This window comes from Emydura macquarii, unplaced genomic scaffold (genome assembly GCF_026122565.2).
Source record: "Emydura macquarii macquarii isolate MOO-44397 ecotype Brisbane River unplaced genomic scaffold, CSIRO-AGI_Emac_v2 contig_318, whole genome shotgun sequence".
Taxonomy (NCBI): Eukaryota; Metazoa; Chordata; order Testudines; family Chelidae; genus Emydura; species Emydura macquarii.
In genome coordinates this window covers 13,521,959-14,653,316 of record NW_027130455.1, presented here as the reverse complement: position 1 = coordinate 14,653,316, position 1,131,358 = coordinate 13,521,959, and the positions used below count along the sequence as shown (strand labels likewise).

General features: G+C 41.2%; 3 protein-coding genes, 2 long non-coding RNA genes and 1 pseudogene across 11 annotated transcripts; 3 read left to right on the top strand and 3 right to left on the bottom strand.

Annotated features, from left to right (window-relative positions):
* The first annotated feature begins 2,442 nt into the window (after positions 1 to 2,442).
* ANKRD42 (ankyrin repeat domain 42) lies at positions 2,443 to 44,833 on the top strand. 3 transcript variants are annotated; one of them, XM_067567465.1, is made up of 12 exons: positions 2,443 to 2,484; positions 4,992 to 5,147; positions 12,583 to 12,690; positions 13,336 to 13,455; positions 14,166 to 14,301; positions 23,293 to 23,493; positions 24,507 to 24,632; positions 34,060 to 34,165; positions 34,923 to 35,092; positions 35,534 to 35,660; positions 39,869 to 40,019; positions 43,666 to 44,833. In XM_067567465.1, the coding sequence occupies exons 1-12, from the start codon at positions 2,443 to 2,445 to the stop codon at positions 43,747 to 43,749; spliced, it is 1,527 nt and encodes a 508-aa protein (XP_067423566.1). In that variant the 3' UTR covers positions 43,750 to 44,833. The 3 variants fall into 3 exon arrangements, with proteins under 3 accessions (XP_067423566.1, XP_067423548.1, XP_067423557.1); XM_067567447.1 differs by having other exon boundaries at positions 2,443 to 2,488; positions 4,984 to 5,147; positions 39,869 to 40,013; positions 43,657 to 44,833; XM_067567456.1 differs by having other exon boundaries at positions 2,443 to 2,488; positions 4,984 to 5,147; positions 39,869 to 40,031; positions 43,657 to 44,833.
* A 6,353-nt stretch (positions 44,834 to 51,186) lies between these two features.
* CCDC90B (coiled-coil domain containing 90B) lies at positions 51,187 to 63,719 on the bottom strand. 2 transcript variants are annotated; one of them, XM_067568927.1, is made up of 9 exons: positions 63,561 to 63,719; positions 61,012 to 61,131; positions 59,380 to 59,483; positions 57,026 to 57,127; positions 56,226 to 56,267; positions 56,072 to 56,143; positions 55,934 to 55,987; positions 54,062 to 54,176; positions 51,187 to 52,678 (listed from the first exon to the last, which is right to left on the bottom strand). In XM_067568927.1, exons 1-9 carry the CDS (start codon positions 63,655 to 63,657, stop codon positions 52,623 to 52,625), a joined length of 762 nt encoding a protein of 253 aa, XP_067425028.1. In that variant the 5' UTR covers positions 63,658 to 63,719; the 3' UTR covers positions 51,187 to 52,622. The 2 variants fall into 2 exon arrangements, with proteins under 2 accessions (XP_067425028.1, XP_067425037.1); XM_067568936.1 differs by lacking the exons at positions 59,380 to 59,483; positions 61,012 to 61,131; positions 63,561 to 63,719 and adding an exon at positions 58,973 to 59,088.
* A 2,755-nt stretch (positions 63,720 to 66,474) lies between these two features.
* On the top strand, positions 66,475 to 69,797 carry LOC137165986 (uncharacterized; annotated as a pseudogene).
* Positions 69,798 to 184,568: 114,771 nt separating this feature from the next.
* LOC137166958 (disks large homolog 2-like) lies at positions 184,569 to 807,728 on the bottom strand. 3 transcript variants are annotated; one of them, XM_067568887.1, is made up of 22 exons: positions 807,411 to 807,728; positions 766,225 to 766,278; positions 728,069 to 728,119; positions 671,444 to 671,568; positions 640,306 to 640,475; positions 602,102 to 602,238; positions 575,160 to 575,304; positions 572,376 to 572,517; positions 542,608 to 542,763; positions 514,642 to 514,710; positions 492,262 to 492,418; positions 463,740 to 463,842; positions 321,370 to 321,484; positions 261,907 to 262,083; positions 248,763 to 248,838; positions 215,041 to 215,140; positions 200,517 to 200,567; positions 198,648 to 198,749; positions 196,205 to 196,377; positions 193,870 to 193,979; positions 189,489 to 189,580; positions 184,569 to 187,274 (listed from the first exon to the last, which is right to left on the bottom strand). In XM_067568887.1, exons 1-22 carry the CDS (start codon positions 807,726 to 807,728, stop codon positions 187,168 to 187,170), a joined length of 2,730 nt encoding a protein of 909 aa, XP_067424988.1. In that variant the 3' UTR covers positions 184,569 to 187,167. The 3 variants fall into 3 exon arrangements, with proteins under 3 accessions (XP_067424988.1, XP_067424996.1, XP_067425003.1); XM_067568895.1 differs by lacking the exon at positions 542,608 to 542,763; XM_067568902.1 differs by lacking the exons at positions 215,041 to 215,140; positions 542,608 to 542,763 and adding an exon at positions 213,991 to 214,036.
* LOC137166985 (uncharacterized) lies at positions 232,912 to 235,966 on the top strand. The gene is made up of 3 exons (XR_010923907.1): positions 232,912 to 233,040; positions 234,357 to 234,401; positions 235,526 to 235,966. It is a non-coding gene; the product is annotated as an uncharacterized lncRNA (long non-coding RNA).
* A 19,813-nt stretch (positions 807,729 to 827,541) lies between the features above and the next one.
* LOC137166978 (uncharacterized) lies at positions 827,542 to 1,115,428 on the bottom strand. 2 transcript variants are annotated; one of them, XR_010923904.1, is made up of 3 exons: positions 1,115,361 to 1,115,428; positions 967,244 to 967,405; positions 827,542 to 827,975 (listed from the first exon to the last, which is right to left on the bottom strand). It is a non-coding gene; the product is annotated as an uncharacterized lncRNA (long non-coding RNA). The 2 variants fall into 2 exon arrangements; XR_010923905.1 differs by lacking the exon at positions 827,542 to 827,975 and adding an exon at positions 922,574 to 923,839.
* Between the last annotated feature and the right edge of the window lie 15,930 nt (positions 1,115,429 to 1,131,358).

The window sequence follows — 1,131,358 nt, the reverse complement described above, 5'->3', positions numbered from 1 at the left end:
CCATACTTGGTTTGAAAGGATTTGACAGTGTTTTGGTGTGAGAAACAGTTTGCCTGGGTTCACAAGTGGTGAGGTTCAAGGCAACTTGAAAAAATTGGGCCTTGTGCTTATACAAATTGTCAGGATGACATGGAGGACATATTACCCTTCCATAATAGTAGGGGTTCTCTCTTTGAGTGGTTGCTCATATGCATTCCAATTTAGGTGTGTGCGCGGTATAAAGGACGCTGCTGGCCCCGCGGGTCCCCAGTTCCTTCTTTCCGCCTCTGACGGTTGCTGGAATTTCTGTCACTTGCCGTTGCAAGCAGCAGTCCCTAGCCTTTTCATCTATTAGAGCTATTCAGATTAGAAATCAGTTAAGTTGAACTATTGTTATTCAAGACAGGACAGTTAGTGAAACTGCTGACTTGAGCTCAAGGGCCCTCAGGGGCTTTTGACAGCAGCCATGCCAGGCTCCGCAGGCTTCAAGAGCTGTTCCCTCTGTGCTAAGCAGTTTCCTGTCAGCGACCCCCATGATCGCTGCCTCCGTTGCCTTGGAGAGCAGCATCGCAAGGAGAGGGGCTTGCTAGGGAAAAAGGTTCCGGGAATCTGTGCACAGGGCGCGCACACACCTAAATTGGAATGGATATGAGCAACACATCTCGAAGAACAACACCTACTGGTAAGTAACCTTGTTTTTTGGCAAAAAAACAGATTATTTAACCATTGCAGGAGAAAACCTTGGAATATCCTATCAGTTCAGAAAGATGCAACAACAAACACCCAGAACTAGATCAGACACAGAAAGACTAGGTTTAGGACCAGGTTAAATCTCTCTGCACTGAAAAACTGCTGACAGTTGTATAGAAAATGAGATAAACTCTGACCTCAGTTACACTGGATTCTCTGAGGAACTCTCCACAGGCACCAACGTGACACTATGTCATGCTCCTGTACCAGACATGGGATGGTCTCAGAGCTTTTCCAAGCAAGATACTTACCAAGACTGAGTTTAGTTTAAATAAGGTTTGTTACACAGCACCACCTAGTGGTTCAACTATATAATAGAGTTTAGCATTTTATTACACAACCCCACCCACTCTGCTCAAAATGGGGGAGACACACACAAACATTTCTCCATAGGGGACTTCCCACACACAGAGCCTGAACCATATTCCTTCCCCAGTCACCCACCTGCAAAGACCTCACACATGTCACTTTACAGAGTTCCAAACACAGTCACATCCCATGAGATAGATTCCACAACATCCCACAAACAGGCCACCTCTAAAGAGATCCCCCGACCCCCCCAACCACCTTGCTCCTCACAGACACATCACACACCTCATGTCTCTTTAGAGACCCACATCCATCCCCACAGTTACCCCCACTCACACCCCAATACACAAACTCCTTCAAACACACTGACGTTCCCCCCGACAGACCCTTGACACCTACATCCCCACATAAACACACCTCACACTGACGTCCTTCCCCCGCACAGACCCCCTGGGACCTAGACGCCTCGGACACTGCTCCCGTTCACAGACCCGCTGAGACCTAGATCCCCTCGTCACTGCCCTCCTCCCCCACTCTCAGACCAGAGACCCCAGCCCCCTACATTGCCCTCCTCCCTCCCTCCCTCATAGAGACCCCTGAGGCCCACACCCCGCACAAACACCCTGACCCTGCTCTCCTTCCCCACTCACAGACCTGAGACCTAGACCCCCTTGTCACTGCCCTCCTCCCTCAGACCAGAGACCCCAGCCCCTGACACTGTCCTCCCTCCCTCCCTCATAGAGACCCCTGAGGCCCACACCCCTGACCCTGCTCTCCTTCCCCACTCACAGATACGAGACCTAGACCCCCTTGTCACTGCCCTCCTCCCCCACTCTGACTCGAGCTCTAGACCCCCCCAACACTGCCCTCCTCCCTCAGAGAGACCCCCTCACAAACACCCTGACCCTGCTCTCCTCCCCAACTCACAGACCCCTGAGGCCTACACCCCCCACAGCCATCCTGACACTGCTCTCCTCCCTCCTTCATACAGACCCCTGAGACCTAGACATCCCCCCCAACACCCTGACATTATGCTCCTGCCCCAGTCACAGACCCCTAAGAGCTAGACCCCCTCAACACCCTGACACTGTCTTCCTCCCCCCACTGACAGACCCCCTGATACCCTCTCCCCACTGACAGACCTGAGACCTCCACCCTCCCCCACTCATGGACATTCCCCCCCCAACATCTCCCTTTCCTGTGTGACATTGGCCCTAGACACCCCTCCCCCTCCCCAGACACTGCATAGACACCCAGTACCAAGGAGAGGAAGTGAGCAACACAGGAAGTGTACACAGTTTCTATAGCAACCCTTCTGCAGCAGCCACCAAGGCAGACACAGAAAGGAGGAGGAGGAAGAGGGGGTGAGGAAGTCTCCTTGCTGGTTAAGCCTGGGTAACCAACATGCCTACGAACGCTGCTGCTGCTGCTGCTTCTGCCCCTCCAGCGGGTGAGCCTGGATCAGCTTCTGCCCCTTCCCAGCACATATGATGCTCCTTCAGTAAGGGCTGGAGGCAAAGGGTTAATGACTTTGGGGAGGGTAATGGGGAGTGGAGAGGAAGGTTATACTGAATGAGCTGTCCTTCCTTCCCCACCCTGATCTGTGTAGACGGGAAGCAGTACTCCAGCAGCGGCTCACAGCACAGGGATGTCACTGCACGCTTATGCATTGGGTTTATCTTGCAAGACAAACTGTTAAAAATATGGTTATGGGTTGGCCCATGAGTGTCCTGCCTATAACACTGATGACACTGTAAAAACGGGGCTCACTGGGCTGTTTTGAGGTTCCTAATTAAAGTCTGCAAGTATCTCAGACAAAGAGGTTCTGATTGCTAGTATACGGTCTGTCCTTCTCTGCACGCTGGAATACCCCTGCAGAGTTTCAGGGTGTAGCTGGTTGAATTTTTTGTATTATTTAACAAAAATTGAAATATCAAAGTAGTTTCTCCTTCTCGGAATGAACCTATCGTTCATTTTTTAAATTTTTTTTCTGAATTTTTACCTCAAGAATGGTATTGAAATTGTCACCAAAATTGTCAGTTTTTGTTTACTGAAAACTAGGTTTTCTGTTAATGAAAAATTCTGTAACCCTTCTGATAATGGTTTCAATAAAAAAAATCAATAAAATGTGAAAAATGGGGAGGGTAGCTGGGAAATAGTACACAGGTACTGGGCATCTGGAATCCCCTTACCCTTTCAGGTTGTAGATCTCAGTCTATTTTCAGTTTTAGAGGACCACTGTCCATTCCATAGAGAATGGGGAGTGCAAACCTCTCCCACTTTACCAATTTGGTTTCCAAGTAAACTCTACAAGTGAAAATTCACGTTTGCCATCCCTTCTGTGTGGTCGTGCTGTGGAAAAGAAAATTTAATGCAAACCTTTTGCATTAACATTGTCAAAATGCCAACATGGCCTGTTCAGCACAGTGAACCAGATTCTCAGCTGATGTAAATCAGTATAGTTCCACTGAAGTCTGTTGGCTTACTGTCCTAATGATACTGATGACACTGTCTTTGAAAATAAACACAAACAAACAACCCCTCCCCAAAGCAAAAGAAAAAATCCCCCAAAACCACGAACCAAAAAATAAACCCCTCAAACTTTGAGGCATGGACCATCTTTTTGTTCCATGCTTATACAGCACCTACCACAGTGGAACTCTGGATCCACAACCGAGGCTTCTCAGTCCTACTGCAATACAAATAAATAAAAAACAATAATATGGAGTGATAGAGAGAGGAGAACACTTCTTAGGGACATTCATGTACTTACATAAATTGCTTGGTGCTTTTCCTAATAGTACTTAGCATTTATCCGCTTTAGCATCTCAAATTGCTTTACAGCATTGAGTAAGCATTATTAATCCTACTTTTCACAGGGAGATATTGAGGCACAAATAGGTTAAGGCCCACATTTTAAAACTTATGTGATCTGTAGCATTGAACCCTGTATCTGTGAGGATCCTCGTCTTCCTGTCAAACCTATGAAATAACATGATAGTGATAGTGATGATAGTTTATTTGATATGACTACTGAGGAAGATGGTTCTTTGTTGACATCTTATTAGCCATTTTGGGTTATTTTTAAACTTAGCTGTCTGAAGTTAACTATCTAAAACTATACCTGGGCACCTACCAGGCCATTTATTTAGGTTTGCAATTTTGGTCCTAAGTGACTTGCTCAAGGTCACTCAGCTAGTCTGTGGAAAAACCCAGAAGAGAACTCATGTCACCTGATTCCCACTCCAGTGCCAGATTTGCTGCTGTAAATATACTGCTTGTAAATTTATAGCCCAATCCTGCACCACTGAAGTTAATGAGAGTGTTGTCACTTACTTCAATGGGAGCAGGATGTCAGGCCATAATAACAAGATGATGGGTATCTGAGAAATGTCATAGCTATTAGTAATAGACAGCAACACAGGATAATTAATAGAGCCAGTAGCCTAGTGGATAGTGCACTGGACTGGGTTCTATTCTTGGCTCCTCTGCTGGGTTACCTTGGCATGTCTCTCTGTGTCTCAGCTTCTCCATCTGTAAAATGGGGATAATGATGCTTACCTCTTGCAAAGTGCTTGGAAATCTACTCATGACAAATACTATATAAGAGGTGCCCATTATTAATTGAACAAAGATCACTTTCTACAATAGTCATCATTCTGGTATCAACATGTAGTAAAGGATAACGTTTTAGTAGGTTTGACAGTATGATAAGGATTCTCACAGACATAGGATACAACCCTACAGTTCTTATTCTGAAAAAGTTCATATTGGCTACTGGGGATGGGTAGTTTTTTCAGAGTAAAGATCAGGTTCATTGTATTGCTGCTAAGTACCTTCAAAACTAATAAATGTTCCCATGTCAGCGTCTTCTGATTCATTCCATGTTTCATATTCCCACAATGTAATTCAAGGGATTAATGACTCTTTGTTATTCTTCAACAGCTTTCAAGAAGAAGCCAAATTACTCTAGCATACATGAGGCAGTGAAAGCTGGTGATGTAGAACAACTTGCATCAATGGTAAAAAGCGGAGCCAGTATTAATGAGGTGGATTTAGTCCATAAATTTACACCTTTGCACTGTGCAGCACACTCTGGATGCCTGGAGGTAAAACATTTTTTTAGATCTAGGACACAGCAAGGTTCAATGCTTTCCTTCTCAGCGTAGGAGAGACTGAACACAGGATTACAAGCTTGTACGGATCTGGTGGAATCAATAATCTCTTTATTTGTTGCTTAGTAAATCCATTCAGCACTAGTAAAGCCAGAACTTATCATGATGAATATACAATTTAAATATGATGCAGAAATTAATATATTATTTCTTATTCGAGTGCTTGCTCACATCCATTCCATTGTAGGTGTGTGTGCACCTTCGTGCACGGTTACTGGAACTTTTTTTCCCTTTAGCAGTACCCGTAGGGCTGGCTTCGATGTCCCCTGGAGCCCCGCACACATGCCGCGGTATATGAGGCACTGCCGGCCCTATGCCCCCTCAGTTCCTTCTTTCTGCCTGTGACGATTGCTGGAACTGCTTCGGCTTGCATCGCAAGTGCTCAGTCCCTTTTGTTCTCCCTTAATCATTCGTGGCTTGATTTAGTTAGGTAGATTAGACCTTAAGTGTTGCTAATAGTGGTAGTTAGTCGCTTAGGATAGTCCCGGCTGGGACTTTGCCAAGAGTGGGTCATGCCCTGGTCACCGGGTTTCAAACTGTGTGCCTCCTGTGGAGTGTCTGTGCCTTTCCGCTGAGTGACCTCCATGATAGTTGCCTAAAGTGCCTGGGGAAAGCTCATCGTAAAGACAAATGCAAAATTTTTAAGGCTTTCAGATCTCGGACCCAAAAAGACAGAGAGATCCGCTTGAAAGCCTTACTAATGGAGGCAGCACTCAGCCTGGCCTCCGAACCAACCCGTTCTGCTTCGGTACCAAGTGTGGCATCGGTGCAGAGCACGCCGTCAGCACGGGCTCCGCCTTGGCACTGGACTTCTTCCTCTCAGTCAAGGAAAAAGCAGCGAAAGCAGTGCACAGAGCGGGAACGCTCCCCTGCACCATCCAAGAAAGCGGGGTCGAGCATGGGGCCGCACCGAAGCCAGACAGTGGAGACTCGCTCTCCACTGCCAGAGCCTATGTCTTCAACCAGAGAACCACCCTCGACTCCTGGGAGTGGGAGGGTGTGTCTGCACCTGCCGGCGCCATCGACACCGGAGGCATTTCAGGCGGCATGGACCTTGTTGTCCTTGCCCAGGCTGCCCCTGCCCTGGCCTCCGCCCAAAGAGAAGGGGCCAGTGTCACAGGGGAAGCCCGCGTTGGGACCCCCCTGGTTGGCTCAGGCGATCCCTGGAGGGGGGAGGAAGATCTCCCAACAACTGGTCACCCCAGGTGGAGGGGTCGACACGGCACTGCTCCCCCAGAAATCACTTCAGGTCATGGTTGCTGGAGCACCCCACATTAGTGGGGCACAGAGCAAGGTCACCCGCCCAGCACGATCCCCAGCACTGGGAGAAGTTCGTTCCAGGAGGCGGCTCCTGTCTCGGTCGCTTGCAGGAGGCCACTCCTGCTCCCAGGCACCAAGGAGTTAGCTGCACCAGTGCAGCGCAGAACCCAGTTGCTAGAGGCTGATTTGGCACTGAGAGGGAAGCGGCGCTGTTAGTCATCAGTGCCCAGGTGCAACTCCGGGCGCTCCATGGTTCCCCGCGTCAGCACCGGTTGTGGCACTGGGTCTTGTTGTCATCATGATTGATTCTCCATTCTCCAGAGCGCTGGAGCTCCCACAGATCGAGTCATCGCCCCCCGCCACTTGGCACCATGCAGCAGGAGCCTCCGAGGCAGCCCCACTATGGTCGTCTGACAGTGAGTCAGTGTCCTCTCGAGAGGACAGCCACCGGGCGAGTCGTCATCACCAGCAAAAGATGCCGGAACACCCTTCAGCTCAGGCTACCCCGGGATGGCCTCAAGGGCAGTGGCCACCCCAAAGGCCGTATTAGGAACCCTGGGGGTTTCCGGTTGGGCCAGGTCCACAGTTGCTCAGGTCATCTGGGGTGCAGTCCGCACCATGGATGCTGGAGAAAGGCTATCGTTTGGCCTCCAACGACGATTCGGACCCCCAGGAAGGGACCTCTGATGGGGCCCCTTGTCAGCAGGAAGGGATGCCACCATCCACCGCACCCCTCCAGTCCTCCTCCTTTCCCCAGATGAGGCGGTCATCCAGGGACACTCGGTCAAAGAGTTAGTGGAGGCCGATGATACCCTCTTCAATGTGCTGGCAGCGGCTGCCCCAGCGAGAGTGGCCCTACCAGTCCACGATAGGGTCCTCAAAATTGTTAAGGCCCTGTGGCAAACACCTTCCTTGGTCGCCCCTACGTCGAAGGTGGCTGAGAAAAAGTATTATGTCCCAGCCAAAGGGTTCAAGTATCTGTTCACTCACCAGGCCCCGGGAACCCTGGAGGTAGACGCAGCCAACCAGCAGGACAGGCAAGATCAGCCTGGTTCCACTCCCAAGAACAAAGACAACAAAATGTTGAATTTGTTTTGGAGAAAAATTTATTCCATGGCAGTCCTGAAGTTCAGGATTGCCAACCATCAGGCCCTCCTGGGCTGATATAATTTTAATTTGTGGGACTCCCTCAGGCAGTTTGCTGAGGCCCTGCCCCAGGACCAGGCCGCAGACTTCACCACCATCCTGAATGAAAGAATCATGGTGGCTAGGGCAGCGGTCCAGAAGTCCAGTGACGCTGCTGACTTGGCAGGTAGGGCCATAGCCTCTGCTATTTCCATGAATTGGTGCTCGGGGCTGCAATCCTCAGGCCTGTCCTAGGAGATGCAGCAATCAATCCAGGACCTCCCCTTCGATGAGTCGGCCCTCTTCTTCGATCAGACCAATGCAAAGCTGCACGGTCTGAAGGACTCCAGGGCCACGCTTCGCTCCCTGGGCCTCTACATGCCCCAGGCTTCCAGGCGGCAGTCACAGCCCCAGGCACAGCAGCAACCAAGGCCTCCGCGTAGGCCCTTTCAACCCTACAGAAATAGGGGGGTTTAGAAAATGAAATCAGCCCCCCAGTTCATTCTCAGTGCCCCAGCAGGGACCCCACAGGGGGTCGGGCAATCGTAGGAGGCAGTTTTGATGGTGCACCCGAGGGTGGCGCCCCTACTTCTCCCCTGGATCTGCCCCGCCCCTTCCTAAACAGGTTAAGGCCCTTCTATGCCGAATGGGCAAACATCACGTCGGACCATTGGGTCCTTGGGATAGTCTCAGGGGGCTATGCCCTACAATTTATGTCTACCCCTCCAACAACCCCTCCCCTCCATCCCTCTTCAGGGACCCCTCTCATGAGCAACTACTCTTGGAAAAGGTGGACACCCTCCTCAACATAGGAGTGGTGGAAATGGTCCCTCAATACAAAGGGGGAAAGGGTTGTATTCGAGGTATTTCCTCATCACCAAGGCAAAGGGGGGTCTGAGACCCATATTAGACCTGCTTTGTCTAAACAAATATGTCAAACCACTCAGGTTTTGCATGGTTTCCCTAGCCTCCATAATCTCTTCCCTGGATCCAGGAGACTGGTATGCCACCCTCGATCTCAAGGATGCATACTTTCATGTGTCTATCCTCCCCAGCCACAGGCGCTTTCTTCGCTTCACGGTGGCTGGCTCCCACTACCAATTTACAGCCCTACCCATTGACCTCTCTTTGGCTCCAAGGGTGTTCACCAAATGCATGGCGGTGGTGGCTGCCCACCTGAGACGAAAGGGTGTGCAAATTTTTCCTTACCTGGACAATTGGCTAATCAGGGGCAGCTCCAGGTCCCAAGTTCAGGAGAGTGTGACCCTCACTTGCCCCATGTGCCGCAGGCTGGGACTGCTCATAAATGAGCAGAAGTCCACACTAACCCCAGTGCAGTGCATAGAATTCATTGGGGCCACTCTGGATGCTTCCCAGGCCAGAGCCTTCCTTCCTCCCTCAACCACTGTTCTTTGTGATGGTCTCTATCATCTCCCAGCTGCACCGGTGCCCCACGACAACAGCCAGGCACTGCCTACAGCTGATAGGCCACATGGCAGCCTGCATGTACGTAGTTAGACTAGCTTGCCTGAGGCTCAGACCACTTCAGGCGTGGTTGGCCACCGTATATGTGTCAAGCAGATACCCGCTGGATTGGGTGGTCACAGTTCCCCTGCCCGTCCTAGCCTCTCTAAACTGGTTGAGGTCTCCCAGGGCAGTGTTGAACGGCGTTCAATTCAGGGAACTGGTCCCATTGGTCACCCTAATCTCCAACGCCTCGGATGTCTGATAGGGAGCCACAATCAGCGCCAACCTGAGCACTCAGGGGCTCTGGTCAGAGGAGGAGAGGCACCTACACATCAACGTGAAGGAACTGAGAGCCATTCGACTAGCGTGCAAGGTGTTCCTCCGATTCTGACAGGCAGAGTGGTGCAGGTGCTGACAGACAACACCGCAGATATGTTTTATATAAACAGGCAGGGGGAGCGCACTCCTCGGCTCTCTGCAAGGAAGCCATTGGCCTGTGGGACTTTGCCGTGAGGCACGATTTCCACTTGACTGTCTCTCACCGCCTGTGAGTGAGGAATGACGAGGCGGATCGCCTCAGCAGGTTGTTTCTACCCCGCCACGACTGGTCGTTGCACCCGGAGGTCGTGACTACGATCTTCCATAAGTGGGGTGTTCCCCAACTGAACCTATTCATGTTGGCCTGGAACGTGAAGTGCCCAAGGTTCTGCTCGCTCCGGGGTCGCGAGACTGGGTCGATTTCTGACGCGTTCATCATCGACTGGACGGGGACCCTTATGTACGCGTTCCCGCCCATTACACTCCTGCCCAAGGTTCTACTGAGAATAAAGAGGGACAGGGCGGACGTCATACTCATCGCTCCGGCCTGGCGGAGACAGCACAGGTTCAGCATGCTGCTGGACCTTTCTATTGCCCCTCCCCTGGAGCTTCTGAGGCAGCGCAACCTTCTCTCCCAGGACCATGGTCGCCTGTTGCACCTGGACCAGGACTCTCTGCACCTCACGGCCTCGAGGTTCTGTGGCTGATGGAAGGAGAGAGAGCCTGCTCGGTGCAGGTCCAACAAGTCCTGCTGGGCAGCAGGAAACCTTCTACACGGGTCGTGTATCGGGTAAGTGGAAACAGTTTACTTCTTGGGCGGAGTCCCAGGGCATTCCACCCAGCCTCTCGCCTCTGTAGGCGATTCTGGAGTATCTGCTCCAGCTAAAGCTCCAGGATCTGGTGCTGGCCTCATTGAAGGTTCACTTGGTGGCCATTTTGGCCTTCCATCAGCCGCTAGAGGGGAGATCCCTGTTCTCCCATCCCATGTCGGTCAGGTTTCTCAAGGGGGTGGAGAGGCTGTATCCGCAGGTCCGCGACCTGGTGCCTCCCTGGGATCTCAACCTGGTCCTCTCGAGACTCACGGGGCCGCCCTTTGAAGCCATGGCTTCATGCCCCCTGCTCATACTTTCATGGAAGGTAGCCTTCCTGGTGGCCCTTACCTCAGCTAGGAGGGTCTCTGAAATTAGGCCCTTGACCTCAGAGCCCCCTTATATAATATTTTATAAGGATAAGGTGCAGTTGAGGCCGCACCCAGTCTTCCTGCCCAAAGTGGTTTCCCAATTTCATTGTAACCAAGATATTTTTCTCCCTGTGTTTTTTCTCAAACTGCACGGGTCGGAGGAGAAGAGGAGATGGCATCTGATAGACCTGAGACGAGCCCTGGCCTTCCACATTGAGCATACAAAGCCGTTCGGAAATCGACGCAGCTCTTTGTCACAGTGGTTGTCCGGATGAAAGGCTCGCCTGTCTCCACCCAGTGCGTCTCCTCGTGGATTACATCGTTCATCAAGTTTTGCTACGAGAAGTGAGGGTGCTTCTTCCGGGAACCATCACAGCGCACTCAACCAGAGCTCAAGCCTCGTCTACAGCCTTCCTGGAGAGAGTGCCCCTGCGGGACATCTGCAAAGCTGCCACCTGGTCGTCGGTGCATACCTTCACGTTCCACTACGCCATCGTGCAGCAGGCGAGAGAGGATGTGGGATTCGGCAGAGCCGTGCTGAGGGCAGCTCAGCGGTAACTCCTACCCATCTCCAAGGTATTGCTTGTGAGTCACCTATAGTGGAATGGACATGAGCAATCACTCAAAGAAGAAAACAAAGTTACTTACCAGTAACTGATGTTCTTCGAGATGTGTTGCTCATGTCCATTCTACAACCCACCCCCCCGTCCCCGCTGCCAGAGTTGGCAGAAAGAAGGGACTGAGGGGGCGTAGGGCTAGCAGTGCCTCATATACTGCGGCATGCACATGGGACTCCAGGGGGCACCAGAGCCGGCCCTACAGGGTCTGCTAAGGGGAAGAACGTTCCAAGAACCGTGCACAGTGGCGTGCACTCACCTATAGTGGAATGAACATGAGCAACACATCTCGAAGAACATCAGTTACTGGTAAGTAACCTTGTTTTCTGACTGAGAACTGTGCCACCAGCCCAGTTCCCTCTTATACCAGTGGAATGTTAGTTTGAATACATCAGCTGACTGGAGAAGGACTTGACAGGACTGTAATCGTAGCTCAAAATCAACAACTTGAATATTTACCTAGAAATCAGTTGACAACCATTGCACTAGTGGTATGAGCTTCTAGAGATTAAACACTGGGCTGACATATTCTGAACAAACTACTGTGTCATATTGTAGCCCCATGTGGAATGCACTGTAGCAATCTCACCTTGAAGCAACAAACACATGGTAAGATCTATAGTAAGATCCATAACCCAAAGGAAATTGCTTGCTAAATGTAAGTATTAAGAAGTACATTGCTGCTCCAGATGTCCAGAAATCACTAGGGAACTAACAAGACCCCCCAGCATGTGGTCTTTAGAAACAAACTGTGGGCATGCCCCATCAGCCTGGGCTGTTTCTGTAACTTCTGCCTTTTCCCCCGTGATTCCCCTACTCTGTAAGTCAGATCATGGTCTTGTTTGGGTTGAGTCTCATCCAGCTAACCTTCACCAGTGCTCCAGTTATGGAGACAATAGAGGAACCAGTGATGGAGACAAAGATGGAGACAAAGATTGATTTTTTTCCATTGTTTACACTAGACATAATCAGAATTGTAGAGAAGAATGTTTGTGCCCATTTCTCCAATTTTTAAATTAATCTTTCAGCTTCCATAGTGGAAAGATACATTACACAAATATCCCTACAGAATACATCTTCAGTCTTTTAAAACTGAAATGTAAAATTACATAAACCATACTGTAAGGTCAGTAAGGCATGCTAGGGTCTTCCTCAGTAGGCTATTGGCATATTTCTTTGATGGATGAAGGAATGAAGCTGTAGTTTCCTAATGCAGCAACACCTTATTAATGCATGCCCTGTTGTGGCTTACTGTAATAATGGAGAATTCTGATAATGCTTTGAAATGTATATCAACTGATAATTTGCAGTGAACTCCCTGTTAGAATTGTATACTGGATCCATGATGATAATCTGTATTTAAAACAAATGTGAATGTCTTTGTCTTTGTTTTGATTGGTAGTGTCTTCACTGGCTGCTCTGGCATGGTGCTGATATAACAGCTTTAGCTATAAGAGACTGGACAGCAGCTCACCTTGCTGCTATCAGAGGTCAGGATGCCTGTATGCAGGTAAGTGTAAATATTTATACCAAAAGTAAATAGAGAACTGTGACAGTTCACACCAGCTGAAGATCTACTCCAGTGTCCTGAAAAGAAGATGTAACAAGATTCACACTGTACACCATCATGGGGTTTCCAAAGTTGTATAGGAGATTTAGATGCCAACTGGACATCTGTATCCCTTAGATGTCTTTGGAAACCTCTGCTTGATATTTTCAGAATTAGAAACATTATATGATTATTAATCACACACAAGATAGATCTACCTATACAGTATTTATTTATTATTAATTATTATTATTATTATTATTTTCTTTATTGTTTGTATAGTGTTGATGCCTGGGAGCCCCAATCATGGACCAGGACCCCAGGACCTGGGTGCTATACAAACCCAGAATGCAAAGATGGTCCCTACCCCAAAGAGCTTATGGTCTAAATGTAAGGCAAGAGACAACAGGCAGATACAACACAGAGAGATGGGGGAGCACAATATACTGCATTCATCCCTATGATAGAAGACAACATCCATGAACTTATTTAATATTCCTTCCTACTTCACTCAGAAGTTACCCTTCTGGCAGTGTAAAGTAATCCTCCCAGGCAACATTTGCTCTTTAATTTTGTAAACTGAATTTTTGCTTTGTATTTATTTAGGCCCTTGTAATAAATGGAGTAAATCTAACAGCTCAAGATGACCGAGGATGCACTCCGTCACACCTCGCTGCAGCCCATGGACAATCATACACTTTACAAACCATACTCCGGAGTGGAATAGTGAGGACATTTTATCTTCTGAGGGGAATTTTTTTTTTTTTTTTGGAGACACGTATGCTTCCATTATATCATTACAACACCCCACAGTAGGGTCAAACCATGGTATCCTTTTGCAAACGAAAACTTTCATTGGTTTGATGGGACTTAGGGCTGTAGGCTTTGACTTGTAGTTTAGTTAATTGTCTGTGTGCTATTGGTGAGAACAAATTTAATTTAATCTATTATTTATTGTGAGGCCCATGATCCTAGAATTTAGAGAGAATGAATATTTTGGAAAAATAGAACATTTCTTTAGCTGATAGTGACTTCATTAAATGAAGATCGGAAGCTTTTATTATCTTGATCTTTTTCAATTATGGTATTTTTTAGCTTTAAAAAATACAAATTTATATCTAACATATTGGGAGCAGCAACATGGCCAGAGGATATTAAAATGTAATATATTTGTATGTGTTTTAATTACTTAAATAAAACAAAAAAATGTAGGGGAAAGTATGTATCTATATGCCTATAAATGGGAATCATTTGTTCATAGCATCTTTATTTAAAGCAACTCAAAAGTTAGATAGGTTTTTATAACTGTTTTCAGTTTCAGTTTCATATAACTATGAATACCTCATTTCTATTTACCAATGTAATCTCTGAGGTACTTGTTGTTTCCACTGAAACATAAAGGAACTAAGTAAATGAACCTGCTTCTTTCATTCTAGGATGCAAATGTTTCAGATAAGAACGACTGGAAGCCAGTTCATTATGCTGCTTTTCATGGTCGCTTGGGTTGTTTGCAGCTTCTTGTTAGATGGGGAGCTAGTATAAATGACGTGGATAACAATGGAAATCTTCCAGGTACCTTGGAAAAAAGTCTACTGCTCTAATCTTTGGCCTTTAGTTGCTCTATTATGTGTATATTTAGAAAATGACAAGTAACATACACTAGCAGTATTTGCTAACAAATTTCACACAGTTGCCACAGTTATCTTCTAAGGATTGGGGGAATTTATGCTATCCGAAAACTATGCATGGTAACTGTTAGCTAATGCTGACTTTTTTTAATGGCACCCAGTGGCGAGTTTCAGCAAATACATTCTGGTACACTTTCCCATTCACATATTCCAAGTTGCAGCTATTGGGCCATATGCTGAACTTGGTGGCACTGGAATAAGTCTGGAGTACCCCAGTGACTTTAATGGAGTTATTTCAGCTTTACATTTGACTAAGATCAGATTCCGGCCCATCTGCTTTTGTCCTAGTTCTATCTTTTCCCCGTCCCTGACTCTTCATCCAAGTCCCATTCTTATCACCTATCCAGGTTCAGTCTCCATTTCTCAGGTGTCTCATCCTAGTCCCAGTCTTCTTGCCCAGCAAGTCCTAGGGCTTGGCAAGATGAACAGTTAATGCACAGCATGCTGGCATGTAAATCTGCGTCACATTAGCATGTCGCATACTAACTGCCCATATGTACTCTGCTGCTGCGCACTAAAAATTCCCTATTACACTATGATCTACTGTGCTTGGAAACAAGAGTAGATCAAAGCCCACTAGGTACTTTCAGTGCGTGGCAGAAGGGTCCATATGGACAGTTAGTGCACAGCAGGCAAGTACGAGGTAGATTACACCCCATCTTGCCATGTACTGTGCATCTAGAAAAGCCCCTAGTCTCACCCATTCAGAATACCTGTCTTAATCTCCCCTCAACTTCCAGTCCCCTTGTCCAGCTAGTCCCAGTTTTCGGTCACCTGATCTTCATCTGATCTGTCTCTCTTTCCACCCAAACCTCCACTCACACCCCTATACACATTCCCACTGGCTCCCTGCTCCTAGTCCTAGTCTCACTCCCTGGACTGCTCGTCATATCTCAGTGTCATCCCCTGCCAGCTCCTTTTCCCAGTCTCTTGGCCCAGCCAATCTTTGTCTTCCCTCCCAGACTCCTTGTCCCAATCTCCTCCTCCTGCCCTTCTCCCAGGTCTTGTTCTTGGCCCCTCTGCATTTGAATCAGACAGCTTCCTCTTCATTGCCTTGATCCAACGGGGGAGGGGAGGGGGTGTCAGTGAGGGCAAAGGAGAAACAATCTCCCAGCTCTCAGCTCATGTCTGGACCCAGAAATGGCCTGACCTGCAGCAGCCCAGAACTGCAATTGCAGGGAAAGTCCTGGTCAGCCTTGGATGTGAGCATGCTCAGTACAGACTTAATACTCAGGGAATTTAGCTGCTAAACTCTAAGTCTCTACTCTGCATATGCAAACTACTGTTTTTCAAAGGCTTATAACTTGACCATATTGAGGGAAGGGGATTACAGCACGTCAGGGACAGCCAAAGGCACATCCCTGATACAAAGACCATCCATCTGCCAAATTTCAAATCCCTGCTCCAAAGTGTGGGCGTTAGACCTTTAAAAAAAAAAAAACAGTACCAGAATTTTTTATATGGGCAAAACAACATAATGTAACTGAAATTAATTGACAACAACAAAAAATCAGCCTGAGGCAGATGCCTGGCATGGAAAATTTCTGCCTAAATGGTTAAAGTTCGGCAAAGTTATAAGCAACTGAAAATAGGATCTTATAATGGGAAGTGTTAGGCCACCTTGATAATAAGCAGTGCTACCAGCCCCGCATATAATATAATAATTTGTACCTAACATGTTAAGCTCACCTCTTCCTGGGAAACTCTGCAACCGCTTGGGTGAAATCCTGGCTCCCCTGAAGCCAATGGCAGAACTCCCATTGACTTCAACGGAGCCATGATTTCACCCCTTGAATTCTGGCTCTATGCAGCAGGCATTTTTGTAACCTGAATAGGTCAACCTGCTGCAGAGCCTCATAGAACTTGCATGGAGTGGGAGGCTGTGCGTAGTTTGTTAGATAGTTCCTTTAGTTTACACATGGCAAGAATTTACTTACATGAAATATATTAGAAGTGCTTGAACTGGGTATAATGTTTTAGCTATTATAAGGGTAATAGGATTCTTAATTGAAAAGAAATGAATTTTCTTCTTACAATAATGGACTTTACAGTGAAATATTCCATCTTTTTGTCAGTAGCGTATCAGCCAAATTATACAGAATATTTTCCTGCAGTAACATTAGGTAATTAATAAGTGCTTATTTTACATTCATTTCCTTCTTCCCCTTTCCCACTGATGGGAATAGAAAATACTACTGTTTATAATGCAATGAGCATGTCTTGCAATTCCATAGCTTATTTCATTATGGCTGTCAGCAGTCCTTACAAACACTGATTCAAATCTTTGTTCCTTTACATGTGGGAACTATCAGAGACAAGATATACATTCTGTTAAGAAATGTGATCTAGGAATTGCTGCTAGGTACCATTAGGACAAAATTATTCATGTTACTATGATCTGATGCTATTTGTACTCTTTGATTGAATAACACTCAATATTATTTCCTATGGTTGGTATAAGATATTTTTGTATTTTGAAAAATAGATATGAAATTAGATTAATCTTCTGCTTGCTGTAAATAACTACACTGTGTACGTAAAAACATAAATAAGTTGAATTAAGCTCATATTTTGGAGCAGGTTTGAAGCTGCTAAGAAATTGCTCTTTGGACTGATGAGATATTAATCCTCTCATTTCTGTATTGTGCTGTTTTGTCTTTGCCTAATAAAACCTGACTAAGCCTTGATTAGCTGACATCTAATCCGTAGTCTAAATCAAACCCTAACAGTAGGTTCTTCTTCGAGTGCTTGCTCATGTCTATTCCCAATTTAGGTGTGTGTGCTTGCAACATGCACCAGTGCCAGAAACTTTTTCCCTTAGTGGTACCCGTACCAACCGGCTCTAGCGCCCCGTACAGCGGCACATGCACCCACATATAGGTGCCGCTGGCTCCCCCTCCCTCTCAGTTCCTTCTTGCCGCCAGTGACAGTGCTGGAACGCTCTTGCCTTTGCAAGTTTTTTCTCATCTCCCTAGTGTCTATTCATTGTTTTTTAGTGTATACAGTTAGTCGTTCGTTACAGTTAGTTCTAGTTTGTTAGTAGTTAGATTCCCAGGGTCACGGCATGCCCTGTTCCTCAGGGTCTAAACCCTGCGCTTCCTGTAAAGATGCCTATGCCCAGGAGTGAACCTCATCAAAGTTGTTTAAAGTGTCTGGGGGAAGCCCACATCAGTGAAAAGTGTAAGATTTGTAAAAGCTTCCACCTGAAAACTAAGAAAGACCGTGACATCTGTCTTCGGGCCATTTTGATGGAGTCGGCTCTTAGACCGGTGTCGGAGCCCAGCAAATCGGACTTGGCACCAAGCACGACAGCCTCGGCATGCAGTGCCCCTCTGGCACCTGTCTCTTCCTCCCAGCGCCAGTCTCCCTCCCCAGTTCTGAAGAAGAGGTCCAAGAAGATCCGCACGGAACAGGAACGCTCTCTGGCGGAGAAGACCAAGGGGGACCTGATGAGACCCGTGTCGGGCTGCCAACCCGCCCCCCACCTCAAGAGGATCCCTTGCTGCAGCGAGCGTCGACTCCAGCACCGGGCCCTTCATCAACTCCGGGTAGTGGTAGAAGCCCTCATCGATTAGTGGTGCTGTCGACTCCAGAGGCCTTCCAAGCTATGAAGGATCTCTTGGTACTGCCAGAAATGCAAATGCTGAGGGACAGCAGAGCACCACACTGGGGCCTGGGACCAGCCTCTCGGAGTAGTTCAGCAAGGAACAGGTCTGCTCGCCAGTCCCCTTTGTCGAGGCACTGCTTACCGGTGTGCAGGCAGTCCATGGAGATCGGGTTAAACTCTCCAGGTCAGGACACTGCCAGATCAGGCTCCTGCCAATGTACGCTGGAGGACTGACACTGAGTGGAGCATGCCATGGAGCAGAGCGATGCAAATCGCCAGACTCAGGGCGTGTTTCCCTGGCACCTCAACCCCACTCACCTAGTCCATACAGGAAGCCCAAGGGCAAGACCTGGTCTCGTCATACCCAACACTCGGCGCCGCAGTCTTCCATCCCTCAGAGCGCGGCACCGCACCTGGACTCGGACTCAGACCATGACAGCTTGTGTGCCTCAGGACCTGTGGGTGCTACCTCCCTCAGCTCAGGTGCCGGTCTCTTCCTCATCGTCACCGGATGAAGTGGTCATGGGACCCTCATCTGCGGTGCCAATGGACAATTTTAAGGCACACCAGAACTTGTAGAAAAGAGTCGCCTCTAACTTGGGCCTCAAGATAAAGGAACTGGATGAACTGAAGGATGAACTGTTCAGGATATTGGCCTTGGCAGCTCCTACTATAGTGGCCCTTCTAGTCCATGGGGGTTGTAAAACTTGCCAAGGCCCTGCGGTGAACCTTGGCCTCCCTGCCACTCACATTTAAGAGGGCAGAAAGACTCACTGTCCCCCTCCTCCAAGCAGGCGTTGGAGGCCATATTAGAAGAAGGGAGATCAGTGGCCAGGGCATCTCTGCAAGTGACCTCCGATGCGGCAGATTCTGCAGCCAGGATCATAGCATCAGCAATATCGATGAGGCAAGCATCATGGCTCCAGTCCTCCGGTCTCCTGTCTGAGGTCCAGCTGTCCATTCAGGACCTCACCTTTGATGGCACGGCCCTCTTTGCCAAGCAGACAGACACCCGACTGCATTGCATGAAGGACTCCAGGGCAACCTTGCGGTCCCTTGGCCTCTATACTACTTCCTCCTCTACGAGGCATTTTAAGCCCCAGCACGAACAGCATTGTGGGGACCACTTCCGCAGAAACTCCTATAAGAGGAAGAACAAGTCTTATAAAAGGCACCAGGGTCATTCTACATTGTTCGGCCCTCAACTGGGCTCTAGCTGGGGTGGGAAGCAGCTCTTTTGAAGGTGCGCCTGAGAGCAACCTACCAGTTCTTCCCTTGGATCCAACCCCCATGTCGTTTTCTTCTCACCTATCTGTTTTCTCCCAGCCTGGGCTGCAGTAACATCGGAGAGATGGGTGCTCAGCACGGTGGCTATTGGTTATACCCTCCAGTTTACTTCACTCCCGCCTTCCACCCTCCCTCCCTGTCCCTTTTCAGGGACCCTTCTCACAAGCAACTCCTCAAACAGGAAGTGTGAGCACTCTTGCAGGTGGGTGCAGAGTAACAGGTTCCCAGAGACCTGTGGGGTAAAGGTTTTTACTCCCATTATTTCTTCATCCCAAAGGCAAAGGGAGGGCTGAGGCCCTATTCTGGACTTAAGGCTTATGAACAAGTATCTCAGGAAAGTAAAGTTTTGCATGGTCCCCCTAGCCATTATCATCCCCTCCCTGGATCCAGGCGACTGGTACACACTCTCGATTTAAAGGACGCCTATTTTCACATTGCAATTTTCCCCCATCACAGGAGTTTCCTGAGATTTATTGTAGGAAACTGACACTACCAGTTTGCGGTGGTCCCCTTTGGCCTCTTGACTGTGCCAAAGGTCTTCACAAAGTGCACGTTGGTGGTAGCGAACTACCTTAGAAGTAGAGGAGTGCAGGTATTCCCTTACCTGGACGGTTGGTTCATCAGGGGCAGGTCAAGATTTCAGGTCCAGGTCAGCATATCCATCACCCGAGGTGTTTGTCAGGTGCTGGGGCTCCTAATAAAACAACAGAAATCAGTATTAGTCCCCATGCAAATGACAGTGTTCATCGGGGCAATGCTGGACTCATCCAGGGCCAGAACATTCCTTCCAGAGGAAAGATTCCGGGCAATGACAGAAATCATTACATGTATTTCAGCCTATCCCCTTACAACAGTGAGGGTGTGTCTCAGCCTCCTGGGCCACATGGCGGCCTGCACCTATGTGGTTCCCTAGGCTAGGTTGCACCTCAGACCCCTCCAGATGTGGTTGGTGTCAGTCTATTCTCCGATCAGGCACTGGCTGGCCAGGATATTTATGATTCCTCCAGAAATATGTACCTCCCTGGTCTGGTGGTCAACTCCGAGTCATGTCCTCTTGGAAATGCCCTACGAAACACCTCAGCCATCAGTAACCATTGTCTCCGATGCCTCGGACCTGGGCTGGGGAGCTCACGTTGGTTCCCTGAAAACCTTGGGTACGTGAGCTTCAGAGGAGCTGGGGTTACATATCAATATCAAAGAGCTCAGGGCAATTCGACTAGCCCAGTGGTTCCCTGCGTTTTTGGCTTGAGGGCCACAAGTATCATTTTTACAACCCTGAAGGGCCAGCAGTCTATCAAACTCATAAAAAATGTATTGATGTATACACCATTAAGGACTACAAATTACTGCATATTTAAAGTAAATATTTTAATGATACTGTGCTCATGTTTACATTCACCATTTTACACCTACAAATTACTCACAGTTTGTCACACACTCACAGATAAAGCACTAGTGTAGGTGAATGACTGTCACTACACACTGAAGCACATGGCCTGGCAGCTAAGTCATGGTGGATGGCCTGCTAAGTGCAGGACAAAGTGGAAGGCACTGATTTTTAGAGTCCTGTCCCTCTCCTCAAGCATGGTGGGTCCTGGCTGCTCCGCCAGGCAGAGTGCTTTGCTGTGCTTCTTGCTGGAGCCAGGGGAGGGGATCACTGATCTTCCATACCCTTGAGTCAAGCAAGGAGTCTGCACCGGTCTTGTAGCCCTACGGCAATGTGCTCTGCCTGGATCCTCTTAGGCAGCAACTCCCTTCTGCAGTCAGAAGGACGGGAGCGGCGAGCCACTATGAGAGACCCCACAGGTCACTTCTGGCCCCTGGGCCACAAGTTGGGAACCGCTGGACTAGCCTGTGCAGTTTTTCTACCTCATCTTACCAAGAGGGTGGTGCAGATTCTCACAGACAATAGGGCCTCCATATATTATATCAACAGACAAGGGGGGACCAGATCCCCTGTCCTGTATGTAGAGGCCATGCACTTCTGGAAATTCTGCATCAACCACAATTTCCACCTCTCAGGGGTCAACAACGCTTTAGCGGACCGTCTCAGCAGGGCCTTCTGTTCTCACCACGAGTGGTCACTCCACCCAGAGGGGGTGGCTTGTATCTTCCAAAGGTGGGGCAATCCCCGAGTGGACCACTTTGCCACCAGGGCCAACAGGAAGTGTTGTTGCTTCTGCTCCCGCCAGGGCCTCAGTGCAGGCTCCATCATCGACGCTTTTCTGCTCCCGTGGTTGGAGGGGCTCCTGCATGCCTCCCCATCGATACCTCTGATCCACAAGGTTCTCCTGAAGGTGAAGAGGGACAAGGCACAGGTTATCCTGGTGGCACCAGAGTGGCCCAGACAGTATTGGTTCGTGATGCTAGTGTACCTGGTGGGTCCCAGGTGTTGGACCCTGTGGCTGGACCTTCTGTCCCAAGGATCAAGGTCTCCTGCTCCACCTAGAGCTGGCCTCCCTCCACCTGATGGCTTGGGTGCTCTGCGGCTGAACCAGGGGGAGCAGGCCTGTTCAACCCTGGTTCAGTGGGTGCTCCTGGAGAGGAGAAAGCCATTGACCAGATCTGCCTTATAGGGCCAAGTGGAAGCGCTTCACCTGCTGGGCAACCAAATGTGGCGTGTCCTCGACGGAGGCATCGATTCCAACAATCCTGGAGTGTCTGCTCCATTTGAAACAAGAGGATTGGCCTTCTCATCAATCAAGGTCCATGTGGCGGCCATATCTGCTTTCCACCCCTTGGTGGAAGGTAGAACAGTCTTCACTCATGGTATGAAAACTAGGTTCCTCAAATGGCTGGAAAGGCTTTTCCTGCCGATAAGGGAGCCTCCTCCTCAGTGGGACTTAAACTTGGTCTTTTCCAGACTTACCGGACCGCCCTTTTAACCCATGGCCTCCTGCTCCTTTACATACTTGTCATGGAAGGTTGCCTTCCTGGTTGCTATCATGTCTGCCAGGTGAATGTCAGAGATCAGGGCTTTAACGTAGGAATCACCAGTCCAGCTATGACCGCATCTGGCCTTTTTGCCTAAAGTGGTCTCCCATTTTCACCTGAATCAGGAGATCTTACTGCCTGTTTTCTGCCCCAAGCTGCACAACTCCAGTGAGGAGAGACATTTGCACACTCTTGACATGAGGAGGGCCCTGGCATTTTATATCGACAGGACTAAGTCCTTCCGTCGCTCTACTCAGCTCTTTGTGGTGGTTGCAGACCAGATGAAGGGCTTACCGGTTTTCTTGTAGCATCTTTCAAGATGGATCACGGCCTGCGTCCGGGCCTGTTATGAGCAGGCGGGAGTCACACCTCCGGTGTCCTTGATAGCCCACTTGATGAGGGCGCAGACATCTTCTGTGGCCTTTGAGGTGCATATCCCTATATTGGACATCTACAGGGCAGCTACCTGGTCATGGGTACATACCTTCGCATCCCATTATGCGTTGACGCAGCAAGCCCGGGCTGACACTAGCTTTGATAGAGTGGTGCTTCAAAGGTCATGACTCTGAACTCCTGCCCGCCTCTGGAGACACTTCTGGTGAGTCATCTAAATTGGGAATGGACATGAGCAAGCACTCAAAGAAGAAAGAACAGTTACTTACCTTATAACTGTTGTTCTTCGAGATGTGTTGCTCATGTCTATTCCACACCCGCCCTTCTTCCCCTCAGTCGGAGTTCCAGCAAGAAGGAACTGAGAAGGAGGTGGAGCCAGCGGCACCTATTTGCGGGCGCATGTGCGTGCTGCTGCAGGGGGCGCTAGAGCCAGCTGGTACAGATATCACTAAGGGAAAAAGGTTTCTGGCACTGGTGCATGTAGTGAGCACATACACTTAAATTGGGAATGGACATGAGCAACACATCTCGAAGAACAGCAGTTGCAAGGTAGGTAACCAGTCTTCTGAACAGTAACAACTTGCTCAGTAGCTCTTCATTTGGCAGGTAACTGTGATCAGGTTTAATATTGCCATTTTCTTCTTTGTGCAATAGCTCATCTGGCAGCAATGGAAGGTCACCTGCATTGTTTTAAGTTCTTGGTTAGTAAAATGGCCAGTGTGTCTCACTGTTTGAAAGCCAGGAATGACCATGGGGAGACCCCAAAGGACTTGGCACAGCGGTTCTATAAGGATAATATTGTGCAGTACATTGACAGTGTGGAAAATGAGAGAGATCATCCAGAAGAAGAGGAAAGTGAGTAGGATCCCGAAGAACTTCTGAGATACTAGCATTTAAAACACAAGTGCCACAACACATCTATAACTGTAGAAATGATTGATGCAAATGATCTGAACAGCAGCGATTCTAGCTTTCAAGTGGCACAGTGTGGATAATTGGTGTGAGAAACAACTGAAGCTTCCAATAGTTGTTACCTTTATTGATATTTAAAGGCCTAGATCTTCAATTGTGATTTTACATACGTGTCATGTGTTTCAGATTTTCTCATAATGAAAACAAAACAGTAATACTATGCTATGTAGTGCTTTTGCTTTAGTTATACAAAGCTGTTTGTGTTCTTTTTAGAATCTGGCACATATTCCAATGTCCCCTAATTTCCAGGCAGTTACATATTTAGGACCAGATTTTGATTCCCCTATTCATGTTGAGTAATACCTTAGTCTGGAAATTGTTCCATTGAAATCAATAGGACTATTTGCTAAGTAAAGTATTATTCAGGAATAAGGCTAGCAGAAGCTGGCCCATTATGATTATTCTGAATGGCAGATTTGTTTGATTTTTCAAGTACTCATTCCATACCTATTAGTCTTTTCTTAGTATAAATCATGTCAACTAACAAGAAAAATCAAATTGCCTCAATGGATAATTTTCCCACCAAGAATGATCAAAACATTGTACTGTATATAAGGAGAGAGCTTCAGTTTCCAGCATTATTAGTCCATTAGCTTTCAACCAAAGGGATATTTATTACTACAGAAATATGAAATTTTCCTCTCTGTAGAACTATAAGATGCTTGTAGCCAATAGCCAAGAAATGCTTAGTAAAGCCTGTGATAATAGTGCTATGTTTTACACTCATTTTTTAACTAATTATGGGAGCATTGACCTCGCTAACAAGTATGAAATTTCCATGTCTGAGTTATTATTTAGCGAGATAAACTATGAAAGGTGAGGTGAAAAAATAGCTTGTTTGCCTGCTTATTGGAATTACGGCATTTGCTTGGAAACATGTCTGTTCCATTTTTCAGATTTAGCATTTCCAGCCCATGTTGCTGCCTTCAAAGGGGATTTGGTGATGCTTAGAAGATTAGTAGAAAGTGGAATAATCAAGATTAATGAGCGGGATGAGAAGGGATCCACTCTCATGCACAAAGGTCAGTAATTAGGAGCTGTATTGCAGCTGATTACTGTTTGTTATTGACTTGTTCACTTACTTATTTAAGTGCCTGCTTATCAGGTAAGCTTCATGAAATACAGCATTTCATTTTCCCAAGGGCTCCAAAGGACAGCCAGCAGAGATTATGCAGACAGAAATACATACTTGGTGGTCGTCATCTTTTGTATGCATCCCAAGTTGTTGTCTAGTTTGTTACTGCTGCATCATTGAGGATAACAAGATGTTGTAGTCCACCCACAATCTTCTAATTGTGCATTCTCCCCACCCCGTTTGACCATCTGCATCGCTGCCCTGCGGTCGCACTGTGAAGATTGGGCTAAGCCAAATTTCTGCATTGTGGCAGCCACTCTGGCCAATAAGCCTAGTCCAGGATCTGCATGCCAGGTTGCAAACAAACGGATGTAAGTGTGACATATCTGGGTACAATCTAGACTAATGAGCAGCTGTTGTAACTCTTCCCCTGCAAACTGGGATGCCTTACGATGCCTTGCTGAAGAAGTTTCCACATGCGTCACTCACAAACAGCCTTCTAGCATGCAAGTCACACCCTGAGTGTTTGCGTGTAACTGCAGCCTGCCAGCCACATTTGGGCTGCACTCTGGCTCTCACCAGCCTTGGTTATACTGCAGGGTGATCAACACACCCCCCGTCTTAGATTTCCCCCCAGAAATGTATATCCTTTACTGCCCAGCCCACTCCTGGACAATACAAGCTTATATAAAGTCTGTTATTTCTTTAATAGAAATAATATGCACACAACTTGCCACCCCAAATGGAGTTTTCCAAACACTTCACACACTGGATAAGATGAAAAAATGGAATGAGTTTATTAACTACAAAGAGAGATATGTTAAATAAGTACAAGTAATGAGGCATAGAAGCCAGAATGGTTAACAAAGATAAAATGCAGCTAGTGCCTATCTTAACAAACTATGTTAAATTCAAAGCAAAATTTTCTCACCAAATGCTTTCAGCAGTCTTCCTGATGTATAGTTTCCACCCCCCTCTTGAAAAACATTTCCACCTGGGTACCAGGAGACAAAAAGTCTATCAGGAGGGATGTTCCCTGTGGCTTTCTCCTCACCTGTATGAGCGTCCTTTGTTTCCCTTCCTACTTCATGACTCTATTCACTACTTAGATGCAAATTAAGCAGAGAACACATTCATTTGTTTGAGACAGACCTATTTGCCAACCTCAGTATGGAACATGTGTTAACACATGCAGTGGAATCTTATAACTTCAATACAATGCTGCCATACACATTTTATCAGGACAATAATGACAAGCAAATTATGAGTTATCAAATGGTACCTCAGAAGGCATACTTTGTACAAAGATTATTACAATAGTGTGTACGGTGTGAATACAGGGGTACATTCTGTCACAGTAAGTTACATCCATATTGGATGATGCATACATGCATAGGAAGCAATTGCTTAAAAATTAGAATAATCAAGTTGCAATTCAAAAAGAATAAAAAATTAATTAAAAAACCCAGCCACTCTAATCAGTTTAGATGCAACCTTTAGAAATATTGTGTATGTATCTATGGAACTATACTGTACAGTGTATTGCATCTTTACTTTCTAAGCACTTGGATACTATGGTGATGTGCATTATACAAAACCACATGATAGATGTACAGTAGTATGCTATAGAGGACAATGATACAGTATATTCAGGACTATCTAATACACTGCTTTGCAGCAGTGTGATACAGTAGGTTATAAAAAGGAGCAAGATATTTTTTGCAGTTGGCCTCTAGAGCCAGTCAAAATTTTTCTAATTCTGAAATTTTGATATTTAAAAACCAAAAGGGAAAATTTTTGTAAGATTTCCATAATTTCCCTCCCTTTTTTGACCAGTTATAAGGCTGGTAGAAAAGTAATTCAAGTTCTTCTTCAAGTGATTGCTCATGTCCATTCCACTATAGGTGAGTGCATGCCTCTGTGCACGGTTCCTGGAACTTTTTTCCCCTTAGCAGATCCTGTAGGGCCAGCTCTGGTGCCCCCTGGAGTCCCGTGCACATGCCATGGTATATGAGGCACTGCCAGTCCTACGCCCCCTCAGTTCCTTCTTTCTGCCCGTGAGGGTTGCTGGAACTAGCCTTGCTCTCAGCAAGTTCTATTCCCCTTCTTTGAACTGTTTGTTATTCTAAGTAGTTTAGTTAGTTTTAAGCAGTTGTTAAGTGATTGTTAAGTGTAGTTAGATAAGCAAGTCCCCGCAGGGACTTAGAGTGGCTGGGCTATGCCCCGGTCGCCAGGATTCAAGCCGTGTGCCTCCTGCGGGAAGGTCTTCCTGCTCAGCGACCCCCATGATCGGTGCCTAAAGTGCTTGGGGGAAGCACACAGGAAAGGTAAGTGCAAGATCTGCAGGGCTTTTAAACCGAGGACTCAGAAGGACCGAGAGATCCGGTTAAAAGCCCAGCTCATGGAGGAAGCGCTCCGCCCGGTGTCCGAGCCGGCCTGCTCCACCTCGGCACCGAGTGTGACCTTGGTGTAGAGTGCACCGCCGGCACCAGCCTTGACTCGGTACCGAGCCACATCACTGGTGCCGAAGAGGAAGAAGCAGTGTGTGGAGCGTGGACACTTCCCTGTGCCATCGGTACAGGCAGGGTTGAGTGCGGAGATGCACCGAACCTGGCCTGTCGAGTCTTCTCCGGTGCCTGCATCTCCATGCAGGGAGCCTTCCCCGACTCCTGGAAGTGGGAGAGTGCCCCTGCTGATGCCGTCGACACCGGAGGCTTTTCAGGTGGCAAGAGCCTTGTTGGCCTTGCCTATGCCATCTCTGACCCCCCTCTGCTGAGGCAGAGGGGCTGGTGTGCAGGGGCAAACCCACGTTGGGTCCCCCCAAAGGGCAGTGGAGATCCCTGGTATGGGGAGGAAGCTCTTCTGCCGGACGGCCACCGGAGGTAGAGCGAGGATGCTCCCCCAGCAGTAGCTCCAGGTAGGCATTGTCGAGCCGGCCTGCTTCGATTCAGGGTGATGAGTAACCCTTTCAGTGCCAACGTCAGTCCCCAGCACTGGAGGCAGAGCATGCCAAGAGGCGGCACTGAACGAGGTCTGCCAGGCGGCACTCGGACAGCTCCCGCTCCAGATCCCTGGCACCAAGGAGTTTGCCCACACCGAGGCGGCGCAGAACCCGGTTGCCATTGGAGGACCTGGCACTGCGCAGTCCCCAACGCGGAACCCCGTCGCCGGAGTCCAGCTTGGCACCGCGGAGTTCAGAGCGGCGCTGGTCTTGCTCACCAAAGGGCAAGTGGTACCCGAAGTCATCGGTACTGAGATGACGCTCCGGTACCTCGAGCTCTTCGGAGCGCATCTCCGCTCGCCGGCACCATTCGCTGCGACAGAGGTGATTCTCATTGTCCTCCAGGTCGGGCATGTTGAGAGGGCAATCCCCGGCATCGAAGGGCACCCGGGACCGAGGACATTCATGGCACCGCCAGTCCAGTGGCTCGGGGTCTCCCAGGGCCTCTAACATGGGGCTAGAGGTGAAGGAGTTAGAAGAGGCCGATGATACCCTCTTCAATGTGCTGGCAGCGACTGTCCCAGCGAGACTGGCCCTACCAGTCCATGAAAGGGACCTCAAAATTGTAAAGGCCCTGTGGCAAACCCCTTCCTCAGTCGCCCCTACGTCAAAGGTGGCCAAGGAAAAAGTATTATGTCCCGGCTGAAGGGTTTGAGTATCTGTTCACTCACCTGGCCCCAGGAACCCTGGTGGTAGACGTGACCAACCAGTGGGACAGGCAAGGTCAGCCACGTTCCACTCCCAAGAACAAAGACAACAAAAAGCTGGATTTGTTTGGGAGAAAGATTTATTCCACGGCAGCTCTGCAGTTCAGGATTGCCAACCATCAGGCCCTCCTGGGGAGATATAATTTAAAGTTGTGGGTCTCCGTCAGGCAGTTCACTGAGGCTCTGCCCCAGGACCAGGCCGTAGACTTTACCACCATCCTGGATGAGGGAATCACGGTGGCTAGGGCAGCGCTCCAGACATCCAGTGACGCCGCTGACTCGACAACTAGGGTCATAGCCTCCGCCATTTCCATGAGAAGGTGCTCGTGGCTGCAATCCTCAGGCCTGTCCCAGGAGGTGCAGCAATCAATTCAGGACCCCCCTTTGATGGGTCGGCCCTATTCTCAGACCAGACCGATGTGAAGCTGCATGGTCTGAGGGACTCCAGGGCCATTCTTTGCTCCCTGGGCCTGTACACACCCCAGCCTTCCAGGCAGCAAGCACAGTCCCAGGCGCAGCAGGATCCAAGGCCTCCGCCTAGGCCCTTTCAACACTATAGATATAGGAACAGAAATAGGGGGTTTAGAAGGAGGAATCAGTCCCCCAGCTCATGCTAGGGGGTCAGGCAATCGTAGGAGGCAGTTTTGATGGTGTGCCCGAGGGTGGTGCCCCTACTGCTCTCCTGGATCCACCCCGCTCCTTCCTAAACAGGTTAAGGCCTTTCTATCCTGAATGGGCAAAGATCGCGTTGGACTGTTGGGTCATTGGGATAGTCTCAGGGGGCTATACCCTACAGTTTACTTCTACCCCCCGCCACCCATCCTCCCCCTACGTCCCTCTTTAGGGACCCCTCTCACGAGCAACTCCTCTTGCAGGAAGTGGACACCCTCCTCAACATAGGAGCGGTGAAAATGGTCCCTCAAAGCAGAAGAGGGAAGGGGTTCTTTTCGAGGTACTTTCTCATCCCCAAGGCAAAGGGGGGTCTGAGACCCATATTAGACCTGCGTCGTCTAAACAAATATGTCAAACGACTCGGGTTTCGCATGGTTTCTCTAGCCTTCATAATCCCTTCCCTGGATCCAGGAGACTGGTGTGCCGCCCTCGACCTCAAGGATGCATACTTTCATGTGTCTATCCTCCCCAGCCACAGGTGTTTTCTCCATTTCACAGTGGCTGGCTCCCACTACCAGGCCAGAGCCTTTCTGCCTCAGCCACATTTCGAGGCGATGGCCTCTATCATCTCCCAGCTGCACCAATGCCCCATGACAACAGCCAGGCACTGCCTACAGCTGTTAGGCCACATGGCAGCCTGCATGTACGTAGTGAGACTAGCTCGCCTGAGGCTCAGACCGCTTCAGGCATAGTTGACCTCGGTATATGTGCCGAGCAGACACCCACTGGACCACGTGCTCACAGTTCCCCCGCCAGTCCTGGTGGTGGACTCCCAGGGCAGTGATGGAGGGTGTTCTGTTCAGGGAACTGGTCCCATCAGTCACCCTAATCACCGATGCTTCAGATGTAGGATGGGGGGCCCACATCAGCGCCAACCTAGGCACTCAGGGGCTCTGGGCGGGGGAGGAGAGGCGCCTGCACATCAACGTGAAGGGAGCTGAGGGCCATTTGCCTAGTGTGCAAGGTGTTCCTCCAATTCCTGTCAGGCAGAGTGGTGCAGGTGCTGATGGACAACACCGCAGCCATGTTTTACATAAACAGGTAGAGGGGAGAGCGCTTCTCAGCCCTCTGCGAGGAAGCCATCTGCCTGTGGGACTCTGCCGTGAGGCATGATTTCCACTTGATTGCCTCTCACCTCCCAGGAGTGAGGAATGATGAGGCGGATCGTTTCAGCAGGTCGTTTCTACCCCACCGCGACTGGTCGTTGCACCTGGAGGTTTTGACTACGATCTTCCAGAATTGGGGTGTTCCGCAACTGGACCTATTCGCGTCGGCCTGGAATACGAAGTGTTCGAGGTTCTGCTCGCTCCAGGTCGTGAGACTGAGTAGATTTCTGACATGTTCCTCATCGACTGGATGGGGGCTCTCATGTAAGCATTTCCACCCATTCCACTACTGCCCAAGGACCTGCTGAAAATAAAGAGGGACAGGGCAGATGTTATACTTATCATTCCGGCCTGGCCGAGACAGCACTGGTTCAGCATGCTGCTGGACCTTTCGATCGCCCCAACCCTGGAGCTTCCGAGACAGCACGACCTTCTCTCCCAGGACCATGGTCGCTTGTTTCACCAAGACCTGGACTCCCTGTACCTCACGGCCTGGAGGCTCTGTGGCTGATAGAGGGAGAGAGAGCCTGCTTGGCGCAGGTCCAACAAGTCCTGCTTGCCTTCAACACAAGTCGTGTATCAGGCTAAGTGGAGGCAGTTTATGTGTTGGGTGGAGTCCTGGGGTATTCCACCCAGCCTCTCGCCTATGCAGGCAATCCTGGAGTACCTGCTCCAGCTAAAGCTCCAGGGACTGGCACTGGCCTTGCTGAAGGTTCACCTGGCGGCCATTTCGGCCTTCCATCAGCCGCTAGAGGGGAGATGCCTGTTCTCCCATCCCTTGTCGGTCAGGTTCCTCAAGGGGTTGAAGAGGTTTTATCCGCAGGTCCATGACCTGGTGCCTCCCTGGGATCTCAACCTGGTTCTCTCAAGACTCACGGGGCCTCCCTTTGAACCAATAGCTTCATGCCCTCTGCTCATGCTTTCATGGAAGATAGCCTTTCTGGTGGCCATTACCTCAGCTTGGAGGGTCTCTGAGATTAGGGCCTTGACCTTGGAGCCCCTTTATACAGTATTTTATAAGGATAATGTGCAGTTAAGGCTGCATCCAGCTTTCCTGCCCAAAGTGGTTTCCCAATTTCATTGTAACCAAGATATTTTTCTCCCCGCATGATTTGGAGGAGGAGAGGAGATGGCATTTGCTGGACGTGAGATGAGCCCTGGCCTTCTACATCAAGCGTACAAAGCCGTTCCGGAAATCAACGCAGCTCTTCGTCGCAGTGGCTGTCTGGATGAAAGGCTCACCTGTCTCCACCCAGCGCATCTCATCGTGGATTACATCATGCATCAAGTTCTGCTACGAGCAGGTGAGGGTGCCCTTCCAGGAACCATCACAGCGCACTCAACCAGAGCTCAAGCCACGTTTACAGCCTTCCTGGTGAGAGTGCACCTGCAGGACATCTGCAAAGCTGCCACCTGGTTGTCGGTGCATACCTTCAAGTCCCAATACGCCATTGTCCAGCAGGCGAGAGAGAATGCGGGATTCGGCAGAGCAGTGCTGAGGGCAGCTCACCGGTAACTCCTACCCACCTCCAAGGTATTGCTTGTTAGTCACCTAGAGTGGAATGGACATGAACAATCATTACTTGAAGAAGAAAACAAGGTTACTTACCAGTAACTGATGTTCTTCGAGAGGTGTTGCTCACGTCCATTCCACAACCCACCTCCTGTCCCAGCTGTCGGAGTTGGCAGAAAGAAGGGACTGAGGGGGCATAGGGCTAGCAGTGCCTCATATACCATGGCATGCACATGGGACTCCAGGGGGCACCAGAGCCGGGGTCTGCTAAGTGGAAAAAAGTTCCAGGAATCGTGCACGGTGGCGTGCACTCACCTATAGTGGAGTGAACATGAGCAACACATCTCGAAGAACAACAGTTACTGGTAAGTAACCTTGTTTTTCAAAAAAAAAAAAAGGGAAAAATAAAAAACAAGTTGTCAACATTCCCCCTTCCCCTCCAGTTTTTGAATATTGGTAGAACACATCACTTTCTCATCAGCATTACATCCTATACTGAAGTTATGGGAAATATTTTGGGCCACTACATTGCATTTTGTCATGTCTGTAGGCAAGCAGATATACCATAGGACCAGGTGTAGGTAATGACAACCAGGTTTATTCAAATGTACACTTGTGGAGGAGTAGGGACACCCAGCTTAGGTTATAGCTGTTCAGGAACAGCTGCCTGTGTATGCACGGAGCTAGAGCAAGGAATATAGTAGTGAGTTCAGGCTCTAAAACAGACTCCCCAAAAAATATAGTCTACACAAACAGACTCTCATTACACATTTCCCCTCACAGACCCTGATTCAACAATGCACTTAGGCGCATGAGTTGGTCTGTTGATTTCCAATTAAACTAGTCATGTGCTTAAAGTTAAACAAGAGTTAAAGTGGTTTGCTGAATCAGGGCCTTACTCTGCCTGTCTTTTCCTTTCTGTGTCCCCTAGGATTGGAACAATAGTAGCTTATTATATTATTGTAAATTGTTCTATATCAATCATAAAATGTCACCTTTTAAAAAAAAATATGTTTAATCTTCCCCAGGAATTATTCTTCAGTCCCACAATGTTTAAGTTTGTAACTCTTCAGATTGAAATGCTTTTCTTCTACATATATACTAAAAAATTACTACTCACATGATTGAGATCCATCCCTTTACAGCACTGTTAATTATGAGTCAGATGCCCTGCTTCTGGCATCATATGCTATGTGGGAAGCCAAAAGCAATGGGTTTTCCCTTTGATAACTGTCCATGCTGTAGTTTTCAAAAGGGAGCCAAGCAAAGCTCCTCCCCACCCTGATGCCAACATGTTACTTCATAAACAGGAGCAAGAGAAAGTTGTAAATGATATTAACATTTCAGGGATCAAGTGTTTGTACCAGCTCTAGATGGGTGAAAGAAAGACATTATAAGGAACAACAGACGATAGTATCCCATGACGTTGATGGCTAGAAAAACTAGAAGAGAGAATATTGTAGGGATACAAAGCCATGATTGGGGGGAGGTCCAAAAAGAACAGAACTACTTGACATTTCACACTTTCTCCCCAAAAGCCTGCCACATAGATAAAATAAACATGCACATGGCAGCTGTTATTTGGTGCTTTCTCAGGAGTTATATTGGTAATGTAAAGCATATGTCCAGATCCTGAAAGGAATTTAAGTGCCTAACTCTTATTGAAATTAATGGGAGTTAGGTAACTAAATGACTTTGAGGATCTGGGCCTAATCATAACCATACTGATATGGAATTCATCTTCACCTCTTGCTCAGGAGGCATAGTAGATAAATAAGGTACCTGTAAGTAGCATAAAATATTGCACCATCGTTTTAGAACATATGGTAGATATGCACCTTCACTGCAAGAGCTATGAGCCAGTCACATAATTCTCTCCCAGACAACCAAAGCTCTTGTCCATTCAGCACTCATCCTTAGAATACTCTATGGAATCGTTAATGGATGCTCAATGTGCCAGTAGCCATAATACTTCACACAGCTGAGACCATATGTGGGGACACCAGATAATAAGGACCAGACAGACCAGCCTGTAGTGGATGAGTTTTGGTAGTGTACCTTCAAGAGGCATCCTGAGATCAAACTCCAGGCTGATAGCTATAGGGCCAGAACTTTCTCCTGTCTTCAGGACAGCTGCACCATTTACAGAACGGAGGTTCAGCCTGTAACATTTACTTTACACAAAAGAGGAAATGAAAATAAAAACAGACTTATACTCCTGGGTAGAATTTGACTCATTATAAATGGCTATGTCTATCCTGGATGCCTACTGACATGTATACTTCAGAGGGTGTCAAGCCATGTCAGGGAAAAGGCATTTTACATTTTTTAGAAAAGCGTGTGTAACTGACTTTAGTGCATATTCTTTTCCTCAGCTGCTGGACAAGGTCACATAAGCTGCTTACACTGGTTGATTGAAATGGGAGCTGATTGTGACATTACAAATGAAGCTGGAGAGACTCCAAAGGATGTAGCCAAGAGGTAGCAGTTCAGATCCCTGCGCTCTAATTTATTTGTATAGGGACTGATTCTGCCCTCACTGCTTTTATACCAGCGTAACTCTGTTGACTTCAGGTAGTGTCACTCCTGATTTACATTGGTGTAGGTGAGAACAGAATCAGGCCCATGAATTTCAACTTTGCATTAACAGCCTTTTGGCTCTATTGCTGTTGTAAAGGGTTTTACTGAGGGTATCTATATACCTAAGGGAAACTGTTGTAACTAGAGATGGGTCAAATTCTGTACAAGGCGAGACCTAAAAGATGAGAACTGTTTAGTTTGTAAAAGAGAAGATTGAGAGGAGACATGATAGAGGTATGCAAAATAATGACTGCTGCGGGTGGCCAGCTGGGCACTCCTGTTCAGCTTTAAATATAACACAGGTGCTTATCTGAGTAAATTAAAAAAGGAAAAATACATTTCAAATAACTAAAAGGACATACATTTTGCACAGCTTACTGAACTGCAACTAGCAGCCACAGTATATTACCTCAGAATGGTGCAAAAACTGTTTTAGTTGGCCACAGCTTGTGCACCAGAGCTATTGGTTCCCCAGTGCACCTGAAAGCCCCACACCAACTACCACTGAAGTAAATGGGAGCGTGAAGAACACGTGGGAGCTGCTGCTACTTGCCATATATACAAGTGTGTGTGTTCTAATCAGTAGTGGAACTTGGGCTGCTTTTTTAGAGGAGCATGTGTATTTCACTGCATATTAACTATTGACTGTGTTGTGCAGATTTGCTCACCTGGCAGCCGTGGAGCTTTTGAGACGGGCAATGGGAGATGACTCTGATGAAGAATTAAATGACAACGCTATAAGGTTTTTTGACAGACATGGCGTGGAAGGGAGCACAGACGCCACGGGAGATTTAATTCCGGATAAAGTAAAAAAAAGAGAAGCACGCAGTAAGTTCTGTCTCTCTTTACTGTTTTCTTCTCTCGAATGGGTGGGGAGGAATGAGAATTCTAGGACAAAATATTTTTAGTTACAGAGTTTCTCCCTGCTGCTGCAGAAGCTTTTGACAATGTACCAATGAGCTTTAAAATATATTGTGGAAATCCAGAAAAATATTTTAATCATGGAAGTTAGGTCAATCTAGTCCATCTTCTGTTCTAAGTTATCTGTGGAAAACCAGCACAGGATTGTTCTTTACAGTATATTTTTGAGTGAGGTGTCAGAGGCAGTTTTAAATCTATTAAGCAATGGCAATTCTGCTATTTTCTGCGGGAGACTGTTTCACAATCTAATAGATCCCACAGACAAAAAATATCTCCCAACATCCAGAAAACCCAGCATCCTCAGGCACATCCTCATGTTAGCTACCCAAAGAACTGTCTGTCTTGCAGTAAGAGCCTATCAAAAGATTGAAGAACTTCAGCAACTTCTAGAAATTGCCTACAACAACTACAAACAGCTGGGAGGAATAACTGTAGAGGAGAGGAAGAAGAAGAAAGAAGAAAGGGAGGCTGAAAAGTAAGATTCAATTAACTCTGTAATATTTGTAAAATCTGTGGAGATCCATGGATGGAAGGAGCTAGAAGAGTGCCGTGTATTAGTGTTACTTATTTTATTTATTCATTATATTTCAAATGCAGTACCTACGTAGGGTCAAGAACTTATCAGATGGCTACTAGGTCTAAAAACCTCAGCAAAAGCATACGTGGGCTTATAGACACTTCCATAATGTTTACCTAATTCCCCAGTATCTCATTACTCTACAGAAATGTTCCATTAAATGTCCTGAGTTTAAAGGACGTGCCATACTGTCTTGCTATGATTTTGGAATATTAAATGGTGGTGTCACTTTTTTGTAGGTTATTTCAACTTCTTCCTAGACACCTGGCTACAGACCATTGTCCAGGGCCCAGAGTTTTAAATGTGGTAAGGCATTGCTCCACTGTGTTATAAGGCCTACGTCCCATTGTCAAAAGTGACAATCACTTAGGATCCTATGTCCCAGGTGCCAAGCAGTGCCTAACGACTTTTAAGATCTGGGCCCATGTCCCTGCAGACCCACTGTCTGTCTCTCTCTCTCTCTCTCTCTTACAGTCTGTTGGCATCCCCAAGCCAATGTCTGAGAAAGAACTAACTTAGAGCACGGTAGCAGATGGACAGCAGGGCTGGCAGAGACGCTTTTGCTTTGGGGGGAGCAACAGATGTCACCAGTGGGATGAGAATTATGAATTTAAAACTTTAAAGTATCCGACTCAAGGAACTGCTGACAGGATCCCTTTCAGCTCTAAGTCACTGTTCAAGTCCAGCCCAGGTTGGTTGTGACAAAAAGTCATGGCTATCTAAAGGGGTTTGGCCTGTGCAAAATGAATTTGTGGTTTCAGCCCAATTGCATCCATATCACAAAACACTCATTGCAATGGCACTGATTGGCTCCTTTTGCAGAGGAGCTGAGGACTGAATGGGCACATGGGGACTATACTTCCCTGTCCACGTGCAAAGGATTCTTTTGTGGAAAGCTTACCCTTGCTACTGCCTCCATGGCCAGTGACCTTTATTCTCGAGGGCAGTTGATCTCTGGCTTTTCAATTCACGCCAGTGACTTTTCAGCCCCCACTCTCTCATTTTAAAATAGTTTGTTTGTTTTATAAATAGCTGGGGTGAAGTAGGCAAGCAAAGGAGCCACTCAGGCCATAGACAGTTCATCCTAAAGCTAGTATTTCCCCCTTGTCAGCACATAGACTTGCGACAATCTGGCTCCTTTTGTTCAACGCTTGTCACTGAGGCGCTTGGTGTCAGGATATCTGGGTTCTGTTCCTAGCCCCAAATCCCACAGTAGCAGAGCCCGTCACTTAATACCTGATTTTCAAAGGTGCTGAGTAAAAACAGGAATTAAACTCTGTGGCTCTTTCTGTAAAATGGGGTAACACTTCTGATATTGCTTCCCTGATTAAACTCACAGGGCCTGTGTCTTTCTCACTGATGCCAGTGTGACTGTATTGATTCATACTGGCGTAAGGGAGAACAGACTCAGACAGAGACTTTTCAGTTTGTCATTAGACAGCTGGTCACAATGAGAATGATAGGATATAAAATGTGAATTATATCTAAACTGAGCTGGGTAGCTCCGTCTGCAGCTTCCCCAACAGTAAATCACATACAAACTATGGTTCATCTTTGAATCTGTTCCTCATTTGGGTTTTAGCTTTAGGCTTGGAAACAGTTTAAAGGAACCATCTGCTGCTATGCAAGATCTGCCACACAAGATCCCATTGTTTAAGAAACCAGTTTAGAAAAACCTTTGCCATTTTGTACTAACTCTTTGGTTTTGCAGTTACTTTTCTTGTCCCAACTGTTGTAGCCAGGAGCTGACCATGCAGCCTGGCCAATACCTCTAAGGCCGGGGCTCCCAAACATTTTACTGACGATCCATCAATGGCATTTGTCACTTTTGGGGACCCATTGTTACCCCTGGTCCCCCTCTCCCCTGCATCCTAGCATCTAAGGCCTCTGCTCTGCTTCCCCTAGCCCCACCCCTTCCTACGGCCCCTCTCACCCTGTGGCTGGGCTGTGATCGCGCCCCAGCTGCTGACTATCCACTCCTTGGCTCCAACTGCTTCCTCCCTGCTGTTGCTGCCCAGGGGAAGTGAGAGTGGGATGTGGGCAGCAGCTGCGCAAAGAAAGTGGCTGGAGCCAGTGATTGGACAGTCAGCAGCCTGTCCCTGCCCTGCGAGTGCCCTGGAGGTGCTTCCTCCATGCTCCCGCTGCCTGCATGAAGTGAGAGCATGTGGCACACGCAACCCCTCTGGACCCTTCCTGCAACCCACAGTTTGGGTAACACAGCTCTAAGGGCTGTCAGGGCTGCTCCAGTGCGTGGGATGATGTTGCCCTCTAGTGGCTGGTCTATGTTGAAGATAAACTTTAGTACTAGTCTGCTGCCTGCTAAGGCTTGTTGTCCTTCAGCTCAGGGCCCATGATGTCAGGCCTGGGTTCTCAGTGACGTATCATCCATGAACGTGATTTAGTTTTTATGTATGTAACCCTTCTGCCAGGTGGAGTCGGCATCAACAAGGGCCAGGCTCAATGTCTAGTGGCTTCTCCTAACGACAGACAATAGAACCGGCTTGAGTCCCTACCCAGTAATCTGGAAACTCAGACACCATCCCCAGGTGTCTCTAAGAAGCAATACTTCCCCTCTCACAAGCACTGAGTAGGTGTAGAGCAAAGAAAACTTTTAATACAAAGGGAAACAGAACCCAGCATTAACGAGAAAACACCACACCCATGATTCAAAGCCCATGACCATGAGCAAACACCCACCCCAGGCTGTGCTGGGCAGTGCCCTTGGCCTCAATTTCGCACCTTGTGGTGTGAAAATCCAACAACCCAATGTTCCTTTAACACATCAGTCCTCTCTCCCTTCACTGCATCCCACTCACAGTTGCTGTCCTTGGTCAGCGCAGACCTAGAATTCAGAGGTGCATTCACACGAGTTCACCTCTCACTCTGGGATTGGGGGGGCAAGGGAGCATTGAGCAATGCCCCTGCTGCTGCTGCAACTGGCTCACTGCCTGCTGTTCACTCTGCTGCTGTTGGCTGCTCTCTATCGCCATTGTCACTCTCTGCTGCGGCTGGCTGCCGTCCTGCTGCCCACACCCTCTGCTACTGTTGTCTCATCATGTTCTGAGGGGCTACCACTTAACCCAGCTCACAATGATTTCAGCAGTTAGCGGGGAGCCTCACTGCTAGAGCAGGCTGTCGAGTCTCTTTCACCGCACCACTCTGCCACACCAGGTCAAAGTGACTTCAGCTGTAGCGATCATTGAATGAAACAAGGATTCTCAACTGAGTCTAATCAGTTGTCTTTAAACAGCGGAGAGGAGTGAAGGGTCAACTGGGCTCTAGAACTCCTTGGGGAGAGCCCACACGGCTAGGTAGAAATACCTGTCCCTGCCCTCTCTCCTTTTCACTGGGATCTGGCCTCCTGCTTAGTCATTTAGGCAGCCCCCCCTCAATCAAGGCAGGCTAAGTACAGTTCTGCTGCCCTTTACTCAGACACTAAGGATAACACTTCATTACCCCTGCACGCAATGCTAAAGTGATTCGTAACCCACCCCCAGCCAAAAGTGATCACTTTGGCAAAGCAGCTCCATCTGCTGAGTACGTAGCGGGAGGAGGTGTGTTTATTCAAATACGGTCTGTTCCTGAAGTCTTCTCCCCCCGCTCATCGTTAGTTGTCGGGGAGAGCTCATTCAGACCCTGCTTAAATCTATGCAGACCTGGCTTGTTACGGCAGCAAAGAGCCTCTCTCTTCTCCCCACCGAGTGCAGTAGCTGAGTAGGATTCCAATTTAGAGGTCCCCTGTGGGCGAAGTCAGGTGCTGGCTAATGTATGTAGTGTTTCTCCATGGTCCCAAAGAGCTTTCATGCTTGTCGAGCAGGGAGCATGGCCCCCTTAAACTCCTTTACAATACAGAGCATACTGTTGGTGCTTAAATAATCTTAGCTCATAAAAGGCCACTGGGTTTGGGACGTGGCCTTCCTGTATTTATGCTGCTGTTGACAGCAGGAGCTGAGGGGCCAATGCTCCTTTCTGTAGCAGCAGGAAGGACAGTGCCGGGTGTATCAGCCCCAGGCCTCCTTAAGCCACCACAGAGTAGCAGAGGCAGGAGCTGACATAGTTAACAGCATTTCATCAGATGTGTCTTGCCTGATTTTTACATTTGGCAGGACGATCAGAGAGCTGGAAGCCCAGCTGGAATACGAGCGAGTCCGGCGAGAGAAGCTGGAGTGTCAGCTGGATGATTGCCGAGCAGAGACAGGCCACCTCAAAGAGCGACTGGAGAAACTTCAGCTCACACCCTCCATCTCAGGGGTGAGTGTCTGCCCTCATGTGACTGCTTTGGGGAATAAGTGAAAAGCAACAATATGTGAAAAAGTTACAAGGTTCATTAGCAACATTTAGCTCCACCACAGCAAAGACACCAGCAGCATCCGTTGTGTCCACCCGTGTCAGCATCTCTGGAGAGCAAAGAGGATGTTCAGACAGAAAGGGCTGCTCTTCCTTACAGCCACCATTTGTAGCCAGACAGGTGCGCAGCTGCTTTGTTGGTGTTAGTATTGGTGATGGGCCTGGACCAACCCCTTAGATATGAACAACACTGAACTTTGGTACATGATAATTGCCCCACAGGATCAGACCAACAGCCCATCTTGTCTGGTACCAGCTGCTTCAGAAAGTGCAGGAAGAAAGCCAACTCCCCTGCTCCCCAAACCATAACAGACAATTATGTAGTAGCCCTGGCATATACCACAGAATCCACGGCTTGCTACAGAACTCTGGTCTACAGTCCCTGCTTTCTTCCTTCCTTCCCCCCCCCGCAAAGCTTCTAGCCCTTCGGGCAAAGAAATCCTTTCCCACAAAAACAGAGTCTGAATCAATGCAGTGTTGTATTCTAGAGCTGCTCCCATGTCTTAACTCTGAAGCCAATGATGGCAATTTAAACTTCAACATTAACTATTTCACTAGTGGTTAGTGTAGCAGAAAAATCAAGATAATGTTTATTGCACAATCCCAAATCTGCCTTCTCAGGTGGCCCCAGCACTCCCCGTCCAGGCAGCTTAAATCTCCAGCATCCTCCCACCCACTATAGAGGAGTTATGCATTTTCAATACAACATCCTGCAAAGTACTGAAAACTGAAAGGTCAGGAATAGTGTAAACTAAATAGACCGCAACCACATTCCCAGCTCCCACCTCTCTCCTTTGGCTGCTAAGGAGGGGTAAAGTACTCTCATCCCCAGGGACCGAAGGGCTAAGCACAACCCATTTCTAGCTTCATTACTGTATTGTGTACACATATCATTGCCTGAAACTTGCCAGTAGAGTTCCACATATAGCAATGGATCCCTAGTTTAATCCTTCGATTGCCATCTTCTGGCCAGAGGCTAATATGACATTACAACTGCAGCTAGGAATATTCAGTTATTTTCTGTAAGTCAGCTGATTCATTACAGCTGCTACAATATTATTTGTATTATAGAAGCACCTAGGATTCTGAGGCATGGATCAGGAGCCCATGGTGCTATGCGCTGCACAGACACAGAACAAAAAGACAGTCCCTGCCCCAAAGACTTACAATCTAACTATAAGAGAAGAGATAACAGGTGGATACAGACAGATGAGGGAGTACAAGGAAACAATGAGACAGTATTTGTCAGCATGATGACCAGAGGTCTCAGCTCACCAGCACCCTAATCTGTGCCAAGAATCAATATGCACTTTAATACTGGTGCCTGATTAACAGTATCAGAGACCGAGTCCTTCATTTACCCACAAGGCAGATATTGCACAGACAGCAGTGGTGGAAGCTTTCCCACACTGCTCTGCCCCTAGGCCTCAGCCTTAACTTGGAACTGCCCACGGCTCCGCATGGTGAGAAGTTAGGCTGAGCTCAGTCTCTGTCTTTGGCCTCTGCTGAGACTGGCAGCAAGGGTGGGCAATTAAGGAGGGGGTTTTATGTGGGTTCCCTCTCACTGGAAATCCCACTCACGTCACAGCCATTGATGGCTGTAAAATTGCTCCGTGTCTGTGCCCAACCCTAATCTCTGACCCCCTCACTCCCACCATGCCACAGGCCCGGTCCCATCCACAAATGCATTCATCCCTGTTACTGTCCCATTTCTCACTGACCCCCATGCTTTCCATCTCACAGCTAATCCCACCTCTACTCAAGCTAGCTTCTCTCCACCCTAGTCTCTTCATGGCGGCTTCCACTTCCCTGGTCTCTCCCACCCTTGCTTCTCTCTGCCTCCTCCTTCCTGGTTACTTGGCCACTTTCTCCTTCTCCATGGCTGGTTCTCCACTTCTCTCCCTCACCCGTGGCTGCTCCCACACGACTTCCCCAGGACTGACCTTTGTGTCCAAGCCAAGGTCCACTTCTGGCCTGCTGCTCCCTCTCCTCAGTGCTGCTGAGAAGCTACCACTTTCTGCTTCTATGCCCCAGTCCTGGGGCATTGGCCAGAACACCAGCCTTGACAGGGACTTTTGGAAAACCTGCAGCTACTCTAGCATTTAACTCCATTTAACTCAGTGCAGCTACAGCAGGGGTGTATTTTACCCCCTCATTATCAGTTCTCTGAAAGGGCTGCAGATGACCTGTGGTAGCCACTTCAATAGCTTCTCAGACAGGGGAGTGGGGATTTCTTCCACTAAGGCAGATTCACTTTCAAACCCACTGCTGCACCAGACAGAGGGTCCTTTCTGCTTTCACACTGCCATGCTCCACTAGGGGACTTTGCTGCCTCTAACCCACTTCAGAGGTGAGCACAAAACCTTTCATCTTTGGAATTTCACATCTCCTCCTGTTTGGTTCCAAAATTAAACCAGTGTAGATAGCAACTGCGACAATCCGAGGTACAACCATAAACCAGGGCAGCATTGCTAGCATCTTGTCTAACCCTGTTAATGTTGGCAAGCTGTACATTGACTGAAGTACCACATTTCTATTCTTTGTACTATCAATAGCCTCATGAATCAAAATGCTACCTGTGAAATCGATATTCTTGCTAATGTTTCATTTTGATATTGACTTGATAACTTTCAGTGTGGTATTTCAAGCTCCACTAGCAGTAAGGTGCCACTGAATGCGCTGGTTTAATAAAGACTGCTTAAGGCCCAAGTTCTATTTCGGTCTCTGGGATATACAGAGATCATGCACTCTCTGAGTCCCACAATAACCTCCCTGGTTGCTCTCCCATCAGCAACAGACCTTCTCGCTTAGAAATGCAGAAGAATAAAGCTGGTAATTTTTGAGAAAGTTCCCAAACGTCTAGAGTATTTTAAGTGCATCTAATGAAAAGTACAAGCTTGGGTTTGAAATTGAGACTTGGTTGTTAATGCTAAACATCAAAGTGTTAATGATTGTTTAGAAAGGAATTGTTGCATCTGTGGCACTTATAATATACTCTGCAGCCTTCTAGGTGCTCTGCAGACAGCACTGAAACATACCATAGCTTAAATAAAAGATCAGTTCAGTTTGCATCATTATACTTTTCAAGTCTTCATCTCTCTCTTAAAACAAATGACAGGAGCAGGAAGCTCAACATCTACGAGCTGTAGATGTATCTAGTGCAGAAGGAGACCAGAAGGGTGACACCTCTACCAGCTTCATGCCTCACCTTTAGGCAAATAGATGGGGGCGGCAGATCAGACAGGCTAGTTAAGGGTGGAGACATTGCTGGCAGGGAGGTGAGGATGGCTGGAGGGAAAGGCGGAAAGAAAAGTGAGATATAAGAAAGGGTCTTTCCAGTGGCTTGTTTTCCAAACTGCGGGTCACTAACTGGGTTTGTTAGAACAAGCCATGATCCTGGCTATTACTGTATTTCTAATTCTGTAAGTAAGACAGTATTTTGGACTGTTCAAAGGAGCTTATGTGATTTAAAATCCTCCCTTGCTATGGAAAGTGTAGGTGAGTGACTGCAGTTTAATAGCTTTTGTGTCTTTGTCTTATTTTTTAGGAAGTTGAGGCTGCCTCTGATTTAGGCAAAGAGAAAAAGAAAATGAAGAAGCCACCATGCAGCCCCGGTGGAGTGTTTGTGAGACGATACTGAGGTGTGAATGGAGAGTTGCTGTTTTACATCCATCTTGCGAGAGAGACAGGTAGAGTTAGAGAAGGCATTCACTCAGGAATGCAATGCTCTCCAGCAATGTCAGGACAGGGCCATATTAGACAATATTACCACAAGCTAAACAATAAGGGTTACCTTTTATTCCACTCTGAAAGTTCTCTATATCAAAGTCACATTCTGATATTTCACTAGAGGGAGTGGAGATGTTATGTGATAGCATTACTCTGACACTGGTAGCAGGCAAGCTGCGACAGAGGCATACATATAGTATATTTGCAGCTTAATGCTGCGCACCAGGTATGGTTTCTAATCCTGGTAGTTTTAACGAGCTACTACCTGTTTCTTTGATTAAAGATAGATCTTAGATATTGGAGAGACACTCAGTTGTCTGAAATGGTGAATTGGAGTACCCAGTAATGACTGGTTAGCAAATCATAGAGGGTAAAGTTTTCAAAAGCACAATTTTCAGAAGTGATCTAGGCTCCTAAAACCCATTAACTTGCAATGAAAATTAGGAGCTTAAGTGCCTAAATCACTTTTGAAAATTTTACCCATAATAAGTGGTTTTCATAATATGCTTGTAAGATATAAACTTGTGAAGTACTTTTGCAGAGAGTTGCTCAAACTGAGCCACCAGACCACGTATTCTTGTTTATCCGAACTCTTCCATTTCTTGCTACGACATGGACATCTTTCAAATGTCACTTACATGGAAAAGTAATTCAAATGACTGAAGGAAAAGGGACGGGGGAGCTTAATGACAATATATACCCTACAAATACCTACTTGTGTAAATAATCAGGCCGTGCCAACTCCTCACGTGGTCATCACTTAACAGCAAATTACCTAATGCTGCACAAGGTGTAAGTTTTCAGTTAAGGTATCCAAGGAGTTGACAATTTTACCACTCAGACCACTAAGAGACACTCAGGACCAAATTACAGCTGTGTAAAGAACTACTGATACCAGCAAAACTACAGCAGTCAGAGGAAGGAGAATTTGGCTTAGTCGTGACTGTGCTATATTTGCAATACTTTATAACCCAAAGGGTCACACAAAGTAGTTATACTTATGAACAAATTAAACATTCGTAGAACCATCCTGACTTTTGCCTGGTCTGTACAGAGTATTAAATATAAGCTCAGGTTTTACACTACAGATGAGTTAAACATAGCAGGGATATGCTAAAAAAGGCTCTTCCCACAATCCCATGGAAAGTCCTGCCATCAAACTGAAGGGGAGGTCAGGGTGATTTCTCTGCGTCTGAGGGAGTTCACTTTTCTGGCTATAGCTCATCACCCCAGGCTGAATTTTTGGCCTTTTGAACACATCATATTACTTCAAAGGGCAGGTATTTTCCAAAATGTTTTCTGCAGCCCTCCCAGAACTCTGCGCCCTACACCGTACCAGCGGCGTAACAAAGGGGGGGCATGCCCCATGGCGCTGCCGGGGGGGGGAGGGGAGTACTAGGCAGGCCCTCCTTGGGACTGTCTCTCCGCTCACATCCCCGGGGGCTGCGCTGACCAGGTGTAGTGCCAAAAACGTTGACTGGCAGAGCGTGTGACCGGCCCCTCTGCCTCCAGTCCTCTCCACCCCTATGCTGGGCGCAACAAGGGGGCCGGGGCGGGGCGGCTGCTGGGGTGGCTCCTTCTCTGAGTGGTATAAAAATGGTATAACAAGCCAAAAACTGGACACTACCAATATATTTAGAATAGTTTTCAGGAACAAATATATAATATATACATATAATATATATAAAAATATATAAACTACACCCACACATATACAAACTTCCAGCAAATGCATTTAATATACTGGTGCTGCCTCCTCCCACAGTTACAGTCAGAAGAAATCAGCTTCGTTTGAATGGGAAAACAAATGTGTAGGCTCCCAGTCCCTTATGTCTGAGGATACACTCGCCCTGGATGGAAGGTTCATCATGGGATAAGGGGGACTTATCGGAAGAGGTGTTTGTAGCATGTGTCAGCAGCACGCCATGAAGATACACCATAAAATATAGGCTCCTAGAGTACAACTAGCTGCCCAATGACTCACATTGACTTCAACACCTTGCTGGAATGGCCATATATTTTGCAAAAGTAGGATGAGCAGTGGAGAAAGAGTCCTTTTAAATTTAACTCAAGTACTCAATATACAAAGATAATGTAGAAACAAGAAATAAGTAGGCCAAGAAAAAGCAACTCTGAAAGCTGAGGCGAGCTGGTGAATAAAGTTCTATGACAGAAAACATAATAATCAGACAGAAAATTCCAAACAGCTAATATTCCCTAGAGCCCAATTTACCACAGCAGCCATTAAGCCCAACCCTGCCATCAAGCTGTACTCAAACCTTACACTAGTTTCAATGAGAGGGCTGCACGTGGAAATGACACGTATTCCACTCAACAAAACTAATGCTTCCACAGTAGGAATGTACTCAATTCCACGCCATTAGGAAAGACTAACAAACGATTAGGTAGGAGGAATGTAGAATAAAAGAAAAGTGCTGCCTTTCACGTGACAAGCAGTCATATAACTGGGGAGGAATGTTTAATAGGAAGTGATGATTCCTCTATTTTGAGGATTTTTGGATAATGATTGTGGGTCAATTTCAGAGGCAGTCTAAGTTGGAGTATCTTGCACTTTCTTCCACATGCCTTACTTTGTAAATTACACAAATTCAGATTCCTCTGTGCCCAATTCAGACATGCAACCATCCTTCCTTACAGTATCTGTCAGACTGGCAAATACCAAATCTTAAAACTGCTTCGCCACTACTGAGGAGCAAATAAGAGCAGGAGGAAATGCAACCCCTGGGTCCTACCTACTGAGAGCAAATGAATCATGGTCTGTGGAAGAGCTCTGCAGATGTGATTTCAACATTCCACACATGCTTACAGCCATTTTTGGTGTCAAATAATGTTCATCAATGCCAAAAGCCCTATGTGGATCAATTAGAGATGGATGCTGCACACAGAAGTGGCTGAGGTACACAGGAAAGTGAATACTCTAAATATAGTGTTTATAATGGGCTCAAGTGATTCTCTAAAACCTTTGCTTGTCACACACCAAAACCTATCCCACGAAGGGGTGCACAAGTAATTCCCTAGGTCCAGAGCACATACAAAGGGAAAATACATAAAGACTAGCCTCAGCTCTTAGGACAGCAGTTCTCAACCATGTGTATGCGTACTCCTGGGGGTACAGAAGTTCTTCGAGTGAGTGCTCATGTCCATTCCATTGTAGGTGTGTACATGCCTCCGTGCACAGTTCCCGGAACTTTTTTCCCCTTAGCAGACCCCCTAGGGCTGGCTCTGGTGCCCCTGGAGTCCTGCGTGCATGCCACGGTATATGAGGCACTGCCAGTCCTACGCCCCTTCAGTTCCTTCTTTCCGCCCATGACGGTTACTGGAACTAGCCTTGCTCTCAGCAAGTTCTAGACCCCTTCTTTGAACTGTTTGTTATTCTAAGTAGTTTAGTTAGTTTTAAGTAGTTGTTAAGTGTAGTTAGATAAGCAAGTCCTCTTAGGGACTTAGAGAGGCCGGGCTATGCCCCGGTCGCCGGGATTCAAGCCATGTGCCTCCTGCGGGAAGACCTTCCTGCTCAGTGACCACAATCAGTGCCTTAAGTGCTTGGGGGAAGCGCACAGGAAAGATAAGTGCAAGATCTATAGGGCTTTTAAACCGAGGACTCAAAAGGACCTAGAGATCCAGTTAAAAGTCCTATTCATGGAAGCAGCGCTCCGCCCGGTGTCTGAGCCGTCCCGCTCCACCTCGGCACCGAGCGTGACCTCGGTGCAGAGTACAGCGCTGGCACCGGCCTCAACTCGGCACTGAGCAACATCAGTACACAAATACACACCGCCCCCTTTACTGCATTTCAGCTCCTACCTCCCAAATCAGCACTAGGTCCAATAAAGAGATCAGTCATTTAAACTCTTTACTGAAAAGGTTCCCTCTGACCCCAAAGGGTCAGCCACAGCACCAGTTCAATATAAGTTTGGATCTTACCTAAAATACCACGCTGCCAGCCAATTCTTTAGTAACTAATACTGAAGGTTTATTGTAAAAAAGAAAGAAATAAACCAGAAGAGAAATGTTAAAGGGTCAAAGCAAATCAAATACATACAGATGATTGTAAGTCCATATACATCAAGTCTCTGGGAGAATTGTGGAGTTGCAGGCTTGTACAGTTCCTCTGGTGTACATCCAACACCTGGATGGGTCTAAGTCCTTTGGTTCAGTTGCAAAATGAATAGATCCAGAGGTAGGTGTGTGTCTGCAGCTGGACAGGAACAAAGACAAAATAGTTTCTGTGGCTTGGCCTTATATACCCTCTGGCCCTGGCCATGCAGCCTTGTGGAATATTACAGGAACTAAAATGGAGTCCAGAGTCACATGGGCCAATCCTGGTAACTCTTCAGGTATGCCTTTAGTTTCTTCCTGGGCCCCTTGCATCCCTGAGTGTCCTAATGGGCCATTAAGCAGGCTATTGTTCTGTCGCTATCCTATCTGGGGTGTTTCCCAGGCAGCACAATTTGAAATACAGATGTCTCAAATATAGCTATAACTTCCATTTCACATATCACACATGAACATAAGTATTACTATCTGACTTAGCGTATTATAACCTTTCTAACAGCACCTGACATGGCATATCTCACATGAATTATGATGATTTTGACACATTGATGTTACCCAATATGACAAATGTTCTCCCCCCCATCTACCCAACATGACACATTGTGCCGAGCAGACACCTATTCGACTGGGTGCTCACAGTTCCCCCACCAGTCCTAGCCTCCCTAAACTGGTGGTGGACTCCCAGGGCAGTGATGGAGGGCGTTCCATTCAGGGAACTGGTCCTGTCAGTCACCCTAATCTCCGATGCTTCAGATGTAGGATGGGGAGCCCACATCAGCGCCAACCTAGGCACTCAGGGGCTCTGGGCGGGTGAGGAGAGGCACCTGCACATCAATGTGAAGGAGCTGAGGGCCATTCGCCTAGCGTGCAAGGTGTTCCTCCGATTCCTGTCAGGCAGAGTGGTGCAGGTGCTGACGGACAACACCGCAGCCATGTTTTACATAAACAGGCAGAGGGGAGAGCGCTTCTCAGCCCTCTGCGAGGAAGCCATCTGCCTGTGGGACTTTGCCGTGAGGCACGATTTCCACTTGACTGCCTCTCACCTCCCGGGAGTGAGGAACGATGAGGTGGATCGCTTCATCAGGTCGTTTCTATCCCACCATGACTGGTCATTGCACCCGGAGGTCGTGCCTACGATCTTCCAGAAGTGGGGTGTTCCCCAACTGGACCTATTCGTGTCTGCCTGGAACACGAAGTGTCCGAGGTTTTGCTTGCTCCGGGGTCACGAGAGTGGGTCGATTTCCGATGCGTTCCTCATCGACTGGATGGGGTCTCTCATGTACACGTTTCCGCCCATTCTGCTCCTGCCCAAGGACCTGCTGAAAATAAAGCAGGACAGGGCGGACATTATACTCATTGCTCTGGCCTGGCCGAGACAGCATTGGTTCAGCATGCTGCTGGACCTTTCGATCGCCCCACCCCTGGAGCTCCTGAGACTGCACAACCTTCTCTCCCAGGACCATGGTCGCTTGTTGCACCTGGACCTAGACTCCCTGCACCTCACAGCCTGGAGGCTCTGTGGCTGATAGAAGGAGAGAGAGACTGCTTGGCACAGGTCCAATAAGTCCTGCTTGGCAGCAGAAAGCTTTCAACACAGCTCATGTATTGGGCTAAGTGGAGTCCCGGGGTATTCTGCCCAGCCTCTCTCCTATTCAGGCAATCCTGGAGTACCTACTCTAACTAAAGCTCCAGGGTCTGGCGCTGGCCTCGCTGAAGGTTCATCTGGCGGCCATTTCAGCCTTCCATCAGCCGGTAGAGGCGAGATCCCTGTTCTCCCATCCGATGTCAGTCAGGTTCCTCAAGGGGGTGGAGAGGCTCTATCTGCAGGTCTGTGACCCAGTGTCTCCCTGGGATCTCAACCTGGTCCTCTCAAGACTCCCGTGAACCCCTGGCTTCATGCCCCCTGCTCAAGCTTTCATGGAAGGCAGCCTTCCTGGTGGCCATTACCTCAGCTAGGAGGATCTCTGAGATTAGGGCCTTGACCTCAGAGACCCCTTATACAATATTTTATAAGGATAAGGTGCAGTTGAGGCCTCACCCAGCCTTCCTGCCCAAGGTGGTTTCCCAATTCCATTGTAACCAAGATATTTTTCTCCCCGTGTTTTTTCCCAAACCGCATGGTTCGGCAGAGGAGAGGAACTGGAATTTGCTGGATGTGAGACGAGCCCTGGCCTTCTACATCGAGCACACAAAGCCGTTCCGGAAATCAACGCAGCTCTTCATCGCAGTGGCTGTCCGGATGAAAGGCTCACATGTCTCCACCCAGCGCATCTCGTTGTGGATTACATCATGCATCAAGTTCTGCTACGAGCAGGCGAGGGTGCCCTTCCAGGAACCATCACAGCGCACTCAACCAGAGCTCAAGCCTCGTCTACAGCCTTCCTGGAGAGAGTGCCCCTAAAGTGCATCTGCAAAGCTGCCACCTGGTCGTCAGTGCATACCTTCACGTTCCACTACGCCATCATCCAGCAGGTGAGAGAGGACACGGGATTGGGTAGAGCAGTGCTGAGGGCAGCTCACCAGTAAATCCTACCCACCTCCAAGGTATTGCTTGTTAGTCACCTAGTGTGGAATGGCCATGAGCAATCACTTGAAGAAGAAAACAAGGTTACTTACCAATAACTGATGTTCTTTGAGAGGTGTTGCTCATGTTCATTCCATAATTCATCCTCCGTCCCCGCTGCCAGAGTTGTCAGAAAGGGACTGAAGGGGTGCAGAGCCAGCATTTGCGCGGGACTCCAGAGGGCACCAGAAACGGCCCTATGGGATCTGCTAAAGGGAAATAAGTTCCGGGAACCATGCACGGAGGCGTGCACTCACCTATAGTGGAATGGCCATCTCGAAGAACATCAGTTACTGGTAAGTAACCTTGTTTTTTCCAGGGGGTACATCAATTCATCTAGATATTTGCCTAGTTTTACAACAGGCTACATAAAAAGCACTAGCAAAGTTAGTGCAAACTAAAATTTTATATGGACTGACTTGTTTATGCTGCTTTATATACACAGAAATGCATATTTATATTCCTATTGATTTATTTTATAATATAGTAAAAATGAGAAAGTAAGCGATTTCTTCATTAATAGTGTGCTGTAACACTTCTGTATTTTTATGTCTGATTTTGTAAGCAAATAGTTTAAGTGAGGTGAAACTTGGGGTACACAAGACAAATCAAACTGAAAGGGATACAGTAGTCTGAAAGCCACTGTTTTAGGAGATTACTATGCTTATAAGATATGTTGGTTCAGTTTTGCAAATTGTTAAATTGTACTCAAGGTTCTTGGACAGCAATGTAACTTAATTTTATTTTGCTACAAGAGAATGTTTAAATACATAATCTCATACATGGAATATAAAATTCACAAGACACTAGCAAATTCAATATGTAAACAATACACTGCAGCCGTCTGAAAATGCCACCATACAGTACTATATACAACACCTCTCTCACCTATGCAGGGACTACTCAGAGTTAACATTTACTCAGTAGGAATACAGATACTGTAAAGAACTGATGTGCTGGCACTGTTACTGAATTGCACTTGTGGCGAAAAAGAATCTTTTGAGAGGACGACTTGAAGAAAATGAGATTGGTTGTTAAACGGTAAAAAAAAAATCCCCTATCCTGTCATGTCTTAATGTTGAAATTTACCAGCCATTGGCAGAAGGTAAAAAGATCATGCTCTAAGTTTGGTTTAGAGTAGTCAATGGGACCAATTTATTTCATCAGGATTCTGGCGCTCCCCCCCTTTCAAGAGCGATCTGGGGCAAGAGCATCAGCAGTTTCATGCAAGAAATGTAGTATTTTCACATTTCAAATCAGATTCCACTTTCAGATAAAGGATGTGGACTGTATCGGTGAGTTCTGAACCTGCAGCAATGGAAAGAATTCAAAAGCCAACCTTTACCTTGCTCACGGTTATATACACACATTGCCAATGTGACATTTCCCCTCAGAAAAGGGATATAAGAAAAAATTCCTCACTTGTTTGGCTGCGTGAGTGGAGGAAACAGTGTCAAAGGAGCGGGCATTTTAGTCTTACAGCTACTGGTCATTTTGAATCCATATGATCCAGCTTCATGCTGGGAAAGGGATCCTTTTGAAAAGACTTTATTTTAACCATTTTATAAAGGTGGGGGGGACATACCTCCACCCATCAGCGGAGAGGAGAATTGGGATGGACTACAAACTGCAGCTCCTGTAATTTAAGATGCACAGATGTCTCAGAGTAGGATCTGTTTGGGTCTGACATTAACATCCCCAACACCATCTTCTGTAGGACAGCGCCTTGCATTTGGTCATAACAGATGGTAAACACTTTTCTTTGGTGGGGACATGAGAGTGGGAGAAACGTTCATGATAACAGAGCCTTTCCAAAATTAATCATGGGACATGCTCTCTGGTTCCTATGCCAAAAAACTTTCTGATTTAATGTAAACAGGGATTCTATATGAGGCTTTTGAAAAAAGGCCACTGAAAAACCTATCAGAAGTCAAGCAAAGGTTTCCATATTTTCCATTATTCCATTTCCATTATTATCCCTAACTATTTTGACCTTTAGTATTACAGAGAATATTTCTTAATACACATTAAGAATCAATACAAGAACAAAGGCACTAAGAATATCCACAGTAGCCTATGACCTAACAGATGGTCTATGATCTGGGTGGCCTTTTCTTCCTTTAATCCGTAGTGCACTTGTTCCACTGGGTCTATTTCCAAAATCTATAAAATCCCAGTGCTATTGCTAGGCAAGTGAAAACAGAAGCTGTAAAAAAAAAAAAAAAAAGAGGAAATAATTAACATAACATTCAACATCACCTTGTGTTACATGCAAGGAATTCATTATTGCCACAGATAGAAGGAGGGATAGAACTCTAGAGGGTACAACACAATCTAAAACAGATTATTTTATTTTAAAAATGCTTCTCTCTAAATTTCGATCCTTTCTGATTACCACAGTAGTACAAAAGCTATTTTAGGGGCTGAAACACTTATGACAAATTTTCATTACACAATTTAAAAAAATTTTCAAACCAAAAGACGGAACTCAATTAACAATACACATATCTGGTACAATGTCGAGGTAGCTAAGAGCAGAATGGGTGAAATATCAACAACTCTCTTTCTGTATTAGTTGAGCCAGCAGCATAACAAATGGTAAAACAGAGTTAACCCATGTTGAGTTCTTGTTGGATTTGCTTTCTCACGTCCACAATTATTCGATCATTCCCCTTTCACCCACTTCCAATTCAGTATAAGTTTCCTTGTCTGCAGGCAGAATGGGAAATTAACCTCATCTGAGCTCAATTTGTTTTCTTAAATCTTACATAAATTACCAAATTGAAAGTATGTTTCTTTGAAAGCTTGACTGGAAAGTTCACTGCTGGTTGTAGTTAAGGTACACTGATCAAGGTCAAGATCTCCCTATATATCAGTATGTCCATGCAACAGAAGTCATAACCTTTTAGGACTTTTTAGAGCAAACCAACTCACACCACCACCACATCAGGCTCTATGGATATATACCACTTCACTCCCTATAGATTAGCTTTAAGCCTCAGAACAATTCTTTGGTGGTTTAGGTGGGCCCACAATGGTTTTCATCACTGGGGCACCTCTGCAGGCTGACTGCAGCAAGGATGAATGTCATGGGATTAAGGGGTAAGGGAAGCACTTTTTATATCCTGTACTCATGTCCCTCCTATTTCAATTTTGGGCCCAATCGGATCCCACTGAAGCCAGTGACAAACCCCCTCAAGTTTTTTGCTGATCCACGGTTTTGGGTCAAATAATCCTCTTTAAATTATGAAAAAAGAGAAACAAGAGATGTCCACTAGCAAAACAACCTCTTGAGGTCCTTTTAGTTCAACCTTTCCCATCATTTACTTGATCCCTTGCCACAGACCCAACCTAACAGAGATCATATCTTTAATTTGTCCTCTTGACAGGTATTTTTATGATCTTATTTTCAGAATTATGTATACATGCACATTTTGTTTGCTGCTCATGTTCCAATGTGAAAGAACTCAGGAACTATGACCAGCCTACAAAAGTAGCTTTCAAAGAAATGATCTTCCCAAACCTGGCACTAAGAATCAAATTTTACATTTCTGAAACACACTATTAATGCCACTCCCCTTCAACATACCTGCCAAGTAACGTATCGTCTCCAGTTTATTCGATTCCATGAGAGTCTTTAAGGAGGCTATTTCAGTATCAATTTTATTACTGATTTCTGCAATAGCACTGTTGGTACTTGAATCCTGAAATATATTATAAGACATGGCATACACCTAGGTCTCATCTCCTGCTCCCTCAACTTAATACAAAACAAAACAAAACACAGACAGCAAAGCTGTCAGCTATGCTAGCTAAAGAGAAAAATCCATTTAAATCAGAAACCTCAAACCCCTTGTTGAATTAAGATGTGTTGGTTATATAAATGAGCTTAGAAGATATGCAAAGCGGTACATAATGCAACTGGAGAGTGCTTTGAAAGGGGAATAACAAAGAAAAAGTTAAAATTTTGTGCCAAATGTCCCAACTAATCTGTCTGTGGGGAGCATTCAACATGGATATATATTTTGATTAGCTTTTAAAAAATATTCCCCTTCCCTTCCCCAAACTGCTTTATGAATTCAGACCCATGCATCATTTATTCTAGTGTTCTGCCCCTGACAACGGCCAGGAACAGATTATTCAGAGAAAGGTACACAGTGCAAGAAACTCTACAGTGCACAGTTCAGAAACAATCTGTCCGAAGGGGAAATTTCTTCCTAACCCCAATCAGTTACCAATTGGCTATGTCCAGAGGGTTTATATCTTATATTACTTGTACTGTCTACCTAGCAGTGACCTTGATTTAGCACATTACATCTCTTCTAACCTTCATTAAGCAGACAGACCTATTTCAATACTCAAACAGCATATTTAAGACCTTCTACAGAGCAGTTACTAGCTAGAAAACATATGCGACACATGGTAGGAAGGGAAATAACAGCCAGTTATTTTGTCTAGAGAGAGAGAATAATTCCTGTATGTTTTACTATAGAAACATGGTACAGTAAGTTCTGTATGAGTTTAACTGCAGTACTGACCACGAGTAAGCACCTAAATAAAAGTGGCCTGATTTTCTCTGAAGTGCCAAGTACCCACAAAATCCATTAGAAATATTATGGAAGAGGTGGCAAATTAGACAGTGCTGATGTGCAAGGCAAACGAGTGAGAAGTCAAAGAGCTGAGTGATATGGAGAATGCTAATGTTGTTAGCTGTTACAGAGAACTTACAGAATGGCAAGGGTTTGAGAGGAAAGGTTAGGAGCAGTTTTGGCTGTGTTGAGTTTGGTGATGAGACACCTGGAGGAAACTACAGAAACAGGCCAAAGATGCAGAACTGGATGAAGGGAGACAAGTCAGGAGTGGACAGGCAGACTTGTGAATCTCTGATGTACACGGAGGTACAGCCATGTGAGTGACTGACGCATGAAGTCTGAGACGAGGAGGTCCAAGGACAGAGCACTGCAGAGAGCAGGTTTGAAAATTCTAACCAAGTGTAAAGGACCGAGGGTCCTGATATTCTTTGTGAGAACAAGTCTTCATTAAAATAAATATACATTGTATAGCGTTACTTGTGCTAGAAATGTTAATATAGAATACAGCTAAAATATAAGAGCACAATAACCAGCATAAAAAGTCATGAATAATGTTCTAAAGCTTTATGCAAAGAGTTTATTTTAAAGGAATCAGATTGGATGCATTAGTTCAAATACTACCACAGAACATGATCCAGTTTATGGTATTCATACTTGTACACATGTATATGAGGATTTTAATGTGTGCGTAAGCAGCACAGGTTTAGGCCATGTGGTAAAAATATATAGAACTATATGGCCCCATCTTGCATTTCTCGTACACTCAAAATCCTGCTAACTCCAGTGACAATTTTGGGTACAGGAGGAATGCAGGACTGGGTCTATCATATAAAATTGTCAATTATTAATACAAAACAGCCCTTACTCACTTTTTTATGAAACTCTGTAGTTGTTTCCATAAGATTCTTTTCCTGATCTGTGAACTATAGATTAAGAAGGAGAAATTATAGTCTCAGTAATGGAATACAGCAAACAATTGATAAAGACATCTTTTAAAAACAGCTTACCATATCTGTCACTCTGCTCCTTTCCAGGTTTATGTCTAGCTTAGTATCAGCTCTGATTTTACCAGTTTCATTCTTGAAAACAAATGAAGATAAAAGAAACCAATTACACACTTCCCTGAATATTAGACTATATAAGTACTTGCTGTTTACTTACCATTAGCTGCTGTTTAACTTGATCCAACTCAATTTTCATTTTCTAGATACAAACAAAAAAAGACCATTTTACAGAGTTAGCGAAATGACTAACCATTTTAGTTGGATAGTCAGACCAGTGTTATCACATATTTGTTAAACTGACTGAATTGGATCACTGAAAATTATGGTATTTCAGGAATAAATCATTTTATGGATAGACCTGTCTGTCCCATATTAAGCACGCTAATGTTGGTCAAACTTCCAATATCAATTATGTCTGATATCTAGATCCATTTGAAATTTAGTTAAAACCAAATGGATCAATGTCTATTGATAGTGCAACTATGCATTTTGTCATCTTGAGTATTGGCTCATATGTCCTAAGGATAGCAGCAACATCCATGAATATACAAAATGCTGTCAGGAAAAGGAAAGCAAAGTAAAAATATGCAAGTCACCAATTTTATTGAATTCTGTGTCTCATAAAGAGTTGCACACTTTCCAGCACTGTATGTTAAATAATGGTAAGAGGCCATAAATAAAAATACAGAAGACCATTAAGGATTGAAATATGGGTTTGTTTTTTCTGGGAGAATTTTGTGAATCTGCATCCCAAATTTACATGTATATGAACACAAAATATGCTGCTCGCAAGGCAGAGTCATAGATAGATTTTTAATTTTTAAAGGACAAGAAAACTAAGCTTTCAATATTGGTGAAAGTATCAGTGATTGCTTGTATATAAATAGTTCATTCCAAAAGAATACTTCTCAACATATTTTGCAATTTATTTGTTCAGTTAGAAAGATTCAGTAGTACCTCATTCTCTGCTCTCAGGTTTGCAAATTCACTTTTCTCTAGGATTACCATATCTTTCCGAATGGAGTCCAAATGTGCCATTATCTGCTGCAGAGTTATTTCCTAAGAAATAATATAGTAATCACTCAGAACTTCTAAGAAATGCCAAGACCTTTTCAAGCACTGCATTTCAACAGGAAGAAAGAGATTTGCTTAGGTCACAGAAAGCAAAGTTTTGTTGTGCATGAAATCATTAACAGGTGACTCTTGGTCATAAAATAGAAAAAACAACAAAATTCACACAGTAACAGACAATGAAAAGCTGGAGTTTGTTCAAGGGATTCAGAATGATTACTTTTGCTGTTTTATAAAATAATTCTGAAACCAAGATTAAAAAAAGCCACAAGTATTTGGTATTCCAAGAAGTTTGTCGGTAAAATAGACCAGAATTCCCTCACTGATCCTTCATTCACCACTTTGTTTTGATGGCCCATCTAAAATGAGCTGATAGTCTCAGTCCAGTTCCTGGAGGACATAATCATATTTAGCATTAATGAATCCTCCTTGCTGTAAGGGTTGGCTGGGAGGCCAAGCACTGAATGGTGATGGATGCCAAAGTACCGTCTCACCCCAAGAAGCAAGCAAGTGTGATGAGGCACAGTGGGAAATCTCACTGACTTACCTTTGTGTGGACAGTGTTCAGCCTCCAGCACTGTCGAACTGCCAAAAACACTAAATTCACTTCAACTTAGAATTTTAAAAAATAATAGGAACCCTTAGATTTGAAGTGAACAAAAAAGCTTTATTGACCTCAGGATCCTGCAGTACTTAAAGATCCCAGATAGTTTCACTGTATTGTTCCTTTAAATTCTAGTGATGGGGAATTGTGTGGGACCCTGCTTTTGAGGCCATTGGGCTTAGTGAGAAAGAAAATGCTCAGCCCCAATTCAGGCTTCAGGGGAGTTCCAATTCCAATTCAAAATTACCTACACCTGAGCCTGATCCCATTTCCATTGAAGTCAATGGAAAATTGGGTCTGATCCCTAATTTGCTGAACACACAGTGTTCGTTTCCTACAATTCCTTACAGTACTTTGTGCTCTGTACAGCACTACAGTACTTTGGCTGTACAGTACAATACTTTGGATCTATTATCTCCACACTTCAACTTAAAATATTCAGCCCCAGAATAATTTAATTTAACATTCACTGAGCTACACCACATTATTACATGGAAGTTACATTTGGGATCTAGGTGTTAGGCAATGTACATTTATACTTCTTTAAACACAGCAGGGTCTCAAAGCCAGTAGGGTTTCCATATTAAATAAAAAGATAAAAACGGAACAGTAAAAACACTCAAGTTCTTGGGTTCACCTCTACTGCCATGATTTAGTTATTCATGGTAAAAGTTCTCAAAAATTTTAAAAAGAACAAAGGGAAAAAAATCTGTTGGCAATAAGACTCTATGGTTTAATAATGGAGAAGTAATTTGTGCTTACTTGCATAACCTCACTGAGCATAAGTGGTACATAATTCTAAGCCTAGTGTCTTTGTGATTAATTATTTAAACTATTATTTTGCATCAGAGTCTAGTGCCACTGATCTAGTTGTCTACTTTGTAAAGAAAGTAAAATTCTTAGACCCTTTCCATTTCACATATTTGTTAGGGTGAAATTAATCATCCTCCCCTGCATGCCCAGACTTTACAAGAATTAGCTTGAACCTACAAGTTAAAGAAGACAATCAATACGATCCTTTGCATGAAGAATCAGTGAGTAAGTTTGAACTATATAACCAAATGTAGAGCCAAATGTAAACCAAACTGTAGAGCCAAATGTGCAGAAAGAGTCGAGATCTTCATGAATCAGTTTTGGTGGTTTTTAATTTATCAACAAGAAACCAACCAAGACAAATACTGTATATCTATGCTGCTGTTAAACAAAAGACACAGGCTACTTTCCCCTACCTAAAGCATCCATATCATTTTTAGCTATCAGGATAATCTTTCTTGAAATTCACTTGCTGTCTTAAACTGTTGTGCAGTGCTGCTGTGTGTTGTTAAACAGTTGCTGTCTCTCACCCAGAGGCTGCCTTTCAGTAGCAGATGAAGCTATGCCTGCATAGCATTTGTGTATCATTCTTACTTTTGGTTCCTGTGGGATGAAAGGTGCTATAGTAAACGCATGGTATCACTTATCATTCTCTAACTCAATATCAGCTAGGATTTGAGGACAATCGGACTCAGTAAAGTATGCACTATACTAGTTCTCTTATATTTTAAACAAGAAAATATGCACTGCTATGTTTTATAAAGTATCATTTGTGTTCATGAAGCTTCATGGATATATAAAATGACAAGGAATGATTTATTACCTGCTGAGCTTGGGTCACCATATCCTTATAGACTGTGTCTAGGCTAACATTTGACAAAGTTGTTAACGCTGATACAATGGTCTCTGCTTGTTCTTTACCAAAACCTGGAAGACAAAAGCCAATGACCTTTCTGCAGGTGCCGCATGCAGTAGAAGCGCAATCTGCAACCGTTCAATTGCCACGGGCTATTTAGTTTTGGTGTTTTTTCTAATGTATAATATTTTCTCACAAATACTATATAATAAATCGAGTTTATCCTTTGCTACAGAGTGTGCATCCTAGGAAAAAGAGTGAAATAAATAAGGGAATCCTACATAAGTTGAAATTGCTCCACCTCCTTTGGAACACATTCAGACTGGGCATAAAGCACATGCAACACTGTTGACTTCAAGAGCATTGCACCTGTTTACACCTGGCCAAAATCTGGCCTTTAGGACTCCTACTTACCACTGCTAATACTTTGTGTGTAGTTTGGTGTGGTTCTAAAGCTTTACCTTCCCTGGAGTCTCAGTTATTTTTTTAAAAACTAGCTAATTTTTCTAATTATCAGCCCAATCCACACCCAAGCTGCATGGAAGTTCTGAGAATGTCATGAAATAAGTTTGTACTTTAAATACTTTACACTGGAAGGAGGCTGGACTCAGAGGTCTCTTCCCTTCTCTAATGCCTGTGACCTGTATATTTAGAGCCTAATCACTGTAATATCTGTTCTTGTACAGAAGACAAGACCACATCAAAGACAGGTAAACAAATGTGAGAAAGAAAATGTAAAGTTAAGTGTTTAGGTAAATCTTAGAAGACTGCACCCAAGCAATGCAGCACAGGAGATATGCAAGATGAATCACTGATAAGCCCAATGGAGGGCTACATGAGATATGATACTAATGTATAAAAGGGCAAGTGAAGGACAGAATGCTAGAATATATTCAATCTCCTACCTCAGTCATTTTAAATCAAACCTTTTAAAGGAACATTGTGTTTACATAACCTAAGCTTGGGGGCTAACCTGACCTGAGAAAAATTTAACAAAATTTAAAATCAAAGTGTTTCTATGATATTTTCTTTAAAAAAAATTCTAATGGAACCTTTTTATTGCTTGGATTTAAACATTCCTCTGAAGTGTTTGCATCCCTGACACTGCAATATCATAGTAGTGCATAAGAACTAGATATATATTTTTTACAGTGTTTCTACATTGTCCAAGCTGAGTGAAATGAAAAAATGTAAATAAAAAGCTTAAATGAGGGAAAAGTCCATTAGACTTTTTCTTTAAATTCAGTTTCAATAAATTAAGGGTTTATTAGTAACTGATAGGAGAAATCTGTATTTTAAAAGATGATTTTAATATGACAGTTATTTTTTAAATTTTAATGATACATTTTACACTTGTAGAGTGCATTAAGTTTCTCTGATGAAAGGCACTATATATAAGCTTCCACACTCCTACAAGGTATGTAAATGTTACTGTACTGAGTTTATTTTGATGGCCATATAGACAACAATCTACATAGAACTCCTCCATCTACACTCTATGGCTAGTAACAGACATGCATAACACAATAGGAATCCCTTAATACTTCTGAGAGAGTAGCAGTATAATTTCACTCAAGTTACTTAATAGGTATTGCTCACCATGCACTTCCAGCTCTCGTACTAATGCATGGGTATCAAAGGTTAGCTTTCTCTGCTCCAGTGGAGTTATTTCAACTCTTCTCATATCGTACGACTTCACAGGGGCCGTGGCAACAAAACCTGAAAATGGCAAGCAGCCAGTATAAGTAGTTGTTTACTCATTTGTTTTTTGTTAGTTTTATCCTGGAATGCAATAACATTAAAGGGTTTTTGCTGCATAATCTTTCATTGTGGAAAGGAGGGCCCCAGTATACTAATGTGTGTACAATAAAGAAGGCTGGTCTCTTTCAATGGCTTGATTATACAGCAGAGGGAAGTAGTCAGTCTACCCAACATTTTCTTCTGCCCCTAATTGTTATAAATCTTAAAAATTGTTCTCAGTGTCTTCACAAACGTTTTTTCCACCACTAGGAACGCAAACAACAATCCCAAATTCAGGCATCTTGTGCTATAGCCAAGCCTGTAGGTACACCAAACAACAAAATACTGTGACTGAATAACTTTATGATTATCAGTAATATATTAAATATTAAAGGAAGGTATTTAAATTAAAAATTAAAAGTGTAACCGTTCTAATGTAGCCAGCAAGAAACAGGTTGTACAACCAGCTGGCCCTCTATCAGAAAACTACCCACCCCCACACAAGCTGCATTCTTCACACCAACTTCTTCCCCAGCACCCTTATTAGCAAAGGGATTGCATCTTCTATACAGTGACATGCAAAATTGTGGAGTTGTGTAAATAAATCACCATTAAATGCAGAGCCAGTTCTCGGGAAGAATTTACTGGCTCACCAACTAACCAATTAGGCAACAGACTCTGACACATGATTTTAGCACCAAATATATCATAGATTTCTTGAGTTAGGGATTAATGATATTTACTGTGTGAAAGCTGACATCCCAGAGGATATAAAGAACTGGGATATGAAGCTTTAACAGTTCTTGCAGAAAATTACAGATGCAGGTATGAGTAAATCACAACTTTTTCGTTCCTCTGTGCATCTCCTTCTCCAACCTGTTTTCAATAGTCTCCTAACTGCTGTTCAGCAAAACCTGTCTTTCACGTTTAAATCCCTGCTGAAAATCCATTTCTTGTACAAATCCTTCCTTGTTTCCTACCACTAACGCTCTCCCTTCACTAAACTGTTGCCCCAGTCTTGTCATGGCTTTGATTAGAAAAAGAAATATAAGTCAGATTACCCTTTGTTAACACATAGGGTCAACCTCGACCAGCTAAATCAAGGCCACTATTAATCTGCATCTACACTAGGGAACTAGCTGTGGTTAATTAATCCTTACCTCACTTCCTATCTATACAGAGCCTATATTAAATTTAAGATGATTGGGATAGAGAAAAAGGTATTATTCTGTTTAAGAAATGCATGCAAATTGGGCATAGGGCTATAATACAATATTTAAGTATAATAATTCCCAGCTTTCCAATGATATAAAGCATTCATTTCTAGCTCTGATGATTCACTAGACACCAGACTTTATACCACTAAGGCCTATTAATTATACAGGCCTACTTCACTCAGTCCTCTGATCTTGCAGCGCTTTTTTTTCCTCGACCAGGCCTGAACATATTATATTAGTTAAAAGCAGTAGTACTTTTCTGAATAGCAGTTTCAAAAACGTATTATGTCAATGTACAGTTGTAAACTTTTGAAAGAACGACCATAACGTTTTGTTCAGCGTTACGAACATCCTCCACGCCCGCGATGTTCGTAACTCTGAGGTTCTACTCTACTTTGCACGCACTTTATTGAATTTCAGCTTGTTGAATACAGACCAATTCTCCAGTTTGTCAAGGTAATTTTGAATTCTAACCCTGCCCGCCAAACTGCTTTACACCCCCAACCCCACACGCTACTTAGCAACTCTTTCATACGCTACCGAACTCTCGACTGCCACCTCTGCTCTGCCAGCGATTCCAGTTTTCTGTGTCAACTCGTTACATTTCCAAACCAGCACTTCCTTGCTTCCTCCCTCAATACCCCCTTCGGCCTACAAGGAACTTCCCAACAACACCTGCAAAGCCACCTCATTGTCCTCCTCCAAATCCCTTCTTCGCTGTGCCGCCATAGACCGTAGTCTGGCACCGGGTAAGCAGTGACCGCGGCCAGTCACGCTGACCTGGATTATCTCACTCTGCACCCCTTAGCCCCCATAACCCCCCGTTGTCTTTTGCCTTACACCTGGCCTGTAAGCTAACTGCAGCAGGGGCAGTGTTTTTGTTGTTCGTACAGCACCGAGCACCCTGGGCAGTGACTGGGGAACCCCCTGGCACAACACTGCTGCTGCCCCTGACCTGCTGACACCCCCGCCTGCTGCACCTAGGGATGGCTGGCTAGGAGCTCACCCCGCCCAGGGCAGAGTGGGGCAGGCAGGGTGAGAGAAAAAGGCCCGTCAGTGTGGGACAGAGACCCCCTCCTGCAGGGGTGTCCTCACTGGGGGGGGGGGGGAGACACCATGGGACGATCCCGGGGGGGAGGGGCGCGGATGTTCATCACGGGGGGGGGGGGGCGGGGCAGAGGCGACTCTCACCTCGCCCCGGAGCCGGCAGCGCAGCGCGCCAAGCCAGGCCCGGCCGGGAGCCGCCTCCCGAGGCCAAGAGCCTCCGGCCCAGCCCGCCGCCCCGCATCCTCGCCGCCGCCGCCCGGGGCCCGCGCGCAGGCGCACACAATCAGCGCGCGCGCGCCCTCCCGCCCGCCAGGCCAGTAGCGCAACGCCGCCGCGCGCCGCGCCGCGCCGCAATGCGCTCTGGGAATTGTAGTCTCGTGGTGCGGCGCCGCGCGCGGGGCGCTGTGGCCCGTCTGCTGCCCTGGCGCGGCGCCCTCGTGTGGCCTGGAGCGGCCAGGCGCTGCGCAGCAAGTGGATGCACGGCACGTGCACTGTCGTGCACGCCCATAGCTCGTGCACAGGTACGCACCCCACTTTGCATGCACACGAGCATGCACGCAAGCATGCACGCACACGCACACACACACACACACACACGTATGCACACTCCTTTGCATCACACACCGACATTCATAGAATCATAGAATATTAGGGTTGGAAGGGACCTCAGGAGGTCATATAGTCCAACCCCTGCTCAAAGCAGGACTAACCTCAGCTAAATCATCCCAGCCAGGGCTTTGTCAAGCCTCAGCTTAAAAATTTCTAAAGATGTTGATTCCACCACCTCCCTAGGTAACCCACTGCAGCGTTTAACCATCCTCCTAGTGAAAAACTTTTTCCAAATATCCGACTTAGACCACCTCCACTGCAACTTGAGACCATTGCTCCTTGTTCTGTCATCTGCCACCACTGAGAACAGCCTAGCCCCATCCTCCCTGGAACCCCCTTTCGGGTAGTTAAAGCCTGCTATCAAATCTCCCCTCATTCTTTTCTTCTGCAGACTAAACAAGCCTAGTTCCCTCAGCCTCTCCACATAAGTCCTGTGCTCCAGCCCCCTAATCATTTTTGTTGCCCTCCGCTGGACTCTCTCCAACTTGTCCACATCCTTTTTGTAGTGGAGAGCCCAAAACTGGACACAATACTCCAAATGCGGCCTCACCAGTGCTGAATAGAGGGGAATAATCACTTCCCTCGATCTGCTGGCAATGCTCCTACTAATGCAGCCCAATATGCTATTAGCCTTCTTGGCAACCAGGGCACACTGCTGACTCATATCCAGCTTCTTATCCACCATAACCTCCAGGTCCTTTTCTGCAGAACTGCTGCCTAACTTGTCGGTCCCCAGTCTGTAGCTGTGCATGGGATTCTTCCATCCTAAGTGCAGGACTCTGCACTTGTCTTTGTTGAACCTCATCAGATTTTTTTTGGCCCAATCATCCAATTTGTCTAGGTCACTCTGTATCCTATCCCTACCTTCCAGGGTATCTACCACTCCCTCTAGCTTAGTGTCATCTGCAAACTTGCTGAAGGTGCAATCTACCCCATCCTCCAGATCATTAATGAAGATGTTGAACAAAACTGGCCTCAGGACCAACCCCTGGGATACTCCGCTTGTAACCAGCTACCAGCACATTGAGCCATTGTTCACATGATCTAGCCAGTTCTCTGTCCATTTTATAGTCCATTCATCCAACCTGTACTATTTTAACTTGCTAATAAGAATACTGTGGCAGACCATATCAAAAGCTTTGCTAAAGTCAAGGTATATCACGTCCACTGCTTTCCCCACATCCACAGAGACGGTCACCTCTTCATAGAAGGCAATCAGGTTGGTCAGGCATGACTTGCCCTTGGTGAATCCATGTTGACTGTTCCTGATCTCCTTCCTGTCTTCCAAGTGCCTCAAAATGGATTTCTTCAGGACCTGCTCCATCATTTCTCCAGGGATTGAGGTGAGGCTGACCGGTCTGTAGTTCCCTGGATCCTCTTTCTTCCCTTTCTTGAAGATGGGCACTATATTTGCCTTTTTCCAATCATCAGGGACCTCCCCCACTTGTCACGAGCTTTCAAAGATAATAGTCAATGGCTCTGAAATTCACACATAGGCACACACACACCATATGCACACACACACACACACACATACCTCTGAGGCACACGTTCACACGTATGCACACACCACACGTGCACACACTTGCGCAAAGGTGCGATACCCACACAGATGCTCTCCTGCACTGGTAGATGCACGGACACATGCACAGTTGCACACATTTAATTGTTCAGTTATGCTGGTGCCTCCCATTGTGAATCTTCAGTGAATCTCCCGGACACTGAATCCTGGAGCAGGTAAGAATTTTACATGGCTGCAAACAGAGCTCAGTACTTGGCACATAGATACTTGTATGGGTATGGCTTCGCAGAGAGGGTCTGAAACTTCCTTTGGTCTCCTAGAGGTGTATTTTTATCACTTGAGAAGCTCATCTGTTCTTGAGCTGTGATAGATGGAATCACAGATTATCTTAAACAAGAGAACTATACACACAGACACCACGGAACAGGCTTCCACACCACTCCAGTTCCTTCCAGCTTGATCTGGCCTTGTTTACCATCAGGGACCACACAGCAGATAGAGACATCTAGTGGCTGAATTATTTAACTTCAAGTAAATATCATTTCATGAACTTCAGCTTCTCAGGCCTTGTCTACACTAGAAAGTTTTGTTGATGGTAGTTTTTTCAGTAATAAAATAGCTCTATAATAGTGCTCACGCCCTTCCACACAGCACTCATTTTGTTGCAAAAACGCATCCACACTTGGTGCTGTAATATTGGCAGTGAGAGCAGTGCATCGTGGGCAACTATCCCACCGTTCAACTCAGCAGCTTCTGCCACTAGGAATTCTGGGATGGGGGAGAGGAGCATGGAGCAGCATGGGTGCTGGCTCAATGTCCCATGGTGCATTCCGTGGCGTCATTCATTGCATTGCTGGCAGCAACTCACTCCATTTTTTCAACAGCTTCCTGCTGTTTCCTGCGCGTCCCCCATCTCTGCCTGAAAAGATGGATCCCGCGCTACTCTCCACAGTTGCTTTCAGCGTTCTGAATACATCGCGGCTGGTCGCGCAGTACATCATGAGCTCCAAATCGGAACAGGAATCTGAGGAGCCTGACTTGCTGAGTGACATGCAGACAAACAGCACTGCATTACTGTTGTCATTCACGGAGCATCTGTACAGGGTGAACCGCTGCTTGTGGGAGCGTGAGACAAGCACTGCGTGGTGGGATCGCATCATTCTGCAGGTCTGGGATGACGAGCAGTGGCTACAGAACTTTTGAATGTGCAAAGCCACCTTCATGGAACTCTGTGCGGAGCTGGCACCTGCCCTGCGGCGCAAGGACACCAGAATGAGAGCTGCCCTCTTGGTGGAGAAGCATGTGGCAATCGCTGTGTGGAAGCTGGCAACTCCAGACTGCTACCGGTCAGTCACTAATCATTTTGGAGTCAGCAAGTCCACCGTTGGAGCTGTGCGATCGCAAGTGTGCAGGGCCATTAATCGCATTCTGCTGCAAAGGACTGTGACTCTGGGCAATGTGCATGAAATAGTGGATGGCTTCGCAGCAATGGGATTCCCTAACTGTGGCGGGGCAATAGATGGCACACGTATCCCAATTTTGGCACCGGACCATCTTGCTACAGCGTACATCAGTAGGAAGGGGTACTTCTCTATGGTACTCCAGGCGCTTGTGGATCACCGTGGGTGTTTCACTGACATCAACGCAGGCTGGTCAGGAAAGCTGAATGATGCTTGTATCTTTAGGAACACTGGTCTATACTGGAAGCTACAAGGAGGGACTTTTTTTCCAGACAAAAAGATTCCAATAGGGCATGTTGAGATGCCTACAGTGATCCTGGGAGACCTAGCCTACCCACTAATGCCTTACACAGCAACCTGGACAACAACAAGGAGCGCTTCAATAACAGGCTGAGCAGGTGCCAAGTGACTGTTGAATGTGTAGGGGGAGCTGGTGAAGTGCAGGGAAGAAGTTCTGTTGTGGCTGGGGGATGGGGGGGCGAGCTTGCATGAACTGTGTCTGCAATGACACTGTTGTCTTTAGAAGCTCTTCCATGGCCTTGATCATTTGCTCATGGCCAGCTAAAATTCTCTCCTGGTTTTCCTTCTGTTCCTGTCTGTCCATCTTCTGAGATTCTGACATTGATTGCCTCCATGCCCTTTTTTCTCTTTTGGACGCCTCAGAGGACAAGCGAGTTCCTGGAATATCTCCTCCTTGCTTCTTCGGGGTCGCTTCCTTATCAGTTGTCCACCAGCCTAGGGGCTTTGGCTGCAAAGGTCCCATTTGTGTAAGAACAAGAAATAATGAACAAAACCATTATTGTGAGTGCCCTAACAGTACACATGAATCACTGTGAAACGCACCTCGTTCTCACGGGCCCCCTGTGCAGAGCACAGCTCCTTGATCAGCCTGAGGATGGTGAGTTGGGGGGAGGGCAGACCATCCAAGTAGGTCTAGGTTCTGTGTTCTGGGTGGGTGCTCGCTTGGGGCATAAATGCAGGTACATGGGGAAAACAAATTTCCAATTGTGCCACCAATCTCCACAGGCAGGGGCCATAGAAGCAGATATCTCACTCCTTAGAGTCCGCAAGGATGGTAGGATGCATCTCCTCCATGTGAGCAGCTTCAAACCAGGTCCCTATGCTGCACGACTGTGTGCTGCTTTGGTTCCCGCTCAAGTGATTGCCAATTGGCATGGGAAAGTGACCTACAATGGGGGTAGAAACACAGCTGCTCAGCCAGGAATCTGAGGGAGAGAATCGTGGAGTACCTCCAAGAAGTTTCCTCGGGGTCACACCAGAGGATACCTGTGAAATCTCAGTGTGCATTAATGTGCTTCTCAGCCATATTGCCTAGATGTGCAAGGGAACGGGAAAGCACATGCAAACACAGCTACTCCCATGTATTTCTATCCCTTCAAGCACCTGTATGTTTTAGCCAAGCTAAGGACCCCCTGCCTCCAGTACATAAGCAGCATCAGCTTCCAAACACTTACCAGAGCTCCCCTCTTCTGCACCTGAGAGCCTGAGCTGAAGGCCTGGGGCTGGCTGTAGCCTTCCTGGGTTGAGAACAGCTCCTCAGCAAACAGACTGTTCCCCAGCTCCAGGTCATCCTCCAGCCCCACTTCCTCGTTGATGAGCTCTTGGTCGAGGTTTAGTCCAGTATCTGGTGGTCCCGGGGCCACGGAGGTGTCTACAGGTGTCTTGGGGTGGATGAGGGGTCGCTGCTGAGGATGGATTCCAGCTCTTTGTAGAAGCGGCAGCTCATTGGAGCGATGGTTTGCCTTCCTGGCCTTGTGGTAGCTCTGCCGCAGCTCCTTGAATTTAGCTCAGCACTGCGGCGTGTCCCACTCAGAGCCCTTCTCTGCCATGGCGCGAGAAATCTGACCGTAGGTATCAAAGTTCCTTTGGCTAGAGCGGAGCTGGGACTGCACAGCTGACTCCCCCCAAACGCCGGTCAGGTTACAGCAGCTCCAGTGTGCTCCAAGAGGGAGAGCGTTTGCTGCGTGGAGCCACTATGGTCAGCTGGGAAGATGAGATGCAAGCTCTCCACGCCGACCAAGCAGGAAGTGGAATAAAAATTTCAAACTTATCACGACTGCAAAGGGGGAAGGGCGGGTAGCTGCAGAGCAGCGGAGTGCAAACGGATGTCCAGAGTGGTCAGGATTGGCATTGTGGGACATTTCTGGAGGCCAACTACTGTGACAAAAACATACAGCAGTGTCTACACTGATGATTTGTTGCTTAAAGTTTGTTGCAAAAAGCTCTACGCCTCTTGTCAGGGTGGTTTTATTTTGTCGACAAAACAGGGTAGTTTTGTCAACAAAAGGGTCATTGCAGTGTGTACACCAGGATTGTTTTGTTGACAAAAGGTGGCCTTTTGTCGACAAAACTCTCTAGTGTAGACCAGGCCTCAGTGCTGCTAGTTTAATCTCCAGTTCTCGCTGCTATAGCTTCACTCCTGTTACTGCCAGGAAACCAGCCACACATTGCTACTCTCGTGCTTTGCTTGAAACCTGTAGCTGTTTCTCAGCTTTCAATCATGCAAATTGTGGTGTGAGGAGATGATATCATTGCCCCTTTAATGAATGCACATAACTGTTTCTGTCTCCATCTGTCAGTGCAAGCTGCACCACTTTTGCACATTATATTACAGCAGCAATGAATATTAGAAGGATTTAAGAGCATGCTTGCACTTTGTCTGCTCATTTGCTCTCTGTTCCTGGAGTTAGTCTCTTCCCTGATCTTTTAGAAACCATGACGATTGTCTACATGCTGTCTGCTTCTGACCCAGTGAAGAGTCTCTTTTAGCTTTGCATTGGTCCTCACGGCTGAGGACGTGAGGGAGATTCCCAAACCTGAACCATTCTTTTTAGGTGAAAAATCTGAGGAATTGTCCCAGATTGAGGTGTCATTAGAGGAGGTTTTGGAACAAATTGATAAATTAAACAGTAATGAGTCATTAGGACCAGGTGGTATTCACCCAAGGGTTCTGAAGGAGCTCAAATGTGAAATTGCAGAACTACTAACTGTGGTGTGTAACCTATCATGGAAATCAGCTTCTTTACCAGATGACTAGAAGATAGCTAAGGTGATGCCAATTTTTAAAAAAGGCTCCAGAGACAATCCCGGCAATTACAGGCTGATAAGCCTAACTTCGGTACCAGCCACATTGGTAAAGAACACATAGATGAACATGATTTGTTGGGGAAGAACATGGTTTTTGTAAAAGGAAATTATGCCTCACCAATCTACTAGAATTCTTTGAGAAGGTCAACAAGTATGTGGACAAGGGTGATCCAGTGGAGATAGTGTACTTAGATTTTCAGAATGCCTTTGACAAGGTCCCTCACCAAAGGGTCTTAAGCAGAGTAAGCTGTCATGGGGTAAGAGCGTAGGCGTGCGCACGGGGTGTGCCGGATGTGCCCAGGCACACCCTAATGCTAGGGAGTAAAACCTTGTATATGTGTTCCACAAATCTCTCAGGTTTGGTCCGGTAGTGCCGCCGCCGAAATACTGCAGGCGTGCGCATTTTGTCTGTGTATGGGAAGAGAAATAGTGCTGCTGTGGAAAAGAAGGCACTGCGCACTGCCGCCGAAATCCCATTCTTCGCGAGTTTTCTCGGCGGAGAGTGGTACGCGGCGAGAATTCCACTGGCGGGAAATTCAAATGTGGCCCACCGGTGAAATTGACGACGATATCCCTGATAAAGATTCCCTGGGTGCACACCCTAATCAAACGTGCTGCATACGCTAATGGGTAAGAGGGAAGGTCCTCTCCTGGATCAGTAACTGGTTAAAAGATAGGAAACAAAGAGTAGGAATAAATGGTCAGTTTTCAGAATGGAGAAAGGTAAATAGTGGTGTCCCCAAAGATCGGTACTGGAACCAGTGCTGTTCAACATATTCAGAAATGATCTGGAAAACAGTGAGGTGGAAAAATTTGCAGATGATACAAAACTACTCAAGATAGTTAAGTCCAAAGCAGACTAGGAAGAGTTACAAAAGGATCTCACAAAACTGGGTGAATGAGCAACAAAATGGCAGATGAAATTCAATGTTGATAAATGCAAAGTAATGCACATTGGAAAACATAATCCCAACTATACATATAAAATGATGGGGTCTAAATTAGCTGTTACTACTCAAGAAAGAGATCTTAGACTCATTGTGGATAGTTCTCTGAAAACATCCACTTAACATGCAGTTGCAGTCAAAAAAGCTAACAGAATGTTGGGAACCCTTAGGAAAGGGATAGATAACAAGACAGAAAATATGATATTGTCTCTTTATAAAGTCATGGAACGCCCACATCTTGAATACTGCGTGCAGATCTGATTGCCCCATCTCAAAAAAGATATATTGATATTGGAAAAGGTGCAGAAAAGGGCAACTAAAATGATTAGGGCTATGGAACAGCTTCCATATGAGGAAAGATTAATACAACTGGGACTTTTCAGCTTGGAAAAGAGATGACTAAAGGGAGATATGGTAGAGGTCTATAAAATCATGACTGATGTGAAGAAAGTAAATAAGGAAGTGTTATTTACTCCTCATAATACAAGAACTAGGGGTCACCAAATGAAATTAATAGGCAGCAGATTTAAAACTGATAGAAGGAAGCATTTTTTCAAACAATGCATAGAAAACCTGTGGAACTACTTGCCAGAGGATGTTGTGAAGGCCAAAGACTATAACAGGGTTCAGAAAAGAACTAGATGAATTCATGGAGGATAGGTCCATCAATGGCTATTAGCCAGGATTGGCAGGATGCAAAACCATGCCCTGAGGTGTCCCTAGCCTCTGTTTTCCTCTGAATGGGCAACGGGGTGGATCACTTGATGATTACCTGTTCTTTTCATTCCCTTTGAAGCACCTGGCCTTGGCCACTGTTGGAAGACAGAATACTGGGCTAGATGGACCATTGGTCTGACCTAATATAGCCTTTCTTATGTTCTTATGTAGCTTGGCTCAGATATACCCAAGGGGTTGGATTTGTTCTCAGTTACCATAGAAAAAATCTGGAGTAACTGCATTTGAGTCAGTGGAGTTACTGCTATTTTATGCCAGTGCCACAGAGAGCAAAATCTAGTTCCTTGAGTTTACAGTCTGTGTAAAATATCTGTGAACAATGGTAAGAAATCAGTATGAAAAATATCTATTAAAAGCCCAAACAGAATAAAAGGAAGAGGCTAACAGTGAGAAAAGCCTTATGTGGTCCTGGTTTGGTAAAACACATGGAAAAGGGTATTCACACATGTCCCCACCTCAGTGAGTTGGTTCCAAGAGCTCAGATATCAGCATTGCTATGAAACAGCCTTGAAATGGAAAACATCCTGGGTATTGATTTGCTGCCACACTGTGCTACCCAGATCCGGCTCCAATCTTTATAATGGATGAAACCAAAATCCTGGGTCCTAGCATGCCTTAATTTTGGAGCTTTCAGAACTTGGATCTGGATGTGAATTTTGTGGCTGAAGCTCAGGTCTTGTGTTTAAGGCATTGGATTGCAGCTCAGAAGATCTGCGTTCAATTCCCCAGTTTGCTATAGATGCCTTACATGACCTTAACCAAATCATCTACGTGCCTCGGTTTCTCATCTATAAAATGACCTGTGCTTCTTTTCTCCCACTCTTTGTCTGTCTTGCTGTTTAGGCTGTATGATCTTCGGGGCAGGAACTGTTCTCTTACTATGTATCTGTACTGTACCTAGCACAATGTGGATTCTAGCTGTTCCCATACTACCAAACTCTACATTTTACTCTTCTCAAATTTGGACCAGTCACCCCTTCATCATGATGGGGGAAGGGTGTGGCAGGGCCATATCTGAACACCTGGCATTGCAACCTGTGCCATGACAGAGGGTGGCTGGGCCAAATCTCATGCCCTAGGCAGCTGCCCATAAATCTTTTACCCGGATGCCTGGCTTGCCTATAGATAGAGCAGCCTGTTTGTATGTGATGTCATGACATTCTCTGACAAGAGTGAGCTGCAGTCACCACTGTCCATTGGAATACCGGGGAGACTCATTCCTATAGAGGCCTGAGAAGTTAGACAGCCACATACAGAGATGATAAAAGGGAAAGCCAGCTTTTGACTCTACAGATCCTGCCCAGGATCAGCTCTGTCAGCTCTGAGCAGGTTGCTTGACTGACTTGTACAATAAACCATAAGGTGCTAACCAAACCTCCTTCACTTCTGCACCCACTGAGTCAACAAATACAGGTTAGAACAGCTCCCTCTCACTTTGAACAGCCCAGCACGTCGGTCCCTTCAGAGCAGACCCTCATTACCTTCCCCTTAGTAAAGGTCTTTACAACAACTGAAAGCTTTGCACTACAAGGAGGGCTAAAAATAAATCCTTTTCTGTGGCCACAGTGGTGACCAAATCTGTACATGGGATAAAGAGATCAGCTGTTAATGTTAGCAGCTCTAGTTGTTGTTTTCCCAAAGCCAGTCATTCTCTAAAATTACTCCAGAATCCAGGCTAGGAGCCTTGATGAGCAGGTTTATTATTATTATGACCACAGTTGTGCAGTGAGGTTCACAGACAGATAAATGACACAGCGCAATACTTTCTAACTTCAGTGCTTAAAGACTTAAATCCATACTGAAGTTCCTAAATAAAAGTGAACTGTGTGGCAGACATGGCAATTTCCTGCATTATCCTGGAGAGACCTTATAGAATTAAGCTGAAGTATCTTTGGGGTCCGTTGGATTAAAGGAATGATTTATGTAGTATTGTGGGCTGCAATTGTATTTCACTTCTTGAGAGGGGAGTGTTAACTCACAGACTGGGATCTGCTACTAGTGTGCTTAGGAATTGACATGACTCTTGTTCGATAATGACAGAAAGGCTTTAATTACTATACCTATAAACATATAAGATGAGCCCCCAAACCAAAAGTTCAGTATATTTTCGCTGCAAAAGCAATTATCCTCACCAATACAGGCAAGAGGCGACGATGGTTTCTTAGCAGCTTTCCCCGAGAACCTGTCTCAGAAGACATCTGGGCAAGATGGCAGGTCTTGTCAGTTTCTTGTCCAGAGTGATACTTTACTCTTGAAGCTTGCTTGTCTTGCCTTGCCTTTTTCCAGCTCCATTGCTTCTCTTTTTATAGTCTTAAATCCAATGTTTTTCAAAGCATTCTGGTAATTTACATGAGTAAACAAAGGAATTCCAGAAAACAATACAAGAGGGAGAGACTCATGTGCTTTACTTAGTGAAAAGGCGCTAGCTACCTAGATGTGTTGTTTAGTTTCAGTGTTCCACCCTTCAAACAAAGGGGTATTGGGGTTGTTGTGATTAAATTGAGCAATACCTGAGGTGGCATCCAGCCATGGGCTTTGATCGTAAGGTATTTTCAGAGGTCTGGAGCCATGGAGATCTAGCATGCCCTGCATTTAACACATTTCTGTTTACTGCATAGATGAGTTACTCCCAGAGGATAAGTTCATTAGAGAAAATGGTCCAGACAAGAGGCAATTAATAAACAGTTATCTTAATGAAAGACCAGACACACTTTGAGAATGGAAAGACAGCATGGGTGTGTTGCAATGAGAAACAACCACCTCTTTTCAAAAGGGACTCCAGCCACCATTTCACATACTTTGCAATATGTAATTTATTAATTTGGTAGTTTAATTTTATAAGTAGGCCCAGCCTAGCTGAAATTTCATGGTCTACAGGGAGATATGAGAAATGTGAGACCTGCGGGTTCAAGGGACTATATTGAACAATGTGCCATTGTCTGGAACATTTTGGAACACAATGTGCTAAGCAGTTTTCTTGGGGAATATCTATGGAGAGATGAATGCAAATTCCCCACCTCCGACTATGCAGAGAATAGAGATGCAGTTGCCCTGAACTGTTCCAACCTTTTTTTCAGAAGCCACAAGAGCTTCCAGCTCCCACTTGGCTACAGTTTGAAATTGCAGTTGTCAGCATCTTTGAAAAACAGACCACTTTTATTTCAGAGCCTTCCTGTTGGTTTAGGTGGCTGACTTTAGACATCCAAGTTTGAAAATTTGCTTCCTGCCCCACCATGCTTATAATCTACCGGCCTGGTCTTGTAATGCTTCGTCATAGAGCAGCCCCACCAGGAGCACTCTCCTGTGGCAGGCTGTGGCATGACAGGCACTCCTGCCTCAGTTTCCCTTCTCAGGTGACCCAGTAACTTCTCTTCAGGCTTTCTTGGCTCAATACTACCCCTCTTTGGGGCTGTTCAAATAGTCCATAACAAAAGTTCCAAACATGCAGTTCATTTCTTACCCCAGTGCAAACAGTCATTAAAACTCAAGACGTCACCTGTCGATGCCTTCTATACCATACACTAGCACCGGTGACCATGCCCAGTCCTTTCCTGTCCTTGTCCCAGGTTAGCCACCCTCACTGTTCCTTCTGGGATGCAACCCCCCTCTTCTCATCAAGAATCCCCACAGCTTCTCTGCTGGGAGCATCCTTCTCAGGGGAGATTCCCTCACTCCCCTTGGCCTTCTCACGGTTCCTCTCGGTCCAGCTCTGGAGATATCAGCTGGTAAGGCCCTCTGCTGCTCCTTGGCCTTCAGCTCTCCCCAGCCCTCAAGTTGGGGACACCAGCCAGCAAATTCCTTTTGCTGGTCTCCTGCTTTCAGTCTTCTCCCAGGAACCACCTTCTGCCTCCCTCCAAGATGCCTCCAGTCCCCCACCTACCTGCCCTTCCTGACTGAACTAACCTGCTCTGACTCACTAAGACTTCTCCCCCACCAAGCCTCCTGATCTTTTGTCGCCCCCAGGCACTGTCCCAGCCTATGAACTGGCCAAATGAGAGCACCTGCTTTGGGTACAGAGGTGCAGGATGACTTCATTTGCTGGGGCCAGCCACCCTGTGACACCCTTATTGACATAAATTATTCTTAACCGTGCGAGAAGTCAACAAGATAACTCAGTTGAGCAAGGTTTACTCACCCGAACAAGGGTTTCAGGATCAGGACCTAGGTTAGGCACCCTAGTGATGGAGCACGTGGTTGCTATTTTACTGCCTTCCACCGCGCAGTATAGTGCTGCATGTACACAAAGGGCTTTGAGCACTCTCTGAGTGAAAAGAGCTATGTCCGTGTAAGCTACTGATTAACAATAAAGGTCATGATTTTCAAAAGTGAGTCGGGATTTTGGACTGCTTCAGGCGCCCCATTGGAGACATTTTAAAGGGACCTGATTTTCCGAAAGTGGGAGCTCAGCTCTTGCCTGAAAGTCAGGCCCTGTTAAGATGTCTCAAGTTGGGCAACCCAGAAACGCTAATCCCATTTGAGAATCTTGGCCATTACTGTCTTAGCAGGGGAAGGGGATGAAAAGCCTTTTAAAACGGAAAAATCTTTATTCCCAATCACTCCAAGGGCACTTATAAAGCCAACCTGAATCTGGCCTTGCTGAAACACTGGGCTCCATTCAGTGAAGGAAGGAATTATGATCATGGAAGGACTACGAGACCAAATTTCAGTGCCAGTACCATGGTCCTGCCTAGCATCCTCCTCTTACCAGGAGCTATTTATGGATGGAGTCACAGCTTGTCTCTCTTGGGCATGAAGAGTGTTCTGGGCAGATAGGAGTGGAAGGATAACACCAGAGACTTCAGGATGGCAGGCAATAAAGGAGCGTGCTAGAAGGATGCTGATAATAGAAGCAAGCACGTGGCACTTGCCCTGTGGATTCACTTTCCAGTCCTGGCAACAGATGCAGAGTTTCAGCAGAGTTGCTGAAATGAATATAGCCTCATTTTAAACATTGAGCTTCCAAGTTGTTGCCAAGATACACAAGCTCTTGAAGAAGCCCTCTGTCATTAGGAAGAGGCGCACTGGAGAGCCAACCGTATAGCCCGGGGAAATTACTGTTCAGCAACAACAATGGCACATGCAACCTGAGAATGACAATCACTCTTTCAGCTGTGCACAGTCCCTTTGCATGAAAGAAACGCTGCCTCGCAGACCAGAGATGATTCATGCCTCAGGCTGCTGATTTTCTAAGGAACTGTGATTTTTAGCTTCACATAGTGAGCTAGCACGTTGGGTTTTGAAGGCTATCATTTTAGCAGCAGGTATCACCGTCAAACCTTGGCTCATCATCTCAGAAATGCAGTGTGTTCCTTCCCGAGATGCTGGCTGAGAATGGAGGGGATGCCCCTGTGACTTGCCGTAGGAGGGCAGCAGCCTACAGGCAGATGCTGCCAAGCACATGCAGTATCTCAGCACTGTCCCTCCCTCTCCTTTTCAAGTATTTAGATTCATACAAACATTGAAGAGGGCACGTAGCCATATGCTCTAGGCACCTGTGACATCACTTTAAAATAGGTACCAGTAACACACACATATTGTGTATACATGTAATATACACACGTGTATATTGCATCAGCTGCAGAGAGAAATTGTTGCTTGGACTAATTCAGGCTAGAAGAATCTCCAGTCCGGGAGGGGCTGCAAGTACTTTGGAGGATGGGATTAAAATTCAAAATGACCTGGACAAACTGGAGAAATGGGTCTGAAGTAAATAAGATGAAATCCAATAAGGACAAATGCTAAGTACTCCAGTTAGGAAGGAACAATCCGTTGCACACGCCCAAAATGGGAAATGTCTGCGTAGGGAGCAGCACTGCTGAAAGGGACCTGGAGGTCATGGTGGATCACAAGCTAAATAGGAGGCAACTGTAACACAGTTGCACAGAAAGCAAACATCATTCTGGGATGTATTAGCAGGAGTGTTGTAAGCAAGACATGAGACACATGCTCTACTCCGCGCTGATTAGACCTCAGCTGGAGTATTGTGTCTAGTTCTGGGTGCCACTTTTCAGGAAAGATGTGGACAAATTGGAAAAAATCCAGAGAAGAGCAACAAAAATGATTAAAGGTCTAGAAAACATGGCCTATGAGGGAAGATTGCAACAATTGGGTTTGTTTAGTCTGGAGAGGAGAAGACTGAAAGGGGACATGATAACAGTTTTCAAGGACATGAAAGGTTGTTACAAGGAATAGGGAGAGAAATTGTTCTCCTTAACCTCTGAGGACAGGACAAGAAGCAATGGACTTAAGTTGCAGCAAGGGTGGTTTAGGTTGGACATTAGGAAAAAACTTCCCAACTGTCAGGGTAGTTAATCACTGGAATAAATTGCCTGGGGAGGTTGTGGAATCTCCATCATTGGAGATTTTTAAGAGCAGGTTAGACAAACACCTGTCAGGGACGGTCTAGTTATTACATAGTCCTGCCTTGAGTGCAGGGGACTGGACTAGACGACCTTGCAAGATCCCTGTCCTGCCCCTTCCAGTGAAGTCACTTGCTTTGGTGTGTGAGTGTGGATTTCAGTGCCGAACTCGGGGTACTTAGCTTTGCTAGCATTAGCCTTGGTCTGTTGGTCCTTTAATGGATATTTAAGGAAAAGATTTTTTTTAAATGTCTAAGGGATTTAAGAGCACAAGGGTAATTGACCTTCAGTGGCATTTATACACCCAAATCTCTTAGGTGCTTTTGAAACTCTCTCTCTAAAGTTTTGGACTTGGGCTGTGTTGTTTGGCACTTTGCTGTTTTGTGAAAGTTGCCCAATAAACAGGTAAATGTAATCTCTGCTCTCTCATCTCTACTAGCAGGAGTTCTTCTCAGACCGTCTTCTCAAAAAAGAGGATGCCCATATGCCAGCAATGTGCACCCACATTTGCACAGTGCCTCTGGCTGTGTTGTCAGCAGGGGGGTGGGTCCCATGACTTTGTACACAGTGTGGTGCTCTGTCTCCCACTGATGGCTCAGCCACACATGATTCCACTACGAGCTTTGTGATTATGCAGTTTAGGTCTTTTAGCGTAGGCAATAGACGTTCATGCTTTTTGATCCAGAAATCCCGTGTTTGATCCCCAATTCCAATGACCCCTCCAAAGATGCCGCATTACACACATATAACTACTGCATTTGTGGCCATAAATGGCCAAATTTAAGGCATCAGTGGGTATGATCATGCACCCAATGACCCATTTGTGTGTGCAAAATAACAGTTTGTATGTGCCAGTTCTGTAACTATGCACTCAGTGAAGGTGCATGTGTGTACTTGGACATCTTTTGCATGTGCAAAATAGGGTGCCCAGCTGCAGTGGCTTCCCAAGTGCTATTCTGCCATCCAGAAATTGCTTTAGGGTGGTGGAACTTCACCAAGGGAATCCCTGTGTCATCCCACACTGGAGCATCTCAAAGCAGCCTTAGGGGGTGAGGGGGAGGGACCAGAGTCATTTCTGACCTACCCATAGAACTGCACCTCAGTAGGATACTGAGTGACAGGACACAGCTAGCGAAGCATTAGACAGAAGAATTACATTATCAGAACACTGTCATTCGCTGACCATGCCACCAAGGCAGGTCATTGTTACCTAGCAATTCCTGAGAGCTGTTTAACTCTTTACTGGGTACCACATAAGGATGGGCAGGTAGATATGTTTCGCATTGTGGGTTGGAAGTTCAACTCTAAGGCTCTGCTTAGGGGGACAATGTGTAACAAAGACCAGAGGTAGGGGTGGGGGTGGGGGCAAAAGGAAAGAAAGAAAAATTGTAGTGGAAAGATAAATGCCTTCCATGTTCTGCATAGGAAGGCATCCATTCAAAGCAGCCTAACTTTTTTTGGAGAGTTTTCTTCTTTCTTTAAGATATGTCATAGGCCACACCTTGGCTAGACAAGAATGTTTTAATTAAATTAAATCAAACATGCAGCAAGGGACCACACTGAGAGTACACTGGGTTGTAACCTAGGGGTAGGACAAACTGGTCCTCAAGCATCCCTGGCCCAACAGCATGAGCTGGGCATGTTGTTCCTTGTCTCAGATCAGTTGTACTTCTATCAGGTTCAATCTGAATGGATGTTAGAGATGGGTTATGGCCAATCAGAGTACGAGGGGCACTGTTTGTATTCATGAAAGCATATTAGTTTGAAAAGCCCAAACTCCACCTTTCCTTGTATCAATAATCACATTAGCTGGGGGCCCAGCCGGGAGAAAACCAGAGTGTCTGTTTTTGTACCATTCCACTCCATCCAGTGACACCATGAGCCACTTGTGTTCGCCAGGAACAGCAGGTTATGACACTGTAGTAATATGCCTGATAACAGGCAGGATTAGAAGGAAAGTAAGACACAATTCCATAGAGTCAAAGCTTCAGGTGGTGTAAATGAGTGTAGACCCATTGAAGACAGTGGAGTCACTGTAGTTAATGAAGCTAAGCTGATTTGCACCAGCTGAAGAGATACTCCAGAGCTGATGTGATAGGCGGCTCAGAGGGCAGGGCAGCCTCGTGCACCCAACTTCCAGCCGCTTGCTCTCCGTCAGGGAAGTAGAGATATCTATTCCTAATCTTAAACTGGGAATCTTTGGCTTTCCACGTGCATCTGGGTATCAGCTCATAAGGCGGTGTAGTAGGGGGACCCGGTCCCTCCCTCTCCACTTGGCCCCAGCCCAGGGCCCTGTGGGAATCAACACCGGCAGGGTCCTCCCTGCCGTAAATCCAAGTTTGCTTCCCTGAACTACTTCCCACCACTAGGTCCCTTCAATTTGGGGCATGGCTCCTGTAATCCAGACAGTCAGTCTCTCAACAACAACAACAAAGACCTGTAGGTGGTGATTGGAGAAGGCCTTCTTCACCTTGTGGGCCCCTCTGAGGCTCACCTTCGCAGATCAGGTCTACATTACAAATGCTGTAGCACTTTGATGAAGATGCTCTAAACTGACAGGAGAGAGCTCTCCCATCGGCTTAGTTACTCCACCTCCATGAGAGGCAGTAGCTATGTCAGCGGGAGAAGCTCTCCCATCGACATGGTGCAGTCGACACAGGGAGTTAGGTTCGGGTGACCAGATATCCCGATTTTATAGAGACAGTCCCGATATTCAGGACTTTGTCTTATATAGGCGCCTGTTACCCTCCCACCCCAACCCCTCCTAATTTTTCAGACTTGCTATCTGGTCACCCTGAGCTAGGTCGATATAACTATGACGTATGGATTTTTCACACCCCTGAGCAACACCGAAGTAAGTGTGGGGGGTAGACTTCGCCTCAAAGAAGGATTCTTCTTTCCTGAAGCCTTTCCACCACCTTTTGGCTGGGCTTCTGAGCTCTTTTTTACTTGCTCCTCCTAGTCAGAGCAGGCTTGGCAGGCCTGGAGGGAAGGGCTACCTGGGCCCAATATTGCCTTTTAACTCCTTCGGGCCTGGCATGGGGTAAGTATCTCAGTCTGGATGGAGGCGACAAAACTCTGAGGAGGAAAACTAGTGAAAAGAACACTCCCTGTTTGGGCTGCACCCTGTAGTGGCACATGCTCTGGCAGAATTACACATTTGTACTCCTGCCTGTCCCTCTGAATCAATCCCTCCCTGCTCCCTGGTGAGCAGCCATCTACCTCACTCTGCATCCCGACATTAGCACTTTTGGCAGGCTTTCCCCGCACATTCCAGACCCTGCCTAGCAAGGGTCTCGAAGGAGCCAGGCCGAGCGGAGAACCTGGCATCACTTCATAAATGAGCACATAAAAGTCAGTTCTATAGCACACTCTGATCTAGTTTACAAGTCATCATGGAAACCGTTGCCCGCTCCCAGTTTCTCCAGGGGAAATAGTATTCAAGGGCTCCAGAAGTTATTAGCAAATGCTAATAAAGTCCCAAATACTTTGCCTTCAGTTCAATACACACTGCACTCATATGGCTTCTAAACAGTCCTAGAATGCATAAACGCTGATGCATTTTAATGCAGGCGGAAACAAGATCCACCTACACTACAGGGCTTTGTATCAAGGGAACATCTTGCAGACCATTATTTCACAGATCTTTGCTTGAATAGATTATAACCGGTTTCAGAGCTCTTCTCATACTGGTCAAGTATTTATGAGCTTGGAAATGCAGGGAATATATTTCTTTACAAGATCATGCAAATAGGACTGAGGTCTTTTAACATTTATTAGGCAAACTTCAAAAAAGTAACTCTTTTGCTTCGAGACCAATGGACACGTTTCCATTTGGAGCAGCCATCAACATGCTGGTGGTACAGCCACCATGGAGTGGTTAGATGTCAGGGGAGGCATATAACGGAATTGGAAAAGTGGCAGAAAAGGGTAACAAAAATGATTAGGGGTAGGGAAAAGCTTCCATATGAGGAGAGATTAATAAGACTGGGACTTTTCAGCTTGGAAAAGAGACAACTAAGGGGGGGTTATAATAGAGGTCTATAAAATCATGATTGGTGTGGAAAAAGTGAATAAGGAAGTGTTATTTACTCCTTCTCACAACACAAAAACTAGAGATCACCAAATGAAGTTAATAGGCAGCAGGTTTAGAACAAACAAAAGGAAGTATTTCTTCACACAGCGCACAGTCAACCTGTGGAACTCCTTGCCAGAGGATGTTGTGAAGGCCAAGACTATAACAGGGTTAAAAAAAGATCTAGATAAGTTCATAGAGGATAGGTCCACCAATGGCTATTAGCCAGGATGGGTAGGGATTGCTGTTTGCCAGAAGCTGGGAATGGGGAAGGGGATGGATCACTTCATGATTGCCTGTTCAGTTCATTCCTGCTGAAGAACCTGGCATTGGCCACTGTTGCAAGACAGGATGCTGGGCTAGATGGACCACTGACCTGTATGGTCATTCTTATGTTCTTATATCTTTATAGCAACTGCTCAGGTCTAGATGCTTATCACAGCTGTACATGCTACAATCCACTGTGCTATTAACTATACTCTAGAACATTTGCTTATAAGGAGTTTTGTCTTCTCATCAGTGCCTTGATGGCTAGATCTGTTCATGCCTGTTGCAAGATGCCACAGTCTTTCAGCAGTGATTGTAGCAAGTCATATGACCTCCTGAGGTCCCTTCCAACTCTAATATTCTATGATTCTATGATTCTATGATACGTGTCATTGCATAACTGAGCTAAAAGAGGTCATTGTTCTCCTCTGTGTCAGGAACAGCAATTTACGTGGAACATTTCTGTCATCTTACACAAAAGTTAATTAAACATGAAAGGGCATAAAATTCCAAAACAAGGAACCTGAAACTGACCTTCAATCCACAGGAGCACATCTTACTAAAGTGGTAACTACACTGCTAATCCAGGAGCTGATTTCATCACAAAAATATGCACAAAGAGAGAGAGAGGCAAATACTGTTCTCTTCTACACTGGTATAAATAGAGAGCAGTGGATCTTCACTAGTGTAACAAAGTAGAATTTGATTTATTTGTTGAAAAATCTGAGGATCTCGAAATTCTTTACTACAACTTGGGGTCAAATTCTCAGTTGATGTAAATGAAAAAAAAACTCCACTGAAATCACTCCAGTTGTGACCATTTACACCAGCAGAAAATTTGACACTCACTTTGTTAAATCTCACAACTTACCTTCCAAAAGGACAGATAGACGCTCACTTGCCACTGGTCACTGTACTGACTTCACACAGTACTGCCAAGGGGTCCCGTCACTGATACCTCCAAGAGAGGTTGCTGCAGTGCCCCATGTATGAGAGTGAATAGGCAAACCCTGAGAAATCTTCAACTGATCTAGAACTTGGTGGCATGCCTGCCTAGCAACACTAGGAAGCAGGAACACAACATGACAGGCTCTGCAATGAATATTTGATCCAGTTCAAGGTCATGATGTTAATCTTCAAAGCTCTCCCCGGAGTGGGCATGAGCTATCCAGGAGACCTACATTATCTCCCTGTCCAAATAGTTCTGCACCGGCCACACTCTTCTGGGACAATAGAACTGACCCCAACACCAAGGGTAAGAGTTATGGGAGCTGAGGACAAGGCTTTTTAAATTGCCATTGCCTGGCTAGTAAACTCCCACTCTAGACCAGATTAAGGCATAGGCACTACAGATCAGTGCCTATGCCCCCAGCTCCTGGAGTCCTGAGATGGGTTCAGAATTTCAGCTCTTATTAAAATAAAGAAGAAAATATTTTCTGGTTCTACCTTGTTATCATGTGTTAAAACCTGCTGGCTCATCAGTTCAAACCTGGATATATGGCAGGGCCAAGTGGCTCTCTGATCAGAGGGTCAGATCCAGACAGGTCATATGGGAGGAACCAAAGGAAAACCCAAGTCCAAGAGAAGGCCTTCACTGGCACTCATCTTGTGGTATTACTATTTCCCTTTTCAATAAAGCCAAACTCAAGAAAGGTATTGAGCAGAATGTGCAGACTTTGTTTGGGACCAGGTGGGAATGCTACCTGTTCACATCATTTTATAGAACATTTCATTTCAACATTTCAACTACTCAGCCGTTTCTGAAAATGTGTGTGTGTGTGCGCAGAAAAGGCCAGCCTGTGCTTCTGTACCAGTCCAGAGACAACCTGTGTCTTAGAGGTCAAGAAGCCCATTGGGAATTGCTGAAGTACCCAGGCAATTTGCAAAGAAGCAATTTTGTTTGACTTTACCATGACTGTAAATGTTCTGTGCCAGAATGGACATAGTTAAGCTCCATTGGTACCCATTAGCTGACACAGGTAAACCAGCATTAGCAGAGCACAAATCCCAACTCACGTTTATGGGAGAAACGACCCCAAGAGTAGGCATCATCTAGTGTTCATGTAGCTTTGGGGAATGGTAAAATTCCCACCAAATTGAGAATGTGAGTTGACCTGTTTTGAAGAGGCTCTTGGTCCTAGTACTTGTGCAAAGAAGAATAGAAGGTAAGAGAGGGCATAACTCATGGCAACAGGAGCTAGTAGTAATGGGGTAAAATTCAGGTAAGGTCTTAATAATACAGAAGTTTCTTAATGGTGACCTTGGAATACTCAAAGAATCTGACAAGAAAAGTCATGGAATCTCCCTCAGGACAGAGATTTAGAAAATACACCATAGGGAAAATCTGGGCACTGACAAGGGGAATGGATTAAATTATTTTTAGGTCTTTTCAATCTCTATCTTTTAATGACCCCTGACAGCCAGCCTTGCTTGGGTGAAGAAAACTAACTAAAAGGACCAAATAGCGTTACAAGGTTGCACTCATAAAGTATCCTTCTGGGAAGCGGGATGGGTTGGTTGAACTGAAAGGCTGAACTAAATTACTATGATTCAGAGTAAAGTTTGCAGATGTCACTAAGGCTGATCACAGCTGACTGCTTTACAAGGCTCAGGTGAACTGGGTTTAGATCCCGGTAGGATTTCAGGCAAACATTTTGTAAAGCTATTTTTCTTCCAGAAGAGACTGAGATACTCTTTGTAAATAGATAGTCTCATTGTCCTTTGTTTATTTGTTTTTAGTCTTCGGATGAGTCCCCGAGGTGGCCTTTTACAGGGAAAGAAGGCAATACTTTCTTCAAAAACTTTTAAGAGTTTTGTTGTTGTTGAGCCCATCCTTTGAGAATAAAGACAACTATATATATTCACATTTTTCACTTCAAATCCACAGACTTTTAAAACGACACTATCAATTTATTAACACAGAGCTAGCACATCACTGTTATTTATCTGTATTACCATAGCACCTTGATCGGAATCTCCACTATACTAGACACTGGACATGCAGACACAGACCTGGCCCCGAAGAGTTTACATTCTAAACAGACAAGACAGACAAAAAGTGAGAGGGGAAACAGAGGCACTGAGAAATGTAGTGACTTGCCAAAGGCCACACAGCAGGTCAGTGGGAAAGCCAGGAATGGGAACCAGGATTCCTGATTCAGCATCATCATGATAAAAGGTTGGTGAGTAGATTTTGAACCTGGGTAAGTAACATTTCATCTCAGTTTTGCAAGTTTGGGGTGATCTCAGTCTTCCAGTAAATAACTGGCGGGGGCCACTTGAATATTTTCCAATAGTCTCATATTCTCCCTAGAGCTCTTTACGTAGAGGTAGGATCACCAAGTGTGCAAGTGAAGACCGTCACCCTTTCCAGAAAATTCCTATTTTTAAATTATATTACAGTAAAATGCAGGACACTTGTGTGTCCAACACAAGAGCTTTACAACTAGTTCTGCCTTCGGGAACACACAGCAGCTTTGTTTACAAAAACTTTGTATGGCTTCCTCAAATATGGTCACTTATGAAATTTAGTTATGCAGTATTTTCAGGAATTTTTTTAAAAAGGCAAATAGACACACCTGGCCAAATTCAGACATTATTATTTAAATTATACCAATTTTCAGGCCCTAGTGTGCTAGGTGCTGTATAAACATATAGTAAGAGACAGTCTGTGCCCTGGTGATTCTAACAGACAATACTTTCTTTCTCTCACCCTACGTCTGTCTTATCAGCTTCATTTTACAGATGGGGAACTAAGGCACAGAGAGATTAAATGATTTACCCAAGGTCAAATGGAAAGATTGACAAAGATGGTAACTGAACCCAGATCTCTTGAATCCCAGAGCAGTGCCTTAAATACAAGACCAGTTTTCCTCCACTTGCTTCAGTGGAGTTGCACATGTTTACACCAGGGATGAGGTTGTCCAATAATATTGGTATCAGTAGACCATATAATGCTTTTGGCTTTTTGGAGGCAGTGAGCCTATCCTTTCCTGGCATGGAGAGTGCTGGGGATCTGAGAGACTTTTTCCTCTAGCTGATCATGATATTTGACTCAATTTTAGCCTTCTTCTACCCTTATTCTTTGTCTTCCTACTCCTGTTATTTTTGTGGAGCTCTTCCATTTTCCCAGCCAGAATCACTGTGATGTCCAGCTGTTTTCTGGGAGCCTTTAAACAAATACTCAGTGACTTATCCGGGCTCCATCACTGATATAGACATTACTGTTTCCAAGAAGCCAGACATCTCAAATAAACATGAGGCCTGATGGAATGACCAGAGCCTGGTCTGCAGACAGATCAACCATAGATATAATCACAGCATCAAGAGGGCAGTTATATGAGAGGAAGATCAATGCAGTTAAACGGATGTGAGGAGCTTCCTAATGCTGCCCTACAGCCAAATTTCGCAGTCCCTTTTACTATGGAAAGATAATTGTTTTTAAATAACTGACCCTTCATGGCCAACTTGGGTCATAAATTATGTTTCCCCAAGGCTCTCTCAGGAAAATGCATTCCAAACTGTGTTTCCAACTTAAAATAAACTAAAATCAGCTATCCTCTGAGTAGGGCATAGCGGTAGATCTACCGAAGGAGATGGTGCATGATAAATGGACTCAGGGCAGCTTCAATTTAGAGCAAGCAGAGGCCAAATATGTTGCTTTCAGCTTTGCAGGTAAGGAGTAAGTTAAATAGCTCAGTTCAGGAGCCTGCCTGTGCAGTAATTCTAAGTACTATGCCATAAAACCATTTCCTAAGCTGCCTGTGGCAGAAATGTTCTGCTGAGTTTCAACAATGCTTTTACCCTGCCACGCCAAGCTTGATTGTTACAAGAGCGTTTGCAGTTTCAGAAGAGTAACGTGCAAACATAGCAGAGTAAAGGGAAGTCAGTACTCATTCCACTCTTGTAGGAGATCAACTAACCCAAGTGCAATGCCGTGGGCAATTCCTTCCAGAGCCAGGAGGGGGAGCTGCTCCCCCTGCCCTCTCTCAGGGGTTCCACCAGCCAGGAGAGCTGTATATGGTGGCTCCGGGATCCGTGGCTCAGGGATCTGTAGGTGGAGGCTACCCAGAGAAGTGCAGGAGTGTAGCGCTGTCCCCCGCTGGTGGCTTGGAACACCGCGAGTTTTGATGACTCTGCTACATTCTGCGAGCTATCAGAGCTGGGTCTTTTCGCTCCGGCAGGAAGGGGGTGGTGCTTCTACATCCACAGGCCATAGCCAGACAGTTCAAACGCCCTCCCCAGAGCGTAGCTTCTGGCTGGCAGGTGTAGCCCAGGAACACCAGAAAAGCCCCAGTGGTGCTGTGGAGATGGCAGACTAGTCCACGATTAATTAGGCCTGGGAAGGACCCGGTTTGCAGCTGGAGCAGACCACATCTGGCTACTTGCTGGGGCCAGCTAACACCTGTGTGTGTGTGTGTGTGTGTGTGCGCGCGCATGCACCTTCCTGCCTAGCTGGAGGGTTTTGTTTTGAACTGTTTGAATCTGCTGGGAAGAACAGTCAGGTGAAAGGAGTTGCAGAGCAGCCTGAGAAGGGGTTTACAATGATAACAAAAATAACAGCGATCGTTGGGATAGCTGAAGCCTGGTATCAGGGGTTGGACATTCTGCGGTATTTAAAATATCGATGATAGGTTTTAGGGAAAGGATCTTTTGGGATAAAAATTAGTAAGTGAATCTGGCGTTGGCAATTAGAAAATAGCTCTCCTCTCTGTTCACTCCTAACGCCTAGCCCCTCCCCTACCCACTGTTGACTTCACACTCCTGGCGTAACCCCCCCCACTCCCTGCTCCACCCTTCTAATTAGCATGGAAGGTGAGGCTAATTAGCATATTAGGTATTGATTGGCTTAAGAGCCTTTGCGCATGAGAACCTAATTAACATGGCAGATATGACCTAATTAGCATATTGGGTGGCCTTCAGGCTGATTGACTAAGCTTGGGTGACCTTTGGATGAACTCCCTCCTAACATCACCCCTCCCCTATCCATTTGACATTCTGACAAGCTACCTATAGACAACTCTCAGCAGGCCGGCTGTGTAGAGGGAGGGAGGGAGAGAGACAGACAGACAGACAGACAGACAGAGAGCAGAAGAAGAAGATCAAGAGAACCGAAAAGAAGGATGGAACTTTACCTGGGGACCAACTTAGACAGCGGTGGGCATCATTGAGGCAAGGGTGCGCCTTGGGCTTTGGACAACCGGGCTAACTGAGTCCCCGCTCTGTGTCCAAGCCAGGGTAACCCTTCTGCTAGGAAACCACACAGGCTTACAGGCAACCGGGCTCACCGAGTCCCCACTCTGTGTCTGGGCCTGAGGCGATCCTCGTGTCGGAGAGCTGCGCAGGTGCTTCTGGGAACTGGGCTCACCAAGTCCCCGCTCTGTGTCTGGCCCTAAAATATTCCTGCACAGACGCCTCTAGGGCTTACAGGCAACCGGGCTCACTGAGTCCCCACTCTGTGTCTGGGCCTGCGGTAACTCTCCGAGCAATCTTGGACAGAACAGAAGGACCCTCCCTGACGAACAGAGGGATGTTTTAAAGGTTGTGTAAGTAAAAGACTGCCTGAGTTTGCATGTCAATAAAGTTGGATGCTTGTGGTCTGAGTGAGATTCTCCCTCTCCACCCATCCAGCAAGCACCTGGTCCATGCCTGCTGGAGGATAGATGTTTTAGTCTAGGTATTTATGATAGAACGTTAATGAATAGTGTTAAGTGATAGTCTTTCTTATACCGTATACGCTCTAGTAGTCTAAGTACTATTTTCTGTACCATATATGTTCTAATAGTTGCGTATGGTTACGTCATGTTTGATTTCTATCTCTTTCTACTTAATGTAACCATTAATTTCTAAATACATTTGGTATCTGTTTTCGAAGTATCGCAGCTTGTGTATTCTATTTTGATCGGAGGGCTGTATCCGTGTCCTTTCAAGGGAGGATTGTCTCCCTGGAAATTCCAATAGAGCGAACTACTGTACCAGTAGTTTTTGGGGTTGGCCTCCCTAAATTCTTCCTGGTAACACCTGGTGCAAGCAGCTCATGGCCCTAAGAGCCCAAATGCAGCATCCTGAGACCAGAGTTGCTGAACTGGTGGAGCAGAAACAGCATATAGTGGACACTGTGGAGCAGGTCCACCTGGGAACTGATAGGCCTAATCCTCAAATGTAAGAAAGCTGGTGTCATGAAAGGAGGTAACCCAGCTTAAATGGGGGTGGGGGCAGGGCAGAGGACAAGCTTCCTTAGGTAGAAGCCACCTTCCAACGGAAGTAGGGGAGACTGATCATTCTTGAGACACCAAGAAGGTCACTCCAGGAGATGGGGTTATGGTTCTCAGATGTAGACAGGCTGCAGTAATAGGGGACTTGATCCTAAGAAACGTAAATAGTTGAGTATATAGTGACTGGGGGAACTAGTCAGTGACTTGGCTAGCTTGACTGGCAGATCTCACAAGACTAGAGCACTGGGCAGGAGGCCCATTGTCCTGGCATTACTCCTTACCTGCAATGCTGAAAGCAACATATCTGGCCTCCAGTTGTTATAAATTGAAACTGCCCTGGGTGCATTTGTCATGCACCTTCTCCTGTAGTAGATCTACTGCTATGCCATTCTCAGAGGATAGCTGATTTTAGTTTAATTTGGAAACAGTTTGGAATGCATTTCCTGAGAGAGCCATGGGGAAACATAAGTCAAGTTGGCCATGAAGGATCAGTTATTTAAAAACAATTATATGTCCATGGTAAGAGGGACTGTGAAGTTTGGCTGTCAGGGAGCATTAGGAAGCACATCACATTTGTTTAACTGGATTGCTCTTCTCTCTCATACAACTGCCCTCTTGCTGCTGTGATTACATTTGGAAGAAACTTGTTTTGTTCTTCTCCATAGCTATCCTCTGTAAGGTTTCTTGAACTTTTCTCTGAAGCATTTTGTACTGGCCGCTGTAGAGATCCCCACTGGTGTGATCTAGTAGGGTAATTCTTCTGTTCCTGTCTATGCCTCAGGTTTTTCTAAAGCACAGATCATTGTGGGATCCAGGCACTGTGATAAAGAAGTTCAAAGTGGGTAAGATGCTGCAGGTCCCTCTCACCCTGACTTGTAAGGGCATCCAACAAATTATTCTAAAGTTAACAGAGTTTTCATTCTCCAATTTGCAGATCACGTATAATTGCCATTTTTTATTGGCTTTGGGAAATAAAGAGCCCTTGCAGACTAATGTGATTCACAGAAGTTTCTACTGATCCTGTTGATAGGAGACATTTGCCATTTATCTGTGTCATAAATATCAAAAGATAGCTGGATCAGTTAATTTATAATGAGATCTAAAACTGGAAATAAAGGCTTCAAAACATACAGCAGGTAAAAGAATGGAGATAATTTGACACAAGGCTAAATACAGAACAAGAAACTCTTATTTAGTGAATTAAAAGCTGTCTGTTGATTTCATTTTAATTTTGCATGCAATGGGGTCTGTGCACAAGTGGCACTCCCGCTAATAGAGGAAGGTGTGATATGTGCCTCTTCTCATGCAGAACAGATAATTATTTATGTGTCAAAAGTGCATAGAGACCCATTCCAAAACTCCCACTGACTTCCGTGGTGCATGATAGGGCCCTAAATGAGATAAAGTTCAAACACAAAGAGCCAGTTCCTTCCTGATGCAACTCCATTGGTTTAAATGACATTACCACCGGGGATGAACTAGCCACTGAATTATCACCAGAGGACATTCAAGTCATCAGGCCTACATATTTTGATGTTCCCATCACTGTATCTGAGCGCCAGGTAATGCAGATTGTTACAGTTGAGGGCAACTGACCTGTATTCCCCCTCTGTAGTCCAGCAAGGGCACTCACTCTTAGGCTTCTGGCTTCCTAGTCATCACCTCTTTTGGGTGGAGACCTGCATCTCTCTCCCCTCTGATTGGGGTATTTACAAGTTGCACAGTTTCCTGTCTACACTGTGAACTCCCAGCAGGCCAGACCGCCTAAGCAGGCCTGATTCTGCTCTTTGCTTTCTCCTCAGAAGCTATGAACAGTTATTGCTGCCCACACAGCTCATTCCAAGCAAGCACATTTATTCTTAATGTAAAAACGCTACAGAGAAAACATATTAAAAACAATAAATAAACCTATATGGATGCTAATAAGCTTACCTGCAGAACCTCTTTGCCCCCCCATCTCCCTGGTCCCTCAGGGTTGGAGCACTCTCCTTGGACAGAAGGGCCTGTCCGATTTGTGGATCAGAGAGAAGGCCCCAACTCAGTTTTAACTCAGATTATTAAACCAAAAGCCTTTTCTTTGTTGGTCCCTGGAGAATCCAGTTTGATCCAGGATATGTGAACCTCTCACCGGGTGTAGTACCTCTCTGGAGGTGTTACAGCATAAGTGAATTTGCCTAACCACTCTCCATTGTTCTGAGCTCCTTGCAGCCTGTAGTCCCCTCGCTCACGGGATGACATACAATCCGTGACTCACGATACATGAACGTAATCCAATGAGGTTTGTCCAGGATGTTGCAGGAAATTGCCATACTTGTCACCCAGATTATCATCATTATTCATTAATGTCACACTTTACGGTAGTGCCCCAACTGGGCTGGTGCTGTGCAAACACAGAGGAAGATACAGACCCTGCCCCAAGCAGCCTAAGCAGACTGGAGGAAAGAGATACAACGTACAAGCCGAATGGTCGGGGTTGGGGTGGGCTGTTGACTGGCACAAGGCTCTTCAGTTCCATTTATATTATATAATTTAGTAGTTTGGATGTTTTGTGGGGGACACTTGGAGTTGAAGCGGGGGAGAGGAATGGCAAGAAGGGGAAGGGATTGTGGGAGTGGGAAAAGGGAGGTGGAGACTGAGGCAGAGGGAGGAAGCAAGAGGAATGAAAGAAGGGGAGGAGCACAATCAACACGGAGAGTGAGGCTGGGGAGCTGGTTGGTTTAGGGAAGGAGAGGTGAGGGGCTAGGGCTTTCTAATGTCTACCCGGTACAAGCTCCCTTCACCTGCTGCTTCCCATCTGAGGAGGCTCCTTTTGGAGCCTGAGGGTGGGAGGCGGTAGGAGGACCCGGCTTGTCCCCTGTGATCTTAGCTGCAGGTGGTGCTGGCTGGTTGGAGCAAAGAACTTTCTAAAGTCCACCCCCTCCAAGCTTTTCCTAGCAGTTGTTGCTGCTCCCAGTGTGAAGAGGCGGTTGGAGGGAGGCCACTGGGTCCGGTGTCCTGGGCACTGGTGAGGTCAACACTGAAAGGCTTTGCAGACCATGTATATTCGAAGGTGGGACTTGAATGAAGAGAGGAAAGATATATGGCGAACAGAGAGAGGCGGGGAGTCTGATCTGTTGTGCTGTGGAAAATAAAGAACCTTCTCACTCTTCCAGGTCAATTAAGGCTTGGGCTTCTTGGTGAGGGAAGCTAGTGCGGCTGCTCCCCTGTTCTGGGGATAAGCAGAGGATTTGGGGCTCTAGAACTGTCAGGCCAGTACTTCCACCAGTACTAAAATTCATAGAAAAATAAAGTAATAACTTAACTAACAAAAGTGGGGCAGCTCTCACTATAAACTGAGCTCCCCTTTATAGCCAGTTTGGTTCTTCATCACTCGTTTCTACCAGGAATAACCAGCAAAATTGTCCATATGGCTTTTCGAGTCAGTTGTGACAAGCCCTGTGAAATTATATTTTCATCACAACCAGCCTGTGAAAGTTGTCAACTTTGTCTATGATTAACACAGGGTCTTTATTAACTACTGAATTTAGTTTCAGTTACAGAGGGATTAGAAGAGATGGTTTTCTCTGGAGGGAACTTAAGTGCGGCATTGAAACATATGAGCCATATGGCTGTGTTATACAAGGTATCAAAAAGCGGTTGCTTCAGCAAATCACATCTGGAACTGGAGGAAAGAGGTGGTATAAAAGGTGGAGGAAAAGGAAAGTGCTGATGATTCCGCTTTTCCCCTCTTGTTCTTTCAGTGAAGAGATTTCTGCGGGAGGGATAACCAGAAAAGGTGCAAAATGATCAGTAGGCGTCACTCAAATATGAAACTAAGCTTCTGGAGATCCAAATTTTATGGGTTGAATGACAAGTCAATCAACAATTCATTGCTGAACACTGAAAGTTTTGAAGGGATATCCTAGTCCAAATGCTGGGTTTGCAACACTGTAAAGAGAATACAGAATTTGGAAAAATAAAGTTTTCACTGAAATTAAAAAAAAAAGAGAAAAAAATTTCTATTAGGTTTTGTGAAACCCTTCAAAAAATCTTTAAAATGTTACATTTAGGGCCTAAACAAATTGAGTGTTTCCCTTTGAATATTAACAGAGCTCAATAACATGCACAAGCAGTGCAGACAATGAACTACACTTGAGATAATATTATACTACACTTACTGCCATTAAGGCAGATAGTTACAATGTCAGAAGTTTTAGGCTAGCTAATTTAAGCAGTCTAAAACCAATACTCCAGTTTAATTTCACTTCATTGAAGATGTGCTAGTGCGTGCTAGTCATCACATTTCCAAAGACCTCTGAATTCAACCTGCAGTTTTTCCATTTCAAATCCAAAGGGGGTGCCATGCATAATGAATGAGCTCAGTGGTGGTTAGTATCACAACTGACAAGATAATTTATGGCATAAGAATGTTCAGCTCCTGAAATATAAAAGATGAAGATTATGCATTACGGCAAATGTGCTACATCTTTCTTCCAGCTCTATCATCTGGGAACAAATGCATATTGCATGCCCACTAGTCAATAAGTGAGGAAGCCAGTTCAAAAATAGTTGAACTGACTTCTCCATGTATTGCCATTCAAACATATGGACAGTAGTAGAAAATGCCCTGCACCTTGGATAGTTATTAATACCAGTGCTAAGTAAAATGCTACCAAATCAAAATTCTCAACTCACTCCCACTGATGGTAGTTTTTCCACATTCACTTTGCACAAGTGCCAGGCCTAGGGACTTTGTTTCTGGATACTGCCACAATTTCTGAGCAGTCAGGCAGATTTGGACTCCTGGAGCCAGATGCTTCAGCAGGATGTACCTGATTTGCACCACAGTGCTATCAGGGCCTGACTACAGAACCAGCACAGCCTGGCCATGAGAGGTTTACCCCAGTGTAAGTGATGTAGTCAATTTAACAGCTGTTATGCCACATCCCTCCTTGCTGCATAGGGTGCTTGGCTGGAATCTAGGGGCCCTATGAGGGCTTCCTTATGTCCCACCAACACTCTAAGTGCCACTTCAGCTTCTTGGAGCCATTGGATGGGGTAATTTAGAGAAGCCTGCAAGCTGCTGTAAATTATGCCAGGGAGCTTGGTTTGCTGGAGTGCAAAGGTAAGCTTTACACCACATTTGCACCTTAGTCCTGGAGTTGGGCCATCTGTGCCAAAGATCTGGTCCAAGGTGTGGGTTTGTTTCCTTTTCTGATAGAGAAATGAGTGTAGAGAGACAGAGAAACAACACACACTATCTAGTTTGCTTCATTTAAAATATGTTTGGTTCCTGAACAACACAGCCATAATCAGGGCTAGATACTAAAGAGCGAAAACACAGCGTAAGCCCCCTTACTTGCAAACTGCATCAAGAAGCTTCCAAGGAACAATTCTACAACCAGGTGACTCTCTCACTAGTTCACCTGACTTTTTTGGCAGCAATGTTTTTAACCCTTGATTGGAAGACTCCTTTCTCAGCTTGTAAAGAATTTATTTTATTAAATGCTAAAGTTCTATTGTTTTGCCACAATATAATATTGGACTTCAGAAAAGCGGACTTTGACTCCCTCAGGGAACTGATGGGCAGGATTCCCTGGGAGGCTAATATGAGGGGGAAAGGAACCCAAGAGAGCTGGCTGTTTTTTAAAGAGACCTTATTGAGGGCACAAGAGCAAACCATCCCGATGTGCGGAAAGAATAGCAAATATGGTAGGCGTCCAGCTTGGCTTAACAAAGATGTCCTTGGCGAACTTAAACGCAAAAAAGAAGCTTACAAGAAGTGGAAGCTTGGTCAGATGACTAGGGAGGATTATATAAACACTGCTCGAACGTGCAGGAATGAAATCAGGAAGGCCAAAGCGCAATTGGAGTTGCAGCTAGCAAGGGACGTGAAGGGGAACAAGAAGGGTTTCTACAGGCATGTTGCCAACAAGAGGAAGATTCGGGAAAGCGTGGGCCCCTTAAAGAATGAGGGGGTGACCTAGTGACGGAGGATGTGGAGAAAGCTGAGGTACTCAATGCCTTTTTTGCCTCTGTCTTCACAGACAAGATCAGCTCCCAGACTGCTGTACTGGGTGGCACAGAATGGGAAGGAGGCAAACATCCCACAGTGCTGAAGGAACGGGTCCAAGACTATTTAGAAGGATTGGACATACACAAGTCCATGGGGCCGGATGCAATGCACCCGAGGGTGCTGAGGGAGTTGGCTGAGGTGATTTCAGAGCCATTGGCTATTATCTTTGAAAGCTCGTGGCAACAGGGGGAGGTCCCTGAGGACTGGAAAAAAGCAAATATAGTGCCCATCTTCAAAAAGGGAGGAAAGAGGATCCAGGGAACTACAGACCGGTCAGCCTCACCTCAATCCCTGGAAAAATCATGGAGCAGGTCCTTAAGGAATCCATTTTAAGGCACTTGGAGGAGAGGAAGGTGATCAGGAACAGTCAACACGGATTCACCAAGGGAAAGTCATGCCTGACCAAACTGATTGCTTTCTATGATGAGGTGACTGGCTCTGTGGATGTAGGGAAGGCGGTGGATGTGATATACCTTGACTTTAGCAAAGCTTTTGATACTGTCTCGCACAGTATTCTTATCAGCAAGTTAAAGAAGTATGGGTTGGATGAATGGACTATAAAATGGATAGAGAACTGGCTAGAGCATAGGGCTCAACGTGTAGTGATCAATGGCTCCATGTCTAGCTGGCAACCGGTCACAAGTGGAGTTCCCCAGGGGTCTGTCCTGGGGCCAGTTTTGTTCAACATCTTTATTAATGATCTGGAGGATGGGGTAGATTGCACCCTCAGCAAGTTTGCGGACGACACTAAGCTGGGGGGAGTGGTAGATACCCTGGAGGGTAGGGATAGGATACAGAGTGACCTAAACAAACTGGAGGATTGGGCCAAAAGAAATCTAATGAGGTTCAACAAGGACAAGTGCAGAGTCCTCCACTTAGGAAGGAAGAATCCCATGCACAGCTATAGACTGGGGACCGACGAGCTGGGCAGCAGCTCTGCAGAAAAGGACCTGGGGGTAACGGTGGATAAAAAGCTGGATATGAGTCAGCAGTGTGCCCTGGTTGTCAAGAAGGCTAATGGCATATTGGGCTGCATTAGGAGGGGCATTGCCAGCAGGTCACGGGAAGTGATTATTCCCCTCTATTCGGCATTGGTGAGGCCGCATTTAGAATACTGTGTCCAGTTTTGGGCCCCCCACTACAAAAAAGATGTGGACAATTTGGAGAGAGTGCAGCGGAGGGCAACCAAAATGATTAGGGGGCTGGAGCACAGGACTTATGAGGAGAGGCTGAGGGAACTGGGCTTGTTTAGTCTGCAAAAGAGAAGAGTGAGGGGGGATTTGATAGCGGCTTTTAACTACCTGAAAGGGGGTTCCAGGGAGGATGGGGCTAGGCTGTTCTCGGTGGTGGCAGATGACAGAACAAGGAGCAACGGTCTCAAGTTGCAGGGGGGGACTAGGTTGGACATTAGGAAAAAGTTTTTTACTAGGAGGGTGGTGAAGCATTGGAATGGGTTACCTAGGGAGGTGGTGGAATCTCCATCCTTAGAGGTTTTAAGCTGAGGCTTGACAAAGCCCTGGTTGGGATGATATAGCTGAGGTTAGTCCTGCTTTGAGCAGGGGGTTGGACTAGATGACCTCCTGAGGTCCCTTCCAACTCTAATATTCTATGATTCTATGATTCTATGAAAGTGGAATGTCTTTTGACAAGTATAACAATGTAAATTAGCCTTGGGAATCCTAATTAAGGATGGATGCAGTTCTACTCAATGAGGAAAAATGGTTATTTATCAGAGAAAGGAAAGATGGGTAATAAGCTATAGTCAATGATACACTCATGTGACGGAGTACACCTGTGTCCAGACCCTGCACACTGTTGTCATAGTCTTTGTACACAGTATGCCTTGTAAAGTATCATTTGAAAACTCACAATTTGCTGGTCAGTATTGTCCTGGTAAAATATGTGTGGCAACATTGTATATGAAGTTATAAAATTCCCCTGTATAGTGTTATTAACACAGTTTCCAAACCCCACAACTGTGCCAAACAGAAGTTGACAAATGGGTCTGTCCTACACAAAGAAATGTGTGCTCTGCTTAATTTGCATTTAAGCAGTAAACAGTCATCCAGCAGGGAGGGAAACAAAAAAAGCTCAAACAGGTGAGAAAAAGTCAGCAGGGAACATCTCTCCACATAGACTCGTCTCCTTGTGACAAGCTGGAAATGTTTTTCAAGAGGGGGACTGAAACTATAAAATGGAGAGATAAACATCCGAAGACAACCCTCCTGCTCTTCCTGCCCATTGCATTGACTGAACCTGAAGAGACAAAGGAAGCTGTCAGTCAACTCTGAGGGAGGGATCCTGACCTGAGACTTTGGCCAGTAATCTGCTGGAGCATGTGGTGAGAAACTTTGCTTGGGTATTATATAATTTAGGTTAGGATCACATAGAATCTCTCTTTGTTATTAATAAACTTGTTTTACTGTTTTATGTAATCCAGTGTGTTTAAATTGCAGTGTCTGAATAACTATTTGAGGAAATAAACTGGCATATTCATCCTTTTAAGGAACAGTGGACTTAAAATATTTGTACTGTGTAGGAGACGGCTGGGCAGTACAGGACTGTGATGTTTTCCCCACTCCTGGGGCCCATCTTGCACTTGCCGTGCTCTTGGCCACCCAATCTCGGGTAAGCTCACGCACGCAAACCAGTGGTCCCTGTCTTAGTGAATGAGTGTTTCTGGCCAGCCACTCATGGGATTATGCAATGGTGTGACCCCCAGCCACTATCCCCAGTCCCTGATGCAACTCTAGGAACTAATATTTTACAGAGTTCAGTGCTGCCCACTGGACTCTGCAAGCTCACTGGTTAGTCAACTTATTAAAGAAGTTGACATGCACCAACTCTGTCACTCTAAATGAAGTCTCTACACACACCCAGACCACATGCCCTGCTCTAGATAAAACAAACAAGTACATTTGTTAGGTACAGAAAGATTTTAAATGATTATAAGCAAGAAGAATTTAAGTCAGATTTGATCAGGAAGAAATAAAAGCAAATTGCATTCTAAACTAAGCTTAATACTTCCAGTAGCATCCCAAAGTTAGATAATGCTCACCACAGGCTGGTTGGACAGCCTCCAACCAGGATCCCCGCCTCTCCCCCCCCTGTTGGCAGTCTTGATGGTGTCTTGTAGATGGATTGCAAGAGAGAGCTCCAGAGACCAAAATGTCTCCCCTTTTAACAAGTTCCTGCACCCATCTCTGGGGCCTTGCCCTCCCTCCCTCCCCTGTTTGGGATCAGGTAACAAAAGTATCCATGCATGGTTTTTCCATGTCCTGAGTCAATGAGCATCCTCTTATCAGACACTTAGGCCAGTCCATTGTTCCTGTATGCATGCCTCAGTGAGGCGTGAGTTATCTCTGCTTTTAGTGTTTGCCTGAATCTATTCAAGCCATGTAAGACACACATTTGGGAATATTACAAAGCAGAGCTTCATAACCATACACATAGCATTGCAAGAAACACACTGCTGTAACAATAATGTTCAGCATGTCGTGAGCATTCCCAAAACACCTTCCATGACATACTTTGCATTAAACAATACACAGTTACACTATAAGGTGAACATGAATGATACACAAATCATACCGTAAGGGTGTACATGGGGTGCATCTGATGAAGTGGGTTGCAGCCCATGAAATCTTATGCCTGCAGAAATGTGTTAGTCTTTAAGGTGCTACAGGACTCTCATTGTTTTTATGGGGTACAGTGTGTCACTAGGACATACATTTCTGGGGGGGAAATCGGAGACTGGGGATGTGTTGGGATAACCCTGCAGTATAACCAAGGCTGGTGAAAGCCAGAGTGCAACCCGAGTGTGGCAGGCTGCAGTTACATGCAGACACTCAGCGTGTAGCTTGCATGCCGAAAGGCTGTTTGTGAGCAGCTCAGGTAGGAGCTATTTCAGCAAAGCATTGTAAAGCTGCAAGGCAGGGATGACCCAGCCCCCCACTAGTCTGGACTGTCACACCTCCCCCCAGATTTACTGTTAATACAGTGTTACGTTGCGATTTTTAATGCAAGTTTTGTTAGGATTCATCCAACAACTGTACCTTGTCCCCCTACGCATGTATTAACACATACATGTAACAGTGTATATACACTGATCAATATAGTATATTCTGGTAAAATAATGTCTTAATACATGTGCTCAAAGAGGACAAATTACAGTTGCTGAGTGAACCATAACTGACATTCTTACATTAAAATTGGCAATCATAACATCACGCACTGACTTACACAGCAATCATTGCTTGTTCCCCTGTGCATATGTATTAAGGCATGGATTTAACAGCAAATACTCTACTTATTAGAATATCTACACACACTTGTACGCAAGGACTGGATATGCATTACAGGTGAGAGGGGTCTTGACCCTAACGCTTCTATCAACAGAACGCCACGACAAGACAGTTGGTCTCTTTCCAAAACAGGGACAATTTATTGAGGTGACAAAAGATAACATAAACACGTGGGTCAGAGAACAAATGGGGTTGAACCCCCGGGACCCAATACCTCCAGAATACAAACCCTGGTAAAACACCTCCCCCCTTAAGTCCTTGTACTTTGCTCACAGTCAGTCAACGCCTCCTGGTGTTGTTATTACAACTTGATGTTAGGCCGTCTGCTTCTCTTCCTGGTCTCGATGAAGCCTACCCGAACCAAACCGCAGCAAACCACCTGTCACACTGTCACCAAGATGGACAGCACTTGCCGTTGGGCTCAGGTGACTTATATAGATTTCAGTGGCACCGAATGCACCAATAGGGTAGCTGGGATTTTCCCGCTCCAAAGTCTGCACACGACACAGTGCTTTTGCACCCGGCACTACACTGCTGTGAGCACAGCACGCCAACCTACTTAGGTCAGGGCTATCATTGGTCAACTGCTGTCTCTGGGCAGATCTGACCTCGAGGTGGTAACTGACCGCACTCTGCCCATCCTGACCTTTTGAACCCTGCCAACTAGTAGTGACTGCTGCATAGAGACAGACTCCATTAAAAGCAATATGGAGTCTGAGCCATTTGACTGTAACTATAACTATATACAAAACAGGGGTCGAGCCACAGGCTTATACACTCTTATATACTGTGAATTTATGCCTTAATATAAATGCACATGGACGAAAGCTACGGATGCTGCACAAAATAACTTTCTCATTTTGGGGGAATTTAAAGGGCTATTGCCAGGTCATTAAGGTCCCAAATTTCCGGTTTGAAACAAACAAGAACGTACAGTGTTAGCAAAGGAAGCAAGCTGTGTATGCGTACAAGACATGATTTATTCTTGTTGGGCATGATTCTCAGTCACTCTTTTCCTGGGCTTAGGGTAGGGATGGAGGTGGAGAGCAAAAATATGACTTTAAGCCACCTTTTGCTTCTTGTATTCTGGGATCATGGAGGGGTCTGTCTGACCCTGGTGTAAGTTAGGGTGGGCTCAGGATTGCTCTGACTTGTGCTGTGCTCACCACTGACTTCTCTAAGCCTAAGGGAGCACAGAATTACTATAGGGCAGTGCACCATGCCCCCAATCCACCCGCTAACACCGGGAACATCCACCCATTCTCCATGGGTTTTATGTACAGAAAGGGTTATGTCATGGCTGCAAGCACATTGTCTGGAAATCTGGCTTCCAGGTTGTTGCTGGCAGAGTTTCTTCATTTTGTTTTGTGAGCTGTTAGCCTAAGAAGCTGATCTCACTGAAAAACAATGTCGCTCATCTGTACCACAGACCTCAGGGGGCTCTTACCATTATAGCTTTCATTGCTGCCAGCACAAGAAGAGTTGCTTTAATGAGTTTTAATATCACATCAGAGTGTAATAAAAATCAAAGCTGTCTCAAAGCATCCAAGATCTGTTCCTTGTACAAAACCTATGCTTTCAAGACATTTTTAAAGAATTTCAGATATAAATATCTTACAATTCATCCCAAAGTCCTTCACAAATTATTTATTTGTACTATCATAGAGCCTAGGAGCTTTTGTCATGGAGCAGGACCCCATATTTATACACTAGAACTGCTTTATCCATCACTGGGGTAGCCACTGGAGCTGGGTAAGAAATTAATAATGAATAATTTATTCAATGGATTTCAATACTTTTATTTGTCAGTTGGTCACAATTGTCTCAAAATTGATACCTTAGTCAAAATCATTTGCTGATAATAGATTTTGGTGTGTAAATTGTTTGCAAACAGTTCACTGAGACTATTGGATATTACAAATTCAAATTGGTTTGATTGGACATGTAGGTCATGTGGTATGCTTGTTCTCTGATTGGACGCATAACTCTCAGAATTATGTTTCCAAGATGAAAACTTGCACTTACAAATTTGAACTAAATTGTTTGTGAATATTCAGCATTATTCACTGGAACTTAGCTATTTTGCAAACATTCCTGATAGCTTTCCCGGTTGGCAAGAGATGCAGAAGTTGTACTATGCCTCACTTGAGTATGACTACAATTTGACTGGCCAACAACCAAGGAGATCCTGGTCACAGCAAATACTGAACTCATAGTAAATAGAACTAAATTTTTTTGTAATGCACAATCAACAGGTTCACTTTATTTTTGATAACTTTTGAAACAGGGAGTTGGTGACGTTGAAGTACTACAGCCCTACCTTCAGGATCTTGTCCAACTCTGAAGTCAGTGGAAAGACAATGACTGATTTCACGGGGATCTGGATGGGGCTCAAACCTGCAAACACATATGTGCTGAACTTTACATACAATGTCCCATTGAAGTTAAGCACATGTGTTTGCAGGATCAGGGCCTTAGTGTGTCATGAGTTCACAATTCATGTTGGAACGCATTTGTGAGTCTGGGGATCAGGAAGGGACTCCAAGGCTACGTTTACACCACAAATTACTTTGGTATAACTTATGTCGCTCAGAGATGTGGATTATTCACACCCTGAGCAAAGTAAATTATACTGACCTAAGTGCTGGTGTAGATAGCGCTATGTCAGCGGGAGAGCCCCTCTCACTGACATAGTTACGGCTTCTTGCAGCGGCAGGAGTTATTAATCTGACAGGAGAGCTCTCTCCTGTTGCTTAGAACATCTTCACCAGAAGCACTACAGCAGCACAGCTGCTGCTGTAAATGATGTAGTGTAGACATAGCCCAAGTACGTACCATTTGTTTCTTTCATTCATATCAGTAGTATTGTCAGCGGCATGCCCATTTCATTCCCAGTTATTTTGTAAACAATTTCTCCTGAGGAAAATTAATCAGGCTTTTATGTGCTAGAGCAGCCAGTTGCCTAGCTGAAATTTACCTGAGGATGCATTTCTAAGACCTGCTGTTTGTTGGAGGAGTACAGGGAAAGATGAGGGAGCAGCCTCCTTTTGGCTGGTGCTTCTTAAAAATCCTGGACCAGATTCTGATCTCACACCAATTTTATATTAGTGGAACTCCTTTGGGGGAATTACATCTGGTTTGCAAAAGTATGGCCTAGTTCACACTTAAAATTTTTGCCAGGATAGGTATATTGGATAGGTAGCTAGTGTAGAGCCAGCTTATACTGGGATACAAGTGCTTTTGCTGGCATATATTATACTGATTCAGTGAATGAAATAAGTTATCGTGGCAGAAAGACTCTTGTGCTCGTATAACTGCATCTACTTTAGGGCTTTTGCCGGCATAGAAATGTTACAAAAACACACCACATCCGTAACACACTGACAAAAGTTGCTATCATAGACCTGGCCTGTAAGCAAGATGGATCTTAATTTCTTTCTCTGTTTGTTTATTTTTTAAAAAATATGTTCCCTGTTGAACAAGAGTATCCAGAGTTATTTTAGTTAATGCTTAACAAGAGTTTTGGAAGCGATATAAAACCTCATATTTTAGGGTTTAAGTTAATCTTTAACCATTAAGAATTATGGGTTAGAATTGTGGGGGGCAGATTTAATGTGACCAACTTCAAGCATTCAAAATACATGAGTCAGGCCCCTAAAAGGAGTTTTAGAAGACCTGGCTGAGGAGTTTGCTGGACTTTTAATGTTGATGTTTAATAAGTCTTGAAAAACTGAGGAAGTTCCAAAAAACTGTAAGAAAATGAATGTTGTACCTATGTTTATAAAAAAAAATGGTATGACTTGCAATTATAGGCCTTGTCAGCCTGACTTTGATCTCTGGCAGAATAATGGAATGGCTGATACAGGTCTTGATTAATAAAGAATTAAAGGCGGGCGATATAATTAATGCCAATCAACACGGGTTAATGGAAAACAGATCTTATTAAACTAACATGATCTGATTTTTTGATGAGATTACAAGTTTGATTGACAACGTTAATTGTAAATGGGAATGAGTGTGTTTCTAAATAGAGTATCAGTAAGTATCAGTTCTTAACCCTACTGTGATGAAGTGGCGGTATTTTGGGGGTTTTCTCTGCGTGCTGTGTGTGTGCCTCAGTTTCCCCCCTATGTTACTCATGTATTTCGGTGATGGGTCCCAGGTGTGTGATCATCGAAGAGACCACTAGAGGGTGGATGGACCTTCCCCAGCCACACATACGCAGACCTAGCCAGGACCCCCTGCCCTGGCCCAACCAGTTGCAACAGGTTGTGGCAGGTGGAGTCCAAGATGATTGGTCAGTGGCCACCTTGCCCAGGAAGGAGACAAAGGACTGGAGAGGTGCAAGGGAATGGCTCTGGGGGAGTGATGGGCTGGAATATCCCAGCCCTCTCTGAGGTGTCGGGGATTGTAGGACCCGAGAGTGGGACTTTGAAACTCTCCAGGTGGTCGCTGCTATAACTCCCAATTAAGCTGCTAACAAAGTCTTCCTACGCTGTGATCCCGAGAACTAATAAACCCTTCTGACTTCCACGCTGGCTGTGACTTGCTTCTGACTGCAAGGTGGGGTGCATGGCCCCTTTGAGGGCATGGAAAAACTCCCCAGGCTCCCACAGGGGGAGTTCTGGCGGAGCAGGGGTTCTGAACACGCCGAGGCCAGAGTCAAGAGGCAGCTGCACTGGTGTGTGGAGACCCGAGGGCAGACTCCGAAGCACTAGAGTCCTGACTGGCTGCGTCCCGAATGGTTCCAGAGCACTGGCAGACTCCGTCACACCAATGCTATTTAATATTTTATCAAGGACCTGAAAGAAAACATAAAATCATTACTGATAAAGTTTGCAGACGACACAAAGACTGGGGGAGTGCTAAATAATAAAAAGGACAGATCACTGATACAAAGAGATCTGGATCGCTTGGTAAGCTGGGCTCAAACAAACAATATGTATTTCCATAAGGGTAGATGTAAGCTCAGACATCTAGTAACAAAGAATGTAAATCATATTTTCAGCATGGGAGACTCTATCCTGGGAAGCAGTGACTCTGAAAAAGATTACCCACCATAATCCACTAATCAGTTGAACATGAGCTCCCGTTGCAAACCTGTGGCTAGAAGAACTAATGCGATCCTTGGATACATAAATAGGAGAATATCAAGTATAAGTAGAGAGATTACCTCTGTATTTGGCACTGGTGTGACCGCTGCTGGAATACTGTGTCCAGTTCTGGTGTTCACAAGTCAAGCTGGATGTTGATAAATTGCAGAGGGTTCAGAGAAGAGCCACAAGAATGATTAAAGGATTGGAAAGTCCACCTTGTACTGATAGACTCAAGGAGCTCAATCTATTTAGTTTATCAAAGACAAGGTTAAGGAGTGATTTGATCAATCTTATAAGCACCTACATGGGACCATCCTACAGAAGATGAACATTTTAATTCAAAGAGCTGCCTGTGGTTCTTATGTATTTTATTTGTTTCTCATTAGATGGAAGTGACTGATTCTCTTTCTGGCTATCTCAGCAGAGATGTCAAGTTTCTAGCTATATGCCTGGGAGGAGGGATTGATAGTTTAGCCCACTGTGCATCTTCCAGATCCCACTTCTTCTATTTCTCCGCAGCATATATTGTTCTACTGAACGGTTACTCTCTGACAGAACAAGGAACAATGGTCTCAAGTTGCAGTGGGGGAGGACTAGGTTGGATATTAGGAAAAACGTTTTCACTAGAAGGGTGGTGAAGAACTGGAATAGGGGTTACCTAGGGAGGTGGTGGAATCTCCATCCTTAGAGGTTTTTAAGGCCCGGCTTGACAAAGCCCTGGCTGGGATGATTTAGTTGGGGTTGGTCCTGCTTTGAACAGCGGGTTGGACTAGATGACCTCCTGGGGTCCCTTCCAACACTAATATTCTATGATTCTTTGATTAATATTGCAACAATTCTAGTGAAGCATCAGGAAGCAGGCTTAGAGACAGAGAAAGAGTAGTTACTTACTCTATAGGAACTGTGATTCTTCAAGATGTGGTAGTCAGTGTGGGTCCCAGAGTAGGTGTGCTTGCACCTCATGCACGCAAAGTTGGAATCTTTTGAATAGCAGTGTCTGTCAGGGCTGTACATGTGCCCTGCGCTTCCTCGTGCACCTACATGAGGGCATAACGGGTGGGTACATTTAGAAGTGCGTGTTAGTGGAAGACTCTGAAAGTGGGAATGGAGGATGGATCCACACTGATAACAACATGTCAAAGAACCGCAGTTACTGTAGGGTAAGTAACCATTCCTCCTTCTTCAAGTATGTCAGCATAGATCCTATTGCGGGTGACTTGTAAGCAGCATCCCTTCAAGAACGTGAGGAGTATTAGCTGTGTCAGTCTAACAGGGATTGTAGAATGACTCTCCTAAACTTGGCATCTGCTCAGGCAGCTATGCATAATGCTTGATGAAAGTCTGTGGGTTTCTCCACATTTCCCCCTTTCAGTTCTTGGAAATTGGCATGTTTCTGAACCAGGCAGAGGTTGCTGCTTGAGTTCTGGTGGAGTGAGCCTTATGTTCGGTAGGACAGAAACACCAACCAATTGGTAATATAGCAAGATACATGGTGTTGTCCACTTAAATACTCCTTGTGATGAGATGGCCTGGCCTTTGGAACAGCTGGTAATAAAGAGGGAGATGGCCTGAAAGGTTTGTTTCTGTCAATGTAACAAAGTAAGGCTCTGGAAATGTGTGTAACTTTCTCTTCCAGTGAAGAGCGGGGTTTCAGGATGATGAAGGGCAAGTTAATTGATGGATTCAGATGAAACTCTGAGACCACCTTAAGGTCTTGGGGTGAGTTTCAGCACCACCGTATCCTTATGAAATGTCATGTATGGAGGGTCAGCCATAAGTGCTTGGAGCTTGCTCACTGTCCTGGGCAAAGTGATTGCAACAAGGAAGACGGTCTTTAAAGACTTGAGAGGATGATGTTGTGGTCCCAGGCAGGAGCAGGTTTTCTGGCTGGTGGGTAAATATGTAACAGACTCTTGAGGAACTTCAGTACCCTCGGGCAAGAGAAGACCAAACACGACTCCACTTGGCACATCAAGATCCCTGCAAGATGGACTTTAATGCAGCTGAATGAAAGGCCAGAGTGTTTTAGATGCAGCAAATATGTGAAGATCTTCAGTACTGAAGTCTGCATAGGGTCCAGGCTATGTTGGACTGCCCATATTGAGAATCTCTTCCATTTTGATGAAAAAGTCCTTCTGATGGACGTCTTCCTGCTCTTTATCAGCATCTCCTGGACTTGTCTAGAGCAGTCCCCATGCCTAGTACTTAACCAATATTGGTTCTATGTTGGATCTCCACAAGGACTACTTGTGAGTGTTCACAGATAGTCTGTTCAGGAGCCCCGTGGTTTCTGGGGAACAGGTCCCTTGCATCTGTAGAGGGTCCAGGGGGCTCCCCAACCTGTCTCTGTTGTATCCATGATTGTCAGGAAGGAGGAGGAAAACTGTACCCCTCTGCACAAGTTTTTAGGTTCCTTCTGTGACAGATGGCAATTTCCTGCAATATCCTGGACAAACCTTATGGAGCTAAGTTTATTACAATAAGGTTTAATGTAAGTATTTTGGGAGTCCATTGTATTAAAAATCCAAATTTTTATGTACTATTCTGGGATTGTCTGGAATTTTTTTTAGGAGAAAGACATGATTAATGCAATCTTTGGGAGATATTAAGAACTTCAAAGGACTTTTTGGGACAATATGTGCAAAGTAGATTTCCTAAGAAATACTTGGGGGTGAGGGAAATGCAAATAACCCATCTTGAATGAACCTGCATACTGACAATCCATTGTCTGGTTGATTACCTATTCATAGTTTCTTCAAAGAACTAATTTGGATAGCAATGTAAGAATGGCCATGTTGTGTCAGACCAATTGTCCATCTAGTCCAGTATCCTTTCTTCTGATAATGGTTGTTGCCAGATGCTCCAGAGCAATGATGCTCAGACTGAGGTTCACGAACTGCAAGTGACTTTTTAATGTGTCTCCTGCAGCTTTATTCAACACATCATATTAAAACACTGTGTGATTTAATTATTAACCAATCAGGATGCTTTTTCTATGTTATTAACCAATTGTAGTTGATAAAATATATGATCTGTCATTTGCAGTCATGAAAAAATGAATTCACACTACTTTGGCTCTTTTGGGTAATGTCGATTGCTAATTTGGCTCCTGAATCACTGAGATGAACATATCACTGGTTCAGAGGAACTGAACAGAAGATTGCAATTTAACAAGTAATTCATCCCCTGTTGCCCAGTCCCACCTGGCACTCAGAAATTTAGGGACACCCAGAGCATGGAGTTGAGTCCCTGACCATCTTGGCTAGTAGACATTGATGGGTCTATTCTTCATGAACTTACCTAGTTCTTTTTGAACCCAGTTATAGTTTTGGCCATGACAACATCCCCTGGAAATGAGTTTCACAGTTGACTATGCATTGTGTGAAGTACTTCCTTACGTTTGTTTTAAGCCTACTACCTTTTAATTTCATTGGTTGACCACAGGCTCTTGTGTTATGTGAAGGGTAAATAACACTTCCTCATTCCCTTTCCCCACACCATTAATGATTTTATAGACCTCTGTCATATTCCCCCTAGTGGTCTCTTTTCTAAGCTAAACAGTCCCAGTTTTTTTAACCTCTCCTCATATGGAAGCTGTTCATTTGTGTTGCCCTTCTCTGTACTTTTTCTAATTTTAATATTTTTTTTGAGATGGGGCAACAAGAAGTGCATGAATATTCAGGGTGTAGGTGTATCGTGGATTTATATAGTGGCCTTATGATATTTTCTGTCTTATTATCTATCACTGTCCTAAAGGTTTCTAAAATTCTGTTAGCTTTTTTTGGCTGCATATTGAGAAGATGGTTTCAGAGAACTTTCCACAATGACTCCAAGATTTCTTTCTTAAGCGGTAACAGCTAATTTAGACCCCATCATTTTATATGTATAATTGCGATTATGTTTTGCAATGTGCATTACTTTGCATTTATCAACATTGAATTTCATCTGCCATTTTGTTGCCCACTCACCCAGTTTTGTAAGATCCTTCTGTAACTCTTCGCAGTTTGCTTTGGACTTAACTATCTTTAGTAGTTTTGTATCATTTGAAAATTTTGCCACCTCACTTTTTACCCCTTTTTCCAGATCATTTCTGAATATGTTGAACAGTACTGGTCCCAGTACAGATCCCTGGGGGACACCACTATTTACCTCTCTCCATTCTGAAAACTGACCATTTGTTCCTACCCTTTGTTTCCTATCTTTTAACCAGTTACTGATCTAGGAGAGGGCCTTCCCTCTTATCTCATGGTGACTTACTTCAATCGCCCTCTCTTTTAATGAAGGTAGCCTGGAACTGGCCAAAGGACTATGGCAAACCATTGCTGCTCTTTCTCACATTTCTAAACGAGTGGAGAAGAAATACCAGGTGCTCCCAAAGTGCTGTGATCACTTCTACACCCATCCAACCCCAGGGTCTCTGGTGGTTTCGATAGTGCCGGAAAGATCAAAGTCTACAAAAGACACTCTTAAGGACAATTTATTGGACTTTTTTTTTTTGGCCAATGGAAGAAGGACAAAAAAGACTTTTTTGGACAATGGGGGAAGGGTACAGCACACAAGCAGAGTAATGTCATGTTAGTTCCACTGTTTGTTTATTTTTTGGGAGGGTGGGTGGGGGTTCACTTGTGGGGCATCAGCTAAATGGAAAGAAAAGAAAGGGGATGAGGGGGACACAGCAGGGGAGGAGACTCTTGGAGGGGCTGGTGAGAAGTGAAGCTACAGTGAAGAGACTGCAGAAGAGGTTTGATGATTGGTGCAAAGCATCTCACCGCACTGCACGGGGTGGGAAGGTGTTACAAAAAACTTTTCTTCTTTCTTTTTTGTTGGAACATCCCGTTTGAAGGGAGTATGAAGATGACAAACACAAAGTTGTAAAAAGCATTTTAAAGTCTCTAAGTAGAGTGGCAGGTTGGACACTTGCTGGGTTCGGTCTCATGACCATGACCAATAAGGAGAAACAGAGAGGGTGATGGCTGCTCCGCCCTTTAGGCCATGACATAGGTGCTCAAAGAGGCAGAGGCACAACCCTCAGTAGACACTGCCATTCAAAAGAATCCACCCTCATGTAAAAGGTACATGTGTACCTAGGATGAGATCCTCACTGACACTTACTTGCAGAAGAATTATGGGTAGAAACTTCATTTCAGAGATTTAATAAAAAGGAACTGTAAACTGGATTTTGAGCTCATATTTTTAGACTCCTCAATTAACTTGCTCTGCTCCTGAAACATGAGTGATTCCACAGCATGAAGCAAGAAATTCCTACTTTGCTGCTTTATAAATAAACAAGAGGAGAAAAATTCCAAATCTTCTCTTAAGGTGACAGGATGAGGGCCCAGTCCCATTGTCTTTACTCATCTGACAGTGCCACTGGAGCCAGACTACTCATACTGGGTAAGGTGTATTAAGCCTTTAATTTCTTCTTGAAAAAGTTTCTTGAGTGCAAAACACTGGCTTTTACAGCCCTCCTCCCCCTTTGTATGTGAAGTTAGTGCTGGTCAATGGTGCCAGAGTGACAGGCCGGGCAATTCATCGAGGGCCAGCACAATGCACAGGCATCACTTAAAACCCTACTTTGAGGACATAAGAGATGCGTCGTCTGTTGCATTCCCCTCTGCAATTTGGACTGGTGTATAGCTGTGTCACCCCAATCCCTCACTCCAGCCCGTCTTGTACTTGCTCTGCTGTGTGAACCCCGACTCTTGGGTCAGCCCATGCACAGCCTTCTGCAAGCAAGCAGACCCTTAACTTAGTGAGTGAGTGCTTCCGGCCAGCCACTCATGAGATTATGCAATAGAATGACCCCAACAACCACCCCCAGTCCCAGATGCAACCCTAGGAACTTCTGTCTTGCAATGTTCAGTGCTGTCCACTGAACTATGCAAGCTCATGATTAGTTAATCAATTTATCAAAGAAATTGATATGCACCAGCTCTGTTACTTTAAATGAAGTCTCTAACACACTAAACCGCATGCACTGCTTTAGATAAAACAAACAAACAAATGTATTAAGTACAGAAAGATTTTAAGTGATTATAAATCAAAGGAATATGCCAGGGTTGGATTTGAATCAGTGCCTTTAGGTAAGGTTTCCTCCAGCTAGGTTTTGACACTGAAAACATTCAGCCCAACATGGCACACAGGTTTTGGTTCCCTTATAACTACAGTAAGATTCATGAAGGTTTTTTAACATCATGATTCTTCTGCTATCAAAAAGGAGTCAGAGAAGATGAGCACATCAAAGATGTGCTGTTTTCTAGCACCAGGCAAGGAGCTTTACACAAAACAGCATATCACTCTCTTTTCCACTTTCACTGGTGATGTGTGCAGGGTGGCAGCAGTTGTGATGGGAACCAGAAAGGCTCCTGACCTGTAAGCCCCAGTCAGTTCTGGCAAATATAGCAGAGCAATCTGTGTATAAGATGGACAATCTCTGTAGGCAGTAAGCTATACACAAAAAGCTCTGTCCAAATGGCTTACTTTGGCCTACACAGATATAGGGCTTCCGTGTTCATTGGTGCACTGCCATCTTTTCAGACCTTCCCTTGGGATTTGTTATTCAACAGGTACTCACCCTTCTAATTTACCTTCTTCACCTTTGCTTCTCTTCACTGGCCTTCATCAGTGCTCCTTGGTGCATCTCAGTGCCTTACCAGGGTCTGTGAGCCCAGCTTATTTACTTCTGAGCTAAGTGGGAGCAATGCCCCTTCACCTGCTGATCTCCTAATTAAACTGTAGATGTGCAAGTGCAATGAACTAAGAGGTATTGTGATGGGGTGGCCTGCCCCTTCAAGGCCTGGAGCTGGCCAGCCCCATCCAATTAGCCCGGCCTGCTACACCTGGGATGGGGTCTGAAGTTAATTAGTAGAAACTACTGGTTGCCGTGGAGCTGATGGGGCTATTACAAGCAGCAGGAAGCCTCAGAGCAGAGGGAATGCTCAAGTCAAGAGACTGAAAATGTTTTCTGCAAGGAAGAGCCTGAGAGTTGCTGCCCCAGCGAGGAAGGCCGGGGCGTAGCCTGCTCAGGCAGGAAGGACTGTCACCAGGCTAGGGAAGTTCGAGCTGTACCCAGCTGGAGGGAAGATTTTTGTGTTTAGTTTTTAACTTTTAGTTACTAAACCAGACCCTAAGGAGGGCTGTTGTCACTGGACTCAGGAAAGCCTGTGTGCAGTTTAAAAAGCCCTTGAATGGGGGTGGACTGAGGCAGGCCACCTGCAGACCCCCCTTGAGCTATGAAGTGGCACTTGGGGGATGGTTGGCACAGTGACAGGCATTCTTTTCTGTCACTCGGGACACCCCATAATGCATGCGCTACGGATGCAATTGAGTTAGGAGGCAGACTGCATGCACACAACATGAGTCCAGGAACCTTTGATTTATATGAGATAGAAGACACTACTACTGGTGGCAGGGATCACTGCAGTAAAGAGAAATGTTTTGTTGGGAGTGATGCGTGTGGCTCTGGAGAGGGAGGAAGCATGCAGTAGCATGGGTGCAGGAATAGAGGTACTGAATGCTGCAGGCAAGCCAAGGTGGAAGCAGAGTGGTGCGAGTGGGGAAAAAAGGGTCAAGTATTGCGTTGAAGGCAAAGACTATGGAGTCTAGAGTGGGGTGAGTTCAGGGGCAAAGGAGAAAGCTGAGAGAAGCAGAGAACTTCATAGATTGAAGGTCACCGAGGCAGTGATGAATGGGAGAGAGAGGCACTGGAAGACAGCCTGTGGGAATTTAGAGACAGACACCTCATCCAACTAAGGTTGCAGGGTGAGTTTAGATAGGCTCTGTATAATTACCCACATAGGAAGGGGGCTAATCGTCACCCTATCTGGGCAGAGAATGCCAGGGGAACTCCAATAACCGGTGATCAAGACTGCATGTTTACAGAAGGCACCTCCAAAAGGTACAGCATCCCTCAACTCCTTGCTGGGGCATTACCAACTCTGAGGAAAGAGAGCCATTCTTAATCATCACCATGGCTTTCTAGAAACCCTGGCTTTCCTTTGATGATCTTCCACCGAGTTGCTGACTAGGCGCAATGGTCTGACTTTGCTTAGCTTCTGAGCTATGATAAGATCACAGCCCAAGGTGGTATATGTACAGTGCAGTTTCAAGAGGATAATTTGACATGCTTCTTGATCCACAGTCCTGCACATCATTCTGTAGACTGGGCCAAAGTGACTGGAAAGCATTTCTTTTAGACTTCTTCCCTATTCTTGGAAATCAAAGTTATCAGCTGTTTTCCCTCTAAACTCATGAAGGTCTGCCCATATTTAACTGCGTTGCCACTCAAACCATCTTCCAGATTTATTCTGGTTTTGAGACAATAAAGAGACACATCACATTTCCATGTTAGACATGTTATGACACTTAATTATTTTTCCTTCTAGGATCTTTGTGGTGGCTGTTCAGGCAAGTGTCAATCAATATACATTTTCCAGCTTTGATTGCAAGGCTTGGTCAATTGATATCTCATAGTTCGTCAATCATGTTACATTTAAAAAAAGCTATTGCATTTGGATACTGGAACTGCCCAGCTATGTGTGCTTGTTTAAGGGAACAATACAAGAAATAGGGGAGTGGTTTGAGCTTCCACAAATATCAGAAACATAAATTACAGCTAGCCCTAGGCATGTTTATCTTATGCAACAGCCTTCCATGCAACATTTTCATTTGCTTTGATGATATAATGCTTATACTTTGATACCCTATTTCAAAGCTTTTGTGTGGGTGGGATTATCGTCCAGTCTCCTCATGCAATTTCAGTTAAGCTCAGCTGAAAAAAGCACTTTTGGGGCCCATTTTTGATCTTGGACAATTTTACTCTTGTGTAACTCCACTGATGCCAATGGAGTTACTCCATAGAGTAAATGAGAAGTGAATCAGGCCCATTATTCCTACTAAACAGAGAATGCATGATAGTGTGGTGTGGTAAAAAGGTTTTATAGGCATTTCTTAGGGATGGTTGCATAACTCAAGGGGTGAAGGTAGGCTGGAATGATGCAGGGTGTCCTAAACACATGCCAATAAAGTCTTTGTCCTGTACAAGCCTTTATTCTGTGTATGCCATGTGTTTAACAAAATAACTATTATAGAAAGTTTGTAGGAGTTGTCTGGGTCTGATACCTCATGTTGCTCTGCCTGTAAAGCTAGTTGCCTTAACTACTATGAGTTCAATGTTGGGACTGTGAGAAATTATGACTAGCACATTTTAGAAACTTGTAAAAAATAAACCTAAATTAGATTTTCTATCCAGAATACTGTCACAGTTTTAGAGTTTGAAGTGCTAGAAGGAAGTGCTGCATCCCCCATTGGGAATCTCGCCTTTCCCATACTGGGAATCTCATTTTTTCCAGTCTAGTGGGGACATGTAATATCAAACCTTAAATCTGTCACTGTCCCAGGACTAACTACCGCCTGTCCTCATCAGTGTAGCAGGAGATTAATTGTGGCTATTTGGAGCTGCTCAGAAGTTTGTCATGTTCGAAATAATCCCAAGGGAGCTGGACTAAAGTGCAGGTGTGGGGTCAAAGATGCATGACAAATATAATGTAACACATGGTTCTGATTTGCCATTGGTGCATTTCTATACAGTCTCAGGATTTTTCATACTCTGGGCCAAACTGTCCCAGGCACTTTCATGGAGTTGAGGTGAGCACAAGAAACCTTTGTCACTGCACCCTCTGTGAAAGGGCTGGGGACGCTTCCATTCCTCAAACTCAGAGAAAGCGTGTGCACTACATGCCCTTGAGGCAAACATGAACCTTGAGGTGGTGTAGCCGTAACTGGCTGTGCACCTCAAACTCCCTAGATCTGTGCTGGGAAGCCCCAAGGTTGATTGTGCAGAATTCTGCCCAATGTTCCTCTTGGGGCAGAACCACACAGCCTGCTCCCAATGTGGATCCGTAGCTAAATGACACAATCCGGCTCATTGATCCAAATGCACCATGTTTCCCTTTGGCAATGCTTTTCGAATTAATGATAACCTAGAGCCTATCCTGGCAGGGTCATCTGAGCCCTTCAGCCTTCTGAAGTATTTCAACTGAGTCCTGTGCAGTTTACTTTTGGACAAGACCTTAAAACCGGAGACCCTATCTGCTCTGTGAGGACTTTAGAGATTGCATGGCAGTTTTCATATGAATAGGGGGTTTGCCAAAGTGTCTTTGGTCAAAATAAACTCTCTTTTTTTGGCCTTTTTGTAATAGTTAAGGAATTTTTTGGCATGAAAGTTGCTATAATGAAAACACATTATTATTATTATTATTTATTACTAGCAATATAGGATAGGTGAAAGTCAGTAAAAGTCTGATTTTGGTAATGATTATAATTTTTCAAAGACAGAAATTTTAACCTCCTTAATGTTTAGTTTCAATAATATCTATGTACCAAGGTGTGGCTTGACAAAGCCTTGGCTGGGATGATTTAGTTGGGGTTGGTCCTGCTTTGAGCAGGGGTTGGACTCGATGACCTCCTGAGGTCCCGTCCAACCCTAATCTTCTATGATTCTCAAATCTCTGCATTTTCTATAATAACCCTAACTCTTTTATTAAAAAATATTTCTTACTCTGAAAAGATCAGTGGATAATAATGTTCATCACTAAACTTCATACAAAGAGAGTGACTATACTAGAAATTGGGAACCAAATATGATACATGGGACATTCTTTGTAGGCTTTATTTACATTACAGTAGCACCTTCAGACCCCAATCAAGAGTGGCACATCTGGTGAGAGACAGTCTCTGCCTCAAAGAGCTTACAAGCAAAACAGACAAAGGATGGGAGGAGAAATTGAGGTATGGAGAGGTGAAGTGACTTGCTTAGGATCACACAGCGGGTCCATAGCGGAGCTTGGAATAGAACACAGGTCTGACTCCCAGTGCTGTCCTCAGTTCATTATTTGGTGCAGATGGACTTCCTGAGAGTCACTTGCAGGCATCCAAAATGAAACACACAGAAGTGATTCCAACATCAGAGGAAATGAAATGCAACACCAAATATTCATACATTAATTGTTATGATGTACCCTGTCACTATTTATCCTACTAAGATAAACACCTAGTTTACAGGCAAGTTCTATTAGTAGCTGCTTTAAAAATTAATTGAGCATATCACTGTGTTAACAATAAAACTGCTGTCAAACAGTTATGTGAAATCTGCGATTGTATTTTACGGTAAGAACAAGAATAGGTCCCTACAGCAGTCTTAAGCCTTATCTCAAGTTTAATGCGTTCAAAGCATAGGGAGTAGAAATACAAAGCAATCTAGTGTGGTAACATGTTGTTCATACACATCTCACAATACAGAACAGTATTTGTATTACAGTAGCACCCAAGGGACCCTGTCAGCTCTGGGTCCCCATTGCTAGATGCTATAGAAACACAGGAAGGCAATCCCTGCCTCAAACGGTTTGTCTAAGGTCCTGATCTTGCATACGCTTAAGCCTCTGTGTCACTTGACTGACATGAGTTAGGAATAGGGACAATTCACACCTGATTGCTTCGGTTTACATCTGCTCCACATTTTGAAGATTTTCTTTGAGTCATAAGCCCTGGAGCTTGAATCAGTGCAGCGGGGCAGGGGCTATTAGACTGCTACAGGTTCTGAATTCTGAGGGCATTTCTGTGCCAACAAGCCCGTAACCAGCTGGCTGGTAATGAAACTATCTAGCTCAGTGTGCTTGGGCCACACCTACTCTCTGCCTCCTTCTATACGACTGCAGAGGAGGCTGGCTAGTTCCCCAGGGCAGCACTGAGAGAGGTGAATGTCAGAGTTAATCTGGGAACTAGGGATAACACCCCTCCCAAGATTTTTTTTAAACCAAATATTACACCCGGTGGGAGAAAAGGAAAGTCTGGATTCTACTGAAATTCAGAGATGCAAAACCGCAACAGGCTAGGCCAAATGTTTTCATATATCTGATAAACAGGAGCGGACGCCTAATCAATCCCTGCACCAAAAAAAGGAGTTTTTCCAGAGAGGGAAGTTCTAACAACTTGCTGGGGGAGGCACAAAGTGAGGATGAGGTGCTCAACTGCCATTGAATGTCAACGGGTGTTGGGCGCATAACTGCCCTTTATAGAATTAAAAACCTCCCTTGCTGTTTCCTGTTTCGGGTAGACTTTCATCCAACCGGCTGTTCTAGGGCCTGCTCCTGCTCCCAGAGAGTCAATGGAGGCAAAATGAGGACCACACTGCTGACAGCATGACACTTTCAACAAAAGGCTGTTGTTTCCTGTTTCGATTTGCTGACAAGGAACTAGGACTCTGAAACCTATGGAGTCCTGGTAATATCTCCAGAGCCTACACTGTAAGAGCAATCTGTTGAATAATTGAATACCACTGAAAGTAGAGCCAAACATTTCCAGACTTCTCTCGCCAGGTAAAACAGGTCAAGCTCACCACTCGCAGCAGAAGTAGAGGCACGTCCATTTATTTCAATAATAATCCCAATACTCCCCCTGCTTCTTGTGAAATATCCTTTTCAATTTCAATCATTATCTACTGCAAAGGAGAAGGTCACATTCTTATTAATGGTCCCAGTTCCACTGGAAACAATGGCAAAACGGCTACTGACAGCAGGAGCCGTGCTGTAGGTGGTAGGTGAGATGCCTCACAACCCTGGGTATCGGCAGGAAGCCTCACACTATTTTAGTGTTTACGTTCTGGAAGCCTGCCCTCTAGTGGCTATGTACATTATGTCCAGTTGCTTTCCAATGTAATATCACTTCCTTCCTCTGCCCAACCTCAGCTTCCTTGCTACCCAGGGTGGGAATGACTCTTTTTTGCTCCATCATTCCTTTTCTTTGGGATGGGAGGGTGCACCTATATATTTTTTTTCTAAGTTGATTAAATGTTCGCTCTACCAGATCCCATCAATTTTCTCATACAGCAAAGCAGGTATACGGTATTGACTCCCTAGCTAAATTGCAACTCGCATTATTCCCAAAGCTTCCCTCCCCTCCTTCAAAGTAACTTGTAATAAGAATATATCCTGCCAGCCTGGAGCCCAGAGAAGGCTGAGCGCAGGAGGTTCTCAGCTTGCTTTTGTTCTTCTCCAAGGCTTTCTCCTGACTGAGAGCTCCTGCTGGTCAAACACAGGTAGAGCATAAAAACACAGCCTCTGAGTGTGAGGAAAAGTAGGAAGTCAGTATTTTCATAATTCTTCTTCTGTCTCTCTTTCTTCATTACCTGCTATGTGCTGGAGTGTCGAGAAGAAAAAACTGCCAGCATCGTTAGAGAAAGGAAAAAGACCCCTATGAAGCAAAGAATCCTGAGATAAAAAGAATGCTTTGATTGCTGCGCTTCCTTTTCTTATTTCCACTCAGAGAAGGCATGAGACAAAAAATATCTCTTGGTGTGTTCCACATGCTGGGCCCCACTTGTAAAGGTCATTGGTATGCTTATGGAGGCAGCCTCAAAAAAAAATCTAGCCATAGTTACCAGTTATTGCAAAATTGTGCTTTAGAAAATCGTTAACAGGATTAGAGCGTTTACACAAACTGAAAGGAAGAGTGGTCTTGTGGTTAAGGGGACACAGGAACTGTTGGTTCAATTCCCAGATCTACCCACTGGTTTTCTGTGTGATTTTAGACTAGTCCCTCTATTTCTGTCCCTCAGCTCCCAACTGAAAAATGTGGATAATGATACTGCCTTTCACCCATTCTTTGTCCTGTCTAGATTGTAAACTCTTTGTGCCATGGACTGCCTTACTCTGTGTATGTACAGCACCTAGCACAATAAAGAGCATTTTAGTAAAGATCTTTTTAGTAAAGAGCATAGAGTTTAAAAAACTGGTTTCTTTACTGGACCTAGTGCTGATTTGGGAGCCTGGAGCTGAAATGCAGTAAAGGGGGCTGTGTGCATCTGTGTACTGGCTTCTGTGGGGATTCAGAAGTGCAGTTTGTGGCTGGGTGGGAAGTCTGACGTCAGTGCCACCCACCAGTGCTGGGAGAATCCGCTCTCCATTTGCAGCCTGCCCTGACCTTGGCATTATCAGGTGGCTACCCTGGGCACGGACGGGTCACACATCTTACCAAAGATTGTTGTGAATTCTCCATCAACGGAAATTTTTAGATCAAGATTGGAAGCTTTTCTAAAAGACATGCTCTAGTTGAAACAGGAATTAAGTCAGGGAAGTCCTATGGCCTGTGTTGTGCAAGAGCTCGGACTAGGTAATCACAATGGTCCCTTCTGGCCTTAGAATCTATGAGCAAAAAAATATTTCTGGGTTCCCCTCCCCTTCTTTCTAACCTTTGTAAAATGCTTACCATTGACATTATTTTAACACTAACAACAGAATCCCCTGATCAACAAGAAATATTTATCTGATACTTGCCATTACAGTGGGATAATAGGTCGGTCCTATTCAGTGATGATATTGGTAGATCACCCAGACAGATCACCCAATCAGTCTTATTGATCATGACCCTCTGAAGTGTTTCAGGATACCCTACAACATGATAAAAATAATGTAAAGTATGATTCAGAACATCTCTAAACTCAACTCTGCTCAATTTCTAAGACCCTAGAACATTTTTCTCATGGTTTGATAACTGCAGTATCTTTTCGGGCCTCCATATTTCTCCCATTTCCCTGTTCCAGTCTAGCCATGTTATGCTCCGCTTTGAATCTCTCCACTGGCTTAACTTTTTCTAAAAAAAGTTCAAACTCCTTGTCCTCACATTCAAGAGTATATGGCTAAGCCTTCACCTGCGTCTTAACAACAAAAAGCTCTGGAAGGATAGGTAAATGATGGGGAAGGATTTAGTTGGAGATGCCTGAATGGCAGCTGCTTATGAAGCCTATAGGGAAACTGAGCCTAAAGGAAAGGTGTAGGGACTTTGAGAACCTATTGATCGGGGAAGACAGAGCCCTTTATGAAGGCTCATGATGTTCTGTAAACCCGGGAAAAACTGGTGGAATGAATTTGTTTGGACCCCTCTGCTGGATTTCGGCTTTGGGATGTTTGTGCCTTGGAAGCAGAGGGCTTTTTCTTTGGCCAGTCAACCAAGGCACTAAAATCACCAACTCAGTTGTAAACATGTCGCCAGCATGCAGAATCACACACCTACAGAGTGGAGTGAAAGAGAGCAGAGACTGGGCTGTGTGACCTAACAGTGGATAAGGGGAGCTGACCTGTTGCAAGGCCACAGCACTAAGCACTCTTCAATAGATGGGTTTCCTTGGAGCATCCCGGAAGAGGAGTTGTTTGGCTCCTTCAACATTTCCCCAGTGGGAATAGGGCTAGGTATCTCCTCTGTTTCTCACTCTAGAGAAGCTGATTAGGATTTAGAGTCCCCTTTTCCATCATCTGGGAAGTGAAAAAGCTGCAACTCGGGTTTTAGCCTCTTGTGATGTCCTAATCCCACTCCTGTAATAGTCTTGTCAAAGTCTGCCATAAAAAGAGAAGTCAAGGCCAGATTGTTTACATTTGACGTATTAGGACTATCAAAAAACCCACCCAGATGTAGGCCATGTTTATGCATCCTAATGGAGTGGTAAAGGGCACAAACAATTTTTGTTTTTCTTTGCAGTTCACCTGCAAAGAGAACTGACCATTTAAAGTGGGCTATAAATAAGAACATAAGAATGGCCATAGTGGGTCAGACCAATGGTTCATTTGTCCAGCATCCTTTCTTTTGATAGTGGCTGGTGACAGATGCTTTAGATGGAGTGAACAGAACAGGGAATTATCGAGTGATCCATTTATTCCTACCCTTTGCTTCTTATCTTTTAACTAGTTACCGATCCATAACAGGACCTATCTTCTTATCCCATGATTAGTTATTTTGCTTAAGAACCTTTAGTTTGGCACCTTGTCAAATGTTTTTTGAAAGTCCAAGTGTACTATCTCCACTAGATCACCCTTGTCCACATACTGGTTGATACTCTCAAAGAAGTCTAATAGATTGGTGGAGCATGACTTCCCTTCACAAATGCCGTATTAACTCTTCCCCAACGTATCGGGATCATCTATGCATCTGATAATTCTGTTCTTTACTATAGTTTCAACCAGTTTACCTGGTACTGAAGTTAGGCTAACCGGCCTGTAATTGCCAGGATTGCCTCTGGAGCCTTTTAAAAAAAGTCACATTAGCTATTCTCCAGTCAGCTAGTACAGAGGCTGATATAAGTAATAGGTCACATACTAAAGTGAGTAGTTCTACAGTTCCACATATGAATTCCTTCAGAACTCTTGGGTGAATACCAGCTGGTCCTGGTGGCTTATTACTGTTTATTTTATCAATGTGTTACAAAACCTCCTCTAATGAAACCTCAGTCTGGGACAGTTCCTCATAAAAAGAATGACTCAGGTGTGGGAATCTCCCTCACATCCCCTTCAGTGAAGATCAATGCAAAGAATTTAACTTAGCTTCTCCGCAACAGCCTTTTCTTCCTTGAGTGCTTCTTTAGCACCTCGAGTGTACAGTGGCCCATTGATTGTTTGGCAGGCTTCCGGCTTCTGATGTACTTAAAAAAAACCTTTTGCTAGTTTCTCTTCAAATTCTTTTTTAAATTGCCTGATTACACTTTTACACTTGAATTGCCAGAGGTGTTTTTATTTATACATTTAGTTTGAGCTTCTATTATTGGTTTTTCAAATAGTTTCCATGCAGCTTGTGGGCATTTCATTCTTGTGAGTGTTCCTTTTAATTTCCATATAACTCACTTCTTCATTTTTGTGGAGTTCCTCTTTTTGAAGTTAAATGCTACTATGCTGGGCTTCTTTAGTATTTTCCACCTACAAAGATGTTAAATTTAATTACAGTATGGTCGCTGTTACTGAGAGGATGAAATCAAGAATTCCATATTTCCTTGTGGGATCCAGGACCAGCTACTCCAAGAAGCAGTCATTAACGGTGTCTAAAAATTTTATCTCTGCATCCTGTCCTGAGGTGACATCTACCCAGTCAATATGGGGATAGTCGGACTCTCCTATTATTGTTGGATCTTCTGTTTTTTTAGCCTCTTTCATCTCCATGTGAATTTCACAATCTCCATCACCGTCCTGGTAAGGGGGTCAATAATATATTCCTACTGCTAAACTCCTATTTTGCAAACATGAAATTTCTATTATAGAGACTCTATAATATCCTTTGTACAAGCAAGTATTCCTGAAGACTAGTTACCATGATGGGAGAATGAAAGGATGCAGGATGAGGTGAGTGAAAAATAACATACCTTGCAGATAAATAAAAATACCTTGTTCTCTTATCTGATTGAGGTTATTGTTTCCTTGGCAAGTGATAAAGTGTTTGTCTCTATTTCTTTGAGGCTAGACTGGTGCAATGGCCTTCACAGAATCTGGCTATTTAGTTTTTAGCACACTCTGGTGTCTCTGGAGCTGTGGACTAAATTTTAAAAGTTTTTCTCCTGATCTGTGAGGCCTCCAGTGGTCAATAAGACTATTGTAAACTATATTTTCCAGATGTTTCAGAGCCTTTTGATAACCTCACTTTACCCAATAACTAAAAATGCCAGGTCAAAAAAGGGTTTGCTGGGGAATACTGATGTTGATGTTTCTGTTCATGCATTGGTTATATCTCAGATCCCTTTCTTTTCAATGACATTTATATTGTTTCTGTATGTTCTATGTGTCTCATTATGGCAGAATGCTACCATGGTTCATTTAATCTGTCACTGATTTGTCTCTTGCTTATGTTTTTATTGTACTGCACTTTGATTATGTGCTGTGTATAGATGCAGGTTCATTGACGGACTAGTGGAAGAAGATTATTAAAAAGATTGGGCATAGAGACGTATAAAGTATTTATCAGGTAGATGGCGCCTGATTTGCATCTTAAAGGAGAATAAGGCATAGGAGAATAAAGGATAAATTCCTGTAATAAACATAACTGACTACTGAAGGTTATTTGTGCCTCACAGAAATAACTGTAAATCTCCAGACGGTCCTACATTCTTTGATAGAGTACAGGTTGATGACAAAATGCAAGTTATTTGCTAAATATTTTAAAACAGTTTGGATAAAAATTTGATTGGAAACTAGACTGATCCAGAGGAACAAATTAAAATGCATAGAAGAAGTTGTGTTTATCTTGAGATGGAGATTGGTCTAGTGATCAGAGCAGGAGATTAGAAGTCAGGACTTCAGCATTTTGTTTCCCATTCACTGAATTAGTGGTTTGGAGATCAACCAATTGGGAAGATTTATATTGACACAACCCTTTACTGACACAATCAGTATGGCCAATGTTTGAGACACATGAGCCTTTGTGACCGGGGTGCCTGGAGGGACCTCACTGAGAATGCTCAATCAGACCAAACTGCAGATGATTCCCAAAATTGGTGGCTTGTTCTAATAATTCACCAAGCCAGCAATAAAACAGCTTCTACAATACTTTAGTGGTTACCCACAGACTAAAAAATACAGTTTCCCTTTAAACAATACAGCCCTGGGATCCCACCCAGACAGCCAAGTCAAATATGGTGAAAATTACTTGAAATCTTTTTCACCATATATAAAGTTCCACCAATACCAAGAGATCAGACACATTACCCACCAGGTCAATGAATATTTCAGACATTACCCAAATACATACTTCAGTCAATTCTTACAACCTAATCAAAGATTTATTAAAAAGAAAAGAAAGTGATTATGGTTAAAAGATTATTATACATACAGATATGAATAAAGTTCTTAGGTCAGTTTCATAGTAGAGATGGTGAGCTGCAAAATTGCAAAAAGTTCTTTCAGAATCAATTCCATAAATTATAATCAAATAGGCAGTTCATTTGCAGAATCTGTATAAATTCTTTCATGAGAAATAGCAGGGTTAATCCAGAATGGGGCTGGAGACCTCTGTCTTGCAACTCAAGCTTTCCCTGATAAAGGTTAAGCAGATCTGAAATAAAATAAGGAACAGATCCCAAAGTTCTTTTATAGTTCTCTGCAGGCTACAGATAGTCTCCTGACAGCAGGTAACACAAAGACTAGGTAATGTACATTGTTACTTTGAACAGTCAATTCCTATTTCCTATGTCTACCCAGGTAATTAGTTGTACTGATTAGCATAAGAAAATTAACCATTCCAGTGGTTCATAGACAGTTTGCTACAAACTTCAAAGAGAAATATAAGCAATGTTATTATTACACCCAAGTTTCATCTGAATGTTAATATTCCCTTTTGATCTCTGAATCAATAGAACATAGTAACAGACAGGAATAGAAATTTACCATCTACAAGCTAATAAAATCACATTGTTAACATCTAACAAGATATAGGTAAACACAGGCAAATAGAATTGGTATCTACTTCTAATCTTCTACAAAACAGGTTTGCATTTCAAACACTCTGGCCTATCTAACATGGCTTTGATAACTATCTACAGGAAACTGCCCTGTTTACTATTTCAATATTTCCCTAATATGTGCTTAAAGGTTGATCTTTAGGTCACTTAGGCCTGGTCTAAACTAGAGTGCTTTGTTGAAAAAAATCTGCTTTGGTTGACAAAACAGTGCTGGTGTATACAGTGCAATCAAAATAAAACCACTTTGACGATGAGAGGTGTAGGGCTTTTGTCGGCATAGTTAGGGCGATGCAGTGTCAATGTAGATACTGTGTCCCCTTACATCAGAGTTGGTCCTGCCATTCTTGTCAATTTCACTGAGGGGGTGAAATTGACATGAAAGTGGAAAGGGGGAGGAGGGAGGGCTGGGAGCAAGGCCAGAAGCCTGGGATGCTGCAAGCTGGGGCAGCTGGTTCACAGTCCTGGCTGGAATGGGCAGCCATGTCAATTTCACAGCTCAGCCATGTTATTGACAAGGTTGCCCTGGCAGAGAGTAGGTGGAGAAGCTCTCTGACTTTGCCCCCAGCTCCCAGCCGAGAATGGAAACCAGCAGCCCCAGCTTCTTGTCCTGCTCCCAGCCGGGATGGGAACCAACTTCCCCGGCTTGCAGCAGCCCGGGCTTCTCGAGGCCGGGGCTGCTCGTCTCTGCTTCCGGCTGGGAGCCGGGGCCAGAAGTCGGGGAGCTTTTCCACCAGCTCCCCACTGGGGCAGCCTTGTCAATTACACGGCTGAATTGTGAAATTCAGATGACTGCCCATTCCAGCTGAGAGAGGGAACGGAGAAGCCCTGGGCGGCTGCCCCTGACTCCTGGCTGGGACCAGGGAGTGGAGGGGATTCCCAGCAGGGAGCTGAGAGATGGGGCTCTCAGCTCCCCACACTGCCCCTTAGGTAGGTGGAAGTGCTCCCGGTGAGGATGCACTGCACCGACTCCAGGTGTCTGTAAGTCGACATGTTAATGAAGACAAGGTCTTAGCCTGCTGGTTGCTTAACTCTTGCTGGCTCGGTGTTACAGCTTTCCTAATGGCTCACTAGCATTTCTTTGATGCAAAAGTGGGTGATGGACACAGGAGTCTAATACAATTTGGCTCTTGTTCTCTTACTATAGATGTACAATTTGGCATTTCCAAAACAGCCTTCAACAAGCATTGAAAAGCCTAAACTAAAAGCAAAGTGTTGAAGGAGTGCACAGCTGCTGTCCATCAGAATTCAGTATATGATAAGGCACCAACTGTGTTTATCGGTTGTCATGCACTAATCATATCTCATAATTATTAGGTGTGAGTGAATGCTGATAATCCATCCTTCCTGAGGGGTAATTATCTTCTATAATGGATTTATTGCTTATATAAATAGCCTTTATTGTAGGTAAGGAAAGGACTAGCATTCTTTGTGCTTATGTAAATGAAGCCTGCAGGTTAGAATGCGAGGCATCAGATTCAAAAAGAGAACTGCTCTGAGATGTGTGTTTTTATATATAAATCCAGTTCTTTACCAGCTCTGCAAAATGCTGCTTTAAAACCATTTTTTTTCAAATGATTCTTGTAATCTGATTATTCCCAGAGTGAATAGCTCAAAAATATTTCTCCTCTTGCAGGAGAACAAATTTTTTTCTACCCACTGACAAAGAGGAAGAATTAGGAAAGAGGGAGAATTTTAAAAGAGAGGTTAAGGGAGAATAAAAAAGGAGCAAAAGCTACACAGATTGGATTCAGAGTTCAAATAACCAAAATTCAGGAGTGTTTGACCCCTTCCATAGCAGGACTTAGGTGTGCTCGCCATTCCTTTATTTAAATAGTTTCTTTGGATTGGCATATGCACGTGTTTTAAATTGCTTCCTAAGAAGGAGGATCTTGCTGTGTGACTTACAGGATAAGTGCATTTGAAGCAAATTACTGACAAAACAGCATGATGAAAGGGGGCAGTGAGTGATTGATTTGATTATAGTTCATAATGTCAGAAGCAGTCCAGGTATCCATAAATAAGTGATACTGAGAGAATAAATTTAAGAAATAATTTATTTATAGAGACACCTTCCAGCACCTAATAGTATGCACACATGAGCAAGAAACACATAGTATCGAGAAAGAACAGCTAGAATAGGGGCACTCCCACTGTGTGAAAGTCACTCCACTGACATGAAGTTTGAGTAATTTGGCTTCATATGGTGTGTGGAAAGGAAGGAGGAGGAGGTAACCAATCTAGGGCTAATGTATCCAGCCGTCCCACACCCTAGGTTACTACTTCAAGGTATGGACTGCAGCCACTTCACACCACTTGTGTAAATGCACATCCAGGTACAGGCAAACAATGTGGCTTTCAGGTGCTGGGAAGAATGATGCAAGGTTTATAAGCAAAGACAAATCGTAAGGAACCTGATGGAATTAATTCCATAGCACACTAGACGACTTTTGCGAAGACTTGGCAGGGGTCATTGATGCATGACTCTGAAACTCCACCACGTGTTACTGAGACTGGTATTGGACCAGAAGAAGGCTGATGTTGGAGACAGACAAATACTGTTACCCTTTTGGATTTGAGCAGCACAGATAGCCCACAGGTTGCGAAGGCCCTGTTAGTCACTAGACTCAGCCAGATGCCAGCAGTGGATTGAGTGTGTTGAAGGTCTGAACGTCACACACTCTAGTTGCCATTCCTGGGCCTTACTGCGACATCATGGAGACGCTAATCCAACGGAATATCAGACCTCAAAAGTCCGGCCCAACTCCATAGCCTCTAAATTGGTGGAGAGCACAAAAGGACCACTTGACTCAAACACCAGGTGAGAGATCCATCATCAGCTACATTGGACAATGACCTCAGTCCCTCCACAAGACCCCATCACAAACACAAATGAAAAAAGCATGGAGGAATATTTCCAGAAATGGAGGCTCAAGCCAAATCTTCACAAACAACAGTCACTGCATTCCATCTTGATAACAGCAATGTTAAGCACACTCTGAAAGTGATCTTCTGCAATAACACTATGTGACATGACCCTCACTCCGACCTATCATAGAGTGAAGCTGAATCGCACGCTGACCTTCCATGACCATCTGAAGAAGGTAGCTGCCAAGATGAAGACAAGGATCAAACTGGTCCAGAAACTGGCAAGCACTAGCAACCTAAGTGGTACATACATCAGCGATGGCCCTTGTGTACTCCATAGATGAGTACTGTGCACCGGTATGGACCAGAAGTAGCTGTACTCAGCTTGTTGATGTCCAGCTGAACACTGCAATGCGGTGCATCACTGGAACCCTCAAGTCAATCCCAACACCTTGGCTGCCAGTGCTGTCACACATTGCTCCCCCATCCATTTGCTGCAATGCCGCAACCCTTTGGGAATTCCAGAGAATTGTGGAAAACGAATGTCTTCCCATCCACCTTAACAATGTCCTTCACCACGGCTTGAAGTCGCGTAAGCCCTTTTGGATCCACACGTTTAACCTTCAACAATGCAACTTCGACGCTGAAGACACTTGGAAAGCCAAATGGAGTGTACAAGAAGTTACAGATAAATACCTCATAAAAGACCTGATGCAGAAGATCCCTGGCTTTGTTCTCCCATAAAGCTGATGGGCAACCCTAAACTGCAGTCGCACAAACCATTGAGATGCCGATACTTGCTGCACAAATGGAAAATTAAAGACTCTCCAGTGTGTGACTGTGGTCACCCAGCACAGACCGTGGAATATATAACAACTCAATGCCCGATTCATAAATACAAAGGAGGCATCACAACAATATACTTTGCTAATCCAGATGCAATTATCTGGTTTAACCATCTGAATGTAAAATTATAGTTGTTGCTGTACATTTACATCAGCCATATGACAAAGAAGAAGATTTGAACAGCTAGCCAAAACTTTGGGGTCTTTTAGGTTTTTCCAGTTAGAAGGAGAACGTGGCGAGAGTTAGATATTTCTTTGATGCAATTTTGTTTATTTACAAAAGTAACCCATGCCTACTTGGTGTGTCTCTCTATTCCCCTCTAGTAGTACTTAGCCCAGTTAGTGCTTGACAAGTCTTGTATAGCTTTGTCTAAGGATCTTGCAGCTTAAGACTTCTGCATTTAGCTCCCGAGGTCCTAGGTTCAATCCTGTCTGCTACTGAGTGGGGTGTGTTGGTATTACACAAAGAGTGTACAAAGTCCTCTTTCCTTTAACACAGGAGGAATAAAATTACAGGATCCTTGTTCATAGCTCCAAGTCCTTTTCAGTCAGTACTCTGCACCAAAACCTTTCAATAAGCTTGTCCCCAGCTCACACACCATACTTCCAGGCTATGTTTGCTTGGCTCTCTTTCTGCTTCTGTCGCTCTACCCTGCTTCTCCCTCTCACCTTCCCTCCCGCCCTCCTCTCCCCACCCCCCCCAAAAAAAAAAAAAAAAGAAAAAAATCCCAGCAAAGTCCTCTATCTACATAGTTCAAATTCCTGGGCAGACTCACATATGCCTTTGGTGTAGGTGGGAGGTACTTAATTGTCTCTCACGGCTATCATAAACGAAGGGTGGCAGTTATGTCATAACAGGGTTTACACCAACCCACAACAATACTAGAAGTGACTTTACAGTTATTCCTAGGGTGTGAACAGCTTAGCCTTGCTAATAAACTGTTGTTGATGTTACTGCTATGTGTTATCTATATAGCACCTTCAGGGAACCCTTTTATAACCTGACTCTCTTCCCAGGATGCCTTGTTATAGGCAGCAATCACCTGAACTTTCCAGGGAACTGCAGGTCCCAGAATTTTGTCTTTAAAGGACCAGAACTTGTACCAGGGATGGGCTGGACCAAGGCCTGCTCTTAAAGGAACAGCCCACTCTGGGAGTAAGGTGGCCGCTCACACGTTCCTGGAATACTGGACATTCTGGTACTTCTGAGAATGGTGTGGTGTGTGTAAGGGTCACACCGCATGGGGAAGCCGTCGTTCAGAATGCATTGCCCTGTTGGCTTGCGTATGTGTGGTGCGTGTGAGGTCACACCACGTTGGGGGGGCATTTTGAAGAGTGTGCTGTCCTGCTGGCATGACCTCGTATGCACAGTGCATGCAAGGTCACACTGCATGGGGGATGGTGGGTGCCAATTTTAAGAGCTGGAGGGGGCGGAACAGCATCCTCTGTCCAATACCAGACAAAACCTTGTCTGTTCTGGGCTCAGTACTGGAAGGGGAACCAACCTCTCAAAAAGAGGACTGTTTGATTTAATACTAGACAAGTGGCCTCCCTATCTGTGACAGTGCTATCTCTTTAAATCTGTAGTCAGGGAGGTTGTGGGGACTGGAAAAGGTTCTAGGCAGGAGCTGTATAGAGAAGCAGAGAGAGCCAGAGTAGCAAAGTTCCTTGATCAGTATTAGAAGAAAGCAACCCTTTCTGTCTTTTGTCACTGTTGTCACTGCATCACCCATAGATTACTGGATTTCCCTCCAGTTGTGCTCTTGCTCTGGGAATACAATAGCACAAATCAAATCTTGGTCACAGGACCTACTTTTAACCAATCAGATTGGTTAATAAAATCCATAGGATTAAACAACGCAAAGTATATACTGCTGTATCTACCAAGTATTTTGCATGTATTGATCTTCCGTCAATTGAATGCCTAGTCATCGATCACCAGTCAGCACACTCTGGGCCCAAATATCACTTTCTGTGAAATCAATGGCAAAGCTCCCACTTTATTTGCCAGTAGCATGTTAAGACTCAAAAGTAAAACACAGCTTGCATGCCCTGAATTTAACCTTTGGATACTCAGTTACCTGCAAAAATCTAGGGCACCCCGCCAATATCCTACTGAGGGCTCAAGGTATGACCTGGTTAATTTAGGTACCCGCACCCTTCTCTAATGAGGACTCAGGGTGTAAAGCACCTACCCTTACCTACGGGGCTCAGGGATAAACCTGGTCAATTTACGTACCCACCCCTACGCACGGGGCTTGGGACTTTATAGGTCTGCAGGATCCTTTCCCAGTGAAAGAGCCTTACGCAGCTGTGCTTTAAACTTGTATTTATTAGCCACACACAGAAAATACATATGCCAAGCAAATCTGTTATGCTTATCACTCTCAATATACAGACAAACTTCACCCGGTGGCCAGTCAGGTTCCAGTCATTTGGGGTTGCCGGTGATGCCTCTGCACATCACGGTCATGCAGAGGGGTAAGAGTTCTGGCAGCTTGATGTTGAACTGCAGTCCAGTGATGGTTCTTCCCCAAAAGCATTGTTTCCCATTTACATTATATAGGGAAAGCTAATTACTGCCTTAAACTTTACTAAACCTAGCCCATTATTCAATACCCCTAGGTAACAAAATGTAACCACACACACACTGGCACCTATGTTTTCTCCTCCCTGCTCAAGTCTTTTCATTTTGTTCTTATGCCCAGTTATTTATGATCTTCTTTGTTTGTTTGTGCATAAATTCACTGGTCAGAGCCTATCTTACCCTTTGGTGAGTCTTTCTGTATCCTGCCTAAATTTCCCAGTGCCCGGGTTTCCCTACAATATAACGCTTGTTAGGGGCATTGCTGAGGTGATGATGCTTTACCAGCAGTGGTGCATTTTTTCTTGATTTTAGTGATGAAATCCCTGAGTTTAAACCCAAAGCTGGTTTAATATGGGGGTGAGTTAAATCCCAGACCTATACGTTATGGGGGCGAGTTAAGTCCCAGGTCTGCAACTCCTGCTAAATAACACTGGATATTTTGATGTCTTGCTGAAAGGTTTAGCAATATAGATGAGAAAGAAAGAAACAAAAGATCTTTGTGCATTAGAATAATCAAAACACAACGTGCATAAATACAGTAGATTAATCAGAACTTGCTTTGACATTTTCTCTTCAATTAGGGCTTTTCCATTTATTTTGGGAAATTCTGACAAAATATCAGTTTGTTACCTTAACCCCTTGTCAGATTTCCAAAATATCAACTAGGGGCTGGAATTACATCAATCAGTTTCGTTTGGCTTAAGGACGTTTCAGAAAGAAGCAAGTCATGTAGAGTGAAAGAAAAAGCGAAGACAAAGCAATCTGCAGCCAGAAAATACTCCTGGGGATACTGGAGAAAAAGAAAGAGCTATCTATTGAGGGTGAAGTGGGTAGACTTTGAGTGCATTGTGATGGGATGGTCCACTCAGCACTAGTCTGGCACCTCCTCCTGGCTGCTCTGGGGATTAGCTCTCAAGGTTGATGCCCTCGCCCGCGGTTGCACGCCGTCACCCCATCTGTCTCTCAGGTCTGCAGCTCCTTTCTCATCCCAGGAACAGACATGTCTTCCTCGAGACTCAGCCCTTTGGCTAGGCCACTTAGAGTTTCCCTCTTCAGGGACACATCAAAGTCTTTTTATCAGCAGTTCTAGGCAGTCTTCCCATTTACTGCTTCAGGGGCCAGTCCTTCAGTGGCTGGTCGGGGAACCTGGGCTTGCCTACTACTCTGGTTTCCAGTCCAGAAACCCTCAGCTCAGCAGTCCTGGGCTTTCCTCTCCCAGCTCACACACTGCTACTTCCCTGGACTGCTTCCTACAACTGCCCCTCCGTACTCTGAGCATACCAGCTCCAAACCCTCCTCACTCTTCCTAGGGAGTGACTGCAAACTGCACATCTCTGCAGCCTCCTTCTTTTTAGAATCGTAGGACTGGAAGGGACCTCAAGAGCTCATCTAGTCCAGTCCCCTACTCCTGCCAGGACTAAGTATTATCTAGATCATCTCTGACAGGTATTTGTCTAACCTGCTCTTAAAAATCTTCAGTGACGGCGATTCCACAACCTCCCTAGGCAATTTATTCCAGTGCTTAATTACCCTGACAGTTAGGAAGTTTCTCCTAATTTCCAACCTAAACCACCCTTACTGCAGTTTAAGCCGATTGCTTCTTGTTCTATCCTCAGAGGTTAACGAGAACAATTTACCTGCCTCCTTCCTGTAACAACCTTTTATGTACTTAAAAACTGTTATCATGTCCCCCCTCAGTCTTCTCTTCTCCAGAGTAAACAAACCCAAGTTTTTCAATCTTCCCTCATAAGTCATGTTTTCTAGACCTTTAAGCATTTTTGTTCTTTCCAGGGAGTGACTGGGGCCACTGCGCGGAACATTGCCATGTCATTCAAGCAGCCCTGCTACAAGCCGTAGAGTGAAAAAATTCCTGGTTGCTGCTGGCAGTGATGCAGCAGCTGAACACAGTGGAGCGCTGTTTCTGGTCCCAGGAAACCAGCAATGACTGGTGGGATCACGTTGTTGTGCAGCTATGGGATGACAAGCAGTGGCTGCAGAACTTCCGAATGCAGAAGGCCACTTTCCAGGAACTGTGTGCAGAGCTTTCATCTGCCTTGAAGCACAGGAACACTCAAATGAGCCGTCAGGCGGCTTCCATTGACCCCAATTTGTAGTGTAGAGCAGGCCATAGTCAGAACCATTTGAATTTATTTCCTTCATTGTGAGCAAATGTCACAGAGTCATAGCGTTTAAGGCCAGAAGGGACCACCAGATCATCGAGTTTGATCTTTGTATATCACTGGCCCCCAGCACCGAAATCAGACATAGGATTACAGTCTACCTGAGTCTGGACTATCACGTGCCACAGGGAGAGAACAGGAGGGACCGAGGTGCACCGATGCCTGAGGCTCCTGCAATGGTAGGGAACTGATTAAATAAGATATACCCAGATAAGCCTAGCGAGTGAGCTGTGCCCGATGCTGCAGAGAAAGGCGCCTCCACCTCCAATGTCCTAAACGTTCTTCCATTGTCCATTCTACCTGGCAAGCTCTTGGCCTGTGTCAGCTGGGCTTGACAGTGCCTGACACATATGGATCATGAGGCTCCTGCATATGCACTTTATCCTTTCTGGAGAGGAGGTGAAGCTTTAGTACTCAAGGTGTAATATCTGGATTCGCAAATCTGTTTGGCCTTAAGCTTCTCCTGTCTTTGGGCTTTAGCTGCTGATCTGTGCAAGGCAAAAACACCTGATTCATTAGCACTTGAGCAGGCAATCCCATGCCACCCACTGGCATATTCCTGTCCTCCAGCAAAGCAGGATGTGGCACTCTCTTGTCTGCTTGGTTTGGGGTTTTTTTTTTTTTTTACTAGCAGGCGTTACATAGGTCGTATTGTTTTGTTGTTGTTGCTGTTCTGGGGGTTTTTTGTACTTGAACATTTGATTGGAGATAATAGGGATGAAAGGTTTCAGCTGAAAAAAGGCTGCAGCTTCTAGAAACCAGCCATTGAAAGCCATTCTGGACATGACAATGGTCTGTCATTGCAATGGGATATCTGGCAGGAGAGTTTTGGCCATAAAACAACTGTGTAGAAAATCAGAGAAGGATCTTTCCACCATGTTGCACTTCAGTTAACCTCTTATTAAATTCAGCTACCAGCTGGGACTTATTTGACTCCAGACTTTTATCCAGAGGATGAACTTGCATAGGATTCCCTCCAGCAGGGTTCTGCCACCTTTATTTTGAGTTCTGAGACCCGCACCTTTGTGTTTACAAGAAGTTCAGATTTATATAGGTGTCTCCTTTTTGTCCAAGGATCCTCGCTACGCCACATCACAGAACCATTGTGCCAAACACAGCCCCGTGTCTAGGATTTCTCTTTTTATACATATAGCCTGAGACTGAGATGGGGCCAATAACCTGGTAGCACTACCTCGGTTCCTAGTCTCCCCCTTGTAGTCACAAAAGGTGATCTTTAAACTTCCTGACATTCCTTTCTTGTTCCATCTGGTTATTTTATCACAGTCCTTTTTTATAAGAGTATAACATCAAGTCTCATTATTCCTTGATTGCAAAGACTGCAAACATTTTACAGCAAAGGGGAGGTGCTTACTGTATCTAATCTACAATTCATTAACACTAGCAGAGTTTTATTAGAAGATTATTTCACCTTCCTGCAGCTAATGCTTCTCTGACAATAATTATTACAAACCCCATTTGGATAGAAAATTGTAATTTCTTGGCCAACATGGTGGGTCTTTATATTTGAGGTTAATGCAATGTAACATTTCAGTCGAGAGACCACAGTTTGTGTCTCATGTTGTAACATTCCGTGCTTAGAAGCATTTCCCTCCAGGGTGAAAAAATGGCTTGAATAAAGCATTACATAGAAACATTGCTGGAGAGCTGTCCAGTTTTATCTCCGCTCTCATGCAGCACTAAAGAGGGGTCTCTTGGGTTTAGCAGATGGGAAGACAACCCACTAATGCAATTTGACAAAAAATGTCAGGAAAATATAGATAGCTATTTTAAAAAACAGCAAATGAAATTTACTTATACACTTAAAAATAATATAATATATATATATAACAATATTCTGCTAATTGATGGATTTTTATATAAAATAATGTTCTACTAATGGATGGAGGTAGCTCCAATAAATCGGAGAACTTATCTTCCCATCAGAGATTCTATTGAAAGTCAGAGAGGTCTTTAGCTGAAGGTCAGGCTGAGTTTTAGGAAGAGGCCCCTTCTGGTATGAGAAATCTGTCTCTTCTGGGCTTTGAACTGCCAGGTCAGTGTCTGATGGGGGTAGTTCTCTAACCATCCCACATGAGAAATTTCCACTGATTTCAATGGAAGCTTCAAATTTGGAGAGGCAACAACACTGGCCTTTAAGACGGAGAAGATTGAGCTGTCAGCTGTAGTGGCAACAGACTGAGAATTCCATACAACCACTTATTTTCCGTCAGGTTTCACACACTATTTCTCCTCAAACATACAAAACATACAATTGTTCCATTACATTGTGTTCTAGGTACACAGAATCCCAGTATGCATGAACTAGGGAAGGCTTGGACTAAAACTGATCACTATTATAGTAGAAAGAGAGAGCCTGAGACATGAGCCCAAGTATAACAGGCCTGAACTAAAGTAATAGTCAAACGCTGCTGATATAAAGCAAAAATTAGCAAGAGTCAGGCCCTGTTACAAAACATGCCTGCCTGTAAGTTTACAGAATCTGGTAAGAACAGAGCTGGTATTGCAAAAAACACACATTCCTAAGAAGTACTAGGCACAAGACACTAATGCAAACACATTTCAGAAGGTGGTACCAGAACACCCCGATACCAAGTATGGTACAAACCCACTCCCCAAAGATAACAAGAACATGCTGACCCTCCTAAAATAAGGTCAGGATGACAGGGGGATGAATAGAGGTGTTTTGATTGAACCAGCGTGCACAAGGTAAAGGGTGGTAACTGAGCATGTCAGAGGGGCAACATGTAACTTGTTTGTATCAGTGTATAAAAAAGGGTCTCAGAGGGAGAGTTTTTGGCCAGCCTAGGGAGGAATGGAGTCCATTGCAACGAGCGTACACGTGTTAGTGTATCTGCCACCATTGAACCAAGGCATTAGGACAACACACCTGGCCGGGTGCCTTTGCTACTGAATCCAGGTCTGTGAAGTTATTGGGCAGCTTGATTGAAGTCTGCTGAGTCAGCTATCGGTGCAGAGCTGGAACAGCACACTGAACGAACACACATGCAAGTATTATGTGGAATATGTCTTTACTGAGGCTTGAATTGAGACTTCTTAAATCTGAAAGGATAGCACTGCTACCTGACTGGAGAAAAAAAATTGCAATGAAGTCTGTCAGGTCTCATGATACCAGAGGCTGCGGCAATGTGCTGTGACTGGGGATAAAAATTCCTTTGGATATTTGGAAGGACACTGTCTCTCAGTTTGGCTTTTGGTCTTTAGAACTTGAGTTAATTTGGGAGGATCAGCCCCTGTTGCCACTGAAATCACAGATCTCTATTTCTCCAGTGTTGTGTTTGGAGCAATAATCATTACAAGCCCAGAAACAAGTTAGAGAAATAACTGTCTGTATTAAGAAATTAATTCAAAGAAAACCCACCCAACCAAGCTGAAGTGGGAAAACCTCCTCCAAACTGGGAAAGCCAGATCAGTCCAGTTCCAGAGAACATTTACCCTGATGAAGCTCTGAGCCAGGACATTGAGCCACACTCATTACAGCTGTGTAGACTTTGCAGCTGGAGCTCCAGCTCTGAAGTCCAGGGAGAGGGGTGGGCTTCAGAGCCGAAGCGCTTGCCTGAGTTGCAATTTGAAAATGCTGCCTACACAGCTATTTTTGGCATGAGCTCGGTGAGCCAGAGTCTGCTGGATACATTACAAGGATTAAATCATTAGAGCGAGTCTCTCAATAGTGGCTCATACCTGGAGGATGTGAAGTAGCAACTGCCAGAGCTGCTGAGTGTTCTGAATTAACCCTTTAAAGAGCTTGCATGCATGTCATCAGTCTCATTTTGAAAGCTGATTTCTTTTGGCATGTCTGTGTCAAGTGACCCTGAGAAAATAGCAGTTGAGCCAGGGAGACCATGGGGGATTGAGGAAGAAAACTTAGAGGAAGAAATAGAAAGGAAATATTTTTAAACATTAGCCTAAGAGTGAGGTAGACTAAGCAACACTAAAAAGCACCTACAATGATTTTTTGGAAAGCAGACTGAGACGTGGGGGGATGCTCATGAATTGTGCAATAAAACGTTTCCTTAACACATACTACCGCAATAGTAATATTTTAAAACTGTATCGTGTCTTTGGGTCAAAGAGTCTCTCCTTTTCATTGGTGGAGTTTGCAGTGGCATTTTTACACCCATTATTGAACTGAGGATTCCAGTCTGGATATTGTACCTTTACTACCTGGTTTTTAGGTACATGTGCTCCAGTTTGAATCCTCCGTTTAAAATGCTGGTGCAAATTCTGCAGGTGCAAAGTACAGGAGCACAAAAGGGAAGCCAGCCCTTAACTCTTTTGAAAACGTGCACCTTGTTCTTCAAAGCACTTCAGTGCATCCCCACATGCTTATTCTTGGGTGGAAGGTGATAATGCCATCACTTGTTTTAAAGGACGTCACTTACTTTAAGTCAAATTTTGGAGGTCCCATTTACAATTCAATTTCCATTAAAACTGGGCATCCAGATTCTTTAGGCAGCTTTGAAAATCTTAGCCAAAACATGCCAAATATCCCACCCATATCTAGTCAACATAGTCCTCCCTTCCAGCACCATACTATACCATAAGATACAACCAATAAAATAACAAGGCCTCTGTCAACCACAACCTATCACAGCTATATACCCCTTTTCCTATTTGCTAAGCAAGTTTTAGATATTGGTGCCAATCAAGTACATTTTTTCTTTAAGAGAGAAAAATTAGGGAGGGGTGAGAGCAATGGCAATGAGGGCAGAATATCATTAATCTCCAGGTAGGAGGAGGGAGATGTTAGGCAATTCTCGTACTTACACATTTTTAAGGAAGGCGGGTACTTCCCTCAAGAGCCAACAGCCCAGAAAATATCAGGAGAGAGTAAGTTGTAGGAAGAAAACTAGCACATTTGGCATAACTGGTCTTTGAAAATGCAGCACTTTGACTTGGAGTGACAGCCAAAAAACCAGCAATGGAAATTAAAAATCCATTTTGTAGGGGTGGAAACTAAGTGCAGTTTCTTTATGACTCTAGGTCAAAATTAATCAAACTACATTTCCCCCAGTAACCACATATAAAAACAGCATCATACTTGGAGGTTTTTAATAAAGAATGCCCATAATCATGTGGATTAGATTTAAAGCCTTGAGGCTGTGAATTCCATCAATAAAAATGCTAAAAAATCATAACATTTCTCCTATTACTTTTTCTGTAGGAGAGTATTTTATAACATTTCTCAACAAACTCACTCGCATCTGCAACAGACAAGTATTACCACTCCATAGCAACTTCTGTCTCACATGCTACTCGCTCCAAAGCCCATGGCCTTCAGTGGGTTTTGGAACAGGTCCTTGATACACAAAATAGGCCTGACATAATAGTTCACACATGGATGAAGGAACAAAATAAGAAACAATAATATCCAGCACATGACGTTTCCTCATTTGTTTCCCCATGATAACATTAAAACCTAGCTCTTTCCATCGACACTTCTCAAAGCACTTTACAATGGATTCATAGAGTTTAAAACCAGAAGTGATCATTAGATCGTGTAGTCTAATCTCTTGTATATCACAGGCCGTAGATTTCACCTAGTTACCCCCATATTAAGTCCAATAACTTGTGTTTGCTTAAGGTTTAATTTGTGTCCGGATAAAGCATATCATAAAAGGAGGTGAGTGTCATTATCCCTATTTTACAGATGGGGAAAATGAGGCACCAAAACCATGAAGTGACATGTCCAAGGTCAGCCAGCAGGCTGGCAGCAAAACCCAGAATAGAACCAGGTCTTCCAAGTCCGTTGCTGTCAGGTCACATTGCCTTTCATGATGAAATAGAACGTTTCTTGGATCAAGAAGTATACATCAGCATGACTGATAACTACGTTATACCCCTATATGGCCTCTCCGTGATCGCTTACGAATCAAGCCCATCATATTGCAATGATTCCATTTCAAATGTGTTCTGGTTAAAAACCTCCCCCCTTCCCCTTTCAAAAACATATTTTAACTGCCAACCCTGCAAACTTAACATTGAGTCTGACAGACAATTTGGGCAGTTTTCTTCTTGTACAATGTCCCCAGTACTAAGAGCTCTGCAGGGCATTATATGCCCCAAACGACACCTGTGCAATGCTCCTCATTGTCTTCACTTGGGTTCCCTATAGGCAACAGATTGAAACTCCATAAATATGATGAAGATGAGTCACTACGAAGAGTAGAATCTGCTTCCTCTCTTTTTGCTGGACTTGTTCAGAAGTCCTAACAGGAATAAAAATCAGTAAAACTTATTTGTCACTATAATCAGCGGATGCGACCCTGAATATCTGATGAAAAAGAAGGTGCTCTTTTTCTCGTGGCCACTTTATGAAGCTGGACCCTGACTTTAAGCAGTGGTGAAATCTTCCACCTCATCCCCATCCACTGCCTAACTTGGACATTTCAATGTCTTCTCCCCCTGTTGCTTGAGGAGGAGGTAAGGAAATGGCAATGGGGGTGGAGGATAGAAACTACCAGTGGAAGAAGGTTCTTTTGCCACTGTGGCTGGCCCATTAGCTCCTGCTCCCTTCATATCATGCAGTGGGAAGCTCCAGACGAGGGCTCTGGCTTCTTGGGCTAGTGCATCAGTAGCTACTGTGGCCTAGGCAGTGAGCTCTTTGGGTCAGGGATTATCTTTCTACTGCATTGTCTTTACAGTATCTAGCATAATGGAGTCTTGATCATTGACTGAAGTCCCTTGATGCCACTGCAGTACTACTCCTACAGTCTTAAATCTTGCTTAGGGAAATCATTTTATTTGTCTCTACCAGGATGGCGTGGTAGTCCCGTTTCCATGCAGCCATACACAGTTTAGGAAGAGAGACTGGGAGCCTGTGTACAGTAGACCTTTGACTTTACAAACACCAGTTTTACAAACAGCTGGTTATATGAACCGTTTTTCCCAATGGGGATGAGGGGAGAAGAATATCATCTAATGAAAGTGATGTCAGTGAAGAACAAATCAACATCTCTCCACTTTCTGATGCCTTCCGTGCACAGGGAATCACTTTGCAGTGGGTTGAAGGACAAGAAGAAAGGCATGCACTGGCCCATACTGCAACGTATGCACCATACCTACTGTATTTTTGAGGTCTTCAATTTTATGAACTTTTTGATTTTATGAACCCTTCTGTCCCCAATTAGTTTGTAAAACGGGGGTTCTTCTGCACATTCATGTGGTCTGGCAGTGGTAGCTGTTCTCACTGAGCACATTCAGGGTGCTGTGCGAATGCCAGGCAAGGCAGCTAGCATTCCACAGATGGTACCATTTGTGAAAACAGACACAGACCAACTATATTTGTGTTAGACTGGCTGTATTTGCTCAGTCTTACTCTGGGTTTTTGGGCCAGATTAAGGCATAGGGTTATAGATGGAATTCAGGGGTGGTAATCTGCAGGTCTAATTGATCAGACACTTTTAGATTTAGTCTGTGATGAAGTCTGAATGTTCTGAGACATATTCCTGGCTGTGATATGAATAATTCTGATTTATTATGGCTCAGGGCAAAGCCAGGCCTTAGATAGATTATAAAGCAGAGCACGGGTGGCCAAACGTTTTTGACATGTGGGCTGCACACTGATTACACATAAAGACCTCAGGCTGGGACTATCTCAGGGCTCATATCGACTCTTTAAGGAGAATCAGAGCGTCTCAGAGCCCCTCTCCCTTTCATCCCTGTCAGCTGTCTCATTTGCTGGCAGCTCCTGGTATCTCCTAATGCTGAATATTTTCTTACCAGGCTGCCCCACTTCTTTTGCTGTACTCACATTCCCCTTTCAGCATTTTGGCACGAAGCGCGTCTATTATTTTTGCTGCAAGGCTGGTGCATATTTGTCAACCTAGGTATTTATGTGACCTCCATTAATGTACTTGTCAAGCTGTCTGGAATAGCTCATGGGTGTGAGTGCCAGCCTCAGGGCAGACTGTCAAAAAGTAGGGCACAAACCCCACATTGACTATGAGTTCTATACTTAGGTTTCAGCAACCAAATAACAAGTGTGAACTTCTTAAGCACTAAAGCACACTAATCATGGAGTCACAGACAGTCCCCTTGGATATTCCAGTCTATCTGGTCACCCAGACAAACTTGCCTGTGTGATAGACGGTCCCTTTCACCAAAAATCACAATCATATTCCTGTTACTTCCAGCCACAAAGGCTGAGTCACTTACCTCAGGTCAGTTGCCCCTTAGACCTCACACCAAGACAATGCTTGTAGCCAATCCTGTGATAAATCTTTAGTTAGTTTATTAACTAAGAAAAGGAAATGAGAGTTATTTACAAGGTTAGCGTGGGTAAACACACACACACACACGAGTTACAGTATTAGGCAGGGATGTGCACAAGGGTGGGCAAGCAGGGACACCCCCCACTAATCGGAGGGGACACGGAACTCCTCCAGTCCCAGGGCCGCAGCTGGGAAGAGTGAGTTTTTCTGGCCCAGTGGTTATGGGGGGAGCCTGAGCTCCTCTGGCCCCGGGGCTCCGGCAGAGACATAGAACATGTGCCTCCAAAAGCCGTCAAATTTTTATTCCTGTGCTTGCCCCTGGTCTTAGGTTCCAAAAGGTAATACAGTAAAAGCTGCTGTGATATGCAAACTGAGAGCTAATCCAAGCTAAGCAGCTTTGGGATCCTTGCATATGCTTAGAAATATTGCCCTCTCCAAATTCCAAGCAGCATAACGATACAGTTCTCTCTGGTCAGGGATTTTTATTCTCTTCCCCCAGAGTTCAAACTGATGACAAATGTTTGTGCCCATCTCCTCTTCATGGGTCTGTGTGTGGGGTTGGGGGCAATCATCAAAGTCTTTGTCCTTTGATGTTTCACAATGACTTATTTGGATCCTGTGTGCAGGACCAGCACTTTACATTCATTAATGCTTCTTTCCTGTTTGGTGAGTGACGCAGGTTTACAATGCAAACACTCAACTTTTACAATGGTATATGGATGTTATAAGTGAGATCAATACATGCAGCATCCTACAGTCTAAACACATCCTTATAAACATAACATCTATTTTAACAAGGCTAACTCAGGCAAGCCAGCCTGGTTTTCAGCTATGCATTTGTCAATGTTCACTTGAGACCTAGGGGCCTTGGCATGTACTTGCACATGGTCTCCAGTGTCACAGTAGTATCCAAGAGTTTCCTGAGTATTTAAGAACAGAAGTAATCTCTTCTTCCCTTTTTTCTTCCTGGCCTGCAGGAGAAATATCTCAATTAGTTTATAGTGTTGGAAATGTAGGCTGGTTGAGAATCTGAAAGCGAAAGGCAGCATGGGTGAAAGTGATCATGAAATCATAGAGCTTGTGACTCTAAGGAATGGTAGGAGGGAAAATGGCACAATAAAAGATATTGTATTTCTATAAGACAGATTTTAGCAAGCTCAGGGAATTGACAGGTAAGATCCCATGGGAAGGAAGTCTAAGGGGAAAAACAGTTCAAGAGAGTTGGCAGTTTTTCAAAGAGACGTTATTAAGGGCACAAGAGTAAACTATCCCACGGCATAGAAAAGATAGGAAATATGGCAAGAGACCACTCTGGCTTAACCAACAGATCTTCAATGATCTGAAACGCAAAAGAGAGTCCTGCAGAAAAGTAGAAACTAGGTCAATTTACACAGGATGAATATAAACAAATAACACAAGTATGTAGGGACAAAATTAAAAAAGCCAAGGCACAAAATGAGATTAAAATAGCTAGAGACATAAAGGATAATAAGAAAACATTCTACAAATACTTTAGAAGCAAGAGGAAGACAAAGGACAGGGTAGGCCTGTTATTCAACGAGGAGGGAAAAACAATAACAGAAAATGTGGAAATTGCAGAAGTGCTAAATTACATTTGTGTTTCAGTTTTCACTGAAAAAGTTAGTAGCGACTGGACGTCTAACATAGTGAATGCCAGTGAAAATGAGATAGGATCAGAGGCTAAAAAAGAGAAAGAACAAGTTAAAAATTACTTAGACAAGTTAGATGTCTTCAGGCCACCAGGGCCTGATGAAATACATTCTAGAATACTCAAGGAGCTGACTGTGGAGATATGTGAGATATTAGCGATTATCTTCGAAAAGTCATGGAAGACAGGAGAGATTCCAGAGGACTGGAAAAGGGCAAATATAATGTCAGTCTATAAAAAGGGAAATAAGGACCAGTCAGCTTAACTACAGTACCCAGAAAGATAACGGAGGAAATAATTAAGCAATCAATTTGCAAACACCTCAAAGATAGTAGGGTGATAAGTAACAGTCAGCCTGGATTTCCCAAGAACAAATCATGTCAAACCAATCTGATAGCTTACTTAGATGGTGATAAGCCTTGTGGGGAGGGGAGAAGCGGTACATGTCATATCTTGACTTTTGTATGTCTTTTCATACTGTCTTGAATGACCTTCTTCTAAACAGACTAGAGAAATACAACTTAGATGGAGCTACCATAAGATGGGTGCAAAACTGGTTGGAAAACTATTTCCAGAGAGTAGTTATCAGTTGTTCACAATGAAATTGGAAGAGCATATTGAGTAGGGTCCTGCGGGGATCAGTTCTGAGTCCTGTTCTGTTCAATATCTTCATCAATGATTTAAATAATGGCATAGAGAGTACACTTATAAAGTTTATGTATGATACCAAGCTGGGAGGGGTTGCAAATGCTTTGGAGGATAGGATTAAAATTCAAAATGATCTGAACAAACTGGAGAAATGGTCTGAAGTAAACAGGATGAGATTCAATAAGGAGAAATGCAAAGTACTCCAGTTAGGAAGGAACAATCAGCTGCACACACACAAAATACAAAATGACTGCCTAGGAAAGAGCACTGCAGAAAGGGATCTGGGTGTCATAGTGGATCACAAGCTAAATGAGTCAACAGTGTGACACTATTGCAAAAAAGCAAACATCATTCTGGGATGTATTGGCAGGAGTGTTGTAAGTAAGACACGAGAAGTAATTTTTCCGCTCTACACCGTGCTGATTATGCCTCAGCTGTAGAATTGTGTCTAGTTCTGAGCTCCACATTTCAGGAAAGATGTGGACAAATTGGGGAGAGTCCACATCAGAGCAACAAAAATGACTAAGGTCTAGAAAACATGACCTATGAGGGAAGATTACAAAAATTGTGTCTGTTTAGTCTGGAGAAGAGAAGACTGAGGGGGGACATGATAACAGTTTTCAAGTATATAAAAGGTTGTTACAAGGAGGAGGGAGAAAAATTATTCTCCTTAACCTCTGAGGATAGAACAAGAGACAATGGGCTTAAATTGCAGCAAGGAAGGTTTAGGTTGGACATTAGGAAAAAATTCCTAACTGACAGAGTAGTTAATCACTGGAATAAACTGCCTAGCGAGGTTGTGGAATCTCCATCGTTGGAGATTTTTAAGAGCAGGTTAGACAAACCGCTGTCAGGGATGTTCTAAATAATGCTTGGTCCTCCCATAAATGCAGGTGAATGGACTAGATCAGTGGTTCCCAACCTTTTTAGCTTGAGGGCCACAGATATAATTTTTACAACCCTGAAGGGCCACCAGTCTCCGCCAGCAGGCTCCCCCCCCCCATTGCAGCCAGACAGAAGGAGTTCAGCAAGGAGGCTGCCTCCTCGCTCATCTCCTGTCTCCCTGGCTGCAGCATGGAAACTGCACGCATCCTATAGCCCTATAGCTCCCTTCTGCAGCCAGGGGGATGGAAGATTAGTGCTTCCTCCCTCTGGCTCCAGCAGGGGCCCCAGCACCTAGGGACCCAGGCGGAGCGCTTTGTTGTGCTCCCTGCACCAGCCAGAGGGAGGGGAGCATTGATCTCCTGTCCCCTTGGCTGCAGCAAGGAGCCTGAACTGGTCTTTTAGCCCCACGGCAACGCGCATCATCTGGGTCCTTAGGCAGTGGCTCCCTTCTACAGCCAGCAGGAGGGGACCCGCGGGCCAATCTGAAAGCCCCAAGGGCCACTTTGGCCCCTGGACTACAGGTTGGGAACCACTGGACTAGATGACCTTTTGAGATCCCTTCTAGTCCTGCAATTCTATGAATCTATGAAATGTGATAAACGTGGGTCATGCATAGTGAATGAGTTTGGACAGGCCAGGGTAACATAGATTGGAGGAATTTAAGCAATACAATGTAACCCTTCTGCCAGGTGGAGTTGGCAGCAACAAGAGCCGGGTTCAATATCTAGGGGTCCCTCTTAACAAAGCAACACAGAACCAGCCCGTACCCCAACCCTGTAATCAGGAAAAATTAAACATCACCCCTTGGTGCCTCTAAGAGACAATACGTCCCCTCTTGCAAGCACTGAGTCTGTGCATAGCAGATAAAACTTTTAATACAAAGGGGAAAGGAACCTGGCATTGGGGAAACACCACAACCATGATTCAAACGCATCTGACCATGAACAAAACTTCCGCCCCAGAGTACGTTGGGCAGTGTCCTTTGCCTCCGTTTCTCACCCTGCAGTGTGAAAGTCCAACGAACAAATGTCCCTTCATCACGCCCCTCCCTCTGCCTCTGCCACACCCCAGTCACAGCTCCTGTCGTTGGTCAGTGAAGAGCCAGAGTTCAGAGGTGTGTTCACCTCGCACCCAGGGAGGTGAGGGAGAAACATCGACCAACACCTTCACTGCAGCTGCAACTGCAACTGCCTCACAGTTGCTGCCTGTCGCTCCGTGTCACTGCCTGCTGCCACTGCTGCTCTGTCGTTCACTCCTCCACTGCTGTTGTTTGTCACTCCACTGTGCTGTCGTCTGCTCTGTCACCGATGGCCCCGCGCTGTCTCCTGAGGCTGCCACCTGCCTTTCCACTGTGACCGCTGCGAGTTTGCCTCTGATCTGTGTCACCCTGGCCTGTACGACCCACCCAGCTCTCAGTGATTTCAGCTCTCGGTGGGGAACGGCACGTCTCATGCAGGCTGGGCAGTCTCCTCTGCAGAAACGCTGTCCCGCAGCAGGTCTAAGCAGCGCTTCCAGCTGGTTATTGGTGATTTCAGCTCTAGACTCTCAATGAAGCCCAAGTAGCTCTATCTTTAAACAGGGGAGAGGGGCAGGTTGTATGGTACCTAGGACTCCTAGGCAGAACCCACCTCTCCCGTCAGGAACACCTGTTCCCACACCCCCTCACTCACCTCTGGGATCTGGCATCCAAGCTCCCTGCTTAGCGAGTTCTTTTCAGTTGAGGGTGACTCCCTCAATCTGCTCTGCTGCCCTTTTTCTCATACAATAAGGACAGCAACATATCCCGACCCCTGCATTCAATATATTAAAGTGAGTCGTAACCTACCACCAGCCACAACTGATCACTCGGGCAACACAGCTCTGTCTGCTGGATACCTAGGCAGAGTAGGTGTGTCCATGTAAATGCAGTCTGGTCTTGGAGCCTTTTCCTCCCAGCTCATCACTAGCTGTCAGGGGACAACTCCTTCAGACCTTGATTACAACAACATATACATAAAATGTGCTACCAAAAAGACCACGTACTGGGGGAAAAGTCCCCACACTGAGTAAGGTGTTCAGCAAGTATGATCAATGGAAATAAATCAATTGGAGAAGAAACACAATGACATGAAAATAGTGAGGACAGCAGAAGTTATGTAAAGTGAAGCTTATAAATGCATATTGTCTCGGTTAAGTAAGACACAATGGTTAATGTTGATTGGATGGTCTGTAGGCAGTGGTTCTCAACCTATTTTCCATTGTGGGCCCCATATGCATCTCGCTGTCTGTTATGTGGGCTGCATGCACACGATAGAAACAACCTGTATGGCCCCAAGGATGTCACATGGGCCACAGCTGTATGCTGATTGGCCTGCAAGCAGCCCGTGGGCCACAGGTTGAAAGCCACTGGTGGAAGAGGATAGCTGGAGCCTTGTGGGAAGAATCTGTCGCGATCTGCCTCTGCCCCAGGAGAAGATAATCAATGGTCGTCTTTTTCTGTATGTCTTTCATTGCTTTTACAGTACTTGTAACTGCCGTTGCAGGGTTGTCCCCTGAAAGTACTTTCCAGCCTCAGTAACTGACCATGATCCCTCCAGGTCTTCAGAATCATCGCCGTGCTTTATTGTATGTTATATTTACAATCAGTAGCCACCTTCCCCACTTGCTTCTGGGGAAGGGTACAGCCGCTGCCGCTTCCTGTCCTGCCTTCTTCTGCCTTCCATCAGGCTCCCTACACTCCTCCCAGCCCACCCTTCCTGTTTACTTATATAGTCCTAGCTTCTGGGGCTATGTCACCCAATCAGCCCCTCAGCCATAGCTCCACTCCGTTAATTGTCCCTCTGCCAACTGCCTGCCTTCAGTCCAAGCTCTGGGAGTTGGAGTGACAGGGTGCTGAGCTAGTGCCTCAGTCAGCACACCTTGTTACACTGCAGGGCCATGGTTCTGGTTCAAGCAAAGGTTTGTCTTAATAAACCGGAGTGTCTCAGCCCCAAGCGTGCAATATTTCTGTGAAGGGGTGTGATGTGTGTGTGAAGAACTTATTGAAAGACAGCTCAGTGGTGGGAGAAATCAGTTTTGTACTGAGTTCTCCCCGCCCCCTCACAATTGTCCAGATTGCCAGATAGAGAATTCAAGATTTGCTAAGCAGGGTAAGACTGGGTCAGTGTTTGCATGGGAACCACCACAAAAAATGCAAAGGAAGTGGTGAGTTAGCAATGAACCAGTTATCCAGCATGGTGCTAGGCACACTGTATTGCTAGACATGCTGTCTTTGGAATGAGATTTCAAGCTGATGTCCTACTGACCTGCTGTTACTAAAGTTCCTATGGCGCTTTTCACAGAAGTATGGGTGTGAGTACTCTGGTGTTTTGGTCAAGTTACATTTAGCCTCTCTAACTTCCACATGCAGTGGATGCATTGTTCATCTTCACTTCCAGTCCCTACCAAGATGTGTATTGTTGCTGTGCGTTATTTAAACCCTTGACATGGCTGCATCAAGATGGTGGCAGAAGTGATCCTGATACAGGAAGCCTGATAGCTGTAACCTATGACAGAAAGCCATGAGGCTTTAAACCTCATTCCACGTGGAGAGGGGGACAAAGAGGAATTCTGGGGGACTCAGTCAGAAATCTTTGAGACCCTTGGGGAGCACACGCTGCAGTGGCAACTCCCCACTGAAAAGTTGTGTGCTTCCTGAGCCGGGTAAATGCCAAAAGCTACTGCAGGATTGGGGGTAGGTAGGAGCAGAGCCCCACCCCTTCTCTTTTGGATTGGCTAGTGTCAGAAGTGGTGCTGCATTGTGGAAGCACAAAAAACTGCTATTCTGCCAAAAGCAAGTGTAAATGTTGCAGACTCTATATAAAGCCACAAAACTTGCTCATTCTTACTTTTTTCCTTTAAAATTACCATGCTTTCCATCTGCTTGCCTTCTGAAGGATGTACGAAGCAGTACTTGCAGAGATGTTTCTATTAAGCTGCAGAGTATAGTAGCTTTATGTGCATCCATTTTGCTTTTGTTTTTTACTCATGATAATCATTATAATAATCCAAAACACGTGCCCCAGGTCCAGATGAAACACATCCGGAGACAGATGAAGAGATGGTATGCAACCCACATTCTGACCTCAGTTACCCCAGTGTCAAGCTGCAGTAGCTCCACTGACTTCTGTGGCAGTTGCTGGGTACTCAGTGCTTTTAAAAATCAGGCCACTCATTTAGTGCCAAAAATAGGGATTTGAGAGCCAAACTGAAGGCACCCCGTTTTGAAAGTTTTAGCCTTTGCACATCAGGGGTGTATGTGAATGGATCCATCCTCCCCTCTCTTCCTGCTTAGCGAGAAACATCACTTTTGTCAGAAACCTGCCCACAGACTTTTTCTTTTCTCTCCTGGCTGTGCATATCCAGATGGCTGCTTTAGTGCTGTACCCTGATGCAGCTTGTTTTTCATTCCAGATCCCAGCACTGTGTCCTTACGATATATGGTGTACGTTCATAGGGCAGTGGATGATTTTCAAGCTCAGAACCCCTTCTTATTTTTGTTTTTCCGTTTCCTAGCTCAGTCATTTTCTCTGCAAAGGTCCCACGTCCCCTGTGGCAGGTGGGGGCATCTCACCAGCTGGAAACGAGCGCCACAGGGCTGTGTGAATCAGTTTCTTGCCAAGGCTTTCGGAAACATAAGCTTTAATTTTCTTTTTGGCTTTTAATGGGAAAAAAATAACTGCCCTGACTTTTGTTTAAACATGAGTTCACAAGCGATCACTGAATTCTGAGAGCATGAAGACAACGAAGAGGCTATTATTTAAAAAACTGCATTTGTTCTGTCGTTTCCCCCACAAGTTTCTAAGCCATATAGGCAGCAGATTTTCATTGTTCCAACACTGCAGCGTTTCATCTCATTTTCAACTTCCTAACTTCACTTTGCAGCTCTTGCAGGTACTCAATACATTTCTTATGCCATGAGGGATTTTCATAAACCCCCCATTGGCAGTTGCAAGATGAGATTTCACAGCCCACGTTGTATTAGTGCATAGCTTCCTTGAAGCATCAACCAGTGTCTGATTTAATTGGGCTGGCTGAAAAGGAGGGGTCACTGTCTGCAGAAAACTCAGGTTGATACAGGTATTCTTCTGTCTGTACTACAGAAGTGAGGAGGGAGTTATGGGCACAGAAAACCAATACAAAGGAGGCAAAGATGGTTAAGATACTACCCGAGGACTTGGGAGACCTAGGTTGAATTGCCATTCTGTAACAGACTTCTTTCGATGACCTTGGACAGGTCACTTTGTCCTTCTGTGCCTCAGTTTCCTATCTGTAAGAAAGGCATAATAGCACTCCTTTAGCTCCCAGGGTGTTGTGAGCATAAGTACATTAAATATTGTGAGGTGCTCAGATACTATAGTCACGAGGCCATATGTAGGGTGGGTGGCCGTCCCTCCCTGTCAATTTCGGAAGGAGGCCACACCCACTCCCCACCCTGCTCTGGCAGGGGTTGGCCCAGCCCAGGGCAGGGCAACAGTCTCCAGGCTCAGACCGGGCAGCCCAAAGGCAATAGCCCAAGTCCCAATGGGCAGCACACAGTTCAGAGGCCCCAGACGGGGTGGTCGGGAAAGGGGGAGGGGGACGGAGGCCCACCCAACTCCACTGCATCCCAGCCCAGGTCCCTAGCCGTGGCAGAAGGATATGCCACGGAGTCAGCGGGGTTCCAACCGCAAAAGGCTGACTCACTGTCCGGTTCTCCAGTCCCCGGACTGTGTGGCCCCTCCCCTGGGCTACTTCCTGCCCCCTTTCCCTTGGGTACCTGGTGTTCCACCATCTAGTCGACCTCATCGGGGTAGGTGCCCAGGGGCAGGTTGCAGAACCCCTTGATATTGTCGGGGGGTGGTAGGTCGGGTAGCTCGTCGGGGAGGTCAGCGGGGGGCAGTTCCTCCAGGTCCAGCACTGTCAAGGCCCACGCCTCGTCGCTGTCCTCTGGCAACTCGAAGGGCAACTCCTCCAAGTCTGGCTCTGGTATGGCCACCTCCTCCTCGTCTGCATCCAGCAGCTCCTCCAGGTCCTGGCCCCTCTGGATCACTGGGTCCGGCGGGGTGGTCGGATCCAGGGGTACCTCTGGGCCCCAGGCCATGCGCTGCTCATTTGCTGGTGCCTGGACACAGGCCCTGGTCCGCTTACCCGGGTACCAGGTCCCGGTTTGCTCGCCTGGGTACCAGGCCGCAGGCAGCTCTGGAGGGCGGGGAGGGACATCCTCCTCCGGGAGCTGACCGGGCCTCTCTTTTATACTTCCTGTCTCACCCCCTCGCTTCCTGGCGGGTGGACAGGCAGTCTCTGGCTCCACCCCCACAGGCCCAGCCTGTTTCTCCCTGTCAGTTTCGGAAGGAGGCCACAGCCACTCACTACACCATATAAGCATCTATATTGCATAGACATGGTTTTGTTCAAGTCAGTGGCAGTCAAAGAGATAGATACAAACATTACCTTTCCTTTGAGGATCTCAGAGTGCTTTAAACGAACTAACAACTGGTCTGCACACAAACTTCCATCAGGTTAACTAAAAGTGTTTTTTAAAATCCTTTTAATTAAACCAGCAAACAATCCTGGGTAGATACTCTTATTAAATGTAAGAGTGGCATTTATTGATTTAGGCTGAGTCCATTTCTTATCAATTTAAGCTAAACCAAGTTAAGCCACTCAAATGGAAATAAGAGCACCTATACAGGGTTTTTCACCAGTTTAAATCAATTTTTTCATTGAATTAATGTAAACTGGATTAATTGTCCCATGTAGACAAGCCTCAAAATACTGATTTTCAGCACTACTAACCACCTGCAATGCCTGTTGATTTCAGTGGGAGCTTAGAACCTCTGAAAATCAGGTCCTAATTAATTCAGCCTCAGAAAGCTGTGACTTTCACATGGTTTTCATGTGAAAGTATTAGGCAACCCAGGTTAGCATGACAGTGCACCCCAGTTTGTGACTCGCAGTAAGCCTTTTCACAAACCTTGTCTATGTTTTGAGATTGCAGTAAAGACAGAAGCCAGGTGAGTTTTCCATGGGTTTTAGTTTTTGTAGTAACAAAAACTTTGCAGAGTTCTAATTAAAACATAAATCTAGTTACTGGCCCAACGCACAATGAGCAGTAGAAACAAATCATACCAAGATAGGCCGAATCATTCAAACAATTTAGGGAAAATCTTAGCCATAGTTTTCTACAGGGATTACCATAAAATGTAAATTACAAAAGTCTAATTATAATTTAAAATTACTACAATGGCAGTACAATAGATTTTCACCTCAGTAAATTCTCCAACCAATCTCCATTTCTTCATCTGCAGAACAAAACAGTGTTTAGCTGCTAGTAGTAGTAGGTTCTTATCCTATTTTTAACCAGCCATTAGAGAGGGACATGACACATGTAGCTAGTTTGTCACACTTGCAATCACCGAATTTTACAGTTTATCAGATGATATGATATTAAATAAAATAAAAAGTACACTTTTCTGTTCATCCTACTCTACAGTGTATAAATGTACTAGATATACCAAATCCTGGTGTAAGTTGGCATTGCTCCATTGAAGTCAATGGAATCACGTTGATTTACACTAGCTGAGAATCTAACCCACTGTGCTTTTCTCTTTGAAGTATTAATTATAAAATATGTGCAAAGCATCTGGCATTCTTATTAAGAACAAAGCATCTTAAATACTAAATGAAATTTAATGAAAACCAAAGATGGGTTTCAAAGGTCAGTACTAAAGTTAAAAACACATTAATACTGCATATATATATATGCCTTTGAGGATGATTTCACTGTGAAGGACAGTGCTTCAGAGAGGAAACTAATTCAAATGGACATTGCCTTAAAGAGAATGTGTCCACACTAAAACAAATGTGAAGTTTATATTTAAACAAAGAGCCGCTTACTTAATGTATCAGTGCTTCCTATAATCTCGTTACTTTTATTACAGTTATATATGCTTAGAGTGTGCATAATCCTAGGATTGAGAAACTACCAAAGGATACCATGAAAACTGAAAACACATTATGTCATGTAAAGATAATCAGGAATGAAAAATAGGCACAACGAAAGCAAAACATTGCTTAAATGCAAATCTGAACCAAAGCACTTTGGTATGATCTGTCTAACTAGCTACATATCTTGGTACTTATTACAGACTCATCTCTGTATCACTGTGTGGTTGGCATGGGTAATAGTGCAGGTCACTAATTGTGGGCACTTCCTGGGTCACAGAAATCTGGTGAATGATTGTATCTATTTTGGTGGGAGTAAGGCGTGGATTAACAGCTGAGAGGGAACTGGGGCTGCTGTTAGGAAGAAAAAGCAGAGGAGCTGAGGCTAACCATCAGTGCAAGTGCTAGCGGCCAAAGTCTTTCATTCTCCTTCTTCAGATCTTTCTTATGGCCCTGCCTGCGCTAACGGTGAAATTCATCTCTGGAAAGAATGATAGCACGCAAGGCCCATGAACCTGTTCAGTCCCATTTAAGACCTATTTTGAGTGCCAATCCCCTGTCCTGAGCTGAACCCCTACTTTGGGGTGGCTTTGTCCTCCTCCAGTCAGAGCAGAGCGGCAGCAGTAGGTTGGGTGGGATTTTCTGCCTGCTCTTTAGCCAACCATGGCCCTGGGGCGAGGGCTGGGTTCTTCCATACCGTTGCTACGTGGCGTGGGGTCTCCGCGATAACACAAACAAACTATGGACCTTGTGCTACTCCCATTGAAGTCAAAGGCAGAACAAGGGGACAGTTGTGGGCCCTGTAGAATTAAAGGGATAACTTTTTTTTAAAAGTGTGCCTGCACCATGTGTACTCAAACCTGTGGGAAGCTAAACCACTTCTTGTAGGGCTGCTCCTACTTGAGGGCTCTGTGTGTAAACAGGTAACTGATTCTCTTCAAAACATTCATGGGCGTACGTACGGAAATGGAAATGGTGTTGGCATGTGCAGTTATCCAACTTGCACATGCAGGTCCGAATAGTTGTTCTTTCCCTTAACACTAGTTGAACAGAGTGAGGCAGTGCAAAGCATACTAGTGAATGGAGGCTGAAAAAAGGTGCCAGGGGGAAATGTGGGGCTGGAGTGGGGAGTGCAGAATAAATTATATGGGGTTCGGAGGAGCACAGGATTAATTAATTAGCAGCTGTGGTATTTGTGACAACCAACCGCTCCCAGGAAAGGGAGTTGGAAACTCTTGTGCAAGAAGAATTTGACACATGCCAGACAGGGAAACTGAGACACTGAGGCTTGGTCTACACTTACCTCAGCGATTCGGTGGCAGTCAATGGGAGTTACGCAAGCTACGCAAAGAACTTGTGTAACTCCCGTTGACTTCTGTGCTTCTCTTTTGCGTGCCATCTTCACTGCACTACACCGATGGGAACTGCGTTCCCATCGACGCAGCGCTACGCCACTTGAGGAGGTGGTTTTAGTATGTTGACTTCTGGATTGACTGAGTGGGTCTTCATTGACCGCTCAGTCGATCCAGATAAGTTGATCTGATGGCGGTGACTTTGCCGCCGTCAGTGTAGACATAGCCTGAGAAATTCAGGAACTGAAGTCAGTGGGAGATGCAGGTGCTGAACACCTCTAATAAGAGGACAATTTATTTAGTCACTCTAGTTTGAAAATTTTGACCTTAACCTCTCCCTATCTGTAAAACTGTGGCTCCTCAGACAATGCACTGGACTGTGATTCAGGACAGCTGGGCTCTATTCCTGCCTATGTCACTGATCTTGGACAATCACTTCACGGCCATGTGTCTCAGTTTCCCTATCTATAAAATGGTGAAGATGATACTGACCTTCTTGGTGAAGCACGTTGTGATGTACTGATGAAAAGCATTATGTGAGAGTTAGGTATTGCTATATTTACTTCTCTCTTGAGGCTGTTGTACAGCCTAAATCAAAAATGTTTGTAAAAGGTTGTATCTGAGCAAAATATTGTTATGATCAGTCAGTGGCAGAGGCTGGAAAGATGCAGTTCTATGCAATTGAATAATACCTTGATGGCATGAAAAGCTATACAGGTGTTGCCAAAGTGTAAAAAGGACACGGTGTCTGTCAGAGGCAGGCAGACAATACATTAAGTATCTGCCCTGGACAGAGATTCTTATCACTGTCTGTGGATTTATCTTCTGTGACCATTTGTCATTGTTATCCAATCCCGATTTACTGCCAGACTGCCAACTCTGTTGTCTCGCTCCTTTCTCCCAGGATGATGCAGTTTTTCCTCATCAACTCCCAACAGAGAGACTTTGATCGTATTTTGGATACCGGAGAAAAAATGGCTGTTTCAGTCCCTTCTTTGTCACATTAGCTGTATAATCATTCCGCTTTCAGATGTCCCAGTGATTTGTACCTTCGGCTCTAGATTATGATCACTGAATTCGAACCTGGTGAGAATCTGTGCTAACTTTGGATATTTCACTGGGGTGAAGTAATCTGCTATTGGGATAGTACAAAAGGCATGGAACGCAAAGGTCCGAAAAATGTTGGCTCAGCTCTGTCACAAGGTGGCTGGCCCAGCTGGTAGGTGGCTGATTGGTCCAACTCCCTGCTTCTCTGGCCCTTTGACTTCAGCCCTCTCCAGCCTTCTCTGGCTATGGCTCAGAAAGGTCAGCCGGCTATCCTTTTCACAGGCTTCCTAGCCCTCAGTACTTTTCAGCCTCCTGGCACTGGCTTCAGCTATTGAAAGTCAGGAGGTCAGCCCCTCCATTGGTTTCCTGATAACACCTCTCTCCTTCCAGGGAGGGCCTGCAGAGAGACTTCTGCACATTTCCCCAGAGACCTCCTCCAGTCTTTTTCCTCCCAAGCAGCTCTCACCTGTCCTTTTTCCGGTCTAGTTCTCCGAGCTTGCCCTCTGCAGGTCTTTCCCTTTATAGCCCCAGGTACTGCCCTACCCTCTTAACTGGCCAAACTGGGAGCACTTGTTCTGGTATAGGGGAGCTGGACCTGCCTCATTTACTGGGCCAGGCACCCTGTGACACCCTCCTAATTTGATTTTCTGTGAAATTTCAAGGACCCAGATCCCCCCCCTCCCCCCCCCCCCCCCCACACACACACACAACAGATCAGCTTTGCAAAATCCACTTTGAGCTCAAAATTTCATGAATTCAAAAGCTTGCACAGAAGCAGAAGTACCACACAGCACCATCTGGAATCCCTTTGTGACTCACAATATGTCAAGCGCAAACTTCAACTAAAAGTTCTGCCATTCCCAGTTATCATGACACGGAATTCATGATTTTCTTTCAAACTTGGCACATTATCTTTTAAAGCATAACGAAGGAGAGAGTTTATAAATCATTATTACACATAACTGGTGAACATCTGATGGTGTGAACCCTTGTGACTAATGTGGGAGTCGGCAGACATACTGTGAATGAAAAGATGCTTTTATATAATATAAAAAGAGACGGGATGGTGTACAATAATTTCTTATGAATCATGTGATTGTCATTTTATAGGCAACATAATAGGATCTTTTTTTGTTTTGTTATCTCTTTAACAATGGAAGGAACAACCTACTGGTACAGTCATAGCAATATGTTCCACTAACAGATAAAGAAACATCTTTAGCAGCCACTCAGAATTCTCTGCCTTTCTCGGCGGCGCACAAGAAAAAAACACTTCTAGGGTACATCTACCCTGCAAGCTTCTTTTGGTGCTGTGTAGTATACGTACCTGCGTCCCCCTCCCTCGGCATGAGTACATAGCAGTGTAGCCGATGAGGCACTGCTTAGGCAAGTGGAGTGTACATACCTTACACGGCTCTCTACGCACCCAAGCTGCGCCTCCTCATCTAGGCTGCTATTGTTAGCAGTGTTGCGTCCCACTGTCTTCCTGGAGCCTTTCCCCATGACAGGAAAAGACTCCAGCAGTGGAGAAAGGCTCTGGTGATGGGGAGGCAGCAGGGAACGGGTCAGGTAGCTACTCATTGCTGGAGCCCTTCCTGGCACAAGGAAGACTTCAGCAGCAGGAAAGGCTCCAACCGCTCCCCACTGCCGGAGCCCTTCCCCTTCATGGGGAAAGGGTCTGGCAGTGGGGCGGGGGGGGGGGGGGCAACTGGGGACAAACAGCATTTCCCTGTTGCCTACCGCTCTTCCCCCGGCCAGTGCCTTTCCTCGCTGCAGTGAAAGACTGGCAGCAGGAATTTGCTGAAGCTTTTCCCCATTGTCTCCTTCCTGCCAGAGCCTTTCACTGACACGTGTAGCTACACACCACAGCAGGCTTTTTCACTGCTGCGTGTAGCTATGCATACATACCCTACACACTGCCACCAGAGGTGTGTAGTGTAGACATAGTCCCAGTGAAGGGCCTGAATGTGCAAACTACTGCACGCCTCCTGTAGGATGCAGAGCACCCTCCACTTGCCAGAGGCATTCAGCCCTTGGCAGGATCAGGCCCATAATAAGGGTTTTTCAGCATGTGGGGGATCCCTATTGCTGTTTGTCTTGTGAGGAGTTAATTGCTTGTGAGAGATGTAAAACATCCATGTGTTACATACAGCAATACTTACTGATTTATAGGCAAATGGGATTTGTCATTTTGCGTTAGGTTGTTAGTCCATCAAGTCTGGTGATACTTGATGCTTCTGAAGCAGATTTTAAAATACCCATAAGACATGTAGCTAATTGTGCAATGATCAACATGGGGGGAAATTCCTTCCTGACTCCAGAATGATCAGCTTTCCACCCTGAAGCATGAGATTTGTTTGTCCTTATCGTAATGTGCTTAACTAGAAATATTATTGGTTGTAAAACCCGCCAACCCTTTTAATATTTCATCTACTGTAGCAACAGTAAAGTAAATGTAAAATGTGCTTCTGCATTTTCCAGAAATGATTTCATGATTAGTATAAATACAAGCTCGCATGGGCAGGAGCTGATAAGCAGCATTTTCAGGCTGCTGGATTTCCTAAGGGTTATTAGAGAGGCGACTGACAGATGATGATAGTCAGAAATATTCTGAACCTAATCCAGCTCCCACTGAAGTCAATGGCAAAATTTCTACTGATTTCAGTGGAAGTGAGAGCAGGTTCTTTGTATCAGCAATTTCGCTGTTACCTAACCTCTCCTCCTTTTCTCCCAGAGGGGATATACAATATCCATTAGTGTTTTCATTTCTTATTTTAGTATGATTTACTTATTAACCAAAAATGCTTCTATCCTAAAATTTTACAGTGGCTCCCAGAGTTATTAGTGCCATTATCATAAAGTTATATAATGCCCTACCCATCCCAAAATATCTCTGCCGCTGGAATAAATCTCTGGAGATCATGATATGGCAGTAGCAGTCTCCTCTTTCTTAAAGAACCGCAGTGTTCATAATTGGACTCTCAATTAAACTAAGTGGACTGATTCTCAGGTGATGTGTCTGAATAAGGGCATATGTTACATCTTAGTAAGTGAGTGTGAAACTAAGTCCTGTAGGTAGATAAATCTAAGTCAATTAAAAGTGGTGTAATCTAAGGTGGTGGAGTAAGTTGAGTTCTGACTCATTTCTGAATTTGACACACTTATAAGTTATGGTTTTCCGAGACAGGTGAAAGTGATGGAAGGGTGGGCACAGAAATATAACACCAAAAGCCATATTTTCAAAAATGCAAAACATGCTGCTGTAGGTCCAAACAAGGTCATTGTATGATCAAAATATGTTGTTGCATGTGCAAAATGAGTGCATGTATGTATGTATGTACAAGGGGCCTTTTGGGCGTCCACAAAACAAGTTCTGTGAAGTCCTTATTCAATGATTAACTTATCAAGACATAGCATTTGGGGAGTGTGCTGAATATTTAGTGGGCAAACATGAAGGTTATGGATGTGGAGGTAGCAGGGATTTGTGGCCCCATCCTCAGAGAAGTCACTGGACAGTTAGTTATCTTGTTTATTCAGGTATGCACAATATTCTCTCCAGCGAGACAAACAGAAGCAGCAGTAATATGAATTACATCTTCCATTCACCTCAGTTCGGGGTTAGATGCATGATTTCGGTCCTGACTAAGCAAAGCACTTAAGCACATGTTTAAAGCTATATGTGTGCCTAAGCGTTTTGCTGAATTGGCAATTTCTTAAGGACTATGTATATACTAACATTAAGCAAAGGATTCTAAAGAAGAAACACAGATGTAGTTTTAATTAAAAACTCCATTATTTATTCTGTACATTGATGTTAAAATATACAGTCTTTAGGCAGCAATATTCAATAAAATCATTCTTCAAACAAGTGGAATGTTAGGACTTAGCAGGTAAGATGACTTGAATTTATCACAGTGTTTTCCAGATATGCCTGTTGTATTGAGTATTCTCACTTACACAGGTGTAAATCAGGGGTAGTGCCGTTGAAGCCAATGGAATTACAGCAAATGTAAACCTGGTGTAAGGGAAAGTAGAATCAGGCCCAGTGCGTTATAATTTATGTCACTCTGACTCTTCAAATTTATTCAGAATGAACTCTCCTCCCAATAGCTATCCAGGCAGGCTTTTGGATTTTCTTGCTATAGTAGAGAGGGAATAGGGTTTTCATTTTCCCTTTTCCACTCCCAGTCTTCCACCCTAGAAAGTGCAGTGTGTATTGTGGTGCAGTCAGGAAGAAGAGCAAGTGGTTAATAGAAAACGGAACAAAAACACATCGATTAGGTCATCTAGTCTATCCTCCTGGACCAGAATTGTTCCCTATAGTATATTCTCCACTGTTTTGTCCAGTACATTTTTTTAATAGCTCAAGCAACTCCTTTCAGTTGTAGACTGATTCACAAGCTAATAGAACTCACTGTTCAGTTTAAATTTTCCTTGTTAAAATTAATTTAGTTACCCCATTACTCACCCATATTGCGTAGCAATAGTTCCTAAATTTAATTGGTGTTGTGCCTGGCAGGGAACGCTGTGGAATAATGAGGTACGCATTTTACTCTTGGAGACTGACTTCTGTAGTGTAAGATTAATGGCTACAGATCTGAGGGCAATGTGTCAGCAGAATTTGCCAACAGTTTTTGCAGCTACATAGCACATTGGGCCTGCAGTTACGCAATGCAGTATGTGACATAGCTCTATGACATGCAGACAAAGAAATAGCAATAATTCCCCAAATTTTTACCAGTCTCTGTTCTCTGGTCTTTATTGTGAGGGATAACACTATCCTCGGCCACTTGTTTAATGTGACCTCATCTATTACAATAGTACCTATAGGCTCCAGCTGAGAACATGGCCGCATTGTGCTATAGTCTCTGTGCTGACATAGTAAGGAACAGTCCCCTCCCCAAAGCGCTTACATAGGTCTACACTTCAAGCTGGGGAGGAGGAGGGGTGATTCCCAGCTCAGAGAGACATATTTGTCTTAGCTCTGATTGAGCTAGTGTGCTAAAAGAAGAGGCAGCCACAGCTGTAATATCTTACTATGAGCAGAGCGGTGTCAAGATAAACCTTTTGTTACGAACAGAACTATGGACAGAAATGAGGTAACGTGTAGCTGTCTGTGGCAGTGTTAGGAATTGAAGCAAGATCTCCTGAGCCCCTAGTCAGTGCCTTGAGCACAATACCATCCAGCTTGCTCACTGAATAGTCTCGGGAAGTAAGCCTGGTACTGATATGAGAGAATGAGCCAAATTCTGATTTTAATTACAGTGGTGTAAATCTGGCTTCGTTTTTTCATATGGCTAATGGGCCACAAGAGTGTATTGCATTCCATTGCTGGCTAGCACACACAAGGACATATTATATGACCTTGGTTTCAAACCGGTGTTAGTGTGATGGTCATACATCACAGATTAATAGCGCAGACAGAGTAAGTTTGTGTGCTGACAGGCCATTCATCAGCGTTTAAGCCAGACAGTCCTGCTGTTCTAAGGTTTGTCCCCTGACAATTAGGAAGTGTTTCCTAATGTCCAGCCTTAACAGCCCCATTTCCTCTTGTCCTATCCTCAGAAGTTAACAAGACCAATATTTCTCCCTCATCCTTGTAACAACCTTTTATGTGCTTGAAAATTGTTATCATGCCCGCCCCTCCCCAGTCTTCTCTTCCCAGACTAAACAAGCCCAATTTTTGCAATCTTTCCTGATAGGTCATGTTTTCTAGACCTTAGTCATTTTTGTTGCTCTGATCTGGACTCTCTCCAGTTTGTCCACATCTTTCCTGAAATGTGGTGCCCAGAACTGGACACAATACTCCAGTTGAGGCCTAATCAGTACGGAGTACAGAAGAAGAATTACTTCTAGTGTCTTGCTTAAAACACTCCTGCTAACACATCCCAGAATGATGTTTGCGTTTTTGCAACAGTGTTACACTTTTAACTCATCTTTAGCTTGTGATCCACTATGACCGCCAGAACTCTTTCTGCAGTGCTCCTTCATAGGGAGTCATTTCCCATTTTGTATGTGTGCAACTGATTGTTCCCTCCTAAGTAGAGTACTTTGTATTTGTCCACATTGAATTTCATCCCTATTTACTTGAGGCCCATTTCTCCAGTTTGTCCAGATCATTTTGAATTTTAATCCTATCCTCCAAAGCAGGTTGCTGTCATGTGCAAACTTTATGAGTACTCTCTATGCCATTAACCAAATCATTGATGAAGATATTGAACAGAACCGGACTCAAAATTGTTCCCTGTGGGATCATACTCGATATGTCCTTCCATCTTGACGGTGAACCACTGATAACTGCTCTTTGGGAACAGTTTCCAACCAGTTATGCACCCACGTTAAAGTAGCTCCATTTAGTTTACACTTCCCTAGTTTTTTTATGAGAAGGTCATGTGAGACAGTGTCAAAAGCCTTACTAAAGTCAAGATATACCACATCTGCCGCTTCCCCTATATCCACAAGGCTTGCTACGCTATCAGATAAAGCTATTAGGTTGGTTCGACATGATTTGTTCTTGATACATCCATGCTGACTTTTACTTATTACTCTATTATCTTCTAGGTGTTTGCAAATTGATTGCTTGATTATTTGCTCCATTCTCTTTCTGGGTACTGCAGTGAAGCTGACTAGCCTGTAATACCCAGGTGGTCCTTATTTCCCTTTTTGTAAATTGGCACTATATTTGCCCTTTTCCAGTCCTCTGGAATTTGTCTTCCCTGACTTTTTGAAGATAATCACTAATTGCTCAGATATCTCCATAGTCAACTCCTTGAGTATTCTAGCATGTATTTCATCAGGCCCTAGTGACCTGAAGACATCAAACTTGTCTAAGTAATTTTTAACTTGTTCTTTCCTATTTTAGCCTCATATCCTACCTCATTTTTACTGGCATTCACTATGTTAGATGTCCAAATGCTACTAACCTTTTTGGTGAAAACTGAAACAAAAAGGTCGTTTAGCACTTCTGCCATTTCCACATTTTCTGTTATTGTTTTTCCCTCTTCATTGAGTAACAGGCCTTCTCTGTCCTTGGTTTTCCTCTTGCTCCTAAAGTATTTGTAGAATGTTTTCTTGTTATCCTTTATGTCTCTAGATAGTTAAATCTCATTTTGTGCCTCAGCTTTTCTAATTTTGTCCCTACATACTTGTGTTATTTGTTTATATTCATCCTGTGTAAATTGACCTAGTTTCTACTTTTTGTAGGACTCTTTTTGAGTTTCAGATCATTGAAGATCTCCTGGTTAAGCCAAGGTGGTCTCTTCCCATATTTCCCATCTTTCCTATGCAGTGGGATAGTTTGTTCTTGTTCCCTTAATAATGTCTCTTTGTAAAACTGTGAACTCCCTTGAACAGTTTTTCCCCTTAGACTTGCTTCCTATGGGATCTTACCTATTAACTCCCTGAGCTTGCTAAAGTCTGTCTTATGGAAATATAATATCTTTATTGTGCTGTTTTCCCTCCTACCATTCCTTAGAATCATGAACTCTTCAGTGCATTCCAAGAACTTGTTGGATAATCTGTGCCCTGCTGTGTTATTTTCCCAACAGATGTCTGAGTAGTTGAAGTTGCCCGTCAGTGCAAAATCCAGTGCTTTAGATGGTCTTGCTAGTCGTTTAAAAAAAGCCTCATAAGCTTTTCTTTCTAGTCAAATGGTCTGTAGTAGATCCCTACCATGACATCACCCCTCTTTTTTTACCCCTTTTATCCTTACCCAGAGACTTTCAACGAGTCTGCCTCCTATTTCCATCTCAACCTTAGTCCAAGTGTATACATTTTTGATATATAAGATAACACCTCCTGCCTTTTTCCCTGCCTGTCATTCCTGAGCAAGCTGTACTTTTCTATGCCAATATTCCAGTCATGTTTATTATCCCACCAAGTCTCTGTGATGCTAGCTATGTCATAGTTGTGTTTATTAACTAGCATTTCTAGTTCTTCCTGCTTATTCCCCATAATTCTCGGATTAGTATACAGACATCTAAGATACTGATTTGATTTCCCCCTATGTTCTCTCTGTCTCTCCCTGCTATAATAGCCCATGCTCCCCCAGGTTCTGACCCTTTTCTCAGGTCTCCATGTTTTTGATTTACCTGTGGGCTTTTTTCTCCTGCCTCCATCGACCCTAGTTTAAGGCCCCCTCCTCACTAGGTTAGCCAGTCTGCATCCAAACATGCTCTTCCCCTTCCTTGATGGGTGGACTCCATCTTTGCTTAGCAGTCCTTCCCAGAACAACTTTGTTCTGCTTTGCAGTCCAGAATCTACAGACAGTGTCTGCTTTGTAAGTGTGTCCTTGCAGGTTCGTCATGTGGCAATTGAAGTTAGTTGAGTTAATCTGCTGATCTCTTTCAGTGATCATTTGGCTGTACAGATCACATTTTACTTTCCAAAAGCCACTTCTCATTTCTGCTGAGGTGTTCTCCTCTGCTCAGATTGCTCAGTCGAGCTTTTGGTTGTATAGATCAGACAGGAAATGATTTTTATCACATTCTTTGCTATTTCAAATGTTGGAAATAATATCTCAGCTTTCTGAATGACTCCTAGGTGAAAACAAAAATGTTACAGCTTGTGGATTTCAGTTACATCATGATTGATCTGATGTGGCATGAAAATCTAAGTAGAACTTCTTCTGTATTTGCCAAATAGAGACCATACGTCTATATACCTGTTTGATTTGGAAAGTTAATGAGTTTCCTGGACTGACTTGCAATGATCTTTTGGCACTCAGATACCTTGGTGATGCGCAGAATAAAATAGATGTAGGTATATTTTGTTCCACTGTATATTCCAGAAACAATTCATGGGCCGTCTGAAGCTCACTACGATATAGCCACTACTTATAGCTGCAACACAGCAGGTCACTGTAAGAACCATTAAAGTCAGAAGAAGTTCACTAAGGATGTATCCACACTGCAGTTAGAGGTGTGATTGCAGCGCATGTAGACATAGTGTAGAGGGGTTCTGGTCGCTCCTCCCCCCCTGGGTCAGCCACATTGCCTCACTCAGTCGCTGTCTATTGGCAGGGGGAAATTTGCCAAAAAACTGTTAGTTGCTCTTGGTCTTCTGACAGAACCAGGTAGGCACCCTGTCTGTAGCCACATTCCTCAGGCAGGGCAGGGCAGGGCAGGGAAGCAGTCTATTGCCCCTGGCCCTCAGGTAGGGTGGGGCAAGCAAGCAGTATGTAGCCCAGGCCCTCAGACAGGATGGGGTGAGCAAGCAGTGTATAGCTCACGGCAGGGGTTTGAGCACCTTCTGCAGTCTAAGGCTCAGATAGAGGATTGCTGCTACTCCAAGCAGGGATGACAGGGGGGTAGGAGGACACGGGCCCATCCAACTCCACTGCGTCCCAGCCCAGAGCTGTAACAGTGGGGAGGGTGGTCCACCACTGGGTCAGCGGGGAATCCCAGTGTAATGTGCTGACTGGGGCGCAGGCCCCAATACAGTCAAATTGCAGTCAGCCGCCCCTGGGCATCTTCCTACCCCCTCCTTGGATCCATGGGGTGTCTTCAGTGACCCCAGGGCAGGTGGCCAATGGGAGTCCCAGCAGTTCCCTGGAAGGCATGGACTCCTCGGTGAGCAGGGCTCCTCTAAGTGCATCAGCAACAGCAGAAGTTGGGGTCCATGGAGTGTCCTTGGTGATGCTGGAGTAGGTGGCCAATGGCAGTCCTGGTGGGTTCCCCTGCAGGCACGGCCGCCTCAGCGGGCAAGGCACCTCTGGACACATCGGCAAAGGCAGCCACCTGGAGTGATACAGATGTGTCTGTTTCCCTTGCTGTCTCAGCCCCTACTGAGCTGGAGGCTCTGCCTTTTATACTTCCGGTTCTGGGAGGGGTGAGGTTGGTCTATCTCTGCTCACTTGGGCAAGAGGGGTGGTTCCTCCTTCTCTGGATTGGAGGGAGGCCACACCGCCCCACTACACACACCCTTCCCTCAAGTCTGGCTCCCAGTCCTGGGAGTCAGTGCCTTCCAGCTCCCCTAGGTGGGAGAGAAAGTCAGCATTGGCATGATCTTTGCCTGCTTGGTGCCAGATGGTGAAAGTGTAGGGTTGTAGGGTGAGGTACCAACACATGAGCCTAGTGTTGGTGTTCTTCATCGAGTTCAGCCATCACAGAGGGGCATGGTCGGTAACCAGCACAAAGGGTGCACTGGAGAAACAGTACCTGAGGGCGTAGGTGGCCCACTTGATAGCAAGGACCTCGATGACTGAGTAATTCTGTTCAAGGGGGAATAACTTCTGACTGATATACAAGATGGGGTGGTCTTCCCCATCCACTTCCTGAAACAGGACAGTCCCAAATCCCGTCTTCGAGGCATCCGTCTGCAGGATGAAGTCAGAACTAAACAGCACTGGCTCCTGGCAGAGGCGAGTCTTGAGGATCTGGAAGGCCTCCTCGCACTCCAGAGCCCAGCGGATACACCGTGAACATCGCGGGGGCCAAAGGGCATTTGGGTAAATTGATAAAGCTTGGTGGGCCTTGCGAACGCTGTCTTTTCTTTCAATCCGGGGTCAATATTTGCCAATACTCTTTGTTGAGATCGCGGGTGGTGTTGAATCAGGCCTGCCCCAGGTGGTCGAGCAGGTCATCTACGTGGGGCATTGGGTAGGTATTGAACTTGGAGATTGCATTCACCTGTGGGAAGTCGATACAGAAGTGCTGCATCCCATCAGGCTTAGGCACCAACACCACGGGGTTGTGCCACGCACGCTGAGGGTTTGTCTACATGGCAGCGTGAAGGTGACTTACTTAAAGTCGACTTTCACCCACTGATTTTTAGAAGTCACTGGAGTGTGTACACACCATGCTGTTTGCGCCGGTCTCGTCCGTCCACATTCACCAGGCTTTTGTGGACATCCAAAGCAGTGCATTGTGGGTTGCTATCCCACAGTGCAACTAGCCATGGTGGCTGTTGGGAACGAGTTTGATGCAACGCTCCTTCCCCCAAACAAACAGGAAACCGATTTTTGCGCCATTTGTTTATGCTGCGCACTCGCCATTGCTGCGGAGACATGGAGTCAGCTCAACTCTGCACTATTATTGTGAGCATCACAAATACATTGCAGCTTATTATTGAGTATTTTCGAAGTAGAGCAAGAAAACGAAGCACAAGCAACTGCGATGCCACCGAGGTTGCCCTGCTACAAGTGAAACAATTCCCAATTGCTGCAGGCTGTAACGCATCACCTGCAGTCCCTGGAGCACCGGTTCTGGTCCCAGGAAACAGTCTGGTGGGACTGCATCATTATGCAGCTGTGGGATGATGACCAGTGGCTGCAAAACTTTCATATGCGAAAGGCCACTTTCCTTGAACTTTGCTCAGAGCTGGCCCCATCTCTGAAGCGTGTGAATACTTGCTTGAGACAAGCTCTGACGTTGGAGAAGAGAGTCGCCATCGTTCTTTGGAAGCTGGCAACCATCGACTGTTACTGCTCGGTTGGGAATCAATTTGGAGTTGGTAAATCTACAGTGGGTGCTGCCGTGAGTCAAGTGTGCAGTGCCATAAATAGACACCTGCTACGAAGGCTAGTGACTTTGGGAAACGTGCAGGATACAGTGGATGAGTTTGCCATGATGGGGTTCCCAAACTGCGGGGGGGGCCATTGATGGGATGCACATCCCCATCTTAGCGCCTGCCCACCTAGCAACTGAGTACATAAACCACAAGGGGTACTTTTCCATGGTCCTGCAGGGCCTTATGGATCACAGGGGTCATTACACCAACATCTATGTGGGGTGGTCTGGGAAGGTGCATGATGCGTGCGGAATTCAGGGCTGTTCTCTAACATGCAGGTGGGCACTTTCTTCCCTGACCAAAAAATTCACATTGGGGTTGTGGAAATGTCAGTAGTGCTCCTGGGGGATCCTGTTTCTCCCTTGGCTAATGAAGCTGTACACCGGGCACCTTGACAGCGACAAGGAGAATTTTAGTAACAGGTTAAGCACTTGCAGAATGGTTATTGAATGTGCATTTGGGTGTTTAAAGGTCAGATGAAGGAGTCTCCTCACTAGGCTGGACATGAGTGAAAAGAACCTCCCTTCTGTGATATCTGCATGCTGTGTTCTTCATAATGTGTGTGAAGCGAAGGGGGAGAGGTTCCCCCAGGGTTGGGCTGTGGAGGCAGAAAGACTGGCCGCCAGTTATGAGCAGCCAGATGGCAGCAATATGCTGAGAGCTAACAGCGGAGCGCTTTGCATTAGAGAAGCTTTGAAAACCAGGTTCTGCAATGAGATGCAGGACTAATTTCTGTTCCTGTATGTTATTTGCCTTTGATCAACATCCCCCCCACCATTGATATCAGTTCCCTCCAAATCCCTCCCAAACAAGCTATGATTTAATAAAGAAACGTGTTGAAATGATGCAAACTTTTATTTATGAATATTCAAGTCATGGGGGGGGGGGGAGGGAAGTGTTCATTCACAGTCTCAGGGGGTAGTGTGGTTGCTTGCAGGCCAGCTGTCAGCGGGGCCTCCGCTGCTTTCTGTTCGCCTCCACCGGGGTGGAGTGCATCACGTACTGCAGCCTGGCCATTCTCCTCCGAGACCTCTTGGGGGCGGGGGAGAGGCAGGGCAGCAAAGCCATAGGCAGAGGAGCGTTATGGAGGGGCTGCAGCGGGACTCTGTCCGGCCTCCGCTCCTCGTGAAGCTCCACAAGCCGCCGGAGCATGTCTGCCTGGTTGCGCATGACTTGCAGTGTCTCCTGCATGGTTCTGCAATCATGCTCCTGCATTTTTCTGTGACGCTCCGTGTCCATATTCTGGAACAAGGTCAGCTGCCACTCTCTGCGCTCTGTCTCTGCGGCTGCGGAGGCATTCATGAGCTCGCCAAGCATGTCGTCTCTTGATTTTTTTTTTCCTCTTTCTAATCTGCAATAGTCTTTCCGCAGCATTTCTAGAGGGTTGGGCTATGGCCGAGGTGTCTACAGAACGAAAAGAAATGCACAAGGTTGCCATTGTTAGCAGATCTAAGAAAATGAAACAACTGCAACAATGTATAAAATACTCTCCTTTCCGTGCACAAGGCAAACCCAGACCCTCATTCCATTCCTAACATCCCTGAAGGGTCGGCTCGCTGTGCCGTTACAGAGATGGGAAGCCAGGGGCACTTTACTCTGCTATAGAGAGGATTCATGCTCTTTAAAAAGCTCGTTTCAAATGCCCTGTATTAGAGGGGTGCATGGGCAACATGACTTAATTTGGATGACCGTTTTTTCACAAAGCGGCCACAGGGGATCTGCGGACAGTGCCGGGGGGGGGGGGGGGGTTTTAATAGTCTCTTCTGAAACCAAATCAAAATAATTAAAGTGACTTGGTAGGACACTACAATGGGGAATACAGAGGTACAGCATATCTACTGTACAGCTCCGGTATTTTAAACATGAGCCGTCTTCACTAAGTGACCATGAGTGATATCAGTCTCCTGAGGGTAACGCACGAGGAAAGGGAAGATTTGCTGCATGCAGTGGGGTACTAGCATGGCCCTTATGCCGCTATGCTGTGTTCCGCCATGATGCTGGCTCTCTTGACTGCAGTGTGGCGTGGCAAAGTATCCTACCGGGGAGGAAGGAACAAGGCTGCCCTCCCTTGAAACCTTGTGCAAAGGATAACAGATTACCTGCATGAAAGTTTCCTTGAGATATCAACTGATGATTCTCGGAGCATATCTCTGCACATAAATAACCTGTTCTGGGGATAACCCCCCAGTAAAGTCCACTAAATGCCTGAAATCCCCTTCCTGGCCTGCTCCCCCCCCTCCCCATTTAAAAGGACAGAACTGCTAAGAAGAAAAAGCTCACCAGATGTGCCTTCCCCGGGGTCATTATTGCTGTCCTGTGTGCTGCTGGACTGCTCTGGGGTCAGGAATAGATCCTGACTGTCTGGGAGAACGGACGCCCTGCTCTCCTGCACCCTGCTCTCCTCAGCCTCCTCCTCCTCCTTGTCCATGGAGTCCTCATCATTGTCCATGGACTGTGATCTAGCGGAGGTATCGATGCTGCGGGGCGGCACCGTGGTGGGGTCGCCACAGAATTGCATGCAGCTCCTCGTAGAAGTGGCATGTTTTTGGCGAGGAGCTAGAACGGCTGTTAGCTTCCCTGGCTTTCTGATATGACTGCCGCAGCTCCTTGATCTTCACACGGCACTACTGCGCGTCCCTGTTGTGTCCCTTCTTCAGCATGCCCTGGGATATCTTCCCCTAAATGTCTAAATTCCTTTTGCTGGCTCTGAGCTGACCATAACGGACTCCTCGCCCCACAGACCCATGAGATCTAAGACCTCTGGTCGACTCCATGCTGGAGCGCGTTTGGGCCTTGCAGTAGCCATGAAGAGTGACAAAGTTCTCTCCACGCTGGCTGCACAGGAAATGAAAATTAAAGATTTCCTGGGGCATGAGGGGAGGGGCCATTTCCGGGTAGCGTGACCACGTAACAGCAGAGCACAAATGTCCAGAGCGGTCACAATGGGGCATTTTGGGACACCTTCCAGAGCTCATTAACGTCAAATTACGTTACGCTTTGTCTACACTGATGCAAAAATCAACCCAATAAAATTGAATTAGGCGCTACGCCACTTGTGGAGGTGGTTTTATTACGTCGACTTTTGCCGCGGTTTAAGTCGATGGAACTGCCGTGCCAGTGTAGATGCAGGCTTTCAGAGATCGATGTAAGTGATGTTACATCGACCTCCGTCACCAGTGTAGACCAGGCCTGAGATGGTTCAGTGATTCCCAACTCCATCATGGCCAGCATCTCCTCCTCAATGATCTCCCGCATTCACTGTGGGAGAGGCTGTGTCATCTCCTGGACTACCACATTGGGCTCGGTTTGGATGGTGTGGTGGACCATGGTAGTTGGCCTGGTTGGGCGGCCTTCAGGAAGGTCTTCAGTAGGCACTGGGTCTGTTGCAGCTGTTCCTCTGTGAGGGTGTCCTTGAGTTGTGGATCTTTGGGATCCTCTGCCTGTGAGACCTGGCGCCCCAGTTCCAGTCCAGGGGAGTAAGATGTGATCAGCAACCCCTCCCACTGTCTCCATGGTTTCAGGAAGTTGACGTAGTACCATTGCTTTTTCTTTTGCTGGTCTTGCTGGCAGATCTCATACATTACAGGCCCTACCCTTCAGATGACCTTGTATGGTTCCTGCTAGCTGATTATAGCTTGGATTCAGTGGAAGGGAGCAGGAGTAAGACCTGATTGCTGGGTTATAAGGTTCAGGACTGCGCATCCCAGTTATAAGTCCACTCTTGAGCTTCTTGTGCAGCCTTCAGGTTCTCCCTCGCTAGGGTCCTTGTCTGGGTCAGTCAATCCTGGAGTTGGAGGATGTACTGCAAGAGTCCCTAGGCCAGGGTCTGCGAGTGTTTCCAGGTCTCCCACATCATGTCCAATAGCCCTCGCTGCTGACGCCCGTACAATTACAGTAACTCTGGACCAAAAGCATTGGGTCAGAATCCGCACTAGGGTATTTTCATGCCCCAGGTGGCCCGCCATGGGCACATCCTGGGTCAAATTCATCACAGCCCGATGATGACACATGGGCATGACCAGCTGGGTCCTCAGTTCTTTGGTCCAGGGGTCTTGGTCGACACGATAGAGGCGGTTGTTGGTTAATGGGGCCACTGGCTAGCATGCTGAGGATCCATTATCTCTCCATTAACCGCAGCCAGCTACTCATATGCTCTGCTAAGCATGGGTTATACCCTCTGGTCCAGCTAAAGTTGGCAGTGAAGGTGTCCCCCATAGGCCTCGCTGGGGGGATCACTCAGTTCCTCCCCATGGCTGCTGGTGTCAGTGTCTTCCCCTGAGCCTGGTTCACCTTCAGGGTTGTCCGCCTCCAGGGCCATAGGGCCAAGGAGGTTCCCCAGGTTTACAGCCTCCAAGACCCCGGTGAAGTCTGGCCAGTCCCATCCCACGACCACAGGGTAGATTAGCCTAGGTGCTAATCCCACCGTCATCGTGTGGGTCACTCCGCATGGTTAGAGGGATGCGGTCAATGTGGTAGAGTTTCATGTCCCTGTGGACATATTGGAGCCTTATGGGCCCGGGGGGAGCCCCGATGGACAAAGGTCTGCCTGCATCCTGAGTGAATCATGCTTGTGACTTGTATCTGCCCCAGCTCCACCAGGATCGTGAGCTTTTTGGCAGCAAGACAGTAGGCCCAGGACTCCCCGTGTTGACCTGGCAAAGGGAACTGTTCAGGACCAGGCTCTGGCTCTGGAGTCCTCAGACAGGGCATCTGTGAAACTGGGTCCAGTTTCTGCAGGGTTCCTCAGGGTCTCAGGGAGCTCAGAGGGCTCCAATGGTTTGGACACCGGGGCGCTCCTTGGCCTGGGGGTTATCTGGGTTGCTGCATCTCTGGTGAAGTGGATAGGGGTCACTGGACAGCAATGCAGTGCTGTGCTGGGCCTGTTGCCTCTGCTGGCCACGTAGCTGTGCCCCCAGCTCCCAGGCCAGTCATTGCTGTTGCTCATGGTTTTGGGCACCCAACTCCTGGATTAAATGCTGCTGACAGTTCCTGCCCTGCCACCCTGGGGGATGACACGGCAAATGTCACAGAGGTCTCTGAAAGTCACGGAATCTATCCTTCCATGACCTAATCTTATCCTTAAGCATAGTAGAAGAACTGGAATAGATAGACTGGCACTCCTCTGTCACATTCAGGTTCAGCTCACCTTCCAAATGTCACTTTGTATCACTGTACCATAAGTGACGGTCAAAGCGGTGACGGTCAAAGCCTTTATACTCTGAATTCATACATTTCCCAAACCTGAAGAAGCACTGTGTGTATGCTCAAAAGCTTGACTTTCTCATCAACAGAAGTTGGTCCAATAAAATCTCATCCACCGTGTCTCTCTCTAATATCCGGTGGGACCGTCTTGGCTACAACACCACAATATATATTTGTCACTTTTTTTGCTGCCTTCATTGTAGAAGGCAATTGATCGGTGTGAGCTGTTGATGATTGTGCCTATCATAGCTCACAAATCGCTATCCCTGTCAATTATGTTCCCACACTCAACAATAAACCTCACAACCTGCAGCTGTAGCATCCTGGCTGCTGAACAGGTCTGGTTGCAAAATTTCAGACAAACATTTTCCCATTGAAGAAATAGACTTTCAGCTAAATCAAATTTGTTTGCAGGAAAAGATTTGGGTCTGGCCGACCCAAATTGGAATGCTTTGTTTTGTGGTCCCAAACTGATCATTTTCAATGCAGGCATGATAGAACTTTTTTTTTTTTTGGCTCAAAAGATGTCAAAACAAAAAGTTTAGCTATTTTGACTTTCTGGCCCGATTTGGGATGAAAAAATCAAAATATCAGCATTTCCCCTGGGACAAAAATTCAGCACTAGCTCCGTAAGGCGAGTCAAGCCAATTCAGTACACAGATCAGAGGCCGCCAGCCACAGATGGTCACTACAGTATGATTCAGTGGGTTGAGCACTAGTTTGGGATACAGGAAAGCTGGGTTCTATTTGCTAAGCTGCTGTATGAAACTTGGGCAGATCACATCACCTTTCTGTGCACTGTTTTCCCTTGCCTCTATTAACACATTACATTTTGTGGGGCCAGGACTGGTTGTACAGTACCTAGAACAATGGAGTCCCACTCTCAGTTGTGGCCTCCAGACCTCCAGTAATATGAATAATAGGAAATGGTGTAGATAACACTTCTTCCTCAGTATTGTAACCAATTCCCCCCTCATGGGAGTAGAAGGCATTCTGTTGTTGGTGGTGCAAGAGTAGAAGTGTTAGCCCCAGTGTCCTGGCTAAATTCACGTATGAATTAGTGTATTCATAGAATCATAGGGTTAGAAGGGACTGCAAGGGTCATCTAGTCTAACTCCCATATTCTTCTAAAATAACCCCGGCTGCATTTCTAAAATTTTATTTCCTTCTACGGTTTAGCTGTGAAGCTGTCTGAACACATTAGAAATATATTTCTGGTTTGGAACATTATTTGGCATTCAAAAGACTTTTTTCCTGTAATTTATATTCGTGGTGGCATGCAAACAAAACAATACTCAGATTCAGGTAGAAATTTCAATGTAATAATAGTAGAGTGGGGGCAAAAATAGTTAAGGAATGAGTTTGTGCATTTTTTTCTTCTCATCTGCAACATTTCTGTAGAGTTGCCATGCTTCTACTCCAGAGGTGGATGCATTGAAGTGGTGGGTAAAGTGAATCCTGATTTGTAAAGCACTTTAGGGTTTTGGAGGATGAAAGCTGATGCAGAAATGGACTATGTTGTCATCTCTGTGGTCATCATGGGGCTAACTGGGTTACCTAGAATATATAGAGATGGAGCCATGTTCCACCTGTCCCTTACTTGATGTTTTTTGGGTGGTGGGAGGGGTCCCCCAGTAGTTTATTGTGATGCAGGTGAACAAAATGGCAAGTTCCTCAGCCTGCAGTCCTGTGAGTAGCGTGTTTTGTTTTGGTTGCACTGAGCAGTTTCTTTACACAAAAATCTCCATTTGGCTCTTGCTCACCTCACCCGTCCATTACAGTTGATAAATGATGCCAGTGTCAGGTGGAGAAACAGGAGGCACTGTTGTGACATTATTATATGTAATGTGTAGATGCTGTAAGTTATATGCATGGCAGCTTCAGAAAGAAATATAATCCTCACTAGTAGACTAGCAGGTACAGTACATAGTCCAGGAAATAATAATATGCTGTTATACTTCCCACCCTCCCTATAAAGTACCTAAGGTTGTTGGACTGATAATAATAATGGCTCTAGCTTACATAGTGTGTTTCATCCATAGACCTCAAAGCACTTCATAAAGGAGGTCAGTATCCTTATCCCCACTTTATAGATGGTGTAGTGGAGGCACTGGTAGGGAAGTGATTACTCCAAGATCACCCAGTAAAGCAGTGGCAGAGCCAAGAATTGAACCAAGAGCTCTGGCGTCAGGCATGCATGTTCTAGCTACTGGGCCACACAGTTTTCCCTTTTTTGTTGGGTATACGCCAAGAAGTGTTCCCTTATACTCTTTCCCTTTGGCAAATACTGAATTTGCTTCATGTGCTTCCAATGGATCTTAAAATAAAAATTCATTTTCGGGGTCTTACTGGTGTACCAGAGGTGTAAATACCTGCAGTGTGTGCAATACAGTATTCAGGGTTGTATTCATCACAAATGCGTGCTGGCATTAGCAGCATTTTGGGACCAGTATTTCCCGGCTACAGCATACCCAAGACCAACACACAAAAATATTTGTACACAGCTAAGAAGAGACTAAATTTAAAAACATTGCAGAGGCTAAATGAAGATTGTTTTCTTTTTCATACCATTGGGATCCTTGTACCTCCATGTGTGGTAGCCATCTCAGCTAATTAGCCAGGTAGTTGCCTGTGTGTGAGGAGGGCACAAAGCAAATGCTGTTCATGTTTAAAAGAGGACAGGCAGGGATAATTACTCTCTTTTTTTCCAAAGTGATTTTTTTTTTAACTTGCAGGAAAAAAATAGGAAAAAATACTAGCTTCATAGGTTAATGCTCCCTGCAGGTAGCTTTCACTTGTCTCTCCTCAGGAGACAATTCCAGTTCTCCGTGACCTCGGCAACATGACAAAAAGTCAAATTTCCACATGGATAAGCTCCTCCTCCAGTGAATCAGGCACTGCTCTGATTGTCCTTCAACACCACACTCTCTCTTTCTATCTATTCCTTCCCTCTCACCAACACAGACATTTATTGTGGCCATTACAATGAAAATGTTGTCGCTTTTGTAACGTTTGTGATCCCCCAAGCTCCCCTTTCTGCACCTCAACTAAAGGTGCTGTTGTCAAAGTACATAAGGTGCTGAATATATTGTTTAGACTAATCCACAAGCTCTAATGGACATAGATACTGATATGAATGATATGAATTAATGATAATGAATAGAAGGTTTGAATTTTTGTCCTTGACCTAAGCCCGAAGGTTAGTGGGGAAGAGGGACACCGCAAGGAAGCAGAAGGAGGAGGGGGCAGCAGGGGAGGCCTCCCGATTCATACTGTGAAAGTAGGCCAGTCGGCTACTTATCTCAAGTGCCTGTACACAAATGCAAGAAGCCTGGGAAACAAGCAAGAGGAACTGGAAGTCCTGGCACAGTCAAGAAACTACGACATGATTGGAATAACTGAGACTTGGTGGAATAACTCTCACGATTGGAGCGCTGTCATGGATGGGTATAAACTGTTCAGGAAGGACAGGCAGGGGCGAAAGGGGGAGGAGTTGCACTGTATGTAAGAGAGCACTATGACTGCTCTGAGCTCCAGTATGAAACTGGAGATAAGTCAGTTGAGTGTCTCTGGGTTAAGCTTAGAAGCAAGAACAATAAGCGTGATGTCGTGGTGGGTGTCTGTTACAGACCACCAGACCAGGAGGATGAGGTAGATGAGGCTTTCTTTACTCAACTGGGGAAAGTTTCCAGTTCACAGGGCCTGATTCTCATGGGAGACTTCAATCACCCTGACATCTGCTGGAAGAGCAATACAGCAGAGCACAAACAATCCAGGAAGTTTTTGGAGAGTGTCGCTGACAATTTCCTGGTGCAAGTGCTGGAGCAACCAACTAGGGGCCGTGCTTCTCTTGACCTGCTGCTCACAAACAGGGAAGATTTGGTAGGGGAAGTAGAAGTGAGTGGCAACCTAGGCAGCAGTGACCATGAGATGGTCGAGTTCAGGATCCTGATGAAAGGAAGAAAGGGGAACAGCAGGATACGGACCATGGACTTCAGAAAAGCGGACTTTGATTCCCTCAGGGAACTGATGGGCAGGATTCCCTGGGAGGCTAATATGAGGGGGAAAGGAACCCAAGAGAGCTGGCTGTATTTTAAGGAGACCTTATTGAGGGCACAAGAGCAAACCATCCCGATGTGCAGAAAGAATAGCAAATATGGTAGGCGTCCAGCTTGGCTTAACAAAGAAGTCTTTGGCGAACTTAAACGCAAAAAAGAAGCTTACAAGAAGTGGAAGCTTGGTCAGATGACTAGGGAGGATTATATAAACACTGCTCGAACGTGCAGGAATGAAATGAGGAAGGCCAAAGCACAATTGGAGTTGCAGCTAGCAAGGGACGTGAAGGGGAACAAAAAGGGTTTCTACAGGCATGTTGCCAACAAGAGGAAGATTCGGGAAAGTGTAGGCCCCTTAAAGAAAGAGGGAGGCGACCTAGTGACGGAGGATGTGGAGAAAGCTGAGGTACTCAATGCCTTTTTTGCCTCTGTCTTCACAGACAAGATCAGCTCCCAGACTGCTGTACTGGGTGGCACAGAATGGGAAGGAGGCAAACATCCCGCAGTGCTGAAGGAACAGGTTCAAGACTATTTAGAAGGATTGGACATTCACAAGTCCATGGGGCCGGATGCAATGCACCCGAGGGTGCTGAGGGAGTTGGCTGAGGTGATTTCAGAGCCATTGGCTATTATCTTTGAAAGCTCGTGGCAACAGGGGGAGGTCCCGGAGGACTGGAAAAAAGCAAATATAGTGCCCATCTTCAAAAAAGGGAGGAAAGAGGATCCGGGGAACTACAGACCGGTCAGCCTCACCTCAATCCCTGGAAAGATCATGGAGCAGGTCCTTAAGGAATCCATTTTAAGGCACTTGGAAGAGAGGAAGGTGATCAGGAACAGTCAACACGGATTCACCAAGGGAAAGTCATGCCTGACCAACCTGATTGCTTTCTATGATGAGGTGACTGGCTCGGTGGATGTGGGGAAGGCGGTGGATGTGATATACCTTGACTTTAGCAAAGCTTTTGATACGGTTTCTCACAGTATTCTTATCAGCAAGTTAAAGAAGTATGGGTTGGATGAATGGACTATAAAATGGATAGAGAACTGGCTAGAGCATAGGGCTCAACGAGTAGTGATCAATGGCTCCATGTCTAGCTGGCAACCGGTCACAAGCGGAGTTCCCCAGGGGTCGGTCCTGGGGCCGGTTTTGTTCAACATCTTTATTAATGATCTGGAGGATGGGGTAGATTGCACCCTCAGCAAGTTTGCGGACGACACTAAGCTGGGGGGAGTGGTAGATACCCTGCAAGGTAGGGATAGGATACAGAGTGACCTAAACAAACTGGAGGATTGGGCCAAAAGAAATCTAATGAGGTTCAACAAAGAAAAGTGCAGAGTCCTCCACTTAGGAAGAAAGAATCCCATGCACAGTTATAGACTGGGGACCGACGAGCTGGGCAGCAGCTCTGCAGAAAAGGACCTGGGGGTAACAGTGGATAAAAAGCTGGATATGAGTCAGCAGTGTGCCCTGGTTGGCAAGAAGGCCAATGGCATATTGGGCTGCATTAGGAGGGGCATTGCTAGCAGGTCACGGGAAGTGATTATTCCCCTCTATTCGGCATTGGTGAGGCCGCATTTAGAATATTGTGTCCAGTTTTGGGCCCCCCAATACAAAAAGGATGTGGACAAGTTGGAGAGAGTCCAGCGGAGGGCAACAAAAATGATTAGGGGGCTGGAGCACAGGACTTATGAGGAGAGGCTGAGGGAACTGGGCTTGTTTAGTCTGCAAAAGAGAAGAGTGAGGGGGGATTTGATAGCGGCCTTTAACTACCTGAAAGGAGGTTCTAGGGAGGATGGGGCTAGGCTGTTCTCGGTGGTGGCAGATGACAGAACAAGGAGCAACGGTCTCAAGTTGCAGGGAGGGAGGTCTAGGTTGGACATTAGGAAAAAGTTTTTTACTAGGAGGGTGGTGAAGCACTGGAATGGGTTACCTAGGGAGGTGGTGGAATCTCCATCCTTAGAGTTTTTAATCTGCGGCTTGACAAAGCCCTGGTTGGGATGATATAGCAGAGGTTAGTCCTGCTTTGAGCAGGGGGTTGGACTAGATGACCTCCTGAGGTCCCTTCCAACTCTAATATTCTATGATTCTATGATTCTATGTCCCAAACTCTTTTGAATGGGAAAAATTCTTCCAAATATGTATTTTATTTTGTCTCAGTTTAAAGTGTTTTGTTACAAAGAAAATTGAAAATGCCGCCATGTTTGACATTGTCAAGATTCTAGCGTTATCTTAACAGTGACATACTAGCCCCATGCTTTGAAGTTTATTAAAGACAGTGGACTGCCCTTTGAACAGCTGCTGCTGAAGGTGGCATGACGGCAGCTCTTGTTCACAGGAAAGAGAGAGAAGATGCTGTGGTTCTATAACATTGGTTCGTTGCAGCTGAAAATTTTATTTATTGTCAGAAATCATTCATCATCATCACCATCTTCTAACAGGAGTAGCACTACACATTTCACAAGTTCTGTATACTTGCATGTGCCGTGTTTATTTTTCATGTGATTTTTCTCATAGAGTGACCCTTCTTATGCAATGATTACAATGATGAATTTTAGCTTAGATCATCAGCTTCAATGCAGCTGTGCTGATTTATACCAGCAGAAGATCTGCTCGTCTAGGTTTTAAACCACCTACCTTGTACATTTTTTTTTTTTGCAATTACTCTACCGCAAAGTAAATCTAAGTGCTTTGTATCTTAAAAACAAATAGAATCATATAATTGTAATTAATATGATAGATTACTCTGTCTCCACAAAGCCGTTCACTTTCTTTGAAGGTCAAACTCCATAGTCCAGATTCTCCATTGCCCTGAAACTTGTCTATTCACTTACCCTGCAAAATCCAGTGCAAAGCAGAGATAAAATTCTGTTGTATTGCACACCTTCTTTGCTCTCATATAAATGACAGCTTTCAAAGTGGCTCCACTTTCCCATCACAAACTTAAAAAGGTTTGTCACACCTGCTAACCCCAATCTATTCTTCCTCTTCCAGTTCTCTTGCTCCTTGTCTGTTGATTGATTTCTTCTTTCTCTTCATCCTTGCTGGGGACTTCATGGTATCTGCTGATGCCCTTTGGTTTTCTTATCCCCTTCCACCTGTATTTGTGTCCCTGATTTCAGCAGTAACAATGGTCTTCCATAGTTCTCCATCAGCCTGAAATAGCCTGATCTCCTTTTGTATACAAGGACCACTCTTTTGCATTCATAGATTCAGCAGGTCCTAAGGCCAGTGATCATCTAGTCTGATTTTCTGTATAACACAGGCCATAGAACTGCCCCCAGATTAATCCCTAAAGCATCTCTTTTAGAAAAACATCCAAACTTGATTTCAAAATTGCCACTTATGAATAATTCACTGCAATGCTTGGTAAATTGTTCCAATGATAAATTACCCTGTCAAAAATTTACACCTTAATTCCAGTCTGAATTTGTCCAGCTTCAGCTTCCAGCCATTGGCTCATGCTATATCTTTCTCTGCTAGCCTGAAGAGTCCATTATTAAATATTTGTTCCCCAACTAGATACTTATAGGCTGTAATCAAGTCACCCTTCAACCTTTGCTTTGTTAGCTAAATAGATTGAGCTCCTTGAGTCTCTACTATAGGCTATGATTTCTAATCTTTGATTCATTCTCATGGTGCTTCTCTGAACCCTCTTCAATTTATCAATATCCTTTTTGAATTATCGGCACCAGAACTGGTCACAGTATTCCAGAAGCAGGACATTCAAACACTCTTATCCTTAATCCACTCAGTAGTCACTTATGTTTCATACTTACTGGCAAAAAACCCCAAACAAATTCATACTTTTAACTTGGGATTTCATTCAACCAACAGGTGCATCATATGGGCATAATTCTGATCACACCTACGCTTGCTTTGCAACAACATAACTCTACCGATCTGACTGGTCTTTAATGCTATGTCACCACATGCTATTTCTAAGGCAATGCTACAGTGACCCTGTGTGACCCTGGCCCCATCACATAACCTTTCTGGGCCTCCATCCCCAGCTGTGTCATGGGGATAATGGTCCTACTGCACAGGTCTTGAGGGTAAATGCAGTGAAGGTGGGGCAGGCTCAGAGGTTGCTGATGGGCCAGGTAGATACCTATAAGGCGACCATTGTAGCTTGAGAGTGAGGGCCTCTGAGCAGTGTGAAACGTCTCCCAGCACTGTGCCGTTTCAGCATCGACACGCATTATAGCATGGCAGGAGGGTCTCCCATCACTGTACTTAATCCACCTCCTCAAGAGGCAGTAGTTAAATCAACAGAAGCATTCTTCCATCAAGTTGGTACTGTCTACACCAGGAGTTCGGTTGGCTTTACTACATCACTCAGGGGTGTGGCTTTTTCACATCCCACCACTACCCCTAAGTTTCAGCTCTAAAAAGCAGCTGATAGTGCTTAATGACCCTTTGCATCACTAGTTCAGTTTCTTGTGGGCTAAAAATTAGAATTCCTCTCCTTGGCTCTGCATCCCACCCCTTTGCTATGTTCTGCAACAGCAGCTGTTGCCAAGGAAGCAGCTTCTCCATAGGCAGTAGAAGTTGAAGAAGTAGAGTATTACCCACAGCAGACTCCATGGGGGATGTTCTCTGGCACAAGGCCATCCTAACTGCACCTGAAGACTATGCTTAGATGCAACAATTTTCATCTTGACAAAACCCAAACAGAAAAAAAGAAAAGCCATTGAGCTGCTTATTTAACACCTAGGATATATCTACATTGATGGCGGCAAATTCGCTGCCGTCAGATCGATGTCTCTGGTTTGCTTGAGCGGCAGTAAAGACATGCTTAATCAATCCAGAAGTCGATCTAAACCACCTCCCCACAAAGCGTAGCTCTGTCTCGATGGGTACACATTTCCTGTTGGTGCAGTGCAGTGGAGACGGTGCACTAAACGGAAGCCACGAAGTCAACGGGAGTAACACAAGCTACTCTGAATAGCTTGCATAACTCTTGTTGACTGCCGCTGAATTTCACTGGCAGTGTGGACCAGGCCATAAAGGCTTTTCAACAGTGACTGCCCAACCTTGCCTTTGATATGGTCATTACAGGATAGACCAGCATATTTTGGATTTCTTGATGATAAATACCATGCAGACTATTTTGAAGATTTTTGCTTCTATTGGTATCTAACCTAACTAGATTAAAGGCAGCTCAGGTAAGTCTACACATGCTGCAATCACACCACCAATTGCAGTGTAGACTGCTTAAGTTTCCCTAAGTTACACTGGTGCAACCTCACAGTCTTGATTTGATGTGCAACCCAGCTGGCATTGAATGGAGTTACACCAGTATGAATGAGAGATGATTTATGTAGCTTATGCTTAGCGTATTTAATGTGACAAGGCAGGCTACCTGCGTTTACTGTCACTGCCTAAATATATAGCCATTGATATGGGGGGGAGGCACCTGCAACTAAGATTTTACCTATTTTACTGGCATCTGGTGTGTTTTCAGAATATAGCCCAAGGCGCTAATCAATTAATGTTTACCCAGCACTTTGAAGATGAAAAGTGCTATATAAATTCAACTATTATTACGGAGCGATAAAGAGCTGTGGGAGCATTGTGGGCAATGGTAGCTGTGTTGTATTTTTCACAGTACAGTTCCACAGGGCAGTTTAGATTTGCTGTTGAGTTTTTGCAGGCTGCAGTAATTCAGTCCTGTTAAAAATCTCTCAGTAAACATGTCGGCATTAAAATGATTTGGCTTTCAAAAAAATAAAAATAAACATTTTGCTTTGAGAATGAAGCCGTATTCACCTGGATAGCGTACTGGGCTATTTTTAGATTTGTCCTCCAGTTCTGGCACTGTCCAAGTAATACACAATATTGCAATTATTGCTTTGACTATAAACCGTCATGTGAAAATTCTGTTCATGACTCCATGGACAGCTTTGCTCTCTATACTATCATTTACAGTTCTTGGATCAACCCTTCCATTTCTTCTATCACTTATTAAAAACAATGGCCCTGCAATCAGCTCTGCACCTGTGCAGAGAAATCATTGACATCAACTGGGGTTCACAGGAGCCCAAAGATCCAGCTGCAAAAGTTCAGTTTGAGGACCAGAGCCAATGTTACGTGCCAGTTTGTACAATGAGGACAAGGAAAGGGAACCTGATATAAAAAGGGCAAGTGATCAATTGTTCTCTGTCCACTGAAGGTGGGACAAGAGGTTATGGGCTTAATCTGCAGTAAAGGGGAGTTAGGTTAGAAGTTAGGGAAAACGTTCTCACTAGAAAGGTAGTTAAGTACCTAGGTCACCTAGGGAGGTTGTGGCAGCACCCTCATGGGTGCTATTTAAGAACAGGTTAGATAGACACACAGATGGTCAAGGCATAACTGATCTGCCTACGTGTGTGGGGAACTGGCCTAGAAGACCTCTTGCAAGCCCTTCCACACTTACATTTCTATACTTCCTCTTCAGTCTCACTGCTCACAGCCAGAATTGTGTTTGGCTTGTGTAATATCCGAACATGTCTCAGCACAAATTAATGCATATCCACTCCCTTTTACCTTGTCACCTTAAGGGGAAAAAAAGACAAATTATGCCTTGTGAAGGAGCCATTTGCTATAAAGTGTAAAAATGCTTTAATATTAATATTTTATAATAAAATTCATGACATATTTATAAACACGCTATCAAGCATTTACAACTGAACCACAACTGAGAGCTTGTAACGGAATAAATAAGCAAGGACACAACTAATATGAAATATACATCTTCATTTTATAATTGTGTGTGCTTTATTCTTTACATGACTGGAATGAATGAGTAGAATATTTACACGTAACAGGACTGTAAGCTGTATAGTGTATTTTGTAAACTCCAGTTCAGATTCTGGGTGCCCCAAACTACAGCTGGATTGAGAAACATCCTGTTAAACAGAAGCACATCATCAAGTGTCAAACAAAAGCAGCCTGCATACAGCCTGTTGCCACCCAACAGTTCAGACCATCCAGTTCAAACTTAGGAAACAAAGCCAGAAATTAAGATTAATTAAAAGTTGTTTATTCCACTGGGGGATGTCAACAGTGTGATTTGTCTAGGTCGCTCCTGATATTTGGCGAGTGATACACCCCCACTCTTATGGCAGGCCTTCATTGTTAGTCTGTTCCTGAGAGACAGGCCGGGGAACTGAGTAAGGTACTAACTCAGTGTGATGCAGAGAGACAGAAGCTGGCTCCCAGTGATGCAGTGGTCTACGCCTGTTGCTCTCAACATGAGCTTTTGGATACTCATCCCTTTTGAAAATCCACATGCTCTTTCAGGCAGGGATGATGGTCATTTTGTTCTGTGTGTACAGCACCTAGCACAGCGGGGCCCTATTCCATGACTCAGGCTCCTACGTGCCAGCCCAATACAAATATTTAGTGGTAGTGGTAACAATAGCTCCACGTGGGCATTCCGTGATTTTAAATATCTGGACCAAACTGTGAGTGCCGAGGAGTTTTAGAGTAATAGAAAGTTAGTGCCTAAATATAAGCTCATTTGAGGGGAATATTATGTGTAACTACAGGTGGTATAAATGGGATGCACTCCACTGATGTTGATGGAGCTGTACACCAGTCCCCCTCCCTCCCCCCACACACATTCTGAAGAGAATCTGGACTTTGTTTGCTGTCAGTGTTGATGATGGTTTGCGCCCCATAATCTACTTCAAGGGAACTGTTCCGCTGGCTTTATGTATTGATGAGCAGCTATTACTGCTGAGTTAATTGACTAGCTACTGTGTTAGCATTTTTAATGGGACTGGAAAATACATTTTCATCTGTAAGAAATGGCCTCAAATGCATGAAAACAATCACCAGATAAAACACATGCATGAAATTGCGACAAAGCTGTTTAAGAGAAAAAAATTCCAAATTAAACAATGTGACTGATGAAAGCCCTCCGTTTGTGAATGTGGAACACAGTATGGCTTTAACTCTGAGGCTCTATAAAGAAAACAGAGACTTTTCTACAAGTATTTATACACATGGTCACTCACTGAGTAATTCTTTTGTGGAGGTCATTTGAAATGCCCCCTTCCCCCCTCCCCCCCAAAAAAACCCACAAAAAATCCCCGAAACGCAAAAACATTGCTTTGACTGAATTTTGCTAAGCATTTGTGTAACATACCATCAAATGAAAGTGTAACATATCATCAAACTCTCCATAGAAAAATGATGCAGCTCGCTGAGAAGATGGTCACTAACTAGGTCACTAGGACACTTAGCTAGAGATGGCTCATAATTATTATTAGCTCAGATTCAGCATTGCTTGCCAGAGTGAGGATTCAAAATCCCAGTGCAAGGGAGAGATTTAACCCTGACTTTTCGTCCACAGAGTGATTTCTAAGGCCCTGTCCATATGGACTCGTCAAACCATGCTATCTACTAACACAGTTGTATTACATAATATTTATTTTAGAAAGCGCCTTTAATATTGAAGAGGTTACAAAGTGCTAGGTAGACAAGGTGCCTCTTTACCTAGAGGAAAGGTAGAAAGAGAGGCTCTTGCATTGGATAGTTAGACCACTAGAGATTCATTGAGCCCCAGGAGCAAGTACTAAGAGAGTTTAGTGCACGGAAGATGATTTATGGAGAGGAGAAATAAATAGGTTGAAGTATTGCACATCTGTACAGAGATAGCAAGATGTCAATGTGATCGTTCATGGATGGACAGTAAGCCATGATATTTTTGGTTCAATTTAGACCCCATGGTGCTACACATTGTGCCAGAACATGAGAAATAGCACCCGTGATGTGATCTGACACTTTTCCTAAAGGGTCCAGTATTTGCATGTTGTCTCTTAGACCTGTGCAAGTTTTTTTATATGGACAGAGAGAGAATCTGCTAATGCTAACTGGTATTAGCACCAATATGGTCTGAGGCGCCAAATTGATTTTTTTTTTGCACCAGATGTAACTGAGTTAACTTCATATTTCTCTTCTCCCCACCACCCATTACAACTTTGAATGGCTGCATTAAAAAAATTAACTGCAGCACGGATTATGCTGTAACATGAAATGCAAAACGTCAAGACACAAAACAAATGGAGGTATACACTCTACAGGAAATAAGACCTCTCATTGCTGCTCTTGGTGAGTTTTTTTAAATATATATACGTTTTATTTAAAAAATATAAGAAGTGCAATGGCAACTCTAACTTGGAAGCACAAACAACAGACAGGAAAAAATAAATAAGGTTCTACAGTAACCAAGGACTGATGGAAAAATTGATTGTACTCAGCCATAGTGTTACTGTTCACTGTAAAGCACAGCACATGACAAAACAGAACATTTACTAATAGGATAGTATCTTAAAAGGTCGCATGCTGAACTAAGAAACAAAGAAGCGGATGTGGTTACTTAAAAACAGAGTTGAAAATTAGAATGGAGTTCCTGCTTTCAGATACTTGGTTATCAGTTCAGGTGGGCTGGTGCCCAACCTGAGACAATAGTACTTTGTCAGCATGGAAAAATGCATGACTTCCAAGGATCAAGGGCCATCCTGTGGATTTCTGCATAATTATCCAGTATCTAAGCTTTCTTTTTTCTTTTTCTTTTTTTAAATGTCTAGCCCTTCTGCTTATGGAGATAGTTTGGAAACTCTGCTGGTACTCTGTCTTTGAATCTGTGCTGGCCAGGCAGAAAAAATAACACTAAAAGAAGTGTGAACTTCTCACATCCATTTTAATACAGCGTTAACAACGAAGCCTAATGATGGTTGCTACAGTACCCATATTGTTAACCCTGTCACTGCTGATGTCTGTCTTATAAACATTCAGCTAATCAGGGTGGCTGCATGTACCTGTCATAACAGGACAATGTAGAGAAAAAAGGCTGAAAGTTTTGAATAAACAAGAAATTGACTATTCTATTGGTAACTTGGGTAACTGAAACGCTTGCCCTTAAAATGTTGTTACACATTAGGTTTGAAGTAGCCACCAGCTAAAAAGTGTTGGCCTCCTACAGAGCAATAGGCAGTATTTTGTGGGTTTTCTATAAAACTTGGTCCAGCAGCAGCAAAGGCAGTTTAGCTACTTGGTACCTATCTTCCCTATGTGTTACAGCAGAATCTGTTACCATCTATGAAAGAAGGGCCAAGTGAAACAGCAAACAAGAACGTCCCACCCCCACTTATATACCCCAAACCTGAAATTCCACAGATTTTTCCCAAATCTCCCACAAATGTCCATTGCCCCAGTCTTAAAACCCCTGTTGACTGTGAAATGAAATGACGACACAAGCTAGTCAGCGGCCGGCTGGCAAAAAGGACTAAATGCTTTTGGCATTTCACTTACAGCATAAGGAATGATTATAAAATGTTTTCCAATGAAGATTACAGCTCCTTTCATGAGAGAAAATAGTAGACTGCATTCAAGTCACTGACATTTTGCTTCCGAAAAATCACTTGTTTCAATTTAAAGATGAATCATTCTAGTATTTCCAAAACATCAACAACAAAAACAATCCTGTAGGGTAGTCAATTTGAGTTCTTTCCACAGGACTTTATCATGGTTAAATAAAAGGAAGGAGGAGGATTAAGTTGAAAAAATCCAACAAATTGCCATCTAAAATTTAAGAAATTATATGGTTTCTTAATATTATTAGAGAATTTGTTGCAAAAAGGGATAGTGCAACTTGAAGGTCCTCTTTACATTTTACAGCCAGACACGGGTGCAAATATTTAATCTCTCAATTAATTAATCTTTACAAAATATCTCACAAAAACATTTTTCACCTATAGAAATTAGTTTCTATACATCAATATATTTTAATTTTATAAATTATTCCATCATTAAGTGCCTTCTATCAGTATAAATGATAAAGCAGACAATCAAAAATGTTAAAGCTTTTCCCAGTTGTATCCTTCTTTGTCAGTTTAGGTACTGTGAATCCTCATACATGTGAGTATGTACGTGTGCACGTACGTGTGTGATGTGAAATGCGTCTGTTCTTTTCTCAACACCAAATTCCATTGAACTAAACTACATGGTTATTTCCTGATATAATGGTGCATCCAAAGGGAAAAAGAAATGTTTGACTTTGTTTTTTAAATCAAAACATGTGCATAGTTACCAAAGTTGAGGTGTACCAACTACTGATGTGCAATGACAAGCTTAGCACCCAATCCAACTTCCAGTCGAGTCAATGGGAGTCTTTTCCATTGACTTCAGCAGGAGTTGGAGCAGGTTCTAGGGGCTCAATCCAGCAAGGTGCGTGCGGCCCTGATCCAACAAAATACTTAAGCATATGCTTAGTCCCATTGAAGTCAGTGGGACTACCGCATGTGAATGAACTGGGGTCAAGTGTTCGGCGCCTTGCAGGCTCAAGCCCTACACGAGGTTCAAGAGCTGGGAAACTTCTCTTTAAAGCGATCAACACACTGAGCTCAGCCACCGAGATTGTTCACGATGTCCATGGGGGTGCAGTAGGTGGCTAGCTTCCTTTGACAGAGGGTCCCCATGTCAGAAGTTTATACCTACAACTGATTTGCTTTGTGTGGTAAAAGTCTTTTTGTTCCTACCCTTTGACCCATCACTGTCCTTCATGGCTTCAAACACTTCGTGTTGTACATTCATAAAAATTCACATTGACTGCAAGAACATAAATGCAACAAAAACAGGAAAGCCTGAAAATAGTATAGTGTATTTCTTCTAAATATTCTTCCATCATAATCAGAGGTGCAGTGGCTAATTTATAACTTTTCCTTTGAAGGAATCCAGATGAAAGGCCCAGATTGTTCTTCAATTACAAGTTTGCATTGATTATATATATCTTCTAAGCTTTCTCCTTGGACAATAGCTGCAAGAAGGAAACAAATCAAGCCTTTTTTTAATTGGTACATTCTACAGCATCAGTTGTCAGCACAGTTTCAATGTTAACACAGAAGTTGGTGAAAGCGGAAGAAATAGAAATAATAATGCACATGAATTGTTCAGTGTAGGAAAAACCATGCACCCTGAAGATGAGTCCAGTACAATGGTGATCCATTGTAACAGTGGCAGGGAAATGCATATGGCCCCTTGCTGTGCCAGCCTGGAAACCTGCATCCCAATAAGGATTCACTTCCAAAAGAGGGCAGGATGTGGGGTTGCTGTTGTGGGAAATCAAGCTTTGCATTTTGCCAAGGGACTCCATGGGATCCCTGCCAGTGGATCCCTACAGTGGAGGCTGTAGCAAGGATATACTGAAATCAGTCCATCGTCTGACTGACCTGGTGACTGCCCATCCTTCCTGAACTAGTCACTGCCACTTTGCCGACAAACCTGGACTCCTGCTTTCTGTGGCCATAACTTCATCCTGGCAGCCCTTACCTTCATGGAGGCCATGAAATTAGGCCACACGTTTCACTAATTTAACCTGAAAGCTTTTGTGGGCGGTCTCAGGGATAAGGCAACAGCTGAATTTCAATGTAGGTCACCTCTATATGTATTCACTATAATTAGCAGAGTGGCAACTGTGGAAAGGGCAGAATGGAGACACTTTTTGTGCAAATATGTTCAATTAGAACTAGTAAAAAGATGGGATGAATTTTACTTAATTTTTTGGTCAAAAATTCATCCCTTTATTCACTGAAATCTCCTATTTCATCAAAATATTTCATGCAGCTCTTCTTTCAATTGCTGCAAGATACAGTGCACACCTTAGTAGTCACTGGCTCCATAACGTTGTGGTGTTTGGCAGTCTTTAGACTACACAAACACAAATGGCCCTTTTGCTTTGTTTATAACTAATTAGTTACCCACGGGCACACACCGACCCCTTTTCAAGAACATCCCTGTATTTCAAGCGTTCTGTCTTAGCTCAAAAATCCAGTCAAGTTGTATTTGTATTTAACCCTTCAACTTGACATGACATATAGAAACATGCTTCCTGTACAGACAAAAGAGGTATTTTGTGTTTTACTTTCAGCACACACACAGCTATGTTTTGAAAGGTTGCTTTTTGATTGAAATTTTGTACTTTCTTAAATTCTAGGTCTGGCCTTTTTCTTGCTCAGGTTTACTGCATACATTGCAATTCCACCAGAAACCATAGCGCAATTGGGTGAAATCCTACCCCCCTGGGAAAATTCCCATTGACTTGCCCAAGATTTCACTTGGTATTGGGAAGCTAGTGGTAAAGTATTCTAAACAGCTTCCTGTTTTAACATTTCTTTTGTGTAGTTTTTGCAATTCTTACAGTGAAATGAGTTTATTTTATTTTTCGCACAAAGATTAGACTTTGGACCATGGTCATGCCAGGTACAAGTGGCTATGACTTTAGCTGCACCTGCTTTTGCCAGCAGTGAGTTAGGTCTTGTATTATTTCATATTTTATATAGTGAAGAGATCATTTGCCAAAAGGAGAAGATGATCCTCTTGGGAAATGAATTTCAAAAGTGCTGGGCATGGCTCCCACTGAAGTTAATAGACGCGTGTAGTCTCTGCACCTCTTAAAATCAAGCCTCTTGTATTTAGCTGCCTGAATATGGATTTAGGTCCTAACACTAAGTGTGAAAGCACTGAGCTATCCCCTACTCTCCATCCTTGCATGGTAGAGCTGCAAAATTATTTACAAATGATTTGCTCTTTCAAAATTCTTTAGAGGTCACCATGTTGTTCATAACTGTAAAGGCAAATGCAGAAGTCCAACAGGATGAAATTCTGTGCTGATCATGCAAGTACCCAATGCTATGACCTGCTAAGTGAATTGTATAACTCCTGCTGACTTCAATGGGAGCAGGATTGGGTCATGCATAACTGATGTCAGTAGGAGTTTTGCCACTGACTTGAACAAAAACAGAATTCACTTCATACATATGCATTGATGTATGGGCCACTGACATGCCAGGTGTTGAATGCATTCAACTCTCATTGACTTCAATGGGAATCGATAGTGCTCAATATCAGGCCTTTAATGCGGCACACTATACATACACCACACATTAGTACAAGCTAAAGATAGAGCCGACTCCAACTGCTTTGTGGTCATCGATTGAACCGTTGGAGACAGGTGCTTTGAAGAGACTCATACCTGTAAAATACTCTCCAAATTCTTGTTCTAATTTAAGTGCTCGCTCATAGGTTTTCTTGGCTTGTTCCTCTGTGAGACGTTTATTCATTTCCCTAGAAACATATTTTAAAATATTAGTTAAAAATAATTAACCAATTAAGCCCTTGATTGAATCTGAATAAACAAAGATTGGACGTCTTTCTAAAAGATAAGCTGTAATTCAATCAGAAATTATTGGTCTTGAGACAAGAATTACAGGGTGGAATTCTTTGGCCCATGCCGTGCAGGAGGTCAGACTAGATGATCGTCATGGTTCTTTCAGGCCCCACAATTTATGCATCAATGAAAGCTTACCCTTCTGCAATTAGACAGTATGGTTCAAGAGAGGAGCGAGCATGTCTGATCCTAGTGCATGCTGGGAGCACAGAGAGGCCAGAGGCAGAGTGAAGGTGAGGTGATGGAAGCAATAGGAGTACAGGAGAGACTGCTGAAGGGGGGCTGTCCCTTAATGTTATGGGAGCTTTCAGACTGCTAGAACAGAGTGTAGGCTGTGTGGATCCTAAGATTATAGTGGATGTGGCTCCTGTGCAAAACTCCCACTGAATAATATACATCTATTATATGTACTGGAACCTGCTTACTGTTAAACTCACAGCACCACCAGCACCAGTAGTTTTGTTATAACTGGAATTTCAATTTGCACATTAATATTGGAACATTCATTCTGCTTCCTGATAGACAGAACTTACAGAATGGAGTTCACGTTAAGTAGGTTCCCATATGCATTGGTGTATGAGAAAGAGGGAGTGTGTGTACATATCTTAGGCAGACACAGATCTCTTAACATCAGGGGCAAGGGAAAAATCATGGGGACAAACAAAAAAAAATCGCAGACATCTCCAGATTTATAGGCTGTCCTTGCAAATGATTCTCCCTTTTTCCATGGTGAACATACTGCTGTGAAAATGTAGCAGTTTAACGGCAAAATCTCTACCCCTGCAAATAGCAGGTATTAACTGTAAAGGCCTGACTGGTAACAAAACATTTATATTATGCCATTGAGGACAGCCTTCCTTTGGGCACAGTGTGGCGATGCAGCACCCCAGGGGAGCTTGGCAAAGGATTTTGCCTATAGAAGACACAATCGCTCCCTAAGATTGCCAGCCTGATTTTTGCCCCTGTGCCCTGGCCCCCGCACCACACCTCTTTCCCTGCAACTCACTCATGATAAGGCTAGGGACCATCTGGTACTATGTTCAGCCAATTTCTTTCCTTCCCTTCTCAAACAAAACCCAAGGAAATGTAATGCAAAAACCCCAATATTAACGTGAGCTGAAGTAGACTGTCAAAATCACAGCCAGGCATGAGAAACAAAACATGACATTTCCATAGAAAAGGTAGCTTGATATTGTTCCACATTGGTAGTATTTCCTGTTTTTTTCCAGTTAAATGCTTAGCTTCTGTACTGCCATTTATATTGCAAAATGTAGAACATACATCTACTGGATACCAGTAACATTCTAGTATTACACTAGTTTTACCATTTGATGGAGCAGCTAAGATTACCAAGACACCATTTAATTACTGTAAAAGATGTAATTTTCTGTGCATGTACAGCTGCAAATACTGAGTTTTTTGGCTCAGAAAGAAAAATGTCCACATTGATTTAGTGCCTTGTATACACCGGAAGATGGCCAAAGTCTTAACAATAAAATACAGACCTAATTTGATTTACCTTTTCTATAACATGGTTATGTATTTTTTCAGAAGAGCAGGGAACTTTGTTAAGGCAACAGAGAGAAACTAGATCACACCATATTATAAAAGGAAGCATCCTGTATACTACATAATGTGTTGCACTGAAACCACATGAATATGTGCTAATGGACTGTATATGGCATGACATGTGATGGATGTACAAAATTATGTGCATGATGATGCATGAAGAATGAGCTGTGCGTGCATGACAGAATGCATTTGCTACAGCTGACCTCCCACTTAGTTTCTTTCATCAGGAACAGAAATCTGCCTGCTGAAAAATGCTGTATATATAGCATAGATGGTTAAAGCTACCAAAATGTATTTCTATAAATGTCCCTAAAGTTGGCTGTCTGTATAACTGCACATGTAACCCTATGAAAGTCGCTTCAGCAATTATACAATGTTTGTAGCAACTTCTTTGTAAGATACAGTACTCAGAAGTGCCTCATTCTGCCTCATCACTCCAGGGGTCGATGTATAGAGTACAGGATAGGGAAGGTATCTGAAAACAAAGGTCAATCATTTATGTGTTATAGTAATAGGTCTGGAATTAGTATATGTAAATCTGTCTCATGTTTGTAATATTGCTATTCAAAGACAGGATTGCTATCTACCAAAGACTTCAGGCTGGACTCTCGGTCATGCTAAGGCTTTATTATTGTACTAGCAGTGTAAAGGGGCCTTAATTTATACTCACTTTATGACCCCTTCAGATATTGCCAGGGTGATGTAAAGGAGTTTAGTGTAAAAGAGAATCAGGCCCTTCATCATTCCAGCTACAAGTTATCTCTGTGGTTTTTGTCTTTGTGTTTTTTTCTCTGGTTTGGTTTGATATATATTGATGTTGAACCATGTTTGCATGATGGGGAGTATTGGTTAAGTGTAGCTAACTCATGTGCCTGGTTTATGCAAAGTTTATTGTACTGGTATAACTACTTTGGCTAGGGATGTAATTTTTTCTGAGATCATTATACCCGTACAATTAATAGTGTGGACACAGTAATAATGGTATGAAAGTGCCTTAGTATTCCCCTTCCTGTATTGGTATATGGCACATTTATACCTGTATAACTGTGTCTGCACTAAGGTGTGTGTGTACTGATTTAACTATACTGGAATAGTAAAAGTGATACAACTTATGTGTGTAGACAAGCCTTTAGCTGTATTATCCGTTGTTAGAAACCTTAGATTACTAAGGCCATGTCTAATGGGGACACTCAGGGAAGTTAAGGTGAATCAACTAAAGTTAAAGCATGTTAAACCCCTATGTTGCTGCTCTCATTCAGGAATAAAGTGGTCTTAAGTTTCCTGTAACTCAGTCTTTCTTGGAGGACTAAAGCCATTTTACTCCTGATTGAGAACATCCGCTTGGAAGGTTTAACCCTACTCTTTAACTCCTGCACATTGATTTCACACCTTTCTTTGATTTGTCTTAACTTTTCTGTCCCCTTGTAGAAAGGCCTAAGACCTCACCATTTCACTACAATACAGCTCAATGATGTGGGTAACTTTCTTGGGCAAGCAGCTCAGTGTTGTGCCATTATCCCCTTGACATTGGCCTCAGAAAAAAATTATATTAGCTATGTTCATAGGTTTTAATTCATATGGGAAACTAATTACTGGTGTTGATTCCTTAGGAAGACACTTTTAAAGAGATGACTTCCCAGGTGCTGGCTGCAGGGGAAAGCACAAATTTGTACATGTTCAAGTAATTTGGAGTGTCTGAATTCCATACTTTTTCCTATTCTTTTTAGGAATTTTTTGGTCTTATTTTGTTTGCATAACTTACTCATATAAACCCCACTATGAGGACCCTAGTTGTTGTCCTATAAAAGCTTGAAGTTCCTGTTAAAAGCTTCTTTTGCAGAGCATTTCTAAAATAAGACATTCAAAGATCTATAAGAGCCTTTTATTCCAGAAGCAAAATATAATGGATTTCACATTGTTTGTCCCTGTAGTACTGTCAGCACTGATGAGATTTGGTTGAAAGCTTTTTTTAACTAATGAAAGTAAAAAATAGCCTACCTATATTTTTTTACATATCCTTAAAGAAACTGTCACTAGCTGTACAGGATTCATGCAGACCAAAACTTAGTATTACTTTTGTTTAATAAGAGACTAATGCTTTGCATGTCTATAGCGCTCTTCATCGACTGAGCTCTACCTACACTGGATAGGTATTCTTACACCAAACAAATCAAGGCTTTACATTTTCCCCACCTCTGCTTTTCCCATTGTGTCCAAGCTTGTATGTATCTTTTCTGTAGACCGTATGCTCATCAGAGCAGGGATCATCTTTATTTTTCTGTATTGTACAGCACCAGATGCAGTGTCAGCATTAAACAAATAATGAAAACATTTTACAGATGCGGAAAGCAGAGACCCCAGAGTATTTAAGTCACTTCCCCAAAAATCAAACTGTGAGTGGACATAGGTTGTCTGACTTTCATTCTGAAACAACTAGGTAATGCTGACTTGCTATTTATTGTGTAAATGAAAATAAATTCTTCAATATTCCAAACTTCCTTTGATTTGTTTGGTTTTCCTGACTTTGGGGAACAGGCAAAATGCTGGCAGGAGAACTTTGCTGTGACTTCTGAGACAGAAGTCGAAAAATAGCCTAAGAGGATTATATACTTACATCAGTGGCTCCAATGATTTAGGCTTAATGAAGATAGCAATGGGATAGAGTTGTGCAGCTTGTAACCGTTTAATAGCATTTCCTGATACATCAAGTATACAGTGCTTGCCCTGTTGGAAATAGATGAGGATGTATTTATTTCTGCAGTGTTTATTGCAAGTCAACCAAAAGAAAGAAGGGAAATCTAAAATGCAGTGTTCCAGAAAACAGTCATTACTAACATACCAAGGGAAGGCTAGACTCCAGGGCATTTACTTGGCTGTTTACTTCCACAGTATTTCTTTTGTTCTGGTGCCAGTATAAGAAATAAACTGAAGATGTGGAAGACAACTTTGTCAGTTTTGGAGGTTCTGCTAGGATGGGGGATGTGGGATTTTATGTGGACATCAGCAAACCTTGTTGATAAGAATAACAACATGCCCTTGTACTTGAGGCACAGAACAGGAAGTCAGGAGATCTGGGATTGGTTCCTGGCTCTGAAACAGACATCCTGTGTGACCTTGGGCAAGTCACTTAACCTCTTTGTGCCTCATTTTTCACATCTGTAAAATGGGGATAATACTACTTACCTATCTCACAGAGGTGTCTGTAAGACTATAATGATTAATGTTAGTAAAACATTTCATGTTATGTATTGCTTTAATACTTAGCATTTATAAAACACTTTTCATCTTCAATTGCTTTACAAAGATTAACTACCTAAATAATCTGGATACTTCCCTATGAGGTAGGTGTGCATTATTCTCGCTTTACAGGTACAGAAATTGAGATACAGAGGTTAAATGACTTGGCCAGGGTCACAAAAGGAGCCTGCATCAGAGATGGGATTAGAACTCCCAAATCCCAGGCAACCAGTCCTGTGCTTAACCCATACCCTTTCTCCAAGGTCAGAAAAAAATATCAGCACCTCTGAACATAGAGATAGATGTTTGCTGGCTGAAAGGTAGGAAGGGTGTTTTGCTATCCAGATTGCTATGATGTTATGTTCTTTGATGCGTGACACCACCTCTGGAATAGAAAGAACTTCAGACATGCTTACTGGTCTGAATGGTGCCCAAAGGCAATGGTCCTGGGATTGATGACCAGTGCAGAGAAATGCCACACCTCCAGATGTTGTGGATTACTTAGCATACTTTGGGCATGGCAGGCATTCAAGTTGTACTCATGGGCACCTAGCCTGAATGTAATTATATTCCTGCTGCATCTAGAAGTTAAAGTGAAAGGGACTACATGAAATTAAACTTTGCAGAGAAGAATGTCAAGAGCACTGGAGCAAGTGTACCCTTTGCTACATATTGGAAATTGTCTAGTGAATCTTCAGGAGAACAAAAACCGTCCCTTCCCCTCTCATCTTAACTTTTAATTTATCCAGAAGAAATGTTGCCCTTTAAAACAAAAGAAGAGAGTATCCTGATGGTATTTAATAGTTTGGTCTTCGAAGAGATGGGATGGGGCTAGCTGGCCTTCTCCCAAAGAGGAGAAAAGGGAGGAGGTTTAAAATAAATAATGTTTATTTACTATGGTCCCTTCCATGAAATAACTAATACTGGATACCAGACAAGAAAGAAATGGGCCCCTCTGTTCTTAACTTCAACCTAACTCTCAGTAGTACCACATTAGGGGGCAAATGTGCTCATGGTTACACACTGGTGTAAAACCAGAGTAATTATATTGACTGCCATAGATTTACATCAGTGTAAGAGTGAGAGCAGAATCTAGATCAATGAGAGTCTTGCAATTGACTTCAAGGGGAGCAAACTCAGGTTTATACTCCCTAGTCAATCTTTTCATTGCATTTATAGCTTTCTTCTCTCTTCCTCACTAAGTCTCCCCCTCATTCTCTTAAACCCGATATGAGCTGGACTGGCCTCCTTCATGGCCAGGTTCTTTACTTTCAGCGTAATTCTAATATTCAAAAGGCTGTAAGAAAACCATGGATTTTATTGCCGTAACTGCAATTTTTAGCAGACACTGCAACTTTTTATAGTTGCTGCAAATTTCAGCACCATGAGCCATTGGATGCTGCTGCTGGGGGCAGGGAACGCCTCATTGCAGTTGGCTGCAGGTGTCTCCTACTGCGAAGGAAAACAGCACGGCTTCAAATGGCAGCCCTGTCGTAGGGTTGCCATTCTGGTATGATCACAACTTTAGCAAATCCTTGGTCACAACTTTTAAACAAAAAAAATCAAAACTTGTTTGCAGCCTTAAATATCCATAATTTTGAGGCTATTATTTGGAAGATATTTTGTGTATTTACAAATGGATCATGTCTGAAAGGCTGCTTTGGTACAAAAGAGGCTGTGTTGCAAGTGCAGTAAAAATGGTTGCAACCTACCCTTTCTGCTACGAATCTCACAGACTGCACACTAGTTCCATATAAATTATCGTTGTATTGCCCGGCTTCTATAAATTTGTGCTCTTGGATATCCTTTTCCATTTGTTCCCTCGAAGTGACAAAATGATAATCTCTCCCATCCACCTCATAGTCACGCTTCGGTCTTGTAGTATCTGCATAAAACAGAAGAGGGGAGAATTAGGATGTTTGTAGGCACTTTTCTCATTAAAAATGTACTACTTAAGAGTATGCTTGACAGATACCACTCCTGGCCAAATTCAGATCTGGTGTAAGTAGGTGCAGTCCATAAGTGATTCTGTCATTTCAGCAAAGGGCTCCCATAAAAATGTCCCCTTAATCCTGTGATAAGACCCAAGTCCTAAGGGAGCGTAAGGTCAGAGAGTGGAAGGCTGACTGGGAAATGCACCCAATATGCTTTTCAAATTAAACATGTTTTCTCATAAAATGAACCAAGGAGGGAGACAAAAACCACTCAAATGCACACGCACACGTGCGCGCACACTCACACATACACACTTAGGGCTTGTCTACATCTGACACTTGATTCAGATTAATGTAGGATGTGAATTTAAAATGCAACAGCTACTCCTGAATAACTCCATGTGTAGATGCTTTTATCCCAGAATAAGATCATCTTGTTCCTGTTGATCTTAATCCACTTTCAAAGGCTTTCCAGGCTCCTGAACTCTGTGGCAGTCCACCGGGCGGGGAGCTCCCAAGCCTCATTAATGATCTGGAGGATGGGGTAGATTGCACCCTCAGCAAGTTTGCAGATGACACTAAGCTAGGGGGAGTGGTAGATATCCTGGAAGGTAGGGATAGGATATAGAGTGACCTAGACAAATTGGAGGATTGGGCCAAAAGAAATCTCATGAGGTTCAACAAGGACAAGTGCAGAGTCCTGTACTTAGGACAGAAGAATCCTATGCACAGCTACAGACTGGGGACTGACAGGCTAGGCAGCAGTTCTGCAGAAAAAGACCTGGGGGTTACAGTGGATAAGAAGCTGGATATGAGTCAGCAGTGTGCCCTGGTTGCCAAAAAGGCTAATAGCATATTGGGCTGCATTAGTAGAAGCATTGTCAGCAGATCGAGGGAAGTGATTATTCCCCTCTATTTGGCACTGGTGAGGCTGCATTTGGAGTACTGTGTCCAGTTTTGGGCCCCCACTATAGGAAGGATGTGGAGAAGTTGGAGAGAGTCCAGCAGAGGGCAACAAAAATGATTAGGGGCTGGAGCACAAGACTTATGAGGAGAGGCTGAGGGAACTAGGCTTGTTCAGTCTGCAAAAGAGAAGAATGAGGGGAGATTTGATAGCAGTCTTTAACTACCTGAAAGGGGGTTCCAGGGAGGATGTAACTGGGCTGTTCTCAATGGTAGTAGATGACAGAACTAGTAGCAATGGTCTCAAATTGCAGTGGGGGAGATGTAGGTTAGATATTAGGAAAAAGTTGTTCACTAGGAGGGTGGTGAAGCACTGGAATGGGTTACCTAGGGAGGTGGTGGAATCTCCATCGTTAGAGGTTTTTAAGCTGCGGCTTGACAAAGCCCTGGCTGGGATGTTTTAGCTGAGGTTAGTCCTGCTTTGAGCAGGAGGTTGGACTAGATGACCTCCTGAGGTTCCTTCCAACTCTAATATTTTATGATTCTATGATCCTGGAGAGCCTGCCTGGAGAGCCCTGGGACTTCCAGAACTTTCAGGCTTCTGGGCTCCTTGGTAACTCACCTGGCAGGGGAAGGGTGGAGGGAGCTCAGGCTTCCAGGCTCCCACCGGGCTCAAAGCTAGGATTCCCAGGCTCCATGGGTGGCCTGCTCCCCAGCTGGCTGACTTTCTGTGCTGCTCTAGGGAGTGGGAGGGCAAAGCCCTTGGCTTCCCAGCTCCCTGAGCTACCAGGAGCTAGCAGGTGATTGCTGTCTGGGCTGCTTGCCTGGTGGGTGGGCTATCTGGCTCTATAACTTCCTGACTGGCTCCCTGGGCTGCTCAGAGGTATGCTGCTCAGCTCTCTGGCTTCCTGGGTGGTCAGCTCCATAGGTGGTTGGGCTGCCTGTATCTCTGACCAGCTTGCCAGCTGGGGAGCCAAGGAGGTGGCTGGATATTCAATTTTGGGTCTTCCAAAACGGCTTTTTACAAAAATTTCTGCTCTGGGGGAAATTTTGTATTTCTGACTTTTCGTTTCTCTTTTTTCAAAAATGTGACATTTCCTGTGGAGCAGAAATTCCATGTCTTGTACAGTTCTGCAAAACATTGCATCTCAGCTGGATCTTGGTTAGAAGTTTTACATCGCAACTACAGGTTTTAAAAATTGCTTTTGAGAAATACAATTACAAAAAATGAACATTGCTGCTGCTTTTGCATTGTATGCATGCTATCGAAGACCATAACAGTTACAGAATTTAGGAGTAGATAGAAAAGAGTACTTACGTGGTACACATGATCCAAACTTATCAGGGAATTCAGATATCAAATCATCATTGAGCCGATCTTTTATAGGACCCAAAATAATAACGGGTCTGGTATAATTAACTGAACAACAGAAAGGAAAGAGATATTCAGATGAAGACTATAACTTTTCTTTATTCTAACAATAACAACATCAAATATTTACAATAATTCACCAAAACTGATTTACTGCTCATAGGTCTGGATTGAAGTTTTGGAAAATGTTAGATGTGCATTTACAGTAATGAATCTGCTTTTGTTATGTGTAAGACAGGCACTATTTTGAACACAAGGTACTATTCCAGAGCTCTCAGATGGAGCAGACCTTTGCAGCCAATGGACTGCCCCGGTGGCACATAATGACTATCTTTTGACAAGATGGCTCCTAGATGCTATCAGATGAACGATGTCATGTGAAATGGGAAGGACATGGTGGGCTAAATTCTCCAGTCAGCTACACACCATCACAGTGAAATGAACAGGGTTGCACCAGTATTAGACCTTGTGAAGACTGGCAGCAGCATGTAGGGCATGCGTGGGTACCCACTGCTTTGAAAAGCAGGCTGCCTCCACACTGTGGTGTGTTGCTACTCATGGCAGTGAAAAGCTTTGGCACGAGGAAGGCATCTGGGAAAATCTCCAGCAGCGTGGTGCTGCCGGAGCCTTTTCCCACTGCCTCTCCCCTGCCAGAGCCTTTCTCTGTAGCAGGGAGTCAGCAGAACACAACACTGCTACAAATAGCAATGTAGAGGGAGGAGGCACTGCTTGGGCATGTGGAGATTCAGGCATATCTTTACTCACCTAAGTAGCGCCTCACTGTCTACACTGCTATTTATACCTGTGCTGCAGGGGTATGTGCTGTGTATTTTCTCTGCATGCCCCATAAGGTGTGTGCAGTGCAGCTGTACCACAGAGACAAGGATTTAGCCCTGAGGTTTTATAATCACAGCAGAGTACTGGCATTGTGCAGGATAACCTACCACGGGTAGAGGCTTATACTGGGAGGGAAACAGCACTCTCAGCTTTGTGGTGAAGCTGAGAAAATGCACAAAAACTCAGTATCATATTCACTAACAATGTATTCATTAGTAGACGCCACCCTCCACCCCTGGAGCCAGAACACTGCGGGGAGACACCAGAGGGCAGTAGGTTCCATGTGGTGTCCCCCCACCTCCCATTTGTTGTGTCAATAGTGGGCCATGTAGACTTTGAAAAAAGAAACTGCAAGGAGGAGCTAGCTAGATACGAAAGCCAGGAGGAGACTGAAGGACACCGACGATGTCATCTGACGGCTTCCTGCAGTTTGTACTCTGGATGGTCTCTCCCCGCGCTGACTGACTGTTAGCTCCAACCCCTCCTGCCTTCTCACTCATGGTCTCCAGCCCCTCTTGTCTCCTTTGTCTTTCCATCTAGCGCAATGGTTCTCAACCTATTTACCACTGTGGGCTGCATATGAAGCTCTCTACATGTTATGTGGGTCGCATCCACACAATACGTACACTACCTGTAAGGCCCTGAAGTCATCACTGCAGCTGTGCGCTGATTGGGCCACAAGGTTGAGAACCACTGATTTAGTTAATCCCCTCCCAACAAACCCCAACAAAAGGATTTAAGACAGACAAAACAATAAAGAAATACAAATCCTGGCACTAACATGACATCTGTTGCCATCACGTTATTCACGCTGTTTGCATATTGTATCCCTTTCCCTACACTGTGTCTGTCTTGTTTATTTAAATGGGTAAGCTCTTTGGGCAGGGGCAGCACCTGGCCCAACAGGGCCCAGTTCTCAGCTGGCCCTTTGGCATGATAAATAACAACAGTAATTATAGAAGAGCAGGTGAAACTTACTTTCCTGTCTTGTGACAGGTTCATAAGATAGGATGCAGTCTTCCTGTCCCCCTGATAAGAGAAGAAAGAAAATAAATTAAGGCTGACAAGCAGCACTTCGCATATTAAAGATTTACGAATTGCTCCATACAGAAGTCAGCTAAGGGTCAGTATTCCTCTCTTGCACTGCTATAACCTGAACCATTCCAAAGTCCCTGGCAATTTGACGGCAGCTTTTCCCAGCATTTGTTTAACTTGTTAATGCGGAAGTTATGCTTTTTCCAATATACAATCTGGTGGTATCTGTGGCAATGAAGCTTCTTTTATAGATCAATGGCTGTTCATCGGAATAGTGCAAGAATTCAACAGAAAATTTGTTCCTTGGCTGCTTATTATGAGGCCTCCTTAAATGCCACTGGAAGCATTTTCCCCTCTGTTACGGTCCTTTTATGTGTCTGCAGGGTATGCATCCGGACTGGATAAGTTACTCCAGGGCCACAGCAGCCCAAAATCAGGAGAGCACAAAACTGGTTTATAGCCATCTGAGCCCCCTCTCCGGCTGAGCTGTGAGTTTTATGTTGCACCTTATAGAGCAGCAGCACAAACATCTTACCCCGCTTGCTGATATATTTGGCAACTACAACTAGATTTAGTCACACAAACCAAACTGTGGCTGGTTAGACTAACATGTGGCATCCTCAGGAGGGCATGTATGTATGGTGTAAACCCCATACATTCAGGACCAGATAACACTTGTCCCTGTATCTATCTGTCTGAGGTATTTCTATGACCAACCCTATTACCAGAGCATCTGAGTACCTTGCCATCTTCAACATACTTATTCACACAACATCCTGTGAGGTAGGGAACAGAGGTACAGTATGACCAAGTGACTTGCCCAAGGTCACACAAGATATCTGTGGCAGAGCAAGGAACAGAGCTTGGGAGTCAGAATACGCAGGCTAACACCCTACCACTGCACCCTTCTTCCCTAGAAGAGACAGAAGACCCTTGAATCTTTAAGTATCAGGCACAATCCCAAATTTTGCTCTTCATGAAATGAGTGCTTCAATGTGAGGGCAAACTTCATTTTAGTTCCAAAGTTACCACTACTCTATACATATTTAGTGCCTTTCTTACTTTTGTTGTGGAAAATTGTGTATATCAGAAATGCAGACATTGAGGTTATAGCGAGAGGTATTTACACTAGTTGGAGGATTTCCTTGACCTATTCAGTTTCCTGCATGAATAACTGTGCCCCCTCTCACTTTGAGTCTTTGTCACGCATTGTACCCTACGTTTAGGGCTGGGCAGGCTGAGCGGTACAGTTTGGGCTGGGGCAGGTTTAAATGATGATTTTTCACTTGGGTTATTGCCTAGCTATGACACAGCATCCACTCCCCTGATCTAACAGGGATTTAGTTTCTTAAAACAATTCCAAGACCAATTTAGAAATGGGATAACAGTGGATTTTGAAAAGAACTATTGGTTTCACCGAACAGGCATGCCATCATTTCACCTGCTGCACTCAAGTGGGCCTGCATCCCCTTGAGGTATGTTGCATCATCACAAATACAAGAAAGCTTGTGCCTGTGACAAGGAGAACTTTTGGAAAAACAACTTTTTGACACTCGGTTATTTTAAAGTCTCTGATGTGTCTTTAGACCATAAAAAATGTATGTGCAGTCTAATTCTCTCTCTTCTCTACAGCCTAAGGCATATTTTAGGGATAGAATTATAACCAATGAAAATAAGCAGATGTAGGTTTTGCTGTCCATTTCACCCAGGGCCTAGTAGACATGTGTCCACAGCATAAAACTGCCACTGTCAGCCTTGGTGGTGGTAACAGCAGAGAATGAAGCCGGCTCTGGAGACAAACAATCCTCTCATCTCATAGTGGCCCCTTATGTGACATTCTTGCCAAACTGAAGTTAACGGCAAAGCTCCTGTTGAATTCAGTGGAGCCAGGATTTCATCCAATGACTGAGGAAGTTACTTGGGCATGTGAACAGTTCATTGGAAGTCAATGGGACTACCCAGGTGTCTCCAGTTTGGCACCTTCCTGAATTGGGCCCAGAGGTAGGTTCCCCAAGACCAGAGTTGAAGGCCACTGGGCATGTCGATTGGGAAGCTCACACCACATTTCTTAGTATAGTTGTTGTGTGGATAGTGGGCTTCAGTCAGCAGGCATCTTACCTGAGAACTAAATTCCTTCAAAGCTGGGCGGGGCCAGAATATCACATAAATCTTGGAGGTCTTCAAAGGCTGATGTGGACATCAATTGTAACCAGATGGCAGCTAGTAATAATGCCTACTCAGTCAGTACTAAGGGACTCTGAAGCAGTCTTTAAAGTATTTAGCATAACAAAGAGCTATGGAATTAATCAATAATGGAAACACTATAACCTTGCAATGGCTTTGAGATGTGATACGTTGAGTAAAATTCAGTAGGGCAGAGGGCTTTATTTACCATTTAACTAAGCCTCAACACCCACATTAAACGCATGGCATCTTTTGCTGGCCCTTTTCTTATGGAAGTGTCTTACATAATTTAATGGAAAATGACAACCTTTTTGTAGGTTTTTAGAACCATCCTTTATACATTAAGCCAGAATTATATCCCTGCTACAGAATTTTATAGGATGGTTAAAAAAAAGAAACAAACAAACAATCAAAAGGATCTCATTCACTATTAAACTAATTGTCATAGAATCCTATTCAATTTATCAAGAACCCTATTGACTCAATCACCTAAATTCTATAGGATTTTCTACTTAGGTGTGTGCATGGAGTGAATTTAATCAATTAAGAATAAAAAGATAAGTGAAGAATAATTCAGAGGTTGTTATAACTCATAGGTTCTAGACCTGGATGTTGCAACCCCAAAGGAGGTCACAAATGGATTTCAGGGAGTTGTCACTACTCTCCCTTTCTTTATGGGTAGATGAAGGGGAGGAGGGTCACCAAAACATTTTTCTGTTGTAAAGTGGGGGTCACAGTATGGAAAAGGTTGAGAACTACAATCACTGTTTTAATGGACTTGCATGATAGAGCTATAAAGGGAATCCAATAGGAAGAAGGCAGATTGTGTTCATTAAATAAGTAGTATTAAGCAGACAATTTAAAAAATATAATTTAGCTTAAAATTCATAGTGATTTTAATATTCATGAAAAATACCGGATTGACAGTAGTGGGGTCCCTTTATTTAATCTTTTATTACTACACCTGTAAAATACACAGAGATGGGCCAAAACTGGAACCTATCATTTGCACTCTTTCTAATTTTTGAACCTGCCCCTGGAGTTTTGATTCCAAACTAGATCCAAAACCAGAGAGGGCCAATTATCCTGTCCCGATCCATTTTAGTAACTATACAGAACACTTGAGTTATACTCACATGGTTTATGATATCTCCAGAAACCCACTCTAGCCTCTTAATTCATAGTCTTGTTTTATTTATACAGTCTGCTTCAGGTAGGCACTACCCGCTCTGACAAAAAAATCCCTTCCTTGGTGTCTCAATTTACATAACAATACAATGTTTGTACTCAGATTATGACATTTTTCTATTGTGGCAGTTACAAAAAATTGGGATTAGGGATTAAGCAGGATCCTAGACAGATAGTCACAGCGATTTGAGAATTAATGTAGGATTTACAAGTCATCTGTGACTATTACACATGTGTAAACTCTATGCAGTTCATGATGAGGTTTATAAACAGACTTCAAGAGCAGGACAAAGCTGGGGATAACATTATAGTGGCTCTCTGTGTGAGTCAGAACTGGTCTAAATGACATACTCCACTTCATAGCCAAACAGCACAAGAATGTTTTAACTTTTTTCTAACTATAGAAGTCTCATAATGTTAATTACAGATGTGGTCACGTACAGAGGGTAAACTATGGTCCTTAGTGCTCTTCCTCAGGTGCATGAATTTTTCCTTTTCTCCCTCCCTCCCAGTTTTAACCAAATATTGCCTCTTTAGTTAATTAGTGCATTTATGACCAATTATGCAATTAGGCTAAATAATTTAGTAAAGCATGTGCAATTTCTGGTGGCTGTTGGAAAAACCCTTATTGAATTGTATGTAAATCAGGTATTGCACAGGTGCAAGAGAGAGGTTTAAAATTACAGCCATTACAAAACCACCTTTTGGAAAATCAAAAGCGATTAGGCCACATCAGGAATGAGCTCCTCTAAACTTGGTTTGAAAAAAATCAAAATGGTGGACAAGTTGGAGAGAGTACAGCGGAGGGCAACAAAAATGATTAGGGGGCTGGAGCACAGGACTTATGAGGAGAGGCTAAGGGAACTGGGCTTGTTTAGTCTGCAAAAGAGAAGAATGAGGGGGATTTGATAGCAGTCTTTAACTACCTGAAAGGGGGTTCCAGGGAGGATGGGGCTAGGCTGTTCTCGGTGGTGGCAGATGACAGAACAAGGAGCAACGGTCTCAAGTTGCAGGGGGGAGATCTAGGTTGGACATTAGGAAAAAGTTTTTCACTAGGAGGGTGGTGAAGCACTGGAATGGGTTACCTAGGGAGGTGGTGGAATCTCCATCTTTAGAGGTTTTTAAGCTGAGGCTTGACAAAGCCCTGGCTGGGATGATATAGCTGAGGTTAGTCCTGCTTTGAGCAGGGGGTTGGACTAGATGACCTCCTGAGGTCCCTTCCAACTCTAATATTCTGTATGAGTCATAGGGCTCCTAAGAAACACCTGAACCTTTGAAATGATGTTTGATTAGATAACGCAGAAATAGCTGGATGGAAACTAATTACAAGAATAACTTGCTTCTATACTGAGATTTATATGCCATATTACTGCTTAGAGGTTGACTTTTATTTTGTAAAGTGGAGCCAATTCTGCTCTCAAATGTTAATTTAATGGGAAGCGTAAGTAACTGACGGTAGCTAGTCCTCACACCTTTTTATTAGAGTTCCCAGTTATGCTATGTAAGCTTTTGCAAAAGAGTTAACGTTCTCTCTGTGGAACAAGTTAATTGCAAGGTTGGTCAAAAACTTTCTGTTTCATGGGGGGGGGGGGGGGTGTTTTGGCAGAAAACTGGGTTTTTGCTTTTGAATTTTTTTGTGACATGCATCTGCTTTCCAGTGAAAATTTCAATTTTGTTGTCAGAAAAAGCAAACACTGACAACTGAAATACTTTGCTGAACACTAAAATATGTTGATATTCCAATTTTCCACAGAAACAAATATCATTTTGACCACTTCTATTAATCACTTTTAAGGGTACCACCTGGACAACATTAAGACGACTTCATTGCCAAACTTTCACAACCATACCGATGGTTTGGATTGATTCTAAGAGCGACCAAGACATAAAAAAATGTGAACACTAGCAATGAATAGCGTCTTTTCACTGATTACCCATCATGAGAAGCAAAAGTACGAAAAACATAAAGCCATAGCCAGAATTGTACTAGAAAAATATAGACCATCTTGACTCAGATTGTTCTGTCCTGCTTCATAGGGAAAAATGTGACAATCTTGCAGGTGCTCCCCCCCCCATTTCCTGCAGTGCATTTGCCACCCTCTTGTAAATAGCTCTGTTTTCTTAATCTCTCAGTTTTCTATACACTATACAGCGTGTGATGTGCTGATTGTGTTGGGGAGATAGAATGTGGTGGGGCAGAAATCACCTTTCTGTTTCATTTGATTGGGAACCAGTACGGAACGGGCATGCTACAACAAATGAGACACAAACAGCAATGCAGAGCCACTGGGTTCTCCAGAAATTTTCTATTTGCTCCTCTAATCTTTACAAATTTCAGCTCAGAGCTTTCTTTTTTTCCTCTTAGCAGCTTCATTTTACCAGCTAGCAGTTTAGAGCCAGATGAGCTGGCAAGTCAGCGACCTATTTTACTGCACACTAGTAAAGTAACTTGCATATTCTGTCTGATCTCACACACACATTTGCCTTCTCAGAGTCCTCATCTAAATCATAATGGCAGGCCTGTTGAGGAGCCTGTTTACAACACAGTTGGCTCCAAATGCAGTTAAAGCAAAGTTCTGTTGATGAGGCTGTAGCCCCAACTACCCAGACTCTGGTGGGAAGCACAGAATTATTTGCTGTGTGAGACCTTGTTTCCACTGGGAATTTGCTTTTCCTCCTCAGCCAGCTTCTAGTTTTTTCCTTTTATTTAAAAAACTGTCGGTAGGCAGGGAGGAGTGTGCCCATAAGATAAAAAATTGTATCGTTTAGACAATGGGTACAATTTTCAGAAGTGTCTGTGTGAATGAGGCGCTGACCCATTGATCTTCTATGAGACTTGGCTGTTCTAATCACTGAGATGCTTTTAAAAATGTTACCCTATGTCATTTTGCTCTCAAATGGCACCTAGATTTCTTCTTTCTTCCCACCAAATCTGCTCTTTACCCTCCCTTTATTTCTCCTCATGAGTCCATGAAAATCAGGGCCCTTTAAGGTATTGTAAATTGGGCACCCAAAATGGATATTTTCCCTGCCTTCTTATGCTTTTCTATGGATTAGGCCCTTGACTAGAGGGCATCTTGACTTGGCCACAAAGTCTGCCATTTAAGGTAATGGGATTTGGTGTTGAAGAAGGGGAGGGACCGCTGCTGAAGATCAAGAGTGGCCATGGCCTGATACAAATTACCTGCATTCCAGGTAATGTGTGCCAGAAGTGATGGTCCTCTGCCTCCTACCAGTGAAAACGAGCTGCTCTACATTGTGTCCTGGGGATGTCCAGATACATTTGAACTGGACTTCTTCAGACTGATAGTTGCTCTGGAAGCCTTGGAGCTCTCGAGAGGCTGTGTCAACTACCCCTGAGGCCACGGCACGCCTGGGCTGCATAGGAATCTCATGGCTAAACTACAGGACTCAGCTGTCAGCATTTCCAATCAGAGGAAGATGAACATTTGGATGCACTAGAAAGCCGTGACCCTGGGCAACCACACAGTCCCTCTAAGAAGCATGTAGACACAAAGGTCACTGCTACCTTAAGCATAGTTGGTATTTAGCAACAAGTAGATCTGGCTTTTTGCACTGGCCTAAAAAACCCCATTTATCTCTACTTTAAACGTTTCCTAATGGTGTTCTGCACCTCTGCCATTTTGGGGATTAGTCTCATTTGGCTGTGGCACTGTGGGAAGTTAGGGCTCTTTCCACGCGAATCTGATGACTATTTCCCATTACACAACAAAAGACACTTGGGGCAGGCATCTGTGCCCTGACAGAGTCCTCCCTGAACCAGCGCACTAGGTCAGAAGCAAAGAGTGAAATAACACCACTGAAGTTCCCATGAAAGGCTGGCTTTGTCTCTGGTCACCCTGCCTTGATGATGTGGGTAGCGAGCCATTGATACTGTGTCCTGTATGCGCCTCTCCCCGTGCCTGCTTGTGGTTAGTCGCTGTCTCAGGAGCAGGGAAGGAAAAACTTTTTGGTGTTAGTGAAGGGATTTGAGAGCCAGCTAGGGATGGACTGAACTAGACAGGGAAGTAAATTTGCATGGAAGTGTGCTATGCTGGTTTGGCAGGGCCATTTAGCATTTGTATGCCAGCCAGGCTGCAGCCGACACATCAGTGTGACCATCTGTGAGGGTCATTTCCAAAGCTCGGGTATCAAAGTTGCTGGCTACCCAGGGCTGCGTGGTCCTGTCCTCAACTTTCATGTAAGCATGGGCTGATGAATCATTAGCATATGCAAATTATCCCTCTGGGCACAAAACCCTCGATTTTACAAGGCCAATTGCTCTGAGCAGCCTATCAGGATCGCTTTGTCTGCTGCTAGATAGCCAAGACTTCCCCACAGTGGGGTGAGAACCCTCCCCTCATCACCACCATCACCCATTATCAGTTGTGGGAAAGACCCGGCCCCAACCCCCATGTCGTCTGGGGTGGCCCCAGCCAACTTTATGCAGTTGGGATGCCCTCAGGGCAAGATGAGTCCTACCCTCTTCACCCAGGACAGAGGGGAACTGTAATTTTGCAGAGAACAGCTGCAGGGTCTGTTGCTGCTTCTGCCTCCTTCTCCCCATTAATGTCTCACACCCTGCCTGCCCCTCTCTTTCACCCCTAAACCTGCACTCATGACAAACATCTACATCCCCCACCACGAGCTAGCTACTCTGGCCCATGAGGCAATTTTGAAAATAGATGATGTGCACCTGCCCCAAAGCCACAGCTACAACCCAGTCCATGTCCACACCTCTGCCTTCTGTGCACGCACACTAAGCCTCTTCAACCATCCATCTGGAAGCCCTATACGTGCTCTCACTTGCACCCTGGAATAAGCACATGCATGGGAATTTGAAAATTCAGCCCTAACGCACTTGCCAAAGGTCACATGGAAAGTCTGGGACAGAAGCAGGAAAAGAATCTGGGCATCTTGACTCCCAGTCTTGTGTCTTGAGCACAAGACCATCAATCCTTCCCCAATGGAGGTCACAGCAAATATTAAACTGGATTTCAAGGGGATCTTCTACAGTCTTAATGTGCCTACAATTTTCTTGTGGCTCTGGCAATTGCTTTCCAGGGAATCATTTTCACAACAGGAGAATAAAAACTAGCCTTCCATTTCTGAATGGCATGAAAAAATCTATTTTGCTGAAACAAAGCAGTGTTTATTGACAGTAATTGACTGTTACACACTATATCAACCCGTAACTATGTGGTAGGAAACCAGCAGTTACCTTAAAGTATACAGGTACTTAACCCAAGACAAGTGCTCTGTGATTGGTGAACAACTACAAATGCTAAGCAAATGGCTTGATGCAATCAAACAGAGATCTGGAAAGTGATTTAGCTTCTTGGTAACCTTTTCTCATACGGACAATTGTGTCACGTTTTAATTACTCAGTTAGAGCTTTTTTCACCACCTTCTGAAAAATGTTTTTGTTGTCTCAATATTTCAGTATCATTAATACATACAGGGGGAGTGAAGTGATGCAAATGATCCCCATCATGATCTTGATCCTGCAACCTGATTTACGCAAATGGACTCTGTGTCCATGACTTCAAGGGGACTCTGGCACAATATAGCGGTTCCTCTCCAGGGCTCAAAATGTGGGATCATGGCTTCAATTTGTAAAGAATCTTTGAGATTCATGGTGAAGTTTCCAAATGCCTAAGGCCCATCCTGCCTTTCTGAAGATGCAATCTGCACTTACAAAACTGACACCCACAAAATGAACTGCATCTTCAAATCAGAGAACTTGCCTCTTGATTTCTTTATTTGCAACTCAGGTGCAGGTGCAGAAGTGCTAGTGAAATTGCAACTGCATAAGCGAGGCTGCCCTTTTGAGAACTGGGCTCTTGTGGAGTAGTTTTCCTTTTAAAAGAGTCATCAAGAAATGCCGTGATAATTCTGAGCCATCCCTGCTGAGATTAAATGACCCAGTACTACCCCCAAGCAATCTAGATTTTCGTAAACCTTCGCAAAGTCAGGTTTGGTTTCATTTCCCAGAAAGCATTCAAATTAACAAAACTCATATTCATTAGCTGCATAAATGATGCCATTTTTCTTTTACAATTTCGTTCCCGAAATATGGTTAGAAATTTGCATTTCAAGCCATTTTCTCAATAATAATCTTCTTTTTTAAAGTTAAAAAAGAGCAGCAAGGAGAGAAAAACAAAACAAAGCAAGCAATGCAACGTAAAGAGCCCCAAATGAAAGCAATAACTTACTGTAGCTACTTTCGCTATCGCTGGCATTAGAGGAAACATGTTCTGCAAGAACAGTACAGCAAATTAAAGAACATCACCAAGCACCACAAAGCAGCTGGAACGTAAAAGATTTGCCACATTCATGCAAAGGAGAGTGTTCAGAGTGGAAGTTAGATCAGTGCAGCAGCTCCATCTGAAAATCTCAGATAACTCATACCGTTAAGACGAAAGCTTTATCTCTTGGTATATTAAGAAAGGGGCGACACATCTGTGGCTAGTAATGTCTCTGGCAGAAGTAATTCTCCCCCTTGATGAAGTGTATAAAGGCACAGTGTCATCCTAAACATCTGCATTCCAAAATACACTGCAATCCATTCACACTTCCCTAGATAGGCTAATTATGCAAAGACCTGGGTGTTTAGACAGATTATTCTTAATTATGAATAATGTGTATAATTAATGCACAGGAGCTGTCCTCATTACAGCTAGAGCTCTTCTTTCACCCTTTGTGCTGGTCATTAGTCATTGTGCAAGGTATCTTAGTCAGGGTTTGCCAATTAATGTGTTTCACCATTTGTTTTATTTTTATTTAGAGCTCTCTATAAAGCAATAACATCAGTTACGAAAATAAACAGGGCTTGTTGGAACCCTTTTCAGACAGTACTGGCAGATACCAAGATTCATGCCCTCCAGATTTTGAGGGGGGGGGAGAGGAAGGATCTCTGACAGACCAGTATGGATGTAGCCATAGGAACTTACGAGATACCATCAGGGTGCTGACCTGTGGTCCAAATAGTGCAGTATCCTGCGTCCAGTACTGGGTCCTTCAGAGAAAAGTGCGAGAAACTCCATAACAACACCCCCACCCCGGAGACCTCAACACTGTCTTCCAGAAATAACTTGCCTGCCTGGACCAAGGGGAAGGAAGCTGTGTCTGGAAGAGTTAGGAGTGGGACCAAGAGAGGTGGTTTACGAAGAGGCAGTTGGTAGGACCAAGGGCTTTCCCTTTGGACGGCCAACAACCGGGTAGCTGTGGGCAGATGTTCCTGGGACTCAATACAGGCATGAAGAACTTTGTACAAACTCATCCCATATTGGAGCTTGGGTTGTACATGTGGACATCCAGGGCTCCTACATTTAGATGGGGTTAATCTTTTGATCATGAGTTCAGACATTCAAACATGGCAGGGAAAATCTGTTGCTCGGAACATGGAGGATGGCAGCCAACTGGTACTGCCTCCCTACCTGCAGCTGCCCCATAGCCCTCCCAGTGATATCTAAGAGGTCCTGATAACTGTTGCTTTTTGGTCTGCTAATGCTCATTTACCTGGGTGGAGGGATGGGAGAGAGAGAGATGATTCCCCCTATTCCCCTGAAATTGGTAAAAAGTTAATATAGACCCCTATGGGGGGCTCAATTGCATCCTCAGGTCACACAGCACCATTAAGGGTGGCGTCCTCTTTCGAGAGGATGCCAGCTCCTAGCAGATGCAGATGGTACAATTGGCATCATGATCTGTCGTCACTAATTTTGGGTGGCTCCATTTTTGGTGCCCAGTTTTAGAGATGTGGACTTTATTCAACTGGTGTTTTAGATGCAAATCAAGTCCTACGTGGGTCTAAAGCTGGGCCCAAAAAACTGAGCCACCCAAAACAAGAGGTCACTTTTGAACATTTGGGCCATGCTACCTATACAGCTACCAGGTCTGCTCCACCACTGGGGTTTATAGTGTTAAGCTAATGAACATGTGGCCTTGGGCCACTTTTTCCAAGAAGCATCGTCAGCTGCACATCTCCTTGGCAAAGTCTCCAGAGCGCAAACAAATTACTGGGGAAGACTATTAGGAACTGTCAAATATTTCTGTATTTTTCATTTTTGATGGACAAGTCTGGGCAGCTGTTGGCTTTAACAGGAAGGTTATTGACTGAGCAAACTGCATATCAGATCAATCATAGTCTCATAATGAGATGTGATTGGATTTAAAAATCTAGCTCCAGGACAAACAGAATGTGCTTCATCAACACAATGTCTTATGCCAATATGCTCTTCAAACGAAAAGCAGGTGCTGTATGTAGCCTGCATCCACCACAACATAAACTAAGGCACAGATCATGCCCTGCTGTGGACAGAGCCATGAGGAGACCAAAGTAAGACTTTGCAGCCTGAACTCCTATTCCATCTGTGTGAGTGGGGATGGGGTACTGAAAATCACCGGGCAGGGAGCATAGCTGGCAAATGTCCTGGAATCCACAAATTGGGGCATCCATGGACAGCCGAGGCATGGAAAGACCTAATTCCTTCGCAATACTCCCTATCTCCTATCTAAACATATGCGGCCACTGCCTGCCCACTTGCAGCTGGCCCATACCCTCGCACTAAAGGGAGGCAACTCACAGATGTTAATACTCCCCAGAGAGAGAGAGAGAGAGAACAAGAGGTATCAAATTGACATTTTATATGGAATTATCAAGGCTTCTATTAACCAATAATCTATAATCCATAGTAAGACTGTGTACCATTACAAATGATGTGTTAGGTTAATATACATGAAGTTGGGCTGGGGTTGCAGGGATCTAGAATTGTGATGATAGTGAGAACTATCTTCAGTATTATCAATGGAGAAACTTAGCAAATTGTTTGCAACCACAATAAAATGGCATATTAGGGAGACCTATCTTTTTTTGGGCAGAGGTATTTAATAGGAATCAGATGGATTCTGCTTCATTTTATTCAGTGCAGAGGGGAGCTACATGCATTGCTATTACGCTTTCCTTAAGCTATGTTGCACAATATCTGCTCTTCAAGAGATAAAGTTTTCACCTTTAAAAGGAGAAAGTCAACCATTATATGACTTAAAATGTCAATTAAAAAAATCCAGGCATTTGATAATCTCTTAAAATGTGTGCATGAATGTGCATTTTTGTAATCACAAGCACATACAGAACAGTAGATGATGCAGTGGCAACATTCACATACATTTTGCCTCAATCAATCAGTGCCTTAAGAAAAAGAATAAGCATTGAAGAAAGAAAACAGCCAATACGCATGTAAGTAATATTATTACGCTGGACTTATTCAGGGCTGGATACAGCATACTAATGTAGCTAAGTATATGGAGTTTAGTTGCAAATAATTTATTTCATTCTATACAGTTTCTCTGGAAATAAACTATAGGAAACAAATTATTTTTGAAGAATCAGCTGACAAAGTGCTGCATACTCTATGACCAACTCATACCGACTCCTGAGGCAGGATCACCGCATACCAGAAAAAGAAACTGAACAAGTGTAGTGACAAAGGATTGGTCACTAATGGTGACACGGATCTAAAATTAGTTATGGAGAAGTTATGCAAATGGTTTCTTCCATTAACATCAAGGTACTAATCTACAATCTGGCAAAGTAACAAACACTCCCATGCAAAAAGCTGAAAATGCAGAAGCAGTAGCATAAAATAATTTTCTATTGCTCTTTCCAAGATGTTTAACTTTCCCTTCATATCAAGATGGATTGTTGCTCAAAGGCGCATTCTAGGCAGCCAGTACACGTTCTAGATACGCTACTGTCTACAGAGCTGCCATAATGGGAACAAAAACATACTGTCAGAAACAAAAGGTGTTATTACATCAGAAGTAAAAGTGTCTCTTTGATACACTGTATGTTATTTAATATTGTCATGCAGAACAAAACAATTGAAACATTTTTGGTGCATTCACAGCTGGGTAACAAATAAAACTCTATCTTGTGCATGCTGGGAATGGAAGGTCCTCAGAGAAGGAACAAAAGGCAAAACAAAAACAGAACACCAAAAAAAAAAAAAAAAAGTTGAAGTGACCATTCCTGGGAACTTACTCAGAGTCTTTGTTCCATAACCGTCGTCACCTAATCCGGGGATGTCCTGCACGGAAGTCCCCAGAGAGAGCAATGAGAAAGGAAGAACAGCCGCAGAAGAGGAAGGAAGAAGTCAGTGGAGTTGAAATGGATACTACCATGACTGACCATGCTGATGGAGCAATCTGGATCCCTGCTTTCTCTTTTTGAAACAACTTTAAATCCATATTCCACAGGAACGTTCCCAATGAAAAAGACAGTGACCATTATGTACTCTCCGCTGCTACAGTTAAAGAAAACCAAAATCAAACAATCCTTAGCGGATCAATTTGCAGGGAAAGAATATTCAGGGAGGGGAAAAAAAGCTAAAATTCTTCTGGTATAACACCAGCATACACGTTAAATTAGGCTGGGTACTCAGAATATATAAGGTAGGCATGCAGTTAGTGGCCAGATTCTACCTAGAGCATTATATTTAATAAATTCCTTTAACTTTACTGTTTAAAATTAGAAGCACACTGATGAGAAATAGAAAAAGTCACTGAGTGTGGTTGTTAGTTCAGAATTAACATACTCAACAGAGTGATCAGTGGTAATCAACAAGGACATTAGAGCCATCCAGATTAAGTCCAAAGAATAATAGACACAAAAACGATACTGGAATGTTTTGGGGGGTTTTTTAAAACCAAAAATAAAAGTAATGTAATAATTTAAAAGAAATTGATTTTGCATCGGTTTGGGCCAGTTCTGGATTTGAATATTTAATCTAGGCAAGAATTGGATTTAAAACAACAAAAATAATCAGGAAAATTGAAGTGAAAGGGAAGATATTTATACACTGAACTCTTCCAGCCAGAAGCCAAGGTCACTGCTTTATCTTACTCTGAAAAAGATGTTTCAAGGGAAGGGAGCACCAGCTGGATCCAGACTGCAGTCATACATTGGTCACAGTAGTAATATCTCACCTGCCTGCCTTTGCTGTTGGTTTGCCTAGATGTGTGGGGGTACCGGTGTCATGCGTGTTACCCATTTTTGTGTTGCATGTGACATCATCTCCAAGAGATTACTTACGTTCTGGATCACTTGTTTCCTGCTCACTCAGCTCCTTGCTCTTGTAGAATGGGAACTTTCGTGAAAAGATGAAGTTCTTTTTACGCTTGTCATTGAATGACTGTGAAGGAGAAAAGGCATGGGGCAAAAACAGGGACGTCTAATTGTTGTCACACTCATGCTGACAAAACAACTAGTTTGTAAAAGTGGAGAGAACTGTAGTGACTCAAACCAGTCAAAACCAAGTGATTGCAAAGAATCACAAATTCATCAAAAGGGTTTGCAGTTTAAAGGACATAGTCTCTTGAAAACTGATCAGTTTTATTATAGATGGGCTCAAACCACAAACTTCAGATCCAGATTTTGAAACTCCAAAGCTTGGGGTTGTTCCAATAAATAGTTCTGGTTCAGCCCATTGCAACAATAGTATTCATTTACAACATTTGGATCCGAATCTGATCGTGGATTCTGATTTCTCTCTCCCCCATCCAAAATTCATGGGTGTTTGTATCTGGGTTTTTGGTTCAGCCCTCTCCAGCACATGTCATCTGAAAAGCGTTGAGGACCAGCCACTCAAATTGAAGTCAATGGGAGTTGTGAGTGGCTCTGTATATCTCAAGATCAGACCACTGGTCTTTAATCATAGTAAATTCTGCCCTGAATTAATTCACCATCTACAAAAGAACAGGCTGTAAAGGAGAAATTGAAGGGATCCACAGTTTCTCTTCCGGCAGACATGCAAGTTCAACTATGTGCCAATGAAAAACACCTTTATTTTTGGCAACTGTTTCAAATTCCATAATAACAGTTTTACTTTCCCTCATAATTTTGAAATTTGTGAGGTACAATTCAAAGACTTGTTCAAGTAATCTATGGGACATTACTTTCATTTTAGTTTGTACACCATATTCAATCATTAATCTTGGTGTGTATAGCTTCGTTTTATATAATGTAGTAATTGAATTCTGCTGCTGTAAAATATTTCTTAGCAAATTCAGATGCATATCGTGCCATAACTCTGCATATGAAGATTTAATACTTAGCTGAATGGCATTTTGTGTGAAAAGAGGTGTTATTTTTATAGACAGCTGTAAGGGTTCATTACATTATGTTAAATGGTAGCAGGATATAGCCATTAAGAGCCAATTTCTTCTAATTTCATTTAAGCAAATAATCCAATTTCTTTGGGATGTTTGCATGAATAGATGAACAAGGATTTGTTCCTAAATATACAATTAAATAACTTTAGGGGCTGATAATATAATTTGTTTTGTTAATAACATGGAAGATGTTTTAGAATATGATTTCTAAAAGATCTGAAGCCAAAAGTTTTAACTACTTAAAAAAACCTATGAAAATAGTTATTTTACTTGTCACAAAAGTTTCATGCCACTTTTACATTTCAAGCATATTTAAACTTTAGTAACTGAAAACAAAAGAAAAAAAAATACACATGTAGAATAAATGATCCACGCATGTCTTTCAGAGTATGCAAACATTCAACTTGAAATTAATATGAATGTCATGCACAGGTAATACAGACAGCATGCAAATTCAAAACAATGCAAACATGAAACAAAGCCAGAGACTAAAAATATGGACATGACGGATTAAAGTAATTTGTGGGTGAAAACAGGGTCAACATGCAAATTACATCACTTAAATGGCCTGCAGGGTAGAATGGAAATTAAAATGTGTTTTCTGTGATCACTTCTTTTATCTTTCCAAAGCAAGGAATGTAATTTGTTAACATTTCCTGGGTTATGAAAATGTTGTTTGTCATGATTAATCTGAGTTTGACATAATAATATATAAACATCACACTTTTAAAGGAAAAAAATTATCTACGCAATAATACCTCATAAACAAAGTGGTCTAACATTAGTCATTTCATTTTCAAATGCCTTTTCAGTTTGGAATTAAAGAGAAGATTATCAAATTGGCAAATAAATATGCTGTGGCTCTTAGAGACATTAAGACAAATCACCATTCTAGTTCACATTTATAAATGATAACCTCTTTTTGAAAATTATTCCCCCCAAGCAAAAACTGCAACAAGTACATTTCAACCAGAAAAGTGTTGTCATTTTTACTTCTTATGCAATATAACATAGGAAAGCTAGAAGTTCATGCTTCGTAGCATATTAGATGATTAGAAAAGACTGCTTTCTCATAGAGAAAGTAAGTATGGTGTTCACTATGATATTAATTAGGCACAAAGCTTGCTTTCTGGCTTCAAGAAAAGACATGAGTATAAAAAATGTGCTATCCACTCTTGCTTAGCCAAACAGCCATTATATGCTCAGTTGCTTAGTATCTATTTTGGATTTAATAGCTTCCATGTTGTGACAGATGTTCAAATAACTGTACCAGGATAATACTATAGGCTATTTGGCCTTAAAGAATTTCCCTGATTTTTCATGTCAATAACATTTCTATGATCAATGTGTTTTTCTCTATAAGGAGCAATAATGCATATATTATTTACAAATTATCTTAATACATTCATGTAAAGCTAAACAAAACAACTAATTTTTAACTTAGTAGATGGTGATAAACATTGCAAAACCCAGCCTGACATTACTCTGACAGCTACGTATCAAGAGAGGTCATTCTGTTTTAGAAAAATCCTTCCCAATAAGCAACTGAATCACTCTTGAACTCAAGTTTCTTTGCTAATAAGTGTGAGTCCATATTCTCTGTAATGTAGCTATACTGTACTGGTATGAGAGACACAGTCTTGATGTAGTCTGTGTTCTGTATCTTTTCCAGGCTAGCTTAGTAGATGGGAAAGGCTTTCTTTTAAAGATGTTGAAGAAACGCCATTGTGGCTTCCAGGCACATTCAAAATGCTTTCTTCATATTAGTATCAGGTGTGGCTTTTAGAACTGGAACACATACTCAATATCACCTTTTCCCTACGTATTATAACAACACTTTGCCTTTCACCTGACAGTCAAATTGCTTTGCAAACATTGTCTCAGAAAATCCCTGAGAGAGGTGAGCATTACTATACTCATTTTACAGGGTCCTATGGCTAGAACAGTAGTCCGGACTCTGTGATCCTGTGTGAGCCTGTGCAAGCCACTTAGCCACTCTGTGCCTCAGTTCCCCATCTGTAAAATGGGGATAATAGCACCGCCCTACCACACAGGAGAAATACAGTCAAGATTCTGAGGTGCTTAGATACCATGGTGAAGGGGTCCATATAGGTACGAAGCGTGGTATGGCTCTGCTTTCTTTCCCAGACCTAGGGAAGAGCTCTGTGTAACTTGAAAGCTTGTCCCTTCCACCAATAGAAGTTTGTCCCGTAAAATATATTACCTCACCTTCCTCATCTTGGGACCAACATGGCTACAACACTGCATATAGATTTTTAAAGGTATTTAGGCATTGCGATAGTCTTTGTTGCAATGCCTAACTGATTTAAGACCTTACGTCTCACTTTCAAAAGAGATTTAGGTGCTTAGGAGCCTAAATCCCCTAAATCCCCCATTGGTAGTCAATGGACTTTAGGCTCCTAAATGCCACATTCCTTTTGAAAATAAGACATAGGCTCCCAAATCAGTTAGGTGTTGCAATGCTGAGTGCAGCAGTAACTAAATACTTTTAAAAATCTGGTGCTATGTGACTTTTCTTAGTCAAATAAATGCCAGAGTTGAGCCCAGAACTAGGCATCTTGACAAACCTATTTCTTGCTCTAACCACTAACCTAGACAACTCTTATGCTTATGTGCATTCTCTATAAGTATGTCTTCACTTATGGCGGCAAATTTGCTTCCGTCAGACCGATCTATTCGTATCGAATGAGACATTCAACCCTATTGTGCAGGCAGTGTCTTGGAAACCTTGAAGGATGGAGCCGAAATACTCTGGCTTCTCTACAAGCAAGGCAATATCATTGGCATAGTCTTGGTCAGTGAACACTTCTTGATCAACCTTGATTCCAATGTGTGGAATGGCAAGTTCTAATATCCAGTCAATGGCTTAACAGAATAGTGCAGGGGTGGGAATATGCCTGAGGCTGTGTGTGAAAGCTGTTAACCAATGTGCATTCTCGCACTGGGACTGGCATGAAGATTACACATCAGATTTAGCAGAACATCTGGAACAGCAGCTCTTTTCCCGGTAAGCCAAAGTGCTGACTGTCAAATGAATCAAAAGTTGCTTTGATGTTGAAATATACCTGATGTTGAAATATGAAGTGGACAATTAAATTCTCAGTACAGCTCAGCCAGAGGCCAAAGGGTTAGGACAGAGTCCATTGTCGACCACCCAGCAGTGAACTTGATTGCTGTGGGTGCCTGGTCTGTTAATGAGTGGCTGCATTCTACCAAGCAGGATGTGAATGAAGAACTTTCTAGGGCCTGATTGCAATGAGACCAGCTTGCAGTTGCCACACTCAGTGGGAGATCCTTTACACTTGTATATCTTTCCATTCTGCCTGATGCCCACATGCCTACGAACAGTGGATGCAGGCTAGTGCTCATTGGTTCCAAGGCACATTTGAGCAGTTCAGGTGGAATACCATCTGGTCCAGCAGCATGTCCATTTTGTAGCTTCTGAATGCCCTTTCATACTCTCTTGAGTGGCAGAGGATCAGTGTTCATTCCGGTGTCAACAGGTCTATCGTTTGCCAGATCACGTAGTTCTGGACAGTCAGCAGCAGGTTTGTGGTTCAGCATGCTTTCACTATGTGCTTTCCATCTCTCCAGAACCTCATCATAAAAAAACTAAGAATGGCCACACGGGGTCAGACCAATGGTCCCTCTAGCCCAGTATCTGGTCTTCCAACAGTGGCCAGTGCCATGTTCGTCAGAAAGAATGAACAAAACAGGCAATCACCAAGTGATCCATCCCCTGTTGTCCACTCCCGGCTTCTGGCAGTCAGAGGCTAGGGACACTGTTGCATCCTGGACCATCCCGGATAATAGCAATTGAGGGACCTGTCCTCTATGAATGTATCTAGTTCTTTTTTGAACCCTGTTAGTGTTTTGGCCTTCTCAATATCCCCTGGCAATGAGTTCCACAGGTTGACTGTGAATTGTATGAAGAAGTACTTCCTTTTGTTTGTTTTAAATCTGCTGCCTCTTATTTTAACTGGGTGACACATAGTTCTTGTGTCATGTGAAGGAGTAAATAACATTTCCTTATTCACTTTCTCCCCACCAGTCAAGATTTTGTAGGCCTCTATTATATTTCCTCTTCGTCATTTCTTTTCCAAGCTGAAGAGTCCCAGTCTTTTTAATCTCTCCTCATATGGAAGCTGTTCCATAACCCTAATAATTTTTGTTGCCCTACTCTGTACCTTTTCCAATTTTAATATATCATTTTTTAGATGAGGTGATCATGCAGTATTCAAGTTGTGGGCATATCATGGATTTATACACAGGCATTATGATATTTTCTGTCTTATTATTTATCCCTTTCCTAATGGTTCCTAGCTTTCAGTTAGCTTTTTTGATTGCTGCTGCATATTGAGTGGATGTTTTCAGAGAATTATCCACAATTACTTCAAGATACCTTTCTTGAGTGGTAACAGCTAATTTACACCACGTCATTTTGTATGGATAATTGGGATTATGTTTTCCAATGTATATTACTTTGCATTTATCAACATTGAATTTCATTTGCCATTTTGTTGCCCAGTCACCCAGTTTTGTGAGATCCCTTTGTAACTCTTCGCAGTCTGCTTTGGACTTAACTCTCTTGAATAGTTTTGTATCACCTGCAAATTTTGCCACCTCACTGTTTACCCCTTTTTCTAGATCATTTATGAATATGTTGAACAGCACTGCTCCCAGTACAGACCCTGGGGGACACCACTATTTACCTCTCTCCATTCTGAAAACTGACTATTTATTCCTACCCTAAGTTTCCTATCTTTTAACCAGTTACTGATACATGAAAGGACCTTCAATTTTATCCCATGACTGCCTACTTTGCTTAAAAGCTTTTGGTGAGGGACCTTGTCAAAGGCTTTCTGAAAGTCTAAGTACACTATAACCAGTGGATCCGCTTTATCCACATGTTTGTTAGCCCCCTCAAAGAATTCTAATTGTTGAGGCATGGCCTTTACAAAAGCCATGTTGACTCATCCACAACAAATCATGTTCATCTATGTGTCTGATAATTCCATTCTTCACAATAGTTTCAACCAATTTGCCTGGTATTGAAGTTAGGTTTACTGGCCTATAATTGCTGGGATCACCTCTGGAGCCTTTTTTAAAAATGTGTGTCACTTTAGCTATCCTCCAGTCATCTGGTACAAGAGCTGATTTAAATGATCGGTTACATATCACAGTTAGTAGTTCTGCAATTTCATATCTTAATTCCTTCAGAACTCTTGGGTGAATACCATCTGGTCCTGGTGACTTATTACTGTTCAATTTGTTCCAAAACCTCCTCTAATGACATCTCAATCTGGGACAGTTCCTCAGATTTGTCACCTAAAAAGAATGGCTCATGTGTGGGAATCTCCCTCATAGTTTCTGCAGTGAAGACCGATGCAAAGAATTCATTTAATTTCTTTGCAATGGCCTTATCTTCCCTGAGTCCTCCTTTAGCACCTTGATCATCCATTGGCCCCACTAATTATTTAGCAGTCTTCCTGCTTCTGATGTACTTAATAATTTTTTTTGCTGTTAGTTTTAGAGTTTTTGGCTAGTTGCTCTTCAAATTCTTTTTTGGCTTGCCTAATTATACTTTTACACTTGAATTGCCAGTTTATGCTCCTTTCTATTTTCCTCAGTAGGATTTAACTTCCAATTTTTAATGGATGCCTTTTTGCCTGTAACCACTTCTCTTACTTTGTTGTTTAACAATGGTGGTGTGTTTTGGTCCTCTTACTATGTTTTTAAATTTGGGGTATACATTTAATTTGAGCCTCTTTTATGGTGTTTTTAAAAAATTTCCATGCAGCTTGCAAGCATTTCACTTTTGAGACTGTACCTTTTCATTTCTGTTTAACTAGCTTCCTCCTTTTTGTATAGTTCTCCTTTCTGATGTTAAATGTTACTGTGATGGGATTCTTTGGTGTCCCCCTCTCCCAAGGATGTTAAATTTCATTATATTATGGTCACTGTGACCAAGTGGTTCAGCTATATTCACCTGTTGGACCAAATCCTGTGCGCCACTTAGGATTTAGTGTGCCAAGACTAGCTTCTCCAAAAAGCAGTCATTTATGGTGTCAAGAATCATTATTTCTGCATCCTGTCCTGGGATGACATGTACCCATGGATAGTTGAAATCCCCCATTATTATTGAATTTTCTATTTTATAGCCTCTCTAATCTCCCTGAGCATTTCACAGGTCTATCACTGTCTGGTCAGATGGTTGGTAGTACATCCTTACAGCCATATTCTTATTATTCAAGCATCCATAGAGATTCTATGGTACTGTTTGATTCATTTAAGATTTTTACTACATTTGACTCTGTTTTCTTTCACATATATTGCCACTTCCTCACCAGCACAACCTATTCTGTCATTCCTATACATTTTGTGCCCTGATATTACCATGTCCCACTGATCAGCATCATTCCAGTAAGTTTCTGTGGTATCTATTATATCAATATCCTCATTTAATACCAGGCACTCAAATTCACCCATCTTAGTACTTAGACTTCTAGCATTTGTATATAAGCACTTATAAAATTTGTCACTTTTTAGCTGTCTGCCATTATGTGATGTAACTGAATGGGACTCTTTTTCATTTGAGTTTCTCATCAGATCCTACCTGTACTTTATCATCTTCCATTCTCTCCAGCTGACTAGGATATAGAGAGTCCCCATTAATAGAGCCTCCCCTACGGCACATGTCTGTCTGAACTGTATGCTCCCTGGCACTTATTGGCTTTCCCTCAGGCCTTAGTTTAAAAACTCCCCTATGACCTTTTTAATTTTACCTGCCAGCAGTCTGGTTCTCTTTTGGTTTAGGTGGAATCTATCCTTCCCATATATGCTCCTCCTTTCCCAAAAGGTTCCCCAATTCCTAATAAATCTAAATCCTTCCTCCTTACACCACTGTCTCATCCATGCATTGAGACGCTGCTGTTCTGCCTGTCTAACTGGCCCTGTGCTTGGAACTGGAAGCATTTCAGAGAATGCTACCATGGAGGTCCTGGATTTCAATCTCTTACCTAACAGCCTAAATTTGGCCTCCAGGACCTCTCCTACCTTTTCCTACTGGTACTTACATGTACTACAACCACCCAGGGGTGTATCGAGGGGGAGGAAGGGAGGGCCTTGCCCCCAGGCAATGGCCGGGGGGGCGCCGGCCGCGACTTCCTCCTCAGAGCCTCTCCCCCGCTGTTGCAAGGTCCTATGTCCACTGGGCTTTGTGGCTGAGGGCTCCCGCTGCAGGGAGTGCAAACATCCTCACGGCCCTCCCCTCCCCCTGTACTGGGCAAAACAACCGGTGCGCCATTTAGGTAGGGTCAGGGGTGCTTTTGCCTCATCCTGATTTTCGTAACAACAGCTGGGAGCTACGCTGGGAGCCCCGCTGCTTCCTTCACCAGCCAGGACTGGAAGCAATTACATTGCTTGCTCCTCTTCCCCCCCCACTGGCCTTGTCTTGGCTCAGCCAACAGGAACGCAGAGGTGTGGGAGAGTCTATAGCAGGGCTGGGAGCTTCTGCAGCCCTTTTTCAATCTTGAGACAAACAGGCTCAGTTGGGAGGAAGCAAGGCAAGCTCTCAGCAGGTTGAGATGCCAGGGAGCTGTGGGGACCAGGCAGCCATACCAAGGCAGGGCTCCAGGGAAGAACCCGTCATGCCTGCTCCCTTTTCGTCAGGTGGCCCTAAGGCATCTGCCCCTGTCACTCCTGCTCCCAGCTGCACCCACTGCACCCACAGCAGGGGGAAAGTGGGGAAGAGCGGGAAACAGGCCTGCAGACACCCCTCCTCTAAGGGGGCATTGCTGCTGCTGCCGCCGATGAGGGGGTTACAAATGCAAGCATTGGCCCCTAGGTGCCACAGACCAAGAGTATGCCACTGCAACCACCCTAGCACTGCACATGAGCCTGTCTTAGATGTCTCCAGAGATCTGCCAAATTTGCACCTGTCAGGCAATTCACTTTGTGGTTCTCCTGGTGGTCGCAAAACCCGCTACCTATATTTCTAATGATCGAATCCCCCATTACCATTACCTGTCTCTTCCTAATGACTGGGGTTCCCTTCCCCGGAGAGGTATCCTCAGTGTGAGAGGATATCGTGACATTATCTGAAGGGAGGATCCCAACTATGGGATCATTTCCCTCCGCTCCACTTTGATGTTCTCCTTCCTGAGACTTTCATCCTCCTCAACAGAACAAAGGCTGTCAGTTGGGAGGTGGGGCAACTCTACTGTGTCCCAGAAAGTCACATCTATGTACCTCTCTGTCTCCCTTAGCACCTCCAGTTCAGCCACTCTGGTTTCCAGAGCCCATACTTGGTCTCTGAGGGCCATGAGCTCCTTGCACGGAATGCACACATATGCCACCCGCCCATACATGCTGCATTTTGTGCAATAAACTGGATAGCCCCCACTCAGTTATTCTTATGTTCTGATTTACACAGGCATGCAAGTCTGGGGGGTGAATGTTGGTATAATTATAGTTTAATGCACATAGAAAAAGACCCTTTACACATTACTTAAAACTAGAGGGACTTTTTTTTGAGTTATGAAGAAAACTTCCAAGTTTTCCATTAAAAAAACACACCCAAAGGACAGAATTTAAAAATATGGATCTGTTGATAAGTAGGAAGGACCATCTAGTTTTGTGATGGGAATGTCAGAAGGCTGTTTTATAGCCACTCTCAGAATCAAATCCTGAGCCTAAAATGGTTTGACGTGTGAAATGCCATAATGTCACAGAGGTCTGGCCTTTCTCCAGTCACTCATTAAATTCAAAAACAGCATTGCATGCTCTTCGGCCATGTCGCCAGGATGGGCAAATGCACCACACTACACTGTGCTCTCGAACTCTCGATTGATGTGCAAAGAGGTGCATGCCTTGATCCTAAATGGCACCACCTTCAGGGCTGCTCCAGAGATTTCTGGATTCAAGGAATTGAGCCAGATCTGGGAATTCCATTCTCCAATTCCTGGTGTGATGCTAACAGCAGTGGTCACTCCGGCTGGCGCAACAGTGCCCACTAGACTGTGTGTGTTTGATGATGATAAAGGAACAGGCTGATTCAATTTGCAGATACCACTCACTTGGGAGGTGTTACAAGTTATGGGATGGACAGAGAAATAAGACAAAAGGAATTATAGTGAGCAGTATGGTTGGGAGATAACAAAATGGGAGATTTGACTTGGAAAAATGCAAATGCATAAATTTAGGGAGAAATCATCCAAACCAGAAATAAACAAGCAGAGAGAAAAACCTTGAACTGCACATTAGATGTGAGTTTGTGATGTTCTACATAGCAAAACAGGACCAGTGCTATTTTGGATCACATACGCAAAGGAATCCCACATCATCGGGTATGGATGTGACATTCCCCATCTGAACAGATCTTGGGCAACTGGTCTGGGCACCACATTACTAAAAAGATATTGAGAAATTGCAGGCAATTAAGTGAAAAACAACAAAAATTATTAGGGGGAATGGAGATGCTGATTTATGAGAGAAGATTTAAAATCTAAATTCCCTGATCCTGCAAATACTCAAGCGCTTAATTTTACATAGGTGAGCATCCCATTAATTTCAATAGGACTACTCATCTATTAAGTTACTCTGCTGTGTAAGTGTTTGCAGCACCAGGACCTACATATTCATAAGTTGGCTGACTGGCAACCAACGTAGGACATCATCTTACAAATATCTGAAGGATATGAACAACACAGGAAAGGAAAGGATTTATTCAGTATGGTAACGGCAACAAAGAGTAACGGGATGAAACAAAGGAAGTTTCTTGATAGTGAAATCAATTAGAATGTGGAATAGTCTCCCTCAAGGGAAGTGAAGAAATCTAGAATCAGTTTGCACATTTAAAATAAATCTACTAATAATAAGTACTGTGGGGAATAACACTGCACTTGCAGGGGAGCGGTGGAGAGGAAAGAACTAGATGATCTACTAGAAATTGGAGCAGAAAAAGCCCTAAGATTCTGTAGTTAACTCTCCACACACCCACCATGAAATTGGGCTCTATTCCAGCTCAAGTGCCGAATTAAGACGATCTGAGTCACTGCACTAAGTAGTATGGTCCCTGTGTAATTCTCTCTTTTACGGTGCTTTCTAGTGCTACATAATTTAATTGGCATTATTAAAAATTAGATCTTTGTTTTGGCGATATTGTGCCAGGCAGACTGGATAATTCATTTGAAGGGAAATAAGTAGATGGCTTTTCAGTGGTATTCTTTGTGAGGGTGCACCATGGAGATGCCTCCCTGTAATTCCATAATTATGAACAATGACTGGTTTGGCATGAAGCACCAACAGTTAAATTTGTGTGCATATAATGAGAAAGCATTGCCATGCTGATCACTTGTGTGTGTTCATGGCACTTACTATATCTTGCAGTATCTATTAGAAAACGTCTTTTCAGTTTAAATTTGGTTTGGTTTTGCTCAAATGTTTTCCTAGCTCTTTTTCGTAATTCCTGACGATCATAAAAGCTTTGATTTGCAATTGAATATTGGTTGTTCCTTAGACTTGCAAATGAAGTTTGTGGAATTGATTTCCATTACTCAATGTTTTCAGTTAATCTGATCCTCTGGACAGGATGTTATTAGTCATGTGTGCTTGTACGCAGAACCTGTTTCGCCCCCGCCTTGCACATTGAGTTAATCATTTACTACCACTACACTTGGGCACTCAGCTGACACAGACGTAAACAACTACACAAAGTGATACACAATGATTTACATAAGGAGCCTTATTATGCTGCCATTTTGGAGTGCTAGGTAAAGGGAGAGTTTAGGAGTATAAACACCAGGTTAAGAATACCTTACTACACATTCAAAGACTGTCAATGAACTCAACCTTTGATCTTTGAATATAATTCCATTCAAGTAGGAGCTAAATTTAAAGTTGCATGATTAAGCAATCAGTTTAGGAAGAAATTAAATTTTAATGCACACAGGGCTAGATTAACAGGCATGGTAGGCACATGCCAAATGCCTGGCTCCTGGAGTCAGGGAATCAGGTCAGACTCATCTCTCAGCTTTCATTTAAAATATTTCTATTTTTAGATTTCATGGTTGTGATGAAATGGCTTAAGGGTTTAAGATAATTTTAACTGTTAGAGATCAGGATGAGACCTATGTGAAGGGCAAATTATCCCACCTCTGCCTAGTGTGGGGTTCCTTTCACCTTCCTCTGAAGCATCTGGTACTGGCCACTGTCAGAGACAGGCTAATGCACTAGATGGACCTTGGATTGGATCCAGTGTGGCAACTGATATATCCCCAAAAGTTTCCAAACATGGCCCGAGAGTAACTGATGCAGAGACACCTGGCTGAGTCTGCAGACAGCCAGATAAAAAAGCTCTGAGAAGTATGAACTGCCCCATTCATCCCAATGAGGTAGTAATTCTGAAGTCCACTGCTCTGGAGGGACTTCTACTGAAACCAAACTAATAGAGGGCTTTTCTCTGTTTTAAATACTTTGACATACTTACTCTATGTACCAGGCATTTTCTTTTCAACCAATGGCAGATTTCCTTAGATACAGTTCAGAGGATGAGCCAATTATCTATTAAGTTAAGTTATCTGTGCATACCACAGCCTTCCTTAGGTTTAATTCAGGACATGAGGTAGCAAGCTATAAAAATAATATGCATGTATAGTTAAATTCTACACAAACTCCCTTAGGTGCAGTTTAGGAGAAGAGACAGTTAACTATGAAGATAACTGACCTGTGAACTTAGATGTCCTAAATGTGCTAGCTAATTTTCAATAGTACTGTATGCTGTAATTAATATCTTCTAAAGATATATTGTATACCTCATGTAAATTACTTCAATGGATTCTTTATGGGATATGGACAGTGGTAAACAATATTGCAAAATACTTCACATCTGTATCTAATGTTGTAGAAAAAATAGTTTGATAATATAGTGTATGATCTAAGCAATAGTATGACATCCTGTAATTAAACATCATGTGATTACAGTGCTGAAGAAACTATACAGAATACATAAGAATGCATAAATATCAGGGTACAAAAATGTTTTCAGTGCCACCTTGAAGTTGTCCTTTGATTGTGTAATTGTGCTACCTTGTGTCTCTTAATCTTACAATCTACCTGTATGCAGAATAGCTCTTGGCTACGTAGATCAAGTCCATCCTGTTTTTTTATTTTTGTTTGGGTTTTTTTGCAGTTCTTTCATCTTCCCCAATATACTCATAAGTTGCACTTTGTTTCCTATCATTTATGCTTTCCATTTCCCATGCATTAATACAATGGAGCCCTATCTGGACTGAAAACCCTCCCTGAGAATTTTTCCTTTCAAATAACAATAATAAAAAAGTTTCCAATCTTTTTTTAAATGCATGAACACATTTCTTTTTGTCTTAGGTTCAATAAGAGCCTGTATTTTCAAAACATAAATTTGGGCCCAAATTTGACTTGACAGGATCCCTTTAAGGTTCTCAGAACTATTTCATTAGTAACACATGAGCCTCTTTTCGTCATGCCAACTCCCTAGAGATGTCAGGGATGCTGCAGTTGTGTACATTGAAACTGAAGACTCAAGTCTTCCTTTACTTTCTGCTGTGAGCTTGGTACAGCAGACTATTATTAAATTATTATTGTATTATTATTGTATTTTATAAAGTGCCTTGAGATATGCTGGCATGATAAGCGACTATGCACTGAAATTGTTATGGCTGAATGCTGTTCCATCATCCACATTTCATTTGATTACTTCAGCAAATGAACAGGCTAGAGTGTTGATGTCAGCAGTCTCTCTAATATACCTGGCCAAAGCAATGAGAGAAACGTGTTTAGCCCAAAGAGCAGGGTGGGGGGAGTGAAAGGCAATGAATGGGCTCAGGACAAAGCTTAGAGTTACACACAGCAATAGCCCAAGAGGCAAATTCGCCTTGGCTTACACCAGCTTCTGCTGTCGTAAAGTAAAGAGCAAGAACCCTGTTGGTGCAAAGCCTGCTGGAGAGGGGTTGCAGTGGAACAAAGACCCAACTTCTCCTCCGTCAGTGGCCAGCACAATCTGAACTGTGGGACAAGGTGATGGCCAGGGTGGTGTTGAGATGTGCTTATTCCACCCATGACCACTGCAGCCTCCATCTGTGTGGCTCCCAGGGAGCTGCTGGTGAAACTTGAAGGAGGGAGGGTATGGGCAACTCACACCTCCCTGTGCAGGGGGACGGGGACAGGGACAGGGAGTTTACCTCAAATCTCTGGTAAAGAGCTCTAGATGATGAACTGTCATATACTAATCTCCTGGGTCAATAACACACATTAGTCAGAAATCCTAGGGCAGCAAAGATCTCTGCTCTGCACTTTGCTTCTTATAATCTCCATCAACTCCTTATGGCTTCTTTTTAAACATTGACCTATGAAGGGTCAATCAATGAGAGGTTCCCTGGATGCTTTCATTTCTGTGAAGAGCCTGGGTTAGTTAATTTACTTTTATTGTTATTATTTTCAGTCAATGGATCTATCACATGGTACCCACAGTATGCAAGTGCGGATAAAAGGAAAACGGAGAAACTCTGCTGAGTTTCTGCCAAAGACAGCATCAGTGATGTCATTAAAGGAGAAACCACTACAGTTTACATATACTTGCAGAACAGCTATGATGTTATAGTTAATGCTGAAGCCCAGTTGCCATCCGTCACCAGGCTGGTGGTCCCCTCATGGCCTCAGGACAACCCTACAATTGGTCCTTCAGTTCCTCAGTAAACTCAAAGAAGAGTCTTTTACAAGTCCAATAACAACAACCCTCCATAGTATCTGGTTTATTAGCTTAAAGTTAAAAGATAATCACAAAAATCTTCCCTCCAGTCAGGCACATGCTTAAATCTACCCAGGGAAAGTCCATCCCTATTCAGGACAGCACTTAGAACCATAGAATATTAGGGTTGGAAGGGATCTCAGGAGGTCATCTAGTCCAACCTCCTGCTCAAAGCAAGACTAACCTCAGCTAAATCATCCCAGTCAGGGCTTTGTCAAGCTGAGCCTTAAAAACCTCTAAGGATGGAGATTCCACCACCTCTCTAGGTAACCCATTCCAGTGCTTCACCACCCTCCTAGTGGAAAAGGTTTTCCTAATATCCAACCTAGACCTCCCCCACTGCAACTTGAGACCATTGCTCCTTGTTCTGTTATCTGCCACCATTGAGAACAGCCTAGCTCCAATCTCCCTGGAACCCCTTCAGGTAGTTAAAGGCTGCTATCAAATCTCCCCTCATTCTTCTCTTCTACAGACTAAATAAGCCTAGTTCCCTCAGTCTCTCCTCATAAGTCATGTGCTCCAGCCCTCTAATCATTTTCATTCCCCTCTGCTGGACTCTCTCCAATTTATCCACATCCTTCCTATAGTGGGGGCCCAAATCTGGACACAGTACTCCAAATGTGGCCTCACCAGTGCCGAATAGAGGGAAATAATCACTTCCCTCGATCTGCTGACAATGCTTCTAGTAATGCAGCCCAATATGCTATTAGCCTTCTTGGCAACCAGGGCACACTGCTGACTCATATCCAGCTTCTTATCCACTGTAACCCCCAGGTCTTTTTCTGCAGAACTGCTGCCTAGCCCGTCAGTCCCCAGTCTGTAGCTGTGCATAGGATTCTTCTGTCCTAAGTACAGGACTCTGAACTTGTCCTTGTTGAACCTCATCAGATTTCTTTTGGCCCAAGACTCCAGTTTATAGGTATGTAACTGACTTCAAGCACACACTTAAGTCCTGTTGACATCCATGGGACTTAAGCATGTGTTTAAGTACTGTCGTTGGTGCATTTCTACCTTTAAAAAGAAAGTAATTTGAGTAAATTTAATGCTTCTTAGAAAGGTATCTTAGTTTATCCACAGATCATGTTCACCATGGACTGTAGTAAGGGCAGGCTTCCCAACATTGCCTCACCACTGTGCGTTAACCCTGCCCTGAAAAGACCACGCTTCTACATGGAAAGGAGTAGGTTAGTTTCAGTGTTGATTAAATCCTTGGCCTTTATGCTGAGACTTACAGATAGGTTGCAAACAGGGCCAACTGTATTATTTAAAGGGACCCTGTCAACTTGAAAAAAAAATTACACTTCCACCTGAAGATTTTCTATCTAATATTGTCAAAAGTAACCCCTTAAGATAACTGTTATTAGAATGGATTCAATACTATTGTTCTCTCTGTTTCCAATTCTTATATTTTATACATTTGACATCGCTTTGCAGTTCTCAATATCACTCTTGGTTTTGATGGTGCACGCCTTTTCCCAGGCCTTGCAGGAGGGAGTTCACCAGCAGCAGGGCTGAAATGGAAGAGGAAACAGGCAGGTAGTGTGCCCAGAGAGAAAGGAGTGAACCTGAGTTTCTTTGGATATATTGCACTCAGTGCTACTGCTGGATGATATTTTTCAGCCTACATTTTTTTTTTGGCCAAAAAAATGCAGATTTGGGTCAACTGAAACATAAAATTTACCAAATTGTTTCAGTCGAAAAAAATGCAGAGAAAGTTGAAACGTTTCATTTTGAAATTACTTTTTGCTTTGAATTTTACTTCATTTTTTTTTTTTTTTGAAAAAAGGTCCAAACACAAAAATGAAACCAAACATTTATTTTTTTGTGTTGAACAAAATGTTTTGTTCAACCTGGAATGACATTTCAATATGCTCTAAAATTAGAAAAAAAATTCATTTTCTGTCAACTTGAAACAAATTTTTTCCTGATTTTTTGTTTCAGCTACTGAACCAAACAAATCATCTATTTGCACAGCTCTACTCAGGGCTAACAAAAAGACTGCTGTAGACATCAAGGGTGGAGCAGAAAAATCCTGACAGTAATTTCAGGACATGCTATTTTAAAGAGGGCTCCGAGACACATTGCTATGGGCTTCCACTCACTTTGTAGGCTTACTCTGAAAGACTGGAAGACCTGAGGCTAGCCAACCCTGATTACTAAAGAGATACACTTGGGCTAGATCAGGTATTTCCACTATAAAAAACAGCAGGAAGACATAGAGAAGGAGCTGGGGCAACTCAGGAAACTGCAGGGAGGCTCCTGCAGGAAAATCCCTGATATTGATACAAGAGATTTTTAAGGTGCTCTAGTCCATGTAAGGGATCAACATGAGACAGCATTTAGCCACACACCTGAAAAGCAGCAAGAGAAAGGGAGAAAACATCATGGATTTGATCTGTTCTGATTTAAATAATAAAGATGGTAACAGAATCATAATAGAATAGAATAGAATAGAATAGAATAGAAATTAATAGAATGAATAGAAATATAGATAGTTTTAAGTTTAAAGCTTTTGATAAGTAGTAAACAATTGTAGCGTAGAGCAAGTGTAGCTAGAAATCCAAAATGGTGGCCAATGATGTCATTGCTAAGAGAAAGAGACAAAGTGGAGGTATTAAGGAATTGACCAATAGCAGAAAGGTAGGCTAAGGTGAAAAAAAGCTCACTCCTAGTACCTGTAGGGAAGGGTCAGTCGGTAAGAAGGAGAATTCAAGTTTGAAGTAGACAAATGAAGCTAAATACCGTATGAGATAGCTGATTGGTTGAAAATGATCCTCAAAGAAGGATCTGAAGGAGGTCCAAGCTTGAAGCAAACAACTAAAGCTAATTAGCATACTGGCAATTGATTGGTCAAAAATGATATCACCCTGGGTGAGAAAGATGCTGTTGATTGATCGACATTAAGAAAGCAACCAATCAGAAAGGTTCAGAAAAGGTCAAAAAGGTATATAAGGCAGAGAACTCACATGCTTGAGTGTGGGTGATGGTGGATCGAGAAGTAGCAGGAGAAACATCTGAAGAACATTGCAGCAGCAGCCATAGTAGCAACCAAAAGAATAGACAAAGCAGAAGGACCCATAGACGGGACAGAGGGATTTAAGAAGAAGAAGGAGAGTAAGTATAACTCTTCTAAATATAAGAAATGCATGCATATGATTGTAAATAAAGCTGGATGGCTGAGCTCGAATGATCTCTAACCCCACCCATTCTATGATTGCTTGATCAACACTCAGAGAATGTTAGTTAGTTTGTAGTAGTATTAGTAGGTGTTCTATTGTAATGTCACTGTATACTTATGTATAAGGGAATTATATGTTACTTCGTAATAAATTTGGCATACTAATGTAACATATTAAGCTTTATACATAGGTATGCAGGATTTCTTTGTTATATTTTGCAACATTGTATGTTTATTATGCCACATCGCAATTAAATATTCATAACATTGTAATATGTACTAAGGAAGTGTTACACTGTGTTGTGAGAGTTGCAATTTTATGGTTTATTTCATATTTGATTAGATTATGACATTCTGTATTGTCCCAAGCAGCTTATTTCATTTCATTATATTGTACTGATTTTCGATTTAAAATCCAGTTGTACTAAAATTAGTATTTTAATTAAGAGATATTTTGTTTTAGAAGAAATTACTGTCTAAGTGTTAATGCTTTGAGCAGATGGCTGTATCTGTGTCCTCTCAAGGGCAAACCTAGGCAGGCAGGTCTTATTTCTTCAATGATTTAAATAGAAACCCCTGACAAACCCTGTAAATCTCTTAGGGCAGACCACTTTTGGTTACCTGCTTATAGAAGTAAGGCTTGGATTGGTTCATTAGTATACCCAAGCAATTATAGGATCTTGTGGGTCTGAAGATTTAGGGTAACAATATCAAGGGCATTTGCAGGTTTGAGCCCAATGAGCAGAGTGGTTTCTTGTGGGAAACCCTGACTGGGTTTGGGCCCGGAGGGCAGAGCCAAAAGGCTGAGCTGCAGCTTGGACAAGTTGGGAGGACTAGCTGTAAGAATAGAAGAAGAGACCAGAAGAAGAATTCCAGTTGTGATAAAAGATGCCAGAGCTTCTTGCAGAATATGTGCTTTTGCGTTGCAGTGATTGACTTTGTTTTGGGACCCAGAGGACTGTTTTGAACTGTTTCTGTTATTAAGCCAGCCCCAGGCAAGGGTGGTGTTAACCCAGAGAAATTGGGCCCTGAAGCGAGGGAGAAACAGAGGCAGGGTGCCACAGAGTGACCTCTGCCCATGAGGGGGTACTCAAGAGGCAGCCAGCCCTGTTACAGGGTTTTATCAGAAACTTTACTTAAAAAAAACACAACAGTATCAAACAAGCCAGGATGGACAGCATCCTTCTAAACTGGAAGACTATGATGCACTTCCTGTCCTCATCTTAACTTTTGACTCTGTGATTATATTCAGAACACTTCCCAACTGAACCGTGCAGCAGAGAATCCCTGATATTTGGTATGAAATATAAATGTTTGTTTGTTCCTTCTAGAACAGTAATTCTGGACTGATAGCTAAATATAAATGGAATATGAATGTCTGCTGAAAAACTACACTACCAATGACTTTTAGAGTCAGTTTTATGCCAATTAGTAATGCAGGTGTAGGAACAAAGGTTTCAGAAGAATTATGCCCATATGTTATTTGCAGATGCTCCCTTAAAAGGTGCATCAAAGCACATTTCAATCATTCTGAAGCGAGTGAACTTAAAGCAAAATACTGACTCACAAAACAATTTTGAAAATATACTGCAACTCACTAAAATAAAAATGGGAATTAGTTGACACGCAGAACCATTTCCTATTTAAGGCTCTTTTTCTAAGTAGAATGGGTTTTTGTTGCCTGTAAATTTTATATCACAAATGTAGGCAGTGAAGGGCCACGCATTGCCGCTCCAGCAGTATTAATAGTCTCATTGACATCATAAAAGTTATGCGTTGCATTGAGGAAAGTAGATGGCTCAATGTGTTTTCAGATGTTTCCATCTAACCTCATTTAGTTAAACATTTATATGACACTTTCATCACCGTGGAATCTGAGCTGCTAAATTTTTACTTTCATAAACAATGTGTTCGATCACTCTAAGAACGTGGTAGAAGGGGAGTAGCATATAACCCCTTGTCACTTCAAGTTCCTGTGCAGTGAGCAAGTGTAAACCATCTACTAGCGATGGAGAGGGCAGGTGAGTGGGTGTTTGGGTGAGGCACTGAGAGGGCCATGACCCTTCCCCAGTATGCACTAGGATGCCTGCTACATCTTTTAAAAGGGCTAAACATGCTCATAATTAGTCTCTGGTAGTTTCTGGCCAGGAGTTTTGTGGCACAGATATTGAAGGTCCTGGTAGCTCATTATATCTTGCTATGAAGTCAGAGCTATTAGTCCATCACTCTCAGAAGAAGCTGCTAAATGCTTAAAGGTTCTCTTTGACCATTATTATATTTACAAATAAAAACAACAGTTCTAGGCTTCATTTATACTTCCTGTGAGACTGAGCACCTGAAAGGATGGTAGGAAGTGCACAGCGCGATCAACAGTACTGATACTGCATTATGCTGTATAACAATGCCTCTACCTGCTCCTAGGTTAAGTAACTTGGCCAAGGACACATCGAGAAACAGTAGAAGAGCCAGGAATAGGACCTTCGACCTGATCATCCAATTAACTGGATGCATACATCTCCCACTGAAGTGAACAGAGCCTCAGCAGTCCTCGCTCTCTCTCAGGCCCTTGCTCAAATCTTCTGATCCTATCCCTTTTACATCACTGCATGGAGAAGAAACAGTTTGCTCTATGGATAAAAATTAAACACAGAGGTGCTGTTTATTCTAGTATACAAAACCATGAATTGTCTTCCCTAAGCAAATCACCTGTCTAAATTCCACTGAAAACGCTAATCCTTCCTTCAAAGACAAAGTGGTTACCTTTCAACTGTGATGAGAGATTGAGAAAATTGTTAATTACTGGACATTTAAAAGAGGTAAACCATCTAGAAAAGCACGATCTAGTTCTACCTGTGCTCTAACTCAAGCTTCCCAGAAGCTTATAAAATGTAACATACAGTTTATAGTTAGTTCTCACACTAAACAAGTTATTTCTAATACCACTAGGTGTCTAACAATTGCCTTATGCTGAGACAACAAAACATATTTTTGTTCTGGGAAAAAACATCATGTATTTGTGAGAGTGTTATTGGTGGCTTGTTCCATTTATATACCAGAATTCACATGGTAAATTAGTGTGGAAGAACATACTCTGCAATGACAACAGTTGAGTGTTTGCACCAGATTGTATTTTAAAAAATCCTTACTGTTCAGTGAGATGGGCCTAAACCAAATATCCCCAAACTTAGAATCTGGATCCATACTCAAGCTTGTTACTTGGGCTCATTTGTAAAATAGTCGTGGTCATGGGAAAATCCTGAGTGTAACCAAACCAACACAACAGAAACTTATCGGATGACACACTAGGGCTCAGTCCAACTCCTATTAAAGTCAATGAAAAGGTTCCCACTTCAGCCACCTTTGAGGTGGAATCTAACACACAAGAAACACTACATAATGGAAGTGAAAGAGAACACTATAGCCAGTTGACACTACAGGTGGAAATTGCAGTGGTGAAATAGAAAGTAATTTTCTGAACTGGAATTTGTTCAGGACATTGGACACTTTGCTCTTGTGAAAAATGTTATAAGATCTTTAATGCCCAAAATTAAACAGGAACAACACTGAAAGATGGCATTGCCAGCAGCAGAATCCTACCTAATGCCATGCTGAGGAATTTCAGATGGAAGACTACCTATCAATTGCCAATACATCCTGCAGCAAACTAATATTCCCTGCCAATCTCCCATCCAAGTAGTGATCAGGTTCAATTCTTCTTAGGCCATGTCTACATTACAGACTTTACAGCAGCACAGCTGTACTGCTGCAGCTGCATGGCTGCAAGGTTTCTTGCATAGCCACTCTATGCTGGTGGGAAAGAATTCTGCCACAGACATAATTAAACCACCTCTAATGAGGGGTGGTAGCTATGTTGGCGGGAAAATGTCTCCCATAGACATAGCACTGTCCACACCAGCTCTTTTGTCGGTGAAACTTATGTCAGGTCAGGGGTGTGTTTTTTCACACCCTTGACCAACAAAAGTTTTGCCGGCAAAAGTGCTAGTGTAGACAAAGCCTTAGTTTATGCGCTCTGACAGGATCACAGCAGTCTGTTATAGCTGCATGATAAACAGATAACTCATGCTTCCACGTTTACACTGCTTTCTTCCAGAACAACCTAGTGACTAGTGCTTACATACTGTTCTTGTTGTACGCAGAGTTGTGTAGCCATGTTGGTCCCAGGATGTTAGAGAGACAAGGTGGGAGGGGTAAATATCTTTTATCGGGCAAACTTCTGTTAGTGAGAAAGAGAAGTTTTTGAGCTTCACCAAAGGTCTTCTTCAGATCTGGGAAACTAACTCAAAGGGTCATTGCGAAATACAAGACTTGAACAGACTGTTTAGCACATGTAAACATATATTTCAAGGGATCATTCAAAGTGAAATGACCTATTAACAGTTGTCTTCGCAGACCTGAAGAAGAGCTCTGTAAGCGTGAAAGGTTGTCTCTCTCACCAGCAGAAGTAGGTCCAGTAAAAGGTATTACCTCACCCACATCACCCAACCCCATTGTCTTTCTAACACTACACTTGTGGCAGCTAGGGAAAACTTGAAGCAGATTAGGCACAGACATGGGGCAGGCAGATTGCTCCTAGACAAAATAGTTTCCAGTTCCTGGGGAGTACAACTGCAAGATGCTCCTTTTTCTAAGGTCATGTCTACACTACCACTTATGACGACAAAACTTATGCCACTCAGGGGGAGTGAAAAAATCACCCCCCTGAGTGACATAAGTTTTGCCGGCATAAGTGGCAGTGTGCACAGCGCTATGTTGGTGGGAGAAGGTCTCCCGCTAACATAGCTAACACCGCTCGTGCAGGTGGTTTTATGATGTCGGCAGGAGAGCTCTCTCCCGTGGGCACAATGCGGCTACTCTAGCACTCTTACAGCAGCGCAGCTGCATTGGTACAGCTGTGACACTGTAAGCTCGCTAATGTAGACCTGGCCTAAGACAGCAGTCAGAATCCAACCGGTGTTCCAATTTATTGCAGGATTTAGTTCTCATTCTAATGACAGTGGTCAGAGTTCTCAGCACAATATTACACTGGCAGCCACTCCCAGTGAGGATTAAAACAGACCTAGGCTACGGCTACACTGACAGCGGCAAAGTTGCCGCTGTCAGATCAATTTCTCTGGATCGACTGAGTGGTCAGTGCAGACCCGCTCGGTCGATCCAGAAATCGATGTACTAAGACCACCTTCGCAAGTGGCGCAGTGCAGTGAAGATGGCATGCAGAAGAGGAGCCCAGAAGTCGACGGGAGTTACGCAAGTTTTTTGCGTCGATTGCATAACTCCCGTCGATTGCCGCCGAATCCCAGAGGTAAGTGTAGACAGGGTCCTAGAGGGACTGTTGCAGAGCAGGGAGAAGTCCATGCAGTTAGGATATGGGGGTAGAAGTCTGACTGAGAAAGGGAACAAAGAGGTTTAATTCAGTGCCAGTGCCTACACCACCTTCACTAAATCTCCTACACCTGGCCCTTGTGGGTAGATTCACATTGCTTAATTTGTTTTCAACCTCTGTTCTATTTAGTAATTCATCCCACTTGTAATCCTACACATTTTAATGTTTGACATTTCCATTATCCTTCACTAAACATCTATTGCTATTCTTTTAATGCCAAATTTAGAAGAAGAAAAAAAAGTATTGTCTCTCTCTCTCTCTCACACACCTGTTAATCCACAGCTGGTATCCATTGCCTCATTACCAGAAGGAAATTAACACTATGGAGGGCGTTCAGGGAAATGCAAAAAAAGAACGGTGAAAGAAGCAACTGGATGGAAGCGACCAGGAAAGATCAATGGTTGTAATGAATGGCAATTCTTATTCACTTGGATTAGTGTAATCTGTGTGGGTGAGAGAGTGAGTGAGATCAGTGCCTGATTTGCAGAGGATATAAACCTGTTACAAACCTGGCTAGAGAGCTTTGGCTCAGTAGCTTGTGCTTTTGGTGTGGAGAGCCCTAGTTCAATCCCATATTGACCAACATGGCAGGCATCTTACGTTAGCATGTATTGATGCAGACTGTCTCACTAGCTAATCATGAACATGCTCATCCCAGACAGTAAGGGTTGCATAACTGGACCTAAGAGAGAAATGTGAATTTGTTTGGCTAACTTATGACTAAAGTTAAGATTCTATCATGGGTAATTTTAGTAAAAGTCAGGGACGGGTCGCGGGGCAATAAACAAAAATTCATGGAAACCTGTGCCCTGTCCCTGACTTTTTACTAAAATACCCTGGGAGAGCATTGCCAGGGCTTGCAGGCGCTCCAGCCCCACTGCTACTTTTGTGGCAGGACTGACTGCAGCTGCTCCATCCCCCGTGGGGCTGACCCGACCCTGGCTGCTGTTCCGGTGGGCCAGGAGCTGCTGCTCCGGTGGCCCTGAGGCAGGCCAGCAGTCAGCTGGTCCAGCAGCCGCTGCTCTAACAGCTCCAGCCCTGTCCCAGAAGAAGTCTTGGAGGTCCTGGAAAGTCCTGGAATCTGTGACCTCCATGTCAGAATCGTATCCTTACTTATGACTAACAGAAACACACTGGGCTAGGATTTTCAACCGCACTCAGAATATTGGCTTAACTCTGCTCTTATTAAAGTCAACAGTAAGTTCCCATTGACTTTAATGGGAGCCGAGATAGGCTAATGCAGAGAACTTTTGGGAAAAAAAACCCCCACAGATTGCTGTAGAGTATAAGTAGGGGAAATGGGATAAAATAAAGACAGGGAAAGATTTATGCTGAACATCAGGAAAAGCTTCCTGACGATGGGCTAGATCCACAAAGGGACTTGAGGCACTCTTAGGTGCTAGCCCAGCCAGCGTAATATACAGCCCTTCGGCTTCTTATAAACTACATGGGGAGAGATAGGCATCTGAGAATGGGATCCACAAAAGCCAGCATGCTGAACAGGGAGCTGCCTCAGTTAGCCAATAGGAGATGCTGAAAAGAGGGATGGGTCCTAAACCCCATCCTTCCAAAGGGCACAGGTGCCTTCGGTTCCTAAATCTGGGCTGGAGGGAGACGCCTGTCTCCGCTTGGAACCCTCTCCTGGAGTTAAGTGCCTAGAGTCTTTTTTATCCTTCAAAACCCTCCCCACACCAGAGCAGAAGGAATAATGATGCAGTCCCCTCTTAATAACTTTTAGCCCAGTGGTTAGAGCACTTGATGGATATGGGAGACCTGTTTTCACTTCACCCCTCTGACTAAGGTGGAGAAGGGAGCTGAACTTGGATTTCCCCAAGGCAGTCCCCTAACCTTGGGCTATGGGGCATTCTGGGGTCAAATACGCTCTCTCCTTTTGAAGTTGCTATTTTTATAAATAACTAAATATCCATTGGTCAGAGAGCATGAGAATGACTCTCTATCTAGCCCATGGGTTAGTATCCTCACTTGGGATATAGGCGACCCAAGTTCCAGTCATAGAATCATAGAATATTAGAGTTGGAAGGGACCTCAGAGGTCATCTAGTCCAACCCCCTGCTCAAAGCAGGACTAACTTCAGCTATATCATCCCAGCCAGGGCTTTGTCAAGCCTCAGTTTAAAAACCTCTAAAGATGGAGATTCCACCACCTCCCTAGGTAACCCATTCCAGTGCTTCAACACCCTCCTAGTGAAAAACTTTTTCCTAATGTCCAACCTAGACCTCCCTCCCTGCAACTTGAGACCATTGCTCCTTGTTCTGTCATCTGTCACCACCGAGAACAGCCTAGCACCATCCTCCCTGCAACCCCCTTTCATGTAATTAAAGGCTGCTATCAAATCCCCCCTCATTCTTCTCTTTTGCAGACTAAACAAGCCCAGTTTCCTTAGCCTTTCCTCATAAGTCCTGTGCTCCAGCCCCCTAATCATTTTTGTTCCCTCCGCTGTACTCTCTCCAACTTGTCTACATCCTTTTTGTAGTGGGGGGCCCAAAACTGGACACAATATTCTAAATGCGGCCTCACCAATGCCGAATAGAGGGGAATAATCACTTCCCATGACCTGCTGGCAATGCTCCTCCTAATGCAGCCCAATATGCTATTAGCCTTCTTGACAACCAGGGCACACTGCTGACTCATATCTAGCTTTTTATCCACTGTTACCTCCAGGTCCTTTTCTGCAGAGCTACTGCCTAGCTCGTCGGTCCCCAGTCTATAGCTGTGCATGGGATTCTTCCTTCCTAAGTGCAGGACTCTGCACTTTTCTTTGTTGAACCTCATCAGATTTCTTTTGGCCCAATCTTCCAGTTTGTTTAGGTCCTTCTGTATCCTATCCTTACCTTCCAGGGTATCTACCACTCCCCCCAGCTTGGTGTCATCCGCAAACTTGCTGAGGGTGCAATCTACCCCATCTTCCAGATCTTTAATGAAGATGTTGAACAAAACTGGACCGAGGACCAAACCCTGGGGCACTCCGCTTGTGTCCGGTTGCCAGCTAGACATGGAGCCATTGATCACTACTCATTGAGCCGTATGCGCTAGCCAGTTCTCTATCCATTTTATAGTCCATTCATCCAACCCATACTTCTTTAACTTCCTGATAAGAATACTGTGAGAGACAGTATCAAAAGCTTTGCTAAAGTCAAGGTATATCACATCCACCGCCTTCCCTACATCCACAGAGCCAGTCACCTCATCACAGAAAGCAATCAGGTTGGTCAGGCATGACTTTCCCTTGGTGAATCTGTGTTGACTGTTCCTGATCACCTTCCTCTCTTCCAAGTGCCTTAAAATGGATTCCTTAAGGACCTGCTCCATGATTTTTCCAGGGATTGAAGTAAGGCTGACCGGTCTGTAGTTCCTTGGATCCTCTTTCCTCCCTTTTTTGAAGATGGACACTATATTTGCTTTTTTCCAGTCCTCAGGGACCTCCCCCTGTTGCCAAGAGCTTTCAAAGATAATAGCCAATGGCTCTGAAATCACCTCAGCCAACTCCCTCAGCATCCTCAGGTGCATTGCATCTGGCCCCATAGACTTGTGAATGTCCAATCCTTCTAAATTGTCTTGGACCTGTTCCTTCAGCAGTCCTCTGGCACCAATGCATATTTAATTTTTTATAAAAAGAGAAACAACTTCACCATCCCCACCTGCTTTGTGTGGGTTCAGGTTTGCTCTGACAACACATCCCAGACTGGGCCCCACAGGTAAGATAGGTGGGGGGAATGCCTAGTCTGAGGATCCTGCTGGGGCTTATGCATGAGACAGTATCTGGGCACCTAGACCGAGATGGCTGTGCACATACTCACTATCAAAAATGTATGCGCACGGGGGCTAAGTGTGGGCCTTGAGAATCTCAGTGGCACGTAAATGTTGGACTTAGGCATCTAGAATGGTAGTAATGCACTTTGGTGTTTCTACCTCTATGAGGCTACGGAACAGCTTCCTAATACTTCTAACATGTACAATTACACTGATCAAAACACTAATAAACATATGGTTGGAAATAATTGGGCATTGGCAGAGAAATGGACTAGAAGACCTCATAGGACAACTGCGCACCAAGGACTGAGCTCAGATCACCACTTCTTTATAGAAATATAGCTGGGTCTTCAGTGGTGAAAACCTACTATTTTTTAACCCACCCACAGATAAAAGCCTTCCTCCTCCACTGGGATCTACTAGCACAGAGCCCTGCATCTGAGCAGAGTCCTATTAACTTCAGTGGGACATCACATATGCAGGGATCTGTACTTGTAGATGCTGTTGCAGGATCAGGGCCATAATCACCAAATCTGCTTATTGCTTTTATTATTCAGCTATGGGAATTATTATTTAAATACTTTGTAAATGATCAAATCTTGTGATCTGTATCAAGTTCCATCTGTTATTGGAATTTTGACATTTGAAGAAAAGATCCATTTATTGAGCAGAAGTTTTTATATACACTAAGATGTTTCCTCATTTGAATTCACCTTTTCCCTTTCGTGCTACAATGCGGTGTTGCTAAAATGACAATAGAGAAATGCAATGATTTTACATAATCATAACAAATACATTCTGGGACTTTTGAAGGGAAAGGCTGAGTGCAAAGTAAGTGATTTTGTTGGAAGCTAAAGAATTGCAAATGATGGCTAAGAGAATAGGGAGAAGAGTAATGGATATTAACAGACAATGTGGAATGGCAGAAAGCATCAGAACCTGAATTTCCCTTGTCCGTCTTAGACACTATAGGGAGCAACTCAAAAGGATAATCAGTACAAGTGGAAGTTTTTGGCATTTCCCCACACACTCATTCTGAGACACGTCTTAATCTCAAACACTCTGCCTTCTACCTCCGGGAGCAGTCACAACTATGACACGCTTTAGAGTGGAAAGCTTCTATCAAAGTTTGTATGCTTAATTCAGTGACGCACTCTGTCGTCAACTCAGAGAATGCTTACATCACCTCTTAAGAGCTCCTAATTCCTTTCAGCAGTTCAAGAAAGAAAGCTGCCTTTAGTTGCTACATGTATCCCCATGTCTGTGCTATCTAAAGACAGAGAGTAAATAAACTTAGTGTCTAGTGGATAATGGATTCTATTTTTTAAAGTGAATGTAGAGTTGAAAAGCACTGACAACATAGGGTTCCAACAGAAATAGAAAATAACTATTTGCACATTATGATGGGTATACTCTATCTTATGCTTTGAGATGCTTGAACAATTTGACGGAAACAGGCAAACTTTATGAATATTAGAAACTCAAAGTAAGCTGTTGTAAAACTCTTTTCAAAAGCTACAAGATTTGTCATAAAAAATGCATCCAGCCCACATTCAAGAAACTATATATGATTGAGGGGGGAAAAAAGTAAGAGATGCTATTTTTGTCTGCTAAAAGACTGGCTGTAATTACTGCAGTTAAGAGTAAAGCAGATTACTCTCCAGTTTCTTTTCACTTCTGTGATATTTCCATCCTCCAGAGCTGATGATTCTTTTCTTCAGTGCAAGTCTTGCAAGCCTCAACTACTGTATGTCTTAAGTTTAGACAGGGAAAGTGTATTTTTATTAAGTTTAACACCTACAATAGGTGAAGTTGCCAAGAGCTGAGTATGCAACTTGGCAAACATGACGTTACTCATTATTACTGACATACTAACCTTCTGTTTGAATAATGGGGAAGATCAGGCCTCAGTACAGCACAGGAGGAAGGTTCAAAGATGATTCTTAAATCACCTTTGTGTTCCCCAATTCTGGGGACCCTCTAGGGCCAGTACATGCCATAAACTAGAGCAGCCCCGGGGATGTTCTATTTTATGCTCGTTGCCAATGACCCCAGGGGGCTGTTTTGATAGTCAGAGATGGCTGATGCAAAGGGATATCCTGGCTGTGTTATCTTATCCTTGACCAGGCCCCCTGTGCCTCAAGGTGGACGGAGGCAGAGTATGAGCTCCTTTGGCAGCTCCATGCTACTTGAGGATTCTTCTACACGGTAGTCTGTTCAGCCAGCTTTAGTGCTGCTTTGTACTTTGCTGTAGCAGTACAAAGAAGCCTTAGTGGATCAGAGGGAGTGACCATTTGCTTTGGTATTAAAACTGTGTACAATAATAACTATCAAAGCAGAAATTGGAAGGAGCAGATGTGTGTGAATAGTTATATTATTATTACAATTAAATGCACCAAACTAATAGATTTAGTAGCAAGCTCAGTCAATAACTTCAAGGTTTATTCCTGTTGGATGAAATTACACTTGCTCTTTATATCACTGTATGTAGAGTTCTTCATATTGCCGAGGGTTTAGCATCACTACCTGGATTTATATTATTACCATTGTTAATGGCATCTAGGATTAGGATGATTTATTGCCCCACATAAAATGTTTTAATGTTTCACACACAGCTTGTACCTATAGCCATGATGTCCTTGAGAATAAAAGCGGAATTTTTCAATAGGACAAACAGAGACATGACACAATGAATTAAATGTGACACATCCTGAAGATAATACTCCATAAACAGCAGACGACGCAGAAGTTCTTTAAAATTTGATTAAAAAGTTCATTTGAGTTTATTTGTTTACTTTGTAAGTCACTACATTTATAGATGAGGTTTCTTTATATAAACAGTTTCAGTCCTGTTCTAAGTTCTATGCATTATGGTCAAACATCTTAAACGTTAATGCTGAAAGTTAGGCACATGTAAAGAAATTGAAATAACTGCAGTCAAAGGGAGCTGTGGGTATTCAAGTCTTCTGAAAATAAGGCTACTTATTTAGATAAGTGACTTTGGGGTGCTTAGAGTATGGGTCTCCAACTACAGAGAATTTAAAGATGCTTAATGTTCAGAAAATATGGATGCTCAGCATTTTCTGACAATCAGGCTCCTTTAAGGTGTCCTAAATTGGGCACTCAAAAACTGAGTCACCCTAAATCACTGCTAACTGGTCAATATCACAGGCTATAGCTTTACTATGCATTATGAACAAAATTGTTGAAAGCACCTAAGTGAGTTAGGATTCTAAGTCTCATTTTCTAAAATGTCTCAGTAATTTAGGAACCCAAATCCCAATGACTTCCAAATTGGCTTTTGAAAAAGCAATGTGGGTACTTTGAAAATTTTACCCTGTAGATATACTTGCAACAGACTTGTGATGTATATTGTTAAGCATTATTATTAAATACCCTATGTCTGCCCAATGAGGAAGAGAGAAAAACATCCACTTTACACCGCTGAAATAAGACTGCTCAGGTGGACGCTGGGTAAGATGAGAGCCGATAGGCTACACAATGAAATGGTCTGAACCATGATGCAGGCAATCCCTGCCACAGGAAAGCTGAAAGAGTATTGACTGAGTTGTCTGGGTCATGTGAGACAATAAGATGTGGGATATGTTGGCCAGAGAGTACAAGACATAGGCAAGACCTAGAAAAAGGTGGTTTGAGATGCTGAAGGAGGACATGAAGGTGGTTGGCGTCAGCTTGAAAGATGCGCTTGATAAGAACACTTGGAGATGAAGAACAAGAGCCTATCAACAGGCCAAGGCAAAGAAGATGACCCTATGTCTCTCTGTGAAAGGAAGTTGAGCCATTGGAAATGCATCACAGTTTATAGTGCACATTCCCAGTATTTCATCACCAGATACTATGATCATGAACGGGGCATCAATTGAGAGGGGGAGAGAGAGATGCATAGTAGTTACAAAGTACCACATTAGCTAGAAAGGTCAAATGGTCAAATCAAGTAGACAAATTAACTAAAAGATTTTCCTGTTTTCAGACAGTGCTTATCTCATAATATTTGCTATTGCTCATTAGCAAATAGCCCTAGTTTATTGCTCCTGTATTCCTGTACATCAATGTATTTGGGATGTGCAATATGATTCAGATAAAATCAGAACTGAATGCAATTTTTACCCCACACTGGATCCAAGCATTTTAAAGATTTGATTAACTTTGGTATAATTTTCATTTATCTCTCTTGGTCACTTTTGGAAACACTGCAAGAACGGCTGTTCTCACAGTAATTCTATTTTAAGAATAACTGGGAAAGTACTGAATCTCTCTCAAAAACTCCTGTTCCCGTGAGATTTTCAGCTTGATTTCCAGACAAAAAAAGTTGGTAGTTTAGCTCAGCCTTCAATAATGTTTATGTGAAATAAGCTCGCTTCCGTTCTGAAAAATTAAAGATAGTGATAGGTCATTTATACCCACTTTTTAAAAAACAAAAATAAAATTAATAGAGTCCCTTTAAGAAAGAAGGATAAATTACTATAACACAGGGTGTAGTCTCTGCATATAAATTAAACTTTTTATTGCCACACTGATGTTTTTAATTAAACAGTGATCTATTTTATTCCTTCTCTGCCTGTTTTCCACATGAGTTTACATGATGTTTTCACATATAGTCTCTAAATAGATTTGTGGTTTTTTTAAGAAGGGAAAAACAGATTTTAGCATAGATTAACAAATAAAATTAGATTTCCAATGGGTTGAACAGCCTGATTCTTTAATTAAGCAACTTCCTAAATGTCGCAACAAGCAATGGAATGAGTGGCTAGAAGATTAATGTTATATTGATGGCAAAGATAGAAGAACAATGCAGGAAATTATGGGATAATTAAATTCTCACTGGCTCTGGTAAGGAGCGTTAGTAACATGAATGGATAATTCCGAAAGGCTCTGACAATATACAGGAAAGGGACATTTAAAGAAATGATCTGATTGATGATATACAGTAACTGTTAAAAATTCTCAAGGTTGCAGAACTGTTATTTCAAATAAAAAATGTTGCTTTGACTTTGCAGGAGGTCATATTGATGATGTCACTCGCTTATGGAAATAATAATAATGTACATAGAGCCTGATTCTGGTCTCAGATATTTTGGTGTATATCTGGAAAAATTCTGTTTAAGTCAATGCAGTTGTTCTTAATTTGCAATGAGATCAGAAGGTGGTCCACACACAGTAGACAAAAGATGCTATTTGCAAGCATGAGTTTCTTAAGATGTTTGCAAAAGAAATATTGTGTGTAGTATGCTAGCATCTGGATTTCCCACTGAAACTCCATTATGCTAGGTGCTGTATACGCCCATAGTAAGACACTCCCTGCCCTAAAGAGCTTACAGTCTAAATAGACAAGATAGAAAAAGACTGGGAGAAAGGAAGTATCATTCCGATTTCCATGGATGAGGAACTGAGGCACAACAAAATTGAGAGTGGGATTTTCAGAAGCACTCAGTATTGGCCCAACTCTGCTCCTATTGAAGTCTATGGGAGTTTTATGCTGATGGCTTTTGAAAATCCCATCCTATTGCTAAAGCCCTTACTTATGAGTATAGTCCCACTGAAGTCATTTGGGCTGTCTGCACATGTAAAGACTGGTAGAATAGGATCTGTAATGTATTCACCTACTTCTATAAATGTGAAAAATGTCTCAGTGGAAAATTATAGTTTAATATAAATGATTATTGTAATTTTTTATATTACTACACTTTTTTTACAACTCTTACCATCCAGGTAAGATAAAATACAGAATATTAGACTAACCACTACTTTGCATTCTTCAAAATGTCATATTAATCAACTAGTAGAAATTCCAGAACATGCTTTGGATTTCTAGAACAGTGAGATTCTTCTGTATTAATATGCCAATGGAAGGGGAATTTAAACAAAAGAAGTTTAACCAGTTAGAATCATCCCTTCTGGAAATATTTTGCTTGTAAACAAACAAGTTCAAAATTACATTCTGGGCTAGCTGATCCTTTGTGCTTACTATGGTACAAGTCTCTGTTCAATGTCTGTCACAATCATAGAAGTATTAAATCAGAAACAAACTGTCCTTCTCCGACTGGTACTTTCAACCTTGCTATTAGTTTTCACAACTTTTGAAGTAAGGGGGATTCATTTCCCTGTCTGTCTCACTGTATTTCTTTAAACAAACATACATGTCAATGAATTTTGAAAGTCTTCCTTTCCCAAGCCAGTACTTAACTAAATCCTACCAATAACAGAATGCTATTTCTTTTCTCTCTATCTGCCTGTTAGGAGGCAATGTCACCAGGTACTACAGTAAAAAGGATATTAATTATTGAGCAGATCATGTCATACTCTAGACCTTTCACCATAGTCCAAACTTTATTTAAAACTATCTCACATTCTCCTTCTTGAGTTGTCATCATATGCTCAATTTTAAAAATGTATATTGCAATTGCATTTAACTCTTTGGCAACAGAGAAATTCTGGCATCTTTTATTAGGTTTTTTGTTTACATACCCCTTTTGCATCAATCACACCAGGTTTTGCATTAAACTTCACAGTCTTCAAACGTGCACGTTCCTTTCTTTCAACCCTAAGGAAAATTAAAGAAAAATAAATCATCACATGAGGATAACAATAATACTTTGTATTTATATAGCAACTTTCACCCAAGGATCTCAAAGCACTCTCTAGACACTAATTCTTACAGTACTACAGTACAATGAATTATTATTGTTATTCCCATTTTATAAATGGGTAAACTAAGAAACAGAGGTCAAGTGACTTGCCCAAAGTCACAGAACAATTCAATGGCAGAGATGGGTCTAGATCCCAGGAGTCCTGACTCCTTGTCCTCCCTTTTAATCACTGAAACCATGTTCCTTCCCAACACAAACAGATGTTGGGTATAATCTTCAAAAGCATCTAAACCCTATTTTCAAAAGTGACTCAGGCACTTATGTGACCAAGTGCCACCGACTTTCAATTAGACTAAGAGTCAGATTTTTCAATGGGAAATGCAGGTGCCTAATTACCTTTACAAATCTGGCTCTAAGTGCCAAAGTAATTTTTGAAAATGGGATTTAGACTCTTAAATCACTTGAGCGCTTTTGAAAATTTTACCCTTGGAAGATAACATTCAATATCTTTAAGCATGAATTTACTGTTTTCAAGACTAGCTGAAACATTAGTTAAAAATTCTCATCTGAAATATGTAGGGATGCTGTATGTTAAATTATACTCCTTTTCCAGTGCAGAGAAGTTTTTGCTTGAGGCCTTTAAATTACTTTATATCTGTATAGGCTCACCTAAAATGGTATTTCTGTGGAGACTTACAATGCTTGGAGGCAGGAGAGAGAGATGGTCATAGCCACTCAAAGTCATTACGAATTGGATTTGCATACGCCTTATAAAATATTGTCCTACACAAACATGATTCATCTCAAGCAGACAGGGGATGTGAAAAACCCACTTTTTCTTCTGTTTGATTCAACACTAGCTAAAGTATTTGATTATTGAAAACAAATATTAGGGGATTGCGTGGGAGTTGATACTTTGGGATGGCAGTGGATATGGCAGATGGCTGAGTATGGTATTGATGATACAGATATTAGAATACTGCATACAGTTTTGGTTTAAAAGGGATGTTGAAAAACTGGAGAGGGTAAAGAAAAGAGCCACAAAAATGGTTTGAAGGCTGGAGAAAATGCCTTACAGTGAAAGCTCAATTTGGTTTGTTTATCAAAAGGAAGCTTGAGAGATGACTTGATTAGTGTTTAAGTATCTTCAGTGGAAGAAGATACCAGGTACTACGGGGTTCTTTAATCTAGCAGAAGAAGGCATAAAAAGAACTCATGGTTGGAAGCTGAAATCAAATAAATTCAAATTAGAAATATAGGCACAAATTTTTATCTGAGTTTGATTAACCACTGGAACAAACTACCAACAAATTAGTGGATTCTCTATCTCTTGGTATCTTTAAATCAAGACTGGATACCTTTTTGGAAGCTATGCTTTAGTCAAACACAAGTTAGTGGCCTCAACAGGGGTTTAACTGAGTGAAATTTTAGTGGCCTGTGATATACAGATCAGATTAGATCTAATGGTGTCTTTTGGCCTTAAACTCTATGAATCTATCCATCTTTGAGTGGACTAACAATATGTTCAAAGGAAGTGTGATTAAAATTTAAAGTGCATTAACATAATGAAATTCATGCAGCATATGGCATAATATTGAAAACTATACTATATGAATCTTGGGAATTTGGAAAGCGCATAATTAAATATGCATTACTACAAGCATCTGATGTATTATATAGTGCACCCTTTAGAACTGCAAGAACGGAATGCTTAAATAATGGGAAATTAAAAATAATCTAAAGCAAAAGAGAGAGATAAATAAAGGAAAACAAAACACACAAAAAACCCAGGAAACAAATACTAAGGAAGCAGGAAAAAAGGGAGGAGTCAGTCAGTCTCTTCCTCATCTTCATTGATATGGGTATTATAAAAGATGTCATTGAGCAGCCTTGCAAAATCATCAGGAGAATTTACTAGTCCAGGCACAAAAATCTGATCACCCCTTTATAATGGAAAATGTTCAAAATTATTAATGGTTCTAGAAGATCTGGTGAGTACAATATCACAAAGCTAGCCTACAAGTCTACTCTCCTCTGACCTGTACTGGGCAGTGAATGCTTGGGAAGCAAGTAAGGAGTGTTAGATAATCCAGATTTGTCTAAATATTCCTTTTTTCCCATCTGTCTAGTGCAGTTTCTCACATAAGAAGCAGGATTAGGTACATATAGATCATCTAGTTCCTGAGGCTAAGGACAGAGATCTGCTAGTTTCTGAGTAGCAATGGTAATTGGTTGATTTTTAAAAAAAATAAAATAAAGTCTAGTCTTTTCATAGAACAATAATTAACACAACATGCTCCTTCTATCTGAGTGGGCTTTTATTTTTCTTACTGACAAACACTGAATGCAGGTTACTATAGTTACAGTTGAATTTTGGAATAAATGTGGAATGTTCATATGAAAACAACTGAAATTCAGTCAGTGATATTAAAGCCAAAGGAACAGAATTTTAAAGTAACAGATGAAGCCCCATAACAAAACGGGTAAAAAATGAAGACTTGAGGCTGTGTAATCTCCTAAATAGGAGGGATGCCTGCTGAGAAAATAATTTGCTCAAAGCTGAACACAGTTTTCTAATTACTAATCTGTGTTAATATTAATTCTCATTCCTATCTTTCCTAACCTTCTAATGTAGCTGCTTTGGATTTTATTTCTGTTTCCTGGTACAGAGAAACTTGAAAATGAGCCACAAAAACAGATCTGGTTTATGTAATGCCTCAAAATGACTCTAGCAATAATGCAGACATCACACTGCTATTTGCAGGCAATGCAGACAAAATATATGCTACAAACAATCTACATTGCCTTGAAAGATATATAAATAATAAATGTAGTAAACTGCCATTAATACTCCAGACACATTCACTACAAGCATTTATAAATGTTTATATTGCCTATGGAAAATTGAGTGTTTCATAACCTAAAGATATATTATAGTTAGCACAAGTAGTGGCATTTAAAGTTAAAATCTCCCAACACTTTCCATTTCAAGACACTATAACTTTGCCAAATTTTAACCTTTTAGGCTGACATTTCTCATGCCAGGTGTTTGCCTTGGGAGAATTTTATTTTTTTTAAAGTTTCAGCTAAAATGCTTCAGTTGTTAAAAATTCTTTCAGCCATTTGGCTGGGAAACTTGTTCCTCCATCTTTTGGAGGAATTCATTCAAATCTGGCAGCGGGGTTTCTGTGGTGTCAGGGACGTGCCCTTTGTTTTTCCTGTGGATATTTGGCCAAGTTATAAGTCTGAAGAATTGTGTCTTGCATGTGCTCAGCACAGACTCGTTAGAGTTTTGTAGCTAAATTCTCCAAAGACTGCATCTACACTGAGAACAGAGAGACTCTGTTCTTTGCTCGCAATCTGATAATGCCCAGGTAGCATGGAGGAGGAGGAACCATTCTGGCTCAAATCAGAGTGGTAAGGGACAGTGATTGGCTGAAGAGCTACAGGTCTATGTGTGCGGGTGGGGCAGGAGCAGGAACTCAAGGGAGAGGGTGGGAGAGGGGTACAGGGTTAGGAGTCATAGCTGAGAGAAGGGAGAGGCAGGAGCGGATGGGAGAAGGGACGGCAGGAGCCATGGAAGGATAGGAGCAGTGGAAAGGGAAAATGGACAGGAGTTGGAAAACAGGATCAGAAGGGGACAGGGAGAGGCCAGGGGAAGAGGGCCAGAGGGTCTGTAACTATTAAAGCACACTCTTCTATTGAACCTGAAACTGAACACATTATTCCCAAGTCTCAACGTTCCTTTGCTGTGAAACACCGGCAAAGTGTGTGTCCCGTCACCTCTAGTGGCAGGTCCCCATAGAAGATACTTTGTACTTTCCACTGCTACTAGTTACTCCATTAGCCCATGCGGTGGAGGACTGTGCAGTGGTTCTAAGATCTCAACCCTGAAGATGACCCATGTGGGGGGTCAGTATAGTTCCACATGATAGAACTTCTGTTTTTTCAATTTTAAGTTTTGTTAAAAGTTACACCACAAAAAACTAATTTGCAAAAGCAAGTATTCAGAAATGAAAAATCAGGCCTTAGGTTTCTTAGACTGGCCATTCAAAATTAGTTTAAACCGCAGACAGTTTTGGCTTTAATCTCTCTGTCTCTATTCCTCATGTGTAAAATGAAGATAATAATTCTAATTCATCTCACTGGGTGCTATGAAGGAAGATAAACTGATTAATGTTTATAAAGGTACTAAGAAGAGCCCATGCAGAAATTAATAATTCTTTATTCAGTGCAGGATTTGGCTGGTGTGCAAAAAATAGTGCACAAAATGATGCACAGAAAAAAATACCGAATAACTACCAGTGGAACAAGCACCATCTAATCCCTAATGAGCAGGTGTATTGTAGAAAATATAGCATGTGATCATGTAATTAAAGACTGTATCATAATGTATATGCACAATGGGGGTCGAATTAAGGTTTTAGTTGCAACCTTAATTCTGGCATTTCCTAACTTGTGAGCGCTTGACATTGCAACTTTAATGTTCTTTTAACATTTTTGTATGTAATAAATTTGTATTTATATATATATATGTATGAACTTAAAGCCTTTTTATTTGCAAAGACCATTGGAAATCAGGGTTTTGTGATTCTCTTGCAACAGTTGAAATTGCAGACACCTAAATAATGTATGAATCTACATTCTTTACACTGCTTTAGGTGTTAGCAACACCAACAACAAGGAAAGCATAACACCCTGAACTCCAGTTTTGGCAGATGAGTAAGGAACTGATTTTCAACTGGTGGATTTAAAACAGGGTGTCAAATTTTAAATTCACTTCTTCCGCACAAAGCCAGATTACTTGAGCTTTTTGCATGGAGTGAAGTGCGGTGGTGGCTATTCACCCCCCCTAACTTATATGGGTTGGGACTGCAGCACAGTCAATTTGCAACTGCTACTCCAGCTCACAGGCCACTGCCTTTCCATGCTCCACATATAGGAGTTCTGGTCCACTACAACTATGTAGCCACAGATCCTGTGTCCCCTTGACTGGCCCACTGAAGTCTTGCAAATGTCACTCACCCTCAATCTGCTTAGTTCCAGGCACAAAGTCTGATTTTTTAGAGCTAGTGAGAAAACCCATTTCGTGAATCCTTCCGCTTTCCCCTCACATCTCTGTTGATTTCTCCAGATAATGGTTCTAAACACACAGAGCAAGGATAGGGGAAGGGGATTTCCCTCTCAGAACTAGAGATTGGGATTTCCTGCCAATGCTAAACAATAGCATATTTATGGCTGCAGAATCTGGGCTGTCTGATTAGGCTGATTGGGTTGATAAAATATTACAGTTTACATTTGGGTTTTTAAAATCTCACCTACTTGAATTCATTCCTGTCAATCATTAAACTGGGATCCTTCAAATAATAAACTTAAATAAATAAATTCAGCAGAACTAAGATCCATATACTAGTGAAACTCACTGCTACCAATATACTTGGGCCAATTTCTAGCCTGGCATAACTAGACACAACTCCAAACGACTTCAACAGAGTTGGGCCTGTTTATACTATGGCTGAATGAGGCTATGGGTAAGGTTTTCAAAGTCACCAAAGTGACTTCAGATCTTAAGTATCATTTTCAAAAGTGACGTAGACAATTGGGCACGTAGCAACCTAAACCGCATGGATTTTCAGTGAGACTTAGGCACATTTGCAAATGGGGCATAATCTCATACCTGAATTAGGAGCTTTTAAAAAATTTTATCCAATGCCTTTAAATCTCAGTAATATCAAATAAGTGGGGTTCTGGTTTCCATTTACAAAACAAAATGAATAGTTTAGTGGTTTGCCATTGCGTGATCTGAAGAGCCTGCATTTGTGGCCTTATGAGACAAATTCTTACTTCAGTCACAATGGAGTAAATCCTGAATAATGCTACAGTGGAGTTATTCAGGTTTACACAGATGTAGCTGAGAGCAGAAGCTGATTCTAGGTGCTTACCAATGGAAAGGGACCTACAAGTAAAATTTTCAAAAGTGCCTAAGTGAATTATGAGCATAAGTCCAATGATCAAAAATGATAATTTTGAAATCTATTGACTTTCAACGAAAACTTAGTTTCCTTAATACCTAAATTGCTTCTGAAAATGGGACTAGGAACTTTTGAAAATTTTACTCTAACTCTTTTGGATAAACTGGAAACACAAAAAAGCTACATGCAGATTCACCACATATGAATGTGTTACTGGCAAGGATCACGCCCTTGTAGAAGCAATGGTACCGAACAAACAAGTGCATTTCCAACCAGGCTGCAGCTGCACTGACCAAGTACTTGCCTTGACAACATACACTGAGCAAGATTCCAGTGAAAACTCAAGTCTGGGGCAGCTTTTTCAGGCTTATCTGCTGTTGACAACATGATATGAAGGAATGGCTTCCCCCTGAAAGCCAGCAAAATTATCCCAGGCAACGATAAAATTCTTCTAAGACATTCTGACCAACCTTTCATGTTTTTCTTGGTAACTAGGTCAGCAGGCCACGCAGTCTCCTACCCCAGGTATCAGTCTTAGCAACCACCCTGTTTAATATCCACACAAGTGGCCTTCTTCTTCTTCTTCTTCTTCTTCTCATCACAGACATGTATGCTTATGACATTGCTTTGATCACACAGGCACATGTTTTACCTACACGGAATAAATCCTCACTAAGGGTGAAGATGAAGAACATTTCTTATACTGAGGGCTAAACCCAAACATCATTAAGACTATTGTGTCAGCATTTCATCTAAACAATCAAATGACTAGGGAGGAACAGCACATGGACTTCTGTGGCTGTCAGATAAAGCACGATCCCACCCTGAAATATCTTGGTGTGACATAACACAGAAGCCCACATACAACCAGCACCTGAAAAATATTCACGACAAAATAAAGATGCATCTAGAAACTGGTAGGAATGACCTGGGGAGGCAATGCAAAAACTTTTACAGACCTCTTCACTGGCCCTTGTCTACTGAACTGCAAAATACTGCTCACTCATCTGGACATGGAGCTCCCACATATTGCTTGTTGGTTGTCAATTTAAGAGTGTCATGAGAATTAATATGGGCATAGTAAAATCAATGCCTCAGCCATGGTTTCTTATACTGTGCACAATGATAAAGAGCATAGTAAGAAAAGGTACTAAATAGAAGAGTGAAACATAAAATGTGTGAGGAAATTTGCTTTATCTTACACCTTTCTGTTAGTCATTTTCCTTCTGCCTTACTCTATCTTCCTGTTGGCATATGAGTTTTGCCCACACACTGAATTCCAGATCAGTGTAAATATGTTTTACCATTTCCTCCCACTTTCAGACCAACTTACCGCACGCAGTACACAACTTCTCCATCACTTACATCCCTACTCAGTTCGGCCCAGAAACGTCCAAGCAAGTTGCAAGCATTCATGCAAGATCTGATTTTGACCATAAATGTCCATTCTCCAACTGATTTTTGAGCAATATTAAAAAGCTAATTAAGTGGCTTTTTATTGAAACAACACATGTAAATGCACTAGGACAAAAACTGTTCCCTCTCTGAAAAATTCAGATCTTCTTAATCAGCAGTTTGCCAATTGATGGTAGCTCAGCACCTGTTTATTATCCTATAAAAACAGTACAGTTACTATTCTGGAAAAAAGTGCTATTGAAAGATTGGGGAGGAAAAATCCTTTTAACCTGCTTAAAGATTCAGACTTCATGAGCTGTTACAAGAAAGTAATTGACTTGCCACACTCCCATGAAGCGATCTTGATGGTTAATGGCCTTTGTGAAAGCTAATTTTATTTTAAATTGAAAAATATTAATAAAGTTCATCTTATGTAAAAATGTTTCCTGCAAGGAAACACACTTTCAGTGAAGCTTGTGGGTAATGCTTTCCTGGACTCACAGTACATCCTTATTCCTACAGTGATGATGTTCCTCCTGCTTGCAAAAGACTAAGGAGAGAGTTATATACACGTGCATATCAATTTTATTCTATATTTATCTTTTCCCATTAGATTAGCAACTGTGCTGAAGTAATTCACTTTTGATAAAGCTGACACGACTATGCTATTTTAAAAAGCTTTATCTTTGTGGGATTAAAATCTTGAGGGATTCTTAAAAAGGTAGCTAATTTAGAAGAGAAACATTATAAGTAATACCCAGTTGAGTGGATAAACATGTCCTTCTGACAAGTCGGGCGGAATAACAAATTTAAGATTCCTTTTTACCCAGAAGGATTTTTGCAATAGGCAAACCCCTGGTTACTTGTCCTTGAAAAATGTTTATGAAAGACTTTGTGTTCTTTTTTTCAATCTTTTGCCCTTTGGAATCTAAGAAGAAAAAGATCATTGGGCCCTGCAAGCTTTGTACATTTGAAAAGAGCTTGACAGACTGATATCACTTTATATATCTGTTCTGTAAAATATAGATATAATTTGCATAGACCCCTATGGTCATATGTATTTAAAGCATTTGAAGATGGTGGTCTCAGAATTACTTCAAATCTGATAGGAGGTTTTGTGGTTGGATACATTTAAGACAAAAGAAGGATTAGAGTGAATTAATCCTGCTTCTGTTGAAGTCACAGGCAAAGCTCTCATTGATTTCAGAGGCAGCAGGAGCGGGTTGGTACCATACAGGGCTAGATGATGATGATACAATCTACATTAAGTTAAAGACACTCAATTCATTGCAATTTGGATCCTTAGAGTGAATTCATGCAGCTCTTACTCAGACAGCAGGAAAAGATGTGGGCCGATATATATGCATTGGCAAACAGAGTACTGAAGCTTAGACTGACATTCATACACCAGCATTGAAGCAGGTAACTGGTTCACGGTTTCTTTCACTGAGCCTAATGTCATCCGTGTCAAAGTGACATCACTTTACAGCAAGATGGCCACTCTGCACACCCACCCAACATGAGGGTACATTACAACTGTAATTAGAAACAGACATCTTCATGGTGATGAGAACTTGGTAGCTCAGGGAACTTTTGGACCTCAGGCCAAAATAGGAGCAGTTTTGCCTTTAAGAGTGAGTGAACTGCTTCCTATAACGCCAAAGCCATGATCAGTGAGACCTCAATTCTGCGAGGCACTCAGCACCCTCACCTCAATTCTCACTGAAGTCATTGGCAGTTAAGAGCGCTAACCAATTCACATGATCAGGCCTTTATGAGTGGGAGCTAGATGGACCAGGACTGTGGTACTCTGATTGTTCAATACAGAATTAAACCTCCTGTCTCTGTTGCACAGTGCTAATGGCTCGAAATTCTCTCTTAAGGAAGGGCTTCTCAGTTGTCAAGAAAATAACAAATCCATGCGCAAGTGACCACATCTAAATCTAATGACAGATTGCTTTCAAATTCCATTTAACTGATTGAGAGTTAAGGGCTGGAAACCAACACATCCCAGAGTGAGTCATGGGCAGCAATTCCCTTGAAGCTATAAATTACGACCTCTTGTGGTTTAGAGAAAAGAAAACTGAACATTGATTTAGCATTGGAAATTTCTCTCATATGCTCATGCTTTAATGTGCCTGTTTGAGAGGCCCCACTCCAAAAAAATGTAGAAAAAACAGTAAATCGGGCACTTGGAAGGTGATTATCATAGACAGTTCCCTAAGTAAGAACTTAATTATGTTGATTGCTCCCACTGTAAATACTGGAGTCAAAATTCTATTACAGAAGAGGTTAATGGCTTAAGTACTGCAAGAAAAAAAAGGTTATTTTCTATTGTTTTCAATTATAATTAATATATTAATTTTACACAAGGTCGTTCTAGATGATCAGAAGGGCCAAAGTGCTCAGAATGCAGTGCAGACAACAGAATAATATGCCACCTTCATAAAATACAAACAAAGTGAGCGGACCAAAGGGCAAAAAAAGGAAAAAGAGGAATTGAAAAGAACTTTGGTAAATATAGGGCCAATTGTGATGGGTCTACAAAAATTGTTTTTGATTTTTGGGGAGGAGAAGGTACTTTAAAATGTTTTTTAAAAGTAACAGGGACAAATGAGAAGAATTCCACAAGGAATGAGTTGCACTTTGTAGACCCCTTCAAAGGACAGGCCTAGTCATGTGCAGATTTCAAAAGCAAATGGTTAGACAATTTGTGAATGTAGATTTAGAGTGTAGAGACTGCCAATATCAGGATCTAACACTAGGTATTGAAAGTAGCCAGAGCCCACACCTATTTTTAAGTCTTTGGGCTATTCACAACCAATTGGTTTAAGTATGTCTTTGACTATTTGTTATTTGCTTCTGATATGTGATTAGTCACCTATTTTATGGTTTCCTGATTGGTTGCCGGAAATGTTTATAAATTGAAGGAGAGAGATTCATAAGGTTTTCACATGACTGCATAAAACAGCCCCTAGAATACATTCTTCCCCTAGCTGATAGAACCATAGGACTCTGCTGACCAGCAAAATGGCTCAGGCTACAACACAGAGCTGCCACTGATCCTTCCCCCCCTGCCATAGCACCATCTAGCAAATGGGAAAGATTTTGCTGTTAGATTTTGTGTGTGTGTGTGTGGCTTTTTTTTGGGTACATGTATTTCAATTTGTACACAAATAATGTCATATGTACAACAACAGAACCCTTGGCGAGTGATTGGTTCATGATGCAATCTGATTTTTGTTGTTAATTTAAATGACCAATACTTAATTTTATAAAGTGACTACTTCAACATAAAGCCAACTGAAGGTCAATGGAAAGACTCCCATTGACTTCACTGGATTTTGGATCAGGTCTCATATGCTCAGTAAACTCTTTTCAGAAGAAATTTTAACTTTGAATGTATACGGTACATATAATTGGCTGATTCTCTGCAGCACAGCAGTTTGTGCAATTATGTACACCCATGCTATGTAAGTATAACAATATTCTGATTTAGGTAGCATTTTACACGTACTTTGCTCTGGTGTAAATGACTACATAAGATGCAGGACAATGGATAATGGCAATCAGGCTCAATGACTCTGAAGATACTATTGTGTCCATAGTATGAACTTGCATTCATTTTTAAGACACAGCTTTAAAAAAAAAAAAAATCTATCTTGTACAACTGGATCCTTTCTGACCTAAATAACTGCAAAAAACGAACCTGCATTACATCAATACATGTTTAAAGTGGGACAAGGGAAAGGACTTTTTAAAATGGGGGAAAATATACCCTTTCTCCCTGGAGGACCTACTCAGTGCTAGATTTATGAACAACACATGAACAAAAGTGTTTATACAAGAAACACTGAATTAATTAATCTTGAATGGTAATGGCATTAATATGGGCTGATCACATTTCAGTGAAGGGTTTTCTGGAGAAAAACTTCAATTTGTCATGGGGAAAGGGCCTACTCCCACCATAACAAAGAAAGGCCTTGTCAGAATAAGATGAATAAACATTTAGATGACATTATCCAGCTTTGTTGCATGTATTTAGACTCCTAGAATTTGTTGGTCTCTTTCACTAACAATCACAGCAGAGAAAAATGTGATGTCCATTTGGAACCATTGGAGCAGGCAGACAGGCAGCCTCCATTGTGTTTTCCAAACTTCTCCAACTCACTGCTGATTCAGTAGTATGAGGAGTAGAGAGCACTGTAATTGTACCTGTAACATTACAAATTCAAGTGCCACATTTCAAGACTCTATGCAATCTATTTCCTGCTTACTTCTCTGCTCTTATCTCATTTTGCATCACTCTCTACTCTGTCTAAGTTGTACAACAAACCACATCTTTCTCCAACTCCTGTCTGCATAGCTTTCTTCAGGCTCCCCCATTTCCCTGCAGCCCTGTCCCTGAGTGGGTCCAAAATGCCTCCACATATTTGTCCCACCTAAAAGCAATCTTTTGCAAGTAGATCAATAATTCTTAGGCCCACGCATCCTCTCCCACCTACAGAAAAAGATCACACATATTGAACCAACAAGACACAAGTCTAACGTCACCCTTTAATCAGTTGTTTTTGTTGTTTCCCCGACTCCCTTATTTTGTATATCATAAATTTCGAGGATTTATACCTTTTTATACTATGGACCACAACTTAGAGAGAGAAAATCTTATGAAGTCCTCCTGCTTCTATTCATGATTGCTTGGACCACTACTCCTGCATTCATAATCCCATAGAAAACCCTAAGGCAATTATAGCAACAGCTTACATGGAAAATTAACATTAGGAAAGTATTTACTATATTTTGTCAATATCTAGATACCTAGAATGCCCATGTCAATGTGATATTGTAAGGAATTTTTAAGTCTCCATTGTTTAACAAAAACAATGAGCAAGGATAACACTCTGTGATCATCCAGTTCTTTGTAGAACAATACCAGGTGCTCTGCAGGCAACCTGTGATCCAATATATCTCATTGTAACCAAATTGTGCAACCATTTTTATTAAATCTAGAATCGAAATGACTGTAGATAGAAGGTTTATATCTGACCTGGAACTAATATTCCAAAGGAGCAGTTTGGTTTGGTTTGAAAGAATTCATTCTCTTCCATGCCACTTCAGTTTTTGACCTCTCTACTAAAACTATCAACAAAGATACCAACAAATATCTATTTCAGTGGCAGCTTTGATATTTGATGAAATCAACAACTAATTCACTAAGGCAATCCATCAGACAGTTTAGACTGCAAAAAATATCAGTAACATTTAGATAGTACATTTCCCCATGAGTCCATCACAGCTAAACAAAGATATATTCAGATTTATTTTAGAGATTTAGCTAATTTCAATTTGTCTGGTTTTAACTTCCAGCCACTGATTCTGGTTATGCCTTTCACTGCTAGAGACTTCAACTATCTGGTATGTTCTCCCCAAAAGACATGTATGCAACATAATCAAGTTACCTCTTAATCTTCCTTTTGATAAACTGAACAGATTGAGTTCTTTAAGACACTTTCCCCAGCCCTTGTATAATTTTTATGACTCTTCTTTGTACCTTCTCTTATATTTTATTAGATTAGTGCACATTGTTTTTGGAATAAAACTCAAACTTTTGCACGTTTGTGCCAAATGAAGTAGAAAAGCAGCAATTATACATACCTTCTTTTGCTGGGTATAACTCCCATCTCCTCGCTGTCTCCTTCCTGCATGACCCTCCTCGCCTGCCACCACTCATCATCGGAGGCGTTGATAACGTGCAGGATGTCTCCGTACTTGAAACTGAGCCCTTGACTTGGAAGGCCACTGTCCTTGCTTTTGTCATAGTCAAACATGGCTCTGGGGAAGGAAAATAAGGGTATGAAAACACGCAATTATACCAATCTTGACAGCATTTACTACTGAACAGCTTCTTGTATTTTAAGCCCCTCTTACTTCTTTCAATAGGGATCATAAGAATTATCTCTTCCTAATATAAACCAATTAGTGAAGTACCTTATTACCTATTTTATTTCATTTATTCATTAATTGGAGAGTTTCACGGATAAAATATTCATGATACCATGCATTTGTTTAAAAAAATCTCTCGCTTGTAAAGGTTAGACTCATGTCTGTGACAATTTATGATTATAATAGTGTCCCCTTCTTGTCTTCCTACAAAACATACCATCGTATCTGAGTAGAAGTGAAAGATGTAACAAGGACAGTATGACAACTAACTAGAAAGAAGAGCGTGCTAAATTTTTAGGGCCAAATTCTATTTCCACTGAAGTCAATGGGAGTTTTGCCATTGGTTTCAAGTGAAGCCAGACATTGTGCTCATAGGGCTAGATCCTGTAACTGGATTTATGTGGTTTGACAGGGTCAGACTAGATGGCTACTGGAGAGTGCTACTATTTGCAAACTGGGAAGTGGGCAGGCACTAGCCTGCCCACTGCCTAAGGCCCCTCCCCCAGCCTAAGGGGAGGAGCCACCAGACCCAGAACGCAACTGAATACGGTACTGGAGCGTGCTAGAAGGCCAATATATCAGCCCCAGGCTCAGCAAGTCCCTTTTCCCCTGGTAGCTGCGCAGGACTTACTCCAGGTTAATTAACACACCTGGAGCCAATCAAGGCACTGCCCAGGACATGTTAAAAGCCTCCCCTCCAGAGAAAGGGTGTGGCTAGAATGTGGCTATTCCAGTACACTGTCCTCCCCTTCAGACTACATAGGGCCCCAGACACCTTTTAATGCCTTATGGAGAAGTTGTTGCACCCCCCATGCCAGCTATGCCACTGCATACCTGGATGACATGATTATCCATACCCCAGACTGGGAAACCCATCTGGGAATGGTGGAAGCAGTACTGAATACCCTTACAGCAAATCGAGCCAAGTGTGCCATAGGACTATCAGAAGCTAAATATCTTGGCTACATTATGGGAAGAGGTGTAGTGAAGCCCCAAGTGAATAAGCTGGAGGCCATCCAAAATTGACCCCGACCAAACCAGAAGAAACAGGTCCAAGCATTCCTGGGCATAATGGGGTATTATCGGCGATTCATCCCCCACTTCACCACCAGAGCAAGTCCCCTGATGGACCTGGTAAAGGCTCAGGGCCCTGAAATGGACTGACAAGGTGGATGAGGCCTTCATGGACCTATGGACTGCCCTCTGAAGTACCCCCGTACTTGTGGCCCCGGACTTAACAAAGGAATTTATACTACAGATGGATGCATCCAAGGTAGAGTGGGGGATGTCCTATCACAGTTGGTGGGAAAAGATGAACACCCCATTCTCTACCTCAGCAGAAAGCTCCTTCCGAGGGAACAGAAATATGCAGTGGTGGAGAAGGAGTGCTTTGCTGTCAAGTGAACCATGGAAACTCTCATTTATTATCTGCTAGGCCGAAAAATTACCCTCGTGACCGACCATGCCCCCCTTCAGTGGATGCAGTGGAACAAAGAAGACTGCAAGGGTGACCAGGTGGTTCCTGTTCCTCCAGCTATTCCAATTTACCATCCAACACAGGGCCAGGAGCTGCCATGACAATGCGGATAGCCTCTCCTGGGTGCACTGGCTAGCAACCCAAGTTGCCCAACCCCGTGATGTTGAGTGGGGGGGGGGGGGATGTGACAGGGTCAGACTAGATGGCTACTGGAGAGTGCTAGAAGGCCAATATATCAGCCCCAGGCTCATCAAATCCCTTTTCCTCTGGTAGCTGAGCAGGGGTTACTCCACATTAATTAACACAGGTGGAGCCAATCAAGGCCCCGCCCATTACTTGTTAAAGGCCTCCCCTGCAGAGAAAAGGTGTGGCTAGAGTTGTGAGAGTGAGGTGAGCTACCAGAGAGTGTGTGAGAAGGCAAGACGCTGTCGTTAAACCAGGAGGGTTTAGGAGAAGGAGCAGAACGCTGGCAGGAGAGAACCCTGCAGGTACAAAGACTGGGAGAGGGAAAAATCCTGCCCAAAGAGGGCAAAGGACCTTTCCCAGGCTTGGAGGCCTACCAGAAGGGGAAGATAGAACTGGACATTTGGTTTGACACTACCATGCACAGTGGGGCTGTCTGAGGTCAAGAGCCTACCCTGGCAAGGAGGCCAGGAAGGGCCCCTATCCGAGCAGGGTCCAGACATTAAGTCATGGGGCACGGGGAAGTAACTCAGGGAAGGCTAGCTGCTTTCCTCAAGCCACAGCACAAGGCTGCTACTTGTAGGGTCCCTGGGTTGTTGCCCAGAGTCAAGGGTGGGACCACCCCCCACCCCACTCCTTACTGGCCATTCACTGGCGGGGCAAGAGCCCAGCAAAGAGGCAAGGGCCTGTGAGAACCAGAGACAGGACTGGGAACCAGGAGGGAGCAGCCATCTTAGAGAGGCTGTATTACCCTCCCCCACCACTAGAGGGTGGAAGAACACTAAAGGGTGAATCAGTTCCCTGACCTACCGCTAGAAGGAAGCGCTGGACCTACCGAGGTAGAGGAAAAGCTTTGTCACAACGGGTAGGGTGTTTATATCTGCATGAAGCCTCATTGACCTCCGCGGGGCTCCATATAAGTGCAAGGGTCTGTCTCCATGAATCCAATTTTGGATCTAGCCCTCATTTTTTTCCAGCAGAAAACAATAAAATACAGTATAAAGAACCCAGAAACTAGAATTAACATTTCTTCTCCTGTGAAAATCAAATATGATTATAACGTCTAAATGCAGAATTCCTAGCTTACAATGGTCCCAAGGGGTATGTATTAATTCGTATCCCCATTGTTGGAAAAAAGGTTTGAAAATCTTTAATAGTAAACACTTTGATACGAAGGATTTACTACAATTAATTGTTGCCCATTGTAGTGCAATTGCACAGAATGGTTATAGCAGCATTATGGAGAGATTAAAAACACTCTAGGCTACTTCCGCTAATGAAAAGAATATTGTTTTTCAAATGACTTCTCTCAGTTGTTGCTGTGTTGCCTCAGGTTGTAGCTATACAACTACAGTCATTTCATAGCTGCAAGCGCTCATTTGGATGAAATTATGTAAGGAGGAAAAATACATTAAAAATAGTTTCTTCTCTTAAGGAGACTATAGTTGTGCACTGTTCAAGTGAGTGCTGGAGTGGGTTCTTTTATCCAGCTCAGCCAGTCCAGTCACTCATCCTAGATAATAAAAGATCTGGCATTATTTCACTAAACTTTATATGGTCTGTGAGGCTGATTTCACCTTTCTTCCTTTTTCCATTACAATCAAGAACTACATGAATTCAAACTCTGCACTGTGATAGCTAAGAAACTAGTGAAATCTAGCTTTCCATGAGAAATGAATGGAAAATCACATCTGGAGAAATGACAGTGCTCTCACTGCCCAATTTTAAACCAATAACCTGTTTATATTTGGATTTACAAGATGAATTATCAGGAAGCCAAACTCTGACTTTTACGAGATGCCATGAGGGCTCACCTGTATTAAAGAAAAGCATTTTCTCAACAAGTTCATTAAATAACAAGGTATCTTGATATGAAAAGCTGTAACAGTCTTATAGCCCTGTCCACAGCTTTGGCAACAATGCCAAGTATTCCTTACATACAGTAGATCCTGTATCCATCCACAATTAATTATCTCCAAGCATGTGACACCATTTTGTAAGTCAGAGAATGAGCAAGACACTTGTACTCCAGAAGTGAAAGAAATTACAGTGGAAGTCATGGAAATGCTTCATCTTTTGAAAGTTCTAAGGCAAAAGGAATAGTAGGTTTCAAAAGCTAAATGGTGGAAGGAAAGAGGTCTTTAGTTCTGAACAGACACTAAAGTCCCATGAGCTCATGCATTAATTTAAAACTGCAGATTACCATGCTGGTTGATGTTAATGATGAATGCAGACGGTAATGTTTGCTACTGACTTATATTGATTGGAGCTGTTATGTACAACACTAATTAAAATGAGATTAGAGATCTGAAACAAGAGAATTATCAAGGGCACATTTTATTGACTGAAACAGTTCTTGGCTACTGTGCATTGCAAATGTCGATTCCTGAAGGAAAATAACACAAGTGCTGATTTGAATCCCTTTTCCCTAAACATGCCGGAGGAAAAGTCATTTTGGAATTCTGACTATGGCTCTGGTAACACTGAGAACCACCTAGCAGAAACACCGTTTGCTTAGGCTGATAGTCTGGCATAGCTAAAAAACAAATGGTGGTCTTGATTATGCAAACTATTAAGCACATGAGTAATTAACTCATGGGAATAGATGGAACTAATGGTGACTTCAGTAGGATTATTCATGTCTGTAAAGTTACACACATGACGATGGATTTGTGAGATTAAGGCCTGGATTTATATTATTATTATGAGGAGGAGGAAGAGGAGCCCAAGCCATGGCCCAGGACCCCTTTTTGCTAGGTGCTGTACAAACACAGAACAAAGAGACAGTTCCTGCTCCAAACAGCTTCCAAACTAAGTATACTATCTGCACTTAGACAGAAAGCTCTTTGGGGGCAGGGACTTCCCTTATTTTATGTTGCGGCGAGGGAGGCCTATTCTGCTCCCATGGGTCCTGCACTTTCTTCGGCTACGCCGGTGGTGTGGCTGGGTGGGACCGGGGGGGGGCCCAACACTTTTGAGTACTCTATACATTATGCATAAATTCAATGAATAAATAAAAGTAATATACTGTATTTGGCATAACATCTTTCATACAAATATATCCCTAAGTGATACAGAATCTTAAAAAACAACAGAAAAAGAGGGTTATAGTTAAAAGCTGAGCAGAAGAGATGTTTTTAGATACGATTTGCAAAGAAAAGCAAACAAAGAAAATATTGCAAGATGCAGGAAGACCCTTCCACATGACAGGAGGTGCAGAGGAGAAGGCTCTTGCAGCAGGATTTTTAGGGAGCCTTTCTGTCACATGTGACATCAGCAGAGCCTTGTGATGTACTTTGTGAACTAAGAATGTAAAACATCCCCTTGGCCACAGAACTTTGCCATCTTTATTATCCTGCTAATGAAAGGTAATCATGTCTAACTACTTTTGATCTTCTTTGCTTTTGCAGATTGCATTATTCTAGGATCACAGAAATCTACTGTAGTTCATAGATTGCAGTGGAACTTTAGAAAAGTTTTGTTGCAACAAACAACTGCAATCTTCTCTGTCTTTTCCTTTATTTTTTCCCAGACTGTTACTTTAATTTAATACGCACTTGTACAACTGCAGGCCCTGCCCAGAGCTAGTGCGTGTAGAGATTCACAAATTGTTCATTTATAGAAGTCTGCTTGATGAACAGCACCAACTCAGAGACCTCAGAATCTGACTAAAGCAGAAAGAGCATACAAACAAAACAAAAACAGCAGCATCTGCTGAGGGTCACTGGAGTGGCATAACACCGAAGGATTGTTTTAGTTCAGCAAAGGAGGGAAGCAAGGGAGAATGAGTCACATTTTTTCACTGGACCATTTTAAAATGGCCTTTATCGGTGTTAAGGAAAGTCCAAGTGAGACAGTTTCACTCAGATCAATCACAGGACTACACCTTGCACATTGTGAGCAGTGAGGCTCCCAGCAAAGAGCATAGCGCAGCACTCTGCAGATAGCCTATGCAAGTTTCCTCAGATTAATGAACACAGTAATGAAACCTAGATGGAGAGGTGAAGGAATATGCCCCCAGGCTGTGGTGTGGGGAAGATTCTGAGGGAAGGCTGATGGTGACGGGATCTTAATGTAAATTTGTGTGTTGAGAAAAGGGGGCAGGTGAGAAACTCTTATTCAGAACAGAACTAGGCCCCAAAGACTGAAGACCCCAAAACCCTCCACAGCAAAGCATGTCTCTTCCTGTCTGACACACCATGGCTCCCTTTCTATTAATAAGTAGTAGGATTCACCATCAGACTGGCTGCCTGGAGGGACTGGATTTACAGCAGTTAGCTGTTGTAGGTGGCCTTCCCAGGTTCAACTATAGATTATGACACTGTCCAGGTATGCAGTGGTGTGGCCATTATGGGGCTAGTCTTTTCCTCCAGGGGGTAGTATCTGGGTGACCTGTTCCAATAAAATCATCTTTAGCATCTGGGTTCCTATCTTCGACTGAGGTCTGAGCTATCTCTAACATAAACCTGGTAGCTTTTTGGCTCCCTGCAGATACCACTCCTCCTGGAAACGCTACTGTAATGTCTCTTGTGAGACTCCAGAGAGCCAAGGATTGCTGCTTTAACCTGCACATCATCTCAGGCTGTGGCAGGGCCTAAAGTGTGATACACTGTTTGCGCTGTCCTGGTTAAGGAGTGGGCTAGCAAAACTGCCCATTGTTTGAGGGGCCACCATGTTGCTGTGGCTACCCTCTCAAAGGTTTTGAGGAAGGCCTCGGAGTTGTCATCAGGCCCCATTTTTGTCAGCCTGATGGGAATGGGGGCCACCGCTTGATCAAAGCTCGCTGGTCTCACTGTAGCAGGTGGTGGCCACCTGTTCATAGAATCATAGAGTTGGAAGGGACCTCAGGAGGTCATCTAGTCCAACCCCCTGCTCAAAGCAGGACTAACCTCAGCTAAATCATCCCAGGCAGCGCTTTGTCAAGCCACAGCTTAAAAACCTCTAAAGATGAAGATTCCACCACCTCCCTAGGTAACCCATTCCAGTGCTTCACCACCCTCCTAGTGAAAAACTTTTTCCTAATGTCCAACCTAGACCTCCCCCGCTGCAACTTGAGACCATTGCTCCTTGTTCTGTCATCTACTACCATTGAGAACCGCCTAGCTCCATCCTCCCTGGAACCCCCCTTCAGGTAGTTGAAGGCTGCTATCAAATCCCCCCTCATTCTTCTCTTTTGCAGACTAAACAAACCTAGTTCCCTCCGCCTCTCCTCATAAGTCTTGTGCTCCACCTGTTGTACCAGCTGCTGCTGTTGTTGCTGCTGCTGGACCTTTAGATAGCAGAGGAAGTGCTGCTACTGGCTGGCCATTTGCTGGAACAGTTGCAGTTGCCGGTATGGAGCATTCTGTTTGGTCATCCATTTTAATACCTGATCCATATCCATCCAACTATGGGGAAGGGGCAGGGACATTTTCTTTAGAATTTCCCCCTTTATGTGTTTTTTTTTTTTAAGATTTGATTGACTACCTTACATAGGGACTACGCTGTGCCTGCATTCGCCATCAAATTTGTAGTTGTGTGGCTGGAGCAGTGGATCCTTGTGGACCATCTAGGAGCCCCAGTGTGACCCTGGGTCTCCCCAGGGAAGACGTCTCTGACTCCCATCTCCACCAGCTAGTTGTCCCTTCAGTCCTATCCCATTGTTGGGCGTTTGGAAGAGCTTAGACCCAAAATGGTCTCAAACAAAAAGCAAGCCCAACTCACTACACAGCTGTCCACCAATCTTCCCATGGCACATCCCTGCCCTTTTCTTCAGGCTTGATTCCCAAAGATTCTCTTGTTCATTGCTCTCTCCTTGGGGTCCAACTTCTTGTCCTTCAGCAGTTCTGCAGACAAAGCTCCCTTCAGGTAGAGAGACAGAGCTCTGTGTTCCTTTCTGCTCAGTCAGCCCTGAACTGAGCCAGACTTTTTCCTTTTATTCCCTTCTCCAGGCTTAACATTTGCTGCAGGCACAATGGGGCATGGCTAGTTGGGGCCACAGGCTCTCCTTAATCCCTTCTGTGACGGTGTGCGGCCTCTCTGCCCTATCACATACCTGGAGTAGACTGTTCCATGGTCTGTGAGATATTTCCAAATGGTAAACAGCATTGAGGAGCAAACTGCAGTTATTAATGGTGCAGATAAACATGAGAGAAGAAATTAGATTTAAGGTCAGACAACAAAATCTAGCTATTTAAAGTATTGAAAGATATACTTATATGGCCCCCTTCCTTTCAGTGTTATAGCACCTCACAATCTGTAATGTAGTTAGCCTCAAAACACTCCTGTGAGGTAGGAAAGTGCTGTTATCCCTGTTTTTCAGATGAGGAACTGAGGCACACAGACTCTAAATGCCTTGCTCAGTCTGTGGCAGAGCAAGAAACTGAACCCAGGTATCCAGAGTCCCAAGCTACTGCCCTAACCAGCCATGGTGACCTAACTTTCTGGTCGGCAGTTTTTCTGAAGGGTAGATAGATGTAAATCCATAACAAAAATATAAATGGAGGCAATTAGAATTTATTTGTCTTAAGCATCCTAGACAAGATCCAAAGCCGTATTTCACAGGGAAAAGGCAAATTCTTTAACCACTATGCCACATACATTACTCCTGGGCCACTAGGCTAACTGTGACAAGCGTGAAATGTTGAGTGACTGCTTTCTTTGCATCTCCAAAGTTTCATTTTGATTTTGTCATGGCCGAGGGCCCGCACGCGGATAATTTTCTAATCCAGTCCTCTTTGCCACTAATTTAACCATAAAATAAAAAGGGCTTTAGATCAGGCCTTTGAGAGAATAGGGTTTGCCATCAAGAGGGAAAAACCAAGTATCTTTGAGCTGCTTTAGGATACTGCAAACTCATGAACAAATAAGACTCTAAGTGGGCAGAATTCTGTGTCTACACAGCCCTATTGAAGGGATCAACGGGCCTAAATCAGTAAATGGAACCTGTGATTTCCTACAGATTAAAAAGGAGGATTTCATATATAATATCACAACAGAGAGTAAATAAACAATGTCCAAAACCTAGACTGTTATCTTCCATACCCCACAATTGAAGTTATGAACTTCACAATAATCTGCATTTTTACATCTTTGTAAATAAGTGTTTAAAGTTAAGGGCCAAAAGGTTTTAATACAGAACATGAATTAAACTATCTTTACAAAAATGTCTACCATCCAAAGCTGGATCCTATTACATTTTTACATTTGAGTCTCTGTTGTTTGCTGCAGTATTTTTGTTTAACTTGTTCAGCAATTTTTCCACAGTCAGTCCATCCCAGAAAATATATTCCATATCATTGTGCTCTTGATGGGATTTTGGCAGAGAGTTTTGCCACTGACTTCAATGAAAAAGAGGATTGGCGATAGCAGCATCAGTTCCAGTTTTCAGAGAGGTTTATCTAACAGAAAGAGTTATTTTCTTTACGGGGCTTACATAAGGAAAGAGTAGAATCTTGTGTCTTTCCTTGGGGAATACTCCTTTCATTTTGCAGCCGGCCTGCAATATGCTGTCATGATCCTGAACATCAGCCACTATGAAAAGAATAGTTTTAGTGCTTGTGATGGTGGTAGGTTTATTTGATTCTATGGTGGGCACTCTTTAGGTTTGCTCCATAAAACAGAATCTTCTACACTGCAAGCTTTAGCATGACATTTTCAAAAGTGTTCACTAACTTTCAATTTTTTATTTCAGTGGGAGCTGTGGTTCCTCAGACATCCTGGAGTCTCTTACACGTCTCCATTTACAGGCTCAAAACTCTGAGTGGGATATTTGTTGGGGTGGCTGAGCGGGGGGTTGGAAATAGAAGTCTCAAATGGGGCACTCAGAAATGGAGGCATGCAATGTTAATTAACACATTTGAAAAATGGCTGTTATAGTCTCAGGGCCTCTGGAACGATCATGAAATTTCTGATGCCAGCAGCAGGGAGAATGATGATGATGTTGTTTGCTTGTAAGTGGTCCCTAGATTTTTTTTTTAATGTAGCACACGGGCTGCACTCAGTGGGGGAGGCTTGAAGCTTGGGGATGAGATTCTAGGCTGTGCCTCAGAGGGGACCTGGGCAGCTTCACTCTGCTAGCGATACCTGAGCTAGCTAGATTAAAGCTGCAGTGTAGACATACAGCAGCCTCCTGGGCTGCTTCACTCAGAATCACTCAGAATCTCCTCAGCTCTCTGCGCTGTGGCCCTGCACCCAGACCCACCCTGGACATGATTCCTCCAGCAGTGTTTGTGAGGGGTTCCTTAAGAAACAGCTGTAACCCTTCTGCCAGGCAGAGCCAGCAGCAGTAAAGGGCCTGGTTCTATGTCTAGGGGTTCCTGTCAATGATACAACACCAACCCAGCTTGAGCCCCCACCCAGTCACCTGGGAAATCACACACTATCCCCTGGGTGCCCCCAGGGGCAATACTTCCCCTCTCGCAAGCACAGAGTCAGAGGGTAGAAAGTAAACCTTTTAGTAACAGGAAGGAAGTAACACAGCACTGTTTTTGGAACCAGTACAAACAGAATTCATTAACTCAATGAGCCAAACCCACCACACAGCACGGGGGCGTGTCCTTCGCCTCTCCCTTCTCGCTTTCCTCTGTACTGATCATCCTAGTTGCAGTGTCCACCTCTCAGCTGGGGGCTCAGCCAGCCCCCTTCTGCAGGCTCCTGCCGGACATGGGCTTGACCAGGTCCCCTCCACTGCTGTCTCCTGCCACCTCTGGGCCTCGCTGAGTCCCTGCTACTGGCTCCTGCTATCTGCAGGCACCGACCGCTCCTTGCTCCCACTGTCTGCAAGCGCCTGCCGTCTGCAGGTGCTGGCTACTCCTGGCTCCTCTCTGCTGGTTGTATGTCAAGGTCTCCCAGTTCCTCTAGTGATTTCAGCTCTTAGTGAATTTCAGCTTTCAGCCCCTGGAAAACCTTCTGCTGACACAGGTGCAACATCCCCACTTTTAGCAGAACAAAAGACTTCAAGAGGAATCATTAATTCTATCTTTTAACAGTGGGAGGAGATATTCAATCCAGGCCTGAGGGTTGCCCTTTGCCAGGGCTACTGCAATCTCAACAGAAGACTTCTCACCCCCTCCCTGCTGCCCTTACAATGCTGGAACATCCATCCACCACCCTCGTTGGGCTCTGTTTAGATGAGAGCGAATTTTTCATCAGAAGAGGCTAAACACAGTTCTGCTGCCATTTGTTCATACAATCGAAGAACAACATTTCATTACCCCTGCAGTTAACACAAAAGTGATTTGTAACACAATACCAGACATATTGACCCTTTCCCATCATGCTCGGTACCTAGTCTGCTTATGCAATATATGCTGAGTACTTAATTGTACTCATGCAAATACAAAGCTCATGCAAACAAAGTGCCCCCCCTTCAGCTGCTGAGCAGGGGGAGTGCCACTCAGACCTTTCTTACACAGCTTTATGTTCATCTTCCACCAGGCCTGCCCTGGAGGAATTCTCCACCAGCTGGATACAGAACTTTTAAGGGCCCTGCTATGCTACACCAGCCCATTCTTGGTTTCCAGCAGCTTGACGTTGGTATCAGATGGAGGGCTTGAGTCTTTCCATTCTTTCCACTCAAAGTTGTTGACTCAAGAACACAGTTTATCAAATGTGGCATCCCTGTTAGCCACAGCAGCTTTCAAATCAGCTTGGTTTGCAAGTGTTTTTTCAGACACAGAGGATGAGACTTAGCTCTTCACGTGGGAGGCAGTGCATGCGCTGGGTGAGAAGGCTGTTTTTTTATGTTTAGCGTTAGGCATTTCTACAAAGTCCAGGGTGCTTCTGCAGTAGATATTGACTATTCTGAGGCTTTTCCTTACAAAATTAATTTGTTTCATAAGTGTTTTTAAGATAGCCTTTCCCGTAGCTCAGTGAGAGAGCTTCCATCCTGTTTTCCTGCTAGCCCAAACTCAACGACTAAGTTTCTAGGCCTCACACAAGTTTTATCAGACTTTCTCTACATGAGATAGATTGTGTTTCCTATCAAGTTCTAACATAATGCATGGTGCCACCATTTGAATAGGTATCTTTGTGGCATACAGTTTCCCCTAGAGTTGTGTGACAAGTTCACAATGAAACCCCAAACCAGTCAAAACTCAGTGGGTTTTATAACAAGCTGCAAACGTAGATCAGGTTTGTTCCAACATTTCCTTTCAAGGAAACTGAGCCTCTTTCCAAGTTAACTGAGCTGCTATGTGGTTTTGCATCAAAATCATGTGAAATTTGCAGTTCACTTCAGTTTTGACGTGAAAATGAGGTGAAGCTCTGCAGTTTTAACAGTTTGTTTGATTTGAGGTTAACAGAGAAGCTTACTGGCACAGAACATTGTGTTGTGACAACTGAGATTATCCATTTCCAGAATGGAACTGATGAGTGACTGGATGTCAAAGCAAGGATACTTTAAATATGGAGTGTAATTTGCACTGAAATTGCAACATGTGAGTTGAAAAAATTGCAGTAGATACTGAAGTGTCTTTCTGCTCTCTTTATTTTGGAGCAATCTGCCTGCAAGTTACGGTTTCTTTTTATTTGATCGCTATTAAGATACATGAACTCTCTATAAAAGTATTAATAAATCTTATTTACAACCTTTATTAGTTAAGTGTAAAAGACCCATTTGTGTTTTGTCAACCTCTTCTCATTATCTATGTATTTATTTTGTTCAAATTCCAAAAATGGTAACCAGACATTATAAATTCTATTTGATCTAATATTTCCATTGGAAGAATTTCCTATAATTATTTTTTCCAGGCCACTAGTATTGGGGGATCTGCCCTTTTCAATAAATGAGCTATCACACATCTGTCTGCTAATTGCGTTGTTAACAGGTCTTGAGTCAATAACCTCCTTTTGACTGTAACCTAATAGAACTGCTATGGATTTTGTTGGTAGCCTCTCTACAGTTTAGTTTTAAAGGATGTATCCTATAGTATGTAATCCTTAGGTCAGAGAGTGAATGAGAGATCTCAATTTAGAGGATATTTAGGGCAACCACCTGCTCAAAAATAACTCACAATATATATATATATATATATATATATATATACATTTTTTTTTTTTTAAAGAAAAAAATCCTAAGTGAATATTTTCAAACAGGGAATAAGAACAGCCACACTGGATCAGACCAATGGTTCATCTAGCCCAGAATCCTGTCTTCCAATGGTGGTCAGTGCCAGATGCTTCAAAGGGAATGAACAAAACAGGGCAATTATTGAGTGATCCATCCCCTGTCGTCCAGTCCCAGCTTCTAGCAGTCAGAGGTTTAGGAACACCCACAGCATGGGGTTGTGTCCCTGACCATGTTGGCTAATAGCCATTGATAGGCTTATCCTCCATGAACTTATCTACTTCTTTTTTGAACACAGTTATACTTTTGACCTTCACAATATCCCCTGGCAACAAGTTCCACAGTTGACTGTGCATTGTGTGAAAAAGTGCTTCCTTATGTATATACTTCATGATGTCGTTTTTTTGTTTCTAAGTATGTGGTATATTTTATTTTTTAATCGTCTTCTTTTTCCCCAACTGTCTCTTAGAATTGAAGCTGCCATCTGCCTTTGCTTCTGATAGCACTTACTCCTGGCTCTGCTGGCTTTTAACTCTCTATATAAAAAAAAATGAAAAGGAGTTTATCATATTCCATACATAGGTAGGTTTAAGAAAGTAAATGTACAACTACGTATTGCTGCTCCTAAGGGTGTTTTGATAGTGATACTTTAATTTTTTAAAAATATTTTAAAACAGGGCTGTACAGAAGCTATTTTAATTCCAAACACCAGCGTCGCCAACTCAAAGCATTAAAAAATCCCAAGTCTAGACCCTCAAAATCATGGGATTTAAAAACAAAATGAAAAATTTGGGGTTTTTTTAATTTAACTTCTGGATTTTTCAGCCTTTAGGATTCTCTACAGTAATGTTTGCAAGCTTTTATCTGTGGGCTTGAAACTTGCATTTTTTAAAGTGAGGGCTGAGATTCTCACGTTAATAGTTGACTTCAGGTGCTGGGGCTTTAAGGAAAACACCAAATATCACAAGATTTGGCAGCACTGTTACAGAATAAAATAACAAGAAGCCTATTTTGATGGCAGAGGGAAGCCCAAGGTAGCTGCTGAGTATTTAGTTGGGTTTGGTACGTTCTGTTCAGTTTTACTTATCTGCAGTAATAAAGCCACCATAACTGGAGAGAGACACTAGACTTTCAGCACTCTCCTTAATCTCAAGGCACATGTACCAGCCACACAGCACAGTGCGACCTCTCAGGCGACAGGTTGTTTAGAGCAAACAGTAAATTTCCTCTAACTGCGTCTTGCTCCTTGTCTTGCATAAAGCCTCTGCATTGCTTCCAAGGCAGCTCATGTGGTTCTGAGCCTGATCACTGCTGCATTATTCCAAAACCACTGATTCAGTGAGGTTGCACTGGTATCAGCCTGGTGCAATGCAGCAGCAAACCAACCCTCTGTGTTTATAATTCTATCTGTAGTAGAAAGTGAGTGCCTGAGACATGAGGCCTGGTATAAGAGGCCTGCCATGAGGCCTGAGGCCCAAACTAAAGTAATAGTCAGGCTCTGCTGATATAAAGCAAAGTTAGCAGAAGTTGGGTTGTGAGCGGAAATCAAGCTCCGTTACAAAACATGCCTGTGTGCAAGTTCACAGAACCTGGCAAAAACAGAGCTGGTATTGCAAAAACACAAACTTTCCTAAGAAGTGCTAGGCACAGGACACTCATGCAAACACATTCCAGAAGGGTGGTAAAGAACACCCCGATACCAAGTATGGCGTAATCACACACCCTGAGGATAACGAGTGTGATGACAGTGTGATGGATAGAGATGTTTTGATTGAACCAACATGTACAAGGTAAAGGGTGCTAACTAACCACATCAGAGGGGCACCTGTTGCATCAGTGTATAAAAAAGGGTGTCAGAGGGTGTGTCTTTGTCCCATCTAGGGGGAATGGAAAGTCCCACCATTCACTGAACCATGTCCCTTGTCAGGGGCATACATGCATTAAGTGTACCTGTAGCATGTATAGTCTGAGCCAGTGCAGTACACAGAGAGAACATACACACACAGCTAGTGACTAACACCACCATCCTGAACAACACTACAAGCCCATTGTGTTTTGTGTTTAGTTCTATACACGAGAGCTGCTCTGCCCTTGCACTGCAAAAGGACCATTTTAGACTTTGATAGCACTTTATTGTTGCAAGGTTACCTCTCCTTCCTATGGGCCAAATGCAGACGGCCTCACTAAGAATAAACTCCCATTGAAATCAATGTGCCAAGTCTGTGCTCTGTCAAAGAGCTCCCGCTGACTGAATAAAATCTTAGTCAGGTCTTCAGGATTTGGTCCACAGGCAATGGTACTTCTTGGTTTCTCAGCCACCTGCATCGAACTATTGTGAGTGGATTTTAACAAAGTTTTTCCCTGTTCTACAGAAGAGTTATTTTCCATAATAATTTTTCCATCGATTTTTGCCAAGCTGTGCTGAGCATGCTGAAAACCTGTGACACCTTCTCATTATTTCAGTTTTGCCTACTCTGTTTTAGGAGATACTCCACTTCAAAGTAAATCTAACTTCTGATTCTGGTTTTTTTGTCAGCGATTAACTTTCAGGGCCACACAGAAGCAATTACTAAGCATGAGCCCATGTGCAGATTCCCTTTTCCCATTGTAGGTATATTTTCTCTTTGTCAAAGTGACTTCTGTAGTTCTTCTGTAGTGACTTCTGTAGTTGATGTGATATTTACTTTCTCAGAGATATTTTCCTCTGGCTTTATCTAGCAACAGTCTTTCAAATACATAAGGAACTTTTCTATTCTATTCTATTCTACTCTTATAAATGTAGTAAGATTGATTTAAAAAAGGGTCAAAATTTTAGTAGCTTAGACTAAAGATTTCTATCCCACTCCCATAAACAAAACTATCTGGACAGAGATAAAAGAGAAATATCTGACCAGCATGTCTGCAACACTGCAGCACCTTGATCTCTGTAAAAATAAAGGGTACATTGCTCCTGCGTGGTGCTCTGATTTTTAAAAGCTTCCATGTACTTTTGAAAATTTTACCCTAAGAAGCTTTAGGAATGAGACAATGCCTTTAAGCTGCTCAGGACCTCTTAAGATGAAGCCCTTATACATATGTTTGGCAGATTTCAAATTGATTTTTATCATTTTGATGGATAATATCAATATTTATTTTTAAGCATTTTTTCCTATTTTTATCTATTTAAATTTTTACAGCTGCACAAAATTATGGGTTTTGCTTTGTTTTAGATTTTTATCATTTTAATTTTCACAGATGTGGGAAATTATGGGCGAAGTCAGACAACTATTTGGTCAGTAGAAGTTGCAATTCAAAAAGTTAAAGTTTTATAACTGTTAAAACGCAAAAATTGTCAACATCACATGTCAAAGTATACAAATAAATATCCTTAAAACAAACTCTACTAAGTTCTCAAGCAGAATTTTTCTTTCTTTATCTGTCTGTAAATTTCGATTACCAACAATAGACATAGTTTTTGTCGGTTTGTGTGCTTATGGTAAAATCGACATTTACCAATCTAATCCTTCCAAGCCTGCTTATGAAGTATGACATGGTTTCATATTCTAGACCTATACCATTAATATATTCATAGATTCCATGTCCTGAAGGGACCATTGTGATCTTCTAGTCTGTTCTCCTGTATAATACAGGCCACAGGACTTCCCCAAAATAATTCCTAGAATTTATACAGCACAGTGGTAGGTACAGCAGCACTCATGTTTATAATGGCTGGAAAAAATCTGACAGTTTGCATTGTTTTAGATAAGAGGATCTTCATTGTGTGATTACGGAGTTGCTTCAAGCATAGTTCAGTGGGGTTGGTATTGGGCTGAGGCTCCAAGTACTGAAGGAAGAGGTTTCCTGCTATTGCAGCATCACATTGAGAATTTTCTTCCATCAATTCTTCCTTGGTAGAATCTTCAGCTTCACCATCACTGTCAGCATGCAGTACAGTCTATATAATGTTGGCATCATCCAGTAACTGATGGCCAGGGTCATTAGCATCATTTTCAAGCCAATCTATAACATCATCTCTGTCAAATTCTGTGCAGTGAGAAAGTCTGTGGAGGAGGTCAACAAATGAAGTGGTCTCTTCAGCAGCTGCCAATGCTGCTGTTGCAGCTGCAAGTTCACTGTCTGGAGTCTCAGCAATAACATCAGGCCACAGATTTTTCCATGATTTTTGTAAGGTTGACCTGGGGATGTCTTTCCATGCTTCTGCAACCCATCCCTGCTATAGATTTTTTTTTCCAGCGCTGCAACATTCATTCCAACATGCCTTCATTCTCAGCTGCTTCATCAGACATCAGTCAATTAAGCAGATGCCTTTTATAGCGCCATTTTGGACTCTCCAGCACACCTTGGTCCATAGGCGGCACAAGAGACGTTACGTTTGGAGGGAGAAAATAAACCGGAAGATCGGGTCATCTTGGGAGGTGAGTCCTTTGTCATCAGGGTGAGCGGATGCACGGTCTAGCAGTAAGATCGCTTTCGGTGGGATGTTTTCATTCAGATGAGCCCATACACTTGGTACAAAAGTTTTAAAAAATGAATCACAAAACAAAGCACTGTCCATCTGTGTTTTTCCCTGTAATTGTAGATGACAGGCAAAGCATTCAGATTAGCATGTTTAAGCGCATGTGGATTCATTGCTTTACCAATTATAGTTAACTGGAGCTTGTGGGTGCCACTGGCAAGGATTGTCAAATGTTCTTTGCTCTTTCTGTAGCCAGGCGCAGATCTTTCCTTTCTGGCAGCAAATGTTTTTGATGGCAACATCTGCCAATACAAATCAGGCTCGTCACGGTCGTAAACGTCTTCGGGTGATAAGTTGTGCTCAGCTAAGTAATTGTTTTTGATAGTCAGGTGACTGTTAGTTGTTGGATGTCTTGATGCTTTTTAAATCCACTGAGCCATCCCTGATTAGCAGGGAAACATGCATCCTCTCCTAAAGTTTAATTAAAGCTCTTAGCCTTCTTGAGTAGTAAAGGACCACTAATAGGAATTCCTTCCTCTCTTGCCTATATAAACCACCAATGAAGGGCTTCATCTAGACCAGCATCCTTCGGTTGCTTCATTGTCCTGCAGGATGCAGAGTTATTCATGCTGTATTTAAGAATTTGCTCAGCATTGCATTTGATGTGCGATACTGTGCTTTTTCCAAAGTTATAATCTTGAGCTATTTTTGCCAGTGGCTCTCCTTTCTTCTTTTATTAATAATCTCTATTTTTGCATCCAATGACAGTACTACACATTTTTGCTTAATAGTCACAATCGTTTTACAAGGCAGAAAAAATGTGACCATTACAGTAGTGTTGCCACAGAAGTAGGGTGACCAGATGTCCCGATTTTATAGGGACAGTCCTGATATTCAGGGCTTTGTCTTATATAGATGCCCATTACCCCCCATTTCCATCTCAATTTTTCACATTTGCTATCTGGTCACCCTACACAGAGGTGATGTCATTTCCCCATATTCCTATGTGTATGCTGGTTGTTTGGTTAATACAGACAGCCAGATAAAGGAGGCTCAGATAAATGGGGTTCTACTATACTTATAAACTGTTTGTTTCCCTTTGTTAAGCTAAATAGACTGAGGTCCTCGAGTCTCTCGCTATACAGCATGTTTTCTAATCCTTTAATCACTCTTATGGGTCTTCTTTAAATCCTCTCCAATTTATCAGTATATTTTAAGATATTAAAACCCAGGGCCCGAATTTTACTGTCATTTATGTTGAGTAAGTCAGGAGTAATAACGCAGAAGTGTAAAACTGATGTAAGTGTTAAAACCAAGCTAAAAAATCTTTAAATTTGTAGATGTTACTACCATTGGAAACAGAGTAAATAACAGGGGACAAGGCATCCAGATTGCAGAGGGCTTAGATTGTTTAAATGATTATGTCAGCAAATGGTAATTGGAGTTCAATATAGAAACATGTAAAGTAACTAACATGGAAGAAAAGAACCAAACTAGGAAATGTGTGATTAATAAGACAATTATCCAGCACGCTACCCAGAAAAGATATGGGGAATGAGAGGTTATCATTGTGGACAAAAATCACTGAATCATAGGACTGAGTCCCTTGCTCTTATGGCAAGACTAAGTATCATTGAATCCATTAGCCCACTTCACAGTAGTAACAAAAAGGGCAGACCTACTTCTGCCAGATTCTTATCTCTGCTCTGCTGGTGTAAATCCACAGTCATTCCATTTACTTTAGCTTAACACCAGTCTGACAAAGAGCAGAATCTAGCCAGACAGCTTTAGGGAGGGATGGAGAGAGAGAGAAACAGTTTACCTAAGATCTGATCCACTAAATGATATAATATATGATATGATATAATGGAGAATAAAAATTTTATCTGCACAAAATTCATCTCTGAACATATAACAAATTCTCATTAATATAAATTCATTATAAAATTGTGTGCCTGAGAGAAAAGTCAGTACTTATCTGTAACTGGTGTTCTTCGAGATGTGTTACTTGTGTCCATTCCAAGTAGGTGTGCGCATGCCACATGCACAGTTCACCAGAAAGTTTTCCCTCAGAAGTACCCTGGAGTTGTGCTGCTATGGCACTCTATACAGGGGCCTGACAACCCTCTGCCTCCTCAGTTCCTTCTTGCCGGTTGGCTTCGACAGAGGGGTAGGCAGGTGGTTCTTGGAATGGACATGAGCAACACATCTCGAAGAACACCAGTTACAGGTAAGTAACCATCTTTTCTTTTTCGAGTGCTTGTTCATGTCAATTCCAAGTAGGTGACTCCCATGCCAGACCAAGGAGATGAGGTCAGAGCTTATTGAACTACAGATTGGAGCACTGCTCTTCTGATGCTGTCTCATCTCTGGCTTGTTGAGTGATTGCATAATGAGCAGCGAACGTATGCACGGTGGACCACATGGTTGCTCTGCAGATGTCTTGAATCGGGACCTGGCCTAGGTAGGCTGCTGACAAGGCCTGGGCTCCCATCGAATGGGCCGTCAGCTTAGGAGCTGGTACCTTCGCCAACTCATAGCAGGCCCTGATGCACGAGGTAATCTACAAAGAGATTCTCTGGGAAGAGATTGGAACACCTTTCATCCTTTCTGCCAGTGCCACAAAAAGCTGGGTGGTTTTTCTGAACAGTTTGGTTCTCTCTATATAAAAGGCCAAGGCCTTTCTGGCATCCAGGGAATGCAGACTACATTCCTGATAGTCAGCATGAGGCTTCGGGTAGAAGGTTGATAGGAAAATATCCCGGTTTAAGTGAAACTGGGATACCATCTTTGGCAGGAAAGCTGCATGGGGACGGAGTTGAACCTTGTCCTTATAAAACACAGTGTACGGTGGCTCTGATGTGAGTGCCCTGAGTTCACAGACCCTCCTGGCCAAAGTGATGGCTACTAGGAATTCCACTTTTCAGGATAAGTATAACAAGAAGCAAAATGCCAGAGGCTCGAATAGGGGTCCCATCAATTGTAAGAGAACAAGATTGAGATCCAAAGGAGGGACTGGTTTGTGAGTAGGAGGATACAGCCTATCTTGGCCCATCAGGAATTGTGTTAGCAAAAACTGAGTGGCCTGCCACCCCAAGATGGAAGGCAGAAATCGCTGCTAGGTATACCTTTATTGATGACTGCGCTAGACACTGCTGTTTTAGGTACAACAAGTAATCCAAGATCGTGGGGATTGGTGCCGATTGGGCTTGGATGCCCCTCCCAGAGACCCATGCCAAAAACGTTTTCCACTAAGCCTGGTATGTAGCCCTTGTGGAGGGCTTCCTACTACCTAAGAGCACCTCCCTCACTGACTCTGAGCACGTGAGCGCCGAAGGATTTAACCATGGAACTTCCAGGCCTTCATGTGAAGGGATCTGAGGTTGGGGTGGAGAAGTGTTCCATGATCCTGCGTAATAAGGTTGGGTAAGAGTGGGCGGGTGATTGGATTGTCCACGGAAAGGTTGAGCAGCAAGGTGTACCAGTGCTGTCAAGGCCAAGCTGGGGCTACCAGAATCACTGATGCCTTGTCCTGTTTGATCTCTTGTAGAACTCTGAGAATGAGTGGGGTTGGTGGAAAAGCGTAAAATAGTTGACCGGTTCATGGGATGAGGAAGACACCTGCCGGTGTTGAGGCTCTCTCGGCAGTGTTTCCTTCCATGCCGCCAGCTCTTTTGTAGCAGCCGGGGCACTCCTTACAGATGTCGATGATCCCACTTCCTGCTCTGTAGGTCAAAGGGCAGCCTCCATTAGCAGGAACTTCAAGCACTGGCTGCACTTCTTCTGAGTCCTTGGCTTGAAACCTCTGCAGATTTTACACTTTTCTTTCTCATGAGACTCCCTGAGGCAGGTCAGACAGGTCAAATGCAGGTGTCCCTGTGCATAGGCTTCAAACAGGACTTAAAGCCAGGCATGCCCTGTCCCTGGAGGGAAGGGGAGCTAACTACCCGCTAAGCGGGATACTTAACCTATCTACACTATAATAAATAACTAACACTATCTAAAGAACTATTGAATCTATTTACAGGTACTTAAAGAAGAAACACGAGGGAAGCACTTGCTAAGCAAGGGCAGCTAAGTTCCAGGGACAATGTGCGGTAAGAAGGAACTGAGGAGGTGGAGGGTAGGCAGGCCCCTATACAGAGTGCCATAGCGGCGTGACTCCAGAGGACACCAGAGCCAACCCTGTGGGTACTTCTGAGGGAAAACTTTCTGGCGAACTGTGCATGCGGCGCGCGCATACCTACTTGGAATGGACACGAGCAAGCACTCGAAGAAGACATTTTTCTTCCAAAAATGACTCATTCCCTTGTATATCTACTCTTGATCATTATTTTAATGTGCAATCCCCTGTCAGAGAGTAATTGGCAATAGAATGTTAAATCCATTTTAACAAGCATGAAGACAAATTAATTTTATTCTGCAGTGCTATGGAAATGATACTGTTCTCCCTGCCCTCTCTCCCTTCCCTTGTCTTTCTATTTAGCTGAGTCCCCCTCCTAAGTAAACCCATTTACCAAAAGAAAAAAAATGTAGAACTAACATGTTTGCTGCTCTCACATTGTTCACTCTGCTTGTGTCTTCTACCCCTTCCTCCACCCTCTTGTCTTGTCCATTTAGATGGTAAGCTCTTTGAGGCAAGCACCCTCTACTGCTCTGTGTTTGTACAGTACCTAACACACAATGCGACCTATTCTTGGTTGGCTCGTAGGCATCACCAGAATAAACATAATAAAAATAATACAAGGAAATGTGACTTATTGAAACACTTGCCATGTCAGTTTTAACTCTGGTTCAGTAGTAGTTAAAAGCTCATCAACATCTGACCATTCAGTTTTTTAAAAAATTGCTTACTTCTCATTACTGCTGCCAATGTTATGTGATACGGTAGGTCCTTGAGGCCATGTTAACACTCTGTTTCTCCAGAGAGTGCATTTCTGTGATTGTTCTAGAATATCAGCCTAGATTGCAATCAGAAAGGCTCTGTCTAGCTGGCATTTGCATTATGAACTAAAACCCCCAGAACTGTTAGCTCAGCATCTGGAATACAAACATGACTGCCATATTTTTAATTCCAGTGTTCATTACTTATGAAGCAATATGAATGCTTTAAAAATACGTTGAACACCCACCTCCCCTAATATAGGTAGGCTTGGAAGATTAGATTATTAGTAGTATATATCAGTAAATGTCAATTTCCCCATACACCACAAACTGATGGGAACTATTTCCATTTATAAAAATTGAAATTTACAGATAGGCACAGTAAAAAAAAAAGCTGCTTGAGAACTTACTAAAGTTTGAGTTAAGGATATTTACTTTGTGTATTTTGACAAGTGATGTTGACAATTTGTGTTTTAATGGTTATAAAGACTTTTATCTTCTTGAATCTCAACATCCGCCATGATTAAATAATGATTGTCTGACTCCCCCGTTGTCTGACCCCCGCTCCCAATTTCCCACAACAATGACAACTTAAATGGATAAAAATTGAAAACATGCTTAAAAATAAACGTTGAGATTATTAGTTAAAATTATTAAAAAAAATAAAATCAAATTCTGCCAGCCCTGAATATATGGTATTGGCCCAAATTCTATGGTGCTGTAAATAGTGATGGAAGTGAGCCTGGACAGTTCAGTCAGGAGCATGTTTACTTTTAAGCATTTATTCAGACAGGAGGTTTTTAACTGAGAGGACGGATGGTCCAGGGGGTAGGGCATTAGCTGTGTGGCTAGAACATCCAGGTTCAGCTCCCTGCTCTGCCAAAGGCTTCCGACGTGATCTTGAACAAGTCACTTAGGGCTTCCTACAGGGATGCGATTTGTAAAGCACACTAACATGCTGTGGTCTAACTGCTCCATGTAGATCCTGCAGATATAAGTACCTACTTGGCGTTAATGTGGTCCTGTTAGCTGTGCCACCAGGATCTACCCGGGGCAGTTACAGTGCAATACATTATAGTGCTTTACAAGCCTCCTAGCATGCTGTGCCAGCACCATGCACACAAGCCTTTAGTCTTTATGTGCCTCAGGTCCGCATCTGTAAAATGGGAGTAATAGTACTAATGCATGGGGCCCTATAAGCACCTAACAGTACTAACAGTACTGTTACTACTGATTGGTACTACTAATAGTACTATTACTACTAATAGTAATGGGCCACATAAGTACCAAAGCCAGAGAGATGCCTTAAACATAAAGTGTAAAAATCTTGGCCTCACTACGTCAATGGCAAAACTCCCATTGACTTCATTAGAGCCAGAGTTTCTCTGAGAGTGTATGTTAGTCAGAAAATGGGTATAAAGGAGTCTAATTTGCATTAATTTGATATGAAGTTGTGCAACAGTTCTGTAGCTAAAACTGATTTGTTAGTCTAGAGAAATCAAATGCAGACCCTAAAATAGGCAGGTCTATAATCCTGTTCCCCCTAGGGGAACTTCATGGAGGAAAAAGAAAAATCCGTAGCCTCTTCCTGAACTGATATTTTAGCAAATGTCACATGGATAGTATTATATGAAAATTTATCTGCAAGATTTTTCTGCCTGGCTCAATTCAGAGAGCCTTTTATACATACATAGTTACAACACTGCCACCTGTGAATAGCATCCATTCACAAACTGCGAGAAATAGCATTTGTGCATTTCAAACACAGAAGATAGCAAATGTTAGGACTAATGTTTACAAGGTGTTTTTTGACGGCATGCACTCCAGGGTAGTGTAGGCTTTGCGCAGCATAACCCAACCTTAAAACTGGCATAGGTGCTTCAAGGAGAATCCTTCCAAATCGCCCCAATGGCTTAGACCCAGTGTAGGTGCTTTAGGACACTCCTAATCCGACTGTCAGCATTAGAGAGGAAAGTGCACACAAATAGAGGAAAGTGGGTAGGGCCTGGATGACTCTGCACTGGCGCTGGCCAGAAAATGGAATTTCTGTCCTGTGGAAAAGTTCAAATTTTTGAAAAAAGAAATGTAATCCTGAATCAGGATGAAAAGTCACTCAAACTTTTTTGTGGACAAGAAATTCTGAAAAATTCCATTGCAGGAACACCAAAATGGATTTTTCAGCTTGTTAGCTGCCCACCTCAGGGGCAGGCTGCTTGGCTCCTGGCTATGTGGCTACTCGAGAGCTAAGCGGTCTGGGAATGCAGGTAGACCAGAGAGCCTGGGTCCCCAAGAAGGCAGGCTGCCTGAGAGACGGGCAGCCTGGGAAGTTTAGGAACTCATGGAGCCAGGTACGATGCCAGGTGGGCTTTTTGGGAGGCAGACAGCCCAGGGAGCATGAAACCTGGGAGCCCAGGAGACAGTCAGCCCACCAGATAGGAAGCCTAGCAGCTGGGCAGCTTGGCAGGGTCCCAGGGAGCTGGGTGAGCTGGCAGATAGGCCACCCAGCAGGCCCACCTGCCTGTTTTTCCATCTAAAGTTTTGCTGGAATCAAAAGGTTCCCACAAAACATGTAGATTCTGTGGAGTCAGCATTTTCCCAAGGAAAATTGTTTTGTCAAAAAGTTTTTGACTAGTTCTTTTGTGCACCCTACCAATCTCGGGCGGCCTTCAGCACTGTACAGCTCTTGCATCATGGCATATATTAGAGCAACCCACAGGCCGGTTTTACAGCACAAATGGGACCGACCTGCCCTGAGCAGCAGCAAGAGCAAATGCAAGATTCAATCCGCCTTTGCACACTCACTCACCCCTGACTTCTTCTCTGTACATGTTGGCTGCACCACAGCACTGCTCCCTGGAACTTTTTTTTTCTTAATTACCTTCTTATCACAGGTACTGAACATTTCTCTTATGTTCAATTCTACCTTTTCTCCCTCTGCTCTTCGCACATCGATTTTCTTTCTGTCCCATTGCACAATTTGCCACTGTTGTTGGTGCACGAGCCTTCTACTTCATGGCATTCCTGTATCTTTGTCTCATTATCTCATTTCAAACTTCAGCTGAAAACATATATATTGCCCTAGCTTGCTCTGCAAATTTCCCCCTCCTCCACTATGATTTGTCACTGCAATTGTATTGTTCCTCTCTGTGAAGTATGCAGAGTTTATGGAAAGACACTAAACAAAATAAAGTTGCATTGCAAAGAGCATCTTTCTGTTTTCCTGTAAAAAATAAACAAGCTAACTTCAGGTTCAATACGATGGAATGCACACTGCCATGATAAACCACACTGTATTAGACAGTATTTATTTTCAAAGGTTCTCTCTGCTTATTACGTTAAATTCCATATCTGAGAATACTCAGTGCTTATAACCCAATTTATCAGGATAAGAGTCCTGATATGTACAGTTAAATAACAGGAGTGAACATTTTCTCCTTTCTTAACAAAATCCATTTGCTAAGCAAACATTTGTTACAGCATGTGGCTGACTTTAGGGAAGAATCTTTGGATCAGTTCTACATATTAATGCCAAGTCTGAAAATCTCTGACCGCGACTGCTTCAATCTATTGCTGATAACTTGTCGATCTCATTTCATTCAGTGGCTAACATTTTTCAAAAGAATCTTTGCCATGGTGGGTCAAGCCTTTTAGTTCCAAGAGTTTCTTGATTTGTGGAGTTGTTTTGTACTAGTGTCCCTTAATGCAAAGCGAGGTGATCTTACACTTACACACACACGTCTCATGTTGACATGTTGCCAGCATGCTGAGGACATTAGGGAAGTGGAGGCTGTTGTGTCATCTTTCAACAGGGTGTAGCATGTGCTTTACCCTCCTTGAGGGTGACTTCGGCAGCTGATAGGGAGTCCAGCCCCTTGGTAGCCTCATGGAGTCATAGTGTTCAGGAATGCACAAAGACTGTGATTGTGCCTGGCCCTGGCATCCGTGCAGTGTAGAAAGGTTCCTTGCAACTTTTCACCCCTTGCACAAGTGTGTAGGGATCAGCATGATCTAACCCTTTGCCATCAGCTGTAACAGAGACATTCAGCTGAGCCACACGGGTAATTTCCCCCTCACTGTGAAAAGTTAGACCATGACTATAGCAACATCTGGCACGTGGAGTGAATGAAGAGAGTGCTCTCCAGCAAGGTCTGCGCCCATCAGGTCATGGTTTTGCTAATTTTAAAACAGTACAACCAAAGAGGATGGTGAGCATTACTGACAATACAGACAAAAATGTACAGCTTTAAGTGTTGCCGCAGCGAGGTCAGAGAGGAGTTATAGTAAAAAACCAACAAATCTTCAGGAAATTCAATTCCAAGATTTCTACTCCATTGAGAAGAAAACTTGTCTTAAAACAAGCTGTTATTTTACCATATGAGGGGCTGACCCTGCAAATCCATTCAGAAACTAAAGGCCATTCATAATGAGGCATCCAGACCAGGAGGACGAGGTAGATGAGGCTTTCTTCAGTCAACTAGGGAAAGTTTCCAGTTCACAGGACCTGTTCTCATGGGGGACTTCAATCGCCCTGACATCTGCTGGGAGAGCAATAGAGCAGAGCACAGACAATCCAGGAAGTTTTTGGAGAGTGTTGCGGACAAATTCCTGGTGCAAGTGCTGGAGCAACCAACTTGGAGCCATCTTCCTCTTGACCTGCTGCTCACAAACAGGGAAGATTTGGTAGGGGAAGTAGAAGCGCGTGGCAATCTAGGCAGCAGTGACCATGAGATGGTAGAGTTCAGGATCCTGACAAAAGGAAGAAAGGAGAACAGCAGGATACGGACCATGGATTTCAGAAAAGCAGACTTTGATTCCCTCAGAGAGCTGATGGGCAGGATCCCCTGGGAGGCTAATAAAGGAATCCAAGACAGCTGGCTGTATTTTAAAGAAACTTTACTGAGGGCACAGGAACAAACCATCCCGATGTGCAGAAAGAATACCAAATATGGTAGGCGTCCAGCTTGGCTTAACAAAGAAGTCTTTGGTGAACTTAAACACAAAAAAGAAGCTTATAAGAAGTGGAAGCTTGGTCAGATGACTAGAGAGGATTATAAAAATACTGCTCGAACATGCAGGAATGAAATCAGGAAGGCCAAAGCACAATTGGAGTTGCAGCTAGCAAGGGACGTGAAAGGGAACAAGAAGGATTTCTACAGATATGTTACCAACAAGAGGAAGATTAGGGAAAGGGTGGGCCCCTTACAGAATGGAGAAGGCAACCTAGTGACAGAGGATGTGGAGAAAGCTGAGGTACTCAATGCCTTTTTTGCCCCTGTCTTCACAGACAAGGTCAGCTCCCAGACTGCTGCACTGGGTGGCACAGAATGGGAAGGAGGCGAACATCCCTCAGTGCTGAAAGAACAGGTTCAGGACTATTTAGAAAGACTGGACATACACAAGTTCCTGGGGCCAGATGCAATGCATCCAAGGGTGCTGAGGGAGTTGGCTGATGTGATTTCAGAGTCATTGGCTATTATCTTTGAAAGCTCGTGGCAATTGTGGGAGGTTCCTGATGATTGGAAAAAGGCAAATATAGTGCCCATCTTCAAGAAAGGAAAGAAAGAAGATCCATGGAAATATAGACTGGTCAACCTCACCTCAATCCCTCCAGGTATCCATTTTAAGGCACTTGGAAGAGAGGAAGGTGATCAGGAACAGTCAACATGGATTCACTAAGGGAAAGTCATGCCTGACCAACCTAATTGCCTTCTGTGAAGAGGTGACTGGCTCTGTGGATATGGGGAAAGTGGTGGACATAATATACCTTGACTTTAGCAAAGCTTTTGATGCAGTCTCCCGCAATATTCTTATCAGCAAGTTAAAGTAGTATGGGTGGGATGAATTGACTATAAAATGGATAGAGAGCTGGCTAGAGCATAGGGCTCAATGGGTAGTGATCAATGGCTCGATGTCTAGCTGGCAGCCGGTCACAAGCGGAGTGCCCCAGGGGTTGGTCCTGTGGCCAGTTTTGTTCAACATCTTCATTAATGATCTGGAGGATGGGGTAGATTGCACCCTCAGCAAGTTTGCAGATGACACTAAGCTAGGGGGAATGGTAGATACCCTGAAAGGTAGGGATAGGATACAGAGTGACCTAGACGAATTGGAGGATTGGGCCAAAAGAAATCTCATGAGGTTCAACAAGGACAGGTGCAGAGTCCTACACTTAGGACAGAAGAATCCCATGCACAGCTACAGACTGGGGACCGACGGGCTAGGCAGCAGTTCTGTAGAAAAGGACCGGGGGGTTACAGTGCATAAGAAGCTGGATATGAGTCAGCAGTGTGCCCTGGTTGTCAAGAAGGCTAATAGCATATTGGGCTGCATTAGGAGGGGCATTGCCAGCAGGTCGCGAGAAGTGATTATTCCCCTCTATTCGGCATTGCTGAGACCGCATTTAGAGTATTGTGTCCAGTTTTGGGCCCCCCACTACAAAAAGGATGTGAGAAGTTGGAGAGAGTCCAGCGGAGGGAACAAAAATGATTAGGGGGCTGAAGCACAAGACTTATGAGGAAAGGCTGAGGGAACTAGGCTTGTTTAGTCTGCAAAAGAGAAGAATGAGGGGGGATTTTATAGCAGCCTTTAACTACCTGAAAGGGGATTCCAGTGAGGATGGACCTAGGCTGTTCTCAATGGTAGTAGATGACAGAACAAGGAGCAATGGTCTCAAGTTGCAATGGGGGAGGTCTAGGTTGGATATTAGGAAAAAGTTTTTCAGTAGGAGGGTGAAGCACTGGAATGGGTTACCTAGGGAGATGGTGGAACCTCCATCTTTAGAGGTTTTTAAACTGCGGCTTGACAAAGCCCTGGCTGGGATGATTTAGCTGAGGTTAGTCCTGCATTGAGCAGGGGGTTGGACTAGATGACCTCCTGAGGTCCCTTCCAACTCTAATATTCCATGATTCTATGATTCCATCCTACTTGTTAAGCGAGGTATATCACCATGGGCACATTACACCAGTGCTTTATGATCTCTATTAGATGACTACTGGTTTCTGGGTGGAATTTAAGGCATTGTTTAAAGCCCTAAATGTTTTGGGATCAGCCTAATAGGAACACCACTTTTCTCCCCATGGTATGGCACTGTGCTGGAGATCACCTGCAGAATTCAAGCTGGATCTCCCTTTGTATGTAGGAGAATGAGGGTCTCTTGTGGAGCATGCCCTCAGTTTTGGAATTCATTCCCTCTGCTGAGTCCAAAGTTGTTCAGATGTGCTGGCTTTCTGGGCAGGCTGCAAAGCACATCTATTTTCACAGGCTTTTGTGGAGGAAGGAGCATGGCCAGGGTTGGTGGTTGTAAGGATAGTGGGATATTTTGGATTAATTACTTGGCTGTCTACATTTTGGCTATTTTGCAGATATTTAGATGAATGGTACACTTAATTCTTGTCTAAAGCTCCTAGCACATATTTTTATTGGGTATGCAAATCAAAATAAATTCAATTAGTAGCATTAATTGTGGGGAAGCTCTCAACTTGACCATATTGTACAGGAATACAATTGTACGAGTATAATGAACTACAATGTTGGAAACACATCTCAAATTTAAAGGTATTGTAAAAAAATTCCTTTCCCAATAGAAATAAATGTTCTCCTGACAGTTATACAGTGTGAATAATAAATTATAAACCCTGATTTTTGACATGATTTCACTGGTCCAAGATTTCCAACTCAAAATTCATTAGAAATGTGTCCAAACATGCTCAGGTTCTCAGGACAGTTTTAAACATAAGCATAATTTCCTAATCCAGTATAGTTGTAATAGGAATCTAACCAAATAGCTGGATTAATGTCATGTCATCCTTTAAATCTGTATTTCTTGCTAGAATGGCTGCAAAGCTTCCTAATTTTACTGGGAATTTCCAATGAAAACTCTGCATGCCTCCCCTCTCCCTTTTATTATTATTATTAATATATATCTTTTTTCCTGGAAACTTCTTGTAGAACATCATCAGTATGTGCTTTTGAGAAAAATAAACCATGAGATTAGATGTTACTCAATCTACCTGCAGTAGCAGCCATACGAATGACTTTACACTTCACAATAACCTAACGCAGTGGCTCTCGACCTTTCCCGACTACCCCTTTCAGGAGTCTGATTTGTCTTGCATACCCCAACTTCCACCTCACTTAAAAACTACTTGCTTACAAAATCAGACATAAAAATACAAAAGTGTCAGAGCACACTATTACTGAATTGCTTACTTTCTCATTTTTAACCACATACATATTCATATTGTACTTACATTTCAATGTATAGTATATAGAGTAGTATAAACAAGTCATTGTCTGCATGAAATTTTAGTTTGTACTGACTTCTCTAGTGCAAATATCTAGATGAGTTGATGTACCCCCTGGAAGACCTCTGTGTACCTCCAGGGGTATGCGTACCCCTGGTTGAGAACCACTGATCTAAGAAAGACAAATAACTACACAATGTTGGTGCCAGTGTCCATTGAAAAGGATGCCTTGAAAGAAGAAGATGCACTTCCTCCCTAAAAAATATCTTTGTTCTTGTCTGTTGCTTGATGATGGGCAAATGTACAAAATGAAGTGATTAAATTCAAACTGACAAAAAATAGCAACATCTGACGATGCTATCCACAAATGGCAGACTGTCCTACTTCGCAGAATTTTAAAGCAACAACTGCTGGGTCTTTAGATCTGAAGAATGACAAGGGGAAAAGGGATGAGAAACAACAGTAAATATTTATAGGGAATGCCACAAAGTTGCTTCCTCACTAGATACTGGATTACCAAGATATTGTAGGCTTATGCGGTATAATTGTATTCAATCAGAAATATTCCTTACGCCCTTCTACTTCCAAGTAAAATAGAAATATTTTTATATTAAATATTATATGCATTGAACAGTTAGAGCAGAATCAGAAACACGTGATGGTAGAACATACTGCTGCTTTTTTTCCTGTTCACCCTGGAATTCTACAGCTACCCATATTGTACGAGAACTATGGTTGCATCTTATGTCCGTTCTACACTAGCCTGACATGTTTATCTTGAACCTTCTTCCTGATCTAGCTGTTTTCCCAACAGATAGCTGGTTTTATAACAAACTGGTAGAACAGGGCACCATAGGGTGTATGACACAGTAATTGGCATGAAATGTTTAGAGATCACGTCATTTTATCAGTAAGAATTAGAGTCATCATGTATGTTGGAAGTAATTGGAACATCTGTTTTGGGGTGAAACCAATTTCTTGAAAGTCTATTGTGACAGTTCTCTGGGCACCCTGGTCTGTGAGTCACCCTGTTATCCCCTGTCTCCAATGAGAGGGACTCTTTCTTGTGGTAGCTGGATGTCAGCTCCCTGGCACCACCAGCTTTTCAGCCACTCTAGCCCTCTCCTCTGGACTTTGCCAACCCTAGCTTCACCTTGCAGGTTAATAGGTGCACCCCATTCCCCAAGTCCTTTTGGATTGCTCCCCTGTGATATCCAGCATGTGACATTGGCTAGTTACAAAAATCCCAGAGGTGCATTGTACTTCAGTTTATCAGTTTTACATTAAACTGCCACTTCTGTAAACCACACAGCACTTGTGAACACTTACAATAAAACAAAAAGTTTATTTAGGAAAGAATAAAGATTTAACTAGAAACAAGAGAGAGTGATGGAAACAAATGGTTCAATACAAAACAAGATAATAAAACATGAACCTGGGTCTACACTTACCAATAGTTACCTATTCTATCTAAGAATATTTTTTTCTTCTCCTGCCCCAAAGTTCAGTCTACTGCAGAGCTGGCTGGTTTCTCAAAAAATAGAAACCAAACATTCATGAAAGCAGACCCGGTCCACAAGGGGTTTCTCAGTGAATGGATACAGATTGTTTCTCCCTCCTTTGTGTTATACTGAAAACAGCCTTTTGTTTCCATTCACAGAAAAGGCAAACCCCTGCCTTGTTTTAAGGTTTCTTTTTTACCTTTAAATTGTTCTGATTGTTTGTCGTTGCCTCTGATGGTTTTCCATTCAAAGTCTCAGTATTGCAAAAAGCTAAACAATTGAGTTTTGCATTGCATCACTGGCCAAACAGGGTAGGGTGACAACTCTCCCTTGCCCAAATGGGCCATCTCCTAAGCCCATTACCTCTTGGTGACTAATTTCAACCCCAAGTCCACAAAGCATACTTTCACTATAAATATATTACTCTTTAAAAATTACCCCTACATATATCTCACAATGAATATGAATCTTTTCAAATCACAAGCTTTCTGTAGATACCTTACTTATTACTCTTTATAGAAAAATACCCTGTAAGACGTATTTGGTATAGTGAATTTTTCATGTCTGAGGTGAGAGATGTTTGTAAAGGACAGGGGACCTTTTGCCTAGGAGCCTCCGTGTCACAACCATGCATTCAAGATTTCCTTTTTTTTTCAGAGTGGTGGCTGCTCCTCTGAAGACTTGACATCCTGGTGAATCCCTAAACCTGCATTTGATTTATTCTACATATTGCTATGAGTGGAGTCATTATTGCCATTCCCACATGAAAAGTAAGAGTCTAAGCCATTCATAGTAAATATCAAAGCATGGGGAGAATGGCTTGTAAGATTCCTCAGGTACATTCCCAGACCTTCCCAGCTTTAAATCCATCCAATTCTTAAAATATGGACAGTATGTATAGAACAGCTGGCTAAGTAAAGTACAGTAGTGCATCTCTGGGAAATCTATTCAGTTAAACCTTTGAAGAGACTGCAGTTAGAATCTGAACTGTGGAAATACCACAGACCTGGACCTGCAAAATTTCAGAGGTTCTTTAAGGACGTGTTTGTTATTATTATTTAAACAGAAATTCAATTTTATTCAGTGGAATTCATTTTGCTGGGCAGGAAATCACCTGCACAACTGGTGGAATTTTAAAGGGACACAATTATACAATTAAAAAGTTGCCTTAAATGGACTATGCATAAAGCAGAGGCTCTCTCATGGACTAGCCATATTTGGGAAACCGTAGTCCAAGAACACAGCATCTAATAAGTAAACCAACCCTAGCATGGGTTTGAAGGTATGACAGCAGCACATGCCAGCATGAGGAAAGATTCAATAGAAGCCTTGAATTCTCATGATGATCAAAATTCAGAAATTCTTAACTGATCTTGAAAATTAGAGCCATTTAACACCCAGTTCTACATGGAATAAGTATGCTGGATTCCTCTTGGAGTTAAAAAACCCTGAAGCTTACCTACTCAGATGCTTGCTGGAGGCAGCTTTGGTAAAAGGGTAACTGACTACATCTCTATGAAGTGGACAGATGCAAAAGGTTGTTACTTTGGGTTGTTACTGTGTAGCCAGTAAAATCTGCATGCACCGAATCTGCACCTGTAGTCAGAATTTGAGTCAGCTATACTCCTTGCCTCCTCCACACTCAGCAATGAATATTGCTAGTTGCTCAAAACTACTTTATCTGTTTTCAAAAAAAGAAAAAAGCTTGCACATGAATAATCCATAATATTGCCCAGTATTGATCAACGGTACTGGAGAATGCCAAATTTAAAATAATTTATTGTTTTGGCCAAGAAGTCTTGCTCCAGGACCATCGTGGGAAAGTATTCACTGAGGTTTGTGGTGAGGAAGGGTCTGATCCATTTGCCATTGATGTCAATGGGACCATGACTGCATTCCAGGTTGTTGCAGTGAAGCATGGAATTCCTTATACAACATTCTAATACTGACATTCTCGTACACTGACATTAAGAAACTTAAATCAGTATATTGCTTTCAAAATGGTGGGATTTTTTTCTCATAGGCGCATCCTTAGGGGAGAAGGGACAGGAGATCAGCAACAACATTCTATGTTAATAGAGAAATCAAAATACCAGGAAAGAAGAAGAATCAAAGCTTTATAAAAAACATACAACTCCCCCTTCTCACAGTGCTATCTAATGTGCTTATTTCAAATCCCTCTTACTCTGCTTTATAGTATCTAGAACAACAGCCACCCCTTCACTGACTCCTATCAGGTAAGCAAGTTTTACGCAGCATCTCTGCCAACAGTAAGGTTGATTAAATAAAATGAGATTATCTTCTGTCAAGAGATCATAAAGAAAAGCTGAGGATTAGGAGTTAGTGGGAAGGACAGAATGAGAGACAAGAGTGAAGTGACAGAAATTAAAAGGTGACCTATACGGTATATTGTTACTAGTCATGTGAGAGCTTGAAAAAATCAGAACTCTATAGCATGGCAACTACTATGTTATATTTTGTTATTAATTATTATGGTATGTTAATAACTCATTTCCAGTTAACATGAATTTTAAGGATAATTTTATGACCCTTTTTCTTTAGCTAGTGATACCACATAAAGCAAGAATGAGTGGGTCTTCATGAAAAGACAGAAGCAAATATAATTGTACTAAATCTAGTGCTGGATAAATAACAAAGGACAAACAATGGGCTAAACTTGTGGCTCTCTCCTAAGCCCTGAACAAGGGGCAATGCATTGTTGCACTGTCCTGGGAGCAGACCGGGGTGGGGGTGGGGGGAACAGATTGTATCTCAGAGCACAAGAATTCTGACTGAACCAAATGTAACACCATTGACTTTAACGGACCTAGATAAAGGATGAATTTGAGTTTATTACAAATGCTTGTGTATTGAACAAACCAATTGTTAAATACTATTAGTAACTCAACTGGTGGAACAGCATTATCCCTAGGTCTGTGTCAGGCACTGAAATGTGCTTTCAAGTAATTAACATTCTTTTATTTTCTATTTTTTTCTGATTAATCATGGGGGTGATTTGCATGAGAGAAAAGAAACACTGGCAGTGGAAGGAACTCTTGATGGTCTATTATGACTTAGCTGTTGTCTTATGAGAGTTGGGGAAATGGCAACATTATTGAATGGATGAGCCTACATTGTAATCTAAGTATAACAAAGTGTATTGCAAGGCTAAGCAATTGGGAAGAATTTTTCCAGTAATGAAACACACATTTAAAGCTGTTACATTTTTAAAAAATGGCTCTTTCATTTGCATACTAATGAGAGGGCAGTAAGGAAACAAAAATTGAATGCAAAGTAGTCTGATAGAAAAGGGTCATGATGTTCTCTCTGAAATGCGCTCAGGATTTAACCTGCGCCAGCCAAAAAATAGGTCAAATAAAATACACAACTGGATCACAACAGTACAAATTTATTTGAAGGAATGGGATACATTTTCAAAATATTACCCAAGAGACAAGCACTGAAAAGCAGAACTACATTAATTTTCTTCTGACTCTAGGGCAAAAAGCAATGTGTGTGGGCAAGTATATTTTCAAGGAACGTGCTTCACCACGTGGAACAGGGCACCTGCTCTAAAACTGGCATATTTAGAGCTTAATCCTGAGACAGCCAAAACGCCGAACAACTGCAATATCGATTTCAGGTTCATAAAGACTTAAAGAGCAGGCTAATGAAATTCTACCTAAGGTACTTCTATGGCACTCATTACTATAGTTTCTGAGCATCTCACAATCTTATAATGTATTTATCCTCAGAATATGCCTACAAAGTAGGGAAATACCATTTCCCTGTTATACAGAGGGGGAATTGAAGCACAGAGCTCCAGGTCCTCAAAGGTATTTAGGCACCTTACTACCACTGAAATCAAGGGAAAGAAATGCCTTTGAGGGTCTGGACCTTTCACACAGGAAGTGTGTGGTGGTGCTGAAACACTGAATCAAGGGCTTCCAAGCGCAAGATTAGTGCCCTAACCACTGGACCATCCAGATGTGCCTGTAAGACACATATCTATACTGGGGGCAGTGTGGTGGTGCCCCTGAAGAGTTTAGGATGTATTATGCTTACTTCAGCTTGTTGGCATTCAGAACGTATGCTCACTGTACTGCAGGGACTGGGAGTAGTCCATGCACACAGGAGATCTCAGAGACTGCAACTGTAGCATGCCCCTGCATGGAGTAGAGGAGGCAAGAGGATGAAAAATTCCTTGTGTCATCACCTCCCCTTGCTCACTTTTGCAAGGACCACCCACAATCTGTTCCTTTGTAAGAAGCAGGCTCAATAAGGCATCAAAACTATTTGGATGACTGTAATTTTCAATTGCAAACATATGGTCTCAAATCTGCAGCAGTGACTCCTTCATAGTGACAGAGAGGTACAACTTTCCAGGCCCTTTTGAAGTTTTGCTGCAGGTCCCCTTTTGAAGAATAAGAATGTACAGCCAATTCATAAGTTACAATAAGGGCAGGCAAGAAACAAACACCTACATCCATCTTTTACCCATGTAACTAACATTTACTGGCAAACAGGTGATGTCAATAACAGACAAAATATTGGCAGAAAGAAAATTTAGCAAATTTATGTAGACTGCTGCTTATGTCAATGAAAGAAGCTAAGAAGTCAAGATATGAATTTTAAAAATAATTAGGCTTGCCGTACCGCTATCTGAGATGAAAAGATTAATGTGTATGCACATGGGGAGAAACTCATTTACAGAAATGATGAATAATCTCTTTTAGTCTCAGATCATCACGTCAATTAATGAATGACTGTCCCAGTTTATATGAAGGGCCATTTCATTTTGATATGAACATTCCTCAACAGATCTGATGAGTTTATTCATTTCTATAGATATCTACATTTCAAGAAAGGTGGATTCATGGGCTTTTATTGTTGTTGTTGTTGTTGTCATTGACCCATGAAACTCTACTAATACTTATGGCAATGTTTAGGGTGAACATCAGGGCAGATTTCTGATCCTATATTCTAGGAGGGTAAAGTTACTAAATGTCTGAGGACCACTTCCCGTTTTGAAAGTGTAATTTTCATCTGCAAAAATTGTACCTGCATTCAGGTAGGTGTGAGGAATAGGTACCAAGTCTTCATCTGCAATTGAATTCCAGGTGCAAACTATGCAGGTTCCAGTTTTTCTGGAGCAAACTGCATTAACAGAAAGTCCTTTGGAAAATTTTGCCTATAATGTCAGTGGGTACAATATTTAACAATATGCAACTGGAGCCAATTTGTCTTTGTGGTCATATTTCACATAAATCATATGTATATCCTTTGACCCTAATCTTTTCTGGGTGCAACAAAAACAGTCCTTGTTTACTATTTGCAAAGAAAAGATACTTAGAACTGTTGGAAGTTTGAAGGCTATGAAAGCTCAGCTGATCCTGATGTTGAACAGATGGCTGATTCCCATAAGCAGCTCTGAAGAAAAATGTGCTAAACTGAAGACTCTAACTCATTGGCTACATCATTTTTCTGTCTTTTGCCACAAGGAGGGATGCAAGGACCAGAAACTGGACTGGGATGATATTTTTTCAAAAGAGTTGGTCAGAAGCTTCTCTGTGCATACTCCATGAATTCGGGCTTTTCCAGTTTTAGAGATCTGGGACTAGTCAAGGAGGGAGCAGAGTTGTGTGGAGACCCCTACTTCATGTCATCATCTTTGTTAAAATCTGTTGGGATTTCCTCACATAAAATAATTCTTGCCCTGTAAGCGTTATCTCACTTGGATTCCCATTCCACACTGCAATCCCCTCAACAAAAAGAGATTGTGGCTAAGTTGGAGAACTGGGTATCCATGGCTTCTAAAAGTGCTATGGAGTCCAATGAGAAGAGTGAAGTCTGAATAACCATGTAAACGCTCTGGATGTATCAAATATGGGATGTTCGTGGAGCGCTCTGCACCGATGACACGCTTGGTGCCGCTAGAGACCTGGAGGGTTCGGAGTCGGGTTGAAGTGCTGACTCCATTAATATAGCCTTCAGGCGAGCATCCCGCTCCTTTTGTGTTCGGGGTTTGAAGGCTTTGCAAATTTTACATTTTTCCTTACGATGCAGTTCCCTGAGGCATCGAAGGCATCTGTCATGGAGATCGCTGACAGGGAAGGCCTTTGCACAGGTCGCGCAGGCTTTAAAGCCGGTCGAGCCTAGCATGGCTCAGTCCAAGCCCCTAAGGGCTAATTCCTACTACTTAACACTATTCTTAACACTATAAACTACTTAACACTAATCTTAACTGTTGTAACAATGATAACAATTGAAAAAAGAAAGAACAAGGGTTGCTACTTGCTTGTGATAGCAAGGGGCAAGCGTTCCAGCTACCGTCACGGGCGGAAAGAAGGAACTGGGGACCCGCAGGGTCGGTGGTGCCATATATACCGTGGTATGAGCTCGGCGCTCCAGGGGGCACCGGAGCCGACCTTGCGGGGGTTGCTAGGGCAAAAAAGCTTCCGGAGACTCGTGCACGGGGCGCGCACTCACCTATATTGGAATGCATATGAGCAATCACTCGATGAGAGAGCAAACCATCTCCCCAATGTATGATGAGGCAGAATGTCTGCAGTCTCAAGGGCAAAATTTCAGCCAAACTCTGGCCTTCCAATGGGTTTTCCTCTGGGAGGGTATGATCTGGGCCTAGGTCACATTAATCTGTATTTAATCCTGTGATGTTAAATGGGCACATTCTACCCCACAAAAAACTAATCAAAAACTCCATTCATTACCTTTTCTTTTCTATTTATTTTGCCTGCAGGTATAATCCAGTTCCATTTTTATGATCTGCAAACAAGTTTTGGCAATGCATTAGCATCAATCCCAGTGTCTTTTCATATTTCTAACTCAGAAGTTTCATATCACATTGTGACCTTGAAAAGTTCAGAGAATGAAGACTCAAAGGCTCTCAGATCACTTATTCAAAATCTATTATGTCTTCAATAGCTTCAAGCAGGAGTCCTACAATAAACAAACAACTTATCACAGCTCTTCAGCATCAGTTTCTATGTAACAATACCTCTGAGCACTTATATGGCCCAGTCAATGCAGAATCTGAACATGAAGGTTCCTTAGGCATACAGCAACCTGATTTCTAGTCAGAAGAGCACAGATAGAAATTCCATGTTCTTTCTATTCACTAACCATGCAGGGCTTCATATAGCAGTAGCTGATCGTGTTAAATTTCTGTTCAGTTTAATGGGACTTTTGCCTAGATAATGAGGGCATAATACTACCCCTAGACACTATTTAGGATTTGATTAATAAATACTGTCATGTTAAGTGTTAGTTTTCACTAAATGTAAATGGCAACATAGGCTATATTGTTGTAAGGTTTTTGTGTTTTTTGTATTTGTTTGTTTGTTTAGCACCTGGTAAAGGAGTCAAAGACTTAATTGTTACTGAATGTACATAACAGAATCACAAAATCATTTCCTCAGTCTGTAGGCTTATCTATCTGAATACAACAAAATCCATATTTAAATTCATATCCACTGCAACTTTGGAATTTCTTCAGAGACTAATGGTCTTGTAGAAATGTGAATAGGAATCCTATGGCATAATGCACTGAGCATGTAGAGAATTTCAATATATAGAACATTCAGAAGCCAACCACAATAGATTAATATTTTTATAAAGTTCCTCAAAAGGGAGAGCACTGGAAGATTTGCAAAAGTGAACTCAAATTAAAAATTATGAGTATGTCCATGCGGATCAAATCCACCTTGCACCACATAAACTCAGCTAACAACCTCAGCTGATCAGGTGCATACTCAAAAACTTGAACCCTCCACAAAATCTGAAGTATCCTCTTTCAACCATTAAAATCATCAAACCTAAAAATTCTGGGCCTGATTAACCTTTCACTTACACCAATGCAATGAAGGAGTTGCTCCACTATAGTTAGTAGTATTACACCGCTATAAAAAAGCATTGAAAAAGGTGATTCGGGGCCTCTGTGTCTAGCCTCCATGCTAAAGAAAACATGCTTGCATGTCTGTATGGTGTCTAACACATTTGGAATACTGCAGTTCAAATAAAATAGAAGTAATCTGAAACGATCCATTGTCCAAACTCCTTCATAACTTATTGTGGGGGTAACTGCTGCCTCTTCTCAGACTCTCCAGGTTCAGACACTTCTACTCTCCTTGCATTAAGGTAATTATTTCAGTTACATTCCCTATTTAGTAGGCTCAGTTGGAAGAACATCTTGTACATCATTTGTTATTTCTTTGAGTATGGTTTTTCTAAGTCTCTTGCTGTCTTGAACCAAAGCTACCTAACTTCTTATTAATGCCAAAACAATAGACTGAATTTTGTCCTGCCTTTTCCTAATAACTGCACAGCTCTTTATGAGAAAATAGAAGACAGTTTAGTAAGTTGACCTTCTAGCAATGTTAAATTGAAAGCAGATAAACTCACTGACTGAAGAGAGGACGTGACAAAACAAATTTCAGAGTTTTTAATGGACCCATGTTTTGCTTCAATATTGTGCAATATCTGTATCTTAGCAGCCAACAAAAACTATAAACCAAAGCATGCTAACAAAATGACAAAAGTATAGGAATCCTGAAAAGCATCAAGGGGAAAAAAACCCCATGATCCACATCCACATGACAACTGTAAGGAAAGTTCATACACACATTCAGATAATGAAGCTTACAATTCAGCATGTCCTTAGGCGTGTTCTGAGTACTACCTGATTAATGTGAACAAATTAAAGTTGGGTAATGTATAATAACTAAATGAAACCCACATCATGCTCTCCTACTTTAGAGGCTTCATTACTAGTAGTGTCTGAAATTTTAAGAACTGAGGTGACTGCATGTGGTTATTGCACCTGTAACATCTGGAGTATTCTGGCATGCCGAGTTCAAATTGACTGGTCAGCTGGTGGCAATTGACTGGAGACAACCAAAGACTGAAATTGAATTTGAACGTTCTTATGTATGCAAGCATACACATGTACAAAGTCAGCAAATAAAATTCATTTTATTACTTTATATTGCTTGTTCTTGCTATTCTGATCCAATTAATGTCACGGTAGTTAATTCATAAAGCATGACTTGCTGATGTGTGTTCCTGATACTCTATCACAAAGCTTAAAATTCAGCTCAGTTTTGCTGAGGGCTTTGCTGAAGTCTGTGAGCATTTCAAGTGAACTCATACCCACTTTCTAGTGATTAAAGGCAGATTTTTGAGTTTCACTCTCGGAAACCATGGTTTCACATGGTTCTGACCTGAAACCAGGTGAAACCTGCAGATAGGAGTAAGTTTCACTCTGAAATTCTGGGTTCATTACTGCCCAAAATCCAAACTGAAACTGATGTGATTATAATTCAAAGATGGTTAAAAGACATAACTCCCATGAACGGCTGCATGGATTTTCACACAGCTCTAATAACAACATTATGAGCCTGGTTTTGACCTTGCTTACACCGTTGTAAATAAAAAATAATCAGTGTTGCTTCTATGGAGAAACACAGGTGAGAGATCAGAATCAGGCCCTACAATTCTAATAAACTTCTGCCTCAACGGGCTATCAATCCAACTTTAATTTCCTGGTTGGAAGAAGGATTAGGGCAGAGTCACAGTATCAGAAAGTGTTTTATACGTCTTTTCTGTTTGCTATAAAGCTTTGTCTGCATATCCTCACTGTTGCATAGGTCCTCACTGAACCAGTGTTGAAAAAGGATCAACTGCTGGCATAAATAAGACAAAACAATTTTCAATGATATTATAGAAGCAGTGGTTGAATCCTGAAACTCTGAATCAGATTGGGAACCTTTCCTCTGTCATGTTCTCTGTAATGGTGATAAAAACATTTTTGTCCTCTCTACACTACCAGTTAAACTGTTTTCAAAATCATTTCAAGGAAGAAATGGCTACTGACAAATATTGTCAAGCAGGAGTCAGTTTCCTTTTATAGATATGGCTTAAAGAGACTGGGGGCATTTTTTCTACCACAAAGTTAAACTTTAATTCCGGTAAAGTCAGAGTTAACATTTCCCAAAAGCATAAATCTTGACAAACAAATTGAAAAACAGACTGGCTGTTCCTGCAGAAAACTGTTGACAGGATTTAAATCTGACACTATATTTATGATCCATCCATGACAAGGTGTCACAATAGTACTTGATGACCATAAGGATAAGTTTTTATTTCATGACTGATAACTGACAATCCTTATCTTTAAACACTAGTTTACAGAATCGAATGAAAGGAGTAATTACAGCAATCATTCACCACAATCTCAATATGAATTCTAAACTGTCCTAAAGTCATAACGAAGAGAAAATGTGACAGAGGAGATAATGGCTGTTAAGAGGGAGGATTACATACATTTCTGGTCTCCAGGAAGAAGAAAAATATTGACCCATCTTTGAAATGGAAAGGGGGAGGTAACCTCCTCAGAATGCTATTCTCAAAATTATTCCAAAAATGGCACAGTCAAGCCTGAAATACTTAGAGATATATGGGAATACTAATATCTGCTTACATCCCCAAGTAACTGCTTCCCTCCCAAATGGAACTTTAGCCTTAGGTCAGAATTACTATCTCCAGAAAACAGTACTTCTGATACAGCACATTTCGGCACTTGGAAATCAGATCTTCATGGCTTCTACCTAGCATGTGAGGAAGTAGTTCTGGAGCTGCAGCAAAGTTAGCAACATGAAATTACCTTGCGCGTAGGCAATAGATGCGTAGCAATACACATCCTCTATTGTAATAGCAACTAGCGGGTGTATTTATAAATGGAGTTGTGTAATGTCTGGGGTGGAGGAGTGGGAATGTTTCCAATAGCAACAGAATGGACTAAAAAAAACCCAAAAACATTCATGAAACTGAGTGGTTTATTTTAATTGTTTGAATTTCACTTAGTAAGTGACATTCTGACACTAACTTTACCTAATTAGGTCTAGTAGAAATTTCTGGTCTTCTGTATTTATCGATAAAATAAATAAATAAATAAAATACTGGTGAGAGAGGTATGAGCTATAGCAAGAGGCTCCACAGGAGATAAAACAGCAGATAGGTGCTCCCATACCTTACACATGCAGGCAGAATCAAGTCCCACCTTCCCACTGACCGTGTGGGAGATACACAGAAACAGAGCAACAGCACCAGTGTTAGGACTTCTGTACAGCAACCTACTTGGTCTGATCAACCCCTCCCTTAAATCGATTCACTGCCAAACTCATGTCCAGCCATTGGCATGCCTCTGGTAGTTTTAGGCAGACTGGCTGCACAGCACCCACATTACCCTGAACAAGGAGACCCTGCAAGACAGCCACAGCAGCCCAGTCAGGAGATCCCAGCAAACTAGCTGCACGATACCCATTCAGATGCATGGTGCCAGGGCTGGATAATGGTCGCAAGCCAATGAGGTCCAGACCTTCTGCTGCAGGACTTTGTTCTCTGGTTAGATAGTGTGATAGCAGAGAATCATAAGTTGGAGCCACTTTTGTGCTCTGTATGGACCTTAATTTCTGTGAGGCAATTTACTGTATTCTCCTCACGCTCACTGTATAGTACACACTGCCATCGATGTTTCTGATGATAGGCAAAACAAGATGATATGATAGAGCCCTTCGACCACCAGGGCCTGCTTAATTAACACAACTGAGTCCCCTTCTCATGGATGGATTTCCTCACTGTGAAGGAAAGATTCTCCTCATTTATCTTTTTTGGAAAGTTCCTTCATGGGGAAATTCTCACTCCTCTCCTCCTGGATAACCTTCTATCACAACAATACTCATCTGAACTTTATGATCTATAGTTTAGAGGGCGGTCTGCTCTGCTGTGTCTCTGTGGTCCATTTATTCAAGATCCTCAGATGGGAAGCACTTCAATAGGTGCGAAGCATTACTATTTCTGTTTCTCATTTGCCCGCTGACTCAGCAACCTTGAGAGTTTGTATTGGTTTGCATTGAACACAAATGTATACTGCCCACCTTGACTAAATTTATGGGGGCATTTTGCCTCCATTGGCTTCCTTGTCTACATCTATGTTCTAACTTGGCTTGTACTTTCCCAGCATCTCACTGAACAATTAACTAACCAATGTCCTTTCTTAGCTGTTGATATGGAAACATCATAAAAGCTAAATCATAAAAGCTAAATCATCTAAATCATAAAAGCTGTTTGTCAGAGACTAAATTATATTTTTAATGGAACAGAAAAGCCCTAGATGCATGTTTTCTTGACTCACTTTCAGCCATTTTAAGTTACAGACAATTTATCTTTGTTGTCACTTTTTCCTGTCTTAATTGACCATGTTCTGAATCTGTATTTAAAAATCAGGCCATCTGAAATTGTGGCTGTTTTGGTTATTTAAATATTTCAAGGATCTTATTCCCATACTCTTAAACAGAGCCAAATTTTTTCATCATTGTCTTCTGCTTTAGAAAACGTCTCTATTCTAGTTGAGACTTCCCCCTCTGAATGAGGCACTGAACTATGAAGCCGGCAGTCCCACTGGGGATCTGAGAAACTGAATATATATGTGTATTTAAAAACTATTAAAGCATCTCCTAAGAAAATAAAAGGTGCACTGCTTTCTTAGCACACGCTTCACACATCAAGACTATTACCTATTCTGAGACATTGTTTAAATATCTTATGATACAGAACAACAAGGAAAATGGCCAGAAGTGTGCCGCTTATTTCTACCATATTTGCTAAAAGAGAAGCTGTTCCAACAGGCATTAATAATTCAGTATTTAGTTTATGATTTCACTGAGCAGCCCATAATTTAGCACAAAATTAGATGCAGGTGGTACTTAAAGAGATCCACTGGCAAGGTAAAGAAATACAATTCTCTAAGAATGACCTTAATAGGGAAATGAGACGCAATAGCAAAATACATGTTATAAAGGATGAATCTACTGTCTATATTGTACAATAAAGAATTTAAACCAGAGGTTGTCATCCTATACAACAACGAACTACTGTAACCTGTAATTTATTCCATAGGATTTTATCCTGCCAGGTGCTGAGTGCCATGGGAATTGAGGGTGCTCAACATTTAACAGGAAGTGTTCAGTGTTTTGTAGGATCAGACCCATAATAAATTACAACTCACCAGCTGGAAAATCGTCCCTTGAAACACTTCTTAAAATAATGGCAATATGCACAGATCCCAGCATAGCACTGGCTCCACCTTTCCTGCAGCAGGGGGGCCCAGAGATCACCCCCCTTTTTTTAAAACAAAAAGGGTGAGTTTTGGGGGGCTCCATAATATCATCTCACTAACCCTACCCAAAATCTTCAGGCCACCTTCATGCACCAAGATGCAATCATGGTGGACAGCAGTATGTTACATTTGGGAAGGGGACCTGAAAAACTGTTTTAAAGGCCCAACTACACATGATAAAATGGACTCTTCCTGTCATCCCCCTGCAAGGGCCTTCTTGGTAAAGATGGCACCACCTCCCACAAAGAGAGATCTCTGGGAGGCATCTGTGCAGCCCTGTTCCCAGCAGCCGGTAGCTGAGCTGGATGTGTTGCTGTGTGCCTGGAAAACCTGGCTGCACAATGAATTTAGGTCTTTGAAAGGTGCATAGTCCATTCTAGGGTGCCATTATTAGGGAAGTCTCAGAAAGAAGCCAGTGCATCAGCAGTGGGTTGATATTCTCATCTCTGGCTCAGTTTGACTGAATTGGTTCATCTTTCCTTGACAGCAACGTACTGCCTCAACCGTAATGTAAATATAAGGAGGCATGTGTGAAGGTTGGTGTCAGAATCTGACATGAGAATGCTTTGACTTTTTTGTGGTGATACTTTCAATCTTTGCTGTCCATTCTCAACATCTGTAAAACCAACTTTACCTTTTAAAAACTATTAAATATTTAAATATTAATACAGCAGGAAAATATGTTGAGATAATAAGCACAGTGTTAGAGAAATCTTTAGCCAGGTCATTAGGCAGCTAATAGTCCAACCTAACCATATATTAGGCATATAAAATTTCATACACCCAAAGTATATATCAGGCATATCACTGTACTTTCAGCATATCACATTTTTCATTTCACACCAGAACACTAGCAGAGGTTAAAGTATCAACTTAAGATCCACTGAGCTGTGAATGTCTCCAGATTAACAGTTTTTATACTCATCTTTTACATGGAAAATGGCAATTTGGCTGCAGCATACACACACCATATTGGGACCTTAATTAAGAATCTCTGAAAGCTTATGGGCCTGATTTTCAGAGGCACTGAGCACCCACTAAAGCCAATTAGCACCTCTAAAAATCAATCTCTCTTATCCTACAATAACTCTCCCCCCCATACTAGTTCTTGACTTATTCATTTCCTTTATATCTGAAGTTACTATATATTCAGCATACAGAAAAGATGAGCAAAATAGGTTCTACTTCGAGTGATTGCTCATATCCATTCCAATATAGGTGAGTGCACGCTAACGTGCATGGTTCCTGGAACTTTTTTCCCCTTAGCAGACCCTGTAGGGCCGGCTCTGGTTCCCCCTGGCGTGCCGTGCGCATGCCACAGCACATGAGGCACTGCCGGCCCCATGCCCCCTCAGTCTCTTCTTTCCGCCCGTGGCGGTGGCATGGAACTAGCAATTGCTCTCTGCAAGTGCCAGTCCCCTTCTTTGATCTCTTTGTTAGTCGAAGTACCCTAGTTAATTTAAGTAGTTGTTAAGTAGTCTAGTTTAATAAGAAGTCCCTGACGGACTTAAGGTGGCCGGGCTATGTCCCGGCCGCCTAGTCTTAAACCCCCCCTCTCCGCCCCTGCTCGGTACCTTAAGTGCATGGGAGGAGAGCGAACAGGAAAGACAGAGTAAGATATGCCAGGCTATTAAACAGTGAGCCCAGATGGAGAGATCAGGTTTAAAGCCTTGCTCTGATCGCAGGCTGTGTCTGGGCCGTCCTGCCCCCCTTGGCACCGTGCGTCACCTCGGTGCAGAGCGCACCGTCGGCACCGGATTCGACTAGGCGAGCAGCATCCCCGGTGCCAGCGACGAGCAGAGCGCGGGGAGCGCGGACACTCCCCTGCGCCGCGGGTATGGGCAGGGTCGAGTACAGAGATGCACCGGCCACGGCCCGTCGATTCCTCTCCGGGTCTGCATCTCTGAGCAGGGAGCCACCCCTGACTCCTGGGAGTGGGAGAGTGCCCCTGCCTTGTTGGCTTGCCTACGCCACTTCCGCGCCCTCCACCCCTCCGCCGAGGGAGAAGGAGCCGTGGTCCCGGGGCAAGCCCGCGTGGGTCCCCCTGAAGGGTGGTGGAGATCCCCGGTACGGGGAGGACGATCTCCCGCCAGACGGCCACCGGGGGTAGAGCGAGGACGCTCCCCCAGCAGGTCGGCGGCGCTGCAAACCCACCCCGGAACCGAGCCCCCCGGGGCAGTGCTGGTTCCACCGGTGCCGGAGCTCCCGGCAGCAGCGGGTCTCTTCTGGCCTGCAGCCCCAACCCAGTTGCAGCGGGGCTCCCATGGGCAGTGAGTCTCGTGGCGCCGCAGCCCAAGAAGAAGAAGAAGAATAAAAAAAAAAAGCGGGGCCGGAGCTCCCAGCAATAGCAGGGCTCCCGCCGGCAGCGGGGCTCTCCTGGCACCACAGCCCCAGGCGGTGCCAGAACTCCCGGCGGCAGTGGGGCTCTCGCCGACAGCGGGTCTCTCTCGTCGCCTCAGCCCCAAGCGGGGCCGGAGCTCGCAGCGGCACCGGGGCTCCACACGGCACCGGGGCTCCACGCGGTGCTGCAGCTCTCCACGAGGCTGAGGGCTCTTCAGAGCTGCCCCTCAGCAGTAGGCAGCGAAAATACAGTCCCCGGCATGGACACACCTGTGTAGCGGCTCGGGTCCCACGGGGGGGACAGTCGTCGGGACAGCCGACGCCCCCACAAGGTATCCAAGCAGGTGGCAAAAGCGCTAGTAGGGGTACAGTCCATGCCCTGGCACAGTCTGAGGCCCATAAACACCGCTCCTCGGCTGAGGAGTCGGACCCCGTGGAGGCACCCTCTAGGCTTGATACTCAGCATCCCTTCAGCAAGGGGAGCACCCGCAAGACTTGCCTTGGCAGTCCTGTTACTCCTTCCCGGATGAGGCAGTCTCTGCGGATCACATGGCACCACTGGAAGATTTCAGGGCGCACCAGGAGTTGCTCAAGAGCGGGGTCCCTACATTAAGGTTGGATTCAGCCATCCTGCATGGAGGAATCATGGTGGCTAAGGCAGCGCTCCAAACGTCCAATGACGCTGCTGCCGTGGCGGGTAGGGCCATAGCCCTCGCAAGTTCCATGAGGACGTGCTCATGGCTGCTACCCTCAGGCCTGTCCAGGAGGTGCAGCAATCTATCCAGAACCTTCCCGTTCATAGGTTGGCCCTCCTCTCCAATCGGACCGATGTGAAGTTGCACGGCCAAAGGACTCCAGGGCCACGCTTTGCTCCCTGGGCCTCTACACGCCCAAGGTTTCCAGGTGGCAGTCGCAGCCGAGGCAAAGCAGCGACCAGGACCTCCGTATAGGCCCTTTTCAATCTTACGGAAATAGGGACAGGTTAAGGCTCTTCTATCCTGAAGGGGTGCCCCCAAGGGTCTGAGAAACATACTAGACCTACGTCGTCTGAACAAATATATCAAAGACTCAGGTTTTGCAGGGTCTCCATAGTCTCCATAATCCCTGCCTGGATCCGGGAGACTAGTATGCCGCCCTCGTCCTACAAGGACGCATACTTTCATGGGTCCATCCTCCAGAGCCAACAGTGGCTGGCTCCCACTACCAATTTACAGCCTGCCCCTTGGTCTACCTTCGGCTCCAAGGGTGTTCACCACATGCGTGGCGGTAATGGCGGCCCACCTGAGGCGAAAGGGTGTGCAAATCTTTCCCTACCTGGACAATTGGCTGCTAGGAGGTAGGTCCAGGTTCCCAGTGCAGGACAGCATGACTCACGCTGCTCCACATGCAGCAGGCTGGGTCTGCTCATAAACGAACAGACGTCCACTGACCCCAGTGAAATGCACAGAGTTCCTTCGGGCCACCCTGGACGCTCCCCAGGCCAGAACCTTCCTGCCTCAGCCATGTTTTGAGGTGATGGTCTCTATCATCTCCCAGCTGCACCGATACCCCACAACAGCCAGGCACTGCCTATCGCTGTTAGGCCACATGGCGGCCTGCTTCAGGCATGGTTGGCCTCGGTATATGTGCTGAGCAAACACCCACTGAACTGGGTGGTCCAGTTCCCCACCCGCCCTATCCTCCCTAGACTGGTGGAGATTACCCAGGGCAGTAGGGAAGGGCATTCCCTTCACGGAACTGATCCTGTCGGTCACCTTAAGCTCCGATGGCTCGTATGTGGGATGGGAACCCACATGGGTGCCAACCTGAGCACTCGGGGGCTCTGGTCGGTAGAGGAAAAGTGCTTGCAGGTCACCGTGGGGGAGCTGAGAGCCATTCGCCTAGCGTGCAGGCTGTTCCTCCGATCCCTGACAGGCAGAGTGGTGCAGGCACTGCCGGACAACACTGCAGCCATTTTACATGAAGAGGCAGGGAGGGGCGTGCTCCTCATCTCTCTGCGAGGAAACTACCCGTCCGTGGGGCTTTGCCATGAGGCACGACTCCGCTGGACTGCTGATCGCCTCAACAGGTCATTTCTACCCCGCCACGACAGGTCGCTGCACCAAGAGGTAGTGAGTGTGATCCTCCGAAAGTGGGGTGTCCCCCAACAGGATCTATTCATGTCGGTTTGGAATGTGCAGGCTTGCACTGGGGTCATGAGACTGGCTCAGTCTCAGATACGTCCCTCAGTAATGGGACGGGGACCCTCAGGTATGCGTTCCCGCCCATTCCACTCCTGCCTAAGGTCCTACTGTACATAAACAGAGACAGGGCGGATGTCATATTCACTGCTCAGGCCTGACCAAGCCAGCGCTGGCTCAGCATGCTGCTGGACCTTCCGTTCGCCCCGCCCATGGGGCTCCCGAGGCGGCACGACCGTCTCTCCCAAGACAACGGTCACCTGTTGCACCGGGACCTGGACTCTCTACAGCTCACGGCCTGGAAGCTCTGTGGCTGATGGAGGTAAAGGGAGCCTGCTCAGTGCAGGTCCAACAAGTCCTGCTGGTTAGCAGGGACCCTTCTACACAGGTCATATATCAGGCTAAGTGGACATGGTTTACCCCTTGGGCGGAGTCCCAGGGCATTCCGCCAGCCTCTTGCCTCCTCAAGCAACCCTGGAGTACTCTGGGGTCTGATGCTGGCCTAGTTGATGGTCCACTTGGCAGCTATTTTATTCTCCCATCCCATGTCGGTCGGGGTACTCAATGGGGTGGAGAGGCGGTATCCCCAGGTCCGCAACCCGGTGCCTCTCTGGGATATCAGCCTGGTCCTCTCGAGGTTCATGGGGCCCTCCCCCTTGGAACCCATGGCTTCATGCCCTCTGCCACGCTTCGTGGAGTGTAGCCTTCATTACCTCAGATTGGGGGATCTCCGATATTAGGGCCTTGACTTCGGAGCTCCCTTATACACTATTCTATAAGGATAAGCTGCAGTGGAGGCCGCGCCCAGCCTCCCCACCTGGGATGGTTTCCCAATTTCGCTGTAACCACGATAAATCTCTCCCTGTGTTTTTTCCCAAACCGCATGGTTTGGAGGAGGAGCGGAGAGGGCATTCTCTAGACGCAAGACGAGCCCGGGCCTGCTACATCGAAGACGCGGCTGTTCCGGAAACTGGCACAGCTCCTCGCCGCAGGGGGAGACCGGATGAAAGGATCACCGGTCTCCACCCAGCACATCTCTGCGTGCATCACATCTTGCACCAAGTGCTACTATGAACAGGCGACTGTGCCACTCCCAGGTGTCGTCACAGCGCATTCAACCAGAGCTAAGGCTTCCTCTGAGGCCCTCCTGGAGAGAGTGCCCCTGCAGGACATCTGCAAAGCCGCCGCCTGGTTGTCGGGCCACACCTTCACGTCTCACTACGCCATCATTCAACAGGCAAGAGAGAACATAGGATTTGGCAGAGCCGTGCTGAGAGCAGCTCACCAGTAACTCCTACCCACCTCCAACGTATGGCTATTTAATCACCTATATTGAAATGGACATGAGCAATCACTCGAAGTAGAAAACAGGGTTACTTACCAGTAACTGTTGTTCTTCGAGATGTGTTGCTCATATCCATTCCACACCCACCCTCCATCCCCGCTGTCGGAGTTGGCAGAAAGAAGGGACTGAAGGGGCGTGGGGCCGGCAGTGCCTCGTGCTGTGGCACGTGCACGGCACTCCAGGGGGCAGCAGAGCCGGCCCTACGGGGTCTGCTAAGGGGAAAAAAGTTCCGGGAACCGCGCACACTGGCGTGCACTCACTTATATTGGAATGGATATGAGCAACACATCTCGAAGAACAACAGTTACTGGTAAGGAACCCTGTTTTTCACTGGCCATCCAATATCTTGACAGATGAAAGGAGATATGATGAAGTCAGTCCATCAGTTCATAGGCTTCATACACGCTAACAAAATAATCACGACCTTTGAACCCCAGCAAGTAACCTTTCATCTGTATTCTTGCATATTAATTGGGCTGATTGTTCTATTCCATGTGGAGTGTCTTGGATTGTTCTGAAAGCTGGATACTTTTTTCTACATTTTAGCTCCATGCCACGCTCCAAAACAGTGAAATAATCTATGTACCCATGTGGTTCCCACCTGGTGGCTTGGTTGGGGTTACCCAGGTAGGACCAAGAAGGTCCTAACCCTGTTTTCTTTTAGGAGTAGGGAACCAAACCGAGAAGCACTAGGGAGTCAGGAAGCAGACCCTGCTGAATGTGTCTAAACCAGAGGACTGAGCTGATATACATAAAAGAAGTAAGGGAAAAAGAATGAGCTCAGCCTGAAAAGAGACATTCTTGCCCTGCTTATAAAATGCACAAGACCTTTTGTAGATGGATTCTATTTGGGCTTTGTTTCTGCCTCAGAAAATTACAGTCTTGTATTTTTACCTTGTTACGCGCCTGATCCAGTTCCCATCAAAGGCAATGACAAGATCCCTTTGATTCAATGGACCAGACTGTATATTAATAGAAACAATAGCTGAACACTGGTGGTAGAATATTCAAAAATGCATGTTTATGTGTAATATGCAACGTGGGTAGCTACCTACACAGTTTGCAATTTCCCAACTCTAATATGCACTTGCAAGCTCAGTGACCCATTTTGCACATGCAGGTTAGGCAGACACACATCTGACAATTTCTAAACATATTCAATAAATGCTTTACTGACAGCACTCTCTCTATATTATTCCATTTAGAGATATTCTTTGCAACACGCTTTTTCAGTCTGTGCTATAATTTGGAAGTTTGAATTGCTTGAGATTAATCAAAGGCAAATTACCAAACATGAAAATCCCTTTTATGCTCCATTTATGTTTCAATACAAAGAGAGAGCTGTAGTGGTTTCTATCTTGCCATTGCAGTGTACAATTGGGGCTATGTAAGCTCTGGTGATTACTCTATCAAAATAAAACAACAGTAATATCTAAGGGCCAAGTTCACTGATACAACTCACCTTCCCACTCCCAAAGGTCTAAATTCTGTAATAAAGTTTTGCAGCATGAAAGAAAAGTAATTTCTGGTGTGGCACTGTGGCTGGGACTACACAACTATCCAGTCTGCTAAAACACACTGCCCGTGTGTATGCATCAATAGCTCTTGATTGTATTCCTGCAAGTGGCAAATGAATTTTGAAGAAACTATGGGGAGCAAGAGACAAGAATCCAAGAAAAGTATTGATTTGCAAAGCAAGCAAACCTAAAATGCAACCGTTAACATTTCAAAGCACTTTGTTACTGAAGTAGAAACAGAGGATACAGCAAAGGCTGCCTTTACAGCTTGTTTGGTGTGTGTGTGTGTGCATATCTGAGGAGAAATCTGCAGAGAGGAAGTATGCTCCACACTTCTTAAGTTTGTTTTTCTAATAAATGGAGCAAGATATGATGATTATGCCATAGACTACACTGTTGAGTCACCCAGTAATATCTAAGGACATAAAGACCAGGCTATTATAGCTTCTGTATTTGAGGAGTTTTTTATATTTGTAAACTGCCACTCCCCTTCAGAACACTCCTTCCCCACACCCAAACGTCGAGTGAAATTTTATCTTTACTGAGTCTCTCTTGCAGTTGGAAAATTCTTCTTCCAGCTGTTCAGGGCCGAATTTTGTCATCTTTACATGTTCATTTTTCACATTTAGGGTTCTCAGAGAGTTCTGCACATCTTGGAGAGCTCTGGAATAATGTGATCATGATCTGCTTGGCAGATCTGAGAGGAGAATACCATCTTTAAAGCCTAATCCAGTGCTTGCTAAAGCCAATAGCAGTGCTTAGCCTCCTGAAAGAAAGTAGGATAAATTGGTGGATACAACAGACATTCTATAAATGTAACCAACACTGGATGCTGCTTGCAATCCTCACAAACTTTGGTGACTGAACTCTTCAGCTGTAACTCACAGCAGTCCCTGAGCTGAAATCCTGTGATTGTTTTCAAAACGGAGCTCTCCCCAGGTGCTAGAATAACTATGGCATCAAGTCTATTTTTAAGGAGTTCAGTAAGTGCAGGTACTGCCTATAGCACCAAGTGGAGGATTCGTTGCTTTGGAAATCAGAGTGCACACTAGAATGCTCCTAGCCCCTGATGTCCTCCAAAGGCATATCTCCTTTGAGCTGTATGGAATCCTGATAAATTACCATGGCAAATGTTCACATTCTACCCTTTGTGGCTCAATAAATAAATTAACAAACCCAATAATTTAAACACATGTATAATGCTTTTAGTGTTCAGAGAGCTATACTAACATTAGTTAATTATCTGTCACAAAAACCACGATTATAGAGATGAGAAAGCTGAGACAGAGTGGTGAAGAGATTTGCTGAAGGTCATCCAATGAGTAGCGGCAAAACCAAGGTTAAAACTCAGGGCTCCTTGTCTCCCATCCCGCTTGCTCATTTTTATACCATGTTCATCGCTACCTTCTAGCAGTCCACTAAGCATTAATCTCAGGCTCATCTAACAGGCAGGCACAGTAAAACAATAACCAGATGTGGAACCACGTGTGATGTATAGAGTGTAAAGTATTATAGTAGTCTATAAAACGTAGGGTATTGTAGTTCTATAAAGGACTCAATTTGATATCTGCCAAAGCTTTGGAAGTGCCTTACACCAAATGCAACAAAATGAAGACAAAAGTAAATCTTGTTTCCTTTTTATAAACATTTTTAATTAATGTAGTGCTCACTCGACTGAGATGCCTCTCTTTACTGTACAGGATCTTTAGAACTGGTACAGCATGGGCAGTAGCAGTGCAAACTACCTTACAGTGTCCATCAAGTTGACCCATCCCTGATTTGGAGGACCATCTCAAGGGTTGACGGAGACTGAGGGTCCATCCCCATTTGAAATGTGGTTTTTCATCTCACACTGGTGGTGCAAGTGTAGATACAGGAAAAAAAAATCTGGACAGCAATAAACCAATCTAAACACTTTAAATAAGATGACAATCTCTTATAGATGCAATGACTTTTTGTCACAGCGGATGTTGGACAGATTTAAACCAGCAAGCTAAAGATGAAAGGAACCGAGTCTTCATAAATCTCCTGAGCCATTACTTAATCCAGCATTCTAAACAGCCAGATTAACTCTGGGTTAACTCCCCTAGTAATCATATTTAGTTATAGACATTTCTTCAGAAGTCCAGTCTATAATAGATAAGAATTCAAAAGTACTATGATTGTTTATTCTAAATTTACTTGAAAACCTTTAATCTAGAAATCAGATAGATAAACCTAGGAAGGCTGGTTCTTTGGCATGGTATGCTTCCTCTAACACCTGTTTTTCAATTGGAGCACTGATCTACTTTCGGATATATATATGTACACACACACACATATACACACAATTTGGGGGTCATCTATTACTTCAATAGCATAGATTCTTCATGTCTACACTAGCAGAGCCCTCCAATGCTCAACCATTAATGCTGAAGTTCCACTGGCTGCCTTCCGTTCAACCAAAGGATTATACTTCCTAAATGATTTAGTCCTTCAAAAGATTGCCATATCCTACAGCCCATGAGTGACTCTGGAGGACTGAGAGTGGACTGGCAGCTGTTTTAAACCAATATACATGATTCTGCAAGAGCAAGTGTTTTAACCACTGAGTTCAAGAGACAAGGATGTAGTCAACACTAAAAAGTCATCTGCCTATAGCACAATGTTTAGCTTTATTGATAGTCTTCACCCTACCCACCTATCAATGAGGTTTTGAGCTAGCATTTGATTTGCTAAGAAATAAAAGTGGTGAAAGGCAGAACCTTGTGTCAGCCCTCTAATTAAAGCAAACTGATCCAAAACAAATCCATTAACCTTAGCCAGGCAATAACGGAGCTTTCAATAACCACTGTTTAGTCCATTGCACATCAATTCCTCCAAGGCATATTTTCTGTTTTTCTTTCCCTTGTTCTTTCTCTCGGAAGCAAATTACATGACAAGGAAGATGTTGGTTCCATAAGAGTTAATCATCTCCTATTTTTCGATCTTCACCTCGAGTTTCATAATACTCTTTGTGGCCCTGCAGTTAGTTTCTGTGGACATTCTGATAACATCCCAAACAGAGGATTAGTGCTTCAGGTGCAGCAGAAGCAGGTGAAACAACGACAGTATTTTTATATGAGGCCACTACAAAAGAGAACACATAAAGAGAAACACAGAAAATATGGTCTAGAGTCAGAAATATTACTGAAGAGGAACATTTTCCATGAAGCAGCAATGGATCTTTGAAATAACTAATATACAGAGTAGGAAAAGAATACAAACCACCAAAATAAAAGAAAGGAATTCAAAGAGATACACAATTCCTTACGTAAAAACCTCTACCTCTGGTTTATTCTTAGTATATACAGGTTTTAAGACTACAGTTAAATAGTTGTGACACATGTCATTCTAGCACTCTGTGACCCATTATCTTCATACTGTATATGCTTTACACTTCATTTAATGTTAATGACTAAATGTGCTATAATTATTAGGGGGCTGGATTGTGCCAAGAATCAGCAGGTAGAATTGCCTGTGTGCATGAGGAAAGCATCAGCTACTTTTATAGGACAGGGGATCTGGAGAGGGTGGGGCCAAATATGCTGCTGTAGGGAATCTGCACAAACCTTCGCAGAGCCTGAAGCTGTATTAGCTTTTGCATGCCCCCCCTGCACTAAAGAACTACTCTTGAAGACATTTTTCAGGAGCAGGAGAAGGTGAAGGAGCTGCATGGAGCCCTACTTCCAGAGACAATGGTAGACAGGGAATCCCCAGAATTGGTGTGGAGACCCCAGCATCCTGTGGTTCCTGCAAGGTCTTGTGAGGGGGATCTGCAAGTTATAGCATTTGAGCCCACTGCGCATTCCATGATGAAAGCAGCAAACTCTATCCCGAATGGAAGGACCTGCTGGAAACTCTGCATGGCCCTGCCACAGTTTGCCTTTCCTCTCACACTTTTCCACAAGAAGGGCAGTCTGACCCTCACTTCCTATCCATCTGCTGCTGGTGCATCAGTTGTATTTATTTTAATAATTCTCATTTAAGAGAAACTTGTTTTGCTCTTTTCTGGTTTTCGCACTGCCTAAACTAATGAAATTTATCCAAATTACAACTGCAAGGCTAAAACATTTCAAGATTATCTATCTATCTATCTATCTATCTAATCTAACCTAATATAATCTGCTCTTATTCAATGCAGAACAGCAAAACTGCAACATCTTAAATAAAGAAGAAAAGAAAAATGGCATCATTAACTTTCCATTGTAACTGGGGAATAGCTATGTAGACATCTTTAGGATAATTAGCAGCATCTTGTCCTTTCACACACTGCACAGATGCTTACCAAAATGATCGTCTAAAATGCAGTTGGCCTGAATCACAAGAAGGTCCCTGGATGAGAAGGGGATTCTATCCTTAATGTCCGAGCAAATCAGAATCTCAGAGAACACGCATGCTTTCCACATCATTCTTCTTCCCCCCGCTCCCCAGATCTCCCTCCCCAGTACCTAATAAAGACACAAACTACCTTTGTAACTACTATATATTATGTGAACCAACAGCGCCTAACGCAATGGAGACCATGTCCCTGACAGGGGCCTCCAGGCTCTGTCACATTACAAATAAATACTAATAATATGTTAAATACAGTGCTTGTCAAGCACACTTTTAGTAGAGCTGAACACAGCCAGCTTTTTTTTTTGGCTTTGACTTCATGAATTTATGCAACTAAAAATGAACTGAGGTTCTTGAGGTTTTATGGTAAAGGCTTTTCTGCTCAGTTCTGGAATAAAAGAACAGATTTGTATTTGTGGTATGGGAAGTGATATTTAGACAGGTGGCTAAAAGACATCAGAAGAGTATCGGACGACTACTACTAGGTCACCATGATACCTACTGCAGCTTTTTGTTTAATCAAACTCCATCTTATAAAATTATAAACTGTTTGTTTCCAATTGCAAATTTAAAAACAACAGATGTTACTTAAACAGCTGCATAGTAGGACAAAGGGTAATATTTTCAAAAGTGCCTAAATCACTTAGGAACCTATGTTCCATTTTCAAAAGGCACTTAGGCTCAGATTTTCAAAAGTATTTAGACACCGAAAGATGCAGACAGGTGCCTGGCCGGATTTTCGAAAGCACTTTAGCAGTGACTAACTACCATTGATTCACCTGCTTAGTTACTGCTGAAAAATCCCGCTAGTTGCCTTTAGGTGCCTAATTTCCTTAGAAAATCTGACCATCAGGAGCCTAAGTCCCATTGATATTCAATGAGACTTAGGCTCCTAAATGCCTAAATTAATTTTTGAAAATGGCACTTGTGCATATGAAAAATGTATTCAGAAGCTATGGAGTCAGTTACACTGCAAGAGCTGCCAATGAGGACCCGGGACTTCTCAATCTCTTTCCAGGCAGACATATCCTACCTGTATTTAAAGTTAAGTTTTGATTTTTGAAAAATGTGTAGTAATTTGAGGCTTGTGAAAGGTGCTGGATTGTGAGCAGAATGAAATCCACTATTTATGGAACAAATACTGCATTGGTAATGACATTGAAAATGTCCCCACACTTGCCATACCTTGCTGTCCCTTGACCCACCACTTTAGCAGCCATAGGGCTACTCTGTAATAATATACGGATGCTGTATTTTTACTGTTGGGTGTATTGGGGTTAATCAACAGGGATGTTGGGAAACAAATAGGAATTCAAAACAATGATTCAAGGTAAGACAAACAAACTATTGAGGGTTGTCACAAGATAATGGAACAGCCATTGATTGCAGGGGGACTGGCTTGACTTCCTCTTGAGCCCACCAAACTGCTCTTGGCCATCCTGGCCACGGTTCAGGAAACTAAGAAGGTAAAGGATGTCTGGCTGCATAAAAAGTGCGTGTCTCTCTAGGGCAGACGCAGTTGTTTGAGAGACAGTTTCTGTGGAGGAACAGACTGTCACACAAAGACACTCATGGGCTTGTCTGAAGCCATTAGGGCTTTTCTAGGCTTCCGGGGCATGCTAAGCCATTAGGTAGAATAGATAGGTCTGTAGACTGTGTACTGTTTTAAAGGCCTTTTTCTCTTTTGTTATGCTTTATTCCAACTGTTCAGATTAAACAGTATTGGTTTTACAAAGGCTGTCTGGTCACTGTAATATCCACTGGCCATAGACTCCCAGAGGGAAGAACTGCAGGTATCAAACACAGGTGGACCAACTGGAAAATACAGTAGATACACAGGGTACTGCGGAGCAGGGCCTGGTTTAAGAGTTGAAGAATCACATGATTTCACTCCAAGGAAAAGTAAAGGCAGAAGCTGTGATACCTGTGCTTGTGCATTTGGAGAGAGACCAGAGAGGGGTCAGAGGTGCAGCTAGACCTGTAACCATATGCACATCCTTTAATCTTTGTCATGCTGTTTCTCCTACCTGTTTCATTTTGCCTCTTAGACCATAAGCTCCTTGTGGCAGGAGCAGTTTGGACAGTACCCAAGCCAATGGGACTTGACCTAACTGAGGCCTTAAGACACTAGCACAATATAAATGATAAATAATAATTAATATATAGAAAAGCTCATCTTTTTTTCCCGATATTGTGTGGGTTGTCAAAAGGTAAAAGTTTTCATCTTAAAAAATTGCTATAACACTTTCTGCTGCTCTTTAAAAATAGCCTTGAAATGACAGACTTAGTAATAGAGGCGCATAAAGAATTTATATTAATATCACTGCATTATTAATTTTTAACCATATAAACCTACATCATGATACATGTCTCAGTTATATTCCTCAGCTCCCCAAACCACCTGGTAGAGAAACTGCTGACATTTATCATCAGGAAAAACTCTCTGTGCCTACCTGACGTAGAGTGACCGCTTCTGATTGGTTCTCAGGGAGCCAGACCCAGAACTCATGCTTTGGTTCATCATCTGCTCGCGTAGGTCATGGATTTTTGCCTCAAATCGAGCGTACTCTGATGATGAAAATAAAGAAAACTCTATTGTAGTTGCATTACAATTGGTAAATGCAAATGAATGTTAAAATTTATAAATCCAGGAGATGGTCTTAGAATCATGATCACATGACATAACTATCTTAGGCATAGCATCTGAGCACTTCACTGTTTTTAATATATTCATTGCTCACAACACCAAGCTACTGTCATTCCCATTTTATATATGGAGAACACAGAGAGGCTGACTTGACAAAAGTCACACAGAAAACCTGTGGCAGACCAGGAAACTGAACCCAGGTCTCCCGAGTCCAAAGCTGGACTCTCCTTCCTCTCCATGACTGAATTACCTTGCAAACGGCAGCACAAGGGTACTGTACAATTACCAACCAGACACACAATGATTCAATAAGGAAAGTTTCCAAAGTTCTTTCAAGTGGAACTGTGCAGTGGAGAACCATCCCTCCCAATTCTATTTAGCACGGAAATATATTGGGATCTAATTTGTCCACCACTGACTTTGTGGAATTTCCATGAAAAGTGCCCTTGTCTGGGTGTAGTTGGGGGGTGGGGGAGTGTGCAGCGAACCCCTTCAGCCCCCAGGGGAGTTACCTTTGGAGAAAGCAGCTGAATACTAGGAAGCCTTCTAGTGCTGCACACTTCATGAAGAACAGACTAGGTGAACTAGAGGCCCAGCAAGTGCTTCGCGCCCTGGGGCAGGAGCACCTACCTGAAAAACAATGCCTGGGCTGGTGCACACACTGATTCACCATTGTCCTGCACCTTATTTACACCAGTGCAATGTGAATGCAAACTGGCTGTAAAATGCTACCAAATCAGAATGGTAGCATTTTACATCACTTTGCACTAGTCGAGGTACAGGGCAATAATGAATTGGGCCCTACATCTTTTTTGTAGGGGTGTTGTAACTGCTGGTCTTAGAAGCAGGCATAATTTCTCTGGACTCCATCATACAGCCAACTGCTAACTCCTTCCCTCTCTCCAGTGCTCCATTGCCTTTAAGAGCCATAATACAGCCCAAAGTTGGAGGGAGTTGCTAAAGAAAACTGAGGGCTTATCTACACTACAGTTTATGTTAACTGATCTTTGACTACAGGGGGTAAATATGCCAATGGCTTGTGATGGGATGTTAGATGGGATGGGTTCTGAGTTACTACAGAGAATTCTTTCTTGGGTGTCTGGCTGGTGAGTCTTGCCCGCATGCTCAAATTTTAACTGATTGCTGTGTTTGGGTTTGGGAAGGATTTTTCCCCCAGGACAGATTGGCAGAGGCCCTGAAGGTTTTTCACCTTCCTCTGTAGCATGGGGCACAGCTCACTTGGTGGATTCTCTATACCTTAAAGTCTTTAAACCATGATTTGAGGACTTCAATAACTCAGTCATAGGTTAGGGGTCTATTACAGGAGTGGGTGGGTGAGATTCTGCAGCCTGCATTGTGAAGGAAGTCAGACTAGTTGATTATATTGGCTCCTTCTGACCTTAAAGTCCATGAGTCTAACTTATGTTGCTCAGGCCACATATGATGATTATGGTAGTGGTTGTGATGTGGAAACCATCAACTTGTTTTACGTAAACAGATAAATAGCTGTTAGACAGTTGCAATTTTAAGTGGCTTCTAAACCAGTTTTTTGGGTTTTTTTTTTTCTGAAATGTGATTCAGAGACTTCCTGTTAAACTTAAAATAAAAACCAGGCAAACTCATAACCCAATATTACATACTAGCTAAAGAAAAAAAACTGTTTTTAATAAGAAAATGTATCAATAATACTTATACTGAGCTTTACATATTGAAAGGAATGTACAAACTTTAATTAATCATCACAAGTCTCTGTCAATTATGTAGAAATTACTATACACACTGTACAGATGTTGACAGCCAAAATTTTCAAACTTAGGTACCTAAATTTAGGCACCTCAGTTCCTGTTTATGCGCCTAAATAAGTGTCCTGATTTTCAGTGGTTCTGAGTGCTCCCAGCTTCCACCAACCTCAGGGACAAATGAGGGGTCTCAGCATCTCTGGAAATTAGGCCATTTTATTTAACTGCCTACTTCACAATTTTGGTTTCAGTCTTCCCAGGGACACACAGCAAGTCAGTAGCAGAACTGAGGTTAGTGTTCAGGATTTGCTCATTTCTAAGCCCTGGGATCCTCCATCTTTCCCTCCCTCCAGATCATATTGCCTTTCAGTCAATGCAACCACAACTTCATAAAGCATTTATTAACAACTGAGCTATTCCATTGCTGTTGTTTGTATCCAAACTACTGGGGCAATTCTTCAGATTCTGCTGTTCCGTCAGGTTCATAATTTAGTAGACGCTCTTCTCACTTGCATCCCGTTTTCTTTATCAGAAACCTTAGCATTATCTTCTATTCTGATTTATCATTTCCTGTTCACATTGGCCCTGTTCCCAGAATGTGTAGCTATTGTGTCATAACTACTAGTTAGTTTTATTCAATACCTTTACCTTCATAAAAAAAGGTAACATTTGACCTCGCCAAGTGTCAAGATTTAGGCTATGCTCTAGTTATCTCCAGGCTGGACTATCATAATGGTCTCAATTTCTGCCATTATTTTTTGTTTACCAGATTTACAACCCCTTTCCTGATTTTGTCGCAGTGCTCCTTTGTTTTGCATAACTGCTTTATTTGGTATATGGCCATGGCTACTTTGCCAATCAAATGGGAAAATGCTGTTTTATAAGGCTCTTTATATTTCCCATGCACCTATAGCTCCCACTGACATCAGCAGAAGTGATGCCCATATCCGGGGAAGGGAAGAAACAGACTCCTACATGCAGGAGGCATTTCAGGTTTATGGCCCTGCTTATTCTTTACCATTCAGCATTTGACCTGCTTCTTGTCTATACCTTCACTTTGAATAAAAATTTCAAAAGCACTTTAGTGAGTTAAGCATTTAAAGGCTTGTCTACATGGTGTTTCAGTCCATACAAGAGTGTTGTGCACTAATTGGCCCATGTGGACACTGCTGTCATGCACTAAAAGCGTCCTAGGGTGCATGAACAGAGTCCCATCCCAAACTGCACTATGTTACTGTGCACTAGGGAACTCTTAGGGCGCACCAGCAAGCCAGTTAGTACGGACTCGAATTGACACTCCTCTACTGTGGACTAAAGCACTGTGTAGACGAGCCTTAAGTCTCATTTTCAAAAGTGATTTAGGCATTTAGGAGCGTAAGTCTTACTGAACATCAATAGGACTTAGGCTCCCAAGTGTTGGAGGGCCAGATATTTTATTTCAGTGGGAGACAGGCACCTAAATACCTTAAAAATCTGGCCCTAAATCACTTCTGAAAATGGGATTTAGTTAAAATTAGATTTACACCTAATCTAGGATGTGTACATTTGTAAACATGACTCAGATTTGGTCATTTTCCCTTTGCTCAATTTGGTCAAGATTCATTTGGTAAATTCTTTTATTTCTGTCAAGACAAATAAAATATTACTTTAACTTTTTATCATTGCTAGTACTATTATTTATTTTTGCTATACCTGATGACGTGCTCCTTGCTACATGGTAAACCTACTTGATATTTATGAAAGGTACATTTTTAAAAATTTAGTTAAAAAAAAGGATCCTGAATTTCTACTGCTCCCATTCTACCTGTTCTAAATAGAGAGCACTACAATCTCAAGGGCTGTCAATCAGGTCCCTTTCACAAGCGTTACATACACTCACAATGATTCTTAAACTATATTCAAGGTATATGTCATTTGGTTTTCGTGCTTTACATCTGGATTAGGCCAAGAAAAGAAATAATTGACATCAGAGTAGATGCAATCATAGCTTTCTCCTTTAATAATTAATAAAGAAATCCCACACAGATTCTGCATCTGAGGTGTGGGAGTAACTACTTTATTTAGACTCCAATCTGTAGAGTGAGAAATGAAGATAAAGAAGATGACTCTCCATAGCACAGCATCAAATTACGTGCAATCTGCACACCAACATATTTGATACTTAGATGGGATGGTGAGATGATGAAGATGTTTTGTACTGTTTTGACTTTGAATGACATTTCATCAAGGTCTGGCCCTTTACATTGTTTTATTTGATTATAAATTTATTCTCAGTCTTCCTAGAAGATACTTGTAAGATTTGTTATGATTTTTAAATATCTACTAAACATATGATAGGTGTTCATGGGGTCAAACTACAGGTCCCAGTTTGATTTTTAAAAGTAACATAGTATATGTGAGGCTTCTGCAGCGTGGGAGGCAAATTTCAGCAGCTGGATTTTTTTTTTAATTGAACTGAGACCAAAAATGTAGATGTTTATTAAACCAATTAAATATCAAGTAGTTATCAATGATTTGCTCTCAAAGTGGGAAGACATATCTGGTGGGATCCCACATGGGTCCATCCTGGGTCTGGTTATAGTCAATATTTTTATTAATGACTTGGATTACGGAGTGGAGAGTATGCTTATAAAATCTATGCATGACACCAATATGGGGTTTGAAGCACAGGATTAAAATTCAAAAAGACCTTGACAAATTGGAGAATTGGTCTGAAATCAAGAAGATGAAATTCAGTAAAGACAAGTGCAAAGTATTACACTTCAAAAGCAAAAAAATCAAATGCACAACTACAAAATAGGGAACAACTGGCTAGGCAGCAGGAGCTGGGAGTTATAGTGAATCACAAATTGAATATGAGCCAGTAATGTGATGCAGTTTCTGGAAAAAATCAATTCAGACAATTAAGGTTGTGATAGATGGACAAAAGGGAGAATTACATTCAGTGAAAGGCTGATTCACTGTTTTCAGGCCATTTGAAGAAAGCAGGAAACAGCAGTACATCACTGTCTGAAAGCACCACCACTACACTTTGCCTGCTTTTACTTACCAAAATCTCCATGAAAATGGGCATGTGATTCATATACCGGTTCAGGCTCTTTGCTCCCTAGAGACTTTCCAATAACAAGTGTCAGTGCCCTTTATTTTGAAGCCTAATGTAGAAGACTAACTCCAAGCACCCATTTTTGGTGCTTGAGGTCCAAGTCACCTATAAGGTCTAACAGGCTAAATCCACTATACAGGTAACAGAAGGGAAATATTAATTTGAAATGCTGAAGTTGCTTTTTCAGTTATAAAATTAGAGCATAGCACCTGAAAACACTGAACAAATATTTGCAGCTCCACCCCAAAAACAGTTTAAAAGTTTTTATAATATTAAAATATAATTATTTTCATCCTTAAGCTTGTATGACAGGTCGCAGCTTAGACTGAATATACAGAGTAGTAAAAAAAACCCCAAAACCTAACAACCCCCCCCCCCCCCCCCCCCCCCCCCCCCCCCCCCCCCCCCGCAAAACCTGAAAATAGATTCTGATGGAAATGCTGACACACTATTTAGCAGTGAAAATGACACCACTGAAATGCACGAATGTTAGCAGATCCAGTCTATGTTAGCTTGAACTTATCTAGTGTTGGCACCATTAGAGAGATCTTAATTCTTTCTGTCAGGAAGTATTAAAATTTGCTCTCCAATATAATGCAGGATCATCACTGTTTGCTTCAAGATGATAAAAGCTTTCATAAGTGCTGCTATTAGAGTTTTAAACTATTGCACCTGTAACCTAGTTTGGCGCATTGTGAGGCAGTGACTGCTAATAACATGGGTGATTGGTTAGCAAAGGCTCACCTTTTTTTCAGACTGTAGAAGAAAAACAAATCAATGTAAAGCCCTAACTGTCCACTTTCAAGATGATTATTACAATGATATATTCGTTTTTTAAAAGATACTAGAAAGTATTAGAAGACAAAATAGGAGCTCGAAAAGGACATGTTGGATCAGCACCAGCTAGTATGGGGACCAGATCCTTATTTAGTGTAAATGTGACACAACTTCAATGGAGCTATGCCAGTTTACACCAGAAAAGGTTCTAAACAATAGCTTTGTCTGGATACAAATCATACAGCTCTGGTGTCAAGTTGTCAGCTGAATACCTTGGGTCTCTGAGGGCGCATGATACTATCACAGTCGTACAGTTATTTATGCTATTTATGTAAATCATTCTTTTTCTCCCTTTGCTCTTGGCAGTTGTCTTTGTTGGATAGCTTAAGATTTCTTTTTTATTCTGAATACAAAGTTGGGATCCTTCCTAATCTGACTGTTACTTCTAAGAAGTTTAAAGTTTAAAACAAATTTCTGTCCCCTCACAGATTTCCCACCACTAGCATATGCACATACAGGATTAGAGAGGAAGACTGGACCAGTGCTTAGGGTACTAACCTGGGACTTTGGAGATTTAGGTTTAATTCCCTGCTCTGTCACAGACTTCCTGCATGACTTCGGGAAAATCACTTTGTTCCTCTGTTCCCCATCTGTAAAATGGGGTTAATATGATCTCCCTACCTCACTGGAGTGTTATGAGGGTAAATCCACTAAGGATTGTGAGGCTCTCAGATACTTTGGTAATGTGGGTTGTATAAATACCGAGGATAGAGAGATTGCTACTGTTTTTCCTGCTGTTTGCATTGAGTATTTTAATAGCATTGGATCATTACAGCAGGATCAGGCTCGTATGTTCTCCCTACCATGTTCATCCTTTTTACTCTGTACAAAGCAGAACCAAATGTTTAGGTCCCAATTCAGTGTTGCCCTGCACACCACAGCAAAGTGCAAAAGGGTTCAAATCAGAATTGCACCCACTCTGTATTAGTGAATTGCAACAATAAATGGAGCCCTTAAAGTCTGATCCTGCAAGGCGCTGAGTCCTCTGGCCCTGATCCAGCAAAGCACTTAAGTATATTTTTAACTTTAAGCACAGGGGCTGCTCCATTGACTTCAGGTCAGTTTCCTGTGCGGTTCAAAGTGACCACTTATGCTGAAAGTTATGCATGTGCTTAAATGATTTGCTGGATCAGGGCCAAAGTGCACAGCACTTTTCAGGACCAAGCCATTAATAGAAAAGTGAGATGCTTTGTGATTGGGCCATTAAATGCTATCCTGTTTGACCTGGATACCTGCATGTTTTGGGATCCTCACTGATCATTCACATGCCTCACTTTTCCTGGTCATTTTATAATTTCCTTTAAACCAGCAGCTCTCAGCCTTTTCCACCCTCATGTTACAAAAGAAAGTAGTTTCCCTGGTCCCTTGGCCCTCCCATCTAAGCATAAAGGAAAGGAGAGGAGGGGTCGTGACTCTCCAGGCTGAGAACGCAGGCGGTACACTTTTATATTTTTAGGTACAAAGCCTTCAGAATGGGTATGAATTCCTCTGAGTCTAATCCCAGCTCTACAAACAAGTGACCTGCGGCATGATCTTGGGCAAGCTGTTTCATCGCCCCCCCCCCCCCCCCGCACCTCTGTTTTCCCTGCCAGCCTTTGTTTGTCTTGTCGGTTTAAACCATGGATAATGTCACTGACATCAGTTGAGCCAGGATTTCACCCATCAACTCTTCTGGGCAGGGATTGTCGCTTACTATGTGTTCAATGGTGCCTAGCACAATGCGGCCCCAGTCTTAGTGAGAACTTCTAGGAACTACTATAATACAAATAAATAATAATGTATCATAGCATTAAAAATGAGATACACACTTTTAACTTTTGTTACGTTTTGATATATATTTCCTACACAACACGGTTAAGCTTTCATGTTTAACACCATGCCTCAGGCCTAACTCCTCACCGAGAATATATTTATTGTACATTTTGAAATATTACAAAACTTTTAATAATCTGAGGCTGAAAAGTATTTACTTCCCAAATTACAAAGATTTTTTACTGATCACTAGTTTGTGCAGAATGAGTTCCCTGAATAGCCCACTAGCCCAAATAAGGAGGAGAAAGACCTATGTGGCATGCAGATTATTTCACTGCCGGGTTTCTTACCCTTTCCTCTGTGACATCTGGTTCTGATCACTGTCAGAGACAAGATACTTGACTTGATGGACCTTGAGTCTGATCCAGTATGGCAATTTTTATGTTCCTAATAATTCTGAAGGGTCAATTTGACTTGGTAGCAACCAAATCCATAGTACAAACATTCACTAAAAGTCAATAATGAATTCATTGCACAAGATTCTGGTGCCATCAACAGAATAGTGTTTACATTTGTTAGAGTGACATTATTTATTTGTATTACAGTAGCATCCAAAGTCCCCAATCAAGATTGGAGAGTTGTGTTGCTATTACTTCTCACTAATATTGCTCCCATTTGTAATGAGATTATCCAGGTGTAATGCAAAGGAAATGATAAACAACACTGGCCTTGATATCTCTGGAGGGAAGATGCCTCTACATCTGATTAGCTTTTATAGTTTAAATAAATGTATTTATTAATATTTTTAACACTTATACTCTTCTTCAGGCACTCTCAGAAAAATCTCCCTCCCTTTTAAAGATACAAGCTCACCCATTGCTTTGGTCTTTGAAACTTCAGCGCTGTAAACTCATTAATGTCTTAGGCCCAGACCCTCAAAGGTATTTAGGTGCCTCACTCCCACTGAAATCAATGGGAGTTAGGTGCCTAAATATCTCTGAGGATCTGACCCTTAGTTCCTTAACAAGTCCTTCTTCTTATACTACTAACTGCCATTTACCAAATACAGGTGTTTACACCATTAACTGTCTTCAAATTAAACCTTGTCCATGCACACTTGCTCTCCAGCTGGCCTCACAGTCCAAATGTCACTGCCAACTTTCTTTTCATTTCTTTATTACTGAAAGTAATGCTTCTTCCATCTGTCACTTTCTTTAGATACAGGCTTCATATCTGGTTAGTTGTCAATATAAAAAACACTCAAAATATATTTCCCTCCCATAAAATATTTAGAAAATTAATATCATGCCCAATTCATAATCAGAATGAATACGAGTCAAATCCAAATTGATCCCTGGAAGCTGTCACTTAAAAAACTTCAGAAATCAAATCTTCAGTGACAGGGACTTTATGTCCCATTGAGGTGTTATTCGAACTGCCACTGTTACTTCCTGTCTTTGGCCTACCCATTGTCAGCCTGAACTTGTACCTGACCAGTTGAGAATTTACTTCAAATCCTTCCAGCTGTTGAATAAGGCATCCACTGACATGATATCCTTCAAAAGGATTATTCAAATCGCAAAAAGGTTTTGAGAACTATTTTCCCTACATAGGACTTTATTCTACATCCCCACATTGGACTTTATTGGACTATTTAATCCTTTTTTGGGGATGTGCTTAAATCAAAAATAAAATGTGACTCTTTGTGGGTCCTATTCAAATTACACAAAACTCATATTGAATACATCTCTCACAATCTGCCAGGTAACATGTCCAACAAGGGGCAAGGCAAGTAGTGAAAGCAGGAAGAGGCTGTGGAACAAACAGGACACACATGTTCTGTCATAGGAACACAGTTTAAAATCTTGGAAAAATTGGGTACATAAGTTGCCCCCAGGCATCTGACACGCACAGCCAGCACATGCTCAGCAGAGCACCATATGTCTCTTTAACCTTGGTAGCTTTATAGGGGTTAGAGTTTTACATAGTGCAGGATTATTTAAAAATATCTCCAGTGTTTCAGGCACAAACGAACCTTTCTTCAGCGTTAATCAGGCTTCCCTTCTTCAACTTTTTCTTCAACTAATATTTATGTGAGGCTTTGCAAAGAAACAAAGCCGTTCATATTAATATGGAACCTACTTTATGTTACCACTTAATTATTTCAGGGTAGCTATAGAGGATCTTGTTCCTAGTAATTTTTTTATTTTTCAGAATTCCCCTTCAAAACTCCTTTGCCAAAAGGCAACTATTTATTATCATTTTTATTATTCTGTATCTCCATTGTTCTTTTCAAAGAGTAATTCTGTTTCTTTGGGAGTTGAGCATAAAATACTGATTATCCTCATCTTGTTAATGATGATGCAGCCATACATTTATTGCAGCTCATAAAACTATGCCCTGGCACCAGGAGAAGATGTGGAGGTGGCAGCTTTTGAGGTATTTGAAGCATTATGGGGTTGCATAACCCATCCAACTCAGTTCAACCATTATAACACTCATGAAGCTCATTTTCTCTTGCAAATGCAAATGCAAATGCATTGGATGGTGTTGGAACAAAGAATAAGGGCACCAAAATGGCTTTTTACATCCAATTTAAAGATAAACAATTCATAGATTCCAAGACCAGAAGGGACCATCGTGATCATCATTATACATAGACCTCCCACAAAATATTTCCATGTCTAATGGCTGGCAACAACCCAATAAAATTATGATTAGAGAAAAGCAATGAAAAGTTCTAATAACTGTAATAGAGTTTTGAATAGACTTTTGCAAAAACAAACCTGGGACTATAAAAATCCTACCTATTTCAAAGTAAAACTGGAGGAACACAGTGTTAAGTTGGTGCCTAAAACACTAAAGTGACATTTCAGAGTAGGCTCTACTTTAAACAACTAACTCACACTGTGCCAGTCTTTCATTTGTGTTTTGAGAAAACCTGATCTGCTCAGGGTGTATGAGATCAGAGAGGGGCTCTTAGAAGAGACTTGGAAATTATGTAGCTTCTGAAAATGAGGAGGAGGGGACGCCAACATGATTTCTTTAATTCCATAAATTAGCTTAAAAGCTGCAGCCTGCAGTAAAAATGTAAATCTCTTCAAGAAGTATCAGCTAAGCAGAAAATGAAATAGCAGCCAAAAATACCAATACTATCTAACATAATTATATACATATCAGGGTAGCCTTGTAGGCTAATAAAAACACAGAGATCAGAAGGTACATAAGAAGTAGCATCCCAGTTTCACAAAACCGTAATGAAAATGAACATGCATATATCTAGCTGGGCCAACCTATGTTGCTATTGTAACTATCAGTCTTTTGCTTACATTAAGCTATGCCATTAACAGCTCTCACCCTGGCTTTGAGACTAGGCCTGCTTGGTTAACAGCTCTTCCCTTTTTCTCTTTCTCTTTGCTATAAGTCAAGGGAGATGATCTACCAAGCAACATTTTATAATTCCCACTCCCAATCCAGTGCCAGGACACCATACAGAACTGAAAACAAAGTCTGATCAGACTGTGGGTTTGATGCTCAAATACAAACCATCCAGTCTTATAACAAAACTGGGCAAAAGTCCCAAATAGCCCCCACAAAAGGAAAAGCTGGTGGAAAAATGAGAGAGAAAATTGCGACAGACACACTTCCCTGAACTAAAAGGCCTTACATCCAATATTGGAGATAGCCAGAGATTTGTACCATTCTGCCATGGCTCCCTGATTAAAGGGACTATTCATTCCTAACTCAAACAGGTATTGGAAAGATTACAGAAGAGGATGTTATAAGCTTGACAAATTTAATTTAGTACACACTGTTGCTTCAGGACATGCCATGATCCTTTGTACCTCCCTAAAACTAATATGTTCTATAGGGAATACATTCAATTGCACATCCAGATGATGCAAAAACTTAATGTCATGCAGGAGCCCATATGGCTCTATTTTATGGTATAGATGCGCCAAAGTGTTTACTAGCCTGAGTCTGGGACTATGTAAAAGTAGAACAATGAATAAGCATTGGTAGAACACTTAGAAATTCCATCTTGGGGTTCTGCTGAGCCCCCAAACCAAAAACATGCTAAAAATCATTCAGGGACTATGGCTGCTCTATGGGAATTTTGGGAGTGCCGGGTATGCAGATCAGGCCAAAAAGTCCAGGAGGAACAGAACAGACGGGTCAGACTCACCTCCGGGAACCTCCCCCCGGTTGTAGGAAGCTCTGTGGCTCCAGCTGTCAGCTCCCCAACCCACGCAGAGGCTACAACTCTAGCTGTCACCCACCCGGTGCGGGGAGGCTTTGGCTCCAGCTGTCAGCCCCCATTCGGGTGGGAGACTGCTGGGAAAACCGGACATATGGTAACCCACCCCCCATACCCTCACTTCTGTGCTGCTGCTGGTGATGGCACTGGCTTTAGCTCTGGTGCCTTCCCAGCAGCCTTCCTCTCTGGCTGCCCAGCTCTGAAGGCAGCACCCTGCCAGCAGCAGGGCAGAGGTAAGGGTGGCAATCCCACGGCCCCCTCTACAATAGCCTTGTGATCCCCCCCGTGACTGACTTTTGGGTCGGGAGCCCCGGGTTATATCACTGTGAAATTTCAGATGTAAACATCTGAAATATGAAACTAATTTAACAACCTCTTGGCCAGGGAATTGACCAAAATGCACCGTGTATGTGCAGGTGGAGTCCTAGACTGAGAGACACAGGGACCAGCAGGGTGAATGAAGAAGCTAAGCCTGCCTAGGTCACCAGTATGGGATGCTCATTGTTTAAGTAACATAGACACGCATACAGGTTGTTTAAAAATTGCCTTGAGTAAAATTAAAACGAGCAAAAATTCTGCAGCATGAAACGAGGCGAGTTCTGCGCATGAAAGCCATCCAAGGCCTTGGTAAAGTACAAAAATCATGGAAACCTGACGTAAAATAAATTACAATATTTCATCTGTAGTCTGTGAAGATCGTTAGTGTCTATGACCCATATGCCGCAAAATGCCTTAATATCACTGCACTGACCACAAAAATATTGTTATTGCAGTTAATTGAATTCACTAGAACCTAGTGATGTTCTTGGCCTTCAGTAAATTAATGCAAAAATTAATTTGCACTAATCCATGCAAGACCAGAGAATTCCAATCCAATCTGACTGTAGAGACATTTACCCATAGAACAGTCTCTCCCTGTTGTCTTGCATGTTGTGCTGAGCCTTTGAGAATGTCACATAAACTAATTTTAGCTTTCAACTGCAATGAAACTCTTATGATAGTTCTCTGTCTTCCTTGGTGAAACTTAACTGTGAAACTCATTTGCTTCCAAATGAATAGGTAATGTGCTGGCTCTTGATGTAGAGATTAAAGAGATAATACATTAGGCCAGCATGTTCCCATTGTTCTCTGATTGCCAACAAAGGTCTGTTATATTGGTATATCTCACTGTAGATTGCTCTCCTGGGTGACTTACTGATTCATTTCGAAACAGGTTACTTTTGACGTGCAGTGCACATAATTGCAGTTCTCCCTGCTGCTACATACGTGTCGGGAAGAAGGGAGGCAAGGGCTTTGGATGAACTTTTCATCCAATGAACACACATTTCTGAACAACCTGGATAGCAACTTCTTAGAGGGTGAACATCTTCCCTTTTTGGCTACAGGCAAGGTGACAAAGTAATGATAATCTTGCAGTAACTCAAAGGCATAAGGAGAATGTGGGTGAAATGAAGGCCAGAATCAGAGATAATATAATGTTGCAGACCAGGATGAGGGAAGATGGCTGACTCCCAATGACTCTCATGTCTATCAGTCTGTTAATGAACATGGCCTTGCAACTGATGGGAAATTTCTGATCCTCTAACATTAAGAAGCAGTAACAAAAGTCACCTGTCACATACAGAATCCTCATGCAAAAGTGTGAGCTCAGCTTCACAGCTTGAATCAAATTGTCTTGTAACTCTCCAGCACGCTATCTGTAACCAAGTTGCCTGTACAAGGAGTAAATATAGTAACACTCAGGAATGGCAGGAAGCTACAAACTCCATCTTCTAGTTCATTTTTCTACTTCTAAATAATATTCTGTACTTCCACAGTACAGCATCCTTCATCAAAGGATTACAATCACATTCCTTCTCTCTAAGTGCTTCTAACTTACTTCGTGGTGCAGCTCCTGTTGCTGCCTTTGGTAATGTTTTTGAAAAGAGTAGCCCTTTAGTGTGGATATGCTGCCAAAGTGACAGCAGAACTGCTTCCTCATAACCTGGCTCGAGTGCTGGAGACCTTGTTCTCTCTCCTTAATACCTGCCCTACCTCTGAGTGCCCTGTCGCTCCCTGTCGCTTCAATATCCTTCCTCCCCCAACCCTGACCTAGCTCCTTAGCTCCCTGCAATATTTGACCCTTCCCACTTCCCAGCTCCCATAGCTCTTCCATCCTATCTAAATATCCCCCGATCCAAACCAGGATCCACAACACCTCCCTGGCGGCTGACAGAGTCCATCTCATTATACCTGGGGCCACTATTTCACTCTGAGCCACAGACCCCACTTCTTGGCTTTAGCCTGCTGTGCATCTCCACAGCTGCAGCTCTCCCAACCCCTCTTGACGTGACCTGCACACCAGCTCAGCAGCAGGGAGGAGGTAATCCTCCACCTCCTTCCCAGTCTCACCCATTTGCCTCACCTCTCCGAAAACTCCCCTCAACCAGCTGTGCTCAAACATTCAGGAGTAACTTTAGCTCTTTGTATTCTTTTTTAATGAATATAAACCTGGCTTCCCTCACTCCTCCTCAGCCTAATTGCTCTCTCCTGTACTTACCCCCCCGAATCCTTCAGTAATTTTCTTGTAAAACATTGCCCCACTCTTTGTAGAGGACTAGGTAGGTATCTCTGATTTATGCTGTGTTCCTCCCTATAGATGTATCCCAGGGTGGGACTTCTGACAGATACTGAGCTGACTTGTTCCAGAGGGGTAGCCGTGTTAGTCTGTATACAGCAAAAACAACGAGAATCCTGTAGCACTTTAAAGACTAACAAATTTAATTTCTGCAGGCATAAGCTTTCGTGGGCTGTAACCTTACATCTGACGAAGTGGGTTGCAGCCCACGAAAGCTTATGCCTGCAGAAATTAAATTTGTTAGTCTTTAAAGTGCTACAGGACTCTTGTTGTTTGAGCTGATTTGGTTTCATTTTCTCTCTATTCTCAACCCATGTCTTTCATTGATCAATGGCTTGTGATTATTCAAGACATAATTTGCCACCATCATTACTTTATACTTTCCATTTCACAAGGCCATTTACTTCAAGTACAGTTGACTAAAGGGAAGCATGAGTGAAAACACAGTGGAATTAGAGTGAATAAAGGTTATTAAAACGACCTCTCTTTTGGCTAACATAATGGAGAGAAAGTCTGAAAGCCTGATAGATCAAGTAGACTCAGATGGTTGAATTTGTTCTGTAATATTAAATATTTATTTATTAAAGGATAGTAAATACTATTTTATTAATGCAAAGAGCAACACAAGCTTGGGAACATCAGACTGTTCAAAGCTTAGAGGATACATTACAGGTGGTTATAATCTAACTGCATCTCAGCCTTAAATCTTTTATAAGATAGCTTCCAACCGGATATAATGGCAAAATTTATATTTAAAAAAAGTGATTCTAATTATAGGCCCAATGCAACTTTCATGTCTTATTAAATCTGTATGGAATAGGAATGTCTGAGGTGATTTTAATTGGATTTTGCACATTGCCAGACATCAGTGAAGCAAATTATTTCTTTTTTCAGACGTCTAGCTCCTGCAGGCTCTAAAAACACCACACCTGACAATGAAGATCTTGCATGGAAAGAGTGAGACAAAAGTCAGCATACTAGATGCATTACACATGGCTCTGTTGTTTCAGCAGACAAAACAATAGATACAAAGAGCACTAGTAAAGGGAGACTCACACCCTTTGAAGTTAAACAGCTCCAGCTGAAGCTCTCTTACTAAAGTAGAGAATACAGAGGTTATACTTCTGCCTGGGTGTGTTTTAAAACTTAGCCCACTGAATGTTTATGTATATTCTGGATCTTTATTTTGTCATACATTGAAATAAAGTTGATTAGACCAACGGAAAAAAGGCTAGAGTAATCAATATTAACCTTCCTTGCAACGCCATGATCCTCACTGAGGGGCTGAAAACAAATATGCCTGTCCTGTGGCCTGTGCCCTATTCCAGCACAGCCCCATTTCTTCTCCTCTTGAAAATGAGCCTGTCTCATCCCCCTTCGCTTTCTTCTAGTCCTTACTATCACAGTTTGAAAAAGCTCCAAGGAGTAGCCAGCCACACTCTTTCCCAGCTTACCTGTGTCAGCAGCTGGCTTACTGTTCAACACAGAGCTTCTGACTCCATGCCATAAAGCTGCCACTCATCAGCACACATTGCCATCTGCTGCAGTTTCCTGGGCTGAGGGAATGAACATAATGGCAGCAAGGGGAGGTGTCTCTCAGTGGGAGGGATTGCTAGGGGGAAAAAGGGGTTCCAAGCAAGAGGGGGGAGGCAGGATTCAGTTCAGGCAGGGCCAAGACTGTCCCTTTCCCACAGCACAGTAGTCTACAGTGGCATCACTAGACACAAGTATATGAATCACCCTCAGCTTATATCTCCCTCGTGAAGTGGGCAGTCTCCTAAGGATTAAGAAAGTGGTAGCTGGTTGCAAATCACTGTGGCCCCATTAGCATTCTGATTTTTCTCTACCAAAATAAAGAAATACAAAAACAATTTTTTTTAAAAAAAAAGTGTCATTAAGAAATACAATTAAAAGAAACCATTACAGAAGTGACAGCTGCTAAGAATACCCATAACTTTAATGTCTGTCCTTCCCCCTAGAGACTAGTGGCATTGCTGGCGGATGGAACAGTCGTACCACACTTATGAAGGGCAGAAAAGACTACAGGGTGAAAGAAGCCCTTTGGCAACTTTTAAGGCTGGAAGGCCTATCAACCTTATTTATATTTGGATTTGCATACCACTGTCCACAATGCATTGTACTCGGGTACTGTTTTAATGTATTTCTTTCATTTCAGTAACCATGACCTTACTCTTGCTCGTTTTCCCCTGGGGCTGAAATCCTAACTTGCTGAGACAACCACAATGCCAACAGCAGTGAGCGCCAGAATGACTATGACATGTTTTAGATTCTAAGGCCAGCAGGGAACATTGTGATCATCTAGTCTGACCTCTGGTATAACATAGGCCATAGAACTTCCCCAAAATAATCCATAAAGCAGATCATAGTAATATATCTAATCTTAATTTAAAAGTTGTCGGTGATGGAGAATCCACCAAGACTGTTGGTAAACTGTTCCAATGGATAATTACTCTCACTGTCAACAACGTATGCCTTATTTCCAGTCTGAATTTATCTAGCTTCAACTTCCAGCCATTGCATCATGTTATACTTTTCTCTGCTAGACTGAAGAGCCCATTATTAAATATTTGTTCCCTATGTAGATATTTATAGACTGTAATCAGGTCACTCCTTAACCTTCTCTCAGTTAAGATAAATAGATTGAGCTCCTCAAGTCTATCACTGTGTAAGGCATGTTTTCTAATCCTTTAATCATTCTCGTGGTGCTTCTCTGAACCCTCTTCAATGTATCAACATCCTTCTTGAACTGCGGACACCAGAACTGGACACAGTATTCCAATGCCAAATGCAGAAGTAAAATAAACTTGCAGGTACCACTCAAGATTCCCTTGTTTATGCATCCAAGGATTGCATTATCTCTTTTGGCCACAGCCTTGCACAGGGAGCTTATGTTCAGCTGATTATTCTTCCCCATCCCCCAATCTTTTTCAGAGCTACTGTTTCCCAAGATAGACTCCACCATCCAGTAAGTATGGCCTACATTTTTTGTTCCTAGATGTATACATTTACATTTAGTTGTATTAAAATGCATATTGTTTGCTTGCGTGCAGCTTACACATGGGTCTCTATCAGTAACCTGTCCTCTTCATTATTTACCCATTCCCCAATTTTTGTGTCATCTGCAAACTTCATCAGTGATGATGTTATGTTTTCTTCCAGGTCATAAATAAAAACGTTATATAGTGTAGGGCCAAGAACCAATCCCTCCGGGACCTCAGTAAAAACACATCCATGCTATGTTGATTCCCTGTTTACAATTACATTTTGAGACCTCTCTGTTATTCAGCTTTTAATCGATTTAAAGTATGCCTTGTTAATTTTATATCTTCCTATTTTTTTCATAAAAATGTCATGCAATAGCAAATCAAATGCCTTACAGAAGTCTAAGTATATTACATCAACACTATTACCTTATTCAACCAAACTTGATAACTATTTTTTATGAGATTACAAATTAGTGTGAGAGAATCTATTTTCCATAAACCTATGCTGATTGGCATTAATTATATTACCCTCCTTTAATTCTTTATTAATCAGATCTTGTATCAGCTGTTCCTTTATCTTGCCCAGGATCAATGTCAGACTGACAGGCCTATAATTATCTGATCATCCCATTTATCCTTATAAAATATTGGCACAACAATATTAGCTTTATTCCAGTCTTCTTGAATTTTCCTGCTGTTCCAAAACTTATTGAAAATCATCATTTACAGATAGCTCCTCAGCTATCCCTTTTAAAACTCCTGGATGCAAGTTATCCAGACCTGCTGATTTAAAAATGTCTAACTTTAGTAGCTGCTGTTTAACATCCTCCTGAGATATTAGTGGAATAGAAATAATATCATCATGTGGTATGAATACATCATCTATTTCCCCCCCAAATGCTGAACAGAAATATTTATAGAACACTTCTGCCTTTTCTGCATTATTATTGATAATTCTACCATTTTCACGCAATGGACCAATTGGTCAATGGACAAATACCATTGTTAGAATTCCTTTTTCCCCCTAATATACTTAAATAATTCCTTCTTAGTGTTCTTAACTCTACTGGCTATACATTTCTCCTTGTGGCCCTTAGCTTTTCTTGTAAATTTTCTACAATTCCTAACTTCTGATCTCTATTCATTACTATCAACTTCCCCTTTCTTTCGTTTGTTATATATTTTAAAACATTTTATAGCTGACTTCACTTCCCCTCTAAACTAGGACAGTTTTTTAACTCATACAACCCTTCTTAGTCAATTGTGGGTCCTTGGGTATCTAGTAAAGTGTTCTCAAAGAACTCCCAATTGTCATTCACATTTTTCTGATTAAATTCTTCCTCCTAGTTGAATCTGGCTCATAACTCAGCTTTGTGAAACTGGCCCTTTTAGAGCACCAAGTATACATATCACTGGTCTGGGCTTTATTTTGTTTGCCCATTATAAATGTGATCAAATCATGACCACTTGTACCTAAGTTACCATTAATTTTTGTTTTGTGATCAGTTCCTCTTTATTTGTCAATATGAGATCTCCTTATTGAATGCAACACATTTTGAGTTAGTACATTGTCATCTATAATATTTAAAATTCCAAGGATGTTTTAGTAATGTCACCATAAGACCTCCAGCATATGTCACTCAAATTGAAGCCCATTAAGATCACACAACTTTTTTTTTCTACACCTTATCTATACACACATGTGTAAGCAGCCAGTCATCTTATTCCCTAGTGTGATTTGGTAGTCTGCAGCAGATGCCAGCTAATACCCCATCATGTGCTTATCTGCTAGGACATTGATCAATAAATATTCAAGATCATTTTCTTCCTAGTTATCAGTGACCTGGAAACTGGTTATGCAATTTTGGACATAGAGTGCCACTTCTCTTCCCCTTTTGCCCACTCGATCCTTCCTAAATAGGTTATAACCACTGATTTTATAATGGAGAAGATGTTGCCTTGTATATCAAACATGTATACACTTGCACTGAGGTCAAGATAGACGTGGAGGTAGTCCTTTTAAAAGGGGTAAAACCCAAGGATGATGTCATGATAGTTGTCTATTATAGACCACCTAAACCAAAAAAAAAAAAAAGAGGATGAAGCTTTTTATAAACAACTAACAAAATCATCTAAAGCACAGGACTTGGTGGTGAAGGGTGACTTCAACTACCCAGACATCTCCTGGAAAAATAATACAGTAGGGCACACACTATCCAACAAGTTCTTGGAAGGCAATGGAGACAACTTTTTATTGCAGAAGGTGGAGAAAGCAACTAAGGGAGAGGCTGCTACAGATTTGATTCTTATAAATAGGGAGAAACTGGTTGAAAAATTGAAGGTGGAAGGCAGCTTTGATGAAAATGATCATGAAATGAGAGGTCAGGATTCTAAGGAATGATAGGAGGGAAAACAGCACAATAAAGATTATGGATTTCCATATGGCAGACTTCAGCAAACTCAGGGAGTTGGTAGGTAAGATCCGATAGGAAGCAAGTCTAAGGGGAAAAACAGTTCAAGAGAGTTGGCAGTTTTTCAAAGAGACATTATTAAAGTCATAAGAGCAAACTATCTCAATGTGTACTAAAGATAGGAAGTATGGTAGGCAACCACAGTGGCTTAGCCAGGAGACCTTCAAAAACCTGAAACTCAAAAAAGAGTATCATAAAATGTGGAAACTAGGTCAAATTACAAATGATGAATATAAAAAAACATCAACACAAGTACGAAAAGATAGAAAGACCAAGGCACAAAACGAGATTAAACTAGCTAGGGACACAAAGAGTAACAAGAAAACATTTTACAAATACATGAGAAGCAACAGAAAGAGCAATGACAGGGAAGGCCCTTTACTCAACGAGGAGGGAAAGAAAATATTAGAAAACACAGTAATGGCGAAAGTGTTAAATCCCTTTTTCGTTTCAGTTTTCACCAAATGAGTTAGTAGTGATTGGATTACTAATACAGTAAACATCAATGAAACTGGGGTAGAATATGAGGCCAATTAAGAAAAAGAGCAAGTTAAGAATTACTCTGGGATTGTCTACACTGACCAGTTCTGCGGGCACTGCATCTGTCAATGCACTGGCATCGATTGAGCAGGTCTAGTGAAGACATGCTTAATTGATTGCTGAGTGCTTTTCCTGTCAACTCCAGTGCTCCACCAGAATGAGAAGCATAAGCTATGTCGATGGGAGAGTGTCTCCCATTGACATAGCATAGTGAAGACAGCGTGGCTACTCAATGCAAGGTACGTTGACTTCAGTTACATTACTTGTGTAACGTAAGTTGTGTACCTTGCATCAGCGGAGATGCACAGTGTAGACAAGCCTTCATACAAGTTAGATGTCTTCAAATAGGCATGGCCTGATGAAATACATCCTAGAATATTTAAGGGACTGGCTGAAGAGATGATCTTTGACCCATAAGCTATTATCTTTGAAAACTCATGGATGACAGGAGACATACCTGAGGACTAGAAAAGGGCAAATATAGTACCTATCTATAAAAAAGGTGAATAAGGACAACTTAGGGAATTATAGATCAATCAGCGTAACTTTGGTACATGGAAAGATACTGGAGAAAATAATCAATCAATTTGCAAAGCACCTAGAAGAAAATAAGGTGAGAAGTAACAGTCAACAAGAATTTTGTCAGGAACAAACCATGTCATGTGGATGGGGGGAAGCAGTAGATATGATATATCTTGACTTTAGTAGGCTTTTGATACTGTCTCACATGACCTTATCATAAACAAATTAGAGAAACATAGCCTAGACCAAACTTCTATAAGGTTGGAAAACTGTAATCAGAGTAGTTACTAATGGTTCACAAATGAGCTAGAGGAGCATACAGTGGATAAAAAGCTGGATATGAGCCAGCAGTGTGCCCTGATTGCCAAGAAGGCTAATGGCATATTGGGCTGCATTAGTAGGAGCATTGCCAGCAGATCACGGGAAGTGATTATTCCCCTCTATTCGGCATTGGTGAGGCTGCATTTGGAGTATTGTGTCCAGTTTTGGGCCCCCCACTACAAAAAGGATGTAGACAAGTTGGAGAGAGTCCAGCGGAGGGCAACAAAAATGATTAGGGGCTGGAGCACAAGACGTATGAGGAGAGGCTGAGGGATTTTCCGTCGTGGTACTAGGCTTGTTTAGCCTGCAGAAGAGAAGAATGAGGGGGGATTTGATAGCGGCCTTTAACTACCTGAAAGGGGATTCCAGGGAGGATGGAGCTAAGCTGTTCTCAGTAGTGGCAGACGACAGAACGAGGAGCAACGGTCTCAAGTTGCAGGGGGGGAGTCTAGGTTGGACATTAGGAAAAAGTTTTTTACTAGGAGGGTGGTGAAGCACTGGAATGGGTTACTAGGGAGGTGGTGGAATCTCCATCTTTAGAGATTTTTAAGATGCGGCTTGACAAAGCCCTGGCTGGGATTATTTAACTGAGGTTAGTCCTTCTTTGAGCAGGGGGTTGGACTAGATAACCTCCTGAGGTCCCTTCCAACTCTATGATTCTATGATTCTATGAGTGGGGTCTCCAGGGATCTGGCCTGGGTCTGGTTCTATTAAATATCTTCATAAATGATTTGGATAATGGCATAGAAAGTACACTTGTAAAGTTTGTGGACAATACCAAGCGGGAGGAATTGCAAGCGCTTTGGAGTAGAGTATTAGAATTTAAAATGATCTTGATAAATTAGAGTAACAGTTTGAAATAAATAGGATGAAATTCACTAAGGACAAATGCAAAGTACTACACTTAGGAAGGAATAATCAATTACACAAATACAAAACGGGAAATAACTGCTGAGAAGGAGCACTGTAGAAAAGGATTTTGGGCTATAGTGGATCACAAACTAAATATGAGTCAACAATGTAAAACTGTTGGAAAAAAAAGCAAACATTGTTCTGGGATGTATTGGCAGGAGTGCTGTAATCAAGACATGAGAAGACACTACTCAGCACTGATAAAGCCTCAACTGGAATAGTGTCTGGTTCTAGGCATCGCACTTTGGGAAAGATGTGGACAAACTGGAGAAAGTTCAGGAGGAGAGCAACACATATGATTCAAGGTCTAGAGAACTTGACCAATGAGGAAAGATTGAAAAAAATTGGATAGATTAAGAAGATGACTAAAGAGGGACATTATAATAGTCTTCAAATATATCAAGTATATAAAGAGGAGGGTGATAAATTGTTCTCCTTAACCACTGAGGACAGGACAAGAAGTAATGTGCTTAAATCACAGCAAGGGAGATTTAGATTAGACATTAGGAAAAACTTCTTAACAGTAAGGATAGTTAAGCATTGGGATAAATTACCTAGCAAGGTTGTGGAATCTCCATCACTGGAGTTTTTTAAGCATAGGTTAGACAAACACCTGTGAGAGGTGATCTAGATAATACTCCTGCCTCAGTTCAGGGGACTGGACTAGATGACCTACCGAGGCACCTTCCAGTCCTACATTTCTGTAATTATATAACAGGGGTTGCCAAACTTACTAACTCCCTAAGACCCTTTCCCTGTTGGGCAGAATCTTCTAGTCCCACCAGCCAGCTGTAGGGCAGAAGCTCCAAGCTCCCCATCCCAGTCCAGTATGAGGAGAATGGGACTATAGAGGGCTCTGCAAGCAGCACTTTAACTTGTAAAAGAGATGCATGCAGCTCATGAGCCACAGTTTGGCCACTCCTATTTTATAATTTTAACTGTCCAATAGTGAGAATCATTCCACCAATTTTCAGTAATACCAACTAGATCAAATTTGGTAATGTTGGTGTAGAGGCAACTGAAGAATTTATTTTCTTCATATTCTTTGGTTCTTTGATTAATTTTGTTCCAACAACTCAATTTTGTGCTTAGTGATCATATCTTCCCTCTTTTTACCCTCTCTTTTTGTTATTAGTTTATGCTCTTTTGACTACTCTTGCCAGCCTCTCACTGAGAAGATTGGTCTCCTTTCTACTGAGCTGGAGGCCATCCAATCTATACAGTCTGCACTCCCCATAGAAAGTGGACCAATGTTCCACAAAACCAAAACCTTGCACCCTATACCACCTACCTAGCCAGCAGTTCGCTTCCAGAATCTTTTGCCTTCTGTGCTCATGAGACAAGAAGGATCTCAGAGTAGATCACTTGGACATTATTCTTCTTCAGCATTCTTCTGAGTTCCCTGAAATCATCCCCTATATGCAGGATATCTTGCATATAGTGAATGACTTTAGGGAACTCAGAAGCATGCAGGATATGCAAGATATCCTGCGATATAGTGTCATCAGTGCTGATGTGAACCATCATCAATGGATTCTTTCCCGTCGATTTCAAAAGCTTATCCCTCCTTATAGTGCTGTCTTCTGTCTTGGCTCTGAGTAGCCAGCTTGTTATCTACCTGTCCTTTGCAAAATGTTCTTTTTTTTCTTCTGAGTATTGAATTCCCAGCAAGGATAGTCTGTCTTCCTTGGATGGTTGGAGAACTCTTTGTGGACAAGCTTGATTTACTTATAGATTGGGCCATACATCTTTCCATTCTCTTGGACTAGCTGGATATTGAGAGGTTTCATCTACAGGTATTGATTGGAAATGTTTAGCTATGTGGAATTCCACCTTCTTCTCTCTCATGGTCATAGCCTGCCCACCTTCATCTATTTCCAGCTACGCAGAATGCCACTGTTACCTCTTGCCTCTGGTCGTCATGAATTGCCAGGCCTTCTCTCCATTTTTCACTCTCTCCAATGGCTAGCTCCTTTCTTCCTTAAACCTGAATTACTGATGTTTACTGAACCTGACTGCCTGGGAACTCCTCTGTTTCTCTGATTCTCAGTAGCATCTCTACTTGTCCCTCCCATCCAAGAATCTTCTCCTCCAGCACAGCCACCAACTTGAACTTCATGCACAGGAAGTCCCTTTTGGCTTCAGGCAGGAAAAAAAAAGTCACTTCCATTGCAGGTTACCACTAATGTTCCACAACTGGCCATTTTGAAATTGCATGTAGAACTGAACCTGGAAAGAAAGCCTCTCACACTTCCTCTGAAACTCTCCTGTTCATGGCTCTCGAGGTTACCTTGGAAGTGACTTTTTATACCAACTCTCCCAGTTTAACTCAGCCCTTCAACACCAGGCAGCAATTAAGCACCCAGAGACTTCAAACAGCAGAACTGATCAAAGTTCCAGAGCCTCATGGCCTTTACGGAGACACCAAACAACAGTGTTTTCTCAGTAGCTTACTCAGGGGCTCACAGCACAGCTATAAAGCCCATTCACAGAGTGCAAACAAACAGTCAAACAAACAATCCCCAGACAGACGGAATACACCACTCATCAAGTCCTGCTACCTCCAAGCACAGAATCCACTGCTATGCCCTCCGAAACTCTCCTGTTAGCTGTCTTTGTTCACAGCTCTCGAGTTCACCTAGGTAAGTTACTTATTATACCAAGTCTCCCTGCTTAGCTCAGCTCAGCTCTGCCCCATACCAACAGGAAGTATTAACCACTCAAAGACTTCAATCAGTTGATCTGATCAAATCTGTAAGGATTAGAGCTTCACGGCCTTTATCTTGGCACCAAGAACGGACCTGTCTCAGCTGCTTACCCAGGGCTCTTGGCCCAGCTATGCAGTCCGTACACAGACAGCAAACAAAGAGTCAAATAAACAACCCACAGACAGACCAAAGGCACCACTCACCACATATATCCACAGAGGCATGGGGTAGGCTGCACAGAGGAAGCCTTTTGTTAATGTTTTAATATCCTCTAGAAGATTTAAGAGTCCGATACAGAGCAATATATGAAATAGCCATGGCACACTGCATTTTGTAAAATAATTCCATATCCAATGCAATGCAAAGACTCTACAATAGGAGTGACTCTTGTATCATGCAAAATCTTGTAGTAGCTACCCTTGAGAAAGTGGTGGGGGAGATGGAAGAAAGTGCTGAGTAGCTCAGTATCACCGAACTTATTTATACAGCTGGAGTGATAGTAGAATCTGGTAGAATTGTATTGCGAGGTGCCCAGGATAGTGTTACAATCAATACACTGCCAATTCAAATAAATCACAGGATGGACCGTGATGTGCAGCACATGAACAGCCCCCACGTCAAGCCACAATAAAAATATGAAAATACATTTATTTTGGTTTCCTAGTCACATTTACACACCAAATAATTACAACTGAAGCCACTCATATAATACAATTAGGTAATTTAGGACACTTTGTGGGAACAATTTGAATTATGCCTCTTGGTTACTACATAATATGGCCCAATCAATGGTGACACCTTCATTACGAGAAATCTTCCGCTACTAATGAAGTGTCTCTGTAATAGAGATCAGTGTGTTTACTGCTATTGTCTGATCCTGACTTCACATTAATGGTTGCAAGTTAGATTTCCAAACATAAAAACAACTGATTCAAATTACTGGGAATCCCTCTTTCAATATTTACCCTAAACACCTTTCTATCCCATACCTGACCGGCTTCTGATAAGTTTAAAAGCAACACAGATCTTCAATAGAATTATGTCCCTGAGATCAGAAGTGCCAGTTGCATGATGAGCTTTGGAGACATGTTAAGTTACTTTAATAGTAATTTACATTAAGGTCTTTTGAGGTTTTCTTAGCATTCTTGGCTTGTCCCCAGATTTACTCTCTCTCTCTCTAAATTCATAACTACCTTTTGCGAAACTAACCTTGAAGGGTTCATATGACCCTAGTGAGTAATATCAGAGACAATATCAATATTTTTCCATGAATTGGCTAGCAGCAAACATAATTGATTCATAGATTTTAATGCCAGAAGGTACAATTAGATCATATAGTCTGATTTCCTGTAAAACACAGGTCATGGAATTTCATCCAGTTACTTCTCTATTGAATCCAGTAACCTGTACTTGACTAAAGCATATCTATCTACATACAGGAAAGTGGTTCAATTATACTTGAAGAACATGTTCAGAGCTACCCTGATACTATTGGATAAGTTTGGTGTTAAGTCCCCGCAGAATCCAGGCCCCTCCACTGGCAAACAGTGCACCAAGGAACTCCCTTTCTGCTTCTGAATTAAGAAAATAATTAAGTCTTCTCCTACATCCTCCACTAGATATCACTCACATTACTTTTAATGTCATCTCTTCAGCTGGTTTTCATCAATGCAGAGAGAAAAGAATTTGCATTTCACCTTTAAATGGCAGCAATTCCATACCAAAGAGTAAATAAATGAAAATGGAATTAAAATCATGTTGAATTCCTTAGAAAAGGCCAGTAACTTTTTGCACACAAAGGCTCATTTTCACATCTCCTTTTTTATATTATATATATACGATAACCCAGACTTGATAAATGGTGACCTTCAAACTGTGACCTTCACTTCAATATGTCTGCCGGTCTTTCTTTCTGATGTTTTAGGGCTCCCATCATTGTAGCACCTTAGCCCCAAAACGTCCAGAGAAAGTAGTTTCACAGCCACCCGTGGCAGCAGTATCTGTAGTTGTCAATCAACTTCTCATATTTATAAAGTTGTTATTAATATTTAATCTCAATTTTCCCTCTTGCAGTTTAAGCACATGGGTCATTTTTCCATTCTCAAGTATAACAGTTTAAATCCACTCAGATCTATTATATTCCATTTTGTCCTGTTCATCATATTATTGTATATTTTCCAAAAATAATTTTATATATATATATATATATATATATATATATATATATATAAGTTCATACACACACAAACACATTCTTCTCAAGGATGTAATTTGTTCACTGTTAGGCGCACCTAACACCCACACATAGCTCCCTACTGGTTATGGGCTTGATTTTCAGAAAAACTGGGACTCCAGCTGAAGCCCGTGGTAACCGTAGGTGCTCTGCATCTCTGAAAATCAGGTCTTATATCTCTAAGTAGCCATATGTTCATACACTAGTAAAGTGGGAGGAGACATTTTTCATATGAAAGGATGTCCAGATCTATCTATTTCAGATTGTAAGCAGAACCCAAAGATTGTTGGAGGCGTAAATTCTTCACTTTCACCAAATCTTTTTGACAGATTTGCCATCCCATGTGCAATGCAGCTCTATTTGGAGATTCTGTCCCATGATTTAGTTGAAAGACATGTAAAAGTCCCCTGTAGCCAGACAGCTGCCAGCTGGCTACACATCTGATGAGGATCAAGACATAAGTTGAAATCAGACGAAACGCATTAAACTGAATTTTAATGGCACCAGCTCTTACTCTTTCAAATGGTCGTATCTGCTTAATAAACTTTTTGTTTGCTTGTATTTTGCTTATCTGCTTATCCTGGGTCAGACCATGCCATCTTTTGGAAATTTGTCATTACAAACACTGAGGACATGTGGATCTGACAGGCCACTCTTTTGGTAGATGGCACAATGCTGTCAGATTGTAACTTCAGCGCCAGAGGTTGCTCTAAGCCTCTTACCCCTGAATTACTATAAATTTCACAGTCAGGTGATGCAGATCTAATGGCAGAGTTTGGCTTGAATCCGGGATGACTGTGCGTGGGGACCCTGAAATAAATGGCTGCATGGTGCACTGTGATGATTTCGGATCCTCTAGATTTTAACATTCAGTGTTGCAATTTCACGATCAAGGGAAGCAACCACACAGCCAGACAATGACATAGGAGATCAGACTGCAGAATGGGGGTGTGACAGGCCACCTGTAGTCCAAGAGTAACTTAAATCCAGGAGTGTTCTCAGTTTAGAGAAGCTGAAGGCAGACAATTGGGTCTTACCTAAACTTGAGTCAAGTTACAACGCTCAATGCAGCAGATGTTGAGCTGGGAGGAAAGCTAGAGAAAAGAGACAGAGAAGTCTCTGGAGCAGGAAGGCTGCTAGGGCAAACTCACATGAGCATGGAGTACATAGCTGGGGGCGGCCTCTGAGGAGTCAGGCTGTTGTAAATAGTCCATATGGTCTTGGGATTAATTTACCCACTAAACTTGAGTTGGCCCAAGGTTCTGACAGATGGAGCTTTTTAACTTGTTTTTGAACTCTAAACAATAAATGTGAAAGCCTCTCTATAAAGGAAGGTTTTCCGTGGAGTGTGTCCATTTGGGCCCTTCCAGGCCGCAGATGAGGGAAGGAAACTATTTTCTCTTTCATAGATAATACTGCTACACTCCAGAATCTCTAGGTCAACATGTATTTGAAGTATCTGCACAAAGGGGAGAGAGTCTTAGCTAAAAGATATGTGGTTTATGCCAAATCCTGTGTAATAATAATACTCAGCAATATTTAATGCTTTATATTTTCATGGAGCCGTACAAAGACTAACACGTCTTCTTAGAACTGTAGTTCCTCATAGACACTTGTATTCCACATTTGATGACAGATCTCCATAATAGGGAGTGGGTTAGTCAGAAGTGGGCATTTTTCATCAACTCTTGAAGACCTTTACATGTTACCTGATTGAACAGGTGGTTCTGGAGCTTTTTTTGTATGATTATACCCAGCTGTGGCTGTAATATACCAGCAAACATCTTTTTGCTCTGCTACAAAGCTGGTAAACCACAGTGGCAAACTAATGCATATTTAACAACTTATGTCCTAAACAATGGAAAGGTTATTAGCAATAAATAAAAATATTACATTTAGCTGAGCTAGCATCCCCTGACTCATATTATTTCTCTGGTCACGGTGCTGCAGAGCAACTGAGTAAAGCAATATAGGGTTTTAATAGCTGGCTATATTTAATATCAAATTATTTTATTACAGTCCATGAGAACTATCATGGCTAAGAAAGAGTCGGTCAGCATTTCTGGAACTTTAAAACATCCATACAAATGATGTAGTAAATAAATAGGTCAACTACTATGTATAATTGTTGGCGGTTAGTACCAGAGATGGTGGCTAATAGTCTACCCATCACATTTATTTAAAACACCTGGACTCTCTGGAACCCAGGTTCAAATCCCAGCCAGAGCCAGCTGAGCTCTACATCTTTTTCACCTTGATTGATCAGTCCTTCAGCCCTCATATAGATTGCGCCAATCACAACACATCTTCCAGTCTCCTCTTATCTTGGCCTTTTTTCTCCATGTGCACCAATGCCTATTCATGACAAAATCTTCCTATCTCTTTGGAAGTTGGCCGAGTGGTCTTTTCAATTCCCGTGGGTACCACTGCAATCTATTGATTGCCAGTGTGCCTAGCTACATGCCCGGCCCATCACATTTTATTGCACCTGGTTTCAACAACGACATCCTGCACTCCACTCCGCAGTCTGATCACTTCATTGGGGATTCGGTTGCAGATTGAAATCCCTCAATTCTTCTCTCTATTGCTCTGTTAGTTAGCGCTCATGTTTTGCTGCCGTACAACACTGCCAGCAGTACTGTTGAGCTGAAGAGATTGGCGCATGTGCCTTATTGATTTTTCCTTGGAGGACATCCTTGATAGAATTAAATGTGTGCCAACCAGCTTTCTTTCTTCGCGAGAATTTGCCTTCCTGATCGTGGCACATATTAATTTCTTGTCCCAAGTAGACGTATTGTTCAACTTCTTCTATTTGTTCTCCTTTAACTATTATTTGGGTTTTTGGCAGTGCATCAGACCACATAAATTTTGTTTTGAAGCAGTTCATTTTCAGTCCAACTTGGCTGCTTTTTGTGTTGAGTTCTTGCAGCATTTTCTGTAATTTGATAGTGTTTTCAGCAATCGACAAGATATTTTCTGCAAATCTGAGATGATTTGACTGCTTTCTGTTGCTGTTGATTCCACCCTTCAAGTTTATCTACCTCATTAACATTTTGAGGTAGGCTGTGAAAAGTTACAATGAAACCATAACTCCTTGCTCCTTTCTGATTGGGATATGGAGGGGAGTATCAAACAGAGTTATATTTGTAGTGAGTGCAGTCAAAGTTTGCTTCCTTTAGTTATTTGATGTAATTTGTGTCGATGCCCTGCAGAGCTTTCAGCACTGCATTTATATCAATAACGTTGAATGCTTTTTCATAGTCGGTGAAGGCAATGAATAAAGGGAATTTGTATTCCCTTGAGTGCTCCAATAGTTTGTTTATAGTGAAAATATGGTCCATTGTGCTAAAATTTCTTCAAAAACTTGCCTGCTCTCTCAGTTGCTCGTCCAGACTCTGTGAGAGATGCTTTGTTAGTATTTTAGTGAATAGCTTGTAGACATATGATAGCAGGCATATTGGATGATAGTTCTTTAGATCTTCACAGTCACCCTTTTTGTGCAGCAAAATGGTGTTAGACTTCTTCCAGTTAGATGGTATCTTTTGCATTTCAAAGTAGCGGCTAAACCTCTGGGCAATGGTTTTCCAGAGGTCTTGGCCTCCAGCTCTTATCATTTAGGCTGTCAACCCATCTTTTTGTGCAGCTTTTCTTTCCTTCATTTGGTAAACTGCATTTCAAACTTTACAAGGACCAAGAGTATGCACTCATTGGTCTGCTGAAGTGTTGGTAATGAGACATTTATTTGGGAAGTGAATATTTTGGTGTAAAAATCTTTGCAGACTGCTTCCATCCCTGTTCTATCTATTACTGCTTTTCTGTCCTTGTTCTTAAGTGCCATTTTTGTCAACCTGTATAACGTCAATTCCCATTTGCACTTTTCGAGGTTTCCGTGATCTTCAGCTGTCTTTAAGAGCCTTTCATTTCAATACTTCTCGAAGTCCTACTCTAGTCTTCTTATCAGCTTACAAAGAAGGGAGTACTTGAGTTTGTCACTATCAATTCGTTTCATATTCCTCTGCTTCTATAACAAGTTCCTCATTTCCTCCAAGATTCTTCCCTTCAATCTTTTTGGTCTATTTTACTCTGCTGAATTGATGTATTGTCTCAGCTTATCAGCAAAAATTTTATAGTCACTGTTGCATCTATCTGTGAGACTCCAGTCTTCCTTGGAAATGTTTGCTTTCAGGATTGCTGCATTGAATATTTTCAGACACTGTCTATGATATGCCATCTATAGCGCTTTTTCCTCCATCTTTTCATTGAAGTTAAGCCTCGTTCTAAGCGAGTGATGGTCACTCCCATTGTTAAATGATGGCACTACTGAAATGTCATGTATAATGCGTTGCTATCAATCAGAATACAGTTGATCTCATTCTTGTTCTTCGCATTTGTCCTGATCCACCTCCTTTTTTCCTTCTTCTTAAACCAGGTGTTGCCAATGAACATTTCTTTCATTTCGCCAAAGTTACCAGTCGCTCTCCTCATGGATTCCGTTCACTGCTGACATATCTTCCAATGAACTTTTCGCCTTCTTTTCCTCTTCTGACCTTGGCATTGATGTTTCCCATTGCAATCGTATATGTGGATTTTTGAGCGAGGGTTTCCTCAAGCTCCTGATAGAATTCTTCCACACCATCATCTTCACTTGTGCCTATGAGAGCATAGATCTGGATAATCTTGAGGGTGCTGTTCTTGTTCAGTTGGAGGTGTAGCATTCCATCTTGGGATGACTTGAACTTGCAAGAGGTAATTTTTGAAGTTCATTCCTTGTTGACAATAAAACCGATTCCTCCAATGGTCCTAATGCCTTCGCCTTTTCCCAACATGATGATGCTTCCATCCCTCCACTTCACTTCCATCTCCTTTCTTCATTGTGTTTCACAGAGACCAAGGACATTGCAAACTGTCCTTCCCCTCTCCTCCATTAGATGGTTGATCGAGTCATCCCTCATCCGTGTCCTGCAGTTGTAAGTACACATTGTGAGGGCAGTCCTTTTTCTTTATGACATCCTAATCCCTGAGATTCTTAGCAACCTTTCGTCGATCAAACTCTGCACCGCCACCATAGAACGTGCTGTTTTAGCCATTTCTTCCACTACCCTCTGGCTATGCTGTCAGTGGCATATTTACCTCCTTAATTTAGCTGGCACCCAACCTCAAGAAGAAGGACAACTGTCCCCTTCCTGGATTGATAGTTTGACATCTTAATAGAATGGTAGAACATACTGGAGAATACACTCCGCTATCATTGCTGCTGGATAAACTAGAATCACTGCTGTGACACTTTGAGGTGTTGAGGTAGGATTTGCAGCAGTGACTTTGGCTTGTTTTTAAGGTAAATAAAAGGTGTAGTGTGCAGCTTAGTAAGTGAATTTTTGGATAAGAGCTTAACAACCAGGACCTATCTGCTTTACCTGGACATTACAATAGTCTCATGTTACTTGGTGGGAGAACAAGGTTTTGCCTTGATGTCCCCTACAAAGAGTACAATGTGCTGTGAGGCAGTAAACTTTCTGTCCTTCCACCATGAAAGTGGCTGTATTTCAAGGTTGCGAAATGATTCTTTGGCAATTCACTTGGGCATCCTTTGTGACGAAGGATGCCATAAGAATGGTTAATCTTGGCATTGTTATTAAGATCAGGTACAGTTCCACTGGCATTTTGTCCAGACTCTTTTTTTTCTACTAATTATGTATCAAACAGAGAGAAAGTTAAACTACAACAAAAATATTTGGAGATTGCAAGGTGTCAGATACCTCAATATCTACCTAGGTAATTTAATGGCCCATTCACTGTAATATCTGGTTGTCGGTGAAAAATGAGGGCACCCAGCAACTTACACGATATTAAACATCTCACTTAACAACAACAAAACAGCAGCAACAAAGAACAGGAAATTCCAGGATTATTTTAGGTAACTAGTGAAAGGGTCTCTGAAAAATGGCTGATCTTTTTCACCATATACTAAAATACTTCACATTTATATAGCCTTTCACTCTAAAGGATCCTGATATGCTTCACAAACTTAATGCAGTACATCATCAGTGATTGCAGCCACCTTCAGGGTGTCAGTCATTTAAACAACTGGTACAAACAAGCCATAAAACTGTGGTCAAGAACACTGTGAAAACACCTACTCTTACAGATAATGCCATTCGATCTTTAATGTCCATCAAGATAAAACACAGTTTTGTCCTTTACAGATTCATCTGGAAGACCTACAGATTTTTCAAAAGACATCATACTCAATGTATCTCCCTTGGAATATGAAATTCTGAGTCAGTCTTTCCAGAATTTGAATCTGTGGCACAGACCTGCTTCTAATCCCATTTACCTTGGTTTTACACCATTGTAACTCCACTGACTTCAACTGAGCTACTCTGCATTTACTCCACTGTAAATTAGAACAGAATCAAGCCATAGGTATTTCAATCCTCATGCTTATACCTTCAAGGATTTCAATTTGTGAGAAGTGGCTAAGCTGGTTGAGTAAATTCAACCTTTCAACTCAAGCCACTTGAATTGTAGATTAAAATCAAAACTAACTACAGCTGGTCAGAAATTTTCATTCAAAATGGAAAAGATGGCCTTTTCATCAAAACACAAATTTCCACCAGAAATATCTGTTTTTCCAGGTTTTCCAAAATAAACAACATTTTTAAGTTTTCCAAAAACTGAAATGAAATTGGGCAAAACCAAACATTTTAAAAATTGCCAAAATTAAAATATTTTGGCCAAATATTTTTGGCCAGAATTTTTCAATTTTCAGTTGCTGAAAACTGAAAAATTATGTTTTTGCCAAAAAAAATGTAAAGAAATTTAGTGGGAACAAAAACTTTTTTACAACCAGCTCAACCTATAACTCTATTTCCATCAAAGTTGCTTTGCTTAATTTTATGCTTATATTGATCTGTTTTTCTACAGGTGTTTCTACTAATGTTCAAAAAATGTCATCAAGCAATAGGAAAAAAAGCTTCATGGTCTAGACCTGATCTTGTTTCGATCAATATTTGCCATTGTCTTGGAAGCAAGTTAAGGCGCATTATGTTTTCTGCCTTTACACTGAACTTTTAAAATAACAACTATATGCACAAAACATGTAGTGTAATTTGGGACGTACATTAAGTAACATAACATTATATATATAGAGAGAGAGTAGAAAGGAAATTGATAGCTTTATGATAGCTCCAGCAAACCATGCCTAATCTGGTCTGATAGCCAGATATTTTAGGTAAAATAAATAACAGTCTTGAAAATTTTCCTTCTGTATTTCAGAACTATAAAAAAACCACCCTATCCTAAATGCAGATAATTAAATCTGGGGTCAGATATTGTTGTGTAAGCTCATTAACATGCCTGCCAGTACTTTGTTACAGAAGGCGTCGCTCGTCTCCTGCTCAAAACAAATGCCAACCATGCCTAAGGCTGTAGATGTGGAGGTTTACAATTGGTATGAACTAATTTGAGATTCCCCTTGTGCATTTCATGCCAAGCTAAAGACAGAATATAATTTATGATTGGCAGGTTAATCTTTGGCTAAGAAGCTGTACTCTCAGTTCATCATAATTTCCACTAGGAAATGGGTAATAAAATAAGTGAATGCACAATCCACTTCTGACCTCCCTCCCCACCAGCCCATTTATTCGGTCATTTTCATCATTCCCATCACATCCATCCTCCAGCACTGAAACACTATAAATAAAAACAAAACTAGAATGGTGCCACAAATCTGAAAACATTCAAACAACGATATAAAGAAATGAAGTACAAAACTAAAGGAGAAATATAAGCAATTTAGGTGTTTGTATGAAGAATATTCATGATCAATCTAATCTCACATTAGCCAATATTTATTGATTGCCTTTAAAAATATTCTAGTTACTCAACAACCTTTTCTTTAAGAATCTTACCAAAAAAACCACCATAGTAACTCAAAACCTGCCACCCATTAAGTAGCGCTAGTACTTGAATTGGGACTCCAGTTGGAAAAAAACCAAAGTGGACTACAGACATATAAACATTCCTTTTAGCATTTCTGAACAATTGGTGAAATTCAAAAATGCATCTAGCACATATTGATAAAAAATCTTGAAAGGATTCAAAAGAGACCTACAAGAATGATTGGAAGGTCTGAAAAACCAGTCTTACAGTGAGAGACTAAAGAAGCTACATCTATTTAGCTTAACAAAGAGAAGGGTAAAAGGTGGTTTAACCTGAGTTTATAAGTACCTACATGGGAAGAAGATATCTGATGGTAGAGGACTCTTTAATTGCAGACAAAGGCATAACAACATTCAGTAGCTAGAAGCTAAAAACTAAACAAAATCAGAAAAAAACAGTGGAGGTAATTAACTATTGAAACTACTTACTTAGGTATATATTGGATTCAACTCAGAATAGATCATAATGATACCTTCTAGCCTTAAAAATCTACAAATCACATATCCTAGGATAGTGAAGCAGGACTTCAGATACTAAAATTTCCACCCACTCACTCCCCATTCTTTTTATTTGATGTGACTTCCAATGGTAGCCAAAATGCATGGCTAATTTGTACCTGTTCTTAACACCACCCTAGTTTTGCATGTATGGGTCTCTCATCTCAAACACTGTCCTGTGTTATATGGACTATTGTTGTCAGACTTGCTCAAGTATTGTATGTGATCTGTCACCCTCTTGTGTTTGCAGCTTACAGAGAATGTCAGAAGAAAGAAAGAAAGAAAGAAAGAAAGACTACCTCTGATATCCAATCTCAGCAACTCCCAATTTTGCATGAGTGCAAGCTATTAATAATATTACTTTCCGTTTCTGTAGCACTTTCCATCTGAAGATCTCCAAGAGCTTGGGTACTCTTAATTCCCTTATGTTATTTTCTCTTGTTAGTGTTTATCAGTGACGAGAGAGGAGATAGGAGAGGAAGGATGGCCTGTGTGATCATATTCTCTCTGTGCTGAAGTTCCCCATCTGTAAAATGGGCATAATACTTCCTTACCTCACTATGATGTTGTGAGGATGAATCCACTAATTTACATGAGCTGCTCAGATACTCTGATGATGGGAACAATATGAGTAGATGGATAGAAGTTTAAAATAATAGTATTGTAAGTAAACACAAACAGAATACAAATAAAATTTAAATGAAAGGTTAAATGTCAGCCCATCCTGTGAGGTGATACTATTTATATTTACATAGTAATCAATCTTCTTAAAATAGTTTAAAATGTCATTTATTGGAAGAAATAAAGGATTTTCTTTGTTATGTGATATTTCATTATATTATGAATTTAAAGCTAATGCTAATTGGAAAGATTTGAAACTTGGTATTTCTAATTGCTCTGTATAGTTTTATACACCACTGTGGTTTGTACACACCACACCACTGAACATAGTGGAAATGCTTCTGAGAGCAGCAATTTACTTAAAATGGAGAAATAAATAACTATGGAAGAAAAAATACAATACAAATGATTACAGTCTGCATGCCTAATGCATGCTTTCATGGCAGTGTTTCAGCATGTAGCTGCACAAAACCCACTTCAATCAGTTCCTTATTATTTCATAATTGTAAAGGTTATTACCACAACACAAAAATGGGGATAATAGTAGGTTCTCAAATTAGCATTTGCTCAGTGCCTCAGACTCTGGTGCATTAATCACTTTTTAAAAAACCCTAGCACAAATGTTATTGTATATCAAGCTTGCCTTTTTTTCTGTTGTCCAACTAATGGCTTTAAAATAAGAACCAGTTTAATCTAAACTACCGTAGTGAATTAGAAGAAACACACCAAGCACTATTCTGTCAGTATGCAGCTCCTTTGAATTCAACATACTGTCCAATGGGATCCAGAGATGAAGTGTACTTTCAGGGTTTTAATACTGTTGTCAACCCAGATTACACTCCTGCCTTGTTAAAATTATAGGACAATTTTGACTATATTAAAAGAATGGCCTGAAGATGAGGTCTCAAGGACTTGAAATTAAACCAGTTTAAGCTTTGAAGGACTGGGTGGTAATAATCATATTAAAATGATGATCCCAATACATTTTCCACAGAAAACAAAACAAGAGCTGGATGCAGATATGCTACTGAAGTCACCAACTGATCACTTAAAGTCTACATTCACTAGAACTCAATACGCTCTTATTGAGGCAATGAATACATCCAATTCAAATGCAGGGCGATACCACTATTGGTTACATATTGGTAAACCATGTAGATATGTTTTCTGCACTCTGTAATTGCCAGATAAGAGGGAAAGGGGAACATCTAGGGACAGGGGTTCTCAACCTGGGTTGTGACTACAGTCTTTTCCTTATGGCTATCCCAAAATTTTCTTCTCTTGTAACACAGTGCCATAGTATTGAAAAGGCTGAAAACTGCTAATCTAGAGTTATGTTCTGCAGCTTTGCGCGCAAGTTCTACAGGAGATGTATGTGACAATCAGGGTCCAGACACCCAAAGGAGAAAAAGGGGGATCTGAACCCCAAAGAACAAGGAATTGAATCAATTGATTGTACACAATATCACTGTACTATATGTGTATCGAGTATGGTCTTTTATGAAAGCAGGCAACACACTGATTAATATCACTGTGAAATGTATGTACTAATACTATATGAGGTATTACGGATACTAAGTGATATTATGCTTTAAAGACTGTGACCAAATGAAGGGGAGAGACAGGCCTTCTCCCAGACAGGATGGAGGGCAGCTATCTACCTGTCTCCAATAAAATTAAGAAATGTGGCATCAAAACAATGGAACCCCCTATTTACATGTGAATTGACAGAGGGATGGGAAGTGCACAGGAAGGGAAGAACAGCAAGAAGTCTCCGTGCCTCTTGTGATGGGGTCAATAAACTCTGGAGTAATATAAGGGAAGCAAAAATACATTGGAGTTATCCATCACATGGAGGATTAAAGGGGCCAGAGGTCTTGAAATCAGAGAACCTTGGATCCTTCAACCAAGGCATTTGAAGTCTCTGGGAACTAAGGTTAGGGGATAAATCTGCTTAGGCAAAGATGGTGACTTGGTCAAATTTAGTCATAGAAGCATATTTTTACTTTTCTTTGCTTATAATCCTTTCTATCTTTATTCCTTATACTTGGTATCACTTAATCCTATGTCCTCTGTTAAATAAACTTGTCTTATTTTTACTATAAACAAATTCAGTGCTTTAATTGAAATAAGAATTTTTGTCAAACCCCAGTTACATTAATGAGCTGCAGTGTATTGCCTCTTTAAAGAAGAAACACCCTCTGAGTCTTACAGGAGAGGGCTGGATACTATAGGGGGACATCTCTGGGGATCACAGGACCATGGGTTCCCTGTCTGTTACCTGCCAGACAAGTTCTGGACTGGCAGAGTCCTGAAGAGTTTGCTGTCAAGGCAGATAAGCTGATGTGTCAGGAAGTTGTCATACAATTTAGCAGTAGCAAAACTCACTTGCTGAGGCTGAGAGGGGTAACATAGTAACTATTAATTCTGAGAACCCCAGCAGATTGTCCCCAGGAAGACAGTTTTGGGGAAACTCAGGATTGGAAGGGTTTTGGGGTCACTCTGCAAAAAGGCAACTGGGCAGTGGAAGCTAGGGTGTGACCTACAAACTTGTATTCAGGCTGTTGGTGTCAGGGCTCTGAGTCACACGGCACAGCACTGAAGGCACCCAAAGTTGAATGGCAAGTGGTGACACAACTCCCCACTGGTCTGTCCTGAACTCTTGACCCTTTAATCTCCCAAGTGATGGACAAATCAAATATCTATTTGCCCTCCCTTATATCATCCCAAAGTTCACTTACCCTGTTTCAAAAAGCAGGCAGGCTTCCTGCTGCTCTACCATTCCTGTGGACTTCCCATTCCTCTGCTGCAATGTAAGTAGGGCTTCTATTGTTTTGATTACACACTGCTTAATTTACATTGGAGACTGGTAGACAGCTCCTTTTCCTACTGTCTGGGAGAAAATCTGTTTCTCTCTTTGTTTGATCACAGACTTGAAAGCATAATATCAGCTAGTATCCATAATTCCTCACATGGTACTAATAAATACATTTCACAATATTAGTCACCCGTGTGCCACCTGTTTTCATAAAGATCTTACTCAATTCAGAGTACAGTAATATTGCATATAATCAGTTGATTCAGTTGCTTGTTCTTTGGGGTTCAGACCCTCTGTTTTCCCCCTGGGATGTCTGGACCCTGATTGTCACAGTGTATGTCCAACATTTGGCAGTATGGCTCAGAGTTTTGGGGCCCTCTGCTGGTCTTGGATTCCCAGGTGACATATTGGCCCATAATCCTCTATTTCATATACAACTTTTTTGGAGGCCATGTCTATTCTTCACTGATGCAGACCAGCCCTAGGAACCTACACCTCTGTAACTTCAAATGTAGAAGAACCGCAGTGTGCTCTGCTAAGGGGCTTCAACTAGTGCAAAAAGCAGAAGCTCATGTTTTGAGAGGGACAGGAGACTGTATTTTGTGCTCAGAATTTGCTACCTATCTACTTCTGGGTATTATTCATATTGTTGGTTATCTACAATGCCTCAGATATGGTGTGGAACCCAGATCATTTCTTTCCCGGTGTCCCACTGCAGAAGATACAATCCATTGGTTAGTTCTGCCTGCTCATTTCTGGAACCATATTCACAAGAAGCAGTTGGAGGATCCCTCTCTGCAGAATGTGCTCGTCTGGTTTGGAACACTTCCAGGCCACATGTAAGACCTATCTGCTTTTCAGGGTTTGACCCACCTCCAGCAACAAGGTTTGTGCCTGGATTTGTATTTATTTATTTATTTTTGGTGTGGTGGAAATCTTTCAAAATCAATACCGATTACTTTAAAGATAGGATTTTCATTACTGTTTATTAATTATTATTATCAGTGTAAATCACCTAGATGCCAAGACTCTGTGCACCTTTACAAAGTCAATCAATCACACTTATAATTAGATTAAGTTTAACACCCTTGATATTTATTTAATTTAGTACCGAATTTCCCAGTGCACTTCTAACCTGCAATCTGGTTTGGAGTTTGTATAATTATGCTGCAGCTGAGGCAGCGTATCTCTTGGCAGGTTTTGGTCTTTGCCTGTGCTGTGCACCCAATAGAATGTGTAGCCCAATATTGAAGAGAATATCTTGTTTATAAGTGTCAAATTTACTGTCTCCTTGTCCTATTTGTCAAATTATTCCTTCCAAGTGGCAAGAAAAAATACAGCAGCAGGGATATGCAATAATCCTAAAGAAGTGTTCAGGCCTATCAGAGGTTATGTTAATAAGTGTTTTCTTATTTATTGTCAGACCATCGTCTTTTACTGTTAAATTTCCCCCTTCCCACTACAAAAAAAGTTACTTCAGCTACGATTCCTGTAACAGGGTAGCTGGCTCATTAAATGAAACTGGGCTCAGTTCTTCTGTTCCAGTCCAGGTGCTCCCAGTTGGACAATTAAGAGAGCAGGACAGCACCTGGGGACCTAAAATGTCAGCCAGGAGACAGACAGGAGAAGGGCAAGAGAAGATAGCTGCTAGAGAGAAAAGGTGGTTCCTGGGAGAAGGCTAGAAGTCAGCAAGAGGGGTTTACTGGTTGGTATCCCCAGGCCACAGACCCCGGGCTGGAGGGCTGAAGGCAGGAGGAGCAGTAGAGGACATATCTGCTGACAACTCCAGGGCCGGATAGTGGATCCAGCAATACCGCGAGAGGGCTAGGAGGAGTGAGGGATGCTCCCCTAGCAAACAGGCTTTCAGTACAGAGGCTATGGAAGTTCTCGTTGGGAACAGTGGGGTTGCACCCCAAAAGGAAGGGCTGGGGTTGCTATCCCTCTAGACGGACAGAGGAGAACTGATCAAGAGTCCGGATGTAGCAGAAGACACCAGAATATTAATGGGGTAGGGATAGGGACTACGCTTTGGGACTTTTAAACCATATTTTGTGAATAAACTGTGTTGATGGACTGGAAGAAAAGTTTCCAGGAAGTCACTGAGGACTCAAAAGGGAAACTGAAACTTGCAGGGCTGCCTTGAGGCCTCCAGGGGTGCCTGGAAGAAGGCTATGAGTTTACAACCCTAATAAAAGAGACCATGTTTTGCCTATAATTATAAACAATTTTTTGTCCTGAAGTATCACTCAGTGAGGAGGGATTGAGTTTATTTAGATGATCATGGCTTGAATGGTACTTGAATGGTACTGATGCATACATGCCATAATATATGATATCATACAAGAATTTGGATAATGCTGTGCAACATAACTCATCACAACACACAAGATCTGTTTATTAGTACAAGCATTCAACAAGAGGCACGTCAAGGATGGCATGTACCCTTTTCAATACTTTGCAGCAAAGTATTCCACATTAAAGTATAAAACTCAGCTCACCTGTACTAACCTGTACTAACTATTTATTTATTTTAAAGTATGTGTGCAAACATAGGTGTTTGCGCACGCATGCATGCACGCACACACACGCACACGCATACACCAGTCTCAAGCTCGTCATCTCTGCCATATATTAAAAATCACCATCACAAATAAAACCTCATCTCAACTCAAACCAAACAATAACCAAAGATTAACTCAGATTTAAGCAATACCCCGTATCACCCATAAATCATAGGATCACAGGGCCAGAAGGGACCGCAAGGGTCAATTAGTTTAACACTCTCCCTCCCCATAAAATAACAAACCCCCCTCCCCAAAATCTGACCACCAAGCCTTGCAGCAAGCCTAGAAGGTCAACAGATCTGGGCTATTTCAGACAAAGGAAGATGAGTAAATTCGAAACTTAAAGGCCTCTAAACAGAATGTCTTGCCAGCAGCCCCCTCTGTTTTACACTAAAGGTGGCTCAAACTCAGGTGCTTTGTTGATTTCAACTTCAGCAGCATGGCAAAGGGCCAGATGCACTCTTCTTGTGTAGGCAGGTGGTCCCAGGCCATTTAGGGATTTATAAATCAAACTCTAGACTTTAAACTGCACCCAGAAACCAACAGGCAGCCAGCACATATCCTGTAGTGGTGATGTCATGTGCTCCCAATGATATACACCTCTTAAAATACGGACTTCTTCCTTCTATAGCAGCTTCAGTTCCCGGGGTGATTTAAGGGCGCAGTTGCACAGAGCGCATTGCAGTAGCCCAGTCCTGAGGTGACAAAGGCATGGATTATGGTAGCAAGGTCCATATTCATATGAAATGATTGCACTATCCTGGCCACAGAGAACTGAAAAAACCTTTTCTAGTCACAGCTGCTATCTAAACCTCTAACTGGAGCTGGGGAATCTAGCAATACTCCCCGACTGAACACTGATAACACACTCTCAGTAAAGTATAGTTTTCACCATATCCTCTGGTTTCTTCTCCCCTGTCTACAAGTATTGCCTCAGCCTTATCTGGATACAACTTCAGAAAGCTTCCTTTCATTCATGCCTCAATCTCCATAGTATACCCCATGTACTCTACTACCAAGGAGTGTAATTTATATGGTACCAAATAGTGAGTTTGGTGTTCACAATATTCATCTCCACTTATAATTACTTCCACCTATTATTATTTTGTTTGCTTTTCCCATCCTTACTTCTTGAATTACAGTATGTATATTTTATAGTTAGTGTTCTCATTATTGGGATGCTAGCGTGGTGATGGATGCAATATAGTGATCTAGACAGATGGACAGATCAGACTCCTAAAAATACGAGAACTCACAACTCAAGAAAATGCATTTTGATATCATAAGGATCCCTGCCAATCAATGAGAATACTCAAAAGGACCCAAAATATTCATAAAAGAGGCACACAATTATAAAGAAATATACTCATTTATAGCCGAATTTGAAAAGTTCCCTAGTTTGTCAGATTTCTGAAGAATGATCTTGTCGGCAACATTTAAACGACACCCAGTATTGGAAATGAACAACTGCAAACATCTGTTATATAGCAAGTCACTGACAAAGGCCTTTTTGTATAAAAGCCTTTCTTTCAATAAAATAAAGATGCTAAAAACTAGGCACTTTATCAAAGAAAACAATATCATTCCCCCACCCTGGGTGACCAGCATATAACTGTTGAAGTAGATTATTTCTCCAAGTGGGAATAGTAATACATGTTTAAATCACTACACAGTAAACAATTTGGACAGATAAAAGATGACAGCTCTCAGAAAGACCACGTCTCTCTGATTGCTGATAATAAAAGCACTAAGACAACAGGTGCTGTTCTGCCAAGCCCTCCTAATATTTTGAGTAAACAATCTTGTTTCTTTTACTGAGGGAAAGAGAAAGACAGAGAGAAAAGAGAAAGAGATTACTGTCACCATTCTGCTGTATGATCTGGGAAAAGTAAAATTGCCATTAATGTCCAGCAGTTGTGGTGAGAGGTATATATCGATACAGTACAGCAGTGTGAGGTCTTACTTTTGGTAAACTGTGCTTTTCACTTGCTTCCTGATTAAAACAAAATTTTCCATCACTGGTTTATTGATCTTTAAAGGTTACAGGAGAAATGATGTGAATAAATATTAAAGAATCTGGCTTTACAAAATGTAAAGGTCAATATGAAACAAGGCAATAATTAAAGCAAAGAATTTGAAGCTAATGAAATATTCACAAGGTAATGAATAAATTACCTCAAGCTTTCTCTGCACAGCTACTGTAATACAATGCTTTTGCAGTTTGCTTTCAAAGTATGCTTTTGCATTTCATTTCAGACATATTTCAGCACTGTTGTTATTCAAGATGGGGAATCATTCATTTTAATATGATCCTGAGCATATTACCACAAAATAGAGAGCTACCATTTCACTGATTGCCCAATTAATAATCTCTACAGTATAAATCATCTGGAGCCCCTTGCCGCATACAAAAGATTTAGGGGTGAATCTGAAATTACACATGTACTAGAGTCTCTTAAAAGGCATTTGTAAATGCTTCTCATGGTAGCATTAATTTCCCCCCTCCTGCTACTAAAGGTACAGCACTTGTTCTTTTTAACTGCTAATAAAAGCTGGTTCATAGCCTCTTTGAACTCACAACACTGACAAAAAAGGAAAGAAGGAAACTTCAGGAACAAACAATTACTCACAGCATTATAGTAAATAATTCATTGTTGCATTTTTCTTTTCATCTCATATTGTGCCACTAAAGTAAACAACTGAAATGATTGTAACCTCCACCTAAAAAACACACCCGAGTACTTCTGAAAGCAAAACGCACATTAAAACTAGTACGCAGGTTTACCGAGTTGATCTAATAACAGGGTTAGCTCAGCTGAAGCTACATCACTCACCGAAGACAGAATTTGCTTGAACAAAAGCAGAGAGACCAGTCACCAAATGCAGCTTCTCAAGATTCGTAATGCAAGATTCTCCTGTCTGCTGTTCAGTTCACACTTGCCTTTATAACTAAGCAAACCAACAACATTCAATTGCTGAACCTGATGAATTATAAAACGGTAGCTCCCAGACTCTCATATTTTACATCACAGGGGGTGGTCATCCAGCATGCACACTGCCTGTGTACATATATTGTTATAACTCATCCTGATAAATACATCAGTGCTGGCAGAACTGACAGTAATTGGTGCTCAGGATGTACAAGCACAAACCAATAGAATACACTCTCGCCCTCTGTTCTATGCAACATCTCCACCTGTCAATCTTCTCACCTTGTTAAGGTGGAATCGTCAGCTATGGGGTTTCAAAATTTGTAGGAAAATCTGATATTGCATGCAAATACTTTACTAACCTAATATTCCTTAAAAAATCTGCATGGTTTAATATTAAATTTATCTCTAAATATGGACAGGCATAGTTTTCAAGCTCCTTTTTTTAATAAACTTTCATCAAGTGTGCTTTTCTTAAAGATATAGATCTTGTACTATAACTGATAAACCCAACATCTGTAACTTCCATTAGCATGAATGACAATTACATATATAGATTCCCTGGATATTCACGGGAGAACAGACTACAAAATGTCAGCCCACACAGACTCAAAATTAACAATAATTTAATTATTGGGTGGTACTATGTGTAAATTTAAGATGATTCTTATAAGATATTAATAAATTTTATTAATATCGTTCACATTTTGACAGTAAATCTTTATAATATTCTCAGCTAGTCTGTCTTAACTTTCTTCTGTTTTGTCCTTGTATTTATTTTTTAAAAATAAATGTACATAAACAAAACTTGAATAAATACTAACAAATTAAACAACTAACCTGAACAATACCAGTCAGGATTAAGAATAGCAAAAAGCAAATATATTGTTAATCATTGTATATGATACAAATTACCATTTATAGTTAACTATTATCAAGAAAAATGGGCTATGATATCAGTAATACCCAGTAAGTAGTCATCTACGAGGTTTGGAAATCAAAAGTCCTTACTGATGGGAGAGGAGGAAAATTTATTAGCTTCCTGTTAGAGAGAGGTACAGGGGGAAAGAGCTATTTTATCTATTTTTGAGATCTTTTCATTCTTTAGATCTTAGTATTCCAAAAATCCAGTTATAAGAAACAGGGCTATTAACATTTGTTTGGTTGCTTCCTTAATGTATATGTGAAATTTAGAAGCTTAACCTCTTTAACCATTTATCCTAGACCCTGATCTTGCATTGAGAACTTACAACATGGACCCCTGCACCTGTAGCCCATTTATTTCAATAGGGTCCATACAGGCCTAGAGGTCTGTGCTATTGGATACCAAGGCAGGAGTGGGGCCTTAACCTTTAAAGCAATAAGAGTATTATTGACAATATTGTCACCATTTTAGCTGAATTACACAATTTTTGGATGTATTTTCTACACCCATATTCATGATAAAGATATTTATGGGAGTAGGGATTATGTGTCAAAGAATTTCACGGAGGATGAATTTCTATTTCTGTTTTCCACAGGTGGTGATGCCCAGTAGAACATGGAGGGACAAGGATGACCCATCAGGAGCTTGATCCAGATTATTTCACTCTTTATATATTGTAAAGCTGCTCCAACATTTGGCACTAGGCTGAGCGGTTCTGGTTTCAAAGGTAAACAACAATAGTGAGTGCACAGTGGCTTCTATGGCTGAGTCATGGTACCACTTAACCATACAAATTAAGATGCATCAGATAGTTTTGGTCATCATTAGGATGTTGTTCCATGAACCACTGGGCTGTGGAATGTAAATCCACTTGGTGGCAACTCACACTTGAACCAGAAACCCAATCCTTCCTCTCGCCATCTGTAACAACCAATGTGTGACATGCTGTGGGAATATGGCGTCTCAATTCATGCACAGTGAAAGCAAGTACCTCTATGTTTATTCCTTTTTTCCTCTCCACAGCTACACATTCCCCTCTCCTCATTTGCTGCTCCTCAGCTTCTTCACTCTAGCAGGGATAATCCACTCCTTGCCAGAGCCAGAGGCATATTTCTCCATGTAGTCCTGGCTGTCACAATAAAGACATCCCTGCAGAGAAAGCTGTGTATAACTGGATGGGGGAGGTGAAGCAGAAGAGTACTTCATCACTACAGTGGCTTTCAGATGGCTCTGTTTGCCCCAGAAGGAAACAGACAGCTGAATATCAATAGCTGAATTCCCTAGTGGTACTAAACAGTGAATATTCCAGTATGGGCAGAAGAAGATTCTAAATGACAACCACTGGCTTGACGACAAGGCAGGGAGATCTGTACCATTGGATTTAGACTCAGGGAGCAACATTCTACTCACTGATCTACACATTTAACTTGCAAATGATGGTGTTTCTCTGTACAGCAACCCAGTTGGGTTTCTTCCTTTGTAATTCATCAGACACAATGGTCAATTATCAGTAAACCCCATAACACATTTGTGTTTCCTCAGTGCCTTGTTTTGACCCTCCAATTCTGAACAAGCTTCCCTAATCATTTTACCTGCCATAATACAGACCATTACAGTAACTGTGCTTGGAGTTAGAGAGAGAAATAACATTTGTTTGAAAGAACAGAACCAAGTTCCCAACACACCCAAAAGATCCCCAGATCCTCTCTATATTTAAATACTGTATTGACCAATATGGCTCTTACTATCACAAAATATGTATGGTATTTTAATACAGTAAATCAGACCTCTATGCAGTGTGCCATGTGGCTGCATTTCAAGGCCAAAATGTAGGTGGCATGCACAATGTAAAGGCTATGGTGTAACGTATCTTTCCCTTGGATGGGAGACATGCCCCATGACAAGAAATGCTGAAACCCCAACCCTTAAAAGCAATTTCTATTGCATCATCCTGACTTAAGCTATCTTTCTACTATAGTATTACTATTGCTGCCTGTGACTGTGATTGCTGGGTGGGGCACACTGATAATGAGGACAAACTGCAAAGACTGGGGCACACTATTCCCCAAACTGGTGGTTAGTTCTAAAAATTAGATTCACCAAGCCAGCAACAAAACAGCTTCTCCATTACTGGTTACCAAGAAGCCAAAAAGAAAACAACCCAGTTTCCCTTAAGCAATCCTGCCCTGGGCTCCCACCCAGACAGCCAAGTCAAACATGGTGAAGATTACTTAAAATCTTTTTCAGCATATATAAATATTCTACCAGTCCCAAGAGATCAGATGCATTACTCACCAGGTCAATAAATATTTCAGACTTTACCCAAATACACGCTTCAGCCAATTCTTATTAACTAAACTAAGATTTATTTTTAAAAAAAAGAGAGAGAGAGTATTGATTAAAAGACCCTAAAACATACAGCTACGAGTAAAGTTCTTAGGTCAGTTTCAGAGTAGGGATGGTGAGCTGCTGAATTGCAAAGAGTTCTTTCAGAATCAATTCCATAGGCTATAGTCCAATAAGCAATCCACATATAGAGTTTGTTCAAATTCTTCCATGAGAATTAGCTGGGTAATCCAGACTGGAGCTGGAGACCTCAGTCTTGCGATTCAAGCTTCCCCTGACCAAGTTTAAGCAAACCTGAGAATACAGAATCAGGTCTAGAGTTCTTTTATAGATCTCTGGCAGGCTACTGTAGCCTCTTGATGGCATGATGACACAAAGGTATTCCTTGAACGAAGAACAGGTAATGCATATTGTTGCTTTAAATAAAAATCCATATTTCCTATGTATACACAGGTAAATCAGTAGTATTAATTAATATAAGGCAAATTATCCATTCAAACTATCAAGGCATTCCATTATAGCACAGACAATTTAAACTGAACACAATTTAAATAGCATTATTTCTTGCAATATCTTACATCTTTGATTTTAAGATAAACTGAACCATCCACAACCATAATATAATTGAATTAAGACATGAAGGGGAATTAGCATCCACCAGCTAATCTGGTTACATGGTTCACATCTAACAAGATATAAGTAAACACATATGAATGCAATCAGTATTTACCTCTAATTTTCTAATAATACAGGTTTGCATTTCAAAGTTCTAGTCTATCTAATATGGCTTTATTAGCTATTTATAAAAAACGGCCCTAATTACCATTTATATACTTTTCTAATATGTCTTTAAAGGTTGAATTTGGGTCATTTAGTCTGCTAATTGTTTACCTCTTTCTGCTTCAGTGTCACACTGTCATTGTCACAGTGTCTAAGATGCTCCGTAAAAGATGAGCAAAATGAAAGACTAATATGTTGTCATTCAGGAATATGTTCTTGATCAGTTACATACATTGATTTCAGAATCCAGAGCCCCGAAGGCAGTGTCACAAATACATATTTTGTTTCTGAATGTTAGATTTCACATTTAAGCTCTGAAGCATCTGAAGGATGTGTGAAAACTATGTGTGGATGCCAGATAGTGTTCCATTGGCTGTACATTTGAGGAGGCTCAGGCGTGTAACTTATTTCTTCAAAATTATTTTTAACATACATAGAATCATAGAATATTAGAATATTAGAGTTGGAAGGGACCTCAGGAGGTCATCTAGTCCAATCCCCTGCTCAAAGCAGGACTAACCTCAGCTATATCATCCCAACCAGGGCTTTATCAAGCCTCAGCTTAAAAACCTCTAAGGATGGAGATTCCACCACCTCCCTAGGTAACCCATTCCAGTGCTTCACCACCCTCCTAGTGAAAACGTTTTTCCTAATGTCCAACCTCGACCTCCCCAACTGCAACTTGAGACCGCTGCTCCTTGTTCTGTCATCTGCCACCACCGAGAACAGCCTAGCCCCATCCTCCCTGGAACCCCCTTTCAGGTAGTTAAAGGCCGCTACAAACTCCAAACTGGTTCCAAAGCTGCCTTCTTTAGAGTGCACAATAGGAATAGTCTAAGAATGAAAAAGAGAAAGGAGAAATTCCCAGGTGTTTTCAGGCGGGATCTTTTGCAGATAGATGCCATTATAAATATTAACGACAAGCAGATTATAATGAATTGTTGGATGCAAATGATGGATGCAAAGGAGAATGCTATCTTATGCGCGTCATTAGAGGAAGAACCTCGGGCATTCTCCTCCAACAACGGAAGTTTTTACCATTTCAGCTGAAGTAACTCACCCATTAGCTCTAAAAATATAGGTACTGAAGAGACAAATTGATTCCATCCAGCAAAGGTCACACATCAACCAATATAATAGATACTCACTTCTGTTAGGCATAGATTGCTCTCAAATGTCTGGAGATCACAGGAGTACAAATAAAACCAATGGGTGTCAACTGAAATGATTTCCAAGCCATCGAGGATGGTATGGAAAGGCACTACACCTCAGACCTTTGCTGCCATTGAGTTCAGTTGTAAGAAAGAATAGATTATAGATTTTTTTTTAGTACAGAAATATTGGTCTCTACCCCTTGAGTTAAGTTCTATTATAAGGCTTCATGATACACACTTGTATATTATAAAACAATTATAAAACTGAAGAAGAATTAACCATTAGCACTTCATGGTTAAGTTCCTTACTTCTTCGGGTGATATGGCAACAAACTTAAAACTGATAAAAGGAAATACATTTTCCACACTATAAGCTTGAAGAACTCATTGCCACAGGATATCATTGAGGCCAACCGCTTAGCAGGATTCAGAAAAGGAGACGACATTTATATGGATAACAAGAACATGCAGAGAATTACAATAGTAAGGATTAAATTACATCAAAAATTTTTTGGAAAGGATATAAAATCTCAGAATATAGGCCCTGCACTAAATAATTGGGGTTAGGAAGTAAATTCCCTGTGAGCAAGTTATTATATAACTGATTAGTGCAGTGTTTCTTAGTCCTTCATCTGAAGCACCTGGTACTGGCCAGAGTTGGAGAGCAGATACTGAACTAGATGAAGAACTAGTCTGATCCAGCATGGCAATTCCTGTGTTCCTGTGCTTTTTTATTTAATATTCTACGTTTATATTTTAGCTCTGTCTGACAAGTCCAGGTCTGGGGCACTACGAAAAAGGCAAAACTAGAAGCTTGAAGATTAATGCACACTTTAAGGTTTAGCCTAAGTAACAGAAGGCTGAGGGGAGATATGATTGCTCTCTATAAATACATCAGAGGGATAAATACCAGGGAGGGAGAGGAATTATTTAAATTAAGTGCCAGTGTGGACCCAAGAACAAATGGATAAAAATAGACCATCAAGAAGCTTAGGCTTAAAATTAGATGAAGGTTTCTAACCATCAGAGGACTGAAGTTGTGGAACAGCCTTCCAAGGGGAATAGTGGGGCCAAAAACCTAACTGGTTTCAAGACTGAGCTTGATAATTTTATGCAATGTGCAGGAGGTCAGACTACATGATCATGATGGTCTCCTAAACTTTAGGAATCTATGAGTATAAACTGAATTCATCCCGGAAATGCGTATCAGTAGTCTGGTATGTATCGGATGTAAAAATATGGCTGATGCATTATGGGACGTATACTTGTAAAGGCCTTGCATTCTATCCAGGAGAGGGCAGCAGAGCTCAGGGCAGCAATTAATTTTCTGAATGTCATCAGGACATGTTAGTTTTAAAACATGCAGATGCTATTCATTTCCTGGTAAACTTTGTGATAGTAATTAATGGTGATCAATCAAATCGCTCCTGCTCTGTTACCCCGCTGATATCAGTGGGGCTGCATGGGTTTTACTGAGAATAGAATCTGACCCAATAATAAAATAATAATAATAAATAAGCATTAATGTAGAACCTTTAATTGACCGGATATCAAAGTACTTTACCAATTTTAATTAAGCCTCAAGCGATATTCACACAGTGTTTCAGGGACAGAGATGGGTATCAAACGAATGAGTCCTGACTTCCAAGTCCCTCTGCGAATCATTAGATATACACTCTCCCAGATGGCTGTCCTTCCTTAAGTACTCAACTCTGCTCAGTATCTGTAGAAGCTAATTGCCAGGTATTTAAAAATTACTGAAAGTGTGATGTGATTAATGTGTCCTTCCCCGTTCACAGTCACACACAGGATGTTCACCAGCCTGAGGCTGGAGTACCTGGCTTAAAAATTGCCATTTGTGTCTGCTGAGTGCCATGTAAACACTGTGAAGAAATTGGACATGAAAGTCCACCAGAAGCAAGCTCACTAAAGTGTCACAGGCATAGCTAACAAAAATGACTTCAGTGGAAGCTAAATTAATTCACCTGCTTTAGAGCCAATTCTGTAATTTTCCACCATTTCAAACGCCTTACAAAATATGCAAGACTACAGATGATTCCTGGTGAGTTGAGCTCCAAGTCAGACCTGTGAGACAGGAGAGGGAGTGTTTGCCATATTTCGACAAAGAAGTTATTTCTTCCTTTCTTTTTAGAGTAGCTCCTCACTTTGATAGTCTTGCAGATATACATTATGTTCCTTGCTAGGAAATACCTTGATGGAGTGATTAAAGAATAATGGAAAACAAAAGACATAAGTGACCTTCACAGAATGGGTGGCGGGAAAGCTGGGCTGTGTATTATTTGCTTTCACCTCCTTTCATGCCTTAGTCATTTGGGGCCCATTTCTTCCTTCCCAAAGGAAAAAAAACAAAGCAGGGGAAAACTTACTTTAAAAGTACTTCCCACAGTTTCTGTGCTACCACAGCAAGTCATTATGGTAGGGGAAAAGATGGGGCTGCCTAAACCATGACGCATGGGAAACACAGGCTTAAACTTTGCAGCTCTCTGACCCAGACCCAAAGATACTCCTATATGCCCTCCACACACCCCTTTCCACTGATGTGTGTTTTCCAGAGGACAATAGAAAAACATGGGATCAAAGTGTACTGTTGAACAATGTGTGCACAGAACTCCCTTAAGCGTTGCATTCCAGTTGAGATCAACGACAGTTCTGCAAATGAACAAATGTAGAATTTGTCCCTAATTCTGCAGGCTACTTTTAGCCTCTCAAAGGCATAATAGATTTCAAATTTTGGAAATCTGCAGCCTGAATATGGAAGACAACCTGGCCCTCCAGAATGGGTCAGAAAAAACTGTGATCTTAAATGGAACAGGTGCAAGACTTCATTGCTATAAGCTACACGGAGCTTTGCAAAATAAACGGTAGCTATAATGTAAATACATGTAATTGCCCCATTAAGAATACAGAGCAATTAATTTCCTCTCAGTACAACATACTTATGATTTCCTTTAAGAATAATTTTCAAATAAAAGTTTCATTTCTTTTTTTCAAAGGATTAATCCTAATGAGTACAAATGAATACAACTGTATTTTTAGATGAATTAGTAAATTAGTTTGCACAGTGCTTTGAAGATGTAAAGCACTACATAAGGACTATTTCTAGGATAATATTTTCTGTTATAATATTTTGCTTCTCTCATATAACATCCTCTTTTCCCTGTAAGTGCACAATGCCAAAAGATCTCAAGCCCTCATCTCAAATGATGACTCTGTACAGCAAGTCCACCTCCCTTATGCAAGTTCTAAGAAACTGCCAGGAAAATCGACTTAGGCTGGATATTCAATTGTACCTAAATGAACAAAAGACACCCAAGAGTATGCCTCCAACTGATCAAGGTCAAAACAATGAAAAAGAAGAACATGCTTTACTGGTTAAAAAGCCAGCACTTTCATGATGGCTGCCTCATATCTCAAGAATACGAACTGCTCGATTAGTAATAAAGAAGAGCTGAAAAGAGTCAGGAAGGACAGATGACAGAGCTATGCTCTTGAGAGACCGGCCACTTGGAGAGGCTCCCTGAATGTGATTTAAAAAGCCATTTATGACATCTCCTGAATTGTGGTCCCAGGAGCCTTGAATGTTATATCAGTCCATTAAAAAGCTTATGGATTTTCCAATAGCAATCTGGGCCTGTACATTACTACTTTTCTTTTACATAGCTTATCTGAACTTAATTATTTAAAAGAATTAGGAACTTGGCTGATATGGTTTGGGGATAGTTTTTTTAAAACTACTCTTTCATTTTCCTTTAACTCTTTGTTTCCCATTGTTTTCATTACGTTGCTCCATATAAAACCAGATGGGGTACATGTCTGGTGCAAAGCACCTGAGACTCAAGCTAAATAACAATTATGATGGACTGACTATGTCACTGAGCTGGAAACATATCCAAAATCCATGCCATATTAAACAAAACATTAGATTCAATTACACTGCACACAGCTATCCTTGCACCTATTCGTATTAACAAATAGAAGTCCCAGCACTCTATTCCTCATAAGAAGGGTGAAGGGAGATAACATGCAAGGGGTATATTTACATGGAAACAAATAGTGGAGCAGCTCCTCCATATGCATACTGCATGGCGGGCTCTGTGGGCAAAGGTGTGTGGCTAGACTGGGGACGTAGTGGAGCAAGGAAGAGCTACGTGGTACACTCCACTGAGAATAGCAATGACAGTCTGTCAGATTGCCATGGATGTTAAAGCTGTTTGGACCATTGATTCCCCCAGAGAGTAGGTAGCAGGAATACAGACACCAAGGTGAGGGGCACAGAGTAAGAATCTACATATTAGAGACAGGCATAGCTGTGATGAAGGAGTTAATGGCAGCCCTGCTAAGGAAGTGGCTGTGCTATCAGTGGAAAGGGGTGTGTAGTTGTGACTGAATGCACAGGCTTTATGCTACAGCTTCTGTTCCCCGACTGGAGGAGTATAACTCTTAGAATCAGATTTCTTTTGTGATTTTCACTTAAAATATGGTACTTCTACAAACATTACTGCCAATTTACTCTTTTGCTAGAATGTACATGGCCAGAGTCGGCTATAGACCAAATGGCGCCCCAGCTGAGGAACGTCTTTGGTGTCCCGCCCCCCTCCATGTGTTAAACTTTTGAATACCTTATTTTGTATTGCATTTGTAGCCCATTTAATGGCTTTGATGCATAATTTGCATACACGATTTATCCCTGTCATATCAGATGATAAATGTGCACGTTAGGATCTGTAAATCTGTGTTTATTCATGCCGCATATAAGCAAATAAAAAAATTCATTTCCTCTAAACTTATAGAAACTTTTAACTTTTAAGAATAACTGAAATGTACTAACACCAAGAAATGGAACTGTGCACCGACATTGGGTGGGTAGTGTTAAACAGTGTTACAATAGGTGACAGCCTTAGAATGTTAATCCTAGTCCTTTAGCTCAAAAGGTCGCGTTTCTCACTTTGCCCTTGTGAACTGAAGCACAGCATCAGAGCGATCCAAAGACTGGCCAATGGCATTTTCAAGCAATAAAATAGCAAGCAATGTCAGTCTCTCGATGGCCATAGTTGATTGAAAATACGTTTTAATGAGCCTGAGATTTGAAAAGCTGCGTTCACCACTCAGGACTGTGACTGGCAGCGTGAGCAGAATCCTCAAAGCTATCCACACATTAGGAAAAGTGTCCTTCCGCTCTGCATCTTGAATGAATTGGAAAACTTGGAGTCGAGAGTGCTTCCTGTGTGGCAAAATGTGACGGATGTTGTCCAATTCGACATAGAGGTCTTTATCATTGACGTCTGAACAAATGTCAGTGTCCAGTGAAGCTCCACACAATTGTTCGAGTGTTCTCCTGTCCACCAGCACCTTACCTAAGGTCATATGCCTCCCGCCCCAAGTCTTTTCATGATGCTTCATTTGTCTGAACCTTTCTTCGACGGACATTCGAACAGTGTCAACAAGTGAGCAATAAAACTCACTCTTTAATTTTAATTCCAAGCTTCCTATCACCTCATCTCTGCCCTTGTAACCAAACTGTCTCTTCTTCAGATGATTACAAATTTCCTTGAAGACAGGCTCAACTCCTAAGTTTTCCGCCATTTCTTTGGAAGCAATGATGGCATCTTCAAATCTGTCGTCTCTGTAGGCCATGACAAAATCAAGGCAGCGTCTCATCAAAGTAATAGCGGTCGCGATATCCACTGACTGAGTTTGTAATGCCTTGCTTACAACATTTACTTGGAACAGGATATCATGCCAAACCACAAATGAGATCAGAAATCTGAAGTCAGTGATCTCTTTTGCCAGGCTTTGCGCCTCGTGTCGGATTCCAGTCTCAGCTTTATTTGACTGTGCCAGTTTCATCAGGGCATCCTAAACCTCAATCTCTTGGTACCTCACTGGCCTTACACAGTAAATGTGGCTCTCCCAGCGACTGTCACTTAGCAGATTCACAGTCAGATTTGTAACGTTGTCCCTGAGTGTCTTCCATCTGATAGAATCATAGAATCATAGAGTTGGAAGGGACCTCAGGAGGTCATCTAGTCCAACCCCCTGCTCAAAGCAGGACTAATCTCAGCTATATCATCCCAGCCAGGGCTTTGTCAAGCCTCAGCTTAAAAACCTCTAAGGATGGAGATTCCACCACCTCCCTAAGTAACCCATTCCAGTGCTTCACCACCCTCCTAGTGAAAAACTTTTTCCTAATGTCCAACCTAGACCTCCCCAACTGCAACTTGAGACCGTTGCTCCTTGTTCTGTCATGCTGATAGTTGATGCTGAAAACAGGAACATGAGCCTGGCACCCCCCAAGAGTGGTACCTGCCCCTAAATGGCAGCTAAACACAAGTGGGGTGCAAACACAGATGAATCAAAGACATTCATTTAATCAAAGGGATAATCCCAGAAAAGTTTCTGGGTGTATTTGCTCAGCTATTCCTAAAAGGCTATGGAAGCAGAGGATGATGTATTACAAGAAATAAAATCACAGGTACAGCCTACATTTTTCTTGGTGTTAAGTACTTTGCATATTAATACTCAGTATGATGATAATGAAGAACTCGCTTTATATCCTCTGTGATTTGCAGCCAAATGATTTCCAAATGAAATTGGAATTGGGTTGGGTACTGTAGCCCTAAAGGATCTCACAGGGAGCGATGACAAAGGGGCAAACTATGATAGACTCAAATTGGTCTTTAATATTGAAGTTGAAAAACACCCAGAATTGCTAACCATGCTTTACAATTGAGGAAAATATGTGTATAGGATACCAATTTTCTGACATAGTGTTACTATGTTTTACAAGTGAACATGTCTTATGTTAACAGACACCAAAGAGTTATTTGATCTACATGATGAGTAGTTACAATTTCTATAGTATTCAGAAAGAATCATTTCTTTTCTTTGCTTGATAACTGTTTCTTTAATTACAGTTGAGATGCAACCTATTACATCAGGGCATGCCCTGTGTGTGTTGAGCATTATTAGGGCAAGGATAATTTTACACTTCACTTGTTAAAGCTACATGAAATTCAATGAAAAAACTGATTAACTTAATCTTGCCAGAAGCTCGTACATCCTTAAAAGCTTCATTCTGCCATATGAAAGGAGAGAATGATTAATTTATTCACTGTTAATAATACAGTTTGTTCAATTCTTTATTCCAGAGGTCTTCAATTTTAGTCACAATGTATTAATGGTTATTTTACATTTTGATACGTTTCTCACATTTTCCGAACTAATGGGTGTGTGTGTGTGTGCACGCGCGCATGTGCGTCTGTTTGTACATGTTACCATGCACAAAGGAATTGGAAATAGAGCTGGTTGGAGTAAGATCATTCTGTTTCATGGAAGATTTCAATATTTCAAAATTGGGTTTTATTCCAATTAAGATTGAAAACTAAAAATTTCAGTTTCTTCTGTGAAAGGGAATGGAGCCCCAGCTCAGGACCAGTTGGCTTGGCTGATTGCTGCAGAGCTGTGGGCCTGGAAAACCTGGGGTTTCCAGCCCTGAGGGCAGTCAGCATACCTGGCTGAAAGCTTGGGCTACCAAGCAGGCTGCTAAGAAATGAGGTGGGCAAGCTGGCAGGAAACCAGGAAGGTTTCCAACAATCCAGCTTGCCTGGATTCATTGTATCTTTGGCAAAATCAGAGCATCTTTGCAAAACATTTTGATTTTGTCAAATCAGCAAATTTGGTTTTGTCGGAACTTTTCTGATCAGCTATAATAGGAAGAATGGCCTAGTGGATAGAACAGTAATCTAGGACTTAAGAAACCTAACTTCAATTAGCAGCTCAGGCACAGACTTCCTATGTGACCGAGGTCAAGTCATTTAATTTACCCTGTGCTTGAATTCCTCAATTTGTAAAATGGGGATAGTGCTTTCCTACTTCATATGGGTGTTCTGAGGATAAAATCCATTAATAATTGTGAACCACTTAGATTCTATGGTGATGAGGGACATACAAATTCCTAGATATAGGATGTGTGTATTATATATATATATATATATATATATATATATATATATATATATATATATGTGATAATGAACTCATTTCCTTATACTTTTTAATAAAATGATAACCAATGACTGACAATATTACAATAGCTATAGCATCCAAAATGTTTACTCTTTCTACCTCAGAAAAAGCAGCTCCTCCAAGATCTTCAGAGTATTCTGTTTTATTACTTACATAGCACGAAAGAGGCCCTGTGGCTGACCTTTCATCTCTTTTTAACTTGCCCCCTATGTTCTTTCTGTTTTAGCATACGCATATTGTAAGAGCTAAGAGGGAACTAAGAAGGAAAATATGTCTCTCTGCTATGGAAGAATAACCAACTGCTTGTAATTTATTCCCTATTTCACTAGTGAACTGTAAATCTTAGCTGGAAAAATTACCAAATATACAGGTTATTCTCCATACCAATTCAATCTTTCCATCAATGAATGATAGCTTGGTACACTATACATTCCATATTATGCATAGTATTGTTTTCTCTTCTGCTGAGTGGTGGTTAGTATTTGGGAGTCCATCTTCATTGGGAAAGATATCTACCATGCTGAAACTCAGGATAGTTCCTCAGCCTATTTTAGTCACAATATCTGCACAATAACAAAAGCTTCACAAGAGACAGATGTGTGAATTAGTGTGAAAGGCAGGCCACATGACAATCCTTCTCTCTCAAGATGTTGTTTACACTTTGAATGAGTCTGAGAACCTTGAACATCTGTTTGCCAAGACCTTCCAGTTTGATTGGTCTGCTGGCAGCATTTCTAGCCCCTACACCCTGAGCTGGGAATTCTGTTCTCCAAAGCCACACCTCCTCTCAGTGAATGGTCCCTTTTGCCCTCAGGACTAAGCAGGAATTAATTCCATGGTGAACTTGGTTGTTAGCTACTTATCCCTTCACCTGGTTGCTTTGCTACAGAAAGAAACACTCTATTGAGGATCTTTATTCAGAGCAGAGAGTGTCCTATCCACCCACATACCCCTTTAATACCTGTGCTCATGTGAAAGACTAGGAGGTACTTTCCTCAAGGCATTCAGAGTTTTAACCCTTTTACAGGTAGTTTCATATCAAGTGTTTATATAATAAAATAATATAATTCAATAATTCAACAACATTCATTTCCTTACCACCTTTGCTATGGTAGCATTCCACCGTGGGAACAACTGTAAATACTAATCCTGTTGTATTGAAAACTCATTTTCATGGTGAGAATTCCTTCAAACTTCTGCCCCATTCACATGCATCTCATGTACACTTAACCAATGCAAACATTTATATATTGAATGCATTCTCATTCATACTTAACTCATGGAGTCTTCTTTAAATGGATCTAGCCTGAGCTGAGATCCGATGTGACCCCAAACAGACAAGTATAATGAGAAAGAAACCATCTTTTCCTTTCCAGACTAAGTGGAGACCAGGCTTTACAGAATACTTCACTACTACCCTGATTAAGTCCTGACTGTCTCCCAAGGGTGAAAAGCCTATGCCTAACTCATTGGAATCCCATAGATCAGTGTTTCTCAATTAAATTTGACCACAGAACCCTTTTAAACTCGATAAATAATTGCGGAACCCCCCAAACTCTTTACATATGGGGCCAAAAAAAAAGGTCAGCGTTTCTCAATCAAATTTCCCCGCGGAAACCTTTAGGCTCCGTGGGGAAATTACACTCATACTCGATAACCTCCACTGAAAAATCCGGGACATCTTCCCTTTTTCGGCGGCGCGGAGAACAGCTGCTCTCGGCGGCGCAATGTCACTTTCTCGCGGAATCCTGGGGTTCCGCGGAACACCAATTGAAAAACACTGCCATAGATAGTACATTTATATCTGTTTTCTAAAGTGGATATTAAAGCATGGGAAATTACAGCCTCTCAGGGACGTTTTGAAGCCCAGCTCATAAGAAATATTTACACAACTTCAGCCTTTCAGCATACTTTGAGCTGTGTCATAGAATGCACTACTTAATTATAAATTGCATTTATTTGATTGAATCCTAAATACGTTTTTGTTAAAAGATCCATGTCACAGCCGACATTTTCAGCAAAAGGTTACGAGTAAATTAGTAAAACAATGTTATTGGACTATAATCCTGGATTCATTAGGCTCACCTTTCCCACTTGCTAACAAAAACTATGAAGAAACGTAGGTGAGACAGTGATCCCTGCATTGAGGAAGACTGTTCAAGATTTGTTAGAGCAACAGTTCTGAGACTCTGAAAGGGGTAAAACACTTTTTAAGTTGTTTTGCAGATCTATTTGCAGCAGAAGTAAAAAGAAGCTGAGGAAAAAAGTTCAGTTGGAATCAACTGATTTATAACATTCCAATTTACTTCAGGTTTCATAAAAGGAACTAGCTGAATGCTTACAAATGCCTGTTGAGTAGCAGATACAGAGTCACGTTAGCAGGCTGCTCTTTGTGCAGATCTCTGCAGAAGTACTTATATTTGTGAACACACCTAAACACTGCAGTTCTCCAACAGCCATCTCACCTCTGACATCTCAGATACCAAGCTGAATGTCAAGAATCTAGGCTCAGGAAAGGAGCGCCAGTTTTCCCATTGACAATACTTTCCTGAAGTCCTCAAAGCATTCTTTGTTAAACAATGTGTTCACTTACATGGTGGCTGTTTGTTTAGATTTTGCAGTTCTTTCAGCTCTGACGCTGAAAACAGATTAGTCAGTTTAACTTTTGTTTCTAGCATGTTTCACTTTCTATCCCTATTCACAGTCTATACCTATTCAGGCAGATACTTAAACATGTTTAAGTCCAATGACTTCAATGGGACTTAAGCAGAGGTTATATATTGCCTTTAATAGGAATGCTCTCCTAAATCAGGCCTTATAAGCTTCCTCCACGAACTTTTTCCTCCTATAGACTCCTTGGGCCACCTGTCTTTACACACAGACATGCTTGTAACCAAAGGTTTAATTTCCTTTCCCCACCATGAGGGTGGATTGATGATATTTTGTTTAATATATTATTGTACTATTATTGCTCAGCAACTCAAGTGCTTTGAGGGGCACTGGAAGACTGCTTTAAAAATAAATATATATATATATTACTACTATACCTGTTCAGAGCCTTTGGGTAACATTTAGTTGATCTTCTGCTCTCCAAATAAATAATAATACAATTTTCACTTAGAATGCACTCATGCCCAAGGGCTTCTGCAAGGAATATAAGATCAAGACTTCCCATCTGGCAGGAAGAGGAGAATTTTGGAGTCAAGATCCTCTATGTGCTGCTGAGAGGAGAATTCTGCTTTCTGTCCTTATGTACAGCTTGCTTTATTTTGGAAAAAAGCAGTATACAAAACATGCCAGTAATATTATATTAATTTACAAAGCACTTTGTGTGTGTGCGTGCGTGCGTGTTTGTAATGTTTTCAGTTTGCTTATTGTTAAGCAACTGAAAAGAAGCTACCCTACTTTTAGCTACAATGAAATTTTATTAAAAATAAAGAATATATCGTAGATCAGCCTTTTTGTTTCCCCAGATTTAGCAGCTGATTTTTAATCATGTCTTCCACCTGGCCACCTTGTCGGTGCCTGCTATTCTGTGGGTGCAGATGATGATGGCTGGATGTCTAAATATCTGATTCTGTCCATCAACACAGACATTTTAATTAACTAAATGACACCAATTACACCTGCAAAAAATTGTGGGTACAACTTGTACCCACAAACTCAGGGAAGGGGATTCAGGGGAAATGGAAGCCTTAGTTTTGAAAATTTAGCTTATACCCTGTTCTTCTCTTCAATGTAGGCATGTAGCTCCCAGTAACAATGATGGCAGTTGAATTCATGCCCAAAATAAAAGAGACATGCGTATACTGTGTTAGGAAATTAGCTCAAATATATATGTCCATGTAGATGTGTGTGTGCACTGTAGGTGCCAGGAGATTAAAGGGGTAGCTAAAAAGTGTTTGTTGGCAGATTTATTGCTTATAAACAATCATAGTTGCTGGAACTACGGTTTAGAGTTTGGTTCAATGACTCTGAGCACCCCTACTTTACAAACTGTTTCAGCACTGCTGTAAACAAATAAAATACAAATATATAGTGTCACAGTGATTGAAATAAATCAGACTGCCCTTCATCCATGCCTCCTTTAGACTTCCACAGGTGAGAAGCAGAAGAAAATCTAATGTTACCACATTAAGCACAATCTGCTAAAAGTATTAGCAGATTTAAACTTAAGCATCACACAAACAATAACTAAATACTATGGGCAGAAGCAGGCGTGAAAGTAGTTGGGCCCCACATGAAGTACTAGAAGCAGTAGGAAAGCAATTCAGGGAGTTTGATGCAAGAGGACTGATAGGTGGTTATCTCTGTCATATGCCATCTTTGTTCTTTGGCTGTAGAAAGACTTCTTTCCTTTTTGGGGGTGTTTTTAAATGTCAGGATTTTTTTTTCTTCCTTCCTGTGTTATTCCTGAACTAAAACCTGTCAGGTGAGGCCCCTTTTTTGCTAGCTGCCACCACTCCAGCTGATCTATCACACACAATTTTCTTGCAACTGTGCACTAATTTCATCTGATGAATCTCACTTCACATCACTGGATTTCCTACTGAATAACCTGTCAGCTGAACCAAAAACATCAGAAAAACTTACAACAATTATGGATCACATCTCAACAGTAATACTGGGTTCATTTGGAAACCTCTTTTTCACTGTAGCCAAAGCAACTAGTTTTTATGACTGTCTAATTGTTTTCTAAGTGTGGATTTTATTTAAAAGATTAAACCATTTCAGTTTTGATTATTGCTGGGACGCAAAAACATCCATGCTGGCAAAAAAATAACTCCCTCAAAATCTACTTCAGATTTCAGACTTACAGGCAGTAAGTATGACAAACTTAATTTTTGTAGGCAATTTTAGGCAACTAGGTAAAAACTTCCTGAAAATAGGATCTTATAACAGAAAAGGTAATGGACTCTCAGTACCAATATGAGAGCCATTGTCATATACAAACAAAGTGGAGAATACTGAAGGCAGCAATAAGCACAAATGTTAGGGAGGGAAGGTGATTTTGTGGGTTAAACCAGGGCATGAGAAGTCAGAGCTCTTGATTTCTAATCCAGCTTCTGTTGCTTACGTTGCTGTGACCTTGGGCAAGTCACAATCTCTCTCTGTATTTCAGTCTTCCTCTCTATAAAATGGGTATAATATTATTTCCCTACCTCAAAGGAGTGTTCTGAGGCTTAGCATATTAGGGCTCAAATGTTAAATTGCAACAGAATCCACAAGGAGCAGTGCTGTCCCAGTGGAAGTTCTTGCAAGCATTACACCTCAAACACAATGCCTCGAAAAGCCAATAGAGGAGGGAGGGCTAGGCACCCTCACAGTCTCACTTTCTTTCCCCCTTACAAGACACTAGTGAAACCATATGAGCTCACCAAAAGCATTTCTCAGCCTCCTTGAGTGAAATGGCTGCTATGGTGTCTGCATGGCTCCTTGTGCCCTCCCCTTGTACATTTGCACCACAGCACGCACAGTTTAGCTTGTAGTGCTCTAAAGATTTGTGGGGTCCTGAACTGAAAGACACTGTAAAGGTACAGATATTATAATGAATAATATTTTACATAGTGTAAAGAGAAAAGTAGTTCAGAGCAGTGCTGTTTTACTTTGCTACAACAATGGTAGTAATAAAGGAGCAGTCACACAGAACAAAGATGTACTCTTGTAACCTAGCAATGCGCATCTCTTCTGTCATCTCCAATAGGTCATAATTCATGTCACAGCTCCACAGGGCTTTGGAATAAATGTAAACTGGCAGGTTTACCCCTGTGTGGGAAAAGCAAGTTAAATATTCATCGATTGCAATATTCCATTCTTGGCCTTCCTTTGACTTAGTCTACCTTGTAAGTTCCCTGCTGTAGCTATGTATTTCTCATGTGGGATTTTCAAAAGTGTAGAGTGTTGGCTAACTCAGTTCCCATTGAAGTCCAACCTCTGACTTCAGTGGGATCGGAGTTAAGCCAGTGCTGAGCACTTTTGGAAATCCTCCCCTTCTTGAGCTAATAAAACATGCAATGAGAGAGTGGGCCTCTGATCATTCTACTTCTCTCTCCCTCTCAGCTTTGCTCTACATTAGAAAATTAGTCCAGCATAACGATGTCACTCAGGGGTGTGAAAAATCCACACCTCGGACTGGTGTAGTTAAGCCATCCTAAATCTCCATGTAGACAGTGCTAAGTCAATGGAAAAATTCTTCCATCAGTCTACCTGCCAACTCTCAGGGAGGTGGAGGTAGTGTCTATGCTGAATAGCTACAGCGGCACAGCTGTGCCACCATAGTATTTTAAGTCTAGACATACCCTTAGCTTTTGAAAAAGCACTTGGTATCTCTTTGGGTCATCCCCCCCCGAAGGCATAATTCTCTGCTAGTATTATTATAATAATTTCCATAGCATCCAACTATGATGTCATAAAGGGAGAGTGGCATAGGACCCACCCAACCTGGACAATCAGACAGGTTAGGTCCTTCCTCTCACTGGCTCCATTTGCATTTCACACCAAATAAAAAATCCTCACATAAATTAGCTCCTTGTTAGGTGTCCGTCCTTGCCTCTTTTCACTGCCCTTTTCTTTTCAATTCAGTCTGATCCAGTATATTAATCCCTGGATAATTAACAATAAACATGGTGAACTTTCTGCACCTGGCTGAGACTCAGACTAGCCACCCAAGCTCAGAGCCAGAGAGCTGGGTGGGCTTGAGAACTGAGCTGCTACCCAAGCTGCAGCATCCTCATGGCTATTTTTATGGCACTAGCTCAAGCCCTGCTGGCACAAGTCTGTCTACCTGCACTGGGACGCTCACTCTAGACTTTAATTTGAGCTGCTAACCTGAGTTAACAGCCAAGTTGCTTTGTCCTCGCTACTATTTTCACCCGAGGTAACTAACATGGGTTAGCAAACCAGAGCTAAGAACACACGATTTCTGCACTGCAAACATGCCCTTAGCTGACATCTATTAGCACCACACTTTTAAATCCTTGTCAAGACAAACTCCGTGTGGATTTGCTGTGGGCTGTTTAATGCCTGCTAACATTTTACCCCAGAGGTGGCTTTAAATCAGCTGTAGGGGAAGTGATTTTATCCAAAAGCTTTTGTGAGGTTCAGTTATTAGAAAGGTCCATTAGGCACTTTGACACCCTCGGTTGAACTATGCTACAGAAATCACAGGGCTACAGAAAAGACTGCTGTCATTCTTCTTTCTTTACTCTTCCTCAGTCATTTTTCCTCTAGTCTATTCTGTTATGGTTTGGGCTGTAACTCGAGATATTTATTTTCTTTTTTCAATTTTGTAATAAGAAAAAAAGGCATGCAGTTCCATAAATTAGCATATTTGTATTGCTATAATAAAATTCTATATTAAATCTCTCCCAGAAAGTTTCATAAAGATGAGATTTAAGTAAAGTCTAAATGGTGAATTCTTTGCTATTCTAAGGCAACAGTTTTTCTAATTTAACTTTATATAAAGTATGCAGTTTTTTTTAAACTGATTTAAAACCTCATGTAGATTCTAGTCTGTATTCATTATTTAAGACATAAGTGAACGTCTCTTTATTAGCACATTTTCAGAATCTAATAACCCTGAAGAGAAGTAAATCAAACTCTTCTTCATGTTACACCCCCACATTTATGAAATTAAGATACCAACTGCCAATGCTGCTCCACCCACACTGAAGACTTTTCACACATCATTATGACCTAAGGTCCAAACTAATTGGTCACAGGTCTCAAAAGTATCACTTTGCCTGCTTGAGTCTTTACATAAGCAACAGTCACAGTCACATAGTCTCACTCAGCTCATACCTTTCGCTACATTATTAGCAGCGTAGCGTTATGGAAACATTAAGATCAACCTTTTAAAATGGGACCACTGATTTGGGTGCTCCAACTGAGATACTTGGGCCTGATTTCCAAAAGCACCAAGCACTCCCGCGTCCCACTAGAGACAATGGTTGTGGTTGCTCAGCAACTCTGTAAATCAGCTCCAGGGGGTGAAATCCTGGCTCCACTGAAGTCAGCAGGAAAGTTTTCATTCATTTCATCCAAGGTGTCTCAAGTTGAACACTTAAAAATTGAGCCAAGGGCGGGCTCAAAACCGTGGAATGAATGGAACTAAGGGTCACCACAATCCTCCCCACCTTCCATGCAAGTGCTTCTCCTCTTGGGGAGAGGAAGAAAGAATCACCACAATGCAGTCATGTCACTTAATGCACTACAGGAAAGTACTCAAAAGCTACAGTGATGATCGCAGTAAAAGAACCGATATATAGCTACCTACTTTTGGCCACTTTTGAAAACCAGGAAAGATAGGTGTTTGCTTGCCTATCTCGTCTGCAGGGCCTGATCTGATAGGTGTGCTGAGAGGCCCCCTACTAGAGTGGGTCCCTTTCAAAATCTGCACGTTTTGTGTGTGAGAGAGCATGCCCAACTTACAGCTTTTAGCACTCACCTGAGATGTGGGAGACTAGGTTCAATTTCCCCCTCTGTCTGAGGGGGCAAAAAGACTGAACAGGGGTCTCTCATCTCTCAGCAGAGTGCTCTAATGGCTGGGCTAAAAGTCAGGAAGTGAACAGCAACCCCACCTCCAATTTGTGTGGGGTTAGACACCTGCTGAAATCATTCTCGTAAGAAATACCTTAAGCACCTAAGCTGCCTGATTCCAGGACAGAGGCTCCAGTTGCAACCTGCTAGCAGAGATATGTGCCTCTCTGCAACCCGGACTATAAGAGCCTCGCTCTGTGATGGGGCAGGGCTTGGCACCTCCCCCGTCCGCACTCCCCCCCTCTCACTGGTATCTCCACTGACTAAGTTAGGAGCAAAAACAATGAGAGTCCTGTAGCTCTTTAAAGACTAACAAATTTCTGCAGGCATAAGCTTTCGTGGGCTGCAACCCACTTTGTCAGATGCATGAAATAGAAATCAGATGGGGGTATGTATATACAACAGTGGGGAAGGCAGGTGTTAGCAAAGTCCATTCAGTTAGAGTAGATGAGGCCTATTCACAACCATTGATTGTTAATCACATTCTTAGGGATCTATGTTTCCCCATTCATTGTATAGGGAGCCCAGGCACCAAACTCTGGCTTGGTGGATCACAGTGTCGTTTCTGTGATTTTCTAAGTGCCTAAAAGTTAGGAGTTGTGACAATGCATCACAATCCCTAAATCCTTTTGTGAATCTAGCCCGAAGACCTAGAGCCTCAAAAGGTATTTAGACATCTAATTCCCATTCATTTCAACAGTAGATAGGTGCCCAAATACCTCTGAAGATCTGGGCTTAAATCATCTAATTGATTTCAATAGGATGACTCTCAGTGTCTAAATCTTTGCAGGATTGGGTAAAATTTTCAAAAGCCCCTAAGTCACTTGAAAATGACACTTAAATTCTCAGAAGTAGCTCAAGGACAGTGAGAAGGCTATTGCTGTAATGAAGACATGAGATGGATGAAAGCCTAGATGAGATTTTAGCTTTGTGGAATGGAACGAGACCTGGTGAGGAATAGAGCTCGGCAAATAACTGATTTTTAAGTTTGGGGAAAGACAGAGTGGGTGAAGTATTGGCAGTAGCTATTTTGGTTTGATGGCAGTTCTGAAAAAAAAGAATGCTTCAGGTTGAACCAAATCGGCAATTTTCCAGCATTTTTGATTAATTGAAAAAGTCTGTTTGGGGTGCGTGTCAGAGCAGGGATTCAAGCCCAGCTCTATTGCCCTGGTTTGGACAAAAAATGAGATCAATTTATGAGACTTTGGATAAACATTTCAAAAGCACTATGTGATTTAGGGGCCTATGTACCATTTTCAAAAGCGACTTAGGCTCATAGTAGCCTAAGTCCCATTGATTTTCATTGAGATTTAGGCTCCTATAGACCAGATTTTTAAAGGTATTTAGGCACCTAATGATACACATAGCCTTACACTTAGATTGTAAGTTCTTTGGGGGCAGAGACATCTTTGTACTCTGTTTGTACAGCACCTAGCAAAAGGGGGTTCTGGTCCATGACTAGGCCACCTGCATGCTGCAGTGATACAAATAAATAATACCTTCAAGCTTCCAGCTTTTTTGCAAATGGAAAGGTGATAAGAAATTGTACAAATTTGTTTTTTAATTATGGGAAAAGGAAATTTTTACCCACTTGCTTCTCACTCTAAAAAGTGGACATAATCAAATATTGTGATGAAAATATTTAAAGATCATTTCAGTTCTAAGAAAAACATCACATTGGAAAGCAACGTGTTCAACAGTTGCAAAGCAGCATAGCAAATAAAACATTTCATTAGTTTGTAACAGACTGTATGACGAGTATCCAAAATCTGTGAACAGGAACATCTTGTAGATATTGTCTGTGATAGACTTGTTGAGGGATTTTGAGGGCTCAGAGGAATGATGATTATTTTCCGGCACAACTTATCTCTCAGTACAAAGTACTAGAGAGTACACTACTGAAGTGAATTCTAGTGATTGTGAAGTAAGTTCTCCTAACCACTTCTATGCTGCAGGTATGTGACACAGATGCACATGCTACATGGTTTCACAAAGCTGGTATGTTTGCTTTGGTATTCTTACATTACTGGAATGACAGCATTTCAAAGAACGCAGAGAAACAGCACCGACACACCTGGATTGCAGTAGAAGGCAGAAAAAAAGATCATGTTCACTCAATATTTTTATGTTATCTAAAAAATGTTTGAAAAGTAAAACAAACAAATAAAACTTTTGAAATACATATTTGTATGTGAAAAGATCCCAAAACAAATGGGTTTTGATTAAAAAAAAAACCTGAAGTGAACCAAGCCAGGTAGTGTTGGATATGAAAAGAAAACAAAACAACTGTTCATTAAACAGAGGCACTAAATACAGTGATTCATATGCTAGAGCACAACATAAAGCATATATGAAAAGTGTGTTACCATAGGAACCACTTTGCTGAAGTGAGTAGGAGCACAGAAATGCAGGGAAGGGATAGATGCATTTAATGAGTCCATGAAGATGAAGAATACTATTGGGAATGAGATACAGTCATATATATGAGATTTTAACCAGATATTAATAATGTGATTAAATTTAAAGAAAGATATTGGATAAAAAGGAAATATAACCCTAGAAGTAATCTAGATCAGTCTACACAGGTGACCACGGGACAAACAGCTTTCTATATATGGAGCCTTCTACGTATTAGTGAACGGCAGATAGAGCATTCGTTTTATTGTTCCGACACTAAACCAACAAAATGATATTTAAGCTTTATATAACTGAATTAAAAACAGAACTAATACCAATCATGATTTACCAGCAGAAAAAGTGAAAAAATCAGTCTCAGGACTGATTGCCTTATTAGTAAATAAGGCAAATCCCAGAATTCAGTCACTGAATTCACAAGACAGTGATGTGCATTATCAGATAATACAAGCTGATAATAAAAGACTGATTGGAGAGTGTGAAATGAAGGATAGATTATATATATGTTGATATTTTGGAACACAGAAGAATGTGACCCCCTATTTCAGATGCTGATAGAAAGGAAACAATAATCCAAAGTACTGTGTTTGAAACAACTATTAAGAGCAAAAGTACTTAAGATCCTTTTAGGAATCTGCAATCAAACAGAAGCAGGCAGATAATATCAAAGGCTGCATTACATATTATCTGTGAAAATGCTTCCAATTTGAATGTGCAAGACTCCGTTCTTGTACAATGCTCAGATGGCTAATGGAAACCAGCTGCTGTTGCGCAAAATCTTCCTTTATTCTTTGTACATACAAAAGAGGAAACACCCAAGAGTTAAAAAGTCAGGGTATGTCCACACTGTGATAAAAACCTGCAGCACCAAGTCTCAGAGCACGGATCTGCTGACTCTGGCCCATGGGACTTGCGCTGCAGGGCTAAAAATAGCAACGTAGACATTTTGGCTTTGTCAGCAGCTGGGCTCTGAGACCCTCCCATTTTGTGGGGTCTTAAAGCCTGAATTCCAGCCTGAACCCAAATATGTACTATTTCATAGACTTACAGCCTGAGTGCAAATCAGCCAATTTGCCACAGGTCACGCCGCAGGTCTTTTATTGCAGTGTTGACATACCTCCAGATACAAAAGACTTCATCTAACACAAATGAAAAGAACAGTAAGGAACAGGTTATAAGATTTAAGTGACTGTAATAAGGGATACACAACACAGCATGATTTACCTGAAACAACTCAGACTAATTACTAAGAGATGCAAAAAATACAGACAATGTAAAAGTCATTGAACAAATGGAAGTACCAGGAAAAGTGACAATATCTAGTGCAGGATTCATCTGCAAACCAGAAAAAATGAAGACACTGTGTGTGGATAACTGTAGTAAAATGAAATGGAAGCGAGGAGACAGAAAATCCGGCACCTGCTGAAAGTCCGTAATCTATTCCTGATTGCTATGACAAATTTATTTTCTTTTTCATAATTTAGGCTTTAATTCAGCAAGGAATCCCGATTCAGGACAGAATTTAAGCACATGCTTAACTTTAATTTAAAAGACAGATTGTAATGTCTTCTGGACAGGAATCTAACGGCCAAAATTGGAATTTTTTATTCAATCCACAGACACTGCCATCAATGGGAGTTTGCTTGACTAAGTGCTGAGTAAAGACCTAAAGATATGGCCTTAATTTTTGTGATTATTTCAACACTGATTTTTATGTTCAGTGCAGAATGTATATACATGCTGAATGACTGAATTCAATAATATTCACAATCTCTTAGAGGGTGTACAGTACACCAAAAGTGTAAACTTAATGCAATACAAATAAAGTAATCAAACACATTTACAAATCTCTATGAGTTATTTCAATCTTCCTCCTTTGTATAGGGAAAGAAGGGTTACACACTCATCAAAAAACAGTGCCCCTGGTTTAAGGCATCAGGGGAACACAAGCTTTAAAATCAATGCAGTCATGACAGTTTACACCAGTTGAGGATCTGTTCCTCAGGGTCCAAATTTGATTGAGATAAATAGATGCCCAACAAGATTATTCAGAAGAAAATAGACTCTGTTGATTAACATTTCTAACAAAAGAAACTCCTCTGATTTCTGCAGGGCAGGCTCTGAGCCGTGAGGAGGGAGGTGGAGAAATGGTGGTTATTTCTTATATTTGGAAGAATCTTTTTGGTTTCTCATGGTGACATAAGAAATTTTGTGACCACAATGAATGCTTATCTCCAATTAATTTTCAGCTCTTAGAGTGAAGAACTTGGATTGCAGTAGCAAAAATCTCATTGAGCTGAGGGTCCGTACACCATCTGCAGACATCACCTCTCATGTTTCAAATGTTTTCTTATTTGAAATTCTCTCTACTGTACATTTCAAATCATTTAAATGGTTTGTTTTCAAAGATTGGAATCATATTTAATACAACAATGAAATATCTGGATCTTGGTAAACTACATTAAGCACTAGCCTCAATGAAGTATCATTAACAGAGGACATCTTCCAAGGAGAAATTCAGGCAGAAAAGAACACAATCAATCATTCATTTCACAAATTTTGGGGAAAAATACTCTGATCCATGGCATCATTAACTAATGCAGATACATCAGTTATGACAGTTTACACCATCTAGCTATATATATATTAGTTATAGTGCATTGCAACAGGAGACATTTAAAATATATTTTGGTCTATCTTCAATTGCCCATCCTTCTCAGACAGTGGAATATTGTTTTCCACATCTTTATATAAAGAGTTTGCATTTGTATGTTTGCCACAATTGTGATTAAAACTCATTGACATGCACATGACTGAAACAGCCCCTGCAGGACAGGAAAAACAGCTTTGCAAAACTGACTGCCACATGAATACAAAAATAATTCATCATGATTAATGTGATTAGCATAAATCCCAAAGGAAGGAATAATGCTTTGCCACATCTTATAAAGTGCTGCCCTCAGCAGAGTTGGTAAATTCGTGGTTAGGAACGTCACATCATTTATAAAAGGTGGTCCCTTGGCATATTCTATTCCCCCTGAAAAAATATAACCAAGGCCCCTGGAATCTGGGATAAAGAGAAAGTGGCACGTCAATTGCATGAGAATTCTGTGAGACATTACCGTGAATACAGTGGCACTATAATGGGAACAGCTGGGTTACTTTGCTGCAATCACCATTTCTTGTACCCAAAGCATCTGCCAGGAGGAAGTGGTACCTTCCTTAAAACCTCTGTGGGGAATAGGCCGAGATCTCGGGTAACAGCAGGAGAGACTGTGAAGTGGCCGTGGGGCCCCACTTTGTCCTGCCAGCACTGGCATTAGAGTGACTGGAGTCAGGCAATAATACAGCTGCCAGGCAGCAAAGGGACACATCAGGCTCATCAGGGCAGAGGAAATAGGGCAGCACAGGCTTCTTGAGATCTCTTTGATTCCCCTTTCCAGAAGCACTGCCATTGGGATGGTCACACTGAGCCCCAGGAAATAGTAGCCTCTCAGGGTATGTCTACACTGCCTTTAAAATCCTGCAGCTGGCTTGCGCCAGCTGACAAGGGTTTGCGGGCCTCGGGTTACTGAGCTGTTTAACTGCTGTGTAGACATAGGGCTCCAGGCTGGAGCCCGGGCTCTAGGACCCTCTGAGAAGGGAGGTCTTGGGCTGCAGCCTGAGCTGGAACATCTGCACAGCAATTACACAGCCCCACAACCCGAGCCCCATGAACGCTAGCACGGGCCAGTTGTGGGTGTCGAACTGCAGTGTAGACATACTCTCAGGCTCCTCTGGCATCAGTGAAAATGAGATCAGGATTCATGGAGGCCCAGGAGAGAAGCTCATGTAAATTAGCTCTCTTTCTTTAAAGACTTTTATATAGCCAGCAGCTGTCCGCCGTTTATAACACCAGGCTGACAATCCTCTGCAGCAGTCTTGCTTGGTTTTCCCTCCCTAGGAAGGAGAAGTCTACAAAGACCCTTTATTTGGCTTTTTTTAATAAACCAAAGCAACCACGTGATCTAATTGTAGCAACACTTGCTCCTCCTCCTCCTCCCGCTATGGCCCTCTATCCTCCCCAAGTATTTGTTACTAGCCCTTGTCGCACTATGTCTAAACAGAAATTCTTAGCTCCTAGGGGCAGGGGTCGTGCTGTAAAGCACTATGAACCCCTCATGGCACTTATAAACAATCATGTTCTGGGTGTCCTGCCCCTGCTTCAGTTCTGATTTTATTTTAATGGCCTTTATTTTGAAACCTGTTAGAGACAGAACCAAAGCTGAATTCCATCAGGAAGACTGCAAATATAGCTTTCAAGAGGTATAGAGCATTATTAATACTGAAGTCTAGGGCTTTGAGATTATTGCTTGTTTGAATCATACTGGAATTGAAGATGGGAAATAAAAGCAAAACAGTATTTCAAATCACCTATATTAAAGTCTGAGAGTCATCTCATTTACTATACTTTTTTTCAATATTTTTGTTCTTGGATTATAATTATTTAAAATTCCACAGTAGATTTGCCAAAGTTAAATAAATGTTGATTTTTATACTTTGCAGCAATTGGCAGGATCAGATTCTTATTGCCAGCAAAGTTTCTAAGGGGAAATGATGATTCTATTATTTTAATGAGTGACTGTTTTGAAAATAAGAAAATATGTACCTGGTTTCTGTGAGCTGGTTAAAATAGGAAATGAAGTTAATTGGAAGGACAGCAATTAGCAATATCCTCCTATATCTTGATATGGTTAATTTTGAAAAATGACAGAGAAGTGAATGAATAGGTAGAATAAAGGAAATCCTGCATGGCTAAATTAAATTCTCACGTTCTGGGATTATTGGCTACTGTAATACTAGCAGAGCCGCCACATGCTGGAGAGTGGGAACTCAGAAAGAGCAAAGCAGATTCATTTAATGTTTTGAGTGGTAGCAGCCTCTGAGTAAACAGAGTGGGGAAAATTAATGCTAAAATTACCCATACAGAGAAATATAATCAGGAAGTCGGAAACTGACATTGATTACAGTGATTAGAGGAGCTGATTATAGTGTCTACACCTAAAATACAGGACCAACATTCTGCTGGCCCCTTTGCCTGCCGTTTAGTGCTAATATTCAGGAATGGCTCACCACAGCTCTACCTGTGCCTATATCTCATTGCTCACCATCCCCCAGTGTTTCACAAACACTGCTTCCCTTCAGTTCCCTCCCTCCCACTTCAGCCCTTGGAGTTCTCCCTCAATCACAGCTGTGCCTTCTCCCATGTTATCCATCAGAAATGTCCTCACTATTTTATAAGCTACTCAGCCACCATCACTTCCAAATCCCTCCTTCACATTCCAATTCTTCCCATCACATTCAGCTTTGTCAACCAATTTGTATCTAAATATAAAAGAAGGGACAGGTAGAAAAATAGTGATTAAAAGAAAATAAAAAGGAAGTGTGAGTAAAGCCTTAGTGTGGTCAGTCATATTCAAGTTAGATGAAAGTTTCTATTATTCCCTCATTTTCTTCTTGTTAGAGGCAAGGTCCTCCCTTTGTGTAATTGGGATGAGCAATCCTTACCCAGATAAAAGTTGTAATATAGCAAGAATTTCTTGTTATCTTTAACCTGTCTAAGTTTAGCCAAAAACATAACAGGTGTATGAGAACCTAAGGTCTGACATTCAGCTCTTGAAACAGAAATTTCTTCCTTCTTGACTGATTCATTTTATTAACATCAGGAAAGAGAGTCACTTTTTTTATTTAAAAACAAACACCTGTTCTACTTTTGGTTTTCAAAACCTGATTCACAATCAGTTGTGGAATCTTGAAACAAAAAAAGATCATTGATAGTGAGAGCCTGGAATCTGTAAGCAGGAGTATTTAATGGGAATGCAAAAAGAGTTTTGAACAGATGAGGGACTAAGACTGCAATTATAGTCTCAGCATTTAGAGGAGTACAGGGGCTGCATCAGGAAGCAACTTGGCAGAAGAGGGGCAAGGAATAGTTATGGCTCCACCTTTGTGGGCCACGTGTGGTGAGAGGACTATACTAAACCCTTTTAAAGGGTGTAGTAAATAATTCCTGCACTTCCAGGGCAATCAGGGAACCCCAGAGATGTGGAGGCTGACAGATCTATTCTAAAAAGCATGATCTAGCCCTATTATGACTCAGAAGACCAGAAATATTTATCAGTTTGTTCAGTTCCATTCATATTATTAGGAACTTCCAAAATAAAACTATGTGATTTTGCAAAATTTTCCAGATTCTCTAATTTCTTGTAATATTACGTTGTCTTTAATCAATACGGAGGTTAGTCATTAGCTTATTATTAAAATCTTCTTGAGATTTGTGAGCAGAATAAACAGGAAGTTCTAAATTAGCTCATTCTAAATAGATCAGCAGCTAATTTAAGATCAAATGAATTCAATTTGTTTGCAGAAACTTAACTGAAGCATAGCATCTAAAAATTTTTAGAAGCATCACCAGTAGTTACAGATTTAGAAGACAATCCTTTTCAAGATGATTGAACACCTTCTCTAACAATAGACAAAATCACTTAATTCTCTTCTACAGAGGTCTGACTAGCGTTTCTTATTTCTCTGCATTTGATAGACAACAGCAAGGTCTGTCCAGAGAGCATAGGCAATGAGACCAGATGACTGAGACTTCACAGCTCTAGCTTTGGTACTGGCTTGCTATGGGATGTTGGGCAAGCCACTTAATCTCTATCTCAGCTTTCTCATCTGTAAAACAGGGATAAATAACAGCTAACTATTCAAGACAGGTGTTGTCAGAACCTATTAGTTAATATTGTACCGCTTCTTGATGGCACATTTGTACTTTGTTACAATTACTACATTATCATGTATTGTCCAGGATTTTCAGAATTTAGGAAAAAGATCATTCTTATCCCTATTTTGTAATTCCTGTCAAGTTTACTCAGAGACACACAAGAAAACCTTATCTGAGCATGAGACTATTTAGAAAGAGGTTTCATATCTGATCAACAATCTATTTATTTATTGATAAGGTAAGGTTTCTAGGAATTCAGTTCTTTTGTCCCCTTAAATGATTATCATCTTTGGATTTCAGCTTGTGGTTGCCTTCTGCATCAGAGTTATCTGCTGCTAGTCTACCAAATTAAATGTTGTGATCACCATGGCAACATCCCACTCACTTTCTTGTTATTTCACTTATCAATCTGCTAAGGTGCCGAATCTTAAGGCCTGATGCTGTGAGATGCTGAGTGTTTTCAACTCCATTTACTTCAATAAGGAAAGGAACGTGCTCAGAATCCCACAGGAGCAGCTCAGCACCTGACACAGAACAATTCTGGACTTCTTTGTATTCAGATGCATGCAGTCAAGTTCAACACGGGTGAGCCGCATGGGACAGGAATCATCTAGATACATAGGTTGTTTCTTTATTCACTATTATTTAGCACTTAGATGCCCCACTCATGTTCAGAGTCTTATTGTGTTAGGCGCTGTACAGACACACAGTGAAGGCAGTCCCTTGAAGTGCCTATGCTCTAAAGTAGACAAGTCAGGCAAATAACAGACAGGTGAGATATAAGCACAATAGCGAATTAGTTTAATTTGTTTTTAAAAGTAATTGCCCCAAACCATCCCATGTTCAGGGAACAAACCATTGTTCAGGAATCCCCAGCCTGACAGCAGCACATGAGCTGACCCTAGAGTGCCCTTCCATCCTGCCCACCACCCAGAAATAGCAGCAGGGAAGGAAGATGGGGGTAGCTGTCCCCAACTGCTTTCCTACCTACTCATCTGTCCTTGATCGACCCTTTCATTATCGCTCCCCCTGGGCTGACTAATCACCATTTATCTTCCCTGCTTTTCTACTCTACAGATCTCCTCTCTCCCTCATCAACTGGCCAGATTCAAACGAACACTCTGTGAAATTGTGGGTCCTTCCAGGGACAGAAGTGCTGCCCATATGACCACCAACCCCCTACACAGTCTACCACTTCCCCCTGTCATTCCATGTGGTGATGCTGGTGGTAAGAGGTGAGTGAATAGGAGTCTCATTCATGGTTGCTTAGGGCATTCAGCACCTTGCAGGACAGTACTTCTGCTATTATATACATATATAGACTGATCTTTCCAAGAGCTTCTAAAATTATATACCACTTACATGTTTCACACAAGAGTGCCACTCAATTCAGCTTTTAGTTTAACAGTGTCTATGTTTTTAACTTAAGTTATCTTAACTGAACTAATTTTCTTCAAACTGAAGCTTAGAGCTCAATAAAATCAACAAAACCAGTCAAGACTGAAGTTTGTACCTTCAGCGGTTTTGGAGTTAGCTGAGCACATTTCTGATGAGAACCTTCAGAGGAAAAGTTTGTGGTGATGAGCAAATTCAAATAACTGAAAAAATTGCTGGATTAAATTTATTCAAACTTTCCAAAAATATTCATCTCTGGGTTGAAGACCAAGTATGGAAAATATTAACCTAAAAGGATTTTGTTAGGGAAAGTCATACGCAACTAAGAAACAGGGCAGGTAAAAATGGAAGTTAGGCTTCAACTGGAACTGGAACATGTGGCTCATGTGCATGCAAGAATAATAAGTACATAAATTATAATAAAACTGAGTAATTAGGAATGGAATGAGAATACCAGATCAGAATATTGGCTCATACTTGGCAGAGAACTTCAAATCACTGAAAGTGAAATTCCCTTATCCCCCCACTCCTAACATAGACATTTCATAATTCATCATGCCAACTGTTCAATGCTGTACATAAAGGGACAAATTCTTTGTAATCCCTGCCAAGCATTTTAGAGCTTGAAATATGAGATTTTCCATAATGTGTTGCAAGCTGAACACTAACGTCTGCAAAATATACAGCTGTATCTGAAAAACTGTAGTCTGCAGTCAGCACTAGAGAACTTGACAATCTAGCTGTCATAACATACACATAATAAATTTATTAAAATGTACTATTCTTCTTAGCTACTAATAATTAACTGTGCAATAGGCAATTAAATGGCTCAAAATAGTATTGCAGACCAAAGCGCAATTTGTTGACTTTATAATTGCAACCTATCTGAAGAACACTATTTTATAACAGATTTTAATAGCTTTTAATGAACAGATGACCTGTTAAAAACATGTTTAATTAAGGAGTTGAAGAAATCTACTGCACACATTGCATGGTGGCTGCCAAAATGGTGTAGTTAGAGAGACAAGGTGGGTAAGGTAATATCTTTTATTGGAACAACTTCTGTTGGTGAGAGTACCTCACCTACCTTTTCTCTCTAAATAACCCGGGATCGACACGGCTACAACTATACTGCATACATAAATGATATATTTTGTATTTAGGAAGCAAAGTCATATTGTGTACAAATGCTGAGGTTAAAAGTATAGTACAGCAATAAAGTCATTCCAAGTTAGTCCAGGTGTTTCGCTAATAATAATGGGACATAATTTGCTGCCACTTTTAAAGCAGTTAATCGGTATGGGGTGCCTAAATAGCCATTTGTGTCTTTGAAAATCTCCCCTTAATTCACAAAGGTCAAAAGTTTACTCTCTGTGCTAGTGATTGGATTTATGTCACTTCCTCTACTGTCCTCGAATATATATGGAGGTGGTGACAGACAAAAGAGCAAAACATTCAACAAAGGCATTTTGAAAAACTTGTGTGCGAAGAAAACTGTCACCAGGCTTCTACATAGAGAATGGATACTCAATACAGCAGATAAAATGGGTAATGTTTTCAAAAATGCCTAATTTCCATTTTCAAAAGTGATTTAGGCACATATGGCCGCAAAGGCATTTAGGCACCTAACTTCCACTGAAATCAGTAGTAATTAGTTGCTCAAATGCCTTTGACGATCTGTGCCTTAAGATCTTAAAGTCTCATGGAAAGTCAGTGGGATTTAGACAAAGTAAGAACAAAGAACATTTTTGAAAATGGGATTTAAGCACCTAAGCCATTTAAGCACTTTTGAATATTTTACACCCTACATTGAATTCTGATGCTGAAGGTCTGAATTTAGTTTTGTTCCAGGCTCAGATTTCACTAAAGAAACAATGTTATGATCAAGAGAGATAAGCCTAGACCATCAAATTCAGATTACAATTAGATTAGGATTACAAACCTCCTATCTAAAGAGATGTTTGAAATGGATATTTTGGTTTAGATTCTTTGAAGAGATGCCATATGGATTAAAATCTGGATTCTAATTACTTGCCCAAAAACTGAGGATGTTCCATTCTGCGGGTTAAGATCAGGCAGATGTTTAACGATAATGCACACAGATTCCTACCTTCCACTTATAGTGAAGTTCCTCTATGCCCGCTCACCACTTTAAAGAGTTTTGACATATTACATGACCTTGCTACATATTCATGTCTCTCTTGGAAGAATCCCCCCAATGCTGTACAGAAGTTGGCAGTATTTAGTAGTCTTCTGGGCAACCAGTTTCATTTCTTGCAGAATGAGGTTTGTCACCTCTAGCCTTCATGTGGCATCTGGGTCCTCTTCTGACTGGGGAAGATTCACATTGTGCCCATGGCTATTGTTCATGAAGGGGCAACAGCAGTAGCAACAAAGGGCAGAAAGTGTAGCAGCCTTAGAATGAGCAGAGTATGGCTTGAACTTTTCCTGTCTAATATATGCCAGTGCTTTGATGGGGATAAACTAGATGTATAAAACACATCAGAATCTGCAGTGTTCCCTTCCTAGCCAAAAGGGTTCCTTCCCACCCTGTGAGTTTCAATCTGTGCCCTATGTAAAATGACAGTATGTGGCCACACATTTGGGAGGTTGTTTTTAATGCATCCATCTGGCCCAGGGAAACATAATAGCAAAAAGAAAGACATAACCAAATAAATTGCGGTGCATTGTCCTTAATGGTCCATTGCTTTATTTTGGTACGTTTACCCCAATCTAATAAGCAACATGGTGTCATGTGTGACCGTTTTTCTTTAAAATGGCACTAAACTGTTTAGCATTCATGTTTGCTTGCACCAGTGTGATTGAATGGTTATAGCAAGGCAGAGAGTCAGAACTCCTGATTTGTATTCCTAACACTGCTGTTGACTTTGGGCAAATTAATCTCCTTTTGCCTCAGTTTACTAATCTATAAAATAGATAATATGCTGCATCTCATGGGCTTGTTGGGAGACTTTTTAATCCATAGCTGTAAAGCACTTTGAAATCTTCAGACAAAAGCTGCTACTGAAGTTATAAGTATTATTATTATACAAAACACCCACATATTTGCTTTCTATTAATATATTTCACAGTTAATATAATTTGTACTAGTTATATTATTTTTAAGCCTCTAACACACATATAATAAAAATATGGTCATAAAATACACATATATGAGATGTACACATTAAATTTCTTTAGAATTATTTGAATGCTTAAATGTCTGGGCTTTCACATCACGGCTGCTATTTAAAATGTGATTTGTTTCTTCCTTAGTTTTTAAAAAATGCTTGCCTGAAGAGCAGACTATATTCAGTCTGTCAGACGACTCATTTTTGTTGAGACTATGGTTTTCAGGGATGATAACAATTTCAGACTGCATCAGAATACAATGAAGTAAATTCAAATTTTAACCTGATGCTGGCTAATTAGATCTCCACAGATGGAGGAGTTTGATTCACTGAGCATCTGTGCATGGCAAAGTTTGGGACACTGCAGGTGGTACAACTTCAGATCATACACACACTGGAGAAGGCAAAACACCCATCAATGAACATTGTTTTATTAATTCAAATAAATCTCCAAGCACTGAATCTCATAGTGCAATAAATGGATAAAGGCACACTGGAAAGACGAGAACACCACCTGTAATTAAAGAAACAAATTTGTCCTTTAGGTATCGTTCTGCTTTCCTTGTGTGAGGCAAACAAGGACTGATTAGAAAAGTGTAGATAAAAACAAAGTGACAAGTAGGATTAGTCAAACAATGGAAAATGTTGTTCACAAACAGGATGCCAATAATGGGTTTATACAAACAAGTAAAACACCCAACCCCACAGTATCTTTGGCAGTAGTCCTGTGCCTCAGTTTCCCTGCCTTTCACAGGCCACTTTCCCCTTCTGTGCACTGCACTCACAGTTTGTTGTCAGTGGTTAGTGATGTCCCAGAAACTGATAATGCATGCAGCCAGGTCCAGCTCTAGCCCAAAGGGCGGGGGCAGGGGCAGGAAGGGAACACTGCTTGGTTTCCATGGCTTTGCCACTGCCTCTGTGTCTCTTTTCGCTGTGTCACCATCTCTAGTCATGATGCTGACTCTACCATTGCTCTGCATTGTCCCTTGCCTATTTCCTGTTGCAATGCTGTCTCCATGCCACCTCTCACTGCACTGACACCTCTAGCCTTCATGTGGCATCTGGGTCCTCAAGCTTCTAGACCAACTACAGGAATGGCAATTCTAATGATGCCATGTAGGAGCACCTAGCCAAGAACTTTCTGATGCCAAATCCAATCCTTATCTGAGTTCACTCACCTCCGTCATTAAGCTGTGGAGAGGATTAAATTGATACTCTCCTCATTACAAGGCAGAAGTCCCTTGTCTCTCCCTCCTCTTTACCTCCTGGCCAGGTCCAATGTCTAGCCATGCAAAACTGAGGCTTTGATTATGGTGACTCCTCACTCAAGGCATATCAAGTACAGTTTTGTTGCCCTTTTCCCACACAAAAAGAATAACATTCCATTACTCCAAAACTTAAATAAATCTTAACTAAAACAACCAAAATGTTCACACTAGGATGATGGGTAGCTTATATGCAAATCATGTCCAGCTCATTCCTCCAGTTCACCATTAGAAGACAGCAGAGAGTTCCTTCTCTAGCGCTTCTGAACTTCCTCAGGTTACTTCTGTATGAACATTCATGAAGAGTGAAGTTTGGCCTGGCCATGAAACAAGTTTAGTCATAGAAGGAAATCAGCCCTTTTCCATAATGAGCTTTGCTTGTGATGGAAGTGGAGATGGAAGTAGTTATATTACCAGAGAAATTCTCCTGTTTCTACTTTCTATTTCTGATCTCTATTCTGAATAAGCAAAAGTCACTCCACCTTGAGGTGAATGCTGCAGATCCTGAGCATGCTCAGTAAGAACTTAGGACTTCTTTTACAAAAAAAAAAAAAAAAAAAAAAAAAGTTTAGGATAAGTCTAGTATAGGATAGTATATAGGGTTAACATGTTTGTGTGTGTGTTATTAATTGCAGTGTTGGCGTTCAATTTGGTTATTAATTGCAATATATCTATGTCAACTGTAAAGCTTTATTAGGAAACTTTATTAGGAAAAACTTTTTCACCAGGAGGGTGGTGAAGCACTGGAATGGGTTACCTGGGTGGTGGTGGAATCTCCATCCTTAGAGGTTTTTAAGGCCCAACTTGACAAAGCCCTGGCTGGGATGATTTAGTTGGGGTTGGTCCTGCTTTGAGCAGGGGGTTGGACTAGATGACCTCCTGAGGTCACTTCCAACCCTAAACTTCTATGAAAGCACTTTAAGATCTGCTGTCAGCAATTTGTTGCAAACGGGCCAGTTGCAACAAATTGCTTCTTTTAGAATAATTTTTAAACTATATGCTATTGCAGGTTAAGTGCTCTTTAACTTGCAATAAGGGATTGTGTCGCAGGGATTTTGTGCCTTATTTAGGATTTTTAGATCAGATTGAGATAGGGGTTATTAGTTACATCAATAAAAAGATACTTTGGTTTTGGAAAGAATACTGCCTGTGTCAGTTACAGTACTTTATCAGAAGGTTACATCCATGGCCATTTTAGTATTTCCTTAGCAATCCTGGGAACTTTTACCTCTGGAAGAACAGATTGGGGGGGGGGGGGGGGGGAGGGGCGCAAGAGGCAGTTACTATATCAGCATCCATTTTTCATGGTAACTGTTACACAAAGGTTAGGTCATCCAGTGAAGAAAAAGCAACAATATCATTCCAATTAGGTGACCAGTCACAAAGCTTGAGTAGTGAATTTCAAATAATCACCTAAATACTTTCTCTGAGTAGTACGCAAACAATCCAGAGCTGACAAGTGATCAAAATCTATTCATTGAACAACTTCAAATAATGAACAAATTCATAAACACTGTGATCTGATCACAATCATTCAAGAAAAGAAAAAATAAGAACAAAACTTTTCACATAAGTTATTTGCAATGTAACAGTTCAAGCAGCCCTAGTGACAAGGCAGCTTTAGGTGTAACAAACACTTGCCCTTTAAATGAAGAACATGAGTTAAGTCTTTGCAGGGTTAATGTATTTATCTTATTAGATAGCATTTATCTGAGAGTACAGTTTCATTGTTAGGAATGTAAAGAACGTAAAGGGCACAAACTGGTAAAATGCTGAGTGCCTTCAACTCCTATTACAAGCAATGGGAAGTGAAGACACTCAGCATCTGGCCAGAAGAGACTTTAGTGAAACAGAATGACACTGTGTATTGCTCTGGAAATATAATTTCCATGGTGATTGATTTTTTTTTTTAAATATAGCATTTGATTAATAACAAATTTTCCTCCTCCCAGGGGTCTATGAATACAAGACATGTGATAACCCGTGTGTAATGTAGACAGTGCAGCATGACAAGCATTTTAAAACTGTGCTGATTTCAAGCATTGTTACAATTACTGTGTATTCTAACAAAGGCCAAAGTCATTTCTCATTCTGATTAACTTTGAATAGCAGATTGTCAGGCATTTATGAAGTATTTGCTTCAGTAACGCTTAAGAGTTAAAATTTCAAAGCAGCTCAGCACCCAGATTCAGGGATAGATTTTCAAAAGAGCTCAACTCATGGAGCGCTGAGATCCTTAAAATCTGGCCAGAAGCATCACTGCGGGAGCTGCAGAACATTTCTGAAAATCTGACTCTAATTTAGGTGCTCTAATGAGTGCTGAATTCCTCTGAAATTCCTTTGTGGGTGCTGGGCCTTTGAAAATTTGGCTCCAAGAGTATCACGCTTATTACTTGAATTTGCCAGTTTCAAACAGAAAATGTAATCAGAGAGGCTGTGGGATGTCCTGCTTGCTATTTCATAATAAACAAAACGTAAAGGAAAGATACTGCTCAATGTCTACACTGCACCTTGCACTCAGTGTTAGGCTGATCTAGGCTGTCCCCAGATAAAACTAAGGGAGGGATCAAGCAGTCCCTCCCTGTGCTCCCCAGTGCACAGAGGGAGCGTGCAGGCTGCACTATCCTATCTACCTACAACTACCTGTTGCTATCTATTTATCCATCATAGGTACTCATATACCCCCCTTTACCACAGTATCCAAGCATCTCACCATCTTTCATGTATTTATCCTCACAACAATCCTATGAGGTAAGGAAATCCTATTATCTCCATTTTATAAATGGGAAACTGAAGCACAGTTTCATAAATGGGAAACTGAAGCACAGTCCAAACTAACATAGGAAGTCTGTGGCAAAACCTGGAATTGATTTCCATCTCCCAAGTTAATACCATAACCACTGGGCGATGCTTCCTCTCCTATAGGCCATATCCTCTGTTTTATACACAAATCATCCTCCTACTCCCAGTAAATGGGTAGTGATTTATCATGCAATACTAACATTAATTTCTTTAGTTTTACATAGTTCTCAAATCTCCTGGGAACATATAAATGTATGGTTCTGAAAAGAACCATGAAGATTTGAGTTTCCCTCAAGTGCATCTATTGCAGTATTTGATAGTTCAGGCCAGGCTGTCCCAGGCACTTACATAGGTAAGTGAAGGGAGGAGAAGTGTGAAAGGATGATGGTGCAGCCTGGGAGCTTTTGAAAGAACCACACAAGTCAGGAGATCAGGATTTTATTCCTGGCTCTATCATTTTTTGCGTGCAAGTTGCAACTTCTGACTATCTCAGCTTTCCCTAATACTGAGTTGGTAAAACAAAAGACTGAAGACTGATCTATGAAGAATATTGGACGGGATATTAACATATTTAGAACAAGGATTTCGGAAGCATAAAATTATGCTCACCAAAATGACAAAACAAATAGCACAGAAAGCAATCTCTATTGTTACCAGTAATGCTACATATTTAGAATTTTGCTATTAATTCTTTTGGGAAAGCTAATCAAGTGCCTCAGAGATATCTCAAAAGAGTACATCAACTCATTTAAAAATCGTGATTCATGTGCACAAGCTGAGTAACAAGAATATTCTGATGGAAAACTATGTTTGACAGTGAGGAAATTACTCTGTTCTAACTGTAAATTTTATACCCCTAAGCCAGTGGTTTTCAATTTATGGTCCACAAACTTCTGGGGTCCGCAGACTATGTTTAAGATTTCCAAAGGAGTCTGCACCTCCATTTGAAATTTTTTACGGGCCTGCAAATGAAAAAAAGGTTGAAAACCACTGTTTTAAGCTAAGTGGCCAACCATTTTAAACCACCCACATATCCATGGAATTGAGGCACAGTATTAAAGTAACTGTCTTTGTGTACAGGAATAGTTTTTGCTATTTCCTTATCTATAGGGTAATGATAGATTAGACAGAAACTGGACTCTCCCAAATGGATGCAAAGAGGGAAGGGTTTATGTATACCTGCCTATGCAATCTTGAACAGGATAGTTACAATCCCAGTCCCTATGCTCCAACTTCCTCCATTTTTCACCCAATCAGCAGAAAGAATGGTTACTTACCTTGTAACTGTTGTGCTTCGAGATGTGTTGCTCATGTCCATTCCCAATTTATTTGTGTGCGCACGCCACATGCACCGATGCCGGAAAACGTTTTTTCCCTAGTGGTACCCATACAAGCCGGCTCTAGTGCCCCCTGCAGCAGTGTGCACATGTGCCTGCATATAGGTGTTGCTGGCTCCCCCTGGCTTTCAGTTCCTTTTGTGCTAGAACTCCGACTGAGGGGAAGGAGGGCAAGTGTGGAATAGACATGAGCAACACATCTCGAAGAACAACAGTTACAAGGTAAGTAACCGTTTTTTCTTCTTTGAGTGCTTGCTCATGTCCATGCCCAATTTAGGTGACACCAGCAGTGTCTCCAGTGTCAGGCAGGAGTTCATGAACGTGACACTTGAAGCACCGCTCTACTGAAGTCAGCATTGTCCCGTACTGGTCAATCGGGTCGATGGCTTCCTGCTTTCCAAGAGCATGCACTGAACTTGGGTTGAGCAGGCTTGCTCCTCCTGACTCAGCCATGGAGCATCCATGCCATCAGATGTAGGGAGGTCAGTTCCAGATGGAGCAGGCAACCTTGATCTTGAGACAGGAGGTCCGTTTGCAGCGGCAGGGTCCAATGCTTGGGTCCCACCATCTCTAGAAACATCCAGAGCCAATGTTGTTGGGGCCACGCTGGTGCTACAAGGATGACCCATTCTAGTCTCTATTCACTTTCAAGAGGACCTTGTGGCTCAGAGGTATCAGTGGGAAAGCGTACAAGAGGCTCCTCAACTAGGAGAGATGAAAAGTATTGGTGATGGAGCCTGCACTGAGTCCCTGATGGGAACAGAAATGATGGCACTTCCTGTTGGCCCCGGTGGCAACCTGGGGATTGCCCCACTTTTGGAAGATGCAAGTCACTACCTGTGGATAGAGGGACCATTCCTGGTAAGAGCAGAAGGACCTGCTAGGACGGTCCGCCAAAGAGTTGTTGACCACCGGGAGAGGAACTGCTATTAGGTGAATGTTGTGACTGATGCAAAAATCCCAGAAGTGCATGGCCTCTTCACATAGGGCTGGGGACCCAGCTCCATCATGTCTGTCGATATAGTACACGGAGGCCATATTGTCCAGGAGTATCTGTTCCACCTTGTTGGCAAGCTGTTGGTAGAAAAACTGCACAGACTAGATGAATTGCCCTGAGCTCCTTGATATTGATGTGCAATCGCAGTTCCCCCGAGGCCCACGTGCCGTGGGTCTTCAGGGAATCCCTGAGAGCTCCCCATTCCAGGTCCGAGGCATAAGAAATCAGTGTTACTGAAGACTGGGGCACTTTGTATGGCATTCCCAAGAGGACATGACCCAGACTTGACCACCACACCAGGGAGGAATGTATTTTTGGAGGGACCGTAAGTATCCTGTCTAGGTGGTGCCTGACTGGAGAATACACTGATGCCAACCACATCTGGAAGGGTCTGAGGTGAAGTCTGGTCTGGGGGACCACTTAGGTGCAGGCCACCATGTGTCCCAGGAGGCTGAGGCATACCCTTGTTGTTGTGAGGGGGTGAGTTGAAATGCGGGTTATAATATCTGTCATTGCCAAGAAACTTTCCTCTGGAAGGAATGCTCTGGCCCTGGATGAGTCCAGCATCGCTCTGATAAACTCTATCCCCTGCACAGGGACTAATGTCAATTGCTGCTTGTTTATTAGGAGGCCTAGTGCCTGAAAAATGCTTCGGGTAATCATGACGCTGGCCTGAACCTGAGACCTTGACCTGCCCCTGACGAGCCAGTCATCCAGGTAGGGGAACACCCACACTCCTCTCCTCCGGAGGCAAGCTGCCACCACCGACATGCACATGGTGAAGACCCATGGCACAGTCAAGAGGCCAACAGGGAGCATCGCCAATTGATAATGGCGGTCTCCTACCAGGAACCTCAGGAGCCGCCTGAGACCAGGGAAGATTGCAATGTAAAAGTAGGTGTCCTTTAAATTGAGAGCGGTGTACCAGTCATCGGGATCCAGAGAGGGAGACCATATGAAATTTCAGCTTTCTGAGGTACTTGTTGAAGCACCTTAAGTCCCATCTCTCCCTTTCATTGTGACCACCAGGGATCCCAGTGTGGGGTGGGTGTATAGGTACTCAAACCCCTTCGCTGGTACATAATATTTTCTTTCTATTCTCTTAGACATGGGGGGCAAGGAGGCCAGGGTTTCCCATAGTGCCATGGACAATTTAACAACCCCCTCGTGGACCGGAAGGGCCACTCTATTGGGAGCTACAGAGGCCAATATCCCAAAGAGTTCATCTATTGGATCGTCCAGCTCCTCTATTTTGAGGCCCATGTTGGCGCTGTCCCTTTTCAACAGATCCTGGTACATCTTAAAGTCATCCAGTAGCACTGCAGATGAGGGTCCCATGACCGTCTCGTCCGGCGATGACGAGGAACAGGCCGATAACTGAGATGGGGTGGGGCCTCTGCCGTGGGTGAGGTGGAACCCCCGGGGTCTGAGGCACGTGAACCTTCATTGTCAGAGTCCATGTCCAGGTGAGGTGCCGCACTCTGAAGGATCAATGACTGTGGTACCGACATTCTTCTCATGGAACTGGCCTGCAGAATCCCAGAGGGAAACCCCCACCAGAATAGCCACGGTCCAGGCCATGAGCTTGTGGCCATGCACCCATCGGCAGCACCGTAGGGAAACTGGTGAGTGGCTTGGAAAGTCCAAACAATGGATGTGATGGGACTGGTTCTTGTCCTTGGGCTTTCTATATGCACTAGGCGAACGGGATCACGGTGCCGGGGAAATGTGCCGTGAGTCCGGTGACCTGTGTCGCTTCATGGCTCCAAAATGGTGCTCTGCTCTTTGCCGGTCCTCTGGAAACTGGTGGTGGGAGCCCGATCTAGCGGTGGCCTGACCCGGAGAGTGTGGTCTTGACTCCGGGGACTGCCTGTGCACCAGTAAATGGTACCTCGGTGATGGGGACTGTCCGATAGATCTGTCCCTCTACAGACTGCCCATTGGTACCGATGCTGAATCTTGGTGTGGCACCCTGCCGTCCCTCAGCGTCTGTGGTAGTAGCAGTGCCAGAAGGTCCTTCATCACCTGGAAGGCCTCTGGAGTTGAGGGCACTACTAGGCAATGAGGCCTCTACTACTACCCGGAGTCAGTGGAAGGCCCGGTGCCAGGGTCGACACTCACAGAGACGAGGGAACCTTCTGAGGCGGAGGGGGTTGGCAGCTTCTCCACCTGGTCCCCCTTAGGCTTCTCCACAGGAGAGCGTTCCCGTTCTGTGCAAGTCTTCTTCAACCTCTTCTTCAGAACTGGGGAAGGAGATCAGTGCCAAGAGGAGGAAGAGGGCACCAGAGGGACACTGTGCGCCGAGGCCATCGTGCTCGGTGCTGAATCCAACCTGCCGGGCTCCGACACCAGTCTAAGTGCTGATTTTATCAGAGTGGCCCTGAGACAGATATCCCGGTCTTTCTTGGTCTGTGGGCAAAAACTTTTACAGATTTTACACCTCTCGCAGACATTAGCTTCCCCCAGACACTTTAGACAATTTTGATGAAGGTCGCTCCTCAGCATAGGCTTCTTACACGAAGCACAGGGTTTAAACCCCAGGGAACGGGGCATGCCCTGACCCTGGGATTCGAACAACTAACAAACTAGGACTACCTGTAACCAAACAATTAACTATATACACTAGAAGAATGAATAAACCACTAGATTTAGCGAAGAAAACTTGCGAAGGCAAGAGATGTTCCAGCACCATCACTGGTGGCAAGAAGGAACTGAGAGGGAGGGGGAGCCGGTGGCACCTATATGTGGGCGCATGTGCACGCCGCTGCAGGAGGCGCTAGAGCTGGCTTGTATGGGTACCACTAGGGGAAAAAAGTTTCCGGCATCGGTCCATGTGACGCGCACACACACACCTAAACTGGGAATGGACATGAGCAAGCACTCGAAGAACAGCAGCTTATGGTGGGAACACACATATTATCCAGTGTGTAGTGATGTGTTAGCAAGTCACAATGCCTCCTCTGAGAGCTACCTCAGGATGCAAAGCTCACTTTGAGCTGTGATTAAAAAGTCGCAATTGAAATCATAGTTTGAGAATCAGCCCCTAATGCCCTTTTATATCACTCTAACAGTGTAACGATGCATTAAAGCTGGTATAGTGCAGGTGTAGCTGTGAATCAGGCCTATAGATGTACGAAAATGCCATAGAAATAATTGGATAGAGAAAGTTATCACAACTACAGAATATAAATCAAATTGCTTTTTTGGTGAAACAGACTGGTCTTTTATTTCTGACTCGGGCAAAACTCCCATTGAGTTCAGTTAAAAATGTGTCTGATTAAGAAATAAGGGATCAGGACTCAAATCTCTTAATAAGATGAACATTCCATAAAGGTCAAGGTACAAAATTTCAGAGTGATAAATTAAGAGGGACTCGTTTCTATCATCAGTTGCGAATATACTTTGAAAGTATGTACTGGCTGTATTTAATAGATTAGCTATCTTACAATTACTTCTCAAAGTATTGTTATTACCAAAAATAGTACTCTTATTTATCCTGCCAAGGTCTTTAATTTTAATATAATTCCAAAATTACTCAAGAAAATCATGTCCTAAAAGTTCTTTAGAATAGAGTGTATATAACCTGATTTACAGTCTTAATTACACAATTTAACAAAATGTGTATTTCTGAGCAGTTGATAATGACTTATTTTCCATTTTAGATTATTTCCCTATTAATCTTTGGTTAAACCCACCAAATACTGCAAAAGCAAAACTCATGATAAAATTGCCAACGCTGCAATTTTATTAGCCTGTCTGTCTGTTTCTGTGTACAGTAAAACACTGATTTGCTGGACCAACTCTCTGATTCAGTATGGCAATTCCTTTGTTCCTACAGGTTACTGTTAAATTGTTGCTTTGTTGGAGTTCCTTTTCAATAACTGATGGCACAAAAGTACCTAGACATGTTCCGAGTTCAGAAATGCTGGATTTCAAAGATTGTGGTGACATCTTGTTTGATCAGTTTCAAGGATTGTTGGATAATGTAGGTAACTTAGATACTGGGATGTTTGGCATTGGTGTTTCTGCCGTTGCAGACTTGCATGCATTGGTATGCATGTATACATTACGTGTATTTCCTATGTGCATCAGAAAAAATAAAATGAAGATTTCTTTTAAATCATCTTTCACACTCCACGATCAGACCTGGCTCAAAGAGAGACAGAAAGTGGTTGTGGAGGCCCATTGTTCTTAATCTCTACAGAACATCATATTTGGCCCCCTCTTCTTCTCCTTGGCTGAGCAACAGAATGCAACTGTCACAGTCAGGATGAGTGAATGACTTAAGGCCATATGCCCTTTACAGTTTTTCCCTGGATGACTGAATGTCAGCATCCACTGAGACTGACTCTCATTGAGAGGGTGGAGTTGCTTTCTACCCCCTTGCAGAAATGCGTGGTCAGAAGAGGCCATATAACGTCTGAGCAGCCATTATGCAGCAATTACCAAGAGAGAAAAACAACTTTGGAAGAGGGAGCAGCCTCTGCAACTTGCATGCCTTGGGAAGTCCCTTGAGTTTTCATGGACCAGTAGCCACAAATGCTGCTTTCTGTTTGATAGCGCTCTTAAATATCTGCCTTGAGCTTCTGCAATTGGGTAAAATGAAGCCAGAAGATGTTGTTCTGGCTATCTGTTGACTGGTTATCTATCTGAGATCTATTTTCAGAGCCTACTGACATTTTGCATTTGACAAAGAAATACACGATCCTCAAAGTGCATCCCTTATCTCATCCTTCCATACAGGTCTCAAGTAGATTAAGCAGCATACAAAATGTCTATCTACAGACACTTGTGGCTGACAAAGATAAGTTAAACAAAGTACAAAAAAGGTCAGATTCATTTGGCCTTTAAAGCAATTTTACTACAGTTAAAAATCAGTGCTTTTCAGAGGCATTTTGCTATTAGCAGTTGCCTTTGTAAATGTCTGACATTTAAATTTATATGGGTAACAAATGCCCACCACAGACTTCTTTCAAACTTCAAAGAGTATATGATCCATTCAGGAGTCCAAACCTAAAAAAACTTTGACCTTTGGACTGCTTTTTAGTAAATATCAGAAATCTCTCTTTATGAAACAATCTGAATTATCATAGACAGTACAGGGTCGAGCATCACTGTTTAGATTGGAAAACATTTTCTTTCAAACCAGGAGAGAAACAGATTCTATTAGAAAGCAGTAAGTGCTGCACACTACATCTTTCTCATTTAAAAATACTTTGATTTATATACTCTTTTATAGACTGAGATTCGTTCTGTAGGCATGTTTATAAAAAGGTTCCCTCAATGTTCACATTGAAAAGTTGGCCATTCTGTAAGTAAGATACAATAATGCAAATATTAAGTCCCCAGTCCACTAGCTAGTTAGGTCTACTACTATTTTGGATCTGCCCCTTAGATAATGATACACTTTCACCCACCTATTTGCTTCTCCTCCAACTAGCTTATTATGAAGTTTCATCCAAGCCAACCCAAACCTCCGGTGATGGGATGAACAGGCACCAAAATTCTGGACACATTTTAAATGTAACTGTCCTGTGTTCTGTGATTTTAATTCCATATATTTCTACCGTTTTGATGTACTGAACTATAATTTTCCTTTTCAAACATCGACTTGGGTAGAAACATTAGTTTTCCCTGTATGGATGCTTATAGCCATTTCTTATGTTCAACCAAACACTTTACATTAATGTCCATGTTGAGTCTTTCAGTTCTTTCTTTAACATATTCCTCTACTTCTTCACTTGCATAATCTAGTTAATAAGTTTGCAAGTTTATATTTGCAAGAGGTATATATCAAGGGCGAAGTGCTTGAATTATTTCCTTAAATTGCTTATTTTGTAGTATATTGAAAGCAATCTTGTTTACATGAAAAAGACAACCTTTAAAGATGACAATGGCATAAGAAATATCTCCATTGAAGGATCATCATGCTCAGCAATGTTCTGCTCTTTCACCTCACTAGATAAAAATAAAATATACCCTTGAATAAAACTTTAAGGATCAGAATAAATCAATTTTAACACTTTTTGAGGTGAGCATGAGTCTTTCTATCTGCTACGTAACAACTCTTGAAATTGCTTATATTTTATCTAGAAGTTATTTGTTTTTTTTTTATTTCAGACCATTTAAAGGGTTGTTTCCTACCATCTCCTTCAATATTAGGCACGCACAGTCAGATACATTCATGATCATGATGAATGGCAATCACTAAACATCAATTACCAACTTGCAATATTGATCAGCAGCTTTCACATTTGCTAGAATGAGAATGATACCACCAACAAATTAATTCAGTGCTTTGAAGACCGAGCTATTGAGGCCAGCATAATAGTGAAACACCTTATTACTCACACTGCCTATGTATAGGCTCTAGCAAATGAAGTCCCAAACACTTCACTCCAACAGACATATTCAAAAATCCAACCACAGTTGTATCAACCCACTACAGATACGTCTCTCTATCTATTCACCTTCTCCTTAAGGCTCTAGATAACTCTGTATCTTTCTTATTGTTTTCTAATAGGCCAAACAAGAACTCTGACATTCTCTTTGCTTCCCTTTTAACTTTTTAGAATTAGTTTTCATTCAGAGGTTTAAATTACAGCCTAATGTTTCCCGTATCAAAAAAGATGTTATGCTTATTTAAAACCTTTAATGACAAATTGAAAGGGAAAACAAGCAAACAAATCCAGAAATTCCGATAAGCAACCCATCTCCCTTCCCTCTTATACTCCCAGACCACTCCCTGTCTTCCCTTCCCAACTAACAAAACCCCTCATGATTCAGTTTCTTCTCCTTTTTTTAACAAACAAACAAACACCCTTGGGTTTTCACAGTCCCGGATAATAAAAGCTTACCATTTGACCTTTTCTTCAAACTTTCTGGTAGGTGTGTTACAAGTTAATGAAACAAACACGCAAACTACAGTGATACTAAATATTTGATTAGCTGAAAAGTGCTAGAGTAGTCTTAAAGCTTCAGTGGAATCTTGATATAGGGATGATTTATTATTTGTTTAAGAATATAAACTCTAGGATTTTTTTTCAATTCCTGCTTCTTTCTTACTCTCCAAATGTATCTATTCCTATATTTTATATAAAAATGAACAACCTAAAAGGTTCCCAAAAGATATTTGGGATATAAAATGATATTCTGGAATTTCTGCTTAAGGAAGCATTCTCAGACCTCTGGAGACCTTCATCACCCAACTCAAGGACTCTTTGCACTATTAATAAAACATTTCAATGACAAATGGCTCCTGGCTGTTTTGATGTATGCAGAGAATTAAATAATATCACCTACTATTCCACAATGACTCCAAGATCTCTTTCTTGAGTGGTAACAGCTAATTTAGAGCCCATCATTTTATATATATAGTTGGGATTATGTTTTCCAATGTGCATTACTTTGCATTTATCAGCATTGAATTTCATCTGCTGTCACTCAGTTTTGTGAGATCCCTTTGTAACTCTTTGCAGTCTGCTTTGGACTTAACTATCAGGAGTAGTGTTGTATCATCTGCAAATTTTGCCACCTCACTGTTCACCCCTTTTTCCAGATAGTTTATGAGCATGTTGGACAGTACTGGTCCCAGTACAGACTCTTGGGGGACACCACTATTTACCGCTTTCCATTCTGAAAACTGACCATTTATTCCTACCCTTTGTTCCCTATCTTTTAACCAGTTACTGATCCAGGATATATCACTTATACAACAAGATTGTTTCATTTTAATAGATATGAGCCACTTCCTCCTTTTACATATGTACTTACAATTTAATGTAGTATAAGAACAATATTTCGCATATCAATATCACCATCCTTCTGAGGAACTAAAAGAGCTTTACAAAGATAAATCAGGTGAGCCTAACACTACCATGACAAGGAGGGTAAGTAGTATAAAGAATGTTGCACAGAGGTGTGAAGGCCTTGCACTACTGCAAGAAGTTGGAAGATGGAAGTTTTGCCATTTATTTCAATGGGAGCAGGAGCAGGTCATAAGTGAATTGCCCTAACTCACACAGCAGAGCTAGGAAAAGAATCTATATCTTCTGGCTTCCAGACCTATCCTATAACCACTATGCTGTCTAATTTAACTGACAGCTTTATCTATACAGTACACTAGTATGCACCAGCTGGGGTATCAGTTCTAGTGTTTACACTAATTGGCCCATGTGGACAGGAAATCTGGCCCATGTGAACCCTGCGGGTGTGCACTAAAGATTCTCTAGTGCGCATTTGAAATGGGACTACATCAACGCACATTAGCAGGGCCGAATATAGGGGCAGGCGACCCAGGCGACTGCCTGGGGTGCCGGACTTGGAGAGCACTAGGCTTGGGGTGCTGAGCTTGTTGTTAGTGACAAAAGGGAAAATAGAACATTTGAAGTAAAATGTTTCAGGTGTTCCATATGTAGATTTTTTACTAACTCCCTAGAATGTTCTGGATCATTGTAGAATTTCATGGAACCTTCCAGACTTTCTGAGAACTACATTTTCCTCGACCCTCCTAAAATGTTGTCAGCCATGCCCCTGCCTGTATATAAGGGGCAGGGCATCGCCAGTCAGTGAAATATAAGAATGAACTGGCCAAGGAGAGACTGACATTGCTTGCTATTTTATGACTTGAAAATACCATTGGCCAGTCTTTGGATCTCTCTGAGACTGTGCTTCAGTTTGCAAGGACAAAGGTGGGAAAAGTGACCTTTTGAACTAAAAGACTAGGGTTAACTTTCTAAGGCTGTCACCTACTGTAATGCTATTTAAAACTGGTCCACCTAATGTTGATGCACAGTTCAATTTCTTGATGTAAGTACATTTCAGTTATTCTTAAAATGTAAAAGTTTCTATAACTTACAGGAAACAAATTTTTCTGCTTATATATGGCATGAATAAATACAGATTTATAGATCCTAGCATGCAAATTTGTCGTCTTATATGATAGGGATAAAACATGCATGCAAATCATGTATCCAAGTCATGAAATGAGCTACAAATGCAATAAAAAATAAGGTATTCAAAAGTTTAAGAAATGAGGGGCACCTCAGTTGGGGCGCCATTTGATCTAGGGCTGACCCTATACATTAGGGAACTTTTAGGACACCGCAGCAGTTTCCACACGAGCCAGTTAGTGTGTAACACACTGATGGACACTGGAATTTACACCTCAGCTGGTGCACTCTAATGCACCGTGTAGACAAGCCTTGAAGTCTATCTGGGGCTGAATCTTCGTCCTAGATGTCTGTAGAGCACCATGAATACTTATGGCACTGTACACAAATTAATTGTAATGCACCACCCTCATATAAAGTATCTTACAGGAGTTTAGAACATGAAACTAACTTCAAAGACAATATTTCACAAGAGTGGTACAGCAGCTTCCTTACAGCCATTCCTTGTGATGATGTGCAATAAAAACAAACAAAGAGGAAATTTTACAGTGGTAAAGAACTAGTGGCATTTCTACAGCACCTTTCATCCCAAAAGAGCTCATAGCACTTTACACACTATTGGTGGAATTTTCAAGAGCACTCAGTGTTGGCCTAATTCTGCTGCCCTTGAGGTAAATGGGAGCAGAGGCAGGTATATAGACACACACTTTACAGTAATATACCAACAATATTTTAGAACAGGAAGTTAATACATTTTTATATACAATTAAAACTGCAAATAGAATGTTATGAAGTTTGATCAGGAAACCAGAACTAACATCCCCACACTGAGAAAAGTGCCCTGGACAGCAGCATGGTGGGACATTGGTTCAAAGAGGTCTACTACACAGGGAATCATCAACTCTGCCTTGCACAGGACCACGTTTTCCTTGGCAGCATCTTCTCACCTATCCAAATGTTGGCTCTGCCTAGCCGGTGAGATCTGACAGCTCTTAATGGTGTGGCAGTAGGATGCCTATTTAAAGTAAGGATACAATGGTAGAGGGGCTAGAAGACAGAAAAGGTGAGCGGTGATTTAATGTTTTGAGACATTAGCATAATCCTAATGCACTCGACTAAGACAACTCATTATTAAGGCCCTATTTGAATCACAGGATGATTGTGTGTGTTGCAAACCTCAAAATGTATGCAAAATTGTAGACTATGCAAAGTAAGCTAATTAAAATCAAAATTGCAGTGGAAGCCTAATATTGCAGGATATCACTATCACAGATTAAGTAGGGCCTTACTCGTTATTAATAATATTTAGTATTTGTATTGAAATAGCACCCAAAAGCCCTAATCAGGATCAAGGCTCATTGTGATGTGCAATGTATGTAGCGTAGCCATTTAGCTCATTTTATCATTTAATTGTGTCATCTAGTAGCATGGTTAACTCCTGGCATTTCATATGTAATCAATATGTGATGATTTAAATTGTAGGTGTAGGTATAAGTAGGACAAGATCATAGGAGTATAAGACTGACGGTTATTTAGGAGTAAAAAGTGTATATTAGGCATATAAGTAAGGTAAGGCAGTAATGGAAGGTCAACAATTTAGCCACACTAGGCTCAGGATTAAGGAGGTTCGACATGAGTGAGTGACTTGGGAATGACCCTATGCAGGAAAGTTACAAGATTAATGTAAAGTATGTGCCAACAGATGATGTTCTGGAAAAGAATACCTCAACGTATCCCTCTAGAGCACAAGGCACCTGATTTTAACAGCATGGAAAGTTCTGCTCTGACCTCAGTTTACCATAGAACATGTTTACATGAACGTTAACAAGATGCTACTGAGAATAAGGGGAACTAAGAGAACAACCTATGAAAAGCGGGGTACCCCAAAATTGATGGGATATAGAAGTACAGATAAGAAAAAGAAGAGTTGGAACCCTCATGCGCATGGTGTTAGGCTTGGTCATAACAACAAGATACAAGGGGTTCTCTGGTATGGATAGAGTGGAAAGACCTTAAGGGAAGACCTCATTAGGAAGATGCCAGCAGGAACAACCCCTCAATTGATGACCACCTGTTGAGTCACCAGACTCTCTAAAACCTTTGGATATTTAAGTATGATCACAGCAGTAGCTATTGCATAGGCTCTTTCAGGTTTTGTTTACTTATGTGTTATAGTAACCTTAATCATCTGTTTAGTAAAACTTGTAATACAGACAAGACTTCTTACTTTTGACTGTGGGTGGGGTCACTGTCTTCGTGTGTTCCTAGACCTCCAAAACTAAGGGATCACCCTGTTGATCTTAAAACTGTAGCAACATAGGACCTGGATTCATTGTGATTTAACACAGAATGATGCATTCAATTTAAATAAATGCCACAGAAAACAAACCACACAGGAAGTGTATGGGGATAATGATTCAATCACCTATACAATTATTATATATATTTATATATTTACATTTTTGGACCAGATCTTGTGACTCTTTCTCACACTGGCTCTGATTAAAGTTAAGATGAAGTGTTTTCCAGAATAGGGATCTTTCTGTCTAAGCCCTATCACAGTAATATCTGAGGACTACACAACCTCCAATATATTTATCTCAATGTTGCTGTAAAGTGCTATTATCTCCATTTTACAGATTACGAACTGAAGGAGAGACAGACTAGGAAACACAGAAAGTCTGTGGTGGAGCTGGGGAATGAACCCAGACAGCAGAATCTGGCCTTTTTAGTGTTGTTATTATCAGTAGATAAAGTTAAAATCAGTTACATGATCTATCCCTCAGTATGCCCATCATGGAATGGCTGATTTCTCACACAGAGGCAAGGCAATGATAGACAGTCCTCAATGAAGCTAGATAGGAAATTTTCAGTGTCATGTTTCTTCATCTGAAAATGCTGATTCACCAAAACCAAAATGTTTCAAGGAAACTTTATCTGTTTCTATGAAACTTTCATCAGGAAGGTTTCTGTGGGCCAGGATGGAATGTCTGGTCAGAATAAGACACAAAACCACTCTGGAATAGCCTGGTGGTTTGAGCCCTCACCTGGGGAAATGGGAGACTCAAGTTCAAGTCTCTGCTCTTAATCAGGGCCCAGGAAAGGTCTCTAACCACTAACCCATTGGCTGTTCTGGGGTAGTGTGCTCTTTATCACTTTTTTTTTTTTTTTTTTTTTTGGGGGGGGGGGGGGGGGACCGGAAATTTTAAAGCTCTTGGTTTCATTCTGATACAGAATGAAAACAAACGGGGAAACCTTGAATTTTTGAAAAAGAGATTTTTGTTTTCCAGCCAGTCCTAGTGCTAAGCACTCAAAAACACAGTTTTCCCCAGTGAGATTCATATAAGATCCTTATGACAAATAATACACCACATTCTTCAAAAGGATAATATGTAGATATTTTTATATTTCACATCATATTGAATAAATGTCTTTCATGTTAGATGTGCAGCTATTTTTGAATGTCAACAAATCTTTCAAGTGATAACCAGCGAATTTCTATACTTGTATAAAAAAACACCACATGTAAGTGATAAGAGGGTATTGTAATATTTTTGAATTGTAAGCTTCCTACGAATATAGAAATGTGATAGTTATCACTACATGTATTTTCCAGTTGTTAGAGTTAGATTAAAATAATCACCGGGAATGCTGTTTATTCATTAAAATTAAAAAGAAAAGAAAAGATCTACGACTACTCTCTCTGTTTAGTCGGGCCCACAGTATTGTGATGCAGATTTCCTGGAGAATCTCACAAGTCTGTAAATGCAGAAATGTAACTTTTTCAACTCTTATGTTGCTGTTCTCCACTGCCCACCTATGCCAAAGCATTTCAGATTGATGTACCCAATACCTGGAGCAGGTATGTTCATTGCATAGCCCTCAAATAGTTAAAACACAAATGTAGTATTAATGAAACAAAAGGATTTATAGGATTGAGCAAGCAATTCTACCTGTACTATCCCACCCTCTGTCTACTGTGATCTTAGACGGCAGCACACCTGTTATCCTCATTTTTAAGACATTAGATTTATTTTCATTAGAGACATTAAAAAAGATTGTTTTTACATGGATTCCTGTAGAATTCCTGAAGTATAATCTATGCTATGATGTACTAATATAAAAACAACTACACCTTTCATCCAATTTCATGCCAACCTCTTAGCAAGTCAAGAGACGGGTAGGATTCAGCACAAACATGGTTTAGCTATTCCAGCCCGTCTAACAAATTAAATGACATCACTCTGTTTGTGAAGCATGAGTAATGAAGGAGGGAGAAAGAAGCACTGGCAGAAAAGTATGAGGAGAGAGGAAAATGGAGCATTTTGGAATCAGTGGGAACCTTCATAGGAATAACTATGGTATGGGAATAATTGTTTGCAGGATCATAAATGAAAGGGATTGAGGATGCTTAGCATCCCACAGGAGCTGGGTATCAAAGGCTCAGGGAAGGGCAGTAAAATAGTAATACGGAAAAGATGAAACAGACAATGCAATAATTTTATTTATTTTAGTAGAGTGACTTCAAAACTGCTAGATTAGGCCCAGATTCTGCAATGGAATCTGCACAGACAGGCTCTTTTGCCAACACAACCCACATTAAAGTCAATGGCAGTCCCCCTGCATGGATCCTGCTGATTGGGGCCATGTTTTTGACCCTCTTGATTGTGTTCAAGGTAAAATTTTAAATAAGATTAAAAAGAGACGATTCTCAGGAATCTGAAATCAGAATGTTTTATGATCTAGCAAGGAAAACACAGGGCAGAGAACAGAGGTTTTACCTTTTAAAAGAAAGAATTTACCAGAATTAGAGTTACAAAAGCTTCATGTTCTCCAGCTAAATTCTGGATTAGATGACATAAAGTAGTGATTATGATGAAGCAAAGAACTTTTTAATATTTAATTCTGTTTTTCCTCACCATTCATAGCATCAGAGTGAACTGATACTGACTGACTGACTTAGGGTCTGATCCACCACCCACTGAAGTGAATAGGAAGATTCCCAATTGATTTGTGGAGCTGGATTTGACTTAGACTTTACAAAGTTCTTATATCCTTATTTTTTTATGCATTGCATATTTTTCTGTATATTTTAGGTTCACACATTTATTTTGTTGTATTTTGTTACTTTTTAAAAAAAATGATTTTTGTACTAGAATTGCTCTGATGAATTTGGAAGGAATAACTACAACTGGGTCAATTAATTTTTTTTCTTTAGCGTAATAAGATTTTTCTCTTAATATTTTATGTACAATTGACTTTTCTAAGAAACTACAAACAATGCATGGAGTTAAGTTTTTTTAAAAGCTCATCTGAAGTTGTCTAGCTATCAATATTACACTTTAACAGGATTTAATGTATGTAAACTATGAATAATGACTATTCTCAACATTTCTATAGAAAGCACAGAGGGGTTAAGACTGGGGAATATTACAATCTTGTTTTATATGGAAATTTACTTTGTAAACAAAAAGCACTTGCCTATATATATGTTTAATTTAAGATAGTTTATTATATTGCTGTTATCTTAATTTTTTTTACCATTCTCTATACATTTATTATGCAGTCCCAGCTCATCTTGCTAATTAAAGTGGGCAAATTCTGACAGCAATACCTATGAATGTGAATAAAAATGCTGAGCTTTCCTATTCATTTAAAACCATAACCAGGAGCAAAATAAAACATCAGTTCAATAACATTCACAACTGAGTACGGTTCAAATATTTTCCTTTCAAAACATTCCATAATTTAAATTAAACACTGATGTATAGAAAAATACAGCAGGATATAAACACAGGGTATTGCTTTTTCAAACAAAAGAGATGAGAGGGGGAAAAAAAGAAAAACCACAGTAGTCAGCTAATGAATAAGCGTGTCTCCAATCAAGAGAAACACAGGAGACTGAGGAAGGGGGGAAATTACTGAATGATTTTGATCATAGCACTTTATAACCTGGTTTCCATTCAGTTCGACTTTCACTGGTTACAATCAGTTTCCTGTCATAGTTCAGTAAAGCCCACTACTATTAAAATATACATCCAAAATATCTTACAGTTAGAAAAAATGCAAGCTTAATCAATGCCGGGGTTGGCTTTTGAAAGTATTATGTGGCACAGAAGGTTTGCTGCCTGAAAGCCTTGAATACAAAGGATCTAATGCAATCTAGCACATTGTAAAAAATATTTTGAAATCTATAGCTAGATCATTAAAAATCATAATATAAACGGTTTTACTGCTACATCTAAGGATAACTAGCCGGTCTATTGTGATTTTCATACTCAAAGTGCTTTATAAATATTGACTATTAGTCCCAATTTGATTTAATTTCAAAGAGTAAAATATTAAGAAAAACAGGCCGCCATGATAATGATTCTGACTGCTACTATCTTACATGAACAGATATAATGGCACTGACACTAGTAAAGAGCATGTTTTTACACACGCACACACACACACAAACACGTGAACACAGTTATCCCTTTGTGCACAAAAATGCTCATTTGCCCACCATTTTCTTCAACTTCAATTTAGTCACTAATGCCTGAAAATTTGCCCTTGAAAAAAAGATGGTTACTTACTCTTGTTCTTTGAGATTTGTTGCTCATGCCAATTCCATTGTAGGTGTGTGCGCGCCTCCGTGCACAGTTACCGGAACTTTTTTCCCTTTATCAGTACCCGTGGGGCCAGATCCAGTGCCGCATGGAGTCCCGCACACATGCCATGGTATATGATGCGCTGCCGGTCCTATGCCCCCCTCAGTTCCTTCTTGCTGCCAGATCCGGCAGTGGGGACGGGAGGTGGGTCATGGAATGGACATGAGCAACACATCTCGAAGAACAACAGTTACAAGGTAAGTAACGTCTTCTTCGAGTGCTTGCTCATGTCCATTCCATTGTAGATGATTCACAAGCAATACCGTGGAGGTGGGCTGGGGTTACAGATGAGCTGCCTGCATCACCGCTCTGCCGAAGCCCACGTCATCCTGCACCTGCTGGAAGGTGCATACAGACAACCAGATGACAGCCCTGCAGATGTCTTGCACAGGCACTCTCGCTAGGAAGGCTGTGGACGAAGCTTCAGCTCTGGTTGAGTGGGCTATAATTATCCCCGGAAGTGGCACCTTCGCCTACTCATAGCAGAACTTGATGCAGGAAGTTATCCACAATGAGATGCGCTGGGCGGAAACAGGTAAGACTTTCATCCGATCAGCCAACCCGACCAAGAGTTGTGTAGATCTCCGGAATGGTCTTGTATGCTCGATGTAGAATGCTAACGCCCGTCTGACATCTAGCGTGTGCCACCTCCTCTCCTCATCCAAACCATGTGGTTTGGGGAAAAACACAGGGAGAAAAATATCTTGATTATAATGAAATTGGGAAACCACCTTAGGTAGGATGGCTGGGTGTGGCCGCAACTGAACTTTGTCTTTATAGAACACAGTATAAGGAGGTTCCGAGGTCAGCGCCCTAATCTCGGAGAACCTCCTTGCTGAGGTACTGGCCAGCAGAAAGGACACCTTCCATTACAGCAGCAGTAAAGGGCATGTAGCCATGGGCTCGAAGGGGGGCCCCGTGAGCCGTGAGAGGACCAGGTTGAGATCCCAGGGAGGCACCGGGTCACGGACCTGTGGATAGAGCATCTCCAGCCCTTTCAGGAACCTAATTGTCATAGGGTGGGAGAAAACTGAATTCTCTGGAGTTTTAATTGCAATAAGTACTCCAGGATCTCCTGTATCATGACCAGTCATGGCGGGGTAAGAACGACCTACTGAGGTGGTCCGCCTTGTCGTTCCTCGCTCCAGGGAGGTGAGAGGCTAGTATGTGAAAACTGTGCCTTACTGCCAGGTCCCACAGACAAATGACTTCCTTGCAGAGGGCTGAGGAACGGTCTCCCTCTGTCTGTTGATGTACTACATGGCCGCTGTATTGTCTCTCAGTACCTGCACCACCTTGCCTTCAGTAAAGCGGAGAAACACTCCACAGGCTAGTCGAATAGCCCATAACTCTCTCACATTGATGTGCATGCACCTCTCCTCCTTTGACCAGACCCCTTGTGTGCCGAGGATGGCACTGTTATGGGCCACCCCCCATCCTAAATCCGAGGCGTCCAATACCAGAGTGACCGAGGGGACTAGCTTCTCAAATGGCACACCCCTCAACACTGCCCGAAGGCTCTGCCATCAGTCTAGCGTGGCTAGGATCTGGGGGGGAACTGTGACCAACCGGTCCAGGGAATGTCTGCTCAGGGCATAAACCAAGGCCAGCCACAACTGAAGTGGTTGTGAGTCTTAGCTGAGTCAGCCTCACCACGTACGCGCAGGACACCATGTGGCCTAATAGACAGTGCCTGGCTGTTATGGTTGGGCAGAGGTGCAGGCGAGCGATGATGGCGGACATCGCCTCGAAGCATGGCTGGGGCAGGAAAGCTCTGGCTTGGGAAGCGTCCAGGACCGCCCTGATGAACTCTATCCGCTGCACCGGAGTTAATGTAGACTTCTGCTCGTTTATTAGCAGGCCCAGCTGGTAGCAGGTGGCGCATGTCAGATTTACACTGTTCTGGACCTGGGCCCTGGACCTGCCTCTGATTAGCAAATCATCCAGGGAGGGGAAAATTTGGACCCTCTTGTGACTCAAGTGCGCCGCTACTACTGCCATACATTTTGTACACCCCCTTGGGGCCAAGGAAAGGCCAACGCTGCAAACTGGCAGTGGAAGCCAGCTACCACGAAACAGAGGAAACGTCTGTGACTGAGGAAAATAGAAATGTGGAAGTATACATTCTTTAGGTCGAGGTGGCATAACAGTCTCCTGGATCCAAGGCAGGGATGATAGAGGCAAGGGAGACCATGTGAAATTTCAGTCTCTCGAGATATTTGTTGAGACAACGCAGGTCTAGTATAGGCCTTAAACTCCCTTTCGCTTTGGGGATGGGGAAGTACCTCGAACAAAAACCTTTTCCCCTCGTGTCCAGTGTAACCCGTTCTACGGCCTCCAGGCTGAGAAAGGTCTCTATCTCTTGCATGAGGAGTTGCTCGTGAGAGGGGTCCCTGAAGAGGGATGTGGTGGGAGGGTTGTTGGGAGGGATAGAAACAAACTAGAGGGCATAGCCTGACGAAACTATGCCAAGGACCCTGCGGTCCGAAGTGACCTTGGCCCATTCAGACAGGAAGGGAGCTAGGCAATTCAAGAAGGGACAGAGGGGATCCAGGGAACAGGTTGGAAGGCCACCCTTGGTGCATCTTCATAATGACCATCCTAGATGACTCTTGCTGGGGGGCTGAGAAGAACCCTGGCATTGGTCAACATCTCCTAGACCCCCTACTTCTGGCCCTTTGTCTGTAGGGCAAGCCAGACAGGCACCGCTTCCTGGAATGAGTTCTGCCCGGTGCTGGGGACTGCGACTGGTGCCGAGAGGGCAACCTCACTCTGTGCCCTGCCAATGCGGGGTGCTCTGGCAACCATGACTCGGAGCGACTTTTCAGGGAATGGCATCGTGTCGACCCTTCTACTCAGAGCGACTGGGCTGTTGGAGATCATCTCCTAGGCTCCGGGGATCATCTAAACGAACCAGGGGATCCCAACGCAGGCTTCCCCTGCGACACCGGCACCTTCTCTCTGGAAGGAGCCTGGGGCATGGGCAGCATCGGCAAAGCCAACAAGGTCCAGGCTGCATGAAATGCCTCTGGTGTCGATGGCGCTTGGCAGGTGCAGAGACGCCCTCCCACTCCCAGGAGTCGGGGAGGCTCTCTGGTTAGAGATATAGGCTCTGGCGGTGGCAAGTGAGTCTCCACTGTCTGATCTCAGTGAGGTCCCATGCTTGACCCCGCTTTCTTGGATTGTGCAGGGGAGTGGTCTCACTTTGTGCGCTGCTTTTATTGCTTCTTCCTTGATGGAGACGAAGAAGTCCGGTGCCGAGGTGGGCCCGGTGCCGACGGCGTGCTCTGCACTGATACCATGCTCAGTACCATGGTAGAACGGGTTGGTTCGGATGCTGGTCTGAGTGCTACATCCATTAGTAAGGTTTTCAAGCGGATCTCTCTGTCTTTTTCCTTACGATTTTTTCTTCACATTTTTCCTTACGATGAGCTTTCCCCAGGCACTTTAGACAACTATCATGGGGGTTGCTCAGTGGAAAGACCTTCCCACAGGAGGCACATGGTTTGAAACTCAGTGACCGGGGCATGCCCCGCTCCCAGCAAAGTCCCAGCCGGGACCATCCTAAGCGACTAACTACAACTATTAACAACACTTAAGGACAAATCTACCTAACTAAGACAAACAACAAATGATTAAGGAGAACAAAAGGGATTGAGCACTTGCAATGCAAGTCGTAGCAGTTCCAGCAACCGTCAGAGGCGGAAAGAAGGAATTGAGGGGGGGTAGGGCTGGCAGCGCCTCATATACCGCGGCATGTGCGCGGGGCTCCAGGGGGCACCAGAGTCAGCCCTACGGGTACTGCTAAAGGGAAAAAAGTTCCAGTAACCATGCATGGAGGCGCGCGCAAACCTACAATGGAATGGACATGGGCAAGCACTCGAAGAAGAGCTTCTGCTTAGCCATGGATTCAAATGGTGAGCTATATTCCTTGTGTCCCAATTAACATAATCTGTCTGGAATGCCTCCTGAGAAGTTTCAGTACACTATCGGCTCTCATTTGGAAACAACAGTATTCATAGTTATGAAGATGGTGAAACGTTGGTCAGAATTCCTAAAATAAACTTTAAAAGTCAGTTTAATGGGAGTATTGCTTAATAAGTGTCTACCTAGCATAGCTCAGATTCTATAGAATTCTGTTGGCAGAGTTGTTGCAGGTGTTAAATATTTTCAAACATACATGTGTTTCTGAAAAAGTCACCATTGTGTATTGATACCTCCATGCCCCAGCCTCATCAAAAAAATATTTGTTTTTGAAAGTATGAGGAAAATCCCTTCCACCTGTTGAAATTCTGAGTATGTAAGACAAAAATGCACTTTTCATGAAATAAAAATATAGCAATTGTTTTTCACATAACACCAAAATCAGCTTGGACTTGGAATGTGGTCGGTATAAAGGCACTAAATCCCAAACCAGCTGAATATCTCCAGTGGGAATATCTCCATTTGGATCAAGCCCTAAAACGACGTTCATAATCAAGTGTTAAGAAAAGCAGGTTCAAAATAATTTAAATTTCAGCTAATCTGAAAATTGCATAATCAGTAAAAACAGATCACAGTATCGTTTGCAATTCTAACTGCTACTTTGTTGAGTACAATACTTTTTGCATGAAGTGACAATAACTCATGTGAATTGTGTGAAGAAGTATTTCCTTTTGTTTGTTTTCAACCTGCTGCCTATTAATTTCATTGAGTGACATCTGGTTCTTGTGTTATGTGAAGGAGAAAATAACACTTCCTTATTCACTTTCTCCATACCATTCATGATTTTATAGACCTCTATCATATCCCCCCTTAATCATCTTTTTTTAAGATGAAAAATTCCAGTCATTTTAATCTCTCCTCATATGGAAACTGTTCCATACCCTTTATCATTTTTGTTGCTCTTTGCTGGACCTTTTCCAATTCTAATATATCTTTTTTGAGATGGGGCGACCAGAACTGCATGCAGTATTCAAGGTGTGGGCATACCATGGATTTATATAGTGGCATTATGATATTTTCTGCGAGGAAAGTAAAGCAATGTCTTCTTTAGTCAAGGTGAAGTTCTTAAACCAGGGACCCTGAAAGAGGTAGAGACATTTTAGAAGCTCATAAGGTGTGTAATAAAAAATAAATTCTAGTTCCCCCTGCCATATGATCCATAACCTCTGGATAAAGAAAAAAAGATCTAGCTTTCAGACTTCAGTGAGTTGAAGTCAGTACATTTGTTTTGGTTTGTTCCTGTTTCCTTCCATGGTCATGCACACATTTCTGTTGTCCCAGAAATTGCTGAAGCGTATAAGTGGAGTTTCAACCAGCTGGAATCTCCTGCTTCAGCTGATGTTTTAGTGAAATGTTCTACTTAATGCAGCTGAGGCAGATTTTTCCTGCCCTTCTGGGGGTGGGGGGGGGGGGGATGCACCTACCTATGGGATATGGAATATGCAGAACATTTGTTTATATAAAATATAATGGCATTTAATTCTCCTATGTGTTGATGTCTGAGGGCTCTAGGCAAAACATTTTCAGCAAGGGGTCCATGACTTGGGACTGTGCTTCTGGTTTTGGTTTGCAGCAGACCAAGTTGGTTGACTTTCATGCCATGCTGGCGGGCCGTATTTATTTGCCCTCAGTGGGCAGAAAACAGCAGGCAGGTGGAGGTGAAGAGAGGAATCTGGGTCAGGTGAACTGTGACTTTTTTTCCTACTTATTGCACCGTCATTTCTCGTAAGTGTTCTGTTGTCTGTTGAGATAGGCAGCCTTTTTGAAGATTTGGATTGCTGCAGCCTGCTGCTGAGGAGACACACACTGCTCTCTATCAGAGGCTTTACTCTTGTTATTTCCTATTGTTCATTCTCTTTTCCTATCCAAGGTATTTTATACAGCCCAACACCTGGGCCTCTAAGCACCTGATTCAAAGCTCACTGAAGCTAATGGGAGTCTTTCCATTGACTTCAATGGGCATAGGATAAGGCCCTACAATGGCCAAGATTGCTGTTGTGATTTTGGAACAAGAGTACATGGAACTAAAGAGTGGGGTGGGAACATTTTTTCCTTAACATCAACATAAATAATGTGAAGTATTTGAAATACTAGTTAAAATTTGGCAACATTTCATGTTACAAGTGCCTTCTCCCCCTTGAAAACACGGCTTTACACCTTCCCCTACCTTTTGGGATAAGGAAAGCTGAAATTAGCTTTCTTTGGAGTCTGCCAGTGTGGGGCTGTGCACAGCCCTTCTTCACTGGATCAGGGCTCTACAGCATAACCAGCTGAGAAATCATTGCTGAACATCACAAAATACACTCTCCCTATCTCTTGTGAGGACAGAGCCATCTGTCTTCTGCAGTTCTACCCACTGTTGCAGGCATGAGGATTGGAGACACTGGGAACCAAACCCAAGTCTCACTGGAAACCTCTTGAAGTAGGCCAGCCATTTCCATCCTTTTTAATGGGTGTCTGCATTTATAATGTTTAAGCAGTACACAGAGATACTGGATCAATTTGTATAGTGGGGATGCTGAGAGCTATTGAGCCAAACTGTAAACCCTGTATATGATGGAAACCTCTTCAAGCCAGCCAGGGGTGCTGCAGCATGCCCAGCACCCCTAGTTCCAGCATTTATGGCTGTACATGCTCAGGTTAAACACCAGTGAATAACTTGTAGGTGAGTTGCCTTTCCTGAAGTGGTTGCAGGCAAATAGTGCATACTGAGCTTTTGGCTCTTCCCTCTTGGGGCATGTTTGGAATAACGTATGCAGTTTTAGGCACATAATACTACAAAGGTACAGTGAGATTGGATGGAGATGTACGGACTAAGCAAATTTTTCAGTTTGGTGGCTGAACCAAAATAATTTTAAAAATATTGTCTCTGGTCAATGTGAAAAGAACATTTTTTGAATTTTTGGGGGAAAATGCAAAAAAATAAATCATTTTAGATAAAAAAAATGTTTCACTCAACCCAAAACAAAAGTTTTGTTTAATTTTTAAAGGTTTTTTAAAATCCTTTAAAAAAATAAACTGGAAGTTACACTCAAAACAAAACACAATTTTTATTTAAAAAATGTCCTAACAAAGTGTTTTGACATTTTCTGATTTTTTTGGGGGGGACAAAATATGTTTGTTGGGTCAACTGAAGCATTTAATAAGTGTGTGGTAAATTTTTGAAAAATGATTTCAGACCATAAAAATGAAAAAAGTTTTGTTTGCAAATGCTCTCCATATATGCAATACAAATGACTTAGAAGATTAGAGGCATTGCCCTCTAGAGAAAGATTAAAACAGCTAGATAATATATGTAAACTACAAAGGAGACATCTAAGCACGGATCATGACAACTTTCTGTAGATACCACATATGACAGTTGAACAGAACAAGAAATCAAATTAAGAAGAAAAGACGTGGTCTGAATTCTAGAAAAAAGAATCCTAACAGTGAGATCTTTCAGACAGTGGAATAATTTCCAAAGGGATGTTTGTAGAAGCATTATATGTTTGACATTATAAACTGTAGTGGACAAAGCTCTAGAAAATATATTGCATGAAACAAACCTGCATTTGTAGGGAGATTAACTAGATCTGGTGTCCTCATTTTTTCCCTTCATTCTGTGTCTCCATGTCACAGGAAACAGTTTTGGGATTTGCATCCAACCTCATCATAAAGAAATGGAGGTTAGTCAGAGCACCTCCGGACTCCCTGTCTGGTAGGTTTGTTCCACCTGCAACATCTAAGATTCTTTGTGCAAACACACGTTATAATAAGTGCATTCTCCCTCTTTAAAAAACAAAACAGAGAAGCATGACATTAATTTGCTTCTGTTTTCAAACAGTCTGAATATGCAGATGGCACAAAGAGAAGCAGTAGGTCCCTGAAAGACCTTTAACATCGTCCCTAATGAAAGCTGGAGCTGCCAGATGAAACACTGAACAGACTCTTGAGACTGTTCCTGAGCTGTTCAACATCATAAGTAATTATTCTTGCCAGTTTCAGGAAACCTTGTTCCAGCTACTTAAATAATAAAGATAATTAAAATAGAAGAGATTCAAGTGCTCCCAATGCTTTTATACTGTTTAGAGGTCAATGACAGTTTCAGAACATGTAGTTCTTATATAGAGAAATCACAAGCCACAAAAACTGTGTGTGAGGGGTTGGGGTGGAGACGCTGCTAGGTTACCACTGAATCTCAAGAATCATTCCGCTATTTATGGAATATCAAGCCTAGAGTATGACAGAAACAAAAAAGCAAGACATCTAATTGGTACAGTAGTGTAAATTGAATATAGCTGAAGTAGAGGATAACATAATCCCACTGTTAATGTTGCAGCAGAGTCAGTAAAACAGCCACCACATTTTATGCAAACTTTTGTTTTATAACTGCACTACAAAATGTCATAGAAAAAAAAACCAGAGGTGTGTGAGGCAAGAGCACTAAACACACCCACCCTCAGCCACCCCCACACCCATTAAAAGATTTGATTTTCTGGAGAGCCTTTAAAAGCTTTTCCCAGACCTGCAATGCAACATAACAGCAGCTTTTAAACTGCAGTTTTCTTCTTTGTCTTTAAATTTAGCTTGGAGAGAAATCATGTCAGAAAAATGTGTTTACTTCTTCTGCTGTTTTTATGTCTCTGGTATAGTTACACTATGGACTAAAGAAAGCCTCAGGGCCCATCTCATGTGCAGCGTCCAACATAACTCCTTAGCAAGCCCCTTTGAACAGCCTGCAAAACTAAAGCACAAAACACCCACTTTCACTAAACAAACAGCTAGGAAAAACCAGCATCAGACACATCTGCTGTTGGTTGTCATGAAAAATTAATTTAATGGATGAAGAGTTGACAAATTCTCCTAATTCTTGTGTTGCTCCGTGATAAATTAATTCTAGTATCCAGGATGGTGATATATGCAGGAAATAAATAGAGCCCTACAAATCTTTCTTGAAAATACTAGTTCAATATATTCCATTGCCCTTCAATTTCATTGTGACATTAGGTTCAACCATGATCCCACTGAAAAAAACCTATATCAATTTAAAAAAGACGGGCCCATTTTGAGGTGACTTTATGCACATCACAAAATTCCCTGTAGACTCCCTATATAAGAAAACTGAATTAAACCAATGGACAAAATCCTACTGCAGGATTTTGGTAGTTAAACCAACCACTAACTGCCGACGATTAAAAGAAGTAACTTCCTCATTATACATAACTGTCCATTATGGGGATATGGCAATTTTTACTGGCCTGTTTTTATGGAGTTGAAACTCTGTGAATCAGGGTCACCAATGAAAACTCCTGCTTGGTTTTAGATTGGGGCAGCCTGGCCATGCTGGGCTTCTTAGTAACTTCGGATATCTTTGAACATGATCACAGCTTTAGTGAATATAGAATATTGTTGGTGCACCTGGAATAGACTTCCAGTGAGTTCCACTCTCACCTAGCTCTCCCTATGTACTGTAGGTTCTTATATGGCCCCCATCACCACAGTATTTGAACATCTCACAAATCCTTAATGTATTTATCCTCACGTCATCCTGGTTCGGTAAGGCAGTGCTATTCTACAGATGGGGAATGGAGCCTCAGAGATCAGCAGTGATGGGTGATTGTTATGAAAATGGGTGTAAAAATATGAAATTCTTCAAAGACTGAGCCTTTGAGCATATAATCTAATTTAAAATGTATTTGTTTAGATTTATAAAATCCCAAAAGAGAGGCATCTTATCTATATGCTCTAGGAGCCCTTGAAATAGCTTAAAATACAATTTAAGTGTCATAGTTTAAAATAACCCACCACAAAATCCTCTTCTCTGTGAACAGTTTCCCACCCGTTTTGTTATACTTGTCTCCTCTCTCCCCCACAACCCAAAATTCAAATGCCTATATTTGATACTTTGAATTTTGCTGTAATCTGTGCTCACAAACTACCTGCTGTTTAAATGTCCCACCACCAATAGTCATCAGACAAAGACTTATTTCTATGATACTGAATTCACTCTCCCTCAAAATCTAATTTCTTCCCCCACATTGAAAAGACAAATAAAATGCCAGGAGAGGCAACTGTGATCATGTAATCTGACTTTCTGTATAATTCAGACTAAAGGACTTCCTCAAAATAATTCCTGTTTGAACTAGAGCATACATGTTAGAAAAAACATCCAATCTGTTCTTAAAAATAGCCAACAATGGAGAATCCACTACAACCCTTGTTTAGTTGCTGTAATTGTTAATTACCCTCACTGCTGAAAATTGGTACCTTTCCTCAGGTGTGTTTTTAGAAGTACCACAATTGGCCCAATCTCTTTTGTTCCCTGTTTCAAAAGGATATCTTGTTTGCATTTTTATTTTAAGAGAGTACTTTGCTGTATTTGCCTTTATTCTGTTGCACAACGCACCGGATCTTCTGACAAGTGAGGAGAAGGAAGCATTATATAAATAAGAACCATTATTACTCACTTTCTGTCATCCAAAACCATGCTCTCTCACAATCCAGGCATCTCACCCCTTTCTATACATAGTGTATTAACTGTGTTGGTTATCCAGTGGACTCATGTTCCCACGGCCATCATCAACTCATCCTATTACTATTTAAACAAAATTGTTCCATTCAGCATGAGCTCTCTTTTATGAATAAGTATCTTTAATTAAACCCAAATTAGTCCCTATTACGTCCTAATTGGCATTTCCACTATATTCTCCGCTATTAAAGAACTCTATAATTTTCTTATTGGATTTTTCTCTTCATCTTATTAAATATTGCATAGGTGGACGCAAACTAAGCATTTTTTATGTGGATTGAATGTCCTTAATGTTTGGGGCCCAAGTTTTGATTCAGGTTTTGATTGTTACATGCCTACTGCTTGCAAAGAGATTTCTGATTGACTTGCAAAAGGAATTACCTCCTCTTTTGTCTCTTTCAGATTCCTGGGATGAATGCTGGCTAGTTTTGGAATTCAGTTAGCCTTTGCTTCTTCTCTCATTTCTTATCGGTTCTGCTGGGGGATTTATTTTCTTCTGCATTTCTTCCCATAGAAAATTCATACTGGTTACTATCCTTCACTCTCTTTGATAAATACTGAAGACAAAACACAAGCTCAATATTTTTAGCCTTGCCACCCCCTATTTAAAAACAGGTTGCTCTTGCCATCTCTTGAGGCTTATTTAGGCTTATATTTTATTTAATATACAATTCTTGGGGTTCTTAAGCAATCTTAATTTTATTTTTCAGCTCTGATAAGGATGGCCATACTGGATCAGACCAGTGGTCCATCTAGCCGAGTACTCTGTCTTCTGACAGTGGCTAATACCAGGTGCTTCAGAGGGAATGAACAGAATCAGCAATTATTGAGTGATCCATCCTCTGTCGTCCACTTCCAGTTTCTGGCAAAAATGGGCTAGGAACATTTAAAGTACGGTGTTTCATCCCTAATGCATTGATAGACCTATCTCCATGAATTTATCTAGTTCTTTTTTGAACCCTGTTATAGTTTTGGCCTTTACAACATTCCCTGCCAACAAGTACCACAGCTTGACTGTGCATTGTGTGAAGAAGTACTTCCTTTTGTTTGTTTTAAACCTGCTGACTCTTTTTTTTTTCACTCTGAAGTTTTATTTTGTAATGCTTCCAGGACTTCTCTGCACCTGATATCTGATGTCTCTCACAGCTTTTCTTCTCTTTCTTCAATTACTTTATATGCACATATTTCCTCATTCTTTCTAAAAATGGAGAATGTATTTATTGCTAGTATAGGCGACACATAATATTGGGGTATTTATTTACTTACTGAATTAACATTTCCTTGGGTGTTTTCCTTCCACTTATTTATCCATTTTGTTTCCACATTGTACTTCCTGCATTATTCCAAAATGTTCTCTGCTGAATTACCCCCTAGCTCTTATATAAGGCTTTTCATCAGTGGATCCCTTTACAAAGGGAGGTAAGTATCATTACCCCATACACTATCTTTATTTCCTCAGATCATCCCAGCTGTTGCAAAGAGCATTGCCATAGGTGACATGGTGGCTCATGCACTGGCACTTGGGAGGCATGTCTTTGAGTCAAGACTGAACACTGTGCATTACTGAAATAAATTACACATCCAAATATTGATTACAAACACCCCACCTGCCCTTTCTAATGGTCAGTCTTTCTTTCCTCTTCCAGCACAGGAGGGTTTTCATGTCAGATTTCTTTATCATCCTTCATCGTGTTTACTTAACTCATTCACTGTCCACAGGACTGAGGACCCTATTTTAGAAATCCACTGAATAGTGGATCATTCTTTTCTCTTTCCCTCCTATCTCTAGTAACCCACCTGCCAACTTTATCATACCATCTGTTTTTACCTGGATGCACATGCTGTTAATGGTACAATGAAAGTTACTTTAACATTTCCAGAAGAAAACAGACATCTAACTTGTCTCCTTGAGGATCATTCACATTCCTTAATACTGTTCAGTGTAACAAAGTGGCTCTCAAGATCCTGCTTTGAGCTGCCAGTCAAAATTACGCACACATATTCACCAACCCGCACATTCAGAGCATACCACAGCTCAGATTCCCCATTGGCACAAATGGATATAATCTGACTAAAGTCAAAGGAATTGTATTTGTTTACACAAGCAGAGATTTTGGCCACACACTTTGTTCTGAACCCACAGGATTTCCCTAGACTACGGGTCACTAATTCCAGATCACTCAAGTCTCATACAGCATACAAAAATGAGAACAAAAAAACACAACTGAAGAGATACAGGCAGCATATGATTCACTCACCATGCCTCCAAATAAATAAGGATAAAACAGAAAAAAAAAAAAAACCCAGCACAGAAGACAGAAAGCCTATTTATTTCTTATTTAAATCATATCTGGAATTAGTCTATCTCATTTATAATCACAGATCTATCATATCAATTTAATTCCTTCTCTTCAGTTCCCTTACCATGTCACTAAATGAAAAGGAGAAATTCACTACAGACAGTTAAGCTGTTCTGTTTCTGGAGACTCCAATCAAAATATCGTCTAGTGCTTGCGTTCGCTGGATACTTTTGTGAGAAGCTGTTGGCTAGGACAGTAGTTTGAAAAATACTCCCTGATCTAGGAACTGACATAAAACTCACTTATGTTTAAGGACTATTTAGGTCTTTGAAGTTATCCGCTGTTGGGCTGTATCTAGAAAGCTCTCTCTACAGTTAGCAAAAAGACACATCACTATATCTCACAGAAATGTTTACTAAAAGTCTTTAAAAGCCCTACTCCTAAGGGTTATAACAATTATAATTGGGCTGTATGGGTTTTGCAAAGAATAGAAACTTTGCTGTTGTATAGAAAATAGCTGCTGTATCATCTTTCTCTCTCTCTCTTTCATTAACATGGCAGTGGGAGAATCTGTGCAGAAATTACTACGACCTTTCCAGCTTCAAGGCTGTCTTTCAATTTCATCAGCCGCTGGACAATGGCTAAATGTTCTGCAAATGGGATCTTGCATGGTGCACTTACAGAAATAAGTTTAAATCTTTATTCCATTCTTCCTCCTTAAAGACCCTATTCAGAAAAAATATACAACTGTAGCTTTCTGGAGTATGCAAGCCCAAAAAGCTGGCTGATCAGAAGAGAATCTGGGAGACCAATCAGGAGAAAGGCCAAAAATAAAATGTATGGTTCTGTGTACCCAGTGCCACCTGTAGGAGCCTTCCTACTCCTCCCAGCTTTTCGCATTAAGTGAGTTCCTCGTTGGCCATTTAGCTCACAAGCTGGGAGCTAAACCCATCTCCCTTAAAGCAAACTGTGAGATATATCTGGTGATCTCAGTTTAATTCCCACTGAACAGGAGTCCACCTCACAAAGAAAACAAAATTTCAATCACCATCATCACATCTGGCCCTTAGGAGGTCTTGTTTATTTATATATTTTGAACAAAACACCCTTTTCTAACAGGCAATCTCAGCAAAGGGATTCAGCCATACTGGGCATGGAGATCAAACTATCCCCTTCACTCATAATGTTAGTCTCTCTAGGACAAGATTGAGGCACAAAGGGTCAAATTCTGATTGAATTTCCAATCTGTGCAATCCCACTTAAGTCAATAGCTTCACATATTATGCATACCTGCCCATAACATTGAGAAAAAGGCCCCCCAGAATGTGGAGGAGAGGGATACTGGGAAGTGTGCATCACTGTTGTTTGTGCAGAACCTGTTCCATCTATAAAGCGATTCAGTCTGCCAGGCTATCAGGAGGGTAAAATTATATGGGAAAAAATATTTTCAGTATTAGAGATTTCTTTCCACCTGGACGATGCACTTAGTCACACAAACTGGAGATTTATTGTTAACTGGCAGGCACACACCTTTTTTTAAAAGCAGAATTGTCATTTATAACATTCTAAATTAGCAGGAATTATTTTTTCACATTAGAAAAAGCTAGTCTGATAAAATAGCCAACTCGTGCATGCTTCCCATCCTATTCTGTTCACAACACTATCAAGCTGCTTCACTGCTACCGGACAGTGAATGTGTCCCATCAACAATCTTTAACAAAATGTCCATTCAGATGAATAGAACAGGGAGCTGTGCTGAGGATATCTGCTCACACTGGAGATGCATGTTTGCGGACTGAATCTTTGTACAGTATATTTCTGGATGCAAAGGTTCAATAGACAGTTGTAGCTGGATTTTCAAAAACATGCCGAAAGTGGTGTTTTTTCCTCCCCTCAAAATTGGCCCATAAATGTCATAGTGGGAGCTGCTAGGTGCTGGGAAGTTTCGAATATCAGACCCTTATGCCAGGTACCTGAACGAGACCTGAGCTCTACTGACACATCTCACCCCATTTGTGGGTGCTGAGCACTTGAAAATCTGGCCACAGTTGAGGATACTGATTAGCTGAAAATATGCCAGCAAGCTCTTTGAAAAACCAGGCCTTAGTGGTTAATTACTGGTCATTGTGACAGCAAACTTTTTGGCTTCTTTGTTAGTAAAGTCAAATGCCACATTAGTGCAGTCATTGATTCAACTACGCCTAAAACTTATTGGATGGCTAGATCATGTCTAGTAGTGACAGTGCAAACTGGGATTGACTAGATCACAGGAACGGGGCAACATTTTTTTAATCTATGGAAGGAAGAAATCAGTGCGTTCTGAAAAACTAAAGATGTACATGGAGTCTGAAGTTTAGAATACTGAGCAGATGGCAAGAGTCTTGGTTACTGGTGAGAAAATGCCTCTCAGGAAGAGAATCAAACCAGATACTGATTCTCCAAAATAGTTTCTCAGTTCTGGGAGAGCTTCAACATGACTGAATAAATCCGTTGCAGGATACAGCAGTGAACAATTAAATACAGTATCACTGCACCATGGAGACAACTACAGAACAGAGGGTCAGAATGCTGGCAGTTGTGAAGAAAATCTAAAATGGTGGTGGGGCGGGAAGGGGAACATAATTAAGAAATGTCACACAATATAGTGTGACTATATTTGTTTGCTGTTCCTTTTTCTTCTTCTTTTCATATTTAAACATACTCACTGCATTTCATGATATAAAGGACACAAAAACAATATGGGACCAAGTTCATTCCTTGGAATCCAGGCTGTTGGCCGCCGTAGTGGAAATTCCACTTCGGAAAAGCAAATTCCGTAATCCGTAACTACTGTTGGCCTGGGAGCCTGGATTCAGCCAGCATGGCTCAACAAGTGGATGAGGCTGCATGGGCTTGTGGCCCAGAATTATGATTGACTGTATTACCCCTCTCAGCTTCAGCAAGTGAGAGTTTTGCTGCTGCTAAGATGTATGACAATTCCCTCGCAAACCAGCTTGTCTGCCTTGCCAGCAAACTCTTCAGGACTCCGCCAGTCCAAACCTTGCCTTCCAGATAACAGAGTTCCCCAGAGACATCTCCCTGAAGTGTCCAGCCCTCTCTTAGAACATTCTCAGAAGTTGTTAAGTTTGTTGCTCCTTTAAAGAGACAATACACTGCAGCTCAGTAACTTAACGGGTTTGATCAACACTCTTATTTCAGTCAAAACACTGAATTGGTTTATAGTAAAACAAGTTTATTTAACAAGCAGACATAGGATTAAGTTATATCAAGTATAAGGAATAAAGACAGGGTTACAAACAAACAAAAATACGCTTTTAAGACTAAATTTTAATTTTAGCAAGTTACAATCTTTTCCTCAGTAGTGTTCTCACCTACATCTTTCCCCACTTCTCCTGATGGCTTTTCTACCTTGCATGTCTTTGGTCATACACACTTAATTTATATTGGAGACACACACAAGTAGGCAGAACCACAATCCCTTTGTCTGGAACAGACATGGCTTAGGCACTGCTTGCCAAATACATTTTAAGAACATATTTGCAGCCATACCTATAAAGTCCTTTGTGAGTTTACTGTACATATATCATGCAAGAATATTAATGATTAGTGAGTTATTAGTTTTCCAATAATACATTACATAGTCTAGATAATACTTGGTCCTGCCATGAGTGGAGGGGAGAGGACTAGATGACCCCTCGAGCCCCCTTCCAGTCCTATGATTCTATGATTACATGCCATCTGTTGGGTAATTGTCGTGACAACAGTGTGCAAACTGACACAAGGGTGCTCTTAGGGTCACACAATGCAAGGTACCCATGATATTGATTCAGCTTATTTCACAGACAACGTCCACCAACAGGACTCTTACGAAGTCCTGCCATAAATTAAAGCTGGTGCAACTTCTGGAGGAGGGCAGGAGGTAGTGAAGCCACTGCCCACCCTCCCAGCAAGGTGAATCTGTCCCCTCTGTCCTAGCTATCAAAGCGGGAGAAGTGAGTTATGCATTTGTAACAGCTGTGCTCAGAGGAATGAATCAAACCCCAAATTCCTGCTCCTTGGAGCTTACAAGCTAAAGAGATGGAAAGAATAAAACAAAGGGTCAATAGGAATGACCTATCTTAGACCCATAGTGTTTTGTTTCGCAGGCTAGGAGAGCTATTTATTTTTTTAATATAATGGGTGCAACCACCTGGAACTAAATGATACAAACACACAAATCCCCACTGTTGCTGTACTTTCCCAGTTGCCCCACTTGTCATTTTAGGCAATGTCTATTGCGTATTGCCTAAATCCTAGCCTGTGAACTCTCTGGGGCAGGGACTTTGTGTTGCTTGTTTTCACACCATGCCTAGTTCAATGGAGTCCCAATCACTGTTTGTGGTCAACAGGCACTACCACAATAGAAAAAAGATAAAAACTACTAATAATGAGTGACAGCATTTTAGTGACACACTTAGTGTTTAAAGGATGCTCAGAACAGAGTCGAGCTCAAGGAATGGCAGTAGCTAGGCAATAGTGTAGCTTCTAATCTATTCAAATCCTGTTTGAGGAATTAAGTTAGCTTTACATGGACTTTATAGATAGTGAGCTCAGAAATAATTCTAGTGTCATTCATAATGTCAGGCTAAAAAGCCAATCACAGATTAGGGATCATAGAAGCTGGATACAGGTGGATGGGGGCGGGCTATTGGCTCATCTATGTCTACTCCTCCATCAGAGCAGACTTAATGTGAATGAATGATTTCTATATTAATGCAGACATAAGAGCCCCAGGTTTGCATGACATTAAAGGTCCTTTTTGAGCAAATGCAGCCTTTTACATGCAAGTAGGAGGAGCATCACAGACACAGTCCTGTGGGAATGAGTATAAATTAAAAGACAAATGGAAAATCACAAGCATATGGGGCAAGACTTTTCCAGTGACAGGAAAAAGAGGGAAAATGTATAGAAATTATTAAATAAGAGGTAGAGGGGAAAGAATACAAGGCAGTGGAACAGAACAGTCACTTTTATTTTGTTTAGTTTCTATTGCACCCATCCCAGGGCAAGTGGGACACTCTACACTAGTTATGACAATCAGATCTACAAAAAATGGTAAAAAAGAACATGTTGATTGGATAGAAACAGCAAATAGAGACCTGAGGGGTAAAGTGTTGTGATGTATTTGGATACAGGACTCATTACATGTATTACTACTTCCCTCGTTTTCCCTTTAAACAGATACATTGGAGGGGAGAATATAAAAGAACTCAAAAATCAGTACAGGCTTAATACTGAAAGTGAGGAAATTAGAAAGACTGGAAAGGTAGGAATAGGTCATTGAGAGACTGGGGACCCTGTTGGAACTAACGTCCAGGTGGAAAGAATCATTATAGCTGGAGTAGAGAAGTATATTTGAAGGTTATATAGCTAAAGTTGTGATTTTCCATAGACTGTCTCATGAAGCTGACAGAAAAACAGAATTTCCCTCCCACAAAAAATTTCAAATTTTTTGAAAAAAAAAAAAATGTCCTGAATGGGGACAAAAGCCAAAAAATGTGGCGTGTTTTGATGTACAAATGCCCATTTTGGGCAATCCAAAAGTGATTTTTCAGCTTGCTCCCTGGGTTGCTGGCTGCCCAAGAAGCCCAGAGAGACAGACAACCCAGGCAGCCTGGAAGTCCTACTGTAAGGCAGCCCACCAGGCCCGGAAGTGCAGAATATGGGGGGATACAGAAGATGCAGCTGGGCTGCTGAGAAGCATGGGATTCCAAAAGCCCTGGCTCCCAAGCTCACTGCCAAGTGGCCTGCCAATATATTCCATCAAATCAGCATTTTCTGTTAAATACTGTTCCACCAGAAAATTATCAACGAGTTCTGCTGTCTCCTCAGAAGGAACAATTAAAAAGAAAATCTTACAGGGCTCTGGGAAAACTAACACATTAGTGGAAATAGAGGATTTCAGGTACCTACACTTTACACACACACACACACACTTGATTGTGTAACATAAAAGGTCATCACTGGAAATGTAGAAGCAAAAGGATATCTGACTAAACTACCTTCCACAGAGCTTTTCAATAGGATAACTGAGAGTCTAAAATGGAGAAAAGAAAACTACTGAATTCCGGAGGAAAATGATAGTGGTGCAGGCCAAAACCTGGACAGATTAAAGAAATGGAGGGGAAGGCACAGTACAACACAATGTACTCAAAGCTAAATTAATGTTCTGGAGGCCCAGAGGACAGGCAGACAGTTTAAGCAGGAATTTTAAAAGGTAACTGTAGATCTGCAGAGCATACCTCTTTGGGTTACTTTCAGAACAGACACATTTTGTTTTTTGGTTATTGTGCTTATTTTGGTGTTTAATGTGTGTGTGACTCCTGGCATTTATGTTATTTTCTCTGTTCTGACCCTGGATTTATACATAGCAGTAGGCTTACTTCTACTGTCCTACATAAGTTAAAACTATTGAAATCAACAGGGGCTTTATCTGAACAAGAGCTGCAGGATTTGGTCTAATATTTAAAAAGTGTCCCCATAGTACTTGGGTGCTCACCCTCTCCCCACACCATCTCCCTCTAAAGAAATGGAAAACTCTAGCTGATTTAAAGGATGTCAGGATTTGGCCCTATATCATTAACACTACAATAAAGATGTAATATAAAACCACTCTAGCTTTTGTGTTTCATACCATACAGCCCAACATTTCTTTGCCTAATTTTAGGCAAAACGGGTGAAAATCCTGGCCCTAATGAAGTCAATATAGAAGCTTCCATTGACTTCAACAGGGAGTTTGAAAATTTCTGCAAAATTTTGACTACTGACAAGAAACTAGTGATGACAAAAATAAAGGACAAGAGTGAAAACAGCACAAGTGAACAAGAGCCTACTTAGACTGTAAGTTCTGTGGGCATGGCTTGTGTTTTGGTTATGTGTTTGTAAACTGGACACCACCCCTAGCACAATGAAGTCCTGGTCCATGACTGGGGCTCCTAGGAGTACCAGAATATAAATAAATAATGATGATGATGATGTGTAGACTTACATTAAAATGAAGCATTTATCCTATTGAACTATTGATTTGATCTTGATAAATTGTAATATTTTTCTTTTCCTACAAGTATTATTGCAGCAAGCAGACATTGATGCAAGTAGAAAAATGTTCTCTCTGTTTTAATAAAAAACGTCAAATCAAATCTGTACTGAAATGTAATGTGTTGAAAAATGTTATGAAACCAAGGCCAGTAGAAAAATTCTTTCATACACAAATAAACATTCCCTGTATGTCTGCAATCCAAATATTACCAAATGTTGCTGAAGCATGAGTAACAGATAGTGAAATTGACTAGAAACTGACTAATTATTAAAACAATTAGTCTGTACTCAATGTTCACTCTGAGAGGAACACAATGAAATACTGAAAACATAGATTTTAAAAATTATTTTAGTTTTAACAGTCTAAATATTATTTTAACCAGATTTTTTTCTTTAATGTATGCCAGCCACTATAGTAAGAAATTGTTCTAGAAATAAATTAAAAAAAAAACCCAATAATGGGTCAGTGACTTAGTTAGCAGGGACGCAGAGATAACATGAGCAATTTAGTGAAAGAAGAGGGCATACATAAAAATCAGAAAAAAGTAATAGATGTGAAGTAACAATAGTTTCAGAAGACAGGTTTTTTTACCAGTCACCCTAGCAGATAAATAATAGTTCAAATCTAAAATCCAAACTCCTAATCATAAACTACAGTATTATTATGTTATTAGAAAAGATTATAATTACACCAAATTATGCAAACCCGAAATGACTTACTGGTCAGTTGAATGACTTGCATATGTAAGGACTACTCATTGAGTAAGGATTTGTGAGATAGATCCCCCATAACCATAGTACTGATGAAAATCTACTTCTGGTATGGATAAAGATGATGTGTAGAAAACAAGTACAGTAAATTGCAACTTTACTGATTAATAGCTGGCTGCAAGATTAAAATGTCAAGAAAACTGAAGAAATGTGAAGAAAACTGGAATAATATTAGAGGACCCACTTCAAAATTTATGGTGATACCTTCCTGGGGAAAAAAGTGTAAGAAAGGGTTTGCTCTCCAAAACCATATGGAGGACCAATGTAGCTGCTACAGTGCCCACATTTTATATCTTCATCACCCACAACAAACCAGAAAGAATTGTGGATCCAACCCTACAAGGATATGGTCTCAAATCCTAACAACTCCCGCTCCATACTTTAGAAGTAGTTCAGTGAAGGTGATGCCTTTTTGGAAAAAACTCGCTGTCATGGGGTCAAAAGCTTTGCTTAAGAAGCACAGATCTTCAGGGAGTTACAGTGGCAGCAGCTGACATAACTAAGCATAAATCTGAAGCTTACAAAATTCCACTCTTTTAATGTTCCTTTCCCTGGGAGACAGGACTTTTTTTTTTCTGGATTGAGTAGAACTGAAGCAAAGCTTTCTATTTAGTAGTAAGTAATGTTAACTGACAAAATAATATACATGTCCCATTTGATCTCTGCTCTGTTTTAATTAATGATTTTCATAAAAACTTTGTGTACTTGCATCACAGTAACAAGCTTCTGATTGCTTTAATCTGTCCTGTTAAAGAAAATCTTTCCTTAAAGAAATCCTATGATCATTCTGACCAGAGATTCAGATCAAACACTTGTGCAATGTATAATTACACTAATTTCTCTTGGCCAAGACATTCTACAGGAATGAAGCGAGATCTAAAAATTTACTCCTGAGTTTCATCTTACATCTGATATCAAAAGACCTCCCTTAAGACACTAGGACTGGAGGCTCACCGTTTAGAGTGCACAGCTGCAGCCCTTTCTTACAGCTAGGTATTTATGATTCCTATCAGATTTTTTTCAATAGTATAAAGGGAAGTGAATGAATTTGTGCAGACTGAACACTGAAGTCCTGATTTACTGGAGGGCTGTATTCCTTTCCACTGAACAAATACAATATGGTAATTAAATCATAGAAACAACCAAATATGATTGGAGATAATAAAGAAAGTTAAAAAAAAATTAAGCAAATGCCTGCTTTCCCTGACACATATATGCCCACCATCACGGAAAATCCTGTAGAGCCTTATAATGTTTTGAACCATCAGATGGAATTGTATCCCTTCAATAGAGTTCTAGAGATTTTTTTAAAAACAAACTATATACAAAGTATTGGGTTTTTTTTAATTGTACAGGCTTTCAGAATTATTTCTATAGAATCACCATAATTTATATAAAACCTTTAATGGTTTTACCTCAATTAAATTCTATATGTCTTTTCCATATGGGGATGACACTAGAAGGAAGGAAAAAAAATCCTATGTGATTGAAACATTTCCCTCACTAGAATTCGTTTAATCAGTTCCTTTTTCTGCCCATCTTAAGAACGCTAAAATATCTCTCACATGATTCTGAAAAAGTTGTGGACTTTTTGAAGAGTAAAATCAAAGCTGAAGGAGGGAACATGAGTCTGTTGATGAAAAGTTGAACGACTCAGAAGAGACTAGTTACTTTGCTCCATCCTACCAAAATCTGAATGAAATCATTTTTCATTTGGACAGTCTCTGTGCCTGTATTTTTTTTAATTGAAGCATGGTCTTGAAAGTATCATCTTTGCATTTACTGACCATTATGTCAACTTCCTATTGTTGTAGACTGCTTTGTTGAATCATCTGGATTACATTAACTGAAATCTAACTGATATAAAGAATAGATATAACTTAATTTTCTACTGCGCTTTTGTATTAACATTTTGTGACGTGGGAAATAATAAGCTTGTGTTTATTTATCAGGCTGCTGTTGGTTACTAATGCTGTAGGCTTTGTTGTTGCCAATATGATGAATATGATAAACAGTTTTGGTTCTTTTTCAGAAATTAAAATGCTACAATACAGAGAGAAATAACTTTATATTTATTTACCATGTTGTTAATGGGTCTGTTTTAATCCTTTTGGTTTTGGACTTTTGCCTGATTGGTCACTCTAACTTGACTGAATAAGAAAAAAGAGTTTTGGCTTAATTCTTGTGTGCTATTAACTAATATTTATGAATGTATTTAATGCTCAAAATATGCTGAGAATTTCATTAATATTAATTGATTTTCCTGTGTCCAAAACCAGAATAGGTACTTTACAGTACAGACAGAAAGATATGTTCACTATCAGGACAAATCTTATAGTCTAAAGCCCTGATCCAGCAAATTCCTGACTATACCAGGGTTTTGCATGGGCATGGAGTTTGTCCAAGTAGAGTGGAGCCTTATGTTAGATCTGATGCAACAAGTGACACTATCAAACAATATGGGGAGAATGAGGTGAGAAGGATTACAGAAACAAGGCCTCACAATAACGTATGTGCACGTTTGGTGGATCAAAAAGCTCTATTTTTAACAGTTATCATTAGTTACAGAATCAAAGGGTTGTCTTCAGTGTGAACTTCTTATATGTTACAATGGAAGCCTTTACTATTATACTTGTAAAGTTGCAATGTGCTTGCATTGAACTAGAGACAAAACTAAAGTCCTTGTCCCAAAGAGATTACAAATCTAGAAGATTAGCAAGGAGACAGGATGAGCTGGGAGGGAAAGCTTTGTGTGTGTGTTTTAATACATTTTGTAGTTAATATCACCTCACTTTTTGTGGGCATCATGGAAGACATGAGTCTACAAGTGGGCTTTGAATGAAGAGGGAATTGTCTCTTGATCAACCAAAAAAAATCAAAACATGTTAAGGTTTGGAAATGCAAACACGGCAATGGCAGTTCTATTAAGAACAATGGAAGATGGTGGCCATTTGGAAAGGGGCATCTTAATTGATGGAAGCCTGTGATCTCAGTCCCATTGAAAACAATAGAATAAGAATGACGTTCTGAAAGAAGCCTACTCTTTGTGGAATGCTTCGTAGGAGAAGATTACGTAATGGCCTCTGCTGAAGAAATTTTAAAAAAGAGAGGATTTAAAAAGAACTGACTTCCGGTGCTATATTTCTTAGAAGTTGCATTTAAAAATTAATTTTAAAACTACTACACTTATCTGTACATTTTTTGAAAATTAATTCAGTACTCAAAGAGTAAGTGCTGTAATTCTGAGGAGGATACACCACTCTTGTTACACAGAAGAGGCAGAATCCTTGCTTTAAATGAAAAAGTCAACTCAGCCTTAACTACGAGCCAGGTCCTATGCTGCCAGAATTTATATATTATTGCCTACACAATCCACGGAATGTACTTGTGAATGAGCAAAAAAATCACTTAAGTAACAAAAGCACCTAAGTAACCTGGGGGCCTAAATCCAGTATCCAAAGAGACTTATAAGGCACTTAAGAGCAAACACCTCATAGAAAGTCATTTAGGCATGATTTTACCCTATTTTTTTTCAATTCTTGAAAGTATAAACAAACTTTAAAAGCAATAAGTAATTAAATGCTGTTTTAATATTTATTTTAATTGGATTTATACAGGTTCCTATCCTGCACACATGACCATGGAATGCTTACAACCATTCCATGTGTCCCCTAACTTGAAGTAAAATCAAAGCGGTTGCGGCAGCATGCACTAAACTTGGTCATGAGTATTTCCAGAATCGGGCCCATAGCTGCCTAGCCTTATTTTAGTGGCAGAACTGATGCAGAAAGCAGAAGTGCTGCTGAGCTACCATGACAGTATAAGAATTTAAAGGAAACAGACAAGAAAAGGTAAGACAAGAAGTGCAAAAATAGACAAGAAACAGTAACAGAACCCATGTTACCGGCTTGCTAATCTCCTGCTTTAACCACAAGAGGAACTATCCCTCTCCTGTTGACACTGCCACTAAAGATAACTTTTTTATTGAAAATCCTTCTGTTGGAGAGTAAAGGAAAATACAGGAACACACCTCATAGGACTTGAAAAAATCCATGCAGAACCCTCCCTTCCAATAAGAATCAGTTTACAGGATGATATCACTTACATATATAAAGTTATTCATATGTGTAAATGTTTGCAGGATTGTGGCCTTAGTTAAATTGCCATGATATATTTTCTGCACCAGATACATGTACAGGAAATTGAACATTATTCTTTTTTGTACAAATTAGGAATCTAATCTAATAAGCAAGGTACATTTAAGCAACAGAAAAACAGAAATTATCAGGCTTCTTTTACAGTATCCACTATTTTTTTGTTGTTAGCTAGAAATTAATCGGAAATTCTATAACTCTGTGGGAGCTCATATTTGGTTTCCACTTTATTATAGCTTTAATCTCACACCCAGAATTTTTATAAATCTGCTTTTGCACCCATAAAACACTTTATATGGTAGAAAGTAGATTGTTCAGTAACTGTACTTTTATTTACTGTACTTGTTATATGTGATTTAAACAATATTGAGCCTGCAAATTAGGAAACAATTTAAGAAGGCTTGAGAAAGAATAAACTGTAAGTATACACAGCAATGAGTAATCATTGTTTCTACCTGCACTTCAATTACTATCAATACATATTAAACCAAATTTGCGGTCTAACAGTAGCTCAATGCATCATCCCAAACTCAATCTCTCAGCTCAACCCCTTGGCTGGCAAGAGTTTGAATTACTATGAGGGGCAGCAACTCAATTCCAGAAGGAGAAAAGAAAGCTGAGAGGCACCTTGTTATTTTTCAGTGACTTTCTGGCTGACCCAGGAAGTTCATTGAAAGGCTTCAAAAAGAGCTGTATACATCCCTCCTCAAGTAGAGCAGTGGAGATTTAAGGTGGATAATTGTGGGGAAACCCTCTGAAAGTAAAGAGAATTTGATATCCACAGTCCAATTAAATTATTGGAGTTAATACTCATGTACAAGAACCAATTTTTTCCACTGAAAAATAGGTTTGACTGAAAATTTTTGACCAGTCCTTCAGATGACTTCACCTTTAGCTTCACTGGCCAGTAAAATGGAAGGTGGAGTCCAGGTTCTGCCAATCCCTGCTTCCTCCTACCCATTCTGTACCCACTTGCACATACAGATGCCTTACAGAACCATATTCCTCTGCACAGACAAGCAACGATCTTGACCTAAATGGATGTTAGCAGTGCAGTCACTTTGCTTCATTCCTAGCACCATTACCTCATTCATAAAGTCATTTATACCAGTTCTCCAGGGAAAGTGGCTGGACTCTTGAGGAGCCAAACTTTCCTCGGAAGGGAGGAATGTGGATCGTGGCTTGGCCAGAGGGCCGAGTCACAAAGACGACGCTGTGGGCCCTAACAGATGCCGGAAGAGCCACCTGCGAACTGGGAGGAAGAGTGACGGTGCACAAACTGGGGACACGGGCGTCGGTTTGAAGCTAATCCCCAGACAACCGAAGAAGGTGCTAATCGTGTCACAATATCGTTTTGTCTAATGTTGCTGAAATAAACCATTGATAATGAATATTTAAACAATATTAGTGCAACACAGTTAGCAAGCCCTAAATAGCTGGCATTTTCCTACTCAAACTCCCCCTGCAGGACACTAACCAGGCTGTGTTTCAGTCCCACCACACTGGACTGCTCTTAAGCTTTCCTTTTCCTGGATAGGCTCCCCAGCACGGTCTCTTTCCTTGACCTCTCTGGTACGTGTCCTGGGCAAAGGCTGTCTGTTATCCATTCATGGAAATGGGACCTCATGGTCCAGCTGGACTGGGTCCCCAGAATCAGTGCTGACCCTCAAGACACCTCAGAATTTAAGCATACCCTTTCCCAGAGCTCCCACCTTCTGAGCAGTATGGTTTACAGTTCACCTCTCCAGGGACATGAGAGTTGAAAGAATGGACATAGACTTTGGATAGGTTTCTAACACAATTATACTTTACTTTAGACAGCCTTAGCAATATTACAGGTCTAGGTAAAACAGTAAAAAAAACCCTGTATGCCATCCCTGCCTCCATTTCCTCACCAGTCTGGACTGTCCTTTTAAGGAGTCCAAGTTCCCTCTCCTGGACCTCTCTCATCATGGTTTCTCCTCTGGTTCATGGAGTTGCATGTTCTCTCTCTCTCTCTTTCTCTCCCCTCCAGAGAGCTTCATCAGACTTTGGAAGTTAAACAATCAAAAAACACCCTTCTTCCTCCAAAAGCCTTTGGCCTTTGTTCCCCTTTTTAACCCCCTGCTCTGATACCTTGAGCCCTTTGTTTTCATATTTAGAGCTTTTCCACTCTCCCCTCCCCCTCCCTGCAGATACAATTGGCTGAACTAGGTTTCCAGATCAGGCATTCTTCTTGGCATACCCATTGCCCTGCCAGAGCATAATTGTTAAGGTTGACACCTTCTTTTGTTTAATCTGTAGCTTCTTCCAGATAGGGTAGATGCTAGATGTCAGGAACCTCATCAACCCACGGCTGACTCACTACACATTGAGGCATTCAATAATACAGCAATTTCCTGAAATTAACCAGATTTCATAAGTTATACATAGACAGATTCCCCAGATTTTCACAATCAGCTTTTCTCATCATGCTATAAGTAATTCTAATTCTATTTAGGATCTTACAATTTAATGTAAAATATAAAGTCTCCCAAGTTATGACATTAGTGAAACAATACTTTATTCCCATGCCGGCTGACTCCTAACATTACATTTCCTTCATGCAGTTATAAAACTGTGATGAAATTTTCACTGCAATTGATACACATAAACACTGAAAGTTCCATCAAAATACACCATCCTCCAAAGCCTGCAGAATAAATAGTAGTAAGCATAGGTCATATATAGGTCTTTAAACTTTCAAAGCAGAAACAATAACTAATCCTCACCTCACTAATCCTCCTTCTGTGAGGTCAGAAATCAAGTATTATTGCTACATTTAGAGAGGAAAACAGAAAGAGAGTTTACAATGAATTATGTAAAATCATGCAAAGAGTCGGTGACAAAGTCACGATTAGAACTCAGGAGTTCTTGTTCCCGATCCCATGCTCTGTCCATTAGACTATGCTGTTTCTCTATCTTCTATCCTCATAATTTTACACTGCTCTTGAACTCACTACTAGAATGACAAACATGTGAAGCCACTTCTGAGACACAATTTGGAAACAGGTCTATAAGCAAAACAATTTACAAAGCTATGGGTCTAAGTATACCTTGAGGATAGATGTGCTAGATTTTCAACAAACAGCAGCACGTATCTTTAGTAGTAAAATACTGTTCATGGCATAATGTATTACCATTATAGTAAGCAATCTAAATTTTAGAATACATATGTGTGTTTTGGGGCTAATACTGCTCTCATTGTAGTTGATAGGTGCTTTGTCATTGACTTCAGTTGAAAGAGGCTCAGAGCCCTTGTTGATTCCAGCATACCAAGACATACACACATCTTCCTAATCCTGGACTATCAGCATTCACGTACTGATAAAGAGCAAGATTTTACAAAGTGACTAGTGATTTTGGGGCCTCATTTTTGGGTGCTCCTCTTGAGACATATTAAAGAGGCCAGATTTTCAGAGGAGAGGTGGGCCAGCACTTTCTGAAAATTTAGCCCCTTCAAGGAAAAATAATTGGTTGGCTAAGCAGCAAATGTATCTAACAATTCAAATGGAGATGAGCTCTTTGACTTTGCCATGTCCATTTGAGAGTTACATGAAATAGTGTTTTGAAATCCGATCATGGATCTCAGTTTTGCCAATAGACTTTTCTTTTTTAATCTCTCTCTCCCATATTTTCTAATGCATCTGTCCATATTTTCTAATGGCTTCTGGTGTTCCAATTTAGCACCTGGAAATGCTCTTAGAGAATAAATCAAAGTTTCATTCTTATAAATATTTTCTTATACAATTCTCTTATACAAAGCTACAGATGCCATGTAAAACAAAGTAAGCCACCAGCTGGTACTTACATATAGTATATTCAATTATTTAAATATATTTATGCAGCATGCCACACTGAAACGACAATTAGAACCAATATTTAGAAAACCCATTCAGGATTATTTTGTGCATGTATGTTTTAAAGAAGAAAAGTGTTATATACAGAAGGCATGAGGTTTTTAAAACCACAACTTTTCCTTGCAAATCTCAGGGAAAATACTTACAGATGTCTAAGGTTAATATTTTCAGACCTGGGTTTCTGACAGTAGGCACCTAAATCCATAGTTAGTTATCTAAATACAACTATCTGACTTTCCAAAGAATACATCAACCACTGAAGCTCAGTAGCTTTGAAAATCAGGCCATTTTTATTTAGGCGCTTAACTGGATTTAGAAGATTAACTTTAGGTATCTAGGTTTGAAATTGTTGACTTTAGTATCTTTGAGCCATCCTCAACATACAGCCACAGAGGAAAGTAATTACATTCAATAGATATTGCCGCATCTAAAAGAAAATATATTGTACAACATAACTGGCTGTTTTTCGGGGTCTCTCTCACCAAATCATTTCCCTGCCATTGCCAGTGTCTCATGGATCTCTGCCTGTAGCACACAATAGGTTATTTGCTGTAAGGCTGTAATACTTTAGTCTACTCCAGGTTATTGGGCTCATTGCAGGAATAACTGGCAGGGTTTAGTGGCCTGTGATGTGCAGGAGATTAGGTTAGATGGTCTGGTAGTCCCTTCCGGCCTTAGACTCTATAACACATTTATAGAGGTTTAACTCATACAAATACAATTATAATATACCTTTTACGGACTTTAATCCCACTTCTTGGCACTGCAATGTTAAATTTATTTTTAGATTGTTTATTCCATTTACGCTTTTCAAAGCTTTTACCTGAATTGCTATCTTTGGCATTAATGTGGTGACTCAAGATGGAGAGAGAAGCTGGAGCTGAAGAAATCATAGGTCTGTAAATGCAATGACCCATCATGCAAAGGTTTTTTCCACTAAAAAAAAACCCAGGTTTTTTTAATTTGACATGACAGATTGCACTTTGGCAACGATTCTTTAGGTGATAAAGAGTTAGTAATGACAGCTGAACCTAAACTTTACTCTTATTTCTCTGAGTAACTGTAAGAATAGCCAAAGAGCGTATTTGCAGAATAAAAAAAGTGAAGTTAATGACAGACAACGATGGTACACAAAGAAGCAATTATTGTAGGAGCAGCTATTATAGTAACTATTATAGTAATGAGATTTGCTAGATGAAGATATCCAGATCTAAAATATGACATCAATGTTTAAGAGGCTACTTTATAGTCTTATGTTTATGCTCTAGAGATATGCTCAATCTCAAAACTTGTACCATGTGACAGTTGTTAGATGAGCCAAAACAGATGCACTAGGAGCTCTTGAAATTTGATGGGGAAGCACCTTGATGTCATGAACATGGCTTTTGCAGATCCTGTGTAAATTTGCCCCAATTTGGCCCAAGTTATGTACCAGCTCACGCATGATCAGTAAAGACTTCTTAGAGTTTGACAGCTAAATTCTTAGAAGATTGCAATCTTAAAATTGAGCATGCTCCATTCCCCACACAACTTCTACATGCAAGCAAAAGGCATATGCACCAACCTCACAGAGTTAAAGAGTATGCTCCATTCACATGGCTATAAGGGCTGAGCAGGACTTTCCCCTGCAACAGCTCCTCCTGGCAGCCAGAAGCTGCTGTGGCAAGAGGCACCAGAACTGAGAACAGAGAGATTGTCTCTGCTGTGCTATCAATGCTCCGATAACTAGTGCGCAGGCAGTAAGAAGAAAACAGAAACTGTCTGCTTAAAATGCAGAGGGCTGGGGGACTGGGACCAGGTGGGATGTCTAATCTAGATACGGTCCAACACCTAAACAAATATTTGCCTCAGTTTTTAAGAGGGAGCTTGCAGACAGTGATAGGGTGGCTAATGGGAATAAAGATAAGGAAGTAAAAATTACCACATCCAACATGGAAGGCAAACTCAAACAGCTTAATGGGACTAAATCAGCGGACCTAGATAATCTCCATTTCAGATTATTAAAGGAAATGGCACATGAAAGTGCAAGGCTAATCACATGGATTTTTGATGAATCTGTAAACTTGAAGTCATACCCGATGACTGGAGAGTTGCAGCTATAGTACCGATATTTAAGAAAAGGAAAAAATAAAAAAAGTGATTCTGGAAACTACAGGTCCATTAGTTTGACCTCAACTGAATGCAAGGTCTTAGGACACGTTTTGAAAGAGAGAATAATTAAAGACACAGAGGTAAAGAGTAACTGGGACAAAATACAACATGGTTTTACTAATGGTAGACCATGCCATACCAACCTGATCTCTTTCTTTGAGAAGATAACTCATTTTCTAGACAAAGGAAATGAAGATCTAATCTACCTAGTTGGACTTCAGTAAAGAACTTGATACATTTTCACATGGGAAATTATTAGTTAAAGTGGAGAAGATGGGGATTAATACGAGAATTAAAAGGTGGGTAAGGAACTAGTTAAAGGGGAGCCTACAATGGGTCAGGCTGAAAGGTGAACTGTCAGGCTGGAGAGAAGGTACTAATGGATTTCCTCAAGGACCGATCTTGAGAGCAATCTTATTTAACATTTTCATTAATGACCTTGGCACAAAAAGTGGAAGTATACTAATCACATTTGTAGTTAACACAATGTTGGGAGATACTGCCAATACAAGGAGGACCTGAATATCATACAAGAAGATATGGATGACCTTGAAAACTGGAATAATAGAAACGGGATGAAATTGAATAATGCACAGTGCAAGGTTATGCACTAACAATACTTTTTGCTGTAATCTGGGGATTTATCAGTTCGACATGATAAAAGAGGAGAAAGACCTGGATGTATCAGTCGATCACAGAATGACTATGAGTTACAAAAGGGATGCACAGTCACAAAAAAGGCTAATGCAATCAGGCAAGTTATTTCCAGTACAGATAGGGAAGTGTTATTACCTTGTACAAGGCATTGATGAGACCTCATTTGGAATACTGTGTACAATTCTGGTCTTCCATGTTTAAAAAAGATGAATTCAAACTGGAACAAATGTGAAAAGGGCTACTAGGATTGTCAGAAGAATGAAGAACCTACCTTATAAGAGGAGACACCAGGTATTTGACTTGATCAGTGTAACAAAACAAGGGGTGAGAGGAGATATGATTGCTCTCTATAAATATATTAAAGGGATAAGTACCAGTGAGGGAGATGACTTATTTAAATTAAGGGCCAATGCTGGCAAAAGACAAATGGATATAAACAGGCCATCAACAAGCTAAAGCTTGAAATTAGATGAAAGTTTTTAACTATCAGAGGACTGCAGTTCTGAAACAGCCTTCCAAGAGGAGTAGTAGGGGCAAAAAAAAAAACCCTAACTTTCTTGAAGACTGATGTTGATATGTATATAATGGCATATGGCACATTTGTGACTAATAGCAGCAAGTATTTCCAGTGACTGGAGATAGGACCCTAGATGGGGAGGGCTTTGAGTTACCACAGCAAATTCTTTCCTAGATGTCTGGTTCATGGGTCTTGCCCAAATGTTCAGGGTCTAACTGATCACCATATTTGGGATCAGGCAGGAATTTTCCCCAGGTCAAACTGGCAGAGACCCTAGAGGCTTTTTGCCTTCCTCTTCAGCATGGGGCACAGGTCACTTGCTGGTTTGAACTAAAGTAAATGGTGGATTCTCTGTAACTTGAAGTCTTTAGAGCAAGATTTGAGGACTTCAGTAACTCAGATAGAAGTTATGGGCCTATTACAGGAGTGGGTGGGCAACGTTCTGTGGCCTACACTGTACAAGAGGTCAGACTAGATGATCATAATGGTCCATTCTGACCCTATAGTCTATGAGTCTATGAGCTTAGCAGTTTTGAAAAGCTGCATGCAGCGCTTGTATTGACTTCACTGGGATTACCACATTCAAACCAGCACTGGGCTTTGACAATGCATAATGTCTCCTTTGCTAGTTAATAAGGTTAGCTTGGCACCTGTCACACTCCCGAATACTTGCCTCTGAATTTCCTCAGCAGCAGAATTCCCCAGAAGTGGAGAATAACTACTACATTCTGAAGTCCCCCTCATTACATCCTTTAATATCATGGTCCACATTTCTCACTGGAGTTGCTTTCTTTGTACTTTGTAAAGTTTCTATAGACATTTTTCGGTGAATGGCCCCTTAAATTATTCCATGAATAAGTCTATTTCTTACTACAGTATTAACCTGAATGTGTCCTAGACTTGCAGGGAAGATCTGAAGCGCATGTTTCTGATTTTTATTATACTACAGATTCAAGAGCATTTCTGCAGGAAAGTCTCAATAGAACGGAAATTCAACTTTAATTCAGAACATCTTGCTTTCTCAGTATATGCACCAATGTCCCACTATAATGCTTGGAACCTGCTTTTCTCTTCTCTATCTATCATCCTCTCTTTCTAAATTGCTCTCCTAATCAAAAATACATTGGATTTTTCAGCCAGTGACAATCTCCCACTCAGCTCCAGCAGCCAGGCAATCAGTTAAAAATGATTCTAAACATTTTTACTGTTACTAACTCTTAAAATGCTGGCATTCTCCAGCCAGCCATATGACACTGAGGACAAAGAAGGGGTGTTTATGCCTCCCTACCTATATACAGGCATGCATGTGCCCATATATACTCTTTTTCCACACACACACACACACACACACACACACACACACACACACACAAGTGCACACATGTAATATACAGCTTAAAAGTATATGCATGAGACACAGTCTTTGTACTCTGGATTCTCTGAGTAGACATGCACAGAGGGGCACCAAGATTCTGAGGGCCCAGATCCTCAGAGAGCATAAATTAGAGTAACTCCATGAAAGTCAATGGAGGTACACCAATTTATATCAGCTACAGAAAAGGCCCTGAATGTGTGTATGTGTATTTCAATGTATATCAAGACAGCTTGCCACAGATGTATAGATATAGCCTTTTACATTTGCAGTGTAATTTATATCTACCTTATTTCTGTAGCATCCAGAAGGGCTAGATGTGTGATTCATGAGTATGCATTAAAATTATATCAAACAGCAGACTCATCAAGACAGGTGTTTGCATTTTGGAGGTAACATATAGGCGATAATGGTGTGTGATAAGAAGTATCCCAAAAATCATTCCAATAGTGGTGCTTGGGAATTGTAGTCTAGTATTTTTAAAACGTAAGTTTTCCCTACAATTCAGACATAGAAGAGACTCCTATGAAAGTTGACACAGGTCACATGTGAACAGGCAGAAAAGTGGCGTGTGTTATAATACTTAACATAAACTCCCAACTTCAAAGAAAGGGGAATTACAAACAGGAATTATCTGCTTCACTATTTTAAGATGCTTTTAACTATAGCAATAGCGCAAATAACTACCACTGCTAACAACTGCAAATAAAAAACCAACTTTATCAGAGAGGATAGCAGTCTCTAAGATTCCCTTTCTTACCAAAACTCAGAAAGTCAATCACTACCCAATGTACTCAGCTTTTCTCAGAAGTTTATAATGCTGTAATTGCACTAGCAAGCAGCTAACAATTAATGCAAATGTGATAGAGTGCAAACTTACTCAGTATAACAACTTTTTGGCCCCTTTATTGTCAATTGGTCTAATTAAGTTGTAATTAATAAATGTTTTCCCTTCAAACAAGCTGTTAAAGTAAGGTGTTAATTGATTTGCCTGAAAGATTTATAGCATATGAAACTTCTGACTGGCTTAATGATTTTCCCAGGGATTGCTGTGAGGAAACAGCTGCAGAGATACTGCAATGCAGTACAGCAGAGTTTACAGTCCACTGACAATGAATATTTTGCAAAAATCTTGGGACTAAATTCTGCTTACAACACTGCAATGGGGATAAATAAAGGGTGAACCTAAGGGTGGATTGTGGAATTTCTCTCTTAGGATATGATTAGACAGCAACTAGTCACCTGTGGTCGGCCCATGCCAGCCGACTCAAGCTTGCAGCTCTGGCTGTTCCACTGCTGTTTTGATTTCCTGGAACCCAGGCTCTTGGACACTGGGAGGTGACGGGGTCCCAGAGCACAGGCTCCAGCCCAAGCCTGGAAGTCTACACAACAATGAAACAGCCCTGCAGCCCGAGCCCCTGAGTCTGCGTCAGCTGGCACGGGCCAGCTGCGGGTGTCTAGTTGCTGCGTAGACATAACCTTAATGTTCCCAAACGAGAGGCCGATATTTTCTTCCCTCAGGATGAATTGTCTATATTTAATTTAAAGTGTAGCTCTCCTTCCTTTCAAACTGTATGTCGGTAACCCTGCCCACATAATTGTACCTTAATTCCTTCCTTATTGTGATGCTGCATACCACCGTCACCACTAAAATGGGAACATAGACTGCCCAATGGAATTTGAAATGCCAAAGTTACTTCCTTTACTCCCAACAGGACAACTGTGGGTGAATGCTGACTTCTTGAAGACAGCCACTGAACATGCACATGGCCATGACCATTAAGATGTTCCTCATATTACAATAACTACCCGGGACATACCAAGTGTCCATGATGCAGTAGGGGGGTGAAAGCCTCCTTACTGGCTGTATATTTGTGCAAAGACAACTAAGTGGTTTTAAAAGGGGTATGAAAAGGTGCTGTTCAGGAAAAAAAAGTGCAGGAAAGCAAAAATGTTTCCATGAGTGTTGTTATAAATGTGAAAGCACAGCTAAAATATGAGTGAGTAGCCTCCCCCATCTTTTTTATCTACAAGTTTTTAATTCCTTGTATTTGTTTCTTTACCTTCAATTTAGCAAAATACTTAGCCATGTGAGTAGCAGATGAGTCTCACAGGATGCCAATGGGAGTGCTCTTGTGCTTAATGCTAGGCAGGTGCTTAAATATCCAGCTGAACTAGAGCTGCAGTAGTCATTCTGGGACACAGAAATGTAGGGTCGGAAGGGATCTCAGGAAGTTATCAAGTCCAGCCCCTGCCCTGAGGAAGGACCAAGTAAACCAGGGCCATTCCTGACAGCTATTTTTTCAACCTGTTCTTTAAAACCTCCAATGATAGTGATTCCTCAACTTCCCTTCGAAACCTAGTCCACAGCTTAACTAACCTTATAGTTGGAAAGATTTTCCTAATATCTAACCTAAATCTCCATTGCTGCAGATTAATCCCACTGCTTCTTGTCCTATCTTCAGTGGACATGAAGGAGAGGTTACTCACCTGTACTGTAGTAACTGGAGTTCTTTTAGATGTATGTCCCTGTGGGTTCTCTGCATCAGGTGCACATGCACTCCCTGCATCTTCAACTGAAGATTTTCAGTACCGGGGCACATTTGGCACAAAACTTATGCCCAAGGCTATAGGGTCGCACAGGTGAACTGCCCTCAGTTCTTTCTCCACTGCAAAGTCCCACAGAGGAAACTAGAATCAGAGGGGAAGGAGAGGAGTAGTGGAGCATCCATAGGGGGACACATCTCAGGGAACTCCAGTTACTGCACAAGGTGAGCAACCTCTCCTTCTTCAAGTACTGCCTCTCTGAGTACAAGACTGAAGACAAGACTGCATTCCTAAGGGCAGCATCCGATCGAGAAGACTGGACGGTTTCTCAGGTCAAATGTGCGAACAGAGTTGGATTAACCAAAAGTGCATATTTCGGCAAATAAACCATAAAAATTTCAGCCAGTTTGAGATGGCCCACCTCATCTTTTTTTCCCTTCTATTTTTTGCCCCAATTTTGTCCTCATTCTTCTGCTTCTTCCCTCCTCATCTCTGCTTTTATCTTTGGTCTCTTTCATAACTATGTCCCATACCTCTTTGTCTATTTCTGTCTCAGAGAGGTAAGGGAAATAAAAAAAAGATGTGTGTGTAGGAAAGACCAAGAAAGATAGAGGAGAAGGGCTGGGGAAAGGAAATGCTCTCTTCATCACCCACCCAAACATTATGTTTTATTTTTGCTAGCCTCTGCATTTCCTAGTTCCAGGCAAGATGAGAAGTGAAAATACCTTAATAACAAGAGAAAAGCTATTCAGCCTGATGGTAAGCACTAGAAATCTTTCAATAGAACCCACTTTCATGAGATTTCCAGCCAACTCTACCTACTCAAAATGTTTGGGAGTTCATATAAGGTTCAGATAAACGTTTGTATGCTTAAAGCAAACCAAGTGAGAGCTCTGAACCCATTCACCACTATTACCTCCTCTTCTCCTTCGCTCTGCAACTATAGGGTTAGCTGGTCAGTTTATAATACTGAACCAGCTATGTATTTTATGCTCTTTTCTATATTATATTACTTTTTGAAGCATTAACACTTTCCACCAATTATTTTAATTGCTAATCATCAGCTGGCTGCTCAGCAAGCTGGCACATTATGCACTATTGCTTCCCACCCAAAAAATCAAGAGCTGAAATTTTACTTGCGACTTGGTCTTCAGTAATAACAGTCTAAATTGATATTTATGTTCCTATAAAACTAGAAAAGATAAAAAAAGTATCAATCAACATTTCCAACAGCCATTATTGGATCTCCGAAGCTATAAAAACTCAAGAGTTCGATATGAAGGGCTATAAAGGTAGTAAAAAGCAACTTGCAAATCCATTTCACTTACGTACTCAAGCAGTTTTAGTGGAAGTGTTTTGAAGTTGTTTATAAATCCCTGCAGGAAATATTTTTGAATACTTAAGAGTTTGTAAGGCCATTTCCAAAATATGCTTCAAGATTAAAGTATGGCATATTAAAAATTAAGCAAAAATTACACAGGGGGGGAGGGAACAAGTTGCACAGAGGCTTTAGTAATAAGATAAAGATTTATACTGATGTATCTAGGACATGTCTGTCCTTCTGTGTGACCCATAAATCCTTAAATAATTCACTGCCAAGGTTATTTGGACAGCTGTTCTAAACCTGTTTCTGCTTCCGTTGATGCTAGGAATTTTGTAGGAGGTGAATGCTTTATCTCACATCTGTATCTATAATGTTTACATCAACCAGGATCCCAGAATGAAATAAAATTCTTAAGCAGTAAGATACAACAGGCTGCGCCTTTCTGGATGATTGTTGCATACCTCTGCTGGTGTCAGAGGCATAGGGCTGAAAGTGGATACCTTTGACCACCTCAAGGAGCACAACAATCTCCTATAAAAATACTGACTTTAGGGTCTAACCCTGGGCACAAACCCATTTATTTCACGTGCCCTTGAATGTCCCATGGCTTTTGTGAAATAGAATTCTTATGTAAAAAAAATTGCACTAGCCAAACAAACAGGGCTTTGTTCAGCTATATATGCAGTCTAGGCTAGTCCATGCTAGACAGTCTTTATGGTCAATGGAAAGCTATGCACTAAGACTGCATGAATGGCAGGAAAAATATTCCAATATATTAGCTGGTATATTTCTCCGGCATTGTCGGAATCATATATTCACCTAACAGAGTTAGACAAGCTATGGAGCTGATAAAACACAGAAAAATGTATGTCAAATAAATTATTCAGCTGTACTAGTGAAATTTGTCAAACAATGTATGCACTGAATACCACTCAAGAAGTGACACAGAAAAAAGCAGTGAAACACCAGTGATTGTTGTAAACTCTCAGATATCACAGTGATGAGTGTAGCATAAAAGCAGATAGATAAACAAGACTGCAGCAACTAACTGGATCAAAAATACATTTCATTCAGAATCTTCTGTCAAGAACTTTTTGTAATACAATTGTTTCTCTCCACTTCTTCCTTGCTATTACATGTATGTTATCATATATACATATCTATATATATATATCGATATGTATATCTATATCTAGATATATATAGATATATTTTATGTATGTAATAAAGTATAATATTTGAAATTTTGTTTGCTCCTAATTCTCCTCTCTTTTTCTCCTTTCTTCATCTCTTTCCATTAGTATCAGTCTTAACTGCCTGTTTTCCTGTTTTAATTTTAACTTTGGGTGGGGGGCGGGAGTCTGAGTCAGAAAGGGACTGAGTGAGAATTTAATATTTGTAAAAAGTGGCAGCTTGACAAGCTCTGGTGACTGAAGCAATCAGTTTAGCCACCAAACAGGCAGAGCACAGCAGTACAACTGGCCCACCAGTGTGTCTCACTTCTCACATGGAGGGAGCACTTTCTCAGGGTGAGAAGTAATTCACTCTCTGTGTCTAGTCACCCCTCGGCATCCCTGAGACTATCAGCAAGAGGGTCAATGAGCACCACTTTGGAGGACAGTTAGTGTGAAGAGACACCTCTCCATCCACCAGGCACACAGGTCATCACACACAGGGGTAACCAAACCACGACTGGTTTTTTCTGCAGGGTTCTTATCTCTATTTCCCCCCAATTTTATTGCTTTTCCTATTCTTGAAGTCTTGCAAGGTAGATGACATTATCCTTCCAGCCAAAGAACATCGGAAGAAACCCAACAGCACTCCTTAATTAGATAGAGGGATCGCTGCAGGAGCAAAGTAAGACACTGTCTACCCATTTTAGGCTGAACACATTAGCTTGACAGCGTTCTCAGGCCCTGCTGGCACAGGGAATGAGAGACTGTAACAGCAAATGCTATCAAGCTCATCTGCAGTGCAGAGTGCTATCTTTTAGCAGCAGGCCAGCTCATCACCAATGCACTATATTTATATTCAGAATAACTGACTAACAAGTCTTTTGGAGTCTTCTTAGACAGGGCAGTAGCAGATGCCACTCCAGAATAAAAGCGATATGAAATGCAGTGCACTACATCCAGAGATCAAAGAAGAATCAATGCAAAAAGCTTTTACTTTGGTGCCTAATGGCAGATTTGAGGCACCATTTAAAAAACTGCATTGTCTGGCTAAGATACCTGTCCCTTCCCCATTCAGTGTTCTATGAGAGTAAGGGGTCAGTCAAAGAAGGTATCAAGCTGCATAAACTCTGGAAGTACTAATTCATTTCACTAGCACCGATGAAAAAACTGGCTGGCTGAACCTATTTTTAAAATGGTTCTGTTTCACCTGAGACCTTCATACATTCTTGGCAGAGTACAATTCATTCTAATCAAACACTCATGGTCATAGTAGCACTTCTGAATTTAGCCAGAAGTGTTTGCCAGAAAAATAACAAAGCAGTGCCAGTTTTAACAGAGACATAGGTGCAGGTAATCCCTGGGGGAGGCTGGGTTTAAAGGTCACTGGGGGGGAATGATCTTCAGTTCCTGCCAAATACGCACACTCCTCTGAGTGAAGCATTATCACATTCAGATGACCACGACTGTAATATATAACAGTTGATGGACAATATATGTCTTCTGTTTTGCTTTCATTCCTTTTGACATTTTTATTTAATCTGATTTCATTTTCTCTTGTAAATAACGGCATCAGATCTTCCTAGCATTACCATCCCTTCTTAATGACCTGGTTTTGCACTATCCATCTCCATGGGAATGAACATGGAATAAGTAATAATGGCAACAAAGTTATAAACTAGTAACAAAATTATAAACTAGTGTTTTTCACTATCTCATTATATTCACATTTTAAAAAGATATTTATAGTTATCTGCAATGTTTCTGTAAGCGAAACAGCAAATAAAAGGACTAGCCATTACTTGAGTACCAAACTGTTGGTTGAATTTTCATTTCAGATGGTTGTATAAAGTGTCATCCACACCGTCACCCTACTGGATGGGTGGCAATGAAGGATTTTTCTTTCACCACATCTTTAAATTGGTTCGTTTCCTTACCTTCCGGCTGGTATCGCGCTACGATTGTTACGATTTGCCCTGCTCCTTTAAGTGCAGCCGCAGCCTGCTCATGGGTAGCACCCCGAAGATCAATACCATTCACCTGCAGGAGGGGTGAAAACAAAAACAAACCATTTGAACTTGCTTCATAATGGATGGAACGCCACAGAGAATCTGCTTTGATGCTTGGGAAGCTGTGCAGGGGGGAAATCATGTCACCAATGCTCAAGGACAAAAGCATAAATTACAATAGATTTATATGTAACGACTTATAATTGACCAAGATTCTTTGTGCTAATAAGCCACTGATAAGACTTTACTGTACATTGCACTGATCTGTGTTATGTTCACCTGAGATGGCTGCCTTCCTTGCTTTCTGCTCTCTTCAGTTCACTTTTTAAAAAAAATCCTTTCATTTAAAATCTTGGCCATTTTTAACTTGACTTCATAGGGTTTGAAGGTTCAAGTCTCTACTATGCCTGAGAACAGCAGAGAGGGAGTCTCAACAGGAACCCAGCTGGGACACACTGAACCTGCTCTTGCAGGGTGCAGCTTCAATCTGCTCCACTTATGGGAGACCTTCTGTCAGCAGAGCATCTGCTATTGTGGAGTCTCACTCTACCATAGCCACCGCTGAAATGCCTCCTCCCCATCTTGTGCTGGACAGTGCAGCTCGGTGGAGAGGGAGGTGGTAGCATATGTGCAGGAGGCAGCATAGCCACCTCTGCCAGCTTTACACAGACTGGAGATTATTACAAGACAGGGATTTCCTTACTTCCTGCTTAGTTCATGAGACCATGCAGCCTTCCACAGTTAGGAGATGCCCCTTTTCTGAGCAGACTCATGACTACTCACTAGAGAAGTGGCTCACAGAAGTTGCTCAGGCTAATAGGCCTGTAGTAGTCCTAGAACCATCAACAGCAGCCCAGGTGAAATCTATTTAAGATGACTTTGCTTTGACTGTACTATATTTGAAAACAGACAAGTTTCTAACTTGCTATCATTGATCTTGCAGCAGGTGATAATAAAATTGCTACAGAACACGTGGTCAATAATTATTTGTATGATGAAACCGTTGAGGACTAAGATTTACTCTGAGTAACAACTTAGTTGTTTGCAACAATAAAAAAAATGAGTTCCTATTATTGTTGGTGTTGACCCTACCTGCAGTTTCTGATTAAGGAGATCAGACTATGCTAAAGAACTATTTAACAACTTTAAGAAATGTTCAGCTGTGACAAGGAACACGTTCATCTAATTTAGGTCAAACTGTATCTGACAGGATCCTAGTTGGTGTCAGTGTATGAATTTTCATAAGCCTGGTGATTATGTGTGTTCTTCCATACAGAACCATACAGTTGCTTCTTACAGCTGGTTGGGAAATTAGTTTTTTCTACCACAGTTTTTTTTTTCTTGACAAAGGAAAAAAAATCAATTTTTTCCTGGAAAAATAAATAATAAACCCCCCCCAAAATCTGAAAATGAAACTCTTTTGGTTAATTTTTTTTTAAACGTGAAAATGCAAAATATTTGTCAAAGTTTATTTTTTTCCTGAGAAAAATTGTTTTCAACAAAACCTATTTTTCTCAGAAGAATTTGGGTCTAGAAGACAGTTTTAACTCCAATATCCTTCAGACCACTTGGGCAGTGTATGGGATTTTTGAGAAGCGTGATTTGGTGGCTACCTTTACAGATTATACCAAGCTACATGGTTTATTATCTCAAGTTTCAGAAGACATTGTTAAAGCTCAAGACAGGCTTTGCCCACAAACTGAATGAGATGAATACTTGTCTGTGGAACCTCCTATCAGAGTACAACAGAGTGAACCCACATCTGACCGTTTTCAGAGACTGATGCAAACCTACCTGTATGCAGACGTTTTCATAGAATCATAGAAAGGTAAGGCTGGAAATGACTTCGAGACATCATCAAATCCAGTCCCCTGTGCTGTGGAAGGACCAAGTAAACCTAGACCATCCTTGACAGGTGTTTGCCCAATGTTTTTAAACATTTCCAATGATGGGACTCCACGATCTCCCTTGGAAGCTTCTTTCAGAGCTTAATTTCCCTTACAAATGGAAAGTTTTTCCTAATATCTAACCTACCTCTTCCTTGCTGCCGATTAAGCACATTATTCCTTGTCCTACATTCAGTGGACATGGAGAACAATTGATCACTGTCCTCTTTATAACAGACCTTAGCCTGAGGTCACCCCCTCAGTCATCTTTTCTCAAGACTAAAAAGGTTTTTTCAACCTTTCCTCATAGATAAGGTTTTCTAAATCTTTTATCATTTTTGGTGCTCTCCTCTGGACTCCTTCCAATTTGTCCACATCTTTCCTTAATAGTATTGCTCAGAATTGGACACAGTACTCCAGGTGGAGCCTCAGCAGTGTCAAGCTGAGACTTGGTCTACACTTACCTCGGCGATTCAACGGCTGTCAACGGGAGTTACGAAAGGTACACAAAGAGCTTGCATAACTTCCATCAACTGCTGTGCTTCTCTTCTGTGCACCATTTTCACTGCACTGCGCCATCGGGAACCGCGTTCCCGTCGATGCAGCGCTACACCACTTGAGGAGGTGGTTTTAGTATGTCGACTTCTGGATTGACTGAGCGGGTCTTCGCTGACAGCTCAGTCGATCCAGAGAAGTCAATTTGACAGCGGCGACTTTGCCACCGTCAGTTTAGACATAGCCTGAGTAAGACAATCACCTCCTGGTGTCGTACATACAATGCTCCTGTTAATACAGTTTAGAATCATATTAGCCTTTTTTGCAGCTGCATTACATTTGCAAGTCATATTCCATTTGTGGTCCACTGGCACCAACCAGTTTGTGGTTCCAGGGAAGATGGAGCTAGGCTGTTCTCAATGGTAGAAGATGACAGAACTAGGAGCAATGGTCTCAACTTGCAGTGGGGGAGGTCTAGGTTGGATATTAGGAAAAAGTTTTTCACTTGAGGGTGGTGAAGCATTGGAATGGGTTACGTAGGGAGGTGGTGGAATCTCCATCCTTAGAGGTTTTTAAGGCTCATCTTGACAAAGCCCTGGCTGGGATGATTTAGTTGGGGTTGGTCCTGCTTTGAGCAGGGGATTGGACTAGGTGACTTCCTGAGGTTCCTTCCAACCCTAATGTTCTATGATTAAAGACACTAAGTAATGTATTTGCCACGTCCATTTAACTTCTCACCCTTCTATGTCAGAAAGAACAGGATATTTTGGCTTGATATCATGATGGTGTAAAAACAGCTGGTGCTCTTACCTTTGCTTCTGAAAGTTATGCATGCCCTACCTCTTGATTCATGTGATCTTATTACGACAAGTGTGTATGGCAACATTTTTGTGTGGTACCTTTTTTTAATTGCAAATTGTTAAATCGATTTTCAATTTCCAATTTAAATTTGTTTATTTAATTAAGTGTTAAGAACCTAGAATGCTATTCCAGGTATGAGCAATAAAAATACAAATGAACTGAGAACTAGTCAAGTGTGTGTAGGTGTGGGTGTATGTATGTAAGTGCGGAGAGAATTTAATGCGCTCTGAAGGTGTCACTTGGTTATTTTCTTTTATTAAATGGGACTGCTTATTATAAGAAAACACTATATAGTAAGATATGCAGCACTGCTGCTCTGAGTTTGACTGCACAATCCTGATGCCCCACTTCAGAATGAGTTTGACTGCACAATTTTTGATGCCTAATTCCAAAATGAATTTGACATAATGGAAATCAGAAAAGCCTGCAGCTTACACAGATGTCTCTCTCTTCTGCATGCTGTGGCGAAGGGAGAGTAGAAAGATAACCAAAAAAGAGACAACACTGTAATGAAATATTATGATTCAAAAATCCAAGAACAAAACTTAAATTGAGATTGGGAAACAGGCATAAAACGCCTCCTTATTTTAAGCCATCTGTATTTTTTTCATAGCTACATATCTAGTCCTGTTGCAATTTATACCAATTAAATACTGTAGCTGGAATTGCAGGCACTATTCTTTAAGGGCCAATGCACATTTAAGTCAGCCCTTCCCTAACTTCAGTGAGCATTGGATTGAGCCCTAACAGATCTGGTATTAATATACAGCAAGGTGAAATCGTTAGACTTGGACAGACCAAATTCTTTTAAGACTGAAAGAGCCACTTTTTTTTCAAGATATTTAATCAAAGAGGGTGTATTAATATGTCCAACTCTGAACTATGCAAATTAAAGGCTTATTACAACACGGATGTCTTTTCTTGTTGTGCTAGTGTAAACCTGATTCATATGTAGGTCATTCAAATACAGCAAAGACCAACCAAGTAATCTGTGGTATCAAAGCCACCTTTACTTTGGGTTTGTGCAACAATTACATGAACCCTCAGAGTCCCTGGGTAAGCTGCAAAGGAAAGGAGAAACATGCTGCCTTCTCTGAAGAGAAAACAAAAGCCTACTTTTTGTTTCTTCTTTCAGCTGTCAGTAACATTGCCTGACGTTTTTTACTGGGATAATCCAGTGGTAAGGAAAATTGCACACTTTCGTCCTGGAACAATAGAGCAGATTTTTCAAATTGTGGTTCTTTTGTTCCAGATCTTCCTGTCTCATCTTCAGTCACTCAAACTATTTTTTTATGAGTTCAGCAAACCAAACAACTCACACGGCCAGAAGCCCCACTCTGTGACACCAAAGGAGGACACTGCCCATCATCTCCTCTTGCAGCCCCAACAGACACACCTACAGTTCTTCTTAGCAACCCCAGGGGCACTGCTCCCCTATGGGTCATGTTCCTCCCCTCATCCCAGTCACGTGGCCAGTAGACATGGCTGATCACAGAGAGAGGAGGATGCAGCACAGACCCTCTGAGCCTCTCTCACCATATCTATGTTTAAATGTGGAAGGGGAAGAGACTGCCCATGGGAAAGTTACATGATGATTCTACATAATGATGTGTATTCCTATGACATATGATTATATTTAATAGGAGGAGGAAGGTACAGGAATTCTAACAAACTCATGCACGCTACCAAAGCACAGCCCTTTGCTGAGATAGAACAGGTTTAAATATTGAAATGCTCTTTCTGGAAACCAATGACAAGACAGTTACCTTCAGGCTGGATAGCTGAAAAAGTCTTCAGACAAATACCCATTGAGCCAGCATAGCACCTGAACAGCTCAAAAAAATGCAACAACCAACACGACCAAGGGACACCAAAGTTCACTCTGAATTACAAGGGCAAGGTTCTGTCTCTGATGTAAAAAAGAGAGGGGAGAATACATGGGAGGGGAAGATCCTTCTCTCTATTCCACTTTCTTTCCCAGCCTTACATTTGCATTGTTACCTTTCTATTGCCCTCTCATTTTCTCACTTCTCTTTGTCATTCATTCTCTTGACTGTGCCCTCATCCTCTCGTTTTGGAAGGAAGCCTCTTCGGATCAGGACCGTGCATGATTCTGGGATTGTACAGTTCTTAGCACATTGTGGGAGCTACCAGAAACAATAATATCCTCATGTCTGCTTCTCTCTTCATCCTGCTCCCATCTCCTCTCTTTTTATGGACCACTTGTTTCAATGACTCTCTGAATTTTTCGTGTCTGGGTAACTTTGAGTTATAGCTCCTGCCTCTAGTCAGCAGGTCTGTAAGCTCTGATGAGCTGGCCCTTCAGAGGCAGAATTTTCTCTCACTGAACAACAAGAAGCACTGCTGGGGAAGGGGCTGCATGATCTAACAGGACTTTTCCCATCTCTAACTTTCATGAGGAGTCTGAGTGCCCTGAGTGTGGTACCAAAATACTAGTGGCATCAGAAGCAGCAAGAATATTCAGAATAATGTAACATTAGTAAACTGGATTTTTGCAAACTTTCCTTTATAGGCAGGGAAATTCCCCACATTCTTAACAAGTAATTACACCTTATAGACAGATGATGTAATCATTTCAAACAGTGCTCCTTGCCCCTGTAACCTTATGCAACAGTGTATTTTCTTCTTGTTCCCAAACTTCTACGAAACACTTCTTATTACAGTAGGTTATTTTCCATGTGAACATGACATCTGTGAATCGTGACAGATTAACAGCCTTGGAGACTGAAGCAATTTAATTATCCACACAACAGTAATGGCACGAGCAGCAACTGTGCAAGCTTCCACAAGCTGTCCAGCCAATGTGCCTCAAACCCTGGCCTGCAGGTGGGTTTTGAATTGTGCACATCTGTTCGTTGGAATCTGGCTGGAACACAGGACACTAAATAGCCGTCAGCTGGTGCCATTACTAATTTAGAATGGATTTGATCCAATGACTGTGTGGTGATCAAGAGTATTCCTAGTTCTTTATTTAGGTGCAAATGTCTAGATGTAGTGATTAGATGATGTATTTTTACATTGAATGAACTGCTACCAAAATTAAACACTAATAAAAAAATAGTCTATACAGTAAGCAATGGTCATTACTTATTAACGAACGTTTAAATTAATATAGATATTTCCTATTTATCTCTAACATACATTCACTTTCAATACTCAATCAAAATCAATTTGTTAATAAAAAAGAATGCAAGAATTAGTGTTAAAATGGAGAACACAAAAATACAATCTCTAGCCTGTTCTGATTGTCGGTGGGTTTACAAAAACGTTCAAGCACTGGCCTAACTCAACTTACATAACTAGCATGGTAATATCCCTCCTTACTTCTGGGTAAACAGAAGAAAAGAGAGGATAAGGCTCATTTTTTCAGAGCAGGGACATTACCCGGGTTTCCCATGCCTGACGGGAGTGCCCTAACCCCCAGGCTATCGGCTGCTCTGGGGAGTCTCTCAAAATTCCACCCTGGATCTTCCAAAATCGTCGTCAAAATCAATACATAGCCACGAAACCTTTTGGTTTTGACAAAGTAGCATTTTTCTACCAGCTCTAACTGGGACTTTGAAACCCTGGTTTCTGTTCCCAGCTCTTCCAGTGGCTCACAGTTTGACGTTGGGCAAGTCACTGAGGACCATGTTTTCAGAACTGGCATGTAATTATGGAAGCTTGACACCAGTCACCTAGTTTCCATTACCTACTGCCCCAAGCGACTTCAGTAGGAGATGTGGTTCTCAGCATACCCAAAAACTGGGGCTGTTGGCTATTCTCTCTCTCTCTCTGATGTGCACTCATATTTTTTTCACAAAGCATTTTTTAAAAGTCTTACTTTCATTCTGTTTTGGAATGAAACAAATTTCAAAATCTCATTTATTTCATGAAACAGAATGGTTTTCCAGTCAACCCCACTCCCAGCTCTAAGCTCCAACTGATAGTCCTCACATCTTCCTGTATTAACAGACAACATAATGCCGTGACCTTTGAAAAACTACAGTAGTAAGATAACCACCATTCCTAACCTAGGCTGATTGGGGTGATCAATGCACTTCAATCTGTGTATCTACAGTTGCACATGTTCATGTCTAGACATAATGATAACTGTTGAATTTTTATATTAAAACTGCCATATGTGAGTCTCTTGTTGGCTATAAAGGTTATGGCTATGCGATATGGATGCTTTGAGTAAGTCCATACTCCCCAGTCTCAAGTTCAGCAAATTAGCATGTATTTTAGAGCCAATGAGAACTAACTAGCGAGTCTGTCTCAGTGAGGCCCACAAATGCACACTAGGTCAGATCTTGCAATTAACAAAGCCCAGGATTGCAGCCATCTCATCCTGACCATTACTTTTCTGCACAAATTTTGATTTCCATTTTCATGTTTTTTTGCTCTCTTCACTGCAAGCCCGACAGTAAGATTGTGAACACTGAGGGGAGAAGAGCTTGCTGCAAATGCATCAATATATCAGATGTGACATAATTCTATCTGACAATCTTATAATAGAACTGGATAATTCAGACTGCCTGAACTGGATATGAACTCCTCCTGGATCATTAGGAGCTGAAGAGCAAGCGATGTGTCACTGGAAAGATAATTTCTACTCACTAAAGCAACTGCAAAGTGAATGTTTTGGAAGCAACTAATGATTTCATCGTGGCTTCTCTCATAGGGCAAGAGGAGATTGCAGGAGGCTGGCTTTGCATGACATAAAACTGACAGGTGTGATAACTAATACTATTTGACATGTCTTATTCAGAAGGATCATTAATATTATTTATTACACGCTAATCATGTGCTCACAAGGAAATGCTTACTGCCCCAAAGAGCTTGCAAAATAAAGAGAGAGAGAGACCAGATGAGGGAAGATGGAAAGAACCTGATGATGGTATTGATCCAGAGGTGCTTCATGCATTAGAAATGCTGGTGGGATTTTTTAGAGTCAGAGACTGCTATTAACTTTCACTGGTAGCTGAGTGCCTACCTGTCTTTTGTGCCTTTAAAAATCTCCTCCTAATTGCATAGGGATGCTGAGTGGGTGAGCTGCTCTTGCCCCTTTCAATCTGCTCTTGATTCATCACCTTGCGGGCAATACAGTACTTACAGCTCATGAAAATAAACACACATTACCATCTGCCAACAAACCTGGTTGGAAAATTAATTTACATGATTGTAATCCCGGGACATGCCAAACCTTGCCCCATGTGACACAGCAAGGGAAAGCAGACATGCTGCACTGTGGATCCTCTTCCAAAAGAAGCATGGCTGTGCAGGACTGAGCATAACACTGAACCATGGGACAAAATTCACCTCTCCTCTGAGAAGTGGCCATGTCTGTGCTCGCCATCTGCCACCCACCTGTGACACATCAGCCAGCTGGGGGAGTTAGCTATACCTCCTGCCTGACGTGCTCCTGGGAGCATTGGTGCACAGGCAAGCATATTAGACACATGGCCCATGACCCAGTGTTACACAGATGTATCCCACCTCGCTGCTTGCCTACGGAGAGAGACGCCTTCCCTTTTGCACTCTTTTTGAATCATGATCAACTTTTAGTTTTTTATTGCAGACTTTGGTTTAAATATCTCCTCAAATTCTGCTAAAAATGTTACAAAACCTTTTCAGTCATCTTTTTTTCCATCTATGGATAACAGAAGCCTATAGAAACAATGTATTAAGACATGCTGAAAATCTATCTATCTAGGGACTCATCTGACCCTCAACACCATAGATTCTGAGAGACCCACATTAGCATTACAAGGCATCTTACATTACAGATGCTTACAGCTGTGCCTACTCTGCAAAGATATAAAGTAGTTATGGCTCCAGGGATGGCACACAATTCACAAGAAAAGTTATTTTCGAGTATAATACAAACAGAAATGTCATTTCTTTACTAAATTTAAAACAGTCTGCTTATCAGCTACACATGACCTATTTTCCTCGCTCATCTGATCCATCTCTGCCAGTGCAGAATTGTTCCCTGTAGTCCATTCTCTAGTACAGCCAGCCCAGATTGAAACAATCCAGTCAGGACTGCACCATTTCTATTTCATTGCTACTACATCCAGTCCTTACTCTCATCTCATTGCATTGGGACGAATATGTGTAATTCCCATTATCAGTCAACCCGCATTAACCCTACTGCTAACTCTTCTCCTTCATGAGGACAGCAGCTATTGGTCTCAATCGCTGCTTTTCTCAATGGCAATATAAACCACCTGCTGTGACATAGACAGAAAACATGTTTGTATGGTTACAGCCTATGTTAGCTAATTAGTGTTTTCCTTAGTGGGTAAGTACTCGTGTTTAATGTTTTAAAAAAAAAAGGAAAAGAAAATTGTTGGCCCCACCTCCATGGGCACATGCAACCCAAAAAGCAGCAGAGATAGGGTGGTTCCTCGAATTAAGAGGACAGACTCCTCGGCAGGGCTTCAGAGACAGCAGTACAGAGAAGCATTTGAGGGGTGTGGCCAATGGATCTACAAATATGCCCTGCATGAAGTGCTGGAGGAACATGTAGCCTGGAGGCTACTCCAGCTCTGATGGCACTACACTAGCAACGAAGCAGCAGCACTGATGATCCATGGCAGGTGGATTCCCTGCCCCGAAGAGCAACCCATCACAACATCCATCTATTCCGGGCTTGCCCAAGGGAGATGATTTGGCCCTAGGCGATTCAAACATTTCCAGCACAGGTAGCAATTTGAAAAATGTTTTATGTGACGCAAAACCGAATGGTATTTGCCTTCCCCCCGTCGTTTTGTGACTAGGCAACAAAAGTCACTATTTTCTATGAGCCGTTTTACAGCTTTCACCATGAACAAAAGGCAGCGTTTTCCTTAGAAAACCTGAAAGCTCCTATGTACCCTAGCAGGGGAAGGATAGCTGAAGATCAAGTCTACCTGCTGCAAAAGCAAGCATAAATGTGTTTTAAATAGGCATCAAGCATCTACACCAGGGGAGTCACACTCATTTGCTATGGCGGGCCAGATCTGAATTAAATGTACTTCAAGTGGGCCATACATACCATAAATCGAAATACTAGGCACTTGTGGAGCGCTGTGTCTCGTGCACAGAGCGCTCCACGCACTGCCGCCAGAATACACAGATCTCATGGCAGCGCGTGACGCTGCAACATCTCGTGGCGTTGTACTCTCTGGCGGCAGTGTGTGACACTGTGACATCTTGCGTCATCGTACTCTCCAGCGGCAGCGCATGCTGCCACGAGATCTCATGGCAGCACGCACAATGCCACCAGAGCGTACAACGCTGCGAGATCTCGCAGCAGCATGTGCTGCCGCCAGGGGCCAGACCAAAAAGGTTGATGGGCCGTATCCGGCCCACGGGCCGGATGTTCGACACCCCTGAATACTCTCCCTTGCTCAGTATGCAACATAAATCATGGAGCAGGAATTACAGTGAACTACAGTTTTTACAAATGCATATTTTATTTTTGTTATGTATGTGGGAGAGACAGTAGATAGGGGCTGCGTGGGAGGAGAAGTGAGAGGGAACTGTGTAGGAGGAGAAGTGTTTAAACTGTTCAAAGGGAAAAGAAAAATCTCATGAAATGACAGCAGGACAATACACAGAGGGGGAAGTAAGGCACAAGCTGATTACTGCAACAATTTATCTTTCCCCTCCAGGATAGCAACGCACAACTGGCCAGATGCAGTGTAGAACTGGGAGCATTCAAGTACCAGGTATTCACTACTGCCACAGGCAGGTTACTAGCAAATCCTACAGTGTGTTCCTGCAAGCCCCTTCTCCCAAATTGCAGTTGTTTGATCCTGATGGTCAGGTGTGGGAATGACCCACCCATCCAATCATTCCAGACTTATGCTAATTAGGATCAAGAGGCAAAGAAACAAGGTTTATAAAATGTAGTTAATTTTATTTTAGTCAGTTCATTCAGGAAACACAATAAGAGAGATGAAAACAATTTACCTTCAAATTACAGTATGTACCAGTTCCATCTACCTGTCTCTCCTGTACCCATCATTGCAAGAGCTGAGCAGTAATTCCACATGCAACATGCTGGAAGCCCATGATGTTCTTAGGAACTGCTGGGACTCCTTCCAACTCCCCACAAACATTCATCCAGTCAGCTCCAGATCCCACCATAGGACCAGGAGGAGGCCTATAGGCCTCTTAGCCATCTTCCTTTGCATTGTGGTTTCTATCCCTGTCTCAGTCTCCCAACCACACTCCGTCCCCATGCCAGGTCTCCTGCTGGCTGGAGCTAGTTTCATGAAGTGTTTTTGTTTTGTTTTGTTTAAGCTGAAAGGTCTAGGAATGATATTTCACTCCATTTCACAGCCAAATTCCATTTCCACCCTTCACACATTCTATATATTTTTTTCTTTTCTCCCCATGGTTAAAACAAACAACAGATTAATTAAAACCAAACCTATGTTAAGGCTGCAAAAGCCTGAGATTGAAAGTGCCTTTCTAGCAGAAGTTTAAATCTTAGAACGTTAAAGGTCAACAAGATAGTTATGGAACCTAAACACCAGCAGAGATAAAATACAAAAAAAGACCTTGTAACTTAAATAAAAAAAGTTAAAATTGCTGTGCTAAAAAAATTCCTAAATAAGTAGGAAAGCAAGGACACCCATACGCAAAAGTGAGGAATTCCAGAAATGAAGGTTAGAATGTTCAACCGTAACTCTGCTCTTTGTGCCTATTCATTACAAGACCATTTTTCATTAGGTGATAGAATCATAGAAGCATAGAGTTAGAAGGGCTCACAAGGGTCATCTAGTCTAACCCCCTGCCAAGATGCAGGATTTCTGTGTTTAAACCATCCAAGAGAGATGGCTACCCAGCATCTTTTGTAAAACATTCCACAACTTCCCTAGCCAGTTTGTTCCATTGTCCTACTGTTCTTAAAGTTAGTAAATTTTTCCTGAGCTTTAATCTAAATCTGCTATGCTGTAGTTTGAACCCACTGCCTCTTGTCCTGCCCTTTGTGTCAAGAGAAAACAATTTTTCTCCACCTTTTTTTATGGCAGCCTTTCAAGTATTTGAAGACCACTATTATGTCCTCCCTTAAATCTCCTCTTTTCCCAGCTAAACACCCCAGTTCCATCAGCCTTTGCTCGTATGGCTTCCATTCGATCATCTTTGCTGCTCAACTCTGGACCCTTTCTAGTTTATCTACCTCCTTTCTATACACTGGTGACCAAAATTGGACACAGAATGATCACATGCTATTTCTCAGTTACAATGCATTTTTTCTAGACTCCTAGATACACCTTTGTAATAAGTTATAGTAGTTCATGAAAAGCAATTCTGTTCAAAGCCATATGGGGAAAGGCTGTAGTCTGCTTAAACAGCAGAACTGATAACAATTAATAATGGTTCTAGTCCTGAGTGTTCCATGTGCCCTTCTGTGCCTCAATTACTCTATCTCTATAGATAAATGTGTTTACCCACCCTTGTAAAGTGCTATAAGTCTTATAGATGAAAAAAATCCACACGTTTTGTTATTTTTTGCTGTGTGTGAAAGTAAGAAAAAATAAGCAAAATTCATTTACATAGAAAGTATATGCTGTACAGCTCTGCTTCTCAAAATTACTCACATCCCTGCAGAGGATTTCCATTAAAAAACACTAATTTCCTGTTTTTTACAGAATGCAATTCCTTTCTTTGGGCCAAGTGGCATTTTAAAGGGCCTGAACTGTAGTAAAGAAGGTATAAGATATATATTTCACTTACACTATTGTGCAACTTTTTTCAAGCATTTGGGGCTAATGCAGATGGAAGAAGCCAGCATTGGATGAGAGGAATGGTGGTTGTGTGGTTAAAGCACAGGCTTACGCTACAGAGAAAAATGGTTCAATTCCTGTTTTTGTCCCAGACTTCCCGTATGACTTTGAAAAGAATCACAATCTCTGTGCCCCACTCTGACATGTCTGTAAAAGAGGGAAAATATTTCTTTTCTATCTTGTCTATTTAGGCTATAAGCTCTTGTGGACAAAAACAGTCTATCGCTGTGTACAGAGCCTAGCATTCTGGGTTTTTTATCTCAGCTGGAGATTTTAGATGCTAATGTATAGTTATTATTCATCATAATAGCAGGGCTGGTGTTGATGTGTTTGATTTGACAGGTAATTATTTGAGCTATAGTATAGGAAGTATTTATTTCATTATACTGATGAATGTATAGTTTGAATGAAGTGTATTTTCATTTTTCTAAGGCATCAAAGCAAAGGAGGAGAGCTTTTTGTTCAGTGATAATTTGCAAGAATATAATGAATAATATGAGAAATAGTTTCACACTATTAAACATCATTTATTAAGAAAACAGCAGCATAATCTTATGTGATGATTAACATCTCCTACCTTATCTCCAGCATTACAGTTTAATTCAGCTATGTTGCACTTTGAAATATAAAAGAATTCCTACTGTTCTTTCGTTCAGTTTTCGCTTCTAGTTTAAGATGTGATTCAGCTTGTGTCATTCACCAAAAGCCTCTTGAATGGCATTCTCTGATTTTTAGTACATGGGCTCTGAGTATACAGTTTATTTAAAGAGAATATTGATAGCTATAAAGCAGCTTTATAAATATTACACACTTTCCATTCCATTAATTTTTAAAATAAAAATATGGCCATAACTGGTTTTAATAGTATAACTTAATCCCTTAACAGAAGGTGAATTGGTCCACTTTGTACCAGCTGGAGCAGAACACCAATCCTCTGCCGCCATCTGGTGGATGACAGGAAAAGTGAGACCCAAACCAAGCTAACAGAGCCGGGGCAGAGAGGAGTTCAATTTTATGGAGGGTTTCGCTATTTTGAAATTTGGTGGGGTTTTGATTCAGAACAAAAGCCAAAAATTTGAAATTCTTCATGAAAGAGGATGGAGTCCTGGTTCTGGGACACGCTGCCTGGCAGGCTGCCCCAAGACCCTGGATACCGTTGGCTTCCTATCCGAGAGCCATTCCTCGTGACAATCTGTCTTGGAGCTGCAGACCATGGGAGTGTGGGCTCATGAGCAGCCCCCAGGTGCGTTGCTGAGGAGCCAGTTGGGCAAGGTGGCAGGAAACCAGGCAGGGCTCCAACACCTGCCAGGTGCCTAGGATTCCATCAGAACTTCGGAGGAACTTTAGCAAAATTGAACACAGTCTCTGCAAAACATTCCCATTTCAGCAAATCAGTAAATGCCAGCAAAAATATTTCACTTGAATGTTTGTGATCATCTCTACCAACTAATCAACCTACCTTGAAATAGAAACTTGATGGTTCAACTTACCCAGTTTAGCATTACACAAAACTAAGGTGCACAGTAGTATTTATTTACTTCTACCACACACTGTGAATGTACCTGTTTTAAAACCTCTTATAAAGCACTTCTCATTAATAGATCTCAAAGCGTTTTACAAAGGAAGTAAGTACCATTATCCCTTTTAACAGATAAGGAAACTGAGGCAGAGCAGCAAAGTGACTTGCCTATGGTCACCCAACAGTCCAGTGGCAGAGCTGGGACTAGAATCCAGGTCTCCCACGTCTCAGTCCAGCATTTCATCAATCAGGTCACATTTTAAAGTGCACCATCAAAGTCATAACTGTGGGCATGGGGACAAAGGATGTCAGCGCTGGGCCACATTCCTGGGGGGCTGGGAGTTGGGCCCAGGCTTTGGACACAAAATTGTCCTCCGTGGGACCCCTGACTTGGGCTAAAAAGGCCATATACTACACAAGCAATAATCATGTGCAAACCACAGCACTTTTCTAGCCTTGAAGTTAGGGACAGAGGGAGCGAATCAGGGAAACTTTCTAGCAGTAGCTGGAGCAGAGCAGACCTACCCAATAGGTACCATGGTAACAAGGGTGTAATATGAGTGGGCTATGTTCTCCCGACCCTTCCTCCCCTCACCACCTGGACAAAGAATGTGGTAAAAGGGTGTTATCTCTTCTTTCCCAGGCAGCATGTCTGTTAGGGAAGACTCGGGATCTCTCCCCCTAGGTCTTCCCTTGTTGCTAGTTTGTTAAGGGACTTCATGGTCATTCCTGTTAAGATAAATGTATATGCCACGCAAGTTTCGTGGGAAATAACAAACGGGGCAGATATAATTATACGCCTCCCCTATCCATTAATATTCATTTTATAACCATTTATATCACCAAATAGGGATTTTATGGGGCATTGTAGAAGTGTGTGTGTATTTACATATTATTTTAGATAAAAAGTTGTCAAGTAGTGAACTCAGGGCTCACTTTGTTGGTCACGAGGCAAAGGGGAATGAGTGGACTAGAAGCTGTAACCAAATAAATGCTCCTTATCACTCCACTCCACTCTGCTCAATCTCTCCCTCTCTTCAACCGACCCTGCAAAAATAACAAGCTGAGAAAAGTGCTAATTTAACTCTGAATTCAGCCCTCTGTACCCACCCTCTCATTCTGCCCATGCCCTGTCCTGATAACTTGGCCCACACATCTACCCTAATTGTGAGCTCAACTATGAAAAATGAATGCAAGTTCATAAAATGTCACAATAACTTATAACAACAAATGTTGATGGAAAAACATGCAAAAAAGGAAGATAGAAAGACTAAATAAATCCAAACCACAGGCCCATTGACATAACTCGAGGACTACGTTAAGATCATGCTTGGTAAACCAGAAAAGTGTGGAACTATAAATCAGTGAACTGAAATTGATGTGTCAGAAACTAGGTCTAATTGGTGGACAACATAATGAGGGGATGGGCTAGTCCACCCATCGCTCCCTTTTGGGGTTCTCAACAAAAGACTGTGGAAGACAAATTGGCTACTGGAATGAACTTCACCATCATGGTTGCTACTCCTACCGTCTCCTGGGACTTTATGCCTTTGTCACTCTGATCCTTATCGTACTGGATTGGAGAGAGGGACCCACTGACACTGCCACCTCTTCTAGCTCCAGTTAAATCCCAAATACTACCTGGGATGTCAGACTTTTTTCACCCTGCCCTCCCACCCCCAGTGCATCTTCTTCCTCCCCCGCCTTATTTCATCTCTCTCCTTTTCCCTTCTGCCTAGTAAGAGTCTGGATTGGTTGGCCAAGACTTCATGTTTTGCAACTCTGTGGAAAACCTCGGACTAGAAAGGCAGTTAAAAACTTTTTACACTAAAAATACTGTTACAAACTCCAGGACGTGGAGTGGCTGACAAGACTGGATGTTGTACCTGCATGTTTCCAGAAGTGAGAGTGCAAGTGCGAGTCAGTACCACAGACAGAAGCTGCATTTTCTATTTTTGCTGTTCTTTTCTCTCCCTTTCTGTATGTATTGGTCTTGTTTTGTCTCCTTAGGAAATAGGATCAGACTTTAACAACAATAGTAATAACAACAGCACTAGCCCACCTCAGCTACCTTTTCTCTTCTTCCCCAAAAGGACAGTTATCAAATCCGACACCTTCTAAAAGGCAGTCAAACAAGGGGATTTTCCTTGTAAAAATACTCTCAAGCTAAAGGAAAAGGAACAGGATGTAGTTAAAAGAAAGCTTTATTTAATACTCTACATTTCAAATGCTTTAACTGTTTTGCCTTCTTTTCAGTATCTTTAATAAAAGGTGATTCAGATTTAAATGGTGTTTGCCATGGAACTAAGCAGGCTGAGATCTCTGTATACCAAACCCTGAATCTTGTTTAAAACTATTTAATATTGGACAGTGACTGGGTTAACACCTTTGACACTTTGGATCCCTTTATTCCAGCTAAATGAATAAAACAGCCATCACCCCTAACCCACTCAGAAGAGAATTTATGGAGCAGGACAGACACACTCTTTTCCTTTCCCGAACCAGCACCTGACCTCTCCACCCAAGCAGAAGCTCTTCAAATGTGTAGCCAGTTGGTGGGCTCAGGTCCATGCTAAAGGTAAGTAGCTATATTCCCCTCTTTTAAGGCTATGACTATGCTTCTCTCCTGTGGCAGCAGTTGCCCTGTGGCTCATAATATACAGGGCCCCTAAGTACTACACTGTACTCCTGGAGGAATTCTGTGCCACTGTGCACATGCAGAATTCATGTCCCCTCTGCCCCCGATTTTTTTTTCTTTACAGAAAATACATTCTGTTGGAGAGGTGTTGCAGGTATGTACTTCACCCACCAGGGGTTGCTATGGCATCACAACAGACAGCAGCCCCTTCACCATAGCATCCAACAGCTCACAGAAGGAAGAGGCTGCATTCCGTACAATGGCCTGCCCAGGAAGCCAGGTGAGGATTTGGGGGGGGGGGGGGGGGGGGGGGGGGAACAGATGAAGCGGGGCACATGGTGCTGAATGGGAGTCACATGGGGAGTCACACAGACTGGGCTGCAGAAGGGCTAGTAGGGGGACAGACCGGGGTGGGGGCTGAATGGGAGTGGGGGTGCAGGATCACAAGGGTATACTGAGCAGAGAGGTGAATGGCCACATTGGGACAGGAGGCAGGGCGGTGGCTGGGTGGGGGTGCAGGGACACATGAAGACAGGGAGTGGGGGGATGCAGGGCCACATGGGGATAGGGGTTGGGGAATGCAGGGACACATGGGGAGGGGGGAGGAGGAGGAGTGGCTGAGTGAGGGTACAAGGACACATGGGATGAGGGTTGGAGATTGCAGGGACACATGGGTCGGGGGCAGGCGTGGCTGAGTGGGGGTGCAGGGACACATGGGGACAGGAGCAGATGTGCCTGCCTGAATGGGACAGGCTAGGGGTCAGCCAGGGTCTGCACGGGGGAGGCTTCCCAACTCCCGAACAATCCCTCCCCCTCCAGCAATAAAACGGTTCCACACTTCTCCCAACCACACCCAACAACCCTCCAGGTTCAGTCCCAGGCTCCTTCCCAGCAATTACTTCCCTCTCCCTCAGCTCCTCCGTTATCCCTGACTCCTCCAAGCCTTTGCACTGCTTCTGAGCGGTGCGGGGATACGTTTCTGTACAGTAGTTTAAATGAATTATTACTAAAGTTCTGTATTAATATGCCTCGGCCAGAATCTATTTGTCAAAAACATTTCCTGACTATTTTTGGTTGTCTGTATTGTTACAGACACGTTTCTTGAGAGGTATTGTGAAAGAAATTACCAAAATAATTGAAACTGTTGTGATTATACCGTATTATTTTGACAAATAAAATCTGTGGAATTTTGTATAATTTTAAAAGTTTGTGTGCAGAACGTTTAATTCCCCCAGGAGTACAGCAAGGATGGAGCTCACATCTGTATTTGCAGATGTTAAATCCTCTCCCTGCAGCACTGGTGCACAAGAAACAAACTAGGCATCCTTGCAGCAGCTGCTGTCACAAGAAGAACTGCTGCCTTGGATGGTGGGGGAGCTGATATAGCGGATGCAGCCTTTAAGATCCATCCCATAGGTGTGGAGGAGAGATGAGCTGCACATCTGAAGAGATGATGCTGAGATTGGAAGCACTGGTGCTGGCTGTGGAGTAAATGGAAGCAGTTTCTGGTGCTGGGAGAGAGAGACAACAGGAAGGAAAGACTGTGCTGCATGGGTGGGAAGAGAAAGGGAAGGGATAGATGTACTAGCATCCACCTTTGCTCCTCTTTAATGTCTCTGGAGTTTGCATGGGTGAGGGGGAAGGAGAAGCATGCGATAGCCACACTTCAGTGCAGGGGGCAATTCAAAGTTTGATGAAAACTAAAGTATTTACAACTTCACCAAGGTGGTGCTGATAAGGGTAGGGAGAACCACAGCTTCTGGTTTGTCTCAGGGTTCTGAGCATCCCAGGGACCGAACCCCCCCTGCCCATTCCATGAGGTTCATGTATGCACGCCCTCCCACCCACATGGAGCAGGAGTTCTCAAACCTTTGCTTGCTAAGATCCTTTCCCTGCCTTTCCATCTAGTGAGGATACACCTTCCCATTTAACAATATGGGAAGGACAGGGTGATCACTCCACCACTCAGCAGTGTGGACTGATTTATATGAAAATGATTTAAATCACCAATTCTCATCATGATTTTAATCAGCAAACAGGAAACCTCGATTTAAATCACCGAATTTAATCTTGTTATGCATTTGTACTTTAGTTATTTTCCTAAAGAAAAACAATCTCATTGGCTGGTACAATTTAAAAAAAAATCATGATTTGCAACTAAAATGTAGGCTTTACACTAAATTTGGTGCTTCGTTTTGTTAACCAGGTGAATACACTACACACACACACACACACACACTTATTTACGCAATTACATAGCTTAACTTACATTTATTAAGATTTTTAATTTTTAATTTTTTATCTTAGAAAAGGTGAATGATGCATTTCTTATTTACTAATTGGTTAATTTTTAAGTGCAATTGTGTCAACCTTTATTTGTATTTCAATTAAAAATGCACAAAAACAATACATTATTTTCTTTTTTCTGATAGATAAAACTACTTTAAACATGCTGGATCTGTAAGAAAAAAACTTTATCAAACCATGTTTTGCATTTAAAGCTAACTAATTTGTTAAACAAAGAACTATTAGTTGTAGGTAGTGAATTGAACTAATTGTTTCTGGACATGATGTCCTTCAAGATTTTGGAGCTAGTAGATCTTATCCTCTCAATTAGGTCCACTATAAAAACAGTTATGGACATATTTTTGTTCATACATAAACCAGTATGTAACTGAAAAAAATCTGATATAAATAAAAAAATCTGATTTTTTAAAAAAATAATTTATTTTTCTCCAGCGTAACCACTTCACCTCCCGGAAGCAGCTCTTAGTACCTATGGGCTACTGGCTCTCTATAATGGGAGCCTCACTGAGTTTCTCTTCCCTAATCCTTCCTCCCTCTTGCTATATCCAACAGCATTTTCTGCAGCAAGGGGTATTAATTCCCAGTTTCCTGGCCAAATGCCAACTAAAATAATTACAATCTTGTCTCCTTAAATTTCCTCTTCAGTTTCAAACAAATAAAGGCACATTCATTTCTGGTCCTAACCTGTGTCAAGCTGCTCTGGACTGTAAACAATAGTTGTGCTTCACCACAGAGGTGGATTCATTTCAGAGGTGTCGGAAGTGAACCCTCTGCATAATTTGTGTATCACGGCCAAATTCTGCCGTCACACACAATCCCATTCAGAGGGGATATATGGCATGCAAACGAGGGCAGAATTTGGCTCTCCGTCTGCAAAATGTTACAGTAAAAAAAGGCCCAACAACAACAACAACAACAACAATGCACATACATTTAAGATGCGATTGTGTAAAATAGGATAGTCTCTGTTGAAGGTCAGGCACTTGGAGTGCAGCCTTTGCAAAGCCACCAACGTGCTCTACCCACCCTGGTATACGGCAGAGAGAATGCCAGTCAGCTTTGCAGACAGAATCACTTTAAAAGATCATGCAAGCAGGCACCTCTTTATCGTGCTTTCCCCTGTCTGCAAAGGCCACAGATATTCTCTCATGTAGAGTACAGGTTCCCCACAGGACATACAGTTTATCTGTCAGGTTCTCCTGTTACTGTAGGTAATCCACCTCTATGACAGGCAGTAGCTAGGTCAATGGAAGAATCCTTCATTGACCTAGCGCTGTCTACACAGGGGTTAGGTCAGCATAGCTACATCCTTGCACGCCTGAGAGACATAGCTATGTTGATGTATGTTTTCCGTGTAGACCAGACTTTAGGTACCCTATCACCATAGTATCAGAGCATCTCCCAATCGCTAATGTATTTACCCACCCAACATATCTGTGAGATAGTGCTATCACCCCTAATTTGCAGAAGGGGAACTGAGGCACAGAAAGGCTAAGTGTCTTGCCTAAGGTCACACTGAAGTCTGTGGCAGAGCAAGGATTTGACCCAAGGCCTCACAGGTCCCAAGTTAGGACCCTAATCAGTGGGCATGCGTCCTCTCTGAAGGAAATGTCGAACAAATGCCAGTTAGTCATTTGGTAAATCAGGGTTGCTATGTACAGTTTAATTCATTTTTCTTCTTCAAATAGGGAAGTGTGCTTGTGAGGGGGGTGTACATGACAACTGAGAACACTGGGAAAGGAGAACAGGCTAAGTCTCTGCTGTCCTGCTGACATTAAGAAGTCTGGAACCCTGCATCAGCCAATGGTCTAATGTCAGTTGTCTTTGGAAGCAGCTTGTGCAGTTCAGCATGAACTTGGCTTGGTTTGAGTATGGAGGAATGGATTTATAATAGTTATATTTGTGACTAAATCACTCAGCGGTGCCTTGCTTTGTGACTGCCTGGGGAAATACATGAAGTCTAATTTGGTAATAATTTCCATCCCATGCTGCTGAACGAACAAATCAACTACTCCTGAATGCCAAGTAAATGTCAAAGCAACGATAATACGTTTAATAGGTGCTTTTGAGCAAGGCTGCTGTGAAATATACTGAAATAAAATTTAAAAAATTCACTGCTGCAGCATCACAGCCTGTTATTTAAGCCTATTTAAAAATAAATATAAATATCAAAGATACTTTTCTGAGTTGTGTCTGCTGTGCAGGAGTTCTGAACAGAACATACTGGGAAAGGCCATGATCTCATACCTGCTTTTTCAGGCAATGGTCCCAGATAATGTTACTAATTAAAAAGGAAAATACATATAAATAACATTTAAATGATTATGCAATTTTTTAAAGCTGGTGAGGACTGAAATCTCTACTTGTGACCTTGTGTTGCTTATGCTTCAGGAGCTCTCTCTGTGTCTCATATGGCCAAGGAAGCAGCAAATGTGGCTGGAACAGGATCTTAGTAATGAGATCTAGCTACATATCTCCACCATGAGTTTTACTTGTTTTCATATTTGAATTAAGCTATGTAAATATGAGAGGACTGAAGTGTTAAATATCGTAAAAGCTAATAACCAATCATTTAAATCTGATCTTCAGATGCATGGAGAGCCAATGTAGTTGTAGCAAAAGGTGACAAGATAATATACAGAGATAGAACAAATGTGTCATGAAAATTTAAATAGCCTGGAAACCCATGACAGATGAACCAAGAAGGGCAACGAAGAAACTGTTACTATGATCCAGTTGAGATATAACTAAAGAATAAATCTGAATCTCAGTGGCAAAGTGTTATTAAACACATGCAAATTTTGCAAAGGTTAAATAAATGCATCAAGGGCTTGCCAACATCATTAAACTAAAGAGCCATAGGCTGGAAATGATCATCAATTTGCACATATCTTTCAACATGTGCAAAACTCATTAGAAGTGGGTGTCTTCCAAATTGTAAATTCAACTTCATTCTCACACATCTGCCTGAAAGTTTTCAGCTACTCATGATACAAGTAAAACGATTGTCTCTGAAACAGATGAGAGAAATAATATTTCTTTTTAAAATATTTTTTCAGTTTATTTAGTTCTTTCCCACAATAATAGGAAAACGTGCTTGTAAAACTACAGTCTATCCACCTTAGATACTTTTATGTCCCCTATTATCCTATTATCTAAATATCTCACAATCTTTAATGCCTTTATCTTCACAACATGCCTGCGAGGTAGGGAAGTGCTATCACCCCTGTAACAGGCTGAAGGGTATATCTCTGTCATCTGATGAATTCCATTTCTGTTTTGTGAACACCATGTGGTATTCCAAGCTCCTTTTTTAATGTAACCTTAAGCTTTCATTTTGTAGCAGGAAATTGACTCCTGGTAGATAGAATATACACTGTGAAAATCTGTAACAGAGCAACCAGCAACACTGAATGAGTTTGTTTATAATGTTAGCTAAGACATGGTAACTAACAAGGTAAAATCCTACTCAAAACAAGTCAGTTTGCGGTTTTAATACAAGTTAGCACATCAAAGTAAACTGTAGACTTCCCCATTGCCTTTACCTCGACCTGCTAAACTGTGTTAAACTACCAACTGCCCCGTCTTCACTGGGATTTCACCTCATTTTACTTTCTACATGCAAGCTAACATGAGGGAAGAACACACCTTTTTCCCCAAATCTCCAAAGAAAGCAGAAAAGGGAACATACAGAGATATTTAGACAACATGAACAGATAAGAGATCCAAAAGAAAGAAGAGAGAGGCTGAGAAAGCAGCAGGAAACACAAACCAGAACTTTACAAGCTCACCAACATGAAGAGAATAGGTCAGGCAGGTGTCTGCTGCACAAAGAACACAAATGAGAAACCAAGATGACAGAAACCAAGCCACTTGAGGGCCTGTCTCTGGAGCCCCAAAGGGGACAAACAGGAAAGTTGGGATTGGCAGATGGGCGTGTGGAAGATAGGCAGCTAAAATACACCAAACTTCAGTGGGAACAGGGTGCCTCAGGCTCCTCTGAAAATCCCAGTCGACATTAATATATTGCAGTCATATGTGCTGAAAGCAGTGGTTTTTTTTAAGTGCATAACTGACAAAATCAACCTTCTTACTGAAAGATGGCTACATACTTTCAATCGAAGGATGGATGAAGTGTAACACTCTGGTCCTTATCACTCAGGTCAATACACAACCATATAGCGTCCACTGTCTTCACCCTGCAGAATTGCACGCCCTGGCCTCGTCCCACGTTGGATAATTACATTTTGACTATTTAAATCCGCTGGTGGTTCCAACTGGATAGAACAGTCTTCATTTATACAGATACCTTATATATAGTTTGCAAATGTTTGGGATCCTTCTGTACAACAAGCCCTATCTACATGTAAATCATGACCATGATCATGGTGTTTTCAAGATGATCTCAATTTAACTGCTCAAAATTCATTTGCTTGGTACCAGCAGGATATGTCAGCTCTCCACAAAGGCTGACTCTGAATTTGTAACAGATGACAGAAAGGGACCAAACAAGTAATAAAGGACAAAAAGATTCCTATATCTGATAGATTTAACTTGATTTTGCTAGAACAGTTTGCATGGTTGTTAGGATTTCAGTATATAATTTAGGTTTGTGTGAGTATTTAGGCCTGTGTATCTACCTGAGATGCTATTCTGAGCCTGCTTTTGGGGCCTATGTGTCTGCCTGAAAACTAAAGTCTCTGAGATACACATATTAGCAAAGAACAAAGTCATAGTGTTTTCCTTTTGCCTACTGGCAATTAGATGGGTTTTTTTTATTACTGTGGAGAAGATAAGCGATATAGTTAAAAAGCTTCAAGGCGCAGTGAAGGTGTGATATATGAATGCACAAATAAGGGAAAGCTCTGACTCCTCTTCAAGACAGATGCCAGAGCAAGGCCAAGCAATCAGGTGGGAAAGAAAGGGAGGTGAAGAGAGGTGTTAAAAATAAACAAACATAGGGCCATAAACTGGCCATGGTCAAGATGAAACCCTGCTCCCTGCCCCTCCCATGGGGTATAAAAGGGGTTGTAGTAAAGCCCCCAGACTCAGACCCCCCCAAAATGGAACATGACCATATATTGAAAGGGGTGGTACCGTTGGGGAGGGAGATACAGACATAATTAAGGCTATCAAGAAGAAGGCGGGGGAGTGGGGGTTTCGTCGGCATATGGAACCATGGCCAGGGAAAGAGGGAGTTCTATAGGCATATAGAACTATGATGGGAGGGGGGAAGGAAACTCTATCGGCGTATAGAGAAATAAGATAGTGTGAAGTGCTTGGAGGTATGGTTATGATTTTAAGCTTGTCAGTGTAACCCCCAATAAACCTGTTGTGGAGTGCCTGCAGATTGGACTCTGGACTGTTGCTTTCTGAAGAACTGTGTCTAGGAACTAAGAGGGGACAGGGCGGGGGAGCCCTAACAATGGTGTTCCCATTGAAGTCAGTAAAATTGCTCCTACAAAACTCTGAGACAAAGGATGGTCCGGTGATTAGGGAGCTGGTCTGGATCTCTAGAAACCTGGGTTAAATTCCCCACTCTGCCAAAAGCTTCATGTGTGATCTTAGGCAAGTCACTTTGTCTGTGCCTCAGTTCCCACTGTGTGAAATGAGGATAATAGCACTTCCCTCCCTCACAGGGTATTGTGAGGGTTAATATATTAAAGACGATGAGGTACTACAGTAATAGGGCCATACAAAGTATGTGAGATAGATAGATCACTCTTACACGATCAGCACAGTGATGAGGGCCAAATAAAAACTTAGACGTACATAGAATCAGGCTCTGGGTTAGTATAGTATATTTTCATTATTCTATATGATCAAATATTCCAGAACACTGAACTACTTTATGTGAACTCTGAGTGTGGTTTAAAATCCTCTTTACACAGAACACTCAAATCATATGTTCAATTATTGTGCAGACCTTGAAACATAAAAGCTCTATTTCTTAACCGCACGCTATCAATATATACATGAAAGAGAATTATAAAGATGTTAATGAGACTATGTATGCAAAATATAACCTAAGGCTACAGAAGCTTTTATCCATTAAAAATTTGAAAATGAATTGCAAAGCAGCCATTGAATTCATTACAAGCCCAGGAATAATGAACACAATGTAGCTAATCCTTCTCTTGTATTGGAACATTTGCTAATTAGCCCAGCATACACTAGATGGCGTACACAGTCTAGACTGCCAAATCCTAATATTTTTCCCTCAAAAAAAAAAAAGAAAAAAAAAGAAAGAAAGAAAAATCCCAAGGGCTTTCTCTGCTTCTTGCTTATATCCTGTTTGGAAGAAGTGTATGAAGGAGGCAGAAAGAACATTATGGCACTTGATGTAAAAGATTTGATCACTACGTTTTTCTGTAGTTGCACCCACATTAGCAGGTGGCATAACAGGGAAGGAAAAGGACACTGCTATCCAAGCAATCTTTTCTGAAAAGATGCTGAACAGTAGTTATAGAACTGAGCTGGCCCAAAACAGACAGGGTATAATAAAGTGCTGTTAATCAACCAGTCACAGTGCTCAACTGTGAATAATGAAAGCGGTCTCTGTGGCTTGCAAGGAACAGAAGTATGTTAAAAAGTACCCTCTCTTTTTCTTCCGGCTGAGCACTCATAGGCAGCTACACTCCATCACCTCATTGCACATTCAAACAATGAAGGATCAAAACTGCCTTTGTAGGATGCCACTCACAACTTCAGAAAACCAGCCACAGTGTAGTACCAAAATATACCAGGCAAGAACCTACCCTCTGAAAAGGAGGCACACGCTTTCTTATCTAAGGGCAGAAGTTGACCCACTGTATAAATCATAAAATAAAAACTGTATTAATGACTATTGGTTAAAAAAAGGTTAAAGGACCTAAGTGACTTAGGAACATAATCCCATTGCTCATCAGTGAGATTTAGGCTCCTAAATCTCATCAGCACTTTTGAAAATTTTACCTGCAATGTTCACAAATTGACAAAATAATATTCAGTAAAACTATCACATATAGTCGCAAACACACACACACTTTTAAGCCCTTGGAGTGGCAATCCCAGTTCAAGCAGCAGAGACCACGATGATGAGCAGACTCTAAATGCCTACATAGTCAGAGTATTCAGCACCCACAGCAGTGGATGGAATTTCAGAATAAGCAGGCAGCTCTTCAAAAGAGCTCAGTTCCATTTCGAACCTAAATAAGGGCCAGGCGTCCAAAAGTGCCCAGCACCCAGCATCTTACTGTGACATGTTGGCTAGATTTTCAAAAGAACTTCACACCTTAATATGCCGAGTTTTATTCGAAAAGCTGGCCCCAAGTGTCACAAAGAGCTCCTGGGTGCTTTTGAAAGCTGGGCCCTTATTTGAGGCTACATCTCCATTGTGAGCTAGAGGTGTAATTGCCCTACTGCCATATACATACACAACAACTAGCGTGAGTATAAATAGCAGTGTAGCCGCAGTAGCACAGATAATGGCAATGGAGGCACAGCTTAGCCGTGTCGAATTGGTACTCATGTACAGGTGGCTTTGTACTCTAATCCCGTGTCTCCGCCGTCACTATCCATGCCGCCATGGCTACACTGCTATTTATGCTCATGCTAGCTTGCTGAGAGCTGGCACAAGCGTGTGTACGCTAGCAGTGGAATCACACCCCGAGCTTGTGATGCAGACATAGCCTGAGTGTCTAAAATGGGAGCTGGGCTGGTTTGAATATCTGGCCCACTCATGTTTGACACCTTCTCAAGCCATTTACCACAATGTGATTAGTTTTATGTACTATGTTATATAAAGATGGAGATGTGTTCACACACACACAAGCACAGTGTGATCTAAAGCTTTTATTAGCACGAATTTGGAAGGAGCCCATTACGCTATGGTGGCAAAACCCTGAGTGAGTTTTGCAGGCCTTCCCAAAGAAATGCTACTAAATCTTATGTAACATACCTCACCATGTCCTCTGTGCAGTGTGTGTCATGCAGACTATAAAATAAAATATAATCTTCTGAACATGTTAAAAATCCCAATACTGATACTTTTTAAAGTTTAATAAAAAAAACCCTTTAAAACAGGCTTGAATAGACTAATATATAAACATGAAACAATTTTAAGATCCGATAGGTGATTAGAAGAGTTCCAGAGGGGTAGCCGTGTTAGTCTGTATACAGCAAAAACAACGAGAGTTCTGTGGCACTTTAAAGACTAACACATTTAATTCGAAATTAAATGTGTTAGTCTTTAAAGTGCCACAGAACTCTCGTCGTTTTTGATATGTGATTAGTTGCCAGGACTCGATGCAAATTTCACCAAGTGCCAGAGGGGTATGATTCCCAGCTCTTTACTGCCATTGTGTCTAGTCCTGGCAGATTATGAGACATCAGAGCTTACATACAAAGTCCTGTTATCTCGGATCAATGTAACATTCTCTTATCTCATCCAAATGCCATATATCTGGCAGCTGAACACTGGCATCTTAATAGGGCTGGTGGAGATTAGTGGACAGAGTAAAGGTGAGAGAATCAAAAGATACAAAATAAATCCATTTTATCGCATGGGCTGCAGACAGAAAGGAGTTTATTCCATAGCCAGCTATATGATATAGTTTGCTGGCTGGATAAATGGAAAGATATGAAACATGGGCTACATTACGTGTGCTCTTGAGATCTGTGGTGGTTTGAATCACAGCACCTCTTAGGTTTTGTTGCCATTCTGTATATATTACCAAACAATGAACAATCCTGAACAAAGTATATGTAACATTACTAACAACTCACATACAAATTAAGATCAATGGATGAAATATTGATGTAACTGAGCATTGAACTACCATTTAAAATAAAAACATCACAGAGTTGAAACCAAATAACCTAAAAAGAAACATCGAATGAAAAGCCAAGGTTATGTTTCCCCAACACATGAGACAAGCAACAAGAACTAGTAATTGGCCAGCAAAAATGACATACTTACAGATAAAATTTGATCTCCTCTTTGCAGCTCTCCACTGAGATCTGCTGGCCCACCTGCTAGGATGAAGGATATGAAAATGCCTTCCCCATCTTCTCCTCCCACAATGTTAAAACCAAGTCCTGTGGAGCCTTTGTGCAGGATGACTTTTCGGGGCTCTCTGTATAGAAACAAAATGACATTGCTTACCCATTCAGAAGCACTGTACTGTATATGCACCACTTAGCATCTCAGTCACATTACTTTTTCTTTAAGACACAGTGGCAGGCTACTACCTAATAAAGCCATTTAATAAATGAGATAGGTCAGGCTTAGAGTCCTAATTTTTCTTATTTTCTCAAAGGCAACTGAACATTTCTATCTATTAATTCCACCCCAATGTAATGGATTTCATTAAGTGAAATGGTGGATTTCTGTGATAAGACATTTTAAAGCACTTTACACACTTATTTACACCAATTCTATATATAGCACTGGTAAACAAGCTACATTTTTATAGTGCCTGACATCTTTTATGCTCTGGGTCCTGCTAAAAAAAATTAAAAGCAAATGAAAAAAAGAGAAGCTTGTCCAACTCTGACCTCGTTGGATCAAGTAACACAGATATTTTATATAAACAAGTTGAAAGCAGATAATCTCACAAGAATGTCCAGTTTGACCTTGTCAGGAATCCACATCCATAGACACAGATAAGTACTTTATCACCTAAGGGGACTATAGGTATTTTTACTGTTTTCAAAAGTTGCTCAAAATTATGCAATCAATCAATCAATCAATCAATAATAATAATACCTAGCTCTTATATAGCATTTTGAATGAGTAGAGCTCAGAACACTTTACAAAGAAAGTCAGTATCATTATCCCCATTTTACAGCTGGGGAAACTGAGGCACATTAAGGTGAAATGACTTACCCAAGATCAGCCGGTGGCAGAGTCAGGACTAGAAACTTTGTCTCCTATGTCTCAGTCCATAGCTCCATCCACTAGGCAATACACTCTCTCTCTCTCTCTCTCTCTCTCACACACACAAACACACTTAATATTTTATCAAGTGGTGCTCAGTACTTTGCAGAACCTCGTGTTGAATACTGTATTAATAAAATACATATATAGCAATATTAAAAGGAACTCCATTCCTTAAAGTCTACCTAACATTTGTCTGAAAACTATAATATGTCTATAAAATTTAGGACTAGAATTGTGATATGCTTTTCAATGCACTGCAGTAGGAAAAAAAAACACATTTTCAATCCTACAGACAACTACATTTGTAAAAGTCTATGGAAGCATCTCCTTCCAAAACCTGCTAATACATTTAATCTAATACCTCACTGGTCCTCAAAGTTTTTCAGGTTATAATGTACTGAAAACAACGGTTCAAAGCATGAAGACTACAATCTGTCTCCAATCCTGAGATCTATGTTTAGCTTTTCTCATGTGTGTAATTCCATTGGAGTCCAGGGAACTCCACGAATGAATCATGTTACTTAGGTGTTGATGGGGTTGCAGAATCGGAACCTCAGTCTTTACAAATGAACTCCTATTGAAATTAGTGGGAGTTTGCCTGAGTAAAGGCCCATTACTGACACTCAAACCGTGACCCAGTCTCATGATAATTTTCAAGCAAGCTGTCTCCCTGCTGATTGATTCTTGTGTTTGATTTTTAAAAACAGACAAAAATAAAGAAGCATTTTTTGTAATCTTATTATATAAAGGAAAATGAACCCTTACTGGGAGGTATTATTCATTGCTCTGTGTGGCTTCTCAATCTCCATCTCTCTCTTTATATTGGGTAGAGAGAACAGATCACAAAACACAGCTCTGGGAAAAGCTAGATATTGTTTAGTTTTTTTACATCCTGGGGATTGTTTATATACTAAAGGTCAAATATTTCTAACAAACAAGAAGAGAAAGTTTTTCTGTCTTGGGTGGCTACCATTTGTTTATTACACAGCAATGATTTTAGCATTTCCATGGACATGTGAAGGTCAGATTTAACATAATTCGGGTCTTCTGGTTTTAAATAGATTGATAAATCAGCTATTTATACAGGCAGTGTTGGCTAATGGCTAGATCACTAGATTAGGCTTTGGGAGACCACGGCTCTAGTCCCAACTCCAGTCATGCTTGGTTACCTTGGACAAGTCATTTCACCTCTCTGTGCCTCAGTTTTCCAATCTGTAAAATGGGGATAATGATGTTTACTTCCTTTGTAAACTTTGAGATCTACTGATGAGAAGTATTATATCAGAGCTAGGTATTATTATTTACTTGGACATTTAACATTGAAAAAATGCAGTAAAAACAAACATTTTTGTACAGTATTCTGGTGAGAAATCAGACCCACAGTCACTATTCAGTTTAGTATTACTGTATATGACAGGCCGGCTGGGGATCCAAAAGTGAACACCCAACACTATAGACAAAAGTAGGTCAGTACAGCTGGGTATTTACTGGCTACTATGCTATACAGTTTGACAAAGAGCTGGCTCTGTTAATAATCAATGCCATCTGACCGAGTCAGCAGCTTTATGCTTGAAACCCTGACAGCACTGTTTTGTAATTCTGGCCTTTTGACAGCACAATTCGCATTTTGTTCTTTGGTGATTATCTTCTGAGGAAACTCAAACAGTGATGGGTAAAATGTCAGGAGCTGTGATTAGAACATAGGAAGTTCTTGGCTCCCGTCCTTAGCGCAATCCATTTTGTTCCATTTCAGTGCATCTTGCAGAGGCCCAGCAAAAGGCTCAATAATAAGGCGATCTCAATGAGAAGGTTCTATACTCACTTTACTTTGGGGAAATTCACTGGTAATATTGTTATTGGAAAAACCACGGGAAATGGGGAGGACATTAACCAATTTTCAAGTATCACAAGTAACTGGGAGATATTATGAACTTAGTAACTAAATATATAGCACCTACACATTGCCTTTTATCTAAGGACAGCAAAGCACTTTTATAACAATAATAAATTAAGCCTCACAGCAACTCCTCTAAAGTAGTTAAACTGAGGCAGAGGAAGAATGAGTGATTAGCCCAAGGTGAAATATATAAATACATAAATGAGCCAGTCACAAAGCTGGAAACTGAACTGTACAGTCTTAAATTCCGCTTTAACGATCAGACCACATTCCAGACACCAAGCAGGTATTATGTTTTAATATGTTCTTGAGATTATCTGTTGCCAATAACATGGGAAGGGACTAGTCTAGCAACACTTTAGTCAAGTTCCAAAGAAAGAGTTAAATATGGAGGGATTAAAGGCCAGCTTCTGACATATTTAGCTAGTCATCTGTCATCTAAATTGTTCTATTTAGAGTTATCTTCTTTTGAAATGATGATTAAAGAGAACTGAGAACAGAAGCGTCAGCTGTCATTGACCAAGGAGGATTGGGAGAACATCTGGAAATGACATTTGGAAAACTTCTCACTCTCTTCTATTAAGATTCTGTAAGAACATAATTCAAATAGAACTGAGTGGACCCCAGATAGAATACAGGTATTTGCTTTATATTAGGTAATGGAGAACCACAAGGAATGAAACAAGTCAAGAGGATGTTGTACTGGTAAAATATACAATAAACGTAATGGATTTTTAATTAACTGAAATAATAAACAGCAGTTTTGAAATGGTAAGCTTTCTTATGGTAAACAAGCTGAGTGGAAAATACTATTTGCCTATAGAAATACAATGACCAAAGCAAAGAAAGGTATATTGCAAGTAATAGATTGATTTTTTAAAAATCTTATTATATTTTTATAGGTGGGGCTATGCAGCTGTTGTAAAGGCACACAGAATATCAGACACCTGTTTTTTCAATGTTTTTAAAATATATTAATACAGATAGAGCAGAGCAGCAGGGGAAACCAAGCAGGAATTAGGCAGGGAATATGAACAGAAACAATCATGATCTGAGAGAAGAAAGCAAAAAACAACAGAGAGAGGAAATGAAGGACTGAAAAGAGAGCTCTAGATAAAGGAGTACTTATAGGAGAGACGGGGAAGAACAGAAGGAAAAAAGGAAGAAAAGACAAAAGGAGCAGAAGTAGAGGGAGAAAACGAAGAGACGGAACAAGAAAGACAGATATTATGATGGGAAGAAACGGCCAAACAAAGAGTTGTAATCCTTATAAGTGATCTAAAGCATTTCTTCCGCTGACTTACAAACATGTTTTCTGATATTCTAAAAGATAGACTAGGTCTTCACAACAGGGAAAGTACCATATCTATATTCTTCAAAGCACTATACAAATTTGCAGGGCTAAATAAGAGCCAGGTATTATTATATTAATATTTTAAAATAAGTAAATAATAATAAAATGCTTCCAGTAAAATGTTCAAAAGTGTCCAAATGATTTAGGAACCTAAGTCCCAATGGGTGCTTCTGAAAATTTTACTCTGCAAAATAAAAACAATTTTTCCCTCTTGCCAGATAAGCCATGGTTTTGGTGTAAAGAATTAAATAAAACATCATGGAAAACTTTTTCTTTTAATTTTTTTTTTTACCTTTTTTTTTACCTTTTTTTTTTTTTTTTAAAGTGGCACCAACAATTAGAAAAATCGCACTTTTATCTGAAAGGTTGTACTAGCCATATTTCAAACATAATAGTCTCTTATGATAGCTAACTGAATGATGCTCAAAAATCTGAGTCTCCACAAACTTACTTATCAGAGATAGATGAGTTCATAGCAAGTATGGATTAAAAACCAGAGATTAAAACATTGGGAAGATATATATAGTGTTATGAACACAAATAACTTCTAAGGATGACTGTAACCAAAAAAAAAAAAAAGTGAATGAAAAAATGCTTCTCTGTTTTTAATTTGCTTATTTTGTGCATTTGGCTGCACACTTTGTGTAGCACCAGTTTTAGTACTTTCTTTGCAATAATACCTTGTAATAACACTTATCTACCTACTTCACGGGAGTGTTGAGAGAATCAGTTAGTTAATTACAGTGTTTTGAACATTCAAAGAGGTATTAAAAACACTAAGCACTGTTCAAAGTCAGGACCTAGACCTATTGAGGTGGACATCAATCAACAAAATCCCCAAAATTAGTAGAGACTTTGATCTTTCTGTGTCTCAGTTCCTGTTTGTAAACAACTTACCTCACAAGGGTGTAGAAAGGACACATCTGTTAATGTATATGATGCTCAGATACTATGGTGATGACCACCACAGAAAAGCCCATGAGGAAATTAATTATTATACTGTTATTTGTATCATGGTAATACCTAGAGGTATTACCAAATCAATACCAAATCAAGGTCCTGTTATAGTGAGTGATAGTCCCTACACTTGAGAGTTTACAATCTAAATAGACAAGACAGGAAAAGGTTGGGAGCGAAAACAGAGGTATAATTACTTGCCCAAGGACAAACAGTGGTAAGCCTGAAAGTAGAACCCCCGGTCTCACGTGTCCAAGTCTAGTGCAATTAACTACTAGACCACACTGCCTCCCTTAAATAATTCAGTACTCAGAGCAGGGTCAATGGGACTCCATGCAGGCACTGGGGTCTGTCTTCATAGAATCAATAGCCAAATTTCCTCATTTAGTTTATTTCAGACTGCCATCCTTTTTGATATAATTCCAATTTTATTTCACATCTTTTCCTGCTCTAACCAATTTTGATAAATCACTTTGTACTTTTATTTCAGATAGACAAAGGGGATCAGCACAGGAAAGACCTGAAAAACGTAATTCAAATGGAGAGAGGATTCACCTTTACATGGAAAGCCAGGATAAACTGAAACTGTGCCAGTATATCAGAGGTTTAGAACGTCTGATTCATCATGAGAGAACAATTTAAAATATACAGAGGTTGCAGCTTTGGCATGAAATATAGATATATAGGTATTTATAAGGTATCAAAGTCCAGATGAAGGGAACCAAGCATATTTAATGTTTCTTTTATATCTTCTATACTTCTGTTTTACTGTAATTTAGTGCCCCAGTTATCCAATCTAGTATTTTCTCATAATGCAAACCTCTGCCTTTGCTCCACCAACAATGTCAGTTTCTATCACCATTTTGTTCACTTCTCCCTAACTTTACCCTTGGTCTTCCCTGGCACCCTTCATCTGACAAGAACTCTCCACCAAAAGCTGAAAAGCCATCATCATGTCCTCCTTCATATCCCTCCTGAATTGCCTCTGCTGTGATGCTTACAAAACACTGCAGTCTGACAATAGCTAGGCAGGTGGCAAGGTGGGCCCACTGGTTGTTTTGCTTAATGTGTTCATTTTACTGTTATCTCTTCCTCCAGCCCCCTCTCCCAAATCATCAGGTTCTTCCACCTCTTTTGTTTTGTCAACATCCTAAACGGTGAGCGCTCTAGGTTGGGAGCTCCTTTATTTATGTGTCTGTACAGCGCTTAGCACAGCAGGGCCCTGATCCTTGACTGGGATCTCTGAATACTACTAAAATACAAAAAAATATAAACTACCTTCTTACAGATTGCTGCCAGATTCATGATTGTAGCCCAGTGCTGTATCTTTGGCATTCCTATCTGGGGCAAATATTTTGGTAAAGTGTGAGATGTTCTTGCTGAGGTAATATGTACTAATGAATAACAGGAAAACAACCAATATTTTGCTATTTGGGGTTAAATATACAGATTCTGACAAACAAACAGTTACTCCATCCAGCCATTTGTGCCATACTAATTTATTGTGTAACATTTAGAAAGTACACCTTATCTACTGTATCCATTCATTATGCTTGTAATGAGTTCTTTACCCTTAACCATTTGATTGCTGCTGCTTTGGCATTTCTTGATTGCAAGTGCATGACTTTATACTGATGTGTATTCTGACTTCATTTTTGAACCCCCAAATACTCAAAACAGTGTCTGATATGCCCCAAACATTAAATCAATCAGTCAGGGTTTCTACTAGGAACCTAGCTTCAACCACAGAGAGACCAGTATACCACAAATTATGTTAAATTATGTGCACATGAAGTACTTTGGCTTAAGTGCATGTAATCATTTTTCTGTCTCTTGGGCAGCCCAACTGACTTTAACAGTCTTCTATTTTGTCCTTGTGAGGGGAGTTCAGTGGCCACTTTTTTTACTCATAGCTTGAAAAACGAGGGTTGGTGGGAAGGAATGCCGCCATATGATTTAAACGCCTCATAAATCTCACGCTGGGTTTTTTGTTTTCACTTTGAAAGGTGAACCTGATTTGTTTTCCCCACCAAGTCTGACATTTAACTTAAATATTGGTACATCTCCTGGAGTCTGGGAAAATTGACCAACTCAGGGGAGCTAATGTGCCTTTTAACATGCTCTGTGACTTTGAGAGAGATGTGCCCCTTCCAATACACGGATTCATTAATGTTTTGTCTTACACAGCCATGTGTTCCCCTTCTTTAATGCACCCTGGCCATGTCAGGGAGCATTATTCATATTATACTAATCAGGGCCACACTCTAACATGCAGTTCTAGTTATTGTGTCAACATAGGCCCCAGAAATGTTGCTTCAAATACTGAAAGGAGAAAGTTATTTCTTTTATCCTATTATTAATCACTGTTAGTTATGTTTTAAACCCAATTTCACCATACATTAATACTCTCCAATTCCTGGGGTTTTTTTTGTTTTTGTTTGGTATTTTAATCATACCTCAGCTTCAGCTCAGCAAGCTTTGCTTATGAACTGAAGAGATAATGCCACCCTACCCTGGGGCAGGGAAGCTGATTCACATTGGGTGGCAGGAAAACAGGAAAGCCTACAAGGCTAAGGGAGTATCTAAAAATACCAATATTCATAGGGAATGTTTCAAAATATCAATAACACAGAAAACAGCTACAAATTACTGTACGGAAGCCACTTTTTAAAACAAAACTTTCTGTAAAATGTGTCCTGCTTGAAATTAAATTTCTTATGCTTAATCTTAACTCAAAACTATTGTAAAAATGTTTTACAGTTACATTTTACTGACTATTTTAGAGATTCTCAATTGCGTTAAAAAGCTTATGACTACAACTGGACAAAAAATTCCTATAAAAAACGGTTTGAATGAAAATTGGGATTTCAACTATCCAATCTGTTTTGTAGAAGATGTGTCTGCTTTCCACAAAACAATTTCTACTTAACTTAAAAAAAAAAAAACAACCAAACAAAAAATACTGAACACCAAAAATAATGAAAAAAGTTTTTCATTTTTGGACAAAAGCTCAAAAACATTTGGCTCAAAAACTGAAATTTTTTATTAAGAAATGCTTCCATAATACCTTTTGGGAGCTGCAAGTCAGGTGCTTCGTGTCCCCTTTCTCCTCCATGGACTGTGGCTCCCCACACAGACTAGCTCTCCCATGATGCACCAGAGCCATGTGACTCTCATTGTACACTGTGGGAGCTCTGCAAGAGGGGGGATTATGGTACATCATGGGAGATACAGTCCTGCCAGGAAAGCCAGCCCACAGAAGAAAATGGGGACTTAAGACACCCAAACAACTCTCATGAGAGACACTGTTGGCATCATTTCAGTTTTCAGCCAAAATTATCCATGTTTTGATTTTTTACCAAAAAACTGAAATTTCATATAAAAAAATTCTGATCAACTCTATTTAATGTGTTTTTTCTTTCTTAATTTGCAATAAGCTTATTTTCAATAGGGGGACAAGTATCTGACACATATATAAAAATTGGTTTTTGAAAGAACAATATTAATGGCCTGATTATGGCCTCAGAGATGCTGAGCTTTGGCAGCTGCAGCTGAAAGCAGCACCTCTGAAAACCAGGCCTTGCATATTAAATCTGGCATGCTGTTCATTACATGTCCGCTTTTTGCATTGGGAAATAAGATCATGCTTAAAATCTTGGGTTTGCTTAAATGTTAAAGACTTCTTGCTTTTTCAACTTTACACCTCGTTTCATAATAAATATGAAGTCCTAACAAATGCTCCCTAAAAGAACAATTGCAAAACTGAGATTTGAAGCATGAATTTATTTCAATGCAAAATGATAAGAAGAGTTTTTATCTATTGTTCTAGAAAGTTAAATGATTGTAAAATGATTGAAAGGAATACATTGCAAATTGAATCAAGTTCCTCCTATATTTCCCTCTCATGCTCACAAGCCAAACCTTCCTCCACAGGCCCCATTCATTCTGTCACTTAAATAATTATACAGTCAGTTAGAGAAACTGGTGTGTCAGCCACATATCTGAGTGCCTGGTACAAAGCTTTGCGGGTGAAACACCATAAACAAAGCTTCTTTCAAAAGTAATATTGTGAATCTCTTAAATCAAGGTGCCTTTAGTAGTGAACCCAGGCTGGAAATCCACATGGTTCAAATTTATGTGAAAGAAAAAAATAGCTGTGTTTTGATCTCAAATTAAACTGTATTAATTATAAATATACTGGCACAATGGCTTTCACAAAAGCATTACAGTAACAGGAGCTTTGAAATAATGAAATGTTAAGAGCTGAGCTGATTGCTTACATTCACTCAGCAGTGCAATAAACAAATGGAAATACAGTTTGAGACTCACTTTTCTATGAAAAATGAAACATGAGTTTCATTGTAATTGTAATAATTAACTGCCACATTATTCTTCTACCTTCCAAACAGTAGGAGACCTGCACTAACAATTGCAGCTTTCTGGTGTTAATGAATCATGTACAATACTTGCAAGCTTTTTTGCATTCATGAAAAGAGAATTTTTCAATTAGCTGAAAGTTCATGCAGATTGACAGATACTAACTTCCAAACCACACCAATGAAATATAAATGTGGGGAATAAACTGAAAGAATTGGAAGTATTAGTACATAAGCTAAATCATGATTTAATTGGCATCACAGAGACTTGATGGGATAAATCTCATTACTGGAATATTGGCATAGAGGTGTATAGCTTCAGGAAGGACAGGCATGGAAAAAAGGGAGGAGATGTCAAAATTACATATCAAGAATATATACCATTGTTCTGAGGTCCACAATGAGGTGAGATGCAAACCATCTGAAAATCTCTAAGTGAACTTAACAGGGGAAAAACAGGGATAATATCTTAGTAGGTGTTTACTGTAGGCCACCAAATAAGGAAGAGGAGGTAGATGAGGCATTTCTAGAATAAATAACAGAAATATCCGAAACACAAGACCCGTTGGTAATGGGGGCTTTAGCTACTCAGACATAAGTTGGAAAAGTAATACAGTGAAATACAAAACATCCAGTAAGTTCTTGGAATGTGTAAGGGACAACTTTTTGTTTCAGATGGTATAGGAAATAACCAGGGGACAGTCATTTTAGACTTGACTGTGTCCAACAGGGAGGAATTGATTGCGAATCTGAAGGATGAAGGCAATTTGGGTGGAAGTGATCATGACACGATAGATTCATGATTCTAAGGAAGGGAAGGAGTGAGAATAGCAGAATAAGGATAATACATTTAAAAAAAGCAGACTCTAACGAACTTAGAGAGCAAGTAGATAAGGTCCCAGGGGAGGAAACATAAGGGAAAAAGGATTTGAGGAGAGCTGGCAGTTTCCTAGGGAAACGATATTAAAGCTGAAACAGCAAGCTATCACAATGCAAAGGAAAGACGAGAAGAATAGTAATAGGCCAGTTCATGCCTAAGAGGCACTATCAGGAGCTCCTTACCTGAAAATCAAAAAAGAACGGTTACTTACCTGTAACTGTCGCTCTTCAAGATATGTTGCTCATGTCCATTCACAATTTAGGTGTGTGCGTGTGCCACATGCACCGGCGGTGGAAAACTTTTTCCTCTAGTGGTACTGTACAAGCCAGCTCTAGCGTCCCCTGCAGCGCACACATGCACCTGCATATAGGTGCCACCAGCTCCCCCTCCCTCTCAGTTCCTTCTTGCTGGTATTCCGACTGAGGGGAAGGAGGGCATGTGTGGAATGGACATGAGCAACACATCTTGAAGAACAACAGTTACAGGTAAGTAACCATTCTTTCTTCTTTGAGTGCTTACTCATGTCCATTCCCAACTTAGGTGACTCACCAGCAGTGTCTCCGGAGGCGGGTAGGAGTTCATGGACGTGACCCTTGAAGCACTGCTCTATCGAAGCCAGCATCTTGAGCTTGCTGTCAAGGCATAGTGGGACGCGAAGGTATGCACCAACAACCAGGTAGCTGCCCTGCAGATGTCCAATATAGGGACATTTGCCTGGAAGGACACAGATGATGCCTGCACTCTTGTTGAGTGGGCTATCAGGGCCACCAGCGGTGCGACCCCAGCTTGCTCATAGCAGGTCTGGATACAGGCCATAATCCACTTCAAGAAACACTGAGAAGAAACCGGTAGTCCCTTCATTCAGTCTGCAACTGCCACGAAGAGCTGCGTTGACCAGTGAAAAGTTTTAGTTCTGTTGATCTAAAACTCCAGGGCCTGTCGCACATCGAGAGAATGCAAACTGGAGCTGTGAGGCTTGGGATCAAAGACGGGTAAGAAAATATCTTGGTTAAGGTGGAAGTGAGAAGCTACTTACAAAAAGGCCAGGTGTGGGCATAGCTGGACTTTGTCCTTATAGAACACCATGTAAGGTGGTTCTGATGTTAATGCCCTGATCTCTGAAACTCGCCTGGCAGATGTAATAGCCACAAGGAAGGCCACCTTCCAGGACAGGTATGTAAGTGATTAGGAAGCCATGGGTTCGAAGGGGGGCCTGGTGAGTCTGGAGAGGAGCAAGTTCAAGTCCCACTGAGGAGAAGGCTCCCTTACTGGCGGGAAAAGCCTTTCCAATCCTTTAAGGAACCTAGCTGTCATCTCATGTGAAAAGACTGTTCTACCCTCTACCAAGGGGTGGAAAGCAGATATGGCCGCCACATGGACCTTGATGGATAAGAAGGCCAGACCCCCTTGCTTCAAATGGAGCAAGTATTCCAAGATAGTTGGAACCAATGCCTTCATCGGGAAAACGCCACACTCAGCAGCCCAACAGGAGAAGTGTTTCCACTTAGCTCTATAAGCTGATCTGGTAGATGGTTTCCTGCTCTCCAAGAGCACGCACTGAACTTGGGATGAACAGGCCTGCTCCTCCTGACTCAGCCATGGAGCATCCATGCTGTCAGATGAAGGGAGGCCAGATCTGGGTGGAGAAGGTGACCTTAGTCCTGGGACAGGAGGTCTTGTCGCAGCGGCAGGGACCATTGCCTGGGTCACACCAGCTCCATCAGCATCCCGAACCGATGTTGTTGGGGCCATGCTGGTGCCACAAGAATAACCTGAGCTTTGTCTCTCTTCACTTTCAGGAGGACTTTGTGAATTAGAGGAGTCGGGGGAAAGGCGTACCAGAGACTCCTTGACCAGGAAAGGAGAAAAGCGTCAGTTACAGAGCCTGCACTGAGTCCCTGATGGGAACAGAAGCAGCAGCACTTCCTGTTTGTCCTGGTGGCGAAGAGGTCCACTTGGGCATTGCCCCACCTTTGGAAGATTTGGGTCACTACCTCTGGATGGAGGGACCACTTGTGGTGAGAGAAGAAGGATCTGCTGAGACGGTCCGCCAGAGTTGTTGACCCCAGGGAGATGCTATTGGGTGAATACCATGAGCGATGCAAAGGCTCCAGAAATGCACAGCCTCCTTGCACAGGGCCGGAGACTGGGCCCCGCCCTGTCTGTTGATATAGTACAACGAGGACAAATTGTCCATGAGGATCTGCACCACCTTGTGGGATAGATGCAGAAGGAAAACCGTACAAGCCAGACGAATTGCCCTGAGCTCCTTGATATTGATGTGCAGAAGCCATTTCTGTGAGGTCCATATGCCTTGGGTTTGTAGGGAACACAGGTGAATGCCCCATCCCAGGCAGCGGTGATCAGAACTACTGACGGCTGGGGCTCTTTGAAGGGCATTCCCGAGAGCACTTGGTGCAGGCTCGTCCACTAAACCAGAGAGGTAAGTATTTCAAGAGGGACCGTAAGTATCCCGTCCAGATGGTGCCTGGCTGGAGAGTACACCAATGCCAGCCACATCTGGAGGGGTCTGAGGTGCAGTCTGGCATGCAGAACCACATAGGTGCAGGCCGCCTGTGGCCCAGGAGGCTGAGGCAGACTCTTGTTGTCGTGATGGGGTGGGCTGAAATCCGAGTTACGATCTCTGACATTGCCAGGAACCGCCTCCTTGGGAGGAACGCTCTGGCCTTGAATGAATCCAGCATCGCCCCAATGAATTCTATCCTCTGCACAGGAACTAACATGGATTTTTGCTTGTTGATTAGGAGACCCAGTGCCTGGCAAACGTTTTAGTTAGCCGTGATGCTGGCCTGAACCTGAAATCTCGACCTGCCCCTGATGAGCCAATCATCCAGGTAAGAGAACCTGTACTCCTTTTTTGCAGAGGTATGCTGCCACCACCAACATGTACTTGGTGAAGACCCTTGGCGCAGTCGAGAGGTCAAAGGGAAGCACCACAAACTGGTAACGGCGATCTCCCTCGGTAAATCTCAGGAATCTCCTGGGGACAGGGAAGATAGAAATGTGAAAATAAGCATCCTTTAAATCGAGAGTGGCGTACCAGTTGCCCGGATCCAGAGAAGGAATGATGGTGGCTAGGGAAACCATACAAAACTTTAGCCTTCTGAGATATTTGTTGAGACACCTTAAGTCCAGGATAGGCCTCAGACCTCTTTGTTTTCGGAATTAAGAAGTAATGGGAGTAAAAACCTCGACCCTCTAAGTCTCATGGAGCCTCTTCCACTGCACCGACTTGTAGAAGCACTTGCACCTCCTGCTCAAAGAGATGCTCATCAGAGGGGTCCCTGAAGAGGGACAGGGAAGGAGGGTGAGAAGGTGGGAGTGAGGCTAACTGGAGGGTGTAGCCCGGGGCCACTGTGTTGAGCACCCATCTACCCAAAGTTATGGCAGCCCAGTCTGGGAGGAAACGGGCCAAATGAGAGGAAAACAGAAGAGGGGGTGATTCTGTAAGTGTAACTGGTAGGTTGCTCTTGGGCACACATTCAAAAGACCTGTTTTCTGCCTCACTTATGGTGGTGAGAGCCTGGGCGAGGACCGGCAGATGACGATCAGCCGTGGCATCTCTTATAGTCTTTATTTTTCTTTTTATAAGTGCCTCAGTGGGGACAGTCCCCAGAATGCTGCTCCTGCTGGGGCCTGAAGTGCCTCCTAGACAAAGAAAGCGTATACAGACCAAGGGACCTCAAAGTAGCCCTCGAGTCTTTCATGCCATGCACCCTGGAGTCTGTTTGCTTGGTGAACAGGACCATGCCGTCAAAAGGAAGGTCCTGTATGGACTGCTGGACCTCTGATGGAAGATCCGAGGATCGACATCTCATCGATATTGCAGAGGCCATCATCCTGGCCGCTGTGTCTGCTGCATTGGAGACCGTTTGCAGGGATGCCCTTGCCACCGATCTTTCCTCTTCTAAGATGGCCTCAAACTCTTGCTTAGAGGAAGGGGACAATGCATCCACAAACTTGTCCAGTGACTGCCATGTATTGAAATGGTATCTACCCAGCAGTGCTTGCTGGTTCGCTAACCATAGCTGGAGATTGGCTGTGGAATAAATTTTTTGATCAAATAAGTCGAGTCTCTTGGTGTCTTTGTGTTTAGGGGTTGAGCTAACTTTCCCCGTCTGTCCCTTTCATTGGTGGCTGTGACAACCAGGGATTCTGGCACAAGGTGGGTATAAAGATATTGAAACCTTGTAGCTGGTACATAATATTTTCTCTCTGCCCCCTTATGGACTGGGAGGGCCACCCTGCTAGGGGCTGCCGAGGCCAAAATTCCAAAGAGCTCGTCGACCGGCTCATCTAGCTCCTCTATTCTGAGGCCCAAGTTGGAGGCAATCCTTTTCAACAAGTCCTGATGTGCTTTGAAATCATCTACTGGCACCAGAGATAAGGGTCCCAGAGATGATGAGGATGAGGCCAGCACCTGGGATGTGGGTGGGGCCTCTGCCCTGGGTGTGTTGATTCCCCCCGAGCTCAACGTGCGTGAGACATCCTGGTCAGAGTCTGAATTCAAGTGTGGTGCCGAACTCTGGGGAATGGAGGAATGTGGCACCGATGATCCTCTCCCAGAAATGGTTTGTGGCATCCCTGTGGGAAAATCCCACCAATAAGGGAAGCCCGCCATTGGGGCTAGAGCCTGCCTAGTATGAACAACTTCCTCACTGTCCGAGGAGGAGTCGCTGTCCATCGGCCAGGGTGGTGCTGACTCTGAGTATCTCACAGTGCTGTGCAGAGCTTGTTGATGCACCAGCAGTGGTGAGAAGTAGGGAGAGCCCGAATGATGGGCGTGACAGGACTGGCTCTTATCTTTCAGCTTCCTATAAGGGCTAGGCGAGTGGGGTGCCGGTGCCAGAGAAATATGTCGTGGACCGGGCGACCTTTGGTGTTCAGCCCTGTGCCAGGTCTCCAGAGACCGATGGTGGGAGCCTGGTCTGGCATTATCCTGACCCAGACAGCGTGGTCTTGATGCCGGGGAGCACCTACGCACCGGCAAATGGTGTCTCAAAGACGGGGACTGTCGCAACGATCTGTCCCTCAATACATTACCTGCCAGTGTCGAATCATGGTGCAGTGGCCTGCCATCCCTCAGTGTCAGCAGCCCAGGCAGTGCCAGGAGGTCCTACATGGCATGGAAGTCCTCTGGCATCGATGGCACCACTAAGCAGTGAGGGCCTCTACCACTACCAGGAGTTAGAGGAGGACCCGGTGCCAGGGTCAACATTCGCAGCGGTGAGGGACCCTTCTGAGACAGGAAGGAGTGGTGACCCAATGTGGGTCTTGCCGGATCCACTTTGGCTTTCTCCACAGGGGAGCGACTGCGTTCCACACGAGTCTTCTTTGACCTCTTTTTCAGTACTGGAGATGGTGACCGGTGCCGAGAGGAGGAAGATGGCACCGGAGGCACACTGCGAGTCCGATCTGCCGGGCTCCAACACTGGTCTGAGGGCCGACTCCATCAGGATAGTCCAGATATGAATATGTCTTTCTTAGTCCTTGGGCAAAAACTTTTGCAGATTTTACACTTCTCACTAACGTGCGCTTCACCCAAACACTTTAAACAACTTTGATGCGGATCACTCCGTGGCACAGGCTTTTTACACAAAGTGCAGGGTTTAAATCCCAGGGAACGGGGCATGTCCTGACCCTGGGACTCTAACAACTAACTAATCTAGAACTAATAAACAGACTATGTACACTAGAACTAATAAACTAGAACTAATAAACAGACTATGTACACCAGAACAGAGAATGAACCACTATGTTTAGTGAGAGAACTTGAGAAGGCAAGAGACGTTCCAGCACCGTCATTGGCGGTAAGAAGGAACTGAGAGAGAGGAGGAGCCGGCGGCACCTATAGGTGCACACATGTGTGCACCGCTGCAGGGGGTGCTAAAGCCGGCTCATATGGGTACCACTGGGGAAAAAGTTTTCCGGCACCGGTGCATGTGGCACGCACATACACCTACATTGGGAACAGACATGAGCAAGTACTCGAAGAAGAACTATAATTAAGAAACAAACTATGTACACTAGAACAGAGAATAAACTACTAGGTTTAGTGAGAGAAATTGCGAAGGCAAGAGATGTTCCAGTTCCATCACTGGCGGCAAGAAGGAACTGAGAGGGAGAAGGAGCCGGCAGCGCCTATAAGCAGGCATATGTGTGCGCCGCTTCCGGGGGCGCTAGAGCTGGATTGTACGGGTACCACTAGGGGAAAAAGTTTTCTGGCACCGGTGAATGTGGTAAGCACATACGCCTCAGTTGGGAATGGACATGAGCAGGCACTCGAAGAAGTAATCTTACAAAACGTGGAAATATTGGCAACTTACTAAGGAAGAGTACAAAAGAATAACACAAGCAAACGAGTAGGGACAAAATCAGAAAGACTAAGGCAGAAAATGAGTTACACCTGGCAAAGCTTACAGACATATCTCCATTGCAACAATGATCAACACCCTCTATAACACACCTTTCAAGATCCACAGACCAACACATTCCTATCACAACATGTGGTATATCATCCAGTGCACTAACTGCCCAAATAACAACTCTGTGGGTGAAATTAGACAATCACTATGCTCTCGAATGAACTCATACAGGAAAATGATAAGACAAAAGCACCCTATCACTTGTTGGTGAACACTTTTCACAAAGCGATCACGCTATATCTAACCTATCAGTCGTCATCCTCAAAGGAAACCTGAACAACACTTTCAAAAGACGACCCTGGGAACTTAAATTCATCACTTTGCGAGGCACTAACCATCATGGGAACAGAGACACTAGATTTGTGGCTTATTTACAACAATCTGTAACCACTAATCCACTCTTTTTCTCTTATGTCATCTCAAAGATGTTAACAGGCCACTCTATCTTGAATAGTCCCTTAGAATACGTACTAGCTACTTATGCTAAACAATCTGTTTCACTTTTCATTTAGCTGTGACTGTCAGAGTACCTCTCCTAGGCCTGAAGAAGAGCTCCGAGTGGTTTAAAAGCTTGTCTCTGTCACCAACAGAAACTGGTCCAATAAAAAATATTACCTCATATTATTTTGTCTCTCTAATCAATTTATAAGCACCTAGAGGATAACAGGGTTATAATTAATAGCCAAAATGGATGTGTCAGGACAACATCATATTAAACCAATCTCATTTCCTTCTTTGACAGGGTTACTGGCCCAGGATCAGGGGAAGCTATAAATGTTTTATATCTTCATTTTAGTAAGGCTTTTCACACAGTCCCACATGACATTCTCATAAGCCAATAGGTAGATGTGGTCTAGATGGAATGACTAAAAGGTGGGTGCAAAACTGGTTGAAGGACTATACCCAAAGAGTAGTTATTAATTGTTCAATGTCAAACTGGGAGTACGCATCTAATGGGATCCCACAGGGATCTGTCCTGGGTTCAATATTTTAATTAATAAATTGGATGATGGAGTGGAGAGTACATTTTTAAAATTTGTGGATGACACCAAGCTGAGAGGGTTTACAAGCACATTAGAGGCCAGAATAATAATTCAAAATGACCTTGACAAATTGGAGAACTGGTCTGAAATCAACAAGATGAAATTTTAAAAAGACAAGTGCAAAATGATACACTTCAGAAGGAAAAATCAAATGCACAGCCACAAAATGGTAAATGACTGGGTAGGCCGCAATACTGCTGAAAAGGATCACAGGTTATAGTGGTTCACAAATTGAATAAACAAAGTGAACAATGTGATGCAGTTGTGAAAAAGGCTAATATCATTCTGGATTTTTTTAACAGAAGAGTTATATGTAAGACAAAGGAGGCAATTGTCCCACTCTACTTGGTACTGGGGAGGCCTCAGCTGGAGTACTGTCCAGTTCTGGTGCCAGACTTTTGGAAGGATGTAGAAAATTGGAGAGAGTCCAGGGGAGAGCAACAAAAATGATACAAAAGTTTAAAAAAATGCAACCTATGAGGAAAAGATGAAAAAACCTGGACATATTTAGTCTTGAGAAAAGAAAACTGAGGAGGGAACCTAAGAACTGTCTTCAACTACATTAAGGGCTGTTATAAAGAGAACTGTGATCAATTGTTCTCCATGCCCACTGAAGGCAGGAGAAGAAGTAAAGGGCTTAATCTGCAACAACAGAGATGTAGGTTAAATATTTAGGAAAAACTTCCTAATTATGAGGATAGTTAAGCACTGGATTAGGCTTCCAAAGGAGATTGTAGAATCCCCATTGTTGGAGGTTTTTAAGAACAAGTTAGACAAACACTTGTCAGGGATAAACTAGGTTTACTTGGTCTGACTTCATTGCAGGGGGCTAGACTTGATGACCTCTCAAGGTCCTTTCCAGCCCTACATTTCTGTGATTCTATGATTCTCTAATGTAATGTTTGGGTAGAGTAAATTGCTTTTTTAAGAGCTAGATTCTAGACTGGCACAGTTTTTCTATTGAATCTAAATATGATGATCTGGGTTAAATGAGAACCAACATGGCTTTGTTTCAGACCCAGCATCTTCATTTCTATTCTACCTATGTTCTTCTACCACCTTCCTCACTGTAGTATCATCCAGTCCTGCACTGAGAGATATTACTAACAACTGTCACATGTGGTTCTGTATTTATATTAGGGAAGACAGGTTGAAGAAGCACATCTTGCACTTGGAGTGGAAAGTGGTGAGGTTTGTGACAATTCTTAGTCTGGGTGGGAATTGGTCCTGTAGTCTTGGCCTTGGCCCCCAAAAAGCTTTGTCTCCTGCACAGATAAGATTTACCTTAAGATAGAACCCATGTTTCTTCTTGACTGTCAAGTCTGGTGGGAGCAAGGAAAGGGATATCTGAGTAGAGTATAAGGCCTTTATTTTCCCCTTATGCCATATGATGAGGAAGCATGTAAAAAACATGAACGGAAATCACTATGTCAGCCAAATGCCATCATCAGCTTGTTTAGAAAGATCTTATGGAACAAGAGCCCTGAACAATCTTCCTCCCATGCAATGCTTTTCCTATGGAAATTTCATGATTTAATCATATTCCCAATGAGAATTTAAGATGGAAGTTTGACATATAATATTTTTATGTGAAATAAAACAGGTATTAGGTTAATATAAAAACATTTTTAAAATGTTTAAAACGTAAATATTTTATATGGAGGCTAGAAAGAATCTAGAAGGTAGATTGGCCAGGCAACACCTTTTGCTGGCTGAGCGTACCAGATATCATGTATCAAAACTATTTCTAGTAGTAAAAATTTTCAAACCTGGGTGCCTAAAGCTAGGGAGGCTTCTAAATCTACATTTAAACACCATTGCACTCACCCTAGATTGGAGCCACAGTGAGAGCGAAGTTGGCTCTGAGAAGTTAAAAAAAGACCCTGTGGCTTCATTTGTACTGGCTCTTGTCAGATGCCCATTACTGTATTATCAGATTGCATTCCAAATGTTGAGATGTTCTGAAGTGGCAGAACAAAACTGAAACCATAGCTCTGAGAGTTGTGGGCTGCCTCATGCACCTTAATTGGGTGTTACCGCCAAGCTCCCCTGTTCCAAGGTGCCCTGTCAAGAGTACAGTAGGCCAAGCCTACCCACCCCTTCTGATATGTCCCAAATGCTGGGGTAAGTGCTGGGAGCCCCTTTGCCCGCTAACCCTGACTCTTTGAGGTGGAAGGAGAGGGAGCCTTGCTACCACCTGGAAGGGAAGGAAGCCCTGCTGCTGTTCTTGAGAAGGAGAAGGGAGGCCCATTCTGCCACCTTCACCTCTCTGAGAGGGGCTCAGTCACTACTACTCTAATTGTGGGGTGCAGCCATTGCAGACCCTGTATCTTGTTGTACCTACGTTTCCAGATTACCTTAATCCAGCCCAGGGCCTAGTATCAAGAAGTCTTCCCCCGAAACCAACACAAGCTAGAGATTGTTTTCAACATAAATCCCAAATAAATGTAGATTTGTGTATGCATGATATGGGGGAAGGAAGTGTTAGTGAAGGGGAGGAGGAGGAAATGGACGTTGCCCTAGCTCCCATAGTCTCACATAGATTCAGTTCTGAAAGTATCAGGAAAAAAGAGGACAGGCATTGCTTGTTTATTGGGTGATATTATACTTTTTTGCTCTAGCCCTTTTTTGCAGTAATGGAATTTTACACACAATGAATCAGAGGGGATAATCAAAACTAAAATTAAAAATAACCCTCTGAAACAAGTCAGTACAACCAAAATCCAAGCACTCCCCGTAGCTGTTAGTTGTTCTGATACTACTGAAGACATGAAAGCCACTGACTTTGGTTATGGACGAATCATCTTTTCCCCAATTATTTTTGTTAACATTTAGTCATCTGTATATTACACACACACGTGCGCACACGCACAGACACACACACACAAAAGCATGGGATGATTTTTCTTTATCAACAGCTCTTGTTCTACCTCCAGATTTAGTGTATTCAGTTTGGGGCATAATTTGCTACACTGAAAGAAACTCATCTGTACGGTAATATGGCTAACATGGATTAGAATCAGACATCAGTAAGAATTTCTTTGATTAGTGTGAAATGGTTTTCTGTTTTTACATGTAAATGTTAACTCGAAGCAAGTGAAGTGAACTCAAGTGATGGCATTCAGATTACCTCCATGACAGAGTAAGTGTCCTGAGTGTTAAATTAGGGTACGTCCCTCAGAAATACTGAACTTGATGCTCATTGTATATAATCAATCACAAAGTCTTCAGTTAAGTTTCACAGAACTTTAAAATAAATGAATGAGCTTTTTTTCCATGCAATTTTTGTTTTTGTATGGGGGACTATAAATCCCTTACACTGCAGCAATGGTGCTCAAATTAATCTCCGTAGCACATTGATTAAAACAAAGGGTGGGAAAAATTAAATGGACACCAAAAAAAAAAAGGAAACCTACCCTCAACAATCCCTGATAACTACGCCACATCTCACCTGCCAATAAACCAAAACATATAAACCTCTTGGAGCTAACATGCTATTTGCTGCCATCACATTGTTCACTCTTTTTTTTTTAATGTTCTGTCCCTTTCCCCCACCCTGTATCTGTTTTGCTACTCTGAGTCTGTTCTGTGCCTGGCACAATGGGTCCCAGATCTTGGTTGGTCCCTAGGCACTATTGTGATAAACATGATTATCAATAATAATAATAATTAAATTGTCCATGCACAGAACTCAGACACTTGCCTGTCAACTTACACTTTGGGAAGTGGTTAGTACAATTTTTTACTGCCACTGCCTGATTCATTCCAGCTTGATGGGTTCAAAGCTCCCAAGTAATACCACCATGAAATTGTACTTTTCTGTTACATATCAGTGCTTTTACCAATTCTTTTCCTAATGAGAAGAGCAGCAAGAATTTCAGGAAAGCTACAGAAGCCCTTTGTCCTCCACAGCAAGACTATTTTCATTTGCACATTGGCAACTGGTTCCTACAGCCTGGACACCCCAGCCAGCTGGTTCCCCTGCAGCCATAACTCTCAGCCACTGGGGGGGAAACAGGTATGTTAATGCTTCTGGCAAAATTTGCACCTGTGAGTGGGGCCACAGGTTCTGCAATAACAGCTCATATTGCCTCCATTAAAGTCCTGTTGTCTGAGTTTGGATGGTTGAGAGGGAAAGGCGTGCTATTAAGGAGTGTTAGCACAATGATCTATGAACCTTCTACTCCACCATGAGCCAGTTCCAAAAACAGGTATGTTCTTTCTACATCCCAAAATAAACCTCATTCAAAATCCCATGTAATAGTGGATACCTGCTGGAGGGCACAGAAGGGGATCTTTCAACATGGAGATTTTAGATATTCATCTGGTATTAGTACTGGGTCAAGTGGATTTGTTTTCCCTTCAGTCTGGTAAATTTAGCCACAGGCAGTGTATAGTTGGAGAGAGAGAGAGAAACACTCAGCTTCAATGCTAAGCAGCTCAAAAGACAGAGAACAGTCTTACCCTTCCAGAGAAATGGTTCGTTGTATGCTCATCGTGGGTGGACGCGTTGCAGTGCTGTGCTGGGAATGACTGTATGGATAAGGAAAAATAAAGAGAGGTATTTGTTAAAGAAATAGGACCTTCTATTTACTCATTCTCTTGTTCTTACTGCAGGTGGTAGCCTCAACTTAGATATAATGGATGAGACAGAAATATTCACCAGATTACTTAAATTGCTGTGAGGTATCTCTATACATCTCTCATATATACTGACCCTTGTGCTCTCTTTCTCTGGATAATAAGGGAAAGAAATCAATAATCTTCTCTCCTGTTTAATAAGATATTATTCCTAACTAAAAACAGATTATCACTAGATAGACTTGGAAGGAACAGTCTTTTAAATATGTACGAATATAACACATGGTATTTTTAAGTGTCTTAAACTTAAACAACTTGGATGCTAATTGTTATTTATGTAAAATGTAGTAATGGTAGAAAAACTGTGAAATGAAATGAAAGTGTGATCATCTAACATTTGTTTGCCGGGTAGAATTTTCAGCAAAAGATTTTGAAATTCTCATCTCTATAATTTTTAACTATGGACATTTTTTCCACTGGATTTTAGATGGAGGGAAATATTGATTACTGCAGACATTTACTATTAATAGCTAGTGTTTAAAAACCAAATAGTTTTCAGTACAAGCTAAACAATGGATACATATTGTAAACAGAAACTGGGTAAAAGCTTTTATTAAAATGAGTATGATAATAAAGGCAATTATGGACACCCAGCCTGAACTGACTTACATCACTGAAATTAAAATAGTTAACCACAAGCAGTAGCGTCACATCTGACACATTCATTAAAAATACAAACCAGGGGAAGTGTGGGGATAAGATAAAGCTGACAGTAACACAGATAATTTGACTATTAAAACAAGCCATACATAGTTCCATCACAGTATTGGCTCTCCCAGAAATTTAGTTGTTGTCCTGGATAGAATTATTACTAGGGCTATCAATTAATTTCAGTTAACTCAAGCAATTAATGCAAAACAAATTAAATAAATTAAAAAATTAGTTGCAATTAACCGCCATTTTAATCACACTGTTAAACAGTAATAGAATACCAATTTAAATTTATGATAAATATTTTTGGATTTTTTCTACATTCCACAAATGTTTTCTACAAATATATTGATCTCAATTACAATATGGAATGCAAAGTGTACAGTGCTCACTTTATATTACTATTTTTATTACAAATATTTGCACTGTAATAATATAAAAGAAATGGTATTTTTCAATTCACCTCATACAAGTATTGTGGTGCAATCTTTTTATCATGAAAGTGCAACTTACAAATATAGATTTTTTTTTACATAACTGCACTCAAAAACAAAACAATGTAAAACTTTAGCGCCTACAAGTCCACCCAGTCCTACTTCTTATTCAGCCAATTGCTAAGACAAACAAGTTGGTTTACATTTACAGGAGATAATGTTGCCAGCTTCTTATTTACAATGTCACCTGAAAGTGAGACCGGGGTTCTCATGGCACTGTTGTAGCTGGCGTTGCGAGGTATTTACATGCCAGATATGCTAAACATTTGTATGTCCCTTCATGCTTTGACTTTCGAATTTTGACTTTGCAGAAACTACATTTTCCATTGGAAAAATCATGCTGCTGGAAAATTTCTGAGCAAGTCTAATGGTTTCTCTCAACCCAAATCATGACTGATTGCAGAACCTGAACAGCTGTTAATGTGTTGTGAGTGCGCAGACAGATACACACGTATCTAATGGGTACACTAGTATACTGTACAGCACTGAAGACCTTAGAATATCAGTAGTTGTCCCAGTTCTGCTTTCAGACTGACACAAATCAAATGGAAAGATTTCCATGACTGGGCCCATGGAGGCGTAACACAAGGCGGCAGAAATTTCACAGGGATGGGGTTTAGTGATTAATTTACATAATTACATTGTACATTACAAATTTTGGTTCTATTGCACTCTGTAGGAATAACAACTTTAATGCTTCTATATTTCATTGATCTACTAAATTACAGTTTTTGCCTTTTGTTATAAAGCATCATACAATTATTAAACAACTATGACAGTCTGTTAGTTTTTAATGAAAACAACATGAAATATTTAATCCTAAGAAGCCCAGTATCAGTGGGCACCACACATACATTTTACTGCTCGTTTCATTTTGCTGCCTAACCAATATACACTGTCTGATGGAGGACACAATTCAATAAACACTGTAATTTCTGTTTAGCACATGAAGTTGTAACATAAGGCAATGTAACACAGGACAAGCACTACACTAGTTACCCTCTTTCATTTCCAATAACTAGTGCTTCACACTACTTCCATTTTCAGTAGATTTTGTGATTTGGTAAGTAGAATTAGGAATAATTGGTCAGTTTTCAGAATGGAGAGATGTAAATAGTGGTGTCCCCCAGAGGGAGCAGTGCTGTTCAACATATTCATAAATGATCTGGAAAAAGGGGTAAACAATGAGGTGGCAAAATTTGCAGATACAAAATTTCTCAGGATAGTTAAGTCCAGAGCAGACTGTGAAGGGCTACAAAGGGATATCACAAAACTGGGTGACTGGGCAACAAAATGGCAGATGAAATTCAATGTTGATAAATGCAAACCATGCATACAAAATGATGGGGTTTAAATTAGTTGTTACCACTCAAGAAAGAGATTTTGGAGCCACTGTGGATAGTTCTCTGAACACACCCACTCAATGTGCAGAAGCAGTTAAAAACAGCTAACAGAATGTTAGGAACCATTGGAAAAGGGATATATAAGACGACAAAAAATATCATAATGCCACAATATGAATCCACGGTACTCCCACATCTTGAATACTGTGATAGGTCTGGACACCCCATCTCAAAAAAGAAATATTAGAATTGGAAAAGGTACAGAGGAGGGCAACAAAAATGATTAAGGTTATGGAACAGCTTCCACATGAGCAGAGATTAAAAAGACAGGGGGCAGGTCTACACTACCGCTTAAATGGATATAAATTACATTGCTCAGGAAAAAGCCAACCCCAGAGCAACACAAGTTACAGCAACCTAAGCACTATCCACACCGGCGTTATGTCTCCCACCGACATAGCTTCTGCCTCTTGAGGAGGTGGAGTAATTATGCTGACCGGAGAGTGCTCTTCCGTCAGCACAGAGCGTCTTCATCAGACGTGCCACAGCAGCACAGCTGCACCGATGTAGCTGCGCCAATGTAGCACTTCTAGTGTAGACTAGCCCTGGGACTTTTCAGCTTGGAAAAGAGATTTCTAAGGGGGAATATATGATAGAGGTCCATTAAATCATGAATGGTGTGGAGAAAGTGAATAAGAAAGTTTTTATTTACCCCTTCGCATAACACAAGAACCTGGGGACACCCAGTGAAATTAATAGGCATGAGGTTTAAAACACATGAAAGGAAGTACTTCTTCACACAGTGCATGTTTTTTGTGCAAATTGTAATAGGCTAGGGGTGAAGGATGCTTCTCCTCATCAGCTCAGTTGTAACAGCTCCTTATCCATCTTACTGCTGTAAATTTGTGAAGGAGTATCAGGAGTCATTGAGATCACTGTTCAAATATAGGATTGGATGAATACTGCAAAACAATATTCTGTGAATGTTTCCTGAACTTTGAAAATGAGTTTGCCTCGTGCTCCTTTTGAGTTTGTATTTTGCAAAGATGCAAATGATCAACTAACAATCACACTAGAGCTCAAGGAAAATAATTTTTAAGATCACCTGCTCTGGTATTTATGCATTTTGGGAAATTTAGGGCCAGATTGTGGCCTGTTCTGTGGACTGACAGAGGAGGAAGGAGACATAAGGTACCCCCTACTCCCTGATGTTGACTACCTGTCCTATGGGTAGCTGTGTGAGAATGTGGGACACTAGTTTCCACAGGGCTATGTCCCCCTGCACATGTGGGCAGGAAGGGGCAAGGAATGGATGGATCCTCCATGCTTACACAGCTTGTGTAGCTGCTGCCCATGCAGCTTACACAATGGGAGGAAATGTTTCTCAAATCCCATTGCTAGAATCCTGGCACAACTGAAGGAATCTGACAAGGATTTGACCACATCCTTTCCAATTACTTCTGTGTGATTGACAAAAGAAAATTAAAATCTCCATCAACCTGGTAAACCTTACAAGCATCCTAATTTTTCTAAGAATGTCATCGCAGCAAGATCTGGCCCAAAAAAGGAAATCTGATCTGGCACCTCTTCTCCAGGTATTTTAACCCTTAGTCACTTTTTCAAGCCATCCTCCTCCTTAGAAGGAATACAGTACACTCTTTCAATCAGAACAGGAACACTCGTGTCCCTTCACAACTAATCAACACTGCTTTCATTTTGAGAATGGGATTTTCAAAAGCACTCAGCATTGGCCAACCTCTGCTACCACTGAGGTCATTGGTTAGACTCCCATTCCTTTCAGTACAAGCACAATTAGGCCAATGCTGACTGCTCTGAAAATACCAGCCTAAATAGGAATATTAACAGCAAACTGTTTACCATCCATCCATAAAGCTAATAAAAGAAAAAATTCAGGAAAAAAGTGTCAAATTGTAGTAACAAATACATTTGAGGGAATGATGAGCTGGTCTTGGATTTCCACAAGTGAATAAAGAGAGACCAAGTTCATTCAGTAAATGAATTTCAGGCGGTGAATTAGTGCCTCAACTCTAGAAGGGTCAAAATGAAGAAAGGGACCAAGCCGCTCATCATAATAGAGGTCCAAGCCTCCAACTAAGCAGTAATACCTCACCCACACTGGTGAATTCAAACTGATCCTGAGCATTAATATTTAATACAGACTATTTAGTACAAAACCTAATGCTCATTTTAGTTTTGACTAGTTTTGATAGATGACGTTCTTTCTAATCATTTCTAACACTGGAGAAATAGTTATAAGACTTACGTCTGCATATATTTAGGTTGGCCCTTACAATATTAAAGAAAACTGTTTTTGTGTTAATGAAGAAACTAGAATACTGTTATTTTCCCATTCATAGATGGAAATCACTATATATGAGTTATTAGCCTCGTGGTTAGAATGGGACTCATTTATTTACTGATGTGAAAAACACAGGGGAAGACATGCATCCTGTGCCAAGGGCCTTACAGTGCTTTATTTTCCTATGTGAATTATGACTTTGGTTCTTTGTAATACACCCTTCAATCTCTAAGACCAGATTATCTCTGGGGACAGGCTGCTAACTGTGTAATCAATGCAGTCTTTTACTGAGCAGAGCAATGCCTAAATATCTTTAAAAATCTGGGCCTAAGTTTAAACTTTCAAAAGGCAAAGGACTGTTGAAACATAAGTAGAGAAGGGATATCTGAAAACCTTGGCCAAAGGTTCCTAGAGATTTCAAGTACCTCAGTTTTTGGGTTTCCAATTTGAAATACCTTAAAAGGTCCTGATATCCCAAGGGTGGATGCTCACCACTTTTAAGAAAATCAATTCACTTCAAAGTATTTCAATATTGGGTACTCAAAAACAGAGATACCCAAAATCATTAGTCGCACTCCAAAATCTTGGCCATTAGCTTTAGCATTCATATTGCTGCTGCCGTGGAGTTAATGGTGTATTTGCCCAGTAGCACAGTGACTTATAGATTCATAGACTAAGGTCAGAAGGAATCATTATGATCATCTTGTCTGACCCCCTACACAAGGCAGGGCACAGTACTTCACCTACCCACTCCTGTAATAGACCCCGAACCTAAGACTGAGTTACTGAAGTCCTCAAATGATGTAAAGACTTCAAGGCACAATTTTTAAATTTTTTTTTGGTCTATTAACGGTTACGGGAGGAAGCAGCCAAATCAAGTCAACTACAATAATACCTACAGCAGGCTGGCAGAAATGAGGAAAAAGGACAGATACAAAAGAGGGAGAAGGGGACTGTAAAAAAAAAGATATATCAGATGGAGGGAGTGGGGGGAAAAAAGGCCAGACTGGAATATTGTTTTTTATGAATCAGATACTATATTAAATAATATGACTCCAATAAAAAGCACGAGTTACAGTTGTAATTTTATTTTAGTGCTCCACTGAAATTTACAAACCACTTGAGCCGCCAATGTCATCAGCACCCCTTGATGGAATTGCAGCCTTATTAAGTAGAATTGGAGGAGGTACAATATTCCTTAGAAATGCTTTCCCAATTATAAACAGCTGTGACATACATTACACGTGAAACCCTCAACTATTTTTACATTAAGTTCTATACATTGTTGAAATCTGTTGATTTCTTTTTGTTTACAATATTGATCCCAGGATATCAGACAGCCAAGGTGGAAAAGGTAATATCTTTTGTTGGATCAACTTCCATTGGTAAAAGAGACCAGCTTTCAAGCTTGCATAGAGCTCTTTTTCAGGTCTAAACTTGGTTCCCGTTTCTTAGGTTTGTCAGGTTCCCAAGATGGTGTAAACTGAAGTAGGACCTCCCTTCTGATGTGCTCCACTTACTTCCCCTTCTATCTCTGTTTCCAATGGTCTCTATAAGTTGTAAGTATGCACAATGCAGGAAACCACTTTAGTGTACTTATTCTTATATTGATTTCCTGTGATTTCCATTATAGTTATCTATATCAAATAAAGTTTTTCTGTGTGTTTCATCAAATTCCAATTTCGCAATTAATCTAAGTAGCCATGTATGAAAATAACATGTCATCTCTGACAAGTGCATGGTGCACTCCAATAAATGATCTTATAATAATCAGGCTACAAAACCCTGCAAGCTCTTATCACATATGCGGTTTTATAGCCTTCAACTTTATTCTTCTAATTCAACTGAATTGTAGTTGACTAAGACTACTCATGTGAGTAGGGGTGTAAAGAATCAGACTCTTAATAGACAATATAAAGACAAAGGATGAAAGAGGGGAGGAGATAGGCTACATTTAAAAAAATTACTTAACTATTTGCTTATTTTTGTTTTTAAGCCTGCTCTTTAAGGCAGAGACCACTTCTCCATGTGTGTTTGTACATTAGCTAGGACAGCTGCATCATTTTGCTGCAAGCATAATATAATTAGGAAATAACAAATAAAAGAAGCAGTCTATCTTCTCTTCTGTTTTTGGATTTCACGCGAGCTCAGGGGTCTTAATCCCTCTCTCCCCCATAGTAGGAGACAATGACCAGGCACAATTTATAAAGGGTGAAAAGGTCTGAGAAGGCATTTTCATCATAGTGAAATATAAACCAATGGTTTAAAAAAAAGCAAGCTGACAATTGTTGTGGTGATAATATCCCTATTTAAGAATCCTGTTAAAAGAGAAGCACTCTGGGCTCCGATATCTTTGAAGTTTTACAAGTAAGATCGATACAAACACATGCTGGTTTTCAGAAACGGATATTGTGTGAACTACATGTTATGAATGAAAATCATGAGAAAAAATGTCCTGGTGAATTTATACAGAAGCAGCAATTAAAGACATTGGAGTTCAGTTTTAATTAAATGCTTCCTGCTTTTTGGAGATTATTCCCTTGTTTAATAGGGGGAAGTTATTCCTGACACACAGTCTACTTTTTCCTTTTGCTTAATTTCATCCCTTTAACCCCACCCTCTTTCCTTGCTCCTTGGACCCTTTAAATACTCAGAGAGAAGCATATGCTCACTTCCCATCTTAGTTATTATTTGGACAGGCTATTTTGTTATTTAGGCTAGGATTCTGGGAATTTGGGCACCTTACTCTCCACTGCTCTTCTGAAAATCTCAGCTACGCATCTTTGCACATATGTCACTTTCACTAGCCCTTGATTGTTTTTGTTGTTATTTATTCCGTAGTTTCAGGAATTAATCAAGGACCATCTGGAAGCTCAGATGCACAGCTGTGGATGTTAATACAGCTCTGTCAATTTACACCAACTGAGCATCTGGCCCTTGTTATCAGACAGGGTGCATCAGGGGGATGAAACACAAATAGGGTTGGGACGGGTTGAAAGAATGAGGAAACAATTTTTAAAACCCAGAACATAGCAGAAATCTCATCTCTTCACTTGCCTAACCAATGCCAGATGGAAATGACCTGTAGGCATCATGACTGAGTTTGGCTTTAAGGAGAGATTTAAACATGGATAAGATGCTAGCTTCATGAATTTAGATGGGGCGTACTTTCCATACAGGAGAGAAAGCACAAACAACATTTCTGTTGTACTTTGTGCGCCCTCCAATTTGCCTAAATCACTGAGAGTGCCAGCAATTAATGAAGTACATGTGTAAGCGAGTCTATGCTCTAAAGAGTTTACAGATTAAATTCACAAAGTGTTGGAGGTCCAGTGCCAGGAACAGAACTCAGGTCTCTTGACTACGAGTATAGGGCACTACCTCACCACTGGACACATTGTCTCACATAGCACACAATTGGTGCTGTGGCTGTGCTTATTCTACACTCTAAGTGGCATGGACTATGGTTTACTGTCACCATAGCTGAGCCTTTACAGCAGGGGTGATAATTCAGTATGATGGAAAGGGATTTAGTTGGTAAAATTTCCATTAACGGGTATTGCATGACAATTGCCATGCACTATACTAAACTACATTAGAACAAAACCAGTATCTTCTACAGCTGTGCATTACTTAATGAAACCCATAAGCAAGTGGAATTCACTTGGTTTCCAGTTCCATTACAGACCTAAATCCTTGTCCCTAAGTACCTCTCCAGTTATTTGCAGGCAAAACTCAGGCAGAGTTTCAAGCAAATCTGAGCCATTATAGTTTCAGATGGAAACCAGGCAAATCTGAATGGTTACCGTTCAAAACTAAATTCAGAAACACAAAAGGAAGAAGATTTGTGATCCCAAAACACCAAATAGCACACTGCTCAAATATTTGCATTTGCATTGTTTAATAATGGCTTAAACACACAGAAAAGCTGTCCTATTGCCTAAGGAGAAAGCCTCATCTATGTACACTCTATTAGAGTAAGGCATTTAAGCAAGTATAATTTTTATGGGATTGCTGGGGTAAAAATCCCTGATTACTGATTAAAAAAGGAAGAGACTTGTTCCTGCTTCTGTAGCTTCTCAAAATGAGAGCATTGTAAGGAGACCTGGCTTCAGAAGTAAATGGTTTACTATAAGATATTCTGAAAATACTATAAAGTAGACCAGGAAAATGTCTATCCTGACCCTGACAAATAATATGTGTTTGAACTTCAGAAAGTCTAATGACCCAGAATGTATAGTTTAATTGTGTTAATCTTCATCAATAGCAAATTTCAGATCATCAGTGTACTCCAGGATAGGCTAAGTACGAAAACATGATTAAACAAATAGATTCCTGACCATCCAAGAAAAACTAGAAGGAGCTGGAGAGAGGCCAGGCCCTGCATTTTCAGCTGGTTTGCAATTACTGTTCTTTCTATGGGGAGCTAATCTCAATCTCCAAATTTTACTTGGAACCATAGTGAGAGATACATTTTCACAAAACTAGGGTTATCAGTAGGGAGTCCGGTGATTCAAAGCATAAAGCATGATGTTTTCTTAGTGGAACAAGAGACCAATTCCATCTTAAGGTCCAAAAATGTAGATGATGTGATTTTAGCTCAGTAGTTTCTATACAGAATTTCTTAAAATAATAGATAGTCCTTTTACAAAAGTGATTTACTTAACACAGTGTGGCTTTGCTTTTTTTTCCCTTAACTGATGTGTTAGGAGTAACTTAGAGAACGTTTTGCTTTCAATCTGTTTTGCTCCTAACATAGCTTTGGCCAATGAAATAAGAATTCATAAAGCAATGTATAAAATATTACACTATGCCTACTTCTCTCTTGTAAAGATGAAAAGAGAAATAACTAACTATCAATAGTACTCAACTAATGGGTACTCACAACACTCATTGCAAAGTTTTATAACTTATCTCAGTGCAAAGAGAAATAGATCCAGACAATTCTGCTCCTGGTAGATTCATTGCTTTGAGTTTTGCTTGCCCAGAAGAAAACATTTGCTGCTTTGAAAATCAATTAACGCAATTTAAGCAATAAAAACTTTCTTATACCAAATTCTTAGTACCATGCTAAGCACCCAACTTAGTACGCAACTGTCCAGTGAGATTCTATAACACTATATTTACATAAAGAAAAATACCCTACAGCAGACTTGCTTTCCATATTGTTTTCTTGACTAAATACACTAGACTAAATTGGGCTAACTTCCTTTTCTCTTTGGATACAGTAATTAACTCTCTCATGTATCAAAATAGTGCACATTAACTCTAATCATCCAGACAAGACAGTTAAGAGAGGAATTTTAGCATTAATGCAAGCAGTTTATTAAGGTGGAAAGAATGAATGTAGCAAAAGGTTCATTATTAGATTACTATTACCATTTAAAATAAATTAGAAACTACATTCTCCATGTTATACCTGCACACTAATTACCTTCTGCTCTAATACTATGTTCACAGACACTTGTGTGGTACCTTCTGATTAATATTATCTGGCTTATTTGTGTGTATATTGTCTTTAGGCATGCTATTTTTGGGTGTCTACTGAATGCTCATCCTTTTTCTTCAAAAGGACTCTGGACAGATACCCTTTCAGGAGGGTGAGGGCCATACATACATATATAAAAAAGGTGATATGGAAAGGAACTTACTTGCTGCCATTGATGTCAATGGAAGTAAGAATAGGCCCACTGGGGGTGTACATGGGGGGGGGGGGGGGTAAGAAGAAGGATAAACATGGAATTTCTTAACGTACGTCCTTTAGTAATTCAAACAGAGAAAAACAAACCAGAAATAACACATAACACACACAATAAAACTACAAAAATGAGCTGGATAATGTTAATCAGAATATAGAACAGACGTACCAATGAATATACTGTCAAAGTGCATGGTGAATGGCAAATTAATGCAGTATTTTAGGATTTTATGTTTCTGATCTCCTGCAGGTGGTAGTAAACATTTATGCACCTTTTGACTTCAATGGAAATTATGGGCACTCAGCACTTCATAGGACACATTCAGTATTTTACAAGATAAGGCCCTAAAATGGAGGATACAGTTAAACGAGCTAGGACCGAATTTACAATGGCTGTTAATTTTCATGCTTCTAGGTATAAGAGCCTTACTAGGTTGGGTCAGGAGTAAATACTATCCTGTGGTACAGCATTGCAGTACTGTCCAAGTACATTAGCTATTTATTTTGTTTTCCTCAGATATAGGCCAGATATCACACTAGAAAAAACACTAGACAAGATGGATCATTTATGTAAGTCCATTAGGACAATTCTTATGTCCCTACACAAGATTAAGCCTAGAAAGCACTCATTTAAAAAAACTCATTAAATTCTATATTTGAAGAGAAATTTGGCTAATTATCAAAAGCCCATGAAGCATTTTATTGGAGTTTCTGCTGGTCACTGAAGTGAATAGTTTAGTTATAAATCTAATAGGGCAAATCAATTGAGTAAAATTGTATTGGCATCTATGTGGGGGAGGGGGGGAGGAGAAGCTGGATTCAAAAGTTTTTAAGAATTAGTGGTGCTACAAATTTGTGAGGGAGATGATGAACAGCTAATCTGTAACACTCCTGGGAATCAGTATAATGCTGTTACTCTATTTAATAGGATAAATCCTGGGAAGACAGCACAAGGAGTCCGAGTTTTCCTTCATCAGAACTTCTCAGACTTTTTTTTTCCAGCTTGTCAACTACTTCTTATAATTAGGGTCCTCTCAGAGACACATCTTCCTGGAACCAACTGGAGAATTTTTATTTTATTTATTTAAATAAGTTTTATTTAATGTGATGAGTGAGGCTTCTGGTCTCCTCTCTTTGGGTAAAAGATCTTCACCTTTATTAGGATCAAACCTCCCCTGGCTATCTGCAGCTGAAAATGTTCTCATCTCTCCATGTATCTTTCCACTTCACTTCTGTTCACCTGTGTTTGTTGCACCTCAAATTAGAAGCTATTAACAAATATAATTACAGCTGAATTCATACCAAGAAAATGTGTTCTTCTCAACAAGGACCTCAACAAATTCTTAACAGATTTCAATTCACATGCATTAGCCCAAAAGGGAAGAGACATGCACAGGAGGTCTATTGGAAGATGGAACTACTACGTTAACACTTCCTAGACTATCATTACAGCTTGCGGCTTCAATTTTGCACATTTTATTTTGTGAATGAAGCAGTTCCATAGCAAATCTGTGAGTGCTCTCCAATCAGCTAATACTAAACACTTCATAGATAATACATTTATGAATCAGTTGTGATGCAGAAACTGATGGCAGCTGTAAAGATAGTTTGGATGCTCATCCAAGTTTCCAAATCTTGCATCTGCAAGACTGACAGGAAATCTTGTGTCAATAGGCTCGAGTAATTATTCCAGTTCCATTGGTATCTTATTTTGGTATCTGATTTGTTTGTCCCTACTATTTATGAAAATCCTCTGCTAAACAACATTGTGTTTAAATAACCTTATTCTCAAGCAACAGAGGCCTGGAAACAGAACAAGCCTGGGTAAGTAGAGAAACCCAGAGGATGAATCAGTCATCATTTGCTTTTTCTGGGTATAAAATGCTGATTTTTTGTACCAAGATAAGTGGTACAATCTGATTGCCTATTTCCTCATGGCCCAATAATAAGTTTTTAGACACTGCAGATATGTGAAGCATCTAATCTAGTTTTAATTTGCATCTAAGTATCACATCTATAATATATACTGTAAAAGCAAAATGAAATCCTTTTAGCTATCTCTTGAAGCTAGCTAAATACCGGTCTCTACCATTGCCCCTTCCCTTTCTCAGAACTCAAGAAACACTGAAATAAGACTGGGAAAAGATCCATTATTTCATTTAGTGAATTCCACATTTAACCTGGCCAGTGTAATATCACTCCTTGCAGAATATATTACTCTAGAAATAACCTACTAGATCAGACCCAATATCCATGTAGTCCAATATCCCTTTTAGTGGCCAGCACCAAACACTGCAGAGGAAGGTACCAGAATCCTGCAGTAGGCAGATGTGCAATAATCTGCCTCCTACTTTAGGGTCTTATCCTGATCTCTTACAGTTAGAGATTGGATTAAATTCTTAAGCATGAGGCTTCGTATCCCTTTCAAATGTTTTCTTAGCACTAGTTATACAGCTCTGGATGTCTTGTTATCCATATAAAGGTCCAGTCCCTTTCTAATCTTGCTAAATTCTTGTGTTTTAGCTCTTTGTCCAGCCTCAATATAAATAATGGGGCTTCTGCGGCTTCCCTCTGGAATTATTCTACAGTCCAAAGGCACCATTTTGATTATTTTTTTTTTGTTCAAGATGCAGAGGATGTAATGGAAGCCTTGATTTCCTTCTCATGTATAGGCTGTGCAGCGATTTGAGTTTGGAAGACTTCTTTTTAAAGTGTGTTTTATCTGTAGCTCTTTTTACTAAGTTTGAAATTTACCAGCTCCATCACAGACTTTTTTGTGTGACTCATGGCAAGTCATTTTCTCTCTCTACATCTCAGTTCTCCAAGTGTAAAAACGTGGATACTAGCAATTCCCTACCTCACAGGGATGGTGTGAAGATAAATATATTAAATGATTATGAGACATTCAGACACTATAGTACTGGGGCCATAAAAGTACCTAAGGTGGAAAGAAAATTACACTAATCTGTACTATTCACAACATTAATGGTTTAGGAATACTTGGCATATCTGTTTAGTGGTATGATGGCTACAGTTCTGTTGATTTATACCAGTTTAGTTGTATTTTTTTCATAGTTTTTATTCCATGAATTTCTACCTCTTTATAAGATACCAAGCTACTGCTATAATACAGGAACATTACAACTGGTCAGTTAAAATATCAGAGTGACTTCAGAGAAATGGGAAAAACTATGACAGCTTTTATGCAGATGTCTTTAAAACAGATTTTTTTTCCTATACTAACCTTTCTGAAGAGATCTGTTTTTCTCTACTGGTGATTTAAGAGCTAAGTTTCTTATAGCAGTAATATGTTTGTAGGCTTATTCTCTGACAGCTGCTGATTTTGCACATTTTATTTTGTGAATGAAGCAGTTCCATAGCAAATCTGTGAGTGCTCTCCAGTCAGGTAATACTAAACACTTCCTAGATAATACGTTCATGAATCAGTTGAGATGCAAAAACTGAGGAAAGCTGTAAAGATAGTTTGGATGCCACGTGTTCTTTGGTCCACACGTGTGCCGTAGCTTTCAGAACCGGTACCAGAACTGGCAGATCTGTACACTTGCACATCACTTTCTCTTGCTGTGAAGAGTTACTCGGGCCTAAGTCTTTAGCGCTCGTGCGCACAGGCTTTCCCTACTTTGTCAGGATTGGAGAGGGATCCCTTCTTTTCAGGGCAAAGACAGTTTGTCCCTGTGCCTATGAGAATGTCCCATACTCTCATAGGAAACCTACTCTTTAGGCTTAGAAGTCTTAGCCTCTGTTCCTGAACTCATGTTCAGAGGGGCATTGCTTGCTTGATGAGGCTGATATACGGGGGGCAGTCCCTGGCCCAGATCAGACTGGGATCTCATTACCCTCTCTATCAGGTGTTTCTTAAGTCTCAGTTCTCTTAAGTCTCATGAGTTCTGGAGGGAAAGGAGTAGCAGATGCTCCCTTTGGTTGAGATATGAGCCTCACCCATACAGTAAAGGCAACATTGGTGTTCTTCGCTCACAGAAAAGCAGCAAGGGCAGTTTTTTAAACTTTGGAACCCTGGGCATAATCCCAGCCTTCTCGGGAGAAGGAGAAATTCACCAGGTAGGGGAAAAAAAGGGAGAAAACAACAATCTAATTTAACTATACTAGAATAATATAAAACCAAACTATTTACAATATATTTATAGCAATGATTCAGCAAAAAGGAGCTGAGGACATTGAAGATTCTGGCTCAAAACATGCAGCAGTAAGAAGGAACTGGAGAGTCGTCAGTCCACACTGCCCTTTATGTCTATGGTTCAGCGCATGAGGAGAACTATGGGGCATGTGAAACAAACAGACATTGCTTGCAAGAAAGATTCTGGACTCAGACACATGATGCACATGCGTACCCACGTGCAGAATACACAAAGGGATCATCATTCGAAGAACCACTGTTTTCATGCTACTGATAAGGGCAGATTTTTCTCCTGGGCATAATCAGTGTACATCAGAATGTACGACTTGTCAAAAATCAGTCTGATAAAAAATATATTTAACTGCGTGCACGCGAATATTATCTCATATTCTAGAAGCAACACATCTTTAAACTCCCAATATTATCACAGTTAAGTGATTTCCACACCACAAAAGACAAATTCTACATATGCACTTCCAAAAATGAAGGACACCAGCCTGATTATTTATGAAACTATTCATCTCCTGCATATAGCATGTCAATTTATATATTTCAACATAAGAGAATTTCATTATCACCTCTCTGGAGATGGTAATATTTCCTTTCACCCTCCTATTTTAACATTGTTCTTCAGAAATTTGAATTCAGCAAATCAAAATACCTCCTCCCTCTCATTCTGCCCACTACAAAAACACAAATAATATGTTAAAACCCACAAAGAGCTTGTTTTTTATTCAGCTGTGGTACAGGATTTAAGCACTGTTAGGCTTAGTTCAGGGGGAAAAAATCAGATGAGCTAGCTACTTCCACTCAAATTAATTAAAAATAAATTAAAAGCCTTTAAAAAATGTAATTGTTTAAGATCCCAAAACACTAGCAAATTTTGTGTACATTTAAAGTGACAAATTATTTAAATTGAGACCAAACGTAAAAAGCTCTGATCCAGAACCAAACTTTTTCCATGGTTTGGGAAGTTAAAATCTAGGGTTTTGATTTGTATCCATCTCTGCATAGCTAATGTGAAGCTCTCTCTTTACTTGCTTACCAAGACCTAGAGACCAAGAAACTCCTGACAATAAATATAAATTAGTATTTATACGGCACTGTTTGTTCACTCAGGTTTGAGCCAGGTGCAGCATCAATTTTACTGGCCCTAAACACACCTGTGTGTGTGTCAGTTTTGTTTGTTCACTTTTAGCTGCCTCTCATCTCTGACGTCCAAGTTCAGGATTCTGCATTTCCCCTGCAAGAGTTGACAATAAACAAGCATCTCCTTTTAAATACTATTGAATGAGTCCAAAATACTGCATATTACAATAATAATAATGCTGTGATTTGGGAAATTGGAGTAGAGTACTCTAAATACTTCCCCCCATAAGGAATAAAAGCCATCCTTTTGGGGGGATATTGTCAACTATGACAATCACAGACTCCTGAACTTCGATGTTGGGAAGAACTACTTTTTTATTTTAAAATATAAAGATAATTTTAAGTTCATATTTTGAGGGCATTTGCAAGTCTAGGCATTCAGATAGCACAGTGATAGGTGTAGTATAAAATTCTAGGAAGTCATGATTGTAATATGATAAAACCTTACAGACATTCATGAATTTATCTATGAAGTAGGAACTAAGGCACAGAGAGATTAAAGTTCAGATCTCCAAAGGTATTTAGGTGCTGCTCCACTCAGCATTCCAAGTCCTACATGATTTAGATGGCTAAGTACAATTTTGTAAAGTGACTTAGGCACTGAGGTCTTGTCTACAGGAGAACACTCAGGAAAGCTAGTTTGAATTAATTGAAGATGCAAATTTAAAGTGGATTAGCTAAACTGCATTAAATCCCTGTGTGGACACTCTCATTCAGAATTAAAGTGGCCTTAAACTCAACTGAACTAAGGCCCATTTAATTCTGAACAAAAGTGTCGACAGAAGAGTTTAATACAGTTTAACTAATCCACTTTGAATTCACAATTTTAGTTAATTCAGATTAATTTTTCTAAGTGTCCCTATGTAGCTAAGCCCTTAGACTGCTAAATCACTTAGGCCTTCCAATGCTGAATGGAGCAACACATAAATATATTTAAAAATCTAGGCCTGAGTGATGGAAGAACTATGTAGCTAAGCCAGAACTGAATGTAGGTAGTCAGAATCCCAGATCGACGCTTCAATAAAAAAATCATCCTTACTCTCCTGACGTGTACTCTGTTATTGAAATGGAATCTTAAACAGGTTTTTAAAAAGGATTTGCAAAAGCTTTTCAGTTCACCTTCAGGGCTTCATCATTCATCATTAAAAGTTAAACCTACAGTAAGAAATAAGAGGCTCTGTATTGCTAGGTAATTACTGTATACCTTAGGTGGGCAAACACCTAGTAACTCCAACCACCTGAGAAGTGCAATAATTGCTTTAAGATGTTCTTCCTGGAGGACAGAGCTGCCATTTCTCACACTTAGGCAAATGAGAAAAAGCAGAGAATAAACAACCAAAAATAAGACATTTTTAATTAGGGCTAACCTATGGGCTGGGGAGAGCTGTAGAGAATTTACAAATTTACACAAAAGCAAGTTAGGCACTTAGGAGCCTCTCACTGAAAGTCAGTGGGACTTAGGCTCCCAAGTCACTTAGGTGCCTTTGAAAATTTTACCCAAGGCCTTTCATGGCAGATGTTTTTCACTGTGCCATCCCAAGTGATTTCTTTGTGTGCATCATTCTACGTGGTTCTAAATGCTACAAGGAAATGGATTTCAAAAAAACCCAATGACCCAGCAGTCCTCTTCCCACACAGAATTAAAAGTCCAAGACAAACCTAGGTGAGATATATGCTTAAATTCCATTTTGTGCTTCAAAAATGTCACTAAACTTAAGCACACTTTAGTGTAGGAAAAGGAGAACTAGTCTGTATAAAAATATATTATTATTAATAATAATAATAATACAAACTAAAAAAATCACATACAAATAATTTTTGATGTTTGAAAAAAAAATTTGGATGACAATTATTTTCCCCAATTTTTATAACCGGAATTATCATGATATAACCAAAAAGCCAGCTCTTCCGAGACTTGTGGCTCAGTTCAAGGATGCTGAGTTGTTCAGATAAACATCCAAACTTCCAAGAGCTTATCCAAACTGAATCTTTTATGGTTTGCTGATTATTGCTTATAGTACATTGAAGTTTGTGAAATCAGAGAGTCCTAATTATAATGTGAATATTCCACATGGGGGGAATGTCCTTTTAAAAACTCAGAAAGCAGAAGAATCTGTTCCTACCACTTCCATTCTTTGGCAGAATGCAATTAATGGGTTTATGTTTTCATTATGATTAATTATTATCCGTTTTCACAGCACAGTAAAGGTGCCAACCTATGATGGTGAGTATTAGTAGATAGACTGACAAACTGGCAGACTGGAAAAGCAATAAAAACTGAGGAAAATTCACGGTAGGGGAGAGAACCTCGAATCAGCAGGGAGATGGACTGAATAATCTCACTGGTCTTTTCTACCTCTCACTTCTGTGATTCTGTGGTTTCAAGTGCAATTTGATTAGGACAGGAGAGCTAATGACTCCACTTTTGCAAACTAGTGCTGTGCAATCACTAACCACAAGCAGCGAGGACCTAATTTAAGCATCCCATCTCTTGCAACACAGTCCCCTCCTAACAGCACACTGGGGTGTTGGTGCAATACTGACTCAGAGGAAAGTGTCACCTACTGCTTCATTAGCACTACGTCCTATAGCCTCTACGTGTTTTGTGGACATCATCTATCCCAGCACAGGCCTTGCTCAACTTGTGAAAGTCAGCAGAATCACTGCAGAAAGTAATATAGCTGTAGTGTAAACAGGGGTGCTGGAACAATTTGTATAGCGGGGATGCTGAGAACCACTGAACCAAACTGTAAATCCTGTATATGATGGAAACCACTTCAAGCCAGCACCAGCACCTGTGATGTGTGCAAATATATAGCTGAATAGTAAATACTACTACTTAGCAGCAGCATAATTCTGAGGCCTGATTCAACACTGCATTACACCAGTTTTATGTACATGTAGTTCCACTGAAATCATTGTAAACTAGAACAACACAGGGCTGAGTCAGGCCCATTGTTATTATATTATTTATTATTATTATTATTATTCTACAGCATTTCAAATTATATACGCTCAGGGCAATTCCACTTTCAATGTGCGTTCCTATAACTCTAGTTCATAGTAATGATCGCAAGATATGATAATCATTATAACTTCACTCCACTGTTCACTCATTTTTGAGTAGAGTAGAAAAACCATGTATATGTGCACTTGTTCTCCTAACTCCACGTGTGTGGCTGTTTGTGCATGCATGCGTATGTACACTGTATATTTCACAAATGGGGAAAATGAGTGAGAGAGTCTAATTAACTAGCCCAAAGTCAAACAAGTCTGTGACACCGTTAGGCTCCTGATTCCCAATCTGCTGCTGTAACCACTAGGATTTGCTTCTTCTCTTTGAAGGCAGCGTCTACTGTGGTCAGACAAATGCTCATAAGAAAAGCATGTGAATTTACATCCCTGGAAATTATTTATTCTCAGAATAGGTACAGCCACAGTGCAATCTTCTTTACCCTGTCCCACAGTAAGATGCCTCATTTCTCATCTCTTTCTAGGGGTGAAAAAGTAGCTCATTTTCCAAGTCTATTCAGTCCTTGGTCTCTCTGCTGAGACATTGACAAAGCTTATCAATTATAGTTGTGGTAGTATTTAATGACATGGAAACTTGTCCACCAGGAACTAAAATGAGACCAATACACTAAATTCTCACATTGGCCATCAAACAGCTGTCCAATTGTGACTTTCATCAACTGGCATGAATTCTGGACTAGATTTGAATAAAAGAATGAATCTACTGCCATTATTGTAACAATGGTGGGAGTCATTCAGCTCCATAGTAAGCAATTTGTCATATTTTGTGTGTGCACAAGCTCAGAAAATTTGGTTTTGACCCACCCTGCAGTTGGATGGTGTTTGGATCTGGGATTTGGTTTAGATCCATTTCTGAGATAAAGCAGAAAAACCTTCTAGTCAACCATTTTCTCTGCTAAAATAGTATTAGGGGATACTAGAAGGTGAACTTTCCACAGATCAGAAGGGCATATGCCACAGTTGAGAAAGAAATGAAATATGTAAGAAAGCAGTAATGATTCAGACAAAGATGCTAGCAGCTGACCATTTTGTGTGTTATATAATCTGAAACCATAACAACAGGCTTATTTCAAAACAAGAGTAATTCATGGATGCTTTCCTAAAGAGAACTAATGAATGTTTGTTTTCCTTTAAGTATACAGCTGCAATTGCAAGGTTTGCATAAAACATATTAACCCTTGTTAGTTTTCCTTTCCATTTTATGAGCTAAGGATGTATCATCTGATTTTTTTATAGGTGCTGAACATAAATGGGTGTGCAGATGCTCAGGATGTCTGAAAATCAAGCCATTAATTCCTACAAAATGGCACTGGTTCAACACCAAAATGAATGAAGGAACTAAAGTGAAATCATTTCTCAACTCTTAAAATTGACATCCATCCTATTTTAAATACATTAACTAATTCTCAGAACATCATTGTGTATGAGAGAATTATTTACTGGTGGGTAAAGTCAGGCAACAAGAGTTTAAGTAACTTGCCCAAAGAAAAATAACATGTCAATAGCAGAGCCAGGAACAAAACCCAGGAGGCCTAACCCTCAATCTTTTTTCTTGACCAGAAGGACAAAGAGATGCTGTAATACTGTATACTTAGTCACTTGAAACACTTGAAATGTGGAGGTTCAAAGATTACTCTACAGTGATCCCTCTAAGTTCTGAAGACATTTCTCTTCCTAAAAGTTTAAATTAATCCACTCAATATCAGAAGATCTTGACAACAAAAAGAAGATGGATAAGTGTATCTAGTGGAACGTGTCTGAAGTATATATTTATTATATAAGCAAATGATTCACTTATACAAAATACTATGAAAGCATGCGACTAGGAACCAGTGCCATTTCTTTTTGATTAACTTCTGGTTATAGTTTAATTGGAAGATGTACTTAAAGAACAAGTCAACACTTGTCTTAAGTTAAAGTTACAAACAAATGAAAGGAAAAGAAAATCCTGTCCCAGGTAAGATTTTATATTTTGCATAAATATTAATGAAAGTTAACGCAAAGAATAAAGGCATACAGGAATAAAAGATCCCAAGTATCATAGTCAAAAGGCCTTAAGTGACTTAGGATCCTAAGTTTTTCAGAAGTACCTACAGGCCAGATTTACAAAGGTATTTAGGCATCTAAAGATGCAGATGGACACCTAGTGGGATTTTCATAAACACCAAAGCAGACTTCAATGGGATGTAGCTGCCCAACCTTAGGCATTTTGGTAAAACCCACTCTATACCTATCTGTATCTTTAGCCATCTAAATACCTTTCTAAATCTGAAAAATAAATGGGACTTCTGCCCTTCAATGCCTATGGTCCAGATTTTTAAAAAGCATTGAGACACCTAAATGTGCAGATAGGCATCTAGTGTGATTTTCAAAATCCCATTAGGCATCTGCAGACGTTTTTAGGTGTCTATATACCTTTAAAAATCTGGCGCAAAGTCACATTTGAAAATGGGATTTAGGAGTCTAAGTCACTTAGGTTCTTTTGAAAATTTCACCTCAGGACTTTAATGAAGTATTTTATTGTGAGTTATTTTAAACAAGTCTTTCTCCTCAGTCATCTGATGTTAGGACTGATTGTTTATTTAAAGAGAATAGTGTAAAATTTCACCGATTCAAACCTGGAGTGCTTAATTCCCTTTTTTTAAAAAAATAAAAAGTGATTGGTGTGCTTGAATCTTTGACACCATTGCCACTTAAAAATTTTAAATGATACCATGGGGGCCAAGTTGGGTGGTGAAAATACACCATAATATTGCTGGCTTTAGTTGCATTATCCAACCTGCAGGTTAGTCCACAAATTAATCCCATGATATAAATGTGATGAAAAGTACAACTTTCCTCCTTAGTACAGTGTTTTTGGCTTATAAAGTTAAATTAATTTGACTTTGAGGCCCAATCCAAACAGAATTATTCCCCAAATGTATTTTCCTTATTTACAATCTACCTATAAAAAGAATAAATGAGTATGATTTTAAAAGAAATAAATTGCTTAAATCTGTTTGAAATTAAGAAAGGTAAAGTTGTGTGTATTTGGGGGAAGATCCCAGACTGAGATTCATAAACTCCGTGTTGTATATCATTTGCTTTGATGGGTCCTGTCTGCAGGTTGTCAGGCATTTCATATAGCTTGGGATGTGGTTAAATGTGTTCTTTGAGATTTAATTATCATATTAAACAACTGGTAATGAGAAAAGGGGATGGATGCTGCTTTGCTATGTGGACATCAATAATGATCAAAAGAAAATTTTTGGAATGCATACTAAACACAAAGGAAGTACAGTTAGATGCATCATTTTAACCATAAACTTGCCTTCAGCAGCAGACTGGAAGAAAAAAGCAGCACAAATAATTGACAAGGGGAAAGGGACATTATAGCAATAAAAGCCACAGGACTGCTAGTGCTTAGCACTCTAAACCTCTAGGGCCTGGTCCTGCAAAGGGCTGAACAGCTATAACTCTCATGGGCTTCAATGAGAGTTGTGGACACTCAGCCCTTGTAGGATGAAGCCCAGTGTATGAATTACTAAGATTCCTTGAACTCAGTTCTATATTCTTCTGCAGGAGATCCATTTTCATGCAATTTACTGTATGTGGCTCTTTAGGGTAAGACTTCCCATTCTTGTGCTAAAACTATCTGCCCAAGTATTGCCAACCCTTAGGAGTCAGACATCATGAAGACGACTCACAAAATCAGGAGGTAGCACTTAAAAATCATGAGAATTTAAAAAACAACATCAAACACAGTGATACCAATTTACACCAGCTGAGGACCGGGCACAAGTAGAGCTACTGTATCCTGAAATGAGAAAACATAGCCCAAAAACTTCAAACCCTTATAACTTCTCAGAAGTTGGGATACATCATCATACAGCAAAAGGCCATATAACTGAGTTTAAGATAAGGAACAGGCGTCTGGTGTATGAGCTCTCCTCACCTATTAAGTAGATGAACCTTGACAAAACCACCAGCTGAGGCACAGGCCAACATCACTTCACTCCTTATCTAGAGTGGCAATAGGAGGGGTTTTTTTGGCCTCATAAACAGTTGTCAAATGGTGGGGGAGGGAAATTCAAGCATGATACCTCAGCCACAGGAGGGAACATGATGCCAACTGTACAACTAAATTTTCTGCAGTCCAGCAGAAGAGTCTCCTTAGGGAAAGTGCTTAGGATGATTGATGCTATTGAGAAAAAGCTAAGATTGACAGATGCAGTGGGGAGGACCGTGTGTGTGTGACCTCAGGATGTCACCTAGTCCAACCCCAGCTCAGAACAGGACCAACCCCAACTAAGTCATCCCAGCCAGAGTTTTGTCAATAAAAACCTGTAAAGATGGAGATTCCATCACCTCCCTAGGTAACCTATTCCAGTGCTTCACCACCCTCCTAGTGAAAAAGAGTTTCCTAATATCCAAACTAGACCTCCCCCACTGCAACTTGAGACCATTACTCCTAGTTCTGTCATCTACTACCACTGAAAACAGCCTAGCTCCATCCTCTCTGGAACCCCCTTTCAGATAGTTAAAGGCTGCTATCAACTCCCCCCCATCATATGTCTCTTCTGCAGACTAAACAAGCCTAGTTCCCTCAGCCTCTCCTCATAAGTCAAGAGTCTTTCCCTGAGTGATGGTGGGATGTGGAATTCTGATGAGGTCAGGAAGACTTAGGAGTTAGAAAACTTTGATCATACAGGGTCTGTCCTTCTGGGATGGTTTGTGGAGAGGGCTCAGAGTAGTGAAGATCATAGAATCATAGAAGATTAGGGTTGGAAAGGATGTCAGGAGGTCATCTAGTCCAACCCCCTACTCAAAGCAGCACCAACCCCCACGAAGATGGTTATTGCACAGCAGAGGAGCTTGGATCTTTTCAGGAATATAAATAATTTTGGGTCAGATTTTCAGCACACACATTTGGACCAGATTTTCAAGACAGCATGACTCCAATTTAGGCACTTAAATAAAGGCTAGATTTTCTAAAGTGCTCAGCACCCAGCAGTTCCTATTGGGACACATAGAGCCAAATTTTCAAAAGCATCCAACACTGTAAGCACTTCTGAAAAATCTCATTATTTATTTCAGTGACTAAATGAGAGCTAAATTCTTTTGAAAATCTGACCCTAAGTGTGGATGCTAAGGACTTCTGAAAATCAGGACCATGGTTCATATTTTTGATGCTACACTTCAAAATGAAAGTGCTATGAGGTGTTCCAAGGAGCTGCCACCCTGTGAGAGACTGTTATTTCTTCCCGGGCCAAGGTGCTGAATATTTCAGATTATTTTTTCCTCCAAGTAACTATTCAGAACGAGTTCTATGCAAAAAATCACAGGCTGTACTTATCCAAACTGCCAAGTTTTGTGTCCAAACAAAGTTCAAAGCAGGGAGAAAGGTACAAATTATACTAATAAGCTCTCAGGACCTCAGTGTCCATTCACCTATCCTCCCCATTGTTGTTCCTTACCCTTGGATGTATATATATACCCCCTATCTGATTTCTATTTCTTGCATCTGACGAAGTGGGTTGCAGCCCACGAAAGCTTATGCCTGCAGAAATTTGTTAGTCTTTAAAGAGCTACAGGACTCTCGTTGTTTTTGCTGTATACAGACTGACATGGCTACCCCTCTGGAACTTATTCTTAGAGAGGACTCTGATTATAGATCAACAAAAACAAGCCCAAGTGTTCAAATTCTGACCTTAAGCCATTAAATGCCTGCGGATTAGCTATTCAAATAAACAAACAAACACTAAACAAAAGATTGTATAGGCTAGACTCTCAGCTGGCATAAATTGGCATAGATCCATTGGCTGCCCTGGAGTTCTGCTAATTCACAGTAGCTGATGATCTGGTTCACAGTGTATGAGGCTTTACTTCCAGGAGCTACTTGATCAGATTTACTCAGCTTGAGGGAGAAATAAAGAACATGTCCCTTGGTAGCTCTCTCTTATAAAGATTGCCTTTTCTTTTCAGGCCCTTTCATTGGCAATGATATGCAGCTGCCTACAGTCATCTAGAGTCCAGTGGGATCCAGCAGTTCATTCTCAAACTATCGCTAACTGAGGGAGAAACTCCCCTGGGTCATAGTTTCCCTAGAGTCCCCCTGTTCTACTTTCTAGTCCTGTATTAGGGACACAAGGAACATGGGCGTATAAGGACCACAACAGTCCTTTTTTTAATCACCTGCTGCACATAAAGGTTGTGATTTTTGCAGATGTAAATCTCTGAATAGTAAAACATAATCTAAACTATTTTCCTGTTCTTTGTTTAGGGATGGTGGGGAGGGCAAAGAGAGAGAATTTTTTCCCTTTTAGGTTGGTACATTTTCCTTTTAGGATATTACATCCAGAGGCGCTCAGATACTGTGCACCCAATTCACTAATGTTCTGCACCTTATGTAGTTATTTACACCAGTGCAAAATGCTACTTGATCAGAATGGCAGTGTTTTGCATCCACTTTTGTAATCAGTATAATGAATATATTAGAGTAATTGTGAATCAGTCTCTGTAGTGATAAGTGCAGCTTAGAAATTTAGAGGTATCACCCTCACTTCCTGTCCATAAGCTTGACAGGTACCATATGTTTTACCATATTTCGTTACATTCATTTGATCAGCTTATTGCTTATTCTATTTTAATTTCTTTCTTAATAGAACTGTGATATATTTCACATCTGTTTCCCTAATCCTTAGTGTTTTTTTCCTGTAACTGTTTCTGATACTAATCCACCCGCTTACTTTTCGTTTAACGCTTCTGCTGTTCTCCTTGCTTTGTACTGTGTTTGTTTTTTCCTTTACAGGCTGTTTCTAAAGAATGCTCTATGGTCAAAATTACATTTACTATTTCCAGCATAGGTTATTAAAGATAATGTTTGTTTCATATAACAATTTGGATTATTTTACTGGAACATTAGCACCATAATGCCTTAATAGCCTGAGCAACAGGCTATGACTCAAAACTCTAGGGCGTTATCCCCAACTCTCTGTCTTACTATTTATTATTTGTATTTTGATAATGCCTGAGAGCCCCAGTCACGGAACAAGAACCCATTGTACTAGGCGCTGTACAAACACAGAACAAAAAGATGGTCCCTGCCCCAAACAGCTTACTATCAAAATAATTCTGGTATTTGTACTGCAGTAGCACTCACAGTAAATGACAGTCCCCCCCCCCCCAACCCCACTCTGAAGAGCTCATAATCTAAACTGAGACATGATGCAATAAATGAATACGCCAATCAGGAGGAGTGCAGAGGGAGTATTAGAATAATGAAGATAAGATCAGACTGGTACACAGGCTAGCTATTGCACGACTTGCAGTTTCCTGATGGTTCCAAGCATTTTAGAGTCTGTGTGCATGTTCGGCCTTTTTATTTTAAATAAGTAAAAACTGCTATTGCCAAACGATGCACAACAAAATCATGTTTGATTGCTGATTTCTTGTAGGTATCACAGCAACAGTAGGGGTTGAAGAGAGATTTGAAGGAGGGAGAGGATATTTTTAAGGTAATATGGATCCTGGGAATACCTAAAATCCCAGTGTTTATTCTGTATCAATAACTAGAACATATTACTAAGAATGGTCACTGCATACATGCTTTCTAAATTAATAGTTTATTACAAAGTATCAACATTTTCTTTAAATTGGTTTCGCAGAGAACATCACCATTAATTGTATAATTGACTAACCAGATTAACACTTGAATTCAGAAAAAACTTTCACATGGTTTGATTTACAAGAGACTTTGTTTGAAAGACATTGTGTTGAAAGCACTGTGCTCATCCTTTCAAAAATCAATTGTATATAGAGTGTACTTTTAGCGTACTTCAGGTATCCATAAGCATATCACAAAATAAACTATTTAACACAGACCATTTCACATATCTTCTTTGAAAGACACCATAAAGAATACATACTCAATCTCCTAGCTGCACTGCCCTTTCTGAACTACGTTACCACTGGATTTAAAGTTAGTAACTTTTAATCCAAGTACTAGATGTTCTGGTTTTTTACATTTGCAACATAAACTTCTAAAAATCTCTTTGACCCAGTGATTAAGGGATTAGCAACTCTGGGTGTCAATATTCGGCTGCCCAATTTGTGACAGCTTTAGAGGCCTGATTTTCAGAGAATGGCTGCTCATCACTTTCTGAGGATCAGGCCCCTTTAAGACGTCTCAAGTTGGGCACCCAAAAAGCTGAGGCATCCAAAAATCACTAGTCACTTCTGAAAATCTAAGCCTAAAATCTCTTCCTTCCTTAAACCACTGCTCTGTTTCTTTATAATTACTAAGTTCTGCCTGGATACAGTTGTGAAGAGTACTTATAAAGAGGACTTTCCCCTGAATAAGTTTTCCCTGGTTAAATATCTGTCATAAGTCCCAGGCAACATTAAACACAATTTGTATTCAACTTTTTTATTATGATCATTTTCATCATTTTGAGTTTGGCAAACTCTCCTGTCAGAACATAGCCATCTGAGGGAATACAACATTTGAGATGCTGAGTCAGCCAGTATTTGGCTTGGAGGGACAATAAGTCTTTGTTCAAGTTATTTTAAATGATCTCTGACTGTTACCTATCAAATAAAATACACGCAAGCGGAGCAGAAATAAACTTATGGCATCAACCCAAACTCCTACAACTTACAGTGAAGTCTTGGTCACTTTTCTGAAATAAAACAAATGCTAGGTTAAGCTACAGCATGTAACACGTACAGCACCATTCCTATGGATGTAAACAATGCCTGTGTTCCCCCTAGGCTCTTGACTGCCAACATTATATTGAGATAGCACATATCCCCCATTGTACAATGTTGCCGAGGTGGAAGCCAAGTTAAAGACAAATGCAAGCCTTAGAAGAGGGAACTTTACAGTGAGGGTGGAGGCTACTAAACAACTCAAGTGATGCTCATGCAATCCAGTAAAGGAAGTGAGGTAGAAACACATGCAGTACCTTGTGATCTCAGAGTCAGGGAGCAGGCCTATGTGGTAGTGGGGATAGGGAGCTGTAAGAAGGAAGCTTTTGTCACACTCGACAGGGGAATAGTGCCTGGGAGAAGGTGGTTTATCACACAGTTTGTTCACAGTGCTGTAAACAGGTTCAGGAGGCCTGGTGATACAGAGACAAGAGTAAAAAAAAATAGATGTGTATTAATGTGAAAGAACATACAGATTATACAACAATCAGAATTTAAAATCAGGCAAAGAAAACCTATAAAAAATTTTCAGGAGAACTTTTGGTCAGTACAATGTGCTGTTAACTTAGGAATTAGAATTTCATTAAACATTGTTGCACACAAGACGGTTGCATAAAAGGATAAAGGCAATATACTTGTGCCATACAATTGTCTCATTGTTTGTAGCTCTGACTGAAAGGGCATGTCTTACCTTATGCAGCTCACTGATATATTTTCCCAATGGATCTGTTCTTTTTATATATAAAAGTAACACATGCACAGTTTTCTGTCACCCTATCAATGAAGTATTGCATCCATACCCACTGTGGTAGAAGAAAGTGGGTGTGCCCAGTGTATTATTCAGTAGAAGATACTCATCTTCTTTTGCTAAAATTTACAGATGAAGCACATTTTTGTGTGTGAAAACAACATACCATGGACTCCAGAAGGTAAGAACCTCCAGATGGAACTATCTTCAACACAGACGACCTTTGACACACACAGACACACACACAATAATATGCTGTTAAGCAATGAATACAATTATTGTGAAGAGCTATTTGTACTGTATTCAGACTTAGCGACAGTGTGGCCTGAAAGGTCATAACCACTGATATTCTAAATTAATGACAACATCCTTTGAAGTTAGTATTGCATCAAGAGCCTGATCCTGCAACTATGAAGTCTCAGAAGAGTGATGGATTGTACTGTATAATGGTACAATCATGTAGGCACAGGGTATGTATGTTGCCCGCAGGAGCAGCTTGGGAAAGGGCAATACTTCCGCTGCTCCCGCTGGGAAACCTACCAGCCAAGATTCCACTGGAGCTTGCCAGCAAAGGACTCTCAGCAAATGGACTGAATCCATGCATCCGCACATGTCTTCGCTCTTCTCTCTGCTCCACTTTGTGGGTCCCAGTAGTTAGCTATTGGCCTGCTGACAGAGTGGTGATTGCAGGAGGCTTGTATACTAAATCTGTACTTTGAGAATACAACAAACTGCTCAGTGTTTTTATCCCAAGTTCTGGCAGCAGATCCACTACCTTAAACATTAATACCTAACCGATACAGAGTGAACTAAGGGAGCCTCTTGAAGGCATCAACAGAACCTGCAGACTCAAAAGCATGCTAGTGAAGTTTTCAGTTCTTGTAACACAGTGAAGCACTTACAAAATGATTCTTTTGCCATTATTTTGCATAGGTACTGGAGTTTTACAATAGCAGTGCATGCCCTGTTATAAAATCTCATTTGCAGAGCTGTCTACATTGCAGTTATATCACACACAAAATCTTGGCAATTTCCATAGAACAGGATTCAATTTTTCTCTTTTGTTTTCAGGGTTTTGTTATTTTCTTATTACAAATATTTGGCTTAGTCAATATGAAAAATTATTTCCTAAACAAATCTGCATTTGGGTTGAGTACTCTTATCCCAAGTTTAGCCCAATAAAAAATTTACAAGGGCAATTTAAAATGGAGGGAGACAATGTACTTAAATAGCAAAGTTGGCAGTTATAATTCATTCTATCCCTTTGTAAATGTTCTTAAGGAAACAAAGGACTTTTATGTTCTATATATGTTTCACACAGTTTTGTGGATGGATATTATAATTCACCTACTAAATTACTAGGTTACTGTCTGAAATAGTAATAATCCAGAGAAACCAATCCTGACATTATGGTGTCATGTTAGATCATACAGCTTTTCATTCCTTCAAAACTGATTTTTTCTTTTTGGAGGGCAATCCACTCCAAAAAAAGTACACATATCTAACTCAAACAGTGTATAGTAATGAGTGGTAAAGGGACTTTATTATTGATTAGTAAAGGAATTTTTATTTTATATTTAAGTATTTTGGCACTGGTGCATGCGTGCTCCACACATCTTTGTGCCCTGTGCCAAGGCTACATGGGGCTGTGTGGATGAAATATCCTCAGTTCCTTCTCCATCACAAAGCCCCACAAGGGAGACTCCAAAGCAGAGTGGAAGGAGGGCAGGTAGTGGAGTACCCAGAGGGGGACACATCTTGAAGAACCCCAGTTACTGCACAAGGTAGTAACCTCTCCTTCTTCCTGTGGGTGCTTCACTTCAGGTGACTCCCAAGCAGCACCCCAGCCAAGGGAGAGGGAGGTTTGGAACAGAGTCCGATACAGAAGAGAGAACTGTATTGCGTACAGCAGCATCTGATCTAGCCGCAGGCACCAATGCATAATGATTGGAAAACTTATGAACAGAGGACCGAGCTGCCACTCTACAGATGTCTACAACTGGTGCATCCTTAAGTAAAGCTACAGAAGTAGATAGTGCTCTTGTGGAATGAGCTATCACCCTGGAAGGGGTTTGAACATGAGTTCAGTCGTCACAGACACTAATACATCTGGAGATCCACTTTGATAACCTCGGTTTTGAAACAGCTGAACACTTGTTTCTGTCCAAAATGGATACAAATGGCCTAAATAGTTTGGTCCTCTCTAGATAAAAGGCTAATGCCCTTCTGACAGCTAGGGTATGGAATATGGCTTCTTTAGCAGTTGTATGTGGTTTTGGGGGAAAAACCGGAAGATGAATGGTTTGATTCATATGAAATTCTGAGGATACATTAGGTATAAATCTTGGATGGATCCATAGTGATACCTCCTCTCCGGTGAATACTGTAAATGGGGAGTCAGCCATTAAAGCCCCCATTTTATAGAATCATAGAACATTAGGGATGGAAAGGACCTCAGGAGGTCATCTAGACCACCCCCCAGCATAAAGCAGGACCCACCTCGACTAAATTATCCCATCCAAGGCTTTGTCAAGCTGGACCTTAAACACCTCTAATGATGGAGATTGCACCACCTCCCTATGTAACCCATTCTAGTGTTTCACCATCCTCCTAGTGAAAAAGTGTTTCCTAATATTCAACCTAGACCCGCCCCACTGCAACTTGATTCTCCAACCCGTTCGGCTGAAGTCATAGCTACAAAGAAGGCTGTCTTCAGTGATAAATCTATTAAAGAAAATGTAGCTAGTGACTCAAAAAGATGTTTCATAAAGCAATTAAAGACAAAGTTGAAGTCCCAGCTAGGAGTAGGATCTCTGATTTGTTGGCAGAGATTCGACAAATTCTTAGGAATCTTGTGGTTGGTGAGCAAAGAATGAAAAATCCACACTGGCTGTGTGAAAAGCTGTTATTGCTGCTAAGTGTATCCTAATGCAATTAACAGAAAGACCCAATGTTTTCAATTCCAACAGATTATCCAATACCCTGGGAAAAGGAGAGTGAGTCAGTGAAATCTGATGACTGTTACACCAAAGATAAGAGTTTTTCTATTTTTGGAGGTAAGTATTCCTTGTGGAGTCTTTTCTACCATTTAATAATATGTGTTGTACCTCTGATGAACAAGATACCTCAACTCCCAAAAACAATCCAGGAACCATGATTGGAGACTCAGAATCTCCAGGTTGGGGTGAAATATTTGACCAGCATCCTGAGTCATTAGGCGAGGAAAGAACAGAAACTACAATGCAGGGTGAAAAGTGAGTCTGCTTAGATAGAGATACCAAACTTGGCCTTGTTGGTGCAACCAATATGATCTTGTTTGATCTTATTGAGAACCTTTAATAACAGCATCTTGCTTTAGCATGGAGAGATGTATCTGTTGAGCTTGCAAAGAGCTTGCAACCTTCCAAGGGGACATCTTCAAAGGTACTCTGTACCTCTCTTGGAAGGCCCAAAAGCTGCAGCCAAAATGCTCATCTTATGATTACTTTAGTGGATATAGACTATGCTGCATCACCCAAGGAGGCCTGGAGTAATGTCTTTGCCAGCCACTGACCCTCTTTTACAATGGCTTTAAATTCTTCATGATGTTCCTCTAGTCTATTTCCTATTTTTAGAGAAAATAGAAACTCTGATTCCTTGGCAGGGACATAATAATTTTTATTCATCCTCTTGCAGGCAGGCAGTGGGATAGCTCGGGTTTGCCAAACAGTCACAACAGGCTCTATAAGAGCTTCATGGACCATAATGGCAATCCTCATAGATGTTGAACAAAATATCTAGGAGTTCATTGTGGGATTCCTGAATCTCTTCTAGTGCAATCTGAAGCATGTTCACAATTTGCTTAATCAGTTCTTGAAACTGCCTGAAGTAATCTGCCATAGAAGGAGATGGAGGCATCATAACTTCATCAGGCAATAGGGTGGAAATATTAGTAAGAGGAATCATCATCTTATCTGCCCTTGCTTCTTGCTCCTGGAATGTCTCTTCCTTGGGCATACATGTTGGTATAGAAGGTTGAGGAGAACAGGCCCTTTTCTGCTCCCTTCTGTGGTGTGATGATTTCATTGTAAATTGTTGGTGACAGAATGCCAGGGGTCCCAACAAGGCCAATTGGAGGATAGGGGCAAATTACATAGGTGGAGGCATCCATCTATGTTCCTGCCACATGGGTGTCACTTGAGGGCTACCCTCCTGCATTACGTGAGTGAAGGAGGGGGAGAAATGTGTCCTAGAATAGATGGGGGAACCCTGAACTGATATTTGAGTTCGAAGAATCCCCTTCCACATACTCCAAGGCAGTGAGGGGGATAGCTGTTCAGCTTGCAAAATAGATGAAGATGAGTGTGGTATTCTAGATGATAGAGGGATCAGTGATCAAGAGAGTCTTGATGCTGCCAAACCCCCTGCACTCATTAGTAGAGAAGACTACTGCTCTGAAGATACTAGCAAGTCTTTTGGGTACCTAAATTCTTGTGGTAGTGAAGATATCAAAGATGGGGTTGAGCAAAAACCTGTGGAGGACAGCTTCAGTACCAATGCAGCTGGCACCAAACATTTGGCATATGAGTGAGTCAACTACAATTCCATTGGTATCCGAGGTAGCTGAGCGGTCTTTGGTACCATGGACTACTGGTACCGAGTGCTGCTCATAGATCAGCTTAGAAATTTTTTCTCCAGTGTCTCTACTACTCTGGGTATGGGTACTCAAACTCAGTACTGATTCTGTCTTACACAACTGACTCCTCTTTGCCTTTCTAGTACCGGCTTCTCTCAGAGCCTGCACAGAACTCTCCTGGGGACCAGAGGTCTCCATAGTCATCTTCTCCATAGGTGCCCAAGATTTTCTTAGAGACTGACTTCTTACCTCCTCCTGCTTAGAAGCAGAAGTCAAGGTTACCTCTATAGAGGACTTTGATACCTTAGATGTACTCGGTGTTGCAGTATCTCCTTCTTCTCTAATGGTCTCTGGTGACTGAGATCTAGAAGTGGATGGGGCAGTAGTACTACTGGGCGATCTATGTACAGGGGCATCCTCAGCCCCTGAATCTGAAGCTTTCATAAAGCTTGCTCCATCATCAAGAGTTCGAACTTGATTTCTCTGCTTTTTTGAGATCTATTCTTGAAGGAAGTGCAGATCTTGAACTTACTGGGAAATGCATATTTCCCAAACATCGGAGGCACTAGTTATGTCAGTCTCTGATGGAAATTGCCTTACAACAGAAGAGGCATCTTTTGAATCCCAGGGAGCCTGGCATTCCTGAGTAATATCATAAAAAATGACCACTAGAAGGGGAAATGCTCTTAACTACTATCTAACTATATCTAATAATAAAGTGTTTGGGTTTGGGGGAGGGGAGAAAGTTAAAGCAAAAGAAAAAAATGGGAACAAGTGTTCCAACAACTATACACACTATAAGGTAACTAACTATATATTAACTAATACTGTAGCAAACAGGCACACATTAGACTCCATCTCTGGCCAAAGGCAGTTGAGAAGGAACTGAGGGCAATTCACCCAGACAGCACCAAATAGCCTCAACCCAAGGCATGAGGAAGATATGTGGGGTGTGGGCCAAACAGATTCTGCTACAAAACATCTCTGATAAAAGATGCAGGGTGCAGGTACACCTGAAGTGGAGCACCCACAGGGATACTACTCTAAGAAGAATTTCTATTTACACATGTGCAACAACTAGAAAAGAGTTTCAAGTTCAAATATGCCTTCATATATATGGAAAATTAGCTTCCAGGTATTTATACATGTGCATAGAAGCCAGCTTTAAAAAACAGATGATATATGCCATGTGTGTCAGATATCAATGGACCACACATTTTTAGTCAAACAAGTTATTGGGGCAAAATATAGGGGTAACCATGAAAAATGTAATGGCATGTGTTACACAGGATGTCATACTACATAACCTACTGGGCCTTTCTGGCTTTAAACTATGTATCTATGGACGCCAATTGTTTTTTCATGCTTTTGTTTAAAGTTGTTACCAACATTTTCTAGGTATCTGTTACATAAGTATTTCTGTAAAATATATAATCTTTAAATATATGATTTTCATTCAGTCCTGTAAACTTCTTTAATAATAAAGCATTTATGTTTATAAGAAATATATCAGTATCACAGAATCATAGAAGATTAGGGATGGTAACCCATTAGGAAATGGTAACCCATTCCAGTGCTTCACCACCCTTCTAGTAAAAAAGCTTTTCCTAATATCCAACCTTGACCTCCCCCCACTGCAACAATAGCTCCTGGTTCTGTGATCTGCCACCACTGAGAACAGCCTAGCTCCATCCTCCCTCGAACCCCCTTTCCGGTAGTTGAAGGCCGCTATCAAATCCCCCCTCACTCTTCTCTTCTGCAGACTAAACAAGCCCAGTTCCCTCAGCCTGTCCTCATAAGTCATGTGCTCCAGCCCCCTAATGATTTTTGTTGCCCTGCTGGACTCTCTCCAATTTGTCCACATCCTTCCTGTAGTGGGGGGCCCAAAACTGGAAACAATACTCCAAATGTGGTCTCACCAGAACCAAATAGGGGAGAATAATCATTTCCCTCCATGTGCTGGCAATGCTCCTACTAATGCTGCCCAATATGCTGTTAGCCTTCTTGGCAATAAGGGCACACTGTAGACTCATATCTAGCTTCTTGGCAACTGTAACCCCAGGTCATTTTCAGCAGAACTGCTGCCTAGCCAGTTAGTCCCCAGTCTCTGGCAGTGTGTTGGATTCTTTCATCCTAAGTGCTGGACTCAGCACTTGTCCTTGTTAAACCTAATCAGATTTCTTTTGGCCCAATCCTCCAATTTGTCTAGGTCACTCTGTATCCTATCCCTACCCTCAGGCGCATCTACCACTCCCCCCAGCTTAGGATCATCTACAAACTTGCTGAGGTTGCAATCCACCCAATCCTCCAGATAATTAATGAAGATGTTGAACAAAACCGACCCCAGCACCAATCCCTGGGACACTCCACTTGTTACCGGCAGCCAACAAGACATCAAGCCATTGATCACTACCCGCTGAGCCCAATGATTTAGTCAGCTTTCTATCCATCTTATAGTCCATTCATCCAACCCATACTTCTGTAACTTCCTGGCAAGAATATTGTGGGAGACTGTATCGAAAGCTTTGCTAAAGTCAAGGTGTATCATTCCCTACATCCACAGAGCTAGTCATCTCATCATAGAAGGCAATCAGGTTGGTCAAGTATGACTTGCCCTTTGTGAATCTATACTGATAGTTCCCGATCATCTTTGTCTCTTCCAAGTGTTTCAAAATGGATTTCTTGAGGCTCTATGATTTTTCTGGGGACTGAAGTGAGGCTGACTGGTCTTTAGTTCCCAGGATCCTCCTTCTTTCCTTTTTTAAAGATGGGCACTATATTTGCCTTTTTTTTTAATCATCTGGGACCTCCCCCAGTTGCCACAAGTTTTCAAAGATAATGGCCAATGACTCTGCAATCACAACAGCCAACTCCCTCAGCACCTTCAGATGCATTGCATTTGGCCCCACGGACTTGTGCATGTCCAGCTTTTCCAAATTCCACGTTTTCCTGAACCTGTTCTTTCACCACTGATGGCTGCTCACCTCCTCCCCATACTGTGCTGCCCAGTGCAGTAGTCTGGGAGCTGACCTTGTTTGTGAAGACAGAGGCAGAAAAAGCATTGAGTACTTCAGCTTTTTCCATATCATCTGTCACAAGATTGCCTCCTCCATTCAATAAGGGGCCCGCACTTTCCCCTGACCTTCTTGTTAGCCTTCATATACCTTGCTAGCTGCAACTCCAAATGCGCTTTGGCCTTCCTGATTTCACTCCTGCATGTTTGAGCAATATTTTTATACTTCTCCCTAGTCATCTGACCAGGCTTCCACTTCTTGTAAGCTTCCTTTTTGTGTTTAAGGTCACCGAAGATTTCTCTGTTAGGCCAAGCTGGTCGCCTGCCATATTTGCTATTCTTTCTGCACATCGGGATGGTTTGTTCCTGCACCCTCAATAAGGTTCCTTAAAATATAGCCAGCTCTCTTAGACTCCTTTCCCCCTTATATTAAAATTATGGAAAGTGTTACAGTAATTGAAATAGCTATGTACAATAGTTATTGGTAATTTAGCACAATGGCAGAAGTAATTAAACTAACTCACTTTCTTGAAATTTTCAGACCAACACTAAATCTTGATGTTATTGATACTCCACTAGCAATGCCTCTACACTCTGAGCAACAGCCATTATTGAGAATTATGCACATCAGAAGGAAAATATAACCCGTACGTGCAGCTCTAACACGGGAAAATGACTGTGTAAAATGGGCACCTTGTTGTTCAACATGTTGGCTCCCTTTGAGTTTTCAAAGTAACAGCTGTTTACTTTAGTGTCAAAACTTCTTTGTATTTTTAGTATCTTTTACTCCAGTCAGCAGATTTGAGGAGCCAACTAAGCTAACTAGGGGTTATAGTGGTAGTATTCTTTGCTCTTGTGAATGATCAACAGAGCTGTTTATCAAACTGCAACCAATTACACCTCCACAAATTCACCCAATCTGTCTGCACAGGTGTCACTGAAGGAATAATTTGGAATGTGAACCTTTATGATGTACAAGATAAAAAGAACTCATCTTAGCTCTTAAAGCATATTGATTTTGCAGGAAAGAAGACAGGAAATATCACATTCAATCGGACAGAAAATAAACATGCCACCCTACAACACTATTTTCACAGTCATTTTTCTGAAAAGAAATGCACTTTGATTATAATGGCGTCTCCTGTCCCTGTTGTGGCAAATTGCCGGCTCTGCTACTGTGGGTCCCACAATTTTCTCTTTCATGGAGGGTCAAGGCGCCACCTGTTGCTCCTATTTCTGTGTGTTGGCCAGCTCAGTTGCCCAGTGGGGCAAACGGGGAGGGGGAAGGGACCCGGACTCACTCTCTTTGCCAGGTCCCAGCCCAGGGTCCCTAATAGTAGCAGCTTTGCACTGCTGACAGTGCTTCCGGCTGCAATTTTCCTCGGGCTACTTTCCCCCTCTGTAATTTCAGCTTCTAGGTTCCCCACCCTCTCTCTTCTTAGGAAGGGTCTCTTCCAATCCTTTTGCCTGGCAAGTCTCTCAGTCCCGTTCCTCCCCTTTTGGCAGGGTCCTTTTCCCTCAAGCCTCTGTACTTTTCAGCCAGGGGTTTGGTAGGGAAGCCTCCCTCCCAGCGTTCCCCTTCACCTGGTTCTTCAGTCTTACCATCAGTCACCACCCTCCTCCAATGCTCCAACCAGCTCTCCTTTCTCTATCCCCTGTCTGTCTGGAGCAGGGGTTTTTATCAGGGCTCTGGCAGGGCCTTAATTGGCCTCAGGTGCTCCTAATTGATCTGTAGTAACCCCTGTTCAGTCAATAGGGAACATCTGACCATTCTGGGGATTATATATCTCCCATCCATTACCCTCCTGCTGCCTTCTGGCCCTGCTGTCTCACATATCTCTTCCCCAGCCCACTCAACACCATGGGATTGGGCTACTTGGCCTGTCATGACAGCATTGCCTCTCCTCCCATCAGCATTGCTGCACTGGCTTTCAGCCCTATGCTGTACACAGAAATGGAAGAGTTGTAGTGATAGGAAACACCTGGTCACTTGCATTTGCCTCTTTGTTTCTGTGCATCCAGTGGAGTGGTGCTTGGTCTGTGAACCTCCGCTCCAGTAGGTAGTAGCAGAGAGTCTCCATGGCTCATTTAACTGCCAGACACTCCTTTTCAATGACGGTGTACCTTTGCTCCTTCAGGAGGAGTTTCCTGCTAAGTTACAGGATTGGGTGCTCTTTCTCCCCCACCATCTGTGAAAGGACAGCCTTTAGCCCTACCTCTGAGGCATTCGTCTGTAAGGTGAATTCTCTCTTAAAATCTGGGGCTATGAGTACCGGATGACTGCAAAGGACTGTCCTTAGATCTATGAATGCTTCTTCCTCCGTATCAGACCACTTCACTATATCCAGGCTCCGAGCTTTTATTAGGTCTGTCAATGGTCACAGTCTAGTTGCCAAGTGAGGAATAATTCTCCGATAATACCCCAGTATTCCTAGAAATGCTCTCACCTGCTTTTGGCGCACCCATCAGGGCCAGCTCTGAATTGCTTCTACTTTATTCCATTGGGGTTTTACTAAACCTCTCCTCACCACATACCCGAGGTACCTAGCCCCGGCTAGTCCTATCGTGTACTTGGGAGAGTTTGTGGTGAGGCCAGCCTTTCAGAGGGCGTCTAGCACTGCCCTCTATTTTTCCCAAGTGCGTCTCCCAATCAGGGCTATGGATGACCACATCGTCTAAATACGCAGTGGCATACTTGGCATGGGGGCTTAGTAATTTGTCCATTAGTCGTTGAAATGTCACCGGGGCCCCATGTAGTCCGAAAGGGAGGATGGTTTATTGAAAGAGGCCATTGGGTGTAGAGAAGTCGGTCTTTTCCTTCATGTCTTCGGCTAGTGGGATTTGCTAGTAGCCTTTGGTCAAGTCCAGGGTGGTCAAGTATCAGGCCTTGCCTAACAGATCAACTAGTTCATCGATATGCGGTATCGGGTAGGCATTGAATTTGGATATTTCGTTCAATTTCCGGAAGTCATTACAAAACCTCAGGGAGCTGTTGGGCTTAGGTACTAGGACTATAGTGGGATTCCTTGATAACCCTGAGTTCCAGCATCCTCTTCATTTCTGTCCTAATTTCTTCTCTTTTGGCCTCTGGTACTCGGTATAGTTTTATTGTCATCCTTGCTCCGGGACTGGGGATGATATGGTGTTGGACTGCTCTTGTATGGCCTGGCTGTGTGAAGAACATGTCTTGGTTCTGCTGGATCATACTGATGACCTCTGTTCATTGTCCTGAGGTTAGTTCGTGTGATATCCTCACCCCCTCCCTGTGGGGCATCTGCCTGGGATGGGATTCCCCGGGTGACCAGGCACGTCTCTCGGTCCCGCCAGGGTTTCAACAAGTTGATATGGTAGATTTGCTCTGGTTTTCAGTGCTCCAAATGCTTCACCTTATAGTCCACCTCCCCAACAGCTTCCACTCTCTCATACAGTCCCTCATTATATTTCACATAAAGGGGGTTCCCTTGGTCAGTCAAAATCTCCTTGGGGATGCCCACCCTAGCAAAAACATGGAGTAATTCCTTTACGATTGCCTTGGATGTGGAGCTTCACAGGGTAATGGCTTCTGGGTACCTTGTGGCACAATCAAGGATGACGAGATGCTTTAATGGCCCTGTGCTGATCTTTCTATTCTTTCAAAAGTGACTTCAATAACAGGCAGAGGCACTAATGGGGTTCACAAGTGAGGTCGGGGACTATGTAACTGACACTCTGGGCAGGAGGCACAATAGCGTTGGACCTCCACCTGTACTCCCAGCCATAAAAACCTCCTTCAGATTCTATCTAGTGTCTTATCTACTCCCATATTTCCCTCAAATAGATGGCTATGAGCTAGCTCTAACTCTGCCCTTGTGTGTTTCCACTGCACCAAGAGTTCCTCCACTTCTTCCCCCCATATTTGTGCTACCCTGTACAGCAGATTATGTTTGAGCACATAATATGGCCCTGGGCCTTGGTCTTCCCTTCTACGGGCACCCAGTTTATCTCCAATACCTCATCCCTCACATTTGCATATAGTGGGTGTAGTAAGTATAAGACCTGTCATAAGGCCTGTAAAACAGGCTAAGGCCTAAGTGGAAAAAGTCAAGTGAACAGGAGTATAAATGGAAAAAACCAAGCTAGCTGAAATTGGCACAGGATAGTGCTGATACTGCAAGTATATAGATTGCCAAAATATTATTAAAATGCAAATTATGTAGCAGGTACAGGAGGCACCGAGATATCAAAGAGAACTAACTCTCTAAAATGACACTTTGATGAATAGAAATGATTAAAAGGTGATAAATGGAGTTGTTTTGCCCAAATCAGCCAATTAATGGAAAAAGGTGGTTTTTGACTACGTCAAGAGGGTGGCAACTACCTACGTCAAAGGGGGCAGAACAAAATTGTAGGTAACGATTTATAAAAGAGTGTCAGAGGGAACAAAGCTGTCCGGTCTAGGGGATAACGGAAAGTCCCGCCGTTGGGCCGTGGCCATTGTAACGCCACCTATAAGAAACTGACCCAGAGATACTCTGTAGGTCACTTCTTATTGTGCCGCACACAATAAACCTGGCCTGGGTGCCTTCATTGCCCAGCTAATCCGTGGTCGTGTCAATTCATTCGATCATGAGAGCCGTCTCGGTTTCCTGATCAGAGCTGGGACAGCATCTGCACAGGGACACACATACACAGCCTACACTGATAAATGTTGGTGGCCAACACACTGTACCACAGGGGGTCATTGGCTTGGTCTAGCCCAAAATTCTCGGGGGCGGGGCTGACCTCAACTTCGTGTCCTGGGTCACTCCCACTGATGCTGGGAATCACCTCTGGGTTCTCACTAGTTCAAGCTGCCTTCATTTTTTATTGGCCTCGCCTACCCATGCAGGATTGTTTCAATGCCAACCAGGTTGATTAGGCTACAGCGCTCCACATGACCCCCAGATTGCACTGCATGGGCTCCTCACTATTGGGGCACTGGGCCACTATGTGTCCCAATTCCCCACACTCATAACACCGGTATTTTACCCTGGAAGCCACTCTCTGCTTTGAGCTATTTGGTCTGCCCCTCCAGCCCTCTTCCTCGAAGTCCCTGAGTCCGGGACATTCCTCAGCGTCCTTCCTGTCAGTCCCGGTTCTTTTGGAGTTCCTGACAGCCCAGGAATTTGGGCTAGGTGCTGGCTTCTGGGTTCATCATGCCTTCTCCCTGGGGGTCTGGAATAGTTCAAGGGCTGCCAGCTGTCTTTCTATGATGGCAACCAACTTGTCACAGGTGGAGGAGTCATTCTCACCCACCCAGGCTCGGAGGTTCAGTGGTAACGCCCTGGTATATCAGGATCTCCATCATCTTCTCAGAGTTGAGGGCCTCAGGGCACAGCCACTTCCTGGTCAGGTGGATTAGGTCAAACAATTGTGACCGTGGTGCCTTGTCTTCACGATAACACCATTCATGGAGCCTCTGGGCTCACAACACCGCCAATTACCCTGGACCTGGCCAGTATCTCTGTTTCAGCTGGGGGTAGTCTGCTACAGCTCCCGCGGCCATATTGTAGTAGGCCTTCTGAGCCTCCCCACACAGAAACAGGGCAAGGATGCTGGCCCACTGATCTCAGGACCAGGCCTCCCACAAGGCTGCCCTTTCAAAGGTCAGAAGGTATCGAAATCATCCTCCCGTGTCATTTTCTGCAGGCAGTTGCTGGCCTGTATGGTCCGGATCCCGTCATGGCTGCGGCTTAACTCCATCAGGATCTTCAATTGGCTTACCATCTCCTGCAGCATGGTTCCGTCCTAGGTGGCCTGGCTCATCAGCAAGCGATTGCTTTCCTGCTGCAGCCATACTGCCTCCTGTTGTGCGACCACCTGGACCCTGGTAGCCTTCTGTTAGGCCGCCATGGCTTGAACCAGAGCCTTGACCATCCATCTTGGGAATGGGATGGTTTTGGCTTGCCCTGGCTTAAATTGACTGTACAGAAATCCCTTCCCTGGCACCACGTTTGGCAAATTGCCATCTCTCCTACCGTAGGTCTCACATTTTTTGCTTTTGTGAAGGGTCAGGGCACCACCTATTGCTCCTATTTCTGGGCACTGGCCAGCCCGGTAATGCCCAGTGGGGTGAACGGGGAGGGGGAAGAGACTTGGATCCGCCCTGTTCTCCAGGTCCCAGCCCAGGGGCCCTAGTAGTAGCAGCTATGCTCTGCTGACAATGCTTCTGGCTGCAATTTTCCTCGGGCTACTTTCCCCTTCTCCCCTTTCAGCTTCTGGGTTCCCCACACCCTCTCTTCTTGGGAAGGATCTCTTCCAATCCTTTTGCCTGGCAAGTCTCAGTCCCGTTCCTCCCCTTTTTGCAGAGTCCTTTTCTCTCAAGCCACTGTACTTTTCAGCCAGGTGTTTGATAGGGAAGCCTCCTCCCAGCATTCCCCTTCACCTGGTTCTTCAGTCTTACCATCAATCACCACCCTCCTCCAATACTCCAACCAGCTCTCCTTTCTCTACCCCCTGTCTGTCTGGAGCAGGGGTTTTTATCAGGTCTCTGGCAGGGCCTTAATTGGACCTCAGGTGCTTCTAATTGACCTGTAATAACCTCTGTTCAGTCAACAGGGAACAAGGCTCTGACCATTCTGGTGCTTATATACCTCCTGTCTATTACCCTTCTGCTGCCTTCTGGCCCTGCTGTCTCGCAATGTCGATATACAATAATCCAGGAAACGTTATAAGTGAACTCCTATACACGAGAATTGCAAACACTGATTCATGTGGGACAGACACGATTTTCCATGAGCATTGCAGGCTGTTGTATTCTTGGCTTTTGTCCTGTTCACATATTTCACATAAGGCGTTAATGCACCTTGCTGCAGAGCGATTATTGGTAATATGACAAATCTCTTTTCTTTCTGTGGTCAACTTGCCATGTTTTCATGTTTGACTTACGTGTGTCTTTATATCATTTGTTCTGGCCATCATGAAAACAGGAACTTTGCTTTAGCTGACTATAAAATATGGCCTTGGGTATTATCAAGTCAGCCATACTAACGAGACACTCAGACCAATGCAGCTAAGCTTTTATGAGCATGTTTTGAATTCCAGACATGACAATGGTTAAGAATTTTGATATTGGGAATCCTGTCCCACCATTTGACACTGCAAACAGATCAAACACAGAACATGTGGAACTGATCAATATGGTGGCAATACATTGCCCATGTCTCACAACCATATAGAAGCATTGTAAACATGATTCCCAAACAGATATTTAGCTTAGTGCTTATTTTGATGCCCCTATTCTTCCAAAGTGGTGTGAGAGCATTGCAGATGCAGAGCTGGTCTTGGCTATGTGATGGGAAATTTCATTATTAATTGTGGCATTCTGTGACAGCTTATTCCTGAGGCAGCAAAACTTCAAGGACTGAAGAGGTGTGTGCATCCTCTAGTACAGGTTTTCTTTAGGCTGATTGTAAAACCAAAATGAGTGCACAAGCAAAGTGGCCAGTTATAAATTAAACATAATCAACTGAGTGAGCAACCAGTGCACAATCATTAGCAAACAAAAGCTCCTTAATGAATAAATCTGCCACTTCCATGTGAGCATGGAAGTGTTGCAGATTGAACAACTTCCCATCAGTGGGGAACTGGATAAATACTCCTCTGTCAATGTCATGAAATGCATCCATAAGCACAACCAAAAAAAGGATGGAAAAGAGTGTGGAAGCCAGCACACAACCTTGTTTGGTGCCATTGGTGACCAAAAAGGAGACAGGTATATCTCCATTTTCCACCACACTGGCTCTCCTCCCATCGTAGAAGGACCAGATGACAGAAATAAATTTTGCAGAGCATCCAGACATGAACAAAAGCTTCCAGAATCCCTCACAACTTAGAATCAAAAGCTATAGTAAAGTTGACAAACACCCTATAAAGACTACTGTCTTGTTGCTGGCACTTTTCCTGAAGCTGAAGGGTTGTGAAGATCAGGTCTGTACTGCTCTGTCCAGACTGAAATCAACACTGAGAAGATCACATTTTTAAATCAAATGTGAATGTGAATATTTTAATTATATTCAATTATTATTATTTGTATTATCGTAGTGCTTAGGACTGCCCGTCATGGACCACAATGACTCCATTGTGCTAGGTACTGTAAAAACACAAAGGCACCCCTGCCCCATTTAAGCATAAGATAAGAAACCACATACAGATATGGACAGAACAATGGGGGAACACAAGGAAACAATGAGACAATACTGGTCAGCGTGATAGGCAGTGATCTCAGCACACCAGCAGACTAGCCATTTGATTCCAGTTCAAGAAAACAAACTAATAAAGTAACACTAGTTAAATATGTTGCTAACAATTAACTTTTATTAACTGAAATTAACTTTTAACTTCACCTTTAGAATACGTTACTATAAAAAATGTCACCACCAATTTAATCCAAATAAGTTCAAGAATTTTCCAGGTGTAATAAGTGGTGGTTTGTATACATTATCTAGCTTCAGTCCTCTTTCAGTTCCTATATTTGATCTGCTAGCAGCGCCATATAGAGTACATCAGTTTAAAGTAATGTGTTCATTCTGTTTCATAGTTTGTGTATTGGGAATTGGGATAAATTGAAATGTATGTTTATTTCAGCTAAAAGAGAAAAAAGTACTACAAATAGTTAGAGAAATAGAAAAGGACAATACAAAAAAAAGTACATTATGATAGTTCTTTCCTAAAAGGCTCCTACAATATTTTGTTAGGTTTTCCATTATAACCTCCTATTTTCACGAGCCTGTAATTTTATCATAGTTGCAAACATATGCTTAAGAGAGAAGCAATATTTGAGTGCTTTGTGGAATAGATGGGATGCTTCACTCCGATAACAAGACCATTTAAAACACTTTTTTGCATTTAGATTCCTTGCACTTTTCAAAAGAGATACCTTATGCAAAGTGATAAACTGCACAATATTTATTAAGGGACTCAGGGCAGATTTGTTCTCCCATGTATATTTTTCTATGCTTCAATCAACATTATCTACACTGCAGGAAGAAAGTTTAGTGATCAAAGTATCAGGTTTTAAACATCTAAACTCCAACCACATGTTCAAATCATATCAGTGCTAATTTATCACTTAATCCTTAGAAGGTAGAAAAAGTGAGGGTCATGCCCTTTATTTTACGAGTGGGTTTCAAATGAGATCTTAAAAACCAAGTTTCATCTGCTATGCACATAACAGCAGAGGTCTATGCTAGCATCCTGGCCAAAATTTCCCATCCCAACACAAACTATTAATGTCAGTGATCATTTGAAGACAGAGGGAAGAAAATGGTTGTGATTCGGAAGCCAGAAGGACCTAAGAGGAATGGTACAATTTACAGCTTTTAATTTTGTGTGCCTAAACTCATTAGACTCAGATGCTATTTGCCAGATAACTCATCAGAGGGATTGCAAAGAAAACAATAACCTTATTGTTGTGGAAAAAATAAGACTTCCAATTATTGTATTAAGATTTTCAAAATGGGAGCCTAAAGTCCTAAAGCCTGATTTTGTCAGAAATGCTGAACATCCACCAACTTCCATTGAATTCCGTGGAAACAGTTAAGCTCTAGCACATGAAAAATCATATATATTCAAGGCTACCATTTCTGAAAATCTTGTCTTAAATTTTTAATATAATGCAGATTATTTTGGAACACTAACCAAGAGTTTAATTCCTGGAAAATACATTACTGAATTTCCTTGTTAATTTGGGGGGTGAGGGTAATTCATGTTTAACGGTTATGAACTGAAATAATTTCGGTTTGGCAAATTAAATCCAATGACAAAAACAATTCACTAGTTTGAGCGTCAAACATATGAAATCTTGTAAAACAGTTGTATAATAACTTCATGCTTCATTTAAAGAACTAAATTCTAAGATACTGTTAAGAAATATGAGCTGTCATGCTTTTTGGTAAAATATAGACAGTATGATAAATCATATTCACAATGGGACCAAATTACAGTTGCAAAGGCAACCTTAATTCCGGTTTTCCTATTTTTTTCAGGGTCTGACTTTGCAATCTTAATAATGTTCTTTTAATACATTTTTGTGCATAATTTCTGGAGGTTTTTAAAAAAGAAAATTGAAAACACAGAAAGTTCATCATGTGGCATCACATGGGCCATCAGCAGGGTTGGAATCTTTAGATGCACTGCACAGATCTCTGCCACTTGTGTTAACAAAGGAACTGATAGTGATAGTTGGTTGTCATCCTCTATGTGGACCAGCACTAGATGGGGGTGGGACACAAACTTTACCAATAGGTCCCACAGCTATTTGCTGACAGCAGAGGAATGGTGAGACTCAGGAATCATGGTTTCCACTCCAGGTTCTGAAGAGGAGTGTGTCTGGAGGGCACAGACTTCCGCCAGTATCCACTAATCTTGACCCCTTCTGCCCTGGCCCTGTCCTGTCTCTTCCCCACTCCTGGCTCCTTGTCCCAGTCTCAATCTTTTTGCCCAGAGAGTCCCAGCCTCCCTGCTCTTATTTTCAGTGTCAGGCTCCACCCAGGCCTGGAGCAGCCGGGCAGCAACAATTACAGGGAAAGTCAGGTTTCACCCTTGTAACTGTGGGACTAAGGATGCTCATCCACTTTGAGGGGATGGTGCATGTGCAAGCAGGTCAGCGTTGGGAGCTGCGAGAGGTTTGAGCATGCCCATAAGGACAGACCATTCTGAGATTTTAACTGCTAAAATTGAACTAGTCTCTCCTGAGCATGTGCAAATTGCAATTCAAAAGCTTATAACTTGGCCAAATTTGGGTGGATTTTCACAGGAATGACAAGAGGCATATCCTTAAAACACAGGCCACTCTCTTGCCGAATTTCAATTCCTTGCAGTCCAAAGTATGGGAGCACTAGTCTTTTCAAAGAAAAAGTTACCATAACATTTTTAACATGGGCAAAATGATACATTTCACCTTTGCCTCATTCTCAGAAATGGCTGAACTGTTTTGGTTGAAATAAAAAAAAAAAATCAGCCAGAGGCGGACACCTGGCCTGGAAAATTTCTGCCCAAACAGTTAAATTTTGACTCAGTTATAAGGAACTCAGAATCTGGTCTTATAACTGGAAGTGTCAGGCAACCTTGATAATAGGCAGTGCTACCACCCCACCTATATTTACAGTTTACCTCTGTATTTGGGAGACGTGACATGCTGTGTTTCAGACAAAGTGGTGCTTCAGGCTGTCCTACTCTGGTTCTTCAAAGGTACTGATTATGCATCACATTTTTGTATAGCTATATCAGCTTAATTCTCTTTATTTTTTATTCAGATTTCAGATTGCAAGGCCAGGTCAAAAAAATGTTATAGAATTCATTACACGAAAACACTGTTTAACTTACACCTTGGTCTGCTTCACTTAGGAAATATAAATTTTTATTCTGCTTCCTCAAGAATAATGCTAATAAGAAGTACAGCTAACTCCCATCATGATATACACCCTTTTAAAAAATGTGCAGTTTTTTGTCAATAGATGGGCTAAGTCAACTCATTAAAGATCCCTGAGGAGCAGTTTGCAGATTCTTATTACTGAAATCCGCAAGTCTCTTTTCCTGCTTTATTTCTGTGCTCTACTAAAGACCACAACATTGCCAGAAAATGATTATATGACAGATTTGATACTATGCATGTAGTTATGTTTTAATTATGAACAATCAAACCAGTGCATTAAAACAGCATTAAAGTTGTTTCTACAAAATAGTCCAATAAATTATGTCAAGTAGCTTATATAAGTAAACAAGAAATGGCTATGCAATGCCACATAAAGAGAAAAACTCCCTGGAGCCTTCAATGTAATGCTTTCCCCTCCAAACCAGTATCCTCTGCTTCACAAAGATGTTTTTGTCCAAAGTTACATATAAAAAGAAATCAGACATGCATGTTCACAGCAAAAGAAATCACTCAGATGGCTTTTTTCATGAATCTTTAATATCTAGCCACAGCTAAGTGTTATAGTGAATTTTAAAGCAGCTGCAGCACAACAGCTTGATGCATTGGTTTTCAGAAGTTAAAAAGGAGGTAAAACACAACACAATAGTTCTTTATTTTTCTGGACTCCTCTTCATGTCTCTCTTATTAAAGCCAGGAAAAGTGAACATCTGAAACTACAGAATTTATTCGAATATACTTTCAATTTTCTAAAAATAGGGAGCCAGATGTCTGATAGAGAATAAATAGTGATTTACCGTTCCCTGGAAGTAATTAATGAACCCAAAAAATCGGGGCCAGATTGCATCTTTTCTTCCAGCTTAACAGAAGCACTTTTAAACAACAACGTATTTGCAGAATATTAAAAATTGTATTGGTACTTACAGTTACTGGCATGTGGCTTTTATTTACTTCTGGTCACACATTCCACTAGCTTGAAATTGTGTTACTTTATTTAAATCTAAAAATACCATAAAGGACAAAAATACGCAGGAAGAGAACTGCAAAGTTACCACTGCTGGCACTATTTAATATTTGGGGTCCAATGGGAGTATGTGTAAAAATAAAATTGTGCCTTAACTGGTGCCATTTTGAATCATGCTACCATGCAAAAACTGCACAATGAAAGGAATACACTCAACATTGTTACACTGGTGGCTCAAGGTGACCTTTGCTCTTACTTTATACACAATGCACTGTAGCTAATTTGCTATATTAAGCTACTTTGTTGTCACATTTTTTATTAAGAAGAAAAGATTACACTGACTGGTAACAATAATGCCACTAAATGCAAACTTCATCAACAGAAAAACGATTTGTTGTCCAAAAGTACAGTATACATCAGCAAAATCTGGAATAGCCCAAAAAAAGGGGGACAAATCAAAACAGCTTTAAATGCCCACCCATTTAAAAGATACAACAGAAATATTATGACAATTAGACAGTGAAAGAAAGAAATGGTTACTTACTGTAACTATGGTTCTTCAAGATCTGATGCAGACATGGATTCCACTTAGGTGTGTGTGCACCCAGTGCACCAAAGCCGGAGAAATTTGCCTAGCAGTACCCATAGAGGGTGGCGCTCATGCCTTGTGGTGGTCGCCCTGCCCCTGGCTACATACCATCCCAGCTCTCCCTCAGTTCCTTCTCACTGAACACCCGAAAATGAGACTCCGATGCAGAGGGGACGAAGGGTGGGCTGGAAATACATGTCTGCATCACATCTCAAAGAACAACAGTTATAGTAAGTAACTGTTTTTTCCCCTTCGAGCAGATTCAGCCACGTATTCCATTTAGGTGACTCACAACCAGTACCCACGCAAGAGGCAGGGCTCGGAGTCTACCTAAACAAGGATTGTAGAACTGCTCTACCAAAGCTCGCATTTACCCTGGAAGATGTGGTTCTGGCATAACAGTTCATGAACATATGTATCAACAACCACGAAGCAGCCCTGCACATGTCCAATATAGTAACGTCACTGAAGGACCCAATGGATGTTGATTGTACCCTTGGCGAATGAGCTCAAACCCACTGAGGGGGTATAGTCAAAGCTGTGTCATATGCAGTCTAGATGCAGGATGTTATCCATTTGGAGATAGTCTGTGAAGAGACCGTTTCACCCTTCATGCGATCTGCATATTACACAAACAAATGAGGCAAAGCACGAAATAGTTTAGTCCTGTCCAGATAAAAGGCTAGGCATTGCCTGATATCTAACTGCTCCTATGGAGATGAAAGCAGCGTAGGAGAGAACACAGGTAAACATACTACCTGGTTCAAATTAAACTGAGAAACAACTTTATACAAAAAATGTGGATGCAGTCATAAAGTCATTTTGAACTGTGTGTAAGGAGGCTCTGCTATCAGAGCCTGAAACTCACACACTCTCCTTGCAGACGTTATCACTACCAGGAATGTAGTTTTCTGACACAAGAGCAGAAAGGGACAAGATGCCATGGGCTCAAATGGAGGTCCCATGAAGGCAACTAGGACTGAATTATAGTCCCACAGAGGAACTGGCTCTCAGACTAGAGAATGTAGACAAAGGAGGCCTTTTAAGAATCTTGCTACCAAGGCATTGGAGAAAACTGATCTTTCATGAATGGGGCGATGAAATGCTGGGATCATCACCAGATGTACTTTCAATTAACTAAACACAAGCCCCAAAGACTAAAGGTGTAGCAGGGACACAAAAATGTTCTGGATGGAGGCCAGCATTGGTTGGATTCTGTGGGCTAATGATCACAACAAAAATCCTTCCATTTCGCTAAATAGGGCATTCTGGTGGAAGGTTTTTTATTGTTAAGGAGGACTTGTTAGACAGCCACCGAACACTGCTCTTCCTCCTCATTCGGCCACGCCAAAGCCATGCCATGAGATGCAGGGAGCTGAGTTCAGGATGCAAGTGTGGACTTGGTTCTGAGTAAGTCGGGATGGGAAGGAAGCGGTATGGGAGGCTGACTAGACAATGCAAGAAGGTCAGAGAGCCAGCACTGTCTCAGCCACACAGGGGCAATGAGAATGAGCATGGCCTGATACACTTTGACCTTGAGGGTGACTTTGAACTTGAGGGTGAGGATGACTGGGACCAGGGGAAAGGCATACAGGAAAGCCAACTTCCAGCAGAAGTGGAAAGCATCAGACAGGAAGCCTGGACCAAAGTCCCCCTCAAAAGCAGAACAGCTGACACTTCCTGTTGTCCCTTGTAGCAAACAGGTTGATCATCAGGATGCCCCAAGATGTGAAGATGAACCAGAGGTCACTTGTCTTCAGGGACCACTCATGACTCATGGAAAAATATCTACTGAGATGCTCTGCAAGATGATTCTGAACCCTGGGCAAGTGAATGGCTATCAGATAATGTTCTCCTCGATGTAGAACTGCCACAGCCTGATAGCCTCTAGGCAGAGCGACCTGAAGTTTGTTCACATAATACATCATGCTGGTTTTGTCGGTAAGTAAGTAAACCAATGGGTTTCTGAAAGTACCAAAAAGCATAACATGTATTGTAGATAGCTTAAAGCGCCACCACGGTGATATAGAGTGAGGCTTCCTGCTCCGAACACTGCCCCTGTACTTTCAGCGACCCCAGATGTGCCCCCAATCCATCAGGGAAGCATCAGTAACAACCAATCTGGTTGGGCCAGACAAAGGGAACACCTTGGCAAACATTCTCTCAGTGCATCCACCACTGTAAGGATTCAAGGAACAGTGGAGGAAGATGAACCAGGCTGTCTAGAGAGTGAAAAGTAGGACGGTAAACTGTCCTGAGTCAAATTTGAAGGAGCAAAAGTGCAACCTTACAAACTGGATGACCTGCATGCAAGCAAACACATGGCTCACGAGCTTCAGACACATCTGAACTGTGATAGAAGGCAACGACTGCATACTGAGGCAAAGGTGCCAAATTGTCTGAACACAGTCAGTTGGTAAAAACACTTTTGATGTTGTGGAATCTAACAGGGCCCCAGTGAACTCAATTTTCTGAGCGGGAGGCAATGTTGACTTCCCGGGATTTAGGATGAGACCCTGATGGTCAAGCAAGTGTATTGTGGTGCTGACATGGTCAAGAATTTCTTCTCTGGGTCTGCCCATTAGTAATCAGTCATCCAGATACAGGAAGAAATGAACTCCCTTCTTCCTGAAACACACTATAACAACGACCATGCATTTGTTAAAAACCAAGAGGCAGAAAAGAGGCCAAATGGAAGCACTATGTACTGAAAGTGGCACTCCATCACAACAAATCACAGTAACTTTCTGTGGCTTGGCAAAAGCAGCACGTGAAAGTAGGCGTCCAAAGGTCCAGAGCAGCAAAACCGTCATTTTGAGACAAAGGAAGAATAGTTGATAGTGACACCATTCAGAACCTCATACTCTGATATATTTATTGTGGTCACGAAGGTCGAGGATGGGTCTTATCCCTCCCTTGTATTTGGGTACCACAAAGTACTGGGAATAGAAGCCAGGACTTCGGTGTTTCAGTGGAACCTCCTCCACAACTCCCAAAGCCAGTAGAGAGCCAATCTGCTCAAGGAGCAGCATCTCAGAGTCGGGAGGAGGTGGGGAGAGGAAATGGATGGCATAATCCACTCTGAGAGTGTTTAGGACCCAGCTGTCAGTGGTGATCAAGCCCCAAGGATTATGAAAACAGTCCAGCCTGTTCCCAAAGTGGTGCGATGAGGAGGGAGGAGAAATGACTGCAAGAGTGCTCTCCCACATGAAGGACAATGTTTAAGCCCTGGTGAGGGTATCGCTAAGGAAAACTAAACCAATAAACTAATACTAATCTAACTAACAGTAAGGGTACTACTAATAATATACAACAAAAAAAACCTAAACTAGTTGAGAGGTTGTGAGATTAAGGCTAGACAGAATTCCGGACTCCAGCCATGGGCAGTAAGAAGGGAATGAGGGAGGACTGGGGTGACACCACCTCATGTAGCCATGGGAGAGGCTACAGCCATGCAACATGAGTGCCATTCCTCCATATGTATTGCTAGGCAAATTTCTCCAGCTTTGGTGTGCTGGCGTGCACACACTTCAGTGCAATAAACAGTTGCATCTACTGGAAGATGTCAGTTTCTCTTACTAGTCATGCCCAAGAGTGAACTGTGAAGTTGCATGTACTACCTCTCTTACAGCAAAGGTTACTGTTCCATATATTTCCAACAGACACAAATAAAGTGGAAGTCTGCCAGAAGCACTACTATGACAGCGTATGGCCAGTACTATTCTTTATATCATGGTTACCATGTGAAGTGCTATCAAGGACCTGTTCCAATTATCATGTACTTTATGCCAGTAGATATTAAGAAGCCTAAGTATGGATGCTGCAATATTTCAGAAAAGGAAAAACAGGCACCTCTGAAAATGCCAGTATGAGTGATTATGGAGGTAAATTATTTGGTGCCGAAGGTCACACAGTGACTCAAAAACAGACAAAAGAATAGAAGCCAGGCCTCTGGTGTCCACTGGACCACGCTGCCCATATACACTGTGAGTAAATCCAGCAACAAAAGTAAAAACTGAAATTTTTCTCACACACACAAGACCATATGGGTAGAGGTGGTTGGGAAACTGTTTTCCTGTCCTGTGAAACATTTACAGATTTCAACAATCTTTCCATTCCTCATCAGGATGAAACAGAAATCTTTAGAAATTGTATGCAAAGAATAAGAGAGAAAATCAACAGCCACAAAAAGAGTTGGTTGTCTGACACAGGCAGAGCAGGGCCCTAGCTGAGTGCCCCATCCGCTGGGCTATACAGTCACTCTCTCTTCATGCATATTTAAATAAAAACTTGAAAACAAAAAACCAAAGTTTCAGTCACAGTGAGAACAAATGACAGATACAAAAAGAAACTATCTAAATCTTCCTCACCTCTGACTCTTTGTCCTGAAAATCCAGCATCATAGGCCCCCATGCCACCCACAGTAGGGGGCCTATGATACCCATTTGTTTTTTCTCCACTATTGCCAGCAACCAAATAACTGCACAAACAGTGTGAACTCTCTTTTCCTTCTGGCCCAATGAACTTTTAAAAAAAAACACCCAGGGAAACAGCTCCACCAGGAGAGACTGAGACTGACTCTATAGCCTGATAGGTAGGGCACTCACTTGGGATGTAGGAATCCCTGCTCTGGGTGATTCAGATCAGAGACTTGAACATGTGTCTCCCACAGCCAAGGTGAGCACCCCGAATACCAAGCTACTGGCTATTCTGAAGGGAGGGGCAGGGCCAGATTAAAGAATTTGAAGTCCTTGTTCACTGTGGAAATTGGGGGCCCCACTCCTGTCTTAAACTAGACAGAGCATGTGAGAGACAGAGTCTGTAAATATGAAAACCTCTCCATTTATTAATTACTGTTATTAGATAGAAGACTTTTAAAAGATAATATAAATTCATATTTATAGGTCTAGACTATTTAATTTAAATACACATGGCAAGGCAATTTGATTTTTTTTTTTAAATCTAATACCTACTTTCTTTCTCCTCTTTTGCTCTGGGAAGCATTTGCTAAGTAGGTTCATCTCTTGGTTGTATTTATGAAATGTGAATTGGAAATTAACTTGACCATGCTCAGCTAGCTCCTCAATATAGGGGAAAGGATTCCTGAAGAAAGTGAAACTTGCCAGAGACCATACAAATCAAGAAAGAGCAAGTATACTACTGTATTGGCTATCTGAACTTCCTGAGTCAGAAATGCTTTGCTGCCTTTTGAAAAACAGGCAGAGCTAAGAAAGGAACTTTATTGGCTCCTCATGGAAAGGGGGCACTGAATCTCAGCTGGCACTGGACACAAGTTTGATCTGAATCAATGCAGATTAGGGACTGACCCTGAGACACTGATTGTGGCATTGGGTTTAAACAGCTGAGTAGGCAGGAAAGCTGGTTTTGTTCCCTGGGGGCAAGAAGTGTGGATGTGGGTGCTATGACAGGAAGCTATCACGGCTCCAAAGAGGACACCATGGCTTTGATGACTCATTACTCCAGCACCAGCAAGAAGGCAGAATGAGCTAAAGATGAGCGGGAAAGGGACCCAAGTAACCGGACCCCTCCCAGAAGCCGCACTACTCTTACCTGACTCTGATCGCCATGGACATACAGGACAGTGCCAAGAAGAGGCCCAGGTGCCTAGGGCACCAAACCTGCCTGTGCATTTGCCTAGGGCACCAAACCTGTGCACCAGGTTGCAATGCCACTCACTGAAATTTGGCCCTCCTGCCTACCCGTCTCGAGTCCTGACCAGGGGATAGCCAGGCCAAACACACACGCACACACTAGCATGACCCTCCTCTTTCCCTCCCAGGCATTCCATTCCACCGTCAGTTGACCCCCTGGCCTATGAGACCCTACACCCAATCTCTCTCAGGAGCCTCAGCCACAGGAGCCCCCCACCGTCCTTTCCCAAGTTTTCAGGAGCCCGTGCCAGTTCTCACTCCTTACCCTTCCCTGCTAGTGACCCTTGGGTCCGTCCTGCTTTCTGGAAGTGAGAAGAGCAGGATCCAGGTGCTCTGCCATCAGTGCTTCCAGAGGCCATGTGACCTGCACACTGTAGTGGAACCAGCTGATGTCACTCCATGTGTGTGCACAGCAATGGTTGCCAGTTGCAATGTGGTGAGATTTTTTTTCCCTACTTGTAAGTTACATAATAAAAAAAAAAAGAAAATAAAAAGAAACCCAGCACATTGCAACCAGCGACAAGAGAGAAAAACCAGCCAGGCTGGTTAAAAAACGGTCAGGTAGTCGGAGCCCCCCTGAGATCAGAGGCCCTCTGCAAGTGTACCGAGTGCACATTGGTCAGTCTGGGCCCAGGTGAGTACATCTTTCTCTCAGTTCAATCCTGGACCTGAGGAACCAGCTGAAATTGGTATATTACTGCAAAAAATTTCAGTTTCTATGAATCAGCATTTGCTGATGAAAGTCTTTCATTAAGAAAATTCTAGAGCAGCTCTAATTATGTACATTGTACACCAGTGTCCAGGTTCATACACTGTTGCCCATCACAGTAGCATCAGAGTGCTTACCATTATTCTAAAAAAGGCAATATTATCTTCTTCCTTTCTAGCAGGTAAGAGAAAATGCTTGATTAGCATTAAGATATTTTTGTTTGATTGGTTCTGTCACACTCATGAGCCACTCCCTATTGAATGACAGTTTTATGGTTCCAATGAAATATACCTGTCATGGGAGGTCATTGCTGCAGACAGAGAGCCAATCTCTCAGGTTGCTAGTGCCAATATCAGAAAGGGTTTTCATGCCAGACCTGAATTGAACACTATCCACTGGCAACCCGGTGAACAGAGGAACGCTGGGGTGCTCTGATCACAGCAACCTTTGCTGCTAAGCAGACAAACTACTTTGTTTTGTACCAGTTGTTGCATTTTTCAAATAGCACAACATGCAGGTTGCTGCAAACGCTTCACTCCAGGCCCTTTTTCCAGGGTGAGACGCTTCACTCTTAGATATGAGTTGTATTTAACTGGCATGGAGATGACGGTTGAGCAGATCACCATGGATAGTGCTCTCTCTGTGAGGTCTTTACCTTACTCAATGCCCTCCTCAGTGCAGCTTCCTTCCCCAGCACAAGACTGCTGCAATCAATGCTGTAATACCAGGGCTGAATTTGGCCCCTATAAATTGCATTGCCAAGAACCAGGTTATACCGGATTCCTTGTTACAATATCACTTTCTTTAAATACCCAGGCAGATTAGAAATGGTGAAAATGGTATTCATCCCATGGAAAGCTTTGATGCAGAATTTGATGAAATATAGGTTTTAACTGTTAATTTAAAAAATCAGATTGGATGGAAGAAACTCCTAGAAATAACTCACTGGGTTAAATTCAACCTTGGTTAAACTCCTAAGGTAGACTGAAAGAGGCAGTGGAGTTCTCAGCACAATCAACCAAGGAAACGAGAGAGAAGCAGGGAGCTGTTGCTTTATCTAAGCTAGGGAGAGGAGGCGTGTCTCTCCCACATTTTAACCCCTTGTTAAAAACAGTGTCATGAAGCTCTCTGAATCCACCTGCCTCAACAAATCATGTAGCTTAAGGAACCTTAGAGATATATAAGAACAAACACACAATCAAAGAAAACAGAAGTTAGGGGCTCGATACAGGAATTACTGGATGAGGTTATTTGCCCTGTGTTATGCAGGTCAGTCTTTATGCTCATACTTGTCCCATCTAGCTATCCATGAAATGAAATCTATGAAAATAGAAGAATATTGAAGGACACAAGTACAATTTTCATTCTGTCATATTATACAGTATAATGAGAACTCATTTCATGCACTTCGTCTTTGTAGTAGTCTTTAAAGAGGACGGCAGGGTGACCAGTATTCTAAACACTTCAAATAACAAGGGAATATAAATTGTCTCAGCAACAACACTTAGCTGAAATACAGGATATAAAGAAAGTGCTTCCCACCCTCCCTATCTGCTTCAAAACCAAGTATATGGATAAAGCTCTACTGTTGCATTTCCACATAATAAGCTCAGTCCATTTATTGCACCAAATACTCCATTGTTGTTATTAATCATAGAATCATAGAAAGGTAGAGCTGGAAGGGACTTTGAGAGATAATCTAGTCCAGCTTTCTGTGTTGAGGCAGGACCAAGTAAACCTAGACTATCCCTGACAGGTGTTTGTCTAACTTGTTCTTAAAAACCTCCAAAGATGGGGATTTCACAATCTCCCTTGGAAGACTATTCCAGAGCTTAACTATCCTTACACTTAGAAACTTTTTCCTAAATTTTACCTAAATCTATCTTGTTGCAGAGTAAGCTGATTACTTCTTGTCTTGTCTTTGGTGGACATAGAGAGCAGTCGATCACCATCCTCTTTATAACAGTCCCTACATACTTACAAATTGATTGTTTAATACTTTGTTCCAGTATCTTTCCAGGTATCAAAGTTAGGCTGACGGGTCTGTAGTTCCCCTTTTTTAAAGGCAGATACTATGTTTGCCCTTCTCCAGTCTTCCGGGACCTCACCTGTCCTCCATGAGTTCTCAAACATAAACGCTAATGGTTCCAAGATTGCTTTGGCTTGTTCCTTAAGTAACCTAGGCCCTGCCGACTTGAACATATCTAACTTATCTAAATATTGTTGAACCCATTCTTTATCTATTTTAGCTTGTGTTCCTTCCCGCTTATTGTTAATATGCACTGTGGTCATTACCAAAGACAATATATAAAGAAAGATATCTGACCTGGTATAGTCGTCCTCTACAAGCATGTGCTTTGGAAGAGGTGAGTATCTTCCTGGTGAGATAGGGGCCAAAGACGCCTTGTACTCTAAAGTGCCATTGTTGCCAGAAGTGAGTATATGATTTTCCATTGGTGGAGAATAAGCTGATGGTTAAAATAAGCAATTGTAGTTAGTGACATTCACATTTGGTTTGGTTGTAATGGTATTGTTTTCATTTAAGCACCAACAGTGTTTGGTGCTGTACCAGACACAAAACACAGCCAGTACCTGACTGAAACAGTTTAAAACCTAAACAAAGCAGTGAAGGAGTAAACGGCTACGATTTTGTTTACTCGCTCACTTTGTGTGGAGATTAAAGAACAAGAGAATCTTTAGGGGGGATTTGGATGAGAAGGGGATGGCTTGGGAGACAGAAAGGAGGAAAGCACTTCATGGATACATTCATGAATGCCAAGAGGAATGGGGATAGTTGTAGGAGATAAGTAGATGAAAGGGCAATAAGCATCATTTTTGAGTGCAAGTAGTAATGTGATAAAATAAAATTCAGGGCAAAACACTGTAGGAATTTGAAGGCAAAACACAGATTATAATTTAGAGCAGGGATTATTCGAAGGAACCTAAAAGAGTTAGGATCCCAAATCCCACTAAACTGAAATTTCAGTGTCAATTTAGATTAAATCATAATTTAGATCCCAGGAAAGATGGTTAAAAAGAGTGAAAGCTAATACAGATATGATATATGCCAATGATTAACAATGACAGGACTATGATTGTATTTTGCTTTGGGTCTCAAATTAATGGTGATGTGTATGGAGGGAAATATGTAATAATGGCTGTCCCCAAATATCTAGTCAGTGTAATCAAAGGATGGGAAATACTAAAGAGGAAAAACAAAAACATGCTTTTGCACTGACCTATGATTAATTTCATTTTGAAATGGAGATATTTAAATTTTCTAGTCATAGTTTCAATTCATTCTTTAGATATTAAATATTTGAAGACCAAATGTTTCTACAGGAAAAGGCCATTCCTTGCTACAAGATATTCTGAACATGTAGGTCTCATGAAAGGACAAACAAACTTGTAATCACCCACCAATTACTGAAAGTCTTTTCAAGCATTTTCCCACTCTGGAACTGATGATCACTAATAATTATATCCAGATGTTAGATAGCACATATCATCAGTAAATCTCAAAGCATTTTTTCAAAGGAGGTCAGTATCATTATCCCCATTTTACAAATGGGGAAACTGAGGTACAGAAAGGTGAAGTGACATGCTCACAATAACCCAGCAGGTCAGTGGCAGAGCTGAGAATGGAAACCAAGTCTCCTGATTCTTACTCCAGTACTCTATCCTTTAGGCAACACTGCCTCGCTAGTCTTGCTCTATGGCATGTGCTGCTTCACTATTTCTTAAATATTATTTTGGAAGACCATTTAATTTAAGGAATTGATAAGGGGCTAGTGACCCTTTTTTTTACTTCTTGGTCACTGGGAAGAAATCAGCCAAGATTAGTAGTGAATAAATATCATCACCTTCTTTTGGTTGTTTAATAGTATCTGCTAAATGAACAGGCAGTCTCAGTCCAGTTTAGTGTAGTACATAGATGTGCATGTTATAAAACCACCACTGCAGTTATCACCCTTTCATGGGCCATGTGAGTAGAAAGGACTGTGATTAGCTGGGCATGCCAGATCAAAATTGAGGGATAATGATGCAGAACTGCAGATGTACCTAATCTCTGACTTTTACTGGGAACCTTTGTCTTTCCACCCCTTTGCTAGCTTCATGGCCTCTGGTGACAATGGAATTTTTGGCAGCTCACCAGTATGGGCAGGGGTCAGTTGCTGACACTCCCTACTCTCCTTCTTTTGCAAACAAATCAGGTTGCTTCCTGGCTCTTCTCTCTCCTCTAATGAGAGACAGAGGGAGCCTAAAGCAGGGAGCATTTACTGACCAGCTGGTAAAAGGAGGGAGTCAGCAGCAGGCTGCGCAACAGTGGCATAGATTAGTCCTGTCTGTTGAGAGAAGGAAGACTGAGCAGAGAAGTCTGGAGCCTCAATGACAAGGTGCTACCCCAAAGTACAGGGTACTGGGGAGGGGAGAGTCACATGCACATTGGGAAGGGATGCCCTGGGTGCAAGGGGAATCATTGCTGCACTGTTGGGTGGAAAAGCAGAGGATTGATATAAATAAGGGAACGGATGGACAGGGAACAGGGGGCATTAGTTTGTTGATATGTGGGGATGTAACTGATAGATCTGAAGGGCAATTATGTATCAGGACAATCGTATGCTCTATGCAAATATTGTGGAAAATACAAGTCCATTTAATATGCAAATGTCATGTTAATTTTCCTCAGGCTTTTTTGTTTGGTGAGTCCATGTAGGCAGGTCTTCTGCTGCCTGTGCTGTATCTGTCATATGGATTGAAGACTCCACTCACCATCTCTCAAAATATTATATTTCCGTAAAAAATAATTTCACTTTAATTGTTACCAGAGATACAGTGTACCTTCTTAAAGTTCATAGCATGCTGAAATAAGCTGGCGGCACACTTATCTTGTTACTTTTTGCAGCACAAGTCCAGCTAATATTTCAGTATTATTATTTCAAATATAACATATCATGACAGTATCACATTTAACTAACAGTTCCATTTTTTAGCCCTCCAAGATCTTGTATAAGCTTCACAGTGGTACTGATATTTGTCTAGATTTGAAAAGTCAAAGTAATCACTTAAAACATATCACGTATAAAATGATATGCAACGAGGCACTTACAGTGAGTAATATCTGGTGGTCCATAAGGGTCAGTCATGTAAATGGTAGTGGGCTTTCCGACTTTTAGATAAACTACATCTGATGTGTTCTTCAGTATCGCTACTGCCTCTTCATGAGTTACTTCTTCTAAACTGTAATTATTTACCTTCAAGGAGAAATTAGACAGATGAGTAAGGCTGAACAGATACAGAAGAAATATCTGTATTAGCTATACAGTTATCAATGATGGATTAAGAATTGTAGACAAAAGGTACTGCAGATTATAGAATAGTAACGTTATACAATAAAGAGGAAAAATTAGATTAAGGCATTTTCTTGTCAACCTGCCTCCTAGGCCTTATTTAGCAGCTTTGACAATACCAGAAGCTTAGTATTATAGCTCAGTGTGAAATGCTAGATGTGCCATTGTGTCTACTCCACTATGACACTATTACCAGGGTTATCGTTATCACAAACATAAAAAAACCGGAAGTAGCTTAATAGCTGACTGTGCCACACATGATGCAAGAAACGTATACATCATAGCAACCACTTGAGATATTAATTATCAGCATATAGTTCTTGGCAATAAAAGCCCAAACCCACATTCTGATTAGCTACTTGGGTACTTAAAAAGTTGCACGCATGCACTAGTTCCTAATGAGCCACAGCTGGGACCTGTTAAATGAGTGACACCCCAAAAAATCTTTTTTTCCATTAACTTAAATGAGTAGTTCGAAAGTTAAGTGGAAGAGGAAGGATGACAAAAATACGAGGCTACCTTGCAGAGGTGGGAAGCGACAGCTGTGGAATTGAGAAGGTAGGGTTTGAAGGTGAAAAATGTGACAGTTTTCTGGAGTTGTAGGTAGAAAAACACTGAAATAGTGAGAAGATAGCTGAGTATAGACACATGGTGTGGGCCGGATGCAGAGAGATGTATCAGGTGCAGCATTGGCTGTAAGGCCAGAAGGGACCATCACGATCATCTAGTCTGACCTCCTGTACACCACAGGCCACAGAACCTCACTCACCCATAGGCCCATAACCTCTGACTGAATTACTGAAGTAATCAAATCATAATTTGGTAAGAGACTCATATTTACAAGAGGAAGCTGTTATATGCTCAGGCATTTTTAACATGAGTTAACAAACCATCCACTATCAGATACAATGTTGTAATGCTTCCTATGAAGTCAATGCAAAAAAGTAGGACAAGAAGTTGCCCAATCTGTATGAATACAGTACAGCTGCAAATCAAAGAAGTCAATGAGTATGACCAAGGGAATTCAGTAAATTATCTGAGACAGAACTTTCAGCAGCTGCCAAAATGGTAAACAATCCAGTCATTATGAGACACTGGAGAAATCTCCAAATCCTTTGAGAAGTCATTGAGACCAGGAAAGAGAATGATGGATAAGATGTAGAACTGCTAGATTCAATGACTTTCTCTTAACTTTGAATCTTGATGTAATTCTCAAACTTTGAATTGGAGAACTGTGGAGTCTCCTAACACTCAGATGAAAGAACTGCTGACACTCCATGGCAGGCTTTGACAAGTATTTCTGTTTCTTATCATCTATGAATTTAACTTTTTAACATATAGACAATAGCATGAACATACACATGAACTTTTAAATAAATAAATATATTTCATGCAAATGATTAAGCATGTGGTGTTCAGAAGTGACTGATATAAAATCTCTCTTGATTATTATTATACTTTAAATACACAATTCAAACTCTGAAAATTTAACTTTCGACTAATCTATGTAAGCACCATTACCGGCACGGTTACGTTCTTGTGCTCCTTTCCCCACAGCCCTTGTTAGATACCTTTGTGTTTTGTCTTAATTCACATTGTAAACTTTTTGGGGCAGAGACTGTCTCTGTGTGTTTGGGATCCCATTATGCTGGGTGCTACACAATCTGACTGAGGCCTCTGAGTATTATTGTAATAAATAATAAATTATCTTAGATAGTGTTACCCCCTTTCAACCCAAGCAGTTAGCCAAAACTTGAGGCTCTGTAGATTCTTTCCTATTGGAGGAAAAGTGTACGATGAACTCAGATATCTTTAATGCAGTCCTGTTTATTGACAAAGAATGTACAAAGTCATGTTTCCCTGAGCACGGCAGGATCAAACTAAATCTCTCTGAGCATTTTCTCAGAGCCACGCTACCAGTACTTCTTTGTCTGGTGCTGTGATCACTCAGCCATCAGCATGTGGAGACCCACACCCAGCTAAATTGCATGAAGGTTCTCCAAGCCACTCATGAATCACCCAACAATTTCAATCAGATTTCACCCAGCCCATAACAATATGAAAGAAAAGGGAAGTGAAATAGCTTAGAGCTATTGGATAGTCTTTCTTGGTCTTTGTAGAAATAAATACAACTACTACACAAATGGAACTGTTTCTAAATAGGTTTTTCAAATTGTTTTTCAGGAGACATCAACGGATTTTTTTAAAGGCTAAATTATTCAAAACAATGTGAGGGCTAGCAAATTTAAATATCAAAATATGATACTTGGCTGTCACTATTTTATTTTATTTAATAGGCAGTTGCAGTGTCAGGAACTAAATGTATGAAACTACTCCTTGCTTGATATCAGCAAGAAAGAGTTTAGAGAACTACTTTTAACATATTGTCTCTAACTTCTATTTGCCCTAATATGCCTTACTTCCTACTGATTTGATTAAGAACTTTCTAGCCAGTTTGTCAGTACTATGTGCCTGTTGTACAAACTTTAAAATAAAACATGGATTATTCTATAATATGTTCTCATTTTCAGGTATGCGTGATGAAAAAATGCCATGTTTGGATTAACTGAAGTTTGTAGCACTGGGACACAAAGAACCATAAAGAAAGTAAATACATCAGTCATAACATGACATGAAATGAAGGTACAAATGAGAGTTTCACGAAGCAAACTGGCTGGGGGAAGCAAAACATGAAGAACATGAAGAAACGGTCAGAACTATGAAGGAAATGAAGATTGCCACCTGCAAAAAGTAAGTGGTCACAAATACTTGCAAATATATATGCTATACTTTTGTTTATGTTCATAACAAATACATGGAAAATATACATTTTGTCCTCCATAACTATATGACCCTTGAAAAGGAATGCTTGAAATACTGATTAAAATGATCATAGATCAGTCAGTACTTGAATAATGAAGAAAAGGTTAAACAAGACTGAAATCAGCCAATATCCAAATTCATCCATTAGGAAAAAGGCTATGTCTACACTATGATCTAAGGGTGTAATTCCCAGCTCACATACACATACTTGTGCAAGCTAGCACAAGTATAAACTGGAGTGTAGCTGCAGTAACACAGGCATCAAGTACATACCCACAAGGTTCAGGAGGGTACACTACTGTTTATACAAATGCTAATCGAACTAGCACAAGTATGTGTATGTATTAATGAGCTGGGAATCACACGCTTAGCTCGTAGTGTAGACATAAGAACATAAGAACAGCCAAACAGGATCAGACCACTGGTCTATCTAGTGCAGGATCCTGTCTTCCAACAGTGGTCAATGCCAGGTGCTTCAGAGGGAATAAATACAACAGGTAATCACCAAGTGAGCCATACTAACCATTCCCAGCCTCTGGAAAACAGCAATCCATGCCTATCCTGGCTAATAGCCACTGATGGACCTAGCCTCCATGAACTTATCTAGTTCTTGTTTGAACCCCATTATGATCTTGGCCTTTAAGAACTCAGGTCTGTTCAAAAAGATGCAGGCAGGCACTTTCTTCCCAGATCAAAAATAAATATTGGTGATGTTGAAATGACAATAGTGATCCTGGGGGATCCTGGCTACCTCTTGCTCCCCTGGCTAATGAAGCCATACACCGGGCACCTGGACAGTGAGAAGGAGCATTTCAATAATAGGCTCAGCAAGTGTAGAATGGTGGTGGAATGTGCATTTGGCCGCTTAAAGGCAAGATGGTGCAGCTTGCTCACTAGGTTAGACTGCAGTAAATGCAACATCCCAACTGTTATCTCTGCCTGCCGTGTGCTCCATAATGTTTGTGAAACAAAGGGGGAAAAGTTCCCCCAGGGTTGGATCATGGAGGCTGATAGACTGGCCACTAATTGTGAGCAGCAAGATCCCAGTGTTATGCTAAGACCCAACTGTGGAGAACTGTGCCTCAGGAAGCATTGAAAACCCATTTTTGGAATGAACTACAGTAATTTACATCCTTGTTAGTGCTGTGCCTTCCCTTCCCATCCCCCACCCTCACACCATCGGCCCCTCCCCTTCTTTCCCCATCGACAATCCCTGAGCTCTCAATGAATAAAGAGTAATGTTTTTTAAAGCAGTACAGTTTTATTGGTGGCCCACTACAGTGGGGGGAAAGACAGATAATTTAACATTCTCATAAAGTTGGTTGGGCATCCAGAGCAAAGTGTAACTGTGCAAGCAGCAAAGCACGCACATTCCCAGTTCTTAAAGGGGCCGTTGCTTCTTTCTGCTCCCCTTCGTCAGCGTGGAGTGGAACACATACTGCACCCTGCTCAAACTCCTTCTAGAGCACTTTGGGGTGGGAGCTGGTAAGAAAGTGTTTGTTGGTTAGGCGTTTTGGAGGGGCTGCAGAGGGAGTTTGTCCTGCCAATGCTCCTCCTGGAGCTCTACCAGATGCCTCAGCATGTCAGACTGATCCCTCATAATACGCAACATCTTCTGTTGCATTGCACGGTCCTGCTCCTGTGCTGATTTTCTGCTTTCCATGTCCATGTTTAGTTTTTCTAACAAGGACATCCTCCAGGCTCTGAGTTCTGTGTTAGCAGCCACGGGGTGTTCCTTGGGATGACATGTTCAACAAATTAATGTTTTTTTTTTCCACTTCCTAATCTGAGAAAGGCACTCTGAAGATGGGGTGAAGACTGAGGTGTCCACCATAAGGCAAGCAAAGCACAAAGTTGCCATTGTTAGCTGACCCCATGGAATAAAAGAAATGTTACAATGTAAAAAGAACTCCCTTTCATATTCACAAGGCAAAGCCAGACCCGAATAGCAATCTGTACCTATCGCATGGGTCAGAGTGACATTCCAGACATGGTAAGTAAGGGGCCCTTGCACTCATTACAGGGAAGTCTGTATAGCACTAAATTCCCCAATCCACACATAACCAAGGCGAAGGATTATTGGGTTTCCCTTTACCATCCCAAAGACCAGTTTGGGAGGAGTGGTCAAAAGGAATTGGAAGAGGGTGTGAGTGCAGTGTCACTGGAGGAAAAAAAAAGGGGGGCGCCAGTTCCCAGACTCATAATGCCCAGGCCAACAATATCATGCCTAGGAATTTTCTGTGTAGGGGCCCAGAGACACTGTCCACAGCAGGGGAATAACACACAGTGACTATATTGATTGAATATTGTAAACTTAAACCATCTTCCCTAGATGACCAGGTGTGATATCAGTCTCCTGAGGGTAACACAGGCAGAAAGGGAAGATTTCCTGTAAGCATCAGGGTACAGGCCTGGCCCTTATGCTGTTATGCTGTGTTCCGCAATGATCCCTGCTCATTTAATAGCAGAGTGGTGGGGAAAAATATCCTACCATGACGGAAGAAATAAGGCTGCCCTCCCCAGAAACCTTCTGCAAAAGATTGCAGAGTACCTACATGAATGTTTCCTGGAGATATCCACAGAGGATTCTCAGAGCATCCCTGTGTACATAAGTAGTCTGTTCAGGGGGTAACCCTCTGCTGAAGTTTACCAACCCCCAGGAAGCCCATTCCCACAAAAACACAAACTAGTTTTTTCCCAAAAATAAGAAGCTGAACTGGGGTTATAACCATAGAAATGTGATTTGCTATACACACTCACCAGATGTGCCTTCCCTGGCATCTCGGTCTGTAACGCTGTGCTGTTCCCGGCCGTGCTGCTCTGGGGTAATGAACAGGTCCTGGCTCTCTGGGAGAATGGATACTCCACTCTCCTGTCCCCTGTCCTCCTCCTCATCCTTCTCCTTGTCCACAGAATCCTCCTCATTCATCCTGGACTGGGATTCTTTGGAGTTCAATGATGCGTGGTAGCACAGTGGTGGGGTCACCACTGAGAATCACACGCAGCTCGTCATAAAAGCGGCATGCCTTCGGTGATGAGCCAGAACAACTGTTCATCTCCCTAGTTTTCTGATTTTCCTGCCTCGGCTCTTTGATTTTAATGCTGCATTGTGGCCCTTCTCCTCTATACCATGCAATATCTTTTTGTAGATATCTAAATTTCTTTTGCTGCCTCAGAGTTGAGCCACAACAGACTCTTCGCCCCACAGGCTGGTGAGATCCAAGGCCTCAGGTTGACCCCAGGCTGAAGCGCATTTGGGGCATGCAGTCGCCATGAGAATTCAGCTACAAAACTCTCTCCATGCTGAACAAACAGGAAATGGGAATTCAAAATTTCCTGGGACTTGAGGGTAGAAGCTATTAACTGTTTATGTGGGCACTTTGAAGCAGAGTACGAATGTCCAGAGTGGTCACAACAGAACATTATGGGATACCTCCCAGAGGCCAATGACATCGATTTACATTGAGCTCTGCCTACACTGACACGCATTCGACCCATATAATTTGACTTAAGTGCTACGCCACTTGCGGAGATGGTTTTATTAAGTAGAATTTTACCACAATTTAGGTCAGCGGAACTGACATGCCAGTGGAGATGCATACTTTAGGTGGTTGATGTAAGTCAAGTTACATCGACCTCCATTGTCAGTGTAGACCAAGCCTGAGTGGATGTTTTCAGAGAACTATCGACAATGATGCCAAGATCTTTTTTTTTTTTTAGTGGTAACAGCTAATTTAGACCCCATCATTTTATATGTATAGTTGGAATAATGTTTTCCAATGTGCATTACTTTGCATTTACCAACACTGAATTTCATCTGCCATTCTGTTGACCAATCACCCAGTTTTGTGAGATCCCTTTGTAACTCTTCTCAGTCTCCTTCGGACTTAACTATCTTGAGTAGTTTTGTATCATCTGCAAATTTTCAACCGCACTGCTTACCCCTTTTCATTTATGAAATTATGAGATCATTTATGAATATGTTGAACAGTACTGGTCCCAGTATAGACTCCTGGGGGACACCATTACTTACCTCTCTCCATTCTGAAAACTGACAATTTTTTCCTATCCTTTGTTTCTTATTTTTTAACCAGTTACTGATCCAGGAGAGGATCCCATGACTGCTTACTTTGCTTAAGAGCCATTGGTGAGGGACCCTGTCAAAGGCTTTCTGAAAATCAAAGTACACTATATCCACTGAATCAACCTCGTCCATATGTTTGTTGACCCCTTCAAAGAATTCTAGTAGATTGGTGAGGCATGATTTCCATTTACAAAAGCCATGTTGATTTTTCCTCAACAAATTGTATTCATCTACATGTCTGATAATTCTGTTCTTTACTATGGTTTCGACCAATTTGCCTACTATTGAAGTTAGGCTAACCGGCCTGTGATTGCCGGGATTGTCTCTTGAGCCTTTTTTATTTAAACTGGTGTCACATTAGCTATCCTCCAGTCATCTGGTACAGAAGCTGATTTAAATGATAGGTTACATATCACAGTTAGCAGTTCTGCAATTTCACATTTGCGTTCCTTCAGAACTCTTGGGTGGATACCATCTGGTCCCAGTGACTTATTACTGTTAAATTTATCAATTTGTTCTCTAAACTCCACTAATGACAGCTCAATCTGGGAGAGTTCTTCAGATTGGCACCTAAAAAGAATGGCTCTGGTATGGGAATCTCCCTCACATCCTCAGCAGCGAAGACCGATGCAAAGAATTCATTTAGTTTCTCCACGATAGTCTTATCTTCCTTGAGTGCTCCTTTAGCATCTCACAAAGCATCTGATGAAGTGGGTTGCAGCCCATGAAAGCTTACGCCCACAGAAATTTGTTAGTCTTTAAAGTGCTACAGGACTCTTGTTGTTTAAGCATCTCAATCATCCAGTGGCCCCACTGTTTATTCAGCAGGCTTCCTGCTTCTGATGTACTTAAAATTTTGTTTGCTGTTAGTTTTTGAGCCTTTGGTTAGCTGTTCTTCAAATTCTTTTTGGCCTTCCTTATTATATTTTTACTTCACTTGCCAGAGTTTATGCTCCTGTAACATGGCTTGTTTCACTGTCTTTGGCGCCTCCTGCTAGCTATCTGGAGAATCAGTGCTGAGCCAGACACACACCCCTCTCTGCGTTGTCTTACCCTCCATCCTAGGTTCTGCTGGACCCTCCTTCTCTGACTCAACCCTCCAGCTGAGTCACAATCCATGTCCCCTTCCCCTCCCCCCCCCACCCCGCCCCGCTTCTGTGGGATTCTGCAGTTTATTCTCACCACTTCCCTTCAGGCCACCACAGTCCTGCCACCATTCCTAGAGTGATCTGGAGGAGGAGGGGAGGGACCTAGGCCCACCCACCCCTCTGGGTCCGGGCCCTGGGACCCTGTGCGTGGCAGTCTTTCACTGCATCTTCCCCCAACTCCTCCATGGATTTTTCTGGGCCACTTCCCTGCAGTCCCAGTACCTTCTCCACTCTTGCTTCAGGGTATTCAGCTATGCTGAGTTCCAGCAGCCAGACACTGCTCTGTCCAGGATGTTGACAGTCCTCCCTCTTCGAGCTCCTGGGAGGCACTCCTCTGCTCTGCAGCTCCCTTTTATACCAGCCTCCTGGGCCTTGATTGGCTGCCACACAGCCCTTCCCACTGGCTACCTTTCACGCAGCCTCTCCAAGGGCCCTCTTAATCCTTTCCAGGCCATTGCTCCTTCTATTTTCCTCAAAAGGATTTAACTTCCACTTTAAAAAGAGATGCCTTTTTGCCTCTCACTGCTCCTTTTACTTTGTTGTTTAGTCATGGTGGCACTTTTTTGGTCCTCTTATTATTTTTTTAATTTGGGGTATACATTTAAATTGAGCCTCTCTTTTGGTGCCTTTAAAAAGTTTCCATGCAGCGTGCAGGGATTTCACTTTTGGCACTGTACCTTTTCATTTCTGTTTAACTGACTTCCTCATTTTTGTGTAATTCCCCTTTCTGAAATTAAATGCTACTGTGGTGGGCTGCTTTGGTGTCCCGCCTCCCAGGGATGTTAAATTGTATTATGTCATGGACACCATTACCATGCTATAGTCACCTCTTGGATCAGATCCTGTGCTCCACTTAGGACTAAATCCCAAGTGGGTTCCAGGACTAGCTGCTCCAAGTGGGTTCCAGGACTAGCTCCAAGTAGGTTCCAGGACTAGCTGCTCCAAGAAGCAATCATTTAAGTTGTCAAGAAACTTTATCTCTGCATCCCTTCCTGAGGTGACATGTACCCAGTCAATATGGGGATAGCTGAAATCCCCCATTAATATTGAGTTTTTTATTTGTATAGCCTCTCTTAATATCCCTGAGCACTTCACAGTCACTATCACCATCCTGATCAGTGGTTGGTAGTATACCCCTACTGCTATATTCTTATTATTCAAGCATGGAATTGCTATCCATAGAGACTCTATGGCACTGTTTGTTCATTTAAGATGTTTATTTTCTTTAACTCTATGCTTTCTTTCACATATAGTGCACTCCCCCCACCAGTACCTGTTCTGTTTTTCCGACATATCTTATTCACTGGTATTATTGTGTCCCATGTATTATCCTCATTTCATGAAGTTTCTGTGATGTCTATTATATCAACACCCTCATTTAATATGAGGCACTCAAGTTCACCTATTTCAGTATTTAGACTTCTAGTATTTGTATATAATCATTTTAAAAAATTGTCACTTTTTAGCTGTCTGCCATTACATGATGTAATTGAATGAGACTCTTTTTCATTTGACTGTTTCTCATCAGATTCTACCCATATTTTATCCTCTTCCATCCTCTCCTCCGTGGATATAGAGAACCTCCATTAATAGATCCTCCCCTAAGGGATGCCTCCGTCCAAACCACGTGATCCTCCGCACCCGTCGATTTTCCCGTAGCCCTTAGTTTAAAAACTGCTCTACAACCTTTTTAATTTTACATACCAGCAATGTGGTTCCATTTTGGTTTAGGTGGAGTCCATCCTTCCTGTATAGGCTCCCCCTTTCCCAAAATCTAAATCTCCCAGCAGCACACCCTATTTCTAACAGGCATCTATACAAAACGTACTATACAGAAAAGTAGAAAACTGTCTTTTTAAGGTATTTAAAAAGTATTCATTTCTATCCATTATGTGTTTGATATGGCCATTCTGAATGCAGATTAATAGCCTGTTTCAGATTTGAGAAAAGCTTTTTCCTCTGCTGCAGAATCGTGAAATCCAGAGAAATGTGTGGCCTCTTGTTATGCCTCCTGGTTAAAATCAGTGATCAATCTAAAACGGACTCCACTTCAAGCACAGCAATCTTTTTTTTTTTGCATTAAACAGCTCTGGCCCTGTCTGAGACAAAGGTCTGTCATTATGTACCAAATAAGTACCATTAGTGTATACTGCACTGGATATTGCTTTTTGTTTCTTCTCTCAAGTTCTTAGCCACTCAAGTTCTTCAGATATTTTCTTCCCACAGAAGTACAGTACTCCCAGCCTCTAAGATAATTGGACTGGGGAGAAAAGTGTGTTGCCCTCCTGCCAAGTGGTAGCAGACTTTCAGGGCCTGGTAGATCAGCTTCCAGTTTGAAGCAGAAATCAGTGTTGCCGAGTCAGGTATTTTTGTAGTGCACTTTGTTTTTACAAAATGTAGATAAGTCTTATTTCCTTTCAGAAGGGTGGTAACAAATAGCACATAGGCAACTCCCTCTTGCATCTGTGCTCTGTCCCAGAGGCAGTTACCTTGTGCTTCTGTCTCTCTTTCCAGGACCTCACACAAGTCTCAGGGCTTAAACTCTGTGCTCCTTTTTCTCTCTCAGTCCCTTCACTTTTCATCTAGGAAACCCCTAGTCTAAGGCTGCTCACAAACACCATATAACTTGGAAAGCTGGGTCTGCGCCTCTACCTTCCTTTTGTGCAATAGCTTTGAAATACAAAAGATGCTCAGACAGGTCTAATGACCTAGAGAGAAACTACACCCAGAGGGTAGTCAAGAGAGTCGTGTGTTAAAGAACCTAACTTTCTCTAGTTCTAATGGCCTAGACACAGGAGAGTACTTCAAACCACACAATACCATTGATGACTCTTGGGGTGCAAGACTCCATGAGATCTCTAACTTCCTCTATAGTGAATTTCTCTCTGGGTGCTTGTACATTAGTCACTGCAAGCCATCAGTACCTTTCACTATAACAGGGAGATGAATGACTCTCCCAAGCACTCTTGTTATCAGTTCAGAAACTTGACATAGAACCACACTGTACCATTTCTCAATATCCCCTAGAAGGCTGTAAATATTAAGATGTCTGGTCTCACTCTCCAGATATAACTCAGGCTAACACTGATGAGAGTTATGGGTGCATGGAAGATCCAACTAACTTTTCTATTTCTGCTACATATAAGAAAGTGACCACTAATAATGAAACTTGAATAGACCTTTCACTACAGAAGCATGAAAACATGCATTTATTAAAACATCATGTTCTCTGACTCCTGAAACACGCTGCAAAGATATGCACAGTATGCCATTTTGAGAAAAGGAATAATCTAGATACCTTTCTATGAAACATTCCACCTACCATTTTCACAGAAAAAATGTCATATAGTAGATATAGATTATTAAAAAAGATTATGCTTTGGTTCTTCTTTCTGATTAGATTAACAGTTAGATTAATAAGGAGGGATGAGTTCCTCTCTCCCCCTGCCACCCAATCTACTCTCCAAGGGAAAGTGATCTTGCCCTCTGTTCCTTAACCAAAAGCACAATGCACCTTATTTAGAAAGAATTTCAATTACCACCAAGGTCGCTTAACTCAAGTTGCCTGTGCTCCAACGGCTGTGGCAGAGCCAATGTACGTTAATGAAACTTTCAATCTCTTCTGCAGAAGAGGGGTTGGTAAAAAAAAATATGATTTGAGAGGTAAAGGAGATTGAGAGGGAAACATGAACAAAATAAGAAAGTGAGGAGTATCCTGTAAGCCTACGAAGTACTGAAACATTTGTGCAGAAAGGTTGACATAAGTGTTATGTGGTTATCGTGCAATCCAAGTGAGGACATCCATGCACCCTGGAAAGGCAGCTGAAGTGAGACAGTAAATGAGTGAGGAAGAAATTGGGTGTACACTAATGTAAAGGAGGTCTAACTGAGTAGCTATCAGGTGCTGAACAGGTGAATGGAAGTCAGTGACTCACAGAATATTAGTTAATAATAAAACTCCCATTAAAAATTAACTTAATTAGCAGTGAAGAAGTGAATTCCTGTGGGAACTTGCAGAGGGGGGAGAGAGAATACCTAGAACTCGACAGGTTCCAGCGATAAAAGCTGGCATCAGAAGGTGTAGGAATCAGCAGCCTGGGCATAGAAAGACTGCCACAGGAACTGAAGTTCGTAAATCTGATAGGGAAAACATGCACTGAGAATGCTGGGCTTCCTACATAGCCATAAAGAGCAAGCTAGATTTAATTCAGGATAATGAATGAATTTCATTCAGGAGGGACTCAAACAGCAGCTGAAGTCACAAATGTAACCTCCTCTGGAGCTGGCTGTTCCTGACATTACCTAGGGCAGTGGTTCTCAAACTTATTTGATCAGCCCCCCCTTTCTTGTGTCTGTAGTCGTTTATGCCTCCCCTGCCCTCTAAGTACATATACCGCCACCCAGCTCTGAAGGCAGAGCGGAAAGCAATGGCTGCTGGCAGGACGCCCAGCTCTGAAGGCAGCACCAAGCCAGCAGCAGCACAGAAGTAAGGGTGCCAATGTGAAAAAATGATATTCGGCAATATCATGTTTCACAGCAGATTTAGTGCCCCGTTGCCACCCTTAGTTCTTCACTGCTGCCACCCTGGCCTCCTCCATGTGAGGGATGGGAGAGGGGAGGAGAGGAGAGGAGAGCCCAAGCCTGGGTGGCAGAGCTCCAGCTATCCCTTTTATCCCCACCTCCTGGGAGTGCACAGCCCTTCTGCACGAGCCCTAGTCACCCACAGCTGAGAGCCAGAAACCTTGCTGCCCTCCCCCCTCAAAAAAAGCACACAGCCCATGCCTCCACTGACACATCCCACGCCTTCCTTGGGAGGCCCACGCCATAGTTTGAGAACCACTGATCTAGCGAACTCACCCCTGGGTTACAGCAGAGGTGGCTACAGAGGCTCAGGACTCTGTTTCCCAGAGTGAGTGGAGTCCGGGACAGAGACAGACCAAGCTGAAAGCTACTACCAGAACCAATCATAAGCCTGAACTAAGAGACAGAAGGGTTTGGTTTTACTTGTGGTTTTGGCTGTTGTTATGGAAACATGAGCAGAGACAGAGAGAAGCATCGCAGCCTGGGAGCATGTGCACCGCATATAAAAGGCGTATAAGAAGCTTGGGGATGCTAATCCTCCCCAAAATAAAAAAGGCTGGCCGTGCAGGGGGCAAATGCTGGATGTGGTGCAGGCCACCTCCCTTTGGAGGCATGCTTGTCCATTTGTCACCTTTGCTCTGGCCAGGAGTGCCAGAAGCTCCCTAGAAGCAGGGGGCCACTGGCACCCGGCAGTAGCCCCGCTTCCAAAGCCCTGCCTCCGCTCCACCTCTTCCCCCCGCCTCTAGTGTGGCACTTCGGCTCTGTCTGCCTGCAGGCGCATCTCCTGGATATCTGCAATGCTGTGCTCGGCCAGGTAGGGAGCCTGGGCCTGTGTCAGTGCAGTTGCTGGCACAGTTTGCGGGCCCATGCCCACCTCCCTTCAGCACTGACCCAGGGAGGTGGCACTTCCCTGTCTTGAATGGAGCCCATTGCCCCTTGTTTGGCAGGAACCAAACAAGCCACGCCACCCTTCATGTTTACAAGGGGAAGCAGTGGCAGCCGTAGAGCTGCTACCTCCTGAGGGCCAGATCTGGCTGAACCCAAGTTCCCTGGGCAGCCGCATCTCCGAGCCACACTGCCTCCTCCAGCTGTAGCACGGGCCTCTCCTTTTCCCCTCCCAGAGACTCACGGGGTGTGAGCAGGCGGAAAGGGTGAGATTGAGCCCTGTGGGATGTGCTGGGGCAGCAACAAGCTCTGGGAAAGGGGTTAGGGCAGTAAGGAATATGGGGAGAAGGGGCAGTAAGGAGCCCAGGGGAGGCAGGGTTCAGAGCAGTAAGGAGCCTGGGGGAGTAGGGGAGGCAGTGAGAAGCCTGGGGCAGAGCTCAGGGCAGTAAGGAGCCCAGGTAGTGGGGGCTGGGGCAGTAAGGAGCCTGGGAGGCCAATGAGGAGCCTGGGGCGGAGCTCAGGGCAGTAAGGAGCCCAGGGAGTGGGGGGTTGGGGCAGAAAGAAGCCTAGAGGGGTGGGGTGGCAATGAGGAGCCCATGGGAAGTTGGAGGGGCAGTAAGAAGACTGGGGGACAGTGAGAAGCCCCACAGCAGAGCATTAGGCCAGGGCTGGGCAGCAGAGCAAGGGCAGGACCTTTGTGGCGGGAAGAGGTGGAATGGCGTGGGGCCTTGGAGGAAGAGGCCTCTCGGGGGTGATGCCACAGTCCAGGCACTGGTAGCCCCCCCATTTCTAGGGAGCTTCTGGCACTCCATAGACTCACCAAAGGAAAGACTCATGTGCTGCCTGAGCCTGGAAGGTTCACATTAAACATCCCATTCCTAACCAAAGGGAAACTTAAAACTCTGTTGGTGGATACTGCTGGGTCACTGAAGGGTGTCAGTCCAGCAGAGACCAGCAACCCAGGAGAGTGAGGAGCAATTCCAGGTCAGGCTACCAAGAGCCAGTCTAATTTTCCATTGGATTCCAGATCAGGGAATCTCAGGATGATCCTATCCAAAACCTTGTAAGAAATTCCAAGTCTATTTATTTTGCTTGTAAGTTTTATGCCAGCAAATGATTTACAGCGCTGCATCACCCAGTAAAGAACTTCTTCTCAACTCACATTCTGCCTACATAGGTACTGGGAGGGAGCTGGGTGGTTTGAGCCCATTGTAATTGTTGGGAGGTGGAGGGTTTAAGGTACTGCTCCTATTTTATTATTCTAGTTACTATTTTTTTCTTATCCCTGTTCCTTTTTTCCCTGTACGTAAAGTTCCGCCCATTGTTGTATTGTTATTTTGGGGACTGTGATAATTATTTTATTCCTTGTGTATTAGACTATACTTCTAGTATATTATTTGGTAGTAAACATTAAAAGGACAGCACTCTGTATTCCATGCACTAGGAGGGGTCCCCCTTGGGTGGAAGCATCAGGTGTCACAAGATAAAGAACCCAGGACCAATATCCCTGGGTTGATCAGGGAGAAGCTGCTCCAAGCATCAGGCAACAAGGAGAAGGCTTAAGATACCTCTCAGGGCTCAGATTACATAAAGAAACCAGAAAGGCTGACAACAGATTCTGAAATGAGGAACAATCAAGGATGATAGGAGGCTCAAAGCACAGACACTATAACAGAAGATGGAATAAAATGGTGAAAAAGGAAGGAAAAGGAAACCTACAAGCCTAATCAAAGAAGACAACAGTGATGGGAGACATAAATACCTAGATAAAATTGCAAAGGAGAGATGTAGGAAGAAATTCCACTTTATATTTAGCAACAATTGCAACATTCCTTCTGCCCAGCCTCATTATTTTGAATGGAACCAAGGGAGATGTTTAATTTGGAAATTTTCCTGGTACATCTGAAAAAAATAAGGTACTCAGCACTAGGTACAGTAAAAAGCTTTGGTTCCTCATATTGACCTTACAAGCACTCTAGAAAATTACCATCAGGAAAGACAGAAAAGAGTAAGTGATGAAAAATAAGAGTTTTGGAGGATCATTCTTGTTTTATTTATTTCCCCCTTTTTAAGGGATTTTTTTTTCAGCTATTGACTAAGGTTTATTAAGATTTGATTGGGTTGTACTTATGGAGGGAGAGGGAGATGATGCTGATCTTGGTGGTTACATTTGCCTTTGTGTAAATATTTTTTCAGGCAATTTTCTCCAGGAAGTGGATTTTGTTGAAGTGAATCTTGAATGAGTTTTCTCCTATGAACATCTGTGAACTGTTGGATTTAATTGGTCTATTGCTGCTGATGAATGTGCATGGCCTTTTTAAAGCTCAACATGATTTAAAGAGCTCTAAAAAGAGAAAGAAGTGTTTTTTGGGGACAAAGTCCTAAAATTGGTTTTAAGAAAGTATGTTTGTTTGGGTTAATTGCCTCTGTAGTATCCCATTAACTATTTAATTAATTGGACTACAGCTGGTGTTCACTGTGTGTACACAGAAGGAGTGTTTAACTGATTGGCTGTATTTAAATGACATTTCATTGTCTTTTATTCCCTTTTACTTTAGTTTGCTTAGTTTATCAGTGGCTATGAGCCTAAGGGAGTAGGGTTCTAAAACAGAAGAGAGTTTGGCTTTTTGGAAGTACTTCAACACATGGTGCTTTGGACCAGGTTTACATGACAGACCTATATCAGTATAACTACATCACTCAGGAGCGTGGACTTTTCACAGTACTGAGCGACACAGTTATACAGACCTAATCCCCCACATAGACAGTGCTATGTCGACAGGAGAGCTTCTCCTGTCAACATAGTTACTACCTCTAAGGAAGGTGGATTAACTATACCAATGGGAGAAGCTCTGCCATCAGTGTTGCAGCATCTTTACTGAAGCACGACAGCAGCACAGCTGCATCGGTGCAGCTGTGCACCTCAGGGATAAGTAGGGAAATAAGGAAATTTAACTGATAGACATGAAGCCACATATGCAGATATAGGGCAACACTTAGAAAATGATGGCACAATATGATTCTAAGACAAACTCCATACTGGTTTTAATAGGGATTATTTTTAAATGACAACTTGATATAGCCCTTACAAGTAAAAATCTTAAACTAGGAATAGGAAGGATGTATGGGTATGGTGCATCTGAGTACCAGTGGTCTGAATAATCAGAAAGGCAAAGGTAAAAAACATAGTGAGTAAAAAGGTGGACTACAGTGTTATGCTTGAGGGCACTGGTCTGAGTCCCTTTGCTCCCAGAAGGTTTCAGGAAGAACGAGGAAAGATGGATTAGTTAGTTCAACTGGAAAGACGAATGTGCGTTAGGTAAAAATTGAGGATGAGGTCTTACGGTGACCTTGTCCTTGAAAAAGATGGTATATGGTGGGTGTGCCATGCGGACCCCTAACTCTCCCGTTCATTGGGCAGACATGACAGCGACTAAGAATGCCACTTTCAATGACAGTTGTGTTAAAGAGCCTGTTTCTAATGGTTCCAAAGCCCAGTAAGGCAGTGTAGTATCAAATTCAAGTCCCAAGTGGGGTATATACTCATATTTCAGGGTAGATGTTTCTGTCATCCCTAAGAAAGCGTTTGGTGATAGGATGGGCAAATATCTTGTCCACCTTGTGGTGAAAGGCAGTAATAGCAGCGAGGTGTACTCTAAGTGAGATAATGGATAGGCCGAAGACTAGTTCTTTAGTTCTAACATGTATTCGAAAATCATTGGTAAGGTAAATGGGGGGTAACAGGCGGTAGTTTGTTTTGGTACCAGATGGTGAATCTCTTCCATTTGTGCAGGTAAGTATTACTGTGCTTGTCCTTCTACTGTTCACTAATAAGTCTTTCACCTGTTCCGAGCAGGTCAGTTCATCATGCTGGTGCCATGTAGGAGCCATGCTCTCAGGTGAAGCCTCTCTAGGTTTGGGTGGTAAACCTGTCCAGCATCTTGTGATAGAAGATTCGGCAAGAGTGCGTGATGCACATATCGCCATCCTCCACAGGTACGAGTACCAAGTTTGTCTGGGCCATGTGGGGGCTATCAGGATGACTTTGGCCTTGTTGTCTCTTATTTTGTGTATCACTCTTGATAGTAGGGGGATAAGGCGAAATGCATATAGCAGAGGCACTTAGTATTTGAGGAGAAAGGCATCACCCAAAGATCAGGAGCCCAACCCTGCTTTTGAGCAGAATTGCAGGCATTTGTAATTCTGGGACATCATGAAGAGGTCTATTGATGGGTGATCCCAGTGTTTGAATATGCTTTGCAGGAGCATGTTGTTTAGCTCCCACGCGTGGTCTTGAAAGAATTCCCTGCTCAATGTATCCACCGTGGTGTTTTGATGTCCTGGGAGATACGAAGCTGAGATGTTAACATTGTGTCAGATACCCCAGTTCCAAAGTTTCATAGCTTCAGTGCATTGGGAATGTGACCTTGCCCTCCCTGTCAGTTTATATAACATGCAGGCAATGTTGTCCATCATTACCCTTATGGTCTCGTTCTTGATCAATGGCAGGAAGTGCAGGCATGCACTGCAAATTGCACACAGTTCCAGGAGATTTATGTGTAACTGTCTCGGGAAGAGACCACCTGCCCTGAATTGTGTGGTGCTGCAGATGGGCTCCCCAGTCCATCAAGGAGGCATTGCTGGTGAGAATCAGTGAAGGTGGCGTTTGTGTGAAAGGGACTCCCACGCACACATTGTTGGGTTGCGTCCACCACTGCAGCGAGTGTTTAACTTTGATTGGCATTATGAGGCATCAGTTTAGGCTGCGTTTGTGTGGTATGTAAGACAGTCCTTAGCTAGCCTTGAAAGCAGCGCATGTGCAGATGCGTACTGTACCATGAATGTGGCTGCTGCCATATGGCCTAATAGTTGAAGGCAGGCCTGTGCCAATATCTGTGGGCTGCTCAGTATACTGGAGATCAGATTGACTACAGTGAGGAATCTGGTCAGTAGTAGTGACACTTTGGCATCTGAGTGTCGAGATGCACCCCAATGAAGTCCAGTTTCCGCACAGGTGTCAATGTTGATTTTTGTATGTTTAAGTGTAACCTCAGCCACAAGAAGAGGGTGATTGTCCTGTTCATAGTGTCTATGACATCTGGCCGAGTGGGTGCTTTTAACAGGCAGTCATCCAGGTAGGGAAAAATTGTCACTCCTTGTTTGCAGAGATGTGCCAACATTACCGTGATAACTTTGGAAAATAACACGCATAATGCAGTCAAAAGGCCAAAGGGCAGAACTTTGTATTGATAATGTTCCCCCAGAGTAAACCTGAGGAACTTCCTGTGTGCAGGATGTATGGTTACGTGAAAATAGGCATCTTGGTGATCAAGGGCCGAAAACAAGTCCCCCGTTCCAGTGCTAGTACTATTGTTGCTAATATGACCCCCCTGAACCATTGGACCCTTACAAATGTGTTGAGTTTTCTGAGGTCTAGAATAGGCTTCCATCCTCTGTTCTTTTTCTGGGTTAAGAAGTAGTGAGGGTAAAAAGTCCTTCGCTCTGTGTTGCGATGGTACTGGTTCCACGGTGCCCAGATGTAGGAGGCAGTTTACTTCTTGATGTAGAAGGTGTTCGTGAGAGGGGTCCTGAAGAGGGATGGAAAGGAAGGGTGGCAGGGAGGATGGAGATTAATGGTATCGTATAGCATTAATGGATTATTTCTAGAATGCATTTGTCCATTGTGATGAATTGCCTCACTGGGTAGAAAGGGGTCAACCGGTATCCAAAACGGGAGGTGATTAGTGATAGTGTCGGCACTGAAGAAGGGGGGAGGTCTCTCGGGCCCTCATCCAAACCCTAAAAATTACTGTTTTGCAGAGGGTTGGTGAGATGTTGATAATTGAGTTGGAGGTTGGCGACACTTTGGAGGCCTCTGTCTTTGCCTTTGTGTATCATAATGCCTCTGTTGTGAGGCGTATGGGACAAACCTTATATGCTGTGTGGGATAATATTTACCCTGTTTTCTTTTTGATGCGTATATACCCAGGGAACAAAGTGTCACTCTTGAGTCTTTCAGGGTATGAAGGGACTTATCAATTTTTACTGCAAACAGCTTCTGGCCGTCAAAAGGAAGGTCTTCCACAGTGGATTGTACCTCCTTGAGAAGCCTGACAGGTGGAGCCACAAAGCCCGGCACATAATTATGATAATCATTGCAGTGAAGCATGCCGCTTTATCAGCTGCATCTAAAGATGCCTGTACAGAGGTTCTGGCTAGGAGCTGACTTTCTGAAATGATGGACTTGAATTCATGTCTTTGTCTTCTGGTATGATGTTAATTAATTCTATGAGTTTGGAATAATTTGTGTGCTTGGATGTAGGATGTAGAGCAGGCCGAGGAGTGAGCCTCCTGCTGTGAGGTGGGTGAAGTCACTGGAGACTGTTGTCTAGAGGGGATCTGTGGACCAGGATCAAATGCCAGGTCCAGACACTTCTCCATTAATAGAAGTTTGAGACATAGGTCTCTGTTCTTTAGGTTGGTGCAGTGAGAGTACTTCTGAAAAACATGTGTTTCCTAGGCACTGGATGCACTGAGAGTATCCATCTGAGATTGCCGCTCAGTAGGAAAGGCAGCGCTTGAAGCCCAGTGAACTAGTCATAGCTCAAGTTATAGCGGCTTAATCCTAACAGTGGCTGAACACTAACTCTGCTAAGGGATATTCAAAGTATAAAGGGAAAAGGAAGAAACATTTTTTAAAAAAATAAAATAAACGGGGAGAAAGGCATAAGTAAACCTAAGTAGGGTACTAAAGACTATTTTAAACACTAAGTATAGCTATCAGTCTGAACACAGCTGGGAGCTCCATCTCAGGCTGAGGTTAGTTAAGAAGGGTCTGGTCACGTGGCGCTGAAATTCTCCAATCAAAGGCACAGGGACACATCAACACCTGAAGTGGAGCATCCACAGGGACACTCGAAGAAGAAGTAAAGAAATTCCAGCAAAGCACATTTTACACAGAATGCTGCAAGTGATGAAAGAAACTGAATAAGAGAAAGAATTAGAGGAAAAGTGGGAGGAGAAAAAGAGGGTGCACAAAGATTAACATATGCCTAAATTATCACCTAGCAATAATGAACGAGATATAAAACTAAGGGAATAAGGAATATAATCAAAGGTAAGGTGCAGTCTTTAATATCTATATTTTAGGAGCATGACTGTTGCTTTTTAAGTCAGATGTTAATTCAGCTTTTCCTCTGGCAGCTGCCTAGAGTGATTCGCTGATAAATATGTGCTTCAGTTTATCCCTTGACACTTTTTAAAAACACCCAGCAGTATTTGGTTTGTGCTTTAGTTAATGATGACCCCGTATGGGAATAGTTTAAAGACAATTAAAAATCCTGGCTCAAGTGACAACTCATGGCACTTACAAAAGTCAGGTTTCTAATATAATTGGTCTAATAAAGAGGAAGGAGAAATATACTCAATAGATACAGGATAGTCTCAAAACAGGAGGTTGCCTAATAAGGGTGGCCTCTTGTATGGGTTTCACAATAACAACAGTAATAATGATTACCACTTACATAGTACTTCACATCTTCAAAGTGCAAAAACACACTGATAGCAACAAGCATTTATAAAATGCAGGGCCATCATAGGATCGCTAAGTGCTCACATGGTACCAGGTTTTGTCATTTTTTAATATTGGTTTTGGTTTTATGTGATCTATTTTATGATATTTTAAACTTTATTTAAAGCATTTTACTTGCATATTCTTTGGGGAGTGAAAGTGCTTTGTGCATAAAACTATCATCAGAATAACAATGTAAAAAAACCCATCAAGCACTGATGAGTACCAGAAAGACTACAGATTCTAAGAAGTTGCAAAAAGAAATGATGGGAATAGTAAAGGTAGAGAACGAACATACAATTGAGTAGAAACACATAAGGAAATGTTTGAGTATATAAGAAACAAGAGCTCAGTGAAGCAGAAGTAGGTCCATATAGATGACAAGGGTAATGTTCTATTGACAGAAGTGGTAACATTGTTGAAGGAAAGTAATGAATTCTATCGCTTACTTTTCACAAAGGAGAATGAGAGAAAGGCCATAAACTGACAGATATTTCCCAGGGTAGGAGGAAAAAAATATTGAAAGTGATCAAGAACAATCCACAAGTTATGAAGAAATTAAAACATCTAAAGACTGAAAGTACATCAAGGTCAGAAATCTGAGGGTGTGATAAGAGACAGATGGAAATCCTTCGTGGATCATATTTAAAAAAGGAGGTTTGAGTCTAAGAAATAAGGGACATAACCAATGAACTGAAAATAGACAAACATATATTACAAAGTGATCAAGAGATGACCCAGTGAAGAACAAATCTCTACATTTGGTATTTCCAGGACTTTCCTTATTGTTAACATCAATTAGAGACCGAACAAAAGACTGCAAAAGGCCAAATTCTACTTTGCATATAAACTCCCAGTGGAGTCAATGAAGGTCAGAATTCACTCTATAGAAAGTGTAAATTAAGAAAAATCGACATGGATTCACCAAAAGGGAAATCACCTTACAAAATATTTACAGATTTCTTGGAAGAAACAAAGAGGAAAGTAGTCACAAAGGCATAATTTCCCTGTATTTTAGAAAAGCTTTTAATCCAGTGATCAACTATCTAGAATTACAAGGGTTGAGGTATTTCAGTAGAAAAAGAACAGGCTCTTGGTAACAGTGGCAGGCAGGATCAGTATGGAGGCAGATGACTAGTGGAAACACACAAGGATCACTGTGTGGAAGAGGAGGTAGCATGAGGAGAGAGGAGGGCCAATCAAACTGAGAATGCCTTGGATATTTTAGGAGTACTGAAATGTTCTAATACTGAGGGGGAGGAAAATCAAGTAAGAAAGGACACAGCTATGAGGAAGAGAATGGACAATAAGAGGAAAGATAGTGCTGACATCAATGAAGCTAATAGTCAGGTAGGTGATACTGGCAGTAGAATGACTGTACCCATTCGGTGAGGAATGTGGGTGAAGCCAAGCAGAAACAGTTAAGAAGTCTGTACACCAATAAGGAGCCTGGGTAACAAAATGGAGGAACTAGAACTAGTGGTGCAGGAAGTGAAACCAGATATTATAGGGATACAGAAACATGATGGAATAGTAGTCATGACTGAAGCACAGGTACTGAAGGATATGTGCTGTTCTGAAAAGACAGAAATAAAGGTGAAGGTGGTAGAGTAGCATTGTGTATTAATGATTGAGGTAGACTGTAAAGGAATTAGAAGTGATGGAATGGATAAGACAGAGTCTGTTTAGGTCAAAATCACTTTGGGGAAAAGAGATACTAGAGGTTCCCCTGGGATAGTGCTTGGGGTGTGCTACAGACCCTCAGAATCTGATTTGGATATGGATAGAGATCTTTTTAATGTTTTTAATTATATAAATACCACTGGGAATTGTGTGATTATGGGAGACTTTAACTTCCCAGATATAGATTGGAGGACAAGTGCTACTACTACTAACAGAGCCCAGATTTTTCTGGATGTGATAGCTGACAAATTTCTTTACCAAATAGTCACTGAACCAACAAGAGGTGATGCCAAGTTAGATTTAGTATTGGTGAATAGTGAGGACCTCATAGAAGAACTGGTTGTAGGGGACAATCTTGGCTCGAGTGGTCATGAGCTAATTTAGTATAAACAAAAATAGATCTGCAGTTAGGGTCCTTGATTTCAAAGGGTAAACTTTAAAATATTAAGGGAATTAGTCAGGGAAGTGGACTGGACTGAAGAATTCAAGGATCTGAATGTGGAGGAGGCTTGGAATTATTTTAAGTCAAAGTTGCAGAAGCTATCTGAAGCCTGCATCCCAAGCAAGGGGGAAAAATTGTATGAAGGGTTCCAGACCAAGCTGGATAAGCAAACATTTCAAACAGGTGATTAAGAGAAAGCAGAAAGCCTAAAAGGAATGGAAGATGGGAAGGATCATCAAGGAAAGCTACCTGTTGGAGGTCAGCAAGTGTAGGGGAAAAGTGAGAATTGCCAAAAGCCAAGCAGAGTAGACCTGGAAAAGGAAATTAAAACCAACAGTAAAAAGTTCTACAGCCAACTAAATAAATCTAGGCATGGCCAAAAACCTACACAAATACTTTGCCTCAGTTTTTAATAAGGCTAATGAGGAGTTTAAGGATAGCAGCAGGGTGGCTAATGGGCACAAGGATATGGAAGTAGAAATTACCACATCTGAGGTGGAAGTCAAACTCAAACAGCTTAATGGGACTAAACCAGGAGCCCAGATAATCTCCATCCAAGAATATTAAAGGAACTGGCACATTAAATTGCAAGCCCAATAGCAAGGATTTTCAATTAATCTCTATACTAGGGAGTCAAACCCTATGACTAAAGAACTGCTAATATGGTTCCCATTTTTTAAAAAGGGAAAAAATGATCTGGGAAACTACAAGCCTGTTAGTCAGACCTCAATTGCAAGCAAAGTCTTGGGACAAATTTTGAAATAGAAAGTAGTTAAGGACATAGAGGCAAACGATAATTGGGATAAAATAAATCATGGTTTTACTGAAGATAGATAATGCCAGACCAACCCGATCTCCTTCTTTGAGAAGTTAACTGATTTTTTTAGACAAAGGAAATGCAGTAGATCTGATCTACCTGGATTTCAGTAGGGCATTCAGATCCAGTTCCACATGGGAAATTATTAGTTAAATTGGAGAAGATGGGGATTAATTTGAGAATTGAAAGGTGGATAAGGAACTGATTGAAGGAGATGGGTCATACTGAAAGATCAACTGTCAGGCTGGAGGAAGATTACTAGTGGAGTTTCTCAGGGATCTGTCTTGGGACCAATCTTATTTAACATATTTATTACTAATCTTGGCACAAAAAGTGAGAGTGTGGTAATAAAATTTGTGGATGACCCAAAGTTGGGAAGTATTAGTAATACAGAAGAGGACCAACATATCATGCAAGAAGATCTGGACAGCCTTGAAACCTGGAGTAATAGAAATGGAATAAAATGTAGGAGGTCAGATTAGATAATCATGATGTTCCCTTCCAGCCTTAAAGTCTATGAGAGATATATCCTATTTTAGTATATTCTATTCAGTGCAAAGAAATCATCTCTGAGCTACTATATTGGCTAGGCAGAAGCATAAAGCAAGATAGAAGAATATACCCCTGGTTTCAGAGACTGGGACATGAACAGTTCTGCTTAGTGGTTAGAGTAGGAGTTGGTAGCCAAAAATAGGAGCCCAGGGCCAGACCGGAGAAGCTAGAGCCAAGGGTCAGAGCCAGTGCAGAAGTCAGGAATTGGAGCAAAGGATCAGAATCGGAGGCAGGTGCCAGAACCAAGGGACAGCGCTGAAGTCAGGAATCAGAGCTGAGGGTCAGAGCCAGGTTACCAGGAGTGAAGGAAGGCAAAGACCCAGGTAGGAACAGGACTGGGAATGAGAATAGAGCAGGAGCTATCATAGCTAGGGGTAAATGATTTGAGCAGCCACCAAAGTGCTGCTGCTAATGGTCTTAAGACCTTGTCTACTAACTTTTCCCATCAATCAGGCAGCCTACTATGGCCATCTGTGCTTGTTAGGTTGTCCGGAGACAGGCTCAGCTATTGGCCCTGATTCCTGACACCTGGTGGTTGTATTGTACAAAATCCTGAACAGCAGCAGTAACAGTGAGTAACAGTGATTAAGCATATAACTATTTTGTTTGCCACATTAATCCAGTTTGGAATGGATTATACTGGGGGAAGAGATGTCTAGTGTCTGTTTTAAGTTCAGTCTTATTTAACATCTGGAAGGAGTACACACCAGGTTAATAAAAAACCCCAGTTAATATGAAAACTATGAAGAATTGCAAATACTAGTCATGACAGGAAAATAATACAAAAGCACAGAGAGACTGAAAATGAGCTGAAGCATAATCGAATGAGGTGCAACTTGGAAAAATAAAAGCTAACATACCTATGGGAAAATATATAAAAATGCCAATATTCAACATAGTGGTGTGGGATTCAGTGTGGTGGGAACCTGGAAAGCAGTAATGCCAAAAGAGACCTTGGGTAATAGTTATTTTACTTATAATATTTTTAAGTTAATATTTAATATTTATAGATCATTAAATATATTATTTAAATTATTTAATTATCTATTTATATGTATACAACACTAAAGAGCAGCAATCTCAAATTCTTATGTCCACTGACACTGTTTAAAACACACACATAAAATAGACATTCCTCCCCATTTGTGGCTGGAATACAGTACCCCAACTCTAGCAAAGATAAAAGAAACTTAACTTAGACACGGGTTTGCAATGTGATTAGGCACCAGAAAAGGCCAGTGCAATTTTGAACTGCATATGCACTATGTCTTAGACCAAAGAGATAATATAGTAAATCCTCTCTATGGCCCTGATTCAGAAACACTTTCAGCATGGTTAAAGTTAGAGTCAGTCATGCGCACTGACATCAAAGGAACCTAACCACACATTTGATAGCCTGGCCCCATTAAAATGAATGGCAAAGTGTCCACTGACTTCCACAGGGTCAGGATTTCCCCATAAAGTGCATTAAGTAAACAGCATGAATGGATAGAAATTATTTAGAGCGATTTGATGAAATTGAGAGTATGAAGAAGCATCTCCTCACAGTGAGTTCCATAAGGATGTGGAACAGTCTGTCAAGGGAAGAGATGAAACTCACACCATAATACTGAAACATTTCCTATATTGTAGAAAACAATCCTCTATTGACAGGGAGTTGGACTGGATTATCTGCCAGCTCTTTTTCTTTTCTAACTTCTATCATTTTAAGAAAACTGAAAAGTAGTACTGGCACAAGGGCAATGAAGGGATTTTTCACTTTAACCTGGAACCTTGTTCTAAACTTCTGCAGAACATTTGACCTGTCATTAGCAAGTAACCAAATGTAGGGAGTAAAATATTTCTATAACGGTAGTGGGTACATATTCTTTGCTGAGAGTTAAAAGATTACCAAACTAATGGGACTCATTGGCTCATCTTCATAAAAATGAGTTGGGTTTTCCAATACAACTGCAACCTCAAATATATACATTCAAAAAAAGATACCAAAATTAACATTATTGCTTGCAATTAATTATTCAGCCAGATTTAACCACTACCACACCTCCACAGCAAAAATCCCCATTTGAAACAGATTTCTATAGCTTCAAATATAGTCCTAGTTTGTCATTCTCACCATAAGAAGTCTGTCTCCAACTTGCAACCTTCCATCTTTTTGTGCTGCTCCTCCATCAATAATCTTAGTAACATAAATGCTGTTGTCTCCAGCAATGTGTTGATTTCCCACCCCTCCTGCAATACTGAAGCCCAGACCTAGAAGAGAAAGGGGAGGAATGTTTGTTAGCAATCCCAAACATACTATTAAAGAAGCACACAAAGGCAATATGTATTTCCATTCACCTGTTGGAAAGTTATTATAGAATTTACTAATAACCAACAGTATATCAGGAAACTTGAGGGGGTACATGCATCTTCACATTGAAACACCAACATTTCCTAGGAGCTCGGTCACAGAAATAGGTTAAGAACATCCTGCCATGTTGAATCTAGACCAGTGTTCCCTCTAAACCAATAGCTTGTTTCTGACAGTGGCCAGTTCCAGCAAGTACAAGAAACACTCTGCTTGGCAGTTATGGGATAACCTGTCATCAGAGAAAGTTTTTTTCCTGACCATAAGTACAGTTTGGATTACGCTGTGGATCATGGGGGTTTTATCTCCAAAACTGTTGTGTTTCTTGTTGTGTACACACACCAACAAAAATAAAACTCAATATTTTTGTTGTCCCTATATGCAGCTTAATGCCAGGGATGGAGAGAGAGAAGTAGAGATTCCTTTAGAATGTAGAAGTTGTTCAGTTACCACAGTGAGAAGCACAGAATAGTTTAGGTAGATGGAGAATGTGGTCCTTTGGATTTAATTCCGTTCTGCATAATTATTAGCATTCAGATAGTAGGGATTATGGGTGCATGAAAATTACACTTATATACCCTGACGTACACGTAACTTCCGTTTAGTAACCAGTGAAATTCCTAAATGAAGAACTGTACAGAGGCATTTTAGCAGCCAGCCAGCTATCCAAGCCACTGCCAATTATTGGACTGGACTGTCAATTTTTCTGCTTCTTGCTTTTATCCATTTTCAGGCCTTTGCAGGAACTTAGCATAACTAGTCAAAGTGGGGGAGGTGGGGATAGTAGACAGTGAACATGAGAAGTGAGCCTGGCTCCATGCATCCTCTCTCTCTGAATACGAAGGGGCAAATGTCTGTGAAAGACAGGAAGTCTGGATACATTTTAGAACTGCAGCTATGGGGAAATGATTGCTAGACTGATAGCTAAGACTGCTTGCTTCATTTTTTTTATTTATTTATTTTTTTTAGTGACATGTGTCTCTAACTCTTGCTTCTGCCCAGTGATTGATTTGTATGGTCAGCTATGTAACATTTTTCTTGATTGGCATGTCTCTGTAACTTTTGGGATATAGGAGGAAAGTAGCGAGTCTAAGTCAGCGGGTCACTTCATGGACATATTGAAAGATCCTCAGGCGCAGACAGAAAGACTGGCCATCCAGAAATCTGTGACTGATTCACCCGAAGACTGCCTCAGACTTGAGGGGTAATATTAAGTTTTGGGGTACTTTAATCACCTACTGTATTGTGTGCGCTTAAGACTCATAAGTGGAGACTGTGGTGAAAGTAATTCTGAGGGGGGATTGCTGGGGACCAGAAGTAAAGCTTTTATGTCAAAAGCATTTGGTTCTGACTCATCTTTTGCCAGCCACATAACAGGCGGATGTACTGCGTTTCCTTTTGGTTTATTGTCTGATACCGACTCACAGATACTAAAAGTTAGTGGGTTGAGGAACCTTGGGTTACAGAACTTCACAAAAAGATCTCAGAGTTCTGGAGCGATGTCAATAGTGCATTGTAATAAAATTAAGAAATGATCATGCAAACTACAGAAAAATATATAGAACAGGAAGACTTCAGAATCCACAGGCTTACCCTTTATCTATCTTCTCTCTATGATTACCGCTACACACACACACACACATCTCTGTTCTCATTAGTACTAAAATTGTATCTCCCATTCTGCGAAACCGTATGGCAACATCTGTCTATGATGTCTTTGTTTTCCCATAAAAAATCTGTTACAGGCTCCCCAAACAATTCATAACAACTGTTTGCTTTTACTTAGAGTCATTCTTGTAAAGAGAACTTCCAGCGAAACAAATAAGTCGTTAATGACACTTGCTCATAAGGTGTAATTCAGAGACAATCCAAGCACAACTATTGCTGCAACGAAGAAAATAAATGCAATTAGCTCTGATTTTATATCACTAATTTTATTTGCAAAATGTGTCTGATGCACTAGAAAAAGATTTGCTCCCTGGAATTTGACAATTTGTTATTTTCACCAGCCTTATTACTTGTGCAATAAAACTCACTGATGTTATAGTTAATACCTAAAGGCTTTGTCATGTACATGACTGCAGAGATGAAGTTTTGTAATGAATTAAATCTGTTGAAAAAAATTATGGGTTTTCTTTCATAATATTTTTAAGAGTTATTCTACTCTTTAGAGAAACGTGCTGTGTAGATAATGTAATGGGCTAATTAATGGAAATTTGCAAAATGATAAATTACAAAGACAAACCTCTGGAATTATACCTGAAATCCAATTACTTTAAATGAATTAATTATGGCAGTTGTTAATAATAAATGTAAAATTAATACAGAATAGTGGGACAATTAAAATGAAGTTTTATCTAATTTCTGAATCCTCTTTGTATTTATGTTCTACTGTCAAGACAACAATGAGAGCAATTCTGGAAAAAATAATGATTTCCTCAGCCCTGAAACATTTGTTTATCACCTGGAGACACAACAAAGGAGACAAAAGAATAATGTCCTCTTTAGGAAAACTTCAGTGGCAAACACTCCAGGAGTTTGCTCCCAAACAGTTACACTTGGCCAAATGCCTCCTTAGATGATTTATTTATTATACACGGGGTGAAAAAAACAACACCTGATGACATAAGGATCTGGGACAGCTGATGTTTCCATGGTGTCACTGAGAGGCCATGCAGAGGCACAGCCAGGGAGCACTGTGGAGAATAGGTGCTGCAGGAAGTACCACCCAAGAGACCCAGAATGCCAGTATCGTTTTCTGTCTTTATTGTAGGGGTGATGTGTGTACTGTTGAACAAGGTCATTTCCTCTTCTTATATAGCTGCATGAGCAGTATTAAAATTCAGTTACTTCTTTCTGATTTAGACATAATTTGTAAATTGAAAAAAAACTCTCAAAAACTTTTCCTCCATCTTTACTGCACAAAGTGAGGTTAGTGAACATGACCCTGATTATGCAACTGCATCTGCACAGAGCCCCACTGACTTAGGTCCCAGAACAGGAGTAGGACTCTGTACGCACCATTTTCAGCACACGCTTATCACCTACTTTCACAGGGGATCAAAGTCAGTGAGTATGTGATATTACATAGTATGTCCTTTGTTTTCCTCCATTGTGGGCTGTAATATTTTGGTCTAATTTTAGTTGGTGGGTTTAGTGTGAGGGTGCTGAATGGTGTTGGTGTCCAAGATGATCTGGGCTCCCTTCTGGCCTTAACTCTATTACTCTATGGTTGATTAATCCTGTTCAGTTGCTTATTGAATCCCTCATCCCCCAAATCCATGGGAGTTGAGGAAGCTCAGCATAATGCAGGATCAGTAAGATGTCACCAGTACATTTACAGGTGTTGCGGGTGTGTATGTATCTTCCATTCTTTTTCAATAGCACAGTTGCCTAACCTATGAAACCAGTGAAAGCTGCCAGTAAGACTGGGCAGTCCAGTGGACAGCACTGCACTATGTATGTATACTGAGACTGCCTTTGGGACCCACAAAGCCAGGAGCCAGCTTCGAGGGTGAATGAATGTGGAAGAATCATAAGAGAGTCAAGGAACAAGAATCCAAAAGAAAATATAGACAACTGAGGAAACAAAAGAAATAAAATGGTACAAAATGTCTAAACTATCCAATATAGGTGACATTAAATGACCTGTGACATAATGGTCTAAATTACATGATCTTATGACCCCTACTGACTTTAAAATGTATGAATCTAGGTATGGAAGGAGAGACAAAGGGGATCAAGAAATCAAGGAAGAAAATACTGAATACTAAACTACTTTAGCTAGTGAAGTGAACTTAATCTATTTCTATTGTTTTATTTTATTATTTCCATAGCAGATATTTTATATCTCAAAGTATGGAGGACAGAGTGGGATCGTTAAGATAGTTTGACTACTGTAAAAATTCACATAACTTTTTAATCAATAAAAACACTTGTTTTACATTACTGGAATATACAGAACAAGATTTTAAAAATCCATTGGTTTCCACTGCTTTTATAACTTTTCAAAAATACTTTGTTCATTTCATTTTATAGTTTGAAACACTATGTTTAAATGTAGACCATGTATTGTAATGTCTGGCAAGAAGATAACCCTCCACTCCCGACCCAACACATATGAGGGGAGAAAGCAGTCCACCCTCAAGTTGTGAAGCTGAAAACAGTGCCCACTCCACCTCCACATATCGTATCATTTATGGAAGGAAGGATGACCTGAGCTGGACAAGTTACTGCCAGATAATCCCCAGATGTCCAACTTAATAGAGCCGCAGCCTAGTTACATCAAATTTCTAGTGTACTGTCTTTTTTCCTGCAGTGTCGGGGACATAGATTAATTTCAAGAAAGCCAAGGTAGCGACAGTATCTGCATGAAAGCCAAGCAAGTTAAAGTCAATGTTTATGCCATTGTTTTTTTGGCCAGTGGGAGGGGAAGAGCAGGAGGGATTGCAGAGTGGCTTGGGGTCTAAAACAATTTGTGAACCAGACATAAGCGTTGGAACCAAACTGAGTTAGCAATAATGATCTGTGAAAACAGCTGTCAGAGAAAACAACAGCTGCAAGTCTGGGGAAAGATATCTGGATAGAAGTGACAGGACAAAATGATATACAGAGATTGTACAGCAGGAGCAAGTGACAGCCTGTAAATTAGACAGCACTCACATCCTTTTTTTTTTTGGTCTAAATTGATAACCATGTAAATCAATTTCTGTCTTAAGGAAGAGCTTCATGACAACCTCATAAGAGCTTAGCAGGCAATATTCTGGCAAATGTAAGTTTAATTGATACTATCACAAAAACTGATTACAGACAGCTAACCCCTTAACCTTGGACGTTTCCAATTTATAAATACTTTGAGTGTGCAGAGTAAATGTTGTTATTAAAAGTGACTGATCGTTTTAATGCATCTTCTAGTTTTAGTTAAGCCAGCATTTACGTTTATTTTGTATTACGTGTTGCATGGATGCAATGCTTGGACACATGTTTTATGTGTGTTCAGTGTTAGCAAGAATACACACTGTCATTATACTTAGGATTCATTACAAACCTCTGAAATACTGGAAGCATTCTTATTGGTTGGTTCACGGTGCTTTTATTTACAGTTATTTTTTTAAATGCGATAACTAGCTTGTCCCTGTACCCTGTATCACACAGAAAATAAAGGTGGTGACAGGGATATAGGCCTCATGGGGAGAGAGAATAAAGCCCAGCAAGAGTTTTAGGGTCCTGAGTGGAAGTTTCTCTGTGTTGCAGCAATCAAGTGCAGCTGAGTCTAGTTAAGCTCAGAAATGCCACATCCCCTATTAATGGATGGGAAACTTGATGGGGCCAGAAGTGAAAGGAGAACGGTCCTAGTAGCAAGGGAGGGAGACACTCACCAAGGGACAATAGGTAGCTACTCCCGCTGGGAGTCTCTGGCACCCACTGGCCAGCTGCAGGAGAAGGGTGCTGATTGGCCAGCATTCCCCAGCTGCCAGGATTTAGCCCAGCGCAGGGCCACGTGGAGCCTCTTTCAGCTCCGTTCCAGCAGCCCACCCTACCCACCTAAACTAGGAATGGGAACCTGGTCTGACAGACAGATGCTGTTGGTCTAGCCAATTGTATTTTGAAGGGATCAGAAAGGAATTTTTTCTTGCATGGGACAATTGGCAGAGGACCAGGGAGTTTTTGGCCTTCCTCACTGCACCTTCAACCATAGCGAGTTGAGTAGGAATGTGTTTAGTACCTAACTAAGGTACTGGGGTGGAGTTGTTCATTTGTTGCAACTTGTGCCCTGTTTCCAGTGCAGTTGACAATATAAAATCAATGGTTCCCAGAGGCAAAAGACCTGGGATTTGGAGATGGGCCTTGAGCTGACACGATGGGCTGAGACCTTGTTGTCACCCTGCTGCACACTCTGTTCCCTTTGCGGGTGGGGAGGGTGCTAGGACTCAGAAAGAGCTGATTCCTGGGAGGTAGGCTGAGGAAATTCTACCTCACATTATGGGTTATATGGTAAGGAGCCCTGTAACCCCTACACTGGAACCAATTAAATGCCTGGTATAGGAGGATACGGGTTGGGTAGGTACTGCCACTCCTCTGTACTAAAGTTTAATAAAAGTTGTAGCCTGCCGCTTAGTTCAACGCATCTGTCCTTTTGCCGCTGTGTCCATATCAACTAAAGCTTAGCAAATAACTGATTTTCCAGTCTGGTAGCAGCTGAGAAAAAAACAAAACAAATTCAGTTGGATTGAACTGAATCTGAAATATTCCACATTCCAGGTGAGTGCCCTAACCGCTAGGCTAACTGTTATAAAAGAGGACAACAGCGGGAGCAGAAGCAGCACCACCACCACTTTTGCCTCTTCACATCCTGCAGCCATTTTGTGAATAGCTTAAATGAATAGCTTTTCAACCTCTCTTAATTTGCAGACCCCTAAAAAATTCCAAATGGAGGTGCAGACCCCTTTTGAAATCTTAGACTGACTTTGTGGACGCCCACGGGTCCACAGACCACAGGTTGAAAACCACTGGCTTCAACTATTCATGGCAAATTTGTGAATAGTTTTGGGTCAATTGAAGCTTCATTTTTCCAGCAAAATTATTATTTGTCTGAAAAATAATTTGCCCAGCTCTACCCAGATTCCGAAAATATAACTCAGCTACTCTCATGGAAAAGGGAAGAGTGTGATTTGCTCATAAAAAGCCTGGACAGAGAGTTCTGGAAACATAAGTGCTGCCCTGTTAATTTACCATAAGGCCCTGCATCACATCACATGCACAACAGAGGGAACCTCCATCTGCCTCAAAAGCAGCCACCCTCATAGCCCTCCCCAGGGGTAGCTGTAGAAAGGGAGAAGGGAGTTAATCGCTTTCTGACCAGAGATGAGGTAATGCTCCTGCACCCAGTTCCCCAATCATTGTTAAGAATATATTCAAGAGTTGTCCTCTGCAAAATCACGCTAAGCTTACAGAATGTCATCATTCTATATTCACTTGCTTTTTCTGAAAGGCAAAGTTATATCAGTCATACATCAATTAAGTTGTCAAAGATTATGTGATGTATTCCTCTAAAATGGGCTTCTAGTTCATCAAATTCCACTTAACTGAGGAAAGGAACACAGGTAAACTAACACAAGATAATTTGATTGATACCATTTGACTGATTAGATTTGACAGATACCACAGTTACCGAAGCAACATAAATAACAAGAGCCACAGAGACATGGCTAATTCTAAACACCGTGCAGCTGAAAAAGAATTCCTCAGTTACTCTTCTCCTTGACCCTTTAGTTCAGGGGTTCTCAAACTTTTCTTTTCTGGGACCCCCTTTGAAAATATTTCAGATTGTGATAACCCCCCCAAAATAGTGATGACCCCCCATCCCATACCTTTCCACACACACACACACACACACACACACACACCCAGGCATGCCACCCTTACTTCTGTGCTGCTGCTGAGAGCGGCGCTGCCTTCAGAATACCTGACCAGCAGCCGCTGCTCTTCAGCCACCCAGCTCTGAAGGGCTCTGACTGTCAGCCACGCATGGGACTGACAGCCGCAGTCCCGGCATGCACAGGGCCTGACAGCTCACGACTCCCCCATAATAACTTTGTGACCTGTTGAAGGGTCCTAACCCCCAGATTGAGAACCCCTGCTTTAGTCAAGTATCAATGACTATCTCATTCCATTTTGTTGTGATGAGAGAAATGCCAGGCAGAAGACTGCTGATGCTTAATGGAACATTAATGGTGGTGGGAAGGGGCTTGTTAGGCTTACAATTACTGTACTTCTTCTGACTACATTATTGACATGTATGATGCTTTAATGGTTACCCCAGCTATTTCAGCCTGGGAAGTTTGCTTGTGACAAATTAATTAAATTACAAAATTAATTCAATTTTAAAAATAAAATCAATGTACGTTTTATGGTTTAACAAAGTGCAGTTTAGAGACTAATTTTGCTCTATAGATATCTTCATTTTTCATCCACTGGGATCCATACACTAATTTCTGGGAAACTACTAACCTCAGCCACAGCAAATGTCACTGTGTCTTGGTCCTCATGCTGGATAAGTAAGTTTAAACTGCCCTTTGTTTGAGTGAGCTCTTATCAATCATTTCCCATCCTGGCTTACTTGACATTTTATTGCAATAAAAGTTCCATAAATATAACTTAACTAAATTTTGTATCCACTCAAAGGAAAGATCAAACAAATGTTAAAAAATTAAGTTTAAGACATTTTACAGTTCACCAAATGTTTCACCAGAGCTTACAGTATTCTCCAACCATCTCTGATTCCCACACCACCCTCTCCTAAATCATTTGTGAGGGCTCTTTGTGAAACTGACAATTGGACAATATGGTGATAGGTTCAATTAGATGTTTTTTCAGTTATAAATTCCCAGGCTCTCATTATACACAGTGTTTCTTTCTAAGGGTGTCCTGTTAATTCAAAAGCATCAAGTATCTTCGCTAGTGTCTGGCATTTATATGAAGTATGTAATATTCTTCCATTTTTCTCAATTTCAGGCAGAGGTACAATGCATGTAGGGGAAAAGGATGCCCTTTGAAATGATCATTCTATCGAAAAATGATAGTTGAACTGTGTAATAGTTGAAGATATTAGTATGTAATGACACACTCATCATAATGGGTGTGTCATTACATACTAATGGCTTCAATTATTATACAGTTGTTCTTCTACGTTTCCTTTGCTCTTGGCCATAGTATCTATTTCTTTGAGATCAAGAGCTAGATTGCCTCTGCATATCCACACCTCTCCCTACTGCTGAACCAATACAAATGCTTGTTAGAGTTTAGACCCAGAATGTTCTCACACTTCAAGCTTTGTGCTGGCCAGCACTCACAGCAACCCTAGATGGAACCACAGGGCGTGGCCAGTCGTTGTGGGAGAGGCTGTCACTGTGTCACTTCTGCAGTTGTAGCTCAGCAGCAGATGCAACTCACAAAAGCACTTTTTAAACAATTAACAGGGAGTGTTCCACAATGCAGATTCTTCTCCTTGAGGCGTTCGGCCTGTGTCTAGCCTCAGCAGAGATAATGTCTCTGATCAGAGCACCTTAATCCCATGTTTTCATATGGAAATTGAACTCACTTACTCTAGAAATAATAAAAATCCTTATAACCACAGAACCCCACAATTCCTTTTTTGCAGAGCCATTTTACAGAAGAGAGCCAGACTTTAACTACACTTCCTATCAAGTGAAGAGTATAATATTTTCCACCTCATACATGCCTTTCATTTGTTGATCCAAAACATTAATTAATGATGTAGGGTTTTGCAGGGCTCCAGCCAAAGACTAAGTCCAAAGACTCAAAAAGTAACAGCAAAAACATATTAAAGTACATCAGAAGCAGGAAGCCTGTGAAACAACCAGTGGGGCCACTGGACGATTGAGATGCTAAAGGAGCAGTCAAGGAAGATAAGGCCATTGCTGAGAAACTAAATGAATTTCTTTGCCTCGGTCTTCATGGCTGAAGATATGAGGGAGATTCCCAAACCTGAGCCATTCTTTTTAGGTGACAAATCTAAGGAACTGTCCCAGATTAGGGTGTCATTAGAGGAGGTTTTGGAACAAACTAATAAATTAAACATTAGTAAGCCACCAGGACTTGATGGTATTCACCCAAAAGTTCTGAAGGAACTCAAATGTGAAATTGCAGAGCTACTAACTATGGTATGTAACCTCACTAGAGGATAGCTAATGTGAAGCCAATTTTTTAAAAAGGCGCCAGAGGTGATCTTGGCAATTACAGGCTGGTAAACCTAACTTCAGTATCAGTAAATTGGTTGAAACTATATTAAAGAACAGAATTATCAGACACCTAGATGAACAAATCATGTTGGGGAAGGGGGGAAAGAGTCAACATGGTTATTGTAAAGGGAAATGATGCCTCATCAATCTACTAGAATTCTTTGAGGGGGTCAACAAGCATGTGGACAAGAGTGATCCAAAAGCTCCTAAGTAAAGTAAGTGGTCATGGGATAAGAGGAAAGTCCTCTCCTGGATCAGTAACTGGTTAAAATATAGGAAACAAAGAGTAGGAATAACAAAGAGTTCAGAATAGAGACAGGTAAATAATGGTGTCCCTCAGGGGTCCGTACTGGGACTAGTACTGTTCAACATATTTATAAATGATCTGGAAGAAGGGGAAAACAATGAGATGGCAAAATTTGCAGATGATACAAAACTACTCAAAATAGTTAAGTCCAAACCAGACATCTCACAGAACTGGGTGACTGGAAAACAAAATGGCAGATGAAATTCAGTGTTGATAAATGCAAAGTAATGCACATTGGAAAACATCATCCCAACTATATATATAAAATGATGGGGTCTAATTTAGCTGTCACCACTGAAAAAGGAGATCTTGGAGTCATTGTGGATAGTTCTATGAAGACATCCATTAAGCGTGCAGCGGCAGTCAAAAAAGCTAACAGAATGTTGGGAATCATGAGGAAAGGGATAAATAATAAGACAGAAAATATTATATTGCCTCTATATAAATCCAATGAAATTAATAGGCAGCAGGTTTAAAAGGAACAAAATAAAGTATTTCTTCACACAACGTGCAGTCAACCTGTGGAACTTCTTGCCAGAGGATGTTGTGAAGGCCAAGAGTATAACGTGGTTCAAAAAGAAATAGATAAATTCACGGGGGACAGGTCCATCAATGGCTATTAGACAGGATGGACAGGATGCAAAATCATGCTCTGAATCATTTGTTGATTACCTGTTCTGTTCATTCCCTCTGAAGCATCTGGCATTGGCCACTGTTGGAAGACAGGATACCCAATACGGCGGTTCTTATCTTATCACTCCTCATATTTAATGAGTACATGAAGCTGTTGTCAGGACTGTTTAGGAGATATGGGTTGAAATGTATTCAGTGTGCTGATGATACACAACTTTATATTTGCATCTGCACTGACCCGACTGGAGCTGTCAATTGGATTACTGAGGCTAGCAGGTTGAGCCAGCTAAGACTACGATGATGTCTATGGTTGAGTAAACAACTGGAAGAGATGGCAGGTTAATAACGGGTGGGGGGGGGGAAGGGGGAGGAGGAGGTTCACAAGCTGGGAGCAGCCTGGTTAGATTCCCAGCTGCTATTAAAACATCCAGTTGTAGCTACAGTGAAGTCGGCCCTTCCCCATTTCTGATGCAGAAACTGAATTGTTATCCATGCCTGCATCACCTCAAGGTCAGACTCCTGCTATGCCCTCTGCCTAGGGCTGCATCTTATATCTGTGCAGCTTGCTAAGTGGTGTTTCTTTCTTTGAGAGCTGCAGCATGTCCTATGTGGATCAGAGGGAGACAGATTACACACACTAACCAGTGTGTTATATACTTCTAGACACAAGAAGCCCATCGTACGTATATGAGAGCCATTACAGTTCAACTCCTGAATGAGCCCTCTCATATGTGACAACCTTTCTGCATATTTCTGGGCATTTCTAGCTGAATTTCTCAGCTCTGCTCTCTGCATGTGTGTACAAACAACTCAAACAAACCCATCCCTCCTCCTCATTGTTTCTCTCCCTGCCTTAGGATTTAAAAATCAAATGCTGCAATAGAATGCATGTGGGTTACAACTGCCAGAAAGGAATTTGCTCCCAACAGAGATTTATTTGCCTTTTGGCCTAAAATAAATGTTTGCATTTGATTTAAATGCCCAACTGGAGTTTGGGAGAAAGTACTATGACACAAATACTGACATTTTCAAATATAATAGCAAGGATTTCTATACTAAACAATAAGAATTCAGATATGGCAGATAATATGTAGTATTTGCATTATTGCTATAAAGGCTAATCTTTTTGTAATTCTAATAAAGGTGTGAAAATAAATTGTCACATTATTCTAAAAAGTAAATGTTCAACACCCACAAATAAAACTTATCTGCTCTTTTGCCTTCAATTTTGCAGTTAAGACTTTTAAAGAATATTTCCTATTATGGATTTTTACATGCACATATTTATTGAAAAAGATGCCAAAGAAGTACACATTCCCTTTGGATACAATTTAACCGACAGGATGCAGAGAATTTTAAGAAATGTATGTGATTTCTCATTAAATGTTGTACATTTTCTATAATTTACCTGTAAATAGATTTGAAAATGGAATACAAAACTGTATTTTCTTTTGAGCTATTCAGTTATTTTAAAGAATATTTTAAAACTCCTGTGGATGTAAGCAGGAAAGCAGTGTTCTTATTTATTCACAATTAGCTGATTTTTAAAAGGAAGCTCATTATTGATGACTTGCCTCTCACTAAAACCATACAGCAAAACATGCTGTCATATTTTCACTAGCACAACTACTATAAAGAAAGAAAATCATTTCATGTCTGATTTGTATTATTACTCTGAGAGTCATGGCAGACACGTAAGTCAATGTGGCACTATCATATCATACTGATCCTGCACATTTCACTTGAAAAAAACTAAATTAATTACTGAAAAAATAACGTTAGCCATATAAAAATCGGATACCTGCAAGATCAGCCACATAAGAATAAATTAATAGCGAATTAGGGCCTGATTCCTTGATAGTTGTGACCTAAAAGTTTCATGTAGATTTTTCCTCTTAAATTTGTGTGCCTGCCTTGCATATGCTTATTTTGAAATTGTGCATGCAAATTAGCTCCTTGCATGTGCATTTTAATGCACGCACAAGGACATGGATGGACCTCAGGCCTCAAGCCTTCTGAAAGTCAAGTTAGGGGACATAATTTCACCACCTCTACCATGCAGGTTCAGATCTCCCAAATTTGGGTTTATGAATTTAAAGGTAGCAGGAGACCAAGTTATCCCTATTTGTTAACCCAGCTAATTAAAATAATTAACTATTTTATAACATTTGTCTTTACTGCTTTCTTACTTTAATTACAATATTGGATCAAGAAGTGTTAGAGCACAAAACTGAAGGCTAAACATTCTTACATTGAATCTTTCCCTACTATTGGCTCTAACATTTACTGCCTTTATGGTGTTGGCCAAGTTTCCCAACTTTTCCACTCAAAGAGAAAATTTATTCAATGATTATAATGACTAAACCCAAGTAATACATTTACTTGCCACTGGCTAGTGACTGCTTAGAACTACTTTAATTATTTGTTGGAATTTATAGAGCCATTTCTAATAACTGATACATAGGGAAAAAGTGAGTTACTTGTGTTTAATAATAATTACTTAAAATCAATACATTTTCTTGGGAATTTGAAGCAACAGAAGTATTTTATACATATAGCAAACAGAATATATTTAATCCCAGATTTCTTCCCTGCACTTAACCAAACAGAAGTGATTCCTGTCTCAAAAAAACACCCCTTGGGAGATACAGACAGGAAACGTGTCACATTCACTGAATCATGCTATCCTGCCTAGTGGAATGCCACCCTTCCCACAGATATAACAAGGCTTCAGGTGGACGGGGGTTATTTTACAATGTTTCCTTTCGATTCCCGGGGGATCTGTGGGGTTTGGAGTTGAATCTGCAGGTGTGCAATTGGAGAAGAAGCCTTCTCAACCTGCCTCCCACTGCCAAACAATTTGGACGAAATCTAAAAGCTGAGATTTTTTTTTCCGTCCACTAGCTCCTCTACCCCACTCCCCGGTTTCACTGGACCCTAAATAATCTAGTAGTGCATTATTGTTTTACTAAGTAATTACTTAGTACAATGATTAGTACAATACTACAATGGGCTCCATCTGTGGGAGTGGATCACTTTCCATCCACATGGAGCCTCAGTAAAGTCAGGTATAGGACCCTTCCCATGCTGAATCTCTTCAGGATTTGGGGCTTTGGTGATCTGTTGTAAGCAACTAGTCATACATTTACTAAGTAAAACCAACAAAAAACAATTCAGTTATTTGGTATTTAATTACGAGAGTTTTCCTTAAATAATTAAATATTATTCTAACTACTTACAGAAAGGACACATTATTTGCCACTCTTAAGAAATTAAATTAATAGGGCTTGATTTTGCAAACATGCACATCGGTGGCTTCAAGATCAAGAGCAGTTTTAATATAATTATAATTTTTTATATGATATGACTCACAAAACAAGCTAACCACTCCCACAGGATCTGGCAAATCTGTTTTAGATTAAAATCCGTCCATGGAGCACACAAGCCTGACTCACAGGAAGACAATGTCTATTTGCAATTTTTTAAAAAATGATTTGCTGTGCATCATATTAGCAAAGATTAATAAAACAATTTATATTTCTAACTTGCATACTGTGAGTTCACTGCTGCTGAAGTTTAGATGGCTGTTCTATTAAAATATTTAATGATCTGTCACCAATTAAATGGAGGCAGAAAGAGCAATCTGTCACTCTGTGATCTACTTAACTACCACAAATTATTCTGTCAGGGAGAGACTCATCAGTTGCTTTTGTTCTTCATCTATCTGATGAAATAATTTTAGCATTTGTAAACCCAGAACTTGATCAAACTAAACCACAGCCATTTTGGGTATATTTAGCCATCATTGATTAAAAGCAGAATATCACATAGTTAGGAATAATTGTCAGGGTTCTCATGGGCAAGGTCAAATTGCTGCAGTTGCAGCTTTACTGATCAGAATGGGAAGAGGGGAAATGCCGTAACAGACCATAAGAATGGGAGAGAGTACTGGATAGCGATTTTGTATATGGGTGACACTAACATATAAGTTTATGATGACTAAAAACACTAGGAATGTTTTGTTGATAGAGATGAGTAATCTGTTGAAGCTAGGAGAACTGGTGACCCAGCTGGGGATACTATGGTAACCCACTAGGGGATAAAATGAGTTTTCTGAGAGTTAGCAATAAAAGATTAAGTAAACACTTCAGAGCAGCGCAAGGGGGCCTTTCTTCAGGCAAGGAGCTGACAGCTAAACTCCCCATCAGCTGGATGGAAGGACGACCCCTGGAATCCCAGCTGGTGATCACTCGAAACCACCTCAAACTTTGGGTAAGTATGTTTGGGGTGGTCTGAACCTATTGCTATAGCATATATGAGACCTAATAAAAAAGCAGTTTTAGGTAAAAGCACTCTGGTTTGTATCAATCATTTATCAGATGGTGGAGCTGTGTCCCCACTGATTTATTCCTGATACCTCCTGCAGAGAAACAGTTATGTTACCACTACTTTGAGTTCTAAAACCCCGGGTAACATATTGATCCTCTTATTCCAGCTGCAAAGTAGAATCTATCCAAATGGAAATATTTTCTTAAAAAACTGCCTAACGATTATTTTTAAACTTGAACTGAAATCAGACTTTATCTTGTAAATGGTCTTATCTATTCACAGCCAATTCATGAATAACTTGGCATTCTTTTTGTTACTTTTGCCTTATAAAATAGTGAGACATGGATTAAACAACTTTGTTTTTGTATTAGAAGACTTTGAAATCTCCACTGTTAATGATTAATATCACCTGTTTGGCAATATTTTTAACAAGGAACAGAGATAAAAACATGATTTATATTGACCGAGCTACAGCATTAACTTTAGACTCTCTGAAAACACTGGTTCAGGAACAACATCTTCTTGATTTGGTTCTTGCCTCTGCATTTCCATGCAGCTGTACTTAGGCTTCTCAGTATACTGACGATAAGCAGGTTCATCTGCAACACTCTATGAAATAAAGTGAAACAAAAATACTACACACAACAACAAACAATATAAAAGCTACCATAGCTGTTCACTAAGTTAATTATCTATTTTTCTATTAACACCATTCAGTGTTTAGTCAGGGACAAATATTGTAGTTACCCAACATAGTTAAAAAGAAAGAGGAATCTAGCAGGGCATATATTTGAAATCTGCAGTCAAGAATTTTTCAAGTCCTGAAGTACATATGCTTATCTGAGAACCAACGCCTTATCCATGCTGAGAACAGGACAGTGCTAACTACAATAATATTTAAACATGGTTGTTTCAGGCAGAGTTATAAAGCAGGCTTTCCTTAACCAATGTGGTTTCCCTGGCCATCATTATCAGGGCTTTTCAAGCATCTGTGTTAAGATGCTGCTCTTAGTCTCCCTAAGTAGTTTATAGCAGGGTTTCTCAACCCATGGGTTGGGACCCAAAATTGGGTCGCCAGAATGTTTCAAAGGGTCATGTGGAAGCTCCCGTGGCTCCTGTCCCACAGGACTGGCTGGGCTCAACTCCCTGTTCCAGGCACCACATCCTCCATAATGCAAGTGCCATGCAGGTTTGGCCCAGCCATCATGACGACAGGTGACTGGATAGGCCAAGTTTGAGTAAGTGGTACTGCAACCCCATGAGCCAGGTCACAACTCCACTCACACAAACTTGATCCAGTCAGCGGGGCAGGATCAAACCTGAGCGGCATGGCAACCCTGGAGGTTGGAACCCCTGGAGTGGAGAGCCAAGCCCAGCCAACTGCACAGCACAGGAGCTGCAGGAGCTACCACTATGGGATGAGGGTTAGGCAGAACCCAGCCCCCCCCCCCCCCCCCCCCCCCCCCCGTGGGGCAGGACCCCGACTGAAACCAGCCCAAGGCTTCCACCTCCAGACTATTTACTGGGTCAAGACAGGTCATAAACATTTACAAATGGGTCCTGAGCCCAAAAAGGTTGAGAACCCCTGGTTTATAGTATGGTACTAACATAAAAATCTGATGATAACTGTCAGGGGAACCATACTAAAAGTCAATGAGTATGGACAGGGCCTCAATATTTGGAAGTCGATGCAACTACACCTCATAGTATTGTTAATGAAAGGAAAGACTATGCAAGGCAGAGGGTGAATGCTGTTGCATCCCACTTATCTGACATCTTTAGGCTACCTCAAACCTTGAAACTATTAAATATAATCAAGGGCTCTGACACAGTGAACTCAGTAAGTCAAGACTTCAAAGCCTGCAAGCCCATGATTTTACTTACAGGAAAATAATTCCTGAGAGCAGGACACAAGTGCTGGGTACAAAGTTGATGTTCAGCATTAAAGGTCGTTAGTGCTGAGTCTGAGTGAAGGCATGTTGTCTAAAGTACAGTCGTTGAGGCCTAGAGTTAAAGTATGAGGTCCTACAGAGTCCAATACTCTTTGTAAAGACAGCCAGCTGTCTATCCAAACTACTAGTCCTTGAGGGGTATGATCCTGTTTTTGATAACAGAAAAGTTCAGAAAACAGGTAGGTCTCACTGGATGTGAATGAACAGTGTTGCGGCTATTCTTTGTTCACATATTCATTAATGTTTATAGAGGTGGAGAGGATTCTATTGTGATAATGCTTCCTATGTCTTCTCAACAGAAATAAAGCAAACAGAAGGCAACCAAAAATACAAAATTATTGTCAAGGGCAGTCAAGAAAAATTGTTTATATTTTGTCTCTTGTAGTCATAACAGTTATTTCCACAGTTGCATGGCTTGGCTATTTTTCTTTTTCTCATTCAGTGTCTGTTTTTTATGCTTTTTGGGCAAGGGCAATATGTATCATTACCTAAATAATCCTTCTCATGAAAGCATCTCTCATTTCAGCATTCCTTTGGTGGTCGCAGTGCATAAACAAATTTTAGCTATTTCCATGACATTATTGAGTGGGTGGCTCTTGCTACTGTAGAATTTTCAGTATCTTTTCAAGCACAGGAGAAACTATTTATAAAATGCTAGCTCCAATATTTGGTGATTTTTAGCAGGCACGGCTAGTACTCCTCGTACCTATAAACTGTGGATAAATTTCACATCTGCCATATCGCCTTCTGTTGATAATCAATTATCAATAATTTGTCAATAATCAATAACCAATTAATTGATAAAAATTAACTGAGAGTATATCTTTAGTGAGAGGATGTAGTGGGGTTTACAAACTCCGTACTGATGATAGGGAGAAGGGAAAAGAAGAGTCTTCCCTGCTTACAGGCAATCACATCCCCACACATCTACCAGAGGCATGCACCTATAGCTGTTACCAATCAAGAGAACAAGCCCAGCAACAAAGGATGGAACAGGGAAAGGGAGGTAGAACGGCCTTGGATAATAGAGGGGCAAGAGCCCCAGGCCAGGCTGCCTCTAAGAAACGGACAAGGAAATAAAAGAAGACTGCAAACTCTGGAAGTTAAGGGCTGATGGATTCAATTTAGGTTAAGAATTTATGGACTGGTCTAACTCTAAGTGAATTGAAGAGAACCAGTTAGGAGAGACTACACCACGAGCAGTGGACAGAGAGGTTCTCTGGAGTGTTGATTTGTCTAACAGTAATAAACCTTGGCTAAGTCAGCTTTGGTTGCATTTAACTCAAGACAGCACATATACAGAAAGGCATACAGTTAGTATATTGCTAAGACATTTCCTACAACAGTTTTCACAATATGCTAGAGGTCACTGCTTGGTAAAATTCCACTGTCTAAAGTTAGCTACATCTTAACCTTCATCCTTTCTCTCTCCATCCATATCACCAGGCATTTTTGGGGTGGGAGTAATGGGGTGTCCACCCCACACAAGATAGAGCAGGTCAAGTGAACTTAATTAACCTGATAGGCTGCACCTGGGGGAGACCAGAGATTGAAGAACTAATGCATGATGGAGCCCAGCTGAGAAGGAACAGCAGGGTCTGGAATAAATCCAGGAAATTGGCAGCAGAAAGGGGCTGCAGGCAAAGCAGGCTGCAGTCACTCCCTGGAATTAGGGAGGTTTGAGGCTACGGAGTTCAGTAGTCTGCAGTTAGTCCATGGGACGAGGGAGTTTGAGCTGGTACACCAAAAGAAGGTGGGGAGCCAGAAGTTGTAGGAAGGAGTCATGGGAAAGAGCAACAGGGTTTGAGGGAAAGCAGACCATAGTTGAAAGAGATAGGGTCCCTGGATTGGACCCCCAAGAGGTGGGTAGGCCCAGGTTCCCCTACCAACTGATAGGAAAGCAGCACTGGATCTGGTTTTGGACTGAAAGGTTGACTGGAACTGTACGTAGGCTCCTGATACAGTGGGACTCTGATACCCGGGAAGGGGAGGACTGTATGGTGACTTAGCTGGAGGGCTGAGTCATGAAGAAGGAGTAACCCGAGTCTGAGAGCGAGAGACACACCACAGGGTGCAAAAATCGGCATCGGACCATTTGGGAGCTAATCCCCAGAGCAATCAGGAAGAGGTACCCCAAGGATGAGTGGACCCTATGAGAGTGGGAAATGTTTTCAATTTATTCTGTTAAACTCAGAGTATGTTTTTGTGGACTGTAACAAAACAGCAACAAATAATTTGCAGCAACAATAATGACATCATACATGCAACTATCATTTGCCAAAGAAAAGCTTTTAGAAATGTCATAAGGACATTGGCTCTTTGGTTAGGCTCTATGATGCATGTCTACTTCTTTCATGAATTCCTAAGAATTCCTTTCCATTGTATCCAATTTTATCCTCCCCTTGCACACTTGAGATCCTGCATTGCAACCAACACCTCCAGCCAAAGTGAGGAATTGGAGAGAACTATTTGTAGAATTCATCAAAGCTGCTTTTTAACTGGCCACATAGATCACTGTTGAAAACTTAAAAGCCTACATTGTGTACAACACACAGAGCTTCATATTTTCGAAGCACTACATAAATATCAGCTAATGTCTGTGTGACACAATAAACTCCCCCCACACAGATGCTCTGCCTCTGTAATGGTCCCAAAGTCGCCATTCTTCTCAGGAGAGAGAGGCTAAAGGATCAAGTCTTCCACTTTGCTTTTTTAACATAGTTTTCAACTCATGCTAAAATGTATTGCATAACAAGCCCCAAGAAATAATTTATGCTGAAGGCAGTCTGAAAAGTAACAAAATGTTTCATGTAGAGAAAAAGGAGTCTCCTTGACACCAGCATGAGAGAGAATTTCTGACATGAAAAGATCTTAAGGGAGCCTCTCCGCAATGGAAGGCAAGTAAATGGAAAGAAGACCCTCCCCCAGATTTCACAGTTTACCAGCTGGCAGGTGGGAAAGTATTCTATACCATCTGAAACATTGTCCTTGTGGGAATAACAGACTGAAATGGCAGCTGATAAAGGAATTCCCTTTAAGTAGCAGTGGTGGGCCATCTAAAGCACATCTTTTGAAAAAAGAAAGGCTGCAAATACTGGGAATAATTAACACAGAAGTTAAAAAAATAAATGATAAAGGAAAAGCAACTTCCCAAAGTTGTTGAGCAAACTGGCTTTAAACAATGAAAATGGGCCCAAATTAAAAAAAAACAAGATCCAAATCCCCCACTTTGTAGGTCAGACATGTACACAAAATCTTAAGTAGGAGCCGTAATCCTATTTTCATTGAAACTTGCTACAGTTACAAATAAAACTTCTCAGTAATGAAGACGCAGCAGGAGTGACAGAGCCATTCGAGGACCCTGGGTATAGCAAGGGGAATATTCTGACTAAATGCAAATGGTTCCCCATCATTTTGGTAGCTGAATTTTAACTGAACCAACTATTCCTTTCATGCATTCCAGAAAACCATTTTCTCTTGTCTGTCTCCTTGTTTCAGACAGCAAACGCCAAGCAAAAGAATAATGTTCGCAATCTAAAATTTCTTAAAATAGGCTGCTAAAGAGTATTTCAATCACCACACCACTTGCACTTTTAAAAATGAAATATAAATCATTGCCTAATCAGCATTTTAGATTTGCAATGTTCTGAATATCTGAATTTGACACTTTCTCAGAAGCTTAAGGAATCCTGATTGACTGCCAATGTTAGTGTTCCTTCTTGAAGAATATTCCATTATTACATGCATACTAAAAATAATTCAATATAACTCCAAAGTGATACAATTTTTATTAAATATAATCCGTTCTTTTGGAGCTACATTGCACAGTACAGCGGTATTTCACTGAAACCATGTTGGTCTCTCCAACACAGATATTTCAGGAAAGATGCTGGATTCCTAATACATTATAGATAATCTACAAAAAGCTACTGTCTTTGCAAATAACTATCTAAAGGAGCAGGTCCCTGTACTGTAATCTCACTTATTATATTTTCATCCTTTGTCTTATATTCAGACCAACAATGTCTTTCAGTAGAGCTGGGTCTAAACACTTGTGAACCATATACAGTTCTGCCATATTCAGTTAATGTCCTTTTTAACTTCTAGCACGGTGGTTAGAGAATTCACCTGGAACGTGACACACCTGAGTTCAATTCCTCCCTTTGCCTGATGTTAAAAAAAGATTTGAAATTGGGTCTTCCATGTTGCAGAAGGGTGCCTTAGTCACTGGGCTTTGGGATTGCTGGTATGGAGCTTTCTCAGGGTATGTCTAAACTGCCATCTCTGCGGTGATCAATGCAGTGGGATCGATTGAGTGGGTCGTGGAGACCCACTCAATCCCAGATGGGCTCTCCGGTCGACACTGGTAATCCACCCCTCTCCCCTCCACCCCGCGAAAGGAGTAAGGCTGCATCAACGGGAGGGCTTCTCCCATCAACGCACTGTGAAGGCACCACACCACGTGAACGTAAGTACGTCAACAGGAGATATGCAAGCTAACTTATGCCATTGACCACTGGCAGCAGTGTAGACCGGGCCTCAGTCTCTCCTGTTGAAGTTATTCCACTTTTTATAAATAATAAAATAGTCATTGGAGCAAAGACTTGAGTCTCCCACAGCTTAGCTGAATGCCCTGACCACCAGGCTATAGAGAGTCATTCTCATTTGCTTTCCTTAGCCCAATGACTATTAATTGTCATTCATCGTGGCAAATATAGCATTCTACTTACACTATATCTGGTGCACATTGTAGAACTGATGGATTTAACTAAGCAGGGAAGCTTAAAAAAGGATGAAAGGTTGGTGATGATTAATGAAAAAATTGTTCCACGCATGTTATGGATGAAAACCCAGAGCTTGAGTGGGGTAAAGGAGACAAATGTTTTTATGTTTTTTATGATACAGACAAAGGTATCACAGATGCAGCAAAGGTATTAAGTATGACCCCCAAGCTTGGAAACTGGCCTTTCCCACATCTCACATTCACAAACCTAAAGCCACTACAAATTTTGCCCAATGCAAGTTAGGTCGGCATAAAATCATTGCAGTTAGTATATTCCTCGTGCACATGCATACTTGGCTCCTTGTGTCAGCACTGTTTACTCACCAGAAGTGCTTGCATTGATGCACATTGTGGTGCATCATGGGTAGGTAGCCCAGTGTGCAACTTGCCATCATCCGGCGCGCTGTCTTTTGGGAAATCTTGGTGACACATGGTGATTGGGAGCAAAGAGTCAAGCTCCCATCATGCAACTTTGTCCATCACATATTGCTACCTGTATCTCAGTGTTACACTAGAAAGGAATTGGACCTTCCGACAACACCTAGAGAACACCTGCAGTCAGGTCAGGGTTCATGCCACGCTTATTAGGAAACTGGCCGGAACATCATGGGGCCCCAGTCCACCGACCCTACGAACTGCAACCATTGCTTTGGTACATTCTGCAGCTGAATGCTGTGTGCCATTGTGGTCTTACAGTAATCACACTAAACTCCTTGATACTCAGTTCAATAACACCATGTGCATAGGGTCGGGAATGCTAAAATCGACCCCAGTCGACTGGCTCCTTGTCCTATCACACATCCAGCCTCCACAGACTGGAAGAGCTGCCCAGACATCTCGTTTTCTTAATCACATCAATGCAAACACGAGGATCCTGTTGCATGATGACTTGCAGAATCCATAAAAGACAAGATTAAAATCCAGCAATCCTCTACAGGAACCACATCAAGACCCTTAAACTCAGCTTTGATGCTGAGACTCAGTGGAGAGCCATATGGAGTAGTTAGCCCACTCAAAACAAACAGCTTGTAGTTGACCTTACTAAGAAACCACTGGGTTTTGATTTATGTTGGAAAGATTGGTGCAGATTGAATCACATCAGGACATCTCATGGGAGATGTGGACAAACTGTCTTTAAATAGAAAAAGAGACAAACATCTGTATGCAACTGTGGTCACCAGTCACAGACGATGGAGCACATCATATATGAGTGCCCCCTTGGTCTTTAACTGGGGGGGGGGGTGTCTGAAGGACATTCACCAGCTTACTGCTGTGGCAATTTGCTGGCTATCAATCCAGATATAAATTTGTAATCATTGCTACCTGTGCAAGCCACACAAAAGAAGAAGATCCATAGCCCATAATTTTTGTAAAAATCTCAGAAACCCACATGGCACCTCTTGCTATCTGCCATCTCTCTCATATGCATGAAGCCCACACTACTATGTGGAGTTCTGCTCTCCTGTCATGAGTGTTGCAAACACAGGATCAAAAATCCTCCAGTATTTGCAGAGCTGCAGGAAGAACCACAGCAGCGGACATGACAGCTTTATGGACAACAGAATGCTGTGGGACATAGCAAAAACCAATTCAAGGTTTCCTCTGTTTTTATTAAAACAATTTATTTTAAAAGCTCTTTTCCTTTCAATGTGATCTGCAAATTCTTCTTTCCCCATCCTTCTGCCTTCTGCTCAGTTGCAGGCACAATTCATTAAGATGAACAGAATTCTGCTGGGTCTGCATCTTCAGTAAGTATTTCTGCAGCAGTTTGGTAACGATCTTAATGTTCATGGTTGTATTTTTACAGCCATCTCAACTGCCTATTAAAATACAGCGTTGCACTTGAAAACTGATACTGCACTACCTCAGAAATACTTACTACGATGGGGATGAAGAGAGTGCTGTAGAGTCTTCGTGCTTCATGAATGACTTGTAAAAAGTGATGGTTATAATTTATTATGAGAGTATATGCCATTTTAGATTATTATTCCGGGAAGTTAATAACTGTGGGGAGAATGATTAAGAATTAGATGACTTTTAAAAAAAATATTACCACAGATCAGACTTTGCTGCACAGTTTTCCCATCATTAGTGTATAAGTATTGTAATGACCAGTCTAGACAGCACCTCCACCCACAGGGTGTTGTATCTTTATCTTAAAGTTAAATTATTGTCTTGCATGTTATGTTGGAGGGAAGGAGGGTTATCAGGAGATTTAAGTCCTTCTTTTGGTACTGGAGTTGTTACTTGCAGTGTCCCATAAATCATTCGAGTTCTATAATATTACTGTGTGTTATTACATAGTATTACAGTATGATCTGTACAGCTTTATTCTAAGGCAAAATGAAAACAACAGGAAAACAGCACTTGTTAATTTCCCACTTGTATTTCAAGGATCATTCTGGTGTCAAAGGAAGATCCTGAAACCAACAGGACATCCATAGTCCCTTAAGAAAGGTGTGAAAACTCATTTGAGCCACACAGATTTGTTGCAGGCAGGAACAATTAATTACTGAAATCAAGTGATTAATAATTGCTTAAAGCAGGGTTGAATTTGGCCCATTTTAGTGACATTTGGACACATCACCACACTCTGTGCAGTGCTACACAATCACTATGTTCTGATGGCAAGGACACACTGAAAAGACAGCCTTATGTCTCTTTCCCCATTGAAAAAAAATGCTTGGTTGTTGGAATGTGGCAAACACTGCAGTTATCTCATAGTCTCATATTGAAGCCATTATCCTTTGGAAAAGCATTGTACAAGATTCTGTGCTATGAAACAATTACTGCAGAGCATGATGCTTATTCTTGGATTGCATATTGTGTTTACTGAAAAACCAAAGAAGCACATCAACCCTTTAGGACAGTAACTGCAATGGGTAGGTTTGCCTACCGCTCAACCAAGCAATACTAACAAGTCCTATGAAGCAATAATCTCCTAGAAAACCTTTACAGGCTAAAAAAAGTAGGTTTTCTTCAAATCACTTGACTGCTGTTGTGATAAGCTGTGTAGTAGGCCTGCTTCATTTCTCCACTACAGACAGAAAGTAGTTGGCCACAAGCAAGTGTCAGAGCAAAGGTGTTTTATGTAACCAAAAGCTATTTTCCTATTGCAATTATAATAAACAAGAAGAGAAAACAGAAGTTAATTCACAGGAGGAGAAGGGATTAGAGAGGTCTCATAAACTTCCCGTCTTTGGGCATGAACTGGATCTTGAATTTATTCTTATCCCGAAAGATAAGAATGATGGCCTCAGTCTACACAACAGTTTACAAATGTGGCCAAGAATGACTGCTGGCAGCTCCTTAGCTGATTGCTAAGCATAGTGCTACGATGAAGCAATTTTTCTTGTAATTCACCCCCAAAGATCAACTATTTTAGTTTCTTTGAATATGGTAAAAATGCACATCAACAGGTATTGTACATATACTGCAGTAAGAGGACTAGAAAATGTTTTTCAATTTTAAGCAGTATAACCAACTAACTATATATACACACAGATGACAAAAATAACAGCTATGAATGTTAATTTTATAGGTCTCTACTACAAATACGAGCATTCTCAAAAATGATCACTAATTTTAAGTACTTAAATTTTTCATTGCCCAATTTGAGACACATTAGACCTGCTTTTCATAAATGCTGAGCATCTGAAGCTGTAATTAAAGTCTGTGACCACTTTTAAAAATATGGCTATTAATATTAAGGAAGCTGAGAAGTATGTTTTCTAGAAGAACAGTTCTCAAACCATCAACAATAAAAAATCCACAGTGCCTTTTCTGGTATTTCCCAGACTGACACATTATGAACCATTTAAGATAATTACACTCCTATCTCTGGAGTCCCAGGTCAGTGCCTTATCCATAAGACTCAAATCCCAATCTTCTTTATATTATAGAATGTTATATATGTTTTTTTTTTCAGTTTTGACAACTCTATTGTTCCAAATGATTTCAACAAAACGTTGTAAATCTTGTTTTCAACCTGAAATTCAAAGGAAATGTTAGAGGGTGCAAATCATCACAAACCAGAACTAATTATCTATATGAAGAACACGTGCAAAATAAAAATGATAAGGGTATCCATGCTGCATTCAGTGCCCAATAGTACTGGATCTACAACTGTAAGAAAAATAACTTGGAACAGGAAATAATGATGAAGTAATAGTGTTGACATTTTCATGTTAACCACTGTATTTGCTTCTACCTGAAGTACAGTGAGAGTATCCCTTGAATCTGGCTTGGTAGATAAAAATGACAGGATTTCTTTCTTTTTAATGTACTATTTACAAAAACAAAAATCCTTCAGGTCTTCCGGAAACAAAACTTTAAAGGAAGCCGGTGGGACCTTTTGTCTTAGTTAAGGTTGCAAGAACTGGCTCACTCCACAGTGACACTACACTTCTTGACACCACAAGAATGGGACTCTCAACAATTTTCTACAGTATTTTGTGAACTCTGTGTACAGCCCTTCCTTTATGCAGAAACCTATTTAAGAAAGACAGTCCTACAACAGAAAGATTCTAAACCATCTAAGAATTATTTTTTTACAATGCAAATCTATCTCAAGCACATGATCCAGAGAATATGCACTAAGAGAAACAAATAGCTATAAGAGGACAAGGAGGAGGTTAGAAGAGCCCTACATTATGTTCAATTCTCAGTGCTCTTCTAGCATTTCTGAGTGGAAGATCACTTAAAATGGATCAGAGTTTAACAGTTCATCCAGAAAGAATTCTGGAAAGAAAAAGATATTGAAGGCACATTTATGGGGAAGCCTACAGAAAAGAAAGAGGTACTACTGTCTACTTGAGAGAGAGAGAGAGAGAGAGAGAGAGACTGGATCCATACTACATATACCATACACAAGTAAAACAAATCAACAACTAGTGTGTAACTTCAAAAGAAAATTTGGTATCCACTAGAGAAAACAAATGAAAATGGATGTATTTACCAGCAAGCAGCACAGCATGAGACAGATGAGGAAAAGGTAATCACTAAATAGCGATCAAAGACCAAACAATAGACAGGCAACACAGAGTAACATACATTCCCAGCATATATACATAGGGAAAGAAAGGAGAACACAGCAGTGGGACATCAACATGAAAGGGGGGGGAAGGAATCTGATACATAAAGTGCAGTGGCCTGAACTGTCTGGAATATGAACACTCTCATCATGGGTAAAAGGAAGAGAAAGCAAAGGAATTAAATACTTTTTTTGAAAAAGAGAATTAGATCAATCAAGTATCAAGTTGCCTCAGTGCAAGTCAGTGTTTTGGCCAGCACTACCACTCCACCAAAGAAATTGCCATTGTTGGTGTATGATAGAACTTAACTAATTTGCAGTAATGACAGGAAGACTCACTTTGGATCCTTAGATATTGTAAATCAATAAATAATTGCACAACATGTACAAACAAAACGGCTTCCGAAAGAATTAAGGTTGATTAAGTGTGACATCCCCCTGCAAATGCAAACTCTTCAAAGCAAGAAAGTGTAAAGTTATGGGACACCTCATAAGTATACTGCAATAGTATACTGTGTAGAGTATACAATATACAGTATTGGTCCTGCCGAGTTAGCCAGGATCAGCATCCCAGTGAACAATCATACTTGACACCGAAGTTACTGTGACCTCACTGGTGCTATGCCCTCCTGTGTGTTGCTAGGACTTCTGCGGGCACATCTTCGTGCAGCAGTAAGCTCAGCTGCTCTACAATTCTTTCTCGGTTCATTGCGGGAGAACTTTTCTGTCCTTCCAAGTACACAGGGGAATTGTGCGAAGACATTTTGGGAGGGCTATCAGCATTCGAGCAATTTCACCTGTCTCCTCACTGCAAAGGGTCAGGTTACCAGCCTGAATGAAAGCAGAACTGGGAACTGCTTTTATTCCCGGTAAAACGTTTTTGTGTGTGGAAAGCAGAGGAGTCAGGGTAAGACCTGGGTAAGAGCCTGGGCTAGCTCTGCGGTAAAGACATCACAAGTTATACTGATGGTGACCGCCTCTGCATAGTCTCATGAAATTTCTTTTCATCTCCATAGATATAGAAACATACTACACACAACATGTTAATTTCCTTCAGACTATAATGGGAAAGTTTAAACACTACTTTAGCAACAACAACAGACATTCAGCATTGACATGCATACAGGTGAAGTGTGTGGTACACTATGGCTATGTTTACACTGGCGGTGGTGAATTTGCCGCTGCCAGTTCGATCTTTCATGATCGATTGAGCGGTCAATGAGACCCGCTCAATCGATGAGGGAGTCGACTGAATAAGTCCACCCCCTCAACTAGCGTAGCGCTGAGCCGACGGGAACGCTGTCGACGGGAACGGCTCAGTGCAATGTGAACAGCGCGCAGAAGCAGGCGACGGGAGTTACACAAACTACTCTGCGTGGTTTGCGTAACTCCCGTCGACTGCCGTCGAATTTCCGGGTAAGTGTGAACAAGCCCTATGTGTTTGTGAGGGAAGTATGAGTCATATGACCCCATTGAACCCATGTTATTTATTAGAGAGATTTATAGCTTTACAGCACCTTTGTACCAACAGAATCAGCACAGAGGGGACATGTGGCAGCAGTGAAACAGATCCTCAGTGTTCAAACATTTGCATCAGAAAATATAATATTGCTTCATTACTAGGGCTGTACCAAATTCACAGTCCATTTTGGTCAATTTCACAGTCACAGGATTTTTAAAATAGTAAATTTCACGGTTTCAGATATTTAAAACTAAAATTTCATGCTGTAACCATGGGGACCCTGGCCCAAAAGGAAGGGGGAGTGGCACAAAGCTATTGTGGGGGGGTTGCGGTATTGCCACCCTTACTTCTACACTGCTGCCTTCAGAGCTGGACAGCCAGAGGGCAGCTGATGGCAGGGCACCCAGCTCTGAAGGCAGTGCCACTGCCAGCAGCAGCGCATAAGAGAGGGTGGCATGGCATGGCATTGCCACCCTTATGTCTGCACCACCTCCCTATCCCCAGCTCCAGACTCAGGGTTCAGGATTAAAAAGGGCCTTGGGCTGGCTGTGTGCGTGTATATGTGACGTGTTATTTATACACATTTAAAGCTTACTTGGGAGATCAATTAGATGTTTTTATCGGTCAATTCACCTACAATGGGGAAAAAAATCCATCATCAGAGCCAATAGGAAGAAGTAATAGACTTGGACTTTGGCCTGTTCAGATTCTTACCTCCAGTGGTCTGCACCTTTCTATCTAAGCCTAGTTCACACTGGGGACTAAGTTTGATTTAAAGTCCCTTAATTCGAATTAATTACTCCCGCGTTCACACAGACACCCCTGTTAAATTGAATTAAGTTGCCTGCAAAGTCGAATTAATAAGACCACCTCTGCAAGTGGCGTAGCGCCTAATTCGAATTTGTTAATTCGAATTAGTGTCAGTGTGAACGTAATGTAAGATAGTGTCTCAGAGGCAGGCCATATTTTCAAGATTCTGTCTGTCCCAATTTGAATACCCCAGGGCTAGTTAATATTATCTACTCAAAGAGGGTGGGGAAAATTAGCCCTATTTCTCTACTCATTTATACCATATATTAAAAGTTGAGATTCAGATATTTAGCTGAAATGTTTATCTACAGAATTTTGTATCTTCAATTTTATTGAGGTTTTAAACCAATGTAAAATTTCCAGAAGTAGGTATGCCCTTGTATTGTAATTCACGGGTAAAACAAGGCCGTTATTCTATCATCTTATACTTAGATTTTAAACTCTTTGGGGGTCTCAATCCTTTGTTTGTAGGGCATATAGCACAAGGGGGGCCTGATTCATGACTTGAGCTCCGGAGCTCCATTCCAATAATAAATAGTATCAATGGTGAATTAAAATACAAGAGCAAAGGCTCAAGTCACCAGAAAATCTAGAAGACATAATCAGTTGTGCTTTATATTGTTTCTTATTTGGCATTTTTAATTTTCCATTTCTCCTCCCAGGTTTCCTGCCCTCATCTGTTTTTCATTATCCAAGCTTCTCTTCTGCAGCTGTGTTATCTTCTAAATGTCTCATTTGCTAAAGAAGTGAGGTCAGGAGTTTATTATACAAACAAAAATGTATGATCCTGCTCTGCTATAGTTACTGAAACTAATATTTTTTTCTATTTTTAAATTGGCTTTCTTTCTAGCATATGACAGAAGAGCTTAAGCTATCAATCAAAACCCTTGTTATATATGCTCTGACACCATGTCTATGTACAACAGGGCTACCAACTGTCATCTTAACAATGGTGGAATTCTACCATCCACAAATAAAAGATTCTCTGCGTTACCTTTTTATCTGATTTAAAGGTTCTAAAAGAAAGTATGTTGGCAGTGTGTGTGTCTAGGAATAAGAGCTTCAGCAAGAACCTGTCACAAAGTTAATATCACTGGATAGCAATTTGGCCCACGCATGATCACATCATTTGAGAAAAGCATTTGTGGTTTGTTTGTTAATATAAAGTGAGATCATTGTGTGCACCATAGTTTAAAGGATCTTGTAGGAAAAAAACAAGAGTGGTATGTTAGCCCTACTTGCAGTTTTGTACATTTTATATTTCATACAGTGAAGCAAGCCCTTAATGTCCTGGCTGAAACAGTTGCTTCCATCCATGACACTATGAGTAGGTCTACACTACAATAAAACTACTGCACCCAGCTCTTATCAGTTGACTTGTGGTGTGTGTCTCTAAAATTCCAGTTTAGATGTTCAGGCTCACGCTGGAGTTCAGGTTCTGGGACCCTGAAAATTTCTCTATGAAAAAGACTAACTTCAATAAAGCTTCTCCTTTTTCACCTTAACTTGACTTTATCTGGTGGACTTTTCCATAAGTACATACAATATTCTGCAGTAGTTCTGCTTGCAGCACTCCCACTTGGTCAATGGGAGTTATGCCAGCAAAACAAGAACAGAATAACCAGTGGAGCCACTGAAGATAAAAAATCTACAATGAGAACTGAGGAGGACAAATATGCTCTCAATATTTCTGAATTTTCTCATCCGAAAAACTGGTGGGCTGTTTTTTGTTTTTGTTTTTTTAAATTACACACAAGAGTAAAATTCCAGCAGGGATGCAGAGACAGTGCTCCAGCCCAAGCCCAAATATCTACACTGTAATTTTATAGCCCCACAGCCTGAGCCCCATGAGCCTGAGTCAAATGAGATGGGCCATCCACAGATGTTTTACTGCAGTGTCACAGTGAAATTTTACTCTTTGCTTATTTTTATATGCTTATTGGAACTAATGAACTCGGTGCTTATAGGGATCCTTATCTGTGCCCTGCCATGTTAATTACACAACTCAGCCTCCTTTTCCATAAGATCCTAAGTAATATGGTACACTTTACCTCCCCAAAACTGATTGTTACCATATGCAGATGCAACAGAAAGTTTCCATGAAATAAAGTAATGTATATATTGCTAGGCATATGATAGGATTTTATGTGCTCTGCACTTTTAAATTTTTAGGACTCTGCTGTTTCCTGGAGGCAGCTGTCATTCCATGTTCAGTTCAAATATAGCCTGTTCAGAGAAGAGACACACCATGCTCCCTTTCTTGGTTTATGGTTTTCTCTTGATCAAAAACTAATTCAGACTGAAAGTACATGGTTGCACTTTGTGTATGGAAAAAAAAAGGCAATAAGACCTTCACAGAGTGAACCAAAGAGGAGCATCTATTTTTAAGTTGTTACATTTTCAGCACAGTAAGCAACTAACAAGCATGAATAATGTTCACATAGTATATCTGGATATCAGAAAGACTGAGGGTCCAATCCAGGTATGCATCATGGGCTTGCCTACCTGATCCTTTAAAATGTGAAATAAAAATGAAGTTAAACTTCCACAATTGATCATTGATTAAGCACACAACACAACTGTTTTGTTTTTAACAAAATATAAATTGTCTAGAATGATCAAAGAGCAAAGATTCCTGAAAACCCCAGAAGTCCACAGAATTCTTTGGTTTCAAAACGCTTTACTCAGTTATAAATTAATGGGCTTACATATTATATTATACTTTAGATATAATTATTATATATTATTATATTATATATATATTATTATAATACAATATTACATATTCTAATTTTTGAACAGACAGGGCACAAGGGAGAATGCTACTGAAGTTCGTAATTCATTTCTCATAAATAATAAACAGTTTGTTGCAAGGTCTCACAGGAAGCTATTTTACATGTAACTTTACAAAGCCTGACTAAGTATCATCTTAGACAAAATGCTTAAATTTATGCACACTCGTTTCCTTGATACAAACACTATGGTGTATACAGCTGTGATACTGATGATTAAAAGAAATCCATTATCATTGTCATTGTTCTTGTAATGTTCCCATACACAGGTCAGAAAACATATACTTTCAATCTAGGGATAGAATTTTCAAAACCACCTAATCCCAATGGTTGTCAATCAGAAATAGACATTGCATGTGTGGGCATATTGAATGTGTCTGTTCTGTAACAAACTGTAGCAACTTAGAGGAAACTGGTTGCTGAGTTCTAGTCTCAGGGAGAGTTCTGAAACTGACTAATAGGAAATGTATTTGAAAAGAATTTCATAAATAGCTGGTCTTTCATTTCCAATGATAATGTATTGCTAAGCTCGTTTATTTGCTTTATGTATTAGGGACAATTTCCTAACACATGATAAAGGAAATATTCTGTAATGATCAGGCTTTTAAAATTATCTTTCTGTATATATCAGATGGCTCATGGACATTCTAACAAATATTTTCAAAGAAAGTACGGAAAACTTGTGAATGCACACAGAGTTTTGTGTAACTATAGAGATTGGAAAATTTGGACCTATCATGTTAATTAAATGATTAGGGATTTTAAAACATATTTTATAGTGATAGATTCAAGAAGCTCAATCTGTTTAGTTTAAGAAAGAGAAGGTTCAGAGGTGACTTGATCACAGTCTATAAGTACCTACATGGGGAACAAATATTTGATAATGGGCTCTTCAATCTAGCAACAAAGGTATAACATGATCCAATAGTTGAAGTTGAAACTAAGGAATAGGTAATTAACCACTGGACCAGTTTACCAAGGGTTGTGGTAGATTTTCTGTCACTGGCAATTTTAAAATCAATATTGGATGTTTTTCTAAAAGATCGGCTCTAGGAATTACTTTGGGGAAGCTCTATGGCTTGTGTTATACAGGAGGTCAGCCTGGTCTTGGAATCCTGAATCTAGGTTAAACAGTTCAGATGTATCCTCACTCCTCTCTTTTCCAAATAGTCAGATTGAAGTGTTAAATGGCTTCTTACTATATGTGGTGTACACTTACCTGTTTTACATTCATAATATATTTGCTTTATGCTGACTTCCATTCTGTCCTCTATACATGACACACAAACCCACATAAGATGCAAAATCATCAGTTTACATGGTCAACCATCCCTAGTTAGATTAACTTTTGTAAAAAAAAAATTAAATCCCTCCAAAAATGTCTCCTAATCCTATGTACTTGAGTTGAAAATAAAATGATTTATTTTTCCTCTACAAATTTCCCTATTTATAGCTTTCAAATGTTAACAAGTATGAGCTACTACACATGCACGCACCAGCACAGGAATTGACCATTTGGTAGACTCATAGACTCTAAGGTCAGAAGGAACCAATATGATCATCTAGTCTGACCTCCTGCACAACACAGGCCACAGAAACTCACTCATCCACTCCTGTAATAGACCTGACCTATGATTGAGTTATTAAAGTCCTCAAATCATGATTTAAAGACTTTAAGGTACAGAGAATCCATCAGCAAGTGAGCCGTGTCCCATGCTATAGAGGAAGGCGAAAAATCCCCAGAGCCTTTGCCAATCTGCCATGGGGGAAAATTCCTTCCCGACCCCACATATTGTGATCAGTTAAACTTTGAGCATGTGGACAGGACTCACTAGTCGGACATCCAAGAAAGAATTCTCTGTAATAACTCAGAACCCACTCCATCTAACACCCCTTCACAGGCCATTGGCATATTTACCCCCAGTAGTGAAAGATCAATCAATTGCCAAAGTAGGCTGTCCCATCATATCGTCCCCTCCATAAATTTATCAAGCTCAGTTTTGAAGCCAGCTAGGTTTTTTGCCCCCACTGTACCCCTTGGAAGGCTATTCCAGAACTTCACTCCTCTGATGGTTAGAAACCCGCGTCTAATTTCAAGTCTTAACTTTCTGAAAGCCAGTTTATATCCATTAGTTCTTGTGTCCACATTGGTGCTGAACTTAAATAATTCCTCTCCCTCCCTGGTATTTATCTCTCTGATGTATTTATAGAGAGCAATCATATCTCCCCTCAACCTTCTTTTGGTTAGGCTAAACAAGCCAAGCTCTTTGAGTCTCCCCTCATATGGCAGGTTTTCCATTCCTCGAATCATCCTAGTAGCCCTTCTCTGCACCTGTTCCTGTTTGAATTCATCTTTCTTAACATGGGGGACCAGAACGGCATACAATATTCCAGATGAGGTCTCACCAGCACCTTGTATAAGGGTACTAACACCTCCCTATCTCTATTGGAAATACCTCGTCTGATGCATCCAAGGACCACATTAGCTTTTTTCACAGCCACATCACATTGGCGGCTCATAGTCATCCTGTGATTAACCAATATTCCCAGGTACTTCTCCTCCTCTGTCACTTCCAACTGACGTGTCCCCAGCTTATAGCAGAAATTCTTGTTATTAGTCCCTAAATGCATGACCTTGCACTTTCCACTATTAAATTTCATCCTCTTTTTATTACTCCAGTTTACAAGGTCATCTAGATCTTCCTGTATGATATCCCAATCCTTCTCTGTATTGGCAATACCTCCCAATTTTATGTAATCCGCAAACTTTATTAGCACATTCCCACTTTTTGTGCCAAGATCAGTAATAAAAAGGTTAAATAAGATCGGTCCTAAGACTGATCCCTGAGGAACAGCACTAGTAACGTCCCTCCAGCCTGACAGTTTACCTTTCAGTATGACCCATTGTAGTAACCAGTTCCCTATCTACCTTTCAATTTTCATATTAATCCCCATCTTTTCCAATTTTAACTAATAATTCCCCATGTGGAACCGTATCAAACGCCTTACTGAAATCGAGGTAAATTAGATCCACAGCATTCCCTTTATCTAAAAAAGTCTGTTATCGCCTCAAAAAAGGAGATCAGGTTGGTCTGGCATGATCTACCTTTTGTAAAACCATGTTGTATTTTATCCCAATTACCGTTAACTTCCATGTCCTTAAATACTTTCCCTTTCAAAAATTTTTCCAAGACCTTGCATACTACTGAGGTCAAACTAACAGGCCTGTAGTTACCCGGATCACTTCTTTTCCCTTTCTTAAAAATAGGAACTATGCAATTCATACTGTACAGCCCCTGAGTTTACAGATTCATTAAAAATCATTGCTAATGGGCTTGCAATTTCATGTGCGACTTCCTTTAATATACTTGGATGGCGATTATCTGCCCACCCCCCGATTTAGTCCCAGTATAGGAGATGTTAATGAAATCTGCAGTATATTGACACAAAAAGTCACAAAAGGAGTTCTGCCTGTCTAACTGGTCAAATACTTTCTGTATGAATGGATAGAGTGTAATGCGATAGATAGTAGATAGAGGTTAGCACTCGAGCCTACAAGCCTATTCCCAGTTTTGCAACTAATGTGAAGTGTGGCCTCTTGTAATTTCTATGTCCTTCAGTTTACTCATCTCTACAATGGACATAACAAAAGTAATCAGCTACCTCACAAGGTCTGACTAATTGTTGATACAAGGCTTTGAAACAGTCAGATGAAAAATTGCTACATATGTGAAAATTAATACTAATTTCAAATATTTAATGCGCATATATATCTATCATTTCCCCCCTTTTCTTTCTGTCTCCTTCCTCTGTAATACACATGAAGCGTACAAGCATATCACTTACAGCCTAAACTATAAAGCATAAAGACTTAGGTTTGGTCTACACAGCTGGTGAAATTTGGCAGCAGTCAACAGGAGATACACAAGTTCCCATTGACTTCCTAACTTCTACATAGCACGGAGTTCCCACTACGCTGTGCCGACAGGAAATGCCTTCCCGTCGATGCAGTGTTAATCTTTTAGCGTGGGTGAATTAACGCCGTCGACTTCTGGATCGATTGAGTGGGTCTCCCTCCCTCCCTCAGAATCGATCTGGCGGTGCCAGCAGTGCTGCCATGAATGTAGACATATCCTTAGTATTTGCCGGGAGCTGATTATTTACTTTATTTTTTTCAACCTGCTTTTTAGTTAACTTACTTTCACTAATGCCTAACTGGGATTGTAACAGACATCTAGTTTAATAATACAATTCAATAGCTAGCGTATACCTGCAGTAAACTTCATATTCATAAACTAGACCTATCAAATCAATATTTGAAATACTAGGAGGTAAAAAGTTCTTCGTTTGCAGTAAAAGCATTTTTATATTGACTCTGTTCTGTAACAATAATAAACCAAAATTGTTCCAGGCACACAACGAAAATGAAAATCTTACAAGAATTTTATTAATAAAGTGCTAGCACCTCATTTCCATTTCCACAATGCAGCCACTAGTACAGTCAAGCTACATTATTTCGGTCTCATCAAAAGCTTAAAGGATATGTTATGTTTAGTTTCTTTAGCCTTAGGTTACCCAAAATAACATTTGCATTGCACATTTCTTTAATTCCAAATTCATTAAATCACTGCCTTCTACACTGTTCCAATTTAACACGAACATAGAAAGTCTCTCATCATAGATTGTTTTGCATTTGAAAGTCAATTTTCTATTATAACATTCTGGATTCTTAGGGCTAAATTCTTCTCTCAGATGCACATTTAAATGTACCTTACTGTTTGGCAATAGTAGCTGGTGACCCGTGTAGTGCTGAAGTCCAAGTATCAAATACCTGTGATATTCCTAATATAGATAGGTACTTACAATATGTAGGACTTTGTACTATTTTCACAGTATATTACAAAATATCTCAGTAAATAAATAAAAACAAATAAAATACAATAATAGTGTCACACCAGTTTCCAGAAACATGGACTCTTTAAAGATGAGATGAGGCCTAATGAAAGCCAGCAAAAAAATCATTTTATTTATAAACTATTCAATAAGCATATCAGACTTTGCATCCCCTGACTCATTCATTATTACTAAAGACATCTATATAAAAAAAAAGAATCATGGAGCAATATGATCTGATGGAAAATTGCCACTGAAGTGGAGCAACCCCAGAAGAGGATTAGGCCCTTTATTGATCAAGAGTTCATCCGTATCTGCTGCCTATTCCCCGCACTGAAAGTAACAACTCTCTCTGTAGTATTATTAGCTATAGAAAATAAGGTAGTTTCAGAAAGGAGATTTCAAGTGGGAATGAGTATTAGGATCAAATGAGCTCTTAAGAAATAAAGGTCATGTTTTCATGCAAATACTTTTAGTTGGAGGAAAGAGGGAAAGAGTAATACAGAAAGTTTTACATACATAAGATACTGCAATTTACACCAGAGGCTTTTGCTAGTGAAGACAAAGTGGATTTAAGCCTGTGCACGGGGAAGACTTCATCCTACATTTCCATGGCAACAAGATGAGGGGGGAAATAGCCTATTAAAGGACAAGTGAGCTATCTTGCTAGAACAGTCCGTTCTATCTGTTATTCTTTCAAAAGCAGCTTTGGGAGAGAGAGAGAAACCTGGGAAAACTCTGTAAGGAGAAGTTGGGGCATGGTCATATGGTCTTTTGAAAGAAGGAGACTTGGAGAAGACCATATCCAACGGCATCCTAAAAGAAAGGCTGGAGCCGGGGAGAAGGTTTCAAAGAAGGAGGGCTAACTAACAGCTCATGGGCTGACACAGCTCACTGGCTGACACTTCTGTTGTCTTTTCTCTCTAAGCACTGAACTATCTCTACAATCATTATCATCTAAAATAGACCAGCTGCCTAAATTCTCTATATATTGAATATTAGATTCCAGTGCTCCCATCCCTAACAGCTGCAGGGAAAACAGGCAACTTCGCTCAGAGCATGGCAGTCCAAAAGCATTTCATTTCAGCTCCTGGCATCCATCCACACAGCCAGATTACTAAACTTCAGGCTGAGGTGCCAATTACACTATGATGAAAGGTTCAGTTACACAGCAAGAATGAAATGTCAAGATGTGGGTTCTCCTTTTCATATTTACCTTTAGGGCCTTTGAACAGTTTGATTTCTACAACAGTCTCCAGAATAGGTCTCCTTCGACGAACATACAATCTCACTATAGAACCAGCCTCTTTTAGTGCCTCCACTGCTTTGCTGTGAGAGACCTCTGACACATCAACCTCATTCACCCGCAAGATACAATCATTGACCCTGCAAGGAAAGAAAGAACAGATTTAGAGAGTGTTGCATTTGTTATTTGAAACTGAAGGGAATATGTTTCATCAGCACTATTATAAAATGAACATAGCTTAATCGGGATGTCTGTCAGGTCACAGACAGATGCATGTCACTGATTAACAGTGGGAAAACGGCACATCTGGTCAACAGAAATGGCACATCTCATTGTATCTGCAAGCCCAACCGATCATTTACAGATATGAGCTGCTGCTTCCTAGTACAAGCTCTTCGGGGAAACTACTGCCTTTTTTTCTGTGTTTGTACATCACCTACTACAACGGGGGGGCCTGGCCCATGACTAGCATTCCTAGGTGCTATTACAAAACAAACAAATAATAAAATTCTTCTCCAGCTCAATTTGCTCAAGATAGGTCACTTCTCAGCTCTGTTATAACAAGGAAGTCTTACTTTAATTATGCAATTTTGTTAAAGAGCTCATGCTATGTTACCGAAACTATGCTTATTCTTAAGAAAATCTGTTATTTAAATATACACAAGGCAATCACTTTTGCTTCATTCAAATGCCTCCTTAGAACTTTTCTCATCAGCAAGGCCCACTTGTGATATTACTTAACATTTTTTAATTTATCACATATGAATCATACACAGAATATAAAAGACTAATTTTCATTGCTAAAAAAAATCCTTTGGGTAGATCATCTCTTTCCTTGTATTTTCCTGACTTTTTAGGTTTTAAGGCCCATGGGTTAAGGACCATTTTCTGCACTCTTATGTCATACAATGCAGAACACATGCTTTCTCATACATAGAATCATAGGGCTGGAAGGGACCTCGAGAGGTCATCTAGTCCAGTCCTCTGCACTCATGGCAGGACTAAGTAATATCTAGCACGTCCCTCACGGGTGTTTGTCTAACCTGCTCTTAAAAATCTTCAATGATGGAAATTCCACAACCTTCTTAGGCAATTTATTCCAATGATTAACCACCCTGACAGTTAGGAAGCTTTTCCTAATGTCCAACCTAAACCTCCCTTGCTGCAGTTTAAACCCATTGCTTCTTGTCCTATCCTCAGATGTTAAGAAGAACAATTTTTCTCCCTCCTTCTTGTAACAACATTTTATGTACTTGAAAGATGCTATCATATCCCCTCTCAGTTTTCTTTTCTCCAGGCTAAACAAACCCAGTTCTTTCAGTCTTGTCTCATAGGTCATGTTTTCTAGACCTTTAATCATTTTTGTTGCTCTTCTCTGGACTTTCTCCAATCTGTCCACATCTTTCCTGAAATGTGGCACACAGAACTGGACACAATACTCCAATTGAGGCCTAATCAGCTCTGAGTAGAGTAAAAGAATTACTACTCGTGTCTTACTTACAACACTCCTGCTAATACAACCCAGAATCATGTTTGCTTTTTTTGCAATAGCATTACACTGTTGACTCATATTTAGCTTGTGGTCTACTATAACCCCCAGATCCTTTTCAGCAATACTCCTTCCTAGGCAGTGATTTCCTATTTTGTACTCATGCAACTGATTGTTCTTTCCTAAGAGGAGTACATTGCATTTGTCCATATTGAATTTATCCTATTTACCTTACACCAATTCTCCAGTTTGTCCAGATCATTCTGAATTATAATCCTATTCTCCAAAGCACTTGCAACTCCTCCCAGCTTGGTATCATACGTAAACTTGATAAGTGTACTCTCTATGCCATTATCTAAATCATTGATGAAAATATTGAACAGAACCAGACCCAGAACTGATCCCTGAGGAACCCCACTTGTTATGCCCTTCCAGCATGACTGTGAACCATTGATAACTACTCTCTGGGAATGGTTTTCCAACCAGTTTTGCACCCATTTTATAGTAGTTCCATGTAGGCTGTATTTATATTTATATGACCCACATTACCATGGTATCCAACCACAATCTTTAATGCATTTATCCTCACAACACTCGTGTGAGGTATGAGAGTGCTATCATCTCCATGTTCAGATGGGAAACTGAGGAATAGAAAGATTTAGTGACTTGTCTAGAGAATTAAGCCCAGGTCTTCTGAGTACCAGGCAAACGCCCTAACCACCATCCTCCCGCTGCCAGTGTTTGCTAAATAATTGCAAAGGATTCCAAAGAAACATGTATTAAGTACTGATATTGATTAGCTGGTGTTCTAATAATATGAAGATAAAAAGTTGATCATAATTTGAATTATGATGTGGACTAAACTATTGCACCAATGGCTCATTATCAAAAACTAAGCATGTAATCTTAATATCTGGGATCCATCTTTCCTCCATCATCCCCATGTCACAATTCGGGGCAACTGCACTTGTATTCCCCCTCTGTGGTCCCTTGAGGACATCCACTTTAGGCTTCTAGTTCCTCAGCCATCACCACTCTTGGGTGGAGATCCACATCTCTCTCCCTCCTGACTGAGTTTTTTCCAGGCTCCACAGTTCCCTGCCTACACCATGATTTCCCTAGCAAACCAAACTGCCTAAAGAAGCCAGTACCTGCATTTTGCTTTCTCTTTGAACAGTTGTAATAGCAGCAGTTATAAATGACAACAGAGCCCTTTATAAGCAAGCACATTTATTCTTAAGGTGAAAGCATTACTGACAAAACATATTAAAAACAATAAAAGGCCCTATACATAAGCTAATAAGCTTATCAGACATCACATGCCAGCAAGGGCTCTGGCAGGAGTCAGTCCTTCAAATCCCACAAAGGGTGAGGTTACAAGTGGTAGCAAGTTCATAGCAGCCTTGGCTCAGAACTAGAACAACCATCAATAGTTTCCTTTAAACAGCTTGGGCCTTTGACCTCGGCCTCATGTAACAGGTGATCAGCAGACATAGGCCCACTCCTCAGCTTCAAAAGGCAGGGTTTTTAATAACTTGGGGTGGGGAATTTGCATTCACCGCCACCTAGATATAGCCCAGGAAATCCACTTCACACATATTATGCCAAAAGTCCATACTTGTCTGTCACATTGTTCAATATAGTCCTTTGATCATCCATCCTCACAATAATACATATTTTTTTGCAACAGACCCTACAGATACTTAAACTTAATTCACTAAGATTTTCCAAAGATATTGCAGGCAACTGCAGTCTCTGTCACACCACATCCCATGGTATTGTTGCCTTTTACTGGTCATAAGGCGCAATTAGATTGCATGTGCTTTCAGGCATGCACATAGTGCAACATACAGCTACTATGAGTTGCCTTGCCCCATTTTAGGTGCTGAAGATATACATAAATAAAAACATGCAAGAAACAAAACTAACTGAAAAAAGAAAATAAAGCAAGTGGATAAAATTCCAGTATGCTGCATACTTTATATATGAAGCTTCACTCTGGACTCACGTATTCCTTTAAAGCAATACATCTGTGCAGCAGGATATCCTATTGCAAATTCAAATGTTCTAGGGTGCTGAAGGGAATATAAAGTCATAGCCAAAGCATAAATGAATTTCCATGGAATAATTTAGACCAATTCTTCAATAGTGGAAATTTTGTGTGCTACAAGGTTGTTATAAAAAGCCTTCAAAAACAAAGATATGTTCTGTTGTCAAGTTTTTGGAGAAAAGAAAAGTTACAGAAGAAAACTTTGATGATAGATTTCAACTGGTACAAGTGGAAAAGAAAATACACAATTAAAAGTCTCCTTATTATAAAGACATATGTATCTAGAGAGTTTTAGGTTTTCATTCAATAGCTGGATTTGCTGCTTTGCTTCAGTGCCAGACATACTAGTTTTCCAAATGTATAAATGTGTCTTCTATGGTCTGGCTGTCAAATTAACAGGTACTGTAATTTAAATTACATTTTTTTATTTTTTTCATTTTAAACTGGTCATGAATATACTTTGTCATTGCTTATTGTTTAGATATAGGATAATTACGAAGCTGTTTCTGCATCCTTTCTGATTTAACATTGTTATTATGTTTGCAGTACATTTGTCTGTACCACGTCTTATGAAAATATTTTATTATCCTATTTATTAGATAATTGGTGAAAAAGAAAAAAGAAAATATTCTTTAAAAAAACCCAAAACACAGGAGTTATAAGTTATTCTACTCTATAAGCCTGCATATTTCAAATTTTTCCATGGTATAAATCCACACCTCAGACGAATGCCCTAATCAGCAGACTATTGGCTATTCTGTGGTGCGTCTGTCTCAATCTACTATGAATAAATAAATACCCGTTGGAGGAAGAAGTCGAACCTGGCTGTCCCACATCCTAGGCAGGTGCACTAACCACCAGGCTATAGTGTCACTTGCCTTCTCTCTGCACCAATGAATATTCAATTATTATGCAAAGCGGAAGAGTTCCAACAGGAGAAACTGAATCTATATCCCAGTGGTTAGAGCATTCACCCAAAATGTGTGCGAATGAGAGCACGGACTGAACCTGGGTCTCCCATCTTCTAGGTGGCTGCTACAACCACTGAGCTATAGAGGCAGTCAGTCTCTCTTTCTCTCTGGCCTCATGAATATTGAATAATTTGTACAAAATGGAACAGCAACAACAGGAGAGAGTGAACAAGCTCCACTCCAGCATAGCCTTCTGGTTAGAGCACTCCCCTAGCATCTAGGAGACCCAGTTCTGCCATTTTCCTAAATCCCAGGTGAGTGCCCTAACTTCTGAGGGTATGTTGCCGCCGCCAGATTGATCTTTCTGGAGCGATTGAGTGGTCAGTGCAGACCCACTCAATCGATCAGGAAGTCGACTGAGTAAAACCACCCCCTCAAGTAGCGTAGCGCTGCATCGACGGGAACAGTGCAGTGAAGACACCGTGCAGAAGGGAAGCAGAGCAGTCAGGGTGAGTTACGCAAGCTACTCTGCGTAGTTTGCGTAACTCCCATCGACTGCCGCCGAATCTCCAGATAAGTGTAGACTAGGGCTTACTGAGAGGAGAGAAGGACATGTGCAGATTTCTTCAGGATGCTCTGACATGTGAAGGACATGACATGGTTAGCTAACGTACTTCCTGAAATTCACTAAGACCATTATACAGTTAAAAAATTGAGCATTGCCTAACTCCTCTTAAAATTAAACAAGCTTATGGTATAGGGATAGGCAAATGCTGGTGAGAATGTAATGAAATAGGAGGATTTCTGCATATATGCTGCATATGCCCCAAAACTAAGGCATTTTGGAAATCCACTGGAGACTGTGAGTGAGCTTACAGGATGGCAGCTGTCAGATAACCCCTTAGTATTTTCATATAATTGTCCTGAAAACTCTGTGTCATATAAAAGACATAAAGAATGATCATTCATCTCCTAGTTACTGCTAGAATTACTACAGAAGTGATGGAAAAGGAGTGACTCCCTAAAGCTATTGACTGCTATCAAAAAGCGTGGGAAATTCTGGTATAAGAAAAATGAACTTATCATGTCAGAGTTTTACCAGGGATAAGGGAAAAAGGATTACTTAGAAATCTGGTGGAACTCTTTGGAGTTTGCTCGAAGAGGGTCATGCTCACCACCAAACTTGACAGTTTGAAAACTTTCTTTGAATGTCAAGGAAGGGAGAGAAGTCCTTCCGTAGGATGACAAATACTTGTCATCTTTTATGTTTGTGCAATGCCTAGCACAATAGAACCCAACCTGTTTGTGCCCTTTAGTCTGCACCTTAGTAAAAAGTTGGTTAGTTTCAATTTGCAAGTATTCTGTATGGAGTCCAGGATGTTAGGGTTTAAGCTCTTATTATTTAGAGTCACAATTCACTCATTGTGAATTGGTCTCCAAACTATTTTCTCAGCCTTATTGACATGTTCATATTACTCATGACCATACTGGAAATCTATATTGCACAAAGCTAAAACCTTCCTATGTGCCATTATATTGCTGTGCATTTTATAGATGTGAAAGTCAAAGTACCAGGGAGAATACACTCTGAGCCAACACAGGAACACACAATCTAATCCAAAACAGAAACACACAGGAACAACAGAACAAAATAAGGCCACAGAGCTTGAGACTAAGACCTACACTAATTCCACACAAAAATTCCAGTTTGAAAAGAATTGTTCAAAAAGCCATTCCACAACAAGCCATCAAAGACAAATTTCTGAACATTAAGGTTGTTTCCTAATAGACTTGGTATTTTTAAACTGTTACTGCCATAGTTATAGTATTGGGAAATAACAACTTAATATCTTTTATGGTATTTCTTCAATAGATACTAGTTCATAAAGTTATTGTCTGTCAGAAGTACTGATCTAGAAAGAAAGCACAAGGGAAGCTTTTCTCTAAACTATTGCTAATACTCTTTTATAATAATGAATTTATAAGAAATTCTAGACAATAAGAACTCTCAAAAGTATTCTTAAAATGTATAACTTTAATTACTAAGACCTAACAATCTCAACATAGACCTCATCATAGCACATACTACAGCTTCAAGAAGCTTCTTCCAAAAATTACTCTCTTACTGATAAAGAGAAGTTGTTTTTTTTTCAATAAAAGCAATGCACAATTAGAAATATTTCAGAGACTGCAGGCATCATAGACTCATGCAGAACACTAGCAAAAGGTCTTTGAAAATATGTCTTCATCATTATTTAAAAGATAATTTGCCTCACTGTTAAACAGCCTGAATAAAAGACATCTTTCTGGCACTACAGTTTCATTGAAGTCTTTTCCTCTTAGTCCACAATTCAACAAAGCATTTAAGTATGTGCTTAACAACAAATCCTTTAAGCATAGGAGTAATCCCATACCTAATTCAGCAAAGCACTTAAACAGGTGCTCTATACTTCAATTTATAGACATCAATGGGATTTAAGCATGTTGCTAAGTGTTGCACTCAATTTAAGACAAATTAAGTTACCCTAAAAGGTATTACACATTTAGTGAAGGAGTCTAGCCAGTAAACGAAGTAAAATGATATTTTGTAATGAAGTGGAGACCAACTGCAACTCAAGTCAGGAATGTGGAAGAGGTTCAGCATCTAAGGGAAAAGATGTTCTCTGTGACAGTGTTAAAGACTCACAGTAAGAGTTACGTTCAAAACTCAGAAGGAATTTTAGAGACTAAAGATTAGGGGATTCATTTTACTCTTTCACTTTAAAACCTTATACATTTTTTACAAATGCTTCTGGAAATATATTGAGATTGATAACGCACACAAATATCAATAACTCTCATGAAAGTAAGTCTTCAATATAAATGGTCTAGGATTAGCCAGTCTGGCCACCTGAAGTGGCAGCACGTAGGAGATAATTAATGGGACTGAATGATTTAATTATTCTCTTTCTAAAGTAACTCAACAAAATGTCAAAAAGGTACAGTACTTTACTCAATTTTTGGGGGATGTGAGTGACGATAGGTATAATGAGGGGAGGATATATTAGAGCCTTTTTAATCTCTGTTCCCATAGCTGCACACTCTTCTATTGCACTGGCTAGGGAAAAATGTAATTCTTGGCTTCAATATGCAAATGTTTCTCTTTTTTTAAAAAAAAACCAAAAACAAAAATTTAACTGACCTCAAGGAAGAATGAGAAATAAAACAGGGGTGTAGCCTAAAACACCTCTCAACATACATCTCTGACCTACCAACTCGACTAGCGGAGCCCTCAAAGACACACTCCTACAGAAGTGTATTGAGATAAAGATGCTAGCTATATGCTTATGTCTTGGACATGTTGCCTGCCTAGGTACAGATATGGCCCTGGTAAACATGTTATCTGAGCCATCAACAGAATCTATGTTTGCTAGACCCATGCTCCAACACATAGAAATGATTCCCATTGACGCTAGGGCCCTTTTATACTGCTCTGGAAGTAGAAAGTGGCATTAAAGGGGGAGGAAAAATGCATCTATATCCATGTTAGGGCCATCTTGCACTGCCAGAGTAATTTAAAGAGTCTTTAGTGCAAAACAGAATTGACCACATGCTGAGAAGTTTTGGAACTCATTTACAATATTTGGTTATGTCTGTCAGCTGAAGTGAAAGAATGCCAAGAGCATATCACAATATGTTTGATTCATTTGTCACTCAGAAAGCTAGCCCAATGGTTGTACATTTTAGAATGAAGTTCCAAGTCACCCATAGAAGAGTTTGTGGATTAAATTTGCTTGCTAAAAATTGTGCATTTTTTAACATGGATGAATGATTCAGGACATGACAACTTGTAGGACAAATTCACTGAAAGTTTGCAAACAGCTGATAAAGCAGGGCAGTGAGATTGATTTAAATAAATGAGCTGATATTGTTAGAACACATGAAATATCAGAAGCCTAGATAACAACCATACCTAAACAGAAGGCAGTATATGAAGTAGCAAATCCAATCCAAGCTTTCTAGCAACTCAAAAACTAGAATAGTTTGTTCTCCCAAGACAACTGAAGGATTATAAACAGAGTAGTGTATTGCTGGAAGAAACCTTGAAATCTGTCCTCATGTTCTGTAATTTTTTGGTGGTGCAATTAACTTTAAAATGTCTGGCCGGTCCCTCTGGGGTTCACTATTGGATGCATAAATGGTGTAGCTTGCGAAGCGCGGTCAAGAAACCTATCTCCCCTTGGGAAGTACCCAAGGATAGGGTAATAGTAGAACCCCCTGGGTGAAGAAAACAGCCCCAGAAAAGCAGATGAGCCACAATCTTGTTGGTCAATGGTACCCACACTATTGGGACCACACCCATTTAGAAAAGGCACAGTTGTAGACACAATAAAGGAGGTGCTTCCTTCAACTTGGAGTGGTGCTCCAGCTAGAAGCTGCAGCAGGTCTATACTAATTGTCTTGACCTTCATCTAGCAATTGAAGTTCTATAGTCCCTGCTAAGAGAGAAGGTGCCTATAGCAACCCCTTCCTTCTTTGTTTTGCCTAGGCGTACACGTCAAAGGTCTGTGCTCAATGGTCACTCATCCTGGTGGGACAGGACCCACGTGTCAGCAGCAGTGTGGCCTGCTGGCCCCAATTTAGGGGTGGTCTGTTTGACCCAATTAGGGGAAAGCCCTGGAAAATGTGGGCTACAAAAGCTCCCCTCTTTTCTTTCTTGGCTCTAAATTAATCATTGCTATCGGAATATTTGTACTGTGTTATCTGGACTTGAACTGAAAGACCATGAACTTCAGAAAACAGCCATAATTGATAGAGAATTACAACAACTGGGCATTGATATTGCAGCCCTCAGTGAGACAAGACTCTTGGAAACTGGATCACTAGATAAAGTAAACTACCACTTTTGCTGGTTTGGGTAACCTGAAAATGAACCAAGGTGTCAGATTAGCTGTCAAGAAGTCTGTCCATGTACCCCTCCAGTATCTATTAATGAGAGGATCATGTAGCTGGATGTTAATATGAACTCGAGATCCCTGACTTTCTGTCCATCTACAGACCAACACTTGACTACTCTAAACAGAAAAAGCTGAGTTCTATTCTCACCTGGAACAAATCATCAAGAATTTCCCCGTAAGAAACAGACTTGTTCTCAGTGATTGCAATGCCCATGTAGGTAAGGACTGGGAGCACTGGGGACACATCATTGGCCAACATGGCACAGATCTTCTTAATGAAAATGGCCAGCATGTCCTTGAGCTTTTCGCCTCTGTGAGCTGATTGTCTTAAACACCTATTTTGCTGGCAGCAGTAGCAAGGTCACATGGAGGCACCGCCGCTCCGGACACTGGCATCAGCTTGACCTCATCCTGCTCCACCGCAGAATCATTCACGATGCACATGCTCAATCAATGCATAGCGCTGATTGCGACACTGACCATGCCTTTGTCAGGGCCAAGCTCCTATTACAGCTGTGATGCTGGATGGATTAGAGGGACCATTGATGATATTATTTAACATCAATATTTCAAAATTACAACAATTCATATGAGATATGCCATGTCAGATACCATTAGAAAGGTTATAATTTGCTAAATATAGTGATACTGTGTATGTGCATGTGTCATATGTGTATTGGAAGTTATGGATATGTCTGATGTATCTGTATTTTGGCTTGTGCTGTGTTTCTGGGTGACACCCCAGACGAAATGGCTGCAGCACTAACCCGCTTAGTGGCCCATTAAGGAAACTCATAGGTACAATGGGCCCAGGAGGAGAAGCCAGGGATACACCTGATGAGTCACCAGGACTTACTCATGTGACCCTGGCCTCCATCTTATTTCTGTAAATTTCCACAAGCAGCCTAGCAAAGGCCAAGGGATATAAAAGCCAGCTGCACCACATCCATTTTGTCTTCAATCATCTTCAGTCTCTAGTCAGTCTTATTCAATCTGTCTTCAGTCTTCACCTACCTCTGGATCAACTACTCATCTACAACTGAAGTTGTGAAAAAAGGACTGAAACCCATCCAGGTACTGGAGGTACACCAGAGGGACTATACAAGCCTACAAACTCCACAATTCTACTGAAAACCAGATGTATATATGGATTTTCAAATCATTTGTATATATCTGATTGCTTTAGTCATTTAACATTTCTCTTATAGTTTGTTTCTTTCCTTTTATAATAAACCTTTAGTTTTAGTTACTAAAGGATTGACTGGCAGCATGGTATTTTGGGTAAGATCCAAGATCCTTTGGGGTCAGGAGAACCTTTCTGGTAAAGAGCATAGAGTTTTAAATAACTTATCTCTTTACTGGACCTAATGGGTGATTGGGAGCCAGAGACTGAAATGAAGTAAAGGGGGCTGTGTATATTTTGTTTTAGATTCTTGATAACTGGTGTGGGGAATCAGAAGCATTGTTTGTGGCTGGTTGGGAAGTTTGACTTCAGTGTCACCCACCAGTGCTGGGAGAATCTGCTCTCCTTTTGCAGCCTGCCCTGACCTTGGCATTTTCAGGTGGCTATCCTAGACAAGGATGGGTCACAACATCTTAAAAAGATCCATCATGCAAAACCAAAAGACAAACTTCACCTCAACATTACTAACATGAAGGATGCTGTGCAAACTTGTGCAAAGTTTCAACATGCACTTGAGCATGTATCTGAAAATGATCAACTTGATTCCCCAGATTCTGATACCTTGTGGGACAATCTTAAAAATAAGACTGTGGCTACTGCCAACGATATCTTTGGAACAACAAAGGGAAAACAACCTGACTGGTTCGCAGCAACTGAACATCTGCTGCTCCCACTTATAGAAAAGAAAAAGCAAGTTCACCTAACTTTACTTCAACAACCAAGTACAGAACTCTTAAGTTCAAAGAGGCTAAGGCTGCGATCCAGAAAGACACTAGAGAATTTGTCCAGAAGTACTGGCAAGACCTGTGCAAGAAGATTCAGACCTGCTTTGAAAGAGGGGAACTTCACCGTACCTATGATGGAATCAAAGAAGCACATGGTCCAATTTGTAAAAAAACCTGCAAAACTGAAAGCAAAAGATGGTACCTTCCTGATGAGAGGTAAGAATAACTTGATCAAGGGACTGAACATTATAAAGAACTCTAATCAAAGGATGCCATTATCTGTGATACTGCCTTAGCTGCCATTCCCCAGTTTCCAACGATGCAGGAGCTGGACCAAATAACTTTCTCTACATCTTTAAGAGTTGGTATCAAAGAGATTGCGCCTGGGAAAGCAACAGGATCACTTCTGCTATCTTGGCTCAACTTTAACCAGCTCACTTAGTCTTGATATAGAACTTGATGCGAGAATCGGCAAAGCCTCTGTCAACTTTGGCAAACTTACCACACATGTCTGGAACAACAGTGTCTACTAACCCTGAATACAAAGATGTTTGTTTATCAGGCTTGTGTCCTCAGTACCCTCCATTACAGCTGTGAAAACTGGCCCAAGTACTCCAATCAGGAGCGGGGATTGAATAGCTTCCACCTTTGCTGTCTCAGAAAAATCCTTGGAGTAATTTGGGACCAACAGATCAACAACAACAAGATCCTTGAGAGAACCGGCCTACAGTCTATGTAGACTATGCTGGATGTTCCCAAGCTTCGCTGGCTGGGATATGTGGAGTGCATGCTTCAAGATCATCTGCCAAAGGTTTTGCACTATGGCCAACTCAAGAACTACCCGCAACACAGAGGAAGGCCAAAGCTCTGATGCAGTGACAAGGTCAAGCAGGGTCTCAAAGAAATTCAGCATTCCTACTGACAACTGGGATAGCCCTGCCCACAACCACTCAGTCTGGAGAAACTGGGTTAAGGCTGATGCAGTCATTGCAGAGAGTCATTAGAGAACCCAGGCTGAGGTCCAGGAAGCAGAGTGTGTTCCAACCCCCATTTGGTGAAGGGACCTGTAGCCACTGTGGGAAGGTCTGTCGCTTGTGAATTCGGCTCTTCTCCCAAACTATTGCCAAGAAGCACCGACTGACTTCGTCGTGTTTCCTTTCATCTGTCAAGATGTGGATTTTTATACAGCAGGATGGCCATGTTCCATGTTCTGATTAACTTAATACAATGTAATACTTGCAGGAAAAAGGTGATCTTGTAGTTCAGGCTCAATTCTCTGCTCTTTCACTGACTTCCTGTGTGTCCTTCGACGAGTCACCTAGCATGTCAGTACCTCAGTTTCCAAGCTATAAAATGTATCAAACATTCCCCTTCTTTGTCCTTTTGTCTTATTTATTTAGATTGTAAGCTTTCAAGGGCAGGGGGCTGTCTTTTACTTGTACTGTGCCCAGCCCAATGTGGCTCAAATCTCGATTGAGACCACTAGGCGCTATTGCAATACAAAAATAAATAATAATGGTTCTTCTCCCAGGAGCATTCTCCCTTGTCAGAATTTTCTGGGAGCTGGAGATTCCAGTTGGCAAAACATTCCTTCCCCCAATCCACAGACGAGATGAATCTGCATGGAGCTTGCAGAGGGATATAAAGGAATGAAGAGAAATCTTGAACACTTCTGCACATTTAGACACCTCCAACGTGGAATTGAGGAGGGTGACCCAGTATTGGTTTAACTAGGAGGAAAGTGGGGGTACTTGATCCCCTACAACTGATCGCATTTTGCTTTGGCTCTATGCTATGGTCCTTGTATCCCATCATGGCACTGGCCATCTGCTAATAAGCTTCCCCTCTCTCTTTTGGCTAAAATCAAAGGTCCCTGAGAGTAAATGGACAGAAGGGGCTTGCTACACAATGAATCAGGATCACTTTGCATTGTTGCAATACACTGTGCATTTCACTGGTTCCCTACACCATCACAGCTGCAGGAGTCACAACAGGAGCCCTGTGTCACCAAAAGGGAAGCAGCTTAATGGGGCTGCATAAGATGTTGGGATGCATGTAGGAGGGCACCAGAAGCCTAGGACCCACGTAGGGGATAGAACTACCTGCTATTTTGTAATGAGCAGCAGCCAAGAATTCAGACTGGTGGGCCTCTTAAAGGAACTATTCTTAACATTAATGGGACTTACAGGCAAAAAATAGAATTGCCCCTCTATATGTGGAATTAAAGCTATTCTTTCCTTCCAGAATATAGGTAAAACCCAATTATCCAGATGTCTCAAGGGACATATTGGAATTCTGATTTCAGGGAACATGTCTGAATTTGGCCAGTCCACAATTTGATGTAGCTTGGATAATGCGAATTTACCTGTATATATCTTAAATACTTGTTTGACTAAATATTATGATGGAAGCTTCCTGGAATCTGAGACTGATATAGCAAGGTTATGCAGCTTTCATAGGAAGTGACCAATTTGTTGCCTATTACTATTATTGCATTTGCTTATTGATTTTTGTTTAATAGTATACTTGTCCAAATGTGGTTAAAGTGTCAAATTATTAAATATTCTTTATAATACCAGCAACATTCACTGAGTAAACCATTCACTGGTAATAATGTAATCACAAATAATAGCACAAACAGCTCCTATCAAAGTAGGTATTCCCACCCACCCCCCCCCCCCCCCCTCAGTATTTCAGCTTCATACAGCATTTGTGATTTAATTTTCTACTTACTAATTGCATGATGGAAACAGCAATATATTGCACTATATAATTAGGAGTGGAAAAGCCCCTGTGGCTCCTGTACTGTGACAAGAAAGTAAATCCAGAAATTATCATGTATTCCTGTTCATACAGCACAACAGTGTGAGATGTGTCAGCATTTCTCTTCTTTTTAGAGGTTTTAAACTCAGCTGTAAAACTTCACTCTAGGCACAGAGTTGGCAGACAAAGCCTCAGCCAGAGAGCAATTTCTTTCAATTTTAAAATATCTTTTATCATTTTTTAATTCTAGTCTGGCTTTGAGAGCTTCCTTGGATAAAGCTAGGGTTACTCTCCTATTAACCTTGTCTGCAACTCTCCACAGATGATGTGACACAAAAGACTGCAAGTTCACCAAGTTTTAGCATTGTATGTTTGCCTTTGTATTATCTATTATTATGCGTCTATGTGACCGTGTTTATGTACCAACTGTGTGTCTCAGGATGTCCATTATAGTGCTATATTGAATGGTGAATCTTGCATTCAAAGACTTCACAGACTTCATAAAAGCCAATGAGTGTTCCCAGAACTTTCTTCCAGCCTCAACCAAAGGAATAATCAAGTCCTTTTATGTATTAAAGCAGACGCAGACAATGTGGGTTTTGTCTGAAGCACTAGGCAGGTCTGAGAGAGGCTGTGAGACTGAGGGGTTTCCCTGCTTGCCAATTATGAGACTAGGATATTGGTTGCAGGCTGTGTCTGGAGGAAGAAAGCCAGGAGAAAGAGCGTGACCCTGAGAGGAAGCTGAGAGACAGGGTTTCTTGGGCCCAGAGCTCACCGAAATGGCAGACTTGGGGATTTCTGAAGAAGGAAATTGCTTGCTGATATTTGTTTGTACCATGTTCAAGTTCAGCCTTTGTGTACTTTCTTTTGTAAATAAACAAGATTACTTGATTTATATCACCATTTTCTCTTTCTAACAGAAAAAAAAAAATCCTGAAAGGCCCTGACTTTTGGCTAACCCGTCACGACGAAGTAGCAACAATGGAATGCTTCTGTTTTCAGTTTGCTAACATTCTAATGTAGGCTGTATGGTATTTATGAGCCATAACATACATCTCTGTATAAGACTAGTTTCAGTACATGAGGGAAAGACATTCTAATAATGGTCTGAACATTGGGGGAGTTAGGAACTCCTTCAGGCTGTGATGCTGCTACCATCCATGCCCCTGGACAAGTCCCTTGGATCTCTCTATCCTAGTTTTTCTATATGTGAACACAGCTTCTCAGGGATGTTGGAAGATTAAAGTTTATCAAGCATTCTTTGCAAAGTATTAATTGCTGCTATACCAGTATGGTAAAAGTAATTGCTCCCTCTTGTTATTTTTGTAGACTTAAAAATATATATTTGGGATTTTAAATTTTTTTCAGGACTGATCCTGTGAAACAATGGATTCTTCTTATGGGGCGCTGAAGTCAGCACTTCTTAAGAGGCTCTCATTGGAGAGGGATCCTTAGGAAAATTCTTAGTTAAAACATTACAAAAGGAATTTTTTTTAAAAAAAGAAAAAACAATTTTAAATAATGGCCACTTTCGTGCTCAGAACGTCTTGAAATGTACTCATGTTTAATGCATTACTTGCACTTCAAAAACTTGGCAAGCAATTAGTCTGAATCGTTCTCAAACTGATTCTTGATACTCATCATATTAGCTGAAAGATTGAACCGTTGAGTAATTAATGTTTCAAAACCACTAATGTACATACACAATAACTTGTCATTTGCATTACTGTCCAAAACTGCATAACATTCTGATGTTTCCAAGCACCATTTAATATGACACTAAGTATATGTTACTTATACAGGACTATCTAAAGGACATTCATTCTGAACTCTTATGTGCAGGCTGCCAATATCCACTAGATAAATACAACTGAAAATTCTGTACAAACTCAAGAACTTCTCCCCAACAGTCACTCATTACTGGATGAACAGCCACTCATTATCAGATGAATATCCAACCTCTCCTCCCCCTCCCCCCCCCCACATTCATCCTGGGGCCCACTTTCCATGATCTTCTTTTTTTTAAAAGTTAAAACAAAAATTCCTCACCACTCCCTCTCCTAAAGATGCCACCACTCCCAGCAAAACAGATGTATCTTGAAACAAAAAAGATCATCTAATTCAGACTCTAGTGCAGTGTTTCTTAACCTGGGGTTTTAGAGGGGTCGCAAGTGCAGAGCTGGTATTGGGGGTGGCAAGAAAGGCAATTGCCTGGAGCCACAGGGGTGCCAGGAAACTAAGTTACATGCCTCAGCCCCATGGGGGTGGGACTCAGGCTTCAGGGGTACAGTAGTTTGGAAAGGTTAAGAACCACTGCTCTAGTGGATAAAAACAGGGGAAATTTTAAGGCCTTCACAGTGGAAGTCCTGCCATCCATAACCTCCTATTTAAACTAAGGAAATAACAAGATCAGACAATTCGGCTGATATCACCTGATACAGAGCCACATGAGAAGGGAAGCAAAACCTCATTCAGCCAGGACCCAAACCATATAGTGCTTCATAGAATTACTTTACCTAGTTCAAAAAATAAGTTCATGGAGGATAGGTCCATCAATGACTATTAGCCAAGGTGGTCAGGGATGCAACCCCATGCTTCAGGTATCCCTATACCGCTGACTGCTAGAAGCTGGGACTGTATGATAGGGGATGGATCACTTGATAAATTGCCCTGTTCTATTCATTCCCTCTAAAGCATCTGGCACTGGCCATTGTTGGAGGACGGGATACTGCACGAGAAGAACCATTGGTCTGAGCCAGTATGGTCGTTCTTATGTCTTTGTGAGATACCTATTAAGAATCTGATATGATCATTAACTAATATGGCTCATTATGATTCATGCAGAGTGAGGTACATATTGTACATGTATTATAATCTTTCAAGTCACTTTATTCTTTTTTTTTAAACATCCTCCCCAATAGACAAAGAACACTTAATTTATAAAATTATGTCCAAGAAATGTTATGTCTGTAACACACAGACAAAAGTAGATAGAGATAAATTCTGCCCTTTGCTAGATCCACTAGTGCAAATGCCAAATTAAAGAACTTTTACTACCTATGAAAGGTAAATCTGGGTTTATAAATCCTCAGACTCCTGTCTCCTAAAACAAGAGTAATTTTGTTTAAATCAGTGGATGTAAACCAGTGAATGACAAGTGTCAGTGTGAGGAGAATCTGGTCCATAGATTTGCCGGATAGCAATATGGCATTGGACAAATACATGGTCACTCATCCACCCATTACTAGCCTTCTAAAATGTATTATTATTATTATTGGTGCTGCTATAATACCCAAGATGTATTAAACACATTCCAAACACAGAACACTACACAGTCCCAGACTGAAGAGCTCACAGTTGAGAAAGTCGAAATATAGACAAAGCATGAGTGAAAGGGATATGGCAGCCAAGCAACATGATCAGGGTGGCAACTAACTCAGGCTGGCCTGGTTCACATTTCTCTGATTTTGTCTGTTCAAATACTTGTTTTAGGTTACAAAACTTTGTAAAATTTGTGTGAGCTTATGACTTATCTGTATTCATTTGCATACTAAAGTCCAGTGGCAAACGAAGGTGTTTTCTTTATTTCAACCTTTTTGGGGACACATGACAATCCCTCTTACCCCCACAACCGCTACAGGGGCAGCTTCCCCCTTCATCTGTAAAATAAGCTGCTCCCTCTCTCCATTTTCCATCAGTATCACTCTTCAGCTTCACTATCTCTAGCTCTCCCCACCCTCTTTCTATTTCCACATTTGTTCTCTAATCCCCTCCCCCCCCCCATTTCACCCTAAGCCTTTATGCCTCCTCTAACTCTCCTGTCATTCCCATCTATGCTTCTTCCCCCATCCTGTTGCCCTAAAATACAGGAACTCTTCAAGTCTCTCTCTCTTCTTGGCCTCTAGCATATTCACTCCCCGCAGAGGTATTGGGTCAGGGGAAGCCTTATATAGATGGCTCTGGCATCTATATAAGGAAGAGACAACAGCCTCCAGTGCTGGCCAGGAGGAAAACCTCCATTCACCAAAAGCACGCCTCATCTCTAGGCTTTGAAGCCAGAGGCTAGAGGGGTACTCTAGATAGAAGAGCAGAAAGATTAGGTAGCAGTGGGTTGCAGTGGCAGGAGGGGGTTGGGGCATAGGGATCAATTAGCCGTGGTGAGATGGAAAATGAGGGAAAAAGAAATCCAGTCAATCATGAGCAGAGTGAACTTGATGCTAGGAGGCTCTGAAGCTCCTCTTAGCTGCTGCTGGTGGTAGAGGGTGGGAAAAGGGCTAAAGTATTCTGGGCAAATCTCTCTGGGTGCGGTACAGGGCAGGAAGGCCCTGACTTACCCTCTGTGCCCTCAGATGCATCGGCTGCTGGCTGCTTGGAGGAAGGAAATTTAGGGATATCAGGGTTTTCAAAACCCACTCCCCCCAGCTCCTTGCGGCTGCTGCTGTTACTTCCTGTGCAGATGGAATGAGGGAAAGGATGGCCTCAGGGCCTAGTTCCTTGGCCTGGTCACTTTGGAAATATGTACAGAGGAACTAGCCTGAGCCAGCTGGCTTGGGCTTGCTGGGGTTGGGTTGCAGGGCTCTTTAACGGTGGTGTAGACATTCCAGTTCAAGCTGCAGCCTGAGCTCTAGGACCCTCCCACCTCACAGGGTCCTGGAGTCTCAGTTCCGGAAGTCTACACCACAATTAAACAGCCCCCAGCCCAAGCCCCCTGAACCCAAGTCAGTTGGCATGGGCTAGCCATGGATTTTTAATGGCAGTGCAGACACACCCTCTGGGTCCATCTGAGGGAGGGACAGGAAACTTGTCTTTGATTAAAGATATGTTGTGGCTACCAGATGTAACACAGGATCCTTAGTTAAAACCCTTCCAACCAGGACTTACCATATCTGAAACATATGTGTGGCTGTGCAGGACAACCAGGTTCAGCAGAAAACCCAGAAGGTTATTCTACACTTGGTATTTTTACAAGCATCTTTAATCTTGGGCTCTCAACGCACTTTGCAAACTTTAATGAAGGAAGCTGCACAACAGCCCCACAAGGCTTTTACAATAGGGAAACTTAAGCACAGAGGAGTAAAAGTCTTGCCAAATATCACCTGGCAAACTGAGGACAGAACTAAACAGTGCTGTACTAATGTAGAAAACACTCCCTTCGCTGGTGCATTGATCAAGATACTACAAACTAATAAATATAATAAAAAGGGACAAAACTCAACTCTATCAACAACAGTTTATATACTTAAACTGAGCAGCAGAGCTTAGAGTTTCTATTACCATGCAAATTAGTGAAGTGAAAAGCTCTGCTTTTTCAGCTGTTACATGGCAGACTAGAAAGCAGCATGTCAGAGCAAAAGGGAAATGTGTGTGACATATATTTCATATGAATGCCTTTCATGCCATGTTTCCACTAAATTCCAAAGCCCCTATTCTAATATTTACAATGCCAGGGAAGAAGGGTGGGTGAAGGAATTGGTAATAGCAATGGGGGAATCCTAACTAAATTGATTCTGTTTGGTTTGCCAAAGCTCCCCAAGTTTAGATATTTATCAAAACCACAAATGAGGTTTCTGATTGGGTGAGAAATAGTCTCTTAGTGTTTTGGCACTTCCACTTCTGAGAAGTAAAGAAGTGACTAAAAATTAAAAAAAAGAACTTTTTCTGTCTCTCAAAAAAGGCTTTGTTTTGGTTTGAACTTTGAATGAAGACTCTAGTTAAACCAAACTATTATTCTCATACTTTGTGGACAGTGGAAAAAATGAAAGGATGCTAAGAGTTCTGAAGATCCCAGCGGGAAACAGCGTTAAGGCTGTTATATATGGTACCAGATGTGTAATATGTTTCACAGACTAAGAATGGACTCTGTGAAGACCTGATGATTTCCCAGCTACATAATCATGGAAGCCTTTTCCCTCACACAAGTGATTATTGAGCTATTTAATACTTGTAACTGCAATAGCAGGGCACAGAAATGCTGATGAAACAACCACTTGGGTTTGGCCTTGTTGCAGCATTTTCAGGCTATTATTATAATTTACAGGGAGAACTCCTTCCGTACTGTTGGATGAAACCGATATATATAATGTACCTATGTGTCTGAACTTCAAATTATACTGCTACGTTTAATTATTGTGCAGAAACAGTGGTAGAAATTGGCAGAGAAAGGCTTTGAAAGTTAAGGGGAGTGAAGAGGTAATGATCTTTTTCTGTAGGTTGCTTAATACGTTCCATTATAAAAGATTCCTGTGACTTTTTTTTTTTTTTTTAAACACCATAGTTTGTAGCAGGCTTTTGAAATTCAGCAGAGAGAAAGCCTTCTGGTTAGAGAAAGTCTCCACCCACCCTCACCCCCACCCCCCTTTTTTTTTTTTTTTTTTTGTACGTGTGTCCCATGAAATTCTATTCTGGCTTAGCTGGAATCAAACTGTTAAAAAAAAACACCATTTCCCTTTTCTCGCTTGTATTGCTCAGAGAAATTTTGTCAGCCTGCCAAAATAAAAACTGAATATAAATATCTGGGCTCTTTCCACCATTAAATTCACACTGCACTGGGAGCTAGAGGTGGCCAGATCATTTTTGACATTAAAGCCAAAATGTTTCAGATTTAGACAAGGTTTTCAGTAGGAAGGTTCCTCGAGTCCAGGGTGGACTTTCTGGTCACTTCTGACTAAAGAGAGAGAGACCCAAATAAAAAATTGTACGTTTCCAATCTGAAAATGGACATTACAATTCCATTTCATGAAAATTTTCTACAGAGTATCTTTGTTTTTGTTTCAATGCAGAACAAAACATTTCAAAATCTCAGAAGTTGTTATGAGAATGGTCATCCTCCAGCCAGCTCCACTGGGAACATCGGGAAGCTACCAGAGCTGTAATGAGTGGGAAGGGGGGGGTGATGATGTGTGGAGATAGCCACACCAGCCTTCCCAAAATGACAATAGCCCCCAAGTCTGACACATTGCCTCTGCATCTCCTTCCCTGCTCTGCTGGCACCAGATGGGGCAGGAGACAGTGGGTAGTTATGCCAGCTGACAAATGTAAAATAAAACCTCAAACTCTAGTTCAGCTCAAATCCCTGCCCTCAGAGTTTTACTTTATTAACATAAGAAAGATTCAAAACAAAAGCAAAGCAACTCAGAGCACTTGGTAACAACCACCACAAGCCTCCCCGTTGCCAGCAACACACCCTTCCTTATAGCTCCTGCAACTGCTTCCCTGCAATTTTAGAGCCCCACCCCAGATCAACCACCTGATAGGCAAGGAGCCAGAGTTCTCCTTATAACCCCTTATGCACTGGTGTTTAAGGAGCACCTTTATACCTCATCATATCCCCCAGTTCCCAAGGAATAAGGGGGAAGAACAAGATTAGCCAGGCTCCTCCTAAACACCCCTAGATCAACCACATGGCACTGGGAGCCCATACCGTCTCTGGAGCCATGACCTCCCAGGAGGAGGGGAGAAGCCAAGCCAGGCTTCCTTTGATCACCCTCTGGTTTAAAGCTGGTTGGAATTTTTATGCCAATGATATTCCAGAAAATTAAGTTTCCAGATAATTTTGATTTTGCCAAAAAATTTCATTTTTCTGTGGGGACATTCTAAATGAAATATTTTATTTGGAGTTGATTTGACCCATATTGGAATATTTCATTTTTTTAAATATTTTGTTTTGAATCTGTTCAACACATTAAACTGTATTTCCCTATTAGCACATTGGCTTGTGGGAGTTGTAGCTCATATCCCCATACTCTCCTATGAACTGAATTCTCTGGAGGACCACATCTCCCACAATGCAGGGCAGGTCTGAGCTGGTAGTCACATGATTCTGGGTGCATTACTGGAGGTGTAGTCCAGCCGAGGAACCTGGCCTATAGGAAAGAACTGGGTCACCATATTCCCAAACTACAGTTTTTATAAGGCATGTACCACTATGGGAAAATCCAGTTTAACACTGAACTGACTTGAAATGAAGTATTTTGGGACAGTTCAATAAACAAATGAAATATTTGATTTTGGAATATCAAAATGTTTCATTTCAATAACAAATGTAAATATTTAGACATTTCCAAATACATTTTTTTGGTATTTCCATTCCACAAAGAAACTGTGAAATTTCAGTTTTGGAATGAAAACAAAAGTTGAAATGTCAGCATTTCCTAAGGCATGGAAAACTAAATCAACACCCCTAGGAGTTTACACTCTAGATAGATACAACACAAAGGATTAGGAAGGAAGGACAATGAGAGCAGATAGCAAACCTGATCAAGATCCCATTTAAGGCAATGGAAAGCCTCCCACTGACTTTAAATAGTAATTGGATCAAACCCATATTGTGACGGACAGTTGGCAAAGGAATGTTATGCAAAAGATGTGAGCTTTAACGAAGGAAGAACAGATATATAGACAAAGCTTGGGTTGCCAACCCTCTAGGATTGTCCTGGAATCCCTAGGAATTAAAGATTAATTTTTAATTAATGATTACGTCACGTGATGAAACCTCCAGGCATACATCCAACCAAAACTGGAAATCCTAGGCTTAAATCATGCAGAGCTTTATAGTTCAGGATAAGAAACCCAAACTCTGTGTGGAAAGAGAGAAAGACAGTGAAGGGATTCTGTGCTTTCCTCACTCTGTGATTGGAACAACAGAGAGGAAAATTATTTACCTAGAGTATTTTACGTGGACCAGAGGGAGGAAGAAGTGATAATTCTGAATGTTTAAGTCTCAGTGAGTGCAGTTATAAGTTTGTATTAACAAAGCAACATTTGAAACAATGGATCAGATAATATGGGACCCCTTTAGTTTGTGCTTATTATACACAGCTCATCTATGGTACACTCAATTTTTCATAGGTATTTTCCTTATGAAGTTGAAAACTCTTCCTAAACTGTATGAGTAGCCAATATATTTTCTTTAATGGCAGCATAACTCCCCCTTCTCCCCCCCCCCCCCCCCCCCCCCCCCCCCCCCCCCCCCCCCCCCCCCCCCACAGATATCTAAAATGATCTAAGTTAAAGAGCTCAAACTTCCTAACACAAACCAGGACAGAGTGAGCAGTCAATAATTCACGCTCTAATTTATGGCCATCTGCAGACCAAGCATGTTTTGTTTAATGGGGTGAACATCTCCTTATTAACTTACTACTAAATTATGTACTGAGCTAATGGCACTGTCAGAGGTCTGTAAATAGTGCAGATATGAATCAATGTACTGCAGCAGTGGTGTAATTATTAGTAATGACCTGGGAAGGCTTTATGCCATAACATATTAAATACTGGTACTCATGTCCTAAATTCAAGACAAAACTTACATATCCAACAGAGGATGGAAAAAGGCAACATGTCACAGACATGTAGTCATCCTACTTAACGCAAAACTGGAGCTGACTATGGTGATGTGCATAGTATAAAACCTATATGGAGTAAAACAGAACTGTGATTTAGGCACTGTAGTTCACAAAGCGTGTTCTCGCCTTTCTTATCAGTGATCTTTGATCAGTGATACAGATGAAGCTTGGCCACTAGACCTGGTTAATTTGGAGACTCTCTCAGCTCATTACTGAAAAACTTGCACATTACTGGTAATAACTCTCCACAGGCCTCTACATTCAGATCTTGGTAGATAGAATTTATCCTGAAATACAGTGTAGCTTCAGAACTGAAAGGTCTAATATTGACACGATCTTCTCGCTGAGAAATGCAGAAAACAAAAAAGCTCATTTACATCGCCTTTATCAATCTCACAAAGGCTTTTGACCTTGTCAGCAGAAAAAGAGTATTTGCACTTCTAGGAAAGATTGGATGTCCCCCCAAGCTAAGCTCTTAAGCATGATTTGGCCCATGAAAACATGTACGGCACAGTCCAATACAACAGCTCAGTCTCCGAGGCTTTCCAGATTTGTAGTGGGGTCAAGCAAACCTGTGTACTTGCCCCAACTCTATTTGGGATCTTCTTCTCCTTGCTATTGAAACAAGCTTTCAGTTCCTCAACTGAGGGAATGTACTTGCACACAAAATCTGATAGAAAGCTGTTCAATCTTGCAAGACTTAGATCTAAAATCAAGTCCTAAACTGGGAGGACCTTATCCAACTCCTCCTTTTCGCTGATGACGCAGCAATGACAACCCACACAGAAGCCCATCTCCAAAACCTCATGGACAGTTTTTGAAAACCTGCAGAGACTTCGGGATTACCATAAGCATAAAAGAATGAACATAATGTGCCAAGGAGTTGAAGAAGCATCCTTCTTCAACATCAATAATTATCAACCTGAAGTCATAAATGAGGTCACATACCTGGGGTCTACTATTGCAGTCAACCTTTCACTTGAAATGGAACTCAACATCTGCATCAGAAAAGCTGCATAACAATATCTAGACAGAGCAAGAGAGTATGGCAAAACAGCAAACTAACAGAATACGCAAAGATCTGTGTGTATCGTGGATGTATTATCAATACACTTTTGTACAGGAGCAAGACATGGAACTTATGCTCTCATCAGGAAACAAGGCTCAACAACAGCTTTTATGTGCATTGTCTTCATTGAATTTTTGGAATCTCCTGAAGGAACAAAGTCATCAACACTGAGGTCCTCAAACAGGCCAGCATGCAAACACTCCTTAAACAGAGATGCCTCCGCTGGCTTGGGCAAGTGTTCTGAATGAATGATGTGTGTATCCCAAAGGACATCTTCTATGGCAAATTGGCATCTGGAAAAAGATCTAAAGGATTTCCAAAATTCCATTTCAAGGATGGGTGCAAGCAAGACCTTAAAGAAATGGACATGGATAACTGGGAAGATCACACTCAGGATTGCAGCCTTTGGAAACAAGAGCTCAATAAAGGTCTCCAGCTTGGCAGAGGAGAAAAGAGCTTGCAGAAGGCAGAGCCCAAAGGGTCAAAAGGCAGCAGAGATTGTCTCTCTCGAGTGGGTCTCTTCAGCCACAGGGATGCATACCCATGGTCTCTGGAGACTGAAAGATGCCAAAGAAGAAGGGCTCTTCATTGCCTCCAAATACTCGTCTAGTCATTGAACAAGTTACTACCCAGAGGTGAATCCAGGATTGAGAACCGACATCACTAAAGCAACTGGTTATTCTATGTTCATGGTGCAGAGGGAGGCTGTTAAGTTGTATGTTTTTAATTCAATTTAAGTCTTCAAGCTTTGAGCACAACGGAATCAGTTCCAGACCTTTCTCTGGTCCATTTCAAGTCAAATACAAGCACCTGTTAAAATAATTTTCTGATTGGATATAATTCTTTACCTATAACAGTTTTTATTTCTCTTTTTTATTGTTATTATTAAATATATTTGCATGAAAACAGGGTCTCAGTTTCTTCAGACTTCTTTTTCTTCTACTGCTTATCTATCACTAAAATTATAATCCTTCAACACACACCAGTGGTTTGGCTAAGAAGTGTACAGAGAACATAGACATTGTTTTCTGAAATCATTTGCTCTTTGACTCCCAGCTGAGCCCAAGGGGCACAAGACTGGAAATCAGAGGGGAGTCAGTTCAGTTCTGGTTTCCTGTCTTTCCCCATCTGTATAATGATGCTTTCCCACATCAAAGTGCTTTAAGATCTAGGGAAGAAAATCAGTCTGGCTACATATTATTATGATGCCACCACAACTAATCAGACACAGAAGCCTTTGAAGATCCCCTAATTTAGCTGCCCAGCACAGGCAACAGTTATAACACAGCTATCAGAGCTCCATGGGCACAAGAGAATATATACAGCACTCAACTGCCTAGAGGGAAGAATGTGGGGCGGGGTGGAGGGAACATGGCTATGGCACCTGGTAGCACACCAGAAGGGCATACTGTAGGAAGTATATGCTACATCTTTTCAAAAGACATAACAGTATCTAAGTATCACCATTTCCTTCTCTCCAACTCTGCCCCCTCACCCACCTAGTACAGCTCGGGCTCCAATTACAAGCCAAAAGCATTTAAATGACCCAATCCACAGTCTTCAAATAAACTCGTGTTGAACTACATAGTACTGCAAACAATCAGCACTCACAAATCATGAGTAAGGTCCCCCAAATGATGAGACTAGGAAATAATACATTTGGGGTTCTCTTGTTTGCCTACGGTTGTGAGCATTTTTATGGTTCACATTTTCAAGCTTTTCTCTGCAAACATGAGGGCTAAAATATTCTTTTCTCTCTTAAAAGAAAGCTGGCCAAAACGAGAGTAACCGAATCACCCCACGGCTGGGTTTTTAAGAAAAACATCAAATAGCACAGGACTGGCAATAAAATTGTGAGAGTTGGCAATAATAATCAGAAGGGTGGTTTTTTTATTTTAGATCAGTTTTGGTCCATCACTACTGAAAACAAATTTATGCTTTAGCTTTAGTTTATATGTACTTTTATTACTGCCAAAAGAGTTCTCAACTCCTATTCTGTACAGCTCAGCCACAACGTGGGGGCTTAGCTCAGTTCATGGTTTACCCTAATTAACTGCTTTTCAGTATTCCTTTTCTGTGGCCTTTGCTAATTAAGTCATGTTAATGCTGCATTGGGTTGCTGGGTCTGTAATCTGGTCACTACATTTTTCACATAGAACAATGAATTTGCTAAATATAGATTGCTTGTGTAAAGCAAGAATCTCAATTACCATAGACTGAGTGAGTCATTAGAAAGATCTGAAATAATGGTAAATTGAGCTCCTTTTTTCATCCAGGCAACCAAGTTGACTGCAGTATTTTTTTCTTTCCGACAAAAGAACATAAGGAGAAAAGAAAAGGTCACTCAACCATAAGTTATTGAAAATTCTATTTCTTCAAGTACACAGTCTAAACTCAGACCTTCTTTAGCAGTATTACAATAAAGTAGTTGGCTTGTATCACTGCCCTCTACTGGATGGAAGAAGAACTCCCCGTGTGTCACAAATGACAAATGAAGATTTCCTCAAGGGCCATGATCTGTGCTTCTCAAGCAGAATGTTCTGTCCCTGTGGTTGCCATGAAATTCTGGGAGACCACAATTCACAGCATAGTGGTAATATAGATGACTCTGGGTTTTTTTACAATATTTATAAAGGAAGTGTCATAAGAATACAATTAAACCTCAAATTAACAAGTTAAAACTCAAATTCCCCATCTATCAGAGGAAATTTGAAGAATTGAGGTCTTTTCTCTCTGGGCATTATTAAAAATTCCATGGCTTTCCATGGATTTTGTAAGATTAGGTATTCATCCCAATGCCCTTAGGCAAAATATCCTCTGCACCAGAGACGGCACAATGTGTTTTGCATTGCTTGACTGCCACCATCAACTCCAGAGATGGCTACATTTCAGTAGCAGTGTTTACAATTAGCTGTAAAATATTTGGGATTTTCCCAGGAAAAAAAGCGCTATATAAATTGATTATTCTGTTAAAATGAATAAAGATTAAATGACTGTTTATTTTTAAAAGACATGTCTGTGTGGGGATAAGGGTCATGGAGTAATACAAAGATAAACTGCGCACTGTACTTTGTTATTAAAATTATTGTGTCCCCGTATAAAAAGATCAGTCACCTTGGGCGCAATCCTGCGAACAGTGACATTTGTACTTAATTTTACATACACGGGTAGTCCCACTGAAGTCCATAGGACTAATCATATGCATAAAGGTAAACAAAAAGATTTGCAAAAGTTTGCAGGATCAGTTGCTGTAAATTGGAGGTCACTTTCACAATCCCACCATCACATGGTCTTTATTCAAATTTGTCAGAACAAAATTGCTTCCATTTAAAAAGTTAGTGACTGTTGGGGTTTAAGAACAGATAGTAAATTGAGAACCCTCTTCACATAGTCAACTCTGCTATTTAATATAAAGTACCAGCAGGCAGAATCTGGGGTAGATATGGACACAAGGCAGGTATTTCTATCTATGATCACAATCTCCTACCCAGAGAGTTCTAAATTGTTCTTTTGATGGATACTTGGCACGGGGCCATCAGTGTTGGCTGTTACTGCATTTTATTTTTGTTTTGTTCCTGCAGAAAGGGTGCAATTGATAAACACACTGCTGTGTAAAATGTCATTACCACATAGTCCAGTGGAGACTACCATGGGACAGCTCATCCTTTCAATGACCTATCAGTAATGGTCACTGACATTCCAGAGTGTTCAAATTAAAGTGAGATTAATGCTAAAGTTTGGACAGGTAAATAGAATTACGTCTCGAAAGGGCAGGGGAATTCTGCGCCTAGGACAAAAAAAGCTGCCCAAGAAATCTTTAATAAAGTAACTCTTAGATGTTCATACAAGATGGACAGGATCTGCACTGTAATTCAGAACACAGCAGAGGTACATGAACAGCAGGTGATAAATCAGGGAAAGAACGAATCCTTATACAATGGTCAAAAATTCTAAATAAAAGCAATGGTTCGAATTCTAAGAGATAGCATGAAAACTAGAGCTGTGGAATAAATGAAATGTACCCCCAACCCCATCCTCCAAAAGGAAAAAAAAAACCTGGAGACTTTGGAGTTTATATGAAAACAAATCTCTGGCATTCTGCTCAGATTTTTGCAGTTGAAAATTGGCTTCTTCATGTGAAGTTTCTCTGCCCCTTCACTATAAAAAACTAAATCATAACACATTATATTAAAAAAATAAGACAAGGTAATAGTGCAGTATGTGTATGAGAGAGAGGAAAGTGAATACAAATTATTATAGATTATGAAATTATAAAAGAGCTTGTTGGGAACTGATGTGGGAAACAGAATTGGGAGCTCTGGGCAACTGGATGTTTACCTAAAACACCGGAGGTTTTTACAGGTTTTCCCAGCGCTACTGCCAAAATTGCAGGATTAATTCAATCCAACTACATAAAGCCAATTTCAATAGAAATTCTTTCCTACTCCTTCCAACTCAAAGAAGCCCAGATAAATATGTGTAAGCCTCAAAAATCATTCCCAGTGAGAAAGGATAGAGTTTTATTGAAAGTAGCATACTTGCCTGCCATTCAGATTCAATTGCAACTACAGTTACATCTGGATCATTTGCACTAATGACTGGCAGACCCGCTGTGAATGACTGAATTTTTCAAATTAGCGAGAAACACGTAAGTGCAATTGGCATTGTGCTATCATTTATTTCTAAAACTATAGTTCAATTCGAATTACTTATGATAACACATTTCACAACATGCTAGTAAATATTATGCAGTCTATTTTGGAAAAATATTATTTAAGTCTTAATAACAGCATAACTCACTATATCTCTATTAATAAACCTTTGCTGAGCTGCAGAGAAAGACTGCCAGTTTTGTTCTTAACATGGATTAAGAGCTGCATTAGTATACTATCGTCTGTGGATTTAAAATGTCTCTAAGTACTTTACAACACAGCAATTACTAAGTAATCATGAAGTGAGTCCATGGTCATTAACTAGCAAAGCAATGAGTAACTAAATACTTGTCTCTATATAAAGATACTTTAAAGCAAAACTTTGGTGAATCTGTCCATTAAAATTGCTTAAAAAGTTAAAACAGTCTGTTAAAATAGTTAAACACCTTCATTAGTAGATCTGCTTGGTAATTCAACAGCTAATATATAAATTTCTTCTGAGGTGGTGTCTAAAGATGAAGTCCTCAACTGTGCGAGGCACTATAACAAGTATCTTCAATGCCTATCATCATGATGTCCAAGTGCCACTGTTTGCTTGTGCTCTCCCATCTGTTCCTTACACCTGCCCATTGTCTATGGTCTTACATTTAACTTGTAAGCTCTTCAGTACAGGGACTGTCTATGTTATGTTTGTGCAATGCCTCGCACAATGGCCCCTAGCTGCAACCATAATACAAATAGTTAACAAGAAGGAGAAGCAGCTACTTATATAGCACAAGAAATATCCAAAAGTTTCTTGAAACTCTCCACTTTCCCATGGTTTTAATTTTTTATTAATAGGAAAAGGCTTTTGCAAAAAGATGCATCTTACCATACGCTCTGAATGCAATGTGGTTTAGGCTCATTTTATCTCCTCTGGCAAGGAATCCTTACAACTCAGATCCTACCACTGAGAACACTAGAGCTAAGTGTTTTACCTAAGAATTTTACCGTGGGCCTTTCAAGCTAAATTTTCCCTTTGGTGCATCAGAAGTCTTAAGGTATGTCTACACTGCAATTAGACACCCAAAGCTGGTCCGAGCCAGCTGACTCAGGCAACCAGGGCTCCAGCCGTGTGGCTGTTTAACTGCACTGTAGACTTCTGGGTTTGGGCTAGAGCCCAGGCTCTAGGACCCTGCAAAATGGGAGGTTCCCAGAGCCCAGGCTGCAGTTTGAGCCCAGAAATCTACACTGCCATTAAACAGCCTCGCAGCCTGAGCCCCACCAGCCCAAGTCAGCTGGCATGGGTCACCAAGGGGTTTTTAAATGCAGTGTAGATATTTGCTTAGTGGCTGGCAGATAGTGAGGCATTCATGGGGAAAACTGAACACCTAGCATGCTAATGGCCTTGCAGATTAGGACTAGGACTTTGAATTCAGTTCATAAAATGAATGGGAAGCAGAAGCACTGGTCTGACATGTTCATTTTGGCTGTTGTTGCTTAAAAGGTGCCTCAACAGCAATAGCCTAGCCTGGAGGTGGCAACAGAATAGATCACTGTGGTTAGGTCCTCATCTGAGAAGAAAGGCCATCTCACCACTGCAGCCAGGAATAGTAGGAGTCATCAAAGGGGAAAGGGTAGCTGGTTGTGGCTCTGTAAATCAGTGCTGCCCACCCGTGACAAGTCAGGGTAGTACAGGGGCAGCCTTAACCTACGCCGCTGGTATCAGGTTCCCTGTGTATGTGTAAAGTATAGGCATGGCAGAACTCCACACTGATATGCCCCTGTCCCTGTCCTGTCCACATAGTGCCCCCTTAAACCAGGTGGGATGGCTGACACAGACAAAGAGGAGGAGCCACCTCTGGCAGCTTTAGGCTGGCAGGGTATTCCCCTGCACAGAGGAAATTCTCCTGTGTTCTGTGAAACACTTAGCATACATTTGAGCATTAGAAAATAATTAATACTGGTACATTTAGTTTCCAAATGCATGTAATGTAATAAGTTTTTACCTGAGTCTTCCATCCTCTGCTGCAGCTCCTCCTGGTATAATCTTAGTAATAAATATCCCAGGATCGTCCCCAATATGAGGGTTGTCTGTTCCTCCAGCAATACTGAACCCCAGGCCAGAATTACCCTGGGACAAGAAGAAAGAAAAATTTATCCTCTGCTGTTAAAACTCTGCAGAACTTAGCTGTTGTGAGAGCAATGTCTCCTTGCCTCTCAAAGGTACTTTTTTACTTAGTGCCATACTTCCAGGTAGATATGACTCAGCCAGAAAAAAATTCACTGTCAGCTAAAGCAAGGCAGGCGTGAAAAGTACACAGAGAGTTCCCAAAGTCAATGGGAAAAAACCTCATGCAGACTTTGCCTCATGCAAAGGCACCTAAATGACTTCAGAGACCAAGACCTAATGACTTTCAATGAGACTTATGCTCCTACGCCAGTTAGGAGCCTTCAAAAAATGTTTCCCTGAATGCTTCGATTTCCAGTAAAGAAGCCTAACAAACAACAGCATCACTACATAAACTGAAACTCTGAATAAAAGAGTGGAAGCCCTATGCAGCTCAGGCTGCGGTAGGAAAAAAGAAGTTAAAATATATTATTTTCTGCTAAAAAGCAACTCCTATGCGTATCCAAATGCTTTTTTTTTTTTTTTTAAATGAACAATTTTTGGCCCACACATTGTCTGCATATCTGAAAGAGCAAATGAATTATTTGGAGGCCCCATTAGAGTGTATCAGTTAAACAATCCTTTATTATTACATGTATCTATACTTCTACACACCCACAACCTCGGGTGCCAACCTCCTCTCACATTATACACATGCCAGCAATTTTAGAACCTCTTTTAGAATTATGTACTGAGTGTTATTGTTTTCATGTTTAAAATAATTGTGGTCAAAGACATTCTTTTGAAAAGAAATAATATATACAGCTGTGCCCTTTTAGCCTCCTCTCATCTGAGAAATCCAAGAAAATTTACAAATGTGAATTTAGGCTTACAACAGCCTGATGAGCTACTGCAGATATATGTACAATTTGTTCACCAAGTATACAGGGTAAAATATGTTCAATATGCTTATTTTAAACATTTTTTTGATTTTATTCTGCTTAACAGATTTCTGGGGTTTCTTATCTTCAGTGCTGCTTATAGACACAGATAACTGCCCTGACTACATCAGTCTGAGTGAGGAGAGAGAACTGCTAATCAACCCTCACAAAAACTCTATTTCCTATGTCACATCTCAATTCCTTCCCCTTAAAATGCATTTCAATTAGGAGGTCTGCAATGAGGTGAACTGCCAGGGCTGTGTGGGCAAGCTTACACATCACTTGTGTACATGCCAAGTTCTAGTCAGTGCTATCAGTGTTTCACAGTCAGCAGCAGGACAGTTATCAGCTATTATTTCTTAAGAGATTTGAATGCAATCAGCAGGTCCAGTGTAAATATGTAGGTTCTGAATTATTTTTTAATATTGGACTAAATAATAGACACAAATGGATTTTAGGCTGTACGTATTGTAATGCTATTCGGCTAGCTGTAATATTGGAAATGGCACAGCACTGAAACATTTTACAGATATTCTACAAGAGTTAATAAACTTTTCTAAGATGTCATGATAAACTATAATTTAGCCTTTCATCCACTAGGATCAGGTCCGGCTTGTTTTACTTTCCATGTATTTTATAATATGCCTGATCACACAATGCAGTCAACACAGGCCCTGTCCCCGCCCCTTTCATAATACTTTAAAAATACTTTCCCTAAGAGTTTTCCTAATGACATGCTGTCAGTGAATGTTCTGATGAATCTTCAAAGTCAAGATTTCATGGAGATCACAGAGGGCCCTTAGACCACTCACTTTTGAAATACGGCCCCTCCAGTTTAGATGAAGCATCACAGCAGGTGCCTTGAAGCACTGTTAAAACAGAAAGTAGGCTTTGCTTTCTTGTGAAGTGGCAGGTCTAATTTTTAGAAAGAGCTCAGCATCTGAAGCATCCTGTGGTTCTCAATAGATTTAATCTTAGTCCCTAAAATCCACTCTCAAGAAAAAAAAGAATGGGCTTTTCATGGAAGCATCAGAAAGGAATTTTTAGCTGGATACACAGCACAAGTGGATATACCATAAGGTAACACCATGCTTGGAGAGAAATAATAATGCTTGCTTGTCATGTGGAGTATGTCTAGCTGTCACAGCTCTTCACCAAAGAAAGGTTCATTGAAATTCTCAGCTGGCAATAATTTTAAAAAGGTTTCACACTTTCGGTCCACTCTCTTTCCCATCCCTCACTTTCTCATCTCAGCCACATTAACTTCTCAGCATTAATAACTATAAAAACAGTCACTGTAAGTAATGATATGGTAAACTGCTGCAGGCTTTCCAAATGAATCATTCACTGCCAGTTCCTGACATTTATCCATAGATGTGTATCAGCAGTATTGCAAGACTATTCTGATTCTCCCCCTTAGAGCAACCTTTCAAAAGAATAGGGCAGTACCCCTTGCCAGCACTTTCAGTTCTACAACATAGCTAGTAATTAATCTGGTTACAATCCTTGACCTGATAAACAGGATCTGCAAGCCGTCATACTATTTTCCTCAATCTCTGTATAGATTCCTGCTAGACATTTTTACACAAGAAAGTAAATTCGGAAAGGTATGTGGTCTACCACAGTAATTTCCTTGTAATCCCCACATCTGTCTGTCCGAATCCATCTGTTGCCTCTTGTCTTACACTTAGATTGTAAGCTCTTAAGAAAAGGGACCATCTTTTTGTTCTGCATTTGAACACCACCTACCACAATGGGGTCTTAGTCTATGACGAGGGCTACTAGGCACTGTGGCAAGATAAATAAATAAATACATACATACATACATGAGTTAGCAGCTAACCAAATGATTTGTAAATCCTTGGCCAATAATACACTATACAATACACTGTACAATACAAATAAATACAAATACACTATATAATAACTACACTATACAATAAAAGCCTTAATAAATCTGTAATCTATCTTTACAGAAGACTAGTTATTTTTAAAACTTTCTCAGTTAAATAACAATGCCCAAATACCAAATAACAATGCCCAAAGAATGCCCATATGCTAATTTTAATAGGGAACTATCTGAACTCAAGTGGATGGTTAAATCTTTTAATTGTTTCTCTGAGTATTAGGCACTGAAACGGTGAAAAAGAAAGGGGGGGGGATTTAATAATCTAATAAATACACTAGTTCTTATTCTCCTCATCTCAGCCACTAAAGGTATATCTACATTGCGCACTCCTTATGGTGCTGTGTAAAGTAAATACACTGCACACCCCCCTAGTACAAATATAAATAGCAGTGTGGATGGTGAGGCACTGCTTAGGTGAGCAGAGTAAAGACATGCCTGAACCAGTAGGGTATTTACCTTACATGATGGCTCTTTACACCTCCAAACAGTGCCACTTCCATCTACTGCGGCCTTCCCACTGCCAGACTTTCCCAGGTGCCGGGAAAGGCTCCAGCAGCGGGAAAAGGTTCTGGCAGTGGATAGGCAACGGAGAGAGGCAGGTAGCTATACTCTACAGTATGGACACAGCCTGATTTTCATTGCGGTGTGTAGTTACACGTACCCTACACGCCACTGCAGTGGTGTGCAGCATAGACAGAGCCTAAGACAAGAGAAAAAATACATGCACTCCAATTGCTTGAGAGAAATATGCATACATTACATGCAAGATCTTCTAACAAATCAGGCATTAGCTAAGAGCATGGACTTTTTCTTAAGATTAATTTTAACCATTGTGATTTTATTTTCTATGTCTGGCTAAAACTCTTACCCTACCAGTTCCTCTGCATCTTTATCCTAACTATTTTTACCCTATTTTTCACCTTTATGTTTGTAAGACTGCTGTAAATAAAATCTCTCCTTCTAAATTCACTGGTATACTAATTACACAAACCTTTCTTCCATTATTTTACCATATATATCAGTTTAGGATCCAATTCTATAAATACTTTGGGTAGGTGAGTAGCTTTACTCACATGAGTGGGCTAAGGTTTGTTGAACATTTTCCATCAAAAAACAGTTTTGATGGAAAAATTGGGGATTTTGACAAAATGAGTTTTTTTCATGAAATTACCTCTTTTCTGCAGAAAATTTAAACTTTTAATTGAAAAACTGAATGCCTAAATTCCCCAAAAAGTTACTTTGTTGTAATTTATGCTTCATGGGAATTGCAGTTCAGGTATTTCATGCCTGCTTCATCCTCTACGGGTCAACTTCCTCAACTAGATTACATGACACATTCAATGGCTCATGAAGAAAGGAAATTATAGAGCCTCATGGAAGATGCAGTCCAGCAAGGAAGCTGGGCCCATAGAGAAGAATGGAGTCACGGGTTGACTGAACTATAACTCCCATAAGACCCCACAGCAGCATTTCTAAATTGAGATTTTTGGTTTTAAAATGGAAATGTTCAGCTGAAAAACTTCAGGTTTAAATTTTTTGCCAAAAAATTAAAATTTTCAGCATGATAAACAAAATTTCTCACCAGCTTTAGAGCAGACCCATTGACTTCAATGGGACTATTCTTGTGAATACATATTTATGGGTTTAAGATGTTAATCTTGAAGACTCGTTTTATATCCCCCAAATTCTTACCTGTCCTAAAATAGTATTCGCTCTCTTAACACTTTCCATCTGTTCAAATGCTCAGTTACTACTACTTGATTCCTGCTCCTACTATGCTGAAAAGGCTTCAGATGGAATTCACACCTATGATATTTTTCTATTTATTTGCTAATTTTCCCACTTTTTTATCCTAAGACTCAGAAACTTTCCCTTAACGTACACATATGCCAGACAATAATAGAAGATACACTATCCTATTTCAACAAACACTCATATTAGGACTTTCTTTTAACAATACTAAAAGCCAACATTTAGGATGCATATAAGATGGTGGGAAGATTCAGAAGCCAAGGGAAGGGGAAAAAATCCAAGTATTAGTCATTTTAAGGCCCTTTCCGTGGGGTTTGTTTTATTGTACACAAAAAGACAGCACAACAAAAGCAAATCAACTGAAAAACACTTCGCAATTATTCCGAGGGACTTTCCCTGCTTTAGCCAGCCATAGGGGAAAGACCACATCCTTCCTCTTAGTTACCCTTTTATCCAGTTTTTCCTTTCTTTTATGTTCCTCTATAAGCAGCCATGTAACAAGTAGAAGCTGCAGCACCTTTACCTTGTCACAGTGGCATTTTCCAAAGCATTCAGCCCAAGAATAACTCTGTTCCTATTCAATTCAATGCTGGCACTTCTGACATTTTTTGAGTATAGAGAGGAAGACATTATTCCTGCCCCAAGAAGTTTACAGTCTAACTGTCATCCTTGCCTGCTTCTTCATTTCTCCAATATAGATAACTAGCTAAATGCTTTTACAATCCACTTTGTTACTCTGTTCCACTTAGTTCCATTTTCTGCTTCAGAGCTCCTTATTTCTGGGAATGGAGCCTGAATCTCTGTGGTATCAAGCCATTCAGTGTTTATGGGAATAACAAGATAATAAAGCAGGCAGAAAGGACCACAGCCCAGTGGAACTGCATATCAGGGGTGGAGCCAACTTCTCTCCAGGCAAGGGCCAGAACCTTTGTATTTTACAGACCAAATAAGTATTTTGCATACTCCAATAAGATAACAGCATGACTAGAAGTGGCCATCTCAATGTTTGACACCACTGCTGCAGTCCCCTTTTGACGACTTCACTAACAACTTCATTGCTGCTGAAAAGATTTCCTGATAATATTCCTCTTAGTGATACCATTTTGAAGTTCCCTATCATTCTGATAAAAAAGGCTACTGGACAAATGCCACACAGAACTGTACAACTGCTGCATTCTCTCCATTCTTTGAATCTTCCTAGAATTTGTATGATATACCAGTACATCGATTCAATCAGCCAACAAAATTCCAGTGGATAAGGGTATATACCTCATAGGAAGGTTTTAGTAGACTAGGAAATTATACTTGTATATTCTAGGTGACAACGTAAATTCTAACATTCTGTCTCTCTGAACTGATGGTGTATCACATCAAATAATATTTAACCTATATACTCAAGCAAGCCATTTTGCTTAGCTGGCAAAAAACAGCTATCGACATTAACAAATGCAGTATTGTGGTGTAGTGCACTGTATAGATAATAGAACTATGAGCCAAGCCTACATCACTTGCCATTTACTTCCACTGGAGATTTTGCCAAATTAAAGATAGCAAGTTTACAGCGTACGAATGTGGTGATTTTTCTCCTCTCACTGATAAAGCAAACTGCTATGATTTTCCTAATTTCCACCATCATATTAGAGGAATTATGTAAGAACTCTTAATACACACCCATAAAAATCTCTCCTTGCACGAGTATACAAGCAATGATTAAGGCCTGTTCTATCTCTACTTAGCATTATAAAGTTTGTGATGATCAGAGTATGTTAGAAATTTGACCATGAGGTTCTAAATGAGGCATCCAGATCAATTACCAAGACCACAGGGCTGAGAATCAGCAGTCTTGTCACAGGCTCTTTTGTGGCCTTAAGCTGGTTACTTCATCTCTCTCTACTTCAATTTCTCTATTTGATAAATAAAGATAATAATACACGTATGTAAAACACTTTTGGAGCTTCAATTGAAAGTCACTAAAATATAAATAAATACAGGATTATAAATTAATGACTCTAAATCTGGGTTTTATGGTGTCCTAATATTGCTCTTTTCTTCAAAAATAGACTATGGCTTCCTAAACATTTCCTTCACCTAATATATGTTCTTTGAAAAGTCACATTCTTTAAGTTATCCTGTCCATTTCCCTTTTCTTTGGTATTGTCTGCTTGCTCTATTCTTAACTTCTATCTTAATTCTAATTTTATCTTGACTTCTTGCCTGTTTGCCTCATATCATATTCTGTTCTCCTCAGACTTACTCTTACTCCTTACTCTTCTCTTTCATTTCCTCAAATTGTTTTAAAGTATAAACTATTGAAGAGACTTTCTATTTTTGTCAGAGCAAGTTTAGTCAATAGAAAACTTGCAGAATGATAGCCAGGTTCTTGCGTAACACATGCCATGGTTTCCTTGGCTTTTATCTTTCTGTGTAATAGCAGTAGAAGACCGTATCAGCTCTAAAATTCAAAGTTAAAAGACAACTGAAGAGGTGAAATCAAGAAGGCAGGGGATAAAGTGATTAGATGAGATGTCAACATGACAGCTATCAAGGATGAGGGAAAGGACTGAGAAGAAAAGCAGAGGGAGAGCCAAGTGTCAAAGTCAGAGAGGAGCATGGGAAATGAGAAACTGAATAGGGAGCAGATGACAGCAACATGAAGGGGGAGGAGAAGGAGAGTTGGATGGAGTGTTGCTCAAAGAAGTAGGATTGTAGAAGAGAGGCAGAAGTTGTAATCATTAGCAGCATTAGACCATCAACTTCACCAGTGTCTTTTGGAGATCACCTTGAGAAAGGGGTGAGAGAAAAGGAAGGGTTGCCTAAGCAAGAGAAGATGTAGAGGCCATAAGACATTATACCTTGTCATTCTGGATTTAAAACATGTCCCAGTCACGATTAGATGACCAGCACATATATAACAGGATAAATAATAATAAGCCAAATGCTGTTAGGGGCTGAGCATCTGGGAACCTCAGAAGATCAGTGGCTGTTCAGCACTTCACATGATTTGGCTCACTAATATTTTTAGGTCCACAGAACTTTTCATCCAAGGAGCACAAAATGCTTTTCATTCACATGATAGGTAAGGGATATATTGAAATTTTTTAACCCATCACTAGAATACAGCTATCTGCAGTTAAGCAGCACATGGCAATAGTACAAACAGCAATTTAACAAGTGAACATTTGCTCCCATTGAAACTGCAGAGTGAATTTGAATAGGCAAAATATAATTACCCGAACTAGAATTTGGCCACAGAACCAGGGTTAAACACCCCTAGTCATACATATAAAAAGCCATTGGATCTATAAGAACATATGATCAGGATTTTGTTTTTGCATTTCTTTTGGAATATGGCATTTGCATCAGCACTGTACTAACATCTTTGAGTACTAACTGTGCCAAGATTATAGTGACACTTGTTGAATTACCAACACCACTTCCTGTAGCATAGCAGGTGGTTCCTTGGCCATCTCCTAGTCCAACACTAACCTGTTCTAACCCCGCTTAGTATGTGTACTATGATGGGATCACAGATGCAAATTATTCCAGCAGATGAGTTTTGAGTATATGTATCCTCTCATATACACCATTTTTCTTCTATGTTTTGCTTAGAGCTCAAGTTTCAAAAACCTGAACATCAAAAGCTGCCTCCTTTTCCTCTAATTCAGAGAACAAAATTATTTGCATATTTATCAGTAGGCTGTTGAACTCTTTTGTACTTTCAATTCTACTGAAGAGTAACATAATTCATGAAATTCTCACTACTCCCACGTCAGCTGGCGGATTCCCTGGAGTTGGAGTTTTGAGACTCTGTAGTTATATTATTATGCTCCAGATGGTACATATTTCCATCTGTCACTGTGTCATTTGTTGTTTTCAAACCCCTTATCAGATTCAGATCATTCACTACATAGCCACAATTCACAAGACTAAAAGCACTTTAATGATTCTTCGCACTTGCTACCTATAGAGGGGGCTTGTACTCCCAACCCTATTTGGGGGAATCGCACAATTCCAGCAGGGAGATATTTTTTAAAACAGTCTGTAACATGTAAAAAATGAGAACGTAAACAGCATGTCTAAAAGAATGAACTAAAATAGCCACCAGAATAAAGCAATCCTTCAGAAAGGGGCAAAATGCCAGTTCACCCATTGTCAGGTTCTGGCAGCATCTGGACCAGTCTATGCAAGAGAACTCCCTTCAGGTCTGGTTTCCAAGCCCAAAGCAGAAGTTCCCAGCACATTCTAGGAGTCTTTATAGCTACAGAAGTCAAATAATTTCCCTTTTAAAAGAGCCTATGCCTTTTATTTCCACTTATACAATACAGAAGAAAAGGAATAACAAAGAAAAACACCTTGGACTATAAAGTTCCAGAGAATGGTGTTACTAGTTAAAAATACTTCTGTCAACAAGAACAGTACCACCATCCCTCTACCTCCCTCACACCATAGTCACTGTTCTGAGCTGTGACAACCAGCTATGGCTGTCTTCCACCGCAATATGCCTCCCAGCCTCCTGCTTCCAGTATGCCTTCCAGTTCTCTAGGTCACTTTCCACCTAAGGAAATAATATCCATTCTGTCTCTTGCAGAAAAATAAGGGCAGAAAAAATGCTGCAAAACATGTTGGTTAATCTGTAACTAAAAAGGATGGAAAGAAATTTTAGAAAAGACACGACAAAACAAGGATGAGTGTTCCTCGGAAAGGGTTAAAAAAACCACTACCCTCTCCATTAAGTCTTCTTAGCACCTTGGGTGAAGGAAAGTTAAAGTTCAGAGCCTCCTAATTTTAGGAGCCCTTACCTGAAAAACCATCTCTACCTACAGACAGGCACATTTTTACCCCTCAGGGCATGCACTGGATTTTTACACTTGGCCCCAAGGGCCTTCACAATCCCTATAACTACACTACCAAATATGTGGAAAACAGAACAAGACAGGGGAAGCAGCCACCTAGCCTCACCATATCTAGGTATATCTGAACATGAAAAACTCACAAGGATTGGAGGGACAGTGCTGATAAATCCATAGATCTGAATTGGCTACATTTGAAAGCTTAATGATATTTTTCTTAAAGAGTTCACAATGCTATTGTCCGCAAAAGCTGGAGAGGTTGATATATACTATGGTGTATGTGGGTCACAGGGTCATGGGTTTAAATAGCACCCCAGAACTCACAGGGAAAAATACAGGCACCACTGAGGACAGGACACTTGATGGGGAGGCCACTGATTTATTAGAGAATTCTTTCCCAGGTGTCTGCCTGGTGGGTCTTGACTACATGCTCAGAGTCTAACTGATCACCATATTTGGGGTCAGGAAGGAATTTTCCCTCCGGTCAGACTGGCAGAGATCCTGGGTTTTTTTCACCTTCCTCTGGGGCACAGGTCACTTGCAGGTTTAAACTAGTGTAAATGGTGGATTCTCTGTAACTTGAAGTCATGACCTAACTTGAAGTCGTGACCTAAGGACTTCAATAACTCAGTCATAGGTTAGAGGTCTATCACAGGAGTGGGTGGGTGAGGTTCTGTGGCCTGCAATTTGCAGGTCAGACTAGAATCTAGTCACTAGATGATCATGATCGTCCCTTCTGACCTTAACGTCTATGAGTCCATTATATCTATGAATCCAAAACACCCACTGGCTTCAACATGGCTACGAATTCATCCATAATCTTTCCCAACGTTTCAGTGCAAAGAGGGAAAGTTCCTTTGATACCATATACTTTCCATCCAAAGGTCAATCTTTCTTTCATTCCTTTCTCCCAGAATCTCATAGCTATACCAACAAAAGACGAAAATCCAATGGAGTGTTTTAAAACGGTATAAGACATAACCCAACAATCTCCTCAGTTAATCTAGTTCTGAAGTACCAGGCTGTGTGTCAGATATTGCTGAGTGCATAATGGGTTTGCCTATACATATGCTGCACTATTACTAACTCATTGCTCTGTAAAGCACTTAGGGGAATTTGAGACACCTGGAGAATGAAAGATGCTATATAAACTCAAATTCTAGTTGTATAAGGTAAATTTGACTTTCATATCTACCACTAAAGTAACGAATATTTACAAGTTCATCCTTGTCTTTTGATGAAACTGCATTTTACTACGAATTTCCAACATTATATATATATATATATATATATATATATATATATATATATATTTAATATTTTTAAACTTCATGATAGCACATACACTTCTGGCACTGGAAAGTAAATATCATCAGCCAGCTAGTTTAGAATTCAGAGGCGCATCATTCTGTTAAAAGGCATTGCACAATCCCTTTCCTAAGAAGTTTTACTCAGTCTTGTTCCAAAACCAGAGTAAATCACGGAGTGAATCTATCTGCACAGTTGCGATTTCCCTAGTCACAATGCATTCACTTCCTTCTTCCCAAAGTGGCTCTTTGGATCACCTAGTCTAAATGTAAAAAGAGTGGGGGGGGGGGCATAAAGCATTCTTAGGATCTCCAGGTTCAAACACAAATCCTAAGGACAGATGACTGAACGTTACTGCTATAACATTTATGTAGTTTGCCATCATCTTGTTTGTTTAGCTGCTCAGCATGCAGAACACGGTAAAACAGAGTCTGAAATTATCTAACACTTTACATTTCACTATAAATTAGCTGAGGCTCCCACAACATTTATTTTTATTTTTTATCTGAAACAAGGTGTGTGAAATTTTCCTCCCCAATAGTTATGTTGCTCAGCAGTGCATCTGCTCTCAGTAAAACCTAAACAGTGAATGAAATGGTTTGTCCTGCCTTTGAGCCAATCCTGCCTTATTGCTATTAACATGCTTTATTTAAAACCCCTTTTTATTCCACTTGTACAGGAGACCCAACCATCAGGAAGGAAACTTTTCAAACTGTTGTCAGCCTATTAGGAAGGGAAGTGAGGTTCACAAACATTGAAACTGCAGCTTCAAATGTCATATAGCCATTGTACATTACATGTAATCACTTTACACAGGAATTCCCCCCACAAAAGATATTCAGTCTCTCACATGTACGTTTGCAAATAAGTGCATGGGGTTTTCATCACTCGGCTCCTGTGAAACTCAACTGGATACGTGGTTAAAACCCTACACATTCCTTTGAAATCAAGCAAAATGATTTTGTTACATTACAAATATATGTACCAACTCCATTAGCCACTGCTTTTATAATGGTCTGCAGTGATTTTGGGAGGGTGGGAGCAAAAGGGGAGGGCTCTTTAGCCTGATCAATCTCAAGTGAAAAATATTACCTAATGATGCCTTGCCTGCCTAGTATATAGCTAGGCATGGCAGAATTCGTTTTTGTTTGTTTTTTATAATTTTGACAGATAATACAGATGTTAATTTTTAAGCATTTTTTATTTTTCTCCGTTTACAGCTGCAGAAAGTTAGAAGGGGTTAGTCAATGTAATGACACTAGGCATTGAGATTCAAATAGTTAAAACTTAATAACCCTTAAAACACAAATTACCAACATCACAAAAAATATACAAATATCCTTAAATCAAACTTTCATAAGTTCTGAAGCAGCATTTTTCTTGCTTTGCCTATCTGTATATTTTGATTATCGATGGAAATATTTTGTTTGTTTGTTACGGTGATATCGGCGTTTACCAATGTTTTCTGATAAAAATCTAATCCTTACAAACTTACATATCTCAATTAGAGAACTCATAGGTTAAGATTCATCATCATCTTGTACAGTGATTTATAGCAATGCAAGTGATTGTAAGACACTTTCATTCTGGTCTGGCACCATTCTGTACCCCCTTTGCACAGGTATAAATGAATATACAATGTGCAGAGCAACAGTGAGTTAGACCACTAGGCCCACATCCACTAAGGTACTTGGGCACTAAACCCCCAGGCACACTGTTGCCACATTGAAGGCATCCAGAGGCCTATCTTTTACTAGGTCCCAGAGCAATCCCTGAACTAGGGGAAGATAGATGTTCATCACCTAACTTGCATGCAAGGCTTGATCCAGTAGATATGCTGAGAGGCCGCCTACTGGACCAGGTCCCATTCAAAATCTGGTCAGAGGAGGAAGAGATGGTGGCAGCGGTTGAGGTGGTAGCACTCACCTCAACTTCCCCCTCTTCCTGAGGGGGAGAAATGAGTTGAACAGGGACCTCTCAAGAGCACTCTAACCATTGAACTGTGGGATATTCTGATGTGGGTCTCCCTCAGTCTCTCCTGTTGAATCTGTTCCACCATATATAAATACTTAAAGAGTCATTGGGAGAGCGAGTGAGAATGACTCTGTAATCTGGTGCTTAGGGCACCAAGGTAGGAGACCCATGGTCCAGTCCTCCTGCTCCAATGACTTATTTACCCAAAGTGGAACAGCATGGTAAAATGCCCATCAACTTCAACAGGAGCACTAAGGCTACCAACAAACACTTCTGACAATCCCATCCTATTTCTTTACTCATATTACATCAGACCTAGTTTCCTTAAACAAACATTAGCATCATGTTCAGGGATTTAGCTCTGTTCCCTAAACCTATGTCTTCTGATTCATTTTAGGAGTCCACCTTAAGAACATATCCGAGCTACCCTTTGGCTCCCCCTATTAACATCAACAGGACAATTCCACTGTATTACTGGGATGCTTTCCACATCCATCCTTCAGAAAAGAAACAAATCCTGAAAAGAAAAAAATCAGCATAGGATAGAGGACATTCCATGTGTACCTCAGTCATGTTAAGTGGTTTAAAATTCTGCTGGTAAAATAGTCACAGAAAAAAAACAGCAACCCCCACATAACAGTTGCGTCTTCAACTATCCATTTCCTTGGACAGTCCTAGCTACCCTCAGGGAATGAAGTAAAAGGGGACTTTCATCCACTCGATCTGCTTTCAGGAGCACAGAAAAACAATACTGTTTCATCATCTGCAAATATCCCTGACAGTAAAATCTTCTCCCTCTTATTTTGCCACCTCCATCCATCTTAGGCACTACATGACCCCCTTACTGTAGCATTTCAGTGTGTCCCAATTTTAATGTATTTATTCACACAACAATCCTGTGAGGTAAAAAAGTAGTATCATTCCTTTTTTTCAGGAGAACTAAGGTACAGTAACTTGCCCCCAACGTTACAAAGGAAGTCTGTGATGGAGGGAACTGAAACCGGGTCTCCTGAATTCCAGGCTACAACTCAATCAGCCTTCCTCACACACAAAACAACATAATATTTTGCCATGTAATAATTAGGGAAGCAGCATATACTCCTATGCCAACACTGTAACATGTCTCAATGTTGCAGGACACAGCCAAAACTAGGAAATATTTGGGGAGTTTGTGGTTGACATCTTCTCTGGTTTTTCCCAAGATCTCTTTTTGGTATCCACTATAAATATAGTAGAAATTAGTCATAAATATCAAATAATATCAGACAGTAAGCTTCTGATGGACTCACACTATTGTATGTGTAGCAATCCAAAGTACAGGGCTAGGAGGAATTTAAATGTGTTGCTCTTTTCATGTTCCTAGTCAACCCACAAGCATGATTATTTTAATCATAAAACATCTTTTTAGGCCCATATCTGATTGTAAAAATATGCAAGCTTATCCTAGAACCAAATATATTTCAATGCATGGCCCACTTGTTCCCTACATTTTCTTTAGAATGATAACAATGTATAAAATCTACAGGCTCTGTTCTGCATAGGAATTTTATTTTGCATGCTTCTATACACTTTTTATGTAGGTTTATTACTTATGTTTCAGAATTCAACAAAAAAGCTAGGGTACTCACTGTCATCTGGGACAGACAGCTAATGTAAAACAAAAGCATGGCAATTTCCTTTTTATTTAAACAGTATGCCTGGAACACTATTTCAACAAAAAAATATCTGGAATTCCTCAGATGGTGTCACCAGAACCAAACTGACTGACTATGTATTGAAAGGAAATTTAAGTTAAATCTCTAGGACTTCAGAGCATACAGACAAGCTGACATCAGAAATGACCACAATTTATGTGTGGCAAGATTGAAGATTAAATTGAAGAAAAACAAAACCATAAAAAAGCACCAAGAAAATTGACAGCAGGAGGCTAACAGACAAGACATTGTAGCAGCAATTTCAAAGTAATTGGAAAAATGTTGAAAGCTTGTGATGATACCCCTGATAAAAATCACTGAACTTTTCAACAAAATATAGGACTAGGAAAAACCTCCAGAACAATGGAAAGATGGCATTACAATCAAAACCCCAAAGAAAGGTGACAAACAACTGAAATATATGGTAAGGTGTTACATTCCTTTCCCTGACAGACAAAGTACTCTGCAGTATCATAATAAACAGTATAAAGGAAGTAGTTACCCCTGACTGGAGCATGACAAGTCTGTTTTGTGGCAACTTTTGAGGTTTTGAAATTTGTTTTCGTTTCACATTAGAACAAACCAGACTTCAGAATTGTGTGGAAAGATGCCATTGGGTAGCTGAAGGAACACACAAAAGAAGCTGACTGAAAGAATTCCTCCATCGAACAGTACTTACAGAGGGAAAATTTACAGGACTTAATGCAGAGGACATGCAAAGAGCAGCAAAGGAAAGACAGGGATGGCAGAGCCTTGTTTGTGCCCTAAGAGATGTTTGTTTGTGCAACAATTATTCAGATTCAGAATGGGAGCGGCATTCAGAGAGTTAAGCAAATGATATTTACAGTAGCATCCATTTTAAGCCTGGTCTGCAAGAATAAACTCTAAAAGGCTGTCTGTTTTCTGATGTTCAGTCACTACTGATGGATATGATAGGAATGAGACAGAAAAACAGAACAGCTTTACAGGTATTGCTTTTAATATCCACTTAGGTCTTTTCTACACATAAAAGTTATACTGTTTTAACTATAGTCACTATGTTTAAAGTGAGACACCCCCACTAGTGCAGACACGGTTATACTGGCCTGACTTATTCCTCTATTGTTATATTACATTATTCACCGGTATAACTGAATCCACACTAGGAGTTGTACCGGTATAAGTATGTTGTTTAAAAAAAACAACACATCCCTAATCAAAATACACAAAAGCTGTGTGTAGACCAAGCCTTACAGATCATGCCATTCCATAGGGATTTCCTAAAATAAAACCAAATTCTTAGACCCTTACTTCTGATGAAGAATTTTCCAATGTAAAGAAATATTTAGGTGCAGAAAAACATCCCAAGGGAAGGGTGGAAAATTCCATCTCTTGAATCAGTTAAAAACTGGACTGGCCAGAATCTTGGGGAATAGGATAGGAAACAATCCTGCAGTAGACCATGGGGGATGAGTCAGATGTCCTAAAAGAACAGTTCCACCTTGGAGTAAATAGTGTGGCTAAAAAATCATGGGCCTTGATTACGATAAATTCTCTATTACAATAGCATATACAAGTCTGAAGGATAACAACATTTACTTACATTATGCCATAATGTATTAACAACCATGTCCCCTGTACCTACTCAAGATTCAGAAGCATGTCTCAGATCTTGCATATTCAGAATGATATAAAGGTAAACATTAAGTATTTTTCTTTTTATATCTTATTTACTTTTGGTATTTATAACTATTACTATTTTACTTTGGGAAAGTATGGAAACCTAAAGTATCAAATAAAATGGATGATCTATTAAGTGGTTATAAAAGCAAAAGTGGAGAAAGTTTTAGCTCTGATTAAGATATTTATGTAACTCAATAACTGAGAAACACCATCAACAGTTTAATTTTATTTGTAAAAGTATCAGTGCCTGCTTTAACTGTACATTGCCATTAATCTAACAAATGACTACAGGAAAATGCTCTATAGAATTCAAGTTTCACTATGAATCTAGAAAATGTAAAAGCAAAATTATAACCTAAAAGTCAGAGCCTAAAAAGCAAAGCTCTTGACGCTAGAAAATTAATTACTACTCAAATCACTTTAGTAGATCATGTCTCAATCTCAACATCAAGCAAGTCTCCAACAACTCTCTAAGAAGACAGCTAAACATGATAATCAAATTAGATTATAAACAGATTTTAAATGTGCTCAACAAAGATTTTGAGAATCATGTGCTTAAGCACTTAGTACTAACTGTATCTGATTTAACTCTTTTCTAACAAGGCTGTTTTCATAGATCGCATAAGGCTGATGGTGAGTGGGTGCAACTTAGAGCAGTGCTTACATTGCTCTAATATATGTGTGGGCTCGGCGGAGAATAAGGGCTCCGTCACAGAAACTTACTTTAAGCATAACTTGGTGGAGCAGACACTCTGGCCATACATCTTTAGAAGGGTAAACTATTTTCTCCCCAAATTTTTAATGTGGGCAATGTTTTAAATTAGATTTTCAAGATTTCACTTTCTCCTCTTCCTTTGGATAAAATGTAGGAATTTAATATGCTCTGACCTCACGTTTTGCTACTTGAAGAAGACACTTTGTCCATTAAGCTCAGAAATGTTTGGATATTTTAGCCCCTGAAAGCAACATTATACAATGGAAAACTGAATAACAAAGCCCCCCAATTCTGCCACAACTGCACACACTGATTAGCAGAAAATCAGACTACTGGTAGAGAAAGGTACCACTCGATATGGCCCTGAAAAAGCGAGAAGTGCCAGGAACTTCACTAGTACTATTAATTTCATGTGAAAGCTGCTCAGATACTACAGTGATAGGTGACAGATAGAATAGGGGTGCAGAACTGGGCTCAAAAGGAACAAAGGGTGAAATCCTAGCCCCAATGAAATCAATGATAAAACTTCCATTGATTTTAATAGGGTGAGGATTACTTAGAGAACAAGAGGCAACCATCAACTGACAAGTCCTCTATGCTCTGCTGGATCTCAGGAACTATGCCTGAGTTTTGTAACCATGAGATCTTTCTTATTGTAATGACTGAGGCCATCAGTCTGGATGAAGCATCCTCTATATCCAGGGTGACTGTACCATCTCGGCCACTAACCAGTCCTCTGCAACTAAAGCCTTGAACTCCTCCCTGGAGGATTCTGGTAACTTATCCACAAATTTGGATATAGCATTCCAGTTCCCAAAGTATACAGTAGCACACGCTGGTTGGCAACATGCAACTGCAAGGAAGAGGTAGAACAGACTTTTCTTCCCATCAAATCCAGTCTTTTTGCTTCTTTGTCTTTAGGCACAGAATTCTAACTTCCCTACCTCATTCTCACATTTGCCACTGTTACAACTAGGAAATTAGGTGCTGGACATGAGAAGAAACATTCAAAAACCTGCATGGGCACATAGTATCTCTTGTCAGTATGCTCTGCTGCGGCCATTAACATAGCCAGGATATTCCACAAGTACTGTATTTAGCAGGCTCTAACATCACTTCATTTATCGGGAGAGCAACTCTTCCAGGAGGTGAAGACTGGAGGATACGCACTAATTTATAAGTGTTCTCCTGAACAAACTCAGTTTGAATACGCCAGGCTGATGCCATCCATCTTAAGAGATCTTGGAACAATTTGAAATCCTCCAGTACCGGAGATAACAAATCAGGCACTGCAGCATCACCTGGTGATGAGGTGGACAATGGATGTGCAGGGTTTTGTGATATCCCACTCGGACATTACCAAGGGTTGAGATTGCTCCAGCACAGCGGGAGCCTCCCCCATCTGTGGCTGCAGAACCAGGGGCTCCAGCAAGAAGCCCACCAGAGGCACAGGTGATCTTGCCCTAGAGAGGACAAATGACAACAACTTAGCTGAACAAGGGACTTCTCAGGGATTCCAAGGAGGCCACTATGAATAGAGGTATGGCGTCAGTGGTCAGTAGGAAGCAGGCCAGGAACCTTTGTCTCTGATGTCTGCATGGTACAGATCCTGGCGCCGGCTATGACGTGCACTGTGTTTTGATGACCTTTGAGCCTGATAACGTGAGGGGGACAGGGAGGGAGGGAGATGCCTCCAAGCTCAATTGTGAAAACCTTTTAAGTTGTCTAATGGTGCCAGGGGAGCTATTCCTGAGGGGGACCCACCACATGCCCTGCAACATGTTGGTCTAATTGATACCAATGAAGGAAGAGCCACTGGTCCTGTGGATGCCAGTACCGGCATCACACTGTCATTTAATCATGGACAGATATCAATACTGAAAGTAAAACTGATACTGGGTCCACAGAGACAGACTGTGTCATAAGTGGTATTGGTCTGAAGACCCTATCTACATTAGCAAACTTCGTGGTGCTGAGCAGGAAGTCGACTGCATGCCTCCACCCTGGGTATGCTGCAGTGCAGGCAATGGTGCCAGCAATAACAATAGGTCTGTCACCTACCCAAGAACAAAGAGGATGATGCCACTGCAGTAGAATGTTCCTGGATAAATGGTGAGTCAGGACCAGAAAGACACAGCAAATCTGCTGCTACTTGATACACGGCCAGTATGGAAACCTATGACGCCATAATATCCATCGTTGGTTTCAGACTCAACGGACACCCCTGAGGTGGTACTAGAGTCAACAGTATAGTGTCCACCTAGTCCCACACAGCATGGGGGGGGGGAGGGGCAAATTGACAGCCCAGTTTTATCTCATGTATCCAAACACTAGCCCAAACACCGATCAGTACTTCCTCTGGAAGGAGAAGAACTCCTCTGAGCTCTGGAATTGCCCTGGTCCATTTTGTGAGTTCTTTTCCTCAGGGAACCCAAAAAAAGGAAAACAATGCCTTTTCCTTCTGGGTGAGGAATCTGAGCCCAGTGGAGGCATCCCACCCCATACCAACTCAGGCACTCTTTGGGAGATCTGACATTCTGTGATGTCCCCAGTGCAAGGCAGGCCTCATGGCTTGTTTGTGAAGGTGCTGATTCAACTTCAAGTCTCTGGGTACTATAGCCTCTTTTAAAAAGATTTACAGATGGAGCACATTTCCTTAATGTGCCCCTTCCCCAGGCACAATCAACATCAAGTGTGGGAGTTCCTTTTGGGGATAGCTACCACACACAAGGGACAATGCTTAAATACTGGTGAGGGAATCCCATCGGGAAAAAGCTACCTAACTAACTCCTATCACTAACTAAACTGAAGGGATGCTAGCTAGAACTAATAATTATAAACAGAACAAAATCACATAAAAATTGTGAAGGGTGAGGTAAAAATCACACTTGGCTCTCTGACTTTAGTTGTGGGTGTTGAGAAGGAGCTGTGGGGGTTCAGGGCAGTGACACCTTTAGATAGCTATGACAGGGACTATGAAGAAAGGGTGTGAGCATCGCCCCCTACGGGTACTGTTAAGCAAAATACTCTGTCTTTGGTGTAGTGGACACATGCATCTTAGTGGAATACATGACTGCAACCACCTGAAGAGCACAAAAATTCTTAGATTAAAAGGATGGCAGAAATCAACAAAATGAGATCCAATTTGTAAAAGTGCAACTAATGTTGGTAAATCTGGGGAAGTATATTTCTGGAACACATGTAACTCATTGGGAGGAAGAAATGTGAAGAACTGTCATGCCAAAAGATATTGGATGACCAATTGGGTAAAGGTATGCACCTGGTTCACTGTGACATTAAGGACAGCAGAGGGCAAAGGGCACACAGATATCTGATAAAGGACTACTTGCTTAACCAGTTCAAGTGTACCCCAATTCTTTAATGTCATGTAACATAACTGATAAGTGTGATGAACAGTGTCAATGAAAGCATTATGATTCATTGGTTATTAATATCATTGTGTAATATAGGTGCAAGTAATTGATGCAAGTTATGGATATAAACTGAAATTATAATTCTTAAAATGTGTTTGCCAAACAAGCAAGAGTCCCCACCACCCTCACTCAAGAAAAAGGAACATAGTTTCCCCACCTGGGAGTTACTTTCAAAGTGCTTTGAAGATAATGAGAATGTATTTACATATCAAACTAACAAACCCATCAGACTAACAAAGGGTGGAGGCAAACCCACACTATCACAGTGGGAGAGGAGATCGATAAGTACATGTCTAATGTTCATTCAATTGCCCCGTACAGGGCAGGAATGAAATAATTTGCATTTTAGCAGACACAATGCCAGTGAGGGAAGAAGCAGCAGGACACTTTCTTCCAGACAGACTCCATGTTGCCTACCTCATAGCTGGAAACAGACATTTATCTGGAGGTATCATTCAGAAGAATCCACTTCAAAGATACAATGAAATATAGAAGACAGTGGTACAGAATCGCAAGTTATCTATCTTTCATCTAAGATGACAAAGGGACCAGCCTGTTGACTTTGGGAGATAAATCCTGACCCAAAAGTTCAGTCAGCCATCTTGATGGAAACATGTGGCAAAGATTTTACCTTGAACCAAATCTAACTTGTTAATTTTTGGTTACTAGAAAGTGTTTTTTATTTATTTCTCTTGTAACCATTTCTGACTTTGATCCTTATACTTGTAATAAAATTGTTTTATTTTTAATCTAAACCAGACCAGTGCTGTGTTTGAACTGAACCATTTGGTAACTCCAGTTTAAAGTAACAAACAGTTGGATATTGATTCTTTAAAGAACAATTCATCTGATTGTTCCAGGACAGGACTGGACATTTCAGAATGCATGTTTTGGGGGAAATTTGGAGCTGGGGAGAGTGTGAAGTCACCTGACAAGTTGTTAACCAAGGCCAGTGTAGAGCAGTGGAAGTCTGTGGTATTGCAGGTAGACTCCTGGATCCAAAGCTTTAAACCGAGGGTGCATACGTAGCCAAAGTGTATGCTTTTTGCTGACTGTGGGCATCCCAGACAGAGAGCTATAGTACCAAAGCTTTAAAGCACTTAAGGATTATAGAGTAAGAGGTGACAACTCTTCACCAGGCTGGATTGCACCCCAGAAGGTAAAGGTACAGCTGTGGATCTCTAAGTAGGCAACGGTATACAATGCAGTATGGAGGCAAAATGTTCAGTGTAATTCTGGCCTACATATGAAGAGTCATCATATCACAGGGCAGGGAGGTAATCTTTTTCTACATTGCTATGGTATAACTGCTTCTGGAACACTGACCTCATTTCTAGGCATCTCATTATAAGAATGCTAATGACAAAAGGGAGAGAGCTCAGACAGAGTAAAAATGATCTCTCAGAGGGCTGGAGAGAATGACTGATAAGGAATGACTGAGGTTCTGTTCTTGCAAAGCTAAGTGCACGCGTGTAAAGCTTCGTATGTGAGTAGTTCCACTGCCTTCAACAGGGTAATTCAAATCTTGTAAATCTTTGCAGGATTGGGGCCCAAGTTAAATGGACAGACATTAAATATAAGATTCTGCTTCAGACCCATCTCCAGTTTAAATAATGCAAAATGATGATGTAACAGTAAGAGTGCATTAGCAAGTGTACAGAGAATTTCTTTGTCCAAAAGATCACAAAGCAGCTTTGACTGAATTCAGTATTTGTAACTGGTTTCGTGACAATGTTACGCTTGTACATGTGCATCTCTATTTTCCTCCGTTTGCCTTTTCCTGTTCCTTTTTTTAAAAAAAAGAATAAAAATATTGTAAACACAACAAAGTGTTTAAAATAGAGTGAATCTCTTAGCATAGAAAATAAAAGACAAATACAATTTCTAGTGAAATTCCAGTCCAAATTAGAGCTCAATGCCTTTGCAAAATAAGCAAGCAATGTAATTGTGACACAAACACGCCCAAGCAAGTATATCACCCTTGTCTGAGCATCTTCTCAATATCTCACCCAAAGAAGTCATGTGTGGTGTCTGTTCAAAGCAGAGAACTATCATATTGTCATGGTTATTGCCAGGTTTTTGTATGGGAAATAGTTTAAGAGATATGTAAAATATTACACTGCAAAATTTTTGAAGTGAGACTTGTCACCTGATGCGAAGCGGGGTCTCAGGGCTAACTCAATCAATGTTGAGAACATTGGACATCCCTGGAGATAGCACTGTCTGGACCAGGGGTAACCTGAGCATTTACAAAGAGAAATGCACCCCAGGAAAGCTCTCGGAAGAGGTGATCCCCTGGGTTGAGAGGCAACAGCCAGTACCTGTATAAGAGCAGAAGAAATGGCCTAAATTGTTATCCATTACAGAGGAGAGACTCTGTCAGTGGAGTTTCTCATAAAAGGTGGATGCCGGCTTTCCAAACTGGACAATTGCTGTAGGTATCAAACATTGGGTAAGAAATAACAAGTTACTTTCCTATCTAATAAGGTAATGAAATACAGGCTCTAGACTGCGTTTCATGTTTTTTCTTTTACTTATAACATTATGTTTCCAAACCCCCTATATTTTCTTCTATTTAAATCTCTTTCTCAAGCTCTATTAAATAAACCTCAATTTAGTTTTACTAGATGCACCTAAATGCCCAGTGCTAAGGAGAGAGTTGAACAGAATGAAATCAATAAACTGGGCTGCACTGATTCCACAGTGGGTGTCCAGAAGATAAGGGCCCAGGCTTACAAAGTGTTACAAAGTGGGGTGTGTAAATTGCGAGCCTGCAAAGAGAAAGAGCCGTGCTCATGGAGCCCAGAGCAGAGCCAGCAGAGTTGGGAGGATTTTGCCCAGTGGGCACAAATAAGGCTCTCTCACACTGTAAGCAGGTGGTAGGGATTCATCCTGGACACCTCAGGTCACCTCAAAAAGAGAAAGGGGAAATTTTTCAAAAGCCGTGACTCATGGACACAGGCCCAGAAAGCAGAGCCAGCAGAGAAAATTGGAGTTAGGCACCTGGGTCCTTTGCTCCCAAGTATCAGCATCTTTTGGTGCCTATTTTGAAATCTGGCCCTTAGTTCCTTTTCAAAATTTTACCCCTTGTCTACAGTCTAAGCAGTAAGGTGGTAGGGAGCCTGGACACCTCAAATGTGAGGCTAAGGACCAGAGTCTAAACAAGAGGCATCAACAGGACTGTAAGACATGGGCCAAATTGCTCAGATTTCGATGGCTAAATGTAGGCACCTAGTGGCTTGACTGAGCATAAGGACAGTAACATTTAACCACCTTTATAAGATCCATGGATGAAAAAGTGCTATGTAACACCAAGATTCTGCAAGGAGCTCCACACAGGCACAGGGGCAGCCTATATAGAGCTCCCTGAAGCACATCAAATGCAATAAAAACATATTGAGTGTTACATTAGAAAAGAATAATTTAAAAATGCAAACACAAAAATGAAAGCGTGCATATGTTTGTGCCCAACCTCTTTCCAAGATCTATATAAAATCAGGATAATATAGGTACTCCACATGCCACATCAAGTTTGATTCCATAAACACTGTAACAATAATGCTCTTTGTCTATCTTGCTGAATGTCAAAAGCAAAATTCCACTGTTGAAATGTCAAGATAAAAACTAGCAGTTCATTAAAAATTAAGTAATGAATGAAAACAAACTGACTGACTGACAATAGTTATACACGGCTTTTATATATTTAGGAATCCACAACCTCAATGAGGCAGCAAAGAAAATCCAACTCCAACCAATCAAATATTCACCGTAGTCAGTTTTTAAATTTGAAACCTCAAAAGAATACCCATATTAAACAATTAATGAACAGCAACAGTAGATTGGAAATATAACCAATATAGGAAATATAACAGTAGATTGGCAATATATATACAGTATATTGTACTGTAAAATATTATCAGAGGAGTATCATCTTCCAATGATACACGCCTCAATTAAGCTGATGAAGTGATAAATTCTAGCACAATATGTTGCAACTTCAGAGCAGAATCCTACAAACGTTTAGTACCACATGGAGTGCTTCCTGTCATGAGTTCACCTCACTGACTCCACAGTAGTGTTTGCAGGATCAGGCCTTTATGTTTAATAGTATCTTTCATATAAGTTGTATCCCACAATATTACCTTGATGTAGTAGCTACTGCTAGCATCAACAAACAGAACACTTCAATAGTTTTCCACCTCCTGCTTCCAACAGAACTCAAATCTCTGTGCCTCATCTATTACACAGTTTATTTCATACTGATCAATCCATTCCTCCTCACCAAGTCTCCAACTGGTAGAATAAAATCCACTTTCATCATCTTCATCTGCATGGGAAGCAAATGCCATCTCACCTCACAGCTCCAAACATAAAGAGTAGACGTTGAGTTTATGTGATGTCTGCTATCAAGCTATTCATTTGTGCAATAAATGCCTGGATTATCTCCTAGTATTTTCTTCAGCACAGTTTACACCTTTTTATCATGTGACATACAGTCCAAAATTCCACTTCTTTTAACTTCCTCTGCTCCTCCTGGCTCCCTTGCAAGCATGCGGTGGCTCAGACTTGTACAGCTACTTCATTCTGAAAGAAGCAGCTAGAAAATGCCTTCATTTCTTGTTTTTCTTATTTGCAGTAGTGACTGTTTTGCAATAGCCCTTCTAGCTAAAAACAGTTACATGATAAAACAGTCTATAAGAGGAAAGATGCAAACAGGAGTTCATTTAAAAGCATGAAGTGGAACTATATGTAGATATCTGGGGTGGTAATTTATTTTATAGAGTATCACATGCTATATATCTAACCACTTCCATTATGGGCCTTCTTCTGACTCAGCATGATCCAGATTGCAAACCCCCCTAGATCAAATTTTCACACAGTTTGAATGGAACAGAGATGTAGTCAACATATAAATGGACTTCACCAGCTGGTTTTTTTTAACCTTACAGTTTTTTGTTGTTTGTCTTTGTTCAGCACAATGTTGTTTATAGAAAAATGTTCCAGAATGTTCACTGACAATTACACACTACATATGTACGTGCAAATATAAGAGAGTGATGTATCTATCATACACTGAACATGCCAGATGCACCGAAGCTGATGCTGGGAAGTATAAATTACATCTTGCAGCCACAATAATCCACCTGTGTCCTACACCGTTTTCACTACTAATTGCCTGCTTTTCTTCCATTCCTGGGAGAGCAATTTCCAGTTGCAATCCCATGGAGTCCTACCAGTGTCAGCCGCTCAGCTGATACATTAAATCAGCACATTCTCTGGCCACCTCCCCAGAACAGTCAGCTTTTACCCTTTACCGGAGTAATGTCAGCCCACAACGGGTCACTTTCTGCCTCCACAGAGTGGAGACTAGGGTCACTTTTTGCTACCACCACCTCAAGTCAGGATGTCAGATGTGTGGCAGGAGGAAGAAGTGGGCAGAGCAGCAGGTATGAGGTGTCAGAGGCAGATAGATTGACCAGATGTCCCGATTTTATAGGGACAGTCCCGATTCAGGCAGCAGAAGGTAAACAGGTCAATTGGCTGATGAGCAGTTTGTAATGAGGGATAGCCATTCACATCAGAAATCTTACAGGCCTGTCAGGAATGGCACAGCCATTCGATGTGAGCACAGTCTTGGCCCATCTCTAAAGTGATCTGCTGGGGTGAGAGGGTTAATTTATAACACTTCTCGCTAATAACTCAATCTCTTCGCTCTTGCTTGTGCAACTTTGTGTGTCTTTGTACCACCTTCTTATTTCCTTTCCAGATTGCCTCTTTGCTTATTCTGTAGTACCATTTGCTACCTCAGTGCTTTCACTCTTTATTATTTCCCCAGCTTTTTACTCATTTGTTCTACCTTCCTGAATCTGTTCATACATTTCATCTCTGCATTTATTCATTTCCCTCTCACCCTCTTTTTCTCCCCCTAACTTTCCTAAACTAGTGCTGTCGTTGCTCTTTTTTAGTTCTCTTATGCTGACTGAACTTGACTTTAATGTATTCTAGCTTTCTTCTGGCGTCAAAATAATGTAAGAAACTGCATTTCCTGGCTAATTAAATGAGCAAGAAATTTAAAGGAGCATAACATAGGGGCTAGTTAATCAGTTTTTGACACGGCTGGTTAAACCAGGATCTATGCAAAAAGCTGTGTTGCAGCAGTTTGGGTTTAACAAATGTCTCAGCTTGGTTTCTACTGAAACATCTATATTTCCTTTTCTAACTTTCAGGCCAAATTCTCTCCTCATTTACATCTATGTAGTCCCATTGAATCAGTGAAAATACAAGAAGGAAGAGAAGGTGCGTAGGAGGTTCGGACAGTTCAGTTTGGAAAAGAAGATTGAAAATTCTTTATTTGTTACAGTTGCTATTTCCATACACATTTACAAATATTTGTCTATAAAACATCCTGGGGAAAAAACACCCTTTTCCTTTCTCTCATGTTGCTGCCTTGGGCAGCATGCAAGGGAATGACACTGGCAGAGAGAGTGTCAGTTCATGGATCAGCGAGAACTTCCACCTGGTAGCAGGCACACTGGATGAGACCATTGGTTAGAGAAGTGGTGGGAAGCATTTGAATGACACTGATCAGCTGAAGAAGGAGAATGAGGGACCTGGCAAAGGGATGGGGGTTGAGGACCAGTCTGTGAGAGAGGGGGACAGACCCCTTTCAGTGGGGAGGGGAGGGGAGAGGCAAGAGGGAAGTAGAGTGTACTTTTCAGTGCTCAAGTGGTTTGCCGTGGCACTTTTTTAAGATGAGGAAGAGATATACATCTACAGAGTGCTCAGCAGCATAATGGAACCCAATCCTGACGGCCTCTGGAAATTACTATAACATACATATTAAATCAATAATAATAATACAGTCAACTCTAACTGACGCCGTAGTTGGCATCTCAGCAGAAGAGCCAAGGCATGAACAAGCACGGATACTGAACTCCCTTCTCTCATCTAGACATGGTCCCTTCATGCCAGTTGGGGTACACTGATGAGGTAATGCTGAGAAGCTTGCAATACCATTGTCTGCTCTGTTGAGGACTTCAGTGTTTATGGCTGCTTACCAAGACCCCACCATCAGCATTTAAATCACTGTAAAACACCATTTTGGATCCTAAGAGAGAGTAAGCAGAGAGTTGAAAATTGATGCCAAGGGAGATGGGGAGAGACAGATTGTCTCTCACATCTCATCAACGTAAGGTATTTCACAAGTGTTCCTGATTCCAGATGTTAACCCATCAAAATAACCACATGCCTGATCTTGACATCAATGGGTTTTGTCCCTGCTCAGCAACTCTTTGGATCAGGCCACAAAAACAAGATCAGTTGATCTCTATGAAGCGATCTGTGTTAAAGCAGAGAGCTGAGTAATGTTTCCCACATCCAGTGAGACACTGAATGTCGGCTGAGTGCCTATGACACATGCGGAGATGCAGCTGGGGGGTAATGAAGGAACCACAGCTTGAAAGTGAAGATGACCTTGTTTTGGATTTTGATATCAACTGAGCAAGCCAGACGTTTATTGTTGGTATTGGTACTTAACATCTTGGGAAGATGGCTCCGGTTTAGCAATTCAATACTGTGCTATTAATTATTATTATTATTATTAATAATTTTTAACATTCAGCAACATTTTATGCCATTTATCATTAAATATTTATACTTCAGAAGCATGTTTGGGGCATGATCATTATCAGGGGATCATCTGGTGCTAGACTCTGTATAAATTTATCTGAAGACATAGTCCTTCCCTGAACAGCTTACAGTGTTAGTCCCTGATCCTGCACTGAGCCCTACACCTACACTGAACTCAATGCAGCACCGTGGCCTAATACAACATGCAGCACATGAGGGAAGGGACACAGTCAAATCTACTAAAACATGTATATACATAAAAACAAAATTTTCATATGTAGTTTTCATTTTAAGGAATGTAAATGCCAACCAAACGCCTCTGCTCCATAAACCATAATTAATTTAGTATCATTTAATATCTTTGCTACCATATGTTTACTGATTTTTTTAAAGGTCCCTGAAGTATGCATGATCTAAAGTTGCTAACTGGCAAGTGGAAGGCTTTTCTTTCATTACTTATTCCCTTCCTGAACTAATTCTAATTAACTGAGCGCTCAATAGGGTACCTCAGACTTGTTCCCTATGGTCTGAGCTAGAACAATTTTCAGGGGGTTGTTTGTTTTTTCATTTCATGGAGGGCTCAATTCTGCTGCCTCACATACACTGAGTACTGTTTTGCTTTATCATCATTTATTGTATGTATGGTAGTAGTGCTTAAGAACCATAGTCATAGATTCTATTGTGTGAGGTGCTGTACATAAAAAACAAAAAGACCCTAAAAGCTTACAATCTAAGTACAAAACAAGAGAAAACAGGTAAACACAAACAGACAGATGGGGGAGCACAAGGAAACAATGAGACAATGCTGGTCATCATGACAGGCAGCAGTCTCGGTGCACCAGCTGCCTAACTGAAGTTAATTTTTTGTAGCAACATGGCAAAGGTGAGTTCTAAGGAGTAATCTGAAGGACAAAGAGGTTGTTTAACTTGAAGAACCTGACTGTGAGTGCCTGACTAGTTCTCTGTGCTTTTTTGCAAATTAAATCAGAGTATCCAATATTAAATAACTGTCATTCTTATTTAATACAATATTTTATATAACACTGTGCATGTGCATCCTGTGCATGTGTAAACATATTGTAATAACTTGAAATCTTTAATGAAAAAGTCTTGGGCCAGATCCTCAGCTTATATAAATCAGTGAAAGTGGAGCCATGCCACTTTACACCAGCTGGGAACTGGCTTTTTAAATGTTTTTAAATTCCTGAAACTTGTCCAGCACCTGAATTCTGGCTTATGGTCACACATACACATAGTTTGGTTGGGGACCAATTAGAGAGAGGAAACATTCAGTTTTAAAAGCTGCTGAAGAAGCTTCCAGACCCTAGGGCATCCCAAACAAGCCATTAGAAGATTTTTATAGTTAACAGTAATAAACACTGAGGGGATAACTTTTGAGGCAGGGATATTCAAAGAAATCAAAGAGAATTAGGTGCATGCATCCTATTGAAATTCAGTTGGGTAGGCACCCAACTCTCTTAAAACTCCTTTGAAAATCTCAGCAATAATGATTATGCATATTATTTTATATAGGACCTACAGTATATAGCATCACAATGGGAGCTGAGACAACAAATTGAGGAAGGAGGAAAATTGCACGGCACACATAAAATCAAAGATGAACACAGCGATAAGATGTTACAAAGGGAAAAACAACACACATAAAAAAAAGAGGAGCTAGCCAGGACAAAGACACAGTTCTGTGGCACTTTATGGTGGACAAGGAGAAGTATGAAACCTCTATCTGAAATAAACAAGGAATGGTTAGAGAGCCAGGATTCAAATCAACAGAATTTAGGAGACACCAGCTTCTTGCCCAAGTACCGAGAAGGGTAAAATGATCGATAGCCTGGCCTTAGATTGATTAGGTCTCTCAATCACTGTGTGTGGGCGCATGTGTTATTGGATTTTCTAAATGTAGCAAAACTTCCATAAGTGAAAACTAAAAAACAAACAATAAATCAATTTTATATCCAGTGACAAAAGCTAGACAGAGAAAGCCTCCCCTACTGATCTCCTCCACCAAACCAGACATGGGCATTTTGTTTTCATTATTTTTACTAGTTTTACAACCCCACTTCAGAGATAATTCTCCTGCTCTGAAGCCCATCAGCGTTGTTTAATGAGAAAACTAATGAGATCAAAATGCCCAGTTCTGCCATCTTTACTCTGTGAGTATTACCATTTCAGTCCATGGGACTAATTGAGCAGTAAAGTACTACGCAACACGAGCAGTAGCAGCAAAAACAGACCCAGAGTGTATTTTATGAAATACTGAAAACTAACTCAGGAAGCCTATAACCTAACTACATTATTCTAATAAGATTAACAATGAACTCACTCGTTATAGCAACATTATTTGTATTGCAGTAGTACCTAGGGAATCCAATCATAGACCAAGACCCTGTTGCACTAGGCACCATACAAACAAAACAAACAGGCAGTCCCAAGGAATTACTATCTGCATATGAACTGTTTCTGGGCAACTTGCACTGTAATGTAGCTTTAAAGTTAGATTATGCCAGTCCTGAGCAAGGAGTGGTGAATTAGCTGAACCATGCCAGCAGGAGCTCTAGGAAGCATTGTGCCTCAGACATATTCCCTCCCTGCTTCCCCCTTGCTCCTATACCAATGGCAAAATACCATCACCCCAACAGTTCAGCACAATGGAAGGCAGAGCCAAAGCTCTGCGCATTTCTGTAAACCTGCTCCAGGGGACAGGATGAGTAGTAACTCAAGGCCTGTAGCCTGAAGAGGGATGTAAGGAACAGTTCTTTTTCCCTACACATGTACAGATTTCAAACCACAATATAGCCCTAAATAATTAATTTAATCCATGGTTCACGCTGCATACCATTGAACTGTCTGTGCAGTTAGATTTTTACATCACATCTATCACAGTGGTATCTTAACACTAGTATTTTCTGAGGTATTATTATTGCAACAGGAGCCACAGCAACAACCATAGTTAAGGTTGCAAAAGTATTTATTTGCTCTCCCAGAGTTTCTTACACACAGCTTTTCAAAATTTTCTCCTCCTAGGATGAAATTTTCTAGACTTGATCTCTGTCTGCTGGTGATTTTTTCCCTCCTGAATGTTTGAGTAAAATTGGTTCAGCTGTTTTTGAAATCAAAGAGAATTAAAAGAAACAAACATCCAAAAAAACCACACTTACTCCTCTCTGAAAGAAAAGTTGCAACCTCTGCATTGGTTCTTTGAATAAAGCTTTAGTTGATACAGAAGAACAAAATTTTACAATGACAACTGTGTTAGGCTGCCCATTGCTTATCAATTACAACTGTGTTACATTGGAAACAGCTGAAAATACCTTTGTGAAAACAAAATAAACTCACTAGACCAATGTGCTTTCATCCTGGTCTATAGCATTTATACAGACACACATAAAATGTATGTAAATAATGCTATTGCCTGGGTTGGCACTCTACTTTTAGTTTCCATGAATCCCACACTCTGTTGTCATTAAGAACATAAGAACAGCTATCCACAGTCTGACCAATGGTCCATCCAGCCCAGTATCCCGTCTTCCAACAGTGGCTGTTGCCAGATGCTTCAGAGGGAATCAACAGAATGGCAATCATCAAGTAATCCATCCCCCGCCATCCAGTCCCAGCTTCTGGCAGTCAGAGGTTTAGGGACATCCGGAGCATGGGGTTGCATCCCTGACTATTTTGGTTAACAGCCATTGATGGACCTATCCTCCATGAACTGATCTAATTCTTTTTTGAACCCAGTTGTACTTTTGGCCTTCACAACATGCCCTGGCAATGAATTCCACAGGTTGACTGTGTGTTGTGTGAAGTAATTTACTATATTTATTTTAAACCTACCGCTTATTAATTTCATTAGGTGATTACTGGGTTCTTCAGTTATGTGAAGGAGAAAATAACTCTTCCCTATTCACTTTCTCCGCAGAATTCCTGATTTTATAGATCTCTATCATATCCTCCTTTTAGTCCTCTCTTTCCTAAACTGAACAAGCCTAGTCTTTTTATTCTCTCCTCGTATGGACACTCTTCCATACTCTTAATTTTTGTTACCTTTCTCTATCCTTTTTTCCAATTCTAGTATTCCTTTTTTGAGACGGGGTGACCAGAAGTGCATGCAGTATTCAAGGGCTGGGTGTACAATGGATTTATATAGTGGAATTGTGATATTTTCTGCGTTATTATCTATCCCTTTCCTAATGGTTCCTAACATTCTGTTAGCTTGCATTGGATTAAAGATTTTGTTAGGCTTTTTACTTATTTATATTTATGGAATTCAGCTACATTTACAAGCACACCGTCAAAGAAAGAAACAATCAATCTAAATCACTCTCCTCTCATTAAGGGCTTGAGCCAAAGCCCACTAAAGTCAATGAAAACTCCCAGTGACCGCAGTGGATTTTAGATCAGGCTTATCTAAGTGCCTGAAGTGAGGTCATGATGTTGCTTGCTGTTTCTCCGCTGGTTTGAATCCAGCTCTGTGACCATTCCTTTGTAGTCTCTGGTGGAGGCTCTCTCATTTTCCCCTTCATCCATTATGATGCCATTTCTTTTCTTGATTACCATGACAAAGTGCAAGAAATCAGAGTGTTACCATCCCTGTTGTCTTTTTTTTTTTTTTTTAAACATTCTCAGGTCGTAGAGGTTCTTTCTGTCGGTTGAACCACGGTTCTACAATGGAGGTCAATAAAAGAGTCACATATACTCGACCTTCCATCCCAATAATGACAGAGGCAACTTGTTTTGCTTGATATGAGAGGATTGTACACAGGCAAAATTTGGCCCACTCATGGATTTAACAATAGATGTTTTATTTATTTTCCATGGGAAACAATACTGCTATTTTTTCTACCATGCTCTGCCTGGAAAAACAATCCCCAAATGCTTTACGGATGTAAGTAATACATTCACAGAGATAAACAGCAGCAGAGTGGTGAAGCAAGGGAGAAATGGCAAGTAGGACTTAAAAGTCTCGTCTATACTTTGACACCAGAACAAAATAATTAGAAAGACTGGTTTCCTCCACATGCTGAAATTTGCATACAGCTGTAAATTACAGACTATAGATGTACACTGGATTATCATCCAATTTCCTCTCTCAGAATCCCAGGAATGATACACAACTTTCTCAACTAATTCATTATTTTAATAACCCTCTGATTTAAGGGTGACTTACTTTTCCAGTCAGTCAGTGGTGCCTGTGTCTAATGCCTTCAAACGTGTTTCCCAGCAGCAGTACAAAAAATTCAGACTTTACCCCGAAGCTTAGAGATGTTCGTTCAAAAAGTGCAAGGGCGATTTATAAAACCAGCTGCTCTTTCTGCAGCGCTCTCCTTAAATTGATGTTGACATCACTCTTATCACCAATCAATTAGACAACAAACAGCTAATGATTGGTTTTTGCACACCACAGTGCTAAACTCTCAAATGTTTTATGATGGCGGTACACTGCTTTCATGACATTACTCTTACACATGCCTTCCTTGGAGCACTTGTTTAAAAAGCATACACAGTTTTCAGTGGTGTAACGATCGTGACCTTCAAATCTCTGAAATACTTTGCAGTGCATTTTTAAAAGTCTCTGCTACTGCAGGAAAACGATGGATCAGTTGTTTGTTACCAAGAACTAAAATAATTTCCTGTAAGTGTTTTGGGTACTGCCAAAAACTTTGACTATCTGAGAAGATTCATCCAGATGTGCTCAGGTTTGAAACCTAAAAAGTGAAAGCAGCCCAAAACCATTTGTAAAAATTTCCATCAAACACTGTCCAGCTGGGGTACTAATCTTATGTGTCTCAGCTATAATGCAGATGTAGGTTGGGTTTTCAAACAATATCACAAAAGCAAACAGACCAGGACTTGAGAAATCAGCCATCTTAGACAGCATCCTGGATGGTAAAGTCAACAAAATCTTTGGGGCTTTAAAGGGGAAGAACTTTAAAGAGAGCAGGTCCAGTGATTATAACACTAACTTGGGACTTGAGAGAGTTGGGTTCATATCCGTGTCCCACCACAAACTTCCTATGTAATCATGTGCCTCACTTTCACCCCACTCTTCATTGTGTATCTTTCTTTCCCATCCTCTCGGCTTGGAACACTCTCTGCTTTCTAGTGTATCAATCACTTTGCCTCTCCTCTGCATCCTTCCCTATAAGTCACTTCTTTCATTTAGTTTTTCAATACTAAACTCATTTTCAGGAATGTCTGTACTCACAGTCTCAAATAATTATTTATCCTTTCTATTGACTGTCACTACATGTGACTGCAAACTCTGACGCAGGGAAAATGTCTTGAGCATTTGTAAAGCAGGTTGTATACCTACAGTGTAATAAATAATAATAATAATAATAATCTGGAAGATTCATAATAGGAAATATACCAGAACTCACTGTTTGCATGCCCCAGGGTAATGCTCTTTGAGACTTCTCTCTCCACTTGATGTGGATAGCCTTTTATTTAGGGAATGTAAAATACCTAAGTCTACCTTAAAATCTTGTTTCTCAGATGTTATTTTTCATGAGAGTTTATTTTTCCCTGATTATTTTGAAAATTATCTTTTTCTGACATCCCTCCCACTCTATTTTACATGCAAAATAAAATCTGGTCCCACCATCTGCCATAAACTTTAAAATCCCAATAAAATTGCATTACCCATGTAGGAGACATTTTTTATTTGTAAATATTTGTTTCCAAGGAAGATATTACTATATATCGTATTGTATACCAAACGTCAAGCAATTTCAGGGTTTACCTGAGTTTGCTACCTGACATTCCACATTATAGAATGGTCACTATTTAAAAAGGTAGCATTTGACAACAGCTATTGCACTATGGAATCTGAGATGCCATGGCATTTCCATATTCACAGAACAGGTACTACACTAAACTTGAATTGTGGTTCCAATTGGATATTGGTCTTCTTCAATCCTTTTCTGTGTTAGAGCTACCATTTTGGGAGGTGAACTGGTGGAAATGACAGAGACATTGTGGGGGAAAAAGCCAGATCAGCTGGGAGGAAGAATTTATTCAGGGAAATGTAAATTACAATTGGGACTGGTTTAGGAACACTTTACTAGATGCCACAATCCCACAACTAAGGAAGAAGGCCATTGGTTTAAAAATGAACTTGGTACAGAGGGGTAATGAAGGCAGATATAAAAAAATTACAGAAATATATAACAAATGAAAGAGTGGGGAAGTTGTTCATATATTGATCAGAAGCTAGTAATTGTAGAAATTTGATACAGGAAGCAAAGCAAGGCAAGGAGAAATATAAAGCTGGCAGGGATAGGAAAAATAAGAAGTTTTTTTAAGTATATTAGGAACAAAAAGAATCCTAAATGATACTGATCCATTACTAGGTGGAAATGGTAGAATTGTCAAAAATAATGCAGAAAAAGCAGAAGTGTTCAGTAAATTTTTCGGGGAAAACATGATGTAGTCATATCATAGAACACCACTTTCAGCCTTGCAGTAGTTTCTTAGGAGGATGGTAAACAGAAGCTACTAAAGTTAGACATTTTTAAATCAGCAGGGTCAGAGAACTTGCATCCAAGAGTTTTAAAAGAACTGGATGAGAAGCTCACTAACCCATTAATGTTGATTTTCAGTAAGCCTTGGAACACTGGGAAAGTTCCACAAGACTGGAAGAAAGCTAATGCTGTGCCAATATTTTAAAAGTGTAAACGGAATGATCCAGGTAATTATAGGCCTGTCAGTATGACATTAATCATGGGCAAGATAAGGGAGTGGCTGATACAGGACTAAATTAATAAAAAATTAGGGAAGGGCAATATAATTAATGCCAATCATCATGGATTATGGAAAATGGATTCTGACAAAATAATGTGATATCTTTTCTTGAAGTGATTACAAATTTGTTTGATAAAGGTAATTATTGATGCAATAAACTTAGACTTCCCTAAGGTATTTGACTTGATATCACATGACAGATTGATTGAAAACTTAGAAAAATATAAATGAATGAAAAGCTGGCTAATTGAGAGTTCTCAAAATGTTATTGTAAACAGAGAATCATCACTGAATATCTGTTTTAAGTGGGGTCCTGCAGGGATCAATTCTTGACCCAATGATACTTTATTTTTATTATTTGACCTGGAAAAAAACATAAAATCATCACTGATAAACCTTGCAGATGACACCAAAACTGGGGGAGTAGTAAATAATAAAAGGGACAGGTCACTGATACAGAGCGATTTGGATCATTTGGATAAGCTGGGCACAAGAAAACAAAGTTTATTTTAATATGACTAAATGTATATATCTAGGAACAAAGATCGTAGGCCATAATTACAGGATGGGGTAAGGACTACTTCTGGGAAGTAGTGACTGAAAAAAATTGGGGTATCATGGTAGATAATCAGCTGACTATGAGCTACCGGTGTGACACTGTGGCAAAAGGGCTAATGCAATCCTGGAATGCACAAACAGGGGAATCTCAAGTAGGAGAGGTTATTTTACCTCTATATTTGGCTTTGGAGCCACCAGTGCTGGAATACTGTGTTCAGTTCTGGTGTCCATAATTCAAGAACACTGTTGATAAATTGGAGATGGTTCCAAGAAGAGCAATGAGAATGATTAAATAATTAGACAACATCTCTTACAGTGATAGTCCCAAGGAGCTCAATCTATTTAGCTAAACAAATAGAAGGTTAAGTGGTGACTTGATTATGGTCTATGAGTACTTACATGTTTTGAAGTTCCACAGGTCTGGAACCTGGGCCTGTGGGTCACTGCCACATCCATGCTACCATCAGACAGCTCTACTAGTGACAGAAGAATTGGAAGCCCTAAGGCTTTACATGCCACTAAAGATGCCACCCACAGGGACCTGACTGGAGGAGCTCCAATGTCCCCAATTATGCCAGGTACACTATTTAAGCCAGAAAAAGACAAATGAAGTTGTCTGCATAACAAGGTGGATCCTGGCTGCTACAGACCCTACTGTCCACTACCTGACTCCTGGCCTAATCCCCGGTTCACGACTTCGACTTTGCCCTATTCCTAGCTCCTGACCTTGGCCTCATTCCAGTCCCTGAAGCCCGTTGCCCTGGTTTCTGCCTTCTTTGGCTCTGACCCAAGGCTATGGCTCTTTGGCTTCCAACTCAGTGCTGACCTTCGGCTCCTGTTTTCTGTCTGATCCTGGCTCCAACTTCCAGCTCTGACTCCTGGCTTCAGCTCTGTGCATTACCCTGTGGCTCCTGAACACCACACTGACCACCAGGCCAGATTGCCCACATCCCAGTACCTGGTACCAGGCTCCCACAGCTCCTAACACATGGGGAATCAATAGTGAAGAATGGGCTTTTTGGTCTAGCAGAGAAATGTATAACATGATCCAATGGAAGTTGAAGCTAGACAAATTCAGACTGGAAATAAGGTGTAAATTTTTAACAGTGAGAGTAATTAACTATTGGAACAACTTTCCAAGGGTCATGCTGGTGGATTCTCCATCACTTACAATTTTTAAATCAAGACTGATTTTCTTTAAAATGATATGCTCTTGGATTTATATTGGGGAAATTCTAAAGTGTTTTACAGGAGGTCAGACTAGATGATCACAACGGTCCCTTCTAGCCTTGGAATCTATGAATCTATAATATAGACCTTTTTCTAAAATAAAAAAAAAAATGGAGAGTGAGGAGAAGCCAAGATTTGGGACAGCTGGCTGCTACTGGGAGTAACAATATGGCCTTCTAAAAGTGGTTATTACTCCACGTGCAATACGACTGAAATCAATGAAGAGCGTGGCCTAATAAGTAGAACATTGGGTGGGGACACAGGGGAACTGTGTTCTATCTTTCACTCTATCTCTGGCCTGCTAGATGACCTTGGGCAAGACACTTTGTGTCTCAATTTCCCTACTTGTAAAATGGGGATAACGATACTTACCTCTTTTGGAGATTTACAGCTAAAAAGTACTATGTATGATTATCATGAAAATCAATGGTGTGTAAAGTACTATTCAAGAAGGGCAAGGATGACAAACCCTGGTCTTAGTTAATTCTAGCTATTTTATCTTCCTATTTAATTTTACCCAAACCAGTGGCAATCTTCACACTACTACAATTGCTACTCAACTAAATTCACTCAAGGGTTAACAGGAGCTTTCATTTATTGCTTAGGTGAAGTACAGGATTGTATTTTGTGCTCTGTGTGTGTGTGATCACCAGCAGCTTCATATGAAAATGGACTCAGCTCAGTAAACTGTTCATACAGCTGAGTCATAATTCACTCTATGCATGTGTTATATTGCACCACATGAGGTGACCTTTGAGCCATGCCAGAAACTTGCCAGCTCTGACACTTCCTAGTGTGAAGTGGTGTCTAGTAATATAACACATGCATGCAGCATGCAATTGCTCTTAATTTAGTTGTATAACTTCAAGCACACCAATGAAATTCTGAGAGCCAAAGTATTTTAGTTCAGTTATATATACAGGGCCAAATCTGAAGAGAGTATTAGTCCAAAAGGATCACTATACCATCCTAAGCAAGAAATAATTTGCCTTCAGTATTACAGGTCTGGGCAGGCGTTCCTGTAAAAATACTGTGCCAAAAACATATTGAATCAAACCTCTCTCACTTTTATGAAGAGAAATAGCTTTCCTCTCTTTTCTTCCCCAGAGCCAGAAAAGGGAGGCTGAGTGGGAGGTGAAAACAGCAGGAAGATGATCTATTGATTGTGTCAAACAGCACTGTAGAAGGCCAGAAAATAACTGAGGTGCTACATCCTGGCAGTGGGATACATTCTTTATTGTGATATCATATCAGCACATTATGATGCACAGCAACGACATTTGCAGAACACAATCACAATAAAGTGAAGGAATTATTTTTTCTCTCTCTCTATGATGCCATTCACTGCTGATGTAGCTCTCCCTCACTTCACTAATTTCTACATTGAAATCAATTGTGAGTTAATAACAGAAATGGAAGTCTGTCTTCCTATAACACAAAAAGTTACTTTGTCTTGAAAGACAAATCCAGTATTTCAAATATACTTTTAGAGAGATGAGCCTAGAAAAGGATCATCCTTGCTATAGGATGATCAGTATCATCACTAGGAGAGTCATATGTTGTATTGGTAAATGAATGTTTTTCTTTCCCTTGTATTTTAATATACATATTATGCATAGTGTTGCCAGGTGTCTGGTTTTCGACCAGGATGTCTAGTCAAAAAGGGAACCTGGCAGCGTGCTGACCGGATCCTCAAAGTCTGGTTTCCTGCAGTAACTGGCCTCTGCTACTGGGAGGTGAGAAAAGCAGCAGCTGCTGCTGGAGCCTGGAGGTGCAGCTCTCCTTAGCAGCTGCTGCTCTCTTCCTGCCCCTCCACCTGATGGAAAGAACTGGCTGGCTCCCAGACTAGAATGAAAACCAGGTACCGGGGCTGCCGCCGCCACCGTCAGGAAGAGGACTCTGTCTGCCCCCCCCCGTCCTGCTGTGCCCTGATTTCCCCATCCCAGCCAGCCCCCCACTCTGGGGACTGACCCCTGCCATGCCCCGACTGGGCAGGCAAGCAAGCTCTGCATCAGCTCCTCGCAGGCTGGCTCTGCAGGTGGCAAGTGAGTCCCAGGGGATGGGGGAGTCAGGGATGGGTGTGTATGGTGTGTGTAGAGAATGAGCTATGGGGGAGGGGGGGGGGGACAGGTACGGCAGGGGGCGGGGCATGGGGGGAAAGAGACGATGATGCGGGCAGGGTCTCAGAGAAAGGGGCAGGGCAGGGCAGAGATGATCGGTTTTCAGCAATGAGAATGTTGGCAATATGGGGAGCAATATTGTGAATTCTGTACACACAGCTTCAAAGAATAATGCTCCCCAGCATATCTTGCTTCATTTTTGTACGGTTCTTCCCCACCCTTTACAAAAAAAGTTTCTAGAGACACATCTTGTTCAACAGTCAGGATCCCAGTCATCAAAAGGTATGCATTCCTATGTTATTTCTTCTTATCAGAGCACTCCCTTGCAGTATAGCTGCAGTAGCTTTTTTAGAATTGGTAAATTCATTTGGGAACATACAATGCCTAGTTATAAAGACTGGTACTTTCACCTCCATTTAGTACTGCCTGGTACTGTTTGATTTAAAATGTTATTGGGCAGGCAACTCCATGTTTGCCTTCAGATTCCTTCCTGCTTATCAGCTTCTTATATAGACTTAGAAGAACAGAACTGCATGGAGTTTGATGTTCATTTATTATTTTCTGAAAAGTTGGACAAGCTTCAGGGGCTCTGGAAACTCCACCGTGTCCACATTAAACTCTGATACAAACCAGGGCCTTGATCCAATAAACTAAACTGAATGGGTGGACCCTTAGACCAAAAAGGGGCTCCACTGAAGTCAACAGGACTAAACATGAGGGCAGAAGTCTGCTTCCATGTAGCAGCTTGCAGGATTAGGTCTAAAACTCAAAGAATGCCTCTTAAACATGTATTTGCATTATTCTGAAGATTAAAATGACCTGTTACTCACTTGAAATATTCCTTTTGGATACTGCAGATACTCTGTGTAAGCTTAAGCATTAATGCACCTATCAGCCAGAGAAATGCCAATAAATCAAGTGTTCTATTCTGAAAAGCTACATCCTAAGTAAAGGCAATTTTCATGTGAAAAAAAAATAAAAACCCAGAGTCAAGGAATTACTCACTACATGCTATCTGTTCTGTACCAGAGGGTGATTGAGTCAGGAAGTAAGGAAGAGAGAAGGAGGCAAAAGAAGAGAGTGATAGCATCTGAAAAATAAATGTCAATTTAAAATGAATAAAACAGAAAAATATGGAAACTTCAAGCAAGTAAAACTTCAAGCAGCCCATATGCAACTGTAACTTACACAGTACAATTTTTGCATAATAGAGAACTCGAGGTTTCAGTGATCTTGGCAGAATTACAGAGGTAAACTTCAAGTAGAGATAAACTTGAATAATATTTTTCACTGTACTGAGCACAGACAGATTTTCCTTTGATATCACAAACAAAAATTTTATTTTTTTCCATTTTCTTTACGGTGAATATTTATTATGACCAGTGTATGGGGAATTTTCATGCTACTTTTGAGTTTTACTCTTTAGTCACTTTCACAGTGCTTTCTTTGGTATTGATAGACTTTTCCACACATTTCTTTGTACAAACCCCTCTGAGAGACTTCAGTGCAGAGAGAAAATTGTGTTAAGCGGGTTATTCCCAAGTACTTCTGTATTTTGGGGACTTTAAATTTATTTTGCTTCTCTCAGAATGAGATGGTCAGGTTTGCTTAGTGACTCAACTCCTATGAGGTAACAGCAGCAGAGACAATGCAGAACATTGTTTTTAGGTATCAGAAGTAGCAATTGTTAGAGCAGGGGAAGGGAAGTCATGATTACTAGGTTCTATTCCTAGCTCTGTTTCTGACTTTCTGAGAGACTATGGCCCAGTCACAACCTCTACATGCCTCCTTAAACCCTGTAAACCCTGTAAAATGGGTATAATACTTAAGATATCACTAAGAGGCATTGTGAGGCTAAGTGCGTTAATGTTTGCAAACAATTTAGACGTCCCTCGATTAAAATTGTTGCAGACATACAACGTATTTACGCCTACATAGCTTTCTGCACGAGACTGAAACAATCCATGATCATTAATTTAAAATTATTTATCAGACAGACCCCTCCAAATGAACAGACTTCTTCCTTTTTTCAGCAACCTTGAAAACTTCAGAAGGATTAATAAAATATTAAAATACCCTAACACTTTTACTGATCTGCTACATTATTTCAGTATACAGAAATGTTTACAGTGATTTTAAAACCTCAGCACTGGTCTCTGCATAACAGTCTTCCACATACAAATAAACTCCTTTCTATATCCTGCCTCCCCTCCCCCAATCTACTACAGCATGCTAAGCATAAAATATCCCCCCTTAAATACTTCAGTCAGACTAGCTGACTCACTGAATTTCAGAAAAAATACAGAAACTGCTAAATACAATTTATGCAAGTTACTAAAAGTGTTGAGGATCGTTAGGTCATAAAAACAGATAAAATTAAAAAGCAATAATTCACAGCATTAAAATAATCTGTTGCCCTGGAGAGCTCTAAAACCTAAAATGTGAACTAAAATATAAGTTTTTATAATTTGACATTGTGTGTATGCAGGAGGGAACATTCATTCCTCTATGAAGTGACTAAGATAGTGCCCCTTGGAGGTGGTATTTAAGTGATGTGCTGCTGAATAGCAGTCATAAATCTAAGGAGCTACAGCTCTCATTTGGCACAGTTGTTGTCCATGCAAGGCGTTTAGATTTAAATGTAAGCCTTTAAAGTAACAATATGAAAATAAAGATTTCTTTGACAGTTGCTGAGAGGCAACTAAATATGAGATATTTTTTCCAGTTCTTTTTTCCCAGTGCTTGAGTGGTTATAAAACCTTAACTGTTAAAAGGTTTTCCTCGAACAGTCTCTTGGCACTTGTCTTTTTTCTGCTTACCCAACAATGCTGGGGTTTTGTTTTTCAGACTGACAGGGGACCCTGGAGTCCTCTAATCACCCAGTTTGGGAAAGAATGCAACCACTTTACAGCGGTAAAGATGCTAAAATACAGGCCAAGTCTTCCTTGTAAGTAGACACTAGATGCAAAGCCATATGCTTTGCTACGATTTGCCATGCACTGCACAAACTTCTCCAATCTGGAAGGGTAAGTACTAAAGATGTCTTATATTATGCCTATTCTGGGAAGGAATACATTCATGGGGTTGGTCAGGAGTCCTGGGTTCTGCTCCAAGTTCTGCTACAGCTTTGCAGTACAATTTTGGGCAAGTTATCTAATCTCTTCCTCACCTCATTCCCAATTCATTAACTTCTAACAATAAAAGCACTAACAATCTATTTCAGACAGCAAGAGGGACTTGGGGCTTATTTAAATCCAGTATTTAGCTTCCCATGCCAGCAATCTGAAATGAGACAAGAATGTGGATCGTTTCAAACTCCAGTTGCTGGATATAGAACCAGAAAGCAAAAAGACCAATGGCCACAGCCCCATTTCTTCTCTGCAGTTAGGTCCACCTCTCCTGCTCCAGGCTGTTCCACCTTTCACCACTTATATTCCAAAGTGGTAAGTGCTTTAGAAATATCCAGCATTAACTTGACAACACTCCCAGAAGAGAGACACTTCTACTCAATAAGCAGTTGTTTAAATGTGCCAGCTGCTGCCACACAGGATAAAAATGAAGAGCAAGATTTTCAAGTGACTAATTCCCTTGTGTACCCAATTTGGGAGGACGTTCAGTACTGTTTGGAAGCCAGGCCTTTGCAAAGTCTCTCAAGTATGGCAACTAAAATCTGAGGCATCCAAAATCACTAGTCACTTCTGAAAATCCTGGCCAGAGTATCTGAGTGTCATGGTAGTAGGACTGGCAGGAGGTCCTGAATAGCAGGCTCTTTCAGCTTCTCATCTCACCAATACCCTTCCTCTGGGAGGTGCAGTTGCTACTGGGAAGGCAGTTGACCTCGATGGGATCTAAGGTTGCAGCAAGGACCAGTAATGCCACACAGCAAGGTAAGAAGAAAGGCAGCACAGAGAGCCTTCTTAAAAACCTCTTGTATCCAGAGTCCAAACTCTCATCTTCTCCCTCCTACACTTATAAGGAACTTCAGGTGACTTTTTTGAAAGTCACTCCCATAACTCCATCTCCAGCCTCCCTCAGCCATCTTCAGGGGAGTAACATTAACCACTAGAGTTATATACTAGCCTCAGTATATAGGCTATAGGAGTATAACCTTGTGTCACCCTGCATCAAGACATGACAGGAATGGGAAAATAAACAGCAGCTTCTTTCCAAGCCCTCATTTGTGGCACCCCTTTATTTTAAGGGTCTCTTTTGATTTGTTTACTTTCTCACAGTACACACAGAGACTTTGCACTCCTGCTCTCTGTCGGGAGTAGGGTATCCTTAGGTAAATAGCATCCCAGGCTGTTTGCACTTCCACAAATGAGCCTGGATTAGCATGTTATTTTATTTTGCTGATGGTTCAGTTCCACACTCAGATAATGCTCATTCTTGTGTAGGCAAGCTGCGCAGGGCCACTCTTTCTCGTCTGTAAAACACCCTTCGGTCTCTACCCTTCCACCAGCTAGCAGGCAGGAAGGACTGGGTTTGTTTATTCCATTAACTGTAGTCTGAGTTTTCCAAGAAATCAAGAATGGAACACAATTTGCTTTTACTAAGGAAGCATGCTAAGCCAGGTAAAGAAGGAAGTTTAAAAAGGGCACCCAGTCAGAAAGCTCACGAAGTACAACAACAATGTACTTGAAGAAACAGAGAGAACAACAGTGTGCATTGTGCAGAGTGACACTGCTTCTAGGGGGACACTAATTTTAGGAGATTTTTTTTTGTTTTGTTTTAACCATTATGGTCTGTCAAACCACTCTACTGGAGACTGTCAATCATTGGGTGCTGAGCTATGCACCCTGCACTTCTCAAAGGAATATACTGCACACTGTTTTGCAGTATGAGCCTTGTAAAGATCTGATGGCCTCTATCTTGAAAACACATTTATAGTATTCTGGCTGTTCCTTGATCATTCCTTGGAGGCTGTCATTTACTGCTGTGAACTGCAGAGAGGTGTGCCCTCTCCATTGCAATGTCTTCTGACCTCTTTCTGATATTGAAGACATAACACACTGCTGTCTGAACAAGACACAAATATGACTGGTGTCCACAGGTTTAAAAAAAACAAACAGTAACAGAGGGTACATGCATTACCAGCCAAAACAAAGACTTAGACCCTCACTTTCCAGACATAGCTCCCAGCTGACACTACATACACACAAGAAGACTCCTGCCAAAATCCAGACTGCAATTAAAACTTTTACATTAGCAGCTCATTTAAGCTACACAAACCAGATAGGATTCGGTGCGCTGTACAATGGAACACATTTCAATTTCTATTGCTCTTCAATACTCTACATTTGGAAACTTCCTGGCTTCCACCAGAAACGTCAGTACTGAAAACAGAATAATTAAATGAAGGTATCCTATTCCTGCCCCTGTTGGGGAGAGGAGAGTAAAACACAGACCTCAGGTAGACTCATTACTACAACAGAAACAGATAATTTGCAGTTGTCCTTTTAATATAGAACCAACCGTTTGTGAATTTTGACACTAAAATTTACTTAAATTCAAAAGGTTCAACTTCTTTATTTGACTAGACACGTGAATTGTGGGGAGCTCTGCAAACCCCTTTCAGGTTCCTCCAGCAATAACACCCACATCACCTCATAGCCTAAAAATAAGAACCAAAACTGCTTTCTGCTGAAACAAGAATGTTGACCTCTAGAAGTGCCTCTGAAATATGACGTCTTTTACAAACTCCTTATAATTAAGTAAGGCAGATTTTCAGTGATGAGATCTGGCTTTGTGAATGTGAGGAAAGTGATGGACGTGATATACCTTAACTTTAGCAAAGTTTTTAATACGGTCTCCCACAGTATTTTTATCAGCAAATTAAAAAAGCATGGGTTGAATAAATGGACTATAAGATGGATAGAAAGCTGGCTAGATCATCAGGCTCAATGAGTAGTGACCAACGGCTCAATGTCTAGTTGGCAGCTGGTAACAAGCGGAGTACCCCAGGGGTCGGTAGTGGGGCCAGTTTTGTTCAACATCTTCATTAATGATCTGAAAGATGGGGTGGATTTCACCCTCAGCAAGTTTGCAGATGACACCACGCTGGGGGGAGTGATAGATACCCTGGAAGATAGGGATAGATACCTTGGAAGGTAGGGATCCCTGGAGGATTGGGCCAAAAGAAATCAGATGAGGTTCAACAAGGACAAGTGCAGAGTCCTGCACTTAGGATGGAAGAATCCCATGCACTGCTATAGACTGGGGACCGACAGGCTAGGCAGCAGATCTGCAGAAAAGGACCTGGGGGTTACAGTGGACAAGAAGCTGCAGATGAGTCAACAGTGTACCCTTATTGCCAGGAAAGCTAATGGCATATTGGGCTGCATTAGTAGGAGCAGCAGATCAAGAGAAGTGATTATTCCAATCTATTTGGCACTGGTGAGGCCACATTTGGAGTATTGTGTCCAGTGCGGGGCCCCCCACTACAGAAAGGATGTGGACAAATTGAAGAGAGTCCAGCGGAGGGCAACAAAAATGATTAGGGGGCTGGAGCACAACATATGAGCAGAGGATATGGGAACTAGGCTTGTTTAATCTGCAGAAGAGAAGAATGAGGGGGGATATTATAGCAACCCTTAACTATCTGAAAGGGGGTTCCAGGGAGGATGGAGCTAGGCTGTTCTCAGTGGTAGTAGAGAACAGAACTAGGAGCAATGGTCTCAGATTGCAGTGGGGGAGGTCTAGGTTGGATATTAGGAAAAAGTCTTTCACTAGCAGAACGGTGAAGCACTGGAATAAGTTACCTAGAGAGGTGGTGGAATCTCTATCCTTAGAGGTTTTTAAGGTATGGCTTGACAAAGCCCTGGCTGGGATGGTTTAGTTGGGGTTGGTCTTGCTTTGAGCAAGGGGTTGGACTATATGACCTCCAGAGGTTCCTTCCAACCCTAACTTCTATGATTCTGTGATTCAACCTCTGTGTGAAAGAAGTCATGATGCAAATACTAAGTAGAACACATCAGAATCATCCGACAAGGATCACACTCTAATGGAATTTTCCCATCAAAATATTTTCTTGATGGAAAATACAGTTTATGCAAAATCCAAAATCCATAGGAAAATTTTGATTTTCCCAGTATTTTTTGATTTTTCATCCAGAAAAATCTAAACAAAATATTTAAGTGGGGCTAACCCAAATCAAAATATTTCTGTTCATTGAAGTACATGAAATGTTTCATTTCAGCAAGACTCATCACTGAACTGCTTAAGTGCTTCATGAGAGTTGTAGTTCAGGTACATCATGAACCCATTCTCCTCTGGGGGCTGGGTTCCCTGGCTAGATTATATCTCCCAAAATGCACAACAAGCTTCCCTTTGGGTGAACCATTGTGTGCTATCATGGGAGATTAAGACAACTTCCAGGCAGCCCCACGGCACTCAAATAGACAAATTTCAGGGTTGCATCGAGTCAAAAATGTAACTTTTCAGTGTTTCCAAATCCTTTTCCAAGTTATATACGTCACAAAAAATTTTGCTATTTTGACTTTTCATACTGATGTGAGGTGAAAACAAATGTCAAAAGATTGGAATATCCTACAGGAAGGAAATTCCAATTTTTTTTAAACCAACTCTATTAATAAACAAGTGATTTTTTTTTTCAGCAATACCCATAAGAATGGACAAACCAAATAAAAAAAATGAAGACATTCTCAACCCAAATCCTGAACTGACCATGAACCATATTAAAGGTTTGTTTAATAACTCCCTGCCTTTCTCGAACTCTCTTCCAGGTCGCTTTCTGATATTTGCTGATATGCCAGCAATATCCATCATAATTTGCTCAACAGATCTGGCATTCGCTGCCTTGTCAGTTACCAGTCTGGGGAAAATTCTACCGTCCAGAAACCTGCCAGGCAGATGAAGGTGGGTTGAGTGAGGTCAGGCACCATCATATTGATCTGCCACTTAGAAGGGGAGGGCAGTTGAAGAGGATGAGCAGTAGTGGAGCAAATAACTCAGCGACTTCAGGGATGAGGCAGGAGCTAAGCAGAACCATATGAATGAGATTCTCATCAGAGAGCAGGGTATCTAAGGAGGGGGACCTAAGCAGAGAAAAGTGAGCTGCCAGTTAGAGGTGAAGGAGAAAGTCTTAGCTTATATCAGCCACAGAAGTGATGCCTGGCAAGAAGATGATGGGACCAAGGAGAAGTGCACTGCTGACTAATTGTAATGTGTTGCCTGTTAGTGTTCTGAACTGGGCTGATAGTGACTACAGAAGGGAGAGGTTGGGTCTGGGCTAGGAAAGGATCAAATAGCAGAGATCCCTTTCTCGATGTTGCTGACTCTCATGATTATATGATTTGTCTTACAGTATCGAGTGTTTTTCTTAAAGTTTCAACTCCTGTAGTCATGTGATTACATGAGAATCTTGGCTTTCAAAGATAGTTCCTAGCCTCGCTGCATGCACAGAAACGTTACAAAGCATGAACCCTAAAAACTCAAAAACCAGAAGCCAAGTTAAAAAAATCATGAGATTTGATGAAAAATAATGCATTTGGGGTTTGAGCCATGATTTTTGAATGCTTGAGATTGGCAATCCTGACCTCTTTGCCCATTAACCAGGAGACTCCGACTTAAGCTGGGAAGAGAATTCCACACAGGCAGAGGGAAGAGCACCCAGTTTATCAGGTTAGCCACATATAAACAGAAGAGATGGTGCCTTCAAGTGTGGGTTCAATATCTTATCAGGAATTCCTGCAACTTGAACTTTCACAGCAGTTTACAGTGGCTGGTCTGGTCTTTGTCTCTGCACCTTGCTGGGGCCTCCCATCCTTTCCGTTACCTTTTGTTTTAGACACTGGCTTATGTTTAGCCCCCAGTCTAATAGGCATCTGATGCATTTTTCAAGCCCTGAAATAATGGAGGCCTAACTCCACTGCACTAATGCAAGTCATTCTATACAGCATTTCACTTTTATGGTGTATTTTTATTACTGAAGCTAGAGGAAAGTAATGGTTTATTTTAAGGAATACTGTCAAGTGTGCTTTTGGGCATTGTAGTTTATTGCAAACTGCCAAGTACTATACTACTTCTGGATCTGTATTTTATGTGTATAACATAGCAGAGAAAAAGCAAACATTCTCTAAGATCGCGGAATCATTTAAACATGTAATTTTTTGAAGAGCATTTGTCGATCCCTATTAATGTAATTTTTCTATATTAGTATGCACTAAAAGAGTTAGAGAGAGAGAGAGGCCATGGGACAGATTCACGGTGGTAGGCAAGGAACACTTAGCACAGCTGAAGAAGGGATGTTGCGCAAAGGTGCAAAGGAGAACAGTTTCTGTGGTTCTGTGGCTGGTTCCACATCAGAGCTCCTGCACTTCCTGCCCCAGCCCAAGTTGCTGAAGGAGGGGAATCTACCACAGTCTGATGCCTACATATACAGGAATCCCGAGCAGTGCCTGGGGTACACTGGCTGTACCAGACTCTTACTCTACTGCTGTGACTGCCTCCTACTCTTCAGCTGGGCAGTTTCGACAGCATTACTAATCTTGCAATTTTAATCACAAATCTTATAAAATTTGCTATTTTTCTTAAAAATTCCCAGCTCTTGGAATCCCGTGATTGTGAGAGTCTTAGCTTTCATTTTCAAAAATACCAAAACAAAACAAAAAACAAAACAAACAAACAAAAAAAAAAACCCAGAAGTTACTTTGCAGCACTCATGGTTGCAGAGAAAAAAAATGCAGTTTAAAACCTAAAAGCCAGAAGGCAAATAAAAAGGGGAACCAATATAATAATTTGGTAAGGATTAATAGATTCCAATGCCAGAAGGGACCATTGTGATCATCTAGTCTCACTTCTTTGTAACACAGGCCATCGAACGTCCCCCATATAACTCCTAGAGCATAACTTTCAGAGAAACATCCAATCTCGATTTTAAAATTGTCAGTAATTAAGAATCCATCACGACCCTTAGTAAAGCAATTCTAATGATTAATTACTCTCACTATTAAATATTTATGCCTGACTTATGATTTTTTCAACACTTGACATTGTCAATACTCTCTCTCTGTTCCTGTAGACTTTCCTCACATTCAATATTGCAACCAACTGGTCAGCCACAGAAGGAAGCAACCTTGGCTCTGCTAGGCTTATGGAATCTGGGCAGTACTTTGCAATGTAATCAGTGCCCAATCTCTGTTTCTTTAATTGTCACAATTAACAAACCAGGGAAAAGCACAGTGGCCCCAGGGGACAGCAATCCATTTTATTTTTTGTCTGGTAATCTTAAATTATTTTGTAGCTACGATTTAGGGATGCATGAGCAAGTTGCAAGTTTTAGGAATGTATCGTAAGTGACGTAACTATCTGATGACTTTTAAATTTCAGTAGCTCAGATATCTGCACCGAAATGGGAAGCTTATTATGTGCTGTTTGCTGCTGATGCGGTATAGTTTGTGTGTCTCCATACCACTGGCCTAACATGTTTTTGCAGCTTTGTCATTAAATAAATGGAGAAGATTTTCCAGTCTAATTTCTAGGGGCTCTTTGTAGAAGAAAATGGGTAATTAATGTGAAGCATTTCTCACCTCTTCTGAAAACACTGTCACTGTAACATAAATAGACAACAGCCATTTAAAGGCAATAAGTTGTATTTTATCTCTCACACAAAAAGAGACATGGATCCTTTATCCTTCCCATTTCTGAGAAATAGCACTGATATATGTGACTGAACGTTTCAAGCAATAATAACAAGTAGTCACAGATTCTGGCTGTCTTTCACTAGAAACTGTAACTGTGTGCAAATGCTTACAAAACATCGTTTAAAATATAATAAGATAACCAATTTTCTATGCTAGCATTGACAAAAAACACATTGGTTTCTGTACTACACAAACTGATAACTTTACACCTCTTTACAAATGAAGTGGTACTCGAAATACTACCCAGGAGGCATGTATTCTGTCCAGTGACCTTTGGAAATTCTAATCTAATAAATAGGTAGAGATGCCAAAATAGTTTGAGAAACCATAGATAAAAAGCGCCTATAACCATTATACGTTATATATTGTGATGATGCACAGAGAGTGGCTCTTATTATGCTTTGCTTTAAAGTGTATATGTGCCTTAAAAGTGTAATGGTTAGGATAGTCATGCTCCTAGACAACTAAAAGTCTGATATGCAGAAGAAGTAGTGCAATGAATTATTTATTCTCAGGGCTTGTCTACATCAGGGGTTTAACCTTCAGTTTTTTTTATGTGCATCATACCAGTAATAGTACATAGTAGTGCATAGTACCAGTAATAGTGTGCACACAGGTGGTGTGTTCTCTGTCAACGACCATCACTGTGTATGCTGCAAAATGAGGGCATGGCATTCTTTGAGGATATCCTATGGCTCTTTGCTTCGCGGCTGAGTTTTGGGTTGTGAGTTTTGGGATTTTTCTTGCTGTACATTGTGGTATGCACAGATTCAGCCAGGCTAGTTAAAAAAAAATTTAAATTCCCATAATTCATCTGCATCCACATCATACTTCCTTCCTTGGCAGGAAACTACCATTTTCAAATTGCTGTTGACTAGCACAGACCCAGTCATTCTTCATGCCATCATGCTGGAAACCTCAAACACAGAGGCTGATTGAACTGTATTGCAGCACTCACAGCCAGAGGAATTTGTCTTTCGACTGTGCCAGCCGCTCCAAAAAGCAGATGACATGGTGGTAGTAGCAGCTCCTCCAGTAGCAGGAAGGTCTTCAGCAGGAGTGGAACTGGGACACAGATGAGGAAGAAGAGGAAGACATCACGCAAATGATCGTAGGGGACCGGTTTCTGGAGCAGTTTCATAGTTTGTAGCGTTGTTTCTGAGCTTGGGAAACCAGAGTGGATTGGTGGGAAAAGGTTGTTCTGCAGACCTGGGATGACCAGCAGTGGTGAGAGAATTTCAGGATGGGGAAGGCAGTCTTTTTGAAGATATGTGCTGAACTAACCCCAGAGTGACAGTGGCACTGTACCGACTTGCAGTGCCACATACCTGTGGACAACCAGGTCCCAACTGCCATCTGGAAGCTGGCTATCCCCGAATACTACTGGTCTGTTGTGAATCAACTTGGTGTGATGAGATCGACTGCTGGGGCCATTGTCATGCAGGTGTAATGCCATGGAAAAGGTACGGATGCACCAGTTATGCAGCTTGGTAATGCTCTGATGGTTATTGATGGCTTTGCACATACAGGCTTCCTAAACTGTATTGGGACAACTTATAGGATCCCTGTGCATACATTTCCCTTCCCCCCATCAGAGCTCAGATTTCATAAACTGAAAGGGGTATTTCTCCAGGGTGCTCCAAGAGCTTGTTGGCAAGCAGGGCAGGTTTACAGACAAACGCTGAGTGGATCCACTATGCTAAGTTCTTTCAGAACTCAATTCTTTTTATGGAGAAAGGACTGTTTTCTTCTGGGAACACTATGTGGAGAATGATGTGGAGATTGCTCCAGTTATCCTCAGGGACCCAGCTTATCCTCTGCTTCCCTGGTTATGAAGCCATTCATAAGCTGCTTGGACTGAAGGAAGGAATTTTTAACTACCACCTCAGTAGCTGCAGAATGGTAGTGGTGGGTGCATTTGAAAGGGAGATGGCGCTGTTTGTGGAACAGGTTGTAAGCAACAGAAAAAAGTGTCCCGAAGATTATAGAAGCATATTGTATTTTTCACAATATTTGTCAGAGCATGGGAGAAAGCCTTAACAATGAGTGAGAGGCTGAGGTACAGAGACTTCCTCAGAGGTTTGAGCAGCCAGAAAGGCGTCCAATACAAAATGCAAACAGCCAGGGCAATATCATCGGGGATGCTTACTGCTCTTATTTTGAGTCTCAGGCCTGAAATTGTGCAGCTTTATCTCCAGCCGTTTATCTGTTGGCAAGGGTGGGGAGTTGGCAGTGTTTTGTGCTGTTCAGTCTTGTTTATGGGCAGTGGAAGTGCACGGTTGTGGTAATTCCTCCTTTACCTTATGTATTTGCCTATACATGCTTGTAAAACCTTATAGATTAGTGCAAAGTTCATGATTTTCTTTTGACTCCTTATGAATGATTTTTTCAAGATTTTTATTATTGCACAATCTATTATGTAACAAACAGAAATGAACTTTTAACTGAAATGATAAGGAAACAATATACTAAAAAACAATTTAACTACAAAGAACTCTTTCATTAAAACAGGTGTGAAAAACCAACCAAGTGCAAGAGTGAGCTCCACAGCACAACACAAAGTAGCAGATGAGTAAGAATCTTGGCTGCACCACTTCTTGTTCATGGGACTTCTGGTGTTGTGTGGTGAGACTCAAATTACCAAGAGCGATACAAGACTCAAAGGAGCTGCAATTCCAGGGGCCAGTGTCCTCAGTGCCCTCAGCTGGGATCTGTGAGGGAATGACTGCTAGGAGCACTGCAGTGGGAGCTACAATTGGGAAGTGTTGTCAGTAATTTGTATTGTCCAGGGGCTGCATCACATGGCTGAGTATTGGTTTATAATACAGCACTTCTTACTGCCCTAGCAGTAACAGGCACTGCAGGAAGGCATTTTGGCTTTCTATTGCCTCCAGGAGTAGCCTCTGGGTCTTCTGTCTTTTTCCATACTCCATTTGGCCACAGCAATGCTTTCCCTAGCAACCACCATGCTGGGCTTGGTCACTACAATAACCTCCCTGGAGAGCTTCTTATCTGATTCCCTCTCTATTCTCAGATAATCCCTCCACCTCTCTCTGCATTTTTGGAGGAGGACCCTGCAATGATGTTTGTGAACATTTCATCATGAGTTTTCCATTTTCTCCCCCTCAGGTTTGCCAGCAGCTGTCTTGATAAAGACGTGTCTTTGATGTTCTGACTGGTACAGGTGCCATGTATGTGGGAGTAGTAAAACCATTCATAACAGCTATTATGCAAGTTCTAGAATAGCTGTGATAGCATTCTTGTACATGTGTTTCTGGCTTTACCTCCTCAAGATTCTTCCCAGCCTTGGGGGAAATCTTAGAGATGGTGAGTGGTGTGCACATTAGGATTTTGATCTGTGCAGTATATGCTCTTTGGCTTTGCTGTTGTGCCTTGTAGAAAATTAAGTTCCTGGATTGGTTTTGCAGTACCTTTGGGATGCTCATATGGTGGCGAGCTGGATAGTAACCTTCTCTACTTCCCATTTAGGCTTCCTAACTTTGGATGATGTGACATTGAGGTGGGTGACTAGGAGGTACCAAATGGCCTTGTTTAAAAAAAAGCAAAGGCCAGACCAGCGAGATATGCTATGAGGTTATTCATCAGGATTGTCCCCCCAGAACTGCTGCAGGAGTGGAAAGGAGTGATAAGCATTACTGGTGGGAAATTACTGCAGCTACTCCTCATAATCTCTGGACAAAAACTGAGTGAAACAAGTGTCTCGACGTATCGGACACTGCCCTTAGGGCAAGGAGCATGAACCCTGTCTGTCTTCGATTTTGGCTTATCTCCCCTGCACACATGGTGAAAGTGCAGAGAAAAATAGGGATTCTGCAATGCCTGAAGCTGTTACCATTCTTTCTTCATGTAAACCTGCAAAAAACCTCAGCAGAGAGCTGTATCTGACTTGCAATGTACAGGCCTGCACCAGGCATGTCTACCTCACGGAAAATGAGAACACTAACCAAATTGCCTTTCCTGTAAGCACTGTCTCAACATACTTTTGCATTCTCACAAAAGAATGTTTTCATTATGGGGATAGGGCGTAGAGGCTGTGGCTGCGCCATGCCGGTGGCTGACATTTTGAGATGGCAAATGGGGTTTTGGGGAGGGGTTGTTCACTGGACAGGATAGCTGAGGGAAGGGGAAAGGAAAATAGGTGCCTGGGCAGATGTCTTCTCTGGAGCGAACCTGAAAATGGTCAGTAGTTGGGGCTTTAGCATGAGATAGAGGCCAATTGCACAGCTGGAGTAGCTGTCATTTCGGAAAGGTGTTTTTTTGGGAGAAGGGACCGGACAATTGTTGGGCAATGGAAGCAGGGAGGCTGGGGTCTTGGACTCAGAGAGGCTTTTAGGTCACATCCACCCGCAATGGCTGTGGCCATGGGAAACCCAGGACAGAAGCTAGCATGGCAGTACAGCACAGCACAGCACAATTAAAATTTACATATTAAATTATTTAAAAAACATACAGGCCAAGGTTTCCTCCAGAGGATCATCCTCCTCAGAACCAATCTGTATTGCTGCCTGGGAATCAGGGTTAGTTGTTGCAGGGCAGGAACTGGGCTCATCTTGTACCTGGCTAGAGTCAGGGTCATGAGTCCTGAAGAGAGCCTGGCTTTCCAGGGGGATCTTTTCAGTGGCCTTTGTGTGCTCATCCTCTGATGAGTTTTACTGATTATTCTTTGCTGGGGGAGGGGAACAGTGTGCTGCAGCTCCACAAGCTTTCTGGGTTGAGTGGTCATGTAATTATGCAAAATCCTGTCCAGCTCCTCAAAAAATTGACAGGTTACATGTCCTCTGCTGGATTTTTTCCTGTTATCTCTCATTTTATTGCAGATCCTCCTCCTCGTTTTTTCTTTGTCTGGAACTGTTTGGGCATCCCCGTTGTGGCCCCTCACAGACATCTGCCTAACAATGTCTACAAAAAGGTCTTCATTCTGGTAGCTGGCCACAAGAACTTTCTGTACCAGTGCTTCCCTCCAGATGGCAAAGAGATTCAGAGTCTCGGCACAGCTCCAACTAGCTGCATGTTGTAGGGCATTTGGAGCATTATCACAGCTGTTGTGATACACTCAAATACAGGAGCAAGTGGACAAAATCTGGCTGTGCACCAGCTTTTAAATAGGGGAGGGAACAACTTGATCCCAGGGCAGGGGAGGACACACAGGTAATCAGACAAGTCAACAATGGTTGCCTGGAAAGCCCTTAGAAGAGTGCCAAAGTAGTTTGCAGCCACATTGCATCCACAAAAACAACAGATCAGCCTAACTCGATTTGCAACAAAGTTAATTCGCTTTGCAAGAGGACTCCAGAGTTTGTGATAAATGCAGAGTCAATTCACTACAATGAATTGCGTTGTGTGCACAAGTGTTTTCAAACCAGATTAACTTGATTAAGTCCAGTTTAGACTCTCCATGTAGACAAGCTCTTACCAGTATTTAAGGATAGTTAGTTACCTTCCAGGCATTTGCTCATGTGGCATCATTGTCATATTTTGGTAAATCAGGCCTTGCTTTCCAATATTTTATATAGAAAATAGCCTGTTCATATTAGTTTAAAGATAATTAAAGGAGGTCTGTAGTCTACTTTGCCATCTAAAAAAAATAAAGTTATGTAACCAGCAATCAAACACACATCACTGAAGCTAGGAAGACCTGATGCAAAGTGACTCCTAAATCTAGACTTTTCCCAATGTTATATTTAAATTGCCATAGCGAACAATACAGGCTTCAATTCTAACACCACACACAGTTAATACTGATAAGAAATAAGTCTGTACAAATACTATCTGTGCCTTTATGCATACATATTTATACATACAGGATGCAGCTTTTACGCAATTACTACAACATTAAAATTTGAAAAGTCATTTATAATCTATCTCCATAAAGTGTTATCAGTGCTAAATTTCTTCTTCCCTCATGAATACGCAAGAAAATCCAGGAGGCTAAAAAGTCAGAAAAGCTTTCTGTACATCCAGCACCTAGGTGTACCCAGATGTTCAGTCACCTGATATTCTTTTCCTAGTATTCAAACCTCAGCTCCATGTAATAGTTATGAATAGGAAAAGCCTTCTGGACCTGACATGCAAGCATCTACATCAAGCATATCATTACAATATGAAAGGCTGATCCTGCTGGATTCTTCCGATTTACAAACTATTGGACAAATCCTGAAGTCCTCACTTGACATGGAAAATGTTATCTGACTAAGGAATTTAGAATTTGTCCTTTAACAATATGATTTCATCATAATTGCATCATTTGTGTTATAATAAATCAAATTTTCAGTGGTTTCTGTAATACAAAAACAATTCATATTTACCCTCTCCAGTGTAATTTCTTCAAATTCATATTCGATTTCTGTTCCATTGACCTAAAAAAGCATGTAACAGAAAATCCATTAGCAGTGCATTGAAGGTCATTAGGCAATAAACCACATATTTTACTCTTAATGTATACACTCAAGTCCCATTACTTTGCTGGAGTGCAGTTTTTCCAGAATAAAAGGCCTGATCCTGCAAGCCCTCCACACTCAGATGGCTTGATCTGCCTCCCATTTAAGTCATTAGGAAAACTCCCATTGACTTGAATGGTGCAGGATCAAGGCCAGAAAGCCCAGTTGAAATCAATGGTAGTTCCGTACATGACAGATCTGAAAGACAGGTTGCTGAGATACAAATGCACATCGTTTGAGTTTATTTATTAAGTGTGTACTTTGTGGGCTGAACACAAATATTTAAATAATTTCCAAACTGTACAAATCCATGGGAAAGCATCTTTAGAAACTCTTGCCACAAATGGCAAAAGGACTATTAATTATTCACTGCCCTACAAACTCAAATACACCACAATAATATTGACTGTCAGATGGGAAATTCATTGTTCTCATTTAAAAAAGAATTCACTGATAAACACACTGAAATACAACATCTTGTTTACAACACTAACCTAGGGCAAAACATGGCAGAAGACCTTTAAAATGGACATATGAAATACAAAAACCATGAACATGCCAATTCAATTCCTAAATTTAATGTCAGTTTCAGAACAAATTAAATTGTACAATATGCAAAAGTACCAAGAATGGGTTGTGCCGAGGCAAGAAATTAATCAGTAAAAATACATGTTACTGGTTGAAGTAGTTGTGGACTAGAACTCAGGAGTTTGAGCCCCAGCTCTGACTCTGCATCCCACTGAACCTCTCTTACTCATCTGTTAAATGGAGATAAAAATACCTTCACAAGGTGCACTCTGGTTGTGCAGACTAATGAAGGCTAATTAAGTGTCTTGTAGATAAAAAGTGTAAAGAATTGTTATAATAATCTCTTGAAAAAACTAGTTTTTCTAATTCTACTGCAAAATTAATTGTTAGAAAGTAACTGATAAATACAGCTATTGGGGGATTTCCTGAAAAAACTTTGCTTTTTGTTGGGTCAGAAAACGCCGATTTGTTGAAACCAAAACTGTTTGCAGGAAAGGGTCAGTTCTGACAAATTTCCCAATTCAAAAAAACATTGGATTTTTTTGTTTTTAATTGTTGAAATGTGCTGTTTGGACATTTTATCAATTGAAAGTTTTGTTTTTCTGTTTGAAGTAACGTTTCATTTTTAAATATTACTTAATGTATACAAAAGGAAGGTTAAAAAAATAAAAGGTCATAATCAAAACAAGTATCTTCAAATTAATGACAAACATTTATATTGATTCAATCCAAATTTGGGGGAGGGTGCTTATCAATTCATAAAACTTTGAGATTTTGACTTTTCATAAAAAAAAAAAATCTCAAAAAATCTTGTGGGATGGGAAAACCATTTCCTACCCAGTTCTACTGTTAACTGCCTATAGTTGCTGTTTACCTTTGGTCTGTATGGGATGAGAATATACAGTATTCAAATGACTCTCTAGGTATCCTGTAGTATTTTCTGATGTATGTAGGCATTTCTAATGTGAACTTTATTATTAGGTTTACCAAACAAAACTTTATGCTTTACTATAAAATATTTCACTTGGTTTAATTTGCTTTCCTTAAACTAATGTATATTGGGCCCCAGGATTTTGCAATAATCTGAGGGGTTGGTTTTTTTTTTTAAAGGATGTAGATACGTTTTCATCCATGATCCAGACCTTGATAAATTCTGAATGCAATCATATAGATGTACAACCCCAGAATCCTTTCCCACACTCTCAAAAAAGCACATGAAACTAATCAAACAAAAAACCCAAATCGAAACAAAAAGCTCAAAAACACAAGTAAAAAGCAAAATACAGAATTGAAAAATAAAATACACACAGTGTATTGCTTTTGCTTCTACTGTTGCATCTAATACTTGTTCTTATTACACAGCCTAATTTATTAATCCCATTACAGTGTGTAGAGATATTAGCAAAAACATTCCTATAAGAAAATTCATCTTTTTGTGTTTAGCACTTTAAAGGTTTCCACATAAAGAGGTTGCTTCACTATTATATAGGCAGCAAACTGATGTTGGAGAGTTTATAGCTATTCCTAGGTTTTTGTCCCTTTTGATTAACAATAATAAAATTAAAGCCGTCTGTATGTCTCCATTTTGATGAATATTTCTTTTATCTTAGATTATTTAGGCAGAGGAAGAAGTCTGATATATGTCTTCAGTTTATCAGTCTTGCTCCATAAGGCTTTTCTTTGCTTCGCTGCTTACAATCACTTGTCCTTTGCATTAAAATCTTATTAATGCAGAAAAACAGAGTGAAGGAGTAGAGGGGAAGGTCTTTAAAAGTAAATTGTCCTTTGCACAAAAATAAATGAAAAAAAGCACAGACTGAATATCCAGCCAGTATTTGCACACACACAGGATCCTTATTATGACAGCCTAAGGGGATTTAATTACACACACATTTTGGGTCCTCCAATTAATGCCTTTTCCTTTCCTCCTGACTGTAGATAAAATCCTTATGCAGGAAGCCCTGTCTCCTGTGATGATGTCTAACTGAGTCAGCAGCAACTGCCTGGCAAAGATAGTCTCCTACAGTACCATCTGTCTGTATCCATCTTTTGCCTCATTTTATACTTGGATTGTAAGCTCCTGGGGGCAGGGACCAACTATTTCTTCTGTGTTTGTACAGTTTGTACATGTCTAGGGCTACTAGGTGCTAGTAATGCAAGTATTAAACAACAACAACAACAACAGAAAGAAAGAAAGAAAGAAAGAAAGAAAGAAAGAACAGATGTGATAATCAAGAACTGGGTGAAACTCAGCTGGGTGAAATTTCCACTTGCAGGTGGGGTTTGATGTGAGATGACAACTGACTTGCACATCTGTGAAATAGTTGTGTTGAATGTGTGCTAGGTTTGTAAGAATGTTGTGGTCTGTATTTAAGAAATTAGATTAGAAATCAACTGCTTTGTTTGTTAGAAACTCTTCTGGCGCAATGAACCTGGCCTGAGTTTTGGGTTTGTAACGAAACCTGACACCAGTTGTGTGTTCTTCTGATTTTGTTTCTAAAGGTCTAGCTATAGTAAAAGAAGGGGAAATGATGGAATGTGTGGAACTGAGTGATGATGGCATATGTGGAACTGGAAATGGAAGAATTGTATTTGGTTTTAGGTGGGGTTTGATGTGAGATGACAACTGACTTGCACATCTGTGAAATAGCTGTGTTGAATGTGTGCTAGGATTGTAAGAATGTTGTGGTCTGTATTTCACAAATTAGATTAGAAATCAACTGCTTTCTTCCTATATACAGGACATATATAACTTTTAAATAATTCCTAAGGATGTGTAAAGATCAGATATTCATAAAATATTCTCCAACTTCAGTTTTGCTGCCACACAAGAACAGATTGTGCAGACAAAGTTTGAAAATATATTGCTAAGATGCAAAAAAAAGAAGATCTAATGGACAAATTCTGTAGGCGGTTCTGAATAGAGCAAAACTAGATAAGTCATGGCATATCAAAGAAAAACAAGAACTAGTATTTCAGATAGCACAGATGACGACTTGTTGGCAAATAACTTTCAAAATACGCAGACCACCATGGAGGTCATTCCAAACGAATGCAAGCACAAGACCATGTGGGCTACTATAGTATGCTAGTGCATGCACTTTTCAGGCAGTGCCCACAGAATCAAAGACTTTTGGTCATCCATCCATAAAATATTCAATATTGTATATAATGAAAAACCCAGCCCATTATTATTATTACTATTATTCATTTCTATTAAAGCAGTGCTGAAAGGTCTCAATCAGGATTGGGGGCTTGTGGTACAGGGATGCTGTAGTCACAAAAAGTCCCTGCCCTAGAGACCTTACATTGTAAGAAAGTCACCTAATTCATAAAACAAAGAAAAATATTCATACAGTTTATTAAAAATAAAAGCATTATCAGACTGTTTCACAAGAGAAAACCCTACACTTCTCATGTGCCTATGGTCTATAAGTGTGATTAGGTAACCATTCTTTGCATCTGAGGTGAAAGTTATTGTAACTAATTTTAGGTCCAGCCGTTCATATGGTTGCAGCAGAAGAAAGGAAAGCCAAATGTCAATGTTAAGTTTCATGGCATGGCAATATTCTTATATTTGAAGCCCCAGTTATTATTGGGGGATTTTTCCAAAATGTCTGGCCAGAACATGGTTACTTTTGGTGAAGAGATGTATGGTATGGTAACTGTCTGGGCTCCCTCACTCAAGGGACACTTCCAAGAGCACCTTATAACTGATATAACTTGACATTCTAACAAGCAAACCTGGCCAAAGAAGGCCACCGCTACTCTGAAGTGAGCATGAGAGAGGAGGAACAAACCAGTCAGAGGGGGCAATTACACAAAATGGGTAACACGTGGATAAATATGGTCAAGGGTTTGAAGTTTGGCCCAAGCTATCTCACTCCATAATGAGGCCATGAAAGAGCCAGACTTTGCTTCTTTCCTCAAAAGAAAAAAGCGTTACTTTGTGTGCTTTCAGGGGAGTTTTGCTATTTACTATGGTTTGAAGGGGACTAAAGTAACTTGCTAATGTTGGATGCATTATTCATTTATCAGAAATTATCTGCGTTTTCAGTAGATTATGCTAAATTTCTAACTCAATGAGAACCATGTTCTACCCAATCTTCCAAGTACCTGGATTCAAAGTAACTCAAAAATGTTCCTCTGATTTGTAAAGATAAATTCATAATAGCAAACTGGTACATTTCTTGCACTTCTAAAATGGCAAAAGTCTCTTAGCCTCATACCTTATTATATTCGATGAGGTAATGTTTATAATCATGCACACATGCTCTGCTTATCTTTTTTTTCAATTGATGAAATAAAACACTGTACCACTGGAGTAGTAAAACATAAGGATGCTGGTATTATGAATAAAAAGACATATGAAAATGGTGATATAAAAAAAACACCTGCTTGGAATTTTATAAAGTGATATTGATATCCTGAAACTGTTACACTTATTATTTGCCTTTGTCCTGCTATGAACATTGACATAATCAAAGCTTCTTGTAATGTTTAGTCTTATTGTCCAGAGAGCAGTGTATTGGCCAAAGCATGAGCACATCTGTAGACTTTTTCTAAAAATTAACATTTAGTTTTATGATAGTCAATTTGACAGTGTTTTTCAGCTATCTGGAGTAAGGAGTACCTCTATCTGTTTTTATTAGCACGACTATTACTAATCAGAAAAGTAGGCCTCTCCACCAGCTAGGTCCCAATTTGGGTCTACAGTGTGATTGTTTCTTTTGGCTGCATGGTTTCATTAGTTTTCCTTCCATCCCATCCTTTATACACTACACGACTGACAAATTCATGGTGGAGTAGTGATCATAGGGCATGTTTGTTCTTTAAGGATTTTTCATTTGCTGCATAATCCTTTTGAATTTCCCAGTTCTAGCCATTTGTGCCAGAGCCAGTTTTACACATTTTTGGGAATGAAAATTAAAAAGTCCTTCATGATTTCTGCAATCAAATCAATGAGGTCAGAAATATTTCTTCAATTATCCTTTATCTTTCGCTGTAAGTTATTTCTCCATTAATCTTCAAACTACTTTATAGTTGGCAAGAAATTTACTAATCTCTTTTCATCACTTTTTTTTGGGTTAAGTATATATAATGTCTTTGCCTCTATCCACAAACTTAGAAAATAGTCTACTCAATTCTTTGGTAATTTTATCAAGGCCAAAAATCAGCTTTCAAATATGATTCTGCTTGTTCCAAGTACCATACAGAGCTTGCCAGAAAGTTGTCAGATCAATCTTCTTTTTCTAAGAGAGACTGACTGAGTGCAGTTTTACATGGTTTCTATCCAAGATTCCAGGCATTTCTTTTTAATCTCAGCTTGTAACATTCCACATTCTCTTTTTTTCATATTTCCTTTAGGAAAAAGAGGCAATTTGTTAACCCCCTCGAAGGGGAGAACAAATTACATATGTTAAGGCTTTACTTGCCTGTAAAACCACAAGACAAGCTGTTATGTAAAGATACAGGTACAGAGAACAGTAAAAAACCAAATAAATACCCATTTTATGGTTCTTAAAAATATGTATATGGCTTAAAAATACATATATGGCACTAAGTGTAGGGCTGTCACAAGCTTCAGCAACACAAATGCCTCCACCTGGTAACTACAATCATCAATTCCACTATTTCTGCCAAGGGGAAGAAAACTGATGCTTGAGCCAATGAATAAAAGGCTACACTGCCCAAAGCAACAAGCCAGCTGATCACATACCAGTCTATGGAAGAGATCACCTTTGACCTCACTGCAAAGTTAACAGGATTCATAGAAGTTCCAACTGTTAGTCAACAGTCTGTAATGATTTGCTGCGGCAGGGTCAACAACACCCAACTGTATGCTGTTCATGTGACTTCCTCCTTGCTATGTCAAATGGGAGAAAATTCCTCTGCTTTGCCTTTGATTCAGTTGATCACTTTCCTCCTCACATTTCTCACTTCTCTGCTTCTGCAACCCTATGCTTTCATGATTCTCATTCTACCTTGCTGACTACTTCTTCAGTATTTCATTCAGTACCTCTGCATCATACCCTCTTCTATTTTGTTGTTCCTCCTCATGTACTTTTAGCCCCCTCCTCTTCTCTCTCTATCCTTTGTCTCAGGAAACAGCATCTGTTCACAAAGTGACTAGTACGACCCCATGCAGCTGATTTTCAATTCCCTCTCTCCGCCAAACCGCTCCCCCTTTGCCCATTCTCATGTCTTCAGATGTCTCTTACAACTCCTCCTGGATGCCCTGCTGCAATTTCAAACTCACTCTTACCAAAACTCAGTCTATTTTTCATCCTAGTCCTCATGCAGGTTGCACCCTCCACAACTCCCCATTGCTCAGTTTCACAAATACTGTATCTTCTTTGACTTTTCATTCCTTTTCACATCAGATCAAGACTTATGTCTTTTTGCTTCATCCTCTTGAATATCCCCAAAATCCTCCTTTTTCTCATTGTCCTTCAATCAAATCATTAGCTTTGATCAACCCCCCTGCTCTGATTACAGGATTCTTCACCTTTCTGAGCTGCCGTCTTTTCACATCTTCCTCTCTATCCAGTACTGCCAATAACATCATCTTCTCTCATCGCTCCCATTAAGTTTTTCCATCTACATCACCTCCCCACTTTGCATTCCTTCACTAATTTCATTTCACCAAAATTTTGACGCAATCTTTGTATGCCTCTGTCTTTATTTCATCTTAGTCTTTCCATTGCCATCCTCCTCACAATCCCCGCTCCTTTGACTACTTTCATTCTCAGTTTTGCTCCTTTTTATACTGTCCCATCTGCTCAGATCTGTCTCTTATTTCTTGCACGAACACTGCATTATAATTCAGATTACTCTCACACATCTCCTTCCAGGTACCCTTGCTATCTTATCCTGCTCACCAATAATCCCTCCACTTCATCAACTATTACACTGTTTTTTGTTCCTATCTTCATTTGCTGTATCTATATTGTATAAATTGTAAGCCACTCTGGAGAATGTATATTCCTTCATGTTTGTAAAGCACAATTAAATATACGTGATGATGACGAAGAACTCACAGATTCACCATGACTACATCCATAAGAGCCTTCTCTACAACCCATAAGCATGTGGTTGCATTTTGTCTAGCTGAAGGAAACCATGCAGGTACAAACAACCTAGTCTATTACACAGACTTATGGTGTTGAAACATCACTTAATGCATTTTGCTTGATGATTTCCTGAAATACCTAGCATCCCTATATCTTAAAGCTCTTCTGAAGGATATTTTTAACTTATTTACTAATAGTCAGTGCTGACTACTAAAACACACAATGGTCACTACATTTTTTTCAAATGGAACACAGTCATTTTGTTTCCACAATCACTCCAGTCAATTCACAAGCAGCAGCCATTTCCAAGACGTATGTTCAGCAGAACTGGGTACTAGTTTTCTTTCAATGATATTTGGCATTGGAAAAGTATTCCAAGCTTTCACAGTATAAAGGAAAGCAAGTATAAAGTAAATGAATTTTTAGGTGTTCATTATCAACAGGTTTCTCTTGTGTGCCATTCATTGCATTTACTAGACAGCTTCATAACAGTTTTCACTCAGTTTGTCTTCACTCTGTTCTGTACTTCTGACATTATTAATGCCCCTATATAAAACTAAGCATAAACTTTCAGTATGTCAAGATCCATCACAATTCTAAGAGCACTATCCATCAGTTTTTCAATTTCTACACACATACATTTCTGGAAGTACTTCAGCACTTTAAGATCACAATCCACCTACAAAATATTCAATGGGAGTTGCTGCTGTTTGAATAACCTTGCTTCATCAGCTAAGAGTGCAAAGTAGAAGTATCCTTGGACTTCTTTGGTTATGATTTTCCAGATGGTAAATGCTATTATTTGTCATTCAGAGATTAATAATTTTCTTTGGAGATACAATATATTAGAGACAGAGAATAATTTAAAAACAAATCACATCAGCTGAGTTTATTAAATGAGATAGGCACCTGATCAAGATGGAGTCTACTCTATTTTTACAAAGAAATCTGTCCCACATTAACGGTCAAAACCTTGAACCAATGAAAGCAGACAGATGTGTTACACTGAAAATGTATCAAAGCTAGGAACTAATTACAACTTAATGTAGTATCTTTGAGATCTATGAAATGGTTAGTCATTATGAACATTCCCATTCCTTTGTGGCTTGACAAAATCATATCTTCATAAAACATGAAAAAATAACAACTCAAAAACCTTTTTTTAAACATTTTTATGTAAGGTCATGTAGTCTACTGACTTTTGTTATACTCCAAACTTGCCAGCAGGAAGCATATTAAAACCCTGAGACTAACTGTATAAGACAGAGACTCAGGGCATTGAGCAAAAGGGAAATGCTAAGGGAAAAGTTCCCACCATACAATCTCTATCTAAGTGTTTAAAACTGGGCCCTTAGTAACCGAGTGGCTTTAAAATCTTTCCAATGTTGCCATAGGTAAGGTTATCTATATAAAGAATAATGCAATGAAGGTTCCTAAGGTTATATTATTGAGGTATGTAAAGCCACTGAGAACTTGTTAAGGGTGACCATCAGACTGTACTTATATACAAATGGAGCAGCAACCTCATACAGAGTTGCACAAATAAAGTCTTGTTGCCACATTCTGGCAGCTCAATTTAGAAAACCGTTACCGCTGAAAAGTTGCTCCATTGTGTGCTTTGTGGTCCGCAAGTCCTTTGTCCAATCTTATTTTAGATATGACTCAAATGGTGGAGCTTGCTCTGCTTTCCTTGAGAGATTATTTCACAATCTAACAGATGTTACTAAGAGTAAAATATTCCTGATCCTCATCCTAAACTTTCCTTTGTTTAATTTATCCCCCTTATTCTTCAGAAGCCCTTCCCCACCATTCCCACAGCCTTGAGCAACTAGCAACATTCTTATCTCTATTTCACCTGCAAATCCCGCACTACCACTTAATGACCTTGCTCCCAGGGGTGATGGGCAGATTAATGACTATAAAGCATGCTGAAGACAGAAATTTTTTTACATGTGCCAAGTATTATTATTGTAGCTAAACTGGTTTGCCCAACACAACGTTTAAACCTCTCATCACTCACATTACCCTTTAATGAAAGCAAATACCTTGGCAGGCCTGTTAGCAAACAGACTAAAGAATTTTGGACGAGAAATTAAGCTGCAAGCATTCAGTAATAGCTCAGTTAGAAACAAGAAAACACCATAGATGTAATAAATAATCATCGCAAAACAAAAACACTGCAACTAGAAAGCAAAAAAGAAATATAAACCTGGAATATGTTTGGGTCATTTATGTTCTGGCATCGGGATTATGAACAAACTGCCATTTGTGTAGAGAACCTAATGCTAAACTTGTCAGCACAGAGTTACAAACAAAACAAAACTCAAGAGGAGATGCAACATAAGCATAGATCAACATTTTGGCATCTCCCGAGGCTAATATATGTAGACAAATATAGGCTGTAATCTAGCTCCATTTCTGACAGAAAAGTGGGTCATTTGAATAGGAATACATAGATGACACTAATAAATCTGGATAGAAAACAATGGTGGGAGTTAATATAAATAATGAACAGAAGGAAAACAAAATGTATTTTTCCTTTTTAAGAGAAAAACAACTACCTCTTTGAAGATTGTTTTGTTTGTATTATTATTATTATTAATTTGTATTATGACAGTGCCATGAGGCCAGGGTCCCCATTGTGCTATGTGCTGTATAAACATACAACAAGAAGATGGTCCATACCCAAAATACTCTGTTTAAGTAGAGAAACGAGGGACACACAGACTGGAGGGGTAAATGCTCAGCAAGATGAGCAGTGGCCGGATCACATTAGCTTCTTAACCCTTTTATTGTACTATTCTGATTCTCTACTTACGATTCACAAATACCTTTAAACCAAATGTGATGCAAACATTCGCAAGAAAATAATTTTATAAATTAGACTATAGTAATAGCATATATTTTCTAAGTGTTATAGTGGAGTCTTAATCAAAAAAGCGACCCTGAAAAGCTTCACTTTGTGTGTTTCAATCAATACATTTCTAACTCTTGGCATGAATTTTATAATGCATTTGCCATGGTGCTAAGCAGGCTGAAGTCTCTATACATCAAACCCTGAACTTTGTTTAACACTGTCTAATGCTGGGCGTGATTGGTTTATGTTAACACCTCTTCAGGCTCATATATTCTATCTAAATTAATACAATAGGGCTTCATTTTTGGTTCTTTTCTATATATCATCTGGTCATAAAATTTCCTGAAGACCTTTTAAGGTAAGGGCTATTACACTGATTTTCCTAAACAGACATTGAGCCCCACTGTACCTAACAGGGAAAACAGTCTCTGCCCCAAAGAGTTTTCAGTTCATAAAAAACACAAGGAGGTGGGAGAAAGGAGTTAAATTCCACAACGATCAGATGGGTCATTGAGACATGGAAAGATTGCAACTGGTTGTACCCATGCACCTGCACAAAGCCACAATGATTTCAGAATTGGTATTTCAGAAAAATGTGCTTATAATATTTAGTTAGATTTATTTTTTATACTCATCTTAGGCTCTGGGTGCTTTGCCCTAAAACAAGAATTCACACATTCACATTACAACCAAAGGATGTTTCAGTGTCAGAGGCCAAAATACAAAGTCAAGGCTAACGTTGGAAAAAGGTTAGTTAACTTTGGAGTAAGGCTGTCAAATGATTTTTAAAAATTATCACAATTAATCATGAGATTAAAAAAAATAGTTACAATTAATCACAATTTTAATTTCACTGTTAAACAATAATAGAATACCAATTTAAATTTATTATAAATATTTTTGGATGTTTTTCTACATTTGCAAATGCATTGATTTCAATTATGACACAGAATAAAAGTGTACAGTGCTCACTTTGTATTATTATTTTTATTACAAACATTGGCACTGTAAAATAGATAAACAAAGAAATAATATTTTTCAATTCACAGCATACAAGTTAACTTATGTAAACTACTACAACTCCACTCTGAGGGCTTGTTTGGGTCCATTAGGGTACACCTTTGCACTTCTGATTTTCATCAGAAGCAAGATAGCTACTGGAAGTACCAGGGTGTACAAAAATGAAGCTGAGCAAGCCCCCAAAGTTAAGCAAAATTATCTAGATAGATGCGCAAATATAACGTATTGAATTCAATGGCTCTCTGTGCAGAGATAAGAGTTTACATAAATAGAGCAGATTGCAAAACGGATGCCCATTTGAGCCCTAAAGCCAAATCCAACTCACCTTATTCACGACAGATATCCCGATGAAGTCATGAATAAAGTGGGCAGCTTTTGGTCTCCAACTTGGAAGCAAACTGGCCACATTTCAACAATGTGACCAGGACACATGAATCAAGCTTTTTCTGATGCTACAATAAATAGATATGCAAATGACTGCACCGCACCTTTAAACAAGCGACAGGGGGAAGGGGGGTACATTTGTCTGACTGGTCGAATGAAGGGAACAGTGCTTTATGGCTGTGGAGGGGAGAGGTCAAACTGCTGCAAAAGGAAACAAGGGGTGACACTGACTCATCCCCTGGAATCTGTATGGGTGAGAGAGTTTAAAAGCCCATGTGGTGAAGCCCCCTTTCACACGGAGCAGGCTAAGGCAGCACCCACCCTACCTCCCCTTTAGGCAGTGAAACACCAGGTTTGATCAAGACTATTGTGGGCATTGCGTCCATCCCTTTTTTAGGGGGGCTAGGAAGGAATTTTTTCCTTACGACCAGACTGGCCTAGGTGGAGTTGGGGTTTTTCCATCTTCCTCACAGCAGGCTCAGGATGGGCTTTGTTCATGCGTGGCATGAAGGGAAGTAGGCTATATGCTGCAACTCATTACGTAAGTGTGGTGCAGATGTCTGGTGCAGGTACTCCATCGGGGAGGCATACAGTGACCAGATAAATGACTTGGTAAAGGACTTATAAAGAGGTATTGGTTAAAGGAATGGAACGTGGGAGGCTTGGGGCTCCTATCATGGGTACAGCAGGGAGCCAACTCCCCTTTTTTTCTAGCCCAGCTTAACCCTCCTACAAGTGAGGAGGGATGGTAAGGTCTCAGCAATGGATTGGCTGGGGGACCTGGATGGAAAACGGAGGGGGGCTAGCAGAAGCCCCCTAGGAACTTATTGAATGAAAACAGGGTTACTTACCAGAAACTGATGTTCATCGAGATGTGTTGCTCATGTGCATTCCACTATAGGTGTGTGCACGCCTCCGTGCATGGTTACCTGGAACTTTTTTCCCCTTAGCTGATCCCGTGCTCCGGAGCCCCATGCACATGCCGCAGTATATGAGGTGCTGCCGACCCTACGCCGCCTCAGTCCCTTCTTTCTGCCAACTCTGGCAGCGGGGACGGGGGGGTGGGTTGTGGAATGGACATGAGCAACACATCTCGAAGAATATCAGTTACTAGTAAGTAACCTTGTTTTCTTTTTTGAGTGATTGCTCATGTCCATTCCACTATCAGTGACTAACAAGCAATACCTTTGGAGGTGGGTCGGAGTTACCGGTGAGCTGCCCTCAGCACTGTTCTGCCAGATCCCGCATCCTCTCTCGCCTGCTGGACAATGGCATAGTGGGACGTGAAGGTATGCACTGACGACCGGGTGGCAGCTTTGCAGATGTCCTGCAGGAGCACTCTCTCCAGGAAGGCTGTAGATGAGGCTTGAGCTCTGGTTGAGTGCGCTGTGATGATTCCCGGAAGTGGCACCTTCACGGGCTCGTAGCAGAACTTGATGCATGATGTAATCCATGAGGAGATGCGCTGGGTGGAGACAGGTGAGCTTTTCAGCTGGCCACTGCGACGAAGTACTGCGTCGATTTCAGGAATGGATTTGTGCACTTGATGTAGAAGGCCAGGGCTTGTCTCATGTCCATCGAATGCCATCTCCTCTCCTCCTCCGAACCGTGAGGTTTGGAAAAAAACATGGGGAAAAAAATATCCTGATTACAATGAAATTGGGAAACCACCTGGGGTAGGAAGGCCAGATGCAGCCTCAGCTGAACTTTGTCCTTATAGAATACTGTATAAGGGGGCTCCGAGGTCAAGGCCCTAATCTCGGAGACCCTCAGGGCTGTGGTAATGGCCACCATGAAGGCTACCTTCCATGAATGGATGACAGAGGGCATGAAGCCAGAGGTTCAAAGGGTATCGAGAGGACCAGGTTGAGATCCCAGAGAGGCACCGGGTCATGGACCTGCGGACAAAGCCTCTCCACTCCCTTGAGGAACCTGCCTGACATGGGATCGGAGAACAGCGATCTCCCCTTTAGCGGCTGATGGAAGGCTGACTAAGTACGTGCAGGCCGCCATGTGGCCTAATAGGTGTCAGCAGTGCCTGGCTGTTGTCGTGGGGCATCGGTACAGCTGGGAGATGATAAAGACCATCGCCTCGAAACGTGGCTGAGGCAGGAAGGCTCTGGCCTGAGAAGCGTCCAGTGTGGCCCCAATGAATTTTATGTGTTGCACTGGGGTTAATGTGGACTTCTGTTTGTTTATGAGTAGTTCCAGCCTGCTGCACATGGAGCAAGTGCAAGTGAGGATCACGCTTTCCTGCACTTGGGACCTGGACCTGCCCCTGATCAGCCAATTGTCCAGGTAAGGAAAAATTTGCATCCCCTTTCGTCTCAGGTGGGCAACCACTACCGCCATGCACTTGGTGAACATCCTTGGAGCCGAAGATAGGCCAAAGGGTAGGACTGTAAATTGGTAGTGGGAGCCAGCCACCACGAAATGGAGAAAACGTCTGTGGCTGGGGAGGATAGACACATGAAAATATGCATCCTTGAGGTCGAGAGCGGCATACCAGTCTCTTGGATCCAGGGAAGGGATTATGGAGACTAGGGAGACCATGCGAAACCTGAGTCATCTGACATATTTGTTTAGACGATGCAGGTCTAATATGGGTCTCAGACCCCCCTTTGCCTTGGGGATGAGGAAGTACCTCGAATAGTGCCCCTTCCCCCTTCTGCCTTGAGGGACCATTTCCACTGCTCCCAGGTTGAGGAGGGTGTCCACCTCCTGCAAGAGGAGTTGCTTGTGAGAGGGGTCTCTGAAGAGGGACAGAGGGGGTGGGTTGTTGGGGGGGGGGGATAGATGTAAACTGTAGGGAACAGCCCTCTGAGACTATCCCAAGGACCCAACGGTCTGACGTGATTTTTGCCCATTCAGGATAGAAGGATCTTAACCTGTTTAGGAAGGGGTGGGGGCAGATCCAGGAGAGCAGTCAGGGCGCCACCCTCGGGCGCACCATCAAAATTGCCTCCTCTGGTTGCCCGACCCCCTGGGGGGCTCCTGCTTGGGGGCTGAGGACAAGCTGGGGGGCTGATTCCTTCTTCTAAACCCCCTTTTTCCTATCCCTATTCCTACAGGTTTGAAAAGGCCTGGGTGGAGGCCTTGGCTGCTGCTGTGCCTGGGGTCATGATTGACGCCTGGAAAACTGGGGCGTGTAAAGGCCCAGGGAGCGAAGCCTGGACCTTCAGTCCTTCAGACCATGCAACTTCGCATCGGTCTCATCGGAGAATAGGGCTGACCCATCAAAGGGCAGGTCCTGAATAGACTGCTGCACCTCCTGGGACAGGCCCGAGGATTGCAGCCACGAGCACCTTCTCATACAGATGGTGGAGGCTATGGCCCTGCCTGCTGAGTCAGCAGCATCACAGGATGTCTGGAGTGCTGCCCTAGCTACTGTGGTTCTTTCCTCCACGATAATGCTAAAGTGCAGCCTGGTCCTGGGGCAGGGCCTCAGTGAACCGCCTGAGGGAGTCCCACAGGTTGAAATTATATCTGCCCAGAAATTATATCTGCCTGATGGTTGGCAATCCTGAACTGCAGGCTTGCCATGGAATAAACCTTTCTCCCAAACAAGTCCAGCTTCTTATTGTCCTTGTTCTTGGGAATGGACCCTGGCTGACCTTGCCTGTCTCGCTGGTTAGCCACGTCTACTACCAGGGTTCCTGGGGTGGGGTGAATGAACAAATACTCAAACACCTCGGCCAGGACGCAATATTTTTTCTTGGCCACCTTTGATGTAGGCACGACTGAGGAAGGGGTTTGCCACAGGGCCTTTACAATCTTAAGGACACTTTCATGGACTGGGAGGGCCACTCTTGCTGGGGCAGCCGCCGCCAGCACATTAAAGAGGTTATCTTTGGCCTCTTTTAACTCCAGCCCCAAGTTAGAGGCCACCCTCTTGAGCAGCTCCTGGTGTGCCCTGAAATCCTCCAGTGACGCCAAGTGGTCCCGGGAGACTGCCTCATCAGGTGAGGAGAAAGAAGACTGCCGGGGTGCGTCCTGTGAGTGCGCCCCCTCCTGGTGAAGGATTGCACCTGCTGAGGGTCCCTCCATGGGGTCCAACTCTTCGTCCAAGGAGTAGTGTCTATGGGCCTTCTCCTGTGCTGGAGGCACGGACTGCACTCCCAATAACATAATGCAGGGGTGGGGAACCTTTTTTCTGGCAAGGGCCTGATGGTGGCCTGAGTGTTTGCCGCCGAATTCCCCGCCGCCGCCGTGAAACCGCGCTGCCGCCGAATTCCCCCCGCCGCCGAAAAGGGGCAAACGGCGGCAGGGTTTCGGCGGCGGGCATTGCCGCCCCCCCCAACGGAACACCGCCGCGAAACCGCGCCGCTGCCGAATTCCCCCCCGCCGCCAAATGATTTCGGACGGCCCGCGGGCCGGACCAAATAATTTCGCGGGCCTTATACGGCCCACAGGCCGGACGTTCCCCACCCCTGACATAATGGATTGGGGCCCCGGCCCCACCTGGATACCCCATGGGGCCCAATAAGGCCATCGTTGCAGCCATTGTCCCTGGGGCCAACCCGGGGCTGACTGCGCCACAGGCTGTGACGCTTTGTGTGGGGGCATCGGCTCTTCCGATGACTGTCCCCCCGGGAGACTCCAAGGCATCCTCATAGTCAGACGCCTTGGACCGGTAGTGCCGTGTACATCCCCAGTCACGGGCACCCTTCCATGCCAGGGACCACACTCTCGACATCTCTGACCTGAAGGATGATGAGGACTGCCTCCGTCGCCATGAGCGGTGCTGACAAGTGGAGGTGCGCTCCGAAGAGCTAGAGGTACCGGAGCATTGTCTCGGTACTGATTATTTCCACTGCCACTTGCTTTGAGGCCCTGCAGACACCTTCAGTGACTGAGGTCGGCGCTGCTCCGAACTCCTCGGTGCTGAGCCGGACTCCAGTGACCTGGTTCCGCATTGTGAACTGCGCAGTGCCGGGTCTTCCTCCGGTGACTGGGTTCCGCACCGTCTCAGTGCGGGTAAACTCCTTGGTGCCGGGTCTTCCAACAGCGACCAGGTTATGCACCGTCTATGGGCAGAGCGCTGCTCTCCATCAATAGGGCTTTCAACTGGATTTCTCTTTCCTTTTCTCTCATCTTTACACAATGCCAGAATTAGGTTGTTACAAAGGCCATGAAGATCATATTTTCACTTCCTTCCATGCGGAAATCAAATACAAGTTGACCAGAAAAATAATTAATAAGACTTACTCTGACTTAGCATTTGAGCAAAATATCTAAAAAACACAGTGCCTTTGAAAAGGAGATAGAAATAAAATAGGATCTTGAGCAGCAACAGGAAATTATGTCTGTCTTCCTTGAGGAGGACTAACTGAGACAGGCCATATGGTTAGTAAGGGGCTTTTATCTTTTGCACAGAATGAGTAAGCACCATCAAAACAGCATCAATCTGCTTCGACTGTAGAGAAAGATCATCATGAGGAGCACAAAAATACAAAACAAAACAAAAAAAACCCTCCAGTTACAAGGATAGGATAAAACTTGCTTTAAACTTCTCCTCTGTATCTTTCTTGCCAAATCGTAACTCAGTAACTTTGAGACAATTCCAGAGTAGTTATGCTTCCCTCTCTTTTCAGGTACCACAGTTTAAATCCAGAGTAACTCAATTGAATTGAGACCCAAGTGTCTATTTAACACTAATTTTGTTATTACATTATTACCAAATTAAATTGAGTCTAGAATGACGCAAAACATAACGCTTTAGGTAAACAAAAAGATAAGTTTTCTGTTCGGCTGAAGCAGAGCACAATGTGTCAGTCAGGAATGAAGTAAAGAGGCTTGGTTGCAAGAGAATCATAGATATTGCTATCTTGACACATGACGAATTATAGGAATAATGCCTGGGAAGCAGGTTGAGTATATTAGCATAGGATACATAAACAGTTATACCTCAATGGCAGCTTCTCTTTATTAGTGATCTCCACTAAATGCCAAATTACCATATGTGGGCTGTTTGGAATTCTATTAGTTTCATATAGAGTCAATCTACTGTAGAAAATGATCAGATCAGGTATTCATGAAACTCAGATAGCTGGTATATCCATGAAGGCTCTTCTTTCTCTAGATGGTTTCGTACATGCAGATCAAAGCTGCATGAACACAGATTAAAAGTATCATTTACCATTGAGGCAGAGAGTAGCACTGATTCATCAGTTCCTTGCAGAGGGTAGAAAACCTTTTTAGAGTACACAGAAGACACTCTGAAGATCAGTCAAGATGGTCATAAGTGGGACCAATGAGCGTCCCAAAGTCAGAAGGGCAGATTTTCAGGTGGAGTAACTGTTCGTTGGAGCAGAGACTGTATCCCAGAATGTTTTCAAAACCTATGCTGATTAACTTGTCTGCATGCATATTCGATTCACAATGTGAATCAACTCATCCCTTGCTAAATGATATAAACACATGTTACAAAGGGGGGCGGGGGGGAAACAGCAATTAAATAGCTTATTCTGCATTTTAATTAAAGCCAAAAGCTGTTAATTTGAACGCATGGTAATACATACATGTAACACATGTAATAATGCATATAACACTCAGGTGTGTGCTCAAATCAAAATAAGTTACTTGAGTAATGTGAAAAATCCCTCCTAGGTGCATTTCAATAGAAACTTTTAAGGACAATCACAAATTAAAAATTACGAAGGAAAGCTGGTTTTTGTGGCAGATGCTATTTAGTCACATCAGATTATCTACTGTCAGGGTAGAAACTTCTTTTCTGTTGCTAAACTATTCAAGGTGACTTTATAAAGTGAAACATAAATCAATTGCCTGTACAGAAGGGAAAAATATATCCTTCAATCAGGGAGATATTTCTCATGAGGAAATTTAGGATATACCTATATTTTTAGTGATGGAGTCTTTAAAAATTAAATTCTTCCATAGCTAAGAACATGTTAGAGCAGGACTTTTCATTTCTATTCCCAGCCACGATTAGCTTGCTGTATAATACTGGACAATTGCTATCTCTTTGTTTCTCAGTTTACCATATGCAAATAGATGTAATACATCTGACAAAAAGTGTTTTAACTAATGTGTGCGAAGTGCATTGAGAGCCTCAGAAATAAGATCCTATAGAAGAGCAATATTTCTTCTTTCCTAGACTGATAGGACAATGATGCCTCAACTAACTCTTCTTATGCTGTTAATATTCCAGTCTCTAAGCTAAAGATTCATCAATCTTTTCTCTTTTTACATTCAGCAATTGTGTTTTATACCTTTGAGCAGGAATGTAGTGCTGCCAGAATGTACCTCCAGCAACTGTAAACCAGGACAGAATTACGCTCCAGTTTTTCAGAAATAAAAATGTTTGTTGAGAGCTGGAGCAGGGCCGGAGGTGAGGGGTAGGATGGGAATCTCTGTCACGATAGGATCCAGCAGGTGGAGCCCTCCAATCTGTTTTCCTTGCACCCTCTCAAAAACAAGAGAGCAACACTAACTCCTCTGTCTTTCCCCTTTCTTTGGTCCAAGCCAACATGACAGAAGAAAAGTCCTACATTTCAGCAATGCTCTAGACTTCCTTTGTTCACCTCTCTCTCCTCCATCTCGTTCTCCACTCCATACTCTAAAGAGCCCCATCTATACTCCCTTGTGGTCCAGCTAGTCTCACTCTAGCATCCAGCACCCAACTCTACCGTCCTGAAGGTCCAACAAGCCTCACTATGCAGGCGACGGGCATCGCTCACACTGCTGTCACGGCCCATGGAAGCACCATACCCCACCCCTGTCATCTCCCCCAGCCTGGGGCCTGTACAGGGCACTACCTACCACCTTGATACCATCCCACTTAGCCCTGGACTCTGGCATGGCCCCCTCTGCCAGGCACCCCCACTGTCTTGGGCTTCCTTCCAAGAGCAGCTGCAATCCGTGCTTCTGGGGGGCAGACAGAATTATCAACTGGAGATCACTTCTGCTAGGCTCTGGTACTCTAAATTTTAGTACTATATCACTGTCTTTGAGATACAGTGAAAAGCTCTTTCTCAAATCACATTAAAAACAAGTACATAGCTAAAGTAATTATTTACCTGCACTTCCTATAACCATCTGCTATGTTACGAAATTCAATTAAGAACAACCATATGACAGCAGAATTTAAAATAAAGTTATAACCTGGGCAAAGTAAATCCATGTGTACTCCAGGAGTGCGATCCATCTTTATATCATATGCTTTGTAATTACACATTTAATATAAAAGGAATAAAAACCAGAACAAACATATAAAAATTACAGAAAACAAATGAATTTGGTGGGCTGAGAATGCAGATGTTGTTGCATATTCTCTCATTACATGATCCTTATCAGCAACTGGACACTTTGCATCCACTGACTTCAAGAAACCCATGCAGAGCCCTGTAATACTAATATACTTGTTGTTAAGCCATCAAAAGTGGACATGATACCAAAAAATGGCCCAAAGCAGCAGCAAAAAACACTGGATCCAAACTCCCCTGAACTTGTGTCAATTCCAGATCTGAACTTCTAGGCTAACTCCTATCTCCAATAGGTTGAACAAAATACCAAACACAGATAACTTCTGCTCTCAATGTTGTAGCTCATGCTAACCTGTACATGAAATAGAATAAAGTTCTTCTGGATGTGTTAAAACTGAAATGTAATAAAAAAATATAAACCTGACTCTCCTCAAGACTTATGTGAGTACCTGCTGATTGGCACAGTGCCTTGCTTAAAAGCATGACACCTCATGTATAGATGTCCTGTACTGTTGTTTATCAGTCAGAAGGACAACACTCTTTTCATGAACTATGCTCTTTTGCAGTTCAATAAGCTACTCTTCCACCTGTGTCTTAATGGCTATCTCTTTGTTATGCATCTGAGGAAGATGTTTCTTGATTGAATCTGAAGGCTGAGGTTATTCATTAATAATTTAAGATGGAAAGTACTGCATTTTCTCAGAATAAAAAGTGTTAGGGCACAGATTAGACATGCCTAGGAGACGCTTCACTTGATGCATTGACAAGATGCTGATTTTCATACTGAAGGCCAGATTCATACATAGTTTTGTGGGGGGGGGGGTTGTTTTGTTTCATTTTATTAATTTAGTACTTACCAAATTTTTATATGTAAAGAAAATTTCAAAGAAGTGAAAAACAGCACAATTCACTTATGAAGTGCTTTGTTTTATAATACAGAAATGTACTGAGTGTGGTTTATAATGAAATTCAGTAACTAGTAATTAGTACTATCTCATGCCCTTGTGTGTGCGCATGTGTGTGCACGTGTGGTGCTTCCAATACTTAGGATTTTATCTTGAGTCTTGCATTTGGATGTTTTCTCTTAAAGTTCCTGGAATCAGATGATTAAGTGAAAACCCCAGCTTAAATTTATTTATTTTAAATAGACATTTCTAGCACTGAGGAGCAGATGTTTGAAAACAAAGTAATAGAATTTAAGGCCTGAGAAGTCTACCAGATCATCTGGTCTGACCTCCAGTGCTAAACATGCCACCAAAGCCACTCGGCACCCTCAAACTAAACCCAACAACGGAAATCAGACTGAATTATTACAATGCACAGGAGACTAGACTATTATGTGCCACGGGCAGGGAATAGGAGGGACTGAGGTGCACCAGTGCCCGAGGCCCCTGCAGTGGCAGGAAATTGATTGAGTGAGACATATCCAGATAATCGTGGCAAGTGACATTTACCCCAAGCTTCAGAGGAAAGTGAAAACTCCCCAAGATCACTGCCAATCTAAGGCAAAATTCCTTCCTGACCCCACATATGGCGATCAGTTAGACCCTGAGCATGTGAGCAAGAACCAGCCAGCCAAGCACCTGGCAGGAAGAATGCTCGGTGCCACAGCAGCTCACCCCACCCAGTGTCCCATCTCCAGCTGTGGCCATTCCTGAGGCTTCAGAGAAAGGAGACAAAAAACTCAGAACACAGTGGAGGGGGGGGGAAATTCCCCTCCTGATCCCTAGAGGCTCTAAGACACAAAGCGGCAAACAAAGAACCCCAACTGTTTTTTTAATCTTAGGGTGTCTAAGTCAATATAGTGATTTTGAGCAATGGCTGAACAGTTTTTGTATGGTTGGCACTGACAATACGTTGCACACTTAGTCCCAACTCTGCAAACACTTACGAGTGCACTTACAGTTAAGCACATTTGTAAGTTTTTCCAGGACTGGGCCTTAATTGCTATCGCATCTGGAGAAAGGCTTTATCAAAAGAGAAGGGGGGGTGTCATATTGCTATCTGAGTACAGTTAGGTTTAGGGTTGATATGAACTCCTCTGGTACCATGTTCTCCCACTGTGCCCTCTCTGCCTCCAGTGCCTTCTAGACTAAATTATCTGGCACAGCACTCCCCTGTGGAACTCCAGGCCCTGGCTTTGAAACATACAAGGCTGTAGTCATTCTTTAGGAAACCAAAATAGGCCCCTACAAAATGTAACTTAGAATTTGCAATTTAATGATTAGCCAGATATTTTGTTAAACATTTGTTAAACTTGGTTAATGATATGTGCTTAGGACACTTTTATTGAGAGAGATGTTCAAAAGTACTTAAGAAATTTAAGAGCACAAACTCTACAGAAAAAATCAATGGGACACGTGCTCTTAAATCTGTTGGATACTTTAGCAAATCTCTACATTTTAAAAGAAACAAGTATTACATTTACTGGTAGGGAAGTAGAAGAAATAACGGGCACCAGAAAACTAAAATACCTTTCTGTAGTAGTGTTTTGCTTTTGGAATGAAGCAAATTGTTCTATATCCGAATTATCCACTTAACATTATTCTAAAAACAGGGAATTCCATCAAAATCATGATGACTTGAATGAAGGCCCCAAATGACATCCGTTTAACATACTGTTTTCAAGGTTATTAAGGCCACAACCCTGTGAACACTAGGTTTGCAGGACTGAGGCCAAAATCAGGAAAAATATTTGGAGGCAGGGCTCAATCAGCAAAGCAGAGGATTCTGTATTGAACTAGTGTGCGATCTCCGGTACTAGAATTTCAGAAGTTTAAGCTTAACTATAAACTGACTGTCCTTCTGATCATGCCAGACTCCAAGGGAAAGTTTTTTCAAAGTATTTATATATTTTATTAGTTTGCATCTATATCACACCTTTCCTCTGAGGATCTCAAAGTGCTTTAAACTAAGGGTATGTCTTCACTGCTGCAGCGGCAGATATTTGTAGACCCGAGAGTGCTCTCCGGTGAACTCAATTAGTCCAGCTCCCCAAAAGAAGTAAGGCTGCATCAATGGGAGGGTGTCTCCTGTTGACACAGTGCCATGAAGATGCCGCACTTCGTGAACAAAAGTAGTTATGTACGAGAACGTTATGTAGTTTGCCTATCTCCTGCCGCCAGTATAGACCAGCCTGAAGATTAACTAAATCAGTCCTCTGAATATTCTTGGGAGGTGGATAAGGAGTATGTAGAAATCACTTCCGCCACTGCTGAAATGTGGTAGGACACAGCAGCTATGGCACAAAAAGACTACACCACAACTGAAAGGCCAAAGCCTAGAAGAAAACATCAATACAGGTTTAAGAGTACCAGAGCTCTATCTCTGATGCTTGACTCCTCCTGCAGCTTTCTTTCAATATAATGCAGATTAACTAACTCCAGGCCATGCTCTGGGAAATTCCAGATCAGAACTTTGTAGGTCAGGATTTTAATGCAACAATTCCCTAAATCTCTCTGTTTGCTTATAAGTGGTATACCTTCTTATATATAGTGGTATATAGTTCTTGTTCATTAGTTATAAAGTGCCATACAGAACATGGCACGTCACAAAAATATATTAAACTTACATCCCTCCCTGTGCCAAAATTGATTACCGTCTAGAGATTGTGCTTGCGCACTTATTTCTGAGTAACAGGCTGCATGCAGCTGTACCGACCCATGAAGAGCCCTGGGTGGCATCGAGTGGAACTCAGACTCTCATTCCTTTCAACAACAGGAGGAGACAGCAATATGAGGGTATGCAATATGGGAAGAAAGACTACAGGACACATGCTTCTAGCTCTTAATATTTTAACTGATTCAAATAATGTCAATACATCCAAGTGGATTTATTCCAACAAGAAACATATAAAAAAGGGAAAGCAGCTAAAGGTTAAATTTCATTCTGAGATAAATATGTGAGGCTCACCCTGACTTCAGTGAAGTATATTCTGGATTAAGTGAGAACTAGCCATTTAGCACCTCTGCAAATTTCTAAAAGAACTAAATGAGGATTACTATGTGCTTCAGGGAAACTGAGGTGATTCACACAGTTTAAAATTAATGCTTCCCTTTATAAAAAGGAACTAAAATTTACAGCCAAAGAACACAGAATGAACAAACTCCTACCCATGTTTAATTGTGCTTAAGCTACCATAGAAGAATTCATTTCGTACCATTAAAGTCTCCTATCAAATTAATTCCCACAACTGAAGCTTGGCAAACCAAAAGTTTTCAAGTCACTGAACCTAGAAACAAAGATAATTAACTATTCCCTTTATGACTTCCTGCAGGCTTGAACTATAAAGACAAATGTACAGGATAATAGAACAGAGGGCCCTTCCCATCACGCTGTTCAAAGAAAGGCAGCTTGACAAAAACAATCTGCCACAGGATGAAAATTGTTTCAAGTTGCCGAGCTGAAAGGGGTTTGCAAGGCACTGATCAATGTCATCAGCACCAAAATTTTTAATTAATCAGTCAAAATCATTCAGCTATGAGAGAGAGAAATCTGGCTCTACAGAGTGTATACAAAAGCACATAAGAAAAGGAAAAGTGGTCTTTGGTGAACCACTAGAAACATCACACTTGAGAATGCCCTAAAGGAATTGGTCACCTGTCAAGAATCCCCTTGCAAATAAGGCAAGGTTTCTGGAAGACATTGGTGGGGGTATGTGATTGGGGAATACAAACCACACACTGGAGAAGAAGGGGTTAAGGAACTGCTCTGGGCTGAGGCAGTCCTGCCCCACTGCACCTGGTAGAGTTTAAAAAGGGAAGCAGAGTAGCTCAATATTATTTGAATACCAGGACTATTTGAGTACTTGCACCCACCCACAGCTAAAAGCCCTTCCCCCAGCCTAAGGGGAGGAGCTACTGAACCTGGGACTCAACTAATTACGGGGGACAACAAATGAAAAAACAGCGATGGGCGTGAAGGTCAAAGGCAAACCATGCAGGTGAGCTGAGCTGATCTAATCTATGGTATGCTGTGAAGAAGCACAACAGGAGGAGCTCTTGCTGCCTGAGGCTTGGAGATACTGACCCGATCAAGCCAGCAGAGGAGAGACTAGTGACTTCTGAAGGTTAGAAACTTTAATTCTGTGTTCAGTTCTTTACTTTGCCCTGTGGGAAGAGGGGCATTGGTAAGAAGTGATCCAGCAAGGAAGCTGCATAGCACTCCCGTGGCAAGGCTTTGCTGTCTGCCATTGGGCCCTGGATCAGAGCTCTCCTGCCAATCTCTGACGAGGGCACAATGACAGAAGTCTATCCCTTGGTAGGGAACCTAGTTGGGGAAGATCCTGAAGGGGCAAAGGTCCAGACCACATTAGACACTGATGTGGTTGAAATATAAACTGCTGGTTTTCATAAAAATATGCAAAATCATTTTCATTTCAAACTGCTTGAAATGGAGCCATTTCTAGAATTTTAAGGAAATCAGTTCAATGACATTGATTTTTTTTTTAATTCCTAAAGTAAATTTTATCAAATTGCTATATTTTGTTTATCCCAGTTCTCAGTAAATGAAGTTTCAATCACTATTTTAATAACATTTTTATGATGTTTTAAATAAAATATTTTTAAAAAGTCACCATTTTTTTGAGATAAATAAAACATTTTCAATAATGTTGGCAACTTTTTCATGAAAAATTTCCCTTTAAAATAACTACTATTTTTGGATGAAAAATCTTTTGGTCAAAATTTTTTGTTCAGCATCAGCAGTTACATATGGGGTTTTCTGTTGCTTTTTAATGATATTTTATCATTTCATTTTGGAGTGGGAGCTGTGGCAAGAAATGTGTTTTAGGGAGAAGAGGATGAGAGTGTGGCAGATTAGGCCAGAGAGGGAGGGGCAAAAATGGTAGGATGGTCCAGTGGTTAGAACACTAGACTAGGCTCGGGGAAATGTGGGTTCAATTCCCTAATCCTTCTCCTGTGTGATCTTAAGGCAAGCCAGTTGGGGTATTTAGGTATCTATATGGCGAGTAAGATTTTTCAAAAGTGCCTTAGTCACATAGGAGCCTAAATCCTATTTACTTTTAATGGGAGTTAGGCAACTAACTTGTTTAGGTGCTTTTGTAAATCCAATTAAATACCTATCTTTAGGAACCTAAATATCTTTGTAAATCTGGCCCTTAGTCTTTCAGTGTCAGTTCCCCATCTGTAAAATGGGAATAATAGTGCTGCCCTGCTTCACAGGGGTGTTGTAAGGATAAATACATTAGCAACTCGAGGGAGAGTCTTAAATATCTAGATAGGTATGTGAAGGCAGAGAGAGCAGAGTGGAAACAGCCATGGTGATGGGAGTGGAAGATGGGTATGAATATGGAGGTTAACCACGTAGCTTAGGCAAAATGCTGAGACTGAGAAGTGCACTGAACATCTGTCCTCATAAAACGAGGGCGTGGCCTGGCTAGAACCTAGGAGAGTTAAGGCAGGCACTGCACAATCTTCCCTCCCCAGCCATGCCTTCACATCTGCCATGTCACAGTTTCATTAGCCAGCCTTTTAATCAATTGGCACAGCTACCAGTTTGGGATGTATCAGCTTCAACATGGTGGATGGTGAATGATCCTTAAGATTAGACTAAAACCAAAATCATCTTTACTTGTCACTTTTCATATAAGAACTCCAAACAGAAAAGGCAGGTGTTTTCCCTATTACACTGAAACTCAATGGTTTCAACATATCAAAGCGCAGGGAGCCTGTAGAGATCCTGTTTCTCAGCAGCAATTTTTAAAATCCATACAATATGTGAGCCCATTTATTCTGATCAGCTAATGCTGCAGTGGTTTCAGCTGCGGCACACTATGCAAAATCCTTGCGCCCTGATTCATTACCGTACTCAGGCTCATTAGACATATATCCTCACAGCTTCTCCATTTCTAGAATAGAGATATTAATTCACTATGCAAGACTGAATTCAAAGGTTCACTGATGTTTTTTGCTCAGTTACCCTTTGGAGACTGTCCCACCACGGAGGCAGGCCTGGGATAGGCCAGACAGCTACATTGGCAGTGCTGAGGGAGCAGAAGGTAGGGGATGCTGAGTGCCTGCAGGGGGTGGGAAGGCAGGAGCACCCACAGTTCACTCTCCCCGCACACATCCCTGTGAGGAGCAGGTAATGGTATCCAGATGCCCTTGCCTCCTACCCACTGCCAAGCCCCGTGAGACCGCTTGCAGCTGCTGGGCAACTCAGCCTCCTCCACGCTGCTGCTTTCTGACAGTGTGAAGCTACAGCTGCAGTGACCCTTTCTCCCTCCTGCCAAGTCTGATGCCCCGGCCGTGAATGAACACGGGTGTCCCAAGGTGACCTGCCTGACCGAAACTTGTGCAAAGCCCCCTTCACAAACCTCAGCATGATTTAGAGTCGGTTTCCGGCAGCAGTTTTCTCATGGCATCACCAGGCAGGGCCTGCAGGATGCAGCTGACTGAGAAGCACTTCTCCACTATGCTGCTCGCTACACCCCGGGGTGGGATGTCCCACAGCTTGAAAACCAATCGTTTATTTGTGAAGTGCTTTAAGATCCATGCTCAGTTACTAATTTCCTGACGCCTGATTCCCAGACAGATAGAAGGCAACACAGAAGCATTGCTCTATACCAATAACTCCTTCAGCAGTGCTTTTGTTTTACTTGGAAGTAAACCCAGTGAGAGCTACTGAACAATTTTGGCTTTCAGCCTCTGAAATGTATCAGCTGAGGTCACAGTTTTACTGAGTTGGTAGAAAGTATCTTCCAGTTACCACCTAAATAACTCATTGCACCATCTTGTCCACTTTGTATACCTTTCTAAAACAGTTATGGATTTGACATGAAAAAGTGTACTAATATTATAAGTTATGGTTTTGTCTGAAGCAAAACAACAAACATTTTATGTTCTAAAAGTGTATTTGCAACGCAGACTAGATGGATGGACATTCATTCTTTTCCATCTCGCAAAGACTGAATGAAAGGGAATGGTTTCTTCTTTAAAGACTTCTCAATCACATTTTGGAGCTAATGCTGAGTATGATTATTTCCTGTCTACCTTTTTCCACTAGTTCTTCATCCAAATTCACATCACACATTCCTAATGTCAGATCATTACTCTTTCATGCTCCTGAATTCTAGTAAAATACCCTTGAGTGAAACAACACTCTGAGTTACACAGACATTTGTACAATCAACATACTGCTAATATTTTCATTAAAGGTTCTAGTTCCTCTGGCATAAACAATATGTTCTAATTAATGAAAGATAATGTAGTTTATCAACAAGTTATTCTTTTTAAATCTGACATGAAAGTAAACATTTAGTAGAAAGTTTCTGTCCCGTTTTCTTGATCAAGAGTTAATAGTCAGGTTCATGTATGTAGCGAATGCAAATACTATATTAAAGGGGGAAACGATTTATTGCTACTTTATTATACATAAAGGTCTGAAAGTTTGTGATTTTTATATATTTTTTCCTTTCCTTGCCTTTTCCTCCTTGATATCAAGTCTTGGTTTTCCTGATTATGCTGTAGATAAAAAGCCATAGATGTGGATTGGGAGTTGCTTAAATCCTTAGATAATTTTTGTTTTTGTTGTTTTAAAGCTTTTCTTTCTACTGTTTGTTTAGTTAAATGAGAATCAACAACAAGAAATTAGTTTTAAGAAGTGTGAATAAAAATAATTCCTTTTCTTAATGAACTGGTATCAATTGTCCTGTTTGTAGGCAGTCTCATGAATAGATGTGGCCAACATATGAGCCCCATGGGGCCCTGGTATTAGGTGGAGAATGTAGGCACTATTGTAATGAAAGCAATATACAAAACAGTATCCTGCACCTGACTCCATGATGGGGATGTGTTGGGAGATGAATTTCCAAGGAGGGATTAACTGTAGAAGAAGAATGCCTACCTTTGGGGTTTAGGCAAGTTCCATATCTAGATATTTAACATGAGTCTTTGTGAAAAAAGCAGCTATTTAAGTATTTTAGCATGAGCCTTATGTTTTATATTATAGAAAATATTACTACCAAGCAACATAACAGTAAGTCTAGACCACTACGGAACCCTTAAAATTAGGGGACAAAGAGCAATATGATACTTAAAGTGAAGATAACATAAAACTCCACAGATCACAGTAAAATGGGCGTGCAACATTTTCAGTGACATCCAGATGGTACACGGTGCAGACATCAAGGTACCCAGTCTTCTCACAGTCAGTGTGGATTTTCATACCTATGTCTTTACCAGTAACTATCCACAAATGATGTCTTGGTATTTGAGTCATCATTTTCACCAGAAAACGTTAGGAAGACTGTGAACTTGTAGAAATAGCATTGTACATCTGAAAATCTCAATTATCTACAACTCCAATTTCAGAATTATAGGTGCATGGGACAGGTATAAACACCAAAGTTATTATTTATTTGTATTACCATAAAACCTAGGATCCTTAGTCATGGTCCAGGACCCCAATGTACTAGGTGCTATCCAAGCAAAACATGGACCCTGCCCCAAAAGAGAAAACAGATGGATGCAGACTGATGGGGGAGTACAAGGAAACAAGGAGATGGTATTGGTCAGCATCACTGGAAGATTTGAATCTAAATCTGACTGGAGGGGCTTCAACAGGAAGAGATTATATATTTTTACTTTTTTGTCAACTAATATCTTAATTGAAATAAAACATAATTTATGTATCTGAATGATAAAAATGATATTAAAAGAATTAATCTTAACGCTTCCAAAATCTGCTTCTGGCAAAACTGCCACATCTCCTCCCCGCTCCTGAACAGCACTAGTATCAAATTGTACATTACAAGTTCCTCAAAATTCCTTTCATGTTCCACAGTAATTGTTACAAGTAAAGTTAATTCACTGTCAGGTGCATGCATTTCATCACCTCCTGAGAATATGCTGCCATAAACACTTTGAGAGAAGAAGCATCATTTGCAACGTTTGTTTTGGTTTTTTTGGTTTTTTTGGTTTTTTTTTTTACAGTGACAAACTATAAAACTATAAAAAGAACCTAGTTGTGTTTCAGGGCAAATATGCTTTGAACTGATATTATCCACATCTCCTGGAGATTTCTCTCCCTATATCAATCATTGTCACAATGAGTAAAAAGACAAAGTCTGCTTTTGGTCAGCTCATTAATTCTGATTGCCCTGGGAAATACTTCTGGTTAAAAAAAACGTGTTCTTGGGTACTTTGGGTCTGATCAAAAGCCCACTGGAGTGTTCCCATTGAATCCAAAAGCATCAGATCAGGCTCTTTGAAGTGCTGCTTCTCAGTCAAACAATACTATCAACCAGGGAGACAAAAGTATTTTGGAACAAACGGTTTGTTAATTAAACTACCCGTACATGTAAGTATTTGAAAGATTTGGGCCCTAGATTGTTTTTTGCTTACTACTTCTTCCAGCATCTTACACAATAGGGTCATGATCATTTTTGGGGACCTACATGCTACAAAATGCCAGAATTTATATTACGTGACAAATGGCCAACAAGAAATAGCTACAGTCTTAGTGTTTAAACTTCAGAATGTTTCATTAGATACAAAGGCTCTAGAGTCACATAAACACTTGCCTATTGACGAGGGGATTCCTCACATGCTTAAAGTTTGGCATGTGCTTAAGTAACTTGTTGAATCAGGGCCAAAATGGGAGAATCTTTAGCTGTGTCCTTTATCACCAGTAATTATCCTATGTGTTCTACACTTATATCAAGATTTCACTCACACTAGAACTAGATCTCTTTTTTTTTTTTTTAAAACATGTATTACCTGAAAAGCTGGCATTTAATTTTAGAAATCCGAATTCTGCTGCCACAGATGTTATACTTCTCTATATGTTGATATGTATGACAAGTATTATATTGTAGCATCAGGGAATGTGAAGAAATGAGGTTTGACCACATTCGGTACAAATCTAGAGCCCTCAAACAGGCATGCCAGCCTCCTGCACAGCCACTCAACATCACCCACCAAAACAGCACTATTTCAATCCTCATACCCCACCCTGTCTGCTAGGTCCACACCCATCTGCAACCCTACTGCTAAGGGAAGAATGCAATTACAAAATATTATTTACTTACATGTATGAATTGCACCTAACGAAATGTGAATTGCAAAATTTTACTAAACAAACAAAACAAACAAGCTGTAACTGACGAGCTGTGGAGAAGGGCAGGGCTGCACTGGGGCCTTTCCCTTTAGAGGAAGTTGCTGGTGATCATGCAACTAGTCCTGTCCATGCTTTGGCACTGATTGAACACCCTGAGCCTGCCCCCAGGAACCCTGGCCAAACTCCAGAAGGAGATTCTAGAGTTTTTCTGGCTGAGGCAGCACTGGGTCTCTGCAGGTGTCTTGAGTCTCCCCCTCGGGGAGGACAGATAGGGCCTGGTCTGCATCTGCAGCCAGGTTCCTGCCTGCGGCATTCAGGTCATGGTGGCACTCCTTTATAGTGCAGGTAATCGGACATGTAACATGCTGGTGCATGCCTTCCTCCACTGCCTCAGAGGGCTCCAATATGACCAGCAGCTCTTATCTCCAACCAAGAGGTCTCCTCCAAGACCTCTCTGGGCTTCTGGGCTTTTATCAGGACTTCTTCAGGACCTGGAAGCTAGTTATAGTGACCAGGTCCATAGTGGCAGCTGCAGGGGAGGATCTCATTGCAGAATTCCTCCCACACAACCCCCGTCTTCATGTGCAGGTAGTGGAATCCCCCTTGGTGCACCGGAGGATGGTCCTGGCTGGTGCATCAGAATCAGGGGGACTGGGTGGAACCCACAGTGCTCAGCCAGCAAATGGGGCTGCCCACCCTGTGTGTCCCTGTCACGTGCCTCCTGCTTCTCTTGATTTCCTCGAGCGGGTCCTGCAGGATGCTCTCCTCCGACCCCTCAACCCTAGTGCTCTGGAACTCATCACTGAGCCCCTGCCCCACGAGCCTCTCCGGCCAACCCTGACACACCACCTGAGTCAGCTGAACCACATCCATCTGGTCCGTCCCTGAATGGCAGCCAGAAAAAATCTGTACACGCTTGTGCTTCATACCATACACTTCCTCGCCCTCCTGTCCCACCCTAACACCAAGTGGCAGGACCTGTTGCCACCTGAGGGCAGTGAGGAATCCTCCTGGTGGACCAGCCTTTACTCCACTCTGGTTCCGTGGCTCACTGAGGATATTAGTTGGTGGCTCCTCCATGGAGCCATAAGCCTGGGCATGTACCTGGAATGGTTCATGAATTCCCCAATATCTGTCCTTTCTGCTGCAAGATGGAGACCCTGGTGCACATCTATGTACAGTGTGTCAGGTTGCAGCTGCTCTTCCAGGTCCTCCTGAACCTCTTACTGAGTTTCTAGCTGCAATTTTTCCTGCATCTCCTGATCTATGAACACCATTCATGCTCCCACAAAGTCACAGGATCTCCAAGATGGCCATACATCACTCCCTGGGGAGGAAATTGGATACGAGGGTGCTCTGCAACTGTGGGGCCTATTTCAGACAATCACACCTCTGGGTAGAGTTCTTGGCAATTCAACTCCTTAGATGCCTTTGAGGAGTAGTGGTGCTGCCTGTGTTCTCTGCTTGGTGTCCCATTCTGGCTCCCTAATTTTTAACCTTTGACTTCACTCCTGTCCCTGTTTTTCATTGGTTTCATTGGTTCAACATAATCAATTGGAGCCTGGACCTAATGGTTCCCCCCCTTAGTTGAGCAGGCAGGTCTTTAGATTTGGGCAGGCCTGAATGTGCCTGTCTCAGTCCCACAAATAGTACACACCTCCCAGTTTCTGGAACAAATGCAGCGGGGTCCTATAGAGAAGAGTCTCCATTATTACACAGCCTTGATTCTTCCCCAAGCCAAGAACTTCTTATGCACTGAATGAGGCAGAGATCCTCTGGAAATAGTAGTATGTGATCATATAATTAAATCTGTATTAGAAAGGGGACTGAATTAAGGTTGTACAGGCAGCAGCCTTCATTCAGGCATTTTCTAACTTTTGAGTGCTTGACTATGAAACCTTAATGTTCTTCTAATGCAGTGTGTGCGTGCATGTGCCATTTCTGAGTTTTTTAGAAAAGCACACTGAAAAATCAGATTCCGTCATGTTGCATCACACAGACATCTACTTGGGTCATCGGCAGAGTTAAACTCTTTAGATCCACTGCACAAGATCTCTGCCACCTGAGCTAACAGAGTAACTGATAGCTACAGTTGGCTGTCATCCTCTGTGTGGACCGTCACTAGAGAGGGATGGTACACTTTGCCAGTGGCTTTCACAGATATTTGCCAATAGCAGTGAATGGAGAGACTCAAGACTCTTGGCTGCATTTCAGGCTCTGTAGGGGAGCGTGCTCTAGTGGCCACACACTCTTCTGCCCCTTTTCCCTCAAATATGACCCTTTCTATCCCATCCACTCCAACAGATCTCTGTCCCAGTCCTGTCTCTTTCCCACCCCTGGGTCCTTGTGCCAGTCCCATTCTCTTCACCTAGCCAGTTCAAGTCTCCATTCTTCAGGTTTCTCTTTCCAGTCCCCGTTTCCCTCTTTCCCTTCCTGCAAGCTCCAGTCCCAATTTCTGCCTCCTCCCTCCCCAGGATCCTTGTCCCAGTCCATTCCGTCCCCATCCCCCACCTCCCCAGGTCTGGCTCTTGTCGTCTCTGCATTTAAAGAGGCAGCTTCCTCCCCCCTACTGTCTGAGACTTACTTGTGTGTGAGTGTGAGTGTGTGTGTGAGTGTGTGTGTGAGAGAGAGAGAGAGAGAGAGAGAGAGAGAGAGAGAGAGAGTGTGTCTGTCTTTGGGAGCACAGAGACAGTTTTCCTGCTCCCTGTTCAGGTGCCCGTGCCCATGCCCAGACCCAGCCCAGCAGCAATCCACAGTTATAACTGCAGGGAAAGCCCTCCTCAGCCCCAGGCTGGAGCATGCCCAGTGCAGATAGAATCCAAGAAGTCTTTACTGAACATGTGCAAACTGTGATTTTTCAAAGGACACCACTTGGCCAAATGTGGGTAGGTTTTCAAGGGGACAGAAAAAGGTATGTCCCTGACACAAAGGCCACTCCTCTGCCTAATTTCAAACCCCTGCTCTAAAGCATGGGGACACTAGAGCTTTTCGCCAGAATTTTGTAACATGGGCAAAACAACATACTGCATTATTCCCTCATCTCTTTCTTGGAAATAATCATTTTGGATGCAATTTTCAAGAGGGGGGGGGGGGGGGGAACACGACGGACGACGACACAGCATGAGACAGACACAAAGCATAGAAATTTTGTCCAAACAATTAATATTTGCCACAGTTATGAGCAACTGAAAAAAGGGTCTTATAAAGGGAAGGGAAGCGGTGGGCATCCTTAATAACAGGCTGTGCTGTGAACCCTCCTTATAATTAGGCCTTGTCCACACTACAAAGATAAGTCAACCTATGCATTAATTGCTGTGGTGGCTGACATCCACACTACCCTCCTTGGGTTAGTGGTGTGCATCCGCACCAGGAGCACTTCCACTGACTTAAGAGGGGCAGTGTGGGGAACTGAGAATCCGGTCTCTCAGCTCTGCTGGCAGCTCCCTGACAGGAGCCTGGCTGCCCCACAGGCTCCCGACAGACTACCCCCCACTCCCCAACTCCCCATTCCCCGCTGGGAGAAGCCCCAGAACTTCTCCCCTCCCCGTTCCCAGCCAGGTGCTGGGGGAAGATGCCCAGAGCTTCTCCCCTCCCCGTTGGGAGCCAGAGTCCAGTGGCCCAGGATTCTATTATATTTGGATCCTTGGAAGTTACTTGCACTCAGAGAGAAACCAGCACAGGAACACAGAGAGATGTAAACACACAGACAGGGTTTACTGAACTACCACTAAGACCAGCCAGAACAGGCTGAGCTAGCCCATAATATTATAAATATGTTGCTACGGCAACCAGGTAGGCAGGTCACAGAATACAAACTATGGCAAGCTAGGCAGGATACAAAATACACATCATCACTCCCCTTCCTGTTCCCCACTGGAAGCCAGCAACTAGCCACCCAGGGCTTCTCGCCCCGCTCTCAGGAGCAGGGTCCAGCTGCTCAGCTCTCTAGAGGAGCTGACTTTTGTCCACAGAACTCGGTGCCGTAGAGCAGCCCTTAGTATTTGTAGACAATGAAGAATTTCTAAACTGTTGCACTTTTAAGCTTTGGGGGTTTATTTGTTTTGTGCTTTGTTTATAATTATCAAGTTCATTAACTGCTGCTTTTCTAATGCCAACAATAGTTTGATGTTAAAATATGCTTATTTAGTCACAGATGTTTGAACAAAGTTCATATATTACAGAGTTATAACTATAATTAACATTAATTATATAATTAATATATGCAGATGTGCTTATATTATAAGCAGATGTGCCATAAAGTACTGCTTCTAGATTGTCACAATTTCAGATAAATTCAGATTTGAATGAAATTTTGTAATTTTGAATAAGCAATTGTAAAAATAAAATGAGCAAACATTATATAGCTGCACATATATGACATGAGGGTTTCCATTCACATGCGAGAAATACAAACTACGGTGTATTCAAAATTTGGATATAACTGAAATTTGGAAAGGTGAAATGAAGAAATGTAAAAACTTTACAAAATTTTATCCATAAAATAAATGTAATTCTAGCCCTTTTGCTGACCTCTAATAAGTACACTGGAATTACAGCATAAGTGCAAGACAACTTTAATTAGGTTTCTGAACTAGTCCCAGTTTGACTAGCACATTTTTAACTAAAAAATGTAAATGTCCAAGAGAGTCGAGTTTTGAAGGCCACTGAGTTTATACAGCCCTTATTTTTAAAAGTGGAAAAAAAATAGACCAGAAATAGGATGTTAAATATTAAGTTAGGACCAAATCAGAACAATCCTTTTGTGTGGCCACTTTGAAATTTGCTTGTGTTTTCTTTACTTTTACACATTGCACAATATGTTTGTGTTGGTTTTATTATTTTGTGTGTGTTTGTGTTCTGCACTCTCCTTCATTATAGTTTGGTTCTGTATATTGAGCTGAAAGGATCTCTATTCCTTGCTGTAGTGCCACTGCTCATTTTTAAATTTTCCCTGTAGGGTTGTGTGTGAGGATATTGTTTGCATGGGTGAATATAACCTGCAGGTAGCAGCTTTGCACCCAAAAATGATTCCAAAGAGACTAATACTGTAAGAATTGACTTTGTAAATAGTTAGATTTTGAAACAATTCATTTGTTGTGGTGTTCTGGAATCTGACCCTAGCACCATTATAGTCTTGTAAACTGAACTTATTGGATGTTATAACAGTGCTTGGCAATGCCTAATATTCTGGTAGATTTTCCCCAATATCTACTAAAAGCTTAGAGCTTGGTTCTCCTCTGACTTATACTTAAGTCTTATGAGAAGGCTGAAGAATAAATGAATGCAAAAATTGTATTTAAATTTTCTACTCTTTCCAGGAGGATAAACTTCCAAAATCCTCCTTTGACTTACACCAGTATAACTACATTGACTTCAACAGAATTATTTTAATGGAATTACTCCTGATCAACTCCTCAGTATGCATTATGTATGATAACTCCTCTGTTAGTTTTATGACTCAGCAGAAGCAAAAGGAATGACAAAAACTCAGTCACCATGCAGTTCTCTCTTTGATACAGTCTTCAAGTAGACTCCAACAATATGATTGACTTAGGTCAATAATTCATTTACTTCATGCAGAGGACTGGCAAGAAGTTGATGTGGGTAGTAAAGTGATAAATGTGATGTTAATATTAGGAGCAGAATTTTAAAAAAAAATTCAGAGTAAGCAGCAGAAAAGATTAGATACTGGCTGGCTGGATCGTTAGTGGAAGTGGAAAAGGGGCATAATTAATCTGCCGGTTGCATGTGATTCCCCAAGCCTGTCCTTCTTGCTGCCCTAATAATTACCATAGCATTTGCCTTTCTTTGTATTTTGCACCCATTTCATTTTGGGATGAAAATTATACTATTGTTAAATACTGGTAGAAAAGCGTGGAATAACTATTCTTCCTTTCCGTTGCAACTCTGCACAGTTTTGTACCAAAATGGTGGTTATCAGAAATAGATATGCATACAGCCCCAGGATGTACCCATCTTCCTTTATTCTCCCTTAAAGAAGAAATGTTGAAAAACCATCTTTGTTACTTGTCTCTAGGAAAGCATTAAATGATGTTGAGCTGAAAATGATTCTATCAGCATCCTAGCCCTGTTGTTTGTAAATAACACACGGTAACCTCTGAACAGCCCTGAACAATTGGGGAAGGCTGAAAATGAGTATTAATTTTTCTATTTTTAAAACATAAAACAACATTCTTATTACTTAAAATGTAAATTCTTACTACTTATCTAACAGGAATGCCCAGCATGTGCTATGTGCTGCACAGAGAAACCCTAAAATGCTTCTAATCTAAAAAGAAATACAGATAAACAGGTGAAGGGTTGAGACAAGATGGTCCCCCTCCTTCTGATGCTGGAAGGATCATTTATTCATTTATATAGTGGGAAATTTCTTTTTTTTTATAATTCCCAAATCAACAACAGAAACTCTTGGTATTAGGAATATTTTCTGATCTGCAAATAAAATGCTTCATGTTATACAGCTGCCCTGGTAAAAGGGAAAGTCACAATGAATCCACAATATTTTTCAAAAGGAAGTTAGTTTGAATTAGTTAAAATTTTGTTGCATAGAAAAAATATGTATGTGAATTACTATTTTGCACTGTGTTTGCTGTATTTTACCTGACTTAATTACCTTCCCTAATTTATGCAACTGGGAAAGAATTAAACCACACAATCTATTTAGTATTTTTCAATAAAACTAGGTACATGTTTTAAGAAACATTTTGTACATACATTTGGATAATGTTGAATATATCTGATAATGCAGTGAAGAGAATTTTATTAAGGGGAAATCAAGGGAGACCATGCTGTAAGTTCAACTGTTTACAAAACGATGAAACAAAATTTCATACTTACATAGGGAATCGTGTCCAAGGTGTCTGTGTTGACAATGATAGGGGCGGGACTAGCCTGAGAGAAAAATGAAGAGGGGAAAACTAATTTAAATACTTGAAACTCTTAAATATTAAAATCACAGTAACATGAAATTCAGAGCTAGCAACCTTACCTCCCATTGAACTTACAAGGAAGAATGTTGTGTGGCTGGGGTATCACTATATTCAGTCGTAACTGAGGTCAGTGGGAGATCAGTACTTTGCTGGATTGGGCCCTAAAAGGGCCTGATCTGAAATCCACCAAAGTCAATACGAATTTTTCCATTAACTTCAGTGGTCTTTGGATTAGGCTCTAAATGCACAAGCAGTAGACATTTACTGGTTAGTATTGTATGAAACTTGGAGTTTTTGGGTTACACGGCTCTATGTAAACATGAGTTAGTTTGCTTCAACTCCTATTGGTGCGCATACTCCAAGTTTTGCATCTGAGCAAAACAAAGATCACTGAGTGAAACAATGCATAAACCTGCAAGATTCATCCATTTTTATACAAAAATCTGAATGAACTTGCAAGTCCTCCATGGTTTTGATCCAGACAAGTTCACTTTGAAATTTGGATCATCTTTGCAAAGATTCATGAATTTTTCAAATAGCCCAGGCTGAGTATAAAGTTCATGATGGAACCCACATCCAGGCAAGTTTCAAGGGGTTTCAAGTTTCACTAGAAGCATTGAGTACAGCTCTACCATCAAATAATGTTTTTTAGCCTAGAACTTCACTGCCTGAGAAGCAGCATCCCCCCACCCCCACAATGGGTATTGATGCAGTAATTCAAGTGTGCTTTCATGTAACCACATGGTTTCTGACCTTTCAATTTTATGATGTAGGAGAATAGCTTTCATCTAAAGAGAAATTATAGGTTATATGCAACCACATTTAACATTTGCTAAAATTATTTCCCTTTATACAATTGTCCAATCACAAGAAATACACTGAGAACAAGACGCATATATTTTGGTACCCTGAAGTAGTTGTAATTGAGCTGATGATCTGTCTTCATCTATTACATATTGTACAGTTTGATATTAAAAACCACTTTCTAAATATCTGAAAAAAGGCATTCTGTGCACCCACTTTTCACCCAGTTTTCCTCACTGGCCCTGAGTAGCTTTAGTAGCTTAAAGTAATAAATACAAGTTACAGATTCTTTTTCATTTAGATTGTTATAATTTCAGTTATGGGCCATGCAGGAAAGATTTATAATGGGTAACCAGTTCATTTTAAAAAAAACCAGACTTTCTATGTCTACCCTCAACGTCACTTTAGCTTTCATGACTGTTCAATTGAATACTGAGTTTCAATTCTTTTGTCTATATTATAGATAGAAAGAAGATGCTTTTCAAGATAATACTGCGGTCTCTGTCAAGCTCTAGATTTCATTTAAATTCTGGTTTTACTTCTCCATATTGATTAACCTTAACATCAGATAGTCCAGGCAAAATAAATCTAGCATAGTTTCCTCAGCCATTTTATTATTACAGAATTAAAATGCAAGTGATGAAGAAACATGTGGATTTTATAAAATAAGAATAGTTAGGGACTGTGAATTTCTTTAGAGAACTCCTCAGCTGCTCCTGTAATCATGTAACCTGTAATGACAATGGAACATACCCACCCATAAAGCCTACGTTTAGGCAAGAGACTATACTGTCTTAAGAACTATGGACAATCTTCTGGAATTGTAGGAAGGCCTTATTTCTTTTGACCACAGTCATGTTGAGAGAGCGTGATATAATCAAAGAACTTCCTTGGTCCTGTTTTAGGAACTCACACTTCTATTGATAGGTGCACGGACTACTGAAAGCCTGATATCTGAGAGCATTTTAGCTGAAAGGACTCCTGGAATTTTCCATGGATGGTAAGTGGTAAACCACAGATGAGAGATCGATATAAAATCCAAAAGATTCCAAAGTAAAATTGGGGCATGATTTGTTTGTTGGGATCTGTTCGTCTTCTTATTTTCTACTCCAAGTTCCAAGTCCAATGGTTGTCAAGCCACCTGGGCCTCAAACCATGGGGACTCTTGTGTCTTGATAACGTACCCTTAATTATTTGGGATGTGGTCCCTGTCTGCTCATTGGACACTTCCTTCACTGATCCTGCTATTAGGAGGAGGAGAACTTCACCTTTCAAAATGACCGTGCCTCCAGTGTTGTCTATCAGACACAGCTTCAGATAGGGAAACAAAGGCTATTCCCAATTCTGCCACTTGACTTGCTGTGTGACCTTGGGCAAACCACCTAATCGCTCTGCCTGGGATTCCTAAGTTATAAAATGCATCTTGTGATTCTTATTTGCCTTTGAAAAAGATTTTGAGATCAACAGATGGCACATAGTATATAAGTGCTAAAAACCATACTATTTAATAGTAAACAGTTAGATTTTTAGTTTTAAAAATCCACTTAATTCTACTGGCAACCTCCTGCTCAGCAGGAGGAACTCCACTAACGAGTTAATGTAAAGAAGGGCCTCCTTTAGGACAAATGGCATATCAAAGCTCCAGGACTCTTGGTACTGGACTTTAGAGAAAGTGACAGAAGGGCATATTGAATTGACTTAGGGGCTTTGGAGAAGTTAAATCAACCCAGACCTTCCTGAAAAGGACATCATTCTCCTCCTCTTTTCCAGAGCACTTTTCTTCTATGTCCCCAATCCTGTTCCTCCTCTAGGTATTTAACTTTTGATTCCACTATCTACCAAGACTGCTGTCAACTTACTGCTTCATCCTTGCTGCACCTGAATAGAATCTTTTCCTTTCACTGACTGACTGGAGACACTGCTTCCACCTGGACTGTATCAGTACTCTGAAGCCAAGACAGCACACTGACAACTGCAGTGCCAGATTGGTATTGAACTGTTGGGACAAAACTGGAGCAGCCTTCGAAAACAGAGAGATAGAAGTTTTTTTTAAAGGACGTGAACATACGAGACATTCTTTCCATAAATATACTCAGGATTATCCAGCTCCAGTCAGATTATCTGGTCACTTTAATACAAAAGGCATTATCTAAAAGCACAGTAAAAATATGAATCACTAACAAGGAGAATACAAAGCTGAATGATTTTGTTCATGAGCATTTATTCTGTACCGTACCCTCATTTATTGACCCTCTCTTAAAAAAAAAAAAAAAAAAAAAGGCTTATACTCATTAGACAAGATGAACTCTTCCAGTCTGAGTACTAGTTTTAACCTGGTTGGCCTAGGCTTAGGTACAATATTAGAATAATAGAATCATGGAAGATTAGGGTTTGAAGGGACCTACGGAGGTCACCTAGTCCCTGCTCAAAGCATGACCACCCCCAACTAAATCAGCCCAACCAGGGCTTTGTCAAGCTGAGCCTTAAAAACCTCTAAGGATGGAGATTCCACCACTTCCCTAGGTAACCCATTCCAATGCATCACCACTCAACTAGTGAAGAAGTTTTTCTTAATATCCAACCTAGACCTCTCCCACTGCAAATCTGAGACCATTGCTCCTTGTTCTGTCATCTACTACCACTGAGAACAGCCTAGTTCCACCCTCCCTGGAACCTCCTTTCAGGTAATGAAACACTACTATCAAATCCCCCCATATTCATCTCTTCTGCAGACTAAACAAGCCTAATTCCCTCAGCCTCTCCTCATAAGTCATGTGTTCCAGCCCCCTAATCATTTTTGTTGCACTCTGCTGGACTCTTTCCAATTTGTCCACATCCTTTCTGTAGTGGGGGGCCCAAAACTGGACACAATACTCCAAAAGAGGCCTCACCAGTGCCAAATAGAGGGGAATAACCCCTTCCCTCGATCTGCTGCAAATGCTCCTACTAATGCAACCCAATATGCCATTAGCCTTTTTGACAATAAAGGCACACTGTTGACTCATGTCCCACTTCTTGCCCTCTGTAACCCTCAAGTCCTTTTCTGCCAAACTGTTGCCTAGCCAATCGGTCCCCAGTCTGTAGCATTGCATGGGATTCTATCGTCCTAAGTGCAGGACTCCACATTTGTCATTGTTGAACCTTACCAGATTTTTTTGGGCCCAATCCTCTAATTTGTCTAGGTCACTCTGTATCCTATCCCTGCCCTACAGTGTATCTACCACTCCCTCCAGTTTAGTGTCATCTGCAAACTTGCTGAGGGTGCAATCCACCATGTCTCCCAGATCATTAATGAAGATGTTGAACAAAACCAGCCCCAGCACCAACCCCTGGGGCACTTTACCAACTAGACTTTGAGCCGTTGATCACTACTCGCTGAACCTAATGATCTAGCCAGCTTTCTATCTATCTTATAGCCAATTCATCCAACCCATACTTCTTTAACTTGCAGATAGGACTACTGTGGGAGACCATAGCAAAAGCTTTGCTCAAGTCAAGGTATATCACCTCCACGACTTTTCCCACAACCACAGATCCAGTCATCTCGTCATAGAAGGCAATCAGGTTGGTCAGATGTGACTTGCCCTTGGTGAATCCATGTTGACTGATCACCTTCCTCTCTTCCAAGTGCTTCAAAATGGATTCTTTGAGGACCTGCTCTATGATTTTTCCAGGGACTGAGGTGAGGCTGACTGGTCTGTAGTTCCCTGGATCCTCCTCCTCTTTTTTGAAGATGGGCACTATATTTGCCTTTTTCCAATCATCTGGGACCTTCCCCAACCGCCATGAGTTTTCAAAGTTAGTGGCGAATGTCCCTGTGATACCATGAGTCAACTCTCTCAGCACCCTTGGATGCATTGCATCCGGCCCCATGGACTTGTGCATGTCCAGCCTTTCTGAATAGTCCTGAACTTGTTCTTTCAGCACTGAAGGCTGATCACCTCCTCCCCATTCTGTGCTATGCAGTGCAGTAGTCTGGGAGCTGACCTTGTCTGTGAAGACAGATGCAAAAAAATCATTGTGTACTTCAGCTTTCTCCACATCATCTGTTAGTAGGTTGCCTCCCTCATTCTGTAAGGGGCCCACACTTTCTCTGACCTTCTTCTTGTCGCTAACATACCTGTTGAAACCTTTCTTGTTACCTTCACATCCCTTGTAAGATGCAACTCCAATTGTCCTTTGGCCTTCCTGATTTCACTCCTGCATGCTCGAGTAGTATTTTTATACTCCTCCCTAGTCATCTGACCAAGCTTCCACTTCTTGTAAGCTTCTTTTTTGTGTTTAAGCTCACCAAAGACTTCTTTGTTAAGCCAAGTTGGTCACCTGCCATATTTGCTATTCTTTCTGCACATCGGGATGGTTTGTTCCTGCACCCTCAATAAGGTTTCTTTAAAATACTGCCAGCTCTCTTGGACTCCTTTCCCCCTCATATTAGCCTCCCAGGGGATCCTGTACATCAGCTCCCTGAGGGAGTCAAAATCTGCTTTTCTGAAGTCCATGGTCCATATCCTGCTGTTCTCCTTTCTTCCTTTTGTCAGTATTCTGAAGTTGACCATCTCATGGTCACTGCTGCTCCGGTTACCACCCATTTCTACTTCCCCTAACAAATCTTCTTGGTTTGTGAGAGCAGGTCAAGAGGAACTCAGCCCTCAGTTGGTTCCTCCAGCACTTGCACCAGGAAGTTGTCTTCAACTCTCTCCAAAAATGTCCTGGATTGTCTGTGCTCTGTTGTATTGCTCTCCCAGCAGATTTCAGGGTGATTGAAGTCCCCCATGGGAACCAGGTCCTCTGGAAACTTTTACTAGTTGTCTGAAGAAAGCCTCGTCTACCTCATTTTCCTGGTCTGGTGGTCTATAACAGATGCCCACCATGACAACACCCTTGTTGCTCTCGACTCTAACCTTAACCCAGAGACTCTCAAGAGGCTTTTCTCCCGTTTCATACTGGAGCTCTGAACAAGCATATTGCTCTCTTACATACAGCGCAACTCCTTTACCTTTTCTCCCCTGACTGTGCTAGGACATCCAATTCCTCCTGCTTGTTTCCCAGGCTTCTTGAGTTTGTGTATAGGTACCTATAGTAACTAGCCAATTGCTCTGCTTTCTCAGTGTTGATGTGATATATTGTCTGTTTTTAACTATTTAATTCTATTAAGAACACACATCATTTCCAGTTCTATTAAGTCTTGTGGCATAATGCACTATACTACACTAGACTATTTTCATGGTTTTATGGTACCGGACAAACACTGTACAAATAGGAACAAAGACTGGTTGTACAGAATATTATTTCATAATACAACATTTAAAATACATATATAACCAATTCAAGTCTCTCCACTACCACATCCACACCCAAACCCATATGTGTTTGCTCCTGGGATAACACTTGTTTGTATCCAGTCTAGCAACTTTGTGAATGAATAATGCCATTTGATGGCCCATCAAAGGATACTTAGCTTTCACTAAGGGCCATAAAACAACTCGACCCCATTTGGTGAACTTTCCTGTGGACGAGTTAGCCAGAATATGGGCAATGAATGCTCCTATGACAAAAAAGCATGCAAGGACATGTGACTTGCTCATATGGCCTTGAACCTCCATATTGCTTCTGTGAATTTTCACAAACTAAGACAAAGACCAGCCACCCACAGGGCAGAAGTTATCTAAGGTCCTGAAAACATCTCCATTTTGTCTTCATTTCCTGCTTCATTTCTCTGGACTGGATTTATAAACAAGGACTGATGACCCTCAGGCTGTTAGGGTAATTTCCAGAAGCTTTTGCAAATTAAGGACTTTGCAACTCAGTTATCATCTGTACTTTGAAACTGACTTATTAACTTTTATTTTCATCTGCATGTATATCAAATTTTAACCAATACCATCTTTAAAAAAAAAAGTTTAGTGAATAAGCATTGGCTTTAAACATGTATTTGGGTAAGATCTGAAATATTCATTGACCTGGTTGGTAATGTGTCCAGTCCTTTGGGATTGGTAGAACCCTTTACATATGATGGGCAAAGATTTTCAGTAATCTCTATCATATTTGACTTAGCTGTCTGGATGGCAGTCAGAGGGCTTGATGGCTTCAAGGAACTGTGTTTTTATCTTCTAAATAATCAGTGAGGTGATCAGAAGCTGTTTGTTGCTGGCTGGGTATATTTTATGGAAGAAAAACCACCAGCATTAGGGGTCTGCCTGCCCCATTCTTTGCAATTTTGCCCTATTTAAGCTATCTCAGCGTGGCTCCTGTAGAAAAGTAGTAAACAGCAGGTCCCCTGACGATATGTCCTGGGGCATGTGCTGTTCAACATATTCACAAGCAATCTGTAAAACGGGGTAAATGGTGAGGTAGTAAAGCTTGCAAACGATACAGAATTACTCCAGATAGTTACAGCCAAAAATGATTGAGAAGAGTTACAAAGGAATGTCTGAAAACTGATGACTGTAGCAAGGGGGCATGGCCTCCCTCCGAGACAGACAAGGAGGGACGGCCCTTCCGCCCAGGGAGGGCAGAGCTAGAAAAGCCATGCCTGCCCTTCCAGAAGTAGGAGGGCAGGGCTCAGACAAGAACAGAAAGTATAAAGGGCAGGACTCCCAGCCCAGTTTGGGGAGAGCAGCTGAAGGAGAAGGATGTCTCTCCCGTGGTGCTGGGACCCGAACCTGACCACTGCCCTGCGGAGAAGCTGCTCGGGCTGCCTCCCGATTGGGGCTCTGAGTCCCTGCCAGAGCTACCGGGACCTACCCTGCAAAGGAGCTGCCAGGACGGCCTACCAGCAGGAGCCCCAAGGACCTGCCGGAGCTGCCTGACACCTGTGAGCCCGAGGAACTACCTGGGCCCTGTGACCTAGAGGAGCTGCCATCCACCGGCGACCCCGAGGAGTTGCCGGACCTGCTGCCAGTCGACAACCGTGAGGGGCTGTGGAGCCTCTCCCTAGCTGTGTCCCCTGAAGAGACAGAGTGGCTCCGAGTGCCAGGTACTCCAGGGAAAGGGGGGAGGAAGAGGCCCAGGGAAGCCAGATGACCGTCCATCTGTGTTGTGCACTGCAGCTGAGCCAGCGCGTTTCAGCTAGAGCCCCGCTGGTTCAGTGGCAGGACATCCTGCCACTGCTAGGGCCCTGGGCTGGGATGGAGTGGAGTTGGTTGGGCCTGTGTCTCCCTTCCCCCTTTCCACCTCAACCCTGGGGTGATTGCCCCTGGGCCTTAGACAGGTTGCTTGCCATACCTAGGGCTATAGAATATTTACTTTGCCTGCTCGCCCTGCCTTAGGGCTTGGCTTTAGACTGTGTGCTTACCCTACCTAGGGCTAGAGACTGCTTTGCCTGCTCGGGCCTGCCCTGCCAGAGGCCCTGGGGCATATAGAATGTTTACTCGCCCGGACTCAGGCTAGAGACTGCTTTGTCTGCCTCGCCCTGCTTGAGGGCTGGACAGACAGACCATGAAGCTCTAATCCCCTGTATAAAGTTTGTCTGTATAAAGTGTGACCGCAAGGAGGCGTGGCCTCTCTCCGAAATAGACAGGAAAGGAGAGAACACATCCTCTACAGTGACAAAGTAGCAAATGAAAGCCAATGTTGATAAATGCAAAGTAATGCCCGTTGGAAAACAATTCCAACTCTACATACAAAATTATGGGGTCTAACTTAGCTATTACCCCTCCAGAAAGAGGTTTAAGTCATAGTGGATAGTTGTGAAAACACCTGCTCAATATGCAGCAGCAGTCAAAAAAGCTAGCAGAATGTTAGGAACCATTAGGAAAGGGATAGATAATAAGAAAGAAAATATCATAATGCCACCATATAAATCTATAGTATGACCATGCCTTAAATAATGCAGTCAGTTCTGGTCACCCCATCTAAAAAATGATATGTTCGAATTGGAAAAAGTACAGAGAACGGCAACAAAAATGATTGGGGGTGTGGAACAGCTTTCATAAGAGATCAAAGAGACTAGGACTGTTCACTGTGTGAAGAAGTACTTCCTTATGTTTGTTTTAAACCTGCTGCTTATTAATATCATTGGGTGACCCCTGGTTCTTGTGTTATGTGAAGGGGTAAATAACACTTCCTTATTCACAGAAACTCATTGCCAGGGGATGTTGTGAAGGCCTCATGACAGAATACTGAGCTAGATGGACCATTGGTCTGACCCTGTATGGCTATTCTTATGTTCTTGTTTTAACTTTTGTAATAAAAAACCTACCCTTGGCCTACAAAGAAATCACAGTCTGGGTAACTTTGGTTCTCAGCTATCCGCATTGCTCAAGGCAGCTGTTGGCACAACAACATGCAGCCACGTGGTTTAGGGTCTATTTCATCAAAAGATGCAGAAAGGAGATCACCACTGAATACAGTGACAGGTATGTGACTCTAAATCTAGGGGTGCTATTCTCTTCACAATACCTTTAAGTGAATTGCTCCAAAGTCTGCCATGCATATCTAATTTTGTCAAGTTGAGAGGGTTTGTTTAGGCTTAGCAAGATACTGATACCTTCACTGACAATGACGAGTAAGACCCTAGAACTATCCAAGATCTATCCCGCATATTCTTTCCAATTTCTTATGCCTCAACCTTCAGCGTCTTGGCAATCTACTGTGACATGACAGTTAGAAATCTGGACACTTGAGAAAGACTTGGCCCTCGTGGCTCATGCCTATTATCTTTTAAATACCATTAACATTTCTTATTCTGATCTACTTTCAATACTGATGAGATGTACTGAAGAGTTTCATCTGTCACTCTTCTTCCACGTGTCCTTGGATGTCATTCTTCATTACAATTTTCTGGCTGTGGTAGCCCCGCACTCAAACAGATTTGATATCTGATTCAATGAGCATATAACATCGTCAAGTAAACTAGCGCAAGATTTCTAATGGCCAGTAGCAATATGTGTAACACCCACAGATGCTTTAGTGTCCTTTGTGTTCATAAAATTTTGGTCTCTTTGAATTTACTGTCTCCAAGAATTCATTTAAAAGAGGAGAAAAAAGGCTTCATTTTTGCTTTCTTTTCTCTCTCTCAATTACTTCTGTTTTTTTGTAATAATAGTGTGTTATGCTCCAGACAAACTACTTCAATGGAGAAAAATAGTGATTAAGGATACAGAAACATTAACAGGCAACAGCAGCAGCAAACACAAGGTACTCTGTAGGAGAGTACCAGCCCTGGTGACATTCAAAATGTACAAGAATAAAGCTGATGGAACCTTTTCCGTTTCATTGTTACAGGCCAGAATTTCTGAGATCCACAAAACAGCACCACATGAAGAAATATGCTGAGGCTAGCATCTTTGATTTCACATGAATAATCCTAGGTAAATTACTAAAGTGTTTGTATGTGATCCATCTAAGAAGCTATTTTCACCTGTGGGACAAACAATTATAGATTATATAATTATAGATGTTTTCCCCCCAAAAAGCCTACTACCAGTCAAAACACTTGCTACCACAAGTAGTCCCATACAATGCTTACATTATGAGTAATACACAGGAGTAAAAAGGGATTACTTATAGTAATAAGAACTATGCCTGATTAGATAGTTTTGAGTCCAATACTTCAAAATCTGATAGTGGAACTGGGACTAAGATAATGCAAATGGCATGTATGTTGCCTATGTATATTATATATTAAGGTTTTTTTTGAGTTTCTCAGTTTTTCTTTTCTTTTAAATGGAGAGCTTACTATTTGAACCATAAATTTAAGTCATATTTAAAGACTTCTGTACTCCAGAGCAAGCTGGCCTAAATTTTATGGCACCTTGGTACGACTGGATATTCTGGGATGCTTCGTTTTTCTAGCAATAGTCCCTATTTTTATTTTACATTGTCCATGCATAGTCAATTTCCAGTATGTTGCAGAGCTTTGTGTGAACAATGCATAAATTTAATGTGGAAGAAAGATGACATTTCTGGCAATTGGATATCGGACAAGTGAATACACAGTAATCATCATCATTAGGTCTCAGAGCCAACACATCACTGAGATTAATGGAACACCTTACATCTCTCAGTTTTATTGTTTCATGCTGTTTGAAGCCTCAGAAAAACAACACTGCGTTAGTTTAAACTCAGTGCACTTTCTCAAGGTTTTTCTCAGAACTGTCAGAGCTAAAGATATACACACTCTAGGAGAGAGAGAGGACGCAAGCAAGCACATGCACAGAGAGAGAGAATTGTTTGTTTGTGTGTGTGTTGCTACACACACAATTCTAGTTTAAATATACATAGCAGTACTCCAGAATCTAAACTTTCAATTTATAATATATATTGAGTTTAACCTAACCGTTTGCACAGAATTGTACTCCAGAAGATAAACTATGATGCCGCAAAAAAATCACACAATACACAGTTGCTTAGTCTTATCCACTACTGCATTTCATGCAGCTCATTTTCCATCACATTTTGAGACTACATTTTTTTAAAAAATCAATGGTTTTTGTATGAAACTGATCAATTAAAAGGATCAACACAGAGCCCCCTTGAACAACAAAAGAGTAACTTTACAGCAAATAGTTCTCCCTTCTATATATAGATGTGAAACAAAAAAGTCACAAGTTATATTTTTCTCAGACAGCAACTGACAGTCTAGAAGAAAAGTGCCTCAAGAAAGCCTCCAGGCCTTTCCTTACCAAATGTAAGGAAATGTAATGTTTAATGCAGCCTTCATATAAAGCCATTGTAAGTTAAACTAAATAATGTATCTTAAAGTTATTATAGAGAGTGTATATTTGGACTTGATTTCCACTTTTAATTTTTTTAAAAATCTAATATTTAGAAAAGCTATTAGTTGTCACGTTACCTAACAAGAATAAATATGGCTATAGAGAAACACTGACATCTCCATCTGGATCAGCAAGATGCCAGTGGGAAGAATTTCTCGAAAACACAAAACAAAACAAAAATAAACCTAATATATAGTCAAAGTTCTTCCTCTTCTGATACTACTTGATAACAGGTTAAATTAGCAATGATTAACAGTAACATAAAAGCAGTAACTTTATATCCAACATCTGATTCAGTGAAGGATAAAAATATGTCAAAAGAAGAAGTGCTGAAGAACAGAAGATATAATGACATGCCTGTAATTCTGCTCAGGATAATAAAAAATTTTTATTGTTGATTATTAATATTATCAGCAAAGTAATCACAACTGACAAACCCATTAACATGATCAATTTTAATGAGGTGTACTTTACTAAGAATTTATTTTATTGATTCGATAACATTTATTATTTGTTCAAGCAATAGAAATGATGCATTTTCCAGAATAGCACATCAAATTAACGTACAATAGCAACACTTGCTTTGTACTAAAAGTATGCCTAACATTTTTCATTACATAAATAATAAAAATAATAGCACTTTCTTAAACAGTTCTTTTAGCTTTTACAATCAGCTATGAAGATGGTGTTTGGGTGAATATGCTGTAAATTAAAGGAAGTTGACAGAAAAAAAAGGCAGTTTAAAAATTGAATATTTTGGGGGAAAAATGAGGTAAACAGAAATGCATCAGGAGTAAGATATTTACTAGACAGATGTCTTCGAACAGTCTATTCCTGACTGTTGCCATATTTATCTTTTCCCTAAAATCTCCAGCATATGCCAATTACTTTCCCTGGACCTTCTTGGTACTGGCTGCATTCATGAACTAATGTTGCTTTGAACAGTTACAAACTGTGAACACCAATTTCTGACCCAGTGTAAATGCTTCCAATCCTTGTGCCCATAGAGTATATATTGCAAAAGCATACTGAATGTGCAACAGTTCTTTGATTATCAAACACTCATACTTCCAAAATTTATTCCCACTTGGCACTGGTGCTTGTGGAGCAGTGCGGAGTTAGGTGTTATTGCAGCTTGAAGAGATGTACAAGCATTCCCAGGGCAGGAATCCTGCCCAGTGTGGAAAATTAACTTGTGGGCATGCAACATTTAAGAGCTCACAATAAGGTTTAAGTGGTACATAAGATTGCGCAGGATCTCAGGCTGAAATTCACCCAAAATGCAGACACAGCCACCTGACTTCCACAGTATGTCTGCACTGCAGCTGGGAGTGTAGCTCCCAGCTTGGGTAAGCAAACTTGCACTAGCTACTGGGACAGATTAATGCATAGGCAAACTGGGGTCCAAATTCATATGGGGAGCCAATTTAAAAAAAAAAAACTATTTGGATTTGCACGCAAACTGAAAGAACTTCACTCACTCGAGTAAGTGGCATTGCGACCTGACACACGGGGTCACAACACCACTCACTCAGTGTTGGACTAGCTCCCCCTCCAGCCTCTCAGCCACCCCTTGAGTCATGTGACATTCCTTCAGTTCAGATGCAAGTCCACACCAGTGGATGTGTGGGCACAGCTAGGCATCATACACAGCTAAGACTCACTTTGCCATTCCACAGAGCCAAGGAAGGAGAACGGCACTGGAAGAAGAAACTGCTTCCTTCTCCAACAGCAGTAAGCGAACAGACTGGGATGGGAATTTACTGCAGTGGCATGTATGGGAAGGAATATCACTGAAGTGTATTGTTATTCAAATTAGAAGGTAGGAAACGTATGTTTTCTTAAGGCCCAGTGATGGGTTAATCCAGTCCTGACTAGCTTTACTCAAGCTAACATGCTAAAAATAGTGATGTGGACAATGCCTTTAAGATTTGATAATACTTCTGATATGCTTGTATATACAAACACATAAAATATAAGCTTTTTATGTTCACTTGTTGAAAACTGCAAGGTTCTTAAAATAAGAGCCATAGTTCAGAGATATTTCCAAATCTGAGCACCATTACTGCAAGACAGCAAATTATATTATATACCCCCCTCATCTTGCACTATATGATACAAAGTGATCAGCATTAGTGGGATAAATTCATAGGAGAAATAATTAAAGCACCCACATACCTTAAATTCACAGGGAGTGATAGAAAATTTATCAAAATAAGAGCTAACTTATCTTCTACTGCGTCATCTCCGCCAAAACACCCCAGAATTGGGAACATGGTCAATTTTATGTTTGTTCTAATGCGTCCCTTCTGGAACATGTAACTGGTTGATATCTGGAACAGATGCAATATTTAGGTAAAAATCATGGTCTAACTGAAGTCAATAAGAAAACTCCAACTGACTTCAATGGAGACAGGATTTCACCCCTTACGTTTCTACCCTGTGTGGGCTTTCTTTTATTTCAGTTTACCTGGTATGTTCTTGTTAAATATGTCTTCTCTATAACAGTGTGGGTGTTTTGTTTTGTTTTTTACTGGTTCAATAGAAATGATATCAAGCAGTATGCATCTAGATCAAATAGACGTGCATTAATCAGCCTTGCAGTGAATGAAGATAAAAACTCTGCTTCTGACTGAAAGAAAAAAAACACAAAAAATCATTCTGCTCGTGTCATCTTTTCAAAATCAAAGTCTGCATTGCCCATGGCATTACTTTTTGCTGGTAATCTTTAAAAGTAATGGTGTACCAGGCTTACAAAGTAATAACCCAACATACTACTTTGCTGTACTTTTCACAGCCTGAGGTACCTGCAGATTAAGTGCCACCTTTATTCCATTACTAACAGGAATTTCATGGAGAGGAAAAAAAAAATAATTAGACTAAAACTGAGACAGGCTGAACAATAAACAAAAGGAAATGCAAAATTAAAAGCGAAATAGGCAAATGAGATGGGCAGAATTAGGGTCTATCATAGGGGATTTATTGCAATATAATAGAATTCCAAATGATAAAACATCTGTTTTCAGTATCCAATCAGTTACATTGTAGTTCATATACAGAAATAATATAAATAACTGAACAAGTGCCAGTTAGAGCTGACCTGTATTTGGCAATAGTGCAAGCTTTAGAGAACGGGGCTTATTTCCACTCAACACAACATTCACACTGTGCAACATCTGCAAAAGCAGATTTAGGGGAAGAAATAATGCAGAAGAAGATGGTAGACTTTAGAAAGTAGAGAGTTTTACAAAACTTTCCAGGCAAAAGAATGAGTAATATGCAGCCAACATCAGTAATAAATCAGCACAGGGCAACCAACAGGAGAAAAGCCGAGGGATTTACTGTCCAGAAGAAAGTTCATCTTAACATTGTCCTCTAGTTAATTGTATAGATGAGTAAAGCTATTTTGCCATATGCCTTTCACTTAACCTTCTGAACGGATATTTAAGTAATAATAATAGGTAAGCTTAATAATTTCTTTGAAAACCTTGCTCAGTGTCCTTGACAAAAGAAGAGGTTAATCACCTTGCGAAGTAACTGTAGTTCTTCGAGATGAATTCCTGTAGGTGCTCCACTCCAGCTGATTTCCAATCAGTACCCCATGAATGGAATGGGAGGTTTGAATCAGAGTCCAATACAGAAGAGAGAACTACATTGCCTACAGCAGTATCTGATGTTGCAGCAGGCAGCAAGGCAAAATTATTAGGAAAATTTGCCAATCTACAGATGTCTGCAAATGGAACATCCATAAGTAAGGCTATAGAAGTAGATAGTGCTCTTGTAGAATGTACTATCAACCTGGAAGAGAGCTGAACGCGAGTTTGTTGTAACAGCTCTTAATACATGCGGAGAAGCATTTGGCTAACCTCTGTTTCAAAATTGCCGAACTCTTATTTCCATCTAGATCGTCTAGGAGTTCTAAATAGTTTGGTTCTCTCTAGATAAAAGGCTAATACCTTCATGACATCGAGGGTGTGGAATATGACCTCTTGAGTAGCTGAATGTGGTTTTGGGGAAAAAAATCAGAAAATGAATGGTTTGATTCATATGAAATTCCAACGATACCTTAGGTAAAAATCTAGGATGGGCCTCTAGTGATACTTTCTCTCTGGCGAATACTGTAAAGGGGGGGGGGCCTGCCACTAAAGGCCCCAATTCTCCAACCCTGGGGGCAGAAGTGATAGCTACCAGGAAGGCGGCCTGGTAATAAACAGATAAATAGGTACAGGAATGTTGTATGCAAGATACGTGAAGTAATTCTTCTGCTCTACTCTCCACTGATTAGGCCTCAACTGGAAGACTGTGTCCAGTTCTAGATGTCACGTTTCAGGAAAGATGTGGACAAACTGAAGAAAGTCCAGAGAAGAGCAGCAAAAATGACTAAAAGTCTAGAAAACATGACGTATAAGGGAAGATTGCAAAAATTTGGTTTGTTTAGTCAGGAGAAGAGATGTCTGAGGGGCAACATGATAATAATTTTTAGGAAACTATTGTTTCAAGTAACATAAAAGGTTGCTACAAAGAGGAGGGAGAAAAAATGTTCTCTTTAACCTCTGAGAATAGGATAAAAAGCAATGGGTTTAAACTGCAGCAAGAGTAGTTTAGGTTGGACATTAGGAAATACTTACCTAACTGTCAGGGTAGTTAAGCACTGGAGTAAATTGCCTAGGAGGTTGTGGAATCTCTGTCATTGGAAATTTTTAAGAGCAGGTTAGACAAACACCTGTCAGGGATGGTCAAGATAATACTTAATCCTGCCTTGCGTGCAGGGGACTGGAGTAGAAGACCTCTTGACGTCCCTTCCATTCCTACATTTCTGTGATTTCTTGAGGTTTTCAAATCAAGATTGGATGCCTTTCAGGAAGATATCTTATAGTCAAACTAGTTATTGGACTTAATGCAGTAGGTAACTGGGTAAAAGTCTATGGGCTGTGTTATACTAGAGGTCAGACTAGGTGTTCTAATGGTCTCTTTCAACTTTAAAATCTATAAATGAATCTATGAAAATGTTCAAGTGACCCTTACAAAATTATACTCGCCTACTCTCCAAGAGTTATTTTTTTCTGTTTTAAATGAAGGAGTAAAAGAGCATTTTTTTAAAACTCTCATGGCAAAGGCAGGCAAGTTAAATTTTATGTCAGGATATATTGCTGTGACAGTCTTGCAAAACTGTGATATAATCTCCAAAGATTAGCAATGGTAGCCCTATTGCTTGAGACTCTTAAAATAAGCCTGAACTAAATACTAGAAAGTAGACCGAAGAGAATACTCACATACTGGCAGATATACTCAGTGACCTAAAGGGTCTTTTCCATGTTTAAATTATATAATTCTATCATTCCAGAACAGTGCCAATTTCAATTATAAAAAGATGCAGATGGGTGAAGTAAAAACTGAATTTAAAACTGAAATAAGAGAGAGACTAAACAATTTTTTTATCAGAGAATACAGAATGAATTATTTAGACACAGGCTCCATAAAATATTTACTAACAAGGTAATGAAAAAAGGAAACAAATCAAGGGTCTGAAAGATGATTCTTCCAAATGTTCTTATACAATAAAGGCTATTGTAGAGACATTTAAAAGACTATCTTGCACTTACAGGACATCACTGATGTGAGCGTTTATTAACTACTGCATAAGACACAAAGCCAGGGTGCTCTGTAATTCAATATGGATCTAAAAAGGCTATCTGGGCAAAACTGGGAATTTTGCACACTCTATAGATTTACCATATACATGTGAATGTGTGATACAAAAAGCTTTTAAAGCTGCTAAATAAAACAACCAGCTCCCTTCTTTACACACACACACACACACACACACACACACACACACACACACACACACACACACACACACACACACACTGGACAGACCAGATAACTCTGACTTCTCACTGTCAGCTTACTGAACAACGAGTGTGACAATCACAGAATCTTAAAGCCTGAATGCGCCAGAATTGATTTACCGAGAGCTACCTGACAGGTTTGCAAATCAATTAGAGGAACCTAAATTGTTGCAATAACCTTTGATACATGTACATGATCCCCAAATCACAGAGGAAAATTAAATGGCTCTTAACTTCAAGGCAGCATCCTACCAACACCTGACAAGAATGTCTCTCCTGGGTGTCCCTGACTGAAGTCATGGTGTTTTGAGTTATAAAAAATAGCTCCAAGAAGGAATTTTCAGAAGCAAGCTTTTTTGTTTCTAACAAGAACAAGAGGGGCCTAGTGGGTAAAACATGGGAGTTATGAGTTATGGGCTGTATTTGTGGTTCTGCCATAGACTTCCTGGGAAAAGGTAAAAAGAGGCACTAAGTGCTTGGCTGGGAGTATAGGGAGAGCAGCAGTGGGGTGAATGGGAACAGCTGGAGCTATTGAGGAGGGGGAGGCAGAGGACATAGCAAATACTGATGTTAGGGGAAGACAGCTTCTGCAAGGAATAGCATTTGGAATAAAAGTGAAATCAATAGCCTGCAATACCAAAGACAACCCACCCTTACTTACTATGGCTGTAGATGCTTGGTGACACAAAAGGAAGTCTTCAGTTACAGCATAAGCTGTCTGCCCTCTTAAACACAAGGGTCCAAGTGTCTGCTGTCAGCCCATCAAATTCCCAAGAACCTAATATGCTCACCTGTTAATTCAACTCAAGTACTCAACTGGTGTAGTTAGTAGTTATGCACATCTGAAGGATGCTGCTCAAATACTTATCTCAATAGTTATGACCTCTGTGTCTTAACCACTTTTTCACATATTATTGTAGCCCATTCTAAAGCCACCCTGTCATTAAGTTTCAGGACAATGAATACATGGCAGGAAACGGGCATGCTGTCTCACTGTGCCTCCAACACTCTTTATTCTCCCCTCCAGAAAACACTCTCCCTGTATCTGCTGCCCCATATGGAAAAATAAATATTTCCACTCTACTTGATGTATGTGTGTACACACAAAAATATTTTAAAACAGTTGTGACATAAAACAGTAGCCTATCTGAATATAAATGTGTTAAGTATGACTTACTAAATGAATATGATTTTTTATTCAATATATAGATATTCACCATCCACTTACTGTATTTAAGTTCATATTATAATACATAGCTTTGTGACAATAACGCTACTAAGCTACATACATATACGTTGAATAACTGCAGTTGATCAGCAAACTCCCTTCTTTAGTAGCTACCCCTCTCACATGCAAACCTTTGGGAAAAGTAATCTCATTTAATAGCCTCCCAGGCAGTCCTCAGTTTAAAGCCAGAGGAAGAATTAAATATCAGTCATAGCACATACAGTATGTTTTCTACTCAAGAAGTCACCAACTCTTCTCTAAAGACTCTTCCTGTCCATTCACCCACTTCATTCCTTATGGAATATTATGATCCACATGAAACGTAGCCAGAATCCTCAGTTCAAAAGGAATAGAGCAGAACTCAGTTTATCCATTCCAAAAAGAAGCCCACCAACAAGTTTAATCAATAATCAATATTCCGCACAAGTTAGAGACTCTTCAGTTTAAAAACACGCAGCAGTTTAGAGATACAGAGGTACAATTTTCCTTACCAGGACAAAAGAATGATGCAACTCTCGTTCACGTTTCTTAAAGGAAGAAATTGTTTTCAACAAGAAGAGGTAACTGCCTGAGTGCTGCATACTGAAAGCTTGTCGTATTGATGCTGAGGTGAGAGGGGCTTGTGAAAATAATGACTTTATATGCGTTACATAAACTCCATAATTAGATCTGTGGCACAAATTGCTATCTTAAGAATACAAAGTTAATCAAAATGCCTCATTGGAAGGATAACCGAGCAAGATTAGAGCCAAGACAGATGTTTTGCTTTAGGATAATCACACAGCTGCCTACTTGAATGTTGCTCTGTTATTAAATACTGAAAATAAAATGTGTGAAAATAAAAGTGCCCTCTCTGAATATTATGACTGGAATTTTGAAAAGCACCTGAGGGTTCCTACCCCACTACAGATATCAATGACATTTGGGTACCCACATCCCTAAGGGCCCTTTGAAAATCCTAGCTGGAATATGATTGTAGGGGGAGGGAAAAACAAAAGATATACAGAAATGACACAAGACAAACTGTAACAAGGATTTTTGGTGACAAACCATGAGAATAAAGCTAAAGAAGTTTGTTTAATGTGATCAAATCCAAGACAAGTTTACTCCAAGACCCACAGGGTAGTGATGGAGGATTTCTATCTCAAGGGTCTTTCCTTCCCTCCTCTGAAGGATACTGCGAGGTTCTATCTTGTCACCCCCTTTTCCCACATTTGTGGGTGGCCCTTGGGGAAGATATTGAGGTAACATGGGCTCCAAAGTCACATTGCAAAGATAATACTGTGTCTGGTCTTCCATGTTTAAGACTGTATTGAGTCCAATAACTAGTTTGACTAAAACATATCTTCCTGAAAGACATCCAATCTTGATTTGAAGACCTCAAGAAATCATAGAATCATAGAAGTGTTGGAATGGAAAGGACTTCAAGGAGGTCTCCTCCAGTCCCCTGAACTCAAGGCAGTCTTCCAGCAAGATGGTGACTCACCCTTTCTTTGGTAAGGAGTCCCAAAGGTGCTGGTGTCTTTATCTTCTTAGGTGAAGCAGATATCTTGGGGGTCTGTGCCCCTTTCTTTTATAGTTCAGTGAACCTCTGAAATAGATTCTTCTGAGGCTTAGCCTTCAAAGTAAAAAGTTTATTCAAGCAGTAAAGGTGGTGATATGGAGTCTGGTGGTAAAGGATGCTCCATGTTTTCTTCCCCCACTTGTGTTTGCTAAAATGCATATTGTTCTGTGTCCTGCCAGCTCTACTCCCTGATTATGAGGACCCTGTTTACTACTTATATATTATGAGAGGAGACTCAAAGAGCTTGGCTTGTTTTGCCTAATCAAAAGAAGCCTGAGGGGAGATATGATTGCTCTCTATAAATACATCACAGGGATAAATACTAAGGAGGAATTTTTAAATTCAGCACCAATGCGGACACAAGAACTAATGGATATAAACTCTCCATCAGGAAGTTTAAATGTGAAATTAGATGAAGGTTTCTAACCATCAAGAGAGAAGTTCTGGAAAAGCCTTCCAAGGGGAGCAATGGGGACAAAAAAACCAAGCTGGCTTCAAGACTGACCTTGATAAATTTATAGAGGGGATGGTATGATGTAACAACCTAATTTGGCAATTAATTGATCTTTGACTACTAGTGGTAAATAGGCCCAATGGCCTGTGATGGGATGTTAGATGGGGTGGGTTCAGAATTAGTACAGATAATTCTTTCCAGGTGTCTGGCTGGTGAGTCTTGCCCACATGCTCAAGATTTAGCTGATTGCCATATTGGGGGTGGGAGGGAATTTTCCCTCAGGGCAGATTGGCATAGGCCCTGGGGGTTTTCGCCTTCCTCTACAGCATGGGGCACGGGTCACTTGCTGGTGGATTCTCTATACCTTGAAATCTTTAAACCATTATTTGAGGACTTCAATAACTCAGTCATAGGTTAGAGGTCTATTACAGGAGTGGGTGGGTGAGGTTCTGTGGCCTGCATTGTACAGGAGGTCAGACAAGATGATCATAATGGTCCCTTCTGACCTTAAAGTCTATGAGGGTTTAGATCCTCTATTTTGAAAACAGTTATAACTAAGGTAGCTACATAACGCAGGACTACAGGCTTCCTCTTTTGTGCCATTATTTTTATTTGACATATAAGAGCTCTACTCAGAGTACATTTTAGTAGAAGAGTTATTTGTCCAGCAACATGACCTTCAAAGACCAGATTTGATAAAATATGTGAAAGTTTGACTAATGTTTCACAACAGCATAGACAAGGAAGCCAAGTAGAAATCCAGGTCTGAGTTTTAAAACTAATCTCAGAGACTCCACAACAATTGGCAGATCAAAAGGACAAATTGCCATTTTCAATTCCACTCTAAATAAGACTGAAATAGACAAGCCATGGACCATAAAACAGAAATGGGAAGCAGAATATCACAGTACCATAGATGACTGGATGTATATCCTCCAAAATTCACACACCACTGCATCCTCCAAATCCTCATGAGGAGCACTCCAATGGAAAGTAATCATACACTTTTTCAACACTCCAATAGCCACAATACCAAGAAACGGCACTAAAATAGCCCCAACCTCAGCCGGAAAGAATTTGAGCAGATCTAAACCCTCATCACCACACAAAATTTTATGCTGTACAGTGATGTAACCATTTTAGTCATACATACAACACAGGGGCTTACAGAAAAGCTTTGACCTTTGATAAAAACCTGCTTTATTTTGTACCAGGAGATTTCCCTTCCCAAAGATCAAACTCTTGCTTATACACTGATTATAAACACCTGTATAGTTACCCAAGTACCGCAGCTCTGCATCAAATCCAAGTATCAGTTTACATAACCATTGCTGTGCCAAGTAACCAAGTACATTTTATGTGCAGAAACCATACAGCACCAATTTCCTATGTTTCAATATTCTTACTCATATATAATACCATACCAATAAGCTGTACACCTTGGTTGATTTGTTTTACAGGTATGTTTTCCAGACTGCAAACAGTACATACTGCTATAAAGCAAACACCACAACAAGAAGGATTACTTGTTATAATTCAGTGTCACATTTCCATTAGGTGTGAAACTTTGCCAGTCTCCAACAGGGTATTTGATAGATTACTTGACTGGTACCTCATTCTTGTATCTTTCTTCTGATGGATTACTGCTTCTCTGTGAAATATTAAAATGTCACTCAAGTGTAATTTTAAAAAGTTCTGGGGGATATTAACTTCCATAAGGTTTCTTCAAACAAGTCTAATGGGCTTTTAAAACACTCTAATATATTAAAATAGAAAATTGAAATTAATAGAGCAGTTTCAAATTACAAAAATAAATCAATAATGTAATAATGCATTTTTTAATGTTTTAAAAGCAATTATGGGAAATCACACTGTCCAAAGTATGAAAAGTCTTTATTAAAACTGAAATGGGGAGGAAGTGTGGGTTAGTGGTTTCAGCACACTACTGGGAGTCAAGAATTCCTGCATTCCAATCAAGACTTCGCTAAAACGCATTGTGTCACAGCCTTGGTCTACACTTACCGGGTGATTCGGCGGCAGTCGAGCTATGCAGAGTACCTTGCTTAACTCCCGTTGACTGCCGTGCTTCCCTTCTGCGCGCCATCTTCACTGCACTGCACAGATGGGAACCGCTTTCCCGTCGATGCAGCGCTACACCACTTGAGGGGGTGGATTTACTGCTTCCTGATCGATTGAGCAAGTCTGCACTGACCGCTCAGTCGATCCAGAGAAGTCGATTTGACGGCGGCGACTTTGCCGCCGTCGGTGTAGACAAACAATCTGCAAACCAGCATCAGCAATAGCTCTTGCATCAAAAGAGAGCTGAGAAGATTAGCAAGTGGTTGGAAAGCAGTTCCAAATCTTGAGGCATTATATAAGAAAATAAAAAAGTCCAGAAAGAATCTCTACACAATCTTACAACAGGTTCAGATCAGTTCAAAACCTATTTCACTCTAACATTTCCCATTAACATGGCAACAGCTAAAAGGTCAGTTGCTACATCCATTAAAAATATTTTTCATGGGTTTGTAACTCTACTAGTTTCAATTTAAGATACAGTGGATGGAAGCCTGTGTGCAAGATGTCATCACAAATGTAATTTCCACCCCCGTAAACGATAGTTTTAATAGGTTTTATAGTTTCAAGACAAAGGAAAGTAGAAACAAAGTTGGAGGTAGCATTACATGCATTTTGACATGCTCTACTTTGAAAACAGCTTGATTTTAAAAACCATTTTCTAAGCATTAACAATCTCTAATTTGTTTAGGTTGTTGAATACTTACACTTTAAAAGAAAATGTATTTTATACAACAACCAAAGGAACAGTTACATGCAATAAAAACCCTCTAATCCATTCACCTAATAGCAAAGAAGAGCAAATCACTAAAGTCCCAAAACAGCAAGGTGCTTAAGAACATGCCTATCTATAAGCATGTGATGATTCTCAGGGAAATCAGGTCCCATTAACTGCACAAGGACACTAACAAGCTTAGTTAGGCACATGCTTAAGTGCCTTGCTGAACTGGGGTCCAATCCTTTTCAATTTTTCCTCCATATCACTAAGGCTGTTTAAAGGAGTTATTATTTGTAAACTGGCCCGCCTACTGCCTAAGGCCCCTCCCCCAGCCTAAGGGGAGAAGCCACCGGACCCAGAACGCAACTGAATACAGGAGACAAGAAATGAAAAAACAGGAAGGGGTGTGACGGTCAAAGAGTCAAATGGAGGGATCCAGAAGGGGATACCGAGCAGAGAGCCCTGGACAGCACCCACTGCTCCCGGAAGGTGTCAAGGGAGCCGGTGGATGCTGCCCAGAGGAACTCTGCCCGGATGTGGGAGTGTATAAGGGAACGGAAGTAGGCCCCACAGTCACAGAGCAACCGCCCCCCCGCCAACCTCCTCTCCCTGGTGTTATAGATGGAGGTTGACAAGGAGGTCCCGCAACTTCGTGGGGCCATGGATGGGGTGCGCGTAAATAAACAGGTGTGGGGAAAAGTGTAGCCAGAACCTCAGTAGGAGGTTCTGGAGGAGCGGAAGAGGGGCTGCAGCCTGGCGCACTCCAGGTAAGCGTGCGCCTGGGTCTCCCTCACACCACAAAAGGGGCAGGTGTCGGGGCGGGGGGTGAACCGCGCCAGGTACACACCCGTGCTCACAGCTCCATGAAGGAGCCACCAACTGATGTCCCCGGCGGGCCGCGGGGTCAAGGTGGAATACAGACTGGCCCACCGGGGGTCCTCGCCCTCCACAGGTGGCATCAGGTCCCGCCACTTGGTATCAGGGCGGGACGTGAGGGCGAGGAAATGAAGGGTATGGAGCATGAGCGTGTAAAGATGGGCCCTTGGCACGGTTTGAAAGGCGACCGGCTGCACGACTTGCAGCCGGCTCAGTGCATGGGGAGGGGGCAGCCGGGTGGGCTCACGGGGCTGGGGCCCGATGAAAAGTGCCGGAGGGCCAGGGCTGAGGGGCGGGCGGGGAGCACCCTCCCGCAGGACCCGCTCGAGGTAAGCCTGAGCAGCAGGGGGCAAGGCTGCCCTCACCTCCTGGAATACGTGCCGGGAGGTTCGAATGGTGGATAGCCCCATGTGCTGAGCCAGCGTCTGGGGGTCCACCCAGTCCCCCCGGTCGTAGTCCAGGAGGTCTCTGATCTTGGTGATTCCGGCCAGGACCAACCTCCGTCGCACCGAGGGGACCTCCGCCACCTGCACACCGAGTTGGGGGTTGTGTAGCAGGGGCTCCGTGAGGAGATCCTCCCCCTTGGGGACCAAAGGGGACCTGGAGGCTGAGACCAGCCTCCAGGTCCAGTGGAGGTCCTGGTAGAAGACTGGCAGCTCGGAGAGATCTCGCAGAAGACTCCTCGGATGGAGATAAAAGAGCTGCCGGTCGTATCGGAGCCCTCGGAGGCGGCAGAGGAAGGCATGTGCCAAGTGGCTCCACGCCGGACTACTTGCACCATAAAGAAGTCTCTGCAAGGCCTGGAGGCGGAAGGCGTGGACCTAGCTGCGGAAGCAGCACAGGCCCTGCCCGCCCTCCTCCAGGGGGAGACTCAGGCTCCCTGCAGAGACCCAGTACAGTCCTGACCAAAAGAACTCCAGAACCATCTTCTGGAGGTAGGCCAGGAAGCTCGGGGTCGGGACCAGGGTGTTGAGCCGATGCCAGAGCATAAACAGGACCAGCTGGTTGAGCACCAGTGCCCTCCCTCGAAGGGAGAGGCACCGGAGTTGCTGGGCTGCATTTGCTGCATCAGAAAGAGACTGAAATCTCCATTATAATGCACAGGTTCTGCAGCAGGCATCACAGGTTTGAGAACTTTCCATTTGCAGCCCTACTGGTATAATACAAATCAATAAACAATATAAAGGACATTACCAACTTGACAATTTGATACAAAGAAAAATGCTGCTTACAAAGCTTCTTGCATTACTTTCTCTCAGGTTCAGCAGATGGAAGATGAACACAGATTTACTCTTTAATATATCTGTTATACATAGATGGCAAATAGTTGCTCAGTACATTGAGCACAGAAGCCATGCAAGACTTAACAGTACAAACACAGTACAAAAATCCAGGCCCCTTCAGGGGACTCAAAGATCTGCTGGCAATGCTTATACTAATGCAGTCCAATATGCAGACAGTCTTCTTGGCAATAAAGACACACTGTTGACTCATATCCAGCTTCTTTTCCACTGTAACACCCAGGTCCTTTTCTGCAGAACTGCTGCCTAGCTCATCGGTCCCCAGTCCGTAGCTGTGCATGGGATTCTTCCGTCCTAAGTGGAGGACTCTGCACCTGTCCTTGTTGAACCTCATCTGATTTCTTTTGGCCCAATCCTCTAATTTGTCTAGGTCACTCTGTATCCTATCCCTACTATCCAGGGTATCTGCCACTCCCTCCATCTTAGTGTCATCTGCAAACTTGCTGAGGGTGCAATCCACCCCATCCTCCAGATCATTAATGAAGATGTTGAACAAAACTGGCCCTAGCATACCCCTGGGGCACTCCACTTGTTACTGGCTGCCAACTAGACATTGAGCCATTGATCACTACCTGTTGAGCCCGATGATCTAGCCAGCTTTCTATCCATCTTATAGTCCATTCATCCAACCAATACTTCTTTAACATGCTGATAAGAATACTGTGAGAGACCGTATCAAAAGCTTTGCTCAAGTCAAGGTATATCACTTCTACTGCTTTCCCCACATCCACAGAGTCAGTCATCTCTGCGTAACTTCATGGACCACATTGTCCCAAATTAAAGTGAACAAGCAATATAATTGTGTTGGCTTCAGCCCTCCAAGATGCAGCTGCCAACCCCCTATGGAATTGCTCCCTTAGGCAGTCCTTTGGAACACAAATGAAAGCTAGAAACTTTCAAGGTGTGCTGTAGGTCAGTTTACAGAGCTAGGTGGGAAATTATTATTCCCTCTCACCCCTACAAAAATGTTGCTGAAAGAGATTTTTTTTAATCAAAAATTTCTGCAAATTTAAAAAAAAATTGCATATGGCAATTGAAAATTTGTTTTGGGTTTTCATTTTTTTCAAGAAATATCAAATTTATATTTAGTTAACCCTCATTTTTCACAAAAAAAAGTACAAAAACATTCCATTGAAAAATTGCAAACATTTCTACCCATTTATTTTGTCTAGCATCTCACTTGTTTTGCTCATAGCTTTTTAGGTTTCCATTTTCTTCTCTTTTTTCCATTAATTGATGCTAAAATGGCCATCTTGTGTCAGTGTTAAGGCTTGATCTTTCAGTAGAGTCATTATCCTAGCAGTACAGCTCATCCATAAACTGAAAGTAGGTGCATAATTTCTCTCAGATCTAGTGAAGCCAACCAATGCAAATAAGCACACTCTGCAGAAGTTAACTAACAAGCACAGTGCCACTACAGTACCATGATGAATCCCACTGATTTCAAAGGGATTACTACACTTTGCACAGTTGTTTGCAGGATCAGGCCCATAATGCCCAGGGGAGGACAACTAGGAATCCTGAAGATACGTTTGACGCAGCTCCTCTAGAGAGATCACCAATAGCAAGGGACCATGGAGGTTCTGAGGCGAGTACAGCCTCTGGAAACACATTCATTTGGCTGAATGATCAAAGAGGAGTACAAAATATAGCTGAAAATCAGAGTGGTTCAACAATCAGTAGCCAGTGTTGCCTACCTGATTAAACTCAGGCCTAGGAATCCAGAATTCTAGAAGCCTGCCACTGACTGCACATGTGACCTACGAAGTCACTAAAGTACTTGAATAGTCACTGGGCCAGAGAGAGAAAGAGACAGAGACACATGCTCAAATCCTTTCCACACCTTCAGGGAGAGGGAGGAATTAAACCTGGGTCTCCCACATCACAGGTGAGTGCTCTAACCACTGCGCTAAAAGTTCTAAGGAAGCTTCTGCTGCCATCTCCTTCTCCTCATAATGTGTTTAGCTTTATGTTTATTAATGAATTGTATTTCATTAACTACTATGAACTCCAGTCAAGAATCAGGTTGCCATTGTGATAAGTGGCTGTATAGACAATTAACAACAAAGAAAACAGTCCCAGCCCAAGAGAGCTCACAAAATGTCAGACAGGATGAAATAGTTGGATGACACAGACAAATGGGGCCAGGCTGGGTTAGGAGGATGAGATAACAATAAGGCAAGCAGAGTTTAACAGAGGAGCAGACATTCTATATACATTTGTATATAAGCTTCCAAAAACAGAAACAAAATAATTGGAACTTCCATATTCAGTCATAAATATTGGGAAAATCCCGAGCAGGATTTTTTTTATTTACTTTTTGTTTGATGTCTTTTCTTCCACAGTTGTCAAACAGAGATTAATATTTTAACGGGTAACAATCATTCTTTGTTTTCACTTTTGACAATGTACCCAAAAAACCACGCGTCTAACCTGGCAGTCCTGTGTCCCTTCCCATCCCACTGTTTTGTCAGATTTGCTGAATCCTCAGTGCATGAGGCAATGTGATGAAACTGAAACTAGCAGAATGTACATTAAAGATGCTAGCACCTTAGGACAGATCCCAGCAAGAGAACTACAAGAAAAAAGACTGCTGTCTGGAAGCGAGCTGAAGAACATAAAGGCAGACACAGCAATGCTTCTAAGATTTGGCATACATTCTAAAATATGTGATATAAAAAGAGCTACAGGACAAAATGCTGAAAAGCAATGGGATGCTTCAAAAATAGAGAGAGAGAGAGAGAGGACTTGCTCTTTTACAACCCCAAAAGCAATATTCTCCCTTAGAAAGACTTTCTATTAGAAAACACAAGAACTCATGTTGTGATGTGTTGGAAAGAAGGCTGGGTTTTATTGTTTGTTTTTCAAATGCTGGGTGTTTGATCATTCAGCAGAAACATTTCCATGATTCAGCACTTTCCTCCTCTGCTGGGAAGAGCTGATTCATGCCTTTCTGTTTCTCAATATGATTAATGTAATGCTTTACTTATTGGCATTCAAAGTTTGGTTAATAGTCAGCAACTGATGATGAAAAGCACAACAGCTAGCATCCTGCATAGAGGCTTGTTTACTTAGTGACCCCAGTTTTGGCCGAGATTATTTTAAGGGCAAAGTTTCTGTTTCAAAGACTGCATTAGTATATTATAGGGGACTAAATTCACCCCTTGTATAACTCCTGTTATACTCCTGTAAGCCAAGAGGGTTTTATGTAACAGCAGGAAAACTAAACAGATTTGTGTCAGTTTTACTGTGTTGATAGTTGGGAAAGCAATGAGAAACCATAGACAACAGAACTTTCAGCAGTCAGAAACACAACACTGAATTGGTCCATCACAATCTGTACATATAATATTTTACAGGGAAAAAAATTATAATTTTTTGACAAAATTTAACAATTTAATTGGAATTTTTCCACACACCCTTATTTGCAAAGACTATCTCCTTTTTTTTATTCCAAAGGATTCATCCAAATAAGGGAGAAAAACAAATTGTAACCAGTAACTGTAGTAGCCTCTTTGTGCTTAGTTTTTTGTTATGTGGGGTTTATTTCTTTTAAAGACCACAATTTTCAAAAATGTCCAGTGATTATGTGTGCCTCAGTTTTGGGGTGCCTGATTTGGGTAAGTGCTAAGTACTCTCTGAAAATCAGATGTATGATGTATGAAGTTAGGCATCCAAAAAACAGACATCCACTTTTGATCAGGATGGCCTGTCATTCATTTACCAGCAAGGCTCTCATCAGCAGAAATCTTAGCTTCATCATGCTACTCAGGGATTTGGAATGTGAGAAGCAGTCTCTGAAAAAATGAATGAGTGGACACGGGGCAGGTAAGGTTGACAATAATGCAGTATAAAATACAGTGAATATCTCCAACACAGAAGTTTCTTTCTTTCTTTTGCACATGCACTCACGCCACATGGAAGTCAAAGACAAAACTGATATTGACTTCAGTGGAACCAGAATTTTACCCATAAATTTTACACATACTCCAACTATATAGTTTGTCTGTACTTCCCATGTTTGTAAGCTCTCTTCTTTGTGTGTAGGAACTAGTACCGAGGAACTTATCAGACTCCTTCTGAGGCACCAGCATGGTGGAGCCATGGTTTCTATTGATAGTGACATACCTGAATAATTAGCCTTTAAAAAAAAAAATCAAGTTGTTTATAACCACTTGGTTATGCTACATATTTTTAGAACATTTTTAAAAATAAAATCCTTACCCTAGCAAATTTAAAAAGAATGATGTCTTTCGTCCTATAGGGGGGACAGTTGGCCCCTTACTAAAACTCTGGGAGAGTCTGTTTGGTTCGCATTGCCCCATGCCAGGAGGGAGGGAAGGGGCTGAGGAGGAGTTGGGATCCTGCAACTGACAGGCCCTCTGGCCAGAGAGTGCCAGATCAGGGCCAGTGGGAAGCGGCCAGAACTCCAAGTCAGTCTGATTGACCAGGCAGCTGGGCCAATCAAGGAGCTCCAGCTGTGGTCCCAGGGAAGAGAGCCCACGAGAACAGCCTCAGGCAGGGTGAAGAGCTGTGGCTGGGAGCCAGGAGGTGAACGACAGTGTGAGAAGCTGGAGGGGGCTTCTTGAAGATACCACGACCTGTGTGTGTGAGGGAGCTGGGGCATGGGGAAATGGTCAGTTCAGAGAGTGAGAACCTGCTGTGAAGTGGTGTCAGACCCAGCCAGGCAGGGCCCTGAGTAGAGGAGCAAATGGCCGCCCCCCCCAAAGACTGTGGGGGGTACCTGGGGAATCAGAGACGCTGTAAGGGAACGAGAGAAAGTCAGAGACCCCAACTAAGAAGAGTGAATGGGACGGGACAGGGAGGGGGCCGAGCTGTGGGAGCTCAGTAACCCACTCCCATACTGCCTTGAGACCTGCCATGCAGGGAGCTACAATGAGCACCAGCCCGGGGAGCTCTCAGAAGCCCCCGAGCCAAAGGGAAGGTGGCCAGTTCTGTGGAGGCTTGTCCGATCCAGTCCTGAGGCAAAGACCTGTGAGAGCCAGGCGCAGCCCGGACCATGGCAGCTTCACCTTGCTGCAGGCAGGGGCGTCTGGTGCTCAGATGAGGATGGGTTTTTTTTTTCTTTGACCCTCGACTTCAGGAAGTCTGAGGGGTGCAGCGCTGCTGTGATAATTTGTGTGGAAGTCTGAGTAACACCATAACCTGATGGGCGGTGGCATTATCCTCACCACAACCCCCTGCTGGAACAATCAAACGAAAGAGCCAAGCTTCACCACTGCACAGAAGAGACTCTTACGGTTTAAAGTAGTCTTTGTTTGTGTACATACAGAGTAAATAGCTTAGTACGTCTTTCTGTTCAGGTGTAGGAAGTGGTGTAAGGATCGCTTCAATATATTTTAAAACCTTTCAACGGTTTAATATAATTTGAAACCTGTTAACAGGTTTCCTCCCAGTTTTAGACTTTTCTAGAGAAAGATAAAGTGTTTCATCTGACGTGGTGTTTTGTGTGTGCACCCTTTTTAACAGTCAAGTTGAAGATAAAGTTACTACCCAGTTAGGGGTATGTTAATTATTGGGATTCTACCTAGTAACCAAGTGGTGGTTCTCCTTCTCACAGACTGACCTGACAGGGGTAAGAGGAGCAACTGGAGAGGATGTACCGTGATGAGAGGGCGAGGCAATTTGGTAGCTCCTTCACCATAGCTTCCAGTGTTCAGGCTTAGCCCTAGGGTCTCACAAGCTGCTGTGATGTCCTTCAAGAGGGAGAGTAACGGTAATTAGGTTGCAGCCTTAAAACCAGTCCCAAAGTATTCTGAGGACCCAGTAGGCAAGGCCTTGCTGGTGTAGCCTTGTTAGGCAGACCAGATGGAAGGAAGTCCCCTGGAGTTTATAGCGTCTATGTAGTCTATAGGGTGGTGAAAGATGGGCTGCTTCTCAGACCACAGAGGTAACTTAGGTGGGATAGAATCCCGTTTTACATTGATGGAGTCCCTGTCACAAACACTGTTATGGTCACCTTGTGATATAAAAAACAAATAATGAAACCCATTTCTTCAGCTAAGCCCTCCCCCTTGAGAACCCTACCAATATCACATATTTAAGAAATAGCCCCTCCAGGAGGGGAGGATAGATATACATATATTCTTGAGTTCATTGAAATATTTAAGGTGCTCGGATACCAGGATGATGGGCTTCGTATAAGAAACAAGATAGATAGATGGCTAGACTTACAGCTAGATGAGGGTTTTGTGAGGATGGTTGCTAAAAGTACCATAGCAGGTTTGAGAGGGGAAAAATGCTAATCAACTCTCAATTAAAAAAAAAAAAACACTTTAAATATAGTTGATTCAACTTTTCTCATCTGAATGCAGCACAGCTGCTGTGTGATATTATCAGCAGCTGAAAATCTTTGGTACTGCACTTTTACTTCATAACTTCAAATAGATAATGAAAAAATCACTAGATTGAAGATCCGTTAAGTTTTGACCCATAATATGACTAATTTCTGCTACTGAAATAAATTGTTCCTCTTATAGAAACATTTCATGCAAAGATAATATTAAATTTAAACAGAAAAGCACCACACTTCTCAAAAAAAAAAGTAACTTAGCAAGGATATATTTTTATACTACTGTCCTGGCTTTCCCACTAAAGAAAAACAAGTCCATATTTAAATAAGAATTTACTAATAGGGGTATTTGCAGTTGTTTAAATGCTCACAACTCTTCATTTAACCAGTATAAAATACTCAGGATAAAGGGGTAATCTTCTTGTTCCCTCTATTTCTAATTGTAGAAGTGTTGCAAGTTTTCAGAGGTAGATCGCTGTTGGGCCAATTCCTGTTACAATCCTTTATAATTTAGAACAGTGGCTCTCAAACTTTCCAGACTACTGTACCCCTTTCAGGAGCCTGATTTGTCTTGTGTACTCCCAAGTTTCACCTCACTTAAAAAATTACTTGCTTACAAAATAAAACTTAAAAATACAAAAGTGTCACAGCACACTCTTACTGAACAATTGCGTACTTTCTAATTTTTACCATATAATTATAAAATAAATTGATTGGAATATAAATATTGTACTTACATTTCAGTGTATAGTATATAGAGCAGTATAAACAAGTCATTGTCTGTATGAAATTTTAGTTTGTACTGATTTGCTAGTTATTTTTATGTGGCCTGTTGCAAACCCAGGCAAATATCTAGATGAGTTGATGTACCCCCTGGAAGATCTCTGCATATCTCCAGGGGTACACCTACCTCTGGTTGAGAACTGCTGACTTAGAATAATCAATTACATAAGTAGGGTGAATAAACTATTATTTGATTTTAAAACTGTGTTGTAACACTCAAGCCTACAGGGTAATTCAAAACAGATGTACTCTTAACAAGCAGACACTGCATACACTGTTTCTTGTAACACTGTTTCCTCTGCCTGCACTCAAGAAGCCCACCTAGCACTAATACAAGGTAACATGAGAAACCTTAGCACCAACATGTCAGGAAACGCAGAGTTAAATTTGGAAGTGCAGTACTCTGATGAAAGATTACTACTGCTGCAGGCAGGAACTCCCTCGTAGCTCTCTGAAGTCTAAAATTCTCACACTTAATACCAACAGCATTCTACATGAGCTGAAAAATCACACACAGCCCGACAGAGAAAGGCCCAGACCCCAAACTGACTGAACTGGCCAGTTCCAAACCACATGAAACATGCTTTGGATAATAGCTCTGGCTTCTTAAGCAGTTCTCCGGGCCATTCCAATGCACCTGAGAGAAGTTCTATCAACCATAAACACTGTTAAACATACAGCTAATAAAAAGCCCTGTGTTATCCTTCACATATTTGCTTCAATTAGACTGAAGAAGCGTGCTGCATTTCTACAAGGTGCCTGCACCTTAAAAAGCCTAGTTTCCATGTAATCAAGTACACACACGGTGGTAACACAACGACTGAAAACTCAAGAGCCAAAATTTGTGTAGATTATCAACGAATGAATCACAAGTGCCATGGGAGTGCAGTATATTTCATGGCTCTCTATTTTTTGTATATGAGTATGTGTAGGGTATCTCATGCATAAATGCTTTCATGAGCTGTGTAATCATGCTTGTAATGCCTGTTTCTCAGCTGTCTTTGCTGCCTTCTGTAGTTATATGTCAAAGGTTTTAGCAGTAAAAGGAGACTAGATACCCAGTAATAGAAGGAAATAGAATGTTACACAAAAAAGAAAAGGAGCATGCACCATTCATAGACTCCCAATGCCACTGTAATAAAAAATAATGTGAAAACATTGTTCTAAGCAAAGGTTTTGTTGCATGCCCTGTGGAGACATAATGGGAAATCTGAACTCATTGACAGATCTCGGGTTTCTGGGTCAATACATTTATTTATTGCATGCTTTATAGAGAGATACAGAGACAACTACTGGAACTCTGGAAATGAGAGTCAACGTAGCTCAGTATGTCCAGCTTCCCCATCCTCAGTGTCTCTTCACAAAGCAGTGTTCTCTTTTCAAAATTCATACACAGAAATAGTCATTATTTTGAAAAGTCAGCATTTACTAAGGCATACCAAGCTGTTCCTAATTTCACTACCTATGAGGGGAAACTTTGGTATTAGATACAATGCTAAGGTGGTTACAGACGCCAAATTCTGACTTCTTAAAGTAACCACCATGCAGTGATTGCCCCTAAACTCTTTCCAATTTCACGTAACAGAACTCAGTAATATTAACTCAAAACTTTTCATTGCTTCGCTGAAGGACTATGTAAAATTTCATTTTCTATGGCAACTATCAAGCATCGTGAGTGCCATATGTGAGTCAGTGTGCCAAATTTTCACAGAAGGCTGTAGGGACACAAGCAGATTTATCATCTTCTTTTTTCTGGTTCTTTATTTGTTCATCCAGAAGAGAACATTCTCTTCTGGTGATCAATGCTTCAGTTAGGAATCACTGGGTGATTCTGTGGCCCATTTTACACAGGAGGTCAGGCTGGATGATGGTAATGGTCTCTCCTTCTAGCCTTAACAACAACAAAAAACCCCTATGAATTACAGGACAACATTAATCACTTTGCAAAAGGAGATATTGGCTCCTCTCACATCTTTTTGCTCAGCGGGAAATCATAACCTACAGTCTATACTGCTGACACCAGAAGGCTCCGTGGGTAAATGATGGTAAATTTACAGTAACAGCATTTTGAAACATAATCATCACACAGGGATCCATCTAGTTCAGTATCCTGGCTCTGACAGGGACCATTACCAGATGGAATAACTTGCTCGTAGGGATATTGGTCCAAGTATGGAGCACTGAGACACCCCACTTAACTTTTTTGCTGTGTTGAAAACTGACCATTTATTCTTATTCTTTGCTTTCTCCCTCTTAGCCAGATTCTGGTCCTTGTTAGATTTTTCCCTTTCACCCCATGACTATTTAGTTTTCATAATAGCTTCTCATGGAGGGACTTTCTCAAAGGCTTTTTTTAGGAAGTCAAAATAAATTATGTCAATTGGTTGTTCTTTATCCACTATTTTATTAATACAGTCAAAAAATTTAGTACATTAGAGTGAAATGATTTCCCTTTACTAAGTAAAATGGCATTGCACACCTTCAATGGCTGGAGATATTTGATAGCACTAGGGCCAGTTTCATGCGGGAATCCTCATCCCTCAAGGGAGCAATATAGGCTTTCAATGTAAAAATTCATGGATTCATAGACTCCAAGGCCAGAAGGAACCACTGAAATCTTCTAGTCTGACGTCCTGTATAACAGGCCAGAGAGCTTCCCCAAAATAATTCCTAGAAGTATAGGTTGTAGAAAAACACCCATTCTTGATTTTAAAAATGCCAGTGATGGAGAATCCACAGCAACCTCTGGTAAATTGTTCCAGCGATTAACTACCCTTTCTGTTAATAATGTACACCTTATTTTCCAGTCTGAATTTGTTTAGCTTCAACCATTGGATCATGTTACACCTTTCCAGGGGTGTGCACCAGGCCAGGGTGGGGGGAGGGAGCAAGCAGGGGTATGGGCCCTCCCAATAATCATCTCCACCACTGCCCCCAGCTTCTGCCCTGGACTCCCACCCTAGAGATTCCCTCCCCCAAGCCTGTCCTCCTGGCTTTCTGCTAGTGTGGGAGCCACGCTGAGCGCAGCTGAAAAAACACCTGGGAAAGCACTGCTTCTAGCACTCCCATTGAGCCCCACTAGATGATGTCCAGAGCAAGGAAGCCAGGCTGGCAGCACAGCTCTGCCAGAGGGGGTGAAGGGAAGCTGGCTGAGTCTGGTCCCTTCCTCACCTACTGCACCCAGTAAGTGTTTGGAGCTTGCCTGGGGTGTGCAGAAGAGACCTCAGGACAATGAGGTGGGGAGGCAGCAGGGCCTAGGGACTCTGGGGAGGATGGGTGGGGAGCCTGGGGAGGCAGCAGGGCCTGGGGACTCTGGGTGGGGGGGTTCCAGTGTTTAAAGTGCCCCTCCAAAAGAAGTCATATTTTAATCCCTGCACATGTCCCTGAACCTTTCTCTGCTAGACTGAAGAGCCCACTCTTAAATATTTGGTCCCCATGTAGGCACTTATGGACGGCAATCAACTCACCTCTTAACTTGCTCTTTGACAAGCTAAATAAATTGAGCTCCTTCAGTGTATCACTATAAGGCACATATTCTAATCCTTTAATCATTCTCATGGCTCTTCTTTGAACTCTTTCCAAGTTACCAACATCCTTCTCTAGTTATGGGCATCAGTATTGGACACAGTATTCCAGTGACAATTGCACCAATGCCAAATATAGAGGCAAAATAACCGCTCTACTCCTACTTGGGATTCCCTTGTTTATGCATTCAAGGATTGTATTAGCCCTTTTGAAAACAGCATTACATTGGGACCGTGTGTTTAGCTGATTATCCACCACAACTCTGCAAATCTTTTTCAGAGTCACTGCTTCCCAGGACAGAGTTCCACATCCTGTAAATTTTGCCTACATTCTTTCATTTTATATGTATATGCTTACATTTAACCATATTACAATGTATACTGTTCACCTGCAGCAAGCTTATCACGATGTTCTGTATCAGTGAACTGTCTTCATTATTCTTTCTTTCCTATTCTGTCTTTCCTACGCTTCCCATTTTTGGGTCATTTGCAAGCTTTGAGTGATGACTTTTGTCTTCTTTTAGATCATAAATAAAAATGTTAAATAGCCTAGTGCCCAGAACAAATCCCTGTGGGACCACACCAGAAACACACCAGTTCGATGATAATTCCCATTTACAATTACATTTCGAGCCCTAGCAACTAGTTTTTAATCCATTTGATGTCCACTATGTTAATTTTATATCATTCTAGTTTTTTTAATCAAAATGTTGTGCAGTACCAAATCAAATGCCTTACAGAAGTATAATATTACATCAATATTACTGGTTTTATCAACCAAACTTGTAATTGCTTCCAAAAAAGATATTAAGTTAATTTTACAAGTCTATTTTCCATAAACCCATGCTGATTGGTATTAATTATATTAACCTTTAATTAAAAAAAATTAATTTTGTCCTTTATCAGTTACTTCATTATCTTGCCATTTATCGATGTCGGACTGATAGGCCTGTAATTACTCAGATCATACCTTTAACCCATTTTAAATATTGGCACAACATTAGATTTCTTCCACTCTTCTGGAACTTTCCTGGTCCTCCAAAATGTATTGAAAATCACCATTAACTGTCTAGCGAGCTCCTCAGACAGGATGCAATTCTTGGACGCAAGTTACCTGGACCTGCCAATTTAAAAATGGCTAACTTTAGTAGCTGCTTTTTAACATCACCCTGAGGTAGTAGTGGAATGGAAAGTGTGTTATCATATGATACGACTACATAATCTATTTTGTTTCCCAAATACAGAGAGAAAATACTTATTGAACACATGCCTTTTCTGCACTATTATGATAATTCTACATTCCCATCTAATAATGGACCAACACCATTGTTAAGGTTTTTTTTGTTCCTAATATACTTTTAAAAAGTCTTTCTTATTGACCTAAACTCTGCTGATTTCTCCTTGTGTCCCTTTGCTTCCCTTATAAATTTTCTGCATTTCCTAGCTTCTGATTTAAATCGATAACAAAGCACTCCTTTTCACTAGAAGACCCAGTAGCTCTTGGGGAAAAACCTCTGGCTTAGTAACACTAGCGGTTGTTGAAACCTGGGTCCAGCATTAGCTCCTGAATAATTTCAGTTTCACATGATTTCTAAAATGAAGTGAACTTTGGTCATTTCAAATGAGTCTCTGTTTGAGATTAGTGAGTTCTTTCAGCTCAAAACTCAAAGCATAACTAAAGAGAAAATGCTTACACAAAATATAGTAACACAAAACTGCTGAGATTAGCACAAAAATTGCAGTGAATGGCCTCTCATTGCACTTGTCTACACTAGAGAAGATACTGGAAAAGATAAGATAAATCTCTATAAATTTTACTGCTCGTTTATCATTTCAGGTACCTTTTGAATCTTTGACAAATTCTAAAAGCTGTCTAATGTATCTTTAAAGAACCAAGGACCCTGACATTACTTTGGTTATTGTAACGCTGAGGAATCTGTGAGGTGCTAAGTGCTTTCAATTCCATCTGAAGTCATCGGTCAACCTCCTAGTCTACACTACAAACCTAAATCCACCTATGCTAGATGTTCACACTACCCTCCTCTTGTTTGTGGTGTGCGTCCTCCACTAACTGAAGAAGGGCTAATTCTAATTATGCTCCTCGTGTTTCTCATTGTATTTTATTTGTGGAGTATCATCATCACTGAAAACATGACTTTACTGCTGCTAAACAAAAAGGGACTAAGCCTTCTTTATAAAGAGACGGAATGAAATTGTTTTCCAAATCAAAGGACAGTGTGGTAAGTGAGTCCCTCAAAGACACCTACAGTTTTTAACCTGTACCCTGAAACTAGTGGCAATTTAAAAGGTATCCATGACTAGGGTCACCAGGTAGCAAGTGTGAAAAACTGGGACGGGGTGGGGGGGTAATAGGCGCTTATATAAGACAAAGCCCCGAATATCAGGACTGACCCTATAAAATAGGGACATCTGGTCACCCTAGCCATGAGGGACCAATAGCAGTTTCTCTGACTAGCTATTAAATTGCTGTACATTACATCTCTTATTCATATGTAATGCAGCTAATCTTCAGAAGGAAACCATGTCAGGGATGATACCCCAACCTACCAGCTATTTGAACCAGTTACAAACAATATTACCAGCTCAACATGGGTAAGAAAGCAAGCCTTCCCAGGATATGTCTACACAGCAAAGAAAAACCTGCAGCTGGCCCGGGGTCTCAGGCTGTGGGGCTGTATCATTGCTATGTAGACATCCAGTCTCAGACTGGAGCTCGGGCGCTAGACCCTGCGAGGTGGGAGGACCCAAGAGCTCAAGTTCCAGTGTCTAATTGCTATGTAGACATACCCTCACAGTGTTAATATATCCTTTTCCTCCTCTTACAGTCTCCACAGTGCTCACTTTACACAGAGGAAACAAAAGTAAAGAGATTATTATCTGAATGAGAAAGGGTGAGATGGTCACAGGAAACTGATTGTCCTGAAATGGTGTGATACAAAAGAACATAAAGCCTTAATAAAATCCTAGCAGAAAGTAACCATATCAATCTGCGTCCATTGCGTGTAGGCACAGATCATTACTTTGCCCTAGAATTTATTGCTAAAAAGCATTAAGATGACTGCAGATAAATATTAGCGAGGACACGTTGCTAAACACAACAATGCAAAAAGGTGCATTCAGACAGTAAGAACGTGTGCTAGATGATGTTTACAATATACAGTTCAGAATTAAAAAGACTATTTGTGCAAAGCTTGAAATGTGTTATGTTATACTATCTTCATATAATGGTGTTGAAAATATGCAAGTTTAATATTGTATTGTGAATGCATGCAACTGTATACAAGTACAGTACATATATTGGAGTGATCTTTTAAGTGTGATCTGTACTGTATCCTTTAAAAATTACATTGGGAACACACAGCATTGTTGTCCCCTTTGCATATTCTATATCTTACATAGCCAACAAACCTGGTTGATAGCATGAGCTAGTTTTTTCTTGCAACTTTTTTCCATTTTTGAAAAAAACACATTAAGAAATACAGTTTGTTCCTCACTGAAACAATATATATTTAAATTATAAATATTTTTCTGCAAAATAAGGGTACTAACTAATTTCTAGTGATGTTACTTTTTAATTTTTTCATGTTGACTTATTTTGTATGTAACATTCATACAAATTTAGTACATAAGGTTCATGAGAAGAATTTACAATATATTTTTGTAATCGTGTGTATTTTGGTCACTTAAAAAAAACCAAAATAAAAAATCTTAGTCCTTCAATATAAAATTAGTTTAAAGCTAAATATGGCTTGTTTACATATATAACAATCATTTTCAGCAAACAATGCATCACTTTTCTGGATCACGAGGCAAGATAAAATGTAGCCTCACTGCCAGAAGACCCAGTGCCTTATTGGTTTCCTGTTCTGTGAAAAACATATTAAAACCATTTCCATCAGAGAATTGATTTATTCTCCAAGCAGAGCATGTCTTCATTTGTTGTGATTTAAAGACAGTTACACTATACTGTAAGCTTTACCCAATAACTACTAGAGCTTTTTAGTTTAATGTTACACCTTGGTTTTCCTTTTGAGTGAAATAAAAAAATCCACTATATTAGAAAATTAGTGTTTGTGTAATACAAGGCTTTTGAATGAGATTAAAATGTCTGGTGCAGACATGAAAATGCATGCATCAATGGACAAAGCATTAATGCTTTTTAATATTAACAACCATATGAGTTTCACTGAATTTCATTTTACAGTGCTTGGTTTTCTTGGAAGCAATTATAAGAAAGAATGATTACACTCAAATAACTGTACAAATTCTGGATAATAGTACATTTTAAACTTCAAATTAAACTACTTTGCCATTTGAAATATTAAATCAGTACAAAAATGAAGGCTAAAGTCAGTTACTTCATACGTACTTAAAAGATTTCAAATAGATCATGCAGGCAGGGGGAAGGGAGGAAAATCAGTCATATCTTCCATATTTATTTTTAAACATTCAAATATTTTTCCATACTAAAAAAACCATGATTATTTAACTTGAAAAAGCAAATGAAACCAAACTCTCTAAAGGCGCATGCACAATACAATACTTGTGAAGCCACGGGATGGCTAAAACAGATCATACTTCTAAACATAACCACAATGTAATAGGAAGTCCAGAGAAGTCGTATTTATAAAGACAATGGATTATGACAAGGAAACTCTTCCCAGAGCATCCAAAGACCACACAGAATCAGGACTCAAATTACAGACATTAAAAACTGACATACTGTCCTTGCATAAAATCTTCCAGAAGGCATCATTAAACAATAATCAAGACCCAGCGTAAAAAGTTGCCAACAATAGCAAATCCTAGTTTTTGTTGTTTGACAGTTATCTGACTATTTAGATTTACAAGAATAAGCTCACCTGTACTGGGTTGCACCAGCCATGGGGACAGGTGCACTCTGACAACCACTCCCCTGTAGTCCCCTTTGTCTTAGCCAGAGTTTTATGGGGGCTCTTCCGCACACTGTCCCACAAAGTAATACATTTACTCCTGTTTTGAGTCAGACCCACAGGTTCTGAAGAGGGCACAGTCTGAGAATTATAATAGAGCCCCTGGGGGTTCTGTTGCCAACCACAGGCGCAGTGGGCATCCCTCATCAATGAAGGCAAACTTCTGCCAGCATCCATCCCATCAGACCCCCTGCAGCAGCTGTGTTGCTTAGTAAGGTATGCATTCATGTTGTACTGATGTCTAGTGTTTCCCTTGGCCAGCTTTGATAAAAGTTTTTCTCTTCTTAGCAGATGTAAAGTCCTTTTCTGTGGACCCTTCAGTACCTTTGACAGCTGCTATAAGCAGTGCATCGTGGGAGCACAGACAGCAGAGCTGCACAGCATTATCTGCTGGCTGGTAGCTCTTTGTCAATAGATGACTCAACTCACAGAGCAACTTGACAGCTTCCCTGCTTCAGGCAGAAGCAATCAATGCTCCACACAGCTGGGATACAAGGCTGTACACTGTGTTACAAACCCATTTTTGGATGACAAACCATAGTGGAAAAATACTCTTGCAATTTTCATTCTAATTTAGCACTTTCCTAGCCTATTCTGGCAACACATAGGGACGTACTGAAGCAGATATACATGTAAGCTTTACTAGCAGGCTGCTTCTCTCTGGAACAGTGTTTTATTTAAAAATAAGAGTAAATAACCAAAGCCTATTGAAAAATATACATCTCCAAAGAATGACAAAAAAAAATAAACAGACATAAGACTATTTTTCTGCCTGCCTAAAAAGATCATATCAACAAAATTCCATCAGTAGAGGACATAGATAATGAGTTCAGGAAAAATATCGTCTACACTAAACGTTAAACTATAGGATTCATTTTATACTGTATATAAAGATAAGAAAACTACACCTGAGATTAAAAGGTAAAATTAAAGCCCTTGACTTTGAAGCTTTTAGGAAAGATTTATAAAATGGGCATGCATATCTCTAGCAGCACATGTATTAGAAATATGTGAATATATTATATCTGGAAAAGGTCTCCGTAATCATAATTAAATATTGGGGGTGGGAAAGGAGCAGAGAAGGAAGGAAAATTATGCCCTTCATTGCTTGGGAATGCCTTTCAGATCCACAAGAAAGCATTATTTCTAAATTAATTCTTGGGTTTTGCTTATTGAAATGGTCTCATCATCTTAAATTATGTTGTACACTTCTTTGTGTGTATTTTAAACCTAATTATCTGCTCACTTATGGCAGTATAAATCCAGAATAAACTCCACTGAAGTCAGAGGAGTTAACACAGGAGATCTGGAGTAAAATTTTCAAAAGGGCCCAAATGACTTAGGAACCAAAATCCAGTTTTAAAAATGACTTAGTCAGTTAGGAGCTAATTATTCTAGGCCTTTATCTCAATAACATTTTTTTCTTTTTACCACACAAAGATAACCAATTGTTTTTTATCATGACAAATACAGAACTGTGTCATGGAATGTTTTTAAACTGATAGGATTTTAGAATTCTACATTAGTCTTTTACTATAAAACATAAATGACATGCATGTTTTTACTCATGCATGAAATGTAATGGGTATTCAAGAAAAACTAATCCCTTAACACCTGAAATCCAGGAAGAAAAGCTAAATCATTGTTGAATCATTACCAGAGGGGCTGCTTTTATAATAGGATACTGAAGTGTCAATTTCTGATGTACCACTACAGTGGGAAATACTTTTATGAAAGGAAAAACAACCCCAAACCAAAGCCAAATTCTGATCTCACTTACACCATTGCAAATCTGGAATCACTCTTGATTTACACTGGTGTGGACAAGATTAGATTGTGGTTCATAGTTTGTCTGTCAACTGGTGGCATGGTATAAGTAACAATACACCCAATCTGCTGCAGAGAGTACATCTGTGCAACTTCAGCTTTTTAATTTGTACATTCCCACTAGTTTGAACCATATACATTTTGTTACCAAAAATGTTTAGAAACACTTGGACTAGTGTTAAGAGAGTCAAAAAACATTTTTTTTTTCTAAAAATGATAGAAACTGTCTGAGAAAAGACATTAGGAGAACTAATCTACTAACACATCTACTAAAAACCAAAACAAACAAACAAAAATAACCCTCTGCATTTTAAAGCACACAACTGCCTAAACCAGAGATATCCTAAATCCCCAAGAAGATTTAAAAATGCAGAATTAACTGCAAAAGCCTTTGCAGTAGTTACCCATAAACTGTAATACAATATATTATTTGAAATTATTCCTACATTATAGTATACAAAAAAGGTTATTTTCAAATAGAATTTGACACCACTAGGCTCCTTGTTTGATACTAATTGTAGACCTCCAGGCCATTACTAAGCTTCTCAAAAGTGCTTATATCAATTAGATATACATGTATGAACTATTTAACTGATGAAAAAAAGGCAGTTCCCTATTTCTTTTTTCCTATTTCCTATTTCCCTATTTCTTTTGTCACCTTGAGATAGGAATATATAAATATTCCTGTACAACTAACTGCTAGACAATGGGACAAGACAGATGCACTAATTAAAGATAATTTAATTTCATCAACTGTAATTGAACCATTGTATTAACTATGGGCTGACATGCATTTTTAGATGAACTTGGATTAGCACACTGTTCAAGTACACATGTCCAACCATTATGCTGATTTAATAAAAACAACTGGTGTACAGAACAAAACTGGATATCATGCATTATATGTGCTGAACTGTGTTTGACCCAATAGTGATTACATGGAAAATCTCATTAATTTGGTTTTAAAGAGGTTAAGGCAGTATAACAAATGGACTGAAAACGTTTAGTTGATGGTATACTTATAATTGGCTATACTAACTCTGAACATACACCAAAAATAAACTTTGAGAAGAATTTGCTTTGAGCAAACACACACACACACACACACACACACACACACTTGGGAAACAAAAAAAATATTAATAGAGTTCTGAAAGGGAAGCTTGAAGCATGAGTGAAGATGATTTAGAAGTATTATCCCCTCAATCCAAGAATGCAACATTATGCATTATGCAATCATAAAAAATACACAGTGAAAGAACAGTAATAAATGCAGGATATACTATATACTATAGCTTGAAATAATATTTACAACATCCTCCAAAGGTTTATTGGTCTACAGCTTCTAAAAATATGTTGACAGAAGAATAACATATGTTGATAGAAAAACAACAACAACATGCCTATTCAAGTCAGTCAAACATATTTTTTCTTTTTTCTAAAGAAAGCATAGTCTAAGTAGAGAGAAGAACCAAAAATGTGATTTGTGATTAAACTACTAGACTCAAGTTACTTGGGCTCAATTCTTGGGTCTGCCACAGACTTCCTATGTGACTGTGGGCAAGTCATTTGGTCTCTCTGTGTCTCAGTTTCCCCATTTATAAAATGGAGACAATACTTCCTTTACGCCAGATCTCCCATAGCATAAGTGGTACAGACTTGTTGCTTTGGAGCAGAAAGACTGGGGTTCTAATCCTGCTCTGCTTCTCCCACATAGGACTACAGCCGCTTCAGCTTTGAAAGTACACAGCCTGGCAGAAAACTACTTCACAGAAATTAGATGGAAAATTTTGCCAACAGTCCCAAGAATAAACCTTTACTCTTACTGAAAGTTCTATGAGCTCCTCTGTGATCTCCCAGACCTGATGAGACCTCAGGTTTTGAAAAAGATCAAAGAGATCAGCACACCACTATTTCAGATTTAATCCTTTGCATGCCATGCCTCCCTGCATGCCCAAGTTCATTGCTCTGTAAGGGCAGTCCCATTGATTTCTCTGGAAGGATAGGAGGGCTGCAGGTGGCACAGCATACATCTATCTATTCACAAGATGTATGTTGCATTCCCTAAGTTTAAGCATAATGAATGATAAACAAAGAACAAAAAAAGAAATGGAGGTGTTATTACATCTATGGAACAAAGAAAGCTCTCAACTAGGATGATAACATCAAAGTCAATGATATCAAATCAAGCCAGCCTATAGTGCAGAACAGAGCATTAGGTTTACCAATTTTATGTATACATGTATCGGAGAATCAGAAAAGTTAGTAATGAAAATACTTCTTAGATCATCAAGCACATCCCCTATCAGTGCAGGCATGTCTTCTATAGTACTTGTTGACTTCAGCCAACAAAGGCTAGGGGTATCAAGCAGTTCATAAATTCAGTCCCAGGGGAGCGAGAATGCTCTGTTTTATTGCTTCAATTTGTCCAAGATTAGACTACTATAATCACAAAAATTAGAGATTCCATAGGCCTATTAGGCCCCGCCCCTACCAATGCCAACTGTTCCATTCAATCTCTCTCTAGAGTTGTCTACCTTATGACTTTGCACTGCTGTTCATCGCTGTGACATCTGAGCACTTCAGACATTGATTGGCAATATCTAAATTCTCAGCAGATTTCATGGACTCTGGCTCTGTTCCTTTTTGTAGCTGTACAAAGGTCTCCCTGGGGAGGGTAGATTTACTTTGGGACAGGGTGGGAAGGATGTTGGTGATTTTTGCAAGTGTCATTCTGATTTTGGTGGAAAAGTTTTATCAAAGTCAACCTTGTAGCCTTTCCTAATTGATGACTCTTCATTCATCTAAATTTCTCTGTAAATTCATTCCACAGTCAATCCCTTTCAGCACAGAATAGCTACTCTCTGGACTAACACAATTCATTTGGGGCTTGGTGATCTTCGTCATCCCAGGGAGCATAGCTCTCTTGGCAGTTGACAAATTGATGTGCTGTTTGGAGATTAGGGTCAAGATCCTGAACTGGCAACAGAAGCAGATTCAAAGCCATCGGAGAAACTGAAACATTGATCTAATGTGCTCACAAACAGCCAAAAGCATGGTTGAGATAGGCGCTGGTTCTTGCACCAACTGGAATGGAACCTTTGCATTGTTTTCGTATTCAGCTTCCTACCTACCTGAGTGACCACCTGTCTCCCCAAGCCATGACACCACACTCAAGTTCATAGGTGCTCAAGATACCCAAAAAGGGTTTGTGACAGACACGGAGCTCTCTGTACTAATTATGAATGCTATATAGTGACCTGGTAATTACAATGATTATTGTATGAATAAGTTGGTTTTCTTTAATAGCAGGCCGTAAGGAAAACAGCAGGAATAAGAATAGCTCAAGATAAGTCACACCTCACTCCACTTGGGGGTTATTATAGGACAATGTCAGAGCCATTGGCTCCGACATGTCTGGTTTGACTTCCGGTGGAGCCTGTTGAACTGGCTTGACAACCAGGAACAAAAGCCCAGGAACTGACAAGAACAAAACCTCTGACTGGATTAAAAAATGACTCTCTAGAAGTGAGATAGTCCCCGGGGAGCTATTCAAGGAAACCAGACTGACACACAACCCTGCTGAGGTGTCTGAAAAAATTAGGCTTTCCTAAGTCACTATTGGGAGGACGATAGGCTTTAGGCAAGATAGACCTGCGTGTAGATGGTTTTAGAATCCTCTCTCTCTACCCTCTCTAAATGCTTTGTTCCTACTGTTAAAATAAAACAATATTTTGATTTTAGGAAGGTTGCCTGGTCACTATATTCACCACTGGTCACAGACGCGGAAGGGAACCACAGGTGATGAGCCAGTTGGACTAGTTGGGTAAGCACAGTTGATAAACACGGTACCATAGCCCAGGATTTAGTGGGAGAATCATATGATTTTACTCAAGGAGAGGTAAAGGAACAAGGCCTGACACCTGAGAGATTCACTTAGAGGGACTAGGAAGGCAAAAGCTAGCCCTACAGGTGTGTCAGAGGGGGCTGGTAGTGTGTTCTCTGGCAGAGATCCATGGCTTTGGAACTCAAATCCCCCACCGTCAGTCCAAAATAACCAAAATATGGTGATCTTCAGGTCATACTGCACAGCTCATCTCCCCCTCCCCCCGATCACTTAAAATGGGGAGGGAGAATATGGAAAGAGGGAGGGAATTTTATAAACTTTTGAGTTGCTTGGCTTGCAGGTAGTGGGTTATATTGAATTGTACTGCTGCAGTTCTGCAGTTACTGGTTATTAGTTTTATTGTACATTTAAGTTACGTCCAGGGTGCCTATAGTGGGTGGACAGGTGCTTTTTTGTTTAGCAAATGTGAGAGTCTAAACAAAGAAATTTGAATGCATGAATGTAAGTGGACTACCTGTAATTTGTGGTCCCATAGCTTTAAAAGCAGCAGAGAAATCCAGCACTATGAGCATGGACATACTTCCTGTATCCACAGCCCTGAGATTGCCATCTCTCAGTGCAACCAGAGTGTGTATATGCCATATGCTAATCATAAACCTGATGGCAAAGAACCTAGTATGTTACCAAGCTCCAACAGCTTGTGACATCTACTAGCTACTACTGTCTTGATTATTTTGCCTAAGAATAGCAGGTTGGAGATGGGGTGATAGTAAGAGAGGTCTTCTGGGTCAACTATTGACTTTTGAGGATTGGGCAGTGTGATGGGTTCTGAGTCCCCTTCTCTGGGCAGAAAGGAGGAAGCTAGTCCTGGAAGACTCCTTGAGCTACCAGACAAGGAGAGAAGACCTGGCAGCTATGGGTCCTTAAGTTGCTGGGAGATTAAATGGATAGCTGTACCCACTTAAGTGCAGGAACACATAATAAAAATAAAGCAGAAGCTTCCAGGGGATGGGGGGAATGAGAACATTCCTCAGATGGAAGAGCAGCTGATCTTTTTTCTCCTTCTAAACAACAACAACAACAACAAAAACTAAGAGAACTGGTAAGAAATATCCCATGGGAAGAAAATCTAAAAGAAAAAGGAGTTCAGGAGAGCTGGCAGTTTCTTAGAGACCATAGTAAAGGCACAGCAGCAAAACATTCAGATAATGAAAGTCAGGAAGAATAGTAAAAGGCCAAAATGTCTGCATGAGGAGCATAATAATTACCTGAAAATCAAAAAGGAATCCTACAAAAAGTGGAAACATGGACAAAATGCTAAGGATGACTACAAAAGAACAGCACAAGCATATAGGGATAAGATCAGAAAGGCTAAGGCACAAAATGAGTTATACCTAGAAAGAGACAATAAAAATGTTTTCTTTAGGAGTTAAGATTTGAATTATGCTACTACTAATAATGCATTAACTAGGGAAGTACTCCAGTAATATGAAGGTTCAAGATAAAATCATTTTAAAGCACCTGTAACATCTTAATAAATAGTAGAGCCTCACAGCAAAAACTAGTGTGTATTCTGGATTTCTTCAAAAGGTTGCTAGTACTTCATAGTTCACGTTCACTGCTGCTTAGCCTAGTAATATTGTATAATTATTATATATAATATAACTACACACACACACACCCCCCAGCCTCAGGACCAGTGAACATCCTGGTGTCAGAGATATTATTATGTCAATTTTTAATTTTAATACATAATTATTTAATGTAATATGCAGTAAAATAAAATCTATTTCAACAACATAATCCATCATAGGAGACAATTAATTTCCTCAGGCAACAGAACGTTCTGTTGAGATAGGACCAAACCGAAACCATTTATGTGAAACCTCTCTACATTCCTGAACTTCGTGAGATTGAAATAGAATGGGACCCTGATCACCTTGGTTTGAGTTTTGCAAAGGAGACAGAGGAAGTTTGGAAAACCAAAATCATGACAACTTTGGTACACATTTGTGGTAGCACTTTGGTGTCTACTAATCAAGATTCAAGGACACCTGTCACAATATGCACTGTAAAGACTTATAACAGAATGAGGGTCCATGCCTCAAACAGCTTAACTACCAGCTACTATCCTGCCATGGCACTGTGCAGACAGTACAGCTGTTCTCCAAACTCTGAATGCTTCAACTGATTTAATCTAATACTGGAACTCGGAAACCAGGATGAGCCCTGATTCTGCAGTTCTCTCTTCAGTAGAAATTTTGCCCAAGTAAGAACTGCAGGTATAAGAATCTCTTTCCCTTTGCTACTATATGGTTCAGTGTAACCTATATCCTAGGAGCTCACAGGCAAAGATGTTCATTGCCAATAGTCACCTTAGATTCATATCTGTACTTAAAAAAACCCTTACTTATTTACTATAGCTCATGCTTTGGTCTTGAAAGACTGATTCTGTCAGGATGGGTCTCTTTTCTGAGAATAACCTAACCCATAATTATAGAACGTACATTTCCATTGATATTTGTGGTTCAAATTAATTAGTAGTTTTACTGACATTATGGGAGTTAGTTTGACCACACTGTGCTAATATTGATGCGCTGCAACATAAAGAAATAGGGCAGCATACTAGAGTCAGGCTTTTTGAAAGCACGTATCTTATTCCAATGTTCAGAACCCAAGTAGTAGATATAGGATGCAAATTAGCCTAGCCAATCAATCTGTTTTAGGTGTAGTGCCCATTAGATCACTGCTTCCAGTGGATGTACTTGAAATAAAATTCAGATAGCAATTACCTGGCCCAAATTAATTACAATGTGGTAAAATATTGTTTCGTCTCTAGGAAGCCATTTGTTTTATGTACATACCACCATAGCATTTTTTAGAAGTAATTAGGCACAGTTCTAGTGCTCTCTTATTGCTGGCTGATTGTGTGCAACCACAGAGCACGTTCATTCTCATTAAACTCCTTCTTGCTCCTTATGAAAAAAGGCCTTCTAAAAGATCTCTGATAACTTTCGTGGGGAAACAAAGAGGAATACTGTTTTAAACAGAATCCCATGGGATCTGGAATCTCTGAATGACACAATAAGCCCAAGAAGAGATGTGTTACTAAGAATCCTGAATCAGAAGATTCCCTTTTGTATGTTTGAGATAGGATCTGAATTGATTGGTTCCTTGCTAAAATGCTACTGTGGCTCCAAAAGAGTCAAGAGGCTGAAAGGATTCTCCAAATAGAAATGTCCTGGCACAATATTTGTAGGGAACCATCTATAAGTCTCATAAGAGTTGGTTGGTTGTTTATTTTTTACATGCCAAGAGGGAGTGTAGCTGAAACAATGAAGACAGGATGCATCCTCGATGATTTATATACAACAGGACTCTGCCCACTAGTTTAATCCATTTGGGGGGCAAGTTTATATGATTAAAGTTATTGTGTCTGTTGGCTTAAAAGCAGCTCTGGAATACCGAAAAGAGGAGGTGTATGTTGATGTTGGCAAAATTCAAACAGGAAAGAATGCAGGGTTTTTTTTAAGTTAGGTTAATTAACCATGCTGCAAAGAGATATGGTAAATTTTCCACCACTCTGATTTTCCCCCCCTAAAAGATATGCTATAGTTCAGCCACAAGTTATTGAGTTCAATGCAGGAATCATTGAGTGAAATTCTATTTCTTGTGTTATGTAACAAATCAAATTGGAGGATCATAATGGTTTTTTCTGGCTTTATCGATGTATAAAGTCATAAAGAGGACCTGGATACTAAGAATTTCCCTGTGAGGGAATAAAGGGAGAGTGCTATGATGGCTACCTGGAGATCCCATGCAGTATTAGGAGGAGGGGCAAAACGAAAGCAAATAGTTTCCCTATGGTAAAATCATTTGCAAAAGACACTCTGATGGAGAGCAGAAGAGGATACAAAAGCTCTTCTCCATAGTGACAGAGAGGGAGGATGTGGTCAGTTCAGCAAGAGCTTTCAGTATAAAAAGGAGGAGGTCTGTCTCAATTCAACTGAACTGGACTAGAATTCCCATGAATTAAATGACTTCTAGCCAGAGTAGTAGTTCCAACATAGGAAAAAGTACAGTGTGCAAGAGAAACAAAAGTTGTCATTGGTGATCGTTGCTGTTTTGCTTTCTAACCTGTGATGGTGAACACAGCCAGAAGATGATTTCAAAGTCGAAAGAAGTCTGGAAATCCCATATCAGAGGAGTAAAAGCAATTGTATTTTGATTTCTAGACCACATTTAGAACTATAATCATTATAGTCACTATAATCTATATTCATAAAGGAGATGTCAAAACACAGAAAAGAGTGATCCAAAAAGTCATACACTGAAAATTGGCAATGAAATATATTATACTTTAAGAAATTTTTGAAGTGACACAGCTTTTTTATTTTTACAATAAAGATAGAGGAGACCTATTAATGCAGGAGGCCATCCAGCCCCTGCCAGTTCAGGTTAGTTTCCTGAAGTATATTAATCAGAGTTTTGCCCATTCTAGTTATAACTATCCAAAATGATCTGTCTTCTAACATTTCTCTTGGAAGGCTATTGCACAGTCAAAAAAATCTTACCATCACAAAGTTTTTTCTGATTTTCACCCTCAGTTTTCCTTTTCGGGATTTCCTTCAATTATATCTAGTTCATTTGTCTATTACTTCTTTACATCATTCATTCCCCTCCTGTTTAATTATAGCCTTCAGATGTGATTGGACATACACAGCCGCCTATACCCCTTCTTCTCGCTTAGTTATGGTTTATCCAAGGAGCACATAATTGGTTCCTTTAATTCTCGTAAGTCAGTCCTTCCCTTTGACTATTTTCTTGCTATTCTCATCATTGCCACACTGGAGGAAATCTAAACACCTTAGTGCCCATCTATTATAGTCAGCCCTCAACTTACATTTCTGCCTTGTTCTAGATAATCAATCAACTAGACACATGACAAGTTATAAGAGCATGCAAACATTTAGTAAAGGACCAACTATTGACATTTTAGGTTATTGACAGGTGGGAGTATTCTTCCACATGAGCGTAACACTCAATATAGCACAGCATCTAAGCATGGAAAAAATCATTCATGGAAGAACAGACTTTCAAATCAGTTAATTTTATTAAATAGCATTACCATATATTGCATTAATGTATAAAGCCAAAATGTAGATGATGGCCTAATCAAACCAAATTGTTTTTATTCCGCAGTGTCTTAGTGTGACTAGCTCACACATAAAGAATGTACCATCTGTGGCCAATGGTATAATGCTTAGTGATTGTGTAAGTTATAGTGGAATAAGCATTAAATATAAAGCCAAGTAATGTTACTTTCTAAAAGAAAAATAACCAGCAATTCTGATAACCCACCGTGAAAGTCTGTTCATAAGTACTACTGCCATCACAAAACACTTATAGCACCATTTATTGTATCTGCTTTCAGAATTGCCAGATGCCAAATAGCATATTCTTTAATTCTTCAGAATCAGTATTTTTACTTCATCTTTTCGATACCATACAGTCAGTTTCGTAAAAGGTACATTCATTTACTATATTGCACATTTCACAAATTTTCATTTGGGTTATTACGAATGTATTTGAAGTAAAACACCAGCTACACTGCATTGACAGTGATTATCCATAATACATTGTGATATCCTTATACATCAACATTTAAATAAAATTCTCCACCATACACCAAGATACCAGATATGCGAGGATATTTAGTGTCATCCAAACACACAAACATGTGAAATAATGATTCTAAAAGCTAGCGCTGACAATAGTAATCTACAAGACTGAACAAAGCTAAATTCCAGCCCCAATCCTGCAACCACTTCCAAATACAAGTAGTCTCACTGCATTCAAAGGATCTCGTGCATAAAGTTGTCCATATGTGTATTGCAGAAGAGGTGTTATTGCCCCTTCTCTAGACATCAACTTCTCATTCTGAAACTAGTGCCACCTCTCTGCCAAGCAGTGGCAGATATCCAGAATCTTGTAGGTCAGCTTCCCAAAAAAGAGAAATCAGTGGAGTCTGGATATAATCTAAGCATAACATTTTTTATTTAAACATACACACCAGTCCTGGAACACGATGGTCAAACAGCATGCAATGAAATCCTCTTTTTTCAAAAGTTTTCAGCCCAGCACCAGTGCCTGCTTTCCTGACTTCGAGACCAAGGCAGAGAACTCCTGCCGCTTGCACAGCTCCCTCCAGCCAGAACCTTGTATAATCTAAAACCAACATCCTCACAAGCATTTCTTCCAGGACTGAAATTTACTGATATTCCAAAGTAAAGAACTTGGAAGTCTACATTTAACAGTGCCGCCTGGTGACAGCTGCTATAACACAGGCCTCAACTGAAATTTCTTGTACATCTTTTAACAGCTCAAGTGTGTGCTCGGGATAACCACAGCGCTATATCTTACAAATCAGTTTTGAAGAGAATACACTGCACTTTTTGGATTATTAAAGTAGTCTTGAAATATCAACAGGTCTAGCAACAAGATCATGTTGTATCAAGACATGGTATGACCTTATGGTAGAAACAGGGAACTAGTTCTAGGCACTTTGATAAGACAAAAAGATACAATCCCTGCTCCAGTGGGTTTACATTCTAGTGATACTACTGTCATTTTATTTCTATTATTTCTTTTTGTTTTGTACTGTGTTTTCCAAAGCACTTTGCAATATGAATTAAATACGAGCACTACACTGAGTTTGACATCTTTCCTCAAGCTCTATCCAGTAAAAAAGCCCTTTTATCCAGTAAAGGAGCCAAATTTTAAAAGGATATAAATCCAATATAACTCCACCATAGTCACTAAGTGCAGAATCTTTCCCCACAAATCACAATCTCCATCTTTCAGAACTATGATTTTAATAATAGGACAACTAAATTATGTACAGTACAAAGTCTGTTCATTACAGAATGCGTGTTACATTGCTAACCACCAAAAAGAAAATAGCTTTTTAAATCAGAATTTTTTCTTCAATTACATTTCTATGACCTGTCAAGTAATTGTGATGGAGAAAAAATATCAGTCTTATTTCTTAATTGCCAATGAGCTGCCTGTTCACACAAATATTGTAGCCTGCTGATTACCTATATATTAGGAACTGCACCTAATTTTTGTGAGTAGAAAGGTTTGTTTATAGAGATATTTGAAACACAAAAATTCAAAGTTAACAAGGGTTCCATAGCTTAAGTTAAATATTGCTGTTTAGAGCCGCCCCTCCCCGAGTTCAGAAATCTGGGCAGGTCACTGAAGAAGATAACTTAAAGTAAACACTTCATAGTTAATAATTTCCTGTAGGCTATCAATAGCACCTCAGAGAAACATTTTGCTTCATGATGTAATAAAGTTACTGAGAAATAAGAGTCATAGTTTCTACAACAGAGACTATTGGGATCAAGACTTGAGATAAAAGATTAATAAGATAGGACATACAAAAATGGTGTAGGGGGACAAAATCATTTACCTTTTCTTCTCACCATATAAGAATAGAGAGACAATGCAACTGAAAGGTAGCAATTTTAAAACTGATAAAAGGAAAATCTTCTACAATGAATAATTAGCTGATGGAACTCATTGCCACTAGATATAACTGAGGCTAATAATTTAGTAGAATTTTAAAAAGTAAATATTTATATGGATAATGAGAACTATTACATTAGATGGGGGAAAGAACTTATATTTTTTTTCCTTTTTTTGAAGAAAGGATATTAACCTCATGATTCAGGGCATAAGACAACCACTAACTGCTGATGGGTGCTAGGAAGAAAATTCTATGAGCAGATTATTAAAAAATGATGCAATATACAGTTTCTTGCCTTCTGTCTGAAGCATCTGGTATTAGTCACTGTCAGAGACAGCAATTAAATGCTACAAATGTTTTTAAATAAAACTTTAATCACACAAATGTCCAGAAGTTCACATGTAATTTTTGCTTACTAATCCAGATCTGAAGTCCATACTGTTTTCAGAAGGATTTTTTTTCCTGCTTTTCACCTACCATATTTGAATAAAAAATGGGTTTGTTACCTCACAGCACATGCTTAGTTTGTGATAGTCACTTCAGTGGCAAAATATTCATTCCTAAGTATCTTAAAAGACCCTATATCAAATACATGAATCTGGGATGTTTTAGAAAAAGCTCTTAAACTCACTGATTACAACAGGAAAAAAGGAGCACACAACAATTCTGCTGCTCTTGATTTGCATCATATCAGAGTCCTTATGCATGCTGACTGAGTGGAATCAAGGTAACAAGATGTAAATGATGTGTGTAATGAAAAACGTGTCCTGGGCACAGAGAGCAAATAATGCTTTGCAATCCCTTATGTACAGTGCTTCTCAGCTCAGACAAAGTTTGGAGAGACAAAAACTCCTAAATTCTCAGATATAAAAATTGTAATATATATTTTCAGAGATGTCTTCCCCCACCCCTGTATTTCTTTTTTTTTTTTAGGCAGCTAATCCTTGCCCTTTTACTGAGAGTTATGTATTCCTTACATAGGAATAGAGTTAATAAAAAGCTCGTTGTCTTTCCTGCCCTCCATCCTACCTCACACTCCACACTTCAAAAGAAAAAATTTTAATGTAGAAACATTTTTCAACTTTACACAACTTTTAAACAAACTGCTACAAGTGGATTTTTTTTTAGAAGTCACTTAACTGAGCATTTGTTGCTTCTTTCACAGTAACCCACTGAAATGGGTATGTGGCTATGTGCCATGAACCCTTAGACCCAGGAGTCCCCAAACTGCGGGGCGTGCCTCCTTAGGAGGGCACAGAGGAACATTTGGGAGGGCACGGTAGGACCCGGGCTATCCCCAAGGTGAGTGGGAGGGAGTGCCACCCAGCCCCGCTCTGCTCCAGCCTCGCTCTGAGCCTCTGCCCCCCGATCCCCAAGCACAGCCCAGCTGCAGTTCCACTTCTGGCCCTGACCTTGGCCCTTAGCTTCTCGCATGGTCCTGGGTCCTAGTGAGGTGCAGACAGGGATAAGGGGGGGCACCAGGTAAAAAGTTTGGGGAGCACTGCCTTAGAACTTTTATGAGCGCACAACACTATGCAAGAAAATTAAACCTTCAGCTCACCAGAGAAAGTATTTGTTTCAGCAAAATTTAAGCAGAAAATTTTCAATTAAAAGAAAAAGTCAAAAAAATAAGTTAAAATGTCTCTCTCTATAGCATGCTTTCATAGTCTTTGTTTTATCCTGGAGCTTCTGACAGCTTTCCAGCCATCCTTCATGCACTTACAAACCTTGCTGGCACTTCAAGACCTTGTCTGGATTTTTTTTTTTTTTAAACAACTGATGATTTCTTAGTGTTTCATCACATGACACAGCTAGCGGTCCATTAAGTAATTTTATATATTTCATGTAATCAATTTACCAGTCTGATGGAAGAAATATATGGTTCCACATGGGGTATCAGGACAGCAGCAAAGCACTGGGTATGAAGTATTCCTCAACTCCTCTCAACTTTCTGGTGTAATTTTGAGTATATACATTTATTAAATAATTTTTTGCCCTCTTGGAAGGTTGAAGACATACATCCTTATCAATGTTGTCCTTTTTCATTTGGTAAATGGATATTAAAAACCAGGCCAAGTGCAAAGGCAGTGCAGACTTCCCCTATCCACCAATGTGCCTCAGTTTTGAGAGCAAACATCTGAAAGGAGATGTGTCTATCCTCAGTCTTTGGCCTCTCCTCTGAGTCAGTCGGCAAGGGTGCTAATAAGTGTCAGGGGTTAAAAGTGATGGGTCAATAGAAAATGGATTGAGATGTACAATTCATTACACATATGCCAGGAATGAGAGAGAGAAAGAGAGAGGTCCTATCTTTTTAAAGAAATGCACCACTGGAGACACCTTAGACACATTTCTACTTAACTCAATATGACTCCAATAGGCAGTGGTGCTGGAACAATTTGTATAGCGGGGGTGCTGAGAGCCATTGAACCAAACAGTTATGGCATCCAACATCTTGACAGATGAAAGGAAACAGGACCAGTACTTGGCTGTAGTGTGGGAGCAGAGCCCAATGCGTGAGGGGCAGACCTTCCAAGTGATTACAGGTCCACTCACCAGATGAAGGCTGGAGAACACTCTGCTTCCTGGCTGACCTCAGCCTGGGCTCTCGCTGATGACTGCCCGCAATCACTGCACCAGCCTTGACCCAATTTCTCCAGACTGAGTTTAGCTCCCCATCCAGCCGCTTCCACCCACAGGCCCACCCACACTCCACCCCCCTTCAACCCAGGCCCTGCCCCCTTCCCCGCTTGGCTCCCTTGCCAAGTACATCTAATCCCCCACATTCTCAGCTCACCACATCCCTCCTTCCCCCCTACATCCTCTCCTTCTCCAATTAGCTCCCCTCCGTCACTTGCAACCTCAGGGGAAGAAGGGTGTGTGGAAGAGAGGAGAGGGGATGAGCGGGGGAGAGGAAGAGGAATGCAGTGAGCAGAGAGTCCTAGCAGGGGAGGGGGTGGGGCCTAGGGTGGAGAGGGGGTGGAGTGTGGGTGGGCCTGTGAGTGGAAGAGGCAGGATGGGGAGCTAACCTCCCTGGGGCGAAGCTTCACCCTCCGTCCATGGTCGTAAACCTCAGCCATCCCTTTCTAGGGGGGCCATTGACTGTTCTGCCCTGGGGCCCAGAAATGCTATTAGTGAGCCTGAGAATGCTGAATTTCTTGAGACCCTGCTTAACCTTGTTGCTGTATCAGAGCTTTGGCCTTCCTCTCCATCGCGGTAGTTCTTGAGATGGCCATAGAGCACAACCTTTGGCAGATGATCTTGAGGCACACGCTCCACATGTCCCAATCAGTGAAGTCTGTGAGCATCCAGCATAATCTGCATAGACTGTAGGCCAGTTCTCTGAAGGATCTAGTTGTTAGTGATCCATTGGTCCCAAGTCATTCCAAGGATTTTTCTGACACAGTGACGGTGGAAGCTGTTTAATCTCCACTCCTGCTTGGAGTACATGACCCAGCTTTCACAGCTGTAAAGGAGGGTACTGAGGACACAAGCCTGATAAACAGACACGTTCAGGGTTAGCAGTTTGTTATTCTAGACACGAGGTAAGTTTGCCAAAGGTGACAGAGGCTTTGCCAATTCTCGCATCAAGTTCTGTATCAAGGCTAAGTGAGCTGGTTAAAATTGAGCCAAGATAGCAGAAGTGATCCATGTTGTTCAGAGCTTTATTATTGGCATAGACTTTAGGTAGGCTGTTAGTGCTCTGTGACATGACAACTGTTTTCTTATATTGATTACCATGCCGAACTTGATACATACATCAGAGAACTTATTCATCATGATCTGCAATTCATCAGTTTCTACTGAGGAAGGCCAGTCCATTGTGATCCATCCCTCCTGCTGCCATTCTGGCATCAAACCCAGCCCTCACCCTTTGCCCCATGGGAGGTGGGCCCACAAAGAGGGTCCATGTCACCTTTTTGAGCTGAGCCGAGCCGGGTTACATGGGTAGCCTGGCCACCAGACACTCACCTAACACCACCCCCAGGTCTGGCTCCAGGGGTGGGTCCCAATATCCCTAATCCAGGCGAGGTTTGCATGGTCATTTTTGGGCCTTCATGGGGGTCAACAAGATTCTACTAATCCACTTTTCTGGGGACATTTCCTGAACCCAGGGGGTTCCACTACTCTACCCTTGGGCACTTTCCAAGGGGAGACAGATTTATTGATCAGCGCCTGTCGCTCACCACTGTGTCACTAGCTGCACTGTCTGTGCATCTGGTAGCAAATCCTGGAAGGACTGACCAGACTAAAAAACTACACGGTAAACCCTGTATGTGATGGAAACCACTTCAAGCCAGAGGGTGCTGCCGCACACTCAGCACCCCTAGTTTCAGCACCTTTGCCTTTAGGCACCCCACACTGCTGCAGTCATATCAGGTTACTTTTTCCTTGTCCTCTATGAAGCCTGAGAGCTAGTAGTTCACATAACCCACTATTTGCAGGTCTGAGATATAAATCAATTTCATTTTATAATTAATAGTTGGTAGATCTAGATCTGGTTGCTAGAAATTGTATTTCTTTTTTAAAGATATATTATAATGTGTCTTTATTTGGGCACCTGCTTTTGATTATGCCTTCCCACCTAGATTATAAACTACTTCAGACAGAGTCCTTGATGAATATTGAGCAGATACCAACTTCATCGTGGTGAAAATTAAGATTTGGAAGCATAGGTAATTATATACAAACAAGGACAAAAAAAACCCTGATACTCACCAAAGCATGAAGCAGGCATATAGATTGTTACATACATTATGAACATCTTCATCAAAAATATTTTGAAATCTCTCTGGAACAGTGTTTCTTAACCTGGGGTTTTAGAGGGGTCGCAAGTGGTATTGGGGGTGGCAAGAAAGGCAATTGCCTGGAGCCACAGGGGCGCCATGAAACTAAGTTACATGCCTCAGCCCCGTGGGGGTGGGACTCAGGCTTCAGGGGTACAGTAGTTTGGAAAGGTTAAGAACCACTGCTCTGGAATGATCATGAATTTCACAACTATGACATCTTTTTCTTTGAAACTAATGCTCAAAATGTGATGTGAATGCAGAGGTCTAGGTAATCAGTATTCACTCCATGTAAATACTAGTTTTTACTGAATTCAGCCACAGGCAGATCAGATTGTGCTTTTCTGCATGCATGATCTATCTGAAGGACACTGCCAGATCCTCCCCACAAGGATACAAATAACTCGTTTTGACTTCACTTGGATCACTTGGTGATTACCTGTTCTATTCATTCCCTCTGGAGCACCTGGCATTGGTCACTGTCAGAAGACAGGAAACTGGGCTAGATGGACGACTGGTCTGACTCGATATGGCTGTTCTTATGTTTTTATGACCTCAATGGCAGTTACTGATTTCTTACATAAGAAAAATGGACTTCATTATTGCTCACTTCTGAGCAAACAAATAAAAATGTAATGATTTGTCACGTGGTCTTTTCAGCCGGACATAAATCAGTTTCCCCACGTTCCCCCACCAAGCGTATAAATATGTTAGATAGATTCCTGCAATAGAAACCACTTAGGTGACGTAAGAAAAATAATGTCGCCTACAGACCTAGCTAAAGAGTCACAAATACTCAAGGAAAATAAGAAGTCACAGTTTTGAACACAAATGACATTTTGCTAGTATATTAAAAATCCTAATCACAATCATTTATCATAGTGATAGTTTGAAGCCCAACTAATTATACACATGCATACATACACACACAGATGCAATCATATATCCCCTTTGTTTATACAGTAAGTAAATGACAATTTCAGCAATTAAGAGATAATTTATTTCCTATAGCCAAGCTCTGAATGTTTCATATTTTATAGCATTGTCACAGCTCATATAGCTGCTTCTTTGAAAGTAACTGCATCTGAAAAGACTAGAAAACTTCCTGAAGTTCAGCACTGTCATTTCCAATTATTAGAGATGTAAATTTCCAAGTTAGTGATACCAAATATATAACTGCAGTACATACAGTTTGGTGCACATTATGCAATACAGTAATACTTGAAATAATTGTTCCTCTCCTATGTAATTTTACTCCACTTTTCTCATCTCAAAACTACCCTGATCCTGTTTTCCACCTTCATGTAACTCCCTAACCACCTTAATATAATTTTGCTTTCCCAAAAGAAACAAATTTTATTGCATGATTTTATGGCCACTAATTTATTATGACATCAATATTAGACAATAAAAACGATAACACCTTTTTATAATCTACTTTAGATTTCCACTTACCATTTTCCACTATGGCTATTATTCAGTACCAGCATCATAAGAAAATGACATAATACAGACTAATTTCCCAGTCCTGCTTCCATTGCACTCCCAGACACTCAGATACCATGATGGATAATTAGATAAAGACAGAGATATTGCAACCCCCCAAGTGATTTAAAATGAGAGCAACATCAGACTCTTATTGTGCTCTCAGAGAACATAATTCTGTCGATTAGAAGGATATTAGGCATTGTTACTAACTAGATCACTACACTGGACAAATGTACCTAAAACAGCAGCCATGATAGGCAATGCATTTCTGGTTGAAAGAACCTGACACACATTGATTGGAATTGTACAGGTACAAAGGTGAAAGTAAGTACCTAAAATGTAAAAGTTGAACCAGTTACGTGTGAATACTAAAGTGCTCTCAGTCACACTAGGTGAAATCCTGGTCCCGTGAGGTGAGGTGAGGTCAATGGGACTTTGCCATGACTTTGCCATGGACTTTAATGCAGACAAGGTTTCACCCACTACCTATAGTAGTGCCCTGTTAGTCCACTGCCTAAGTATCTTATTGATATTATACAACTGACAAGATAAACAGATTCATTTATTTATTGTGCATTATCAACACGAGTATGAGATAGGGGTACATATGATGTGAAAAAATGGAATAAAATAAGTAAGTAGAAAGATCCAAAGTTTAATATACATCCACATTCTTAAAACCATTCAATAGTTGTTAGTATAATGCCTTCTGATAAACGACAACCATGGTTGTCATTAAAAACTGCTCATTCACCACTGTATGGTATCTGTTTTTAACCATAATATTCATAGTATATCCCATTCTAGGATGGCCAAAACAGGACCACAACAAAAGTCTACGGAAGTCAATCCAAAGACTCCCACTGATTTCAACATGGTTTCTGATCAGGTACATGGTTCAAGTGGTAAACGTTGAGCATTTAGCAATGACCACCATAATTGATGATATATCTCTTCTTCCATTGTAACTTGTACTATTCTGTTTCAAGAATATTCTGTTGAGGAGAAAAACATTCATAATGACAATATATCACTTTGTTTTATTGTATTGTTATTTTGTTTTTGGTTGTTAGGAAGGGTTTCCAAACACAGCGGTTCTGTTTCATATACTGAGGATCCATTTTCAGATTAAAAACAGTGAGTCTCAATAAAATCCCAACCTTGGGGAAAAAATATATAATTTTTGTTCTAAATACACTTTATATTTTTGTACCATTGAACATTGCTTGCGGGGGGGGAGGGGGGAGAAGGACAATAAAAGTCACTAGGAGTTAATACCCAATAGTTCTAGGCTTTATTCAACGGGTGCAAATCTTCCAAATAAGACAAGGAAAACATTTTTTTTAAACAGTGAGAAAATTAAACATTTAACTCTTACAAAATTATTCAACTTACATCAAAATAAATCATGAAAGTCAGAGGGCGGGGCGTGAGGGGGGGGTACATTGAAACACCCTAATAATCAATTAATGCTTCACATAGTGACTCAAACGTGGCATTTGAAACTGAAGTGCTCAGCCTGTGTCCTCAACACTGCGGATTACTTGTCATCCCATAATCAGTGACTATAAAATCCAAATGGAAAATCTTATCTCCTGCAGGATACATACTTACAGTACAAGGGTTTAGTTTTCCCCTCATATCACACAAATAAGCCTTTATGTAAAGCAAATATAGGAGCATCTCAAATTGAAGGCTTCTCATTAGAGTTGTTTTGCTGTTTCTCATTAATAGTTAACATCTAATGCAGAAATTATCTTTTAACCCTTCTTCTTCCAAGCAATCAATTCTAGCAAATAATTACTCTGACGCATTTTAAAATGTGCATGAAATATATTTACATTTAAATTAACCTGATTTAAATGCAAATCTGGATTATTTGTCTAGTATTATATGCCATTAGAAAAAATCCCTAATTAATTCCATTCTGTCTCATATGCATTTCTAGAGGGAAAACATTGCCTTGAATTAGTTTGAAAATATGGGATAACTTAATGTTGTTACTTTTTCAAAGTCATTTTTCTTTTTAGAGTAAAAGTATTATTCAAACACGAGTAAGTGATTTATGGAGAATTGTTTCAAATGATAAAAAGTATGATTTAGAAGCTCTGGAAAATAGCATTATTTACTTCAAAAAAGCATCTTTGCCATCATGCTACTTAAAAAGTGATTTATATTCAGAGGATTTCTCTCTCTTTTTTAAAATATCTTTTCTTGTGCTTCTTTTCCTTTTTCCTCTCCCACGGTTTCCCACAATTAAACACAATATGTGAAGATTTGATATTAACAAATAAATTTTTAAACTATTATAGCATTTTCCTGTGATATAACATTTTGGGAGGATGCTGAGGAATACTCTAGTCATGGCCATAACAAATCAAACACTACCATTTGGCACAGAGCAGAGGATCCATTCCCGCATCCTTCACATTAATTTTGAATAGCAGGAGTATCAAGCCTTATAAACTTACAATATTGACAGGAGAACAGATTTTTATTTAAGTTGAGGAAGACTTTTCTGCTCATTTGCTTTAAAAATCAATCACTGCACTCAATGTTGCTGTTTTTTAAAAGTACTATTCATAGTCTCTGGGAGGATAGCATAACCTTTCTTCACAATGGGTGTTAGATTTGTGGATAACAAGGTTCTGCTCTGTTTCTTCATTAAGATTTAAGAGCAGTTACAGTGTTAGCAGTAATTTGAGAAAGGCCAAACTATAAACACCAGATCTCAATGCACCAGCCTTTGAGAAGTTTATATCTGGATCAGAATGAGAAGACTTGGACCATCTCTATTAAGAAAAAAATCATCTTAGCAGATATTGCAATAGAAGAGTGGTAGAGAAAAGTTATGCAGGTAACAATGTCAGGACATTTCTATCGAGAAACTGATGAAATGAGACAATTACAATATCAGAAATATTGTACAGTGTATGATAATTTCTGGAGAAATTCTGTGGGCTGTGTTAGACAGGTGGTCGACTAGGTGATCACAGTGGTCCCTTCTGGCCTTGGAATTCATGAAAAATAATGAATGTGGAAAGGGATCTGGACTATGCTAAAATATCATGAGGTATATGGACTTAACAATTAAACCTGAGGTAGCTTGCAATACAGATTTTAGTCCATACAATTCAACTTACCAGCTTCAAATGAAGAAATTCAGAGTAATATTTGCTTTAACTTTCCTGATCTCACAGACGACTAACTCTGCATAGAACTATCTATAAGCTTTCACGTCTCTCTTTTTGGTAAATACTCAATATTTACTATAACGGGGTTCAAAAAGAACTAGATATGTTTGTGGAGGACAAGTCCATCAATGGCTATTAGCCAGGATAGACAGGGGTTACTGTTTGCCAGAGGCTGGGGGTGGCTGACAGGATGGATCACTTGCCGATTGCCTGTTTTATTCATTCCCTCTGAAGCACCTGGCAATGGCCACTGTCTGAAGACAGGATATTGAGCTAGATGGACCATTGGTCTGACCCAGTATGGCCGTTTAAATGTTCTTATGTTTTAATAGTTGAAGAGAACGAGTTAAGAGCTCAAAAATCAAAATAGATCAAATCACATGCATTGTTAATGATATATTCTGGAGTACTTGCATACTTAAAAAGGCCACTACAAACTAATCCTTGAGCCCCAACAAAAACATGGATTAAAAATGCATGCAAGAACACCCGGGTGTTCTCTTTGTTCCACGGCTGTAAAAGCAATATTTGAAATCTGCAAAGTTCTCTCTCTCTCTCTCTCTCTCTCACACACACACACACACACACACACACACACACACACACACACACACACACACACACACACACACACACACACACACACACGATGGAGGTTTTTCCAAGAGATTTAGAAGCACAAGTCAATATCTTCTTTTTAAAGTATGAAAATCAATAGCTGCTTTTGAAAATCTCTTCCAAAATAAACTAATATATTCATCCTGATATTCTATTGCATACCCTCAGTTGGATCTTTATGTTTTTCTCTAAAACTCAAGAACATTTATTTATTTTTTTCCATAGAAATTGATAGCTTAATATAAAACTTAAAACTCTATCCTTTCTGAATTTTGCTTTTCAGGGCAAACAGAATGCAGCAAAAATTCAGGATGTAGGAGTTGTGCCTCCAGCTAATTCAGAAAAAGCACTCTACCATCAGTGTCGAAGGAGGAGGAGAAGGAAATATAGGATAACACTATCACAACTAGTACTGAAACTTAATCCTTTGTATGTAATCATATTTACTTGCTACCACAGGAAAAATGGTCTGCACAAATGACATTTTACATGGGATAGGGTTCATTTCAGCTCCCATTGAAGTGCATGAAGTCTAATTATTTCAGCAGGAGATGGATCAAGTTTCTCATGAGTTGGTCTGTTTAGTCACAGGAAGAATCACTTATTAGAATATAATGTCTAGTGAACAACCAACAACCTAACACTGATCAAGGGAATACATAACTCATAAAACCTTTCTGCCCCCCCCAAATTTCCATCTATGCTGGAAAAGCATTGAGAAAACTGATTTTAAACTTTTTTAAAATAAATAAATAGGTTTTCTTTATTTCCCCTCTTCCAAACCACCCAGGTCCCCACCCCAATATTGGAGGAACCATTATGGATGTCTGGTATTTACAATAACCAGCTAAACAAATACATGTGAATCTTTATAACTTTTTTTTCCCTGTAATTCAAGATGTGAACTAATTTTCATTGTGATAACAAATACATCTGCTGCTCTATGCAGATGACAATGGATGGGTATGAATAAATGACTAGTACAATGCAAAATACCTTCTCAGTGGTGTGGCTAGAATCTCTATATTAGAATATATGCACTGAGGGTAAAATCTTGGCCCATAGAAGTCAATTTACTTCCATGGGGCCAGGATTTCATCTTGCATTACAGAGATGGTTCAAGGCATTGGTGGTGATCTGTAAAATCCAAAATGGTCTAGAGAGAGACTGTCACTCTCACTATGCCACTGAAGAAGGGCTAGCAGGTGTTGATACTAAGCACAATACAAATGAAGCCAGAAACAAAACATAAGAATAGAGAGAGAACTAAACAGCCAAACATAACTAGCAGCCATATGGTAACAAAAAAAAAAGTATGTCACAAGGAGAAACTCAGTAGTCATCAGGCAAACCACTCCAGACATATGGAATCAGTCCTGATCTAGTAAGAGCAATGGGGAAACAAAACAAAACAAAAAATTAGGAGACACAAAAAGCAAGGAAGTGAGGCCCAGAAAATAGTCAATAGAGATCAAATGAAATAGACATGCAGCATACGTTAGTAGCAGTCCCCCAAAATATGCCAGATTACTTCCTTGTCACCCAGGGATTGGCAGAGGATAGCAGGGACCAAAAAGGTCTCGTATTTACATACCAGTTCACCAAATCTACTGAAAGCCAGTGTCACACAGGTCCTCATCACCACTGCAAAATGTCTATTAAGGAGTTATTTCTCTGCACTGAAAAGTATGTTGTTAAAGTCTCTGACGTGGAGCTGGTCACCAAAAGGTGAGAGGCAGTTTACTTTCAGGGAAGAGACATTTGTCTATCTGTCTGACTACATGTAATTGGAGCATTGTATGGTTCACAATGGACCCCCATGTTCAGTCTGAGCGAATGCTAATGAAGGGATTCAGAGCGCTTCCAGAAGTGGGATTTACAGAAAGAAATAAGCCAGCAGAAGGGAATTTTGTTCACAAGTGACAATAATGGATTTTTGGAAAATAACTGTTGGTAGAGAGGTACATTCTGCTCCTGTTACTGAGAAGACAAGCTGAAAGCATGGTCTGTTTCATGAAAAAAAGATCACACCCTAGTTGGCTGAAAACCACTGGTGAGAAAACTAGGTCCTAGAATGTGCTGTGGTTTTATTTTTATATATAACTGTTAGTTTCCAATACTTCCATCTACTTGCTGTTTCTTGAATCACTGCCCTTTGTTAGACAACTTCTTGTTTTTACTATAAGCCTTTCTAAGAGCAGTATGTTGAGTGGAGCGGTGATCCTGAGATGTGATTGGTAAACTGGTATGTGCTATTCCTTTGGGAGTGGCAGATCTGTGAATTCTGTGAGTGTCCAGTGGAACAGGGGTGGGATACCCCTGGGGAACACTCAGAGTGCTCGGGGGTTGGAGCATAAAGGGAGAGAGTCTGTGGAGACCTGGAAGCCACTGCTTGGGTTGCCAGAGACTGGTGGCATTGGGGGACTGAGACACAGTAGGCACAGAAAAGGCTTCACCACACTAAGGGCAGGAGGTAGCATACAACCCTTGGGACCCCAAAAAGTGTCACACTCCTCTTGGAGGAATTTCTGCAACAGAGATCCCTAAATTGAGAATGTCCTATCCCAGACCAGTCTTTGACTGGCTTTAGGGCCAAGAGCTGACCCAATCCAGTGGGTCATAATTGCACACACTAAAGGTGGTGATAACTCAAGTAATTAGTAGCTAGATTTTAAAATGGACCCCAAGAGTTTAATACAGACAATGAAGTTTATCCATCCTTACAATAAGAATACTATATTGTACATACCTACTTCAAAGTGGTACGAAGTTTAATTAGCAATTCAACTTGAAATATTCAGATGAAAGCTACTATACATAGTACAATATCTATGGTGTCAAATGTTTTCTAATATACTGACTTTCCTCCCTTGCTTCTCAATTCTTCTCTTCCTATTTCCCTTTTAAAACAAAAAAGCATGATATCTGACTCTCACGTGGCTCTTTATTATCCTGAGCACTTGGCTTTCTTTGCCCTCTTAGCTTTCTTTCATTTATTGAGATAGATTTTGATGACAGCTTCCTCAACTATATCTTAAACGTGGCCTTCTTCTTCACTAATGAATTCAGTTTAATTTGTTTTAAAACTTATTATTTAAAAATCTGATCTCTGTTGCCCAATATTTATGGATTGCAATCCCTTAGTAGTGTTTCAAAACTGAAATGACAATCACTAGGTCCTAGGCTCTCCCAACATCAAGAATCATATACTGTGTGACATGTCCAGAATAGTCTCTGATCTTATTTGCCATCATTACAGCAGTCACATAATACTTTACATTTGTTCATAAAACAAGGCCCAAATCACGCTAGAGTTTCTTTTTCCAAAACTTATGTCTAAATGCTTACCACCTTCTTGTTTAGGAGAAAAAACAATGAAGCGGTGTCTGATTAAAAACATGTGCAAAAAAATAAATTAGCTGTACGAAATGAATCACAGAAAAGGTCTCATATCTACTGACAGTTAAGTTATGAAAAACTAATTTTAATGCCAAGTTAAAGTGAGACAATGCCTGGAGAACCAAACTAGATCCAACAGTGTCTTGTTTGACTGGCCAACTCTTGAGCTGCAATTTGGCACACTTTGCAAATACACAACAATATGCTTTCTTTTCAAAGCTAGGTTAGTGCTTATGAATGATGCAAAACTAACAATTCTGCATCCTCAAGTATATTTAGACACATAAATGGTACGCAGAATAGATAGTAACCATTTCCTCCTCTTCATCCTCCCTCCATTGCTTTCATCCTGATTCGATGGGACCACCCGTAGGGGTGAGAGGATAGTTGAGATAGTCTCATTCTGTCTTTGATGCCTTTGCTGAGACAGCTGACAAGGAGGCCTAAACTTTGTTTAGAGAGGGTGAAGGATAACTCCAGATACTGCCAGAATTGTTCTGCCACAACTTTTCAACTACACTTCCCAGAAAATAAATTTTGGACAGAGATCAACTGCTAGCAAGATTGTGAAAATTAAAGAGGTGGCTACCTTCTGCAGAAGTCTTACAATCACTTCTTTAAGGTAGGCTGGGACTTTGTGAAAATATTGTGTCCATTGTAGGCTGAATTAACCAACACCTCTTTTCAGGCCAGGCGGTAAAAGGACAAAGGCCCCAACTACACAAAAAGAACAGGGGCTCTCCGTGAACTTGGTGACTGATGCTGGCTGAAACTGAAGGAGATCTAGAATCTATCCCCCTTGAGAAGCTGTCTACTTCACAGCTAAATCTCTATAAGAGTGATTTTTATGTAGAAGATACGATAAATTGGGGACAAATTTGGATTATAATTTTTAGGACTATTATGAATGACTTGGTTCCCCTGTTCAATTTTATATTGTAGCCTGACTGAATGCATGGATTTAAAGGAGGCTGTAAAAGGGAAATTGTCAGGGAACCCAGAAAAAAAACCCCAATGACACGTCACCCTTATATACACAACCTCAAAGGAGTTAAGATAACAATGGCTGGGCAAGCAGTTGGCAGAATTCACCTGCTTGACTCTATTTAGACTACATTTGGGATGAAAGGAAATGTAATCCCCAAAAGCTCCTGGCAAAATGGGAGTAGCTGTCTAGGATATGTTAGTGAATACACTGAGTCTGATGCAGACATAGATACATAGGGTCCAGGCTGCAAGTACTCCAGGCAGATTCTCCCAACTGAGAGATGGTGAATAAACCAGATCCTACCTGAGCTGTGGATAGACGCTAAGTTTAGGTAAGGGAATATACGTGTAGATCTCTGTTGTGTTTAAATCAATTCTTTTAAGAGCTGTGTAACCTTTTGGGCAAATGTAAGTTATGCTTTGTTTTAAAAGAGCTCTTTCTGTCTCTCTGCAAATGGATGCGGTCACAGGCCCCCAAGGGAAACCTTTTCTGAGTGCTGACTGAGTCACATTTGCTACCAGGGAGCTGTAACCACATCCTGGACTGAGAGTGGATGAACTGCAGAATTCCAAACCCACAAGAGGTAACGGTTGTGACTAGAGCCCAAGCTCTGGAACCCTCCCACCTGACAGGGTCCTAGAGCTCAGCCTCCAGCCCAAGCCCGGAAGTCTACACAGCAAAGAAACAGCTCCGCAGACCAAGCCCCCTGAGGCAGAGTCGGCTGGCAGAGGCCAGCTTTAGGCATCTCGTTGCTGGGTAAACATATCCTAGATGTCTCACAACCCTCTTTATTCAGGACATCTGTGAACCAGGGTGAACTACAGAGTGAAACTGGGTGGGGAAAAGAACACTGAGGAATGCAATGGTAGAGGATAAAATGGCATTATGAAGTCGTACCAGGCCAATGGAAGGGTGGTCTGTGGTTTTACCATTTTCCCTCAGACACCTGAAAACACAGTGGTTTCATTCATCTCAAAGGGTAGAATATCAAAATAGTTCCATTACCCTTCAGGGAACGGTGTGCCGTTGCTCCAAACTAGAGATAATCAAAACATGGCAAAAGGCATGATCTCCACTGCCCCCAATCTCACACACAGATATCAGATTGCTCCCTGCTCTTGGGCATGGGTTCTGTGAAGTGCCATCTGGGACAGCTCCATCATGGTCATGACAGCTAGAGTTTGTGCAGTTGCACATGGAATTCCTGGACCTACTGTCTCTTACTTCTTTGAACTGGTTTGGCCATTACAATCTGCAAAACTCACTCCAGCCAGTAGACGGCATCATGGTGGGACAGCAGTTTGCCAAAAAAATAAAAAGAGAGCATGACACTAGAGAAACTAAGAACCATGAGATTTATGTGGCAGCAATTTCATTGATGTACCTAGAGAAGTGAACTAGGCATGGGATCAAATTCGGTGGAATAAGTGCAAAAAGGAACTAATTTTGTTTTTAAAATAACAAGCTATTGTTTTGTGCCCATAACGTCTCATTATTTGCCAACTTCTCTGTCCCACTGTGGATTGCATATTTCACCTGCCCCTCAACACTGTAAAAGTCCCCAATGGTATCATCTTTTGCTTCTGATTATGCAATTATTTAAACTACATAGGAGAAGATTTGTTCCAGGATTTTGCCAGGGAGCTTCCACAAAGACTGAGCATAATTGGGACAAAGATTTCTCACAAATATGATAGACTATTGTTTTTATTATATTCTACTTCTCCCTGACCAGGGTAAAGGCTGGCAACACACTAGCAGTTGTCCGCCTTCTTTACAAATGAGAAAATTGTTCTAAATAGAATTGGTTATGTCGAGCCTAGTTCAGTAAAAAAAAAAATGCTGTGTTTACACACGCTTTAAATCATTATTGAATGAGCTGTGATCTTCAGCATGTGCTCTGCTAAAAGCTTCCATCTGTAAGACAATGGAGTCAATTTATTAATTTCTGATATTATGAACTCTGAGGAGAATATACAAATAGGAACAGAAGAAAACATTGTAATCTGAAAAACATTACATTTAGATGAGAAAAAGATCAATTATAGTGCTGTAAAGATCAGATTACCTGGAAGGGCACAAAAAAAAAAAAAAAAAAAAAAAACCCACACCAAGAAAACCCCCTAAAAAACCCAAGCCTTATAAAATGTCAACTCCCATCGTGCAGTTCCACTTCCCTTTGATGTTTTCCTTCCCCAGCAAGAGTCCCAACTCAAATTTGTTTCACAGCTAAAGAATGGCTGCAATTCATTAAGTCATACAAGGTGCAATGCGTAGATATCCACACTTTGAACACAGTCTGGCTACAAATTTAACAAGAAAGCTCAGGATCAAGTAATTGCAGTGGCTTTAGAAACCACAAGATGGCACATTCATTGTTCGCAGCTTGTTACAGTAAAAACAAAAGATCATGTAACAGAGTCAGAATGATAAGCAACTGCAGCTTTACTTTATTATTTCTAGATCCTCTCTAATACTGAGCCCTCTGCTCCATGCACAGTTCTGTAACATTTAGTAGTTTACTGCTGTGACGCCTACATCTGAATGTTCAGAAGGAAGACATTCAGGGTCCCACATGTGGAGCCAGGGCCATCACCTCCACCTCCAAAGGCACACACCTAAGAGTCTTGAAATAATGACTCCTTTTACCCAACCCTTGGCTGCAGCAGAGTGACAGGCACATTTCAGCAGATACAGATTCTCCATTTAATGCCACATAAAATAAGATTTACAGCATAATATGGACAATATTTAAGAAAATGAACAGGCTATACAAATCCTGATAACTAAGTAAATTAAGGAAGATGGGGATCAGTATAAGCATTGAAATGTGGATAAGGAACTGGCTAAAGGAGAAGCCTAAAAGATGAATTATCAGACTGGAGGGAGGTTACTAGTGGAGTTCCTCAAGAACCGATCTTGGGACCAATCTTATTCAATTATATTTTTTTATTAATGACTTTGGCACAAAAAGTGTGTGTGAGCTAATGAGATTTGCTGATGATACAAAATTGGGAGGCATTGTCGAGACAGGAGTTAGCGTGTCCTTGTATCATCTTTGGGGAATGTGTTTACACCATAAATTTGGATTGGGGTGTTCTGGTACTACCCTTCTGGAATGTATTTACACGAATACTTAGTGCCTAGGAGTGCTGGTGTTTTTGCAATGCCAGCCCTGTTCTTGCCAAGTTCATGTATTGGATAGTGAACCTGCAGGCAGACATCTGCTTTGTAACAGGGCAGGACCTGACTTGGCCTGACTTTTGCTAACTCTGCTTTAAATTAGCAGGGCTTGACTTTCTTTGGGTCTTAGGCCTTACATTAGGCCCTATGTCTCCGGCACTCTCTTTTTATTACTGCCAGTTATTCCCCACTTTGTAGCTGGGTATTTGTTTTTTTATTTCCTTCCTAAGTTTAGTACTTTGCACTTGTCTTTATTGAATTTCATCTTGTTGATTTCAGACCAATTCTCCAATTTGTCAAGATAGCTTTGAATTCTAATCCTGTTCTCCAAAGTGCTAGCAATTCCTCCCGGCTTGGTGTTATCTGAAGATTTTATCAGCACACTCTCCGCTCCATATCCAAGTCACTGATGAAAATATTGATTAATAAAAGGACCTAAGACAAACCTCTGCGGGACCACAGTATAGATACATCCACTCAGATGGAAACAGAACCATTGCTACTAGCCTTTTTGAGTAGTCTTTCAACCAGTTGTGAGTCCATTTCATAGTAATTAATCTAGACCACATTTCCCTAGTTTGCTTATGGGAATGTCATGTGGGACTATGACAAAAGCCTTTCTAAAATCAAGATGCATCACATCTACAGCTTCCCCCCATCTACAGGCCAGTAACCCTGGGATTGGTCTGGCATGATTTGTTCTATAATTTAGAACCCTATTATCCTGTAGGTATGGAATTATAGGATTAGAAGGGATCGCAAGGGTCATCTAGTCTAACTCCCTACCCAAATGCAGGATTTGTTGTGTCTGAATCACACAAATCACCTGTATATGTGGCATGCAATAAAGGGAGTAAGTGTAAGTGAGTGAGGTGACCTCATGCTCCTGAAAAGTAAGGAGAGTTTTCAGGGCCTTTGCATCAATTTTTAAAGTTTGTCCTATTTTTTTTAACCCCCTTCAGACTCTAGTCACCAACCAGTGACTGGTGAAATTGATGCATGGTTGCCTCAAGGACTGCACCTCACCAGACCTTTCACATTGCCAAGTCCTTCCCAATGAAGCCTCCATATGATCCTTTTATATATCCCCAGCACAAGTCTTCTCCCACCTCCAATTGCCAAAACCTTCCTATGCAAGCCTTACTGGCACCACCACCAAAATTATATGCCTCTGTAATCTGCTTCCGTTATTACAACTGTCCCAGTTTCTCCCAGGTGCAGAGCTGGAACTCATATGCAAACTTGACACAATCAGACTGGTCTGAATACGGACTTGGAATGGTTCTCTCATTACAAAAAGTAATTGTCACTGTTCACACATTCTCACCTTCTAATCAACGATTGTGAATAGGCCTCATCTACTCTAACTGCATTGTCTTTGTTAGCACTTGCCCTCCCCATTGTTGTTTCTTACCCTTGGATGTATATATACACCTCCTATCTGTGATTTCCATTTCATGCATTGACGAAGTGGGTTGCAGCCCATGAAAGCTTATGCCTGCAGAAATTTGTCAGTCTTTAAGGTGCTACAGACTCTCATTGTTTCAGGTGAGAAAAGTTACCAGAAAAACATAGAAGCAGGTAGCAGATCTCCTTCTGCCACAGTTCAGACTAAACTGCAATATCTGCAAAGATTAGCCTAACGTATTCATTAAACAACCCAAATGTGTCTCCCTGTGTTCACAAGGCTAAACTCTAAATTAAGGGACAAGGAAACTCATTATGAAATTTAAATATAAATAAATTTCTTCTAAGTGAGCCAGCAAAGCCATTCTCCAGGTCCCTTAATAGAAATAAATACATTGATAGGTTTAAAATCTAGAAATAAAATGTTGCCAAACAGTACAACTTAATTTTACCGAAGATAAATTACTTTGCTCACCCATTCACACCTCCTACTCAATGGTCGTCATTAGGTCTTAAGTACCGGACTCCACCTCCCCCATTGTTCTCAATGCACCTGTATATCTATAAGATGCCTCTGTGTTACCTATTTTCTGTATTACTGCATCTGAAGAAGAGAGCTGATGCCTGCAAATATTAAATGTGTTAGTCTTTAAAGTGCCACAGAACTCTGGTTGTTTTTAATTTTATATGGTGCCTAACTACCAGGGGATAATAGGAGTCTTAGATAGTGTGACAGGGTCAGGCCGGATGGCTATCGGAGAGTGCTAGAAGGCCAGTATATCAGCCCCAGATTCAGCAAGTCCCTTTTCCCCTGGAAGCTGAGCAGGGGTTACTCCAGGTTAATTAACACACCTGGAGCCAATCAAGGCCCCGCCTAGGACTTGTTAAAAGCCTCCCCTCCAGAGAAAGGGCATGGCTGGAGTTAGGAGAGTGAGGTGAGCTACCAGAGAGTGTGGGAGTAGGCAAGATGCTGACAGAAACCAGGAGGGTTTAGGAGAAGGAGCAGAATGCTGGCAGCAGAGAACTCTGCAGATACAAAGACTGGGGAAGGGAAACCCTGCCTGAAGAGGGCAAAGGACCTATCCTAGGCCTGGAGGCCTAAGGGAAGAGACAATGCCAGAAGGGAAAGATTGAATTGGCCATTTGGTTTGGGCACTACCACACCCAGTAGGGCTGTCAAGGGTCAAGAGCCTTGCCTGGCAAGGAGGCCAGGAAGGACCCTGTCTGGGCAGGGTACAGACATTAAGTCAAGGTGCATGGGGAATTAACCCAGAAAAGCTAGCAGTTTTCCTGAAGCCACAGCATGAGGCTGCTATTTGTATGGTCCCTGGGTTGGGGTCTGGAGTCAAAGGTGGAACCGGGTCCCCCTACCGGCCATTTACTGGAGGAGCAAGAGCCCCAGCAAAGAAGCAAGGGCTTCTGAGAACCAGAGACAGGACCGGGAGCCAGCAGGGAGTAGCCATTTTAGAGAGGCTGTATTATCCTCTCCCACAACTAGGGCGGTGGAAAAACACTAAAGGATGAAGCAGTTCCCTGACGTACCGCTAGAAGGAAGCACTGGACCCACTGAGGTAGAGGAAGAGCTTTGTCACAATAGCCAGTATCTAATTCAAATCATAGATACTCTGTTTTTCTGTTTATTTACATCACTGTGCTTGTGTACTTCACATCTGCTGGCAGCCACATTCATTGAAATCCATTACCATGTTACATGATGAGAAAGGTTGGGATGGGTGTTGCCTTCCTGGACAGATCTAGAATTAATGATGATCCTTAGTCAAAGAACCGAGGCCTATATCCTGGATACCCAAATACCGCATAGTAAAACCAGTTACTGACAGTTACAGTGCTGTCTCCAGCGTTAGTTGATGGAGGAGCAAGTATGTGCCGTATGGAAGAATAATATTTTTATTGTCTAAGGTTCTTTGCTTTTGAAGTTTCCTCACTTTGGGACTTGGGGAAAAAAAAACAGAAGGGAAGATGAAGACAGCTAGCAGGAGAGGAGAGGACTGCCTATATCCCCCAAAGGGTTAGTTACGGACATGAAATATTTATGCAGTGGAACAGTTTTATGTAGAAGTTTCCTTTCCTTTTCTGATTAGAATAAAATCAATTTTGTATTCAGTTCAGGTCTTTAATAAATGTGAAAACCAGAAACCTAAAAGCAGCACTGCTGTTCAATAAACTGTACTATATAGAAAGAAAGATCCAATATTTCGGGCTGCTTTCAACCATTAACCTATATACTGTGCTGCAAAACAATGTCAGATTCTGCATATGTGATGGGTTGCAAAGTATGTTGCATACAACCAACTGCAAATTAAACAACGTAATGGAAAATTGCTTACAAAATTTGGGTTCTGTAAAAATATCACCTTGCAGGATTCTCACTCCTGGGTCTCAGGTTAATAGCATGAATGAAACTCCCCAAGATGCAAAAGAACTACTCCTAATACAGAACCGGCATAGGCATAAGCAGACTAAGCAATTGCTTAGGGCCCCGAGGAACTCAAGGGGGTCCCATATTCACTTTTCATTATAAGAACTTGCCTGTTTTAGGATGGACGGGAGGGGACTAAAAAATATTCCTGCTTAGGACCTCCAGTGGGCTAGCACTGACTCTGTCCTAATAGTAGCGACAGTGACTACGGGTGCTAGAAAAGTCAACCAAGTATAAAAGACACTAACACATGTAGCATTACTGAGTCGAAGTCACTTCTAGCAGAGAAGTGATATGTGAAAGAAACACTTGACCTTACCAGCAAAACAGCTCCTGAAGGCTTTTCATTCGTTTGTTCAGGAATCTACCGAGATCCCACAACATATGGGTATTTAATGTGGGGTTGAGAACCATTATACCCTGAACAAGCCTGATAATGCAATATACTATAGTTGTCAAATAGACTAAGAAATAGTGAGCTTTTAAGTTGAGCTCAGAAATGAAGGTGATGAGCAAACAGGCCTATCAGGCCCCTTGATAGAGGGTTTGGGCAGGCAGCGATGTTTGTCCACCAGCTCAGAGACACCATGCTGTAGGCAGACAGGGATGGAGCAGGGTGCCCTAGCAACAAATCTCTTGGCCATCTGCTGTAGAGATGAGAAGTAAACCCGTCAAGGCCAGTAAAGGGCTATTGCTGTGTAATTTGTTGAACCCTTGTGACTAGAAGAACTGGTAAACAGACGTACCTGAACTTTCTACACTCCACAAGGAAAGATCATGTTAGCATAGCACTCTATCCTGGGTTTCATGACCAGAAAAACGCCAAACTTTTCACTCGGGTGAGTGGCGAAGAGGTCTACCTCTAATCTCCACTTTCAGAAGATGATCTGAGAACGCTCTTAGATACAAAGAGTCTCAGAGATACAGTTGTGGGCCTGCAATCACATTTCTGTCGACTAGGCAAATCTCAAATAGAAATGCCTCAAACTTTCTGGCCTGACTTATCAAAGACTGTAAGGATTGCAAATGTGTTCAGGACTGTATGTTGTTGTTCTTGTTCAGCAGCTTGTGATGGAGAAAATTGTCTGGCCATCATGAACTACAGAGACTGAGTATTCCAGTATTGGTACCCTGGACTTTCAGAGTGATGTCAGAAAATCAGTCAAATGACGAGACGAGGGAACAGATTCAGAGTTTAAGCCCACAAGGGACCATTAGATCATTTACTATAATTTTCTATATATCACAGACCATTACACTTCACCCCATTACCCCTTTATTGAGTCCAATAACCTGGGTTTGGCTAAAGCATAATTTCCAAAAAAAAAAATCCAGTCTTGATCTGAAGACATCAATGGATGGAAAATGCATCATTTCCCTTCATAGTTTGTTCCAGTGGTTAATCACCCCCACTATTAAAAAAATTTGTACCTTATTTCTAATTTGAATGTGACTGGCTTTAGCTTCCAGTCATTAGATTTTGTTATGCTTTCCTCTGCTAAATAAAAAGGCCTTTAGTATCAGGTATTTTCTCCTCATGAAGGCACTTATACAGTAATTAACTCACTTCTCAATCTTATTTTCAATAAGCTAAATAGATAGAGCTTTTTAAGTCTCTCACTGTAAGACATTTTTCCAGCTGAAAACCATTTTTGGGGTCTGTTCCGCACCCTCTCCAATTATTCAATAACCCTTTTAAAATGTGGACACCAGAATGGTATGCAGTAATCCAGTATCAGTCCCACAAATGCCATATACAGAGATGAAATGATCTCCCTACTTCTACTCACTGGTACCCTGTTTGTTCATCCTGGGATCACATTAGTCCTTTTTAACCACAACATCCTACTAGCAGCTCATGTTCGGGTCTTGTCCACCATGATACCTAAATCATTTTCAGGAGTTGTTGCTTTCCATAATATAACAACTTTGCATTTGGCTGTAATAAAACATTTTGTCTGAATATCCCAGTTTACCAAATGATCTTGATTGCTGTGTGTGACTGTGCTACCTGACAGATTTACTTCCTGCTTTTTTAGTTAGGCTAAGACTGAAACCAAGCCTTCCTTGAAGAACATGGTAACAATGCTCTTTTGTAAAGAGCATTGAGATCCACTGATGAAAAAATGCTATGTACAAGACACAGGTATTATTAAAAGGAAGAAACTGGATATTCTTTTCCTTTTTGCTTTTCTCTCTTCCTCTCCTCCCCTCGCCCCTCTGCAAACCAAATTATGATAGTTTGTGTCAAACTTACTCTACTTAAGTGGGGTGGAAATTAGACAAAATGAGTCTATTCATCACTAATTACCACCAAGATCTGGCCTTTACCTTACAACTGTGAAGTTGAGGCAATTGAGTGTTGATGATTTCTCTCCCCCCCAGCCCCCATTCAAACCCAACTTGAGACTTAACGTCACCTTACTGAATAAATGTAATTATTGACTTTCCATAAGAATATAAGAATGGCTATACTGGGCCAGATCAATGGTCCATCTAGCCCATAACCTTCCGACAGGGGCCAGTGACAGATTCTTCAGAGGGAATAAACAGAACAGGGCAATTACTTAATGTTCCATCCCTGTCATCCAGTCCCAGCTTCTGGCAGTAGGAAGTTTAACACCCAGAGCATAGGGTTGTGTCCCTCATCAATCTTGGCTAATAGCTACTGATGGACCTATCCTACATGAATTTATCTAATTCTTTTTTTAATCCAGTTATACTCTTCGCCTTCACAACATCCCGTGACAAGTTCCACAGGTTGACTGTGTTATGTGAAGTGGAAAATAACACCTCCCTATTAAATTTTCTCCACATCATTCATGCATTTGTACATCTCTCTCACACAACCCCGTTAGTCATTTCTTTTCTAAGCTTAATAGTGTCAGTCTTTTTAATTTCTCCTCATATGCAAGCTGTTCCATACCCTTAATCATTTTTCTTGCCCTTCTCTTTACCTTTTCCAATTCCCTTTTGGAGATGGGGAGAGCAAAGCTGCACACAAAATTCAAGGTGTTGGCATACCATGGATTTATGTAGTGGCATAATATTTTCTGTCTTTTTATCCCTTTCCTAATGGTTTTAACATTTTGAGGTTTTTGAGGGACACTGCACACTGAGCAGATATTTTCAGAGACCTATCCACAGTAACTGCAAGATCTCTTTCTTGATTGGTAACAGTTAATTGAGACCCATCATTTTCTATCCCCAGGTATAGTTGGGATTATATTTTCCCATGTGCATTACTTTTCATTTATGAACACTGAATTTCATCTGCCATTTTGTTGCCCAGTCACCAGGTTTGGGGAGATTCCTTTGTAACTCTTCTCAGTCAGCTTTGGACTTAACTATCTTGAATAATTTTGTATTGTCTATAAATTTTGCCACCTCACAGTTTACCCCCTTTTTCAGGTCCCCATACAGATCCTTGAGAGACTCTACTTTTTAACTCGTTCCATTATGAAAACTGACCATTTATTCTTACCCTTTATTTCTTATCTTTTAACCAATTACTGATCCATGACAGGACCTTGCCCTTTTATTCCATGACAATTTACTTTCTTTAAAACCTTTGGTGTGGGAGTTCAAAGATGTTCTGAAAGTTCAAGTGCACTATATCAACTGGATCACCCTTGACACCTCAAGGAACTGTAATATATTGGTGAGGTATGCTTTCCCTTTATAAAAGCTGTGTTGACTCTTCCCCAACTGATTGATTTCATCTATGCGTCTGATAATTCTGTTCTAACCGATACTTTCAACTGAATTGCCTGCTACTGAATTTAGGCTTACTGGCCTCTAATTGCCAAGATCACTTCTGGAGCCTTTTTAAAAATCAGTGTTGTATTAGCTATCCTATAGTCATCTGGTACAAAGGCTAATTTAAGCAATAGGATGCATATCACAGTTAATATTTACACAATTTCATATCTGAGTTCCTTCAGAACTTTTGGGTGCATATCATCTGGTCCTGGTGACTTTAATTTACCAATTTGTTCCAAAATCTCCTCTATTGACACCTCAATCTGGGACAGTTCCTCAGATTTCTCACCTAAAAAGAATGGCTCAGGTGTGGGAATCTCCCTCACATCCTCTGCAGTGAAGATTGATGCAAAGAATTCACTGAGCTTCTCTGCAATGGTCTGGTCTTCCTTCAGTGCTCCATTAGTACCTCCATAGTGCGCACTGATTATTTGGCAGGCTTCTTGCTTCTCATGCACTTAAAAAAAATTGTTAGTTTTTGTGTTTTTGGCTAGTTGCTCTTCCAGTTCTGTTTTGGCCTCCCTAATTATACTTTTTCACTTGACTAGCCAGAGTTTATGCTCCTTTCTATTTTCCTCAATAGCATTTGACTTCCAATTTGTAAAGGACAACTTTTTGCTTCTAACCATCTCTCTTACTCTGCTGTTTAGCCATGGTGGCATTTTTTAGTCCTCTTACGTTTTTTCCCCCCTCTTGATTTGAGGTAGACACTTAGTTTGAGCCTCTATTATGGTGTTTTTAAATTGTTCCCATGAAGCTTGCAGGCATTTCACTCTTCCATCCCAACCGACGGTTAAAACATGTGCAGTGGTATATGAAACAGCATATTCTTACTCATGTCAGTTCTAGGGCTACTTTTCTTCTTCTGAAGTATATATGGATTAAAAATATCTTATGTAAATTAAAGATCAACAATATGATGCCTAGTAAATTATATTAATCATCTCAGTGATATCATAGTACAGAAGTCTGCAAGCCATGCATTTTCTATATGGTCTCAACAGGACATTACAGATACAATAGAATTTTATTTATATATAAAAACAATTTGAACATATTTGTAAGGAGCTTTTGATAAAAGCAAGTGAAAGAACTTGGCAATACAAATCCTCAGTTCAGTGCATGAAATTATCTACTTTAAGTATGAAAACATTTTACAACTCTCCATTTTAAATTTGCACAGTAGTTGTCATCCTTCAATAATTTTCCCTCCTCCTCGCTCCTACACTAATGATAATAAAATTACAGAATTACATACTTGATTTATCATAATCCAATATAAACATTTATATTTTATGGAATATTAAAATATAATCCCATGAGATAAATTTAATTCCAACAGATAAAATAGGCTTAGATACATTTCATGGCCAGAATCAGTTGGACTTTTTCTTTGGCAAGGAAAGAAGCAGCAGAAAGATGATAAAAAGTACCAGCAAGAGGATTTTCTTTGATTGTGCTGCTTAAATGACCAAACAGGAATATGGCGTGGCATGTTTTACAAGTGGTTATGTAAAATATGAACAGAATAAACATTTTATCAAGTTATCCTCTATCAGAGCATGCACAGCATTTAAAATATGAATTAAAAAATAAATCATTTCTGAAAAGAATAGATATGTGAATGATTGTGATTAACCATTCACTATTATAAATCCAGTCACAGCTACCAGGGTTACAATTTAATCATTTCTCAAAGAAGCTTTAAAGTCTTTTGCACAGTTTAGTTTTTAAACTTTTAAAAAGCAAAGCTAAGTGAGCAGAAATCCTTTGATGACAAACTAATATTATAATCACAAAATTTAATTATTCACCTATGTGTGTGAGACTTGGATGGGAATAAAGTGTTCATTCCTCAGACAGGTAACATTAACCAGCAGAAACTATACCTAATTCCTGAAAATAATCTAATTTTTCTCCAGATTTTATGCCTGATCTGTCTGATTTCCACATATTCCTGGCTTGAACACAAATATATTTTTAAATAGAACTACACACATCATCTTGTATTCATTTTCACAGTGAATATAATAAATGTCATAAAATTGTATTTTAAAGATTATGGGTGAAATCCCAGACCTATGGAATTCAACAGAAGTTTTGCCAGGGATTTCATTGGAGCCAGGATTCTACTGTATGAATCACATTAAAATGAATTGCAAATCCTATTTAATTTTTCAACCTTTTAAACACATCCATTTCATCTAATTTGGGGAGGTGGCTAAAAATGGTGTTTTACTAAATTTGGTGAAAAACAGAATGCTCATGTAACTTGTTAAGAGATAGTGAATCACCCTACTATTAGCATTTTGTTGTTTCTACATGAAAATTATTTAAATTTTCTATTTTTTCCCCCAATAAAATATTTAGATCTTCATGAAATCACACAATCCCCATATTTGCAATTTAAATTAGAAGCTCTCTTTTTTCAGCAAGGCATTATTAGCAGAGTGCCTATATGAAATGTGGTATCACAAAGACTTCATTATTTTTATAAAACAAACTAAAGAACATTTGCTGATGTTTGTAAAACATCAGTTAGAACTAATTGATATTTAAATTTTGCAATTTATGTTTACTTCATTCAGTTTGTTCATTTACTTGATAACCTAAAATCTGAATTTATTCACAGTGCATTTCCCAATCACTAGTGCAAATTAGCAAAGATCTTTGGTATGCATATGTAATACATTATTGATATCATGTGTTTAAACAAACACATACATTCACTGGTTATATTTAACTTTAACCTCCTTCCAATATTACCCAAGATATCCCTGACCGATACATTACCTGAAAACAATTCAGACTAGTTTTGTGCTTCTTCAGAATGCGTTCTTCCAAACTCTGCCGCCATTTGAATACCGTAAGAAGAGACGGCCACTTGATTTGGCTAGAGTCTTGTTTTTTTCCTTTCTGGCCATCCAAAGAACACCGTTTCTGGTAAGGTGGACGCAAGCTCTCATGGGACGTAGCTCCAACATTAGGTACACTTCCTCTATGGTTCAACAAGGCTGAGTTATTTACCACTATGTAGTTCATTTCCCAGCCTCCCTTTGTCTTCAGAATGCCTGTATTTTCTCTAGTCCTCTAGTACAATATAGAAAAGGAACAAATATATTTTCCCTTAATACTTTTGCCTTCATAACTTTATGAAACACTATTTTGGTTTTCAGTGTACTGTAACATTCCTTTGCTTAGCAGTCAGTTATATCCTGAGAAGTGATTTGTATATAAATTAAGTAAATTATTTGTGGTTAACCTGACACTGCTATTTAATTACCACAAATAGCTTTTATTCTGAAATCACCATGAAATCAATCATACTTCTTTATCACCAACTTTGAAAGTTGATAGCAGGTCTGACTTTTATCCTTGGTGCTGTGCCTCTCCTACTGTAATACTACCACCCTTTTCTATTTTACAGTTGCCAAAAGCAGATCATATCAGTGCAATCATGCAGCATGAACACACAATGGAAAACCACTCCACTGACATATATTCAATTTAGCCAATCAAGATGCAGTATCCTTATGAAAGAAAAAAGATCTCTCTGTATATAATTTACAGAGCCACATAATTAAATGCCAGAGGGCTATGAATTCTGCTAGATAAGATGAACTAGATTTTTTTGTTTTAATCAATCCCCTAGGACTGAGCCCATGCAAGGGCACACATACCCTCTTTTCACCAAAACAGAAGCTAAAGCCAGTAACAAAGATACAATGTTGGGAAGCCTGTCTGTGCACCCTCCTCTTCCCCCAAACACCCCCGTATTGGAAAGAGGAAAATTTCCTACAACTTTTTAATTTTGTAGAGCAATCCAAGCTGACACTTTCATCAGTGAACAAAAGATGTTTTCTACATTGCTACAAGAAGAGGAAACTAATATTTTGCTTAACTAGTTTTAGACATGACTCTCATTGGACTGAGTGGGTTAATCTTAACTGTAAATCCATTGTACAAAGGAAATTGATAATGTTATCTGCCTATAATATTATCAACTTCCTTTATATAATGGACATACAGTTAAGATTAACGCAGCCTAGCACTTGGTGCTGTCACTCCTCACACCTGTGGAAGATGAGGGATAATCCACAATGTGTCTATGGATACGAGTCACAAACAATGGACCACACTGTAAATCAGTGCCCACTTTAATTGTTTGCAGTGGGGTTTCAGATTTACACCAAGCTTCTTCTGAAGCTACTCAGAGGCTCACTAATCTGGTTATTTGAACATTGCTAATCACTCCCCTTGCCACACAAAAGAAGAATTGTTACAGGCATATTAATTTAAATATATTTTACAGTACCCTACAATAGTTTTACTGCAGAGTTCCATGTGGTCACTATGGAATACTTTAACTTTAAAAAAGAAGCATCCTAGGAGACGTCTACCTACTTGTTGAAGATGCTTCCATTGTTATCTTACACCATGGGAAGAACGTATTTGTTCTTGATAATGCACTTCCCAAATCCAGCACATCAGGCTGACACACAAGAAAGGGGGCACTCTTGTAAAATATATTTAAATTAATATGCCTGTGGTCACAGCAGACCATTGTGGGACGTTTCCTGGAGGCCACTTCAGTTGACTTAAACAATGCTGCGTTTACAGTGCCTCTCTGTTGGCCATCAACATCAAATTAATGGTTACAGCTAGGTGGAGTAATTAAGTCGACGTAAGGGGTGAGTTACATCAGTGGAAGAAACCTGGTAGTGTAGACACATACACTATTAGGTTGACCTACGGCAGATTCTGTCAACCTAAGTTTGTAGTGTAGACCAAGCCTTAGCATTCACTTGAACAACACGTATGTGACTCAAGAATCTCTTAATTCAAACTGACAAGGGGTGCTGGTATCTCCCGGTTCTGTGTGTTACAGGCCACCAATATCACCCAGCACCTGCCCATTAAACCCAGCAACAGAAATGAGACCAAAGTAATGAGACCCAAAAGACAAGAGGCTAGACTACTATATGAGAAAGGCAGAGAAAAGAAAAGACTGAGGTTCACCAGTGCTTGAGACCATGCAATGGCAGGGAAATGTTTAAGTGAGATATACACAGACAATCCTGTACCTAGATGCTTGCAGAATCTCCTCCCTTGCTATCTCTGTTACCCTCAGGAGACTGATATCAGATAGGGTCACCCAGGGGAGACAGTGGTAATTTTCATTACAAGTGCTTGTATCACAAACAACAGAGCACGTGATCTCCCACCCATGGTGATTTCTGGGTCCCTCAACACCATTTTCCCCATCATGCTGGTGGTCTGGGTGGCAGGGATCAGGGCTGACCTAAGGATCTGCAAGCCCAGTGCAACTGCTACCAGAAGCATTAAGGGAGAGGTTAGGCGAGGTTCCTTTGTTCTCCTGCAGCCACAGCACTAGAATCATAGAATATTAAGGTTGGAAGGGACCTCAGGAGGTCATCTAGTCCAATCCCCTGCTTCCCCCCAGAGCCATCTCAGATGAAGACTGCACTTTGGGAGTCTCAATGCTGGTCTCCGGGCTCTGCACACTGTCCATTTTGCAAAGGGTTGGGGGCTGGGGATGTAAGAGGTTAAATCTGTTAAACGGTAATTAGCTGTTTAAACATTTTAAACAGATGGTTACCGTTTCAACTGGGGGGGGGAGGGGAGCAGCAGCAGGGCTGGCTCCCCATCAGTGAGAGCAACCCACGGCTGGGATTGGCTCCCTGTGAGTGGCAGGAAGGCACGGAGCCCAGCGCAGGCTCGGCTCAGCCATACTCACCATGGTTGGAACAGCAAACTGATTCATTGAATAGCTAGGGATACTGATTATGTTCTGACTTGCATTTCAGTGGAATAAGGGGAGTAATTTTTAAATAACTAACTGTTTTCTAGATCCAGAGTATGCACTGCGCTCTGCATACCTTACAGTTGAAAGGCTGGCCTTCAGCTCAGCCTCCACACCGGCAGAGAGGTTTTCCCAAATTGGAAGACGGAAAAAAGAGAATAAATACATGATGACATGTTCAATGACATAATGAACGCCTGGGACAGCGGACACTAAGCAGAGAGCTTAGAGGATTTCACTTTCTGAAAAACTGGTCATGGACATGGAGAGCAGCCCAAGAGCATGAGTGTGGCACGCAGGATGAAATGGCTCCAAATGTTCCAGGAAGCTGAGGGGAAAGTGCAGTATCTCTACCACTCAACACCGGGGGAAGGTAATAAGAATAAATGGCGGCCATTCAGTGACCTTTGATGGGCAAGACTTCTGGGCTTCTGCAGACCCACTGACATGGTTTCTCCCCGTCCAATTTTATCACCCTGTTTGTCCAAGGACAAATTCTTTTCCTGGTCTTTCAGTTTCTTTGTGTTTGTTCAATAAAAGTCAATGTTTCAAGAATGAAGTACTCTTCATTTATTTCAAGTGTTGGGGGGAGTAGCTCGGGGGAAGTGGAGGTACAGGAAAACTGATGCAATGGAGAAGACGCAATGAGATGGCACAATGCAGATAAGCAGAACACATTGTGGCTCATTACTGAAATGGGTTTTCAAAGCCCTCTGAGAGTCAGTGCTCCTCACTGGGGTCTTCTTATTGTCCTGGTATCTGGCTGCTCAAAATTAGCAGTGAGCCTCTCTGCCTCCATGTCTCACCTCTGCAGAAACTTCTCTCCCTTAGCCTCACAGATATTATACATCACACAGCATGCAGCAATAACAATGGGGATATTGTTTTCACTGAGGTCTATCCTAGTAAGCTAACTGCATTAGTAACCCTTTAAATATCCAAAGGCACATTCCACCACCATTCTGCACTTGCTCAGTCTATTGTTGAACCTTTCCTTACTGCTGTCCAGGTGACCAGTGTATGACTTCATGAGTCATGGGAGCCAAGGATAGGCTGAGTCTCCCAGGATCACTATTGGCATTTCAACATCATCAGTGATTATTTTGCAATCTGGAGAGACCTGTGTTATTAAAGATGCGTGCATCATGCATCTTTCCTGACCACCCCACACTGATGCTGGTGAAATGGCCCCTGTGGTCCACCAGCACTTGAAACACGATTGAAAAGTATCCCTTTCTGTTTATGTGCTCTTTGGCAAGGTGGTCGGTTGCTAAGATAGGAATATGCGTGCCACCTATCACCCCACCACACTTAGGGAACTCCATCATGGCAAAACCATCCATTATGTTTTGCACATTGCCCAGAGACACAACCCTACTTAGCAGGAGTCAATTAATGGTCCTGCACACTTAGATCACAACAGCTCCCACCATGGATTTACCAACTCCAAATTGATTTTCCACTGACCTATAGCAGACTGGGGTTGCAAGCTTCCATAGAACGATCACCACTCGTTTCTCCACTATCAGAGCAGGACTCATTTTAGTGTTGCTAAGCTTCAGGGCTCGGGAAAGATTTGCACACAGTACCTGGAAAGTGACCTTCCACATTCAAAAGTTCTGCAGCCACTGAATAACTGCATAACGATGCGATCCCACCAGTCAGTGCCTGTTTCCCGGGACCAGAAACGGTGCTCCATTGTGTTCAGCTCTGTGTGACTTCCAGCAGCAACTGGGAATTGTTTCGTTCTATGGCTTGCAGCAGGGCTGCTTGAAGGACATCACAATGTTCCGCGTGGTGGTGCCTGTCTCGGCTCTGGAAATACTGCAGGATAAGGTCTGAGGTGTTTGTAATGCTCACAAGAGTGCACAGCTGAGGGAAATCCATGCTTCTTGGGCTATGGCATGCACACAGCTAAGCCAGCCTTTTGAAAAAAGGAGCGAAAAAGTATGTTTGCCATTGAAATCTGGGCAGGGAAGGAGAGAGGAAACTGAATCATGAGGTGTCAAAGCTATGTTGCAAGCCCTTTCCAAAATCTCCTGCGGCTAGTTGCACTGCGGAACAGCACATGCTGCACTGCTCTCTGCATCGATGAAAGTGCTGCTAGTGAGGACGACTCCACCAACACAATGAGCATGGCGTGGACATGTCCAACCAATTTAATTATTGTGGCAGCTGGATGTTGACTTAAATTAAGTTGATTTAACTTTGTAGTGTAGATATGCCCTAGGTAACTAGCCCAAACTTGCGACTGTACTCTTTCTAATACTTGATGATGCTAAAATTATCAATGTGAAAAAGGATTTGTGCAGATTTTCTTAATCATATTTCTACTTGCTGGTTTATATATTTATCATTTTTTCATCTCATGTCAAATATGTGGTATCATTACTGAAACAAACAACACTGAGCATTTATATAATACTTTGAAGGCACTATACAAACTCTAATTCATCCTTACACCATCCTGTAAAGTAGAAAGATGTTATGTCCATTTTATCAGTGGGCAAACTGAGGCAGACAAATGAAGTTACCTGCTGCCAATAGAAGAGCCAGGATTAGAAACCAGGATTTAAAAACTGCCAGCTCTATAGCCTTCGATTTAATGCTGTCTCCTGGTATGACTGGTGGCCTACCTCACCCCCATGTGATTTTGTTATATTAATATTTGTAAGTGCATTAAATTACATTAAATAGAATCTTTTTCATTAATATAACAGTAAACATTTATATCACAATTAAAATCATTCATATTCAGTTCAATTTATCCACAATCTAAGCATTTGTATTCTTGACAGCCCTTCTGTTTATAATGGTTAACAGACTTTAAAAGGTGGTAGGACAGCCAGTTTTTTCTTTTTGAAAAATTTCACACTTCTGTCTTCATTTAAAATCAGTTAAGCAGCTGTGAAATATAATCAACACCATTTTGATAACTGACTTCTTTTTTCCTTTGTAGAATCAGAATATTAACACACTGCTCTTCGTCAGTACATGTCAAATCAGCCTCAAAGTTCCTTTGACTTGTAACATTGCTAAAAAAAGTCATCTCAGATAGAACAAGTCAGAGGAATGAAGAAAAGTCAACCTCAACTGCTAGAAAAACTGTAATCTGCCCCTCTTACCTGAATACCCAAAACAAAACCCATATTCAATATACTATTATTGTGTATACCAAACAGATCATATATAAACTACAGAAGGAAATCTAACCTCTACCAATGTACGGGAGACATGAGACAAATGTGGTGGACTTGCCAAAGTATCAAGCCACATATAGAACATCCAGAGTAGATAATTATGAACTGGATATGGCCATAGATCTCTTTGGCTACAACAGGAGTTGAATGCCAAGCCATGTGAATTGCTGAATTTCCTATTGCTAGCTGCAAGGAGAAAGACAGCTGCACAATGGAAAGTATGGTAGGTTCTTAGGCTACGGCTACACTGACAGCGGCAAAGTCACTGTTGTCAGATTGACTTCTCTGGATCGACTGAGCGGTCAGTGATGACCTGCTCAGTCGATCCAGAAATCAACGTATTAAGATCACCTTCTCAAGTGGCGTAGCACTGTGTCAACAGGAATGCTGTTCCTGTCAGCGCAGTGCAGTGAAGACAGCACGCAGAACAGAAGCGGAGAGGTCGACAGGAGTTACACAAGCTTTTTGCGTCGCTTGTGTAACTCCGGTCAACTGCTGTCGAATCTCAGAGGTAAGTGTAGACAAGCCCTTAGTTTAAATAGATGGATGGACAAAACATAGGTGATATTAACAATGACAACATTTCCCATCAAACGAAGAATGATATAAGAAACTAAAAATTCTGAACACCACACTTGCATTTTTGCTTGTCTGATTTTTAGTTCTGCAAAAAGAGTTAGAATGAACTGGAAATTCCAGAGTCAGGAACACTCTCTCTAGAAAGTGTAGAAACAAAATGAAATAGCTTGCACCACAGTCTTTAAGTAAGAGAGATTTAGAACAGTCTAAGATGAAAAAGAAGGAAAAAAGGAAAAATAAATAAATATCTCCATAATTATATTATAAAATGTGCATTGTACTATGGCCTTTTTCTCTGTAGGGGGGATGAACAGACATGTACCACTAAACAGACTGCCATTTTGAGGAGCCAAATGGTTGCCTGCATCGACTGTATCTGGCTACTGTACAGTTGCTTTTACCGATTCTAACTGTGGCCCTGAAGGTACTATAACATTCTGGGACAGGTGCAAGCCAAGTGGTTCCTTCAGGTCAGAAGTTTTTAATATCGAGGTTGTAAACAGATACAACAGGGTTGCGAACCACCTAGCCCTTCTCATATTGCTGAACAGGAGGGAAGTCCTGGACAGTTTTCATCTAGATAAGAGGAGGATCCCATATGCAAAAGGTTGAGAACTGCTGTTCTAGGTCCATACAACCGTCTCAATGAAGGTAGACAAATTTAGACAAACAGTTTCTCCTTATATTTATTCTTTTATATAAAACAGATTAAAATCAAATTAGTCTAATATTCAGAGTGGTAGAGACAGTTATACAATAGAACAGCTGAATTTTTATTCAGAGCTCTGTATTTTTCTCTTTCTGAGGATGGCTGTTTGCAGCTTTTGTTTTTTCAGTTCAATGAACATTGTGGGTTGGTGGTTGTGGTTGTTGTTTTGTACCTCTGCCAACCTTTCCACAGGTTCCTTTACTGCCTGATTATATGTAGGAACAAAGGCATCAAAGAGAACGTCTCAGGCTTTGAATTTTCCTTTTCAGCCCTTGAACCATGATCATTTTATCATGCAGCAACAGAAGAAGAAAAGACTCAATTCAGGGACTGTCAGAATCCATACAAATACATTCCAGAAATCTGTGAAGTTAGAATTCTTGGGGGATGGTTTCAACTCTAGGTTCAGGGTTTTAGCCATGAAACTCTCATTAATATTAACCGCAGCAGCATACTAAAACCCTGTGCACCAAGCTGATATTACAGCTTTGTCTGCAAAGCTAAATTATCACTTAAATTAATCCATGATTTGGATGGAAAATGTGAATGAATGCAATAAAGTCTCAAATTGCATGATGTACAATGTTCAGAAATGTACTGGACTTACTTAAATAAGTTTAGTTGAATCAGAGCACCATATCCTACTCTGTTACACCAGAGTACATACAAAATAAGTTCACTGAAGTCAGTGTAGTTACTTTCGATTTACACTAGCATAACAGAGCAGAATTTTACCCATGGAGTGTAGTGTAACCGGGATGCAACCTGGACTGTGGGACCACTAAGTCTTCTGTCTCACCAACCTGGGCTCCCTCTCACACTGTGATGCTGTGACAAGTCACAAAAGATATTGCACTTACACAGACATCCACAGGCAAGGACACACCCAGCTGAGTTTTACGAATGCTTTTTCCAGCTATCATGAACCAACAACCAAGAGGCTCCAGTCAATTTCCCCCAGCTCTCCAGCCTTGCACCCCAGAACTGTAATGTCTCGCATTCGTCAGAAGCCTGGCCAGTGCTACTTCATTACCCAGGCCGCTCCTCCCTCAATGTGGACAGGACATGCACTAGGCCTTTGTAAACTGAGCTGAGATTTCCCAGGCACTTCAACCAAAACACACTGTTTTAGTTAAAATGTAAAACAGATTCATTAACTACAGAAAGATAGATTTTTTTTAGTGATTGTCAGTAGTTGGCATAGAGATCAGGGTTGGTTACTTAAGAAACAAAAATAAATTCACAGTGTAAGTTTTACAAAGTAACAATGATTTGAATCAAGCAATATCTCACCCTGACAGATGGTACAAGCAAGTTACAGTTCCTCAATACACAATCTGGGACCACCCTTCCCCTGTTTAAAGTCTTTGTCCTCCAGCGTTTTTTCCAGGTGTTGAGTAGGGGGAGGGGTGGGGTGGGGTTGGCCAAGTGATGTCATTTCCTTTCTTTTATAGTTTCTTCCAGCTTGCTGGAAACATCTATGCTTGTGATGTGGAGATCCACCCACATTGATCAAGCAGTGTTCATTATCTACGTGCTCTCTCTGAGAAGTTTGCACTATATACAGTTCCTCAGATAGTGGATTCTTTCCTTGATGGATGTTGGTGAGCCATTAACACTGTCTGGCTACTCCATTGTTACACGTGAAAGGTTGGTTGTGTGTGTTCCCAACCTCACGTTTTAAGAACACACACACAGCAAAACTTCATAACTTCACATACAGTGATAGCACATGCAATCCAACAGGATATTAATGTTAAACAGATCAAGACTCTTAAAATGATACTTCACAAGGCATACTCTGTACAAAATATATCCTAATTATATGACAGTGGTGAATATGGGAGTTCCAGGGTGCTGTTTTGAGGTACAAAGTGCCACAGTAGCTTTCTACACAAATCAGATAAAAATTGATGCATTTTGCCATTTCTAACCCAAGATTTGACAATAGCTAAGAGAAAAAGCTAAAAGCTTTTGCAGATGGTTGCACTCCTGCCTCATTATTATTTGTATTGATATGACAAATTATTTGTACTACAGAAGCACATTAAAGCCCAACCACAGATATAGGGCTCATAGTTCTAGACAGTGTACAAACATATAGTAAGAGTGTCTTTCCACTGAAGAATTCACAATCTAAATAATCAAGACAGACCAACGGTGAAAAGAGAAACAAAGACATGAATGACTTCCAAAAGTCACATAGCAGGTCAGTGGCCGAGCTGGGAATGAAGCCCTCTTCACTGGACCATGTTGCCTCTGTGAAGCTAGATTTAGAACTTTTGATTAATAAAACTTTGGATGAATTGAAGCATTTTTACAATGTAAACATTTATTTTCCCTGATAAAAGGACATGTGTCTATTTGCCTGTTACAGGCCACATATACGTATACAATTCAGACCCCATTGGTCTCAAAACAAGCTGACTGTGTACATTTAAGGCAGACTTTGGCCTTTTATGCAGTATTTGTTATTGGGCCATCCTAAATCAGTATTTCTCTTCCCTCTGTAGGCTCAGAAAGTTACAGAAATTGGAATATGTTGGCAAGGATCTACTGCATTCCTGGAAGAACTCAGAATTCCTCCACAGAATCTGACTAAGACCCTATGTCATGTGACCACCTCTTCCTAGCTAAAGATGTGACAATATATTCATTATAATTCTAGTTAGCCAGTGAGGGATTCACTGTGGAGTGAAGATACAATCACACCCAAAAGCATGCATATGATATGCTACCTAATATTAATTTATGAGTGTATGTTACTGCTATTTTGGTTTATTAAAGACCCAGCATAAAATTATTAGAAAATACATCTTTCAATGTTTATGCAAACAATACTAGTCAAAACTCTTCATAAACATTTACAGTTAAAAAGAAGCTGCTGTTAGTTTGTAGGGGCAAAAATCAGATTGATGTCTAATTAAAATCTAACTAGATCATATTCATAGTAATGAAAGGCTCTTTTAGGACATTTCTATAATGAGTTGCTCTAACACTGGATCCTGGCGCTTCTTATAGCGTGTCCCAGAGCACATAAAGAGAGCAAATCTGTACTGGTGCAATGTTTCTAATAGATAGCTAGGGGATGAAATAGCTTTAATATCATTGTAACTTTATTGCTAATGAGACTCCTCTGCTAAAAATAACCCTAGTAAGGGAGTCTGGCAACTTTGGGTGATAACTTTCTGTAAACTTAATAAATACTTTAGATGATATTCTAATTTCTACACACTTTATTTTTAAGTAGGAACCTAACATTTTTCTTTAAAGAATTACATGTATGAATATAAAGTGCAAGCTTGCATTTCAGAGATGGGTGTATGTAATTCTACAGGTCAGTTTAGATAAGACAGTGGGACAACTATCTTGAGTAAGCTTCCTCTGTTATCCCAGCACCACTTCACTGAAAATTGCTGTCACAATATTTGTTGTGATGTTTCATTAAGTACTCTGATTACTGGCCTGGTTTCCCCTTGACTGGCAATGGAAGTTATTTTACCCCGTTAATGGTGAAAATTATCACTGCAACCCTAATAGCATTGATTATGCATCCTTAGATAGTGGGAAGGAGAGAGAAAGAAGGGGAAGTGGGGCAAGAATTTCAGGTCAGGATGATATATATGCTATTGTAGCATTAAGTTGAATTTTAATAAAGTCTCAACTCCATGGATTCTCTTACCCCATCAGAAAACTTTCTTCTTTCTTCTTCCTTTCAGTTATCTAATAGCATACAATGTTAAGGGTGTAATGTTAATTTTCACCTAATGACATTTCTATTTAGATGCAAGCTACTGGATAGTAAAGGAGATATAAGGCAACAGTTCTTTAAGGATAATGGGGGACATTTGTAGAGATCTAGAAATGTTTAAGTCTACTATTTCCTGATCTCTCCATGTCTGCAACTTATGCGAAGCATCTACTTTTTGATACTGCCTTCTCTTTTTCCAAACTGAATGAAAATGATGTTGTTTACTGATATCATCTCACCTGAAGTCTAATTTCTTCCCTGACATCCACAAGCACTAATCCATGACAAATACCTTTGCCACCTCAGCAGTACATTACAGGACAAAAGAGGGAGAGACCAGGAAATATATATTGAATAAGCAAACAAAACTCCCCTGCTCAGAGACAAATGTCCCCACGCCTAAAACAAACAGTCTCATTGCATTTAATCTTCTGCATTTGACTCATGTTGCCCAACCCTGGAAATCACTTTCTATCATACGTAGGGCTTACTAACAACTATGAAGTACATGGGACAATTCACAGTACCAAGTACTTGAATAAGTTATTGCAGGATCAGGACCATATATTATGCAACTCCTCAGGGCAGGCACTGCTATATGGTCAGTACTCAGCAAATAATACTAGTACCAAAACCCAAGCTAACTTGCTCTTGATTTACATATATATCTATGCATTTAAAAAAAGATAAATTAAAGAATTGCTAAATAATAATCTATGTTTATTTACCAAAAGGCTGTTCTTCTGTTACCTTTTCAGTTCATTTGTAAAATTGATCTCAGCGAATTATAGGGGTGAAAGAACACTTTAAATATTCCGTGGGGGCTGATTTTGCATTTTAAAGCTCACAGAGAATATATTAGGGTAGGGCTATACTTAAAACACTGCATCATCACAGCTGCACTGTTGTACCGCTTAAGCAAAGATGCTCCTATGCTGAAGGGAGGCAGTAGCTATGCCGAAGAGAGAAGCTTTCTATATGGGGGTATAACTACATCATTCAGGGCTGTGGATTTTTCGCACCCCTGAACGACACAGTTATACCAATATAGATCTGTAGTGTAGACCTGACCTTAATGAAGTTCTATTCTTTTCACACATATTATCCTATTGAAGCTTTTCCTTATTACTAAGGCATTTACATTTAGATAAATTAATGGCTTCCTCCTACACTACAGTTCAACAGGTTTTGTGCAATCAGTATAGTACTCCACAGGGGAAGCAAGGAATCTTGAAATCTTGCACTACTTCTTCTGTGGAAAAAACATTAAATGTTGATCCCATAATCTGAGACATCTGTAGCCTCACCTCTGACATTTTACAACAATGATCTGAAACTACATTTCAAGCACTATGTATCCACAATTTAGACCTGTAAACCCTGCTGAAACTCAAACACTCTGGCAGCTAAATTGTAAAATCATAAAAAATATAAAAAATCTGAAGCCTCATAAAATGGGGTCTCCTGCATAAACTTCTAATAGAAATACTGTCTGCAAAGTGTCATGTGCAATTTCCCTTTCTCTATATATGAAACTTTATATAGAGAGGGGCTTATATATGAGAAATGCTAGTGTCATCACAGGAGTCAAACATATGGGGCAAGATAATTTTCAGTGCAACTTAAATCTCATTTTGTACCAGAGAAGGGAACACATTCTCTTTGCAATTGCATTGGCTGGACATATATGGTAAACTATTCTGCTAATCGTGACAAATGTGGACACTCAGGACACAATATTTCAACAGTTTTGGAAGGCCGTAAGATACAAGTTATCAGCATGAATCAAGGGGAAAATATATTAAATAGAAATGGAATTTGGCAAAGACCCACTAGGACATGTTACCCAATCCCTATAAGACAGATACATTCCTGTCTATAGTAATAATTGACTATTCCTTTTGCCTAAAGGCCTAATTTAGTGGCTAGAACAAGGAATGTGAAGTCAGACCTCCTGGGTTTTATTGTCAGCTCTCTACCAATTTGTTGTGTGATATTACCTGATCCACTTGAACTTCTTTGGGCCTCAGTTTCACATCTGTAAAATTGGCATTATCTTAAAGACAGTAGAGCTAAAAAGCATTATTCTACATCACCTAATAGTTCACAACGCTTTCTACTGTAGCCATGTTTATCATTTCAAAACTGAAATGGATGTGAAACAAGGAAAGTCAGAAAGTAAGTAATGAGATTTTATAGAATCATAGAGTTGGAAGGGACCTCAGGAGGTCATCTAGTCCAACCCCCTGCTCAAAGCAGGACTAACCTAAGCTAAATAATCCCAGCGACGGTTTTGTCAAGCCGCATCTTAAAAAACCTCTAAAGATGGAGATTCCACCACCTTTCTAGGTAACCCATTCCAGTGCTTCACCACCCTCCTAGTGAAAAACTTTTTCCTAATGTCCAACCTAGATCTCCCCCACTGCAATTTGAGACGGTTGCTCCCTTGTTCTGTCATCTGCCACCACTGAGAACAGCCTAGCTCCATCCTCCCTGGAACCCCCTTTCAGGTAGTTAAAGGCTGCTATCAAATCTCCCCTCATTCTTATCTTCTGCAGACTAATGCTTGTTATATATGCTTGTTCAAATGCTTGTTATCACAACTTGCCAGAGCTAGCAACAAATTGTGTATTTTACTGGGAGGCTTGAGTTTCCCAGGTTTCTAGTGACAATCTCAATGGTTTTCCACAAATCAGACATTGGTTACTTGTTTTACCAATGCTGTTTTGTGGAATTAGGTCAGAGGTGAATACAGAATGTACCAGATTCTGAACAAATATACGTTTTATTACCTGACTTATTAACCTTGCTCTCTTTTAAATATGTAGCTCATATGGAAAAAGAAAAACTTTTTCCCCCTAAAAACACAGAAGTACTCCCAGTTTTAATCAAGATGAAAGCACTGCAGTTTGTATGATTCAGTAATCAGTTATACATAAACTCTATAAAAATCTTCTCAATGTTTTCTCCATATAACAATGAATTATAGTTATCGGAAAGAAGACTATGTGAATCATAGAATGTTGTCTAAATCTATCCATAGTTCAATAAGTTTTCCAGTATACGCAGTATATTATTTCTAACTAGTCTGATCTCAAGCAGGTATATAAATGAATAAAATTATTATAGTAGAATAATCAATATGAACCTTTTACCACCCAGCTATATATAGTATGAATGGATTTACAGAACAGAAATATTATGATGCAAGGTAACCATTGTTGTAATGGCTCCATCTATACAAAACATACAAAATTACTTTCAGTGAGATAATAGTCAGGAAAAAGACTGCAAAAATTAAATCTTCTATCCATTCTGCATGTAGTCTCCCTTTTCAATTTTCATATTTACTCCACTGCAATTCAAAACAAGTTTGTTTTAACTGCTAGCACTTCATGCTCTGACATAAAATTTTAACCTCCTCTCCAAAAACTCACATAGGCCTCATTGAAGCTAATAGGAGTTTATGGTACATTCGTGCATTGTAGGATTAAAAGACACCTTAGTGTATTTTCCATTAAGCTGGTACTTTCAACTACATCACCAGCTACTATCAACATAAAGATCTTGAAATCAGAAATTGGCTTTCAGAAAGATCAACTTCTATTTGGGACAAAATAGAACTAGAAATTATCACATTAAAAAAATAAAAGTTTGCACTGCTGAATGCTAAAAATTCAATAAATAACAGGTAAACTTAACTCTTAACCCTTGTGTATATGTATTACTATGCTATTTTTAATTACATGATCACATGATATCTCCCAAATATTGGTTTTCAATAACTTTACACATATGCAGCACCTTGTAGTACTGTGTACTGAGTGTTATGTCAGAAAATCCATGAAAGCAATATATGAAAACTGTACAGCGCACGGCTCTTACATAACATATTACAGTTAATCTATGTAACAAAGATTAAGAATGTAAAACTACCAGCAGATAGAGTACTCTTAAGTTAGCAGGTAAATTGATTGCATAGATAAGTTTGTTACCCCTTGAATTGTACCTACAGAGAAACAAAACAGTTACATACCTTATCTGTAACTGTTCCTCAAGATGTGTTGCACATTCCCATTGTACTGTAGGTGTGTGTGTGCCTTGTGCACAGTTGTTGGATATCTTTCCCTCAGCAGCACTCAGCGAGGCAGCATGAGCGCCTTCTTGTGCCTCACACCACCGCATACAGGCATAAAGGGCAGCACTGCCTTGACCCCCTCCCTCTCAGTTCTTTCCTACCAGAAAAACTCCGATAGAGAGGGGAAGGAGGGCAGGTCATGGAATGGCCCTGAGCAACACATCTTGAACAACGGTTACGGAAAGTTAAGTAACTGGTGTTTTCTTCTGTGAATGACTGAACACACCCATTCCACTGTAGGTTACTCACAAGCAGTTTGAGCTGGAGGTGGGTTTGGAGTCTACTTCAACAGGGCCTGTAGGACCACTTGTCCAAATTTGGCATAGTCTGTAAGGTTATAGCAACCAAGAAAACCACCTTCATAGACTGCTGTAATGGGGAACAAGTTAGCGGCTCAAATGGGGGAACCCACCAACTTTGCTAGAACTAAATTTAAGCTCCGCTGTTTGCATGCCTGAGGATATAATCTGTGCAAACCCTTTAGAAATCTGATGGATACTGGGTTTGAAAAAAATGATCAGTTATTCACAGGAGGGTGGAAAGCTGAGATAACCACCTGATGGACTCTGATAGAACTAAGAATTAACCCTTCTTGTTTCAGTCCAAAGATATGGTAAATTGGAGCTTGAGTTGTGGAGACGTCTCTTTGTATGGACCAAATGGAGAATCACTCCTATTTAGCAACTAGAGTAGACCTAGTTGAAGGCTTTCTACTATTTAGCAGAACTTCCTTTCCTCACTTAGAGCAATCTTATTCTGAAGTAGTCAGCCATGGAGCATCTATCCTGTCAGGAGGAGGACCTGAAGGTTAGGATAAAGAAGGCAGCTATGGTCTTGGGAAATCACATCCACATTTCTTTGGAGTGACAGTGGAGGTCTGATCAACAGGACTAGTAGAATCAAACAACAGTGTTAACAGACCCATGCTGGGGCTATTAGAATAGGGTGAGTGGAATCTTCCTTGACTTTGCACAAGACATTGGGCAAGAGTGGAACTGGATGGAAGGCATACAGCAAGCCTTTTGACAAGGGTAAAAAGGAAAGCATCTATCAGTGAATCTGGGTTGAGACCTGCTCAAGAACAAAAAAGATGACTTTTTGTTTGCTTTTGTTGCAAATAGATGCACTTGGAGAGTCTCCCACCACTGGAAAATGGACCTCGACATATATGGGTAAAAATACCACTCATGGTGACCTGTGAAGGACCTGCTCAGGTAGTCTGTCAAAGTGTTATGAAGTCCTAGAAGGTAAACAGCTTTCAGGTTGATAGAACTGGTGATTCAGAAATTCCAATGGAGGATCGCCTCCTGGCATAATTCATTGACTGGTCCATACTTGTTTGTTTACATAGAACATGACTGCTGTATTGTCTGTGAGCACTAACAAACTCCACCCCTTGAGAAGAGGAACACCATACAAGCTAAATGGATGGTCCAAAACTCCTTGATATTTATATGGTGACTTAGATCCTGAGGAGACAAAAGGCCCTGAGTTTGAAGGGAAACTAAATGAGCTTCCCAACCTAGATCCAATGCATCTGTGACTAGAGTGACTGTCTATTGTGGAGGGGCAAAGGGAACTCCCTTGCAAACATTTGCAGGTTTCACCCACCAGTCTGGAGAGGCAAAAAGCTGAGTAGATATTTGAATCACGATGCCCACATTACGACAGGCCAATAAATATATCAAGATTAGCCAGCCCTATAGTTCTTTAAGGTGCAGTTTGGCATGCTGCACCTCATAAGTGCACATCACCATATATCCTTGAAGTTTGAGGCAGTTTTGAGCAATGACCTGCATTGTTTGGAACCTTGACTCTGGCAGGAAAGAATCCAGAAAGATTTTGTAGAATCCAGGTCTGCTGCAATAAATTCTGTTCTTTGAACAGGAGTCAGGACAGATTTCTCTGTATTGATTAGGAGCCCCAGTGCATCAAAGTGAACTGTATAATCTCTATGCTGGAGAATACCTCATATTGGCCTCTCAGTAGCTAATCATCTAGGTAAGGAAAAACATGGACTCCCAACCTTCACAGGATTGCCACTACTACAGCCATGCATTTTACGAATATGTGAGAGGCTGCTGACAGGCCAAAAGGCGGTAGGGTGAACTGGTAGTGAGATTCATTGACCGTGAATGAGAAACTTTTGACGGCTTTAGTGAATTGCCACGTGAAAATAAGCATCTTTTTAAGTTGAGAGCAGCATACCAGTCCCCAGGATCCAAGGAAGGGATAACAGATACTAGAGCAGGGGTAGTCAAATAGTCAGCCCACAGTCCAAATCCAGACTGCCAGAGGCTTTTCACCAGACCATGGGAGATGCGCTGGGACTTGGAGCTTCAGCCCCGCTGGGACTCGTGATGGGATTCGGGGCTTCAGCCTTCATGAGGCATATTGGAGTCCAGGCGCCTCCTGCAGAGCTGAAGCCCCAAACCCCCATGTGTGGGATACCTGCTCCCCCCAACTTATGAGTCAGAGTCATTTAAGGAGGGTGGGGGAGCAACTGCCACCCTGCGTTATGTGTCACCCTGGGCGCCAGCTCTCCAAAGCCCACAGCCAGTCACTCCTCTACCCACACAAGTCCTCCGCTTCCCTCCCCCGCACTAACTGTCCACAGCCCCCAGAGTTTCATGGTCTGGTCAAATGCCTCTGGCTATGTAGATCTGGCCCGAAATATGCCTACTGACTATCCCTCCAATAGGCCCTGGGTATATTACACAGCAGTGTGTATGTTCATTGAACAGGGGCACTTGCGATGTGCAAAATGTTTCTTTGGAGTTTGGACCCTGACCATACCTTGACCAAGAAATCTGGACCTTGAGTGAGGGGGGGAAGGAGGAGGGGGAGTAACTGACTACCTTGCACTAGATCAACCATTCAGAATTTTGTTTCCTTTAGGAACTCGTTCAGCTGTTTTAGGTCTAAAATAGGCCTGAGACCCCTCCCCCCCCCCTTTGCTGTCAGGATTAGAAAGCATCAGGAATAAAATGCCTTCCCTCTGAATGACATGGGAACTTCCTGTATGGCCCCCACAAGGAGAGACTGGAAATCCTGAAGTAGCACACACTTCTCAGAGTGATCCCTGAAGAGGGATGGGGAAAAGGTGTGGGGAGAGGGCCAAGGTCTCTTTTTATAGATATGGCAGGGTGCCGTCCCAGAGCACTCCCTCTCGTGGCAGGCATGGTCCTTACAGGCATGCCATCTCCAGTTCTCTCTGGCTTCTCACAGATAACTGGTTCACAGCCCATAGTACTTAGAATAAAATTCCTGGGGTCCAATTTATTAAGAATTTATAAAATTAAAGTCTCCTTTGGCCCCTCAGGCCCAAACCCTTCCTGCTGATTAAGAGATTCCATAACCCTCCTTTATGGGGCTGTGCAGTCACCAGTTTCCAACCCCGCTTCAGAGAGCCGCCCTTCTCTCAATTCTCCAGGAGCTTCTTTTTTATCTCTACCCTAGAAGGCCTGATTTCAGCCGCATGACCCACCTGTCACGTGATTTTGCATATTTTCTTCCCCTGGGGAGAAGTGTGTCACAGGTGGAGCTGGACCCATCATCCCTTAACAAGCCAGTCGCGCTGTGAGAATAGAGAATTTATTGACTAACCAACAGGGGCTTAACTGGCATAACTTATCTATCATGCACAAAGAGGAGGGAAAAAATAGAAACTTGACTATAGGCTATTCACAGATTTAATTTGATCATCCAAATAGCTTTAAAAACTGCTCCATAAGTTCTGTCGAATTTCTCTTCCCACTTTTTTATGTCCTCCAAGGTTAAAAAATATGCTGATTCCAAAACTTCTGACAAAAAGTTGAGTATGAACATTAATATTAAACACTTGTTTTGGTGCTACTTTACCAGAGATATTCTCCAGTCTCCATTTTGCTTTCCTAAATCTTTATTCTGAATGAGTAAAAGTAACTCCATCCTGAGATGGATGCTGCAGACTGAGCATGCTCCATAACAGCTTAGGATTCCTAAAATGGTGCCCTGGCAAAGAGCCAAGTATGTGTGCATGGATCAGCAGAATCACAGCTCTGAAGGTAAATGGCAAGCATGTGCAAGATTGGCAACTACTGAGCAACTATTGGCAACTACTGCGGTAAGGGATGACAGCTAGGTCAGTTAGCTGAGCAGTTGGCTGGTCAGAACCCACTCATACCGGTCGCAACTTATTTTAAAGGTCAGAGCTGTCAATCAGAGTTCTGAGGTGATGGTTAATACTGGGTATGTACCAGTCAGGTAATTGCTTCTAAGAACAGAAAGGTATAATAAGAGAGCTACAATAGAGCATAAAAGGCCAACTGCCAGCAACAGTTTGGAGTCTGCATAAAATTCTGTTATTAACTGCAACATATCTATCTATACTTTAAAGCACTTTAAAATCTGCTGTCAGCAATTTGTTGCAAACTGGCCACTTGCAATAAATTGCTTCGCTTAGAATCAATTGAACTATACGTTGCTGTAGTCTGAGTGCTTTCTACTTGCAATAAAGGGATTGTGCCTCAGGGATTTTTGTATCTTGTTTAGAATTTTTCGATCATATTGTCGTAGGGATTATTAGTTACATCAATAAGAAGAGACTTGATTTTGGAAAGAATACTACCTGCATCAATTACTTTATCGGAAGTTTTTATCCGTGTCCTTTAGTGTTTCCTTAACAACCTTGGAAACTTTTACCTCAGTAAGAACAGATTAAGGGGGCAATAGGCAGGCAACATCCCAGAATTCATTTTTCGGGGCACACTACTAACAAAACTGCTAGTTATGCTGATTTTTTATGAACAAACATGTTTCATCTCCTTGGAACTGCCTAAGGAACAACTGTAAAGAGACGTCTGCCTGCCTCCTATAAAGTTGGAGAGGTAGCTGAATCCCATAGGAGTGAGCTGTAAAATTATGACAAACCTAATTAAATCCAATATGCTAGTCAGATAAAACAGACTAATGGGTGAGTAGATTTTGCATTTGATATCATCTACTTTGCTATTATTTACTTTTAATGGTAATTATTATTTCTATTTCTGAACTGATGAAGAAGTGCTGAGTGAAATGTTATTTATGACTATGTTTTATTTGGGACTTAAAAACCCTCTGAATTCACAAACTATGGATTTAGGATGAAAAGCAGTATCCTACCCTCTTGATTAAAAATGCACACTACACTTTTACTATTAGAGTTAATACCTGTTCAGCTGAGGTTTTCATTTTCTGCCACAGCAGTTGCTGTGGTTTTTCCTTTTAATGGTTTAGAAACTAGGGAAATATACCAAGTAAATTGCAAATTTATGGCTCACTGCTGTCTGGAGATCTGGACACATATCCCTATGGATCACCGGAAAGATCTAATGTTGTATGATTGAGAAAGGACAATTTTGAGGCACACTGACATCTGCCTTCAGAACAGAACTCATTCCAAAAGGTACAAAACTTGCAAAGTAGGCTTCCGAGAGTATCTGCAAGGACAGCATGTTTTTCAGTGTATAATATTTCCATTGTTTTCGGAAGCAGGTTGTACTGTGGGTCGAGTTTTCATATTGCTGGGGCCCCTGGTAAATTTCAGCAAGGTTTAACCCATAGTTGTGTGTATTTTGTGAATAGGTCTCCACTTAGATGTTTATGTTTACCATGTCACTCTGGTTATGTAGTCCCAGATGAGCAGGCATCCTTGCCATTTCATTATTGGACAGGCAGTGAAACAAGCCAGAATAGTACATCAGATTAGCATCATGTATCATGCAATACAATTTTTGGCTGAACAATTCTGTCTATATGGATTTTACTAAGCATATGCATGTGAAGAAAAAAGTTATATAAACATATATTCCTCTATATTATATTAAATATATATATTAGGTCATTTAGTCCAGTCTCCTGCACTCAAGGCAGGACTAAGTAATAGCTAGACCATACCCGGCAGGTGTTTGTCTAACCTGTTCCTAAAAACCTTCAGTGATGGAGATTCCACAATCTCCCTAGGCAATTTTTTCCAGCGCTTAGCCACCCTGACAGAAAGTTTTTTCTAATGTCCAAACTAAACCGCTCTTGCTGAAAGGTTGCTTTGAAACTGCTCAAAAAACCAGTTTTCTGACTCTGTGTATTTTATTACTGGATGCATTGCAATGAAGTTTTCAGAACTAAATTACTGGCCAGCAAAATCTCACAAGAATTCTTACATGTCAGTCGTACTGTTTTACATAGCCACCTGTCAACAATCATCAAATATCCCAGTCTCTTTAAGGGTTGTTAATAGGCTTTACTGCATTATTAATATAATGTCACAGGTGTGTTCTATTCTGTTCTCTGTAAGTTCTCATACTGCACTCACCACTGTAGTATATGAATGGTTTCCACTAGGACATTAAGCAGCATGACTAACATTTTCAGAGGATTTGTTGTCTCTCTTTCTCTCATCTTCTTTCTGGGAGGAATATGCAGTGTAGTATTTTGTTTTAATAGGGTGTTGTTGTTTCTTAGATTCAGATGCATTTTGGGTAAATTGATATTTCCCAAGGTGAACAGACTGAACTGACTGTTTTTTTTTTTTTTTATAAAGTTAATTGGTATTTATATTGAAGTCCCGTATCAGGTGGATTATTGATGTAGGGTTGACAGTAGTGTATTTTAACAAGGAGCTTGAATGATTAAAGTAGTTGAATGGGATTTGAATAGTTTTACACACATTCTGTTAACAATTTAGAATCTTAACCAGCTTTCATGTTAGAAAATCACACAAAAGAACTCAAGTCTTCCATTCTTTTGAAACAACATTACTATTTGCTAGTCAACACTATTATTCAGATTCATTCAGGTTCCTGTTTATTTCAAATTGTTGTGACTCAGGAATTGGGTAATTTTATATTTGAAAAGGCTTTCTAGGAAACAGAGTTTTAAGCATCTACAGGGAATTAGACTATTTAAGACAACAATACACAGCATGATCACAGAGATAGAAAACGTACTGAGTGATTGATTGGTTACCTGCTATTCTTTGCATGAAAACAAAAAAAGTATGAATGCTTCTTTTTTAAAAGTAGTTCTATTCAGAGTGACAGCATGCAAACTGACAGTCTTATTTCCTGGTTTTTTACTCGTGTTTATTTTTGCCTCAATAAACACATTTAATGAGAATGCATATGCACATTAATGAGAGGTGCCCATTTGTGAAGTACGACATGTTTCCTTTCCCATATTAGAAGTGCCTAACTAAAATTAAACTAATTTAGCTTTCACTCACAGCTAGAATATCACCAGGCTGTATAATTCATAACATACTACATTTATTTCTTTATGGTGTGGTGTATGTATATACCATTATTACTTCTGAAGATTGCTTCAGGAAGATTAGGTCTTGGATGCTGTCACTGGATACTGCCAGTATGACTGCAATGTTTGTTATGTGTTACACTATTCAGTGCCCTCAAAACTGTGCTAAGCGCCTCCCAGTACAGACGAAAGGCACAAGCCCTGCTCTGAGGGCCTACCAGCCTGCCTTCAGACATTAAACAACAAGGTAGAGAGGTTAATATACCAAAGAGGGGGAAGGCATGGACAGCCTCAACAAGACTAGGAACCCAGTCAAGGCTGACACACAGCATGATGGAGAAAAGGGGTTTGTGGTTTGCTTGTTTTATTAGAAATATCGACAGATGTGTGGACAGTTGAAAACCAAAATTAGATGGGATTCACCAAATGCAGCTTATAACTCCTGGATGCAGTATGTTTTATTTATATTTTTTTAAAGTGATGTGTTCCAACCTTGAGACAGTCTCTTATCCTCACTTTCCAGGCGATTATATATGGCCAAGATTTTCAGAACAGTCTAGTAATCTTGGGTGCCTCAATTTCTGGATATCCAAAAGTGTGGCTGAACAAGGCCCCAGAGGGCACTGATGCAAGAATAGGTTAGGGACCCTGTTCTCTATTCCACTTCCACACTTCACAGTTCCCCCCAACCTCCCAGTCATTCCATACCCCACCAACAATTTGCCCCAATCCCTCACCCACACAACTTTCCTGGCCACTCACCGGTGATTTTTCAGCAACGTGTTCCCACCCCAGGTTAGGACGGCTTCTCCTAATCCTGGACAGCAGCCATCCTGCAGCTCCACTTGCTCGTATCGCCCATCCTGCATTCACACAGTACAGGCCAAAATTCGAGTGACGAGTGGGGTTGCAATCTGGTGGCCAGGTTCACAGGACCACTCAAGTTTGGCGCAGCTTTCCTACCATGTACCAGGTGAAGAGCTGGAGTGCTCTCCCTCTAGGTGGGTCCCCATAACCTCGTGGTTCGTGCTGTAACTGCATCACTTGTACCATTGCATCTACGTTACTGACCCAAGGTGACTCAATGGGGCTCATCACTTTCTGAAAAAAAATCAAGCCCTGATGAGATGTCTCATATCAGGTACCCAAAAATGGAGCCTTCAAAAAAAAATCACAAATCATTTTTGAAAATCTTGACCTACATTATTAGAGTTTCTTCATGGAGGGAGGACTTGCTTACAACATAGTAGTGCCCAAATGCTGTCCAATCAGAGTTCCTTCTTGACTGGGCAGATGGACCAAACAATGTTTTAATTGTGTTAATAAATTATGCTATGCCCCTGTGAGGTCCAGGACTGTCAGTTATGCAGTTAACACACTATTTTGTCTGGACAACACGGGTATCACAGAACCATGCTTTAATCATTTTGGGGCACTGCTAAATTGTAACCAGGTCCCTCAATCTCTAATGTTTACAACATTAATAGGATTAAACTCTCTCTCTAGTTCTGAATACTCTTGGTCTTATTCCTTCAATTAGCTTTGGCTGCTCTGTATACAAAAGGAAGCCCACCACAGATGAAGCATCAAGCACTCTTCCCTTTAACACAAGAGTTCAAGTGACAGCTATTAAATGCACATCACGTTTGAAGGAACATATTGTCCTCTTAAATTTAGTATTGCTCATTGAGGCGAATAAGGCCTAGTCTACACTACAAAGTTAAATCAACATAAGTCAACTTGCGTCGATCTAGCTGTGCATGCGTCTACAGTAAAATGTATTTCTTATCAACTAAGTGCCTTATTACAGAGATGCAATAACCTCCTCCCCAAGCAACTCAGAGCCACGGTCAAACCTACTTAGGTCAAGGCAGTGCAAATGTAGACATTGCATTAGTTGTATCAAACATAAGAGTTCTCCAGCAGCTGTCCCTCAAGGCCCATCGCTGTGACTGATCGCGCTGGTCAAAATTTTGACCTCTACTGAACAATAGTTACTGAGACCAGAAGCTTACTCCCCACCCATTTAAAACAGCAGATGTGGTTTTGAAATGCCTTTTCATGATGCACACCTTGATGAGCACACCTAGCAGCTCAGATATCTGAAAGGGGAGCCTCCTGCTATGAACAGCGAAGGGAGGGGGGCTAGGGGCAGAAAAGAACGTGGCGGTGGACTCAAACTATGCCAGGAATGGTTTGAAGCTATGCCTGGTTACGCCAGTCCTGACAGGTGAGAGCAGATAATTCTGCTGATGAAGGAAAGGGGAGTGCAAATAAGTGTGTATATGAATTATTCCTTACATTTTTTTTTTCTTTTCAATGCCCTGGAATCTCATCTCTCTCACTGTGCTTATCCCTCTCCCCATTTAAAAATGCTACCCATCCCATCCCTAAATTGAGAGAACAAAGGTACTAACTTACGATTGCTTTACTGGTATAATGTTAGAAAATAAAACATTAAGGAATAATTTTTTTAAAAAAGTAGTATGGCAGTCCGATTATACAATCCACATCAGACCAGTGTCCTGTGCTCGGGCAGGGGTAGAACAAACAGAGGTGGAATGGGCATCTGCTTTTCATTTCTTTGGCTTATTGGGCTAGGTCGGGGGCCCAGGTGGGCTACTTTGTTTGACTGAATAAGGATGGACCATTGCAATAAACAAACTAGTGGCATATGAGCCCAGACAGCTTTGGGTCACCAGTAGCAGCTGGGTTCTCTGTGCCGGTCATCCTTAGAAGTGAGATATCAGACAAAATCACCATTGCCTGTGAAAACAGTGCCAATATTCACTGCCAATACACCCATTCCCATTTCCCATAGCCAGGGAAGGGCACTCATCATTGTGACTGTAAGTCTCATGGGTATCTATTTTAAACAGCAACTTCTCATGTGAATGGCCTTCAGGGGTATGCCTTCCACACCTGTTGAACGTCTGACCCTGATCAGGAGGCGAAAGAAGAGTACTAGAGAAAACAGCTTCTGTGAGATTGGAGGATAGCCTCCATGCCCAGTGTTCATAATTTGAGAGGCCATCTGAATGTGACCACAGAAAAGGGCAAAGAGTGGCTGCTGCAGAAGAAGCAAAAAGACTGAAAACTGCAGCGGAAAATGAACCAGAACACTATGGATTTGCTCAGGCAACAAACTCAGATGCTGCAGAACACTGCTGACATACATGCCCAAAGATCTTGGACTCAGCAGCCTTTCTAATGCTTGGAGAAAAATCCATGACAGTTGGTCCCTACACCCCTAAACATACCAGGTGGTAGAATGGTGTACATCCTTATCAATATCCACTCCATGCCAGACATCAGGGAAAAGAATAGCTACACATACACTGATCTGCGAAACCCACATGTTGGTGTATATGTAGCCACAACCTACTACACTGTAGTAAATTTTAGATACATGGACATAAATGCTCAGTTTATTTCTATTTTTACTTGGGATTTTCAACTACGGTTCATCCTATTACAATGTCAATAAAAGTTTAAACTTTTTTGTTTGCGCTTAAATTTGTTGTCTGTTTCTTTGCACATGATAAAGTTCAACTTTTGGAAACTCAGAGTATATTTATTACACCATGCATGAGAGAATTCAAAGCAGGAGGCAAAGATTTACCCATACTTAATCTTAGTGAGTACACGAGAGAGACTATTTTATAAAAAGCATCAAACAACATTACTGTGGCTGACTATTAAAACGGTCTTTTAAGGTCTCTTTCAGACACATACCTCCATGATTGGCTCTTCTAATCACCCTTGTCCAAATTAGATAGCCTATCCCCCCCCCCCCCACCACAGCAGCAGCTTTTCCTCTTTTGCCTCACAGATATTATGAAGCACACAAAATGCAGCTATAAACACTAGTTTTTCTCACTGCATCCAATCTAGTGAGCAAACAGCACCAGCATCCCTTCAATCTATCAAAAGTACATCCAACAAGCGTTCTGCACCTGGTAAGCCTATAATTGAATCTTTGGTGCTTTCAGGGTGGTCAAGTGTAAAGCTTCATGGGTCAGGGGAGCAGCTTTTTTGAAAAGTCTTGTGTTCTTAAAGATGCAAGCATCGCACACCTTCCTTGACCAGCCAACACCTCAGATGATCCACTACAACTTGAATAGCCATAGAAAAGTATCCCTTTCTATTGATGTACCCACTGGCAAGGTAGACTGGTGCCAGATTAGGGATATGCGTGCTGTCTATTTTCTCACCGCAGTTTGGGAACCCATAGCTGTAAATCCATCTGCTATTTCCTGTACATTAGCAAGAGTCACAGTCCAGTATAGCAGAAGACACTTAATGACCATACATACTTAGATGACAACAGCCCCTGCTCTGAATTTTCCAACTCAAGTGATCCAATAGCAATCTGGCATTGCAAGTGTCCAAAACATGACCACCACTCACTTCTCCACTGTCAATGCTGCTTTCATTTCAGAGTCCCTGTCCTAGAAATTGGCGTGAGCTCAGCACACAGATTGAGGAACGGACATTTCACATCAGATAGTTCTGCAGCCCCTGCTCAACATCCAAAAATCTGTGTTCCCATCCAATCCCACAAATCAGTGCTCATGTCTCAGTTCTAGAAGGAGCAATCCACCGAATGGACAGGCCCTGTGAACACCAGGTGCAATCTAGCATTCTTTTCCTTGCTATGTCATTCAGCTATCATGCTTGAACATCTCCACATCTTCCTCATCACGTTGTTGGAGTAGTTGTTCAAGCTCTACAAATACAGGCAAATTATGTGCCCTATATCAGCAGTGTTCATAAGAGTTGTGCTGAGCTCTGCGGGGCTCATGCTTCTGTCAGAGATGACAGAAATCAAAAAGTTCTGCAGGAGTTTTAAAAAATGTCACAAAAATTATGGGATATGGAAAGTATGGGTTGGAGAGAGTGGCATGGTGAGAACTTGGCACCTAGCTTCCAGAAATCCCTGGGTGAATCACTGGTTCACAAAACACTGCAAAAATGCCCCATAAGACTTTGAGCCAGATGATGACACAAGGCACACTGGGATGCTTACTCATGATGCACCACGTTTTACATTGACACAACCACTCCAGGTGAGTAGGTGCAACATTGATGCAAGCACCCAAGTGTGCACATGATAGATTGATATACAAGCTTTGGTGGCTGTACACTGACGTAACTTGCATCAACCAAACTTTGTAGTGTAGACATAGCCTAAGTTTGCAGTGACTTGCCATGGTCAAAAAAAGATAGGAACATTTACAAAAATAAAAATATATTCTCATAGTATGAGAGTTCATATGACATCTGTGACACTGGCAGCCCAGATGCCAGCTATTGCCTAGGCTACTGGTATTAGCTAAGAATTGACAAACTCATAGCTGGAGACCAGACCAGTTGACCAGTATGTTAGTTTTGACTAAAATATTAGTCTTTTAAAATGTATTTATTGTTTACACTCTATGAATTGCTTGTAAACTGCTACATGCATTAATCTCACTTGTAATGTCTGTATTCCATGCTATAAGAAAATACATAAATTTTGCTTTACAAAACTTTGAAAATGTTTGCTCTGAACTTGTGAACCCACACATGGAAATTGTCCCCCCTGCCCATCCAGAACTATCAAAATCAGATGGGCCATCAGGCAACATTGCCATACAAAGAATTGGTTAAGGGCTCTATTGTACCTCTGGAGAAGCACATGCAAAAGGCCTCATCCAATCATGCTTAATGCTGGAAGAGGGAAATAAAAATAGCTGATGTGAAGATTTTTCATCTCTTTTCTGTTTGAACTTTCACAGGGCCAGAGAAACCAAATTTAAGACACAGATTTGCTCCTGGGTCCACTCTGAAACACACTTTGAATTGACAGATCTTTACAACTCTGTGACTCTTTGGATTTAGATAACTCATTTGTGTGTGTGTGTATGTTTGCTTGCTTTAATCTGTAACTAACTTTCTTATTTCTTTCTTAATTAATAAACCTTTAGATAGTTTATTACAAGATTGGCTACAGTTGTTGTCTTTTGGTGTCTAGAGTACCAGCTGATCTGGAGTAAGTGACTGGTCTTTCGGGACTGGAAGCAACCTGAATATTGTGTGATCTTTGGTGTTTGAGACCATTTATCACTAAGTCCAGTTTGTCTGGGTGGCAAGATGGACTGGAGAATCACAAATTGTCTGTGACTCCAAGGTAAGACAGTTATAGTGATCCAATTGTTCACATTTGTTACTGGCTTGGTAAAATCTAATTCTGGGTATCTGTCACATTTTTGACAGTCTGCCCTGAGGCAAGCACTCATGGTTGTGAGACACTCCAGACAGTGTGACATCCTCCTTCTATTCATTTTGTGAAATATTCTGAGTGTTCTAAATGTGTTTTTTGTTCTGATATGGACTGAAAACCAGACCTCTCAAAAGTATTTGTGAACAGGCAGAGAGACCCACCCTCACTATAGCCCAGTGGTGAGGGCCCTGGCCCAGAGCATAGCAAACCACATCCACGGCTAGTGCCCTAACCACCAGATCGTAGTTAAGGTGGGTCTCTCTTTCTCTCTCCTCATCCTATATTCAAGAAATCTTCTTGATGAAAATGTAGTCAAACAGATATGTTTCCGTGAAATGTTCCCGTTTCTACAAAAATGGCATTTTTTATAAAAAACATTTTAACTGAAAATATTTTCATCATGTATTTTGCTTCTGGTTTTATATTTGATCATGGTGAGGAAAAAAATGTACTTTCATCAATCAGGTGGTCTCAAATCATAAGTTTAACTATAATATAATCAAGATTCGACTCAGACACTGAGGAAGTCAAAAGGGAACAATCAAGAACACTAAATCCCCCAAACTCAAGAACTTGGTACTGCTACTGAGATTTATATATCTTTTTCATCCTGGGAGTTTGATGCCTTAATCTATGATGGAATGTTATTTAGTTGTGTATTTTGCTATGTGTAAATTACGTAGTTCATTATTCATTATTGTATGAATATATGTATTTTTATTTCTAGGTCTCTAACACCTCCTTTTAAGTCATCATAATCTTTTGGGGGAAAATAAGTGTGTGAGAGTAATGAATTAGTAATGCTGATCTTATATTTTACAAAATATTGAAATCTAGTTTTAAGGCAAGATCTCATTAGCAAATGTTTACTTGAATGCAGAATACAGAGGATTGCAAACTGCATAAAATATGTATACAAAAACCTGAACCATGCTGTTTATTCTTATCTTAATTTCCTACCTTCCCAACTTCCACCTTGATGCCCTCCAGTGTAAGATTCCATCCCCTTCACCAAGGTCCCTAATAACTTCCTCCTAGCTAAATCTAAGGAGAACTTTTCCCAGATACTCCATCTTCCCTCATTCTCTCTCAGCTTCAACATTCCAACAGGTCTCCCACCTACCTTGCACCCTTTCAATGGCTCCCCATTCTTGCCTCTTCCAATTGTTCACATTCCTCAAGGAATGTGTTCTCTCTTCTCTCTCACTTTATCCTCTCCCAGGTCCAGTGGGTAATTTCCACATCTACCTCTTAGCTCCTAATCTCTACATTTTATCCAGTTAGAATGGATAGCTGCCACTCTGATAGGACATCCAGAGGGAGGCTATCATCTAAAACACTATTGTAATGTGAACTCCTCACCCACATTCCTAATCAGTGACCTCCACCTGGTGTTGTCCTTTGCCTTGAAACAATGAGAGCTGATAATTATTTTGACTGAAGTATTCCATAAACTGAAATCAGGGTCTGCTCTAAACTGCAAATTGCCACTGTTTGATCTGCCCCCTGCAGCGCAAAAAACACATCTTCTAAAATGGAGGATGAGTTTTGGTCCTGCAGCCAAACCCCACAACCTTACACAACCAGAGCTACTCCACCTGCACCATGCTTTTCTATCAACACACAGGCCAACCATCTTTGAGTCATCTGACTCTCCTCTCCCACTTCCCCCACAGCCAGTCTCTCTCCATCTTAGCACCAAAGTCCACCCTTTTCTATCACTACTGTTAAAAGCTCATCCACATGCTGGTTTTCTCCCCTTGCTTACTGAAGCCACCAGTTGTCCCTGCATACCACCTCTCTCCTTCCACTCTGTTCAGAATATACAGGAAACCTGCTATGCAGACTCTGTGTTTCCAAGGTAACAAAAATAATACCCAGCCTGTCTCACAAAATTGATTATGAAAGTCATCAAAACTTGGAGACAAACTAGTATATTAAGATAAATGAACTGTACAAAGAGGTCTTCAAGGTTCCTGGTGAAGTCACAGGTTGGCATAATGGAATGGTTCATTTTAAGAGGATGAGATTCACATCCCTTCTGGATGGGAAGGGTATAACTAAAATGTACAGCAGGACACAGGGACAGAAAGCAAGGACATTTATCATCAAATGTCACCCCTGCTTCTTGGGACTCCAGGATCTACCATTTTACCACTGGCCTTCCAGCATCTTTATGTTGAAAAGGCATCCTGACCAGACCAGGCCTTAGAGAGGGAACAAGAGATTTCCTGAACTGCGGTCATGGTTTTAGTGTTGCCAACCCTCCAGGATTGTCCCGGATTCTCCAGGAATTAAAGATTAATTTTTAATTAAAGATTATGTCACGTGATGAAACCTCCAGGAATACGTCCAACCAAAATTGGTTTTGAAAGGATGTGCAGAAGGCCATCTAGATTATATTTCGGTACTGGCACGGGTTTCAATAGTGATCATAATTAATTTTTCAAGCAGTTTCAAGATATTTACTTGTTTGATAGAGATTTTCATAAATTGAAATATTTTTAAGGCCAGAAGGGACCACTATGATCATCTAGCCTGACCTCTTCATATCACAACGTATAGAACTGGATCCAGTTATTCCTGCACCAGCTTCTATTTGAGCTATATCAGAATATCTTTCTAAAAGATAAACAGTTTTGATTTGCTCCCCATATAACTGGGAAAGCCACTAGAAATGAGAAAGTATTTCAGAAGGGTAGACATTTTTAAGGGTGCCCAACATCAAGACTTTTCTTGCTTTGACCTTGAATATGCTGAAGGAATATCACAAGATTTACAATGACTATTAGATTTGAACAACTCCTAAGCCATATTTGCTTAACTACCTTTGCTGTGGCAGCTTTTTATTTTAGTGAAATTTTATGCAAAAAGCATTTTACAGAATCTGATTTAGTGTTTTCAATGCATTTTTTATATAAGAACTTAATTAAAAAAGCTTTTCATACTAACAAATATTGGCCCAAACAGAGACTACATTTAATAAATATGCTTATTATTTTTCTTAATGAAAGCAATGTTTAAAGATTGTAAGTAATCCCATTACACTGTACTCCAATTATACAATCCTGTTCTGCTAACTGTACTGCAAACTGGCGGCTATGTCACCTAAGCTTCCAATTATGTACATTAAGGCCTTCCAAAACCACCTTCATTATTACACACAGCATGTTTGGCTCTATCAGTGAAGATGCTGCAATTAGGGAAGAATCAAATGCATTTTCAAGTCCAAGATAATTACAAGAAAAGTTAATTATGTCAATTAAAATAATCTTCCCTCCACTCAGCTGATATAAGCCATTTCTCTAGAGAAGCCATGGGCCAGATTCTGATCTTTGTTATACCACTGTGACTCCACTTAAATTAATGTAACTGAGGGTACGTCTGTAAGCCCATGGTTTGAAATCAGGCTCAAGGCTAACCCCCCCTTCTGTCTAACACAAACCGCACAAACCCAGAGCTCAGACCTAGGGTTTCAGCAGCCCAAGGGATTGAGGGTCCAAGCATGAGTCAAGCTGGGGCCCAGGGTTCAAGCCTTATTGCTTTGAGCATAGACACAGCCCCACTGGAATCGTGCTCTGGGAGTTCACCAAAAGTCTCCAACAATCCCATCAGCTGACTTTCTTTGTCCTCTGGGTAGTCAAGTTTGGTGGACATTCAAGTTTTCCCACACTACACCATGAACAAAGGGCTAGAAAGGCTACATTTTGGGAAGATGCTTGGAAGTCGGCGGTATGGGTTGTTCGACTCAGCCTGTATAATGCAATGCAGATGCTGGAGCCCCAGAGTTCAACAATTCCTAACCTGGTGTTACAAATGAGTTTACACACTCAAGCCCTACGTTAAACCCAGGGTCCGCTAACTCTAATTCTAGTAACCTTGGGCTTACATTGCAGCGTAGACATACCCTCCAGGTATGTCTACATTTGAGCTAAGAGGTGTGATTCCTAGCTTGCACAGATGTACCTGTGCAAGCTGTGCTCAAGCTAGCACCTAAAAATAGCAATATATCTATGGGCCTGGGCAGCTGCTTGAGCTAACCACCCCACATACAATCCTGCCTGACCCCCAGGGTACGTACTCATGTAGCTAGCCTGAGCCACCACAGACACACTGCTATTTTTATATGCTAACACGAGCACAGCTAGCCCAGATACATATATGGGAGCTGGGAAGCAAACTTCCCAGCTCAAATGTAGACGTACGCTGAGATCTGAATTGCGGCTAGTGTGTTTGTTTTAGAGCCAAATCTTAATTTTAAGTAGCAACTGCAGAGACAGATAAACATGTTGCACTCCTAGATTTCACCAAAAGCTAAAAAGACTTCATTAAAATATTATATCCTGTGGTGAAGAACTCTACAACAAATGAAAAAACACTCAATAACCCAGCTACTAAACTTCATTGTTTTCTATAACTCACATCTCTTTAGAAACCTGATAATTTGCTCTCTCAATACTGTTAACTTTCATTGCCATACGACAAACGTGTATTGGAGTTTGAAAGACATTTGCAAACTTAAGATGAAAATATTTCTCATTCTAGGCTTCTAATTTTTCTGATTCTTCCCTCCCCCCTTCCCCAATTGATGCCTGATACTTGGTAACTTCACTGACAATACAGCTGGGATCACTGCCAAAGATGTTTACTTCAATTTTATCTCCAGTCCAGAATTTAATTCTTTCTTAGCCTTTATTAATCAGTTAAAATCTAAATCTTCATTATTAATTTACTAGAAACAATACAACACCTTGTAAAACATTTATGCAGCAGTAAATGAAGAGCCCACTTTCCAGTGATCACAATGCATGCCTAATTTACTCCACAACTAAATATTTAATTGCTAATTGTAGCCAAGCTGAAGGTGTTTTGCTGAAATTAAATCCATTCCTGCAGTGATGGTAAATTTCTAAAAAGAGCAGTAAGGAACACTGTCCTGTCTGAAGGTTCTTCTTACCAGCGATGCGAAGGACAACGTACTTTGAAACATGCTGCATCGCTTGTGTAATGTGGCCTGCTACTCGCTGATACTGAAATTCCCCAGAGTAATTTTAATACCAAATAGGTTTGAAATGCCATTCTAAATTACTAAACAGGATAATACACGTCATGTGTAGGACAAGAGAAAAGTGAAGGTTTTCAAGAAAAGATTTAGGCTGAGGGGATGTATACACTTCACAGAGGACTACATTAGTGTGAACTCGGAACCTTCAATTTTGCACCCACAGTGCAGCACTTTGGTGCACAAGGCTATTCACACCCACTTAAAAAGAATGCCCTGCAGTTTGGACTAATAGCAGAGAGGTAATTCTGGAGAATGAGTGAGTATATCCTGCACTTGCAGTTGGATTGTCCCAATGAAGCAGATTTCCCACCTCCCAACTCTAATTAGGATAATCTTATATCTCAACTGGCAGATTTTTCATTTAGGTGTTGTGGCGCATTGTTTATGGTGCTAATGTAAAGGCCTCATCACCTCAGTGCCCAAGTCACTTTGGAAAATGATACTTACACTATGAAAGTTTTATTCACCAGGAGCAGTATCTCTCCAAACTTTGAGCAGCTTGAACAAACAATAACATGCCACATGCTAGGTATCACATTTAGAAGATTTTTTCCTTTCCATAGAATAAGCTGAATGCCTCAGAATTTGCGGGGCCTGAAACAAGTCAGGCAAAAGAGGTAATAGTAAGAGAGGAGGAACTGGCTCAAATTCAGGAATTAGGTGCACATAAGACAGGAATTAGGTGCATATATTCTGTGCTAGAAAAATCAATAATTCTGCAATTAGTTATATGCTTTTAAGTCCATCCTTTCTTGTAGATCTCACTGACCTGGGTAGTAAGCTCTGGGAAGAGGATGAAGAGGGAAATTTCTACATGTATGACCAGAGAAAAGACAGACAAAGAAAACAAAGAAAAAGTATAGTCTGAACATTAAGAAAATATAATCCCCCCACCAATAAGGCTGATCTGACTAGATTATCGTCTCAAGAGAAAAGTGGAAACCCTACATCAGTTTCCAACAGCAGACTAGAAAACACGGATGCATTGCAGGGAGAAATAAAGGGGTTTACAGAGAACAAATAAAACTTATCCATCAATAATTCCTATCCTTCTTGAAGTATTTCACCAAAATACAGTGAAAAGTACAAAGCATTTCCCCTCATCATCAGACTTGTGTGTTATTTCTATATATTAATATTTTTTAAGCCTCCACTACTGTGAAAAAGGAAGAAATCCAGTCCCTGCCTTAAGAAATTTACAATCTAGAAAGACAATACAGTACAGACCAAAATATTAGCATAAGTTTTAGCCTCTGAATTCCAACATGTCTTCGTTAGCCTATCTCAGGGTAACTGTCTTAAGCAGATCTTCCATAGTTCTAGAGATATTGGCCATTTTTATATGATTTTAGTACAAAAGAGCATCTGGAAGTGTTTTCAGGGGTTCTCTGCTTTTTTTCAAGGGTTCTCTGCTTTTAATTACATAATCGTTATCCTAATGATGTGACCTTGCCCCCATCTCTCTGTCAAGGTAGTAGTGTTTCAACCATAAAATATTTTATAAGTGGGAATCTCACTCTGAGACCAGGAGATTTCGTTAATTTATGTTCAAACCAGGGTGCTGCATAACAAAAGCTAAATTCCATCTTTTGGGGGCATTGTTTGACACCCATGTGTGTCCATAATGTAGGAGAATCAGTGAATGGAAAGTAGATTGCTATGTACTGGCTAGTTGAAGGGCTAGTACTGGAGCTTAGAACCTAACCTATGCAGGTCAGTTGTTCAAATCCAGCATAGGTTGATAACGACAGTTATTGCATTGGGGGTCTATGTTAAAGGAGTATGGTCATAGACCAGTTAACATTGCAGAGGTGTCCACTTTACACAAAGAGCTACCTAATGTAGCATTAATTGACACCCTCATTGGTTGTCTCAGTAGAGGAGCCAAGGTCTATGCATGAGCTGGAGACTACTTTCTCCATATCTAGAGATGATCACCCCAGAACAGGGCTGAAACACAAAAAAATCGAAGTGAAGCTAAGCTCAGTTGTTTCTTTAGATGTATGCGACCTGTGGTCAAGAAGACAACTTCAGTCTGCAGAGATGTCAAGATAATATTTCACATGAACACTTAGAACTGATCTTTACTAGGAAAAGTGGTACATTACCTTATCACGTTAGCTAAACCCTAGCCTACCCCATAGTGTTTATTTAGAACTGCTAATGTGCTAAAACTATATCTGCCTTGCGTTGACTAGGATTTTGGCTCATTTTAGTTCCTACATGGCAAGGAAACACCTTTTCCCTTTCCCCAAAAGTACAGATACACCATTAAAGAAACAATGTGCCTGCATTATGATAAAAGTTACCTACAAGGAATTGTTGAGATCACAATATGCCCAATTCTAATTTTCACCAAGTCCTTTTTACCCTTTCTGGCAGCACAGAGACACCTCAAATTAGGAGCAGATTGCATTTGCATTCACTTTATGGTCACATTACACTGTCGGGGTGGTGTAAAAGGGCTTTGTAAATGAGAATCAGGCCCAAAATAATTTAGAAACCAGTTAGAATTCTATCAGTTTCTCAGAAAGCTTTGACTCCCTAGGACAGTGTTTCTTGTCAATATATTAACCTGATCTATATCTGCATACATATAAGAGATGCCAAGGGTAATTCACATCCCAAGTCAAACAAGTATTTTATTATGCTATATTTTGCATTTCTTATGCAAGACACAGAAGAGGTAATTGAGGCCAAAAATATTCATACTTGTGTATTACTCAAGTCATTTTCATCATGCACTTGCAAATTGCAGAAGTAGGCAAAGAAAAAAGCAAGTTTCTGTAAGTATAGAAAACATTTGAATTAAACATTATATTCACAATGCTACACATCGGGATTTAACCAAATTTGATATAGTTATAGACCAAGAAGGAAAAAATCCTATTAAATTCCAAATATAGTTCATTGCACTATATTTTATCAGGTGATAACCACACAAAAATTATGTATAGAATACAAAGAGTAAATTATTTTTTCTTCCTTTTATAAAAACACTCTTCTGTAGTTAGTGGTAATAATGCTGGTTATTCATTAGAAATAGATCCAGATTGAGTGTATTCAAGTCAGAGCATGAGCACCCGAAGTAGCAATTAATGTAGGCACTGGTGTGGAAGTTGTTTTCCAAATGCCATCCTGTTTGTTTTTTTGTTTTGTTTTTATGTGACTGAGGTGAAAAGTTAAGTGGAAAAATGAAAGCTACTATTTCTGAAAGGTTCACAACACTATGCTGTGTTATAAGGTATCAAGGTAGTGACCACCTTGATTATAAATTAAAAAGCATGGCTGTACATTGTACACAGACCTGAGTTTGCAGAGCAGACTTGGTAGCACAGTGGTAATGTAAGGCATTACCACATGAAGCACCCAGCTAGGATCAATTGCCAATGCCAGTCCCCTAGATCAACCAGAGTAGGGCAGAGGTGGAGCTCTAATCCATAGCAAGGGTGTGACAGTACTTGCTTAACAGAAACGTCTTCAGCCAATGAAGGAGAAATACCGCTTGATCTTAACAAGAATCCCCTCTACTTTTCCTTAGTTGAGAGTTCAGTGGCCCTGAAGGGGAGTGCCTTTCAGGTGGAAACACACCAGTACATTGAGGGACCCTTCAGGGATGTGCGCGCACACAGGCAAACACGTTCAAAACAACTCCTAGGAAAAAGCTAAATAAATGATTGTAGGGGACTGACTTCAAGACTTGGGTGCATAATAAGCTATTCATGATTTACTCTTGTATTTTTGGAGGATTATTTGGATTCATTTTATTATTATGATTGTAATTCACCTCTACCTAAGAGGTATCTCCTACTACTATGTATTAATAATCATGTACACTGCCTTAAAACATTTACCAAAAAACAGTTTGTTTGCCATATAGATCTGAATTAAGTCTCAGTACAAGGGAAAAAAAAACTTTTAATTAAAGCCAAAACACCACCACATCCACCCAGAATCCAGACTCAAATTTAATCTCCCTATTATTATCATGGTGCTAAAGCAAATGGCACATCGATGATTGAATGGAGCAGTATTAACATTCTTTTCAAATGGAGAGTCAGGTGCACAAATCCTTTTGTAGAGAGATGAGAGCATCTCCTCAAGTCCATAAAATGCAATGCATGCAAAGAAAATTTAAAAGGCTGTTCCAGTGGAATGTCCTAAAGCTTGTGTCTGTTTCTGTAAGACATTCTAAAGGGGACATGAATCAGTACAGCAATTCTCTCTTCCCCTAACTCCAGGTGTTCAGTCACGAGTGAGTTACAGTTTGGTCCCTGGTCTGCTCTAGAAGAGCACAACTGCATTCCTTCCCTTATTTGGGGCTTGTGGAAATTATATGAGATACCCTTTAGTGAAGAGGTTTTAAAACAGGGAGGTGGATTTGTTACAAGGAAAAGATGCAACCTTATAGGATGTTGACTGCAGCCAAGTAAAAGATGTGTTTCCTTTTGAGCCCTAATGAAATGAAACAACTTGGTGAGGTCTGGTTTGAAGGCCTGAGGACTAGAGATGGCAGAAAACATTTTTCCCATTCTACAAAAATTTAATTTTTTTTCAATTCTGCATTGGGATAATACAAGAACTTCCAAAAATTTTCACAAAAATAGAGAGAAACTTTAGAATAGTCAATAGTTAGGGCACTCACCTGGGATGTAGGAAGACCCAGGTTCAAATCCCTGCTTTGAATGAGGCATGTGCAAGCCCTGTCTACTGGCTGATTCTGGACGGGGGGTACAGAGGCATTTTAGCAACCAGTCAGGTACCCAAGTCACTGCCAATTATTGGGATGGACTACCAATTATTCTGCTTGCTGCTTTTAGCCATTTTTAGGACTCTTTAGGTATAACTAGGCAAACCAGGAGGTCCACTTCATCTGTTCACTGTCTGACGGGTTATCATCACACATCATTCCATTGTTTGCTGAATCACAGGGGTGGCCATTTGTGCCTTGCTGTCTGAGCTATCTGGACAGGATGAGTTTCTTCAATGGCTGATTGTGAGAGTGGAGCATCCTTGGTGGGCCTTCAGTACATAGCTGTCTAGCCCCAATGTAAATTCCATCTGGGGGGTGTCACCCAGGAATTCAATTCAAGTCTAAGATACAAGTACATAGCCAGTATTCATACTTCAGATACAAAGATGATCTTTGGCTGTCCATTGTACTCAACGATGATGGTGGAGGAGGGAAATTTAGCACTTGTTAGATCGGCAATGATAAGCGAGTCCAGCATTTGACGGTTTGGGCAGGAGAAATTGGAAAGCTGCTTGATATTATGCCGTTGAAGATGATGCTGTTGATAGCTGTCTCTCTGTGTGCATCAACTGCCTGGATGGAATCATACACTACAGATCTCCATTTACATCTATCTCTGGCAACTTCTTCCCCATTCTCTATGTTAATATTTGCCTTCTTCAAATTCCTTTTCAAAATGTCCTAATAGGGCAGCTTTTGCTCTCCTCTATAATTTTTCCCTTCCTTGAATTCACCATAGAGGAGAATCTTTGGGAGCCGATGATCCGGCATACAGACAATATGATCTGTCCATCTCAGCTGCGCGGTTGCTATAAGAGCCTTTACACTGGGTATGCCAGCTCTTCTCAATACCTTGGTGTTTGGAACTCAATCTTGCCATTTAACTCCTAGAAGCTACTGCAGATGTCTCAGTTGCAGGCTTGTAAGCTTTTTGATGTATCATCTATGTAGAGTTATTGTTACAAAGATGATACACGCATATAAACAGGTTAATCATACTTAGCAAATCATAACTTTTCCATTGATACCTTACATGACATACGTTGTGCAAGATTAATGGAAACTGTGGAACAGTGGTAACAGTGATATAAATGGTCATCTTTAATCATACAGCATCACAACTCACAACAACAAAAGAACAGAAACCATATGCGAAAGAAATGGAAAATAATATCAGATGAACAAAATTCATAAAACATTAGCATAGGACATATTATACTAATTATAGACAAAAGAACCTCTCTCTTCAATATTCAATTATTTTGCTTATACATTTTGCTAACCTGGACCTTCCAATAATTGCTCAGTCCTCAGAAAAGCTGGTTAGAATTTTTTTACCTAAACTTTACGTGTCAAAAAATACCAATTTCTCAAAAATGAACTGTGTGGTTTTAATCAGTTTTGTTTTGATTACTTTTTTGTCAGGAAAAGGTTTCTTGGGACTAGGATGGAATTTCTAATCAAAACCAGAAAGAGAGGGAGACACCCCCCCTGTTACCCAGGGATACTCAACCCAGTAACTTTTAGTCTCTGCAAGTCAGTATTAGGACATAAACCAAGAGAGATGCACACTTTCTGTCTGCTATATGGTTGGAACAGACAAGTCAAAACCAAGTGCTCTGAACTTAAAGCTTTACTTTATTGGTCTCCAGCAATTCCCATTGGAATGCCTTTTCAATTGTCCATGAATCAATCCTCCTTACTCAGACTCGCAACCTCCCTCTTATACCCCAAAAGTTACAGAGACATGTCAATCAAAAGAATGTTACATTGCTTATCAAACAAATCAATCACTGGGCAAAAGAAGGAGTTACAAAGACATGTCACTAAAAAAATTGGTAAGCAAGCAGTCAAACTGTAAGTCTAGCAATAATTTCCCTATAGCTGCAGTTCTAAAATATATCCAGACTGCCTGTTTTTCACAGACATCTGCCTCAGCATATTCAGAGAAAGAGAATGCAGGATTAGCTGATAGCATGATATTTGGATAAGATCTGAGATGCAGTATGACCAGAGGATAAGCGTCTGATCCTTTGGGATCAGTAAGAACCACACATATGGTGAAATGGGGTTTCTATATCATCGTGTGTGCAATGTGTCCAACCATTTAATGGCATCATCATCAGCCAATTGGAGAGCTAGTAGCCCACTGTTAAAATAAGTCAGTGGACATTCAACAATATGTGACAGTCTGGCATTGACTGCAGTGCCATCGCGTGCGTTATACCAGGCACTGCTGCGTGTCGGTTCTGGATACCAGGTAAGGAATAAAAACACGCTCACTCCAATTAGGTACACTTAGCTTTAATATGTCTTACTCTCCAAACAGTAGAGGGAGACCTTAGGGCTCTGCGAAGCGGCTGTTGGGGAATGCCAGACACTCCAGGGTGAGTTCATGGTGGGGTCTCATTTAATTACTCACATTTCAAGCTCTTATACAGCATAGCATATTTACTCTAGGGAAGAGCAGAAGTTGGCTTATTTACAACAAGTAGCTTGGCTCACGCTTTTGCTTTCCTTGGCACAAAGCACAATTAGATAATGGGTTACAAAACAGGTTATATAACCTATTTACTACTCAACCAGCCCTGACCAGACCTGCCGCATCACTATCTCAAACGCATCACAACATCTTCTGCAGCCTACACTACAGCGTGTCATTAGGAAAACCTCATTTAAAGAGATTGTCTGCACAGTTGCCCTGTCCTGTTCGAAAATGGTTCAGAAATGACCACAGGTGCCTTGGCAGTTCAAAACCTGGTGAACAGATGGTTGGGTCAGCGATGAGAGAGAGTGATTAATGACTGTCATCATTGACCCCTCGTTGAACCAAGCAGATTCTACCGTCATGTCCTATGGTGGCATAAATGACCATAATGAGTGTCTAGAAGACAGGCAAGCTGGTGGTTGACTGAAGAGGTCTTCATACAATGGCAGGTCACTATTCTAGCAGATCTTAGCCAGCAGTGCAACAGAGGCCTTCTTTTAGCAAAAATGGGGCGGTGCTATGTTGCTAAGTATCAATAGCCACAGCAACAGTGTTGCCCATAAAATCCTGATAACAATACGCATAACTTTGTTAAGCTCTGCATTGACTAGTCATGTGAGAACAGCGACACCAGACAGGAGCACAGGACTCTGCTGTTGAATAGCAGAGGAGAAGGGCTGATGTTCTAAGTGTCCGGGTGCTCGCACCCCAGGATGAACCGGCAATTTTGTGAGCAGGTTGTTCTGAGTGCCGACTTTGACCGTCTTCCTCAAGTGGTTGCGTTATGTCCAATGTCACACAGAGGTAATCTGAAGCTGGATCATGCTACAGGTATTAGCCATTGAGGAAAATGTTTAACTCATGGCTTGTGCTTGCATTATGCAGATGGAATACACTAGAAACCATCTTAGAAAAGCTCAGCTGCAGGCACCATCAACTACAATAGTCTGCAAAGAGCTTCATATCTTCATTCAAGACCTTGTCAATTTCTGAGAAGGACTGAGCGTGGTAGCTGCAGCAAATGTCATCGACGTAGAAGTTGTTGATGTACCCATTGAATAGTATTGATGAAAGAACTGAGCCTTGAGGGAGGCCGTTTATCTGACACTTCCCAGAGCCACAGCAGTTGCCCATGTGTACTCTAATTGCCTGTTTTAGAGCTCTATACTACTTCAGTCTCCCACTGTGGGGCAAATTGAGAGGTTTTCAATAATCCCTCATTATATTAGATTGGGTTGTCTGGATGTGAGCCAAGGGCTGGAATATCGAAACGGGGCTGTATTTGGTTTCTGGTTAACTAGGGTGGTACTGCAGAAGCTCTTTCGTTGCTGGTTTGGTGTATGTAATTATAGAATAAACCACCAATTTGGGGGCACCGTCTGCCGTATCTCTTGCAGACTGTCCTGAATGTGGCACTCTCAGTGTGAACCATCCCAGCCACCCTGTCACAGGAGTAAATACTGGTATGACTGAATATCATTTCTCTCAAGCTAGCTAGCTGGAGAGCTGCTTGTAAAAACATTGGTTTAAGGAAGATACATCATCCTAATATGTCCTACTGTTGAGGCAAGTCACATTAAAATAAAGACACAGGAGAGATATCAAGGATATACATTCTGCCATGAAGAATCAGTTGATAAAGGTAATAGCACCAATGTAACATACTTAGACTTCTGTAAGGCATTTGACTTTGGTACCACATGACATTTTGATTAAAAAACTAGAAAGATATAAATTTAACATAGCGCACATTAAAGGGATTCAAAGCTGGATATAGGATAGATCTCAAAATGGAATTGTAAATGGGGAATCGAGCTATGTTTCTAGTGGAGTCCTGCAGGGATCTGTTCTCAGCAGAGCAATACATATTACATGGTAAGCTGAGTGCAAGCAAACAATATGCATTTTAATACAGCAAAATGTAAATGTATACATCCAGGAACAAAGAATATAGGCCATCCTGGGAAGCAGACTCTGAAAGAAGATTCAGTGGTGCAACACTTTGGCCAAAAGGGCTAATGCAATCTTTAGATGCAGAAACAGGGCAATCTCGACTAGGGATAGTTTATTTTACCTCTTTGTTTGGCTTTGATGTAACCCCTGCTGAAATACAGTGTCCAGTTCTGGTAGCCACAATTCAAGAAGGATGTTGATGCATTGGAGAGGGTTCACAGCAGAGCCACAAGAATGATTTAAAGGATTAGAAAACATGCCGTATAGTGTTAGACTCAAAGAGCTCAGTAAATTTAGCTTAACAAAGAGAAAGATAAGGCGTATCTTGATTACAGTCTATAAGTACCTACATGGGGAACAAATATTTAATAATGGGCTTTTCAATCTAGCAGAGAAAAGTATAGCATAATCCAATAGCTGGAAGCTGAAGCTACACAAATTCAGAATGGAACTAAGACATTCATTTTTAAGCGTGGGTAATTAACCACTGGAACAATTTACCAAATGTTGTGGTGGACCAGTGGCAATGTTTAAATCAAGAATGCATATTAAGATAGTCTCGACTTCAAAATGAATTATTTTGGAGGTTGAGGGCTGTGTTATACAGAAAGTCAGATTACATGATCACAATGGTTCCTTCTGGCCTTGGAATCTATAGATCACTATTTAGTCTTACTACAGATTGTATTCTATAAACATTTCCAAAAACTGCCAGTGTATTTATAGAGAATTGCATTCATTACACATTCCAGTTTTGTCAGCCTTTTTTAAATAAAGATTTTTCTGTCTTTTTGTAAATACCTACACACCTTTTGTTTTTCTAGCCAATCATTAACCTCCAAGGGAGCAAAAGTACTGGCCAGTACCAAATACAATTATCATGCTTCAATATCAAGGGCCTGATTCAAATCCCATGAAAGTTAACTAAAAGACATCATTGCCCACAATGTGCTTTGGATCAGGTCCTAAGTGCTTTACTTAAAACCATTCACTTCATTGTCAATGGGAATTCATAATGTTCAGTGTCTGAACATACTTCATTTTTATTTAAACTTCCACCACTCACTGTTATATTGAGAGATTTAAAACTTGATCCTATCTGCATTTTATATACGTTTATAAGAAAAAACTCTGCTTCTAGCTTTACGATATTATGAAGCATTCTCATGAGGTGGCTCATATTGTGAACTACAGAAGAGAGGTTCTTAGAATTACGAAGGCAGTGAATAAGAGCACTTCAACATAAGAAAAACATTAAGGACAAGTCATTTGAAACAAATATACTTTTTTCTTTACTCCTTTTTATGAAAGTTCATCAATTTATGCATAGAACTGAGTGAATAATTGATTTTTTTGGTTTGGTAGCTGAACTGAAAAACCAGAAAAATATTTGGTTACTTTTTAACAAATCAAAATTTTTTTTGTTTTTTCTCACCAAAATGAACCCCCCCCAAAAATTTAGATTGTGTCCATTTGAAATGACATTTTCAATTCTCAACGTCAATTAGAATCTATATTTCATTTTAAAAATGTTATTCTGAATCAATGTTTTGTTTTGAAATTATCATTTGGAAATGAAATTTTTCATTTTGAAACTGTGGAAATGAAATGTTTCAACATTTAAGACTTTGTGAATTTCTTTTTTAAGTTTAGTTTTTTTCAGCCAAAACTATACACTGAAGTCATCCAAAAAGTTTTGGTGCCCCACAAGTTGCATTTTTCAGCACATATATTATTCACTGAAAAAATTTCACTGTGATTAATTGCAATCAAAAAGCTGCTCCACACACCAAGTAATCTGCTTTTAAAACAAGAAACCCACCAATATAATATGACAATCAGAATATCTGCCATTTCAGTTTGTGTTCATCTTCAATTTTCCTTCTCAGATCAAAATGATTAATTGCACACTTACCTTTCTGTACCACTTCCAGTCATTTACCATACTTATTTTTACAGCTTAACCACATCAAGTTAACATCTCTTGATTTTTGCTTGATTGCAGTTTAATGAGAAAAATTCAAACTATCAATCAAAGGGCTTGTCTACATGGTGGGGTAACGGGCTCTATGGAGTGAGGGGGGTAATTTCCAAAGTGCATATTCATTAATTTGTCTCTGTAAACCCTGCTGGTGCACAGTAAAGGTTCCCTAGTGCACTTTATGTAGTGCTCTTTCAAACAGAACTATTTGAAAATGTACCAGCAAGGTCTATATAGTACACTCTCAAAGTACTTTACCAACTCTAATTACACAAGTCTCACAGGCAAGTCTAATTGTCTGAAGTAACCTTTTCTCAATACTGGCAGTCTTCCCTATCTCAAGTATATAACTACTTCATAGCAGCACTAGCAGTAGTATTATAGTGTCAAGAAGTCCCAATCAGAATTGTATCCCCACTGTGCTAGGTGCTGTACATACATAGCACTCAGCCCATCTCCAAAGGAGTTTACAAATCTAAAAAATACAATAAAATATTACAATTTTGAAAAATTGTTCTCTTTATCTAGGGCAAAATTAGAACATTTTTAAAGGTAACTAGTGGAGGTAGTCAAGGACTATGCCCTTTTTTACTTACAGGGAAACTGAGGTCCAGAGAGGTTAAGCCTGATATCTGAAATTTATGCAGAGCCAAGTACAGAGACTAATTCTCCCAGCCTTTAGTCCATGAACTAAAACGACAAATAATTATCTCTTTTCTGAAAACATTCACTGTTAAAACCTATGTTTTTAGATTATGATATTCAACAGCTAAAAATATACTAAAAGTATTACTAAAAGTATAGCTAATTTAAATCATGCACACACAGTAAAATATCAACTCTGCTTTCAGGTAAAAATATTTGAACAAAGTAAAACAAGCCTTTTTTAATATTGATTATTCAAGAGAGCAATACCAATAATTTAAACCTTACAAAAAGTCAGATGCTATTTTTCATTTACTTATTGTCAACCATATTTTGAAATGATGTTTTTCCTGCTATCAAATTACTGGACTGCAGATGTCAGTGTTTATCACTTTCCGATCATCGCTAGCACTCAAGAGGAAAACCTACGTGCCATACTAGGACATGGATTTCCTCCTGCCACTGGTACATCATGGTGATTTATGAAAGGAGTTCTAAGACACTGTAAGCAATGCCTATGGAAAGAAGCCTGAAGGATGAGTCCTGTTCATGGCAATAATCAAGACAAAGAAAAAAAAAGAATGAAAACTGAGCACAAACATGTGGTTCTAAATGTTGGTTCTGATGACATTCCACTGGAGAATGTGCTGTTAGTGTACTGGACCAAAGCTCATGCAAGCAGTTCCCCTCAAAACTCTCAATAGCAGCTCTCAAACATGAATGGCACTGAAGAGAGTAGTGAGTTGCAAATGCCTGATGGAAGTTCAATAGAACTGAATAGGTATTAATCCAACAGGTTTCTACGAAAGCTATTCTACAAATAACTTAAGAATTTAATAGGTAATGACACATTTACTATATTTTGATATTCTTTTACACTATGCTATAGAATTGTATAGAGAGAATACCATTTTCTATTAAATTCTATTGCACCTTTCTATAGGGGTTCAATAAGATTTTTAAAAATAGCCAATTTGTTTTATATAATGCATTCTAGACCAGCTTTAAAACTTTTAAATGTGTTTCTGTCCGACAAATATTTAATCCCTCAGCTGCCATTTTGGGGGTGAGGAAGGCTGGAGACTCCCATGGAAGGAGATGGTCAAGGCTTAGATGTTGGGTTCCCTCCCTCCCCACCCCCGCAACCCACCCACCACACACACACACAGAGCATGTGCACACACGGGAGTTTATATGGTACCGCACATGGTTGTTGAAATGAGATTAACAACAACAAAAAAGTTGAATAAATCTCAAAGTAAGCCAATGGAATTTGTGAGCACTCCCGTAAGAATGGGTAAAAACCTATCACATGGTTTAATTAATTATGATGATCTTTGGATAATTTTCAACTATGTGGATGTTTAAGATACAATCTGTCATAGCTTTGGCGCTGTGCATTTTTCACCACTTGGAACCTTGGAATGAGTGTCTTGGAAAGTCTCTCCCTGCCCCCATAGCCTTAAAAACAGTTGTTTACTTTTGTTTATCACTTGCTCCTGGTAAAGAGCATTTTCCGCTATTAATGAATTCAGATGAAGGAGCAATTGTGTGCGGGGTTGCTGATTGTATCACAAAGAAATGCCAAAGAAATAATAAAGCAACCTTTTTATGAATTCTTTTGCTACATCAAAGACAGAAGAAACCAAGGGAGTCATCACATCAGAAGTAATGAAGGCAACTTTACAGCATTGTAGTTCAATCTGTTTTCCCCAACCTAATGCTCAGGGTTCCATGTTCGGTGAAAATGTCCCATTTTAAAAATGCTGTCTATCATTCTGTTAATTCAACACAAAGATGGTCTACAGATCTTTAAATAAATACCTTCTATAAATCAAAATGGAAGACTTATCTCCAGTGCTCCTAACTGTAAATTCTAACACATTAAGTTTTGTTTTTCAGGAAAAGATGACAGGGGCATCTTAAGTATGAGGACTTACAGAAAACAGCTGCTTAAGCAGTCACATATTTTATAAAAATGCTCTTATGATTGATGTAAAAACAGGGTAAAAATAATGCTAGAAACCAATGACTAATGGATATGATTTTAGCCATTTATTTTTAATATAGCTACTTCCTTTTTAAATAGGAGGTATCAAAGCTGCCATATAGGATTTCAACAAGTACCATGAAATACAATCCCCAACCATTTTAACACCTAACATATTACATTCTGATTGGTGCCATATTAGATAAAAATATACAAGCAGCAAAAAACAATGGTTGTTTCAGAATCTAATATTGTAGTCATAAAAATAATGCAGCACAGCAACAGGTTTACTGGAGTGTTCCCTGAACACGCAAGATACCAGATGTACAGCTGTTTATTTTGCAAAATGAAAGGGCCATAAAGACTTTGGAAATGATTAGCTCTTGAGCATTTAGACAAACTGACAAGCAAAGAAACATGAATCAATAATGTTTGCATGAAATCACATAGTGATAGGTCTTTTTCAGTTTATTAAAAAACCTACTCAGATATACTACAGTATGCAGCAGGCAGCTTACATGAGAGGTAAGGCTAATCTTCCCACCAAGAACATACCTTCTCTATTTTTGCTTTCCTGGCATTATGCACAAACCTGCGTCCCAGCTTCTTGGCATACCAAATAGAGGCAAACATTGTAGTGATCAGATTTCAGTCTGGATATGCAGCACAATAAACTTCCACCAGCTCCCAAATACAAGTCTAACGATCGTAAAGGTCTCACTACTATGCTGTTGCTTTCTCAGGTCCGGTCATAGTGGTTTCTGAAAAACCCTGCATGGCCAGTCTGCAGGTGTATTTACATACTGCCAGCAGGAGGTCCAGGGTGAGGCATCTTTGCATCCAGCTCACATCCCGTCTGCTAAGTGCTTGTCTGCAGTTCTTCAGCACTGTCACCACAAACTACATGTGTGTCAGTATGAAAGGAAGCTGCAGTAAACTAGTGTAGCAGACAGCTCACCTCCTGCTTCTTGTGTTCTGAAATTTAACTCTTCGATTCTTTTTCATTTGCTAGTATGCAATGACAGGGACGTCAGTTTAAATGCAAGATACACAGTACCACAGGTAAATCAAAAGGGGCAGAAGTGCTGATAATAGTGAATATGCATTCCTATTCTAAGTGAAGGAACAGGTGTTTTAAATGGCCAAATGCAACTAAAATGTGAAAGAGAAATGAGTGAATGAATTCACTGATAACATTGCTGATAACACTTGCTTTACCTGCACAGATGTATATATTTTTCTCAGATTTTTCAGTTGACAAGTTAAAAAAACTTCACAGCCATTCAATTCATTTGCTGATACCAAATGTAATTTTTAGAGGTGTAAGACTCACTTAAGGAACTTTGCTATGTTTCTGAACTCATTCATTATGAATTAAGAAACTGACACTCTTACATTTCCTCTTTAAATTCTGCCTTACCTAAGCTTTGTTTGCTCCTTTTCCTTTAATCACTAGTTATTTTACATGGGGGCAGTGAAATGCTTATGAATGCTTGTTTTTACAATGAAACAGCAATCTGCTGCTAAATTCCTTTTGCCACATACCTTGGCTTTAACCCTTCCATTTGCTTTACTGTTAAATTCTCTGCTGAGCATTAGGCAGTAATGTATTCTTTTTGGCTGCAGATTTAAGAGCAACAACCAGATGTTCCTCCCAGCCAACAACAGTATTCAAGCCACAAACCCTCAGGCTTTTCAGAAAGGTTTCACATTTGCTATTGATTAGCATTATAGGGCAAATCCTGGACCCTCCTCTCCCGCCCAAGGATAAAGAGGAGCTAAAGCGTAACAGAACCAGTGTTCTTCCACCATGTAGGAGTAAAATTTGTGGAGCCCACACACAGAAGATTCTTCTGTGCTGTCATGAGGGTTGGGGTAATTTGCAGATAGCACTGCATGGCCAGTGAGCCCACTGCTACATGGATCCCATAGCCACTGCATTCCTTAGAATGAAGGCACATCAGGGCTGAGAAAGCTACTACTGCCTCACAGGTTCCATGGAGGTGATCTACTAAGGCTTCAGGGCCTAAGAGTTTGGGAAGGAAAGGATTCCTCTCCAGATTGTAAGACTCCCATGCACACAAGCCCAGCTACACAAGCCACATGCTGGTGTCCAAGATTTGAGTGTATGTCTGGTCAAAAAAAAAAAAAGTGCCAGTCTGCTGGATGACCTTGGGTAAGTCCTTTCAACTCTCTGTGCCTCAGTTTTCTCACCTGTAAAATGGAAACAGGGGTACTGAACTCCTTTGTAAAGTGCTTTGAGATCTATAGATCCCTGTTTTTGTTTCTGAACTCTGTTTTTGTCAAAAATTTTCAGGTTTCTTTTCCTTTTCTTTTTAAATGAAAACCTGAAAAATTCTAACTAAAATTTTAGTGTCTGGTGAAATCTTTGGGAAAACTTTTTTTTATTATAACTATTGCCAGTCAATTCTAACTAAGTTCATTAATAACTAATTAATCCTGTGAATCATAACGTTACAAGCCAGGTCATCAGGAAGAGGGGCCAACAACTGGCAGATCTGGAGTGAGGTTGTTGAAATAAAGTTGCCAGTGCCATGTCACCACTCTCCCCACCCATCCACAGGACTCTAAAGAGTGTGTAGTTGGGTCTCCAAGAGGCAAAAAGACTGAGTACATCAACTGATAATTGGGGTGTGCTCCACAGGGCTCTGTGGCGTCACAGGAGGAGCCAGGGAAAAACAAGAGTGACCCACCTTCAGGGAGTATGATTTGCAAGGTAAATCCTCCTGAAAAGGAGTGTTAACCTTCATTAAAAGAACGATGCCCTGGAAGATTCAGCAGAAAACTGAAGACCTCACATTTAAAAATGAGTAGACACAGATCAGAAAAATAGATGGAAGAGAAAATAACGTCACTGCCGCTTTTTCACTAACACTAGAAATGTTAATGCGATAACAGAATCCTACTTGAATAGATGCACACATATGGGAACATTCCTCCCCACCCAAGTTTTAGGTACAGAAAACCTATGCTTTGAAATTGCTTCAGTACTATTCCATGTGCATGTATTTCTTTGTCTGTTTTTTGGGGGTTTTTTTTGAGAAACAGAAAAAAGTCACTATTTATATATAGAATTTACAGTATTATTCTTCTGTATGCTCAGCTGCATCAGAACAGCCAGCATAGAAAAAACTTACCACTGGCATCATTAGTGGCATTACTGATCCGTTAGTCACAAAAATATGAAGCAAACAAAAGCCAAAACTGCAGCCCCATTGAAAGGAAAAGAAAATTGTTCATTTAATAAAATAAATAAATAAATAAAAGGACAGCATAGTAGGAAGATCATTTCTTCCATCCACCCAAAAAGTTACAGGCAAAGGAGGGTTAGAAATGTAAGAATTATAAATGTATTTCTAAAACTCAAAACCACATGTATCCCAAATCTACACTTAAGAAATAGTCAGATTATAAACCATTTCATTAGTTCCTTCATAAACTAAGCCTTCACAAATAGTCAAAGGGGGGCATAATGGGATTTGTACCTACTTTTTTTTTTTTTTACTGTAACTATAACAAAGTCTTGTTTTACAGAGATGTTACAAGCTGTCTCGATTTAGAAAATTGGAGCTCGCAGCTATGGTCTGCTCACAGGAGGAATAAATACTATAGGTTGATCAGTGAAGTGCTGTGTTCAAGGATAGACGAATGCGATTGTGTAAGACTACAATTGCCGATAGGAGGTAATCAGTTAAGAGCAAATTTTACAAGGAGCTTCTTGCTGGGAATGAGTGGGTGCTTTCAATCAAATGTTCACATATATTAAATAGGATTCTCAGGGTTATGTGAGCAGAGTTAGTCTGTAGACAAATCTGCAGGTGCACAAACACAAAATGAAGTGTTTGATTGCTGCCTCTGATAAAATCCTATTATTCTCATGACATCACACATAGTATTGAAATAAATCACAAGTGATGCTCCAAGTATTGAAATAGACAATTATTTTAAACGCCTTGCTATTTGTTGGTATACTCCGTATGTCATTTTGACTGACAGCCTATTTTTTCATTTTTAATAGTGCCGTTGTACTTAAACAGCACATATAAAGCAATGCAGTGTAGCTTCAGACAGGGCATTAATCTTCACTTGTTAAGGGATGCGCAAGTGGTGGTGTCATCCCCCCAGTTCTGAAGATAGATGTCATCTCTATAGTAAGCGTGTGCACGCGCGGTGTACCAAATAGCCTCTTGAGCTCCTGCCAGCGTGTGTGTTTGAATACACACACACAATAGACAATGTGTAGATACATCACATATGAAGCAGGTAATTGAAAATATAGGTCCACTAGATAATAAAGCAATTGCTATGGTAATATGAAAACAGCCATGTTTGGAAAAAGTTAGCCATTTAGAGGCTGGAGAGATGCTGAGCATCTGCTACTCCCAATGAACCTTTAACTCCCATTCACAAGTTAAAGGAGATACAGTTAGGGCTAATATAATAACCCCAGCCCCAGGTTTATAAAGTCACATTAGGCAGAGCAGGGAGTGGTGAGAAAGTGAGGAAGAGAAGAAACCAAGTCACCCAGTCTTCTTTAAAATGAGGTTTTAGAAATGCTGTGAACTGACCCCATATTCAGCCATCAGTTTGCCCTCCTTGAGAATGCTACTGTTCTAGCTGATCTTCTTATACCGCAACATCATGTTGTGAAGGGCCATTAAAAGCTGTAGTAGTCAGTAAGTACATCTAGAAGTGCTATGAACCTCAACTTGTGCCACTTATTTTGAGAGCCCAGATCTTAGATGCTCAGCTCACCCAAAGGGCAATATAGACAGCAGCTTTGAAGAGCCTTTTCAGAGACTGGTTTCACTGCTATACATAAGGTTCTCGCAGGATGAGTCCTCCTCTTTTCTATTATAAACAACATTTTTCCTAGACATGCCCATAGTGACTGTGTCTGCCTCAGCAAATGCTAAAGCCCACTCTGCCTTATCTATATAGATTCTAAATTCCTCATGATCAGGAAGATTGAGCAATGATTAATAATAATACTTTGCACATCTGTGAAGTCTGTCACTAGAGGAGCTCAAAATGTTCATAAACAAATTAAACTTTATCACAGTGCGATTGGTCTTTTATAGACAGGGAAAACTGAATTGTTTAGAGGTTAAATGAGTCACCATAAGCAATGTAGCAAGTCAGTGGTAGAGTAAGGAATACAGCCCAGGAGTTCTGATTTACAGTCACTGCCTCTAACAAAAATGAAAGAGGAGAAAGAAAAACTGATGAAAGGAAGATTGGAGCAAGAAAATAAGGAATCAAGATGAAAAGATGGATGCTGAGGAAGGCAGTGACTCATTTTCTTCCTTTCTTTCTCTTTTTCCTGGCTCTAACTTTACAGCCCTTCTCTTGTGCCCAGTCACTTTGATCTAGAAATTATCCCTTCTGAAACTCAACTTTGACAAAGGGTCATCCCTGGCACTAATGTAACCCTTAAATTATGGGCAGCTACTGCTTGCAATTTGGTGTTCTGGTACTACACAACATAATAGCATAAGAGAACAAGGAAAGTTTTAAACTTAGCCAGTTCTCTCAACTTTTTTATTTTGTTAAGCCTTGGAGTGGAGACAGACTTAACTATGGTACTTAATTCTGATTTTAGAAATTGATTTTCCACTCTAATTTCTGCTGGTGCTTGGGAAACTCTAGTGAGCCAAACAATTAAGTTTGCAAACTTTAGCAACCTTAACAAAAACTTGAGCAATGCCTGTTTTGCTCTTACTTTTGTCTATAGTTCAGCATAAATTTGTCACAAGTACCTGAATAACCAGGGGTGAGAGAGGGAATAAAAATTTGACCACTTTTGGAGGGGCACGTTCTGTGGCCCACCCCAACGGCCTGGGAGTTCAGTGCCCCTGCCGATTATTAGGAGGGCCCATGCCCCTGCTTGCCTCTCCTCCGCCCCTAGTGAATGCCCCTGCAAAGTACTTCAAAAATTTCTAAGAGCAACTTGTTACAATTTCTCTCAGCAGTTAAAGTTAACAGTACAAAACTCAAGTGGCAATAAAGAACCCTAATTTACTATTGAGCTGCTCAACATTCTTGCAACAAATGAAGGTGAGGAGCATACTGTTAACAAAAGACTTGTATTTGTATGGCAAAATAATAAATATAATAAAACCTCATGCACTTCATCCTTGAGGAAGGAAAGAGAGAAAGAATAAACCACACATGACAGATGCTAGTTACGTATGTTGCTAGCGCACTTCTTGGTGGTGAGTGCCACGTCTGAAATGGAACAGAATGCAATTAATTTCAGTGGGAGGAGGCTCATGCACTTACCATCTAAGTATCTATGTCAGGTACTTGTATGGTGCCCATCACTGTAATATCAGAATGCCTCACAATCTTTCACAGCTTTATCTTTACAACAACCCTGTGAGTTAAGGCAGGGGTACAGTATTTCTCTTTTCCACAGATGGGGAACTGGGGCATAGACGGTACCTCTACACAGCAGCTGGGAGGTGTAATATCCAGCATGGGCTCATTACATGCGTTCGCTCTGCTCAAGGCAGTGCCAAAAATAGTGATGTGGCCATAGCAGCACTGATGACAGCTTGGGCTAGCCACCTGAATACGAACCCAGGGCTCAGGCAAGACTGTACACAGGCAGCTAGCCTGAGCCGTTGTCCGTGGAGCCGTGGCCCCAGTTCTACTTTTAGGCACTACCCCGAGCAGAGCTAGTACATGCATATCAACCCATGCTAGATATTACACCTCCCAGCTGCTGCGTAGACATACCCAGACAGGCTAAGTGACTTGCCTAAGGTCACACAATAAGTCTGCAGTGGAGCAGGTAATTGAATCGGCTGAGTCCTAAACTAGTGTCCTAATCACTGGACTTTCACTATATCATCTACCAAGAAAACAGCAAGCAGAACACTCTCTGATGAGCTCTTAGTCATGCTGTCAGACAGAAAGTAAAGGCAATTATAGAGACTCTGATCAAACCAGTGGAATGGGGCCAGTGTGGTTAGCTTGGTTTCCATAAAAATCAGTTTGTACCTGTTTATCAAGCCACTTTCCTCTCCTCATTCAAACCCTTCCTACAAAAGCTGTAACTACACTGCATACAATTCTGCTCTGTCATCCATGTGAAGAAAGTCAGTCTAACAGAACCACTGAGATGTTTAACTCTTGCACTGGGAAAGCAGATGAGCTTTTCATAGTAACTCTGTCCCTCACCATTTCTCCCACGCTTTATAGGTTGTTGTGTTATGTGTATGTTTATATTGTAACCTATTTGGGGTGGGGTCAGTTCAGCAAATTTTGGGAGCACTCAATTTAAAAGAATAAATAAATAACATTGCTGGAGTCCCCAGTGGCTAGATTTGGGACCAAAAAGCAAAAGTATCTTGCAAAAGTGAAAGAAAAAAAAAAGAAAAGAAAAGAGAAGAGATGTCTGCTTACTAAATTCACTTTTCATACGTTACTTTTGAGCACAGATATATATTCCTTCAAACAAACATTAAAGCACAACAAAAATAGTTGTTAAAGATTAATCTTGTATTTTGCTTCCTATGAGCAGAAGTATAAAATGGGGTCTTGATCTTTCTGGAATCATTTCATCAACATGTGTTCTCTCTGTTGAGTAAGGTACGGAGGACATAAGATATTGCAGAGAAATACAAACACCGGCAGACAAGAGACCAGAACTTCCTTCAGTGCTCTGCCACTAGCTTGCTATACAACTTGGGCAAGTCTCTATGCCTCAACTGCCATTTGGTAAAATGAAGATAAGAATACTTTCCCTAGCACACAGTGGTATTCTGATAACAGAAGTATTATGTATGTGAAGTAGCCAGATACCAAGAGTTGTTTGGGGCAGGGACTGCCTCTTCCGATAAGTTTGTACAGAGCCTAGCACAACCCTGATTGGAGGATTTGTTGCAATGCCATAATATAAATGATTACTAATAGGACACACAAAAAAAAGCCTACCTGACCAACAAGAATAATGACTAGGGATGGTACGGCACCAGTGACTACTTTGGCCAGAAAGGAAGCAGGAGTGTTTATGAAAAGAACAGTTGTGATTTATTAGTAAAGATCAAGAGATGTTCAAAGCAAGATGTTAACAAATGTTAAAGTTTTAATTAGGCACCTTACCCCGTTTAAAATACATTTTGATGATCAGTTAGTCGTGTGCTAATGGAGGATGGCAGAAGACATCCTCCACCCGTTTGATTGTTCTCTTTTAGTAATGAAATCCTTCTAGAAACTCTAGGTAGGAAGCTGTGCATGAAATGCTGGATCCCCCCCTGTAGCTAGGAGGCACATAGGGAAATTGTTCAAGGACAACGGATAACTTGTATTAGAAAAGGGAGTGTCTCTATTATGAAACTGCACAGCCTAAGGTGATACCTGTGTTTATTTTCTGCGTAACCTGCACAGGTTTACTCCTCTTACTATTTCATCTTTGAATCTGGTTTTTTTGTACTAAACAGACATTTTTTGCCCCCAGCTTGGCATGTCTCTTCTTTGGAAACTGTGCAGACTGTATGCAGGAAAGTGAATTGATAACTGGGGGGGGGGGGGGGGGGTACAATCTTTAGGCCTCAGTCACAATCTGATGAGGACTAAAAAAACCCTCTGATTAGCTCTTCTAGTATGAAGAGTAAATTGCTATTAAAGCATAAGCTAGAACAGGACAACACAATTCTTTACATGAAGCATTACTGCCTGTGTGATTCTAGGACAGGGCTGATGAATGAAATGAAACATACTGTCCCCATATATTTCTCTCCCTAATGTGGATAAGGACAGATTAATTCATTGGCTTTGCCTCACCCACTGTAGGCACAGGGCACGTGAAAGTAAGGCTCTCATGAAGAAACAGCATATGCTAAGTCTCATGTTTCTCTTTACCTCTTCTGAGAGGGCACTGAACATTAGACAGCCTACCAGTAGGAGCTGTGTCTCCAGCTGTTTCTTGGACAAGGCACACAATCTGTTTTGGTCTCCATTGCCTTCACTTTTAATACATTTAGGAGTGCTTGATCTCACTCACTGAAGACAAAAGGTTTTATTTTCAATTAGATCTGTGCTGGAGGTGGAGCAGCACTGGCAAGGCATACTAAATCACAGCCACAACCAGCTAAAAAATAGAGAAAAATATAATACTGCAAATATATAAACACAAATTAATCTATTTTAATAGCAGTGGGTCCAAAATTATACAAAGGCTCTTTTCATTTTTAAGTCCAAGATAATAAAATGTGTTATAACCCATTTAGAGTAAGCTCTGGGCTTCATAAGAGAAGGTAATTTCTCCATTATACTTCTCCACACACAGTAGCCTAACTGCGAGGGAAACTGTGAAGACAGACATACTGTAATCTGATTTATGGTAATATTTTAAAAAGTATGGTCTGCATGGCTTATGTACATCGATAAGCTCTTGTAAGAGCAACCAAGCACAACCTCAAAACATTATTATATATTTAATAACTGTCTTTACCCATGTGTCTTCCTTGTGACTATTTTAAAATGATATAAATAAAATATGATTCTAAACTACCACCAGAATGAAGTATAACCATGTTTAAAGTTCCAGATGTTCTTAATGTGTATCTTATTACCATAAGATTTATAGCTGATTGATACCATGTGCCAAACTCACCCTTGGGGTAATTCCACTGAAGTGAACAGAGCTACATGAGAGATGAATTCAGCCTTAATGTTTTTAGGATGTCTAACTAGTTTTAGTCACACTAGTTAATGCAGCTTTACTCTTATCGGGGGTGGGGGGATTTACTGCATTGGCTGGAAAGCATTTCTGGGATCAATTGTGTGGGTTTCCACTGCCCGCCCAATTGAGCCCGCTGCATCGATCCGCGGAGCCCAACGCAGCCATGGCAGCGTACACATATCCCCAGTCAAGTGAGAATGTATGCTCTTTAAGGCAAGCGCTGTGTCTCTCTCAGTGTTTTGGAAGTGTGCAACACAAGTTTGGGTGCTATTAAAAATAACAGAAGACTGTCAGGTCTGTGGAGGTAGGAAGCATCTCTACTTCATATTCTGTGTATCCCCCTAAGCATGCTGGGAATTTTTTTAAAAGGTGCTTAAATAAATTTTACCTGTCGTCAGCACCCATCAAATAGAAAGCAATATAAATAATTCATCGAAGTAGAACACACATAGGGTTAATCAATTGGAGCCTAGAAGTTAATTAATTCGCTTCTTTTGAACAGTAACAAAGGTCCCACAAACTTCATTTATTCAACTAAATCTGTTTTAGAAAAAAACCTCTAAAAATATTTGAGAACATTTACAAAAAATGATATCATTTTCACTTATGAGGCTTGTGATAATATGTGAAAATATTTTTAAAATTCCCCACAGCTCAGAGAAAATACAAATTGACAAATAAAAAAGCTCCAAACTGGTTTATAAATAAATAGTGACTCTAGCATTTAAAACACTTAACTGAAATCTAATCCTCCATGGACGAAGAAGAGAGATTATATAAGAACTAACAATTTATTCTTTGCTCAGCAGCTAGGACGTGGCCTTGCTTTAATAATCCAGACTGCAGTAATTCTTTTTTGCATTAAGTTTTACATTTCATATTTTAATTGTGATTAAACAATTTCCACTTTGTTTGGTGAAGTATATTAATATTATTTAACAGCATTTCAGTTCTTCCACAGAGACGGAAGAATGGAGTCCAAAGAGTTGAAACATATTCTTTATCCATTTTGTATGCTGTACTGGAGTAGAGTGGAACATTATCCATTCAGGGTTTGAAATGCAAAAATTCAATAAGTGCGGAACTTTAATTAGACTGCAGCTGAGCAGAACTGCTCATCTGACCTCATGTGAGCCGGTCCAAATCTCTTGAGTGAGGGGCATATTCTCAAAGAAACATTTTATGAGGCCACACACTGAGAAATACAGGATTTTATTATAAAGGCAAATAGGCTGTTTAATATATTTCCAATTCAAGAAGAAAATTTGGTGCTTAAGTGGCCTGTATACCATTCTTCAGCGTCTTGAACCATGTCTTCCTTGTGGTCTTTGTCCCATGATTACTAGCCTTTATACTCTCTGGCCAACATATTGCACATCTCATTGTCTCACATGGCCAAGCCATCTCAGTCGATACCTCCCTCATTTTTTCCATGATGGAAGCGACCTGCATCATGGCTTGTATTGTTCCACTGCATAGCCTAACAGCTCTCCTCTTACTCAGCTTCCACCTGAGCATTCTCATGTCAACAATGTGAAGTAGTAGTTCTTCTCTCTTCCTAACTGGCCAGCATTCCAACCCATAAGTTATGCCTGGCCTAATAATGATCTTACACACTTTTCTGTCTAATTTGCTTACTACATTCTTTTAACAGAGAATTCCTGTCAGCTCCATCCATTTACACCAAGTGCTCAGCATGTGGCTCCTAACATCCCCCTTCTACATTCCCATCATGGCTCAACCAAGGCTGAACCAAGAAGCCCAGCAAATCCAGGAAAACAGATGTCTTCCTATCCACCAAGCCCTTGACAATTTTCCCCTCCCCCCAACATCTTAAGTCCTGCAAGCCTTTCTGGGAGTATTCGCTTAGCCTCATGCACTCAGGCTATGATCAGAAGAAGGTTGGAAAATAGATTGGGCTAAACAAGACTTAAAAAATAAGCATCTTGTGCTAGACCCCATGCAAAAAGTTCCGGGGTTTGACCTCCCATGGATATCTTGGTCAACTCTGAACCGAATCTAAACCAATCGTGGTAGATGTAAACATTTAATGCACAAATGGAAAATCAAGGACTCCGCGGCATGCCAGTGTGGTGTCCCACAACAGACCATCAAACATAGCACTACCTACTGCCCAATTTATAAATATGGAGAAGGCATCACTGCAATAAATTCTGTCACTCCTGATGTAGCCATCTGGCTCGATTCACTTCAGGTGAAAATGCAGTTGCTGCTCTACACAAGCCCTATGAAAGACGACAACTAAACCAAGGTATTTAAATTGTTGCAGACTAACTCTATACCATCCATTTTACTGGCTTCTCATTGTCCTTTTCAATGAAGCATTGCAAATATTCCATCAGCATATTGATTAGACAGCATATTGATTTATGCTTATACATACACAAACAGTCTCACATGTGGATCTTGTGACAAGTTTGCAAATAATAGTATCTGGCATTCTTCAGAAATGAATACTCATACATAAAAGTATGAAGGAAAGAGAAGCATAAAGCAGCTGAGCTGGCCTAGAGCAGCAGCCTAGTTCCAAGCCAATTTTACATATGCTAGCAAAGTAACCAGGGAAATGTGAGTGGTAAAGAAAGCACCGAGGATTGGAGTGGGTCAGACATGCAGTTGTGACTCACGTTGTTACTGAAGTTACTGTACAAAACAGATGGTCACAACTTTTTGCACAATATTACTGGATAAAGTGTGAAATTTATCAGGTGCCAACTTGGAAAAATCACTTGAGTCACTTCATAATGAGCTCCAAAGTTTGAAGCTTTCCAAGATGCACATGTTTCTGAAGGCCACAGATGCTGGTTCTCTAGCACACTTACTCAAAATGCAACTACCACAGCAGCCCAAAACACAATCCAAAAGTTCTATGGCAGAGATCTACAGCCTGCAGACACCGAGAGAGTGGTGAATACTTAGAAATTAAACAAAACCACAATATCCTTATACCTATATATATCATGCACACAGGTGGACTATGCAAAAACAAGGCTTGTGTTACTGTGTCTCCCCCTCTCTCACCATGGGCCTGAACAGTTGTTAGTTCCCCAGACTGTTGTATCTTGATCTTAGGCTTGGTCTACACTACAGATTTATGTCTACCATTGGGGTGCTGAGAGCCATTGAACCAAACTGTAAACCTTGTATATAATGGAAGCTAATTCAAGCGAGAGAGTATGGCAGTACACCCAGCACCTCTAGTTCCAGCACCGATGCTCCAGAAATACCCTGAAAAGACTTTGGGAGACTGACAGAATATTACATCACTGCCACCATTTGGAGTTACAAACTGTGAACCTGTTATTATATTTTACCTGCTTTAATCTCTCAATAACTCATTCTTTTTTCTTAGCTAATAAACCTATAGTTAGTTTACTATAGAATTGGCTGCCTGTCAGCATTGTAAATTAGGCCTGGCACATCTCACTTTTCCCCTGGAGTAAAGGAGAAGCAGGGACTGAATCTTGACTCAGTCACAATTCAATCCCTTGTCTACGTCTGAGGAAGTGCCGCTATGCTTCGCCCTTTACTCAAGGCATGTTGTAACTTCTTTGATGCAAGATATGGAGTATCAATTAATCTGGGGTAAGTGAGTGGTCTATTGGGACTGAGAGAAACCTGATGCGGTGTGATTTTTGGTTTAAATAATCTTATCACAAACTTCAGTTGTCTGCGTGACAAGATAGACTGGAGAGGCTAAAGGGACTGTCTGACTCCATGTTAGACTGGTATAGTGATCCAGAGGTTCACATTTGTTACTGGCTTGGTGAACTCTAATTATAGAACATACCACCAGTTTGGGGTGTCTGCCTTTGTCTTCTGACAGTCTGCCCTGAGATAGTTATTCACAGTCATAAGCCACTCCAGACAGCATGACAGTACCCTAAATATCGAATCAGAATTCTTGATAATGCAACCAGATCACAGATATTTCTGAAAGCGTGCAAGTGGGAAAGGTTCCAAGACCAGAAAGATTTTGCTGTTATTCTTTTCTTTTGAACTCAAAAGATAAGCTAAAATAAAATGAATTCCAGAGAAATAAAGGTGGTAGTGGGTCTCTGTATAGCCTCCAAAGGATGCCAATATCACAGTAATACACAAACCAAGTGGAGGTCTATTATTACAGGTACAAGAGCCTTTCAGAAGAGTTTGCAAAGTTGTTAAATTCAACAATACACCTTACATTATTAAATCTTAGACCAAGCTGGTTTCTATTCAGAATATTCAGCTTCATCCATTATAACCTATATTTTAAAACAAATATTTTAATGCAGTAAATACCTATTAAGGCATCTAAGTGACCATTTACAGTGAACCCTTATGGAAAAAAGTCCTGTATAATGCAAAAGAAAAATGCAAACCTGTGGTTTTTTTCACAATCCTATAGAAATAAATAGGGAATTACATCCCATTATTAGAATTCAATAGAGTAGTCCTATTGAAACATCATAACTCTTACACTCTATATAATCATATTGATTTCATCCCTATTAGTGGCTATAGGACTTTTCCATAAGGATTACAAGAGTTCAGAGGAACATTTGGTTTAATAATAGAGAGAGACTTTTGCTTCAGTATCAGTGACCTGAAATTCATTCAGTTAGCTTTGTACTTTTCCAAAATAGAGACAGAAATGTTTGTTTTCCTAGTCCATTGCCACAGACACTGAGCCAAGTGGGGAAAAAGCAGGGATTCATCTAGTCCATTGGACAACAGATACATTTTAGTATTCATCATTTTTAAAATTTTGTAAAGTAAAGTATTTACCTATATTTGCCTTAAGTTCCAAAAACATCATGTGGCATTCTGTTGTGCTTCCCAATAAGTCCCAGAAAGGAAGCTCTTCCTGTTCCTGGCCTTGCCTAGAAAACACGCCCCTTCCCTGTTGGTGAAGCAAGTCATGTCCTTGTGTATTTGTTTTAGATACTGTTTTTGATTTGTTAGCTTCAATCGCTGGCAATAACATTCATCACATACTCAGAGATACTGCTCTACAATATCAGTTTTGACCCATTTAAAGTTAGTCTCTGTTCACAATGTTCATGAATTGATGTTTCAGAAAAACTCAGACTTAAACATTCACCATCTTTCCTCTGCTTCATACAATTCTGAGTGATTTAAAAAGATGGAACGTTATCATCCATTTCCTGTCAGGGACAGATAACCCTTGTACAGATGAATGCATTCCCAGGCTCCAAATGTATCATTTTAAAATTTCATAAGATTTTTCCCCACTAAGCTGAATAATGCCTATAGTGCTTTCTCTTGTATATCGCAAGCAAAAAATCATAGAAAACACGAATGCCGAGGGTACCACTTAACATTTCCAATGTTAGTATGGCACACTAGAGTGCTGCAATCATAGAACTCAAATAAGTGATCTTCATGCAGAGTCACTGCAGCATCATTCCTTTAAAGCTATATTTTTCCGCTATGTTAGACTGCACCACAGTAAGCTATACACGGGAAGGTCAGGACACCAGCGGAACTTGTGCTATTCAGTTATCACTCAATGCTTAAGGTACTAGCAAGAAATCTCTTTATTCTGTGCCTGGTTCCAACTGGCTATGCCTACCAAGAGCTTCACAGTGCCCTGCCTGGATTCTGTCTGGGAAGTTCAACTCTTAAAGACACACCCCCTAATCCCACATTTTCCCTTCCAAGCCAAAACATAACACTTAAAAAAAACAAACAATATAACACAATTAACAATACTTGTATCCCACCAAATAACTAAACTTGCTAACAACGTTCAATTAGGTGTTGGTCCATTACTAGATGGAAATGATAGAATTGTCAATAATAATGCAGAAAAGGCAGAAGTGTTCAATAAATATTTCTGTTCTTTATTTGGGGAAAAACCACATGATGTAGTCACAGCGTATAACACCTCTTTCCATTCCACTGGTATCTTTGGAGGAGTTTAAACAGCAGGACTACAATTACACATTTTTAAAATCAGCCGATAACTTGTATCCAAAGGATTTACCATGAATGTTGATTTTCGATAAATTTTGGAACACTAGGCAAATTCCAGGAAGAAAGCTAATGTTGTGCCAATATTTAAAAAGAATAAACAGGATGAAACCAGGTAGTTATAAGCCTGTCAGCCTGATATTGATTCTAGGCAAGACGATAGAGTGGCTGATATGGGACTCTAATAAAGAATTAAAGGAGGTTAATGCAATTAATGCCATTCAACAGGGATTTATGGAAAATAGACCCTGTCAACCTAACTTGATTTTTTTTTAAAATGAGATTATAAATTTGATTGATAAAGGTAACAGTGTTGATGTAATATACTTAGATTTCTGTGAGGCATTTCACTTGGTACCACATGACATTTTGATTAAAAAATGTAGAAAAATATAAAATTAACGTGACACACATTTAATTCATTAAAAGCTGGAATACTGATAAGTCTCCAAATGTGACCATAAACAGGGAATCATCACAGATGTGTATTTCCAGTGGTGTTCTGCAGCGTTTCTTCGCTCTATGTTATTTCACATTTTTATTAATGATCTGAAAGAAATCATAAAACTGCCACTGTTAAAGTTTACAGAAGATCCCAAAATTGTGGGAGTGGTAAATAATGAAGAGGACAGGTCACTAGTACAGAGCAATCTGGATCACCTAGTAAACTGGGTGCAAGGAGAACAACATGCATTTTAATATGGCTAAATGTAAATGGGTATATGTAAGAACAAAGTGGGTAAGCCACATTTATGGGATGGGGGACTCTGTCCCGAGAAGCAGTGATTCTGAAAGTGATTTGGGGGTCATGGTGGATAATCAGCTGAACATGAGCTCCTAGTGCAACACTGTGGCCAAAAGAGCTAATGCAATCCTTGGATGCAGAAATAGGAGTAGAGAAGTTATTTTATCTATATGGCTCTGGTACAACTACTGCTTGAGTACCATGCCGAGTTTTTGTGTCCACAATTCACGACATATACTGATAAACTGGAGAGGGCTCAGAGAAGAGCCACAAGAATGATTAAAGGATTAGAAAACATGCCTTATAGTGATAGGTCTCAAGGAACTCAATCTCTCTAGCTTAACCAAGTGACGGTTATGGGATGACTTGATTGGCGTCAGTAGATATTTGATAATGGGCTTTTCAGTCCAGCAGAGAAAAGTACAACACAAGCCAATGGCTAGAAGTTGAAGCTGGACAAACTCATATTGGAAATAAAGCCTACATTTTTTTACAGTCAGAGTAACTAGCCATTGGAACAACTTACCAAAGGTTGTGTCAGCTCCTGATCTGAATCCTTCTTTGGCAAAATGGCAGACAGAATGCCCTTCACTCTGGGCTATGGAGAAGGCATCACCTAGTTCTTCATAGTGCCCATCTGTCTAAGGTGACAACCTCATATGACGGTGACCACAACCTCTTGACACACCACTGCCTTTTCTGGACATTGTTTCCCATCAGACTTGCACAGCAACAATTTTCATGAAGCAGCAGCAGATCTCATGACCCCAAATCAGTGACATTTTTGTTTTCCCTTGTGTCTCTCTTTATACATCTGCAAGTCCCCAGTGACTGACATTAATTTCCAGTAGTGAAGGCATTCTTGTTCTCAATTTTATATTGAGTAAGCTATCATCAGGTGATAACCCATGCTTCATTGGTAATTTAACATTACTAAACGTGGAACTGAGTCTGACTCGGCAACCTTTTTCAATAGGCACTTAATTATTTTCACTTTGTTTTCCATCAACACATTGCATTGAGGTTAAATGGATAAAACTATACTTCTCTGTAAAGTGCTCACTCACGCCCACTAACCTGGGCTCGTCAGACCTCAATAAGTCAGATATACCTTTAGATGTTGTTTCTTCTGGCAAGGTTGTATGGTGAGATTTTGGTGGACCAGCAAAACATCTGGACCTCTACTGATAATTGGAATATCAAATATCATGCTTATTGCTAAAACCAACTAAATCAGTAGGTCTTATCAGGCCTCTGCAATGGCCTGAGCATATCTAAGCAAGAAGTGAAGGGGGGGGAGGTCAAGGCGGGAGCCGACCCTGTGTCCTTCCTAATAAGATCTCTGTTGAAATTGATGAGGTATGTGTTTTGGGAAAACAGGACACTTATCTATTTCTGACTTTTGGGATGTGTTTTGTCAGGGAGGGCCCTCAAGACATGTGGACATCTGTCTAATTAATGATTTGGGGAAACCTCTTGCTTAAACTTTGAAGTTGTTTGCTTAACAAGTTATTTTATCAACATGTTATTGTTACACTAACCCAATAAATAAGGAGAGAAAGTATGGGGTGGGTGGACATAGTTCTACAAGACTGGGGACATGAAATCCTTCTGTTTCCAAAATTCTTTATTAGATTTGCATCCCACATTCATTGGATAACTTTGCACAGTAGCACGCCCAGACTTCTAGATTAAGCACAATTCTAATTCTTTGTAGTTCACTATTCTAAGGAATCTTTGTACCCATTTGTGATCTGTTGGGGCAGGCATGCTGGTGATCTTATTGTGATCTACCGGTACCCACTACTGTGTAAACTCTTCTCCCAGGTATGTTGTTCCCATTACATGCAATTTACATTTCTGTTTGTTTAGGTTCAGCCTAGCGGCTTTGGTGGAGCTTTTAACTGCTCCATTGTTCCACTCAGGGTATTTTCTTAATTTTTTTTTTTACTTCTGGTTCCTTGCAGCATTCAGTGATTGCTCAGTGTTAAATGCTTCAAGACATCTCTTTATTCTGTGACCAGTTCCAAGTAGCTGTGAATAAGAAGAGTTTCAGTATCCTGCACAAACTCTGTCCGAGAAGCTCAACCCAGAAGGTCACAGTTCCCAATACCACAAAACTTAAATACTTTAAGGAAATGCAAATAAGTATGGCATATTTTGTCATTTTCCTGGAAGAAAAGTGTCTATAAAGGTACTGAAGCAGTTAAGCCAAATGCTGCCACATATATATTTACACCTCTGCATTGAAATAAAACATACGCTAGATCTGAAAGGGGGGGGAAAGCCCACTATGCATTAATACTAGAAACAGGCTCAGTTTGAAACTGTATACTAACTCCAAAAATCAGTAAATGGTTTGACAGGGGAAAACGTATTAATATCATAGCTTGATCCAAGTTTCAAGGGAAGAATTGAAAGCATACTTCCAAACATGAACGCTGTGCCCAGATAGCATGTGCTCATAAAAACAGTTTGTGGTCCTTTAATTTATCTCTCAAAAATTAAGGCCTAAAGAGGCTTAACAGGGCGGGAGAAGTGCTAGTGATCTAAATTTTAGATTAGTCTGGGCAAAAACAAAATTATTTTCAAACTTACCCCCCTTGCTGCAGAAAGCAAAATCTGGCTATTGGTTGGCTCACTGGCAATCACAAAACCAAAAAACTATGTCACATAGTGTACTGCAGATCTATCTTCAGATCACACTGCATGCCAACCATTACTGTACTAATGATAGGTACTTGGAAGGTGATCCATTAAAGTCCACAGCACACTTTGAAAGCATTTTTCCCCTTCTTGCCGCTCTTCAAATCTAATCCCTCTCAAGGTTTCCCCACCTGTTCATCTCTTCATTAAGGGCTTGATACTACCACAGACTACAAAGGCTCTGTATCTCCATGTAATTTAATGGGTTTTGGATGAGGTGCTATGTTGATAGGTTAGCAATATGGTGCTGTAATGGGGGCAACTCACCTTGAGTGAGTTCTAGTGGCTAGATATGGTACTGCAGTCCTTTTCTGCCCTGGCACCCCCTGCAGTCTGTTGGCCAACCTTTGTGGAGCTTCCATGGCTTGGACCTCTGGCCAAATCACAAATTTCAAATGAACCCCTTCTGGGGTAGTAAAGAGTCTACAAAATGAAAAGTTCCTTTGTGCTCGCTAGGGTCTCCAGCTCCACCTTTAGGCCCTTTAAATTCAGCCCTTTGTTAGGGCTCTCAAATAATCCCTATTCCCTTCTTGGGATTTGTTCCACTGTGGCTGGTAGGGGAACCCGGGCCCACCCAACTAGTGATTTGGGTGACCAGCACACAGCTTACTCTCTGCAGAGTAAGGCAGTTCATCAGGTCACAAGACAATTTCAATATATATCTTCATGAGTGTCCGGAGGTAGCCAATTTTAAAGATTCCTACTCATTTGTATTAGGAACCAGTGCACTCCCAGTGGGGGTGGGGTCCTGAATGATTGGAAAAAGGCAAATATAGTGCCCATCTTCAAAAAAATGGAAGGAGGAGGATCCAGGGAACTACAGACTGGTCAGCCTCACCTCAATCCCCAGAAAAATCATGGAGCAGGTCCTCAAGGAATCCATTTTAAGGCACTTGGAAGAGAGAAAGGTGATCAGGAACAGTCAGCATGGATTCACCAAGGGCAAGTCATGCCTGACCAACCTGATTGCCTTCTATAATGAGATGACTGGCTCTATGGATGTAGGGAAAGCTGTGGACAAGATATATCTTGAATTTAGCTAAGCTTTTGATATGGTCTCCCACAATATTCTTATCAGCAAATTAAAGAATTATGGGTTGGATGAATGGACTATAAGATGAATAGAAAGCTGGCTAGATCATTGGGCTCAATAGGTAGTGATCAACGACTCAATGTCTAACTGGCAGCCGGTAACAAGCGGAGTGCCCCAGGGGTCGGTGCTGTGGCCGGTTCTGTTCAACATCTTCATTAATAATCTGGAGGATGGGTGGATTGCACCTCAGCAAGTTTGCAGATGACACTAAGCTAGGGGGAGTGGTAGATACACTGGAGGGCAGGGACAGGATACAGAGTGACCTAGACAAATTAGAAGATTGGGCCAAAAGAAAGCTGATGAGGTTCAACAAGGACAAAGTACAGAGTCCTGTACTTAGAACGGAAGAATCCCATGCACTGCTACAGACTGGGGACCCAATGGCTAGGCAGCAGTTCTGCAGAAAAGGCGCTGGAGGTTACAGTGGACAAGAAGATGGATATGAGTCAACAGTGTGTCCTTATTGACAAGAAGGCTAACAGCATTTTGGGCTGCATTAATAGGAGTATTGCCAGCAGATCACGGGAAGTGATTATTCACCTCTATTCAGCACTGATGAGGCCTCATTTGCAGTACTGAGTCCAATTTTGGGCCCCCCACTACAGAAAGGATGTGGATAAATTGGAAAGAGTACAGCGGAGGGCAACAAAAATGATTAGGGGGCTGGAGCACATGATTTATGAGGAGAGGCTGCAGGAACTAGGCTCATTTAATCTTCAGAAGAGAAGAAAGAGGAAGGATTTGATAGCAGCCTTTAACTTCCTGAAAGAAGGTTCCAGGGAGGAGGGAGCTAGGCTGTTCTCATTGGCAGTAGATGACAGAACTAGGAGCAATGGTCTCAAGTTGCAGTCTGGGAGGCCTAGGTTGGATATTAGGAAAAGCTTTTTCACTATGAGGGTGGTGAAGCACTGGAATGGGTTACCTAGGGAGGTGGTGGAATCTCCATCCTGAGAGGTTTATAAGGCCCGGCTTGACAAAGCCCTGGCTGGGATGATTCAGTTGGGGTTGGTCCTGCTCTGAGCAGGGAGTTGAACTAGATGACCTCCTGAGGTCCCTTCCAACCCTAATCTTCTATGATTCTTCATTTCTGGAAGTACGGGTATAAGAGCAATCTTTTGACCCACTGCTTTATTTGGAGAGCCACATTCAATTTTACACCAGAAAAATGCATTTTTTTGTGATTTTTTTTTTTAAATACATCACCTTTTCTCTCGTTTACAACTCCTAAAATGGCTGCAGTAAGCTGAACAAAGCTGTGCCAACCGTACCTAGCAGCTGGCACTGAATTCTATTAAAGATAAGTGCTGCAGGAAAACTTATCAATCGTGTTTTTATGTGCTGTTTACCTTCTCTAGCATCCCAGATCTGTTATTTATAATTGTTACTCAAGTGCTTAGTTGGAGATGAAAAGAAAGCTACTTTGTAGAACACAAAGGTACTAATAGTAGCAGTGTTGCCTAGAAGACAGGTGCACTAACCTGGGACTCTGGTAACATGGATTAGCTTCCTATTTCTAACTTAGTTTGTTGAGTGACTGTCCTTGGGCAATCCTCAGCCTTCCCTGTGCCCCAGTTTCCCAAATTGTAAAATTGAGACAATACTATGTAAATTACTTTGAGATATGTGGCTGAAAACAGTGAAGCATCTATATAAGAGTGAAGCATCATTACATTAAACAGAAAAGGTAGAATTAAATACAGTACCTTATATCTAACCTATTTTTGAGAAAAGTCAAAGAAATATGCACACCTATTTTTATTACCTAGGAGGTTTTTTTTTTTTTTTTTTTTTTTTTTTTTTTTTAAGTTCTCATTCAAATTTCTCTTTTTTTAAATTATTTTTTCTTCTCAGAGAAGGAAACCTAGAAAGGAATCTCATTTCCTCCTCATAGCTGGTTCTCTCTCTGTTCTTTCTCTCTGTATTATGTGAACGAGGGAAAAAACACAGACAGCACGTAGAATCAGTGCGAGTTCTGCTCCTGCAATTCTGCAGCACCTAACATAGTTCTAAAGCAAGACTCTTGCTTCCACCATGTTTTGGCCCATACTGAGTGATGCATACTGCGGCTCATATTAACAGAACAGTTATCCCACATCCAGCACCAGAAAACACAATTTTTAAAGGCTGCAATTCAGACAATAAAGTAGGTGTTCTCAAAAAAATGAAGAAAAAAAATCTCTAAGTCAGAAATAAGAACCACAAGAAACAGAATACACAAATGTGAAGCAAAACAAAAATAAGAGTTCTTTCAACATGTATCAAAATTCCATGGCAAGTCTGGTACTGAAAAGCTAAAAGACACTGAAAGAGCTGCCTTAGTCATATTCCACAGAGGATTTGTTTGAGAGCATCGACTCTGAGACATTCAAAAACATGCATAGAAACTTGGATTAAGTCCTTCAGCTAAGTAGCCACTCAGGAGAAATGTTGACTTTTTTCACCTGGGGTGGATAACAAAGGATAAGATTTTTATGTTTTGGTTATTAATTTAATATCTTCCACCTCAAGCAATTCCAAGGTCACATATTCTAGCAGCATGAATTCTGTTGCAATCATACATTGCAAAGACTGCAGTATCGATTCCACTGTATCCATCTGTACTGAAGTACTACAGGTGACAAAACCTTAACTTTGCTTGAGTATGTGACAAACATGGGGGTGTTTTTTAATTATTACTACTGTATCTGGAACAGTTACTAGTGTGGTGTTTCTGTACCATATATGGGAGTGGATATTTCACTCTACAGATCTGACTAGGTAGTTGAGCCTACCCACCTACGAAAAGAGGGAGGTCCTTTCTAGTAGTTGCCAAGCTGCTTACACTTAAAAGATATTAAGAGGCCTCCGAGAGTATTAATGGCTTTAATTCTCATTAGGGAGCACCAAAGCCACTTTGAACAGGATGGGTCAGATTGAGTCACACCAACACTCAAGAGGATCTGGGCCTCCTAGAAGCACACACACACTGGTTCTACTCATTTCCAGTAAACAAAGAGGAGAGCCATTTTAGCTTTGTTTGTAGTGAAGCCTAAGTGGTGAAGCTAACTATTTGTGTGGGCTGTTTGTTCTTTTAAAATCTCTCCCTCCCACAATGTGTTCTTCCAACTATTAAATAAAAATACAGCCCCACAAGGCTGTTAGTCAATATCAATGATTCACAAAGGGAAGAAACCTAATCAGACATCACAGGATGATCAGCAATTAGTATAGACCAGGCAGCATACTCGAGTCCTGGTCTGAGTGTGGAAGAATTGCAATATTCCACCTGAGACAGGTAAAGGCAAGAGGCCCAAGACTTGAGGTGGCTGCACTCAGAGGGTATGTCTATGCTGCAATTAGACGCCCACATCTGGCCTATGCCAGTTGACTTGGGTTCATAGGGCTCAGGCTATTGCAGTGTAGATGTTCAGCCTTGAGCTGCACCCTGAGCTCTGGGAACCTCCCACCTTGCAGGGTCCTAGAGCCCGGATCACAGCGCGAGCCCAAATATCTACACCACAATTAAATGGCCCCTTAGCCTGAGCCCGAGTCAGCAGCGGGTTTTTAAGAGCAATGTAGACATACCCAGAGAGACCTGAAAGGGTGAAGAGATGCCGCTAGACCTGTGACAGTACACTGGCCAATTTCCGCCAACTTTTCCAGAACCAGGTTCCCAGATTTAAGGGTGTTTAGGGTGTGTTTCCACATGTTTAGGGGGTCACCCAGGTGTTTAGGGGCACTTATTTCCAGGTGTTTTTATTTACTCCAGTCTTGATTCAGCATCTTGTTCTGACTGAAGTTCTTCTCGCTCCTGAAGCTTACTTATAAGCACCAACCAGACAAAAACGTATAGGACTACTCACAGTGCATAAAGTTAAGCCAGTACATACATTTTTGCCAGGTCAAGGCCTACGTGTGTGTGATCAGTCCAAGAAGTGCTAGACGAATGTCCCCTAGCTGCAAGTCAGTCAGATCAGACAAGCATTTTAAAATAATCTCTGGGGTGCCCAATGGATTCTCAAAACAAACTCCCAGTCTCAACCTTTTCTCCTTTCCTTGTTGTGCATTATGTTTCCCACAGGGTTAAGAAAGAGGGTTACCCTGTTTTTCAGGATCATAGCCCTAAATGCAGGGATAGATTTAGCAATTTGGGGAGGACAGTAAGAAGATTCTTTTTTAATAAATATGAGACTGGGATTAAAGTGAGGGCAGAGGGAGATAAACTTTGGTTGGCACCAGCCTACCTCACTGAAAGAGAAATGGAGTCCAGCTGCTTTGTGCTGGAGATTTTGGTATAGCTGCCAACATAATTTAGAAGGTTTCAAGGGGCAGTTTTCAGAATCAGGTGGAGCTTCAAGTCTCCCACTTGAGGGAGGGTCACATGCACACTGCAGTGAATTTTAGATTATTTTCTGGGTGTTTTTGTGGGGGACTGAGAGGGATGGTTTCTTTTAAACCGTTGAGAGCCACAGTAGCCAGCCAAATTAACATATGTGGTCAGGATAGCCACCCCATACCTTTCCTCCAGATTTACCAAAATACAGGACATATGCCAGGGCAGTGCAGTATAATAAAGGAACTTACATGTATTTACGTTCACCAGTCTAAAAGCTGATTGTTTCTTTCTCTCTCTACCTTCTTTAAACCTTTTTTCTCCTTCAATGTTTGACACATTCCAGGGATCTCTCTATTACGCTAATCTGTTTAATTGTCCCCTTCTGCCTTTGAAAAACAGCATCTCCCTTCCAGTTATTCTCACTCTTTCATCTTTGCCTGTGAGAAGGTCACTGAAGAATAAGCAGTTGCTAACCCATTAAAGACAAGTTGAAGGAGAGAATGCCAAAATTTTGTTTAAAATAGGTTCTGCATTTACTTCAGACACAAACCACCTGTTTAGGATTCAACCGGTCAGTCTAGTTCCTTCCTTGGCAAGACTCAAGTGCATTTTGCCTTGCAGGAAAGGAATGAAGAAGAGGTCTCCCAGTCCCAATTGGCAGAAAGCAAAAACAGCTAATCTGGCTCTGCTTTTTGCTGAGGAGAGAAAAGGTGAAGTTTAGGAGAGGGCAGCATCCACAGCAATAAAGCATGTTCAGACTCCTTGGAGGTCTTTTTGTAAGAAGGCAGAGAAGTTTGTGCAAGAAGCTGAGGTATGGTAAAACAAGACTGGCATCAGTAGCAATGTGGAAAAGGTGCAGTCGCCCAAAGGTAATAGGAGTTGATATTTAAGGAGTGATCAAGGTTGTAGGAAGAGGGGGAGGAAAGGCCCTGGGATTTGGGCAGGAACAACTGGAGAAGATCCAAAAGGGAGCTGCAATAGAGGCAGTGGGGGCCTGGGCTGTATTCCGCAATGGGAATCATGTGGGTGGACTGAATCCAAAGGGCTCCCCAAGGTGCAGTAATCCAATAGCAAGGACCAGATTGCAGAGTCAGAGCTCTCAAATAGCTGCATAGCCCATTACCAGTCCCCTGAAGCTTCCTCAAGAAATATGTCTCAATTGGTCCCAGTATGAGATAGCAGGGTGCTATATATCCTTTCCTCTTAAAAAAATCAGAAACTTCTTCTCAGCAATGTAATATTGAGTACGATTTTCACCTTGCTACATAATGACAACATAAGGGCTTCTTGTATTAAATGCATTAACTTCAGAAGTAAATTGCAAAAGTAAAATGTTTGCTGAATATTACAGCTGTGTTCATTATTTTGTCTGTACAGAATAATCGGACAGAAAAAAGTCAGACTGAAGAATAATGAGGCTGGGATAAGAATTTTTAGTGAAAGATTTCTGAGTATATACTACATAACAGAGCATTTCACTCAACAATAAACAATTTGAATTTTCACAAGAATTTTTAATGGACCCTCTGGATCTTAACCTCTGATTTCATCTAGCAAGTTGCTAAGGCAACCAATGCTTATGGCTGTTGGGCAAAATTCATAGAATTGTTAATCAATCTTAATTTGGATCCTTGGCATTAATGGCTATTTGATTCCCAAGGCAATTACAATGCTTTAGAGAGAAAAAGTTAAAAATCTTTAAAATTCCAACATAACCAATCACACAACAGCTCAGAATACTCCGTTCAAGACCAAAGGTTCACGGTCTGAGAAGCCCCTAACCCAGCTGCCTTTCTTAATGTGCCTAGCCCTCTTACACTTTTGAGGAGATTTACCCAATCCAAGGTTGCCACTGCCACCCTGTAATGTGGGTTGGGGGGGAGGGAGGGTGATTGTTTTTTTTATTTTGTGGAGGGGGTGTGGAAGGACAGGATTCAGATTTATATTTGACTGCTATGTATCTAACACACTTTGAACAGTATATTAAGTTTAACGACCAGGGAGGCTGTGTGATGGAGTAGTTGAAGCATGGGATGGGGAGCCAGAAATAAAGGATTGGGCTCTACCTGTCTTCTTTCAACCACAAATGGATTCTTTCACATGGATTTTACACCACATTTGCTTGAGGGAATCAGGAACCAAGTTCCCCATGGGCATCCTTTGACAATCCCAGCCATTGCGGACAAAACCACATTTATTTCCAAACCAAATAAAATAAGTGTGGTTATTCCAGATTTTTTTTACTTACTGAAGCAAATTCATTTCCTAGGCTTATTTGGTAACAGTCCCACCCCTTTTCTCCCGTCTCCTACAGTGCCTGCTCTTCACTTTGTGTCCAAGTAAATATAAAATTTTACTTAGAAAAACCCAATTTCCAAAAACAGAACAAGGACCCAGAGATTTGCTCAAGTTATAATGGAAAGGCTGACTGCTGAGCTTCCAGTTTAATTTTCAGCAAGTGGGTCAAAGGGCTAAAATTTGCTTTCAGGTGCATGTACCATTAACGTCCAATCAAGTTGCCTGCTCAACAGAGGAGCTACATAAACACAATGGGGCCAGAATTTTCCTTTGGACATGACACAGATTAGAAAATGCACTTCTTCTGGCCCCTTACACTTCCAAAAAAAAAGAATTATACAAATGTTCTCTTCTATTCACATCTTCATTAAGGTCCTCTCATGGATCAGTAACTGTTTAAAAGATAGAAAACAAAGGGTAGGAATGAGTGGTCAGTCTTCAGAATGGAGAGAGGTAAATAGCGGGGTCCCCCATGTACCTGGGACCGGCACTATTCAACATATTCACAAGTGAACTGGAAAAAGGGGTAAAACAGTGAGGTGGCAAAGTTGCAGATGATACAAAATTACTCAAGATAGTAAGTCCAAAAGCGACTGCGAATTTTACAAAACTAGGTGAGTGGGCAACAAAATGGCAGATGAAATTCAATGATAAATGCAAAGTGATTACACATTGGAAAACATAATCCCAACTATACATACAAAACGATGGGGTCTCCATTAACTGTTATCACTCAGGAAAGAAATCTTGGATTCATCATGGACAGTTCTCTGAAAACATCCACCCAATAGGCAGAGGCAGTCTAAAAAGCTAACAGAATGTTAGGAACCATAAGGAAAGGATTAGAAAATAAGACAAATATCATAATGCCACTATATAATCTAGGATACACTCACACTTTAAATACTGCATGCAATTCTGGCTGCCCCATCTCAAAAATGATATATGAGAAATGAAAAAGGCACAGAGAAGGGCAACAAAAAAAATTAAGGGTATGGAACAGCTTCCATATGAGGAGATTAAAAAGTCTAGGACTGTTCATTTTGGAAAAGAGACCAGTAAAGGGGGGATATGATAGAGGTCTATAAAATCATGAATGGTGTGGAGAAAGTGAATAAGGAAGTGTTATTTACCCCTTCATATAACACCAGAGATCACGTGATGAAATTAACAGGTAGCAGGTTTAAAAGTAACAGAAGGAAGTATTTCTTCACACAATGCACAGTCAACCTGTAGAACTCTGATCGGTGATGCTGTGAAGGCCAAAACTATAACTGGGTTCAAAAAGGCATTAGATAAGTTAATGGATAGGACCCTACCAATTTCATGGCCATGAAAAATGTATCTCAGACTGTGAAATTGGCCCATCCCCATGAAATCTGATCTCCTGCATGCTGCTGGGAGCGTCCCAGCCGAGAGCCCCTTGCAGCTACTGCCGGCTGGGCTGGGGGGTTCTCAGCAGCATGGGAGAGATCAGACTCACCTCTGGTACCTCCTCCTGGGGTGGGCAGCAGAGGCAGCTTCTGATCTGCCCTGTTCTGCTGGGAGCACCCCAGCAGAGGCCCCTTAGCTGCTAGTCCCAGCCGGGCTGGGTTGCTCCCAGTAGCACAGGGGAGATCAGACACCTCCTCAATCCTGCCACCCTCCTACACAACCCCCTCACAATTCTATTTTGGGTCAGGACCCCACGGTTACAACACCGTGAAATTTCAGATGAAAACATCTGAAATCATGAAACTGACCACTTTTCAAATCCTATGGCCGTGAAATTAACTAGACTGTGTAGGAGAGTAAAGAGTGAAAAGCTGGACAAGTGGTCAGGCCTAAATTACAGGGAACAGGGTCAAGGCAAGGGCAAACCTGGTTTCTGTTAATTGGTGTGAATTTTAGTTAGAGTCTGTTATCTCTTTCTTCTCCTCCCTTCCTGGCCATCTGCGCAGGGGATGAGTCTATCGCCATTTCTGTGCAAGGTCTTTCAGTGGGAAGAAAGCATTATCTTCCTTCTTCCCCTGGAATGCCTTTACTTCAAAGAATGTCAGTGTAAAATGTATAGGTTTTAAGGTGATGTGCCTGACCTCTGTATGGTAATCCTGTAAACAACAAACTGGGGCGGGTATAATTATATTCATTATGTAGCTGTTAATATTCATTTTATAGATGTCAACGTAACCAAATAGGGGTCAATGGGGAGTTGCTGAAAATGCATACATTTACATACTGTTATGGATAAAAGAATTGTAAAGTAACCCCCTCGTTGCTCACTCCCGGCGTCGAGGTGGAACGAGCAGGCAATAAAGGGTTCTGTCTCCCCAATCCACCCCCGGGACAACCTGTTTGGTTATTTCTAACAGACTGAACTTGGTAGGGCCCTATTCATGGAACATAGATACATTAGTGGCTATTAGCCAAGATGGACAGGGATGCAACCCCATGTTCAGGGTGTCGCTAAGCCAGACAGATGCTGGGACTGGACAATAGGGGATGGATGATTTGATAATTGCCCTGTTCTGTTCATTCCCTCTGAAGCATCTGGCATTGGCCACTTTTGGAAGGTAGGCTAGGTAGGACCATTGTCTGGCTTAAGATGGGCATTCTTATGTTCTTATCATGGCACAGACTATTTGCCCATAAATTAAATTACCCCTAATATCTCAGTCTATTATTTAATATTATATAGTACCACAAATATGGTACTTCGCACAAATAGGAAGGACATGGTCCTTTCTTGCGTCACTTGTAATTAAGGCCCTACTGCTGAAAAGGTTTAAGCATATGTTTCAACTTGCCCGCCTTGGGGTAGAACTGCCGATTGCAATATGATCAGTGTGACAAATCACTGGGCCGGCTATTGTGAGTCCCGCACTTTTCTTTTTTGTGGAGGGTCAGGGTGCCCCATGTGGCCCCTATTTCCAGGCATTGGCCAGACTGTTAATGCCCTGTGGGGCAAGGGGAGAAGGGAAAGGGACTCGGGCCTGCCCACTTCTTCGGGTCCCAGCCCAGGGGCCCTAACAGTAGTGGCCATGCACTGCCACCAGTGCTTCCAGCTGCTACTTTCCTCTGGGCTACTTCCTCCCCCCCTCCCGTCCTTTCAGCTTCTGGGGTTCAGCAGCCAAGCCTCCCTCCCAGCATCCTCCTTCAACTGTTTCTCTTGTATTTCTCATCAGTCACCCCACTCCTCCACTCTCACCAGCTCTCCTTCCTCTCACCAGCTGCCTGGTTTTTATCAGGCCCTTGGCTGTGTCTTTACTGGCCTCAGATGCTTCTAATTAACCTCCCCTTAGTTCACAGGGAACAAGGCCCGGATCATTCCAGAACTTATGTATCTCCCGTCTGTCACTCTCTGGCTGCCCCTTAGCCTCGCTGCCTCACATCACTTAGAATACATAAAGTTAAGCACAGACAAAAATCTTTACAGCACTGAGGCCTATATGAGATAACCACAAGAACAGAGGATGACATCTAAAGAGAAAAGAAATGGAAGAGATGAACAAGGGTGTGACACTGCTTCTGAAAGCATCCCCCCAGAAACCCCATATTCACCACTGTCATATAATTGTGATGTTTTGTACAAAGTATGCCTTGTGAGGTATCATTTTAAAAGTCTTGCTCTGATGAGTATTAATATTCTGTTGGATTTTATGTGAAGCTATGTATGTATTACTGAAACATGTTGTGGGAAAGGAAACTCTCACACACAGCCTTTCAGTTACAACAATGGAGTGTCCAAACAGTGTTAATGGCTAACACTCAGCAAGGAGAGAATCCATTATCCCAGAGACGGTGGTATACAATGGGGACTTCACAGAGGGAATCACGTATGCAAAGGAACACTGCTTGACTAATGGGATCACCCCCCATCACATGCATGGACCTTTCCAGCAAGCTGGAAGAAGCTATAAGGGGGGAGAGGAGGTAGTGACATCATTTGGCTTCACTCCCCCCACAACTCAACACCTGAAGAAACATCTGGAAGACAAAGACTATTAAATGGGGCAAGGGTAGTCCCAGTTTGGGAGAGAGATCCAACATGTGTATTAAGGAACTGCTTGTAGGGTGAGATATTGCTGATTCAGATCCCATCTAATTAGAATTTAGACTGCAAATTTATTTTTGTTTCTTTGGGAACTACCTCTGATCCTTTAAGCCAACTACTTATAATCTATTTTTCTGTAGTCAATAAATCTGCATGTTTTATAATTTTACCTAAAACAGTGTATGTGGCTGAAGTGATTGGGAAATCTGCTCAGTTAACGAAGGCTGATGCATGAACTCTTCACCTTGAGGGAGGGATGGACTGTTTAATGAACTTACTCTGGCCAGGCTTCTGACCAGAGGAAGGTGGTATAATTCGGGGGTGCAGTACTGAAAAGCTGGGAGAATTGGCTGGTGCCAATTCTCTATTGTTCATGAGTGGCTAGAGAACCACTGAGCTAGGTAATAGCAGTGCCCAGAGGGGTCTGCTGCTTGTCACTAGCAGGCATTGTTGAGAGTTAACCCAGGCTATAGTGTTAAGCACAGCAGTTCCACAGTTTTCAGACAGTACCCCATGAGGGAACCTGTCACAATCCAAAGAGAAAGGAAATGGAAGAGATAAACAAGGGTAACAATAAATAGAGAGTATACAAAGCATTTTTCAAATGAAGCTCAAGATATATTTTAAATAGGAGATTAAAGGTAGGGAGAAGTAAGCAGCACCGGAGTAGCATGCAACATACTATTTTTTTCCTTCTTGTTTTCTCACTTGCCCTCCTATCTTAATCTCTACACGGATTTTTTTCTATGTCCCCTAATCTTATAAATTCTTTATCTGGTCAAGTCTTGGTCTCTCTTCAGTCTATTTTTTTATTTGTATACTTATTTTCCCTTTGGGTGTTATCTATTGCTCTCCTTTATACCTTCCAGTAGTTACTCTCTGTTAAAATGTATTTTCTAAATTTCTCCCATAAGACACTTGTCTAGCTGCTTTAGCTGAGGAAAACATGTTTGGCATTACAATGAGGAGAAAGCTATGGATAATTTAAAATAAATAGGATGGAGACACATTCCATATTGCCTTCTTTTTTAAACAAATACAAATCAACAACCCTCCCCCTCACCAAACCCCCCGCCCCTCCCAAATTTTTAAACTCTGACACAAAATAAAAAGTTAGGACTGTCAACTGTCTTTGAATCTTCAGGGGCAAGTGACCAGTGAGATTAAGTGTTTTGAATCTCCCTCCCCCACCTATCTCAAAAAGGAAAGTCAAATTGTGTATCTAACTGAAAATTATGACATTTTGGAATATCTTAATAGGTTAAATGCAGTGATGTCATATACATAATGCATCAACCTGGGCAGGATGCTTAACGAGGTATAGCTGAAATATAAAAGATGCTTCATCTTTTTTTGATATCAGTTATATGCATAGTGTCAGACAAACCTTTAATGGAACCTTACCTGTAACCTTCTCAAGTCTTTTTAGCATGACAGCCTAGCTTCAAACACATTTTCTCCCAGCTTTATCTATACAACATAAAAGGTAGCTAAACAAAACAACACTTTATGCACAGTTAATTCTCCTGTGCCATAATCATTTTGTTCTTAACCTAAAAACCATGTGCGAAGAGCTGCTAGAACCTTTTCTGTTTACATATACTGCTTAATTAAAAAGGCATAAGAAGTTCATGCCATTTTGTAAAATATTCAAGATAATGGACTATAATATGCCATTGACTTTAGGCAGAACTCCCCATTGACTTTAATTTGGAGTTCTGCCTGAAGAGCAATGGCATGACATGCCCAATAATATTTACACACACATGCACAGTTATAAAAGGTTTGGTTTTGATGCTTTCATTTATTTTTATTTCATAATCCCTTGTTCCCCCATCCAAAAGGGCAATTTTTTCCCACTTGATAAAGCTTATGTTTTGCCTAGATTATTTACAAACCAAGGTCTCTCTCCCTGTGGAGAGAGATGCCACTACAACACTAGAGATATAAATTAAGTAAGAGTCCCGCACAGCTCAGATAAAGTGTGTTTAAAAAACACCTAATTGACGTAGGAGTTTAAATCTCATTTTTCAAAAAACAGGCACTTAGAATATGGGTAAATTTTTCAAAAGAACTTAAGTCATTTTGAAAATTTTACCCACAGTCTAATGTTTATATTCTCTGTAACTAACTAACAAAAGGTAGATTACAAACCATTAAGAAGTCCATTATTACCTTTACCAATAAATCTAACAGCAAATAGGAAAATTCATTTGATAGACGCAAGACTAAAAGTAGAGCCCACTTTTCAGCCTAGGCAACAGAGATGTTTAGAGTTGTTGTAAGGCAATGCAAACATATTGTTCAAGAGCCTGTTGAATGTAGCCAAACTACATACGTTAGACCACAATTTTTGGTTAGCAGAGTGAACATAGGACTTGAAGGCATTAATTACAGAGTTCTGATTCAAGGTCTGGTGGGGATTATTACAAGATCGGACTGCAGAAAAAAGTGACGTAGAACTACATCTAGGAAAGAAAGTGTTGAATAAGGAGGCCATTAAGTATTAATTATTATTATTATACTCAGCATATATTTTAGCCAAGATTTTCAAGAGAAAGTAGTCATTTCTGGGTGATTAATATGAGAGACCTAAAGGGAGCTATTTTGTTCCAGAGCCTGGATGCTCAGCACTTTGAGAAAGCCAGACCAGACCCCTCTAAATGCCTTGAGTACACAAAGATTGAGGCATGACAAAACACCACACACTGCTTTTGAAAATCTTGGCTGCCATGCTTTGCACCTGTAGATATTCAAGTGCTTTCCAAAACTGGGTAAGCAGTATTATCTCCCTTTCACAGATGGAGGAACTGAAATTACATGACCTGCTCAAGGTCACACTGCGAGTCATTGACAAAGCCAGCAATAAACCCTCCTGGACTCCCATCCACGCTATGTCCTCTGGGCTATGTGCTGGAAAGAGGCGTACACCAGATGGATTATATTGGAAAAGCCAAGCATGTCTATGGTGATTTGACATTAGCATATGTCCAAAAACAAATTTAAACCTCAGTGCAAAAGTAGCAAGTAGTCCTTTTGTTGTTTTTATGGCTCTCATGAACATTTGGCAAATGACCCAACATACCCTGCCAAGATTGGAATAGTAACATAATATTTATGTGGCAAAATTGAATATTTTGTCAAAGTCAGTCATACACAGGGTATGCACAAGTACGGACAAGGAGGGGCATACCCCCCAGTAATCATCTCCACCACTGCCCCCAGCTTTGGCTCTGGCCTCCCACCCCAGAATTCCCTCCCCCGAGCCAATCCTTCCCACTTTCTCCTAGGGTGGGAGTCGTGCTGAGCATAGCTGAAGAGATGTACCTGGGAAAGGCACTGCAACTAGTGCTCCTACTGAGCCCCACTAGATGGCAACTGGTGCACAGAAGCCAGGCGGGCAGGACAGCTCTGCCAGCGAGGAAGCCGTCCGAGTCCCGTCCCTTCCCCGCCCGCAGCCTCCAGTAAATGTTTGGAGCCTGCCTGGAGTGTGCAGAATGAAGCTTGGGACAATGCGGGTAGGGGGAAGAGGGGAAGAGAGTGGGGCCCAAGGGTGCTGAGGGAGAATGGGTGTGGAACCCAGGGAGGTAGCTGGGGGGGAGGTGCAGCAGAGCCTGGGGGCACTGGGTGGGGGGCCGGTGTTTAAAATGCCCCTCCAAAAGTAGTCACATTTAAATCCCTGCACACGCCCCTGGTCATACATGATTCATCATGTACACTGAAAGAAGTCGCTGTTCTAGATCACACAGTGCTCAACTTGGAAACCAAAGCCTTGAAGTCCAAGATGGAGGGGCTACACTTCATAGTACTGGTATATAAATCCAGATAAAGAATGCTCCAAACTACTGGGTCTGCTGAATCACTTTCTTGAAAGGACTCAGTTAGCTTAACTTGTCACATACGAAAATACTACAACTTATAGTCTGTTGTCTTGCCACTACCATTTCTGACAAACTTGCGTGTATGGATATTTTGCATTTTTAATATCTGGGAAGGTTAATTAGCTCCTTTCTCATCTACTCTTTGTACCACCCACTTAAAATCACTCAAAGGAGGGACTACAAAAACAAAGGAAGGAGTTCATACAAAAGGTAAAGATAGTGAGTCAAGCTGTTCTAGCAGGAATTAAGAACAGTCCTTGTCAGTGAACCCCCAAGCAGGACTCATATAGTAGGATCAACTCTTAGCTGAGGAGTGGGAAGCCTTTTTGCACTTACTAATAATCAAAAGGAGAAACGCATATACTTTGATTTCTCTTATAGCAGTGACTAAAGAAATGAGGAGGAATATCTGGATGTGCATTGACTAGTATGGTCGTAATGAAGTGATAGCAGTAAACATGTCCTGCTACTGATTGAGATAAGGGGTTGTGTAATGTATCCTACCCTGGATTTACAAGATGTTTGTCACCAGCTTTTGTTCCATGGAATTAGCAAAGAACCAGACTGCATTCATTAGTAGGAAAGCTTATTTTGTTTCTGCTGATTCTCACCATTGTCTCAGCAACACATGATATAGGAGACGCTAACAAGGATACAGTGGCAGCATTAGGTACCTGCTCTCCAAGCTATTGCAAGGCCCAGAGGCAGTGAGAGGGCATCCTGAAACCAAGATCTGGCCTGCAATGGCCTTCCATTTGGCCTGTTGGACATCAGCTGCTCCCCACAAGGGGCTCTGTTGTAATAACAGCCCTACTACCCGGTAAGGTGGCCCGGGGTGGAGGGGTGACTGGGGTGGGGGAGATGTGCTCTGGGGGGGACTGAAGGAGGGGAAATTGCCAGTACCTCTCTCCGCTGGAGCTGGACGCTTCCGGAGTTTTCCTCTAGGCTCCAGCAGCAGCTGCTGCTCTTCTTGCTCCCCTTCCCCAGTGGCAGAGGCCGGTTACTGCAGGCAGCTGGACTTTTAGTGTCTGGTCAGCAATGCTGACTGGTCACTGCCAGGTCCCCTTTACAACTGGACTTTCCAGTCAAAAACCGGACACCTGGCAACCCTACTACCTGCCTCCAGGTCCGCACCAGGCTCCAGCACCTGTGCGCCCCTGCATCCCAGCGGGGAGCAGGAAGGAACAGTCGACATCTGGTGGGCCAAACACAAGTCCCTCACTGGCAACTCCAGCCATGTGTTCCCCTGCCAGGCAGCCCTTTTCCCTCCCTTGCAGGGCATTCTCTGAGCCAGCAAGTGCCGGTGCCAGACCTGCGTGGGGATCAGAGTTGGGTCACCTCAGGGATGCTGCAGACGGAGTGCAGGAGTCTGACCTGTCAGAAGCCCAGGGCAGATCTAGAGGCAGAGCCAGAGCCAGAGCAGAGTAGCAGCTCTGTCTGGACAGCAAAGTCCGCAGTTGGGAGCAAGAGTAGGGATGTAATGTTACAAAATGCTACCATCACAATTTGCCACCAGGAGCAGTTGGATGTTCTGTTTTGCTTCCCTCTCGCAATTTGCTGCTTCTGCCATTCCCCTTCCTCTGACCCTGGCAGTAGCAAATTGTGAAGGTTGGCAGCATTCCTATCACAATTTACTACCATTGTGAAATTTCTATTTTAAAATTTGGACACAATGTTACTTTTGTCATTAGGGAAAGCATTCTGCAGAGTTAAACTGCAAGGCTAATGCATATAAAACCCGGAATGAAGGTATTTGTTTTTTCTTTATTAGTCTCTTTCCACCCTAAATTAGAAACTGTAAACTAACATTTAATATACCCATAACACTGACACTAGCATAAAGCATTGTAAGCACTATTTGAAATATTTACAAATACCTTTTTAAACAAACTATGGGGCAGAAAATCTACCATTTTTCCTTAAACAGACTCACCCCGCCCTTGCATCATTGTTACTGTTACACACATTGATCAAGTTCCAAAATAGAATTTGCACTTCTCTGCTGTGGTACAAACATCAAGTACATTGCCATCTGATCTTATTCCAGACACATTTACTCAGGCCTTTTCCCCACTGCTAAAACCAAAGTGCCTTGTCCTCGCTGTGTTTTTACCTCAGAATACCTCCCACACCTTCGTTACCTCAAGTTAAACTAAAAACAAAACAAAAAACATCACCCTTTTCAGGAGTGAGGAAAAGGCCTAAGGGGTAGTTTCACAAGGGACTTAGGCATTAGAGAACTCAGTATCACCTAGCTGCTAGGTACCAAGAAATTGACAGGAACACAACTGCAATTCACAAATCCTAAGCTCCCCGTGCAATGAATGGGGAGAGTGGCACCTCAGAGTGAGATCCAAAAAAGTTAGCTGACTAAGAAGGGAGCTGCCTAAACGCAGCCAACGGGAGATGCCGACCAGAAGGATGTGTGCTAAACCCCACCCCACCTCACAGAGTTCAGTGCCTAAATCCCCGCTGCAGGTAGGCGCCCAGCTCTGCCCGACAATCCACATATGAGAAACCCATATCCTGGAGTCAAGTGGCTTAAGTGCCTGAGCTGTTTCTTGAAAGAATGAGCTAGGCAGGTGCCTAACTCCGCACAAAACAGCTGGAGGAGGAGGTACCCACCTTGTAACTTCTAACCCAATGGTTAGAGCATTCACCTGGGATTTGGGAGGCCCCAGTTCAAATCCTTCTCCTCCTCCCCCTGCTTGAGGGGGGGGAAATTGAACTTGGGTCTCCCCATCCCAGATGATGCTCTAACCATTGATCTAGAAGTTATAAGTTAGATAATGATACCACGTTCTCCTCTTTGAGTCAGATTCTGAATAGAACCCAATCCAATAGGCAGCCTCTGAGCCTTCTGGATTGGACCCAACGTGCAAGATGAGAATTTTCACCCTCCCCACCACCACCACCTCTTCCCTGGTTCATAAATCGCTCTGGGGCTTAGGTGGCTTATAGGCATCAAATACCTAGAGTAAGGAAGCAGTGCACATGCTCAGAGGCATAAATGTAGGTGCCTACAGAACTTTTATCCTGATAATGTAGGTGCTGAGTGAGTTTATTAGGTGCCTAAAAGATCTGGCAGAGTTTTGGGAATGGCAGTGGAGCCTAAAATCAGAATGTAGGCAATAAAACTTTTGTGAATCTAGCCATAAATCTTATAAGGAGGAACAAGGAGGACCAGGGAATTATAGATCAGTCAGCCTAACTTCAACACCTGGAAAGATACTGGAAAAAATTATTAAACAATCAATTTATAAGTACCTAGACGATAATAGGATAATAAGGGATAACAAGCATGGATTTGCCAAGAACAAGTCATGCCAAACCAACCTAATTTCCTTCAACAGGGTTACTGACCCAGGGGATGGGTGGGAAACAGTAGAGGTGACATCTCTTGATCTCAGTAAGGCTTTTGACACAGTCCTATGAGACAGTCTCATAAACAAACCAGGGAAATGAAGTCTAGCTGAAATTACTACAAGGTGGATGAAAAACTGGTTGAAAGACGATACTCAAAAACTAGTTAATTATTTGCTGTCAAACTGGAAGGATGTATCTAGTCAGGTCTTGCAGAACTCAGTCCTGGGTCCAGTACTTTTCAAATATTTTCATTAATGAATTGGATAATGCAGTAGACAGTATGCTTATAAAATTTGCAGAGGACATGAATCTGGGAGGGGTTGCAAGCACTTTGGAGGGCAGGATTAGAATTCAAAATGACTAACAAACTGGACAATTGGTCTGAATTCAACAAGATAATATTAAATAAAGCTAAGTATAGTACTTTGCATCAAGGAAGGAAAAATCAAATGCACAACTACAAAATAGGGGATAGCTGATTAGGCGGTAATATTCCTGAAATAGATCTGGGGGTTATAGTGGATCACAGTTTGAATGAGAATCAATGTGATGCAGCTGTGAAAAAGGCTAATATCTTTCCGGGGTGAATTAACAGAAATGTCATATGTAAGGCCTGGTCTACACTGACGGGGAAATTTGGTGGCAGTCGATGGGAGTAGCTTACGTATCTCCCATCAGCTTCCTAACTTCTACTTACTGTGGTGTCTTTACTTCACTGTGCTGATGGGAAATGCATTCCTGTCAGTGCAGCGTTTCTCCTTTTTCCAGGGGTGGATTTATTAAATCAACTCAATCTGGATCGACTGATCAGGTCTTCACTTCTGCTCAATCAATCCCAAAGAATCGATCTGATGGCAGCAAATTTGCCGTCGTCAGTGAAGACATACCCTAAGACACAGGAGGTATTTGTCCTGATGTACCCAGCACTGGTGAGGGCTTAACTGGGGTACCATGTCCACTTCTGGACACCACATGTTAGAAAAAGATGTGGACAAATTGTAAGAGAGTCCAGAGGAGAGAAACTCAAGAAAGATCCTGGAGTCATTGTGGATAGTTCTCTGAAAACATCCACTGAATGTGCAATGGCAGTCAAAAGAACTAACAGAATGTTAGGAATCATTAGGAAAGGGATAGATAATAAGAAAGAAAATATAATATTGCCTCTTTATAAATCCATGATACACCTCCATCCTGAATACTGCATGCAGATCTGGTCACACCATCTCAATAAAGATATACCAGAATTGTAAAAGGTACAGAAAAAGGTAAGAAAACTGATTGGGGGTATGGAAAACCTTCCATATGAGGAGAGATTAATAAGCCTGGGACATTTCAGTTAAAGAGACAACTAAGGGGGGATATAATAGAGGGCTATAAAAACATGACTGGTGTGGAGAAAGTAAGTAAAGCTATGTTATTTACTCCTTCTCATAACTCAAGGACTAGGGGTCACCAAATGCAATTAATAGGCAGCAGATTTAAAACGAACAAAAGGAAGTATTTCTTCACACAATGCACAATCAATCAGTGGAACTCCCTGCCATAGGCTATTGTGAAGGCCAAGACGATAAGGTTAAAAAAAGAACTAGATAAATTCATGGAGGATAGGTCCATCAACGGCTATTAGCGAGATGGGCAGGGAATGCTGTTTTACCAGAAGCTAGGAATGGCAACAGGATGGATCATTTGATGATTACCTAAACTTTAACCTTAAACCATTTATTGAAATTGTGTCAGTGAAAAATTTATACCCATGAAATATTGTCACAGCTTTTCTACTGGAAAAGGTAAGGTGAATGCTCCATTACTTTACTCCTTCTCTTTGGACTTAAAAGCAAACATAGAAACAACGACAACAAAAAAACCTCAAAAACAAATGGGAGATACACCTGGACTATGCAATATTTGAAAACTTTCAAAACGGGTCAAAGATCTGATGATTAATAGTGTGTTGGGCAGGACTCCTGAAGTCTTCTAGGGTTGCTGACTGCTGTCATCAAAACCAAACCACTTTACTTTTGAATGAAAGCGTCCACACCAGGGTTTAAGACACTATAATGTATGACTCCTGTAATGCCACACCATCTATACAAGCCCTTAATAAGGGAAGATAATAAGAAAAATTGAGGAGTGTGTTTGACAGAATATACCTGTGGCCACATTCTACATGCTACTGTAATAATTTTTGAATAAAGTATCCCTTGTGAGGTATCATTTGAAAACTCAGTTTGCCAGTCATTATTGTTCTGATAAAATGTGTATGGGAAGTTAAGATTCCACTGTATGGCTGTTAACACATATTGCAAACTGAGGCTGGCAAACAGGTCTGTCTCAAACAAAAGAATGTGTGCTCTGCTTAATTTGCATTTCAGCAGCGATTTAAGCAGTAAACAGTCACCAAGCAAGAAGGGTAACAAAGGATGCTCAGACAGGTTAGAAAAATCCAGCAGGGAATATCCTTCCACATAGACTCTGTCTCCTGAATCTCAGTTTTCAAGAGGGGGACTGACACTAAAAAAGGAGGGACAAACACCCCCAGGCACCCTTCCCCCCTCCCTACCCATCACATTCACAGCAAGTGAACTGAAGTATTTGTTGGAATCTGGAAAGAGTGGACCTGACCTAAGAAGTTTGTAAGTTTGGTCAGTAAGACTGCTGAAAGCACATGATGAGAAAATTGTGCTTTGAATTTAACATAGTTGGTTAAGTTAGGCATCAGTTGCATTTTATCTTTATGTTTCTAATAATTTCTGACTTTTATGCCTCTTTACTTACGTAAAATTTCTCTGTAGTTAATAAACCTGCTTTATTGCTTTATCAAATCCAGTGTGTTTAAATTGAAGTGTTTGGGGAAACTCCATTTGAGGTGGCAAGTTCTGTGCATAATATTTTTATTAAAGAAATAGCAGCTTTTATATAAACTTGTATTGTCCAGGAGAGGGCTGAGCAGTACAGGACACACATCCTGGGGGGAAATCTAAGACTGGGAGTGTGTTGGGGTCACCCTGTAGTATAACCAAGACTGGGAGAGCCAAAGCATGCTAGAAGGCAGGTGGAACTTCTTCAGCAAGGCATCCTAAGGCACCCAAGGTTGCAGGGCTCATGAGTCCAGATTGTACCCAAGTATGTCCTGAGGGGAGGGATGTGGGGGGGAAGCCTTTGTTAATTCCTTGAGTTTAAAATGCTTTAACTGGCTTTCCATGACACCCACACAAATGAGGGGCTGCAGACATTCATACACAAATACATCTGCGGGCAACGGAGCAACGTTAACCATTCAATCAGTATCAGAGTTTTTAAACTATGAATAATAATGGTAAATTTAACATCAGTGTCAGCATTATAATCTGTGTCCTAAATGCTAAGAAAATGTGTGTTTTTACCATGGGATAGTTAACATGCATTAGCTATCCCCCTGTAAAAACCATAGTCGAGATAGACTGTCTGCAAAAACACCCCAGAAGCCCCATATTCACCAATGTCATATGACATGTTCTATACAAAGTATTGGTCTTATTTGGTATTATTTTAAAAGTCTTGATCGGCTAAACTTTAATGTCCTGTTGAATTGTATGTGCCATCATTGTATGGGAAGACATAAAATATTTCTTTAAATGCTATTAGAACATGTTGTGAGGTGGAAAATGCCTTTTCAGTTACAACAATGAAGTGACCAGATGTGCTAATGGGCCATCAAGGAAAGAATCCACTATCAGAGACTGTTTACAGTGAAGGATTCACTGTAAGGAGCACGTTCACAATGGGGTATTGATTGACTGATGGAGAGCAGCCCTCACATCGCATGCATGGACCATTCTAGCAAGCTGGGAGTACCTATAAGAGGGGAAGTGACATCATCATTTGTCTTTACTCCCCCACAGCTAAACACCTGTAGAAACGGCTGAAAGACAAAGAACTATGGACCAGGGGAGTGGAGTCTCAGATGGGGAAAGCAGTCTCTGTCTGTGTGAACTGAAAACCTGTAGCCTACTTGTACCATCTCTCAGGGTGAAACATCTCTAAATTCAAATCCTAGAATTTAGATTGTGTTCTTATTTTTATGTTTCCCTTTAGTAACTATTTCTAGCCTCGTTATGTTTGCAGCTTATAATCACTTACAATCTATTTTTCTCTAGTTAATAAGCTTGTTTAATCTTTTGTCTTAACCAGTGTGGTTGAGTGAAGTGTTTTGTTAATGAGCTGAGTTGCTTAAAGCTGGTGCACATCCCTTCCACTTTGAGGGAAGGATGGACTAGACAGTAAATTTGATTGGTCAGGCTTTTTGACCAGGGCAAGACGGTATAGTCCTGGGGTCCTGGGCTGGGGAGTTAGCTGGAGTGTCTCTATTGTTGGTTCATGAGTGGCTGTGGAAAGCATTCATTGAACTAAATTGGATGTGTGGTGCCACCAGCTGTTGGGTTGGGTGATAACAGAGCCTGGAGAGACTGTGCGTCATCAGCCAAAGTATGGTGGAGAGCCCACCTCAAGCTAAATAGTTGATAAGGGTAACGAGCGGTTCCACAGCTCCCAGGCTGTACCCCAAGAGTTCTGCATACTATCACAGAGACAAGGCACTTCGGTTTCTCCAAAGGCAACCAACACAAAGGAGCAAGGATAATTTATCTTAAAAAATCCTTGATTTTGGCAGTACAGAACAGTAACCTTGTCACAATGAAGATCATCATTGAAGTGTATCATAACAAAATATGTAGATACGCAAGTCTATGAAATTAAAATATGCAATTAGAAGTATAAACAATTCAATAGAAAAAAGAATCAAGTTTTATGTATGCAAAACATGAAATAATAGTGTGGACTTCAGTGTTTGTGGGATGGGAAATTATTTACAGAAATAAGGATTTTTAATAAGTTTTCAATTACAAAGGAAGAGGAGAATCATGTTACTTCCAAAACAGTATTTATTGTTATAAAAATGTATCACCATTTTAGGTATATTGATTCTTTGGAAGAGGTAACAGAAAAAGTATGAAGCTAGTTTGCCCTAAAGGCTCAAACAAAAGGGTAAATTAAAAGAACTCAAAATGTATTTACTTATTCATGATTTTTGAATCCTTGTGGTTGACAATCCATTTTAGGGTTGTATACCTATATTCAGTAAAAATTACAGTAGAAATGTACCTTTGAAGAAGATTTCCTACAAGATAAGATAGTGCCCTTGGGGCAGATTTTGAAAGACATTTAGGCGTCTAGTGGGTTTTCAAAAGAATCTAGATGCTTTCAACCTTTAAAAAGCTGTCCTGTAATGACTATTTCAGTTTCTACACAGAAGTGGGGACGTGAAAAAAGAAAAGGGTGCTGGATAGAGGCAAAACAACAGTTAACAAAGGCAATCCCCATTGGTGGATTAAAGGAAAACTGATCAAGTTTTGACATCAAACCAGTAAATCAGTCAGCTGTAGGAGAGTAAAGAGTGAAAAGCTGGACAAATGGTCAGGCCTAAATTACAGGGAATGGGTTCAAGGCAAGGGCAAACCTGGTTTCTGTTAATTGGTGTGAATTTTAGTTAGAGTCTGTTATTTCTCTTCGTCTCCTCCCTTTCTGGCCATCTACGCAAGGGATGAGTCTATCGCCATTCCTGTGCAAGTCTTTTTGGTGGGAAGAAAGCATTATTTTCCTTCTCCCACTGGCATGCCTTTACTTCAAAGAATGTTAGTGTAAAATTTATAGGTTTTAAGGTGATGTGCCTGACCTCTGTATGGCAATCCTGTAAATAACAAACAGCGGCGGGTATAATTATATTCATTATGTAGTTGTGTATTCATTTTATAGGTTTCAATGTAACCAAATAAGGGTCTATGGCGAGTTGCTGAAAATGCATACATTTACATACTGTTATGGATAAAAGAATTGTAAGTAACCCCCTCGTTGTTCACTCACGGCGTCGAGGTGGAACGAGCAGGCAATAAAGGGTTCAGTCTCCACAGTCCACCCCCGGGACAACCTGTTTGGTTATTTCTAACATCAGCCTTCATGTCATATGATCCCAAAGAATAAACTTGTATATAAAAAAATTGGAATTAAAAATCAATGTCACAATATCATCAGGAAGTGCATTCTAAAAACACTGAGATGTGGCTGATGACTCTACTAGCAATTATTAATATTTTAAATAGCAATAATTATTTAAAAGATCAGTTAAATAGGACCATGACATCTATCCACACAATGGTAAGAAAGGTAAATGAAGTGTTAAGGGTAAAACTCAACATTTTAAGAAGTAAATAATTTAAAGCAATGAAACTCCATTACAGTGGACTGCAAGAAAAAGGCAGTCCAATTCAGGCAACCAGAACAGCAGAAACTTGTCAGCAGTAATGAGGATTGATACAGACACAAACTGATACGGAATTATTTTAAACATTGACATTTTTGGAGGGGGTGCAGTTAAAAATATTTCTCTGAATCAAGTCTCCTTTAGCAACTCAATACGTCATATTAGAGAGGGAAATGCTGCCTTGTCCAGGAATTGGGATGCACTGTGCCTTTAAAGACAGAGCACAGCCCTGGGAAGCAGGAGCTGCTGATACACCATCCTGCAAAGAAAATTGTGACTGGCAGCAGTTTGTAATGTTACATCCCTGGCACAGGAAGGGGGGAGGCAGGAACAGGATGGGCTCTGGGAGGTAGCCACCCCCTGCTTCCCTGGGCTTCTTCCAGCTCCCGCACTGCCTCCATATCTTCCTCTGAGTCCCAGGTAGGGGCTTCCCCTGGCATTGAACTTTGGCGGGGGGCCCCTATGGGACAAACACCGCCACTGCAAGGATGTCCTGAGTACAAACCTCTCTCAGTAACTTCATCAGTTAAAATAAAAGTTATATTAAACCCTGTACTGAACAATGAAAATCAAAGAAGTCAGAAAATTCAAGAGGTTAAGGTCCAACTTGCACAATCATACACGGCACATTCTTCTGTTTTTTCCTCTGGTTATATGTGCAGCTTAATATAGAGACAAAATATGTGTCGTAAACATAACCAAAGCAGTGTGCAATGGGGGAGCAGGTTAAAAATAACTTGTGATAGTCGGTGTTTTTCTTAAAGGACCAGTTCCTGGAGGCATGTGATTATGTGAGCATCTCAGGGAGTTTTTTAAACTAAAAGGTAAGATTCCAGCCCTTGTAGTTATAGACAAAAGCCTGAAAACATGATCTGAGTGCACCCTAAAGGGTCTGAAAACAAGAGACAATCATTTTTAAACTTCTAATATTTCAGAGACCCTGACTCATGCCTTTTGAATGCTTGGGGTTGATACACGGCATTTCTGGAATCTGCCATCAGGATCTTATCTGTTCCTGCTCCACCACCCTGGTAGATTACACAAGTCTCCACCTGGTACAGGAGGCTACTTATACATCCTGCTTGTGCTAAAGGCAGGGGAAGGAGACCTAGGCAACAGTTAGGGATTTTTCCTGACCAACTTCTTGGAATCCAACCTGGATTATAACTCCCTACCCCTCTTACAGCACCATTAAGGCAGGGCCACACTTTTGTATGGTTCTTCTGTCCCGTTTTACTCATCTCTCTAAACAGATGTGATTTTTCACATTCTCTCTCTGCATATGAAATCTTTCCTTGCATTTTAAGTCCCCATCTCTGAACCCCTTTCTCTTTTGGCTATATCTTTATTTTAATCTTTGTTTTCCCTCTGCAAAGACATAGCCCAGAACCACACACACTACTCCAGGAGAGGGTATGCCTTTGAGTTATATAGTGGCATTAGAATATTTTTAGTATCGCTTTTTCTCCCTCTTAATGTCCATCCAAACATTTTTATTTGTGGCTTTCAATCACTGCTGCATCTGTGAAGAGGTTTCTATGGAGTTATCCACAAAGATACATAGGTTTTTCTCTCTCACGCACACACACAGTTAATGTGTATGAGTAGTTCTAGTTATTCCTTCTGATGTACCTTTGCATTTATCAACCCTGAATTTCATCTGCTGCCATGCAGCCCATTCTCCTAGCTTCATTAGATGTTCATGGATGTTCTTTACTGCCTTCTCTTCACTATCTGCTATTGCAGATTTTGCCATCTGCCCATTTTCCCAGTAATACTGGACATTGCTGCTCCTATACCCAAATAGAAGACAGAACTTAAGTACACACTCAACTTTAAGCACATGGATAGTCTTTTACTGGATCAAGGTCTTAGTATGTTGCAAACTGGCCATTTATTTCTTAGCCTCTCTTAGTACTGGTCTCTTAGTACTTTATCCCTTAAACAATTTATTTTCTTTAATAGCTTGTAAAAATGAGACTTATTTAAAACCTTTGACAAAGTCCAAATAAATTACACCATCTTTGTTCCCCATTTTCCACTATTACTGATATGTTCATAGATTCTAATATGTTAAAAGGAATGTGGTTTTCCTTTACAGAAGCTGTGCTTGTTTTTCCTTATATCAAGTATATCTAGTTAAAATGTGCCTAGTAATGAAATAAAGACATACTGGAATGTAATTCCTAGTATCATGCCTAGTGCCTTTTTTAAGGACAGATGAACATTTCCTGCCATCCAGTACTGTGGGTGTTGTATCCGACAGACTGCAGATAAGCTGCTCAGCCACTTCATTCTAATTAGGTAGCTCAAGTTATCTGACAGTTTGGAGCTACAGTAGAACCTCAGAGTTATGAACATCAGCGTTATGAACTGATCAGTCAACCACACAACTCATTTGGAATCAGAGGTACACAATCAGGCAGCCGCAGAGGAAAAAAAGCAAATACAGCACAGTACCTGTGTTAAACGTAAACTACTAAAAAAATAAAAGAAAAGCAGCATTTTTCTTCTGCATAGTAGTGTTTCAAAGCTGTATTAAGTCACTGTTCAGTTGTAAACTTTTGAAAGAACCATAACGTTTTGTTCAGATTTACAAATGTTTCAGAGTTACAAACAACCTCCATTTCAGAGTTCATAACTCTGAGGTTCTACTATAGTTGCATCTACACTGTTCTATTATTATAAATATGTTGTGATTATGCAAGAAAAAACCATCCAGACTGTGAGGGGGTCCCCCCAGGGCGCAACCTGAAAACAGTGGGAACATCATGCCCTCTTCACTCTCCAGCCTGGACTGTCCCTCACAATACCTTGTTAGTGACAAGCAGCAAGCCCCTCCAGGCACTGTTATCATCTAGCCCCACAGTACTGCACAGCACCACACTCAGCTAGATCATGTAACTGCTAACCTGGGTTGCCTCTCATACTGTGATGCTGTCAGCAAGCTACACTTACACAGCCATCTACAGGCAGAGATACATCCAAGTGAATTATGAATGCTTTTGCCTAGCCACTCACGTCCCAACAATAGAGAAGCAGCAGTCAATGACCCCCATACAGTTTGTAAGAACTTCACCAAAAGGAGGCTATTCCCCAAATTATATTAATAAGTCCACTCCCCCCCTTGTTGTGGGGAAGACATGCAACAGCTTTGTTACTGAGCTAAGATTTCTAGACACTCCAATTTGAGACCACACTGGTTGAGATAAAAGATTAAACAAGTTTATTAACTACAAGAAAATAGATTTTAAGTGATTATAAGTGGCAAGTATAAGGAGACTAAAAGTAGTTACAAATGAAATAAACCTAAGAGCACAGTCAAAGTTCTACACACTAACAAGCTCTTGAATTAGCAGTGTCTCACCTTTGTTAGCTGGTACAAGCAGTTTCTCAAACACAGGCTGGGCAACCATCCCTGCCTGAGACTCCCCTTCCCCCTTTCAAAGTCCTTTTGTCTTCCAGTTGATCCTTCAGGTATTCAGTTGAATGGGAATAGAGTCCAGCTATGATGTCACTCCCCTTCTTTTATAGTCTGTTTCAGCTTGTTAGAACAATCGGGCTTGTTGACCTGTGGGGTTGTCCTCATTGTCAGTCAACCCCCATTGTAAACATGCTTCCGACATCAAAGCCTTCACTGTAAACGATTCTTGTTAGTGGAATCTATTCTTGAATGGGTGAGAGATAGCTATTAATGCTGTCTGGCCACTCCATTGTTGCGCCTGAAAGGCCGTTAGTGGGAGTTTCCAACCTTGCAACTTCACATAATATGATTGCATATACAATCCAAAAAGATATTAATATTCAGCAGATCAAGACTTTTAAAATAATACCAAACAAGGCATACTTTGTACAGAATATATCATAATTTCATGACATTGGTGAATATGGAGTTTCTGGGGTGTTGTTCTCAGACACAAGGTGTCACACAGACATGTTAGGCTCTGATCCTGCAAACATTTCTGCATGTGCTGCCCATGTATGTGACCAGTCTCCTTGATTCTAACTGCGCAAGTCAAATGTATAAAGGTAGGTATGTATGTAAGTATTTGCCAGACTGGGGCCCTGGATAGTAAACTCTTCAGGAGTTTTTTTTTTTTTTTTTTTTTTTTTTAAGAACCAAAGTGCCACACAGCTTTGCTAAATTAAATGACTATTAACACCGTAATGGAATGCTGAGCTGTATTATACCATTCTGCCTTTAGATGGCATTGTGTGTAAAATACTTTAATGCTAACCCATAGCCATACCTGGCACAACATGAAAAGATCTCATCCTGAACTCATCTGGTGTGTATAAGCAAGCAAGCATCTGGTACAGGAGCTTGACATGGTCAGAAGTAAACTAAGAACAGAAACAGAAGGAAAACAGCAATAAAGGTTGGAGGATCACATCAACAGGTTACTCTTCAATGCCTCAGAAAACTTCAGCTTTGAGAAACCTTCACTATAGACAGCCTGGAAGCAGTATTTTGCAAGATTTCAAATTGCAAACAAACTGCACAAAAGAAACTAGAGATAAAGGTATCTTCTTTAATTTATGCTAGAGGGAAGCAAGCAGAACATATCTTTAAATCCTTTGACTTTCACCAGAGAATTCAAGAAGCAAGAGAAAATGTTGAATGTTTTATAAGAGCTCTGCATACATTGGCTGAAAATTTGTGATTTTTGGGAATTCAAAACATGAAAATATCAGAGACAGGCTGGTTATTGGGTTAACAAATAAAAACCTTACACAGCAGCTCCAATTAAGAAAAACACAAACACTGAACCCTAACTACAGCAATTCAGATAATAAAGCAGTCTGAGCTGCTGAGACAGCAAAACCAAGAGCAACTTGCCAAACCTGAAAAACAAGAAACTAACTTAGAAGCTGTTAACAGATGCAACATGAGTGCTAAAAGCCTTTACCATAAGACCCCTGCAGCAAGATCCCCAGGCAAAGAAGGAAAAATTCCAGCTTACATGCATCAGACATGGAAAAGTCATATCCCAAGACGATGCATGTCCAGCCAGAGGCACACAATGTCATACATGCATAAAATACAGACATTTTGCAGCTGTTTGCCTCATCAAAAGTCGTCAGGGAGTTGACTCATATTTCAGACATTCAAGAGCCACTGTTTCTGGGATTTATCACTTGTGATGACATAGAACCTGCCAGGAGAGTGAAACTGAATATTCTTAGCAAGACTATTGACTTTAAAACTGACTCATAAGCTGACTTCCTAGTTATCTTAGGGCTTCTCAACATTTACAGAGCCGCAGCAGTGCAGCTGCGCTGCTGTAGCACTTCGTGCAGATGCTATCTATACTGACAGGAGAGCTTCTCCTATCAGTGTAGGTATTCCACCTCTCAGAGAGGTGGTAAAACTATGTGGATGGGAGGGCTTATCCCACAAACACAGCGCTGTCTACACTGGAGATGAATTCACCTGACACAGCTCTGACTAGCCCTGGAGGTATTCTGAACTGCACGGCCAGTTCACCACAGAGACTACTTACAAAGACAGAAGTTATGCATTCAAAATGCAGGAGATCAAAGGTTCAAAGATCAACAACCTTCTCATATAGTATGGCAGCCATGATAGGCCTAGTGAGACAGACAGAAGAACTTGGAGGATTTGATGATATTGGATTTTTGAAAGGAGATCCAGTACAAATCAACCTAAGATACAATCCTGAACCACACAGTGTAGAAAACTCTCCTACCAGAGAGATCCTGGGAGAGACTACCCATAGAATTATGTGAATTCAGAGAACATCATAATGTGATAGTAGTGGACTGTTTTTCCAGATATACAGAAGTAATGGACTTCAAAAGACATAAAATGTTGCAGTGTTATTGAAAAACTGAAGTGCACTTTTGTTCATTTCAGTATTCCAGAACTAGTGAGACAACGGAGCACAATTCACTATAGCAGAATTTAAATCATTCCAAGTGAACTATGATTTTGATCACATTACTAGCAGCCCACATTACCCACAAGTCAACGGAGAGGCTGAGAGAGCTGTAGAGACAGCAAGAAAATCCTACAGCAGGAAGATCCATTCCTTGCTCTTCTGAGTTACAGACTGACACCAACCGCAGCTATTACTATAGTTCAGCACAACGCCTGACAAGACATCAATTCAAAACTACTGTTAAAACTTTGGAAAAGAATCCATCTCCAAAGGGCCCAGACATTGAAAGAGAAGCCAAATCAAATAAAAATGCTCAGAGAGCTTATGAACACTTTTACAACAGAGATTACTCAGCTAGAGAACTGCTGGGTCCAGAACCTGGTGATCGTGTTCATGTCAAATTGGATGGAGAAAAAAGGATGGATGGCTCCAGCTGTCGTAAAGAAAAAGAATTCAGCGCTCAGATCATATGTGATCAAAACTGACAGTGGAGAGTTCAACAAAAACTGTTGATATCTACAGTTTGTTCCTCAGAAAGTACAGTCAATAGAGCAAACTCTACAGATGGCAGACACAGAACAAGACTCAAGAATTCCAAACCAACCACAGGCAGTAATTGCAACTTATGGACAGCCAGATGACTAAGTTGTCGTGCATTTAGGTTGCGTAATTAGAAAAACAATGATTCAGAGACATTTAACAGACTCATATGTACTGAACTTGAAAGAGTGTGATAGTGTAAGTATTGTAAATGGTAGGATGAAATTACAAGTTTGATTGATAAAGGTAATAGTTTTGATGTAGTAGACTTCTGTAAGGTGTTTGACTTGGTACCACATGACATTTTGATTAAAAACCTGGCAAGATATAAAATTAACATGGCACCCATTAAATGTACTAAAAGTTGGAATACTGATAAGTCTCCAAATGTAATCATACAGGGTGCTTTTCCAGTGGGGTTTCACAGAGGTTCTTGGCCCTATGCTATTTAACATTTTTATTAATGGTTTGGAAGAAAACAAAACCACCACTGAAAGTTTGCAGAAGACCCGAAAATTGAGGGAGTGATAAATAATGAAGAGGTCACTGATACACAGTAATCTGCATTGCTTGGCAAACTGGGCGCAGGGAAACAATATACTATTTAATATGGCTAAATGTAGACATATATATCTGGGGACAAAGACAATACTTACAGGATGGGGGAGTCTATTCTGGGAAGCAGTCACTCTGAAAAAGATTTGGGCTTTGTGGTGGATAATCAGCTGAACATGAGCTCCCAGAGTGATGCTGTAGCGAGAGAGGTAATGCAATCCGTGGATGCACAAATAAGGGAATCTTGAGTAGGGGTAGAGGGATTATTTTACCTCTGAATTAGGCACTGATGCAACCACTGCTGGAATACTGTGTCCAGTTCTGGTGGTCAGAATTCAAGAAGGTGGTTGATAGATTGGACAGGGTTCAGTGAAGAGCCCCGAGAACGATTAAATGATTAGATTAGAAAACATGCCTTATAGTGACAGATTCAAGGAGCTCAATCTATTTATTTTAACAAAGAGAAAGCTAACGTGACTTGATTACAGTCTATCATTACTTGCATAAGCAACAAATATTTGATAATGGGCTTGTCCGTCTAGAAGAGAAAGGATAACATGATCCAATGGCTAGAAGTTGAAGCTAAACAAATTCAGACTGGAAACAGAACTTGTTTCCAAGGGCTGTGGTGGATTCTCTATCACTGGCAATTTTTAGATCGAGACTGGATGTTGTTGTTCTAAAAGATTTATTCTAGGAATTATTCTGGGGAAATTCTATGGTCTGTGTTACACAGGAAGTCAAACTAGATAATCACAGTGGTCCCTTCTGGCCTTGGAATCAATGAAACTATAACTCTTATATTCACTGATTCAAATGCCAATAACACCAGCACTCGTAAAAATGTCCATAGTCTTTATTTGAATATCTTTTGTCACTTTTATAAAGTTGATATTTTACAATAAAGAAACACATTCTGCCAACCATTCTAACGATCCCAATGCACCCTAGGAATTTTGAGGGGGAAAGAACTGGGTTGGCAAAATATGGTTTTAAAGTATTCCCTTCCAAAGTAAGTAGAATGATTTTCTCCAAGTGACTGACAGCATGCCTGGAAGAGATAGCAGATAGAGCACTAATCTAGGGAAATGAAGATCTAACAACTAGATTATGAGGATTCTTTTCAATTCTGGATTTTAACCTCATTAATTCTGTCATATTGATTTTTCTTATTCTAAATAATGAAATATTTCTCATTTCCTTAAAATGAGACTTTTTAATCACTGATTCAAATGCCCTTACAGACTAAGAGATGCTGCAGGATGATATAGCATGGCCTACATAATTACATTATATCTACCCTACAACTGGCCTTCCTCTGTTATTGGGCTACCTGCTAGCAGCTTACCCAGTCAGATTGTACCAGAATACTAAACCCAGCCATTACTAAGTAATAAAACAATAAGAAAATAAATTGCTGCTACACAGCATCATGCAGATTATGTTGAAAAGCCTACCTGCTGGAAGCGATAGCACCAACTCAGAGCAACACAAGTAAAGAATTAAACCACCGCCATGAATTAATCATCACATTAGTTAAGCAATAGTACATTAGTCATGGGTTTATGTTCTGCACTAATCAACCTAACAATTCCTTTACGGTTTCGATCTCTCTGGTTCAGAAGGGGGTGGGTTCTTGGAGCTTTTTTCAATTAAATCTTTGATTATTTTTCAAAATGTGTATATTACATTTTTATGTTACAGCTACAGAGGACCAGCACAACCTTTATGGAAAATATCCTGTACAATGTAATATAACAACATTGCCTTTGTACAGGTTTTTTAAATCATCCTATAGAAAATCATATCCCAGCTCTAGAATCATATAGGAAAATTCAAAATAACATATGGAAGGATTTAATCGGGAATGATGTTTTACAGGGATTTAGGTTAATTTCTATACATCAAGCCCTGTCATTTTTATCCCTACCAAATTAAATGGACTTTCAATGGACTTTCTCTTTCTGCTCCACTTTAAGCCCTGCATTGTGTGTGTACAGCACATAGCACAATGGAACCCTGATCCAAGGTTCCCGAAGGTTCGACTGCAATACAAATAATCAATAACAAACACTGGGAGCGTGGGAAGAAGTTGTACCACAGAAAGTCTCTGAACAAGTCCTGCATAGTCAGCCACTGAAGGCTGCAATGGGACGGAGCTAAGAAAACATCCCTGGATTCTGCACTTTTGGCAATCCAGTGGCCTAAACACCCTGGACAAATGGCTTGGAGGAGCTATAACACTAGTCTAGTCCATAGGCTGGACTGACAAAGGTAAGAAGGAAGTCCTTATCTTCCAAGTACTCCACGGCCTGGCCCTGGATATCTAAAGAACCATCTAAAGATCTGGGATGAAGGCCATGGTTGACTACTATGTTCCTCTGGCACAATAAACTCTCTACAGTAAGGGTAAAGCTCATCTGTGCAAGAGACAGCTTTCTTGAGGGCTGGTCTGAGACTATGGAATGAAGTCCTCCCATGAACGAAGGACCATCACAAACCTCACCATCTTCTGCTCCAATTGCAAGGCATAGTTCTTTGACCTACTTTCTCAAATATGAACACAAAGCAACATGTATATTTAAAAACACACACACACACACACACACACACACACACACACACACACACGCCCTACCACACAAGACACTCCACTGCACTTCTCCTCTCCCTGGGAAAATGAGAAGAGAAAAAAACGTAGCAGCTATTAGTCATGTTGATAAATGCACTACTGCAAGGCATTCAGATACTACAGTCATGAGGGCAGTAGGAGAACCTCTAAAACACAATATAATAGAAAGAGGGTGCGCATTTGCTCTGCAGTAGAATGCCCTGGTCAAAGGGCACCTTCTCCCCCAACCTTCCAGATTAAGTCTGGGATTCTCCAAGTAGTTCAAGGAAGTTAGGAGTCCATGTCATTGAAGGGCCCCCTCACTCAATTAGGTTCCTTTTATGGTCTGGTTTTTTGAAGGAGAAATGGGTTTCACCCTACATTCTCCTGATCTTTAAAATTAATAAACACTGTGATTTCAGTGGTTGTTTTACTATTTAAAACTTGAGGCAAATTCTCTTTAACCACTCTTGATGCTATTCAAAACAGAGGGCACATAGAGAGGGACAATTTGACCCTTGGTGTTTCTCTCTCTAATTTGTAAGCAATATTTCATAAATCCATAATTGTAAGCAATATACTCCAGCACGTACCATTTGGAGGTTGATATTTCTATCTGTTTCTCCCTTCCTAATCCTCTGTGGCAGTACAAAGAATAGATACTCAATGTGTGCAACCTTGTTCTGAATATTAAGCTAAAACTGAGTAGAATTTAATTAGTATCTCACCTACTTAAAACCTTCCAGCAATGGGTCTGCTACAGCAGCAGCATTAAATTATGAGCAAGTTCTTCTTAATCGAATAACTTGAGTAAAAATGGTTTCTTAGTTGCCAGAAAAATCTATATTGAGATTGTTATAACTTTGCATTAAAAAAAACTAGATGAGCCTTCATCTCAGTGCCTGCTGAGACACACTGTTTAAGACAGATGCTGTAATTTTGTTCACCTCTAATATTAGCGTAGTATCAGAAGAAACAAGTTTAAACAACAACACTGCAAATGTATCAAGTGACTGGAAGGAGCAGGAAAAGAATTAAGTCAAGATGACGGTCAGTTCCTCAGCTGGTGTAAATCAGCATAAGTCCAGTGGAGTAACACCAATTTACAGCAGCTCAGAGTGTACCCCAGAAACTCAACCATTGATTCAGTCCATTGTGGTAAGAGAGGACAGCAGCAAAGGACGGTGTGAAAAACGTCAATATCCTGCTTTTGTCAAAGCATTTATATGAAATTAGTCTTAAAAGTTATGGCAGGCTATTAAATATGTATCACTTAGACCAACACATAGTCATTCAGGTTAATATATACAGTATTCAAAGCATTCTGGTCTGGCAGGTAAATCTGTATTTATCCTGCTCCTCTGTAGCTACGGTATGACAAATACACTGTTTTCTTGTGGTCTCTCCAAATGGAAGGTGTACTTCCTCTAAACATCCCCTCTCCCTTCTCAAACATTCATTTGACTGGCAGTCTGGAAACTACCAGCAGGTTAAGGGCTAAAGGGAAAGAAAAAGAATGCCAACATTCAGAATTTATAGTAGTAACAAATGTAGCTTTGCCAATACTATTTCACTCAGATAATGATCATATATCAATAGCAATGCTTTGTACTTAGATAGCGCATTTCATCAGGGCAGCTCAAAACACCTTATGAAGGTGGGGATTTTTACCCATTCTACACATTGGGCAATGGAGGTGGGGGGAAGTTATCTCATCTGTCCCAGGTCACAAAGGTCTCATCTAACTTATGAAACTGAACCACTGGGGCCATGAGCATCAGGACTGGATCTGGCAGAACATGGTGGACACAAGGACAGTTTCAGCAGGGTTTAAACCACAGCTGCTGAGAAAGGTGCTGAACACAGTTGGTCCCCATCATTGCTTGCAGTTCAACTATGTTCTGCTCTCTTGCTGTGGCTGGCACCCACTGACAGAAATGGTTGTTTCATAGTGTAGGCCACGGTGACAAGAAGGGTTAAAATCCAGTCCTCTCAGTCCCCAGTCCCTGTGCTTTCATTGCAATGGCCAACATTTTTAGATGTGGCCGCCATTTTGGGGTGCCCAACTTGAGACACCTTAGACCCGATTTTCAGAAGCTCTCTCATGATGATCCCCATTAGCCATAACTGATGTCTGCAGAACAAACCTTGTCTACAACTTACTCCACTCCTTTTCATTTGCCTTTATAGGCACCCTGTACTTCAGGGGCCTTGGAACTTAATTGGGAGTTTTACAGATGGGAAGATCCTGGCCTGGCTTGGGCAATGCCACCAACCTCCAAAGCTCCCTGCTGATGCCTCCTCCCATGATGCCTTGGGGAAAAAGGAGAGAGACTCTTCCCCTTCCAGGGAGTCCAAAACAAACAAACAAACAACGTGGGGGACTTCATTTCGGTGCTGGTATGAGAGGCTGGAAGCTGCTGGCTGACTGCTGCTGGCTGCTGCCTGGGTCTCGAAGCTGCTGCTGGAGTCCCAAAGCTGCTGCTGAGAGTCTGCTGGAGTTTGATCAAGCAGGGAGCTTTGGAGGTTGGTGGCATTGCCCAAGCCAGGGCAGGGACTGAGCCTAGAGCTGACTGAAGTGGTCCTGTAGTGAAAGTGGTGTGAGTGTCCCCCCCGCCTCTGTTGTTTGGGGCCAGGCTTGTAAAGGAAGGGACACTGCAGCGAGACTTTGACTGGGCCTGAGAAGAGGCAGAGAGAGAGAGAGAGAGTTCCTTCAAGCAGGGCCAGGACTGCAGACATTTGGTTGGGCCAGCTCCAAACCTCCAGCTTGACACCTGGGCTGAACTGACACACTGAACCAACAGAGTGCTCTCTGCTTGTTCAGATCTTCAGGTGTGTCCACGCAAGCAAGGGGTTAGGGCTCTGAACTCTAGGGGAGTGCACACTCTGGAGGTGGGGTAAATGATGGCAGTGTAAATGCCGGCTAGAGAAGTTTCATTTAATACTGTATACTACATTTATTAATTGATTTACTCAACTGCCCCTGTGGATTTAAAATAGTAGTGATGTTTAATTTCAGTCTGTTATGCCATATTTCCTTAATTTGTTAAGTAAAAGTGTGTTAACTCTAATTTAAGTATATTGGATGTTTAGTTTGCATAGTTGCAATTGTTGAGTTAGACCTATGTCACAGATTATTATTATTATTATTATTATTAGACTAGATTTAGTCCTGGAAGCTCCCAAGGCCCGCTATTGAGTGTGTGCAGGGGCCAGCCAGACGGAGGCACCGTCAATTTTAAATTCCTTTAGAAGTAAAGGGACTGCAGCAGAGGGGTGGATAGAGGATTCCCACCTATCCTACATCATCACTGGAATACTCAGGATCTCCTTTGTTGTTAACAAATTTAGGCGCCCTTGCACACCGGTTAGTGTTGCCTGCTCCGAAGTACCCAGAAAAAGAAGAGGGTTACACCTTACTGGAACACTGACATCAAGGATTCTGTAAGACTAGTACGGCTCTTCAGAGAAGGAACTAAAGCTACATGCCATCAACTGTTCAAAGTAAATTCAGATTTTATATTGAGGAAAAGATGCTTCCAACCACAGACTCTAATTCAGCTCAGATCTGCACAAGAAGTGTGCCAGCAAAATAGCAAGAGAGTACTAACAGCTGACAAAAACTGCTAGAAAGAACAGCAGCAATTTAAGTCTTGAAATCAGATAATGTGATCTTCAAAACCTGCTTAATGTAACTCCCAATATTAGCACATTATTTGCTAATTTTGTATGATTTTGGCTGATTCCCATATATTAATATCACCACACCCCATTTCCCTCATTAAGTATTTGGCTTTCTGCTTGAGATCTCATTACCTATTGATCAAAGACATGATTTGTGACTGACTTCAAAGTGGAAACTTCTTTGTGTGTTGAAAACAACATTACTGCCATCAGCCTTTCCACCTTTGTGTTATCAGCGATAAATGTTTTATTAAGTCAATTAGCAAGTTGTAATGATTATTTTAGGTTTGAAGCCACAAATGTCAACCACTGAGGGTTTTTCAAATTCAAAGCCGAAGTACAGTACGTGTTTATAATAAACTATAATGATAGTCAAGCCTTGAAAAATCCATCCCCCATAGATAGCAAACTTTCCTTGGTGAATACCATTAATTTCTAACCCTTATGGGTGTAAGAGACACCTTTCAAGCACCAATAACATAACCAATGAGCTACTGTTTGCTCGAGTTTGCCAACTGCATTACCACTGCTGCTGCGCAGAGCTTCCAGCAGCAGCAGGGTGAAAATGGACCAGTTTTTTAGGGGAAAGCTGTGAGACTGGCAAGAATCAGGTCTGTTTTACGTCATTGTGGCTTAGGAAAAAAACAGAGCAACAGGAGGGACAGGTGCAGGATAGACTAACAAAAACACGAAGACTGTGGGAAGAGTAGAGTTGTGAAAAGATTTCCTTGTATCAGACAAAATGTGGAAGGATCAGTAGAGCACAGTTCTGAAGAAATAGGTCTCCTAACTGTTTGTCTGTCTTTGGCTAGCTGGTTTAACCCATCATTGGGTGGCTAGTAAAATTTCCAAGATCTGTGTGTGGACGCACTAATGGCTAGGGGGAAGGGCAACAGAGAGAAGGTGGGGTGGGGACAGAAATGGGATATTGAACACAACATGGGAAAGGATGCATCATGATTTAATATAGCAAAGAGAAAGAGTGGAGACGGGAAGAAAAAAGTAAAATGCCAGGAAAGAGTAAAATTAATCACATAGTACAGCACTTGGCAAAGATGATAGATTAATTTCACCAGTATGTCAAAATTATGATAAATATTTTGTGATCCTCAATCAGCTCTATAGATGGTCAAATATTATTCAATAAATATACTACATTAATACCAGTGGAACTCAAATATATTGCTTGCTATTCTACAAGCTCCAGCAATAGGTTATATTTAAGAATTATTAAATAGACAGTTGATTAAATAATTTGGTCAAATATATACGTTTTAAAGTCCCATCTACACAGGAAATTGCCTAGCTTTTGAAGCCTTTGTGACTCACATCTTGAGATGAGAATGTGCTGCATTCTCATTAGTCAGATATAGCAGAACAATAAATGCCTGGAGCAATTAGCTAGATGGGTTCTCAAATTCAGTTCTGAACACTAGTCAGCTGAAGGACATCTTGTAGCTCAAGTGAAGGTAGCCTGTGATTTTAAGAACTAAAGGATGACAGCTGTAGTCCAAGCTCCAGATGGATTCATTACAACTGTATGATTAAAGTAAGCACCATGAGAAGTAAAAAGTTGACAAGGCAGTGCATGGAAACAAAAGAGGAACTAATCTAAATATTGAGAAATCTATTGCTCAACTAAGTTAAACTGTCCTTTATGTATGGGAGGCAGTTGTGTTGTGCCCTTCACGAATCATAGGAATTTTAGTTTGTTATAATATATTCTATCCTTTCCTCAAATTTATTTTTCATTGGGATACTACAGAACATTTTTGATATATAGTCTGTAAGGCCTTACCAAATTCACGGCCATGAAAAATGCATCATGGGAATCAGATCTCCCCAGTGAAATCTAGCTATTGTAGGGGAGGGGAAGGGACAGGGCTGGGGGCACCCCATTTGGGGTCTCCTACTGTGCGCCAGGCTCCGTCTGCTAGTACCAGTGAGGCTGGGTAGGGATGGGACTTCCTTTTCCCCTGTGGGACTGTTTTCTGGGGGCAGAGGAGGGAGGGAAGAGGCGATCAGATCCATCTCTGCGTACACCTCTCTCAGCTGCAAGGAGTTCTGTGGCTGCGCTGATACAGCGCAGAAGTGAGGGTGCAATCCCATGACCCCCCACAATCTCCTTTTTTGGGTTGGGACCCCCATGGTTACAACATGATGAAATTTTATACATAAACATCAAACCATGAAATTGACCAAAATGGACTGTGAATTTGGTATGGCCCTACTAACGTGTTATTTGTGGAAGTATAAATGCATGTAGCCTCTACTGATGAAAAATTGCATTTATATCCCTTATGATTAGGGATCCTAGTTTTCCATGATAAAAAACCAAAATTCTCTGATTAAAAAAACCCCACAACATAAAAATCCACATTTTTCTGTGATTAAAATGAAACGCTGAACTTTAGCTTCCCTAGCCACAAGATATATATATATATATATAGGTATCAGCTGAACACAGTTTTATTGACATACAGTAGAACCCTCTCCAACCAAGCCTCCATTATCCGGTTTTCCGTATTAACCAAACCACCAGGCGCCCAGGGCTGACCACACTGGGGCTCAGGTGTCAGCCAGAGGTGCTGGGGGTTCAGTTAATATGGAGAACCAAATAATGGAGGCTCAGATAAATGGGGCTGTACTGTATGTTTTTATTTTTTGCACAAAATGTAAAAACTAAAGGTTTTGTGTAAAAATGCAAATTCCATGTTTTTCCGTGGCAAATGGATTTCTAGGATCCCTGATTATGACCATGACTACTGGTACACAGCTTTCCAGTACAAAATACACAGCGTAGCAAAGCCTCTGTAAGAGCTGAGATCTGAGAGGAGAATATTTCTATACTGTGGTTCAGGGAAATAAATGACATTAAAGATAGCGGACTTACCTGAGACAAATCTCTAATGTTATAATTTGTCTAGTAATACCTCGCTGTTACAGAGCTTTTTTATCAGCAGATCTCAAAGCACTTCCAAAGGACAAAAGTATCAATATTATATATTACAGGGCAATAGCCCCTGGCAGTCTGGTGTGGAACTGTTGTTTCTTCTCGATCTTGTTTTTCCCTAGCAGGCTTTCAGTTAGTTTCATGAGCCTTGTATAGAGTGAGCAATGACCTTTAATTGCTCTAGTTTATTTAAATCAACTGCCCAATGTGGTATGTAAGCAAGCCTTCTGCTGTAAGTCCTCAGGTTTCTCCACTGCTTGGAGCTCTGAACTCTCCCCTGATAACTCAGGGTCTCTCTCAGGCCTGGTCTACACTAGCAACTTATGTTGGTATAACTACATCACTCGGGGGGTGTGGAAATTATACCAACCTAACTCCCGGTCTAGACATCGCTATGTCAATGGGAGGTCTTCTCCCATCAGCATAGCTATCTACTCTCCGGGAGGTGGATTACCTATACCAATGGGAGAAGCTCTCCCATCAGCCTAGGTAGAGTCTTCACTTAAGTGCTACAACGGCACAGCTGTGCTGCTGCAGCATTTTAAGTGTAGACAAGCCCTCAATATCTCCCTGCCTGGACATTTTTGTAGTCACTCCCCTCTGGAGTGCTCTCTGTGTGTTCTAGGAGCTGTTCCACTCCCTTTGTTTTCCAGGAAGACACCACTGGGAATAGCTTCCTACCCAGATATCCTGAGGAGCTCTCTCCACCCTCAGGAGTTTCGTCTTTCTGTTCTGGTCTCCTGTCTGCTCCCTATAGAAGCCTATAAGTCTATATAAGACTCAGATGTTCCTTAGCTAACTTCCACCCAGCTGCTTATCCTAATTAGCCATCCACAAGTGGATTTGGGTTGGCTCATTCTCCTTATCAGATCCTGTTACAAGGGTAACCCCTCAGAGGGCCAGCCTACATAAGTACCCTTTTTGTCAAACATGCTACTCCCGGATACAAATAGAGAACTGAAAGAACATACAAGTCTGATATTTGTTACAGTTCCCTCTCATTAAAAAGGAAATAAAAAGATGTTCAGCTGATGTATTTTACATATTCCAGTTAGTAAGTTACCTATGTATAGATACTATATTTATTCCCTAAAACATTCTGCATTCCACAGGCAGTCACAAGATTAATTTATATAAAGTAAAGAACGATTCAATGAATTACTGAAAAGCAAATAGAAATTTTACAGTGATCAGTATTATACAAAATTCTGTAGAAATTAAGCATGGGTGGGGGAAAGGAGAGACCAAATAGTTCACCATATAAAGAAAGTCCTAAGGATCAGATTATGAATGTCCTTAAAAAGAGAAATCAAATATCTGACAAAACTATAAAGTAGCCCAGCTAACTAATTCTAATAAATATAGTACCCAAAAGAAAGAGAACCGGGAACAAATCTACCAAAACTATGTATATTCAGATGAATATATGAAAAGATCTGTAATACCGGGAAGGCCCTCTATAAAATGAACAGTACCCATATCCAGAAAATATTTTCCTCAGACATGAAAACGAGGAATTCCTTTATCAATTCTTCAGGCAAATTTTACATGGGTTAGTAGATAGCTTCTTTAACTGTCAGAATTTGCTAGAGCCCATCATAGCCATCATTTATTTTTCAGAAAAACCAGCTACAATTCCTTTAGTTTACCTTAAATTGCTGAGGTTTTGCCAATTAAATCATCTACTGACAGAAGCAATTTTATTAGGTTTCTTTTTAACTCTGTCAGAAGCTGGAAAGATAACAAGATACTGTCTGCACAACATAAATCATGTGAGATGCCATTATTCAATAGTCCAGGACAAAAATCAAATGCATAAAATAGGGGACAACATCAGAAATGGAAAGTACCAGCTATTCTTCAGCAGGACAAGGACATCAAGATTTAGCACCATTTTCTATAGTGCTCTGTTAGAGAATTAGTAAAGCAGGGTTCGCAAAACTCTTACCCACATTAAGCTAATTGAGCAAGAGAGGTTTTATTCATCATACTATTGACTTGATTTACTAGCTAGCTGTTCATCTTGCCTAGAAATGGAATTTAAAACATTCAGCGCTACCTCTGTGCACAAAAGCAAAAAATAGGCTTGAACCCATCTGTGGGTTTTTTGAATAAAATTTGATTGGATTTTTATATTTAAAAGCCATAGGTCAAAGATACAGATTGATGGTATACATGTATCCCCAGTGCAGTAGGAGATAAAAGAAAAGAGAGACACTCAAACTCGTAACAAGCCTTGCATCCTATTTAATGTTGGAAAATACTGAATATTCAATGAAGGTGCAGGAACACAGATACAGACTCCAAGATGCAACTAACTGCAGGGTTTTGTCAATGACTATATATTAAAAAGCAAATGAAAAACAAAGTACAAAGCTAGGAAGATATCAGTACAGAGATCAAAGGGCTTATTATGGAAATCACTGCTATCCTGCTAATCCATCCTTGGACTAAAAATGCCTCACACACAGATAATCAACTGTTGACAAACTTTTGACAAAATTAGAACATGGACACCAGATTAGAGCATATGCAGCCAATGTATTCATCCATGCATAAGACAGTCTCACATTTATCTTCCATATTGCCCCAATTAGTTTTATAGTTCTAGTCTTGATCGAAAAGACAATGGACACAATTTGCGCTCTCTCAACCACCGTTCACAATGCTCCAATACAGCTGTGGAGTTTTGGAACACTATAACTTTTGCTCTGGTCCTAGATATAATATGGGTGCAGGAGGGAGAGCATTTTCATTGGGAGAACCTCAGCTGTGGGATACCTTAGAGGAAATCAAAATGAATCCAACACTGGCCATGTTCAAGTTTAAGTGCAAGTCCTACTCTGTGATAAGGCCCTTTCTCAACAGGAGTTCCAAAAGAAAGTACACTGAAGTCCTTTTTAAAACAAAACAACATAAAATATAGACTTCATACGGGAATTTTAAGGCACCAGTTAGGGTGACTAGATAGCAAGCGTGAAAAATCAGGACAGGGATGGAGGGTAATAGATGTCTATATAAGACAAAGCCCCAAATATTGGGACTGTCCCTGTAAAATCGGAACATCTAGTCCTGTTGGGGAATGTACAGTAAAATGTCAATTACCCAGATGTCTCCTGGGACATCTGAAAACCTCCAGATAATCAGAGTGTGGGATAAATGAATTTCAATTTCTCTGTGAACTTGAGATTCAGGGGGAAAATGAATTTCAGATAACAAAGCTGAATAATTAAGATTTAACTGCATCAGCAAAAAGTGAGGGCACTATCAACGTGTCAACTCAGCAAAGAATATTTAAGATGGATTGTAAATCATCAATATATTTATGACATTTAGAGCCAATAGAACACGCTACAAAGAGGCATCTTAGACAGGGGCAAATTTTAAGATTGCAAAGGTCCAGGAAGAATGGAAATGTACAAATAAACAACATTTGTGCCAGAGTATATGCATTGCTATGTAATTGTAATTTGCTATTGAAAATCAAAGCGGCAAAGCATGTGCCCCTGATAAATTTGATCATTTCTTCCATGCTACTTATAAGAGGGAATAATTGTTAGTGTTACAAAAAATGTACAGCCCCAACTGCAAACTCAAGTGCAAGAATGCCAGCTCTTTGGAGAGGAATGTACCAAATAAGAGGAATGTTCCCTGCTAAAAGAAAAATCTCCTATACTAGTCTCTCCCTGCATTTGGTATCAGAATTTCTCATTCTGTAAGATGTGACTTAATCATAAGACACATACATTGAAGTACTGTGATTAATTTACAAGATCTGTACCCATTTACCAAACAAAAGATTTCAGAGAATGGGAATGATCTCATATTCCAATGAAAAGCTCACAGCATACAAAATTGACATCTGAACAAGAAACTGAGCACCTCCTGGGCATTTTTTGGCCACTTTCTGCCTTTACGGTCAAGAAGGTTTGGGAAATGACCATCTGCAGCTACAGATGAGTGAGTGACAGGAGTGAGACAACAGTTCATGTACTTGTAAAGAACCTGTGGACGACCACTGCCAAGTGACATTGCCTCTTCCTGGCGGTGGCAGCAGACTCTAAAGAGTAAGGGAAGAGAAATCGGTTACTAAAATCCAATGAAGGACTATTTTTAATCCCGCTCCCATCTCGCAATACCCATTCCAACCTGCTCCCACTATTATGGCAATGGGTCTGCAGGAACCCAGTCCTGCTGCAGGACTGTACGCTAGTCCTGCACAGGGTTCTACCTGTTTCTACCACAAAAGGAAAGTATGCAGTGGAATCAGAGTCTGCTGCTGCCAGACAGTGTAGGAGGGAACTGACTCTTACTAGTAGTCTCAGCATCAAATCCCTTATCTGTGGCACTTCTTGAAAAACACATGGCCCGTCAACAGCTTGCTCCTGTTTCTGATATTCACAGCTGTAGGCTCATTTCCTCTCTCTCTATTTTCAGGGCCCCCTAAATAATTAGCAAAGCTGGATCTCCCAGTCCCCCACCCACACAATTCTAGGACTGTTTCTAGTCAGGGCCCCTTTTCCATTTCTTCAGTGCCGCAACTGTCCCCGGGTTCTCTGTGCATTATGTCAGTAGGATGGCCAATTTTGGTTGGACGTATTCCTGGTGGTTTCATCACATGGCAATCTTTGATTAAAGATTCCTCTTTAATTCCTGGAGAATCCAGGACAATCCTGGAAGGTTGGCAACCCTATAGTATACTCTGAGACTGAAGACAGTGTCTCACACCTGCACCAAAAATAATGAACAAGGTTGTAGTCCCCCTCCTCTTCCAGTAAGTAGGACCATCAAGGAGGAGGCAGCAAGACAAGCATTTGAACTTTCCTACAGAAAGGATCCTAGCACAGGGCTCGGATGCTCTCTTCTGCATCAAATGCCACCAGAAAGCAACATTCAGCTCTTGCTTTAAACCAGAAAGTAAAGGGAAGGACTAGGAAAACCTGACATCTAAAATATGCATACAATCAATAAGATACAGCAAAGATTCTCAGTTTATTTCTAATGAGCTACTCATATATTAAAAGTGAAGGAGATAGAAAAAACAAAGACAGCCAATACCAAGAATTTAAAGCAGATGTAAGAGCTCTCTCGCGCTCTCTCTCATTTAATGAACACTGATTAGATCTACTCCCAGGTGGAATTACAAAAAAAAAAAGCCTTCAGTTAGAGAGTAAGACAGAATGTATAGCTCTGGATACTAGATACATTTGTGAAGTTTGTTTTAGCCAAAAGATTTCTCCGCAAAACATGGATCCAAAAGGCAACTACGTACAGTAAATCTTTAACAAACCATTCCTTATATTTCTACTAAGTAAGCACTTCCCACCCCGTATGCGGAAAACCTTCTCAATAACTGGTTACTGAAAGCCTGCTATTCAGACCAAAGGATTTCCAGCAAATTCCACCATCTAGTGTCAAATGAAGGAAAGTACAAGATGATGATTTTTGACTGAGACCTTTACATTTCACATTTTTCCAATGCAAGCTAGGGAATCAACATAATTTGCTAAACCCAACGATACGAAACACATTTCAGTAATATCAATATATAAAAGTGCCTCATTTACTGTGAACAGCCCAAAGAAAGGGTTTTACAGAAGCTTCTACATTATAATGGAATTAAAGTTGTTCAGGCAGGCATAAATATTGTCCTTTCCTTACTATTGAATGATTCACAGTGCAACTTTAGCACCCTTCACAGTTTTTTAGTTGAATATATAATATTCTCATAGGTGCAAATGACACTCTACAGGCATATATAAGAGCAAAGTTCATATTAAAAATCTGAAGTCCAGCCAGAGTTACAATGAAACAAGAGAGAACAATGGTAGACAATGGAAGCAAATTATTCTCCTTGAAAGTGTATTTTCCTTCCAAAAGCTGTTCAAGATCATGGAATTGTTATTATTTTGGGGGTATTCTTAAAATATTAATTAGCCATATACCCAAAAACATTATAAGCGTTATTAAATGTAAAGGAAGCACCTTTAAATAGACAGCTATTGGGCTGTGCAGAAACTATGACTTTTCAACATACTGTTTGGATTGTCCTTTTCTGTTTTCTTCCATTGCGTATTGTGTCCCAGCTCATGCAAACTAGACCCTAGATAGTTGAATGATACCCAACCAACAAAGGGCGAAGGTCATAATACATTTCAGACACGTTATCCAAGTTCCAAGCACATCTGATAACTGAGTGTCTTAGGGACAGATTTTCAAAGGGGCTCAGGGCCAAAATTTCCAAGTGTTCAGCACTAACAATTGGGACCAGATTTTCAAACAGAACTCTGTTTCCCTTCATGCACCTAAATAAAAGACAGATTTTCAGAAGTCCACAACAGCCAGCAGCTACAATTGGGACACTTCTGGCCCAGATCTGGCACTTATTTTGGTGCCAAAATTAGAGCTGAGCTCTTTTGAGAATCAAGTGCACAGTGCTTCAATATTAAATGTCAAGCTCAAACAAACCACATAGGGATATTTCAGCAAGAGGAAATTTTCAGCTCGTATAATCATGGCCAATTTCCTCCCCAAAAGAATAACAGAAGTAATGTGCGCAAAGAGGCTTCTTCCTCTTCCAAACTCACCTCTCCCAGTTTGTCAGAAATTGAGATATAAAGTTTAAAATAAGATCTGATTTTGTGATAACAAAATCCACTTTCTGGTATTCATTCGGAATGAAATCAATTACATATTTTTTATATATATATATCATTCATGATTCTCCATTAAAAAGAAAATAAGTTGTGCAAATCATTCTATCACTTTAAAAACATGTTTTACTTGAATGGTTTGACGACTAAAGGCAGTCAAATAAATCATTCACATAAAACATTCATTCTGGGGCCACAGACCCCACTGTGAAATTCCACTTAGGCAATGATTTAAAGGTTATTCAGTCAATATTTAACCCTTTATCTAGCAATCCAGTATAGTGCCCGTGCTTCATGCATTCCACTTGGATTGCTTGTCAGACGTAAATTCTTACTCCCCTCGTGGCCAAGGTGAACTTGTGATTGCATTACACATATTTGTCTTTTACACGTTTCTCCTCTGCACCAAATATTCTGACCTGCATTCAGAAAACTGGGTCAGGACAGAGCAAACTTTCCAGTGAAAACAATTCTCAGTGGGATTTGTCAGCCAAGGTGACAGCTGTCACACACATACTAGTTGAAAGCACATGGATCTCAATCTTGGGTTGAAAGAGTGTGTGCTCCATCACATTTAGTCAGTCTCAGGAAATACGTCATATATTGTATATGCAGCATCTCTGAGAACCAGGTAGAGAGTTCAGTAAGAGCTACTCTGGTTATCCTCTCTTGTGCAGAATTCAGGATGATGCAACTCCTGTACTCAGATCCCAACAAGGGGGTAGGCTTGCGAATAGGCAATCAAGTCAGTGCTGAGGAGCAAGACTGAGTGCAAGGAGCAGACATTCCTGAGAAGAGGACCAGAGTATTACAGGTCCATACAATGACTTACTCTGACCTTCCATGCCCTTTCTATACTTAAGAGGACAGCACAGGTTAAACACTGGCTCTGCTTTCCCTCCTGATGTTTGGAAGCCAGCAAAAGAAAGCAGCAAAGAACATATGCAGTTTTACATGACTGAGTGAGAAGCTGGGGCAAGAGTCAAAAAGAGAGACTCCATAGCAAAGAGCAGACGTGAGGGGACAGAGTCAGAGACCCTTAAACAGGATGAGAAGGAGACTTGTAGTTGACACTGACGTACCAGCAGCAATGTTGCATAGCTCCTCTCCTCCCTGCACTCCTCCAGTGTAACAAGCACTTTCTACTACCACGGTAGAAACCAGGCTGAGAAACTTTAATGGGCAGCTCCACAGATCTGGAGCGACCCTCCTCCTCCACCCACCTCACAGCACTGCGCTTGCCTGGGCTTTCTGCTGTGGGCGGGTCCCGAAACCCGAACAGTCCATCACCACAGTAGCACACTGGGTCAGGTGGCCTTACAGGGAGTTATCCATCTCCAAGTTAACTAAAGTCTGTCTCTCTTTGCCTTATCTACAAGGGATCACCTCCCTTGCTTAAACAAAATACAGTCAGCCCTGATACCTTCCAGGACCAGAGCCCCTTGCCTCACAACACCTCCCCAGGACAATAAACTGTTGTGTCTGTGTTCTCTACACAACTTCAAGGATATGAGGAGACCACAGGGGCAGTCGGGCAAGGGAACCCCCAGAAATTTATTCCATGGTGTGCACAGTCAATCCCTGTGGGTCCATCAAGTCCATGCCAGGATCAGTCCCCACCTTCCAGCCCAGCCTTCTCAGGTGCAGCATTGCCTCTCATCCCTGGGAGGGACACAGGCTGCTAGAAGTGGGGCGAGGCCAGGTATGCCCCCAAGAGGGAACTCTGGCGCAGGGCCGTTCCCATGGCAATGTTGATGGGGGTGCTGAAGAGCCAACACTGGTGCTGTGAGCGAGTAGCATTGTGACCTGGTGCACGGAGGGAGAGGGGGGTCGCAATCCTACTCATTTAATTTTGGCCCCCCTGTCCTCCCGTCACAATGGAGGGCTGGCAGAACCAAACCTAACTGGGCAATGGGGCGGCCAGCGCTGCTGCTACTCGCCAGTGTCCGTGGTATACACAGCACACAAGCGCGTACTGCTGTGGCTGCCACTGCCATCAGGCTCCTAATAACCCTGCATTTACTATGGACACATTAATGTAAAAGGCCTATCTACATATTACTACACCGTTAGCTTTGGCAATATAAGACAGGAAAGCCCACTAGAGAGCTCCTCTATGTACTACAACTATGTATTTAAAAGGGATACTGCCTATGTATTTAAAAGCCAGTCCATGGAGGAAAGGCCCTCCACCTTCCTGAACACTAACAGCACACATATACACATCTTAAAATAGACTCATTTGCCACCACACAGTAACCACCTCTTGGCCTCCTCCCATTCCACACCCTGAATACAGCATCATGGAAGCCCAACCACATTTGCCACCTGCAAACTGCTAAGTCATCACATGTAACAAAGCTACCAGAACAGAAACACCTCTAAGTAAAGAGCCTACCATTTTTCTTTTCTCTTCCCAGTCCTAACAAGGAGTGAAACACTAGAGAAGCCATTATATTCATCAGCTTAGCAAGTACCGGGAAAATTTTACAAACATTTAAAAACTCTTATCACCTTTTTTTTTTTTAAACCATGAACAACAGCTTTTCACCTCTTTTAGTATGTGTAATCATACAGGATTCTTTTGGGATGACAAAAATAAGTTAGCTCCCTCAGATATGGTTAGCTTTTGCATTGCTAATGGAGGCATCTGATATAGAGCAACTCCATATTTTTTAAATGACTGACACATATCACATAATGACAAAGGCATAGATAGCAACAAGCCACAAATTCTTCTCACCCAGAAAAGTTTATATGGAACTCATCACCAGGCTTCAAATGAGAAATAAGACAGGCCTCCATCAATGTTTATATATTTACAATGCTTAATGTACCTTGGGAGCAAGGACAGAGAATGTTTGTCATGCCAAAATAACAGTGCCAGAACTTGCTTTTTGGAACATTTCATCCCTTAAAGGGAAGGCTTGTTTGCCAAGACAGATTTTTCTCCAAGCTCTCACAGTTCTAATACAAAGCTGTGCCAGCAAAGCAATAATCTGTTACTGTACAATATCCACCAGGACTTAAAGCCCTGACACAAAACTATCAAACTTCACAGAGGCATTTCAAATAGCAACTTGGCCACAGGCCAACTTATCTTTCTCAAGGAGTATAAGGCAAGTGGCGAGTGGACCTGTAACCACTGTGGGAAGGTCTGCCGCTAGCGCATTGGGCTCTTCTCCCACATTACTGCCAAGCACCATTGACTGACTGACTTCACCATGTTTCCTTTCACCTGTCAAGATGTTGGATGGCCATATGATAGGACAAGTGATCTCATCTGTTTTAGGACCAAAGCCATAATGAATATTCCTCTTACCTTCAAAGGAGAAATGTGTGATTGCAGGACATATCCGTGGACATTTTCTATCTGAGATAAGTTCTTTTCTGACACATGAACAAGTTCCGGACCTCTCACTTCATGGGTTAAACGAGGTAAAGTATGATCATGCAGAGCATCCTCATCTTGATAGCGATACTTCTAGGGAAAAAAAAGAATAATAAGCAGCTGTGAGAACCATAGACACATATTAATATTAATATACCTCATTAGTCAGCATTAGTTTCGAACTCCCCTCCCCCCATCAGTAACCCAGGAGAAGCAACCTGTTTCCAAGCAATTCATTGAAAAAGAGGCAGGGTTGGCAGTAGACTGCATTGATGCACTAGACTTTTACCTTCAGAGATTTTGGTTGAAATCCCATGAGGGGGTACAAGGGAAAAAGGAACACATTGCATTTATCCTAGTCGACATTGGTCCGCATCCCAAAACCCTCATAATAATAATACATTACAATTCTACAATATTTTCCATCAGAATATCTGAAAATGCTTTAGAAACATGAGTTAGGCTCACCGCTAGGTGATGGAGAACTATTCCCCATATTACAGATGAGGAAAACATGGTACAGACGGTTTAAGTGACTTCTCTGAAGTTACACAACCAGGAATGGAATTCTGGTCTCTTCACTGCTACTCCTGTGCTGTAACCACAAGGCCATCCTTCCACTGTAAAGTTTGGCTGGACAATTTGGCACTACTTTTTTAAAAAAATACTTGGAGCTTAAGGGAAATCTACAGGGCTTCTTGAAGTCTTTGGCACAAAGTGGAGGGATGTGGTGCTATTATGAATTTTTGCTTTCAGCTAAGAACTCAGTATTTCTGTAAATGTGCAAAACCAAATTTAAAAATATATAAGTACTTGGACCTACTGGCCTTCTCACAAAATTAGATGTTAGAACAAAAAAATGAAGCATGTCATAATTCACAAGAGTTCCAGTATCAGAGGAAGATCTTGATGAAAACCCATTGTATTCATTTCCCATTTGGAATTCAGGCCTCACTTTTATTTTAAATTGTGAATACGGTAGTGAAGCTGTGTCAATTTATGAAGACATTACAAATCACATGTGATGAACACGTCCACCCCCCCCACCCCACAATCCACTGAAAGGTGAGTTCAGGTGTGTGCTGCAGTCTATATGCTGTTCCAAAGGAACTATTTCCAGTTTACAAACTCTCATTCTGGCATAAGGGAAGCACTCAGCATACACCGATTGTTTACAAAATACACAGCTGGCAAGAATCGATCTGTGTTCTCTCTATGAGGTATATCTGCACCACTTCACATACATCTTCCCATATACCACACTTATAGAACGTACACGGTAACTGGCAAGGACAAATCCACATTAACTCCAAGATGGTCTCTCTTTTAAGGGAGGTCCCCCCACTGCCCAGCTTGAGAAATGTCATCATCAGATAGGTGCTCAGACACTACAGCAATGGGTATCATAAGAGTAGAGACAGATCAGGCACAGCATGCTTATTGGAACCCAGGAACTCTCAGACTAGACTGAAGTTTTGTCATAATTTATTGCTCTAAAACAACATTGTAGCTAGAGCTGATTTTTTTAAAATAATTTTCCACTCAAAGTATGGTTTTTAATCAAAATGTTACGTGGGGAAAACCTGTTGATTCAGTCCACATTTTTCCAATTGTTCAGTTAGTGGAAAATCAAAATTTTCAATTTGTTTCAGAAAACTGAATTGTTCCATTTTGATCAGAGGTGTCAACATTTTCCATTTAGACATTTCCAATTTGAAACTTTATTTCACAAAAGTTTTCCATAGTCTAACTTTTTGTTCCTTCTTTAGAACAGAAAGGGATTTTTGAAGTGTCAAAATTTTTAGTGAAAAAAACACCTTTCTTTGAACAGCTGGCACTAGGTGTGTTGCACTCAAACATGTCAACTAAAGGTGGGAATGGTCAGCAGAAACCTGTATTCGATAATCATGCTGGCTACTGCAATGTAGCTGAAAAACAAACAAAAAACCTGGTCCTTGGCAGCATAGGTAGCATGATCTTGGAGTTAGTAGACCAGAGATCTTTTCCTGCCTCTGTTACTGACTCACTTCATGATCTTGGGAAAGTCTCTTCTCCACCATGAAGTGGAGAGGTTATTTACCATCCTTTATAAAGTGCTCTTCATCCATAGATCTTGGAGCACTAAGTAAAACATAATAGTAGCACTTATTAGTAACTTATTCTGAATACTTATGTGGAGCTCACACAACTTCTTAGCAATACACTCCCTCAGTAGTATAGAAAATCTTCACAATTTTAGTCAGCTTCAGCAGAGAAGTTGTTCTAATTCCATGATTTTAGATACTGCATTACTTAACAGGAACACCCGGTTGATTGTTGTAAATTTTACAAACTAAGCACTCAGTCTAACTAATGTTAGCACTCAGTCTAACATTAAAACCCCATACCACAAATCAAATGTAAATCTCTACTAATTTAGGATTTCAGTGGAAATGGATGGCTTTCTTGTAGGAACAAAAAACACCCCTAAGTGAAATTAGCTAAAGTTGCTATTTCATTAGCTATTTCATTTATTTATATTTTTTATATTATCTTAGTCTGTTATTAAAGATTCATCTCTAACTTTAAAAAACGTAGTCCTCCTATAAAGTAAAATTAGACCTAGTAACAGGGGTCTGGACTCCATCATCTTGCCCTGAGCTGATGGGGCCAATTTAATTCTTACCCCATCCAGCCAGATCAGACAATTACCCGCAATCAGCTTCTCCTGAGCCCAGGGGCACACACAAAGGGGGGCAAGCAGGGGGACAGGCCACCCCAAAAATCTCCATATGTCCCTGCAGCCTGGGGAGAGAGGAAGCAGCAGGGTAGCTGGCTGACCTCCTCCTCTTCCCCCCACCCCTACAGTTGCAGCCTGCTGCTGGAGTCCCATGCATTGCCTCTGCCTCTGCCTCCACCCCAACTCACCTCAGCCAGCAGTCTGCAAAGCAGGCAGCAGCACTGGGACTCCGGCAACAGGGAAGTAGAAGCAGCAGCTGTAGGAGTGGAGGGAGGAACCACCCTTCTGTTTCCTCTCTCCCTGGGCAGCAGAGACATGGACAGTGCCGCTGCCAGGGGAGCCACTGCCTCCTCCCTGCTGGGTTTCCTCACCAGAGGCATCCCAAGAAATCTGGGGGAAAGGTGTCACACGAATCTCTCTTTTTTGTGTGTTTAATGTGCCCCTCCAAAAACATTCCAGTTTAAATTCCTGTGCCTGCCTCTGCCTGGGCCGTTAATTAGCATGTAAGTGATCAGAGTGCAGGCTCACCTCCTGACTCCTTACACTTGGTCACAGACCTAAACAAAATACTAAGAATAAGAGAGGAAAACAGATGTAGGGTAAAACTTTCAAAAGCGACTAATTGACTTAAGCTCCTCAGTCCCATTTTCTAAAGTGAATTAAGAGCCTAAGTCTCTCAGGTGCTTTTGAAAATGTCACCCTGTAACTGCATATAAACCATTAGCATGCAGCGAATCTGCATATATAATCTCCACGAATTAGTAAGCAAATATACAGTACACTTCTGTACCTTCCTTTTCCTTCTGCCCTCCCCACAAGCCTTGCCCCTTTCAAATTCTTCCCAAAGTGCTGTAACTAGAACATTCCTCGTGTGGCTAGTTCACTCCCATTTTGGGCCTGCCTCACTGCAACCGCATGAGAGCCAAGAAAGAGCTGGGAACATGCTGAGCCTGGGCTCTTCACGTGAACGGCTTTTTACTTCTGGCTCCAGGCCTAAACACTGCATCATGAGGGCAAGCCAGGGATAAAGGAGGGTTTCCAGGAAAGTAGTGGAGCAGCTGAGATGCCAGGGAACACCAAGCAATAGTTCTGACTCACTTCCCCGTAGTAAGAGACCCTCATTCATCTCTAGCATTGTACGTTGAAGTGGGCCTGCAAACTTCCTTGGAAAACAACTAATTCCTTGGAAACTGGTCTTTTCTCCAAGGGTTAATTCAAATTTCTGGAAAGAAAACAAATGCATAGAAATGCTGACAAAAGAACAGGTGGATGGTTTATGATAATTAAATTACAAATCAGTGCCTGCTGCTCACAGGGTATTGTATGCTGCGAGCTAGCATCAGATATTTAAAAGCCCATGTAATTACCTATAATGGAGGAGTGCAGTGTGCTGCTGTGAATTTAATGTGAACTTGCTCTTTTTAATAACTAATCATTCCTGTTACAATGTGAGATTATTGCTACAAAATGGCACCACCATCTCACTTTACTACAGCAGGGAAGTTTTTTTGTTTTGTTTTGAAGTTCTGTTTGCAGGGGGATTGTTGGCTGAAAAGAAGGCAGGAGCTGAACGCAGCACAGAGTATTGGTCAAAATCTTGCAGTTGGATACATGCCAGGTCTGATGCAAAAAGGAGAAAGACACGGACACATCCACTTGACAACAAGTTACTTTCTTTTTGGAAATACTGTAATTTTCATATTCTACTCTTTGAACTTACATTACCCTGACAGTCTGGTAAGGAATAGAGCTGTGAGAATTTTGTGTGTTAATGGAAAAAGCATTTGTTGCAAAATTTTCACAGATTAGAAAATGATTTTACCTTTTTTGGATTTGGAAAAAAATCTAAAAAAATATTTTATTTTGGGTCAGTTCAGCATTAAATATGGTTCTGAGCTACCATGGTGACTCACGGGAATTGTTGTTAGAATGCATTGTGCTCCCATTCTTCACTGTCCAGGGCTCAATCACTGGGCTGCCTCTCCCCTCTGTCTGAAACAATAGGGTATATCATACAAGTCACACAGACACAATGTACCATGGGAGCTGTAGCCAGACAGGAACTCAAATTACAACTCCCATGAGTATCTGAGTGGGACTCCTATTAATGTAGAATAAAGCCAAAACTAAAACATTTCAATCTGGGAATGTCAAAACGAAACATTTCTCAAATCAGAATTTTTCAGAACTTTCATCTGATGTTTCGAGAGATGTTTTCAACTGGAATGAAAAGACCTTTTGAAACATCACAATTTCATGCAGGAATTTCATGTAGAATGGAAATCAAGTAAAGAATAAGATTTCTCAGCTATATTAAACTCCCATACAGTAATCACAGCTGATGAACTTTTAAGAGAAAGAGAAAAGTATCAAGCATAGCACAGAAAAACACCTGACTATATTAGCAAGTGGTAAACACACACGTCAGTGCTTCCTATCATGCAGTTCCCTCTTTGGGCAGCATGACTTGCTAAGGCCAGAAGAATGGCTATGTATGCTACTTGCTTTAGTCAGAGACTAGCATTTAATCTAATGCTAGTTACCAATCAACTAACTGCCATGGGAAACAACTAAAGATGCAAGCAAATTTACTGAATGTACAATTCAATAGAATTACTTATTTAGAGTTAAAAACACTTTTGCCTTGTCAAAAATAACCCAAAATGACTTAGGCAAATGCTAAAATGAATAGTTTGTGGTGGCATAACACTAGAGTGGGGGCAAATCATGTAAAATGCGTTCTATGAATATTCATTTGAGTTTTTAAATGAATTCCTTAGGGCCATGCTTGCCCTTCTTTTCGTTCACTTTTTGTGTGCAAAAACCTACTGAGTTTTATTGGCACAATTGTTCACCGGCAATTAATTTCAGTGTTACATGTGAGCATAGTGAGAAACCAAACTTCACATTTGCACACACAAGTATTTGAATTGGAAGTTTGTTCACTCATCCAATCAGAAAACAGAAATAATGTCATGTTACTCCTCCAACCAACTGCAACTGAGCAACACAGTTTAACTCTGAATATTTGCAAATTTATGAAGAAACAAAAAAAATTAAATAAACTGGAAGAAATCATATCTGCTTGCCAAAAATGTAGGAGCAGGCTAAGAAGCTGAAATCATTGAATAATTACATCTATTGTGAATAGAAGTGGTCAGGAACTTTGACACAATATTTTTGTTGGAAAATGTTTTGTCTTTCTGTGGGAAAGGGTACGTTTCAATGAAAATTTCCTCAAGTTCAGGATAGAATGAAATTTATGAGTGAAAAAATTAGGCTCAAAGAAATTCAGCAGCTTGCCCAAAGTCACATGTGGAATCAATTAACAACCTAGGAGGCTAATTCCTTATCTGCTGTTCTAACCACTATTGACCACAGTGAAATGCACAATGGAATGAAATGAAGTATATAATTAGTTTCTAGTGAATGCTCTTAATTTTCTGTTAGTTTTTTGACCAGGGTTCCAAAAGACAGTAAACTGAGCAGGGATTATTTTTCCCATATGCCAGTTCAGTACATAGCACAATGTAAGTATCTCTGTATAAATTATAACGAGTAACAATGTTCCTTTTGGGGAGTGAGAACTAGAGATACTGGTTCCTAGTTAAATTCAGAAAATTCTTGTCCTCCACAATCTGTTAGAGCCAGACTCTTTTGAAGAAGGGAACCCTATTATGACATTAAACAGCAGCATGTGCAGTTTTTCTATACAATGCAGCAAGGCAAATTTGTTCAGGAGAAGAAACACCTTTGGCTTGGTGTGTTTGTTTTTGACATTAAAACAGTAAGGCAGTTTTAGGAACATCATGTCCATGTAATAAAAAGAAAATAAAAACTGAACAAACAAAAATACCCCATAGTTTTATAGCATATTCCCCATCTGCTTCTTGAGCCTCAAACCAATTTTATTTTGCACTGTGAAGGGCAGGATGATAAAATACAGTTTTTAAATTGCCATTAACCTAACTATTATTGTATGCATTGTATATTATTATATGCTGTAGCCATATTGGTCTCAGGACATTGGAAAGACAAGGTATATGAGGTAGTATCTTTTATTGGACTAGTTTCTGTTGGTGAGAGAGAGAGAGAGAGAGAAGTTTTTATGTTTACACAGAGCTCTTCTTCAGGTCTGGGAAAGGTACTCAAAGTATCACAATTAAAAACAAGGTTCTTTGGTATAAGTAGTTAACACATTTCAAGGTATGCAGTGTTCCCCGACCTGAAGAAGAGCTCTGTGTATCTCGAAAGCTTGTCTTTCTCACCAACAGAAGTTGGGCCAATACAAAGTTCTACTTCATCCACCTTGTTTCTCTAGTTAAGGACACTTTCCTTTATACTATGTGGCTGCAATTACACAGTTAGGTCACAAGATGGCACAAAAACCACCAAATTAAAAGATGCTCACATCCAAACCATTATATGAAAAGCATCTGGGGGGGAAAATAAGTAGCTTTGAAAGGTCATAAAACTTCAGTTGATTTTTATTGTAAAGAATCCTGAGAGATGTACTCACAGAATTTTAATTTATTTATGTATGACGATATGGCAGTATTCTTAATAACAGCATTTACAGGAGTCATATTCAAAGCTTGCAGCTGGAGAAACTGTAACTATTTGTACAAGTACCAAGTATTATGAATGAGTAGGAACCTATTGATTTTTCAGGGGTTACTACATTCAAACGCTATATATCAGCAGACCTGAGAATAACTCTGAATCCTGCATTCCTCATGGAATTCTAAATCCTAATTAAAACTGTCTGCCTGCAAATATGTACCAGGAAGCATTTGGCTCCACATGCTGCATCACATTTTGGACCCATTAACTGCCTCTATTCAGCCCTCTGGAGGTTGCTACTTACCATTCAATAATTTAAAGTAGGTTTTTGGTTTTGGACTTCAAGCATCAACATAACAAGAGAGGGGATTTGAAAGGGTGGCTTTTGTTGGCATGAAGCAGTGAATGTTGTTATTGATTATAAAAATCAATATTTTTAAATGTCCAATAATATTAATGATTGCTTATCTACATTATTACCAAACCCAAGCATTCAAAATCATGAGTCAGGCCTTACACCATAAGACTGACTTGAAAGTAAGAAGATTATAAAGAGAGTTATCTTTAATGGTATATTAAATTCAAAACTATAGTTTCCCCAATTTGACAATGGTAAGGACTTACCATTAATTTGTTCTTCATATTTACACACAAGACATATGCACTAAGTAGATAGTGTATAATCTAGCCCAGGTTTCAGGCAGCATAAGATACACCTGATCCTCTGTGTTCTAATGAACTGAAAAGTAACTTTCCACTCCCCACATTCTTGGCCACAACATTTAATAGATTTAAAACAAAAAAATCCAAAATAAAACACAAGACACACAAGAACCTCCCCACCTACTGTCCAAGGCTGTGGCGCTTCTTTCACAGTCACCCAGCTGCACCAAGGAAATGAAAGGGGGGAGGGACAGATTTTCCAGATACTTGGAATAGTGACTTTATTGTAGGCTCTGAAGCTTAATTCTGTACCTTTCCAGCCCCCTTCTCAAGTTATGTCAGCAGATTATACACGTCCTGTTGGTTAACTGACAGGTTAATAAGGGTCACCTCCAATCAAACTCAACTCCTATCTGAGTTTAGCCCTGCAGTACATACAGTAGTAGTGGGTTTTATTTCTGGCAACCCTGCAGGGTGTTGTAAATGCTATGTACTGACGAAACTGAGAATAGCCCTGAAATCCTCAAGCAGAGGGGAGGCAGGATATCAAGGACAGGAGACAGGGTGGATATAAGAGCAGAGGCGGTCAGAGATTGGAGCCACAGGTGCAGAACCACCACAGTATATTCCCCCCCAAAACTAATAATTGAAGGAGCAGCCTAGAGTCTATAATCCTCTGCTGTCAGCAAATAGCTGTGAAACCCTTACCAAAGTATGCAGCTCATATCCCGTTAGTGACTGGTCCCCATAAAGGATAACAGCCTACCACAGCTATTAGTTCAAGTGGTAGAGGTCTGTTGCTGTGGTTCTAAAGAACCCAACCCTGCTGATGACCCAAGTTGGGTGTCAATATGGTTCCACATAAGGGAATTTCTCTCTTTATTTCTGCGGTTTTATTTTTGATTAGGAAATTACATCCACAAAATATGTTAAAAGAATATTAAGATTATCAAGTCAAGTGCTCAAAAATTAGGAAACTAATTTTCCATGGCACCCCTGCCTCATTCAGTGCCCAGGATGCACAGTGTCGTGGGAGTTAAATCAGGACTGCTTAGCGAATGAGGCTTGTCTGTAGGATCCCTGCCTCTTTCGTTGCACAAGTTGGAAAGTGTGCAGTGAATGAGATAGGTGGTTGCGGGGGAAAGGCAGGTCTTGTAGTTTAGGCAGTTGAATGCTGGCCTAAAAAACTTGGATTTTATCCCTGCCTGTGCCACAGAGTTCCTGTGTGAAGCTGGGCACGTCATTTAAACTAAACTTTTCACAGGTTGTCACTAACTGTGTTCTCCTCATTTCCTAGATGCCTGACTTGAGACTGCAGGATCTGACTTGCAGTAGCGCTGAACTCTATCAGCTGCAGCTGAAGTCAATGGGAGCTGTACTTTGAACATATAAAGTGCTATATAAGGCTGAGTACTCTAAAAATCAGGCCTTAAGTGTTTCAAGTTGAGCAGCCAAACTTCATGGACATTTTTTACCTTAATCTAGCTATGCCTCACTTCTCCATATGTAAGAGGGGGATGAAATTACCCCCTTATGTCCCAGAAGTTCTGTGAGTCTGCAAAGCAGTCAGATACTATAGTGAGGAGCACTACAGAAGAACCCAAGAGAAAGTTAATAATTTTGTATTCTGAGCAGGGTTTAAATAGTGTGCTTTAAATAAAGCAATGGGTCACTGAATGTGGAGAATAAAAAGAAATACGAACTAACCCCCCATTCACTGAATGAGCCTGTGTTCCTGTGGAAAAGATAGCAGAGATCATGTAATTAGATACTAGCATAATGCATACACACAAGGGGCCAAATTAAGGTTGACCAGGCTACCTTAATTCAGACCTTTTGAGTGCTTAACATAGCAACCTTAACATCTTAATCTAGTATTTTTAATAAAATGCATGCACATGCACACACAGTTAAATAGCACTCTTATTTGTTAAAACTCTGAAATTCAGTAATTATCCCTGTAACTTCTTCAATGTTTATGGAAGACTGGCATTCCGTAAATACTAATACAAGTCAGCTATTATATGCATAAATTAGAAAAATAATCTATCCATCGCCACTCTGATGAATCCAGACCATTATCTCTGAAGTTAACAAATTATTTTATGACAAAACCAATCTATGTCTCTGCTGGAAAAGTTATTACAGGTTCCAGATATGTACATTTTCCACTATTTATCAAACCCCTATCTCAAAGGCTATGAATTTTAACAGTCACCTTACAAAAAGAAGGAATTAATACATTTTAACATAATGCATGATAGACTGAGACACACATTGACTTCTCTGAGAATCATGGGTTTTTGGCACCCATCAAGCCCCAATTATCTGAAGCTTGGCACTCAAAAATAAAAGTTAGAAGAGGTTCCCAAAACTAGGGAGTACTTTTCAAAAATGTGGACCTTACCCTTTTGTGCCTGAGTTTACCATTCTGTGAAATGGAAGGGTGGCCTGCATCTTTACAAAATGGTATTAAATAAATCCTTGTTTAAAGCAGAGCTGCAACCAGTTGGCAAAATAGGTAGTCATTAGATGCCAGAACGCAGATAAACAGCAAGGCGGTTCAGGAACAAGGAACTATATGTCAGAGTCAGCCAATAAGTGCATCCCTATTTAAAAACAAGGTCCTTTATGGGAAAGTTGTTGCTTTGTGTGGGGAAGTGGAAGGGGGATTTGCACTGGTTCCATACCCCATTAGAGGAAATGAAAATCCAATTTATATTTTTTCACTCATAAAATAAGGAGCACCCTGATTTTAATAAGACAACTTGGCCTCTCAGGGTGAGATTCACAAGACACATAAATGCCTAATCACTATTTTGGTCACTCAAGTCCAACATGTAGACACTACGGGCATTCACAAAACCCCTATTCAGCTGCTGCCTAACCCTGTAGGTGTTTATGTCTCCAAAGCACCAGAGGCATCTAAATTCAAATGGCTGGGCATGCACACAGCTTTTTAAATCCTCACATTGCCCAGCAGCTTGGTGCTTATCTCACACCTAAGCCGTAATGGGATTTCGTGAAGTAGGTGCTCCCATATCTATCTTGTCCTCACGGTCAGACCCAGAAGTCATGTTCTGAGCACATCTAAATCCTCGGAAGCAGAGACTGAGACAGTAGTGGCGGCAACCTTAACTTTTAGCCCCGTGGTCAGAGCATGAACACAGGATGTGGGATACCAACATCCTCTCCTGCCTCTTGGGGAGCAGGGATTTGAACTTGGGTTTCAACTTCTGGGAGTTTGCCCTAACCACTAGGCTATGCAATACTCTCAGGCAACCTCTCCTGTTGAAGCTGTTCTGCTTGTATAAAGTAGTTAAATATTCATTGGGCCAAAGAGAAAGAAAGAATTACCCTATAGCCCAGTGGCTAATGCACTCATCTGTGAGGTGGGAGACTGTAACACTAATAGCATCCCAGCAAGGGGCTCACTGGTTCAGGTAATGAGTTTCAGGTTGCCTGACCAATTCAGGGTACCCCAACTCACTATGGTTATAATCTGTTTGTAATAGGGTTGGCACCTGCCTCTTGCGACTGCCCCCTCTTGTGGTCAGGGTGTGAGCCTGCTGTTTCTTAGTTCTCGGTTGGAACAAGTGGCACCCACTGTGACCCTTCCATGCCTAGGGTAGCCACCTGAAAATGCCAAGGTCAGGGCAGGCTGCAAAAGGAGAGCAGATTCTCCTAGCACTGGTGGGTGACACTGAAGTCAGACTTCCCAACCAGCCACAAACTGCTTCTGACTCCACACAGTAGTTATCAAGAAGCCAAAATAAAGATGTACACAGCCCCCTTCACTGCATTTCAGTCTCCGGCTCCCAATCAGCTACGAGGTCCAGTAAAGAGACCATTTATTTAAACTCTATGCTCTTTACCAAAATGGTTTCTCCTGACCCCAAAGGGTCAGCCACAGTACCAGATCAATACAAGTTTAGATCTTACCCAAAATACCACGCTGCCAGCCAATCCTTTAGTAAATAAAACTAAAGGTGTATTATAAAAAGAAAGAAACAAACTATAAGAGAAATGTTAAAGGATTAAAGCAATCAAATACATACAAATGGTTTGAAAGTCCATATATACCAGGTTTCTAGAAGAATTGTGGAGTTTGCAGGCTTTTATAGTCCCTCTGGTATACATCCAGTAGCTGGATGGGTCTCAGTCCTTTGTTTCACAGCTTCAGTAGATGAGTTAATCCAAAAATAGGTGATGACTGGAAGACAGACTAAAGACAAAATGGATCCCGGGCCTCTGTCTTTTATGTCCTCTGGACCTTGCCATGCTGCTTGTGGAATTTCACAGGAACCAAAGTGGAGTCCAGAGCCACATGAGCAAGTCCTGGCAACTCATCGGGTATATACCTGGCTTCTCCCCCTAGGCCCCTTGTACCTGTGAATTTCTTAATGGGCCACTAAACAGGCTATTGTTATAGCCATGCTGTTTGAGGTGTTACCCAGTTTGAAATTTGAAATACAGATATAGCAATCATATCCATAACTTCCATTACACACATAACACATGAACATAAACATCATCATCTTACTTAGCACATTATAGCCTTTCTAACAGTACCTGACATGGCATATCTCACATGATTTATTATGATTTTGACATACTGATGTCAAGCAATATAATAAATCCCCCCCCCACCCCCCAAATCCAGCCAGCGTGACACCCCCAATGCGAGATTGGTGTAGAAGGGAGTAATCAGAGCTCCTGAATACACCTCAAGGGCCCCTCAATCCAGCCAGCGTCACCATCACCACCACCCCCCCACGCAAAATTGATACAGAAAGGTGTTTTCCTAGACACTGCTGAATGCATCACAGGAACTTTTCATTTTTGCTTTTACATTAACACAGTTAACATGTTTCAAGGGTTTTACAAAGTATCAGGCACATGGTACATTTCTACAGTTTCTGGCATTAGCAACAAATTATAAGACAGCACTGTCCCTAATATTAAAAGCAAAATCATGTTTAGTTAAAACAGGCTTTTTCTTTGTAAGGTTTACTATGGAGGTAACAATGTTATTCAATTTTTTTACAAACAGTTGTAAGGGTTCAGTTAGCTCAATAGTGGGTTCTTGGTGCATAATCTATATGCTTGTCTTATGTGATTTTGCCAGGTGGGTCCTCCGTGCTAACAGCTATGGGTAGATCTTTCTCCCCCCTGTCAGGCAGGTAACTTGCACTACCACACACACTAGCTAGCTCACTAGTTTTCAAATTTTTAACTGTTATCCATTTCAAGACTGGACTTGGTTTTAAAGAGATATCAGAAATTCTCACTAGCATCTCATAAACAGGGTTCTGATAGTCTTCCATTGCCAATCTCTGACTCCACATAGCATCAGATGTACCCAAGTCCACTAAGAGACTACAAGATATATTCAAAGCATTGAGAGGTGAGAGTTTGCTTGCCACCCTGTTTTCTCAGAGATTAACTACACATCTGTCCTGCTGTGTAGCTCCAGCTGCCCAATCTTCCCTCTGAAACTGAGACACTATCTGTTCACTTACCGAGTTAGCAGCCTGGAGACAGTCATGTTCCAACATCATTGTCTCCCCACCATACTAATCAAGCACAGTCACTTGGTTACAGGGCCGTTTAAGCTTCCTAATAATTTCCACTCCATCTGGAACCTTTTCCAACTTATTCAAACTGGACCTTTCTAAAACAAAGTCAGTGAATCCATCCACATTTGAAAAACTTTGGCAGTTAGAAACTGAACCAAGTCTCTCAACATATACACTGTTGCTTGCCACAGGCAGTGACTCATCCTGAGCTAACTTAATCCATTCACTTTCACACCCTTCAGTTGCAGAAAACTGCTTGCAAGAGCTATCAGGAGGTTTTATTCCTTCAGGAGCATTTTTAGGCAACAATCCATTTTCCACAGAAATGTCCTTTCCCTCTTCAGCTAGAGGTTGCTCTAAAGAAACATCTTCCTGAGCCCTAACAGACTCTTTCTGGGTTTCAGTTAAATCCAGAACCACCTCTGAGACAACTGGCACATCCTCGGTCAGCTCTTTAGGCAGAAGACTGGAGACAAGCTCTCCCTCAGCAGATAAACTGCTATCCTTAACATTCAAACATTTTGAAATGTCCTCCCATTTGTCCCAGCCCACATGGCTGTTCCCAGACAAACTTCTGGAGATTGGGGTAGCTCCCTCCATGGGCAAGTCATTACCCACAACAGATACAGGCTTAGGAATATTTGCTTCCTGGGTTTTTGTTGAATCCAGAACCACCTCTGGCACAACTGACAAATCCTTCATCAGCATAAGCTGAGAGGTACTTTCTGCCTACTCCACAGACCGTACACTGGAGACCAACTCTTCCCCAGCAGATAAACTGCCGTTCTTACTAGACAAATACTTTGAACTTTCCTCCCCTTTGTCCCAGCCCACATGGCTGTTCACAGACAAACAATGGGAGAGTGAGATCACTTCCTTAACAGGCAAAGTGCCAACTCCAACAGACAAGCTGCTATTTTCCACAATTCCAAGGCAAGAGACACTCTCTTCCTTGTCACAGTACACCTGGCTAGACACAGACAACTTGGAGTCATGCACCCCCGCCTTTACGAACTTCCCTGTTGATTACAGGTAACCCAGACGATTTACATTCATACTCTTTTTGGGACTGGGTTATGACATTGATACTACTAACAACAGCTATATCATCATTCCCTATCAAAACATCTGCTGGGAGAAGCTCTCGAACTCCAATTACCATGTCACCTCTAAAAGCTTCCCACTCCAGGTGGATTTTTGCTAAGGGTACCTTTACCTTGTATTCAGAAAGTGCCACCAAACTCACACTCCTATCTGGCAAATTATCCTCCTCCTGGACTAATTCCTTTTTAACTAAGGTAATTTCTGAGGCGGAATCCCTCCATCCAGTACACACAATCCCACTGACCCTGGCACTCTTTATGAATTCCTCATTGCCCCTTCCTGTCTCTGCCCTCACATAGTTAGTGAGGCAACCCTCACTTCCCCCACCAGGGATTACAAAAGTGGTAGCATTAACACCTGCCATGTTTGTTTCCAGACACAAGGTGGCGGGGTCAACATTTATCTGGCCAGTCTCTGTACTTAAGGTGACAGCATTTGAATTGATTGTGGTCTGGGGGGTTACTGACCTTGGATTATTCCTGTCCCCAAAGTTTGGACAATTTGGCTTCATATGGCCAACGAGTCCACACAGGTAGCATGTACCAGGTTTTCCCCCTGGGTGAACTGTTTTACGTTCTGGGTTTGTATAAGATTTCCTAGCCAAGCTGGGGCTAGTCTTATTCCTGAACCCATCTTCACTTTTAACCTGCAACAAATAGGGGTTTTCCCTTGAGGCTTATGTCTCTCATGGTTCCTATTTTCCATGAAAGCATCCGCAATTCGTGCAGCTTCCAAAATGGTATCAAGGTTTTTATCAAGCACAGCTGCCCTGATATGCAAGGTGTGACCAAAACAATGGAAGCCCCATTAACATTCAAATCAGCAGGAGGATAGGAAAACCACAGGAAGGGAAGAACAGCATAATGTGATCCTGTCTCTTTAAACAAGATAATTGAACTCAGAGATATAAGCAGAGACAGAAAGCCATTTTGTCATCCATCATTGGACAGACACAAAAGTACAGAGCCTCTTGTATTGTAGAGAGTTATGCACTTTAGCCCAGTGTACTTTCCGAAAACCAAGGTTTGCTTTACGGTGTCTAAAGTTGGGTAAACAAAAGCCCCAGTCATTTTTGAACGAGTTAGCTTGTACCTCATATTGGACAAAACTTTTGTGCCCCAACTTGACTTCAGCCTTCTACACATGGACCTAATCTCAGATGGGTCTAAAGTTTCATCTCTCTTATGTTTCCTTTCTTGTTCAACTATACAGTACTTTGTTCCCTTTTATTGTAGTATGCAAAAAAGAAAAAAAAATCTGTCCATCCTTTCAGGCTGATTGGAACATACTTATATCTTGCAATAAGTCTAGCTTAGTTAAAGTTTAACAAGGACAATGTACTTTCATTCACTAAAGATCTTTGTAGCAGAGATACACACTGTAATACCTTCTCTAACCTTGTTCTACTTTCAGCTGAGGTAAATAAACTTCTTGTAAAGAGGACCATGAACAGTATTATAAAATGCAAATTCCTTCAGTTTTAAGAACAACCTTACAGGAAGGTTGTACAGAAACCTACCTGCTTAACAATGTCATGGTATACTTCCTGTTTTTCTTAATTATTAAAAATGAAGACAAAACAAAACTCATCCTGGGTAAAATCAGATTTAGGCCAGATCAGAAGGCAGTCATCCGACACTGTTCACTTTGAAATACAAACATTACGAAAAACTCTACAAACCCTTCCAGCAAATAATTTAGTAAAGGGATTGTAGTTTTAATTTTTTATTATTGTTTAGAAAGGTTTTTGCAGTTCAGTCATACAGCTGGACTAATTAGTTATATCACTAATTTTCAAAGACACACACACACACACACACACACACACACACACACACACACACACACACACAATGGGCCAAACCTTCAGCTGATATCAATCCAGCAGGGGATATAACCTAGTTTCTGTTTAAAAACTATTTGATTCTTCACTTTTCTTTCTTGCTTAATTCTAGGAAAAGTGTCAAATTGACAGTCTAAAGACCCGAGTCCTCTGATTATTTACAGAATGACGCAGTAACTATGCAAACTTCTCCATTTTCTCCTAACACATATTCCTAAACTTTGTTCTGTAAAAACCACCTCTATTTTGTGAGGGTAATTATTCTTCACACTCAGTCAGTCCTTAGCATCTCTGCAGAGAATGAAAACAAGGATGACAACTCAGACTGTGGTTTTGTGGAATAACTGCCCACTGGGAACTCAACTGAAAGCTGCAACCCGTTGGACAGACAATTATGCCTTTTGCTCACTGTTGACCTAAGGTAAATTTGAACCACTGATCTAAAAGTCAAAAGGTTCTATATGGCATTACCAGTTCCAAACCATCCATTCCCATTAAAGTCATTTTTGCCATTTATGGAACTTCAATACATGAGCATAATTCCCCAAAACATTGAATATGCTGTGAAGCATCTACAAATATCATATATGCTGCTTTTATTGTATTTGTCTACTTTCAATCTATTAGCTAAGCAAGTGGAGACAGTTTATCTCACAGGAGGAGCTTCTGTTTAATAGAGCCAAAGGTTATATATTTTATTCCAAGTGCTACATGATTACACCTTAGTGACAACTATTCTGCCTGTATGTGCATTCCCACAGTCTGTTACAAAGAGACATCTGTATTTTTAGAACATAGTGATTATCCAGGTGGTGCTAAGTTAGCCTGGTTCTTTACAATTCCTAAGACATAGAATAAATCATCTAATTTCCCTTGTAGAGTACAAACCATTAGGCTGAAAGCTGAACATACTGGTACTCAGTTCTCACAGTTGTCACTAATATTCTGTACCTAAACTTCCATGCCTTCATGCCTCTTTTTCAACATTACTTATTTATTAAAATTGTGGCCTTTTATAAAAGCATTCAACAATGATCACCAAAAGATTGCAGCAGGAAATGTGTCGCAGAGTCTCCTTTACAGCTAAATAATTGTTATGCAATGTAGTAAAGTTTTTTGAAAAATTTAGTGTGACATCTCACTTCTTTGATGACAGTTCGCGATTTTAAAAGTGAAATAGCTGTGAATCTGGTAACTTAACACATTCTCTTCTTGAGCTTCACAAGAAAAGTAGTGTTATACCTCCAATGCAAACATTTTTCCTCCAGTTTTTCTTCCTCTTTCAGGTCGTGAATCAGCAAGGAATAGTATATGAAATCAATTGAAGTCAATGGGACAACTCATAGGTTTAAAGTTATGCATGTTCTTAAGTCCCTTGGTGAATCAGGGCCTTCTAGTCAACAATATTTTAATTACTGCTTACCAAAATTCTGAAGCACTTTATTTACTGTACTAGTTGTGTGAAAATTTGCAATCCTCAAGTTTCCCAGTCCCCACTATCTTTTATTCATCTATGCTGCTAATGTGCAAGTGTTAATTTACACTATTAAAGCCAGATGTTTGCCTTTTCAAACCCCTATGCAAACATTTTAGGAGATCTCTGAATGCTATCAGGAAGGAAGTCTGAACATCTGTGCTTCAGAAATATATTGCCAGCTAGCCCTATATGTAAAAGTGACTAATCAAGTATTCTGGACTCATTTAAGGTACCTTGTTCTAGCTTTAACACACTTCATATTTCCTAGAAATGCCTTTACATAAAACAGTGACTGATCCTCTTCCCCACTGGGAACAAAATCCATGTAACGTATATTTACAGTCTGTGTCCACAGAACAGGGCACCCATTTTGCTTATCCCATAAGCATGAAGTTTCAGGAGATAACACCAAGTCAATTTTCAGACACACTTCTTGGTTTATTTGTTTTGAGAGGAGCTTCTTATTTTTTGAAATTTCATACCTGTAATCTGAGGAAAATGGGTATACTAGTCTTTAATATTCTTTAGAAAACATGAATCCTCAAGCAAGATTTTATCTAACAAATTAACACAGTATTTATATCTTGTAATGCATTAATGTAATTTATGGATGTATAATCCACCAGGATGTGTCACGTACCCACATCACATCCAAGAACTGGACTTGGAATTTGGATTACTTGCATACAGTTAGAAAATAGGTAGTCGGACACATTCCAACTGATTCTGTCTGAAAAGGCTGAAGAGCAAATGCTATTCCACCTGAGGTTTGCACTAACTTCTACCTATGTAGTTATATTGCTGCCACCCATAGTGGTATCAGACGGCATTATAAAATTATGTGGGAAAGTCTGCAATTTTGAAATTTGCTTTCATTTCAAATGAAACATATGGAATTTCTCACTAAATGAATTTTAAAAAAATAATTTCTTAGTAAAACATTTCAATTTCAACTTTTTAAGTTCTACTATAATAAAAGTAAAATAAATGCATAATTTCTGCACAAAAAACATCAAAAATCATTTACAAATGATCAAGACAAATAATTTTGATCTATTTTTTCCTCACTCAAAATAAAATCATGGCAAAATTGACACATTCCTACAAAATGCCTTGATTTCATTTAGAAGAGTTCCAGAGGGTAGCCGTGTTAAAGCTTATGCCTACTGAAATTAAAATTGTTAGTCTTTAAAGTGCTACAGAACTCAAGTTGTTTTTGATTTCATTGAATCAGCATTTTCCAGTGGAGAAGTGTTCCACTGTAAAATTTTCAACCAGCTCTAAAAGTTACATATATATGCCCGGCCTATACACATACCTTTTTTCTTCTCTTATTCTTTACGAGACCAAGTAGAAATGCTAGGAATTTCACTTAATTTTACAAAACTTTTCACTTAGATTAACTCTAATCCATTTATTTCAGCTGTTTGCATATTGAATACATCTTCCTTCCCCCCCAATTCCACCTACTTTTAATCAAACCAGATCTTCTTTAGGATTAGCAATCCTAGAAAAAGGTAATATGAATATTCAGTCAGAGGTTATTAGAGGAAAGGATAGTACAAATGGATCATCCTTTAAAATGCAGAGGATGGCAACAGCTGAACTATATAAAACTGGTATTGATCCACATAAGGTTTGCAATTTTGGAGTTTCTAGTTCAGGCATACAACAAACTCAATGTGAAACTCATTCAAAGCCAACAGCTGTTTAACAATTTCACATCAAAACCATGTGAAACAGTAAACTTCACATGATACTCACACAAGCCAGGTTCAGCTGACAATTCACAAAAGAGAGTTCTATTAATATTAATGACCCTATTAATAAACCTGGTTTTGAGTTTGTAATGAAAAAAGCAAGTGGGTTTCATGTGATTCTGTTTTCATCATAAATGTTTTGGACAGCTCTAATCTCTAGTCTGTTAAAGGTAAATTCCAGAGAACCACAGTGCAGTTTGTATAGTAGAATCTCTATTACTGTGTGTGGCTCACCTGGGTATTTCTTTTCATTTTACATACACAAATTATTTTAATACATCTTGTTTCAATATTCACTTAAAAAAGGAAGATGGCATTCTGAGATGTCCTAAGGAAACAGAACTGTGTGTGTTTGTGTGTGTTTTAAAATGGTAACCTTTAAAAGCCAAGAACAAAACTAAATTTTGTACAGATTTATCTACTGAATGTCCCACACAGCTTTGTTAATTCAACACAGAACCTAAGTTTCAACTAACCTTTAAAAATGTATTCTATGCCCTCTGAAAACCTTTTGGTACCCTTCTGGTTCACTGAAGGTGTCTCATCATAATGGATCATTCTTTTACATCAGCAATGGATTCCACAGATTACACCACTACCTCTGGTATTTGAGGGTACATTCTGGGATACCCTGTGCGGGGAAGGGTGTCAGAGATTGGGCTGCAGCGCAAGTTTGCACACATCTACACTTGCAGTTTTACAGCCCTGCAGCCAAAGCCCCACAAGTCTGAGTCAGCTGACGCAGTCTAGCCATGGGTGTTTTATTGCAGTGTAGACATAGCCCCAGGGGCCAAAAATTTAGCCAGGATACAAAACAGGATTCTATTCTATATACAGTGCTCATCATGGCAATATCTGAGCATGTTCCAGTAGCATGTTAAGCAACAGGACTATATATCGGTCACATGTTCGACTGGACATTTTTATGGACAAGAACATCCAGAATTTCAGTAGATAGTATTATGAACAAACAAAATTAAAAAAACTGAAGAGCTTTGGGAACAATATAAAGACTCACACGTTAAGGGATGAACCAACCTCTAATGCAGCGGTTCCCAACCTTTTTGGCTCGAGGACCATAGATATAATTGGTACAACCCTGAAGGGCCACCAGTCTCCACCAGCAGCCCTCTCCCCATCCCCCCACTTCAGCCAGACAGAAGGAGTTCAGCGAGGAGGCTGCCAAAAGTGGCTCTCTGGGGCTTTCAAAGTGGCCTGCCACTCCCCTCCCACTGGCTACTGAAAGGAGCTGCTGCCTATAGCCCCAGGTGGAGCGCATGGGACTATAGGACGCATGTAGTTTCCCTGCTGCAACAAGGAGGATGGGAGATCAGCATATTCACCAAGGGCAAGTCATGCTTGACCAACCTGATTGCCTTCTATGATGAGATGACTGCCTCTGTGGATGTGGAGAAAGTGATGGATGTGATATACCTTGACTTTAGAAAAGCTTTTGATAAGGTCTCCCACAGTATTCTTATCAGCAAGTTAAAGAAGTATGGGTTAGATGAATGGACCATAAAATAGATAAAGAGCTGGCTAGATCATCAGGCTCAACGGGTAGTGATCAATGGCTCCATGTCTAGCTGGCAGCTGGTAACAAGCGGAGTGCCCCAAGGGTCGGTCCTGGGGCAGGTTTTGTTCAACATCTTCATTAATGATCTGGAGGATGGGGTAGATGGGTTGGATGAATGGATTATAAAATGGATAGAAATCTGGCAAGATCATCAGGCTCAACGGGGTAGTGATGAACGGCTCAATGTCTAGTGGGCAGCCAGTAACAAGCGGAATGCCCAAGGGGGCGGGGCTGGGGCCAGTTTTGTTCAATATCTTCATTAATGATCTGGAGGGTGGGTTGGATTGTACCCTCAGCAAGTTTGCAGATGACACTAAGATGGGCGGAGTGCTAGATATGCTGTGGGGTAGGGATAGGATACAAAGTGACCAAGACAAATTGGAGGATTGGGACAAAAAAAAAATCTGATGAGATTCAACAAGGACAAGTGCAGAGTCCTGCACTTAGGACAGAAGAATCACATGCAGAGCTACAGACTGGGGACCGACCGGCTAGGCTGCAATTCTGCAGAAAAGGATCTGGGATTTACAGTGGACAAGAAGCTGGATATGAGTCAGCAGTGTGCCCTTATTGCCAAGAAGACTGAAGACATATTGGGCTGCATTAGTAAGAGCAATGCCAGCAGATCGAGGGAAGTGATTATTCCCCTCTATTTGGCATTGGTGAGGCTGCATTTGGAGTACTGTGTCATTTTGCCCCCCCCACTACAAAAAGGTTGTGGACAAGTTGGAGAGAGTACAGCAGAGGGCAACAAAAATGATTAGGGGGTTGGAGCACAAGACTTATGAGGAGAGGCTGAGGGAACTAGGCTTGTTTAGTCTGCAGAAGAGAAGGATGGGGGGAAATTTCATAGCAGCCTTCAACTACCGAAAAGGGGTTCCAAAGAAAATGGAGCTAGGCTGTTCTCAGTGGTGTCAGATGACAAAATAAGGAGCAATGGTCTTAAGTAGCAGTGGGGGAGGTCTAGGTTGGATATTAGGAAAAAGTTTTTCACTAGGAGGGTAGTGAAGCACTGGAATGGGTTACCTAGGGAGGTGGTGGAATCTCCATCCTTAGAGGTTTTACAGGTGCATCTTGACAAAGCCCTGGCTGGGATGATTTAGTTGCGGTTGGTCCTGCTTTGAGCAGGGGGTTGGACTAGATGACCTCCTGAGGTCCCTTCCAACCCTAATCATCTATGAGATATATCTATATATATATATAGATATATAGATATAGATATATATAGATATATATAGTAGCATACTCAGCTCCCACTCTGAGCAAAAAATTATGGCCATGAGTTATTAAACTTTTCTAATAGTTGTTTATAATGTAACCGTTGGCACAACTTTATTTATATGTTATATTTTATATATCATTCATACTGAGCATCATAAAAGGCTTTAAAATGATGACAGTGAGTGCAACTATTAATGAGAAAAGTCATCAGGAATGTCAGGTGTAATTTTTCTATCTTTCTTAGTGATTCATAGTCTCTTTGGGCAGAAAAAAGAATATATTCTCACAGAAAAAAAATTTTTTTTTCAAAAGACTTTTTCCTGTTCTTCATAATGAAGAGAAATAATAGCATTTGAAAACCTAATGCACACAATAACTGGGTTAACTCCAAGCCTACAGACTAGCTGAGTGGGAAGATAACGACCCAAGGAACTCATCTCACCGATAAAGCAATATATTCTATTTCACAATGAAATATCCCCTGAACAATTCATTTATTTGATTTGAGAGAGTTTGGTAATGAAACTGAATTACTGAAAACAAACTTTGACAATTTAATAAACAGAACTCTTCATGTGAAAGAACATATTATAAACTAGGTTTTATCTTTACCTTACCATACCTCAGCATCCACGGTTGTATTACTGAAATCTAACCTACATAAGGTATTGAAAATTTCTCCAGGATACAGATATTTTTGAATGGAGCTGACAGGTTCATAAATATCACCAACTGCAACAGGACAGACAAGACATTCTAATTACTTGGTGTGCACAAATTATATGAAGCTGACAAAAAGATCAAGAAAACATCTTTAGCTTTAAATAAAGTTTAAATGTTTAAATAATGTTTAAAGAAATAATCCTCTTTAATTGGACCTTAATTCAGGCCATTCCCTTGGCTGGTCTTCTCAGGATACCTCTCACTGCTAGAAAGACACCCGACTACATGGAATATTTGGGGGAAGGAGGAGTGAGAATGTTTTATATGTGACCATTTGAAATCTCATACCTGCAATATACATTGCTAGCTACAGAAGGGGAGCCATTACTACTCAGTCACTGGCCATGGACGCACATCTCCCGTAACTAAAATCCACTTATGACTGTGCGTTTTCTTCATATAATTTATGGAGTTTTTCTCCCATTGCAAGCCCATGACAAAATGTGAAAAGCAAAGTTCCACAATCATAAAATCTAAAACCAAAGCTGCCAAAGGACAAAGATCCAGGAAAACCTCCCTATGTAGCATGATCTCCATTACATAGTCTCCACTGACATTCTCCAGGCCAACCTCTGTTATTCTGCTGCTCTCACATGTTCTCCCAGGAAAATCCCAGGAAACCGATGTATGCTGCAGGTTGTAAAAGTTTGGCTCCGGTGAACCAAGGTGCAAAGCAGGTTATAGAGCCATAGGCCTTCTACTGAGGAAGACCTGCTGCCAGATCCTTCTGATTATAACAGGAACAATGCCATCCTAGCTCAAGCACCTCAGGTGACTGCATTTATCTTAGGTAGGCATTTCTATGTACCCCAGTGGCCTGGCATCTCCGGGCCTTGCAATCCATTTTCATGCATTTATCCTCAACAGAAGTGCTGTTATGCCCACTGTACAGATAGGGGATGGAGGCACAGAGACTAAGTGACTTGCCCAAGGTCACACAGGAAACCTCTGGCAGGGCAAGTAATTGATCTTGGCTCTTCCCAAGTCCTAGGCTAGTGCCCTGATCACTGAGCAATCTCCTTCTTGTCTCACACCCACATGAGGAGAGAGGTGGCATTTCAGGTGTCATCCCTCAGATGTCCAGGACCCACGCCATTCAGAACACAAATGAATGTAGTCACATTGCACTAGACCCCCTTTCTCAATTGGGAAGGAAAAGAGCATTGCAAGAAATAAAAGTTCTATGCTTCTATGGTGAAGCATGCCCTAGAAATTCCACAAGTACAAAATTGTTTGTCTGTACACTCTAATGGCTTCATCAGTGCAGTATCTTCGCATTTAGACTCAGGACCATCCAACTGCATATCTCTGTGGCTTTTCCAATAAGAAGCAAGCGTTTGTTTTTGTGTTCATTTTTTGTTAATCTCCACAGAAAATGAAGCTGAATGACAATTTAAAACTCTGGTCACTGTATTTTCTTTTCTTCAAGGTCTACCTAGACTGAACTTTGACATGAATAGTACTAAGTCTTTAATTACAGCCACTATGCTGCCACTTAAAAAGGTGAATGAGGAAATTATTAGCAAAGAATATGGGTAGGTTGCTGTTTATTTAAAAGCCTTTAAATAAATTTGTAAAAAGGAATGCAGAGAAATGGTATTTAAGGTCTCTATAAATAGTACAACTCTCCACCATTAAATACTTTTCATGCTAATAAAGAATATGCTTCGGGCAACAGGGAACGTAGCTTCATTATTTAAAAATTACCAGCCAAAAAAGGGCTTTAGAAATGGTCTTTAAGGGCCTGATGTTGCAGACACTCTTTATTTGAACCTCCATCAATTTCAAAGGGAAATCCATGCACAGAAGGGTCATACCATTGGAAAAATATTTTGCAGTCACATTCCATAATCTGTGGGCCTAAAAGGACTTGTGGAATTGGGCTCATGGCAAACAACTCTGATTTTAGGGGCTGGGTACACAGTAGTGGAGGACTGCTGTGGAGTGGGGGCAGATCTACAAGCTTCAGAAGAGGTGCCTCACCTCCTCCTTGGGTATCCCATGAGGATGACCTGGCTGAGTGTTGTGAGCAGCTTCAGGTAGCGCACTTCAGAAGCAGAGCAGAGTGGAGGGATGGGCAGGTGGAGAAGCTGGAAGAGGAAGTAACAGTGCTTCTCCTCCCTTTGTCTTAGTTCAGTCTCCCAGTTCCCAGCAGCTGCTGAGTTCTAGCTGTTTTACTATCGCCACCTGCCACCATGGGGTGACATGAACTCCAACCGGAGAACTCCTTGGAGTTACACTGTAGATTTGAGAACAGTTTTGTCCATAGCTCACTGACACCAAGAAATTTACTGTTATAAATCAACACTAAAAAAATTACAGTTGTAAGGAAGTGCACTGTGGACTTCTTTGGGATGTTACTTTCCCCTCCCTCCCACATTATACACGTTTACTCCTTTGTTTTCATGGGACTCAAGTTTTCTGTTCAATCTGCTTTGAACGGGACTATTATGTATTTAAGGACTTTAATGCATTTTCTAGTACATATTTGCACATGCACATCCCACCCACTCACCATTATTGTCCTCATCTCATATGCTTTCCTACTGTTTTCCCTCAGCTTTTCAAGTATACCACAGCACCCCATCCTCTGAAATAAATGAAAAAAAATCCTCTCTTCTCCTGCACCTCTAAGTCATTTATAATTGTTGCATTAGAATTAAATTCATTTATTCTGTCTGGACTATTTTTATATGGGTTCTGTCCTCTGCATTTCACTGAAGCTGGTGCAAGTGTGTTCTGTATGTGCTGTCATAAAGCCCCAATATCCCATCTATCCCAAGGGAAGAGAGCCTTATTTACACGAACTTTTGTTTCATTTAATGGACATCACCCTACAGGACTGGAAGTCTCCTGCAGGAAGTGAAATTTTAAATGCTCCAGGATTGCATTGTTGCACATGGTATTTGTTTTGCACTTATTTTCCATGAGAAACTCACTCTCTCAAATGGGTTTTCATTCATCCTTAGGTGAAAATAACTGAACTGTCTATCACTAACAGTTATAAACTGCTTTATATTTCTGGTAAAAGTAAACGTGTGTTGTGCGTGCACGCATGCAGGGGAGGAAGGGATGTTTTAGGTTTCAATTTGTTGGGGGTTTTTTTCTTAAACTATATCATTATGTTGGAGAAACTGGTTTGTTCTCATCTTGTTGTTTTAAAATACATGTCCCCAGAAAACACAATCTTATATACTTGACTTTATGATTACAAACTGAATTAAAATTGGGAGAAGGATGAAAAATAATAAATACAATGACAGCAAAAAAGTCTCAATGTGTGGGGACTAATTCTCATTTACACTGAGGCCTCTTTATACCATTCCGGCAGTGCAAAGAAATTTTGAAGCGCGATTGCATTTACACCCAATTTAACTCCCCTTTGTACTGCCAGAGCTGCACACAGCAGCCTTTGTATAAATGAGACTCAGGTCAACTCTACAGTAAATAAGAACCAAACATTGTTCCTAAATTACCTTCCACACAATAAAGTCTTTACCTCTAGACGATGCATTTCACACAACTGACTCTGCAAGTAATGCATCCAATATTTAAGTTACTTGTCTTCACTTTCAAGGCCCTTCATGACCGACCATCTCTCATTAACTATCGAGATATTGACTCACACTCTGATCCATGATGTCAGCCTCCATCACCAACTTGTGAATTTTTTTAAAAAGTAACTTTGTGCTTTCTCTCATGCTGCCTCTCACGCTCCTTCTGAATACCTGCAGATATACTTCATTATTCTCCTTCAAAACCCTCCTAAAATTCTCTTTCCGTGATGCCTAAAGTCAAAAAGAGTGACAACAGTTAGGCTCCTGATTTGCTGAGAACACTGCACATCATCCTAACCAATATTGTCTCAGTGTTTCCTTGTACTCCCTCATCTCTCTGTATCCATCTGTTGTCTATTGTCTTATACTTACATAAGATGCTCTTTGGGTCAGGGACTATCTTTTTGCTTTGTGTTCATAAGGCACCTAGCACCATGGTCTTAATCTACCATGACTATGGCTTCTAGGTAATACAACAAATCAATAATACCTGGATACATTTTCTTTCTTAGTGGACATAAAAACCTGCCACAAATATCTAAATGTAATAATCCACAAAGCTCAAACAGCCTCTTCCCCCTGCCATTTATAGGAATCAGACACACAATTTGGAAGGGAAAGGAAAATCAGCAGTAATTTTTTTCCAACACTAGAGGTCAATAGCACCAATTTTCACAGTATAATCAGAAGCAGTTTACAATAAAACCACAAAGCAAAAGCATACCTGTACTGTAAATCCACTGCTCCTGTGACTCTCGGATGAGCTATGCTAAATTAAGGAGTTTGTGATTCAATACTATATTTAGAAAGAGATTTCAGCTGCTGTACATCCACACAACCTAGCCAATGCTCATGATTTTAATGGCAGTCTCACTATATTTAGTGTTTTTCTTAAAGCCTGACCCTCTGGATTCTGCTGATTACTTGAGAATCTCAACTTTCATTAAAAACTAAAGGAAATTTCTACACCTCCTGGTTGCAGAGAAGATCTTGGAAACATGAATGTGATTTCAGAGCCATTGGCTATTATATTTGAAAGCTCACGGCAACTGGGGGTGGTCCCTGATGATTGGAAAAAGGCAAATATAATGCCAATCTTCAAGAAAGAGAAGAAAGAGGATCCAGAGAACTACAGACCAGTCAGCCTCACCTCAATCCCTGGAAAAATCATGGAGCAGGCCCTCAAGGAATCCATTTTAAGGCACTTAGAAGAGAGGAAGGTGATCAGAAACAGTCAACATGGATTCACCAAGGGCAAGTCATGCCTGACTAACCTGATTGCTTTCTACGAGGAGGTGGCTGGCTCTGTGGATGTGGGGAAAGCAGTGGATGTGATATACTTTGACTTTAGCAAAGCTTTTGATACGGTCTCTCACAGTATTCTTATCAGCAAGTTAAAGAGGTATGGGTTAGATGAATGGACTATAAAATGGATAGAGAGCTGGCTAGATCATCAGGCTCAACGGGTAGTGATCAATGGCTCCATGTCTAGCTGGCAGCCAGTAACAAGCGGAGTGCCCCAGAGGTCGGTCCTGGGGCGTGTTTTGTTCAACATCTTCATTAATGATCTGGAGGATGGGTTAGATTGCACCCTCAGCAAGTTTGCAGATGACACTAAGCTAGGGGGAGTGGTAGATATCCTGGAAGGTAGGGATAGGATATAGAGGGACCTAGACAAATTGGCAGATTGGGCCAAAAGAAATCTGATGAGGTTCAACATGGAGAAGTGCAGAGCCCTGCACTTAGGGCAGAAGAATCCCATGCACAGCTACAGACTGGGGACCGATGGGCGAGGCAGCAGTTCCGCAGAAAAGGGCCTGGGGGGTTACAGTGGATAAGAAGCTGGATATGAGTCAGCAGTGTGCCCTGGTTGCCAAGAAGGCTAACAACATATTGGGCTGCATTAGTAGGAGCATTGCCAGCAGATGGAAGGAAGTGATTATTCCCCTCTATTCGGCATTGGTGAGACCGGATTTGGAGTATTGTGTCCAGTTTTGGGCCCCCCACTACAAAAAAGGATGTGGACAAGTTGGAGAGAGTCCAGTGGAGGGCAACAAAAATGATTAGGGGGCTGGAGCACAAGACGTATGAGGAGAGGCTGAGGGAACTAGGCTTGTTTAGTCTGCAAAAGAGAAGAATGAGGGGGGAGTTGATAGCAGCCTTTAACTTCCTGAAAGGGGTTTGAGGGAGGATGGAGCTCGGCTGTTCTCAATGGTAGTAGATGACAGAAGAAGGAGCAATGGTCTCAAGTTGCAGTGGGGGAGGTCTAGGTTGGATATTAGGAAAAAGTTTTTCACTAGGAGGGTGGTGAAGCACTGGAATGGGTTACTTAGAGAGGTGGTGGAATCTCCATCTTCAGAGGTTTTTAAGATGTGGCCTGAAAAAGCCATGGCTGGGATGATTTAGCTGAGGTTAGTCCTGCTTTGAGCAAGGGGTTGGACTAGATGACCTCCTGAGGTCCTTTCCAACTCTAATCTTCTATGATTCTGTGAATCCCAAATGCTAGACACCAGAAGGCAAATAAAATAGACTCTGAAATTGATTATATCCTAAATCTTGTGGTTCTGAAGCCAATCTCATGGATTTTTTAACACTGAGGATATGTCTTCATGGCCACAGCAGCAGGGATTGCTGCAGTGGCATCAACTGAGTGGGTCTACACAGACCCATTCACTTGATCGGAGAGCACTCTCCAGTCAACTCCATTAATTCACTTCCCCAAAAGGAGTAAGACTGCGTTAACTGGAGGGCATTTCCCATCAACACAGTTCCGTGAAACTGGGGTATGTGAACATAAGTACATCATCGGGAGATACACAAGCTACATTACGTAGCTTGCATATCAACTCTTAACTGCCACCACCAGTGTAGACCAAGCTTGAGGGTTGGCAATACTGTGCACAGTAACCTTCTCAGTTTTCATGGAATAATTTTTTCCCATTACAGATTCAGTATCATAAAATCAGCACTATCCGGTAACAATTATATAGATTTAATTGTTTTGTCTACTGATAATGTTCAGGGCTTCACATTACAAAATGGATGTAATATTCAATTTTGTAGCATAAGTTCAAGTTTTAGTATTAATCATTGAGCTTTAACTGGGAATTTTCTTCCCACTATTGTCAATTTAGATTAGATCAATTATTTTCACATATTGTAGATCACTAAGTTACTGTATCTAAAGCATACTAGAGTCATGAAATTTTTGCTTCACTATATCAATGTAATTACAAATGTATATGCATCTGAACTTGCAAGAAAAAGGTTCTTCTTATTGTTATTTCTTATCATTTCTCTAAATGTTCAGAAGTGTGATCAGAGGACTGCCTCAGCCTATGTTCCTTAGGGTCTAATTTGTCAGAGGGTATGTCTATACTGCCGGGGCTGCACAGATCAATGCACCGGGATCGACTGAGCGAAGAGTGGAGACCCGCTCAATCAATTCTGGAAGTGACCTCCGGTCGAAGCAATAAATCCACTCTCCACTCTTCCCCCCCCCCCCCCCCCAAAAAAAAAAAAAAAAAGAGTAGGGTTGTGTTGATCGGAGAGCTTTTCCCATTGACGCAGTGCAATGGAGACTCCACAGTAAGTGAACATTAGTATAGATTAGTCCAGAGACTTACTATTGAACATAGTGTCTCCCTTTCAAGTCAATGGGACATAAGCACTTCTGACCTGATCCAAATTCCACTCAAGTGAATGAAAAGTCTTGTATTGCACTGATTTCATTAAGTTTTAGATTCAGATCGCACATCTGGTGTGCAGGACTAAACTCTTATAATTGTAGTTTTAGATAAACCTGAATTCATGTATTATTTACCTATGTATTAATGTTAAAATGGGAAGCAGACACATACATAGCCGTTTTTTTTACCTGTCAGTGCATATGGCAACAGTGGATCAGCGCTTAGGAAGCATCCATACTATATGCAGCAGTGGGCATACCAAGCAACACAAGTTACATGCACATGTCATAGCTACCGTCCACTCAACTACACAGACTTCCGATAGATTAGCATGATGCTTAATGGCCTGGGATACTGAAAAGCTCACCTAAATCTCTGAGATAACACCTGTGGTCAAGGCATAATGGATTTGTCTACCACATGCCAATTTGTGCAGCAGATAGAGCTTTTAGAGTTGTGTAACCAACTCCTGAAGAATCTATTGTCTACTTCAAATCTTTCCACACTTCCTACCTTCCCCTAGCTAATATACAAATGCAGCAAACAGAAATAAAGATACAAATGGATACTAGACACATTATTTAATGCACTACTAGAAAACACTAGATATCACAGTGATACGAACTTGAGAAGAATAGAGCTGTTTACATATGAATTCAGAAGTTAAATGAAACAAGGAGCAGCAAACTCCTTTTAGAGGAATAATGGCAGGGAATGATGTAGATTTAGTAATTACTAAAAAAGGCTTTTTCCCGGTTTTATCATATATGAATTATTGCATGAATTTAGTGACTCAGTGATGGCATATGAACTACTCTGTTATTTTATATAATTGCTGTACACAGTTAATCAGTATGCATCATGCCCTAAAGATAAGGATGGTGTTTGTTGTTGACGTCATGCTGGGAGTCTCAACCATACATTTTCACACCATGGATTTCTTATGAAGGGAGAAGGAACTATAAAGAATTTGCCAAGGCAATAAAGTCTTCTGAAGATGTATTAGTTAGACACTCCAGTCTAGTGCCGATTCTTTTTCTCCCTTTTTCTGGCCAAGTCAACTGGGTTTAAGAGCAAATTATCTGTTTTAATTGATGGGCTTAAAAAGCTCTGGAAATATGCCTGGAGTTACAGCATTACTGTAACTAGAGTTCAGTTACCAACAATATGGCCAATGGCCTAAACATTGCCCTTAGATAAGTTTGCACAGCTGCCACTGAATTCAATGGGAACAAAGAGCACAGTTTGACTCACTGATTTTTACCCTCAGTGATGTACATGATTGTGCATTTGTTCCTCTAATATTAATCTTCCAGCTATACTCATCCTGAGGACTGTGCAAGAACCATGCAATTTTGGTTTAAAAGTTCCTTGCATTTGAAGAGTTCAGCCTTCTATTAGAGATTTTACAGTGGAAGATGACATCATGCTAAACCTTACTGCAGCAAATCCTAATTTATACAGTGTTTTCTCATCCTCTGCAATGCAAATTTGTCACTGCTAGGTGGGAACAGTTTCTCTAGCTAAGCAATTTACAGGAAATTAAATAGAAACAAAATTGTTTAGATAGTGTATAGGTTTTGACACAAAGTTAACAAGAGCCAAAAAACAAATTAAAGGATCAAAAATTCCATCTGTGACATTGGCCTCCAGGGGAGCCAGGCTGAGATAGCTTAAACAGGGCAAACTGGAAAAAAATGGGACAGGCAAAGCCCTAAATACTGTTGGTTTTTCTTCCATAACGTATACCAAGCCAGCAACAAACAGGTTCTGATAACCTCACCGGGCATTCAGTAGACCAAACACAGTTCCCTTAAAACTATCCAGCCATTGGGCTAGCACCCAGACAGCCAAGTTAAATATGATGGTATTACTGAAAATCTTTATCCATCATATGTAAAAAAGTTCTACCAATCGCAAAGGAGAAGACACTTTACCAAACAGGTCACTGAATAATTCAGATCTTACCCAAATACATGCTTAAAGCCAATGCTTAACTAAACTAACATTTATTTTTTAAAAAAGAAAAGAGTAACAGTTAAAAGGTCAGTATACATACACAGATGAAAATAAAGCTCTTAGGTCAGTTTCAAAGTAGAGATTATAACTGAGTTGCCAAGTTCTTAAATTGCAAAGTCCCTGAAACGACCTAAACAGCTTGGAGGGGTCATCATTGTTTAGAGCTTCTTTGTTAGAAATCCAATCCAGAGAAAAATGAAGACTAATAGTCCATGTGCAGAATCTGTTCAAATTCTCCCATGAGAATTATCAGGGTGATTCCACACTGGTCACTGGCATCCCAATCTTGCCCTGATGAGTTCAGACAGATTCGAGATAAAAAGGATCGGTCCACTAGAATCTTTTATAAATCCATACAGGCTGACAAATGTTTTCTTGACTGCAGGTGTCTCCTTGAACAATTAACAGATGATTACTTGGGACTCTGAAGTATCATCTCTATGTCCTGTGCACACCAGTAACTAGTTACATTAGCACAAGGCTATTGGCCATTTACAACCATTCACAGGGATTTACTACTTAAACTTCAAAGAGAAATACAAACAATAGTATTGTTACATTCAAAGTTCCATCTAAATGTTCATATGTTCCTTTTGAACTCTTAATAGAACAGAGATAGACAGGAAAGCAGTTTATCTACACTGCTAATCTCTAACAAGAGATATGTAAACAACATCAAATAACTACCAACAATACACTTGCATATCAAAGCTCTAGTCTACTTATGAGGAATGATCCTCGCTACCATTGTATTTTCCTTTAATATATCTTCAAAGGTCAGATTTGGACCATGCAATTTGTAAAGTTGCTTGGCTTTTTCAGGCCTAGTGTCACACCATCCCAAACACATCCCAATGTGTTCAGAATAGTGAAAGGCATCTGGAGTTTTATCAGATAAGTCAGAGATGAAAAGGACCTAATGGTCCATCCTCCTACCAATGCAAGGTGGTTTCCTATATTTGTAGAGCTGGAGTGTATGTGAGATGATAGTTATTAAATATTGTAGAAGTGCCTGAAAACTAATTTTCAATGTACTGACCAAAATGTTAGTATCAATAAAAGAGAAGAAAAAAATAAAGCTATCTATCCAAATCTCCTTCCTAGACTTAGGAGGTGCAATTCCGTTCATGGATACATCAGTACTTTTTAGAAGAATAACTTCATTGAAATCAATAGACATACTACTCTGAATAACCAGAGCAAATGGGACCAGGAATCTGGCCTATGGTCTATCAATGACAAACAAATCAAACATTTTTACATGCGTACCCCCACCCATTCAATCTAACGTAAAGGATGTATTTGCACTGTAATGTTTGGAGTCTGGAGGGGATCAAGCTAGCTGAGATTCAATCCATGCAAGACCAGGGGTGGTGTTGGTAGGATAGGGGAAGTAACCAAAGGATATGGCACTCTCTTCACCTTCTTTCTTGAACTATCATAGTCTTATCTCTTATTTGAACCTCTCGTATTCTGCATTGGATCCTTGATTACATTAGAATTTGTTATTTTCAAAGCCAAACTCCAAGAGGATTTTAAAATGACCTGCTAAAACTTAGTCATAGTAATGGACAAGCAAACTGAAAATCTACAGTAAAATGTCCTTCACGTTATCAAAGTAATTAAAATAGAAATAACTGCAAATAGCTTCCCCACCAGCCCTGAGAACCAGGGGAAATGCTGAATGAATGTGCCTGGAAAAGGTTCCAACAGCGAATTGAGCTTTATAAGAAAGCCACAGGGGCAAACAAACAGGAAGATGAGCAAAAGATTGTTCTGCTCCTAACAGGGGCAGGCACTGAAGCCTTAGTTGTGTATAATGCATTCCATGATGATGGTGGGGAAGAGAGAGAAACACCTTCAATATTTCTGCAAAGCTTTAAGGATTATTGCATCCCTAAGAAAGAATGATACTTATGAAAGATGCATGTTCAAGATAAGAACACAAAATGAAAATGGAGACAAGATAGGAGTTTGTCACATACTTAAAATTAAAAAGTCAGTCCTGTGAATATGGAATATTAAAAGTCTCTCTCATTGTAGACCAGATTGTCCTGGTGTGGAACAATAAATAGTTAAGGGAGATGGATCTAACACTGGAAAGGACAATGTGTATATGCCAGCCAGCAGAACACACAAATAATAATAAAAAAAAAAAAACGTAGAGAAAGTACTCAGTCATTTGCTCTGTGCCTATGTCTAAAACAGTAAGGAAAAGGTTCACAGATTCAACTCAATTCAACTGGCCAAGGACAGCAGAAAACAATGAGTATAGAAAGTGCCCAGCACTCAGGCAAATATGTAGACGTAGTAAATCCAGCCATTATACTAATACGTGCAGAAAAAGCAAGAAAGTGTACATTTTAAAAGCAAAAAGGGATTCTTCAAGTGAAGAGGAAGAACAGTTAAGGACAGTAATGGAGAAGGTTGAAAACTCAAAAGAATGGATAATTAAAATGTGAACAAATGGCACATAAGAACACAAGAGCAGCCATACTGGGTCAAACCAATGGTCCATCTAGCCAAGTATCCTGTCTTCTGATGGTGGCCAAAGCCAGGTGCTTCAGAGGGAATGAACAGAACAGGTAATCAAATGATCCATCCCATCACCCATTCCCAGCTTCTGTCAAACATGTTTGACAGCTGTTGGGGTACCATTAAAAGCAACTAAATATCAAGGCCCCAAAAATGAGATACCCCTCAAAAATGAATTCACAGGAATATTTCTAATGAAGTTTCTTTGTAATGATTCAACAGGCAAAACTGAACTTTGAATGAAAAGCCCATATTCAAAGAGAATAAGAAATGCTGACACTAAAGAATCATCATGTTTTCCCTAACTCCCCATTCCCTTTCTAATAGATTAAGGGTAGCACAGAATAATATTACTGATTTATAATACTGAAATATAAAATGAAGAATTGTTCATGGTAAGATGAAGAGCTTTGATAATTAGAAACATTAAAAATATAGCTATATATAGTGAATGAGTATCTACGTGTAGAATCATAGAAGAGTCATAGAAGATTAGAGTGGAAAGGGACCTCAGGTCATCTAGTCCAACCCCCTGCTCAAAGCAGGACTAACCTCAGCTAAATCATGCCAGTAAGGGCTTTATCAAGCTCCAACTTAAAAACCTCTAAAGATGGAGATTCTACCACCTCCCTAAGTAACACATTCCAGTGCTTCACCACCCTCCTAGTGAAAAAGCTTTTCCTAATATCCAACCTAGACCTCCACCACTGCAACTTGAGACCATTGCTCCTTGTTCTGTCATCTGCCACCGCTGAGAACAGCCTAGCTCCATCCTCCCTGGAACCCCCTTTCAGTAGTTAACGACTGCTATCAAATCCTCCCTCCTTCTTCTCTTCTGCAGACTAAACAAACCTAGTTCCGTCAGCCTCTCCTCATAGGTCTTGTGCTCCAGCCCCCTAATCATTTTTGTTGCTCTCCTCTGGACTCTCTCCAACTTGTCCACATCCTTTTTGTAGTGGGGGGGCCCAAAACTGGACATAACTGGGGAATAATCACTTCCTTTGATCTGCTGGCAATGCTTCTACTAATGCAGCCCAATACATTGTTAGCCTTCTTGGCAACCAGGGCACACTGCTGACTCATATTCAGCTTCTTATCCACTGTAACCCCCAGGCCCTTTTCTGCAGAACTGCTGCCTAGCCCATCTGTCCCCAGTCTGTGGGTATGCATGGGATTCTTCTGTCCTAAATGCAGGACTCTGCACTTCTCCATGTTGAACCTCATCAGATTTCTTTTGGCCAATCTGCCAATTTGTCTAGGTTCCTCTATATCCTATCCCTACCTTCCAGGGTATCTACCACTCCCCTTAGCTTAATGTCATCTGCAACCTTGCTGAGGGTGCAATCTACCCCATCCTCCAGATCATTAATGAAGATGTTTAACAAAACACGCCCCAGGACCAACGTTTGGGGCACTCCGCTTGTTACTGTCTGCCAGCTAGACATGGAGCCATTGATCACTACCTGTTGAGCCTGATGATCTAGCTAGCTCTCTATCCATTTTATAGTCCATTCATCTAACCCATACTTCTTTAACTTGCTGATAAGAATACTGTGGGAGACCTTATCAAAAGCTTTGCTAAAGTCAAGGTATATCACGTCCACTGCTTTCCCCACATCCACAGAGCCAGCCACCTCCTCGTAGAAGGCAATCAGGTTAGTCAGGCATTGGTGAATCCATGTTGACTGTTCCTGATCACCTTCTTCTTTTTCAAGTGCCTTAAAATGGATTCTTTGAGGACCCACTCCATGATTTTTCCAGGGATTGAGGTGAGGCTGACCAGTGTGTGGTTTCCTGGATCCTCATTCTTCCCTTTCTTGAAGATGGGATCACAACCCACAGTTTGAAAACAGCTGCAATAGACTATGCAAGCTTCATTGCCCTCTCCTCCTCTAAAAAACACCCTGAGCTACAGGCTCTCAATTTCTAAAGCAGAAATAGGTAATTAATAGAAATAGAGGGAAACCAAACCCCCAGATCCAACTACTCCAAGACTCTGGGGTAGCCAAGGTTCAAACTAGATTTCATAAGTGGGTCAGCTCTCTCTCTCTCTCATAGGCTATATCAGATTTCTGAATCTAGATCTGAATTTTCACAGTGTTCTTTAATGACAATGCAGAAAAAAGTCACTGGCTTTAAGTCTGCAACAGGATAATGTTTCATTTAAAAAGAAACCCAGTGTAGCTGTTCATAGTGGGTGAAATTCACTCCGGTGGAGAGGGCCAGAAGAAACCCATCCACCACTCAAAAAAGACCATAATTGGGGACTGGGCCTTGTGTTAGCCCTCTGACCGAGGGCGGTGGAAGGCAGGGCAGTTCACCCAATCTAACCTGGGAAATGGGAAGTCTGCTGTCCCTTTTTAAATTACGCTGGGGAGTTAGGAAAAAACTAGTGAAAGATAAATTTGGAGCAGGAACAAGTATAATAACGTAACCATAAAGAATTATTCCTTCTCTGGAAAGGCAACGCCACACGAGTGAAGTATGTGACCACTTATAGGCTAACCAGAACAGAAAACATGCCACTCCAAAATGAAGAGCAAAGTCAATCTGTTTATAGGTCATTCTTAACATTGAGAAGTCCAAAAGTTGAACACGCCGTCAACAGGATTTATGATCGAAAATGTCCCCCCAATATCCCCAAAATTTTCAAACTATTATCAAACTCTGAGCTCTAGAAAAAGAACATCTCAGTTTGCATTATGTTGCTAGTATCAGATCACTTATGGAAACCATTAGAGCCGTGCTAGAGAAAAATGGGGTAAATGGCTTTATTAACTAAACAAAATCTTTGTCTGTTTAAAACATTTTCCATTTCATCTCCCAAAGGAGATCATAGCAAGATATGAAAATGAAACTTTGTCAGATAAGCCACATATTAAAAGAGCCACTATAAAGCTGGCTCAAAGGTTCTAGCAGGGTTCTATTATTAACCTGTCATTACCATACTGAATGTGGGACAAACTGGAACAGGGTTCTATTATTAACATGTCATTACCATACTGAATGTGGGACAGACTGGAACAGGGTTCTATTATTAACATGTCATTACCATACTGAATGTGGGACAGACTGGGAGCCACAATGTGGAACTTTGTTGACCAAGAAATGTTTAACTACAATGTACTATACATCCCTTTATCCTTACTCCTTGGGGCATGTAGTATATAATCCTTAAATGAATGGATTTTTTCAGGTTACCCTTTATAAATTCACTGTATTACTTCTCATGCTATTTTTACAAGCATTATAAATGTTATAGGGGGAACAGTGCCGGCTTATCTTAACAGTGCCAACAGTTAACAAGAAGGATGATAGGCTATCAACTCCGAACAATGCTAGTAACAAGCAATGTTTGGAGTCTGAGCCAGATTCTGACTTCCCTTATGCCACTTTCACACTAGTTGACTCCACTGAGTTCACCCTTGAGGCACATGTGTGTAAAAATGAGATCAAAACCAGCTTGTCAGTCAAGTGTTGAGAGATATTGCTCTCAGGGTAGCCCAGCAGTTTACTTGGTAATGAGGATTACTAATTGTGTCCTGAACAGAACAGGAAGTGACACCAACATTAGTTTGCCCAGTTCTCTCACAGCTACATAGAACGATTGGCTCCTGCCAGCCAGTTGCCTCAGACTGAAGAGAAGTTTTCTTGTGGTGACATGCAATTCCACCCACACACCAAGCACTGAAAAGGCATAAACAAAAAAGCGTTTAATGATGTGTATCTTAGTAGAAGCAGTTTAGGAACTTTAAAAATATCTCTCTTAAATGATGAAAAGGTAGGAAAAAATAGACAATGATCCAGTACTGTGAGGTGACAAACGGTATTCAGCAGAGTCAATAAAACTCCTGCAGAGAAAGAACTTGGGTCTCCCACCCACCAGGCTTTTAGCTATTCTAAGGTGTGTGCCTTTTTTTTTTTTTTTTTAATTGAAAAATTTGGGAAAGGTCTTGGTTTTGTTCAGCCGCATAACAAAAATAAACATTAAAAACCTCAATATTTTTTCACAAAACGTAATTCTTGTTTTCCAGCCAGCCCTATGATTCAGCACCTCCATTTAATGCTTACAGCTTAACTTTTGAAGAAAGGGATTTTTATAGAAGTTAATAATTACAATAACTCTTTTGTCAACCTTCTGTGGTACAAAAGAATAACTGCATTTTCCATCATGCTGATTCTCAATCTGTAGTTGCTTTTCTGTGCATTATATTGTATAGAAATAACTCTCCAGTAGGATGATGTGATTTTTTTTCATTTATTACATAGGCTTCATTTCTCTTAACAAGAAAACAGAAATTATTTTAACTAGATTTGATAGACTGGAATAAAAGCAGTTTAGATTTATTGATTTGACCGTACTGTTGCTAAGACCTATGAAGGGTGGGAGGGGAGACCACAAAATAGTGAACAAAGTGGAATAAGACTAAACTTCAAATGAAGAGGTCAGCTGACATCCAAAATGATGAGTGAGGAAACAGTGACTGATTTGTTGTTTGAAAAACACCTTAAGGTGCTACAGGAGTGCAAAATAAGTATTATTTATGTCCTTACCAGAAGGCAGACACATAGTAGGCAACTTTGCTATCTGGATTGTTATAATAAGGCATATATTTCAAAACTGAAGAGATAAAGATGGCTTGTCTAGAGAATTTTCATCCGTCTAGCCATAATATCCTATATAAAAAAGCATTATGTAGGATACAGAATTTGGAGGAGCTGGAGTGGTATAGAATATTCCTAAAAGGTATAGGGAAAAGTCATGGCAGTTCATTAACAGAGCTTTAGAACTACTGAGAATTTGACTTCATTAGGAAATATACTTGTGTATCTAGGGTGACCAGATAGCAAGTGTGAAAAATAGGGACAAAGGGTGCGGGGTAATAGGCACCTATATAGGAAAAAGCCCCAAATCTTGTGACTATCCCATAAAATTGGGACATCTGGTCACCCTATATGTGTCAGACACTGAAATGTGGATTTTAAAACAACTCCAGCACCTCCAAAAATTACTACCAACACAAATCAAGTTACTGAATACTTTATAGGATTATCCATAATAATTCTTTGTATCCTTTTGAGAATGTTCTGAGTGCCTAACAAAAAATTCAGCCTCATGGGAGTATCATATTATTACACATATTCTAGAAATTAAAGTCTATGCTCCTTCCACACTACACTAAGAATTCTTAAAGTCACATTTATTTTTTCCACCATTTGTGTTGTTCTTTTAACTCTTGGCATTTCTCTCATTTTGAATAATGAGTTTCCCAGTTTCCAGTACCTTCAGAGTGCTGCAAAAATGTTTAAATACAAAAAACCCCCTAAAATAAGCAAATTCATTTTTTAAAAATTTTATTCATAACTACATTTCTACCAGTAGGTTTTACAAACAAACAATTTTTAAATCTAAACTACCTAACTGTGTCCCTTTTAATTTTCTTAAGGTAAAGAAAATGTTTTAGAAGCTTTAAAAAAGTAATTATAGTACCTCTTAAATATTCTGCAGGGCAAGAAAAAGAATTCAAGTGAAAGGAACCTGCACTGGGGTCATAATTAACATGTCTTCCTTCCCCCATATCAAATTTTCCACATTAAAATGACCATTTTAAAGCACTTCTAAAAGAAGCAAAAAACAATGTGTAGTTTTACCTGAAAAAGTTCCTCTCAGACATTTTCAAGCAAGCTGTTTCTTACAAATTAACTTACTTCGTACAACATTTTTTAAACTATGGAACCAGTTATACCCTCAGTTTCATTGTATAAATCCAGAATAATTATACTGATTTTGCTGAGAGCGGAATTGGGCCCCCAACTTGAAGATCATTCAGTGAAATCCTGAATTGACTGAAATCATAGAATATTAGAGTTGGAAGGGACCTCAGGAGGTCATCTAGTCCAACCCCCTGCTCAAAGCAGGACTAACCTCAGCTATATCATCCCAACCAGGGCTTTGTCAAGCCTCAGCTTAAAAACCTCTAAGGATGGAGATTCCACCACCTCCCTAGGTAACCTATTCCAGTGCTTCACCACCCTCCTAGTAAAAAACTTTTTCCTAATGTCCAACCTAGACCTCCCGCCCTGCAACTTGAGACCGTTGCTCCTTGTTCTGTCATCTGCCACCACCAAGAACAGCCTAGCCCCATCCTCCCTGGAACCCCCTTTCAGGTAGTTAAAGGCCGCTATCAAATCCCCCCTCACTCTTCTGTTTTGCAGACTAAACAAGCCCAGTTCCCTCAGCCTCTCCTCATAAGTCCTGTGCTCCAGCCCCCTAATCATTTTGGTTGCCCTCCGCTGCACTCTCTCCAATTTGTCCACATCCTTTTTGTAGTGGGGGCCCCAAAACTGGACACAATATTCTAAATGCGGCCACACCAATGCCGAATAGAGGGGAATAATCACTTCCCGTGACCTGCTGGCAATGCCCCTCCTAATGCAGCCCAATATGCCATTAGCCTTCTTGACAACCAGGGCACACTGCTGACTCATATCCAGCTTTTTATCCACCGCTACCCCCAGGTCCCTTTCTGCAGAGCTGCTGCCCAGTTCCTTGGTCCCCAGTCTATAGCTGTGCATGGGACTTCCTAAGTGGAGGACTCTTCACTTATCTTTGTTGAACCTCATTAGATTTCTTTTGGCCCAATCCTCCAGTTTGTTTAGGTCACACTGTATCCTATCCCTACCTTGCAGGGTATCTACCACTCCCCCCAGCTTAGTGTCGTCCGCAAACTTGCTGAGGGTGCAATCTACCCCATCCTCCAGATCATTAATAAAGATGTTGAACAAAACCGGCCCCAGGACCGACCCCTGGGGAACTCCGCTTGTTGCCAGCTAGACATGGAGCCATTGATCACTACTCGTTGAGCCCTATGCTTTAGCCAGTTCTCTATCCATTTTATAGTCCATTCATCCAACCCATACTTCTTTAACTTCCTGATAAGAATACTGTGAGAGACAGTATCAAAAGCTTTGCTAAAGTCAAGGTATATCACGTCCACCGCCTTCCCTACATCCACAGAGCCAGTCACCTCATCATAGAAAGCAATCAGGTTGGTCAGGCATGACTTTCCCTTGGTGAATCCGTGTTGACTGTTCCTGATCACCTTCCTCTCTTCCAAGTGCCTTAAAATGGATTCCTTAAGGACCCGCTCCATGATTTTTCCAAGGATTGAGGTGAGGCTGACCGGTCTGTAGTTCCCTGGATCCTCTTTCCTCCCTTTTTTGAAGATGGGCACTATATTTGCTTTTTTCCAGTCCTCAGGGACCTCCCCTGTTGCCACGAGCTTTCAAAGATAATAGCCAATGGCTCTGAAATCACCTCAGCCAACTCCCTCAGCACCCTCGGGTGCATTGCATCCGGCCCCATGGACTTGTGAATGTCCAATCCTTCTAAATAGTCTTGAACCTGTTCCTTCAGCCCTGCGGGATGTTCGCCTCTTTCCCATTCTGTGCCACCCAGTACGGCAGTCTGGGAGCTGATCTTGTCTGTGAAGACAGAGGCAAAAAAGGCATTGAGTACCTCAGCTTTCTCCACATCCTCCGTCACTAGGTCGCCTCCCTCATTCTCTAAGGGGCCCACACTTTCCCGAACCTTCCTCTTGTTGGCTACATGCCTGTAGAAACCCTTCTTGTTCCCCTTCACTTCCCTTGCTAGCTGCAACTCCAATTGCGCTTTGGCCTTCCTGATTTCATTCCTGCACGTTCGAGCAGTGTTTATGTACTCCTCCCTAGTCATCTGACCAAGCTTCCACTTCTTGTAAGCTTCTTTTTTGCATTTAAGTTCGCCAAGGACATCTTTGTTAAGCCAAGCTGGACGCCTACCATATTTGCTATTCTTTCTGCAGATCGGGATGGTTTGCTCTTGTGCCCTCAATAAGGTCTCTTTAAGATACAGCCAGCTCTCTTGGGTTCCTTTCCCCCTCATATTAGCCTCCCAAGGAATCCTGCCCATCAGTTCCCTGAGGGAGTCAAAGTCCGCTTTTCTGAAGTCCATGGTCCATATCCTGCTGTTCTCCTTTCTTCCTTTCGTCAGGATCCTGAACTCGACCATCTCATGGTCACTGCTGCCTAGGTTGCCACCCACTTCTACTTCCCCTACCAAATCTTCCCTGTTTGTGAGCAGCAGATCAAGAGAAGCTCGGCCCCTAGTTGGTTGCTCCAGCACTTGCACCAGGAAATTGTCAGCGACACTCTCCAAAAACTTCCTGGATTGTTTGTGCTCTGCCGTATTGCTCTTCCAGCAGATGTCAGGGTGATTGAAGTCTCCCATGAGAATCAGTTGAATTCAACGAGTCTACGATTTCACTCTGAAGAGGGTTTATTTTGTGTGCAATCAGCCAAGGACTAAAACTCTGTCCACATGAGAATTTGCACAGCCAGTCTCTAATACCTTGGCTTACCTGTTCCTTATCTTTGCCACTTCATCACCGGCTTAGGGAAAGGAGACAGAGCCAATGTTCTCCATTGGGGAGTTAAAGTCTGTTGTCCAGTCACTACCAACAGCTCCTGACAGTTCTACCGGGGTAGCAGCTCCTCTGATGGACCCTGGGGCCATGCTTTGAGGTCCAACTGATGTCGTCAGTGGTGAGACATGTCTGTTGGTCACGCACTGCTGTTCCTGCTCCTGGCTATTCCTGCTGAAATCTCTCACCAGGATAGCTCATGTGTCCAATCCATGACACTGACCAGGAGCAGATTCTATTGTAGAGGAAATACTGCAGTAGGACCAAATCCCCTAGAAATTGCTTAGTTCCTTGGAGAGGTTATTATCTCTCCAGAGCTGGCCTACTGTATTTGAAACAGTTGTGATGTTTGATTTAAATCATTCTCCTAACACTGAGTGACAGGGTGCAATTGCACTTACTGAGGTCACTTTTCCTGTACATTACCATGAGTATTTTGTTTTGTGGTAGTTTTAAACATCAAAGAAGCACAAAAAGGAGCAACACAATACAGAATAAGAAATTATTGGACTTTATGTCAATTTTTTAATCATGGGTAAGCAACAGAAACTCCAATTCTATGTGAGGAATTTCATTGTGGCTGTCTATGAAACATCTTGGAGCATGTCAATGTTTTCTAAAAAATATTGATATGATAGATCTTCAATTAAGAGAGTCAAATAAGGAAATAGGAAGTGCTAGAAAATAAAGCAGCAATTTTTTGATTTAAATAAAAAAGTACAATGTAAAAAAAGCCTTATTAAACATGTACATGTATACGTGTACACACACACACACACACACACACACACACACACACAGATAAATGAGGTGTTAGAAAGTATTTTAAGAAGCCAGATGAAGAAGTTTAGATTTGTAGAGATTGTTGCAGACAGGTGGCTTTCTATATTTCCTATCATGTATTTGTCCTGTGCTCATCACCATGATATTTGCATGCCTGTATCTTTTAGTGTATATCAATATTACACACACAAAAATTATGTTAAAATAAGTTTATTGAGGTTGCTAAATCAAAACACTCAAAATTTAGGAAATGCCAGAATTAAGGTTTAGAATAGAGCCACACCACAGACCTCTGCCAGTTGCACTAAAGGAGAAACTGACAGCAGAACTAACTTGTCAAGCTCTTTGTGGACCAGCACTAAAGGAGGATGCAGTGCTTTGCCCCTGGCTTTCACAGATATTTGCTGACAATAGAGGAATGATGAAACTCAGGAAACCTGGATTTCATTCCAGGCTATGCAGCATAGCGTGCTCTAATAGGCACAGACTCTTCTGCCCAATTTCCTCATGTGGAAAATGGTACTCAGAATATTTATCAACAGTTCACAGTCAAGCTGGAAGGACATATCAAGTGAAGTCCTGCAGGGATCTGGTTCCATTCAATATCCTCATACGTGATTTGGATGATGGTATAAAGGGTACACAAAGTCTGTGAACAATAGCAAGCTGGGAGGGGTGGCAAGCACTTTGGAAAACAGGATTAGAATTCAAAATGAACTTGACAAACTGGAGAAATGGTCTGAAATAAAGAGGATGAAATTCAATAAGGATAAATGTGAAGTACTATATTTAGGAAGAAAGTAATCAAATTGCATAAATACAAAATGGGAAACAACTGCCTAGGAAGGAATACTGCAGGAAAGGATCCAGGGCTTATAATGGATAAACTAAAGATGAACAACAATGGAACACTGCTTGGGGAAAAAAGCAAACATCATTCTGGGATGTATTAGCAGGCGCGCTGTAAGCAAGACATGAGACACAATTCTTCCATTCTACTTGATGCTGATAAGGCCTCAACTGGAGTACTATTTCCAGTTCTGGGCACCACACTTCAGGAAAAATGTGGACAAACTGCTGATATTCCAGAGGAAAGCAACAAAAATGATTAAGGTCTGGTAAATGTGAGGAAAGATCTAAGAGGAAAGATTGAAAAAGCTGGGTTTGTTTTGTCTGGAAAAGAGAAGACTGAGGGAAGACGTAACAGTCTTCAAGTAAGGCTGTTATAAAGAGGAGGGTGATAAATTGCTGTTGAGTCATCAGGGGATAAGGAGAAGTAGTAATGGGCTTAAATTGCAGCAAAGTAGATTTAGGTTAGACTTTAGGAGAAACTTCCTAAATGTAAGGATATGTAAGCAATGGAACAAGTTAACTAGGAGGTTATTACCATCACTGAAATTTTTAAGAACAGGATAGACAAACTCGTGTCAGAGATGCTCTGTATAATACTTAGTGCTGCTGCATGCAGGGCACTGGACTAGATGACCTATTGAGGCCCCCTCCAGTTCTACATTTCTATGAGTCTATAACTAGGTAGTTACTCAGGAGCAACAACTGAAGTTGCTTACTTTGAAGTCTGAATTCTCTTTTGACAATAACTGATCTGTCTTTCTAATAAAACTGAGAATAATGGAAACTAGAAATATGTATTGCTCATATGTGATAAAACTGAGCATAGAAAGATACAGAATACTAGAATTTTACTATTATATTCAGTGGGCCATTTTTTGTCCCAATTTGAACAATTGTAACCCTGTTGAAGTCAATGCAGTTGCAGAAGTAGAACTCTGGGTACAATTTGGCTCAGTTTGTTTTTCCATGATGATTCTCTTTACTTGCGCTTAGACTGCTATTATGGTTTCAATACTGTTATTTAAAGATTGTTTTCAGCATGTGATATACTAAAATCCCAGAACTCATGTGATTTAGTCTCCCTTAATTGTTATGGGTTTTTCTTTTCATATTGTTAATGCTCCCATCCAAGTAGTTATTGTTGAAATGTAGGTTCCTCTTTGTTTGCTTTCTCGTTAGCATATCTCTCAGGTTTTGCATGTCAATTGTCATTCTTTTATTACAGACTAACAAACAAAAAGAAAATATTTACTTTAACATACAAATTCCAAACTCTGCTTACATACAGTTTGGCATCACGCATAGCAGCAGCTAAATAATGTTTAAAACAAGCTAGCCTGAACAAGTCTTCAATTTCAAGTGTTTTAAAATCACTTCAGTATACCCTATTCCTAGCTCACTATAGTCTTGACCTCATGGTTTCTTCCTCATCTCAATGTAAAGGAAATACTTATAATATTTTGTGTTACTATTTACAAGCCCAAACAAATAGACAAGACAGCCACAGGAATATGAGAAAGAGATACAACATACAAGCTAAAGATTCACACATGACAGTTCCACATAACATCTAGCAATCTAGCAATAAGCAATCTAGGGAACTGCGGTCCAGATTAAATTACTATGAGATGAGTACACAACTGGTTGAGAATCCATATTCAATGAGTAGTTAGTTATCAATGGTTCACTGTCAAACTGGGAGAGCATATACAGTGGGTCCAGAACTGTTCAGTATTTTCCTTAATGACTTGGAAAATATGCTTATAAAATTTGTGGGTGACACAAAAGCATGGAAGAGATACAAAACTTTGGGGGACAGGATTACAATTCAAAATGACTCACAAATTGGAGAGTTGGTTTGAAATTAACAAAATGAAATTCAATAAAGACAAGTGCAAAGTACTACAATAAGGAAGGAAAAATCAAATGCACAACTACAAAATGGAGCTAACTAACTGACTAAGCAGGAGTACTACATAAAAGGATCTGGGCGTGTGGCTAGGCAGCTCACTCTTGCCTCTTTTCAAGCCCACAGATGGCTCAGAGCTCTTTTGCTGGTAAAACACCCGATGCAGTTTATTTAAAATATGTGTCCACTATCCTTGCACGCTATACAGACTTAGCCTAAAGTCATAGGGAGCAGGGGAGAGAAAAGAGATCCATCCCTCTTCCCCCTGTGGCTTTTTAGCATATGCCTAATGGACTAATTAGCCTAGTTAGGCACAGTTCTTCCTAATGAGGTCTACTCTAGAGTAATTAGATTCACAGTGATCAGAGCGCTGGCTCAGCTACTGTTTCCCAACACTGTCACAGGAGTTTATAGTGGATTACAAATTTTATGAGTCAACATGATACAGTTGCACCTACATTCTGGGGATGTATTAAAAGGACAGTTTTATTCAAGGCAAAGGAGATAATTGTTCCACTGTACTTCACACTGGTGAGGCCCCAGCTGGAGTACTGCGCCCAGTTTTGGATGCCCGACTTTAAGAGGTGCGCATATTGGAGCAAATCCAGAAGACAGTAAGAAAAATGACATGGGATGTTTAGTCTTGAGAAAGGAGATAAGGGAGGACTTGATAACAGTCTTCAAATATGTTAGTGGCTGTTAAAAACAGAACAGTGATCAATTGTTCTCCATGTCCACTGAAGGTAGATTTAGTAGTAATGGGCTTAATCTGTAGCAGGGGAGATTTAGGTTAGATAGGAGGACAACTTTCTAACTGTAACTATAAGTTAGCACTGGAATAGATGTCCAAGGAAGATTGCGGAATCCCAGCCAGTTGAGGTTCAAGGACTGGTTAGACAAGCATCTGTCAAGGATGGTCTAGATATACTTGGCTCTGCCTTAGTGTGGGGGAATGGATTAGATAACCTCTTGAGGCCTATTCCAGTCCTACATTTCTATGATAATGTCATTCCTTGATTGCCAAAGGGGTTAAGTGACTTGCCCTAGCTCACACAGGAAGTCTGTGGAAGAGTCAGATAGTGAACCCAGGTCTCCCAAGTCCTAAACACAAAACCATCTTTCTAACCTGTAAGTCAGAAATTTAAAGTGTCACCGTGTATTAAGATAAAAAGATATTCATTAGTCTCATCTTGATGAAGCATATGGCTGTAGATCATTAAAATTAAGCTGAAATTCACTAAGGTCTGAAAAAGTTAACATAGGATAGCTTTGCTTTCCATTACATAGGCCAACTCCTTAAGCTTAAAAAGATGCTTCATCTTTATCATAAAGCCTTTTTTGGTCCAGGAAAGGGTCACTTACATTATTATAGTTGATAAACAGAAATCTTCACACAGTTTTCAAAGATTTCAAGAACAATTTAAAAGAATAAAACCGGCATTATTATGGAGACTGCAAACAGACAATTAAAAATGACAAATGACAAGCTTGTCTCTCTCACCAACAGAAGTTGGTCCAATAAGAGATATTACCTCACCCACCTTGTCTCTCATATCCTGGGACCGACAAAGCTACAAGTGCACTGCATGAAGCAAATGACAAGCAAATGTTTGCTTGGATTTCAAGTTTTTTGAATGTCAATTTTGACAGATGTCATTGTCAACTTACTTATGGCCCAGAATTTAATTTTTATTTAAAAAAACGCTAACTTTTAGGAAACTATGAGCAATGAAAACATTGCCACATTTCTTAAAATGCCAATAAAACTTTTGTTAAAACAAATTTTCCCCTGTGGTGTTTGAAGCCCAAACACTGCAACACTATCAAGCTGAAAGTAATATCTGACCCCACTTATTTTCATTGTCAAAGCTAGGAGAAATGACAGATGAAAGTATCAAGAGTTATGGTTTATTATTAATAAACGCCCAAAGGCCACAATCGAGATTGGGCTGAATTATATTAGAGGCTGTGCACAAATAGCAAACAAGCAAACTTTTCTTTTTTAAGGGTTTACAATTTAATTAGAAAATTGTATTTGTAGAATTCCTTCACTTCAAATAAAAAGATTTAATAAGAACAACAGAGGAAAAGTCATTTGTTTATAAACACAAGATTTAAGTTAATAGCGGCCATGAAACTATCAAAGACCAATTTTACACCATAATTATGGAAGAATTTTGAAAAGTGAAAAAAACTTAGGAGCTATTTAATTAGCAACACAATGACTGTACTATAGTATAAGTAGCATAGTATACTATGCGATAGTATACTATACAATACAAATACTGTACTATACGTAAGTTAAAATTATAAATTCCTTAGGACAAGGACTTGTCATTTTGTCTGTAAAGTTCCATACATAGCTATGGCCCTGCTTAATAAAAACAACAGCAACTACATCTTCATCATTCAGACCTAACAGCTTTACATCAAGCAATTGGGTTCATTTGCATCTACTTTGAAGGACTTCCATCAGGGGCTTACAACAAACTTTACTAATTCCAGCATCCACTTCAGCAGTGGAGAGTTACTAAGGGAGAAAGTTGTATTCAAGAATACTTTAATTAAAGCCCACTTTAGACTCCTATTTGTAAACTTACATAACATGCATTTTTTTTTTGTTTGTTTCAGCAGATGTAACCATCCTTTGTGCCATTTCACATTTTAATGACCAGAAGTGTTTTAAGTTTGTCCTTTTTATTCTGCAAGACAACACTTTTTTATCCTCCTCCCTTAACTGGCTAGCTGTTGGGCAACTCAACATGATAAAGCTTATATATTCAACCATCACTGGAAAACTTTCCATGTCACTGCACTGCTGCACTCACCATTTCTTCTTTTTCTAATTTATGGTGACAGTTAATGGTAGGCAACACCACATCAACTGAATTGCCTCTTATAGAAGTGTACAAGTATTCAACTTTTTTTATTGCAGAAAGTGTTATAGTACATCCTGTGACACAGGACTCAGAATAGCATAGAGTTAGAAATAAAAAAGGTCTCTAGCATTCACTCATTGAGTCTATATCCCTTATAAATATAGTCCCACAGTGACGCCATCACTAATAACTTCATAGCACAGAGAGGCAGTTATAAAGTGCCAATATCATCTCAAAATTGTGAACTTTATGGACTAGTAGCTAAGGGGGGTTACACAGGAAATATGAATTAGAAGCCAATTAGTCTAAGAGATCTGAAATGCTGGTATTTTAACGTTTCAACAGTCCCGTTAAAGAAGTATTTATAATTAGTTATATCCCTGTAGCATAATCCAGAATTCGAACCCGAGAAACAGGAAAAATGGTAGTCTCTTCCAGAAAAAATGATGTAAAGGGAATACAATTTTACAAAAGTATTCTTTCTAGTTCATGACAAAACAAGGTCAAATTAATGAGCACAAGGGTTTTGCACTACTGCTTCTCGAGGGAGGTAAACTTTCCTCTGAGAAACAGTGAGATGTCAAATATTTGTAAAGCAAATGCAGTGCTCTCCTCTTGGATGGTTTAAAATTAGGATTTCTCAATGTGTTGTATTGTAGAATGAAGTGAACTAGCCTGGCCCACGAGGCAAGGCTGGCCCTAGACCAAATGGCACCTCCCTCCCCATTTGTTAAACTTTTGAATACCTTATTTTTTATTGCATTTGTTGCCCATTTTATGACTTTGATGCACGATGTGCATGCATGATTTATCCCTGTCATATAGGATGATAATTTTGCATGCTAGGATCTGTAAATCTGTATTTTTTCAAGCCATATATAAGCAAATAAAAAAAACTCATTGAAAAATGAATCCACATACAAAACAACTGAAACATTTTACCTCAAACATTCTGTTTTCCCTTTTGTCACTAACAACACAAACACACTATGGAAACCATAACACTTTCACTTTCCAGTTAAATTAAAAAGATCATTAGAAGAGGAAGCACTAACAGATGTGAAGTCAAATACCTTAATATATTCATAGAGTTAAATTTTAACCTCTTTTGTTTTTAAATGATGCCTGAAATCTAGTACTATAAACAACTGTACAGTGGCTATGTGTGGCTGTCACAGAATTGAGATAGATTAGTTATTAACACAAATATATCATTCACTCAGAGAGAAAGTAAGTACTAATTAACTTTAGAAATGAGGCCCTAACTACAATACTGATTACATTAAATCAAAAGGAGCATATTTTCCTAACATACGTAAACACTCAAACCAAGCCAACTGCTGTATGTACCCCAAGACTGCTATGTTCAGGATCATTTGTTTAGAGAAAGATTACCTGCTTGTTTATAAAGCACCAGCAGTGTACATTGGCTAATGGAGTCAGAAATCTAAACCAGGACTTAGGGACACCAAGTAGTGATACTAGTCAGCAAAGCTATTTAGTTTGTCTGGAAGATAGAGAGCCCACTAGAACTAGAGCGTCTGGTCAGTGTCCACTAGTCTCAAAGAATCGGCATTGCATTCACTACAGAGTGCTATTCTTGACTACGAAGGGTACTACGCTCAGCATTGTACAACATTCAAGGTATGTAAAACATACAGCGTGAAGGCCTCAAGTTTCTGCAAAAGTTGGTTTAATAAGCTTGTGGGGTTGTTCCATCACCATCACACAGCTCACAACAGTATAACTAAAAATATCAGAGGGAATGAAGTAAGACCATATTGTCTAAAATTGCAGCCAACTTTAATGCAGCCAGAGCGCTAACATAACATCACCTGCCTCCTCAAGACTGGCAAGAGGCAGTTGCATCCAAAACAAAAAGACACTTCGGGTATGTCCACACCACAAAAAAACTCCACCTCTGCCCCACGGCAGGAAATCTCAGAGCCTGGTTCTACAGACTTGGGCTCAGGTAGTGGTGTTAAAAAGAGTAGCACTGTACAGTTGTTCCCATTCAGGCTGTGATTCATGCCGTAAAACCTGGCAAGACAGATTTTAGTGCCATATCACAAGCCCCGCAAACCCAAGTCTGAAGACCCAAGCTGCGAGACTCACTGCTGTGGGTGTTTTGAAAAATAGTGTAGACATATCCTTGGTTTCAATTTCCATTCCAATTGCCATCCCCTCACTCTTTCACTGTCCACTTGCAACCCAACCAGTGGGGGAGGGCTTTCAATGTTATGAAAGCCATTCTTACAGCTTCTTATAGCCTCAGCTACCAGCATTCTCTTCACAACCCAAACAGCATTATTCAGGAAGGGCACAAACAGTTTCTGTTCACTAGAACTAGTTTTCAAAAGTCACTCAAATACAATAAGTGCGATTTGGGAACAAATTTCTTCTCTTCATTGTGACAGTGTTCTTTATAAGCCACCAAGATTCCCTCCTTTTGACCCAAAGCTATTTTAACTACCCTATGTAAAGTCAGAGTAATTCCCATAATTGGAACCAAAAATGCTTTATTGTGTTAGAGTACATTATGCAGCTAGAGGGATAACTAATACAGCTGGTCAGAAAAATGGGAAATCTTTTTTCAGAAAAAAAGTGTTTTTCCATAAAAATTTCAAAATTTGATATTTTTCTGACCAGCCCTACTAAACAACAAACAGAAAGAATCACTGGGGAGAAAACAACATTTTTAGTTGAGGTCTAAAATGAGAGGAGGTAAAATGAGATTGAGGCAGAGAGCTACCAAAAGCATGTCAAGAGCTTCAGACTGACAAAACCACCAACATAGTGTTAAGGGCTTCAGAGGACTTACAGTGCTATTTGGGTTTCTTGGACCCTTAAGAACAAATGAAGGAAGTTGCAATAGTCCAGGCAGGAGGAAATAATATTTCTTCATAGTTTTCAGAGTTTTCTCTGCAGCCATGAAAACAAGATACTTACTTTTGAAATGAAAACTGATATTCTCAGCGTCTTCCCATACCTCCCTGCATTGAAGCTTTAATTAATAACAGAAAATATTACAGGACTTGTGCTAAAAATCACGAGTTGGCAACCCTAAGGTGAAATGTCCAGTTTCAAAGTAAGTCAAGGTGACATGCTGAGAGACAGAAGAGATATACATGTGTTTGAGTCTATTCATCTTGATTTTTTTAAATATGAATTTTTGTTTTGAATCTGAAAAAAGTGGAGTGGCAAAGTCTGTAGACGATATAAAATTACTCAAGGTAGTTAAATCCAAAGCTAACTGTGAAGAGCTACAAAAGGATCTCACAAAACTGGGTGGCTGGGCAACAAAATGGCAGATGAAATTCAATGTTGATAAATGCAAAATAATGCACATTGAAAAACATAATCCGCACTTTACATATGAAATGATGGGGTCTCAGTTAGCTGTTACCACTTAAGACAGATCTTGGAGTTGTGGATAATTTCCTGAAAACATCCACTCAATGTGCAACAGCAGTCAAAAAAGCTAACAGACTATTAGGAATCATTAGGAAAGGGATAAATAAGACAAAAAAATATCACAATGCCACTTATAAATCCATGATCATGCAGTATTCCAGGTGTGCATGTAAGTTGTGGACACCCCATCTCAAAAAAAGATGCATTAGAACTGGAAAAGCAGTACAGAAAAGGGCAACAAAAATGATTAGGGGTATGGAACAGCTTCCATTTGAGGCAAGATTCAAAAGAATGGGCATTTTCAGCTTTGGAAAGAGACAACTAAGGGGAGTTATGATAGAGGTCTATAAAATCATGAATGGTGTGGTGTGGAGAAAGTGAATAAGGAAATATTATTTACCCTTTCACATAACACAAAGAACCATGGGTCACCCAATAAAATTAATAGGCAGCAGCTTTAAACCAACCAAAGTACATTTTTCACACAACACCACAGTGGAACTTGTTGCCAGGGGATGTTGTGAAGACAACAAGTATAACTGGGTTCAGAAAAGCATTAGATAGTTTAATGAATTATAGGTCCATCAATGGCTGTTAGCCAAGATGGTCAGAGATGCAACCCCATGCTCTGGGTTTCCCTAAGCCTCTGTCTGCTAGATGCTGGGACTGGACAACAGGGGATTGATCACTCAGTAATTGCCCTGTTCTGTTCATTCCCTCTGAAGCATCTGTCACTAGCAAGTGCCAGAATACTGGGGCTAGAAGGACCACTGATCTTACCCAGTATGGCTATTCTTATGTTCTTCTGAATCATTTACCTCAAGTCAGTCCAGACAAAACCAGCAATTTTAAGTGGTCAAGACATACAGGAAAGGATGGACAAGAAGTAGATGTTGTTCAGGAGAGTCAAATGCCAGGGGCATGCTGTTTGATTTATAAGACATATTTACATATATGCACCTACCTGCAGTTTGTAGGTACAAATGGTCAATTATTGCAGGCAAAATTAACATTTCACTGCCAAAGATGTTAAACCGTTTATCAGAATGAATTCAAGAACAGATCATAACAGTCAGCTACTCTACTGGGGGCTGGGTAATGAAATTCAGGAGCTGCAAAATAACTTAGCTCACTGAATACATTGTAGGTTTTAAAGGAACGTAATTACACTTAATAAAATGAAATGCCCAGCAATTAAAATTGCCAATTCTAGATCAAAAGCGATGAAAGGAAATGTGCAAGAGAATCAAGCAAACGAGAGATCAAGCAGAAGTAATTCTTACAGCATTTTCTCCAAAACAAACAAAAACTGTCCAAATGTGATAAAGTCAATCTCTAAGGAAGATATTAAAAGTGGTCACAAAAAATGAGAATGTCTCTGAAGCTCAAAGATGACAAACTCACAGTAAGTTAGTTCCAAAAAGGAGGCAGTGACTATTTTCTGCTTGTAGTCTATGGATAGTTTTTCCTGTGTCAGCTCCAAAAGAGACCTATATATTTCCCCTTTCAGACATGAAGTTCCATCTGAAGGCCTGTATTTGAAAGGCAACTCAAGGAACAAACATAGGTCTAGATAAAGTTCTACATATTACAATCAAAATTCTGTCATATTTGCTGCACTTTAGACATCCCATGGTAGCCAGTTAACCATTAAACTATCATAGACAGAAGGAAACAGTTGATGAGGATGCCCAATAGTAAGCAATTTAAAACATGTTGTACCTTTCTACAGACAAAAAGGATGATATGCAGTCAAGAGATATAACTGCAGTTGTTTCATCTTCAGAAGCTCTTCCTGATGTAGGTGTTCTGACAAAGCTCTTCCTCTACCTCAGTGGGTCCAGCGCTTCCTTCTAGTGGTAGGTCAGGGAACTGCTTCAACCCTTAGTGTTCTTCCACCCTCTAGCAGTGGGGGAGGGTAATACAGCCTCTCTAAGATGGCTGCTCCCTGCTGGGTCCCAGTCCAGTCTCTGGTTCTCAGAGGCCCTTGCCTCTTCACTGGGGCTCTTGCCCCTCCAGTGAATGGCCGGGGGTGGAGAGGGAGAGACCTGGTCCCACCCTCGACTCCGGGCCCCAACCCAGGGACCATACAAGTAGCAGCCTTATGCTGTGGCTTCAGGAAAGCTGCTAGCTTCCCTGGGTTACTTCCCCATGCGCCTAGACTTAATGTCTGGACCCTGCTTGGATAGCAGCCCTTCCTGGCCTCTTTCCCAGGGGAGGCTCTTGACTTCGGACAGCCCCACTGGGCATGGTAGTGCTGAACCAAATGTCCAGTTCTATCCTCCCCTTCTGGCAGGGTCTCTTCCCTTAGGCATCCAGGCCTGGGGAAGGTCCTTTGCCTCTTCGGGCAGGGCTTTTCCCCCTCCAGGGCTTTGTACCTGCAGGGTTCTCTTCTGCCAGCGTTCTGCTCCTTCTCCTAAACCCTCCTGGTTTCTGTCAGCATCTTGCCTACTCCCACACTCTCTGGTAGCTCACCTCACTCTCACAACTCTAGTCACACCCTTCCTCTGAAGGGGAGGCTTTTAACAAGTCCTGGGCAGGGCTTTGATTGGCTCCAGGTGTGTTAATTAATCTGGAGTAACCCCTGCTCAGCAACCAGGGGAAAAGGGACTTGCTGAGCCTGGGGCTGATGTATTGGCCTTCTAGCACTCTCCGGTAGCCATCTAGTCTGACCCTGTCACAGTGTTCATACTTAATGCCATTTTACATATAGAAAAAATATCCTAAAACCTCCCTTCTGTTGCACTTGAATACACGTGTCTACTGCATATTAGTTACCCTTTCTTTTTTTCTCTCTCCCCTCACCCCCCATAGATGGCAATTAACTGATCTTTGACTATTAGCAGTAAATATGCACAATAACCTATGATGGGATGTTAGATGCGGTGGGTTCTGAGTTACTACAGAAAAATCTTTCTGGGTGTCTGGTTGGTGAGTCTTGCCCACATGCTCAGAGTTTAATTGATCGCCATATTTGGGGTCGGGAAGGAATTTCCCCCCCAGGGCAGACTGGCCTAGGCCCTGGGGGTTTTTCACCTTCCTCTGCAGTATGGGGCATGGGTCACTTGCTGGTAAATTCTCTGTACCTTGAGTCTTTAAATAATTATTTGAGGACTTCAGTAACTCAGTCTTAGGTTAGGGGTCTATTACAGGAGTGGGTGGGTGAAGTTCTGTGGCCTGCATTGTGCAGGTGGTCAGACTAGATTATCATAATGGTCCCTTCTAACCTTAGAATCTATGAAGCAATATTAGAAAAGACAAGACGTCCATGAACCTTGTTAAGTCTGATATGTTCATTTCACAACAACATGAGAGCAAATGTCCAGTTTGGTCTACTTTAGATAGCTTTGTGATAAAAAATGGAGTGCAGCAAGGATGTGTTCTTACCCCTACACTACTCTTCTTGGTACTCCTGAATTGTGCGTTTAAGGACATGAAACAAGATCAGATAGGAAACTCTTCAATATCTCATGACTTAAGGCAAAGACTGACGTAAAAAAAGGTGCTAATCAGGGAACTTCTATTCATTCATAATTACTGCTCTTATAGCCCACAATGAAAATCTATTACAAGAACTCATGCACCACCTTTCAAGTGCTTGTCAGGCATTTGCTCTCACTATCAGCATTAAGAAAGTGGTTGTATTAGGACAGGGGGTTTCACAAGTTCCTTTAATCACCTTAAATGCCAATCAGTTAGAAGTAGTCCAAAAGTTTAGCTATTTAGGTTCTACAGTGACTACCAACCTCTCACTGGATGAAGAACTAAATGATCACATTGGAAAGGCTGCCACCACCTTTAGTAGACTAAAAGAACATGGAACAACTCCAAACTTACTATCAAGACCAAAATGCTAGTATATCAAGCTTGCATCCTCAGCACTCTCATGTATGATGGGGAAACACGGACAACTTACACTCATCAGGAGAGATGATTAAACAGTTTCCACTTATGTTGCTCACGCCATATACTCAACACCAAATGGCAAGATAAAGTTACTAATGCAGAGGTCCTTCAAAGGGCAAATGTACCAAGTGTGACAGTGCTGCTCAAGCAAAGATGACTGTGCTGGCTGGACTGTCTGAGCAGGTTGGAAGATGGACGCATACCTAAGGACGTACTCTGTGGACTATACTATCAGAGGGAACAAGAACAACAAGATGTCCCAAGATTTACTATAAAGACACATGCAAGTGAGATATGAAGAAATTTGGAATTAATCCTGACCAATGGGAAACCTGAGCCTGTGATCGTAACAAGTGGCACTATTGCCTCCATCAGGGCATCAAAGTCCATGACAGGAACTGGCTCCTACAACTTGAAGAGAAAAGTGCTTGTAGGAAGCAAGCAGCTCCTAACCAAGACACACATATTTGCAATAATTGCCAAAGATTATGCAAATCTCAGATTGGAATATTTAGTCACATAAGACATTGCAAATCATCTATATCATAGGCTGCAATTTTCAGATGAAAGGATGCCAATCAATCACAATCCCCATGTCTCAAGTGGGCAGTTGAAACTTTGGTTCAACTTTTCATCCAAAAGGATAAATTTGAGCACATGATTTTTCTTATAGCAAAACTAAAACTTTACTACAGTTATGCGTCAATCTATCTTTCAAGCAAAATAAAATCTCCTTCTCCTCTAAATCTGTATTCAGACCTCTTTAAATCTGTAAAGAATAATACTTTTCACATACAGCTGAAAGATTCATACCTATTCTCATAGGCAACATCTGCAAGCTGATCTGAAACTCTAAAAGATACTATGGTTATAACTAAAGTCCAGTGAATCTCTTAAGAACTTACTTAAGGTACAATATACTCATTAAAGGTCATGTATCAAATATATCAGTGCACGTGACCCAAGTTTGCAAAAAGAGGAGACAATCTTTAGAAAACACAGATTTCTACTTGACCATAAGAAATTAAGAAAGGATGTTATAAATGCTTGTCCTAGCTTTTTATATCAAAAAGATCTTGTCAAACCTGATTTCATTCTCTGATGAAACTACAAGTTAGGTTAATATAGGAAACGCCACAGATATATTATATTTATTCTTAAAACGCTTTGGATTTAGTATTGCATGACATTCTGATTAAAAATTAGCACTATACAATATTAATAAAGCACATATTAAATAATTTAAGAACTGGCTAACTGACAGCTCAAAAAGTAGTTAATAGGTAACTTTCACTAATAAGTCTTTTTCTACTGGGGTTCTATAGGGATCAGTATAAGGACTGAGGCTACCCCCATTTTCACCAATGATCTGGAAATAAGCATAAAATCACTGTTGATAAAGTTTGTGGATGACACAGATCAATTGAATAGGTCCAGTTTACCAGACAAAATGCAGAAACATGCAGCTAGTTAATAGAGAAAGCAGGCCAGACCTACAGAATAGAGGACTGTATCCTGGAAAGCAGCAACTCTGAGAAGGATTTAGAGGTCATGGTGGATAAGCAATTGAACAAGAGCTCCTAATGTGATACAATGGCTAAAAAGGCTAATGCAATTCTTGAGAAGTAATGAGTAGAAGTAGGGAAATGATTTTACCTCTAGATACAGCATAGGTCAGATTAATATGTGAATACTGCACACAGTTCTGGTGTCCACATTTTAAAAAGATGTGGAAAAATTGGAGAGGGTACAGAAGAGAGCCACAAAACCTGGTCTGAGAGCTGGAGAAAAATACTTTACAGAGAGAGACATGAAAAATTCCATCTGTTTGGCTTACCAAAAAGAAGACTGAGGTGTAACTTTATGGGGGAGACAAATACTGCCTACTTAAGGACTCTTTAATCTAGCAGAGAAAGGCATAACAAGAACCTATGGCTGAAAGCTGAAGCTAGACAAATTTAAATTAGACATTCTGTATATATATTTAAAACAGTGGGGGCAATTAAACATTGGAATAATGTACTAAGTAAAGTGGTGGATTCTCCATCTCTTGAAGTTTTTGAGTTTAGACCAGATGCCTTTCTGGAAAATAAGCTTTAGTCAAATACAAGTTATTGGGCTCAATACAGGAAGTAGCTGGGTGAAACTTAATGACCTGTTATATACAGGAGGTCAGACTAGATGATCTAGTAGTCCCTTCTGGCCTTAAACTCTATGAAACTCTGAGATTGATTTCTCTGTGTTTCTCCAGATGGAGAGTAAGGATGAAAAGAAAATGCTTTCCAGAGAGAGACATGGAGGTTGTTTTGTACTACAGCTACAAGATATAGTAGCAGCCTACAGCTGAATTTAGGCATGTACTTATTCTTTTCCAAAATTGCTTAAATAGATTCCCTGATGAAATGTCATCACAGTAACAGATGGTAAAGCGCTAAGAGAACAAAACACACTTCAAAGACTTACTGTGAGGAACGAAGAGGATGATAGGAGGATTTAAGGGATGTTCCAGATGTTACTAAGAATGAAGCAATCATTCACAACTAGGAAGGAACTTTTGTACACAGAGACTAAATACCATGATAGGAAAAAAATAACAAAAACAGCCACCTATGAATAGGGTGACAGCTGGATTTATGGGCTATGTAGTTATGACTTTTCAGAGCTTTAGGAAAAATTATGAGGAGAAAAAAATCCGTTCAAGTCACAGTTTCTTCCATCTGTCTCATGTTACCCAGTCCAGATTTATACGCTGAGCACATTCATCCTGGAAACAGTCTGAACTGTAGAAGAATAGATGGCAGTGAAGTTACTATGACCTCTTTAGAACATCCCTCTGGCAAGCCACATTCTAGGAGTGCTATGGAGCAGTTCTAGACATTGACCCCACACTGCCCTCGGGGCCCCATTTCTTCTCTGTGTGGGAATAACTCAAGAACTAGAGTGGAAACTCCATAAGTCTTGAGTTGTAGCTTCCTTTAGAGTCTTCTGTTAAAGGTTATAGAGTGTCCCACCCCGTGAAGAGGCAAATATTCCATCACTATGAACTGCTCATCTCTGAGGGTGAGGAAGATACACTCCAGGCAAGGGATTTCCATGCAAGAGGAAATCGCTGTCTCTGCTCTGATACACATCCTACCCCAACCTTGCTGCAGCACTACCCTTCACCCCTGGGCAGCACTGCTGCTGACTACACCCAAATTACCGTTTAGGGACCAAAAGGAGTTCCAAATCCTAGAGGTGGCAATGTAAGTTAATGCATGCTGTCTGCCGGCAGTGAGCTCTTCTACACAGTGCTTTAAAAAGGTATATATGACTAAATCCCATGCAATTCCTTGAAAACTCAGGGAATTTATGGGGAAGGGGACAAAACACATTTATTTCTATAGCAATTTAAACAGTTCACCTTACTAGTCCTAATTTTCTTCTCACTTAGGCTACTGCAGATCAGATAATTACTGAGGTCAATAGAGCGATGTCAGTGTAAGTGAAAAGAGAATGAAGCTCTAGGTGTCTATTAGTGCATTTATTTAAAAGTCTGGGGCCAATTTAAATCCATAAAGTTAAGCACTTAAATCCATATTTGAGTGGCTTCACATTCAGAAGTGCTCAGCACCTACACATCCCATTGGCTTCACGTGAGCTGTAGTGGGCCAAATCCATCCATAGTGTCCCCTACTGGCATACATGTGACACTTCTCTGTTGAATAGTACATTGCACTTCAAATGTTCACAGAACTCCACTAAATACCCCAATTTTATTCTTCCTGGCCCTTCCATCTTGGCTTTCGCAGATTGCAAGAGAAAAAAAATTGCTTCAAGAAGAGTTAAAGGTACAGTCTATTCCTGTAAGAAGCAGTTTCCCCCAGAGCTATTCCCCTCGGCCATACCAATATTTTTGCCAGGATTACTGTTTACTAACTTCTCTATTTGAACAGTCTTTTTGAAACTCTCTTTGAGGATTATACAAATGATGCAATCTCACAGAATCAGGTATAGAGTCACACTAGATAAAGCCAAAGAGGATTGCCCTTACGCTTTCCTTAGAAATCTGACCTTTCCAAGGCTTTGAAGAAGCTAGAAAGTAGAAATCTTTTCAGTCTGAAACAATACTTGAGCAGCAGTAATCATATCAGTAGTCTTGTTGATTGCATTGATTTCAATCCCTCGCTTTGCCATTGGAATGCTAGAAATTTATACCAAGGGCTCTCTCTCTCTCTCTTTTTTTTAAAAACTTATTTAAGAGAGTATTTTGTGATACATTAAGGGGTCCATTCACTATGGCTTATAATAGCAATCTGTAACCCACTACCCCCGCCCTTTTGTCCTATGACTACAGGGTTGTTAATGTGCCACTTCACCTTGAATAGCTTTTAGAATATTGGCTAACTACTTATGCTAAACTATCTATTCAATCTTGTATTTAGCTTTGACCCTCCATGTTTCTTTCCCAGATCTGTCCACACCCACGCTGATGCGGCAACATTTATATCGCTTGGGGGGGGAGGGTATTCCATACCCCTGAGCAACCAAGTTTTGCTAGCATAACTGCAAGTGTTGACAATCCCTTATTTTGAAAAATGCCACAGCAGAAAAGAAATACAATAAATGCACTAGCATAAATTATTAATGTCACACCTGAGACTCAAATAATCTTCTACATCATCTTTAATCAGTGGATTTTAAGAGTTTTATGCCAATCAGCAAAATTCATCTTCATTTAAAGCAGTTACAGTCCACTGGTAACCAAGAGAAACCAAATTTTTATTTGTAGTGTATCAAATCACACTTATCTGAAGTCTTGTCCTGATCATCATACACCCCTTCTAACAACTGTGTGCCAGGTAACATCTCTGAAGTTCTCAGATCAGTATTAATATTCACTAGCTTACACAAGTTCAACGCCCACACACACACACACACACATGAAAAACAAACTGAAAATAGGTAGTGCTCTGAGTAATTTTGTTTGTAAACACCCAGATCATAAAGCTGAATCAGCAAATAGAAACATATGGCAAGCAAATAAAAAAAGATTTGGAAAAAATTAAGTCTATGGGCTAATAAACAGCTCCAATAGAGAGAAATGTATGGGAGTTACACAAAATAGCTAAGTCCAAAGCTGACTGCGGAGAGTTACAAAGTGATCTCATAAAACTGGGTGACAGAGCAACAAAATTGCAGATGAAATACAATCTAGAAAAGTGCAAAGTAATGCACCTTGGAAAACATAATCACAACTATAAAAATGAAATGATAGGGTCTAAATTAGCTGTTACCATTCAAGAAAGATTTTGGAGTCAGCGTGATAGTTTTCTGAAAACACCTGCTCAATTTACAGCAGCAGTCAAAAAAGCTAACAGAACATTAGAAACCATTAGGAAAGGATATATAATAAGAAAGACTAAAATATCATAACAGCACTATATAAATCCATGGTGCGCACACACGCGTTGAATACTGTATGCAGTTCTGATTGCCCCATCTCCAAAAATATACATTAGAATTGTAAAAAAAAGTACAGAGAAGGGCAACAAAAAATGATTAGGGGTGGGTAACAGCTTCCTTATGAGGAGAGATTAAAAAGACTGGGACTATTCATTCTAGGAAAGAGATGACTAAGTTTGATAGAGGTCTATAAATCATGTATGGTGTGGAGGAAAAGTGATATTTACCTCTTCACGTGACATAAGAACCAAGTGTCACCCAATTAAATTAATACACAGGATCTTTAAAACATAAGGAAGTACTTCTGCACACAACACACAATAAACCGGAGGAACTGGTTACCAGGGGATGTTGTGAGGGCCAAAACTATTCCTGGGTTCAAAAAAGAATTAGATAAATTCATGGAGGATAGGTCCATTAATGGCTATTAGCCAAGATGATCAGGGATTCAACCCCATGCTCTAGGTGTCCCTAAACCTCTGACTGCCAGAAACTGAGACTAGATGACAGGACATGAATCACTCAATAATTGCCTGTTCTGTTCACTTCCTCTGAAGCATCTCCACTGTCAGAAGACAGGATACCAGGCTAGATGGATCATTGGTTTGTACAAGTATAGCCACTCCTATGTAATGACACAGAGCCAAAAATATAGTTGTCAAGTTGCCTGGAATGGCTCTGAGCACAGGTGCCACCTCAGGGCAGACTGTTACAAACGAAGGCACAACCCCAAATTGGTTGTATTCTATAAATTAGATTTCACCAGCCAAGCATCAAGTGTGAACTCCTCAATCACTCACAGCCTTAACATGGAGTGTCAAACAATCCCCTTAGGCACTCCAGACTATCTTGCCACCCAGACAAGCCTGCCTTTGTGATAGATGGTTCATTACACCAAAAATCACAACAATATTCAGGTTATTCCCACTCCCAAAGGACCAGTCACTAACCCCACGTCAATTCTACCTCACATCTCTCACCATAGACAATGCTTGTAGCCAATCCTGTAATAAACTAACTAAAGATTCATTAACTAGGAAAAAGAAATAAGAAGTTATATATAGAGTTAATCTTAGGATTCAAAAGGTTATAGAAGCTGCTATAAAATGCAAGCTGTACATGTCCTTTAGAGCTAATCCAAGCTAAGCAGTTTGGAGATCCCTTGCTAAAGCTTAGAAATATTACCCTCCGCAAATTCCAAGCAGCATAGTGGTACAGTTCCTTCTGGTCAGGGATTTTTATTCCCTTCCTCCAGAATTCAAACATGTTTGGTTAATAGAATGTGAAGAAAATACTCTTCCCAATAAGTTATGACCATTGATAAGTGGCCGAAGAAAAAAAAAATCCAACTGGCTTTTATGCATCATTGAAATCAAGAGTTCACTTCACATGAGAAGAAATCTGGTTTGATATTCAGAGGATTCTTGGGTCAGAATTGTCTTTCATTCTGACCTCCTGTCCCATGGAATGGTTTAGTGAGAAACTCTATGGAGGAGATATTTGTGTTTTCCTCCCTCCTACCATTTCCCACAGATATTTTCCCAGTGAAAGATGACCTGGGCTATAGGATTTTATCGTAGTAAAGCTACTCCATCTGACAGTCACATGAAAAAACAAAGTTTGGGATACTGTGGCCAACATACAATAATGTGAAAGAGCTCTGGCTCGGCCAGAACAAAAAACAAAACCAAAAAACCCCCTGAAATTTGCTGCTAGTAAGGTATTGTGATTATGTAAAGTGTCTCAGTAAAAGTAAGACCACTTTATATAGCTACTTATTCCTAACAGTGGAAATAAAGAGAACTTCAGATATATCTTGTTTACATAAAACTTAATTTATACTAAAAGTGCACTCTAATCCATCTTGCTGCTCATATAGCTAATTTAAGTAAGTATATTTCCTGTTACTCTCGAATGTAATCTGTGCATCACTGTTATCCTCTCACACATACCTTCCATTTGTTTCACTCATTGGTCACCCCATTCTTTGTCTGAAAACAGGTTATATACTCTTCAGAGTTGGGACTATCATTTCTGTTTGTGCATTGGTTGGCACAAGGAGGGCCTGAGCCTGGTTGGGGCCTGCTGTAAAGAAAGGCAACTATTTAAAGAAAATATGAAGTTTGGTCTCATATTTGGACCATTTCAATGAAAAACTAAAATGTAAAGGTGCCCAGAGAAGTAGAAGAATTAAAAGAGGAGGAATAATGGAGAGAAGTTGTAAGTAGTTCAAGACACCAGAACAAAAAGCCGTATCGTTAAATTTAATCTTGAATCCTCACATTAAGATAAATATTTAAGAATCTTTTTTTCCATCAACTGTGCCTTGTATGTACAACAGCATTATGTTAGATCTAATAGTTTGCGTGTCACCTTTGGAATTGTCAATAAGTGGTTATGAACTATTTTACTATCCACCAACAAAATTAAGATTTACTCATTCTGTTTATGCCATGAAAGTCCAACTATTTCCCACTATGCAAAGCCAAATGATCACACCAAATGAAATTTCATGTTTCATCCAACTCAAAGGAAAGACTGACATTAAAATAGCAAGTGGAAATGGCCAATTAGCTGCGTATAAGAAGTTACAGTGCTGCTTTGATATCTCATCATATTTGGTGGAACATATGTATAGTGTCTTTGAACATTTTAATGGATACTGATGCATGTATTATTTCCCCATCAGAGCTCAACATGAGCACACCGGCACTATCTGTACCTTACAATGCATGGGGCGGTGTGAAGCTGCCTTGCCTCCTATATGAGATGCTGACTCAAAGAGTGTGCAATTTGTTGGATAACTGTGGCTCCTGCCAACGGATAACTATGTTCAATAAAAACATTAGATTCACTCACACTACCACAAACATGGTGGAATTGAGGGCGCAGATGATATCACAAGATTTTGATCCTGAACGGAGGAGTTAGAACTAACCCTGCATCATAAGATTAAACCAAAGGGTCATTATAATCAATTTGCAAGAGCAATTTAACGACAGTTTCCCCCATAAAGCAAATGCTGTAACGTGCATGCATGCATACACCCAAAAATAAGAAATATTGCTGAAATGAGATCTCAAGAAGAAGGGTAACCAAAATAAATTAGTTTGGGAAAATAGTACGCATTAAAATCCAAATGTACAGTTTATGAGGGAAACGTAGACACAGGCAAAAAGCTCAGAAGTCATCTACTATTCTGATGAAAAGAATGTTTTAAAAAGGTAGACCTGATTAATTACTTTCTTAATCTGAAAAGTAGTAGTTTAGAATTCACAATACAGTTTTCATATATTTATACATGTGTAATATATTTTAAATTTCAGGCTAGTTTTCACTACCAATATGAGCACCTGTGTGATTATCAAATGCTAGAGATGATTAATCTGGGTTCATTTTCTGCCTCAACACTTTGACTTCAGAGTGATATTGTTATTGATTTTGTTTCTTCTTCCTCTTTTCCCATTGGGCTCTGTGATGAGGCACACACACCTCTTGTGAGTGCCTCTCGTCAGCTGGGTATGAACCTGCACACTCTCTCTCTCTCTCTCTCTGCTTGCAGTGCCCCCAATCAGCTGTTGCCTTCATCAGGCAGGTCTTCAATGCCTCAGTCCTCCAACTAAGTCACACCATTTAAAATGGATGAATCAACCCCCTTCCAGGGTAAAAAGTCCAACAGGGCCTATCCCTGTGCCCTTGTTAATGTCTTTAGCCTGGTCTCTGGACTCAGTTCTCATCCCTTTCTGAGCTGCTATGGCATAGAGCAGTGCCCCCAGGGCTTTTTCCCTGAAGACTGTCTCAGCGGTTCTCTGGTGTCATATAATTCTAGTCCCTTTCTTGGGATTTTAGTACTAACTCTTATCCCCTTCTTGGGGTTTAGGCCACTTCCCCAATGGCCAGTGGAGGGCTCCCAGGCCTGCCCACTACTCCAGGTCCCAAACTAGGGACTCTGCAAATTGTAGCCATGTGCTGCTTCCTTTATTAATTGCTGCTGCTATTCCCTGGGCTGCTTCCCACGTAACCCTTCCTCTTCACCCTTAACTCAAGGCTGAAGTTCTCAACTCCTATTATTCGTCACCAAATGCCAATACCTCCAGAACCTGTTTTCCGGTTCTCCCTTGAGTTCCAGTAACCAGCAAGGAGCACTCTTCCTTGCTCATTTGGTCCCAACTAGGAACTGACTTGCTCTGGACCTGCAGCTCCTTTTAAGTGAGCCTGCTGCTCTCTGATTTGCTGCTTCCCTGCAGCCTTTCTGGGCAGCCCTGGAGAACCCACTTCACTGCTCCTTTTTCAGACAGGGTGTGGTAGGACAGTGAGACCTCCAGTAGGGGGCCTTAAAGGGCCCAATATACGCTGTTACAGACTCCATCAGGACTACTTGCCTTTCCTCGATTACATTATATTATCTCTATTACACCAGATACTGGTGATCCTAAACCAATTCTGCAGATTAGTTCAGATTATTCTTTCAGCTAATTAAGAAAGACACAGTAAAGTAGAATAATATACCAAAGAAGTTATATAAAGCAAATTTGTTTCATCTGGAGATAAGTGACATTTCAATTATTTTGTATGTAACGATGGAACTTGGATGGAAGGGGAGCAGCTTCTTCATTGCCTTGCACTAGTGCAAAATGGTGTAAAGTAATACCAGAGTCAGAACAGTAGGGTTCTACAGCTGTTTTGCACTCGCACAAATAATTAATTCTGCCGGGGGAAGGAAGAGGTGGTTTAATGCTATATTATTTCTTGAATGTTCTCTAAAGGAGGATATGCACTCAACAGGAAATAGCAGAAGTACAGCATGCTGGAACAATTTATATAGTGGGAGTACTGAGAGCTACTGAAACAAACTATGACCCCTGTATATGAATGGAAACCTTGGTAAGTAAGAGGGTACAGCAGTACCTCCAGCACCCTAGTTCCAGCACCTTATGGCAGGCACTAGCTAAATATTCAAGTCAGTACTCATCTGAAGCAACTTTATGGAATGAAAAATGTCAGAGTATTAATGTAAAGGAAATACAAATGACCAGACTAGAACTGGCCAGCAAGTGGGAGAACTTAATCTTTTACTACAGAGTACATTATGGAATCTTTAAGCTTTGTGGCAGTGACTAGTTTTAAGTGAGGGGTTTACAGATAAAATAGAACACCTGCAGCAATCAGCAACACTCCCCTGATTCCAGTTTAGTGCACCTAGTAAAATTTGTGCTTATACTACCAAAGAAATGTCTTGGCTATTTATAGCCTCCTGCTTATACAATACTCAAGGGCCTACAATAATTATGACTTTAATCTATGGATCATTCATGCATCTTCACATAGGTTAGACACCTAGGCAGTCTGATTTTAAAACAGGCTAAAGTTAAATTAAAATAAAATTGAAATCGTCATCACCAACAGACATCACTTATCCATCACTTAGACAAATTGGAGGATTGGGCCAAAAGAAATCTGATGAGGTTTAACAAGGAAAAGTTGGAATTAAGACAGAAGAATCCCATGCACTGCTACAGACTGGAGAATGACTGTCTAAGCAGTAGCTCTTCAGAAAAGGACCTAGGGGTTACAGTGGACAAGATGCTTGACATGAGTCAATAGTGTGCCCTTGTTGCCAAGAAGGCTAATGGCATATTGGGCAGCATTAGTAGGATCATTGCCAGCAAATTGAGGGAAGTGATTATTCCCCTTTATTCAGCATTGGTGAGGCCATATCTAGAGTATTGTGTGCAGTTTTGTGTCCCCACTAAAGAAAGGATATGGACAAATTGTAGAAACTCCAGAGAAAAGCAACAGAAATGATTAGGGGGCTGGGGCATATGACTTATGAGGACAGGCTGAGGGAACTAGGCTTGTTTAGTCTGTAAAAGAGAAGAGTGAGGGGGGATTTGATAGCAGACTTCAACTACCTGAAGGGGAGTTCCAAAGAGGATGGAGTTAGGCTGCTCTCAGTGGTGGCAGTTGACAGAACAAGGAGCAATGGTCTCAAGTTGCAGTGGGGGGTTGGATATTAGGAAAAACTTTTTCACTAAAAGGCTGGTGAAACACTGGAATGGATTACCCACGGAGGTGGTGAAATCTCTATCCTTAGAGGCTGTTAAGGCCCAGCTTGACAAAGCTGTGGTTGCGATGATTCAGTTCGGGTTGCTCCTGCTTTGAGCAGGGGGTTGGACTAGGTGACCTCCTGAGGTCCCTTCCAACCTTCAACTTCCATGATTCTATGATCCAAAGTCTCATAGATGTCTCTTGCTTAGCTTTATGATGAGTGGGCAGGGTGGTGTAATGTACAAAAATCCTACCAGCCTTTACAATGTCAAACAGTGAAGAAAAATGTTTCATTTTAATCAGTAAAATATCTGAACTTGTCAGTGCCCTCTATTGCTCCCCATTATATGAGGATCTGATTTGACATGGCAAAATATTTCATTCATAATATCCCAACAAGAGGTGGGCAAAGTTTTTCAACAAACAATTTCTGTGAAAAATGCAGATTCAGCAATACTGAACTATTTCATAGAATATTAGAGTTGGAAGGGACCTCAGGAGGTCATCTAGTTCAACCCCCTGCTCAAAGCAGGACTAACTCCAGCTCCTGAACTTGAGTCAATTTTGCCAAATTGTTTTGGTCAAATTAAAAAAAATTCAGCCAAAAAAAATATATATATTGTTTCAAAATTTTCTAAAGCAAAAGTGCTTCAATTCATAGTGACTTTTTGTTTCAAAATATCCCTTCATTTTATTTGAAAAATCAAACAAAAAGTGCTCGAAATCTAACCAATATTTTTTTTAGAATTGCCAGTGTCTAAGAAAATATCAGTTGTTTGTGTAGCTCTAATACCACACATCACCCAAAGCTTCTTATGTCATTATCACTCAGTTTTGCCCCTTATTTCACACTGCCTCCTATACTAAAGAGTGCCCTCACATACTCCACAGCCCTCCCTGTACTCAAAAAAAAAAAAAAAAAAAAAAAAAAAGACAGAATCCCCAAACAAAAACACACACACATATACACACACACTTCTTTCATAAAGCCTGCCCATGTTGATTTCCCCAGAAGACTTAAGTCTCCTTCCCTTAACCCTCTCCTCCAGAGTTATTGTACTGAGCAGCATATTTGTGTTAGATTGTAAGTCCTTCAAGGCAAGTCCTGTCTTTATTTCTTCTGTATACAGTGTCATATAAATGCCTCATTTCTTCATTAACCTTTTCAAACAGTTGAAAGATCCACTCATCTTTGCTTGGAAAGCTACTACAGATAGGCAGAGAGTTCTGTTTAGTTTCTAATCCAAAGATTAGCAACTCAAGTAATACACATATCTTTACCCAGGATTTCGTTTCTCTCTTGTTATGCATTTTTTAAAAGAAATTCTCAAACTATGTATATATATTCAACTTTATAGAACATCATAGATCGAAAATGTATACAAAATAGGGGCCAAATCCTTCTGGCCTCATATGAAATCATTCATACCAGTTAGGGTTTAAAGAGATAAAGCCTCAAATCAGTTACAAATGCACAAACTGATCACTTTTCAAGTCAGCCCATCACATTTTCAAAAGCAACGTCCAAGAAGTCATCTGCCACTTATTTTAGTTTGTGTAATATTTTATACCACATAGGTTAACAGTCTCATTAAGTTGTATCATTTTCCATAGTCTACTGGAAACAATCTAACCTCCAACACTAGGTGTGCAATTATTTACATTCTCTGGTTTTTAAGTTTTCATATGTAGTATTCTATCCTATTTTGCTGCACCAAATGCAAGAAAATTTCACTTTTAATTTGTTTAATGTCCCTTTGTGCACTTCATAAAGATTTCCCAAAGCATTGACAGAGTACAGGATCTTGTTCCGTAACCATGCTTATTTCAAGTTTTCCCTTCAAGGCTCCACTGGTATAAATCAACTGGTAGTGCTTAATGACCATCTGCACAAGTAATGCAGTCTCTTACAAACTAAAAATGTTTTCTTCATGATAAATTAAGGACATGTTGCAAATGCCCTTTTTTGGTCACTGTCATAGCATGTGCATTCATACCAATGCCAATGGAAAAGAAGAAACCAGATTTTCAGGGCCTCAGAGAACATTCTTTGGAAAATAAAACAGAGCTATATTTGGTTCTTCAACACCTGGCTAATGAGTAAGCCATGCAGTGTCTACAATTATCAAGTACTTGGTTAATGAATACTTTGAAGGATTCAGCCAGAAGCATGATAAGCAGAGTCACATTTTATGGTCACAAGGGAACCCATTTCCCCATATTTGAAAATTCACCGAACAGTAAGAAAAATGGAAGTGTCCAATACCATTTAATTGTTTTAAAAAAATCTGACAAAACCACAAAGGCAAGGAAATGAAAAGTTTAGCCACCTAACGTTACATACCCTCTTTTCCCCAGTCACATATTCCTTTACCAATACATTGCCAGTTTGTTTCCACTTCTCCCTCCCCACCCTCACCCAACTCTTTCCCTATGTTTTGTACTCTACCTCCTCCCTATAAATTTTGGGAACAGTGTGTATTTCAAAGGTTACAGATATCATTGACAAAAAGTAACTTGAACCCATATTTTGGTTGTCTGCTGTCACTGAACTTGGAACTTTCTTGATGACCTTGTGAAAACTATTCTCACCTTTGAAATGAGTGAATGATAGTCACTGCCAAAAGTTTCAGTATGAGACCTTGGTTTACGATAGGATTTGTGAAGGACACTAAACATTAACAGCAGTCATCTGAAGAATTGAAATTGGAACACAGTCTCCTGTCTTTCAGCTCAGTGCACCTTCTCCTAGCCTACAGGGGCACTGTGTAATGGAAGATTTCTTCATACCCTTCTCTCCCAGTTATGTGAAGTCAGTACATTTTTGCATGAATCCATGCTATAGAAGAAAAAATTGTGTTATTTTAAATGTGAGATTTAACAGTGAGAAGGAGATTTCACCCCTTCTGTTCCTGAACATCCTCTCTCCCAGAAGAAAGAGCATACAAGTTTTCTCTGCCCTCCTTAGCCTTCCCCAGCCTCCATGGTTGATTCCTTCCTCCTAATTAACAGACCCCCCAGTGTTGCCTCTGCTATTGCTGCTCAAAGCTTTCCCACGAATCAGGTCAATCTCACTCTGCTTTATAAGAATTTCATGTTTCCCATAGGGTTCCCAATAGCAGCAGGGAGAACCAATTAGACAGTATTCCAATAAACATCCACAAAGCCACCTCATTATTGTCCTTCAAAACCCTCCCTAAAATTCTCCTTTGCCATGATGCCTACAATAAACTCAACAGTTAGTCCACTGTCTATCCTACTGACCTATATGTCTTACAATTTCCTTCTACCCCCATTTATCTGTATCCACCTGTTGTCTCTCTCATCTTATACTTACATAGTAAGCTCCTTGGGACAGGGACCATCTTTTTCTTGAGCGTTTGTACAGCGCTAGCACAATGGGATACCAGCCCCTGACTAATGTTCCTAAATGCTACGGTCACATAACTGCCTATTCCCCTTTGTATTGGCTTACGCTGTTTATATGCAAAAGGTTTTCACCACAACCATAAGAAATAGAAAAGCAAAAAGTATCCTCCCCACTCCCCCATCACATGCAATTGAGTGAACTAGATCAAGACTATGACAAAGGCCTAGTTTAGACTAGAAAAGGCTTGCTGGTATAGCTACAAGTCAGCAAACCTTCCCAGTGTAGATGTAGCTCATACTGGTGAAAAAAAGTGTGCTTTTGCGAGTACAGCCTGTATCATTCCCCAATAAAGTAAGCTATATCGACAACACACTTTTTGCCAACATCACCATACCGACAAGAGTTTCTACTGTAAATGTGGCTTAAGGTGTGCTGGAGAGAATGGAGGATGGGGAGGAATTGTTTTAGGTGGCCTGAGTAGGTCTAGGATGAAACAAAGCAAAGGAAAAGCTAGACTAAACAACAAGAAGAAATTTTAACAGTGGTGTCTAGGAGGTTAAGGCCTGAATTTATGTCTGAGATCCTAAAATGTTAACGATTCTAAATCTACGCTTTGCTCAGCTAGGGAGTGGTCAAACCAACTGTTGCACCCATGGATTTCAATGGAATGTGTGGGTGTTTTACAACTTCTGAAAGTCCTGCCACTTATATTTAGGGTCCTTCATATGAAGTTGGAAACCTAATTTTAGGTACCCTAATTTGAGAATTGGGGCCTAAGAGTTTGAACCAAGAAAGATATCCCTTTACAGAATTTCTAAAGAAAGCAGGAAACAAACATTAGAAAAGAGTTTATTAGCTTTCATTGTCATTAGAAATTGCTACCCTCTCTTCTTAAGTCAACCGGAAGCTTCCAAAAAAGTAGAATAGGTTTCAGAGACAACTAAGTGGTATACGCCCCACTATGTGAGCTATTTAAAATTGAACAAGGCACAGCACTTCAGAATGACTCAAATATTGCAGAGATCTGGATCACTTGTAAACTTGACAAAAGCAAAGAATATTCATTTGAAAGTAACTAAATGTAAATGTATACATTTATGAACAAAGTATATATGCCATATTTACACAGTGAAGGAAAATCCTGGGAAGCAGCGACTCTGAAAAAGATTTGCGGGTCATGGTGGATAATCAGCTGAACACAAAGTTCCCAAAGTCACACTGTGGCCAAAAGGGGGTCATTGGATGCATAAACAGGGGAATCTTGAGTAGGAGTAGAGAGGTTATTTTCTCTCTGTTTGGCACCTGTGCAACTGCTGCTGGAATACCATGTCCAGTTCTGGTGTCCACAATTCAAGACAGATGTTGATAAATTGGACAGGGTTCAGAGAAGAGACAGAAGAATGATTAAAGGATTAGAAGGCATGTCTTATAGTGATAGACTCAAGGAGCTCATTCTGTTTAGTTTAACAAAAAGAAGGTTAAGAGATGATTTTTTACAGTACCTACATGGTGAACAAATTTGATAATGGGGTCTTCAATCTAGCAGAGAAAGGTATAACATCATCCAATGGCTGGAAGTTGAAGCTAGACAAATTCAGACTGGAAATAAGGTAAATGTTTAACAATGAGTGTAATTAGCAATTGGAATAATTTACCAAGGGTCATGGTGGATTCTCAATCACTGGCAATTTTTAAAATCAAAATTGGATGTTTTTCTAAAAAATATGCTCTGGGAATTACTGTAGGGAAATTCAATGGCTTGCACTACACAGGAGGTCAGACTAGATGGTCACAATAGTCCCTTCTGGTGTTAGGGAACTATGAACCTAGAAAGCACTGCATTTATCTTGAAGCTACGATCTTATGAATATAGAGTGTTGGATGTTTTGTCACATTAAAAGAAATACTTTGAGTCCCTTAGGCCAAAAAAAGTTAAGTTTCCTTAGACGCAGAGAATACATTACGTGCGTTCGTGCGTGCACGTTTCTAAGTCAATTCATCCTGTGATGATTAATTAAAACCTGAAGCATTACTTAAGGGCTATGTAGATATAAAGTCATGCACCCCTGACCTGGGTGCATTACTTACGCTTTGGCCTATCTATGAACTAAGTGCTTTTTATTTCAGCTTACACAATTGCTTTGTTTTAAATCACAGAGCGGGAATAACAAGCATATTGAGCATGAAAAGGTATGTTAATTTTGTGGCCTGAAGGATTCAACAATAACTTAACGTTTCAGATTAATAACTAATTTTTATGCTCAGATTTCAGTAAAGTTAGGTGCAATCATTGCCCATTTGTAACGTGAATAATATAAAACTTAGCAAGCACAAGTCACATCCAACACAAGTATTTTTATTTATTTTTATTGGTCCAAAATGGCCACGCAGAAAAACCCATCTGCAACATCAACTCAGACACTACAGTGATGGGTGCAACCTATGAACTCAAATATTCTAGACAGGACAGCAGTTTATCCTCCACTATTTTACTTGTCCTATAGATTTCTCGTGCTGTATCCTAATTTAACATATTAAATATAGACCAGGAAAGAAAAAAAGGGAGAGGGACATATATAGAAATAAAATATGGCCTTAACTAATGAAACATTAGGAACATCATACTCGTCTACTGCACATAAAGCATAAAATTTAAATGAGCTTCTTTGAAATTAGCTCTGTATTGCAAAGGCATCATTTTCTCATGATCATGGTTGCCATGGGAAATACCCTTTCAAACAACATACTAGAATAATTCTATTAGTAACTGGGAATCACCTATAAACTGTGTGGCAACAGTTAAAAGGGGCTTGGGCTATCCACAGGGAAGGACACATTTCCAATAAGATTAAAGACAGTTCACAGAAGTCAAACTTCACATTATTATTTGTGCTTCTCACATTATGAAGTTTTCCATGTACAACACACAAAGCAAAGATAACTGAAGTGTCATAGGCAAAGTGTACAATGTAGGACTGAAAGAAGCAAAAATCCTGTGAAACAGTTTTACAGAAGCAGCATGTTTAACACAGAGGAAAGATGCACAAGTACCCTGTAAGCAACACCATACTCCGGTAGAAAATTATTGAGAAAGCAGTAACTAACCAACCTTAACCAGGAAATGGAATGATTATACTTATGTTTTCTGACTTATATTCAGAGCTGAAAAAAGTTGAACTAGTCATCCTGTCAAGCACTATCCTGATTTTCTGACATTAAAAAAGAAGCCCCATCAATAAGGTTAAGATTCTGTCACAGGTATTGTTAGTAAAAGTCAGGGGCAGGTCGTGGGCAATAAACAAAAATTCTTGGAAGTCTGCAACCTGTCCTTGACTTTTACTAAAAATACTTGGGGGGGGGTCGGGTGGGGAGGGGAAGAACGAGAGAGGACAAATAATTAGAGCATTGCCGGGGGCTTGCAGCTGCTCAAGCCTGCCGCTCCTGACCCAAAGGGGCCACTCCAGAGGCCAGCCGTCGCTCTTTCTACCCCTCCAGCAGCTGCTCCAGCCCCACCACTGTTCCAGCCACAGGTGCTGACCTAACCCCAGCTGCTGCTTCAGCCCTAGAGCCGCTACTCCAGTGAACCACGGGCTGACAGCTGCTCTAACCCTGCTCCAGAAGTAGTCATGGAGGTCCTGGAAAGTCATGGAATCCTTAACTTCTGTGACAGAACCATATTAATTTTATTTTGATCAGGATTTTGTGCTGGGATGTAATAAGGATAAATCATTTTAGATCATTTTTAGCAGCAGCATTTTGGATGGATGATGACAAAAGATGGAAGGAAAAGGGGGTGCTATTTAAAGGAAAGAGCTCAAGATTGTGAATTTAAGACTTCTGGGGTCTAATCCCAGCTTTTCAACTATTTCATTACGATGATTTTGGACCACAAAAATTTCAAGCTTTTCCGTTAAAGTTTTAGGTGCCTCCTGTTGTCAGTTGTTTGGCTGCATGTGTGTGTTTTTCAATGTGCTGTCCCGGCTCTGTGCAGATAGCTGACACAGCAGACCTCAGACTACCCAATAAAACCACAGACTCAGGTTCAGTAGTGAAAAAGGTAAAAATCTAAAAGAAATAAAATAGTTGTAGGTATAGAACAGTAATACTTTTGCTATATGCATATATTAACTTAGAAAGTTACTTAATCAGCTTCAAGCCTAAGAAATGCGTGAGAAAGAAAAGAAGGGGGGGGCTAATAGATAAAGAAGAAGTTGAAGGCCGAACAGACATCAAGCACCTGGATACAGATAAAGGGCAAACCACAAGATGTAGAAATCAACGTCTACCCCCCTTCCTGCTTTTGCTAAGGCTATGTGCCAACCTAGGTTAATTAACGGGCCCAGTAATCGGGAGTTATCTTCCTTGAAAGGAAAAACCCTTGACTAAACAATCCCGTTAGAAAAAGGTCAAAAAGGCACCTTAAAAGACGCATGCGTAATGAGGTGTTAGAATATTATCACACACCCTGCATAGAAAATTGGTTCATTAGCATGAACATGGAATGACGTTTGACAATGTATGTAGTAGGCGGTTGCGAAAGGTGTAAACCTTTTAGTACCCAGCCAATGGGGAACGAAGGGAGGGATTCTTTCGGCCGGGATAGGAAATATATAGTGCTGAATAATAAAGGAGGGGCGCGCTCCTTTCCGAATAGATTTTTGTTCTGGAGTTGTGCCCAGCTTTGCAAACCTGTTAAAGAAATAAAACTAGGGTTTTTTTTTTTACTCTTTACCTGTATCCGATGTTCTTTATCAGACCTTTTTAGTCCTAAGTGGACAAATTGAAAAGGTATTTCTTACAGTTTTGGGGGGCTCGTCCGGGATTCTCATCAGCCTCCAGAGACGGTTGCCCGACTATAGTCTTGGATGACGCGTCCTGTTGAGTTCAACAGTCCTAGGCTTATCTAGGGGACGACGCCTCTGTCACTGCTGAAGAATCCGACGAGAACCGGATCGGGTAAAAACTAATTGTAAAGGTTAAGGCCATAGAGGGCCTAAAGGTTAAGGCCGTAGAGGGCCTAAAGGTTAAGGCCGTAGAGGGCCATAGGAAAAAGGAGCGCGCCAAGACCAGGCAACTCTGTGCACGGATTAAGGTAAGAAAGACAAAAAGGGGTTTGTCGTTTGAGTATTACCTTGTTGGTCGAGTGGGAAGATGGTCTAAGGAGGTGTTGTGTGAGACGTCCATAAGGGGACGAAGTGAGTGTGGAGACCTGAACCGCAGTTCCATACCTCCGCGAGGAGATTGGTCGGTGATGGTCGAAGCGTGTGATAAATACTTACACAAACGAAAATAAGACTCCTAAAGAGACCTCTACCATGGGAAGGGAGAGAAATACTGAGTGGCAGGTTTCTCTAAAGAAGTACTGAGTGGTCAGACTATGTGGTATAATAAGTGTGTGAAAAGCATCTTGAAAACTGTTTGTAATTAGGTGCTACCTTAAGTGTTTCAGGAGGCAGCTTGAAGTGCTACCTTAAGTATTTCAGGAGAGAGAGAGAGAGAGAGATTTTTTTTTCTTTTCTTTTTCTTCTCTGTTTCTCTCTCCTTATTTCTCTCTCCCTTTCTCTTCTCTTGTTTCTAAAAACCTTTGAGAGAGGGGGAGGGAGTGGGTAAACATAATGGGAAATTGTAAAAAAATAAGGATCGGGCCCTTAAGAATTCTGGTTCGAACAACATGGTTTATGGCCAAAAGGAGAAAGGGAGGCTAAAGATAAAATGCAGACAGGGTGAAAACTCTAAAGAAAGATTGCATGAATCCCGGGTAAGGAGTCTAAAGGACTCCAAAAAAAGAAAAATTGAAAATTATTAGGACAGCCTGGGGAATAGTAACTTCATTAATGCACCCTCTTTGTTAATAGATTAATCAGGTCTTTATGTGTCTTGTCTTATTGATGGGGAACCAGTAAAATGTTTTATAGACACTTCTCAGACACTGGAGTCAGCAGATCCACCTTAAAAGTTTAGGAGTTTTCTCTATTCCCTTATCAAGGAAGAATGTAAACCAATTAATGCCGCATCTGGTGTCTAAATCACTATCTGTTTCTTTGAGAAAGATTTATTCTGTAAAATTTGATTGTACTATTTATTGTTTACCAGATGGGATTAATTTGTTGTTTACCTTGTGAAAATGAAAATTCTGTTTTGGCTGTATTTCTTGAACAAGGACAGGATCCTGAAATATCCAGCATACAAAAGGAATATGTCCTGTGATTATATCTCTCCTTGAACAAGAAATTATTGTGCCTACTTGAATCCTCTGTGACACCCCAATTTTTCCTGTTAGGAAACCTGGAAAAATATTTATTGCTTTGTGTGAGATTGTGTGGGGATAACAGTAAGCATGCCATTGTTGTTGTGAATATCGGGGGTGCACACCCAAGGAAACTTTGTCAGTTTCAACAGTCTGGGGTGGGGGGGGGGCGGCGGCTGTTGAAATCCCTGTGTGTCAGTTTCAGCAGCGCAAGCAGAGGTGCTTGCCTGTTGAATCCCTTGCTTGTAAATTTCAACAATGCAGGAGCCTGCCTCCCTAGTGTAAAACTTAAAATCAGGCTTGGTGGCTGTCTCAGCCAAAAGCCTTAGAAATCCACTGTGCAATTAACAAAGTATTCTTGCAGCCTTAAAAATAGGCTGCACCACTATAGTTGTCACATTTAAATGAGCTTGGGAAGCCGGGTGACAAAGTAAAGGTTCAGGAACCTATGGTAAAAGATAAATGGACGGGTATGTGTAAAAGACAGTTTGTTGTGGTGGTCTGATAAAAGAAAAGAAAAGCTTAAAAAAAGCAATTTTGAACTATAAATTGAAAAAACTCCAAACTGAGAACAGTGCTTTAAGGGTTAAACTAAAAGAGTAACTCCTCTGCACATCACAGTACTGCTATCATGCAACGGGAGGAATACACTGATTTTAAATGGAAAACAGCTCAGCATGTTCATAAGTATACTCCTCTCAGTACAGAGGAAATAAGGGGCTTATTAAAAATCTCCCAAATATAAAGCCCAAAGACTCAAACTTAATGTTTTGAAAATAAATGTGTGTGTAAAACAAGATAAGCCTGCTGCCAAAAATTGTAAGTAAAAGTAGAAAAAAAGTAAAAGATTAACCCTATAAAAAGTTGAAGGAAATGAAACAGTTAAAAGTTGTAAAATTGATATAAAAAAGTAAATTCTTGGTTTCATTGCAGCCATTCTGAGGGAAAAAGGGCCCTTCTCCCAAAGGAATGGTCTGTAAATAAACCTGACTAAAGTGACTTAAATATAAATGATTTAGTTTAAATCAAAGTATGAAGGGGTGGTGGATATTGGGAGTGAGGTGGAATTGCAAATAAATAAATAAATAAATAAATAAATAAAGGATTGAAACGAGGGATTGGACGAAGCAGGGAAGGCTCGGAAAGGGTATGTCAAAAGGGATGAGAAAAGTGTAAGCAAAAGCAAAAGGCTAGGTTAATGGTTCAAATCATTTAAAAGGTTAGGCAGCCAATGAAAGGAAGAGGGATAAGAGAAAGAGGTGAAGGGGGTATGAGAACCGAGGAAGAGGGAGAGGTCAGGTAGTTAACCAGGACAGGTTCAGACTTGGACCAAATCAATGTGCCTGGTGCAAGGAGGAAGGACACTGGAAAAGGGAATGTCCAAAACAAAAGGGGGAGGAAGAAATAGAAAACTTTGTGCTGTTTGAAGAATAGGGAAGTTAGGGGTTTTTGTTTTTTGGACCAGCTTTCCAGGAACCCTTGATAACCCTGAAGGTTGGTCCGTATGAAGAAGAGGTGGAATTTTTGGTTGATTCTGGGGCTACACGGTCTACTCTAAATTATTTACCCCGGGGAGTAAAAATTGGAAAGGGAACTATATAGGCGCAGGGAATTGGAGGTCATGTAATACAATCCTCAATTTGCAAACCTATTTTAGTGCAAATAAAAGAGGAAGGAGGCCCTAAAGTTTGGTGTGACTTTGTGTATATAAAAGGAAATGTAAATTTGTTGGGCAGGGATTTAATTGGATCCCTGGGATTAACCATTAAAGAAGTCCAGGGATGGGTGGAAGTAAAACTGATGCAATTGATCAAAGAAGAAAGTAAATCAGTATGGTTAACTAAAGGACTAGCTAGAGAAGTGTTGTCCTATTTACATGAGGGAAGTTATTGGGGGATAAAAGGAATGGTGCAAGCCTATTTAAATAGCTATTGCACTATTGGAATTTATGCCATTGCTAAGCATATAGTAATGGGATGTATACCCTGCCAGAAAGTAAATCAGTCTCGAAAAATAACGAACACTGTGGGTGGAAGGGAATTGGCAGTGAGACTGTTTCAATTTGTTCAAGTGGATTTTACAGAATTTCCTCGGTCAGGAAGGATGAAGTATTGCTTGGTATTGGTAGATTACCTAACGGGGTGGATTGAGGCCTACCCTACCGTGTCTGCAAGGGCAGGAACGGTGTCTAAAATTTTGTTGGAACAAATAATACCCCATTTTGGAATGGTCCAAGCAGTGGACAGTGACCGTGGAACACATTTCACTGGCCAAGTACTCCAGAGAGTGAGTCAAGCTCTGGGAATAGAATGGAAATTACATACTCCATGGCATCCCCAGAGTTCAGGCAAAGTTGAAAGAGCAAACAGAAAACTTAAAATTGCTCTAAAAAAACTAATTTTGGAAACCCATTTACCATGGACTAAGGTCCTTCCTTTGGCTCTACTGAGACTCAGGACAACACCCAGGCAGGACATTGGGCTGTCTCCTTTTGAGTTGTTATATGGAATGCCTATGTATAAATTCTTAGAAGGTAAAGGAACTCAGTTAATTAAAGACCAGGCTGCAAGAAGTTTTGTTATACAAATACTGTCGCAGTTGTCTTCTCTCCGACAGGAAGCCTTGATACTACAAACACCTCCCTTGGAATTTCCAGTCCATAAACTCGTGCCAGGACAGTGGGTATTGGTGAAGGTGTGGAAGGAAGAGTCCCTGAAACCAGCTTGGGAGGGGCCTTACCTAGTATTACTAACCACCGAGAGCTCCATCCGGACAGCTGAGAGAGGGTGGACTCACCACACCAGAGTTAAAAGTGTTCCAGCACCTGAGGAACCTGAAGAAAAGTGGACTGCCAAACCAAAGGGAGATCTGAAACTAATTTTGCAAAAGAAAAAGCCTCATGTGTAAATTCTGCAACTGTTGGTGTGGATGCTGTTGTTGTTCTCATTGTTATGAGTGTGGGGCCATACATAGCGACTGCCACTATGCCTATGGCAATTGTCAGGGTACACGGGAGGTGGACCTGGCCAGTGTTAAAGTGGATCCTCCTTTTGACCCTACTGAATGGGGTGAGTGGGAGGAATCAGAGCCAGAGAAATCAGAATTGTGAATCATGTATTGTCATTACCAAGCAAGGAGCACAAATAAGTCACACACTTACCTATCACACATTCTATTCATGTACAGGAATAATAACTAGTTGTACAAATAATGGTGCCATATATTCCTATTGTGAAAAAGAAAAAAAATGTTTTAACCCAAAGACCACACCTAGAATGGAATATGCGGTAACATTATGGAGGTCACCTGATAAACAAATAGTCCAAAATACAACAACCCTAGACACGACAAAAGTGGTTCTTTTAAAGTTTGACATGTGTAAAGCACTCCAAAATTGTGGCTCACTCGAGAAGGAGCGACAATATGGGTCGTATCACAAAGTTCTGTGCTTAAGTGAAACCCATTGTTGGGATGAACAGTCTATTACCTCTGCTACTTGGCAGAACCAGTCTCCCAGTGCAAAAGTAACCATACATAGAAAAAGAGGATTGCCAACCTGCCAAAGTGGCAGCTGTAACCCCATGGAACTACGAATTAAGGTTGACACAAAAACAACATTTCCCCACTCTTATTCTATTGGAATGCGGATTTTAAACCCTGAGTTGCAGACCTCAGGGATAGTAACAATGGGGAATACATTTCGTATACATATAACTGCTCAAACCCTGCCTGAAACAGAAGTCAGGTCTGTTTTTCATTCCTACTATAGGGAAATGGAAAAAGACATCCCAATCCCAATAGTAGTTAAGAATATGTTTGTAAATCTTGCTGAAAAAGTGGCACAAACCTTAGGAGTCCAAAATTGTTATGTATGTGGAGGAACCAATATGGGGGAGCAATGGCCTTGGGAAGCTAAAGAAATAAATTATTCTATAGCCAATGTAACTTGGACTACCAGAACGGAGGGAAAATGGGTATTGTCCACTAATTTAGTGGCAAAACTCTGTTGGTCTAGAGAAGGGGAAACTTTTACAGAAAACGTGGGACACCTAAGATGTGAATCTGCCTATCAGTATAATGAAACTATCCGTAGCACTAAATGGTGGTCAAATGGGCTAAGACAGCAGACTAATCTCACTGGGACTAAGTTTGAAAAATGGCTCTCTCAGTTAGGTACTCAAACCACTTCTCCTTGGGAGGCCCCGAAAAACATGTATTGGTTATGTGGAACTTTTGCTTATGCAAAGTTACCCCCAAAATGGAAAGGGTCCTGTGCATTAGGATATATAAAACCAAGTTTTTTCTTGTTACCCATAGAAACGGGTAACCGTCTGGGTGTTCCAGTATATGAGGATCTCAATTCACGAGTAAAAAGGGCTCTCATAAGTACTGCAAACATTAAAATAGGAGATTGGAAAGATGATGAGTGGCCTCCAAGTCGAATAATCCAATATTATGGACCTGCCACTTGGGCCGAGGATGGTATGTATGGATATAGAACCCCAATATATTTGTTAAACAGGCTCATTCGATTACAAGCTGTGATAGAATTATTAACAAATGACACGGCTATTGCTTTAAATTTAATGGCCAAACAAAACACTCAGATGCGAACAGCAATTTATCAAAATCGCCTAGCATTAGACTATTTGTTGGCCCAAGAAGGAGGAGTATGTGGGAAGTTTAATCTGACCAACTGCTGCATTCAAATTGATGATCAAGGAAAAGCAATTGAGGAAATTACAAATAGAATGGTCAAACTTGCTCATGTCCCAGTGCAAAAATGGACTGGGGCGTTTGAAGAGGGAGGTTGGTTTAGATCCATTTTTGGGGACTGGAAAAAAATACTCTTTGTAATACTTTTGGCTTTGGGGGGATTGTTATTTATTCCTTGCTTGATACCTCTCATACAAAGATTGGTGGTATCAAGTATAAAAGGAATGACTTTGGTAACTACTCCCACCATTAAAAAATGTGATACCACTGATTTGTTGGTAATGTCAGTAAAACCCACCACCCCAGTGGTATTTTCAAATGAAATTGATGAAAAACTGGAGCAAATGATCAGTAAATTCAAAAATTGAAAAACAACATATTTTATTTTAGGATAAAAAGAAAAAGGGAGGACTGAAAAAGGTAAAAATCTAAAAGAAATAAAATAGTTGTAGGTATAGAAAAGTAATACTTTTGCTATATGCATATATTAACTTAGAAAGTTACTCAATCAGCTTCAAGCCTAAGAAATGCGTGAGAAAGAAAAGAAGGGGGGGCTAATAGATAAAGAAGAAGTTGAAGGCCGAACAGACATCAGGCACCTGGATACAGATAAAGGGCAAACCACAAGATGTAGAAATCAACGTCTACCCCCCTTCCTGCTTTTGCTAAGGCTATGTGCCAACCTAGGTTAATTAACGGGCCCAGTAGTCGGGAGTTATCTTCCTTGAAAGGAAAAACCCTTGACTAAACAATCCCGTTAGAAAAAGGTCAAAAAGGCACCTTAAAAGACGCATGCGTAATGAGGTGTTAGAATATTATCACACACCCTGCATAGAAAATTGGTTCATTAGCATGAACATGGAATGACGTTTGACAATGTATGTAGTAGGCGGTTGCGAAAGGTGTAAACCTTTTAGTACCCAGCCAATGGGGAACGAAGGGAGGGATTCTTTCGGCCGGGATAGGAAATATATAGTGCTGAATAATAAAGGAGGGGCGCGCTCCTTTCCGAATAGATTTTTGTTCTGGAGTTGTGCCCAGCTTTGCAAACCTGTTAAAGAAATAAAACTAGGGTTTTTTTTTTTTTACTCTTTACCTGTATCCGATGTTCTTTATCAGACCTTTTTAGTCCTAAGTGGACAAATTGAAAAGGTATTTCTTACAGTAGTGAAGGCAAGAAGCCAAGTTTACTGTCGACGAAGCACGGTGTTAGCTGCCAGGATCAATGTCTACAGTTATACTACAACATGACCATGGACACAGCTCAGTGAATGGCAGGACTTTCCATTCCCCCCTAGGCCAGAGAAAGACACTCCCTCTGAGACCCTCTTTTATGCAAAGATACAAACAAGTTACGTATTACCCCTCTGGTGTCGTTAGTTATCACCTTTACCTTGTACATATTGGTTTGATCAAAAGGAGGGGTCAGCATGTTCCTGTTATCTTTGGGGAGTGGGTTTGGTACCATACTTGGTATTGGGGTGTTCTGGTACCACCTTTCTCGAATGTGTTTGCGTTAGTGTCCTGTGCCTAGTACTTCTTAAGAATGTGTGTGTTTTTGCAATACCAGCTTTGTTCTTCCCAGATTCTGTGAACTTGCAAGCAAGCATGTTTTATAACAGGGCCCAACTCCTGCTAACTTTTGCTTTATATCAGCAGTGCCTGATTACTACTTTAGTTCAGGCCTCATGTCTCAGGCACTCTCTTTCTACCACACCTCCATTTTGGGGTTCCTCACCTTGAGCCTCATTGGCAGAGGAACCAATCACCCACACCTTCAATTACAATCAGATATTAATGCTCAGCATCTGTGAAAATCATGATCTACAAATCCTAGATATCAACTTGGATACCAAAAATGGAGGCAAAGTGCACTTTAGTTTCCCCATCCACGGTTAATTTCACACCAAAAAGGTGAAACATTATGAGCCTGTTACAAACAAGAAGAACAAAGCAGGAAATTAAAGATTGCCTGACATGTAGATCTGAGCACAGACAAGTGTCTAAGTATATAAGGCATGAAAGAAAAAAAAAATCAACTGATGTTCAGTGGCCCGTAGATGTCCAGCAGACAGCAAGTATCTTCATCACCCGACATCTTTAAAATAGGAATATTAGTACTTTGCACTAATACAAACTGCCTTTCATCCAAGTCAGAAATATATAACACAAGTCTTAAAACCCCCGTGAGACTGACAAGTGTCTGTGGTAGATACACTAGAGGGTAGGAATTGAATACAGAATGACCTAGACAAATTGGAGAATTGGGCCAAAAGGAATCTGATGAGGTTCAACAAAAACAAGTGCAGAGTCCTGCACTTAGGAAGGAACAATCCCACGCACCGCTACAGGCTGGGGACTGACTGGCTAGGCAGCATGTCTGCAGAAAAGGACCTGGGGGTTATAGTGGACAAGAAGCTGGATATGAGTCAGCAGTGTGCCCTTGTTGCCAAGAAGGCTAATGGCATATTGGCTGCATTAGTAGGAGCATTGCCAGCAGGTTGAGGGAAGTGATTATTCCAGTCTATTCGGCACTGGTGAGGCCACATATGGACTATTATGTCCAGTTTTGGGTCCCTCACTACAGTAAGGATGTGGACAAATTGAAAAGAGTCTAACAGAGGGCAACGAAACTGACTAGGCGACTGGAGCACATGACTTATGAGGAGAGGCGAGGGAACTAGACTTGTTTAGTCTGCTGAAGAGAATAATGAGGGGAGATTTGATAGCAGCCTGAAGGGGGGTTCCAGAGATGATGAAGCTAGGCTGTTCTCAGTGGTGGCATATAACAGAACAAAGAGCAATGGTATCAAGTTGCAGTGGGGGAGGTCTAGGTTGGATATTAGGAAAACTTTTTCACTAGCGGGGGGGCGATGCACTGGAATGGGTTAGCTAGGGAGGTGGTGGAATCTCCATTCTTAGAGGTTTTTAAGGTGCGTCTTGACAAAGCCCTGGCTGGGATGATTTAATTCGGGTTGGTCCTGCTTTGAGCAGGGGGTTGGACTAGATGACCTCCTGAAGTCCCTTCCAGCCCTAATCTTCTATGAAGTGATTTACAATACAGGGACCACTCCACCCACACTGAAATGCAGCCACGTGAAATGTAGCATATGCTCACCAGCCCCCCAGCAGCAGTACAGGTTCATACAGGAACTAGGGATTAGAATTTGGCAAATGGTCAGGACCTTGATTTTACTTTTCATCTGACATATGACACATCCAGCAACAAAGTCTCAATGCAATACTGGGGCATTGGCCGTTCAATCCTAATTTGTTGACACCTACTAAACAACTACTGTTTTCTGCAGCAATTAGGTGTTCCTTGGGTGTCTCCCAGCCAAAAGCTGATCATAATGGCTTGACCTTCCTTAGGCTGCTGGAGCTCACAAACTAAGGTGCCTGACAGGCAAACAGACCAAGCACAACATTAAATGTCATGCTTTCAACAATTACAATTAGGTTAATCCAGCCCAGCAACCAGGCAATGTTTTTCATTGCTATTTTTAAAGCTATGCTAACATCCTAATTACATCTAGCACTGAAAAAAGACAAAAACAAAAACACCTCCTTAAGGATATTAGGATTATTAAACCTGACTCTCAATAAATTAGCCAGCCTTAAATCAGGTAAGAATGAAGTTATGTTTCTTGTTCCTCACAAGGGTCTGCTTATCCAGAATTGAACAAACTGACAAGCTGTGCCTAGAAACCAAACCACTGTCAGGACAGGTAACAGGCAATACCCAGAAAAACCCCTTTGGATTATTTAGCTGGAAAATCTAGTATGTAAACCAGATTTTACATGGGAGTGAAGGGAGAGAAATACAGTTGCCTTGTTAAAATATGTGAAGAAAAATGTTTAAGAAAAGAAAAGATGAACCATTTGTTAACAATTCACTTTCTGTGCCAATGGAAACATCTGGGAATTGCTTAGGAGAAGCTGCCTCTTTTAGCAAGGTTTAAATGTTGGGTCTCTCAAAGACTGATCCTTGAAGCCAACAGTGTAGGGAAGGCCTGCTTGTTTTGCAGGCTTCTCAAATGCACAAGCTAATTGACATAGCAAAGATAGAAGAGGTAACTGTCTATTAACAGACTCCTTAATCTAATAAAAAACAAAAGGAATGCTCTAATGCAAATTTCCACTCTTGAATGTACTATGTTCAACACAAGTAAAGATCCAAGGATTCCTTATATTCTCCTGGAGCAAAAATCTGTTCTCATTTACCCTGACACCAAACCAAAGTTACTTCTATAGTTCTGGATTTACATCGGTATATCAGAGCAAGATTTGGCCCTTTGCCATTAGAGGAGGGTAAGTAATTGTTAGGTACATTTCTTGGCTTCTATGAAGGATAAATTCCATTTTCCCCATGGATAAACAAGTGTGTGTAGAGAAAAAAAAAATCAAATCACAGAAGAGACTTAAAGTGGAACCATATAAAGCTATATTGCCAAGAGCCAAGTGTCTGCAGCCACAATGCTTCCTACCCCCGGCCCACAAAGAAGAAAAAGAAAAGTACCGACATTTCTATATACAGATTAAGAGACTGAGGTCATCACCATTCTAGAAAATTAAGTTGCATCCAGCTACCAGCCCTAATGGCAGTTTTCAGTGTAATGCTATTTAAAATAACTGAACTAAAAAAAGTCCTAAATTTAAGTTTCTGTAATGGAAAATGACAACTGACCCAGTACTCGCAAGCACGATTACAATTAGCAAGAGACTTTCCTGACAAATGTCTGTGGATCTTTCAGGGTGGGAGGAGAGTAGGTCACAGCAACAATTAAAATCAGAACAACCTCTTTCACTTCCTATGCAACATTTAACCCCAGATCATTGTGTTGATGTAGAATGAACACACAACTCAAACTGCATTACGGTCACAAGCACAGGGTTCAAGAAATAAGTAGGATTTAAAATCTCATCTGCAGTTCAAGTGCTCACTTTACCCCCACTAGAAAGGGACAGAATCATGAGTACTGATGTCACCACTGACTTTCTGGGTTTACTTGCTCAAGTCTCTAACTTTCCACCTCATTCTTCTCATCTGTTCAGTGTGATAGAACACACAACCAACAACTGTCTGCATGCTGCCTTGTAACACGGTCTGACTTTTGTTCATAGCCTGATTCTTAATAACTTTGCTTTATATCAGCAGGGCCTGACTTTACTTCAGGCCTTAGGCCTTATACCAGGCCCCACGTTTCAGGCTCTCTCTTTCTACTACAGCAGTAATGTTAGACAACTGCACATGGAAAAACTGAGGATTAGTTGAAGATTAAAAACCACTATGCTAAATATTATACATGTTAGCTTTGTTTCCAATAGCACTGTACTAGAAACAACCTTTTTTGTTGGGTTATTTATGGCTTGTGACATATCATGGCATGGACTTCAGTAGGAGGCAAACCAACAGCAGTGTATCGAGGGCAGTTGTCCGCTTCTGAGGCCAGGGGGATGTACAAAGTCAACTGGCATAAACAGATCCCAGGCAGAACACACATGCCCCACTAAACACAATACCACAGACTGAGAAGAGAACACGGTAGTTCCACACCAGGCCTACCTTTCCTCAGGGCAGGTCTACACTTAAAACGCTGTAACAGCACAGATGGACCGCTGTACTGCTTAAGCAAAGACACTCCTTTGCAAACAGGAGAACTTCTCCCATTGGCATAGTTAGTCCATCTCCCCAAGAGGCAGTAGCTATGTTGATGGGAGAAACTTCCCCATTGACATAGTGCTGTATACACAGGGGTTAGGTTAGTATATCTGTGTTGCTCAGGAGTGTGGATTTTTCCAGGTGTTCCAGCAAAGGAAATAAAATGACCGATTTTTGCATGCCAACAAAATTTGCATGTCTAAAGTGGTCACTATTAAAACCTTTTAAATTGTATTCTTTGTTTATGAGTTCCAGAGGGGTAGCCATGTTAGTCTGTTTTTAGCAAAACAGCGTGAGTTCTGGGGCACCTTAAACACTAAAATTTATTTGGGCATAAGCTTTTGTGGGCAGAAACCCACTTCGTGGGATGCAATTATTTGTTTAATTAACCCTACAAAGGTATAGGTGAAACCATGGTAAGTGTCAATTACCTGTGAATAGCTGTTCAAAGGATTTTAATAGTAGCCTCCATAGACTTCAGCGGAACATTCAAGATTACATTAAAAATAGCTTTTTAAAAGACTCCATCACCAAACTATGATATATTTTTACATCAGGATCTTTAGGTCCCTTTTGAAAATAGTCAAGTTGTCAGTAACACTTAGGTAAGGAGCTAGGCTCATCCAGTCTCAACCTTTTGTAATTCAACCCCTTAATCGCTGCATACCCTTGTGAGGATTTGTTAAAAAAAAAAAATAGTGGACAAAATACTGCCCTCATTGAAGTCAATGGGAGTTTTGTAGTTGATTTTCAATTATACCAGGATTTCACTGAGTTTATGCAGTTTCATAACAGAAAACAGCCCAGGCAATATCTAAGTAATATCTCCCAGACACCACTAAAACAAAAACAGGTCACTAGGGGGACAAAAAACAAAAGCCTCCCCACATCATAACAATACAGAACAACAACAGTTTAGCAACACTGGCAGGGATAATTCTGTACAGTATGATAAAGATAGATTCAACAAGAGGTTTTCTTTATCCATCCTGATGAACTGGAGTAAGAAAAATAAATAGATCTGTTAAAGTCTAATACATCGAAAAAGGAACCATGTACAAATGGAAATAGAAATAAAGGATGTTTTTGCTCCCTATTTCCAGCTATAAAAGGTTAAACTGCCCATAAAATGTTGCAACTCTGAATGCTTTATCATGTGTCAAACTAATAAATATTTAAAATTACACTCTGAATTGGTCAATGCAGTAATCATTGCTTTTATAACAAACACTAGAGCTATTTCACACATGGGTATTTTCTTGACTCTCAATAAACTTCAATCTTTCCTTCCTTGCTCCAAACAAATAGCTCTATTATATTTTAAATTAGGATTCTATTTGGAAAAGCAACTCAGTAAAAAGACATTGTGGTATTTCATGTTCGTTTGTTGTATTAATGATTTCTATATCACCTGTACTTTGTTAATTCTTTTGTTTATAAACTGAAACATAAAACAGAAACAAACAAAATTCACAACTACTGATATCCTTTCAAATTTAACCTGAAATTGAAAAGTCAAGCTGTGTTCTTATCTTTTCACTAGTGCTTGTCATTTTATTTCTCTCTCATTTTTGTTTTTGATTTGTTTCAAAAAGTTTTAAAAGTTTCCATTTCTCAGGTTTTGAATGACTCATATCTTGTTTTCTGGAGGAGTTTTCAAAGGATGTTAAAGAAGTTAGGTGCCCAACTCCTATTGACTTTCATTCTAAAATCCCAGGCCTTTGTGAAGAATCTTTATTTCTACATTGTCTAGAAGAATAGAACCAAAGATATAAAATCTAAAAAAGTTACTTTAATTTGGATGGGGCCACAGACAGTTAATTACATTATTTAACAAGTGGATGTTGATGGATGGCAACACAGCGTGGGAGCAGACATCTCAGAGACAATAGACAGGATGGGGATAGGTCATGAAGGGCCTTGAAAGTGAAGACAAGAAGCGTATGTTTGATACGCTAGAGAAAGGGGAGGCAGTGAAGGGATGCAGACAGGGGTGACATGGTTAACGTAAATTAAGCCTTTTGGATGGGGCTGATCATTGAAAATGTGTCACACTGTGCTCAGCATCTCATGTGAGTTGCCACCCATAGCACTTTGAGTAGCAATATCGCAATTAGAAGCATGAATGTTCTCCCATCCAGTGTTCTGGGTACATGCATCATGGTTAAACAATAATTGAGATCAATGTTCAACAAATCAATACCCATATAGAACCATCAGATAACTCCAGACATAATAAATAAATAAAATAAAAAAGACCAACTTTTACACAGTGCTTTTCATGATCTCAAGGTGCTTTACAAAAGGAAAAAAGCATCATTATCCACATTTAACAGAGAGAGAAACTGAGGCATAAAGTAGTGAAGTGACTGACCCAAAGTGACCCAGCGGGCCTCCTCCCTGGGAGTACTCTGCCTTCAGCCTCCACATAGTTAAAGTCAGGGACAATTAGCTTGAATCCTTCAGATAATTTCTAATGGTGAGGCAATCACACAGAGAGACAGCATCTCTCTGATATAATCAAGACACAATCTCTTTGAGGACTTCATAGGTTAAGATCAACATCTAACTGCAGTCAAATCAACTGGTGTCACATGCTCCCTGTGTGAAATATTGATTAATAAGCAGGCCACAACATTCACTGGTTACTGAAGTCTGTAAGTGGTCCCACAAAATATAGTGCCATATAGAAGGCCTTATAGAATCCAATCTTAGATCAGAGCGTATATTCGCATCTGAAAAGCAAGTTTGCTAATTTCTGAGTGTGTACCGCAGAAGTGATTAAAGGAGTCTTGGTCACCATTTATCTACCGGGTAGAAACACAAGGTAAATAAACTCTCTCAAGAGAGGGAGTAATACAACTCCACCATTTCATTCAGCTTGGTGGGAAGAAAAGATTGCTTATTTAGTGCAGTAACTGATGTTCTTCAAGATGTGTGTCCCTGTGGTGGGCGCTCCACTTTAGATGTCGACACATCCTGCGCCCTTGATCAGAGATCTTCTCAGAAGTATTTGCCTGGGTTGTGCATGCTCAGCTCCTGTCTCATGGTGCAGTCGGCGCGTCTTCTAGCACACGCGTGACCTGACCCCACCCTCAGTTCTCTCTCTACCATAGAGTCCACAGCTAGAACTCCAAAGTAGAGTGGAGGAGGGTGGGTAGTGGAGCACCCACAGGGGGACACATCTCGAAGAACATCAGTTACTGCACTAGTTGAGTAACCTTTTCTTCTTCTTCGAGTGATGTCCCTGTGGGTGCACCACTTTAGGTGACTATAGAGCAGTGCCCTGTATTGCAGGAAGAACTTCGGTGTTAATTATTTTGAATGGATGACAGTACAGTTAGGCCTAGTGAGGCATCCCTGGCAGATGCCTGGTCAATAACATAATGTTTTACAAAAGTATGCGCTGATGCCTGTCGTGGCTTTGCATATGTCTGTTATGGGAACATTGTTCAGGAACACTATGGAAGTGGATATTGCTCTTGTGGAATAAGCTCTGGTTCCTGAGGGCGCTTGTAAACCTCTTTGTTCATAACATATCTGAATACATATTGATATCCATTTGGATAGTCTTTGGCTAGAGATGACTTTGCCGCTTGTGCATTCTGCTACTGATACAAAAAGTTTATCGGATTTTCTAAATGTTTTTGTTCTTTCTAAGTAAAAGGCTATGGCCCATCTGACACCCAGAGAGTGGAGTGCTGCTTCCTGTGGATTGGTGTGCAATTTCGGATAAAAGGTAGGTAAAATGGATAGGTTGATTAATATGGAAGTCCGACGCTATCTTTGGTAAGAACTTAGGATACAGCCTGAAGGTGATTTTATTTTTGTGAAAAATCGTGTAAGGTGGATAGACCATGAATGCACAACTCTCTCCTACGGGCTGATATAATGGCAACTAGAAATGATAATTTCATAGACATGTGGAGAAGTGAACATGTTGCTAAAGGCTCGAATGGAGCTCTAGTAATGGCTCGGAGTACTAAATTTAAATCCCATGATGGTGTGGGGGCACGTACGATTGGAAATACTCCCTGTAAACCTGCTAAGAATCTTCTTACTATCAGGTAAGTGAATATGGTTGTATCATTTATTTTGTCGTGGAAGACAGTGATAACTGATAAGTGTATCTTTAAAGAACTAATTGATAAACCTGATTTCTTTAGTTGCAATATGTACTTGAGGATTATTGGGATAGAAGACGAAGTTGCCTCAATTTGTCTGTCTTCACACCAAGATTCAAATCTGTGCTACTTCTATAGGTAAGTCTTTCTTGTTGGTTTTCTGCTGTTTTATAATATTTGTCTAACCTGTTCCGAGTATTCTAACTCATCGGGGCAGAACCATTTATGAACCATGCTGTAAGATGGAGTTTTTGTATTTCTAGGTGATAAGTTTGTCCGGCATCCTGGTAAAGAAGATTGTGTCTCAGGGGAAGCGTAATGGGTTTGTGCATTGACATATTCATGAAATTATCACAATTGCCTTGTCAGCCCTGGTTGTGTATCGCTTTGGGTACCATTGGTATCAGTAGGAATATAGTAGTCCCTTTCCCCAGTTGAGTAAGGAAGCATTGCCCATTGATCTTGGTCCTTTTCCCACTCTCGAGCAAAAACGATGACACTTGCAGTTTTGTTTTGTGGCAAAAAGATCTATCATTGGATCTCCCCATTGCTGAAAAATTTCTTTCAGGACTTTGTTGTTCAATTCCCACTCATGGTTGCGTGCGAAATGTCTGCTTAGGTTGTTTGCAATGCTATTCTGTTTGCTGGACAGATATGCCACTGATATGTTGATGTTCTGTTTTATACGCCAGTTCCAGAACCTCATTGATTCGCTGCATAGGGAGCACTGTCCGTCATTATTTTTATAGATTTGCTTCTTATGTGTGGTAGAAAATGTTGGCAGGCACTGCACACTACTCTAAGTTCTAATATGTTTATATGAAGGTAAGTTTCGGTTTCTGACCACCTGCCTTGTATTGTGTATTCCTGCATATGTGCTCCCCATTCTAAGAGTGACGGCATCTGTGGTAATCATAATTGAGGGCGGCACCTGGGAAAACTGAATTCCTGCCATCATGTTGTTCTCCTGGGTCCATCATATAAGGGAGTCTTTTACCTCATTTGGTACTGTCAATACAGACTGTGTCGGTTTGATCTGTATACAGAGGCGAGCCATCCTTGGAGGCATTGCATGTGTAGCCGAGCATGCTCTACCACAAATGTTGTAGCTGCCATGTGGCCCAGAAGCTATAGAGAACACATGTCACAGTACGACTGTTCCTTGCTAACTACATGAGGTCCGTAATAGCTCTGAATCTTAACATTGGTAGTGATGTCCTGGCTATTGTCAAGTTCAAGTCTGCTCCTATGAACTCCAAACGCTATGTTGGATTCAAAGTGGACTTTTCGATTCTTATCCTCAGTCCAAGTCTCTGAAACAGTTTTTTGGTTTGATCGGTAGCTTGTCTGGCTACGTTTTGGGTAGATGCCTTTATCAGACAATCATCCAAGGATGGGAAGATGGTAATTTCCTGTCTCCTTAAGTGTGCCATGAAAACTGCAAGCACTGTGGAGAACACTCTTGGTACTGTAGAAAGGCCAAATAGTAGAACTTTGTATTGGTAGTGACTGCTATAGGCCATAAATCTTAGGAAGCGTCTGGGTGCCGGGTGGATAGTAATATGGAAATATGCATCTTGAAGGTCAAGGGCTAAGAACCAGTCCCATCTTTGCAGTGCTGGTATTATGGTTTTTAAAGTGACCATTTTGAATTTTTGTCGCCTCATGAATTTGCTTAGTGTCCCTATGGTCTAATATGGTTCTCCACACTCCGCTCTTTTTCTGTACCACAAAGTGGTGGGAATATAATCCTTTCCCTATGTGGTGGGTTGGTACATGCCTTATTGCCTCTATTTGTAGAAGATGATCTATTTCTTGGAGCAATATTTGCATGTAAAATGGGTCCCTGAAGAGGGACAGGGAGGAGTAGTGGGTAGGGGGAATGGATATAAATGGGATGGTGTATCCTGACACAATTATTTCTAAAACCCATTTGTCTGTTATTGTTAACCAATTGAGGTGGAACTGTCGTAGACAAAATTTGAAATTTTTCTTTGGTGAGGCTGGCTGGTGAGTCTGGTTTCTCAGACCCTCGACCAATTTCTCAAAACTGCTGTTTTGATGGTATAGTTTGGGAAGTGGAGGATGTTTGCACTGGTTGTCTGCATCGGTGTGATCTTGGTTTTCCTCTTTGGGGTTTGTACTGTCTGTACTATGGCTCAAAGGGATATCTGCGAACATAAGGTTGAAACCCGCGTTGTTTCCTTTTTGTTCCAGGTGTATATATGCCTAGCAAGCTCAGAGTTGTCCTAGAATCCTTCTCTGAGTGCAAGACTTCATCTGTCTTTTTGGCAAAAAGGTGGATTTTATCAAAGGGGAGGTCTTCTATTTTCATCTGCAGTTCCCTAGGAAGGCCTGCAGAGTGAAGCCAGAAAGCCCTACACATAACAATGGCCGTGCCCGTTGTCCTAGCTGCAGTATCAGCCACATCTAAAGCAGCCTGCAGGGATGTTCTGACTGCAAGTTGTCCCTTATTAATCAACTTCTTGTATTGATCTTTCTTACTCTCTGGAATATCATTAATGAATTGTGACAATTTTTCATAAATGTTATGGTCATAATTAGACAGTAGTGCTGTATAGTTAGATATCCTTATTAGTAAAGTGGAGCGTGAGTAGATCTTCCAGCCTAATAAATCAAGTCTTTTCCAATCCTTGTCATGTAGAGTAGTTTTATAATTTGTCTGTTTTCCTCTTTGGTTGGCAGCATCCACAACTAACGAGTTTGGAGGTGGATGGATAAATAAGAATTCCATCCCCTTGGCTGAAATATAATATTTCCTACCATTCCTCTTGTTGATAGGAGGCATAGTTGCTGGTGTCAGTCATATGTTATAGGCGGGTTCCATTAAAGCCTCGTCCATTGGCAGTGCAATTTCTGACGATGTTGCTGTATGCAATATTTTCAGCAACATGTGGGGTGATTCTGTGAGGTGATTCAGCAACTTGTGGGGTAATCTCTAGAGGGATCTGTAAATCTTGAACTACCCTCTTAAAGAGATCATTAAACTGTTTATGGTCATCTACAACCGTAGGTGCAGGGGGGAAATCACAGCTTCATCTGGTTAAGATGATTCGTTTGTAAGAGGAGGAGATGTATCCTGCTCCACAGTAGCATCCTCTGTCTGAGCTTCCTTCCTCGCTTCAACCAATCTATTCGAAGTTGATGATGTCACCGATTTCATCCTACTTATATGGGAACTCTTATGCCTGTCATATAGCCTAGAGTGGGAGGACCACGCATCTCAGTTATGCCATTGTATATGGTATGGCATAGGCGGAGAAAACCATCGTGGGCCATAACATGGATATGGTTTGTGTCCTGTACGACGGCCATATTCATTCGGTTTTAGCGAAGGTCTAAGGAGAAGAGTGCTCAGATGAAAATTGCATCACTAACATCAGCATTGAGGGAGAAATGTACTGGTGAAAACACCTCATCATGTGCAAAATGTACCGGAGACTCCGTGGTCCCTTCTGATCATTGTGATGAAGTCTGGATGAGCTGTATATGATTTTTTTTTTTTGCACATTCTTTTGTCTGACGGTGCCAAAGTCGGTGCTATGCTTACTGTCAGATCCGGAATGGTGGTCAGTGCCGAGACCGGTGCTGTATTGGAAGTCAGTGCCACAAGCGGTGTGTTACTAGCAATCAGTGCCGCTGTCGGCACCTTACCGGTCATCAGTGCCGTGGTTGACATTTTTTCTATTACTGGCACCGCAATAGGTCTCGGTGCTGGCATGGGTGCTGTGGATTCTCTCGGCACCGTACTTTTCTTCAGCGCCACTGAATCTAGCGATGCCATATTTGCCATTGACCATTGGTCAGGCGGTTTCTGCACCGTATTTTTATGCGGTGCCATGCTGGAGGACGACAGTTTTTGTAAGTTGCTCGACTCCTCATCCAGACATTTCAGGTCCTTAGGTGGCACTGACCATGTTGTACCTGAGGATCCTTTTGCTTCTGTAGGAAAGTAAAGAGTTAAAAGCTGGACAAATGGTAATGCCTAAGTTACAGGGAATGGGGTCATGGCACGGGCAAACCTTGTTTTTGTTAATTAGTGTGAATTCTAGCTAAAGTCTGTTATCTGTCTTCTTTTCCTCCCTTCCTAGCCATTTGTGCAGAGGATGAGGCTAACAATATATTCCCTCTCCTGTTCAAGGCCTTTGGTGGGAACAGAGCATTATCTTCCTTCCTTCACTTGCATATTGTATACTTCAAAGAATGTTAGTGTAAAATTTATAGGTTTTAAGGTGATGTGCCTGCCCTCTGTACGGTAATCCTGTAAACATCAAACAAGGGGTGGGTATAATTGTATTAATCATGCAGTTGTTAATATTCATTTTATAGGTGTCAATGTAACCAAATAAGGGTCTATGGGAAGTTGCTGAAAATGTATACATTTACACACTGTTATGGATAAAAGGATTGTAAAGTGACCCCCTCATTGCTCACTCGCAGCGTCGAGGTGAACGAGCAGGCAATAAAGGGTTCCGTCTCCCCAGTCCACCCCAGGGACAACCTGTTTGGTTATTTCTAACAGCCTCTTTGGTACTACGTTTAGGAGACAGCCTGTTAGGCAAACACTTTCCCTTTGTCGCAGTACTAGGAGTAGGAGATGAAGCTCTTTTCTTTGTTGTGCGTTCTGAGTCAGGCTTGTCTGGTCTCGGGTTAGATGAGGGTCTGAGGGACCTTTCCATTAAATTAGCTTCAACCTCAGATCTCTGTCCCTCCTAGCCCTTGCCTTGAGATTTTTACAGTGTGTACACTTTTGTGGCACCATACACAGAGTGAGTGCCCATCCGTATCTCTTAAAACCAGTGGAGCCTGGCATGTCTTATGCCTATGAGCTCCGCTATTTGAAGAAAAAAAATTTTTTTTGAACATGTAAGTAGGTAACTCACTAAAAGAGAGTTAACTATGACTAAACTAAACTAATAACTAACTCTACACCTGCTAAATATGAGTAAAGTTTAACTGCTGGTAACTCTCTGTCTCAGAACTTGGACGGTTGAGAAGGAACTAACGGTGTCAGGTTGTGAATGTGCTAGAAGATACGCCAAGAGCTCTGCACCAAAGGCATCGCGAGATGGGAGCTGTGCACACACGACCCGGGCAAATACTGCTGAGAAGATCTCCGATTAAGGGCATGGGACACGACAACACCTGAAGTGGAGGGATATCACTTGAAAAGAAATGAAGAATAGGGATGTCACTCGAAGAAAAATAGGGTGTTGCTGAGGTGCCTCAGTCATGTAGGAGTTGAGTCTCAGTCAGTTTACCATCATCTAAGACCTAATCCCAGCAAAACACAGATTAAGTCAATCAACTGAGCCCATCTGATCAGCTGGAAGAGAGGGAAAGCTGAGTGTTGGCGACATATTGAAGACATTGGGTCTCATACTGCCAAACATGCATGTTTTGGAGAAGTGACTCCCTGCTACCTTGTGTCACTCGACATAAACAAAGCTGATGTGATATCTGACTTGTGTTCATCTTTACCCAGATAAATGGCTGAGAATGGATTAGTAGTGACTGGGTAATTTTATTTTTCAAAGTTGATGGTAAGACAAGTAGTATAGATTGGTCATACACACCTAAAACAAACAAAGAGGTGTCATAACTTATCAGAGGGGAAAATGTTTTCACCAGAGAAGAGAAATCTTTCATTAAACCTTTCTGGAAAGCAGAAGTTTACAATGGAAAGTAATTTATTCTAGGATTTCTTGACCACGAAAATTTGCCATACAATCCCTCCCATGATGCAACATTATACTGCTGATTTGTGCTTTCATTTACAAAAACACCATGTTTCTATCCCTCATGGTTCTGAAGATGACCTGGAAACCATGAACCATAAGATGATTCAGGCTGTCTACAGACTCAGGCAGACAGCACTGCAATAACTCAGAGGTGTTACGTGCCCTATCCATCTCAATGTCTGAATTAACTCTGAAATACCAGGATGACAATTTGAATAATCAATGCTGCTAACTATGTCACTGTTGATTACTGTAACAAACATCCATCTGATTATTCAGCAATCCCGAACAGCCTCCTCTTTCTTCCTGATGTAACAAAAATACCAACTACCCACCTAACAAGATCTCTGACTTCCCTCCTCCCACAACAACTAAGCATTCTCAATCCAAACATCTGCAGTACATTGAAAACTTGGTGTGGATACATAAAGTAAACTAACTTTAATATTTGAAAAATATGAAACCAGAGGCTATTGTAGTGATTGTATCATTCATTCAGGCCACATTTATTTTTTTAATATATTTTAAAGAAACTTTTGCTGGAAAATGTTTTTTTCATCGAAACGTATCAAATTTCAACATTTCCATTGGGAAGGTTTCTCAGGTCAAGGATGGCACCTCTTGTGAGAGATAGAAAGATTTGGGGGGAAAAACAAAATTTTGAAACAGTGAAATTTTTTTGTGAAAAATAATTGTTTTCCAGCCAGCCCTACTATGTTAGTTAATATGAAGCTGTCACAGAATTCCTAGTGTGGCTAAGAATCTAGTTCCCAGTTACATTGCCGTTCATTCACCTTTTATCTATAGTCCTCTTCACTTACACGAGTGGCCTTAATTGAGCTACAAAAATTTTTGGGGAAAGGGAAGAATAGGCAGCACCATGTGGGGGTTTGATGGCTATGCTCACTACCCTCACATGTGCTCCAAACCCTTCCACTGGAAGGAGATGGTTCAGTATGGCCTACAGTGTCAAAAATATCTATAGTTATCTCAATCTTGAGGATGGCAGCCAAAGACTTCTCCATGGAGTTCACTCTATTCCTTAACTTTTCCAGGAGTATACAGGTGATTTCCACAATGGCTCTGGTCCAAAGCTTGTTTCTTAGTTTGCATATTGTATTTGGTTGTGTGCTCCTAAGACACTTCTCAGATTTTGTTACTGCCCTGGGAATTCATCTGGGCATAGTCTTTAAATCGTAAATTGTGTTGAGATACATTAAGGTGCCCAGAGGCCTTCTAAAATGAGTGCCCATAAATTAAATATAAATTATATTATACAATAGTCAAAGCATATGTTTATTGATTCTAAATATCTTTTTTCTTTAGGCGAAAAAATATCAAGCAAAATGGATAAAAAAATCAATATCATACTACAAGATCTGCCAATTGCAAGTAACAATTAATAAACCAAGCTACAAGGAAGAAGTAAATAAATTCTCAAGTAGTTAATTTCTGATTTATTTGGGGAGGGAGAAAACTATATTGTTTCACAACTTTTAATAAGTATTCTAATTTTGCTTGCAATCTGTGAGGCTGTAGAAAGAGGAGACAGTTCATTTGTATTTAGTACTCATCGGGCTTTCTTGTGTTGGGCTCTTTGCAACACAGTGCAATTAAATTCAGACTCCTGCTGGGATTGAGTCAATGTCATTGCAGTAAACTCATGAATCCTTGTCAGGCAGTGAGGTGAAAGAGCCATGCCAGAATAGAAAGAGCTTGGGGGGTGGAGGGGGGAGGCGCGTGTGTGTGCAAAGAGTTTAAAATGCTACGCCTGTAGCTATGCAGCCTATAACTTTTTAGTGGCTTTAAGTACTCAATAGTGTATTTGCAAGGAGTTGCATTGGGTTTTATATATATACCTCCCTTTTATGTTAGTCATATGTTAAAATCCCTGCGAGAGTTGTTGAAAATTCAGGAGTAATAGTGTTGCTTTCTCATTTTCTACAACCACATACAACCAAAGTAGATGGTCATGATAGCCAAGCTCTGACAGTTTAGATACACAAAACTTGAATTCTGCATTAAGAAAATGTATCCAGAAGCTTTATAGGTCTTTAAGGGGTAGCACGCTCAGAGGAATACAGCGTGCAAACAGGACAAAATACAGACCAGCTGTACTACAGCTTTTGTCCATACATGAAATGAGTTTTTGTGAGGTGTTGTACTAAACATATGTGGATCTAGTTCTGATCTCAGACTAGAGCAAATCTGCAGTAACACCATTAACTTCAGTATAACTGGAAGTAGAACTCAGTCCTGTATGTAAATAAAATGGAAAAGCATGCAGGTGCATTAAGACAGTATGCAGGGTTGTTAGAAGGAACCCAAGATGGAGCAATAGGAGACCCTTCAAACTAAAACTAATCACACTAAATTTTCTTGGGATTTGAGAGGAAGCATTCAATTGACATGCCAAGAACAGCAGGTGTGTGCTGTGTGTGTCCTATTTTAATTTCTTATATCATTAATGGGTCCAAGGAAAGACTAACAGTGGAAAAACAGGAAATTTAAATTGATTAAATTCACAATGAAGGTACAAGTTGCACTGGTTAGTGGGAATCCTTATTTAGAACCAACAGGTTTATGTATCACAAAGGAAAAGAAAGATAAACTGGCAGTCCTGAATGGGAAATGAAAGGTTTGATGTAAAAAGCTCATTTATGAGATCACAGCATATTAAAAGACTGAAAAAGTGCCCTGTAGAGTTCTGTTTTCCCTTATTATTCTACATTGAAATTAATTGTTCAAACACAGAACAAATGGTTACCAGAACAAAAGAGAAATAGTGATTGTTCTCAGATTCAGCAAATCAGATCCTAAAGTTTTGGTTATGTTCCAAGCACAGATTTGCTTTTTACAATATGCTATGCTGCTCAAGTTAGATATGCACAGAATTGTAATCTCCACACTGATTATATGTTACAAAAAGGTGTACAGGTGTTCTTTTGACATGCAATGAACAGGCTGGCGTGGAGCGCTGCAGCACGTGGAGTGGTGCGGTGTGGGGCCGGATACGAGCATGATGTCTTTGCCCCACCTCCAGGGTGGAAGGTGAACTCATGCAAATGCACTCTGGGTCTCCACTGACCAAGGACAACAACTATGAGCGGTGGAGGGAAAAGCGTGCTAAAGAAACATTTGTTTGTTGGACTATATTTTAATGACTTTGCTACAGAATGCTGTTTTTTGACTGGGAAACATAAATATACATTTCCTAGTAGGCCAAGATTTTAAAAATCCATTATTTGCCAAGGTTGTTATCTCACATCATCACTATCTCGAGAGGTCTTTATCTTGGGGAGTTCCCATACTAAACATTTTTATTATCTGAAAAATTTTATGTTAATTTAAATTAAATAGATTTTTTTTAAATGTTGATATTTATTTTAGAAATCTAAAATGGTTGTGTGTTATGGCGTAATTTGCACTACCCTTATTTAAATTTGCATTATCCTAACAAAACATTTATTCACATCTGTTTTATATGTTGCAGGTCAAAGTGCAAATAAAAAGACAAAAAAACAATTCAACAATTTTCCCACTCAAACACTTCAAAAACCAACCAAGAATATACCAACATGTCATCTGAAGGTTCAAGTGATATATCTACATCTGAACAGCACAAATACAGCTACCTACTGAAGATAGCATCTCCCACAACCTAAAGTCAGTTCCTGATGTTTGTCTGTCAAAGTTTTCCCATTTACTGAAGTTACAGAAGATGGCTACTGATGCACCTCCTGCAAAAAAACCCTATGAAGAACGAAAGCTTCCCACTGCTACAATTGGTAAAAGTGGAGGACCTTAGTTTGCAAGACTGATCAGCAAAGCCAATGCTGAGAAAAGGCTACAAAACACCAAACCTCTGGACTGCACTGGCATTCAGAAAGCCTTATAAGCCAGTCACTCTCAAAGCCAATTTTAGAAGTACTTAATGAGGCTGTTAAGAATGCTGGAGACACAACACAGTTTATGCAAACAAACATGGCTGTCGCATCATACTTTCTATTTAAGCAAGAGATACCAAACACTACAAACTGGCAGCCAAATGTTAAGTGCATTGTCACTTGTTAACCCTGAACTTGGACACTGGTTCCGAACAAGACTGACTATCTTTCTGCAAGAAACAACTAACTGGTTAGAATCATGTGATGCAAAAGAGAAAGACTCAAACTGAAAAAGTGAAGAACTCTCTCACCACATTCAAAAAGAGTTCATACGTGGCTGATGAATACACCAATGCAAATGGGTATCAAGTATTAAGTCATTGCGTACATTTTCTTGATGTCAGTGGTAGGCCAGTAGATGCATTTCAAGACACATCGGCTGCATCTGTGACAACCCACATCTTAACAGAGTTAAATGCTTGTAAAGTGGCCCCAACAGATACTGCTTTTGCATTTGATGGAGCTGCAGACTTCTCTGGAAGACATGATGGACAAGCTTTGCTCTGAGAAAAGTGTAACCCTAATATCTCCTATACATACTGCAGAGGCCATCTACTCTAACTAGCACTAATATGAGCTGCACAATCTTCAAAAGACATTAAAGCCATAAATGTAATGTCTTTGTAATACTCTTTTTTTCAGCAGGAGTCCAAAAAGACCAAACACCTTGGAAAAAATAGAAATAGTATCAGTCCAACATGAGAAAACCTACTGGCTTTCTAAGGAGCGATTCTTGGCTGTGGTCTTAAAATTACTGAGACCATTATTACTGGGCTTGGAAAGCATCTACCAGAAACGGATGGATCTAAGTAGTGAGGCTGGTGAACTACTTTTGCTACTTCATTCAGAGAAGACAATCACCAAGTGATCAGGACATAGAGTATTTGAACACAGAGCGGAATATCATACGATGAATGATTTGACTTCAACTTATTTTTTTATCATCTCTAATTGGCTTGCCCTGATCTTTGTGCTATGTTTCCTGGGAAGAAAGAAGTAGGAAATCACCTCTTGCTACTCCCAAGAACAACAGCTACAGCTGAGCATTCTTTCTCATCATTGAATAGATTTGTGTGTTCTGAAAGAAGTCGCCTTCTGCCTGATCACATGAATTAACTAATGAGCATATCAGTTGAAGGACTGGAAGTAGCGGGCACATGAGAAGCCACCAAAGATGAACACACTGCATTTAAAAAGTTCATTAACAGAGTTTTGCAAAATTACAAGAAACCAAGAAGAATATAGATGTAGTGCTTCATAGAAGGCTTGAGTAGCCAACTTTCATTTGTGTGATGATTTAAAAACAGGATTTAAATCTAAAAAAAAATGGTCATAAAATGTTTTTCAGTTTTTACTATGGCACCATACAGCCCATCTTCACCCTCATGGTTTCAACCCTCAGCCCTCATCTATCTGTAAATTTGAACACACACACTCCAATTTCAATTCCTGGAGAAAAACACTGCCAAGGAGTTTACAATCTAAGTAGAAGACACGATACAATTGATAGATACAGACTGAGAAGTACAAGGAAACAGTGAGACAATATTGGTCAGCATACCAGCAGCATTCCCACCACACCAACTATCTGTTATTCTTTTGGTAAGTACCATGGTATAAACCGGTGGCACGGTCACGACCCTTCCTCGGACCCAGGCTCCAATGCCTTCCTCTAGGGAATAAATGGTGCCGGTTACAAGACTTTAGCCCCGGCCTCCAGCAGGGCAGGCTTCCTTCCCAGTCTGTAGCCCTCCAGCCCTCCCATAGGGCAGGGCTGATACGCAGTCTGTTGTCTCCAGCCTTCCCACAGGCGGGGCTAGCAAACAGTCTGGTGCGCCCGGCCCTCAGGCGGGGCAGGGCAAGGAAGCAGTTTATAATCCCTAGCCCGCAAGTTGGGCAGGGCTGATGAGGCAGTCAATAGCCCCCAGCCCTCCAGCAGGTGGGACAGGCAGGCAAAATATTCTGGAGCCCTGGCCTTGCAGGCAGGCGGGGCTAGTAGGGTTTGGTATCCTCTGCTACCCAAACAAAGAGGATGTCACTCCCAGGGTGGTTAGGGAAGGGGGGAGGGGGACGCAGGCCCACCCAACTCCACTGCGTCCCAGCCCAGGGCCCTATCAGCAGCAAAGCCATTTGCCACTGAGTCAGCGGGGATCCAACCGTAACACGCTGATGGGGTTTATCCCCTGACTCAGCCACTTGTTAGTCGGCTGTCCCTGGGACACTTCCTCCCACCCAATCCCTGGGTACCTGCAGGTAGCAGTCTCCCTCCAGGTCGCTGGGGTAGATGGCAAGCAGCAGTCCTACGAGACCCTCACCATCAACCAGCGGCAGGACCGGGAACTCCTCGGGTTCATCTGCGGAGGGCAGCTCCTCCAGGTCCCAGGGGTTCCTCCGGTCCACAGGTTCAGTCAGCTCCAAAGGGTCCCCGGCGTCAGGCAGTTCCTCCAGGTCAGGGCCGGCCTCAGGGGGTATTTCCCATCCAGTAGTCTCGGGTGGCTTGTCCCAGCTACTCAGGCCCAGCAGTCTGGGCAGGCTCCAAACAGCCAGTGGGCTTGGGTCAGGCCTAGGCCTAGGCCACAGCCTCCAGGAAGACACGTCTGCCTCTGGAGGCAGCTTCCCCCTTACTGAGCCGCTAGGCCAGCCTTTTATAGTTCCCTGTCCTGCCTTTGCTCCACCCATCTGTTTCCAGGCAGTTTGACCAGTAGGGCCCTGTTCTGCCCAGCAGGGCCATCATGACCCTTCCTTGGGCCCAAGCTCCGAGGAAGGCCACAGCGCCTTCCTACACATGGCAAAGGAGAGTTTTAAGGTGGAATCTGGAGAATGAAGAAGCTTGTGGAGGTTTATGGGGAGTATCTCCAAACCTGAGGGGTAACGTTGGAGAAAGCATAAAGTTTGACAAGAGGGAGATGGAGTTGCAATCCCACAGTTTTCACTATATTTTGAATAACCTGTTGACTAATGTGGACTGTAATGAGAACCGCTGCTTTTATATGCATCTTCTAGTACATTACCTAACAAATCAATGACAACAAGTTTAATATATATTTTCCTCTGTTTCCATTTTACAAAAGAACTAACTCTTTAAATGAAAATGACGCCCCCTCACCCCCATTAACTTTATTTCATTGCATATTGAATTCCTTTTATCAGAAAGCTTAAACAAACAACCCCCCCACCCCGATGGGAAGTCAGACAAATGTCTCATAACACTATGCTAGTATCAATGGGGGTCATTAATGGCACAAGAACTAATGCATGCTAATCAATTCAGAAACGTTTATCATCCCTACTGTGTTAGGTATATATGTGGAAGAGTCCACCCACCACAAGTGTGGCTCCTTCTGGCTAGGTCTCAGAATTAACTCTCACTGTGTCTGATCCCCCTACCAACAGTTACTCATATTGTGACCTCTGTGTCTTTGTGACTTGTCCCTCTAGCCAGGTCACTATACAGTTCCCACTCCACTTCTGGGGTAACAAAATCCCACTGGACGAGCTGTCCTGAGACTGTCTCAGGAAGTCTTCCCTTCCTAGTCTGTCCAGTGCCACTTCCGCAGTGACTGGTAAGGGAACCTGAATCCTTCCGCTACTTCAAGTTCAAGCCCAAGGTCCCTCTGTATAGCAACCCAGGTCTGCTCAGTCTCCATTGCTGTTTCCCTGGGCTCCTTCCTGCCACACTTCTCTATCTCCTCGGTCATCTCTGGCTCAACCACCGGAGCTTCCTCCACTCCGTCACTATTTCACCTCTCTAGGCCTCTCATAAAATTCCCTAGTTCAGGGCAGAACCCCAATGCCTATTCTCCTGGATCTTCTCTTTGTCCCTGGCCAACACCCTTTCTCTGTAAGGAGTGACAACAGATTTCCTCCCTGTAGACCCCTCTTGCTCTCACTTCTTGGCTTTACAATCCTAGCACAGCTCCTTCCCTCAGCTGGGCTTCATCTGCCTATTCCCTATCAATCCCTGGTTCCCCCCCAGGGGCAGCATCTAAGGTTGATTGGCACCTCCTGGCCTCCATTAACCCACACAGGGTTTATTTAGACAATAAATCCTGCATCTTGGCAGAGAATTAGACTAGATGACTTTTGCAGTCCCTTTAACCCTATGCTTCTATGAGAGGTGAACACCTCATCAGAATAGACATGGGGAAAACTGGACTTTTGGGTTTGCATCTAATCCTATATGAAAAAAATCACTGCTATCAAAAATTAGTGTTGGGAACTAAGTGTACTAATCAACCATATTATGCCAGAATCTAATCCCTGTAACACTTGTGAAAAACTGGAGTAATTTTGCTGTTTGCAATGAAGTTGATCTGGATTCACACCCCGGTAACAGAGATCAGAACCTGGCCCACAGGGAGCTAATATTAGGATGTATTAACCAGTTGTACAGCTTTCCTATTCAGTGGAGGATATTTTACTTTAACAAGAGTTCTTCATGTACTTAGCTTAACATCAATTTCTATATTATTTCTAGAGTTAAGAAAAATGAACTAATTTCTGGTATATGTTACAGTTCATGAACCATAAGAGTACTTCTATCCATGCACACTGGAGTATCTCTTCTCATCCTTGAAATGTCTAAACCTTGCATGAGCAGCTTTTTCCATTGTTAAGTGAATGATATTTTAAACTGTATTTTTGTTAAATGCTTGTGTAGCACTTCAGTGGTGAAGCACTTTATGAACAAAATTGTTCAGTGATCATAAAGCTTAACTTGTAAAATAAACTGGAGCCAGACATACTAAGAGGAGCTGCTATGCCAGCTTCCGTCCACCCTACACCCCAGATCTATTAATGCATCTCACTCCAAACTGGAATATTTGCAGGTCCTTGAGAAGGACCGTCAAATCCAGTTCGGAACCCAGGACTTAGCTACATTTGGGAGTTACATTGTGTTTCAACATGCCTTCATGGAGCTGTGGTAACGTCCATGATCTTAAACATGGACTTCTGAGACATTCTATACCTCACGGTAGCACCCTGGCGCCCCCACATTCACATAATTATGATATGTTTTGTACAGAGTACATTTCTCTCTGTTTCCCCTCCAATCATCATTTGTCTGCCTTTGTCTATTTAGACAGTAATCTCTTTGGGGAGGGACTCTCTTTTACGATGTGTTTGTACGATACCTAGCACAACGGGGCTGTGATCTTGGTTTGATCTTTAGGTGCTACCCTAATATATAATAATAATCTTCTATTACTCAAAGATATGTTAGGCTTACGACAATGGGCATTTTTCAGTTAAACTCAGTAGACAGAGTCAAGTTGTCTACCTATGGGGGAAAGAAAAATCCATTTTTATTCACTTTCTACAGCTTCTATTGCAATAACATTGACATTTCAAAGTCAGCATCATGTCAACACTGCAAGACCAACTAGGACAAAATAATGGAATAACAATACAGCCCATTGTTTGTACACCTAAATGTTTAAGCCAAATATACTTGTAAGTGCTCCAGCTACAAAGTGCTTTACAAACCAGAAACTAGATTTTGAATAAGAGTGTTAAGTTGCAAGGAAGTTAACCAGTGGTAATGTTTAATGGCCCAATTCTAGAACTGTTAGTATTGGGTGTAGTTCCCACAAGGTAGATTTAAATAGGATTATTCATGGTAAGCACACTGCCTGCTATTATTTGTGAGATTCAGCCATACGTGTATTTACGAAGATGAAGGATTGCAATTGGTGTCTCTTTCTGTTTTCCACTATATCCATCATCTTGATCTTAGCCTTGCATCAGACATTTTTTTCCACTGTTGCTAGTAAAACACATGAACTGTAATGTAGCCATTGCCTTAAATAGCACAAATATTTTAGAAAGGCCACCCTATCTAAAGTTAAAAGCAATATATCCCATTTCATGGTGTTCAATAGAATTCTAGAGTTTAACGCCAGAATCGATCCCAGGTCATCTAGTTTGGCTTCCGTATACCACAGGCCACCAGCAGAGCTAGGAATATAAAATCTCAATCCAACTTCAGGTATACAGATCACATTTCCACTCTCTTTCTTTAAATGTATATGAGCTGCCAACATGCTGAGTGCATACCTATGGCTCTTTCACAAAAACAAATACTTTTTCTTCTCACTTTTAAGAACTTCCATAAACGTCATATTGTAACATTTTCTTCCCTCCCCAACACACACAATTTCAGCAATTTTATTTAAAAAACAGATTACTAATAGGTAGTCGGCATTTCAGCAATAGCTATTTTTATTGGGCCTGAAGAATATTCCTGCTTTCAAATTAACATTGCACAAATTATTTGGAAAATATGTAATGTGATGTTTATGACTGTTTATTAAAAATGAAAGTGGGTGAGGGCATAATTTAAAAGCAATATCCTTTGTAGGCATCAATAATATATAAATTACTAATAAGGCACCACCAAAAGCCTTAACAAGTGTGTTTCCATTTTTAGAAGGTGGTTTTGGTTACTGACATTGCTCCCAGTCAGTTTCTGATGCCAGTTTAAGGACTTAATCCATTTTGAAGATTAGGACCAAAATCCAGCTCCATCAAAGACTGAATTTTGATCTATGAATCACCAAGACAGTTGCACTCCGCTGGGACCCAGACAATGCACATTACAAAACCCAGCAAAAATGTGAGAGAGCTGGGGACAACCAACCATTCCCAGCAGAGAATATACGCCACTCCATCTCAGCTTTCAGAGGAAATCAAGTGACCCCAGAGTCTGATCATCTTTTGGAAATGCTGTACAACCTTCTCTGAAAAAAAGACTTGTCACCGCAGCAAAAATGACACAGCAGTAACATCCTCGTCTACCCAAACAAGAATTCCTGCAAATACACACTAGTAACAAACCAACCAACCAACTTGGAATACCCCCACCTAAGAAAGTTAAGATAGATAAAGTAAAAAATAAAAAGATAAAAAAATACTTAAGCAAAGCCAGAGACTCCGTTAAGTCCACAAGGGACTTTTTCAGTTAACAATTGCATTGCTTGCATAACAAAATCACTTGTGTGATTGCAAGCCATTGTATAGTCTATTTCAATTCCTGTACGTGCAATGATTTGGCTGCCTTATTTATAAGTAGCATAGTAACTTATTCTACACTGGTTATCGACTTATCTGATGGTTTTACTCTGGTACCCCTCACCATAACATCTGAGAGCCTTCTGCAAAAATTAGTAGCAATTGCATTCTACTAAGCTTACACACGCATTTACAAAGTAATCGGTTTTACTGACCCAGTTTTATTAAATTAATCAAAGTGAGCTGTTGATATGAAATTATGAACCACTTTGACAAGGTATTGTTTTTCATGCAGACCCCAATATAAACCCTTTAATTATGTCAGGCAACAAAAAATTAAAATAAATAAAAAATTAACTATTAGGTTAAAAGGTATGTGGGGCTATCTATTCCCTTTAGAACCTCATTCATTATCATCTGCTTTAAAAAAATGACTCAAAGCATTGTTGTAAAGTCCAACTATAGCTTTTAAGACACACAGATTGGCTGAATGAAACGAAAATTCAGCAGAACAGATGGGTTTAGCTACTGTTAAATTCAGAATGGTTTCCAAGAACATTTTGTATGTAACAATAAATAGCCACAGACACAAAGAGTTTCCCCAGTAGTTAAAATCCAGAAACACACAAGCTAAGTGAACGCTTCCAAGCTTTTGCTCATTGAAGCATCCTACGCTCGAGTTATAGCTCATGTCTGCACCAGCAAAATTGCCTGTTTCTGACAAGGGGTGTCAGCAATGGGTGCTATTAAAGCTGTGCTGAACACAATTTAACAAATAGGCAGGATTTCTGAAAGAGTCCTGAACAGGGTTGGTCCTTGGTTACTCCTCAGGTAAATCGCCAGTTCAGCCGTATTGGTTGCTGACAGCCATTGTCAGCCACAGGTAATTATGCTCATGTAAACAAGGCTTTTGTGGGGGTCTCAATTTGTGTGTGTTTTACATAATATGCAAGCAAAGAATTGACTTCCCTTATAGTCCTGCTGCAAGAGAGAGAATTCTGACCAAGAGCTAGGTCTAAGATTTCTGTGGCAGCCTCTGTAATTCATGGCTTATGGGTCTGAGTTACTGAAGCAAGTAGTAGAGACCTCAAAAGCACAGGGTAGCAAGCAGCTGGCTATCTTTCTTGTATGTAAAACTGACCCAGTTTCACTGTCAAAAAGAACGGCTGTGTTAAGTGGCAGATATAACTTAGGGCAAGTCTACACTACAAAATGAAGCCAACTTAAGTTACGTCGACATACCGCCACCACAGTAATTAAATCAATTTGGCCTGTTCACACTAGCTCCTTTTGCTGGCAGTGCGCGTCCTCACCAGGAGCACTTGCACCAATTTAACTGTCAGTGTGGGGTGTTGTGGGGCACTGACAGCCGAGCCCCGGGCAGCAGGGCTGGCTGTCATCCCTGGGTGGCAGGGCACCAGCTGTCAATAAGCAATGCAGTGTAAGCCACACAATGTCTATATTAACACTCTGTCGACCTAACTACATCCACCTAAGCGCTATTCCTCCTGCGGAGGTGGAGTTATTAAGTCAGTGTAGTGGGCAACTTACATCAGCAGGAGCAACACTACAGCATAGAGGCTTATAGACGTAAGCTGTTCTGTAGTGTAGACTAGGCCTAAGTTAAAGACTGTGCTTTAGCTACTATGCATCATAACACTCAAGGGATGCAAAGAGGAATATTTCTGTAGCGTTGTGTGGGTGACATTTGAGAAAGCTGGAATTTATATCCAGATAGCACTGTAGAGAGGCACAGACAATGTCAGAATGATTAAATACAGGGGGAAGGGGAAGGAAAAAAGAAAAGGGGAGGAATGAAGAGCACTACAGATTTTTCTTATCTAGTTGCAGGGAAGCCAGTGAGCTCTGTTAAAGTAACAGGATCATACAGACTCATGTGAAAACAGAGAATCATTAGGGCTCAATGCAGATATTTATTTATGATACACCTCCACTGATAGCAAAGGAGTTAGACGATGTACTAATTGGGCCAGGTAGGTCTATATTTCTATTAGTAGTAATTTGCTGTGTCATTTTGAATAAATCTTCATTCATCCAGAGATGCCGGTTCTTCACTAGAAGTCTCATGTATTTAAAACAGTGCAGCTCTTAAGAGTTTCAACTCTTAAAGAGCCCTGCCAGGCAGCAGGATGGACTGACCATTAGGAAGTACAGTCCTCGAGTGGAAGGCTACCCAGTCACAAACATGCGGAAAATTATACTTTGGCCACATGATTCACAGTGAAAGTGGATGGATTTAAATAGAAATAATTGTTCCATCTCAAAAGGCTAAGTTTTGCTATATTTAACAGAGTGCTACTGAATAAAGTAAATTCCAGATTCAACCATTCTAACATATAACTACCAAATGACCACTGGAATATATTTATTCTACAGATTCCATTCTTAACATCTCCCTTTAGGAGAAATCTTGTATTGTGTCAAAGAAACATCTATCCCCATTTATACATTCATGCTTAAACACCAAAATCCTAAAAAAAATAATAAAAATAAAAAATTAAAGTACATTATTGCATTCAGAGGTAATTAACATCAGTCCACTAGTTCTAGGTCTGAAAATAGAAGCCAAGTACAGAACAGCAATATAGGAAATAGTCTCGATATATGGTTTTGGCCATTGGACAACAGTTCACTAAAAATAATGACATTTCAGAAAATGCAACTGTGTATTTTTTCACCTAAGGAAAAGTGAGGAATCATCACTATTTCCTTTAAAGCATTCTCTCTCTTTTCAGCCATTGTGCTGAAAAACCATGTCACTCAAAGTGACAAGCTCTAAGACAACTAGGAAAAGAGACTGCGGTTTGGAAAATTACACTACCGAATACTTATATAGCATATTTCTGGGAGAGTACATTTGTAGGATCTCATGAAAGCAGTAAGAAATAATATTGCACATTAACCCCTTAACCATCCTCAGACAATACAATGAGGAACTCCTGTACAGTATATGCTTTTTGATCTAACTCCTCCTCAGCACTTTTACCTGACTAAAAGGTCTGAGTCTCTGACAGCTGAGAATCACTCTCTCTAACAGTTCTGAGCCCTTTCAGACTATTCTCAGCTTCACCACTTGTTTCCCTGTCCTTAAGACCCAGTCCAGCATTTCATTCCTTGCAGGCACATGCTTCCAGTCAATGTATCTGTGTCCATGAGTTCTCATCCCAGTACTCAGAGAAGGAGTAACTGATTGTCACGCTGTCTGGAGTGGTTCATAACTGAATGCCAACTCAGGACATACTCTCAAGAAGCAGGACAAACACCCCAAACTGGTTGTACAACTAGATTTTACCAACCCAGCAGCAAATGAGAACTCCTGAAACACTAGAAGCCTTACTATGGAGTCATAGACAGTTTCCTTGGGCATTCTAATCTAATTTGCCACTCAGGCAAGCTGGACTTCATGATAGTTGGTTGCTATACACCAAAGATCAAAAGATTCGGGTTACTTCCAGTCCCAAGAGACCAGTCACTTATCCAGGTCAATATATACCTCAGATCTCACACCAACAACAATTGTTTGTAGCCAATCCTAGAGTAAACTAAGTAAAGATTTTTCAACTAGGAAAATGAAATGAGCGTGTTATCTACAGATTAAAGCAGGCAAGCATATATACATAAATAAGTTAGTGTCTATGATTCCAAGAGGTGACAGTGTTGTACCAGTCTGTCAGCACTGAATATTTTCTGTGGCTAACCCAGGTTGACCCTGAGGATCTCTGCTTCTGTTTTGTAGCTCCAGCCCTGTGAATCCAGACAGGGAGAGATGTTTTTTGGTTTTGGGGTTTTGTTTTGGTTTTTTTGGTCAGCTCTCTCTATTTCCTTCTTCCAGAACTCAAATTGATGGGACAAGCCCTTTTGCAAGTAGCCTCTTCCTGGATGTGCAAGGGCAATTCATAAAATCTTTGTACTGTGATGTTCCACAATGGCCCATTTCATTTTGATAGTCCTTCCTGATGGGCATCCTTTCATAAGGATTTAGCATTTTGCCCTAAGTAAAGTGTTTTCTTGTTTGGTGAGTTACACAGTTCAGAACAAACATTTTACAGCTATATAGCAAACACTTAAGTATTACCTTATAGCATGGGATACAGACATTGGACATTAATACTTGTTGCAATTTATAATTACTTCATAAAGTCTAAATACACTAATATAAGTCCAAAACTCATCTTAACCACACTAACACACAGGTTAGCTGGACTGGTTTCCAGCAATGTATTTTTCAGTGTTCAGTTGAGGCCTAAAGCCTTGGCAAGAGCTAGCACCCGGTTTATCAGCATCACACTGTGGGTTTTTCTTTGGTTTGGTTTTTTGGGGGGTGGGAGGGAGGGTAGGTGAGTAAGGGGAGCACATGCTGGGAACAGCAAGTCCCTTAGGCACTATGGAAGGGCTCACTCCAGACAAGTTTGCTCTACAGCCTAGCTACTGGAATCCCACACTGATCCTGCAGAAGTGCAACAGCTATTCAATCCCCTCCCAGAACTAAAACAAACCAAAAAAACCCAACTAATTGTCCAGCTCTGGCTGAGGTGAAATTAACTCGGCCAGGTTAACTGCTAGTGCCAAATGATATAGTGTAATCTAATATAAGCACAAAATAGTATCTTGTGTTTGAAAACAATTGGGCTTGTTTGAAAAACGTTTGCCAATTGTCAGCCTTTTGGGAGCCTGTGGAATTCATAACTGCAGGGTGTCAGTGTCACAAACTGTAGCTGAATTTGAAAAAGGACTAGATCAGTTTTATGACAAAATCTATCAGGTATTCAGAGCTCAGAACGGAGGATTAACACATCACCAGAAAGCACAGGAATTCACAACTGCCACTGCACACACTGCATTATACAATAGCTGTGTTACTGAGCTGGGGAAACACCTGATACAAGCCACTGCTGGAGAGAAGATTCCTAGTCTGATGGACTCATTGTCTGATCTAGTACATCAAGTCCTAAATCCGACTATGATCATGATAATAAATAAAAAAATCCTAGATATACAGTGTACATAAGAATCAGAGGTAACGTTGCCGGGGCATCCTTAACTCCAAGTTTTCTGGTTTTGTATAATTAAATGGCTGATGGGATGGATCATTTGATGATTTTCTGCTGTATTCATTCCCTCTGAAGTACCAGGCACTGGTCACTGTAGGAAGACAGGATACTTCCTAGATGGACCATTGGTCTGACAGAGTATGGCCCTTCTTATGTTCTTTCTCATGTTCCAATTATATGCTAAAAGTAAAGTTAAAATGCGAGCATTTATTTAGGCATTATAATTCAGTTATAGCTTCATGGTGTGGCCCAAATGAAATAAGTTAGGCCAAAATTCTCAAAGGCTGAGTTCCTGTAGTTAGACTCCTAAATGCAGGTTTAGGCACCGAAGTGTAAATGATTTTCAGAAGTGCTGACCCACAAATGCACCAATTTCAATAATTGAATGGGCATGGAGAATAGCCTCCTCTGGTGCAAAGGTTGAGGTGTCTTGCAAGGATACTGTAACATTGATATAGTCAATACAGTTTACCAGTTTTGTAGGTTAAAGTGACCTTAGTTTCCAGTGCCGTCAATCTAGCAGCTTTCTCTAGTGCAAAGTACAATTTTAAAAAGTAGGTAGCAACCTTTTTCACATTTGAGCAAGTTCTTTATTCCCTCTGGAGATGCAGTATTCCACTATGCAGCACAGAAGAACCCCTTCCTAAAATGACACCATTTAACAAATGTTAAAATATAATTGTATAATTAGAACTCAACTGTTTGGGTTATGTAAGAGGTGCTGTGGGCGTATGAGCTTAGACAGAGGTACGGTAATTAAATCATGCCTATTAGCGTATTTCCCTTAAAGTGATTATCAGCCTTCTTATTTTTAGCAGTGGGGAAGAGGAAGGCTACAAACTGGGGGGGAAAAAAAAACTTTAAAAAGTGCTCTTAGGAATTGTTAGAGCAGCTCTAACTTTGTTCTATTCCCACCTCTGTCACTGACTGGGCTGTAATAATATTTTGTACTTCCAATAACCTGGTTAATGCAGCTGTCAAAAGTTGGATCCCTGCAGCCTGGCAGTTCTGCTAATGCTTTTGCTGAACTCAGCAGAAAACTGAATTGTCTGCAAGCATCAATCACAATAACTAATAACTGGACCAGATAACAACATTAAAAAAAATACAACACTTGGCATATAAATATATAGTACTAGGCCACGTGGTGAACGCCAGAAAGGAAATCTGTGGCAGAGCAAGGAATAAAACACAGATCTCTCAACTCCCACCTCATTCAGTGCTTTAACCTCTCCTTGAGGAAAGGGTTAATCTGGAATTTTATATAATAAAAATTAGAACAGTCGCACATCATTGCTTAAGTCATTTTTCAGGGTAAAACAAATAATACCTTCCTAATAACAGGCTGAACAACACAATCAGCGGCTATATTGTTCTGGAGTATCCACTTGTGCACTTGACAATCAAGTACATGTACATGTACATGAGAATAGGCTTCTTTGTCTGACACAGGATGCAAATAGGGGACCATTGACTTTCAGAATTTAAACAAAACGTACAGATCTACACAGAAGAGGATAAATTAATATGGAAAGGGCATACCAAATCCTTAGTAAAAAGAACTCCTGCTACATTTTCTCCTCTGTTTATGATTATTTCTGAGCTCTAGCTTGAGTTACGAAGAGATAGGTACAATTTCTCAGGTGGAAAAGAAACAAGTCACACAACATAAGGTAAGCTTCGTACTCCCTTCCCTCCCCAGGGTTAGTTCCCAGACCTGTGAGGAAGAAGATGGCTCCTTATTCCACTTAAGCGAGATATTCTGAGGAGTTTGAACTGACACCAAGCATAGACATCTTGCTTCTGGCAGACTCAAAGTCTCTCTTGGTAAACCACTATGGAATTCCTAAAAAAAATCCTGTGTCACTAGCATGTGTGACTTTGGCATGGTTTCTTGATACTAAACTGAGACGTCTTATATGGGATTGCATTTTAAACGTCGTCACTGGTCATACACCCCTTGAGTGTAGAAGCAAATGTGGGAGTTGGGGACTAATCGTGTGTCACCATGTCATTAAGCTTTCCACACTGTCATTGCTGGGTCAAATGGGAACAAAGTAGGAAGCTGCACAACACTTCCATTTTCATCTGGTGTGGCAACAAGGCAAAGAAATTATCTGCAATCGAAACAAGGATTAAAACAGCTGTAGCCAATAGCGAAGCCAGCAAGAACACGATTCATTGTACAAGCAAGACTAGTCATTTCCAGCCAGGAAACAACTAAGTCAAGAGAGACAGCAAGACGAATATAGAGAGATTATTTCTCCTTCTGCTGTAAATTTACTTGTCCAAGCAAAAGATAGTGAAGAAAACACCTTTATATTGCTTGCCAATCAAAGGCTAAGTATTTTTTCCTATTCAACAGATTTCTCTACTTTTCCTGGTCCCCTTTTCTAGCTAGAGGGCAAATGAAAGGCATTTTTAAAGGAAATTGTAACAAAGTTAGAGTTCAGTTTATCTTGACTTTCTCTCATCTTCCACTGCTTAACACTTGCACTATTTACTGAAAATAAGTGGAAGAGAACACTACGCCCTGCTTTTTTATGCTCACTTGCTAATCAGTAAGTATTTAGATAGACACCTGAAGTCTCTTAATCGTCACCACTCCACTAACTTTTAAACACCACTAGATCTGCATTAAATTTGTTAGGTCTGAAATTAGAGTACTTGAGAATGCATACATTAGAGAGGCATGGAAAGTAAATCCGTTCTGTAAGTAACAAAAAGGCATTTTCAGTTAATGAAACCTAAACAGAACAAAGAATTGTTTTCTTATTAATTTGATAATGCACTCTGGTCTTTTTGATTACAAGTGAACCATTCTTCATCAGTTATTCTAGTCATTGAACTCTCTCCTTGGCAAATTTTGCGCTATTTTTGCAGTCCTTTAATCCAGCAAGACTCCCCCACTAAAATCAATGGAAGTTTCACTGGATTAAGGACAATGAAAAGCAGTCTCTCCTCCCAAGCCTCCTCTCTGATTATTCTCATTTCAGTGGATATCAATTCAGTCAAGTTCCAGATCTTCCTAGAACAAACAAAAACAAAAATAAAACTAGTACAATTGGTTTGTTATACAGAGGCTAGAAAACAAATTTTGCTTATGTTCTATCACACACCATCCAAGGTAACATTTGCCTTCTCAGTCTTTATTCAGAAAGAAATTTCAAACTTTCCAACTTGCATCTTCTCTAAAAGATAGGTAGATCTCTCTTCCATAAACCCATATGGATTATCATTAAACAACCATAGCTATACTCCCGGAAAGAAATCTTTCCTGAATCCCCTCTTCTGGCCTTCAAACAACCCCCCAGCCTCTTCAAGCTCAACATCAGAAACAAACTGCCCACACAGACTAGGACCCACCACCAGAACAGATGCAAACCCTACAAACATATTTCCACTGCTATGATGATCAATACCCATGCCCAACACACCTTCCAAGATCCATGGGTCCTACACAACTATCACAAGAACATATGGTATACTTCATTGAATGCACTAAATGCCTATATGGGTGAAACCAGACAATTACTACACTTTTGAATGTATTTACAAAGAAGAATGTGAAAGACAAAAATGCCATATCATCTGTGCACAAACACTTCATAAAGTGATCACGCTGACCTCTCAGTTCTCGTCCTCAAAGGAAACCTGCACAACCCATTCAAAAGATAAGCCTGGGAACTTAAACTCATAACTTCGCTAGATACTAAAAATCATGGTCTTAATAAAGACATTGGATTTATAGTTTATTACAACAATCTAACCCACTAACCGCCCTTTTTTGTCCTATTCAGAAGTGTTAATGGACCACTTCACTTTGAATGGTCACCCACAGTGTGTGTCAATTGCTTAAGCTAAACAATCTGTTCCACTTTGTATTTAGCTGTGACACTAAGTACCTTTTCCAGACTTGAAGAGTTTTGTGTAGCTCAAAAGCCTGTTGGTGAGAGACAAAAGTTGGTCCAATAAGAGATATCAACTCATCTACCTGGTCTCTCAGACTTGTTTGATGTTCCCAAGTACCATGTTAAACCATCACTTCTATTGCCCTCCCCTCACCAACTTTTCTGATTTTCCTCAGATGAGTAACAGGGGTAACACTGAACCAATCAATATCAGACACACACAGTTTGTAATACTACTAGTTTACATTTCTCCAGGGCCTAGAATCACCAGATCATCATAATGATAAAAATGGGAATATTGCCTCAATACAGGTCAAGCAGAGAGTTTCATGCGTCTGTGTCTCCACCCATCCTCTCACCCACACTGCAAAACCAAGGGACTAAGAGTGAGTTCTAAATGGGAGGCAGTAGCATGGAAGAAGGCACAAGATTAGTGAGAGAAGGAAAATGAAGACAGCAGTTCGGCAGGGCACCTGGATTGAGTAGAGGGAGCACTGGAAGAAGATTAGCAGAGTTATACAGAACCTTTAAATCTCACAAAATGCTTCTATACTAGGTATTATCTCCATTTTATAGATGGAGAATCTAACGCATGAAGGCTGAAACCCTGGGCCCCGGAATTCACTAGCAGAACTCCCATTAACTGTAGCATGGCAAGGATTTCACCCAATTGGACTTTCCCAAGGTGTCATAATAGATCAGCGACAGATTGGGAACAACACCTAGAACTTTTAACTTTCTTTAGACACTACACTATACTCACCTTATTTTTCTTCTACGTTAGATTGAAAGATGATCAGGCCAGAGACCATGTCACTTCTTAAAGTGGGTTTTCTACAATGCTGAGCGCATTGTTGGATATTAAATACCTCAATATTATCTTGCTAATGCTCTTATATGTTTCTAACTACAGCATGTAGCAACTTTTAATGTGCGGTAGCAAGGTCAAAATGGTGACTTAGCGCATGCATGCTAGGGCTTGCTGCACATGAGTTCTCCGTACAGAGACGCCCTTTATTGCATGGGAATGGAATCTATATTTTATAGAAATAAAAAAAAAATAGTTCAAGTTGTATCTTAATACGGAATAATTTCCCAGTGTATTATTATCCCAAACTACTGTACATGGGAGATATTAGCATGTTATAAATAAATTATTTTGTTATTTACCAAGAGTATGCTAAGCACTTTAGAGAATAAGAAGGCATGCACCGTGCTCCGATGAATTTACAATCCAACTTCAGCCATGAGAAGAAAACTGGGAGCAAAAACAGTACAAAAAGGATAGTGTGAAAATGAAGAAGAGTAGAGTTTTTGTTTATAGGTGTTGTACTTTATACTCCCAAGGTAAAATGTACCATGCTGCAGAGCCCTTAGATCCCAATCCTGTAGTTGGGTATGTTTGAACAGACTGGTGGTTTCAATGGGGCTCCGCAGGAGTGCAGCAGTCAACCTATGCATTGTAAATTGCAGGATCAGGGGATCAATGTGCAGTCTAAGTTGCTGTAGGGCCCTCTGCACTTGACTGAATGACCCCTCTAATGAACAGGCCCCATATCCAGTCAGAGAATTGTGCAATATAATTATTGATTTTAGCTTCTTGCGACAGGTGGATGTTCATCTGTTTGTCAGTTCCCGGTCCGATTTGTCACCCTATGGTTATTTTTAAGCAAACTTTAAAATAAAAATTCAAAGCACCAGAATTCTGGAGTGTATTTCTCCCCTTCAGCCAGTTCGTATAATAAATTAGATCTTAGTAGCATTGCTGGCACTGGTGCAGATAAAAACCCGTCAAGCATTTTCATTTCAAACTCTTTTTCCATGGGCTTATAATTCAACCATGACAATTTGCTGCGGGCAAAAATTGGCATGCAAGGGCTCAGACCTAGCAGTAAGGGCTTTTAAAGAGCCCCAGAACAAGAGCTTTCAAGTTACACCTGAATTATATGCACTATTTAGAGGGATATTAGGGTGGAGATTATTAGAGTTTGACACTTCCCACTCCAATCTCTACTCCAATGTACTCTTCCCACCCTAGTCTAGGTTGGAATTTTGATTTAAAAAATTAAAACCAACACCACATTGGATGAGGAGAGCAACGTAAGCACAAAGTGCTGTACAAACACTAACTATAAATCCTCACAACACCCCTGTGAGGTAGGTATTAACAACCCAATTTTTCAAATAGAGATGGGAAGCAAGGGATAATTTGCCCAAGGACATAAGAGGGAGTTGCTAGGAGAGCCAACAATAAAATTCAGGAGCTCATGGTTTCCTGTCCCGTACTGAGGTGCGTGGGTGTGGCTGTCTCTCTCTCATTTTCTTAACTCTTGTAAAAGGTAATAGTTCTATAACAAAATATTTAACATGGGCCAGGATGTTCCTCTAAAAATTTTACTGCCAGATGACAATAGCTCTCAGAAATACAGTAAGTGCCATAATTATACATTAAACTTACAATATATATCAGGCATCTGTTGTAATAATGGAATATACCAGTCAATCAGATGGCAGACAATTCCTATTACTAATTATTTTTTAAATAAAAACCTAACTCATGGAACCTAAAGCCATTTTTTTTTTTTTTTTTAAATAAAAAAAGTGTATACCTCATTGGCAGGCTGCACATGCTTCAACCAGTTAATAAATCAAGTGGGTACAACTTCAATGATGTCTGTGGAGTGAATATAGCCCAAGAGGTCCATTCTCTCAAGTCAGAATGCAAAGACCTTGTTATATTTGTTTTTACAGGCTTTTCTATTGTGTTGTATTATTGGAACACCTGAGAAGCTTTAAGGAATTTAGCCTTACAGCACCCAGTGAGGCAAGGAAATATTCGTATCTTCATTTTACAGATAGGGAACAGAGACCCAGAGAAAGGTCACACAAGAGATCTAAGGGACAGCCAGGAATAGAGCCCTCTTGAGACTTAGCCACAATACCTTCACCCCAAGACCATTCTCTCCCCCCTCAGAGGCTGCAATTCTCCAAAGGGATCTGCAGGCAGAGAGAGTGTCCCCGGAATCAACAGATGTTCCAAACAGAAATAAGGGCCTGTTCTTGTAAGTCTCTTTGCAAAATAGAGGCCATAATGTATGTTAACTATACTTCGGTACGGCACCAATATTTTACAGAATACCTAAATCTACAAAAGGAATTTGATAAAATAAAACAAATCAAAGTAATGAAATATTGACATTTTAACAACATCCTCTAGAATAAAGTAAGTATTTTGAACACTATTTATCGGAGAATAAAAACTATTTTTTGTAGCATTCAGAACCCCATGATAATTTTCTGTTTCCCTGAGATTGTCATTTAAATACATTTATGTATCAGAATTCTGCCTTGATGTAATTTTCATGTCATATTTGTACCTACATATGGTGTAATTGTAATATATTTAGTAATATCAAGTAGTACTTCCAATAAATGCATTACATAAAAAGATACTGTATGAGTTTAAAAAACAAACTATTAAAGCAGAATTAAAGGTCCAAGACAACATCAAGAAAGCATGCAAATTCCCACTTGAGATGTATAGCGATTGTGACGTTTTGGGGTTCATCCCAGACCAGTAATGGGTTGTATCACCACCTGCCCTGCAACTCTAGATGCCTTAAACACTGTTCTGCTGTGGCTCACACACCCGACACCAACAGCCTGCATACAAGCAAGTAGGTCACAGCCTGGCTTCCACCAGCCTTAGTTACTTTTGACAGAGTGTCCCCAACACCCCCCCAGTCCTGAATTTCCCCCAAACCAACTGCATGGTGACAATCTGCTGGGGTTCCCAGAATTGTGAATTTCTCTGTTACCCCTCTCAGGCTAAGCAAGTGAGAGTTCTGCTAAGTTGTGTTATGCACCATTATTCATGAGATGGTGTTGACTTGCCTGTGGCTCACAGCGGGGGTAACTGCGAGTGCTTTAGGGTGCCTATTCCTTCCTTGTGAAGCACTCAAGAGGGCAGTGATTGCATACTGCTCCTCTCTCCGAGGGCGTTCTCACATGGCATTCCACAAGGTTCTATCTGGTCATCTCTCGTTTACCATGTACACAAGGCCATTGGCAAGGACCGTGAGAAGAGATGGGCTGCAGCATTTTCAGTATGCTGATAACACAGTTTCACACTGCCATTCACCTGACCCAGCCAAAATAGTCAATTATTTTACTTGATGTCTGGGCAAGACTGGGTTATGGTTGAGAGCCAGCTTTGGTTCAGATCAATCCAGACAAGACCAAAGTGGTATTAGTTGGCTGGGGAAAGCAACCAGATGTTACGGCGTGAATAATATCTGTCCCTTTGGTTAAGGGATCTTTTCTGCCATTTGTTGGTCAGTTTAACGATCTGGGGGTCTGGTGGGACTGTTCCTAAAAAAAGAAGGTAGCAGCAATGACCAGTCAGGTCACTTTTATCATCTATGCACAGCCAGAAGGATGCAGAACTTGAAACTGTCAGCCATGCTTTCCTCAACTCGAGATTCGATTCTATGTGGGGCTACACCTTAAAACTCCCTGGAAACTGAAACAAGCACAAAACACAGCTGCCCACTTTGTCTTCCCACAAACACATTAAATCAGTGTAATCCACGTGGGTTTCTCAGTGAAGTATGAGGTGGGTTTTGCTTTGTAAAGCTATTCATGGCATAGGACCTGAACAATTGCCTCTGCCTATGTCACACTACTACACTTGAGATCAGCAGAGGTGCTCAAGCTGGAGCCCTGTAGGTCTGTCTAGAGGGCTGCTGGCAGGGTGTTCCCGTGTGTGGGTTCCGGGAGTTTGGCATTCACTCCCCTCAGTCTGAGACAGCCTGAGCCTGATGACCTTCGGAGTGCACCCACGGGCATTTGAAAGGGGGAGGGAACTGTTCCCCAGGTAAGGACATTTGCGTGTTAAGCTACCTGCCTCACTTCAACTATCTTAAACTGTACCACTGCACTTAGGATGCATTTAAGTTATGTTAGGGCTAGGCATTTCTTTTAAAATGTTTATAGTCTAAATACTATCTCAATATGAAACCAATTGCCATTACCTAAGAAAATTCAACAATACCTCATAGCAGGAAACACAGCCATCTGAGATGATTTGGGTTTGTGCCCCAAGTTTAGCTTTCATGGATGCTATGCGAGAGAGAAAACTCTTTGCCTTTAGCACTGTTACTGCATAAGAATGCCCAAATCCTCTATGACACAACTGATCATACTCAGTCTCCTGACACTAGTAGTCCAGCCTTCTCCACTGCAACTACATCTGTTGCTGGGCAGTTTTTTTTAAACCATGGTGACCTAACAAAGTTGATATGTGGAAGGAGGCATCCAGGTACCACTCTGTCAATTGTCATGCATCACAGATAATAATGTATCACTTGATTCACTCTGTTGATAGTCTACGTCTATGCAGTAAACTCCCTCAGAGCATTCTCGAACCTTATATGATTGAGTAGAAGAAGGTATGACCATAACGATTTATTCTCACACCACCCCATTTCCAGTCCCAATCCAAAATCAGAACTAAAGTATGTTCTCAAATAAGAACTGAGTCAACCGACACCTTGAGATTCCACATATCAAACCCTTATTCAGTTCAAATCTTTATTACCCATCATTATAACACTCTTGAATTGACCAGCTTGTGGCGCTGACAAAGAAAATGGCTTTTATCAAGAGAAGCTTGCAATTTTGGATTTACAGATTAATCTGCCATGTGTTACTCCATTACACTAGTTTTATTTTTAAGTACTATCTAGGAAGGTATATAAAATATACTAGTAGGAGGTTATACTACCAACCTCCTGATTAGGAAAAGGATATTGAGTGAACAATGTTGTGGGAAATCAAGGGCCTCATTTGAGTTCAATTTGACCACTCATCTGCATAAGACTAGGCACATATGTACGTCTTTGCAAATAAACTGGCCTAATGTCCCATCAGACCAAAATTAGAGAAGAAATTTTTTGACAACTTGAATAATCAGGTTTCTTTGAACTGCTACATACTGCAGGATAGGTTATTGTCCTCTTAATCCTAAGGAACATGTACAACTATGTTCACGAGGCAAGTAGAGTTATGGTCTTGTGTGCTCCATAACAAACCCAAATTCTGTGACTGGGATCCTGGGTTCAGTGGCACTGCGGAGCAGCAAAATGGCAATCTTTCAATGGTCTTGTTTCAATTAAATATGAGTTTAAGGAATTAAATATGAAAATGAATGATCCAATGAGTACAATTGATCCTCTGTGATCTATTTTGCCATCACCTTCAATTTTGCAGTGTCTTTACATTTTTAGTTGCAATGTACCAAAGGTATTTGGACTGACAACAAGAGAACCAGAGAAGCTGTCAAGGGTTAAGTTGGAGATTTTGGTAGTTGAAGGGAGTTGGGGCCTTTTGCACCTTGGGAGGAGCAAGAGAGTTTGGAATTAGCTGGACATTTCTGCCTATGATAAGAAGAGGCCAATATGTATATTTTGCTGGAATTTCCAATACATTTTCTTACAATATACACAGGAAAAAGTGAACAAGCAAAACATCACCCGTATATAAGAGTCAAGAGATTAAATAATAGCATAAGTAGCATCTCAATCAGACAGAAATAATTCCTGGAACTCCACATAAGAACAAAATTAGCAGATATTAAGAGGCATGAGGTAACAGTACCTCCACACTAAACTACTTATTAAAGACTCCAATTCATCAACGTACTGCAGCCTATACTTACAATTAAGCATGTGGATTTCAATGGGATTTAGGCATATGCACAATGTTTTGCTGAATTGAGGCATAAGCCATCTACTCTTATATAACCATCATTTGTACTGTAGGGGAATTATGGTCCCGTGATTAAGGTGCTACCCTAGGGCTTGGGAGATACAGGTAAGTTTATGGAGAGGATGGTATGATGAGACTGCCTACAACGGCATGTAGGCAATCTGCAACTGCTAGTGGCAAATATCTCCAATGACTGGTGATGGGACACTACATGGGGAGGGCTCAGAGTTATTACAGAGAATTCTTTCCCAGGTTTCTGGCTGGTGGGTCTTGGCCACATGCTCAAGACCTAACTGATCACCATATTTGGGGTCAGGAAAGTATTTCCTCCCAGGTCAGACTGGCAAAGAACCTGGGGGGGTTTTGCCTTCCTTTTGCAGCATGGGGCACTGGTCACTTGCAGGTTAAAACTAGTAAAAATGTTGGAGTCTCTATCGTTTTAAGTCTTTAAACCATGATTCGAGGATTCAGTAACTCAGCCAGAGGTTAGGGGTCTATTACAGGAGTCGGGGGGTAAGGTTCTGTGACCTGCAATGTGGAAGAGGTCAGACTAGGTGATCATAATGGTCCCTTCTGATCTTAAAATCTATGAGGTTCAATCCCCTGCTCCACCAGACTGGGTGTGACCATAGGAGTTAAGTATTTAGCCATTTCTGAAAATCCCTTTAGGTACCTATATGCTTGTTTGGGCACCTCAGTACGTTTAAAAATCTGGTACACAGTCTCTCCATGCTTCACTCCCCCATCTGTATAATGAGCAACACAGCACTTTCCTACTTCATAGAAGTGTTCTGAGGATAAACAATCTGAAGACTGAGGTGCATTCAGACACTGCACTAAAGGGGACAACGTAAGTACCTAAGATACAGAGAAGCTGTCCTGCCTTTCAAATTATATTACTTTGAACCCTTCTGCATTTTGAATGTAAGAATCCATAAAATGGACCAAAACCAGGCCATTTATCAATTTCCATGAAAACAGGTCCAGAATTAATGCTGTCCAGCAGGTCACACAGATTATTCCATTCTCAGGAATATCCATGCAACACATGGTATACCTAGGCCACTGCACATGTGTTCTCAAAAGGTACCAGCAGCCACACCTCACCCTTTTTCCAGAAAACTCCCCATGGATCCACCTGTTAAAAATCAGCAAACTGTAAAATCACTGTGTGATGTGTAGCCAGAAATAGGGTACGATGGTGCAGACCCACTATTTCCTTTCTTACCCACCTGAAGTATTTGGTTCTAAGTTAGGACACAAACATTATAAATAAAAAGTGTTAGGAACATTCCAGTTTTAAAGCTTGTACAGTCTTTCAGAGAGGAGATTTTCTCTCTCTCTATTCAGTATATATTTACTGTACTCTAATTTTTATCTGACCTGCTTATTTTACAGCATGGAGAGATGTCTGAACTTTAAATTGTTTCTTGAAGGATGGTATATATTGTAGCACTGACTTTTTTTATGATGGTGAGATAATGAAAAACCATTTTTTTCACCACACAACACAACTCAAGTATAGGATGTTACCTTTTGTTGTAAATTGATTAGTCATGTGCTCCTAAAAGAGATCTTTTACATCACTAGTGCTAGACTCTTATGGAGCTATTCCAGATTTATGCAACAGAAGTGAACACTTTTCCTTTTACAAAAACCAGGTCCAGCTGGGAATGGCAACAATCCACACCCTTAAATATAAAGAAGTAAGAGTGTCTCTAAACCATGAGCCCAAAGCAAAGTGACTTGGAAAAAAAAATAGCCTACACAGAGGTGGGCTGGCGAACAAAAGGAAGGGGAAGAGCAGCTTTGGGACAAAAGAGTCAGGAAAATCCCTTTAGTTCCCGTGCTCGTCTATTCCTGAACCAGTTAGATCTAGGGGAGAATGCAGCCACAGACTTGAGCAACGACAAACTTCCTGCCATGCTCTTAAGTCTTGAGATGGTATGTCCTCTGTCAGGGACCATATCCGATATTCCTAAAGAAATTGACCTGATGATGCAATAGGAGTGCTTCCATCTGATTACTATGCTCCTATCATTATCATGTAGCCCAGTGAGAGGGGCAGAAGGTTATTTTAAATATAGTGAACCAGCAATATCTGGCCCTTGCAAAATAACCATCCAACCATTCAAAATATTTAATGTGAGCCAGCATTAAAATGGTACAGCATGCCCCGAAAGCAGCAGAGTGGCTTGCTTTCATTCCCTGGGGATTTTACAGGGTCTTTGCTGTGAAACAGAAAGTGGTGCCAGTGATATGTCAAATATTCTGTATGTCTACCATTGTATTACACAACATCTGGTAATAGCGTCAAGTAAATACAAATTTGACTTTCCTAGGGTCAATTCAACACAAGTCATTACACTTATGTTCTTTGGCATCAGACTTAGAAGGATCATCACCCTCTTCTCTCTCTCCCCTCTCCCTCCCCTTCAAGTTATTTTATTCATGATGTGGTTTCTTAAAGTGAAAACACCACACTGTGACTAACTTAATGAGCCCGCAGCTCTAAACAAATAAAATAAATGTATTCATTTTATTCTCTTGCTTATTCGTAACAGGATCTGAAAATCATGAAAGAGCTTAAGTGCATCAAAGAACATCCTTTGAAAATCATGCTTACGGGCAGGAATACAAATTGGATACTGGTCCCTAGGCCACCGGCCTACCTTTTTAGATTGGTGGCTTGCATTTAATTTCCCCTGACTAATAATTCACTTTTATTAATTATAATTTAACACTCACAATCAGTTTTGATAAGTTTTGAAGTTAAAATTTAAAAGAAACATTAATTGCTTGTATGAAGAACTTTGAAGAAGCTTATAAATTGTTAAACTGTCAACACTGTTCACATCAGTAGTGGCATCATAACACAGCAATTAAAAGATAAACTGTTAGCAATTAGAGCACCTTTTTTTCGTTTCAGTTTTGTCCGGAATAAGAACAGAGTAATCATGGTTTCCCCATGGTGGGAAACACCTTAAATACCTAGAAAACCAATGGAGGTAGAAAGGCAGACACACCAACACTTGTAAATGGTTATGATTAAGTTTTTTAAACCTACTTAAAGATTAAGGATACTGTATCAATCATAAAATAATCTAGTTGTCATTAACTTTTAGTTTACATTTAGAAATACTAGGTCATCTATAGTATGATGGTATTTTATGGAGTTGCTACCTAGTATTCAGGACATTTTTTGGTATGTCATGATAACTACAAAGTAACATTGTCTCCCTACTCTAAATGAGGTTTGTTGCACTGGCATATTTCAATGGATACAGCCATTGATGAGAATTGAAAAATCCATGCAGGTGTAATCATCCTTAAACTGTGATCTTAACTCTTTTTCAGTAGCACTGAGTAGGTATTTGATCACTGTATCCTTTAACAAACAGAACGGCTTTAACACTGTTCATGTAATTAACAACATAATAAAGGCCACTGAGCAAAGAAATTGGCAAAAAATTCTGCACCCCCTACAATATCATGGTGGATGCTCCAATAATCCAAGAACTAAACTTATTTTTCCAAAGCTAGTAAGTCTTGGGTTAATAAGGCATCTCTATCAAAACGTTTTAGTAAAAGAATAATGAGCAAAAATTGGTACAAGAACATGTAAAAATCAGAATTTTCTTTAAGGAAAAAATTAAAAACCCAACCCAACACTTTCTTTGCAAAATTAGTGGTGGGATTCCTTTATACAGCCAAATATGAACTTCCCTGGATAACTGCGCCACCTTTTGATTGAATTTCTCTCTTAAATGTAATTGATTTCCTTTTTGGGGCTAGACAAACATTTCTTTAAATATGCATTTGTCACCTTCTGCAGACTTTTAAAGGTTTTATGGGCTTACTTTATTTATTTATTTTACAGAAGTGCAGAGCTGCATACTTCATTTATAGGTTCATTACGAGCACCATCACCGGTATCAATGCAAACAGGAGATAAATTTCTACTTAGTTCAAGATTTCAGAATAACAGGTATACATTTCAAAAGCAATGAAGCTGGGCAAATGAGAGAGTAATGATTTAGTTACCTTTGTTAGCTACATACATGATGAAGTAATAAAACAAATTCTACAGAGTCCAGTTTGTTCTCCCATGTAAATCTGTACTTGTACTATTCTAGAATCAGTACTGTAAACCTTACTATAGAGCCAGGATATTCCAATTTGCTCTGAATCTATATTCCTATTCAGACATTAAATAGAACAGCACAGATAATCAAAAGGAGTTACAGCATGCATTTAAATACATTAACCGTGTCCTACCTTGCATCCAAACATCAACGATAAAGTGTTGTTGGTGCATGCAACTTTGCAGTGGCAAATCATTGGTGTAAAGCAGTCAGGATTTTTAACAATAGGGCACATTCCTTTAGTGCTGCAGTAGTAGCAGCCTACTGAAGGATAAAAACAAGTAGCTGATACAGCACATGGAGTGGCAACATATGCTGCTCGACAGCTATCTTTTCTCTTGCTAGTCAGAAGCAGCCTGCTTGAATCTCTCTACCTGTACCCCATTCAGCCATCCCCTTCTTTGTTGATGAATCAATGATGCAGCATTGATCATGAATCTCAGGGTTTCCCTTCCACTGGGAAATTAGATTTTACATTGAAAGGAAAAAAATGGAAATGAGGAGAAATAGCAGGTGTGGCAGCATTAGCATGTAAAAGGATATAAACGCCTACTCGTAACAATCACATAAGATTGTCATGCTAGCTCAAGTGGGCTGAAATTATTCCATCGGAAGAAAAATACTGCAGCTCCTGATTTGGTAAAAAGCCAGTGAGTTGCTGCAATACATAGTCATTGTGGGGAGGGGAATAAACACAAAAAAACTACTTATCTAACAAGACAGAATCTTCAGTCTTTATCAATATACATTCCAATAAGGGTTCCCTCTCTTCCAACCCCCAGAAAAATTGAATTGCAACTCCATAGAAGCGACAACCGTTGCTTTTTCCAAAAAGATGAATCTCAGCATGAAACAAACTGTACTCAAAGCTGAAAATCTCAGCTGCTAGAGTTTGCAATGGGAGAAAACACTGTTACAAGTAGCATTTACCCAGTCCGCGCCTGCCACATGGGAGCTTTCTCCAGGCACAAATTTGCAAATAGACAGTCTGATGGATTGCAGGAGACATTGAAAAAATACATGAAGCTACACGGAAAATGAACCAGCACAAACCTTAAAAAACCCAAACACCCCTTTAAACTCCATTTGAGGTACTATATCTACAGAGTAGGCAGATATAATTCAATAATGTAACCTTTAAGTGTATTCTTCATATTACCCTCCAGTATATCAGGAATTTAACCACTACAGGAGTTTAGGGGAGCGATAATATTTTGACTGCAGTAATAGCAATCAATGGTCCTATTTCATCAATTTAAGTAGTGATAACTCAAAATGTATAATAAAGCATGTGGATGGTCGATCTGGTAGTTGTAGTTTAAATTTTTTTGTGTTAAAACTTGGATGAATAAAAATTGTGAATAAAAAAAGCAAGAAGGCTACAAAAAAAGGCAGCCTAAACACTTTCACAGCTGACAGTGAAGTAACCCCAGCAGTTATTTAAAGAGTGACTTCACCCTACCATTTGTAACTCATGAGGCTATGCTCAACAAACTATGAGCTCTTTCTGATGAAATGAGAGCAGTTTGTTTCCCTGACAATTGTTGGTGTATTCTGAAGAGATGATTGGAATATTTTCTGTGAGGGACTGGAGCTAAAGTGAGCACAGAATGTGCTACACAACAGACTATAGAAACCCCTATGGCAAAGGAAGGTACAAATATGGACATGCATCAAAGAATCTCAGAGTAAATATTAGAAAATTTGTAACTAGATTATATTTTAAGTCTATAGCCGTGTGCTGTCTGAGGCCACAATGTAAAGGGAATCGTACAATAAATAAAAATAAATAAATACAGACTGGATCTTTTCTATGTAATTTAGCCCCCATTTTCCAAGACCCAAAAGGATTTAGTTTCTTAAACAGTCTGGATTTTTGCTTTTTAATATCCTAGTTCACTCACTTTTCCTTTAAGCAGTTTTCTTCACTTATAGACAAATCATGATTTGGTAAAATAATTTTTACATCTATTAATTCTGATTCCTTAAGGATAGAACTGAGGTTTCCCAGTTTGCATACAGAGAACCTAGGTACTACAGTAGTGTGTATTAAAAGTGCTTACGTACAAAATTGATCAGAAAGACTATTATGGAGCACTTCTATTGCTCCATAGTTAAAATTACAACTCAATAAGCCATACTTTCCTTGCAAATGACGGATTCTGAAAATTAACTGTCCTCAATTCACTGTGGCCACAGTTTGATTCCAAACAGACTTGAAACATGTTTTCTATGCTACATTAGATCATACAGGAGTTTATTATAGAGATGCTATTTGACCAAACATCAATATTCCAAGCCCTGTTTGACCTGTTATTCCAAAGTAACACAAAAGCAGGACTTCCTTCCAACTTGTCCTGATGGTTAGCATGTGAAATATTGCTTGACCCTATTTAGAATACATGTTATGACGATGCTTATAAAAATATCTGAATCTTTGATCTGTTTATTCCCAGCTTGGCTGTCGCATTATTAAACAGATTTTCTTTCAAGTCCTGTCTCTCTCATCACCAGCACTGGCGTAAATTTAGAAAAGTGTGGTTTCCATGACAATACATTCCATAGTTACAGCTAGCAGCCACTATCATTAAAAAAAAATGAATCACACTCTTACCTGAAGGTGTGAGCACATTGCATTACTGGTCTGATAAGCACTAATCTGGAAATTTTTTGTAGGAGACGCTACTACAGAATACCAGAAAATGATGCATTTGTGTTAACCGTACTAATACCCACTCAGCGGAGACATTTAAGTAATCAGTAACGCTCTCAATCCTTCCCAATAATTATTTCCTTTTAGAAAGAATACATTACATCTGCACCATTAAGTATTTTAAACATGACATCTCCATTTAAAATAGACCCACAATCACACAAACAAGATCTTCAACTAATTTGCACAGAATATAGTTAAAATTGCCTGTATTTAATTTCAAATCAGATGAGGGGCAGAGGGAGGTGAAAAAGAGGCCATTTATTAGTCTTTCGGGGGGGGGGGGGGGGGGGAGGGATGATTGCATAGGTTTTCAGTTCCAGGAGAGAGGGTACACTAATTTGTTCAACCCTCCCTCCCGGCTTAAAGTTTCTGATTCTAAAAATGTAACAGACTTCCAACCAAAACATATTTCACATGTGATTTTATTTAATGTTAAGATGTTTCAAACAGTGATAACCACACGCTTCTACAAGACAAGAAATAGTGCCCTTCGCTCTTAATCTTACTGCTGCTTTAACTAAAGAGTCATCTGCTGCATGGTCACAGAGAAATATCCCCTAGCCTACATCTAACTAGAAGGTTCATTCTAGTGGCAAATTGAAATAATAGTTCACATCACAAATGGCCAAGACATTTATTTCAATTAGGTGACAACCACCCACAGCAAGTTGCTGTACAAAAATGATTGCCCAAAGACCCTTCTCTATTTTTACTTTGTATAGTACCGATCAGTGAAGCAGAAGTATATTGCTAATTGCTGGGAAAGGAATTTAAATCACCAAGTCAGACTGGAGGAACAAGGTTTCTTGAAAAATCTACCACTATATCCTCTCTTTGAAAAGATTAATAGAGGATCATATATTACAGATGTTGCCATACTACAGATAGATTCCACATATTTGCTGCATTTTGCAACCCTCCTCCAGTCAAAAAATCCTTTAGCAATTGAGTGCACTGAACCAACCTACTTCCTTGCAACTCCTGCCACAATGAAGTGCACCTCTACTATTTGCTATTATCACGTCCAGCCAGGCAGGATATATAGCAACTGTCAGATGGCTTCTCCATAAAGTTACTGATCTTGGTGAATAAGCGTCCAATGCCACTGTCTGAACTTCTTTACCAAAAGAGTCATTTTTCTCCTCTTCAAGTCAATCCAAAATATTATTTTTGGAGGTGAAAAAAGGAGTCCCACTCTTCCAGTTCCAAGTCCGTACACTACGGTGCTAGCAGCTGGGGACTACTGGAGACAGCTAACGGAGATTCTCCTTTAGCTATTTTAGCTTTTAGAGCAAAAGATTCTTTACCTCATGCTGTACATGTGCAGTCTTATGATTTATGTGCATACTGTGATAGAGTTATGTACCCCTTTTCTCCATAACATTTTATAATTAAGAGTTTCTTCTTGCCTCTTCCATCTTCAAAGAAGTCAGTCACCATTTGCTGTCATTCTGTTCATTGTCAACAAATCAAGAAGTGACAGAAGGCAAGGACAAAATGTTCACTGTAGCAATGCAGAAAATGGGGTGTATATACTGCACATTAAGCATCAGTTAAGAGCACTACTGGAAAAGAAGATTAGGAGACTGAAAGATGAGATCAGTGTCCTTTAAGTCATCAGGAGTGATAAGACATGCAAAATCTTCTGTGTCATCCAGCTATGGGAAAGAATCATAGAAAGTGTCACTTTTTTCAAACGATCAATCAGGAATTTTGTTAGCATAAATAAAATAGCATCAGACATAAAGCTACTTGGCCTCTCTTTTCCTGCTTCACTGTAAAGCTTCTGCTTTGAACCTTCCCCACCCCACCTCCTGCTTGGCACAGATTAAACAAAGAGTAAACGTTCCAACAGTCCTCCAAGTATTGTCCACATAAGAGGTCATTCAATATAAAAAGAGTAGTGTTACCTAGCACTGTACAGCTAACTGCAATATGAAAGCATGATAGCAGAAAGCATGGATGCAACATTTTAAAGGAGTTATGGAGGATAGTGTAAAAGAGGAGGCTATGGTAAGTGAACAGTGGGTGGAGAAGGTGGAGGCCATCTGGTCCCATGAGAAATGGGATGTATTAGTTTGAGTTACAGTAACATTTTGAAAAATGTTGCGAGTTTCAGGATTTGCAAGGAATAGTAATCCATGCCGTGTATCAGCCCCATCTTGATACATCCAGCTTGTAAACTCCTCTTGCACTCCCAGCCTCCAGTGACAAAGGCCTGTAATGAATCCTTAACATTTGAAATCTATCCAACCCAGATTTAGCAAGAGGGCTTCTGTCCTATTTCATACTTGGCTCTAGAAAAACCCAGGGCTAGTTCACAAAGCATCTCTAGGTATTCACCCTTATTTGTTTCGGGACATCAGTTTATTAAAAAATTCTCCTATTGTCTTTAATGTGGAGTTCTGCTTAACAACCGACGTCATAATATGAATACTTATGTTTTACCTTGCTTAATTTCATCCCTCATACCTCCTTGCTTTAACCTAAATAGTCCCTCTAACTCCTCATTGTTTACATCCATCAGTTAGCAACAGACTGATAGGATCATTAGATCTTGGGTCAAGCTATGCATTGTTATATTTTTAATCTTGTTACAATTCAAAATCACCCACCCCTTATTCATTTTTGTTGCTCTTCTCTAAATTCCCTGTTCACCAATCAAAGGGACCTACCAAAAACTAAACTTGGCTGTAACCATGATTAAAAAAGATAAAGTCTCTTCAAAGAGTCGTACTAGATAAACAAACAAAACAAAACCAGACACACAGTAGAAAGGCTCCCCCTGTGACAAAGGCAGCAGAGGCAAAAATGAGCTGGAAACTAAATAGATCCTATGAAAAATAAAAACTGTGCAGCACTCTCATCTATGTTCATTAAGGGCAAGAACCTCAGCAAAACTTTCCAGCAAGGAGAACTTGATTTTCAGAGCTGTTGAGCATCCCTCACTCATGGTGAAGTAAAGTATTACTAGAAAGCTATGAAGTCATGAGGGCTGAGGGTGGGGCTCATCAGCTCTGAAAATCCAACAGGTATCTCAAATTAAGTAGGCAATTTTGACAGTGTCCCGTGTCTTTGTTTTTCAGCTGTCAAATGGAAACATCCCCTACCTACTTGGGTGTTGTAAAGATGAATTCATATTGGGTGAAATCCTGTCACAATTAAAGAACAATGGCAATTCTCTCATTAATTTCAGTAAAGCCAGAATTTCACCCATTTTTTGTAAAGCCCTATGATAGCCTCATGAGGCAGGTGCTATAAAAGTGCCTAGATTTATTATTAGTATATTAATCCTGTAAGCAGGAGGGAAAGTCAGGAGAGCAATCAAATGGTACCCTGGAAGAAACTACAGAGACCCCATGCAGCAAAAGATACAGTGCCATCTGTGTAGCACAGTGGCTCTCAACCTTTCCAGACTACTGTACCCCTTTTCAGGAGTCTTATTTGTCTTACATACCCCCAAGTTTCACCTCACTTAAAAACTACTTGCTTACAAAATCAAACATAAAATACAATAATGTCACAGCACACTATTATTGAAAAAGTGCTTACTTTCTCATTTTTACCATATAATTATAAAATAAATCCATTGGAATATAAATATAGTACTTACATTTCAGTTTATAGTATATAGAGCAGTATAAACAAATCATTGTCTATATGAAATTTTAGTTTGTACTGACTTCACTAGTGCTTTTTATGTAGCTTGTTGTAAAACTAAGCAAATATCTGGATGAGTTGATGCACTCACTGGAAGTCCTCTGCATAACCCCAGGGGTACACATACCCCGGGTTGAGAACCACTGATGTAGCAGATCTGTGGCAGTGCATAGCCCCAACCAGCATTTCCATTTCCCATATATTTAGGCAAGTGTGCTACAGTGCATAGTCCTGCAATCACATAGGTGCATAACTTTACGCATGTAAATAATAGCCTTTAAATCATTAGGATTATTCATGAAGTTATGCACATGCTCAAATGTTTGCAGGATTTAATATTAGAAGAGCAACTTTACTGGCATGGATTTAAATTTTGGGGAAGGCAATATAAAACCATTTCTATCCCATAGTCAGTACATAAAAGTTAACATTTTGCTGGTTAACAGAAGTGAGCACACAACAGATTGAGCCATAACATTTTTGGAGTCAATGATAAATGGCTGGCAGGGACATGCAAAGGAATAAAAATTTAAACCCTTTTAGAGGGGCACGTTCTGTGCCCCCACCATGGCTCAAGGAGCTCTGTGCCCCTGCTGATTATCTGGGGGCGTGTGCCCCTGCTTGCACCTCCCTTTGTTCACACCCAATTGCTGGAATTCTTCTTCCTCATGTTAATCCCATCAAATGGGGTCCACACTGCGAGTTCTCTCCCTTTATAGTGCTCTATTAAGTGCCATCACACCTTATGCGAATGTCTTGCTTTACGACATCCCACCACTTCTTCTTGGGTCAGCCTCTTTTTCCTTCATTCTTGATCTGTTGGACTCTTACACGCACAGTTGTCAGGACTTCACTTTACCTGACCAAGCCACCTGAGCCTGCACTACCTCATTTTTTTCCCCATTTATGGGTGTTACTCTGAGCAAGTCTTTAGCATACACATTTGTCCCATTCTTGCATACGCCACTAATCCACATCAACATTCACATTTCTGTGGAACAGATCATTTGCTCATGTTACTGGAATTCACTGAGGCAATTCCAAGCAGCATTTTAAAATAAAGTTTCAGAATTTAACTTACAGTACTTGGATTTGCTATACTCTCCCTATGTAAATTAAATTCTAACTTTCAGGAAAAGGAGTTCTAACTTCTTACTTACTAAAGTTACACAGAAAACTGATGTTTCCCAAGAGAAGCATGTAACGGTAACTATTTTCTTTGAAGTGCCAAACATCTGAAAGGTTAAATTAAAATAAAATAAAATAAATAATAATAATAAAAGAAGCTAAAAAGACACATGGAGGGAGAAATCCGGTCTGCCACCTTGGCTGTTTTGCATAGTGTATCATTAAAAAAAAAATCAGTTTTATTTATATCATTCAGCCAGCTGCAAATGAAGAGATACAAGGGAGGGAAAAAACCAAACCCATTTACTCAGACTAAGCATTAGCACAAAAGGGATAAACTGGAGTGTTGCTATGAGTTTTCAGTAGCCATAAAATAATTTGTTTGGAAAATCCTTTATTAAAAAGGATGTTCTGCTATGCTTTTGTTGAAGATTTTTCACAATAAATTCAGCACAAGCAATAGGCCTTATCCTGCAAACCTACCTTAGTAACTGAATGCAGGCCCTCATTCTGCAAAGACATGCATGTGCTTCACTTTCAGCATATGTGTAGTCCCATTGATCCTGCAAACAGTGCTCAATTCTGGGAGTGGTTCTTTGCCTTCTGGGTAATTGGACTACTCACAATAGCAAATACTATATTCAGTAGTAGATGTTTGCAAAACGGACACAGTATTAACACAATTAGCACATCGGGTGTGTGACAGTTTGGAGAATATGCCTGTTAATTTATGATTTCGTGTTTTATGAATGACATTTATAATTGTAACCTTCAGTGTGGATTAGAACTTCTATTTTGTAGCAGAAACAGACTATATTAGGAAAGCTGAAACAAGTCCATCAACAATTGAATAGAATTATTCTGGTGGGACAATGCGATTACCACCAATAGAGTCATTGACTTTTAATGACTCTCTGCCCAGCAACCAACAAGGAGGTTGGGAGCATGGAAAATCACTAGGAAAAAGAGAGAAAAGGAAAGGTGTCACAGACTGTTTTTAAAAGTAACCTGGTCTCCTGGCAAGGGGACTTTCCATTGCCAGAAAGAGAAGACAGCTGGAGAAATGGAAGCCGGACAGGCTTTGCCTCCCCACCCCAAGACTCAGGAGCGGTGATGATGTTTATTGTTTCACATAGATCTGTTGTGGCCTGCATTGTGCAGGAAGTCAGACTAGATGTTCAATTGGTCCCTTTTGACCTTAGCATCTATGAGTCTATCTGTAACTCTCCTGTGCTAAGAGTAAAGTGTGGGTGTGTTTGAGAAGTTCCTGAGCAAAGCCCATCTTCCTTATGTTACCTGCCACATGTTTCCAAAGAGTGGGTGCCTTGGAATGATAGTTTAACAGAGGTGGACTCAGGTGGGAGCATGCATAAGTGACTGGGGAAGCTCAGAATTGGTCCTGGGGCCTAGGGTAATTGGACTGCAGAGTCTCAGGTCCCAAGGAAGGATTATAAACAGGGAGTCTGTGCACAGGAGCGTGCCTGAGAGGCCCAGGGCTACAGACAGTACCTGGACTCTGCCCAGACCCAGCTGGCCTTGGAAGCTCATGGGATCCAAATGTTGAGTCTGATTAGCAGTCTGGTAAGTGGTCCCTAGGGAGACTCAACCAGGATTGTGACGGAGTAACAGAAACTAAACGATTGTATTTTTAAATAATTAAGTCTGAAATATTGTTACAATCCAAGTTCAAGTGCTTGTGTAACCACATGATGCTGACAGGAGAGAACTCTCCCATCGACATCATAAAACCAGCTCAAATGTTGACAGAAGAGCGTCACCTGCTAACATAGTGTTGTGCACACAAGCGCTTATGCTGGCAAAATTTATGTCGCTCAGGGGTGTGATTTTTTCCATGCCCCTGCGCAACAAAATTTTGCTGACATAAATGCTAGTGTAGACATGGCCTAAGACCATTTGTTGATGGGATTCCACAGAGGACAGCCAAAAGACCAGGGGACTCTAGCTATCAGATGATGTGCTAACAGGTTTGCTCATGGGTACAGAGAATCCACAACAATCCATGAAGCAACTTGTGTTTCTGCTGGTGGGACCAGAGAGAAAACAAGACTAATGTCTCTTCACCTTTCATGTTGCCTGCAACCATTATTTAAATATTAATTAAGGCTTTGGGAGAAAGTACATAATAAAAGCAGAAGTGAAAATAAAATGACGATGCATGTCAATTAATTGGAAATAAGTACTTTTTGGATTCTTGAAGAAATTATGAACTTTACACAAGTCAATTTATTTATTTATTTTCACATGAAACTCTAAAATTTATATTACAAAGTATCAGTAAAGCAGTAAATCCAAAAGACAGACAACAAGGCAAAAGAAAAATAAGAGGGTTGGAAGTTTAACCTAAATCTTGCTTTATAGTGTCTAATCTCATTTGATTTAATGTAATCCAGTTAGAGTGCAGAAGTGATAGCTCAGCGATAATCACATATACAACCATTTCCGAGCTGAACCTAGATCTTTTATGACATGTGTTATTCAAGCTATACAGAGGAGGATAAAAATGTTGGTTTTCCCGCTGACATTTTTCACTGACAGGTTCTCATTGATATATGTAGAGGAGAAAAACAGTTTGGATTCTAAGATATAATTATAGCTTTTTATGGATAAAAGTTCCCATTTCCTAAAGTTGTCATTAAAGCCAGCCTTTTCCAGAAATTATCAGCCAATAGACAGAGATTGACATAGTTTCTACGCTTCTTTTTGGAAAATGTCACCTTTTTTAACATCTACTTTTTAATGACTTCTCCACTACAGTTCCAAAATTCATTTTCCATGAACAAACAGAACTTTATTCACACAAACGTCAGTAGAAAGCAAAATATAGAAAGATGTGGGAATGGCTGAAGCTAAATTCTTTGGAACATTTTCCAACTAGCTTTAATAAGCCCTGAGAGAAAGCTTTATATGAAAGCAGCTGCTACTGGATTGTAGTGGCAGATTCTTCTAGTCTCTGCTGCTCCTTTAACAGTAAGGGAATTTCTATAGAGGAAATCTAATTTAATTAAACTTAAAAAGCTTGTTAATGAGGCCCAAATTGGTTGAAATTATAGTAAAGAAAAACAGAATTATCAGGTAGATGAATAAGATTTGTTGTGGAAAAGTCAACATGGTTTTTGTAAAGGGAAATCATGCCTCACCAATCTACTAGAATTCTTTGAGTGGGGGTCAACAAGCATGTGGACAAGGGTGATCATAGAATCATAGAATATTAGAGTTGGAAGGAACCTCAGGAGATCATCTAGTCCAACCCCCTGCTCAAAGCAGGACTAACCTCAGCTATATCATCCCAGCCAGGGCTTTGTCAAGCCTCAGCTTAAAAACCTCTAAAGATGGAGATTCCACCACCTCCCTAGGTAACCCATTCCAGTTCTTCACCACCCTCCTAGTAAAAAACTTTTTCCTAATGTCCAACCTAGACCTCCCGCCCTGCAACTTGAGACCGTTGCTCCTTGTTCTGTCATCTGCCACCACCGAGAACAGCCTAGCCCCATCCTCCCTGGAACCCCCTTTCAGGTAGTTAAAGGCTGCTATCAAATCCCCCCTCATTCTTCTCTTTTGCAGACTAAACAAACTCCATTTCCTTAGCCTCTCCTCATAAGTCCTGTGCTCCAGCCCCCTTATCATTTTTCTTGCCCTCCGCTGTACTCTCTCCAACTTGTCTATATCCTTTTTGTAGTGGGGGGCCCAAAACTGGACACAATACTCTAAATACAGCCTCACCAATGCCGAATAGAGGGGAATAATCACTTCCCGCGACCTGTTGGCAATGCTCCTACTAATGCAGCCCAATATGCTATTAGCCTTCTTGACAACCAGGGCACACTACTGACTCATATCCAGCTTTTTATCCACTGTTACCCCCAGGTCCTAATCCAATGGATACAGTGTACTTTGATTTTCAGAAAGCCTCTGACAAAATCCCAAAGGCTCTTAAGCAAAGTAAGCAATCACGGGATAAAAGGGAAGGTCCTCTCCTGGATCAGTAACTGGTTAAAAGATAGAAAACAAAGGGTAGGAATAAATGGTCAGTTTACAGAATGGAGAGAGGTAAATAGTGGTGCCCCCCAGGGATCTGTACTGGGATCAGTACAGTTCAACATATTAATAAATGGTCTGGAAAAAGGGGTAAACAGTAAGGCGGCAAAATCTGAAGATGACACAAAACAACTCAAGAGATAGTTAAGTACAAAGCAGACTGCAAAGAGTTACAAAGGGATCTCACAAAACCGGGTGACTGGGCACCAAAATGGCAGATTAAATTCAATGTTGATAAATGCAAAGTAATGCACACTGGAAAACATAATCCCAATTATATATACAAAATAATGGGGTCTAAAGAGATCTTGGAATCATTGTGGATAGTTCTCTGAAAACATCCATTCAATGTGCAGAGGCAGTCAAAAAAATCTAACAGAATGTTGGGAATTTTTAGGAAAACGATAGATAATAAGACAGAAAATATCATATTGCCTCTATTTAAATCCAGGTTATGCCCACATCTTGAATACTTTATGCAGATCTGATCGTCGCATCTCAATAAAGATATATTGGAATTGGAAAAGGTACAGAAAGGGGCAACTAAAATGATTATGGGTATGGAACAGCTTTCATATGAGGAGAGATTAATTGGCTGGGACTTTTAAGCTTGGAAAAGAGATGACTGTGGGGAGAGGATAAATGACTAACATCATGAGTGGTGTGGAGAAAGTAAATAAGGAAGTGTTATATACTCCTTCTCAAACATAAGAACTAGGGGTTACCAAATGAAATTAATAGGCAGTAGGTTTAAAATAAACAATAGGAAGTATTTCTTCATACAACATGCAGTCAACCTGTGGAACTCTTTGCCAGAGCATGTTGTGAAGGCCAAGACTATAACGGGGTTCAAAAACAAACTAGGTAGGTTCATGGAGGATAGATCTAATGGCCATTAGCTATGACAGGCAGGGATTGCTGTTTTCCAGAGGCTGGGAAGGGCCGACAGGATGGATCACTTAATGATTACCTGTTGTATTCATTCCCTCTGAAGCACCTGGCATTGGCCGCTGTCGGAACACCGGATACTGGGCTAGATGGACCATTGGTCTGACCCAGTGTGGCCATTCTTATGTTCATCTTTTCAGGGCCTGTCCTGTTCCCGTCAACTTTTACAAAAAACAAGACAAAAAGTTTTTTTGTAAACTCCTACAGAGACTCCAGCCACCAGGAGCCACCAGTCAGCTGAACCAGTAAAACTGACAAAAGGCCAGCTGAGAAAAAAGGCACCTGAAAGACCCACTCCCACTAGATCGACCAATCTTTCAATGAGTCCTCAAACTAGCAGTCACCTGCACACAATCTCAAGGGAAGAAAATAGGAAGGTATAGCTTAGCAGAGGGGTGGTCAAGCTTCATTTTCACCCCAGTTCCAGCTTCCAAAACCTTCCCAGGCCCATCTCCTCCCCACCAAACCATCCTTGCATACCCGCCATTGTAGCTTGCCTCGTTTTGCAATGAAAAACTGGTATGCTACTCAGTAAAAGCTCATTGGCTAAGGGTTGGAGCTTTAAAATATAATGTCATGGGGCAACTTTTCCACACTCTGAACACATCCCTTCCCCTCACCCATGAGTTGACCGCTCCAACCCCAAGAAGTTGAAAAGCAAAATCCAGTAGGGTGAGGTTCAGAAGAACAGGACTAGATTCTGTGCTGCAGCCCCTGAAAAGCACAAATCAGAAGGTGATGTCCAGCTGAAGAGGGGTAGAAAGGGTAATTCTAGGGTGCTGTGGGGGCCAAGATAGCCCCCAGTGTAAATCACAACAATCCCAGCTATTGCTTTAATAATTTATGGCAGCTCCTCTTTGGCTGCCTATGGGCTTGCTCGCACCGCTTCCGACCCCAATGCACACACTTAATCCTTATGCTTCCTACCTGGGGCTTGAGGTTACAAGAGCCCTACTCTGCTTCTGCACTGGGGAGTTCTCCACTAGCCCCTCCTGGCACCTTCATGCTTCCAGAGCAACGTATAATAGCAGAGAAGAGAATGTCTCTCAAAGTGCTTTAGCCTTCCTCCTGCTGGCTCTGCAGCAGCAGTTAAGCAACATGCACTATTTCCAGAACAATGATGGTATTAGTCAGCAATGATGGTGTTAAAGGAGTCAAAGTGTTATCTTAATCTCTATTTCATTAAAGTCCCCCCCCCACCCCCCCAAAAAAAAAAAAAAACCCAACCATTTGTAAAACTAATACACAAGAGGAATCCCCTTTCCCCAAAGTGTCTATTGGGATAATAAAATGAAATAAATGTAGACTCTGGAAAGTTATTGGAGTGTTCCATTTGCTACATCCCAGCAAAGACACATTAATGCTTAAAAGAAGGAGAATTACAGGGGAAGGAATGTATTTCAGAGGAAAAGAAACCAATGCAGCTAAAACTGGCCTCTGTAGCTGCCAGCTCAGAAAGTTCGGAAGGCTCTCTTGGACTAGTCCTACTCTTCCATCTCTAGTGACAGAATACCACATCCTCCTGGAGGGCAATCGGGCTCTTGGGCACGTCAGGGTACTTTGTGTTTACACTGACTCCAACATAAATCAAGTGTAACTCTCTGGAAGTTATGCCTGGGTAAAACCAGGGTGAGTGAGATCAGAATCAGGCCCTGCACCAGGAGCCCCCTACCCTTGTAACAACTACATGAATATCAGGTAGCCAGAAGACAATTTTTAGAGATCGGAAGCCTGAAGTTGTCTGACTAGACCCTTGCTAAGAGCTAGGTTCTCAGAGTCAGCTAGAGAAAAATAAGAAGAGGACCATAATTCTCAGTATGCCAGTATCCTGGATGCTATCGCCATACAGGTGTGTGAAAGAGCAGCATTGTGTTAGTAGTAACTTACCTGCGGAGAGCTACCCTCGTGTTTCTGCTGAATCCGCAGTGCTGCTGACCTGTCTGGAGCAAGCTTCCAGGAAAAACAAAAAAAGCAGGCAGTGCAAAGTCTGCTGAGAGTCTGTGCTGCAGCAGGGGCATCCATCTTAGATCCAGTGGAGGAAAAGAGCTTGGACAAGCTCCCTTTTTAAAGCAACAGTGCTTCTACTGAGCATGGCGAGCAATAATACTGCTGCTCTACCTCAGCACTGTATGTGTGCAAAGTATTTTACAGTATTAACTGATTAACCCCCACAAAAGCCCCTTTGAGCTAGGCAGTTAAGTATCACTGCCCCCATTTCACAGGTGGGGAAACGGAGAGAGTGCTAACATTTTTAAAAGTGCCCGATGATTTTTGGCTGCTCAACTTAAAAAAGAACAACACCGGGTCTGACTTTCATGGGTGCAGAGTAGCCTTAGCTCCAACTGACTTCTGTAGCGCAGAGCGCTCGTAACTGCAATTGACGCCATGGGGGCATCAGGTATTTCCAGCTGGAGAGCCAAAAACGGAGGCACCCCAAACCATTGGTCACCTGTGACATTTTTGGCCTCAGTGACTTGTTCAAGGCCGCAAAAGTGAATCAGAGCCAAAGCCATAATCAGAAGAAGTTAGAGCCGAGAAACCTTTCATCCAGCTTCCATTCCAAGGACACATTCCTTGGTTAGACTGCAAGTACTGAAAGGCTGGTTACTAGAATATACCAGTTGGCTTGATTGTATCAAATATAAAACCACCAAAGAGAATAGCACAGGTTTGATGACTATGGCCTTGACAGTGCAATGGGGTGCTGCATGGGCAGACATCTGTACTGTACACGAGATGAAGCCCCATTGACATCAATAAGCTCCATATGATTGCAGGGATTTCATCCATGAGGAGCTCACTACAGATCGGACCATCATTCTGGCTATATAACGTTTAGTTAGTAACAGGTTTTCTATATATATTTAATGTATTCTATATTTTTCTGTTATTTTGCAGATCTAAACCCAACATTTTAAACTCTGAGTGTGCTTGCACATAAGACACACCTCAGAGTTTGCCTCCCTCTTTACATGATACTATTGCAATTGCAACCAGCTGAGGCATGTGAGGTAATCAGAGCAGATCTTTAAAGCTATTTAGGCACCTAAATATGCAGCTAGGTGCCTAGAAAGATTTACAAAAGGGTCTGAGCACCTCATCCCCACTGGAATCCACATTCAGCATTGCAAACCCTAGTTCCTTTGTGGTACCCACTCCTACAGGTGCTTATCTCCATCTGTAGGAGTGGGCTCCACCAAGGACCTTAGTTTGCATTGTTGAACATCTCTGCGCCTAACTGTTAGGTGCCTAGAAAACCACAGAATACTGAGAGCCAGGAAGTAGAGTTAGGCACCTAGGTTTCCTATACCATGAACAAGGAGAGAGAGATACCTTAGAATGCAATTCACAAAACCATCATCATGCCTCTTTGCAAATCATTTCTCCCCTCCCCGGATCCCAGGTGAGTGTTCTAACCATTGGGCTAAAAATTGTAAGGTGGGCAACCCTACCTTCTCCTCTGGCTAGATTTTGAATAGGACCCGATCTGGTAGGTGGCCTCTGAGCAGGCCCCGGTTTGTTAATAACTCTGGGGCATAGGCAATAGATGGGCACATTGACATCTACAGGGCCCATGCCCAGAGGCAGAAAAATTGGCCACCTAAGGACCTTTTACCTTGGGAATTTAAGGGCTGAGTGAGTTTAGGTGCCTATGTGGTTTGGTGGGAATTCTGTGGATCACACAGGAGCCAAACCTGAGATTTAGGCTCCTAAGTAACTTTGTGGATCTGGCCCACAGAGGGGCTATAGAGGTAGGAATTCACTTCATCTGCTGCTGGAGCATGGTCTGAGCCCAGTTTCCTCCAAACAATACTACAAGGCTCACCCACCTATTCACACAGGCTTTTACCCTCCAGGGAAACTGGCTATGTGAGAGTTACAAGCTCAATATATTCAAAGAGAGGGGGAGTAGTTTGAGTCCTTCAAGAGGTACTGTATCAATAATGTAAATGCTGCAATTTAACTGATGTATTGTTTTGATTATACAAGCCTTGCGGGAGTCTGCTGACCAGAGTATTTTGCAAACTGAAAAAGAGAAACCCAAACATCCTAGCCCCGCCTGGCTTGCTGTGGGGCAAAGGAGCCTGCATTGTTTTATGTATGTTTCACAAAGCAATTTTGCTGGCTGGATTGGCTCATTTGAGCTATGCTAGCACTGGCAGGTTCCATTAGCCTCTTCCTCCACCTTAAGTCAGAAACAAAGCTCAATGCGTCTGTCTGGATTTCAAAGGTCACAATGTCTAATAAATGTGCCACTTTAAAAGCTGCTCTCTCTTTTTTTTTTTTTTTTTTTTTTTTTTTAAACATTAAAACCCTACACCATCACACAGTGAGGGGCAGGGAACCTGTCACTTAATGTTAAAGATTGGAGTGCTTATTGTCCCCAGCTCCATACAATGCAGGAAGCAAGTTCTTTTTCTTTCTGATCCCACCTGCACATTGTTTGAACCAAAACACCTATCAAATGTGTGTGAGTATGGGGAAACAGGTGGGATGAATCCATGCTAACTAGATGTTGGATCCTAGGAACATTATGCATGGGAGTAATTTACACCTGTGAGTCATCATCTTGCCTATTTCCATATGCTCCTGTTCATTCTGGGGGAAAAGTTCTTTCATTCACTAGAAGAAAAAATAGGTCTTAAATGTATGTGGTGTTATAGTCACACACTGCTACAGGGTTCAGTGACTTGCGGGAGTCCTTTGAGGCATGCCTATAGTTGGACTCTATGTGGAAAAGTAAGTCAGCGTGAGTAAGGTCCTGATCCTATATCAAAATGATGATTCATAAATGATCTGGGAAAAAGGGTTAACAGGGAGGTGGCAAAGTTTGCAAATGATACAAAATTACTCAAGACACTTAAGTCCAAAGCAGACTGCAAAGAGTTACAAAGGGATCTCACAAAACTGGGAGACTAGGCAACAAAATGGCTGATGAAATTCAATGTTAAGTGCAAAGTAATAATGCACATTGGAAAATAATCCCCCTTATACATACAAAATGATGGGAGGTGACTGAAGCATGGAGGGTTTCCGGCCTCGCCAAACTTACGGCAGCCCTGCACAGAGGAACCTGAGATCATAGCAGGATGCTGCCCAGGGTCCATGAGGGCTCACTACTAAATACAAGCTACCACAGCAACATGGACTTTAGGGACCATGCCCCAAACAGAAGGGCCAATGGTAGGAAGTAACCCGAGGAAGTGGACCCTACATAGGAGCTGATTCACACCGGGCCCTGAGCTAGGACCTGGTGGAGTGGGAAGGGTTGGGTCCCTCTATACCAGCCCCTCCCTTGAAGACTGAAGCACCTTGACTACAGCAGCTTGTAGGTGTTAGGATAACACAAATAAATAATAATAAAGCAGGCCCTAAGTGCAAATTGGGGAATGTGGAATACACTGCAGATTTGTTTCCAGAGGCGGATTGAGAGCCTGCTGGGAAGAAATTAAAGCTGAATAGTCTGGGCCAGCAGCTGAGCAAGGGAGCATGAATGATCATAGCCGTCAGGAGTCTGAATACCTCAGAAGTACTCTCTTACTCTGCACTGTCACCCTTTCACCTTTTGGCTAAACCACTGACTAGTTTTCAGGCAGCGGAAGTGCTTCTTCTACTCAGGCTACCATGTTTTTTGGGAGAAGGGAAAGGAAGCAGCCAAGGGGCTGCTTTTTCTTTCCCACCCTCTCAAAAATAGGCCTGGTCTACACACACAGTTGGATTAATAATTACATCATTCAGAGATGCAAAAAAGCCCCACACCCCTAAATGATGTAACTATATCAACTTAATCCCACATGTAGCTGTAGCTACTGTTGTTCCGAGGTTCCTACATTGATAGAAAAATCCCTTCCATCATTCTAGGCTGAGTCAACATGATGGGGTTACATTAACATAGCTATGCCTGTATAGTTTCTATAGCGTGCTTCTACCTGAAGATTTTATGACTCAGCAGAATAGTGTCTCATCTTTGTGTAGCCTGAACTGTCCTTGGAGCAATTACTAGCCTAATCTATTTGCTGATAACATAAAGACCAGGAAAATTGTGGGAGAAAAGGTCAAACTCCCAAGAGACTCTCACCAGTGCTATGGTCCTGGCACCACTTCCAAACTCCTGTCACAGTGTAGAAACCAGGCAGAATGCCTGCTCCTTTCCCAGCAGAAACTCATAATTTATGCCCTTAGCAATTAATTAGATGTTAAATAGCTGTCAGAGAAAGCACTCTGATAATCTGTTTGGCCTTTAACACCTGATTACTACTTTGTGGTGGAGACTGGGCTTGACATCCAAGAGTAAAAATGCTTTAAGGTCTTAGACAGGAGCTATTTCTATGCAATTAAGCAAATTACTCCTTTACTGATATATTTGCAGGATTTTTGTGCCCTGTTTTGCTGGGTATTATTATAGCAAAGATTATGAAATGCATTTTATGAATAATTGTGAATGAAACACAGAAAGGATTCAACACAGAAGGCTTTGTCCAAAGTGGTCCCAAGTGACTCTGCACCCACAAGGATTTTAAGGGAGCTGCAAGGGGTAAGTGTGATGGCTTACACTAGGAACCATCAGAAGTGAAAGCCTGTATCTATGCCACTTGTGAGGTTCTCAAGCTACCACTAACAGACTCATATCCTTTGTACATCAGGCACAGAGAGGGATGCATAATAGCCATTGACTAGGGGATTTGTCTGGATGGAGACTCACAGTTTGTTTAGATTATGAAAGGAGGTTGAGGTTAGGTCAAGATTAGTTAACATATGTTAACGACTCTAGGTCAACCTCAACTAGTTACATCAAGGTAGAATGTATTAACCTGAATCTTCACGAGGCTGTAGCTAGTGTTGTTACCAGATGTAATATAGTGTTGTCAACTCCTGTGAATTTTATTTTTAATCATGAGTCCTGTGATAATTTAGTGTTTTTCTTAAGGTGCTGATTCCTTGAGTCATGTAACTACCTGAGAATCTTAGCTGTCATTTGTTTTCCTTAAAGTTCCAACAGGAAACTGACCTACTCCAAAGCCCTAAGCCCTACTACAACTACTAAACCCTAAGCCCTACTACTCAACAAGAGTCTAATCCAGCATGCACAAGTCCCATTAACTTCAATGTGGATTGCATCAGGGCCCAAAAGAAAGCCATAGAAAGAAGACTTGCAAGGATTTTTTTTTAAATCTGTTTTTACATTAGGATTTGTTTACACAGGATTATTCAGAGCAGCTAGCTATTCCAGAATAACTCCATGCATGAACATTCATATTCACAGTTAAATTGTCTACGGTTCCTGGAGTTATTTCCAAATAACTCCTTGTGTAGATAAGCCTTTAGACATATCAGGACTGTCCCATCTGGTTATTAGAGTTGAATAGGCATTAACAAAAGCAGACTTAAGCTCTTCCAGTTATTCAAGCAGTGAGGCTTCTTCCAGTTACTACAGAGACTATTCCACAGGGACAGACCCCTCATCCCTCTGTCCAGGTGGATGAGTTCATTGGCAGATTGCGGCTTAATTCACTGTTTGAATTACTACCCGATATAATGCCTCCCTTTTGGTGGTATTGAAATATTGACGTAGGGCAACTGGTTTGTTTTACTAGACATTCTTCAACTCTTTCCTATATAAGTCAGTCCAGCTAACTTCTTTATTATTATTGTTGCTCTTCTTTGAATTTCCTCCAGGTTATTAACATCTGTTTATGATCTTACTAGAGCGGTAAGCAAGCCTGCTCTGTGCCAGGACGCTATGGTCTCAGAACTGCCAATGCCAAACATTCAAAAATCATAAGTCAGGCCCCTAAAACCAAGAGAATTTTTTAAATAATTAATTTTGGGTTCTTTCTATTTGCCTTCTGGTTAATGAGCCTCTAAGGTGCACTTAGGGTTTTTTTTTTCCTGCAGCCCAGAGGGCAATAAACTTACTTAGAGTGAGAGAGACAGAGCAAGCAAGCTGAGATTCTCATGAAATGTCTTAATTTCAGTAAAATGGCTTTAAGAAAAGCGCCACATTTTGCAGGACTCGTGATAAAATCATAAGATTCAGCATCACTGCTATCTAGGGTTGCCAAATAACACCATCCCCACCTAGCTCTTATATAACACTTTTCATTCATAGATCTCAAAGTGCTTTACAAAAGTCAAGATCATTATCCCCATTTTACAGATGAGAAACTAAGGCACAGAGAGATGAAGTGACTTGCCAAGGTCACCCAGCAGGCCAGTAGCAGAGCAAGGAATAGAACTCATATTTTCTGAGTCCCAGTTTACTGCTTGATCCACTAGAACACACTGTTTCTCTTTTTATAGCCACCATTGAAGTGCTGATCCTGCAAACACTTATGCACATGCATAAGAATTTGCAGGATTGTGGTTTCCATTTTTGTCTGGTTTTACCATATATCTCTTTCAGCATTATTGCTTTCCAGATTTCTCCCTTCCATTAAATATCTGTTTCAGAATATTCCCCCACAACAAGCCATTGGTATCAGTTTACATTTCTGAAAGATGATTCTTATTTTGTTATTTTCTGCCTATATTTCTATACTAGCTCTCTTACTATTATTTCCAACTTATTTACCGAGTGCCATTAGTGTATTCTGCACTGTACAATATATAAAAAGAATTCCTGCTCCAATGCGCTTAAAATCAAAGTTGGACATTTAAAAAAAAAAAAAAAGACTTAGGACAGCCAAGAGATGTAGATATAATTAAAAAATTAAATGGCATTTCTTTATTTATCTTTGAAAGTTACATCCCAGGAGAAATTGGATAGATAATAAAATTCAGCTCTGAATTTAATCAGCATTTTGATTAATTCCTCTTTCAGATAGTTAATAAAAAAGTTAGATCTTATTCCCTCAATAAGAAACCTCTTTTCTGAACAAACTGAATATGAAATGATAGCCACAAACATCTGTTCACGCCTATTTTACTAAGCACATAAAACCAGTGTCCATTTTAGACTACTCCATTTCCAGCCATAGGAAGGAGCTATGGCTACATAAATTTGTCAGAGATGTAGTTGGACAACTGTTTACCTGAAAATTATACTGTTCCCTCATGTTAAGTCAGTTTATATATTATTTTACAGTTTGAGCAAAGGATAAGCAAAGAAATTCTTGAAAAATCAGGCCACAATTCATAGCCTTCTTAATTTATAAATATCTAGCAAGTCAAATATACTTTGCAAGCAGTACTACAGGTGACAAAATAAATATCTGCCTTCAGTTTCAGCCCACTCACTGCATCTCTACGTCTACTCACATATTCAAATAATTTAGCATAGCAGAATCAACGTCAAGAAAGAGCTTTTGTGCAGAGCCTCAGAGTTTAAAGAAGTTCATGGAGTCCAATATTCCATCAATGCACAATGGACATTTAACTCCTTTTAGCTTTAAGAGGAGTTACCTGTGTGTATATTCCAGGCAGCAACGAGAGATTACAAAATAAATTATATGTAGTCATCAGGGGTGACATTCAGTACTTCAACCTGCACCAAGCTCAGAGAGAGGCTGTGTGTTGGGAACTAAGCCTATGTCTACACTATCACTTATGTTGGTATAACTTGCGTTACTCAGGGGTGTGAATAAGCCTCTGTGTGACGTAAATTACACCAACCTAAGTGCCAGTGTGAACAATGCTATGTTGGCTCCACCAGACAGCAGCTGCACCACTGTAAGCTCTCTGGTGTAGCCATAGCCTTAAGCAAGTGTTGAAAGAAGGGAAATGAGCCCAGAGCGAGAGAGAAGGTTGCAAGGCACCTCCATGGCCACGTCTCTAGCACATAGACTGGACTAATGGCCACAGTTCTTTGGTACCTTCAATACAAGATTCTTTGCTGCTGGAAGCCTCAATATGCCTACCTTCAAGATTCCTCTCCATGCAGGCAAATCCAATCTCTGCCATGGGTACCATGGAGCTTGTGTGACGTCGTAGGAGCCACAGGACATCTACTAATAGGAAATTTCATTGACAGTGAAGAAGCTGAACAGCATGCTGTAACTATTGGAGAATCGGGTCTAACATTACAACTACTGACCCCATTATGTGTTTAGCAGGCAGGACTAGCCTTCAACACCCAATGCTCCAACCTGGCCCCTGACAGGGTGATAGTTATTGGTTAAATGCTTACTCTATAGATGAGTGTTGCAAATGTGGAAACTATACCCAGACAAAGTTCCTCACAGTGAGATCCACCCTGCAGGCAAAGGAGGATTTAATATTGATTTCCACGGCTCTGATTTAGAGGAGAGAGTGCTGAATAAATTCTCCCATGATGGAATTTATTCCTTACCAAAAGGCTGTCAGGAGCTTCAGATGCAAATCTTTCTAAGAGCTATCTGGCATCATAGAGCTGTTGTAATTTTATAGTACAAATACCGTTTGCTTGCGTTAAGAAAATCTGTGAGTGTTAAAAACACTATCTTTCTTTAAAGAAGGATAAACACATATTTGACTAAAATACTGTTAGTGCTATAATATGAAATAACTACTGTGCCACTCACTTCCTTGGAATGCAGTAATTTATGGCAGCCATTACCAGATCTGATATGTTAAATATAATTCTAATCATGACCCATTTAAAAAATAAAAACCTAGAGATATTCAGCTCTTTCTTGAGCCAGCAGAATCCATTTGCTACATTTAAAGTTGTCACTGAGTTCTAAATGTCATATGTATATTTGCCTACTTGAACTGTCCCATTATAACATACAGTTATGATTTAGAAGGTGGATTGATAAAAGGGATAATGGGTCATTTCTCTTCTTCTCCCAGAATTGTACTGAATAAATACATCATTCTAATGCCATTTTTAAAAAGAATCACTACCAAAGGTGTGAGATTAACACAATAGTTCTAGAAAATGAAGTGCTCTATTTACCTACATCACAGTTACAGAATGGGTGGCAGCAGTACAAGTTTCTTCACCCCGCCAATGTGCCTCAGTGTTCACCAGCAGAGGTGAGCTTTAGTGGTTAGAAGGTAATTCATGCTTCTTGCCCATTTGCTCCATTGCCCCTCTGCTGAGCCTGCCAATAATGGAGTCAGTTAATAACAAAGGCTTTCTGTGATATGGACACTTGTCCACTAGATGATGCACTAAGCCCACTTACTTACTCCACATGCTGGCAAACTGCCTCAGGAATAACCCTTAAAAGACCAACTCTAGGGGTTAGCTCAGATGCTGTGGTGATGAGTGGGATATAATTTCCTAAAGAGTTCAGGCATTCAGTCTCCCTGCTTGATTCCATTCTTGGCCTTTGCTGTGATTGCCAAAGTAACATACAGACTGATATTTGTGGATAAAAGTTTCAGAAGTGCCTAAGTGATTTAGGCACATAGGAATTGCCAGACTGGATCAGATCCTAGGTTCATGTACTCCAGTATCCTGTTTCCAACAATGACCAGCACCAGGTGCTTCAGAGGAAGGGGGTAAGAATTCTTCAGTATACAGATGGGGGATAATCCGCTCCCCACATTAGGTCTCATCCTAAACTCTAAATGTTAGAGACTGTCTTAAACCCTGAAGCATGAGGTCTATTGTATAGGAGTCTAAATTCCTTAACTTGCATTGTTATCTGAATGCCTACTCTGTATGTGTACTTTGGTGCAGAAGTTAAAAGCTTTACTACTACTGAAAACTTCATTTTATTCTCTTTTAGCTCAAGTGATGTCTGGGACTGTTTGAAACGAAGATTCTGGGTTCTGTCTCCCATGTTGCATGTCTGCAGTATAATTGACTGCTATCAGCCCCATAACAGAGCTGTTTCTGTAACCCTAATTATGGTCTCCCTAGTGAAACTGCACATATCTGCACAGATAGCTCTGGACCCCCAGTCACCTAGCACCAAAAACACAAGCTTCTATCATGGAGCCAGGGGAAGCTCTCCATTAGTAATCGGGCATAGAAATTCCTGTATGATCTTTTTAATCTGCCAATTGAAGAACACATGTTCTAAACCAGGAGTAGTTAATAGGCAGACCACGGGCCAAATCCAGAACATCAGATGCTTTTGAATGGACACTGAAATCTTTTTATTTATTTATCATCTTAATTGTTAATTTTTAAATTATTTTCTCTGGAGTCTGGACCTGGACCAAGAAATTTGGACTTTGACAAAAAAGAATTGACTACCCCTGTTCCAACTCCTCAGGGCTCAGGCCTGAGCTGCATGCTGAACAGTGCTTGTGGGAGGAAGTGAAAGTGGCTGGCTTTAAGCCACCTTTACACTGCTGTGACACAGTGGAAGTAGCTTAGAGCTGACTCACCTCTCTGTGCACTTTGTAAATGACCCTGCACAGGCCCAAGTGGGAGATAATTGGCTAGGACTGGGTGATTCACCCATTACAGAGGATTCAGCTCATAAGGCAGGGACTGTTAAACAGCAGAGAGAGAGAGAGAGAGAGAGAGGCAGGAAGAAAAGACAAAAAAGCTCAGGATCTAAGAGAGGTGACGCCTCTCTTCCCCCCACAGCACCCCTTTGATCCTGTGCCAAGAAGATATACCAAGGGATAAACCTTCTGGTGCCTAGGGCAGCTCTCTGATCACTTTGTACTGCTTTGGCAGCACAAAGTAACTGGATGGTGGGCCAAGGATCTGGCCCATAGTGCCTCATCCTGCTCCCACTGTAGTCAATAATAAAACTGACAACACTGACAGCATGATTAGGCCAATAACTCCCACTGACATCAACAGCAATAGGAGGGGGCCCCAAAATGATCCACAAGATTTGTTAATGGGTTATAATTAAACATCATTGTTTCTACCTACTGCCAGAGCCTAATATTTCAATGATATTTGACTAAAGAGAAGTTTGCAGGAAGGGTATGAAGCTGCTAGAAAGAGAGAGAAACATTAAAAGTCATAATTACAAGCTGGGGTGGTTTTTAAATCACCTGCACTTCAAAGAACTTGAAAAACTTTCTTCAAACTTTGCAGGAAAATTTTCCTCTGTTTTCTCAGAAATTTGAGGCACTTTTCAGCCCAACTTAGTTATAGACAAAAGTTATAGGGAGACGAAAATAGGGTTTTAGTAGAAGCTAGCACCTTTCCATAATGCAGCCACTGATTGATTATAGATAGGCATTCCAGAACACATGGAATTGGAATTCTGTATAGCAAGGCCTACTGGCTTCTGCAGAGAACTAATACCAAATTCTGCAGTGAATTCTAGGACTTGTGGAAGTGTTAACTGATTGCAAAATCATTCCACAACATAGGAATTTAAATATTTTCCAACACTACTAGCTTTGACTGTATCAAAACCCGAGTAATTTTTTTACTAACTTTTAAAATTTGCTTTGGAGGTATAGCAAAGGAATCCTGCTTGGTGTGTACTGCCTACAAAGAGCTGCCATTCTCATTTCATAATCCAGGTGACAGCACTGCAAAAAAGGCAGTCTTTTGTCTGCTCACTTCTGGAATCTGAGATGTCACTGACACCTTTCTGCAGCCTATTCATTGGGGTGAGCAAAGCCAGAATACAATGGGAAAAGCCAGCGGACCCCAAGAGAAAGAAAAACGATTACCACTAGGAAAATGAAAACACTTAAAAGCCCGAAAGGTTAACATTTAAATTCAAATAGCAAATACAAAGAAATCACATAAAGAACACTTGTGGGGAGAAGTTAAAGGAAAACACTCTATAAATAAGAATTAAACAAAATAAAAGGAGGCAGGAACATGGCTAGAATGGCAACTCTGTTGTTGCACTCTTGCTTTTTTATCACAATAGCAGTAAAAGTGTATAATTTGAACCCTTTGTCCAATCCTGCTCTCATTGAAATCAAGGGCAAAACTCTCAAGGGAAGCAAAATTTCAGGAGGAGTGGAATCAGTTCCTTAGTTGCGAATACATGTTAATTCCACTACCAGTGAGGAAGAAAGGGAGAGACGGTTTCACTGTTGAGAGTCCACAATCACAAATGGAAAAGAGGACTTTTTCGCATCAGATGAGACAAATAGTAAAATCGGAGGCAAATTCTGCAGACTCAATTCCCAAAACCTCTTATTCAATGCAATTCTATCTCCCCTCACAACTTCCCAGCCGTGAGTCCACATCTTGCCTTCTGATTTGTTGTAAATGGCAAAAACACCATTCAGAAATGATAGCTCTTAAAAATAAGAGACCCCCCTAAGTCTCCACATATGCCAGTTTTTCACTAGGGTCAGCTGGAGAGGATAAAACTGAGCCATACTTGGAGCACAATGCTACTAACACCATCACTACTGGAAAAGGATAGGATGATCTTACAACCAATCCCCGTCTTTGGTATCCCATGGTATGACATCAAACAGCTGTATAGAGAGAGGCTAGTCTTTTGTTAAGCCTGCCAAAAATGCTATTAAAAGCCCTTCCTTACCATGCCTCAGACTGAGCTACAACTAGCAGCAGGTGTCACCACCTGAAGCCTACTGCATCAAATTATTTAAACTTTTAAGGACCTAGCTGGAGCTCCTTGGTTTCAATTACACATTCTCTCCAGTGCCGGCCCAAGCTACGGTCTGAGCGGGCAACAGCCTGGGGCGCCTGATTGTTTGGGGCGCCAAAATGACTGATTAATATATCTATAAACAATAAGTTTTTATCTTCCTCTGCGGTGAGTCGCAGCTGGAGAAGGAGAAGGATCCAGATGGGCGCCATGACGCCCCAAAGGCGGGGTCCACCTGTGGGGCCCCACCCCAGGGGCTCTATCTCCACGGCCTGAGGTGGAAGAGGCTGTACACCCTGCTGTAGCTGTCTCCGGAGTGACTCGGGGCTCGGTGGCTGGCTTATCAGGGACGCGCAGCAGCAGCAGAGCCAGGGAAAGGGGGTGAGAGAGACAGAGAAACAGGAGGGGGATGATCCACCACAGAGGTGGCCGCATCTCAGCGCTGGGCGAGGGATCCCCGTATAACCAGCCGCCCTTCCCCAGAGGCGGCTGCACGGCAGAGCAGCAAAACGGCTCCCACGATCCCTTTCCGAAATGGGCGTGACGCAATTATAATGTCTGCCAAGGGCGCAAGAATGGCTCGGACCGGCCCTGATTCTCTCCACCATTGTGATGGCAGCTCACTGAAGGCCCCCCACAGAGCAATAGACTAATTTGAGAACTACTGTGTTAAATGGTCATCATCAATCATAACTTTGTTGCTACCGATGTGGACCACATTTGGACCAATGAGAAGCTCAAATCCCATCATCAGTCTTCAAGGCCACTCAGTCTACTTGTTTGGGATTATTGAGAGCTCCTTGAAATGGAATGGTCCCTGAGCTAGATAAAAAGATAAATTAGAAAGACAAGATTAGAGATACTAGATACTACTGCTGAGAGGTGAGATGCTTGTTAGCCCTGTCTTCTCCCTCCAGCTATTGCTTCTCCTGCCAATGTTTTCCACTACCACCAAAGCTTCCTTTCCCATATCGATCCCACTACCTCCTGAGAGCTTTGCCTCCTAACTCTGCTTTCCATTCTCTCCCACTAGCAGCACCCCACACCCTCCACCTGTCCTAGTTGCCCCCACATAACGAGCACTCAAAAGGAGGATGGTTGCCAGACTGGTTAGACTGTTGATAACGCCGCTAATATTCTGCTGTCGCTTTCCTGTTCAGACAGAGACTGGCTAGCTGCCAACATTAAACATCAAAGAAAAGAGCAAGTATAGTGGATATGGGATAGCAGCCACAAGTGCTGGGAATAAGTGCAGGCATCCTCCACTAGCTACAGTACATCAGTTGAACTGGCGCCTGGAGAGAATCTTAATTAAAGGTAGTAGCCCTGAAAGGGGACTGAATTACAATAATTGGTTTTTTATTTCCTGAAACATAGAACTCTTGAGGTTGGTCCCAGAGTTTCATACAACTTAAGTGAGTTCTTTGGTACTTCCAGATAAGCACACTAGTTGTAGGAAGCTTTAATTTCAAACAAATCTTGAAATCCTAAATGATGTGGAACTAGCAGATTTAAAGATGTATGCTTCATACTGGTATTACAATATAAAGCATTTATAAGTATGTTTCAAAGGTATCAATCCCCCATGAAACAAAAACTCAGGAACCTCTGTATAGTTCCACAGTGTAGATACAGCTTTAGGAAGTCAAACTGGAAAATTGGTCAATTTTATCATTGTAGGTATGCAGACAATAAAAAAAGAGAATGAAAGCTTAAGAGGACACAATTGGATTGTTTGCGTATTGATCTGATCCAATCAAAGTATCTATAAATATATTTGCCACAGATCACTATACATAGTGAACATGATTCTCATTTACACTAAGAGTTACATTGCTTTAGTAGCAGAAGAGGGTCTTAAAGTGAATGTATGTACTGTAATTTACTAATGGAAATTGTGCCTCCAAAGCTCTTTCAACTCTGAAAATCTCAGGCACAGTTCCTAGTGTCTCTTATTTCTTCCACAATTATACCTGCTTCTCATTTTGTATTTTATATCTAACCTTTTGTTTCATTCTTCTATTAGAGCAGCAGTAAAACATTCTTTCCATTTCTCTGACATTTCCAGAGCATGCCCTTTCTTAGATCAAAATTCTGTCTCTTTCTTTTGATACAGTCTTCTGCAACACTTGCCAATTTTTTAGTCTAGTTCCTGTGAATTCACCACAAACTTTCTTTCAGAAGTTACAATTGGCACAGGATTTTTTTAGTATAATATGTATAATCTTAAACTTTAATATCATTTCCATCTGTCCTATGACTGTAATGAGAGTCTTAAAATGTTATATTTTTGCAGTGTTCCAAACTACCTTCTACGCTGTATATTGTGTAGTAATATCTTTACATGATACCATTAAACTCTACGGGCCAAGTGCTGTCAGTGAATGAGTGCCCTCAACTCCCATTAGAATTAGGAGACATTGAGGGCACTCATCTCTTAGCAGGAGGTGATCAGCACCTTGCAGAATCATTAACTGGTCTAATGGGATAAACGTGATAGCTGCACAGTCATGTGTAAGTCTTCTCTTTTTGGTCCAAGACTAACCTCATGGTTATCCAGGGATTTTGCAGAAGTCTTTACAATTACAAATAGAAGTGGCTCTGTTTTGCTGAACTCTCACGTATAATACCAAAAGCAACAGAACAAAAACCAAAGCACTAACTGACTTCAATTTTCTCTTTTGGGGTATGTGTACATGGCAGCTGGAGGCACACCTCTTAGCCCAGGGAGACAGAATCAGGATAGCTAGCACATTCAAAACAGCAGCGTGGACAATGCTCAGGCTAGACATCTGAGCTTAGACCCAGGAGGCTGGGTGGGCATAGACTACTTTTAGCATGCTAGTTTGAGCAAAGCTAGTGCAAGTCCGTCTATCCCAGCTGGGAGACAGACAAAGAGACTGTTTCTCCAGCGATAAAGATTTGGCATGTATTAAAGGAATGAAAATGAAATAATGTACCTGTTTACTGTAAAGTGTGAATGGTTATTAACACAAAGTAATGAAACCAGAATTTGCAGTGTCTAAAATGTCATTCAGAAATGTATCAGCTTTGGATCTACTAGGCTGGATGGCGAGTGATTTCAGATGATTCAGACCCATCCATCCATTCTGAAAGAGAAGCCTTAAATATAATTAGTACTGCAAGGGGAAATAAGCCTGGGCGATGGGAACGTGAATGGCACAGAAGAAGGAGGGACTGGAAAGGATTGTGTAGCATAATAATAAATTAGGCTGATGTAAATCATCCAGCTCCTGAAGCAGCTCACCCACTGAAAGTTACAAAAGTTAAAATTTTGTGTATTCTTTTGTATAAAAAGATCTTTCCCCTGGCCATTTATAATTGACCCTTCTCACGTAGGTAAGAGACTAGGCTGCAGCTACTGCCATCATTTTAGTAATGGGACATCAAAGCAAGATCAAAGAGTGTGGTGCAATGTGCCTCACTGTGGTGTAATAATGTAAGCGATTGTCTCCTAGAAGGAATCAGAGATTCCACTGGACAGTCAGCTATAGTTATAGAGCGCCTTGAAAGCAAGCACCCTGAACTTTCTGATACAGGAATGATATAGAACAATCTCCATGTTCATAAAACAAAGTTGGAAGAGTAAACACTAGATAATCTTTCTTTGCAGGAAAATAAGGTAACTGCTCTAGGATAGGAAGCTATCTAAAGTCCCTATAGGGCTTCTTCTTCAAAGGTTTCAGGGAAATGTAGGGAAGTATATAACATCTATCCACAGGACAACAGTGGAACAAAAATTAAGAGAAAATATCACTAAGCATTAGGAGGGTAATAGAAATGTGAGCAATAAACAGCAAAGGTTTATAGTGGTTTACTGCTGCCTGAAAAAACAAATTACTTTTTTGATAAGTTTTCAGATTTAAGGCCATATTATACCTGGTCCCTACTTGAGAGTACTGTGGAGGAGGGTTTAAGGAGACCTCTTTTCTCATGTCTGTCCTCCATAAGGGCCAGCACAATATAGTTTTAGTGCACAGGGATTACAGGTACTCTACACCCTAGGTACACACAAGGCCCTAAAGGGAAAGGGAGATATAAGATGGGGCCATGGCTTCCTTTCACCTCTTCCACATTAGTCTATGGAGCTGGACCAATACAAGTAGGGAAATATACTACATCCCATTGTGACCCTAGCCACCCCTATATTCACATCCTACACACTACTGCAATGATACTTATACAAAATATGTCTCGTGGGGTATCATTTGAAAGCTAATAATATGCTGGTCAATAATATCATTGTGAAATTTATATGACTATGAAGCATACAGAATTATGGATGCTCGCTGATATTATGCTTTAAAGTCTGTGATTAAAAGGTGTTTAAACCAGGCATGTCAGGGGGAGTTGATTAACTGGTTTTCTCCAGACAAAGGGAAGAAGCCAACACCTCAAACCAGGTGTGGCCAAATTCGATGGGCTATTTATTGGATTGGAGGCTGCAGATAGAAAACATTCACATTGTAAAATAGCAGCAGGAAGCATCACATTAGAACACACACCTAGGGACATCTTAATCAAGATGGAGTCGCCTCCCGGAGGAGCCAGGAGACTGAACCCCTAGGGATCAAATGAACCTTGAAACAAAGGCAGACTTTGAAATATAAGAACACAGAGAAAACAAAGTTATCTTTCACTCGAGGAGACAAGGAAAACCAGCGCCTTGGACTCTGTGGGGATTTTGGCTAAGAGTTAGCCAGCTATTGCTGGGAAAGGAAGATTGAGAAAACTACCTCCAGCAAAGACCGCAGCTTGTTAAGTTAGGTCTTAGCCATTTAGAAAACATATTTTTACTTTTGTTTGTTTGTAACTATTTCTATCTTTAGTCCATCTACTTGGTATCACACTTAACCTATGTCATTTTGTTAATAAACTTGTTTTATTTTTACTATAAACCAACTCAGTGCTGTGTTTGGAAGGAAGGGTGTGTTTACCTCATTTAAGTTAATAACCTTGTCGTAACGGGTTCAAACCTGTAATCAACTGACTCTTTAAGAGAGCAGCAAACTCTGTGAATGTTCAGTGACAGAGGCTGTGCATTGCAGAAAAGCATCTCTGAGGAGCTTGGGGACTGGAGTTCACTGATGGTTACCTGCTAGGCCAGGTTTGGGCTGGATGAGCCTTAAGGGGATTGCTGGTGAGAAAGACAGGCTGGTGTGGCCGGGTGCTGACACACAGTCTAGTCTCCAGCAAAGCTCACTCTTGCTGAGGCAGAGAGGTGGCTCTCAACTCTGGGTGTCCCTAGCAGCATGTTACACCCATGAAAGTATATAGTTAGGGTGCACTCCCCCCACACACCAGACAGCTTGGGGAGAAAGAACACCTCCTCATGCTGCACCCAAGGAACAATTAAGGAGGCGCTTTAGAGCTCCTCAATGCTTTAGAGGAGTAATGGAGTCTTTAGTGAACAAGAGGAACCAAATAGATATACTTGGACTTTAGAACAACATTTAATACAATGTCTCACAAAACCATAAAGGGTGAATCAGCTCTGAAAAGCGGCTATGTACTTGTGGCACCTACTCACGCAGCAAACGTGTTTCTTGTGTGTATTTAGAGTCATTTCTGGTCACTTTTAATGACAAAAATAATGTTTTCTTCCACATTATTCCCAGTGGCTCTGCAGAGACAATATGATTAAGAGGGAGTGAGCTGGAATCTATTCCTTCTTGTGCAGCATCAGCAGAAATATTTACCAAGTCCCACTCAGTTCACATAAGTGTCACCGAGGGCCCACTTTGGCCTATGGAATCTCTGAAATTGTTAATGATCTGTGAGAAGGAAAGAACCAGATTGACACTCTGGTCAGGTCCAGACTGAGTTTGCAGGGTGGAAAATACATATTAGAAACTACATTGATTTACTTGTAGACTAAGGATATTTGATATGAAATTAGTGAGAAATAAGCATAGAACTCCTCAGGACCTGCACTCAAACTGAAACAATTAATTTGAATAGGCTTAGAGAGAATCGTGTGGGGCTATTACTATTACCGCAGCTGGGGGCAGGGGCGAGCTGCTGCTGGGATAGGTGACCCGCACAGTGGAGAACTGAGCATTCAGGGCAGGTGTACTGGACTCCCACCCCCCTCTACTCTTTCCTGCAGCAGGGCTTTGGCTCTCATCCCCGTTAGCCCCATTTTGTCACTGTTATTTTTAGTAAAAGTCAGAAACAGGTGAATTTTCCATGAATTTTTGTTTCCTGTCCGTGATCTGTCTGTGATTTTTACTAAAAATAACCATGACAAAATCTTAACCTTACCCATTGTGCAAAACGCTTTACAAATACTAGACAGTGCCTCCCCCAAATAGGCAAAACAGAAGCACAGGGAGGTGAAGTAACTTGTTCAAGGTCACACAGTAGGTCAGTAGCAGAGTCAGGAATGGAATCAGGTCTCCTGATTCCCACTCTAATTGTTCTAAGCATCAAGACACATTCTCATCACCTAAACCGAAAACTGGCTAAAAGAACCTAAACAACAGGTAATGATAAACAGCAAGGTGTAGAGTTGGGTGGAGGTGGTTAGTGGTATGGTGCAGGAATAGGTGTTTGGCTTGGTCTTACTTAATATCTTTATAAATAACCCGGATGAGGGAGTAAACAGCACATTAACATTCTCAGTTGTTCCTAAATTTGGAGGAACTGTAAACACCAGTTAGAACAGAAAAACTAACACAAATTGACTTAGACTACCAACAATGGGCATTCGCCTTGGAAATAGGAAAGCTAATACCTCAGAAAAAAAAATCAACCACACCTATACGCAATGGGACAGAGAAACCCGAGAAGCATCAGTGATGAAAGAGACCTACACATGATAGCAGATAGCAAATTAGACTTACAAAAAAATAGTAGGGAGACAGATAATATCAGTGTCATTTTGGGGAGGCATGTCTCTGCCATTCATGGCTGGGCCCATAAAGACTTCCTGTCAGTAGTTTGTGTAAGCATGTTGAGTCACAAGGCATGTAACACACCAGAATTGGAGAAAATATTGGAAACTAGTGCCACAAACTCAAGCAACAATCAGGAGAATATGGTTGGCTTCTTCAGAAACGGTGGTTGTTGCAGCTGCCCATTCTGTGGCTGTCAAGTATCCATTGGAATAGATGCTCTGTTTTGTTTCTGTTCATTCTGGTTTGGTACCCGCCTTCCCTTCTAGCCGAGTGACCAGAGGATGGGAAATGTCACTGGGTTCACCTTTTGGAGTCAGAGTGGAAACATGGGCTGAGTTTAATCAAATTTGGCCTTGTAGGCAGGGAAAAATATGAACACTTTCTGCCTTTTTTCTCCCTCTTTTCCTTCCATCACAGAGAAACCCTGGGTAAGAGCAGATACTGCTTTATGCACATTTCCTGGAGCAGGGATAGGCCTCTGGCTGTGAAAGTGGAGAAAGCGGGGACAAAAATCAAGAAGAGGACTGTAACAGACTGGCAGCGTGTTCCTGAAACTCCTGAAACAACAATAAGTGTTGACCCTGCCAGGAAAAGGTTTTATGGATTTTGCTAACTCAGTGAGACAGGTGACTCATAACCTCATTGGATGACAGACAGGATATTGCTAATGTGTGGATGCAGCAGTCCTCAGAGAGGAACTCTAGGAACAGACAAGCCTAGAGGGGGAACGT

What these genes read in the sequence shown, in the direction of transcription:
- ANKRD42 (XM_067567456.1), top strand. Translation starts at nt 2,443, where the DNA reads ATGCCTACGAACGCTGCTGCTGCTGCTGCTTCTGCCCCTCCAGCGG. An exon ending in ATCCACTCTCATGCACAAAG is followed by an intron (nt 24,633 to 34,059) that starts GTCAGTAATTAG and finishes TCTTTTCCTCAG; the next exon opens with CTGCTGGACAAGGTCACATA. An exon ending in GAAGAAAGGGAGGCTGAAAA is followed by an intron (nt 35,661 to 39,868) that starts GTAAGATTCAAT and finishes TACATTTGGCAG; the next exon opens with GACGATCAGAGAGCTGGAAG.
- CCDC90B (XM_067568927.1), bottom strand. Translation starts at nt 63,657, where the DNA reads ATGCGGGGCGGCGGGCTGGGCCGGAGGCTCTTGGCCTCGGGAGGCGGC. An exon ending in AAGTTAAACAGCAGCTAATG is followed by an intron (nt 56,144 to 56,225) that starts GTAAGTAAACAG and finishes TTTGTTTTCAAG; the next exon opens with AATGAAACTGGTAAAATCAG. An exon ending in CTACAGAGTTTCATAAAAAA is followed by an intron (nt 54,177 to 55,933) that starts GTGAGTAAGGGC and finishes AATATATTTCAG; the next exon opens with GATTCAAGTACCAACAGTGC.
- LOC137166958 (XM_067568887.1), bottom strand. Translation starts at nt 807,728, where the DNA reads ATGAATGCATACCTTACTAAGCAACACAGCTGCTGCAGGGGGTCTGAT. An exon ending in GCTGGTGCAACCCAGTACAG is followed by an intron (nt 766,279 to 807,410) that starts GTGAGCTTATTC and finishes TTTTTCTCTCAG; the next exon opens with GCTAGTCCCGCCCCTATCAT. An exon ending in AAGCGGTCACTCTACGTCAG is followed by an intron (nt 262,084 to 321,369) that starts GTAGGCACAGAG and finishes TTCCTTCCCCAG; the next exon opens with AGCCATGTTTGACTATGACA.